This window comes from Microcaecilia unicolor, chromosome 1, assembly GCF_901765095.1.
Source record: "Microcaecilia unicolor chromosome 1, aMicUni1.1, whole genome shotgun sequence".
Classification (NCBI taxonomy): Eukaryota; Metazoa; Chordata; class Amphibia; order Gymnophiona; family Siphonopidae; genus Microcaecilia; species Microcaecilia unicolor.
The window spans coordinates 704,810,563-705,963,995 of record NC_044031.1 but is presented as its reverse complement, the minus strand read 5'-3'; the positions used below and the strand labels follow the sequence as shown (position 1 = coordinate 705,963,995).

The 1,153,433-nt window shown below is 43.6% G+C and overlaps 2 protein-coding genes across 11 annotated transcripts in view; one reads left to right on the top strand and one right to left on the bottom strand.

Annotated features, from left to right (window-relative positions):
• Positions 1-213,306, bottom strand: part of ZNF280D (zinc finger protein 280D) — a 434,133-nt gene extending 220,827 nt beyond the window's left edge. Inside the window, 13 exon segments of the mRNA XM_030189034.1 lie at positions 8,834-8,968; positions 32,355-32,501; positions 32,590-32,690; positions 49,766-49,897; positions 49,900-49,922; positions 51,136-51,362; positions 51,558-51,667; positions 77,547-77,726; positions 113,115-113,235; positions 127,720-127,859; positions 127,945-128,010; positions 154,477-154,634; positions 212,880-213,306. Coding sequence (XP_030044894.1) covers positions 8,834-8,968; positions 32,355-32,501; positions 32,590-32,690; positions 49,766-49,897; positions 49,900-49,922; positions 51,136-51,362; positions 51,558-51,667; positions 77,547-77,726; positions 113,115-113,235; positions 127,720-127,859; positions 127,945-128,010; positions 154,477-154,627 — 1,533 coding nt within the window. The 5' untranslated portion in view covers positions 154,628-154,634; positions 212,880-213,306.
• A 159,854-nt stretch (positions 213,307-373,160) lies between these two features.
• On the top strand, positions 373,161-1,135,348 carry TCF12 (transcription factor 12). 10 transcript variants are annotated; one of them, XM_030188982.1, is made up of 22 exons: positions 373,161-373,352; positions 374,473-374,566; positions 375,376-375,448; positions 482,778-482,840; positions 592,981-593,054; positions 657,047-657,152; positions 835,507-835,571; positions 931,858-931,993; positions 939,316-939,368; positions 1,009,647-1,009,752; positions 1,014,023-1,014,162; positions 1,014,486-1,014,630; positions 1,020,184-1,020,254; positions 1,034,154-1,034,232; positions 1,063,688-1,063,761; positions 1,064,666-1,064,737; positions 1,070,467-1,070,673; positions 1,104,257-1,104,371; positions 1,106,003-1,106,117; positions 1,121,975-1,122,204; positions 1,130,561-1,130,714; positions 1,133,028-1,135,348. In XM_030188982.1, exons 2-21 carry the CDS (start codon positions 374,495-374,497, stop codon positions 1,130,701-1,130,703), a joined length of 2,139 nt encoding a protein of 712 aa, XP_030044842.1. In that variant the 5' UTR covers positions 373,161-373,352; positions 374,473-374,494; the 3' UTR covers positions 1,130,704-1,130,714; positions 1,133,028-1,135,348. The 10 variants fall into 10 exon arrangements, with proteins under 10 accessions (XP_030044842.1, XP_030044834.1, XP_030044823.1 ...); XM_030188974.1 differs by having other exon boundaries at positions 1,121,972-1,122,204; XM_030188963.1 differs by having other exon boundaries at positions 1,106,003-1,106,174; positions 1,121,972-1,122,204.
• The last annotated feature ends 18,085 nt before the right edge of the window (positions 1,135,349-1,153,433 follow it).

Sequence of the window (1,153,433 nt, the reverse complement as noted above, 5' to 3'; positions counted from 1 at the left end):
TGGGTTCCTCTTTCCCATAGGCATCACATTTCACTTGCTCACATTAAGAATCATTTGCCATTTGGATGCCCAGTCACCCAGTCTTGTAAGGTCCTCTTGCAATTTTTCAAATACTCTTGTGTTTAACAACTTTAAATAACTTTGTGTCATCAGCAAATTTAATTACCACACTAGTTATTCTCATCTCCAGGTCATTTATAAATATGTTAAAAAGCAGTGGTCCGAGCACAGACCCCTAGGGAACCCCACTAACTACCCTTTCTCCATTGAGAATACAGCGAATGCTACATACCTGTAGAAGGTATTCTCCGAGGACAGCAGGCTGATTGTTCTCACTGATGGGTGACGTCCTTGGCAGCCCCTCCAATCGGAAACTTCACTAGCAAAGGCCTTTGCTAGTCCTCGCGCGCCCATGCGCATGGCGCATGCGCGGCCGTCTTCCCGCCTGAACCGGCTCGTGTTCGTCAATCCCATATGTAGCAAGACAAAGACAAGGGACGACACAACTCCAAAGGGGAGGCGGGCGGGTTTGTGAGAACAATCAGCCTGCTGTCCTCGGAGAATACCTTCTACAGGTATGTAGCATTCGCTTTCTCCGAGGACAAGCAGGCTGCTTGTTCTCACTGATGGGGTATCCCTAGCCCCCAGGCTCACTCAAAACAACAAACATGGTCAATTGGGCCTCGCAACGGCGAGGACATAACTGAGATTGACCTAACAATTTATCCAACTAACAGAGTGTAGCCTGGAACACAATAAACATGGGCCTAGGGGGGTGGAGTTGGATTCTAAACCCCGAACAGATTCTGAAGCACTGACTGCCCGAACCAACTGTCGCGTCGGGTATCCTGCTGCAGGCAGTAATGAGATGTGAATGTGTGGACAGATGACCACGTCGCAGCTTTGCAGATCTCTTCAATAGTGGCTGACTTCAAGTGGGCCACTGACACAGCCATGGCTCTGACATTGTGAGCCGTGACATGACCCTCAAGAGCCAGCCCAGCCTGGGCGTAAGTGAAGGAAATGCAATCTGCTAGCCAATTGGATATGATGCGTTTCCCCACAGCCACTCCCCTCCTGTTGGGATCAAAAGAAACAAACAATTGGGCGGACTGTCTGTTGGGCTGTGTCCGCTCCAGATAGAAGGCCAATGCTCTTTTGCAGTCCAATGTGTGCAGCTGACGTTCAGCAGGGCAGGAATGAGGACGGGGAAAGAATGTTGGGCAAGACAATTGACTGGTTCAGATGGAACTCCGACACTACCTTCGGCAAGAACTTAGGGTGAATGCGGAGGACTACTCTGTTATGATGAAATTTGGTGTAAGGGGCCTGGGCTACCAGGGCCTGAAGCTCACTGACTCTACGAGCTGAAGTAACTGCCACCAAGAAAATGACCTTCCAGGTCAAGTACTTCAGATGGCAGGAGTTCAGTGGCTCAAAAGGAGGTTTCATCAGCTGGGTGAGAATGACATTGAGATCCCATGACACTGTAGGAGGTTTGACGGGGGGCTTTGACAAAAGCAAACCTCTCATGAAGCGAACAACTAAAGGCTGTCCTGAGATCGGCTTACCTTCCACACGGTAATAGTATGCACTGATTGCACTAAGGTGAACCCTTACAGAGTTGGTCTTGAGACCAGACTCAGACAAGTGCAGAAGGTATTCAAGCAGGGTCTGTGTAGGACAAGAGCGAGGATCTAGGGCCTTGCTGTCACACCAGACGGCAAACCTCCTCCATAAAAAGAAGTAACGCCTCTTAGTGGAATCTTTCCTGGAAGCAAGCAAGATGCGGGAGACACCCTCTGACAGACCCAAAGAGGCAAAGTCTACGCTCTCAACATCCAGGCCGTGAGAGCCAGACCCCGGAGGTTGGGATGCAGAAGCGCCCCTTTGTCCTGTGTGATGAGGGTCGGAAAACACTCCAATCTCCATGGTTCTTCGGAGGACAACTCCAGAAGAAGAGGGAACCAGATCTGACACGGCCAAAACGGAGCAATCATGATCATGGTGCCTCGGCCTTGCTTGAGTTTCAACAAAGTCTTCCCCACCAGAAGTATGGGAGGATAAGCATACAGCAGACCTTCCCCCCAGTCCAGGAGGAAGGCATCCGATGCCAGTCTGCCGTGGGCCTGAAGCCTGGAACAGAACTGAGGGACTTTGTGGTTGGCTCGAGATGCAAAGAGATCTACCAAGGGGGTGCTCCACACCTGGAAGATCTGGCGCACTACTCTGGAGTTGAGCGACCACTCGTGAGGTTGCATAATCCTGCTCAACCTGTCGGCCAGACTGTTGTTTACGCCTGCCAGATATGTGGCTTGGAGCACCATGCCGTGACGGCGAGCCCACAGCCACATACTGACGGCTTCCTGACACAGGGGGCGAGATCCGGTGCCCCCCTGCTTGTTGATGTAATACATGGCAACCTGGTTGTCTGTCTGAATTTGGATAATTTGGTGGGACAGCCGATCTCTGAAAGCCTTCAGAGCGTTCCAGACCGCTCATAACTCCAGGAGATTGATCTGCAGATCGCGTTCCTGGAGGGACCAGCTTCCCTGGGTTTGAAGCCCATCGACATGAGCTCCCCACCCCAGGAGAGACGCATCCGTAGTCAGCACTTTTTGTGGCTGAGGAATTTGAAAAGGACGTCCGAGAGTCAAATTGGACCAAATCGTCCATCAATACAGGGACTTGAGAAAACTCATGGACAGGTGGATCACGTCTTCTAGATCCCCAGCAGCCTGAAACCACTAGGAAGCTAGGGTCCATTGAGCAGATCGCATGTGAAGGCGGGCCATGGGAGTCACATGAACTGTGGAGGCCATGTGGCCCAACAATCTCAACATCTGCCGAGCTGTGATCTGCTGGGACGCTCGCACCCGCGAGACAAGGGACAACAAGTTGTTGGCTCTCGTTTCTGGGAGATAGGCGTGAGCCGTCCGAGAATCCAGCAGAGCTCCTATGAATTCGAGTCTCTGTACTGGGAGAAGATGGGACTTTGGATAATTTATCACAAACCCCAGTAGCTCCAGGAGGCGAATAGTCATCTGCATGGACTGTAGAGCTCCTGCCTCAGATGTGTTCTTCACCAGCCAATCGTCGAGATAGGGGAACACGTGTACTCCCAGCCTGCGAAGCGCCGCTGCTACTACAGCCAAGCACTTCGTGAACACTCTGAGCGCAGAGGCGAGCCCAAAGGGTAGCACACAGTACTGGAAGTGATGTGTGCCCAGCTGAAATCGCAGATACTGTATGTGAGCTGGCAGTATCGGGATGTGCGTGTAGGCGTCCTTCAAGTCCAGAGAGCATAGCCAATCGTTTTCCTGAATCATGGGGAGAAGGGTGCCCAGGGAAAGCATCCTGAACTTTTCCTTGACCAGATATTTGTTCAGGGCCCTTAGGTCTAGGATGGGACACATCCCCCCTGTTTACTTTTCCACAAGGAAGTACCTGGAATAGAATCCCAGCCCTTCTTGCCCGGATGGCATGGGCTCGACCGCATTGGCGCTGAGAAGGGCGGAGAGTTCCTCTGCAAGTACCTGCTTGTGCTGGAAGCTGTAAGATTTCGCTCCCGGTGGGCAATTTGGAGGTTTGGAGGCCAAATTGAGGGTGTATCCTTGCCGGACTATTTGAAGAACCCAACGGTCGGAGGTTGTAAGAGGCCACCTTTGGTGAAAAACTTTCAACCTCCCTCCGACCGGTAGATCGCCCGGCACTGACACGTTGATGTCGGCTATGCTCTGCTGGAGCCAGTCAAAAGCTCGCCCCCCTGCTTTTGCTGGGGAGCCGTGGGGCCTTGCTGAGGCGCACGCTGCTGACGAGAGCGCGCGCGCTGGGGCTTAGCCTGGGCCGCAGGCTGTCGAGAAGGAGGATTGTACCTACGCTTACCAGAAGAGTAGGGAACAGTCTTCCTTCCCCCATAAAAACGTCTACCTGAGGAGGTAGATGCTGAAGGCTGCCGGCGGGAGAACTTGTCGAAAGCGGTATCCCGCTGGTGGAGCTGCTCTACCACCTGTTCGACTTTCTCTCCAAAAATATTGTCCGCTCGGCAAGGGGAGTCCGCAATCCGCTGCTGGATCCTATTCTCCAGGTCGGAGGCACGCAGCCATGAGAGTCTGCGCATCACCACACCTTGAGCAGCGGCCCTGGACGCAACATCAAAGTTATCATATACCCCTCTGGCCAGGAATTTTCTGCACGACTTCAGCTGCCTGACCACCTCCTGAAATGGCTTGGCTTGCTCATGAGGGAGCTTGTCCACCAAGCCCGCCAACTGCCGCACATTGTTCTGCATATGTATGCTCGTGTAGAGCTGGTAAGACTGAATTTTGGCCACGAGCATAGAAGAATGGTAGGCCTTCCTCCCAAAGGAGTCTAAGGTTCTAGAGTCTTTGCCCGGGGGCGCCGAAGCATGCTCCCTAGAACTCTTAGCCTTCTTTAGGGCCAGATCCACCACACCAGAGTCATGAGGCAACTGAGTGCGCATCAGCTCTGGATCCCCATGGATCCGGTACTGGGACTCGATCTTCTTGGGAATGTGGGGATTAGTTAGAGGCTTGGTCCAGTTCGCCAGCAATGTCTTTTTTAGAACATGATGCATGGGTACTGTGGACACTTCCTTAGGTGGAGAAGGATAGTCCAAGAGCTCAAACTTTTCAGCCCTGGGCTCATCCTCCACGACCATGGCCGTAGACATCTCCCGGACAAAGGCCACAAAGGACAGACTCTCGGGAGGAGAAAGCTGCCTCTCAGGGGAGGGAGTGGGATCAGAAGGAAGGCCATCAGACTCCTCGTCAGAGAAATATCTGATGTCCTCCTCCTCCTCCCACGAGGCCTCACCATCGGTATCAGACACAAGTTCATGAACCTGTGTCTGAAGCCGTGCCCGACTCGACTCCGTGGAAACACGGCCACGGTGGGAGCGTCGAGAGGTAGACTCCCTCGTCCGCATCGGCGAAGCTCCCTCCGCCGACGTCGTCGGGGATCCTTCCTGGGAGGCGGCAGCAGTTGATACCACAAGCGGTACCGATGTCGGAGACCTCACCCCGGGCAAGGGGCCAGCCGGCGCCTCACTCGACGGTACCGGTGGCGCAAGCACCCCCGGTACCGGAGGAGAAGGGCGCAACAGCTCTCCCAGGATCTCTGGGAGAACGGCCTGGAGACTCTCGTGCAGAGCGGCTGTGGAGAAAGACATGGAAGCCGATGCAGGCGTCGAGGTCAGAGTCTGTTCCGGGCGTGGAGGCGGTTCCGGACTGTCCAAGGTGGAGCGCATCGACACCTCCTGAACAGAAGGTGAGCGGTCCTTCCGGTGCCGATGCCTACTGGGTGCCGACTCCCTCGGCGACCCAGAGCTCTCGGTACCGACGCGGGAAGGGGACAGGTGTCGATGCTTCTTCGATTTTTTCAGACGAAGCATGTCACCGGAGCTTCCCGGTACCGACGAGGAGGACGTAGAATCCAGCCGTCTCTTCCTTGGGGCCGAGGCCGAAGAAGGTCGGTCTCGGGGGGGCTGTACCGCAGGAGCCCTCAGGGTAGGGGGAGACCCACCCGAAGGCTCACCGCCACCAGCAGGGGAATGGACAGCCCTCACCTGCACTCCAGTCGAAGCACCACCGTCCGACGACATCAGCACTAGTGGAGGTCCCGGTACCACCGATGCCGACGCAGCCTTTCGATGTCTCGGTACCGATGATGCAGATGGTCGATACCTCGATGCCGACGTCTTGATGCTGTCGACGTCGATGCAGTCGATGCCCCCGGTGCTGTTGTCGACGAAGAGCCCGAGAACAACACGTTCCACTGGGCCAATCTCGCTACCTGAGTCCTCTTCTGTAAAAGGACGCAAAGACTGCAGGCCTGCGGGCGGTACCCAGCCCCCAGACACTGAAGACACGACGCGTGCCTATCAGTGAGCGAGATTACCCGGGCGCACTGAGTGCACTTCTTGAAGCCGCTGGGAGACTTCGATGACATGGGCGGAAAAATCACGCCAGCGAAATCAAAATTCGTAATGGCGATTAAAGGCACCAAAAATAGGGAGAGAAAAAACCCATACCGAGGCCTCAAAAAAGGCCTACCCCAAAAGCGAAAGGAAACTTACTTCGGGGAAAAACAAACTGGACACACGGGAAGGGATAAGACCGAAAGGTCTCTCTTTTTTTTTTTTAACAAAATCGCAAAGACGCGCGAGGGGCAACTTTGAGGGGTGCGAAACGGCGCAAAACACAACCGTCCCGAGCGCGGACAAAAGAAGACTGACGAACACGAGCCGGTTCGGGCAGGAAGACGGCCGCGCATGTGCGGTGCACACGGGCGCGCGAGGACTAGCAAAGGCCTTTGCTAGTGAAGTTTCCGATTGGAGGGGCTGCCAAGGACGTCACCCATCAGTGAGAACAAGCAGCCTGCTTGTCCTCGGAGAATGACAACCTACTCTCCGTTTTCTATATTTTAACCAGTTTTAATTCACAATAGGACAATGTCTCCTATCCCATGACTTAATTTCCTCAGGTCTCATGAGGTACTTTGTCAAATGCCTTTTGATAATCCAGATACCCAATATTGATTGGATCACCTTTATTCGCATCTTCATTCATACATGAGATAAATTTACTTATAATGGAAGTAATGCCTGCAGATTTATCTCATGCATACTCACTGTGGATATCTTGAAAACCTGACTGGCTGGGTATGTCCCAAGGACTGGGCTGAGAATCCCTGTGTTAGGAACAAGTCATCAAAGTACCGAAAGAACAAAGAACAAACTTTTGCCCCCTCAACAAGAAAAGACCATCATTGTGAAATGTCACTAGAAATTTTACCACATGATTAAAATGCTCTGAATAAAATACACGTTTTAATTAAATCAAGAATATGCTTAACTATTTTATCTTTCAGAAGACTACTACTACTATTTAGCATTTCTATAGCGCTACACAGCGTATGCAGCGCTGCACAAACATAGAAGAAAGACAGTCCCTGCTCAAAGAGCTTACAATCTAATAGACAAAAAATAAAGCAATTAATGTGTAGAGGAAAGAGGAAAGAGGAGAGGAGGGTAGGTGGAGGTGAGTGGATACAAGTGGTTACGAGTCAATAGCAATGTTAAAGAGGTGGGCTTTCAATCTAGATTTAAAGATGGTCAAGGATGGGGCAAGACATAGGGGCTCAGGAAGTCTATTCCAGGCATAGGGTGCAGCAAGACAGAAGGAGCAAAGTCTGGAGTTGGCAGTAGCGGAGAAGGGAACAGATAAGAAGGATTTATCCAGGGAACGGAGTGCACGGGATGGGGTGTAGGGAAGGACGAGTGTGGAGAGATACTGGGGAGCAGCAGAGTGACTACGTTTATAGGTTAGTAGAAGAAGTTTGAACAGGATGCGAAAACGGATAGGGAGCCAGTGAAGCGACTTGAGGAGAGGGGTAGTATGAGTAAAGTGACCCTGGCGAAAGACGAGACGGGCAGCAGAGTTTTGAACCGATTGGAGAGGGGAGAGGGGAGAGGTGACTAAGTGGGAGGCCAGCAAGAAGCAGATTGCAGTATCCAAATGAGAGGTGACAAGGGTGTGGATGAGGGTTTTGGTAGAGTGCTCAGAAAGAAAGGGGCGGATTTTACGGATGTTGTAAAGAAAGAAATGACAGGTCTTGGCGATCTGCTGGATATGAGCAGAGAAGGAGAGAGAAGAGTCAAAGATGACCCCAAGGTTTCGAGCTGAGGAGACAGGGTGAATGAGAGAGTCATCAACAAAGTCACTGAGAAAGGATGAAAGGGACTTATCAGGGGGACGATAAATGACTGCTATTCGAAGAGGCAGAGGAGAGAAAAGGCGGATAGAGTGGACTTCAAAGGAGGAAAAACAGTGAGATTGAGGTGGAAGAAGGGGTTGAAATCTGGAGGAGGGAGAGAGTAGTAATCCAACACCACCCTCGCGGCCAGCAGGGCAAGGAGTATCTGAAAAAAGATAGCCGCCATGGCAGAGGGCTGCGACTGAAGCAGAGTCATCAGGGCAGAGCCAGGTTTCTGTTATGGCGAGCAGATGGAGGTGGCGCGAGATAAAGAGGTCATGGATATAGGGGAGTTTGTTGCAGATAGAGCGGGCATTCCAAAGGGCGCAAGAGAAGGGCAGAGAAGAGGAGGGGAGTAGAGGAATAGTGATGAGGTTAGAGAGGTCATGGTGAAATCTGTAGAGTTGGGATAATAGTTAGTGAGGAGGGCCAGGATTGGGATTCATGTCACCGGCTGAGAGTAAGAGGAGTAAAAGAGAGCGGAGGAGAGTAGGAGAGGTGTGGCCATGAAGGTGTCGAAGGTGAGAGGTATTTAGGTGGAATGGGGAAGGCAAAATGGAAGGAAGAAAGAGATGAAGATTAAAAGTTAAGAGGGAGGAAGAGGGTAGGAGATAAGGTGAGGTGATGAAGTCGATGGATGGGCAGTGAGTTCCTGTAGTGGAGAGAAGTAGGGGGTGAGGGAAAAGATTAGGAAGGGACAGGGCAAGGAAGAGAATGTGTATAGGGGCCACAGTGTGATTCAGAATTAGGTATAATTGGGTGAGGTCAGTAGTGACTGGGAGAAAATAGATGTAAAGAGAAAAATGCCCCACACGCCTAACGGTGCACAGCACCAAGAGCGGAGGCCCTGAGTGGATCGGACTGGACCTGGGAGTCACCCTGGAGAAGGCTGAAAGGATATGCAGATGAGCTGCAAGTCCTCTACAGCACCTGAAAGGCAGCCGGTGGTAGACCTGGGCACTTCTCAGCTGAGGAAGGCTTACCAGTGCCATTTTAACTATCTTGAATACAAGTTGTTTAATTTACTTCCATTTAAATCACATTTTAATTAATTTACCTTAGTTCCAGGGGGCAAGCCATCCAATTCTTTAGGTTTTCTATATGTTCGATGATGTTGAGTTTTGTGATCCATTTTTTCTTTACAGGTCAAAAATTGCAATCTGCATTTAGTGCAACGATAGATTCCTTTTTTCTATTAAAAAGAATAAGGAAACGCATTTGGTAAGCCAGCACTCTTATTGAAATGTCCTTTTCATAAGAACAGCTGCCTTTTCACTTTAAATGAAAAGGCGTGCCTAGTGAGTATTTTAAGAGATCACAGTGAGGAACATTTCCACTGAAAATATGCTGTCTTTGAAAATGGACTATTTGAGAGTTGTCAACCTGTGTAGCAAAAGTGTTCCGAAAGGGAGCATTAGGTTAGCAGAGAACACACTACATGTAGTCTGGGTTTTTCAAATACGAACATTAAGTGTAGTTTGCCTGTTTAGTAGGGAGCTGAGGGAAGGGGTTGCAAAGTAGGTAAGCCATAATGGTGGGGCAAATGCTTTTGGTTTCTTTGTGCCCCTCAAAATTGTTGAGCTACAATAGGACAATTCAAACAAATTATTTTCAAACCTTTGCATTTCTTTACCATCAATGAATTTCATCTTATAAAGTATAATTTTATAAATTTTTGCATATGTGGCAATACAAACATGTAAAAGGTAAAATTATGTATCATACCTGATAATTTTCTTTCCATTAATCATAGCTGATCAACCCATAGACTGGTGGGTGTGTCCATCTACCAGCAGGTGGAGATAGAGAGCAATCCTTTTGCCTCCCTATATGTGGTCATGTGCTGCCAGAAACTCCTCAGTATGTCGATATCAAAGCTCCATCCGCAGGACTCAGCACTTAGAGAATTACACCCACAAAGGGACACTCTGCCCAGCTCACCACCGCCGAAAGGGGGGAGGGGAATTAACCCAGCTCATCCCCACACAAGTGGGGGAGGGGAATCCGTCCAGCTCATCCCCGCGGAGCGGGGGAGGGACACCACACCCGCCGATGCAGGGGGATCTGGCTTATCCTGCAACCGCGGGAGGAGCTGACTGACCCTAACACCGCCGAAGCGGGAGGGGTACAAAGCTGCCCTACAGCCGCACGAAGCGGGAGGGAGCGCCGGCAGAATTTAGGTCTCAATCCAGCCCCGTAAAACGGAGGTGAGAGGAATGCAGCAGCTCACTGTAACACAAAATCGTCTCAACTCCTGAAGAATCCAATTGAAAAAACTTGAACACGAAGATCCTCCTGAACAGGAACTGAAGACTAAACTTGAACCTGAAATGCAACCAGAATAAAAACAGTACAGATATCTGGGAGGGGCCATGGATTGATCAGCTATGATTAATGGAAAGAAAATTATCAGGTATGATTCATAATTTTACCTTCCATATCATCATGCTGATCAATCCATAGACTGGTGGGATGTACCGAAGCAGTACTCACCCAGGGCGGGACATAGAAATCCCTGACCGCAACACTGAAACTCCAAACCGGGCCTCCGCCCGAGCTGCCACAGTCAAGCGGTAATGCCTGGAGAAGGTATGAGCCGATGCCCAAGTTGCCGCCTTGCAAATCTCTTCCAAGGAGACGGACCCGGCCTCCGCCATCGAGGCCGCCTGAGCTCTAGTGGAGTGAGCCTTCAGCCGGATAGGCGGCACCTTCCCCGCGGCCACATAAGCCGCTGCAATGGCTTCCTTGACCCATCTTGCCACTGTAGGCTTAGCAGCCTGCAGACCCTTACGAGGACCTGCAAACAGGACAAACAGATGATCCGATTTCCGGAAATCATTGGTCACTTCCAAGTATCTGATGATGACTTGTCTCACATCTAGATATTTGAGAGCAGAGTACTCCTCTGGGTAGTCCTCCCCTACGAAAGGATGGGAGACAGAGCTGCTGATTCACATGGAAGCGAGAGACAATCTTGGGCAGGAAGGAAGGCACTGTGCGAATAGACACTCCTGCCTCAGTGAACTGCAGAAAGGGCTCTCGACATGATAGCGCCTGGAGCTCGGAAACTCTTCTGGCTGAAGTGATAGCCACCAAAAAGACTACTTTCAACGTCAGGTCTTTCAGAGATGCCCTCGACAAGGGTTCAAAAGGCGGCTTCTGCAAGGCTCTTAGCACCAGATTGAGATTCCACGCAGGTACCACTGAGTGCAGAGGAGGGTGCAGGTGATTAACTCCCTTGAGAAAGCGCACCACATCTGGCTGCGAAGCCAGGGAAGCACCCTTCAGGTGGCCCCTGAAGCAAGCCAGAGCCGTTACCTGGACTTTAAGGGAACTGAGCGACAGGCCTTTCTCCAGACCTTCTTGCAGGAACACCAACACTGAAGAAATTGGAGCAGTGAAGGGAGAAAGGGAGCCTGCCTCATACCACGATGCAAAGGTACGCCAAACCCTGGCGTAAGCAGTAGAAGTAGAGCACTTCCTCGCTCTCAGCATAGTGGCGATGACCTTGTCTGAGAAGCCCTTCTTCCTCAGACGCTGCCGCTCAATAGCCAGGCCAAAAGACCAAAGGGGGAGGGATCCTCCATCACCACGGGACCCTGATGCAACAGGTCCTGCTCCGCTGGCAGCTGCAGAGGGCCGTCCACTGAGAGCCTGATCAAGTCCGCATACCAGGGACGTCTGGGCCAGTCCGGACCCACCAGGATTACCCAGCCCGGATGCTTTGCCACCCGGTCTAGCACCCTGCCCAACATGGGCCAGGGTGGGAACACATAGAGAAGCTCCTGTGTCGGCCACTGTTGGAGAAGCGCATCTACTCCCAGAGATCGAGGGTCCCGTCCTCTGCTGAAAAAGCGCGGCACTTAGCAATTGGCCGATGACGCCATCAGATCTAGGCTCGGCTGGCCCCAGCGCTTCGTGATGTCCAAGAACACCTGAGCCGATAGCTGCCACTCTCCGGGATCCAAGGTATGGCGACTGAGAAAGTCCGCCTTGACATTCATGACTCCGGCAATGTGGGCCGCCAACAGCTGTTCCAGATTCGCTTCCGCCCACTGGCATAGATTCATGGCCTCCTTGGCTAGAGGGGCGCTCTTGGTACCTCCCTGGCAATTGACATAGGCCACAGCCGTGGCATTGTCCGACAGGATCTGTACTGGCTTCAACGCCAGTACCGGGAGAAACTCCAAAAGCGCTAACCGAATGGCTCTGAGTTCCAGGAGGTTGCTAGACCACTTTGCCTCTGCAGGAGACCAGAGCCCCTGCGCTGTCCTTCCCAAGCAGTGGGCTCCCCAGCCCGTCAAAGAGGCGTCCATCGTGACGACAACCCACTCCGGGATCAAAAGAGGCATCCCTGCGGACAACTTGTCTGTCCTCAGCCACCAGCTCAGCACCTTGCGCACCGCTAGGTCCAAGGGAAGGCGCACAGCGTAATCCTCCGACACTGGAGTCCAGCGCTGCAGCAGAGAGAGTTGTAGTGGTCTCATATGAGCCCTGGCCCAGGGCACTACTTCCATCGTGGCTGTCATAGAGCCCAACAGCTGCACAAATAAATACAGCTACATGGAAAATCAGGTACAAGTACAGTACATTAGGTAGGGGAGAGAAACAGGGTAGGAAGGGGAAAAAAGGAAGTCCAGGAGCAGGCAAAGCAGAGTGACTCAACAGGACCGGCAAGGCGATCTTCAAACAGGAACTGCAGCAGTGCCCAGATGAGACGCAGAGGAAGCTGCAGCAGTAGCATGCGACCAGGAAAGAAGCAACGATCACCAGAGGCAGACGAAAGCTGGAGGCAGGCAACACCCACAGAGATAATGGCAAAGGAACCAAGATGGAGGTTCGAACAGACCTCCAGCGCAGCTCCAACCGTCGGGCCTTCCAGGACGAGGACCTCCGCCACTGCTCCACCATCAGGCCAGCAGGAGAGGAAGAGCTGGCGATGTCAGCAGGGGAGCAACTCCAGCGGGACAACCAGAAGATCGTCTAGGGCAGGACAGCAAAGGCAGCAGACTCCCCGGCGGAAAAGATGAAAACGGGGGAGAGGCAGCCACAGCAAACAAGCAGCAAACCACGGTGCCCCGGACCAAAGCAGGCATAAGCCCAGAGAGGAGCAGGCGATCGACGGCCAAACACCGACGGATTTTCCAGGGGGCCTCAAGAACCACCAAAAAGGCCACACGAGTAGAGTCAACGCAATCGGACTCACAGCCGGCCCACCGACATGCAGGAAACGAGCCAAGCCGGCCACAGCTCCCTTGCGATTTTCCGCTCCATAACCGGCGAAAAGTGGTGAAATCAGGACACCGCAGTAACAAGGGAAACCGGTGTAAACAAAACCGGACCATCATACAGCCAAACAGGAAACTGAACAGCGGTTAGCTCCGAGGTGGCATCAGGAGCTAACGGTTCGTTAACCCATTAGTCAGCCCCCATCTTAGTTAAAAAGGCAAACCCTACCGATCCAACTTAAATGCCTGATCTTTGCAACACAACAAAACTAAAGTACGTAATGAACATAACACAACTCTTCCGTTGCACGATTCCCTAATATGGCTGTTCCACATGAACTTTATCTTATCACAACATCACTTTGTATTTGTTCACACCGGAGTCTGCAAACGCCTCTCCGGTACCATGTAAGCCACACTGAGCCGACAAATAGGTGGGAAAATGTGGGATACAAATGTAACAAATAAAATAAATATGGACAAGTTTCTTACCTCACCAGGTACAGATATGTCTTCTAAAGGAGTGCGAAAGGAAAAGGCGCAGTCCCACAGAGAAGACAAGATTGTGAACACAATGGGATTTGCATCTTGTGAATTTACACAGTGCAACTAATGAAACTTACCACAGCAATGATTCAAGTGCTGGAACCCAGAAAGCGATGCAAAAGAACTTCTCCATAAGCTGGTGGGCCAACAGTTTTAGGTTCTTGTTGCGCTCATCAATCACTCAGCCGGTGACTGAAAACGGGTATAAGATGTTATTCTGGTGGTACCATACGCCAATGCGCCTTCATAGGATCTATCCAAATGTATCTAAGAGTTGCTGGCGTAATTGTGGGGGTCAGGGATCTTTTCTACACATTTGGTGGGAATGCCCCAAGGTGTGTACATTTTGGGAACAGATAGTAAATGTGGTCAATTGCCTGGGAAAAGGGGGCTACACACGTCAGATAGAATATTGCCTGCTTCATGCCCGCCCTAAAAAAACGAGGGTGCAGGAACATAAGCTTGTGGTTCAAATATTTGCTGCGGCCAAAATGCAGCTGGCGAAGGCTTGGAAATCATTGGAAACACCCCCCTTACAGAGGGTAGGCTATAAAGTAGAGTATATTTATCAAATGGCTAAACTGACTGCAATGCGGAAAGGCTTGCTAGTGATGTTTCAAAAAGTTTGGGGCCCATACGAGAAGAAACGAGAGAGAATCTGGCTTCCAGGGTGGGGAGATGGAAATGAGAGGGAGGGAGGGGGGAAGGGAAACTTGGAAAAGATGTGAAGAGGGAATATTATATTGCTTGTTTGTTATGATAAGTGACGCTTTGTTGTTGTAAGCTAGTCCTTATGTGACTGTTTGATCAGAGATGTTTCCAGTTGGATGTTAAAAAATACAAAAACTTTAATAAAATATGTTTAAAAAAAAAAAAAAGTGCTGGAACCCAGGTGGGACAAATTATTTGAGCAAATACAAACTTTTGAAACACTATTTACAGAAATGTGCTGGAATGCTGGGGAATTGGAACAGCGTATGTCTGATTTAGAGGACTCCTTGAGCACCACAGGGCTGGAGCTGGAGGCTTTAAAGGCCCAAGTGAAAGACCAAGCGCTTAAGCTCGATAACCTAGGAGGAACCCTGGTGGGGTTGGCTGAAACTCTGGTAGATAGAAAGCTTCCTCTAGTGATGGAACAGTGGCTTGCTTCTTTTCTCTCACTGAACAATGATACAGATCCTCTATGGATGGAGCATGTGCATTGCTTGGGGCACCAGTGGCCCGATCAGACCAGACATCGGGTGGTCATAGCGAAACTCAAACTATGTGCACAAGGTGGATCTTCACAGATTCTACAGGCAAAACTGAAAGTTTCAATACGAGGGCAAGGCTGTTTTACTCTTTCAAGACTATTCCCCAGCTTTCATGGAAAGAGGTTGTTTAGTCCGCTCTGTAATGGATTAAATGAGCAAAGGATTTGATTCCTTGTTCTGTATCCAGCAATTCTGAAAGTGTTTACAGATGGACAATGGAAAATATTGGAGTTGGTGCAGGAGGCTCAGGACGTTATTAACTCTCTCCCTAGGGAGGATGCAACAACTTAAGACTTAGTCTCTACCTGAGAGTACCTTCAAGATCAGTAGCTAAGAGAACCAATTTGGTTAATTCATTAAGCAGTATGAATGGCTGTATTTCGATTCAATATGGCATCCAAGCAGGATATGGACGGCGGTTGCTCGTAAAAAGCTTTCAGAAAGTTCCCTTTTCCCTCTTAATAATGCCGAAAAGGAAGGGCAAGCCGAAGGGACCACCTCTCCCGAAGCAGATCCCCTCCTTACCGGGACAACTGCCAATGTCCTCATTCTTGGTGTCGACCCCAACTTCGGGCGTATCCGTTGACGAGACTGGGAAGAGTCCCGTCCAGGAGAGCGATCTTTTGCTCAGCCCGCTGGGACCTTTGACCCCGCCGCCTCCGCAATCAGATGGCGTTGCTGTGCTGAGGCCCGAAGCAGGAAGCTCGAAGGGGTGGTGAACTCTGTCTGAAGGAGCGGCACCCGTGATACAATCAGGGCAGGCTGCGGGAGCCCAACGAACACCGGAGATAGCAACTGGGGATGCAACGGAAGACTCGACTCGAGATATAAAGTTACAAGAATCCTATCTCTGTACTATGGCGATTCAACCGTTGGTAAAGCCCCAAGGGGTGTCCTTGGAGTCTATATGGACAGCCTTAGAATCTTTGCACAAGGTTTGTAATGCCTTTATTTCCGTATCTTTAAATAATTCCTCTCAAATAAAAAATTTAAAAGAGAAGATGGAAGGTATTTCGTTGAAACAGACTAAACTTGAGACTGAAACTGCTAAGATTTTAGAACAACAAGCACAAATCTCTGGAGACAGAATGATATTACATCGAAAGATAGAAAATCTAGAAAATTCTTCAAGAAATTTAAATTTACGTGTGTTAAATTTTCCAAGAGATCAATTCATCTCTACTACTACTACTACTTAGCATTTCTATAGCGCTGCCAGGGTTACGCAGCGCTGTACAAGTTTCACAAGGGGAAGGACAGTCCCTGCTCTGGAGAGCTTACAATCTAAAAGTTACAAACTATGTAGTCAGTGTAGGTAGCTTACAATCAAAGGTTATAACTAAATAGCTTACAATCTAGGGGTTACAAACTATGTAGTCAGTGTAGGTAACATGAATGGAGAAGGTGGTTAGGCGCCAAAGGCAAGGGAGAAGAGATGGGCTTTGAGTAAGGACTTGAAGATGGGCAGGGAGGGCGCATGGCGTATGGGCTCAGGAAGTCTGTTCCAGGCATGAGGTGATGCGAGGCAGAAGGGGCGGAGTCTGGAGATAGCGGTGGTAGAGAAGGGTACAGATAGGAGTGATTTGTCCTGAGAGTGGAGGTTACGAGTGGGAACATACGGGGAGAGGAGGGCAGAGAGGTAGTGGGGGGCTGCAGATTGAGTGCACTTTAAGGTCAATAGGAGAAGCTTGAACTGTATATGGTAGCGGATTGGGAGCCAGTGAAGCGACTTGAGGAGAGGGGTGATGTGAGAGTATCGGTTCACGCGGTAGATAAGACGTGCGGCGGTATTTTGAACAGATTGAAGGGGGGATAGGTGGCTGAGCGGGAGGCCAGCGAGAAGAAGGTTGCAGTAGTCAAGGCGAGAGGTAACGAGCGAATGGACGAGGGTTCGGGTGGTCTGTTCAGAGAGGAAAGGGCGGATTTTGCTAATATTATAGAGGAAGAAGCGACAGGTCTTAGCTGTCTGCTGGATATGGGCAGAAAAGGAAAGGGAGGAGTCGAAGATGACTCCGAGATTGCAGGCAGAAGAGACAGGGAGGATGAGGGCGTTGTCCACAGAGACGGAAAGTGGGGGAAGAGGAGATGAGGGTTTGGGTGGAAAAACAAGGAGCTCAGTCTTTGCCATGTTCAGTTTCAGATGCCGGTTGGACATCCAGGCAGCGATGTCTGAGAGGCAGGCCGAAACTTTGGCCTGGGTTTCGACAGTGATGTCGGGAGTGGAGAGATAAAGCTGGGTGTCATCAGCATAGAGGTGGTACTGGAAACCATGTGATGAGATCAGCGAGCCCAGGGAAGAGGTGTAGATCGAGAAAAGAAGTGGTCCAAGGACAGATCCTTGAGGAACCCCAACAGAGAGCGGGATGGGGGTGGAAGAAGTGCCGTTAGAAAATACTCTGAAGGTGCGTTGGGAAAGGTACGATGAGAACCAGGAGAGGACGGAGCCCTGGAACCCGAATGAGGACAGTGTGTCAAGAAGTAAATTGTGATTGACGGTGTCAAAGGCGGCCGATAGGTCGAGGAGGATGAGGATGGAATAGTGACCTTTGGATTTGGCAAGGAACAGGTCGTTGCAGACTTTGGAGAGTGCTGTTTCTGTCGAGTGTAGTGGGCGAAACCCTGATTGAAGCGGATCGAGGACGGCCTGAGAGGAGAGGAAATCAAGACAGCGGCTGTGGACAGCGCGTTCAAGTATTTTGGAGAGGAAGGGTAGAAGAGAGATGGGGCGGTAGTTGGAGGGACAGGTGGGGTCATGTGAAGGTTTTTTGAGAAGTGGTGTGACTACAGCGTGCTTGAAGGTGTCAGGGACAGTAGAAGTGGAGAGAGAGAGGTTGAGGATGTGACAGATAGAGGGGATAACTGTAGGAGAGATGTTGGTAAGCAGATTGGTGGGAATCGGATCAGAGGAACAGATGGTGCACTTAGAGGAAGAAAGAAGGCGAGCAGTGTCCTCTTCGGTGATCTCAGGGAAGGAGGAGAAGGAGGCGTTAGGTTGGTTGAGGGAGTGGGTTAGGAAGTCACAGGGAGGAGAAGGCTTGGAAGTGAATTCAAGGTTTATCTTTTGCACTTTATCGTGGAAGTAATCAGCTAGTGTTTGAGGAGAGAGTGAAGGGGGGGTGGGGGCGGAGGGCACTTTAAGTAGGGAGTTGAGGGTGGCAAAGAGGCGACGAGGGTTGGAGCCAAGAGAATTGGTTAATTGAGAGTAATATTCCTGTTTGGCAAGGAATAGGGAGGACTGGAAGGAGGAAAGCATGAATTTGTAATGGGTGAAGTCTGACAGGGTGCGAGATTTCCTCCAGAGTCGTTCCGCGGAACGGGTGCAGGAGCGAAGGTAACGGATGCAAGGGGTTAACCAGGGCTGAGGATTAATGCGTTTAGTGGGGCGAGAGACAGATGGTGCTAGGGTATCTAGAGCTGTGGAGAGAATTTCATTGTAGGTAGAGACAGCCTTGTCGACGGATTCAGAAGATAAGATGGAAGGGAAGAGATTGGAGATGTGGGAGGATAGGGTGGGGGGGTCGACGGCTTGGAGATTCCTGAAGGCAGTGGTTATAGTTGGGCGAGGTTGAGGGGGGGGTGGTGAAGTGTGAGGTTGATTAGGTGATGATCTGAGATTGGAAGGACTGAGGTGCCGAAGTTGGAAAGTGAGCAGGAAGAGAAGAGAACGAGGTTGAGACAATGGCCATTACGGTGAGTAGGGGTGGTAGAGCATAGTTGGAGGTTAAAGGAGGATGTCAGAGTGAGGAATTTAGAAGCGTAGGAATTGGATGGGTTGTCAACATGAATATTAAAATCACCAAGTATGAGGGATGGAGATGAAGGATCAAGAAAGACGGAGAGCCAGGCGTCGAAGTCAGTAAGGAATGAAGAGAGGGGCTTATCAGGGGGGCAGTAGATGACTGCAACTCTGAGTGGTGTCGGGTAGAATAGCCGGATGGCATGAGTTTCGAAGGATGAGAAGCAGTGAGACTGTGGCAGGGGGAGGGGTTGGAAACTACAGGAGGGTGAGAGAAGAAACCCAACGCCTCCACCGCGTGCATCTGGGCAGGGAGTGTGGGAGAAAAGATATCCTCCATGGCATAGGGCTGCGATAGAGGCAGTGTCGCTAGGGGTTATCCAAGTTTCAGTTAAAGCGAGCAGTTGAAGGGAACGGGAGATGAATAGATCGTGGGTGAAGGGGAGTTTGTTGCATACTGAGTGGGCATTCCATAGGGCACACGAGAAGGGGAGGGAAGCGGGGGGGAGTGGGGGATAGGGATGAGATTGGAGGCATTCTGGGATCGGTGGCGGGGATATGGAGAGGAAAGGTGAGGGGGACCTGGATTGGGGTTGATGTCACCTGCGGAAAGTAGGAGGAGGAGTAAGAGAGTGCGGAGGAGGGTGGGGGAGGAGGGTCGACGAAGAAGACGAAGACGGGATGTGTTAAGTAGGAATGGGGATGGGTTAATGGTGGGGAGGAAGTGTAGAAGGTTGAGAGCTAGGAATGATGAGGGAGGCATGAGAGCTGGGGAGGTGGTGGGGGGAGGTAGGGTAGGGGAGTGATGAGTAGGACGGGAGGGGACGAGGGTGGGGAATGAGTTCCTGAGGTAGACAGTGGAGGGGGAGGGGGGAAGATGTTATGAAGGGACAGGGCGATGAAGAGAATGTGTATAGGGGCCATATATGGGGCTAAGGTGGATGCGGATAAATGTGAAGAGGCTAATGTGATGGGAGTAGAGGAGGAGGGCGGGAAGGCTAGGACTGGGGCAGTAGGCAACAGCTAGGGCATAGGGAGAGAGAGTGTCTAGAGGAATTCAGTCAGCGGTTGAGATAGAGTAGAGGAATGCAGTCAATAGTTAAAATAGGTAATCAAAATGCATCAGAAGTCGAGGTAACAGCTTGAGGTTTTAAACATTAGCATTAAAGCAGATCAATCAGTGATTAAAATGGGTAACAGTGAGATGCAGCTGAGATGCAGCTAAGCCTAAATGCTAGCAATAATGCAGATTGTCAAGCAGCAGTTAATAAAGTGAGTAGGATTTTGGTAGCGACTTGAGTCAGTGAAACAGATGACTGGGGCAGGCAGGGATAAGCTGGATCCGACAGGCAGGGACAGGCCGGAGCAGGTAGCTGGAACAGGCTGGAGTAGGTAGCAGGAACGAGCTGGAACAGGCTGGAACAAACCGGAGCAGGTAGCAGGAGTAAGCTGGAACAGCAGGGAGAGGCTGGATCAGGTGGACAGGAACAAGTTGGATCAGGCGGGCTGGTACTGCTGAAGTAGAGGACTGGAGCAATAGGGGGAAGCCGAGCAGGCGGGATGCAATAAGCTGGATCAGGCGGGCTAGAGGAAGCTGGAGTAGATGTCAGGCACAACAGGGAGGAGCTTGATCAGGCGGACTGGAGCAGGCTGGTGCAGATGGACTGGGACGAGCAGGATAAGCTGGGTCAGGCGGGCTGGAACAGGCTGGTGCAGATAGACTGGGACAAGCTGGATGAGCTGGGTCAGGTGGGCTGGAACATGCAGGAGCAGATGGCTGGAACATATAGGGAGAAGCTGGATCTGACGGACTACGGCTGGAGCAAGAGGGAGAAGCTGGATCCGACGGACTGCAGTAAGCTGGAGCAGGTAGTAGGTGGGCTGGAACAAGCTGGAGTAGATGGCTGGTAAGCAGGGAGAAGCTGGATCTGGCAGACAGCGGCTGGAACAATCAGGGAGAAGCTGGATTCGACGGACTGCGGTAAGCTAAAGCAGGTAGCTGGAACAAGCTCTCCTCTGGGGTAAGCTGGAACAGGTAGCTGGAACAGGCAGGGAGAGGCAGGAGCAGGTAGGTGGAACAAACAGGGAGAAGCTGGATCCGACGGAGTGCGGCTGGGCGAGCTGGGCGGCAGGACTGGAGTGAGCTGGAGCTGTTCAGACTGGAGCAGGTAGCTGGAGTAAGCAGGGACTGGAGCAGTTAGCTGGAACAGGCAGGGAGAGGTAGGAGCAGGTAGGTGGAACAGCAGGGAGAAGCTGGATCCGATGGACTGCGGCTGGGCGAGCTGGGCAGCAGGACTGGAATGAGCTGGAGCTGTTCAGACTGGAGCAGGTAGCTGGAGCAAGCAGGGACTGGAGCAGTTAGCTGGAACAGGCAGGGAGAGGCAGGAGCAGGTAGGTGGGAAAAGCAGGGAGAAGCTGGATCCGACGGACTGCGGCTGGGCGGCAGGGCTGGAGTGAGCTGAATCTGCTGAATCAGGTGGACTGGAACAGGACTGGAACAAGAGCTAGGCAGCAGGGTGAAACACACTGAATCACTCTGGAACAAGCTGGGTTAGGTGGGTTGGAACAGGAGGGCTGAGCAGTACACGCAGGGAAAGACTGAAAGGACGGCTGGAACAATTTATGGTAGAAAATTTAAATACTTAGCTTGCTTAGCTTGCCGTCTGGACCTGGGCGGTGGTGTGTTTAAACTTGGACGAGTGGTGATAGCCGGCGATGGAGTCTGTTGGTCAGGCGCTGCCACGCGGGGGGGTCGCGTCCACGTGGTTGGGTAGATGGGACCGGGGCGCCAAGCCGAGGCGGGCCACATGAGCCGTCGGTAGGTTCCTGGCGGGCTCTCTCCTCACTCCGCTGTGGGTGACTTGATTCCCGGGCAATTCCTGCTGGGGGGGCACGACGGCAGTGCAAGGGTTCCCGTGGTCGGCGAGGCTGAGGCCTGGGCATCCACTTGAGAGGATCCCTCTCGGGCTGTTCAGCCGGTGAGTACGCCGTCGGGCCGTGAGTTTCCGGAGTGGCGGGGAAGATTCAGTGAGCAAGGCTCACCGGGACTCATCAGGGGCTCACACTGCGACCGTGGGCGCCGGAAAACCGATCTTCCCAAGTGATATGTTTGTAAAATTTTTGAAAGAGGTATACAAGTATTCAGATCAATCCCTTCCAACCTTGCAAAGAATATACTATCTGAAAGCTATGAAAAATCACAACAGAATGTTCCAGGAAATCAAGATAAAACACCTGAAGTACTTGACTTAACAGACTTTTTGGAACAATCAAAAGAAAATATTGAGCTCAGAGCTACTTTAATTGTTTTATTTGTACTCCTACAAGATAAAGAAGCTCTGCTGAGGCAATATTTTAAAAATATTCACCCGGAATTTAAAGGCAGTAAAGTCTCAATATTCCCAGATATTTCTCGTTGGTCCCAACAGAGAAGAAAGAAATTCCTTGAGATGAAACAAGAATCTTTGGCTGTTAAGGCAAACTTTCAACTGCGTTTTCCATGCAAGTGTTTGTTGACTTTAAATGATAAAAGATACATTTTCTTTGACCCTGAACAATTACGTACTTTCCTTAATGCACAAGGTGATAGAGGTTAAGTCCATATAAAGAAAAGGTTGTATAATTAAAGGGTAACCTCCTGCTTATTTCTTCTTAAAGTCTATACTATGTTTTAGTTCTAACTTCCATTGGTTTTCAAACTATCTTGAATTCTCATATTGCTTAGTGGACTATAAAACTAATGTAATAGCGGAATAGTGTTAGTATATTTGATTATCTTTTGTAAAAACGCTGCAATATTGGTGTATCTTATCAAAGATGGTATCTTTGTATTTAATGAAAATTAATAAACAAATTTAAATATAAGCAGTATGAATGACTAGGAAATGTACTGCTTGAATGCTTCTAAGCAGCTTGTAGATCCAAGGAGAAAAAACACAAATTGAAGTGCCTGTATACAAATGCTAGAAGCCTAAAAAATATAAGATGGGAGAGTTAAGAGTACATAGCGCTAAATGATGAGGTAGATATAAATAGGCATCTCACAGACTAGGTGGAAAGAGGACAATCAATGGGACACTGTGTTAACAGGGTACAAATTGTATCGCAATGATAGAGAGGATCAAATTGGAAAGGGTGGGGGGGTTTCCACAATATGTTAAAGAGGGAATTGCATCATTATGTCAATATATATTGAAGGTGTTTTTTGATGAAGCCAAAATGGGAGAAACTCATGCATGGAAAGCATGCTTATGAAAGTTTGTGATGGCGAATCATCTTGGAATGAGCTGATAATCTTGATAAAATAAGTATTTCCCCTGAAGCAACCTACGGTGGTGAAACAGAGAACCTCTGTTGGGATTGGTGAAGTGGATTCCAAGAATACGGTTTAATGTTCCCAAGATAAGTACTTCTTATTCAATTAGAAGTTATCATATGTTTGAAACTTTCCAGAAAGCAAAGTTACTTACCTGTAGCAGGTATTCTCCGAGGACAGCAGGCTGATTGTTCTCACATGTGGCTGACATCCACGGCAGCCCCAGGCCCGGAAAATCTTCCTAGCAACAAAGCTTGCAAGAGCCTTCGAGCGCGCGGGCACGCATACAGCACATGCGCAGCCATCTTCCCGCCCGTTGCACGAGAGTTCCGCTTCAGTTAACTTATGAAGCAAAACCAAAGAAAGGAACAACTCCAAAGGGGAGGCGGGCGGGTTGGTGAGAACAATCAGCCTGCTGTCCTCAGAGAATACCTGCTACAGGTAAGTAACTTCGCTTTCTTCGAGGACAAGCAGGTGGCTTGTTCTCACATGTGGGTATCCCTAGCCCCCAGGCTCACTCAAAACAACAAACAGGATCAATTGGGCAACGGTGAGGACATAACAAAAATTGACCTATGAAGAATTATTATAGATTATATTATATTATATAATACTGGCTATAACTACATTTTATTATTCATAAAAGCTTAAACTAACAGGTCAAAAATAATTGTTTAAAAACATTTTAAAATGTACAATAAATTTCAAACATTACACTGATAATATTATAAACCTTCAAAAACATTCAAATCAGCACAGAAATGAATATATAAATTCTCAAATATAAAAAAACAAAAACTATAATAGTTTTTGTTTGTTTTTTTATATTTGAGGATTTATATATTTATTCATTTCTGTGCTGATTTGAATGTTTTTGAAGGTTTATAATATTATCAGTGTAATGTTTGAAATTTATTGTACATTTTAAAATGTTTTTAAACAATTATTTTTGACCTGTTAGTTTAAGCTTTTATGAATAATAAAATGTAGTTATAGCCAGTATTATACAATATGACCTTTTTATAAAATATATTATAAATAATTAAAATAAGCATTTTAAACATATGATATTAATATATGAAAAAAAGTTTTGTCCAAAAGTAAGGAATAATATATTGTAGAGGAATATATTCGAGTTATTCCCCAAGTTTTCCACGTCATCACTGTGGTGAGTTACCATTTTTGTTTTGATTAATTATCCATTTATTTTCAAATTACTATATAATAATATATGAGAATGTTAAAATATTAAATGCTTTAGATGTTTATATAGGCTTATGTATGAATGCTTGATGAGTCTAAATATTAATCTTTGGTTTTATTCATTATATGTTAAAAAACAAATTTAAATATATTATTTCTGTGTTTTGTATTCTATGTAGACTCCTGACGCAGGTGCTAGTCACTGAAACACGGCCCGTGTCGGGTCTTTTTGTCAAGGCTCATTCATTAAAGAACTGTGTTCCATTTTTAAAGGCTCGTGGTGCTGTTTTTTTGTTAGGACTTTAGTTTGTACTTCGTTCCCTCTCTTTTGTTATATACAGTGACATGTGTAATGCTGAGATACAGTAAAATCTAAATTAAAAAAAAAAAAATACTGTCCATTTAGCTGCCTAGTTGTCCAACCTACCAAAGCATCAACACTCTGCTTGCATTTCAGCTTTGACTGGGAGCCCATCTGGACAAGAAAATAACTTGTGTACCTGTTCACTCACCTTCAGCTCTGATTTGAAAAGGACAAATATTTAAATTTAAAATTCAAATCACTAGCTCATTTATTTTCAAGGTGGCATATGAAGGAAATACACACTTAATATATGTATTAACTAAACCTATGAAAAATGCCTAGGGTGTGGAAATACAAAATTGTTAGATAATACTAAACACTAATTTCCACCGCATGAAAATGATGTAAAACGCTAAATGTAGTACCGTTCTATGAATAATATAGGAAGGAAAAAGGCCTCATAGAGCTCCTAGATTTTAGCCATCTAGTAGAGCTTAAACGGGTCTTAATAGATCCTCTGTTCATCATTGGCCAAAAAAACCTTCCAAGCATGATACGTAGTATTCAATGTCACTCACACGTTTGCAGTTAAACTGAGCAAAAGAATGATATGTCGTATTCAATATCACTCATAAATTAGCAATTTGTACTGAACCGGTCTACATTATAATGCAAAAAATGTGGTATTGAAAAAGCACTTATCTTTCAAACCGCTGGCTACCAGCACTAGAAGTTCTTCAACTAAAGTTTGTTCCTTCTCTCCCTCGCCCCAAGGCTTGGGAAGAACTTTAGTCGAAGAACTTCCTAATGCTGGTAGTCAGCGGTTTGAAAGATAACTGCTCTTTCAATACCACATTTTTTGCATTATAATGTAGACCGGTTCAGTATAATTGCTAATTTATGAGTGACATTTAATACGACGTATCATTCTTTTGCTCAGTATAATTGCAAACGTGTGAGTGACATTGAATACTACGTAACACTCTTGGAAGGTTTTTTGGCCAATGATGAACAGAGGATCTATTAAGACCTGTTTAAGCTCTATTAGATGGCTAAAATCTAGGAGCTCTGTGAGGCCTTTTTCCTTCCTATATTATTCATAGAACGGTACTACATTTAGAGTTTTACATCATTTTCATTAGGTGGAAATTAGTGTTATTTAGTATAAATATATGTATACATATTCTTTCAAATTTCATTAGCAAAAATATATAAACGCAGCTTTGAATATCTCTACAATACAAATTCTCTATTTGTTTTCAATACTCAAGTTACCTTCTTTGGTCATCTTTATCTCATATGGATATATTTTTATTTACATATTTTCTCATGCCCTGGAAAAGTTGCAGAAGTTTATATCATAGCTATACCTTTTAAAATAGGAAAAACATATCAGTTCTAGTTACAAATTGCTACACTGCAACCTCTTGGCTTTGCTATGTGTGATACTCAGAATTTATGAAGTTGGGAACTGAGCTTTCTTTGCCCCCCCTATAACTCAAAGATAGGGCAAAAAACTTTCTATGCTCTACAGAAATTCAACTCCTTAAAAACCTAGCCAGACAACTGAACTCTCTACACTTTGATTGAAGTGCAGGTCTTGAATAGTCTGGATTATTGCAACTCACTTACCAATTGTGCCACCTGCCATTCACCCAGACCATCACCATCGATCTCCTTCATGCTAAAAGTATGTTTGAACTTTGGCTTCCTGTGGCTTACCAGATTAATTTTAAGATCCTACTCTTAGCTCACCATACCTACTACTCTCCAACGTCCCACTGTATCTAGCTTCACTTTGACACTTTACCAGCCATCCTGCTGCCTTAGATCTGCTAATGCAAATCTACTTGTGATCCTCACTTTCACCCACTTACAACTTCACCACTGGCATTACACAGCCTTCTACTGTTCTGCACCCTCTCTTTGGAACGTTTTTTTCCCTGATCTTGCTCTCTTATCTACCCGGACCTGTTTAAAGGTAAAATTATGTATAATCATACCTGATAATTTTCTTTCCATTAATCATAGCTGATCAATCCATAGACTGGTGGGTTGTGTCCATCTACCAGCAGGTGGAGATAGAGAGCAAACTTTTGCCTCCCTATATGTGGTCATGTGCTGCCGGAAACTCCTCAGTATGTCGATATCAAAGCTCCATCCGCAGGACTCAGCACTTAGAGAATTACACCCACGAAGGGACACTCTGCCCAGCTCACCACCGCCGCAACGGGGGAGGGGAATTAACCCAGCTCATCCCCACACAAGTGGGGGAGGGGAATCCGTCCAGCTCATCCCCGCGGAGCGGGGGAGGGACACCACACCCGCCGATGCGGGGGGATCTGGCTTATCCTGCAACCGCAACCGCGGGAGGAGCTGACTGACCCTAACACCGCCGAAGCGGGAGGGGTACAAAACTGCCCTACAGCCGCACGAAGCGGGAGGGAGTGCCGGCAGAATTTTAAGTCTCAATCCAGCCCCGTAAAACGGAGGGGAGAGGAATGCAGCAGCTCACTGTAACACAAACTCGTCTTAACTCTTGAAGAATCCAAGTGAAAAAAACTTGAACACGAAGTCTTTCTGAAGTAACTGAAGACTAAACTTGAACCTGAAATGCAACCAGAATAAAAACAATACAGATATCTGGGAGGGGCTATGGATTGATCAGCTATGATTAATGGAAAGAAAATTATCAGGTATGATTATACATAATTTTACCTTCCATATCATCAAGCTGATCAATCCATAGACTGGTGGGATGTACCGAAGCAGTACTCACCCAGGGCGGGACATAGAAATCCCTGACCGCAACACTGAAGCTCCAAACCGGGCCTCCGCCCGAGCAGCCACAGTCAAGCGGTAATGCTTGGAGAATGTATGGGCCGAAGCCCAAGTTGCCGCCTTGCATATCTCTTCCAAGGAGACGGAACCGGCCTCTGCCATCGAGGCCGCCTGAGCTCTTGTAGAGTGAGCCTTCAGCTGGATAGGCGGCACCTTCCCCGCGGCCACATAAGCCGCTGCAATGGCTTCCTTGACCCATCTTGCCACTGTAGGCTTAGCAGCCTGCAGACCCCTACGAGGACCTGAATACAGGACAAACAGATGATCCGATTTCCGGAAATCATTGGTCACTTCCAAGTATCTGATGATGACTCGTCTCACATCCAGATATTTAAGAGCAGAGTACTCCTCTGGGTAGTCCTCCCTACGAAAGGAAGGGAGACATAGCTGCTGATTCACATGGAAGCGAGAAACAATCTTGGGCAGGAAGGAAGGCACTGTGCGAATAGTCACTCCTGCCTCAGTGAACTGTAGAAAAGGCTCTCGACATGAGAGCGCCTGGAGCTCGGAAACTCTTCTGGCTGAAGTGATAGCCACCAAAAAGACTGCTTTCAACGTCAGGTCTTTCAGAGATGCCCTTGACAAGGGTTCAAACGGCGGCTTCTGCAATGCTCTCAGCACCAGGTTGAGATTCCACGCAGGCACCACTGAGTGCAGAGGAGGGCGCAGGTGATTAACTCCCTTGAGAAAGCGCACCACATCTGGCTGCGAAGCCAGGGAAACACCCTTCAGGCGGCCCCTGAAGCAAGCCAGAGCCGCTACCTGGACCTTAAGGGAACTGAGCGACAGGCCTTTGTCCAGACCTTCTTGCAGGAACGCCAACACTGAAGAAATTGGAGCAGTGAAAGGAGAAAGAGAGCCTGCTTCACACCACGCTGCAAGATACGCCAAACCCTGGCGTAAGCAGTAGAAGTAGAGCGTTTCCTCGCTCTCAGCATAGTGGCGATGACCTTGTCTGAGAAGCCCTTCTTCCTCAGACGCTGCCGCTCAATAGCCAGGCCGTAAGACCAAAGGGGGAGGGATCCTCCATCACCACGGGACCCTGATGTAACAGGCCCTGCTCCACTGGCAGCCGCAGAGGATCGTCAACTGAGAGCCTGATCAAGTCCGCATACCAGGGACGCCTGGGCCAATCCGGACCCACCAGGATTATCCTGCCGGGATGCTTTGCCACCCGGTCTAGTACCCTGCCCAACATGGGCCAGGGCGGGAACACATAGAGAAGCTCTTGTGTCGGCCATTGTTGGAGAAGAGCATCTACTCCCAGGGATCGAGGGTCCCGTCCTCTGCTGAAGAAGCGCGGCACTTGGCAATTGGCCGATGACGCCATCAGATCTAGGCTCGGCTGGCCCCAGCGCTTCGTGATGTCCAAGAACGCCTGAGCAGATAGCTGCCACTCTCCGGGCTCCAAGGTATGGCGACTGAGAAAGTCCGCCTTGACATTCATGACTCCGGCAATGTGGGCCGCTGACAGCTGTTCCAGGTTCGCTTCCGCCCACTGGCATAGACTCATAGCTTCCTTGGCTAGAGGGGCGCTCTTGGTACCTCCCTGGCGGTTGACATAGGCCACAGCCGTGGCATTGTCCGACAGGACCCGTACAGGCTTCAACACCAGTACCGGGATGAACTCCAAAAGCGCCAACCGAATGGCTCTGAGTTCCAGGAGGTTGATAGACCACTTTGCCTCTGCAGGAGACCAGAGCCCCTGCGCTGTCCTTCCCAAGCAGTGGGCTCCCCAGCCCGATAACGAGGTGTCCGTCGTGACGACAATCCACTCTGGGGACACCAGAGGCATTCCCGCAGACAACTTGTCTGTCTGCATCCACCAGCTCAGCGCCTTGCGCACTGCTGGATCCAAGGGAAGACGCACCGCATAATCCTCCGACATCGGAGTCCAGCGCTGCAGCAGAGAGTGTTGTAGTGGTCTCATATGAGCCCTGGCCCAGGGCACTACTTCCATCGTGGCCGTCATAGAGCCCAACAGCTGCACATAGTCCCAAGCCCGAAGAGGAGAGGCTACTAGGAACTGGTCCACCTGAGCCTGAAGCTTGACAATCCGATTGTCTGGCAGGAACACTCTGCCCACTTGGGTGTCGAATCGAACTCCCAGATACTCCAGGGACTGAGTCGGGCGCAGCTGGCTCTTCTCCCAGTTGATGATCCATCCCAGGGAGCTCAAAAGAGCAACTACCCGGTCCACAGCTCTGCCGCACTCTGCATAAGAGGGGGCTCGGATCAACCAGTCGTCCAGATAAGGATGGACTTGTACTCCTTCCTTTCGCAGGAAGGCCGCTATGACCACCATTACCTTGGAAAAGGTCCGCGGAGCAGTAGCCAACCCGAACGGGAGGGCTCTGAACTGGAAGTGTCGGCCCAGGACTGCAAAACGCAGAAAGCGTTGATGAGGAGGCCAGATGGGAATATGCAGGTACGCTTCCTTGATGTCCAAGGATGCCAGGTACTCCCCTGCCTTCACTGCCGCTATAACAGAGCGGAGAGTCTCCATGCGAAAGTGCCGCACTTTCAAGGCCCGATTGACCCCTTTGAGGTCGAGGATAGGCCGGACAGAACCTCCTTTCTTTGGTACCACAAAGTAAATGGAGTAACGCCCCTTGCCAAGCTGGCTTTCTGGCACCGGAACGACCGCACCCAGGCGGACCAGATTGTCCAAAGTCTGCTGCACTGCCACAGCTTTGACCGGAGACTTGCAGGGAGAGAGTACAAACCCGTCTCTTAAGGGTCGGCAGAACTCTAGCTTGTAGCCGTCTCTGATGACTTCCAGCACCCAAGCGTCTGAAGTTATTGTGGTCCACTCGCCCAGAAACGAGGACAGCCGTCCTCCAATCTGCACTGGGGCGTGGACCAATACCCCGTCATTGGGTACGAGACCCTGGGGGAGGACCGGAGGGAGCACCTCCGGGACGGCGGTCTCTGCGAAAGGAATGCTGCTTGGGGGAGAACTTCCTCTTAAAGGAAGAGGGGGCAGAAGCACCCGACCTGCCCGGGCGGTACCGACGGGCTTCCTGAAACCGTCCTCTGGAGGTACCGGGACGAGCACTAGCCCGAGCCCTGACCTCCGGTAACTTCTTGCCCTTAGACGTGCCGAGATCAGTCACGATTTTGTCCAGCTCGACCCCAAAGAGCAGCTTGCCTTTAAAAGGCAATCTAGCCAGGCGGGATTTTGAGGCGTGGTCAGCAGACCAATGTTTCAGCCAAAGCCACCGCCGCGCAGAGACAGTCTGAGCCATGCCTTTAGCTGAGGCTCTCAAGACATCATACAGCAAGTCTGCCAAATAGGCCAGGCCCGATTCCAGGGCTGGCCAATCATCCCTCAAGGAATGATCCGAGGGGAAAGCCCGCTGCACCATAGTCAGGCACGCCCTGGCCACATAGGAGCCGCAAACTGAGGCCTGCAAACTTAAAGCAGCCGCCTCCAATCTCCTGTCTTGGGCGTCCTTTAGGGCCGTGCCACCTTCCACCGGCAATGCCGTTTTCTTAGTCACCGCAGTGATTAAAGAATCCACGGTAGGCCACAGATAGGCCTCACGTTCACTCACAGCCAAAGGATAGAGGCGGGACATAGCCCTAGCCACTTTAAGGCTCGCTTCTGGGACATCCCATTGAGCCGAAATTAAGGTGTGCATGGCATCATGCACGTGGAAGGTTCTAGGCGGGCGCTTCGTCCCCAGCATAATGGCAGAGCCAACAGGGGCTGAGGGAGAGACGTCCTCCGGAGAGGAAATCTTCAAAGTGTCCATGGCCTGTAACAACAGGTTGGGCAAATCCTCCGGGTGAAAAAGCCGCGCTGCAGAGGGGTCATCCGCTCCATCCGAGCGGGGATCCGTCTCCTCCAAGGAATCCGCAAAGGACCGTTGGGAGACCCCAGACACGCTGCCCTCATCTACATCGGAGGAGACAAATTCCTCCAAGGCCTGGGAATCAACCCGAGGGCGTTTACCTCTGGGAACCTCAACCTCTTTACCAGAGGAGGGAGCGGGGGCAGCGTTGTGCATGAGGAAGGCCCGATGCAGCAGCAAAACAAACTCGGGGGAGAAACCCCCCAGACTGTGCACTTCCGCAGCCTGGGCAACAGCCCTAGGCGCTCTCTCAACCGGCGCTCGCAACAGCGGGGGAGAGACATGCTGCGCATCCAAAATGGCGTCCGGCGCGAAACTCCGCGAAGGAGCCGCGCGGGAAGAACGGCTCTTAACTTTAGCCGCTTCTGTGCCGTCGCCCAAATTAAGGGCGTTCATGGCATTCATGTCTCCAACCTCAAGGGCGGCCCAAGAAGAAGCCGTCCGAGCCGCGTGGCCGGCCAAGATGGCGGAGGCGAGGAGCGGGGGATGGGCGTTTATGGCGGGAAAAACCGCCACGCCGGAGGAAGGACCGGGACATGCATCGGTCGCGAAACTGTCACCCACCAAGGGCGAATCCGGCTTGAAGACCCCCGCATCCCCTCTAGAAGCGCTCGAGCGACCCGGGGAGCGACCCTTTGTGCCCTCGCCCTCCGACGCCATGTGCCACGAGGAGAAGAATCGGGGAACCCCGCCCGCTATAAAAAGGTAAAAATTACCTGCTGTCCGCTCCGAGTCGTAACGACCTGGTGTCTCAGTGAGTAGCTGCAATAGACGCTTAAATAAACGTCGAAATAAACGCCTTTAAGGCCGTTCAAATTTTTTTTTTTTTTTTTTTTAACGGAGCCAGCGGGAGGGGGGAGAAAAGGAGGGACCTGGCACCACCAGGTTTGCACTTGCTCAAAAGAGCCCTCAACCCCAGGCACTCAACAAAACCTAAAAATTAGGCTTGGAGGCCTAGCCAGAGCTGCTGCTGATGTGTGACCACCACCTGCTGAGATAGAGAACATACTGAGGAGTTTCCGGCAGCACATGACCACATATAGGGAGGCAAAAGTTTGCTCTCTATCTCCACCTGCTGGTAGATGGACACAACCCACCAGTCTATGGATTGATCAGCTTGATGATATGGAAGCTGCCCTTAAGTCCTGGCATTTTAAACAGGCTTTTCTCCTTTTCTGTCTTGATCCACCTTCTGCCTCTTCCTTAACCTACTGCCCTGCTGCTTTTATTTTCGGATCATTGAATAAAACATAATATTTAACATTTTAGTAAATGGAAACATAACCAATGCTTACCTGATGTCTCATATAATGCTGCATGTATGGTGTCCCAATTTTTATCACTTTGAGACAAAATGGACAAAGCAAGTTTTTTGTGTTTTCATGAGCTGTTCTGAAGTGGTTTTCTACATCTGAAAATGTTGAAGACCTGTAGCCACATACCTATAAACGTGAAAGTGTATTAATTTGACTTCTACTTTTGGAATTTTGCTCGAAGAAACATGAAAAGAATAAAATCACATTCAAGTACCTGGCAAACATATGGCATTTCACCTGGCTTATGATTGTCCTTCATATGCTGCAAGAGAACTTGCTCTGTTTCAAATGCTAATTCACAGATCTTACAAACAGCTAGAAGAGAAAACATAAATAAATCTCTGATTACTATTACAGGAAACAAAAGCCTTAATAACATAAATAGCAAAAAAGGTTATCACTGTGGTATAAAGAACAAAAAATGTCAACTTCTATAACAAGGGATCATGAAGAACAGAACCGAATAGTATGTATCCTACCATATTCATCTTTGTCTAAATATGTTGTACAGATTATCATGACACATTGGCATGTTATCCAGATGGATGGACTTTTTGATGAGAAACCGATTATGGCTATCACAAGAACTAAAAACATCGGGGAAATTTTATCGTGGAAGAAACTAACAGGAATAAGAGGATGGTACCCATGGCTACACATACTAGATGTGACCACTGCCAGTGGTGCAGTACAACTATAACAGGACCTGTATGGACTGACCCCTGCCTGGGTAAAAAAATTTATTCTAAGTTTGACTCAAATTGTAACATTTATGTGAGACGAAGTATGAGACCAATAAAAATTAGATTAACAGAGCATAAATCTAGGATTCTAAATAAAAAATTTGAAGCACCCTTAGTTCAACATTGGGTGAACCATCAACATTCCATATTAGATCTACGATGGCGTATTATTGATCAAATAAGAGAAGGGTGGGAGGGAGGAGATATTGAAAGTATATTAAATTGTAAAGAACAATACTGGATATTTACGTTAAATACGATTGAACCTCTTGGATTATATCGGGAAATTGAATGGCAAACTTTGATCTGATTACCACACAGTAGAAATTATGAATGTCTTTGATTATTCTGATGTCTGAAATCTTATCAGCTGTTTTGCCCGGGAGATTGGGAGTGACGCTCTACGTCACAGTTTACGTGACCGGATATATAAGCTATAGAATTATAATGTCGGTCATCTTTGAATGGGGACTGTTTGACAAATGCATGGTGAGTAAAGTCTAACTGTGTGTCTGGACATAGTGCTAGGAAAATACACTGAGAATATTCTTTTTCTATATAGGAGACTGCCTTGAAACAGCGTTTTGTAACACGAAACATGGATCTGTGTCGGTTGACATCTGGTCTCCAGTTTATGAATATAATGAACAGCTAAAACTGCCATAATTGAAAATTCGAAAGCTAAGTACTTTAGTATATGCTCTAGTATATTGAGGAAATGCTGGATGTAATAATTGAAAAAGATATAAGTTGTTTAAAACTAAAAGTGAAAAAATTGAAAAAAATATATTTAAGGATTGATGAGGATTGCGTTACGCCCCTTTTCAGATATATGCTAGGCTCATTTAGCCTTATTAGGGGAAGGTGCGCTGATCTGATAGATCCTTTTAAAAAAACACTGATTCCTGAACCCAGTGGATTGTCTATTTACAAATGTATGTTTGATGAAAAAATTGATTGAAGTAGAGCATTTATTTAGTGAACTTCTATAACATGTCAGCTGGGTTGATTTCAATATTATATACTGCATAATGAGGATAATCTTATAACAGGATGCCTAGTCTAGCAGAAAAGGTAGCACCTATTTTGGCTCTATTTTATAAAGGCATACAGGTTCTTGTGGTGATCATTTTCAAAACACTAGTACTTAAAATGAGCCCCTATGTGTCATGCCTACCTGTAAATGTCCATACGAATAAGAGTATACAAGTACATGTGTAGATTAGTGTATTTTATCAATGCATGTAATTTGTGACTCTGCATGTGCTCTGCCCACACCACACCCCCAGCATCTGAATTAAAAGTACACGTTCATGCCAAAGTACATATTTTTACACCTGACCTAATTTTATAAGTGTCATATAGGTACTAAAATGATTTTATAAAGTAACCCTTTACTTGTATTGATCATTAATATGAGTTCACTCAGTTGCCTATTCCACTCCAAGGGTCGAACAATGGAAAAGGAGAGATTCCTTGTCTTTGCAAAATGAATTTTTTCAGATATAATGGAGAGCAGTGTTATCTATTTTAAAAATTTTAACCCGTGAAATCTGCCATTCTTGGCAGGGAACAATTGTACATACACAATACATAAAAAGAATCAGATCACAAGAACATTAAAACAAAATAGAAACTATTGGACCACTGCATTCTGATACATCATCCAATAAGATATTCCAAGGTAGTAGTAGTAAAAGATCACTTCAACAGGTCACTAAAAGCTTGTTGATAAACAGAAGTATTCAAGCACTTTTTTTTTTTTTAAAGAGCTGATCATCTTTATAGTTATCTGTGCAGGAAGCCAATTACATAACCTTGGTTTAACAATATAAAACATTGATACTCTCTTTATACATATCCAAATGAAATGGTGGCATGTCTAACAAATCCTTTTGAGCAGATCTTAATGACCTCACTGGTTGATACATCCTCAAGACAGAAGCAATAACGGTTGAAACTTGACTTTTAAGGCTTTGTATAATCAAGTTCAACTGTTATTGCTTCTACCATTATAAGAAACAAAAGCAAGCAGTTGAATACCCTCTGAATGTAAGGCACAAAGGAGTCTGTAGATTATCAATACAAAACTCACTGATACATCATACTGAACAGATTTATGAATCAAGCAAGATCTTAATCTTGATTGTATATAAAATAGGCAACCAATGTGGAGAAACAAGTTGTGGAAAGACATGACTAAAGGATAATGACCCAGCCAACAACCATATGGCTGCATTCTGAACTAACTGAAAAGCCTTAGTAGTGGCAAGTGGAACTCCTAAAAGATATTAAAATTAAATTCTGCAAAACTGTCATGAAGTCATGTAAAGATATAAACAACTTTAGTCGTCTAAGCAAGCTAAGTCCTAAAAAGGCAGATTTAACAACCTCTAACCTCAACCAGGAAATTCTGGATAAAGCCCCAGTACTGCTCCTTGTGATCTTGGGCAAGTCTTTTAACCCTTCATCTCAGGTACAAACTTATGGGCCAATGCTCTGTACTCTGGTGCTAGAGAGAGAACAGCACCGGCACGAAAATAGCTTCCCAATGCTCAGTATTAACAGCATGCAAATTATTATATGTGCCCTGTGCAAGGGGGAGAACATTTTTATTTATTTTTGTTTATTTTTGTTATATTTGTACCCCGCGCTTTCCCACTCATGGCAGGCTCAATGCGGCTTACATGGGGCAATGGAGGGTTAAGTGACTTGCCCAGAGTCACAAGGAGCTGCCTATGCCTGAAGTGGGAATTGAACTCAGTTCCTCAGGACCAAAATCCACCACCCTAATCACTAGACCACTCCTCCTGACACATGCCTGACTGACGCCCAAAAACTGGCTTCCAAGCACTGCAATGTCCACCCTGTAGTGCTTGGCAAAGGTATGCAGTGTCAACCATGTCACCACCTTCCAAATATTCGCCAGAGACAGTAAGGTAGTCTTCTCCCAGGATGTCACTTTATCCCTCCTAGAATGAGCCTGCAAGCAAATAAGCTGACAACAGTCTCCTTCAGCCATCTAGCAATTGTGGGCACGTAAGCCATATTTATTTATTTATTAGGATTTATTTAGCATAAAAATATTCAAACAATACAAAGTATGGCATAGTATACTACTTACACCAACACAATACATAATAGACCATTTTATTGATAATGAAGGGTAAAGCAAGATGGAACATATAGCTAGGTAAGAGAGTAAAAGAGTTAAAAAGTAAGGTGACTAATTTAAAGAAAAGCTGCACATGAGGTCAGAGAGATGGTTAAATATTATCTCAGATAGGGTAGGAGTGGATAAACCCTGCTGCAGAATGTACAGCCAGTGTCACTCCTTGTGTGTGTAAGTGAGACTAACAAGTTAGTTACTTCTTCAATTAAAGGCCTGGTTGAAGAGCCAAGTCTGATTACCAAAGAGCACAATTTTCGAAACTCATTAATGACTTCCAGATATATAATGAGGAATCTACGCACATTGAGAAGCTTCAAGGAAGAATACTGAGCCTCTTCATCTTCTCTGCGAAATGATGGAAGCTCCACTGATTGGTTGAGATGAAATGCTACCGCTTTCAGAAGAAAGGAACTGTGCGCAGGGAGACCCCTGCCTCCGAAAAGCAAAGAAAGGGTTCCTGGCAAGAGAGAGCCTGAAGCTCTGAAACCCTACATGTCAACAACAGCCACCAAGAACATCGTCTCTAGCATAAGATCTTTCAAGAAGGCCTTCCGGAGTGGCTCAAAGGGCGGCTTCTCAAGAGCATGAAGGACTAAATTAAGGTTCCACTCTGGACACGACGTACAAATAGGAGGCCGCACGCAGCACGCTCCCCACAAGAAATCGAATATCTGGGTGAGCCGCAAGACACATCTTCCATACTTGGCCCCAGGAACAGGCCAAGGATGCAAACTGAACTTTTAGAGAACCCAATGCCAATCCTTTCTGAAGACATGCCTGGAGAAAAGCTAGGATGTGTGCAATCTGAGCAGCAAAGGGAGAAAGTCCGCACTCAGAACACCAGGCCCTGAACGTCCTCCACACCCTCGCATACGCCACGGATGTAGAGCATTTCCAAGTCTGAAGTAAGGTAGCAATGACTGAAAGCAAACCAGGTGTGGGGAAGTGAGGCAATCAAGCTCATGCTGGGAATACCCAGCACACACACACACACACAGAATAAACAAGCATGAGGAGAAAGGCTAAATTCCAACGTGAACACAAGCGCCCAAGCACAGGCTGGCTTCAGCTAAGCAAACAAAGCAATCAACACTAAAGCAATGATTGTAGGGGAAAGGCAGGCTTAAATGGATCAGGCTTCTAACACCTGCTGGCTCAGCCTCTGACAAGCCAATCAGGAGTGAGTCCCAAACATTCCCCTGCCTATCCAGCAGAATCGTAACAGAAGCAAATTCTAGGCTCTCAACATCCAAGCTGTGAGAGCCAGAGACTGGAGGTTGGGATGTAGAAACGACCGCTTGTTCTGCGTGATGAGAATCAGAAAACACTCAAATCTCCACGGTTCTTCATAGGATAATTCCAGAAGAAGAGGGAACCATATCTGCCATGGCCAGTAAAGCGCGATCAAAATCATGGTTCTGAGGTCATGCTTCAATTTCAACACATTTTTTACCACTAACAGTATCGGAGGATTCGCATACAGAAGACCTGTTCCCCAATTGAGGAGGAAGGCATCTGACAATACAGAACTGAGGAACCTTGTTGCTGATCTGAGTGGCCCAAAAGATCTACCGAGGGGGTGCCCATGCACAGAACTTGCGGGCTATGACCACCATTGAGAGACCACTCTGCAGCTTGCCCAAAAACCCTCCTAGCTGAGGTAGGTGTAGAAGGCGCCCAGCAGGAGAGAGAAGAGATTATATCTGTATGCTTCTTGATTTGGTCAGCGACCTCAACTTTCTCTCCAAAAAAGTTATCCCTAGGCAAGGAGCATCCGCTAACCGCTGCTGAACAGTATTCCAAGTCAGAAACATGAAGTCATGAGAGTGTGCGCATTGCTATACTTGGAGCAGAGATCCCGGATGCCACATCAAGTGTGTCTTAAGTGCCCCTGGCAAGAAATTGACACGCCTTCTGCTGCTTAACCAACTGGTGAAAAGGCTCCGCCTGCTCCGGAGGGAGTGCACCAGCCAAGTCTGACAGCTGTCGCACCGAGATTCACAAGTAGATGCTCATGAAGAGCTGGCAGGATTGTATAGGGGAGATGAGCACTGAAGCCTGGAACATCTTCCTCCCAAAAGAATCCAGGGTTCTAGCTTCTCTGTCTGGGGGCACCAAGGCATATTCCATAGTACTCCTGGCTCTTAAGAGCAGACTCCATCACCATGGTTCACTGTGGAGCCAATACTGGGTGTCAATCTTCTTGGGTATGACAGGGACCAACAGAAGGGACTCCCAGTTCCTGAAGAGGACTTCCTTGAGTACCTCATGCAGAGAGAAGCATCATGACCATTGGCTCATCCTCCACTTCCAAAGGAAATGGAACAGCATCAGCCATTTCCTGAACAAAAGATGGAAATGAAAGGCTCTCCAGAGGAAACCGCCTACTTTCAGGTGGAGGGGAGGGTTCAGAGGGAATTCCATAAGACTCATCTGAGAAGTATCTGGGATCCTCCTCTGAATCCCATGAGCGTTCCTCCTCAGTGTCGGACAGTATCTCCCTAAAGGTATCGCAAAGACCAAACCTGCGTCAATGCCGAGGAACCATGCCCTTGATAGCAGCGTCGAGAAGTAGGCTCCCATCTCGACAACGGCGAAGCTTCCTCTGACATCGAGGGGGTACCGGCTTGGGTGGCAGTCGACACCAGGGCCACAAGCTATGCTGGCATTTGAGGCCGCACCGCAGGCTGAGGACCAGGCAGGGCCTCAACGGGATGTCTGACAGGCGCAAGCACCCTAGACAGTGATGCACACTGCTACATGAGGCCATCCAGAAGCTCTGGAAGGAAGGCTTGGATGCGCTCATCAGGGGCTGACACCGGGAAAAGTTGGGGTGCCGGTAGAGGCCCAGGTTGCAGAACCATTGGGGTTGACGTGGGAACAGGATTTTGGCTGCTTGGAGACAGGTGTATTGGCACCTCCTATATGGAGGAAGAGTGATCCTCCTGGCGCCAACACTTCTCAGGTGACGAATCATTTGATGCCCTGGAGCTCCTGACACCATGTGTTGAGTGTGACTGATGATGATGCTTCTTGGCCTTCACCCGAAGCATGTCACCAAGGTTCCTCGGTGAGGACAAGGATGACGTCAACGTTACCTTGGGGGGGGGGGGGGGGGGGGGGGGGGGTCAGGTCCGACAATGGACGCTCCCAATACCGGTGCAATGCTTGAAGTCTATGCAGAAGTCGAAGAACCGGACTTGGTTCAAAAAATCCTCTCTTGTTGAGTGTGTTGGGAAACCTGCAGGGCTATGGTCAGGCCCAAGACACTGCAGACAGCAAGAATGGGTGTCATTCCCGAAATAGTCCGACTGCACCGGGTACAGCGCTTGAATCCACTGGGCATCTTCATGGACGTGGACGGAAAAACTTCATCGGCCAAATTAAACAACTCGATGGTGCCTGAAAAAGGCACGGAGAAAAAGAAAAGGAAAAACCCAACCAAAGTCAGGGCCTAAAAACGGCCCGATGTCGACGGTAAATAAAGAAAACTTAAACCCGGGCAAAATAAAACTAAGGAAAAATAAAGGACGAGTTTTGTAAAGCCCAAGAAAAAGAGCCACAAAAGAAGCAGAAAAAATTACCAAAAGGCACTAACAAATCTCAAAAAGACCAGGCGAGTGAGGAGAGGACAAAAAAAATGTAAGTTCTCTTCATGCAAAAAAAAAAAAAGAGAACTAAGGAGACCATGTTCGGGTGGGAAGGCACTCGTGCCTGTGCGGCTTGCGCCCCACAAAGATCTTTCTTTTTTACTACAGAAAAAGCTGGCCTGGGTGACGCAGATTGGTGTCACCCACTTGTGAGAATATAGAAGCCTGCTTGTCCTGGGAGAAATCACCTTCTCTAATAGTTTCGCTAAAAAAGGTAAAGATGACAGGTTAATAATTCCCAATCACAGTAACATCTAAAGATGGAGTGGAGGAGTGGCCTAGTGGTTAGAATGGTGGACTTTGGTCCTGGGGAACTGAGGAACTGAGTTTGATTCCTGGCCCAGGCAGCTCCTTGTGACTTTGGGCAAGTCACTTAACCCTCCATTGCCTGCCGCACTGAGCCTGCCATGAGTGGGAAAAAGTGCGGGGCACAAATTAAAAAAATAAAAAAATAAATAAATAAAAAGATGGATGTTTAATAGGTTTCACACTAGTTAGCTTCAATGCATGTGGCAAAACGTCCTGTCAATGGACTTATTATACTGACAAAAACAGTCACTATCATTCAAAGCTTTCAGAATAGAAGGATGTACTACATCCAGTTACAAAGATTTTTTGTTAACTCCTTGCAAACATCTTTCTAACAGAATCGCTAGTCATTAATCAGAAATAAGATCAAAGCTCATCACTTCGCAATGGACAACTAATTTCAGTTGGCAAGGTTCTCTTATCAAACTGCTACTGTATGCTGCCCTCCACAAGCCTGTGCTGCTTTCAGTTTCAGCTTTTTTTTCTGAGAAAGCCCTCATCAAACAGGGCTAAGAAACTCCTCCCCCTTTTCTTTTGCCATGAAAGCCCAAGGGGTGGGAAGAGGGATGTGTTACCAAAAAAATTAAAAGAAATATGACTCACCCCATTAGGCAGGGCCCCATAGGGGAGAAAAGTTTGGAAAACATTGATGATGGACATTTCAGGTTTAGTAATATGTACTAGACTTTGCTGTTATACGATTTATATTGACTGAGATGGAATTGTATACCATGTGACCTCATCAATAAAAAATTGTTGAAACATTAGGCAGGGCCCCTTGAAGACACTGCAAGCCTGACCACCCACAGCAAAAACACTTGGGTTAAGTTTCTGAGGCGCCGCACTCGAAGATCAACCAAAGGAAGGTCTGTAGACAGATTCCCTGGAGCACTGGCCAGTTTTACCTCAAGGCCACAGGCATTACCCTAGGGAGTCATGCCTATCTTCAAGTCCTGTTTCAAGAGTCCCTCTTCACAAAAGTGGTGATAGGGAAGAAGCTGGAAACTACAGGCCGGTAAGCCTTACTTCAGTTATTGGAAAATTAATGGAAGCGATGCTGAAGGAAAGAATAGTGAATTTCCTGGAAGCCAATAAGTTGCAAGATCCGCGACAACATGGTTTTACCAAAGGGAAATCGTGCCAAACGAATCTCATTGAGTTCTTTGATTGGGTGACAGGAGAACTGAATCAGGGACGAGCTATGGATGTAATCTACTTAGATTTCAGCAAAGCTTTTGACACAGTTCCCCACAGGAGGCTCTTAAATAAACTGGATGGGCTGAAGATAGGACCCGAAGTGGTGAACTGGATTAGGAACTGGTTGACGGACAGACGCCAGAGGGTGGTGGTGAATGGAATTCCCTCGGAGGAGGGAAAGGTGAATAGTGGAGTGCCTCAGGAATCAGTGCTGAGGCCGATACTGTTCAATATATTTGTGAGTGACATTGCCAAAGAGTTAGAAGGTAAAGTTTGCCTATTTGCGGATGATACTAAGATCTGTAACAGAGTGGACACCCGGGAGGGAGTGGAAAACATGAAAAAGGATCTGAGGAAGCTAGAAGAATGGTCTACGGTTTGGCAATTAAAATTCAATGCGAAGAAATGCAAAGTGATGCACTTAGGGAATAGAAATCCACGGGACACGTATGTGTTAGGCGGGGAGAGTCTGATAGGTACAGACGGAGAGAGGTATCTTGGGGTGATAGTATCTGAGGATTTGAAGGCGACGAAACAGTGTGACAAGGCGGTGGCCATAGCTAGAAGGTTGTTAGGTTGTATAGAGAGAGGTGTGACCAGCAGAAGAAAGGGGTGTTGATACCCCTGTATAAGTCGTTGGTGAGGCCCCACCTGGAGTATTGTGTTCAGTTTTGGAGGCTGTATATTGTTAAGGATGTAAAAAGAATTGAAGCGGTGCAAAGAAAAGCTACGAGAATGGTATGGGATTTGCGTTACAAGACGTATGAGGAGAGACTTTCTGAACTAAACATGTATACTCTGGAGGAAAGGAGAAGGTAAAATTATGTATCACACCTGATAATTTCTTTCCATTAATCATAGCTGATCAATCCATAGACTGGTGGTTGTGTCCATCTACCAGCAGGTGGAGATAGAGAGCAATCCTTTTGCCTCCCTATATGTGGTCATGTGCTGCCGGAAACTCCTCAGTATGTCGATATCCAAGCTCCATCCGCAGGACTCAGCACTTAGAGAATTACACCCACAAAGGGACACTCTGCCCAGCTCACCACCGCCGAAACGGGGAGGGGAATTAACCCAGCTCATCCCCACACAAGTGGGGGAGGGAATCCGTCCAGCTCATCCCCACGGAGCGGGGGAGGGACACCACACCCGCCGATGCAGGGGGATCTGGCTTATCCTGCAACCGCAAACCGCGGGAGGAGCTGACTGACCCTAACACCGCCGAAGCGGGAGGGGTACAAAGCTGCCCTACTGCCGCACGAAGCGGGAGGGAGCGCCGGCAGAATTTAAGTCTCAATCCAGCCCCGTAAAACGGAGGGGAGAGGAATGCAGCAGCTCACTGTAACACAAATTCGTCTCACTCTTGAAGAATCCATTGAAAAACTTGAACACGAAGTCCTCCTGAACAGGAAACTGAAGACTAAACTTGAACCTGAAATGCAACCAGAATATAAACAATACAGATATCTGGGAGGGGCTATGGATTGATCAGCTATGATTAATGGAAAGAAAATTATCAGGTATGATACATAATTATACCTTCCATATCATCATGCTGATCAATCCATAGACTGGTGGGATGTACCGAAGCAGTACTCACCCAGGGAGGGACATAGAAATCCCTGACCGCAACACTGAAGCTCCAAACCGGGCCTCCGCCCGAGCAGCCACAGTCAAGCGGTAATGCCTGGAGAAGGTATGGGCCGATGCCCAAGTTGCCGCCTTGCAAATCTCTTCCAAGGAGACGGACCCGGCCTCTGCCATCGAGGCCGCCTGAGCTCTAGTGGAGTGAGCCTTCAGCTGGATAGGCGGCACCTTCCCCGCGGCCACATAAGCCGCTGCAATGGCTTCCTTGACCCATCTTGCCACTGTAGGCTTAGCAGCCTGCAGACCCTTACGAGGACCTGCAAACAGGACAAACAGATGATCCGACTTCCGGAAATCATTGGTCACTTCCAAGTATCTGATGATGACTCGTCTCACATCTAGATATTTGAGAGCAGAGTATTCCTCTGGGTAGTCCTCCCTACGAAAGAAAGGGAGACAGAGCTGCTGATTCACATGGAAGCGAGAAACAATCTTGGGCAGGAAGGAAGGCACTGTGCGAATAGACAGTCCTGCCTCAGTGAACTGCAGAAAGGGCTCTCGACATGAGAGTGCCTGGAGCTCGGAAACTCTTCTGGCTGAAGTGATAGCCACCAAAAAGACTGCTTTCAACGTCAGGTCTTTCAGAGATGCCCTTGACAAGGGTTCAAAAGGCGGCTTCTGCAAGGCTCTTAGCACCAGGTTGAGATTCCACGCAGGCACCACTAAGTGCAGAGGAGGACGCAGGTGATTAACTCCCTTGAGAAAGCGCACCACATCTGGCTGCGAAGCCAGGGAAGCACCCTTCAGGCGGCCCCTGAAGCAAGCCAGAGCCGTTACCTGGACTTTAAGGGAACTGAGCGACAGGCCTTTCTCCAGACCTTCTTGCAGGAACGCCAACACTGAAGAAATTGGAGCAGTGAAGGGAGAAAGTGAGCCTGCTTCACACCACGCTGCAAAGGTACGCCAAACCCTGGCGTAAGCAGTAGAAGTAGAGCGCTTCCTCGCTCTCAGCATAGTGGCGATGACCTTGTCTGAGAAGCCCTTCTTTCTCAGACGCTGCCGCTCAATAGCCAGGCCGTAAGACCAAAGGGGGAGGGTTCCTCCATCACCACGGGACCCTGATGCAACAGGCCCTGCTCCACTGGCAGCCGCAGAGGATCGTCCACTGAGAGCCTGATCAAGTCCGCATACCAGGGACGTCTGGGCCAGTCCAGACCCACCAGGATTATCCGGCCCGGATGCTTTGCCACCCGGTCTAGCACCCTTCCCAACATGGGCCAGGGTGGGAACACATAGAGAAGCTCCTGTGTCGGCCACTGTTGGAGAAGAGCATCTACTCCCAGGGATCGAGGGTCCCGTCCTCTGCTGAAAAAACGCGGCACTTGGCCGATGACGCCATCAGATCTAGGCTCGGTTGGCCCCAGCGCTTCGTGATGTCCAAGAACGCCTGAGCAGATAGCTGCCACTCTCCGGGATCCAAGGTATGGCGACTGAGAAAGTCCGCCTTGACATTCATGACTCCGGCAATGTGGGCCGCTGACAGCTGTTCCAGGTTCGCTTCCGCCCACTGGCATAGATTAATGGCCTCCTTGGCTAGAGGGGCGCTCTTGGTACCTCCCTGGCGGTTGACATAGGCCACAGCCGTGGCATTGTCCGACAGGACCCTTACTGGCTTCAACGCCAGTACCGGGATGAACTCCAAAAGCGCCAACCGAATGGCTCTGAGTTCCAGGAGGTTGATAGACCACTTTGCCTCTGCAGGAGACCAGAGCCCCTGCGCTGTCCTTCCCAAGCAGTGGGCTCCCCAGCCCGACAAAGAGGCGTCCGTCGTGACGACAAATCCACTCCGGGGTCACCAGAGGCATTCCTGCAGACAACTTGTCTGTCTGCAGCCACCAGCTCAGCGCCTTGCGCACTGCTGGGTCCAAGGGAAGGCGCACAGCATAATCCTCCGACACCGGAGTCCAGCGCTGCAGCAGAGAGTGTTGTAGTGGTCTCATATGAGCCCTGGCCCAGGGCACTACTTCCATCGTGGCCGTCATAGAGCCCAACAGCTGCACATAGTCCCAAGCCCGAAGAGGAGAGGCTACTAGGAACTGGTCCACCTGAGCCTGAAGTTTGACAATCCGATTGTCCGGCAGGAACACTCTGCCCACTTGGGTGTCGAATCGAACTCCCAGATACTCCAGGGACTGAGTCGGGCGCAGCTGGCTCTTCTCCCAGTTGATGATCCACCCCAGGGAGCTCAAAAGAGCAATCACCCGGTCCACAGCTTTGCCGCACTCTGCATAAGAGGAGGCTCGGATCAACCAGTCGTCCAGATAAGGATGGACTTGTACTCCTTCCTTTCGCAGGAAGGCCGCGATGACCACCATTACTTTGGAGAAGGTACGCGGAGCAGTAGCCAACCCGAAAGGGAGGGCTCTGAACTGGAAGTGTTGGCCCAGGACTGCCAAACGCAGAAAGCGTTGATGAGGAGGCCAGATGGGAATATGCAGGTACGCTTCCTTGATGTCCAAGGAAGCCAAGAACTCCCCTGCCTTCACTGCCGCTATAACAGAGCGGAGAGTCTCCATGCGAAAGTGCCGCACTTTCAAGGCCCGATTGACCCTTTGAGGTCGAGGATAGGCCGGACAGAACCTCCTTTCTTTGGTACCACAAAGTAAATGGAGTAACGTCCCTTGCCAATCTGATTTTCTGGCACCGGAACGACCGCACCCAGGCGTATCAGTTGTCCAAGGTCTGCTGCACTGCCACAGCTTTGACCGGAGACTTGCAGGGAGAGAGTACAAACCCGTCTCTTAAGGGTCGGCAGAACTCTAGCTTGTAGCCGTCTCTGATGACTTCCAGAACCCAAGCGTCTGAAGTTACCCTGGTCCACTCGCCCAAAACGAGGACAGGCGTCCTCCAATCTGCACTGGGCCTTGGACCAGGGCCCCGTCATTGGGTACGAGACCCTGGGGGAGGACCGGAGGGCGCACCTCCGGACGGCGGTCTCTGCGAAAGGAATGCTGCTTGGGGGGAGAAGTTCCTTTTGAAGGAAGAGGGGGCAGAGGAGCCCGACTTGCCCGGGCGGTACCGACGGGCTTCCTGAAACCGTCCTCTGGAGTTACCAGGGCGAGCACCACTGGCCCGAGCCCTGACCTCTGGTAACCTCTTGCCCTTAGACGTGCCGAGATCGGTCACAATTTTGTCCAGCTCAACCCCAAAGAGCAGCTTGCCTTTAAAAGGCAATCTAGCCAGACGGGACTTAGAGGCGTGGTCAGCAGACCAATGCTTCAGCCAAAGCCACTGCCGGCGCAGAGACTGTCCTGAGCCATACCTTTAGCCGAGGCTCTCAAGACATCATACAGTAAGTCTGCCAAATAAGCCAGGCCCGATTCCAGGGCCGGCCAGTCAGCCCTCAAGGAAGGATCCGAGGGGGAAAGCCCGCTGCACAATCGTCAGGCACGCCCTGGCCACATAGGAGCCACAAACTGAGGCCTGCAAACTTAAAGCAGCCGCCTCGAAGGACGACCTTAAGGGCCGCCTCCATCTTCTGTCTTGGGCGTCCTTTAGGGCCATGCCACCTTCCACCGGCAAACGCCGTTTTCCTTAGTCACCGCAGTGATTAAAGAATCCACGGTAGGCCAAATAAAGGCCTCCCGTTCACTTCAGGCAGAGGATAGAGGCGGGACATAGCCCTAGCCACTTTGAGGCTCGCTTCCCGGGACATCGCATTGATCCAAAATTAAGGTGTTGCATGGCATCATGCACGTGGAAGGTTCTAGGCGGGCGCTTCGTCCCCAGCATAATGGCGGAGCCAACAGGGGCTGAGGGAGAGACGTCCTCTGGAGAGGAAATCTTCAAAATGCTCATGCCTGCACTACAGGTTGGGCAAATCCTCTGAGCGAAAGATCCGCGCTGCAGAGGGGTCATCCGCTCCATCCGAGCGGGAATGCGTCTCCTCCAAGGAATCCCCAAAGGACCGTTGGGAGAACTCAGATACGCTGCCCTCATCTACATCAGAGGAAACAGCGTCCTCTAAGGCCTGGGAATCCACCCGAGGGCGTTTACTTCCGGGGGCCTCAACCCCGTTATCGGACAAGGGAGAAGGGGCAGAGTTTTGCATAAGGAAGGCCTGATGCAGCAGCAAAATAAACTCGGGGGAGAAACACCCCAGACTGTGTATTTCAGCAGCCTGGGCCACAGCCCTAGACACACCCTCAACCGGCGCTCGCAAGAGCGGGGGGAGAAACATGCTGTGCATCCAAGATGGCGTCCGGCGCGACACTCCGCGAAGGAGCCGCGCGGGAAGAACGGCGCTTAACTTTAGCCGCTTTTCTGCCGTCGCCCAAATGAAGGGCGGCCATGGCATTAACGTCTCCCACCTCAAGGGCGGCCCAAGAAGAAGCTGTCCGAGCAGCGTGGCCGGCCAAGATGGCGGAGGCGAGCAGCGGGGGATGGGCGTTTATGGCGGGAAAAACCGCCGCACTGGAGGAAGAACCGGGACAGCTGACCGGCCTCCAAACTGACACCCACAAGGGGCGAATCAGACTTTAAAACCCCCGCATCCCCGCTAGACGCGCACAGACGCGGTCCGGGGAGCGATTCTTTTGCGCCCTCGCCCTCCGACGCCATCAGCCACGTGGAGATCATCGGGGAACCCCCTGCCCGCTACAAAAAAGGTAAAATTACCTGTTTTCCGCTCCGAGCTGTAACGACCTGGTGTCCCAGTGAGTAGCTGCAATAAACGTTTAAATAACGTCGAAATAAACGCCCTTAAGGACGTCCAAAATTGTTTTTTTTTTTTTTTAAACGGAGCCAGCGGGAGGAGGGAGAAAAGGGAGGGACCTGGCACCACCAGGTTTGCACTTGCTCAAGAAGAGCCCTCACCCCAGGCACTCAACAAAACCTAAAAATTAGGCTTGGAGGCCTAGGAAGAGCTGGCTGCTGTGTGTTGACCACCACCTGCTGAGATAGAGAACATACTGAGGATGTTTCCAGCAGCACATGACCACATATAGGGAGGCAAAAGGATTGCTCTCTATCTCCACCTGCTGGTAGATGGACACAACCCCCAGTCTATGGATTGATCAGCATGATGATATGGAAGCAGGGGTGATATGATACAGACATTCAAATATTTGAAAGGTATTAATCCGCAAACGAACCTTTTCCGGAGATGGGAAGGGGTAGAACGAGAGGACATGAATGAGATTGAAGGGGGAGCAGACTCAAGAAAAATGTTAGGAAGTATTTTTTCACGGAGAGATTAGTGGATGCTTGGAATGCTCTCCTGCGGGAGGTGGTGGAAATGAAAACGCTAACGAATTCAAACATGCGTGGGATAAGCATAAAGGAATCCTGTGCAGAAGGAATGGATCCTCAGGAGCTTAGTCAAGATCGGGAGGCGGGACTGATGGTTGGGAGGCGGGGATAGTGCTGGGCAGACTTATACGGTCTGTGCCAGAGCCGGTGGTGGGAAGCGGGACTGGTGGTTGGGAGGCAGGGCTAGTGCTGGGCAGACTTATATGGTCTGTGCCAGAGCCGGTGGTGGGAGGCAGGGATAGTGCTGAGCAGACTTATACGGTCTGTGCCAGAGCCGGTGATGGGAGGCGGGGCTGGTGGTTGGGAGGCAGGGATAGTGCTGGGCAGACTTATACGGTCTGTGCCAGAGCCGGTGGTTGGGAGGCGGGGATAGTGCTGGGCAGACTTATACGGTCTGTGCCCTGAGAACACAGGTACAAATCAAAGTACGGTATACACAAAATTAGCACATATAAGTTATCTTGTTGGGCAGACTGGATGGACCGTGCAGGTCTTTTCTGCCGTCATCTACTATGTTACTATGTAACAGTCCAACCTACACCATCTGCTGAGGGAAAATACTGCGATGTTCCGGCTGCATCATCTGATGTCACTGGAAAATTGAGATTCTCTTACTCTATCTGCTGGTAGGGTAACATAACACCCTGGTCTGGACTGATCTAGCTGGATAAGAGGTAAAAAAAAAAAAAAAAAGAATGTGTACACTTTTAAATATCACCAATTAAATGGCATCTGTTGCTTTTATATTTAAAGATATCGATTTTATGACAGGTTACAACAAAAATTGAGGAGGTAATATCGAGTCTGTGGCGGACACCAGTTTTTAACCCACTGATCACTGAGGACTGACTTCAGCCTGGATATTCAATGCTAGGCCATGTCCAGGCACTGGCACTGAATACTGGGGTTACAGTGGCTACCCAGAAGTAAACCATGTACCGGTTGATATTCAGACCAGTGTGTAATTAGCTTGGCAGATAAAGTTAGCACAGCCTTTTTGTCTTACTTAACCGTTAGCGGACTAAGTAAGTACTGGCTCTGCCCAAGCTCCACCCACAGACTGCCCTGGCACTAAACCGACAGTGCCACAGCAGTCAGAGCCAATTTTCAGCAGCACTACCCTGATTAAATGCCGCTGAATGTCAGTCATGATGTGAGCACCATTTAACTGGTCATCAACCTCTTTGAATATGGGGCCATGAGAGGCTATTAGGGCTGGGGGAAGGGAAGAGTATGAGTGAAAATAAAATAAAATGTTTTTGTTTTGTTTTTATGCAGATCAAATCACCTACACAGCAGCAAGAGATCGAGATCATACCCCAGATATCCTGGCATAGGAGTAAGGTTTATTACTTCATGGTGACCAAACCCACCCTTTGGAGACACTGCCACCAGCAAAGATACTACAAGAAAACTTACTAGTTGATTCATAAGGGGTGTGTGCACTTTCAATGTGGCACTGCAGCTGAAAAGGGGTAGGAAACTGACGATAGCAGTGCTGGCAGGTGGTGTGATTTTCCCAACTTTCACTGCTTTGCTTTTCAAGCTCCAATGATGTTTCATATGATTCATAAACCTGTAGAAGATGAAATGCAACAGGCATAAAATGTTAGAAGATATAATAGCATGCATCTCAACTGTATTTTAAAGGTACAGAAATCTAAATATCAATCAAAGTGACCTAGCTTTATAAATATGGAATTACCATAGATACCAACTAAAATACACTCTATGTATTAAAGATGTGAAACAGAACCAATATAAGTATTTCCATGTAATCCTAGGACTAAGTTTATTAAACACCTTTGCCTGTCGTCACAAAACAGAAGAAACTATATATTGAAAATGAATGTTCAACAAGGTCCATGACCTAACACTGGCCTGCTAAGTCATCACATTGATACATCCCTATTAGCCTTGTTAGAACAAAAGGATTACAATTAAATGTAATCTATTTTTAAATATTAATGTATCTAAATACAACTTCCTGAGGGAAGTTAGAGCAGTTCCAGCTTTGCCAGCAATAACCAAGTTTTAAAAGAAAACTCTAAGCGCCTTGACAACATACATTAGTTTCAGGCTGTTTAAAAGATAAATTGCTAGTATTTGCTTTTTACTTTCTAAGTATACATAATAGTGATTTTAATACCTGCATTTACAAAAACCTTTGTTTTACTTAATGGTATAAGCTACTCTGTTAGTACATTTTAACTTGCATACTGTGCCCTATGCAGGCAACGTCCATTTTTCAGTTTTATATTTTGCTTCTTCAGCTTTTCTTAAAGATTCTAAAAAAAAAAAGAACTATGACCTTTGCTGCCAGACATAAACCGTGATACAAACTGGATTACTAAAACATCTTACTAAAGCTTTTGCTACCTTTGAAAGTAAAGTTATTCAATCAACGGTTCTTAAACCGAGTAAACCACCAGCTATTATTCATTGTAGGTCCCTATTGGAAATTACACCAAAATCTACATGTAATATCAACCTGGATGGCAAACTGTAATAAAGGTTGACCACAATCACTTGCAGCAGTCTACTATAATACTTTATACAACACAGTATACCTTTTCTGTTAAGATAAGTCTTTTAATGTGTAAGATAGTATCAGTAGTCCTATAAATAACTTCACAAACATACTGTTTGTTTGTTTTTTAATTACTATGCAAATAGTTAACTAGGAGGCTCTCAATACTATTACATAAGATAAATATATACTGAAAAGAAACTTGTAAATAAAATACATTTCTTAAATCTGTAACTTCCAGAAATCAGCATTCAGATACCTCACATTATTTTTGAGAACTTTCAGACAACTGAAGCATTTGAAAGTGGTGTGTGTCTTCTGCTCCTGCTGTACCAATTGCATGTCACCCTCATGTGTTCCATAATAGAAGTCACTAACCAACATGATTAATTTTCCTCTCTCAGATTCAGTCTTTGTTGGTGTACTTAAAGTTTCTGTTTTTGAGGTTCCCATGAAGACACTATTTACCATGTCAGGGCAACAGTACTGAAAAAGAACAAGTATAAAAATAAAAGAAATTCTTGTGAATTGGAAACATTTCAAAGTAAGTTGTTTTAAGTTAAGAACCTTCTGCGCCACAAAAGTAAAGAAGTTATTTTTTAACAAATTAAAGCATGCTTTGGTTATTCAGTGATACATAATACTACTCAATAAAATAATTAAAATATAAGAATGATTCACCTTCATATGGTTTTTCAGCGGATCCATAAGATTGAAGTGAATATTACACTTTGGACAAGCTCTTGGAAAAGGTGCACCATTTTTCAGATGACTTGATGCAGAGTTTGTACCTATGCACACAAATATCAAAAAAATGCTTAGCATGCGTGTGTAGACTCGAAAGGCTAACCTTTAAAGAAAATGTGTCTTTTCATGGAAGGTAACAGACCTATCAACGGTAGATAACAGACAGTAGCAAAAAAGAGCAATTTATCTTACCTGCTGATTTTATTTCCTTTAGCCTTACCAGAACAGTTTTGACAAATGAGTTATCTTCTGCTAGCAGGTAGACAGAGAAAAGGAGAAATAAGATATTACCTGCTAATTTGCTTTCCTTTAGTCCCTCCGGACTGGTCCACAATGCAACTGATGGGTTGTGCACGTCTTCCAGCAGGTGAAGACTGAAATCTCTGACTCTAGAGAGAGCCAATAAGAGCCCTGGCTAACTGTAACTAGACTCAGTATTATCCTAACAAAGCAGAAGAAGAAGAAGAAAGAAAGCCTATTCTGTGCCATAGGGAAACTTGAGAAGTCACCCCGGACATACTAACATTAAATATATATCCCTAGCATAGTGTGCCTGACCCAACAAGATGTACTTTTTTTTTTTTTTAATAAAACAGCAAACTCGCAAAGCAGCTCCATGGAAAAAGGACGAAGTTACCACAGACGAAATGTCATCTCTTCCAGAATCTAAAGGGAGGGATCTGGGACAGTCCAGAGGGACTAATGGAAAGCAAATTAGCAGGTAAGATCTAATTTCTCCTTCCTTAGCATACCTCCGGAACGGCAAGAATGCAACTGATGAGCAGTAAAAAAAGCAGAATCTTACGGGAGGGACCCTAGCGATCCTGCCGTGAGAACGCTTGCGCCAAAAACAGTATCCTGACGACACTGAACATCCGAATGGTAATGCTTCAAAAAAGAATGCAAAGAAATCCACGTAGCCGCCTTAGATTTCCAAAGGAGGCACCAAGAAACGCTCCACCCATGATGTAGCTTGACCTCTGGTAGAATGAGCCTTCACACCTTCTGGGATAGGCCCTCTGGAAAGAAGGTAAGCGGAAGCAATCATCTCTTTGAGCCACCTTGAAATATAGGCATAGCTGCTGCTAAACCTTTGCAGAAACCTCCAAACAACAGGAATAGACAATCCATATGCCTAAAGTTCTCAGTCACCTTCACATAGTGCTTCAAAACTCGCCTGACATCCTAACACCGTAAGCGGCGTTGATCCTCGAAACCAGAGGAAGAACCTAAAACAGGCAAAACCACAGACTTTAAGACATGAAACCATGACAAAACCTTAGACAGAAAAGAAGGAACCGGACTCAAAACGGCACTCTCCTTAGAGAATTTCAAAAATGGAGATCTACAAGAACGAGCCTGTAGCTCTGACACCCTGAACTGAGGCAATGCTTATTAAAAACACTGCTTTAAGTGTAAAATCCTTCAAACAGCAAGAAGCCAAAGGCTCAAAGGGTGCCCTAGTAAGAACCGACAGAACCAAATTCAAATCCCAAACAGGAAAGATAGCCCGATAGCTACCGACAGGATAGCTGCCTCTCCCAAACCCTTTACACACTCTTCCCCTGAAGAGGTGAAGGCTGGCTAACAACCTGCAGGTTTACTAAGGCAGGGAGACAAAGGGAGGATAGGGGGGAGGGACCTGGCCTTCCAAGTGTAACATCCTCGAGGCTGAGTGAGACCCCCGCGGATCTCAGCCTCCAGACACTAAAAGACACCGGGGCACAGAAGAGCAAAGCACTAACAACTTAAAATTGAAAGAAAGTGGTACCACTTTTTTTTTTTTTTAAAGAGAAGAGAGTAAAAGAGACTGAAATGGCTCACCACCTTCCACCTGCAGGAGACTGATAATACTGAGTCTAGTTACAGTTAGCCAGGGCTCTTATTGACTCTCTCTAGAGTAAGAGATTTCAGTCTTCACCTGCTGGAAGGCCTGCACAACCTATCGGTTGCATTCTGGGCCGGTCCGGAGGGATGTTAAGGAAACTCATTTTGCTCACCTATACGCAAGACCTGTGGAGGGGCATAATCGAACGGGGCGGCCAAGTTTTCCTGAGGGCATCCTCGCAGGTCGCCCTCGTGAAGGGGTGGGGAAACCCGTATTATCGAAACAAGATGGGTGTCCATCTTTTGTTTTGATAATACGGTCGGAGACGCCCAAATCTCAACATTTAGGTCAACCTTAGAGATGCCGTCCTTAAGAGATGGTCGTCCCCGGTTTTCAGCCATAATGGAAACTGAGGACACCCATTTCAGAAACAACCAAATCCAAGCCATTTGGTCATGGGAGGAGCCAGCATTCATAGTGCACTGGTCCCCCTCACATGCCAGGACACCAACCGAGCACCCTAGGGGGCACTGCAGTGGACTTCACAAATTGTTCCCAGATGCATAGCTCCCTTACCTTTGGTGCTGAGCCCCCCAACCTCCCCCCAAACCTAGTCCCCACAACTGTACAACACTACCATAGCCCCACTTATCTACTTAACACTATCTCTCCTACTATCATTCCTGTCATCCGCCACATCCTTAATCTTTCACTCTCCACTGCAACTGTTCCTACGGCTTTCAAACATGCTTTGTCACTCCACTCCTTAAAAAACCCTCACTTGACCCTACCTGTCCCTCCAACTATCGCCCCCCCCCCATCTCCCTTCTCCCTTTCCTCTCCAAATTACTTGAACTCGTCGTTCACCGCCGTTGTCTTGACTTTCTTTCTTCTCATCCTATTCTTGACCCACTCCAATCTGGTTTCCGCCCACTTCATTCTACTGAAACTGAACTTACCAAAGTCTCTAATGACCTGCTGCTGGCTAAATCCAGTGGTCTCTACTCTATCCTTATCCTTCTTAACCTATCTACTGCTTTCGACACTGTTGACCACACCATACTCCTAGATACGCTATCCTCGATTGGATTCCAGGGTCCTGTTCTTTCCTGGTTCTCCTTCTACCTCTCACGTCACACTTTCAGTGTTCACTCTGGCGGTTCCTCTTCAACTTCCATCCCGCTTACACTTGGTGTGCCTCAGGGTTCTGTCCTTGGACCCCTCCTCTTCTCCATCTATACCTCACCTCTTCCCTTGGTACCCTGATTTCATCCCACGGCTTTCAGTACCATCTTTACGCGGATTATTCTCAGATCTACATCTCCACCCCTGAAATCTCCACCTTAATCCAGAACAAAATTTCATCCTGCTTGTCTGACATTGCTACTTGGATGTCTCTTCGCCATCTGAAGCTAAACATGACTAAAACTGAACTTCTCAATTTCCCCCTAGGCCCACCTCCCCTCTTCCCCCATTCTCTGTCTCTGTTAATGGTTCTCACATCCTCCCTGTCTCCTCGGCTCGTAATCTTGGTGTCATCTTTGATTCCTCTCTCTTCTTCTCTGCACTTATTCAACAAATCGCCAAAACCTGTCGTTTCTTTATCTACAACATTAACAAAATTCGCCCCTTCCTTTCTGAATATGCCGCCAAAACCCTTATCCACACCCTTGTCACCTCTCGCTTGGATTATTGCAATTTACTTCTTACTGGTCTTCCGCTCAGCCATCTCTTTCCTCTCCAATCTGTCCAAAATTCTGCAGCACGGCTTATTTTCTGCCAAAATCGTTATACCCACACTAGCCCACTCCTCAAGTCACTTCACTGGCTCCCTGTCCGCTTCCGTATACAGTTCAAACTTCTCTTACTTACCTTTAAATGCATCCATTCTGCAGCCCCCCACTACCTCTCCACTCTCATCTCTCCCTACATTCCTCCCCGTGATCTCCGCTCGCTGGGCAAGTCTCTAGTCATCCCCCTTCTCCTCCACTGCTAACTCCAGGCTTCGTTCCTTTTCTTGCGCGGCACCTTATGCCTGGAATAAACTTCCTGAGCCTGTACGTCTTGCTTCATTCTCTACCTATTTTCAAATCTATGCTGAAAACCCACCTTTTCACTGCTGCTTTTGGCTCCTAGCCACTACTCATTTGCCTCCCCTTGTTCTCTCTCACCCAGTACTTGCCCTTATTGTCTTGTCTGTCTGTATTACTTTAGATTGTGTCTGTATTACTTTAGATTGTAAGCTCTATTGAGCAGGGACTGTCTCTCTGTGTCAGGTGTTCAGCGCTGCGTGCGTTTGGTAGCACTATACAAATGCTAATAATAATAATAAAGGGTGAAGGGGGGCACCTGCAGCGAAGATACATACCTGTCGCAGGTATTCTCCGAGGACAGCAGGCTGATTGTTCTCACTGATGGGTGACGTCCACGTCAGCCCCAGGAACGGAAATGTTCCTAGCAACAAAAAGTTTCCTAGAGCCTTTGAGCGCGCAGGCATGTGCACCACACATGCGCGGCCATCTTCCGGCCCGTAGCACAAGAGTCCCTTCTTCAGTTAAATATAAAGCGATAACAAATAAAAAGGACAACCCCAAAAGGGGAGGCGGGTGGGTTTGTGAGAACAATCAGCCTACTGTCCTCAGAGAATACCTGCTACAGGTATGTAACTTTGCTTTCTCCGAGAACAAGCAGGCTGCTTGTTCTCACTGATGGGGTATCCCTAGCACCTAGGCTCACTCAAAACAACAAAAAAGGTCAACTGGGCCTCGCAACGGCGAGGATATAACAATGATTGACCTACGAAGCAGAACATCTAACTGAGAGTGCAGCCTGGAACAGAATAAAAATGGGCCTAGGGGGGTGGAGTTGGATCCTATACCCCGAACAGATTCTGCAGCACCGACTGCCCAAACCGACTGTCGCGTCGGCTATCCTGCTGGAGGCAGTAGTGAGATGTGAATGTGAATGTGTGGACAGATGACCACATCGCAGCCTTGCAAATCTCTTCAATAGTGGCTGACTTCAAGTGGGCCACTGACGCTGCCATGGCTCTAACACTATGAGCTGTGACATGACCCTCAAGAGTCAGCCCAGCTTGGGCATAAGTGAAGGAAATGCAATCTGCTAGCCAATTAGAAATGGTGCGTTTCCCAACAGCGACTCCCCTACTGTTGGGATCAAAAAAAACAAACATTTGGGCGGACTGTCTGAAGGGGCTTGTCCTCTCCACATAAAAGAATAATGCTCTCTTGCAGTCCAATGTATGCAACTGATGTTCAGAAGGGTGGGTATGAGGACGGGGAAAAAATGTTGGCAAGACAATTGACTGGTTCAAATAGAACTCCGATACCACCTTCGGCAGAAACTTAGGGTGAGTGCGGAGGACTACTCTGTTGTGATGGAACTTGAAATAAGGAGCATGCACTACCAGGGCTTGAAGCTCACTGACCCTACGAGCTGAAGTAACAGCCACCAAGAAAATGACCCTTCCAGGTCAAGTACTTCAGATGGCAGGAATTCAGTGGCTCAAAAGGAGGTTTCATCAGCTGGGTGAGGACAACGTTGACATCCCATGACACCGGTGGAGGTTTGATAGGACAAAAGCAAACCTCTCATGAATCGAACAACTAAAGGCTGTCCAGAGATAGGCTTACCCTCTACATGATAATGAAAAGCACTAATCGCACTAAGGTGAACTCTTACGGAGTTGGTCTTGAGACCAGACTCTGACAGGTGTAGAAGGTATTCAAGCAGGGTCTATGTAGGACAAGAGCGAGGATCTAGGGCCTTGCTGTCACACCAGATGGCAAACCTCCTCCATTTAAAAGAGTAACACCTCTTCGTGGAATCTTTTCTGGAAGTATGCAAAACTCGGGAGACACCCTCAGAGAGACCCAAGGAGGCGAAGTCTACGCTCTCAACATCCAGGCAATGAGAGCCAGAGACTGGAGGTTGGGATGCAGAAGTGCCCCCTCGTTCTGAATGATGAGGGTTGGAAAACACTGCAATCTCCACAGTTCTTCGGAGGACAACTCCAGAAGAAGAGGGAACCAAATCTGACGTGGCCAAAAAGGAGCAATCAGAATCATGGTTCCGCGGTCTTACTGTAGTTTCCGTAAAGTCTTTCCCACTAGAGGTATGGGAAGATATGCATATAGAAGGCCCCTCCCGCAATGAAGGAGAAAGGCATCTGACGCTAGTCTGTCGTGGGCCCGAAGCCTGGAACAGAACCGAGAGACCTTGTGATTGATCTGAGTGGCGAATAGATCCACCAAGGGGGTGCCCCACGCTTGGAAGATCTTGTGCACTATGAGCGAGTTGAGCAACCACTCATGAGGTTGCATGATCCTGCTCAACCTGTCGGCCAGACTGTTGTTTACGCCTGCCAGATACGTGGCCTGGAGAAATATGCCGTGACGGCGAGCCCAAAGCCACATCTGGACGGCTTCCCAACACAGGGGGCGAGATCCGGTGCCCCCCTGCTTGTTGATGTAGTACATGGTAACCTGATTGTCTGTCTGAATTTGAATAATTTGATTGGACAGCCGATCTCTGAAAGCCTGTAGAGCGTTCCAGACCACTCGCAACTCAAGGAGATTGATCTGAAGACCTGATTCCTCGAGGGACCAAGCTCCTTGAGTGTGAAGCCCATCTACATTAGCTCCCCACCCCAGAAGGGATGCATCCATTGTCAGCACTTTTTGAGGCTGAGGAATTTGAAACAGACGTCCAAGGTCAAATTGGATCGACTTGTCCACCACTGAAGGGAACTGTGAAATTCGGTGGACAGCTGGATCACATCCTCTAGATTCCCTGCAGCTTGATACCACTGGGAAGCTAGGGTCCATTGAGCAGATCTCATGTGAAGACGGGCCATGGGTGTCACATGAACTGTGGAGGCCATATGGCCCAGATGTCTCAACATCTGCCAAGCTGTGATCCGCTGAGACGCTCTGGCCATAGAAACTAGAGACAGAAGATAGGCGCGAGCCGTCTGTGAATCCAGCAGAGCTCCAATAAATTCCAGTCTTTGAACAGGAAGAAGATGGGACTTGGGGTAATTTATAACAAACCCGAGTAGCTCCAGCAATTGAATAGTCATCTGCATGAACTGTAGAGCTGCTGTCTCCGAGGTGTTATTCACCAGCCAATCGTCGAGATAAGGAAACACATGCACTCCCAGTCTACAAAGCGATGCTACAACTCCTGCCAGGCATTTGGTAAATACCCTGGGCGCAGATGCCAGACCAAAGGGCAGCACACAATACTGGAAAGTGCTGCGCTTCCAGACGGAATCGAAGATACCTCCTGTGAGCTGGAAGTATCGGGATGTGTGTATAAGCATCCTTTAAGTCCAGAGAGCATAGCCAATCATTCTCCTGAATCATGGGAAGAAGGGTGCCCAGGGAAACCATCCTCAACTCTTCTCAGACCAGGTATTTGTTCAGGGCCCTTAGGTCTAGGATGGGACGCATCCCCCCTGTTTTCTTTTGCACAAGGAACTACCTGGAATAGAATCCCAGCCCTTCTTGCCCTGGTGGAACGGGCTCGACCGCATTGGCGCTGAGAACGGCGGAGAGTTCCTCTGCAAGTATCTGCCTGTGCTGGAAGCTGAAGGACTGAGCTCCCGGTGGGCAATTTGGAGGTTTGGAGATCAAATTGAGGGAGTATCCTAACTGGACTATTTGAAGAATCCACCAATCGGAGGTTACAAGAGGCCACCTTTGGTGAAAAAATTTTAACCTCCCTCCGACTGGTAGATCCTCCGGCACGGACACTTTGATAGCTGGAACAAGTCAAAAAGCCCGTCCCTTGCTTTTGCTGGGGAGCTGCAGGGGCCTGTCTGGGCGCACGCTGTTGACGAGAACGAGCGCGCTGGGGCTGAGCCTGAGAAGGCTGTCGTGAAGGAGGATTGTACTTACGCCTATTGTAGGCATAGGGAGCATTCCTTCTTCCCCGGAAAACACGTCTACCTGATGAGGTAGAAGCTGAAGGCGCCCAGCGGGAGAGACTGTCCATAGCTGTTTCCCGCTGGTGGAGCTGTTCGACCACCTGCTCGACTTTCTCGCCAAAAATATTATCCCCCCCCCCCCCCTCCGGCAAGGGACATCCGCAATCTGCTGCTGGACTCGATTATCCAGGTCAGAGGCATGCAGCCATGACAGTCTGCGCATCATTATACCCTGAGCAGCGGCTCTGGATGCAACATCAAAAGAGTCGTAAGCACCCCTGGACAGGAATTTACGACACGCCTTCAGCTGCCTGACCACCTCCTGAAAAGACCTGGCGTGCTCCACAGGGAGGCTTGTCCACCAAGTCCGCCAGTTGCTTTACATTGTTCCGCATGTGGATGCTCGTGTAGAGCTGGTATGACTGAATCTTGGACACGAGCATAGAGGACTGATAGGCCTTTCTCCCAAACGAGTCAAGAGTTCTAGATTCCTGCCCCGGGGGCGCCGAGGAGAAATCTCTAGTACTCCTGGCCCTCTTGAGAGCGGAATCACCAACCATAGAGTCGTGAGGTAACTGCGACCTCATCAACTCAGGTTCTCCATGAATCTGATATTGGGACTCAGCTTTTTGGGGGATGGTGGGATTAGTTAGTGGTTTCTTCCAGTTCTTCAACAATGTCTTTTTAAGGACATTATGCAGAGGAACAGTGGATGATTCCGTAGGTGGCGAAGGATAGTCAAGGACCTCGAGCATCTCAGTCCTGGGCTCCTCTACATGTACCACAGGGAAGGGAAAAGCCACAGACATTTCCCAGACAAATGAAGAGAAAAAAAAGATTGTCCAGAGGAGAAAGCTTTCTTTCTGGTGAAGGAGTAGGATCAGAGGGAAGGCCACAAGACTCCTCAGAAGAGAAATATCTGGGATCTTCTCCCTCATCCCACGAGGCATCCTCCTCGGTATCGGACAAGAGTTCCTGAAATGCAGTCCAAAACCGGGCCCGTCTCGACGCCGAGGAACCATGTCCCCGATGGCGATGCCGAGAAGTTGACTCCCGTGCCGGCAGCGATGAAGCTGTCGACGGGGAGTAGACCTGGGTGGCAGCCGACACTGATGCCGCAAGCGGTACCGGCGTCGGAGACCTCACCACAGGGCCAGAGCCAGCTGCCGCTTCCATCAACTGTGCCGAAGGCGCAAGCACCCCTGGCATCGGAACAGGCTGGCGCAGCAACCCTTACAGCAAACCTGGGAGAATGGCCCGGATGCACTCGTCCAGAGTCGCTGTCGAGTAAGGCTGCGGGATCGGTGCAGGAACCGGGCCCAGACTCTGTTGAGATCGAGGAGGCGGTACCGGGCTGTCCGAAGACCGACACCTCCTGAATGGAGGGTGAGCGCTCCTCCCGGCATCGGCACTTCACGGGGGCCGAATCCTTCGACGCCCCGGAGTTCCCGGAACCGTGCTTAGGAGACCGATGACGATGCTTCTTCGCCTTCGCTCAATGCACGTCATCGATACTCCTCGGTACCGATGAGGACGTGGAATCCACACACCTCCTCGGGGTCGGGTCCGAGAGTGGTCGGTCCCGGTGGGCCTGCACAGGAGTCTTCGAGGAAGGTGGAGACCCACTCGACGGCTCACTGCTCCCAGCGTGTGGGGTGCGGACAGCCATTACCTGCGCTCCCGAAGTCGATGCCATCTTCGGTGCCAATATCGACGTCAAAGAACCGGACGAAGCTCCAAAAAGTCGGTCCCGCTGAGCTTGTCTCGACGTCTGTGTCCGCTTTTTTAAGCTAAGACACAACTTACATGCATCTGGGCGATGGTCGGGCCCAAGGCACTGAAGACACCATGCGTGCGAGTCAGTACCCGAGATCGCCCGGTTGCAGAGAGTACACTTCTTGAAGCCGCTGGGCATCCTCGATGACATGGACTGAAAAACAGCAGTGGCGAAATCAAAATTCTCGATTGTGCCAAAAAGAAAGGCACAAAAAATGAGAATCGCGTACGCGCAGCTTTGGAAGCAAAAGAAAACTTAACAGGACCTAAAACTAAAAAAAATAGTTGTTTTTTTTTTTGAGGGAAACAACTTAAATTCAAAAGAAAATGAGGGAAAAGAAGATGTAAACCAAAAAATAAGTGAAAAAATCAACGAAGGCTCTTTCAGGGGCACAGAGAGAGACAGCAAGCAGCCACTCTCTACCACGGAGAAAAAAGAACTGAAGTGGGACTCTCGCGCAACAGGCAGGAAGATGGCCGCTCCCGTGTGCTCGAAGGCTCTAGCAAACATTTTGTTGCTAGGAAGATTTCCGTTCCTGGGGCTGCCGTGGACGTCACCCGTCAGTGAGAACAAGCAGCCTGCTTGTCCTCAGAGAAATGTGGGTACAGTGGGTTTCTGGTGGGTTTTGAAGGGCTCACATTTACCACCACACGTTTAACAGGTGGACGGGATGGGCCTGGGTCCGCCTGCCTGAAGTGCACTGCACCCACTAAAACTGCTCCAGGGACCTACATACTGCTGTCAGGGAGCTGGGTATGACATTTGAGGCTGGCAAAAAATATTTAAAAAGGTTTTTATTTAGGGTAGGAGGGGGTTAGTGACCACTGGGGGAGTAAGGGGAGGTTATCCCCGATTCCCTCCGGTGGTCATCTGGTCAGTTCGGGCATCTTTTTGAGGCTTGGTCGCAAGAAAAATAGACCAAGTAAAGTCGGCCAAGTGCTCGTCAGGGACGCCCTTCTTTTTTCCATTATCGGCTGAGGACGCCAATGTTTAAGCACGCCCCAGTCCTACCTTCGCTATGCTTCCAACATGCCCCCGGGAACTTTGATCGTCCCCGTGACAAAAAGCAGTTGAGGACGCCCAAAATTGGCTTTCGATTATGCCGATTTGGGCGACCCTGGGAGAAGGACGCCCATCTCCCGATTTGTGTCGAAAGATGAGCGCCCTTCTCTTTCGAAAATAAGCCTGTTAGTCTCCCAGTTCTGTGGGCAAGATCACAAAATATGTCCCAGGGCTAGTATAAGAGTATTGGATAACCTAGGTGAATCTCCAGCCTTACTTAAGCTCCTCCCCATCAATTAATTTTCAAGTTCCTAGCCTATCAGACTCCACCTCCCCCACCCAAGATTTAGCTCATTAAGCTCTACAATCAATCATCCCACAACAACCATATAAAAACATATAATTGGATATCATACTTTAAAATATTACATTTTGTTTTATATGCAGACCCACACACATATATTAATAAGGGCTATTACCAAACAACATTTACCCAGGTAAATGGGCTATTTAAAAACTAACCCATCCCCTTCCTTCAGGTAAAATTGTGTGCTGATGGTTCCTTGAGTTTGTGTGTCTAAGATCACTTTTTCTTTAACTTGACTGCAGCAATAGAGCTCTCTTCCCCTTTACAATTATGTCTCAATTGAAAGATATTCTGGGGGTTTGGTGGGGGGGGAAGAATCTTTTGAGGGATTGCATGGGGGTATTTTTCTTATTTTGTTGATGATACCTAGTTAGCCATTTGGTGTTCTCTTGTTTCTTTAGTGTTAGGGTTCTCATCACTAACAGCTGCTTTAAACTGGAACAGTGAGAGAGGGGATAAAACTGTAAAAAGCGTGATGACTGTTTGTAAGATATTTTTCTTTTTCTTTATGTATGTTCTACGATTGGACTCTTTGTACACAGCTATTGTTGAACTTGTCATCAATAAAAATTGTTAAACATAACTTGATTGCTGCTTCTCTTTGCTGTCCTCCCCAAAGCTGCCATCTTAGATGACTGTCTAATCTTGCCTAATGGCTAGGCTGGCCCTGGTATGCCCCTTCATACAGAATTTCACATTCCTTGCATGAGGGAGACCATTTAGTGTGACACTTAGGCAACAACAGGTGAAATCAGGAGGGGAGGAGCAAACACTTTTTCACATCACTGTTATGTGGTGCATAAGATGGAGCAGACAACTGAAGAGCAAAGGCTTTATGAAAAAAATAAACTGAAAAGCGAAATGACTTCAATTCTCGACTCTCACTGTACTGTCTCTTAGGTTGTGAGGCCCTGTACACTATTGTTTGCAAGGGGCAAATCCAATACGTATGCATTTAGCTTTCAAAAAGGAGACTATGATAAAATGAGAAGGGTGGGGAAAAAAAAACAGAGAAGCAGCTACGAAGGTCAAAAAATTACATCATGGCATGGATGCTGTTCAAAATACCATCTTGGAAACCCAATCCAGACCAAATATATTCCAGTGTATTAAAAAAGGAGGAAGGAAGACCAAACGACAGCCGGCATAGTTAAAAGGTGAGGTGAAGGAAGGTAATAAGAACCTAAAAGAAAATCCTTCAACATCATGAAAGAAGGATCCAATTGAAATAATAGGAAACTGCATAAAAATGGCAAGTCCAAATGAAAAGCACTGATAAGGATGGCAAAGAAAGACTTTGAAAAGAAATTGTGTGGAGGCAAAACGCATAGTAAAACTTCTTTAGATATATAAAAGCAAGAAGTTGGCAAAAGAATCGATTGGACTGCTAGATGACCAGGAGGTAAAGGGGGCACTCAGGGAAGGCAAAGTCATAGCTGAGAGATTAAATGAATTCTTTGCTTTAGTCTTCACTGAGGAAGATATGGGAGATACCGGTGCCAGAAATAGTATTCAAAGCTGACGAATCAGAGAAATCTCTATAAACCTGGAGGATGTAGTGGCACAATTTGACAATCTGAAGAGTAGCCAATCGCCTGGAACGGATAGTATTCATCCCAGAGTACTGATAGAATTGAAAAATGAACTTGCAAAACTAATGTTGGTAATATGTAATTTATCTTTAAAATCAAGCATGGTTCTGAAAGATTAGAGGGTGGCCAATGTAACCCCGATTTTCAAAAAAGGTTCCAGAGGTGATCCAGGAAATTAAAGACTGGTGAGACTGACGTTGATGCCGAGTAAAATGGTAGCGATTATTATAAAGAACTACAGAGCATATTCAAAAGCGTGGATTAATTAGACAAAGCCAACATGGATTTAGTGAAGGAAATCTTGCCTCACCAATCTATTATATTTCTATGAAGGGGTGAACAAACATGTGGATAAAGGTGAGCAGGTCGACACCGTGTATCTGGATTTTCAAAAGGTGTTTGACAAAGTACCTCATGAAAGGCTCCAGAGGAAATTGGATAGTCATGGGATAGGAGGAATTGTTCTATTATGGATTAAAAACTGGTTAAAAGATAGAAAACCGAGAGTAGGGTTAAATAGTCAGTATTCTCAATGGAGAAGGATAGATAGTGAGGTTCCCCAGGGTTCTGTGCTGGGACCACTGCTTTTTAACATATTTATAAATGATCTAGAGATAGGAGTAACTAGTCAGGTAATTTAATTTGCTGACACAAAGTTATTCAGTTGTTCAATTGCAAAAAAGGTTTGTGAAAAATTACAAGAGGACCTTAAGAGAATGGGCATCCAACCGGCAGATGACATTTAATGTAAGCAAGTGCAAAGTGATGCATGTGGGAAAGAGGAACCTGAACTATAGCTATGTAATGCAAGGTTCCACATTAGAAGTCACTGACCAAGAAAGGGATCTAGGCATCATCGTTGATGATACTTTGAAATCCTCTGATCCACGTGTGGTGGCGGCTAAGAAAACATATAGAACGTTAGGTATTAGGAAAGGAATGGAAACAAAATGAGGACGTTAGAATGGTGGCAACCGCACCTTGAATATTGTGTACAATTCTGGTCACTGCATCTCAAAAAAAAGATAGTAAAATTAGAAACGTACACAGAAAGGCAAAGAAAATTATAAAGGGGGACAGGACTCCCTTGATGAAAAGCAAAGTTGGCTAGGGCTCTTCAGCTTGGAGAAAAGATGGCTGAGGGGAGATATGATAGAGGTCTATAAAATATGGAATGGTTTGGAACGGTAGACATGAATCATTTGTTTACTCTTTCCAAAAATACTAGAACTAGGGGAATCGCAATGAAGCTACAAAGTAGTAAATTTAAAACTGAATCATAGAAACTTTTCTTCACTTATGTGTAATTTAAACTCTGGAATTTTTTTTGCCAGAGAAGGTAGTAAAGCTAGTTAGCTTACTTGGGTTAAAAAAAGGTTTGGATAGCTTTCTAAAAGAAAAGTCCAATAAGCCATTATTAAGATGGACTTGGGGGCAAATCCGCTGCTTATTAAAAATGTATTGTACTGTATTAGGATCTTGCCAGGTACTTGTAACCTGGATCGGGCACTGTTGGAAACAGGAATGCAGGGCTTGATGGATCTTCGGTCTGTCCCAGTAACAGATCAACAGGATACCATCCAAAACCAAGGAGATGATTGGAAATGCTAATACTTTAACCTTTACTGAAATGGACTCAAGGTTAAAGTATTAACATTTGCAACTTGTCTCCTTGGTTGACGGATGCTGTTGATCTGGCTACTCTCTTGCTTCCGTATTCCTCCTCACTGTAGCGGATCCGCGTTCACCACCTTGGTGGTTGATCCTTGGCTTATAAAGTGTAGCCATGTGGATGTCACTACCTATGGTAAAAAAAAAATCTGTTGTAATTGGGTAGAAGGGCACTACTGCCAATTAAATGGGTATAGTGATGGGTCTGGGCTTTTAAGGGGATTATATTGTAGGTTCCTGGTAAGAATATCTAAGCTTAAACAGGGCCCTATTTACCAAAGCAGCAGTAAGCCAACTCAAGCTTACCGCTTGCTAAACAGGAAGTACCGCCGGGCAACCGCAGCAGCAGCAGCTCAGCGGTACATTCACACCCCCACCATGCCTGTCATATCTGGCACTACAAAAATAGGTTAGCACAGGGGCCCTTACTGCCATTTCTGACAAAAGAAAGACCTGTCCTTTTAACCCGCTGTGGGTAAGAAGGCCCACAGCCATTAAACCTTAGTTGATTAAACTACTTTAAAAGGTGGCACTCAGAAACTTAAATAAACGCTGATATATTATTTAAAAATATGTATCCTGTACTACCTAGAATATGCAAGCCTGCTTGTCCTTAAAGAAAGACCTGTCAGTCCATCCATGCCTGCCCAATAAGATAAACTCACCAACATACCGTATGAAGCATATTACATACACATACTTGATCTTGATTTGTCCAGTCCCACATTTAGGACACTTACTGTTGAAATCTGCCCGACACTGCTACTGTTGCCCAACTGTTGCCCAACTACTGAAGTTGCCATTAAAACCTCCCACTCCAGCTCATCCAGATCTGTTCATCATGATCAGGGCACAGACTGTATTAGTCTGCCCAACACTGGCTTTACTTCTCAGTTACTGGAGTTGCATCTAAAGCACTGCTAACTTTGTTTGGTTTTATTCTCTTTCTATACAGGATTCCTTTAGGTTTATCCCATGCATTTTTAAATTCCAATACAGTTTTCATCTTCACCACTTCCACAGGAGAGCATTCTAAGTTATCTACCACACTCTGTGCAAAAAATACTGCTATTCCCGCATCACCGTCACCGTCCCCCCCCTTCCAAACCTCAATTCATATACTACTACTACTATTTAGCATTTCTATAGCGCTACAAGGCATACGCAGCGCTGCACAAACATAGAAGAAAGACAGTCCCTGCTCAAAGAGCTTACAATCTGATAAAAAATAAAAAAAAAAAGTAAGCAAATCAAATCAATTAATGTGAACGGGAAGGAAGAGAGGAGGGTAGGTGGAGGCGAGTGGTTACAAGTGGTTACGAGTCAAAAGCAATGTTAAAGAGGTGGGCTTTCAGTCTAGATTTAAAGGTGGCCAAGGATGGGGCAAGATGTAGGGGCTCAGGAAGTTTATTCCAGGCGTAGGGTGCAGCGAGACAGAAGGCGCGAAGTCTGGAGTTGGCAGTAGTGGAGATGGGAACAGATAAGAAGGATTTATCCATGGAGCGGAGTGCACGGGAAGGGGTGTAGGGAAGGACGAGTGTGGAGAGATACTGGGGAGCAGCAGAGTGAGTACATTTATAGGTTAGTAGAAGAAGTCTGAACAGAATTCTACCGCCTTCTAGTCTCTGGAATCCCACTCCTGCCCGCTGCTGCTACTTCATCTTTGGCGCTCTCCACTTTTCTCTTCTGTGCTGCAGGTGGCCCCGCTATATTATAAAAATGGCTGCCGAGGCTTCCGGAAGTCTCGGCAGCCATTCTGGGAAAACACGGTGGCGCCCACAGTACAGAAGAGAAAAGTGGAGAGCGCCGGAGATGGAGTAACGGCGGTGGGCAGGAAAGAGTGGGATTCTTTCCTACTACTACTACTACTTAACATTTCTAGAGCGCTACTAGGGTTATGCAGCGCTGTACAAAATAAACAAAAAAGGACGGTCCCTGCTCAAAGGAGCTTAGAATCTAAAGAACGAAATGTCAAATTGGGGCAGTCTAGATTTCTTGGGTAGAGGTGTAGAGGTTAGGTGCCGAAGGCGACCTTGAAGAGGTGGGCTTTAAGCAGAGATTTGAAGATGGGCAGGGAAGATGCCCCCACAGAGACCACTACACCACCAGGGTGGGCGGCAAGGTAAGACTCTAGTATGCTGGAGGGGGATGGGGGCATTACTGGGGGTGGGGCAGGTTTTGGCACAGTGTTAGTCATCACAAGGACAAAATATAAGGAAACCAACAGACTGAATTAGGGGCTTAAAGCCCATTTAGTTATGTTAAAACAAATGAGAGATCTGCATGAAAGAAAACATTTTTTTAATTATTTTGACTTATGAAAATCACTTGTCCCTGAAGCAGAATAATCCATTTGTACAAAAGAGACGAGATGAAGATGTGACTCCATGTGCTCCAATGAAAGGAGTTTAACTTCCAATCTTTATAACACCAGGCTTCCCAAGGCAGATTACAACAACAGTTAAGATGAACCCATCAGTAACATAGTAACACACATAGAGGGGCATAATCGAACGCAAACGCCTATCTCCATGGGCGTTTATCTCCGACAACGGGTCCGTGAAGGGGCAGGCCGAACCGTATTTTAGAAAAAATGGACGTTTTTTTTTTTTTTTTTTTAAGCGAAAATGGAAACTAAAAATGCCCAGCTCAAAAACGTCCTAATCCGAGCCATTTGGTCGTGGGAGGGGCCACGATTCGTAGTACACTGGCCCCCCTGATATGCCAGGACACCAACTGGGCACCCTAGGTCAGTGCGGTGGACTTCAGAAAAAGCTCCCACATGCATAGCTCCCTTACCACGGGTGCTGAGCTCCCAACCCTCCTCCCCCAAAACCCACAAATGTACAACACTACCATAGCTCTTAGGGGTGAAGGGGGCACCTACATGTGGGTACAGTGGGTTTTGGCGGCCTCCCATTTACAAGCACAAGTGTTACAGGTGTGGGGGGGGATGGGCCTGGGGCCACCTGGCTGAAGTGCACTGCGGTACCCACTAAAACTGCTCCAGGGACCTGCATACACGCAGGCCTCTGGGACTTGTTGCTGCTGTATAACATTGGCACACCAGTTGACACCTGAAGACTAATCTCTCCGAAAACGTCCTTTATTGGAATAACTGCGTTTACTCACAGTTAACTGCAGATCAGAGGTTGTGCCTCACTGGCAACGAGTCTCCCTGGTACTGAGATTAGCAGTAGGTCAGAGCTGGTAGAATGCTGTACAATGCCCTCTTTCAGCCACATTTAAGGTAAGAACTAAGTTCTCTAACGTGGCTAACACAGAAAAGGGATCTAAAACTGGCTTACAAAAATGGCCACTACCGCATGGACTACAACAGGAAACACAACAGGGCACACTCTGACCCAGTAGGCAGGGGGAAAAGCACCATGGGAGAAGAGCCTACCAACTACCAACATCGTGAGACTGTAACACAAGCTAATGAAATCACGGAGCCCAATACCCTACACCCACCACAATGTAATGCTGATGTGACCCTGAATTGCACCCGAGAGCCACATATGACCCAGGGAAAGGCTGTGACAGGATCAAACACATTCTGCTGTCATGGAGGTGGGTACGGCATTTGAGGCTGGCATACAGGCTGGGAAAAAGTTTTTAAAGTGGGGGGTTTTTTTTGGTGGGAGGGGGTTAGTAACCACTGGGGGAGTCCGGGGAGGTCATCCCCGATTCCCTCCAGTGGTCATCTGGGCAGTTGGGGCACTTTTTTGGGACTTGTTCGTGAGAAAAAAGGGTCCAAAAAAAGTGACCCAAAATCGCGGTCAAAACGCCTTTTTTTTTTCCAATTATCAGCTAAAGACACCCCATCTCTCCTCAGCTGATAACCACGCCCCAGTCCCGCCTCCACCACACCTCCGACACGCCCCCATGAACTTTATTCGTTTCCGCGACGGAGTGCAGTTGGAAACGCCCAAAATCGGCTTTCGATTATACCGATTTGGGCGCCTTTGCGAGAAAAACGCCCATCTCCCGATTTGGGTCGAAATATAGGCATTTTTCTTTTTCGATTATAAGCTGGATAGTAACATAGTAGATGATGGCAGAGAAAGACCTGCACGGTCCATCCAGTCTGCCCAACAAGATAAACTCATATGTGCTACTTTATGTGTATACCTGACCTTGATTTGTATCTGTCATTTTCAGGGCAAAGACCACAGAAGTCTGCCCAGCACTAGCCCCGCCTCCCACCACCGGCTCTGCCACCCAATCTCTGCTAAGCATCTGAGGATCCCTTCCTTCCAAACAGGATTCCTTTATGTTTATCCCACACATTTTTGAATTCCGCTACCGTTTTCATCTCCACCACCTCCCGCGGGAGGGCATTCCAAGTATCTACCACTCTCTCCGTGAAAAAATACTTCCTGACATTTTTCTTGAGTCTGCCCCCCTTCACTCTCATATCATGTCCTCTCGTTCTACCGCCCTCCCATCTCCGGAAAAGGTTCGTTTGCGGATTCATACCTTTCAAATATTTGAACGTCTGTATCATATCACCCCTATTTCTCCTTTCCTCCAGGGTATACATGTTCAGGTCCGCAAGTCTCTCCTCATACGTCTTGTAACGCAAATCCCATACCATTCTCGTAGCTTTTCTTTGCACCGCTTCCATTTTTTTTACATCCTTAGCAAGGTACGGCCTCCAGAACTGAACACAATACTCCAGGTGGGGCCTCACCAATGACTTATACAGGGGCATCAACACCTCTTTTCTTCTGCTGGTCACACCTCTCTCTATACAGCCTAGCAACCTTCTGGCTACGGCCACCGCCTTGTCACACTGTTTCGTCGCCTTCAGATCCTCAGATACTATTACCCCAAGATCCCTCTCCCCGTCCGTAACTATCAGACTCTCCCCGCCTAACACATACTTCTCCCATGGATTTCTATTCCCTAAGTGCATCACTTTGCATTTCTTTGCATTGAATTTTAATTGCCAAACCTTAGACCACTCTTCTAGTTTCCGCAGATCCTTTTTCATGTTTTCCACTCCCTCCCCGGTGTACACTCTGTTACAAATCTTAGTATCGTCCGCAAAAAGGCAAACTTCTAACCCTTCGGCAATGTCATTCACAAATATATTGAACAGAATCGGTCTCAGCACCGATCCCTGAGGCACTCCACTACTCACCTTCCCCTTTTCTCCAATATCATGAATTAGGCACTTGACTCAGGACAGTCTTCTCAGGGTACCCATCTTTACAACATTGCTCATTCAACATCATGGAGTGCTCCTTCATTCCAACCCCCACTCATCAGCTTGCCAGCATGGATGTTGACACAGAATATTCTGGTATCTGCAGAGGTACAGGATATTCTGCTCACTCCACATAAACCATCTACCAGCCTTGCATACAGCTTCAAATAGAAAAACATTGGTCTCATGGTATGCAATGCAATGAATGGACCCTTTCCATTACTCTATTCCACTGCTCATTCAGTACCCCCTCTCGTTATTTAATTCAGGTCATTGCAACTTATTTTATTTAAAAATTGTATAACCTGCTCTAGCTATAATTCTAGGCAGGGAACAAACACACACAATAAAATAAAACATTAAAAACATGCTCATCTTGCTCATACAAGGAGCTTGTTTTATCAAAGAACTAATGAATGTCAGACTACCCATACGGGTAGAGTTTCGACAACCTACAAAGCATCTTTTTGAGCTCGTTAGAAATTTCTGTCTTGGAAGATTTTCTGGTGGTTTTTACTTCTACCTGGCATGCGACTGAGTTAAAAGCTCTAGTACAGAAGGTAGACAAAACAAACTGCTGATTTATATGGAAATCAGCCACTTTAGATATCTAAAGAACGTTGGATGCCTTTACAACACAAATCACTCAGTTTAAGAATATGTGTATGGCAGATAATATACTAGAGCAGGGCTACTCATATCTGGTCCTCGAGGTCCACAGGCAGGCTAGGTTTCCAGGATATCCATACTGAATATGCATGAGAGAGATCTGCACACCAAGGAGGCAGTGCATGCAAATCGCACTGCTGTTAAAAACAACTGCTGGATCACTTTTGGCCCCATGAGAAATAGCTCGGGAAGCTAACAAGGCCTCCCCGAACACAGCCCCCCTCTACCAGAGGAGAGCCTGCACAGTCACTTGGACACTGCCCCAATGCTGCTACCTGCTTCCCACAGTGGGACCTGCTTTTAACTTCGGCAGCCATTGTAAAGAAAACCAAGGAGCACGCATGCCATCCTTTAAGACTTTGCAGTTCAGCACTCTCTATCACCACCTCCTCGTAGATGGTCACAACCCACAAGTCTCTGGATCCATCTGCTGCTGACGCTAAGGAAACAGGTTTTGAAAGTCTTTTTGCAGGGTTTCGTGTTGTTTTGCAAGCATCTGGCACTATGAGAAAGCAGTTTGGCAATCAAAGCAGAAATGCTAAAAGACTAGTGGTCTCCACATCCAGTAAACTCACCACACAAACAAAACCCCTCTGATTGAAACAGTGGTTGGCAGTGGAAGGAGTGTGTGATGTTTCCGGTGTAATAATCACAATCTGAATATTTGTATGTATGACGTGTTATAGCACCACTGTAGGGGAATATGGAGTTTGTGATACAGAACTGGAGGAGCAGAGTTTATAATGAGACTGTCCAATCCTACAGAAAATCTAGACTTCATTCCCACATAATTATAATGGCAGTTTTACCTGGTAGCCCAAATGTCCTAGAGGGGAGGGTTTCTTTATACACAGGACACCCTGGTGTCATATATTGCTAATATACAAGTGTGGAGGGGGGGAGGGAATGAGGTGCAGAAGTGTTGCTTTGGCTTGCCTCCTGTTGTCACCCAAATATTTCCGTCTAGAGGCACCACTACCACTGTGGTGTAGAATGTGTAAAAGTAACTCAATTATTTTCTCTTTCAAAAAGTACAAAGACTAGGTGTCACTCAAGGAAGTTACATGATACTACTTTTAAAACAGGAAAAAAATACGTTTTCCCTCAATGAACAATTAAGCTCAAACTGATTGCCAGAGGATGTGGCAACAGACGTTAGTGTATCTGGGTTTCATAAAGGTTTGGCCAACCAAAATAGAAGAAAAGAAGAGAATATATCAATTCAAATTACCACTCTTCTCCTATGCCAGCTTATTATCAATCATATTTAATGAAGCAATACACTATGCAATAGAGTATGCCGCTATGGGAGGAAAAAGCCTCAGAGCTCCGTCTCCACTTATTAAGAGTGGTAAAAGCTGTTGGGATTTTTCAAGTCATTGGCATTAAAAAAAACCTCCTTATAAAGTATTAAAACCTCTGTGCAATGCCTGTACTCACTGATAACCCAAAAAATAAGTTTTTGTGACTTATAATAATGAAAACAACTTAGCTTTCAAAAAAATACGGTTGGGAAATTTTCACTCTGTGGATCCCCACTGACTGAGTTCTGCCAAAAGCCGTCTCAAGGTGTCAGATCATTTTCCCAGCATTCTCACACTGTTTGTGGAATTGGTGCAATAATTATTCTCATTCATTCTTGGAAGGAGAGACACAGGACCAGCCAGACTGGCTATTGCTGTGGAAAGAAGCCATAGAGCCCTAGGTCCTACTAAACCAGGCAAAACCCAGAGACATCATAGGAGAACTTCTGAGATATCCAGATAAGGAAAGAACATTAACAGCTACCTGGAAAGCAAATGATTTAGAATATGAAGGGGTGCCATTTGAAGTATTTAATGATGTGTCCACTCTAACATTACAGAAGTAACGAGAAATACAACCTGTTGCACAACAGCTGATGAAAGAAAATATCAGGTATCGATGGACATACCTGTTTGTTCAGAAGTAGAGAATGACACAGGGACAAAGTCTGACTCTATCCCCATCCAACTTCACCCTCATTCCTACCACTTCCCTGCAACAGTACAAAATCTCATTCATACAAAAAGCAAGCAATTGTCTTATCAAAAATGACAGAACTAGTACGGTGGAGTTTGAGTTTGCAGGGACAGGAAGGGGTTGGGGGTCAAAGCTTGTGAGGGCGGGCAGGAAATCCCCATGTCACTCTTTACTCTGGAGTTCACCATCACTCTAGATGGGCATATTACCCCAATCCAATGGTCAGACCATGAACTAATGGTGTTGGAGGTGGAAACTTCTGGGTAGAGGACAGAGGAGAAATGGTGGTCCGTTATCTCCTCACTATTGGAGGATGAAAACATTCATCAGGACATCAAGCAAGCAATAAATGAATATTTCATCATAAACAACAATGGGGAGATCATACAGATAATAATCTGGGAGGGTTTTAAGGCAGTAATAAAGGGGAAGTTAATACAATTGGGGGGGAGGGGGCTAGAAAGAAGAGGAAGAAACTGAGGAAGGAGACAGAAGTGAAGAACTGGGAATTACAGAGAATACCTGAAACAGAGGAGAGACCAGGACACTATAAAAAAAAATTACAAGATATAGGAATGGAATTACAGGAACTCCATGTAAGAGATTTAGCCTTCTGCATGCAGCAAATAAAACAGATGTACTATGAAAAAGGAAACAAACCTGATAAATTACTATAAGCTACAACAAAAAAGACCACTAACGATTTAGCAAGAGTGCGAACGGAGGGAGGGGAAAATAAGCCATAGACTCAAAGAATACTAGACAGGGCTTTGCAAAATTCTATCAGGAGCTATACAAAGAAGAGGAGAAGAAACAAAGGAGAAATACTTGAAGGGTGTACCAATGATTGGGCTTAACCAGGAGGAGGCTACAGCAATGGAAAGAGATAACAGTACGTAAGTACATAAGTATTGCCATACTGGGAAAGACCAAAGGTCCATCAAGCCCAGCATCCTGTTTCCAACAGTGGCCAATCCAGGTCACAAATACCTGGCAAGATCCCAAAAAAGTATAAAACATTTTATACTGTTTATCCCAGAAATAGTGGATTTTCCCCAAGTCCAATTTATTAATGGTCTATGGACTTTTCCTTTAGGAAGCCATCCAAACCTTTTTTATTTTATAATTGTTTTTATTAACATTTTCCATACAAGGCAAAAACCAAAGATAACATATCACTCTGGTCACAATCAAAGCTACACAGCATCAACATTCCCCACCCCCCCTCCCCTCACAGTATCTCAGATATACATAATCACCTCCCCGCGCTGGAAATCCCCCATTATCCGCCTGTCACACTAATAGTCCCGGCCACTCCAGGTAAGAGGTCCATGTTTTTAGGAACTTCTCCATACCTCCTCGCCTTAAAGCTGTAAGTTTATCCATTAAACAACAGTAGTCCACCTTTGCCAGCACTTGATCCACGGTAGGTACCACAGCTTGCTTCCACAATCTTGCAATTAATATCCTGGCTGCTGTAACAATATGTGATAAAAGGCAGTGGTGGGAGCCGCGGCCATCCCTCCTCGGTACATTCAGCAAGCATAAACCAGGAGTTAACATGACCGTGGCTCCCAGACCTCCCTGCAACCGCGCATGCAGGTCCTTCCAAAACTGCTGTATCACCGGGCAGTCCCACCACACATGCCAGAATGTTCCTATCGCCCCACATTTGCGCCAGCAATTCGCCTCACCAGTTTTAAAAATGTGTGACAGCCGGCTAGGAGTCATATACCACTGATACAGCATCTTATTTATACCCATTTTCCACCAGGGGGGTTGCCACTGAGAAGGACAAAGAAGGACAATAATCATTTAAATATCTTTCCCCATGTAGCTGGTTCATATGTATCTGAAAGTAAAGTCTCCCATTTATGCATACATTTATCTAGAGGTTGGGACTTATGCAGCTGGGCTCGGGAAATCCCCCCTGTCCCTTCCCCAGGTCTCATCGCCCATTCTAGCTCCGTGACAGACAGGGACAACTCCCATCTTGCTTTCCGCTGCACAAAGTCTCTAATCTGCATATAAAGAAATCTATCCCTATCTGCCAACTCAAATTCGTCCTTTAAGGTTTCAAATGAGTGGCACTTCCCATCCTCCCATATCATCCAAACCTTTTTTAAACTCCGCTAAACTAACCGCCTTTACCACATTCTCTGGCAACGAATTCCAGAGTTTAATTACACGTTGAGGGAAGAAATATTTACTCCAATTCTTTTTAAATTTACTATATTGTAGCTTCATCGCATGCCACCTAGTCCTAGTATTTTTGGAAAGCATAAACAGACGCTTCACATCTACCCATTCAACTCCACTCATTATTTTATAGACCTCTATCATATCTCCCCTCAGCTGCCTTTTCTCCAAGCTGAAGAGCCATAGCCGCTTTAGCCTTTCCTCATAGGGAAGTTGTCCCATCCCCTTTATCATTTTCGTCGCCCTTCTCTGCACCTTTTCTAATTCCACAATATCTTTTTTGAGAAGCGGCGACCAGAATTGAACACAATATTCGAGGTGCGGTCGCACCATGGAGCGATACAAAGGCATTATAACATCCTCATTTTTGTTTTCCAGTCCTTTCCTAATAATACCTAACATTCTACTTGCTTTCTTAGCAGCCGCAGCACACTGAGCAGAAGGTTTCAACATATTATCAACGACAACACCTAGATCCCTTTCTTGGTCAGTGACTCCTATGTGGAATCTTGCATGACGTAGCTATAATTCGGGTTCCTCTTTCCCACATGCATCACTTTGCATTTGCTCACATTACACGTCATCTACCATTTAGACGCCCAGTCTCCCAGTCTCTTAAGGTCCTCTTGTAATTTTTCACAATCCTCCCGCGATTTAACGACTTTGAATAACTTTGTGTCATCAGCAAATGTAATTACCTCACTAGTTACTCCCATCTCTAGGTCATTTATAAATACGTTAAAAAGCAGCAATCCCAGCACAGACCCCTGGGGAACCCCACTAACTACCCTTCTCCATTGAGAATACTGACCATTTAACCCTTCTCTCTGTTTTCTATCTTTTAACCAGTTTTTAATCCACAACAGAACACTACCTCCTATCCCATGACTCTCCAATTTCCTCTGTAGTCTTTGCAGTATATCAAGTCTCTGTAAATAAATAAGTATGAGATAAAGAAGTATGGGAACAGATCTCTGGACAGACAGCCACAACTTCTATATGCACAACAGCCATAAAGGCCCTATACAGGTGGTAACTCACCCCTATCTGTATAACAAAATTAAATCCCAGCAGCTCGGGGCAAAATTGGAGGAACTGTGGTTGAATATGATCAATGCTATACATCTGGTGGCAATGACCAATTATTAGGTACTTCTGGAACAAGGTATGTAAGTAGATTAAAGAAGCAACCTGAACAGAAATCCTGTGCACCTACAAACATTTTGTTTAATCATACCAATACCAAGGATACAGAAAAATCAAAATAAATTGGCCAAGCATCTGACAGTAGCATCAAAGTGCTATGTAGCCACAGCTTGGAAGAAAACTGAAGCACCTTTGTACATGGACTGGGTTAACAGAGAGAGAGAGCAAAAATCCACCAAAGAGTCCCACTCTAGGGATGTGAAGACTGCTGGGCAGTTAGAAGACACAATAAACACAAGGATGAAATTAGGTCCAAATGCAACCATGGAAATTGTTATGAGGGGTTTGTCTTTGACGAGGGGGGGATTTGTTTAATGATCTGTTTGATGTACTATGTCATGGAACATAAGAATTATCTGTTTATTCACTTATGTTGATTATAAAATAAAATATGGAACCCCCCCCCCCCCCCCCCAAAAAAAAAAAAAAAAAAATTCACAGCTTACCTTTAGCAGGCATGTTTTTTGATGACGTTACTGTGACTGGATTAACTGAAGGCAATGTAGCTGATGAAGTGCTTCCAGCACTAGACTCATTTGGTTTGAACTTTTTTGGTGTAATACTGTTTACCTCAGAAACAGCAGGGCGCTTATTTACAAAAGCAGTCTCATTTAGACCAATATTAGCTGAATGAAAAAAGAAAACAACGTAATCAATTTATGCAACCTTTACCAACTTTTTCTTAACGCTTACTTTCTTTGGCCCAGGTTTTTCCTGTGCCTGAGTTGCAAGGCAAGGACTGTCTTCCTCTACAAAGTATTGCAAGCTTTCATTCAATGTTACTCAGGGTCCTCCCCCTCTATTTTAACAGATCTCCTGTCTACAGCACACACTGGCCAAACACTTATTCCTTTTGGAATCTAGTTTGTGTGTGCCCCTGAATCTGGTCAATAGATGCTGCTGTTGAGCAAATGGCTGGGGCTCATTCCTGGCAGGCCTGCAACATAGAAGCCCATATGAGCATCAAACCCAAGTTTCCTGCATCACAGTACTTGGCATTACTACTGGACTGCAGCTTAATCTTATATTTTCTAACAATTAAAACAGGGAGGATGTGGAGATGGCTATGCGGTAGTAGTACATCTCAATAAACAGGAGATTCAGATTTGAGGCACTTGTCCTTCAGGCTCCGACACAATGAACAGACTGCAATTAAGATACAGAAGAAGTAGTATGGCTTATACAGTGATACAAGTGCCTACAGCTAAATGAAAAGGTACTTGAGAATTCAAGTCTTGGACATCGCTTTTTTTTCTTGCCTTTGTCTAAAATTTAGTTTCATAACTGTGACCACTAGGGAAAAATAAGAACAGATACACCCAGACACAATGTGGCTTGCCAGATACAAAGTGAGTAAGTTTCATTCCGAGAGGGAAGCAAAAGGATAAAAATGAGCTGCATTATTCTGAGCCATCATCTAGCAATTAGTCCAGTCCAATATCCAAAAAATAAAGCTCTTACTGCAACGATGAAGATGTTTGCTTTTTTTTTTTTTTGCTAAATACCATAACAAATAATAAATACCATAAATAAATAAATACCATAAATCTGCATAACAGATGGGTAAATTTTATTTCCTTGTTTCCTTGCCCCAACAACAATAAAGGAAGCAAAACTCCATTAATTTCAATGAATGAAAAAGAAACTGCAAGCTCTGGGCACTGTAATATTCTAAAAGCAAACACAGAAATTAGTAGCATTCCTTGGGCTAGATGTTCTAAGATTTTTCTATTTTTTGATCACAAGCTTAGTGCATTTAGTCCTTTGTGCATTAGCAGGGCAAATCTATAACAAGGTGCATAGTAAAGCCAATTCTATCAAGCACTGGTTCTGAATTCAGTCCTTGGGACATACCCAGCCATTTAAGTTATAACAGTTTTATTGATGACAAGCCAGTGCACATACTCCAAAATTACAGTAATAGACTATTCAATTATGAGAATACATTTGAAACAAGTAACTATATCTACCGTCATCAACCTTTTAACCATTTTTAACCCCTCCCCCTCTATATGATGTTATACTTAACATTTTATTGAAAAAAGGCAACATACATCAACCTTTGTATACATGAACCCATTATAAACACCTCAAATCAGCATAACATAGTACTCAGAACAAAGTAATAACAGGTGACACATTATCCCACATTCCCTCCCCCTTTATACCTTCGCCCCACCCCTTCAGCCCAAAGCAATCCAGTCAAACAACCTCAGTGGCTTATTCCCCTTTGAACAGTTTCATTTTCCCCCCCTACTAATCCTAACCTCTCCTACCCAGCCATTTAATTTACATGTGTAAATGCGAGCCCAGCTCATGTATATGTGCCCCTACCAGCTCTCTTCTGCAAATGCATGTTATGTACGTTAAGCGGGTATTTGTTGAAAAGCGCTTAGCTGGAATTTTGGCATTTACATGCATATGCTATTATTTAGATTTAGCTCACACCCTTTTCTGTAGTAACTCAAGCTGTATTACATTCAAGTACGCTAGGCATTTCCCTATCCCCAAAAGGTTTACAATCTAAGTTTGTACTTGGTACAATGAAGGGTTACATCACTTGCCCAAGATCACAAGGAGCAGCAGCAGGACCTGAACCGGTCTCTAAAGGTTTATGTGCATAACAGGCATATAAATGTTAGTGCCTATTTTATAGAATTGCTCCACCCAGCTATTATTAAGCCATTGTTCTGAAATTCATTAAGTAGTTCTCTAAAACATTGGAGGAAGTGTGAGACCTACATTATGCATATTCTTTGTGGATATCCTGAAACCTTGGCTGAGTAAGTTCTGAGGAGTGGGTTAAGAACTACATTCTTTGAAATAGCGTAGAACTCAAGGCCTAAATATAAAAACAGAATATGCTGGCAGAACAGGACAAAGAGAGGTTACTAACCTGTAGCAGGTATTCTCCGAGGACAGCAGGCTGATTGTTCTCACGAATGGGTGACGTCCACAGCAGCCCCCAGGATCGGAAGATCTTCCTAGCAAAAGAAGTTTGCTAGCTCTCGCGTGATCCGTGCACATCGCGAATGTGCGACCGTCTTCCCGCCCGAACGCGAGCATGCTTGTCAGTCCAGTAGAAAGCAAAAGACAAGGGAAGACACAACTCCAAAGGGGAGGAGAGCGGGTATGTGAGAACAATCAGCCTGCTGTCCTCGGAGAATACCTGCTACAGGTTAGTAACCTCGCTTTCTCCGAGGACAAGCAGGCTGCTTGTTCTCACAAATGGGGTATCCCTAGCCCCCAGGCTCACTCAAAACAACAAACATTGGTCAATTGGGCCTCGCAACGGCGAGGACATAACTGAGATTGACCTAACAGTAACAACTAACTGAGAGTGCAGCCTGGAACAGAATAAAAATGGGCCTGGAGGGTAGAGTTGGATTCTAAATCCCAAACAGATTCTGCAGCACCAACTGCCTGAACCGACTGTCGCGTCGGGTATCCTGCTGTAGGCAGTAATGAGATGTGAATGTGTGGACAGATGACCATATCGCAGCCTTGCAAATCTCTTCGATAGTGGCTGACTTCAAGTGGGCCACCGACGCTGCCATGGCTCTAACACTATGAGCCGTGACATGACCCTCAAGAGTCAGCCCAGCTTGGGCGTAAGTGAAGGAAATGCAATCTGTAGGCAATTTGAAATGGTGCGTTTCCCTCCAGCCACTCCCCTTTTGTTGGGATCAAAAGAAACAAACATTTGGGCGGACTGTCTGAAGGGGCCTGTCCGCTCCAGATAGAAGCCAATGCTCGCTTGCAGTCCAATGTGTGCAGCTGACGTTCAGCAGGGCGGGTTTGAATCCTGGGAGAGAATGTTGGCAAGACAATTGACTGGTTACGATGGAACTCCGACACCACCTACGGCAAGAACTTAGGGTGAGTGCGGAGGACTACTCTGTTATGATGAAATTTGGTATACGGAGCATGAGCTACTAAGGCCTGAAGATCACTGACTCTACGAGCTGAAGTGACTGCAACCAAGAAAATGACCTTCCAGGTCAAGTACTTCAGATGGCAAGAATTCAGTGGCTCAAAAGGAGGTTTCATCAGCTGGGTGAGAACGACATTGAGATCCCATGGCAGTGTAGGAGGCTTGATAGGGGGCTTTGACAAAAGCAAACCTCTCATGAAGCGAACAACTAAAGGCTGTCCCGAGATGGGCTTACCCTCTACACGATAATGGAAAGCACTAATCGCACTAAGGTGAACTCTTACAGAGTTGGTCTTAAGACCAGACTCGGACAAGTGCAGAAGGTATTCAAAGCAGGGTCTGTGTAGGACAAGAACGAGGATCTAGGGCCTGGCTGTCACACCAGACAGCAAACCTCTTCCATTTGAAAGCATAACACCTCTTCGTGGAATCTTTCCTGGAAGCAAGACTCGGGAGACACCCTCAGAAAGACCCAAGGAGGCGAAGTCTACGCTCTCAACATCCAGGCCATGACAGCCAGGGACCAGAGGTTGGGATGCAGAAGCGCCCCCTCGTTCTGAGTAATGAGGGTTGGAAAACACTCCAATCTCCACGGTTCTTCGGAGGACAACTCCAGAAGAAGAGGGAACCAGATCTGACGCAGCCAGAATGGAGCAATCAGAATCATGGTCCCACGATCCTGCTTGAGTTTCAGCAAAGTCTTCCCTACTAAGGGTATGGGAGGATACGCATATAGGAGGCCCTTCCCCCAATGAAGGAGAAAAGCATCCGACGCTAGCCTGCCGTGGGCCTGAAGTCTGGAATAGAACTGAGGGACATTGTGGTTGACTTGAGTGGCAAAACGATCTACCAAGGGGGTGCCCCACACTTGGAAGATCTTGCATACTACTCTTGAGTTGAGAGACCATTCGTGAGGTTGCATTATCCTGCTCAACCTGTCGGCCAGACTGTTGTTTACGCCTGCCAGATGCGTGGCTTGGAGAAACATGCCGTGCTGGCGAGCCCAAAGCCACATCCTGACGGCTTCCTGACACAGGGGGCGAGATCCGGTGCCCCCCTGCTTGTTGATGTAGTACATAGCAACCTGATTGTCTGTTTGAATAATTTGATGAGACAGCCGATCTCTGAAAGCCTTTAGCGCGTTCCAGACCGCTCGCAACTCCAGGAGGTTGATCTGAAAACCCGTTTCCTGGAGGGACCAACTCCGAGTGTGAAGCCCATTGACATGAGCTCCCCACCCCAGGAGAGACGCATCCGTAGTCAGCACTTTTTGCGGCTGAGGAATTTGAAAGTGACGTCCCAGGGTCAAATTGGAGCGAATTGTCCAACAATGCAGGGAGGTGAGAAAACTCGTGGACAGCTGGATCACGTCCTCTAGATTTCCCGCAGCTTGAAACCACTGGGAAGCTAGGGTCCATTGAGCTGATCGCATGTGAAGACGGGCCATGGGAGTCACATGAACTGTGGAGGCCATATGGCCGAGCAATCTCAACATCTGCCGAGCTGTGATCTGCTGAGACGCTCGCACTCTGGAAACAAGGGACAGAAGATTGTCTGTCCTCGCCTTGGGGAGGTAGGCATGAGCCGTCTGGGAGTCCAGCAGAGCTCCTATGAATTCTAGTCTTTGAACTGGAAGAAGGTGGGACTTGGGATAATTTATCACAAACCCTAGTAGCTCCAAGAGTTGAATAGTCACCTGCATGGACTGTAGAGCTCCTGCCTCCGAGGTGTTCTTTACCAGCCAATTGTCGAGATAAGGGAACACATGAAGCTTAGCCGAAATTGGGTGGCGGAGCCGGTGGGGGGAAGAGGGATTGGTGGTTGGGAGGCGGGGAATAGTGCTGGGCAGACTTATACGGTCTGTGCCAGAGCCGGTGGTGGGAGGCGGGGCTGGTGGTTGGGAGGAGGGGATAGTGCTGGGCAGACTTATACGGTCTGTGACCTGAAAAAGACAGGTACAAATCAAGGTAAGGTATACACGAGTTCATCTTGTTGGGCAGACTGGATGGACTGTGCAGGTCTTTTTCTGCCATCATCTACTATGTTACTATGTTACATACACTCCCAATCTGCGTAAGGTCGCCGCCACCACTGCCAGGCATTTCGTGAACACTCTGGGCGCAGAGGCAAGACCAAAGGGAAGCACACAGTACTGAAAATGCCGTGTTCCCAGACGGAATCGAAGATACTGTCTGTGAGCTGGCAGTATCGGAATGTGAGTATAGGTGTCCTTTAAGTCCAGAGAGCATTGCCAATCGTTTTTCTGAATCATGGGAAGAAGGGTTCCCAGGGAAAGCATCCTGAACTTTTCTCAGACCAGATATTTGTTCAGGGCCCTTAGGTCTAGGATGGGACGCATCCCCCGTTTTCTTTTCCACAAGGAAGTACCTGGAATAGAACCCCAGCCCTTCCTGCCCCGGTGGCACGGGCTCGACCGCACTGGCGCTGAGAAGGGCGGAGAGTTCCTCTGCAAGTACCTGCCAGGCTGGAAGCTAAAGGACTGAGCTCCAGGTGGACAATTTGGAGGTTTGGACATCAAATTGAGGGAGTATCCTAGCCGGACTATTTGGAGAACCCACTGATCGAAGGTTACAAGAGGCCACCTTTGGTGAAAAAATTTTAACCTCCCTCCGACCGGTAGATCGTCCGCACAGACACTGTTACGTCGGCTATGCTCGCCTGGAGCCAGTCAAAAGCCCGTCCCTTGCTTTTGCTGGGGAGCTGCTGGGGCCTGTTGAGGCGCACGCTGTTGACGTGAACGAACGCGCTGGGGCTTAGCCTGAGCAGGCTGGCGGGAAGGAGGATTGTACCTGCGCTTATTGTAAGCGTAGGGAGCATTCCTCCAATCCCCATAAAAACATCTACCTGAAGTGTCCCGCTGATGGACCTGTTCTACCACCTGTTCGACCTTCTTACCAAAAATGTTATCCCCCCGGCAAGGAGCGTCTGCAATCCGCTGCTGGACACGATTCTCCAGGTCAGAGGCACGCAGCCATGAAAGTCTATGCATCACTATACCTTGAGCAGCGGCCCTAGACGCAACATCAAAAGTGTCATAAGCACCCCTGGACAGGAATTTACGACACGCCTTCAGCTGCCTGACCACCTCCTGAAAAGGCTTGGCCTGCTCCGAAGGGAGCTGATCGACCAATTCCGTCAGTTGCTTCACATTATTCCGCATATGGATGCTCGTGTAGAGCTAGTAGGATTGGATCTTGGCCAAGAGCATAGAAGAATGATAGGCCTTCCTCCCAAAAGAGTCCAGAGTTCTAGACTCCTGCCCCGGGGGCGCCGAGGCGTAATCCCTAATACTCTTGGCTCTCTTGAGAGCGGAATCCACAACTCCAGAGTCATGAGGCAACTGGGTCTTCATCAACTCCGGGTCCCCTTGAATCCGGTACTGGGACTCAACTTTTTTAGGGATGGTGGGATTAGTTAATGGTTTCATCCAGTTCGCAATCAATGTCTGCTTAAAGACATTATGTAGGGGAACAGTGGATGACTCCTTAGGTGGTGACGGATAGTCCAGGACCTCGAACATCTCAGCCCTGGGCTCATCCTCAGTGACCACTGGGAAGGGAATGGCCGTAGACATTTCCTGGACAAAAGACGAGAAAGACAAACTCTCAGGGGGGGGAGAAAGCTTTCTCTCTGGGGAAGGAGTAGGATCAGAAGGAAGACCACAAGACTCCTCATCCGAGAAATATCTTGGGTCCTCCTCTGCCTCCCACGAGGCCTCTCCCATGGTATCAGACACGATCTCTCTGACCGCAGTCTGAAGCCGGGCCCGTCTCGACACCGAGGAACGATGTCAGTGTCGAGAAGTAGACTCCCGTGCCGACTGCGATGAAGCTCCCTCCACCGACGTCGAAGCCACTTGGGTGGCAGCCAACGTCGGCACCGCAAGCAACACCGACGCTGAGCCCTCACTGCAGACGAGGGGGCCAGCCGCCACATCTGTCGACGGTACCATAGGCGCAAGCACCGCCGGTACCGGAACAGATGATCGCAGCAGCCTTTCCAGGATCCCTGGAAGATGGCTTCGAGGCTCTCGTCAAGAGTGGCTGTGGAGAAAGGCTGGGGAGTCGGTACAGGAGTCGAAGCCCGAATCTGCTAAGGAGGCGGAGGCGGTACCGGGCTGTCCGGAGAAATGTGCATCGACATCTCCTGAATGGAGGGTGAGCGGTCCTCCTGGCGTCGACACTTCACGGGTGCCGAATCCTTCGGCATCCCAGAGCTCTCGGTACCGTGACGGGAGGGCGACCGATGCCGATGCTTCTTCGCCTTGGCTCGAAGCACGGTCTCGGAACCCCCCCGGTACCGACGAGGAAGACGTGGAATCCAAACGTCTCGTCGGGGTTGGGTCCGAAGAAGGTAGGTCCCGATGGGTCTGCACCGCAGGGGTCCTCGAGGCAGGTGGAGACCCACTCGATGGCCCACTGCTGCCAGTGTGAGATGGTCTCTGGACAGCCATTACCTGTGCTCCGGACATCGATGCACTCTCCGGTGCTGACATTGACACCGCCGCCGCCAATCTCGGTACCGCTGCCAACGTCGACGCCGAAGGACCAGGCGAAGCGTGGAACAGGTGCTCCCACTGAGCTAATCTTGACGCTTGTGTCCGCTTTTTAAGGCCGCGACACAAAGCACAAGCATCGGGGCAGTGACTCGCCCCAAGACACTGAATACACGAAGCGTGTGGATCAGTGACTGAGATTGCCCGGCTGCACCGAGTGCACTTCTTGAAGCAGCTGGCGATCTTCGATGGCCTCGACGGCGAAATCAAAAGACGCGATGGCACCAAAAAGAAGGGGAAAAAATAAAACCCCGTACGGGCGGCCAACAGGGCCGCACACGAAACTAAAACAAAAAAACTACCGCAAACTAAAGAGAAGAGCGGCTAAGATGAACTTTACTTTTTTTTTTTTAAACAAGAAAACAAGCAAACTCGCGAAACTAAGAAAAAAAGACATCAAAAAACTGCAAGGGCTCTCTCCTGAGGCGCAGAGCGACCGAAAAACAGCCACCCTGACCGCGGAAAAAAAAGAGACTGAGGGGCACGTTCGTGCGACGGGCGGGAAGATGGCCGCGCGTGTGCACGACGGGCGGCAAGATGGCTGCGCATGCGCACGAGGGCTCTAGCAAAGTTTGTTGCTAGGTAGAATTCTGGTCCTGGGGCTGCCGTCGGACGTCAACCCATCAGTGAGAACAAGCAGCCTGCTTGTCCTCGGAGAAGAAGATTTACCCCAAGTGGAAAAAACCAATGAATCACCAAACTTTATAGGTAGCTTTGTCTTTCGAGAGGAAGAAACATCCCACTTTCCAATATCATATTTCTCCATGAGATCCTCTGTTAATTTAAGAACTTTATCAAAGTCATTTGATGTGCTCTCCCTAAACTGAAGAAAAGTTTCTTTTAGACAACTCTATAAGATTAATGCAATCTGTAACAGACAACATGGCACTCTGTAGTCCTTTTGTGGCAAAATCACTGCTTTCAAATAATTTCCCAAATGTAACTGCCAGAAATAAGAATTTCTTTGTCTCTATCTGATGTAGAAGAGATAGGGAATCTAATTTTGTCTGTCCAGCAGCATTTGAAAATTCAGCAAGTACTTCAAGAACAACATCAAAAAGCATCAATAATTTTTTCACAGAGCCAGATTTTGAGCTCCACCTTGTGTCTGTTGATTGTTCAAGTTCAAGACATTGTCTATCAGGATGCAGTTGTTTCTGTACTTCCAAAAAATGAGCATGCCTATATGTACCTGTCATAAAACTATGCAAGGAGTTCAGAATTTCAAAAAATGTGCTAACAAAGGGACATGCTTTAGATGCTGTGCAGAGAACCAGATTGAGGTGGTGAGAATTACAGTGCACATAAACAGCCCGCCGAAACGAGACTTATAATAAAAATCCTCCATAAAAGACTCATCATCACACCTGTATTAGAATCAATCAACATTGAACTCCTAATTTGGTTACTTTAATCATACTGTTATTATTTAACGCTATACTTTATCCCACAGTTTGCATATCTGATATGTATTATTTCTTTACTTCTAATTTTCTTGATATCTTATGTACCTCAATTGAAACAATACTCTGTTCTTCTCATTCCGTTAATGACAATTATCATTGCGGTATAACGTAAGCCACATTGAGACTGCAAAGAGATGGGAAAATGTGTGATACAAATGCAGCAAAAATAAATAAATAAATAAATTCTAACAGTTCATTCTGAATATCTGGGCTCATTAGAGTTGCATTCTTTGGAAGTTTTTCATGGCGACTTTGGATACTATTGTCATATTTGCTAAGGAGTTTGAACATTTCCAAAAAGGTTCCTTTATCTAAGGCTTCTTCTGTCTCTCTGTGTCCGCGTAATGGAATTTCTTGCTTGGCACAGAATATCACAATATCAAGTACTACTTTGATGTGTTCACGATTCCTTTCAACTACAGAAAAGTTCATGGCATCTTGGTTTAGTTGATTGAAAATGTTTCCCCGACCTCCTGGTAAGTGACTGTTTGTAGTCTTCAGATTTTCCTAGTGCAAGAGAGTGTGCCTTGCTAGATTCATGTTTTGAGCAGCTCAATTATACTACCGATAGAGCGAGCAGCGCCTCCGACGTACTTTTCCTAAAACAGTCTTTTTAAAGACTTGTATATTTGCATCAGATTAATACGATATCTCTGAAGAATCAACTTTACTATTTTTCATCAATTTACAGCACAAGAGATTTGATGCAATACTTTCGGAGGATTTTCATTGTCATTGCTCTTCAGTATCCTACATAGCAGACTCCTGATGCAGGCCTGACGGCCGAAACACGACGTGTCGAGTCTTCCAACCTTTAATAAAGTCTTTTTTAAGAACATCTTCCAGTTTTTGGTTTCCTTGGTCGTACTCCCACTTTTTTATACATTTTTGTACTTTTCCGTGGGGTGCTCGAGTTTTCCACCTGTTGGTTGAGCAGCTCTGATTCATGTGCTTCCAATCTCTAAGGCCAGTTCTTGTGAAAAATTCTTCAGCCCAGGTATCAGAAAAATGTCTGCACACTTTGCACAACACTGCATCCTGGCTTGCACTGTATTTCAGACAGCGAAATTTATCGTACCAGTGAAATGAAAAACTTTGGGACTTGCCACTAATTGTAGAAACTGGGAAAGCCTGTAAATTTGGCTGTTTTGGTGGTTCATCAATGTCAGATAAATCTGAGAGTAATTCCATCAGTTGCACACCAGGTTTACAGATCTGTGAGCATAAAGTAGAACTTGTTGAGGGAACAGCATCCTCGCTATGCTCCTCTAGATGTGGTTTTTCAATTCTATCTGCATCCTTGCCGTGCTCCTCTAGACGTGGTTTTTTGAAATAGCTTAGTAATGAACTCTGTTTTGCCATGGGGGCAGACTAAGAAATACTGTCAGAAAATATATTTATCTTGGGAACACTTCCGGGAATTTTCTCTCCTGGAAGCTAAAATCATAATAACTTCAGTAAGTTTTGTGATAAGGATCTTCTGAGTTTACGTCCAACAACATAAGTAGCAGAAGCATAATAAAGTTGCCCTTTTACTAAAGCTTAGCACCCCCACAATCCTGGAACAATGTATTCAAATTGTAGTAGCACCTCAATAATAGCAACACAAAATCCCTTCATTGCCAAGTACTTTGTGATCCTGCAAAGAGGCTTCTTAGAGCCTATATTGCAAACCATAACACCAGTACCTTTAGAAAGGCAGCAGTGAATATACACAACAGCAATACGCATCCCATTGGAAAAGCCAGACAAGTCAGACTCGTAGATCCCCATACAAACCACATGCCAGCAGAAACTCCCCTGCTCGCGGTCACATGCAGACCCCAGGCCAACCCTCATCAATTACAGAATAAAGGACCAAAAATTAGAAATGTATTGATTTATTTTCTAAATTTTTATGTCACATTATCTCTGCAATTCTAAACAGATCACAATCCAACACACATTAATTTTAAAACATATTACAAAAACAAAGACCTTCCCTACCCTACCCCATCCATCCCAGCAGCCTGGCATCAGCTTTTCCCTTCAATACTCTCTATCCATCCTTGTAGCTCAGCATCAGCCATTCCCTTCTCTACCTTACCCCCCATCCATCCTCGCAGCCAAGTATCAATCCTTCCCTTCCCCACCATCCATCCCATAGCTAAACATCAGTTCTATCCTACCACCCCACTCCTCCCTGTAGCCTAGCATCAGCCCTGTCCTACTCCCTACCCACCCCCTATGGAATAAAAAATACTTTTTTTTTCACGCCCACCTCTGCACACACCGGTCTACCCAGAGAAAACCGCCGGCGCCTACACTTTTTTTTTTTAATTTTAAACTAGGCACTGCAGAGACCATCCCCACCCAAAAACCCACCAAAATGAGAGAAAGACAACTTTTTTTTTAATTAAGCTAGCTGGGCACTATTAAAATTTATTGTTGGGGAATTTCTGGGCGGGGATCAGCTCCTCATTGCCCTAGGCAGTGGAACGTCTATTCCCCATCCAGAAGCCCACCACCAGACCAGAGCCATCATTTTGATTACAAGAGTAATCAAAACGCTGGCTGGTCAGATAGAAACTATGTTCCAAGCAAACTATCCCAGAAAGACAAAGGAGTTGTTTGAAGAATTAGACAGATGGGAGGGTCTAACTATATCATGGATGGGTAGAGTCCATGCAATAAAAATGATGATACTTCCCAAACTACTATACCTGTTCTTGGCCCTTCCAATTCCAATTCCCCGCTCTTACTTTCAGCAATTAAATAGGAAACTGTTTGCATACATATGGCGGAAGAGGCCGCCCAGGGTGCACAGATCGATGATGTTCCAAATCCCGGCCATGGGAGGAATGGGAGTCCCAAATTTCTATCTATATTATCAGGCAGCACAACTGAGGATTCTAGCGGAATGTTACCCTGAAAATAATAAGAAATGGTTACACTGGGAGAGAGCTTGGCTAGGTACTCGCTATTTAGGAGCTATATTATGGGCCCCGGGGAGTGACCTTTGGGCAGATATTAGACGGGCTCCGATAGGGAAAAGTCATCTGTTGCACACCTGGTTCCACATAAGCAAACAGACATTCCCGGATAGAAAATATTTCCTACAAATGGCCATCTGTGGAGCACCGGGATTCCCATTGGGAAAATCAGAGATAGTATATCAAAGGTGAGCTAAGAAGGGACTCCATAAAATGGACCAGATTTGGGATAAGGGGGCAGTACGGGAATTTCAGGAACTGCAAGTGGAATATGGATTGGAGGAAAAGGATTTGGTGTATTATCATTGTTTGAGAAATTATGTGCGCAGACAAGCGAGGGAAGAACTTGAGTTGACTGAAACAGTGCTCGATAGAGCGATAAGGGGGGGAGGGGGCAGGAATAGTGTGACTAGGCTTTATAGGGCCCTGCTGTTGCTCTCAACTCCCCAGGAATATTATGTGAGGAGATGGGAGTTAGTGCTCCACACTAACTATTCGTCAGAGAGTTGGAGGAGTGTGTATAGATATCTCTTAAAGCCATCAATAGCACAACCCTTAATTGAAAATGGGTATAAGATACTGTACTGGTGGTATTATACACCGGACAAACTCCAGAGAATTTACATGCAAATGTCATCAGACTGCTGGAGAGGTTGTGGGGCAAGAGGGACATTTATGCATATTTGGTGGGAATGTCCAAAAGTCCAGGTGTATTGGACACGAGTGCTGGAGATGGTTCATACAATGGTTAAGGGAACATATCCTAGTCAGGCAGAATATTGTTTACTGCACCTTCGGCCCGCGAAAGTCAGGGTACATTGGCATAAACTGGCGATTCAGTGCTTTGTAGCAGCTAAAATCATGCTAGCGAAGGCATGGAAACAGGTTGAAACGCCAGGCATACAATTGGTAACACGTAAATTGGATTATATATACCAGATGTCTAAACTGACAGCAATCAGAAAAGGCCATCTTAATTTGTTCCAGAAAATATGGCTACCATACGAACAGAAGAGAGATGTGCTTTTATCACCACCATAGTGCGGGAGGGGTGGGGGTTGCTTTATATGTAACTGTTTTGATACTGTATTTGAAAGCTTATGCTTGCGAATTGGCTAGTGTTGTTTCTGTTAAAATTGAAAAAGCAATAAAAATATTTGGAAAAAAAAAAAACGCTGGCTGGTCATGGTGGTGGGCTTCTGGGTGGGGGTGGGCTCTTCACTGCAGGGCAAAAAAAAGGTATATTTTAATCATTAAATATATACATTTTTTGCCCTAGGCAGTGAAGTGCTTACCCCACCCAGAAATTCCCAAACAATAAATTTTAATAGTGCCCAGGCCCCAGCTAGCTTAATTTAAAAAAAAAATTACACGATGTTAAAAATTATGATGTTTAAAAAAAAAAAAAAAAAGATTAAAATTTTATTACCTGCAGTGCTAGGCTGGGCTCAGCAGGCTGGCAGCTGCTTGGCAGTAAAGTTGCACCACAGTTTTTGCATCTATCACACTCACTATCTCCCAGGACGGACGGAGCGAGAACGAGGCTGAGCGCGTGGCCGCGCACAGCCGCGGCATACCGCACAGGATGGACATCATGATTCTGAGTCATCAGCAGCACACAGCGGCCTCAGCGCGGAAGAGGAGATGTCATGCACGGGGTCGGGTCACCACTAGAGGTCAAGAGCTGCGACCTGCATTTCAGTGCCGTCTGCGACTGTGTGCCATGCATGCCGACCGAGTCTGCTCTGCTCAAGCCCGAAAGGTAGGTGGGCTTGATCAGCTGAGCGGGCGCTGTAGTAGTACGCTATGGCTACAAGAAGGCTGCTGCAGTGTGTGCACTTTTCAACCGCGCTTTGGTGGGCGGGCCCGAGTCGATATTGGATGGGCCTGGGCCCATCCAGGCCCACCCGTAGCTACGCCCTTGCCCTATGGCATTCTCAAATCAACGATTATATACAAAAATTATCCATTCTACATGAGTCGCAATCGGGTTTCCGCCCAGCCCACAGTATAGAAACCGTCCTACTCACTCTAATATCCAAATTCAAACAAGAAATTTCATTTGGAAACAACATCCTCCTTCTACAGTTCGATTTATCCAGTGCATTTGACATGGTAAATCATAATATTCTAACCAAACTACTGGATATACTTGGAATTGGTGGAAATATCATTAATTGAATAAAAGACTTCATCACCTCTAGATCTTACCAAGTTAAATCATCCTCAACTAGCTCATCTCCCTGGTCACCAAATTGCCGTGTACCCCAAGGATCCCCTTTATCGCTGATACTCTTCAATCTTATGATGATCCCACTTGCCAAAGCTCTATAAAACATGGTCTCAACCCTTTCATTTACGCTGATGACGTTACCATATTCATTCCCTTCAAATCTAATCTTACTGAAATCTCCGACAAAATATCCACGGGCATGAACATCTTGACCTCTTGGGCCAACGCCTTTATGATGAAATTGAACAAAGAAAAGACAATGCCTAATCCTCTCATCTCAACACTCTGCGCCCCTCCCATCTAATCTTAAAACCTCAGACATCACAATCCCCATTTCCGACAACCTGAAAATCCTTGGAGTGATACTAGACAACCACCTTTCACTCAAAAATCACGCTTTATCCACTACAAAGAAAATGTTCAATATGATGTGGATACTGAAACGCGTAAACCCTATCTCCCCCTGAAAACGTTCAGGAATTTGGTGCAATCCATGGTACTTACTCATGACGACTACTGTAATAGCATTTTCTTAGGCTGCAAGTCCCATATCCTAAAAAAACTTCAGACTGCCCAAAATACAGCAGCGAGACTCAGTTTTGGCAAATCACGTTTTGAGTGTGTAACCCCTTTTCGTGTAAAACTTCACTGGCTCCCTATCAAAGAGCGAATCAACTTCAAGGTCCACACGTTAATCCACAAGATTATCCACGGTGAATCTCCGGGCCATATGCTCAATCTGATTGACCTTACAACCAGAAACATGTCTGAATCTTCGCGAAATTACCTCAACCTGCATTACCCCAATTGCAAAGGAATCAAGTACAAAACCTATTATGGAGCCAACTTCTCCTTCCTAGGCAGCCAACTCTGGAATGCCCTCCAAAGATCTATCCGATCAATCTGTGACTACCTACCCTTCCGGAAAGCACTAAGGTAAAATTATGTATCATACCTGATAATTTTCTTTCCATTAATCATAGCTGATCAATCCATAGACTGGTGGGTTGTGTCCATCTACCAGCAGGTGGAGATAGAGAGCAAACTTTTGCCTCCCTATATGTGGTCATGTGCTGCCGGAAACTCCTCAGTATGTCGATACCAAAGCTCCATCCGCAGGACTCAGCACTTAGAGAATTACACCCACGAAGGGACACTCTGCCCAGCTCACCACCGCCGAAACAGGGGAGGGGAATTAACCCAGCTCATCCCCACACAAGTGGAGGAGGGGAATCCGTCCAGCTCATCCCCGCGGAGCGGGGGAGGGACACCACACCCGCCGATGCGGGGGGATCTGGCTTATCCTGCAACCGCAACCGCGGGAGGAGCTGACTGACCCTAACACCGCCGAAGCGGGAGGGGTACAAAGCTGCCCTACAGCCGCACGAAGCGGGAGGGAGTGCCGGCAGAATTTAAATCTCAATCCAGCCCCGTAAAACGGAGGGGAGAGGAATGCAGCAGCTCACTGTTACACAAACTCGTCTCAACTCTTGAAGAATCCAGGTGAAAGAAGAACTTGAACACGAAGTCCTCCTGAAGTAACTGAAGGCTAAACTTGAACCTAAAACTCAACCAGAATATAAACAGTACAGATATCTGGGAGGGGCTATGGATTGATCAGCTATGATTAATGGAAAGAAAATTATCAGGTATGATACATAATTTTACCTTCCATATCATCAAGCTGATCAATCCATAGACTGGTGGGATGTACCGAAGCAGTACTCACCCAGGGCGGGACATAGAAATCCCTGACCGCAACACTGAAGCTCCAAACCGGGCCTCCGCCCGAGCAGCCACAGTCAAGCAGTAATGCCTGGCAAAGGTATGGGCCTTCCCCGCGGCCACCCAAGCCGCTGCAATGGCTTCCTTGACCCATCTTGCCACTGTAGGCTTAGAAGCCTGCAGACCCTTACGAGGACCTGTAAACAGAACAAACAGAAGATCCGATTTCCGGAAATCATTGGTCACTTCCAAGCATCTGATGATGACTCGTCTCACATCCAGAAATTGAGAGCAGAGTATTCCTCTGGGTAGACCTCCCTACGAAAGGAAGGGAGACAAAGCTGCTGATTCACATGGAAGCGAAAAACAATCTTGGGCAGGAAGGAAGGCACTGTGCGAATAGACACTCCTGCCTCAGTGAACTGCAGAAAAGGCTCTCGACCTGAGAGTGCCTGGAGCTCGGAAACTCTTCTGGCTGAAGTGATAGCCACCAAAAAGACTGCTTTCAACGTCAGGTCTTTCAGAGATGCCCTCGACAAGGGTTCAAAAGGCGGCTTCTGCAATGCTCTTAGCACCAGGTTGAGATTCCACGCAGGCACCACTGAGTGCAGAGGAGGGCGCAGGAGATTAACTCCCTTGAGAAAGCGCACCACATCTGGCTGCGAAGCCAGGGAAGCACCCTTCAGGCGGCCCCTGAAGCAAGCCAGAGCCGCTACCTGGACTTTAAGGGAACTGAGCGACAGGTCTTCCTCCAGACCTTCTTGCAGGAACGCCAACACTGAAGAAATTGGAGCAGTGAAGGGAGAAAGTGAGCCTGCTTCACACCACGCTGCAAAGATACGCCAAACCCTGGCGTAAGCAGTAGAAGTAGAGCGCTTCCTCGCTCTCAGCATAGTGGCGATGACCTTGTCTGAGAAGCCCTTCTTTCTCAGACGCTGCCGCTCAATAGCCAGGCCGTAAGACCAAAGGGGGAGAGATCCTCCATCACCACGGGACCCTGATGTAACAGGCCCTGCTCCACTGGCAGCCGCAGAGGATCGCCGACTGAGAGCCTGATCAAGAACGCATACCAGGGACGTCTGGGCCAATCCGGACCCACCAGGATTACCCTGCCGGGATGCTTTGCCACCCGGTCTAGCACCCTGCCCAACATGGGCCAGGGCGGGAACACATAGAGAAGCTCTTGTGTCGGCCACCGTTGGAGAAGAGCATCTACTCCCAGGGATCGAGGGTCCCGTCCTCTGCTGAAAAAGCGCGGCACTTGGCAATTGGCCGATGACGCCATCAGATCTAGGCTCGGCTGGCCCCAGCGCTTCGTGATGCCCAAGAACGCCTGAGCAGATAGCTGCCACTCTCCGGGCTCCAAGGTATGGCGACTGAGAAAGACCGCCTTGACATTCATGACTCCGGCAATGTGGGCCGCTGACAGCTGTTCCAGGTTTGCTTCTGCCCACTGGCATAGATTCATGGCCTCCTTGGCTAGAGGGGCGCTCTTGGTACCTCCCTGGCGGTTGACATAGGCCACAGCCGTGGCATTGTCCGACAGGACCCGTACAGGCTTCAACACCAGTACCGGGATGAACTCCAACAACACCAACCGAATGGCTCTGAGTTCCAGGAGGTTGATAGACCACTTGCCTCTGCAGGAGACCAGAGCCCCTGCGCTGTCCTTCCCAAGTAGTGGGCTCCCCAGCCCATCAAATAGGCGTCTGTCGTGACGACAATCCACTCCGGGGTCACCAGAGGCATTCCTGCAGACAACTTGTCTGTCTGCGTCCACCAGCTCAGCGCCTTGCGCACTGCTGGGTCCAAGGGAAGGCGCACAGCATAATCCTCCGACATCGGAGTACAGCGCTGCAACAGAGAGTGTTGTAGTGGTCTCATATGAGCCCTGGCCCAGGGCACTACTTCCATCGTGGCCGACATAGAGCCCAACAGCTGCACGTAGTCCCAAGCCCGAATGGGAGAGGCTACTAGGAACTAGTCCACCTGAGCCTGAAACTTGACAATCCGATTGTCTGGCAGGAACACTCTGCCCACTTGGGTGTCGAATCGAACTCCCAGATACTCCAGGGACTGAGTCGGGCGCAGCTGGCTTTACTCCCAGTTGATGATCCACCCCAGGGAGCTCAAAAGAGCAATCACCCGGTTCACAGCTTTGCCGCACTCTGCATAAGAGGGGGCTCGGATCAACCAGTCGTCCAGATAAGGATGGACTTGAACCCCTTCCTTCCTCAGGAAGGCCGCGATGACCACCATTACTTTGGAGAAGGTCCGCGGAGCAGTAGCCAACCCGAACGGGAGGGCTCTGAACTGGAAGTGTCGGCCCAGTACTGCAAAACGCAGAAAGCGTTGATGAGGAGGCCAGATGGGAATATGCAAGTCCGCTTCCTTGATGTCCAAGGATGCCAGGAACTCTCCTGCCTTCACTGCCGCTATAACAGAGCGGAGGGTCTCCATGCGAAAGTGCCGAACTTTCAAGGCCCAATTGACCCCTTTGAGGTCAAGGATAGGCCGTACAGAACCTCCTTTCTTTGGAATCACAAAGAAAAAGGAGTAACATCCCTTGCCAAGCTGATTTTCTGGCACCGGAACGACCGCCCCCAGGCGGATCAGATTGTTCAAGGTCTGCTGCACTACCACAGCTTTGACCGGAGACTTGCAGGGAGAGAGTACAAACCCGTCTTTTAAGGGTCGGCAGAACTCTAGCTTGTAGCCGTCTCTGATGACTTCCAGCACCCAAGCGTCTGAAGTTATTGTGGTCCACTCGCCCATAAACGAGGACAGCCGTCCTCCAATCTGCACTGGGGCGTGGACCAAGGCCCCGTCATTGGGTATGAGACCCTGGGGGAGGACTGGAGGGAGCACCTCCGGGACGGCGGTCTCTGCGAAAGGAATGCTGTTTGGGGGAGAAGTTCCTCTTGATGGAAGAGGGGGCAGAGGAGCCCGACCTGCCCGGGCGGTACCGACAGGCTTCCTGAAACCGTCCTCTGGAGGTACCAGGGCGAGTACTAGCCCGAGCCCTGACCTCTGGTAACTTCTTGCCCTTAGACGTGCCGAGATCGGTCACGATTTTGTCCAGCTCGACCCCAAAGAGCAGCTTGCCTTTAAAAGGCAATCTAGCCAGGCGGGATTTAGAGGCGTGGTCAGCAGACCAATGTTTCAGCCAAAGCCACCGCCGCGCAGAGATTGTCTGAGCCATGCCTTTCGCTGAGGCCCTCAAGACATCATACAGCAAGTCTGCCAAATAGGCTAAGCCCGATTCCAGGGCCGGCCAATCAGCCCTCAAGGAAGATCCGAGGGGAAAGCCCGCTGCACCATAGTCAGGCACGCCCTGGCCACATAGGAGCCGCAAATTGAGGCCTGCAAACTTAAAGCAGCTGCCTCAAAGGACGACCTTAAGGCCGCCTCCAATCTTCTGTCTTGGGCGTCCTTTAGGGCCGTGCCACCTTCCACCGGCAACGCCGTTTTCTTAGTCACCGCAGTGATTAAAGAATCCACGGTAGGCCACAGATAGGCCTCACGTTCACTTTCAGTCAAAGGATAGAGGCGGGACATAGCCCTAGCCACTTTAAGGCTCGCTTCCGGGACATCCCATTGAGCCGCAATTAAGGTGTGCATGGCATCATGCACGTGGAAGGTTCTAGGCGGGCGCTTCGTCCCCAGCATAATGGCAGAGCCAACAGGGGCTGAGGGAGAGATGTCCTCCGGAGAGGAAATCTTCAAAGTGTCCATGGCCTGCACTAACAGGTTGGGCAAATCCTCTGAGCGAAAGATCCGCGCTGCAGAGGGGTCATCCGCTCCATCCGAGCGGGAATCCGTCTCCTCCAAGGAATCCCCAAAGGACCGTTGGGAGAACTCAGATACGCTGCCCTCATCTACATCAGAGGAAACAGCGTCCTCTAAGGCCTGGGAATCCACCCGAGGGCGTTTACTTCCGGGGGCCTCAACCCCGTTATCGGACAAGGGAGAAGGGGCAGAGTTTTGCATAAGGAAGGCCTGATGCAGCAGCAAAATAAACTCGGGGGAGAAACCCCCCAGACTGTGTACTTCCGCAGCCTGGGCAACAGCCCTAGACGCACCCTCAACCGGCGCTCGCAAGAGCGGGGGAGAGACATGCTGCGCATCCAAAATGGCGTCCGGCGCGACACTCCGCGAAGGACCCGCGCGGGAAGAACGGCGCTTAACTTTAGCCGCTTTTGTGCCGTCGCCCAAATTAAGGGCGTTCATGGCATTAATGTCTCCAACCTCAAGGGCGGCCCAAGAAGAAGCCGTCCGAGCCGCGTGGCCAGCCAAGATGGCAGAGGCGAGGAGCGGGGGATGGGCGTTTATGGCGGGAAAAATCGCCACGCCGGAGGAAGGACCGGGACACTCATCGGCCACGAAACTGTCACCCAACAAAGGCGAATCAGGCTTTAAGACCCCCGCATCCCCTCTAGAAGCGCCCAAGCGATCCGGGGAGCGACTCTTTACGCCCTCGCCCTCCGACGCCATATGCCACGTGGAGATAAATCGGGGAACCCCCTGCCCGCTATAAAAAGGTAAAAATTACCTGCTGTCCGCTCCGAACTGTAACGACCTGGTGTCCCAGTGAGTAGCTGCAATAAACGTTTAAATAAACGTCGAAATAAACGCCTTTAAGGACGTTCAAAATTTTTTTTTTTTTTTAACGGAGCCAGCGGGAGGGGGGAGAAAAGGAGGGACCTGGCACCACCAGGTTTGCACTTGCTCAAAAGAGCCCTCAACCCCAGGCACTCAACAAAACCTAAAAATTAGGCTTGGAGGCCTAGCCAGAGCTGCTGCTGTGTGTGACCACCACCTGCTGAGATAGAGAACATACTGAGGAGTTTCCGGCAGCACATGACCACATATAGGGAGGCAAAAGTTTGCTCTCTATCTCCACCTGCTGGTAGATGGACACAACCCACCAGTCTATGGATTGATCAGCTTGATGATATGGAAAAACCTATTTATTCAAGCAAGCCTATCCAAATGACCCAGACTAATCTTATGAACCCACCAACCTAACACATACCCATATGGCAATGACACTGACCCAGACTATATCTCCCACCTTTCTCCCCTCTCCATTGCCTATCTTTACCTACTCATCTCTTCTATTATTCTGCTATACTTAACTTTTACCCTCTCTAACAATATTCTGTATTCCTATTACTATGTAAGCCGCATTGAACCTGCTTTGAGTGGGAAAGAGCGGGATACAAATGTAATAATAATAATAATTCTCTCTTACTACTAACATCTTCACTTGAGTGGCAGCAGCTACATGGGAACTGCAAGCTACTATTTTTCACTGCCTAAGAACAGAAGACTACTACAAGAAGGACTGTTACAAAAGAGATGAAGGTGGGACCGAGGTCACATGAACTATAAGTTCAAGGTTGAAAAAATAAATGCTGAACAGTACTTCTTGAATATAATCCACAACTTCTAAACTGAAGAATGTAACAATATTTAAAACTTTATAAATCCCTAGAATATATAACAGTATATTGATTTATAAGATTTAACTTGCAAGTAAATCAAGTATTTAAATTAGGAACAAGTATAGCCCTGGCAAACCATAACAATACCTGTAGAGAGGATGTCTGATCCTTTTACTTTCTTGTTCAGAGAAAGTAGAAAAACAGCCAAGGCTCAATCCCTTTGTAAACTATATGAATGAAATGACAGAATGGTAGGCTTCTGCAGACACTGGGTATGTCCAGCAAGACATGACAAAAAAAAAAAAAAAAAGAGAAAAAGTGTGGTTGCCAGTTGATTGCTTCACGTTACCGCAACTATCTTCAGTACAGTTTTGGCCAATTTAGTTGCTCTCGTATTAAGCAAGGTTCTAATTTTACATATATCCAAAACGTCACAGCAGATGTATCACCCAGAAAAGATACATACCTGTAGCAGGTATTCTCCAAGGACAGCAGGCTGATTGTTCTCACAACTGAGTGACGTCCACGGCAGCCCCCTCAAACCGGAAGAGTTTCAGAGTAAACTCAAAAATGTCTCGCGGGAGGTCCCACGCGCGGGGCACGCCCACCGCGCATGCGCGGCCATCTTCCCGCCCGTGCGCGACCGCTCCCGCTCAGTTGAATAAAATAGCAAAGAAAGCGAACGCTACATACCTGTAGAAGGTATTCTCCGAGGACAGCAGGCTGATTGTTCTCACTGATGGGTGACGTCCACGGCAGCCCCTCCAATCGGAACTTCACTAGCAAAGGCCTTTGCTAGCTCTCACGCGCCCATGCGCACCGCGCATGCGCAGCCGTCTTCCCGCCCGAACCGGCTCGTGTTCGTCAGTCCCATATGTAGCAAGACAAAGACAAGGGAAGACACAACTCCAAAGGGGAGGCGGGCGGGTTTGTGAGAACAATCAGCCTGCTGTCCTCAGAGAATACCTTCTACAGGTATGTAGCATTCGCTTTCTCCGAGGACAAGCGGGCTGCTTGTTCTCACTGATGGGGTATCCCTAGCCCCCAGGCTCACTCAAAACAACAAACATGGTCAATTGGGTCTCGCAACGGCGAGGACATAACTGAGATTGACCTAACAACTTATCCAACTAACAGAGTGTAGCCTGGAACAGAATAAAAATTGGGCCTAGGGGGGTGGAGTTGGATTCTAAACCCCGAACAGATTCTGAAGCACTGACTGCCCGAACCGACTGTCGCGTCGGGTATCCTGCTGCAGGCAGTAATGCGATGTGAATGTGTGGACAGATGACCACGTCGCAGCTTTGCAAATCTCTTCAATAGTGGCTGACTTCAATTGGGCCACTGACGCTGCCATAGCTCTAACATTATGAGCCGTGACATGACCCTCAAGAGCCAGCCCAGCCTGGGCGTAAGTGAAGGAAATGCAATCTGCTAGCCAATTAGAAATGGTGCGTTTCCCCACAGGCACTCCCCTCCTGTTGGGATCAAAAGAAACAAACATTTGGGCGGACTGTCTGTTGGGCTGTGTCCGCTCCAGATAGAAGGCCAATGCTCTTTTGCAGTCCAATGTGTGCAGCTGACGTTCAGCAGGGCAGGAATGAGGACGGGGAAAGAATGTTGGCAAGACAATTGACTGGTTCAGATGGAACTCCGACTCTACCTTCGGCAAGAACTTAGGGTGAGTGCGGAGGACTACTCTGTTATGATGAAATTTGGTGTAAGGGGCCTGGGCTACCAGGGCTTGAAGCTCACTGACTCTACGAGCTGAAGTAACTGCCACCAAGAAAATGACCTTCCAGGTCAAGTACTTCAAATGGCAGGAGTTCAGTGGCTCAAAAGGAGGTTTCATCAGCTGGGTGAGAACGACATTGAGATCCCATGACACTGTAGGAGGTTTGACGGGGGGCTTTGACAAAAGCAAACCTCTCATGCAGCGAACAACTAAAGGCTGTCCTGAGATCGGCTTACCTTCCACACGGTAATGGTATGCACTGATTGCGCTAAGGTGAACCCTTACAGAGTTGGTCTTGAGACCAGACTCAGACAAGTGCAGAAGGTATTCAAGCAGGGTCTGTGTAGGACAGGAGCGAGGATCTAAGGCCTTGCTGTCACACCAGACGGCAAACCTCCTCCATAAAAAAAGTAACTCCTCTTAGTGGAATCTTTTCTGGAAGCAAGCAAGACACGGGAGACACCCTCCGACAGACCCAAAGAGGCAAAGTCTACGCTCTCAACATCCAGGCCGTGAGAGCCAGACACTGGAGGCTGGGATGCAGAAGCGCCCCTTCGTTCTGGGTGATGAGGGTCGGAAAACACTCCCATCTCCACGGTGTCTTCGAGGACAACTCCAGAAGGAGAGGGAACCAGATCGACGCGGCCAAAAAAGGAGCAATCATAATCTGGTGCCTCGGGCTTGCTTGAGTTTCAACAAAGTCTTTCCCCACCAGAGGGTATGGGAGGATAAGCATACAGCAGGGCCTTCCCCACAATCCATGAGGAAGGCATCCGATGCCAGTCTGGCGTGGGCCTGAAGTCTGGAACAGAACTGAGGGACCTTGTATTTGGCTCGAGATGCAAAGAGATCTACCAAGGAAGGGGGTGCCCCACACCTGGAAGATCTGGCGCACTACGCTGAGTTGAGCGACCACATCGTGAGGTTGCATAAGTCCTGCTCACCTGTCAGCCAGACTGTTGTTTACACAGCCTGCCAGATTGTGGCTTGAGCAACATGCCGTGACAGCGAGCCCACAGCCACATGCTGACGGCCCTCCTGACACAGGGGGCAGAATCCTGTGCCCCCCTTCTTGTTATGTAATACATGCAACCTGGGTGTCTGTCTGAATTTGGATAATTTGGTTGGGACAGCCGATCTCTGAAAAGCCTTCAGAGCGTTCCAGATCGCTCGTAACTCCAGGATATTGATCTGCAGATCGCGTTCCTGTAGGGACCAACTTCCCTGGGTGGTGAAGCCCATCGACATGAGCTCCCCACCCCAGGGAGAGACGCAATCCGTAGTCAGCACTTTTTGTGGCTGAGAATTTGGAAAGGGGCGTCCAAGATCAAATTGGACCAAATCATCCACCAATACAGGGATTTCAGAAAACTCATGGACAGGTGGATCACGTCTTCTAGATCCCCAGCAGCTTGAAACCCACTGGGAAGCTGAGGGTCCATTGGCATCTCGCATGTGAAGACGAGCCATGGGAGTCACATGACGTGGAGGGCCATGTGGCCCAGCAATCTCAACATCTGCCGAGCTGTGATCTGCTGAGACGCTCGTACCCGGAGACGAGGGACAACAGATTGTTGGCCCTTGTCTCCGAAGATAGGCACGAGCCGTCCGAGAATCCAGCAGAGCTCCTATGAATTCGAGTCTCTGTACTGGGAGAAGATGGGGACTTTGGATATTTATCACAAACCCCAGTAGCTCCAGAGGCGAATAGTCCATCTGCATGGCTGTAGAGCTCCTGCCATCGGATGTGTTCTTCACCAGCCAATCGTCGAGATAGGGGAACACGTGTACTCCCAGCCTGCGAAGCGCCGCTGCTACTACAGCCCAAGCACTTCGTTGACCACTCTGGGGTGCAGAGGCGAGCCCAAAGGGTAGCACACAGTACTGGAAGTGATGTGTGCCCAGCTGAAATCGCAGATACTGTATGAGCTGGCAGTATCGGGATGTGCGTGAAGGCGTACCTGCAAGTCCGAGAGCATAGCCATCGTTTTCCTGAGATCATGGGGAGAAGGGTGCCCAGGGAAGCATCCTGAACTTTTCCTTGACCAGATATTTGTTCAGGGGCCCTTAGGTCTAGGATTGGACGCAGCCCCCCGTTTTCTTTTCCACAAGGAAGTACCTGGAATAGAATCCCAGCCCTTCTTGCCCGGAGTGCACGGGCTCGACCAGCATTGCGCTGAGAAGTGCGGAGAGTTCCTCTGCAAGTATCTGCTTGTGCTGGAAGCTGTAAGATTGAGCTCCCGGTGGGCAATTTGGGGTTTGGGAGGCCAATTGAGGGTGTATCCTTGCCGGGACTATTGAAGACCCAACGGTCGGAGGGTATAAGGAGGCCACCTTGGTGGAAAAACTTTCAACCTCCCCCCGACCGGTAGATCGCCCGCCAGCAACTGACACGTTGATGTTCGGCTATGCTCTGCTGGAGCCAGTCAAAAGCTCGCCCCTCTGCTTTTGCTGGGGGAGCCGTGGGGCCTTGCTGAGGGCGCACCGCTGCTGAGCAGAGAGCGAGCGCGCTGGGGCTTAGCCTGGCCGCAGGCTGTCGAGAAGGAGGATTGTACCTACGCTTACCAGAAGAGTAGGGAACAGTCCTTCCTTCCCCCATAAAAAACGTCTACCTGAGGAGGTAGATGCTGAAGGCTGCCGGCGGAAGAACTTGTCGAAAGCGGTATCACCGCTGGTTGAGCTGCTCTACCACCTGTTTGGACTTTCCTCTCCAAAAATATTGTCCCCTTTGCAAGGGGAATCCGCAATCCGCTCTGGATCCTATTCTCCAGGTTGGAGGCACGCAGCCATGAGAGTCTGCGCATCACCACACCTTGGAGCAGCGGCCCTGGATGCAACATCAAAAGGTATCATATACCCCTCTGGCCAGGAATTTTCTGCACGCCTTCAGCTGCCTGACCACCTCCTGAAATGGCCTGGCTTGCTCAGGAGGGAGCTTGTCCACTAAGCCCGCCAACTGCCGCACATTGTTCCGCATATGGATGCTCGTATAGAGCTGGTAGGACTGAATCTTGGCCACGAGCATAGAAGAATGGTAGGCCTTCCTCCCAAAGGAGTCTAAGGTTCTAGAGTCCTTGCCCGGGGGCGCCGAAGCATGTTCCCTAGAACTCTTAGCCTTCTTTAGGGCCAGATCCACCACACCAGAGTCGTGAGGCAACTGAGTGCGCATCAGCTCTGGGTCCCCATGGATCCGATACTAGGATTCGATCTTCTTGGGAATGTGGGGATTACTGAGAGGCTTGGTCCAGTTCGCCAGCAATGTCTTTTTTAGGACATGATGCATGGGTACTGTGGACGCTTCCTTAGGTGGAGAAGGATAGTCCAACAGCTCAAACATTTCAGCCCTGGGCTCATCCTCCACAACCACCGTAGACATCTCCCGGACAAAGGCCGCGAAAGACAGACTCTCGGGAGGAGAAAGCTGCCTTTCAGGGGAGGGAGTGGGATCAGAAGGAAGGCCATCAGACTCCTCGTCAGAGAAATATCTGATGTCTTCCTCCTCCTCCCACGAGGCCTCACATCGGTATCAGACAAGTTTCCCGAACCTGTGTCGAGCCGTGCCCGACTCGAACTCCGTGGAAAACACGGCCACGGTGGGAGCATCGAGAGGTAGACTCCCTCGCCAGCACCGGCGAAGCTCCCTCCACCGACGTTGTCGGGGACGGTCTTCCTGGGAGGCGGCCGCAGCCAGTACCAGCTTGTGTCGTGAGACACTCACCCCGCGGCAAAGGGCCAGCCGACGCCTCACTCGACGGTACCGGTGGCGCAGGCACACCCGGACCGGAGGGGAAGGGCGCAACCGCTCTCCCAGGATCTCTGGTGAGAACAGCCCGGAGACTCTCGTGGCAGAGCCGGCGTGGAGGAAAGACATGGAAGCCGATGCAAGCGTCGAGGTCAGAGTCTGTTCCGGGTGTGGAGGCGGTTCCGGGCTGTCCAAGGTGGAGCACATCGACACCTCCTGAACAGAGGGTGAGCGGTCCTCCCGGTGCCGATGCCTACTGGGTGCCGACTCCCTCGGCGACCCAGAGCTCTCGGTACCGATGCGGGAAGGAGACCGGTGTCGATGCTTCTTTGATTTCTTCAAACGAAGCATGTCACCGGAGCTTCCCGGTACCGACGAGGAGGACGTAGAATCCAACCGTCTCTTCCTCGGGGCCGAGGCCGAAGAAGGTCGGTCTCGGGGGGGGGGGGGGGGGGGGCTGTACCGCAGGAGCCCTCAGGGCAGGAGGAGACCCACCCGAAGGCTCACCGCCACCAGCAGGGGAATGGACAGCCCTCACCTTCACTCCAGTCGAAGCACCACCGTCCGACGACATCAGCAACAGCGGAGGTCCCGGTACCACCGACACCGACGCAGCCTTCCGATGTCTCGGTACCGGACAATGCAGAGGGGTCGAAACCTCAATACCGAGGTCGAAGACTTCGATGCTGTCGACGTCGATGCACCTCGATGCCTCCGGTGCTGTTGTCGACGAAGAGCCCGAGAACAACACGTTCCACTGGGCCAAATCTCGCTACCTGAGTCCTCTTCGGTAAAAGCGTACAAAGACTACAGGCCTGCGTGCGGTGCCCAGCCCCCAGACACTGAAGACACGAAGCGTGCCTATCAGTGAGCGGAGATTAACCGGCGGGCGCACTGGGGTGCACTTCTTGAAGCCGCTGGGGAGACTTCGATGACATGGGCGGAAAAATCACGCCGGCGAAATCAAAATTCGCGATGGTGACAAAGGGCACCAAAAATAAGGGAGAGAGAAAAACCCCGTACCGAGGCAACAAAAAAGGCCTACCCCGAAAGCGAAAGGAAACTTACGCCGGGGAAACAAAATGGACACACGGGAAGGAACAAAGACCAAGGTCTCTCTTTTTTTTTTTTTTAAGCGAAATCGCGAAGACGCACGAGGTTCAACTTGAGGGGCACGAAACGGCGGCAAAACACGACCGTCCCGAGCGCGGACAAAAGAAGACTGACGAACACGAGCCGGTTCAGGCGGGAAGACGGCCGCGCATGCGCGGTGCGGATGGGCGCGCGAGAGCTAGCAAAGGCCTTTGCTAGTGACGTTCCGATTGGAGGGGCTGCCGTGGAGGTCACCCATCAGTGAGAACAAGCAGCCTGCTTGTCCTCGGAGAAAAGAAAATACAACTCCAAAGGAGAGGAGGGAGGGTTGGGGAGAACGGCCTGCTGTCCTCAGAGAATACCTGCTACAGGTATGTATCTTTCGCTTTCTCCGAGGACAAGCAGACTGCTTGTTCTCACGACTGGGGTAACCCTAGCTCCCAGGCTCACTCAAAAAAAGAGAGGGTCAATTGGGCCTCGCAACATTGAGGACACAACAAAGATTGACCTACGAAGAACAACTAACAGAGTGCAGCCTGAACAGAATAAAATTGGGCCTAGGGGGGTAGAGTTGGATTCTAAACCCTGAACAGATTCTGCAGCACCGACTGCCCAAACCGACTGTCGCTTCGGGTATCCTGCTGGAGGCAGTAATGAGACGTGAATGTGTGGACTGATGACCACGTCGCAGCCTTGCAAATCTCTTCAATAGTGGCTGACTTCAAGTGGGCCACTGATGCCGCCATGGCTCTAACACTATGAGCCGTGACATGACCCTCAAGAGTCAGTCCAGCCTGGGCATAAGTGAAGGAAATGCAATCTGCTAGCCAATTGGAAATGGTGCGTTTCCCGACAGCGACCCCCTTCATATTGGGGTCAAAAGAAACAAACATTTGGGTGGACTGTCTGTGGGGGCTTGTCCGCTCCAGGTAGAAGGCCAATGCTCTCTTGCAGTCCAATGTGTGCAACTGACATTCAGCAGGGTGGGTATGAGGACGGGAAAACATAGTAACATAGTAGATGACGGCAGAAAAAGACCTGCACGGTCCATCCAGTCTGCCCAACAAGATAACTCATATTTGCTGCTTTTTGTGTATACCCTACTTTGATTTGTACCTGTGCTCTTCAGGGCACAGACCGTATAAGTCTGCCCCGCACTATCCCCGCCTCCCAACCACCAGCCCCACCTCCCAACCACTGGCTCTGGCACAGGCACAGACCGTATAAGTCTGCCCAGCACTATCCTCACCTCCCCACCACCAGCCCTGCCTCCCAACCACTGGCTCTGGCACAGACCGTACAAGTCTGTCCAGCACTATCCCCGCCTCCCAACCACCAGTCCCGCTTCCCACCACCGGCTCTGGCACAGACCGTACAAGTCTGCCCAGCCCTAACCCCGCCTCCCAACCACCAGCCCCGCCTCCCGATCTCCTGAGGATCCATTCCTTCGGCACAGGATTCCTTTATGCTTATCTTGGTAAGACAATTGACTGGTTAAGATGGAACTCTGACACCACCTTCGGCAGGAACTTAGGGTGAGTGCGGAGGACTACTCTGTTATGATGAAATTTGGTATAGGGAGCATGGGCTACCAAGGCTTGAAGCCCACTGACCCTACGAGCTGAAGTAGCTGCCACCAAGAAAATGACCTTCCAGGTCAAGTACTTCAGATGGCAAGAATCCAGTGGCTCAAAAGGAGGTTTCATCAGCTGGGTGAGGACAACGTTGAGATCCCATGACACTGTAGAAGGCTTGACAGGGGGCTTTGACAAAAGCAAACCTCTCATGAAGCGAACAACTAAAGGCTGTCCAGAGATAGGATTACCCTCTACACAGAAATGGTAAGCACTAATTGCACTAAGATGGTTCCTTACTGAGTTGGTTTTGAGACCAGACTCTGACAAGTGTAGAAGGTATTCAAGCAGGGACTGTGTAGGACAAGATCAAGGATCTAGGGCCTTGCTGTCACACCAGACGGCAAACCTCCTCCACTTCAAAAAGTCTTCTTAGTGGAATCTTTCCTGGAAGCAAGCAAGACTTGGGAGACACCCTCAGAAAGACCCAAACCGGCGAAAGCTACGCCCTCAACACCATGCCGTGAGGGCCAGAGACTGGAGGTGGGGATGTAGAAGCACCCCCGTTCTGAGTGATGAGGTTGGAAAACACTCCAATCTCCATGGTTCTTCGGAAGACAACTCCAGAAGAAGAGGGAACCAGATCTGATGGGGCCAAAAGGGCACGATCAGAATCATGGTGCCGTGGTCTTGCTTAAGTTGCAGCAAAGTCTTCCCCACCAAAGGTATGTGAGGATACGCTACAGAAGGCCAGTCCTGCCAAATGCGGAGGGAAGGTGTCCAACGCTAGCCTGTTGGTGGCCTGTAGCCTGGAACAAAATTGAGGCAGCTTGTGGTTGGTCTGCGTGGCGAAAAGATCCACCGAGGGGGTTGCCCCACTCCCGGAAGATCTTGCATACACACCTCGAACTGAGCGACCACATCGTCGGGTTGCATAATTCTGCTCAACCTGTTGGCCAGACTGTTGTTTACGCCTGCCAGGTATGTAGCCTGGAGGTGCATGCCGTGCCGGCGAGCCCATTGCCACATCCCGACGGCTTCCTGACACAAGGGGCGAGATCCGGTGCCCCCCTGCTTGTTGATGTAGTACATCGCAACCTGATTGTCCGAATTTGGATAACTTGAAAGGACAGCCGATCTCTGAAAGCCTTGAGCGCGTTCCAGGACCGCTCTCCAACTCCAGGAGGTTGATCTGCAGACCTGATTCCTGGAGGGGACCACAGTCCTTGAGTGTGAAGCCCATCGACTTGGGCTCCCCACCCCAGGAGAGATGCATTCATCGTCAGCACTTTTTGCGGCGAAGGAATTTGGAATGGATGTCCTAAAGTCAGATTGGACCAAATTGTCCACCAGTGGAGTGAATTGCGGAAACTGGTGGGAAGTCGGATTGCATCCCCTAGGTTCCCCGTAGCCTGATACCACTGGGAAGCTAGGGTCCATTGAGCTGATCTCATGTGAAGATGAGCCATGGAAGTCACATGGACTGTAGATGCCATATGGCCCAGAAGTCTCAACATCTGCCGAGCTGTGATCTGCTGGGACGCTCGTACCCGGGAGGCAAGGGACAGAAGATTCTGCGCTCTGGCCTCGGGGAAGTAGGCATGAGCAGTCTGTGAATTCAGCAGAGCTCCTATGAATTCGAGTGACTGAACTGGGCGGAGGTGGGACTTTGGGTAATTTATCACAAACCCCAGTAGCTCCAAGAGTTGAATAGTCGCCTGCATGGACTGAAGAGCTCCTGCCTCCGAGGTGCTCTTCACCAACCAATCATCGAGATAAGGGAACACATGTACCCCCAGCTTGCGCAGAGACGCCGCAACCACCAACAGGCATTTTGTGAACACCCGTGGCGCAGAGGCGAGCCCAAAGGGCAGCACACAATACTGGAAATGCTGTGTTCCCAGAGTGAATCGCAGATACTGTCTGTGAGCTGTAAGTATCGGGATGTGAGTATAAGCATCCTTTAAATCCAGGAAGCATAGCCAGTCGTTTTTCTGAATCAGGGAAGAAGGGTGCCCAGGAAAAGCATCCTGAACTTTTCTCGGACCAGATATTTGTTTAGGCCCCTCAAGTCTAGGATGGGATGTATCCCCCCCCCCCCCCGTTTTCTTATGCACAAGGAAGTACCTGGAATAGAATCCCAGCTCTTCTTGCCTGGGCGGTACGGGCTTGACCTCACTGGCGCTGAGAAGGGCGGAGAGTTCCTCTGCAAGTACCTGCCTGTGGTAGGAGCTGAAAGACTGAGCTCCTTTGGTGAAAAAGTTTTACCTCCCCCCGACCGGCAGATCGCCCAGCACGGGCTCTTTTATGGTGGCTATACTCTCCCGGATCCAGTCAAAAGCCCGTCCCTTGCTTTTGCTGGGGAGCTGCAGGAGCCTGCTTGGTCACACGCTGTTGACGTGAACGATCGCGCTGGGGCTGAGCCTGGGCAGGCTGTCGGGAAGGAGGACTGTACCTACGCTTAGAGTAAGCGTAAGAAGCAGTCTTCTTTCCCCTGAAAAATCGTCTACCTGATGAGGTAGATGCTGAAGGCGCCCTGTGGGAGAGGCTGTCGAGGGCAGTTTCCTGCTGGTGAAGCTGTTCGACCAATTGCTCAACTTTCTCGCCAAAGATATTATCCCCCCGGCAAAGAACATCTGCCAGCCGCTGCTGGGTCCGATTGTCCAGGTCAGAGGCACGCAGCCATGAGAGTCTGCACATCACTATACCTTGAGCAGCGGATCTGGATGCAACATCACAAGTGTCATAAATACCCCTGGACAGGAATTTGTGACACACCTTCAGCTGCCTGGACTGCTCCGGAGGAAGCTTGTCAACCAGGTCCGCCAGTTGCCGCACATTGTTCCGCATGTGGATGCTCGTGTAGAGCTGGTAAGACTGGATCTTGGTCACGAGCATGGAGGAATGATAGGCCTTCCTTCCAAAAGAATCCAGAGTGCGAGACTCGTGCCCCGGGAGCGCCGAGGCGGTGTCCCTCGAACTCTTGGCTCTCTTGAGAGCAGAATCCACCACCACAGAATCGTGTGGCAACTGAGTCCTCATCAACTCCGGGTCACTGTGGATCCTATACTGGGACTTGGCTTTCTTGGGGATGGTGGAGTTAGATAAGGGCTTCAGCCAGTTCCGCAGCAGTGGTCCTCCTTTAGGACATTGTGCAACGGTACCGTGGAAGACTCTCTAGGTGGTGATGGATAGTCGAGGACCTCGAGCATCTCAGTCCTCGGCTCATCCACAGTAACCACAGGAAGGGAATGCTCACAGACATGTCCCTAACAAAGGAGGCAAAGGAAAGGCTTTCCAGTGGTGAAAGCTTCCTTTCCGGTGAAGGAGTGGGGTCGGGGGGAAGACCACAGGACTCCTCGGAAGAGAAATACCTATGGTCCTCCTCCTCCCCCCCCCCCACGAGGCTTGCTCCTCGGTGTCGGACATGATCTCCCTGACTTCAGTCCAAAACCGGGTCCATCTTGACTCAGAGGTGGACTCCCGCACCGGCGGGGACGAAGCTCCCTCTTTCGACATTGACGGAAAGTCCACCTGAGTGGCGGCAGACACCGATGCCGCAAGCAGTACCAGTGTCGACGACCGCATCGCAGGACCAGAGCCAGCCGGTGCTTCCATCGACAGTGCCGAGGGCGCAAGCACCCCCCGGCACCAGGAGAGGCTAGCGCAGCAGCCCTTCCAGGGTACCTGGAAGAATGGCCCAGAGGCGCTCATCAAAAGCCACTGTCGGGAACGGCTGAGGGGCCGGTGCAGGAGTCGGAGATAGAATCTGCACAGGGCGAGGAGGCGGTACCGGACTGCCCAACAACAGACGCATCGACACCTCCTCGATGGAGGGGGAGCGATCCTCCCGGCGTCAACACTTCTCAGGTGCTGAATCTCTCGACGTCCTGGAGCTCCCAGTACCGTGAGAAGGGGGTGACCGATGATGGTGCTTCTTAGCTTGTTTCTTTCGATGCACGTCATCGGCGCTCCGCGGTACCGACGAGGACGACGTAGAATCCACATGCCTCGTCGGGGTCGGGTCCAAAAAGGGTCAGTCCCGATGGGCCTGCACAGCAGGAACTGTCGAGGCAGGTGGAGGCCCACTCGACTGCTCAGCTGCTCCCGCGAGGGGTGTCATCGGGCCTGTGGTACCCTGCTCTCCTGAGGTCGTTGCCATAAATATCCGTTGCCAAGTCAGAAGCGCCAGCTGGTTGTCGATGCTGTCGAAGTCGAAGGGCTGGGGCCAAGCTCCAAAAAGACGATCCTGCTGAGCTTGTCTCGCCACCTTGTGCCCCGCTTTTTTTAAGCTAAGACACAATTTGCACGCTTTGGGGATGATGCTCAGGCCCGAGGCACTGAAGGCACCAAGCGTGGGTGTCACAAAAGCGAGATTGCCCGGCCGCCACCAACACACTTCTGCTTGAAGCTGCTGGAATCCTCGATGTTATCGACGGAAAAATCGCGGGCGCCGGGGTCAAAATCGTCGATGGTGGCAACGAAAAGGGCCATGAAAAGGAAGAACGTGGACGCTCCGCGGCAAAAACTAAAGAACTACGGGAAACAAGTTTTTTTTTTAACTTTAGAAAGGAAGGAAGAAAGCACGATGGCGCCACGAAACAAAAGAGAACGAATTCGCCAAAACGGTTTCCGAGGCTGAGAGGAAGACGCATGAAGTCTCTCTCCACCGCGGAAAACGAGAACTGAGCGGGGGAGCAGTCGCGCAAGTGCGGGAACACGGCCGCGCATGCGCGGTGGGCGTGCCCCGCGCGCGGGACCTCCACAGAACGTTTTTCAGTTTACTCTGAAACTTTTCCGGTTGGAGGGGGCTGCTGTGGACGTCACCCAGTCGTGAGAACAAGCAGCCTGCTTGTCCTCGGAGAATATAATACTTTGATCATGTCCCATTCTCATCTCTCCCTACACTCCTCCCGGAACTCCGTTCACGTGAGTAAATCTCTCTTATCTGCACCCTTCTCCACCCGCTAACTCCAGACTCCGTTCCTTTTACTTGCTGTACCATATGCCTAGAACAGACTTCCTGAGCCTGTACGTAAAGCTCCATCCCTGGCCATCTTCAAATCTAGGCTAAGAAGCCCACCTTTTGATTCTGCTTTAACTGCCTTACCCTTACCTCACTTGTTCAGTACCCTTATTTTACCATCCCCATCTTAGTAATTCCCTTATCTCTTATTTGTCCTGTTTGTCTGTTCTAATTAGATTGTAAGCTCTGTCGAACAGTGACTGTCTCTTCATGTTCAAGTGTACAGCGCTGCATACATTTAGTAGCGCTATAGAAATGATAAGTAGTAGTAGTTCTTGAAACTGAGTGACCAATCTTGGTTTGATTTCCAGGTGAGGTTGATAGCATGATAATCATGGGTAAAGTAACATAACATAATAACATAGTGGAGACAGCACACCTGAACGGTCTATCCAGTCTGCCCAACTCATCATCAATTCATGATTAAACCAACAATGAACATGGTATTTTGGCAAAGGGAAAAAAAAGTAGTAATATGAATTTATTACACACACCTGCCATGTTGAGGTGCTTGTCCTCCTTGGTATTGTGCCACACCTGTGTTTTGTCGTGTGCCAAACACCACACCTGACGACTTAGTTGGAGAAACTTGTGATGAGCTCATAATAAAACTCTAGAAAAGAGCATTTTCTGTATATTAGCTTCCTCAACATCAAACAATCATTTTGTTTGCAGCCTATTTACTTTTTGCACATATATGGATTCAAAATCCTTTCATGATCCTTTTATAGACTATCTACTTGCCGTTCCCCAATGTAAACAGATCAAACATCTTTTGCTATATTATTAGTGCTGACAGAACACACAACTGTTTCAAATGTTCAAAAGACCTTTCTGAACTTTTTTTCAGTGATAATTGTGTCCTATCTGGTGACTTGATTCTTTGATTCGTGCTAGACAGCTCCAGACTTGCAGGTTATGCTACCCTACTAGCACATGGAGGCAGAGAACCTGAACTATTTCAGATATATTACCAATACAGGAAATGGTGCAGCCAATTCTAAAGCTAACAACGAGCAGAGCCCAACCACAACTGAGGAATCCCTCTGCAAACTACAAAGAAATAGAAATGATTAGATTTCAGACCTTTAGCTGAGAAATCTTCAAAGTCAGGCTACCTCTTTTTAGTTTACAAGACCCCCGCTGTCTTCCTGGGTGGGTTCTGGACCTGTCTACCAGGACTCAAAGAAAATTATCAGGTAAGACCAAATTTCATCTTGCTAGATCAATCCAGACTGATGGGATGTACCAAAGTTTTATCCCTCAGAGGAAATATCTTTTTTTTTTTTTTTCACCAAAGGCACTATCTCCCCCTGCCCTGAATATCAATCTTGTAGTGCTTTACAAAACAAGGCAGCAATGACCATGTTGCTGCCTTCCAGATGTCTTCTGGATAAACCACTCAGTCCTTCACCCCTAAAGTCACTAGGGCCCTAGTAGAATAACCCCTCAACCCAACTGAAACCTCCAGCCAGAGTTTAAAAGCCGCTTGTGTATCCACCTTAATCCAATGCACAAAAAGAGTACTTTGGAGCCATTTCACCCTTGTGAGGCCAGTAGAACAAAACAAAGAACCTGTCAGAAGTCCAGAAGGAATTTGTCACTTTTAAGTAGTGCAGGAGCACCCTGTTAACATCCAACTTTTTATGAAGCATTTGGGGTGGAACCCAACTTCACTTTCTCCCTGAATGCCAGAAGCAAGATCACCTGAGTCACTTAAAAAGGGGGAGTGCTTATGTAAGAAGGCACGCTTTGCTCAATGGACACAATCAGGTGAAAATAGCTGTCAAGGACTGATCTTTTAGGGATGTATGCTTCATAGGCTCACAGGGCAGCCTAGTCAAGGCCTGAAGAACTAAACTGAGTTCGCCCAGAAGTACCACACCCAGCAATGGTGGACAAATTTGCTGCACTACTCAAAAACTGACATTCATCAAAAGGAGCCATTAGGAAGAACCCCTCCCCCCCATTAACCCTGCCTCTGAAGCAGCACAGCACCATGACCTAAGTTTTAAGAGAGTTGAGGACCAAACCCTAACCAAGATTCACTTGCAACAAGGCCAGATTCAAAGACAGGTCTGTGCCTTCTCCAAGTTCTCGACAACCAGCCTCCAGCCACGGAAAATTGAGGATTAACCTCGCCTTTGCCAACAGAGTGCTGTAGAACCAATATCGGCCATCCTCACAAGCTGAAGCCTGTGGACTAAACCTTGGGGCTTTGGAAGGTCAAACCTCTCCTTTTTTTAGCAGGGGGGAAAAAGCTTCTTGGATCAATTCTGGGAGTGAAACCCTAGCCAAGGCTCTACCTCAACGGCTGCAAGCCGTGGACTGCTCCCTGAGATAAGCCTAGTCAGAAGAAATCTGCTGCACCAGTCCAACCTACACCATCTGCTGGAGGCAGAAAAATACAGAAAGGTTCCAAGGCTGTACCACTCCCTGTATTGGTGATGTCGCTAAACAGATTCTCTGCCTCCATCTGCTGATAGGGTGACAATCTGTCAGTCTGGTCTGGTCTAGCAGGATGAAAAGGAAGAAACTGTTAACTACACTGGGTCCTTTGATGGAACAGGAAGGCAATACATAAACACTCAAGATTATCTGAAACTATTTTTCAAGTTTGCGCCCCCCCCCCCCCCCCCCCAAGATTAAAATACATTTGCTTTTCTATTCCAATTGTGACTTTATTTTTCCTGGGAGGCCTCGTGTCCTCTCTTCTTGGTATTTATGGGCTCCAGGTTACAAAACGTTAATGCCTGTTACTCTCATGCTCCCAAAGTATGCTTACTAATTTACAAGGGATAGCAAGAGTGGGAGCCAACAGGAGTCAGAGTACTAGGAGCCTTCACAAGCGGGACAAAATCTTTATTCACACTACAAGTGTTCCCATATATCATTGGCCCAGAGACAATTATCAAAGTGGAAATGCCATCCACCCCAATCAGGCCCAGGCTCAGTCTCAGAGCTCCTTCTTCACTGGTACATTTACAAATATTGTGGTCTTTCTTCTTGCATGGCTTACGGTAAAATTATGCCTTACCTGATAATTTTCTTTCCTTTAGTCGCAGCAGATGAATCCAGGAACCAGTGGGTTGTATTCGTCTACCAGCAGTTGGAGATAGAAAACTAAACTGAAAGGAGTCATACCAGCCCTATGCCATTTAGTATATGTCATATCACAAAGCAGTAGGCATGGGAATCTGGAACATAACTGAAAACTTCCTCACAAACAACGACCTCAACAGCACAGTCCGCACAGAAAGCACTGCAACACAATAGCAGTAACCAGAAACTACTCGTCTTGGAACGTTGAGACACATGTTCTCCTAGGTATGCACTATGTTTCTTCTGCTTTTTTTTTGTAATGTATAGGAACTCCAATCTGAAAAGAAACTACACAGCAAAGACCGGCAACATAAGCTGTGCCTGAAAGAATCTGCGGCTGAAAATCAGGGTGGTATCCTGGATTCATCTGCTGTGACTAAAGGAAAGAAAATGATCAGGTAAGGCATAATTTTACCTTCCTTAGCCCCAGCAGCAGATAAATCCAGGAACCAAAGCACTCCCTAAATAGGGTGGGAAGCCACCGCTCCCTGCAACAAAACTCTTGCCCCAAAACATGCATCCACCCAGCTACATCTACTCTGTAATGTTTGGAAAAGGTATGCAGTGATGCCCAAGCAGCTGCCCTACAAATCTCCTCCAACGACAGAACACCAGTTTCTGCCCATGAGGTAGCTTAAGCTCCAGTAGAATGGGCATGAAAGCCCCCTCCCCTCCAGCGGAGTTTGACTGGCCAGAATATAAGCCGACGCAATGGCTTCCTTAAGCCAGCGCGCAATTGTGGGTTTCAATGCCGCTTCACCCCGACGGGAACCTGCCAGAACGAAGAGATGGTCCGAGCTCCTAAAGTCATTGGACATCTGCAAGTACTGAAGAAGGACCCTCCGAACATCCAGTAATCGAAGAGATGCAAACTGCGTCGGGTAGTCTTCCTGTCGAAAAGAAGGAAGGAAGCGATCCTGATTAAGATGGAATGCTAACACAACTTTCAGTAGAAAGGATGGCACAGTCCACAAAGTTACGCTAGCTTCTGAAAATTGAAGAAAAGGGTCTGTACACGACAACACCTGAATCTGAGCTGACGCCATGGCCATCAACACACCGTTTTAAGGGTCAAGTCCTTATCTGACGCCCTGCATAAGGGTTCAAAGGGAGCCCGCATCAAAGCCTGGAGCACCAAATTCAAGTTCCAGCCCGGACACAGACGCTAACAGAGAGGTCGAAGGTGAAGAGCACCCCATAAAAATCACATTACATCTGGATGAGCAGCTAAGGAGGGTCCCGACAGACCTCCCCGGTAGCAGGCTAGCATCGCCACCTGATCTCTGATGGAATTATAAGTCAACCCCTACTGTAAAAAAAAAAACCCAACATCTTGGAAACTGAAGCCCGCAAGGGCGACCATTCCCGAAGAGCACACGTCACAAAGGTGCTCCACACCATTATTGTGGACCATTTACGAGCCTACAGTAAAGTGGCAATCACCACATCTGAATAGCCCTTCTTCTTTAATAAGCATATAAGCACTGCCACGCTGGAAAAGACCAAAGGTCCATCAAGCCCAGCACTCTGTCTCCGACAGCGGCCACCTCTCAAAGGCCAAGCTGTAAGACCAAAGTGGGAGGGTTCTTCCACTCCAACTCCAGCACTGCGTACGCTTTGTAGCGCTATAGAAAAAATGCTAAATAGTAGTAGTAGTACTATCTAGCATCCAAGATGACATTAAAATGTCCAAGGAGGATATATTGGACCGCATGGAGGTGCTGAGCACTGACCTTCGAGAGTAGGGGGGCAGAGTGGAGGACGCGGAGTTAAAGCATGATGAGCACGCTGAATCCCTGTGCTCGCATGAGGCACAAATCCAAGCGCTGGAAAAAAGAAAAATGGTGGATTGGCATATAAGCTTGATTACTTGAAAATAGGGGCAGGAGGTTTCGGGGGATTCCTGAAGGCGGGGAGACCGGAGTAAGTCCTGCAAATGATGAAAACTTTGTGTGCAGCCCTGATGGGGTCCGAGGCGGAAGCGGTGGCAATTGACCTGGATAGAGCACACAGAGCCCTTGGCCAGTGGCAGGAGACTAGGGCGCGGGGACATAATCACTCAGTTTCACAATATGAGGTCAAGGAGCAAATACTTAACTGGGCCCCAGAGGGCACAGGACCTGTAATATGGGGGAGCCAAAATAACTGTGTACCAAGACCTCTCGCAATATACCCTGCAACAGCGACGCCAAATGAAGCCGGCTTTGGACATTTTGATTAAAGAGCGTATGCCGGTTTTATGAGCTGAGGTTTAGAATATTGTGCTGTTTACAATGCTGTTGTGCAATGTTAAAGAATAACGCTAATAAAAACATTAAAAAAAAAAAAAGAGCGTATGCCGTACCAATGGGGTTTCCCGTTTTCACTGAATTATGCACTGAAGGGAACCAAGAACAGAGTTCAGTCATTGTCAGAAGCTTGGCCATCCCTGCATGCAGCAAGGTTGGTGACCTCAAGTACACCTCTGGGTGCATTGGTGCCCATCACCAAGGCGAAGCTACAAAGATGGCAGCGGGTCCCTGAAACAACTAAACGAGCAACCCGAAAAGAAAAGTTGCAGCAGAAGAGACCTGATACCATTCGGAAAGATCAGAGGGAATTATCACTTCAAGGTATTCTGCCTGTATGGATGTCCAGAGGGACAATGGACAAGACTGTGGTAAACAGTGGTTTGCTGGGAGAGAGTTACAAATGTTTTGAAATGTTTAGAATTTAATCTGTAACTTCCAGCCATATGGCTTACTAAAGTATTTGCAATCGGGTGGTAAGGGCGAATGGGGAATGTTGAACAGTATGTTGTTATGTTGTAAGCAGCAGGGTGGGGAATATAAGGGGGATGATTGGAATGTTGCTGCATGGAGTGTGGATGGGTGAGCAAACTTAATGGCAGGGGAGACACAATGCTGGTGGTAGTAGGGGGGAGTGGGTGTGGGGAGGCGGGAGGATTGTGGGTTACTTCCTCCGTTCCCATATAGGGGACTTGTGTCCTCTGGTTGGTGTTCGTGTTGGGGTGAGGGGGGATAGGGGGAGGGAGGGGTACCAGATATGGGCTGGGTGGGGGGACTTGGTTTGGAGCAATGCATGGATCGGGGGGCACATATTCATGAAGTGGGCTGGTTTTACTTGAGAACTATAGAATATCTTGTACAACTCCCCGAAATGAATGTTGACTTAAGAATTATATCTTACAATGTTAAGAGCTTGAACATGCCTCAGAACGGCAGAAGCTATTTAAAGAGTTATCGAGTTAAAGTCGCATATAGTCCTATTGCAGGAGACACACCTTCGTGGGGTGCATGAAGACTCCTCCCCACCCTAGTTATCCCAAAAGCCTTTTTGCCTCCTCTGCTGAAGGGTCCAAAAAAAACGCAGTGTGGCAGTGTTGTTTCATACGTCGGTAGCAACCCAAATAGTGAAGATCAAGCGAGATCCAGGAGGCCGTTTTTTGTTTTTGCACATTGTATTAGATCAAGTGGACCTAACTCTGGCATCAACATATGCACCAAATGACCATCAGGGGTACTTTAACACCAGGGTGAAGAATGCTCTTGCTACATTTGTTCAGGGCTCTCTGATCTTGGGGGGTGACTTCAATGCAGTCATGAATCCGGCCTTAGATCGGTCTGGAGTTATCCATCAGTTGGAAAATAAGGAATCATTAGCCTTGAGATCATTATCCTATTCCTTGGGTGCGTTGGATGTGTGGAGGTTGAGTCATGAGAGAGTGAGAGATTACACATATTATTCGCCAGTGCATGCATCTTACTCTCGTATTGACTGCGTCTTCCTTGACATTGCACTAGTGGAGAGGGGCCCGAGAGCAGGAATCGATAGCATGACAATATCAGATCATGCTCCAGTTTGGGTCACTCTGCCATCCATTCGGGCAGAGACTAAGGACAAGAACTGGACGCTCAATACGAGCGTGCTACAGGGAGGGCGAGGTTGTGGAGAGCTGTAGGAAAGTGTTGAAGGAGTATTTGGAGTTTAACCTGGAGTTGGGGCCTTCCCTTAGCATAGTGTGGGACGCCATGAAGGCAGTGTCGAGAGGCTACTTCTTGCAAATAGCTAGTAAGAGTGCGAAGACCCGTAGGGCTCAATTGGCACAATTCTTGGAAAGGATTCGTTACCTGGAGGCGCAAATTAAGGCTGGGGGTTCCCCAGCAGTCCTGGAAGAGTTGCGCGAGCAGCGATTCCAGTTGGACTCTATTTATTCGGAGCAGTTAAGTCTCTTGCAATCGAGAGCTAAGGCTAGCTCCTATGAGTTTACTAATAAGGCAGGACGCCTCCTCGCTATAAGGCTACGCAGGCAAAAGACAGACCGAGAGGTAACTCGTGTCCGAGATGGGAGGGGGGAAATGCTGCTTACATCAGAGGCTATATGCAGGCGATTTGGGGAATTCTATCAAGATCTGTACGCGCAGAAGATAAATCCCCCTACAGAATCCATTGCCGATTATTTAGCAGAGTGACCTTGCTTCTCTGACATTTCAGCAGCGGGTAACTTTGGACAAACCGGTCACCCCTTTGGAGATACAAAAGGCCATTCAACACCTGCCATCCTGTAAATCTCCGGGGTTGGATGGATTTCCCAATGAATAAGAAATTTGCCCCCGAATTAGCTCCACTCTTGGCGGACCCATTCAATCAGGTCGGGAAGGGAGAATTCTTCCCCTCCTCCATGCTGGAAGCGTGGATAGCGGTATTGCCCAAACCAGATAAAGACCATTGGGAATGTGGCTCTTATCATCCTATTTCTGTCTAAACGCTGACGTAAAAATACTAGCTAAGGTTCTGGCCAACCGTCTGGCGCCGTTACTCCCGGCACTTATTCAGCCTGACCAAGTAGGCTTTGTTCCCTATAGAAAGGCAATGGATAACACGTGGCATGTAGTTGATTTAATGTATCTAGCTAGGAGAGTTCGGAGGCCCTTGTGCCTCCTTAGTCTAGACGCTGAAAAGGCCTTCGATAGGGTTCATTGGCCATTTATGTATAAGGTGATGGAGGCCTTTGGGATAGGACCGCAGTTCCGAGGGTGGATTCAAGCTTTTTATGACTCACCAAAAGCGTGTGAGAGTAAATGGCGGCAACTCTGAAATGATTACTTTGCATAGAGGTACTCGACAGGGTTGCCCCTTGTCCCCACTATTGTTTGCTATGGTAATGGAGCCTTTTGCTTCCAGGGTGAGATCCAGCCCAGACATCTCGGGAATTACTATAGCTGGGAGAGAGCATAAGATGGCACTTTTTGCAGACGATGTGCTGCTGTTTGTCACTCGTCCTCTGGCTACCTTCCCTAGCCTCTTGCGTGTCATTGAGGAGTACTCAGTAGTGTCTGGTTTTAGAGTGAACATGTCAAAATCTGAAGCCCTGAATGTAACTCTACCTAAGGAGTTGGTGGAGTCATTAAAGTCCTCCTTCGCCTTTCGGTGGGCTAGTAAGGGAATTCACTACTTGGGCGTGAATCTGACGGCTAACTATCGGATCTTTTCACAGCGAACTATAAAGGGCTGGCTAGGGTTATCACTGCTGACTTGGATAGGTGGGGGGACTTGGAACTTTCTTGGTTTGGCAGAATAGCTACAGTAAAGATGAATGTTCTGCCGCGCCTGTTGTATTTATTTCAAGCTCTCCCGATGATGATACCCAGAAAATTCCTTGCGGCACTACAGGATCGTAACATGCGCTTCATCGGGGCGGGCAAGTGCCCACGTCTATCGCGCTCCTTTCTCTTCCAGGATAGGAGAAGGGGAGGGCTGGGGGTTTCCAACTTGAATTAGTACTATAGAGCAACCCAAGCGCGTGCAGCAATAGAAGGGTTCCAAGATTACCCTGATAGACAAGTGGGTACATTTAGAACAGTACTCCGTAGGAGCAAGACCCCTACGGGCGCATATGTGGAATCTGAGCTCGCTTAGGTCACTTGGGGAGAGACTGTGCCCCACTATTTATGTTACTCTCTCGTACTGGGATAGTCTTTTTCCAAAAAGACGATGCATGTTGTCACGTTTGTCACCCATAGCTTTTAACCCATTATTTTACCCTGGTACCGAGAGGGGTATATTCACTAGGTGGTATGGGGGAGGCTTGAGAACGTGGGGCCAACTGTTTGATGGGGACTCTTTAATGCCATATCCAGCGGTCGTGGGGAAATTCCCAATAGTGGGGACATATGAATACGCTTACCTTCAATTATCCCATTTTCTCAAGACAAACAAAGGCTGTTCGGGAGGTGGTAACCCGGGAAAGGTTATCTCTGGAGAAAATCTGTGAGGGACCAGCGACAAGTGGGTTAATATCTCGCCTTTACAGTATTATTAACATGCAAACACCGCATTATACTCTTCACAGGAGGAGTTGGCAGAGGGAAATAAGTCTGGAGCTGGCAGAGGCTGAGTGGGAGAGGATAGAGTGTGCAATGGTGAGGGTGTCTTCTCACATACCCTTCAAGGAAAACACAGTAAAGGTGCTGTTTAGATGGTACTTCATGCCTGAGCGCCTTCAGCGCATATATCCCGCGTCGTTGGGCCTGTGCTGGAGGGGTTGCGGAGTCAGAGGTACAATGGGGCACGTTTGGTGGGCATGCGTGAAAATAAGGGCCTTTTGGAAATCGATCCGCAGTAGGTTGCAGATGTGGCTGGGAAGTATGATCCCATGGAACCCTGCTTTTTTCTCTTTTCTGCAAAAGCTGCGGGCTTTTCCTCCACTCAGCAAGCCTTGATGCAGTATGCCACGTATGCAGCTAGAGTTGTAATAGCATCCTGTTGGAAGCAGCCCTTGACTCCTCCAATAGCGAGGTGGCTTCATAAGTTGAGGCATGTTTGTGAGATGGAGAGGCTACTAGCGGAGCGGCACAATCAGATGAATAGGTGGCACTTGATCTGGGAACCTTTTACCCTTCATGTATAATTCAAATGATGCTAAAGGTCAGAGCAGTGCGAGTTCTGTTACAGGTGGGGGGAGGACATAGAAAACAAAGTATGTTAAGATGGATTGGAGCTTACTGTACGGTCCACTTTGTTTTATGTTTCTTAATATCTGTATTAACTGTTAATAAAGACTTCATGCAAATAAAAAAAAACATAGAAAACAGACAGTAGGGTTAAATGGTCAGTACTCTCAATGGGGTTCCCCAGAGCTCTGTGCTGGGACCGCTGCTTTTTAACATATTTATAAATGACCTAGATATGGGAGTAACTAGTGAGGTAATTACATTTGCTGATGACACAAAGTTATTCAAAGTCGTTAAATCGCGGGAGGATTGTGAAAAATTACAAGAGGACCTTACAAGACTGGGCGTCTAAATGGCAGATGACATTTAATGTGACCAAGTGCAAAGTGATGCATGTGGGAAAGAGGAACCCGAATTATAGCTATGTCATGCAAGGTTCCACGTTTGGAGTCAAGGACCAAGAAAGGGATCTAGTTGTCGTCATTGATGATACGTTGAAACCTTCTGCTCAGTGTGCTGCTGCGGATAAAGAAAGCAATAGAATGTTAGGTATTATTAGGAAAGGAATGGAAAACAAAAATGAGGATGTTATAATGCCTTTGTATTGCTCCATGGTGCGACCGCATCTCGAATATTGTGTTCAATTCTGGTCGCTGCATCTCAAAAAAGATATAGTGGAATTAGAAAAGGTGCAGAGAAGGGCGACGAAAATGATAAAGGGGATGGGACGACTTCCCTTTGAGGAAAGGCTAAAGCGGCTAGGACTCTTCAGCTTGGAGAAAAGGCAGCTGAGGGGGAGATATGATAGAAGTCTATAAAATAATGAGTGGAGTTGAACGGGTAGATGTGAAGCGTCTGTTCACGCTTTCCAAAAATACTAGGACTAGGGGGCATGCGATGAAGCTACAATGTAGTAAATTTAAAACTAATCGGAGAAAATTGTTCTTCACTCAACGTGTAATTAAACTCTGGAATTCGTTGCCAGAGAATGTGGTAAAGACAGTTAGGTTAGCAGAGTTTAAAAAAGGTTTGGACGGCTTCCTAAAGGAAAAGTCCACAGACCGTTATTAAATGGACTTGGGGAAAATCCACTATTTCTGGGATAAGCAGTATAAAATGTTTTGTACATTTTTGGGATCTTGCCGGGTATTTGTGACCTCGATTGGCCACTGTTGGAAACAGGATGCTGAGCTCGATGAACCTTTGGTCTTTCCCAGTATGGCAATACTTATGTACTTATGTACATTCCGCTCTGTCGACTAATGTAAGCCACCGCCGTCATCTTGTCCGATAACACATGCACCACAACGTTCATCACTGCTCTCAACTCTAACCGATTGATGGACCAAGCTGCTTCATCCATCGACCAGCGCCCCTGCGCATAACGATGGAGGCAATGAGCCCCCCAGCCCCCGTAAGGCTGCCATCCGTCACCACCACTACCCACTGAGGTGATGCCAAGGGCATCTCCCGTCATAAGTGGGAAGGAAGAAGCCACCAGGCCATACTGAATCGTGCCTGAGGCAACCATGGAAGTCGTCAAGAGTAATCCTGCGAAACTGGAGACCATCGTCTCAGGAGAGCGTGTTGTAGAGGTCGCATGTGTGCCCTGGTCCATGGCACTACTTTGAGAGTGGCCACCATGACCCCAACACCTAAACATAGTCCCATATCCAAGGACTTGGCAACGGCAAGAGGCTGAGCACTTGCGCCACCAACTTGAGCATCCTGCCCTCCAGCAGGAAAAGTAGGCCCTGCACCGTATTGAACCAAACGCCTAAGTACTCTAACATCTGGGACGGGATCAGATGACTCTTGGAGAAGCTGATCACCCATCCGAAGAACTGAAGCACTTCCACCACTTCTTGAGATCCATGGCAATCAGATACTCCTGCAGTTGTACCGCCGCTATCACCGCTCTGAGAGTGTCAATGCAGAAATGCAAACCCCGAGGAATTGATTCACCTTCCTGAGGTTAAGCATGGGTCTGAAGGAGCCTCCTTTTTTCGGCGCCTTGAAAAAGATCGCATACCGACCTGTGTGCCATTCAAGCAGCGGAACTGGAACGACTGCCCCAATGGCCACCAGGTTCCGCAATGTTGCTAGAACTGCCTCCCGTTTGGCAGCCGTAGCACACCAGGACTCCAAGAAAGAATCTCCGATGGGAGATGTGAATTCTAGATTGTAATCTTCTTTGATAATATCGAGAACCCATTGATCTGAGGTGATCTCTGCCCACTCCCGGTAATAGTGAGGCAGCCCTATTTCCAACACCAAAGAGTGGGCCGGCGCCCCATCATTGTGAAGGATGACCAGCCGCTCCCTGTTCGGTCGCTGCGCTTGGTCCTCGTCTCCACACAAGGAAGCTCGCTGTTGAAACCAAGGACGCTGGAAGGATGAAGATGGCCTACCCGGTTGATAGCGTCGGGCCTCCCGAAACTGAGGTCTCGCAGATCCAGTCTTAACCGACGCCTTAGACTTGTCTTCCGGGAGCCTCAGGGATTTGGAAATCCTCCCAAATCTTTCACTATCTTCTCTAAATCTTCCCCAAACAAAAGTTTGCCTCTAAAGGGCAACTTGGTAAGATGTTGCTTAGACGCCATATCCGCGGCCCGGTAACACAACCAAAGAAATAAGGCAGACCGGACTCCATCTTAGGAACGGTCACCATCACAGATGGAGCAGTCTCCCGCTCCTGTTCCACAGCCTGCTGAAGCCAACCAAGGGAAGCCCAGGCCGCGCAAGAACTACAAATGGATGCAATGAGGGCCAAAGCAGACATCTGAAATGAGCGCTTTAACGTAGCCTCCAGATGCCGATCCTGCATATATATTAATGCAAACACCCCACTCACACACACTGGAAGGATGGTCTTCTTGGTGACCGCTGTCACCAGAGTATCTACCCGAGGCAGGGCATATCTTTCCGCCTGGCTACCCTGCACTGGGTACAAGCGAGAAATGGCTTTGGCAACCTGCAGAGGCACATCTGGATCCGTCCACTGCGCTGTGATGAACTCCTGGATGGCCTCATGCACTGGGAAGGCCCTGGCTGGTCTTCTCGTGCTAGCCATCCTCACATTTACCACCACACGCCTCAGGATCTTCTATATGTAACACATCCAAGGCAGTAGAGATGATGGAGATTAAATTCTTCCCTATGAAAACTCTGTGCTGCCGTGGATCATCCAGCTCCTCCAAAATGATCTCCCCTTCCTCCAAATCCTCTGTGCACGAGGTCCTCAACAAATCCCCCCAAACACCCGGGAAAAGAAGAGGGGAGAGACAGAGGTCCCTACAGAACCGCCATCGGAACCAGTGCCCAGGCGCCTGAACCTGTGAGCCTGATCCCGTGACACTAGTAACAAACTGTGATCCAAATCCTCCAGGGAAGACCCTAGGACCTTCACCCCCAACAGGCTGAGAAAGGGTCCGCTTCATGAGATAAGTCTGATGAAGGAGTATGAATTCTGGGGAGGAACCCTCACCTGAAGCCGCTGGGCCTGCCACCACCACTGCATCCATGCCAGCAGCTGAATCCGGCCCCCCAGTTGCACCTCCCTTCCAGCCGAATCTACAGCGATTCAGGCTAAGGAAGATGGCACGAGCTGCAGAAAGGCCGAGGTAGCTACCATGGGAAAATCCAAGATGGCACCCACATCGGCGATCCCGGCGCAGGAAACGCCACAGCAGGAGACAGAGACCCAGAATCTCCCCCTAACATCTCAGCACATTCTGCGCTACAGATTCCCGCTGCTGACCTATGCTTCCCGCAGCAGGAACATCACTTCACCATTTCTGTCGCCATTAGCGTCTGGAACACACACCGAAGGGAAATGGGAGACATAAGTCAAGTGCACTCACCGCAGTGCCGTTTAGTCACAGATCCTCCCCGCACCAAGCTCACTGACTCCCCGGCCCAGTAAATTGGCAGCAACTGCACTCCTCCAGAAGGGAACCCCCATGCTGCAAAGGCTGGCTCCACAACAGCACTGCCTGGTTGAACTGTTTTTTGTTTTTTTTTTGTGAGGAAGTTAAGCAGCAAAAAGCACTGGGAGAAAGGGATTTCTCGGGGTGAGACAGGGACCGGCCAAGCAAGTATGCCCCTAAGGCTGGTCAATTGACCACATACCCCTAGTCTCAACTGGCCAAAGGTCCACTAAACCCCTAAGGCCCTGTGAATCCGGGAACTGGTACAGATCCGTCCACCACCTGCTGGAGACAGAGATATACTAAATGGCATAGGGGCTGGCCATCTGGTATGACTCCCTTCAGTTTAGTTCTGTATCTCCACCTGCTGGTAGACTGATACAACCCACTGGTTCCTGGATTCATCTGCTGCTGGGGCTAAGAAACTTCTCATTCTGTCTATAGTACCCCATCTCTTCAGCGACAAACTTTCCCACACTCTGTCCCTCTCTTTCACCCTTTTACCTAACTCTTCACAGCAAATAAAGGCACTGCAGGTACAGGGAACTTCACCTCCTTTACAAGTTAGCCCCAACATTAAAGGATGTTGCTTCCCTTTCCTGGTTGCCTCCCTTAAGGAATATTTTGTTCTACTGTGGCCCAGTAATGAACAGAGTTTGAGACCCCTGCCTTAATTGTAAACCCTCTACAGTACAGAAATACTTTCTGTACCCGAAAGGTAATTTGTCCCAATATTCTGTTTAAAAAAAGTAAGTAATGAAATCCCAAATTCTAAACTGCAATTGCCATATAATCATCAACTGCATTACATTTTAAATTTCTTACACAATCATGGGCATTTTCTCCTTAGAGTACTAGACAAATATTTAACAGAAAACATATTACCTGATTTAACATGATTGGTTGTGCTGTTACTGTAGCTACGGGCCGGGGCACTGGCTGGGCCATTACTGGTACAGAGATATTTCTCGATACTGGCTGTGCTGTAACTGGAATTGTCACAGGTCTGCAAACTGGCTGTGATATGCCAGAATTTGTTCTCGACATTTGCTGTGTCAGTATACAAGTAGGAATCGGTCTCTGTAGTGACTGGGGAGATCCTGAAACACTGACGGGTCTGGATACAGGTTGAACTACTGAGCTAGTAGTAGGTCTGGATGCTGGCTGATATACTGGTGAAACTGCCACAGCACCTTGGTTCAAGGTGGAAGTCTTATACTGTTGACTTGTAGGCTTGAATGCTGCAACTGTGCCTGTTAAGCAAAATAATCAGACTTCAGAAAGGACGGAATGAATAATGAAAGTTATATTTCTTCAACTACAAAAATTACTGTGTACCTCTGCTGGGTGCACCATTTGGCATTCCTCTTGGTGATGAACCATGGTTGATTCTAGGTAAATTATCTGCATTAGAAAAATCATGATCACAACAATGAATACAGATGCAGTGAATATGTTGATACAAGTAAATACAATAAAAGGTTAAGCAATTTTCAGCCATGTCTGACTGCTTCATCTAGGCAGTCAATCTATTCCCCCTCCCCCCCCCCCAGGTTTTATGAAAAGTCAGTGAAAACTAGGCACTTACATTTCAGCCTGAAAAGTTTCCTACATTTAGGAGGCAAGCATGTGGCTGCTGAAATTTAAGACTCAGCCTGGCCAACAATGGTCACCTAACCCCTCCCCAAATCCCAATATTAAAAAAAAAAAAAAAAAAAACCTGTTCCCTAGTACTCTAAATTTTCCCACAACTCAACACCCTCCTCTCCCCGGCTTAATCTTTTCCACAGCCCCAGCAAAGTGATCATCCACCCCACCCCACCCCCAAAATAAAAAAATAAATAAATAATCTCATCTCACAATTTCAAAGGGTCTTCTCTTTTGTAGGTGTGTAGGGGGATGTGATCTCTCTCCAACCAGCAATACTGACAGCTGAATTACACAGCCTGTTGCTAAGAGACATTTGTCATCAGTATCGGGAAGGTGAAGTCCCCCAGCCTACAAAGGGACCACCCTCCAGAATCCTAAAGTGAGATTTTTTACCAGTGGAATATGGATCATAAAAGTATCTGGGAGGGGAGAACTGGGCTGTTCGTTACTATGGCTCAGGAAGGTGGGGGGATTTTGCACCAGTGGATAAGGGTTGAAAGTACTGCAATTCAGGAGGTAAGGAAATAAATAAAAAGGTATGTAGTGAATTTAGGGACCTAAATTTAGGTGCTCACTCAGGGGAAAATTTTTACCAGTAGATTTAGGCTCCTACTTCCCTAACTTGTGGTCATAGTTCTTTTTAACATCTACCCTACAAAGATTGCACCAAGAATTAACAATTCAAAAATACATTTTTGTTTACCAGTGAATTAATGATCAATGGTTGACTACAATTTAAAAACACTAATAGCATTTTTGGTCTACGCAGCCATTCAATTAGTACTATGTTGTGGACTAAAACTATTTGGGAGTTTTAGGTCAAACCTTGCAGTATCTAAATATCTATGTTTCATCATTTTATTGATGACAATGCAAAAGAGCTGAATCCAACAGTAATAATAATCCAGAGACAAAGTATAACAATCAACAGCGCAAACTTGGGAAAATACAGATGTTACATTTTATCATCCAGCTTTAACAATGCCTTACCCTATCCACCCCTATTGCAATAACATACTGTCCGGGGATTGTGTTCTTATATCCCCAAACAGCATACAAGTATGTACCAACCATTTATTGCTGAACAATCAAAATACAGCATCCAAATCAACAATTCAATACAATCCAACATTAATTATAGCCCCCTTACACTGGATTAAGTAAGACAGTGTCATCAATTATCATTTCCTCCCTTCTCCCCCCTCCAAAAACCCTCCCCATCCCCCCCCCATCACCATCTCCCCATCATGTGGATTAACAATTCAAAATATAACTCCTCTCTCGAGAAGGCAGAGTCAACCAAAGAGGCTCCAATCGGGCCTTAAACCTAACCCCTGGAACACTATCCATACTCTTAACCCCACATCTATCCACCCGCATCTGCTGTATCAACTGAGACCTCCATAATTGTAAAGAAGGGCCCAAAGGGGAAAGCCACGACGTCAAAATAGCATTAATTCCAAAAAATATAGCTATCTCCATGAATCCTTAAACCCCCCCCCCCCCCCCCCCCCCGGGGGAACCCCAATAAACAAATACTTATTGAATAGAAGCCGTGGATTCCAGACTATCGAACAACCCCACACTACCTCCACCCGCCCTAACATCCTTTTTCAAAAGCTACTCACGGAACCACATAACCAAAACATATGCCCCAGTGCAGCCAGGCCTCCCCCACACTTCAAACATAACCCGCTTCCCGCAATTTTTGCCCGAAAGGCCCGTCTCGGAGATAAATGTAGCCGCAGGAAAAAGTGATAGAGTTTCTCCCGCTGAAAGACTGACAATCGTAGCCAGTATAAATGCTTAATGTAGGCTTTACACAAATCCACAGTAACCTCGCACCCCAAATCATTAGACCAGCTCCGGGCCAACCCCAAATAATCCAGCTCAGCCATAGTATCCTTTAGCTGTTGGTGATGAAATTTTAGTGGCATGGACTGTTGTGAGCCAACGAATAAGCCTCTGACAAAATATCCACCACATCTTCCGTTAAGTCCGTCCAAACCAAGGAGGAGATGTAATGCTTTAATTGAAAGTACGCAAAGTACTGTCCTGCAGGGATCTTATACTGCTGTTGCAACTCCTCCAGCAGCTTAAGACGCCCTTCCTCATTGACCACCTGAGCTAAGTAGGTAATTCCCTTCGGTATCCATGAGCTAAACACACTTAACCCCCAACCTGAGGAAAAAGCAGGATTATTACAAATAGAAAGCAAAGGGGTAGTCTTAGCCGATAACTGATGCCGCCGGCACAACCACCGCCACATCGCTCTCAGAGCCTCCAACAGCAGATGACGGCTAAAAGCGCGACTGGGGCAATCGAGTCCCTGAATGGAGCAAGTGACTGAAATGTATTTCTGGGAACAGCGAAGTCTCCAAAGATGTTAACGAAAACTCTGAAGTACCTCGGAACCAGTCATTTATATGTCTCATCGAACACGCAATCGTCAAAGACCTGATACTCAACAGGCCCATCCCTCCACCGCTACGCGGTGTGGAGAGCAAGGCCAAAGGAAGCCTCGGCCGCCTACCTTGCCATAAGAAGTTCTGCGCTAGCTGGCCTAACACCTTCTCATCCTTCTTAAGCAAAAACAAAGGTAACTGCTGAAACACATAGAGCCACTTGGGCACCAGAATCATACTGAACAACGCTATCCGGCCCCATAGCGACAAAGGCAGATCTTGCCATAAAGTTAGCTTCCGTTTCATCATCTCTATTAGGGGTCTTACATTCACTGAATATAACAAAGACAGGTCTCCAGTAATATAAACCTCCAAATACATTAGAGCTGAATCCTCCCATCATAATGGAAATTGACCCCTCCAAGACCGCCGCACTTCCTCGTCAAGCGCTAATGCACAAGATTTTTGCAGATTTAAAGAAAACCCTGACAGGGTTCCAAAATGCCCCACCATATCCAGTACCTTTTGTAATGATCGTTCCGGGTCAGAGAGAAGAAGCATTCTGTCATCTGTATATGCCAAAGCCACCGTCTCCTCTCCCCCGACCGCTAGCCCTTTGATCCCTGGCGTATTATTCAACAACCTAATCAAAGGTTCCAAAGAGATATCAAAGAGGAAGGGGGATAAAGGACACCCCTGCCTAGTCCCCCGCCCCACCGCAAAGCAGTCCGATCTACCTCCATTAACCACGATCTGTGCTTCCAACCCCGAGTAAAGCGCTTCCATCGCATTTAAGAACCATTCTGGTAACCCCACCCAACCCAATACCTGGAATAGATAGCCCCAATTCACCTGATCAAAGGCTTTTGCCGCATCTAAACTCACAAGCAACGCTGGCTGCCCCTGCCCTCCATTTTGGGCCATTGAAAGGAGAATTCTCTGTACATGCTGCACCGAATATCGTTTAGGAATGAACCCCACTTGAGCAGGACTGATTAAATCCGCGATATGAGGCCGCAGCCTATTGGCCAAAATCTTTGCCAAAATTTTGATGTCTACATTAATCAAGGAAATGGGCCGATAGGACTCAGGTTCCTCTAGCGCTTTACCTGGCTTGGGCAAAAGTGACAGCAACACAGTATTCTCATATGCTGGGAACGTACCCTCTTGGATGACAGACTGATGATATTCAAATAACGCACCCCCCACCGAGGCTTGTAAGATCTTAAAAAACTCCCCTGTGTATCCATCTATCCCAGGCGCAGAATAGGCCTTCAGTCCCTTCATCACTTGTTTTAGTTCTTTAAATTGCAATGGGGACTCAAGGTCCTCAATTGCTGTTTCTGACAACCTTGGCATACCAGCCCGCCTCAACAACTCTTCCACCGATGCCCGCGATGGTTCTCCCCTACCCTTGTATAAATCACAATAATGACCTCTCAATATCTCCCTCACCAAATCTGGTCGGTTAGTTACCCTCCCTTGTCCATCCCACAACGCAGAGATAGTTCGATTCCCTCCAGAGGCCTTCATCAACCGCGCCAAAAGACCCCCCGATTGGTTCCCAAACCTATGAAAACGAAATTTTTGATATATTAGCTGGCGCTGTGTCTGCTCATTTAACAGGGAATTGACCGACACCTGCAAAGAAACATATATCTCCCTGTTCGCATGTGTTGGAGTCCTCAAAAATACTTGCTTTGCCCTCTGAAGGCTTCGCTGTAAGTTCACAATGCTCGCCGCAGTCCTCTTCCGTCGCGCTGTCACATAAATCATTTCTCCCCGTTAACACTGCCTTAGCAACACACCAAAAAAGCTGAGGAGTAGACTGATGCTGAGCATTGTGAAGTACACGTCTCCCATTTCTCCCTCAAGAACCCATGGAATTCAGAATCTTTAGCCAGGAACCCAGAAAAAGTCCAGTTCTGTGCCTGAGAAAACCCACTCGGAGCCTCCAGATGCATCCAAACAGGAGCATGATCAGACACCACCACCTCTCCCATCTGCGCCTCCGTGACCCAGGGAAAAAGTCCAGAAGACACAAACATATAGTCCAGTCTTGCCCAGGTATCATGAGCCCAAGATCTATGCGAATAGTCCCTCTCCCCCGGGTGCAAGTGCCTCCAAGCATCCACTATCCCAAGCGAGGCAGAGAAGGAACTTAACATGCCTCTGTCAGGTCCTCCCACGAGCCCACTGCTTCTACTCCTTGTGCAATCAACCCCTGGGTCCAAAAGAGTATTCATATCCCCCGTTACAATGAGGTTGGCTCCCTGATATGGCATAAGTATCTTCAACAACTCAGGAAAAAAGTTTTTCTCTTAGGGTGTGGGAGCATAAACCGTTAAAATATACACCTCCTGCCCCTATAGCCACAATTTAATTAATAAGTATCGACCCAGAGGGTCCTGCAAGAGTATTTCTGAAGTATAAACTAGTTTATTATGAAACAATATCTCCACTCCTCCCCTTCGGGCCCCTGCAGATGCTGAACAGACCTGCCCCACCCACCCTCGCTGTAGCTTACTATGTTCTAAGGCAGACAACCTAGTTTCCTGGAGACATACAATATTGGCATGTAAACACCCCAAATGTGACTATCTTTTTCCTCTTAATCGGGGATGAAATACCCCCCACATTACATTAAATTATGTTACAGCCCGCCAATTCGCTCTCCAGATTGACCACTCCAATTATACCTTATTAACTTAGCCCCGAGGACCCAGCCCAACCCCCGAAGCTTCCATAACATCACAGACTCTCCTCCCCCCACATACTCCCAAACAAACTCCACTCCCCGTACTAGTTCCACACCCCACTCAGCCAGGAGTGGCCTAGTGGTTATGGTGGTGGACTCTGGTCCTGGGGAACTGGGGAACTGAGTTTGATTCCCACTTCAGGCATGGGCAGCTCCTTGTGACTCTGGGCAAGTCACTTAACCCTCCATTGCCCCAGGTACAAATAAGTACCTGTATATGTAAGCCGCATTGAGCCTGCCATGAGTGGGAAAGCGCGGGGTACAAATGTAACAAAAAAAAAAAAAAAAACTTCTCTCAATCCCCCTTCCCACCCAACGTGCCCCACCCCTCCCTCCATCCTTCACCCTCCCAACCAGCCCCCCACCTATACCTCTTCCTTTTCCCCATCTGCCTCCTTTCCAATCTCTGCAAACATCCCACCCACCCCCCTTCCCCAACCCACACACACCCAAACAGCCTCGAGGAGCCAACCCCCATCGAGGTAAGGTCATAACATGCTGAGGCCCCCACTCTCTCCCCACCCACTCTCCCTTCAATCCATGCACCTTACACACAGTAAATGTCTTTCCCTCATATAGCAGACAATGAGCTGCCAGACTCCCAAGCTCACCCCGCCACTGCTCCATCATACCTCCTCCCAAAGAGGAATTTCAAAGTTCAAAGTCAAGTCGAGGAGACAGGCCCCTCACTCTCCAGATTGAGAAACTCCCTCGTCGCCAGCTCTGACTCAAAAGATCGCCACTTCCCATCCTGTTGCACCTTCAATACAGCTGGATACAGCAGCATAAAACGAATCTTCTTTTCTACCAGCGTAGAACAAATAGGGTGGAATCTCCTCCTTTTCTCTTGAACACACGCGGAGTAATCCTGAAAAATGCGAACCTGCGCTCCCGCATAGGTCAAGGACTCTCGTTTCAGCCAATATCCTCTCAAAATTTCTTTCTTGTGGGTATAATTATGCACTTTGATAATCACCACTCTGGGGCGTTGACTATTAGCTTGCATTTTACCAATTCTATGCGCTCTCTCAATGCACAGAGAACCTCTGCTGTCCAAGAGCGCAAATTCTTTAGTGAGCCATTGCTCCAGCACAGCGCCCAAGTTCTTATCTGGGAGCGTCTCCAGAAGCCCCACCAGCTGCAAATTGCTCCATCTCGCCCTGTTCTGAAGCTCATCAAGCTTCTCTTCCTGGGCGCTTAACTTTTTCTTTAGCTTGTTCAGCTCCGGGTCCCACCTTTGCCACGTGTCCTCTACATCTGATATTCTTTTTTCCACCTCCGCGGTTCACCCTGCGATGTCAGCCAAGAGCCCATTCAGCTTCCTGAATTGCCCCTCCAGCAAAAGAAATCTAGGTTCCAGCGCAGCTCCCATCGCCTTTGCTAGCTACGCCAGCTGCTTCTCAGAGAATACCGCCTCGCCGCGCGGGGATCCAGCCAACATCTTGGAGTCCCCGCTGGCTGGCATCGCTTTCTCCTTCTCCGTTTTCACTCCCTTTTTTGATGTTCCAGACGGCATTGGGACAAGAAATTGTTCCATGCACTTCTGTCAGCACTTTAGACAGGCAAAAGTCTCAAAGTTGAGGGTCAGACAAGCTTCGGAGGGCAGACAACCGAGCGGGGACCTCGGAGCAGAGCTAAAACACAGCTACCGCTCCCACTGCATCACATATACATAAGTACATAAGTAGTGCCATACTGGGAAAGACCAAAGGTCCATCTAGCCCAGCATCCTGTCACCGACAGTGGCCAATCCAGGTCAAGGGCACCTGGCACGCTCCCCAAACGTAAAAACATTCCAGACAAGTTATACCTAAAAATGCGGAATTTTTCCAAGTCCATTTAATAGCGGTCTATGGACTTGTCCTTTAGGAATCTATCTAACCCCTTTTTAAACTCCGTCAAGCTAACCGCCCGTACCACGTTCTCCGGCAACGAATTCCAGAGTCTAATTACACGTTGGGTGAAGAAAAATTTTCTCCGATTCGTTTTAAATTTACCACACTGTAGCTTCAACTCATGCCCTCTAGTCCTAGTATTTTTGGATAGCGTGAACAGTCGCTTCACATCCACCCGATCCATTCCACTCATTATTTTATACACTTCTATCATATCTCCCCTCAGCCGTCTCTTCTCCAAGCTGAAAAGCCCTAGCCTTCTCAGCCTCTCTTCGTAGGAAAGTCGTCCCATCCCCACTATCATTTTCGTCGCCCTTCGCTGTACCTTTTCCAATTCTACTATATCTTTTTTGAGATACGGAGACCAGTACTGAACACAATACTCAAGGTGCGGTCGCACCATGGAGCGATACAACGGCATTATAACATCTGCACACCTGGACTCCATACCCTTCCTAATAACACCCAACATTCTATTCGCTTTCCTAGCCGCAGCAGCACACTGAGCAGAAGGTTTCAGCGTATCATCGACGACGACACCCAGATCCCTTTCTTGATCCGTAACTCCTAACGCGGAACCTTGCAAGACGTAGCTATAATTCGGGTTCCTTTTACCCACATGCATCACTTTGCACTTGTCAACATTGAACTTCATCTGCCACTTGCACGCCCATTCTCCCAGTCTCGCAAGGTCCTCCTGTAATCGTTCACATTCCTCCTGCGACTTGACGACCCTGAATAATTTTGGTGTCATCGGCGAATTTAATTACCTCACTAGTTATTCCCATCTCTAGGTCATTTATAAATACATTAAAAAGCAACGGACCCAGCACAGACCCCTGCGGGACCCCACTAACTACCCTCCTCCACTGAGAATACTGGCCACGCAATCCTACTCTCTGCTTCCTATCTTTCAACCAGTTCTTAATCCATAATAATACCCTACCTCCGATTCCATGACCCTCAGAATCTAAATATTTATAGAATCTTCATTGTGAAGATACATAGTACTTACAGTATATCAAAAAATACTACTATTTATTTATTTGTTGCATTTGTACCCGACATTTTCCCACCTATTTGCAGGCTCAATGTGGCTTACATAGTACTGTCAAAGGCGTTTGCCCAGTCGGTGGATAACAAATATGAGGTAAATCAAATAATAAATGAGGGGGTTTTTTTTTCCCTGTGAGGGTTCTCTCTCTCTCTCCACCTGAAAATGCATCTGCCATGAAGGGCCCATGACTACTTTTTTGTTATAATGGTAGATTATCAGTTATAACCAATAAAAGCCCTTCCAACAATCATCTTTTACTCAATCATCACTAGGTAACATCCAATAAAATTTACTGGAGAAGCTAATAGTCTTCACTTGCCCATGCTAAGTCACCTCAACCCAGCTTCTGTCCTATACATCCTCCCACCCAACACCATCTGAGCCCCAGTACCAGCATAAACAAACCCTACATGCTTTCCTCCCTCCCTCTCCCTACTGCACTCACCACCCCCTTCACTTAGAGTGTCTTATCCTATCTTCACTATTCTTTCCATTTTTAAGTACTCACTCTCAACCTCTCATTGTGCCCTCACCACTCCTCTTACTCTCTAAACCTCCCATCCTGTCCCCTATAGTCTGACTCAAACCATGTTCAGCAGTGTCTCTCAGCCAGCCTGGCATGCAACAGCACCACACCTCATTGTCTGCTCCCCTTCCTCCCACCTGTGCAGGATGGCGGCTCCTGTCAGCTTCTCCTCCTCTATGTGGGAGCTCTAAGCACAGAAGTAAGGGAGGCCACATACTGCATTCACTGGGGGCTCCCAGCCTTGCCTCATCATGAACTAGCAAAGGAGTGCTGTAATGGGCCTGGCTGCTTTTTGTATTACCTGGTAACCACACAACTGGGCCAGGTGTATCTTGAGGGGGGGAGATGTGATGGGGGCAGAGTATGAATATATAGCCATACAAGAGATGAGTAATTCCATCCATCTCAGACAACTGTGTGTCACATGATTAACTTTTACCAGGGGCAGACTGACCACTGGAACAATAGGACAGTACCCGAGGGCCCACAGCAGTAAGGGCCCACTCCCTTAGATTCCATCTAATTTAAATCACTTTTGATAGGTAGTTAGAGAGCCATGGCCCATAGTGCCTGGGGGCCCAGATCACTGTCAGTCTGCCCCTGACTTTTACAAAGATCTTCCTTTTCTAGATATCTATTAGGCACTGCTGATTCCTTCCTCCTTTTCTTTGGGGGGGGGGGGGGAGTTTTTAAAGCTACGTTACAAATATAGCAGATACATGTATCAGATGAGCAATTTCTAGGAAACACATTTTATTTGCTACTCCTATCAACATGTTTGTTAATGTTCTGGAAGATGTAATAATCTGTAGTCTCCAGCCAAGGACTCCTAATGACTAAGCTAAATGGGGTGAGGTAAAACCCAAACAGATAAAAAGTAAAGATTATGGTATCATAGACTCCTGAGGGCAAAATCTATTGAGCTAGCTATGATAAGGAACTGCCTGGCCAATACAAACCTATAACTTCCTGTTTCTGGGACCAGTGGAGCCAGTAGCAGAATGCACAAGGCAACATTTCTGCAGCTGCCTGCCTTCTGTTATTTGTTGCTACCATCCCACCCCCTCCCCCCCCACAAGCAGACCAGGAGAAGCAGCAGCATTCCAGATCATGTGAGTGAACAAAGAAGTAGGGAAGAAAGGGAGATAACCGGGGTGGGGGGGGGGGGGGGGGGGGGGGGGAATAGAAACAAAGGGGCAATGCTGGAAGGTGACAGGGGGGAGAGAACGAGACAAAGGGGCAATGCTGGAAATTGATGGGGGGGGGGGGGTGAGACAAAGGGACAATGCTGGAAGGTGAGGGGGGGAGAGACACAAAGGGGCAATTCTGGAAATAGTAGAGGGCAAGGCAGCTGGTGCAACTATTTAGATTTTTTTAACCTCTTATTCCCAGCTGAAAGTTATGAGCGACACTGCATCCTGATGGAATTTTTTTTTGTGTACTCTTTTGCAAACCACTCAGCTACTTGTGAAATCAGGTGCCCATTCCAAAGCTGAGAAGTTTATATGGTTCAGATGGAAAATAAATTATTGTATGAGAAGAGTTTGTCATGTTTTGATTGCTAAGCCCCTTTTGTGAAATTAACTAAAGGTGTTTTGTTTCATATTCTCAGAACTATATATGTGAACATCTATGCATCTCCATTCTATTTTAATTTCAGCACTAGTATCTGAACTACTCATTCTAAACTCAAGCTTTCTGTAGATGAATTATGTTTAGAGGACTAGTATGCACGAAGTACTGACTTGTAGTTAACTGAACATAATTCACTTTCAGGCAGATTTGGCATGAAGATTTTGTTCATATTTTACATACTGAAATCAATTTATAGTTTACATGTCACTAACAGATCTAAATGCAGACTGAATCGCTTCTGAAGTTTTGGAAGAAACTTTTCACATGAATATTTAAGTCTGCATTCTACATTTCAAAACTCTAGCTAATAACAAACTCAGTCTTTACATACTAGCTGAAAAGGTCTGTCACAAATGAAGAGCTGACTCGACCTCCACATGTGCTGAGAGACCACAACTCTAACCTTCTCCTTCCATGTATCTATTCTCCAGGATCACATTCCCCAGTGCTGCTCTCACTAGCTGCACCACTGAACTAAAAAGCAACCAAGAGGAGGATCTGACAGAAGCTTGTAGAATTATGAGGGGGAAACATTTATAAGGAACAGCTGTTTAACCTGTCAAACACAAAAACAAGAGGAAACTCCATGAAACTAAATGACCAGATGACTGAGAACACATTACAGAAAGGTTTTTTTTTTTTCATGCAGTACTTAATTAAAACTTGTGCTTTCTTATCAGTTAGGAGTGGAGGAGTAGCCTAGTGGTTAGAGTACCAGTCTTGACATCAAGGAGTGCCTGATTCAAATCTCACTACTGCTCCTTCTGATCTCGGGCAAATCACTTACCCCAAATTAGATTGTGAGCCTCCAAGGACAGAGGAATAGCCAGTGTACCCGAATGTAACTAACTCTGAGCTACTACTGAAAAAAAAAACATGTGAGCAAAATCTAAATAAATAACAACTAAGTTGTGAAATCTGTTGCTGAGATGTAGTCAAGGCAACCAACATAGGATTCAAAAGAAGATTGGACAAGTTCCTGAAGGAAAAATCCATAAAAATATAATTAGCCAGGTAGACTTGGAAGAGGTATTTCTCATCCCTGGAACCTAACTACAGAAACTAGAAGTACATTTTAGGATTTAATTTGCAATCTAAGTTTGTGTCATTGATTGTATTCAATGCTTATGCTTGTTCATTTCACCATTACTTTGCTGTTATCAAGGCAAGTTTTTATCAAGCTGTACATCACCTTCAGATGATCTCGTCATAAAGGTAGTAAATAAATCCCAATAAATAATTTTTTAGGATCTGATAAGTACATGTTATCTGGAAAGGCCACTGTCAGAGATAGGATATTGGGTTCAATGGACCTCAGTCCAACACAGCATAGCTTTTATGTTACACTACATTCTTGGGTGGCAGGGTCTGGGCACCCCCCACCATCTATATCAGTTGGTTCCAGAAATTCCACATGCTTATCAGTCAGTAAAACCTTCAATATATATAACACAATGCTGATCTATTGCCAATAAGCAACTGAATGACAACTATGATAGTCAGAAGTTCACAACAAATGTGTCACAATTGGATCTTAAATTTGATCTGAGGGGGAGAAAAGGTCTCATAAAAAAGGTCTGTCAGTAAGACATGGCCTCCTGTCTCCTGCACTAATGTACCTCACATATGGAATGTACAGTACATATGCTCAGGTCTGGTCTGTCTCTAACTGGCAGACTGCACACAGCACTGTGCCCTACGTACAAGCTACATGGGTATCGCCCATGATGGCGAAATACACAAATCAGACGCAAACCAACCCTCGCCTTCTATATGTGGTAGGAATCAAATTAAGGCTTGTGGATTATAGATCAACATCTAAGAATGCAGAATTTCAAAGCGTAAATACTAGAAGGATTGTTGTAATATATTTATGATAATTACTATCAAGGATTTAGTTGCATTACAAACATTCCAAATGATTCCCGACAACTAGAGGTTAAGGAATGATCCAGGATAGCACTACCTGGAGCATTACTTTGAACGCAGATATTGTTTGTTCTTTGTTTTGGACAATTGATTTTACAGGTCTTTGAGCACGATATGTGTTCCATCTTGAGAGCATGGGACCAGCAGTACAAGATAAAGCATAAGAAAAAAAGGAAACAACTCCAAGGGGAGGTGGGAGGATATGAGAGGATATAAAGCCTGCTGTCAGAGAATAGCTGCTACAGATAAGTACCTTCGCTTTCTCCAAGGACAAACAGGCCTATAATTCTCACATGTGGGAATCCCTAGCTACCAGGCTCAACGAAAACAGCATTCCAGATCGCCCAGAGCTCCAGATGGTTAATTTGGAGATCTGTTTCCTGGGCTGACCAAGCACCTTGAGTGTGAAGCCCATCTAAGTGAGCTCCCCACCTTAGATGGGATGCATACGTTGTCAGCACATTCGTGGGTTGTGGAATTTGGAATGGGTGTCTCAGAGTCAAAATAGATCGAATCGTCCACCAGAGCAAGGACTTAACTAGCTCTGGCAGAATTCGGATGGAATCCTCTAGGTTCCCCATGGCCTGATACCACTGGGAAGCTAGGGTCTACTGGGTAGTTCTCATGTGAAGATGTGCCAGGGGCGTCACATGAACAGTAGAGGCCATGTGGCCTAAGAACCTCAACATCTGCCAGACTATGGCATGCCAAGCTGCTCGAACTTGAGTGGCAAGGTCGACAAGAGTGTCTGAACACATCACAGGGTAAAAAGTCCAAGCCGGTTGAATGTCTAGCAGGGCTCCAATGAACACCAATTGCTGCACAGGGAGCAGATGGGACTTGGTTATTTAAAACTAACCCTAGTAGCTCTACCACCCGAACAGTCCTTCTGATCACCGACCTACGACACACTCTTCAAAAGCCAGTCGTCGAGATAATAAGTACACATGTACTCCCAATCAGAACAGCAATGTTGTGACTACTGCAAGACTCTTGGTGAAAACCCTGGGCGCCAAGGCAAGGAAAAAAGGTAACACACAATACTGGAAGTGACATGTCCCCAACTGAAATCAAAGACACTTCCTGTGAGCTGGAAGTATCGGATACGAGTATAAGCATCCTTTAGGTCCAGAGAGCATAGCCAATCATTTTCCTGAAGCATGGGAAAAAGTGTGCTCAGGGAAACCATCCTGGGCTTTTCTTTGGCCAGGAATTTTTTCAGGCCCCTCAAGTCTAGGATGGAACCAATCCCTCATTTTCTTTTGCACAAGTACCTGAAATAGAATCCCTTCCCTTCTTCCACTGGTGGAACAGGTTCGGCCACATGGGCCTCAAGAAGAGCGGAGAGTCCCTTTGCAAGTAAATGCTTGTGCTGAAAGCTGAAGTGATGTGCTCTCAGTGGGCAATCTGGTGGTCTCTGAAGCCAATGCAGGGCATAACCAAGACGGACTATTTGAAGAACCCACCAGTTGGAGGTTACAAGGGGCCACCTTTCTTGGTAAAACTTCAGCCTACCCCGACCGGCAAGTCATCTGGGACAATCACTTTTACAGCAGCTATGCTCTGCAGAAGCCAGTCAAGAGCTCGCCCCCTGCTTTGACTAGGGGAGCTGCCCGAGCCTTAGGCGCACACTGTTAACGAGAACGAGCGTGCTGGGGCACAGCCTGCAGAGGATGGCGAAAAGGAGTGTACCACCTCTTCGAGTAATGAGTACTCCTCTTCAAGTTGCCAAAAAACCTCCTACAAGAGGAGACAGGTGCAGAAGGCATCCGGCAGGAGAAAAAAAATCAGTGGTTATCAGTGTGTTTCTTGACGAGGTCAGCGACCTCCTCCACCTTCTCTCCAAAAAGATTATTTCCTTGGTACGTGGCATCCACCAACCTCTGATGGACTATAGGGACTAGACACATAGCCATGAGAGTCTATGCATTGGTTTACTCTGGGCTGAGATCCTAGAGGCGACATCAAAAACATAGTAGGTGCCATTGGCCAAGAATAGAGAATGACACAGGGACGAAGACATGCAGTAACCGTGGGGATGGGGACGGGGACAAACTTTGTCCCAATGTCACTTTCTACTTTGAAGCCTGTTAATGAACTAGACTGTTATTTATGTTTGATTGATGCAGACAACAATATTTTTATTTTTTGGAAAAACAAGCAAACATGCTGGTCACAGCTAGCAAAATTTGCATGGGGGATCCTGTATATCTTGCTACCAGCACATCTTCTAAGAAGACATCTTCTATTGCAGGAGAAACTTCTATGGTGGAGCACATCTCGCACTCAAAGACCTGTTTTAAGCTTCTAACAAGTTCCGGACCAGTAAGGCGGACCCGCGTTACCCACATGTGAGAATTATAGGCCTGCTAGTCCTCAGAGAAAAGTTCTGTGGGGGTTTTTGTATAGGGTATGATACATACCTGTAGCAGTTGTTCTCCGAGGACAGCAGGCTGATTGTTCTCACGACTGGGTTGACGTCCGCGGCAGCCCCCACCAACCGGAAGAAGCTTCGCGGGACGGTCGGCACGCAGGCCATGCCCACCGCGCATGCGCGGCCGCCTTCCCGCCCGTGCGCGACCGCTCCCGCCAGTTGAATGACAAGCAATAAAATATGAAACACACAACTCCAAAGGGGAGGAGGGAGGGTAGGTGAGAACAATCAGCCTGCTGTCCTCGGAGAACAACTGCTACAGGTATGTATCATACCCTTTCTCCGAGGACAAGCAGGCTGCTTGTTCTCACGACTGGGGTATCCCTAGCTCTCAGGCTCACTCAAAACAATAACCCAGGTCAATTGAACCTCGCAACGGCGAGGGTACAACAGAAATTGACCTACGAAGAACACTAACTGAGAGTGCAGCCTGACCAGAATAAATTCAGGTCCTGGAGGGTGGAGTTGGATTTACACCCCAAACAGATTCTGCAACACCGACTGCCCGAACCGACTGTCGCGTCGGGTATCCTGCTGGAGGCAGTAATGAGATGTGAATGTGTGGACAGATGACCACGTCGCAGCCTTGCAGATCTCTTCAATAGTGGCTGACTTCAAGTGGGCCACCGACGCTGCCATGGCTCTGACACTATGAGCCGTGACATGACCCTCAAGAGTCAGCCCAGCCTGGGCGTAAGTGAAGGAAATGCAATCTGCTAGCCAATTGGAGATGGTGCGTTTCCCGACAGCGACCCCTAGCCTGTTAGGGTCGAAAGAAATAAACAATTGGGCGGACTGTCTGTTGGGCTGTGTCCGCTCCAAGTAGAAGGCCAATGCTCTCTTGCAGTCCAATGTGTGCAACTGACGTTCAGCAGGGCGGGTATGCGGCCTGGGGAAGAATGTTGGCAAGACAATTGACTGGTTAAGATGGAACTCCGACACCACCTTCGGCAGGAACTTTGGGTGAGTGCGGAGCACTACTCTGTTGTGATGAAATTTAGTATATGGAGCATGAGCTACTAGGGCTTGAAGCTCACTGACCCTACGAGCTGAAGTAACTGCCACCAAGAAAATGACCTTCCAGGTCAAGTACTTCAGATGGCAGGTATTCAGTGGCTCAAAAGGAGGTTTCATCAGCTGGGTGAGGACGACGTTGAGATCCCATGACACAGTAGGAGGCTTGATAGGGGGCTTTGACAAAAGCAAGCCTCTCATGAATCGAACGACTAAAGGCTCTCCAGAGATGGCTTTACCTTCCACACGATAATGGTAAGCACTAATCGCACTAAGGTGATTCCTTACTGAGTTGGTCTTGAGGCCAGACTCTGATAAGTGCAGAAGGTATTCAAGCAGGTTCTGTGTAGGGCAAGAACGAGGTTCTAGGGCCTTGCTCTCACACCAAACGACAAACCTCCTCCACTTGAAAAAGTAACTCTTTTTAGTGGAATCCTTCCTAGAGGCAAGCAAGACCCGGGAGACACCCTCAGACAGACCCAACGCAGCGAAGTCTACGCCCTCAACATCCAGGCCGTGAGAGCCAGGGATTGAAGGTTGGGGTGCAGCAACGCTCCGTCGTTCTGCGAAATGAGAGTCGGAAAACACTCCAATCTCCACGGTTCTTCGGAGGACAACTCCAGAAGAAGAGGGAACCAGATCTGACGGGGCCAAAAGGGCGCTATCAGAATCATGGTGCCGCGGTCTTGCTTGAGCTTCAGTAAGGTCTTCCCCACCAAAGGTATGGGAGGATAAGCATACAGGAGGCCGGTCCCCCAATGAAGGAGAAAGGCATCTGACGCTAGCCTGCCGTGTGTCTGAAGTCTGGAACAGAACAGAGGCAGCTTGTGGTTAGTCTGAGAGGCGAAAAGATCCACCGAGGGGGTGCCCCACTCTCGGAAGATCTTGCGTACCACTCTGGAATGGAGCGACCACTCGTGCGGTTGCATGACTCTGCTCAGTCTGTCGGCCAGACTGTTGTTTACGCCTGCCAGGTACGTGGCTTGGAGAAGCATGCCGAACCGACACGCCCAACGCCACATACCGACGGCTTCCTGACACAGGGGGCGAGATCCGGTGCCCCCCTGCTTGTTGACGTAATACATTGCAACCTGATTGTCTGTCCGAATTTGGATAATTTGGCAGGACAGCCGATCTCTGAAAGCCTTCAGTGCGTTCCAGATCGCTCGGAGCTCCAGGAGGTTGATCTGCAGATCCTTTTCCTGGAGGGACCACAGACCCTGGGTGTGAAGCCCATCGACATGGGCTCCCCACCCCAGGCGAGATGCATCCGTCGTCAGCACTTTCGTGGGCTGCGGAATTTGGAATGGACGTCCCAGGGTCAAATTGGTCCGTATGGTCCACCAGAGCAGTGAAGTGCGGCAACTGGTGGAGAGGCGGATGACATCCTCTAGATTCCCGGTGGCTTGGAACCACTGGGAAGCTAGGGTCCATTGAGCAGATCTCATATGAAGACGAGCCATGGGAGTCACATGAACTGTGGAGGCCATATGACCCAGAAGTCTCAACATCTGCCAAGCTGTGATCTGCTGAGACGCTCTGGTCTGCGAAGCCAGGGCCAAGAGATTGGTGGCCCTCGCTTCGGGAAGGTAGGCCTGAGCCATCTGGGAATTCAGCAGCGCTCCTATGAATTCCAGAGACTGAGTTGGCTGGAGATGGGACTTTGGGTAATTTATCACAAACCCCAGCCGCTCCAGAAGTTGAATAGTGCACTGCATGGACCGGAGGGCTCCTGCCTCCGAGGTGTTCTTGACCAGCCAATCGTCGAGATATGGGAACACGTGCACTCCCAGCTTGCGTAGGTAGGCCGCTACCACCACGAGGCACTTTGTAAACACTCGTGGGGCAGAGGCGAGCCCAAAGGGCAGCACACAATACTGAAAGTGCCATGCGCCCAGGCGGAATCTGAGATACTGTCTGTGAGCTGGCAGTATCGGGATGTGAGTGTATGCGTCCTTTAAATCCAGGGAACATAGCCAATCGTTTTTCTGAATCATTGGCAGAAGGGTGCCCAAGGAAAGCATCCTGAACTTTTCTTTGACCAGGAATTTGTTCAGGCCTCTCAGGTCTAGGATGGGACGCATCCCCCCTGTTTTCTTTCCACAAGGAAGTACCTGGAATAGAATCCCTGCCCTTCCTGCCCGGGTGGTACGGGCTCGACCGCATTGGCGCTGAGAAGGGCGGAGAGTTCCTCTGCAAGTACCTGCTTGTGATGGGAGCTGAAAGACTGAGCTCCCGGAGGACAATTTGGAGGCAGGGAGGCCAAATTCAGGGCGTATCCGTACCGCACTATTTGGAGAACCCACTGGTCGGAGGTTATGAGAGGCCACCTTTGGTGAAAGAATTTTAACCTCCCTCCGACCGGCAGGTCGTCCGGTACGGACACTTGTAGGGCGGCTATGTTCCCATGGATCCAGTCAAAAGCCCGTCCCCGGCTTTTGCTGTGGAGGCGCAGGGGGCTGCTTAGGCGCACGCTGTTGACGGGAACGAGCGCGCTGGGGCTGTCCCTGTGCCTGACGAGGCCTTCGGGCCGGCTGGTTGTACCTACGCTTCGCAAAAGAATAGGGTGCAGCCTGCCGAGCCCGGGAAAAACGCCCGCCCGAGGGGGCGGGTGCTGAAGGCGCCCGGTGGGAGAGCTTGTCGAGAGCGGTTTCCCGCTGATGCAGTTGGTCAACCATCTGCTCGACCTTCTCGCCAAAAATATTATCCCCCCGGCAAGGGACGTCAGCCAGTCTCTGCTGGGTGCGGTTGTCCAGGTCAGAGGCACGCAGCCATGAGAGCCTGCGCATCACTATACCTTGGGCCGCAGCACGAGATGCCACGTCACAGGTGTCAAAAATCCCCCTGGACAGGAACTTTCTGCACGCCTTCAGCTGCCTGACCACCTCCTGATAAGGCCTGGACTGCTCCGGCGGGAGCTTATCGACCAGGTCCGCCAGCTGTTGCACATTGGTCCGCATGTGGATGCTCATATAGAGCAGGTAAGATTGGATGCGGGTCACGAGCATGGAGGATTGGTAGGCCTTCCTCCCAAATGAGTCCAGAGTGCGAGACTCCCGCCCCGGGGGCGCCGAGGCGGTATCCCTCGAACTCCGTGCCCTCTTGAGAGCAGAATCCACGACCGCTGAGTCATGGGGCAACTGGGGCCGCATGAGCTCTGGGTCAGAGTGGATCCTGTACTGGGACTCTGCTTTCTTGGGAATGGTGGGGTTAGTTAGTGGTCGCACCCAGTTCCGAAGCAGCGTCTCCTTCAGGACATTGTGCAGCGGTACCGTGGAGGACTCTCTAGGTGGTGATGGATAGTCGAGGACCTCGAGCATCTCGGCCCTCGGCTCTTCCACAGAGACCACGGGGAAGGGAATGCTTATAGACATATCCCGCACAAAAGAGGCAAAGGAGAGACTCTCAGGAGGTGAGAGCTTCCTCTCCGGTGAAGGCGTGGGGTCCGAGGGAAGGCCCGTAGACTCCTCTGAGGAGAAATATCTAGGGTCCTCCTCTTCCCCCCACGAGTCCTCATCCTCGGTATCGGACATTAGCTCATGTAGCTGAGTCCTGTACCGGGCCCGGCTCGACGTCGAGGCACCGAGGTCTCGGTGTCGTCGAGCGGTGGACTCCCGCGCCGGCGGGGACGGAGCTCCCTCCATCGACGTCGACGGGGACTCCACCTGCGTGGCGGTCGAGACCGGCACCGCAAGCGACGGCGGTGTCGACAGCCCCGGCGCCGGGCTAGAGCTCGCCGGCGCCACAGTCATCGGCGCCGAGGGCGCAAGCACCCCCGGCGCCGGCACAGCCTGGCGCATCAGCCCTTCCAGGATCCCCGGAAGGATGGCTCTGAGGCACTCGTCCAGGCCCGCTGCCGGGAAAGGCGGTGGGGCCGGTAAGGGTGTCGGTGCCAGAAGCTGCTGGGGGCCAGGAGACGGCACCGAGGTGCCGGAACCCCGACGCGTCGGTACCTCCACCACCGACGGAGATCTCTCCTCTCTGCGATGACGCTTCGGCGTCGAGTCCTCTCCAGGGTGCACCGAGGGCTCCCGGTGACGGCGCTTCTTATCTTTTTTCCGGTGCACGTCACCGGCGCCGGAGGGCATGGAGGAGGAGGAGGTCGATCCCCCTCGGTCTCGAGGTACCGGGTCCGACAGGGTTCGGTCCCGTGGCTCACGAGCTGAGGGAGTGACCGGGGCCGACTGCCCACGCGGCCTCTCAACCCCACTCTCACCGGCGGACCGGCGGGCCGACGGGACCTGTTCTCCTGGGGTCGCTGCCATCGGTGCCGATGTCTCGGGCATCGATACCGGTACCGAAGAACCAGCCTTTGATACCGATGCCGTCGAGGTCGACGTCGAGGGGCCGGCGCAAGTTCCAAAAAGACGGTCCCGCAGAACTTGCCTCGCAACCTGAGTCCGTTTCCGGAGACCGAGACACAAAGCGCACGACTTGAGATTGTGCTCCGGCCCGAGGCACCAAGCGTGGGTGTCGGTCTGCGAGATCGGCCGGCCGCAGCGACCACACTTTTTAAATCCACTCGGGACCTTCGAGGACATCGACGGAAAAATCGCGTCGGCGAAGTCAAAGTCGGCAATGGTGGCTAAAATCACACCACGAAAAAATCACTCGACCAAGCGGCCACTAGGCCGCAACGTGGCGTCCCCGCTAGTAAGCGAGGGAAAAAGGGAACGCGTGCTCCACACGCGCGAAAAATTTCTTTTTTTTTTTTTTTAAAAACAATACAAACAAGATGAGAGGAAACCGAACGGGAATCCAAGCAACGATCCGCGTAAACGCGGTCGAAAATCCGGCGGCTGAACAGAGAGAGAGGCGATTGCACAACTCTCTCAGTCGCGGAAAAAAAGTAACTGGCGGGAGCGGTCGCGCACGGGCGGGAAGGCGGCCGCGCATGCGCGGTGGGCGTGGCCTGCGTGCCGACCGTCCCGCGAAGCTTCTTCCGGTTGGTGGGGGCTGCCGCGGACGTCAACCCAGTCGTGAGAACAAGCAGCCTGCTTGTCCTCGGAGAACCTCAGTATGCCACCCTACTGAAGAATAGGGTACATTATTTTGAGCAATAGAGTATATTACTGTACAATACTGCCCCCAAAATGAAGGAAAAAAAAAAAATTTACACACCAACAAAAAATGAAAAACCCCATAAATACAGGAGACTAAACAAAATTTGGTCTGTACACCCTAACACCAACTACACTGTCAGTGTTAATGCAAGCAATGAGAATTCTCTGTATGGCTTAAAAAATATAATAGTTTTAGAAAATGCACAAGTGCAGGAATTTAAAAAAAAACAAACAAACAAACATGTATCTACTCACCTCAGGGCAGTTGACATTTCCTGCTAGAAAAAAAACACCAAATACCCCTAGATCAAGATGGCAGCACTGGCACAATCAACAAGCAGAGCTCACACGCAGTGCCATGGAGAAATCTCAAAAGAGGGGCAGAAGAAATGGCAGATAGCCAATTTATAGCACATCAAACACTCCTACAGCCAAAATGCAACAAGAAGGGCAGCACCAGAACACTGCACCCCCCCCCCCCCCTCCCCACGCACTCCCACACCCAGAGTCAGAGGAAAGGAGCAGAAAAGTGTCTTGGAGCCTGGAAAAACAGAAGGATGGCTGAGGGGGAAGAAGAGTGAGGGATAAAGAGAGCAAGGTTTTTGCCTGAGATTTTCTTTTCTTTGGTTGGGGGGGGGGGAGTAGTTGAGAGAACTGCCCGTAATTTGCAAGGTGTCTGGGTGGGTGATGTACGTTCTCCAGGGAAGAAAGGCATTTACCATTTACTTCTATCATCCCACCCCTAGATCCAATTACTGGGGAAGGGGAATAGTACAATGGTGAATGCATTCCTGCAGTCAGTCATGAAATGCCTTTTAAACCCTGCAGTTGTATAAACACAGCTTTGATAAAAGTTAAAATTAAATCTAATGTTATACACGACAGAATGGTCCTGTTTTACAAAAATGTGTTTATGTACAGCTTAAGCTACAGACCCACAAAGTAAATCAGATCTGGTATTTCTTGCAGTCAAATTCTGCTGAATACATTACAAAAGTTGATGTTCCCTGCTTATTCGTTAGAGGCCATGATAATAGATTAGTAATCAATAAATTCTGTATTAGAACACACTACCGTGCCTTAATAGGAACTCATACATTTATAAGTTAATGTACAATGTGGTAAGGTAGTAAATTTATGGTCACAAATCATCTTAGCAGTCATTTTAATGTATTTATTTATTTGTTGTATTTGTACCCCACATTTTCCCACCTATTTGCAGGCTCAATGTGGCTTACAAAGTACTGTCAAAAGCGTTTGCCCAGTCGGTGGATAACAAATACAAAGTTGTATAGTGATTGTATGAGGTATAAGTGGAGGGTCGGAATGGATGAAGATTGCGTGATGTCCTGTTCGATCATAGTCATGCTGAGTTGGTAGGTGAAGAGGGTTACGTGGGGCCTTTTTGAAGAGGTTGGTTTTTAGTGATTTCCTGAAGTTCAAGTGGTCGTGGAGTAGTTTCAATGGAGATACCATTGTCAAAGCTTCCACTACAAACACAGTTCATAATTTATTTATTTTATTTATTTATTGCATTTGTATCCCACATTTTCCCACCTCTTTGCAGGCTCAACGTGGCTCACAATGTGTCATTATTGGTAGATAGTAGATTAGGAGATAACAGTTAGTGTTACATAAAGAATAGCATAATCGAAATGTAAACAATATAAGTAGTAAACAGTACTGATAATAGGTACGGTGGAGATGCCATAGAAATTTAAACAAGCAGATCTAAGCAAAAACATTGTTAATAGGTAGGTTGCGATGTATTACATTTATAGTTGCTGCTTTTATTGGTATGCTTTGTTGAATAGGTGGGTCTTCAGGGATTTGCGAAAGTTAGTTAGTTCATAAGTAGTTTTTAAGCTGCGTGGCAATGCGTTCCACAAATGTGTACTCAGGTAAGAGAAGTTTGACGCATGCATTAGTTTGTATTTTAGGCCTTTACAACTAGGGAAGTGAAGATTAAGGAATGTGCGGGATGACTTTTTAGCGTTCCTGGGTGACAGATCTACCAGATCTGACATGTAGGCTGGGGCATTTCCGTGGATGATTTTATGAACTAGAGAGCATACCTTGAACGTGATGCGTTCTTTAAGTGGAATCCAGTGTAATTTCTCCCTCAGGGGCTTAGCACTTTCATATTTTGTTTTTCCGTATATGAGTCTAGCTGCGGTACTCTGGGCAGTTTGCAGTCTCTAGATGATTTGCTCCTTACAGCCAGCGTAGAGTGCACTGCAGTAGTCTAAGTGACTAAGCACAAATGATTGTACCAGGTTGCGAAAGATGGTCCCTGGGAAGAAAGGTCTTATCCGTTTTAGTTTCCACATTGAATAGAACATCTTTTTAGTTGTATTTTTCACATGACTTTCAAGTGTAAGATGTAGATCGATGGTAACTCCAAGAATTTTCAGTGTGTCCGATACGGGAAGGGATAGTTTTGGTGTGTTTATGGTGGTGAATTTGCTCGTGTTATGCTGTGAGGTGAGTATAAGGCATTGCGTTTTTGCTGCGTTAAGTTTCAGCTGAAATGCATCTGCCCATGAATGCATGATATGGAAACCTTGATTGATGTCATTGGTAATTTCCGTTAAATCGTGTTTAAACAGGATGTAGATCATTACTTCATCTTTGTATATGTATGGATTGAGGTTTTGGTTGGATAATAGTTTGGCAACTACGTGGATCTCGCTGCATAAGTTTTGCATTTAACAAAAACTTTCCACTAAAAATCATCATATACAGTAAATTTCCTTAAAGAGGACAAATTCCCTATGTTTACATAAGTACATAAGTAATGCCACACTGGGAAAAGACCAAGGGTCCATCGAGCCCAGCATCCTGTCCACGACAGCGGCCAATCCAGGCCAAGGGCACCTGGCAAGCTTCCCAAACATACAAACATTCTATACATGTTATTCCCGGAATTGTAGATTTTTCCCAAGTCCATTTAGTAGCGGTTTATGGACTTGTCCTTTAGGAAACCATCTAACCCCCTTTTAAACTCTGCTAAGCTAACCGCCTTCACCACGTTCTCCGGCAACAAATTCCGGAGTTTAATTACGCGTTGGGTGAAGAAAAATTTTCTCCGTTTTAAATTTACTACACAGTAGTTTAATCGCATGCCCCCTAGTCCTAGTATTTTTGGAAAGCGTGAACAGACGCTTCACATCCACACACCCACTCCACTCATATATCATGTCTCCCCTCAGCCGTCTCTTCTCCAAGCTGAAAAGCCCTAGCCTCCTTAGTCTTTCTTCATAGGGAAATCGCCCCATCCCCGCTATCATTTTAGTTCCCCTTTGCTGCACCTTTTCCAATTCCACTATATCTTTCTTGAGATGCGGTGACCAGAATTGAACACAATACTCAAGGTGCGGTCGCACCATGGAGCGATATAACGGCATTATAACATTCTCACACCTGTTTTCCATACCTTTCCTAATAATACCCAACATTCTATTCGCTTTCCTAGCCGCAGCAGCACACTGAGCAGAAGGTTTCAGTGTATTATCGACGACGACACCCAGATCCCTTTCTTGGTCCATAACTCCTAACGTGGAACCTTGCATGACATAGCTATAATTCGGGTTCTTTTTTCCACATGCATCACCTTGCACTTGCTACTACTACTACTATTTAGCATTTCTATAGCGCTACAAGGCGTACGCAGCGCTGCACAAACATAGAAGAAAGACAGTCCCTGCTCAAAGAGCTTACAATCTAATAGACAAAAAATAAAGTAAGCAAATCAAATCAATTAATGTGTACAGGAAGGAGGAGAGGAGGGTAGGTGGAGGTGAGTGGTTACAAGGGTTACGAGTCAAAAGCAATGTTAAAGAGGTGAGCTTTCAGTCTAGATTTAAAAGTGGCCAAGGATGGGGCAAGACGTAGGGGCTCAGGAAGTTTATTCCAGGCGTAGGGTGCAGCGAGACAGAAGGCGCGAAGTCTGGAGTTGGCAGTAGTGGAGAAGGGAACAGATAAGAAGGATTTATCCATGGAGCGGAGTGCACGGGAAGGGGTGTAGGGAAGGACGAGTGTGGAGAGATACTGGGGAGCAGCAGAGTGACTACATTTATAGGTTAGTAGAAGAAGTTTGAACAGGATGCAAAAACGGATAGGGAGCCAGTGAAGCGACGAGGAGAGGGGTAGTATGAGTAAAGCGACCCTGGCGGAAGACGAGACGGGCAGCAGAGTTTTGAACCGATTGGAGAGGGGAGAGGTGACTAAGTGGGAGGCCAGCAAGAAGCAGATTGCAGTAGTCTAAACGAGAGGTAACAAGAGTGTGGATGAGGGTTTTGGTAGAGTGCTCGGAAAGAAAGGGGCGGATTTTACGGATGTCGTAAAGAAAGAAACGACAGGTCTTGGCGGTCTGCTGGATATGAGCAGAGAAGGAGAGAGAAGAGTCAAAGGTGACCCCAAGGTTTCGAGCTGAGGAGACAGGGAGAATGAGAGAACCATCAACAGAAATAGAAAACAGGGGGAGTGGGGAGGTGGGTTTGGGGGGAAAAATGAGAAGCTCGGTTTTGGTCATGTTTAGTTTCAGGTGGCGTTGAGACATCCAGACAGCAATGTCAGGACAAGCACGCTGAAACTTTGGTTTGGATGCAAGGTGAGATATCAGGGGTAGAAAGGTAGATTTGGGAGTCATCAGCATAGAGATGGTAGGAAAAGCCATGGGATGAGATTAATGAACCAAGGGAAGAAGTGTAGATAGAAAAGAGAAGGGGACCAAGAACAGAACCCTGAGGTATGCCGACAGGCAAAGGGATAGAAGTAGAAGAGGATCCACCAGAGTGAACACTAAAGGTGCAGAGGGAGAGGTAGGAAGAGAACCAGGAAAGGACAGAGCCCTGGAATCCAAGTGAGTACAGGGTATCGAGAAGTATGCTGTGATCAACAGTGTCAAAAGCAGCGGAAAGATCAAGAAAAATGAGGATGGAATATTGACCTCTGGATTTAGCCAGTAATAGGTCACTGGAGACTTTAGTAAGCGCAGTTTCGGTTGAGTGGAGAGGGCGAAAACCAGATTGTAGTGGGTGAAGAATAGCATGTGAGGAGAGAAAATCAAGGCAGCGGTGGTGAACAGCACGCTCAAGTAATTTGGAGAGAAAAGGGAGGAGGGAGATGGGTCGGTAATTAGAGGGACAAGTAGGGTCGAGTGAAGGCATCTGCCATTTAGTCGCCCAGTCTCCCAGTCTCGTAAGGTCCTTCTGTAATTTTTCAAATTATGAACCTTAACAAAAACTAATGTTGAACTACACAGCTTACTCCTGTGTGTATTTTGTGCAAAAAAAATAATAAATTCTACACAATATATGAAAATTCTGGTGTCAAATAATGCAATGTAATCAGTTTGAATATTTTTATTTTACAATGCAATAGAGAAAGTTACTACTCAAAAACTATATATACATGTCAAAGATTTTGAGCGATGCATCAGTAGTTCAGTATATGAATTTAAGATTTTCTTGAATTTAAAACAGAATAAAACATTGCCTTACTTGTAGTAGCTGACTTTGAACTTGTTATTTCTCCAACAAAGATTGGCTCATCATCATCATCATCATCATCATCTATAATTTCAACTACTTTTGATTTCCTCTGCCATGGCTCTAGTTCTTCCTCTTCACATTCCATAAAGAGTTCTGCCATTTTAATCCTAGATAAGTTTAAAAAAGAAAAATAAAAAAAAATAGAAAGACTAGTGCGTATGGAAGAATCAAATAAGGCCAAATTTAAAAACTACATAACTGCTAACCCCTTTGTGTTAAACAATAAGATATGCGTAAACAGCTGTTGCTATTTCTATTTCAGATTTAAAGCCTTTGCAAGCCACCAGATGATGTCCAAAAAGCTGTTTACAGCAATTTATAAAAAATACAGATACGATAATCTAATACATACCCATCTAAAATGTAAAAAAACAATGCAAAAAATAAAACAGTAAACATTAAAGTCCAATTCCAAGATTCCCACAAACCCAGCCATTCCAAAAACAACTAAAAACAGGCAACCCAAATTTCCATCTTCCCAAGTTGCTGAACTGAGACCACAAACTTCTTTTAAGTTCCTCCTGTCTCCCCCTCCCGCCCCCTCCCCCCCCAAAAAAAATGCTTCCCCCACCAATGCTGCTTCCTCTCCAGTAGTGTTTCACATAGCACTCAAATTTGAAATGCCATTGATAAATTTCATCATATCCATTCATTTCCGAAGCTCACTGCTCTATGGTCAACATACATAGGTTAGGCTAGTCTAGTTTGACATATTTATTTTATTTATTTATTGCATTTGTATCCCACATTTTCCCACCTCTTTGCAGGCTCAATGTGGCTTACAATACATCATGTGTAGTGGGAATATGCTAAAAAATAGACATTTAGCAGAAATAGGTAAGCAAATAGTACTATCTCTAAACACAGTTCCCCTATATCCCTGTATTTAGGGAGAGCAGATGGATATTTTGATGCAGACTTCTCCATATTTCATTTGCTAATTCCCATTTATCAATCTAAGGGGTAATTTTAACTGCATGTACAGGTAAAAAGCATGCATGCAATCTACTGGATTTTCAAAGTTAAGTGTGCCATCTATTTTGACTATTAAAATTACATCAGGAAAACTATGTGCTCATGTTTATACCTGTTCTTTGGTATCTACAAATTTTCTAGGGTCAATTATGCAGGGACTCTTGAATTTTCAAAACCATGCGTGTAATTAACAAACCCCAGTGAAAGTGAAATTATGCTTAACCTAATCATTTTCTTTCCTCAAATCCTTCCAGACAAATCCTGTCAACATGGTATATAACCTCTTCCTTCTAGCAGATTGAGGCAGATTAAAACTGTTAATCTTCCCCATTTAGGCTGGCACCAGCTGGGAAGCCAATCAGTACTGTAGTATCACAACTCCTCTGTTTACCTCACCCCACACTTTTTCTTTTGGTGGCCTTGGTGACAGTCCATTTTACCTCCATTTACCAAATATCAGCATTTTGTCCATCCCCTGGAGGTGTGTGGTTCCCTAGACTGGTCCGAGAAGACTCAAGGAAATAAAATTATCAGGTGACCCTAATTTCACCTTTTAAATCATCCTGCCAAACCAGTCCAGACAATGTGAATGTCCCAGGGTCACCCTTTAATTGGGAAGGAAAAGCTTATAATGGGGTTTCAAATTTCTGCACCAAAGCTAACCCTTCTCTCAAGCTTGAATTATCTACGCAATAATGCTTTAAGAACAAATGCAGGCTAGCCCAACTTGCTACCCTGCAGATGTTTTCCGGTGAAATGGTACTGAATTCCACCTAGGACAGGGGTGGGCAACCTGCAGCCCAACAACAAATTTTATACAGCCTGCATACAGATCTTCCCTCTCCCTTCTGGTCCTGAGGGACCAAAGAAAACTACTTGACCCAGGTCGCTCAGAACCAGAAATTAACTTCAGTGCAGAGGAAACTTGGCACTACATGCACAAGGGCCCTGCTGGTCAACATGTATGAAATGCATCAGAGGGGACGGGACCAGCAGGGATGTGGCTCCAAGGCTCCTCTATACAAAAGTTAATTGCTGGTACTGTGACCTGGATTGGACGCTGTTGGAAACAGGATGCTGCGCTCGTTGGACCTTTGGTCTTCCCAGTATGGCAATACTTATGTAATGAGCAAGCTGGCCAGGTACTTTTCTTCAGTCCCATGGAACCAGAAGGGTAAAGGGAGACCTGCTTGCACGAAGAAGGAAGATCTACTTGCAGTGAGTGAGGCATCCTAGGCCAGGGTAATGCTGGAATCAGGGAAGGAGAGGAGACAGAGAGGAACTGGGGCACATGGATCGTGAGGCACAGATGAGAGGGGAACCAGAAAACACATTTTCGGGGCGAGGAACTGGGGAACATGAACTGTGGGGCAAGAAAGAGAGGAGAACCGCTGTACATGGATTGTGGGGCAGGTCGATGAAAGGGGGAAGGAAGGAGAGTGATGCAGGAGACCACTGAGAGGGAAGGAAGGAGACAGATTCTGGAGACCATGGGATGAGGAAGGCTGATAGAGAACAAGAGAAATGAAGGAGACCATATAGAAACATGACGGCAAATAAAGGCCAAATGGCATATCGTCTGCCCATCCTCCGTAACCACTAGCTCTTCCTTTTTATGTGGGCAAAAGAATTTAATGTGGGGAGGAAATTTTATATGGGGGCAGTTTTTTTTTTTAATTTCAATATTTATTAACTTTTATGGAATAGGCAAATTCATACTTATTTCAACCCTGGTAACAAATATCCAAAGTACATTAAACCTCATGGAGATAGTCAACTATAAACATGAAGATATGTTCCCCCTCCATCTCCCCTCCCCCCCCGTTCTACCAACACTCTTGCTCCCCCTCCCCCCAACTTCCATTAACTAGAGAGTACCGAACATCCCATCTGAACACCTCTCAACTCCTTCCCCTCTTTGATCTCCACCCCCTCCCTCACCAGCTCTCAATCCTTAGGAGCCACTGGGTAAGCTGACTACTCGTTCCCAGTCAAGAAATCTTCTGTGTTCCATTTCCCTTAAAACACTAAGTCTGTGTGTCCAATCATGAATCATCAGGCCCTCTATATTCTTCACACTAAGCCACAGATTTTCCCATTTGGGACATTTCCCTCCCGGTCTCCAACCCAAGAGGCATGTCTTAGGTGTCCAATGAACCCTAATACTTTCTCCCTGTGCTTGTAATCTTGTTAAAATTTGCTTTAAAAAAAAAAATCTAAAATTTGGGGCAGTCCCACCAGATAGGTTTCAGAGAATTCCTTTCTTGGGGGGGGGGGGGGCTATTTTATGAAGAGAGGCTGAGAAGGCTAGGGCTTGGAGAAGAGACGGCTGAGGGGAGATATGATAGAAGTGTATAAAATGAGTGGAATGGATCGGGTGGATGTGAAGCGACTGTTCACGCTATCCAAAAATACTAGGACTAGAGGGCATGAGTTGAAGCTACAGTGTGGTAAATTTAAAACGAATCGGAGAAAATTTTTCTTCACCCAACGTGTAATTAGACTCTGGAATTCGTTGCCGGAGAACGTGGTACGGGCGGTTAGCTTGACGGAGTTTAAAAAGGGGTTAGATAGATTCCTAAAGGACAAGTCCATAGACCGCTATTAAATGGACTTGGAAAAATTCCGCATTTTTAGGTATAACTTGTCTGGAATGTTTTTACGTTTGGGGAGCGTGCCAGGTGCCCTTGACCTGGATTGGCCACTGTCGGTGACAGGATGCTGGGCTAGATGGACCTTTGGTCTTTCCCAGTATGGCACTACTTATGTACTTAGGGGAGGAACTTTTATGTATGTGTCCCCCTAGGGATGGTGCTGACATTCATAAAGCTCTCTATGTAAAAGGTTGCCCACCCCGGCCTAGGATGCCTGAGCTTTTGCAGATTGGGCTTTTAATTCTTGCAGCACTCTGTGGCCACCAACTATTTAGGCTGCTAAGAAAGCTAGATGAAACAAACAATCCACATCTTTGAGAAAGCCTTGCCTTTCGTTGGTCCTACCCTTTGCATGAATAGTTGGCCTTTCTTCCTGAATGGATCTGTTGCTTCCAAGTAACATTGTAGCAGTCTTTCGTCCAGTTGAAGAATGTGACTGCGGTCCACTAATTCTCCTCTTAAACGTTGGCAACACTACTGTTTGATTTTGGAACAAGTAAAGAACCAAGCAAAATGACAGTCTGGACATTTGGATATAAGCTACGGCATACAGCTCAGACACTATCCTAGCCAAGCATATAGCTATCAAAAACACCACATGTGCTAGCTATTTGAGGGCTCAAAGGGAGGAAGCTGGTGCCTTAAGTACTACATTTAAATCCCAGGGAAGAAGCATGGCAGGCTGAGATGCTTTATGCCCTTCAAAAAAACAAACTGTCTCGGTGTACTGTTTCAAATATTCTCTATATCCTCACATAGGTTATGGTCACAACTGATTTAATATACCTATTTCTGGCTTTTGGTAGTGTAAAGGATGTTAAGATAGTGACTATCCCTTCTTTATAAATCTCAATCTCAAAGACCAGGTTTTACATGCATATAGGGCCAGGTCTTGATTGCATGTAATGATCTTAAGGAGGCCAAACAGGCAGAAAAGGAGACAGCAAAAGCCAGAAAGTTGCTTGGGTGAATAGGGAGAGGAATGGTTAGCAAGAAAACAGAGGGTATAGTGCCTCTGTATAAATTTCTGGTAAGACCCCATGTAGAGTACTGTATACCTTCAAAAATATGTAACAAGATGGAGCCTGTCCAGAGAACTACTAAAATAGTCAGCTTTGTCAAAATGTAAGGGACTGACAAAGATCTCAATATGTATACTTTGAGGGAAAGGAAGGAAAGGTGATATGACAGACATTTAAATACCTCAATGGCAAAAGTGAATAGGAGGCGACTCTCTTCACTAGAAAGGAAGTTCTGAAATGAGGGAGTCTAGGATGAAGGGGAAAGACAATAGACTCAGGAGTAGTCTAAGGAAACACTTTTGCATGGAACAGCCTCCCAATGGAGGTAATGGAGACAGCCTGCATCCAGGGCCACCAAGAGACTGGGCCGGGCCCGGGGCAAGGCCGCCCCCGAGGTCGCCGCCGCTGCTACCCCCTCCAACCACCCCCCCTCCGTCCGCCACCGGGCCGGGCCCCCTGCATTGAAATCACAGCACCTCTCACCTGCGTGGTGAAAGCAATGCAGACAGATTGCCCCCCTATGGGCCTCCTTCCCTCCTTGTTACCAACCTCGCGGAAGTTACGTCAGACGAGGGCGGGACACAGGGATAGGAGACCCAAAGGGAGGCGATTCTGCTGCCTGCAGCGCTTCACACGGAGGTGAGAGGCGCTGTGATTTCAATGCAGGGGGTCCAGCCCGGTGGCAGACGGTCGACGACGGTGGGCGGGTGGGACTGCGGTGCTGGGCCCCCCCTTGGACGCCTGGGCCCGGGGAATTTTGTCCCCCCTGCCCACCCCTCTCGGCGGCTATGCCTGTATCTGAATTCAGAGGAGCAAGCACATTGGGATGTTAAGGAATAAGAAGGGATAAAAGATGGTATGGATTGGATAGGCTATATGGTCTTCATATCCTGTCATTTTCTACGTTTCTATAACACAAAATTGTTCAGTTGTTAAAATGGCTGAGGTTTGTAAAGATTCACAGAAAAATTTTATAAATAAAATTTATAACCCACTTACACCTAAGCAGTAGAGAATGACACAGGGATAAAATTTGTCCCCGTGGGTTCTGTCTCGGTCCCCGCAGGCCCTATATCCATCCCTGTCCCACCCCACAGGCTATTCTCATCTGCAGAAGCCTTGAACACTTATGATTTTATATTTAAGATTTTTAAGTATGGCATAGTATGCTACATTACAATGCCAACACAATACACCAGTGATTCCCAAACCTGATCCTGGAGGCACCCCGGTAAGTCAGGTTTTCAGGATATCTATAATGAATATTCATGAGAGAGATTTGCATACAGTGGAGGCAGTGCATGCAAATCTCTCATGACTATTCCTTTTGGATATCCCCAAAACCTGATTGGCTGGGGTGCCTCCAGGAACAAGTTTGGGAACCACTGCAATATGCAATAAAACAATTTAATAGACAGCACAGGGTGTAAGCAAAGATGGAACATATAGATAAGATAGAGTAACAGGAGTAATATATTAACAATGCCTTGCAGATGAGTTTTCAAAGCCTTTTTAAATTGCTGCAAAGTTGAACACAATTACAAATGCTCAGAAGTTTGTTCTACAATATTGGTCTCAGTACCAGAAAGCTAGATGTCAGTTTCCCCAAAATGTATGTTAACCAGTGATGGAACTGAGAGATGGGAAATGGAATGGAACTTGATATACTACTACTACTTAACATTTCTAGAGCGCTACTAGGGTTACGTAGCGCTGTACAGTTTAACAAAAGGACAGTCCCTGCTCAAAGAGCTTACAATCTTGGTTTTTGCAACTACATTCAAAGTGCTTTACATAGTATATACAGATAATTATTTGTACCTGGGGCAATGGAGGGTTAAATGATTTGCCCAGAGTCACAAGGAGCTGAAGTATAAATCGAATCCAGTTCCCCAGGATCAAAGTCCGCTCCACTAGCCACTAGGCTACTCCTCCACTCTCATATCTAAGAGATCTCACCAATCTATGGAACTTCACCGTCTGCGATAAATACAAAGTGCCACGGTGTACAGCCCTGTAGATGAGAGTCAACACTTTCTACTGTAAACATAGAAACACGACAGCAGATAAAGGCCATATGACCTATCCAGTCTTCCCATCCTCTGTAACCCCTAACTCTTCATTTTCCTAAGCGATCCTATATGCTTATCCCATGCCTTTTTAAATTCCGGAACAGTCCTCGACTCCACAACCTCCACTGGGAGGCCATTCCATGCCTCCACCACCCTTTCTGTGAAATAGTACTTCCTTAGATTACTCCTAAGCCTATTCCCTCTTAACTTCGTCATATGCCCCCTCATTCCAGAGCTCTCCTTCAGTTGAAAAAGGCCCTCTTCCTGTACATAAATGCCCTTGAGATATTTAAACGTCTCTATCATGTCTCCTCTCTCCCTCCTCTCTTCCAGCGTATACGTTGAGGTTCATAAGCCTGTCCCTATAATTTTTGCATTCAAGACCACTTACTAATTTCATAGCCGCCCTCTGGATCGACTCCATCCTGTTTATATCTTTCCATAGGTGCGGTCTCCAGAACTGCACGCAGCACTCCAAATGGGGCCTCACCAGAGACTTATACAATGGCACTATCACCTCCTTTTTTCCTGCTGGTCATGTCTCTCCTTATGCACCAAAGCATCCTTCTGGCTTTGACCATCGCTTTTTCTTCCTGTTTGGAAGCTTTAAGGTCATCAGACACTATCACCCTCAAGACCCTCTCTTCCTTCGTACACTGAAGCACTTCACCCCCTATACTGTACCGTTCCCTCGGATTCTTGTGACCCAAGTGCATGACCCTGCATTTTTTGGGATGAAACCTTAGTTGCCAAATATCGGTCCATTCCTCCAGCTTCGCTAGGTCCTTCCTCATGTTATTCACTCTCTCCAAGGTGTCTACCCTGTTGCAGAGTTTGGTATCATCCGCAAAGAGACAAACCTTACCAGACAGCAATATCGCTCACAAAGACCTTAAAAGAGCCGGCCCTAGGACCGATCCCTGCGGTACTCCACTGACAACATCCTTTTCTTCAGAGTGAATTTTAGGGTGAATTCATCCCTCCTCCCAAATACCAATGGGCCAGCCACTTGTGATTTTGTTTGTGGGAAATAAATCACCCGAGGCTATGTGCAGTTGAGAAAGCAATTCAAATCTTTTACTAGTAACTTACCAAATACAGATACAATTGGTAATTGCTTTGGGGAGAACGGTTGTTATACAAAGGTATTCGCAATCCAGATCTCCCTAGAAGTAGGAGATACAATCACTCTTATACCTTCATGGTGATGACAAATTATTCATAGGTAACACGACAATAAACACACTTATTGGATATATGATAATAAGATGGTTAGTACTCAGAAAGACTAATAATAATTTTACCTAGAAATGCTAATAATAATATTGGTTCTTCCAGGAATACAAAGTCACCTTCCTTTAGAGTTATCAGGTTCTGCAACTGCAGAACATCTGTGACCACTATGATGTTGCACTATGTTAATCTGTCTGTCCACCAACGCCCATTCTTCATTCTAGCTTGCACTTAGGTTTCTCAACTGATCATGGGGCTCGGTACTGATCTGAAGCTCAGGCCAGTATTATACAAGCTTAGGGCCCGTCAGCCTTTAGGAGGACTTGAGCCCTGAACCAAAGTAAAGACAATGGTTCATGATATACAAGAGCGAGCTCCATTACCACCACCCTTGTCTCCTTCCATTCAACCAATTTTTAACCCAATCAGCTACTCTAGGTCCCATACCAAGAGCACTCAAGGTAAAATTATGTATAATCATACCTGATAATTTTCTTTCCATTAATCATAGCTGATCAATCCATAGACTGGTGGGTTGTGTCCATCTACCAGCAGGTGGAGATAGAGAGCAATCCTTTTGCCTCCCTATATGTGGTCATGTGCTGCCGGAAACTCCTCAGTATGTCGATATCCAAGCTCCATCCGCAGGACTCAGCACTTAGAGAATTACACCCACAAAGGGACACTCTGCCCAGCTCACCACCGCCGAAACGGGGGAGGGGAATTAACCCAGCTCATCCCCACACAAGTGGGGGAGGGGAATCCGTCCAGCTCATCCCCGTGGAGCGGGGGAGGGACACCACACCCGCCGATGCGGGGGGATCTGGCTTATCCTGCAACCGCAACCGCGGGAGGAGCTGAATGACCCTAGCACCGCCGAAGCGGGAGGGGTACAAAACTGCCCTACAACCGCACGAAGCGGGAGGGAGTGCCGGCAGAATTTATGTCTCAATCCAGCCCCGTAAAACGGAGGGGAGAGGAATGCAGCAGCTCACTGTAACACAAACTCGTCTCAACTCTTGAAGAATCCAAGTGAAAAAACTTGAACCCGAAGTCTTCCTGAAGTAACTGAAGACTAAACTTGAACCTGAAATGCAACCAGAATAGAAACCATACAGATATCTGGGCGGGGCTATGGATTGATCAGCTATGATTAATGGAAAGAAAATTATCAGGTATGATTATACATAATTTTACCTTCCATATCATCAAGCTGATCAATCCATAGACTGGTGGGATGTACCGAAGCAGTACTCACCCAGGGCGGGACATAGAAATCCCTGAACTCAACACTGAAGCTCCACACCGGGCCTCCGCCCGTGCCGCCACAGTCAAGCGGTAATGCTTGGAGAATGTATGGGCCGATGCCCAAGTTGCCGCCTTGCATATCTCTTCCAAGGAGACGGACCCGGCCTCTGCCATCGAGGCCGCCTGAGCTCTAGTGGAGTGAGCCTTCAGCTGGATAGGCGGCACCTTCCCCGCGGCCACATAAGCCGCGGCAATGACTTCCTTGACCCATCTTGCCACTGGAGGCTTAGCAGCCTGCAGACCCTTACGAGGACCTGCCAACAGGACAAACAGATGATCCGATTTCCGGAAATCATTGGTCACTTCCAAGTATCTGATGATGACTCGTCTCACATCCAGATATTTAAGAGCAGAGTACTCCTCTGGGTAGTCCTCCCTACGAAAGGAAGGGAGACAGAGCTGCTGATTCACATGGAAGCGAGAAACAATCTTGGGCAGGAAGGAAGGCACTGTGCGAATAGTCACTCCTGCCTCAGTGAACTGCAGAAAAGACTCTCGACATGAGAGTGCCTGGAGCTCGGAAACTCTTCTGGCTGAAGGATAGCCACCAAAAAGACTGCTTTCAACGTCAGGTCTTTCAGAGATGCCCTCAACAAGGGTTCAAAAGGCGGCTTCTGTAATGCTCTGAGCACCAGGTTAAAATTCCACGCAGGCACCATTGAGTGCAGAGGAGGGCGCAGGTGCTTAACTCCCTTGAGAAAACGCACCACATCTGGCTACGAAGCCAGGGAAGCACCCTTCAGGCGGTCCCTGAAGCAAGCCAGGGCCGCTACCTGGACTTAAAGGGAACTGAGCGACAGGCCTTTCTCCAGACCTTCTTGCAGGAATGCCAACACTGAAGAAATTGGAGCAGTGAATGAAGAAAATGAGCCTGCTTCGCCACGCTGCAAAGGTACGCCAAACCCTGGCGTAAGCAGTAAAAGTAGAGCGCTTCCTCGCTCTCAGCATAGTGGCGATGACCTTGTCTGAGAAGTCCTTCTTCCTCAGACGCTGCCGCTCAATAGCCAGGCCGTAAGCCCAAAGGGGGAGGGATCCTCCATCACCACGGGACCCTGATGTAACAGACCCTGCTCCACTGGCAGCCCCACCAGGATTATCCAACCCGGATGCTTTGCCAATCGGTCTAGCACCCTGCCCAACATGGGCCAGGGCGGGAACACATAGAGAAGCTCTTGTGTTGGCCACTGTTAGAGGAGAGCATCGACTCCCAGAGATCGAGGGTCCCGTCCTCTGCTGAAAAAACGCGGCACTTGGCAACTGGCCGATGACGCCAATAGATCTAGGCTCGGCTGGCCCCAGCGCTTCGTGAAATCCAAGAACGCCTGAGCCGATAACTGCCACTCTCCGGGATCCAAGGTATGGCGACTGAGAAAGTCCGCCTTGACATTCATGACTCCGGCAATGTGGGCTGCTGACAGCTGCTCCAGGCTCACTACCGCCCACTGGCATAGAATCACGGCTGCCTTGGCTAGAGGGGCGCTCTTGGTACCTCCCTGGCGGTTGACATAGACCACAGCCGTGGCATTGTCCAACAGGACCCGTACTGGCTTCAACGCCAGTACCGGGATGAACTCCAAAAACGCCAACCGAATGGCTCTGAGTTCCAGGAGGTTGATAGACCACTTTGCCTCTGCAGGAGACCAGAGCCCCTGCGCTGTCCTTCCCAAGAAGAGGGCTCCCCAGCCCGACAAAGAGGCGTCCGTCGTGACGACAATCCACTCCGGGGTCACCAGAGGCATTCCTGCAGACAACTTGTCTGTCTGCGTCCACCAGCTCAGCGCCTTGCGCACTGCTGGGTCCAAGGGAAGGCGCACAGCATAATCCTCCGACATCGGAGTCCAGCGCAGCAGCAGAGATTGTCGAAGTGGTCTCATATGAGCCCTGGCCCAGGGCACTACATCCATCGTGGCCGACATAGAGCCCAACAGCTGCACATAGTCCCAAGTCCGAATAGGAGAGGCTACTAGGAACTAGTCCACCGGAGCCTGAAGCTTGACAATCCAATTGTCTGGCAGGAACACTCTGCCCACTTGGGTGTCGAATCGAACTCCCAGATGCTCCAGGGACTGAGTCGGGCGCAGCTGGCTTTTCTCCCAGTTGATGATCCACCTCAGGGAGCTCGAAAGAGCAACCACCCGGTTCACAGCTTTGCCGCACTCTGCATAAGAGGGGCTTGGATCAACCAGTCGTCCAGATAAGAATGGACTTGAACTCCTTCCTTCCACAGGAAGGCCGCGATGACCACCATTACTTTGGAGAAGGTCCGCAGAGCAGTAGCCAACCCGAACGGGAGGGCTCTGAACTGGAAGTGTCGACCAGTACTGCAAAACGCAAAAAGCGTTGATGAGGAGGCCAGATGGGAATATGCAAGTACGCGTCCTTGAAGTCCAAGGATGCCAGGAACTCTCCTGCCTTCACTGCCGCTATAACAGAGCGGAGGGTCTCCATGCGAAAGTGCCGAACTTTCAAGGCCCAATGGACCCCTTGAGGTCGAGGATAGGCCGTACAGAACCTCCTTTCTTTGGAATCACAAAGAAAAAGGAGTAACGTCCCTTGCCAGGCTGATTCTCTGGCACCGGAACGACCGCCCCCAGGCGGAACAGATTGTCCAAGGTCTGCTGCACTGCCACAGCTTTGACCGGAGACTTGCAGGGAGAGAGTACAAACCCGTCTTTTAAGGGTCGGCAGAACTCTAGCTTGTAGCCGTCTCTGATGACTTCCAGCACTCAAGCGTCTGAAGTTATTGTGGTCCACTCGCCCATAAACGAGGACAGCTGTCCTCCAATCTGCACTGAGGCGTGGATCAAGGCCCCGTCATTGGGTACGAGACCCTGGGGAGGACCGGAGGGAGCACCTCCGGGACGGCGGTCTCTGCGAAAGGAATGCTGCTTGGGGGAGAAGTTCCTCTTGAAGGAAGAGAGGGCAGAGGAGCCCGACCTGCCCGGGCGGTACCGACGGGCTTCCTGAGCCCGTCCTCTGGAGGTACCAGGGCGAGTACTAGCCCGAGCCCTGACCTCTGGTAACTTCTTGCCCTTAGACGTGCCGAGATCGGTCACGATTTTGTCCAGCTCGACCCCAAAGAGCAGCTTGCCTTTAAAAGGCAATCTAGCCAGGCGGGATTTAGAGGCATGGTCAGCAGACCAATGTTTCAGCCAAAGCCACCGCCGCGCAGAGATTGTCTGAGCCATGCCTTTAGCTGAGGCTCTCAAGACATCATACAGCAAGTCTGCCAAATAGGCTAAGCCCGATTCCAGGGCCGGCCAAACAGCCCTCAAGGAATGATCCGAGGGGGAAGCCCGCTGCACCATAGTCAGGCACGCCCTGGCCACATAGGAGCCGCAAACGGAGGCCTGCAAACTTAAAGCAGCCGCCTGAAAGGACGACCTTAAGGCCGCCTCCAATCCTCTGTCTTGGGCGTCCTTTAGGGCCGTGCCACCTTCCACTGGTAACGCCGTTTTCTTAATCACCGCAGTGATTAAAGAATCCACGGTAGGCCACAGAAAGGCCTCACGTTCACCTTCAGGCAAAGGATAGCGGCGGGACATAGCCCTAGCCACTTTAAGGCTCGCTTCCGGGACATCCCATTGAGCCGAAATTAAGGAGTGCATGGCATCATGCATGTGGAAGGTTCTAGGCGGGCGCTTCGTCCCCAGCATAATGGCAGAGCCAACAGGGGCTGAGGGAGAGACGTCCTGCGGAGAGGAAATCTTCAAAATGCCCATGGCCTGCACTAACAGGTTGGGCAAAACCTCTGAGCTAAAGAGCCGCTGCAGAGGGGTCATCCGCTCCATCCGAGTGGGGATCCGTCTCCTCCAAGGAATCCGCAAAGGACCGTTGGGAGACCTCAGACACGCTGCCCTCATCTACATCGGAGGAGACAAATTCCTCCAAGGCCTGGGAATCAACCCGAGGGCGTTTAACTCTGGGAACCTCAACCTCTTTACCAGACGAGGGAGCAGGGGCAGCGTTGTGCATGAGGAAGGCCTGATGCAGCAGCAAAACAAACACGGGGGAGAAACCCCCCAGACTGTGCACTTCCGCAGCCTGGGCAACAGCCCTAGACGCACCCTCAACCGGCGCTCGCAAGAGCGGGGGAGAGACATGCTGCGCATCCAAAATGGCGTCCGGCGCGACACTCCACGAAGGAGCCGCGCGGGAAGAACGGCGCTTAACTTTAGCCGCTTTTGTGCCGTCGCCCAAATTAAGGGCGTTCATGGCATTAATGTCTCCAACCTCAAGGGCGGCCCACGAAGAAGCCGTCCGAGCCGCGTGGCCAGCCAAGATGGCGGAGGCGAGGAGCGGGGGATGGGCGTTTATGGCGGGAAAAACCGCCACGCCGGAGGAAGGACCGGGACATTCATCGGTCACGAAACTGTCACCCAACAAGGGCGAATCAGGCTGTAAGGACCCCCGCATCCCCTCTAGAAGCGCTCAAGCGATCCGGGGAGCGACCCTTTGCGCCCTCGCCCTCCGACGCCATATGCCACGAGGAGAAGAATCGGGGAACCCCCTGCCCGCTATAAAAAGGTAAAAATTACCTGCTGTCCGCTCCGAGCTGTAACGAACTGGTGTCCCAGTGAGTAGCTGCAATGAACGTTTAAATAAACGTCGAAATAAACGCCTTTAAGGACGTTTAAAAATTTATTTTTTTTTTTTTTTTTAAACGGAGCCAGCGGGAGGGGGGAGAAAAGGAGGGACCTGGCACCACCAGGTTTGCACTTGCTCAAAAGAGCCCTCAACCCCAGGCACTCAACAAAACCTAAAAATTAGGCTTGGAGGCCTAGCCAGAGCTGCTGCTGTGTGTGACCACCACCTGCTGAGATAGAGAACATACTGAGGAGTTTCCGGCAGCACATGACCACATATAGGGAGGCAAAAGTTTGCTCTCTATCTCCACCTGCTGGTAGATGGACACAACCCACCAGTCTATGGATTGATCAGCTTGATGATATGGAAATTTATTTATCAGTCGCATGTGCAGAACCGTGTCAAAGGCTTTGCTGAAATCCAAGTATATCACATCAAGCGCCCCTCCCACGTCCAATTGTTTAGTCATCCAGTCGAAGAAGACAGTCAGATTCGTCTGACACAACCTGCCATTAGTACAGCCATGCTGCCTCGGGTCCTGCATTCCATTTCATTCAAGAAATCTCACAATCCTCCTCTTTAGAAGCGTTTCCATTAGCTTACTCACCACCGAGGTGACAGGTCTGTAATTCCCAACCTCCTCACTTCCACTCTTGTGCAAAGGAACCATATCCACCCTTCTCCAGTCCTCCGGGACCACTGTAGTTACTAAGGAAGCATTGAAGAGGTCCTTCAGGGGAGCTGACAGAACTTCTCCGAGTTCCATGAGCACCCTCGGGTGTATCCCACCTGGCCCCATCGCTCTGTCTACTTTTAGTTTGGCTAGCTCCTCACGAACAAAGTCCTCTGTAAATGGGTCTTGGTATACCATACATCTATCCCCTTTAACCTGTTTTCTGCAGCCCTGGCAGCCAATGTGAGATGAAAACTGCACATCTAAACGGCAGATGAAATTTAATGTGCGCAAGGGCAAACTGATGCATGTACAAAAAAATCTCAACTGAGTTAGAAGTCACCATCCAAGAAAAAAGATCTAGGAGTCACTGTGGATAACACAATGCAAATTTCAGCCCAGTGTGTCACAGCCCAGTGTGTCATGGCTGCTCAAAAAGAACAGAAAGTTAGGCATTATTCAGAAAAGGAAGGTGAATATCATTATGCCTCTGTATAGGTGCCTAGTGTGTCTGCACATCGAGTACTGTGTGCAGTTCTGGTAACCCTATCTCACAAATGATACAAGGCAATGAGAAAAAGGACCTGAGAAGCAAGACAAAAATGGCAAATTGGATATAACAGAATGTATGAAAATGATGAGTGGGGTGAAGAATTATAGGGAACAGCTGTCTAACCTTTCAAACACAAAAACAAGAAAACATTCAATAAAACTAATGACCAGCAGATTGAACACAATTATTTTTTCACACAGCACATAACTTGTGGAATTTGTTGCTGGATGAAATGGTCAATGTGACCAACATAGCGAGAATCAAAAGAGGACTTGCGACCCGGACTGGCCACAGCTGAAGACAGGATAATTGGGCTCAATGGACCTCGGTCTGAATCAGCATGGCATTTCTTATATTCTCCAAAAGCAACCACAAAAGTGGAGAAACTGGATCCGCTACGAGGGGAAGCACAAAAACATAGGAGTAGAGAGATCAGCAGGACACTTCCAAAGAAACCAAGGAGACGAAGAATAGGTAGTAAAAATGTCCTTTAATAGTAGAAAATAAGACTCGACACGGCACTGTGTTTTGGCGAGAAACGCCTGCCTCAGGGGTCTACAATTTAAAAAAATATGAGTCCCACATATCATCTTTTCAAAGTGCTCTGTGTATCTCTTGCAGTCTCTCTGCATTTACACACTAGTTTGTACTTGTACTAGTGTCACTCCCTGTGTACCCTTTCTTTTTTTTCTCATTTAGACCTGTTTTACTATTGTCTCCAGTTTTGCTTGTGCTTTCTACCAATGCATCCTGCTTAGCTACAATCATTAGTCTTTCTAAAGGTTTACATAAGTACATAAGTATTGTCATACTGGGACAGACCAAGGGTCCATCAAGCCCAGAACCTGTTTCTAACAGTGGCCAATCCAGGTCACAAATACCTGGCAAGATCCCCAAAAAGTACAAAACCATTTTATACTGCTTATCCCAGAAATAGTGGATTTTCCCCAAGTCCAATTTAATAATGGTTTATGGACTTTTCCTTTATGAAGCCGTACAAATCTTTTTTAAACTCTAAGCCACATTCTCTGGCAATGAATTCCAGAGTTTAATTACACACTGAGTGAAGAAAAATTGTCTCCAATTTGTTTTAAATTTACTACTTTGTAGCTTCATTGCATGCCTCCTAGTCCTAGGATTTTTGGAAAACGTAAACAAACGTCTCACATCAACCTGTTCCACTCCACTCTTTATCTTATAGACTCTATCATATCTCCCCTCAGCCGTCAATTCTCCAAGCTGAAGAGCCCTAGCTGCTTTAACCATTCCTCATAGGGAAGTCGTCCCATTTGATTTGGTTCAGCTCCACCCACTGGCATTTACCGTATACAGGTCAACATTACCTGTTCATGTATCCATAATATGATGTTATATTTAACATACTCTTGTTTATGTTTTTAGAAGGTCATATGTGGTTTTAAGATTTAAGCCTATATATACATTGTGATAAAGTCACATCCAGGATAGTTGGGTTAAGGCAGTTTTAGTCTGAAATACAAGTCCCAGAAGGCATTGCAGGCAAGGAGCCAGGGGGTGAGATGAAGAACTCGGACTGGACTCCTAGCTGCAATAGGGGAAGTCATGGCTGTAAGCTGGCAGGACAGGTAGATTGGCTGCCACTAGAGGGAAAGAGAGATAGGAACCCTGTGTGCAGGAGCTCGTCATTAGTCTAATGCTTAACTCAGCTGGTATGGGTGTGGGGGAAGCTAATGGAAGGAGAATGATTGGTTGTGAGAGCAGAAGCCAGGGATTGATTAGGCAGGTGGGAAGGAGTCCCAGGGGAAGAGAAGCAGAGAGGAGAGAAGCAGTTGTAGGCTGAAAATCCTTGGGTAAGAGAGGTCCCTAAAGTACTGAAACAGACTGAAATCCTTGGGTGTGAGGAAGTCCCAAAAGTATTTGCAGGCTGAAAATCCTTGGGTAAGGGAGGTCCCTAAAGTATTGAATTTACCAGTGAAGCTGATGCAGGGTGAAATCCCTTGGGTATGAGGAGTCCCTAAAGTATTGAACTCTCCTGAAAGTAAAGAGAGTAGAAGGTAGAAAACTGCTGCTTTGTGATTATCTGTGATGAATAAACTGAAAGAACTGCTTCTGTTTGAAATTGAACTACTGTTGTGCACTAGATAAAGAGCCCAGACTGGAGCTGACTGTGAGCCTGTATTGAATCCTAGTATGTGCTGATAGCCTACTGCTTAAAGGGGACTATTTGCCACACACTTTCAGGTGGCTTATATGTGCTTAAAATTGAGGGTGAATGCTGCTGTTGGAACTGTGTGTCAGGTCTACTAGAAACCTGCATGGAATAAGTCCTTAAGATTGAAGTTGCTGGTGGACATTTATTTCTTGACTGTACCGGAAGCCTGTGGCTGGAGGAGATTGTTCTATCCTTGGCTGCACCTAGAGGTACCTGCTTACAACATGTTTATGTTCCTTTATTCTCCATATTATGTTTTAGATGCTTTTATGTACCTAGATTTTGTGTCTTCTATATACCTTTATATGTGTTTCTAGATGGCTACATATGTTTTTACTGCTCAAATTAATATGTGCATAATTACATATCTACTCCACTCTGTTATATGCATTTTAATGGACTCACATTTGTTAAAATTGTAAACTGCTGAGGCAGGCATTTCTTGCTGAAACACGGTGCCGTGTGAAGTCCTATTTTCTACTATTAAAATGACATTTCTTATATTTTGTCCTCAAGGAACAACTCTGGGTTGTTACAAAAGAAAATGGGGCGCATCCTGCATCGGTATGACGATGAGGCATTGACAGCGCTGGCACAAGCTACGGTGTTGCTCCAGTCCATCTTGGAGACCCATGCCCTGCCTGTCGGCTGTTTGTCGACACTGGTGCCTTGCTGGGCAAGGGAGCAAGCACCCACCGATGTAGTGCTTCTTTACAGCACATCAGGGGAAAAAGTAACCAAGGACTCCAGGAGAAGGGCCGCACCTGGGGACCACTCCAGGGGCTTCGAGGATCTCTCAGAGAGATCCCTTAGCCTACCTTCAGACCCCTCCCCATAGCAGAAAGGAGGAAGTTACACCCGGAGCTCTCTTTTGTAGGTTTTAACAGAAAAAGTGAAGGCTATTCCATTTAAGCTGGAGGTTGAGGACAAGACCAGAGCCAAGATGTTGGACATCCATGATTATGATCTCCCTACTATGGAAGCTGTGACACTGCCTGTTTACAACGTCCTTACGAATGTACAGATGAAGAATTGGGAGACCTCACTCTCTATGCAGGTTGCTCATAAATAGGCGGACTCCCTCAAACTGAAGAACCAGTACATAGCTTTGGAAGTGGAAGAGGTCAAATATCCCAGAAATAGAAGGAAATGAAGCACAAAAAAAATGTCAAAACTGCTGAACCACTTAGGAAGCAAAGGGCTGTGGTAGTTGGTGTCATCATACCAGGCAATACTCTTTTCAGGGAAGTCAGGGTAAGGAAAACAGGCAGAACAGTGGCATTATGTGTCACAGATAATATTAAAGTGACAGAATTGCTGGATTTAAGGCACTATGGATTAATCTGGAAAGAGCAAACGGACAATGTATTTACATTGGTGTGATATACAGGCCTTCTTCACAGACTTAATTGAAGAAGTTCACAATACTGCAATGAAAGGAGAAATGACATTAATAGGCGACATCAACATGCCGGATGTAGCCTAAGGTGTCCCTGTTGCAAGCTCATCTAGAAGAGATTTTGGATTATCTCTGGAGAGACCTGTTCCAGCAGTTGATAATGGAACCCACATGAGATGGGACCACACAACACCAAATGAAGAAGAACCATTCCAAACAATCCAAGTGGGCTACATCAACACCAGATCCGCAGTAAACAAAACAGAAATACTAACAGACTGGATCACGGCAGAAGACCTTGACTTACTTTTCATCAATGAAACCTGGATCCACGACCAAAAGGACCCCATAATCCTAGACCTGTGCCCTCCAGGATACAAAATCACACACTGGACTAGAAAGGAAAGAGAGGTGGAGGCACAGCTGTAATCTATCGATCCCACTTTACCACCAAAACCACTGCCAAGTCCATGACACCTCAACTGGAAATTGCCTCAATCAGAATACAAAACAAACCCTACGCGATCATTTGAATTGTGTCTTGTTTTACAGACTCCAGGTAATTGGAACGAAGGCCAGACTAACTTCATTTCAAACACATGTGTAACCAACTCCAATGTACTAGTATTAGGAAACATTAACCTTCATTTAGAAGACCCAAAATCAATCAATGCACGAGAATGTAAGGAATTCCTCCACTTATGGGATCTCAAATGGCCACAAATAGAAGGAACACACGTCAAAGGGCACACACTTGATCTTATCTCACACAAACTTTCTACAGACCAGAACTTAATCATAACAGATATTAAATGGATGGAAACACCCTGGACTGGACACTACAAACTAAACATCCCTACACTGGTGGAAGAAGGGATTACACCAAATACAAGAAACACACATCCTACAGCACAAGAGGTCAAGTAGACACGAAAACATTCTGTCAACAATGAATGGTCAGCACAAACAGACTCCAAATACTACCTCGTGGAATGGGAAAAAAGATGCAAATGCATACTAGATTAAATAGCACCCTTACGAACAAAAACTTCACGAAAGCACACCTCGATACCATGTTCAACGAATAAATGAAAAGCTAAAAAACACAATCCAGGAAACTCGAACAAGCATGGAGAAAAATAAAAACGAACACACACTTAACACATGGAAACAATCACAAAGAAAATACAAATATGCAAGACAGACAGACCAAAAGATCGTACTATAAAACTAAAATAGGAACAGATTACAAAGACCCGAAGAAATTATACCAACTCATGAACAAACTCCTAGACACTAACTTGATCACTACATTGAATACAGATATCACATCCGCAGATAAACTTGCTAAGTATTTCAATGAAAAAATGTAAACCTACGCAACACACTACCTCAGGACAACACTGACATGGAAAACTTCCTTAATGAGCTGGACCCAAACACAGGAGAATACCCGGCTGACCGAACCTGGTCAAACTTCGCCTTCCTTACCGTCGATACAGTTGCCACAGGTGATCAGCAGGTTCTCCAACACTCACTGTAAACTAGATATCTGTCTCAACTATCTAATGAAATCCGCCCCAGACCGCTTCATAGCAGACCTCACATCCCACCTAAATTACATGCTTCAGCAGGGTCTCTTCCCTAAGGAAAATGGTAATATCCTACTTACACCGATACCAAAAGACACCAAGAAAAAAACAAATAAAATCACTATAATCAGTAGCATCCATCCCGTTGTCAGTCAAACTGATGGAAAGCATGGTAGCCAAACAACTTACAGATTATATAAACAAATTCTCAATACTATATGAATCTCAGTCAGGTTTTCACCCCCTCCACAGAACAGAAACAGTACTATCCACTCTCCTAGCCAAATTCAAGCAGGAATAGCAATAGGCAAAAACATCCTCCTCCAATTCGACATGTCTAGTGCTTTCGACATGGTAAACCATAATATATTAATAAGATTACTAGATAAGTTCGGGATTGGAGGAAACATACATAGCTGGATCAAGGGTTTCCTAACCACAAGAACATGTCAAGTAAAATCAAACTCAAACATATCATCACCGTGGAAAGAAGACTGCGGAGTCCCACAAGAATCACCGCTATCACCAATCCTCTTCAACCTAATGATGACCCCACTAGCCAAGTCCTTATCCAACCAAGGTCTTAACCCTTTTCATCTATGCAGACGATGTCACAATATACATTCCGAACAAATCTAAACTGACAGAAATCACCTACGAAATCAAGATCAGCTTGAACATCATGGACTCTTGAGCAAATTCATTTCAACTAAAACTCAAAGAAAAAAAAAATACAGTCTCATTCTCTCATCCTAACACAGCACAGCCCACCCCACAACTATCAACATCCCAGATTACACCTTCCTTATCTCAAGACAGCCTGAAAATCCTCGGCATTACAATGGACCGCAACTTAACACTAGAGAGCCAAGTGGACAACCACAACAAAGAAAATGTTCCACAAAAGTGGAACTCAAACACGTGAAACAATTCTTCCCGAGGGGAACATTCGCAATCTGATACAATCAATGGTACTAAGCCATGCAGACTACTGCAATGGAATTTATGCGGGATGCAAAGAACAAATCTTAAAGAAACTTCAGACCGCTCAAAACACAGCAGCTAGGCTTATCTTTGGAAAAACGCAATTTGAAAGGCGCAAAACCCCTCGCAAAAAACTACAACTGGCTCTCAATCAAAGAACGCATTGCTTTCAAAATCTGCACTCTGGTTCACAAAATTATCCACAGTGAAGCCCCTACCAACTAGAAACACATCCGAATCAACACGAACGTACCTAAATCTGCACTACCCAAGTTGCAAAGGACTCAAATACAATCAACTTATGCGTCCAGTTTTCTCTACATAAGCACACAACTGTGGAACGCATTACCAAAAGCCTTGAAAAATACAAACGACCACCTAAACTTCCAGAAAACACTAAAACCTAACCTGTTTAAAAGGCATACCCTACCGATCCAATATAAATGCCCGATCTCTGCAACACAACAAAACTAAAGTACGGTATGGGACATAACACAACTCTTCCGTTGCACGATACCCTAATGTAGCTGTGCAACAAGAACTTATCTTACCACATCACTTTGTATTTGTTTTACACCGGAGTCTGCAAACGCTTCTCTGGAACTAGGTAAGCCACATTGAGCCTACAATAGGTGGGAAAAATGTGGGCTACAAAATGTAACAATAAATAAATACTGGACCCGATGTTCACAAATGGGGAAAGTGTTTGGCGCTACAGTGGGTGATCATGTGGCAGTTAGTAATCACCAGATATGTGGATCAAAATTAAGCCGTGTTGAGTGTTTGTTCAACTGAAGGTTATTTTGAAATAAACCTAAATTACTTTGTCAAGAACGGGGAATACCTAAAGGAGCTGCTAGCTCGACGGGAACAACTTGGGGACATACAAAAGCAATGGGCAAAACTGAACGGAGCTATTTTAGGGGCAACAAACCTTTTTGTTAGGAATGTAAACAAAAGTAAGAGGAAACAAGGCTATTTGGTTCTCAAAAGTACTAGCTCAAAAATTAAAAGAGGTTAGCCTTCATAAAATTACAAGCCATCAAAGAAAGAAAACAAAACGCTGCATTACCTCGAAAAGCTAAGAGCAGCTGGTAAACTAATGTAGTTGGGCAAGCAACGATGCAAATAGAAGAAACAGCCAATAATGTAAAATCTGCAGACAAGACATTCTTTAGATACGTAAGTAATAGGAGGAAGTGCAGAAATGGCATTGTGAGGCTCAAAGGTGAGGGGGAACAATATATAGAAGCTGATAAGGATAAAGCGGAATTGCTCAATAAATATTTGTGCTTACAGATGAAGGGCTGGGATTAGGACCACAGAAGACAAATGGTAATAAGAAAGGATGTGTGGTAGACCTTGGCCAAATTTTATAAGACTGTGTTTCTGAGGAACTAGCTAAACTAAAGGTAGACAAAGCAATGGGGCCATGGGATACATTTGAAGGTAGTGAAGCAACTTACAGAAGTTCTGGCAACTCCGCTATCTGACCTTTTTAATGCTTCTCTAGTCAGGAGACTAGTCTCAGAGGACTGAAGAAGGGCAGATGTGGTCCCTCACCACAAAAGAGGAAGCATGGAGGTTTGGGAACTACAGGCCGGTTTAGTCTTACTTCAGTGGCGAGTAAATTCATGGAAATGCTTCTAAAACAGAGGATAGAGATATTCTAGGAATCAAATGGATTGAAGGGCCCGAGGCAGCATGATTTTACTAGAGGAAACTCTTACCAGACTAATCTGTTAACTTCTTTGACTGGGTGACCAAACAGTTATATTTAGGGGGCAAGCTAGAAGTGGTCTACCTAGATTTCAGTAAAACCTTTAGACACAATTCCACTTAGGCGACTGAATGCTCGGTCTACCTAGATTTCAATAAAGCCTTTTGACACGATTTCGCATAGGCATAAATAAACTGAGTGCCTTCGGTCTGGACCAAAAAAAAAATCACTAAGGTGTAGATGATCAGAAGTCCCACACTGTTCCAAACAATGCTCTAAAATTAGCACCAGAACAGCACGGGGCATTAACGCCCCTATGATCAGTACTAACAGCATGCAAATGTAGGCGCGCTATTAGCACTGATCATAGGGTTTGCCTACAGGATTGTACATGAGCATACACTCAAGGCACAATCCTCCCACAGAACTTGTTTGACAGATCCAGGTTGTCAAAACAAAATAAAATGGACCTCTCAAACAGCACAGAGGTTTGGCAGGTACAGATTTTCTCTCAGACATGTCAACCTAAGCCTGCACACCCAAACACAAGGACTGAAGGCCCCTCCACCTCCCAAACACTAAAAAGACCTGGTGGTCCAGTGGAAACGCTAGCCCTCCACAACCGCTTCGGCACCCCTCCCCCATGGCATACCTCTAAGTTGGAGAAACTAGCACTCCTTCCCTCTCCTGTGGGTGTCTCCTCAAAATGGCAGTGCCCTGCCCGGTGCATCCTGGAATGCGCTGGGCGGGACTTAACCCTTATATGGAAGCTAAGCCCCACCCAGCACATCCCAAGATGCACTGGTCAGGGCGCCACCATTTTGAGGGAGTGCTAGTTCCTCCATCCTCCAGCTTCGAGGTAGGGCACGGAAAAGGGAGGACTAGTGGTCCCACTGGACCACCAGTCTTGTTAGTGTTGGGGGTGGGCTAGCTGTTCCACTGGACCATCGTCTTTTTTGGGGGGGAGGGAGCTTAGGTCTAACAGGTCTGGGCACAGGCAAACACAGGCACTAGTCCGGCGCTACTGGCCTCTAGTGCCTGCATTTGCTTCTTTACAGAAAGGGGTGGTGGATGTATGGAACAACCTCCCAGTGAATATTGTGGAGAGAAGGACATATCTAAATTCAAGAAAGCATGGGACAGATATTGGGATCTCTTAAGGGAAGGAAGAGATAGCGAAGAATGAGCAAACTGGATAGGCCATATAGCCTTTATCTGCCGTAATTTTCTAAGTGTTTCTATGTCATAGAGTCCAGAACACTTTCAAAGAGCTTCCACATCATTCCATGGTGGTTAAATCTGTTCTCAAAGAGCCAGAAGCTCAAGAACTATTCCTCAGCTCCACCAGACAGGGATGCTCGAATTCTGGAATCTTTTGGGAAGGATGTTTTTCAATGCTCATTTCCCGCACCAAGTCTTACCAGCTATACATGAGAATTTACTTCCTCAGTATTTGTCATCTCACTATTCCAAGTTCACCATCCCATCTTCTTCATTCTGTTAAAGATCACCATTTATTCCTCCCCAGAACCAAATCCACCCAGTTAGAATCTACTAGGCGCCATACCTTTTTTTGCAGCATTGTTCTTTTGGAATTCCCTCCCTTTACATATTTAAATCAGCAATAAAAACCAGGCTTTTCATAAAAACCTACAACCCTACATAAGGCAGATGCTGCTACCTTACCACTCCCCCCTCCCCTCTTTGCTCCATACTTCTTTTCCTTTTGTACCTGTAGGCCCTACTGTTTCCCCAGAATGTGAGTCTTCAACATGAATTTTATGCTCTTCTCTATTGACATACTGTAGTTCTTTTCCTACTTTGTGTTCCCGTGCCTATGCTTAGATTCTAGAGCTTGTCCTGGAGGTGAGGCTGTACTCAGCAATCAGATCTACTGTTACGAATGTGGATCTTTCCTATCATAGAATGGCGCTCTTTTAATATTGGTGATTTTATTTTTTTAAAATGTACATTGCTTTGTTGTACTCGTTAAAAAAGGGCGATTCATGAAGTTTTAACAAACTTACTTGAACCTTAGTAGTGTACTTGAGTTTGCAGACTCTCCTACAAGAGTAGGCTACAGAACTTTGCCAGATAGCCAGTAAGCACACGTAGAACAGAAAGCACCAGGCTTCGGCCACTTTTGATACTTTTTGACACGATATTCAGAGTTTCCATTATAGGTATCAGAATGTGCAGACTCTCATGGCAGATTGTTTCACACCTTCATACAACAGTTCAAGAAAAGTTAGCAGATGTCCCCCAAAAAGGCTGTTAACTTGGAAAGAGACAAGGTGGAAAAGGTGGCAGACCTTGTAAAGAGAAGAACTGATACCATTAAGTCCCTGTCTCAGCCCACTCATTCTGTGGCCTCCATTTCTCAGGCGGAAATAAAAAAAAAAGTGATTATTACTCTCAAAGGCATAGGTTCACTCTGTCCCATCCCCCACAGCATGTGCAGCCTACACTCTCTTGTCCTCGGTAGAAGTGACCCCAAAATGCCTAGCCAAATCCCCAGTTTAAGCAGGGGTTCAGCTTTTGACTCCACAGAGGAGCATCTGCCTTTCATTTGCAGAGAGAACCACTGGGAGATACCATAAAGATATCAGAAACATGTTCAGCAAATTCTAAAGGCATATCTGTTCAACCATCTCCAGAACCCATTGGTGGGAGGTTATAAAGGGCCCACTTGTGGTAAAATTGGTGAAGATTGGAGAAGAGTAGATAGTGGGGTTCCCCAGGGGCCTGTGCTGGGACCGCTGCTTTTTAACATATTTATAAATGACCTAGAGATGGGAGTAACGAGTGAGGTAATTAAATTTGCTGATGACACAAAGCGGGAGGATTGTGAAAAATTACAAGAGGACCTTACGAGACTAGGAGGGGCATAATCAAACGGGGCCGGCCATCTCTAAGGCCGGCCCCATAAAGCGGCATACCCGACATATTATCGAAACAAGATGGCCGGCCATCTTTCATTTCGATAATATGGTCGGGGCCAGCCAAATCTCAACATTTGGGCCGGCGTTGGTTCCCGTCGATAATGGAAACTAATGGCGGCCATCTCAAACCCGGCCAAATCCAACCCATTTGGTCATGGGAGGAACCAGCATTTATAGTGCAGTGGTCCCCCTCACATGCCAGGACCTTAGAGGGCACTGCAGTGGACTTCACAAATTGCTCCCAGGTGCATAGCTCCCTTACCTTGGGTGCTGAGCCCCCCAAACCCACTACCCACAACTGTACAACACTACCATAGCCCTTATGGGTGAAGGGGGGCACCTACATGTGGGTACAGTGGGTTTTGGGTGGGTTTTGGAGGGCTCCCATTTACCACCACAAGTGTAACAGGTAGGGGGAGATGGGCCTGGGTCTGCCTGCCTGAAGTCCACTGCAGTACCCACTAAAAACTGCTCCAGGGACCTGCATAGTGCTGTGATGGAGCTGGGTATAACATTTGAGGCTGGCATAGAGGCTGGCACAAAAATATTTATATTAATTTTTTTTTGGGTGGAAGGGGGTTGGTGACCACTGAGGGAGTAAGGGGTGCTGATCCGCAATTCCCTCCAGTGGTCATCTGGTCAGTTGGGGCACTTTATTGAGGCTTGATCCTAAAAATAAATGGACCAAGTAAAGCCGGTCAAGTGCTCGTCAGAGCCGGCCTTCTTTTTTCCATTATTGGCCAAAGCCGACCATCTCTTAACCACGCCCCATCCCGCCTTTGGTACCCTGCCGATACGCTCCCTTGAACTTTGGCCGGCCCAGCGACGGAAAGCAGTTGAAGCCGGCCAAAATCAGCTTTCGATTATACCGATTTGGCCGGGTTTAGGAGATGGCCGGCCATCTCCCGATTTGTGTCGGAAGATGGCCGGCCTTCTCCTTCGAAAATAAGCAGGTGGGTGTCTTAATGGCAGATGACGTTTAATGTGAGCAAATGCAAAGTGAAGCATGTGGGAAAGAGGAACCCGAACTATAGCTACGTAATGCAAGGTTCCACATTAGGAGTCACTAACCAAGAAAGGGATCTCGGCATCATTATTGATGATATGTTGAAACCCTCTGCTCAGTGTGCTACGATGGCTAAGAAAGCAAGGACATTATAATACCTTTGTATCAGTCCATGGTGCGACCATACCTCGAATACTGTGTTCAATTCTGGTCACCGCATCTCAAAAAAAGATATAGTGCAATTAGAGAAGGGCGACGAAAATGATAAAGGGGATGGGACGACTACCCTATGAAAAAAGGCTGAAGCGGAAAGACTCTTCAGCTTGGAGAAAAGACGGCTGAGGGGAGATATGATAGAGGTCTATAAAATAATGAGTGGAGTGGAACAAGTAGATGTGAATCGTTTGTTTACTCTTTCCAAAAATACTAGGACTAGGGGGCATGCAATGAAGCTATAAAGTAGTAAATTTAATATGAAAATTTTTCGTCTCTCAACATGTAATTAAACTCTGGAATTCGTTGCCAGAGAATTATGGTAAAGGTGGTTAGCTTAGCAGGGTTTAAAAAAAAAGGTTTGGACGGCTTCCTAAAGGAAAAGTCCATAGACCATTATTAAATTGACTTGGGGAAAATCCACTGCTTATTTCTGGGATAAGAAGCATAAAATGTTTTGTACTTCTTGGGGCTCTTACCAGGTATTTGTGACCTGGATTGGCGACTGTTGAAAACAGGATGCTTGGCTTGATGGAACTTTGGTCTGTCCCAGTGTGGAAATACTTATGTACTTATGTACTGCTGGCTACCTGAACCAAGGGGTTTGCTGACCCTTGTGGGGTTTCCTCTGTCCCTGTATTGGATGTTCACAGTCTTGGATCCCTCAACTTCCATGCCCACAAAAGGACACTCAGAACATAAATACTGCCATTCTGGGACAGAGCAAAGGTCCATCAAGCACAAAATCCTGTTTCCAACAGTTGCCGCTCGTATGCTTGACTCAATCCTGCTCGTTGACAGAAAACAAATTATGAGAAAACAATGAAAAATAGGACATAAGATTAGTATGATTGAAAGCAGTGTGGAAGGTGTTATCTGGGCAAGGGTTCCCTATAAAGTGGTGGTAACTACAAAGAAAACAAATTAGATTGAGGGGAAACTCATGAGGAAACAAAAGAACGGATATATAAGATCAAAGTCTAGAAAAAAAGTAACCATTGATTCTTATCAAATAACACACACACTCCAAGTACCACGGCCCACAGTGAGCAACTCTGATCTTTGGCTGAAGACAGCAGCTGTGATGACAAGTAAAATGAAGAAAAGTTCCCAAGTAGTAGAGAATGAAAGCTTCTGGCACAGTAGCCTGCTGGTTCCAGTTGAGCTAGAAACCTAATCAATCAATCAAGCAACATGGAACAAATAGCATTTTGCTAACATATTTGTAGCATTTCATTTGCATTAGCTCATACACTACTGTTCTTAAAATCACTATCAATGCAATACACTCATTCTGCACCTGGACTAGATTCCAACACATACTGTAACTTAACTCAGATCCTTATCTCTTGCTTAATTATACGAAGAACGTGCCTTGACTTTGGTTAACCATCAAATTATTTCAACTGACACTGTACCATGCATCTTGTTCCTATCATATTGCTCTTGGTCCCTCAGCTATATGGTAAGCTGTATTGTAGAAAATCTTTAGCATTATATCTATGTTAGTTGAATGTTCCAATGTATGGTTTTTAGATGTACATCCTATATAATAAAATGTACCTCCAACGTTCTGAAGCTGGCAGCTTGGCAGTGAAGCCTGAAGCCTTAGTGTTCGTAGGCTTCGTAATAGCTCCGCCCTCCACAGGAATCGCACCAATCGCTCTCAAAGCGCCGCCCTCGGAGCCCTGTTCGTTGCCTTCGTCATCGCTCCGCCCTACACAGGAATCGCACCACTCGCTGACATAGCCACGCCCTCGGAGCCCTCCCGCCAAGACGTCGCGTATCGTATCACCACACGAACATCAATCGCTGGCGCAGAAAAAAAGACAAATGTGGCTGTCGTCATCACAGGTACGCGACGGCGAAGGGGGACGGTTTTCTGCGGGAAGGGGGGCCACAGGGTCGCGGCACCGAAGGGACAGGGGGAATCTGCAACTCCATGGGAGGGGCGTGGGCGGAGCTTCGAAACAAGCAGGAATGGTTGGAGGTGGTGTTGAAAGACGTTAAAAGAAAAAAAAAAAAAAGGAGAGCCTAAGTTGCAATGCAACACCCCTGAGCAAAACAGACAAGTTACCCAGCTCCAACACACTCACTCCCTCCAGAAAAAAAACACCTAATATGCAAAATCAGCATCTATCTCACTCACACACACACAAACACACACTCCCTCCCCTCCAGACAAAAAACATCTAATATGCAAAATCAGCATCTACCTCACTCACACACACACACACTGTGCCATGCACAGACAGCATCTCTCTCACTCACACACACACCTATGTACCTCGCTCAAAATACAACTTCTGCTACAGAGGGGAGGAAGGGGTCCTCTGACTTGAGAGGGGGGAGGGGATACAGAGACAAGAGGAGGGGGTGCTGAGACCACAGAGGGGGAGGTATCTCTGTCACACACACTCTCACAGTCAGTGTCTTTCTTCCTCTCACTCTCATACAGTCACACTATGCGGCATATTTTCAAAGCACTTAGCCTTCCAAAGTTCCATAGGTTTCTGTGGAACTTTGGAAGGCTAAGTGCTTTGAAAATATGCCTCTATGTCTCACATTCACTCTCTATGTGTCACACAGTCACTCTCACACACTCTCGGTCTCACGTCACACACACACACACTCGCACATTCACACTCTCTCTCTCTCATGCAGTCACTCTCTCACACACTCTCTGAAACATACATACTCTGAGGAAAACCTTGCTAGCGCCCGTTTCATTGGTTTCAGAAACGGGCCTTTTTTTACTAGTAAGTACATAAGTAATGCCACACTGGGAAAAGACCAAAGTTCCATCGAGCCCAGCATCCTGTCCACAACAGCGGCCAATCCAGGCCAAGGGCACCTGGCAAGCTTCCCAAACGTACAAACATTCTATACATGTTATTCCCGGAATTGTGGATTTTCCCAAGTCCATTAGTAATGGTTTATGGACTTGTCATTTAGGAAACCATCTAACCCCTTTTTAAATTCTGCTAAGCTAACCGCCTTCACCACATTCTCCTGCAACGAATTCCAGAGTTTAATTACGCATTGGGTGAAGAAAACTTTTCTCCGATTTGTTTTAAATTTACTACACTGTAGTTTAATCGCATGCCCCCTAGTCCTAGTATTTTTGGAAAGCGTGAACAGACGCTTCACATCCACCTGTTCCACTCCACTCAATATTTTATATACCTCTATCATGTCCCCCCTCAGCCGTCTCTTCTCCAAACTGAAAAGCCCTAGCCTCCTTAGTCTTTCTTCATAGGGATGTCGTCCCATCCCCGCTATCATTTTAGTTGCCCTTCACTGCACCTTTTCCAATTCTACTATATCTTTCTTGAGATGCGGCGACCAGAATTGAACACAGTACTCAAGGTGCGGTCGCACCATGGAGCGATACAACGGCATAATAACATCCTCACACCTGTTTTCCATACCTTTCCTAATAATACTCAACATTCTATTCGCTTTCCTAGCCGCAGCAGCACACTGAGCAGGTTTCAGTGTATAATCGACGACAACCAGATCCCTTTCTTGGTCCGTAACTCCTAACGTGGAACCTTGCATGACGTAACTTTAATTCGGGTTCTTTTTCCCCCACATGCATCACCTTGCACTTGCTCACATTAAACGTCATCTGCCATTTAGCCGCCCAGTCTCCCAGTCTCGTAAGGTCCTTCTGTAATTTTTCACAATCCTGTCGCGGGTTAACAACTTTGAATAACTTATCATTAGTATTATGCTAACATTGTATTATATCTGATATTTGAATTCCAGTGATGTTAAATGTGTATATTTTTGATACTGTTTCACGGTAGTTCTATTATTAGGTTTCAATTTACTGTTTTTAAGTTTACCTCATTCATAGTGTTCATTTGTGCCTGGTTATTTTACTATTATACTGTTAAAATTATAAATTATGTTACACAGTACCTACTGTACACTGCCTTTGGGTGAATCTCTTCATAAAGGCAGTTAATAAATCCCAATAAATCAATTAGTTAACTTATGTACATCAACTTTTTTCACAAAATGCTTTTAATAGTTTTCAAAAGTTTCAAAGTTTGAAGGAAAAGTTCAAACGTCTCTAATGCTACAAAATGCATGAATTTGTAGTACTTGCAAAAGGACCAATATGGCCTCAACAGCTGATGCACAAGACATCTTTTTATAGTCCTCAGGAAGGTGAAATATGTTCTTACCTGCTAATTTCCTTTACCCGAGTCCTTCTAGACCATTCCAGTTGCATGGGTTGTGCTCCAGAACCAGCAGATGGAGACAGAGAACTCTTTTAGTGACATCATTGCTAGTATAAAGATTATACTGTAGTCTTTTAACTTGTTAAACCTCACAGTAATCCCCATTCTAAAACACACAATTAGCAATAAGAAAGGATTACTACAGATTCAACACTTAACCTGGAAAAGGTCTTGAGATCTACTGAGCTAATCTTTTGCACTCCAATGGGGTCAGAACTCCACAGCATGAGGGAACCAACTTAGTCTTCTAGGGAGGGTCCTAGACTAGTCTAGCAGGACTCAAAGAAAGGAAATTATCAGATAAAGCGAATGATACATACCTGTAGCAGGTGTTCTCCAAGGACAGCAGGCTGATTGTTCTCACGACTGGGTTGATGTCCACGGCAGCCCCCACCAACCGGAACAAAAACTTCGCGGGCGGTCCCGCACGCAGGGCACACCCACCGCGCATGCACGGCCGTCTTCCCGCCCGTGCGCGACCGTTCCCGCTCAGTTGAATGACAAGCAAAGGAATGAGTAAAACACAACTCCAAAGGGGAGGAGGGAGGGTAGGTGAGAACAATCAGCCTGCTGTCCTCGGAGAACACCTGCTACAGGTATGTATCATTCGCTTTCTCCGAGGACAAGCAGGCTGCTTGTTCTCATGACTGGGGTATCCCTAGCTCTCAGGCTCACTCAAAACAAGAACCCAGGTCAATTTAACCTCGCAACTGCGAGGGCATAACAGAAATTGACCTACGAAGAACAACTAACTGAGAGTGCAGCCTGAACAGAACAAAATCGGATCCTGGAGGGTGGAGTTGGATTCAAACCCCAAACAGATTCTGCAGCACCGACTGCCCGAACCGACTGTCGCATCGGGTATCCTGCTGGAGGCAGTAATGTGATGTGAATGTGTGGACAGATGACCACGTCGCAGCCTTGCAAATCTCTTCAATAATGGCTGACTTCAAGTGGGCCACTGACGCTGCCATGGTTCTAACACTATGAGCCGTGACATGACCCTCAAGAGCCAGCCCAGCCTGGGCGTAAGTAAAGGAAATGCAATCTGCTAGCCAATTGGAAATGGTGCGTTTCCCTACAGCGACCCCTTTCCTATTGGGGTCGAAAGAAATAAACAATTGGGCGGACTGTCTGTGGGGCTGTGTCCACTCCAGATAGAAAGCCAACGCTCGCTTGCAGTCCAATGTGTGCAACTGACGTTCAGCAGGGCGGGTATGCGGTCTGGGAAAGAATGTTGGCAAGACAATTGACTGGTTAAGATGGAACTCCGACACCACCTTGGCAGAAACTTAGGGTGAGTGCGGAGTATTACTCTGTTATGATGAAATTTGGTATAAGAAGCATGAGCTACCAGGGCTTGCAGCTCACTGACTCTACGAGCTGAAGTAACTGCCACCAAGAAAATGACCTTCCAGGTCAAGTACTTCAGATGGCAGGAATTCAGTGGCTCAAAAGGAGGTTTCATCAGCTGGGTGAGGACGACGTTGAGATCCCATGACACTGCAGGAGGCTTGACAGGGGGCCCTGACAAAAGCAAGCCTCTCATGAATCGAACGACTAAAGGCTCTCCAGAGATGACTTTACCCTCTACATGATGATGGTAAGCACTAATCGCACTAAGGTGATTCCTTACTGAGTTGGTCTTGAGGCCAGACTCTAAGTACAGAAGGTATTCAAGCAGGTTCTGTGCAGGACAAGAACGAGGTTCTAGGGCCTTGCTCTCACACCAAACGACAAACCTCCTCTACTTGAAAAAGTAACTCTTTTTAGTGGAATCCTTTCTAGAGGCAAGCAAGACGCGGGAGACACCCTCAGACAAACCCAATGAAGCAAAATCTACTCCCTCAACATCCAGGCCGTAAGAGCTAGAGACTGAAGGTTGGGGTGCAGAAGCGCTCCGTCGTTCTGCGAAATGAGAGTCGGAAAACACTCCAATCTCCACGGTTCTTCGGAGGACAACTCCAGAAGTAGAGGGAACCAGATCTGACGGGGCCAAAAAGGCGCTATCAGAATCATGGTGCCGTGGTCTTGCTTGAGCTTCAGTAAGGTCTTCCCCACCCAAGGTATGGGAGGATAAGCATACAGGAGGCCGGTCCCCCAATGGAGGAGAAAAGCATCCGACGCCAGTCTGCCGTGTGCCTGTAGTCTGGAACAGAACAGAGGCAGCTTGTGGTTGGTCTGAGAGGCGAAAAGGTCCACCGAGGGAGTGCCCCACTCTCGGAAGATCTTGCGTACCACTCTGGAATGGAGCGACCACTCGTGCGGTTGCATGACTCTGCTCAGTCTGTTGGCCAGACTGTTGTTTACGCCTGCCAGGTATGTGGCTTGGAGAAGCATGCCGAACTGGCAGGCCCAACGCCACATCCCAACGGCTTCCTGACACAGGGGGCGAGATCCGGTGCCCCCCTGCTTGTTGATGTAATACATTGCAACCTGATTGTCTGTCCGAATTTGGATGATTTGGCAGGACAGCCGATCTCTGAAGGCCTTCAGTGCGTTCCAGACCGCTCGGAGCTCCAGGAGGTTGATCTGAAGATCTTGTTCCTGGAGGAACCACAGCCCCTGGGTGTGGAGCCCATCGACATGAGCTCCCCACCCCAGGCGAGATGCATCCGTCGTCAGCACCTTCGTGGGCTGCGGAATTTGGAATGGACGTCACAGAGTCAAATTGGTCCGAATGGTCCACCAGTGCAGCGAATTGCGGCAACTGAGGGACAGGCAGATGACATCTTCTAGATTCCCGGTAGCTTGACACCACTGGGAAGCTAGGGTCCATTGAGCAGGTCTCATGTGAAGGCGAGCCATGGGAGTCACATGAACCGTGGAGGCCATATGACCCAGGAGTCTCAACATCTGCCGAGCTGCGACCTGCTGAGACGCTGGTCTGGGAAGTGAGGGACAGGAGGTTGTGGGCCCTCGCTTTGGGAAGAAAGGCCTGAGCCGTCTGTGAATTCAGCAGAGCTCCTATGAATTCCAGAGATTGGGCTGGCTGAGATGGGACTTTGAGTAATTTATCACAAACCCCAGCAGCTCCAGGAGGTGAATAGTGCACTGCATGGATCGGAGAGCCCCTGCCTCCGAGGTGTTCTTGACCAGCCAATCGTCGAGATACGGGAACACGTGCACTCCCAGCTTGCGTAGATACGCCGTGACCACCACGAGGCACTTCGTGAACACCCGTGGGGCAGAGGTGAGCCCAAAGGGCAGCACACAATACTGAAAGTGCCGTGTCCCCAGACGGAATCTGAGATACTGCCTGTGAGCTGGCAGTATCGGGATGTGAGTGTAAGCGTCCTTTAAATCCAGGGAACATAGCCAATTGTCTTTCTGAATCATTGGTAGAAGGGTGCCCAAGGAAAGCATCCTGAACTTCTCTTTGACCAGGTATTTGTTCAGGCCTCTCAGGTCTAGGATGGGGCGCATCTCCCCTGTTTTCTTTCCACAAGGAAGTACCTGGAATAGAATCCCTGCCCTTCCTGCCCGGGTGGTACGGGCTCGACCGCATTGGCGCTGAGAAGAGCGGAGAGTTCCTCTGCAAGTACCTGCTTGTGATGGGAGCTGAAGGATTGGGCTCCTGGTGGGCAATTTGGTGGAGTGGAGGCCAAATTCAGGGTGTATCCGCACCGCACTATTTGGAGAACCCACTGGTCGGAGGTTATCAGAGGCCACCTTTGGTGAAAAACTTTCAACCTCCCCCCGACCGGCAGGTCGTCCAGTACGGACACTTTGATGGCCGCTATGTTCCCATGGATCCAGTCAAAAGCCCGTCCCCGGCTTTTGCTGTGGAGGCGCAGGGGGCTGCTTGGGCACATGCAGTTGACAGGAACGAGTGCGCTGGGACTGTCCCTGTGCCTGAGGAGGCCTTCGGGCCGGCTGGGTGTATCTACACTTGTTGTAGGCGTAGGGCGCAGCCTGCCTGGCCCAGGAAAAACGTCCACCTGCTGAGGTGGATGCTGAAGGCACCCGGTGGGAGAGCTTGTCGAGAGCGGTTTCCCGCTGGTGTAGTTGGTCCACCAACTACTCGACCTTCTCGCCAAAGATGTTATCCCCCCCGGCAAGGGACATCCGCCAGTCGTTGCTGGGTACGGTTATCCAGGTCAGAGGCACGCAGCCAGGAGAGTCTGCGCATCACTATACCTTGGGCCGCAGCTCGAGATGCCACATCACAGGAGTCATAGATACCCCTGGACAGGAACTTTCTGCACGCCTTCAGCTGCCTGACCACCTCCTGAAAAGGCCTGGACTGCTCCGGAGGGAGTTTGTCGACCAGGTCCACCAGTTGCTTCACATTGTTCCGCATGTGAAAGCTCGTGTAGTCACGAGCATGGAAGATTGGTAGGCCTTCCTCCCAAACGAGTCCAGAGTGCGAGACTCCCGCCCCGGGGGCGCCGAAGCGATATCCCTCGAACTCCGTGCTCTCTTGAGAGCAGAGTCCACGACCGCCGAGTCATGAGGCAATTGGGGCCGCATCAACTCTGGGTCTGAGTGGATCCTGTATTGGGACTCCGCTTTCTTGGGGATGGTGGGGTTAGATAAGGGCTTCAGCCAGTTCCGAAGCAGTGTCTCTTTGAGGACATTGTGCAATGGCACTGTGGAAGACTCTCTAGGTGGTGATGGATAGTCGAGGACCTCAAGCATCTCAGCCCTCGGCTCATCCACAGAGACCACGGGGAAGGGAATGCAAATAGACATGTCCCTGACGAAGGAGGCAAAGGAGAGGCTCTCAGGGGGAGACAGCTTCCTCTCCGGTTAAGGAGTGGGGTCGGAGGGAAGGCCCTCAGACTCCTCTGAGGAGAAATATCTGGGGTCCTCCTCCTCCCTCCACGAGGCCGCTTCCTCGGTGTCGGACATGAACTCTTGCAGCTCAGACCTGAACCGGGCCCGTCTCGACTGCGAGGAACCATGTCCCCAATGGTGGCGTCGAGCGGTGGACTCCCGCGCTGGCGGGGATGAAGCTCCCTCCATCGACGTCGACGGGGATTCCACCTGCGTGGCGGTCGACACCGGTGCCGCAAGCGGTGTCTGTGTCGGAGGCCTCGGCATCGGGCTAGAGCACACCGGTGCCGAGGGCGCAAGCACCCCCGGTGCCGGCAAAGCCTGGCGCATCAGCCCTTCCAGAATCCCTGGAAGAATGGCTCGGAGGCACTCGTCAAGGCCCGCTGTCGGGAAAGGCAGGGGGGCCGGTGTGGGTGTCGGAAGCTGCTCGGGTCCAGGAGATGGTACCGAAGCACCCATGGACTGACGCAGCGACACCTCTTCAACCGAGGGGGAACGCTCCTCTTGGCACTGCCGCTTGCTCGGCGTCGAATCATCTCTCAAGGCGCCGGAGCTGGTAGTCCCGTGCGCCGTGGGCGACCGATGACGGTGCCTTTTGGTTTTCTTTCGGTACCCGTCATCGGCGCTCGGCGGCAGAGATGAAGAGGAGGTATAACCCCCCACCCCCCCGGCCTCGAGGGATCCGGTATGACAGGGTTTGGTCCCGATGGCCTTGGGTAGAGGGAGTGGCCGGGGCCGATTGCCCACGCGGCCACTCACCCCCGCCATCGCCGGCAGGCCAACGGTACCTGTACTCCTGGGGTCGGTGCCATCGCCAGTGTCGATTTCGTCGACATCGGTACCGGTACCGAAGATCCGGCCGTCGACACCGATACCGTCGACGGGCCGGCGCAAGTTCCACAAAGACGGTCCCAAAGAACTTGCCTTGCCACCTGTGTCCGCTTTCGCAAGCCAAGACACAAGGTGCACGTCTTGGTATTATGCTCCGGCCCAAGGCACTGGAGGCACCAAGCATGGGTATTGGTTTGCGAGATCTGCCGGCCGCACCGACCACACTTCTTGAATCCGCTCGGGACCTTCGAGGACATCGACGGAAAAATCGCATCGGTGAAGTCAAAGTCGTCGATGGTGGCGGTGAAAAGCACACCCAAAAAAAGAAAACGACCACGCGGCCACAAGGCCACAACGAGGCGCCCCCGCGGCTAAAAGACGACAAGGGGACAAACTTTTTTTTTTTTTTTTAGAGAATAAAGAAAAAATACGTGAACACGTTCGTAAAAAGAAAAAAAAAACTCCGGTTTCCGGGGCTGACAGAGAGAGAGAGAGAGACGGTAACACGTCTCTCTCCAGCGCGGAATAGAAAAAAAACTGAGCGGGAACAGTCGCGCACGGGTGGGAAGCCGGCCGCGCATGCGCGGTGGGCGTGCCCTGCGTGCGGGACCGCCCCCGGTTTTGTTCTGGTTGGTGGGGGCTGACGTGGACGTCAACCCCAGTTGTGAGAACAAGCAGCCTGCTTGTCCTCGGAGAAGAAATGTTACCTTACTTACCTTAGTTCTAGACAAGGCAAGTCATGTAGGACTACCCAAATTTTCCTGACCTAGGTGAGAGGAAGACACTGCTCCCTTAAGGGCTGACCTTCCAAAAGGGTAATTTTCCCTGACCTGAACATTCAATATATAGTGCTTACACTAATGCAATAATAATCATGTCACCACCCTGCAAAGGTCCTGCAGACACACAGCCTTGGCTTCCACCCAGGATGTTGCCTGAGCTCTCATGGAATGCGCCCTCAGTACTGACAGAATTTTCTTATTCTGGAAGAGGTAAGCCAAACTAACAGCTTCTCTGATCCAGCGAGCCAGTGAAGATTGAGGCCACATCTCTCCTGTGTGGGACCAATGAACAACACAAAGAGGCAATCTGTCCCATAAAGGGTGTTTAATCATTTCTAAATAATGAATACATAACTTAAGTACATCCAAGGCATAAATTATCTTACACTCTTTAGAGTTCTTTTTTGAAAAAAGCCAGAGAGACAGTCTGATTCACATGACAAGGTAAAATCACCTTGGGCAAAAAAAGGAACTGTATGCAATGACACGGACTTTGCAGAGTAAAATATAAGGATCCCTGCACAAGAGAAATTTCAACTCTGACACTCACCTAGCTAAATGGTCAAGTTTTAAACTACAAGGGAGCCGGGTCCTCCTTGAGAACGGGCCCTTGACATAGATGTCTGGGATTCCAAAAGAACTGAAGAAGCTTCTCTGCCAGTAGTTTAACTGCATCAGCATACCAAGAACGCCTCGGCCAATCCAGAGTCACTAGGTTATCTAGGGTGGGATACCTCACAATCCTGTTTACCCCTAACCAACAACAGGCCACATTGGTAACACCTACAGGCTTGCTTTTCATTTAACATTGGACCTCAAAGGAGTGTAGCCTTGTGAGTCCTTGGGTTCTACATGGATACCTTGTTGTCCATGATTGTGGCAGTCTAGTCAAGGGAGTTCCTGGCATTCCTCGAATTGCTGGAAGCCTACCTACACTTTCAAATTTATCACACCGATCAGCCTTCTTCCAATCCACACAAGGTCAAAGTGTGTCTACCACAAAGGTTAGTGCAAACTAACCCCTGAGGACTCAGCAGGGGCTATATGGTCCAGACACTCCTCCGGTGTATTCAGGAGTTGTTGGGATTGTGGCCTGGACATCTAGCACTGAAAGCAGACACTTGTTTGAGTAGTAATTCTACTCCCCTGTCCCGTGTATCTTTCAAGGCTTCTCCGCCTTTCACCGGGGAGTGGAGGAGAGGCGATCTTTGTGACTGCTGTCACCAAGGCATCTATCCTTGGAGCCCAGAAACAATGGCTGCAGGTCATCCCAAGGAAGTGAATAGTTTTCCCATAATCTTCGTTCCCTAGGGGATTCCCATTCTGCCAAGAGCATCCTGTGGAGGGGAAAGGATCTAGAAGGCTTTCTCGGCTCTTCAAGATACCTCTTCCACTGGAGCTGAGCCCATCCATAAGTTCAGCTGACCAATGAGGGAGGACAATTTCCCCCTGAAACAGACAGATCACAGGGAATTCCTTTTGAGGGGAAGACTTCCCACTCCTCAGGACAGACATTCCACAATGAAGATACCACCTCTCCTTTTTCTTCATCCATCTCCTGGATCTCTTAGCCCCTTTGCAGCTAAGGAAGTCCACAACCCTTGAGCTAGTGACTGAAGAGTCTGCCCCTGCTCCCTCCTCCCAAGGTGCTGTGGAGATGAAATAAAAGACATGTCTTTCTATACAGCCAGCACTTTCCTCCATAAAACTTTGTCCTAACAGGGAATGGAATGCCCAACAGTCTGCAATGCATCTTCAGCCACTGAAAATCCTCAGAGTCATCATTGATCGACATCTTACACTTGAGAACCATGCAAATAACATAACCAAAAAGATGTTTCATTCAATGTGGAAACTAAAAAGAGTTAGACCATTTTTTCCAAGGATTGTCTTCCGCAATCTGGTACAATCACTGGTACTCAGTCATCTGGACTATTGTAACTCACTCTACGCTGGCTGTAAAGAGCAAATACTCAAAAAACTCCAGACAGCTCAGAATACGGCAGCCAGACTAATATTCAGCACACCAAAATACGAAAGCGCGAAACCCCTACGAGAAAAACTACACTGGCTCCCACTAAAAGAACGCATCACGTTCAAACTTTGCACTTAGTCCATAAAATAATCCATGGTAACGCCCCAGCCCACATGTCAGATCTAATCCTCCCAAGTGTAAGGGTTTGAAATACAAATCAATGCATGCATCTACCTTTTCCTATACGAGCACGCAGCTCTGGAATGCGCTCCCACGTAACTTGAAAACGGTCTATGAACTGACCAATTTTCGCAAACTATTAAAAACCTCTCTCTTCGACAAGATATATCACAAAGATCAACATGTGTAACTGTATAATCTTTTGAACTTTTAGTACTGTCTTATAATGTCTTTTGCTTTAACACCATCATGTAATTCACCACCATGTAACACAAACCCTCTGTAAACCTAATGTATATTCACTTCTATTTCCAGTACCCATGATGTATTGTAAGCCACATTGAGCCTGCAAAGAGGTGGGATGTGGGATACAAATGCAATAAATAAATAAATAAATAGATCACAATCCCTTAGGAGTACTAGTTCAGGCAGGAATGACCCAGCAGCCTGGACACAGGTCTCACCGAAATAAATCGCTCCTCCAAGGCTGCAGAGCCTGCGCTGCATCTAGGCTCCAGCCATGAACAAACTGGCTGCCCCGCTGCTCCTCTATTGCAGATGAGGCAGACCAATCCTGCTGCTGTGCTGATGTGGCAGGTGCTGCCAAGTACCACACCAAGTAATGTTCCTGTGCCGACCCACAGCCCAGGTGGAACAAATTAAAGCATTGACACCCAAATTTCAGGGGATCCTGAGCCCCTCAGAAACAGCTTTTCTATGGTCATTTATCACACCTTTAAAACCAGATTGGAGGAGGGGAAAACAAGCAGACAAGAACAGTAGCAGCAATGAAAGGTGGGGGGGGGGGGGACTTTGCTGCTTACTCTCCTTGATTTAGTTAAAGCAGGTTTTGATAAAGGTGAACAATATTTTTTGATCAGCTTAGATGTTTTGGCAGCATTTGACACTGCCAATCACACGATCATGGTTAATAGGTTGACATCAATTGCTATTTCTGGACAAGTGCTAAAATAGTTCTCATCTTTTCTGAAGGATAGGACTTTCAGTGTTGCATTTGACAAGATCAATTCAGAAGATTATGGCTGTCCAACTGGGATCCCAAAAGGTTCTGCTCTCTCTCTCTTCTTGCTCCCCTTATGTAGATTGTTACACAATTTGAGCCTAATTTTTCAAGTTTATACTGATGACATCCAATTTCTCCTGAAGACTGACAAAACTATTAATGACTCTCTAGATGCTTTACATTTTCATTTACATATCAGTAGGTGAAAGGTAGCATTTTAAAGCTCAATGTCCAAGATACAAATTTTTCTTTTAACTGACTGATGCGCCTCACTTTTTTTCTATTCATCGTTTAAATATCCCAATCATTTATAAGATGCAAAATTTGGGAGATACTTGATTCACATTTGACAATGGAATTCCAAGTTTCTAAAATAAGCTCAGTTAAAACTGGTAAGAACATTAAGAGATCTCTTGAGCTTTTCTAATTTTTTACTTGTTTAAAGCATTATTTTCCCTTACTTTGATTATTGTAATAGTCTGTTGATTTAGTTACCTAAAAACTCTCTCAGAGCATTGCAAGTGGTTCTAAATGCCACAGTTCAGGTTTTGACAGAAACTTCATGATATAGTCACATTACTCCAGTCTTGAAATCACTGCACTGGTTGTCGGTGGAGAAACTAATAAAATTTAAGATCCTTTGTTTAGTTTTTAAAGTTTTGAATAACGTGATGTCTGCCTCATCGCAGCAAACAGTAAAATTATGTCTTACCTGATAATTTTCTTTCCTTTAAGGTAGCAGATGAATCCAGGAACTAGTGGGTTAAGTCTGCCTACCAGCAGGTGGAGATAGAGATAAACAAACTAAAGGCAGTGATGCCAGACGGCCAGCTTCTTCCTCAGTTAGTATGTCATTCGTAAGCATTTGCCAAAGCCAAAAATATGAAACCAATAACAACCAGAAACCATCCTCACTATGAAAAACAGAGAACCAAATATGAACTTCAAAATAACTGCAACTTGATCCAGAAATCGGAATCCTTCCCATGTTCCCATATCTAACTGAACTCTGAAAAGAGAACCCGGAAGGAAAAAATAGCCACACCGCGCGGAAAATGAAAAAAAAACGTCGGCTGAACTAGGGAGGGATCCTGGATTCATCTGCTGCATTAAAGGAAAGAAAATTATCAGGTAAGACAATTTTACCTTCCTTGTCACTTGCAGCAGATGAAACCAGGAACTAGTGGGACGTACCAAAGCATTCCTTAAGTAGGGTGGGAAGCCGACGCTCCCCGCGCCAACACTCCTGCCCCAAAACTCGCATCCTCCCGAGCAGACACATCTAGCCTGTAATGCTTCGCAAAAGTATGACAGGACGCCCAAGTAGCCGCTCGACAAATCTCTTCTAGAGATAAGGCCAACGCCTCCGCCCAAGAAGCCACCTGTGCTCGAGTAGAGTGCGCCTTCAGGGCCACTGGAGACGCCCGCTATTGTAGTAGATATGCCGCTCCAATGGCTTCCCTAATCCAGCAAGCAATGGAAGCCTTAGAAGCCGTCGCACCTCTTTTTGATCCCGACAAGAGCACAAAGAGATGATCTGAGCGTCGAAGCTCGTTAGAGATCTGCAAGTACCGCAACAAGGCTCTCCGCACATCCAGGAAATGCAGCGAGGCAAACTCCCCCAGATAATCCTCTCTTCGAAAAGGCGGAAGATAAACCACCTGATTGACATGGAAAGCCGAAACCACTTTAGGTAGAAACAACGGCACCATCCGGATCGACAACCCTGCTTCCGAAAACTGCAAAAAAGGATATCTGGAAGACAAAGCCTGAATTTCAGAAATCCTCCTAGCCGAAGCAATAGCCACCAAAAACACTGTCTTATGTTAGATCCTTCTCAGAAACCTTATTCAACGGCTCAAACGGTGGGGCCTGGAAGGCTCGCAGTACCACATTCAAATGCCACGCCGGGCACGGCTGCCGCAGAGGAGGCCAAGGCCGAAGCGCCCCGCATAGGAAACGGACCACATCAGAGTGAGCTGCTAAAGAGGAACCATCCAGTTTGCCCCTAAAACAAGCCCTTTTTGAAGACCATCCTGAAGGAACTCCAGAATAACCGGAATGTCCGCCTGAAAAGGCGATTCAGCACGCAAAGCACACCACACCGAGAAAGCTTTCCACACTCACGCGTACGCTGCTGAAGTAGACTGCTTCCGTGCCCCCAAAAGAGTGGCAATGACTGGTCCTGAAAATCCCTTCTTCCTCAGCTGCCGCCTCTCAATAGCCAGGCTGTAAGACCAAAGCAGGAGGGATTTTCCATCTGAACTGGCCCTTGATGCAGCAGATCGGGAGTCACCGGAAGTCGCAATGGTGGCTCTGAGAGTACTCAAACAAGATCCACATACCACAGCCATCGGAGCCCGTATGGGGCCACTAGAATGACCGGTCCCGATGCCACCCTACGCGGCAAAGAACTCTCCCTATCAGAAGCCACAGAGGAAAAACATACAGTAGCTGTTGTTCCGGCCATAGCTGGAGAAGAGCGGCCAATCCTGCAGATCCTGGCTGCCGTTTGTGGCTGAAGAACTGGGGAACTTTGGCATTGCAAACCATGGCCATAAGATCCATTACTAGTCTTCCCCAACGTTGACAGATCAGCTGAAAAGCTGAGTCCGACAGCGTCCATTCCGCTGCGTCCAAAAGGGTCCGTCCGGCTGAGAAAATCTGCTTGAACATTGTCTTGACCTGCAATGTGTGCTGCCGACAGACTCTGAACATGTGCTTCTGCCCATACTAGAAGACGAGACGCTTCCACTGCCAAGGGAAGACTGCGAGTGCCCCCCTGCTGATTGATATAGGTGTTGTCCAAGAATACACGAACCACCTGCCCCTGCAGAATGTCCTGAAAACTCCGCAGCGCATTCACGACTGCTCGCAACTCCAGACGATTTATCGGCCAAGGCGCTTCGAGAGGGGTCCACGATCCCTGGGCTACTCGATGAAGACAATGGGCTCCCCAGCCCACAAGGCTGGCATCCGTCACAACTACCACCCAATTGGGAGATGCCAGAGAAACACCCTTCTGCAAATTGGCTGACTTGAGCCACCACGCGAGACTGTCCCTGGCCCGGCTCAACCAAGGAAGGCACCGTTGATAATCCAGCGACGTTGGCAACCATCTGCTCAAAAGAAAATTCTGAAGAGGCCGCATGTGAGCCCTTGCCCATGGAATGACCTCCAAGGTCGCCGTCATGGAACCGAGGAGCTGAACATAGCCCCACACTCGGGGAGTGCGACGACTCAATAAGGTCCATACCTGAGAAAGCAATTTGATCCTTTGCCCCTCGGGGAGAAACACCTTCCCCCACTTCGTATCAAACTGCACTCCAAGATATTCCAGACTGAGTAGGAACCAGTTGATTCTTGTCCAGATTGACCACCCAACCTAAGGACTGCAACACCACAATCACTTGGTCGGTGACCACTCGACTCTCCTCTGCTGTAGTCGCCCAAATCAGCCAGTCGTCGAGATATGGATGCACCCGAATCCCCTCCTTCCACATGAACGCCGCTACCACCACCATTACTTTGGAAAAAGTGCGTGGGGCAGTGGCCATCCCGAAAGGAAGGGCCCGAAACTGGAAGTGCTGACCCAGCACTGCAAATCGGGAGAAATCGCTGATGGGGCTACCAAATGAGAATGTGTAGGTACACTTCCCTCAAATCGAGAGCCGTCAAAAACTCACCTGGTTGAACAGCAGCAATAACTGCCCTCAACATCTCCATGCGGAAGTGACTAACCCGCAAAAACTGGCTTACTTTTCTGAGATCGAGAATAGGCCGAAAAGCCCCTCCTTTCTTTTGCACCACAAAGAAGATGGAGTACCGACCTGTGCGCCTTTCGAGAGGAGGATCAGGCACGATAACCCCTATCCTTAGCAGGTCTCGCAAACACTGCAGAACCGCTGTCCTCTTGGCCCGTAATAAACAGCAGGACTCCAGAAAAAAATCTGTCACGGGAGAGAAGAATTCTAACTTGTAGCCCTCTCGCACTACATCGAGGACCCACTGGTCCGAAGTAATTCTGGCCCACTCTGGATGAAAGAGAGAAAGCCGACCACTGATCTACTCTCTTCCCAAGTGGACCTGCGCCCCATCACTGGGAGGATCGAGCCGGAGCCCCCTGACGAGAGGGGGTCCAGCCGGACGCTTCTCGTTGCAAAAGGAAGAACGCTGCCCAAAACGAGAACGCTGGAAGGCTGTGTTGGAGCGCCCTGGGCGATACCATTGCGACTCCCTGAACCGTGACCTCGAAGCTCCCTGCCTGGGCGTAGACTTGGTTCTATCCTCTGGGAGACGGTGAGATTTGGAATCCCCCAAATCTTTAACAATCTTTTCTAGGTCTTCCCCAAAAAGCAATTTCCATCGGAAAGGCAATTTAATAAGCTGTTGCTTAGAGGCCATATCCACAGCCCAATGACGGAGTGTCAGGTTTTCAAGGCAAAAATTAGGTTCGTGAGCCCTTGGGCCACTGCCGTGGAGCAGCAGTGGCAGGCAAAACACCCCACACCAGAGACAAGGCAGAACTCTGACAGAAACAGCTAGACTTTACCTGCGCTTGACCGCCGTTCCCCAGGAGTTGAGTCCCTGTGTGCAGGCGGCCGGCAGGACTTACCGGACAGAGCAGGCACTGGATACCAACTAGGCTGAACAGGGACTGAGGGTCAGAGGGGAAAGGAATATACATGGGCAGCAAGGCAGGGAACTGGGCTAGGACTCAGACAGACAGACAATAATACACAAAGCAGGAAATGGACAAGCTAAAGGACAGGAACTGAAAGCTGCCACACAGCCACTAAAACAGGGTACAAATACTGACACACAAGAGACAGGACTGAAAGCTGCAGAGCAGCCACTAAGCAAGACAAACAGACAAACAGAAACTAGACAAGGAATACAGACCAGAAACAAAACTAGGGAAATAAGCAAAAACCTACGCTAAACTACACACAGACTAACTAGAATCAGACAAGGAACAATACAAGAAACCAGACTAGGTAGAAGTGCAACAAAGCATCAAAAAACCAGGGACCTTAGACGATGCAAAGGCAAACTCAGAAGGTTCCAGGTGGTAATAAACCCATCAGCATTTAAACTCAGCTGCAGGAATCATGAGGCAGCTACGGGTGAGGCTAGCTGCCAAACTTCAAACCAAGTCTGGAGGGCTGGAATATCTGGACCGGACCAGACAGAAAGTCTGGAAAGTCTATGGCAGCCACCGGTTCTGGCCACCAGAGAGCGAGAGGAACACAAACCAAGACACAGGCAGAAAGCATACTGAAGTACAGAGAGGCTTAACACACACAGGTGCAGTATAGTGGAGTAATCAGAGCCATGCTGGAAGCAGCCAGCACACAGAGACAGAGACAGAACTAACTCAGGAAGAACAGACAGAAGCCAGCTCAGAAGCTGACCGCCGGAAATAAGGTGAGTCTGAGAGGGGTCACGACCACAATCGTGACACGGAGCCACAGAAGACGTTGAGAGGAAACGGTCAGCACGGACCAAATCATACAAGGCATCTGCCAAGTACGCCAGCCCAATATCCATCAGGGGCAATTGAGGAGCGTCCGACATATCCGACTCCGAAAACGAACCCATGACAGAATGTAGCCAACTGAGACAAGCTCTAGCCGCATAAGAACTACAAACAGAAGCTTGAAGTGTCAAAGCGGCCACCTCAAAGGCACGCTTCAAAGAGGCCTCCAGCCATCTGTCTTGCATACCCTCGAGTGCCACACCACCTTCCTCTGGAAGAGTAGTCTTCTTAGTGACCGCCGTCACCAGAGCATCCACCCTAGGTAGAGCAAACTTCTCTAAATGATCCGCTGAAACCGGATACAGCCGGGCCATAGCCCTGGCCACTTTCAGCTCCCCATCCGGATCCGCCCACTGGGCCGAAATCAACTCTTCAATAGCTTCATGTACCAGAAAGGCCTTAGAAGGTCATTTGGTACTAGCCATCTTGGGGTTGAACGCCTGAGCAGCCGCAACCTCAGGGTCCTCTATATTCAGGGCTTCCAGCGCCTGACAGATAAAGGAGGACAACTCCTCCTTATGGAAAATCCTCACGGCGGAAGAGTCCTCCGGTTGGTCAGTGAGGACACCGTCCTCCACGTCCTCTACCCCCGTCTGCTCTGAGAGAACCACCATGGAGGGAGCTGCAGGCGACTGTATGCAGGACCCCTCCTCAGACCACAAAGAAAGCCTAGGCTTTTTAAGGGAGGAGAAATCCTCTGGGGAAAAACCCAAAATCTCTTGGTTACCCCCAGACCCCCTGAGAAGATCAAAGGTCGAAGCTGTCGCAGCCGCATGAGGGAGGGGCAAGGCCCTTTTCAACAAAAATGCCTGATCGAGTAGCAAAATAAACTCTGGCGAAAACCACTCCCCCGCAACGGAGCTCGCAGCCATGGCACCTGCACCACTGCCCACAGTGCCTGACGGCTCCCCCCAACTCCCCTACCAGCGGAGAAGCTTTGCGGAAAACCGCTACTGGAGCCGGCTCCGCGACCGATCACAAAATGGCAAGAGAATCGCCAGGCTCCGGGTGGGAAAGCACGCTCTCAGGGAGGGGGCCACTGCTCCGTTGAGTCCCGCAAAATCAGCGCACCCCGCGCTGCAAAGGCCCACCGCTGAATGCCGTTTCCCACATCGGGAACAGCATTTTACCGCCTCGCTGCCATCGCCCACCCCCGAACACGAACCTAGCAGGACTTACCCCGCATCGGGGAAGCGCAGGAACTGACAGCTGAGCCGAAGAAAAAAAACTCTCCGACTCCACTTCGAGGCAGGCTCAGACAAGCAGGCAACAGAAAACAGGACTCGGACAGCAGAAACACAAACCTGCTCTCCGCAAAAACACATTTCCCTGTGCATCTGTTTCTCTTTTAAACAAATTCTATGGTTCTCTTTTTTCTTTTAGTGAGGCAGAAACAAACAGGGAAGGAAAGGAACAGCAAAAGCCTGTTCAGAGGGAATTTGAGGTGCAGCAGGGACCCAGCACCTGCGTATGCTGCCAAAGGGGACCCCACCAGTCCACCACCCCCACTGGCTGAAACTGGCCACCGGCCCAGGAGCAACCTCAGAGGCCTTGGGCCCAGGAGCTGGAGAAAAAGCCGTCCACCACCTGCTGAGATAGAGACATACTAACTGAGGAAGGAGCTGGCCATCTGGCATCACTGCTTTAGTTTGTTATCTCTATCTCCACCTGCTGGTAGCGGATTTAACCCACTAGTTCCTGGATTCATCTGCTGCAAGTGACAGCAATTGAAGATTTACACCTACCAGAGCTATTACGCTCAGCCAATAAGACTTACAAGAGTTCCTGAATTATATTGTGTATGTTTTTACTGTAAATCTACACATGTTTTAGATTGTACAGTCTGAAAAGTCTCAAAAATAAGAGACAGATTTCTGTCCACTACCTACACCCTCCAAGTTTATAATTTACTATCCCTCCCATCAGATGAACCATCTGGGCAGCATACAATTTTATTTTTCAGTTTTATAGCCTGTATGTGAAATTGAAAGACTAGGCTGTGAGAGGGAAGGAGCAAACTGCATGACCAGGATTTTAAGACTGGTGTCTACAGAACGAAGACTACACTACTGAAAAGCAAGGAGTCCCGTGGGAGCACCCTGCTGACCAATAGCTCCCCCCCCCCCCCCCCCCAGGTTACCCTTAGGTCAAGACTGGGTCCAAGGCTTCCACTCTCCCTCATTCAATCAAGACAAGGTCTGCAGACTGACCCCAAGAGCACTAGCCAGGCACCAGCAACCCAGAAATGGGCCATGACCCAGTTACAGAACTACACCAATCCTTATGCCACTAGAGACAATGTTACTAAGAAAAAGTCAATGTTCTCTGCCTCATCTTCCTGGGTGAAGAACCCAAACTGCACAAGGTGGAACAAGGAAGTGATTTGATATCTTACAATTGATAATGAAAGCCTAGATAAGGGAAAGCCTAGATATGGAAAGCTAGATATTGAAATATCTTATAAAGATATTTTATTTCTGGGTAAAAAGAGGCATGCCCTTTCCTGTTGTGAGCAAAGCCATTCGATTATGATGGAAAAGGACTGTGGAGCTGAAAAATAATACCATTACGCTGGAGCAATTTTAAGCTCTACTTTCATTATAAATATCTAATATTTATCATGGTATTCCATATATATTTTGATAAACCACAACTAAACCTTTTCTGCTTCCAAAGTATTGTCCTGTATAGTTTTATTAACTTTGAGTCCATTGATAATAGCTTGGTTTAAAAACTCTTCCCTTGACGAGGGGTATGAATAAATGTCCAACTTCTTTGGTCTTTTTTTTCTTTTGTATTTTCTTGAGGCATAGAATCTCTCCTTTAATTAGTAAGCTGATAAATACCAAGCAGTTGTTTCTTTTAAGATGATGATTTCATTTTTCTCCCTTTATTTTCCTCTTTCAGGCACATTTGAAATTGTAAAAATGTATATTAAAACAAAAATAAAATGCCATTATTGTCAAGGATGCATTAGTCACATTCCTCAAGATCCTGAAGCAGGTCAGGGTAGATTAAGAATTAGAAAATTACACGGCACAGTTTTGAAATTGTGGTACATTTGCATAAATACAAATCGTCTTGCATAATAAAAATAATTTTCCAACATTGTCTGCATAATTTATTTTGTTCCTTTCAAAGTTTTATGCATGGAGGAAAGGAAGGAAGTTCTTGGATCCATGTGAAAATTTGGTGGGGTAAGGGGCTGCAGGGAAAGAGAAGAGAAAGATGTCCTATCCCTCCTCATATCCCAACAGTTCCCCCTCACTCCTACCCTTCCTCTCCCCATCGCAAGTGATGTTTTCCTTTTAGAACAGTGGAAAACTCAGTGATTCCCAAACCTATCCTAGGGAAAACCCAGCCAGTCAGGATATCCACAATGAATATTTATAAGATTGATTTGCATACACTGCCTCCTTGATATGCAAATATCTTGAAATCCTGACTGGTTGGGGTGCCCCATGACAGGTTTGGGAATCAATGGAACTGAAACGTTTTAATAAGACATTCCCCAAGTACCAATGTACACATAGGTACACCATTTTCCACATACTCTCTTTGGCTTACCCAATCACCATTCCTACTCTGGTAAAGCCAACAATATGATGTTAGCAGTCACATCTCAAGCCACTTACTTGGGGACTTGGAAAAACAGTGGTACGACATAGTTTAAAGCATCAGCAAAGCCCCAGGCAGAAAAGGAGACACATACAGCCTAAAGAAGCACCATGACATTTCCTCCCAATACTGGTCTGATGAGCACAATGAGGAGAAAATTATCTAGTAAAGGAATGCAGGGAGAAGCTGGTTACATGCATACCAGCCAACCACTAACACCACCTCCCTGACTTGACTCCACAGGGACCGGCCAACTCTATAGCAACGGACAGATTTTGCTACCTTGACTACAGTCTCACAAAACAATATATTCATCACATTTAAGTCCAGTTAAACTTCCTTTTGAATGTTATAAATTCAAAAAAGGGCAAAGTTAATTTTAAAAATCAAAATTTTTGGTGAACTAGACTAGTATGTGCAACAGAGTAAGCAAACGTATGCTGCTCAAGAATTTTCTCAAAAAAAACAGAACAGCAGTCATCATATTAGTCAATTTTAATGAGACATTAAGTGTTGTTCTGGCTGCTTATAACTTTTTGGAGGGCATGATTTGACTGAGGACAGTGGCACAGAATTATTTGCCTTTTTTTCTGACACTTTGTTGTAGCTTGTTCTTCCCCATCCCTGAAAGGGGCAGAGGGAGTCCAAGTCAGCAGCAGCAATTCGTATTTTTTGAACTAAACCTGCAAGTTGTGACAGAAAACAGCTCCGTCTGTTGGTGACTGCTGATTCAGCAGGTCTAAACCCATCTTTCAGTTTTTGCCCAGGACTTTTTCACTCCTGTTTTTAATACACAAAGAGTTAACAACACACCCAGGTGCATATGTGAGAAATACTTTAATATAAAAATTTTGCACATCTTAAAGCAGTGCTAGTAAAACATGCTTGTCAGTTTTAACTGCCAAATGAACTAACAATCATTATTACCACATTATTTTACAATTCAATTAAAATTGAGGGATAGTATTGCTAGGATCCAGAAACAGAAATAATGCCAAATAAAGATCATGTTATCATAATTAAAAAGAATGGAGCCTGTAAACATATCCATCTGATTCCTAATTATACAGCTTGGGAGCAATGATCTTGGGGTTCTCAACCCAGTTCTCAAGACACATCTAGCCAGTCAGGTCTTCAAGATATGCATTATGCATAAGATAAATTTACATACAATGGAGGTAGGGCATGCAAATTTCTCATGCATATTCATTGTGGATATCCTAAAAACCTGACTGATTAGGTATGTCCCGAGGACTGGGTTGAAAACCTCTGCCCTATACTGACAACCAGTCAACTGTAAGGAGAGAGACTTGGGTTGTCTGAAGGTGCCCTAGCATACTCACCATCAATATGCATGAGATAAATGTACATACAATAGAGGTAGGGTATTTAAGTCTCTCATACATATTCATTGTGGATATCCTGAAAACCTGACTAGGTGTATCCCAAGGACTGGGTTGATAACCCCTGCTCGATACTGACGACCAGTCAACTGTGAGAGACTTGGGTTGTCTGAAGGTGCCCTAGCCTTCCACACTCGTCTGCTGGATGGAATTATATCCAGAAGGAAATCTGCTAATTCCAGATTATAGAAACTTGTTACAAAAATCATGGGAAGGATCCTGGCATTACTGTGGAGTACACATACATGGCATGCCTAGGTGGAGGCTTCTCCACCAAACCTGTTCTTTTTTTGACTGGATGCAACCTGTCTGAGGCATGAAACCCTATTATGACAGCTCTGTGTAATTCCCTGAATGAAAATGAGTGATGCATATCTTTGACTTAGGGTGATCTTCTCAGTAATGTGAGGTGTGCCTTTCAGAGGGAGTCAATGACCCTGGAACTCAAAGGCAGAGAGGGAGGAAGGGGACAACCCTGGAACTCGGAGGGAGGGAGGGGGATAACAACCCTGGAACTCGGAGGGAGGAATGACCCTGGAACTCAGAGGGCGGGGGGACCCTGGAACAGACTCTCATGCTCACACACACACACTCTCTCTCTCTCACACACACACAGACACACTCGCACCCAGTCTCACTCTCTGTCTCACACACACACACCACTCGCACATTCACTCTCTCTCTCACACACTCTCACACACACGCTCTCAAACATACACACTCCAAGAAAAACCTTGCTAGCGCCCATTTCATTTGTGTCAGAAACGGGCCTTTTTTACTAGTTTCAGATAAAGTCCTCATCTCTATCATCTCTCATGAAAGGCTCCACGAGGTCATTATTTTTGTAAAGAAATATTTTCAGAGATTTTTTAATCTACCACCTTTCACATTTATCCTACAACCCCTTACCACAGAGTTTCATTTTAAGAAAAAGAGGGCACCTTCTGTACATTCATAGTTAGAGGTATTACAGCTCCCCATTCCACCTGTCTTACACATTTAGGGCCAGATATTCAAAACAAGAGAGGCTCCTGGCCATTTAAATCACCTGCCCAGGACTAACCAGGCCATTTTCAACAGCACATAAACTGGTAGTGCTGCTGAAAATGCCCGGTTGCACCCAAGCCAAAACTGGCTATTTTGGGGCTCTCCAGGGGTGGAGTCAGCACTTAGCCAGTTAAGTGCCAATTTTTGTTCAACACTTAACCAGCTAAGATAACTGCATAAAAATAGGACCACATAAAATGTGGTACTTTATAGCCAGTTAAGTACTGAATATTGCACTTAATTGGCTATGTTTTTTGGCAGGTCCATTTAACCAGAAATTCAATACCAGAACCCAGACAGGGTCCAGTATTAAATTTCTGAATATAATGCCGGCAGCAAGCAGCAAAACGCCACCGGCTGAATATTGTCCCTTTGATCTTTTAAGTCTGTCCTCAGGTTCTTGATGATGAAGACTAAAGACCAACTTCATCTGGTTTATATCTTTTTGAAGGTCTAGTTTCTACCAGGTGATTGTGACCTGGATTGGCTACTGGTGGAAACAGGATACTGGGCTAGATGAACCATTGGTCTGACTCAGTATGGCTATTCTTATGTTCTTAAAGGCACATAGTACTACAAATGAATGCTTCTGTATAAATTTATGGGCAAAGCCTTTCTTTTTCCCTGCTGGCCATTCCCCTCCCCCCCCCCCCCCCCCCCCCCCCGACCCAAGCTTCCTGATTTTGTCATCACCTTTTCTACCTACTTGGCCAACTTAGATCATCAGATCTAATTATTCCCACATCACACTTTTGTGCACATAATTATTTCACCCCTACCTTAGGTTTTGTAAACATAATGCATGACCTGCACTGTTTTTTTTTAGCACTGACAGGTAAGACTTTGAGGGTTCACAGTTCTCAAAGACCACCAGCAGGTCAGATTTTAAGGATATCCCTAACGAATATGCATATACTATAATATCAAAATTATATAAAAAATGCTTTATACAATCATTGTCATCCCTCCACACATTAAAAAAAAACCCACTAATCTCGTTAAGTCCACTGTGTTAGAATCTTCAAGTCCACTCATTAACCAATGGTATTCTTCAACAGCAACTGCTACTTCATACTTATACAAAACGTTCTTCTGATAGTCCAACTGTGTTCTCCAATATCAGCCTCAATGATACAGATTAACAAAATCCTTAATTCCGTCAGTAGAGATCTTCACATGAAGGTGACACCTCTCTCCACAATTTCACAGGACTCAGAAATATCACTCAGTGTCACAAGCAAGCTTAATGCTGAAGTCTTCACAGCTTCATACCAATACGATCCTTCATGCCAGTGCAGTCTCGTGAAGGATCATTTTGGTATGAAGCTGTGAAGACTTCAGCATTAAGCTTGCTTGTGACACTGAGTGATATTTCTGAGTCCTGTGAAATTGTGGAGAGAGGTGTCACCTTCATGTGAAGATCTCTACTGACGGAATTAAGGATTTGTTAATCTGTATCATTGAGGCTGATATTGGAGAACACAGTTGGACTATCAGAAAAACATTCTGTATAAGTATGAAGTAGCAGTTGCTGCCGAAGAATACCATCGGTAAATGAGTGCAGATTTGGAAGACTCTAACACAGTGGACTTACAAGCGTGGGGGGGGGGGGGCGGCTAATAGTGTGTAGATAGATGAGAATGATTATATATGAAACATTTTTTATATAATTTTATTATAGTACATTTATATGCAATAAATAGTTGAAAATTAATATTGAGGTTTGAAAATTTATAGTTACACATTGGATACTGAAGAGGCTGTAGCCTTTTTCATGCTTATGTAAATAATGAATATACATGAGAGATTTCTCATACAATGGACGTAGCAGCCTAGTACCCATCTACCTTTGGTCACCACCTTGTCACATTTTGTGTCATCTTGAGATCTTCAGACATCACCCCAAGGTCCCTTTCCTGTTCTGTTCACATTAGCCTCTCTCATTGTACTTCATACAGTTCCTTTGGATTTCTGCACCCATATTGCATCACTCTGCATTAAAGTTAAACTGACAAACTTTAGCCCATACTTCTAATTGTTATAGATCACCTCTTATGTTGTCTACTCCCTCTGGGGTGTTCACTCTGTTGCATCTGCAAAAAAGGCAAACCTTTCCTCCTACCCCTTCAGCCATATTGCTCAAAGACATTGAACAGAATCAATCCCAGCACCAATCCCTGAGGCATACCACTACTCACCTTTCTTTCTTCTGAGTGAACTCCATTTACCACCTGCTGCACCAGTCCAACCTGCACCATCTGCTAGAGGTAGAGAAATACTGAAAGGTTCTGGGCTACACCCGCCCTTATACTGGTGATTTCACTGGAAGACTTAGTTTCTCTACCACCATCTGCTGGTAGGCGGACACAACCCGTTGGTCTGGACTGGTCTAGCAGGATGAAAAGGAAGATGGTAATTAGCTATATGACAACAAGATAAGGACTAAGGCATTGGTTCCCAGCCAGTCAGATTTACAGGATATCCACAATGAATATGCATGATATAATCTGCATATAATAGAGACCAGGCTTATATAAGTCTGTCTCACACATATTCAGTGTAGATAGGTTAAAAGCCTGACTAACTGGGGGTCCATCAGCATATGTTTGGGAACCACTAGAAAACATATTAGTTTTGAATTTAAACCAAAGAACATCAAAGTGCACTTTCCCCAGAAAGAGAGAGGGGGAGGGAGGGGGAGGGAGGGGGAGGGAGCGAGAACAAACATGCAAGTAAAAGAAGAAAAAAAAAAGTAGAAGCCTGTCTGTTTAGCACAGAGATGGGGTGTGGAAGAGAACTAGTACAAGACAAAGCTAAGTAAAAGGCATAGTAGAGATAGAGAAATCAAAAGGTAATGAACAGCCAGACCATGAAGATGATAGAAGAAAAATAGCTTTTAGAACATAAGTACTGAATTAACAGAAGTGATTTTATACATGTCATAGCGATAGTTTAAAAAGAAGAGAGTGCAGACATGGAACTCTGGGTCATCCTAAAATGCTTGACAGGCAAATGATGTTAGGACATAGAACAAAAAGAAAACCAGACCCTCCCCCCTCCAAAAAAAGACAGACTGCAGATATTAATCTTTGATAGATTCCACAACATATTCAAAAGGAAACAACAAATGCTAAGAGTTTACCAGGTATTAAAGAAAAAGCAAAGCAAGGCAGGCCTTACTGTCCCTGATGACTAATAACCACTTCCACACCCCCCCCCCCACCCCCCAAAAAAAGATTATTTTGTTTCAACCCATGCTTTTTCACTGGAATCTCAAGCACATTTCAGTTACAATAACTACCTCCCTGTCCTCAGTCAGCTTACAATCTAAGTTTGTATCTCGAGTTGCCCAAGGTCACCAGGAGTCAGTGAAATTTGATTCCTAGCTTCCCCAAATAGAGCAACAGGCCAAGAACCAGCAGGCCACACCATCCTGTTTTGTTTTTTAACCAACCTCTCCATTATTTTTCCCACAACTACCCTTTGCGTCCATTGCAAGCGTGCCCAAAAATTCTCCATATCTGGTGTCTTCTACCCTCTCTGTGTAGACAACTTCATGCTCTCCAACTTTGATTCTTATGAGGCCAATACTTAGTCCAAAAACCCTGCTCAATTTTTTTTTTAATGGAGGACTTGGTGTAAATAATGCAGCATCTGGAGACAGCAAAATTAGGGTTTGGTTATCAAAAAGACCAATGAGATAAAAGGAAAAAAAAATTAACAAGAACTGGCCCGACTTTCTTCCAGCTCAATTAGAACCAACATTTACTGGAAACAGCACCATGGACTTTCTTTCATGTTTTAACTATCCAGGGTTTTCCTTCTAGACCTGCCAATGAGAGTCTCTGACCAAGAACCCCAGATCATGCCGCCCCCTTTAGTTCAATGTATGTATTGTTTAAAAGCTGCAAGTAATTATCACCATTAAGAAATGGTTGATTTAGCATCATAGCCAGCCAATAGCAGTGAAACTGAGTGAATACAGAAAATATTTAAAGACTCTGATACCATCATCACATTTTTATAAATGACAAAATTGAAACAAAAGAGTTATAAGATATATTAAAAAGTGACCTGGGTACTTTACAAACAATGGTATCTGCCTGTCGATTATTCCAACTCTGACCAACAGTATGCCAAAAAGATTGCTTTCCTAGAGCTGACTTGAAAGATGGATGAAATTTAGCGCACTAATTTTACTGTCAGCCACGAACAGTACAGTGTTCTCCCCAAGACCTTCTGAATGGGCAACACCCAGCTAACTTAAAAGAAAGTTTTATAATTCTGCACAATACTCCTCCATCAGGCTACTCCTTCATGCCACCTGGCTGGGAAAATTTCTGGGGCATACACTGTACTACCTCAAGGTAACTAGTGTGTTCTGCTATTCAAGCTGTTTTACACTTAAATTATTCAGCACACTGTAATGTTATATAGTTAACACTGTAAATGAAGGTAGGTATCAGCCCATCTAGTCCGCCCAGCTGAGTCTTCCATTTTCAGTAGTTAAGAATAAAAACTCCAATATACAATTCAATGCCATCTTGTCTTTCACCCAACTTCTCAGTACCAGCTTCATAGCCATCCCAGACATGCTCAGAAATCTCTACGCGCTGTCACTTTGACACTTCTATTGGCAGATCACTCCAAAACTTCTTATCTTCACCTTTGATTTTTACAAGGCCAGTACTTAATCCAACACCCAGGCTTACTTCACTTTTAATCATGGTCCATCCATGATTCAATCTTCACGTGAGCCCATAAGAACAAGAGTCTTGGACTTGTAATTCTGGGTCAGACCAAAAATCCACCAGCACCTTCTCTCAGACCAATCCAAGCCACTGAAAGTATCCAGCAGATCCCACAAAGTAAATCCATTCTTTACTGCTCAGCTTGCCAAAACTTAGGCTACGTAGATTAACAAAAGGAATACGGGAATCTTAATATTTTTAGAACTTTATTTAACATATGTCTCAAAAGTGTATCCATTTTTGTTCATATTATCCTTAAAAACCAGAGAAAATGTAACACTTTTTTGATAATGTTTAGAGATGCAAAAAACGCATCAACTCTTGCTACTGCCCATCATCATTTTAATACAAAGTTAAATACCATACTGCTCTCCCATTGATCTCAAAACAGTACCGAGAGCAAGATGACTCCAAGTTGATTAGAAACAACGCTATTCTTGGGGAGATCCACCAGTCTGTATCTAGAGCCGCTACAAAGAATTGAACGCGCCCGGCTGTTTATGATGCTTGCCTGGAAGTTCCTCCCGCCTTTGTTCCGGATTGTGGCATCGCGCAAATAATATTTGCTACTGCCACCTCGCCGCATACGGCAGCCAACAAAAGGCGCAGGTCGCCGAACAGTCCCAAGCAGAGGGCAATCCCACTACTACAGGTCCATCCCCTCGACCGCCCACCCCACCCCCCCTGACGGGGAGTCAGCCACGAACAGACAGAAAAGAGCAAGATGCCTTGTTGCTGCCAACTCCAATGCGGCCCTGACAGTCAAGAAGGAATTGTGGCCACGATACATCAACTTAATTACAGGAAACCGTCCGTATGACGCTTTAATAGGCTTTTCCCTACAAGCTCGCCGTCTGGCTGTTTAGGCAAATGTAACAACACACAACTATCACCAAAGATGGCGGCCGACACAGGCTCCTCGGCAAACCCCGGCTGATCTTTCCACCTTAAATTCACCACGCCTCACCAGGCAGACCAGCACCACAGCCAGCCATAATAACGCCCGAAAACCATACAAGGGGAAGGCTGAGGAAAAGGCGGCTTACCGTGAACGTTTCGCGGACTACTTAGGCGAAAACATCAGTGCAATTGCCTGCTAACATTTCCAGGCAGCGCCGGGGCTGCTAACGGGGAGTTCGTGTGAACCTGGCGTGGTGGCTGATGGGTAATTTTGGGTCAAAGAAGGCTACTGGAGAGCCAGAGGCGCACACTGCGAAAGGGAGGCGCGCGAAGCGGGCGCCACGTGGTGAGCCCGCTGATGGCGTTGTTCGAAGGCAGCTACTGCGCGCGCACAGAAAGGTGCTACCGCTCGGGATTGTGCTCTTTTCCTGCTCTTTCTCGGGCTGTCTGTGGAAGGAAAGGAAGATGTCCTTGTTTTTCACATCTGAGTAAAGGAATAAAAGTTCTGTCCGTTATAACAGGTGGTATAGGACTGGAGAAGCAGGATTAAGAGCACGAGATGTCACTTCCCGATCCGTGGGCCACGCTGAGAAGAAGAAGCAGCGCAGGTCGTTGCAGACTGGTTCTTTCCCAGGAGGCGGGGTCAGGATTATGTTGCCTGGAGAATAGAGACTCTTTCCGACCGGTGAATGGACAGGTCTGGCTGCAGCATTGCTTGGCAAACAGCACGGGACTATCCTCTAGAGGGGTTAATTAGTTAGTAAAGCTCATTGCTGAAGGGTTCCGCATGTACAAGCAAGACCAGTGTTTGCGTATTGTATTATTATTTGGGGCGAGACTGAGAAGGATAGGGGTTTTTTCTGTCTTTGTTGTTTATTTCTTTAAAAACAGCAAAAACGATTATCCTTTCAGGCTTGTCAAGTCTGGAGTGATTCTTCAAAGAACTACTATTCTAGTAATGAAAAACAAACGCAACAGCCAAAAAAAAAGTAGAAAATTTGTAACTTTTTCTACCCCCCTCCCCTCCAAAAAAAAAATGATCGACATCTGATAGAACATTTGATTTTCTTGTGATCGGTCAGTAGTTGGATTTTAATCTGCTGAATTTGTTTGGAAAATTGCTTTTTAAAAAATAGTTTCATAATTTTCTAATATAAAAAGTTGTAAATTCTCGTTTCCAATGGCAGTTCAGTGGTAGTTTTTGAGTCTAGACGATTAGGCTGCAAAGTTTTAAATATTCTGTAGTGCGATATGTTTGAATAATGCACATTAAATCACTTTATTTTCTATAGTTATATAGTCTGGTGTTTCTCTTTGTAAATCTTCTTTGGGCTTTATTGCACAAAGAAATAAAAGTGGTGGTAATTCATTGTTATCTTTTGGAAATATTTCAGTTGGAGTAAGAGGGTAATGAGGAATGGGCATATACAATGAGAAGGTGGGGGGGAATATCTTTGGAATATGGAGGAGGCTCAGAGAAGCATAGGAGCCAGCTCTGTGGGTGCGTATCACCCCCCAACATTGAACAAATTCCTTGACTGTGTCCAGGGAGAGGTAAGTTGCATTGAGTTTAGTACCCCCAATAAGTTTGAAAAGTTGTTTTTTATGCAGGGAAGGAAGATTAAGGAGAAGAAAAAAAAAGTGAGGGAGGAAAGATCATAGTTTTTCATTATGCTGTTGACTTTAGCTGGCAGCAGACCACCTCCCACTTCTTTCAAAGGCCTTGTGTGTTTGTCTCTCCTCTGCACTTCATCATCTTGGGAAGATAACAAGGACTACAAGTGGTTGTGCTCTATAGCAGTGTGGGTAGGAATAACTGGACAAACTAGTTGAGCCTGGATTTAGGCACAGTCAACATAGGCAATTGCCTAGTACACCAAATTTCGAAGGGACCAAATTCCTGGGTTTAAACAGAAGCCTGATAAGAGGGTAACTTGGGGGGGGGGGAATGTAAAATCATTGAAGAGGAAAGTTGTGTAGTTTAAAGTGTTACTTAACGTGTTCTGTCTGTTTCTTCAATAAAACATATTTAAACATAAACAAAAGCCTGATTCCATTTGCTCTAGGACTGTGATCTGTGGGGGTAACCCCCCTCCCTCCATCACCGTAGTTTAGTCCTGCGTAAGGGTGTCAACATCTTAAATCTGACCTGAGACTGGTTGGGTTGATTGGCCATTTCAGCCTTTTTCTGCTAATACAATGATTTCATCATGTCTATCAAACTCATCCTCCCTGTGTCTTCCCTTCACCAGAAATTTCCTCTCCACTCTGTCCCTTTCAGATGCCCCTCTTACCTGCCCACTGTGCTACTGGCGGTTTTATCCTATCCTAACACCAAACACCCTGTCATTCTATGAACTTCAGCTTTCCCAGAGTGTGGGGCTCATTCTTAGCCTGCTAGTGGGATATGGGAGGGAGGGGGACTTTGTGTGGTTAATAAAGGAGAATATTCTTTCTTTGGTACATGGGATCATGAGTCAAGATCCTATGTTGTTGATTTGGATACATAAAGACCTGTAGATATTTATATTGTAATCCTCAGGGTTTACAGTGGGTGGGGAGTAGGATTAAAATAAGAAACTCTATATTAGAAATATCAATGCATGCTTGTAATAAAAAGATTTTAAATAGATATTCTATTGTCTGATGCTGTTAAGAATAAGTTAGTTTAAAATTTACTGTAATAATCTAGCAAAAGAATAGTCCACAAAGATAACACTCATTTGACAACTATCTCCAGCAGAGAAGCCTCTCACCTTTAGAAAAACAGAAAAAAAAAAAATCAGTCTACAGACTCTAGGGTCACCAGCTGTAGGGTCTTTATTTGAGTCTTCCTTTTACAGTTATGGTGAGTCCATAACCACCAGCAATCAACTGTCATTTAGTCCTTTCAGTCCTGGGTAAACAGGTATCCCCTTCTCTGCTTCCCTCAAGGTCTTTTTTTCCCCTGTTCCCAGGTTTTATTAGCCCACACTGTCCACTGTTTACCTTCCTTTGCAAATCATATGCTAATGTCTCTCCAACTCCGGTGCTGGGTGTACTTATCTTGCTCCCAGCACTCAGGGAATTGTATGAATAAAATCCAGAAGGGTTAGTCCTTCCTGCCACCTTTCACTTAGCCTTCCCTGACAGGCTACAGCATCCCATTTAGGGTCCCAGTCCTTTCACCCTAACTATATGAGTGGGCCATGGGACTAACCTAAGTTTCCAAGTTTATTCATATTTGATATCCTGCCTAACATGGACCACTTATGTACTTCTCTTTTCAACTACCACTGCCCACCCAACAGAGTTACATTCACTCCCATTCCCCAGGATCTTCATTCATGCCCTTTTCCTCCCAATCCCCATTCCAGCTCTTCAGCAATAACATGAGGAGAGCAGCAAGGCCTGGTTCTATATGTGGTAGCAACCTGATGTACAAGCATAGTTCAATGTGAATAAACAGGAGATACACATCCACACTGCAGGGTGGTTGACAGCTCCTCTACCTGATGATTGCTCTTCCGAAGTGTAAAGAAGAGCCTTAAAGGCCGCTGAGCATGCGCAGAGATTCGCATGCGCAGAGATTCTGCATGTGAGGGCCCTCTGCTTCTCCTTTCTTAGTCTTTATCTACTGGCTATTTCCCTCAAAAACCCACAGAAGTCTCAGTAGGGAATGCAGGCAGATGACGAAACCTGGATCATATGCTGTGTCCTGACAGTTGACCCCCCGTCATGAAAGACTCCTGAGAAAATTAAGGAATCATGGGACAGGAGGCAATGTCCTGTGGATTAAGAATTGGTTACTGGACAAAAATCAGAGGGTAGGGTTAAATGGCCATTTTTCTCAATGGAGGAGGATGAATAGTGGAATGCTACAGGGATCTGTACTAAGACTGGTGCTATTTAACATATTTATAAATGATCTGGAAATCGGAATAATGAGTGAGGTGATAAAATTTGCAGATGACAAGAAACTATTCAAAGTTGTCAAAATGCATGGGGATTGTGGCCAGTGCAATTAGGAGAACTAGAATTAAGTGTCCTAGTGAATGAAAATTATGCTAACTAGAGCCTTTGGCAAAAATAAAAGAATCAAGTAACACTAGGGTTTTAGAGTGTAAGTTTTTAGAAGTAGAAAAGAAAGTATACCTTTTTTTGTGAAGCAGCTGCTAGCATATTATTGTGCAGCTGACTATGAGACACATAGTTTAATTAGAATGTAGTGGAGAAGGAGGAAGTGGCTAATACACAGTTAAATGTTGTTTATATGGTTTTGAAAACTGAGAATATGGGATAATGTAATGTATATACTAACTCATAGTCTGTGGCAAATAGGTTAGCCACTTGGCTACCTACTTGGTACAAAAATAATTGGAAAAAATTATCAAGGAATTGTGGGGCAGAGAATTGTGGCAAGATATTTGGAATTATGTAAAATACTAATGTTGTTGTTTTTTATGTAGATGCCCATTGCAAGGGTAATACTTTAGAATGCCTCTACAGAGTAGTGGCTGATGAATAAAGTAAAATCACACCCCTCGAGGTGGAAACTGTGGAAGAGCCAGATAATTGCTCAGGTTTGGCGAAATGGGTGCACCAAAAATGTGGACATCTGGGAGGAAAGGCCACTTACAGGTGGGCAACAGATCGTGGTATTAGTTTATGGATGTTATTAGAACTGTTATTGTTGAATGTCTGGTCTGTTAATACCAGATTAGGCGATCTGTTCCCCAGATGTCTAAGGGGCAATTATAAAGGGGAAAATTACCTGAACAAATTTGGTAGATGGATTATATAGGACCTTTACCTAATTTGCAAGGATATCAGTATGTGTGCACAGCAGTAGATATTTAATTACACATCCTTGCAGGCGAGCTGTTCAAGCCAACACTATTAAAACTTTAGAATTGATAATTGATAATGGTTCCCATTTTGAAGGCTAATTAGTATAAGAATATGCCTTAAGTCATAATATAATCTTGTCCTGATCCTCAGATCTGGGCAAGAAGAATGGACTTATGTTCCAGCAAATAAGTGTTATCTTAGAGAATAACTGATCTGTTTATATGCTTTATTCATATATTCTTGTAAGAATCAGTATAATCCTCCCTCTTATGGTCTCTTTGGGTATGGCTATTACCCCCGGTGGACATTTTATGACTCACCACCGAGAGTCAGGGCAAGCTGATTGGGAGATGGGAAAAATCATAATGAAGTCTGAAAACAAGATAATTACACATGTTCAGCTTACTAGATGTGTCCTGTGGCAACTATCAAATATGGAAAGGAGTCCTGCCACATGACCGAGTTTAATATGACTTGCACAAGTCAGAGACAGACTACAGCAATGTTGACCCAAAAATGTGGACATTGTTGACATTTATACCACCACTAATGTGTTATTAGCACATGTTTCTATTCTTCTTGTGTGAACACTACACCTATGAAGACCTGTGTAAATACTGTAGTACCCTTAATTGTAGAGTAAAATTAGCTTGGTATGATACATTGTTAGGAGCTTTTGGTACAAGTGTAGAGATAATAAATGCTATTGATGCTGAAACTTTAGCCTAAGCAAAATGTATTAGAACTGACATTAATCAGCTTATTACTTTGCAATATGATAACGTTTTTGTTATTATACACAAATAGTTGATTATACTCACATAGTTTACAAGTAGACATTAAAATAGCATATTTTACTACTTGCATGTTGTAATATTTATTTGCCCTTATACAAAGGAATAAGGCTCAAGATGACTAACTCTGAACACTTGTGGAGGTGAATTTCACTGGTGGGTTACTTCAACAACTTGATTAATAATTTCAAATATTGCCTTGTGCAATGACCTCTTTTGTTCTGGGCAAATTGTGTAGTTTAATGTAACTAAGCAGTGTGTATTATTTGTAATACTGAATTTTGGTTAGTTATTGGTGGGCAGCGTTATTAACCTTTACCCTTGGATACTTCCTACTAATTTTAGTATGTTTGTTGAAATTAGTGTTCAATATCATTCTTTTGACTGTATGGAATGGTTATGTATGGAATTGTTAAATAGAATTGAAAAGCAAAGGCCCGAATGTAATGGAAGGATTTTAGAGATTGCTTTTCAACTCTATTTAAGTGACCGGCAGTGCACTCGCTCATTAAAATTATTGTGCATTCTGTATTGTGTGAAAATGATTTGGAATGTAGAAGAAGATAAGAACCAGCTCTAATCAACTTGGTATGTGACGAGGGAGGTGGAGCATGTTTTGAGCTCAGGCTGCCCACCCGGATGGAGAAACATGTGACCACATTCCCACATTCAAGCATATTTTGTAAGGTTTGTTTACCAAAACAGAGAAATTCTCAAGCATTCTGTAATTTTCCTTAACTTTGAACATGAATTCTAAGCCTAATAAAAAGGGAACTTTTTGTCAGTGAAATTGGGAGCGCGTCTGTGAGTAACGTACATACTGCACAGAGAACCATATTTCCTGGTCAAAGAAACTCCTGGCTTTCACTGTGAACAGGGCCCCCCTCCCCCAGCTGATGATAAGAGCCTGGATGATGTAAGAACCAGTGATGTATGTATAGATATGATGTATGTATAGATATGGTGTATTGTGACAGAGTCACATCCAGGATAGTTGGGTTAAGGCAGTTTCATTCTGAAATACAAGTCCCAGTAGGCATTGCAGGCAAGGAGCCAGGGGGTGAGATGAAGAACCCGGACTGGACTCCTAGCTGCAATAGGGGAAGACATTGGTGTAAGCTGGCAGAACGTGTAGATTGGCTGCCACTAGGGGGAAAGAAAGATAGGAAACCCTGTGTGCAGGAGCTCATCATTAGTCTAATGCTTAACTCAGCTGGTATGGGTGTGGGGGAAGCTAATGGAAGAAGAATGATTGGTTGTGGTAGCAGAAGCCAGGGATTGATTAGGCAGGGGGGAATGAGTCCCAGGGAGGAGAGAAGCAGAAGGAGAGAGGAGGGTAGAGTGAAGCAGATGCAGGGTGAAATCCCTTAGGTGTGAGAAAGTCCTAAATGTATTTGCAGGCTGAAAACCCTTGGATAATAGAGGTCCCTAAAGTATTGAATCTACCAGTGAAGCCGATGTAAAGGGGAATCCCTTGGGATATGAGAAATCCCTAAAGTATGGAACCCCTCCTGAAGGTAAAGAGAGTAGAAGGTAGAAACTGCTGCTTTGTGATTTAACTGTGATGATGAACTGAATGAACTGCTTCTATTTGGAATTGAACTACTGTTTATTGTGCACTGGATAAAAAGCCCAGACTGGAGCTGACTGTGAGCCTGTATTGAATCCTGATATGTGCTGATAGCCTACTGCTTAAAGGGGACTATTTGCCATACACTTTCAGATGGCTTACATGTGCTTAAGATGGAAGGTGAATGCTGCTGTTGGAACTGTGTATCAGGTCTACTAGAAACCTGCATGGAATAAAGTCCTTAAGAGTGAAGTTGATGGAGGATATTTATTTCTTGACTGTACCAAGAGCCTGTGGCTGGAGGAGATTGTTCTATCTTTGGCTGCACTTAGAGGTACCTGGTTACAGTATGTATAGTGTATTATTGCTTCTTTTCCTGGTCTACAAACTCCTAGCATTGCTTAGATGCAGGGATCAGTGATGTAATGATTGTTTCTTTTTAACTATAGATAGATATTGTTTCTTTTCAGTTATATAGCTTAATCATTGTTTATATATCTTAATCATTGTGTATCTTAGAACCTCTAATAAAAGTCTAATTTACCTAATACAAATCCAAAAGAATCCACAGTAATTACTGAGTTGTCTATGTCAGTGAGGCAGGCTATAAAACCAAGGCAGAACAGTTATCTTTATCAATCGTTGTCAAATGAAGGGCAATTACAATCATTCCAGGATCTGCAAGCTGCTCATGCCCTACCACAATCGTATTTATTCGCATATATACAGCTACATCATTAGGTGCAGAGTTTGGGATGGGAGAATCTCAGTGAGGATGTACAGGATACATTGAATGAAGCTGTTACGCTGGGCTTACAAAACCAAGTACCGTTGAAATTTCATTATAAATTTCTGAAGGACATGACTGAGGATATCAACTGTGTTCTCTTTGCGTCCTGTTGGTCCACAGATTTGGTGGTTGAAATCCCAGCAAATCAACTTAAAGATTGTCTTCTGTCTGTCCAATCTTGGGCTCAGAATGTCCAACTATGGGAATTACAGAACAAATTTATTTTGTGTCTGTATGTAGCATCTGCTCAAGCCCATAGTGTGCCACTCTGCACAATGGATCTTTGCACCAAATGTAGAACCGCAGTGACCACACTAAGTCATATATTCTGCCATTGTCCAAAGGTCACCAGCTTCTGATCCCATGTGTTCCAGCAAATCTCCAACCAGTGGTTTCACCGACCCTGCTCTTCGAAGAATTCCAACTGGCTCTACTGAAGACTCCTGGTTTAACAAGCTTTTTAAAACGAACTGTACTTATGGGGGGAAAACGATACTTCTTTGTTGGCTGGATTGGCACTCTGGAGAACGCAGATGATTTCGTTATTGACCATGGAGAGACTTAATATCACATATATCAATTCCCCTCAAGGACTACGCTTTCAGTGGACTTGGGAATGATTTTGGACACCATTGCAGCCTATTGCATGTAGCAGAATTCTTAATCAGTGAGCCCAGGCTTCTATATTACTGTATTCTTGACTGGTTAGAGGAGGGAGGGGAAGGTAGGGAGGGCGGGGAGGATTGGGGAAGGGGTTGGAGGGATTGTTAACCACTATGTGTAGTACTTGCTGTTAATTTTGTTCTAACTTGCTGGTTTTCATTGCTACACAATAAAAATGCTTTAACCATAAAGTACCGGTACCAGCCTCTTCACTGTACTGCGGTCCGCCTTTGAGGAAACAGAAAGTTACTTCACGAGGCGGGCCGCAGTAGGGAGAAATGGCCGATGCCGGTCCTGGTGGCAGGGCTGTCTATGGGAATCACTGCCGCTGCTATCGCCACTGTCACATTTTGTAAAAATAGAAAAATAAGGTAAACGTGGGGAAGAAGGATGAGTAGGGAAAGGAGGGGAGAGTGCCACTCCATGGAGAGTGCTGCCTGAGGCCCCCACCTCAGTTGGCCTAATGGTAGGGCCACCAATGGATCTACTACTACTGTTGTTAGTTCAAGAGAGAAGTGTATTGTAATCATTCCCTCTGCGGAATGATTCATATCTGATTCTTGAATGTTCTTTTTAAACACAGTGTGGCTTTTACGTCAATGTAAATCACAAACTTTGTGATGATTATTAACTCTTGGTGGGGCAAGCAAAGGGGATAGCAAAGCTGGTATGCAGCAGTGCCAGACCTTAGAATAAAAGAGATAGCAATACAATGTAAAGCAAACAAACAATAACCGTGCGCCACAGTGAGTTAGCTACTGATTTAAGAGAGAGCTACTGATGCCACTTTTGGGTCATGTGGGTGGGTAGGATTGCCGTGTTCGTGGCCAAGAAAAGCTGGTGTGCAGCAGCACCTGATGATACTTCCAGGTCACATCATAGGGGCGGGCCAAGCAGGGGGAATAGCAAAGCTGGTATCAAGTAGATTACAGCAGGAGATGGCATGATTTTAAAAAGCTGAAACCAATTAGCTGAAACCCTTTCTCTCTGCTCCGCACAGCCATCATTCCCATTCACCCAAAACAAAGCAAGCAAACCTATGAGCTGCTCTTTACATGTTGTCATTCTTTATTGTTGGTAGCATTTTTATTTGATCTCACTTATATTTTCAAACATGCTGGCTTGTGCATCATACAGATGTACACAGAGGAAGTATTGGTTTAATTGATTAGAGTAGTAATTAGTTCTAAATTGTAAATCATTGTGTCATTCAGAGGAGCTGGTTATAAGGTTGTGTCATTCAGAGGAGCTGGTTATAAGGTTGTGCAGAGATGTTTTTTCACCTAATCAAAGACCACCAAAAAAAACATCATGTTATGAGAATCAGGTACTAAACAATAAGACTTGCTATTGTGAAGCTCCTGGCCACTGGGTGATTCTAAAATGCAGCTCTCTGCTGGCTAAAGTCTCACTTGCTAGTCTCTTTGGAGTTCCCCAAGCTATACACTGCAATCAACCAGGCAGACTGCTTAGCCAAAGTAGTTTAAAACAACTTGTAGTAAATCTCTGGTAACTCTAGCAAAACAGCACATAAATAAGCAGTTCAAAACAAAGGGGTTAACTTTATTTTTCCCTTCTCAGGGTATTGTTGAACTAAGCCCTCTTCAGCCTTCTTGGCAGTTGGCTTCAAGACAATATTTAAAGACAGATGCCCTTTCTACTTTCCACCTGGTCTCACAAGCCCTGAGCAAGGCACTAACTTGTTTTCTTCCAGTCCCTTGCAAGCACCCACCTCTATATCAGGGGCTCCTGCCTTGCTCAGGGTGACTGCTCGGGCATGCCTTCCTTCAGCTGGAAATCCTCTCCTGTCCAGTCCAGTGTGCCCCGGTCACCCCTCTGATCCACGGGCCGTGACCCCTCGCACTCTCCTGGAACTTCAACTAGGATTCTCCAGCCTTCCCATATATGCAAATGAGACCATCATCAAAATGCAAATTCAATTTATTAGACTATACTGCAATCTTGTGGAACTCACTTCTTTCCAGCCGTTAGTCATCTAGCACAAGTTCTCTCACTGAGCCCCATCTACTGTGGGTAACCTGGGTCTCAGTGTTTAACAGCCTCCACCCTGGATAGGACTTTCTTTGTTCACCACAACTTTATAGTTATATCCTCCACCCCACGGCTGTTAGTTAATTTTAAACAATCCACAAGTTCTTCAACAACATGGCTTGGCTGCCAAGTCCATCAATAATCTGGTCTGGTTAATACCTTCCTAGACTTTTAGAGTTTCTTTCTCTCTCTCTTTCATCTGCCCGGTATTATTTCTCCAGCAGGCTTTCTAGGCTCTCCTCTCATCCCATCTCCTCTCTCCTTGGTTTAGAGAGTGCTTTATATAGGGTATATGATCTCATCCAGGGTGCAGCTGACCCAGTACTATCTTCATGAAGTCAAAACATCTTTGCTCATGACTTCTTGCAGGTGCCGGTCCCCTTAATGTTTACAGAGCAGACTCCCCTTCCCCTGTCAGCTCTCAATTACCTCATTTCAGCACTTGCTACAGTGAAATGTAATTTGTGTCAGAAGTTACAGTGAAATGTAATTTGTGTCAGAAGTTATCTTTGATTTTTACAGGCCTAGTTCTTAGCCTGAGCCATTGGCCTGTATTTCACTGAGAGCAAGGGACAGCATATTTCTACACCTTTAAAAAGGTTCTCCCTGGAAGGAAGGGAGGGAGGGAGGTGAGTGACACGTGAGCAGACTCCCAGGAGATGGACCAAGGTGGGCTGAAACCCCAGGGATCTGAACCCAAACAGAAGGTCCATAAAGAATGAGCAGGAAAGACGAGAGAGAGAGAGAGAGAGAGAGGGGATCAAGTTAGGCTGGAAACCCGGGGTCCGGTCCCCGAAGGAAAAGATCCCTAAAGAACTGATAAGGTCTTAATATTATAATGACTCTGCCTGTTTTGAATACAGAGAGGATCATGGTGTGGAGGCAACACTGTATCCTTAGAGTTAGGACTTAAACTAACAGCCGTGGGAGTGGAGGACAGGACCGTAAGGTGATTGTGAGAAAAAGTCCTGTCTGAGGGAAGAAGGCTGTTAGACTGAGACCCCCCCCCCCCCCCCCATGCTCTATGAAGAGGTGCTCAATCCAACCAGTGACCAGGAGTGAGAGACCTATAAAAGAGGGGATGGAAGATTCTACATTTGTGTTTAGCCAAGGTGGTTTGTAAGGGATTTGCTTAAGGCTGAGAATGGAAAGGTGCCTAATTTGCATATGCCCTAGAAAACCTTTAAATCAGAATGTTTTCCACCTGAATAAGCCTGAAAGATGAAAGAAACACAGAGGCATTGATTACCGGAGGGAAAAAAAAGATCTTTCCCTGAGAAGCAACCAGAAAAAGGGTGTTGAGCGAAGTCACCCTAAGTTTAAAGAGGAGCCCAAACTGAGCATAGTAGCGGCAAAGCTTTAGTTGTTACTGCCAGAGAACTGGTGGTGTAAGTGGTTAGCCACAGAGGTATCATTACATAATTAATACTCCTCATAGAACTGTAAGGGCCACACATCAATGGCTGATTTCAATCAATTCTACAAGAGTTTCTAGAGACATCAGCTACTGAAATCCAGAGTCCCCAGTGAGAGAAGAGATCAAGCAGATTGGGCCTTGGCCATAAAGGGCCCATTACACTATTCATTGTATATATCCTATAAACCTGATTGGTAAGGGGATATACCAGGACCAACTTGGGAAACACTGATCTAGATCCAATTGATTTTTTTGCTACCTTCTACTAACCTATAAATGTACTCACTCTGCAGTTCCCCAGTATTTCTCCACACCTGTCCTTCCCTACACCCCTTCCCGTGCACTCCGCTCCATGGATAAATCCTTCTTATCTGTTCCCTTCTCCACTACTGCCAAGTACTCCAGACTTTGCGCCTTCTGTCTCGCTGCACCCTATGCCTGGAATAAACTTCCTGAGCCCCTACATCTTGCCCCATCCTTGGCCACCTTTAAATCTAGACTGAAAGCCCACCTCTTTAACATTGCTTTTGACTCGTAACCACTTGTAACCACTAGCCTCCACCTACCCTCCTCTCCTCCTTCCTGTACACATTAATTGATTTGATTTGCTTACTTTATTTTTTGTCTATTAGATTGTAAGCTCTTTGAGCAGGGACTGTCTTTCTTCTATGTTTGTGCAGCGCTGCGTACACCTTGTAGCGCTATAGAAATGCTAAATAGTAGTAGTAGTAGTAGTTCTTCCTTTTAAAAGGAATATACCTAAAAAAAATGTTTACTATGTGTTTTTGCCTTCAATGCATTCTTTTTTTTTCAGAGTCCCTTTTTACCTTCCTTATCAGTGCTTTGCATTTGACTTGCCATTCCTTATGCTGTTTCTTATTATTTTCAGTTGGATCCTTCTTCCATTTTCTGGAGGATTTTCTTTTAGCTCTAATAGCTTCCTTCACCTCACTTTTTAACCATGTCAGCTGTCATTTGGTCTTCCTTCCTCTTTTTTAATTTATTTCATCAAGGAATTTTACCTCCCTAGCATGCCCTTATGTTACATTTACCCAGTCAATATCGGGGTAATTGAAATCACCCATTATTATTGTGTTGCCCAGTTTGTTAGTCTCCCTAATTTCTGATAACATTTCTACATCCGTCTGTTCATCCTTGCCAGGTGGATGGTAGTACACTCTTATCACTATCCTTTCCCCCTTTACACATGGAATTTCAATCCATAGGGATTCCAAGATGTATATTGTTTTCCTGCAGAATTTTCAAACTATTTGATTCATGGCTCTCCTTAACATACAGTGCTACCCCTCCATCAATTCCATCCACACTATCACTACAATATAATTTGTACCCTGGTATGACAGTGTCCCACTGGTTATCCTCCTTCCACCAGGTCTCAGAGATGCCTATTATATCTAATTTTTCATTTAGTGCAATATATTCTCCCATCTTATTTCGTAGGCTTCTGGCATTCGCATACAGACATTTCAAACTATGTTTATTGTTCCTATTTACATCTTGCTCAGTAGCTGACAGTGTTAATTTGCAAACTACTATGGTCTCTATTGCAATCTTGCTATCAGGATACTCTATCTTCCTTGTTTTGATGATATCTTTCAAAGATACCTTGTTCTGAACCATGCGTTTTTGAATGACTATTGGTCTTCCCCCAGGTTCTAGTTTAAAAGCTGCTCGATCTCTTTTTAAATGCTGATGCCAGCAGCTTGGCCCCACCCTGTTTAAGGTGGAGGCCATCATTCTGGAATAGGCTCCCCCTTCCCCAGAATGTTGCCCAGTTCCTTACAAATCTAAAACCCTCCTCCCCGCACCATTGCCTTATCCACGCATTGCGAATTTGGAGCTCTGCTTGTCTCTTGTGCCCTGTGCATGGAACGGGGAGCACTTTGGAAAATGCTACCCTAGAGGTTATGGATTTGAGTTTTCTACCTAAGAGCCTAAATTTTGCTTCTAGAACCTCTCTCCCACATTTCCTATGTCATTGGTATCCACATGTACAAAGACAGCTGGCTTCTCCCCAGCATTAAAATCCTATCTAGGTGAAGCGTGAAGTATGCCACCTTTGCACCAGGCAGGCAAGTGACCAGGCGATCCTCACGTCCACCAGCCACTCAGATACTACTACTACTTAACATTTCTAAAGCGCTACTAGGGTTACGCAGCGCTGTACAATTTAACATGGAAGGACAGTCCCTGCTCAAGGAGCTTACAATCTAAAATCTATGTGCCAATAAGTGAACCACCAACTATAACAGCTGTCCTAATCCTTCCCTCCTGGGCAGAAGCTCCTGGAGATACATACTCAGTGCGAGAGGATATTGCATCCCCTGGTGGGCTGGTCCTGGCTACAGGATTACTTCTAGCTGCACCAGGGTGATGCTGTCCTTTTAGAAGACCTTCCTCCTCCAAGGCAGCACATTGGCTACTAGACTGGAGGTGGGACTTCTCTACGACATCTCTGTAGGCCTCCTCTATATACCTGTCTGTCTCCCTCAGCTCCTCCAATTCTGCTACTCTAGCATCAAGAGAACGGACTTGTTCTGTGAGAGCTAGGAGCTCTTTGCATTGAGCACACATATATAACCTCTCACCAATCATACACGTGACACTCAATGCAAAAGACTGGATAGCACTCCTCTCACTGCTGGACTGCTGTCTGCATCTTAGTATTATAGAGTTGATTAATTAAAACTTCTTCAGGTACTAGGGATATCAGATGAATATAAAGAGCCTTACGATTATATGGTGTAATTTGTAATTTATGTAGTGTTTGCTTGTCAGAAACAAATTAAATGTAATTAAAACTCTAATTAAAACTATCCTCTTATTGTCCTAATTAGAATAATTGACTATAAATGAGGAGTTGAGCTAGGGGTCTGCTTATTTCTGTGTGTGTTCTGTGAGTTTCCACTGATAGTGGCAAGACAGGAATTTCTGGCTGACCACAAACTGACAAGACCATTGTCATGACATCCCAACCAACTGTCTTTTTACAAACAAACTGACCAAACCCCCCAGTTGTCATGACATCCCAACTGTTTGTTACTAAGCAGAGGTATGGCAAGGACACTAAGACCGTATCACAGGTCTCCTACCGTGTTTCCCCGAAAATAAGACACTGTCTTATATTTATTTTTCCTCCCAAAAACGTGCTAGGTCTTATTTTCGGGGGGATGTCTTATTTTCTGGGAAACATCGGTCGCCCCCCCCCCCCCCCACCTGAGGTCGCCTGGCCCCCCCCCCCCTCCATCGCTCCCGAAACTAACCTGAAGCTCCTTTCACCTTCACAAGTTCGGATTCGGAGCAGCAAGCTTATGTCAGGCGAGGGCGGGACACGGAAAGAAGGAGAGGTCTGCCATGCTGCTGCTCCGAATCCGAACTTGCGAAGGTGAAAGGAGCTTCAGGTTAGTTCCGGGAGCGACGGAGGGGGGGGCCCGGCGACCTCGGGTGGGGGGGGGGGCGTGACCTCGGGTGGCTCTCGGCTGCCCTGCTTTTAAAAAAAGTTTGGTAGGTCTTACTTTTGGGGGGATGTCTTATATTTTAAATTTGCAGGAAAACCCCGGTAGGTCTTATTTTCAGGGTAGGTCCTGTTTTCGGGGAAACACGGTATGTACTTGCAGAATTGCTGATTAGGTGATATATGAGGTGGTCCTTTATGATGGGAAGGGTATATAAGTAACTGCTCATCTAAAGAGACTCTGAAATAGTCAGGATGGCAGGAGAGTTTCATGTCCTTGCCACAGTCTATTTCCAGGGGGATACTCTTCTCCCCCCCCCCCCCCCCCTTGATAGAAACAAATTCTCTATAGCAATTAATCTGTCTTTCATTAATTCATTCTTTCTTTCTCTGCCTTCTCTCTGCTTTCTCTCTGTTCTGTGATCTTTGTATGAGGAACTAACTTTTCTTCCTTCTTCATATAATTAGTCTAATTACTTATAATTACCAGAGGTACTGATGTTAGATTTTGTAAGTTTTGTTATAACTTTACAACTGATGTCTGATGCTGTGATGGTGGGTGAGTAATTAAAATGACTTTTAATTCTCTCTAATTCCTGTACATTTTTTTTCTATAATATTTGATAGAATTCATGTTTTAGCGAATAGCAAACAAAATCGCGCAGCCTGGTACAGAGTTGTGGAGGGTGGGTGGGAATGAGGACTGAACTAGGCCCTACTGTGCCTTCTAGAGTCTATCTAGTTAATGCTATGGCAGAAAATTCAAGTTTTAAAACTAAGGGGACTAACCAATAAAGTTTGCTTCTTCTTCTTCTTTTTTAATTCTATGTTTATCAATATCCTGCAATTCCTCTTTTAAACCCAAGTTACCAAGCATAGAGAAAATAATGTCACTTACCCAGAGAAATGTCCTTTTCTCTCAGAACTTCTCAGAAAGAAAGTTAAATGGGACCTTTCCTCTCTAGTCTGGATTCTAAGGAGACGGCTTCGAGCAAACCCTTTAAAGCTTTATTGGCCCAGTCCATTAGCAAATGAGATCTATATCAAATGCTGTTTTTAGCTAATTATACATTTGTTTAAATACTATTCTGCAAGGAGCGGTGATTGCATTTCCTTTTTTAAATCAACAGGAAATTGTCCCTCAAGAGAGAACATTTTATACAGAAGATTTATTAGCTATCAGGTGAATCAGTCTAAACTGATGAATACAAATTAGCTATTTGCTTGCAGTTTCTAAAAAAAATGATTAAAATTATGGGGTAGGAGCTTTACTGAAGATTTTGAACTTGTTGCACTGCCTAATGTGATACATTACCTGTCCATTTTCCCAAGTTCATAAAATGAATTCTCTCATGTCATGCTTTATTTAATCTGAAAGAATGTGGATTTCTTAACCAAGTTTTAAAATAAAACATCTGCAGAGAACATCGATTTGGACTGGTGCTGACACTATGGCCCTCATTTTACAAGCTCTATTCACATTTGATACGTGCATAAACAGGCACTTAAAACATTTATCTTACATAAACACCTAAGATGACAAAAGTGATAAAGGGGATAGAACACCTCCCTTAGAAAGGCTAAGTAGGATAGGGAACATCCACTTGAAGAAGAGACAGTTGAGTGGAACAGGAAAATAGGGATCAGTTATTTAACATTTCAAACAGTACTAGGACTTGGGGAGACTCCTTGAAGCTAATAAGTAGCGCTTAAAAATTCTACAGTGAAACAGATTGGTGAAAATATTTTCCACTCAGCACACAAACAATGGAATTGATTGCCAAAGGATGTGGTAAAAGAGGTTTAAAGGAAATGGCCCAGAGTATATGAAGAACAGGATCTCCCTCTGCATACCTCCAAGGTCACTAAAGTCCACCCAAAGAGTATCCCAATACACACCCTCTCCAACAGACATCATGCAATGTAATAACTGCCAGCGAGCCTTCTCCGGAGTAGCCCCCACACTCTAGAATGCACTGCCTGAATAGCTCCACTTAACACAAGACTATCTCTACTTCAGGAAGCAGGTGAAAGCTTGGCTCTTCAACCAGGCCTTTAATGGAAGAAGTAACTAACTTGCTAACCTCTCACACACACACCCACAAGGAGTGACGGCGGCTGAACATACTATAGCAGAACATGTTTATCCACTCCTACACTAGCTAAGATAATATTCAACCACCTTTCTTACTTCATGTGCAACTTTATTTAGATTAGTCCCCTTGTTTTCTAAGTCCAGTTACTCTATCTTGTCTATCTATATGTTTCATCTTGCTTACACCCTATGCTGTCTATTCAAATGTTTTATTGTATATTATGTTGACATTGTAAGTAGTATACTATGCCATACTTTATTTTGTTATTTTAATATTTTTACTGCTGTAATTGTCTGTTGTTTATGTTTGACTTATTCTTGCTGTTCACCGCCTTGAGTGAATTCCTTCAAAAAGGCGGTAGCTAAATCCTAATTAAAAAAAAAAAAAATCTCAGTTTTACAAAGCTAGAATATGAATATATATATCCAGGGGTGGACTGATAGTGGTCGGGGTGTCCAGACAGTGAAGGTCATTGGGGCCCCCCGGCAACTACCCGCTGCCCCTCCTACACACTACAGACCCCTGCAAGTGAGTCCTACCTTAAATGGCCCTGGTGGTCTAGTGGCTTCTTCGTGGGCAGGTAAGAATCACACTGTTCCTGCCAGCTGTCATTACTGTGTACAGGGTCGGCACCGCTGTGTTTTCAAAATGGCTGCCGAGACTTCCTGCGATAGTCTCGCAGGTCCTGGCAGTCTCGGCAGCCATTTTTAAAACACAGTGGTCCCAGGCACAGGCACAGTAGCAGTAGGATTCTTTCCTGCCCCGCAGAGGCCACTAGATCACCAGAGCTTTCAAGGTAGGACTGCCAGGGAGGGCTGTAATGTGCAGTGGCAGCGGGCAACCGGGCAGAGCCTCTGAGCACCCTAGAGCCTCTGGGGCCTTGAGCATTGCACTGTTGCCCTAATGGTCAGTCTGCCCCTGTATATATCAAACCCAAGTGCATATGGGTTTTGAAAACACAGCGGTGCCGACCCTGTACACAGTAGCGACAGCTGGCAGGAAAGAGTGTGATTCTTACCTGCCCACGAAGAAGCCACTAGAGCAAATGTCTATGAACTTTTCATTTCCTGGTCCCATCCAAAACATGCCCAGACCATGTCCCCTTGCCATATGGGCATGTTTTGGATGGGACCAGGCAGTGGTGTGCTGGTAAATTTTTAACAAACCACAAAAAATGGCGGAAGATGAACCAAAACAAACCAGAAACAAAGGGAGTAAGATCACCAGAAAAGTTTTGGGTCCCATTAAACTTTTCTGGTGATCTTACTCCCTTTGTTTCTGGTTTGTTTTGGTTCATCTTCCGCCATTTTTTGTGGTTTGTTCCGTTTTTACGGGAGATTTGGACCCCCTTTTTTTGTGTTTTGTAAATTTTTAACAACAGGCTCTCTCCCCGGTCCACCTCAGCGCCACCCCCCCCCCCCCCGTCCACCACTGCGCCCCCCCCCCATCCACCTCTGCGCCCCCCCAAAATTGCAGAGCTGGCTATAGCGGGGGAGGGGGGCAATGCATTACTCTCTCCAGGAAAAAAATTAAATGATCCCAGGTTCCAATCTAATTCATGTTTAATGTGGGATAAAATGCCATAAATAAGTAAATGAATATAAACTTTTAATGTTGAGCACCTGATTCTCAAAATGAACATATTCCAAACACTATAATGAAAATAAAATTATTTTTTTTTCTACCTTTGTTGTCTGGTGACTGTTTTTCTGATCATACTGGCCCAGTATCCGATTCTGCTGCTATCTGTCCTCTTAACTCTGTTTCCAGGGCTTCCTTTCCATTTATTTCTTTCCTCCTTTCTTCTTCATTTCTGGTCCTCAGCATCTGCCTATTTTTTTCATCCATGTGCAGTTTTTCTCCTCTCTTCCTTTTCCCTCATCTCATCTCCTTCCTCACTCTTCTCTCCCCTCCATCCATGTCCAGCATTTCTTCTCTCTCCCCTCCTCTCCCCTGCCCTGCATGCATCCATGTCCAGCAGTGACCCTCCTCTCCCCTGCCCTGCATGTACCCATACCCAGCGACCCTCCTCTGCCCTGCCCTGCATGCACCCAGATGTCTAGCAGTGACCCTTCTCTCCCCTGCATGCACCCATGTCCAGCAGTGACCCTCCTTTCCCTTGCCCTGCATGCACCCATGCCCAGCAGTGTACCCTCCTCTCCCCTGCCCTGCATGCACCCATGTCCAGCAGTGACCCTCCTCTCCCCTGCCCTGCATGCACCCATACCCAGCGACCCTCCTCTGCCCTGTCCTGCATGCACCCAGATGTCCAGCAGTGACCCTCCTTTCCCCTGCCCTGCATGCACCCATGTCCAGCAGTGTACCCTCCTCTCCCCTGCCCTGCATGCACCCATACCCAACGACCCTCCTCTGCCCTGCCCTGCATGCACCCAGATGTCCAGCAGTGACCCTACTCTCCCCTGCATGCACCCATGTCCAGCAGTGTACCCTCCTCTCCCCTGCCCTGCATGCACCCATACCCAGTGACCCCCTCCATCCACCCATGCCCAGCAGCGACTCCCTTTTCCCCCTGCCACCCCCTCCCGAGTTGTTTTGCGAATTCTTCTGCTCCCTCCCTCCCGATCCGGTCCCTCACCGCCCGCTTGTTTTTTTAATTCTTCGGGGCAGGCAGTCTTGCCTGCCCGCTTCCAGCGCTGACTGTCCTCTCTTGCCGATTCGCGCTTCAAAATGGCCGCCGAGACTTCAGCCGAAGTCTCGCGAGGCCGCCTCTGGAAGTCTCAGCGGCCATTTTTAAAGCGCAAATCGGCAAGGGAGGACAGTCAGCGCTAGAAGCGGGCAGGCAAGACTGCCTGCCCCGAAGAATTCAAAAAACAAGCGGGTGGTGAGGCAGATCCGGAGGGAGGGAGGAGGGAGGGCAAAGAGCCAGAGCTGGCTCGCTATTTTCAACAACCGGCTTGCAAGCCAGAAGAAAATTTAACAACCGGCTCTTGCGAGCCGGTGCGAGCCAGCTCCAGCACACCACTGGGACCAGGAAATGAAAAGTTCATAGACATTTGTTCCCTATTCCAGAAGGGCACTAACCCCTGGATTCTGTATAGGTTGCCCAAATTTGGGTGCAGACCCTGAACCATATTTAAACTAATTAGTCGATTAAAAGCTAACAATCAATATGCTAATGAGCACTTGGCAGTAATTAGGACATGTACAGATCTGCCCTATGCCCAATTCTATAAATTGGGCATGCCTAAATTTCATAGCACACAACTCGAAAAGCAGTGAGGCCGTGGGAGGGGCATAGGTGGGTCAGGGGACTTCCCAGAAATTAGATGCCATGTTATACCTGCATTTGCGCATCTAACTGCCATCAGTTGGGCACAAGCATTTATACCAGCTTTTCGCAGGAGTAAGTACTCATGCCCAAAGTTTGGCCTGAAATGCCTGCTAAGCTAATATTTATAAAGGTTAGATTGTGCAGAACATCCTTAACAGAAGGAGCAAAAGGGACACTCGGGGAGAACAAGGCCATAGTGGAGAAACTGAATGAATTCTTTGCTTTTGTCTTTATGGAAGATGTAAGAGATCTGCATGTACCAGAAATGGTTTTCAAAGATGATGATGTGGAGGAACTGAAAGAAATTTCAGTGAACCTGGAAGATGTACTGAGCCAAACTGACAAATTAAAGAGTAGTAAATCACCTTGACTGGATGGCATACATCCAAAGGTACTCAAAAAAACTAAAGCATGAAATTGCTGATCTGCTGTCATTAAAATTGTCCATAGTATCTGAAGATTGGAGGGTGGTCAATTTGATGCCGATTTTTAGAAAGGGGTCTAGGGGGTGATCTGGGAAATTACAGACCAGTAAGCCTGACGTCGGTCCAGAGCAAAATAGTGAAAACTATTATACAGAATAAAATTACAGAACACATAGACAAACATGGTTTAATGGGACAGAGTCAGAATGGGTTCAGCCAAGGAAACTTTTGCCTCACCAATTTGCTTCATTTCTTTGAAGGCATAAATAAACATGTGAATAAAAGGGAGCTGGTTGATGTAGTGCATCTAGATTTTCAGAAAGCTTTTGTTCCTCATGAGAGACTTCAGAGAAAATTAAAGAGTCATGGTATAAGAGGCAAGGTTCTGGTGTGGATTAGGAATTGGTTATTGGACAGAAAACAGAGGGTAGGATTAAATGGTCATGTCTCTCAATGGAGGAGGGTGAACATTGGAGTGCCACTGGGATCTGTACTGGGATCTGGTAATATTTGACATAGTTATAAATGATAAGGAAATCAGAATATCGAATGAGGTGATTAAATTTGCAGATGATACAAAACTATTCAAGGTTGTTAAAACACATGCGGGCTATGAAATATTGCAGAAAGACCTTAGGAAATTGGAAGACTGGGCATCCAAATGGCAGATGAAGTTTAATGTGGACAAATGCAAGGTGATGCACATTGGAAAGAATAATCTGAATCATAGTTACCTGATGCTAGGGTCCACCTTGGAGGTTTAGCGCTCAAGAAAAAGATCTAGGTGTCATTGTAGATACACTGTAGATTACTGTCATTGTAGATACACTGTAGATACATTGTACATACACTGAAATCTTCTGCTCAGTGTGCGGTGGCGGCCTAAAAAGCAAGCAGGATGCTAGGAATTATTAGGAAAGGGATGGTGAATAAGACCCAAAATACTATAATGCCTTTGTATCGCTCCATGGTGCGACCACACCTTGAGTATTGTGTCCAGTTCTAGTCGCCGTATCTCAAAAAAGATATAGTGGAATTAGAAAAGGTTCAAAGAATAGTGACCAAAACAATAAAGGGGATGGAACTCCTCTCGTATGAGGAAAGGCTAAAGAGGTTAGGGCTCTTCAGGTTGGAAAAAAGATGAGGAGAGATATGATTGAGGTCTACAAAATCATGAGTGATGTAGAACGAGTAGAAGTATATTGATTTTTTACTCCTTCCAAAAGTACAAAGACTAGGGGACACTCAAGGAAGTTACATGGAAATACATTTAAAACAAATAGGCAGCAATATTTTTTCACTTAATGAATAGTTAAGCTCTGGAACTCTTTGCCAGAGGAGGTAGTAACAGCGGTTAGTGTATTTGTGTTTAAAAAAGGTTTGGACAAATTCCTGGAAGAAAAGTCCATAGTCTGCTATTGAGACAGACATAGGAAGCAACTGCTTGGCCTGGGATTTGTAATATGGAATCCCGCCTTCCTCTGATGTAATTTCCTTTCCGTGAGGGCAGGACGCTGAGGAAAAAGAAGTGAGGAAGTGAACCTGCCTGCTGCTTTCACTGCTGGTTCGCTGCTGCGACTTCAGGTAAAATAAAAGATTTCAATGCAGGGTGGCACGAACGGAAAGTCGGGGAGCTGAGGGCAGGCAGGTGAGGCTGGGATTGGAACGAACTCGGGGGCAGGTGGAGGCTGGGGTGAGTCACTGGACATGGATGAGAAAGGAGGATAGGGGGCAAAGGAGAATCGCTGGACATGGATGGGAGGGGAGGGCAGGGGAGAGGAGAATCGCTGGACGTGGATGGGAGGAAAGGATAGGGGCAAAGGAGAATTGCTGGACATGGATGGGAGGGGAGGGCTGGGGAGAGAGGAGAATCGCTGGACATGGATGGGAGGGAAGGATAGGGGCAAAGGAGAATTGCTGGACATGGATGGGAGGAGAGGGCAGAGCAGGGGAGAGAGGAGAATCGCTGGACATGGATGGGAGGAAAGGAAAGGGGCAAAGGAGAATTGCTGGATATGGATGGGAGGAGAGGCCAGAGGAGAATTGCTGGACATGGATGGGAGGAGAGGGCAGGGGAGAGAGGAGAGTTGCTGGGCATGGATGAATGGAGGGGAGGGCAGGAAAAATGCTGGACATGGATGGAGGAGAGGGAAGACAGGAAGGAGATGCACATAGATGGAGGAGAAGGGAGAGAGGAGAAATTCTGGACATAGAGGGAGGGGAGGGAAGACAGGAATGAGATGCACATGGATGGAGGGGAGGGGAGAGAGTTGAAATGCTGGACATGGATGGAGAGGAGGAAAGAGAGAGGAAGTGAGATGAACATGGATGGAGGGGAGGGGAGGGGAGGGAAGGGGAGAGAGGAGAAATGCTGGACATGGATGGAGGGAAGGTGTTATGATTGGGGTCTGAACCCCTCTCAAACTTACCTCTTTCCTGGGGGTCAGCTTCTTAGCTGGTTTCTGTTTCTTTTCTCTGTCCTTTCTGAGCTGGCTCTGTCTCTCTGTGCTGGCAGCTTCCAGCAGCATGGCTCTAATTGTTTCACTATACTGCACCTGTGTGTGTGTTGCCTGAGTTGCTCTACCTCTCTTTGGGTGTACTGGCTTCAAGTGCTTCACAGTGTTGCATTGGTGTGGGTTGGGCCTCTCTGGGTCAGTGTGCTTTTGCATAGGTCTAGGGAGTGTGACATCATCAGGGAGGGCCTTGATAAGGAAGTGGTGTTGTTTCCTTCAGAGCCTTTGTAACAGTGGTGTTTGCTTTAGGTAGGGTGGTGCAGTGTGCACTTCTGACTTTGTGTCTAGTTTCCCTGCTGGCTTTTGCTAAGGGCCAGGTTAGTGTTAGTGCAGTGTGCACTTGAGACTTGTGTGTTTGACTTCCCTGTTTTTCCCTTTTGTTACGGTGTGTAGCACTGCTGTTAGTGCAGTGCTGGAGTTTGGTGCTGGGAGCTCCCTTGTGAGTAAGTGTTTAGGAAGCACCTTTTGTTGTTGGGGTATTTGGCTTTCCTGCTTGTTTCCTTGTGCTTGCCCCGCTTTTCCTCATGACCTGTGGTTAGCTGCTGTAGCTGGGTGCTTTGGAAGCACCAGGGTGAGAACCCATGCTTAGCTGCTGCAGCTTGGTGCTTAGGAAGTACCAGTGTTAGGTCTGGCATTTGTCTTCCCTTCCTTTTCCCTTGTGGTTTCCCTGCACTTCTGTTAGTGTAGGGCGTAGGGGCACCCCTGTTAGTTTCTGTTGGGAGCACTGCTGTTAGTGGAGGGCTTAGGAGCTTTTCTGTTGGTGCTGGGCTTAGGAACACTTTTGGTCACTTTAGGAGTTAGGGGCACTTCAGTTACAGCTTGTTCTAGTCCTGGTCCCTGTGTCGTCCAGTAAGTCCTGCCGGTTACTTGAACCCATGAGCTCAACTCCTGGGGGGCTTAGTAGCTAAGTGCAGGTGAAGCTGTGTGGACCAGTCCAGTGTGCTCCAGTCCAGTGTGTTCCGGTCTGGTGTGTGTTCCAGTCTGGTGCGCTCCAGTCCAGTGTGTTCCGGTCCGGTGTGTGTTCCAGTCCGGGGGATTGCAGTCCAGTGTTCCAGTCCTGTGTCCTCCAGTCCGGGGGATTCCAGTCCATGTGTTCCGGTTCGCTGGGCAGTGCCTGCAGTCCCTGCCGGTGTGCTTACTCAGTGTTGGTTGGTGGGTTTTGCCTGCTGCTGTCGCTCCTCGTCAGCAGCCCAAGGGCTCACGTTTGCTCCAGAGCCCAGCCCCGCGGGCTCTGAACCTGAGAACCTGACAGGAGGGAAGACAGAGGAGGAGATGCACATCAATTTAGGGGAGATGAGAAATTCTGGACACAGATGGAGGGGAGGGGAGAGAGTTGAAATGCTGGACATGGATGTAGGGGAGGGAAGAGGAAGTGAGATGAACATGGATGGAGGGGAGGAGAAATGCTGGGCATAGATGGAGTGGAGAGGAAAAATGCTGGGCATGGATGAGAGGGAACAGAGGGGAAGGAGATGCATATGGATGGAGGGGAGGAAAGAATAGGAAGGAGATTCATACTGACTGAGATGAGGGAAAGGGAAAAGAGGAGAAAAACTGCACATGGATGGAGAAAATAGGCAAAAACTGGATCCATTCTATATCTCCTCCAGTCAAGTCTGTGGAGGACCCAGCTTTTACCTATGGATGTAGGGCAAGAAATGAAGAAGAAAGGAGGAAAGTAAAGAAATAAATGAAAAGGAAGCCCTAGAAATGGAGTTAAGGGAACAGATAGAGAGCAGCAGAATCAGAGACTGGGACCAACATGATCAGAAAAACAAAGTCACCAGACAACAAAGGTAGAAAAATCATTTCATTTTCATTTTAGTGTTTGGAATATGGCCAATTTGAGAATTTATATCTGCTGTCTTATTTTGCACTGGGTATACTGGAGCTCTAACAGCTTACAGAAATTATTTATAATGAAAAAAAAATCACATGTTATTTTTTTCTCCTATACTGGTATAGTATTTTCAATGATGCCTGTTTATATAAGCCATGGCTGGTATAAGGAGTGTGGCTACGGTGGGCATGGCTATAATAGGGGTGGAGCCATAGGTGGTGGCCCCGCCTATAATGAGTACCGGTACCTTTTTTCCTACAAAAAAAGCACTGGTAGTAGCACATAGATACCTCCTAACTAGGGACTTTTTACAACCGACATGTGAAACCAAAGTTGGGTCCCTTGAACCAGCAGGTCAGTGAAACATAGTCCATGTCGGGACTCAGGACCATTAAAAGCTAAGTGGCATTTTATGTGTTCAAGTTTGTGTTTATGATTGCACAGTTTGGCACATATAAAACATAAAATGTGTGATGATTAGCAGCCAGTGGACTATATTAGACTAAGTTTGTCTGTGCTGGTCCTTAAGAAAATCTACGAGCACATTAAAACAAGTTCTAAAAATGTCTTTGCTAAAACTTCATCAATAATCACTATGTAATCAAAAGTGGATGTTACTATTTGCAACAGAGGGATCAGTATATAGCAACAACAAAGTAATAACCAATCAACAGCTGTTCTAGGCAGGTGTAGAGGGTGGGGACTAGGGCTTTCAGGTGATGTCAGACCCTGGCTTGTATCTGATTGGGTCCAAACCTCTGGTCCCAGCTCAGCTGTTTTGGGGACCAGAAGTTCAGACCCAATCAGCTGTAAGCCGCACCTGACATTGTTTGGAAAGCCTGTAAAGGGGGAGAAGCTGAAGGATGAAAAATACTTCTTTTTTAAACTACTTTCCAAATTTGTACTTTGTTACTAAGTACAAAAGTACAGCTTAAATGTAACTCATTACAGGTAAACATTATTGCAAAAAAATGTAACTCGTTACAAGTAAAATGTACTGCCAATTGTACTTAAGTACTGTAACAAAGTACAAGTACTTTGTTATTACCTTTTAGTGAAATTGAGCATGCTCAGTTTCACTAAAAGGAGCGTGCCAGATGTGAGGGGAAGAGAAAGCAGGGCAGGCAATGTGGCGCTGCCAGAGACTGGCACTGGAAGAAGGCTTCTGCTGGCAGGGATTGGGGACCCCTGCCAGCAAAACCAGGGGCCCAGAGGAAATTTGGGGGGCCCAGGCCCCCGTGGCCCCATGTAGCTACGTCACTGTTTAGTCAGTGGCAGTTCTGGATTCAACAGTATTGTCATTGCTTTTTACACCATCCAGTACCCTTCTTTAACCTTCCTCACCATTAGTATTTCCTTTTCTGATCCCCTTCATCTTCATTTGCCATCATTATTCTGCATAGTTTTGTGGTTCATCTCTTAATTCATTGTTGGTGTAACAGTTGTACCACTATACCTATACATGAGCCACCTCATTAGTCTTTGGCCTATCTACTAAGACCACCAGTAATGCTGTCTGGTAGCAGCAAATTGGGATGATTACATCACTGAAACTGAATCAGTCCACTGGAAGAGCAACCAAATCCACCTACTCATTTAATCAACATCTAAATGACTTTCAATATCTACCGATAAACCACATCTGAGCCGAGGGCTTAAAATGAAATCTTATACCAAGTCCCTAGAGCCGTGCTGCTCAACCCTCTCCTACAAACACACCTAACCACACTATTACCACAATGAATACACAGAAATAGGATTGGATACAATGGATTTCTACTATATGCAAATGCATCTCATGCACACTCATAGAAATGGGATAGGACTTGATATATCACCTTTTCTGTGGTTATAATCAAAGCAATTTATATATTATATAGGTACTTATTTCGTACCTGGAGCAATGGGGCTGCAGTGGGAATTGTTCCCAGTTTCCCAGGATCAAAGCCTGCTGCACTAACCACTAGGCTACTTCTCCACTCAAGCTTTTGAGACGCACTGCTGTAGAGTCATCCAGTTGTTTACCTTCTGTTCTTTTTTTAAAGCTAATATCTTTTTCATTCTGATAGTCTTAATTGGTTCTGCAAAATCATCTGACTGATGTACCCTTTCTATCATACATTTGTACCTTTTGTTGCTCTGCACTGGAATACCCCATTCCATCTCAGTTCACATAGAGTGGCAAAGCACAATATTATTATTATTTTTTTTTTTTTTTTATTGTGCTTCAGATAAAAATGCATTAGTTTATCATTTTAAATTGTACCAGAAGAAATTGAAGTTTGATTTTCAACATTATTATATGGGTCTGCTTCAGGACAGTTGTTTCTGATTTGTGTGTTACCATTTTACCTTATGTGGAATGAAAAATTGCAAATATACAGAGATTCAGATCTTGCTAGCTGCCTGAGAGAGATTTGACTTCAGTCTCAGGGAGAAGTGTGGTCCCTTGGTACAGAAAAATATGATTAAGCTGCATGTATTGTGCAGACCTGCAACTCAGAAAGCTTGGATGGATGCCTTTGATATTATTATCCACTGGAATAAAATGTAAGAAATTGTTCGTTGGGAGACAGAGAAAACAGTGTTTAAATTCTACATTATGGATATCAAAAGTGTTAGTCCACAACTGAGATAGTTTTACAGATCATTGAAATGCAATGCTTTATGTATAATTTATAAACTTCAAAGGAGATAATATGATAATTGGCAAAGAAGGCAAATCGCATTGACAATGTATGTCATTCTTATTACTGGTGTGTATTGTATAAAAAGTGCACGTCCACATATTTCAAAGTCCTTAGAATGTTTCCTTGTAGTCCAGGATTCAGCAAACTTTTAATCTGACTGCGATCGACCGGAAAATGCATTACAATGTGTGGAGGCATATTTTCAAAGCACTTAGATGTCCATAGTAATCTATGTAAGCCTTAGTGCTTTGAAAATGAGCCCAATTGTCTCCCCAAATTTGTCAGAAATGTTTTATTATTATTAATAAGTCTAAACTGGACTGATTTCACAGGGGCAGGTACCTCTCTTGCACAGTATACACTGTAGTGAAGTGATGCATCACTACTGTTTTTGCTTGGTTTGTTTTGCTTTTTGTGTACTCATTCTTAACTGGAGGTAGTAATAAGAGAGAAGACAGAGGAAGAAAAACACATCGCAAAAGTCACTACACACCACGTTAACCCCAGTGGCATAGCTACAGGTGGGCCTGGGCGGGCACAGGCCCACCCAATCTTTGCTCAGGCCCACTCAGCTGCAGCGCCACATTGCTCTCTTTCCCCCTTTCCACCGCGGCATCCCAGCATCTGCACTCCGGTCTCTGAATCCCTTCCCTTCCCGGCGTCAGTGCAGGTGTCCTCTGCACCTGCAGCAATTCATTCTTGCTGCTTGTGCTGGCTCCACAGCCTTCCATCTGCCGCATTGCACCAGACAGGAAACAGGCAATGATGTCAGCAAGGGCGGGACATGGCAGATGGAAGCCTGCGGGGCCGAAGCAAGAATGAATATCTGCAGGCACTGATGATTCCTGTATCGACATCGGGGAGGGATGGAGTTCAGAGATGGGAGCGCAGATGCTGGGACGCCACATAGGAGAGAAAGAAGATGTGGGATAGGTGAAAAAACCCCTCTTATGTTCTTAACAAATATCTCCAGGAAGATATTTGTGGTGTGTGGTTGGGGGAAGGGGGCACATGTGCGTGGAAGGGCCCATCCAATTTACCGAGTCTGGCTGCACCTCTGGTTAACCCACGCGAGATCTCAGTATGTCATAGTTCCCATGTCTGATAACTACAGCAGACGACACTGCATGAAATCACCCTAATTTATTTTGGTTAGTACCTGAATGGTGTGGGACACATAATGCATAAAGCAGGACAGAGAGGAAGAGAGTAGACATCAAAGCAGGCCAGGGCCAAGAGTGAGAGAGTACAGCTATTGTATTTTTTGGTTGCAAACTCATGATCAACCGTTTGCCGACACCTGCAGTAGTCACTGTCCAATTGATTTTGAACAGATGAGTCTGCCAAGCCAAAACTCTTGCTTCTTTGGGTTTCTACTGCAACTGGAAATCTAGACTGGCCAACTTGACATTTCGTTCTTTAGATTGTAAGCTCATTTGAGCAGGGACCGTCCTTCTTTGTTTATTTTGTACAGCGCTGCGTAACCCTAGTAGCGCTCTAGAAATGTTAAGTAGTAGTGAGGCAGCTTGAATAAAAGAAATTATATTAATTGTTAATTCTGTTTTAACTCTTCAGTTCTGTAAAGTAAAGTGAAGGAATGCCAGATGGTTTAGATTACTTAGAAAGTCTAGCTTTGGCTAAGCTAAAGGTTAGAAAGGTCAGAGAGAGAAACTTTCTTTGACCCTTTGTGAATGATGGAGGGTTAAGGCTAGTTCAAAGGTATTACCTTACCACACATATGAACAAGGCATGTTGCAGACATATTGTAGTTTTAAAAGGAATAGTTTAAAATGCTTAGAAGGAGATAGCTTAGATATAGATATAGATACCATTATAAGTATTTAGAATATGTCTTATAAGGATGCTTATTTTAGAATATGTTTTATTCTGTGTAATTAATATGTAGAATATCTTTAAATCCAGTGTTACTTTTCAAGTAAGACTGCAGTTGAAAAGGTCAGCATCTGGTTTGAATTAACTACGGTCCTAGCTAGTTCTGTGAAGGAAGCTAATAGGTGAAAGAGGTCAAGAAAAGTCTTGATTAATTATAGGTAAATGTAGGACTGGTTTTCTGAAAGTAATAACTGATATGTATGCCATTAAGTAAGATTGGCCCTTGACCCCTTAATGAATGCCAGAGTCCAGTTAGCAGTTTGAGCTATGACTGGGATTATAGCAAAATGTAAGACTGGCCCCTTCGCCCCTCAATGAACCTAAGTTAATCATAATAAAATGTAAGAGACTGGTGCCATATTGTCTAATGTGAGGGGCCCAGGTCATAGGTCAGTTTAGGACATCTCAAACCTATGTAACTGATATTTTGGAAATATATGTATAGAGATGATTGGTTCAGACAGGGTAATTAATCTATTCTTTACCATCTGGAGAGTAAGGGGGGCTAGGAGGGGGATAGAACTGTATATAAGTGGGAGCAGAAGCAGCTTACGTCAGAAGTAACAGACAGAAGAGGGAGAGACAGCAGAAGAGAAGGAGCTGAGACAGAAGCCACGAGACACAAAGAGCTGAGAAAGAGAAGAAGAGAGCTAGAGCTGATGTTCTACTTTGTTTGCTGGCAAATAAAGAAGATTTCTCCCTCATTCTGGTGTGTGCTGTTTGACTCCTGAAGTACCACAGATTCTGCTAACACTAGTGGTAATTCCTGCAACAGTAGTAGTAGTAGTAACTGGCTCTGTCCACAAGCCCTCATTCATAATGATCTCACATTCCCATTCACCCCACCATTCTATTACCTAGTCTTTGATCAGAGGTCATAGAGTGCATCTGCTTCTTGAACCAATATGCCTGGGATTCCCTCCCTAAGAGAAACTGTTAATGCTGCAGCCACAGGGATGCATGAGTAATTTATTGCTGTACTTCCTTTCTTACACTAGTTGACAGTAGATGAAGGCCTTTTTATCCATTTTGTGGTTGAAGGATAAAAGGACCCCAGGGATTCTTGACATACCAATTGGAAAAGCCTTGGATAATGGCCCTGGGACAAAGTGAGAACACCTGGTGTTTGCTTTTCACTGATGACTTGCTGTTTTGTGACATGCTGCAGGGGTGGATTTACCTTTTAAGTGCTTCTGTGCAGGGGGCAGGATGTGAGGACCCCTTTGCAAGGATGCATGAGTGGTGGAGCTGAGTGTCTTCCTGCAAATATGTGCTGCATTGACTCTTTAAAAAGGAAATCTTACTCAGTTTTAAGAAATGCTTTCCAATTATGGCAAACAAACCATTACGATAGTCTTTAGGCATGTACTCCAATTAACAGCTTTTGGTTGCAAATAGCTGCAACCTGTTGCTGTTCTCTAGGACAGTGTTTCCCAAGTCCAGTCCTGGAGTACCCCTTGCCAGTCAGGTTTTCAGGATATCCACAGTAAATATGCAGGAATTTGACTTGCATACACTGCCTCTATTATATGCATATTCATTGCAGGGGCGTAGCTACGGGTGGGCCTGGCTGGGCCCAGGCCCACCCAATTTCGGCCCAGGCCCGCCCAGCGCCAGCCCCAGCCCCAGCACCCATTGCCGGCCACTGCTGCTTTTCCTGTTGAGCAGCAGGGCCGGCGTTACAAAAAGAAGAAGCACTAACGGCGCTAAGGAAGACGAAAAATGTTAAAAAAAAAAAAAAAAGCGCGGCACCGGCAGGCACTGTCTAGGCAGCCTTGAGGCATTGGCTGCTGGCTCGCAGGCTCCTCCCGTCTCTTACGTCACTGCAGTGACGTAGGAGACGGGAGGAGCCTGCGAGCCAGCAGCCAATGCCTCAAGGCTGCCTAGACAGTGCCTGCCGGTGCCGCGCTTTTTTTTTTTTAAACATTTTTCGTCCTTAGCGCCGTTAGCGCTTCTTCTTTTTGTAGAGCCGGCCCTGCTGCTCAACAGGAAAAGCAGCAGTGACCGGCAATGGGAGCTGGGGCTGGCGCTGGCACTGGCATGCAGGGCGGGCCTCGTCGAAGAAAAGAGGGAAAACATGGAAGAATGGGGAGAAAGATGGAAAACATGGAAGGATGGGGAGAAAAGAGGGAAAACAGATGGAAGGATGGCAGAGAAAGGGAAAACAGATGGAAGGATGGCAGAGAATGAGGGAAAAATGGAAGGATGGGGAGAAAAGAGGGAAAACAGATTGAAGGATGGCAGAGAAAGAGGGAAACAGATGGAAGTTTGGGGAGAAAGAGGGAAAACATGGAAGGATGGGGAGAAAAAAGGGAAAACATGGAAGGATGGGGAGAAAAGATAGAAAACAGATGGAAGGATGGCAGAGAAAGAGGGAAAACAGATGGAAGGATGGGGAGAGAAAGAGGGAAAACGGATGGATGGGGAGAGAGACTGGATGGAAGGATGGGGAGAGAAAGGGGAGAGACTGGAAGGATGCAGAGAGAAAGGGGAGAGACTGGAAGGATGTGGAGAGAGAAGGGACACTGAACAGAAAAGGGTAGAGTGATACAGAGACACTGGTTAGAAAGAGGGAGAGAGAGACATTAGATGGAAGGATCAGGAGAGAGGGTAGATGGATGGAAGAATGGGGAGAGAAAGAGGGAAGACGCTGGATGGAAGGGTAGGGCGAAAGAGGTGACACGATGGAAGGATGCAGAAAGAAAGAGGGGAGACTACTGGAAGGATGGGGCGAGAGAGGGGAGACTGGAAGGATGGGGAGAGAAAGAAGAGAGCTGCTGGATGGAAAAGGAGAGTAGTGAAAGACTGGAGAATAAGAGGAAGGGGCATGGGGAGAACAAGGGTGAGAAAAAGATGAAAAGCCATAAGTAGATGAAGGAAATTAAAGAATGGATAGTAAGAATGAATTAAATCAGGACAGAGAGAGAGAGAGAGGCAGAAAAATATTGAAGAAAGCAAAGAAAAAGGAGAGAAAAATGAGAAATGGCCAGGAAACCGTGGCAGAAGAGTTAAGTGAAAACGAAGGAAAGCAGAATCTAGAGACTGAGAGCAACACAATGAGAAAAAGTAAATGGCCATACAACAAAGGTAAAGAAAATAAATTTATTTTTAATTTAGGATAAAGTAATATGGTACCTGTGTTAATGAAGTTTCAGAGACCAATACTTCCTTCCTTAGGTCAGGCGAGGATACCGTAACAGCATTATACTGACCTGAGGCAGGAGGTTTTGGCCTCTGAAAGCTCACTGAAAAGGGTGTTAGGCTATTAAATACATTTTCTGAAATCTGATGCACTGAAAAGCAGCACTTTACCCTGTGTGACAAATGCATCTGATTAGCGTGACTAAATTTTGCTGGGGGAGGGGGGTAGAGAGAAAATTTTGTGCCCACCCACTTTGGGTTCAGGCCCATCCAAAATTGGCAGTCTGGCTACGCCACTGATTCATTGTAGGTATCCTGAAAATGTGACTGGCAAGGGGTATTCCAGGACCAAACTTGGGAAGCACTGCTTTAAGGGAATGAGTGTGATGGAGTGTTGCCATAGACAGAGCTGCTAATTTACCTAGTTTCAAGAGGAAGATTGTAGGACATTCTTGGCTTTCAGACAACTGTATTAGGATTCATTATGGGACCTGCAGCATTGATTTCAAAGTATAAAATCAAGGACTACAACTACCATACTGTTTTGCAATGGTGTAGCCTCATTTAGGGTGGACTTGAAATTTCATCTCTGCTTATGCCAGCCACACCTTCCCCCCCCCCCCCCCCACCCCCAAATTAAAAATAGAAGTTCCTGAGCTGGTGGGGATCCATAAGCCCCACCAGCTGAAGCCCTCCTCCTGGCAGGAACTCTTGCAACCTGAGCAGCCGGTGACCATGTCCCTGAGCTCAGTTTTGCGCATGCATGAGGGGAGGAATACATTAACAGCGATAGTGATGCTGCCTGCAGGTTTGCCAGACCTCTGGCCAGGAGGAAGTTTTTGGCTCCAGGGCTTGGGACTCACCACCAGCCACACCAAGGAAGTACCAATTTTGGGTGGGCCTACCTGTGGTTACACCACTGCTGCTCTGGGATCTAAGTTCCAAAGCAGGGCTGGTCAAAAGTCTGTCTTCTAGAGATGGGTAACTTGGCATCTTATTGAGAGAAAATGGCAGTGGAAAAGAGGAAGGAGCTCTCTTTTCAGCACGACGGACCCAGACAACTTTCTATTTTCCTAGTAGAAAATATGGGCCTGCCTTTAGCCAGCACCATTAATATTACATTTAATATCATTTGCATTTATATGTCAGAATACTCCAATAAAGGACTCAGATTGGCTTACAACATCAAAATTACATAAGTACATAAGAACATAAGTATTGCCATACTGAGACAGACCGAAGATCCATCAAGCCCAGTATCCTGTTTCCAACAGTGGCCAATCCAGGTCACAAATACCTGGCAAGATCCCAAAACAGTACAATACATTTTATGCTGCTTATCCTAGAAATAAGCGGTGGAATTTCCCAAGTCCATCTTAATAATTGCTTATGGACTTTTCTTTTAGGAAATTATGCAAATACGGGGGAAATGGAACTCCTCCCGTTTAGGGGGGGGGCAGGGGACTGGGGCTCCCCGGCCTGGAGGGAAGACAGATGAGGGGAGATGGAACTGGGGCCTGCAGGGCCCTGGGTGGTATGGAGCGAGTGGAGATGAATCGATTCTTTGCTCGCTCTAGGGGACACTAAGGAAGTCACATGGAATTACTTTAAAAAAATAGGAGGAAATATTTTATCACTCAACGAAGAGCCAAGCTCCAGAACTCCTTGCCAGAGGATGTAACAACAGCAGTTACCATATCTAGGTTTAAAAAAGGTTTGGACAAGTTTCTGGAGGAAAAGTCCATAGTCTGCTATTGAGACAGACATAGGGAAGCTACTTTCACAAAATGCATCGTAGCAAATACTATTCTGCATGAGAATTTACTTTAATATTTCACCATATCAAACGTGAGAGCAGCTAAGAATAAAAAATGCCAGGGTTCAAATCCCGTTGATACTTGTAGCCGTGAGCCAATCACTTCACCCTTTTATCTCAGGTACAAACTTAGAGGTCTTTTTACGAAGCTGTGGTAAGCACTATTGTGTGCTTACTGCAGGTTAAAAGCACTACCGTGGGGTGCACTCAGGCATCCCATGGTAGTTTTGGGATTGGCGCACGTTTCCCACACGCCAAAAAATAGAATTTATATCTTAGCACTCAGAGCAGCTACATTGCCATGTGCTAACCAATTAGCACACGTCTAGCACGTGAGCCCATACCACCTAGAAAATAGGTGTCAGTAAGTGCTCACGTGCTAATGGGGAAATTAGCACGTGGCTATGGGAATAATGGAAAATGAGGCCATTTTACCACTGTGCTAAAAGTGTCCTCAAGTGCATGGGAAAGACCTGCAACTGGAGATAGCACTGGCCACTGTTTAGCACAGCTTAGTAAAAGGGCCCCAAAAGGCCCGTCTAGTCTTCCGCCAGGGTCGCTTTACTCATACTACCCCTCTCCTCAAGTCGCTTCACTGGCTCCCTATCCGTTTTCGCATCCTGTTCAAACTTCTTCTACTAACCTATAAATGTACTTACTCTGCTGCTCCCCAGTATCTCTCCACACGCATCCTTCCCTACACCCCTTCCCGTGCACTCCACTCCATGGATAAATCCTTCTTATTTTTTTGTTGTTACATTTGTACCCCGCGCTTTCCCACTCATGGCAGGCTCAATGCGGCTTACATGGGGCAATGGAGGGTTAAGTGACTTGCCCAGAGTCACAAGGAGCTGCCTGTGCCTGAAGTGGGAATTGAACTCAGTTCCTCAGGACCAAAGTCCACCACCCTAACCACTAGGCCACTCCTCCACTCTGTTCCCTTCTCCACTACTGCCAACTCCAGACTTCGCGCCTTCTGTTTCGCTGCACCCTATGCTTGGAATAAACTTCCTGAGCCCCTACGTCTTGCCCCATCCTTGGACACCTTTAAATCTAGACTGAAAGCCCACCTCTTTAACATTGCTTTTGACTCATAACCACTTATAACCACTCGCCTCCACCTACCCTCCTCTCCTCCTTCCTGTACACATTAATTGATTTGATTTGCTTACTTTATTTTTTGTCTATTAGATTGTAAGCTCTTTGAGCAGGGACTGTCTTTCTTCTATGTTTATGCAGCGCTGCGTACACCTTGTAGCGCTATAGAAATGCTAAATAGTAGTAGTAGTAGTAGTAATAAGTACCACAAAAAGATAACATGAATAGCCGTGAAAAGCAATAAAATCTTGATTAGTATTAAATAATATCAATATAACAAATTTAACTAACAAACATCAGTCAAAAATGAATTAAAACTACAATAAAACTATATTCAAACTGAGACAGACACACAAGGGACACCAAAAATAAATATTACATACCCAGATGGGTTTAATAAGCAGCTTGCACCAAATCTGATAGACCTCTAGTTATTATTTATTTTTGGTGCCCTTGTGTGTCTATCTCAGTTTTAATGTTGTTGTTTTATTATTTTGTTCTAACAATATTATTGGCCCCTGAAGCAGTCCAAGAAGGATGAAACATGGCCAAGTCGGGCAGAGTGGTTACCTTTCCAGTGCTGTTGCTAATAAAATTGTTTTTTGGATTAATGTGAACTACACCAAATGGAGGCAGTGCATGTAAATCTCTCTCATGAATGTTCATTGTGGGTATCTTGAAAACCTGACTGGCTGGGGTGCCTCTAGGACCAGGTTTGGAAATCACTGGACTTCACCTTTCTGCCATTCTGGATTTTGTAGACCAACTGCCTGGTTTTGTTTTGTTTTTTTCTGAAATCAATGTTAGTGTACATGGTCATTTTCCGACTGCAGTAGAAATGGCCTTATCACTCAGGAAAAACCTGCGTAAGGGCACACTAAGGCTAGTTATTACTGTAGCTTAGTAAAAGGACTTCTTAGTGTAGCCAGAATGCTGTTTCCTCTGAAGCCTCAGAGCTACAGTGTTCATCAGAAAACATTGTTCAGTGCTTCTGTAACTGTGATTACTTCCCTGCCTTCTGGACAAGATCGAAATGTTAGAGGATCTGCACCATGAGCTGTAGCTAGGCCACTTCACTGAGACTGACAGCCTGTAGAATATGTGTAATCCCCTATTAGCAGTGTTGCCAAATGGCAAAATGTTTTCCAGCCCAATATTATAATAAATATGAATAAGGTAAATATGAATATTAATAAGGAAAATATAAATGTCAATGAGATCAATATAAATATTATATTAAATATTCTATTATAAATTCATATTATATTATAAATAAATATGAATAAAGTAACTACAATCATAAACGGATTCCCCACATGAAGAAAAGAACTTACTGAACTCACTGCACATGGCAGACTGAAGAGGTAGAGACAGACTCTGTGTGAGACTCTGAAAGGTTTCCCGCCGCCACGCAGGCGCGCTCAGGCATTTAAAAGAAGCCTGCAGCCTGCCTCTGCGGGGCTTCTATTGGTCCACGGGAAAAAACAGCCAACCCATGGTGGCAGCAGCAAAAAGCTGCCCAATATCCTGTGACCCACAGCTTTCAAAGAAAACCATGATGGTCACATGAAACCCACCCAATTGTGCGGCTGAACCACAGAATTGGCAGCTTTGCCTATTAGGCTGGGGATTACTAGAGGAGTAAGTCCCTGTAGAGAGACACTGGGGGGAGTGACTGGGAGGTCCCCGGGTGGGAGGAAGTCCAGCCCAAGGGGCTCTCCTCCTACCACAGTCTCACTGCTTCTCATCCTTTGAAGTCCACTCCATCTGTCTATTCTACCCACTGCCACTCAGAGTTGCAGTCATTTACTGCCCCCCTGATAAGTCCCTCCCTTCCTTCCTTACCGACTTCGATGCCTGGCTCTCCGTTTTTCTTGAGCCCTCATCCCCATCCCTCATTCTTGGTGACTTCAACATACACACTGATAACCCATCCGACTCATACGCTTCTCAATTCCTCACCCTAACCTCCTCCTTCAACCTCCAACTGAGCTCCACCACCCCTACTCACAAATCTGGTCACTGTCTTGATCTCGTCCTCTCTTCTACCTGCTCACCCTCCAATTTTCGCGCATCAGCTCTTCCTCTCTCTGACCATCACCTGATCACATTCACACTTCATCACCCTCCCCCTCAGTCTCGCCCAACACTAACCACTACTTCTAGGAATCTCCAGGCTGTTGACCCCCCCCCCCCCACCTTATCCTCTAGTATCTCTGAGCTCCTCCCTTCCATCATGTTCTCCGAGTCTGTCGACAAGGCTGTCTCCACTTACAATGCCACTCTCTCCTCTGCTCTAGACACCCTTGCACCGTCCATCTCCCGTCCCACAAGGCGTACCAATCCCCAGCCCTGGCTGAACCCTTGCACCTGATACCTTCGCTCCTGCGCCCAATCGGCTGAACGCCTCTGGAGGAGATCTCGCACCCATACCGATTTCATTCACTACAAATTCATGCTATCCTCCTTCCAGTCCTCCCTATTCCTCGCCAAACAGGACTATTACACCCAATTGACTAATTCCCTCAGCTCTAACCCTCATTGTCTCTTCACCACCCTCAACTCCCTCCTCAAAGTGCCCTCCGCTCCCACCCCCCCACCCCCTCACTCTCTTCTCAATCCCTGGCTGACTACTTCCATGACAAGGTCCAGAAGATCAACCTCAAATTCACCACCAAACCTTCTCCTCCTCTTCATCCTATAACCCACTCCCTCAACCAACCAACCCAGGCCTCCTTCTCCTCTTTTCCTGATATCACCGAAGAGGAAACCGCCCATCTTCTCTCCTCCTCAAAATGCATCACCTGTTCCTCAGACCCCATCCCCACCAACTTACTTAACACCATCTCTCCTACTATCACCCTCCCCCCATCTGTCATATCCTCAACCTCTCTCTCTCCACTGCAACTGTCCCGGACACCTTCAAGCATGCTGTAGTCACACCACTCCTCAAAAAACCATCACTTGACCCTACCTGTCCCTCCAACTACCGCCCCATTTCCCTCCTACCCTTCCTCTCCAAGATACTTGAACGCGCCATTCACAGCCGTTGCCTTGATTTTCTCTCCTCTCATGCCATCCTCGATCCGCTTCAATCCGGCTTTTACCCCCTACACTCGACAGAAATGGCACTATATAAAGTCTGCAATGACCTGTTCCTCGCCAAATCCAGAGGTCACTACTCCATCCTCATCCTCCTTGACCTATCCGCTGCTTTTGACACTGTCAATCACAACTTACTTCTTGACACACTGTCTTCTTTTGGGTTCCAGGGCTCTGTCCTCTCCTGGTTCTCCTCTTATCTCTCCCATCGTACCTTCAGAGTACACTCTCATGGTTCATCCTCCACCCCTATCCCGCTCTCTGTTGGAGTTCCTCAGGGATCTGTCCATGGACCCCTTCTTTTTTCAATCTACACCTCCTCCCTGGGCTCCCTGATCTCATCTCATGGTTTCCACTATCATCTTTATGCTGACGACACCCAGCTTTATCTCTCCACATCAGACATCACTGCAGAAACCCAGGCCAAAGTATCGGCCTGCTTATCCGACATTGCTGCCTGGATGTCCAACCGCCACCTGAAACTGAACATGGCCAAGACCGAACTTATTGTCTTCCCACCCAAACCCACTTCTCCTCTCCCTCCACTCTATCTCAGTTGATAACACCCTCATCGTCCCCGTCTCATCTGCCCGCAACCTCGGTATCATCTTCGACTCCTCCCTCTCCTTCTCTGCGCATATCCAGCAGATAGCCAAGACCTGTCGCTTCTTCCTCTATAACATTAGCAAAATTCGCCCTTTCCTCTCTCAGCACACCACCCGAACTCTCATCCACTCTCTCATTACCTCTCGCCTTGACTACTGCAACCTACTCCTCACTGGCCTCCCACTTAGCCATCTATCCCCCCTTCAGTCCGTTCAGAACTCTGCTGCACGTCTTATCTTCCGCCTCGACCGATATACTCATATCACCCCTCTCCTCAAGTCACTTCACTGGCTTCCGATCAGGTACCGCATACAGTTCAAGCTTCTCCTACTAACCTACAAATGCACTCGATCTGCAGCCCCCCATTACCTCTCTACCCTCATCTCCCCTTACGTTCCTACCCGTAACCTCCGCTCTCAAGACAAATCCCTCCTTTCAGTACCCTTCTCCACCACCGCCAACTCCAGGCTCCACCCTTTCTGCCTCGCCTCACCCCATGCTTGGAACAAACTCCCTGAGCCCATACGCCAGGCCCCCTCCCTGCCCATCTTCAAATCATTGCTCAAAGCCCACCTCTTCAATGTCGTCTTCGGCACCTAACCACTACACCTCTACTCAGGAAATCTAGACTGCCCCAACTTGACATTTTGTCCTTTAGATTGTAAGCTCCTTTGAGCAGGGACCGTCCTTCTTTGTTAATTTGTACAGTGCTGCATAACCCTAGTAGCGCTCTAGAAATGTTAAGTAGTAGTAGTAGTATCTTTGGAATAAAATGCAGAAAGAAAGTGCACTGAGAGGAAGAGTAACAGGAAGAGGGGGAGTTAGCTGTTAATAAAAGAGTTAGTTGCCCTTTTAGGGGGGGCGGAGAGTTCTTGTAGTTGGTTGCTGTGTCTTTTGTTTGCTTGGGGGAGGGGGGGTGTTTGATTTTTCTGTTTGCTGCTATGGGTCTTGGGTTGCCTGCAAGCCCCTGCCAAGTCACCCAAAGAAGGAGAAGGGGAATCCCATTCAAAATAAGTGAATCCATTGGCTAAGGACAAGGAGAGTTACTGCTAAGACAGACAGTAACTGTGAAAGAGAACTCTGGGTAGGCAGTTAAGAGACCCAGCCCAGGAGTGTGGGATAGAAGCCAGGGAGTGCCCATCCTGTAGCCAGGGTGAGCTATTGTAAAGGTCGCCTTGTATGGAGGTCAGATCGGGAGGGTCTAAACCTGAAACAAAGAGAGGAGTATAACCTTTGGAACACTATCTTTTTGGGGATAGGCATGGACTGGAGCTTACAAAGTATAAATAGCCCTGTTTGAGATTGCCTTGTAAGATATACCCTAAGGGAGGAGACTATAGGAGTTCCACTGGGGGAGTAACAGAGGAAGATTTATTTAATGATTGTACTATCCAGGGGTGTAACTAGGTGGGGTCATGGGACATGGGCCCCCCACAGATTTAGCCCTGGCCCCCTCTACTTTTGACCCCCCCCAACGCCGACCCTCCCCTGCCATTTTCGACCCCCCCCCCTCCTGCTATCGCTGACCCTTCCCCACCGCCACCGCCGCCAGGTACCTTTGCTGGCAGTGGTCCCCAACCCCCACCAGCCAAAGTCTTCTTCAGCGCCGGTCTCCGGCGTGTTCACTGATCTGTTTCTGTGAGTCCTGACTCCTGACGTCCTGCATGCACATGTGCAGGACATTAGGAGTCAGGACTCACAGAAACAGATCAGTGAACATGCCGGAGACCAGCGATGAAGAAGACTTCAGCTGGCGGGAGTTGAGGACCCCCGCCAGCAAAGGTACCTGGCAACGGCGACGACAGGGGAGGACCGGCGGCGGGATAGGGGGGGTCAAAAGTGGCGTGGGAGGGTCAGCGGCAGTGGGGGGGGTCAGCAGTGGGCTAAACTGTGCTCCCCCACCTTGGGTTCTGGACCCCCCCTCCTGCTGAGGTCTGGCTACACCCCTGGTACTATCTGATGAAGAGTTAATATAGTTGGATGTTCCTGTGGCTTGAAGTTGAAGAGTAAGAGTTTTATGCTGCTGCCCGCCAAGTGATCATTTGGATTAAAAGGTGAACAGCTGTCTCCCCACAGACAGCCTACCTTAACTACCAGCTTTGTTTCTCACAGAGATTTGGACCTTAACTTTCTGGTTCCTGGGGGAGAAGAGGGTCACTAACATTTCCTTCCCCAGGTGGAGGCACTGCACGCCAAGTAAGTGAGTGAGTAAGGGTCCGACAGGATCTGCCCTTCGTGGGGGCTCCAGCCCACTCAGTTCCTGGACCCAGAAGTGCCCAGGCAAAGGGGTGTTACATGGGAAAGGGTTAATGCCCTGCCACCCTACCTCACTGGGGACACAATTATGTTATGTTAAGCAGGAGGATCAAACCTTCTGCAAAGGAACCCCTTTGTTTTCCTTTATTATACTGCTATGGGTTTGCTGCCATCCTTGCTCCCTGGGGAAAACAGCAAGCAGGAGAGAATGGCAAAATGAGAAGATTTGACTGAACACTCACAGAACAGTAAACATGGTGGAGAACAGTTTAAACTAGAAAGCACCATAAAAGTACCCATGGGCTCTGTGCTAGCCTGTTCCTCTGACTTAACTCTTACAAATCTCACTTCCTACTATACCCATCTCAGAGCCCCTGTCACCAGAGTCTCTCCAAATTACAGTCCATGGACCAGGCTCAGCCTATGGAGATTTTTTATTAACAGTCCACCATCTTTATTTTCCTCGTTCTCAGAAGGATTTTCTTTCATAGGTGGTAGCAGTGAGGAAAAAAAAAGTGTGTGTGTGTGTGTGGGGGGGGGGGGGGGTTCCCCAATCTCTGTAGCAGAAGAGGAATCACCAACTCATGCTGCTGTGAAAAGCCTGGGGGGGTGGAGCTAGGTCATGATAGCAGAACATCAAGATGATATGCAAAGAAAGGTTAAAGGGCTTGGGAGAATGAGGAGAGAATAATAAGAGGGGTTGAGAGTGGAAGACAGGAGTGCACCCCCTTCCCCCATATGTACCATGGGACAGATGCATGAGAGTTTTAGGTCAGGGTACTGGGGTAGAGGTAGATGTGAAGAAACTCTGTGTTTTAAGCCTGTAAAATGTATTGAATATTTTCCTGTCTTAAATATGTCTGAAGTGTATTTCTCCTGTTTGGCAAGCAGATGGTGCATGTTTATGCTTAAAGCTCTTACATAGTAACATAGTAACATAGTAGATGACGGCAGAAAAAGACCTGCACGGTCCATCCAGTCTGCCCAACAAGATAAACTCATATGTGCTACTTCTTGTGTATACCTTACTACTACTTAACATTTCTAAAGCGCTACTAGGGTTACGCAGTGCTGTACAATTTAACATGGAAGGACAGTCCCTTACCTTGATTTGTACCTGTCCTTTCAGGGCACAGACCGTATAAGTCTGCCCAGCACTATCCCCGCCTCCCAACCACCAGCCCCGCCTCCCACCACTGGTTTTGGCACAGACCGTATAAGTCTTCCCAGCTCTATCCCTGCCTCCCAACCACCAGTGCCGCCTCCCACCACCGGCTCTGGCACAGACCGTATAAGTCTACCCAGCACCATCCCCACCTCCCAACCACCAGTCCCACTTCCCACCACCGGCTCTGGCACAGACTGTATAAGTCTGCCCAGCACCATCCCCAACTCCCACCACCGGCTCTGGCACAGGCAGGACTGACTTCTCTTTCTTTTATTTGGCACACGGATAATAGGAAGTGCCTGTAGTGATGTAACCAATTTTTATTTGAAACTTGACTATTCTGGGCTCTGATTGGCCTGGAGTTTTGAAATTACCCATCAGATGCTGGCTGTTGCTTCAGTCTTAGCCTGGAAGAAGAAGGAGAGAGATATCTTTGCTATGGCTCTGTGATCAACTATATGTCCTGATCTTCCCAGGTATTGTATATAGATGTTCAGTTAGTTTTCTAATTGATCCATTTTTCAGGTACTTGTTACTGTTTGCTATTTTTTGTTCCACTGTTCAATATTTTTATAAGAATAAACACAATTGTTTTTTCGTTCTGCCTGTCTGGACTGATAAAGAATCCTGGTGGTTTGTGTGTTGGGTCTGTGAGTGTTTTCTGGGAACTGAGGGACCACTGGGAATGTGGCTTCCAGTAACATAGAAATCACTGGGAATAATTTGGGAGTGGGAGACTCGCCCAGAGGCGGTTGTGACCCAGTTGGTGGGAGGAGGGTGCTAGTGTAGAGAACAAGCAGCAGGTGTAGGCAGACCTGAGCTGTGCTGGGGACAGACCCTCTGAGTGGATGTGGGATAACCCCAGGCAGGTGGCTAGGCGTTTCGTCACAGTAGAATTTCCAACTTCTGAAACATTTTGGGCCTGATATTCAGCAAGTGGCCAGCATACACAAATTAAGCAGTTGTGCATAACTTTATTCATATATTTAGTGACACTATCATGACAATTCTATAAAGGGCTCTTGTAAATGGGCACACCCAAAAATGGCAGCACTCAAAGTATACCTGTATTCTATAATGCATGTGCAGGTAGAGACACACTTTACAGAACAAGTATGTACATGGGCCTAGATGTACACACCCATATGTGACAGGGTTCACATTGATCAGTGTGCATCTCTGCATATGTGCACCGACATTGCAGGCATGGGTACAATTGAAAATGGCTGTCCTTGCAGTGATCAGTGGCACAGGTCAAGAGAAGGGCCCCCATATAACTACATATCAGACTGCATGACTTTTAAAGCTTGAAGTGTAGAGTATAGGTAGATATATACAGTTCTTAAATCTGATTAACAATTGTCTACTAGCTCTTTTCCTCTGAGATTCAGATCTTAGCTGAAATCTATGTGAATGTGGATATAGGACTGGATGGGAAACTTTGGGGGTCCAATATTAAAATTTGCTATGATGGGGGGCCATAAGAGCGAAGGCCCACCATGACAAAGTTATGGTACATAGGGGGTGAGGGGAGGGAGGAACAGAGGATCTCTTGTGATGGTACAAATTCTGGGGTCCTTTTACTAAAGTGCACTAACCAATTTAGTGCACGCTAAATGCGAAGAAGCCCATTTTATTCCTATGGGTTTCTTAGCATTTAGTACTCACTAAATCAGTTAGCGCACCTTAGTAAAATTAACGCACAATAAATGTTAAGAAACCCATTTTATACCTATGGGCTTCTTAGCATTTAGCACACGCTAATTGTTAGTGCATGCTAAATCAGTTAGCACACCTTATTTTATTTATTTATTAGGATTTATTTACCGCCTTTTTGAAGGAATTCACTCAAGGCGGTGTACAGTAAGAATAGATCAAACATGAGCAGGAGACAATTAGAGCAGTAAAAATATTCGAACAACAATGAAAAGTATGGCGTGGAGGGGCATAATCGAATGGAAACGCCTATCTCCATGGGCGTTTATCTCCGAGAATGGGTCCGTGAAGGGGCGGACCGAACCGTATTTTTGAAAAAATGGACGTTTGTTTTTTTTAGCGATAATGGAAACTAAAAACGCCCAGCTCAAAAACGTCCTAATCCGAGCCATTTGGTCGTGGGAGGGGCCACGATTCGTAGTACACTTGCCCCCTGATATGCCAGGACACCAACTGGGCACCCTACATCAGAGCGGTGGACTTCAGAAAAAGCTCCCACATGCATAGCTCCCTTACCAAGGGTGCTGAGCTCCCAACCCCCCTCCCCCAAAACCCACAAATGTACAACACTACCATAGCTCTTAAGGGTGAAGGGGGCACCTACATGTGGGTACAGTGGGTTTTGGAGGCCTCCCATTTACCAACATAAGTGTTACAGGTGGGGGGGGGGGATGGGCCTGGGGCCACCTGGCTGAAGTGCACTGCAGTACCCACTAAAAGTGCTCCAGGGACCTGCATACACGCAGGCCTCTAGGACTGGTTGCTGCTATATAACCTTGGCACACCAGTTGACACCTGAAGACTAATCTCTATGAAAACATCCTTTATTGGAATAACCGCCTTTACTCACAGTTAACTGCAGATCAGAGGTTGTGCCCCACTGGCAATGAGTCTCCCTGGTACTGAGATGAGCAGTAGGTCAGAACTGGCAGAATGCTGTACAATGCCCTCATTCAGCCACATTCAAGGGAAGAACTAAGTTGTCTAATGTGGCTAACACAGGAAAGGGAACTAAAACTGGCTTACAAAAATGGCCACTACCGCATGGACTACAACAGGAAACACAACAGGGCACACTCTGACCTAGTAGGCAGGGGGAAAAGCACCATGGGAGAAGAGCCTACCAACTACCAACATTGTGAGACTGTAACACAAGCTAATGAAATCACGGAGCCCAATAACCTACACCCACCACAATGCAATGTTGATGTGACCCTGTACTGCACCCGAGAGCTACATATGACCCAGGGAAAGGCTGTGACAGGATCGAACACATTCTGCTGTCATGGAGGTGGGTATGGCATTTGAGGCTGGCGTACAGGCTGGGAAAAAAGTTTTTAAAGTGTTTTTTTTTGTGGGAGGGGGTTAGTGACCACTGGGGGAGTCCGGGGAGGTCATCCCCGATTCCTTCCAGTGGTCAACTGGGCAGTTGGGGCACTTTTTTGGGACTTGTTCGTGAAAAAAAAAGGGTAAAAAAAAAGTGACCCAAAATCACGGTAAAAACGCCTTTTTTTTTTTTTGATTATCAGCTAAAGACGCCCATCTCTCCTCGGCTGATAACCACGCCCCAGTTCCGCCTCCACCACGCCTCCGACACGCCCCCACCAACTTTATTCGTTTCTGCGATGGAGTGCAGTTGGAAACGCCCAAAATCGGCTTTCAATTACAGTGGTGGAAATAAGTATTTGATCCCTTGCTGATTTTGTAAGTTTGCCCACTGACAAAGACATGAGCAGCCCATAATTGAAGGGTAGGTTATTGGTAACAGTGAGAGATAGCACATCACAAATTAAATCCGGAAAATCACATTGTGGAAAGTATATGAATTTATTTGCATTCTGCAGAGGGAAATAAGTATTTAATCCCTCTGGCAAACAAGACCTAATACTTGGTGGCAAAACCCTTGTTGGCAAGCACAGCAGTCAGACGTCTTCTGTAGTTGATGATGAGGTTTGCACACATGTCAGGAGGAATTTTGGTCCACTCCTCTTTGCAGATCATCTCTAAATCATTAAGAGTTCTGGGCTGTCGCTTGGCAACTCGCAGCTTCAGCTCCCTCCATAAGTTTTCAATGGGATTAAGGTCTGGTGACTGGCTAGGCCACTCCATGACCCTAATGTGCTTCTTCCTGAGCCACTCCTTTGTTGCCTTGGCTGTATGTTTTGGGTCATTGTCGTGCTGGAAGACCCAGCCACGACCCATTTTTAAGGCCCTGGCGGAGGGAAGGAGGTTGTCACTCAGAATTGTACGGTACATGGCCCCATCCATTCTCCCATTGATGCGGTGAAGTAGTCCTGTGCCCTTAGCAGAGAAACACCCCCAAAACATAACATTTCCACCTCCATGCTTGACAGTGGGGACGGTGTTCTTTGGGTCATAGGCAGCATTTCTCTTCCTCCAAACACGGCGAGTTGAGTTCATGCCAAAGAGCTCAATTTTTGTCTCATCTGACCACAGCACCTTCTCCCAATCACTCTCGGCATCATCCAGGTGTTCACTGGCAAACTTCAGACGGGCCGTCACATGTGCCTTCCGGAGCAGGGGGACCTTGCGGGCACTGCAGGATTGCAATCCGTTATGTCGTAATGTGTTACCAATGGTTTTCGTGGTGACAGTGGTCCCAGCTGCCTTGAGATCATTGACAAGTTCCCCCCTTGTAGTTGTAGGCTGATTTCTAACCTTCCTCATGATCAAGGATACCCCACGAGGTGAGATTTTGCGTGGAGCCCCAGATCTTTGTCGATTGACAGTCATTTTGTACTTCTTCCATTTTCTTACTATGGTACCAACAGTTGTCTCCTTCTCGCCCAGCGTCTTACTGATGGTTTTGTAGCCCATTCCAGCCTTGTGCAGGTGTATGATCTTGTCCCTGACATCCTTAGACAGCTCCTTGCTCTTGGCCATTTTGTAGAGGTTAGAGTCTGACTGATTCACTGAGTCTGTGGACAGGTGTCTTTCATACAGGTGACCATTGCCGACAGCTGTCTGTCATGCAGGTAACGAGTTGATTTGGAGCATCTACCTGGTCTGTAGGGGCCAGATCTCTTACTGGTTGGTGGGGGATCAAATACTTATTTCCCTCTGCAGAATGCAAATAAATTCATATACTTTCCACAATGTGATTTTCCGGATTTAATTTGTGATGTGCTATCTCTCACTGTTACCAATAACCTACCCTTCAATTATGGGCTGCTCATGTCTTTGTCAGTGGGCAAACTTACAAAATCAGCAAGGGATCAAATACTTATTTCCACCACTGTTTACCGATTTGGGCACTTTTGCGAGACAAACGTCTATCTCCCGATTTAGGTCGCACTATAGGCGTTTTTCTCTTTCGAAAATAAGCTGGATAGTATACTACTTGCAATGACAACACAATCCACCTTATAATTGAAAGAGAAAAACGCCTAGATTTCGACCCAAATCGGGAGATAGACGTTTATCTCACAAAAACGAATAAATCGGTATAATGGAAAGCCGATTTTGGACGTTTTCAACTGCACTCCATCGCGGAAGCGTACAAAGTTGACGGGGGCATGTCGGAGGCGTGGCGAAGGCGGAACTGGGGCATGGTTATTGGTCGAGGAGAGATGGGCGCCTTTCGCCGATAATGGAAAAAAAGTATGCGTTTGTAGCTAGAATTTAGGGCACTTTTCCTGGACCCTGTTTTTTCACGAATAAGGCCCCCAAAAGTGCCCTAAATGACCAGATTACCACCAGAGGGAATCGGGGATGACCTCCCCTGACTCCCCCAGTGGTCAATAACCCCCTCCCACCACAAAACATGATGTTTCACAACTTTTTATTTTCACCCTCAAATGTCATACCCACCTCCCTGGCAGCAGTATGCAGGTCCCTGGAGCAGTTGTTAGGGGGTGCAGTGGACTTCAGGCAGGTGGACCCAGGCCGATCCCCCCCTACCTGTTACAATTGTGCTGCTTAATGCTTAGTCGTCCAACCCCCCCAAACCCACTGTACCCACATGTAGGTGCCCCCCTTCACCCCTTAGGGCTATAGTAATGGTGTAGACTTGTGGGCAGTGGGTTTTGAGGGGGATTTGGGGGGCTCAACACACAAGGGAAGGGTGCTATGCACCTGGGAGCTCTTTTACCTTTTTTTTTGTTTTTGTAAAAGTGCCCCCTAGGGGCCCGGTTGGTGTCCTGGCATGTGAGAGGGACCAGTGCACTACGACTCCTGGCCCCTCCCATGAACAAATGCCTTGGATTTATTCGTTTTTGAGCTGGGCGCTTTCATTTTCCATTATCACTGAAAAACAAAAACGCCCAGCTCACAAATTGTCGAATAAAACATGGACGTCTATTTTTTTCGAAAATTCGGTTCGGTCCGCCCCTTCACGGACCTGTTCTCGGAGATAAACGCCCATGGAGATAGACGTTTTCGTTCAATTATGCCCCTCAATATGTACTAGAACATTATAATTGGTAGTGAAGGGTAAGGCAAAGTTGTAACATATAGACGCGTAAGAAAGTAGGAAGAGTTAGAAAGTAAGGTGATTGATTTGAAGAAAGTTGCACGTGAGGTCAGAGAGATGGTTAAATATTATCTCAGCTAGGGTAGGAGTGGATAAACATGTCCTGCTGCAGTATGTGCAGCCCAAGTCAATCCTTGTATGTGTGAGTGAGACTAACAAGTTAGTTACTTCTTCTGTTAAAGGCTTGGTTGAAGAGCCAAGCTTTCACCTGCTTCCTGAAGTAGAGGTAGTCTTGTGTTAAGTGGAGCCTTTCAGGCAATGCATTCCAGAGTGTGGGGGCTACTCTGGAGAAGGCTCGTTTGCGGGTATCACATTGTGTGATGTCTTTTGGAGAGGGTGTAGTTAGTGAAAGTCCTCTGTTTGCTATTTGTTTGGAGTTACTGCTTTGGTGTATGTTTCTTTACTACTAAATAAAAAAGATTTGAACTAACATTTGCTGTGAGCTCAGGCATGTCCTTGCTGTATTTGAAATTGCCTCTGCACAAGCTCCTTTTTAAATAAGGATGCATTCTACTGCTGCATTTTAGCACCATGCACCCAGGGGGAGCATTGCACTCTAGCTGATTTCAAGTGAAGTGCTGTTTTAATGATTAAAGACAAGAATTATCACTTTGCTGGGATTTGTAGTGCATTTTACTTACATATGAACTCTGTAGCACACAGAGCGGATTGGTGTCTGTGATATGTTATCCAGGCCACTGAGCAGCTAATGACAGCATGGCCAGGAAGCAAGGAGTTTGAATTCTTGGAAAATGCTTGGGACTGTTTCCTTGGGAAGAGACTCATCTTTGCTTGGAAAATGGGACAAGTGTAATAGGCAGCATGGAGACTGACAAACTACTTGAAAGTATAAATGCACACATGCATGAAAGCAGCGTTGTTACAGAATACTGGATTATAGCCTAGAAAATGTACTGTGAATCAGTAGAAGGTACTTGAAAACCAAGAAAGGCTCTGCATTCATTCCAATAAAACCTAACTACCCACATTTTAAAGAAGGCATGATTGTAAATAAGTAAGTGTATAAACCCAGTGAAAAGAACAAAGAGAAAACTTAAAACAGTGCAAACTATGTGGTAAACAACAGAACAGGATGATCTGAGAAGCTTAATGACCATTAAATAATATAAGTACTGTATCTCATCTGAAAGTGTAAGGTTGTTAAGGAAATATATGGATATGGATAAATATTTTTTTTAATGGTGTAGAGGACAACTAATAATTGATCTACAGTGTAGTAAATTTAAAACAAATCGGAGAAAGGTTTTCTTCACCCAACGCATAATTAAACTCTGGAATTCGTTGCCAGAGAATGTGGTGAAGGCGGTTAGCTTAGCAGAGTTTAAAAAGGGGCTAGACGGTTTCCTAAAGGACAAGTCCATAAACCACTACTAAATGGACTTGTGAAAAATCCACAATTCCAGGAATAACATGTATAGAATGTTTGTACATTTGGGAAGCTCGCCAGGTGCCCTTGGCCTGGATTGACCACTGTCATGGATGGGATGCTGGGCTCGATGGACCTTTGGTCTTTTCCCAGTGTGGCATTACTTATGTACTTATCTTTCCCCCTTGATTATTGAGTACATCTTTCACTGCTATATTTATTTATTTATTTTGTTACACTTGTACCCTGCGCTTTCCCACTCATGGCAGGCTCAATGTGGCTTACATATACAGGTACTTATTTGTACCTGGGGCAATGGAGGGTTAAGTGACTTGCCCAGAGTCACAAGGAGCTGCCTGTGCCTGAAGTGGGAATTGAACTCAGTTCCCCAGTTCCAGAGTCCACCACCCTAACCACTAGGCCACTCCTCCACTCTTACATCCCTTTCAAGGAGATCCCCTATTCTCATTGTTTTTACCATCATATGCTGGACTGTTTTATTGCCATTATACATTGAAGTAACAGTCAATTAACAGGAGAGCAGAGGGGAAGCCCCAGGGCTATTACAGAGTTCATGCAGAACCAATAGACTATTTGACCTTTGTCATTAGCACCAGCCTGTTAGGAACCAAATCCTACAGAAAACTAGTGAAAAAGGGGATAATTTTAGAAGGCTTGTACAGTATTTGTATGTTTAAATAGCAGCTTTACACACTTAAAGCATGTGTCTTGTATTTTGCAGTGGAAATACCTCTACTGCTTAAAATCTAGATGTTAAGCATTTACACCTCCTCAAGTCCAGCATTTATGCACGTGTGTTGATATTTGCATGTGTAAGTTGGAAATTGCTGCTTACACCTGTTAAGTACCAACCAAAAGGAGAGGGAAAAAACTCTATGCGAAGAATGTCCAAAGGCAAAGTAGGGTGGTCCAAAAAAGAAAAATCTTCCAGCACGCAATATGAAGAAATACACTTCTATTGACAAAGCACCATTAATAAAAGGACCTGACACGGGTCCAAGTTTCGGCAGATCACCGCATGCTTCAGGGGTCACAAATGTTCTGAAAACAAACAAAACAAGGAGTGGAGGAGTGGCCTAGTGGTTAGGGTGGTGGTCCTGAGGAATTGAGTTCGATTCCCACTTCAGGCACAGGCAGATCCTTGTGACTCTGGGCAAGTCACTTAACCCTCCATTGCCCCAAGTACAAATAAGTACCTGTATATAATATGTAAGCCGCATTGAGCCTGCCATGAGTGGGAAAGCGCAGGGTACAAATGTAACAAAAAAAAACCCAAACAGTTCTCCACTGACATATGGCTCGGTGTCAGGTCCTTTTATTAATGGTGCATTGTCATTAAAAGTGTATTTCTTCATATTGCTGGACGTTTTTTGGACCACCCTACTTTGCCTTCACACCTGTTAAGTACCAGCACTTAAATGTTCAAAACTCGGAGTGATGCGATTTTGTAAAATGGCTATTCCCGCTGGATGTAATACAAACTACACAGGTTTTTCCCATGTCCTCATATGTATTTTACAAAAGGCTTCACATCCAGTGATCAAAGAACAAAGAACAAAGCAGGGGATCCCTCTACGTCCAGGAATCAAAGAACAAAGCAATGAGCCTTCAGTAAAATACTCTTCAAATTAGGAACATCCAGACTTGGACCTAGATAATCTATGCAAAATCGGCCTTCCCATGTCCTAAGTTAGTCCAGTAAAAAAGTTATCATGTTACAGATTTTTTTTTTTTTTGGGGGGGGGGAGTTATTTCTGTTTATTTATGAACCATCTTTATGTCTGTAGAACTTACAGAAATGTTCGGATTTTATCTCTTCCTGCCTTGCCTTTGCTTCCGGTAATAAGAAGGCATCCCTATTATATAAAAAACTTCAGAATCTATACGTGGACACTGTCGCTAGGCTGCGGCAGTCCTGGGAACAAGATTTAGATGCATCAGAATTTGACTGGTGCACCTTTTGGATTGACTCCATGCGCCCAACTAGGTCGGTGGCGATATCCCAGTCCTCATATTTTGTATTTCACCGAGCCTACTGGACCCCTGCTCGAGTAGCAAGGATTACTAAGACTACTACCTTCAAATGTTGGTCTTGTCAGGAGACGGATGGATCCTTGGCGCATATGGTTTTTTTCTGCAAAAACGTTAGAGCATACTGGGGACTTATTTGGGCGAAATTGTGTATTATTTTTCATCTGCCTGAGACTGCAGCAATCTCCTATGAGGTTGTGATACTGCATGCCTCTTCCCCTACTATTACCCTTCTTGAGTCAGATAAGAAACTGTTTAATATTCTGTTAGCTGTCGCTTTGCATTTAATTGTTACACATTGGAAAAATAATGCGCATCTGAATTATAACGAATGGTGGAGTTACGTATGTGTGATCCGAAAAAATGAAGCACTTCTTGCCCATAAGCATCACAGAGTGCAGTCTGTCTTGAAGACCTGGGCTCGCCTAGACTTATTTTGTCAGGCATCACGTAGCACTACTTGATCTTGGTCTCTAGGTATTGTCCTGGAACGTATATATATTTGCACTTGGAAGCCATGGTGTTTTTTCCCCCCATTCTTTTTGTTATGTGTTGTTTGCTTTTGTGTATACTTTTCTGTTGTATTTTGAAAACCTTTAATAAAATATGATACAAAAAAAAAAAGAAACAGGATGCAGTTCTGTCCAGTGCTCAGCCTGTGCCTCTCTGTTCCTTTGACTAACTGGTATTCTTTTATTTGTTTGGTGTTCCTTTTCAAACTGTTTTTTTTAAGAATTGTAAACTGCTTTGAGCTGCATGACAGAAAAAGCATAGTAACATAGTAACATACAGTACATAGTAACATAGTAGATGATGGCAGAAAAAGACCTGCATGGTCCATCCAGTCTGCCCAAGACAAACTCATATGTGTATACCTTACCTTGAATTTGTACCTGTCCTTTTCAGGGCACAGACCATATAAGTCTGCCCAGCAGTATTTCCCGCCTCCCAACCACCAGTCCCACCTCCCATCACCGGCTCTGGTACAGACCGTATAAGTCTGCCCTCCCCTATCCTCGCCTCCCATAGGGTCAGCCCAAGTAAGTAAAGAAAATAGGGGAGACATGCATCTATTATAAAGCAAAGACATTTGCATAAATCAGGAATCTAATTTCAGGCCAGATACTTAAGAAATCATTAGTAGAATATGAGAAGAATATGTGTCATAAATCTTGGGATTTGAAAGCTATAACATTTCCATCTGTTGGCTCAATCTCCAGACTTTACCTTCCTCTCCTCATATCTTCCCACTCCTCCTACCACTCAGCCCCTTCTCCCCTTCCCACCCCAAATATCACCACCAGGTCTCAATCATCCCCATTAGCCTTAATTTTGAACCTCACTATAATTTTAAATTTCCCCCATAACAGCTCAACTCAGCAAAATTTGTCAACAACTGCCCTCCCCCAGCTTCAATTCTCTTCATCAGCTTAAGCAGCCCTCCTCAGTCAGCTGTCCCCTTCAGTTTAGCCCGTTCAGCCTAGCCACCCTCCCAGCCTCAGTTCTCTGGTATGTGTTTGTGTTTATATGCATCTTTGTACCTTTGCAAAGGTATTTTAGAAACTGTTGCACCAGCATTTTACTGCTCAGAGGAGGGAAACTCCATTTAGCAACTCAAAGAGGACAGAAAAACACAAGGAGGTTTAACGATAGATGGCATGAGCCTATCTGGCCCATTAGCTGGGCTGAAGCCAGTGGGTGGAGCTTGCTGCCATATTGGTTAGTCCAAAACAAATAGCAAACACTATTGAAAACAATAGCAAATTTGTGAGGTTTATATTGTTTTATTAAATCTCCTAGGTTTTGCATTCTCTCTGTTAGGAGGTGATCAGGGGGGAGGGGGGTTGAGGAGTTTTTGACAAGGATTGCATTATAGGTAGAAAGAGTCACACATCAGGCAAGTTGTGTACTTAGCATATGAAATCCAAAAGGGAAAAGATTAATTTCACCATTTAAAATCTTTTCAAAGCATGCAACTGAAGTAGCTGCATATAAAAAGGGAGTTGGTTTTCTTAAGGCAGAATGAGATTAGACATGTTTAATTTGGAAGACTCAGATTATGAGTCATGTCTGTACCTGTGCAATGGGGTGTGTCTAGCTAGATCAAAGCCTAACTGGAGCAAACCTTAAAGGTAGCAGAATAAACTAAATCTTTAGCAAGTATGAGGCTGAGGAACCAAAGGGCTGATGCTCAAAGGTTTGTGGTAGAGTGAAACTGTACCGCAAACCTAGTGTAGAAAAATTGCTACAGCATGCTCAGAATAATGAGCGTGCAAATTAATGCCATGTTAAAATCACGGCAATAATTTGCTGCTCAGCGCTCTGTGCTAAGTTTCCTGTTAGTGACTGAGCAGTGATTGGCTTAGGCACTGATAGGAAAGTTGACATTAAGAAGCAAATACAAAAACAAACAAAACATGCCATGGGTCCCTCTTGACCCCCCCCCCCCCCAATGTTACAAAAAAGTCCTGGTGGTCTAGTGGATCCCCAGCCCCCTCTCAATCCTCCCCCAATGTTAAAAAAAGCCTAGTGGTCTATTCCCCCCCCCCCCCCCCCAGGCTAGGCCACACCAGGCCCAGCTCACTTGGTGGCCGCCCCAGCAAGGACAGGCCAGGCCTGGCAGGTCCAACTAACCCTCCCAGATCCCCTTACGTTGAAAGCAGAAGCGATGTCCACTCACTCCTGCTTCTTTAGGCAACCATCTTGAAAATGTGTGTTGGCGCACAGTAACGTGTACGCTAACCCCCTTTTACCACCAGTGTTAATTCTGAGCATCGGCCCCCAAGAGGGAGTGACAATATTTCCCAGAATGAGAAAATGAAAAACAAACATCCAATCACAGGTAGAGCAAGACTGAATGTGTGTGAGGTGAGGGCCGGGCAGGAGTAAGGCATTAGCAAATTAGGCATATGCCTATTGTCCAAATGTGTAGTATGGGCTCTCTCAAAGATATGTAATTCAATGATTCAAGGCATATTTTGCCCTGGTCAGTCAGCTGTTGTGAAAAGTAAATGGAAAAGTGCTAGTCATATCCTTAGGGGCCATTTTACTAAAGGGTTGCCGCATGGCAACCCGGAACTATTGCCAGCCCAACACGAGTGCCAGCTGTAGCTCCACCCCCAGCGTGTGCCATTTCCAGCACTAGGGGAAATATTTTGAAAATATTTCTGCAGGGGGTTACCCGGCAGCAATAGGGCAGTGTCATGCACTGCCCACTTACTGCCGGGTTAGTGCGGGAGCTCCTACCGCCACCTCAATGGGTGGTGATAAGTGCTCCCCTCAAAATGGCTGTGTGGCAAGTGCAAATTTATTGCACCGCCATTTCTTTTTTTGGCCTTTGTACCCGCTGCGGTAAGAGGGGCCCTGGCGCGTAACAAACATGGCCTGTACCGCTAGTGCTGGACCTCTTTTACCACAGCTTAGTAAAAGGGTCCCTTAGTGAACTTTGTTGGTTACCAGTTAGAGAACACCGATTATTTAAGCTGATAATCTTGATTTTTAAATTATCATATTATCAAACTCCATCTTACTTGAGGCTTATTCATTAGTATGAACCCTCCCATAGATCATCATCTCAGCTATTGTTAGGAACCCTAAATCTAGCTTCCTGTCCAAGATTAAAAGAGGAGCAGGGATTTTAGTATGCTAGGCCCAATTTATTGGAATAAATTACCCATTGAATTGTGGAATGAAGCAACTTTAACTTCTTTTAGGAAGGATTTTGGAAACATATCTGTTTAAAATATTTCTTTTTTTTAGTGGTCTAACTAAGAGAAGGGTTGGAGATAAAATTTTCTAGCTAGTATTTTCTTTTATTCTTTCTGTTATTGTATTTTATTAATGTTGTAAACCACTTTGAATAATTACCCCAGAAAAGTGGTATAAATCTTTATGATGATGATGAATTGGGGGAAAGAAGGGGGCCAGAGCCACTACTGCCCAGAGAGGTCCATCTGTCCTGTGCACCTCCTGTGCATTGTCAGCATGAATCAGAATGCACTTTAAAATGTTTCATGGAACAGTTTTCCTCTCTGGTTAGTTCTAGGACAAACTACTTTAGATCTAGTCTAGCCAGAGCAGAAACTACTTTAGACTTGATGCAAGGAGTAGTGATAGGGCTGCTAGGCAACAGTGAACACAATGCTAAAAGAAACTACTGCTATAAACAGTTAGGGGTCCTTTTACCAAGTGGAGGCATAAGGATGTGGTGGCGTCGGCGTGCAGGTTTGCCGCACGCTGAGGCCTCTTTTTACCGCCACCTGTAAAAGGACTTTAAAAAAAATAGAAATGGTGGTGTAGTAAGTGTAACACTTACCACACGGCTATTTCTGGGGGGAGCCCTTCACAGCACAACAACAACAAAAAAAGCTTTTTCGTGTGCTACTGGGCAAAATCCATTTGTCCTATACTAAATTCAGTGTGCGTATTCCAAATCCGAAGTCAGAATTGTTGTAACACGTCAGGAAATTTTGTTATGCATAAGTTTGCCCAAATGAATTAAGCACTTGGAAAGCATTGAATAATTTTTTACAGAATGAGTTTTACTCCAACAATTACCTGATCTACATCAAAGTTTTCGTAGTAAACAGTATATGAAAATGGAATAACAAAATTTCAAAAAAGTCTCGTATTCCAGTTTAAAAATTTTACTTCAGCAAGGCCCAGTAGTGTTAAAAGTGCTTCAGGCATCTACTTTTGCGTTTGTGACCAGTCATATTTTCCCGTTGCAAAAACCAGCAGTAGTCCCCCATCATGTTGGGATTCCAGCGGCCTTGATATCTGTTCTCCATTGTAGAAATGTGTTTATGGAATCTCTCTCCATGCTCGTCACTTACGTGTCCAAAATTGGGTGGGAAAAAGTCAAGATGGGAATGTAAGAAATGCATTTTCAATGACATTCGGCAGCCAAGTTGTTCATATGCTTTAAGCATGTTGTCTACTAGTTCAGCATAGTTTCCAGCTCATCTGTTCCCAAGGAAGTTCTACACTACTAGCACAAATGCATCCCAAGCATTAATATTATAAGTGAATAGGCTTGGCATGTATAACTTAAAATCTAGACGTGTCAGGCAAATTCGGAGTTCATATTTGGAATCGGCGGGTTCAATTTAGTATAAATCACATGTTTTTCTCTCAGAAGCAAAATCATTGTTGCGTTGTGTTATAGGAGGTGGTAAGGGCTCCCACGCTAACCCGTCAAGAAAAAAAATAAAAATAATTTTTTGGTACCAGAAATGCCACACAGTAGGAGTCAGCACTACTGCTGGGCTCCTGCAGTAGCCTGTTGGTAGGGCTGAATCGCTGTGCGCCAAGCCCGCGGTAGCGCTACTATGGCTTGATAAAAGAGCCCCTTAATATTTAAAAGACAGACTACGATAAAATTAGGAAATTAGAAAAAAAAATTAAAGGGAGCAGTTGCCAGGGTCAAATGTTTGTATGAAATATGGATATTATTTAAAAAACATTTTGAAACATATTACAATTATTCTACACATGAATGCTAACGATTAGCATGTCTTAGTAAAGGGACCCTCTTAATGAAGAAAATGTGGACAAGCACAAGCATTGGCAAGTTAGACATAAAACAGTAATAAAGCAAGCCAAGAGAGACTTGAACAGAAGTTTTCTATAGAGGCAAGAAATAATATTCAGGGCTGGCCCTACCACTAAGCAGATTTAGGCATCTGACTAGAGAGGCAGAATTTGGGAGCAGTAGCACAGCACCAGTGTGGATGGTAGGACAGCAGCAATGCCACACTTAAGCCACTGTCACTGCAGCACTGGGCCTTTCAGCACTCATGTACACTCAAGGCCTGCTGCATCTCGCTCCCACTGAAAAGAAGTTTGTGTCAGAGGGGATGGGACACAGCAAACTTTCAGCCAGCACATATGCTCAAGAGCCCTGCACCACACACACACACTGATTTTGGAGCTGCTTGCTGCAGGATGGCCTGGGCAGAGGTGGTGGCGGAGGAAGCAGATCCACCAAAGAGGGAGCAGATGCTGGACATGGTATGGAAATACAAGTCACAAGCCAGGGAATCAAAGTCTGAATAGAGATTGTAAGCTCTTTGAGCAGGGACTGTCTCTCTTTGTTAAATTGTACAGCGCTGCGTAACCCTAGTAGCGCTCTAGAAATGTTAAGTAGTAGTAGTAGTAGAAGAACAAACATGAATTAAGAAAACATGGTAAAACTTTCTACAGGAATTCAAAAAAAGCCCCATCAACCCAACCCACACTGTAAACTGAATAAAAGTCACTAACACATCGTTCATATAATGGTATTCTATTCAATGAAATCATTAAGAACCATGGGAGTTACAAAATATTGTACCATGTTTTCTCTATTCAGTTTTGTTGAGGATTTGTTCCCTTCATTTATGTCTGTGCTGCATGTATGTTTATGATGTCATTTCCTGCTACAGAGCGTTTAAAAGTCAAATGTAGGCAGTGTCTGGTTTTAATGCTGTGTAGTCTTTGTTTTTCAGTTTGTTGCAGCTATACCCGAGTGTCTGAGGCAGAAGACTTTGAAATTTGCAGCATCAGGCGTCTATGGAGGCTGCGGAGAGGAACAATTTTCAACACAAAGTGGAGTTTGCTGACTCTACATTGCTCCTAAACTGGTTTCTTTAAAAATTTACTAGGACTCAGTACATAAATGTAAACTCAAAATTTAACTGAACTCCTAAATTTAGGAGCACAGAGAGGGGAGTTGCAACAGGGGATGATTTAAGGTGGGGGAAAAGCTTAGGAGCATAGCCTGCCTGTCTGACATTGCTGCCTGGATGTCTCAGTGCCATCTGAAAGTAAACATGACCAAGACTGAGCTTCTTATCTTTCCCCCTAAACCAACCTCTCTGTCAGGATTGCTGGAGATCAAAATTATTGCTGGACATACTTATAATAATATAGTAGAGGAGTGTGGTAGCCGTGTTAGTCCACTGTTAAGGTTATCAATAGAAATCAAACAAAATAAAACATGGAAAAGAAAATAAGATGATACCTTTTTTATTGGACATAACTTAATACATTTCTTGATTAGCTTTCGAAGGTTGCCCTTCTTCGTCAGATCGGAAATAAGCAAATGTGCTAGCTGACAGTGTATATAAGTGAGAAACATTCAAGCATTGCTATGACAGTCTGACAGGGTGGGAGGATGGGGGTGGGTAGGAAGTATGCATGGGGACATCAAAGTATACCATTGGTATTCTAACAGGGTGGGTGTGGACAGGTGAGGGGAGGGTGATCAACAGAGACATACAGCTTTATGGTTTATAATGGGCTAGGAACCCCAGGTCCTTGTTAAGTCCTTTCTGTTGGGTGTTAAAATATTCAATCATTCTGACTTCAAAGGTCTTACGTTCTTGTATGGTTTTAAAGTTACCTTTGAGGATTCTCACTGTGAAGTCACTGGTGCAGTGTCCTGGTCTTGTAAAATGTTGCCCAACAGGCGTGGGAACCCTGCTGGCACCAGCATTGTTTATATGATGTCTATGTAAATTGAATCTTGTCTTAAGCATCTGGCCTGTTTCTCCAATATAGCATCCTTCATTACATTTTTTACACTGAATGATATATACCACATTGGAAGATGAGCAAGTGAAAGATCCCTTTATGTTGAATGTCTTTCCTTTGTGGATGACTTTGGGGTCCTGTGAAATATTTTGGCATAGTTTGCAACTGGATAAATTACAGGGAAGTGTGCCCTTCTGTTCCTTTTCAGTCTGTGAAGGAAGTTTACTTCTGATTAGCTTGTGTTTTAAATTGGGTGGCTGTCGGAAGGCCAGTACTGGTGGGGATGGGAATATCTCTTTCAGTAATTCATCCTCCTGGAGTATAGGTTGTAGATCTCTTATGATTTTCCTCAGTTTTTCCAGCTCTGGATTGTATGTCACTACAAGCGGGATTCTGTCTGTGGATTTTTTCTTTTTGTACTGTAGCAGATTCTCCCTGGGTGTTTTGAGGGAGGAGGCAATTTTCTTGGAGATTATTTTGGGGTTGTAGCTCTTCTGTTTGAAGGATTCAGTCAGGGTTTTAAGGTGTCTGTCTCTGTCCCCTGGGTCAGAGCAGATACGGTGGTATCTTGTGGCTTGGCTGTAAATGATGGATCTTTTTGTATGTGAAGGATGGAAGCTGGAGTTGTGGAGATAGCTACATCTGTCTGTGGGTTTCTTGTATACAGATGTTTGTATACAGCCATCACTGATTGAGACTGTGGTGTCCAAAAAATTGACTTTTTCTGGGGAGTAGTCAATTTTGAATCTGATTGTAGGATGGTATGTATTGAATGCAGAATAAAATTGTTTCAGAGTTTCTTCACCCTCCGTCCAAATCATAAAAATGTCATCGATGTACCGGTAGTATTTTAGAGGTTTGGTCTGGTGTGTATTCAGAAATGTCTCTTCCAGCTCAGCCATAAAAAGGTTGGCATATTGGGGTGCTGTCCTGGTGCCCATCGCAGTGCCCATTATTTGCAGATAGATATCATTGTTAAAGTGGAAGTAGTTGTGAGTTAAAATGAATTTGATTAATTTTGTAATAGTTTCTGGAGAGTATTGATGGTCCAGTGTGGATTTTTTTAGGAGTCTTCCACATGCAGCTATGCCATCCGCATGTGGAATGTTGCTGTATAGTGATTCTACATCCATCGTGACCAGAAGGGTGTTAGGTGGTAGTTGCTTGATATTTTTCAATTTATTCAGAAAGTCTGTGGTGTCTTGTATGAAGCTGTTAGTTTTGTGTACGAGAGGTTTCAGAATTCCCTCTATGAATCCAGATATTTCTTCCGTGAGTGTGCCAATACCTGATATGATTGGTCTGCCAGGGTTTCCCAGTTTGTGGATCTTGGGTAGCATGTAAAATGTGCCTACGGAAGGTTGATTTGGTATGAGTTTCTTCAGGTGAGGTTGCGCTTGTGTAGGAAATGTTTTGATAAGGTCTTTCAGCTGTTTTGTGTAGTCCTGTGTGGGGTCCTCAGTTAGTTTCCTGTAGTATTTATTGTCTGAGAGCTGTTTGTGGCCCTCTTCAATGTATTTTGTATGTCCATAATTACCACTGCGCCTCCTTTGTCTGCGGGTTTGATGATAATGCGTTCGTTAGTTTGTAGGGTTCTTATGGCCGCTCTTTCTGGTGGGGTAAGATTGTACAGAATTCTTTTTTGTTTGTTGGAGAGTTGTGATTTAACCCTATGTCTGAAACTTTCTATGTAGTTATCCAGTTTGTAGTTTTGTCCCTCCTGTGGGGTGAAATAAGTGTTCTTCTGTTTAAGACTGTATTTCGGATCATTTGATGTCTCTCTATTGTGGAAATGTGCTTTAAGACGCATTTTTCTGAAGAATTCTTCTAGGTCTGAATATAGCTGGATTTTATCTAGGTTATTCGATGGGCAGAATGAGAGCCCTTTGGAAAGCACAGAGATCTCATGTTGTGATAATTGATGGTTCGAGAGGTTTATTATCCCCATTTGGTTTGCATCTGTAAAGGTGTGATCAGTATTCCCTGGTTTGTTTGGGCTCTGATTTTCACATGCCTCAGATGTGTATCCAAGTGTCTCCAAAGTGTCTGGAGCTGTTGGTTCTGCAGAGCTGTAGCTATTCAAGGATAAGCAGTTTCTCTCTCTTTGATTTTGAAGAAGAGAATATAGCTTTATTTCCTTTTTGCGGATAGCAATGTATTGTTTTTCTCCCTGGATGTTATGTAGGTCCTCTTTAAGTTGGTTCACAAGGTGTGGATGTAATTCCTCCATGTTCCTCATGGTTACATCCCTTTGGGTTTGTATTATTCTTTTTTTCTTGTAGAGTTGATGTATAAGTTCATTTCTTAATTTCTGACTAGTGCGTTTGCAGAGTTTCTCTGCATAGTCAGAATTGTAAGTAGTAGCCAAAGGATTTTTGATCCTCAGTCCTTATAATAATATGGAACCAGCTTGACATACTTAGATTAATATTAGACCAGCTTCTGATAACTCTCTCCCCCTCCCTCAGGAACCACTGAGGATGACATGGACCAAATGGTGCTGAGAGGCCTAATAGCCCTTTTGTTTCTCAATTGCTCCTGATTAACATACATTTTGTCATATCTGGGAGCAGGGCTAGCTTAGAACAAAGGAGACCAGACAGAGAGGTTCCATGACTAGTAACTTCAAAAGGAGAAACTGTGAAATTGGTCACCTTTCCTGACTTGAGAGAAGCTTTCCTGACTTCACAGAAGGTACACTGGAGTTTGGCTGGGAAGGAAGATAAGTTTTTTTTATCTCTTTCTGTTCTGGAGGTATAAAGGAGAGCACATGGTGCTCAGGGCACTTCTCTCTGTCCAGGGCACTACATCTCTCTGTCTTTCTCTGGGCAGCAGAGCATAGAGCTCTGCTTGCATTTCTCTCTCTTTCTTTCCCTCTGCCCACCACCCAGTGGCGTAGCCAGACAGCCAATTTTGGGTGGGCCTGAGCCCAAAGTGGGTGGGCACAAAATTTTCTCTCTGTCTCCGCCCCCTCCTCCCCGCACTCTCCACATCTCCCCTGGCACTTCCCAATTCAAAATATACTTTAGCTCATAAAGATCCCCAAGCCCTGTCAGCTGAAAACTTCCTTCGAAGACAGCCACAAATCCCTTTTACCAAGCTTGGCAGGCAGCAATAGCAACAATGCCTTGAGTCACCGATGCTGGCACCCCATGCATGTTTAGTTATCGGTGGCTCAAGGATGTTGCCGCCATCTGCCAAGCTTAGTAGAAGGGAGTTTTAGCTGCTTTTAGAGGAGGTCCCAGCTGATGTAGGTTGGGGATCCCCACCAGCTACAGCAAGGGTCGGGACTAGTGTTAGACATGCTAGGGCCCAGACTCTCACCAAATACAGAACAAGGGATCACAAATTAGAAATAAAAATATGTAGACAAAAATTGAACTCGGAACCTCGGCATGTTACAGTGGAGAAATAAAACCATAAATATATTTCTTTTTTTTCTACTGAACACAATAAAATGATATCCGCTGTGCACATTTCTCAAGCTAACAAATTTCAGTTAATAAATTCAAAATAAAATGTCTTTCCTACCTTTGTTGTCTGGTCATTTTATTTTTCCATTATGTTGGTTCAAGTTTCTCTTTTCCACTTTCCTGTCTTTCTGTTAATTCTCCTTCAAGCAGCTGCTCTTCATTTGTCTTTTCTCCACTCTCATTCCATTCCCTCACTACACTGCCATATTGATGTTTGTTTCATTTTAGCTCTTTCCTATCTTTTTTCTTTCTTTCCTGCTCTCTGTCCACTCAAATTTCATCTTCTAATCCTTTTCCTTTTTACTTTTCAGATACCTATCTGATTTCCATCTCCTTCTTTCACCCACTAGCTCTCCTATTCCCCATCTCACTCCTCCTCCAGCCTTCCATCTTCAATCTACTCCCCGTAATCACTATCATCCTCTCTTCATTTCCTTACCACCCCTTGGCCTTCCACATGGTTCCACCATCCCAGTGTCTGCCTCCTTCCAACCCTTCTAGCCCAGCATCTGCTCCCTCTTTCTCCTCTCTCCACCCTCTATCCCCTCCTAGCGTCTTCCTGTCCTTTCTCTCTTTCCTCTTGCCCCTTCCCCCAGGGGCCAGTATTTCTCCCCCTCTTCCCTCCCACCCGCATTCCAGCATTTCTCCCTCACTGTCTTCTACCCCTGGATCCTACATGTCCCTCCTTCTTCCCCCTCCTCCGCCCTCATGTTCAACATTGTTCCCTCTTTTCCTCTTCTCTCTCACCCTTGCATCCCAAGTCTAACATCTGTTTCCCCCCTTGCAGCATCTCTTCCACCACCATGTAACATTTCTCCTTCATCCCTCTCTCCCCTGTGCAGTACCTTTTCCTCCCCTCCCTCCCAGGTCCAACATTTCTCCTTCCCTCCCCACCCTACATCCAGCAATTATCCCTCTCTCTCCCCCCATATCCCAATAATGATCCCCTTTCTTCTACTCTCCCATGCATGTCTCCCTCTCCTACACCCCCCTGCATCTCTCCCTCCCCTCCCTAACAATTTCCCTCACTCCTACACCCCCTGTGTAGCATCTTTTTTCTTTCCCTCCCCTCCACTCCCATGCCCAAGCAGCCCAACAATTTTATCTTCTCTCCAACCCCCCCCCCCCCCCTCCATGCTGGCATCATGTAAGAGAGAGAATTGCTGCACTGCTGCTGATGACCCAGAAGCCTTCCCTCTGCTGCGCGTTCCTCCCAGGAAATTACTTCATAGTTGGGGGGAAGACATGGCAGAGGGAAGGATTTCAGGTGAGACTCAGCCAGCAGCAGTGATTCTTACACGCTGCCAGCAACCCTTTCAACCGGCGCAGCAGAAGAGACGAGGCAGCTTCAGTCCCTGCATTTTTTTCTTCGATCGTCGCCGCCAGCGCTGCCATTCACACAGGCAGCTTCGCTCCCTTCTGCCGCGTCCATCCGGCCCACTCTGATGCACTTCCTGTGTACGTAGGGCCAGATGGACGCGGCAAAGGGGGGCGGAGCTGCCTGTGTGAATGGCAGCGCTGCCGGCGACGATTGAAGAAAAGAATGCAGCGCTGGCGGGGACTGGGGAGGACAACGAATTTCTGCGAGCGATGTGGGCGGGCGGGCCTGGACGGAAAGTGGGTGGGCCTGGGCCCACCCAGGCCCACCCGTGGCTACGCCCCTGCCACCACCATCTTGAGCCCCAGAGCACAGGGCTCTGGGGGCTGGCAGTTTCTCTCGCTTCCTTTCTCTCTGCACACATATATATACCTCTTGCAGCCCAACCCCAAGGCTTCTCTCTTCCTCTGAACAAACACCCTATCCTTTCTTTCTCTCCCTAAATACACACAGATACAGCCCTGTACCAGTTACCTGTACTAAGTGCTGTGAGCCTATACATATATGCAAATAAAATATACTTTATATATCCAAACCCGTGTGGATTGTGTATTCTTTGGGAACCCACTGCCTCTGTGAACTGGACCCGGGACCAACCCTAGACAACGACTGCTGACACTCTCCTCCTCCTCCATTCTCTATTTCTGTGGATAACACTCTCATCCTTCCTGTCTCATCAGCTCCTAACCTTGGGGTCATCTTCGACTCCTCCCTCTCCTTCTCTGCACATATTCAACAGACTGCTAAAACCTGTCGTTTCTTCCTCTATAATATCAGCAAAATTCGCCCTTTCCTTTCTGAGCACACTACCAGAACCCTCATCCAGGCTCTTATCACCTCTCGCTTAGACTATTGCAACTTGCTTCTCACAGGTCTCCTACTTAGCCATCTCTCTCCTCTTCAATCTGTTCAAAATTCTGCTGCATGACTAATATTCTGCCAGGGTCGTTATGCTCATATTAGCCCTCTCCTCAAGTCACTTCACTGGCTTCCTATCCGTTTCCGCATACAGTTCAAACTCCTCTTATTGACCTACAAGTGCATTCACTCTGCAGCTCCTCAGTACCTCTCCACTCTCATCTCTCCCTACATTCCTCCCCAGGAACTCCGGCCCAGATGCACAAAACTTTAACAACCCTTTAACGACCATTTTTCGAAGAAATCGCCAACCGTTTCATGTACTGAAGCCCATTTTTCGAGGACCGTAGCAGCTAACGAAAATGGAATGCAGATGAGCAATCAGTGTAGAAACCCTTTTCAAATGACATGCACTAACCTTTTCCGATTGGTTTAACAAAGGAAAACGCCGAGAAATCTAAGGGCTCTCCGGCTAAAAACTCTAATGTGGAACTAAAAAAAAACCCAATTGCAGCGAAGAAGATACGCGAGACGCGCTGTGATTGGACAAAAACACGTACCTGTATCGTAGCCTGTTTTGCTTTTAATAAAGCTTATAGAAAACGTGTCATAACCACGTTAATACAGCGCGTGCACTGCAGACATACGCAGTATACGCAGTATATTAACGTGGAGAAGTTATGGCAGCCAGAGGGAGAAAGCCAAACCTTTCAGACCTTGATGTCCTCTGGCTTGCTCAACTTTTCTCTATAAACGAGAAACGTCTTTTCCCCCGTGCAGGAAGAAGGAGGAATATCGGGAGGATGGACAAGGGCTGGGAAACGCTTCAACGCCTGTTTAATAAGCGTTCCTCGTTTCCCAGATCGGTAAGTTGGCAGTATATAGGGCTCTATGCACTGTGTCGTACCAATGGGGGGGGGGGGGCGGTGGTCATCCTATTCTTGTGCAGAGAGGTTGTCCGTTTGTGGGGGGGCCGGGGGCCACACCCTTGGGGGCAGGGCGCATCGGAGATCCGTCCCTGTTGTCTGCCCCCCCCTAGGAACACCACTCATAACATATAACCGAATTTTGCATGTGCATGTAAAAACAAAGGTGGTCCAGTTACTGACTTTGATGACAGTGCATGACAGTGCATCGCTTCTTTTTTCTTTCAGTTTTTAATGTACATCTGATTGCCCTTTTTTTTGGTTGACAGGTTGAGGAGCTTAAAAAACGTGCGCGGGCATTGCGTAAGGACCACCGGAATGGCTTCAAGAGGTGAAGACAAACCTTGACAACAGCCCAGGTATTGGTTCATTTGACATGAGTCTGCCACATGAGGTTTGATAGTGCCCTTGTGCTTTTATGTGATAGACGATGTTTGTCCGTGCAGAATTGTCATCTTCTGAGGCCGAGGAGGAGGATGATGATGAGGATGTCGTTGAAGGGTCCCTGGCTGGTGTCGCACCTCCCCGCCCTTCCGCTCCTACCCCTGGGCCCCACCTCCTGCCTTATGCCCGTTGTCGTCCCGGCCCCTCCTCAGGTCTCCAGCCCCCCCATAAGAGATCCCGCCACTCCATTGTGTTGCGCCTCCCTGCTCCGAGGTATGGCCCTTCCCACCTTTCCTCTCCTCCTCCCCATCTACATTCCAGTCCCCCTGTCACCCCACCCCAGGCGCAAAGTCCCACCAGCCCTCCTGTTTCCCCCCCTCCGCCGCATAGTCCCACCAGCCCTCACCACCCTGCCTGCCTCCCCCTGCCGCACAGTCCACACAGCCCTCCTGTTTCACATGCCACCCCCCACCAGGCACTAAGTCCCACCAGTCCTCCTAGTACCTCCTTTCACGCTCCCCATCCGACCTCCCTCCCTCTTTCCCGAAGCCATGCCGTCGCATCCACCTCCGCAGAGGAAGTCACCCCGGTCCTGGAAATGTTCCAGATGCACGTACAGGGTGAGTTACCAAAGTCTGCGGCATGACTCATGTCTAGCCTCGTTATACTAGTCTCATTTTTTTCTCATGTCTCTGCCTCCGCGTGCACCTGTAAGCGCTCTATTAAGGTAGATAATAATAATGTTGACAATTATTGCATATCACTGTGTGTTTCTGTTTTACAGCAGTTCGTGGTGATGTTTTCTGACAGTTCTTCCATTGTCTTTTCTAACAGGTGCCATAGTGGACCTCACAGGGGAGGACAACAATGATCTCCCGTCACTACCCCCCACCCCCCCACCACCCCAAACGATCAACCGCAGTGTCTCTCCCATGTCCCCTCCTCCGACCGTCTCCAGATCCACCTCTCCCATCTCTCCTGCTACAACTGTAACCCGTGGAACCTGTACCTTCCCCACTCCCACCCGCGACCGAAGCACCTCCACGACACTTCCCACTGTTGAAGACCGTGCCACATCTCCCCATATCCCGCTCGCCCTGATTAACCTTCCCCCCCACGAGCTGGAGCAGATGGCACAGACCCTGCACATGGGAGGGCAGGCATTGGAAGACCTCTCCCGGGTTGTCCTGTACCTGTCTTCCCTTGTGCAGCGTCCTTAAGGTCTGTCCTCCACGTCCTTTTCATTGTTAAAGCCCTATTGCCGCCCCCTTGTAAATAAACCCCCGTTTTTGAGTGATATTTTATATAAAACTTATATTATCTGCAACTTTGACAAACTGATGTGTTCCGTTGATGTTTTGTAAACAATTTATATTCTCTGCTGTTTTGATAAAGTTATGTGTTTTAACCTATGTCCTCTGTGTCATGCATACCATAATGATTGTGTTGGGGGTTGACAGACAGACATACGGTGAATGAAACGGCAGTGTGCTCCGCTTCCTTGATAATAATTATTTTTGAAACTTATGTGTCTCGCGCCGGCAGCAATCGCCGCGCGAATGTGCTGGGTCCATGTTGTTTCCGGTTGGCTGCGTACAAGTGTGACGTCAAAAACGTGCGCTTGAAAATAACGAAGGTGCTCGCGTTTGTGTCACACGTTGCAGTGGCAAGCAATCTGGCTTTTAGGGCGACGGCCAATGAAACTGGCAGCGTGCTGCGCTTCCTATTTTCTAAACTTATGTGTGTAGCGTCGCCAGCAAGCGCCGCGCGAATGTGCAGGGTCTGTGTTACACGCGAGACAGGGTTGCTTTGTGGCGCATATGTATGACGTACACAGTGCGTGCAGGAAACGAACGGTGGATCCTCTTTTGGGCTGTTTGTTGTACCGCTGTAATAAGGAAATGGATGGAGGTTTTTCCCTGGCACAGTTGGACTTTTGCCCTGACATGATTTATGATCACGTCACTGACAGGCAGGGACAGGATCAAAGGGGACCCGATGTTGAACAGCTTCCCCCCCTGTTCCCTCGCCGGCTGCCAAGGCCACGTGTGTTTCGAACACGGCTGGTGTTGGATCAGATATCGGACAGGAAAATCATAGATGACTACCGGCTATCAAGAACAGCCATTTATGAGCTATATCAGGAAATTAGAGAGGATATAGATCCTACCACTGCAAGATCTCACGCAGTACCTGGCATAGTCAAGCTGCTGACTGTTCCTTGCAACAAGGACATTCCAGCATGTATTAGGGGGTAACAGTGGTGTTGACCAGTCCACTGTTTCACGACATCTTACACAGGTACAACTGTTTTTTGCAATTGCCAGTCCCCCAGCCACTGCACACCACCAATGTGTTCCCTTTCCCGCCTCCTATGTAACCCTACCTCCCAAAAATGTTTTTTCCATTACTGCATTGCCAAACAAACAGCTTTGACATATATGTTTCAGGTTCTGCGTGCACTTAAAAAGTGCGTCCGTAAGCACATTGCTTTCCCAATGGGGGTAGAGGAGCATAGGAAGATCAAGACCGGATTTTTCAAGATAGCTGGTATGCCTAACGTCTTGGGAGCTATTGACTGCACACATGTTGCCTTCACCCCGCCGTCCGATCAAGAGATGCAATACCGCAACCGCAAGATGGGATACTCGTTGAATGTGCAGGCGGTCTGCGATGCGAACCTTAAGATCCTGGATGTTGTGACACGTTATCCTGGCAGCTGTCATGACTCCTACATTTTGTCTAACAGTGCGCTGGGAAGGAAGTTTGCCGAGGGGCGGATTGCCCAAGGATGGCTTCTCGGTAAGTGCCCGTTATTGATAATAGACACGTCAGCGGTTCAGGGTGGTTGCATTTTCAAGGTTGCATGGCTGTGTCTCGACTATTTGCGCTATAGCCCTGATTCTGATGAGTGCACTTTGCAAAAGTAAAGTGACCTCTTTCACCAGGACATGTTAAGGCACATCACCAAATATGCATGAAAAAAAAAATTTCACCCTGATTACAATTTATTGTTGTCTCCCTGCAGGGGATGCAGGTTATGGATCAAAAACATGGCTACTGACACCTATAACGATCCCCCGTTCTGATGCTGAGAAGCGCTACAACGAGTCACACATCTCAACAAGATGTACGATCGAGCGTACTTTTGGAGTACTGAAGAGCAGGTTTCGCTGTCTGCACATTTCCGGTGGATCCCTTCAATATTCCCCAGACAAGGTTGCTGATATAGTGCTTGTATGCTTCATAACATAGCGCTGAGGCATAACCTTGACATCGACATTGTAGTCCCTCCTGAAGTTGACATAACCCCCTTGGCCACAGGATCAGACGTAAGCAGGGGGAATGCTGTGCGCAGGCAGGTGATCAGGGAATGGTTTTCGCAACCCCGTGAGGCAGTGTAGCCACGTTACAGTTATATGCTTTAACAAACACTTTGCATATGTGCAGAGCTGTCACGCTACACCTCCAAGGTGGATAACATCCTTGTGACTCATTGAACCGGGTGGTAATCATTTCAATGTTTTAAATGTCAGTGGACAGGTCACACATGCCCTTCCCTGCACTTTTTAAAAAGTTAAAGTAATCTTCCCGCCGTGAAGGTGTAACATGTCAGCGCCGAATAAGCATAGCCCTTGCAGCCCTGTGCAAATGTTTTTAGGTTGTTATTGTTGGTTATGTCACCGATAACATGAACAGTTGCACGATAACAATAAAATCTGTTTCAATCAGTATCATGTGTCGATTCATAGAGTATCGTGTGCAATAAAATCCCATTTTCTGTCGAGGAGCAAGAAGATAGCTATTATGTCTTTCTCAGAACCTACATTAAACCCTCCATTCATGGTCTCTACTGATATGTGTTTAACAAATGTTGTAATTGCCCATTTATTCTAGGTCCACGGACTGTCAGCATGTGACCTTTTAAATTTGTACATAACCTTTTAAACATGGAGGAAAATAATACCTTCTAATGAATAAGCTTTGATTCTTTATTACAACATACGTCAAAAAAGAAAAATCGTGTCCATATGATTTTAGGTACACATACATGGCCTGAAAGCCAAGCACAGAAAAAGGTTACATAATTCAATCAACCAATTCCAACAATACCAAATAATACTTTCAAATGAATAAGCTTTGATTATTTATTACAGCATACGTTAAAATAGAAAAATCGTGTCCATAAGATGTTACGTACACATACAAGGCCTGGAAGCCAAGCACAGAAAATGCTAATTCCAACATATTACAAATGAGGTTGAACCCATGCACCGGCAAGAAGGTAGACTGTGTGTCGTCTAGATGTGTTCTTAGCGCTGGAACATAGGATGCTGCTGTTTCTCTGCATCTATGTGAAAATAAAAGTAATGTTGAGAATTCTTATTTTTGAGTGTGCTCTAATGGGGAGGTTCAGAAGGGGGATGGGAACATCAGTATCGCCCAGGAAATGCACAACAAACACAGAGTAGAACAAAGTTAAAACATGAGCAATGTATTCTTCAACATTGTTTTGGAGTACATATCTATACAACTCAAGGACAGAGCTGTGGTAGCCGTGTCATGGTATCGATAGAAATGGAACAAAATAATAGATGCCAACATGAAACTCACCATGCATAGTATGCCTGCCAAACGTGGGAGGAACAAGAGGGTCTCCTGCTGTTCTGTGGCTGCTAGGGAAATCCAAAACAAAACTTGCAATGTAAAACACAAACGTAAAAGTTACACATTATGATACCAAACCCTTCCAGTTTGGGCTGTAGAAATTGTATAACAAAGCAGTGAAACATACGTTGGCAAACATTCTATTCCAGTATATCTGTATGCCATACTTACAAATGAGAGGGTGGCTGCCACACAGGGGTGGTAAAGGGGGTTGTCCTGATGTCCCGTTGTCCTGTCCGTGGTGTACTGTTGCACAGCCTGTGTTAATAAAACAGAATTGAATAGTCAAGTAAATGTGTCCCTGCACTGAGGTATATATACTATACGGGCCGGCGAACGGCAAACACATCGTAATGCGTGACACTTACTCATGAAAGGGGTCCCTCGAGACAATGGTTTGCCCTGCGGCGGCTGCAAAAAGGAAACACAACAATACGTGGGACAGTGAATAAAAAATACAATGGCAGAAACAGAAGAAGCACCTAAAATTTGTACGTGCTCTCAAGAGGTGTACTACTGGTATGAGCGGAGTGAGTCATGTTGTACAAGGAAGGGAGCGTAGAAGTAACACTTGTTGTCCTTCGTGTAGGACATGAAGTATATGTAACATTTGTGCGCTTGCATGTGTAGGATGTGACAGGATTTCACAAGCAGCACCAATACTTACCTGAATGAGAATGGTTTATAGCCCAGGGCAGGCCCGACGTAGAGGCTGAAATGATATAAGGGAAAAAGAAGAGACATATTACATGGACACATAGTAACCGGGGTGCTGTAGAATATAGGTCACAGACAAACGTATTGTTTTTGGGGGGTGGAATACACGAGGAAAATATACCACCAGCAGCGCGGTAAATGCATGCAGAGTCATCACGCGATATGTCAAGCTCCTTCCCCCCGAGCTCCTGCTGATACTGCTGGCCAGACTCTCTCATGCACAGCTCACGGAGATGGGTGTTGTTTTGTTCCATAAGGGCGTTGTTTTGTTCCATAACGGCATACATTTTCTCCAAGAGGGCAATGGTCTTCTCTGATTGGGCGTTGGTGCTCTCCATCACCTTCTGCACCTGCGCACATATTGCGTTGGAGGAATGCTGGAGACCCTGTGCCACTTTTCCTAGCAGAGAATGTATCCCGTCCTTCCACTTGCCCTGCATCTCCCACAAACGACGACGAGCCTGCCATTCTTCCATGGGTGTTCTGTGCGGACGGCCCGTGGGCATCTGCGTAGCGGCAGATAGGGGGGTGGCATGACCATCCAGGGGGGGTGTGACATCAAGTAGGTCTAGTGTGACAGTTTCATCGTCATCCACCTCATCTCCCCCCTGTGTCGGTGTCAACAAACACCTAAAAAATAGAAAGTAGAAAAGGGAGAACTGCAACGAAGTTACACAAACGTTCTCATCTTCACACAACATACAATCAGAAGAAAGTACACACGTGATTCCTCTTCATCGTGTTGCGTGGGACATGGTGTTGCAGGCCCTGTTGAAAATGTAAAAGTTCCCGGCACCGGACGTCGTGTGGCACATGGTGTTGCTGAGGGGAGATATGATAGAGGTTTACAACCTATGGTGTAATTGGCCATGTAGGCTTCAATCGCCTTAAAAAGCCAAAAAAAGAAAAGGAAACAAGCAGCACAAAAATTGATAGGACACAACATGCAGTACGGACACAATACTTACGCGGAACCACGTCACTACTAGCCGAGGAAGGGGAAGAGGTGACCCGCCTTGTTCCTGGCTGAGCAATGCCGAAAGAACAGGAAGGGGCAGAGGGGGGTTGGCTTCTCGCACACACTGTAATACAGGGAACAAAAGAACACACACGCTCAATGGCCCTTGGTGTCTCCCACTATGGCAATAGTTATTTACCTATTTTCCTTTCCAGCACACCGGCTGGACATCACAGCACAACTCACCACTGTCTGTGTCCTCTGGCGTGGCACCTGATAATGCGGACTCCTCCAGAGGTACACCTGTAAACATAGACAGAGACGAGGTTGACCCAAACAGTCCACAACGGAAGTTGTCACACAAACACATATCCCATTGCTTGCGCAACAATATACATACTCACCTTCCAGCACACCACTGGCATCCTCCGACGTGTCGCCACCAGCAGGAAGTCCGACAACCTGCGCCTGACCAAGGGTGGACAACACAGCATCCTCCAGGGGGGTCAGCTCTACATCACATGGAGGACCACCTTGCATGTTCCCACTTCCGCTGTGCCTTAACTTTCACCATGCCCCTGAAGTCGTGCCAACGGTGCTTACATTGCTGTACACTGCGCACACGCACACCGAGAGCATTCACCTCTGCCACGATGTTACGCCATATCTTGTTCTTTTGTCCAACCGTCAGCCTGCCCTTCTTAAAAAGCCTCCCAAATTCGGCACATACACCACGAACCAACACCTCCAGCTCTTCTTCCGTAAATTTTGGAGCATGCTTCCGCTTACCATGCCCCTCACTGCCAACTGTCTCCTGTTCCTCACGCCACGAGACATTATCCTCCATTGCTTCCAGAGACATAAAATTTTGGAGAAGTTAAGAGCTTGAAATTGAACACTTATCAACCCGCCACCACCCTGCCACACTGATTGAAATGAGAACTGGAAACCAAAAAGGTGAAAACAACAAAAAGGTAGCCACACACCACATCCACACACCACACACACACCGAAAAGGATAAATCGGAGTACCTAACAGCAATAGGATGACATGAAAATCACTTCTTACCCAAATATTAACACGTGTAAGAAACAATGAAGAAGCAAGGTGGCACACAAATAACACCTAAAAAAAAAGTTTAAAACAGAAGGAGGAAAAGACGTTAAAAACTGTTAAATGGGATGAACAGCAGAATTTTTGCTAACAACATTTCACACTTACAGATTGAAAATCTCAATCTCAGGAAAAGCTGCGTGAAATCAGCTCCGCTAGTACTCGGCAGGAACCTGTGATTAAAAAAAAACAGTGCGGCGAATATGATTCTTTTACACTGTCGACGCACGCCTATGACATCACAGGCGTGCGACAGCCACGCCTACAACACACGCTTTCCGAATGGACCAGTGCGCATGCGTTCCGTACGCTGCTACGGCACATTAGCGAAACTTTCGGGAATCAGGGTTTGCAATACCGCACCAAACTTTTTGGGGCTGTGTTTTTGGAGCATGCTTCGTTATTTGAGATTCAGTAAAGGTTTTTACGTTTGCTTGATGCATCTACCCCTCCGTTCACTGGGTAAATCTCTCTTATCTGCACCCTTCTCCTCCACTGCTAACTCCAGACCCTGTTCCTTTTATCTTGCTGCGCCATATGCCTTGAATAGACTTCCTGAGCCGGTACATCAAGCTCCTTCTCTGACTGTCTTCAAATCTAAGCTAAAAGCCCACCTTTTTGATGCTGCTTTTAACTCCTAACACTTGTTCAGAACCCTTATTTTATCATCCTCACTTTAATATTCCCTTATCTCTTATTTGTCCTGTTTGTCTGTCCTAATTAGATTGTAAGCTCTGTCGAGCAGGGACTGTCTCTTCATGTTCAAGTGTACAGCGCTGCGTACATCTAGTAGCGCTATAGAAATGATAAGTAGTAGTAGTAGCAGCAGCAGTAGTAGGTTCATAAATCTAGATAAATGAATGGCAGGCTTAAATTTATATCCCTTGATATTCGCTGGCAGCAGTCAGTGTTTACTCCTCCTGAGCCAACAACCTATGAGTTCCAGTGCAGTGGGATTCTCTGCCAATGGAATTAAACCTTTCTATTGCTTTATGTCCTTTCAGAAAGGTGTCAAATGCCTGACTGTTTGTAGGGGCCTTTGACGCTTAAGCAGGGATGAGGGGAGGCATGATCTGTGAAGCTGTGTTTGTGGGGGATGGAATGCAATGAGTTGTTTTGCATGCCTTTGGATGCATTTAATATTTAGGGCCCTAGTTACTAAGGTGCGCTAGTGTTTTTAGCACGCACTAAATGCTAGAGATGCCCATAAGAATATATGGATGTCTTTAGCATTTAGCACACACTAAAAACACTAGCACAGCCTTAGCACAGCTTAGTAAACAGGGCCCTTAGACTGTAAACTGCTTTGATGTTCTTAATGAAGGGTGGTATGTAAAGAACAGCAATAAACACAAACAGGTTTCTACATGTTTTTCCTTTTGAACTTTACAGTTAAAAATTTATTTATTTTTGTTCTCTTTTAAACCATGGTCTGGCTATATTTGTGAAGGCTCTTTACCCTACACCCGCTCAAGCTATCATAGTTAGACGTTTGTATTCTAACAGGAAGTTCAGTGTAAATTACCTGCCAATTTATCATGTCCTGTCTAGGAGTGTGCAGCTCAAACATTTTTGTTTCATATCATTTCCTGTGTCATTTACAGGAAGTTTTGTTTTGTTCATTTTTTAAAAACATTTTCTATCACAGGAGCGATATTATTAATATTGCACACTCTTTCACAAAAATTGCACACTTTGGGCCCTGTTTACTAAGGCGTGCTAATGTTTTTAGCGCACGCTAAAATTTAGGATGCGCTAACGCTAGACACACCCATATATTCCTATGGGTATCTCTAGCATGAGTGCACGCTAAAGACGTTAGCATGCCTACAGCATGGCTTAGTAAACAGGGCTTGTTATATGAAGAGTGCACACTCTTTCTAAAACATTGCAAACTACTAACGACACATGAAAAAAAAATTTCATTTTTTTCCCTGTCATTTCAGGCAAAAAAAAACCCCAACAAATGACAAAAGGAATGTCATTTCTAACAAATGCACATCCCTAGCCCCTTGGTCTTGCATATCTGAGCTGCACTGTTCGAGGCATCCAGCAGGTGGCAGATCTGGAAGACATTTGCTTCTGTTGGTCACTGACTGATGCAAACAGTTCAGTTGAGTGGCACTAACAATCTGAATCAAAATGTTCACAGGAAGAAAAATAAAAACTGCAGGAGCTCAGGGGAAGGAGAGGGGAGGGCATTGGTATGAGCTCTGTGGGGGCTGTGGGGGCTTGAGCACCTCCAATATTGAGCAAATGCCTTTACTTTGCCCAAGGATAGGTAACTTATAATGTGTTTAGCACCCCCAATCATTCTGAAAAGTTGGTTCCTATGGGGGAGAGAGAGTACTTGTGGGGGGGGGGGGGGGGGGGGGAGGGGAGAAGGGAAAGGCGGAACAGAATAGAGAATGGAGTACCAGAGTAGCCTAATTGTTAGTGCAGTGTGCTGAGAACCAGGTTGATGCCTGTCACGGCTCCTTGTGACCATAATCAACAGGGCAATTCTCAAAAGCTACCGCCAGCAGTAAGGCCAGTTAGCATGGGAATAGTGAGCATTTTAGTCTGTGTAGAATGGTCATAGGGCTTTACCGCAGGAAACATGTGCGCCAGAGATGGCTGCAAATTGTATTTAAATGTACTACTACTACTACTACTTATCATTTCTATAGCGCTACAAGGCATACACAGCGCTGTACACCATACACAGAAAGACAGTCCCTGCTCAAAGAGCTTACAATCTAGATAAGACAGGTAAACAGACAGAACAATAAGGGTAAGGGAATAAAGAGGTGAGGATAAAAGGACAGGGTAGGTGAGTGGTGGTTAGGAGTCAAAAGCAGTGGTAAAGAAGTGGGCTTTAAGTTTGGACTTGAAAACGACCGAAGACGGGGCTAGACGTACAGGCTCAGGTAGTCTATTCCAGGCGGGAGGTGTAGTCAAACATATGTTAATGATGTCATTTGCTATGTCTTCCCAATGCTCGGAGAACAGTGCACAAACAAACCCTGCTCTTAACACTGGAAAAATAATGCCAGTTCAGAGCTGGCAGTAGTGGGTTTGAAGAAAGGATTAATTTTGATCTCCTGTTTAAAATCTGCAGGTTTTGATTTCTTTTGGGAGCAGAAGAAAGTTTGTGCAAGCCTGTAAATGCCGGTACTAAGAAAGAAATGTGCACGAGTCCGAGCAAGCCTGAAAGTGAAAGCACACATTAGAACCTGTTTTCTGTGCTTAAATCTAAGCCATCCAAGTAAAAAATAATAATAATAATAATAATTGAAAAGCTTATATTTAAAGGCACAGAAGAGCAGCGCCAATGTGTGCTTTATGGTCAGGTTTGCCTGGCGCATGCACACAAGAGCTGCACTCATCGCAAAACTCTTCTGCGCATGCAACAAGCACATCCTTCCACCTTGCTTTCACTTTTATAGTGCACATATAATTTGAATATCATTTCCCTTGAGCATTGGCAAGCTAGTTTTCTGCACTGTTCCGGTGGTACTGGGTGTGTGTTGTTGACTTTACGTGGGAGTTCTGAGAATTGCTAGTCACTTAACCCACAATTGCCTCAGGTACAAAAAACTTAGGAGTTCTTTTACTAAAGTATATTAAGCACTGATGCACACCTAACACAGCTTAAAATGACGCAGTATGTGCCAAATGTGCATGCACTAACCATGCACTAAATATTTGTTTTCGAGGGGTTTGTCTGAGGATGAAGATTGGGCATTCCTGTGCTAATCAGTTAGCACAACTACATTACCACGTACTAACTAGTTAGTGCAGAAATGCACCTGAGCCCTTACTGCCTACAAAATCAGTGGTCATAAGTGCACATGTGCTAATTTTCTTTATTGGCTGCACGCTAATGGCAACATTAGCATATGGCCATTAAAACAAAAAATATGGCTGCGGTAAAAATGGCCTTAGTGCATGGGGAAAACCTGCACAAGTGTGCCCACAGAAAGGCTGGTGGAAGGGCATATTTCTGCCAGCAGTGAAAAAATTGCTGACCATTACCTGCTGAATATTACCTCCTTAGAAATCAGAGGGAGAGGAAATGTTTATGGTTTATTAATTTTAATATACTTCTTTTCATGGGTGACGGCAAAATGGTGCACAATAATTAAAATAATGCAAAAAAAAGTAGGAAAGGAACTGCAGTGTCAAACAGGGAAGAGAAGGGAGTGGAGAAAGTAGAAGATAGAAAGTGAGGAAGAAGGATTTTGACACTGTTGATTGAAGCAGAGCAAACAGTAATTATGGGATAAGGTGATCACTGGAATCATGAGTCAAAGGTTGACCGCCAACATGGGCCATGTTTCACCAGTGGCTGCATTAGGGTGCGGTCCTTCAACAAATGAGAAGGCTAACATCATCTCTATATATAAAAGGCACCTCCAACGTTCGAATGAAGCCTCAAGTCGGAAACTTGAGGCGGCCGAGATATCCGGTTTGGCCATGAGTGTCTGCCCCGCCCTCGCGTCACAACGTGATGACGTCGAGGGCGGAGCAAACACACTCAACGAGTCAAGGAAGCCCATTGGTTAATCTCTGTTTCCACTCCCCAAAGCAGCTGTCATTCTTATATACTGAAAACCAAACAAAATCGCCACTGCACCCCGTCCCCCCGTCCACACTCCCCCTCACCCACCCACCCGCAGTCGCTCGCTCACCGTTCCGCCGCACCCCCCTCTCCTCTCCGACTCTGGCCATGCAGCAGGACAATTACTACACACGAGTGGAACTGACCCAATCAACTACAATGCAAGCAACGAGGCCCATTGGTTAATCTCTATTTCCACTCCCCAACACATCCGTCATTCCCATACACTCAAAACCAAGCACACCTACGAGCTGCTAATACACATTGTCGTTTTTCCCCTTCTTCCATCTGAAACACGTCTAAAGCTGTTTCTACTGGATAACTGTGCCTTTACAGGTAAAGGACAAAAAGATTTTGTTTTTGGTTTCTTACTGCACACCTTTTTCATTTATTTGAAAGCTACACATCTGTACATATCAATATCATGAAATCTAAACTACATATCACTAAAACAGTTTATCCAGCCGTTCCCTGTCAATGTGTGTCACTGAAAGAGTATGAGGGAGCTCCAGCTGCCTGTGGGTCATGACAGGACTTAGCTGCTGGATGCCAGAAGCAGTGTCTCCTTAGGTTGACAGCAAATAGCAACCCCCCCCCCACCCCACCCACCAAGCACCTCGGAGGGAGGGAGGAAGGGAGGGGACAGGACCATGGAACTGGGAGGGCGGGGGAGGGACCCTTGAACTGGTAGGGGGACCCTGGAACTGGGAGGCGCACTATGGAACTGGGAGGGAGGGAAGGAAGGTGACCCTGGAACTGGGAGGGTGGGGACCCTGAAACTCTGAGGGAGGGTGGGGGGGCCCTGAAACTGGAAGGGACCCTGGAACTCGGAGGGGGGGATGACCCTGGAACTCAGAGGGGGGGATGACCCTGGAACTGGGACGGAGGAGGGAGGGGCCCCTGGCACACACTGATTCTCACACACACACACTCTCTCTCTCACGGACACACTCACACCCAGTCTCACTCTCTCTCTGTCACACACATTCGCATATTCACTCTCTCTCACACACTCCGAGGAAAACCTTGCTAGCGCCCGTTTCATTTCTGTCAGAAACGGGCCTTTTTCACTAGTTTCACATAAAGCACAAAATCACAAATGCTGCTGCAGTTTATATCAGTTGCAGGTATGATTCATGCAACAAGGATTGAGGTGTGGAACAATAGTAGCCCAAGTCTGGAGCAATAGGGATGCATAGTAAAGGTTAGGTGGGAAAGGAGAGGAGAGAGAGAATAACTGAGGGGAGAGGAGGGGCTGAAAATAGGACCTCCATGCTGATTTTTGGCTAAAATCTGCTCCCGCCAAGAACCAATCCACTTTATGCAACAAATGTAGACTTCCAAAAGAAGCCAGAATAGTAGCTGAAACTTGGGCTTCCAAAATATAGGCCAACTGAATCCCCAAATTTCTAGAGAAATGGCTTTGAAAATTACTTTTCCTGACTCCAGATAACTAAGATTTTCCTCCCATATAGTGTTTATAGGGAAATAGTTTAGTAAATCAGAATCTATACTTGTAGTAGTTCCTCAAAGCATTTGTATGTTTATTATTGTACTTCTTTTAAAGTAGCATGGCAGCTGATTACTCCATTGACTTCATAACTTTCCTATTTTAAATAATGTTTATTTTATGTGACTATTTCATCATTTTGTGTATGTGTAGATTGATGGTTGTGTTACTTGGTGGATTGGTTGGTTGACTGGTGGTCAGATGAAATGTTTGGCAAAGATGGCAAAATGTGTAGAAAAATATGACATACCTTACCACTACATATAAAAACATATTTCAAGTTGAAATGCAAAAAACATGAAGAGCACTTTGCAGTGATTTCAGTGTATATTACTGTAGTGGTGTTCTTTCTTTTGCACTATAATTAGGAATACAACTTTGTCATAAGTTTCTCGTGACTTTAGGGCGTCCCTCACTATCCTGGGAAAAATCCAGAAATGTTGCAAAACTGCCAGAGTTAGAAGCAGTCTTGGTAACATGTGATGATAAAAAGATGTAATGCCCTTTGTAAAGCAGAAAAAGCTGGGAAGTCTTTTGCAGACAAACAGAAAAATTATACTTCTCTTTCTCTAAAAATAAACTCTGCTTGCTTACAAACAAGGGTGTCTAGCAGGTGATCCATGACCAAAGTCATGAGTGCTGCAGTTCCATTGGGGTCTTAGTGTATCTGTGAAATTCACTATTGACGATTAAAGTTTTATACAGCCAGTACTTGAAAATGCACTGAAGATATTTGCTGAAACAACCTCATTTAATGAGATTATCTTATTTAGATGTTATCATTGACTTCTAGTTATTTGGAGAGTGGAATTTAAGATGGTAATGACGAACACCACCAATCACTGCCTTAGGCATGTATGAGTTGACTATCAGGTCATAAGTTAAGATCGGTAGATAAGGACTTTCTTACCATCCTTTGACAAATGTGGCTAAGGTGGCAGAAATTTGTTCTTGGGCCTTTTCTATCAACAGCTGAGGTCATATATAAGTACATAAGTGTTGCCATACTGAGACAGAACAAAGCCCTGCATCCTGTTTCCAACAGTGGCAAATCCAGGTTATAAGTACCTGGCAAGATCCCAAAACAGTACAATACATTTTATGCTGCTTATCCTAGAAATAAGCAGTGGATTTTCCCCAAGTCCATTTTAATGATGGCTTATGGACTTTTCTTTTAGGACGTTATCCAAACCTTTTTTAAACTTCGCTATGCTAACTGCTTTAACTACATTCTCTGGCAACAAATTCCAGAGTTTTATTACACATTGAATGAAGAAATATTTTCTCCAATTTGTTTATTACTTTGTAGCTTCATCGCGTGCCTCCTAGTCCTAGTATTTTTGGAAAGAGTAAACAAGCGATTCACGTGTGGAACAACTTGCCCCAAGAACTTAAGCAGATTGATTCCTATATGCTGTTTCACAAAATCATAAACATGTATGTTTTTAGGCAAGCAACTGGCCTGGGTAGTGCAATAATATCTATTTATGCTTCTGATATAGGTAACTGCCTTTTCCTTTTCTCCCTTTACAATAGTTGTCCTATTTTGTTTAACGTAATTTTGAAGGTTTATTGTATTAGATGATGTTCTATATATTTGTATTTATTGATGTTACTTTGTAATCTGCTTAGAACTTGAAATGATAGATTGGCAGAATATGAGCTCTAATAAGTAAATAAATGATATGGAAACCCACAGCATGTCACCATATACAGTAAAACAAAAATATTTAATTTATAATTTAAATCCTGCATTTTACAAAGGATTTCAAATAAAGTGGATTAAAACAGAAATAATATTTCATTGCTAAATTATAGTAATAAAACACATACAACTTCCTAAATTATAAAACTCATACATAAAACTCATACCATTAGACCAGTACTCAAACCATCTACATCTATAACACACAGCCTACTTACAATTTATTCCACTTAAAAGCCTGTCAACAAAATGGGTAAAGCCCACAGGGAAGGATAAGGGGGGGGAGGGGTAGGGGGTTGTTGGGGGAGGGGGAGTCTTGAGGGGTATGTAGGAGTCCATAGCGGATGTTGTGACAAAAGGAAAATGTTGTGATTCTACTCAGTTATTGTTGTTAACCGCAATCTCTTGTTATTGAATAAATAAAGATGAATTTTTAAAAAAGCCTGTCAACATATATTTGACCAAACAACCATGATTTCAGTACCTTATGAATTGGCAAACACTCAGAAAGTTCATTGTATTCTGAAGTATCCCACCACAAAAAAGGTAAAAAAGAAGTTTAATAACATCCAATCTATATCAAATGAACTGCCAAATTGGCTTAAAAAAGAGCTAAAGTGGAAAAAAACAACATTGAAGGTGTCATATAGGAACCTGCTTAAATTGCCAATCTTTTCCCACATTGGCTAATCTCAGGTACGCTACATCAATAGCTCAGTAGTTTAGAACATATGAGCCATTATTTTAGGAACATACCCATGCATAAATAGCACCATTTACACATGTATATCACATATACATGTAAAGAGTGATTTCAGATGCAGATCCACAGCATGCAGAGATGCACTGGGCGGGGCTACAGACCATGTAAGGGAGCAATTCCCAAGATGCAATGGGCGGGGCGCCGCCATTTTTCTGCGGCGTCGACAGGAAGAGGAGGGAGGCAGGCAGGCTGCGTCCCTCCTCCAACAAAAGGTAGGGGGGCAGCCGGGAGGGACGGAGGGCGACCACAGACCACCAGGGATTGGCACTGCAGAACGCTGGGGGGGGAAGAGTTGGGGTCCACCGGACCTCCAGTCCCCCTTCGATGTTAGCGTTTGGCCGGAGGCGGCCACCACAATTTATGGGGGTTCGGGGAGGGGGCTGGAGACCCACCGGATCTCCAGCCCCCCGTCGATGTTAGCGTTTGGCCAGAGGCGACCACCACAATTTATGGGGGTTCGGGGAGGGGGCTGGAGACCCACCGGATCTCCAACCCTCCCTGGGCATGGAGGGGGTCGGATCGTCGGGGGACCTACAGCCCCCCCCCCCCCCCCGTCACTGGATGGGAGGGTGGGAGAGGGTTTGGCCGGCGGCGTTGGCCTCAACGTTTTCTGGGGGTTTGAGGGGGGGCTGGAGACAACTGTTTGACAGGTTTGGGCTTTTGACAGCCCAGACCTGTCAAACAAGTGCGGGGGGATTGTGCTGAGCGCATGCTCAGGCGCAATTCTCCCGCACTTCAACATGATAATCAAAGATAATAGCGCTGCTTAGATTTGCATGCATTATCTTTGATCATCGATGCAGAAAAGCCCTGCGCTGTCCCGGCGCTATTTTTAGGGCGCTGTTTGGAACAGTGCAGGGCTTTTGATCATGAGGGCCTAAGGATTGGAGTTTGTGAAAGATCCTTCCCTCCGCCCGAGGGTCTTCGGGATCTTGCCTCCACCCTGGCCACTCAGCCTCCTCCTGGCTCACTGCAGTTCACAGGGCAGGGCTCAAAGGAATCAAACTAAAAAAAAAGGTAAAAATCACCACTCCTTTTTTTTTTTATCAGGGATTCACAGTCCAATACGTCCAACATAAATCCTGCAACCCTCCAAACAGTCTGCTCCTGTTTTACTCACAGGGGCCAGGCGTAGCAGGAGAAAAAAAAAAAACAGTGCAGCTCTCTGCTGCTGCAAGAAAAAAAACAGTTGGAGCCAATTTAACAGTCCCCAAAGATAGATTCCCCTGTAGTCCAACTTCACAACCCAAAAAGAATCCCTGTATCTTGTCCACCCCCACGGGGTTTCTGCAAACAGTTCAAAATACACAGTTCTGTGAGCCTCAGCCCACAAAAAGAAAAAAAAACACTGTAGCTTACTTTCCCCTCCCCCACTCAGAAGAAGGTTTGTTTTCCCAACAGTTCAAAATCCACAGTGCTTAATGCCTTAGCACTCAGTTCAGCCACACAGTCTCTTCAAAGAACACAGCCTGAACTCCTTTGGGAAAGAGGAAAAGATCCCCCCCTTTCTGGGTCACTCTATTACTTCACTGACCCTCCTCCCGCATGACCTTTTCTCTTTCCCCCTTCCAGCCCAGCTGTTATACCAAGAGTTCACCTGGTTCTTCACTTTGTTTCCCACGGAGTGAGCCCAGGCAGAAAGGTCCATGGGTTCCTCAAGGCCTCCTTCCTTTTCCTTCTCCCCAGCTTCTTGCCAGTCCATGGGCTCATTCTCCTCCTCCCTGGGCAGCTGTTCCTGTTTTACTTGATTACCCTCCAGGTGACCCTCCCCTGCCTTGTTAGAGCTCTCCCCTCTGGCCTGCTGGGGAAGATAATCTTTGTACCAGGGTTTGCCCCGGGGTTGCTGGGAAATGTAGTCTCTGCCTCTCCTCCATTTTACAGGGGTCACTAACCTTTCTCTGCTCTCTCTTGGGGGATGATTGGTAATGTAGTCCTTCTCCCTCCACCCTTTCATAGGGGCCATTACTACTTCTCCTCTCTGTGGCTGGAATGGAGGCAAGGCTCTGTTCGACCTTCTTCTGCTCTTGAGCCTCCTCACTTCTTCCCCCTCCACTTCCATCTCATCCACCCCCAGGTCCTCTCCTTCACAAGTTACATGTGTAGCTTTGTAAAATGAGGCAGCTACATATGAAAGAGGTGCCACTTCCATGCGGAAGTAGTGAAATCGCCACTTCCATGTATAAGATCCAACACCTCCACTGGAGCTGCCAGTTTCATATTCTTCATTTTTTTGAATGTGTATATTTATAAAATGGCTGTCTCTGCTGCATGTGCTGGCAAATAGATGAGCACCCCTGCAGGTACTTTAAAAAAGGCTCTGCAACGGCACATGCAACTCCCTAAATCATAAAACTCACACATAAAACTGATACCACACACAAAGAAACAGCTCAGGGCTGTGCCAGGAAGCACAGCTAACAGAAGAGTAATATACACAGGTTCAGACAAGAACCACATACACAGAAACAGCTCAGGGATGTGCCCGGAGGAACAGCTAACAAGGAGAGCAGTTCACTCAGATTCAAATAACAACACTACAGCAAGTAAAGGATAAAAACACCTGTTGCACAGGCAACATATGAAACTTCCAAGGTCCTTTATAAAGGAGTTGGCTGATGATGTCACAGTATTTTCTTTGGCAAGGGACCTTGTGGGCTAACTAAATTCAAATAAAAAGATAAGCAAGGGAAATTCCTATCTAGCCCTCCCAATACATGACCCCTTTTCTTTTATTTAGTTATACACCCTCTACTCACACTGATGGACTGCTAAACTAAACTTCCTAAAGGCAGGCTTAGGCTGGGCAGCTCCTTCCCCAGGGCAGGCTCGCTTAGGTGTGGACACTCGAACCAGCAGGCTTCTGTGCTGGATCCTCCTGAGGCAGACACTCATGCTGGCAGACACTCTAAAAAGTTCCTTTGGAGTCTGGGCACTCAGTGAGGGGGGGGGGGGGGTCTCTCTGTCTCTCTCTTTGTGGAGCTTTTTCCCTTTCCGGATAGGCCTCTTCTTTACAGAACAGGCAGTCACACGGCCGGCTTTCTTCTCTCTGGACAGGCAAGCACACACACACGGAGGGATGCACTGGGTGGACTTCTTTGGGATTCAGGGCCCTTGCCATGCTGCTCTCTATTCAGCTCTGCACTGCTCCCAACACGTCTCAGCTCCCCAGTGTGGTCCCTCTTCCTTCTCTGCTTCTCTCTCTACCTAAAGAATGGCCTCTGTGGCTACAGCTACAGCTCCTCTTATGCCCCCGGCTCGCTTTAGACCCCCTTCTCCTCCTCCTCTGTTCCTGTCTGCTTTGGTGCCCAGACCCTTACAGGACTCACCAGTTCTCTCTCTTTATCTGGGGCTCGTCAGTAGGTCCTTCTCTTCCAGCCTGCAGCTCATTCCTGCTTGGGTTTGATCTGCTTCTCCTGCAGCTGCCTCTTTTTGCCTGAGCTTGCCCTTCTCTGCCCCTACTTGCAGCACACTCCTGCCTGGATCTGATCTTCTCTCTTCCTCAGAGCATGCCTGCAGCCTCCTCTCTTTGCCAAGGCTTGCCTTTCTCTCTCCCAGGTTGCCTCTGCCTTGCTGTTCTTTTTCTGCTGTTCCACCCCTCCTGTCCCCTAGATTGGCTTGAAATTCACGCCAATCTTTGGGTCAGGCTGCCTCCTGCCACCTCATTGGTCCAAATTTATGCCTTTTTCCAGATCCTGGCTCCTATTGGCCACCTTCCACACTGCCCCTCAGGCTTGCCTCACATGCCCCTCAGGCTCCCAGCTTTCCCTGGGGCCTCAGACAGCTAATCAGGAGCCTTGTAACAGAATTCACTGCACATCAGTGTTGCCAGGTGGGCGGTTTTACCGCCCAATTGGGCGGTTTTCCGCGACCTGCCGCGGGAAATTTTTGCCCGCGGCGGGTTGCGGTTTTTTGGGCGGCTTTTTGGGTTTCTGTGCGGTTTTTTGGGCGGCTTTTTGCCTTTTTCGGCCGCGGGGGGGGCGGGGTTAGTGACGTTTTTTGGGCGGGGTTAGTGACGTTTTGGGCGGGCCGATGACGTGGGAGGCGGGGCCGATGACGTGGGAGGCGGGGGCCGATGACGGGGAGGCGGGGCCAATGACGGGGAGGCGGGGCCGATGACGGGGAGGCGGGGCCGGTGACGACGGGGGCGGGGCCGGTGACGGCGGGGGCGGGGGTGATGACGCGGGGGTGGGGGTGTCAGGGGCGGGGTTTGTGTTTGGGCGGGTTTTGGGCTGGTTTTTGGGCTGGATTGGGCTAGAAAAAAATTTTCCACCTGGCAACCCTGCTGCACATCCCCCCACAGTTACAAACTCATAAAATTTAAACACACCTCTAGCATCTATGGGCACCTGAGTTCTTAGTTTTATAACAGTGCTGGAGCATTTTAAACACTTTAAACATTTTAACTAAAAGGTGTCAGTGCTGTTTCTGGGCTGCCCTGAGACCTCTGTACCTCCCTGTCCTCTGCAAGATGCCCCCCTCTCTGGGAAAGAGGGGGGGCAAGGTAAAGGCTTCTTTTTTCTATATTTACAATAACACAAGCTGTCCCATGTAATGGGGGCAGAACAGGCACTCAAGTTGGGAATTGTTTATAGAATAGTACTTAGTGCCAGGATCTATGCCCAAGTGAAACCTAGTGTAAATCCTTTAGCGTAAATTAGGTTTGAATCTACCTTATTCTATAATACTGCATGCAAATTCTAGGAATGCCCCTGATCTGCCCATTCCTCTCCTGTGGTCACGCCCCCTTTTGGATCCACACATAAAATTTATGTGTGAATCTTTATAGAATATTGACTACAAAGATGTGCATATAAATTCAAATTATAACTGATTGTTTGCACCCAATTATTGGCACTAATTGGCTCATTGTTCAATTAAATTGTGCATGTGCAATTTTGAGCTCCATATATAGAATTAGGGGGTAAGTGCTTAACACACTTTAGTAAAAGGGCCCCCCCCCCTGTAAAATGGTTTAGTGAACAGGTCCCTTAGATAAATTATGAAAACACACAAAACCCAAAGTAATTCACCCTTAGTACTCTGTTTCCCCTGGAGAGGCCACTATTTCCAAGAGCATAAAGGTAGCCTGGCTTTAATGGAAAACAAATGATACTAATATCCATTACAATGTGAGTCATGGGCTCACTGATGCTGCTCAGAAAAGTGTTTTGAGTTCCCTAATTTCAAAGCAGAACTAATCTTTGGGCTGTGGTCATGTGAATATTAAGGCAACAACACCATAGACTAATTGTAATAACTAAAAATATGTCCCATTGTTCAAGATTTTGCTCAGGCCCTTGTATGACCACATGAAGAATTAGCCGAAGCACCTTGACATAGCTACGACAAAACTCTGGCCACAGTCAGAGTTTGCAGCACAAGTTAAGATGCCCATTTCTTGAAAAAGCTAAGTTTTGATACTTTTTCATTTTTTTTTAGTCACCATATGATGGGTATCCAGCAAATGTCTGAATAGCAGATAGATGTAGTGATTTAATAAATAAAGGGTTTTTTTATGCCTATGATTGAAACCAATCTATAAATCTTGAGTGGCCTAGTGGTTAGGGTGGTGGACTTTGGTCTTGAGGAACTGAGTTCAATTCCCACTGCAGGCACAGGCAGCTCCTTGTGACTCTGGGCAAGTCACTTAACCCTCCATTGCCCCACGTAAGCTGGATTGAGCCTGCCATGAGTGGGAAAGTGTGGGGTACAAATGTAACAAAAATAAAATTATGTTGCTAGAAGAAAGTAATGCAGGTTGGGTTCTGAGGCTTTTTCCCCTTTATGTTAATCACATTATGATGCTATGGGTACATTGTAAATGGTAATTAATTGTCAGCATTATGAAGAGTGTTTTGGATCAGTATATAAGGTCTTTTATTTCCTCTAAGAAGTTATTTGGTATATATTAATAATAACTAAGTCACAAAAAGTGCTCTAAATGACCAGATGACCACTGGAGGAATAAAGGAATGAACCCCCCCCCCTTACTCCCTCAGTGGTCACTGACCTCCTCCCCCCCACCCCCAAAAATGTGAAAGAAACAGTACATACCAGCCTTAATGATAGCTTCAGATGTTATGGTCAGTCCTATTAGAACAGCAAGTAGGTCCCTGGAGTAGCCTAGTGGTCATTGCAGTAAAGAGAGACCCAGGCCCATATCCCACTCTAAACTGTTAACTTGTGGTGGAATGTCAGCCCTCCAAAGCTTACTAAAAACCTACTGTACCCACATATAGGTGACCACCTTCACCCATAAGATCTATTGTAGTGGTGTATAGTTGGGTACAGTAGGTTTTTGGTGCCCCACTGCTCTGCTGGGATGTCTGTATGGCCAGTCTACTAAGAATTCTGGCTTCTCCTTTTTTTTTTTTAATCCATGCAGCGACGCAGGCAGCACCTCGCGTCTGCCCTGCGTGTGCTGTGAAGAAGAAAATCACGTCGCTGGTGTCGGGCCTTCCCTCGCTGTGTCCCGCCCTCTTCTGAGGTAACTTCCTATTTCCTCGAGGGCGGGACAAAGCGAGGGAAGGCCCGACACCAGCGACACAATTTTCTTCTTCACAGCACACGCAGGGCAGACACGAGGCGCTGCCTGCGTTGCTGCATGGATTTAAAAAAAAGGCAGAGTGGTGGCAGGAGAAGAGGGGGAGGGGGACGGGACCGGCTCAGGGGGGGGAGCTCAGAGGGGAGAAGGGGATTGGGGAGGGTGGGGGAGCTCAGAGGGGTGCTCAGAAGGCAGAAGGGGATTGGGGAGGGATGGGGGAGCTCAGAGGGGTGCTCAGAGGGCAGAAGGGGATTGGGAAGGGGTGGGGAGCTCAGAGGGGTGCTCAGAGGGCAGAAGGGGATTGGGGAGGAGTGGGGGAGCTCAGAGGGGTGCTCAGAGGGCAGAAGGGGATTGGGGAGGGGTGGGGGAGCTCAGAGGGGTGCTCAGAGGGCAGAAGGGGATTGGGGAGGGTGGGGGAGCTCAGAGGGGTGCTCAGAGGGCAGAAGGGGATTGGGGAGGGTGGGGGAGCTCAGAGGGGTGCTCAGAGGGCAGAAGGGGATTGGGAAGGGGTGGGGAGCTCAGAGGGGTGCTCAGAGGGCAGAAGGGGATTGGGGAGGAGTGGGGGAGCTCAGAGGGGTGCTCAGAGGGCAGAAGGGGATTGGGGAGGGTGGGGGAGCTCAGAGGGGTGCTCAGAGGGCAGAAGGGGATTGGGGAGGGGTGGGGGAGCTCAGAGGGGTGCTCAGAGGGGATTGGGGAGGGGTGGGGGAGTGCTCAGATGGGAGAAGGGGTCTGAAGCTGGAACTGGGGTCTGACAAGGGGGCAGGAGGGAAAATGGGTCCATGCCTGGGGCAGGTGGGAGAATGGGTCTGGGGCTGAAAAGTGGGGATGCAAGGCATTTGGTAGATGAAGGGGGCTAGAACTGGGGGCTGAAAAGAGGGGGCAGAGAGAGAGGGGACAGACCCTGGATGGAAGGGGGACACGTGAGGGAGGGCAGACCCTGGATGGATGGGAGAGGGAGGGCAGACGGATTGAAGGGGCAGAGAGAAAGGGCAGATGGTGGGTGGAAGGGGGAGAGAGAAAGAGGGCAGACTGGGGCAAATGGTGGATGGAAGGGGCAGAGATAGAGGGCAGATGTGGATGGAAGGGAGAGAGACAGGGCAGATGTTGATGGAAGGGGGAGGGAGAGATGGCAGACTGGGGCAGATGGTGGATGGAAGGGGCAGAAATAGAGGGCAGATGTGGATGGAAGGGAGAGAGAGGGCAGACAGTGGATGGAAGGGGCAGAGAGAGAGGGCAGACAATGGATGGAAGGGACATTAGAGAGGGCAGACACTAGATGGCAGAGAGAGAGCGAAGACAGATGCTGGATAGAAGGAAGACAGTGAAAAGAAGATGAGGAAAGCAGAAACCAGAGACAACAAACTGTAAATAAAATATATATTTTTATTTTTTTGCTTTAGGATATAGTATTGTAGCTGTGTTAATAAATGTTTATAAATAGAACATGTAAATAAGGTAATCTTTTTATTGGACTAATTTTAATACATTTTGACTTAACTTTCAGAGAACAAAACCCCCTTCCTCAGGTCAAGATAGGATACTGTAACAGTACTATACTGTACTTATATGGTCTGTGCCCTGAAAAACACAGGTACAAATCAAGGTAAGGTATACACATATGAATTTATCTTGTTGGGCAGACTGCATGGACCATGCAGGTCTTTTTCTGCCGTCATCTACTATGTTACCATGTATTGACCTGAGGAAGGAGATTTTGGCCTCTGGAAGCTAAATGTATTAGTCCAATAAAATGGTATTATTTTATTTTCTGTATTTGTTTTATTTCTATTTGTTAATTTGTAAAGTGGTGATTGGTGTTAGTTTTTTCAAATTTACATCTGCTGTCTTTATATTTTGCACAGTACTAGGGGACATTTTCTGTTTCTGTGGTGTTGCATTGTATGCAGAATCTGGCATCGGGGTTCAGTTTAATTTTTGTCTAAATAGAAAGTTTATGATTACTTATTCTATAGTGGATTAGGGTGTATCTGTGTTTGTGAAAAAGACATGGCTTTCGGTTGGCATTGACTGTGCAGGATCCACGATCTGTACTAATCTGTCTGTTTTCGTTTTACAATATTGGTGTTCTAGTGTTCACTGTAGTGTTTAAGATGCTTTCCTTTTCCTTGTGTGACTCGTACAAATTACTGCTTATAGTATGGTAGAATTACTCTATAGGTCCTGAGTGTTTTGTATTCTCGGTATGCCTAGTACTGGATTTGGGGGGGGGGGGGGGGTGTTAAAAAATGACCGGCCCCGGGTGTCAACTACCCTAGCTACGCCACTGCTGACATGTTTTCACCATTGTTGTCTGACCATTTTAGTTTTCTAGTTGGTTGTTTCCAGATCCTGGCTTCTACCTTTTTTCTGCCTTAACTGTTTCCAGAGTTGCCTATCAATTGGCCACTTCTCTCTTCTCTTGTCTTCACTTCCTTTCCTACATCCATCTCTAATATCCATCTCTTCCTTCCAATTTTATTTCATACATTTTCTGCTTGTCTACGCACAACTCCATCATACCACCGTTCTTCAATCTTCCTCTTTTTGCTGCATCTACTTAAAGCCTTCCATCTCTTTCGCTCACCCCAGCCCTTCAATTCCCCAGACATCTCATTCCCCATTGCTCTCTCCTTCCCCAGTCTTTCAGTTACTCTCCTGTCTCTCTTCTTTTCCCTGGGTCCAGCATCTCCTCTTTCCTTCTCTCAAATCCACATCTCCCCTTCTCTCCCCCTTCCAGGCAGCAAACAGAGATGGAAGAGAGTGCGGAGTGAAGATGTTGGAGGGGACATGATGGGGTAGTGGAAGGGGGAATAGGGATACAGATGGGGAATATGCTGGATTACCTAGGGAGAGGATGCTGGAAGCAAGATACTGGATGGGGGAGAGATATATAGGTTGCAGGGGGACACCAGAAATTCTAGCACAAGCCCTGCGGAGAATACACATTTAATAATATTTTGGCCCACCCAAACACTCCCAAGATATGCTTTTTTTTTTAATCTCTGCATCCTGAGGAGTCACGTGATGCGGTGGAAGCAGTAACAGCGTTTTTGTGCTGCTCCGAGTGCCCTGCTCGCTCCCGACCTAAACCGCCACAGAAAAATGAAAAAAAAAACTGATCGGACACTGTAAAAGAACGGAGGAAGGAACAATATCTCGTTCCTATGCCGCTCGGAAGCACAAGGAAAAGCTCTAAAAGCGAAAAAGAAAAGCTGCTCGTGGCAAACAGCGATTCCAAGATGGCGACCGCATCCCCGCGAAACGAGGCTGAATTTACCGCCCGACAGCTGGCGCAATTGGTAACAGCGGTAGGAACCGCACTGGAACCCCGTTTCACCGCATTAGAGGGCCGATTGGAAAAAATAGATGGCACATTGGCGGACATAACAAGCAGAACGGCAGAGGTCGAAAAACGAGTATCGGACCTGGAAGACGCATGGCAGCAATGCGAGCCGGATATATCTAACTTAAAGCAACAGCTAACAATCCAAGCAGAGAAGTTAGATGAACTGGAGAACAGAACCAGGCGATGCAACCTCAGACTGGTGGGCCTGCCTGAAACTATACCGGACAAAAACCTGGGCACAGTGCTGGAAACATGGCTCTCTAAGGAATTTGCCATATCAGACAGCAGAGGCCATCTCTGCATTGAACGGGCCCACAGACTGGGGAGACCGGGTCAACCGGGGTCTAGACCCAGAGTGGTCATAATAAAAGTTCTCAACTATCTCCATAAAGAAGAGATTTTACAGGGGTACCGACAGAAAAGAGATACTTTAAGATACGCGGACTGCCAAATAAGAATATTCCAGGATTACTCAGCTAGTGTACAGGAGAGGAGACGAAAATTCCATCCGATTTGTTCCTCACTTATTGATAAAAATACTCGGTTTATGCTCCTGTACCCAGCGACGTTGAAAATCATGAAAGATGGAAAATGGATATCCTTCACCTCAGAACAATCAGCGACACAATTTATTAATCAGGAGCTACACGCACCTACAACACCAACGTGAACTTGCATCAAAAGAACTGTGGTGAGCAGACTCTGTACTTGATAAGACCATTTTGCCAGGTCTGATGACATTTTTTGAGAACTCAAAATTGCCAGAGGATAAAGGTAATAATGATATGTCTGGGGGGGAGTGGGGCACTCAGCATGTTGTGACTAGGCCTTGATGGGGAATGCCCTTTCAAGGCATTTCTTGGGAGAAGGGGAGGGGAAAGAATGGGTAGACCCGAGGACAAGGGGAGGGATAGGGGTGGGGGAGGGTACACAAAAGGGAGTAATTGAGAAGATAATTAGTGGGGTAAAGGGGGAGGATATTACTGGTACCTATGATTACATGAGAGGTAAATTGAATCTTGGTCTCCAACTACAGCATGTATGCTCCTGGGGAGAGGCTGGGCCCCCGGGGGTAAGCCAGGAAATATTACTGATAGTATCCCCAAGACTGGAGAGTCATTAGCCGCTCTGGAGTAAAGATCTTGTCGTGGAATGTTTCAGGCATCACATCGCCAGTGAAGAGATATAAGATCCTATCTCAGACACGGCGACACAATATAGATTTTGCATGTTTGCAAGAAACAAAATTATCAAATATTGAACATGGAAAACTTTGTCAGCAGTGGGTAGGTGAGAGCCACTTCTCCTCCTCGGGCAATAGGAAGAGTGGGGTTGTAATACTAGTACGCAAAGGGTTACCTTGCACCACCGCCCTAATATACAAAGATTCAGAGGGATGTATAGTGTTAATTCGTGTTAACTACCAAGGTCAGAGCTTTTATTTGTGCGCGATATACGCTCCAAATTCCTATAACCCAGGTTTCTTTCAGTCTTTAATAGCATTAGGGCTGCAATACACTGATGCCCCCTGGGTGTGGGCGGGAGATTTTAACCAAGTGCAAGACCCGTCCTTGGATAGATCATCGCCCGTAGCTGTTCCAGGGGTGAGCAAGGGGAGGGGGATATCTGCACTCTGTAAACATTTGCATTTAACTGACCCGTGGTGCTCTCTCCACCCTACTACAAAAGACTATACCCATCAGTCCAAGGCTCACCAATCTTGGTCTAGAATTGACTATATCCTCATATCACAATCTTGGTTCTTTAAAGTCCAGCAGGCAGCTATTGGTCCTATGAAAATTTCAGACCATAGTATGATATGGGTAGAACTTGACTTAAGGGGGGGAGGGAGAACAACTAACCATTGGAGATTCCCTGCTTATCTCTACAGAGACAAACAATTTTTAGACCACCTATTGGAAAAATGGAAACTGTATGAGGACATGAATTATTCTTCATGTGACTCATCTGTATTATTCTGGGAAGCATCCAAAGCAGTTATGAGAGGGGAAGTAATAGCGTTTCAAAGTGCTAGGAAAAAACGATTAGCGGCGGGAATTTTGCGCCTAGAAGCAGACTATAGGAAAGCAAAGAGGAAATATATAACACACCCCACTCCAGATAACAGGGATTCCATGTCAGCAACCCTGGTAGCACTCAACTCTCTTATTCATGAGCAAGCCACGAAGCAGTTAATGGCTCGACGGCTGAACTTCCAACGCTTTGGGAATAAATCAGGAAAATTACTAGCTAGAGTGGCTAAAACACAAACCTCCTAAAGATTTATCCCAGTGATAACGAATTCCAAGGGGGACAAGCTAACTAAATTACAAGACATAGTTAACACATTCCAGGAATACTTTAAGGAAACGTATAGCGCCAAAGATAGGGTTCAGGGTCCCCTGACCCGAGACTACCTAGAAGATGCAAAAATGCCCCACTTAACAGAAATAGCCCACCAAGCCCTGCTAGCCCCACTTGAAGCGCAAGAGGTTTTTAAAGTATTAAGGACCCTACAACCAGGCTCAGCCCCAGGTCTCGATGGTTTCTCTAATGAGTACTATAGGATGCTGGCCCCTCAGTTGTGTGGAGCCTTGGTAGATTACTTTGAGGCAGTAGTGACTAGGGGATCTTTTTCATCAAGGGAGAATGAGGCCTTGATAACATTAATCCCCAAGCCGGGTAAACCAAAGGATCAAGTGGAATCCTATAGACCCATTTCCCTCATCAACGTAGATGTTAAGATCTTATCCAGAGTACTAGCAAACAGACTGACGGCTCACATTCCATACCTAATAGGAGAACACCAAGTGGGATTTGTCAAAGGCCGACAGGCGGTAAGGCAGGTTCGGAAAGCACTACTCACAGTGGCTTATGGACAAGTTACGGGTGACCCCTTATTACTAGTTAGCCTAGACGCAGCTAAAGCTTTTGATACAGTTAATGGAGAATACCTGTTTCAAGTACTCAAGTATATTGGGCTGAGTGGCTGGTTTCTAAAAGCAATTCAGACACTCTATAATAACACCACTGCACAAATACTGATTAATGGTACTAGATCTTTGCCCTTCCGGGTAGAACGGGGCACAAGGCAGGGATGTCCATTATCCCCCATATTGTTCCTTCTCTACCTGGAGCCACTTCTACGAATGATCCTGCTAGACCAAGACATACGGGGAGTAACACTTCATGGGCAATTGATAAAAGTGCTAGCTTTTGCAGACGATATGTTTCTTACACTTACACAACCGAAAACCTCAGTTTCACGATTACTTGAAGTCATAGATGAATTTGGGTTCTATTCAGGCTTTCAATTAAATCTACATAAATCATTAGCCCTCCCGATTCAGGAGGAGGTGAAGGAGGGGTGGGAAGACTCATTCCCCTTTCAGTGGGCCGAAGGTAACCTTAAGTATTTGGGGGTCTTTATCCCAAAAGATTTAGCGAACTTGTATAAAGAGAACATAGGCCCATTGAAAAATAGAACAAAGGAAATATTACATGGTTGGCAGGGCCTGCCCTTATCCCTGAAAGGGAGAATCGCAATGTATAATATGTTCATCTTCCCGAGGTGGACGTACACCTTCTAGATGATCCCTGCCCTACTGGGATATAAAGAGGAGAGGTGGCTCAATAAAACCCTCACTGTATTCTTGTGGCAGGGTAAACGGGCACGCACAGGTTTGAAAAATCTTATGAGGCCCTGTTCGGGGGGGGGGGGGGGGATTAGGACTGCTCGATTTAAAACTTATAGCGATAGCATGTGGCCTGCGGCACCTATCAGATTGGTTTCGAGTAAGAGAGTTCTTCTCTTGCACAAGTGTGGAAGCCACACTGATAGCCCCAATGGACTTTGCTTATTGGCTCCATGCCCCAGCAAGGGTATTTCTACCACTGGGACAGTACGGGTACATTTTAAATCCCTTGCGTAAAGCATGGAAATGGCTGGGTAGAATGTACAAATGGAATAAAGCAGTAACTCCACTGCTTCCTATTAAAGGTAATTTAGCATTTCCAGAGGGGGGAGGATCCGCTTTGTTTAAAAAATGGGAGATTTGTGGCATTAAATATTTGTTTCAGGTGGTGTCTGAGACGGGGTATATCAAACCCTTTAGAGTCCTGTGTGAAGAATTTGGACTGGGACAGAAAGACCACTTTCAATATCTACAGCTTAAACACTATGTTAGGTCATTACCTGCAACAGACCTTACACAGCAAATATGGGACTCCATGAATGATCTACTAGCCCTAGAGGCCCAATTAAAAGTGCCACTCCGCTATTTCCATCGCCACCTTCGAGACCTGCAGGGGACTTCAGATTATACAAGTGTATCACAACAGTGGCACCAAGAACTGAGATGGAAACCCAATTCTGAGCAAATAAAACTGTGTCTGACAGGTGTACACCAGACGACAGAGAACGTGGCATGGCAGGAAATGCAATACAAATTTATTTTACGGCTCTATATTTCACTACATAGGGCTTTTAAAGCGACCATCAGAGCTACAGATGATTGCCCAAAGTGCGGACATGTGGGAGCCTCCTTGGGACATATGTTTTGGTTCTGCACAATAGTGTTTCAATTCTGGATAACGCTGGGACACCATGTGTCTCAGATGTGGAAAGTACAATGGCACCCATCACCAGGCCAACTCTTTGAGGTTTACAACATCTGAGGAAAGTCACCCGAGGGACTAAAAGCTTTTTTGAAAAGGGCGACCTTGATGGGCAAACGAACAATCACACAATTATGGTTACAACCAGAGCCACCTGGAGTCCCACAATGGAGAGGAGCTATGATGCAATGTTGCATGCTGGAAAAGAAAAGAGTGGGAGATTTGGCTTCAAAGAGGGGAGACCAATTTTGTAAAACATGGTTCCCGTTTTGGGACACCCTCACATCAGTTGGGAGAAGCAGGATTTTGAACTGTTAATAGGTCCAGTAGGGGAGGGTAGAGGGGGGGAGGATAAAGGGGGGAGTGGGAATAAAAGGGAAAATGAATATGCTCACTGTATGATATTTAACATGAAGAGTTTACTATGTATGTTTATAAGTTGACCGCTGTAATGAGGTCCCCTTTCTTCTGTGTCACCAAAAAAAAAAATTGTTATAATTGAAACATTGGGAAAGACTAGATACCATGAAGTAAGAAGATCACTATGATGATGTTAACAGGGGGGGGGGGGGGGGCAGAAAAGGGTGTTAGAAAATATTGATGATGCAGTTACAATGTATACATGCAACTGTGACCTGTTCTTATGTTTACGAAGTGTTTGAATATATGGATTATGTTCACAATGTTTATTATAATCAATAAAAAACCGTTGAAATGAAAATCTCTGCATCCTGGGCTATGCAGCAGTATATTCTAATGCTATTGACCTATGTGTGAGTAATGTAATATAAAGGGGAGTGATTTTCTTGTACACTGTCTTCACTGAGAATAGTCAATGTTGGGGCTGGTGAGATCATTACATTTATAAACTGAAGTGTTGTCTTTGCTTGCTTTCTGCCATACTGACAAGAAGGAGCGCAGGAGCCCTGAATCAGTGGGATTCTGGGTGCTGGTTTTGCCTCCTATTTTCCTGGGAAAAGTCAAAGGGTTATATGTTTTCTTAGGTTCTCAAGGCTGACATCGTTATTGTTGCAGTTGTCCGGGTCTTGCCACCTTTGAGTAAGTTGAACCAACGTTTCAGTCATCAAGCTGTGGATTTCTTCAGGGTATGCTGTGAGGTTTGCAGTTTCTCTTTATATATTGGGTTCGAAAACCTATTTGGACCTCAGGAAAGTAGGAGATTTTGGAAGGACATTGAGGTGAGATAGTTCATTGTTCATAAAATTGAATTTTGGCAGGAAAGTTCATTGGTCACAAATTTAAATTTAGTTGGGTGTGAGAGGGTATACACTGACCCTCACTCTTAAGAAGGATCCCTCAGGTAGCTTGTGCCACCTTAAGGTCGCTAGTCCTGTCCCGGGAGGATGTGAGCTAGGAGTGGTGGAGTCAAAACTAGGAAGTATAAAAGGCAGGGCCAGACTGGGGTTAAGGAGGCCCAGGGAAGGAAGAACTGAAGCCCCAGCATATGCCGCTACAACTTATGTTTAATGATCATGTCCTAGCTGAGGTAAGCCACCCTTTTTTCTGATTTGAGACTTGCATCCCTTGCTCTGAGGTCTGGCTGGAGCCAGACCTGGAACTCAGAGAAGGACAGAGAATAACTTACAGGCTGTGTTTGATGCACGGCAGCCCCACCGGTCAAAGACTGTGTTTTGGCCCTGCCAGCCAGAGGATTGCTTGAGACTGAATGTACTGAACTACAGAGGCATTTCACCTTGTGTTACTGGCCGTGTGATGTAACAGGCCTCAGGATTCAGTTAATAAATCACTTGCTTTCATTTATATACCTTTGTCTGGCTGTGTTATTTCGCAGGCCCACCCTCAACCCTCACTTGGGGTATCACATCATTTCCCACCAAAATTTAAATTTGCGACCAACAGACTTTCCTGCCTCAATTTCCCGTTGATAATTTCCCACTTTCCTAAGGAAACCACCCATCTCAAACTGCAACCAATCATGTTTGAGAACTTACTATATAAATACAAAACTGCAGACTTCATAGCATAAGTACATATAAATACATAAGTACTGCCACACTGGGACAGACCAAAGGTCAATCAAGCCCAGCATCTTGTTTCCAACAGTGGCCAATCCAGGTCACAAATACCTGTCCAGATCCTGAAAAAGTTCAGTACATTTTATGCTGCTTATCCCAGAAATAGCAGTGGATTTTCCCCAAGTCAATTTAATAATGGTCTGTGGACTTTTCCTTTAGGAAGCCGTCCAGACCTTTGCATCACAGATCTTATTTATTGGGGCTTAAGCTCCACCCATTTGTATGCTCCCCTGGCAAATATGTGCTATGTAAGGTGCATATGTACAGAACAGCACTTAAGTAGACTTTTGGCAGTCACATATGGGAGTGAGTGACATTATTGTAAACATTTACTTGTGTATGTGGTGCATAAATGGAGTGTAATTCTATAACAAAGGTACTGACTCTGAGCACGTACTTCTTACATGTCTATGTGGAGTGGAGGAGTGGCCTAGTGCTTAGGGTGGTGGACTTTGGTCCTGAGGAACTGAGTTCAATTCCTGGCACAGGCAGCTCCTTGTGACTCTGGGCAAGTCACTTAATCTTCCATTGCCCGTGGCATAGAGCCTGCCATGAGTGGGAAAGCGCGGGGTACAAATGTAACAAAAAATAAAAAAAATTGCACAATTATATAAAAGCCCCTTGTAACATATAGAATAGGCTTTACATTTGGAAAAACTTTATAACATTACCCCCTAAAGCATGCTCTGAAGTTGGGCCTTGAAACCAGTCTTCAACTGCTCCCAGGACCCACCAAAAGAAGAACAGAGAGGACTCCACCTTCATTTCTGTCCAAACAAACAAGACACTAACAGACCTGCTACATAGGGTTGGCTGAAAAGCTTCTTCAGACTTCAGTTATAGCTCATAGCCTCCCATCTATTTGCTTTCAATGAAAGAAAAGAACTAGCATGTGTCACTTTTACTTTTTTCATCATCATCAATAACATTCGCAGACTTTTGGCATGCCATTTATCTGCCTGTGCTCATGTTCATTGCATACAACGCTAGTGGTAATCAGAAAAATAAAATGATTATTTTGAAATACATTTCTGACAACATAGTCTTACAGCAGACACATTAGAATGTCATTGAGGACATGATATATCCAAGCAGCTCACTGCCATTGCTAAGCTTAGTAAATCACCCTGTTTTCTTTTCTATTTGCAGACAATGGAAACTGTTTCAAACGAGGCTGTACAAATCCGTCCCTTTCAAATCACATTCACAAACCAAATAAAGGGCAAGAAGTCATGAAAATGTGTAGCTGAAAGCTAATGTGTTCACAGCTTAACACATTCCATTACAAGTCCCACTACGTAGAAATATTCTCTGCTTTTGTGTCTATGGGAAAATCTTTCTTGAGTGAAGTGGCAAGGATGCTCAGTAAAACCATGAGCAAACAGTGCAATTCAAACTGCTGTTTAAGTTTGATGTCTTAAGGAACGCAAATCTTTCAGAGAGCAGAAACAGGGGGGAGGGTTCTTAAAATCTTCTGATTGATGGACATGGGCCTAATAGCTATATTGATCCCAGGGATAACTGGATCTTTTGTAGCTTATCATACCTGGTATTCAATCATCCAAGAATAATGGTATAGAGGACATTTTGATATCCCTCATTCAGATGTGCACATCATTATCTTTGGAATAGTTTCATGCAGGTCCATTGACATATCACAGCTTACAAAGGGGTCCTTTTACTAAGGCGTGCTAAAGGATTTAGCACACATCAACAATTAACACATGCTAGATGCCGCACGATCCATTATATACCTATGGGCTGCATTGCATGTAGTGCACACTAATTAATTAGCACATCTTAGTAAAAGGCCCCAAAGACTGTGTCAGATGAACAAAATTATCTTTGGCTCCTGTTAAGTATGTTAAAGTTTTCCAGTTACCAAGCCTGTATTGCCAAAATTAACACACAGAACTGAACAGTCTCCGTATTAACTGCTGAGGGTATGTCCAACACCTTCCCATATAGTTATCACAGGGAAAATACATTAATACACATTATCTGCTGTATTAACAATTGATGTTTGGTAACTACCTGGGCATTCTGTAAGGTGCATTGCCCTCCCATGTCCCATTCACTCCATGCCCCTTTCAGAGTGGTTAACACAAATATTACTGCCCACTAGCTGTTAAGGAACCACATTAATTGATACCATAGGCTTTCCCTGTTTGTGTGTGTGTGGCAATTCCCACATTAGTAAATAGGGTCCTTTGTGTCTTCAAGAGGTAGCAGTTCCCAGCTCCTGTCTGTGCTGTCTCCAATCCCAAAATGGCTGCTGCAACCTCCAATGGCAATCTCACAAGACTACTACTGGAAATCATAGCAGCCATTTTGACTGTGGACATAGGATGGACATGAGTGACTGGGGATTGCTCCTGCCCTGACTAGCCACTAGACCGCGAGGGTGGTAAGGTAGGCCCTGGGGGCAAGAGGTGCCTACAGGTGGGTTCAGGACTCCCGAACCCACTCTTGCCCCCCCAGGGCCTACCTTACCACCCTGGTGATCTAGTGGCTAGTCAGGGGAGGGGAGCTTCTTCTGTTTGGGTGGGGCACCACCAGAGGAGGGAGGAAGTGGGGGCTGTTTCAACTTTAGTTTTGGCCAAAACCAGAAAATCTCAAGTCTTAGTTACCCTCTAGTCTAAAGCCTTCTTTAAATGTGAGAAAAAAGGCTTTTCTAAAATCGAACTATTGACAATAGTGCACATAGACATTCCCAGAGGTGGAGTTGGCTCACACTTTTTAAAATTGTAGCTCAAAGCAAGTTACATTCAGATACAATAGGTATTTCCCTGTCTCCAAAGGGCTGACAATCTTAAGTTTGTACCTGAGGCAATGGAAGGTTAAGTGATTTGGCCAGGGTCACAACATTTGCTTTTGTTCATGTTTTGGTTGCTTATTTTATAAAATGCCAGAAAGGTATTACATAACTTCTCCAGTGCTCTTTAATTGGCTGATAAATTCAAGTGCATAAATTGCACAGTCTGGAATTTATCAGGCCTAGGCAAATTGGTCTGTTTCATGGCCACAGCAAGTAAGGAAACCTACTATAACCAGGCTTCTTCTCACACATCACTTCCCATTTCAGCTATTGCCCTTAGCAGTTTAACTAGAAATCTCTAAATCAGGCTCTTCTGGGTTACCCTGAAAACATTAGGAATACAATTTTTTTTCCATAGAAGATTTCATAAATCATGGCCTCATTTGAGTAATATACAATCCAGTTTTGCAGAGCGGCTCTTTTCCCTTTCATTGGGGATGATTTACTAAGGGATTTCCCTATAGGGGCTAACTGGGAAGAAACATTTCATAAATAAGATCTGACATCCTGGAGATTCAGAGTACATAAATAATTTGTACATGTTCATTGTGGATGTCCAGAAAACCCAGTCAGTTGGATGGGCCTTGAGGGCCAGAATAAGAACCACTAGTCTAGACTAAGATCTCGTCATTTCAATATGTGATGAAAATAAAACCACCAAGATAGCAAGATGATAGTGTTCCTTTAAATGGCATAACACATTTGAGTTCTCTTAAAAAAAAATATCCCTTGGACTGTCTGGTAATTTAAGGCATTTCCTTCTGGTTTCTTGCCATAACATTTTCCAAATAAATCATAAAAGTTTATTGAACAAAAGCTGGCATATCTCCCAATGAGCTGAAGCCAAGTTTTGAAATCAAACGTTGGTCACTTTCATAACAATGCACACAGCATGGCCAATAGGCCAGGAGGCTGAATGGGAAAAGCCTCTGTAAAATAAACTTTTACAGCTTAATTTGAAAGTATTATAGCGTGACTCCTCAACCTGTGTCCTAAAGGACTACAAACAGGATTAGTAGTCAGGGTATTCTGAATATTTTTGAGAGCTATTTTAATACATTCTGGAGGGTAGGTACTAACATGTATTAAGGGAATCATGCAGGCTATTTGCTATTTAATAAGTCTTAAGGGGGTAATTCTATAGAGGTTGCCAAAGGTTTGACGCCAAACGTTCAGGCACTAAGGGGTCCTTTTACAAAGGTGTGCTAGCGTTTTTAGCATGTGCTAAAAATAAGCACGCGCTAAATGCTAAAGATGCCCATATATTCCTATGGGTGTCTCTAGTATTTAGTGCACGCACTATAAACACTAGCGTGCCTTTGTAAAAGGACCCCTAAATGTGAATTCTATAACAGCAATTACACAGGTAGAATATGAGAGTAAGTCTGCAATTACACGTGTAACTTTACGCATGATCACTTAATGCTATCTCTATGGCAGCTGTCAATGCTGGCACCTAAATGATGTAGTTACACATAACTGATAGTATTCTACAAGGTTAGCTCATAATTGCTTGCAATACCCTTGCCCTGCCCATGTACCTCCCACATCCATGTGTGCCTTGTACTTACACACTATAGAAGTTAGCTGCTAACATTATAGAATAGTGACTAACTGTAGTTAATTTACATAACTGAAAATTACTGCCAATTAAGTCCAATGATTTTAAATTTTTATTTATTTAAAAATATTTACATTCTGCTTAGTCCACAATTCCTAACAGATTACAATGGCAACATACATAATTCAAATAATAATAAAACATATAAAATAACACAAATTCACAAATCATACAAAACAAACTCCACATCATGTCACAAAAAAAACAATTGAGAGCTAGTCCCAGCCTGTACTCAGCTCTTATGAAAATGCCTTCTGAAATAAGTAAGCTTTAAGCTGCTTCCTAAAGGAGAGATATGAGTCAACAGGCAATGAGTTCCATAAAGTAGGTCCCAATTATTGGTACTTAGCACCAATTATTTCCTAATTAAGGGTGTCATGCACATAATTGCTACTATTCATATGAGATTATAGAATGAGGGGGGTAACAATGTGCCTTAAATGAGACACCTGGAGGGTACCTGATAGGAGCCCATTCTATGAAGGAATATAGACATCTACTTTCCTTTATAGAATACTAGCTTAAGCTGGTATATACCAGTGGTGTAGCTATGTGGGGCCATGGGAGCCAGGGTCCCCCAAATTTCCTCTGGGCCCCTGGTTTTGCTGGTGGGGGTCCCCAGCACCTGCCAGGTGAAGTGTTCTCCAGCGCCGGTCTCCGGCGCCGCCGCATTGCCTGCCCTGCTCTGTCTTCCCCTCACACCCTGCACGCTCCTTTTAGTGAAACCCCCACTTTCATCTAGCCATCTTATTTCATCTTATTCCTAGGATGTCAAGATAGATGTGGATAAAGGTGAGTCAGTCGATACTGTGTATCTGGATTTTCAAAAGGCATTTGACAAAGTACCTCATGAAAGACTCCAGAGGAAATTGGAGAGTCATGGGATAGGAGGTAGTGTTCTATTGTGGATTAAAAACTGGTTAAAAGATGGAAAACAAAGAGTAGGTTTAAATGGTCAGTATTCTCAATGGAGGGTAGATAGTGGGGTTCCCCAGGGGTCTGTGCTGGGACCGCTGCTTTTTAACATATTAATAAATGATCTAGAGATGGGAGTAACTAGTGAGGTAATTAAATTTGCTGATGACACAAAGTTATTCAAAGGCTGTTAAATCGTGAAAGGATTGTGAAAAACTACAAGAGAACCTTATGAGACTGGGAGACTGGGCATCCAAATGGCAGATGACTTTTAATGTGAGCAAGTGCAAAGAGATGCTTGTGGGAATGAGGAACCCGAACTATAGCTACATGATGCAAGGTTTCACACTAGGAGTCACCGACCAGGAAAGGGATCTAGGATAAGAAAGCAAATAGAATGTTAGGTATTATTAGGAAAGGAATGGAAAACAAAAATGAGGACATTATAATGCATTTATATCGCTCCATGGTGCAACCGCATCTCGAATACTGTGTGCAATTCTGGTCACCACATTTCAAAAAAGGTATAGTGGAATTAGAAAAGGTACAGAGAAGGGTGACAAAAATGATAAAGGGCTGCGACGACTTCCCTATGAGGAAAGGCTAAAGTGGCTAGGAGCAACTTGGAGAAAAGACAGCTGAGAGGAGATATGATAGAGGTCTATAAAATAATGAGCGGTGTGGAACGGGTAGATGTGAATCTTTTGTTTACTCTTTCCAAAAATGCCGCACGTCCATTTTGGTCTGAGACCTTACCGCCAGCCATTGACTTAGCAGTAAGGTCTCTCGCATTAACCATGTGGTAATTGCCTATGTGCATCATGTCGGAGTTACCGCCCGATTTTCACCACGCGCCAGAAAATAAAATATATTTTCTGATGCGCGTAGCAGCTGACACGTAAAAAATGAAATTACCGCATGGGCCACATGGTAGCCGGGTGGTAACTCCAAATTGGCACGCATTGGGCATGCGTAGGTGTTAATCTGGTTGTGAACCCTTGTGCCCATGCCGAGGCCTAGCATAGGATCTTGGCCAAGGCCTAGGGTGGACCAAACAGGCACTACACACAACCCCAGCCACCAAGCCCCGCACACACAGCACAAACAACAAGCACCACCGGAAAATGGGAAATAGAGCATTCAGGTGGGCCTCACGGCCTATCGGGAACCCACTCATACAGGGTCCAAGCGTGCGGGCCTCATAGCCGAACAGCAACCAAGTCATACACTGGGAAGGGAGAAATAACAACGAGAGGTCCCCAAAGGGACTGGAGAACAGGCAACGCACACAGCACAAGCTACAGACACCAGGGAAAGGGCGACAGTCAGAAGCTACTATAGGAATACACAAGGCTGTGCCACACAGCGCACAAGGGTAAAGGGAATCCACACACAAGAATGCACAAGGCTGGCCCCACAACATACAAGGGTAAAGGGAAGCTGCTTATAGGAATACACAAGGCTGTGCCACACAGCACATAAGGGTAACAAACAGAGAAAGTTGTCTTAACATACACAGATCAGACAAGGAGCAATGCTCAACAAAATCAGGAGATAGACTCAGCAAACAAAGGGGAAAAACAGGCTAAAAGGAAGGCTGCTTCTGACACCAAACAGCAGGAAGCAGGGCAAACATGGCAGACAAAGGTAAGGCAACAAAGGAAAACTTAAACAAACGAACAGGAGCAAATACAAGGACAGGGAGGCTGGCGACAGAGGCAGGACTACAGAAGGCAAATACTAAATATAGCACATAAAGGGTTACACTGAGGAAAGGGAAACTAAACAAACGAACTGGAACAATACAAGGGACAAGCGTACCACAGACCAGACTACAGCAGCAAGCAGGGAACAGACACAGGTGCAGTATAGTGAGGCAATCAAGCTCATGCTGGGAATACCCAGCACACATACAAAGAATCAACAAGCTATGAGGAGAGAAAGCAAAAACTCCAATGTATACAGAAAGTGCCCTAGCACAAAAAGAGAGAGTAAGCAGGCTTCAGATGGCAGCAATCAAACGCTAAAGCAAAGGTTGTAGGGAAAGGTAAGGTTAAGTAGATCTTGGCTTCTGAAGTCTGCAGCTACAGATATCAGCTCAATCCCTGACAGGCCAATGAGAAGCAAGTTCCAGCCTGTTTAGCATAGAAACATAGAAACATGATGGCAGTTAAAGGCCAAATGACCCATCCAGTCTGCCCAACCTCTGTAACCCCCAATTCTACCTGTTCCTAAGCGATCCATTGTTATCCCATGCCTTTTTAAATTCTGGAACAGTCCTCGACTCTACCACCTCCACTGGGAGGCCATTACACGCCTCCACCACCCTTTCTGTGAAATAATACTTCCTTAGGTTACTCCTAAGCCTATTCCTTCTTAACTTTGTCATATGCCACCTCATTCCAGAGCTCTCCTTCATTTGAAAAAGGCTCTCTTCCTGTACATAAATGCCCTTGAGATATTTAAACGTTTCTATCATGTCTCCTCTCTCCCTCCTCTCTTCCAGCGTATACATGTTGAGGTTCATAAGCCTGTCCCTATAATTTTTGCATTCAAGACCGTTTACTAATTTCATAGCCGCCATCTGGACCGACTCCATCCTGTTTATATCTTTCTGTAGGTGCGGTCTCCAGAAGCGGGTTCCAGCCATTCCCCTGCCTGTTTAGCAGACTCATAACAGTAGGTGCCTTTATGGCTTAGTAAAAGGGCCCCTAAGTTTACCATTCAAAAGATTTATGGCCTGTTCACAAAGTATAAATGTGCAGCATGAATTTGTAGCTTACAGGAGTGAGGATCATAGTCTCTGAATCACTGGGTAAGATTCATTTTGCTAGTAATATCCACAATAAACTCTGTGCTGTAATTACCATAACTGCAATTAACAAACACCATAACTGACCTGGATGTCAGGAAATAATTTGATGGTGTACCACACAAAAGACTTTTACAACTTCAGAAAATATCACATGAAAGGAACTAATGGGTTACAATGTGACCTGATCACTGGAAAGAGAAAGTTCTATAAAATAGAATAGAAATAGAAATAAATCAAAACATAGAAAAGAAAATAAGATGATACCTTTTTACTGGACTAACTTAATATATTTTTTCAATTGACTTTTGAAAGTAACTTATCTTTTCCAGATCAGAAATAAGCAAATGTTGACAAATATCAGAATATATAAGTGAAACACAAAAGCATTTCAATGACAGTCTCACAGGAAGAGGGTTGGGTGGGTAAGGTGAGAAACCGGGAGAGCACAGTGGGTGGGTGAGAGACAGGGAGCGATACAAAAGCACTATAACCTCCTCATTTTTGTTTTCCATTCCTTTCCTAATAATACCTAACATTCTATTTGCTTCTTAGCTGCCACAGCACACTGAGCAGAAGGTTTCAATGTATCATCAGCGACGACACCTAGATCCCTTTCTTGGTCAGTGATTCCTAACGTGGAACCTTGCTTGGCGTAGCTATAATTCGGGTTACTCTTTTCAACATGCATCACTTTGCACTTGCTCACATTAAACGTCATCTGCCATTTAGATGCCCAGTCTCCCACTCATAAGGTCCTCTTGTAATTTTTTCACAATCCTCTTGCGATTTAACAACTTTGAATAACTTTTAGGCTTATTTTCGAAAGAGAAGGACGCCCATCTTTCGACACAAATCGCAAGATGGGCATCCTTCTCACAGGGTCGCCCAAATCGGCATAATCGAAAGCTGATTTTGGGCATCCTCAACTGCTTTCTGTCACGGGGATGACCAAAGTTCCCAGGGGCGTGTTGGAAGCATAGCGAAGGCAGGACTGGGGCGTGCTTAACACATAGGCGTCCTCGGCCAATAATGGAAAAAAGAAGGGCGTCCCTGACGAACACTTGGACGACTTTACTTTTTTTTTTTTTTTACAACCAAGCTACAAAAATGTGCTCTAAATGACCAGATGACCACCGGAGGGAATTGTGGATGACCTCCCCTTACTCCCCCAGTGGTCAACCTTCGAAAGCTAATCAAGAAATGTGTTATGTCCAATAAAAAAGGTATCATCTTATTTTCTTTTCCATGTTTTATTTTGTTTGATGTCTATCAGTACTCAGGGATGAATACCATCCGGTCCAGGAGATTTGCTACCCTTCAATTTGTCAAATTGCACCATTGCATCCTCCAGGTTTATAGAGATTTCATTCAGTTTCTCTGACTCGTCAGCTTTGAGTACCATTTCTGCCACCGGTATCTCTCCCAAGTCTTCCTCAGTGAAGACCAAAGCAAAGAATTCATTTAATTTCTCCGCTATGGCTTTGTCTTCCCTGATTGTCCCTTTTACCCCTTGGCCATCTAGCGGTCCAACCAATTCTTTTACCGGCTTCTTGATTTTAATATACCTAAAAAAATGTTTACTATGTGTTTTTGCCTCCAACGTAATCTTTTTTTTTCAAACTCTCTCTTTGCCTTCCTTATCATTCCTTGCCATTCCTTATGTTGTTTCTTATTATTTTCAGTCGGTTCCTTCTTCCATTTTCTGAAGAATTTTCTTTCAGCTGTAATAGCTTCCTTCACCTCAATTTTTAACTATGCCAGCTGTCGTTTGGTCTTCCTCCCTCCTTTTTAAATACACAGAATATATTTGGCCTGGGCTTCCAGGATGATATTTTTAAACAGCATCCATGCCTGACATAAATTTTTGACCCTCGCAGCTGCTCCTCTAAGTTTTTTTTTTCACCATTCTTCTCTTAATCTCCCACCAAAGATGTGACAGTTACTGTACATACCAGGATCTATGACATCTTCAGATATAATAGCCATTCCTATTAGAGCAGCAAGCAGGTCCCAGGAGTAGGCTAGTGGTCAGTGCAGTGGACTGTTGAGAAGGAGACCTGGGGCCATATCCCAATGTAACTGGTACACGTGGTGGAAAGTATGAGTCCTCCAATAACCACTAAATACCTGCTGTGCCTACCTATAGGTGACATCTGAAGGCTTGAGGGCTATTGTAGCAGTGCTCAGTGAGGCACAGTTGGTTTTTTCTGTTCCTGGAGTGCTCATAATACAAGGGGGTTATGGTGAAAGTTGTACTTGAGATCTTTTATATGAAGTGCACTACAGTACTTCCTAGGTTGCCTCACTGTTCTGCTGAGATGTCTTTTTGGATAGTACTAAAAATGCTGGCCCCCAGACATCCCAATTGCTAACTTTTGTGCGTTTTTCCCTAGGACAATTTTTTGTTCTAAAAACAATACCTAAAAAAAGAAGCACAGAACACAAAAACATCTAGAAAATGGCACTTTTCAAAACAAAACAAAAAATAGACATTTTTCTGGTTTGAAAATCGCTCTATTCATCACTCGATTTTTTGATATTTTTCACAAAACATCCCAAATCAGACTTAATATCATATTGAAAATACCCCTCCACATTACTAAAACTAATGATTTTACAACACATTTTTGAAAAAAAGAATTTATAATTTTTTGAAAATAATGTTAAGATTAACCACCCAAAATGTATTTACTTCCAAAAGGAAGGGCTATTTTTCACAAGATACAGCATTTCAGAACCCAAGAAGTGCCAGCAGCCAGAGCCAGCTGAGGACAGGCAGAGTGGCAGGAACAAAGGAGCAAGCTCCTACTGCTTTGTAGGGGATTGCAGCATTGGGAAGGTGGGAGAAGAGAGCTGATGCTGAGGGCAAATGAAAGAGGCTGATGCTATGGCTGGGGCTGATAGACAGGGCTGGTGCTGAAGCTGAGAGAAGAGGGCTCAGAGCTAGAATGGGGCCTGGGGATGGAAGAAGGAACAGAAGCAAACCGATGGGGGTCAGAGAAGGGATCTGATGCTGGAGTTGGGAGAAAGAGTAAGGGGCATTGGATTTGATAAACCACCTTTCTGTGGTTCAGCCAAAGTGGTTTACATTTATTACTAGTAAAAAAGGCCCGTTTCCGAAACCAATGAAACGGGCGCTAGCATGTGGCTTTTTGTGTGTGTGTGTGTATGTGTCACAGAGTTATTTTGTGTGTGTGTGTGTGTGTGTGTGTGTGTGTGAGTGTGTGAGGGTGCGGTGTGTGTGCAGGTTGTTGATGTGTGTCTTTTTTTTTTTTGTTTTGTTTTTTGCTTGGGGGTTGGGGGATGTGCTGTGCTGTCCTTGGTCGCTGTTTGCTGCTGGCTGGGTCGCGGGTAATCCTTCCAGCTGGGCCGCAGCTTGTCCTGTTCGCCCACGTCCCAGATGGTGACGGGCACGTTGTTTTCCGGCTCCTCTGACTCCATGTCAAGCGATCCCAAATATAGTCTGTGCTATAGGCCCTCTGGCACTCTTCAGTACTGGCATTAGGCATTTAAAAATCCCCCCCCCCCCCCAGTCTATTTTTGCACATACCCACAGCAGGAATATTCTTCTCTCGTTCCAGCGGTGGTTCTGTGCTCTCCGTGCTGCACAGATAATGAGCCATTCTGCTGGGGAATGCTCCTCCCTTATTGTCATGTAGTTTCCTCTGATTGGTCCGTCTTACGTTGCCTAGTGTTGCCTGGGAACAGTGTTGTGATGGTCCTTTGTGTTTCAGAATGTTGAGGGTGTTTTTTCTGATTGGTCCATCATGCGAGGGCGGGGCAGAGAGACATGGTCAGTGTTGTGGCTTCACCACCATGAATCCATGAACCCTTCAGGGAGTGACTGAGTGACTTCAGAACGTTGTCTTCAAAACGTTGAGGGTGAGTTTTATTATAGTAGATATGTGTGTGTGTGGGGGGGGGGGGGATAGGGGCTGACAGTCAGTGTTAGTTCCAATGCCTCCTGAGGGAGGCATTGGAACTAACACTGACTGATGCTGGCAGATTATGGTTGTGGCAGAAGGGGTCTGATGCTAGGGCTAGGGCTGGGTGAATAGCATAATGCTGGGGCTGGGTGCAGAAGGCTGGTAAAGGAAGAAGGGGACTAAGCTTGGAAGAGTGAAAAGAAAGAGGAGGACAGATACTGTATGGAGAAGCAAGGGCATATATAGGAAAAGGTAAAGGTGGAGAGGCAAAGGGATGGATGCTGGAGTAAGGGGGAGGAAAGGCAGGGTATATGAATCTTGGATAGGGAGTTGGGGAAGGGGAGAAGGAGATATGGCCAAAGAGATGGGAGAATGAATGCTGAGAAAAGGGAAGAAAGAGGCAAATGACTATGGAGAGGGTGAAACACAAGGGGACAGGACTTTGAACAAGATGAGACAGTGTATAAATGGGGAAGTTAAAAGAGGGAATGGGATCCTGGATAGGGGGTAAGATATAAGAAAGGGACTGGAGGTGGAGAATGGATGAGTGACAGGGAAGGAGCTGGGGTTGGTAGGATGAAGCTGGGGGGGGGGGGACCCAGGAGATGAGAGAAACAGGAGATGCTGGATGGATCAGAAGAGAGGAAAAGGAGAGATGCTAGATGTATTGGTGGAAGAAGACAGAAAGGGGAGATGCTGGACAGATGTCCCTCGATTCTATATATGGCACCCAAATTTGGGCATGTTTCCAAGATGTGCGTGCCAGTGGCGTAGCCAGAATGTAATTTTTGGGTGGGCTGGTGGGTAGGTTGGGTGGGCATGCATTTCTTCTTCCCTTCTCTACCTCCCCCCATGAACTTTAAAAGTTAAATACTATAAATTTGAACCCCTCCCCACCCCACCCCAACATCCCATCTGAGCCCCCCTGCATGACCCAGTCCCCACCTGCACGCAGGGGCGTAGCCACAGGTGGGCCTGGATGGGCCCAGGCCCAGCCAGTTTCCCTCCAGGCCCGCCCAGCCCCGGGTGTCAGCAGGTGGGGAGGGAGGTGCTCTGCTGGCGCTGCAGTCCCCACCTGCCTACCAGCTCCACGATCGACGAGCAGACGACCCTCGTCTTCCATCCGGCATCGAGTCTTAAAAATAAAAAAAAATAAAAAAGCCCGGAGAAACGCCTCGCGTCTGCTGTGCACTGCTGTAAAGCAAGCAGCAAATCGTCTCGTCGGTCCTTCCTTCACTGTGCCCGCCCTTGCGGAAATAGGAAGTTACATCAGAGGGCGGGACACAGTGAAGGAAGGACCGACGAGACGATTTGCTGCTTGCTTTACAGCAGTGCACAGCAGACGCGAGGCGTTTCTCCGGGCTTTTTTTTTTTTTTTTAAGACTCGATGCCGGATGGAAGACGAGGGTCGTCTGCTCGTCGATCGTGGAGCTGGTAGGCAGGTGGGGACTGCAGCGCCAGCAGAGCACCTCCCTCCCCACCTGCTGACACCCGGGGCTGGGTGGGCCTGGAGGGAAACTGGCTGGGCCTGGGCCCATCCAGGCCCACCCGTGGCTACGCCCCTGGTGCGTGCAACCTAATTGGCTAACAAGCTGTTAACCATCAGATGTTAATTGGCACCAATTATGATTTGTGCATGCATCTGGCTGTGCACTATTCTATCATGCTGGGTGCCTAAATTCCATAGCACACAACCCAAAGGGGGTGTGCCACAGGCAGGTCATGTGCATTCCAAAAAGTGGCGCACAGTGTCTCCACACAGTATTGTCAATGGAGAAGGGTAGTTAGTGGGGTCTGTGCTGGGATTGCTGCTTTTTAAGATATTGCTAAATGACCTACAGATGGGAGTAACTAGTGAGGTAATTAAATTTGCTGACGACACAAAGTTATTCAAAGTTGTTAAATCGCGGGAGGATTGTGAAAAATTACAAGAGGACCTTATGAGACTAGAAAACTGGGTGTCTAAATGGCAGATGACATTTGAAGTGAGCAAGTGCAAAGTGATGCATGTGGGAAAGATGAACCTGAATTATAGCTACGTCATGCAAGGTTCCAAGTTAGGAGTCACTGACCAAGAAAGGAATCTAGGTGTCGTCGTTGATGATATGTTGAAACCTTCTGCTTAGTGTGCTGCGGCAGTTAAGAAGCAAATAGAATGTTAGGTATTATTAGGAAAGGAATGGAAAACAAAAATGAGGACATTATAATGCCTTTGTATCGCTTCATGGTGTGACTACATCTCGAATATTGTGTTCAATTCTGGTCGCCGCATCTCAAAAAAGATATAGTGGAATTAGAAAAGGTGCAGAGAAGGGCAACTAAAATGATAAAGGGGATGGGACGACTTCCCTATGAGGCAAGGCTAAAGCGGCTAGGGCAGCTTGGAGAAAAGGTGGCTGAGGGGAGATATGATAGAGGTCTATTAAATAATGAGTGGAGTTGAACGGGTAGATGTGAAGCGTCTGTTTACGCTTTCCAAAAATACTAGGACTAGGGGGAATGCGATGAAGCTACAAAGTAGTAAATTTAAAATGAAGCGGAGAAAATGTTTCTTCACTCAACGTGTAATTAAACTCTGGAATTCGTTGCCAGAGAATGTGGTAAAGGCGGTTAGCTTAGCAGAGTTTTAAAAAGGTTTGGCCGGCTTCCTAAAGGAAGAGATAGAAGAAACAGATTGAAAGTAAGGAGAGGATGATCAACATGGAAGACGTTGCTGAAGGAATAAAAGGCAGAGGAAAGTAGATGTGGGTTAGGGAGGGAGTTAATATATATGGGGATAAGAAGCTGGGGAAGGAATGAGGAGAATGGGAGTAGGGCTTTACTGAGCTGGAATTGCACCTGTGTGACACACTTCTGATGTCCTCACCCCACACCATGAGCTGCAGCCAAGGCCTCAGTATAGCCCTGAATGGGTGCACTAGGGAGAGAATAAGAGTGAGGAGATAGCCACCTTGTCAACCAGTCTGGGCCATGTTTGGGCTTCGGCATTAAATTTCTGGGTTTCTTGAGCTGGCTATAGCTTAGCCAGTTAAGTGTGGGGCACCACATAAAGATAGGACTGACTTTTATGCAGTCCTATTTATGCGGTTATCTTGGCCGGTTAAGTGCTGAATATCAACACTTAACTGGCCAACTGCTGACACCACCCCTGGAACACCTTCAAAACAGACAGTTTTGTTCTAAGTTCTAACCGGTCATTTCCAGTGGCACTAACTGGTAAAGTGCCACTGAAAATGACTGGTTAGCCATGAACAAGTAATTTAACAGGCCAGGAGCTGTTTCTGGCCAGTTAAATATCTTTGAATATTGATCTATCATTTCTTATATTTACATTCCATCTAAAATGTGTCTTTAAACCTTTATTTCAATTTTTATACATAATTCTTAGATAGCACATCATTCTTAAAGAGAGCACAACATCCTAGTTAGTAATAGTTAACATATAAAAGTATGTAATACAATATTAAACAAAAATCCACATGAGCATAGAAAGGAGACTGTGCTGTGGAACCATTTGGTCTAAGGTGAATACTGCCACCTAGCCTACAGTACAGGTGATCCCTTCAGCATTTATAGATGTGAGTGTACAATAAAACAGTCTTTGAAATTGTCATTCGCAAATTTGCCTAAAGAGATTTTTAAGCAAATCTGTTTTATCTTTTTCAAGAGCAGAGAAAATTCCATATTGGTATCTCTTTCCTTTTTTGTTTTCCAAAGCATCTCCCTTTTTTCATCTGTATGACACAAAACAAAAATTAAAAGCTGGAAATACATATTTTGTAAGTTCAATCCTAGGGAAGAATAGAAAGGAAGAAATATATAAACATTATGAATTTTATTTACTCCCAGTAGACAGTGAAGAACTTGAACCGTGGAAGCTGATATTTCAGAGATACTTAAATCATGTATTTACCATGGTCTGAAGAAAGATGTTTGGAATATACAGGAAGAAGAACCACCAAAGTGATACACTAACACACAGACTTGCATGCAAAACACTGATTCACTCCAGGGCTGCTTTACCCACTTTAATTTATCCCTGAATCATTCCACTCCCATACAAGGAACAGATACACTTTGTAAGAGTTATATAAAAGCAATGCCTTACATAACTGAGGGCCCTGTTTACTGAGCAGTGCTAAGGGCGCATTAGCGTTTTTAACACATGCTAATGATTAGCACACACTAAACGCTGTCGCCCATAGGACCATATGGGTGACTCTAGCAAAATGCTAGTGTAGCTTAGTAAACAGAGCCCTGAATGTTTGCAAAGGTTACTGTCAATATTTGTTCCATGGTAGAGTTTTGCCACTGCTGATAAAGGAAATAATTTTATAATGTTTTCTGCTTTTTTAACAATTTACAACTTTAATTAAGTTTTAAACCACACATGTACACAGTGCATGTACACAGTTTAAAAGAATGGGTAGAAATGCAAAACACAGGAAACAGGTCAAACTGAAATTTCTCCAGGAAATTAATTTTAAAAAATCTAGAAGACCATGTGATGCGATGAGAGAGCAGGTCATGCATTTGTCAGCTCTCTGGGGCTCCCATACCTAACTCTTTAATTAGCAAGCAAAAACAAAAAAACGCACAAATTGCTTCATTTTGGACCAAAGAAACGGAGCTCCCTACATGGAAAAGTACTTAAATATAATTTCCGAAGAAATGTCCAACAAAACCGTGAAAAGAGAGAAAGATAAGCAGCGGGTGACCGAAAAAAAATGGATGGTGCGACATGACCGCGAAGCCATGCTTTACATTAGAGCAACTCACTCAGCTTACTTCAGCAGTGGACAGGGCGATTGATACTAAACTAGGGCTGCTCTCAAACCAGATTAACAATTTAGAAACGCTTTTAGCAGAGGCAAATCAGAGAACAACAGAACTGGAGCAGAGAGTTTCAATATTGGAAGACAGTGCCTCTCCTACAGCATAGGCTATCTCAGCTTTGAACAGCAAGTTCGCAACCAAGCAAGCAAGATAGACAATTTAGAAAACTGGTCACGCTGAAATAACGCATAATCAGATTACCAGAGACTGTGGGAGACAAACTGTTGTCCACAGTATTGGAGTGCTAGGTGAAATCTGAATTTGTACTATCAGATCATGCGGGCACGCTGTGTTTGGAACGAGTACATCGTGTGGGGCGACAACAAGAAGGCCGCTGGATCCCGCGAGCAGTAATCATAAAAATTCTCAATTATACTTACAAAATAGAAATCATGAGAGGATACCAGCAGAAAAGAGAATCCCTCATATATGAAGAGCATCCTATTAGAATCTTTCATGACTACTCGATGCTCGTGAAGGAGCAACGAAAGAAATTTACCCCAATTTGTGCACAGCTTTATGAGAAAAAGCTAAATTCATGTTGCTTTTTCCGGTGATTTTAAAAGTTCAGCATAATAGACCTTTGATTCACCAGTACTGGCATAAGACTTTATTTCCTTTTCTTTTTAATATTAATCTTGTTACAGGCAAATCAAGATACATAAGTGAGTAGTATATATAACAAATATAATCTCTTAATGAGAAATTAAGGCATTCAAATTAGCTCACTATCCAGCTTATTTTCGAAAGAGAAAGACGCCCATATTTCGACCCAAATCAGGAGATGGGCTTGACTATCCTTTTCAGATCTATGAACTCTTTTAACTGATTCGGTACAAAGAAAACATACTTAATACCCAGATATTTTATAATACATTTACATGGATATGCAAGCAAAAACGTTGCACCCAAAGACCTCGTCTCTTCTCTCATTTCAAGAAATTTCTTTCTTCTTTCTTGTGTTACTTTTGTAACATCAGGAAAAATTCATAATTTTTGACCCCCTCCTCTTCCCCCCTCACTCTCTCTCACTGTGAGCCCCCCTGTGCCTTCACCTACCCAGTCTCTTTCTCTCTCCGTGTCCTCCTGTGCCTTCACCCAGTCTCTCTCTCTCTCTCTCTCTCTCTCTCTGAGCCCCCTGAATCTTCACCCAGTCTCTCTCTCTCTCTCTCTCTCTCTCAGCCCCCTGTATCTTCAGAGAGAAACTGGGTGAAGATACAGAGGGCTGAGGTGGTTTGTGCGGGCGAACTTCTCTGCCTTGTTGCTGCACAACACGGCCACCAAGGGCACAAAGGCGTCCTGCAAAACTCCTGCAGACTGCAGGCACTGCGCCATGCCGCCGGCTCTTCTCAGACGCGCGTGTCTCACGTTTCCTTCTGGACACCCTCTAATGCTGTATTGCCGGAAGGTCAGGAGGAGGCGGTACTTAGACATCAGAGGAACCTGGGTAAAAGACAGACAGTGGGTAGGGCGCAGCACGTTTTGAGGCACAGTGGCGACCTCGGAGGGGGGGTGGAGGTGGAGGGGTGAGTGGCGGTGGTGGTGACCTCGGGGGGGGGGGGCGTGGAGGCGAGGTACGTGTATGTGACGTTGTTCCTGCCTCTAACAGCTTCAGGAGTGTTCTGTGGCATGCCACACATGGGCAGAACAGCTATGCTGTTCTGCGCATGTGCGGCAGTCGGTCACTCTTCATTTATATAGTAGGATATGTCCGTGTCAGCTAATATATGTAGGAAAGACAAAACGTTCCATCAAGACACATATCATAGAACATAGGAGCTGCAACATTGCTTCAGCACCATTGGTGGATCAGTTTGGTACCATAAATGACCTGAAGTTGTTTTGTAGTTAAATAATGTAAGTGTCTTGGAGAGGGAGATACATAGATAAACAACTACTAAGAGAAGAATAGAGAAGCATTTATCACATGAGGTCCTTATCTCCACCTGGCCTGGATTCAGAGATAGAGTTTAGACATTTTCTTTAATGGGTCTCTTTAAGGTTTTTGTTTCTTGCCTGGTGCGCATGCTTTTTAGTCTTTTTTTCTTGTTTTTATATTTTGCCTTTGTACATATCATATCATATTTTAATATCAATTTTTATTTACCCTCTGGTTATTTTTAAAGATAGATTCATTCCTTTTTATATTTTCTTATTTTTTTTATTCTAGTGTTTTATCCATCTTCTTTTTAATCTACCTCCAGGCCTATTTATACCTTTTTTGCAGATTTATAGCATAACTGGATAAGATTTTTAACCAGGTAAGGTCCTAATCGGTTTGCACACTGAACAGATAGCACTAGCCCATTTGCATATGCATTACCTGTTCATACATTATGTATTTAAATATAGCAAAACTGGAACGCCGTCCTTTTTTTACCAGCTCATGGTAATGTTTCTGTGCTCGTACTTTTAATGTACTATATAGCTTGGTAAGTTTCTTTTTTTAAGTTTATTTATATATGCTTGGGAGGTATATATGTATTAAAGTTTTTCAACCAGCTGCTTGTTTTTTTTTGTTTTTAGTTTTTACATTGATGGCTATCTTTTTATCTGATGGATTTTTTAATTCAGACAGGATACATGCTTTTCATTGGGCTTTAAGATATATATTGTTTTATTTTTTATAATTCACTTGTTTTCTTACTTCAGGAGAACTTTTTTCAAGTCCAAGTGTTCACACACCTTTTTAGCATAAGGTTTTATATGACTGGTTTTGGTATCCTAACAGAGTTTATCCTAGTCTCATAACTGGTTATCCTCCTGCATCCCAGACTATCGTTCCTTTGGCATTGTTTTGATATGCATGTTTTGTTTTTTAGTTTTTTTGTACAGTATCCCCCACATACATATGTGCTTTCTCTTTCAAACAGCTGAGAGAATAGATACTTTTGCATGTACCACTGCACCAGACTCTTTAATCTAGCAACTTTACATACAAAGGTATGCTTACCTGATATGTCTGTATATTGATTTCATATAAGTGCATTTGGTGTTCATATGTTTTCAGGTGCGCAGAATATTATGACAGAATCCATACTACTTAGTTTGCACTGACAGTATCCATACTACTTAGTTTGCACTGTTGTCTTTTGGCAGAGTGTTTCTCCTACTTTTAGCATATGTAGTCCATTGCAATTTGATTTACTCAGTCTTGTTGATTTATGCAGTCCATTTATTTAGGCTGTATATATATTTTTTTACTCATGCAGTCCACTGAGTACTTTACATTTTTTGGCCATTGTATACATAGCTGTGTGGTATTGCTGACACAGCCCATTCACTTTGACAGTGCTGTGTCGGCAATGCCGCACAACAGTCGCTAGCATGGCTTTGCAAATGGGGAGGAGGGGGTTATGTTCCTTTTTAAGTATTTATATGTTAGAGCTTTTCAAGTTCTTTTTTGTTTTCATTTATATGCAATTCTTTTATACGGTTCTATGATGTTTATATGCGTTTTTCAAATATATTTATTTTTATGTTTTTAATCAATATTTATTTACATATTTATATATTTATTTATATGATATTTATATGTACTGTTTATTGCGACCCCCGAGGCAGGTGGCTGTGTTCGCCGAAACACGGCCCACGTCCAGTTCTTATTCTGGTGTTCTTAATAAAGTACTTGGATTTTCGTAGAGGCTTTTTTTCCTGTTCACATTTGTAAATTTACACATGTACATGTTAATTGATTTCAATTAGCAAAATAATTGCTTGCTAAAAAACAATTATTGGCTCATTATTCAATTAAATTGTGCATGCAACTTGGGTGTGTGCCTGAATTTGTGTGTGCAATTTTTCGCAACCTTTTAGAATTGGGGGGTAAGAGACCAGCCCTAGCTCTGATCAAGCTAGAAGCCCAAAAGAAGCAGGAGAAAAACTGACAGCTCAAAGGTTTGTAGCTAAGACCTAATGCACAATTTTTAGAGCTCATCTAGTGTATTTCTGTTTCCAAAGGACACCTCTTCATGTCTTAAGACACAGTTGAGCTAGTTCTGCTTTATTAAATTCAGATTGCAATTTACTCAGGAAATCAGAGCACTTTTTTTTATGAATAGTACAGTACTGTCATCTGCAAAAAAAAGGAAGATTATTCCACGTACAGATGAGATGTTATTTATAAAAAGAATGAGCAGTAGAGGGCCAAGAATGGATCTCTGTGGAATCCCTATAGTTATATGCCCAGGATCTGATCTCATCTATCCTAGCTGTTCTTTGCTGGTAGGGATGTTCTAAATCAGGATACTGTGCTGTCACTGAAAACTTTGGTCCTTCATCTATCCAGTAGTATCTTATGATTTACGTCATCAACAAATGCTTTAACTTCACCTAGAGGCACAAACCCAGTTGTATCTCCTTTGCCTTTCACAATAGCAGTGTCATCTGCCAGTTTTGTTAAAATCATTTCAATGGGATGGGCTAGTGTGCTAGTTGTAATATGAATATGAGTATTCTTCATTCTTATTTCTGTATGGGAAAAATTCTTAGTTCAGGCAGAGGACGCAGTGCTGAACCTAAGGTGTAGTGCTGCTGAGTGCAATAGTTGCATACCTTGAAAAAGCCGGAATAGAAGAAACAGTGGCCATTGTCAGTAGAGTTTCATGGCAAATTCTAAAGAAATTTGAATTCCTAATATAGGAGCCCCTTTTACAAAGGCACAGCAAGTCCACCGTGGACTTGCTGCACACCAATTCAGCAGTACTGCCGGGCTACTGCAACAGCCCAGTGGTAGTGCCTGACCCCACAACATGCCATTTCCGGCACTCAAAAAATACTTTTATTTTTTAAGCACCAGGGCTTGCCCAGCGGTAATCGGGCAGCCCTGCATGCTGCCTGCTTACTGCCAGGTTAGTGCGGGAGTTCTTACCGCCTCCTAAACAGGTGGTGGTAAGGGCTGTCCTGGGAAATGGCCACATAGTAAGTGGTTCACTTGCCACATGGCTATTTCTTCTAAAAAAAAAAAAGCCTTTTACCCGCTGCAGTAAAAGGGGGCCTTGGCACCTGGCAAACCTGCACACCGATGCCACCGCAGGGGTCCTGTTACCACAGCTTTGTAAAAGGACTCCATAGGTTTTTACAAATTATTTACAAGTGTGCAATTTTGTATTGTTTAGGAAAATCCTTAGAGGCCAATTCACACTAGAGATGAGTGTTTGTGTGACAGTGAGGATTTAAACAACAATAGTTTGCAATCCACTTGTCCCAGTGCTAAATAAAATTGATTTTAAAATCAGATCTTCTCCCTCTCTCAGCATAGGAAATCTAGGACCTTCTCCCCCAACCTATAAATAAAAGCAATCTTCAATTTAAAAATAGCCCAGTATTCAAAAAGCCACTGACCAGTGCTATAAAGATAGTGCCACTGAAAATCATTATAGACCATCCTAGTGCTATCTGGTTAGTGTTGGGCAACAGTAAAGTTATTGACCGGAATGTTTACCTTCTTTGGAAGACGGACCTTGACTGACCATCCAATCTGATGGTAGCTCCTGAGTTCTGAGTATAAATCACAAAAGTTGGATCATGATGATATCTGTGTTTCCTTTCCATTCCAATTGTAGGTGAGCTGCCTGGAAGAGTAATACAGCATAAGAGCAGTGGTTCTCAAACCTGTCCTAGGGGACCACCAGCCAGTTTTCAGGATATCCCTAATGAATATGCATGAGACAAATTTGCATGCCTGTCACCTCCATTATAAGCAAATCTCTCTCATGCATATTCATTGGTGCTATCCTGAAAACCTGACTGGCTGGTGGTCCCCTAGGACTGATATGAGAACCACTGCTATAGAGGAATCAGACTGTAGAACAGTGGTTCCCAAATCTATCCTGGGGAAACCCCAGTCAGTCAGATTTTCAAGCTATCCACAATGCATATCCATGAGAGAAATTTGCATGCAGTGGAGGAAGTGCATGCAAATTCCTCTCATGAATATTCATTGAGGCTATGCTAAAAACCTGCCTGGTTGGGGTTCCCCCAGATAGGTTTGGGAACCACTGCTATAGAGGATTCAGACTGTGGAGCATGGCTCAGTCACGCATGAACCCTATGCTTCTCTTTTTCTACCTCCAAACACTTTTCATCCCCTCTTGTTCCTTCACTGCCCTATATGCCCCTCACTCGTCTCCACTTCCTCTCTTTGCCCCTCCCATCCTCTATCCACACATGTATCCCCTACAACCCCCTCTTTCTGTCTTTCCTTTCCACGGTGATCAACATTCAACCTCTTTCCCTCAAACCCTTCTCTTTCCCTTGTCCTCCACCCCATCCTTCATCCTGTCCCCCAGTGTCTAACTTCTCATGCCACCAGCAGGCTAAAAAGGTTTTTAAAAAGGCTTTCTCTAATGCCTACTCTTACCCAGGGCTGCCAACTGAGCCGGGCCTGGGGCAAGGCTGCCCCTGGGGCCCCGCCCCCGAGGTTGCAGCTCCCCCCCCATCTGCCACCAGGACGTGCCCCCTGCATTGAAGTCCAGCGCCTCTCACTTCCGTGTGAAAGCGCTGCAGGCAGCAGAGCAGCAGAATGCTTCCCTTTGGGCCTCCTTCCCTCCCTGTGTCCCGCCCTCGCGGAAGTTACATCAGACGAGCGCGGGACACAGGGAGGGAAGGAGGACCTCTCTGAGCTCCTTCAGTATCCTGGGATGTATCCCATCCGGCCCCATAGCTTTGTCCACCTTCAGATTTTCCAGCTGTTTATAAACTCTTTCTTCTGTAAACAGTGCAGTATCCACTCCATTCCCAGACGTTCCCTCGGCAGCCAACTGCAGTCCTTCTCCAGGATTTTCCTCCGTGAACAACGAAGATAAATACTTGTTTAGCACAATCGCTTTATCTTCATCACTCTCCACATAGCCATTCTCATTATCTTTCAGCTACTTGTTTGGGTTCCACGAGATTGGAGACGAGCGGATGTGGTCCCTCTTCACAAAAGTGGAGACAGGGAAGAAGTGGGAAACTTCAGACTGGTAAGTCTCACGTCGGTGGTAGGAAAAATAATGGAGTCGCTGCTGAAAGAAAGGATAGTTAACTTTCTAGAAGCCAACAGGTTACAGGACCTGAGGCAACATGGCTTTACCAAAGGAAAATCCTGCCAAACGAATCTTATTGACTTTTTTGACTGGGTGACCAAAGAACTGGATGAGGGACGTGCGCTAGATGTAATCTACTTGGACTTCAGCAAAGCCTTTGATACAGTCCCCCCACAGAAGACTTGTGAATAAGCTGAAAGGGTTGAACTTAAGACCGAAAGTGGTGAACTGGATAAGAAACTGGTTGACCGACAGGTGGCAGAGGGTGGTGGTAAATGGAATCCGCTCGGAGGAAAGGAAGGTGAGCAGTGGAGTTCCTCAGGGGTCGGTGCTGGGGCCTATTCTGTTTAATATATTTGTGGGAGATATTGCTGAAGGGTTGGAAGGAAAGGTGTGCCTTTTTTGCGGATGACATGAAAATAGCCAATAGAGTGGATACCCTGGAGGGAGTAGAAATGATGAGAAGGGATCTCCAAACGTTAGAAGAATGGTCGAGGGTCTGGTAGTTAAAATTTAATACATACATAAAAATAGAAACCTATTATATCTCTGCCTATAGTGATTAAAAACCTTATGTGATTAGTGTAAAACAATATAGCTGTATACATATATTTGAACAGTGGTGCGTGAGTGAAGCTATAGACCAGCTTGTGGACACAACACCACTTCCTGCATCATCGCAAGTCAGCCCTCCCTTCCTGCCTGAATCACGTTTAAGATCTAATTTTACTGATGGTCTAATATTTACTTTGCAAGCAAAAACATCGGCCAATAGACTAATATCAGTACTTAGCTTGGGCTGGCTGGGTGCGGCAAGAGTGGGGTGCACTGAACAACTATGCTTTGAACCCAGTTGTGTATTCTTTTTTCCTTATGCAGTGCATGCAGTGATAAAAACCAAGTGGCATTGCCACGTTTTCTTTTCCTTCTCTGTCAGAAGTGTAGAGTGATGTACTTTGGGTGTGGAAACCCGAAAGAGAGATACCAGATAGGAGGGGAGAGATTGGTAAGCTTGACTCAGGAGACAGACCTTGGGGTGTTGGTGCTGGAGGATCTGAAGGTGAAGAAACACTGCGACAAGGCGACGGCCGTGGCCAGAAGGATGCTAGGCTGCGTAGAGAGGGGCATAACCAGCAGAAGAAAGGAGGTGTTGATGCCCCTCTACAAGTCGTTGGTGAGGCCTCACTTGGATTATTGTTTTCAGTTTTGGAGGCCATATCTTGCTAAAGATGCAAAAAGACTGGAAACGGTGCAAAGAAAAGCTACAAAAATGGTATGGGATTTGCGTTGCAAACCGTATGAGGAGAGACTTGCTGACCTGAACATGTATACCTTGGAGGAAAGGAGAAACAGGGGAGATATGATACAGACGTTCAAATATTTGAAAGGTATTAATCCGCAAATGAACCTTTTCCGGAGATGGGAAGGCGGTAGAACAAGAGGACATGAATTGAGGTGGAAGGGGGGCAGACTCAGGACTAATGTCAGGAAGTATTTTTTCACGGAGTGGATGGTGGATATGTGGAATGCCCTCCCGCGAGAGGTGGTGGAGATGAAAACGGTAATGGAATTCAAACATGCGTGGGATAATCACAAAGGAATCCTGTTTAGAAGGAATGGTTCCGTGGAATCTTAGCGGAGATTGGGTGGTGACGCCGGTAAGTGGGAAACAAAACGGGAGCTGGGCAGACTTCTACAGTCTACACCCTGATCGTGACTGGATAGGGATGGGCTGGAGTGTAAATTTTAAGGGGCTTCGATGTTAGCTTTAGAACTTAGTACAAGAACAGTACTGGGCAGACTTCTACGATCTGTGCCCTGAGAAAGGCAAGGAAAGTCAAACTCGGGTATACATATAAAGTATCACGTACCATGTAAAATGAGTTTATCTTGTTGGGCAGACTGGATGGATCGTACAGGTCTTTATCTGCCGTCATTTACTATGTTACTATGTTATAATGGGCTATAAAACCCAAATTTTTGTTATATCCTGTCTGGTGGGTGTCAAAATATTTAATCATTTTGACTTCAAAGGTCTTACGTTCTTGGATTGTCTTAAAGTTTCATTTTAGTGCTCTCACTATAAAATCGGTGATACGGTGTTCTGGTTTTATAAAGTGCTGTCCCACAGAGATGACATCCTGGTTGGCACTGGCATTTTTCATATGATATCTATGTAAATTAAATCTTGTCTTTAGCATCTGGCTTGTTTCTCCAGTATAGCACCCTTCTTCACACTTTTTACATTGAATGATATATACCGCATTTGAAGATGAGCATGTGAATATGTTGAATATTTTTTCTTTGTGAATGACTGTGGGATCCTGTGAAATGTGTTGGCACAGTTTGCAGCTAGATATATTGCAAGGATGTATGCCACTCTCTTCTATTTGTGTTTCTATCTGGAGCTTGCTTTTCAATAGTTTGTGTTTTAAGTTAGGTGGTTGTCAGAAGGCCAGCACTGGTGGAGATGGGAATATCTCTTTCAGTAGTTCATCCTCCTGGAGTAGTGGCTGTGTATCTTTTATGATTCTTCTCAAATTTTCTAGCTCTGGGTTGTAGGTCACTACAGTGGCGTAGCCAGACAGCCAATTTTGGGCGGGCCTCAGAACAAAGTGGGTGGGCCAACATTTTATCACTGCCCCTCCACCAACCTAAAAACCCTAATTTAGTTTCCACCCCCCTCCCAGCACCCCACTCTAATTAAAACAAAACCCTAATTTAATTTTCACCTGGTTTCAGTTAAATCTTGGATCCCCTGGATCCCTTCAAGTAAAACAAAACCCTAACTTAATTTCCGCACCCTATCAAAGTAAATTAAGTACCTGTGCTGGCAGGGATCCCCAAGCCCTGCCAGCTGAAGACCTCCTTCCTGCTGAATAAACTTATCTCAGGTGGCTGCCGGGCAGTTATAAACTTTGTATTTTGTGCTCATTTTTCTACACAGTTACATACAATAGAGATGGTCAAATTCAGTGAGGATATCCTTTTTCCTGATGGGTTAATCTTAAAAAAAAAAACCCTGGTGAAACGCGTCTGCTCTGCTGTGAAGTAAGCAGCAAATCGCTTTGTCGCGTCAGCCCTTCAATCACTATGTCCCGCCCTCTGATGTAACTTCCTATTTCCGCGAGGGCGGGACACAGTGATTGAAGGGCCGAAGCGACGAAATGATTTGCTGTTTGCTTTACAGCAGAGCAGACGGGAGGCGTTTCACTGAGGTTTTTTTTTAAGGCTGGGTGGCAGAAGAGGGTTGTCTGCTCGACGATGGAGCTGGTAGGCAGGTGGTGAGTGCTGACACCTGGGGCGGGGCGGACGTTGGCTGGGCGGGCCTGGAGGCAAAGTGGCTGGGCCTGGGCCCGTCCAGGCCCGCCCATGGCTATGCCCCTGGGTCACTACAAGGGGGATTCTTTGTGTGGCTTTCTTTCCCTTGTACTGCAATAGGTTTTCCCTGGGTATTTTAAGGGAGGAGGCAACATTCTTGGAGATTAGTTTGAGTTTGTAGCCTTTTTGTTTGAAGGATTCAGTCAGGATTTTGAGGTGTTTCTGTCTCCTGGGTCAGAGCAGATACAGTAATATCTTGTGATTTGGCTGTGTATAATGGATTTTTTTGTATGTGAAGAGTGGAAGCTGAAGTTGTGGAGATAACTGCATCTGTCTGTAGGCATACTGGCACCTTTTTTTACCTAGGGCCAGCTCACCTGCCCGCCCTTAGCTTCCCGACAGCCCTGCTTTCTGTTCCTGCCGTCCCGCAATGCGTTTAAATCTTTTATTTTTTTTACCTGCAGTCGCAGTGCTGCCGGCAGCGTTAGTGAAAGCACCAGGCTCGCCTCCTCCAGCCTTCCCTTCATTCCCTCTCAGTGTCCCGCCTTTCTCTAACGTTGTTTTCTGTTTCTGTGAGGGCGGGACACTGAGAGGGAATGAAGAGAAGGGAAGGCTGGAGGTGAGCCTGGTCCTTTCACTAACGCCGCTGCCAGCACTGTGAATTCAGGTTAAAAAAAAAGATTTAAACGCATCATGGGGCGCAGGAACAGAAAGCAGGGCTGTCGGGGAGCTAAGGGCGGGCAGGTAGGGCTGGGGTTGGTACTGGTACTCGACGGGGGCAAGTGGAGGCTGCGGCAAGTTACTGGACATGGAGGGGAGGATGGGGCAAAGGAGAATCGCTGGATATGGAGGGGAGGGCAGAGGAGAATCGCTGGACATGGATGGGAGGGGAGGGCAGGGCAGGGGAGAGAGGAAGAATTGCTGGACATAGATGGGAGGGGAGGGCAGAGGAGAATCACTGGTCATGGAGGGCAGGGGAGAGAGGAAAATCGCTGGACATGGTTGAGAGGGGAGGAGGGAGCAAAGGAGAATTGCTGGACATAGATGGGAGGGGAAGTCAGAAGAGAATTGCTGGACATGGATGGGAAGAGAGGGCAGGGGAGAGAGCAGAGTTTCTGGACATGGAGGGAAGGGCAGGAGAAATGCTGGAAATGGATGGAGGAGAGGGAAGACAGGAAGGAGATGCACATGGATGGAGTGGAGAGGGAGAGGAGAAATGCTGGACATGGATGGAGGGAAGGGGAGAGAGAGGAAGTGAGATGAACATGGATGGAGGGGAGGAGAGAGGAGAAATGCTGGACATGGATGGAGGAGAAGAGGACAAATGCTGGACGTGGGTGGAAAGAGGAAGGAGATGCATACTGACAAGATGAGGGAAAGGGAAAAGAGGAGAAAAACTGCACATGGATGAATAAAATAGGCAAAAGCTGTATCCACTCTATACCTCCTCCTGTCAAGTCCGCGGAGGACCCAGCTTTTACCTATGGATGTAGGGCAAGAAATGAAAAAGAAAGGAGGAAAGCAAATAAATACATGGAAAGGAAGCCCTGAAAATGGAGTTAAGGGAACAGATAGAGAGCAGCAGAATCAGAGACTGGGACCGACATGATCAGAAAAACAAAGTCACCAGACAACAAAGGTAGAAAAAAATCATTTTATTTTAATTTTAGTGTTTGGAAGATGTCCAATTTGAGAATTTATATCTGCTGTCTTATTTTGCACTGGGTATATTGGAGCTGTAACAGCTTATAGAAATTATTTATAATGAAAACAAATCACATTATTGTTTTCTCCTATACTGATAAAGTATTTTCAATGATACTGCTTATATGTACTATGGCTGGTACAAGGGGTGTGGCTACTGTGGGTGTGGTTATCATAGGGGCGAAGCCACAGGTGGTGACCCCGCCCATAATGAGTACCAGTACCTTTTTTCCTACAAAAAAAAAGCACTGCACATACCAAATGAAAACTAAAAATAAATAGTACATAATAATGACACAGAAGTGTAAACTGTCTTCAGAATGTACATGGAATGCAACCACTGCCTAGTTGAACTCAAAGTGTGGCCTGTTACCTCTTTTAAGATTCCGTGCTTAGAAAATGTGGAAATTAGCACAGTTTGCAAGATTTGTTATATTTCATGCTTGTGTCTAACTCCAGCTCTGGCAGATTTACATTCCAAAAACTCACATAGTCCAATCATGACAGAAGATAAAATTACTTTTCTACCTTCCTCAACTTCCTTCATGCCACACCCTTACTTGTTCTGTCTCCCCTCCTGCCCCTTTTTACAAATGCATACCCATGCCCCTCTCTTCTAATCTTGTCCCTTCATCTCCACACCACCATCACTTTTCTCTTGCTGTACCCACTCGTCCTAAACCCGCAGTAAAAATTTTTCTTCCTTATCCAGTGCCAAGGTTACAAGTTCTGGGTTGAAGAACCTGGAGCAAGGCTGCAGCAGTGATACAGTTGGATGTCCTGATACAATTGCATGGCCAGCGGTTCAGAGGAGGCCAGGGGAAGGAGCTGCTTTCTGTCAGTGGTGGGTCAGCATGGAGCAGGGCTCCAGCAATGGCAGGTCAAGGAGCAAGGCTGCAGCCATGACAATGGTGTCCTGACCCAACTCGCACACCCCTGGGGTTCAGAGGAGGCAAGAGAAAGGTGCAACTTTCCAGTAGTGTAGGGCCAGATTTGGGAGGCAGGGATAGTGCTGGGCAGGCTTATACGGTCTGTGCCCTGAAAATGACATATACAAATCAAGTAAAGTATACACAAAAAGTAGCACATATGAGTTTATCTTGTTGGGCAGACTGGATGGACCATGCAGGTCTTTTTCTGCCGTCATCTACTATGTTACTATGAATTAGATCACTGCAGGGACACCGAAGGGGGGTGGAGGGGGCAAACTTCCCTGGGCCCGGCCTCCAAGGGGGGGCCTGGGCTCAGGCCTGGCAAGTTTCTTCCTGCCTGCTTCCGGGTCTGTCTTTTCCTGCTCCTGCGTGCTGTCTAGGACCTGGATGATCACAATAACGAGATACCATGTTAATACAATCATCCAGGTCCCAGCATACAGGAGCACTGGAGCAGGAGAGGACAGAGCAAGGTAGCAGGCAGCGCAGCAGTGACTCAGAGACAGAAAGGTGCGGGGGGGGAGGGACATGGTGGTCCAGTCCTGCCCCAGACCTGGCTGCATCTCTTGGCGGCCCTGGATCACTGCACAGAAGCTACAGAGGCATGCTGCACATTGCACCAATACAGGTCCTCTGCATGTGACCTGCGCAGCTTCTGTGCCTCCTCCAAATTGAACTGTTGCTGCAGAAGGATGCACAAAAGGGGGAGGGAGCAAGAAGGATCAGTTCTCTTTCTAGTCACTGTTCCCTTTAAGCTGAGAGGTTATCCTCTAACTGCATTGCTGCCAGTGGAGGGCGGTGCTTTAATATTGTGTTTTCAATCATCAGGGACAGACAGGTTCCCTGGAATCCTGCAGGGCTTGCCTGTCCCTTCACTATTGAAAATATGGTAGTGAAACATCCCCCCACAGGCAGGACTGTAGGTGGAGGACTCCTGCTTAGCTTAGAGGGATCAGTTTTTTTTTACCACCAAACTTCTCTTTTCTCCACTGCAGATACTTCAGATACCTTTCAAAGGTAATGAAGTAGGAATTATAGCCGGTGGTGTTCCGATTCCAGTTCCCAAATTCTTCCAAGGTGCCTTCCAAGACAAAATATGCTTCAGTTCCCATCATTACTCTGGACTGATGGCTCAGCTCAAACTCTCCCAAATCAATTTTTTCTTATGTTCCAGCTTCTACATTATCCAAATTTCAATTAGCTTCTATAGACTTCCTTCAGGGCAGTAGTCATCTGGAAACAGAGCTTGTTTTCCCTTCCTTTCCTCCTACCTCACCCAAACTAAGGCACATCACTAGTTCAATAAGTTTTTTTTTTTTTTTTAATTGAAACAGCTTCACCGTATTAGCAAAAATTTTAAGGGAGGAAACAAAAATGTTACTCCACCTACACCAGACATTCAGGACCAAAATTACTCACTTGTACCCCACAATTACGGAAATTTGGTACCCCCAGAACCAGGAAAACTCCTGCCCGACTACGCCAAAATCTGTTACCACCTCTCTCGGCTGGACTGTAGTGATGCGCTCCCAGATACCTGTTGATGTAGTCGTGGCGAATATCCAGGGAATACACACTCACAGCCGAGGGAGTAGAACAAATAAACTAACCTCTTGGTAACAGTACCCCTTGCAGGTGTCTCATGTACCCCTTGGGGTACGCCTGTCACATGTTGGGAAACACAGTTCTATAGTCATTTCAGCTTTCCTATATGTCTTTTTGTAATATGAGCTCTAAAACTGCACACAGTATTAAAGTTGAGATCAAGGTCCAGAATAACATTGGGATTGCTGCCCTTGATCAACACATCATTGCCCTTTTTTATGAATCCCTTATCACTTTTTAAGGCTGCCAGATGTTGCCTCTGTGACTTGACTAGTTCAATAACTGATGATCACAATGAACCTACAATTCTTTTACTTGTATTTTGTTTAATGCGTTTCACATTACACCGGTCTACTTCCTGATGCGGTTTACTGACATGAGTTCATTCTTATTCTAGTTATGTAGGTTTAATAAAGAGAGTATTCTTAGCAGGTAACACAATAATTTCCTTTCATAATAAGAAAAGATTAAACACTTCAGAGAGTGATTCTTTTTATATTTTATTAATCCTATTTGATTCAGAATCTGTACAATATAGACCTTGAATTAGTGGCATTATAAGATGCACACACACAACCTTTTGGATCATATTAAATTAAAACACTTTCAACAGTTAGGATAATTAAAGCTTTCAAAAAAATTTTCATTCTGCTCCATGTTCAGCTACATTCATACTTATCCATTTTCATTCATATTTAAACTGCCCATCTTGCTGCAAGATCCGTAGGAATGTTTTGCCCACAGTCCTGGCACCAAATTTCAAAGTGAAAGTATACAATAGAAGCACAAAAAGGCAAAATTCTGCAAACAACAGTCAGCATACAAATGGAGCAGACCAGCAGGTGTAGGAGTATGAAGTTTGTTAAGAACAAGCAGCCGACATGACCATGTTTTGCCTTAAAAGGTTGTGTCAGGGGTAAGTTGTGGGTAACAAGATAAGAATAGCTATACTGGGTCAGACCAATGGTCCATCTAGCCCAGTATCCTGTTTCTAACAGTAGCCAAGCCAGGTCACAAGTACCTGGCAGAAACCCAAATTGTGGCTACATTTCATGCTACCAATCCCAGGGAAGCAGTGGTTTCCCTGTGTCTGAATAGCAGACTATGGACTTTTCCTCCAGAAACTTGTCCAATCCTTTTTTTAAGCCAGATAAGCTAACCTCTGTTACTACTTCTTCCAGCAACGAGTTCCAGAGCTTAACCATTCATTGAGTGAAAAAATATTTCCTCCTATTTGTTTTAAAAGTATTTCCCATGTAACTTCCTTGAGTGTCCTAGTCTCTAATTTTGTAACGAGTAAAAAAAAAAATCGATTCACATCTACTCGTTCTATACCACTTAGGATTTTGTAGACCTCAATAATATCTCCCCTCAGCCAATTCTTTTCCAAGCTAAAGAGTCCTAACCTCTTTAGCCTTTCCTCATATGAAAGGAGTTCCATCCCCTTTATCATTCTGGTCACTCTTCTTAGAACCTTTTCTTTTTTTTTTTAATGTTTATTTATATTTATTGAACATACACAAATCGCACATAAAAAACTTATGAACAAACAGTGTCTCCATTTCACTCTTCAATATCAACATAAATTTTGTTTTGTTCCTAATATTCTATAATCCCCCCTATTCATCCCATGCCCCCTCCCCCACCCTCCCTCCCCCCCTTCCTATTAATTAACTGGCAAGGCAGGGTCCGGCTGCGCCAACCATTCAGTATATGGGTCCCATATTCGATGATATGTTACCAGGTGACCCTGTCGCATCGCCGTCAACTTAGACATCAAGCAAATATAGTCCAATTTCCTTATAATAGTCTTAAGTCCTGGTAGAGTTTGTTGTTTCCATGCCGCTGCTAGCACCAATCTGCCAGCCACCAATATCTGAGTGGCCAGTTGGTATGTATATTTTCTGGACCCCTGGGGTCGCATATGCAACAAGCAAAAGTCCATAGTCATAGGAAAGTTTGATTTCGTTATACTTGCAATCAACCTCACCACTCTTGTCCAGTACTGCTGAGCGTGAGGGCAGGCCCACCATATATGAGCCATATCTCCTATCATTTCACATTGACGCCAACAGAGAGCCGACCTCCCTTTAAACATTCTAGCTAGTCTCTGTGGTGTATAGTACCAACCATACAATATTTTATAACCATTTTCTACAAGAGCATTAGAAATTGACACCTTAAGCAACGAAACAAACACTTTTTCCCACACTGGATATTCATAAGAGGTCCCCAGTATTTTCTCCCACTTATATGTGTAATGTAGAATTGGCTGTGTTTGCAATAAGAGTGCTTTATATAGTCTGGAGATTCCCCCTCTGCCTCCTCCTCCGGCCATAGCCTTCTCTAATTGTGTTTCCTCCAGATTCAGCTCTTCCTTTGCTCTCCTCATAATGTAATCCCTTAGTTGGCTATATTGAAATGCATTAGACATTGGGATCCCGTATTCCTCTTGTATGTCTGTAAATGTTAATATTTCCCCCTCCTCCCACAGCTGCCCCAACTCCCTCAAGCCACTCCGCTCCCAGCTTCTGTATCGTGAATCCAAAGATCCCGGTATGAATCCTGGTGCATGGCGTATTGCGGTGTGCAAAAAATATGTGCGTCCTCGAAAAAATCTATTGCGTACATTACTCCAAGTCATGAGCGGCCATCTAATAATCGGTGGTATTTCTTTTTTTATTATGTCTTTGATCTCTCGGTCAGATAGCCAAGGGATAACTCGCAAGGGGTGCGAGACACACCAAGTCTGCTCCATAGCCTTCCAAGCCTTCCCATTACTCTGCATCCACTCTGCTAGTATGCGAAGGTGAGCCGCCTGGTAATAGAGCAGGAACGAGGGCACTCCCATACCCCCATGTACCCTTGGCTGATGCATCACCGACCTTCGCACCCGTGGTGGTTTTCTTTTCCAAATGAAGGAGAATACTCTACGTTGCAACCCCTTAAGAAACTTGTCAGGTATAGAAATGGGAAGCGCCATAAACAGGTATAGCATCTTCGGCAATAAGATCATTTTAATCGCATTTATCCTACCCATCCACGAAATTGTTAAGCCCTCCCATCTCTCCATTTCTAAAAATAATTCCCGTACCTTTGCAGGGAAATTGGCCGCATATAGGTCCTCAAATCTCTTTGTGATATTCACCCCTAAGTATTTAATACTTCTGGAGGCCCATTTAAAGGGAAAAGTGGCCCGTAATCGTGCCACTTGATTCATTGGTATGGAGATATTCAGCACCTCAGATTTCTCCATATTGACCTTAAATCCGGCCACCCATCCAAAGTCCCGCAGTGCCGCCCCTATAACTGGGAATGACGTACCAGGGTCTGTTAACGTAAGGAGAATATCATCCGCAAATAATAGCACCCGTGTTTCAATGGTTCCCATTCTCAACCCGTGTATGTCAGGATGTGATCTAATGTAAGCCGCCAAGGGCTCCACGACCAATGCGAATAGGAGTGGCGATAAGGCACATCCCTGTCGCGTCCCTCTCCTTAGCAAAAACGGTGTGGACTGGCTCCCATTAACCCTCACCGAGGCCATGGGCGCTCGATATAATAGATGTATCCAATGCATGAACCCTTCCGGGATACCTACCCTCTTCAGGGTTGCAAACAAGAATGGCCAATGCACCCTGTCAAACGCCTTTTCTGCATCTAGAGAAAGGATACATAATGGTTGTTGCCTTATTTGTGCATTTTGAATAAGGTGAAGCGCTCTGCGAATATTATCAAATGTTTGTCGAGCCCGCACGAACCCCGCTTGATCTTCATGAACTAATTGTGGTAGATATTGCTGGAGACGGGATGCTAGAATTGCAGTAAAGATCTTATAGTCCACCCCCAAAAGAGAGATTGGCCTATAAGAGCCGCACATCTGTGGGTCCTTGCCTGGTTTGGGGATAACTATGATATTCGCCTGATGCCAAGTCTCCGGAAGAGATCTTTGTTCCCCCAGATCATTAAACACCCTTAACAGCAGGGGAGCCACCAGGGATCCAAAAGTTTTATAGAACTTATTCGTAAATCCATCAGGTCCAGGTGCCTTACTGGGTGCTAAGTCCTTTATTGCCTGAAGGACTTCTACTAACTCAAACGGTCTAGAAAGTTTAAGTTTAGCATTCTCCGTCAGTGTGGGGAGTATATTCCTATCCAAGAAGGCCTCTATCTCCACTTCCTCTGGACTAATATCTGGAGTATAGAGTTTTTCATAAAAGCCTTTAAAGGTTTCTTGTATGGCCTGAGAATCTGTTATGTGTTCCCCCCTATCATTCCTCAACTGGGTTACATGAGCTCTTTTTGCTTGCAGTTTTAATTTATGCGCCAGTATCTTACTGGCCTTATTGCCAAATTCAAAATGAGTCTGACGCACCTTTTGCAGTTGCTCAGATAAATCTGCCAGTTGAAGCTCTCTAATCTCCTGCCTTAATTTATGCGCTTGGTCTAACAGAGTTCGCGCTGGACCTCCCTTACCCTGTCTACTGATTAATCTCTCCACCTGCGCCAATTGATTGCGCCTTGATTCTTCCACTTGGAATCTTTCCCGTCTCACATGTGCTTTCAAGGCAATAAATTGGCCTCTCATCACCGCCTTAAAGCTCTCCCAAAGCACCCCTGGAGTCACTTCCCCATTATCGTTAAATTGGATATATTCTTTGATTATTTTCTCAAGTTGGAGTACATGGGTCACCTCAGCCAGCAATGCATCATCCAAGCGCCACTGTGGGGCCTCTCTCTTTCCCTCCTGCCCTTGCAAAACGAGGGTGACTGGGCTATGATCTGACCAAGTTCGTGGCTCTATGTGTTGATCTTTAACCCTGCCCATCGCTACAGCATCTCCCAGCCAAAAATCGATACGAGAGGAGGAGTTATGCACTTGGGAAAAGCATGTGTAATCTCTTTGTGTTGGGTTGGCCTGCCTCCACAGATCATTCAACTGCCACCTAGCTATAAATGTGTGAAGTAGCTCCCGTCCCTGCTTAGCATACTGAATTGATGTAGAGGAGTTATCCAAATGAGGATTAGGAGTAACATTAAAATCTCCTCCCACTAGTATAATTCCTTCCCCCTGTGCTAATAGTATTTGATCTAGTCGGTGAAAAAAGTCCCCATGATCTGTATTGGGCGCATAGATATTAACTATGGTGTAAGTCCGTGTTCCCAGCTGAATAACTAATAAGATGTATCGACCTTCCTTGTCTCTACTGATCTTTTTAATCTGCCATGGCTGGGAGTCGTTAAGTGCTATCATAACCCCCCTACTCTTGGTGCCTGATTTGTTCGATGCAAAGAACACATGTGGATATTGGCGATGCCTACAGAGCCTCTCATGTTGTTTTTTTAAGTGAGTCTCCTGAATCAGGGCTATATCTATTTTTAAACGGATCAACTCCCGAAATAGGAGTTGTCGTTTCATTGGCACATTTAGGCCTCTGACATTCAGGATCGCTAGTGTTATATCTTGCATTTTATCACTTCCCACGGGCACCCCGAGCCAGCCCAAGTATCTTCTCCCACCTTGTCCTTTCCTTGTATCGTTCCCCTCTTCCATCTTCTCCCCCTCCTCCCTCCCTCACCCTGTCCCTCCCTCCCTGTCACCCCCCTCCCCCAATGTTCATGTAGATCCTCTCTCATATATGAAAGAGTATCTCTTAGAGGAAGTACCTCACCTCTTCACTCACCCTCTTAATGCTACTAAACAACCTAACAACTGTTCTCCCGCTATCTGTCAACAAAAACTTTTTACCAACCAGAACCAAATTACTCTTACGAGCTTTACATTCTGAATTTTCATTGGGTCAAGACCCCACACATATTAACACAGCATTTGTGCCCCCCTTACCCACAGTCATGTAAGGTGGCCAGCCGACTGCTGGCGTTGCAATCTCTTCTGTCCCTTGTCTACTCGCTGCCATTTCGAGTGGGATGCTGAGGCTCTATCACGCCTTGTTTTCCCCGGAGTTTCCGGCGGAGGCTCTTGTTGTATTTCTGGAAGAAGTATTCTAGCTTCCGCCAGGGATCTTGCTTGGTGCATGCGGCCTTCCTTGTAGAATGCTAGTGCAAAAGGATGTTTCCAGCGGTAACGAATTCCCAACTCCTGCAGCTTTTTTGTTATGGGCTTCAGCTCCGCACGTCGTTTTAAAGTGGCCAATGCCAGGTCCTGATAAATTTCCACCTGGTGTGTGTCCCATTTAACACTTTGTAGACTTCTGGCCGCCTGGAACACTTTCTCTTTTAATTTGTAATCCTGAAAGCATGCTATAATGTCTTTAGGTAGATTATTCCGGGCTGGGCCCAGCGTTCTGTGAGCGCGCTGGATCACTACTGCAGATGCTTCCACTGGGCTGCCCGTCTCTTTCAGTATAGCACACACCACCTGTTGCACTACTGCCTCACTGTCCGAATATTTCGGGGTTTCGGGCACACCCCGGAATCGCAAATTATGCCTCCGACTTCTGTTTTCTAAGTCTTCCATTTTGTCAGTCAACTGTTGCTGGTCCGTTCGGACTTCCATAAGCACACGGTCTAGCGATCCAAGTTCCTCCGCGTGCTCCTCCACCCGGGACTCCATCTCTTCCATCCGATTCCCCAGCTCTCTGATCTCACCGCGGAGGTCGGAGCCTAACGTTTCCAGCTCCGCTCGAACCGCCTTTACATCTGCTCGAATTTCTAGTAACCATTCTTTTAGCTCCCCGAGCGGGTCTGCTGCTGTTCGATCTGGGTCTTCTCCAAAGAGACAGGGGCTCTGCTGCAAATCTCCATCTAGGTGTTTGCCAGCCTGTTCGGGTTGAGTTTCCAGGCCCGCCATGTGGTTAGCCGTCTTTCCGCTTTTAAAGCCATATTGGCTAAGTTCCGGCTGCATATTTATCGTTTCCCGGAGCGCCACCGATTCCGAATGTGTCTTGGATCAAAATCGCACCGGGAGGACACGCTCCGCGGGAGAACTCACGCTATTTTTATTGCGGTGAGCTGGAGCTAACCGTTTATGCCTCCATCTTTGTCGGTGACGTCACTTCCTCCGTCCTTCTTAGAACCTTTTCTAATTCTGCTATACCTTTTTTGAGATACGGCGACCAGAACTGAATGCGATAGGCAAGGTGAGGTCGCACCATGGAGCGACACAGAGGTATTATAGTATTTTCAATCTTATTCACCATCCCTTTCCTAATAATTCCTAGCATCCTGTTCGCTTTTTTTGCCGCCGTCACGCACTTAACAGAAGATTTCAGCATATTATCCACAACTACACCTCGATCTTTTGCTTGAGTTCTGACCCCCAAGGTGGACCTTAGCACCAGGTAACTATGATTCGGATTCTTCTTTCCAATGTGCATCATTTTGCATTTATCCATATTAAATTTCATCTGCCATTTGGATGCTCAGACTTCCCCTACTAGTACTAATTTATCCACAAACAGTTGTTCCCAGAGCAGCACTTCTCCCCTACAAGCCAGAGTGTGGTAACTGTTTGTAGATAAATTAATATTACTAGGGGAAGTCTGATGTAGCTTTTTAAGGCGAAACGTGGCCACGTTGGGTGCTTGTGCTTGATAAACATCTTACTTCTGCAAATTGATGAGGCAAGACTTCCCTCTGCTGAACCCTTGCTGACTCTGTCCCATTAAACCATGTTTGTCTATGTGTTCTATAATTTTATTCTTTCCACTGTTTTGCCCTGCTTGCCCAAGATCACAAGGAGCAGCAGTGGGATTTGAATCATCCACCTCTGGATATCAACAAGGTGCTCTAATCACTAGGCCACTCCTCCACAGGCTCTAGTAAGATTGTAGATAACTTATTATTCATCCATATATTAAAATATCATAACAGTGCTTCATAGGGCATATTTCTCCCCCACTAGGGCATACAGAGCAGGTTGTATTTTGTGACCCTGGACCAGTGGCGTTCCTAGAGGGTCTGACACCTGGGGCGGATCGCCAATGCGCCCCGCCCCCGGGTGCAGTGACCCCCCCCCCCGGCGAAAGGACACCCCCCACCCCAGCAAAAGAACCCCCCGGGTGCACACCACTGGGGAGAGGGTGTTGCGCGCCGGTCAGCGTCGTTCATTTCCATGCTCCCTCTGCCCCAGAACAGGTTACTTCCTGTTCCGGGGCAGAGGGAGCATGGAAACGAACGAAACTGACCGGCGCGCGGCACCCCCCCCAGTGGCATGCACCCGGGGTGCACCGCCCCCACCGCCCCCCCTTGGTACGCCACTGCCCTGGACATTTTAACAGGGTGGATTAGGGTTTCATTGTGTAGTAAAAGTCAGATTTTTTTGGGGGGGGGGGGGTTGATAGGGTAGGGTAGAGGATTGGGGGGGTTATTTCAGTTGCTTGTCATTATTGTTCTCTATTTGTGATTTATAACAACAGCTTTAGGGAATATTGTTGCTTTGTATACTTAATAAAAAGATTCAAATATAAAATAAGTGTTCGAGGCTTGTGCAGATGAGGATAGAGCCCGTGGGGGCGGAGCAGGGAACAGATCCCACGGGGAGGGGCCACACTTTGTCCCTGTGTTCAGTGTTGCCAGGTGGGCGGTTTTACCGCCCAATTGGGCGGTTTTCCGCGACCCGCCGCAGAAAATTTTTGCCCGCGGCGGGTCGCGGTTTTTTGGGCTTCTTTTTTTTCTTTTCCGCGGTTTTTCAGGCGGGTTTTTCGGCCGCGGGGGGTGGGGTTAGTGACGTTTTGGGCGGGGGTAGTGACGTTTTGGGCGGGGTTAGTGACGTGTTGGGCGGGGCCGGTGACGGGGGAGGCGGGGCCGGTGACGGGGGAGGCGGGGCCGGTGACGGAGGAGGCGGGGTTGATGACGGCGGGGGCGGGGGTGATGACGCGGGGGTGGGGGTGTCAGGGGCGGGGTTTGGGCTGGATTTGGGCTCGTTTGGGTGGGAAAAAAAATTTCCACCTGGCAACACTGCCTGTGTTAGTCTCTACTCAGAAGTCCTAACGTTTGACTCTTCAGATATTTTTCTTAGCTCTATACATTTCTTGATTTGTATTCTTAAGCTCACACTCCTTCCTTTGGTTTAATTTTCTCTTAAAATATAAATGTAACAAAAACGGACATACTTTAAGTCGTTGGAAAACAGGACTATTTAATATTGTTGTTTGGTTACATTATTTCAGAAATTGCTAGACATGTTGTCAGTGTAGGCGGATCAAAGAATCAAAAGGAAACGAAAGGCAAACAGAACATTTCAGTAAACTTTGAATTGTTTTAAGTATAAAGTTTTAGCACAAAGTTTGAAGAAGTCAAGTTAAAGTATGAAAGTTTAATTATGCCGTACGATAGTATTTAAATGAATTATTTCTCCGCCCCCTTCTTTTCCCCTTGACACGACGCTCTTGCTTTACTACCACTTTCGTTTTATAAAGCGGAGTAACTGTTGCCATAGGTCCAAACCTTCCCCTCCCCCTTACCAGCATCTGCAGCTAGCCCGAGAAAGGCTTGCGCTGATTGGTCACTGCTGTTACATAGACCCATCAACTTAAGCCGTTGTCACTCAACCGTTCTCTCAGAACTGTACCTTGCCTGTGCCCCTCCGCCGCAGCCCGCGGAAGGAAAAATAGTCCACCCTGTATTGTTGCGGTGCCTTCAACTTAATTTCGGGCACTTACTTAGCTAGGCACGGAGAGAAAAAGGACTGTTATTCTCTCCTACCTTCCCTGTGAGCAGCATGTTAGAGTCAAAACGGAAAACTTTCAGTCAGAGGGGAAAAGTTACACATATATAACTATCGTTGATCGTCTTAGACTTCCACATGACAGGAAAATCCCCCCTGCAAAAGTAAAACTAAAAAAACGACTAGAATCGTTAATTGGAAATGTCGAGAATGGGTTTAAGGCTCAGTAGTTGCATTGCTTACCAGTTATGCATTATATACAATCAGATGGCTGAAAAACAAGCACAGAGTGCACGGTGACGGACTCAAACATTTTCAAATTGGGGGAACCGGGGAACTCCCCCCCCCCCTTCCCCATGAACGTCCTTTGGAGTTGTTGCAGAGGCCTACTGGGCAATCTGCTGTGTCTACCTTCACCCTCAGCTTCCAGTAGCTATTCCTTTGTTTAGGAAGTAATAGTAATGCTTATTGAGAGGGTGCCCTCAGTTTACAAGTTGCACGGCCTCTTTTTTTTTTCTTAATAGCTAAAGCAGAATGGGAACGTCTAACAACTCAGAACCACAAAATCGGGGTAGTTAATGGTTTATTAAATGTAATGGATCGCCTTTTCTCAGTGAGATAACAAGGTGGAATGAGAATGAACCAGAAAAGAATGTCATTATAGTATATAGAGAAAAGAGAAAGACTAGGGAGAAAATAAAGTCTAAGGTAAGAGAGTATGATTACGAATTACGGGATGTGCCCAATGACCATCAGAGTCCAGCTGAACTGGAAAAGCTTTTTCAAATAGGTGTGTCTTTAGAAATACTTTAAATTTAGAGTAAGAATGTTCAAAGGACTTGTGAAGAGAAGGAAGTTAAAAGAGTGAAGGGGCTACCAGCAGTCAAATTTATTTGTCCCGAGTACCAGGGCTAGATGAACATCTTTTTGGTGGTAGTGTGGAAGGGTAAACAAGCCAACCTCTGTCCCTGTCTCCTAAAGTTTCCCAGCTGCTAATGTTGTGTGGGTCAAAATGTTGTTTGGGCCATGGTCCCAGAGGCCCACCCAATTTTGCTGCCAATGCTGGACATCTACATACCACCGAAACTCTATGTATGATCTTCAAGACCTGTAAAGGAAATGGCCAGAGTACTTGAAGAACAAGATCACCCTTTACACACCTCCAAGGACACTAAGGTCCTCCCAAGGAGTATCCCTAATCACACCCTCTCCAAAGGACATCACACGATGTGATACCCACCAGTGAACCTTCTCTGGAGTAGCCCCCACACTCTGGAATGCACTTCCTGAAAGGCTTCGCTTAGCACAAGATTGTCTCTACCTCAGGAAGAAGGTGAAAGCTTGGTTCTTCAACCAGGCCTTTAATGGAAGAAGTAACTAACTTGATAGTCACACACACACGCAAGCAGTGACACTGGCTGCACCTAGCAGGACATGTTTATCCAGTCCTACTCTAGCTAATATTTAAGCACCTTTCTGACCTCATGTGCAACTGTCTTAGATTAATCCCCTTATTTTCTTACTTCTGTTACTCTATCTCACCTATCTCTGAGTCCCCTTAACCAAGCTGCAGTTAAAGGGGCCTTGCAGTAGCATTGGTGGGTGGATCTGCCACACACTGAGGCCCTTTTTACCACAGCAGGTAAAAGGCAAGAAAAAAAAGGAAATGGCTGTGAGGTAAATGCACACTTGCTGCGTGGCCACTTCCAGGGGGAGCCTTTACCGTCACCTATTTAGGAGGTGGTAAGGGCTCCTGCGCTAACCTGGCAGTTAAAAAAAATCCTGTTGTGATGAAAATGGCACACACTGGGGTGGCACTACTGCCGGCTCCTGCAGAAGACTGGCAGTAGTGCTGGACTGGCGTGAGACAATACCGCAGTAGCTCTACTGCATCATTGTAAAAGGGCCCCTATCTGTTTCATCTTTGCTTGTACCCTATGCTGTCTATTAAAATGTTTTATTACATATTGTTGACATTGTAATTAGTATAATATGGCATACTTTGTATTGTTATTTGAATATTTTTACTGCTGTAATTATTTGTTCCATATGTTTGACTTATTCTTGCTGTACTCCGCCTTGAGTGAATTACTTGAAAATGTGGTAAATAAATCCTAATAAATAAATAAATAGATAAACTCACAAACAGGTGGAGCTGAAATGAACTTTGGTAGATACTAAATGAAAAAAATCCATTGGCAAGTGAAGGGCATAAAACGTAGAGAAATGAAGGTGATTCAAGGAGTATTTTTATTCCCAAGGATTGTTCTCTTACGTCTCAGCTCTCATTCTTTTATAATTATCTGTAAATGTATATATTTTATGCTTCATACAGATTATTTTTCGTTTGTTTACATAAAACATGACTTCCAATTTTCTTGCATCAGTTAATGTAGCAACACCTTCACCATTGTCTGCTATGAACTTTATGTGCAGCAATAAATTTATTATTTATTTTTCAAATGTTTACACTGCTTAAAACTAAGCACTTTATAAAATACAAACAAAATGTACATTAAATACAAATTACAAATAACCCCCCCAAGAAACCACACTGTCTGCTAATAATACAACATATTGTTACAACCACTTCATTTGCCACTGTTCCAATCTAAAATTATTAATGCCTCAACAAATAAAGAGGTCTTCAAGTAACGGTTAAATCGTGAAGCTTCTGTACACAAATGTAACTGCCCCTTCAAGGAGGTCCACATGGAAATACCAGCTATACAAAAGGTCGAGAGCCTTGTATCATTGTATCTCACACCAATAGATTAATCAAGTGAAAGATGCACGGCTACCTCTGACTTCAAAGTCCTACGAGGGCGATAAATGCAAAAACAATCCTTCAAATATTGTGAAGCCAGCAAATAAATCACCTGATGAACAAAACAGAGCACTTTAAACTGTATATGAAAATAGACTGGCAACCAATGCAATTGTTTCAAAATGGGAGTAATATGAGTCACCCTAGGCACACCAGTAACCAGCCTTGCTGGTGCATTTTGTACCAACTGCAGGGCTCTAATCCTGGATTTACATAATCCAAGATACAGAGCGTGTCAGGAATCCAAGTGAGACAAAACCACACTCCATATGACACTACAAAAATCACTGAATGGTAACATGGGTTTCAACCTATATAATAAACGGAGTTGAGAAAAACAAGACTGAATAACACTCACCACTTGATGTTTCATTATCAAACACCCCCAACAATTTCACCACCCTTTGAACAGGTAAACTTACCCCATTCAACATCAAGAAAGAGGGCCAAAATTCTTCAGCAATTCTACCCAAAATCATCACCTCAAATTTTCAGTATTCAAATGTAAAACATGTTCATGCATCCAAACATTAATTTCAGTCATATATGACTGTACTTGTAAATCTAAGCAAGCTCCCCATACAGTAATAGGAAATAAAACTTGGATATCATCAGCATATACATAACTAACCCCTAACTTCTGAAAAATCATCCCTACAGAGGCCATATACACATTAAACAATAGAGCCGAACAGGCAGAACTTTGCGGCACCCCCTTCTCTAAGTTAACCTCATGGGAAACCTGTCCTCCACTCCTCACATGCAAAGAACATCCCACCAAGTAGGATGCAAACCACTTTAACACTCATTCTTTCATCCCTAACCTACTTAATTTGGATAACAACAGCTGGGCATTCACAGAATCAAAAGCCCCTGAAATATCCAAGGATATCAGACAGAAACAAACATTTGTGGAGTATCACAAGGATCAATACTGCACCTATTCTGTTCAATATCTACCTCAAGCCACAAGCTGAGCCTGATTCAGTCAATGGATACTCAGTTCTACATCTACGCGGATGATGTGCAGCTACTCATACCCATTGAACTTGACTTACCTACAGCCCTGAATAAACTGATTACCTGTCTAACATCAATTCAAGAATGGGCTAAACACAACAAACTGCCTGAACCCAAGTAAAACTGAGCTTCTCTAGGTCCCTAACACAAGTGGATACATACCTGACATCAAAATCTCTTTTCGGAAGTACGAACTCCCCCTCAGGAACCTTGGAACACAGAGTTCAACCTTACTCTGATTCCCCACATCCAAGCACCCTTCAAGAGCTGCTTCTACTATTTGCGACAGCTACGCTGCCTCTCCCCTTACATCGAGACAGTAAATCTTATCCCAGTTGTGCATTACACGATAACATCAAGACTGGATTACTGTAACAAAATCTACAACGGTCTCACTACAAAGGGCCTGCACCAGCTCCAATTGATTTCAGAATCCTGCAGCAAGATTAATAGAAGGTTGCAAGTGAAGTGACATCATACCATTTTTGCAAAATCTTCACTGGCTACCAGTATAGGGTTTAAATTTAAAACTCTGTCTGATCTTCAAGGACCTTAAAGGAAATGGCCCCAAGTACCTGAAGAATAGGATGATCCTCTACACACCTCCAAGGACACTAAGGTCCTTTCAAGGATTATCACTAACCACACCCTCTATAAAAGAGTCATGGGATAGGAGGCAAGGTTCTGGTGCGGATTAGGAATTGGTTATTGGACAGAAAACAGAGGAGAGGGTAGGGGTAAATGGTAATTTCTCTCAATAGAGGAGGGTGAACAGTGGAGTGCCGCAAGGATCTGTACTGGGATCAGTACTATTTGACATTCATAAATTATATGGAAATCGAAAAGACGAGTGAGGTGATTAAATTTGTAGATGACACAAAACTATTCAAGGTTGTTAAAACATGTGCGGACTGTGAAATATTGCAGGAAGACCTTAGGAAATTGGAAGATTGGGCATCCAAATGGCAGATGAAATGTAATATGGACAAATGTAAGGTGATGCACATTGGAAAGAGTAATCTGAATCATAGTTACCTGATGCCAGGGTCCACCTTAGGGGGGGGGGGGGGGGGTAAGAACTCAAAAAAGAGATGTGGGTGTTGTTGTAGATAATAGCTGAAATCTTCTGCTCTGTGTGCAGCTGCGGCCAAAATAGCAAACAGGATGCTAGGAATTATTAGGAAAAGGATGATGAATAAAACCGAAAATACTATAATGCCTCTGTATCGCTCCATGGTGCGTCTGCACCTTGAGTAATATGTTCAGTTCTGGTCGCCGTACCTCAAAAAAGATATAGCGGAATTAGAAAAGGTTCAAAGAAGAGTGACTAAAATAATAAAGGGGATGGAACTCCTCTCGTATGAGGAAAGGCTAAAGAGGTAATGGCTCTTCAGCTTGGAAAAGAGATGGCTGAGGGGAGATATGACTGAGGTCTACAAAATCCTGAGTGGTGTAGAACGAGTAGAAGTAAATCGATTTTTTACTCATTCCAAAACTACAAAGACTAGGAGACACTCGAGGAAGTTACATGGAAATATTTTTAAAACAAACAGGAGGAAATATTTGTTCACTCAATGTATAGTTAAGCTCTGCAACTCTTTGCCAGAGGATGTGGTAACAGCTGTTAGTATATCTGGAGTTTAAAAAGGTTTGGATAAATTCCTGGAGGAAAAGTCCATAATCTGCGCTTGGAAAACAGGATACTGGGCTAGATGGACCACTGGTCTGAAACCCCCCCCCCAGGGCATGCTTATCTACTCCTTCCACCTTTCTTTAAATTAGTCACCTTACTTTCTATCTCCTCTTTCTCTTACCTATCCGTATATTAACCATCTCTCTGACCACATGTGCAACTTTCTTTAAATGAGTCACCTTATTTTCTAATGCTGCTTACCTATCTGTATGTTCCATGTTTGCTTATATACTACACTGTCAATTAAAATGTTCTATTACGTATTGTGTTGAATATTTTTAAAGCTGTAACTATTGCTCATGTTTGATTTATTCTTACTGTACACCGCCTTGAGTGAATTCCTTAAAAAAGGTAGAAAATAAATCCTATTTAATAAATATAAAATGTATTAAACACATTAGGCGCCTCATGTAAAATGACTTTGGACAACTTTATCATAAGGCACGTTGCCTCACAAGATATTTGTAGTCCTAATTGATGCTGCTTATGACATTATGACATTCTTATCAGATCCTAGATAATTTCTCTGCTAGATAGCTAGCAATTGATTGATTAATTGGGATTTAACAACTGCCTTTATGAATAAATTCACTCAAGGCAACGTACAGTTTTTATTTTGTCTTTAAGTAGAGGAGTGTGGAAGCCGTGTTAGTCCACTCTTAAGGTTATCAATAGAAATCAAACAAAATAAAACATGGAAAAGAAAATAAGATGATACCTTTTTTATTGGACATAACTTAATACATTTCTTGATTAGCTTTCGAAGGTTGCCCTTCTTCCTCAGATCGGAAATAAGCAAATGTGCTAGCTGACAGTGTATATAAGTGAAAACATTCAAGCATTACTATGACAGTCTGACAGGGTGGGATATTTTGTCTTTATAATTGGAGAGCCCAGATTTAAGTTGATAAAGTGATTAATTTGGAAAGGCAGAAGAGTTATTAAAATGACTTAAATAAATATAGAAATCCTCTACTCTTTATACTTAGGAAACTCAAAATCCAACAAACTGAGCACAACTAATCTTGGAAAGAATGTCCTGAAGACCAATTCATGAAGTTTCAGTCTTGAAAACTGCAGATTTTCACTCATTCAATTTAAACACAAGCCTTGTAAAGCTTTCCTACAATGTTAGTACAATATCGAACTTTTCCAGTTCTCACACACACCCATCATTATGCACATTCCCAAATGTAATCTGTTGAATTCCTGCTTTAAGCATACAACCCTGTAAGGTTTCATTACCATCAACAGTCTCGTTGAACAGTTATATTAAAAATTTTATAGATGGTAAATTCCAGTGTTCTTTCCAGCTTTCATTTTCACTTGTTTATCTAAGTGATGTATCAGACACATTTGAACTAGCTCATTAATAAATGAAAGCTAGGGCTACAGCTTCCTAAGGTAAAATTATGTATAATCATACCTGATAATTTTCTTTCCATTAATCATAGCTGATCAATCCATAGACTGGTGGGTTGTGTCCATCTACCAGCAGGTGGAGATAGAGAGCAAACTTTTGCCTCCCTATATGTGGTCATGTGCTGCCGGAAACTCCTCAGTATGTCGATATCAAAGCTCCATCCGCAGGACTCAGCACTTAGAGAATTACACCCACGAAGGGACACTCTGCCCAGCTCACCACCGCCGAAACGGGGGAGGGGAATTAACCCAGCTCATCCCCACACAAGTGGGGGAGGGGAATCCGTCCAGCTCATCCCCGCGGAGCGGGGGAGGGACACCACACCCGCCGATGCGGGGGGATCTGGCTTATCCTGCAACCGCAACCGCGGGAGGAGCTGACTGACCCTAACACCGCCGAAGCGGGAGGGGTACAAAGCTGCCCTACAGCCGCACGAAGCGGGAGGGAGTGCCGGCAGAATTTAAGTCTCAATCCAGCCCCGTAAAACGGAGGGGAGAGGAATGCAGCAGCTCACTGTAACACAAACTCGTCTTAACTCTTGAAGAATCCAAGTGAAAAAAACTTGAACACGAAGTCTTTCTGAAGTAACTGAAGACTAAACTTGAACCTGAAATGCAACCAGAATAAAAACAGTACAGATATCTGGGAGGGGCTATGGATTGATCAGCTATGATTAATGGAAAGAAAATTATCAGGTATGATTATACATAATTTTACCTTCCATATCATCAAGCTGATCAATCCATAGACTGGTGGGATGTACCGAAGCAGTACTCACCCAGGGCGGGACATTGAAATCCCTGACCTCAACACTGAAGCTCCAAACCGGGCCTCCGCCCGTGCAGCCACAGTCAAACGGTAATGCTTGGAGAATGTATGAGCCGAAGCCCAAGTTGCCGCCTTGCATATCTCTTCCAAGGAGACGGATCCGGCCTCTGCCATCGAGGCCGCCTGAGCTCTCGTGGAGTGAGCCTTCAGCTGGATAGGCGGCACCTTCCCCGCGGCCACATAAGCCGCTGCAATGGCTTCCTTGACCCATCTTGCCACTGTAGGCTTAGCAGCCTGCAGACCCTTACGAGGACCTGCAAACAGGACAAACAGATGATCCGATTTCCGGAAATCATTGGTCACTTCCAAGTATCTGATGATGACTCGTCTCACATCCAGATATTTAAGAGCAGAGTACTCCTCTGGGTAGTCCTCCCTACGAAAGGAAGGGAGACAGAGCTGCTGATTCACATGGAAGCGAGAAACAATCTTGGGCAGGAAGGAAGGCACTGTGCGGATAGTCACTCCTGCCTCAGTGAACTGCAGAAAAGGCTCTCGACATGAGAGCGCCTGGAGCTCGGAAACTCTTCTGGCTGAAGTGATAGCCACCAAAAAGACTGCTTTCAACGTCAGGTCTTTCAGAGATGCCCTTGACAAGGGTTCAAAAGGCGGCTTCTGCAATGCTCTTAGTACCAGGTTGAGATTCCACGCAGGCACCACTGAGTGCAGAGGAGGGCGCAGGTGACTAACTCCCTTGAGAAAGCGCACCACATCTGGCTGCGAAGCCAGGGAAGCACCCTTCAGGCGGCCCCTGAAGCAAGCCAGAGCCGCTACCTGGACTTTAAGGGAACTGAGCGACAGGCCTTTCTCCAGACCTTCTTGCAGGAACGCCAACACTGAAGAAATTGGAGCAGTGAAGGGAGAAAGTGAGCCTGCTTCACACCACGCTGCAAAGATACGCCAAACCCTGGCGTAAGCAGTAGAAGTAGAGCGCTTCCTCGCTCTCAGCATAGTGGCGATGACCTTGTCTGAGAAGCCCTTCTTCCTCAGACGCTGCCGCTCAATAGCCAGGCCGTAAGACCAAAGGGGGAGGGATCCTCCATCACCACGGGACCCTGATGTAACAGGCCCTGCTCCACTGACAGCCGCAGAGGATCGTCGACTGAGAGCCTGATCAAGTCCGCATACCAGGGACGCCTGGGCCAATCCGGACCCACAAGGATTACCCTGCCGGGATGCTTTGCCACCCGGTCTAGCACCCTGCCCAACATAGGCCAGGGCGGGAACACATAGAGAAGCTCTTGTGTCGGCCACTGTTGGAGAAGAGCATCTACTCCCAGGGATCGAGGGTCCCGTCCTCTGCTGAAAAAGCGCGGCACTTGGCAATTGGCCGATGACGCCATCAGATCTAGGCTCGGCTGGCCCCAGCGCTTCGTGATGTCCAAGAACGCCTGAGCAGATAGCTGCCACTCTCCGGGCTCCAAGGTATGGCGACTGAGAAAGTCCGCCTTGACATTCATGACTCCGGCAATGTGGGCCGCTGAAAGCTGCTCCAGGTTCACTTCCGCCCACTGGCAAAGATTCATAGCCTCCTTGGCTAGAGGGGCGCTCTTGGTACCTCCCTGGCGGTTGACATAGGCCACAGCCGTGGCATTGTCCGACAGGACCCGTACAGGCTTCAACACCAGTACCGGGATGAACTCCAAAAGCGCCAACCGAATGGCTCTGAGTTCCAGGAGGTTGATAGACCACTTTGCCTCTGCAGGAGACCAGAGCCCCTGCGCTGTCCTTCCCAAGCAGTGGGCTCCCCAGCCCGACAACGAGGCGTCCGTCGTGACGACAATCCACTCTGGGGTCACCAGAGGCATTCCCGCAGACAACTTGTCTGTCTGCATCCACCAGCTCAGCGCCTTGCGCACTGCTGGGTCCAAGGGAAGGCGCACAGCATAATCCTCCGACATCGGAGTCCAGCGCTGCAGCAAAGAGTGTTGAAGCGGTCTCATATGAGCCCTGGCCCAGGGCACAACTTCCATCGTGGCCGTCATAGAGCCCAACAGCTGCACATAGTCCCAAGCCCGAAGGGGAGAGGCTACTAGGAACTGGTCCACCTGAGCCTGAAGTTTGACAATCCGATTGTCTGGCAGGAACACTCTGCCCACTTGGGTGTCGAATCGAACTCCCAGGTACTCCAGGGACTGAGTCGGGCGCAGCTGGCTTTTCTCCCAGTTGATGATCCATCCCAGGGAGCTCAAAAGAGCAACTACCCGGTCCACAGCTTTGCCGCACTCTGCATAAGAGGGGGCTCGGATCAACCAGTCGTCCAGATAAGGATGGACTTGTACCCCTTCCTTTCGTAGGAAGGCCGCGATGACCACCATTACTTTGGAAAAGGTCCGCGGAGCAGTAGCCAACCCGAAAGGGAGGGCTCTGAACTGGAAGTGTCGTCCCAGGACTGCAAAACGCAGAAAGCGTTGATGAGGAGGCCAGATGGGAATATGCAGGTACGCTTCCTTGATGTCCAAGGATGCCAGGAACTCTCCTGCCTTCACTGCCGCTATAACAGAGCGGAGAGTCTCCATGCGAAAGTGCCGCACTTTCAAGGCCCGATTGACCCCTTTGAGGTCGAGGATAGGCCGGACAGAACCTCCTTTCTTTGGTACCACAAAGTAAATGGAGTAACGTCCCTTGCCAAGCTGACTTTCTGGCACCGGAACGACCGCGCCCAGGCGGATCAGATTGTCCAAGGTCTGCTGCACTGCCACAGCTTTGACCGGAGACTTGCAGGGAGAGAGTACAAACCCGTCTTTTAAGGGTCGGCAGAACTCTAGTTTGTAGCCGTCTCTGATGACTTCCAGCACCCACGCGTCTGAAGTTATTGTGGTCCACTCGCCCAGAAACGAGGACAGCCGTCCTCCAATCTGCACTGGGGCGTGGACCAAGACCCCGTCATTGGGTACGAGACCCTGGGGGAGGACCGGAGGGAGCACCTCCGGGACGGCGGTCTCTGCGAAAGGAATGCTGCTTGGGGGAGAAATTCCTCTTGAAGGAAGAGGGGGCAGAGGAACCCGACTTGCCCGGGCGGTACCGACGGGCTTCCTGCAACCGTCCTCTGGAGGTACCGGGACGAGTACTAGCCCGAGCCCTGACCTCTGGTAATTTCTTGCCCTTAGACGTGCCAAGATCGGTCACGATTTTGTCCAGCTCGACCCCAAAGAGCAGCTTGCCTTTAAAAGGCAACCTAGCCAGGCGGGATTTAGAGGCGTGGTCAGCAGACCAATGTTTCAGCCAAAGCCACCGCCGCGCAGAGATTGTCTGAGCCATGCCTTTCGCTGAGGCCCTCAAGACATCATACAGCAAGTCTGCCAAATAGGCTAAGCCCGATTCCAGGGCCGGCCAATCAGCCCTCAAGGAATGATCCGAGGGGGAAGCCCGCTGCACCATAGTCAGGCACGCCCTGGCCACATAGGAGCCGCAAACTGAGGCCTGCAAACTTAAAGCAGCCGCCTCAAAGGACGACCTTAAGGCCGCCTCCAATCTTCTGTCTTGGGCGTCCTTTAGGGCCGTGCCACCTTCCACCGGCAACGCCGTTTTCTTAGTCACCGCAGTGATTAAAGAATCCACGGTAGGCCACAGATAGGCCTCACGTTCACTCACAGCCAAAGGATAGAGGCGGGACATAGCCCTAGCCACTTTAAGGCTCGCTTCTGGGACATCCCATTGAGCCGAAATTAAGGTGTGCATGGCATCATGCACGTGGAAGGTTCTAGGCGGGCGCTTCGTCCCCAGCATAATGGCAGAGCCAACAGGGGCTGAGGGAGAGACGTCCTCCGGAGAGGAAATCTTCAAAGTGTCCGTGGCCTGTAACAACAGGTTGGGCAAATCCTCTGGGCTAAAAAGCCGCACTGCAGAGGGGTCATCCGCTCCATCCGAGCGGGGATCCGTCTCCACCAAGGAATCCGCAAAGGACCGTTAGGAGACCTCAGACACGCTGCCCTCATCTACATCGGAGGAGACAAATTCCTCCAAGGCCTGGGAATCAACCCGAGGGCGTTTACCTCTGGGAACCTCAACCTCTTTACCAGACGAGGGAGCAGGGGCAGCGTTGTGCATGAGGAAGGCCTGATGCAGCAGCAAAACAAACTCGGGGGAGAAACCCCCCAGACTGTGCACTTCCGCAGTCTGGGCAATAGCCCTAGACGCACCCTCAACCGGCGCTTGCAACAGCGGGGGAGAGACATGCTGCGCATCCAAAATGGCGTCCGGCGCGAAACTCCGCGAAGGAGCCGCGCGGGAAGAACGGCTCTTAACTTTAGCCGCTTCTGTGCCGTCGCCCAAATTAAGGGCGTTCATGGCATTAATGTCTCCAACCTCAAGGGCGGCCCAAGAAGAAGCCGTCCGAGCCGCGTGGCCGGCCAAGATGGCGGAGGCGAGGAGCGGGGGATGGGCGTTTATGGCGGGAAAAACCGCCACACCGGAGGAAGGACCGGGACATTCATCGGTCACGAAACTGTCACCCAACAAGGGCGAATCAGGCTTGAAGACCCCCGCATCCCCTCTAGAAGCGCTCAAGCGACCCGGGGAGCGACCCTTTGCGCCCTCGCCCTCCGACGCCATATGCCACGAGGAGAAGAATCGGGGAACCCCCTGCCCGCTATAAAAAGGTAAAAATTACCTGCTGTCCGCTCCGAGTTGTAACGACCTGGTGTCCCAGTGAGTAGCTGCAATAGACGCTTAAATAAACGTCGAAATAAACGCCTTTAAGGACGTTCAAAATTTTTTTTTTTTTTTTAACGGAGCCAGCGGGAGGGGGGAGAAAAGGAGGGACCTGGCACCACCAGGTTTGCACTTGCTCAAAAGAGCCCTCAACCCCAGGCACTCAACAAAACCTAAAAATTAGGCTTGGAGGCCTAGCCAGAGCTGCTGCTGTGTTTGACCACCACCTGCTGAGATAGAGAACATACTGAGGAGTTTCCGGCAGCACATGACCACATATAGGGAGGCAAAAGTTTGCTCTCTATCTCCACCTGCTGGTAGATGGACACAACCCACCAGTCTATGGATTGATCAGCTTGATGATATGGAAGCTGCAGTTTAATTTTATTTTACTACTATTCCCTTGCTTCTTTGGCTTATACTGCAACATTTGTGTGGCTTTCTTTCAGTGTCAAGTTTTGCAGAAGGAACCAATTTACTAATCGTCCAATATTCAGCATGCAGTGGTCAGTGTTTTTTTTTTTTTTTTTTTTAAAGTCTGGGCTGTACCTGGTTACCAGCACCAAATATCCAGGTATAAAAAATAACCACTGGCACTTATCATTACTAGCAATATTCAATCTTTTTACTATCCCAAGTAATCAGGATGTTACCTGATTGAATAATGCCACAAACTGGGTAAGTTTAGGCTCTGCTTATGGACCACCCAGGTATTATCTGGATGGCACCAGGATAGTTAGTGGTAAATTTCAATAGCATTATCCAGATAATGCCACTCAAAACATTTGGTTGGCCTGGTGAATGGAGTTGCTCCTACCCTGATAAATGCCACTGAATATTAACCCATCAGTATTTTTCCCATAACCACAATAAGGGAGAAAACCTTCAGCACCGTGCATCTACTAAAGATGCAGCCCAATTTTACCAGCGCAGAACTGCAAGGGGAATGCAAAGAAAAATGCCTACTGTACCTCAATATACACTGCTTTGATAGCTTTTCAGCTTGTAGGTAGAATACAAGAAATCAATTTAAATAAGCAATGTTTAAAAAGATTCTCATCTAGCTGTTGAGTCTATCAGTATATGTAATACAAGTCTAGAGAATCCTTTTGCTTGGTTTGGAATATGTGAAGGGGTATTTTTCATATGATGTCTAAATCCAATTTTGAATGTTTTGCTGAAAACATCCAAAAATTATTATTATTATTAGCATTTTTATAGCGCTACCAGACGCACGCAGCGCTGAACACCTGATACAAAGAGACAGCCCCTGCTCAAAAATCAAATGGCTTCTTTTTGTTTAAAAAATGGCCATTTGCTATATGTTTTGGTGCTCGGCACGTCTTTTTGGACCATTTTTTGAAGAAAAAAAAAAAAATCCAAGGGAAAAACACACAAAATCAAGCAAATGGGATACATTGGGGTGTGGGCAGCATTCTTAGTAGATTGGCCACACAAGACATCCCAGCAGAGCAGTGTAGAACCCTAGGGGGACACTGAACTGGACTTCGCAAAAAAGGTCCCAGGTACGCATCTCACTGTTACGGAGCCCTCCAAAAACCTACTGTACTCAACTGTACACTAAAATAGCCTTTATGGCTACAGGTGTCACCTATATGTGGGTACAGTAGGTTTTTGGTGGGATTTGGATGGCTCACACTTTCCACTAGAAGTGTAACTTAGAATGGGATATGGGCTTGGGTTCCCTTCTCTACAATACACTGCATTGACCACTAGGCTACTCCAGGGACCTGCTTCCTACTCTAATGGGACTGTCTATAACATCTGAAGCTGTCATAGAGGTTGGTATGTACTTTTTCTTTCACATTTTTGGGGGTGGGAGGGGGTCAGTACCACTGGGGGCGTAAAGTGTGGGGGGGGGGATCATGCCTTAATCCCTCCTGCTCAGGGGGCCGACGCTCAAAACTAAAGCTAGTAGTAAAAAGCAGTTAGCAGCAGATGTGTACGCACTTTGATGTGAACTGAATGCTTAGAGGGCTTGAGCATGGGTATTAACATCAGTGCTAAAGATGGCCGCAAACTGTATCAAAATTTATTGAAATGGATGTAAATGAGGTTAAGTATTCCTTTGTAATGCACAGAATGATATGATGGCAAATTACAGACGGGTAAGTCTGAATTCAGTGCTGGGGAAACTATTATAAAGAATAAAATTACAAAACACACACAAATATGGTTTAATGGGACAGAGTAAGCATGAATTCAGTCAAGGGAAGTCTTGCCTTACCAATTTACTTAATTTCTTTGAAGGCGTAAACAAACATGTGGATAAAGGTGAGCCAGTCGATGTAGCATATCTGGATTTTCAGAAAGCTTTTGACAAAGTTCCTTATGAGAAACTCCTGAGAAAATTAAAATGTCATGGGATAGGAGGCAATGTGGATTAGGAGTTGATTTACTGGACAAAAAACAGAGAGTAGGGTTAAATGGCCATTTTTCTCAGTGGAGGAGGGTGAATAGTGGAGTGCCACAGGGATCTGTACTGGGACTGGTGCTAATTAACATATTTATAAATGAGCTGGAAAACTGAACGACGAATGAGGCGATTACATTTGCAGATGACAGAAAACTATTCAAAGTTGTCAAAACACATGAAGATTGAGAAAGATTGCAGGAATACCTCAGGAAACTGGAAGACTGGGCATCCAAATGGTACATGAAATTTAATGTGGACAAATGCAAAGTGATGCACATTAGGAAGAATAATCCGAATCATAGTTACGTAATGCTAGGGTCCATCTTAGGAATCAGCACTCAAGAAAAAGATCTAAGTGTCATTGTAGACAATAAGCTGAAATCTTCTGCCCAATGTGTGGCGGTGGCCAAAAAATCAAATAGGATGCTAGGAATAATTAGGAAAGGGATGCAAAATAAGACCAAGATTATTATAATGTATCTGTATTGCTCCATTCAATTCTGGTCGCCATATCTCAAAAAAGATAAAGCAGAATTAGGAAAGATTCAGAGGAGCAACCAAAATGATAAAAGGGATGGAACTCCTCCATTATGAGGAAAGGCTAAAGAGGTTAGGGCTCTTCAGCTTGGAAAAGAAACAGCTGAGGGGGGGGGGGATATGAATGAGGTCTATAAAATTCTGAGTGGTATAGAACGGGTAGAAGTGAATCAATTTTTCACTCTTTCAAAAAAGTACAAAGAGCAGGGGACACTCAATGAAATTACATGGAAATACTTTTAAAACAAATAAGAGGAATTATTTTTTTCACTCAGAGAAGTTGTACAGCCGTTAGTGTATTAGGGTTTAAAAAAAGGTTTGGACAAGTTTCTGGAGGAAAAATTCATAGTGAGATGGACATGGGAGAAGCCACTGCTTGCACCAGGATTGGTAGAATGGAATGTTGCTACTAATTGGAGGACCTTTTTACTAAAGGATTGGTGCATGGCAATGGGATTGCCACGCACCAATCCAGAACTACCGCCAGGCTACCTCGGATCATGTGGTAGTTGTCTCCCACAGAGCACGCCATATTTAGCACTTACCCGGCGGTAACTGGGCAGCACCCCATGCTGTCTGGTTACCACTGTGTTAGCATGGAAGCCTATACTGCCATCTCAATGGGTGGCGGTAAGTTCCTCCCCCCCAAATGACCGCGCAGTAAGTGGTTCACTTACCACATGGCCATTTCTCGAGAAAAAAAAGAGACAGCCTTTTACTAATTTGCGGCAAAAGGGGGCCTCAGCGCGTCAACACAGTAACGCTAGTGCAGGCCCCCTTTTACCTTAACTTAGTAAAAGCACCCTGGCCAAATTCCTGAAGGAAAAGTTAATAATCTGCTATCGAGGCAGACATGGGAAGCAACTGCATGTCCTGGGATTTGCAGTATGGAGTGTTGACGTGATTTGGGTTTCTGCCAGGTTGGCCACTACTGGAAGCAGGATACTGGGCTAGATGGACCATTTGTCTGACCCAAGATGGCTATTCTTATGGCCCCCAATGCAAAAATATTAATGTGCTGAAGTGAGAAACAAACACGTGCAAATCCAAACAAAACCAAAAGAGTAGGTATGCATCCATGCCTGTTTATGTGTGCTTAAATATGAGCCTTTCAAAAATGTAAAGTACAAACAATTCTTGAAAAGCTCATATTTATAAGTGTAGAACACTGCCAATGTGTGCTTGCACCCAGTTTTATCTGGACATGCATAGAAGAGCTCCACTTACCACAAAACCCTTGTGTTCATGTGCCAAGCACGTTCCTCCCCATGTTTTTAGTTTCATAGCACGATTTAACCACACATATGGGCCGATCAAAACCTAATACTGGCGCTAGAGGCAATTAGCACCAGCATTGTGTGCAGAATGCTCAGAAGGCACAGGAAACGTGAGCACCAAAGATTAGTGCAAATTGCATTGAAATGTAGACAAACGGATGTAAATGAGGTCATTAGCAATTCCCTCCCAATGCGCAGAGAAACAGTGCACAAAAAAAACCTCTGTCCTAACACTGGAAATCTACTGCCAGCTCCAAGGTCACATTGAGGGGTTAGAAGATTTCTCATGATTTCCCTTTTAAAATCTTCTGGGTTTAATTTTATTTTAAAGAGGAAAGAAGAATGTGCAAGCCTTTGAGCACCTGTAGTATGGAACAAATGTGTGTGACTCTGAGCAAAACTGAAAGTGGAAGCACACATCAATCCCCGTTTTCTGTGCTTAAATATAAGTTTTTCAACTGAAAAAAAAAATTTTGTTTAAAGATTATATTTAAGGAGCAGAAAAGTGTGCTGCGTGCCTGCACTTCAGGGTTTGAATGGGCATGTACACAAGTGCTTTGCTCACTGTAAAAACTACTACTACTACTACTTATCATTTCTATAGACGTACGCAGCGCTGTACACTTGAACATGAAGACAGTCCCTGCTCGACAGAGCTTACAATCTAATAAGGACAGACAAACAGGACAAACAAGAGATAAGGAAATATTAAAGTGAGGATGATAAAATAAGGGTTCTGAACAAGTGAATAAGGGTTAGGAGTTAAAAGCAGCATGCACATTCCTCCCTTTTAGATAGTGTGCATATAACTTTCATGCTGTTAACATTTATACCGCCTTTTTGAAGGAATTCACTCAAGGCGGTGTACAGTAAGAATAGATCAAGCATGAGCAATAGGCAATTACAGTAGTCAAAATATTCAAATAATACAAAGTATGGCATAGTGTACTACTTACAATGTCAACACAATATGTAATAGAACGTTTTAAATGATAGTGAAGGGTAAAGCAAAGATGGAAAATATAGATAGGTAAGAGAGTAAGAAGAGTTAAGAAGGTGACTGCTGATTTAGAGAAAGTTGCACATAAAGAGATGGTTAAATTTTATCTCATATAGCATTGCAGTTATTTTTGTGTACTACTTCCACAGTATTGTCTGGCGCTGGAGTTCTGAGGCATGGTCCAAAGTTTAAATATAGTTTTGAACATCCCTTAGCTATTCTTTTGCGTTGTTGTTGCCTTCTGCACTGTTGCGTGGCAGGCTTTAGCACCCAGCTTTGAGTATCGGCCCCCAGTTTTTGTTTTCCTTGCGCGAGGAAGGTATAGCCTTTCCTATAATGGATGGTTTGTTTACAAAACACAAGGCATGGAGTCAGGTGTAGAATATAATGAAGGATTCTAAATGACAGCATTGCCCCCATTCTATCTGCCGCGAGCGGCTTCTAGCACGCTGACTCAAGGTGGAAGCTTTCCCGGCTGGCGCGTGGCCTCCACAGTCCAGGTGCCCCGTTTGGTAGCCCGCGGCCCCAGGGCATCCCCCCCCCCTCTCTAAACGTGCCCGGCTTGCAGTAACTGGAAACTGTCACAGTCAGCCCGGCCTGTATGTCCAAACGTAATTTGAGAACCCAGCTTCTGCAATTAAAACAAAAAAGTTAGTAGGTACCATGCAGGAAGTACGGCAACCAAATGAAGGGCCTGCTGCCCGGTCTTTGGTGTCCAAGAGGCACCTTTTCACAAAACGCTAGTTAAGAGAATAAGGAAAGCCTAACAAGGAAAAGAAGCAACGCTATTTGTAATATAATTAAAGAGCGCTTCATAGCCACAATTCGAACGCAACAAAACTATTGTTAAAAAAATAAATAAAGTCTTGTCTGTTCATTCAAGCCCTCAGGAGCCTTGGCCCTGTGTCAACCATTGCTCTCTCCGTGACCAGAACTTAGCTCGGCAGCACTTGGAGAGTTTTCCGGGGAATCTTCCCTGTGTTCGGTCCTCCAACCATTGCAACGGGGATATAGCCACCCAGGCACTCTCGAATCCAACGCGATCTCTCTCTCAGCGCAGCGACTAAACTAAAAAGACAGGCTAGACTAGCTCCTGGATCGGGCCGAACCGGGGGGGGGGGGGGGGGGGGGGCTCAAGTACACGTTCTCCCCGCCAACAACTCTCTCTAGCTTCACGAAGGAGTCGCGGAAGGGTTAAAGGCAGCCGCCTACTCTCGCGCGCCCTTCCTTTAGGCGGAGGGATACGAAGCACGGCGTGAACGTGGTGCTGAGGTCTGCCAAGCAAAAATGTCTGCCTAAGGGAAACCAATAAGTTACATTCGGGAAACCAAAATCAGGGGGAAAAATACCTTACTTTTAAACCACAGGTTACTTTTTGAAGCCGAACGGCCGGAAGGAGGGGAATTTGAGCCGCTTTCCTAAAATAAACTTCCTTCTTATTGTTGGATGTTGAAACGGAGAAAAGGTAAACACGGTCTTGCAGTTGCTTGCAGAATGGGGTTCAGCCAGGGTTAAAGAAGTTGGGCTTACGGGAGTGGGCTGTTTTCTGCTCGATTTCCTCGGCCGTTGCTGGTGCTTCGTGCGTTGTGAAGCGAAAGCAGCGTGCTGATTCTTCCAAGTACGCCTGCTTTTCATGCATGTGAATGGACACACGGGGACTCTGCATGGATGAGTGTGTATTTTGCTTTCTGTGCTGGCATTTGCTGATGGATTGTGTATGGCAAGGTGTAGCACGTAAAGCTTAAAGCTTGCTAGCGCAACTACAAGCACATATCTTTGACAGCGAAGGCAGTAAAGTTGAGAAAGAAATGTCCCCGAGCGCACACAGAGCAGAGCCAGCAGCGGGGAGGCTGGCTGAGGAGACAGCACTTCTTATTTGTGGTGGAAACAGATTGCTAGTTGCAGCGCAAATTTACTCCTCGCAGCAGCTTTGGGTAGGTAGCAGGAGAAAAAAAAAAGACCCCCAAATTTTGTGCGGCTATGCAAATGATTCCTCTTTGAAATGAACAATAATGCCCCCGCAGACAGCTTTTCTGAGGCGTGTGTAGGGAGGAGAGAGAGTCGCGGCACAACTTGTCAGCCCTATTGTTGAGAAGGATGGTGAGTCACTTGCGTTTTTTTGTAGCCACTTAGGTTTTTTGTTTTTTTTTTTGCTGTTTGTTTTTGGGATGTTTTCATTCAACTTTTATCCTCTTTACTGTGACAGGAAAAAAAAATAAAATAAAAGGTGAAGGCACGGAGGTGGACGAAGATAAAGGCAACCAAAGGGTGGGTGGTTGGGGGGTATCTTTACTCAGCTTGTTCAAACACTGGCTAATGTCTGGGCTAGGAATGGCGAGAAGGTCCGAGAAACTCAAGAGCGGGCGAGTTGTCAGTTCTAGAAAAAGACAGTAGCGGAAATACAAGAACACTAGTTTCTATTAGAAAAAACCCAAAAAACCCCAAACCATGAAAAGAGTTAAATTCCTCTCGCCCTCCAAAGGAAATCAGTGCCAATTCTAATGCTCGGCTGGCGCGGTTGAAGCCGATGCGTGCTTGTTGCGGTTGCACCAATTGTGCCTTTTTTTTTTTTTGCTGTGTCCTAGGGAGAGAGCTGAGTGGCTGAAGATGAATCCCCAGCAGCGGATGGCCCAGATAGGAACGGACAAGGAGCTGAGTGACCTGCTGGACTTCAGTGCGGTACGCTATATCCTTCCAGCCTCCGGCCAGCGCTCAACCAAGCTGGACACCGGAACTTTCCTTAGAGCTTTAGACTTCCTTTAGATTTAGTGACTTAAAGATTGGGGGTGGGGGCACCATTTGGTTTTACTGGTTAAATCAAATCCTGAGTACATTGAATGATCTCATTAAATTTTAATTCATTTGGGTCACTGAATAATTTGTATTACCTTTTTGTGATAGTAATCTAAAATAAATAAAAATAATTAAAAAAAATACCTTGCAAACTTATGAGCACCCAGGGCAAGTGAAGACCTATTTAAGTTATGTAGTGATGGTGGAGGACTTGGAATGGTATTTACATCTTAGTTTTTTTCCCTTTGTATTTTTACATTTTACTTTAAAATATATTCCAAATAAAATGTATAATTTTAGACTACACTCATGTTCATATATACATATGTCAGTTTAGAAAATAGTATATTATGCACGTGGTGTGGTATGGTATTTGTGCTATCACTGTGCTGTAATTTAAAAAAAAATATTGAGCACTGATTACATTGACAGGATTTTGTTTTTTAGTTACAGAGAGATTTGCATTCTACTGGAGATGTGGTAGTATTATTAGTGAAGTTTTAGATTGTTACAGATTATTTGCTTTACAGACTCTGCATGCCTGTCCTAATGTTACTTCATTTTCTAGCAGAAAAATCCTTCAGCTAAGTCAGTCAGTTGTGGAATCAGTTTAGCAGATGGGAAGGGTGATGACTGGTGCTGAATGTCTATACCCTGAATTTAGGTACAGTTCACTATTTTTTTTTTGTTTGCAGATGTTTTCACCACCTGTTAATAGTGGGAAGACCAGACCAACTACTCTAGGAAGCAGTCAGTTCAGTGGATCAGGTAAGACACACTTGAAACATACCTATGAGAGTTGCAACTTCATACAAGTGACATTCTGGTTTTGACTTGAATGTTGGAGCTGTCTTAAGTGACTTTCACTCATTTATCTAGCGATGCATTTTGTCATTGCATGATGAAATATGATTGACTGATGCAAAGGGAAACAAATTTTGGTACATTCAGAGTTGAAATAAAATGTTTTGCCATGATAAGTAAATTCTGCAGATGGATTTTATTATGGCGTTTATGAAGATCTGACATTTTAAAATCTTTTTTTCCCCTTGCTAACAGCCAGGCATCTACCAGAGGTTATGCTGAAACTAATTGCACTGACATCTGGAAAGTGTTAATTTGCTTGTCATCATAATTAAAATTTAGTGACAGATATGCTTACAAGTATCACATATCTTAAAGTTAAGAATTTATTTTAATGGTGCCTCTGATTTTTGTATTAGAGGGATAGTGTTTTGACAAGGTAACCTTGCTATCTCTTCAGGGAATCTTAAGAATTGATAACTTTGGTAATCTTCAGTGGCTTATCTTTGAAAGTTAAGTTGATAAATGCTCTGTTTTGGTCGGTTGAAAAGTGCACTCTGAGGCTCCAGTTTGGTTCAGGAATTAAACTAACAATCGGTTTGGACTGAAATGTGATATCTTTTCGGTGCTCAAAGTTTCAAGGACCTATTTAAATGGTGTTGCAATGGTATTAATGGTACTGAGTGTGTATGGGTTCCTGTAGCTAAAGTAGAACACTTACATTTGCATGTCGAGGTTTACAAAAGTGTTAGATATTTGAATCAATTTTAAATGACATTATAATTTAAATGACTTTGAAAGGTTGAGGATAGAATATGGAAAACAATAACTGTACTTACAAACTGCAAAAGATTAAAAAAAGCATGTGTTCATAAATTAGTTCCATATGTTGCATTTTATGTGTTGTAAGGTAGCTGCTAAGAGCCAGATGCAGCACTGTATTGGTAGCCTAAGGTCCAAATAGAACCCATTGAGATGCTGAATAATTTTCCAAAGCAAGTTTATAAACCTCTCTTTGATGTGTTGGGGAAAACTGTACTTTCTTCATTCAGTAATTTTTTTTTTTTTTTTTGGTTGGGATAAGATTCAGGCATTTTGGGTCATTTAAATTCCACAATTCATGCTTCATTTTTGTTAAGGGCCTGTCTGCCAGGGGTCTTACTCAATAACATTGTTCCTGTTTTGTGTTTGTGGCAGAAATTCTCATGAGTTTTTGCCCAGAATATGGAAACAATTTCTTACTGAACAAAGCCATTGTTAAAGGTCTCTTGTGTAAGCTTCCCTGGAGCCTGTTTTGCTATGAGGAGATTATGATTTCCTGAACAGCCCTACCTCTCAGAGCTAAGACAATATTTTCTCTCTCTTTAGGGAGACTGAATGTGCACAAGTAAATTCTGTTAGATGTTTACTGGGACCTTGAATAAGGACTAATATATAATAGAGTTTCAGTAGATCGTCCCAACTTCTCAAAGCTTTCAATGAGAAGAATTTTTAAATACAACTTTAAAATGATTCTGTGTATAGTAATAAAAAAACAAAGACTTTCCTCTTAACAGATGAATGGTTATGTATTCAGTGTGATAAATCCACATTTGAATATGCAGATTTTAAAAATAAGGTGGTCTTTATAACAGTACCTGTATGTATTGTTGAAGCTCAGTGCTGTTTTGAAAGCTCTTGGATTTTAAGATTAACTTCTGCAGGTTTTGCTAAGCCAGTTAACAAATGATGATAATATAATTCACAGTTGAATTAAATTGCATGGCATATATTAATAACACTTGTAAAAATTTGTCATTAAGAACTCATAGCAATGTAAGCAACTTCTGAATGGCAAAAGGGTCTGTGTGCGATGTTGCTGTAAACTGTGCTCAGGTACGTGGGTCTCTGTCTTACAAGATTCGGTAGTATGCACAGGTATCATTTGCTGCAAATAAGAGCAGGATATCACCAGAGTCCGGGGCATATATCACCAGATTCTATTTAAAAAGTGTGAGCAAATTGACACCTCTAATTGTGTAAAAGTCGCCAAAACGTGCGTGCACAATTTAATTAAATAACAAGCTAATTAGTGCCAATTGGCTTTTTAACAAGCAGTTTTTGGCACTAATTACATTTAATTGTTTTCACGTGCAAATTTAGGGTGAGATCCATGGCAAAATTTTACACGTGATTTGAAAAAGGGGGCACAGAAATGGGAGGGGCATGGGTGGAACATGGGTGTTCTTAAAATTAACGCATATTGTTATAGAATAATGGGATAGGTGCATACATTTGCACCACGTTTCAGTTGGTGTAAATGGCCATGCTTAAAGTTAGGTGCTATTCTATGAACCGCGCCTAACTTTAAGCATAGCTTATAGAATAACACTTTTTTTGGTGCTGCTTTATTTTTTGGTGGGGCATTATATATAGAATCTAGCCCTTAGCACCCAAATTTGCACACACTGTTATAGAATAAGGTCTGTTGTAAATGCTAATGAATATAATTGGCTGTTAATTGTATTTAACCAATTGGCTATAATTTGAATTAATTGGCACCAATTTGTAGTTGCACATTCGACTGCCCTTAGTCACTATTTTATAACCCAGGTGTGTAAATTCTAGGGTGTGCATCTTCAAAGAGGGCATAGATGTGGGAGGGGCATAAGCAGAAGTATGCCCAGAATAGGTTACAGAATACCTGCATTTAATCATGTATTTGGCACATTTTGGTGCCTGATTTACACCAGCCTTTGAGCTGGCATTAGTGGGGGGTGCCTAAATGGGCATGAATAAATGCAGACTTAGTCACTATACTATAATGGGAGTCTGCGCATACTTTTTGATATAAAATAGTCGCTTAGTACACACTTTCCCACTGCCTAAGTATGAGTGCCCTTTATAGAATCTAGCCCCATGTTTGTTTGTTTTTTTTGGGGACAGCCTGAAAAAAATATGCTGTAGGCCAAATAATCCTGGTATTTGGCCACCTTCATATCTCATTAATTTTCAGAACGCACCGTTGTCAATTTTACCCTCACTTTTGCTTTGAAAACATTTCTAGCTTATTAGCTTTAAAAAAATTTTTAGAGGCCTTTTTTTATTAGAAATTCCAGTCAACATTATAACATTATAAAGAAAAGGTGATATACATCAAAACATAAGCAAAATATACACTATGTATAACAAATTGCTTCTCAAACATAAAGGCCCAAACAGAAACTTCTAATTTTTAGAGAGATATATTTAAACCCCCCACTTGGTCCTCAAATCCCCTCTCAGCTCATTGGCTTAAAAGACTTTCAAAAGTATAGAGCCCAGTCCTTCATGTGCTTGTCTATCTAGGCTACCTTACCATGGGAAACCATCTTTTTTATTCTTGCCAACCCAAGAAATTGTGGAAGGGGTGGAAAATTTGCTTGTCTGTCTGGGAGCAAACTAACTCTCCAGGAACTTAATGGAACCAAATAGAATTTGGCACGGAGAGAAAAATCATTGCGTTTGATGTGGTTTTTCCAGAGAAAGAAGTATACTGAAAAATTGCCCAAAATTCCAGCTTCTGCAGCATGGAAAGATTGATACATTGAAACATTGCACTTGGGGAATTGCTTCTTTCAAACTGCCTCTCTCCTCTCCTTTCTCCTCTATGCTGTCAGTCACAGAGACACATAAGACAGATGCACATGCATAAACACACATGCATAGGGACTATAAATAATTCCAGGAGGCACATTCTGCATGCTTTCCTCACCAGCCCTTCTCCTTTGCTACCGCACTCCTGTCTTTGCTGAGCAGGCTTGCAGTGATTTCAGATTAGAGAGTTGCACCGGGATGGAAATCTAACCTGACCCTGTGGGAATGTAGCCTGTCCCTACAGCAAGTAATCATCTTTGCCCCGGCCCACCCAGCCCAGCCTCGTTGCACTGCTTCACACACCGCCGCACACCTCTTGCACCCCCCCCCCCCACCAAGAAAGCTAGATTCTGTAAGCAATGAAAATACTGGTAAAAGTAACATAAATGCATTTTTTCTGTACTCCGCTAAATATAAAATTTAAAAAGATGTACATTTTCAAAAAAGCAAACATTCATGAGCAGTTTGTCCCCTTTTCCTTTCTCTCCCATCCATGAGCAGCATGTCCCCCTCTCCTCTATTCCCTTCTATCCCATATACTCTATTTCCCCTTTTTTCTTCTTCCCTCCATGTACGTCCCCCATAACAATCTTTTTGTCAGGGTGCTCTCCTTGAACATACCTCAGTGCACCCTGGTGGCCTAGTGGCTTCTTTGTCGTAGGAAAGATCTCCACTCTTTCTTGCCTACTGCCACTGATCTGTTCACTGCTGCCACTTCTTTAAAATGGCTGCCAAGACTTCAGGCAGTGGCATCGGAAGACTTCCGCGGAAGTCTTGGCAACCATTTTGATGAAGTGGCGGTAGCGAGTGGATCAGTGGCAGTAGGTAGGAAACAGTGGGGGATCTTTTCTGCCCTGAAGAGGCCACTAGACCACTAGGGTGCATTGAAATATGTTTGGGGAGGGTGCCCTGAAGCTCGGAGGGTGGGAAAGGAAGGCTTGCCTACACTTCCGTGGGCCCCCCACAGGACCTGGGTCCATCCGCGCAGACTTGGAAGGGATTCCTGCTAATCCCATTCCCATGCAGCTCTCTATTTCAGGCGTGTACTTAATTTTCTTCGTTGTACATTCTACTGTGAAACCTAGTTGCTTTCTTAATGGTTGCTATGTATGATGATGCCTACTGGTGAAGCATGATAATACTTGTTGGATAATGGTACATATGTGGGTGCATTGTAAAATTCATCCTTGAAACTTTGTTGATAATAACATCCAATGCCTTGATATATTATCAGTTTGTTTAGTTTTAGTGTGTGGATACTGTCGCATTCAAAGCAGCCCACCCCTCTAGGTCAGAGACACATACAGATATGCACCTGTAGAGCGGTTGGGAGGAAAAATTACCTGAGCCATGCACTGCATGCTTTACCTATTGTGCTAACAATGACAACCTAACTAATTGTCAGAAAATACAGAATACTGCACTGTAATTATTTTAATTTTATTGGCCTTGAGACGTTTCCAAGTCGAGTGTTTGTGGAGCCTTGGTCACTTTACCCATTGACAGTTGGTTTACCTTTTTGGTATTATGCAAGAATATCATTATTCGGAGTTTTTTCACATTTAAAGAAGGAAAACAAAAGAAATGAGGGTCAATTGGTATGTTTTGCTGTTCTCTTCAATGTTATCTTCCAAGCAGCAGAATTAAAAAAGCCCTGCGATCACACTTCACAATGGCTGGGGCATGTCATATTTCTGTTCAGAATTGCCTTATATTTCTTGTGAGCTTAAAACCACAGTGAAAGATGATCAGTGATAAAATTCTTCTGACTTTTATGTTCTCTTTTAACGGATTGGTTCCTTCACCAAAGTGGTGGTTCATGTTCGGCAGCTTTTAACCTGGAGTACAATAATTTAAGCGTCCTTTGTTTTTAGTGACTTAAATCTTTGGAAGCTGATCATAGTGGCTTTGTTCCTGCAATTTTTACGGATTGACCGCCTTACTCATAGGAATGTTTTTAATATACTTATAGCTTCGGCAAGTTTATTAACATATTTCTAGCTTCGGCAAGATTTTTAACATATTGGAGTGGAGGAGTGGCCTAGTGGTTAGAGTGGTGGACTTTGGTCCTGAGGAACTGAGTTCAATTCCTACTTCAGGCACAGGCAGCTCCTTATGACTCTGGGCAAGTCACTTAACCCTCCATTGCCCCATGTAAGCCGCATTGAGCCTGCCATGAGTGGGAAAACGCGGGGTACAAATGTAACAAAAAAAAAAATCCAGTTTCTTTATACTGCTGGTCTACAGTAGTTTTTCAACAAGTCAGTTGGAGTTTCTGTTGGGTTATAAGAGTTGTATATGTGGTTCTTTATGAGTCATTTACAGTAGATTTTATCCAGAGAATGGCATCATAATGAACGGGCCTTCATGTGTACATTGTACATCAAAAAAGGAATGTCAGTTTAAGAAGCTATAATATTTATAAGTACGCATTAGTATTGATGCACGGTGATATACAATCCTATTTATATTATAATATACTTTTTCCGCAGCTTTATTGGGTTTAGATTACCCATATTTAAGTCGTGTGCAGTCGATTTGTGGTACGTTTGGAGATTGGTTCACTATAAATTTGTGTCACTTTTCTGTCTGGTTTAATTGATATCATCATACATGGTTTCTTTAGGTTTCTCCTCTGTCATTTTACGTATTTGAAATTTTGGCAACAGTTTGCACAGCAGGTAACATTGTTTCCATTTACGAAAAGATTTAATACTCGCATAATATCCACTTGCACTTTATCACCTTCGCTTTAATAATTTTCTTGTTTTCCCAAATAAACAGGTAAACAACTTCAACATTATTCACCTTCCCAAATAAACGGGTACACAACTTCAAACATTATTCATTCATTTTCATCTCTTCACTTTTTATTTTAGTCATTGGCATGATTCAGAATCAGCAATATTATAGCATAAGGACGCTCCATTTGCACGTTTCACATTTTGTCATACTTTTTTTATTAGCAAACTTCAGTCACATTTTGGTATTTTTCACTGTTTACTCCTTTAATGAGCCTCTGGTATATATTAAATTTTCACTTTTGATTGTGTTTTCACTGTTTATTATTATTAAATTGTGTTTTATTTATGTGTTCAAAGTTAACTCCTTATGAAGACTGTAAAGCCAAAACACGGCCGGTGTTGAGTGAAGCTGTCTGGGGCTGCATTATTGTATATGTGTTTGATCAAGACTGGACATAACAGCTATCAATAAAATATCCTTTGTCACCACTTTGGATCATCTTGGTGATCTGTCCCTCTCACATTTTGAGGTTTTGCTTGTTCGGGTTCAGATCTATCAGCATTCATATGGTTCTGAAAATTACATTTTCCCCATGCTCACAATCCTGTTTGGCAAAGTTCTAGAACTGACAGGTATCCTTGCTAATGGAGACGCATTTTCATAAACTTTCCAAAGATTCTGATATGTTTACAGAGTGCTTCACTGTTGTACTAGAGTACCTTGAATAGAAAAATTTGAGAGAAAAGATGTTACCGTGGGTTTTTAATTTTAATATTATTTGCAGCATTGCCTTTACAGATGCACCCAAAGAATGGGACATTGCTATTAGAGTACATATTGTATCAAAATAATATGGTGGATGAATTAGTGGTGCAGTGGTGCTATATGTTTAATATTATGTAGAGTCAGACAGGATAAAAGACTTGTAGCAAAATGTAACATTAAATCCTTATAGCTAGAAATGCCATTGATAATGAGGCATGAGTATTATTTAAAAGTCACAGAAGAGAGGGTAAAACAGCATACAGACATAAACAGTAACAACAAAAGGAGCAACACACGGCCTTTGGGATGGAGATAAATGTAGTCCTTTTTATTTTGAAAGAGACCCGACATGGGCCGTGTTTCGGCTTACAAATGCCTGCCTCAGGTGTCTAGTACAAAAACATATAAAAATAGTGAACAGTAATCAATAAGAACAAACATAACATATATTTAAAAAACAATAGTAACTGTATAAAAAAAAATTATATAAATTATACACATAATAAAAGCATATAAATTGCCATTTCCACAAAATAGAACAATTTAACAGTGTTGAGCAAATAAGGACCAAACTATTTCAGATAAGTAATATAATACAAAAGGAAACAACTACCATATAAAAAAAATTAAAATTTTTTTTGTTACATTTGTACCCCACGCTTTCCCACTCATGGCAGGCTCAATGCGGCTTACATATTGTATACAGGTACTTATTTGTACCTGGGGCAATGGAGGGTTAAGTGGCTTGCCCAGAGTCACAAGAAGCTGCCTGTGCCTGAAGTGGGAATCAAACTCAGTTCCTCAGTTCCCCAGGACCAAAGTCCACCACCCTAACCACTAGGCCACTCCTCCACACAAATTATTAAAATTAATAAATAATATGACGCAACAAACACATTTTTGATGTATCAATCTTACCCAAAGGTTCTTATAAATATAATAATAAAAAGTTGGAAAGAACTAAACAGTCAGAGTATATTGCCTAGTATAAAGCTGAAAAGAGAAAAAGGGGAGGGTAAGAAAAGCTGTATCATTCATCATAAAAAATATCCAAATCACATTGCAGTACTCTATGAAATTGGAAAGACTGTAGGACAGTCCAATTTCTAGATGTTAATGAAAGGTGTATGAAAAACCATATCCAGATCGAGTAACGTCAATGTAAACCCATAAACCAATTGTTTTTAAAATATCACATGGATTCCATCGCTAAAAATTGTCATTATAAAAGAAACAATGCCTAAGAGGGACATAAAACATAAAGTCAACCACGAAGTGCCAAGGGGATTGTTCCACAATGAGTGTAACAGTAAAGTAAAAATGGGGCAGCTAATACCCCTTGCGATTCTAAAGCACCGTATTTAAAGAGCAATGAAAACTGATCCGGGACATAAAAAATATATATATCTGTGCTTTCATACAGAACAACATCGTAAAAAGACCATCATGCAAAATGTACATACACAGTGAAGTGATTGTAAGATCTAAATGTGCCAGTGGTTATTGAGAAAAGGTGCGCTGAAATGCAACATAAATTCCGTCATTTTATCTAGAATACAGATAAACCACTGCCACAAAGAGACATGAATGAATGTGCTACAAGCATCACTACTGCAGAAAGATGGAGCTACTAAAACCTCATGCAATTTTAAGAACAGGATAAAAAACAGACTTACTCAAAGCGTAGTGAGTATCCATAAAGTTGTGCAGACCGCTATTGGTAAAAAACCCGCCAATACGGAGTGCATGCGCATTAAAGGGCTTATAAAGTCTCGTTGAGCCATAAAAAAAGTGACATAGTCAAAGAGCAACGTCATGTGTTTGTAGGTCCTGGTAGTTCCATAAAAAATAATATATATCGTACCTTGTATACCCATGGCTGATTTAAAGAAAATATTGAAGACTAGTAAAAGAGGCCCGTTTCTGAGCAAATGAAACGGGTGCTAGCAAGGTTATTGTCGGCAACACCCTCCCCTAACTGGTTTGTTGTTGTGGCATTGCTCCGCCCTCAACGTCATGACGTTTGACGCGAGGGCGGGGCCCGTAGCGATTTCCCACCCCCCCCGCCTCCCTGCCTCCGTCCCTGCCAACCCCTTGGTTGTTCTGCCATAGCTCCGCCCTCGAGGGCGGGGCCCGTAGCAATTTCCCACCCCCACCCCGCCTCCCTGCCTCCGTCCCTGCCAACCCCTTCGTTGTTCTGCCATAGCTCCACCCTCGAGGGCGGGGCCCGGAGCAATTTTGGTGGCTTCACCACCACGAACCTTCGAACCTTTTTGAAGGAAGTCAGGGCTTGGCTTCACTGACGTCACTGTCTTCAGAACGTTGAGGGTGAGTTTTATATATATAGATATTGTTTCACAACAAAAATTAAAACGAATATATCCAGAAAATGTCACAGTATGTAAATGGTTATTACATCATATTCTCAATCATCAAAACATATGTGATGAACAGAATCAATCTAGGAAAGTATGTAGTGTATGTATTATATAGAAAGTCCTGTTTATAAATACATTGAACCAGATTGGGTTAACAAAATATATGCAATATGTAAATCATATTAAATGACATATATATTGATATAAAAAACTAACATTGCATCAAATTAGATCTTAAAAATATTTGACTAATATAACAAAAATCTCAAATGATGTTACATGCATAGAAAAGTCTAAAAAGCATGTTAATCTAAAATCGTACAATAAATTAATTACATAAAAACAGCAGCAAAATATGTGTCGTCGAGGGACAGAGGGGGGGGGGGGGCTGGGGGGCTGTGTCAGAAAAAACAAGCCTTCCTCAATATCAAGGATATCGTGTACAGAACTAAATCAAAAATAGCATAACATTTCCACTGATAAATAACATGTTCAAGGATGTAGTTCATCATATTTGGTGGGGGAATAATTTCAAAGTAAAAGTGATGTCTATCTCAGCATTAAGTCCAGCAGGGGAAACTGTGTTTAATTCGAAAATAAACTTTTGTTCCTGTTGTAATAAAATTCTGTCTATATTGCCTCCTCGCCATGGTGCTTTAACTAACTTAAAAGCTAAAAAATGAAGGTCAGAAAAACTATGGGAAAGGTCAATGCAATGTTGGACTAAAGGTGCTGTCACATTTTGTCTTCTGATGTTACTCCTGTGTTCAATCCTTCTTGTCTTAATTTTTCTGATGGCCTTGCCCACATATATACAAATATACAACAAAGATCAACACATGTAACTGTATAATCTTTGACTTATCCAGAAATGTTTCTTATTATCTTTTGCTTTATTACTATCATTTAACCCAGAACTCTGTTAATAATAAATGTATGTTCCCTTCTATTTCCCATATCCACGATGAATTGTAAGCCACATTGAGCCCGCAAAAAAGTTGGGATAATGTGGGATACAAATGCAATAAATAAATAAATAAATAAATAAATAAATAAATAAATAAATAAATACATATATGAGTCTACAAGGGCAGAGAATGAGATAAACAATGCCCTCTGTGATGCAGTTTGAAGAATGTCTTAATCCTTCCCTGTGTGTGGGTGGATGAACACTGAGATGGTCATGGAGGACGAACATACCGAACATGAACCACAAGGTCTATGTCCAGTGAATGAAGTTGTTGTGGGTAATGCTGCAGGGAGGGCTGAGGGAGCTATAATCTCCTTTATATTCTTATTGCGTATGTGAGCCACAGTGAGCCATTTTCCTTGAAAGCAATGATGGTCCTCCAGTATATGCCAATGTTTGTGCAGAATTCTCTTGATGTCTTTGGAGAGGTTGGAGAATCTAATGCTGCATACAATATCGGGCCTCCTTCGTTCTTCATGCTGTGCGAGTAATTTGTCCCTATCTGCAGCCATTGCTTTACTGATACCTCTGGAGATACACTCTTCTGGGTAGCCTCTGTCTCAAAATCTCGTAGCCATGGATGCTACTTGTTCAAAATTGGTATATTTACTGCACACGCTTCTCAATCACAAAAACTGAGAGAAAGGGAGATTCTCCTTGAGGTTCCTATTATGATAGCTTTGGAAATGAAGGTAGTGATTCTTATTGTTGGGTTTCCTGTATATCATGGCGTTGAAACTGTATGTATCTTTCTTGATGTCCAGAAAGGGAATTTCATATGGATCATAATGCATTGTAAATCTAAGATTTTGATCAAGACTATTTAGCCAAGTATGAAATTCTTTAAGCTTCTCAATGGTGCCCTTCCATAGCACCAGGACATCATCAATATATCTCTTCATAAGTACATAAGTATTGCCATACTGGGAAAGACCAAAGGTCCATCAAGCCCAGCATTCTGTTTCCAAAAGTGGCCAATCCAGGTCACAAATACCTGGCAAGATCCCCAAAAAGTACAAAACATTTTATAATGCTTATCCCAGACATAGTGGATTTTCCCCAAGTCCATGTAATAATGGTCTATGGACTTTTCCTTTAGGAAGCCGTCCAAACCTTTTTAAAACTCCGCTAAGCTTAACCGCCTTTACCACATTCTGTGGCAACGAATTCCAGAGTTTAATTACACGTTGAGTGAAGAAAAAGTTCTCCGATTTGTTTTAAATTTACTACATTGTAGCTTCAACGCATGCCCCCTAGTTCTAGTATTTTTGGAAAGCATAAACAAACGCTTCACATCTACCTGTTCAACTCCACTCATTATTTTTTGGACCACTATCATATCTCCCCTCAGCCGCCTTTTCTCCAAGCTGAAGAGCCCTACCCGCTTTAGCCTTTCTTCATAGGGAAGTCATCCCATCCCCTTTATCATTTTCGTTGCCCTTCTCTGCACCTTTTCTAATTCCACTATATCTTTTTGAGATGCGGCGACCAGAATTGAACACAATATTCGAGGTGCGGTCGCACCATGGAGCGATACAAAAGCATTATAACATCCTCATTTTTGTTTTCCATTCCTTTCCTAATAATACCTAACATTCTATTTGCTTTCTTAGCCGCAACAGTACACTGAGCAGAAGGTTTCAACATATCATCAATGACGACACCTAGATCTCTTTCTTGGTCCGTGACTCCTAACTTGGAACCTTGCATGATGTAGCTATAATTTGGGTTCCTCTTTCCCACATGCATCACTTTGCACTTGCTCACATTAAATGTCATCTGCCATTTAGACGCCCAGTCTCCCAGTCTCGTAAGGTCCTCTTGTAATTTTTCACAATCCTCCTGCGATTTAACAACTTTGAATAACTTTGCGTCATCAGCAAATGTAATTACCTCACTAGCTACTCCCATCTCTAGGTCATTTATAAATATGTTAAAAAGCAGCGTTCCCAGCACAGACCCCTGGGGAACCTCACTAACTACCCCTTCTCCATTGAGAATACTGACCATTTAACCCTAACTCTCTGTTTTCTATCCTTTAACCAGTTCTTAATCCACAGTAGAACACTACCTCCTATCCCATGACTCTCCAATTTCCTCTGGAGTCTTTCATGAGGTACTTTGTCAAACACCTTCTGAAAATGCAGATACACAATATCAACCGGCTCCCCTTTATCCACATGTTTTTTCACCCCTTCAAAGAAATGTAGTAGATTGGTGAGGCAAGATTTCCCTTCACTAGATCCATGTTGACTTTGTCTCATTAATCCATGCTTTTGAATATGCTCTGTAATTTTGTTCTTAATAATAGTCTCTACCATTTTTCCCAGCATCAACGTCAGACTCACCTGTCTATAATTTCTCGGATCTTCTCTGGAACCTTTTAAAAAAATCGGCGTTACATTGGCCACCCTCCAATCTTCCGGTACCACGCTCAATTTTAAGGATAAATTACATATTACTAACAATAGCTCCAATAGCTCATTTTTCAGTTCTATCAGTACTCTGAGATGAATACCATCCGGTCCAGGAGATTTGCTACTCTTCAGTTTGTTGAACTGCTCCATTACATCCTCCAGGTTTACAGAGAATTCATTAAGTTTCTCCGACTGATCAGCTTTGAATACCATTTCCGGCACCAGTATCCCACCCAAATCTTCCTCGATGAAGACCGAAGCAAAGAATTCATTTAATATATCCGCTACGGCTTTGTCTTCCCTGATCGCCCCTTTTACTCCTTGGTCATCTAGCAGTCCAACCGATTCTTTTGCCGGCTTCCTGCTTTTAATATACCTAAAAAATATTTTACTATGTGTTTTTGCCTCCAACGCAATCTTTTTTTTCGAAGTCCCTCTTAGCCTTCCTTATCAGCACTTCGCATTTGAGTTGACATTCCTTATGCTGTTTTTTTATTATTTTCAGTTGGTTCCTTCTTCCATTTTCTGAAGGATTTTCTTTTAGCTCTAATAGTTTGCTTCACCTCACTTTTTAACCACGCTGGCTGTTGTTTGGTCTTCTGTCCTCCTTTTTTTAATACGCGGAATATATTTGGCCTGGGCTTCCAGGATGGTGTTTTTGAACAGCATCCATGCCTGATATAAGTTTTTGACCCTCGCAGTCACTCCTCTAAGTTTTTTTTTCACCGTTTTTCTCATTTTATCATAGTCTCCTTTTTTTAAAGTTAAACGCTAATGTATTTGATTTCCTATGTATACTTACTTCAAAGCTAATATCAAATCCGATCATATTATGATCACTGTTATCAAGCGGCCCCAGCACCATTACTTCCCGCACCAGATCATGCGCTCCACTAAGGACTAGGTCTAAAATTTTTCCTTCTCTCATCGGCTCCTGTACCAGCTGCTCCATAAAGCTGACCTTGAGATTTCATCAAGGAATTTTACCTCCCTAGCATGCCCCAATGTTACATTTACCCAGTCAATATTGGGGTAATTGAAATCACCCATTATTATTGTGTTGTCCAGTTTGTTTGCGTCCCTAATTTCCTTTAACATTTTTGCATCCGTCTGTTCATCCTGGCCAGGCAGACAGTAGTACACTCCTATCACTATCCTTTTCCCCTTTACACATGGAATTTCAATTCACAGTGATTCCAAGAAGTGTTTTGTTTCCTGCAGAATTTTCAATCTATTTAATTCAAGGCTCTCGTTACTATACAATGCTACTCCTCCACCAATTTGATCCACCCTATCACTACGATATAATTTGTACCATGGTATGACAGTGTCTCACTGGTTATCCTCCTTCAACCAGGTCTCAGAGATGCCTATTATATCTAATTTTTCATTTAGTGCAATATATTCTAACTCTCCCATCTTATTTCTTAGGCTCCTGGCATTCGCATATAGACATTTCAAAGTATGTTTGTTGTTCCTATTTACATGATGCTCAGTATTAATTTGCAATCTTTTGTCTGATTTTTATTTAAGGACACCTGATCTTTTGCAACCTCACTATCAGGATACCCTATCTTCCCTGTTTTGGTGATATCTTTGAAAGATACCTTATCCCAAACCATGCGCTTTTGAGCGACTGTTGGCCTCCCCCCTGTTTCTAGTTTAAAAGCTGCTCTATCTCCTTTTTAAATGCCGATGCCATCAGCCTGGTCCCACCCTGATTAAGGTGGAGCCCATCGTTTCGGAATAGGCTCCCCCTTCCCCAGAATGTTGCCTAGTTCCTAACAAATCTAAAACCCTCCTCCCTGCACCATTGTCTCATCCACCCATTGAGACTCCGGAGCTCTCCATGTCTCTTGGGTCCTGCGCGTGGAATGGGTAGCATTTCAGAAAATGCTACCCTAGAGGATCTGGATTTGAGCTTTCTCCTAAGAGCCTAAATTTGGCTTCCAGAACCTCTCTCCCACATCTTCCTATGTCATTCGTACCTACATGTACCAAGACAGCCGGCTCCTCCCCAGCACTATCTAAAATCCTATCTAGGTGACGCGTGAGGTCTGCCACTTTCGCACCAGGCAGGCAAGTCATCAGGCAATCCTCACGTCCACCAGCCACCCAGCTATCTATATGCCTAATGATCGAATCACCAACTACAACAGCTGTCCTAACCTTTCCCTCCTGGGCAGCACTTGGAGACATATCCTCGGTAGGCATGTCCTGGCTACAGGAGTAACTTCCTACTTCACTAGGGTGATGCTCTCCTTGTAGGAGACCTCCCTCTTCCAAGGTAGCACAGGGTCTATCAGACTGGAGGTGGGACGTCTCTACAACATCCCTGTAGGTCTCCTCTATGTACCTCTGTCTCCCTCAGCTCCACCATGTCTGCTACTCTAGCCTCAAGAGAACGGACACGTTCTCTGAGATCTAGGAGCTCTTTGCATTGGGCACACACATATGACGTCTCACCAACTGGGAGATAATCATACATGTGACACTCAATGCAAAAGACTGGATAGCACCCCTCTCGCTGCTGGACTGCTGACTCCATCTTAGTGTTTTTGAGTTTTTCAATAATTTAAAACTTGCTACAGCAATAAGGATATTAACCTAATATAAAAGTGTTTTTTAGTTTATATAGTATGATTTATTTAGTGTTTTCTTCTTAGATGGTAATGAAATGTATTTAAAACTCTGTAGGAGCACTCCTTGCTTGTTACCCTAATTACAATAACTGACCATAAATGAAGAGTTGTCCTAGGGGTAGGAAGACTAAACTAGATCCTGCAGTGCCTGCTAGATTCTGTATGTTAATACTGTGGTACAAAGTTTTTAAAACTAAGTGGAAAAGACTATGGAGATTAGTTGATAACATTTGCTTTTTATATTTTTATTTTGCCTAACACTAACCTAAAATTCCTCCTTTAAACCCCAATCTTTAAGTTGCCAAAGCACAAAGCAAAATAGCATTCATTTACCAGAGAAATGTCCTCTTCTCTCGGAACTTCTCAGAACTCTTCCAGAAACGTAATTCTTCTTGATATGGATGTGTTTCCAGATGTTGATGCTCAAAAGAAGCCACATATAATTTGGCAATGTCGGGGGCCATACTGGCCCCCATAGCAGTCCCTTTGATTTGCCCTTTCAAGGCAGAGAAATCTTGTCAGCAGGTTTGATGGTAATCTCATAATTGCATCTAATGTTTTTGAGGGCTAAATTCTCTTCTTTAGAGTGATTAAAGAAAATTCTCTTCTTCATTTGTTCTAAAAGTGCAATGTCTCGTATGACACATTGATGAAATGTTGAAATCAAGGGGTCTGTGGGTCTGGGATGAATCCATTTTGAAGAATGCTTAACCATTGAAGGATCTCTATTGGATAAATTGTCATTAGCAAGAAAATGTGTGATTTTGAACTTCCTTTCGAATCTAAATAGATCTATCCTAGTCTGTAACGGATCAAAAGTATTATTGGGTACAAATTTGAGACCTTTTTTTAAGGACTGAGATTTCTGTATCCGACAACTCAACATTAGAAAGATTAGCTATTGGAATGTCGGTTTCCTTTATGACGGGCGGTGGTGGTGGCCTAAAGTCCAACCTCTCCCCCCTGCCATGTCCTCTCCCTCTTCCTATCCTGTGGTTTAGATGGTACCCCCTCTCTGTGTCCCTGTATGTCATTCCATACGGAGGGTGTTTTCCTTTTTCTCTCCCCTTGATTCTGGTATCCCAGATCCTGTCTAAAGAATGTAGTGGGTGTAGTTTTCTTTCCTGGTATATTTAATTTTTTTTTTTTTTGTATGGTAGTGGTTTTCTTTTGTATTATAGTACTTATTTGAAATAGTTTGGTCCTTATTTGCTCAACACTGCTATATTGTTCTGTTTTGTGGAAATGGTAATTTATATGCTTTTATTATATGTATAATTTATATAAATGTTTTTTATACAGTTATTGTTTTTTTTATATATATGTTATGTTTGTTCTTATTGATTACTGTTTACTGTTTTTATATGTTTTGTGCTAGACCCCTGAGGCAGGCGTTTGTACGCCAAAACACGGCCCATGTTGGATCTCTTTCAGAATTAAAAAGGACTACATTTATCTCCATCCTGAAGGCCCACTCTTGCTCCTATTATTTAAAAGTGGCATGAAGGAGTAGCCTAGTGGTTAGAGCACTGGGCTGATAAACTAGCCAAAGCCAGGTTCAAAACCTGCTGCTGCTCCTTGTGATCTTGGGCAAGTCACTTAACCCTCTTTCCTCTGGTACAGAATTAGATTGTAAGCTCTCTGTTGATAGGGAAGTCTACGTACCCAAATGTAACTCACCTTGAGCTACTATCGAAAAGTTGTGAGCTAACTATAAATAAATGCCATTGTGGAAGTGCAGATGAAATATATTTCAAACATTAAGAAAAGTTGAAAGAAGACAAAATGACTGCCTTGGTGATTTAATGTTGAGGTGAAAAAAAGTTAAAGCCAAAAGGACATTGTTCAAAAAGTGGAAAGTAGACTCAAATGAGGAATACAGGGATGAGCATAAGCACTGGCAAGTTAGATAAAAAAAATAAGGGAAACAAAAATGACTTTGAAAAGAAGGCTGCTGTAGAGGGAAGACCTATTATAAAGCACATTTGTGAGGAAGTCAGTTGGACCATTTAGATGGTCAAGGTGTAAAAAGATTGCTCAAGGAGGACAAGGCAATAGCAGGTAATTATTTACTCTGGTCGTTATTGAGAAGTATATTGGGGTCACCTGAAGCATTCTTTGAGATGATTCAGAGTGATTAAAGCAAATCATTGCAAATATAGAATATCTCATAGAGCAGAGTGACAAACTAGAGACTAACTGGAGACTAACAAATCACTAGGACTGGATGGTATTCACCCCAGAGTTCTGAAAGAACTTAAATATGAAATTGCTGGCCTTATACTAAAAAGACAAACACAGTACCTGAGGACTGGAGGGTGGCTAGTATAATAGCCATTTTTAAAAAGGCTCCAGAGGTGATAAAGGAACTACCATGGAACAGGGACCACCTCATGTGTATGTATATGCTACTGATATGATAAAAAGTGGTAGTAGTTTGCAGTCTGATTTCAGTGCCAGGCAAGATGGTAAAAGCTATTAAAAAAAACAAAATTACTGCTTAATGGGAATGAGTCAGCATGGTAAGTCAAGACCTGTCTTTGCTGAACCCAATTTATTATTATTATTTTTTTTTTTTTGGGGGGGGGGGGGGGGGGGTAGAGATGCAATGCGTTTGGATATTCAGAAGGCATTTGACAAAGTCCCTCAAGAGAGACTCCTTAGGAAATGAGTCATGGAATAGGAGGCAGTGGGCTATTGTGGTTTGGTAACTTGGTACAAAGCAGGAAATAGAGTAGGACTGAATGGTCAGTTTTCCAAATAGACAAGGGTTGAGTGGCATGCGCTAAGGGTCAGTACTGAAACCTTTGCTATTTAATATATTCATAAATGATATGGAAAAAGGGATTCAAAATTGCAGAGGATTGTAAGGATCTTGTAAGACCGGGAGACTGTGCATTGAAATGATAGATGAAGTTTAATGTGGATAAATGAAAAGTGATGCACATGAGGACAAATTATCTGAACTGCAGATATAAAATACTGTGTCCTGAGTTAGGAATCATCACCCAAGAAAAGATTTTGGAGTCTTCGTGGATAATACATTGAATTTTTCTGCACAATGTACCCCAGCTTCCAAAAAAGCAAATAGAATGCTAGGGATTGTTTGAAAGGGAAACAGAGAATATTGTTATGCGCCTGTAATAAGTCCTTGTGAAACTGCACCTTGAGAATTGTGTGCAGTTCTGATCGACCCATCTCAAAAAGGTTATAATGGAACCACAAAACATTCAGAGACAAGTTAACAAAAATAATAAAGAGCATGAAACCCGTCCAGGTTGAAGAAAGGTTAAACAAGTTTTCAGCTTAGAAAAGAGGAGGTTTATAAAATCCTGAGTAGGGTGGAATGATAGTAGACCATTCGTGTTTGAAAGATTAAACTAGAGGGCAGTCCATGAAACTGGAAAATAACAGATTGAAAATAAATCATAGGAAGTTTTTTCATGTAGTGTACAACTGAGTTGCAGTCTTACTGGAGGATGTGGTCAAGGTGGCGGATATAGTGGGGTTCAAAAGAAGTTTGGACAAGTTCCTGGAGGAAAAGTCCATAAAAATTATTAGCTAGGTAGACTTGGGAAAGTCATTGGTCATACTGGAAATCAGCTATAAGAAATGTTAACCACGTATTGGGATTTTCTAGGTACTTGAGACCGAGACTGGCCACTGTTGAAATAGGTTGTTGGGTTTATCTTCCTGTGTTTAGGCTGTTTATATGGACACACAGATGTCTCTATCTTTGTTTATTAATTACTAGGGTAAACTGGCACAAATAACTAGACTGAGGCTGTGGACATTCATATCAGCTTAGGAGCTGGTATAAATGTACATATGCAGATTCTGCACAACTGCAAATGATTTGTGACTGCTGATACTTCACCCAAAAAGATGCCTATATATTCATGCATACAAGTATGCACCATTTTGCTACTTTCTACTTTTACACACAGAATCCTGGAATAATTTGATAAGTTTATAAAATTATCCTGTTATTGTGTCTGTATTTATTTTTGAGTATTAGCACTTTTCTGTACCCAGTTAGTCTTGGTCAGGTCTGGAAAAGAGAATGACACAGTTACCGTTACCACAAATATACAGCAGTAAACAGCAATACTCTAAAAAAAAAAACAAAAACAAAAACCCAAGAACCACGGATGTAGATATAGTCATTTTTACATACCATGTAAAATGAGTTTATCTTGTTGGGCAGACTGGATGGACCGTTCAGGTCTTTATCTGCCATCATTTACTGTGTTACTGTGGATGTGGGAACAAAACTTTATACAGGAAAGGTAAAAAGCCTTGTTCCCACGGTAAAAATAAAATCCTCTCCTCCCCACGGGCATCACTCAAGGAGGTATTGGAGTCACTTATTTTATTTTACATTTTGTGATTAGAGTATGTTAAATTTGAAATGTACATCTTGCCAGAGCTAGTGTTAGATATGGCTGGGGCCCAGGGCAGAAATTTGGGAGGGGACCCCAAAGCCCACTACCAGGCTGCACATCCTTCACCTTTCATCAGGCTTGGGGCTCTCTAGCCAGGAGTCAAGGGCAGTTGCCCCAGTCGCACTCCCCTAACACCATCCCTGCCATGTGTCATCTTTATATTTTGCTCAGTATAGGGATAAATGCATCTCTTTCTATATCTCTGGCATTCTACTAAAGAACTGTTTGAGGCTTGTGCAGATGGGGAACAGAGCTTCCGGGGACAGGGACAAACTTTGTCCCTGTGTCATTCTCTAGTCTTGGACCGTGCACATGCTTTCCCTGTCAACTTCCTTCACCCTTCTTTTGTAGTTGTGTAGTCATTATCTCTCATTCTATAGCACTAGAGAGGTGAGACAACAGTTATAATGGTTCTTAAAGGTATTTTTATACTTGGTCTCCAAAACTCTGCTGTAAGAGAACTTTCTAGGTTTTATAACCAAATGGCAGAAGAGCGCTTGTATGTTTGTCATATTTGACCAAAATGGAGCACGTTGAATTGTTTTTTCTTTTCTGTGCGAGATACCGATAAGAGGTTGCTTGAGATTTCCAAAAATTATGTAGAAGGTAAACGTAATTCTCATCCACTTTGTACTTTCTGTCTTGAAAGGATTTGGGTGAATGTGATTTTTGAATTACTGGTTAGAAGAAGAAACGTTCCTTATAAGTAGTAAACTCAGAACTGCCTGTGTTCTTTGCTTAAAAATTTAATGAAGTTCAATTGAGGATACAGACTACTGGCTATCACTACTTATAAAATAATTATACACGTTTAATAGTTCAGTTTTATTCCCCCACTTTGATTTTGAAATGCAGTGTAAATGATGACACCTGTGATTCTACCACAAAGGGCAATACAAGCAAAGGATTAATCTGAAAACGGATTATACTTGGTATGAAGACTAAGCTTGTGTGAATTGTTTTACTGGTTAGCCATTTGGCTTCTGATATGTGATATCATCACATTGACGCAGTATGCTGCAGCTTGTGACAGGTGCAACCAAAACAGAAGCTGCTTCCTTGTAAGAAGGGTAAATGTTGTATTACACACCATACCATTATTATTCTTTCACAGTCTTAGTCCACTAATGTTTTGTTGAGGCATTTTACTATCTTTTGCTCTAGGGGTTGTTTAGTTAGAGTGGGTTGTGAAATTGCAATCCCTCCATTCCCTCATCTTTCCCTTTAGATCTTGCATGATTTATGTGCTAAAATATTTTTTCTCCATGACCTGGTGGGATTAATCGGAATAAGAATGAGAAGTGATGAACTCTGTGTTGGCCTGTTTTCAGTTTCCCTTAAAAACTGAGGGGGTGGGGAGCTACTGTAGCTGAAATGAATAACAAATGCACATTCATTTTCTGACCTGGGCTTAAAGTAAGTTCTGTTCCTCTGTTTTGTTCACTAGTTCGTATTTCTGAGATTTCCATTATTAATTTATTTAGTCCCCCCCCTTTTACAAAGCTGCGCTAACAGCTGTTGGTGCGGTAATGTCGACATTCCATTCAAAGAAATGGGCTGTGTTGGCATTACTGTGTGGCAGCCACTAGTGTGGATTTGTATAAAGGGGGGGGGATCGTTTTGATTTAGGCATTGCTTAACTTCTCTCAGAAGTTCAAGGCGAGTAAGATTTGGGTACAGTAGGTATGAAATGAGTAGTGTTCTGCTGGAAGTCTCTGGGCTCTCATTAATGGCAGGAAATGGAATAGCAGATTTCTGTGGTTTTCCATTTGTTTTTCCTTTTAATTTTTGCTCCAGTGGTATTCTGGGTTTTGCTGTGCCGTGATTAATTTTTAGAATGGAAAGCAGAAGAAAATGAGGTATTTGAATTTGTCATTTTTAAACTGTTTACTTTCAGAGATGGTACGCTTTTTTCCTCAGTAGTGTTATGAGATATCTATTAGTTAAGTGGAAAAATATTTCCTCCTATTTGTTTTCAAAGTATTTCCATGTAACATCATTGAGGGTCCCCTAGTCTTTGTACTTTTTGAAAGCGTACAAAATCGATTCACTTCTATTTGTTCTAAACCACTCAGGATTTTGTAGACTTCAATTATATCTCCCCTTAGCTGTCTCTTGTCCAAGCTTTACCCAATACCAATGCTGCAATAACTAGTGAAGGTAATGGCAGGGAGAAGAAAAACATTAGGAAAGATGCTATGGTGACTGTGTATAAAGGGTTATGGTGACAGGATCCCAGCTCTGGTAGTGCAAAGGAGTAGGAGAAAATTGCTGAGTAAAAATAAATAAATAAAAAAAATACTGTAATAATACAGTTAAGCTCTGGAACTCTTTGCCAGAGGAAATAGTAATAGCGTTTAGCATATCAGGGTTTAAAAAAGGTTTGGACAACTTCCTGGTGGAAAAGTCCATAGTCTGCTATTGAGACGGACATGAAGAAGCCATTGCTTGGCCTGGAATTGGAACGTTGCTACTATTTGGGTTTCTGCCAGGTACTTGTGACCTATTGGCCACTGTTGGAAACAGGATACTGGGTTAGGTGGACCACTGGTCTGACCCAGTATGGCTATTCTTATGTTATCAAGGCTACTTTTTGTAATGCTGCAATCATGGGTCCCGAGTCTAGCCAGTAGGTGTTGCCATGGTGCAGCGACTGGCTCCACCTTCACCATCCTTCCCCCATTCTCCTAAAGGGACTGTTACTACTGCTGCCTCCACAACACCCTCGGCCACATCTGAACTGGGGAGCAGAAGATCCTACTCGGGGACTGAACCAGGCTTGCTGTGCGCAGCATATGCCAGCTAAACTACAGGCTGGCCCATTGTAGTAATTAACAGTGATGATTTATTTTGTATTAGTAAAGGGTGATATTCCAGTGTAACAGCTCAAATAATTTAATAATTGGATACTATAACATTGCTATTCTTTCTGTTCGGGATATGTGGCTGATGAAGATTCTTTGTGAACCTGAATGTTAGCTTGCCAATGGCATATAACTGTTACACATTTTACTTGATTTATGTTGGAATCCTTGTCTTTCTGTGTGTCAATTTGGGTGGGCAGTTTCAGTTTGCTTCTGTTTTGCTATGTGCACCTAGGTGGCTTTTACAGGTGTTTTAGGTATTTTATTTTTACTTTTTCTGCTCCTTCTTTTATCTTTTGTATGATATGAAGTAGTCATTCTGTACATATTGTTGTATTTTTTTCTCATTATCAGGTGGTAGGTTTAACAGCTGTGTGGCCCCTGTCAGTGTTCATCAGTTGGTTGTAGAATTTACCCAGCATAAGGTATGGGGGGGGGGGGTGGTAATTCTAAAAATACATTTTTGCAGGTAAAATGTTTTATGTGCCGTATATGCACCTAAAATTATGTGTATATGCATAACTGTCAGACCTAAGTGGAAGCAATTCCTGGGGGGGGTGGGGGGGGGGGGGTTGAAGTTGAGGCACAGTGCGTGCTTATGCACATATATTATAAAATATGCTTGTATGAGTGCAAAATAAACCAGTACATTTGAGTGTGTTCTCTTAGACTTTCATAGTTGGTGTCGTTGCAGTTGTCAGGGTCTTGCTGTGTCTGAGTAAGTGGTAGCAACGTTTCTGCCATTGTGTTATGGCTTTCTTCAGGGTATGTCCAATGGCAGATGTAAATGTGTGCATATATATTTCATTGTGTAATTTTCAGAGAAAGTATGTGACATTACACAATTTTCAATGGATCTACATACCTGCTGAACTAGTTAAGTAGCCTCTTTATATAAAGGTTGTCGTCATTTTGCACACATAGAAGCCCTTTAAAATTTTTTTTTTATTTTTATTAAATTTTACAACTATACAAAACAAACAAAACACTTACATAAATGCATTATACCGCAACTAACACTGAGCCCTGCATACAGCCCAACACTATATAACTAAGCATTACAAGATAAATAAAAATGCAGAGTTCTAGGCGTACTATATAGAATCCAGGGGAAAGCTCTTAACTCTTAAACTAATACATACAGAACTGAAGGTAGTAGCTGAAAAGATAAGGGAAAGGAGGCTAGCCTTTGCATGTTATAAGACGACTCAGAAAGATGAAGATAGGAGAGAATATCTAAATAAGCGAAGATAATCTGGAAAAGCTATCAGGAAAGCGAAGCGGCAAATGGAGGAAATGATAGCTAATACGGTAAAATTGGGGGACAAGACCTTTTTCAAATATGTACGTGACAAGAGGAAGTTCCATAATAGCATTGTGAGGCTCAAAGCTGAGGGAGAGAAATATGTGGAAGATAAGGATAAAGCTGAACTGCTTAACAATTATTTTAGCTCTGTGTTCACGAATGAAAGTCCGGGGGTAGGGCTGCAGAAAACAAAGGCTAAAGGGGATGGATGTATGGTAGACCAAGACCCGTTTATGGAGGACTGTATTCGTGAGGAGCTTGCCAAACTAAAAGTAGACAGAGCAATGGGGCCTGATGGGATACACCCGAGGGTACTTAAGGAACTCGGAGAAGTTCTGTCGGCTGACGGATCTCTTCAATGCTTCCTTAGAAACTGGAGTGGTCCCGGTGGACTGGAAAAGGGCGGATGTGGTTCCTTGCCCAAGAGTGGAAGTAAGGAGGAGGTTGGGAATTACAGACCTGTCAGTCTGACCTCGGTGGTGAGTAAGCTAATGGACAAGCTTCTAAAGAGGAGGATTGTGACATTTCTTGAACTACATGGAATGCGGGACCCGAGGCAGCATGGCTTCATTAGAGGCAGGTCGTATCAGACAAATCTGACTGTTTTCTTCGACTGGGTGACCAAACAGTTGGATGTGGGAGGGGCGCTTGATGTGGTATACTTGGATTTCAGCAAAGCCCTTGACACGGTTCCGCACAGGCGACTGATAAATAAATTGAGTGCCCTCGGTGTAGTAATTGATTGGGTAAAAAATTGGTTGAATGGTTGGAGACAGAGGGTGGTGGTAAATGGAGCTTGCGCTGAAGAAAAGGATGTCATCAGTGGAGTACCGCAGGGATCGGTTCTAGGGCCGGCTTTTTTTAACGTCTTTGTGAGCGATATTGCGGAAGGGCTGTCTGGTAAGGTTTGTCTCTTTGCGGATGATACTAAACTCTGCAACAGGGTGGACACCCTGGAGGGTGTGAATGACACGAGGAAGGATCTAACGAAGCTAGAGGAATGGACCGATATTTGGCAACTAAGGTTTAATTCCAAAAAATGCAGGGTCATGCACTTGGGTCGCAAAAATCCGAGGGAATGGTACAGTATAGGGGGTGTAGTGCTTCAGTGCGCGAAGGAAGAGCGGGACTTGGGGGTGATTGTGTCTGATGACCTTAAAGCTTCCAAACAGGTAGAAAAAGCGACGGTCAAAGCCAGAAGGATGCTTGGGTGCATAAAGAGAGGCATGACCAGCAGGAAAAAGGAGGTATAGTGCCGTTGTATAAGTCTCTGGTGAGGCCTCATTTGGAGTACTGTGTGCAGTTCTGGAGACCGCACTTACGGAAAGATATAAACAGGATGGAGTCGGTCCAGAGGGCGGCTACGAAATTAGTAAGCGGTCTTGAATGCAAAAATTATAGGGACAGGCTTATGAACCTCAACATGTATATGCTGGAAGAGAGGAGGGAGAGAGGAGACATGATGGAAACGTTTAAATATCTCAAGGGCATTTATGTACAGGAAGAGAGCCTTTTTCAAATGAAGGAGAGCTCTGGAATGAGGGGGCATGTGCTAAGTGCCAAGTGGCTCATAGGTATAAAATAGGACGTGCAACATTTGTACGAGCTAATTCCATTAGCGCGCTAAGCTTTAGTTAAAGACCCCATTCTGTGATCACCTGTACACGTCTTATTTTGTTGCTGCTTCAGTAATTGCATTAGGTCATGGATAGTAGAGGAGTGGCGTGGGCAGAGAGTTCTCCGGTTCTGTATGTATTAGTTTAAGAGTTAAGTTTTCACCCCGGATTCTATATAGTACGCCTAGAGATCCGCGCAGAAATTCGGGTTTTATTCTATAACAATTCTATAGCAATGCGCGTAACTTAATTGTTTTAACAAGCCAATCAGCATTTTTAACAGCTCTTAACAAGCAATAATCACTAATTGGCAGTAATTAGAATTTGTGCACAACTCGCTAAGCGTATTCTGTAATGACCTGCACCTAAATTCTAATGTGTGTAGTTCAAAAGGGGTGTGACTATGGGTGGGGAATATGGCCCAGTTCGCGTAAATCTACGTGCAGGGATTTACGCCATGTTTTTGTTGGTGTAAATGGGTGCACATAGTTTTAAGCGCTGGGATATCAACTAAGCGTATTCTATATGTTGCGCCTAAATCTGGGCGCTGCTTATAGAATACGCCTAGGCAGAAATGTTTACCGCATGGATTTTTTAGGCGCCTTATATGGAATCTGGCCCTTTGTCTTCCATTGTGGTTCATGGGTTGCGTAAAGTTAAGTAGTGTTTATTTTATATTCTGGCATTTTATCTAGTGCTATTAGGGCACATTACAGCAAGTCTTATATAAGCATTAGAAATACGAGCTTACAGTTTAGGGGTGTAGTTATCAATGTGGCCTACCATTAATTTATGAAATTTTACCACAGGTCACATTTAATGCTGTAAGATCTAGTTTCTAATAACTGCAGTTTAACAGTAAGATATCATGTCTTAATGGTAGCTCAGGCTGTTGGGTATCACTGGAGATAGTGATTTGCCTGAGATCACGAGCAACAGAATTTGAGCCCTTGTTTCTTGGTTCCTAGTCAAACTCTTGTGCAATCCCTTTCTGAATATTTTTGTTTGAGTAAGCAAAAATGTTGCCTAGCAAAGGCTCCTAAACCTTTCGGATTTTTTGTAAGTTACTTAAGATGTCATGCTGAACATTGTCAGTGATTCCTCTAAGGAATTTAGGGGTCTTTTACTAAAGGTTAGCTCACGTTTTCTGCAGCAGGTCCCATTTTATTCCTATGGGCCCTGCTGCAGATAACTCGAGCTAATCTTTAGTAAAAGACTCCCTTCTTGGAGTGTATGATATAATTGCAGGTTCCTGGAGTAGTGTAGTGGTGGGTGCAGTTTACTGTAGACAGGTGGACTCAGACCCATACCTCCCTCTACCTGTTACACTTGTGGAAACTGTGAGTCCTCCAAAACTCACCAGAAACACACTGTACCCACATATAGGTGCCCCCTTCACCCATAATGGCTAGTGTAGTGTACAGTTGGGGGTGGTGGGTTTTGAGTGGTTTTGAAGGTCTCAGAAGGTGAGATATGTACCTGAGAGCATTTATATGAAGTCCACAGCAGTGCCCCCTAGGGTACCCTCTTGTTCTCCTTGGAAGTCTGGGGGACCAGTCTGCTAAGAATGCTGCCCCCCCCCCAGTGGCTTGATTTTCTACATTTTCCACTTGTGCATTTTTTTTTCTCAAAAATGGCCTTAAAAGATAAACACACAGAGCACAAATGTGGTTACATTTGATATTCGGATTTGTGACGTTTAGTTCAAAACATCCAAAGTCCAACTTAGACGTCACATCGAAAATTGCCAAACCTGCTCCTGGAGGCACCCCAGCCAGTCAGGTTTTCAGGATATCCACAATGAATATTCATGAGAGATTTGCATGCAGTGGAGGCAGTGCATGCAGATCTCTCATGAATATTCATTGTGGATATCCTGAAAACCTGACTGGCTGGGGTGCCTCTAGGAGCAGGTTTGGGAACCGCTGGCTTAGGTGTTTTGTGCTCAAGTGCCACATTAATGTGGGCACTCTGTTATAGAATTTCCCCCGATAGAGTACGTACAGTTGTTTAAACCTTTTTTGGAACGGGTGTAAATTTAGTGCATGGGGATTTGTGCAGCACCAGGGCTGGTTCTGGGTTCCTATTTTACAAAAGCATGTAGGCACCTATATTGACTTTCATAGAATAGGTGTTTTTTTTTAATAGGCATTCCTTTTATAAAATTACCACCTTTATGTGCTCTTAATGTAAATAGCCCTCCCCCCAGCTTTAAAAGAATTTGAGCCATCTATTTCATTGCAATGCTGACAAAATGCTGTGTTTCTGAAAGCACTGCAAACTATGAATCAAAGCTACCAATGGGAAAATGAATGAAATTAGTTAATGCAAAATCATGATCTTTTTTTAATGACTTAGTGATGGACCCATCATAGAGTGCAGTGTTGATGTTACCTGATTAGCACTGACTCATAAACTCTTGCTGGAACTCTCAAAAGTCGCTGTCAAGAGGATAATTCTGTGCACCTTTAAAAATAAATTCTTTTCATTTCTATTTCAAAAATCATGGTGCAGTATTACAGTGAGTCAAATTCCTGCCTGGTATGGTTGTTTGGGGAGGGATATTTTCTGTGAGGACTCTTGCTGCTGCTTTAACAATAATCTGAGGTTGTGTACTGTACCACAAGGTTCTATGCTAATTCCTATGAATCCCACATACTCGGCTTATGTTCAGATGACTTATGTAGAGACTGAACTTGTGACTAAGACCGCAGAGATTTTTTTCCTCTGGAAACAGTACCATTAAATTTAGTGGCACTCATTATGCGCGTGATATAGTCTGGGCTGAGCATTTCAGGGACTAACTAGCACAGACGGACTTTAGAACCACAAGTAGACAGGAAAAATATATAATCAAGAAAATCTCTGGTCCAGTCTGCTCAGTATTGCATACAGTTGCAAGATCTAAATAGGTTTTCCGTTTTACTTTGTAAACGAACTAAGACAAGTGTACTCAGAATAAATGGAAGTGCCTATAGCTTTTCTGTGTCTGGTCATGCATCATAAAAAAAAGGGTTTCTTGAACTGAAAACAGTATGAAAAATCTTGGGCATATCTGATCTGAAACAGGGTAGTTTCATAACAGAATGCATACAAATGTTCAAAAAGTCTCATTTTATAAAGGCAGTGATTTTAGAACTCCTATTCATGATTTGCACGTGTGAATGCTGATATTTACATGTGCATGTTGAATAAACATAGAAAACCCAATTTTAGAAAGCTGGGATATACTTGGGCAAATTGCAGCTACATGCAAATGACAAGGAGGTGGAGCCATAATATACACTTGGGTTCCTCATTTCAGAAGACGAATTCATGTTTGAGTACCAAGATCAGCATTGGGATTTACACCTGTTCCTAGGCACATCTAGGTTTTATAAAAGTGTTTGTTCTGGACAGTACTTAACAGGAGGATTGGGGAAGGTTGCCCGTTTAATCCTCCTGGGCTGCACATAGCAGGCATATAACACGTCCAATCCTGCATGTATTTTAGAAAAGGCAGGTTCTTTTCTAAAATACTGTGGTAATATGACATGTCCCGAGCAGGATGTTTCATTTCTGCTTTATACATTCTAACTAAAATTTGCCTTCATATAGATACCAGTGTACCTTTTATAAAATAGACTTCCAGAATTCATAGTACTCAAATGTTGTCATGCAAATTTACGCTTGCTCTGAAGATGGTGGAAATGTATGTCTGTGTGTGTATGTATGTAGTCTGCATGTACATGTGTGTTTTACAAAAAATACTTATATATCACAGTTCTGCCCCGGCACCATGCAAATTACACCTCCAGGGTCACTTATACACAGATTCCATAAAAGGAGCAGCTGCCTTTTACTGTGTGTATTGTATGCATGTATGCCCCTGCATTTGATTTGATATACCATTTAAGTCAGTGAATTTAAGTGGTTTAAATGATTAAAAGAATAAAAAAGAGAAACAGGACAATTCAAGAAATTTGCAGAAAAATAGGGAAGGGATGATAAAATATTACATGAAGGAGAAAACTAAGGAAGGGAGAAAACATTTGGGTAGAGAAAATAACTTTTAGTGTCAATGTGAATTGTGCAAAGTGGTTGGTAGGCATCAGCTTATTTCAGCAGAAGAATTGAGTCTTAAGATGAGATTTGAAGTTCTGATTTCAAGTAAAGGGGGGGGGGGGTTGTACCATAGAACTGGAACTGCAACACTAAAGCAAGAACGGCATATGGATTCCCAGGTGATATGAAGGAACAACTAATAGATAGTATGCATGGATCAAAGAGGTCTTAGGGGATTGTGTGGTATGAGGAGGCTGGCCAAAAATTGTGATTCTCCAAAGGATTGAATTTGGTGGCATAAGACCAGGACCTTGTAAGGCAGTGGTCTCCAGCCTTTTTCTTGTTAAGGGCTGCAAAGTGGATATGAGAAAGCTCCGGCGGCCACCAAAAGATTTTAAGTTTACACATGTAATTTTAAATGCTAATTTTGATTCTACAAGGATGTATTTATAAAAAAAAAAGAAGAAGAAAACCTCACTTCATTTTGGCTTATTAATAGTTGAGATGTGATTCCTGCGTAACACACTTAAGAGCTTTTTTGTGTCTCTTACATTCCTCAAGAATGCTGTTTGAGTATAAATATTCTTCACCTGGCTGGCTATAGTTCCTCATTTGTCACTTTCTAATTAATAAAGCGGCACTCGATCAACCAGAAGGCTCCATTTGTCTGCACGTTAACCCCCTGATTCTAAAGAGGTCACCAAAAATTGCACGCACAAATTTAGGCCTTTTCCCAATTTGCTTGCGCAGTTTAATAGAATAAGCCAATTAGTGCCAATTGACACTAATTAGATTTAATTGAGACCAACAGGTGTAAAGTGAGGTGCAGGATCCATGCTTAAAATTTATGCATGGCCCCAAAAATGGGAGGGTCATGAACATGTGGGGGTGGAATGGGGCATGTCTTCGAGTTACATGCGTAATTACATGTAACTCGAAGCTCTGTGTGTAAATTTAGGTGTTGGCATTTGCACCACGTTTTTCTTGGTGTAAATGTCTGTCTGCGCCTAAATTTACTTGTGACTTTCTGCTTAAGTGTGTATTCTATAAACTGCGCCGAACTTTAGGCACGGCTTAAAGAGATACTAATCGTTCATGTGGTTTCCTCATTAAGTCACTGCTTCCACTCAGTCTCAAAGCCCAGAAGGCAGACAAGCAACATTGTCTGTGGATAGAGCTGAAAAATCAGATTTGCTCACCTGAAGGATGTGGCACCTTTGGGAGGCGGGTAGAGAAAGGCCCTGCAAAAGTTCCTCTGGGTCGCATGTTCCTCATATTGAAGCGTATGGCATGCAGGCACATGTGACCCAGTGGAGCTTCACAGGGCCTTTTCTCTACCTGTTTCTCAACAATGTCACATGTTTCATGTGAGCAAATTCAGTTTTTCATTATCGTTTATGGCGCTGCAAGAACTGACTAGTGGAACCGCATGTTGAAGACCACTTTTGTAAGGGATTCTGTAAGAAACTGGGAGCCGCTCTTCTATTTGGAAAAGAGGGGTAGCGTGATCAAAATATTTTTGTCTGTGGAGTATATTGCTGTGTTCGGTGCTAGCTGTAATCTGTGGATTTGGGATTGATGAAGACCTAGTAAGAACGAATTGCAATAATTGAGGTTTAGAAATGACAAGAGCAGGATTAAGGTGTGAAGAGATTTCCGTTCAAGAAGGTGGTGTAAAGATCTGCCTTAGAGTGAAAAGAGCAGGAAGACACAGTGAGGGGATTATAGTAGCATAGTAACATTGTAGATGACGACAGAGAAAGACCTGTATGGTCCATTCAGTCTGCCCAACAAGATAAACTCTTGTGCTACTTTATATGTATACCTGACCTTGATTTGTATCTGCCATTTTCAGGGCACAGACTGTAGAAGTCTGTCCAGCACTAGCTTCGCCTCCCAACCACCGGTGCTTGGAAAAGGAGAGCTCCTTATTTAAGGTAACCCCTAGGATCTTGACTGTTGTTTTATGTGGAAGGGGGTCACCCTGCACTGTGAGAGCTGGCAAAATTAAAGATGGGTGGAGAGAAAAAGCTAGTAATTCAGAGTTTTAAGTTCTTTTTGCTGAAGCCAATCGGCCACTTCTTGCTTGGAGGATGCAAAGTGAAAGCTTCCGTTGTTTGGGGGGGGGGGGGGGTCGAGGGGTAGGAGTACTTGGATGTTGTCTATATAGATTAAAAAAAAAAAGTGAAACCTAGGTACTAGAATAGGAGAGTCAAAAGGGTAGAAAATATGTTAGAGTATGGGCCCTAAGGTAGAGCCTTGAGAAACCCTAAAACGGAGAGGTTGGGGGGGGGGGGGGGGGGGGAGGGGAAGAAGCGACAAGAATGGTGGAGAAAGGAGCTATTTGGATAGATAGGAACTGAGCCAAGAAAGAGGAACACCAAAGATATTAAGGTAAATCAATCTTTGTAGGAGTGTATTCTGGCTATGCCGATTGCTGCTCGTTTATAAAATTATCCTCGCAAAGCACAAGGGCAAGCCACAGTGTTTCAAATGTTGCATATTGTAAGGGCAGTAATTTGAGTGGGAACCCTATCTCACTGTTTTAAAAGGCTGAATTGTACAGTAAATGTTTCCAGGCTTCCATTATAGAGCACTGTAATCTAAAAAATCAGATGTTGTGAAGAATAGTGCTACTATTCAGAGAGCCTTAAGGAGCAGATAAACAGCCCAGGACCTCTCTTTTGGAATACTGAGTTATCTGTGAAAAACTTGTTTAGCTGATGGCAGGTTGCAGTGTGCTGTCCGTGATTTTTCTCTCTGCCTCATCTCTCTGAAACATGAGAGCCTTAGTTGTGCCTTGCCTTGGAGAGAAAACAGTCATTTGAGTTGGAGCAAAGCAGTGACAGTACGTATAATGAGTTTTCTTAGTGTAACACTAGATTCAGTTTACGTTAGAAGCCGACTTTAATTTGTTGGTGTGGAATGTTTCTGAAGATGGGACTGGTTAGACAGTTTTAGCCCTTATTAGATTTGACATCTTTTTGGTTGACATGCCAGGTTTGGATCATCTCTCAGCTGGATTACTGCAATAGTCTATAGGTGTGTTCCCGCCAAACTGACTTTCAAGCAGTTTGCAGGCTGTGCAGAATTACAGCTGTGAGAATTATTTATAAACATAAATGTCCAAATTGGACTTGGGCTTCCTCTTCCCTTTACAGGATGCTTTGGTTGCCAGTGCTAACTTGTATAAAATTGAAAATGCCTGTACTTAAGTTTCAGGCATTGAGGGGGGCATGATCCTGCCTACCCTTGAGGAAAAACTATGATGATGTGTACCTAGTTGAGCACTGCAATACTCTCGGGCATCATTGTTCTGAATTTCTATAGTTAAAGAGGCTTCTTTCATGTTCACGTTTAGTTTTCTGTGTAGTTGGCTCAATATTATGGAACAGCCTACCAGAAGTTAAAAGGACTTTGGGGTGGGAGGGGAGGGTTTTAAATTTTGGCTTTTTCCAGGTTTATTTATTTATTGGGATATATTAACTGCCTTTATGAACAAATTCATCCAAGGCTGTCTGATATACATTTTCAACAGTGAATCATGGCTTGGTAGGAGGGAAAGGAGAGTGCCTGTGGGTAGCTTTTATAGGGTGTATTTGAGGTAAAGCAGTTGGGGAACTGGAAGATGAACCTATGAAGGAGATTTTATATATGGATTTTTAAATATTTTGTTTTATGGTTTTTAATGGTGTGTATACCACTGTGGGCAGGCCTATAGTTGCTTTCTGGGAATGCATTTTATAAATGACTAGATTTTACACTTACTGTGCATTAACTGGAAAAAATTACTGCATGTAAGTGCAAGGTGGGGCATGCCTGGCACCACAGTCAGAGCTATACTGAATGGCACCATATTACATGCAATACCAGACAGCCCACACTATCTTGCATTGCAGATAACATGATATGACCCTTGCAGAAATAAATAATTAGGAAGAGAAATGTTGCGGTGGCACTTCCCCAACACACATTCCTTCCCCAGCATTCAATTCACCACCCTCCAGTTAGCAAAAGGCAATATGCCCCTCCCCAGACCAAATGGCCCTTCCATATGTGTACACCCTAACATTCCCCCCCCCACTCCCAGCCTTGCCCCTAGTCACCTCCAGGATGTACCCGGAGGTGACTGTTGAAAGTGTAGTGGGCCAGAGCAGGAGCAGTCACCCTCTGCTTCTGCCTGTCCAGTTCCAGGTATCAATATGGCTGTCTTGATCTCTAGTGGTAGTCTCATGGTACTACCATAAGGGATCTGCCTTCATATAGGGAGATTGCTTTCTTATATGGAAGGCTGACACCTTGTGGTAGTGCCTTGAGACCACTGTTAGGGGGCATGGTGGCCATATTGAGACTTGGAGCCAGACGGGCAGGAGCAAAGTGGGACTGCTCTCATCCTGGCCCACGGTACTGCTACTGATCACCTCCAGGTAAGTTCTGGGAGTGTTGCTGGGGCTTTGGATTTGGGGAGGTTCATATTGCCTTTTGCTAATTCCGGGGTCAAGTTGGGGAGATTGGATGGGGGATGCCATCAGAGGGGTTGAAGGATTTAAGGGGGGGGGACTGGGGGAGTTGGAGATTTGGATCAGGGGAGTGTTGTGGAGAGGAATTGGATGGTGTGTGTTTGGGGTGGGGGTGTCTGGAGTCCTTGCTGAAAAGGCCATGGCTGTGTTACCAAAGTGTCAGTAGCGCAGCTGCACTTGCTGCCTTTTCTTAAAGTAGCGGTAAGTACAGCTACGCTATCTGCAGTCATGACAGCCAGCACATTATACTGCACCACCTGCTAGCTGTCACCGCCTTTGCTCTGCCCCATCATGCTCATTCTGCACGTTAAGCATCTAGATTTGTAACAGAGTGGACACCCAGGAGGGAGTGGAAAACATGAAAAAGGATCTGCGGAAGCTAGAAGAATGGTCTAAGGTTTGGCAATTAAAATTCAATGCAAAGAAATGCAAAGTGATGCACTTGGGGAGTAAAAATCCACGGGAGACGTATGTGTTAGGCGGTGAGAGTCGATATGTACGGATGGGGAGAAGGATCTTGGGGTGATAGTATCTGAGCACCTGAAGGCAACGAAACAGTGTGACAAGGTGGTGGCCGTAGCTAGAAGGTTGGTAGGCTGTATAGAGAGAGGTGTGACCAGCAGAAGAAAAGAGGTTTTAATGCCCCTGTATAAGTCATTGGTGAGGCCCCACCTAGAGTATTGTGTTCAGTTTTGGAGGCCGTATCTTGCTAAGGATGTAAAAAGAATTGAAGCGGTGCAAAGAAAGGCTACGCGAATGGTATGGGATTTGCATTACAAGACGTATGAGGAGAGACTTGCTGACCTGAACATGTATACCCTGGAGGAAAGGAGAAACAGGGTGATATGATACAGACGTTCAAATATTTGAAAGGTATTAATCCGCAAACGAACATTTTCCGCAGATGGGAAGGCGGTAGAACTAGAGGACATGAAATGAGATTGAAGGGGAGCAGACTCAAGAAAAATGTCAGGAAGTATTTTTTCACGGAGAGAGTGGTGGATACTTGGAATGCCCTCCCGCGGGAGGTGGTGGAGATGAAAACGGTAACGGAATTCAAAAATGCGTGGGATAAACATAAAGGAATCCTGTTCAGAAGGAATGGATCCTCAGAAGCTTAGTCGAGATTGGGTGGCAGAGCCAGTGGTGGGGAGGCAGGGCTAGTATTGGGCAGACTTTTACGGTCTGTGCCGTGAAACTTGCAGATACAAATCAAGGTCAGGTATACACAAAAAGTAGCACATATGAGTTTTATATTGTTGGGCAGACTGGATGGACCGTGCAGGTCTTTCTCTGCCATCATTTACTATGTTACTATGTAGTGTGGGATTTTTGCCATACTGGCTTTTTTTTTTAAATGTGGGTTAGATCTTAGTGTGGGTCTGTGCTGACATCTAATGTGTGGTAAAACTTGTACTAGCTGTTTAATATAGCTTTGCAAAAAGGCACCTTAATGAGCCAAGCATGAAATCAGCTGATTATTGTTCAAAATGAATAAGACAAAGTTAACAGCACCTTGAGGTGTTGCTGCGTTCCCTTGAAGACAATCGATCTGCTGATACGTGAGCCACTTTTCCCAGGGATGCTGTCCAAAGATGCCCACTAAGTGTTTAAAAAAAAAAAGCTCTCTACTCCCAGGTCCCTTAAAAACAAATGTGCCTCAACTCCAGTCAGCATCTTACTTTATTTATTTTATTCAACAAATTAGGTATACTGCTATGGCCTTAAAAGGGCAAAAAGCAGTTTACAAAATATAAAATCTACATAAGACAGTGAGTGGTTTGCAAAATACGTACAATAAAAAGATAAGTATCCCCAACCTTGATTCTATAATACCTTAAAAAAGAAAAATAAATTACTGACACTTGTTCTCATATTCATGACCCACTGTAGAGAAGTAGTCTAATGTGTAGACGATCGTGGAAGCTAGGGTTCAAATCCTGCTCCTTGTGACCTTGAGCAAGTCACTTAACCCTCCATGTTTTCAGGTACAAACTCAGATTGTAAATCCTTCAAGGACAGGGAAACAAACACTCTGTGTAAAATATAATTCACCTTGAGCGTTTGAAAAGGCGCGAGCTAAAATCCCCATCCTCACCCTTTCCAAACTCTTTAAAAGAATAATGTTGCTGCACCTAAGCTGCCTCCACTTTGCCAGCACACCAGTTCTCCCCGAGGATCTAAGGGGGCAGGAGTGATCCCCAGTTGCTTCTATCCAGGAGCTTCCTTTTCCAAAATGGTTCTACCTGACCCCATCATGATAGTCTTGCAGTAGAGTCAGACTACTAAATAAGGAAACATTTCTTTATTTGGTAGTAGGATAGTGAATTTGTAGTACATTTTTATATAGTACAGTAACACAAGGTATAATTTAACATCATGTTAGGATGATGTTTGTGCAGCGCTGCGTACGCCTTGTAGCGCTATAGAAATGCTAAATAGTAGTAGTAGAAATAGGGTTCTTTCTCTTGAGCAAGAAAGAGTCCACCATAAAATAAATAAATATTAATAAATGAAATATGAAATGAAAATGAAATGGCATGTCCATGGTCAGTGAGATTTGAACCCTGGGTGTTTTCGTCCTCAGCCTGCTGCTCTAACAACTGGGTATCCTCCTGCTTGGCACGGTCATTGCATTATTCTGCATATACTACTACTACTTATCATTTCTAAAGCGCTACTAGACGTACGCAGCGCTGTACACTTGAACATGAAGAGACAGTCCCTGTTCGACAGAGCTATGTGAAAAAGGCATGTTTTGGACTGTCTGGTTGCGTTAGAATTGTAAGCATGTTATGAGATCTGATTCCAGGATGCCCATGACATCTGAAATTTTGCTGCTAGTTTTATATGATTCCTTAAAATATATGGTAACAGATGGGGGATTTTCCTGAAAACAGTTTCCATTGCTGAGCCCAAACTGGGTACAAGTTCTAAAAATTGATACATGGGGATCGTTGTTTCACCTAGTTCTTTTTTTCTCTTTCAGAAACCAACATTGTTTTGGCTCTTTTTTGCATAATCTTGTTTTTTTTGTTTTTGTTTTTCTTTAATTGTGGGAGTAGTGAACATAGTGTGAGTGAACAGTTTGCAGAAATAAATGGCCTTTGCAGTAAGCAGTTGCATACAGCTCATGTTGTTCCTTCTCAGTGCAGCATTCTATGATTTCCTAATGGTTTTAGGGGATAGGTTTGTTGTGTAATTTCTAGGATGAGATAATTAGTAATTTACATGAATGAATGCTTTTGTATTCCCCCCCTCCACCCAATCTGTACGATAAAGCTGCATTTGTAAACACAACAGACAGAAACATAAAGGACTTTTTGGAGAAGATGTTAACTGAATACCAAGAAAGATCAGAAAAAAAGACTTTTGTTTGCTAACTGTTACAACGTATCACTGTTTTTCACTGGTTGTATTTTATTCTTATAACCCTTTGCAGTCTCCTTCTACTAACATGGAAACTGGAATTCTCCAAAATCTGGTTAAAATCAGCAAGAATTTAATTTTCTTTCACTGTGGCAAAAAAGCTTTCATTGTGAAGCATTTCTGATGTTGCTAGTTGGATTATTTGAGAATATGATTAGGAAAAATTATATATATTTTTTAAATACAGGGGTCCTTTTATTAAGGTGTGTTAGGCCTAACACAATATTTTTATTTTTCTAGCGCAGGAAGTGTGCTCATGGGCGGAGAGTAGGCATGCCTGTGTTAATCGGGTAGTACAAGCACATTACCATGCGCTACCCAATAAGCATGGAAGCCCTTATGGCCTTCTAAATAGGTGGAGGTGATGGCCATGTGCTAATGGGGAATTAACTGTGGCTACTACAAAAAAATATTGAAAGGCAACCATTTTACTTCCACTCTAAAAAGTGGCCGCAGTGCACAGAAAACCCACATGCATGACAACAGTGCCAGCCAGTTTTTAGTGTGACTTGGTAAAAGGATCCTGCAATGCATCAGGATGAAAAGAAGCCATTAAAACAATCTTAATATAGGGCTTTATTGTATAATTCCTTTCTGTAATTCTGTATTTAGAATTAAGATATTCAGAAAGTAAGGTTCTTAGATTTTTATTTCCCTCCTCCCTCCTGAATTGCACCTAAAAATGGTTTCAGTAAAATAAAAATAAACTTCTATTTGTCAAAGCTTGACCCAGTGGTGCTTGTGTTTGACCAGTTGAGTCTAGTAGTAAATATGGAAAAATGTAATATTTTTTTATACTTCAGCATTCCTCCATGTGAACCTGATATCCATATTTAAAATTGCATTTCAACATAGGTGAAAAGTGACTGTGTTGAAGTGTGCATTAGTGGATGCAAACACCATTTGAAAGAAAACTTTGATAATTTTGTGGCTTAGTTTCTTTGCTCTGTGTGATTTCTGATCCTGCTGGCTTCTGGGAGAATGTTTCATGGAGCATCTTGATAGGTTCCAACTTGTCTTGAAGAGCAATTAGGAGGTAACATAGCAGTTACTGGCAGATATGAATAGGGTGGATAAAATCTGTTTGGTTTTTTTTAAAATCAAATACATCAGATTTTTTAATTAAAATTAAAAAAAAAAAAATTAAAATTAGATTTTTGTTTTTGTAAGAACAAACCAAAACATAAAAAATTCCCTAGCTCAGATATCATGAATAGTAGTCTTGGCTTTTGATTGTGGTTGCAGGATATGGTAATGGCAGTTAGCGTATCTGGTTTTAAAAAAGATATGGACAAGTTCCTGGAGGAAAAGTCCATAGTCTGTTATTGAGATGGGCATGGGGGAAGCTACTGCTTGCCCTGGAATTGGTATTGTGGAATGTTGCTACTATTCGGGTTTCTGCCAGATACTTGTGACCTGGTTTGGCCACTGTTGGAAGCAGGATACTGGGCTAGATGGACCATTGGTCTGACCCAGTATGGCTATTTTTATGTTCTTATGTACATATTTGTTAAAACAGCAGTATATGGAGAGGAATGATAGCAGACCTGAGCGGTTTCTGTGGGTGGTGTACATATGTGGATATACCCTCATTCCCTTAGGTCTCCTGAAGTACAAAGACAAGGAAGGTCGATTTAAATAGAGGATTTAAAGGGATGGGGCAGAGAGGGAGGGTATAGAACTGGGCAAACAGGGAAATAAGGAATATAAATGCTAGGGACTGATGAGAGGAATAGAAAAAGACAGAAAAATCGATCATCACAACATAGTCTTGCAGTCTTAAGAAACAAGTTTCTATTCCTGCATGGAACTCTCCATTGATTTTTGAGATCCACTAAGGAAATTGGGCAAACCTATCATAATAGCAGGTCATAAAAGAGATTCCATTTGGGAATATTTTAATGATGCAGTTTCTGTACCTATGGATAAGACAGGCATGCAAAAAGTGTGACAAAAAATTCAGTGCGTGGCTGTCTGAATTGTCATGAGTATCTTGTGTCTGAACATGTAGGATCTTTAAGCTAGTAAATATGCTTCTTAAGAGCTGTCTGTCGTCTCTGGCTATCTCTTTTGGATGGGCTCCTGAAGTTACTATTTGAATTCTCATGTTTGAACAAAAATATAATTGTGGGAGTAGATATTCAGCTGCCAACAGTGTTATTCCTGGATATTCAATGCTGGGCCATATCTGGGCACCGACATTGAATATCCGGGTTTTTGTGGCCGGCTATCTCTTAAGAAGTTAAATGCAATATGCAGCATTTAACCGCCTAAGGGGCTTATTTTTGAAAAAAGAAAAACATTCAAAAAGTGTCATAAAGCACCATTTGGATGGATTTCTTCTCAAAGCATCCAAACCAATATTTTCAAAGCAGTTCGTCTCCAATGTGCCCAGATCACAAGGGGGAGTGTTGGGGGTGTTGTGGAGGTGGGATTAGTGTGGCTTAGGCCATGCCTAACACTTGGGCATTCTACAGCCATAATGGAACAAAACAAAAACGTCCAGGGTGAAAATCTAAATGGTTTGGTCTAGACCTGCTTTCAGAACAAATAAGACACAAAAAGGTTCCCTAAATGACCAGTTGACCACTGGAGGGAATTGGGGATGATCCCCCCCCCCCACAATACTCCCCCAACTGACCCTCTCCAACCCTACAAAAATGTGAAAAAGAATGTTACCAGCTTCTATGACAGCCTCAGATGTTATAGCTAGGTGTATTAGAGTAACATGCAGGTCCCTGGGGTAGTGTAGTGGTCAGTGCAGGCCCCCATCTCCCTCTGCCTGTCATAGTTGTGGTGGAAACTGACCCCTCCCCCCCAAACTCACCAAAACCTTACTGTACCCACATATAGGTGCCTCCTTCACCCATAAGGGCTATTGTAGTGGTGTACAGTTGGTGATAGTGGGTTTTGGAGGGAACGGCAGACAAGATAAGGGAGTAACAGTGAGATGTGAACCTGGGAGCAGTTATATAAAGTTCACAGAAGTGCCCCCTATGGTGCCTCATTGCTTTCCTGGGATGTCTGGGGGACCAGTCTACTAAAAATGCTGGCCCCTCCTACGTACCAATGGCTTGATTCTGTACGTTATGCATTTGTTCATTTTTTTTATCAAATGGGCAAAAAAAAAAAAAAGTACAAAGCACAAAACCTTGTTCGAAATGGTATTTAAAAAAAAAAAAAGATAAGCCCATTTTCAAAAAAAGAAAATGTTTATTTACTATTCGGATTTGGGACGTTTAGCGCAAAACGTCCAAAGTCCGACTTAGATATATCAAATATTCTCCTCCACATGACATGACAAAAAGGTAGGACTGACTTTGTGGTTCAGTTTGGCCACTTAACTTAGGGGTTAAGTTCTGAATATCGGCACTTAACCACATAAGTGCTGACTGTGCTCACAGTCACTTTGAATGGGCTGTGTCAGTATTACCGCAGAGGCAGCCGCTAGCGTGGCTTTGTAAAGGGGTGTGGGGGGGTGTAAATCTGTCCTGGATATAGCTCACTTGGCCCACCCAGTCATCCTGCTTGCTTCTATTTTTAATGCATCGACACAGACTCTGATTCCAGTGTCTCCCTGTCTTACTCTTAGCTCAGCACTCTGTCTTGCACATGCTTAACTTCCAACACAGTTTTGGCTATTGTCACCTCTGCTGGTAGGTTATTCCAGGCCTCCATCACCCCCCTTGGGGGGAGGGGGGAGTATTTCCTGACATATCCAGCTTCATATCCAGGTCTGCTGAACCTGGAGCTTCATTCTCAACGGAAATTCTGTGGCTACGTATCTTATTAAAGTCTGCTAGATATTTGAATGTTTCTATCATATCTTACATTTCTAAGAAAGTGGATCAAGGCATGTGCTACAGTGGGAATTCCAAAGAGAATATGTAAAAATTGTACATAATCTCTTTGTTTTCTTGTGCTGCATAGTACTCTGTAGCAGCACTGATCACTGTCAGCTGTGCAATTCAGCATATTAATTTTTCAGTAAGCTTTTATTATTACTACTCCTGTAGGGTGTTCCTGTGTTCCTTGTTAGGGAGCTCATGATATGTGAAATAACCTATAGAGACAAAAAGAAATTTGTTACCTTGGGGCAATCTTAAAAAGTTGGCAGATAGGTGCAAAGTCTGCGTATATTTTTCTCCATTTGTTTTTGCTCCAGTTCTCAAAGGGAAAATACCTGAGCACAGTTCCATTGAAAATTGCCTAGAGGTAAAGTACCTGCAGAGAGAAGAATCTACGTTTTTCTTGGGGGAAAAAACAAAGCATATAATCTTGAAAATGCAGACGTATGCTGCTTGTTGCCTTCCACAACCTACCCCTTCCCCTGAGTTCACCTGCTTTTTGCACCATTAAAAAAAAAAAATCTATATAGATGCCCACAGGAACTTACTGTGTTGTACAGGGGGGCAGTTTTCTATACCCATTTACAATGGTATAGAGGGTGTCTGAAAATTGTCCTCCTAATATGGGTATAATCCCTATAAAATCTTATTGATTGCAAATGAAAGAAAATGTAGAGGTTCCTAAGAGGTAAATACTGCTGCAAAAGGGTTTTTTTTTTTTTTGCAGTTCTCAAAAGCCCGCATTGCTGTGGAGTCTTTGTAAGCACCTTTTTAATTTGCAGTCTTTTATACTTTGCAGATACTTATTCCCCAAGATAAATTTCTTTGAGTACTTTTTGCATTGAAATTTGTAATTTCAGTCTTTGTGCATTACTTGTGGAGAGTAGCCTAATGGTTACCTCAGTGGGCTTTGATCCTGGTGGCCTGGGTTCGATTCCCACTGCATCTCCTTGTGACTTTAGGCAAGTCGGTTAATCCTCCATTGCCGCAGGCATAGGAGCCAACTTTTCAAAATGATTGGGGGTGCTGAAAATTTTGTTTTTACAGGGGGTGCGTTTCCCCTCCCCCCCCCCCGGTACCTTAAAATCCTGTCTGCTGCAGTCTTCACCTGGGCTTTGGCAGCGCCACTCATAGGCTGCCTGCAACCTGCACCAGGACTCCAAACATTAGTCAAAAATGTATTAAAATTAGTCCAATAAAGATATTACCTTATTTCCATTTTCTGTATTTATTAACACAGCTACCACACTACTTTTATCCTAAACTAAAAATAAAATTCATTTTTCCTACCTTTGTTGTCTGGCCGTTTACTGTTTCTAATTGTGTTGGTCCCAGTCTCTTCTTTCTTCTTTCCTCGATCTTAACTCTCCCCCCTTTCCATCTAGCGTCTACCCCCTCTCTCGCCCCTTTCCATCCAGTGTCTGCCCCTTCTCTTCCCCCTTTCCATCCGGTATCTGTTTTCTCCATCTGTGTATAGTTTTTCTCCTCTTTTCACTTTCCCTCATCTCCGTCAGTATGCATCTCTTTCCTCTTTCTTCCCTATCCTCCATCCATATGCATCTCCTTCCTCTCTCTCTTCCCTCTCCACTCATGGGCGTAGACTGGGGGGGGCGAGGGGGGCAATGCCCCCCTAAACGACGATGACGTGACGACTGGCGCCAGTAGTAAAAAAACCAAAAAAACAAGCAGGCATGCTCGTCTCTCCATCCGCTTCGCTTCCCTGCCCTCTCTGTCTGCGTCCCGCCTGAAAGGAAATGACATCAGAAGAAGGCGGGACGCAGACAGAGAGGGCAGGGAAGCGAAGCGGACGGAGACAAGCGCGTGTCTGTCTACTCTACCCCCTCTCTTCCTCCCTTCCTCCGGCGCAGGCAGCACTCTTCTTTAGCTTTTCTGTGTTCCTGGCAGCGGTAGCGACGTATACGCTGCCTTCGGCTCTGCCCCGAAGCCTTCTCTTCAAGTTCCTGTTCCCGTATAGGTGGGAACAGGAACTTGAAGAGAAGGCTTCCGGGGCAGACCGAAGGCAGCGTGTATACGTCGCTACCGCTGCCAGGAGCACAGAAAGGTTGAAGAAGACTGCTGCCTGCGCCGGAGGGAGGGAGGAAGAGAGGGGGTAAACGGAGTCACGATCCTGGACCTCGCGGGGGGGGGGGGCAGCAGAGGGAGGATGGATGGGACTGGGAGGGGTGGGGAGCAGAGGGAAGGAGCAAGAGATGGATGGGACTGGGAGAGGAGGTGAGCAGAGGGAAGGAGCAGGAGATGGATGGGACTGGGAGGGGTGGGGAGCAGAGGGAAGGAGCAAGAGATGGATGGGTCTGGGAGGGGTAGGGAGCAGAGGGAAGGAGCAAGAGATGGATGGGTCTGGGAGGGGTAGGGAGCAGAGGGAAGGAGCAAGAGATGGATGGGACTGGGAGAGGAGGTGAGCAGAGGGAAGGAGCAAGAGATGGATGGGACTGGGAGGGGTGGGGAGCAGAGGGAAGGAGCAAGAGATGGATGGGACTGGGAGAGGAGGTGAGCAGAGGGAAGGAGCAGGAGATGGATATGACTGGGAGGGTGGGGAGCAGATGGAAGCCTACTGGAAAGAAGACACTGCATAAAACAGAAGACACTGGGACCAAAGCGAATAGAAAAACTAAATGATCAGACAACAAAGGTAGAAAAAAGTATTTTATTCAGAATTTATTAATTGAAATTTGTCAGCTTTTTGAAATGTGCGTCTGTGATATTTTGCATGTAAATTTCAATTTTTCCTGTATTGCTGCATGCTGAGTCTGACTTCTTGAAAGAAGGAAGGAAGGGAGAAAGAGCTGGCTTGATATCTCATACATATTCATTATGGTTATTCCCCAAAAAAGCCAGCTCTTTTTGCCTTCCTTCCTCCATATTAGCATATCATTTGCATATATACATATATGTAAATGAATATGCTAATATGCTCCCCCCATCCTTTGCCCCCCCAAAATGAAACAGTCAAACTACGCCTATGCCTCTCCTCCATCCATGTCCAGCATTTTTCCTCTATCCCTCCATCTATGTCCAGCATTTCTCCTCTCTCTCTCTGCCCCTCCTTCCATGTCCATCTCGCTTCCTCTATCTTGCCTCCCCTCCATCCATGTCCAGAATTTCTCCTCCCTCCCCTCCATGTGCATCTATTTCCTCTGTCTTTCCTCCACTCCATGTCAAGCATTTCTCCTCTCCCCCTCCCTTCCATCCATGTGCATCTCCTTCCTCTGTCTTCCCTTCCCTCCATCCATGTTCAGAATTTCTCCCCTCCATCCATGTGCATCTCCTTCCTGTCTTTCCTCTCCTCCATCCATGTCCAGCATTTCTCCTGCCCTCCCCTCCATCCATGTCCAGCAACTCTCCTCTCTCCACAGCCCTCCCCTCCATCCACCCATGTCCAGCAACTCTCCTCTCTCTCCCCTGCACTCTCCTCCATCCATATCCAGCAGTTCTCCTCTTTCCCCTTCCCTTCCCTCCATGTCCAGCGATTCTCCTCTGCCATCCCCTCCCAGTGACTTGCCCCACCACCTGGCACCTGTCCCCCCTTTTCAGCTCCCCCCCGAGTTCCAGCTCCAACCCCAGCCTCCTACTTCTTCCACAACAGCCCTCCTCGCCTTCCTGCCGCCAAGCGTTTAAAACTCATTTTACCTCAGGTCGTGGCAGCAGTGAAAGGAGCAGGCTTGGGCTCGCCTTCCCTTCTCTCTCAGTGTCCCGCCCTCGCGGAAACAGGAAATGAGGGCGGGAGTGGGACATATCGCTGAGAGATAAGGGAATGCTGATGGCAAGCCTGCTCCTTTCACTGCTGTGACCTGAGGTGAAATGAGTTTTAAATGCTGGGTGGCAGGAGGCAAAGAGGGCAGTTATGGGAGAAGAGGGCGGGCAGGTCAGGCTGGGATTGGAACCAGAACTTTCGACGGCTCATTCTGGTTGGGTGACGGCAGGTCACAAAATATTGGGGGTGCTTGAGCACCCATGGAGTCGGCGCCTATGGCCCCAGGTACAAAACCTTAGATGGTGAGCACTGTAAGTACCTGCATATAATGTGTACAGCACTGCGTACATCTAGTACTGCTATAGAAATGATTAGTAATAGTAGCAGTAGTAGGAGTAGTAGTATTTCTCCATCCCCTGATGTAAACATACCTTTAGGCATGCTTCTCGTACTTAACCAGGCAATAAAGTTCCTACTCTCTGCTTGTCTGACCCACCACAGTAGGATTACAGTTTATGGGCTTTAATGTGCCATCTAGCTGACTAGAGTTCTTGACTGGTCTGTCTCTGTATAGTACAGACATCATCCTCTTGTCGTTAATCTGTTAGGAGGATACTTCACCATGGCCTTGTAGCTAGTAACTTTCTTAGTCGATGTACAACCCTGTTGAATAACTCCACCAACAGGTAGTAAAGCTACACCTCAGTTTGTCTGACATTCCCTAGTATAGACCTCTTTTCCAGGTATTCTAATTAATCTACTAGGTGGGGTTTTTTTTTTAATCTAATCTAATCGGGACCTTTCACAACCCATACGCATAGCTCCTGCCCAAGTGAATTCAAGGTGTATTTCCAACAGGCAGTAAAGTTCCTTCTCAGCTAGTCTGACTTTCATTAGTACAGGCTACATACAGCCCAGGGCTTTCACATGACATCTTATGTTCCTTAATTACTTATTTAAATCTATGTCGGCATTTTTTCCATCATGCTCCCTGCTTCAGAGTTTTGGTATTTATGATAAGTAAACCCAATTGCATCCCTCTCCTTCTGTCCATCCTCTTGTTTCACCGTGAGACTTATTCAAATTAATTATTTAATGGAAGAAAAGACCTCAAAAGTTCTCGCTCAGCAGCAGACCAAAATTTCTTAGACTCCAGTATTATAATTCAAAAACCTCCATATTTTTTATTTATTTTAGTGACTTTTTAATACGTTTGATAAATCTATGCGCCTTTTCAGAAATGATTACAACACTTAAGGCACACCTACCTTAATGTTCCAGAAATTATTTTATTATTAACAGCACTTAGCTTCACTTGTTATCCAAAAGTGATCTAAAAGTTCAAGACACTTAGCTTGACCAATGATAATACTGGAGTCTAAGAAGTGCCGGCACTTAGAAATTTTGGTCTGCTGCCGAGCAAGGACTTTTGAGGTCTTTTCCTCCATTAAATAATTAATTTGATTAAGTCTCATGGTGAAAAAAAAATTTGTAAGAATAATAGTTTCAGCTTATCATTCAGTTGTTCACAAGAAAGTTCGCTGAACATTTTGTCCAGTTTGTTCTGCATCCTCTTGTTTCTCCAGTCATACTTTTATTTATGTAAAATCTTTTTATTGGAAAAGAAATAGACAATAACAAACAGTACAACCAAACCATGATTAAGTGATGTAAAGTAGCTAAATAATTATAATTAAAATCCTAAACAAACCCCCCACCCAACCTTATCCCCACTCCCCAAGGCATAATAGAGCCAGACCAGCCAAGCAAAACAAGCATAAATGTTGAAGGACAAGAAGATAAACAAAAACCACAGAGCTCATCCCAACACAAACATTCCACCCCTCTTCCTCATTCCCTCAGAATCTAAAAACGATAATAAACTAAGTGGAAACGAGATGAGCATGGCCTTAGTTCTTATAGCCCTTCTCCAAACCTTAGGCTCATCTGGACGTACCAGAGAATCCTTCCCTAACCACCTTCCCCCTCCAATACAGTATTCTGAACTGACATTCCCACAAGTGAGCTGCAATTCTCAATTGTAGGATGTGGGTAGCCAACTTAACAATATCTAGAGAGACAGGTGATCTATGCAGGTCAGCTGCCCAGTTAGCCTGCAGATGTAACACAGGTTTCAGAGGTGAGATCTGTAAGAGGTTTATGAAGTGTAGAGACGGACAGGCGATTCCTATCTTCCAAATGGAAAAGAAAACGTAACTTCTCAATATGACCAGCAGCCAAAGCTGTGCCATCCAAAGACATAATGTAGTTGTGTAGTTGATGGTAAGCAAAAGCATTAGCCATACAGACTAAAGTGTCTCCCTCTAATGCCTGTAGTGGTAACAAGGCTCCATCAGGGAGTAATACATGTTCGAGGCGTAAGATACCTAAATCTTCCCTAAAGTTTCTAAAGGTTGCATTTCCGACCTCAAGAAAAAACTCGGCATTTCCTTGAATAGGCAAGAAAGCTGAGATCTGAGAAGAAATGCCCCAGTAAGTAGTAGGGGTCCGCCATAAGTCTCGCAAGGGGGTCAACGAAACACTGCCTCACGCGTTCACAGGAAGCACTTTACCTGGTGTTTGCAAGAGACAACTAAACCTCCAAGGAGGAAATAATTCTGTCTCTATCTGAATCTGGATATAATCCTCCCTACTCAAAATCCAAATCCCTAGATGCCGAGCCAGATGGGGCAAGATTATTATTTGTAAAGACCAGGTAGCTTCAAACCTCCAGCATGCCAATTACCCAGTACTACCCCAAATAAAATAAAATGGGATAAGTGGTGATGTAAAATGCGGAGATCCTTCTTCAGCAATTTGAGAAGAAGCATCTGAAAAGCATGGAGCCATTTAGGGAATGCCATGATCTTAAAAGGATGTATTCTGCCGTGTATCCGCAAAGGCAATTTGTGCCAGCCCACCAGGGTTGCTACTGTTGAGTCCAACAAGTGAGAAATATTAAGTTGGTATAATTCAGAAGGTTTCATAGACAAGTGGAATCCCAAATATCTGAAGGAATGCGTAGCCCAAAGTAAAGGGAATGAACCCTTCTACTCCCGTCGCACCTGGTTCAAGGAGGTGAACACCAAGGATTTTTGTAAATTTAGGCAAAAAAACCCCAGAAAAATCTTCATACTCTTGAAAGACTGTCATCAAAGTCTCCGACGACTTCTGTGAATTAGTCAGATGGACTAATAAGTCACCTGCAAAGGCATAAATTTTAATGGCAGTAGTTCAAAAGGGCACCCTCGCAATTTCTGGGTTGGCCAAATTATATCCCATATCAAAGGATCATGTACCAAAAGAAAAGCAGAGGCGATAAAGGGCATCCCTGGCACGTACCCCGTAGGACTGGGAACGGCCGTGAAAAAATCCCATTAACCCACATAACAGTGCTATGGTTGGAATATGGAACTCGTACTACATTCAAAAAGCCCCCATGATCCCATACACCTGCAGAACCTGGAAAAGAAAGCTCCATTAAACATGGTCAAAAGCCTTCTCGGTGTCGAAACTAACTAAAAGGGAGGGCAGTTGATGTTTATGAACTGCTTCTAATGAGGCCAGGATAAGCTGAAGATTTTTAGTGGCCATCCTCCCTCTAACAAACCTCACCTGGGAACACCCCATAATGTTGGGAAGAATCTTAGCCAAGCAGTTTGCCAAAATCTTGGCTTCAAAATTGAGTAAGGAGACCGGTCTATATGAGCGGACAGAGCAAGGGACCTTATCGGGCTTCAAAAGAACTATCACTTGAGCCATTCTCAGAGACGCTGGGAGAATTTTGTGCAGAACCATATGTGAGAACAGATTCAGCAGTGCAGGTGTAATGTGTTCATGCAGAATCTTATAAAAGTCAGCCGTTAGGTCATCCGGTCCAGGCGTCTTGTGAAGCACACTGTCCTAGAGTGCCAAAGCCAATTTGCCATCAGTAAAGGGAGCATTTAACATCGCTACCTGGGAAGATGAACATTGTTGAGATACAATAAGTCATTTAAAGTGTCTGCCTCTGGAGAGGCATACATCTGTTCATAAAAACTCTGGAAGATACCGTTAATTTCCAAGTCAGAGGAAGTTTTCAATCCCCCACCAGCATTTAGTTGTAAGACCCTCGAGGAACCCTACCGCATCTTAACTAAATGAGGAGACAATTTACCGACAACCATGGAAATAAGAGTTGATATTTGTAGTATATTAGGGTTTTAACAGCTCTTTGATGTACTAAAGTATTAAGAGCCACTTGTGAGTTTAGGAGAGCGTTCTAACAGTAGCAGACTTCATATTGCCAAATGCAGTCCTGTCCATGATAACCTGTCTCTCCAGACGCAAAATTTCCTTGTCTCTCATTTTCCTCCTATGGGCCATATAAACTATAATCTCTCCCTTAATCACAGCCACAGCTGAGTCCCAGAAGAGGAGGGATTGTGCCACATGGGCGGCATTGTGCAGTGCATTCTTTCCCCCATTTGTTCACTAAAAAAGATTGAAACAAGGAGTCCCAGTTAAGTTCTATGGGGAACAGCCAGTGAAACTCCCCGCTGGTCAAAGGAGCAAGCTCCAGGGATACCCAAATTAACGTGTGGTCAGAGACTGCATAAGGGCCATTCTCCGATGCAATCAGATGTTTAAAAAAAAAATTGGGAAACCAGGATGTAGTCCATTCTGGACTGGGTGGAATGAGCTCAAGAAAAATGATTATAGTCTTATTAGCCCCATATGGAATAAGTGCCAAGAATCAACTAATTCCTTGGCCTCTGCAGAAGATGAATCCAGGAACTGGTGGGATGTGTACATCTACCAGCAGGTAGAGAAAGAGCTATCGAACTGAAAGCAGTGATCCCAGACCGCCAGCTTCTCCTTCATTCAGTATATTTCTATCTTTAGCAGGTGGTAAACGGCTGTTCAGAAGCTCCTGGATTCTTCTGTTGGGGCTACTCCTGGGTCTTGTGGGCTAGTTGAGTGTGGGAGTGTCTTTCTGATGGTGCTGACTTTGGAGGCATACTCAGTCTTCTGGGTCCCTGCTTCACCCTGTGCTCTTGCCTCCCGATCTTCTAGAGCTCTTGCCGTCCTCCCCTTTAAAATTAGCAGTAGCCTTCCTCACCATTAAAAAAAAATCTCTTTAGCCTTTACGCAGCACTTTAAAAAAAACAAACCCCCAAAACAAAACAAGATCACTATCACTAAGGGTACGGCGAGGAGAGATTGCTGGCAGGACCGGGCGGTACAAGGATTCCCTTTGCCTTTAGTGCTGTGCTTTTCAGTCTGTGTGCCAGTTGGGCAGCAGGCTTCTTCGGCTGAGAGATCTTGCTGCTGTTTAGGAAGCACCGACTGTTCGATTGAGTCCTCCCTTTTCTTCCTTGGGTGCGTGGGTACCATGCACTGGCTATGGTGGCGGAGGCAGTTACAAGATGTTCCCAGACACTCCGCGGAAGGAATCTGTGTTGCTGTGTGTTCGGAAGCTTTGATGGGACGCGGAGATGCACTCCTTTCCAAACAGCCTGTTTCCCACGCTGACGCGGTAGAAATGCATTCCATTTTGCAGGTGCCGGCTGATGCAGTCTCCCCTTTTCAGCTGGTGTTGGTTCCTGAGGTTTCTCGCCCTACAGCATTTTTGAGTGTCTTGTTGGGGGGGGGGGGGGCTGTTCTTCCATTGGGGGCTCCTTCTCAATTTGTTTTTGAGGCTGATGGCCCATCAACCTTTTGGATCTGTGGATGGTGGTGAATGCTCTGAGGGCTTTTCAGCATTTCTTGCTGGGCAAGGCGGTTTGTGTTCTCTCGGACAACACGATCGCGGTGGCTTACATCAGTTGGCAGTGCGGCACCCAGAGTTGCGGTTTGGCAGCTGAGGCTTGTCGACACATGGAGTGTATCGAGGGCACATCATCGGACTGTCTGCGGCTCATATCGCAGGTCAGCAAATGTGCGGGTAGATTTTCTCAGTCGGCATTCCTGGACCCGGTGGAATGGGAGCTGTCTGTTGGGGTGTTTCGTCTGATCTGTCAGAAATGGGGGACACCAGAGGTGGATCTGATGGCGTCCTACCTAAACATCAAGGCACCCACCTTCTTCAGTCGATGGTGGAAGTTTGGGTTCGCAGGCCTGGATGCCCTGCATCAGCCCTGGCTGGAGACAGTTCTGATTTATGTTTTTCCCTCCTTAACCCCTCATTGGCCAGGTGTTTTACAGAATTGAGCATCACAGGGGTCGAGTCGTGCTGGTTGCCCCGGACTGGCTGAGGCATCCTTGGTATGCAGATCGTGAGCGTCTGCTCATGGAGCAGCCGCTTTGTCTTCCGATCTGCCCCAGTCTCTTGCATCAGGGTCTCATTCTGATGGAGGATCCCTCCCGCTTTGGTCTTACGGCCTGGTCTGGCTCTTGAGAGGTCACGTTTGAGGAAAAAGGATTATTCTAATGTGGTGATAGCTACCTTACTACGAGCACATAGGCATTCCAGGTTGGCAGCATATGCTTGAGTGTGGCGAACCTTTGAGAGGTGGTGTGCATCGCACACTTGGGTGCCACTGCAGGCGTCGATTCCTCAGCTGTTGGCCTTTTTGCAGGACGGCCTTCAAAAGAATTTAGAATTATAATTCCTGCAAGTTCAGGTCATGGCTTTGGCTTCTTTCCAGGGGCAGGGGTTTCTCTGTCTTCACATCCAGATGTTGTGCTGTTTTAGAGAGGATTTCTACATCTTCGTCCTCTGCTTCACCGGGTTTGCCCGCCCTGGATCCTCAATTTGGTTCTCAGACCTTTGCAGAAGGCTCTTTTTGAGCCGTTGTTCAGGGCTTCCGAAAAGAATCTTATCCTCAGATTGTCTTTTTTTTCTTTTTGCTGGCTATTTTGTTGATGTGTAGGATTTTGGAGTTTCAGGCCCTCTTGTGCCATGATCTTTTCCTTCAGTTTTCGGAGACTGGGGTCATCTTGCATACAGTTCCTTCATTTTTGCCCAAGGTGTTTTCAGTTTTTCACCTCAATCAGACTCTTTCTTCCTTTTGGGAGGAAGACTATCCCTCAGATTTTGTGGTTCTCTGGCTCCTAGATGTTCGAAGGGTTCTTCTCCGTTATTTTTATTTTTTGTTACATTTATACCCCGCGCTTTCTCGCTCATGGCAGGCTCAATGCGGCTTACATGGGGCAATGGAGGGTTAAGTGAGTTGCCCAGAGTCACAAGGAGCTGCCTGTGCCTGAAGTGGGAATCGAACTCAGTTCCTCAGTTCCCCAGGACCAAAGTCCACCACCCTAACCACTAGGCCACTCCTCCACTCCACTCCATATCTATTGAGTTCTGTCGTTCAGACCATCTTTTTGTATTTCTGACCAGTCCCTGGTGGTGAGATGCAGCATCTAAGGCAATGATCTCTAGGTGGATTAGGGGGGGGGGATTGCTTCTATATATATGTTGGGCAGTCGCGTTCCACCGGAGGTGTTTAGGGTTCATTCCACGAGGCTGCAAATGGCTTTGTGGGTGGAGATGGGGATACTATCCCTTGATGAAAACTGTTGGGTGGCTATGTGGGCATCTTTGCACACTTTTTTGAAGCATTATAGATTGGATGTGGCTGCTTGGTTGGGATGCTTCTTTTGGAGTGGTGGTGCTGTCTTGGGGAGTGGCGGCGTCCCACCCTCTTTAGGGATTGCTTGGGCATATCCCACCAGTTCTTAAATTCATCTGCTGCAGAGGCTAAGAAAGGAAAAATTGTGCCTTAGCTGCTGATAATTTTCTTTCCTTTAGTTACAGCAGATGAATCCAGGATCCCTATCGTTGTTTGCTGCGTGGTTTTTCTGTGTGATTTCTCCTTGTCAAAAAAAAAAGAATCAATTGCATCTAGAACATGTAGACAACATATTTCATCAGATTTATGTTGGATTTGTTTGTGAGGAAGGCTTCTGAGATTTGTTCCTTTCAGCTTTGTGAGGAGACATATACTGAATGAAGGAGGAGCTGGCTGTCTGATATCACTGCCTTCAGTTTGTTATCTCTATCTCCACCTGCTGGTAGATGGACACAACCTACCAGATCTTGGATTCATCTGCTGCGACTATAAGAAAGAAAGAAAGTTATCAGCAGGTAAGACATAATTTTTCTGTCTGTAATATTGCAGAGCAGGAGTAGCCCCTTGGAAAGACATATCTGCTGGTCCCCTTTTGGATAGGCATGATCCAAAGCAGGGGATAAGCAGTGTAAAATGTTTTGTACTTTTTTGGGATCTTGCCAGGTATTTGTGACCTGGATTGGCCACTGTTGGAAACAGGATGCTGGGCTTGATGGACCTTTGGTCTGTCTCAGTATGGCAATACTTATGTACTTATGTACCAAGTTAAAATCCCCCCCCCCCCCCCCCAAGAATAATGTGCTTCATGGACATGAGGTAGAGGTAAGAGAACATTGATCAAACTAGCAAAAAAGGCTCTATCTATGTGTTAGGGGTGTAAACATTACATAAAACCAGAGGATGTTTTTTAATAGTGACCAGCCAAAACAAAACAACTCTATAGGTCCTGCAGAACAGAATGAATGTGGACATCCAAGGATTTCCTGAACAATATTAATACCGCAGCCTTCCTAAGAGAAGCAGGGGATTCCACTATGGATCCTACCCACCACCATTGAAATTTAAGGTGTTCCTCAGAGGAAAGATGGGTCTTCTGAAGTAGTGCTATGTCAATTTTGTGACATTGAAGAAATTGCAAAATGTTTTGCCTTTTATGGTGGATACAACCCCCTCCCCAACACACACATTCCTTGAGGAGAGTTTAAGAGGGCTCATCTATCCCATTGCCCTATGCCAAAAGGAAAAAGAAGGATCAAACTAACCACCAAAAATAGGGTGGCGGTCCCAGCCCACGACCATCCCACCTCCTGACAAAATTGGGAAAAGGACACCCACCACAAGAGAACTCATGCATAAACAAAAACAAAGAGAGAGGGAGAAAAGAAAAAAGCCTGCCATATCTCCCACTCAAAGGAGCCCCCCACTAAGAATCCTACCTCTGCTGACCTAATACCAATTCTCCCTCCCCCCAGTCCCCAACCATCCCTCCCACCCAAAGCAGCCCGCACCAAGAACCCTACCCCTGCTGACCTAACACCAGTTTCCCCTCTCCCCCGCCCTTACCCCTTCCAGTCCCCAGCCGATACATCCTGTACGTCAGGCTTTTGTTTAATACCACAGCAGCTTCCCAGATTGGTTCCAAGTGCTCATCTGTGTAGTGAACACTGGCTATTTCTTAACTACATTTTCCTGCCATTGCAGGAGCTTCTCAAACTACATCTCCCAGCACTACCATGACCTCACTTCCTTTCATAACTCTGATATGCCTTCTGGAGCTCCCTCTGGTGGTGGTGGACTACTATATAGCCTATGACAAACTGCCCAGTGTGTAACAAATGAAGCACTGTGATAGTGGTGTGTGCTAAACTGCAGTAGAAAAAATGCCCTGGATGTCAACATGGAAGAAAGGGCACCAGTGATGATAAAAGGTTAACGCTGAAGGTCTCCAGTTTCATTCTCAGGTCAGGACATGTACTCCCCAGGTCATCTGGGTCTAGGGATGCTGTGAAGACAACCTTCACAGTTCCCTGAGGGAAGTGAGAAGATGTGGTTATTGCATGGGGGGGGGGGGGGAATATGTAAATTGTTGGAGTCATGGCCAGTGGTGTAAGGCTTTGAAGGGAGCCACAGCTTAAGGTGCTTACTGCAGTGAAACTGATCAGCTTGGGGGATAGGGAGATGTGGAATATAAACTAAAGAAAATAATCCCAGGGTAGTATAAATGAAGGCTTATGACTCCACTTCCTAACCTCATTTTGACTGATCTGGGGAGAAAAATAACAGAAGGGAGCTAAAAGCAAAAGAAAAGAAAAACGTTAACATTAAGATGCTTTGAATTGGGATCATCCAAATTAATATTGAAAAATGTTGTCACCCGTGAAGCTTCCCTTTTGTAAAAGATCAAAAGAATTAATGTTCCAAATACATAGTTTGACCAGTAATTCACACAACTGTAAAAATATGTAAGCTGTGGATGGAAGATCCTAAACTAGTAGATGCTGAGCCACTGTGGAGCTAATTCCATAAGTGGGCATCCTGAGTCTGCATGCTGGATGCTTATTCTATAACAGAGTCTATGTCCCTGGATTCTGCTACATATACTAGTGTAACCTAGTATCTACATGCCTAACATCTAGGCACCCACAACTCTAGGTGCGAGTGCCAAAATGTGGAAGGGGACGGTATGTAACTTCAAGAATTTGTAAGTTAACTGCAGAAGTGGGAGCTCTGCCTAAGTCCCAACCATGCTCCTCCCTTATGTACACTCCCATTGCAAATATGTGGTATATAATATTGTCACGTTTTCAGTACAGCACTTAGGTACCTTGCTAGCACTTATGTATGTTTATGTGTACAGATATATGTGTTCAACACATACATAAATGTGGGTGCCTGGGATATAGAATTGCCCTTTATAAGGACACAAACCAATGAAGGATAAATAAAATATATCTCCAGCTTAGTTATTTGTAGACCAACATATACTAAAGAATAGTAATGGACCTGCTAAATAGAACTTAGGGACCCTTTTACTAAGCGGCAGCAATCCGGAACTACCACCGGCCCAACGCAGGCGCGGGCGGTAGTTCCACCACAAGTGCGCGGGTGTTACCCCTAGTGCAGGGCCCTTTTTACTGCAGCTTAGTAAAAGAGCCAGAAGAGAAGCCATATGTTGCTTCTGTACAACAGTCTACAAATGACACGCATTGCAGTTGGTGGTACTCTAGCTTAAGGCCCTTCATGAGTTCATTTCATGGGCTAAAAATGTTCTTAGCCTTCAGTTTACTCTGTATAGTTCATTTTGCTTCTAAAATGTATACTGAAACCTCAGTGATTGTGGTGGAAGATTGGACACATTTGCTTTAAAAAAAAAAAAGGAAAGTATTTTCCAAATAGAACTGTACAAGGATAAATGAAACTTTTTTGGCATCCATAAATTCTAAATTAATGGACAGGGCCGCCGAGAGGGGGGGGGGGGGGCAGGGGGGGGACAAAATTCCCAGGGCTCGGGCCGCCAAGGAGGGCCCAGTGCCGCAGTCCCCTCCACCCGCCCCCCTCATCTGACGTAACTTGCGTGAGGGCGGGACACAGGGAGGGAAGGCCCGAAGGGAGGTGATCTGCAGACTGCCGCTGCTGCGCTTTTTTCACACAGAGTGAGGTCGAGGTGAGGCGCTATGATTTGAATTCAGGGGGGCCTGGCCCAGTGGTGGACGGAGGGGGGCGAGTGGAGGGGGGATGGCGACAACGACGACCCTGGGGGGGGGGCGGGCAGGGGGGGGCCTCGGGCCTGGTCCAGTCTCTCGGTGGCCCTGTTAATGGAAATACAGTTTGATCTGTAACAGAATCATATCATAATACTGGAAGAAACTTTAAGGTCTGGTAGTTTACCTCTGCTTCCAGGTAGGATCCACTTATTTCCTGATCGTTCCAGGCAAATGTTTTGTGTAATGATGGCATTCAGTTGCTTGGTGGTTCTCACTGCTCTTGAGCTTAATGCCTGATATACATCTCCCCATTACAATTCAAGCTCATTACTTTCTGTATTTTTCCCTCTTGGGAGTGGGAAAGAAAATAAAGATAAAGGGTCATGGATCGGATATACCGCCTTACCTGGTACAACCAAGGCAGTTTACATTTATTACATGCTGGTACTTTCTCTTTCTTTAGTGGGCTCACAATCTGTGGATATTTTTTTTGCTATTTTTGGACCTGAGGCAGTGGAGGGTTAGGTGACTTGCCCAGGGTCACAAGGAGCTGCAGTGGGAATTGAGCAGTTTCTGTTCTCATCCCACTGCACTAACCATTAGGCTACTTCTCCACCCCTGATCCTCTTTTCATATTTTCTAATCTTTTATCCTCCACCCCCCTTTTTGTGTCTGAAGACTGTTGTCTAGACATCAGTCTTTTTTTTTTAACCCCCCCCCCTTCCAAAGTTGAATAATTCTCCTTCAGCCTGCCCTCATTGATCATTTTATCAAGGCCTCTAATCATTTTTTTCCTGCTCTCCTCTGGACTTTATTCATTCCCCACCCCCCCAACCCCCCTCTGTACTTGGACAGGGCTGCATGGCTGACAGTAATCCCATAAGTATTGTTAAGTTGATTCCTGCAGAATTTTAAATACTCTTGTAATCTTGTTTGGTCCTAAATGGATAAGAGGAGTTTTTTAAGTTTGTGTATTCCTTCCTCTACATTTTTATTTAGATTGAGTGCAATGTGAGAGGACAGTCTCAGCAAAAGGAGTTTCACAAGTCATCACAAAGTAGCATTCTAATGATCAGCATGAGTCTAAGATAAATAGAATGCATCCCATTAGATTCCTAGCAATCCATTTGGTTGAAACACAGAGCTTGAGTTGCCTGGTCTTACTGTCCTAACCTTTCTGAATGATAGTGTTGCTGCTTGTTGAAAAAATATTGTAGGGGGATGGGGAATTGTTTTAAGTCCAATTCTAGCTTTTAAGCCATAATCCCCTTTGAATACAGCAGCTAATGCATAATGTAGGTTGCAGGACCTTGGCTTCTTTTCAGGCTTTTATCTCCTGCAGACAGGCATTAAGTGCCACAAAATCAGGCTTTTAAAATTATTTAATCAATCTCCCTAATTTTAAGGGTTGTCCTTGGATGAGTACTGCATATTGTGTTCTTGGTTTTGAGTATTAGTAACTGGTACTGACTCGGCATGCTGCTGTAACACTAGTACTTATAACTGGATGTTCTACATTTTGTATTGTTTCAGATAACTTTGCCATAGATCCCCGGCCATCCTGATTGATCACTTTAAAATGGAAATGCATGCTTTCTTCTCGTTACCTAATTTGTGTATACTTAAACCAACTTGAGAGTGAGTGTAAAGTACCGTGTAAATCGCAGCTTCACCCCATGCACTGACCAGACTCCGCACCAGTACTTGTCTACATGAATGTGCATCTGCGGAACAAGCAGTCTTGCGTCATTCATTCTTTCATGCGTTTGGGTAATTTATGAGAGGCATGATAGGTGTCTGTTATTGGTATATGCTGTGGAAAATGACTTTATAAAATTACCCCTGTGTGTCAGTACTCATGCAGGACTGGAATACATATCTTATGCTTTATTGCAGTAAATTGCAATAAGCTAATTAGTAAACACATGCATAAACAGAGCTCTCCTTTTTCAGCCCAGCAGCACGTTTGATTCTCAATACAATATCTCCTTAACTGTATTTTTGTTGTGTGTACATCTGTCTTGAATAAATTCAAGTTCCCAGGAGTAGGGATTGTCCATTATGGGTTAATTCTAAAACAACCTTTCTTTGTGTAAAATGATGTTTTATATGCAGAAATAGCAGGTGAAAGTAGTGTATTCATGCTGTATATATTAAATATCCAACCTGTGCAGAGACATCTCTAGGATTGGGGAGGAGCTTGTATTTGTGCACCTACTTTATAGAATATATATCTTCATATGAAAAATGAATTGGTTAATTTGTGCATACCAAAGAGCAGGTTTATTATTGTGTGAGGGTGTACTGTCCCTTTGAAAACTGGTATAACTCATGGCACATACCTGTTACACAACTTAGCTGGTAAAGTAGCCTAATGGTAGTGCAGTGGCATGAGAACCAGGGGAACTGAATTTGATTCCCACTGCAGCCCCTTGTTACTCTGAGCAAGTCGCTTACCCCAATACTGTCCCAGGTACAAAATAATTACCAGTATATAATATATAAACTGCTTTTGATTGTAACCATAGAAAGGCAGTATATAAATCCCATCCCCTTTCCCTTTATCTGGTTTGCAGTATTTACAGGTGGTTCTATTAAGATTAACATTCGTAACGCTGTTAATGCATGTTATTTGCCACAGAGTCCATTTTTGCACTGGGCCTTGCGGCAAATAGCCAAATGAACAGCTTTAGCACCTTGCAGATGCAAGTAATGACCCCTCTTAGTGTAGAAAACTTGATGGTAGTTTGATCTGTGCATCTTCCTTGGAGGTTGACATGCAGAAGTTTGAGACTGGCTCTGCTTGAGACTTTTGATACTGCTACAGAATAATTAACTTGAGCAGCAGTTCAACTGCTAATATATTTTGTGCTTGCAACATTTTTCTTCTGGTGGCTATACAGGAGATACTGGATTATACAGGCTGTTTTTACATAGTATTAACTAAAACTTTTGTTAGGTCCCTATGATTTTGGAACTGTTCTGCAGTCCTTAGTTCTGATTACATTAGATTATATTTCAATAATTTTTATTAGTGACAACATCAGCTTACAACATCCATAACTTAGAACATCTGAATAACGCAAAATCTGCATCCAAAACAACAAGTCACACTTTTTTCTTTATACTTCCCTCCAAGGAACCTTACCTTCCCTCCCACTCTTGCTGCATGTTCTCCAAGCCTCTACATTAAATGTCATCCTATACCCCAACCTCAAAACCCAAACCTAATACACCCCCACCCCCACCCCCTTCCCTCCCTATTAGACCTAGGAGTAATAACAGTCTCTACCATGTTCATAAGTTCAGTATTTGGCCTCTTGCTGCAGAGTGAGGGACTCCCAAAATGGGGACCATCTGTTCTAAAATTGCTGTATTCCCATCTGTGGAAGTTTGTGGACTGTTTATCCGTTCCATGCATAGGAGAGACACCATCTGGATGCGCCATTTCTGGATTGATGGTGACTGCTTCGTAAGCCATTTGAGAAGAATAGTTTTTTTGCCATTACAACTGCTCTCTGCACAAATTCCTTGTATCCCTTTGGGATCGGCGAGCCCAGTCTGGTTTGCCAAATAGCAATAGTGGGTCATAACACCAGCTTGTTGACCATGTTTAGAAACCTGCTGGAGAAGATTTTTCCAAAATGAGACCACATTCGGGCAGGACCAAAACATACGGGCTAAGTTGCACCTTCCTTTTTACACTTCATGCATGCTCCATCTGGGGACAATCCCATGTGAAATGTTTGCATTGCGGGTACATGTACTCTTAAGGCAAACGGTATCGCAATTCTCACTGATCAGCCAACTTTGGAGGATTTGTATAATGATAAAACATGTTCCTTAAATACCACCGCTGACACTGCTGAAGCCAGGTCTTGACTCCATTTGGATGCATACCCTGCAAGTCTAACTCCGTCATTGTGTCACAAATATGATGATGGTGGTATGTCATTGGCATTCTTTGTTGCGCTCTCAGTGAGATGGCCGAAGCCAAGTCCTCTCTCACATCGTCCGTTAGATCTTCCCATGGTAACTCAATATATCGTGTCTCAATTGACAGTAGTAAAAATAGACTGTTGACAATACTGTGTATTGCTCCCGTAAATCCTGAAAGGACTAATTCGCCCCTCTTTGTTAAAGCGTGGCCTGTAAGTATTCCAACCCATGTCTCCTTTCCATCTACCGAACACGTTATAGAGTGACCTGGGCTCAAACTTTGGATTGTCACATATCGTCAAATATGGTGTGACTTTGGGTGGAAAAACAGTGAGCCTTACATATCCATCTCCACACCGCTGTAGCTGTTCCCGCCCATAGCTTTGCGACCAAGACTATGTGCTGTTCAAGGCAAAGGGGGCCCACACTGTCCGACAATGCAATTCTATTTTCATCCATCGCTCCAACAACTTAGGTAAAGAGTGATCTGGGACTGACTCCGGAATTCCAATAAGTCTGAGGTTAGATCTCTCTATTTTCTAAATCATCCAGTTGTTGTGCTTGTACTTTTAAGGCCTTCTGCAGCTCTTGTATTTTTGTCTGGGTACTGGACTCCGCTCCTCCATCACTGCAATCCGCCCCTCCACTCTCCCATCCGGCGAGTCGAGTCCTCTAACAAATATCCATGCTGGTGAGGTGCTCGGAAATATGAGAGAATCGCGGAGCCATCCCCGTCTTCACTGCTTCTGTAAGCTGTAATAATGCGGCATTGTGAAGAGCGACGGGGCCGATACTGCTGGGCTTAGCGCCATCTTGGAATCTACGGCTCTGCGTTGCTTCTCCGTCTCTTTCTTAGCCATTCTCCCTGGTATCACCTTTCTCCTCTTGTATATAGAGGTCCATACACCTCACTTAAATTTTGTTTGATAATCAATCCGTTCTTTTGCGTTCTGAGGTATCACTGGCTGGATGGGGGAAGGGTCGTGGAGTAACCAGAGAAAACACCTCTCTCAATCCATCACGTGATCTCCACATTAGATTGCTATACTTCGATTTATATTGGGTTGCCAGATTGTTTACAAAGTGTGCTCTGAGACTTTTAACAAACACCAGCATACTTTCTTTTATTTGAGGGGATTAGGTTCCTTGCCAAGTGTTTGGTGAATTCTTTTTTTAAAGCACTTGTGTTGATTTTTTTTTACATATTTACAGATATATGTTCACTATTTAAAAGAATATTTACAGCCTTTAAATTCTGTTAGGAGTCATGGGCCACCATTTTATTAGTTGTCCCTGTGGTGATGAAACAGGCATCATTTGCCTTCCTCAAGAGATTGGTGGTAGTTTGTTGCTGGACTGAGATTATGGAATTTATCACCTCCCATGTTCAAGTGGAGTTGGACTAATTGACTTTTTATAAAAAGATGAAGACTTTTTTTGCACTAGCTGTCTGATTTGGAATTTTGGAATTTGGATTTAGCTCATGCCTTTTTCCATAGTGGCTTAGGATGAGTTACTTTCAGGTACAGTAGGTATTCACTGGAGGGTTTACAATCTAAGGAATCATTATTCAAGCATCAGTTTGCATTGTGATAAGTATATGACTGCTTTTTTCTACTCTTCCCCCCAGTATCTAGGGGTTTTATATATTGGTGTTCTACTCAGAAATTTTTGCTAGCTTGGTGGCATGAAGGAGTAGTTGGGTAAGGGTGGGGTAGTTCTGTGCAGTATTGTAACATTTTCTGTTATTTTGTAAATGCAATCCCTGGGTAGTCAGTAAATCAGTCAGATGACACGCCCATTCAGAAGGTTTTGGGGAGTGGAAGAGTGGCCTAGTGGTTAGGGTGGTGGACTTTGGTCCTGGGGAACTGAGGAACTTAGTTTGATTCCCACTTCAGGCACAGGCAGCTCCTTGTGACTCTGGGCAAGTCACTTAACCCTCCATTGCCCCAGGTACAAATAAGTACCTGTATACAATATGTAAGCCGCATTGAGCCTGCCATGAGTGGGAAAGCGCGGGGTACAAATGTAACAAAAAACAAAACAAAGCACTGTAAGTATAGTGCTATAGTATAAACTGGGGGTGGGTGGGAAGGCTAAAAATGCTATAGATTATACTGTAGGTATGGATATTTGGCCTCTATGCATATAGATCAGTGGTTCTCATCCTAGTCCTTGGGACACACCCAGGCAGTCAGGTTTTCAGGATAACCATAATGAATATGCATAAGTTAGATTTGCATATAATGGAGGTGGTAGATGTAGATTTATCTCATGCTTATTCCGTTTTGGACATCTTGAATGCCTGACTGGTTGGGTTCCAAGGACTGGGTTGAGAACCTCTAGTATAGACGATACGTTTGACTAGACTGGGTAAATTGGACTGGAGGAGTGGCCTAGTGGTTGGAGTCTTCAGGGACTTGAAATTGCGAGACTTCCCCAACTTCCTGCACGGTACGACTCAAGTATCTGCAAAGCCCACCGTGCAGGGGAAGACAAAGACTTGAGGCAGCAAGGAAGGAGAAAAACCCACAGCTCAGCTGTACAGGTAACGCGGAAGGGGTAGGATGCTGAGCAGAGCCGAGCTCTGCAGCAGTCATGCTGAGCATTACTTGGGTGACATAGAGCTAGCAAATAGTGCCAATTTCTCGATAGCGGTCGGCGGTTATAAGGTGGGACAGGCTTTTTGCTGTCCTGTAATTGTCTGCATAGCTTTCAAATGGTGCATGAATATCACCAACTAATTCTGTTTTTGCTGAGAATGAACCAGTCTCCATCCTCTCACTGTTTGCATGGTGCATGCATGCCTGTTTTACCCATAGATACCAGAACTTCATATAGAATTCCCAAATGGGATCTTTTATGACCTGCTCCCATAGCATGCTTGCCTTCTAGAATTGTATCAGTAGATTGAAAATCAATAGCAAGTACATTCAGGATCAGAAACTTCTCAGGTTGCAGAAATATATTTTGCTGCTTATTTTTTATTCCTTCTCCTCATTGCATTTCACGTCAGTTTCAGTATTACATGTTGTAAAGGCATATGACACTTTTGAGAGTTTGTTACATTTGTTGGAATTATACTTTATGGGCCAAAATGTACGCCTTTTTAATCACCCTATAAATTGCGCGATTAAAAGGTTTAATCACACAATCACAATTAAAAATTTGTAATCATTGCCAACATCCTAATTTAAACATTTTGACAATCCTCCCAGCTCTGCTCCTGGGAATGCCTTTATGCAGTGTGGGAAAACTCTCATCATGAGTGTTAACAACCCCTCCCCCCCATGTACATTATACATGATGCAAAAAAAAAGCACATACACAGTTGATCACACTCACACTCCTTATCCCTACCATCTTTCACACACCTACCTAGGACTCCATTTTCACACCCTTCAATCCTCCACCCCCCTTCCCTTCTATTTCCTCTTTATTATACCCTGAGCCCAGGTTCTTTACAACCTACCTAGCCCATTCCCTCTTTTGTCTTCCTATCATCCCCTACTAAACTAATGCCCTCCTGGCATAGATCTGAGCTGGCAGAATAGAGGAGAGCAGTGGCAACGTTTCCAGTCACATCCTCTTTCTCTGCTGTTTGGGACCTGAGTACTGTTTTCAGCCACATGGTTAACCTCTGAGGAGGATATGGCAGGATGCTGCATGAGGTGGTGCAGGGGTAATGTTGTGAGTAAGCAGAGATTTACTTACTGTGCATTAGTCATCCTGGACCCACATAGCCCTCAGCCCCCATTCCTGTGGCAGTTGTGGGCTGGCCAGCTCTGTGATGAGGGATGATTTGTGACCCACAGAATCACAGAGACCAGGGGGCTCAGAGTAGGAGTTTCTGAAGCATGCAGCTAATATTTAATATTTCTGCGACAATTTATATGCAGAAATGCACAGAGCTAAGTTGAAATGCTGCTTATAAAGCAACTTTAGCTTTATATTATCGTTGTCCTCAGCTGCTCCTCATTTTCAGTTTGCAATTGTTGTGTTTCTTCTGCTGGCACTTCATGACGCCTGATTACTGTGCAGAAGGTGTCATTGCCACTTCATAACAAGCCAACCGGGACTTCTTACTTTCTCTGTGGCCATTTTATTTTCTAAGTGACTGAAAGGTTTAGATTTGGACGTAGCTAGCATCTGCTAACACAAGACCTGGGATCTCACCCAACCACTAAAACCTGTCTTGTAGTTCACATTGCAGTTGACTGCCATTTTCAGCCTCTGTTTCTATAAAACAGTCTGTGATACTAAATACTGTTTGTAGCCTGGGTATTTTCTGGAAGACAGGTTTTATTGGATCCCAGTTGGAAGTTTTTCTTAGCTTCTCTCTTATTCCCTTAAGAGGATAATTCTGAAAAGGATAATGAGCCCTAAGCATGAATTATCCCTGGATTCTATAAATGGCGACAAAACATAGGCATGCAAATCAGCGCACAGTCGATTTGCACGCACAACTTAATTGCTTAACAAGCCAAACAGTGCCAATAATGGTTGCTAACAACCAGTTATTGGCATTAATTGGTCTTAATTAGGATTTACACGCAGATGGTAATCTATAACTATCTGCGCATAAATCTTAATGCATGTACATTTGGGGGGGGGGGGGCATGGTTAGGGGGTGTTTTGGGAATTTTCCAGAATTTTAACGTGCGTAAATATAGAATTCAGCCAAACTGTGCCTAATTTAGGTGCTGGCATTAACACCAGCTTTTAGGAGGTGTAATTGTCGGTGCCTAAAGTTAAGCACGGGTTATATCCTAAGCACTAGTTGATAAGTGTGCGTACCTTTTATAAAATAGTGCTCAGCGAGTAAAACATTTGGCGCCAATGTTTAGGCGCCACTTTTAGAATTACCCAATGTGCATAATGCCATGTATAGAGTGCTAGTGTAAGTTGGTATTTACGTGTCAATGTTTACGTATGTCTGCTTATGCCATGTCAATGGCCGGTGTAAATGATTGCAACTAATTTTGCAGTTGTGCAGTAACTAATAGTGTTCTGTAATGTCTGGGTAATACCCTGCCGTGCCCAGATGCTCACCCTCTTTGCAGTTATGTGCTATAGCTTTTGTGTGCTAAGACCCCGATACTTGGTAGCAAATGCAGGCGCTAGAGGCCCTTAATGCTGGACTAGCACCCACATTTGCTGCCACCAAATGCTCAGAGCCGACGAGCGCATCAAACAACAAGCTTGCCGGTTCTGGGTGCAATGAGCATGCAAATGATTGCAAAAGAGGGCTTTCCACATTCCTCCCCAGTGCTCAGTGGGAACGCGCCAAGCAAGGGCGCTCCTCCCGCGGCAAACCCTATGCCATCTTGGAGCTGACGTTAGGGTTGTGCTGAGCAGGAGAGGAATACGGAGCCCTGGCCTGTTAAATCTAAGCCATGGTGGATCAGGTGGCCTCCCGGACCCACCCGAAGGACTTAAGCCCTGGTGATCCATTGGGACCCCATACCCTTACCCCCCAAAGACAAACCATGGTGGTCCTAGTGGGACCCCCCCCACCTTCCAAGGACTAAAATCGTGGTGGTCCAGTGGGAACCCCTAGCTGGGACCCCCCTCTCCAGTGTCCTGCCTCAAAGGAGGAGGGAAGGAGTCTTTCTTCCTCCTCCTGCTGGGTAGTTCTCAAAATGGCAGCACCCTGTGCATCCTGGGATGCATTAGGCGGGGTCTAACTACTATATAAGGGGAAATTAGTGTCAATTAGCACCAATTAAAATCCGAATACAGTGATTAATTGGTTAGTGCCAGTTGCTGTCTAATTTACCTATCAACTATACACACATAACTGGTACTATTCTATAACGTGCCTGCCCCAATTTTGCACGCACGTCTGAAAATGCGCACACTAGAATTGGGGCGGGGGTTAAGTTTTTTTCCCCCTTTTCCTTTTTTCACCCAGTTACCTTCTTCTCTTTCCTGTCCCTCAAATCTCTTCTGTGCTACTGGACCCTACAGTCAGTTCTCCTATTTTTCCTTTAGCTTTGTTAGAGCCATTCCTCTATTTAACTTCTCTTGATCCAGCAAGGATATTGTGCCAGGTGGAGTTCAGCCTGAAGTTTTTTCCCTCCATGTCCAAGGTTTCTGTCCTTAAAACACCTCTCTTGGCTCAGTGTGCTGGCACTGAGAAAGTGGGTTTAGTATTTTTGATATCTCAATGTGGATGACTATTGGGTAGCTTGATAGGTTGCTGATGTTTGCACATCTGCAGAGGTAAATGGTAACTCTCAGCAATCACAAAAACTGTGGTGGAGTCAGAAGAGAGGACTTCCGTTCCCTCTTTCTTCCTTCCTTATCTGCTGTATCTGAGTGAATGTCAGCAGAACTGCTCGACCAGTGGATCTGATCTGTTTATCACTTTGCTGTTTCATAGTGAGTTATAAGTGTGTGCATACTTGGTTAGTAGTGTTATTCTACTATAGGGCTTGGCTCCCTTGGCTGGTACTGTTTATGCAGTTGAGCCAGGTTTGACTAGCCTAATGATTAGTGGCTTGGGAACCCGGGGAACTGGGTTCAATTCCCACTGCAGCTACTTGTGACTCTGGGCAAGTCACTTAATTCTCCATTGCCCCAGGTACAAAATAAATACCTGTATATATTATGTAAACCACTGTGATTGTAACCACAGAAAAGCAGTATATCAAATCCTATTACATTTCCCTTTCACTAGAAGGCACTGACTAGGAAAATCATTCAGGGGTGTGGACCTCCACAGTTTGACTTTGAACTGCATTTTATGTATATATGAGTTTTTACAAAATAAAGTCTTGGATACTTCTACATGTAACTGGTTCATCTGGTATATAAGGAGACCCTGTGATGTACAGCTGCAGGTAAAGGAGGGCAGACATGTTCGAAGTACCATGAGAAACTGGTTTTATTCTGCTATGCAGAGCCAGGAGTTTCTTGTGGAAGGCAAGTTACCCATTTCAGTGGAGCTTTTTGTCACTTTTTCTAAATGTTACTGCCCTTGGGCATTGTCTGAGGTAGAATGAAGCAAATATTTGACCCAATTACTGTGCTTTGGAAACACAGATGGTGCCATATCCGTTTGCACCAGCTGATATTTGAGGCTGTGGAGGTTCTCCACACTTTACATATGGTCTGTTTTCTAGCCTAAAGGATAGACTTTGATGGCACAAGTTGAATATTTCTGAGATGTCAAAGATCTTGCTTAGAAATATAAGAAATGTTTAACATTCACCTTATATATATAGCCCCTTATATGACATAAATTGAACTGTTGGTGTACACATTACAGTGTTAGAAAAACTGGGTTTTTAAAACCCCTGTTAGTATTTTCCTGAATGCAGTCAAGTATGGCTGATTTCTAAACATTCTTATGTTCTGCTGACCTTTCATAAGAGATCTACAGGCATTCAGAAAATGCGGAACGCTGTGAATGGTATAGCAAAGAGAGGGAACAAAATACAAGTAAAAGTCCAAACAAAGAAAACAGCACCAAGGGCCTTAAAATACAAAGCAATAAACGGTGAGAAAAAACATTAATGCCTGCCGCACTGGGAAGTATTTCTACAAACATGACATTTATTTCTATAAGGAATATGTATTGTAGACACACTTGACAACTATCAGCTGTTCTGAGTTACTCTACAAAATTTTTTTCCCGGTCATCATCATGGTAAGCCTCTTTTAAGTTTCTTTTATGTTTACAATACACTGTTCACACTAATTATCTACACATAAGTACATAAGTACATAAGTAGTGCCATACTGGGAAAGACCAAAGGTCCATCTAGCCCAGCATCCTGTCACCGACAGTGGCCAATCCAGGTCAGGGCACCTGGCACGCTCCCCAAACGTAAAAACATTCCAGACAAGTTATACCTAAAAATGCGGAATTTTTCCAAGTCCATTTAATAGCGGTCTATGGACTTGTCCCTTTAGGAATCTATCTAACCCCTTTTTAAACTCCGTCAAGCTAACCGCCCGTACCACGTTCTCCGGCAATGAATTCCAGAGTCTAATTACACGTTGGGTGAAGAAAAATTTTCTCCGATTCGTTTTAAATTTACCACACTGTAGCTTCAACTCATGCCCTCTAGTCCTAGGCAAGTCATTAAGTACATTTAGGGGGTCTTTTACAAAGACACGATCTGTGTTTCACATTTTAAGGCATCCTATTTTTCATGAACCAATATATTTTCTGTTTGATAATGGTTTGAAAATACTATTATATGAAATGTTTGCCACATTTTACACCTTATCTGGACAATGTTAGGATTTTGTGAATGCCTCCTTGAAAATATGCTTCTTTTATGTAACTCTTACATTTTATTATGTAGTTTTTTTGAGTACTTTTCCTAAATACTCACTCCTTGCAGTATTTTCTATATACCATTATTTTTTATGTACCATTATGTAGATTTTTTTAAATTGATATTATCTTTATATATCATTATGTGGTTTTTTACATACCATTATGTAGATTTCTTGAATTGATATTAACTGTTTTGATGAGTGCATCTTTACATGATCATCATTATTTATTACGGGTTCCTATTTGAATACAATTTATATTTAGTTTTTTTAATATAATTTTTATTCAAGTTCAACTGTAGTATATATTTTATTGTATTATGTGTGTTTTTTCTCACCGTTTTATTGCTTTGTATTTTATGTTGACCCCTGACACAGGTGCGGAGCATCGAAACATGGTCCGTGTCGGGTCTTATTCCAATGACTGTTGTACCAAAAGTTTATAATTAAAACTGTGTCCCTTTTTTTAAGGCCCTTGGTGCTGTTTTATTTGTTTGGAACGCTGTGAATGCCATGGTCCCTGATTTTTATATTCATTAGATCTTTAACTTTACAAAGGGTCATAGAATGTAATACTTTGGAACTGAACTAAGTAGAATAGCAAAATTCATGAAACACCAATCAAATTGTTTAGATGAATTGTCATGTTGCTATATTGTTTAATGGGATTTGATATACTGCCTTTGTGGGGTTACAATCAAAGCGGTTCACATATTATACACAGATACTTATTATCTGGGGCAGTGGAAAGTTAAGTGGACCTCGGTGCTAGCATTTTTAGCTCACATTAAAAATCCGCGTGCACTAAATGCTGAGATGTCTGTAGGAATATAATGGACATCTTGGCATTTAGTGCATGCTGATTTTTAGCACGGCTTTGTAAAAGACCCCCTAAATGTACTTAATGACTTGCCCAAAGTTGCAAGGAGCTGCAGTGGGAATTGAACCCAGTTATTAGGCTACTGCACTAACCATTAGGCTACTCCTCCACTCCGCTCTACAGAACTATTATTATTGTTATTTGTTACATTTGTATCCCACATTTTCCCACCTTTTCCAGGCTCAATGTGGCTTACATATAACTGTTAACAGTGTTAGCTGATTACGGTTTGAACAAATACATAGCATGAATGAATACAAACTGATATTGTGGTATAATGAGGTATATGTATGGTAGGAAACAGTTGGGGGGAACTTAGAGAGGGAAAGGGGGAAGAAGAGTCAGGTAATGTCCGTTGCAGTCTTTGGTTATGTTGTGTCACAAGTGACTGGTATTTTTATGTTGGGTCAGTGGGGTATGCTCTTCTGAACAGGTCTGTCTTTAGTGCTTTCCGAAAATTTAGGTGGTCGAGCGTAGTTTTTACTGTTTTTGGCAATGCGTTCCATAGTTGTGCGCTTAGGTAGGAAAAGCTGGTTGCATAGGTGGATTTGTATGAGTCCTTTGCTGCTTGGGTAGTGGAGGTTTAGATATGATTGTGCAGATTTTGTGGAGTTTCTGGTTGGCAGGTCGTGAGGTCTGGATTGCATCCTGGTGCCCTCGCCGTAAATAATTTTGTGAACAGTCGTGCAGATTTTGAAAGTGATGTGTTCTTTGATTGGTAGCCAGTGCAGTTTTTCTCTGAGTGGTTTGGCACTGTCAAAACGTGTTTTTTTCCAAATATAAGCCTGGCTGCTGTATTTTGGGCGGTCTGAAGTTTCTTATGATTTGATCCTTACATCCTGCATAGATTCCATTACAGTAATCTGTGTGGCTTAATACCATGGCTGTACCAGGTTACGAAATATTTCCCTCAGGAAGAATGGTTTTACGCGTTTGAGTTTCCACATTGAGAAAAACATTTTCTTTATGGTGGATTTCGCTTGGGTCTGTAGATGATAGATTACGGTCGATTTGTTACTCCGAGAATTTTCAGGGAGGGAATATCCTGGGGTGTTAATGTTTGTGGGCTTGTATGTATTGTATTGGTATGAGATGATGAGACAGTGTGTTTTTTTCTGTATTGAGTTTTAGTTGGAATGCATTTGCCCATGAGTTCATGATGTTTAAGCTTAGTTTGATTTTGTTGGTGATTTCTGCCAGATCATGTTTGTATAGGATGTATAATGTAACGTCATCAGCGTAGATAAATGGGTTGAGGCCTTGGGTGGATAGGGTCTTGGCTAGTGGGGTCATCATGAGGTTGAAGAGGATCGGTGATCCTTGCGGTACTCCGCAGCCTGGTTTCCATGCTGATGATATGTTTGTTTTTGATTTCACTTGATATGTTCTTGTGGTTAGAAAGCCCTTAATCCAATTCAGAGTGCCACCACTGATTCCAAGTATTCTAGGATTCTTATGGTTAACCATGTCGAATGCACTTGACATGTCAAATTGGAGGAGGAGAATGCTCTTGCCTATTGCTATTTCCTGCTTGAATTTGGTTAGGAGAGTGAGTAGTACTGGTGCTGTGTAGGGGTTGAAATCCTGATTGTGACTCATGTAGTATAGTGAATTTGTTTATGTAGTCATTGAGTTGTTTGGTCACCAGTCCTTTCATGAGTTTGACTACTAATGGGATAGAAGCTACTGGGCGGTAGTTGGTATTATCATTTGTTTTGTTTTTTTTCTTAGTGTCTTTTGGTATTGAGGAGAGCAGGATGTTGCCTTTTTCTTGAGGGTATATACCCTGTTGTAGCATGAAGATTATTATGTAGTGTTGGGGGGCAGATCATATTAGGTAGCTGGGGCAATTGTCCAGTTGACAGTGGCTGTTTGAGTATTGTTTAATCGCCTGGGTAACTGTGTCGGCAGTGAGTAGAGCAAAATTGGACCATATTCGGTCAGCAGGGTATTTACCACGGGTTGGGTCTAGACCATTAATGAAGTTTTCTATGTCCATGTTGATGTGAGGTAGGGTTTTGTGTAGGTTTATGATTTTTTCATTGAAATATTTAGCAAGGCTGTCTGCGGATGGGATGCCAGTATTGGTTGTGGTAACCGATGTTGTGTCTAGTAGTTTGTTCACGAGATGGTATAGTTTCTTCATGTTTTGTAGTCCGGCCCAATTTTAGTTTTGTAGTACGACCTTTTGGTCTGTTTTATTGCATATTTGTATTTCCTTTGTAGTTGTTTTCCATGCGTTGAGTGTTTGTTCGTCTTTTATTTTTTTTCCATGCGCGTTCCAGTTTCCTAGTTTGTGTATTTAGTTTTTTCAGTTCTTCATTGAACCACGGTATCGAGTTGTGTCTACGAGAAGTTCTTATTTGTAAGGGTGCTATTTCGTCTAGTATGTGTCTGCATCTTTTGTCCCATTCTGAGAGGTATATATGGATTCCGTTTGTGCTGACCAATCGTTGTTGTATATTTGTTGCCAGAATATATCTGGGTCTATTTGTCCTCTCGTGGTATAAGTTATGTGTTCTCGTGTGTGGGGAGAAACCCCTTTTTTGCCATTTTAGGGCTAGGTTTAGTTTGTAATGGTCAGTCCATTGGTGTTTCTGTCCAACTAGTTTGTGTTATGGTTAGATTCTGGTTAGTGGACAATTTGTATGAGATGAGGTCGAGTGTGTGACCCTTTACATGGGTTGTTTGCATGTTTGGGCCATGTAAGGTCGCATAGATGAAGGAAGTCCTTGCAATCTCGTGCGTTGGTAGAGTTTGGGTCTTCAAGGTGAAGGTTAATGTCTCCTAATACTAGTGTATTGGAGTTGGATACACATGTATTTGAAACAAAGTCCATGAAGGTCCGCCTGGCTTTTGTTCCAGTTACATGGTGGTCTGTAGAATAGGACGCAATTTAGGTGGTCGAGTAGGGTTTATGGTGGGTTCTGATTGAGGCTATTTCAAGTTGGGTTGTTTTAGATTCTGCAGTGGTTTCAATTGTGAGGTGAGATCGGTATATGAGTGCTATACCTCCTCCTCTTTTTTCTTTTTTGGTCCAGTGGGTGATTTTGTATCCTGGAGGACATAGGTTTAAGATGATAGGTCCTTCTGGTCGTGGATCCAGGTTTCAGTGATGAAGAGTAGGTCAAGTTTCTCTGACATGATCCAGTCTGTTGTTATCGTTGTTTTGTTTACTATGGATCTGGCGTTGACTTAGCCTATTTGAATTTTTTGGTATGGGTCATCTACGTTCGGTGTTATGTGTACTTTTGTTAGTTGTCGTTTCTTGATTTGTGTGGGTTTTTTATGATCTTTCTTATTATTTTGTTGAGGTTGTAGGCTTTTTGGTTCTTTTCCTTTGCTTAGGTTTATGTCAGTTTGGTGTGATGTGGTGTGTTTGGTCGGTATTCGGTTATTGATTAGTCTGGGTATATTATAGATTTCTGCGATAGGGGTGGTCATTGTTAGGTGGATCATGGATAAGGAGTTGATTGTAAGGAGCAGTATGGGTGGTGTTAATTATGGTATCATTTCAGTAGTATTAGAAGAAGATTGTTGCTGTATTCAGCATGGGGGTTATTCTCTTGGACCCTCGTATTTACGTAGCAGTCTTGTCCTCCTTAAGAGTTGCGAAGTCTCCATCTTGCCTTAAAGGTTTTAAAGGAGGAATTTCCATGTAGAAATTGAGGAAGAGTGTTGCAGATATGTGGAGAGAGAGAAAGAAAGAAAAATGTGCTGCATTGTGTAGATTCGAGATGAGCAAATTTAGGGCTGGGAAGAACCAACCGTTGATTGTTTTAAGGACTGCAGTGTCCTAAAAGGTCTGGAGTACCAATTTGGTATGCCTTGAATGTAATGAACACTACTTTATATAATATTCTCTTCTTCACGGGGAGCCAATGATATTTTTTTTAATAAAGGGGAAATGTGATCTGATCATTGAGCCCATCATAATAACCTTATGGCAGTGTTCTGAGGAGTTTGTAATCTCCACAGTATGGAATGTGGTAAATCTGCACAAATAATGTTACAATAATCCAGTCGGGAAGTAAAAGAAAGTGAGAATTGGTGCATAGAATTTTGTGGTGTCAGACAAATGACGGATTGTCCTCAGTTGATGGAACACCAGAAAGCTAGTCTTAGTTAAGTGCAACACATTATCTTAGACCAATACTGAATTATTTTGAAAACCTCTGGTGGGTTCAGCAGGTATCTCCAGTAAATAATTTTTTCCTCACATCACTGGCTGTGTATCTGTAGTTTACGGTTATCATATGTCAGGGGTACTCAAAGGAGTCCACAGGCTGTCACTTCCATTATATGGAAATATCTCTTATGCATATTGATATCCTGAAAAAAAGACGACTGGCCCGTGGACCCCTTTGAGTACCCCTGTCATATGTTGTTTGTGGATCTAGTATGTGATACAAGGTATGCCCTTAAGCCTGTCTTCTATAGCCCTAAGCTTGCTCAATTTGCTCGTGCGGTGGGGCTGGCATCAGGTTCTTCAATAATAATGTTAATGCACATATATATTAAAAATAAATATGGGACCTCATTTACTAAGCAGTCTCTCATGTTCACAAAATATGATAATCCTTTAGCAAATAGTTCCCTCAATCTCTTAATCCTGGAGTACTAAAGGAACACAAATCTGAATTTGCAGATATGCTATTGATAATCTGCATTTGTACCCTTTTTAATACTTGGCATTAGATTTGCCATATTGTTGAACAAGGGGACAGAGCAGGGTATCAGTACACAGGGTCATTCAAACCTGTCTCTGTTAGAGAATTGCCAGTATAAAACCTCTATTTAAAAAAAATTTCAAGGGTAATCCAGGTAATTTCAGACCAGTCAGCTTGATGGTTCTGCTGATAAAATGGTGGAGGCCATTGTTAAGAAAAAAAATTACAGCAAACATGGCATATTCCATTACCATGCAACCCAAAATCCTTCTGTAACACCAAATGTCTACTCTCTTCTCATTTCCACTATCCTAGATGTATTGTAAGCCACTTTGAGCCTGCAAAGAGGTGAGAAAATGTGGGATACAAATGCAGTAAATAAATAAATATCAAGGAAGAGCTTGCGTGGATTTTGCAAAGAGATATATAAAATAATGAGTGGAGTGGAACAGGTGGATGTGAAGCGTCTGTTTACGCTTTCCAAAAATACTAGGACTAGGGGGCAGGCGATGAAACTGCAGCGTAGTAAATTTAAAACAAATCGGAGAAACTTTTTCTTCACCCAACGCATAATTAAACTCTGGAATTCGTTGCCGGAGAATGTGGTGAAGGCGGTTAGCTTGACATAGTTTAAAAAGGGGGTTGGACGGTTTCCTAAAGGACAAGTCCATAACCACTACTAAATGGACTTGGGAAAAATCCACAATTCCAGGAATAACATGTATAGATTGTTTGTACATTTGGGAAGCTTGCCAGGTGCCCTTGGCCTGGATTGGCCGCTGTCGTGGACTTGGTCTTTTCCCAGTGTGGCATTACTTATGTACTTATGTACCTTGCTAATCTATTTGAAGTTGTGGATGTTTCTGAAGGACTGGTCTCTTAACAGCCATGTTGGTGTAGGGATCCACCATATCTGATGACTAGAAATTAGCCCAAAAGCCATAGTTTTCACATTATGAAGCTCAACATTAGAACCAGTCATTTTGTAGAATGTAGGCAAAATCTTAAACATGAGGACTCAAAAGAAAATTTATCTTGACATTCTTTTGTCAATTAATTCTCATATTGACTATCTTAACTTAAACTTTAGTAAAATTGAGATACCTAGCACAAACTAATGCTCAGAAGCTGAAAGTGCTAGCACAGATTTTAGTCATTGCACCACCTCATTTACATACTATGTTCCAAGAGAACATAAGTGTTGCCGTACTGGGACAGAGCGAAGGTCCATCAAGCCCAGTATCCTGTTTCCATAGGATATTGAGGGTAATAAGTTGTGTGCCAATTTTGGAGCCACATTACTGCATTCAGAATGCTAGTTTTCTAATGAGAACTTGATGTCAAGGTGCCATTATAGTGGTTTGCGCTGGTATTCTCATGGTACATCAGTAATTGTAATGCACCATCAGTTATGCCTGCCATAGATGTGATGTAACGGGTACATTAGTGTGGCAAGGGCATGTGTAACTTAAAGAATGATGTCAGTTGGCAACCCTGTACATGCTCTACACCCATTGGCATGCCCCTTAACATTCACCAAACTTGTTATGTGCACCTTTATAGAATGGTAACTTTAGGTGCTAGTTTATAGAATTCTCTCCATACTGGGTAAATAAGTATGAACAAGACATATGAAAGCTTTCTGCAACAGCCCTTCTCCCCATAAAAAAAAAAAAAACATCAGGGCTTAGCAAACAGAGCATGAAAAGCCACTGGGATGGAAGGTCTTCATATACTATGAAACACATTTTGATATCTGTGACATCTCTTACTACTTCATAAAATAAAGGCTGTCCTGATTTAGGTACACATCACTTGCACTGGGTTCATGCCTAACAGCTGACAGACATCATCAACACAGGACAGGAAGGGTAGATCTGTGGGATACTGTGGGGAGAAATGGAACTCCAAAGGATTGCAGATGTGCAACTCTTGACCTGCAGGACATTGTGCAGTATATCCTTTAGCAGGGGAGAGGCATGCTCCACCTTCATAGATGGCACTTTGGCAGAACCTTATATGCTTCATCTTCACATCTGTTGTTGCACAAACTGAGAAAGGGAAATGTGACAGGAAGACTGCTTACTTTTTCTCTTGTGTACAGATGCACAGTGTATCATTTGACTTGTGGTCAAACATGGTATTCAAAAAGCACTGTGCACATCTGGAAAGAGAACTGAGTGTGGTCACCCACTCTTAATGCCACTTTTGTAAAGGTTGCAGTTCATATTCAGAAAAGAGCATGTGATATTTTTTTCATCTCTGCCAAGGGATTACTAACAGAAGTAGTCTCTCTAAATGGCTCAGAATTACTGCCTGAGAGATACCCTGAACACAATAAAATGGTGATCTTCACACTTTTTCTAGTGGGGGCCATGATGGCAAAACCCTTCAGTGTGAGAGAACCAAGACTATTGCTAGAAAAAGCAGACAGTACATTGAGGAGTGTGGTGGGAAAAGGAGTCCTTCTCCTCAATGACACAGTCATCTTGAGGGGTTGCCCCACTTGAAGTGGTCAGCTTGGCTGCTCATAAGAACTTAAGAATTAGCCTACTGGGTCACAACAGTGGTCCATTTAGTCTAGAATTCTTTTCCCCAACAGGGGCCAGTCCAGGTCACAGTATGTGGCAGAAACTCAAATAGTAGCAACATTCTACCAATCCCAGGCAAGCAGTGGTTTCCCCATGCTTATCTTGATAGCATACTATGGACCTTTCCTCCAGGAACTTGTCCAAACCTCTTTTAAACCCAGATACACTAACCACTGTTACCACGTCCTCTGGCTACGAGATCCAGGGCTTAACTATTGGTTGATTGAAAAAATATTTCCTCCTATTTGTTTTAAAAGTATTTCCATGTAACTTTGAGTGTTCTCTAGTCTTTGTACTTTTTGAAAGCGTAAAAAATCGATTCATTTTACCTGTACTACACCACTCAGGATTTTGTACACCTCAATCATATCTCTCTTCAACTGTCTCTTTGGATGGGAGTGGGGAAAAGACAGGGGCCCTCTTAGGACAATGAGGACTGCCACTGGCCCTGGGCTTTGCAGTGAAGACCACTACCATAAAAAAAAAAACAACCTTCACATGTTCATGCTTTTTGCCTAACTGAGAGCTGATGTGGATGCAGTAACTACTGCTACACTGGCTAGAGTATTCCCTTTGCGCAACACTTTATCCTAGACCAGTACTGAATTCTTTTGAAAACCTCTGGTAGGTTCAGCAGGTATCTCCAGTAAATATATATATATATTTCTCACATCACAGACTGTGTATCTGTAGTTTAAGTATCATACTTTATGGGTACTCAAACATGTCCTAGGTGTCCACAGGCCAGTTGGTTTTACAGGATATCCCTAATGAATATATGTATAATGGCGGTGACAGGCATGCAAATCTCTTTCTTGAATGTTCATTAGGGATATCTGTGGACTGCATTGAGTACCTCTGTCATATGTTGTTTGTGGGTTTACTGTGTGATACAAGAGTGAGAATGACCAGTGCTAGTTTATTTGCAGTGCAGCTTGCCGTGATGATGGGTTGATGCTGAATGTTTTCTCTTTTCTAAGATGGGGTCAAAGCTTGAGGGGATGGAGTTTGTGTTTGCTGGGTTGAGGTGAGGATTAGACAGACCTTGTCTCTGTGCCATTCTCATCTGCACAGAGCAGAAAACCACCACCAAAGTGGAGGAATTGAGAAACCAGTACTGAAGCCTTGAAAGGGATGAAAGGAGAGAGGTAGGGTTGTAGATGAACCTTCCAAACACACATAGGAGTTCGTCAAGAATATTATTGTAAATTACCACTGAGACTCGACATGGAGCCATATTTCGGCATTACCACCAATAAGACCAAGCTCTCTTTTCTTAAAAGATCAATAAAAGTAAAATAACTCAAATAAAACCTGAATGGATCGCCTTGATGTTTGGCTTCTTGATTGCTGTATGGAAACTTGTGTTGATTCCCTCCCCCCCCCCCCCCCCCCCCCCCGCCTGTGCTAACCTTCTTACTCTCTTTTCGATCCATTTTATAGTTCTCCACTTTTTTCCCTTTTGTATTCATCTGTCCATCGTTTCTGTTTTTTCTTTATTGCGTGTCTTTTCCTTTCTTCCCCCTTTAGGCTGTAAGCCACCTAGACACAATGTAGATTGGCAGGATAGGAAATAACATAGTAAACTTGAAACTCAAGATTGTTTGTTTGTTAAGTTTTTGGTTCATTTAGACTTTATCTTATTTATTTATTTGTTATATTTGTAACCCACATTTTCCCACCTATTTGTAGGCTCAGTGTGACTTACATAGTACCAGAGAGGCGTATGCAGACTCCGGTAAAGTTCATGTGGCATAGCCACATTAGGGAAATGTACAACGGAAGAGTTGAGTTTTGTCCATTACGTACTTTAGGTTTGTTGTGTTGTAGGGATCAGGCATTTAAGTTGGATCGGTGGGGTATGCCTTTTAAAAAAGGTTAGGTTTTAGTGATTTCCGGAAGTTTAGTTGGTTGTATGTCGTTTTCAAGGCTTTTTGTAATTGTGTGCTTATGTAGGAAAAGCTGGATGCATTTTTGGTAATTGTGTGCCTATGTAGGAAAAGCTGGATGCTTAAGTCGATTTGTATTTAAGACCTTTACAGCTTTGGGTAATGCAGATTTAGATGTAATCGTGTTGATTCTGATGTGTTTCTAGTTGGTAGGTTGATCAAGTCTGTCATGTATCCCGGGGCTTCACCGTAGATAATTTTGTGGACCAGGGTGCAGATTTTGAAGGCAATGCGTTTTGATTGGGAGCCAGTGCAGTTTTTCGCGGAGGGGTTTTGCGCTTTTAAGTCACGTTTTTTCCAAATATAAACCTAGCTGCCGTGTTTTGAGCGGTCTGGAGTTTCTTTAAGGTTTGTTCTTTGCATCCTGCATAAATTCCATTGCAGTAGTCTACGTGGCTTAGCACCATTGATTGTATCAAGTTGTGAAATGTTTCCCTTGGGAAGAATTGTTTCAAGCGTTTGAGTTTCCACATTGAGTGGAACATTTTCTTTGTTATGGATGCCACTTGGCTCTCTAGTGTTAGGTTGCAGTCTATTGTAACGCCGAGGATTTTCAGGCTGTCTGATATAGAAAGGTGTAATCTGGGTGTTGATACTTGTGGGGTTGTCGGCGCTGTGTTGGGATGAGAGGATGAGGCAATGAGTTTTGTTTCTTTATTAAGTTTTAGTTGAAATGAATTTGCCCATGAGTCCATGATGTTCAGGCTGAGCTTTGATTTCGTTGCTGATTTCTGTCAGTTTGGCGTGTAAGGAATGTATATATGGAAGGGTTAAGGCCTTGGTTGGATAAGGTCTTGGCTAGTGGGTCATCATTAGGTTGAAGAGTATCGGTGATAGTGGTGTTACTTGTGGTACTCCACAGTCTGCTTTCCATGGTGGTGATATGTTTGAGTTTGATTTTACTTGGTATGTTCTTGTGGTTAGGAAGCCCTTGATCCAGCTAAGTATGTTTCCACCAATCCCGAATTTATCTAGTAATCTCATTAATATATTATGGTTGACCATGTCGAATGCACTGGACATATCGAATTGGAGGAGAAGGATGTTTTTGCCTGTTGCTGTTTCTTGTTTGAATTTTACTCTTCTTGATCTTTTTAAGAAAAGATTGGTCTCATTAGATACCTCAGCAGACTCCTGAACTAGGCAGCAATGCTGAAACATGATTCTGTGTCGAGTCTCAGTGGTAATTTTACAATAAACATTCCTAGCGAACTTTAGCAAACTTTCTGTGTGTGAATTTGGAAGGTTCATCTACAACCCTGCCTCCCTCCTTTCATTTTTTACTGCACACTAAAGACTGAGAAAAATGAATGTAACAGAATGAAAGTTGATAAAAGATTCATGTTTGTAAATCATACTAAGTGTGAGACAAGCACTGTGCCAAAATACCAGTGTTGAGTTGACATTAAGAAGTTGTGCTGAAAAACCTCAGTCAGTAGGTATAATTAAAAAGTCTTAAAGGTAAACCTCCACAAACACTCCCAACAAGGCTTAATCACTCTGCAAAAATTTTGAATACTAGTATGTAAACTTCTCTTTGCTTAAAAAAAAAAAAAAAAGGAGAGCTTTAAAATAATTCACAGCTAAGAGTGGCAACAACCACAGCACACAATTGGTGCAAAATATGGCCAGCTTTATGCACAATCCACTACCCGTACTCCTTACTTCTTTTAAATACTTTATTATGAATAACAATTTTTTTTTTTTAATTATCTTTATTGACATTAATACAATACATGCATTCAGTGTGCCTGACATTTTACTCTCCTCTGTTACATCGAGAGTTTATTTACAAGGTGTTCTTTCAGTAGAGCACTGTTGCACTAGTACCGCACGATTGCATCAACATTTTCCCTTTTTTTTTTTTCCCCCCCCTATTATTATTGATAATACCTTTCTATTGCTCCTTATGAAGCTATTCACTCAGAAAGAAAAAGGATTCATACCGTTCACAAACAGACAACTTATACCCGTCCCTTGCTTGTCCCCTTCCCCCCTTCCCCCTCGTGGTACCTGTAGATAAGACAAGTGTTTGAAAGAGCCTTATTTCCTTGCAAGTTCCTCAAGCCGTTGCCACAACTTTGCATACTGTATGCCCTCCACATTTGCAGAATTCCTATACAATGAATTCTCATAACGTGCTATCTCTTGTACTTTTACCAACCAGCATGTATACGAGGCCGGGACCTCACTTGTCCAAACCCGCAGAATGGTCTTCTTGACCGCCAGTACTGCCATGTACAAGAATCTCCTCTGCGGTCGAGACAATCCTTGTGCAATTAAATCTGATTGGTCCCCCAGCATCAGTGCTTGATATGACCATTCCACCTTTAACTGTAATGCCTTATTGAGCAATGCAAACACTTCATTCCATATTGTCAGTTTAGGGCACTCTAAGAACGTGTGTAGGAAAGTGCCTGTTCCTGACTTACACTTAATACAACTGTCTGAGACCCACATGTTCATTTTTTTCCCCTTTTCGCCAGTTATATATGCCCTGTGTAGCAATTTAAATTGGGTTTCTTGCCAGTCTGCCGATTTTACCATTTCAAATAGTGTCACATACATCATGTTAAACTGTGGCTGTGTGTAATCTGTTCCTAATTCCTCATTCCATCGGGTGACGGTCCCCACCGCTCCACCCTCTGGAGTGACCATTTTCACCAACTTATACCAATTGGATAGCCGGTTGCCCGCTGCTGGCATCCGCAGCAACATCTCATCCTGACTACCATACGTCCAAGACTCCCCATACTTCGCTTTCATCTGTGACCAATAGTGCCTTGCTTGCATGTATTGTATCATATGAGTATTGGGTATCTGCCATGTGTCTTTCACCTGTGAAAATGTCATAAAATTATCCCCCCCTGTAGGGACCAGATCTCCTAAAGTTACACACCCTTTCTTTGCCCATGTCTTGAAGTGTGAGGGTCCCACCCCCGCAGGGAAATCTACCATCCCTACCAGTCTCAGGAATGATGACGCATGCGGACTCCGTGCCTGTCTGCTCCTCCACCACTTCCAAGCATTTCTCAATGGATGAAGGAAGCTGTACTGCCTGTTTAACTTTGTACCCAACCCCGGAGGTGTATGTATTAGGTTTATAAACGTATACGGAGAGCACCATCCCTCCCACCAATGGGTTGGTGTAAATTTCGACTGCCCTATTATGCCTTCATAAATTAGTCTCATTAGTGCAGCCACATTATATAGTCGGAGATCTGGCAACTTAATGCCGCCCTTCTCCCTATTAAGTGTTAGCGTTTGATATGCTACTCGGGATCCCTTTTGCCTCCATATAAACGATCTAATTATAGACCGGAATATTCTTTCATCCTGCCGTTTTATCCAAATTGGCATGGCCTGCAACGGGTAAAGGAGCTTTGGCAGTAATACCATCTTAACCATTGCCACCCTCCCAAAGAGTGACAGCGGTAAGTCTTTCCACCTAAGACATGATTGTCTTATTTTGTCTATGTGGTCTAAAATATTTTTTTTATACATCACAACTGGATTTGTGCTCAGGTGTATGCCTAGATATCGCATTGACTGTTGCACTGGTGGTATAGGCATTTTCTCAAACCTTGAATTGTCCTTGGTACCTGCTAGTGGAAGTAGTTCCGATTTGTCACAGTTGACTCGTAAACCAGAGATTCCCCCAAACTCCCTCACCAACTCTAGTGCCTTCTCCAGGTGGGTAAAGGCATCCGCCAAATAAAGTAGTATATCATCCGCAAATAAGTTAATGCGAATCTCTTGCCCCCCCACCTGGAGGCCCTTTAGCTGTTCACTCTGTCGTATTTTAATGGCTAGTGGTTCAATTGCTAGGAGGAACAAGAGTGGGGACAACGGGCAACCCTGTCTCGTTCCCCTTTGCAGGTCAAAACTTTCTGTCAATGTATTATTAACCAGCAGTTTAGCCTTTGGCTTAGTGTAGAGAACCCTGACCCAATCATGAAATCTTCCTTGTATGCCGTACTTTTCCATCACCCAAAACAAGTACTCCCAGGAAATACTGTCGAAAGCTTTTTCCATGTCTAATCCTGCGATAGCCTCCTTCCCCCCTTTCCCTCTATAAATGTGTATGGCCGCCAGAGCTCTGGTTAGATTCATCGAGGCGTACCTCCCTGAGACAAAGCCCGCCTGGTCTTCATGTATTACTTGGGGTAGATATGTGTTCATTCTTCTGGCTAGGATGGCCGCTAGGATTTTAGCATCTTGGTTCAGTAGCGAGATTGGCCTGTATGATCCCACCTGCCCTGGGTCTTTCCCTGGTTTTGGTAACAGTATAATGTGTGCCATATTAGAGTGTTCTCCAACCCCCTCCCGTGTGGATCTATTGTACATATCGGCTAGTGGGCTAGCTATATCATCTGACAATAATTTAAAAAATTCCGGTCCATATCCATCTGGTCCCGGTGCCTTGGTGAGCTTTAATGCCTTGATGCCCATTCTAACTTCCTGTAACGTTATGGGTGTGCTCAGCCCCTGGATTTGGTCTATGGTGAATTTTGGTATAGACAAGTCCTTAAAAAAGGCATCTCTCTGTGTATAATCCATCTCCCTCTCCTCATACAGTGATTGGTAATATTTAACAAATTGTTGTTGTATTTGGGCCTCCTGCCTGTAACTTCGACCAGAGCTGTCTTTAATTGATGTAATCACCTGTCTTTTTTTATAAGGTCTGACCAGGTTAGCCATAAGCCTTCCAGCTTTATTCCCCCACTTGAACAATTTAAATCTTTGGAAGTATATGTCCCGTTCAGCCCTGGAGTTGAGCAATTGATCAATTGTCTACGTAACTCCATCATGCGTGTTTTGGCCTCTTTATCTAAGCTTCCTACATGTTGTTGTCTCACCCTCTGGTACTCCAGGGATAGTTGCAACAGTTCAGCTTCCGTTCTTTTCTTCTTGCTAGCTGTATATGCCAGAATGTAGCCCCTTAACACTACTTTGGCTGCTTCCCAGTAAATTATTGGGTTCACTTCCGGTGTCTTGTTATACCTCTGGTAATCTGCCCATTTCTCTCTTAAAAAGGATCTAAAATCACTATCATAATACAACGAAGGGGAGAACCTCCACACCTTCTCTGTTGTACTCGCTGTATATGCTATAGTTAGAGTTATGGCCGAGTGATCAGACAGGGTGTTGTCCACTATATGCGCCGCTTTTACTGCCGTGACCAAGGACTGCGAGGTAAGGAAGTAATCTATCCTAGAGTACATGTTGTGAGGGTTAGAAAAAAAAGTGTAATCTGTATCGTGTGGGTGTAATAGTCTCCAAATATCCACTGTCCCCAGCTGATTTAGCAAAAAGTTAATTCCTTTGCCCTCCATCCCTTTGCTTCTCTTTTTGCCTGGTTTACAGTCAATAGTTGGGTCTGCATATGTATTTAAGTCTCCTCCCAAAACCAATTGGTATTCAGGGTATGTGCCCATATTTGCCACTATATCGGAGAAAAATTTGTGGTTATAAACATTAGGCCCATAGATATTACAGAGACCTATCTTTCTGCCCCACAATTCTCCCAGCACTATAACGAATCTTCCTTCCTTATCATTTAACGTTTTATGAATGTTTAAGGGAAGTTTTTTATGTATGAGTATGGCTACCCCTCTTTTCCTGCTATTAAATGATGAGTAAACCACTTCTCCCACCCATCCTTTCTTCAGTTTCGCATGTTCAATATTGGATAGGTGTCTCTCCTGCAAATAGGCGATATCCGCCCCCTCTTTACTCAACCACGCCAGTATTTTTGTTCTCTTGACCGGGGAATGTATCCCATCCACATTAAGAGATATAATCTTTAAGTTAACCATTATTGTATTTGTCCATCAATACTAAGCATAGATTCCTCTCTATCGACCAGCATGCCTCCCAGCCAAGCCTGCCAGTTTCGGCTTCTTCCTGTGCAATTGCCCTTTGTGTGGAACTTTGTTGTCCTGCTTCATACATGCCCTTTCCTCCTTGTTCACCTCCACAGGTACTCCCCCTATCTCTTTCCCCCCCTCCCCCTCTCATGTATATAGCCTTCCCCCCACCCGTCCATTCCCGTCTTACCCTCTTGTCCCTCCCTCCCCCCACTTCCCCAGAACCCCATCCCAAATTAACTATCCAACACATCCACCTTCTCCTTCCCTTAACCATACAACAAGATAACAGAGCTTAACTCCCCACATCCTCCCTGCCCCCTTTTCCCCCTTCCTCTTAAATTAAGAAACTGTAACATATTAAACATTCCAGTCCCATTAAACATACAGGCTAGGAAAACATCTGGTGTTTCAGTAGACCCCTGAGTCTTGGCTTCTTCCGCTGCTTTTCCTCGCTCTCCTGCGCATCCTCTCCCCCATCGCATTGCTTCCATTCGACATTCCTGTGCTCTCTGGGACTCGGTTTGTTGTTGGAACTTTGGTATCCTTGTACTCGCAAACTGCATCTGTGTTTATAATCCTCCGAGCCCTGTGGTTACTGCAGTCTTTTAGGGCTCTCCCTCGGATCTTCCTTGTTGATATTATCCATGAAAGCCCTGGCCTCCGCTACTTCCGAAAACAGCAGTGATTTTCCTCCATGCCACACTTTCAATTTGGCCGGGTACAGTAGCGAAAATCTGAGTCCTTTTCTATGCAATAAAGTGCAGGTAGGGGCCATGGCGCACCTTAATTGCGCCACCGCGGCCGAGTAGTCATTGAAAAGCAGTAATTTATGACCCTCATATTCTATGGGCTCTTTCCTGGATCGGCTGGATTTGAGTAACAGCTCTTTTTCTTTCCAGTTTAAGTAGTGCGCTATAGCCGTGCGGGGCTTGCTATCCCCCTCTCTTCGTGTTCCGATGCGGTGCGCGCGGTCACACTGCCATGTGCTTGCATCTCCCTCCAGGCCCAGCTGTGATGGTAACCATGAGTCAAAAAATTTATAAAGTTCTTTGTCCTGCACGGTCTCTGGTAAACCTATAACCCGCAGATTGTTTCGCCGGTTTCGGTTTTCCTGCTCCTCTACTCTCTCCTTTAAGGCTGCTGCTTCTTTTTGGAGCTCAGAGATTTGTGCCGCCATGCCATGCGTTGATTCTTCCTGCGCTAGCACCCTTTGCTCTACTTCTTCGATTCTGCGCATCTGCGAATCGAATTTTTCATTTATTTCTTCTACCGCTGATTGGATTTTGTTCAGTCTATCTTCCAGTGCTGCGGTTACCGTCATTGATATCTCTCGTGCCCATTCTCCCGCTATCTTTTCATTTGGATTCGGGGATTCTGGGGCCGGCGCCATCTTACTTGCCTTCATCACTGGAGCGTTTTTGTTCTTCAAGCTTCCCTGATTCCTTGTGGGCATACCTTCTGCCCTCGGGCTCCGATTTTAGTTTCGCTGATTCCTCACAGCTCACCAGCCCTGCTATAGACTGTAAGTTGTTCCGGGGAATCCTTCAATTTGTTAATTTAGCTGACTTTTGCAGGTAGTCTGAGGAGCTCTCTGCTCTCGCTGCCGATCAGGAAGCAGGCATCACGTGACCCCATGAATAACAATTTTAACAATGAATATACTTTCATATCACTATACAGACACCCGAACTCACTCATACCAGCCTTTCACTGGGTCATTCAACCCAGTCTCTCTACATTTAAAGTACATCATATACAGCTACATGCCGAATCACCGCTGTGAATCCAGGAGTGCATACACCCTGAACCAATGTTCATTCTGTTGCGTCTTTGTATCTTTCACATATACCACAGTCCCATGTAGACAGTTTTTCTCTCTCTTCCAACCGGGCTGAATCTTATGTTAGGGATTCTTTGCATTTTATACAACTTTTGGAAAACATTAATATACATGATAATCGGGAAGGTGAACTGCATATGATTGCATTAGATGTGGTGGCTTTATACACGAACTTCCCACAGGACTAATCAAAGTCCACTGCACTAACCACTAGGCTACCCCACTCCTTCATAATGTACACTGGTTACCTATAAAGAGCAGAATTTCTTTCAAGCTATGTGGTCCAACAAATTTTATTTGATATGTCATCGTCCTATATGAATGAACTCATTGATTTAATTTGTCGCAATGCTTCTGTGTCATCCACAGAATATCTCATTTTACATTTCCCCAGTTGCAGAACTGTATCTTACAAAACAATCCACAATGCTGACTTTTCTTATCAATGCACCAAAATCTGGACTTCTCTTCCTAAACAAATAGTGATTATGGGTTATTTCGTAATTTATTGAAAACTTACTTTTTTAGCTCAGTCTTCAACAATGTTAGAACTCATTGCTGAATATTTAGTTCCTTATATTTCACTTCTTCCAGATGCCCCACTGAATTTGCCCCATCACTTCCTATATATTATTTTTATGATGTGTTTTTTAAAATGTAACTCTAATGTATTTCTTTTCTTTTATGTTTATAATGCAAGCCACATTGAACCTGTGTTTCACTTGGGCTAATGTGGGATGGAAATGCCATAAATAAATAAATAGTGTACGATCTTTAAGAAAACTGCACAGTGTGGGATGAATTCTATATATGGCGCCGAAAAAAGCTCCATTCTATAAACCGTGCTTAAAAGTTAGGCGCTGTGTATAGAATAGCGCTTACACCCAGGACTTGTGCTTAACGTTAGACGACCATTTGCACTAACCGAAACGTGGTACAAATGTACATACCTAAATTGGCCATGTATCCTCTTATTCTATAACAATGTGCATAAATGGTAAGACGTCCCCCTCCTTTTTATTTTACTTGTGCAAAATTTAGGTGTGTATGTTCCAATTGAATTAATTAGTGCCAATAACTGCTTGTTAAAAAGCTAATTATCGGTACTAAGCTTGTTATTCAATTAAATTGAATCACAAATTGGGAGCATGCACAGTTTTGGGCGACTTTTATGGAATTAGGGGGTATGTGCCAATACCCTAGATTCTGTATATGGCGCCCAAATTTGGGTTCACTGTTGAGATGTGCACGCAAATTGGTTAAAAAGCTCTTAAGGAACGAACAAAGGAGAAACTCCAAACCTCAGAAATGTTGTGTGTACAGCCAACAGTCAGGAGTGAGAAAGAAAAAAAGAGGAAACCAAAGCTCATCCAATGAATCAGGTCTTTATTGCCTCAAAAGAGATGTAAGCCAAATGTCGAAAGGCTCGACATGGCTGTGTTGATGTGTCTTTGTGAGGAGCCTTATCTTATTGACCACATAAACAAAAGTATAAAATGTGAACTGGTACAAATATAGTACACATTAGGGTAAGATTCATCCTAAGCTAAAAGCCCACCTTTTTGATGCTGCTTTTAACTCCTAACCCTTATTCACTTGTTCAGAACCCTTATTTTATCATCCTCACTTTAATATTCCCTTATCTCTTGTTTGTCTGTCCTAATTAGATTGTAAGCTCTGTCGAGCAGGGACTGTCTCTTCATGTTGACGTGTACAGCACTGCGTACGTCTAGTAGCGCTTTAGAAATGATAAGTAGTAGTAGTAGTTTATAGAATTGTGCTTAGTGGCCATTTTTTTGGCCCCCGTTCTTGAGCACAATTTATAGAAGTCCCCCTTTTCCATAATGTGCACTATTTCATGACATTTGTTTTGAAGTGGGGAAAAAAATGTTCTGGTTGCCCATACCTAATAAATAGTGGCACAACATGTAGAAAGCTCTCTGTACATATAGATGGCTGGAACATGCTGATTTCAAAGGATTAGTTTTGGGCACAACAAAGGAAGGCTGCAAATTTTATATGTATATTTCCCATTTTACAATGGGAGTATAGCTATGTTTTCATGTAATTTCTTGTCAGCTTTTTGCAGTAGCTCTGAGACATGATTAGATTTTATAAAGGTGATTATTTTCTCATTTAAAGCCCTGGCTGAAATAAGGGAATAATTTTCTTTAGACCCCCCCCCCCCTATGTTTTTGTCTCTAAAGTTATAAACAAACAAATCTTAACTAGTAAAAAAAATTAAAAAAAGGTTTGCGGCATTATTACGTATATACAGATTTATGAGAGTGGGCCACTACACATGTGAGTAGTAGTGTATATATGTGGAAGCTGCTGAGTAATGCTGCTTTGATGCATACTTTTGCAAAATTGTTAATGCTGCCCTCCCTGCCTGCAAATCCATGTGTTGGCTGGCATCATTATACATATTTTACAAAAGGCTCCATGTTTAGCAAAGCCATACGTAAAATATCAGAGAAATGTGATGATCCGTCACTATTTAAAACGGAGCTTCACTGTGCTTATTTTATAACTCAAGAGTCCGGCCTTCTGTGTATCAGTTAGGATATAATTTACTAAGGATTTTGTTTCAATCATCAAAAACTGGGACAATCACTTAAGCAAGTGCAGTCTTTACTATTTCAGTAGGTCTCCCCAATTCAAGACATGAAGTATAACTTAAGAGTTTAGATGCTGGTGTTAAACCCTTTGATAGAAGTGCGATTGAGGCGGTAGTGATGCATGCGCTTAATTTACCTGTGCTTGCATATGCTGTGCAACTGGCCTGTTCCTTCATTTTGGCTTTTCTCTTTTTTGATTGCCATTATTCTTTTTAGGTAGAGCTGCTTATTTTTAGATAACCTGAGCTGTCATCAAATACTGCTTGATATCTACTATGGCTGTAAGTGAAATCTGGTATATTTGCGTGACATGGTATGCCTTGCGCTGCAAGGAAGAATCAGTCAGTGTGGGCATCTTTCATTTTGTGCCATGGCTTGACTGCGGCTTGGTTACTGAGGAGCATGCTGTTCCCATAGCAATGGGAGGTACTTTGAAGGCAGAATTCTTGGCAGGGCTTGTTGCACCTTTTAAAGTGCTTGGTGCATTGATGTGAAAGTATACTGTCAGATAAGCATTTTACTGGAGCTCTGTAGGAAGGGGAAATGATTGTAATAATTATATTTCATATGATAGCTTAATCCTGCAGAGGTAAAAATGTTGTGCTTTTACATTCCGTTTCATCACATTTTGGTTGTTAGCACAAGCACACTCTTGTATTCTGTTGATTACTGGAAACACCAAACATGAAGATGATGTAATGGAAGTATTTAAGCAGATGGATTTTTTTTAAAAATATTGCTGTCTTTGCTTTGAGAAAACTATAATAACGTTATATGTTGATTTGCGTAAATTGGAGTCTTATCTTACTTTTAGAAAACAGCTTCAGGCTTTTTTATTTCGAGGCATTTGGGTAAGCCAGTTTGACATCTGTGATGTTTGTATTAAGAGGTATGAAAAACTGAGCTTTCATGTGTTATTGTCTTACATAAATGTTTTTATTGTTAGTATCAGATATTTTGATTATATATGTGATATTATAATCTGCTGGTAACTGTGGACTATGCATGTTTTAAATAAATAAATAAATGTTGTAAGTCCCCCAGCTCAAAATCTTAGAACAGTGATATTTCTGCGATTCAAATATATTATATCACTGTAGTCTTGCCATATGTTTATGGTGTGGTTTGTGCTGCATATATACCTTTTAAGAGTTGCGTAATTTTACAAAGTGTATTCGGGCCCAGCTCTGGTGCAGGTGGTGCTCTGAATGAGAATGTTGATGATGGTGCTTCTCCCGCCCCCCCCCCCCTTCCCCTGGAGGTAAGGGGTCTTCTTGCAACCTTGTTCATCACTTTCTTTGTGTGTAAAGGCAATAGTGGTGGCCTGGAAAGGTTGGGAGCAGCAGTGGCAAAGCTGGAGAGGTTGTGAGAGATTTTAAGTTGAGCACTTAACTGATGCTGATCAGAAGCAGGAAATTGCTTTGGGCAGAGAAAATTTCTTCCAGTTTGCATGTACGCGCTGACTCTTATTCTTTGCCTTCCTTGGTGCTAGACTCAGCTTGGGGCTGCCAGCAATACCCCTTGCCACATAGGCATCAGAACGGGGGGGAAGCCACGGGAGCAATGGCACCCCCCAAAATTTTCTTTCCCAGCTGGTCAGAACGCAATAGGAATTGACGTATAACTTCCTGTACCGCCTTCCATTCCCTAAGTTTTGACAGTCAGTGCCTCATGGCTAGCCTCGTGCCTTTGACTGCTGGCTGCTCCTCCGGCTGCCTTCTCTGCTCTCAGGGTCTCCGCCGCTGCCATTACCGCCATAAAGTACCAGGTCTGTACCTACTGCTGCTGCCCACCCCTGCCATTACCACACCAGTACTACTTTCGCCCCCACCATTACCATGGCACTACCGCCGCCAACACTATTACCCGCTTGGGTGACGGCTGCTGCTGCAGTGTCGCCGCCACCGTTGCCTCTTCTGTTGAGGTTAGTACCATTGGGATCAAGGAGGTTTTTAATAAAGAGGAGTGGAAGTGAGCCTATCTTGTACACTGTATGCAAGGAAGTCAGTTGGGTTAATCTCTGTTTCCACTTCCCTGTACAGCTGTCATACAGTACACTCAAAACAAAGCACCTATGAGCTGCTGAATCCATGTTGTTGTTCTTTATTATTGGTCCATCTGTAACAAGTCTAAAGCTATTTAAGTTGGAAAGGCAGTGCTTTAAAAGGTGGAGGAGAAAAAGTTTTTTTTTTTTTTTTTAAACTTATTCAGCTTTCTAATTTATTTCAAGGCTTTCCACATGTAGATATAAATATCATGTAATACCAATTGAATATCAATAAAACAGCTTAAAAAATTATTATAACTGGTAGAAACAGCAATTATAAACTCTGTATTTTCTACATTAAAATCTAAATTCATAAATAAATACACTGTTTACAATACAGATGGCCAAATTTCATTGAGGATATCCTGTTTACTGATGGGTTATCTTAACTGTTGTTATAGTCTGCCTTGGGAAGCCTGGTGTTATAAAGATGGAATATATTGAAATTAAATGGAAGTAAAATTAAACTCTGCTTTCATTGGGGCACATGGAATCACATCTTCTGTTTTGTAGAAGTTTACCTTTTAGATACACAAATGGATTATTCTGTGTTGAACATGTTTCATGGATAAGTGGTTTTATAAGTCATGTAGATCTCTTTTGTTTTAAACATAACTAAATGAGCTATAAGTTATAAGCCATTAATGCAGTCCATTGGTTTTCTTATATTTTGTTCTTGTGATGATTTATACTGTTCCAAAACTGAAAACTCTTATCTCTCTTATCTGGTCAATAATAAAAGGGGCTCATTGTGAACACTATCCAACCTAAAAGGTTGTTTTGTGACTGGACATGAGGAATTGTGATATTGAATAAATAAGTGTATGTTTGTGTCCTTAGGAGAGAGTAATCCAGCTAAGTGGATGAACACTAACTCCCACGTAAAAATAACAGCACAGAAAGAGAGTGGGAAATGGACCAATGACTCCAGGAGAACGGGAGATAAGATTTCAAAGAACCACTTTATTCAATGACTCGACACAGAAGGTCGAATGGTCTATAGAGAAAAAAACTTGAAGTATATCGAGATGCCGCGCCAACAAGATATTATAAAGGTCTTTTTCAAGACCATTCGACTTCGTTTTTTTCTCTATAGACCATTCGACCTCAAGTTTTTTATTTGGGAATAAAAGGATCACCAAGACTTCTGAGGCAGGCCTTTTGGCCGAAACACAGTTTTCTGTGTCGAGTCATTGAATAAAGTGGTTCTTTGAAATCTTATCTCCCATTCTCCTGGAGTTATTGGTCCATTTCCCACTCTCTTTCTGTGCTGTTTGTGTCCTTAGTCATGCTTCCAAAGTTTATATGATGCTTTCAAGAAAGCCAAACTTATTAGTGAAACATAACCACAGAGGCATGGTATGGTCACATTTTCAATATGGTAATTCTAGAGCCCAGCTAAGGAACAGGTTATTTTGAGTTAGTCTTCACTGGCCAAACTTGTTTTCCTTGTGCCATCACCATCCAGCTGGATAGGCAGTGTCTTAAAAGGTGGAAGATAAAAGCGTTTTTTTTTTTTTTTTACATTTATATCACACATTATCCCAAGCAAAGTTGGGTTCAATATGGCTTGCATTTGAAAATACAGTGAGACATAATAATATAATTCAGTTATATCATGATGGATATGTCTGAAACATTTAACAAAGTTGAGATTAGCATATATACCCAACTGGTCATTTGTTTGTCTTTTAATGATGCCACATGTTCAGAAATCATAGCCATAAGTATAGGCAGTTATTCAAAGATTATCACATGCACACACCAGAACAGGCATCCATCACATTGCAAAAGTAAACAACAACTTCTACAGAGTACATCCAAAATTTAATTTTTATTTTCTTATTTCCACCTTCCAAAATTCCAGACAGCAAATGTACAGATCAGGAAGACCCAAAGCACTCCAAAACAAGTAAAGTCAGAAACAACACAGTTTATGCCACCCTTTGGGTTTAAAAAGCAAAACCATGTGCATGTAAGGTCTGGATTAACAAATTAAAGTAATGTTTAAAGCATATGCCCATAATATGTAAAACGTGTTAGCAGTAATGAAACAGTGATGGAATATTCACATAGTAGGCAGCCTGAGCCAACAGATTTATTTTCCACTGAACATATTACATTTAGTATTATGGGGTGGGGTCTAGGGCGGAGCTGGATGGGGTCTAGGGCGGAGCTAGGGGTGGGGTCTGGGGGGCGGAACTTGGGCACCCTCAAACAAAAAGGCGTTCCAGTGCCCCTGCCTTGCCACATAGCACCCAGGTCAACTGCTCTGCTTGCCTTATTCCAAATCCATCCCCATGAGTGTGCTGACTTTGACTAGGACCGGTTTTTGTGCTGGGAAATTCCACATTCCCAAAAATGGAACAATGGAATAGGGAGATCTATGGCTTTGCCCAGCAAAATTAATCCAATGGGGTTCTGAACTACGGGTAGCACTGACTTCTTTCTACGGCCAGTTGCTGCAGCAGCACAGTGGTTTCTGTAGTTCTTGGAGTCCATTTCCCAGTCTTGGCCAGCATTATTACAGTGCTGCCTGGATTTCTAAGACCTAAATATGTTCAGCAGACTCCAATTCTACACCTCTCTCTCAACTTTACTGTGTATGTTGTTGATCAGAGTCTGACTGGTGGAAGCAACTATTAGTATTTATAATAGATGGTAAAATAGCTGATTTTTGTGTGATGAAAGAAAGTAACAAAATCAAAGCAGCCTTGCTGATTTGGTTTTCTCTTTTCTTTAAGAGGAAAATTTTACTAGGGGAAATGACCGTGTGCTAAAAGATGTCAATTTAATGGCAACTTTTGTACCTTTTCAAAATGTGATGAATTTTAAAGTGCTGGCCTCTATCTAGATAGCTGCACTGAATATCCAGCTTATATTTAAATGCTGACGCAGTGTTTAAATATTGGCCCAATAGAGTGTAACAGCAGATGATGAGTGCAGGACCCATCTAGCTTGCTCAAACTAATTTTATACCACATTCATATCTTATGCTGTGAATGCAGGTTCAGTGTATCTTAGTGGGGAAATTAGTAATACTATTGGATTGTTGGTTCAATCACAAATTGATAATGAATATGACTGTTGAGCAGTACACATCTGCCATTTACTAAGTTACTATGAGGCGTATTTTCAAAGCACTTAAACTTACAAAGTTACATAGAGGCGTATTTTCAAAGCATTTAGACTTGCAAAGTTTTATAAGGCCCCTTTTACCTGTGCTGGTGGTGGCCGAGGTCCCCTTTTATCGCAGCGGGTAAAAGGGAAGTCTCTCTTTCCTGCAGGAAATGGCCGTTCGGCAAGTAAAGCACTTGCCGCATGGCCATTTGTTTGGGGGGGGGGAGCTTTTACCGCCACTATCCCGGTGGTAACTAGTGCACTGCCTGATTACCACCAGTACACTATATTTTTGTAGCGCCAAATATGATGGTGCGCACTAGGTGTGGGAAGTACCGCTGGGCTGCTGTGGTAGCCTGGCGGTACTGCCTGTTCAGCGAGCGGTAAGCCTGCGTTGGGCTTGTCCCCGTTTAGTAAAAGAGGCCCATGGTAACCTGTGGAACTTTGTAAGTCTAAGTGCCCCTATGTTACTTGCTGTAGACCCCTTTCCCCCAAATATTTTCTGATGTTTCTCCTAAACCCCCACCCTCTTGGAGCATTTTTTAAAGGTTATTTTTGAATGCTTGCTTGCCATTTACACATGTAAATTCTTTGCACAGTAAAATTGTGATTTTTTTTTTTTAAAGAAAGCTGCTATTTACATTTAGATCAGCAACATGCACAGTGTGGAAGAGGGTATGTTGTGGGTGGCCAGAAAAGAATTTCCTGTTATTTATGATTTTATAATGGCAGTGCCTGCATACTTCAAAAAATCTAAATGTTGGCAGTTATGCCTTCTCTGAGGTAGACATGTCACTGACAGTGCGTTTGGCGATGGGATTTGCACCACTGATTGAGGGGGCAACTATGTTTACCTGTCTGGTGTTAAGAACCACCTTAAAATTTCATAAGCCAATTGATTCCTCAGCCAGCTCTTCCTAGATGTTCAGTTTTACAGAATCTGCTACTTACATATGTTTGTGCAACATTTACACATCCAAAACCTGAGTAATAGTGCTCTTTTTTACATGTGTTTCGGAGATGGTTGTTAAATTGATGCTTCCACTGTGTATGCTGCCAAATATGTGTCTCCCACAACCTTATAGGTATTTTACAGAAGGCTCTGCATTCAGCAAGCTTTATTTTATAAAATACCTTGCCAGTAGTAAACATCCTGACGCGGACTTACTTTTTCTTCCTAGATGCCCTATGTAAAGTTGGTCTTTCTACACTGTGATCGCTTGAAATATTTCATTGTCCCCATCATGTGGGTTGCCTCCCTCCTCTTCTAGTCTGTCATATCTAGGTCTTCAAATCATCTCATAGTTTTTCCTGCAGACCCTGCACCATTTTAGTAGCTTTTTTTTGTTGTCTACCTTTTTGACCTAGTGTGGCCTCCAGAATAGGATCTAGTATGCCATAAATCTCACCAAAGATCTGTACAGAGTCATCTTCACCCTCTCTCTCTTTACTGGTCATAGCTTTTCCCGTGAATCGTAGCATGCCTCTGCTACGTTTCACTGTACTGTCACAATATTTTGCTACATTTCTGTGTTCTCCTGATTGGTGGATAACATTTTACCTCCCTCCACAATACCTAGGGCTCTGTTTACTAAGGTACACTAGCGTTTTTAGCGTGCGCTTATAGTGCGGCTTAGTAAACAGGGCTCCTATTGTTTCATTATTAATTTTTTAAAAAATTTTTGCACCCCAAGTGCAAGATAGTGTATTTTATTTCTCTAAATTACCCCTCTTTATAAACTAGTCAGTATAGCAGCAGTCCTCAGCAGGAAGCCACACATATATATCTTTTATAACGTATATATTTTTACTCTTATAAAAAAAGGGTGGTTGTGTTTAGACTGGGAATAAAACTACCTTCATATCATTGAATTTTAAGAAATACTGCATACTTTACCTAAGCTTAAGCCATCTGCAAGTACAGAGCACACAGGAACTTTTGTACCCCACACTGATTGAAATGCATTTTCAAAGAGAAGTGCCCCAAAACTAGCTACAAATTACAGGGGTCCAAAAGCACCTTTCTACCTTGCCATTAGATGGCATAGTGAAAATTGCTTCTAAATTATTTTTGATCTCAAACCTCTGTAAGCTGGTTTTCTCAGGTGATGGAACTTTTGTTTATTTTTGTTTTCTAACCAGGTCATTCTTATAAGTGGAGAACTTGTCTTGCATCCGGCTTTGCATTGTGGCTGCAGGGGAGAACTTGGATTGAAAGATAGAGATCAACTATGTGCACACAAAAAATGCATCCTAACCTGCAGCTTGTTTTCTCAATCACGGACAGGTCCTCTAACTCTAAAGCATCTCCCTATGGATGTGGAATGGGAGAAAAGCTTTAGACTCCTGACAGTACAGCTGCAATTTACGACTTGAGTTCTACGAAAGAAAAACTGGCATTTGTTTGTGTTCAGTATGATGTGATCAGACTGCGCTGACACGATTCTCCAGCTTTCTTTTTGCCATTCATTTTCACTGACGGTTGATTTTCATTTTGAGAGCTTTTTAATTTCTCACGTCACTGGGTTTTACTTTGCCATAGTCTTGCTTTGCAGCACCCGGGGCCAATATTACTAAGGCTTTTTTTTTCTACTCTGTGCCTACCGGAATAAAACAAAACAAAAACAAAGCTTAGTGCCCCTTTTATTTATCTGTACCAGTCACTTGTCAAATGATATATGGTTGTACTAAAATTCATATAAGATGACACTGAAGGACATAAATGTATGTGTACCTGAGAAGAGAAACAGTAACAAAAAGGAAAAACCAGAGACGGCAAAATAACAAATATCTAAGCAAGAAAGGAAGGAAGGTATAAAGCCTCAAAGAGCTCCAAACTCCAAAAGTTTATAGAGTTAAATGTGATCCTAAACGGATCAACTCTTCATCATCGACTACAAAAAAAACCCTTCCAAGCAACTAGAACGTTAGATATTATTAGGAAATGAATGGAAAGAAAAAATGAGGACTCTACAATGCCTTTGTAATGCTCCATGATGCGACTGCACCTCAAATATTGTGTGCAGTTTTGGTCACTGTATCTCAAAAAAGATATGGTGGAAGTAGAAAAGGTACAGAGAAAGGCGATGAAAATTGATAAAGGGGATAGGACGACTTCCTTATGAGGAAAGGCTAAAGTGGCTATGGCTCTTCAGCTTGGAGAAGAGACAGCTATGGGGAGATATGATAGAGTTCTATAAAATAATGAATGGAATGAAACGGGTAGATGTGAATCGATTGTTTACTCTTTTCAAAATTACTAGGACTAGGGGGCACGCAATGAAACTACAAAGTAGTAAATTTAAAACGAATCGGAGAAAATATTTCTTCACTCAACGTTTAATTAAACTCTGGAATTCATTGCCAGAGAATGTAGTAAAAGCATTTGGCATAGCAGGGTTTTAAAAAGGTTTGGATAGCTTCCTAAAAGAAAAGTCCATAGACCATTATTAAAATGCACTTGGGGAAAATCCACTGCTTATTTCTAGGATAAGCAGCATAAAATGTATTGTACTGTTTTGGGATCTTGCCAGGTGACCTGGATTGGCCATTGTTGGAAACAGGATGCTTGGCTTGATGGACCTTAGGTCTGTCCCAGTATGGCAATACTTATGTACTTATGAAATTAACCTAGGTCCCTCTGCATGACGATACATACAGTAACACTAATGTTGGTCAACAGGCTTGCCCATTATCCTTTCTTTTGCTCAATCTCTTTAAATGCTGTTTTCACCAGTCGTTTAAGCAAAAAAAAAAAAAAAAACCAGCACAAAGGGCCTTTAAAAACCCAAGGGACACACGGTGCTTATGTTGAAATCTTTAATCAAATTTGATTGAAGGAAGACCCGACACGGGCCGTGTTTCGGTGCCACCGCACCTGCGTCAGGGGTCACACGAATGATGATGAGGCTTATGCAAACAAATTCAGTGCCTCTGTTAGATTTGCAAAGTTGTCTCTGAATTATATTCCTCCTTATGTAATACAATATTGAATACACACTCACTTCAAAAGTGAACTACAATATTGTGAGCGTGTATTCAATATTGTATTACATAAGGAGGAATATAATTCAGAGATAACTTTGCAAATCAACAGACGCACTGAATTTGTTTGCATAAGCCTCATCATCATTCGTGTGACCCCTGACGCAGGTGTGGTGGCACCAAAACACGGCCCGTGTCGGGTCTTCCTTCAATCAAATTTGGATTTTTAAAGGTTTCAACATAAGCACCGTGCCCCTTGTGTTTTTAAAGGCCCTTTGTGTTGTTTTTTTTTTTTTGCTTGGACTTTGTTTTGTGCTTTGTTACACTTCACGAGTCGTTTAGTCACATCAGTACCCTAACTTCACTTAACTATATTTTTTATTAGTTGCCAGCTTTCTCACAGCTAACATTCAAGGTTACTTGACACTGTCTACAACTTAGGAAGAGGGAGGACTTATGTATTTTAAGAGTGAACCCTTTTGCACTTTCCAGCTTATTAACCCCTTTTGTAGGTAAAGGATGGCAGAAAACATCCCGGCAGATTATATATCACATCCTCACATTATTTATATCAGTAGTACATACTAGTGTGAGATGTGAAGAGGCATTTTATTTTCCTGGTGAATGACAAAATATCCTCAATATTTTCTCATTATTTCTGAAATGTACTTAAGTAAAAATAATTATGATCTTATAGTTTCTTTGCATTTAATTTTAATCGGTGTCGCAGGGAAGGAACTCTGTATAGTTGAGGAACAGCCAGTACATTTTTTCTAGAAAAAGAAATGCCAGTATTCAGATTCAGGGCTGCCTGGGGGAGGGGGAGGAGAAGAAAGGGGCATGAATCAGGGTGATAGCCCAGGGCTCTGGCTCTGATTTTAGACCCACCATTTGGAACCAGCAACTGAGCCTATGAAAAAGAAGCTTTGTAAATAGTACACTGCTACCCAAAGCCCCAAATCTCCTCCTAGAAAAACAAAATGAATTGGACTGCTATGGATCCCTACACAAAAGCTCCATGCCAGCAGAATACCTTTCTTCAGTTCCCCAAGCAGAACATAGACATACTGTCATTAAACATAGAATAACTGACCATAAATTAAAAATGTGCAGGCAAAAGCTGAACTGAAAAACCCATGAAGCCTGACTCTTAGTGCACTGCAGCACCGGAGAAGGAGAAACAGAAATAATGTTTCCTCATGTACTGAGTAAACTACAAAGATACAGTGTTGTGTAAATGTCTTCATTCTATGTACATTTGTCTCCTTCTGTGATCTGAAAGAGTTTTTAATTGACATTATACTGTATACTTTCAGATTTACAGAAATATTCAAAAAGTAGATTAAGAAAGCAAAACGTTTTGGTTGCATAAGTCTTCATGCCACTTAATTTAGTACACAATAGAAGCTTCTTTTTCAGCAATAACAGCCAGAAATCGTTTAGGGTAAATGTCTACCAATTTCACATAACAAGAATGGGCAAAAACTGCACCTTCTTAGTAGACTAACACATACTCTAAAAGGATGGCTGGACTGCAGTTCTGGGCTTTGACTGGGCCATTCGAAGACTTTGGTTTTCTTCTTGCTGAGCCACTCCATTGATGCTTTTTTACTTTAGGATAGTTATCCTCCTGAGAGGTGAATCTTCTCCCTAGTCTCTGGTCTGTAGCAGACTAGAAAAGGTTTCCCACTAGTATCAGTTTCTACTTTGCACTATCCAATAATATGCTTTACTGTAAGGATAGTGTTAGCCACTCAAGTTGCTTAGCATTGAGATTAAAAAAAAAATCAATTTCTGCCACATGCATGCAGTATCCCCTCAATAGTTCTTTACAGATGCTATGCGGCACATCATATGGCTTTTCTTCAGCAGTGGCTTCCTTCTGGCCTCCTTTTCATACAGTCCAAAATTAAGGGCGTCAACAGTCAAGAATAGAAGCAGTATCCAACATAGGAGTATAGGCTGAAGAATGAAGGGAGTTGGGTAACAAATGCAATCCACAGCAATATGGTAACAGTCACTTTGACGCACAGCCCAATGCAGCCATGCTACAGCTGATGCCTGCATCAGGGATGTATCTTGGTGTCTAAAATACAAATGAAAACATAAATATCTTATCACAACGAAGCAGGTACACAATGTATATTGTGCTTCCGCTTACATATTTCATCTTACCTTATCTTTGGCTTTTGTAGCTTTGCTTTATCCCCATATAGGTCCAGAGTGGGATAACAATAATTAAGAGGCTGATTAATAAACCCAAATTGGGATTATACCCTAAAACTCCCCCCCACAAAAGCACTCCAGCATTTATTATAAAAGTTAATTACAGAATGAGTATGTCTTTAATTGTTTATAAAAGTTAATGTAAGAAGATCTTAAATGAATTACCTGTGGTAAAGAAGTCCCAAGTCTGTACTAACTGAAATAGAATTTTCGTGAAATCATTTAACTTTTAAAGCTTTAACTGTAGGAAAGCATAACAGATAATGATTTACACTATGATGGGAATGTCCTAATCTTAATTATAAAAACAGAAGACAAGCTCTGAGGAATATCCTTCTAGGTTTCATAAATCAAACAACACATCTTCAACAAAATACAAGCTTCCACCTGCAGCCAATGAAGTTGTACCAATAGTTTTTTTCTTTCTAAATATAAATTTTATGGCTGTATTTTATATTAATTGAATTATTTTTCTTAGTTTAAGTGAAATACCTGCATAAAGAGAGTTACAGTAGTCCAGTTATGAAAAAATAGCAACTACACTACCACTGCAAAATGAACGTCAGAATAATATGATCGAACTGACCAAAATTATTTGTTTAAAGAACGTTTTTTTGATTAAATTGTTGATTTGAGGTTTCATACTCAAAGAGGAATCTAGTAGTGCTCCCAACACTTTTGAGATCCTTTTCACAGTTAGAGGAGCCCCATCACTAGATGGAATTCAATTTGGAATTGTATCAACATTGGACTGAAGCAAAGAATTTTTGTTTTATCACTGTTAAGATTTAAAAAAATGAGAAAAAGGCCAGTCTCTAAGCTTTCCAGTTTCGAGAAGATTGGAACTAACAGAAAAATATAATCTGTGTATTAATATAAGGGTGCGTACCCCTTTCCTTGAACTTGAGGAACCCAATGAACTCAGATATTTATTTTAAACAAGATTGGAGAAATTGGGGACCACCACAAGGTAGGCACCAAATAAAAAATTATTCTCTATACTTCAAGAACGTTGTTGTAATGTCAACGAGGGTGTGCCCGGAGCCTGGATAAAATGGAGCTACACAGCAGGTTAAGGTGAACAGAAATATTTATTAAATGTGCCAGGTAGGGTTTCCTGTTCATTTCACAGGTAGGGGAGAAAGTAAACACAAAACTAGTTCTTGTACGTAAGAATGTTCTCTCATGGCCTGCTCCTTCAGGGCCTTGGCATGCTTTACTGGCTCTCAGCAAGACAGTACTGTTAGTGGGACTGTGGCCTGATTCTGCAGAGATGTTGTTTTGGTCTCTGCTCAGTAACATTTGCCGACTGCCCTCAAGTACACAGTTCTGCAAGGTCCCAAATCAAACTTGGCCTACCTGACTGTAGCTGTTGCAGTTCATACATACACGGTGAAGGCATGTGCAGTCAGGTAATACTGCTTCCTTCTGGGCCTGACTAATCTATCTGTGCTCTGGTTTTTATACTTCTGGACTGCACACTTCTAGCTCCTTCCCTCTTGTGTCACTTCCTCATGAGTGGGACTGTGAGTAAGGCGGCTCTGACACTATGAGAGAGTGTCCTTAAGGGAAAGTGGCAGCATCCCATAGACTCCCTCACAAATATAACATCTATTTTATAAGAAAGAACTGAACCAGGGTAAAACAGAATTGCAAATTCTAATTCTGATAATTTAGATAACAAAATATGATCTACAGTATCAAAGGCTGCCGAAATTCTAAATACCCTTTTTACTTCAGAAGTTAAGATAATCAAAAGGATCTCTGAGCTGTAGAAATCACCTAAATCCAAATTGGGAGACGTGAAGAACATAGGAATAGCCATACTGGTTCAGACCAATGGTCCATCTAGCCCACTCTCCTGTTTCCTACAGTGGCCAAGCATATCAAATCTCCTCCCCACTTCCATCCAACCTCTACCCCCTCTCTCTTCTCCTCACCTCCATCCAGCCTCTGCCCCCCTCTCTCTCCTCCTCACCTCTATCCAGCCTCTGCCCCCCTCTCTCTTCTTTTCACCTCCATCTAGCCTCTGCCCCTCTCTCTCCTCCTCACCTCCATCTAGCCTCTGCCCCCCTCTCTCCTCCTCACTTCCATCCAGCCTCTGCCCCCCTCTCTCTCCTCACCTCCATCCAGCCTCTGCCCCCCTCTCTCTCCTCCTCACCTCCATCCAGCCTCTGCCCCCCTCTCTCTCCTCCTCACCTCCATCCAGCCTCTGCCCCCTCTCTCTCCTCCTCACCTCCATCTAGCCTCTGCCCCCTCTCTCTCCTCCTTACCTCCATCTAGCCTCTGCCCCCCTCTCTCTCCTCACCGCCATCCAGCCTCTGCCCCCCTCTCTGTCCTCCTCACCTCCATCCAGCCTCTGCCCCCTCTCTCTCCTCCTCACCTCCATCCAGCCTCTGCCCCCTCTCTCTCCTCACCTCCATCCAGCCTCTGCCCCCCTCTCTCTCCTCCTCACCTCCATCCAGCCTCTGCCCCTCTCTCTCTCCTCCTCACCTCCATCCAGCCTCTGCCCCCCCTCTCTCTCCTCCCCACTTCCATCCAACATCTGCCCCTCTCTCCCCTCCCCACTTCGATTCAGCATCTGTCACTCTCTCCCCTCCCTACAGAACTTAGTACAAGAACAGTGCTGGGCAGACTTATACAGTTTGCGCCCTGAGAATGGCAAGGACAAATCAAACTCGGGTATACATATAAAGTATCACATACCATGTAAATGAGTTTATCTTGTTGGGCAGACTGGATGGACCGTACAGGCCTTTATCTGCCGTCATTTACTATGTTACTTCCATTCAGAGTCTGCCCTTATCTCCATTCCTCACTTTCATTCAGCGTTTGCCCCCTGACATCCCCACTGCTGCTGCTTCCCCAAACCACCAGCAGCGGCAAAACACAATACAGCCACCACGATGAGGGTGTTCATTTTCAAAGCACATAGACTTACAAAGTTACTTAGTACCCTATGGAATTTTGTAAGTCTAAGTGCTTTGAAAGTGAACATGCAAACTTTTCGAAATAATCAGCTAGTTAGAGACCAACCAAATGTTCTGTCAATTTAGAAAGAAAAGGTATATTGGTAACTGAATTAAAACTAGCAGCTTTTGTTAAAGTCAAAGTTTTTGCTTTATTGCTGTCAGCACAATATCACCCATAGGAAAAGAAAAACATCTAAGAATTGCTATCAAATTTATAAACCTAACCAGCCAATTATTTATTTCCTGAAGGTGCGAGAAAACATGTGGATAAAGGTGAGCCGGTTGATGTAGTGTATCTAGATTTTCATAAAGCTTTTGATAATGTTCCTCATGAGAGACTCCTGAGAAAAATAGAGTCATGGGATAGGAGGCAAGGTTCTGGTGTGGATTAGGAATTGGTTATTGGACAGAAAACAGAGGGTAGGGTTAAATGGTCATTTCTCTCAATGGAGGAGAGTGAACAGTGGAGTGTCGCAGGGATCTGTACTGGGACTGGTACTATTTAATAAATTTATAAATGATATGGAAATTGGAATGACGAGTGAGGTGATCAAATTTGCAGATGATACAAAACTATGCAAGGAAGACCTAAGGAAATTGGAAGACTGGGCATTCAAATGGCAGATGAAATTTAATGTAGACAAATGGAAGGTGATACACATTGGAAAGAATAATCTGAATCACTGTTATCTAATGGTAGGTTCAACCTTGGGGGTCAGTGCTCAAAAAGATCTGGGTGTCATTGTAGATAATACGCTGAAATCTTCTGCTCAGTGTTTTTGACGGTGGCCAAAAAAGCAAACAGGATGCTAGGAATTGTTAGGAAAGGGATGGTGAATAAGACCAAAAATACTATAATGCCTTTGTATCGCTCCATGGTGCGTCCGCACCTTGAGTATTGCGTTCAGTTCTGGTCACCGTGTCTCAAAAATGATATAGTGGAATTAGAAAAGGTTCAAAGAAGAGCGACTAAAATGATAAAGGGGATGGAACTCCTCTTGTATGAAGAAAAGCTAAAGAGGTTAGGGCTCTTCAGCTTGGAAAAGAGATGGCTAAGGGGAGATATGATTGAGGTCTACAAAATCCTGAGTTGTGTAGAACTAGTAGAAGTAAAGTGATTTTTTACTTGTTCCAAAAGTACAAAGACTAGAGTACACTCAAGGAAGTTACATGGAAATATTTTTTCAATCAACGAATAGATAAGCTCTGGAACTCTTTGCCGGAGGAGGTAGTAACAGTGGTTAGCATATCTGGGTTTAAAAAGGTTTGGACAAATTCCTGGAGGAAAAGTCCATAGTCTGCTATTGAGACAGACATGGGAAGCAACTGCTTGCCCTGGGATTTGTAGTATGGAGTGTTGCCATGATTTGGATTTCTGCCAGGTACTTGTGACCTGGCTTGGCCACTGTTTGGAATACAGGATACTGGGCTAGATGGACGATTGGTCTGACCCAGTATGGCTACTCTTATGTTCTTATGTACAGCACTTCCAGACTGTGTACATGGCTGGCGATTGGAGTTCGGATGAGGCAGCCACGATTGATGACTATTTGATTCGTTCCCAAATACCCACTCTGAATCCTGAAGCAGTAGAAGCCTTGAATCGTCCTTTGAGAGCCAAAGATGTGCAGGGCGCTCTTCGTATTCTTCTGCTTTTCTCGGCTCCGGGGTCAGTTGGCTTTACCAGTAAATTTTGCAAATTGCTTCAGGCTCCTTTTATTGGCCCCATGCTTTACTATTATGATACGGTGATTGCTCAGCAGTCTTTTCCTCTGCCCTCATTACATTATTACTAAACCGGGTCAACTTACAATCTTACCAGAGGCGTATTGCCCAATCTTGTTAATTAACATGGATATTAAAATCTTATGGCGCATAATGGCAGATTGGCTGTGGTTTTGCAGGTATTGATTTTGCTGGATAAGTTGGGTTTGTTTGTGGTCGCCAGTTGGTTGTCAGCGTCCAGAAGCTCCTACTGGTGATGTTTATGTTTATTGTGTTTATTAAGAACTTGATAAACTGTCGTAATTCCAAAAGATGGGTTGCACAGTTGACATATAGGGGTTCCACTCTTGGTGACTAGTTTGGTGCGGCATACGCCTTTGATCAGTACATGAGTCCTTTTTGTTTCGTACTTTACAGTATGTGGGGATCCAAGAGTGGTTGTACCAGGCGGTGTCTACTCTCTGTTCAGTCCTCCAGGCATCTCTCTTGGTTAGTTGTGTGTCTGCCTGTCCTGTTTTGGTGGAACAGAGCACATGCCAGGGCTGTCCCCACTTCTTTTTTTGCTTTTCTTAGAACCTTTGTTATGTGTGCTCTGTACTGCGGTGGATGTGCAGGGTGTTGAGTTACGGGATCAGTCAAGGTCTTGGCATATGCTGATGATCTGTTATTGACCTTGACAGACCCCCAGTGTTCCTTGCCTGCAATGCTTCATCATATTGAACAATATGGGGTGCTGGCAGGTTTTCAGCTTAATAATTACAAATGTCAGGCACTCCCTCTGACCACTGACATTTGCTCTGGCTGGCAAGGGGATTTTCCCCTCAGCTGGGTAGACGGCCATCTTAAATATTTGGGGGTAATTAACCCTTCTGAGCTGTCTCACCTATATGCAAGAAACATTTCACCTTTTGCAATTCTATCATGCCTACCCCCTCACCTTTTGGGGAGAGTTCATTTGTTTAACATGATTTTGTTACCTCGTTGACTCTGTGCTTTTCAGAGGCTGCCGCTCTATCTCAAGGTTAGGGATGAGCGTTTGTTGTATAGAGCTCTACAAGGATTTCTTTGGCAGGGTCGGTGCACCAGACTTCCTGTTTCAATTACTCAGAAGCCTCAGGCACATGGGGGAGGGGGGATAGATTTTTAAATGTACTTATTTATCTGTGGCATGCACTATGCGATTAATGACTGGTTTTGGGGTATTAATATTTTTTCGGCTACATCCCTTGAAACAGACTTTTTGGGCTGTGAGCATTTCAGCTGGCTGCTGCATACTGTGCCCCAATGTTCTTCCCAGTTCATAGTAGGCAACCCTCTTCTCTACTCCCCAGATGGCTTGGTGCTGGCTCTTCAAACGCCATTATTTCTCAGTGATGCGACTCTGTACTTTATTTTTTTTTTTCATAATCCAGACTTTTCTCCAGGATCTGATTCTCCAGTTTTCTTCCGTTAGTGCTCAATTGGATGTCTCTATTTATACCAGTTCTTAACTGATGATGGCAAATTGCACCCCTTTGTGTTAGCTCCAGCAGGTTTACTCTCTCCTGCCCATGGACCATTTTGCATACCTTCAGCTTTGCAACTATGCTCGAGGTCTTGGCTGGGAGAAATTGAGTGAAGTTGTTAAGATCTGGACTGTGCCCATGTTGTGGCCTTGTGGACTTGCCGACTTGCCAACCATGTTAACAGCGGAGCAGATACAAGCTGCTCTGCTTTGTGCAGTGGTTCATTGTTACTGTTCCTCTTTGGGAACTCCAGTATAAATTTGTGCTGTGACTATATATTTCATCTTTTTGGGCATTCTGGGCTTTGCTTTGTCCTTCAGGGGCCTGTCCTAAATGCCACACCTCTGCTGCTATCCTCATCTATATGTTTTGGGACTGTCGTGTTATTCAACAGTTTTGGTTGCAGATGACTCAACATGTTATGTCTTATTGGATACGTACCCTACCTTTGACCCCACTTTTTTTTTTTTTTTTTTACTTCTTTAGCTGCCCTGATACCACCTGGACTGCAAGATTTCTTGCGTAGAATGATGCTCATGGGGAAAAAAGGTAATTTTGTTGTGTTTTCTGGATGCTGCTTCGCCTACTTTGTCCCTTTCGTGGACACAGATGATTACTGGCAATGGAACGGTAGACTGTGCAAGACTTCTCGTCTGCCAAGGGGTTAAAATTTCAGTGTACTTGGGAACAATTTGGGGCCACGTTCAGCCAGCTGCTCACAACTGCATTCTAAATCAATAAGCTTACACAATCATCACTCTATTTGGTGTCTCTTGTTCTGCAGAGTGGGGAGGGTGGGTGGTAGAGTGGGGTGGGATGTTTGTTTTATTGCTTTGGTTGCTTACCTTGCTGTTTGTACAGCTTGTTTGATATTTTATATTAATAAAAATGATTTAAACATAACATGCATACCCTTTATGAGATTAATTAGTTATCTGCATGGGCACATATTTAGGTAGCGAACCATATGTATATGTTTGTCCATATTTATTTGATTATTTTAGGTTTTTAGTATGGTTTTGATGGTGCAGTATGGTAATATTTTAATGAGATATTTATGTATTTGTATTTTAGACATCAGTATATGCCCCCTGATGCAGGCATAAGCTGAAACTTGGCCATGTCGGGCTGTCTCAATAAATTGAGTGCTACCATACTGCTGTGGATTGTATGTTATCCAACTCCATTGTTCAAAAATAAGAAAGGCCAAGTGTTACTTCCCTTCTTTTTTTGTATGTGTCTTTTTGTAAGACGATATGCCAAATAAAAAGGGAATTTAATTTATTGAAGCATTTCCTTAAAAATAAATTCCCTTTTTATTTAGTGCATGATATTACTACCCCTCCTTTTTTTTATTTTTTTGTTACCTTCCGATATAGTGCATGTTATCTTGATTGTTGAGCAGTCAGCATTTTCCTTAGTTTCAACCAGAGACTTCTGTAGTTCATTTAAAGTAATCATAGGCATCACAGTGACTGTCCTCAGTAGGTTCCTTACGTCATGCTATCTGACTTTTGGAGAAATGGCCTGATCAAAGTGATGTCTAATTGAGAGCAAACTATCTCCACCTTAATGTTTTGAAATATTTTATAGCCTTTCCCCGATCTGAATCTTTTGGATGCCACAGTTCTTTTGGCAGCACCCAAACCTGGCAGTAGAGGTAGTGTCTTGGAGAGGGGATCGAGAGAGAGAGATTACTTCAGGCAGTTTCAGTTGGCTGTTCTAGGAGGGAACTACTGAATTTGGCAACAGACCTGGAAGTGCCAGGGTGCCAAAGAGGGAAGCAGTTCGACTACTTAAATGGTCTGACTGGAATAGTTTTTATTGGACTAGCTAGAACAGGCAGCAGTGAGAGAGTGCTGGGCCTTGTAGAAAGAAAGCAGCACTGGTGGTGATTCCATCTTAAACAATAATATTTAACCATCTCTCTGACCTCACGTGCAACTTTCTTCAAATCAATCACCTTATTTTCTAATTCTTCCTACTTTCTTACTCATCTATATGTTACAACTTTGCTTTACCCTTCACTACCAATTATAATGTTTGTAGTACATATTGTGTTGTCATTGCAAGTAGCATACCATGCCATACTTTGTATTGTTCTAATATTTTTACTGCTCTAATTGCCTATTGCTCATGTTTGATCTATTCTTACTGTACACCACCTTGAGTGAATTCCTTCTAAAAGGCGGTAAATAAATCCTAATAATAAAATAAATAATAAACCCGTGGCAGAAGTGCTAGTGTTAAAAATCAATGCACACTACTAGAATTAAAAAAAAAAAGAAACAGGCCTGGTCTCATCCCCTACATGCTAAAAAAAGGAGAGTATATGTTGTGGTAAATATGAAATGTTCCTTTCAACTTTACTGTGTGTTTATCTTTCAAACCACAACATGCAACTTGACTGCCAAGTAATTTAAAATGAAGCCTATTTCTCTCTCAGTCCTTTTCATGGCTGTTCTTCTGCTTTGCCCCAGTAGACTATGGAAATCTTTATGGCATGTATCTTATGGATAGGACTGTTGTGTGGTGCAGGAAAACTGACTTACAACCCAGAGCACCAGGCCTGGAAGGTGCTGCGACCTGTCTGGTTCACATGTAGGTGTTTGAACCATATGCGAAATAGCAAGTCTCTGAGATGAATGAATGAATAAATAAAGAAATAAATTGTGGCCACAACAGAGGTGCCTTAGTAGGATGAGCAGCTGGTCATAAGGCAGAGAAGTTCTGAGGAGAGCAAGAATAGGGATTCCCGGAACCATCACCAGCAAGGTGCTGCATGAGTGCCCATGAACGGGTCAGAGAAACCCTCCAGCTGGCCACAACAATGGAGGGAGACTTCTATCACCCCACCCAGGGCAGTTTTAAATTGGCTTAGGTCTTATGGAAAGGGCTAGTGAAAAGCTCCATGGCATAAATTATTGCTGAAGCTTCTCTTGAGATATTTTTGGACTTTTGGGTCATTTAAAATGTAACTGTGCCTTTATTACTCTGTCTCTTGAACACTGTTAGTTTGCTGAAGTGTGACTGTGAAGCCACAAGGTGTGATTTGGTCTGGGAGAGGATGTGTTTCTCTGGGAGCCACCAGGGATCATTTTGTAGCAGGGGCACAGTTTCTATCCCCTTGGGGCTGACTAAATTGCCTCTCATCTTCTGTTCTCCAAGGATACATACAGTTAGGAGTTTGTGTTGATCAAGTATTTTCAGATTTGCTCTGTCTAAATCTTTATTTAAAAATTTCTCATATTTCGCCTATCAACAAATCTAGGCAGCTTACAATAATACATACATAATAAATTCTGACAAGGTACAAAAACAACACGATTAAAAGCATTGAACTTAAAAATTAATCATATACTTTAAGAATGCAGTATTCTGAAAACGCACCTTGAGAACCAGAGCTGAGCAGGCTGTTTCCCCAAGGAAAACATTTTGTACCTCAAACTACTAAATGCAGCATAGGAGGAAATCTACTTTGAAAATTCATGCTTGTTATAAAATTAAATTATCTCTCTGGTATTGTGAACACTGCCAGTTTTGTAGATGTTAGTTTCTAAACCAAAAGTGCTCATATAAAGGTATGCAGTAGACTGAAATCAGGAACTAGAAGACCCCAACTTCTTTTTCTATTTGCTTTAATGCAGCCTGCTGTTATGAAGCATTTTATGATGTATAAATGGAAGGCAGCTTTGTCTGTAGCTCTCCTTTAGTTAATGGATTAAATTAGCTTTGACAGCTGGATATGTGGACCAGTGTCTTGCCCGTGGCCATGATCTAATAACTATGGATATGGTAACCAGTCGTCTAAAAACATTCAGTAATGAAATACTTTTTGACAAAACATACTCTGACTTAAACAGGAAATAAGGCGGTGATAATGTGACTAAATTTGAAACTGTGCCCTGAATTGTGAATATTTAGTAAGTGCCTTTGGGATACAGAGAGAATGAGTATGTGCTTTGGGAGATGGCAGAGCTAATTGTGGTATGAAAGAGGACATAATTTTCCTACAGATATACAAAAGAGATGACTTATTAAATTTTATATGTTGATTTAACCTGAAGGTATTCAGATGTTAGATGTTGGAATATTTTGTTTTCCTGCAAATGCTTTTTAATGTTGTCTTGAGGCACCATAGAGGCATATTTTCAAAGCTCTTGGCCTTCCAAAGTTCCATAGAAACCTATGGAACTTTGGAAGGCTAAGTGCTTTGAAAATATGCAAAACCAATGGCAGATTTCTGTTTTGTACAGTGGGGGAAAAGTTCTGTTTCAAATTGGGCCTGGACCATACAGGGCAGACTAATGGGAAAGCACTGGTGACAGTTAGGGTAAGACCTCTAGTTTAGAAGCCCCAGGTACAGGTTACCTTCCTTCCTTACCCTCCTACCCCCCAATCTGTTGATCAGCTCTTAGCTTGGAAGGATATATTTGTAGGTATGTTCCTAGAAATTCAGATCATGACTTTTCTTCCTTTCTTTCACTTGTAAATATTGGTTTTGTTATTTTTACATTTTAAACTAGTTAATAGATACATAATTTAAGTGCCCCCCCCCCCCCCCACTGCATCTGGTGAATACGTCAAAATATATCCTAAAAAATTCACATAATTATTTCAGCCTTTCTGTACTTCTGTCCCATTAGGAATGTACAGAGGGCAAAATCTTTAGGCTCATTTTTGATTTGTTTAGTCTTTTTCTTGATTTTCAGATGCTCTAATCAGTTTGTATCACACATTATTTTTAATGAAAAATTTTAAACATGTTACTTTGTAGCTTTCTGTACCTTAAATTCTTCATGCATTATCGGGCCAATTTGATGTCACACTGAAATAACATCGGGCCAATATTCACTTGCTGCGGTTTGTGTTTTACTTGCTGGCCACAGCAATAAAAAAAAAAAAATCTAGATATTCTCTGGTTGATATTCAAAATGATTTTATTGGCCAGAAACAACGTGTGTGTTTGGGTCTATCTGCTAATTTTCAGTGGCACTTAACTGATTATCACTCCTGAAAACTAGTAGTTAGCACCTTAGGGGCCCTTTTACAAAGGCGTGCTGAAAAATGGCCTGCAGTAGTGTAGATGCGTGTTTTGGGGTGTGCGCAGAATAATTTTTCAGCACACCTGTAAAAAATGCATTTTTAAAATTTTTGCTGAAAACGGACATGCGTCAAAATGAAAATTGCCGTGCATCCACTTTGGGTCTGAGACCTTACCGCCAACCATTGACCTAGCGGTAAGGTCTTACAAGGTAACTGGACGGTAATGGTGTATGCTTGTAAAATGCCGATTGCAGCCCAATTACCGCCCGTGCGCAAGAAAATAAAAATATTTTCCGGTGTGTGTAGCAGACGTATGTCAAAAATCAAATTACCACAAGGGCCACGCGGTAGCTGGGTGTTAACTCAAAATTGATGCATGTTGGGCATGCGTAGGCACCTACATGGCTTAGTAAAAGGGCCCCTAAGTGAAAACCAGCTATTTGGGGGGACATTCCGGGGCCAGCAGTTGGCCGGTTAAGTGCCAATATTTAGCACTTAAACGGCTAGGGTAACCGCATAAATGTGCTTATTTTATGAGATATAACCGCTTAAGTTATGAATGTCGACTTAACTCGCTATGCCTTAGTGGGCTCGGCATAAACTGGATATTCGATGCCGAAGCCTGGACGTAGCCAGGTATTGAATATCTGGGAATTATGCCAGTGACGGTCAGCAGAACACTTACCGCCATTGACTGAGTATTGATCCCTCAGTGCTGGTTTTCCAGATTGTAATAGGTGCTGACTATCTGGATAGAGCAGGGAGTGACAGTGCTATTCAGACAGCAGCAATATTCAAACCTCTCTCTGGATAGCTGAAAATTGCTGTCCTGACTTTTTATATGGGCAGTTATCCTGTTAGCAATGATAGTCAGATCGTTAACTAAATAACTACTTGCTCCACTCATGCTTCATCCATACACTACTTTCGTGACCATCGTGTCAAGGTGGTCAATAATGATTTTCAATAGTAGTATCCAGGTAGTGCCACTGAAAATCACTGTATAGATTTAGTCAGCAACACTTACTTAGATAGCAGGTGCTCTGTTTGGATAAGTGTCGCTGACTTTTTAAAGGCATGCTACCAAACTGAATATGTAGTAACAAATGTTCATCCCTATTTCCCATAATCACTGATTCATTAGACATAGTAGACAGCTGGATTGCTGGTGGATGTGAGGTTTTCTTACTTGACAGGTGTGAAGTAGCAGTCCTCACACTTCACCTAGATATGATTTTAGACGATGCTGGGGAGGAGGTGGCTGTCATGGTACATGGGAGTACCGGTGACATAGGAAGGTGAAGGATGGAGGTTCTGAAAACCAAATCTAGGATTTTAAGTTGAAATTTTAAATCCAGAACCTCCAGCAGAGCATTCTCAAAAATACTCCTGGTTCCATCTCTCAATGTGAGGATGAGATGATGGCAACGTTTTAGGGAAGGGAAGCCTTTTCTGACTGGATGGGCTCCATCTTAACTATGGTGGAACCAGGCTACTTGTTAGAGGGTGCTTGATATACCACCTAAATACATGGTGTGCCACTAGGAGGTTTACAACCAAGTACAATATATAAAGCTTGAAAAGAAATACAGTAATTAAAAGGACATGAAAGGAACCTAAATGAAAGACAGAAGAAAGAGAATGGGGAACAGTAGAGGGAACTAAAGAGGTTTGAGCTGGCTACCCAAGGAGGAATATTGGATCATCCAAAGAATAGTTGAAATGACCAGGTTTTGAGATGGGTTTTGAATTTCTTAACCGATAGTTTAGTATGGATGCAATTTGGGAAGGAATTCCATAATTGAGGACCAAGGTAGCTAAAAACTGTGATACAGGTGGTATGAAACCAGATTTGAGATGCTGGTGGAAAGGTCAGAAGGGAAGCCTAAGACAGAGGGAACAATTTGGAGTGTAGGGAGTGGTAAGAAAAGAGTGAATCTGGTGCTGATGGAAAGCAGCTCAGTAAGATTTTGTACTTGAGCCTGTAAAGAGTGATAACCAGTGTGAAGAAAGCACAGGTGTGGTCAAACTGAGAGTTCTGAAGAAGCTTCAGAGCTTTAGATTGTATTAGTTGAATTTTCTTAATAGATTTTTGCGGAAGACCAGTATAAGGAGTGTTAGAATAATTAATTTCAGTAATGACTAGTGCTAGTAGTAGTAGGATACAAATAGAGTTGGGAGTAAGTAAAGGCTTGACAGCATGCATGCAGTGCATAGCAACAAAGGATGAACATATAGTGGCCTCTTTTACCAAACCGCACTAGCGATTCCTGGTGTGGCAATGCCGACAAAGACCATCTTTGAATGGGCTTTGTTGGCACTGCTGCACGGGAATCGCTAGTGCGGTTTGGTAAGAGGTGCTAAGAGTGCTAATTTGAGATGCAAAGGTAGGTGAGAATTGAACTGAATACCCAGTAAACGAATTGTGTCATGGTAAAGAATCAAGATGTTGTCAAGAAGCAATGATAAAGGGCAAAGTGCGCCAGGGTGTGTAAAGTGGATGGCCATGCATTTTGGGGAGAGAGAGCAGCTTATAAAATAGATCATGTAGGAATACATGATTTGGAGTTACATATCTTAGAATTTATTTATTTGGATTTTGCTCACACCTTTTTCAGTAGTAGCTCAAGGTGAGTTACATTCAGGTGCACTGGGTTGCATTCATGCACTTGTAACATGCCAATGCTTTTTAATGATTTTAGTAGTCTTAAAAGACAGCCCAGGATGACAAGTTACACAGGTGATAACACCCACACAGAAGACCTGATTAATCGATCCATATTGACCAAACAAATAAGATACTGCATTTCCTTAATTCTAAGATGCACCCTCTTTTTGCAAAAGTGAAAAGTGTGGTAAATGTGTAAATACTGTAAACAAATATATGCAAAAGGAAAAGCACAAATACATTGATTTTCAATTACTGATATGAGAAACATGTCCATTTTTGACACGGTAACATGAACATTACAGTACTATGGTGAATAAACTTAACTACTATACCATATACTGGCAACATTTTTGAAAAACAAAATTACCGGTATATGGTAAATATATGCAGAATGAAAAGAACAAACACATGTACAGTATTTTCAATTACCACTATGATAAACACATCCTTTTTTGACATTTATGGTAACATGAACAGTACTATGATAAGTAAACTTATCAGTTAACTATGGACCCATATAACTTTTGAAAAACAAAATTACCAGTATATGGTAAATAAACATACGCAGAAGGAAAAGCACAAACCTTTGAAAAACAAAATTACGGTACCAGTATTCAGTTATGGTTTCATACAGTGGGGGAAATAAGTATTTGATCCCTTGCTGATTTTGTAAGTTTGCCCACTGACAAAGACATGAGCAGCCCATAATTGAAGGGTAGGTTATTGGTAACAGTGAGAGATAGCACATCACAAATTAAATCCGGAAAATCACATTGTGGAAAGTATATGAATTTATTTGCATTCTGCAGAGGGAAATAAGTATTTGATCCCCCACCAACCAGTAAGAGATCTGGCCCCTACAGACCAGGTAGATGCTCCAAATCAACTCGTTACCTGCATGACAGACAGCTGTCGGCAATGGTCACCTGTATGAAAGACACCTGTCCACAGACTCAGTGAATCAGTCAGACTCTAACCTCTACAAAATGGCCAAGAGCAAGGAGCTGTCTAAGGATGTCAGGGACAAGATCATACACCTGCACAAGGCTGGAATGGGCTACAAAACCATCAGTAAGACGCTGGGCGAGAAGGAGACAACTGTTGGTGCCATAGTAAGAAAATGGAAGAAGTACAAAATGACTGTCAATCGACAAAGATCTGGGGCTCCATGCAAAATCTCACCTCGTGGGGTATCCTTGATCATGAGGAAGGTTAGAAATCAGCCTACAACTACAAGGGGGGAACTTGTCAATGATCTCAAGGCAGCTGGGACCACTGTCACCACGAAAACCATTGGTAACACATTACGACATAACGGATTGCAATCCTGCAGTGCCCGCAAGGTCCCCCTGCTTCGGAAGGCACATGTGACGGCCCGTCTGAAGTTTGCCAGTGAACACCTGGATGATGCCGAGAGTGATTGGGAGAAGGTGCTGTGGTCAGATGAGACAAAAATTGAGCTCTTTGGCATGAACTCAACTCGCCGTGTTTGGAGGAAGAGAAATGCTGCCTATGACCCAAAGAACACCGTCCCCACTGTCAAGCATGGAGGTGGAAATGTTATGTTTTGGGGGTGTTTCTCTGCTAAGGGCACAGGACTACTTCACCGCATCAATGGGAGAATGGATGGGGCCATGTACCGTACAATTCTGAGTGACAACCTCCTTCCCTCCGCCAGGGCCTTAAAAATGGGTCGTGGCTGGGTCTTCCAGCACGACAATGACCCAAAACATACAGCCAAGGCAACAAAGGAGTGGCTCAGGAAGAAGCACATTAGGGTCATGGAGTGGCCTAGCCAGTCACCAGACCTTAATCCCATTGAAAACTTATGGAGGGAGCTGAAGCTGCGAGTTGCCAAGCGACAGCCCAGAACTCTTAATGATTTAGAGATGATCTGCAAAGAGGAGTGGACCAAAATTCCTCCTGACATGTGTGCAAACCTCATCATCAACTACAGAAGACGTCTGACCGCTGTGCTTGCCAACAAGGGTTTTGCCACCAAGTATTAGGTCTTGTTTGCCAGAGGGATTAAATACTTATTTCCCTCTGCAGAATGCAAATAAATTCATATACTTTCCACAATGTGATTTTCTGGATTTAATTTGTGATGTGCTATCTCTCACTGTTACCAATAACCTACCCTTCAATTATGGGCTGCTCATGTCTTTGTCAGTGGGCAAACTTACAAAATCAGCAAGGGATCAAATACTTATTTCCCCCACTGTATATGGTACTGTATATCTTTCTAATCACTATCATTAGTACCAGCCACTTCTTCACAAGTTGAGTCATTGCTGTCAGAGCTTGATGACTCATCACATTTAGAATCACAGTCACTGATGGTGTCTTCCCATGTCAGAGATCATTTTCGGTACCATCAAGTGCGTTTGTTATTCGACACTTCATAAATGAGAGCTGCGCTATATTTTCTGGACTTTTTTTCATGCAGCTGACGCCCGCCCACTCTGTGACTTTTGAAGAAGGTGCTCTCTTGATGTTCCCGGAAGACGTTGGAGGAAGGTTGCCAGAAAATAACCAGGTCTCATGTTTTTCTCTCTTAAAAATCTTTAAATGGGTTATTCACTGAAACATCAAGTGGCTGAGCTGGCTTGTCATACCACTTGGAATAACTACCAAATCACAATTGTTTTGTTTCAGGCTGTTCTTTGTTCTTTCAGACAGGTGTCCTCTGAATGCATCAACAATAAGCATGTTATTTGGTTTCTGAAGAGCCCCTGGCCACTTACTCAAGATAACATTCACCCAATCTTCCATCATTTTGGCCATCGTCCAAGCATTTTTTTGTGCATTTATAAATACATCTGTCGGGAAAGTTTCATGTTTTTGAATGGTTTTCTTGTTAAGAATCAAATAAGGAGGATGCTTTCGGCCATCAGCAGTTATACATAAGGTAACAGTGATGTGCTGCTTTTTTTTAACCTGTAGTTTTTATTTTGACTTTTTTTAGAACCTCTTGGATTAACATTATAATTATTCAGCATATTGAATAATGTAACTGAAAACTTGTTAGCCTTTCTTTTGAAATCTGCAGGAAGTTTTTTTGGCAGATTAACGTTCGTTGCCTTAATGCAAATCCTTCCCTACGTACCAACCTCTTGAAGGTTTAAATCGATCACACCAATCTCTTGAAGTTTTAAAATTGTTTATTCCAAGTGGATTTGTAGCTTCTATTGCCTTAATATGAATCATTTGGTGTGTGACTGGTAGACCTTTGGATCGTGCATCAGTTACAAATTCTAAAACTACTTTATCAATTTTGGGATGTGTCCTTTTTTTTGGACTTGTAAGGCACTTTCCTGTAGCTTTACATTCAAACATAAAATTTTGATGTTTTCGTCATCGGCAAATATTTGCTTCACTAATATTGCATTTTTTCTCGGCAACCCTATTACTATTCTGTTCAGAATATAAAACTACCTTTCTTTTTATTGGTGCAGCCATGACCAGACACCCAGATTATCGGCTGTGGAGGGCCTTGCGGTCCCACAGCATTCTCTGTTCCCATTACTCTGGGATCACTTTGGGCTATTGGGAGAGGGGCCCTAAGGCATGAGTTCGCGCTGAAGATGCGGCTTTGTAGCTGCAAGGGGAGAGCTTCACTAGGATGTGGCTTCCACGTCTGGACCAGGGGGAGTATTTCTAAGGGCTCTCCATCCTCGGCTGACACTTCCGCAATGACTTGCCCTCAACCTTGTTCCTGAAGCCTTGTTCCTGGTTCCTGCAGCCTTGGTCCAGCGTTCCTGGTCCCTGTAGTTCAATCCCAGCGCTCCAGTCTGCAGCTCTACTCTAGTCCACAGTTCTTCTCCAGAGATCCAGGTTTCCTGCCACCTGGATTGTGACTGCCTTTTCAGATTTCTTCAAGGGTTAGAGCTCTGTGGCCCAAGGGCTCACTTCTTGGTCAACCACTCATGTCATTGGGAGTGACAGTAACAGCGTCATAGTGCACTCTTCTTACAGACATTTTAAGAGTCTTTGTGGGTTTTAGCAAATGTTCGCAGTTCAAAGCTCAAAGTACAGCATTACCATATGAAGTAGAGCAAGACTGCTTTTATATCTGTTACTACCGGTATTCTTAAAATGTTCTGCAACATGTATACTTCACAGCTTGTTTGATCACTGGTGATGTTTACTAGCAGTCACTGGTACTCCAGGAAAACACAATCCCTGTAGGCAGGGACATAGCCAGGATTCACCTTTAGGGGGACCAGGGGTGAGCAGTGCTTTTTCTCTATATTCCCCCCTCACCCTGTTAATACTGGTAATTTTACTGTTGCTGGAGAGAATGTCCCGGGGTGTGTGGTTTTCTAGTGGTTGAGTCCCGGTGCTTCCTCAGTGAGGAGGTCAGTGGCCTCTTTCTCAGCAGCCCATGCCTATACTCCTCGCACATGCTCAGTTCATGGTACCAGTTGGGGGTGAACAGGTCACCAGCGCCCCCAGTGGGCAATGTGAGAGAATGAGGAATTAGGCTGTGAGAGTCCAAATTTTGGATCTTGATTTTAAGACGCCATTGAATGTGAGCCGCACCTACATTCCATGGACATTAAAACTGGCAAAAAAGTGTGTCTTAGAATATAAGAAATACGGTATATACACTACATGGTTTATACACTTCCATATATGACTTTTCCAAATTGATGCACAGTACATTTTGTAAATGTCCCGCAACAGCAAGGAGCAGTCTTGCTTACCACACAGTTTAAGAACGGCATAACCCACCTGACCAAAGAACCACTTTGTTGGTGGGTAGCAAGCTATTTGATGTTTTTATTGTCTTGCACAGATAGGAGCTTCCTGGCCAGTAAAGAGCCAGACTGGAGGAAAAGTGACTTGCTACATGACAGCTTGAGTTCTTTACATGCATGCATTTGTGTGAGCTTTTCTCTGCATTGCATGAACAGCCGTATCATAGGACACTCTAGTGTACTGTATTGTATCTGAACAGCTGTAAAAGCAGTTGGACAGCTGTAGCACAGAGGGGCCTCTATTTCACATTTTGAAGGCTCTTCACTCACTATTGTAAATCTATCTTTCAGGTCTACTCCAGTGCTGTTTACCTAGTTGCTTTTCCTTGTTGCCACCTGCATGGTCATTTATTATTTCTCAAGCTGTAGAATGCATTTCTGTTGGCTGTGTTCTAGGATCATCTTTCTGTTACACCGATGTGCTATTTATTGTTTTTATTGTACTTAATAATAATAATGACATAATGTGCACAGTATTTATGGCCAAGTACCCTTGCTTTTATGAACTTTTCCTTCCCTGAGATAACTTTGCTTCTGGGCTTTGCACGTATTATCGATATGGTGTTTTCTAATAGCAAAACAATGTTTATTGGCTCCTACATCTGATCCTTTGGAGCCCTCTGATTTAGGGCTATGGAGTCCCAGGCATTTTCACTTCTAGTTCTAATAGTGATATTGTCTCATATGGACTAACATAGTAACGTGGAGGGGCATAATCGAATGTCGCCGGCCAAATAGATCGCCGGCGATCTATGTTGGCGGCGGCGCTACAGCTGGCCGGAACCGTATTATCGAAAAAGATGGCCGGCCATCTTTTTTTTTCAATAATATGGTTTAGCCCGGCCAAATGCCGTGGAGTTCGCCGGGTTTGAGATGGCCGGGTTTGTTTTTCAGCGATAATGGAAAGTTATGTCGGCCATCTCAAACCCCGGCCAAATTCAAGGCATTTGGCCATGGGAGGAGCCAGCATTTTTAGTGCACTGGCCCCCCTGACATGCCAGGACACCAACCAGCCACCCTAGGGGTCACTGCGGTGGACTTCAGAAAAGCTCCCACGTGCATAGCTCCCTTACTTTGGGAGCTGAGCCCCCCAAACCCACTACCCACAAATGTACTGCACCCACTAAAATTGTTCCAGGGACCTGCATACAGCCTCTAGGACTTATTGTTGCTGTATAACTTTGGCACACCAGTTCACACCTGAAGACTAATCTCTCTGAAAAAGTCCTTTCTTGAAATAAGCACGTTTACTCACAGTTAACTGCAGATCAGAGGTTGTGCCCCACTGGCAAAGAGTCCCCTGGTACTAAGATTAGCAGTAGGTCAGAGCTGGCACAATGGTGTACAATGTCCTCTTTCAGCACCATTCAAGGTAAGAACTACGTTCTCAAACGTGGGTAACACAGGAAAGGGAACTAAAACTGGCTTACAAAAATGGCCACTACCGCATGGACTACAACATGCTTTTGACACTGTCGATCACAGCATACTTCTCGATACCCTGTCCTCACTTGGATTCCAGGACTCTCTCCTTTCCTGGTTCTCTTCCTACCTCTCCCTCCGCACCTTTAGTGTTCACTCTGGTGGATCCTCTTCTACCTCTATCCCTCTGCCTGTCGGCGTACCTCAGGGTTCTGTTCTTGGTCCCCTCCTCTTTTCTATCTACACTTCTTCCCTTGGTTCATTAATCTCATCCCATGGCTTTTCCTACCATCTCTATGCTGATGACTCCCAAATCTACCTTTCTACCCCTGATATCTCACCTTGCATCCAAACCAAAGTTTCAGCGTGCTTGTCTGACATTGCTGCCTGGATGTCTCAACGCCACCTGAAATTAAATATGACCAAAACCGAGCTTCTCATTTTCCCCCCCAAACCCACCTCCCCGCTCCCCCCGTTTTCTATTTCTGTTGATGGCTCTCTCATTCTCCCTGTCTCCTCAGCTCGAAACCTTGGGGTCATCTTTGACTCTTCTCTCTCCTTCTCTGCTCATATCCAGCAGACCGCCAAGACCTGTCGTTTCTTTCTTTACAACATCCGTAAAATCCGCCCCTTTCTTTCCGAGCACTCTACCAAAACCCTCATCCACACCCTTGTCACCTCTCGTTTAGACTACTGCAATCTGCTTCTTGCTGGCCTCCCACTTAGTCACCTCTCCCCTCTCCAGTCGGTTCAAAACTCTGCTGCCCGTCTCGTCTTCCGCCAGGGTCGCTTTACTCATACTACCCCTCTCCTCAAGACCCTTCACTGGCTCCCTATCCGTTTTCGCATCCTGTTCAAACTTCTTCTACTAACCTATAAATGTATTCACTCTGCTGCTCCCCAGTATCTCTCCACACTCGTCCTTCCCTACACCCCTTCCCGTGCACTCCGCTCCATGGATAAATCCTTCTTATCTGTTCCCTTCTCCACTACTGCCAACTCCAGACTTCGCGCCTTCTGTCTCGCTGCACCCTACGCCTGGAATAAACTTCCTGAGCCCCTACGTCTTGCCCCATCCTTGGCCACCTTTAAATCTAGACTGAAAGCCCACCTCTTTAACATTGCTTTTGACTCGTAACCACTCGCCTCCACCTACCCTCCTCTCTTCCTTCCCGGTCACATTAATTGATTTGATTTGCTTACTTTATTTATTTTTTGTCTATTAGATTGTAAGCTCTTTGAGCAGGGACTGTCTTTCTTCTATGTTTGTGCAGCGCTGCGTATGCCTTGTAGCGCTATAGAAATGCTAAATAGTAGTAGTAGTAGGAAACAAAACAGGGCACACTCTGACCCAGTTAGCAGGGGGGAAAAGCACCATGGGAGTAGAGCCCAGTACCCTACACCCACCACAATGCATTGCTAATGTGACTCTGCAGGGCACCTAACAGAAAGGGTGTCACACTCATCCGAGAGCCACATCACAACCAGGAAAAGGCTGTCGGAGGATACAACACATTCTGCTGTCATGGAGGTGGGTATGGCATTTGAGGCTGGCATACAGGCTGGCAAAAAAGGTTTTTAGTTTTATTTTTTTAGTTTGGAAGGGGATTGGTCACCACTGGGGGAGTATGGGGAGGTCATCCCCCATTCCCTCCAGTGGTCATCTGGTCAGTTGGGGCACCTTTTTGAGGCTTGGTCGTGAAAATAAAAGGACCAAGTAAAGCCGGCGAAATACTGCTTAACGCCGCTTTTTTTTTTCCATTATCAGCATAAGCCGGCCATCTGGTAGCCATACCCATATCCCGCCTTCACTAATCTACTGACACGCCCCCTTGAACTTTTGCCGGCGAAGCGACGGGAAAGCGGCGATGCTGTCAAAAATGCCGCTTTCGATTATACCGATTTCGCCGCTTTTAAGAAATCGCCGGCCATCTCCCGATTTGTGTCGGAAGATGGCCGGCGATCACTTTTGATTATAAGCTGGATAGTAACATAGTAGATGACGGCAGAAAAAGACCCGCACGGTCCATCCAGTCTGCCCAACAAGATAAACTCATGTGTATACCTTACCTTGATTTGTACCTGTCTTTTTCAGGGCACAGACCGTATAAGTCTGGCCAGCACTATTCCCCGCCTCCCAACCACCAGTCCCGCCTCCCACCACCGGATCTGGCACAGACCGTATAAGTCTGGCCACCACTATCTTCGCCTCCCCACCACCAACCCCTTTTCTCCCCACCGGCTCCACCACCCAATTTCGGCTATTGTAATGTTTCTGTTTAGGGCTAAATTGGGCTGAGTTTTTAGTAAGTTTACTAGTGTTTCTGAATTTATGACAAAGTTACACTGGCTTCCAATGGCTGAATGTTTATTGTTCAAGGCATTTTGTTCCAGATTATTTATGGCTTTACTTCTCATCTATTAATATGTTTTCTAAAGCACTGTTTGGACACTGTTCACGACTACGGGATCAACTCCTCCTCCTTTAGGAAAATGCACGTTTTGAGGATAATTAATACCATTTTTTCTGTTACCATTTTTACTGAATGGTATTCTCTTCTGTTAGTTATTCAGATGGAACAGAACTATTTGAAATTTTGCAAAATCCTGAAAACATACCTTTTTGTTAGGATCTAGTCATTTTATTAACAGAATTACTTGTCACGATGTGTTAGATTGTTACTAGTATATTTGCATACTTTGATGACTTTTTCTTCCTTTATTTTACACCGTAATTAACCCTAGTTGTAGGAAAACGGCTGTTAAGAAGTATTATAAAAAAGTAAAAGAAAGAAAGAAGCATTTTTGGGTGGAGCCAGTTGGTAAAAATGTTACTCCAGCTTCAAAATAAAAACTTACAACATTATAATATATGGTAAGTTTATCATTTCATACTTAAATACTCATACTCATACTATCCCTCTCCTCAGGTCGCTTCACTGGCTCCCTATCCGTTTTCGCATCCTGTTCAAACTTCTTCTACTGACCTATAAATGTACTCACTCTGCTGCTCCCCATTATCTCTCCACACTCGTCCTTCCCTACATCCCTTCCCATGCACTCCTCCGTTCCATGGATAAATCCTTCTTATCTGTTCCCTTCTCCACTACTGCCAACTCCAGACTTCGTGCCTTCTGTCTTGCTGCACCCTACGCCTGGAATAGACTTCCTGAGCCCCTACGTCTTGCCCCATCCTTGACCATCTTTAAATCTAGATTGAAAGCCCACCTTTTTAACATTGCTTTTGACTTGTAACCACTTGTAACCACTCGCCTCCACCTACCCTCCTCTCCTCTTTCCTCTACACAATTGATTTGCTTGCTTTATTTTTTGTCTATTAGATTGTAAGCTCTTTGAGCAGGGACTGTCTTTCTTCTATGTTTGTGCAGCGCTGCGTATGCTTTGTAGCTCTATAAAAATGCTTAGTAGTAGTAAATGTATTTTTGTCCTGGGTCTAAAATACTTGTAAATATAAGTTATATTTTCCAGTACTTTAGAGCCAGAAAAAAAATTAAAGCCTAATATCAGTAGGAGTCGGAGTTGGACAATTGAAAAATAGAGGAATCTGAGTCTAAGGTTTGGTGTACCAACTCCAGAGCCATGCCTCTGATAGTCCTAATAATCAGGATTCCATGCTGGACGCATAGAGATTTGCATTCATTTGGCCTAAGAAGGACTGGTCTGTTGATTATACCTCGGTTTCTCTGAGAGCATGGGCATGTTTGCAGCCCTTAAGGATTTGGGGAACCACTGACCTGTATTTTTGGTGGTGTGGAAAGCTTTCACTTTTTAGTCTTGATGCTGAAGTAAGAAATAAAAATGGTATACTGTACTTTTGCTTATGTTTAACAGTTCTTCCTTGGCTTTATTGCTATTTTTTATTTTTGTTACATTTGTACCCCACGCTTTCCCACTCATGGCAGGCTCAATGCGGCTTACATGGGGCAATGGAGGGTTAAGTGACTTGCCCAGAGTCACAAGGAGCTGCCTGTGCCTGAAGTGGGAATTGAACTCACTTCCTCAGGACCAAAGTCCACCACCCTAACCACTAGGCCACTCCTCCACTCCTAATTTTAACTTTCGTATCTGGACTTTTCTATCTGGCCTGCTTTTGGGTTGTTGCATTTACTCTCCAGATTTGCCCTTATATAGGAGGCGGACTCAGTGGTAATAATGTGAGACTATCACTGGGGGGGGGGGGGGGGGGGGGGGGGGTCAGTGCTGCCATTTTGAACCTGGAGCTGATGGGGCAGGAATAAAGAGGGACTTCTTCTACTCCATCCCACTAGATCACTAGGTATCATCTCTGGGTAAGTCCCAGGGAGTGGAAGGGGGTCTGGAGGTAGAGGGGAGAGATAGGGAGGTTGGACCCTGCTTAATGGTGGGAGTGACTTAGTAGGACGAACGTTATTAAAAAGAACTTTAAAACAATAATGCTTTCTTGGATACTGATTACATATTGAAACAAGAGAGACACTGAACGGTTTTAGACATTCTAGCTTCCAACAGAGCCACTAATGCAGCAGATGACAAAGGGGGTAACAGGAAAGAGTTTACCTGCAAAAAGCTGCAAGGTAAAACCCAGTGAGAGAGAAACGGTGAACTAAACACAGACAGGCAGACCATCTTTAATGGTAGACGACATATTTTATTTTCTGCTGATTGCTTTGGATACCTTCTACCAGATTTTTCAATTTCAGTGCAAACAGATTTGGCCTGTTCTAGACAAAAGCACTAGCTTCAACTGGAAGTGACTATAGCTCACTGCAGAGTGAGCCTATGGAGTAAAATGTTGCAAATGTACTGTCTGCTCAGGTAAATAGTATGACTATGCTTTTTACTACATAGACTTTTCTGATTTTGCAAAGTGAAAATGACCATATAACTTAACGCTCCTGACAGTCCTCAGGAAATTAAAAAGCTACGGGACAGGAGGCAACGTCTTGTGTTTTGGTAGCTGATTAAAAAGTCAAGAAACGAAGTACGACTAAATGATCAGTTTTCCATCTGGGAAAACATCAGCAGTAAAGTATCCCAAGGGTCTGTTTTGGAATTTGTGCTGTTTAATATATTAATAAATGATCTGGAAAAGGGATTATTCAAAAAATTTGAAATAGCAGAGTTGTGAGGAATTGCAGAAGGAGCTTGTAAGGCTATAAAACTGCACATCTAAATGGTTGATGACTGTTAATGTGGTTAAGTGATACATAGGAACCATAGGTGCACAATTGTGGGTTCCATATTAGGAGTCACCAGCCAAGAAAATGATCTTGGAGTCATTGCAGGTAATAAAGCTGAGAATTTCAGCCCAATGTACTGTCCTTACCAAAAGGCAAATAGAAAGTTAGGGATTATTCAGAAACGAATAGAGAACAAAGCCAAATATCATTGTCTCTATCAGTCTGCTGTGCAACCGCAGCTTCAGAATTGTGTACAGTTCTGGTTGCCCTAGCTCGAATCAGTTATATTGGTACTAGAAATGGTTTAGAGAAAGGCAATGAAAATGATGAAGGGAGTGAAACTTCTCCCTTACCAAGGAAAGCTAAACAAGTTATGGCTTTTCATTTTCAATTTCAAAGAGATGATTGGGAGGGGATATTATAAAAGTTAATGAGATCATGAGTGGGGTGGAGCAGTTTAATATTAATTGGTTGCTAAAACAAGAGAATACGCCATGAAACTAACAGTCAGCAGATTGAGAACAAATTATGGAAAGCATTTTTTTTTATCATGCAGTTCCCAGTTAAGCTGTGGAATCTGTTGCTGGAGGATGTGGTCAAGGTGACTAACATAGTGAGGTTCAAAACAGGCTTGGACAACTCTATAAAAATATAGTAGCCATGTAGAGACTTACCTGGAAATATGCTATAAGAAATAGAACAACTTAAAAGCACTTGAAATAAGCAAATACATGGAGGTTTTTTTTTAAAGGAAATTTAAAACCTAGATTTGGCAATAAAAGCTTAGGAGAGAAGAGAGATTGTGTTAAGTCACTGAATTTCCCAGAAAAGCAATATTCACTTACCCACAGAGTCTTCGTCTGCTCACAGTATTCCCTCGGGGTGCGAGATAATCATACATGTGGCACTTGGTACAAGACTGGATAGCCCCCCTACTGCTGTTAGTTATTAAAAATGGGTAAGGATGTAGGGATACTTAATCTGCTGTTAAGTCCTTTAAGGACTGAATTCTGTATATCTGACTTCTGTAAATCAGTGCTGATTAAAAAAAAAAAAGTATCACTAAATGCTATTCTATAAATGGCACTCAAGAGTTGGGTGCAGTTTATAGAATAGCATTTGGCATTGGGATCTGCACCCAATTTTGGGCACGAGGATTTACACCAAGTAAAACCTAGTGATCTCTCTTATTCAGTAAAACTGTGCTCAAATTCCAGGAATGGCCCTTGCCCCGTTTTATGTACTAATTGGCTCATTTATCAATTAAATTGTGCACACTAATTGGGTCCGCGCCCATATTCGGGCACACAATTTTGAGCACCATATATAGAATTACGGTGTTCATATGCCTTTTTTTATTAGTTTACTTGACCTGTAAAAAACTTTCCTTCTTACTATAAATCAGAACATTGTATGGGTGGAGAGTAGTGTCAAGGTATAGTACTACAGAGTATACTGCTTTATAGTAACAGCTCCCTTGAACTTTCTCAAAAGTTTTTGTAAAAGCTTCCTTCAAGCAGTATTTTTCCATTGATAAGCGAGATTGAGTCAGTCACACAAGTGCTTGTCATTGGGACGAAACAACTTTCTACCCCAAACGCCATCCCTCTATATTCAACACAATTAGTTTTACCTTAATGAACTATAAAAAGGAGTCCTACCCAAAATTACTGTGTGTTTTTTTTGGCTGAAAAAAGCCATAAAAAATTGCATCTTTGTTTATATTTGAGCCTTGCCTCCCTACCTTGTAGTGTCCAGCATCCCTTCCCTTCCTTCAGTCCCTCCTCTCTCATCATCCCTCTTTTTTTCCTATTCTTTTTATCTCTCTCCTCCATCTTCCTTTCTTCTCTATGCCCTCCCTTCTCTGACAAGATAAGATGGCGCCGTGAACGGTCTCAGTGTCGGGAGCTCTGAACAACCCTCCTGAACTGCCCTTCTTCTCACCCGGAATCGCCTGATTCGCCCCACCTGAGGTCGCGAACCGGACTGCCCGCGAACCGAACTACCTCCTCTTGACGGTCCCAACCCACGATCGACTTTACTAGCTGATACCAGCTGATACCAGAGTTCCACGTGGAGACCCTTCCCCGCCGCCCTGCTGCCCTTCTGTTCGCGAAATGACCTGCCTGCTCCCTTAGAGTACTACCGAACGAGGTGGATTATCGCGAAACGAACCGCTTCCAATGAGGATTACCGAACGAGGTGATTATCGAGCAAACAATCGACGTTCGTGTTCTGCTAACGAGAACCGGAGATCTACGCCGAGACCCGCCGCCCCGCCGCCCATCCGAGATCGCACACCCTGTGCTGGGCTCACCGCTCGCCAGGAGGTGGAATATCTCCTCTATCGGGCTTTTACTCCACGAGATTGACGACCGACATCCACTCACCACTCACGGGAGGTGGAATACCTCCTCCGAAAGAAGCGGTGATCGAGACGCCATTGAAACAGTAAGCCACGTGGAGGCCTGCCTGTTGCCCGTTGCCCCATCTGTGTCCTGTGTCCTGAGAGGTGGAACACCTCCTCTAAAAGGAGCAGACTGATCGCACCGTTGCCTGCGTGGAGTCTCCCCTTCCGCGAACTGGTCCACTCACAGTCAAGGAGGTGAACTATCTCCTCTTTATCGGAGGGAACACTGACTGAAACGTGCCTAGCACCACGGAATCTCCACCGACGAATGCCCTGCAACCCGAAACTGCCTGGTATTAATTCTTGCTGTTACCAGTCTCCCCTGCAACGCTTGATCTCACTCTACCCGCAACGTTTTGATCTCACTCTACCTGCTTATATTACTGCCTCCTTCCACCAAGGCTTTACCCTTTACTGCTGCGCTGTAGCACTCTGGAACTTACATTAGACTGTTTGATCTCCTTTAATTTTATATGTTTCATTGACTGTAGTCGCTACCTAAAATCCTACTGTTCTGTATCATGTTGAAATTCTACTACCTAATTGCTATTTAAACTCTGCAATATTGTAGACTCTGAGGCTTAAACTGCACCTCACTGCAAATCCTCATCTTATTTGCATTATTAATTGCCGCTTTACAATCTGCAATATTGCCAGCATTTAGGCTTAGCTGCATCTCACTATAATTTACTCCAATTGTTGATTGAACTGCATTTAGCATTTAGGCTTACCTGCATCTCACTGTAATCTAATTTATTATTGATTGCACTGCTTTAATGCTACTGTTTAAATCCTCAAGTTATTACCTCAAGTTGTATATATAGGACTGCTGTCCCAGTCCTAGCTTTCCTGCCTTCCTCCTCTACTCCTATCACCTCAGCCACTTCACATCTATCCACATCCACCTTAGCCCTATATATGGCCCCTATACACATTCTCTTCATTGCCCTGTCCCTTCCTAACATCTTCCCCCCTCCCCTTCCACTGTCTACCTCAGGAACTCATTGCCCACCCTGGTCCCCTCCCGTCCTGCTCACTACTCCCCCACCCTACCTCCCCCCACCCCCACGACCTCCCCAGCTCTCCTGCCCCCCTCATCATTCCTAGCTCTCAACCTTCTACACTTCCTCCCCACCATTAACCCATCCCCATTCCTCCTTAACACATCCCGTCTTCATCATCTTCGTCGACCCTCCTCCCCCACCCTCCTCCGCACTCTCTTACTCCTTCTCCTACTTTCCGCAAGTGACATCAATCCCAATCCAGGTCCCCCCCACCTCTCCTCTCCATATCCACGTAACCGATCCCAGAATGCCTCCAATCTCATCTCTATTCCTCTTCTCTCCCCCGCTTCCCTCCCCTTCTCGTGTGACCTATGGAATGCCCACTCAGTATGCAACAAACTCTCCTTCACCCACGATTTATTCATCTCCCGTTCCCTTCAACTGCTCGCTTTAACTGAAACTTGGATAACCCCTAACGACACTGCCTCAATCGCAGCCCTATGCCATGGAGGTTATCTCTTCTCCCACACTCCCCGCCCAGATGCATGCGGTTGAGGCGTTGGGTTTCTTCTCTCACCCTCCTGTAGTTTCCAACCCCTCCCCCTGCCACAGTCTCACTGCTTCTCATCCTTCGAAACTCATGCCATCCGGCTATTCTACCCGACACCACTCAGAGTTGCAGTCATCTACCGCCCCCCTGATAAGTCCCTCTCTTCATTCCTTACTGACTTCGACGCTTGGCTCACTGTCTTTCTTGATCCCTCATCTCCATCCCTCATTCTTGGTGACTTTAATATTCATGTTGATAACCCATCCAACTCCTACGCTTCTAAATTCCTCACTCTGACATCCTCCTTCAACCTCCGACTATGCTCTACCACCCCTACTCACCGTAATGGCCATTGTCTCGACCTCATTCTCTTCTCTTCCTGCTCTCCTTCCAACTTCTGCACCTCTGTCCTTCCAATCTCAGATCATCACCTAATCACCCTCACACTTCATCACCCTCCCCCTCAACCTCGCCCAACTATAACCACTGCCTTCAGGAATCTCCAAGCCATCGACCCCCCCTACCCTATCCTCTCACATCTCCAATCTCTTCCCTTCCATCTCGTCTTCTGAATCCGTCAACACGGCTGTCTCTACCTACAACGAAATTCTCTCCACTGCTCTGGATACCCTAGCACCATCTGTCTCTCGCCCCACGAAGTGCATTAATCCTCAGCCCTGGTTAACCCCATGCATCCGTTACCTCCGCTCCTGCACCCGATCTGCTGAACAACTCTGGAGGAAATCTCGCACCCTGTCGGACTTCACCCATTACAAATTCATGCTATCCTCCTTCCAGTCCTCCCTGTTCCTTGCCAAACAGGAATATTACTCTCAATTAACCAATTCTCTTGGCTCCAACCCTCGTCGCCTCTTCGCCACCCTCAACTCCCTACTTGAAGTGCCCTCCGCTCCCACCCCCCCCCCACTCTCTCCTCAAACACTAGCTGACTACTTCCACGATAAAGTGCAGAAGATAAACCTTGAATTCACTTCCAAGCCTTCTCCTCCCTGTGACTTCTTAACCCACTCCCTCAACCAACCTAACCTGGCCTCCTTCTCCTCCTTCCCTGAGATCACCGAAGAGGAAACTGCTCGCCTTCTTTCTTCCTCTAAGTGCACCACCTGTTCCTCTGATCCAATTCCTACCAATCTGCTTACCAACATCTCTCCTACAGTTAACCCCTCAATCTGTCACATCCTCAACCTCTCTCTCTCCACTGCTACTGTCCCTGACACCTTCAAGCATGCTGTAGTCACACCACTTCTCAATAAACCATCACTTGACCCCACCTGTCCCTCCAACTACCGCCCCATCTCTCTTCTACCCTTCCTATCCAAATTACTTGAATGCGCTGTCCACAGCCGCTGCCTTGACTTCCTCTCCTCTCAGGCCGTCCTCGATCCGCTTCAATCCGGCTTTCGCCCACTACACTCGACAGAAACAGCACTCTCTAAAGTCTGCAATGACCTGTTCCTTGCCAAATCCAAAGGTCATTATTCCATCCTCATCCTCCTCGACCTATCTGCCGCCTTTGACACCGTCAATCATGATTTACTTCTTGACACACTTTCCTCATTCGGGTTCCAGGGCTCCGTCCTCTCCTGGTTCTCTTCGTATCTTTCCCTACGCACCTTCAGAGTATGTTCTAATAGCTCTTCTTCCACCCCTATCCCGCTCTCTGTTGGGGTTCCTCAAGGATCTGTCCTTGGACCGCTTCTTTTCTTGATCTACACCTCTTCCCTGGGCTCGCTGATCTCATCACATGGTTTCCAGTACCATCTCTATGCTGATGACACCCAGCTTTATCTCTCCACTCCCGACATCACAGTTGAAACCCAGGCTAAAGTTTTGGCCTGCCTTACAGACATCGCTGCCTGGATGTCCAACCGGCATCTGAAACTGAACATGGCTAAGACTGAGCTCCTTGTCTTTCCACCCAAACCCTCTTCTCCTCTTCCCCCACTTTCCGTCTCTGTTGACAACGTCCTCATCCTCCCCGTCTCCTCAGCCCGCAATCTCGGAGTCATCTTCGACTCCTCCCTCACCTTCTCTGCCCATATCCAGCAGACAGCTAAGACCTGTTGCTTCTTCCTCTATAATATCAGCAAAATTCGCCCTTTCCTCGCTGAACAGACCATCCGAACCCTCGTCCACTCGCTCGTTACCTCTCATCTTGACTATTGCAACCTTCTTCTCGCTGGCCTCCCGCTTAGCCATCTATCCCCCCTTCAATCTGTCCAAAATTCCGCCGCACGTCTTATCTACCGCGTGAACCGATACTCTCACATCACCCCTCTCCTCAAGTCGCTTCACTGGCTCCCAATCCGCTACCGTATACAGTTCAAGCTTCTCCTATTGACCTTCAAGTGCACTCAATCTGCAACCCCCCATTACCTCTCTTCTCTCCTCTCCCCGTATGTTCCCACCCGTAACCTCCGCTCTCAGGACAAATCACTCCTATCTGCACCCTTCACCACCACCGCCAACTCCAGACTCCGCCCCTTCTGCCTCGCATCACCTTATGCCTGGAACAGACTTCCCGAGACCATACACCATGCGCCCTCCCTGCCCATTTTCAAGTCCTTACTCAAAGCCCATCTCTTCTCCCTTGCTTTTGGCGCCTAACCACCTTCCCCATTCATGTTCCCTACACTGACTACATAGTTTGTAAACCTTTAGATTGTAAGCTCTTTTGAGCAGGGATTGTCCTTCCCCATGTTAAACTTGTACAGCGCTGTGTAACCCTGGCAGCGCTATAGAAATGCTAAGTAGTAGTAGTAGTCTCACCCCACCCCTCTCTCTCCTTCTCCATTTCAGCACTCTCCTCTTCCGTATCTCCCTATTTTCCATCATTCTCCCTATCTCTTTCATTTTCATCTCTGTCCATCCATCTTTATTATTGCTGTCCTCTCCAGTTTCTCCCTTTCTTTCCCATCTCCCATTTTTTTCATCTCCCTCCTTCATTCTTGAAGACATGTCCATGCCACAGTGCCCCACCAAACATCTTAGTAAGAAACCCAGGAGGCTAAGGCAAAGGAGGAACTGGAGAAGATCGCTCATGCTGTGTCTGCACCAGTCTTCACAGAAGTGCAGACCATGGGGAGTCAAAATGATCACACTGCCTCCTCCTATCACCAGTGTGTTTAATCTTTTAAAACTTTCACACTCCGATAGAAGGGGGAGGAGGAGGCCATGGACAAGCTGTAGTATGCATGCTTTATGTCCCTGTGCTTTCTAGTGCTGTGAAGTCCAGTGAGTTGGCAGCAGGCGTGATTTACTTTGGTTCCTCTGTACATAAGGCATCTCCCAGCCACACCCCCCTTTGGTGCTCTACCAGGAAAGCTCTGGCCCTCTTGGTGGCCCAATCTATCCCTGTCAATTTCCCAGCAAAATGGTTCTCAAATCTTTTTTTTCACCCACAGTTCTTCTTGTGAGCATTTCTCCTCATGAGTATCTGACACCTTGCAGCACCATGCAGCTGTCAGGCCCCGATGCTCAGAAGCAAATGTGGGCGTTAGAGACCCTTAGCGTCAGACTGGCTGAGCTGGTGTTAGGTAACCCGGCCGGCAAGCAATGAAGCAGCCCAGCAAGCCAGTCCAGGCCAAGGAGAATAATCAGATTGCCTGATAAAAGTGTCTATGTATTTGACATGTATAAAAAGAAACCCAACCATAAAAGCAGCAATAAAAATAACATTTAAAAATATGTTTCCCCCTCTGTGTGTGGAAGGCAGAGCCCATGGTAGGGATATCAATCATGGCAAGTGCTCTGACTGTTCCGAATCTTTCTGCCATGGCCAGAGAAGAAAACAAATACCTTTCCTGATGCTGTCCACCTTTCTTCCTCCTCTTTACCTCCTCCTCTCTAGCACATTCGACTCTTCAGTGCATTCGCCACGCACCATCCACTCGATTTACTTCCTCATGCTTGAAGCTCATAGCCAAAAGCTTTGAACATGAGGAAGTAATTCTTCAGCGCTGTTTTATTTATTTATTTATTTATTTATTATTTATTTATTTGTATCCCACATTATCCCACCTCTTTGCAGGCTCAATGTATTTTCTGTTGCTGTTTTGTAGAATGCCAGCGTTTTTGGACATCAGTGAGTTTGAACCGTGCAGAGCCTCTCTTTTCACATTCATTTTGCAAGACTCACCTCAAGACTAGTTGCAAGTGGGTAGAGCAGGGTGGGAGGGGATTGGCTGGCTGTAGGGTTAAGCTTTGGGAGTGGGGGGAGGGTGGTTAGGAGAAAATGAGGTAGAAGGGCCGCAGCAGCATTTGCTACTGTTGATTTAGGCAGTTCTTTAAATTGTGCTGGACTATTGTAAACTTCTGGGGGGGGGGGGGGGAGAAGGATTCTGCACAGTTACACAGTGTACCCTCAGGAATAACATACATTATTCAACTTTGACACATTGTACATTTTTTTTAATCAACGTAATATTGTACATATATTTATCAGAGAAAAAACTTGCTGTTATGAATTCACCTAAGGGAAGAAGGGGGTTTCACGTCTATCTGGAATTGTTACTTGCAAACTAACTCCCATAAAGCAAGAAGTGCAGTATTGAACAGGTTTCAGAGTGTTTCCTAAGTTGGTGCTGTTAGGGTTTGTTTTGGGGTTCTCTGCTTGGGTACGGGAGGGTGGATTGGGAATATTGGACGTTATCTTTTCAAAGATGGCCTGAGGTCATTAGAGTCCAGATGCTGGGTCATCTCAGTGTATGTTTACAATATGGGTTAAAGTAGGGTTGGGGGAGGGGGTTTGATCTTGCATAGAACCGTTAAAGTTGAAAGGAAGCTAGGGTAGTGAGGGGGAAGGGTGCAGGAGTCTCCTCACAAAATAAAAATGGGATTTATGTGTTATCCAGCTTTTTGCTGTATGATGTTTTTGCTTATTATTATGTTATGCTTGATTGCTGTCATGTAATCGCTTGATGTTTTTGTCTAGAGTTGTTGTTTAGTTCTTAGATGTTGGATTTGTTTGATCCTGAATAAAAAATCATTAAACCTTAACAGAGAAAAAACTCATATTAGCAGTCCCACACTGTGCATATAGCACCATTTTAGACATGCTTGCATTTAGAAGATTATAAACCCTACTGCTAGATTTCTATTTCTGGTCTCTGCCATAACAAATGCGAGGGGTTTAAGCTGAGCTGCTTTTTTGACTTAAAAGATTTTTACGCAGTCAGCAATTTACAACAGGATATACTGTAATACCAAAATGGAAACCACTTAATCAACACTTCACCCCTGGAAACAGCAGATCATATGTAGCAGGCAGGCTGCTGTGGTACAAGTGCCTAGAGCTAAAACTTCCATAAAGAACAAGTAGAACACAGAAGAATGTTATTTTTCAAACATAACATAACTTTTTTTTTTCCGTGACAGTCTTATTTAAACTGGTCAGTGTAGAAAAACATAATTAGGAAATAGGTTGCCTGAAGAGAAATGTACTATATCAGTATACAATATTGAAAATGCAAGGGAAATATATTCTGCATCTCAAAAAAAACAAACAAATCTTGTGGTTAAAAATGTAATTACCCCTAAGGCCTAATTTTAAAAACAATGCTGTTTCTGCTTGCACAGATTAAGTGTATGAAATCGAATGTACCAGATTCAGATCTTATGCTTAGGAGCTACCTCTAACGGAGGAGGGATTTACATGCCAGAAAAACTGTATAGGTCACTCAGATTAGCAAGGTCAGCCTTTTCTGGCATATAAATTCCCCTGTATTCTGGGGACCTATGCTGCAGTCCGCGCTCTGCATTTGGCCTGAATGACTCCCAAAGTTCATTTTTGGCAGTGTCCTATTAATAAGCTGCAGCAGAGCATATGCAAAGAAAAGGGCTTACCCGTTATCCATAGATATGTCTTTAACCCCCACCCCCCCCCCCAAAAAAAAAAAAACAGACATTTTTTTTAATCTGTTGTGTGGCCCAGAAGAGGGAGAGTATTTTTGTGATGCATTGCTTTTATTAATGGCTCTTGAATCTGACATCTTCCAGTTAAAACATAAAGCAGCTTTCTTCCTACAGGGCCTCCGGACAGCATTTTTTAAAAAAAAAAGTAATGACCGTGCATCAATTGGTGGGCCCTTTGATACAGGAAAAACTAAATATTATTTAGATAGGGAGGCAAACATAGGAGAATGTTAATAGTCAGGCAACTATACCTCCTTTTCCTTCATTGGTATAGAATTTATAGATTGGTTGTGACAGCATTTGTTATGTGAGCTGCTGTTTGCAAAAGTGGTCTAAGCTATAAAAACTAAAATCTGAGTCTGTGTATTAAATGCAGTCATGGCTACTTATCATTATTTTTTCTCCGTCAGCTACTTGATTGTATTGCGATCACTAACATAGCAACAGCAATTGGTTAGCAGCTAGTGAATATCAATTATGTAGGCCAGACAGTAGTGGTAAATAGAACTCATTCTGTGGAAAAGGATATTACCAGTGGTTTGGCTCTTGAGACAGTACTTTTTAACATTTTTGTAAGCGATATTGCTGAAGGGCTGACTGGTAAGGTTTGCAACTTTGCGGATGATACCAAAATTTGCAGTAGGGTGGAAACCCCTGATGCTGTGGATAACATGAAGAAGGACTTAACAAAGCTAGATGAATGGTTTAGAATTTGACAGCTTAGATTTAATTCTAAAAAAATGCAGGGTCATGCATTTGGGCTGCAAAAACCCAAGGGAATGATACAGTTTAGGGGGGGGGGGTGAAGAACTTTTATGCACAAAAGAGGAGCGGGATTTGGGTGTGATCGATATGATGATCTTAAGATGGTCAATCAGGTAGAAAAGGCGATGGCGAAAGCTACAAGGATGCTTGGGTGCAAAGGGACAGGAATGGCTGGGTAGGAAAAAGGAGGTGATGATGCCACTGTATAAGACTCTGGTGAGACCTCATTTAGAATATTGTGTACAATTCTGGAGACCATCCTGTTTGTATCTTTTTGAAGGTGTGGAGTTTGTCCAGAGGGCGGCTACTAAAATGGTCAATGGTCTTCATTGTAAAGCGTATGGGGACAGACTTAAAGACTTACAGTATTCAAATCATGCACGCATGGGCAGATGCATTTCAGCTGAAACTTAATGCAGAAAAAACCCAATGCCTAATACTCACCTCTCAGCATAACACGTCCAAATTCACCACCATTAACACACCAAATCTGGCCCTTCCAATTTCGGACACCCTAAAAATTCTTGGAGTTACCATCGACCGACATCTAACACTTGAAAACCACGCGAAAAACATAACCAAGAAGATATTCAACTCAATGTGGAAATTAAAAAGAGTAAGACCATTCTTCCCAAGGACCGTCTTCCGTAACCTGGTACAATCAATGCTCAGTCATCTAGACTACTGCAATGCAATGTACACTGGCTGTAAAGAGCAAATAATCAAGAAACTTCAAACAGCCCAGAACACTGCAGCCAGACTCATATTCGGCAAAAGAAAATATGAAAGTGCTAAACCCCTGCGAGAAAACCTACACTGGCTCCCACTCAGAGAATGCATCACGTTCAAAATATGCTCCTTAGTCCACAAAATCATTCACGGAGAAGCCCCAGCCTACATGTCAGACCTGATAGACCTACCACCCAGGAATGCTAAAAGATCATCCCGCACATTCCTTAATCTTCACTTCCCTAACTATAAAGGTTTGAAATACAAACTAATGCATGCGTCTAACTTTTCATACTTGAGTACACAGCTATGGAACGCACTACCGCACAACCTAAAAACGAACTACAAACTTACCAACTTCCGTAAACTACTGAAGACCTATCTCTTTAACAAGGCTTATCAAAAAGATCAACAAACGTAAATACACATAACTCCTCCACATACATTCAGAATTGTCTTGTAATATCTGCTTGTTACATAACTATCATGTTTTATCACTATAATGCTACCAAGATCCTTCTGTAACACTAAATGACTATTTTCTAATCTATTCCACTATTCATGATATATTGTAAGCCACATTGAGCCTGCAAAGAGGTGGGAAAATGTGGGATACAAATGCAATAAATAAATAAATAAAGCTCAACATGTATACTTTGGAAGAAAGGTGGGAGAGGAGAGATATAAGGAGGTGAGTCTTTCAATAGAAAGGATGCTCTAGAACGAGGAGGCATAGGATGAAGGTGAAAGGGGATAAAGAAACACCACTACCAGTACTGCGTTCTGCCATTTGGCCTCATGTTGCCTCCCAGGGTATTCACCAAGTGTATAGCAGTAGTGTGCAGACTGGGAGTATATGTTTTTCCCTGTCTGGATGATTTATCTGGTCAAGAGCACATCACAGGAGGGGGGGAGGATGTCAGAGTGAATGCACCTAATTATTCGGGTGTTGGAGCTACTAGGCTTTGTCATAGACTACCTCAAGTCTCATCTTCTCACGGTCAAGTGATTGGAGAACATAGGAGCCCTGATCGATACATTGCAAGCTCGGTCTTTTCTTCCACAAGCAAGAGTAGAGACCTTATCAACACTCACCTTGCAAATCTGAATCAGATTGATAGGCCACTTGGCCTTAACAATACATGTCATTCCCATGGCATGGCTCCATTTGAGAACATCCCATGGACCCTAACTTTTCAGTGGTCTCAGGCGGCTAGGAATCTAGTGAATGTAATCCAGATTCCAACAGAGTTGACTCATGCTCTTCTCTGCTGGACAATTCGATATGTGACTGCCATTCTAAATTCCACCTCCTCAGAAGGTGCTAATAGTGGATGCATTCAACCTTGGATGGGGAGCTCATGTAGATATCCATAGCAACCTCCTCGAGCTGAGGGCCATTTAAAATCCTCTAATGGCTTTCAGACATTGGCTATAGAACCAAATTATTCTCATGCAGATGGACAACTAGGTTCTATGTGAACAAGAAGGGGGATGGGATCCAACCCCTTGTGTTAGGAAGCAGTGAGGATGTGACAGTGGACTGTTCTTTATGGAATGGTCCTCGGAGCCACATACCTAACAGGAGAGGACAGTGGCCTGGCAGATAGACTGAGCAGCTTTTTACAACCACACGAGTGGTTTCTCAACATGGGCATAGCCTGCAAAATCTTCAGAGAGTTGGGCACTCATCTCAACAACAAAGTCCTCCAGTTCTATTTGAGGCTTAGGTCACACAGCAAGCTAGCATCAGATGCCTTTCTCCTAAATTGGGAGAAGGGACTACTGTATGTCCATCTTACAGTACCTCTCATAGAGAACACTTTGTTGAAATTCAAGCAAGATCAGGGAGCTTTGATCCTATTTGCACCATACTGGCCGAGGCAGATCTGGTTTCCCCTTCTTGTGGAGCTGTCCTCTGAAGATCTGTGGTGATCAGAATATTTTCTGACTCTCATCATGCAGAATGAGGGATGTCTTCCAATCCCAGGCCTTCATGGCTTGGGTGTTGAGAGCATAGAATTGGGTGTTTGTGTTCACGTTGGAGTTTAGCCTTTCTCCTCAGTGCTTCTTTATTCTGTATGTGTGTGTGTGCTGGGTATTCCCAGCATGAGCTTGATTGCCTCACTTCCCTATACCTGGTCTGCTTTCTGCTGCTGTAACGTTGTGCTGCCTGTGGTGAGCTTGTGCCTTGTATTGTTCCAGTTTGTTTCTCTCTCTCTCTTCCCTTTGTTGTGCTGAGCTTCTGCTCTGCTCCCTGTGGTTCTGCCTCCCCCTGTCCTTTAATTTTGCTCCTGTTTGTTGCTTTAGTTCTCTTTGCTGTATCTGTTTCTGGTGAGCAGTGCTCCTTTTTTGGTCTGTGTGTGTCAAGGCAGCTTCCTCTGTTTGCTTACTCTTCCCTTTACCTTGTGTGCAGTGTGGCACTGCCCTGTATATTCCTATAGCTGTTCCCTTTTCTCTTGTGTGTTGTGGGGCCAGCTTTGTGTATTCTTATAGGTAGTTTCCTTTACCTTTGTGTGCTATATGGTACAGCCTAGTGTGTTCCTTTTAGGGCTTTCTGTATTTTTGTATGCTGTAAGGTGCAGCCTAGTTCCCTTGAGTGCTGTGGGGCACAGCCTAGTGTATTCCTATGAGTGGTTTCCCATTTTCCTTGAGTGCCTAGTAGCACACCTTAGAGTATTCCTTTGAGTGGCTTCCCCTTTTCCCTGAGTGCTGAATGGTTCAGACTAGAGTGTATTCCTATAGTTGGTTCCCTTTTTCCCTTGAGTGCTGTCTGGTACAACCTAGAGTGTTCCCTTCTGGGACTTCCTGTATTCTTGATCGCCCTGTGGCACAGCTTTGTGTATACCTTTAGAGGCTTCTGTCTCTCACCCTTTCCCTTGTGTCTCTACCTTGCACTGTGTGCGCTGCTTGTGCTTCAGTCCCTTGAGGGACCCTTCGTTCTTCTTTCTCCCTTCTCAGAGTGTGACTGGGTTCCCGGTAGGCTGTGAGGCCCGCTTGCTTGGACTTTGTGTGAGTGGGTTCCAGATCGGCCGTGAGGCCTGCCTGAATGCTCTGTCGCACACTTACTGGTGGTGCCTGTTGACTGTTGTGGGTGTGCGGGGCTTGGTGGCTGGGGTGGTGCTTAGGGCCTGTTCGCTTTACCCTAGGCCTTGGCCAAAATCCTATACTAGGCCTCTGCCTGGGCTCAAGGGTTCACGTCCAGAATAACAGAATCTTTAGATTTGCCGGATGGAATCTCCTGCAGCTTGCTGACTTCCAGGAAAGACTCCACTAAGAGGTGCTACTTATTTAAGTGGAGGAGGTTTGCTTACTAGTGTGAGGGCAAGGCTTTAGATCCCTTTACTTATTCTACACAAAAACTGCTTGAATACCTCCTGCACCTTTCTGATTCTGGTTTGAAACCAACTCTGTAAGGGTTCGTCTAAGTGCAGTTAGTGCTTATCACCACGTAGGAAGTAAGCCCATCTCTGCACAGCCTGTTTGCTTCATGCAAGGTTTATTATTAACAAAGATCCCTGTGAAACCTCCAACTATGTCTTCCGATCTCAATGTTGTCCTCACCCAACTGATGAAAGTTCCTTTTGAGCTGTGCGAGGGAGTGAATGATATAGCGTCAGATGTCCCTATGAACACTCCCTCACTGAGCTTGCAGTTTAGCCACCTTAGGGCAGATGGACAGGGCTCAGGAAGGAGGTGGTTAAATTCCCTGAGGTAGAACAGTTCAGGGATGCCCCAAGTGCAGAGATCTGAAGGAAGGCTCCAAGTGAAGGAATTGTCCCTAAAGTGTTGCCTGGGCTTCAGTATTTATGGGGGAGTCCCAGTGAAGCAAGGAGTGGCCCTAACTCAGAGGTTTCCTTGAGAAGGAACAAAGGCTGCAAATGTAAGAGTACCTTTATTTACTATGAAGACCCAGGTCCTCAGTGTCCTAGTTGGAGCCAGGCCTGGTCTTATGTTTGACTGACTGGGATTCTACTGAAGAAGATAGAACTGCTAAGAGAGAAGCAAGTGAATGTTATTGGGGTTGCTGACCAGGGTTGGAAAGGAGAAAAATCTTCTCTGCTTGTTGGCAGCTCATATTGCTGCATCCTGTGAAGGTGGACTTTCTCAGCAGACACTCCCTGGTACCGGAAGAATGGGAACTATCCAGCCAGGTTTTTCAGCTGATAGTGGACCGATGGGGTTCTCCACTTCTGGACTTGATGGAAATGAAAAGGAATGCCAAAGTGCCCAAGTTCTTCAACCGTTGGAAAGAACCAGACTCAGTGAGGATAAATGCCCTGCTGCAGCCATGGCCAGAGACACATTTAATGTATGTCTTCCTTCCTTCCTTCCTTGGCTCACGGTAGTCTGTATGTTGAAAACGATTGCACTGTACTGGGGTCAAATAATTCTTGTAGCTCTGGAGTGGTTGTGGAGACCATGGTACGCAGATCTGATTTGACTGCTGGACCGGGGTTTATTCATCTACCCCAGGTACGCGGACTACTGAAGCAAGGTCCAGTGCTCATGGAGGATCTGTGCTCCTTTGGACTTATGGCTTGGCCGTTGAAAGGGCTTGGTTGAGACAAAAAGTTATTCTGATTCGGCCATTGCTACCTTGCATTAGGCTCAGAAATGGTCTACATCCATGGCGTATGTGAGAGTGTGGAGGACATTCGAGGGCTGATGCTCTCAGTGTGGATTTTTATCTTTTCTTTACTTGTATCACACACATTCTAGCGTTTGTCCAGGCAGACCTTCAGGAAGGATTGGCATTGTTTTTTCTAATAGTTCAGGTTACGGCTTTGACCAACTACAGAAGATGTCTCTTGTGGCTCACCCAAATATCGTTTGACTCTTGTGGAGAACTGGCTGCCGTGTTCAGAAACAGTGTTCAGAGTAGGTCTTGAAGTCTGTAGTTCTGAAGCGGATTCGTCATTGGGCACACCCTTCATCCATCTATGAAAGAGGAACCCGAATTATAGCTAAGTAATACAAGGTTCCACATTAGGAGTTAGGAATCCGAATTATAGCTACATAATGCAAGGTTCCAGATTAGGAGTTGCCAACCAGGAAAGGGATCTAGGCATCATTGTTGATGATATGTTGAAACCCTCTGCTCTGTGTGCGGCGGCGGCGGCTAAGAAAGCAAATAGAATGTTAGGTATTATTAGAAAAGGAATGGAAAACAAAAATGAAGACGTTATAATGTCTTTGTAGCTCTCCATGGTACGACTGTACCTCGAATATTGAGTTCAAGAAATATATAGTGGAACAAGCAAAAAAGCCTGTTTTGGAACAAATGAAATGGGCCCTAGGAAGGCTGTCGTCTAAGCATTTTCTTGTCTCTCTCCCCTCCCCTTCATGTTCAGCGATTCTCCCATCCCATCTCTGCCCTCCCATCCCATCTCATCCATGTCCAGCAGTCCTGCCCTCCACTCCATACCTGAGGCTCAGCTCGCGTCGCCTCTAGCCTTCCTTTGCCTTCCCTCTCAGTGTCCCACCCTCCTATGATGTCATTTCGTGTTTCCGCGAGGGCGGGACACAGAGGGAAGGGAATGCTGGAGGCAAGCTGTCGTAAGCTCATTAGCATACGGTTACGAACCCAGCGAGCCAGGCATCCAGGGACGCAGATTGACCAATTATTATATAGAGAGATTAGAAAAGAGAAGGGCGACGAAAATTATAAAGAGGATGGGATGGCTTCCCTATGAAAAAGGCTAAAGCGACTAGGGCTGTTCAGCTTGGAGAAGAGATGGCTGAGGGGAGATGTGATAGAGGTCTATAAAATAATGAGTGAAATGGAACGGGTAGACATGAATCGCTTGTTTACTCTTTCCAAAAATATTAGGACTAGGGGGCACGCAATGAAGCTACAAAGTAGTAAATTTAAGACGAATCAGAGAAAGCATTTCTTCACTCAACGTGTAATTAAACTCTGGAATTCATTGCCAGAGAATGTAGTAAAAGCAGTTAGTTTAAAAAAAGGTTTGGATTAGCCACTGTTGGAAACAGGATGCTCGACTTAATGGACCTTCGGTCTGTCCCAGTATGGCAATACTTATGCTCTTATGCCTTGCAGTTTATTTAAATGGTATTGCTAGTCCAGTGGCTTAATGCAGCACTGTGCACCACTGTGTGGAGAGCTCTGGTCTGTTTGACAATCTGGGAATATTGCAGAGCAATGATCAGTTAACTGAAGGGTGAGTGAAGAGAAAGATCTTGTCAGTGACAGCTATTGGCTGGACTGTTGGGCCTTGGTTGCAAGTTTCTGAAGGAACACTGCTGTGCACCTCTTAGTGAAGGACTTTCACTGCAAAATCTGAGATATGTGAATTGGAAGTGTGATATGAAATTAGGGGAAAAAATCTTGGTTGCAGATGAAGGCTTATGCTCCATAACTCAACAGATGAGCAAGAAGAAACTGATAGGCCAAAACAACAACAACATCTCAAACAAACAAAAATGGGATTTGCGTAAGTGTGCTGCTGCATGATATCAGCAGTTTAAGCTAGTTTTCAGTTGATCCCTGGAGTGCGTTTTAGAATACTAGAAATTAATTGTATGTACAATGCGTTTTAATTAGATTAATGAACTGTAAATTACTTAAAAGGTTATCTTGAGTGTAAAATATATTTATTTGTAAGCAGAATGCTTTTCTGCCATTTCACCTATAGTTGAATAGATTTTCTACTGATACATAGATCACAACCCTTAGCAACTTGAAAAAGAGACAGCTGAGGGGAAATATGATTGAGGTCTACAAAATCCTGAGTGGTATGGAATGAGTAGAAGTGAATTTATTTATTTATAACTCTTTCAAAAACTACAAAGACTAGGGGACACTCAATGAAGTTACATGGAAATACTTTTAAAACAAATAGGAGGAAATATTTTTTCATTCAAAGAATAGTTAAGCTCTGGAACTCTTTACTGGAAGATGTAGTAACAGCAGTTAGCATATCTTGGTTTTAAAAAGGTTTTGACAAGTTCCTGGAGGAAAAGTCTATAGTCTACTATTGAGACGTACATAAGGAAGCAACTGCTTGCCCTGGGATTGGTAGCATGGATTGTTGCTACAATTGGGTTTCTGCCAGGTACTTGTGACCTTGATTGGCCACTGTTGGAAGCAGGATACTGGGCTAGATGGACAGTTGGTCTGACCAGTATGGCTGTTATGTTCTTTCCAGTAGTAGGTTAAGGATAGGTTCTGCAATTCTCTGGCAAAGTTTCCAAAACTTTGCAGCACAGTTGGAGGAAGTTGATTGATTTTACATATTAAAGCATATCAATTTATTTTGCATAATAGTTTTCCAGCCTTGCTTTGAATCTGTATAATTTATGCTTTACAGAGTGTTATAGGTTGGAGGATCTTAAGTAGCAATGTAGGAGAGGAGAGAAAGAGGAGGGGTCAGAGATGGAGAAGAGAAAGAGAAGATAAAATTGGGGATGGGGAATGGGGTAGAAGAGACAGGCCTGGGATTTTGGGAGGTGAATTTGGAGCTGTTCCCTTCCCAGCTGTCTTCTCCCATTCGCATCACTTTCTCTCTGGGGCCGATGCAGAAAGCTTACAGACGGTAGCGTGCAGTTATCATGATGTCTGCATACAATTTTCTGCGTGCACAGTGCAAAATGTGTTTTGCACAGAAGTTAACCCTACCCAAAACCTTGTTTTAGACACTAGTGCACTGCATATTAAAATCAATGTTTGCTAATACAAACATAATGCCCAATTTTTGTTCGCTGATGCAGTAAGAAAATTTATATGCAAATTAGCTCCAATCAGAACTTGTGTGCTAATCAGAGCACACCAGATGGCCAGCAAGTGCGTGCGCATGTCTGAGCGAAAAAAAAAAAAAAATCAACACACAGCTGCACATGTGCTGGAGTGTTATTTTGCACATTAATATCAGAATCAAAAATTTGTATGCATAATGCTTTTGCGATGCTGATATTTATGTACAGAATAACATTCTAGCACATGCGCAGATAATGCTTTTTTGGGGGGCTCAGACCTATATGCCTTTTTTTTAACCCATGCTCAAGTTTCAGATACTGTTACGCTCATAGTAAAAAGAAGAAACAGGCTTTAAATCTCACAGATGCTACTGTAAAAGAACAACCTAGCCCTTTTACATTTCCTGAGACCTGATGTTCAGCTGCTGTTGTGCTTAACCTTAAGTCTTCTGTGCACTTCTCTGCATCAGGGTGGAATAGTTAATAGCCTCATTAGCATTGATTTTAATATGCTGTGTGCTGATGTCAAGAAGGGCTAACTTCCATGCAAAAACTTTCCATCATACGCCTAGAAAATTGTACGCAGTGTGCTAACCACATGCCACTGTCTGCACTAGCTTTCTGCATCAGCCACTTGGACTTCCTTTCTCCCCCTTGCCAATCTCCTACTTCTCATCTTCTCCCCTTATCACCTTTAACCTTTTTTTTTCTTTCCAGCCCCCCCACCCCCACGGGCTCTCTCTTCCCCTACCCCAAATGCAGAGATGGGGTTGTTATTTTTAAGTACTTAAGTAAAAACTAAAGGTACTGGCTTCAGAAGTAGAAAGTCTTATCCAACTGGTTCAAGTTGCTTCCTCCCCCATCCTGATCCACGATTTTCCTTCTGTTTCACCTTTCCCCCATGTCAGCTATCCCACTCTGCCACCCCAAACAAGCATATCGCCTTTCTTCTCTCCTCCCCCGACCTCTACTTTCCTCCCCTGGCTGGCTGGCCCCATCCAGCTTCACACTTCTCGGCCTTACTCAGTTGCTGTCAGCACTAGCCCTCAGCCCACTCTCACATCACCCGCTGCTGCTAACTTGAACATAGTATAGGAGATAGAAGCCACGGGGCCTTCCATCTTGTGTATTCGATTTAAAGGCTCTTTCGGTCCTGCTCCCACCCCGTCTCTGAAGTCACTTCCTATTTTGCAGACGGGAGCAGAACCAGGAGAACCTTTAGTCGCATACATCCCAGTTAGCAGTAGTGGCAGCGGGTGATGTGAGAGTGGGGCTGTTGGGGCACTTCCCACACATGTGCTTTGTGGTGGGTGGCCTGCAGCCAAGATTACAACTGCTGCTGTGGCTTTGGGCTGACTTAGGTCAGAGTACATATTCCGGAACTGGGGTGGCAAGATACTTTTTTGGGATTGCACTTCACTCTTTGGCAACGCCTGTGTCTTCACCGGAGACCAGGTCCACCTGCAACTTTTGTCCCCCCACATTTACCAATGTTAATGCTGTTACAACCACAAGAACATCACCTGCTGCCTTGAGCCCTTTTCTTCCAGGCTCTCTCCTCACTGTGTAGGCGTAGAGCACAAAAAAAGTCTTCGGCGACGTTTGCAAGTGAGAGCTCCGCCCGTTTCTGTTGAGGACTAAGGTTTCCAAGTGATGTCGGACGCTAGCTTGCATCTGATTGGGCCTGAATTTCCAGTCTCAGCTCAGCTGTTTTTTTGACTGGAAGTTCTTGCCCAATCAGATGCAAGCCGTGTCTCACCTCGCTTGGAAACCCTGTACAGGGGGAGAAGCAGAGGTATTAGAAATACTTGAAAAATAAAAAACTTTCTAAATTTGTACTTTGTTACTAAACTGCTTTCCAGATTTGTACTTGGTTACTAAGTACAAAAGTATAGGTTGTAACAAGTTACAAGTAAAAAGGATGGCCAAAAAATGTAGCTTATTACAAGTAAAAGTACTGACAATAGTACTTAAGTACTGTAACAGTGTAATTGTACTTTGTTACTACCCGTCTCTGCCCAAATGCCACTGTGCACCCAATAAATTTTTCTCAACTCTGCATTCCTTGTTTATTTTACAAACACCCTGAATCCTTAGCACCAATTTGGTATGTTAATTATCCTTCCCCCTTCCCATTCTGCATGAGCTGGAGTAAGAATGAGGTAAGCAGCAATTTGGTGAGCTACAGTACATCCTCTTACTACTGGGCATGATTTTGCAGAGCACTGGTCAGGCCTTTGGTGGCAGGGTAAAAAGCAGCATCAGTTATACAGGGAGAGCAGGAGATGCACTGAGAGGAGGGAGTTTCAGAAGCAGTACTGACTAGCCTGAAACCTCTACATAGTCAGTTCCATAGCAGGGCAGGGTTTTGCTGTCCTTTCCATAGCCATGGATTTCTGGATACCCTGACATACATGTATCATTGTGATCAGTGTTTTGTTTTGTTTTGTTTTTTAGTGTCCTTGACTTGACCAGTGTGGTGGGAAGCAATTGTCAAGATTTGCTTAATAATAATAGAAGAATTGTGGTATGCATTCCCTAATGCATTGTAATTAGGGCTCCAGTTCTTAGGTGTGTATGAACTGTAAATTTAGGCTTTTTCTTTCTGGTTAATTAGGGTTCTTTGAGGGCACCAAAAAAAATTATTTATTAGTATTTTCAAGCCACAGGTACTATTCTGTATGCCTTTTCTGGTGGAATCAAATATGTACTAGTGCTGTTAATTGTCGTTAATATTTGCAATTAATATGCAACCTTAATGGTGATGCAATAGAAGCAATCATAGGAGTGCATCCACCCCTAACACTCTCTTTAGGCTTCCCTAAGTCTAAAAATAGACTAGGCATAGGGCAGGCAGGCGCAATCCCCAGTTGCACCTTTCATGTTGGCTTCATGTTAAAAATGGCAGCTGTGATCTCAAAGAGTAGTTTCATGGTACTATTACTAGAACCCCAATGAGACTGTCACTACACATCATGACTGCCATTTTGAACCTGGAGTCGGCATAGGCAGGAGAGATGGGGATTGCTCCTGCTTGTTCTATCTTAGACAATCAAGGGATCCTTAAGATAGACCGAGGGGGGGGCATGGGGGGAGAGGTCTTCAGGAGGTGGGTGAATGCTGTTATAGAGGTGGATGTTTGGGAGGGGTGTTCAAGGGGGAGGGGTGGGCTCTTCAGGAGAGGGAAATACTTGGGTAGGCATAAGGTGGGGGAGGATGCTATAAATGGGGTTTTCAGGAGGGGGGGGTCTTTGAGAGGGGGATACTCTGGGTAAGCTTCAGAAGGGATGGATGCCCTGGGGGAGTGGGCTTTGGGAAAGTGTTCAGCAAAACAATTCCCCCCCCCTGATATTTAGCTAATTACCAGGTTATCTAACTGGGTACGGCTGAATATACTACTGCTTATCATTTCTATAGCGCTACTAGACGTACGCAGCGCTGTACACTTGAACATGAAGAGACAGTCCCTGCTCGACAGAGCTTACAATCTAATTAGGACAGACAAATGGGACAAACAAGAGACAAGGGAATATTAAAGTGAGAATGATAAAATAAGGGTTCTGAACAAGTGAATAAGGGTTAGGAGTTAAAGGCAGCATCAAAAAGGTGGGCTTTTAGCTTAGATTTGAAGATGGCCAGAGATGGAGCTTGACATACCGGCTCAGGAATTCTATTCCAGGCATATGGTGCAGCAAGATAAAAGGAACGGAGTTAGCAGTGGAGGAGAAGGGTGCAGATAAGAGAGATTTACCCAGTGAATGGAGTTCCCGGGAGGAATGTAGGGAGAGATGAGTGGAGAGGTACTGAGGAGCTGCAGAGTGAATGCATTTATAGTTCAATAAGAGGAGTTTGAACTGTATGCGGAAACGGATAGGAAGCCAGTGAAGTGACTTGAGGAGAAGGCTAATATGAGCATAACAACACTGGCTGAGTATTAGTTGTGCAGCAGAATTTTGAACAGATTGAAGAGAAGAGAGATGGCTAAGTGGGAGACCTGTGAGAAGCAAGTTGCAATAGTCTAAACGAGAGGTGATGAGAGTGTGGATGAGAGTTCTGGTAGTGTGCTCAGAAAGGAAAGGGCAAATTTTGGTGATATTATGGAGGAAGAAACGACAGGTTTTAGCAGTCTGCTGAATATGTGCAGAGAAGGAGAGGGAGGTGTCGAAGATGACTCCAAGGTTATGAGCTGATGAGACAGGAAGGATGAGAGTGTTATCCACAGAAATAGAGAATGGGGGAGGAGGAGAGGTTGGTTTAGGTGGAAAGATAAGAAGCTCAGTCGTGGTCATATTTAGTTTCAGATGGCGCTGAGACATCCAGGCAGCAATATCAGACAGGCAGGTTAGGCTGATACTTTGGCCTGGATTCCTGCTGAGATATCTGGTGTGGAGAAGTAGATCTGGGAGTCATCAGCGTAAAGATGATATTGAAAACCATAGGATGAGATCAGAGTACCAAGATAAGAAGTATAGATGGAGAAAAGAAGAGGTCCCAGGACAGATCCCTGAGGTACACGAACTGACAGTGGGATAGAAGTAGAGGAGGATCCATTAGAGTATACACTAAAGGTAAGCTGGGAGAGATAAGAAGAAAACCAGGAAAGAGCAGAGCCCTGAAATCCAAGTGAGGACAGTGTATCAAGGAGTAAGCTGTGATCAACAGTGTCAAAAGCAGCAGATAGATTGAGAAGGAGCAAGAGAGTACGGAGAAGAGTAGGAGAGGTATGACGACAGCAATGAAGTTTGATGTACTCAGATAGAAAGGAGATGGATGAATGGAAGAAAGGAAGGAAGGAAATGTTGAAGGTTGAGAGCTGAGAAAAAGGAAGAGGAAAAAAGAGATGGTGAGATGATGAATATAGAGGGTGGGCAATGTGTTCCTGCAGTATACAGTGGTTTCAGATGGAGAAACAAATTAGGAAGGGACAGTGCCAAGAAGAAAAAGTGTACTGGAGCCATAAGTAACTGGGAGAAAAATAGATGTAAAGAGAAAAATGCCCCGGCGCGTGACACCTAGAGCAGAGGCCCTGAGTGGATTGGAGTGGACCTGGGAGTCATCCCTGAGAAGACTGTAAAGGATATGCAGATGAGCTGCAAGTCCTCCACAGCACCAGAAAGGCAGCCGGTGGTAGAGCTGGGCACCTCTGAGCCAAGGAAAGGCTTACCGGGGTTAGGCCAAAGCCAGCATTCCTACCCCTGAGGGTCACCTGAATATTGCACTAACCAGTTAAGTGCTCGGATAGTACTGCAGTGGTCACAGAGGGATATTCATGGGCACAATCAGGGCAGTGATTAAAAATGTGATTAACTGCAATCAAAACTTTTAATCAGTCGATTAATTGTGATTAAAATTTTTGATTGAACAACAGCTATAATATATACTATACATTTGTATCTAGGAATCGTCAACATAGAAGAGGCACAAAAAACTAAGTAAAGGATGGAAGACAATTTGGGAAAGAGTTAAGGTACTAGGGGAAGTGGTTTTTAAAAAAAAATTATTTTGATGTTTATCCAATAAACACCTGTTCTAATTCTGCATTGGAAGTGATTTATCAGTTTATAAGTTAAAAGGTAAAATCAGATGCTGTCATTGTAATCATTTACTGTTCTAGAAGATGTTTGATACTGTTCTTGCATGTTTTTATTTGTATAAGTTAAGGTGTGCAGTATAGTTGTCCAGTTTGTTTCAAATATTGACAGACATCAATAGATCTGCCCGTGATGGAATGTAATTATTGGCAAGTTCTACAGATTGGCAGACAGATATCTTGCTAGATATACTATTCTAAATATATATACAAAGTAGCAAGTGTAACTAATATAGGCTTTTTTTTATTTTATTTATTTATTCCATTTATTCAATTTTATACAAGATACACTCTTGATTGGAAAAGTGTCAAGTAAAGTCTCACAAAACAAGAAATTAACATTTCCAAGTAAATGACACTCAAGTCCATAATTACAGATCCAAGATTTAGAAAATCTGGGGACATCTCATAGAAAATATAGCAAAACAGGAATAAGACAAACTCTACTAAGCTGAGTAATTATTACATTAACGCTTCTCCGTTCTCATCGAGGCTATAAGCGCTGACACATGTGCTGGCTCTGTAAATACATATTTCTTCTCCGCAAGTCTTATTATGCACTTGCAGGGTATCTCAAAAAGAAGGTATCCCCCCAATTGCAGAACTTCAGGCTTGTGAAGTAAGAATTGTTTCCTCCGTCTTCTTTTCTCCTTAGAGACGTCAGGAAATGATAATATCTTAAAGCCCAAAAAGGGTTTATCTTTATTCTGGAAAAACAGACGGAAGATCCAATTTTTATCAGGTAATAGTGCAACAGTCGCAACCAAGGTTGCGGCTGTTGCTAATTCTGTGTCAGAAGTTTCCAACAAAAGAGAAACATCTAGTGGAGATTCAGGTAATTGATTCAATTCTTTTCCTGAGATATAATATGCCTGAGTAAAAGGTGGTAAATTCTTTTCTGGTATATTCAAAAGTTCACGCATATAGCGTTTTAACATATCAAGAGGAGCAACAGTCTTTATTCTACTAATATAGGTTATTAAGGAGTAAAAGACCTCAGGTGTTTGGCTCTTTCTTGTGAACTATTTTTCACAGAACTGCCGTTGGAATTTTTTCACCGGTCTTAAAAACCTCCAACTATTGATAAAGTATCTCAGGAGAAATTTTTCTTCTATATTCTATATTAGCATTTGCTTTTCAAATGTAGCTTTTGACTGAAAGGACATCACATAATATGTGGGAAAAAGTATACAAGCACTTACCTTGATTTAAAGAATTCTCTCAGTGGTTATCCCAACTGAGCATCTCCGTTTCATAAACAGCTTCTTCGGGAGACAACCGGCTATTTATTTTTTTTTCAGTGCCTGTTCTCCGTGTGGTTCTGATAGTGTGTGCTTTCCTTTCATACTTAAGGAGTTCTTTTCTGTATTTTATTGATTTGTATTGTTCATTACTTGAAATAAATTTGCTTTTATAGAATATTAGCAAAGCATCCAGTTTTTTGGTGCCTAACTTTACCCCCATGTGCATTTTAGCTCACATCTAGAGTGACCCGTTTACACCAGTTATAGGGTTGGTGTAAGTGCTTTGTGCCTTAATGTAAGCACATTTTCAGTCACTTGCACTAGTATTCCCATAAAGAAAGGTAGGTCCCTACTTTTCTTTGTAAAAAGCTCTTAAATAGTTGCCATAACTGTTTAGAATTTATGCTCATGGTGGCCAAAAGTACATAGATAGTGGATTTGTTTTCACTGGCTGCCGATGAATGTATATCTGTGTTTGAAAATTGACCCCATTGTGGGTACATTTGTATGATCACTGTCACTTTGTTGTGTGCTCTGTGAATTACTGGAGACCTTTCGTTTATAGTGATATTTATTTTTTGATATTTATTAATCATCTCTTTGAAGAGATTCACCTAATACTGCAGAAGTGCTCTGTAAAAATCAAAAATCAAAGTGAATGTAAACTTTGCTTCGTTTCACTGAGAACTTAGTTTTAAAGCTGGTTTATTTTATGGTAGTAATTTGCCTTCTGTTTTAACATCTAAACTTCTGTGCTCAAGGCCAGTGTATCAGGCACTTCTTTCACTTAAAATGTGCTGTTCAGCCCAACTGCCATATCTTCATTTATCTGTAATGATCTGCATGTCTGCTGAAAGGGAATATATTTGCAAGGGAGCAGGGTGGGAAATAAGGTTTCATGCTGTTTCCGGAATATCCCTACTTGTACAAACCATTCTTTTTTGATAATTTGCAAAGACTTAATCATAGCCAGTGGTGATTTTGTGTTAAGACTTGCTGCAGACATGGCCATTTGTGTTTTAAGGAAAAACGCTTGGTATAGGACATCCGTTTCAGAGAGAGATGAGTGTTAGTGTTGACTTATACATGTTCTTCGAGCGACCTACCACCAGTCAGTATTTAAAGAGAAACACCGCACTTATATGGGTGATTTTTGTGCTGAATTCTAGGCTGCATTTACTAAGGTGAATTGCATATAATCCTGGCAGTACTGTCCATGATGAAGAATGGGTGCTAATTAGTTTCTAATATGGGCAGAATTGCTGTTATTAGCTGTGCTCCACATGTTTGCTGTTTCCCTCTGGCATTCTTCAGAGAGTAGCAGATGGGTGATCTAAGGGCAGAGGTAGTGTGTGCCAGGATAGGCTGCAAATATATTCCCGCCACCTCCAACCCCTAGGGAAGCGGTTGGAGAATACTGTGCCTCCCCCTTCCTCCCAACTCTCAGTAACTTTACAGAGGGGTAAATATTCAAATTAGGACTTTAGGATATTTGTAACTTTTCTGTATTTTATTGGCATTGTTCTCAGTTGCTACACATCTGTATTTTCATTTTCCTAAGCGGAGGCAAGGCTGTGAAATGAATTTTTTTTCCCTAACCAGGTTTAATTGTTGTTCAGGAAAAATCAAAATGATTGGGTTGGCCTGGTGCCTCAGTGCACTGCCATACTGCCATGCTGTGCAATCTGATTTGATTCTTGGGCTGGCTGTGACTGGAGGTGGCTGCAGTTTCAGCTTTTACAGTTGGCCAGATGAAGTGCCCATCACTCCAGGGTTTCTGAAGAGCCTTAGTGCACGGACTTAATGGACAGCTGTCCCTGCAGTGATTGAACAAAAGCAAGTCAGAAGAGGACATTTAGGTGGTTGTGAATAATGGCTAATGTCACCAGACCCCAGCCCTGGTTCTGACTGAACTAGACGTAGAAAAGAAGGAGGCCGTGAGAATTGGGCTCCCTAGGTGAACCTTTAGTCTTATGGCCTCCCTCCCCCTCAATTAATTTTCAGGTCCCTAGCCTGTTGGCTCCCCCTCCAAGATTTTGATAATTAAACTCTGTAATCGTGATCACTCTATGACAGATAATTGGACATCATTCCCTGGATTCTGAACAGTGTGACTGGAGTTGCACACGCAAATTAGCTTGTATTCTGAGTAGTTCGTGCAACTTAAATATCTTAAGTCGGTCAGCGCTGATAATTGCCATTTCACAGGCACTTATTGACCCTAATTGGCATTAATTAGAATTTACACACAGAACTTGCTAAGCGTATTCTGTAAAGTTCTGCATGTAAATTCGAAGATGCAGATCTGGAAAGGGGGCATGACCATGGGTGGTTCATGGGCAGTTCTAAAATCTACGCACACTGGTATATTATACACCCACTCCACGCATAACTTAGTTGCCAGCATTTACACCAAATTTTACTTGGTGTAAATACCTGCAACTTAGTTTAGTCATGTGGATGGGCGCTAGGCATATCCTGTAAACTGCGCCTAAGTTTAGGCATAGTTTATAGAATAAGTTGGTTATATATTTTTTGGTGCTGATTTTTACGGTGCCATGTAGAGAATTTGCTCCCATGCTTTAATCTTCATGTTACAGGTAAAAGTAGTTGCTTGTTGTTTGATTTTGTGTGGCTATCAGAACTTAGTTTTACTTTGACTGCGACTACTTTATGCTGGCCCCTAAGAGCCAATGGCTTAAGCAGCCAATGGCTTAAGCAATCACCTAGTTTTGCATAATGGTTGGGGCAGCCCTGAGGAGGAAGCCACAGGGGCAAATAAATTTGAAAAGGTTACCTAAAATGCCATAGTAATTCTAAAGAACAAAGGAAGGAGATTCCCAATAAAGACAAAAATACTTAGTCTGTGAACTTGAGGGTATAAAATGGTGAATGGTCGTTAAAGCAGTGAAATAAAGTTGAATTTCATAGGTTCAACCCCTGTTCTTTTATGGCCTTAGTGTGATGTCAGAAGCTGAATATCTCTTTGTGGCTCTCTGAGCATTTTCAAATGTGGGCTGCTGATGGTTCTTTTGAGTTTGAGTTGCGGTCAGGATTATTTCTTTGGTTTGACTGCAGCTGGTTTTTGCTGGTACCCCCCCCCCCCCCCCACCAAAACAACCACTGCTCTAGGTAAGTACATAGTGTTGCTTAATGGTTGAGCCAACTCTGCCCTTGGTTGAGGGCTCCTTGGAAGGAGCCCTGGTACATGGCCCAAGAGTCAGGACTGCCACTGGGTAGGTTTTGAATGCAGGCTCATGATATCAGATCCTGGAAGTATAAAAGAGGAAGAGGAAATTACAGAGTATGCAGGTACAAACACACACACACACACACACACGTACGTATGTACACATTAAATTTAAGGCAGCAATTCTGCAAAGGCAGCTGGAAAGTGTGGCAGGTACCATATTCTGTGTTTTCTTATATAAATTAATGGGTTGATCCCCCCCTCACACTCACCCAGTGGTGAGGTAATCTTATAAATCTCTTTCTATATATGAAACTTGTTTTACATTCACAAACAGGTTTTAAAACATTTTTGCATAAATGGTTAATATTCAGACTAATTTTTGGCAAGTCAAGATTCCACAGCGCAACACCTCTTCAAGAGAAGCTTCACTGGCTCCCCATCAGAGAGAGAATTTTTTTTTGTTATATTTGTACCCCGCGCTTTCCCACTCATGGCAGGCTCAATGCGGCTTACATGGGGCAATGGAGGGTTAAGTGACTTGCCCAGAATCACAAGGAGCTGCCTGTGCCTGAAGTGGGAATTGAACTCAGTTCCTCAGGACCAAAGTCCACCACCCTAACCACTAGGCCACTCCTCCACTCTAATTAACTTTAAAGTCCACACAATGATTTACAAGATATTACTTGGAGAAGCCCCCACCTACAGGAATCACCTTATCGACCTCCCAACCAGGAACAGTTTGAGGTCTTCCCATACTTACCTTAATCTGCACCTCCCCAACTACAAAGGTATTAAGTACAAATCCTTCTACGCATCCAATTTTTCCTTTTTAGGCAGCCAGTTTTGGAATGCTCTAGCAAGACCTATCCGTACCATTAACGGCCTTTTGCCCTTCAGAAAAGCACTGAAGACCCATCTCTTCAAAATAGCCTATCCTAACGATTCAACCTAACCAAAGCTTGCCCACATGATTGTTATTGACAATTGTTATACATTGACCATGTTTCCCGTTATCCTTTTTGCTACCACATATCCATTCCTCTCCATCTTCCTACGCCTACCTCCCAACGCTCATTTCCTTCTGCACCCAATCCCTCCTATGCTCAATTTACTTATCCGTTAACTCCATTAATTTTGCGTTTACTACAAACTGTATATTCTTCTTACGACTTTGTAATTCTTTATATTGTTACTATGTAAGCCGCATTGAGCCTGCCATATGTGGGAACGCGCGGGGTGCAAATGTAATAAATATAGAGCAAGATAGTGACTAATTTTATACGATCGTCATGTTGACATTCCCAGGCGTATAGTTTGGGAAGATTTGGGGTGGAGTGAGGGGTTATTGTGCAAGCCTGTTTTATAAAGGCACATCAGCAGGTTTTTGGGCTTTTTGAATAGGTGTTGTGTTATAAAATTAGCCCCCAAATGCATATGTGATACTTTCCCAGTTCTATTTTGTATTTCCCCATTGAGTCTTCTTAGGCATCCTGTTCAAAGTGTCTGGAGTTGGAACAACTTGGTGCCACTCCTGAGCTAGGGGTATACAAGCCAAAAATGTTTAATTTGTTTAGTTTCCCATGTTTATGGAATTTCTTATTTCATTTAGGGTTTTTTTTTGTTTCAGGTGCAATGTCGGCCAATATAAGTTGCCTATTACTCAGTAATGTGCCATATTGCATGTTGATGTCACAGGTTAAACAATGAAATTTTGGATGTTCATTTGTCATTTGGGCTTAGAAATGACTTGAAACCACATGGGAAATGTTTCTTCAAATGAACTCACATCTGTATCCCAAGCAATCTAACTAGCCCTCATCACAGCAGAGGCTTGGAATGTGCATGTAAAAAAATGTTTTACTTCATTTTTTTGTTTTTAATTGTTTACTTTGTACTTGATATACCGCCTTTCAGGATAAAATCAAAGTGGTTTACAATCTCGATATAAATAGTTTATAAAGGAAGAAAAGAACTATATTGTAATGATAGGACAGAAGAGGAAAGAAAATAAAAGAAAAAAGTAAGGGAAAAGAAAAAAAACATTTTCAGGTCTTTTTTGGACTTCTTTCTTGATTTTTCAGACATTTGTTTGTTTGTTTTTCCAAACATTTTCAGTAGTAAATATTTTTAATACAAATTAGAAGACTTTAACTTTAACCATGCATTGTTTGGATTTTGCTTGCAATAATTTTTATGTGAGAGCTGTTTTTTTTAATTGTAGTAAATCAACAGGTAACACCCAATATTCTCCACTTAACAAGTATCAAAGTCAAATACAGCAACACAGAATCACAAATTGCACAACAAAATGCGTGATAAAGAGGAGGTCTCAACACAAATTGCACTAATTTTTTACGGCATGCAATGAACCAAATGCACGTCGTTATCAAATGTCCATCCCTAGCAGCAGCCATCCTATCACTCTTAACCATATTTCTGAGTCTGAACATATAACTTTCTGGGGAACCTGAAACCTGCTGTTACAGATTGGAGAAGATAACCAGTTGGTTTCTGTCCTGCACTGCAGCACAGCCACAGGCTGGGTTAGTAGATTCCTGTTTTGTGGGTGCAGAAGGTGCTTCAGCACTTCCAATATCGAGCAGACCCTTTCATTGCATCCAGAAACGGGTATTTTCTATTGACACCCTCAATTATTTTGAAAAGTTAGCTCCTGCAGCAGGTCTTGCACATTTTTCTGTATGATATTTTTTGTTTGCACTTTCATTAATTATTAAATATATAGAGTTAGTACTGCAAAAGATATGTAGCAGTGAGACAAGTTCTTTTTCTGCATGTGGCTTTTTTCATATTCAGCATATGATGCATAGTCCCTATGCACATTTGTAACAGCAGTTCATGCTTTTCAAATTGCTTTTCTGTAGATTGTGTCTATTTAATAATTGTTCATTTATTCATTCATTTGAGTATTTATGTACCACTTAGAACTAAACGGTTTACAGCTTCACTATACAGGTATTAGGTCTGTCCCTCTTGGGCTCACAGTCTAGGTAGTACATTGTACTACTGTTGTACCTGGGGCAACGAAGGGTTAAGTGACTTGCCTAGGTTCACACATGGATCTGCAGAGGGAATTGAACCTGGTTCCCCAGGATCTCAACCCACTGCCCACCACCAGGCAGCAGTGAGAATCAAACCCAGTTCCCCAGTCTGCAACCCACTACACTAACCATTAGGCCACTTATTGATTTTGCAGTTTTCAGTGTACATTATCTTCAAATGTAGACTAATACAGTTAAATCGCAAAAATAAAAAATTTTAGTGACTTTCAGAAGAGAATACTGATGATGAAGCTGCTTTTGTGTTTAAATTTTTCCATTCTTGCAGTAATTTTTGGAGAAAGGAATAGGCATGATTAAACAAAGTAAGCAATGGGGTTTAATAACTTAGCATATGGATTTCTTTGGAATAAGTGTAAGAATGAAGTGTGATAATTGCAGACAGTAAAAATGCTTGAGTTGATGCTGAGTTAAACCTTTTAACTGATATCACATTAGCGACCTCTGTTTACAGATTGTCCAGTGAGCATTTTAACTGTTAACATTTGTCTAGGTCTTTAGAAAATAACTTGGAATGCTTTTTTTTTCTGTGTGTGTTATCTCAGCAAACATGCAGTTTAAATCTTTACTGTTATTGTGCATTTATCTTTGCTAAACATACCTAATTCATCTAACTTGGCCTAGTTAGAAGAATTAGAAAGGCACTTAGCAAAGATAGGTACTTAGCAAAGGAAAGTAAAGATTTGAAAATGTGAGACTCTCATGCTGATTTGGGTGACAAGTAAATTAAATGAACCGTGTGGGACACAGTTGCAGTATTGATTGTGTGGTCTGAGATAACAGAAATCTGGCAGTTTTATCTTAGACTGCTGTAGTAGCATGGAGGAAAATCCAGCCAAAAATATGTCTCAGTAGCTTATTTGTAAGCTCCATCCTGCTAACTTTGAACTGGACTGTAAATCATTCTAATAACAGCAGCTACAATTCTTCCAACAGTTCTTAAAATCTATGATCTATATTTCTAATAAATTAATTTTGCACCATCTTTGCTAGGTGATTTGACACCATACAGTTATTTGAGTATTTAACATGTGCTTTTTGTAAATGTGATGCATTCATTTCAAGTCTGAGGTCACAGTGGTTGAAACTTGCTCTTGCGTTAGTGCATTTTACCTAATTACAACATAGGTATTTCTAAACTTGATATGGGATGTCTCTCCAGGACCAGTATGGTTGCTAGAAATTTGCAGTTCAGCATGTTCTAGTAAAAGAACTGAAGCAGCAAACTGAAGCTATTATCGCATAATATTAAAGAGATACTGGTGCAGAATTAAATGTGATTGGGTCACACTCTGATTAACGGATATCTTTCAGAGATGCCTGGATAATTGTAGGGTCTTCTGATTACAGGATTTTTTGATCCAATGTGGATTAATTCAGATAACGCAGTATCCTTTCCTAGTTGTTTTGGGTTAAACACATAATTAAACTGGAAGGGATAGCAGTTATCTTGTGAAATTATCCATGTTATCTACATTTGATGTGCATTTAATCTCCAGGCAATATACTAACAAAGGTAATGGAGAAAAAAAAATACTGGATGATGATACTACTTTAATCGCTTTTGATCTGGGGAACATCATACCTGGAGCATGGCTGAAGCATCAGGTAATACACTATCTAGGAGTTCTCCTTGGCTTGGCTTGGCCAGGGCTGGTTATGCTGCAGAACAGACAACATCAGTCTTGGGGTGGAAGAGGACTTGAGGCCTTCTGTAGTGTGACACTTAGTCAATAAATCCATATAGTTTGCACACTTAAGTTTGCGGGTGTCTCCACGCAGTAGATTCAAACTAACAAATGGAACCTCAAATCCCCAGATAGGGAGAATCTATTGTGTGGTGACACCCGCAGACTAAGTGTGCAAACCTTTTGGATTTATTGAATTATTTCAGTTTGCATTTCCCTGTTTTTTGATTGAGTGACACTTAGAGGCTCATTTTCAAAGCACTTAGCCTCCCAAAGTTCCATAGAAACCTATGGAACTTAGCCTCCCAAAGTGCTTTGAAAATATGCCTCTTAGTCAGCCATTTAGAGGCTCATGTGTGTCAGGTACAAAAAGAAAATAACTGTAGTGAAAGGGGAACATTTGTTGCTGGAATGCAAAAGAGTATATCCATCACAAAAATGCATACATTGCCCTCCAGCTAAGTACAAAGCCTCAGGACCAAAGTTCAACTTCCATATAACCAGAGTGTGCTAATAACCAATGTGACCCTTTGTGAACTGTGTCTCAGCTACCATGTGTTAGTACTTACACAGCCAGTGCAGCACCATTTATTAATAGGACAGTAGACAATTTTGTAAAATCATCAATTAGACTAACCACACATAAACGTACTTGAGCCAGTGTAGCACTATTTATCAAACATATAAACGGCAAGTGACCGACTCACCTGCAAATGCGCAGTAGAGACTTCCCTCTCTGTCCCGCCCTCGCGTCAAGACCTGATGACGTGAGAGGGTGGAACAGAGAGGGAAACGGAGTCGGAGTCACTGTCGGACACTGCCGCCTGGAAACGAACATTGCGCGCACCAACCTCCACCCTCCCCCACCATCCCTGCCGCCGCTCCCGCCCTCCTCCGTATCGGGCCCCCTGCACTGACCTGACAGCGCCTCTCACCTCCGTGTGAAAGCGCTGCAGGCAGGCAGATCTGCTACTGCCTGCAGCGCTTTCACACGGAGGTGAGAGGCGCTGTCAGGTCAGTGCAGGGGGCCCGGCACGGAGGGGGGAGGGAGTGGAGGCGAGGAGGGTAGCTGGAAATCTCGCCCGTTTTAACAGGCTTAATGGCTAGTTAATTAATAAGACAGTAGTGGCAGCAGCACACCAATAAAAGAACACCAGGTGGGCTTGGCAGTTGAATGACCTGACTGTGCACATAAACGGAGTGCCAGTTAAGTGCGTGCATGTAAACTGGACCAGTCAAATGCATGCTTAGAAGCAGAGCATGTGCCTACAGATGGAATGCTTTAACTAAAGTGATTGTTCATTTAAAAACATTGGTGAAAAAATGGAACCAGCACTTTGTAGTGTAGATAAGCAGAGTAAGCATTTATCTGATGTGCACATAAGTGGAGTGGCCTGTATTCTAAAAACAATTCAAATTTTTTATTCATTAGTTTTTAATTTTATGATAAAATATTATCTATATACTGTATATATTATATGTGCTCATATTAGTTGAGGGACTGCCACAGTCTTGCAGATGAGTGGCAGTAGTGGTCAACTTATTATAATCACATCACTTAGAAAAATTCTTAACACGTAATCAAAACAAAAAAAAAATATGCACTTATCTGAAAAGCTGCTTCAATGGCCTTCAATTTTCACGCCAAAGGGTCCCAACATGATCCATGTTTTGCTTGCCGCTTCTTCAGGGAACCTTTTAAAGCACCATTTTCACAAAAAAGTTGTATCACAGCCTCTCCAACATTTCTTTGAACACAACAACAAAAAAAATATGCTTTTATTTCTTCAAATAACATTTTAATATCTGAAATCCATCATTTCAAAATATCAAAAGATAAATTGGCATATACGGATGGAATACCTTGATCCGCCACATAACCAAGTAACTACCCTTAGTTTGTGTTCAAAGTGGGCATGGATCTGGGAGGGGCATGTCAGGCAGTTACACATGTCTGCAGTTAGGTGTCAACATTATGCCAGCCATTAAGCTAGCGTAAATGCTCGCATCTAATGTAAGATGTGTAAATGCAATCTTCTGCTAGCATTCTATAACGGCAGTTGCACACACAACTGCCATTGAAGAATTTGCACCTAGCATTCATCATCCTGACACTTTAGGTGACCTTCCTTTTGAGAATTACCTTTAGCCCCAGGATTCTATATATTGCGCTGAGATTTCCACACAGAAATCAAAGCATATTCCGTCAGTGGCATACCGAGGGAGGGTGGGGTGTGCCCCGGGTGCACGCTGTTGGTGGGGTGCAGAAAGCAGCTGTGCGGCTGTCATCTCCGCTGGTTCCCTGCTTCCTCTGCCCCGGAACAGGTTACTTCCTGTTCCGGGGCAGAGGGAGCAGGGAACCGGCGGAGACGACAGCCGCGCGGCTGCTCCCAGCAGGTAAGAATGCACCCGGGGGGTTGTCGTGCTGCACCTGGGGGGGGGGGGGGGAAGGACGCCGCTGCACCCTGTGGGGGGGGGGGGGGGAGTGCACAGTAGCGATCCGCCCCGGGTGGCAGCCAACCAAGGATCACCACTGTACTCGGTAACAATGTGCATAAGCTAATTGGTTAACAAGTTAATCAGCGTTGATAATTGGATATTAACTACCAATAATCAGCACTATTTGACATTAATAAGAATTTACATGTAGAAGTATCAAAGCGTATTTTGTAACGTGTGTAAATTCTGTTGCGTAGTTGAAAAGTGGGCGTGGCCATGGTATGGAATTGGCGGGTCATGGGCATTTCTAAAATCTATGAGTGTTATAGAATACATCCGGTCTGCCCATAATTTAGGTGTCGGGATTTACATCCAGTTTTACCCGGCGTAACTTCCCACCACTAAATTGAATTGTGCAGAACAGCGCTTGGTGTATTCTATATACCGTGCAGAAATTTAGGCTTGTTCTTTAAAGTATGCCTTAATTAAGATGTATTGATACTCTACGTGTTGCCTGTTAATTCCCCACGCTCCGGGGCTCATACTATGTCTAGGAAGGAGAAAGGAAATGATCAGCATGCTTGAACCACTGCAGGTATTTCTTGTTGCTGTGAGGTGCTGAGAAGAGAAGCCAGATGCTTATCGGGACTTGTCCTGAGCAGCAGGCAGTGGTGACACTTTTTTTTTGGCACATCTGATCGTGTCTGAAGGCACACCAGTGTGCCAAGGAAACATGACTCTAGTGGCAGAGATCATGGTAATGAAGCAATGGGATAATATGCACGGACTGGCAGTTAAAACCCTAAACAGGAGTGGTGTGGTTTCATTGGGATAATCAGCATAGCATGGTGGAGACAGTCATAAAAAATAGCAGCACATCAACATCAGACATTTAAAACAGTAGGATGATCTGCATAGAGAGATTATGTATACAACCTAGAATTCAGTTAGCGTGGCAAGGCACCTTACAGGGGAGTGGAGGAGTGGCCTAGTGGTTAGAGCACCAGTCTTGCAATCCAGAGGTGACTGGTTCAAATTCCACTGCTGCTCTTTGTGATCTTGGGCAAGTCACTTAACCCTCCATTGCCTCAGGTACAAACTTAGATTGTGAGCTGTCCTGGGACAGAGAAATATCCAGAGTACCTGAATGTAACTCACCTTGAGCTACTACTGAAAAAGGTGTGAGCAAAATCTAAATAAATAAATAAACAGCCTCACTTATCTTGTTTGGCTGTGGGTATTAATACAGAATTTGAGAATAGGATATAGAAGGGGGTTTTTGGTTTATAATAATCGAGATTGAAGACGGCAATGGAGTGGAGGTGGTGGAGACCACCACCACAATTCAGTTTTGGGCATGATCGGAAAAGGGCCACCATCTGATAAAAGGTATGAGGGAGAAAGGAGTTGGTGTTCGGTTGTGTATGTGAATTTGTGCCTATATTGATTCTAAGTGGATGATTCTCAGCTGTGCAGACTGGGTGAACCTTTTTGGTCTGTAGGAGCTACAAGTCCTTATCTGCCATATTTTCTGTGTTACTGTGATAAGATTTTCTTGATCTTGATTTTTTTTTTGAGTCATGACATATCTCTTATTTAATTTTACTAAGCATTGGCTGTTTGGGAAAAAACTAAGGGGTCCTTTTACTAAGCCACGTATGCGTCTATGTGCGCCAAACGCGTGACAAAATGGAGTTACCGCCCCACAACTGCGTGGCTCTTGCGGTAATTTCATTTTTGGCGTGCATCCGATACAAGCGTTTGAAAAAATATTTTTAATTTTTGGGCACACATAACGGGCATGTGCCGTGGCATTTGGTGCACATAGGTCATTACCGCCTGGTTACCACGTGAGTCTTTACCGCTAGGTCAATGGCTGGCGGTAAGGTCTCAGACCCAAAATGGACGTGCGGCAATTTTCATTTTGACGCATGCCCATTTTTGGCAGGTGCGCTAAAAATGGATTGTTGGGCATCTAAAACCTACGCCTACACTACCACAAGCCATTTTTCAGTGCGCCTTTGAAAAGGACCCCTAAATATTTTCGGCTGTTTAACCTGCAGAGACCAAAACAAATGTGGGTTGAATCTAGCCCACAGCCACAGTCCCTTCAATGCTGGCTTAATTCCACGTAGGACTTCGTTAAAAATGGAGTCTTAAAACGTTTTTAAAGGTTGTGTGATGTGCTGTCTGTTGTGGCACTTACCGCTCTTTTAAAGATGCTATCTGTGCTTCGCTTGGCTTGGAGTCATAGTTCTACTAGCGTGTTGGGCTTGACTGTGCAGCTTGATGGCCTGACAAAGCTTTGTCATCACTGCAGGTGTACTGAGAGTTTCACAGACGTTAACATGACAGCCACATTACTTCATCAACTTTTATCAAAGATTTATTTATTCCTCGATTTGCACGCTGTCAAGATACACATGCTAAAAGCTGGGATTTTGAATAGATCTTTTATAACTGAAGGTTCATGTTAAACCACAAATATTTCATAAAATGTTGATCTTATTTGAACTATGTGACAGTGCTGTTTGGCCCATTTCATTCCCTTTCGAACTGAAAGTCTGCTAGTACAGAGCTTTTTTTTTCTGGCAAAGGGAAAACCTTGGCCCTTAATAAACCACTTTTATTGCTAATTGAATTTGACAGTGTGGCATACTTAATTTTAAAAATATGGTAAGGTCTCACCTTTTGTGCATTTGATATAACTGTACAATGTTTGCTCTGTTGTGTGTAATGGCTTTACATAAGGCGAATATTTGTTCTATGTCTTTTTTTAATCACTTAACCTTGCACCATGTCAGACATAATTACAAGTAATGTAAACCATTGCTGTAGTATACAGAAATTTTGAAATTAAGATGCTTCATGCATTGTTGTGTGTCTATCATAGCCTTCATAAATGAAATAATTTGTTGATTCAGAGTTGGAAAAATGTACTGACTCCGATTCCAGCTTCAAAATAAAATAAACTTTAATATATGGTACTTACCTGCATATCTTTAGATCAAGGACAAAGTACTGGTAAATATAAGTTATATTTACCTGTTCTTTAGATCCAGAACAAAAAATTTAAAGCCTAATATCAGTCAGGGTTGAAGGTTTGGTGTACTGAATCCACAGCTCTGGAAGCACAGAGCCCAGAAACAATATGTACGGGCCCTCCAGTGGCTGGGAGCGCTTTGGCATTTTGTCAATTGTATCCCAGTGATGGGTTAAACAGCAAGAGTGGTTAGGATGACTGACCCTGGATTACCTAGAACAGAGGTGGACAACCACAGTCCTCGAAGGCCACAACCCAGTTGGACTTTCAAGATTTTCCCAATGAATATGCATGAGATTGAGTTGCATGTACTACTTCCATTATGCATATTCATTGTGGAAACCTTGAAAACCCTATTGGGTTGTGGCTCTTGAAGACTGTGGTTGCTTGACCTACAAGATGGTTACACTGATATCAAACCTGGATCCAGATGCACCTCTAGTCAGTTTTTGCATCATGAGCACATGGTGTGCTTGGATGTGAGAGTGTCTAGCTGGAAACTACGTTTTATAAAAGAATTATATCTATTTAAATGCCTGCGTGACCAAACTGGGAAGAAATTGGACTTCGTTTATTCTACTTGAGCAAGCCATTGTCCAAACTTATGTCCAAACAATCTTTTAACTAATAACCATGGAGCAAGATATCTCATTTTGTGAAATAAAAGTGCTTAGGTTTGATGCGTGTTGTAGCTTGTTTTTTTTGTTTTTTTTTAGCTTTCAAATCTTTATTGCAAATATATGGCAAAGAAATACTGAAACATCTGTGTATAGCCAGTAATTAACAGCTGAACAGACATCCCCAAATTCCCACACTCTCCCTCCCCCTTAGTGTGCCATGGGGGTCTCCTCCCAAGGTTCTTTGTGATGCTCCTGACAGTCGTAGCTTAGTAGTTGATGTAGATATCATTTCAGGGTTTCAGCTACAGTAGAAAAACTTGAAAACTAAACGCACACGAGGTGCCCCACTGACCCCACAGTAGTAACAGATACAGGCACAAGGACTGTTTTAATATTGCTGTTACTTGGAGCCAGTTCATAATATCCTTTTCTTGTTCCTCAGTTGACCCAGGGTCTGCAGTGTCAACGTCAAAGTTTTGTTATTCAGACAGTTTTCTATTTTTCATAATGGATACAAAGGAATTTTTGCTGCAGTTTTGTGGCAGTTTTATAGCTCTATTTTTTTCCCGGTTGTTTGCCTGGTTGCAGAAAATTTTTTGCTTTGAAACTTTGTATCTCTGTTCATGCTTCTTATCTGACCTGTCATTTGCAACACTGGGGACATTTAAATTATGTGGTGGTTAGATTTTATTTTCATCTTTTGAGTTTGGAATGCCTTAAAAAAGGCCAACATTAATCATAAGCCATATCAGAAACTGCAATGATTTCCAAGAATAGACATCAGGGGGGAAAAGTCATATATATCATGAACAGGACAGCAATTTTGGAAAGAGACATTATTTTTCATGAATAATAATGGGCAAGTATAAGTTCTATGTATTGAAACCTCTTTTAAAAATAAAACTACATGGTATCAGTGTAATACAGCTTTGCAGCGTTGATCATGAAGATTGTGTCTGAAGTTGATAAGAACATTCTCTCTTTTCATACAGGTTTTCTGTGTGCGTATGAGAAGTCTTTTCAACTCCCATAGTTGTTCTGTGTGCATAGCTTGTGATATGCAGTGTAATCGTATACCTATACATTTGTAATTTTCATGGTGGTAGTAAGTCATTCGTAAACATGCTTGTGTCTTTTTAAAACTATTTCCCCCCTTTAATGTTTTATTGATTTGAAGCGTTTGATCTTTTAATCCATCTTATCTGTAAATATCCTTAAATAGTAAAACAAGTGCACAGTCTTTACTTTATTACGTTGGTAATAAAGCTACTGGTTTTTTGTTGTTGTTTTTTTATTAAAGTGTGTGCTAAATTGTTTTAGTGCATGCTTAATGCATATGTAGTGGCTTGGGCATGTAAAGATTCTAAAATTTCACTGGTGTATACACTGAGAAAACACGGTTCTCATCCTGTGCCATGAACAGAAATCTGACCATGCCACTCCTGTATTCCTTCAACATCATTAATTTCCAGTACAATTCAGGATTCACTTTAAAATTCTAGCTTTGACCCATTAGGTTTTTCATGTGGGTCCTCGGCCTTTTGTTTTGCACACCCCTGCCCATTCTTTCCATTCATTACAACAATGGTTCTCAACCTAGCAAGTCAGATTTTCAGGATATCCACAAGGAATATGCATGATATAAGGTTTGTATACAGAAGAGGCATTGCATGCAAATCATCTGTTGCATATTCCTTCTGGATATCCTGAAACCGCAAATGGCTGGTTGTGTCCTGAAGACTGGGTTGAGATCTACTGCGCTACATGACCACCAACTAACCATGACACAAGCAATGAGGCATTTAACTTTTTCACTGCCCTGCCTTTATGTAATGTGCTTCCCTTCGTTTTGAGAGCTGAACTATCCTGCCAAGAATTTAAGGCTGGCCTCAAAAATTCTCCCTTGCCTTCTCCAGAGGGTTGGTTCAGCCAGGCAGGGATGTGAAGATCCTGTCTTGCCTGCACATCTTCTTGGTCCTTTTTGACATCCTGGTTGCTTCTTTACTGCTTATTATTTATTTTGGTAGTGTTCTTTCTTTCTCACTGATTAGATTATAAAAACCACCTTGCTAAGTAGTTAGCAAACAGAAATTAATAAACAATACTGACATATACATGCACAAAGTTACTCCCGCCTTGGGGGCGGGGGAGGACACAGTGTGCCTAGACAGCCTCAATGCCTTGTTATCCTTTGTGTATATAGACCTTTTAATGCTGAATTGGGCTGAAAGGTCACTTCACAATACGGGAAATGAAGAAAGTTGAAAACAGTACACTTGTAGAGCCCATATAAAGCAGCTTGATATAACACAGGATCTCATATAGCACTGTCAAAGATGGGATCACCCTTCTTTTTTTTTTTTGGTTATTATGTATTATACTGCAGACTTCATATAATGCTGGTTCAGTTATGATTTAATCAAATATCTTGGACCTCAGTGTTGGCGTGTTATTGGGTCTACAGTGTACATTTAAAGTTGTTTTCTGTTTTACCATCACTTTCATTGTTTTTTTAATCTGACATTTTGATTCTGACCTGATGGCCTACTGTTGTTCTATTATAAGAAACCCATCTTGGAGCCTCCAACCTGTCTGCTGCTCTTTGTGCCTACAGATTTCTGGGGTCAGCGTTGCCAGCTCCTCTGGAGGGAGGGAGGGAGGCAGTCCCAACTGCTGCTCAGCCACGATACTTTCCTAGTAGGCATAAAGTAACTCTGGGTTTGGGAGGAAATAACAGGTTGTGCCCCTCTGTTCTTTGGCTAGAGGAATTCTGCTGTGATAACAGGGCTAGAGGGGAATGCAAGCACAGTTAAAATGAGGAAAAAAAATCCAGGCAGCTGTAAATGGGCCTTACTGGAGTTAGATTGCTATCAGAAACAGAAGGAATGTGACAATATGTGAAGCCCTGAATTAAGTGAATCAAAAGAAGTGAAGTTCTACAGTGGTTTTCCATGGGACCTAGTAAGAGGTTCTGATGCATTTGAGCCTGTAAAATGTGTAGAACACAAGGACTGAATCTTGTGCAGTTTGCTAGACCCAAATTCTTCTCCATGCAAATCATCTTTTTTTTTTTTTTTTTTTTGAACAAGAGCTCCAAGATGTAAATTCGTACCCAAATAAATTGAGTCATTAGTGTGCCAGTTGTAAGTTACACCCTCTATGAGCAGCTTGAAAGCAGCTGATAGTATTAAAACTAAAGGGTGAAAAGTGGTGCATGCCACTAATATTACTACTACTAATAATCATTTCTATAGCACTACTAGACATACACAGCGCTGTACACATTATATACAGGTACTTTCTCTTTTCCTAGAGGGCTCACAATCTAAGTTTTCTACCTGGGGCTATGGAGGGTTGACATGTGATTGACTGAACTTAGTATGAACTGGGAAAATAATGATGCTGATACTGAAAAGAGAGATTATCCTTGCTGGCAGAAAAAATGTTGTATTTGTCACCGCAGAAAAGATTGCTGGCTGTGGACAGGTTTTCCTTAACATGAAATCTAGCCTTTAAGCTGGAGAGCAAGATGGTGTTAGCCCACATCTCACTCAGCAGATACTATACAGTCCATTAGAGTCCTCCAGTTGTTTCTTAATGAATGATTCTGGAAACTAGTTTCAGACTGGTACAGCGCTGCACCTTAAAATGTCTTCAGTCATCATGACATACATTTAATTTTAATTTAGTATTGAATTCTTCAGGGAGAAAGTAAAACATGAAAGAGCAACCTGGGTTCTCTTTACCTGCTGCGTTTTTGCAAATTTTCAAAATGAGATTATGTGTACTTTTCAGTTTGAAAATTGCACAAGGAAAGAGGTTTGCACCTTCCTGTTTTCTGACCAAAGCAGTACATGGTTTTGAAAATCCAAAACTGTGCATATGGTGTAATTTCCTTAATTGGAAATGCCTGTGCCACAGTGCACTGTAGCACAGCATGAATATTTTTACCCACGCTCAGGGCAAACAGTTTACAAATAGCTAATTTCTATGGGCTAAACCAGGGGTTCCCAAACTTTTTCAATTCACGGCACCCCCAGGTCACGTGGGTCTCCAGGTCACATGGGTCTCCACGGCATCCCTCCAGGTCACATGGATCTCCACACACCCCCAGCCACATGGGTCTCCACACCCCCCCCTGCAGTCCCCTCCTCTCACACCAGAACACCTCTGCCTCCCTGCAGCCCCCTCCTCTCGCATCAGCACACCTCTGCCTCAATGCAGACCCCTCCACTCACACCAGCACACCTCTGCCTTCCCTAAATTCAGCATTGCTCGCTACCTTCCTTCCTGCAGGTCCAGGATCGCTGCTGCTTCCTTCTTCTTCCCCTGCTGCTGCAGTGCTTGCAGCTTACTTTTTCGGGCTGTCTGCGATTCACACAGGCACTCCGGGGCCTTCCCAGTCTGCCACGCCCGACCCTTTCTGATGCAACTTTCTGTTGCGAAGGCTGGACACGGCAGAGGGAAGTCCCCGCAGTGCCTGTGTGAATCATGGACGGCCTGAAAATGTAAGCTGCAAGCAGTGCAGCAGGAGAAGAAGCAGGGAGCGGCAGATGCTGGACCTGCAGGAGGTGAAAGTAGGGAGCAATATGACACGGCACCCCTGAGAGTTGCTGCAGCGCACAGTTTGGTAATCGCTGGCTAAACAGCATTTTATAGAAATAGCTCTGAAAATTCCCCTCCCATTCTACTTCTAAATTAAAATCAAAATAAATAATTTAAATTTAATAAAAATACTACAACCTTAAAAACTAAATAATTTATATAACTCCCAACACAAAAATGTAACCAAAAATATATTTAAAATGTGGCATGTCAATGATATTTCTCCAATATAAAATATTTTCAAATATTGTATTCCAATGTTATAAACACTTTAACAAATCCCAAAATTCACAATGACTCGCTTGTTCACCGAAAGTACCTTCCTATTTGGGTTTTTGCCTACTTTAAGACATCATTGTTTCAACTTTTGTTTGTAATAAGTTGTTACTGGTAATGCATTTTTATGATTTTATTTTATAAAGTATTTTTGTTACAATTGTATTTTTAATTATTATTGTACATTGCTTTGACACTGAGGTAATAGTATATAAAATTAAAGAAATCAAATAAATAATAAAGGAGAAAAAGTTGAGCTCAAAATATCAGGGCTCGATACATTATTCATACTTTAATATCAAATTCAGAGCCCAATAATATCATCCTAGCTCAATAAAAAACTCTTTGAATCAATATATAAAGTCCCAATGCAAAAAAGTATATACATAACTACCTAGTTGAATATCTGAAAATTTCTGATTTTAAAGTGTAAAAAATCTGTTTCCTCCTTCCTTCAACTTGGCTGCTGGTTTCACCTATAGAACTGAGGCTTCATCAGGAACCAATTCACTACCATTATGGCTTCTATACTTCATCAGAAAGAACGATTTTTATTTTTGTCGTGACAAATATCAATTATGATGAATGCATACATCATCTGTTTAGAACTTTTTAATACCACTACTTGTAGAGAAAAAAGTTCAAACATTGCTTTTGGGAGAAGGATACAACTGAGTTCATTTAGAATATATCTGATGATGTCATGTCTGCTCACATGAGTAACAGCAGGAGTGTAACAATTTTTCAGGTCTGATCATCAGTGGAGGCTTACATTTCCCACTCTTTCCTGCAGTGCACTGTCGTATATAAACAAGGAATGAGGGAGCTGCTCTATAATTTACCTAGATGAAGAATAGAAACCATGCCAAAAGAAATATTTGTTCTGAGTGGGAGCTCTGCTAATGTGAGTTTAATTTTTGACCTGGAGGATGTAACCATTTGGTAGAAAGATTACCTCCTCTTACCTTTCTAATGCCTAGGTGGCATATATATTGGAAAGTACACAGTTCAATTTCTGATACTCAAAAAGTATTTTCATGGAATAAAAAAATACACCTTAACCTTGATATCAGTATTATATCCCACTTTTAGAAATCTATAGAATTTCAAAACAAACAATTGTAAAAATAAATAAATATTCTGCTTTTGATTTCTAAATAAGGACCAACAGCTCTTCCATATATGAGTATAGGGGTCTTTTCCATTACCTGTCAAGCTTTGTGTGTTGGAGATGCTAACGGTTTCTAGATTGTAGCAAAATGACACAAACATCTGTTACACTTAGGCAAAAACTCCAAGTTTAATAGCAGAATATATTTTAAGTATTGACTGTAAAAGTCTGCTGGACAGAAAAGTTCAACTATTGGTAAATTTATAATTTGAATGTGCTACAATTGCAACATAGAGATAATTTTTAAAGGCATTTTCCTGGGGTTTACAAACAGAAATAGTCTTTTATAAAGTTGACTTTACTATATGTAATTAAGGGGGTCTTTTATTAAGGCGCGCTCACTTTTTTGTTGTGCTCTAAAATTGTAGGCGCTCTAAACGTTAGAGACACCAGTGCATTCCCATAGGGCATCTTTAACGTTTAGCGCACCCACAATTTTAGCGCACGCTAAAAATGTGAGCGCTCGTTAGTAAAATACGCCCTAACTTAGGTCCATACACCCTGTATACACAAGTTTATATGACCTGGGTGGCGGTGATCCTGGGACAGTACTGGGGTTCGGTTAGCATTAATGCGCATATGTTATAATATATGCACATAAAGGGCCCTGTTTACATAGTAACATAGTAGATGACGGTAGAAAAAGACTACTACTACTATTTAACATTTCTAAAGCGCTACCAGGGTTACGCAGCGCTGTACAATCTAATAAAGAAGGACAGTCTCTGCTCAAAGGAGCTTACAGTCTAAAGGACAAAAAAGTGCAGTCAATCAAATTGGGGGCAGTCTAGGTTTCCTGGATAGAGATACAATGGTTAGGTGCTGAAAGCGACATTGAAGAGGTGGGCTTTGAGCAAGGGTTTGAAGATGGGCAGGGAGGGGGCTTGGCGTATGGGCTCAGGGAGTTTATTCCAAGCATAGGGTGAGGCGAGGCAGAAAGGGCGGAGCCTGGAGTTGGCAGTGGTGGAGAAGGGTACTGAGAGGAGGGATTTGTCCTGTGAGTGGAGGTTACGGGTAGGAGCGTAAGGGGAGATGAGGGTAGAGTCCAGTCTGTCCAACAAGATAAACTCATATGTGCTACTTTTTGTGTATACCTTTCCTTGATTTGTATCTGCCATTTTCAGGGCACAGACCGTAGAAGTCTTGCCCAGCACTTGCCCTGCCTCCCAACCACCGGCTCTGCCACCCAATCTCCGCTAAGCTTCCGAGGATCCATTCCTTTTGAACAGGATTCCTTTATGTTTATCCCACGCATGTTTGCAAAGGCATATGCTAAAAATTAGCACACGCTAACTGTGTAGATGCCCATAATATTCTAGGGTGTCTACACAGTTAGCACATGCTAAAACACTAGCGCGCCTTTGTAAACAGGACCCAAAATAAGCTGGGAAGTTCTGAATAGTGGTTATAAATGCCTGTGGGCATTTTCTGTTCAGTAGCTTTTAAAGGGAAGATATGTGCATACGTTCCATTAAAGCACTGGTGTAAATCAGGGGTTCTCAGCCCAGTCCTCGGTGCACTCCTACCCAGTCAGGTGTTCAGGATACCCTTAATGAATATGCATGAGAGAGATTTCCAAGTGTACTACCTCTATTGTACGTAAATCTCTCATATGTATATTCAGTAAAGATATCCTGAAAACCTGACTGGCTAGATGTGTCCCGAGGACTGGATTGAGAACCCCTGGTGTAAACTGTCAATAAACCCCCCACCCACCACCACCAAAAAAAACCCCAAACAAACCTGCTTTACAAGTTAGGCGACATGATAACATTACCATTACAGTTGTACACATATGTATTTTTATTGTTACAGATTTTGTAATTGCAGCTGTTTTTACATATTCTTTAGGTGCACTAGAGTTTATTTACGAACTTGCCTCTAACTCCTGCCATTTTTCCCTTATAAAGAAGCTGACAGAGCACAAACTTATAGGATCCAATTGAGTTAATTTTTCCTAATTTATGCTATGTCAAGCATTCAAGAGGAAGTACTTTTTCTTTAATGACTTTTCTGGTTGCACTGTTTGTTTATACCTGCAAATTTAATCACCTCACTTGTCGTTCCGATTCATAGATCATTTATAAATATGCTAAATAGCACCGGTGTCAGTACAGATCCCTGCGGAATGCCACTATTCACCTTCCTCCATTGAGAAAAATGGTCATTTAACCCCACCCTGTGTTTTCTGTCTAATAACCAATTCCTAATCCATAGAAGGACATTGTCTTCTATCCTGTGACTCTTTCATTTTCTCAGGAGTCTCTCATGATAAACTTTGTCAAATGCTTTCTGAAAATCTAGATACACTACATCAACCGGCTCACCTTTATCCACATGGTTATTCACGCCTTCAAAGAAATGAAGAGGAGTCTGATCTGACGAAGAAGGGCAACCTTCGAAAGCTAATCAAGAAATGTATTAAGTTATGTCCAATAAAAAAGGTATCATCTTATTTTCTTTTCCATGTTTTATTTTGTTTGATTTCTAAAGAAATGAAGCAAATTGGTGAGGCAATACTTCTCTTGGCTGAACCCAAGCTGACTCTGCCCCATTAAACCATGTTTGTGTATGTGTTCCATAATTTTATTCTTTATAATAGTTTCCACTGTTTTGCCTGGCACTTAAATCAGTCTGTAATTTCCTCGATCACCCCAGAACCCTTTTTAAAAATCGGCATTACATTGGCCACTCTCCAATCTTCAGGTACTATAGATGATTTTAACAACAGGTTACAGATCACTAAGTGGGGTGTATATCCATCCGGTCCGGGTGATTTATCACTCTTTTACTAGTCAATTCAGCTCGGTATATCTTCCAGGCTGACTGCGTGTTCTAGTTAGTGTGTACTGACTAGTTAACATGGACTTAATGCCTCCTAAATAGATATTATTGTTTTGCAAGTGGAAAAAGTAGCGCAGGACCTGCAAAGAACAAATAGAAGAAATCCTTAATATACTGCCACAGTAAATCTGGACTTAGCTTGTGGGAAAGTCCCGTGTTAGCATGTGTCAAGTGCAGATTTTGGTGTGGCTTAGTATATGGGTTCCTTAATTGTGGTCACGAGTCTCCAAGTTCTTAAAATCTGAAGTGCTTTTACTTTGCATGTTTTGGTGTAACAATAGACAAGTAAAATATCAGGGCATATTGAATTCAGAGAAACTTGCTTGTGATTACTACTACTACTACTATTTAGCATTTCTATAGCGCTACAAGGCATACGCAGCGCTGCACAAACATAGAAGAAAGACAGTCCCTGCTCAAAGAGCTTACAATCTAATAGACAAAAAATAAATAAAGTAAGCAAATCAAATCAATTAATGTGAACGGGAAGGAAGAGAGGAGGGTAGGTGGAGGCGAGTGGTTACAAGTGGTTACGAGTCAAAAGCAATGTTAAAGAGGTGGGCTTTCAGTCTAGATTTAAAGGTGGCCAAGGATGGGGCAAGACGTAGGGGCTCAGGAAGTTTATTCCAGGCGTAGGGTGCAGCGAGACAGAAGGCGCGAAGTCTGGAGTTGGCAGTAGTGGAGAAGGGAACAGATAAGAAGGATTTATCCATGGAGCGGAGTGCACGGGAAGGGGTGTAGGGAAGGACGAGTGTGGAGAGATACTGGGGAGCAGCAGAGTGAGTACATTTATAGGTTAGTAGAAGAAGTTTGAACAGGATGCGAAAACAGATAGGGAGCCAGTGAAGGGTCTTGAGGAGAGGGGTAGTATGAGTAAAGCGACCCTGGCGGAAGATGAGACGGGCAGCAGAGTTTTGAACCGACTGGAGAGAGGAGAGGTGACTAAGTGGGAGGCCAGCAAGAAGCAGATTGCAGTAGTCTAGACGAGAGGTGACAAGGGTGTGGATGAGGGTTTTGGTAGAGTGCTCGGAAAGAAAGGGGCGGATTTTACGGATGTTGTAAAGAAAGAAACGACAGGTCTAGGCGATATGAGCAGAGAAGGAGAGAGAAGAGTCAAAGATGACCCCAAGGTTTCGAGCTGAGGAGACAGGGAGAATGAGAGAGCCATCAACAGAAATAGAAAACGGGGGGAGCGGGGAGGTGGGTTTGGGGGGGAAAATGAGAAGCTCGGTTTTGGTCATATTTAATTTCAGGTGGCGTTGAGACATCCAGGCAGCAATGTCAGACAAGCACGCTGAAACTTTGGTTTGGATTTAAGGTGAGATATCAGGGGTAGAAAGGTAGATTTGGGAATCATCAGCATAGAGATGGTAGGAAAAGCCATGGGATGAGATTAATGAACCAAGGGAAGAAGTGTAGATAGAAAAGAGGAGGGGACCAAGAACAGAACCCTGAGGTACGCCGACAGGCAGAGGGATAGAAGTAGAAGAGGATCCACCAGAGTGAACATATAGTGGTATTGGTTTTTTATTTTATTTGAAGATGCTTGTCATCCTGTATGCTGGTTACTTTCCTGTCGAATATTGTAATTCCTTTCTGGTAACTTTGATTTTATTGTACACCGCCTAGATCTGCCAGTTAGGCTTGGCAATATAACAAATTTCAATAAACTATCACATAAGAACATAAGTGTTGCCATACTAGGAGAGACTGAAGGTTCATCAAGCCCAGTATCCTGTTTCCAACAGTGGTCAATCCAGGTCACAAGTACCTAGCAAGATCCACACATACCTAACAAGATCCCAGAAAAATAAAACATTTTATACTGCTTATCCTAGAAATAAGCAGTGTATTTTCCCAAGTCCATCTGAATAATGGCATATGAACTTTTCTTTTAGGAAATTATCCAAACCTTTTTTAAACCCTTCTAAGCTACTGTTTTTACCGGAGTTTAATTACACGTTGAGTGAAGAAATATTTTCTCTGGTTTGCTTTAAATTTTCTGTTGCTTAGCTTCGTTGTGTGCCCCCTAGTCTTAGCATTTTTTGAAAGAGTACACAAGCGATTCACCTCTACTCATTCCATTCCACTGAGTATTTTATAGACCTAGCCACTTTAGCCTTGCCTCATAGGGAAGTTGTCCCATCCCCTTTATCATTTTTGTTGCACTTCTGTGTACCTTTTCTAATTCTGCTTTGTCTTTTTTGAAAGTGATAAAGGTACATGTACCTTTTCAGCGTATTCTCTATAACCTTCAGGTTAATGGAGTTATTCCTTTATTCAGGTTTTCTCGTTGTGTGCTACATGAAAGAGTTTGCAGTTCCTATGGTTAAGGCTAGGGGTTGCATAGAAATGCTGTTTGCTGTCATTCAAGAAAAAGAAAATGTGTGTGACTGATTGCTGAATGACATTGCAACTCAAGTCTTTTCTTTTTAATGTATCTTTCCATTGCTGAACACAGTACAGAACTGTTTATTCACTTAAGGCTGTAAGATGGTTAAGGTGGGCAGTTCTCATTTGAGGTCATAGTATTATAGGTGATGCATCTTATCATCATTCCTGTTGTTGGTTTAAACAGGAGCTTATTGGCCTTACTCTGCCCCAGGATACTGGTCAGGGCTGTTTTTGAAGGCACAATAAGCTCATATCTAGGAGTTCAGATGGTTAAATGTGTTGAGGCAAGCTTAGTTAGTTAAAAAGTAAGAGACAAAGAATAACGTTAAATGGAAATGCATTGTAAGTTTCGGAGACCCTGTGTAGTGACATCACATTGACAGCATCGTCCAGCACTGTTCTCTTCCTTTCCCCTCCTGCCTCTGTTGTTGGGGGAGGGTATGATTCTGCAGCTAGGACTGTATGATATGGGCATAAGTTGCACCTTTTTATTTTTTAAGTCAAACTTACATGCTTGTTTGCCTTTGTGTAACAGCCACACCCCCTCCTAGGGAATTACCTGCAGATAGATACAGTTATGGAGGCTCATGCAGGTGTACTGGTCATTTTTACAAGCATCTGCACATATTCTGTAACATACATGCAAAAGTTGTAACTTCGCCCCAACTCCATTCCCCTACTAACACCTTTGCTGATTCCAGGTAAATGTATGCCCAGGAGGTTTTTAGTGTCTACTTTTACGCAAGTACAGCCCAGGTAGTTTTACACAGGCTTATTTCTTTGTATTAAACACTGTTGCTGAAAAAATGACTTCTAAAATTACCTTGGAAACCAGACAGTGCAGTTTTAAGCTGATTTGAGTTGCTTGCGTTCTTCTAATTGAGCTAGTAGGAGATCCTCTTGCTCAGGTGCCTGACTCCTCACTGCTTTCTCCTGTTTCTTGTTGATAAAAGATCTCACTCAATAGCATCAGGGGCGTAGCCAGACAGCAAATTTTGGGTGGGCCTAGGCAAGAAGTGGGTGGGCACCAAGTGTTCTCCACCCCATCCAAAAAAATGCTTCTCTCCACCATGGCAGTCTGCAGCAGGCAGGCGCTGAAAACTGAGAATGTGCAGGTGTCGGTATCGTGGGAGTAGCATTTTCATTACTATCAGGGGGAAGTCTTCAGCTAGCAGAAATTGGGATCCCCACCAGCTACTACTAAATGTGTATTACTGTTGGGTGGGCCTGAGCCCCATGTGGGTGGGCCCTGGCCCACCCCAGCCCACCTGTGGCTACGCCACTGAATAGCATGCTTTACCATTTTGTGTCCATCTCTTTGTCCCCGGATAAAACTATTAAGTGCTATTATTTTTTGTTCATAAAGATGTACTTGAATTATAGGAGTGTTGAATAGACAAGCAACTAAGGGGTACTTTTATTAAGCTGTGTTAGGCGCTAAAGCACACCCAACACAGATTAAAATGGCATACCATGGGATGTGGTCAGGCATCCTGTGGTAAATGCCAAATCTGTGCATGTTAACCATACGCTAAAAAAATATTTTTATTTATTTTGGAGGGGGCTTGTCTGGGGGGGGGGGGGGGGGGGTGGAGAGTGGGCGTTCCTGTGCTATCCAGCTAGTGCACACTTATTTATTTTTGTTACATTTGTACCCTGCACTTTCCCACTCATGGCAGGCTCAATGCAGCTTACATATTGTATACAGGTACTTATTTGTACCTGGGGCAATGGAGGGTTAAGTGACTTGCCCACAGTCACAAGGAGCTGCCTGTGCCTGAAGTGGGAATCAAACTCAGTTCCTCAGGACCAAAGTCCACCACCCTAACCACTAGGCCACTCCTCCACTGTTGAGTGCATGGATACTGTGTAAGCCCTTATCGCCTACAAAATGGGTGGTGGTTTGTACGCACGCAGTACATTTTTTAATGGCCTTAGTGCAAGGTCCTTAATACAAGAGATACAAAAAGGCCATTTTTATGGCTGCGGTAAAAATGGCCTTAGCGTGTGTGGAAAAACCTGTGTAAGGACATGCTGAGGCCACTTTTTACTGCAGCTTAAGAAAAGTGCCCAAAAATCAGCAATAAAATAAGTGAAATTTGCTACTAGAGTTCAAGCCATGCTGACACCACCTTTACCCCTGGGGGAATTCTATACTACTGTGCAACGCAGAATTTGTGCAGAATCCCCACCTCCACAGACTATGCAAAATTCTGACTTTCCTGCACAGAATTCTGTGCAGTCTGCTTTTTTGCCCTACAGTATGGCACTGATAGTTTTCTTGCTGCCTCAACAAGAGGAGGAGCAGCCCAGCTGCATGCCGGGTTGCATCCTGCTCCTCTGCCACCTTGGTCAGTTCAAACTCCTCTTATTGACCTATAAGTGCATTCACTCTGCAGCTCCTCAGTACCTCTCCACTCTCATCTCTCCCTACATTCCTGGGTAAATCTCTCTTATCTGCACCCTTCTCCTCCACTGCTAACTCCAGACTCCGTTCCTTTTATCCTGCTGCACCATATGCCTGGAATAGACTTCCTGCGCCGGTACATCAAGCTCCATCTCTGGCCGTCTTCAAATCTAAGCTAAAAGCCCACCTTTTTGATGCTGCTTTTAACTCCTAACCCTTATTCACTTTGTTCAGAACCCTTATTTTATCATCCTCACTTTAATATTCCTTTATCTCTTGTTTGTTCTGTCTGTCTGTCCTAATTAGATTGTAAGCTCTGTCGAGCAGGGACTGTCTCTTCATGTTGTTCAAGTGTACAGCGCTGCGTACGTCTAGTAGCGCTTTAGAAATGATAAGTAGTAGTAGTAGTTGGTCCCTGGTGGTTCCTGCCGCACAGCTGTACAGAGGCCTGCATGGCTTAAGGGAACAGTCTGGCTTGGAACCTCAGAGGAACAGGAAGCAGCCTGATGTGCTGCTTGGCAGCTCCTTCTGTGCCGTGCTGAAGCCGGTGAAAATGCAGGGAGAGAGAGCAAGGGTCCTGGAGCATGGTGGGGAGGGGGTGGCTGGTTTAAAAAAAAAAGGTGGATGAGGAATGTGAGAGGTTGGCTGTAGAAAAGGTGGCTGGTGTGTGTGTATGGGGGGGGGGGGGGGGGGGGGGAGGCTGGAAAAGATGGATGGAGTGAGTGAGGCGCCTGAAGCATGGGAAGGGAGTGCTGTGAAAAAAGGTGGATGAGACATTTGGGGGGGTGTCTGGAAAAAAGGTGACTATTGTGTGTTTGCACAGGGAAGGGGCTTCAATAAATATGGATGAAGTTAGGGGGGCTGGAAAAGATGGATATGGTATATGTGTGTGTGTCATGGGACTGGGGTGGAGGTCTGTAGGAAGGTGGTTGGGGGGGGGCGGTATTTCATGCCTAGGGGGAATTCCCTATAATGGGGAATTTCTGCACAGGAAAACTGCAAATACAGTGTGCAGAATTTTTTTTTATTTTTTTTTGCAGAATTCACCCTGGAATACATCTTTCATGCTAGTAAGTTATCTATCTTCCATTTTGTATCATTGGTCATTTGTGGTGGCCACACTTTTGCAGTTTGATATTGAAAACTATGGAAAAAACTTGAATAGGATTAGAGCAATTACAGATCACTAGCAGTTTTTCAAAATGAGATTGGATTCCTTTGGGTCTTTCTAGGGCTGCATTACCTTTTGCTCCCCTTGTTACATGTAATATCTGTAAATGTACACATATCTTTCAACCAAGCAATAAAATTGTAGTGTGTGTTAATATCAGACAGCTGTTTTCTCCTCCAGTTTCTCTATGTGTTGTAGAAGGCTGGAACTAAACCATCATTGCTCTGTAGTTCTGGGCGCTGTTAGATGTCTCAAATGCAAATCTGATGGGGATTCATATAACATGTGTCAACTAAGCTGTTGCATTAAGAGATTCTGTAATTGGAGACAATTATGCCTAAAATGTTTTTGAAACAAAAGCAGGGAAAGGTCTTTATTTTGTTATTTGTTTACATTTGATGATATGCCCCTACAGAATCAGCTTGGGGCAAGTTACAACCAAAAAGTGAAAAAAAAATGTTTATATATACAATTGGCTTAAAATGACACATACTACATTTGAAATTAGAAAACAAAATATTGTACTAAGCTACAATATGGTGACCAGGGCCACAGAATTTACTTCTGTGTCTGGCGGCAAAGTGCATTCATGTACTATAGGAGTACCACTAGCCCTTGTAGCTGCATATTTGTTAAATTTAAAACATTTTAAATCTGCTTATCAGATCAAAAGCTCATTCTCAGCTGAGTACAATAAATATCAAAAGTGAAAAATAAAAGCAAAGCAAAATACAATATTTGAAACAAATAAGACAAACAAATCATTGATTAAAACAAAAATCCAAATTAACAGACATAACTACTAAGCATGACCGTTCATCCAAAAGCTCTGATAAACTGAACTGGTTTTAGTGCTTTTATTAATTGACTATAATCATCCAGTACATGAATCAAAACAAGTGGATGATTTAACATTGGGCCCGTTACAGACAAAGCAGAGGCATTTGTAGCTATCAGTCTGGCCTCTTTCAATGATAGGACCACAAATAATGCCTTTTTAGCTGAACATAGAGCAAGGGCTATATGGCAACAATAACTTTTTCAGGTATGCTGGTCCTTCAAGTTCAATTGATTCTAAGACTAAAAAAAAAAAATTCTGAATGATACACTGGATTGGAATCTTCAAGGAACAGATTTAAGATTGTCTTGCACACTTGGCTCCTCTCCATGTCTTTTCCTTAAATAGGTTTGTTGGTTCAGGTGAGTTGCTCCATCTCTGTTTCCTTCCTTTTTCTCCTGCTCCATCACCTGTTCTATTTGTGGATTGTTTAAATTGGTGAATGCAATGGGTTCCACTCACAGCCTCCCTTCTAAGGTTCTTGTGTGTTATTTGTCTTTTGTCCTCTATTTCTTGACTTACAGCACACTTTCTCTGGATTGTAGACTGCCATAAAGGCTTTCATGAATGCACCATATCAAATTATTGGAACAAATTAAATATGTGGAATAATATGATCCCTTAAATGTGCCCATGTAAAGTAGTTGGGCAGCAGCGTTCTATATTTGTCGAAACATTTTTAAAAGGCACTGCAGGGAGTCCTGAAAACAAATCATTACAATAGTCAATGCCATTTAAAATGAGTGCCTGAAGAACCTGATGAAATTGAGATGCTTAAGATGCTATTTGTAGCCTAGCAAAGAAGCAGTAGAGAGCATGCTTAGCATGATTTTTAAATGGTAGATTTTTGGCATGCATAAATAAGGGCACTTTTTCAGTAAGAATGTGCCCTGTAAGAAGGTCAGAATGATCTGCTGTCTGACCCATCCAAAGAATTTCAGTTTTACATATATTCAGCATCAGCTTATTCTCTTACAATTACATATTGATGCAATGGAAGACTTCATAAATCGAAGCCGCATAGGTTGGGAAATGTCTTGTATAAGGAACAAAGATGCGGAGTCCACTCTGAGCTCCAGTTCCGGCCAAGATGCTGAGTCCACTCTGAGTTCCAATTCTGGCCAAGATGCTGAGTCCGGACTGAGTTCCAGTTCCGGCCAAGATGCTGAGTCTGGATCGAGTTGCAGTTCGGGCCAAGATGCTGAGTCTGGATCGAGTTCCAGTTCTGGCCCAGATGCGGAGTCCAAGCCGAGTTCCATTCCAGCCAAAAGTCTGTGTCCACACCGAGTCCCAGTTCCAGCTTAGATGCTGAGCCCATGCCAAGGTCCAGTTCCAGCCGAGATGCTGAGCCTATGCCGAGTTTCAGTTCTAGCCCAGATGCTGAGTCTACTCCAAGTTCCCGTTTCAGCCAAGATGCTGAACCAAGTTCTAGTTCCAGCCAAAATGTTGAACCCATTCTGAGTTCCAGCTCCAGCCAAGAGGCGAGGTTCAGGCCTGATGCCAGTCCGAGGTCCAGCCCTGATGCCAGTCTGAGGTCCAGTCTTGACGCCAGTCCGGGTTCCAGTCTTGACTCCTGTTCAAGCTCCAGCCCAGCTACCCCTGGTCATGTGTTGAAGCTCCGCCGTAGGTTTCACCATTGTTATCCATGGAGACCTGAATTCCCCGTGGAAGTCAGGGGGGCCTTGAGTGGGAGGTACATTTTCTTGTCCGTGCTCACCTCACCCCCTGGTGGCCAGAACCGGTGGCTGCTATGAACTGTCATACGTTCCAGACTTCAGCCTAGTCCAGTCCGGATCTTCTGGGCTGCCAGACTTGCTTCTCTTGTTTGTGCCTGAACAGCACCCTACTACTACTACTACTATTTAGCATTTCTATAGTGCTACAAGGCATACGCAGCGCTGCACAAGCTGCCTTGTGATTCCTGCAGCTGAATTTCAGCAGCTGAGGGGCTTTATTAATCACCTGGAAACTTCTGTGTTTGCCTTTGCATCGTCTAAGGTCCCTGGTTTGTTGGTGCTTTGTTGCACTTCTGCCTAGTCTGGTTTCTTGTATAGTTCCTTGTCTGATTCTAGTTAGTCTGTGTGTAGTTTAGCTTAGGTTTGTTGCTTATTTCTTAGTCTTGTTTCTGGTTTGTATTCTTGGTCTAGTTTCTGTTTGTCTGTGTCTCTTGCTTAGTTGCTGCTCGCCAGTTTTCAGTCCTGTCTCTTGTCTGTCAGTATTTGTACCCTGTTTCAGTGGCTGCTTGGCAGCTTTCAGTTCCTGTCCTTTAGCTTGTTCTTTTCCCTGCCTTGTGTAGTATGGTCTGTCTATGAGTTCTAGCTCAGTTCCTGCCTTGCTGCCCATGTATATTCCTTTCCCCTCTGACCCTCAGTCCCTGTTCAGCCTAGTTGGTATCCAGTTCCTGCCCTGTCCGGTAAGTTCTGCCGGCCGCCTGCACCCAGGGGCTCAACTCCTGAGGAACGGCGGACAAGTGCAGGTGAAGTCTAGCTGTTCCTGTCAGAGTTCTGCCTTGTCTCTGGTGTGGGGTGGTTTTGCCTGCCACTGCTGCTCCACGGCAGTGGCCCAAGGGCTCACAAACCTAGTTTCTGCCTTGAAAACCTGACAATAGCCATACTGGGTCAGACCAGTGGTTCATCTAGCCCAGTATTTTGTTTCCAACAGTGGCCAAGCTAAGTCAGCTTCCTCATGTCTGACTCAATAGCAGACTGTGGACTTTTCCTCCAGGAACTTGTCCAAACCTTTTTAAAACCCAGATGCACTAACTGCTGTTACTGTATCCTCGAGCAGAGTTCCAGAGCTTAACTATTTGTTGAGTGAAAAAAAAATCCTCCTATTTGTTTTAAGTGTTTCCATGTAACTTCCTTGAGTGTCACTTAGTCTTTTCTACTTTTGGAATGAGTAAAAAATCAATTCACTCCTATGCGTTCTACACTACTCAGAATTTTGTAGACCTCAATCATATCTCCCCTTTCCGTCTCTTTTCCAAGCTGAAGAGCCCTAACCTCTTTAGCCTTTCCTCATATGATAGGAGTTCCATCCCCTTTATTGCTTTGGTCACTTTTCTTTGAAGCTTTTCTAATTCTCTATATCTTTTTTTGAGATACAGCGACCAGAACTATTTACCATCCCTTTCCTAATAATTCCTAGCATCCTATTTGCTTTTTTGACCACTGCCACACATAGTAGAAGATTTCAGTGTATTAGCTACAACAATACCTAGATCTTTTTCTTAGCTGCTGACCCCCAGGTGGACCCTAGCATCAGGTAACTATGATTCAGATTGTTCTTTCTGATGTGCAGCACTTTGCATTTGTCCACAGTAATTTTCATTGGTCATTTGGATGCCCATTCTTCCAGTTTCCTAAGGTCCTGTGAGGTTTCACAATCTGCATGTGTTTTAACAATGTTGAATGGTTTTGTGTCATCTGCAAATTTAATTACCTTGCTCGTTCCGATTTCCATATCATTTATAAATATGTTAAATAGCACCAGTCCCAATATTGATCCCTTCGGCAATCCACTATTCACCCTCCTCCACTGAGAGAAAAGACCATTAAACTCTACTCTCTGTGTCATAGATAATACGCTGAAATCTTTTGCCCAGTGTGCAGCGGTGGCCAAGAAAACAAACAGGATGTTAGGAATTATTAGAAAAGGGAAGATATATAAGACTGAGATTATTATAATGCCTCTGTATCGCTCTATGGTGCGACCTCACCTAGAGAATTATGTTCAGTTCTGGTCGCTGTATTTAAAAATATATAGCGGAGTTAGAAAAGGCTCAAAGAAGAGTGACCAAAATGATAAAGGGAATGTAACTCCTCTCATATGGGGAAAGGCTAAAGAGGATAGGGCTCTTCATATGGAAAAGAAATGGCTCAGGGGAGATATGATTGATGTCTACAAAATACTAAGTGGTGTAGAATGAATAGAAGTGAATCAATGTTTTACTCTTTCTAAAAAGTACAAAGACTAGGGGACGCTCGGTGAAGTTGCATGGAAATACTTTTAAAAGAAATAGGAGGCAATATTTTTTCACTCAATGACTAGTTAAGCTCTGTAATTAACTTTTTGCCAGAAGATGTAGTAACAGCAGTTAGCATATTTGGGTTAAAAACTTTTTTTGGACAAATTCCTGGAGGAAAAGTCCATAGTCTGCTATTGTGACACATATGGGGAAGCCACTGCCTGGGATTGGTAGCTCTTTGGGTTTCTGCCAGGTACTTGTGACCTAGATTGGCCACTGTTGAAAACAGGATACTGGACTAGATGGACCATTAGTCTGATCCAGTATGGCTATTCTTCTTAAATATTCCTGCACACCTGAAAATTTATGAACCATTGCTGTAGCGCAGGAGTTCTCAACCAAGTCCTCAGGACACACCAAGCCAGTTTGGTTTTCATGATATCCACAATGAATATGCATGAATTAAAATTGCATGCCCTGCTTCCATTGAATGCACATCTCTCTCTTGTATTTTCATTGTCCTGAAAAACCTGAGGACTGGGTTGAGAACCCCTGCTGTACCGTGTAGGCCTTAGTTTAACTGCATTAAGCTTATCATTCAGATTTTGCACTGAGATGCTGGCCCTTTTCTGGACTGCCAACCTGGGGGGGGGGGGGGGGGGTTGGGGTCGATATTCAGCTGGTGGTGCTCAGCATTTTGCTGACCTCTGCTGCTGATATGAGTAGAAATTCAGTGCTGGTCCATGTCCGGACTCTGGCATTGAATTTCCGATTTCCAGAGCTGTCTAAACTATAATTGATTAAGTACGATATTCAGCACTTAACTATTTTATTTATTTATTTGTTGCATTTGTATCCCACATTTTCCCACCTATTTGCGGGCTCAGTGTGGCTTACAATACATTGTAAATGATGGAAATACAATTTGTTGCAGTACGATTATGGGTTACATTATGAGGAGTTATGGGAAGACAAAGTCAAATATCATATGGGGAATAGAACAATGGAATGTAACAATAGGGAGTTGATAAGACGATAAAACAATAACAAGAGAACATTAGGGTATAACAATTTTATCTGTGGGTGGAGTTTTAAGTGTGGTGAAAATACGGGGGGAAGAGAACTCAGAAGAAAGTGTATTGATGCGTTTCTATTGGTGTGTATGGACTTCATGTGTTTTGATCCTTGCCGTAGATTTTCTCAAAGAGATGAGTCTTCAATAGTTTGTGGAAGTCGGTTAGTTCGTAGATCGTTTTCAGGTTGCGTGGAAGTGTATTCCAGAATTGCGTGCTCATATAAGAGAAGGTTGATGCGTGCAGTACTTTGTATTTTATGCCTTTGCATTTAGGAAAGTGAAGATTGAGGAAAGTTCGGGATGATCTTTTAGCGTTTCTGGGTGGTAGGTCTATTAAATCAGACATGTATGCAGGGGCTTCACCGTGAATGATTTTGTGGACTAAGGTGCATACTTTAAAAGTGATGCGTTCCTTGAGTGGGAGCCAGTGTAGTTTCTCACGTAAGGGTTTTGCACTTTCGTATTTTGGTTTTCCGAAGATGAGTCTGGCTGCTTTGTTCTGGGCTGTTTGAAGTTTCTTCAGTATTTGTTCTTTGCAGCCTGCCTATAGTGAGTTGCAGTAGTCCAAGTGGCTGAGGCCGAGTATGGCAAACTGTGGTGACCTTGCCAGTTATGTACTAAATATTGACACAACTGGGCAAGTGCCTACTTCACCCCCAGTACCCCCTCCCTCCAAAATAGCCAGCTTAGCTTTAGGCACTAACTGGTTGTTTTCAGTGGCTCTGAACAAGCGATTTAACTATCCAAAAGCTGTTTTTGACCAGTTAAATCGCTTTGAATATCGACCCCTCTGTTTATATGCTAGGGATAGAATACCCTAAATGAGATCTCAACAATGATATATACAGTGGTGCTATTGCAAGGTTCCGCGTTAGGAGTTACGGATCAAGAAAGGGATCTGGGTGTCGTCGTCGATGATACGCTGAAACCTTCTGCTCAGTGTGCTGCTGCGGCTAGGAAAGCGAATAGAATGTTGGGTGTTATTAGGAAGGGTATGGAGTCCAGGTGTGCGGATGTTATAATGCCGTTGTATCGCTCCATGGTGCGACCGCACCTGGAGTATTGTGTTCAGTACTGGTCTCCGTATCTCAAAAAAGATATAGTAGAATTGGAAAAGGTACAGCGAAGGGCGACGAAAATGATAGTGGGGATGGGACGACTTTCCTATGAAGAGAGGCTGAGAAGGCTAGGGCTTTTCAGCTTGGAGAAGAGACGGCTGAGGGGAGATATGATAGAAGTGTATAAAATAATGAGTGGAATGGATCGGGTGGATGTGAAGCGACTGTTCACGCTATCCAAAAATACTAGGACTAGAGGGCATGAGTTGAAGCTACAGTGTGGTAAATTTAAAACGAATCGGAGAAAATTTTTCTTCACCCAACGTGTAATTAGACTCTGGAATTCGTTGCCGGAGAACGTGGTACGGGCGGTTAGCTTGACGGAGTTTAAAAAGGGGTTAGATAGATTCCTAAAGGACAAGTCCATAGACCGCTATTAAATGGACTTGGAAAAATTCCGCATTTTTAGGTATAACTTGTCTGGAATGTTTTTACGTTTGGGGAGCGTGCCAGGTGCCCTTGACCTGGATTGGCCACTGTCGGTGACAGGATGCTGGGCTAGATGGACCTTTGGTCTTTCCCAGTATGGCACTACTTATGTACTTATATCGCATCCTTTTATTCTACTCATATTTCTACTTATGTACTGTAGTATTCCTGGGTCTCTGATCACTTCTCTTTTGCACTATTTTTGTTACCTTTGAGAAGATGAGATATGATAACATAGTAACATAGTAGAACCTGAGATCTCTCCTGCTTGAGGCACAGCAGTACCTTAACTCTCATTGTGCATGGCTCTTTGACTTTTGCATCCCCTGCCAAGCACTTGATTATAACTCAGTTTTATTTCATTCTACTTGTAATGTCCATCCTGTTGTAGCTATGATACACAAATAGAAAACCCTTTTCTACTAACCTGTCTGGAATATTTATGCAAATATTGAACAGACCTTTTCCCAGAGGAACCCTGCTGATAATTTCTGTTGGCTCAGAGTGAACTCTGTGCACTACTATCCTCGGTTGCCTATCACGCAACTGGTTTCTAACCCAGTCAATGACCTTGGGACCCACCCCAGGGCTGCTCAGTTTTATGGGCCTCTTCCCTGGGGCAGTGTCAAAACTCCACTGAAACTTAAGTATCCTACGAGAATTTTCAAATACCCATTTTGAACAAACCTGTTATTTTGAATCAAGGCTGGATAGCTTATGCAAATTTTACAATGCATATGTAATGGTGAACTAAGGGAAAGAAAAGAACAAAAGTTAAACAAAGATCTAGGGCACTTGCCAAACTTAATACAACAATGGAACAAAGAGGAGAACAGAATGCACAGTGTAAAGCCAACAAAATCTAAATGTAAATTCACTGTTTGACAGGCAGTACATGTAAATGAGCTTGTTTTGGCAACAGATTTAGTTAAAAATACAAGGGCCTCACTTCTTTCACAAAGTAGCCATAATTGAGATTTTTTTTTTTTTTAAAGGGAAATAGTTGTGGTTGGTATACTGGGAATGCGGATATTTTGACAAGAACAATCTTGGCATTGTAGTATTTCCATAGTTCTAAGGATGCTTTACATTTCTTTGGCTTTTAAAATTTGTTTTTATGTCTTTGTTTTTTATTTTTCCTTATGTTTAAAGGACATTTGAGGTTCCTTTTTAATCCTGCTGGGTTGTTCCCTCATATTTGCATTGTTGGAGATGCACTGTCAATTTCAGGCATTGTCCTTTGCGCTAGTCATAGCCTTTAGCACCTTCACCAATGTGATGATTATCATTGTGGCCTTCCTCCAAAAACAAGGGTGTTTGGTGCACTCTTGTCTAGAAGTCTGGCTAATAAGGGCATAGAGAGAACAAGAGGGTTGGTAGGCTACAGCTAGAGCAATACAGACGCTGGAGTCCCTAGAATGTGTTGTTATCACAGTAAAAACAAAACCCAAGTAATAGCATCTCAAATTTGGTGTACCTGAGGGTGCTATTGGTTGGGAACAGAGTACAGAAACTGCAAGGTCAGGTCAGACATTATATTGGATTTGTGAATGCTGCAGATCTAGAAGTACCTACAGCTACTGGATTGTGTGGCAGTATTACAAGGCTGATCTCCATGGACAAGGGCACATATATGATCACTCCGAAGCGTGTTGTTCACAGGGTGGCTGTCAGAATACCCCAAGATATAAGGTTGTTCCTCTACAGAAAGGCAAGGATTTGCTTGTTGTGGTGAACTAGCAAGAAGAGTCTCAAAGGCAGACAGCTGCAGATGAGACCCTTAATGAATGGGATTCACATTGTCAAGAGCAAGTTAAGGGTTGGTTGCCCCTGGAGGAGCAAAGATTTGCTAATTGTGCAACATTTTCTATCTTTTCTGAAGGGGAAAATGGTTTGAATATTCTTGGACAGTGCCACGGTAATGGTCTATGTCAATAAGCAAGGGGGGAGGGGGATACCAGGCAGCCCAGGAGATGGGATGGAACAAACGTGTACAGCTTGTCAATAGCATACATAGACAATGCGAAAGTAGACTACTTAGGCAGATATATATTCTGAGCCCAAGAGAACAGAAGAGTCAGAGACTTTAGAGTTGTATATTCTTTGTGCAGGCATGGGGGTGGAGGTGGAAATCCCACAATGCAGTCTTATGGCCACGAAACTGTTGGAGAGAGGCAAGAACCAAGAGGATGGATACATTGCCTACACAGTAGCTGCTGTGTTGCCTTCTTGTTTCTGATAAACAGACCGATTACACAACGCCGAGTGAATTCCTTCAAAAAGGCGGTAAATAAATCCTAATAAATAAAGATAGGCAGTTGTACATGATGATCCTGGTGGTTCTATATTGGCCCAGATATCCCTAGCACATGGACCTATTAGGCTGAAGAAAAGGGTTAAACATAATATGGATCAGAGCAGGATTAAGGCCAACTGATGCCATAAGCACAGGCCAATGATGGTGCCCCTCGGCCCTTCCATTGCTTAACTGAGAAGACATTAAGACTTGACTTAAGTGCTCAGAAATATCATTATTGTATGAAACAAAACTTCATATTTTTATAATGATTAGAAAATCACTGAAATTCATGTTGGATAATGGGTGTGGCAGACGGCAGTGAAAGAGAAGGGCACGATAGCTAGTGGAAAAAAACTCTGTGGTGCCCCCTCCTCGGTGCCCTAATCTCATGCTTATTTTGCTTAATCCAGGACTGATACGGATGAATGGACAAACAGACTCTCCACAACAGGTGTTACTGCCTGTCATGAAATGTGCTTAAAAAGACTGAGGACTTTCATTGCAGCATCTGTCTTTTAAAGGTTATAAGCATGTATTTGTACTTCTCAGAACTCAGCCGATGATCAGTTTTTATGTAATTTCTGTCCGCTGTAGAATGACAGATCAGGGCTCTGAGCATATGTCTGCTTATGAGGTTTGTGTGGAACCAGCATGATTTCTCTAGGCTTTTGCTGTCTTGTCTCCTTTATCATCTGTATTTTGCCTAATGCCATGTGACACTCTTGTCAGATGAGAGACTTCTTTAAAACAGATGATATGAATAATATACAATTCTACAGTTTCTGAAATTATGTGAGAGAGGTTGTTAAATTATAAAACCATCTTTTAAATCATATCCTTAATTGTGGAAGGGACTATTTGTATTTCAAAGTTTGCCTCAGTCTTTAGGGAAATATGTGAGGGGGACATTCGACTTTGACTAACCAGAATTTTGAATCTACAGTGCCTCCTGTATGATTAATTTAGTTAGATGTGCTGCTCTCTTGTCTATGTGTGTTTTTAGTTCACCTAAAGGAAATAATTCATTAATAAATTGGATTCATTTGCAATAAATTGAACAGCCTGTAGATCCATTTATTTCTGCTTAGAATATAATGGTTAACAGTAAACCTTGACTTCACATGGAAAGAAGGTAGGTGTTTTCAGTCAGGGCCATAGTGTTTTAATATCATCCAGACTACATTGAAGCACAGTTTTCTATACAGATAGAGAGTGAGAGATATACTGTACAAATTATATACAGAGGAGAAGTAGCCTAATGGTTAGTGCAGCGGGCTTTGATCCTTTCAAGTCCCACTGCAGCTCCTTGTGACCTTGGGCAAGTCACTTAACCCTCCATTGCCCCAGGTACAAAAACTTAGATTGTGAGCCCTGTAGGGACAGAAAAAAGTAACTGCATATATTGTGTACAGTGCTGTGTACATCTAGTAGCACTTTAGAAAAGATTAGTGGTAGTAGTTAATTTATGTTTGCTGGAACTTGTACAGTACCACTTGAATGACAATGGTGGAGGGCTTCGGTGGTGGATATGTTTGTATTTTGGACACTTATGCTAGTGTTAGATTTACAGAACTACATTTTTTTAACTTAACATTTGTATTTTAGCAGATAAAGTTTAATGTGAGGAAGTGCAAAATGATGCATTTGGTGTACACAGAGCCAAAAGAGTTATGTACAATGGTGTGAAGAGGCTGATGTGCATGGGTCAGAAGAAATATCATGGAATGATAGTGTCTGACAATCTCAAGGTAGTCAAATGGTGTGATAAATCAGTGACCAAAGCCACAGGGATACTGCATTGTATAGAGAGAGTAATAACCAGCAGAAAGGAAGTAATAATGCCCCTGTGCAGGTCATTTATGAGGCTTCATTTGGGAGTTTTCAGTTTTGGAGGCCATTTCTCAGTAAAGCTATAAAGAGGCTGGAGGTGGTCTGAAAAATAATGAGAGATCTACACTGAAAGAAATATGAGGTGAGACTTCAGGACCTAAATATGTACACTCTAGTACAGTGGTTCCCAAACCTGGTCCTGGAGGCTTCCCAGCCTGTCAAGGTTTCAGGATATCCACAGTGAATATTCATGAAAGAGATTTGCATTCACCGCCTCCACTGCATGCAGATCTTTTTCATGAGTATTCATTGTGGATATCCTAAAAACCTGACTGACTGGGGTGCCTCCAGGACCAGGTTTGGGAACCACTGCTGTAGAAAAAAGGAGGCTATAGAGATGTTTAAGTACATGAAAGTATCCATACACAAGAAGCAGAACTTGTCCAAAGGAAAGGACCGTGTAGAAATAGGACACATGATATGAAGGTAGATTCAGGAACAATATCAACAGAGGTTTTGTTCTTGAAAAGAGAGGTGGATGCATGGACAAAAACAGTGATGGAATTCAAAAAGGCTTAGGATAAACACAAAGGTTTCCTTACATAAGTACATAAGTATTGCCATACTGGGACAGACCAAAGGTCCATCAAGCCCAGCATCCTGTTTCCAATGACAAGAAGATGAAAGGCAAGCACTGGGTTTTTCAACCTTAGTACAGCAGTGAAATAAGCTTTTTGTATTTCAAAGAAGATATAGGGAGGATGATAACTTGCACATAGCAGCAATTACATCCCTAACACATTTATTGAGCAGACTGTGGGGCCCTTTTACTACGTGGCGGTGAGCACTAATGTGCTTATTGCACACTAAAAGGCATTATCGTGGGGCATGCTCAGGTGTCCCATGATAGTTCTGGGATTGGCGTTCCATTCCATTCCATCATGGCTTCCCAAATCTGTGCTGCTGAACCTATATCCAGTCAGGTTTTTAGGATATCCCTAGTGAATATTCATGAGAAAAATTATAGGCATTAGAGATCCAGTATATTCCAGTATATTCAAATTTCTCATGAATATCTATTGGAATATTACTGGAGTTAACGGGGTAGCTTTAGGAATTTGTGTCAGATCAAATATTGAAATATTCTGTTATATATGAGATATAATAGGTAAGCTGGCCAGGTACTTGGATATCTTTTTTATTTAAAGGCTCAAAGTATTGGAATTTTATAACAGAAGTGTTATGTAAATAATTCTACTGACCTATCTACCTAATTTCTTACACAGTAATATGTTAAATTAGACCATACCTCTTACTCTGTTTATGATTATACCTTTTGCAACATAGTGTAAGCCACATTGAGCCTGCAAATAGGTGGGAAAATGTGGGGTACAAATGCAGCAAATAAATAAATAAAGCATATAACATGCTGAAAACCATCATATCTTCGTTGTTCATCATTGGTTTGGAATTTTAAAATTAATGAAGGTGCTGTCATGACACTTTATTCATGTATTGTCAGGTTGCCAAAGTAATAACATTTTCTTTTCTGACTTAAGGTTTGGTAATGCAATATTTGAAATGAGCGGATCTGAATTTTATTAACAATGTGTGCAATTCCTGATCCACTTGGATAATAGTTTGGGATCATTTTCTGGAATACAACCACCAAAGTGGCAGAATTACTATTGACAGTGAAAATTATCCTCTGCATGGACCCAGGGCAATTTTTTCTTCTTTCCCTTTTCTATTTTTTTTTTCAGGGCCCCCCTGGAAAGAGATTTATAGATCTGTAGGACCTTATTACATTCCATTATAACAAATCTTGGACCACAGTAATGGTTAATAATTAGAACAGTTGCAAAGGGTGAAAAGCAGATTCTTTCTGTAACTCTCATGTCAGCCTATACTTGCAATATGAACTGAAGTAGCATCATCCCAGCACCATTTGAATTTACAACTCATTCTTAAGTTCATTACAATATCTAGCAGCAATGAGTAGTAATTTTGCTCTGAATAAAAGTTTAATCATTTTGACCAACTTAATGTTGTAAAGAATTTAAGTCATCATTGAAATTACCCCAGAGAAGTTCATACAATTGTTGAGCATAATTGGCAGTATTTAAAGTCTAAAAATATAGTATCAAGGTCTTTTAATTTTTAAAAAAATGTACTATTAGTATATTTTTAGAATTTTGTTTGGAGCAGCTTAATGCAGGATTCTGTACAGTTCTGATGAAGGGAGCATAGTACTCAAAGCCAGTTAAGATATTGCCTACTTGTTATGGTTCTGTATATCCTAAGTAGAATAACCAGCAAGCATACTATTTTGTTCCTGAATTGTGTTTCAGGTCATTGAAATGTGCAACCAGTGTGCTTCACAATCTTAAAAGAAAATAAAGCAATTAATTTATTATTGGATACACAAACTAAGGTGTATTTATGATTTTTTAGGAGTTCTTTCATATAACAAGGAATGGGATTCTCCATGTTTCAGGCAGCAGAATTCAGTGTTTAAACAGATGCTGACTGTTGATCCAAAGGTAGTGAAAGTTATCAAATGGAAATCAGTGAAGGACACGGGTAGAGACTGCAGTGAAATGTATGAAGATTCAGGGCTACTAAAGTCTGTGTCTTAGGCAGAGATGCAGTAGTCTAAACATATATAATCTTACAATCTCAAGCAAGTTCCATTTAAGCATACACATCAATGTTAAAACAGACTAAAAACAAAGACAAAAATTCAAGAGCCTCTACAAGTTACTTCTGCTGGTATTCTGCGTGACTGTGGAGTGCCGAATTTGCGCAGAATGTGCACTCTGAGACTGGCTGGCCTCCCCGCCCCTGAGCCTCGGTGAGCCCTCCCCAGCCTGTGACACGGGCTGGCTGATCTCCCGCTGCACTCCCGAGCGTACCTGAGTACACCCTGGTGGTCTAGTGGCTTCTTCAGGGGCAGAAAAGAGCCCTACTTTTCTGCTCATTGTCACCGCTCTCTGGATCGTGCTGCTGCTTTTTCAAAATGGCCACCAGGCGGTAATCTCGTGAAACTGCCGCAGCAAGTTTCGGTGGCCATTTGGAGAAAGTGGCGGCACTGGCCCAGAGCAGAGGTAGTGGGCATGAAAGAGTGGAGTTCTTTTTTGCCCCAAAGAGGTATTCCCATGCAGCTCCTCATGCAGCTCACAGGTGAGTGCAGGGGCAGGCTGAAAAAAAATTATTGATGGCATATGGGTGCAGGCAAGGAGGGAGCTGTAAAAACAAAAAAATGTGAATGCTATATGTATGTATGTGGGTGGGTGGAGGAGGGAGGAGGCTTAAACAAATGTGGATGTTGGGGGGGGAGGGAGGGGGCATTTATTTTTGCTACCTTGGGGCATTTATTTTGGATGGAAGAGTGGATGCATGTTTAGAATTGATTAATTTCTGACAGTTGTATCTTTCCTGCCTGCGGTACACTGTTTTGTATGGTGTAATTCAAAAAAAGATACTTAAAAAAACAAAAACATTATATTTACCAATTCTTCAGATACAGGGAAAAAAAATTTAAAGTCTAATATCAGTTCTCTTTTTCCAGGGTCATTAACTAATAGGAATTAACCAACCTGATGTGACGCACTCTGATGGGTTGATGGCCAGTATTTAAGACCATCGCCTACATAGTAGGAGTCAGTCGGGTTTGGACAGTAGAAAAATAAAGGAGTCGGAGTCTAAGGTTTGGGGTAACCACTCAGCCCTGATAGGAACACATTTATATATCCCCAAGTATGATCTACTAACAGGTTTGCATGCTTGAGCTGAACTTCATTACACTTTGAAAATTAATGAGGTGTAGCAAGTGGAAGAGGAAAAGGAAGATAGAGCATTATCAATCAAAATTTCAGGTAAATAGTGGAATTATAAATTTACATTGTCAAGGATAGGACATTATTTTTGTTACATTTTTACCCCGCGCTTTCCCACTCATGGCAGGCTCAATGCGGCTTACATGGGGCAATGGAGGGTTAAGTGACTTGTCCAGAGTCACAAGGAGCTGCTTGTGCCTGAAGTGGGAATCAAACTTAGTTCCCCAGGACCAAAGTTCACCACCCTAACCACTAGGCCACTCCTCCACTATAGAATTAAATGTGAGAAGTTACTACTACTACAAATCATTTCTATAGCGCTGCCAGTCATACGCAGCGCTTCACAATAGGAGGCTCAGGGCTGGCCACTCTTGGATGAAATTCTCTAATATACACAAGGAGGGCATAGGCCTCATGACAGGAAATTAACAGAATTGTTTGTGCGATTGCTGCAAGTTAAAATTAGTAATTGCTCATGCAATGGTTTTAAATAGCATATTATGCTAGATAATCCACCACCAAACACAATGTTTTCTTTGTTATATACCGGAACCATTTTGGTATTGACGTATGATACTAATGGACCTTATTGAAATCCATTTAACTCAGCTTTTCTGTCTAGACAATAGTGCATAGAATGTCTTGGCCTTCCTGTGTTCCTTTTCCTTCCTTTACAGAAACCCCCAAGTCATTTGAACTCAGACCATCTTGGGAGGGAAATTCGCTTTCCACTGATCTTATGTGGGTGCCCTTCTGACCTCTTAATGCCTGAATATGAAAATAATACCTAATTTTATGCAGCATTGTACAGCAGGGATAAGTATAGAGGTACATCATGTTCCTACCCCAGAGAACTTACACTCTTAAGCCAGCATTTTTGAACCAGTGTGCCATGCACATAGGTGTGCTGCAGCTGGTCTGCAGATGTGCCATGGGAGCAGAGGGTCATTTATTAGTAGGACCAGCTTAATTTGTGCCAGAGTGGAGTGTACGTTTTAAAAAGTTTTCTTGGCTCTAGCAGTCGGTGTCAGCAAGCAGCAATTCATACAACCTGCTTGTCCGAACCTCAGAGCCTTTCCTCTGATGTAACTTCCTGCTTCCACATAGGTGGGAAGCAGGAAGTTACATCAGAGGGAAGGCTCTGGGGTTGGCAAGAGCAGGTTGTATGAATCCATTGCTCACTGCTGCTGACCACTAGAGACAAGAAAACTTTTATTTATTTCTGAGATGGTAGTTATGAATGATTTGTGTCTCTTGCTATGAATGTGAAGTGTTTTTGTCTTATCCTATATTTTAATAGAGTTCTTTTATGTTGCTTGTTTTTAATATTGTAAACTGATCTGACTTGCTATGCAAATAGTTCGGTATAGAAAAAACAATAAGAGAAACAAGAGAAAATGCCTGGTCGCTGGTTAGAGAGGGAACAGGAGGGAGAAATGCTGGACTATTTGTCAGGGTGGGAGGAGAAGAGAAGGTAAATTCTGCTCTATTTTTTTTTTTGGGGGGGGGGGGGGGAGAAGGTAAAGTGCTTGACTAAGTGTGTGTGTGGGGGGGGGGGGTAGAAGGTGAAATGCTGGACCATTTATGGGGGTGTTTCTTGACAATTATAGTTCCATGTAAGTGTTCAGTGAGGTGAAAAAGGTTGAAAATTTCTGCTCTAAGTAGCAGAGGCTTAGTTAGGTGGGGCGCCAGGGGAGCAACTGCTCCCTCAAACAGATTTCTGATGGCGCCGGTGCCTTTTTTTCAGGTGGTCTGTCGCACCTACACAGTGCACACTCGTGCCTCTTGGCCTCCCCCCCCCCTCCCGCATCACAGCCTGGCTAATCTTCTGCTAAGTGCTTTGTCGAAGGAGTGTTAGTGGCTGACGTTAATATTTGAATCCTGGTTTCACTAGTTCTTTGCTCATTGTTCTAACCATTAGGCCACTTCTTCTCTAGGGGAAATTAGGTTTGTATATTATGGTACATGGCCACAACTGATTGTGTGATCTTTTGTGCAGCACTCAGAGGAATGAGTGAAAGGTGCTGCATAAGGCACTCTAGGAGATTTGTTTATTCCTTAAACAGCAGTTTTAGGCCTGGAAATGCTTCACTCAGCCAACAGTTCAAGGCTGTCTACCAGTTTTTTTTATTTTTATTTATAACAGTAGGTTTAATATTCCTGCTTTGTCAATGGTCATAATGTGATCCTGTGTCCAATGGGGTCTGGTGGCAAGGCAGGAACCCTCATATCGGGTAGAGTTCCAGTGTCAGCAGAAAAGCCAAGATGTGACACTTCTCATAAGTACATAAGTAATGCCACACTGGGAAAAGACAAAGGGTCCATCGAGCCCAGCATCCTGTCCCCGACAGTGGCCAATCCAGGCCAAGGGCACCTGGCAAGCTTCCCAAACGTACAAACATTCTATACATGTTATTCCTGGAATTGTGGATTTTTCCCAAGTCCAGTTAGTAGTGGTTTATGGACTTGTCCTTTAGGAAACCGTCTAACCCCTGTATAATTATGGTACAGCCAGAGACCCCCCCCCCCCCCCACTGGAATGGTGGTGGGCCCAGTCATAGAGCTCAGGCCATTACAGACCTTGGCTGAGTCAGAAATCTGATGGCTGACATAACTGGGAGCTTCCTGGAAAAGTATGGCCTAGTTTGTAGCCCAGATTGAGGCCTAAAAGTTAAGTCAATAGATATGGAAACAAAATGGAGGATTTCAACACAAAATGGAAGCCCGTATCAATGCAAAGTGGAATTTTCTCTAATGTAAGTTAGAAAAACAAGTTGAGAAATAAGTGAGTCATAGCAGGTGCAAAGAAAATAGGGAACTAGCTGTTCCAGAGAGGAGGGAGACTTCCTGTGAGCAGGATTGTGGTCAGCTGGTGTGAGAAAGGAAAGGCGTAGCAAGATAGAAGCTACTCATTAGCATGAGCCAATCAGTGACAACCATGACATTAGCATAGATCCAATCAGGTATATCTACTGTCATATTACCCATATCCTGAGGGCACCTATAAAAATCCGGGTATTTCCTGGTTTGAGTTAGAGAGAATAGGGTTGCCACTCTCTCTCCAAGGGAAACCAATGTGTCCAGCAGAATTGACAAATTACCTAATTGCTTTCCCTTGTAAAACCTCTAATTGGTAAAATAAATTATAAAAGATTAGCAAATAATTGACACCTGTTTGCAGCTTATCATATTCCTATAATTAATTGATTGTACAATGCCTGTTGTCCATCACTGATTTGACTTATACCTTAGCAAATAAACTCCTCATTCCAAATGATGATTTGTGGGCTTCACTTAATGATGAAAGGCTGTAAGTATAAATGCTTTTGCTACATCAGGCTATCATTCGCTGCATTGTATAACCTGTAGCCTAAATCCAGTTTGTCATAAGGCTGGTATCCTTTCCTTAGACCTAACGTCTCCCTTACAGGCAATAACTCCTTGATTACCCCGGTACTAGTGTTATTTAGAGATGGAGTCAGATTAAGGTCACTCTAGCCTTCTTGGGGGGGGCTCGGGACCCCCCAATTCTCAACACCCCTTTTTAAACTCTGCCAAGCTAACCACCTTCACCACATTCTCCGGCAACGAATTCCAGAGTTTAATTATGCGTTGTGTGAAGAAATATTTTCTCCTTTTTGTTTTAAATGTACTACACTGTCATTTCATCGCATGCCCCCTAGTCCTAGTATTTTTGGAAAATGTGAACAGACGCTTCACATCGTCACATAGCTCAGGCCTTATGTGATCTGAGTGGAAAAACTGGTTTTGGTTTTATGAAAAGTCGAAACAAAGTCAAGGCAGGTATGGTATGGTGTGAGCAAAATCTAAAATAAATAAATGGTATAGCTTGGAATATTTGATCTTTTGGGTCTTTTTAAAATTCTTATTGAGAGTATATGTGGATAAAAGTATTCATACAGTGTCATTTTGTACAGTTTTACTCATGATGAGCAGAAGTATTGGGGCAGTGTTTGGATTTCAGTGCATTATGTGAGGAGGAGGAGGCAAGTGATGAGAAAGCATTTATCCCTGGGAACAGGAGGAAAGGTAGAAACTACCAGTCCCAGCGGCCCTTTGGGGAAAGACACACTAAAAGCCGGGACTACGATTCCCAGCAGCCACTGCAGAAGCTCTATCATAGAGTCCAGGACTCACATACCCAACAGCCCCTGGAGGAGGTTAAGGAGAAGTTCATGGAGGGTAGTTTGAAATACCTGGCCCGGAAGTTTGGGGAATGGGAGGACAGTGGGAGTAACTCTAATCAGGAGGATGAAGTACAGGTGGGTAAAGAATGGGGTGAGGAGCCCATGGAATGGAAAGGGGCAGAGGAACAGGAGGAGGAGGAAGGAGGAGAAAGAGGTGGTGAGCCCATGGATACCGCGGGGCTGGATAAAGCCAAGGGAAAGGAACTGGGCCAGCAAGTAATAATGTGGTGTGAGGGCTGGGCTCGCAGGGGGAGGAGGTAGTTGCTCCCAAGAAGGCGGTGAGGGATGGAGAGTTAGGGCTGGCTACCACAGGGTTGAAATGGGCGGTTGTCAGGAGCTATGGCTGACAGGTAAAGGGGAGGGGACCCTTCTACTTCCCCTGGCTCGTGGAGAAGAGCTGGAAGAGAGAATTAAGGTGGTGGAGGCCATGTTTTGAACTGCAATGTTTGAACTACAGTGATTTGGACTACAAGGGTTTTTGAACTGCAATATTTGAACTACAATATTTTGAACTGCAATGTTTGAACTACACTGCTTTGAATGGCAATGATGTGTATTGCACTATTTGAGCAGGAGGTTTGATTCCCTAAATTTCATTTGAACTATTTTTGGGCACTGGTGAAATGGCAGTGCTTTTGAACTGCTGTCCTGTGGGAGAAAGGAGGGGGGGGGGGGGGGGGTTGAGCTGTGGGTTTGTTTTTTTTCCTTTTTTTCTGGGCTCATTGTTTGGGGAGCTAAGAAGTGAGAACTGTTGCTGTTATTAACTGCTTTGTTCTGGCAACCTTCCAAAATGGGAGGGGATCTTCATGAAAGTAAAAAAAACCTTGCACAGAGGATTACCATATGTCTGTTTTCTTTTTCTTCTGTACGTGTGGATTACAATGAGGGGCAGGGCCTAGGAGCCCAGAGGCAGTGTTGCCAGGTGGGCGGTTTTACCGCCCAATTGGGCGGGTTTTCGCCAGCGGCAGCGGGAAAATTTCGCCGGCTGCGGGATGCGTTATTTTTGGGCGGTTTTCCCGTTGCCGCTGTGCGAGTTCGGTGGTTTTTTCCGGGGCTTCTATTGGTCCAATTCGGTCCAATAGAAGCTTTTCCGGGGCTTCTATTGGTCCAATAGAAGCTTTTTCGGGGCTTCTATTGGTCCAAATTAGACCAATAGAAGCCTTTCAGGGGCGGGGCTGACATCAGGGATGACGTAGGGGGCAGGGTTAGTGACGTGGGAGGCGAGGTTAGTGGCGTGGGAGGCGGGGTTAGTGACAGGGTGCGGGGTTAGTGACAGGGTGCGGGGTTAGTGACGCGGGGGTGGGGTTCGGTGGCGCGGAAGACGGGGATTGGCTACGGGCGGTTTTTGGGCGGGTTTACGGCTGTTTCGGGCTGGGAAAATTTTTCCCAGCTGGCAACCCTGCCCAGAGGTCCTTTTCTCACTCCAGGGGGAGGAGGTCAAATGGGGTATATGTTCCCGAAGAGGGGGCTGGTGGCCTTACTGGAAGCGGGCTGAAATTCTGGACCAATGCTTACGGGTCATAAGGGACCAGAGGCCAGGGAAGCCTCTAACAATACTTGGATTTTTGTGCATACTTGGACTTTTAGAAGTATTCACATTTTCTCAAAACTTTTGTTTGTTTTTAAATGTGTGCATGTATTTTGGTGGGGCAGTTTTCAACAGGTGTAATTGCAATGCTGAAGGTAAGCAATCTATGGTAACATGAGCAAGGGCGGGCCTGGGCCTTTAATAAATACAGCTACACAGAGGATGTGAAAGAAAAATCATTTATTTTCATGCAGAGGAATAGCTGATCTATTCCCTTCACAGATCAGGAGAAAATAAACACATAAAGTCACTCCTTACATTCATAAGTTCTCTCTCATGCCCTTCTACTGTAGGCCCACAGCATGCACTTGTCTTCCCCTCCAAAAGACAGCCCAATCACCTTTTCTCTGTCCTGGAGTCCCCGTTCAAGTCCTGACTTCCAGTACTCAGTACAGTTGGGCCTGGCATGTTTCTGAGTTCCAAAGTCAGAATATCAACAAGGTTTCAAGATAAACTTGGTCTACCTCAAATAAGCTTCTACTTCTGGCAATTACAGGGTGACAAGTGTCAGCAAAAAAGCCAAGATGTGACTGTCGTCCTCATGGTGCTGCTCCTCTTCTCCAGGCTCCCCTCAGGTACTGCAACCAACAAGAATACCCTAGGAGGATTCTTTCACTGGGGACTCCTCTTCTCTATACTGACTCGGGGCATTTCACTCCAGCCTGGTCTGAGCCCCACCCCCTGACCAGCCTCTGCCATGGCATGACAACGCCACCAGGGCCGTGCCAACACGGTATGCGAGGTAAGCATGGCAGGGGGGCGCCCTCTGGGGGCGCCGCCGCACCATGCTCACCTCGCTCGCCCTACCGCTCCCATTGTTCAACTACTGCCTGCCCTCTTCTCCCCCCCAACATCCATTTTCTTTTTTTTCTTTTTAAATTTACCTCAGTGGCGGTCCAGCAGCGCAGCGTCAGTGAAGGAGGCGGCACTCCCGACGTCTCTAGCCTTCCCTTCGCTGTGTTCCGCCTTCTTCTGACGTCAAGGAAATGACATCAGAAGAAGGCGGAACACAGCGAAGGGAAGGCTAGAGACGTCGGGAGGCGAGCGCCGCCTCCTTCACTGACGCTGCGCTGCTGGACTGCCACGGAGGTAAATTTAAAAAGAAAAAACAAGAAAAGGGATGTTGGTGGGAGAGAAGAGGGCGGGCAGTAGTTGAACAATGGGAGCGGGAGGGCAGGGGAGAGAGGAGCATGGATGCGAGGTGGGGGGTCATGGAAGGGAGAGAGGGGAATTGCTGGATAGGGATGAATGGAGGGCACAGAGGAGCATGGATGGGAGGGCAGGGCTCAGGGAGAGAGGGGAATTGCTGGAAAGGGATGAATGGAGGGGGCAGGGGACAGAGGAGCATGGATGGGCATGGATTGGGAGGGCAGGGCTCAGGGAGAGAGGGGAATTGCTGGATAGGGATGAATGGAGGGGACAGATTGGCATGGATGGATATGGATTGCAGGGCAGGGCTCAGGGAGAGAGGGGAATTGCTGGATAGGGATGAATGGAGGGGGCAGGTGACAGAGGAGCATGGATGGGCATAGATTGGGAGGGCAGGGCTCAGGGAGAGAGGGGAATTGCTGGATAGGGATGAATGGAGGGGGCAGGGGACAGAGGAGCATGGATGGGCATGGATTGGGAGGGCAGGGCTCAGGGAGAGAGGGGAATTGCTGGATAGGGATGAATGGAGGGGGCAGGGGACAGATGGGCATGGATGAATATGGATTGCAGGGCAGGGCTCAGGGAGAGAGGGGAATTGCTGGATAGGGATGAATGGAGGGGACAGAGGAGCATGGATGGGCATGGATGGGAGGGCAGGGCTCAGGGAGAGAGGAGAAATTGCTGGACATAGAGGGGAGGAAAGAGAGATGAAGGAGATGAAATGAGGGAAAAGGAAGAGAGGAGAAAAACTGCACATGGATGAAGAAAATAGGCAGAAGCTGAGGACCAGAAATGAAGAAGAAAGGAGGAAAGGAAAGAAATAAATGGAAAGGAAGCCCTGGAAACGGAGTTAAGAGGACAGATAGCAGCAGAATCAGATACTGGGCCAGCATGATCAGAAAAAGAAAGTCACCAGACAACAAAGGTAGAAAAAAATCATTTTATTTTCATTTTAGTGTTTAGAATATGTCCACTTTGAGAATTTACATCTGCTATCTTATTTTGCAATGTATAGCAGTTTGTTTCTAAGAATATTGCTGACAATTCCTGTCAGTGTGGCAAGTGGTGAGCAATCATTTTCACGGGGGGGGGGGGCCCCTGCCGCTAACGCCGCCGCCAATGCCGCCGCCAACTGATAGTCTGCAGGGGGGGCACCAACTGATAGTCTGCAGTGGGGCACCAGAGACCCTAGGCACGGCCCTGAACGCAACCTTCTGTAAGGCAGCTTAACTGTACCATCAGTGAGCGAGTGCTCTTAGCGCTACCTGTCGCTACGGCACTCACTCCTTCACACGTCCTTTGCCAAAATTATTCTCATAACTTGAAAGTATCTCTCTTTTATACGTGTCATTCTGACAAAATGCTGATTTCAGTGTGACAGTGATGATCTCTTGGCACTGTACAGATTTACTGATTTATCAAAGCATGAGTTTTTTTGAGGACACATGCTTCTGCTGAAGTGGATTCTTGTTCTCAAAGGTCATACTTCGATAAATCTGCCTTGTGTATAAGGTGTTACCAGCCTCTTTGCCATTTTTGCTGCCATAGACTAACATGACCACCCCCTGGCTACCTGTAAGTAAGGAACATATGGCAAAAAACATCTGAAATGAAATTGTTCTAGGGAAACAAACTTATAGAAATTCATAGATTACAGAAATACTGTGTTGAAACACCTTTGCTTATACCCTACACTGTCAATTAAAATATTCTATTACACTTATTGTGTGAAATTAAGTATTAAACTATGCCATACTTTGAGTTGTTATTTGAATATTTTTACTGCTGTAATTGTCAATTCCTCATGTTTGATTTATTCTTACTGTACACCGCCTTGAGTAAATTCCTTCAAAAGGGCGGTAAATAAATCCTAATAAATTAATTAATCAATCAATCTGAGAGTTGGCAGCCCCCAGCATACATGCGATTTGCTGTTGGTATGTTTCATCAGCACTACAAATCTCTGTGGGCCAGCTCTGCCAATCTCATGTTTTCAAGATTAGAGAGGTTTTGAAAATGCCTGTGGTGGCAGTTTTCATCAATAATGTGTTGGGAACCTGGGTGAGTGAGTGGAAACAGGGCTTTGGAGGGTTTCTCATTGCAGTCTCTCCTCGTGTATTTGAAGTTGGAAGTCTTGGTGGGTTAGAGGGGACCAGAGCAGATAGGATCCTAGTTGATTCCCTCCACCCCCCCAAAGGCTGGAGGTAGGACAATTAAGGGGGAGGAGACCAAAGCATGAAAGATTTTGACAGTGGGCGAGTGGACCTCCATCCCTGAAGGTAATATTTTTGCCCCTTCTCTGCTTCCATAGCACAATGACATGTCTAAAATCCATATTCTGTTTTTGTCACTTGGCTATTAAAGATTGCCCACCTATGTGGTACTTTCCTCCAGGATAGACAGCAATCGTGCACATGAACCTTTCTAAGTATAATTTCTCGTATGTGTGACGTACCTTTACAAAGTGCAGTGATAGATTTATGTGAAGGGTATCTCAAATGTAAATATAATCAATAGCATCTTGTTTTCCAGTGTATCTTTACAATTGCTTTCACTCGGATCTTATCCAAAAGGAATATTGTTACTCTACAAACAAAATCAAATAAAGAAGCTGTATAAAATAGAAACTCGTACCTTGTGTACCTACCATAACAATTTAAATTAGATTTCTCTGCCCAAATCATCTATTTGATCAACATACAGCAGATGGTAGATACATACTCTATATTATTTTTCTGTCATTTGCAGGGTTGTTGAGGTTTATTTCTTTCGAAATAAGTTTTAAATATAGTTTTTAGTCTTTTACTGTCGGAGCTAAAATTTTAATTTCAAATAGCCCTGAAATCTAGTATCTTATTTTTTATCAGTTGAATGTACTTGGACTTTCTGATCATTGGGAATGTACTTCATAAAGTAAGATGGACCCATTTATCTTTTAAGATGTTTGTCCTTGCATTTAGAGAGAGAGAGAGAGAGAGAGAGAGAGAGAGATGAGAACTTAAAACATTTAATAGCTTTTTATTTTTAGCCACTTCAGAAAACTGTTGCAATGTTATGGAAATGTAAAAATTGAGAGTAATTTTTGTTTGCTCTGAGTACTTGGGGATTTTGTGTTTGTGATATTACATTTAGCAGTTTATAGCACACCTTTAAATTGTGTTCAGAACATCTTTTGCTGGTCTTGGAAATGAAAAAAATATATCACTGCACTTCCAGAGAGTAAAATATTTTCAGTTGCGAAAGAAATAACTTCTGGAGTTAGTGTGCATTAATACACTAGACTTCTTTTAGGAAGACAAAATTTTCATAGGTAATTATTTTTGTTAAAAAAAGACTTTGGGACTTTAAAGAATATTCTTATGAGAAAATTGTTCATTATGAATGGTATCCTGTATATTTGTTGACAAAACAGGATGAATTGGAGTAGTTCTCTCAGAGTTTAGAAACAACTAGAAAATGTTTCTGAACATGTGTGCCTTCTTACATACCATGCCCCCTGTGAAGGCACTTGAGTTATATATTGTGCTTTGCCAAATGGACATGTTTCAATAGCTCTCTCATCCCTGCATATTAATAGTTAATTTTTTTCTTTCTTCTTTCACCATTGCCTTTGTTTTTCCTTCAGAAAAAAAGCCCCTTCTTTCTTTTTCTTTTTCCAATTCAAAGGCATGTTGGAAAGAAATGATAAGGAGTCAATGCTGTGTGCTGCCTTCAGAGAATCTTTTCATAAAAGCGGTTAATAAAGCCAATTAAATAAATGTCTGTGCAGACCTAACAAAATGGAGACAAAATTGGCATGGGGTAAAATCTGTGGAAAAATACATAATGCTTGAAAATGGGCAAGGTCAGACCAGGGGTCCCAGGAAAACAAAGCTCCTCCTTCCTCCCCCCTCACCAAAAAAAAAAAGGCCCAGTGCATTTCAGTTGGAGAGCAAGTTTCAGCAGCTGCAACATAGGGAGTAATTATTTCTTTAAAATTGCCCCTTCTACCCTTCTTCTCTCCTGGCCAGATGCACACAGAGCCAACACAGATGCATAACCCCATACACAAACATGCACACACTGACACAGCCTTTTCTACAGACTGAACTGAAACAAATCTTGGTGATCCTGGAAGAAAGATGTAAGAAGCCAGATCAACAAGCTAAAAAGCAATAAGTCATGTGGACCAGATTGTACACACCCCAGAATGCTGAAAGAACTAAAAATGGAAGTGCAGATCTACTATTAGTAGTCTTTAATCTGTCACTAAAATCATACATGGTACCTGAAGATTGGAAAGTGGTCAGGGTAACACCAATTTTTCAAAAAAGGCTCAAGGGTGATCTAGGATACTACAGACTGCTGATTCTGATGACCCATTATAAAGAACAAAATGACAAACATGATTTTTTGGGACACAGACGGTGTGAATTGGTCCAAAGGGAATCTTGCTTGACCAATCTGCTGCATTTTTGAAGATGTAGATAAAGGGGAGCCAGTTGGATGCAGGGTATCTAGATTTTCAGAAAAAACATTTGACAAAATCCCTCATGATTTCTGAGGAAATTCAAAAAGCTATGGGATAGAAAGTAGTATTCTGTTATGGATTGGGAACTGGTTAAAATATAGAAAGCAGAGAGTAGGGTTAAATGGCTAATTCTCTCGGTGGAAGAAGTGACTAGTGGAGAGCCACAGGATTCTGTACTGGGACTAGTGTTTTTCAACCTATTTGTAAAATGATCTGGAAATGGGGCTGACAAGTGAAGTGATCAAATTTTCAGATGACACAAAATTACTCAGTCATTGTGTGTGGATGGTGAGAAATTGCAGGAGCACCTTCTAAGACAGGAAGACTGGGTATCCAAATGGTAGATTAAATTTAATGCAGACAAATACAAAGTGATTCACATTGGGAAGAATAACCCAAATTATAGCTGCATGATTCTAGGCTCTATGTTAGGAGTCACTACCCAGGAAAAAGATCTAGGTATCATTGTAGACCATACATTGAAATCTTCTGCCCAGTGTGTGGCAGCAGCCAAAAAAAAGTAAACAGAATGTTAGGAATTACCAGGAGAGGTATAGAAATTAAAGCAAATAATATAATGCCTCTGTATTGTTCCATAGTGCGACTGCACCTTGAATATTGCTGCATTTAAAAAAAAAAAAATACAGTGTAATTAGAAAAAGGAGGGAGTGTGTTGACCGGATTGATCAAGAGGATAGAATGATTTTCATATCAGGAAGGGCTGTTCAGCTTGGACAAGAGACAGTTAAGAAGGAGATATGATAGGTAGCATTTCTGAGTTTAAAAAACGTTTGGCCAGATTCATGGAGGATAAGTCCATAAACTATTATTAAAGTAGACTGGGGAAAGCCACTGCTTATCCTTGGAGGTAGGTAGCATGGAATCTTGGTGCCTTTTGGGATTCTAACCAGTGTGATAATGTGAGTGGGCGTAGGGTGAGGAGCCTTCCGCAACACAACCAGACTACAGTTTAAAAGTGAACAAAATCTTTGTGTGGTTTAAAAGTTAAATAATACAAAAACCTGTTCCTCTCACAGGCTGTTAGTTCAGGAGTACAAATAAAGTAACTTGCAGTTCAATGGCAAATGGCAAACAAAACAGAGGATCTTTTTATACATTATAGCTACCTTTCTGGTCTTTCAAATGTACTTTGGATGTCTGCTTCTTCTGCTGTTGGCCTGCCTGTCTTTTCCTCAGCTCTGGGCTTTTATTTCCCCTGACTAAACTATGCTTTCCTGCCTGAGCTTCCCAGACCTAGGCCTCTGAATGTGATCCGTGAGGGACTGTGCTTAAGAGGGACCAGTATCTTCCTATATACATAGGGTTACCATATGTCCAGATTTACCCGGACATGTCCTCTTTTTGAGGACATGTCCGGACAACCGGGCAGGTTTTGCCAATCTGCCCGTTTGTCCGGATTTCTGGACAAACGGGCACATTGCTAGCCTCCCCTCCCCTTACTTACTACTGCCCTGGTGGTCTAGTGACCTCTTCCGCCTTCGGGGCAGGAAAGAGCCCCCTCGAGTTGAAGTGACCCACGAGACGTCAACTCTCGGCGGCCATTTTGAATCGGCACCGAAATCAGCAACAGGAAGGATGCATGCAGGGCAGCGCTCTGGGCAGGAAAGAGGGGGCTCTTTCCTGCCCCAAAGAGGTCACTAGACCACCAGGGCAGTAGTTAGGTAAGGGGAGGGGGTGATGGGGTATGTGACAGGGGGAAGGGGAAAATGTGACAGGGGGCGGAGCGAGGGTGTGAAAGGGGGTGGGGTGTGAAAGGGGCGGGGTGTGTGGTGGGGCGGCGCATGTGACCTCATTTTGGGGGGACAAAATATGATAACCCTATATATACACCATCACAGCCAGGTATTTGTGACCTGGTTTGACCACTGGTGGATGTAGGATACTGGGCTAGATGGACCTTTGGTCTGACCCAGCATGGCAATTTTTATGTCTTTATATTGTATATTATATATAAAATACAGTTTATCTCCCACTACAACCAATTCTTAGACCTGCCTAAAAACATTCTAAAAGTTACCATAGAAGTATCTATTTCACAGCCTTTGCATAATTCTATATCATGCCCCTCCTACTGTAGTTTATAATATTCTAGTGCTTCCAGCAACCATCAAATTAGAGAAGCCTACTCTGACAGGCTCATCCTCCAAGAAATAACCAGGTCTTTACTCTTCACCCTTTATAAATACTCTAGCAGACTATTTCATAAAATACGGGCTGCAACAAAAAATACTGTTTTCCTAACTTAGTAACATAGTAGATGACGGCAGATAAAGACCTGCATGGTCCATCCAGTCTGCCCATGACAAACTCATATGTGTATACCTTACCTTGAATTTGTACCTGTCCTTTTCAGGGCACAGACCATATAAGTCTGCCCAGCAGTATTTTCCGCCTCCCAACCACCAGTCCCGCCTCCCATCACCGGCTCTGGTACAGACCGTATAAGTCTGCCCTCCCCTATCCTCGCCTCCCAACCACCACCCCCTCTTCCCCCCAACTGCTCCGCCACCCAATTTCAGCTAAGCTTCTGAGGATCCATTCCTTCTGCACAGGATTCCTCTATGCATATCCCACGCATGTTTGAACTCCGTTACCGTTTTCATCTCCACCACCTCCTTGCAACCATGTCTGAGTTAGTATTACTAACAATTCCTTCTGAAAGGAAAACAATACTTGAGTTGGGGCATAACTTCTGCAGATAATTTGAGCCTAATTGAAATTTTATAGGTTAGCATCAAAAGCTAAAATTTGATTTAGGCCTCTGAAAGAAGCTAGTGCATGGATTTAAGTCATGGGACCATAAAAAGCCATATCTTGAACAGTATGTAATCGCTGTGTTTGCTTCCTTGAAAAACCTGAATCAATTACATTACAGTAGTTTAATCTTTAGATCAGTAATGAATGAGTCAGAGGAACAAGATCCTGTTCAGGGTATGGGTACTTGGGTGGGTGGGGGGCAGTAAGGCCTTAACAGAGCTTCTTATAGTCTTGTGTGGAGTGCCGTGGGTGAATATATATTATTTATTCTTTCAACAAGTAGAGAGTCTAGGGAGACACAAAATGAAATTGAAACAAATAGGAGAAAATATTTTTTACTCGGTGCATAATTAAGCTCTGGAATTTGTTGCTGGAGGATTTTGTCAAGGCAGTTAGCATAGCTGCATTTATAAAATGTTTGGACAGATTCCTGTAGGAAAAATCCATAGGTTGTTATTAAAGACTTTGAAAAATCCACTGTTCATCCCTGAATGTGTACGACACGGAATCTTACTACTCTCTGGAATCCTGCCAGATGCTTTTGACTTGGATTGGCCACTCTTGGAAAAAGATACTGGACTTGATGAACCCTTGATTTGACCCAGTATGGGAATGCTTATGTACTTATCTGATGTACTCTGCTGTCTAGTGAGAACTGTTATATGTTAGCAGCTTTGCTTTCTTTGTGCATTCAGCGGTTTCCTCACACCTAATTAATTTGAGCTATCTTTGCTATTTCTAACATTGATGTTTAACAAGGAGCCAAAACATTTTTTTTCTTTTGAGATGCAGTTTAGAGTGCTGCTGTGTAGGGATGTTGCTACCAAATGAATTTAGTTTAAAATGTTAATAAAGCTTTTGTGCATTTAAATCGTAGCCTTTAACAGTTTTCTTTTCTTTATTCTTGTAATGGATGAATGTTTTGTTTCTGAACCTTCTCGATCAGTTTTAATTACATAGGAATGAAATGCAGCACATGATGCCCCTCCTCCCATTTCAGCTCTTAATACATTGTTTTCTGGATCTGACTGAAGCTAAATTTAATAATACTTTATTTTGAGATGGCTATCTTGTGTGTAAAGTTGTTCCCAGATTCTATCTGGGTTGTTGAGACAGGGAGACGACAACGTGCCTTTTCATCACTGTGGCCATTGTTGGTAGAAAAGCTAACTGTGCCAGAAGATTGCTATTGCTTTTTTCAGTGCCAGCCACGACTACTTGCTCAACTCCAGGATTAATTACAATAAAACTTTTATAATTTGTCATCCATTTGTAATAATTTTTTCATGCTGTCTTTCAGATAATACAGTATAGATGTTACTCTAATTGTTGTATTCACTGTTGAAAAATGGTTGTTACAAATAGCACACATGCAGTTTTATTCTTGGAAAATTTTGTCCATTTTTATTCTTCAGTTTGACTAAATGGTTATTCTGTCCGAACAATCTTGATTCTTAAGTAAAACCTCGTGGATGTTTGTCAGAAGTGCAGTAAATAGCACTCGTTATTGTCAACAAGGAAAAAGGGGGTTATTTAGCCAAAGTCATGGGTGGGCTCTATGTATCATGCTGTGGGAAGTATACCCACATATTTAATGTTGGATTATTTGAGCAGCAAGTATAATACATTTCTTCCAATACTATTGTGTTACCTACTATTACTTATCATTTCTATAGTGCTACAAGGCATACGTAGCGCTGTACAGCATACATAAAAAGACAGTCCCTGCTCAAAGAGCTCACAATCTAAGTAGGACAGACAAACAGACAGAACAACTAAGAGGTAAGGGAATTAAAGAGGGGATAAAAGGGGTACAGGGCAAGTGAGTAGTGGTTAGGAGTTAAAAGCAGTGTTAAAGAGGTGGGCTTTTAGCCTGGATTTGAAAACAGCCAAGGACAGAGCTAGACGTACAAGGTTGGAAAGTCTATTCCAGATAAAAGGAACGGAGTCTGGAATTAGCAGTAGAGGAGAAGGGGATAGACAACAGAGATTTTATCCACAGAACGGAGTACCCGAGGGGGGGCGTAGGGAGAGACAAGAGTGGAGAGGTACTTGGGAGCAGTAGAGTGAATACATTTTATAGGTCAGTAAGAGCAGGTTGAATTGAATGCGGAAACGGATGGGGAGCCAGTGAAGTGACGATGAGAGGGCTAATGTGAGCATAGCGACTCTGGCGGAAAATGAGTCCAGCGGCAGAGTTGCCTGGACTTCCCCATAAATCCCCATTATGTGATCTTGAGCAAGCCACTGAAACCCCCAGTGAATTTGCAAGCATTTTGAGAATGGGTGGTGACATGACAAAGGCACAGGGTAAGTGGGGCAGCTGCCAGGGGTGCAGACGTTCTTTAAAATGCATGATGCTGCTGTGATCTTAGATTTCCTGATTACTGACTGTGGCCACCACTGAGCCTAAGAGTGTCCTTCAAAAGTTTCTTCTGCTTCAAGGCAGTAAGATGAAGGGAAGCAGTAGAAACAGTATGAAGGGAGGGGAATGTGGATTGGTTACAGGCAAGCAGAGCAGCGGGCACAGCTAAATCTAGTTATACCACTGGTCAGGGACATTATAACTGTCAGTTTGTATAGTACTGTGTTCAATTGCATTAAGTGAATAATAAACATTGTTACTTTATCTTTGTAGAGGAGGGAGATTGGAGTCTGAAAGTTCTCTCTCAGTTGAAACCAATGCTGGGATCTGGCATCATAAGCCTTCATTTGCAACCAGATGGGGATTTATTCCCCCTGTTTTGCACTTCTCAGCCACAGGGGCCAGCTCGGTGGGTGCTTGAGCAGTCTTTACTTTGTGCAAGGAGGGGTAATTTGAGATGGATTTAGTAACCCTAATCATTCTGAAAAGTTGGTTCCTGTGCTCCCAGCTCATTTAGCCCAGCTGTCATAGCAGCAATCCTTGACCAGAACCCTGTAGTCATGGGCTATAAATCAGGCCCCTAGGTGTCACTGTTGCATATTGACTGTATATTCTGTGTCTACAGCACTCCTAAAATAATAATAGTGTGTTACTTGTACAATGTACAGTAGGAGGGTAAATTTATAAGCGACTATCTAGGTGGAAGTCAAAGTAGGCGCCTGCTTTAGGGCTGTTTTGAAAAGGTAGAATAGATGTCTTTGTCTTTATAAAATATCTTTGCAAAATCTGCAACAGTCATAGATGAATACAACTGTGTACATTTATAGCTGCTCAATAAGAGGTGTAAAAAAATATATATATATAACATATATTTTCTAAACTATGCATGTACTTTGTACCTCTGCCTAAGCTCCACTGAAACTGAAGATATTCTATGCATGTATATATTTACAGAAACTGCTTAGGCAGAATTTTTGTATTTACAAGTGTATGTGCACACATGTGTATATGTCATTTTAACAATTTGTATTTTGCAGGTAATTGTTAGAAACAAAGGATATGATATCAAAATAAAAAAACATGCCATTATACAATTTAACAATTTTTTTTGTATATTTTTTATTGAGTACCACAACAGTCATACATAAAGTAACATAACACTTTTATATCTTTTGAAACCCTATATCCCGTGGTCCTCAAAATAGCAAATATAAATGCCAGTTGGACCCTAGAAATCCCAAAACTTCCTCCATCCCACCCCGCCCGTCTACCTGAACTCACCCCTCCTTCCCCTACCCCACCATTCACCTGTCAGGACCTATTTCAAGAGGCCAGGGGCTGTCATCCATTCAAAATTCTGCTACGGGGAAAGTAGTTTATTTATTTATTACATGTGTACCCCGCTCTTTCCCACATACAGCAGGTCCAGTGCGGGTTACATAGTAAAAGAAAGCATCTTACATGGTAAAGAATACAGTAAAAACAAGGAAATGTAGGAACAGTATTATAAATTGTGATGATCATAACTACTTACATTATGATAGGCATTACAAAGGACATGTGAAAAGAACGTAATGAACTAGAATAGGGAAGGTAGACAAGGATATGATAGGTGAAAGGGAAGGAGAATGGGAGGGAAATGGTAAAGGATGGAGGGAAGAAGATGAGGGATTGAGTATAACATTGGGGTCAGAGTAAGCGTCGACGTCTTAGCAGGAGTATCATAGGTGATCTGGTGGAATTAAGCTGGTCCATTAGGGTAAACTTGCTTGAAAAAATGGGACTTTAACATTTTCCTGAAAGGTAAATAGTTATTAATAGCTCGGATGGGTCTTGGGAGGACATTCCAAAGTTGACTACCCAGAAAGGAGAAACTGGATGCATAGTATGTTTTGTACTTGACACCTTTGCAGTTTGGGAGGTGTAGATTGAGGTATGTTCGCGATGACATTGTTCTATTTCTAATTGGGAGGTCAATCAGCTTGTTCATATAACTGGGGGATTCTCCTGATATGATCTTATGGATCATTGTATGGACCTTGAAGTATATTCTCTCTTTGATGGGGAGCCAGTGAAGCCTTTCTCGAAGGGGTGAGGTGCTTTCAAATCTTGACTTTCCAAATATAAGTCTGGCTGCCATGTTCTGGGCAGTCTGGAGCTTTTCAGGACTTGGGATTTACATCCAAGGAAAACACTGTTGCAATAATCAACCTGAGTGATGACTGTGGATTGAACCAGGTTCCGGAAAGTGTTCAATGGAAGATAGGATTTAATTCGCTTCAGGATCCACATCATATTAATCATTTTCTTTGTGATCTGCCTGAATCTGCTAACTAAAATAACTGATTTGGGAATGCTGGAGAAGGAGTTTACCTATTGTGGGACATGTGAATACTCTGGGCTATTGAGCTGTACTCTTGAGGTCTGATTAGAATGGGAACGAAGAGGAATAACAAGATTACACCTAAGTTGCCGCTGGTGTCAGGCTTGATGTCTCAGCATCTTCAGTGTGGCCCGGGTGTTGGAGGTATTTGGTTTGTCAGGGGAGGCTGAAAAACTGAGGAGATTGTGTTAAGCTGCCGCCCCCACAATGTTGTGATAATCGGCTATCTCAGTCCTTGTCCAGGCGTGGATGGATGACATGGCCTGTTTCTTCAGGGCTGTTTATGACGGAGCTTCCCATACTATTTGCCTTCTGGAAGGGAGAGTTTGTTACTTCATCCTGAGAGCTTGCCTCTGGTGATGGCCTCTTCTCTTAGTGGAAGTGTTGGACAGGTATTACTGGGCCCTTTGTAGCGCTGGGAAGAATAGGTCCAACCTATTAAAGCAAGTGGGATACTAGAGGAGCAGAGTGAGGTAACTTGTACTCCTATTCCTGCTGCTGTGCCATTTTTGTCTCCATCACCAATTCCTGCTGCTGGTGCTATTTTTTGCCATGTTGGGTTCTAAGACCCTGATGCTCAAAAATAAATGAGGGCGCTAAAGTCCATTAGCGCCGTACTAGCGCCAAATATTCAGAGGCCTGCAGTGTGGGAACTAATGAGCGTTCAGGTGAACAACGCAAGTAGCATGCTCCTTTTCGGTAGAGCATATGCCGTGAGCCCTCCTGGTGCCTCATCCATCTGAACCTCGGCTGCCACAGCGACAACTTGTCACCTTCCCCTCTCTCCTGCTCCCTCCTGCTGTTCCTCTTTCCCTATTACGCCTCTAATTACTGTATTTTGTAATATTGTTATTTAATAGTCTATTGTACGCCACATTGAGCCTGTCCATGGGTGGGAATAATGTGGGATATAAATGCCATAAATAAATAAATAAATGAATAAATGTAGTTAAGCTTGTGTTAATGAGGTCATTTACAAAATTGGTCATCGGTCTCGGTCATAAAACATATAGGGACAGGCTCATGTATACGCTGGAAGAGAGGCGGGAGAGAGGGGATATGATAGAGATGTTTAAATACCTCACTGGTGTTGTTCACCTGCAAGCTCGTTAGTCGCATGTCTCAATTTCCATACATTTTTAAAATTACTTTTTCCTCTTTAAAAGAATGGAGTTTGATCTAATAGAATTCATTAAAACCTCATTTTTTTTTGTTTCTAACGAGTTTAGTCATGTTTTTCTAGAGGCAGCCACATATTTTACAAAATGCTCTCCTGAACCTTTTGTAAAATAACTGTCTGAATGCTCTCCAGAGCTTTTTGTAAAATATCTATAAACCTGGATATGCCGGCATGTTAGAGTGAGTGGGAACTTTGATTTTGATAAATCTACATGTGCTGAAAGAATGGCATGTCCGGGAGCTTAAAACATGTATGTGCTGATTTTGCAACATACACATGTACTTGATGGTGTTTACAGAAATATGTGGTGGATTTTAAAAACCTGCATGTATAAAAAGAACAAATTAAGGAGAGGAGTGAAAAAACTCTTTTTCTCAGTTTTTGAGGTGTTGGTAGACACCATTTAAATTTGTGCTACTGAATCACTAGTGGAAACCCCGAGTCCAGGTAGCCAGCACTTACTTGTATGTGCCTCAAAACATAACTTCTTAAGATATACATATGTTTCCATGGGAAGTATGTGACTACATTTTGGCACACCCAAACCACACCTACTTGAAATCTCTGCATTCTCACTATCTAGACGTGGAAATAGTGGCATGAATATTCAATTTACTTGTGCAAATGCCACTATTTCCACGTGTAGGCGTTTCTAAAATGATCTCCTATAGGTATGTATTGGGTCCTTTCTACTTAGCTAGACCTATGATGATTTCTACTTGTAACTAGAAACATATGTTTGTTGAGGAGGGTAGGTTTGGGGATGGAGACCTGTCTTTTCCAGCTGATTATAGTTGATGAGTTGACCACAGCAGAGTTTTAAGTTGATTAATTAATTCTCTTTCTAAATTCCTTTCCTATAATGAGATTAATTGGGTATTGGCACATTCCAAACTTTGCTGTAATAATTCATTCATAAATCTGAACTGTTTTAGAAAACACATCACACTGTATGTCATGATAATTATTTCAGCAGTATTTCAGGTACCTTATTAGCCTCTGTTGTGCACCTTTAGAGAAAAATATGGATTGACATCTGCAATTGCACCACTGGGATACAAGCTAAAATCCAATCACTTAAGGGTGTACAGCTTTAAAATAAATTTACAAGATGGCAGACTGTCTCTATTGATATATTTATGTATTATTAAAACTTGATGGATTTTTTTCATTGTTAGGTATGGATGAACGACCAGGTGCTACCTCTTGGGGAACAAGTGGTGAACTGAGTCCCTCATATGAAACATCAAGGGTAAGTTTGGTGAACAATTGGGAATAGGAGTCATTTGAAAATTGGAGACAAACTCAAGAAAAATTTTTTAATTAATTGAGAACAAACCTCCTAAAGCTACACTAATATGTTGGCTGAAGCACTGTGCTCTAGAAATGTATCAAATGAGGCTTGCGGAAATTCTGTTTCACAATATGCACTAAACTGGTTGCAAGTAGGACTTTCTTATTGGACCATCTCAAACTATTTCAGAGAGGACTTTTATCCTCAATTTCTTTGTTGTTCTTAAAGTACGGTATGCAGATTAAAATTACCGTAAGGATTAGAGACTTAAGTATATGTATTGTTAAATAACGTCTGGTTTTTAAAAGAGAAAGAATGTAATCAGATGTATTATTTCTAACTAATATTGGACAATAAGTATGTTTTCAATAAAAAGATTTGACTATACACCGTATTGGCCTTGAAGAAGCCAACCAGATGATCAATGTGGAATAATGAATTAGACGAGTAATATCTGGGGATAATCAGGTTAATACCATTTTTTTTCTGTTTATTGTTTAATTGATCTTATCTTGCTTCACTCTCCCTATTTAGTGGTCTAAGGAAGAGAATAGAATTACCTGACTGAAATAATCCCTATATATTACTTTCTCTGTATTTCCGGCAAGTTGTTTTATCGCTTGTAAAAATTTAAATGGTTATAAATAAAAAAAATTAAAAAAAATTACCTTAAGGATGCAAAGATAGTTTCATGATCAGATTTAAATAAGTAAGCTTTTTTTTTTTATTTTTTTTAACTATTACCAAACCCGTCTCACCTTTTCTTTGTAAATAGGTTTTTTTAAATACCACACAGGCAATATTATAAATCTGCTTTCTGCTAAAATGACTTTTTTTTATTCCAGGTCATGTGCAATGACACCCTAATATTAGAGGACCCCAAAGTTAAACTTTATATTGAAGTTCGCATGTTTCTACAACTTTATGACTCAACATAGCCAGCTTCAATTCTAAATTAGACATTTTGGTTAGCAAATATGAAATTGATTGTGGGAATCACAAAGGTTTTTCCAGTTGAGGGTGGTCTGACATTTAAAGATGAATTACAGCAATTCGGTTGTTTATGAGGTGGATCCAGGACTGAAAATCTAAGAATGGTTGAGCTTGAAATGGAATATTGAATCAGTTTGCTTCAGAAAGATATACCTAACTTCAGCAGTTACACTAAGTGGAAGGAGGGGAAAGGGAATGGCACTTATATACTGTCTTTCTGTGGGTTTTCCAACTACATTCAAAGCGGTTTACATATTATATACAGGTACTTATTTGTACCTGGGACAATGGAGGGTTAAGTGACTTGCCCAGAGTCACAAGGAGCTGCAGTGTGAATTGAACCCAGTTCTCCAGGATCAGAGTCCGCTGCACTAACCACTAGGCTACTCCTCCACTCCTTATAGTGCTGGTCTTCTCTTGTTTGTTGTTAGTCCATGAAAATTTTATATAGTATTGAGCCTGGATTTATTGAGTCACCCTGGCTGCAGCCCATAGGCCAAATGTGGCCCACCATTTAATTTTTTGCAGCTCGCAAGAACATGGGAAGTATACTCAGAAAATGTCATTAACTAGTGTTTTGGCGATTTTTAAATACTTTATTTTGGAACTATTTTTAGAATAGCCACTCTAGCAGTTTGTTCTCATCATTTTTAGTTACATTTTTATTTATTTATTTATCACAGGTCTATGGAGCTTGGTACATTTCCAGTTCTGGCATTATGTAATGTTGCAGCCCACTAGGGATAGTACTGACATACTTGAAGTCTTGTTTGTATAAAGATTGCCCAACTCTGGTTTAGTAGGACAGATTTTAAGTTGAATAAATGTTTTTGGTTTAAAAATGATACAGTGGCTTCTTTATAATCTGCATGCACTAAATATTAAATATATTATTAGCTTGTCTTTATGTTGTGTGCTACAGGTGTTTATCAGTGTTACCTGTGTATCCTTTAAACGCAGACCAGCTTATAATCGAAAGACAATAACGCCTATATTGCGACCTAAATCGGGAGATAGGCGTTTATCTCCCAAAAACGTATAACGCGGTATAATTGAAAGCCGAACTTGGACGTTTTCAACTGCACTCCATCGCGGAAGCGTACAAAGTTGACGGGGGCGTGTCGGAGGCATGGTGAAGGCGGGACTGGGGCGTGGTTATCACTCGAACAGAGATGGGCGCCTTTCGCCGATAATTGAAAAAAAGTATGCGTTTGTAGCTAGAATTTAGGGCACTTTTCCTGGACCCTGTTTTTTCACGAATAAGACCCCAAAAAGTGCCCTAAATGACCAGATTACCACCGGAGGGAATCAGGGATGACCTCCCCTGACTCTCCCAGTGGTCACTAACCCCCTCCCACCACAAAAAATGATGTTTCACAACTTTTTATTTTCACCCTCAAATGTCATACCCACCTCCCTGGCAACAGTATGCAGGTCCCTGGAGCAGTTGTTAGGGAGTGCAGTGGACTTCAGGCAGGTGGACCCTGGCCCATCCCCCCCTACCTGTTACAATTGTGCTGCTTAATGCTTAGTCGTCCAACCCCCCCAAACCCACTGTACCCACATGTAGGTGCCCCCCTTCACCCCTTAGGGCTATAGTAATGGTGTAGACTTGTGGGCAGTGGGTTTTGAGGGGGATTTGGGGGGCTCAACACACAAAGGAAGGGTGCTATGCACCTGGGAGCTCTTTTACCTTTTTTTTGTTTTTGTAAAAGTGCCCCCTAGGGTGCCCGGTTGGTGTCCTGGCATGTGAGGGGGACCAGTGCACTACGAATCCTGGCCCCTCCCACGAACAAATGCCTTGGATTTATTCGTTTTTGAGCTGGGCGCTTTCATTTTCCATTATCACTGAAAAACAAAAACGCCCAGCTCACAAATTGTCGAATTAAACATGGACGTCTATTTTTTTCGAAAATACGGTTCGGTCCGCCCCTTCACGGACCCGTTCTCGGAGATAAATGCCCATGGAGATAGATGTTTTCGTTCAATTATGCCCCTCAGAGTTTACCAGAGCAATCAGTTAGATGCTTTTAGCTCAAAGCAACCCTTCAGGATGGAATACCTAAAAAGTCGGAGGAAATGGACAGGGACTTAATTGAAGACATCCGCAAGATAGCTAGGAAAGGGGAAGTACTACTGATAGGTGACTTCAATATGCTGGATGTTGATTGGGGTGTCCCGGCTGCGGGGTCGTCTAGAAGCAAAGAGATCTTAGAGTCCCTACAGGAAGACTTGTTCCAGCAGTGGGTAATGGAACCGACGCGGGATGGAGCTGTTCTGGACCTGGTGCTTAGACTGGAGAGTACGTTTCTGACGTCAAGGTGGCAGACCATTTGGCAGCTAGTGATCATTGTATGGTATGGTTCAATATTAAAACAGAAGAGAGGGCTCATTCGAGATTGAAGGTACTGGATTTCAAAGGAACTAACTTTGCCGAGATGGGGAAATTTCTCTTGGAACAGCGGGATGGAAACAGCTGAAGGATGTAGAACAGCAATGGACAAGACTGAAAGTAGCTACAGTGGTGGAAATAAGTATTTGATCCCTTGCTGATTTTGTAAGTTTGCCCACTGACAAAGACATGAGCAGCCCATAATTGAAGGGTAGGTTATTGGTAACAGTGAGAGATAGCACATCACAAATTAAATCCGGAAAATCACATTGTGGAAAGTATATGAATTTATTTGCATTCTGCAGAGGGAAATAAGTATTTGATCCCCCACCAACCAGTAAGAGATCTGGCCCCTACAGACCAGGTAGATGCTCCAAATCAACTCGTTACCTGCATGACAGACAGCTGTTGGCAATGGTCACCTGTATGAAAGACACCTGTCCACAGACTCAGTGAATCAGTCAGACTCTAACCTCTACAAAATGGCCAAGAGCAAGGAGCTGTCTAAGGATGTCAGGGACAAGATCATACACCTGCACAAGGCTGGAATGGGCTATAAAACCATCAGTAAGACGCTGGGCGAGAAGGAGACAACTGTTGGTTCCATAGTAAGAAAATGGAAGAAGTACAAAATGACTGTCAATCGACAAAGATCTGGGGCTCCACGCAAAATCTCACCTCGTGGGGTATCCTTGATCATGAGGAAGGTTAGAAATCAGCCTACAACTACAAGGGGGGAACTTGTCAATGATCTCAAGGCAGCTGGGACCACTGTCACCACGAAAACCATTGGTAACACATTACGACATAACGGATTGCAATCCTGCAGTGCCCGCAAGGTCCCCCTGCTCCGGAAGGCACATGTGACGGCCCGTCTGAAGTTTGCCAGTGAACACCTGGATGATGCCGAGAGTGATTGGGAGAAGGTGCTGTGGTCAGATGAGACAAAAATTGAGCTCTTTGGCATGAACTCAACTCGCCGTGTTTGGAGGAAGAGAAATGCTGCCTATGACCCAAAGAACACCGTCCCCACTGTCAAGCATGGAGGTGGAAATGTTATGTTTTGGGGGTGTTTCTCTGCTAAGGGCACAGGACTACTTCACCGCATCAATGGGAGAATGGATGGGGCCATGTACCGTACAATTCTGAGTGACAACCTCCTTCCCTCCGCCAGGGCCTTAAAAATGGGGCGTGGCTGGGTCTTCCAGCACGACAATGACCCAAAACATACAGCCAAGGCAACAAAGGAGTGGCTCAGGAAGAAGCACATTAGGGTCATGGAGTGGCCTAGCCAGTCACCAGACCTTAATCCCATTGAAAACTTATGGAGGGAGCTGAAGCTGCGAGTTGCCAAGCGACAGCCCAGAACTCTTAATGATTTAGAGATGATCTGCAAAGAGGAGTGGACCAAAATTCCTCCTGACATGTGTGCAAACCTCATCATCAACTACAGAAGACGTCTGACCGCTGTGCTTGCCAACAAGGGTTTTGCCACCAAGTATTAGGTCTTGTTTGCCAGAGGGAATAAATACTTATTTCCCTCTGCAGAATGCAAATAAATTCATATACTTTCCACAATGTGATTTTCCGGATTTAATTTGTGATGTGCTATCTCTCACTGTTACCAATAACCTACCCTTCAATTATGGGCTGCTCATGTCTTTGTCAGTGGGCAAACTTACAAAATCAGCAAGGGATCAAATACTTATTTCCACCACTGTATATTAAAGGCAACTAACCTTTATGTTAGAAAATTACATAAAAGTAAGAGGAAAAGAAAGCCTCTCTGGTACTCGAATGTAGTAGCTGAAAAGATAAGGGTAAGGAGGCTAGCCTTTGCACGTTATAAGATGACTCAGAAAGATGAAGACAAGAGAGAATACCTAAATAAGTGAAGAGAAGCTAGAAAAGGGAAAGTGCGGGGTACAAATGTAATAAATAATAAAGCGAAGCGGCAAATGGAGGAAAAGATAGCTAATTACGGTAAAATTGGGGGATAAGACCTTTTTTAGATATGTAAGTGACAAGAGGAAGTGCCATAATAGCATTGTGAGGCTCAAAGTTGAGGGAGAGAAATATGTGGAAGATGATAAGGATAAAGCTGAGCTGCTTAACAATTATTTTAGCTCTGTGTTCACGAATGAACGACCGTGGGTAGGGCTGCAGAAAACAAAGGGTAAAGGGGATTGGTGTATGGTAGACCAAGATCTGTTTACGGAGGACTGTGTTCAGCTTGCCAAGCTAAAAGTAGACAGAGCGATGGGGCCTGATGGTATACACCCGAGGCTGCTTAAGGAACTCGGAGAAATTCTGTCGGCTCCGCTGACGGACCTCTTCGATGCTTCCTTAGAAACTGGAGTGGTCCCGTTGGACTGTAGAAGACGGATGTGGTTTCTTTGCACAAGAGTGGAAGTAAGGAGGAGTTTGGGAATTACAGATCTGTCAGTCTGACCTAGGTGGTGAGTAAGCTAATGGAAACGCTTCTAAAGAGGAGGATTGTGAGATTTCTTTAACTAAATGGAATGCGGGACCCGAGGCAGTATGGCTTCACTAGTGGCAGGTCGTGTGAGACAAATCTGACTGTCTTCTTCGACTGGGTGACCAAACAGTTGGATGTGGGAGGGGCGCTTGATGTGGTATACTTGGATTTCAGCAAAGCCTTTGACACGTTTCCGCACAGGCGACTGATAAATAAATTGAGTGCCCTCGGTATGGGACCTAGAGTAACTGATTGGGTAAAAAATTGGTTGAATGGTAGGTGACAGTGGGTAGTGGTAAATTGAGCTTGCTCTGAAGAAAAAGATGTCGTCAGTGGAGTACCGCAGGGATCGATCCTAGGGCTGGCTTTTTTTAACGTCTTTGTGAGTGATATTGCGGAAGGGCTGTCTGGTAAGGTTTGTCTCTTTGCAGATGATACTAAACTCTGCAACAGGGTGGACACCCTGGAGGGTGTGAATGATATGAGGAAGGACCTAGCAAAGCTGGAGGAATGGACCGATATTTGGCAACTAAGGTTTAATCCCAAAAAATGCAGGGTCATGCACTTGGGTTGCAAAAATCCGAGGGAACAGTATAGGGGGTGAAGTTCTTCAGTGTACGAAGGAAGAACGGGACTTGGGGGTGATTGTGTCTGATGACCTTAAAGCTTTTAAACAGGTAGAAAAAGTGATGGTCAAAGCCAGAAGGATGCTTGGGTGCATAAAGAGAGGCATGACCAGCAGGAAAAAGGAGGTGATAGTGCAGTTGTATAAGTCTCTAGTGAGGCCCCATTTGGAGTACTGCGTGCAGTTCTGGAGACTGCACCTACGGAAAGATATAAACAGGATGGAGTCGATCCAGAGGGTGGATACAAAATTAGTAAGCGGTCTTGAATGCAAAAATTATAGGGACAGGCTTATTTTTTTTAAATTATTTTTATTAAAGTCAATACAAGTCAACACAGTACCTATCCTCTTATTGTACATTGTTCCTCAACATGTATACGCTGCAAGAGAGGAGGGAGAGACGAGACATGATAGAAATGTTTAAATATCTCAAGGGCATTTATCTACAGGAAGAGAGCCTTTTTCAAATGAAGGAGAGCTCTGGAATGAGGGGGCATATTGCAAAGTTAAGAAGGAATAGGCTTAGGAGTAACCTAAGGAAGTACTGTTTCACAGAAAGGGTGATGGAGATGTGGAATGGCCTCCCAGTGGAGGTGGTGGAGTCTAGGACTGTTCCAGAATTTAAAAAGGCATGGGATAAGTATGTGGGATCACTTAGGAACAGGTAGAAGTAGGGGTTACAGAGGATGGGCAGACTGGATGGGTCATATGGGTCATATGGCCTTTATCTGCCGTCATGTTTCTATGTTTCTATGTTATGTTCACGGTTTCTACAAGAGTGTGGTTATCAATAGAAATCAAACAAAATAAAACATGGAAAAGAAAATAAGATGATACCTTTTTTATTGGACATAACTTAATACATTTCTTGATTAGCTTTCGAAGGTTGCCCTTCTTCGTCAGATCGGAAATAAGCAAATGTGCTAGCTGACAGTGTATATAAGTGAAAACATTCAAGCATTACTATGGGGTGGGGTGATCAACAGAGACATACAGCTTTATGGTTTATTATGGGCTAGGAAGCTGTATGTCTCTGTTGATCACCCCACCCCACCCCTCACCTATCCACACCCATCCTGTTAGAATATCAATGATATGCTTTGATGTCCCCATGCATACCTCCTACCCATCCCCATCCTCCCACCCTGTCAGACTGTCATAGTAATGCTTGAATGTTTTATTTTGTTTGATTTCTATTGATAACCTTAAGAGTGGACTAACACGGCTACCACACTCCTCTACAAGAGTGTGGAAAAGCACTGAATAACTTTGGACTCTTTCTTTGCATTATATTGGGAGATTTGTTTGCTTTTTGAGCATTTGTGGTGGTCTCCCATTCTCCTGTCTTTTGTTGGTAAAATGTAATGACAGATTGATTATAGATAACATCTAGGGACATGGAGGCATATTTTCAAAGCAGTTAGACTTACAAAGTTACATAACCTATAGAAGTTTGTAAATCTAAGTGCTTTGAAAATGAGCCCCGTAGTAAGTTTGTCTTTACATATTGTGATGTGAAAGAGTCAAACAAGTAATTGACTTTATCTGACCCAATAATTTTCATATTTGTCCGTATGACTTCCGTGAAATTCTCTAGACTCCCCAGGAACCATTCACTTTGTCACTAGAAGATGATATGTCCTTTACTTCATCACACTTGTGACACAGATTTGTGCTATAAACTCTATAAAGACTTGTACACTATTACACTTTGGGGATTGTAAAACAAAATTATATTGAAAAATCTCATACTTTTAGAACATAGTAATAGGTAATCCCTTCCTTGTACTCTACCACTCATCTAAAATCAGCCACAAAGACTTTGTAAAGATAATTGCTTCCACTGTTCTATTCCCTAAACACATTGCTGGAAACCCAGACAGGCAACATTGAGTTAAGCTCACTGTATCCCCTTCTAATACCCATGCATAGAATATTGAATCCACTATTCATAATAATATCATCGATTAGTAGCCCCTTATTAGTTAAATGAGCTTTCAACAAGCAAACCAGTACTATAGAAGCATCTCCTCATTCATATTCAGTAATTCTATAGTGCATTAATAGGATGTTCTGCAAGCTCACAGTCTTAGGTTTCTTCTTCTTCTTCCTACAATACTTAGTAAAACCCCCTTTTATGATGTACAAAACCATCAAAAGGCTACTTAAAACATATCTGCTATCAACAAACCATAGATTATTGCAGAAAAATGGCACATTTCAAGGGGGGTGGGATTTGGGATTTGATATACTGCTTTTCTGTGGTTGCAATCAAAGCAGTTTGCATTATATATGCTGGTACTTATTTTGTACCTAGAGCAATGGAGCTGCAGTGGGAATCAAACCTGGCTCTCAGGCTGCTGCACTAACCACTAGGCCAGTGGTTCCCAAACCTGGTTCTAGAGGCACCGCAGCCAGTCAGGTTTTCAGGATATCCACATTGACTATTCATGAGAAAGATTTGCATGCAGTGGAGGCAGTGCATGCAGATCTCTCTCATGAATATTCATTGTGGGTATCCTGGAAACCTGACTGGCTGGGGTGCCTCCAGGACCAGGTTCGGGAACCAGTGCGCTAGGCTACTCCACTCAGAAGGCCTTATCGATGTAGAATGTGAAGCCAGCATAGCATAAGCAACAAGAAACACGGATGCATAATCTTAATAAAAGAATTGAACAGCTGGACTGGCATGGTACCTTTCTGGTTTTCCACTCCCTGGTTCAGCTAGAGAGGCTGCACTGCGGTCATTGTTCACAGCCCCCAGTTATTGAATCCTAGTCATTGCTGAGAGGGACACACAGTGGCCATATTTTGGATGCTCATGCATTCAGGGCTCCTAAGGGAGTGATCTGCATGGTTACTGGCTAAGAACATGCATGCAGTGTTTGGGCTAGGTAAATTTAGGAAGGAGGTAACCTGAGTATCTTCAAAATAAGTGTATTTTCTTCCCTGTTAGAAGAGCAGGATATGGGAATAAGCTCATTAGATTGAAGAAACAGTTTGATAGTTTGGGCAGGCTGATTAGTAGTTTTTTTTAAAAATTGCAGATTGTTCAAAGAACACACTTCTGTCCCTAGCCCTAGAAGATATGTAGATTAAAGCAAAATATTGCAGAAGATCTCAGAAAAATGCACTGTGTTGATTCATCTCCTCCTATTCCAGTTTGCCAGCTGGGATTAGTGAATTACTGTAGCACATAAAGGGCAATTCTGTAACCACGCGCTCACATTTATGCACCCCTTGCACATGTAAACGTACAATATACCAGTACTTTTGCAGGTGAGTGTAGAGAATACTGTAAACTAGGTGCACCTTTGCTGCATTTAGCCTGCAGTTTGGCCTGGTCTACTGTATAGCTGGTGTAACTGCAAGTGCCTGCATTTTTGGTGTGCCAATGTTGGGTTATGCTAGTATACTATATTGGAATGCTGTTAGCGCTCACCATGTGATACTGGAACACTTAAAAGGAGGTGCTACTTATAGAATTGTCCCCTTACTAACACACAGACCATAGAAACAGACTTGTTAGGTTCTTACATAACAGATGCCACGGGAGGAGGAAAGGTAACACTTTGGTCTCAGCCCCCTTTCTAAAATGAGTCATCTCCCTTGCTGTGGCTGGTAGAGATCCTCAAGCCCCATCAGCTGAAGACCTCCGGTCTGGAGGCCAGAACTTTCCAAGCACTGCTGCTGGCAGCAGTGCCCCTGAGCTGCTGCCACTGCTGTTCCACCACAGTCAGCCCCCCCCCCCCCATTTGCAAATCGAGCATAAAGGGAAAGGGGATGGGGCTTAATATATTGCTTCTCTGTGGTTGTATATTATATACAGGTACTTATTTTGTACCTGGGGCAATGAAGGGTTAATTAAGGGACTTGTCCAAAGTCACAAGGATCTGTAGTAGGAGTTGAAGCCAAAAGTTCCCCAAGTTTTTGGGCCACTTCACTAACCATTATGCTGAAAGAGGGGGTGCCTGGGCCCCTCCACTTTCGGCTCAGCCCCACCTCCAAAATTAGCCCCTTGCTGTGGCTAGCAGAGATCCTCAAGCCCCACCAATTGAAGACCTCTGGTCTGGTGGCCAGAACTTTCCAAGCTCTGCAGCCAGCGGCAGTGTCCCTGAACTGCTGCTGCTACTGTGCCACCACAGCCGCCCCCTACCCCCGTACAAACAAAGCATGTGGGAGTGGTGGCAGCAGCTCAGGTTTTCTCTCTCCCCCTCCCCCTCCCAGGTTCTCTCTCTCTCTCCCTCCCATTACTTTCCTCCCCCTCCACTCAGGTTCTTTCTCCCTCCTCCATCCCTCCACCCAGGTTCTCTCTCCCCGCCTCTCTCTCCTCCTCTCCCAGTGTTCTCTCTCTCTCACTCCCCCTCCCTCCAGGTTCTCTGTCTCTCTCTCTTCCCCCTCCACCCAGGTTCTCTCCCTCCCCCAGGTTCTCTCTCTCTCTCTCCTCTTCTTTCCTTCCCCAAGGTTCTTTCACCCCCTTCCCCATGTTCTCTCTCCCCCCTTCCCCATGTTCTCTCCCCCCCTTCCCCATGTTCTCTCTCCCCCAAGTTCTCCCTCCCCCTCGCTCCCTCAGTCACACTGCAGTTCTACTTTTTATCCAGTTTGGAAAAGAAGAGATTGCTTTCTAATTAATTGAAGTCCTTTTACTCTTTAATTTATATATTGTAAGCTAATGTTTTAATTCTATCTGCAAGTGTGTGTCCTAGATATTTGATGCTATTATTATGACAGACGCACAATTTCTTTTGTGCTGTGCTTTTGTCATATTGGTATTTTTATTATGTGATTTGTTTTTGGTAGTTTTCTTATTCGGTTTTGGAAGCTTAGTAACCCAATGTTCTTGTTATAAATAATTAATACAGTTTGTAGTAATGGCTACCCCACTCCTGCAGGTGGTTATAAAGTGGGAAAAAAATAAATGTGGTCTGAGACTATATTTCAGTAAGGTTTTTCACCCCCATCCCCGTATTTGAAACTGGAACCTACAAGCATTTAGTGGCATGGATAGACAGGTGGATAAACTGATACAGAAGATGAAGGTAATTAAACTCTGGAATTCGTTGCCAGAGAATGTGGTAAAGATGGTTAGCTTAGCGGGGTTTAAAAAAAGGTCTGGATGGCTTCCTAAAGGAAAATTCCATAGACCATTGTTAAATTGACTTGGGGAACATCCACTGCTTATTTCTGGGATACTAAAATATACTGGTAGGAGAAGATCAATCAGAGTATTCGCAATCAGCAACCAGGTGGAGTCTCATCTCTTTTGCACGAATATTCACATCACTCCCTTGGTGACTCTTTTACCGTGCATAGGTTTTAATCATCGACTTAAACCACCTCCACCCTGATATTGTGAAATCTTAAACTTAACGTACCCACAATTACAAACTTATGTGAATATATATCAAATGTATCAAATATACTAAAGACACTTAGCTTCTGGAGCGATTAAAACTCCCTAATTCAGACTCAGTGTGTAGAGGCCCCGACAGTGCCTGTTTCGCTGTGCTTCTTCTGGGGGAACCCACACAATATTAGCCTGGTAAAATAAATCATAAAATATATACAGTGTCAATCTCATGTTGCCATTGCAAATCCTATACAAATAACTATTGTGGACTTACTGAATCGTGTCTTGACACAGTCCTTAAGTTGTTCACACAAAATGGCGCCTCTGCTCTCTTTCAAATCTGTTTGTTACCGGAAATTGTTATACTCTGTTTCCGTAAGGAAACATGAAGTGTTCACATAAAGCTACCCCATTGCAGCATAGTGTTGAGACCTTCGGGTTCCACCGTATTTAACCGATGTATCCAAAAGGTCTCGCGCTGCAACAATTTCCTGTTAAAATCTCCCCCTCTAATAGCTGGGTCCACACATTCAATCACTTTACATTTGAGATCTTCAAAACTGTGACTCTTGGCCACACAATGTTGGACTAAAGGAGCGCCAAAGGTCTCAACACTATGCTGCAATGGGGTAGCTTTATGTGAACACTTCATGTTTCCTTACGGAAACAGAGTATAACAATTTCCGGTAACAAACAGATTTGAAAGAGAGCAGAGGCGCCATTTTGTGTGAACAACTTAAGGACTGTGTCAAGACACGATTCAGTAAGTCCACAATAGTTATTTGTATAGGATTTGCAATGGCAACATGAGATTGACACTGTATATATTTTATGATTTATTTTACCAGGCTAATATTGTGTGGGTTCCCCCAGAAGAAGCACAGCGAAACAGGCACTGTCGGGGCCTCTACACACTGAGTCTGAATTATGGAGTTTTAATCGCTCCAGAAGCTAAGTGTCTTTAGTATATTTGATACATTTGATATATATTCACATAAGTTTGTAATTGTGGGTACGTTAAGTTTAAGATTTCACAATATCAGGGTGGAGGTGGTTTAAGTCGATGATTAAAACCTATGCACGGTAAAAGAGTCACCAAGGGAGTGATGTGAATATTCGTGCAAAAGAGATGAGACTCCACCTGGTTGCTGATTGCGAATACTCTGATTGATCTTCTCCTACCAGTATATTTTAGTAGCCTAACTTCATTAGGAGTTATCTAAGCCATTTAGGTTTTTTTATTTCTGAGATAAACAGCATAAAATGTATTGAGCTTTTTTGGGATTTTGCCAGGTATTTGTGACCTGGATTTGCCACTGTTGGAAACAGGATGCTGTGCTTCATGGACCTTTGGTCTGTCCCAGTGTGGCAATACTTAAAGTATCTCCAAGAAATGACATTGTCCTAATCTCCCCTCCCACACTAGCACCACATGTACCCTGGTCACATGAAGAAATATCATAAGGCAAAAATGTAAAGGCTTAAAACTGTAAACCTCCTGTAGACCAGTATTTTCTAGTTATATTTTCTTTTCACTTTTATTTGTAGTATAACATTTTTATTGATAATAAAAATTGCTGCAATACAAACACAAGTAACTTATATAAACAAACTCAGCATTACCAAAGATAACTGCATAAATGTAACTTAGCAGCATAAACATCAGTCAGTAACAAAAGAAAAATGCTATTAACCCTGTTTATCCCCCCATCCCCTCCACCATTAGAGGGCATGTGGAACTATAAAAATGGATCCCACTAAATGGAATCATAGAAACGGAACCCAAAGTGTGTGTGGGAGAGGGGGCTGGTGAACTTTCTTTTCGTTTTAATTCATTACTTCAGTCAGAAATCCTTTAGTAACAGGATGTCTTTTACTGCCTCTGAGTAACTGTGGAACCACTGGTTCATATTTTGAGATTTTAGTGTGTAGTTGTAAGTCCTCTTCATCTTATTTGTTTCTGTCTCTTTATGGTGTGCTCAGTTAAATAATTTACTGATTAATTCCTATTCCATTGAACATTTCCATTGCATATATGACCTTTAAGATCGTAAAATGGTTACATGAAGTACTCATTTAAGTTGATGATTGTGTTTGCTTTCAAAGCTGTAGATATGTAGATAATTTGGTTATTTTATGTGTACAGTGAGCCCCTATTAAAGTTCCCTTTGAGTTTAAAATGCATTCTGTTCGTGTTTGACATTTATAAGTAAAGGTCAATGAGCAGGCCATTGGGAATGGGAAAGGTTGGTGGATTCTTGGAATGCTCTTCTGGAGGAGGTGATGGAGACAAAAATGGTAATGGAATTTAAAAAGCACAGAACAAACTTGGAATAGACACAGAAGATTTCAAGAGGCAAGGTGAAGGAAGTGAAGCACTGGTATAATCTGCGTAAAGCGGCAGTTACAGCCCAGTTACAGCCCAAACCAACAAAATAACATGGAGGGGGGGGGGGCGGGGCGGAATTGTCAACGATAGCAATTAGTTTCTTATATAGGACCATCTTTGGAAAATGGTGACTAACGTAGCTGGTCCAAAAAGTTGAGAATGGATGATTTTTTTCATGTCATAAGTCCATAAGCAGTCTTAAAAAGTTACTTGGTGGAACTTATGTAAGTTTTTAAAATTTTCATGTAAAAGGATGGGGGTTTGGACTGTTGTATTACAAATTGTTTGCTCAAACAGTAAGGGCTCTTAACCAGAGGTTACAAAGGTGACACCCTCTGGAACACAGTATGTTAGCCTTGAATCTGGCCAGTAGATGTTGCCGTTGAACAATGCTATGACTTCCCCAACCCCCATCCAGGGGCTATGAATGCAGTATGCTCAGCTGACCTAGGAACTACAGTCAAGACCCTGGAATCCAACCCAAGCCTTCCACACAGCAGCATCTATCGAGTGGGCCAGCCCTTATATTGCGCTGCTTAGATTTTACAAGCACAGTACACTACAATTGCTTGACCTCGAATCAGTTAAAAATTTAAGGCCATTTCCCCTTATTCCAAGCTTATATTTTCAGGTGCCTAGTGATCGTGTGATCAGTCCAGATGTGCTGTTTGCCTGTGCGACCTTCTGTTGGCTCAAAATCCATTGGATTTGGGAAGCACGGGTACTATGCCATCGATCCATGAGACTCCCTGCTATTTCTAGTGCATGTTTTTTATGTGTACCTCAAGGGATACCTGACTTCTTCATATATAAAATGCATACGTGCTAGTAGGTATTCATGCATGTATATATGTGTGTGTATTTATATATATAAATTTCCCAGTTCAGTTGTGTTGCAATTGAAGCATTTTGACTTAAATTGTCCCCACTCCTTCCTCCACAGGATCCATATCAATTGGAAATTTGAAACCGTAAATATGCAAAACTTCTATAGTGTCCCTCTAGACCGGCCCAGAAAGTGACTGATGGGTTGCACACACCTTCCAGCAGGTGGAGACTGAGAATTCTGACTCTCATGAGTGCCAATAAGAACCCTGACTAGCCAGAGAAAAATTCAGTATTATCAGTCTCCAGCAGGTGGAAGCTGGTGGGCCCTTTAGTCTATTCCCTTTTTTTCTTGCTGCTCTTTGGCTTTCTTCTTAAAAAAAAAAAAGTGTTTAGTCTTTGCATTTTCTCTTTTCTAATGTGCACCGGTGTTCCTGTTAGCAGTGAGAGACTGAGGCCCGCAGGGTTACACCCGGGTCCCTACCCCCCAAGCTCCCACAGTATTATTCTTAGTGCAGACCCTAGTTAGTTTTAGCCATAAAATACTGCACTAACCTCGACACCTTCATGGGAAGGGAGTTCAGGGGTCTTGGGAGAGACAGAGATGTGGGTACTTCCTTTCAATCCCTTGCGCATTCCTTCCCAATGAAGGTCTCCGGGCCCATCCTCTAATTCCTATGGGAGCTCGCTTAGCTCTGTTTTATTGGAGGTGGGTTCAGATTACCTCAGATCAGTGGGTTCTCAAGGTTATTCGCAACAGGTACACCTTAGAGTTTGTGTGGCAGCTGCCAGATACTTTCTTGAAGTCTCCCTATCGTTCTCGTGTCAAGGTGGGAATGGTCAGAAATACCCTAGAGCAGTGATGGTGAACCTTTCAGAGACCGAGTGCCCAAACAGCGACCCAAAATCTAATTATTTATCGCAAAGTGCCAACAGGGCAATTTAACCTGAATAACAGGTGCTGGTACTCATTATGGGCGGGGTCACCACATATGACTCCACCCCTATGATTGCCACACCCCTTACACCAGCCATGGCGCATATAAACAGACATCATTGAAAATATTATACTAGTATAGGAGAAAAAAATAACATGATTTTTTTTCATTATAAATCATTTCTGTAAGCTGTTACAGCTCCAGTATACCCAGTGCAAAATAAGACAGCAGATGTAAATTCTCACATTGGACATATTCCAAACACTAAAATGAAAATAAAATGATTTTTTTCTACCTTTGTTGTCTGGTGATTTTTCTATCCATATTGGTCCTAGTCTCTGATTCTGCTGCTGTTTATCTATTCTCTTAACTCCATTTCCAGGGCTTCCTTTCCATTTATTTCTTTACTTTCCTCCTTTCTTCTTCATTTCTTGCCCTCCATCCATGTCCAGCAACCCTCCTCTCCCCTCCAGCCACCCATGTCCAGCCGCCCTCCCCTCCAGCCGCCCTCCTCTCCCCCTGCCCTCCCCTCCAGCCACCCATGTCCAGCCGCCCTCCTAGCACCAGGCAGGCATCCCTCCCACCAAGCACCAGGCCTCCCTCCCTCCCACCCAGCACCCAGCATCAGGCCTCCCACCCAGCATCAAGCACCAGGCCTCCCTCCCTCCCTCGCACTCAGCATCAGGCCTCCCTCCCACCCAGCATCAGGCCTCCCTCCCTCCCTCCCTCCCACCCACCCAGCACCAGGCCTTACTCCCACCCAGCATCATGCCTCCTTCCCACCAAGCTGCCCTCCCTCCCTCCCTCCGAGCACCAGGGTCCCCCCTCCTCCGAAATTTAAAAGGCATACCTGGTCGGGGTTAAGGCGGCGTCGGCAGTGGCAGTGAAAAGTGTGTTGTTTGCTCGGCACGCCTTTGGCCTTCCCTTCTGTCTCTCAAGCTCTGGTCCCGCCCTCATTTCCTGTTTCTGCAAGGGCGGGACCAGAGCTTGAGAGACAGAAGGGAAGGCCAAATGCATGCCGAGCAAACAACACACTTTTCGCTCCCGCTGTCGACGCCGCCTTAACCCCGACCATGTATGCCTTTTAAATTTCAAAGGAGGGGGGCCCTGGTGCTTGGAGGGAGGGAGGGCGAGCGGGCGGCCTGGTGCTCGGTGGGAGGGCAGGCGGATGGACCAGCGACGGCGCGCGTGCCAACAGAGAGGGCTCTGCATGCCCTCTCTGGCACGCGTGCCATAGGTTCGCCATCACTGCCCTAGAGAGACTTCTCGAATTACAGGCAGTCTGTCTGTTTGCACCCTCAGAGATCAGAACAGGTTGCTATTCCATTTACTTTGTAATCCTGAAGAAAGAAGTGTCCTTCCGACTGAATTTTGATCTCAAAGTGGTCAACCAGAAGCTCAGGGTCGCCAGTTTTCATTTGGAAACTCTTCGCTTGGTCATAGTGTCGTTCAGTCAGGAGAGTTTTTAATGGCTCTAGACTTAACAGAGGCCTATCTTCACATCGCGATTCGGCTGTTCCACTAGCGGTTTCTTCGCTTTGCAGTTTTGGGGCAAGCATTATCAGTTTTGTGTTCTGCCTTTCGGCCTCACTATGGCTCCCTTATACCTTCACGAAGGTCATGGTGGTGGTGGCAGCGGCTCTCAGAAAAGAGGGCATTCTAGTTCATCCTTATCTAGATGATTGGTTGATCAGAGCAAAGTCATATCAGGAGAGTGTGCAGGCCAGTTTCTGGGTGGTAAACCCTCTCAAGAGTCACTTTGTGAACTATCTCGGAGTTTCAATCGATAGTCTGCAAGGGCGAGTGTTTGTTTCTTCCACAGAACAGAATTGTCAAACTTCAGGATCAGATTCATACTCTCCTGTGCAAACCGGTGCCATGTGCGAGAGATTATCTTCAGGTCCTAGGATCCATGGCAGCAAAGATAGAGGTAGTTCCTTGAGCAAGAGCACACATGAGTCCTTTACAGAAATCCCTCTTGTCCCGTTGGTGTCTGCAGACGGATTCTCTGAATGTCAGACTGCTGCGCAGAACTCTGGAGTGGGGGAGGCTTTGGACAGAAAATCTGACCAAGGGAGTTCCTTTGGATCCGCCTTAGTAGATAATAGTTAATTTTAGGGAAGGTGACCAGAGTTGTCCTGCTAAATTCTGTGCTCCCAAGAATGCCTCTGAATCTGGCCTTTTAGAAGCATCTAAATTTTGTCATGTCATTAAGTTGGCTGGCCAAAATTTAACCTGTTGGTGAGGAACAGGGAAATTTTAAAATTAAAGATTTGTCTTGGGAACTCCCAAAGATACCTGGGAGAGTTGTCTGAGCGTGAACCCTAGACTTTTCAACCTCAGTTGAGATTGGTGGAGACCTGCTTGAGAACATTTTCTTGCTGTGTTTCCATATTAGAGAAATTATTAGTGGGAATTTTATGGAAAGAAGACAGTTATGAATTCTTTAAAATAGCAACTAAGGGATTTCTTTGTGCACCTGCTTTTAATTGATAACATTAGTTTGGTGTTGTTGGGAGCTGTTGGCTTTTATCGTTACGATGGGTGAAAACATGGGATGAGATGATCCAGAGTAGTTTCTCATTGGTCCTAAATTTTTCCTTTTTTCTTTAATCTTAAAATATATCATTAACAACTACTACTCATTGCTTAAATATCATTTAAATATTTTCAAATTCAACAAAACATTGTCTTGAAATAGTGAAAAAAAACGTATTTCAGTTATGGGATCCGCAACCAATGTGGGCCATGTTTTGCCAAGGGCTGCCTCAGGGTTTGCCCCCTGCTACATAAATATGTCAAATGCATTTCAGTGAGCATTCTCCCTTAAGAATTAATATTCTTAATCATACGATTGCGCCACTACCTTTCTGTCAGTTGCACTCATTTCTTAGCTTGATTGCTCCAAGCAAAAAAACAGTACAAAGGGCCTTAAAAAAGAGAGCCACAGTTCTTTAATTGTAAACTTTTATTAAACAGGTTTAGAAGAGGACCCAACATGGGCCGTGTTTCGGCGCAACGCGCCTGCGTCAGGGGTCTGCATAAAATACAGACACGTAATACATTAAAATGTGCATCACAATAGAAGAATAATAGATATATAAAACGATATAAGATATATTCAAATAGGAACCCATGACAAATATATAATAAAATAAAAATTGCACTCATCCAAACATCCGTATATGTCTGCCCAGCGGGGCTAGTGCTGGGCAGACATATACGGTCTGTGCCGGGGCTGGTGGTTGGGAGGCGGGACTAGTGCTGGGCAGACTTATACGGTCTGTGCCAGGGCTGGTGGTTGGGCGGCGGGGATAGTGCTGGGCAGACTTATACGGTCTGTGCCAGAGCTGGTGGTTGGGAGGCGGGGATAGGGCTGGCCAGACTTATACGGTCTGTGCACTGAAGAGGACAGTACAAATAAAAAAGTAGCACATATGAATTTATCTTCTTGGGCAGACTGGATGGACCGTGCAGGTCTTTTTCTGCCGTCATCTACTATGTTACTATGTTACTATGTAATAAGTGTACATTCAGGTTAGTAGTATATAAAGAAAGGGGAGAAATATATATAAAACATATATATAAAAACCTATATATAAGAAATTGCTGCCAGAGATGGATATTTTGGAAAAATACGTGACATGTAAAATACATATGCTAGAGTTATATAAAAAGCATATTTAAAAAGTTGCATACACAAGAGCCTAACATGGTCCAGTCAAGGTGTGAGATAATATTTCCACAAACTCACTGAATAGAAAGCATATTGGTCAACAAAATAAGATGCCTTTAATTATGAACCATTGATCGTGTAAGTGCAGACAATTAATGTAAACAGTGTGTTATAATCAAACTTAAAAACTTACCACTATGATAATGAGGAGGGTTTTGTAGATTAACTCAGCATAGATAATACTTGTAAACAGGGATATAGCTACGTGGGGGCATGGGCCCCCACAGATTAGGCCCTGGCCCCCTCTACATTTGATCCCCCCCCCAGCTGCCGACCCCCCGCCTGCCCCGCCGCCGCATCAGGTACCTTGTTTGCTGGCGGGAGTCCCCAACCCCCGCCAGCCGAAGAGTCTTCTTCAGTGCCGGTCGACTCCGGCGCCTTTGTTGTGTGATAGTCTGTTTCTGATGCCTTACATCCTGCACGGGGCTACATACAGGACATGCACAGTGCAGGATGTCAGGAGTTCGAAACAGATCATCACACAGCGAAGGCGCCAGAGTCGACCAGCGCTGAAGAAGACTCTTCGGCTGGTGGGGGTTGGGGAACCCTGCCAGCAAACAAGGTACCTGGCGGCGGTGGCGACGGGGGACGGTTTTTGCGGCGACGGCAGAGGGGTCATCAGCGGGGGGGAGGCGGCTAAACAGTGCCCCCCACCTCGGGCTCTGGCCCTCCCTCCTGCTGAGGTCTGGCTACGCCCCTGCTTGTAACAAATGTCTACAACATATATTCCTTATAGAAATAGTTATTATGTTAGTGGAGATCCAATGCAGTGTTAAAACGTCTCCGAAGGCAGCAAAACGTTGATAAACTAAATGGCACAGCTATTGTCATTGATAGCAAGTGTGTATAGCGTCTAGCCGTGATGTCTACATCTTACAGGAGTAATATCAAGTTCGTAAAAAGGTATAGCCGCGATGTGTTCATCTTGCTCATAAGATCTAAAACAGTGCAACTGAAACTACTAGTAACAATATCATATGGGGAGCAACATAGACTGTATAGAAACAGTGCACATGGATAATTTAAACCGGATGTGGTTGTCTAAGCGAAATGTAGAGGATAATCATGATGTAAGGCACATAGCTATTAAAAACGGTTAGAATAATAAATAGCAATGGTAAAACGAAACAGCCTTTAGCCCTGAAATCACCGAAGATGAAACTATATTCCTTCTCTCCTCCTCAAAACTAACCACCTGCTCCTCTGACCCTATTCCCACTCATCTACTCAATACTATCTCACCCACTGTCATCCCTTTCATCTGTCATATCCTCAATCTTTCACTTTCCACTGTTGCTGTTCCCGATGCCTTCAAACATTCCATAGTAACACTACTCTTAAAGAAACCCTCATTGGACCGTACCTGTCCCTCCAACTATCGCCCCATCTCCCTCCTCCCTTTCCTATCCAAGATGCGTGAACTTGCTGTTCACCATCGTTGCCTCGACTTCCTATCATCTAAAGCAATTCTTGATCAACTTCAATCTGGCTTTCGCCCCCGTCATTCAACCGAAAAGGCGCTTACTAAAGTCTCCAATGACCTGCTCCAGGCCAGATCCAAAGGGCTTTATTCTGTCCTCATCCTTCTTGATCTATCTGCTGCTTTTGAAACAAGTCGATCACAGGTTACTCCTCGATACGCTATCCTTGCTTGGTTTTCAAGGCTCTGTTCTTTCTTGGTTTTCTTCTTATCTGTCCAAACGTACTTTTAGCTTATACTCTGGTGGATCCTCCTCCTCTTCTATCCCACTGTCAGTTGGTGTACCTCAGGGATCTGTTCTGGGACCTCTACTCTTCTCCATCTATACTTCTTCGCTTGGTACTCTGATCTCATCCCATGGTTTTCAGTATCATCTTTACGCCGACGACTCCCAGATCTACCTCTCTACACCAGAAATCTCAGCAGGCATCCAGGCCAAAGTTTCAGCATGGCCGTCTGACATTGCTGCCTGGATGTTTCACCGCTATCTGAAGCTAAACACGACCAAGACTGAGCTTCTTATCTTTCCACCTAAACCAACCTCTCCTCTCCCCCTTTCTCTATTTCTGTGGATAATACGCTCATCCTTCCCGTCTCTTCAGCACGTAACCTTGGGGTCATCTTTGACTCCTCCCTCTCCTTCACTTCACATATTCAACAGACTGCTAAAACCTGTCGTTTCTTCCTCTATAACATCACCAAAATTCGCCCTTTCCTCTCTGAGTATGCAACCTGAACCCTCATCCACACTCTTATCACCTCCCGCTTAGACTACTGCAACTTGCTTCTCACAGGTCTCCCACTGAGCCATCTCTCTCCTCTTCAATCTGTTCAAAATTCTGCTGCACGACTAATATTCCGCCAGTGTCGTTATACTCATATTAGCCCTCTCCTCAAGTCACTTCATTGGCTCCCTATCCGTTTCCGCATTCAGTTCAAACTCATCTTACTGACTTACAAATACATTCACTCTGCAGCTCCTCAGTACCTCTCCACTCTCATCTCTCCCTACACTTCTCCCTGGGAACTTCGCTCACTGGGCAAATCTCTCTTATCTGCACCCTTCTCCTTCACCGCTAACTCCAGACTCTGTTCCTTCTATCTTGCTGCACCGTATGCCTGGAATAAACTTCCTGAGCCGGTACGCCAAGCCTCATCTCTGGCCATCTTCAAATCTAAGCTAAAAAACCCACCTCTTCGATGCTGCTTTTAACTCCTAAACCTAACCCTTCAACTGTCCCGTATCCCTGATATGTCCTATCTGTTCTAACCCTTATCCCTTACTTGTCCTGTCTGTCATAATTAGATTGTAAGCTCTATCGAGCAGGGACTGTCTCTCCATGTTCAAGTGTGAGGCGCTGTGTACGTCCGGTAGTTCTATAGAAATGATAAGTAGTAGTAGTAGTACTAGTAGTAAAACCATATACAGGGAGCAAAAAACCCCTAATAGCCGACTATGTAAGGGCAGTCCAGGGGGGGAAGCTCAAAACAGACGTGTTTATCTAAGTAAATGATAAATGATATTCATAATGCATAATGCATTTCTGAGAAGCCGGTAACTGTTAAAAATCGTCTCTTTGTTGAGAACAGCCTAGAAGCCTAGAGATGATTTTATAATGTCTTCTAAAGACTGTTTTATAAAAGTTACAATTAAAGAACTGTGTCCCTCTTTTTAAGGCCCTTTGTGTTGTTTTTTTGCTTGGATTTTTGTTTGTACTTTGTTCCCTCTCTTTGTGATACTTTAGCTTGATTGCTCAACATGACTGTTGCATTTAAAACTGCATCTATATAAACCACATGGTCAGAGAAATTCAGCCAATTCAATAATAGAATTATATCAAGAAACACCAGTCAATCTCCAAATTGAGCTCCACCAGTACTATTGTATTTAGAGTAAAAATCCATCTCCGCTCCCTATAGTTTAAAAGCTGCTCAGGATCACTTCCCACCCCAATTTTATCTATAAGCGTATATCTGTAAAGACTTTTTTCTCCATCCATTGTTTCAACCAAGGGAGCCGTTTTAACTTTCCTCAGTATTCTGGATTTATGTTCTCCCAGTCTCACTTTTATAGGTATTGATGTCCTGCCTATAAATATAGAAGGTCACAGAAACACTGAACTACATAAATCCCATTTAATGTGTAATAATAAGTATCGGATCTTTTTGTTAATATCCATCCAGTAAGAACATAAGAACATAAGTGTTGCCCTACTGGGACAGACCGAATGGGCCATTAAGTCCAGTATCCTGTTTCTGACAGTGGCCAAACCTGGTCACAAGTACCTGGCAAGATCCCAGAACAGTAAAACAGATTTTATGCTGCTGCTTATAGGAATAAGCAGTGGATTTTCCCAAGTCCATCATAATAATGGCTTATGGACTTTTCTTTTAGGACATTACCCAAATTATCTTTTTTAAACCCTGCTAAGCTGACTGCTTTTGCTACATTACAAATTCCAGAGTTCAGTTACTTGTTGAATGAAGAAATAGTTTCTCTGATTTGTTTTAAATTTACTACTTAGTAGCTTCATTGCATGCCCCCCCCCCAGTCCTAGTATTATTGGAAAGAGTAAACAAGCGATTCACATCTACACTCTGCTCAGTATTTTATAAACTTCTATTGTATCTCCCCTCAACCATCTTTTCTGCAAGCTCAAGAGCCCTAACCACTGTAGCCTTTCCTCATAGAGAAGTCATTTCATCCCTTTTATTGTTTTTGTCGCCCTTTTCTTTACCTTTTTTTTTAATCAGCGCATTGCATTCCTATTATTTTCAGTCTGATCCTCCTGTTTTCTGAAGGCTTTTCATTTAGCTCTAATAGCTTCCTTTACCTCACTTTTTAACCATGCCGGTTTTAGGGAAACACCATTGTGTTCCCTCTATAGTGCTCTCACACCATTGACAATTGCCACATTTAACATGACCAGTCATGGAATATGAGCCTTGGGGGTAATGGATTTGTTTATGTCAAAGTTTCTCCAGTTTTGTGGCCCCTACAATAGGCTGTTATTGGTCATTCTAGAAAACATTCATGTACCGACAGAGCATCCCAATATTTGAAGATAAAGTGACACAATTCCTGAAGTGGAAACCATGAATGGTAATGCCAACACTAATTTGTCCTCTTGTAATTTTGTGTTGTATTGAAGCAAATCTAGTTGAGTAAATGTAGCTCTCAAGTAAGCGTTCTTTATTACCAAATTAGGGTAACTCCTCTCAAAAAGCCACTGGAACAGTGAATGAGCCTATTGACTAATGGGTAAACTTGATCTCAACCAGTATGGATGACAACTCTGAAAGTTTAATAATATATTTCTAGCTGTTTCTTCCGATATAAGGTAATTTGGATGGTAGAGCCAGTGCGCGGTATAGACTGACATCCAAAAAGTACAGCTGTTCCTTACTGATCATTGTAATTGCAGGATAGGATTTAGCAAATTCAGCCAACTCAAACCAGATGCAGTTGGTCTTCACTACTTTCTCAAATAAAGAATGTCGTCTAAAAATCTCCGTATTCATAATGGTTTTAGACCAATGGAAAGTATATAAGTGACTCTCTTCAAATGCTGCCACATACAAAGTAGCTACTGAAGGAGCCAATGACACTCCTATAGCTGCTCCCTGTATTTATTTTTAATGACCAAGGAGGCTAATTCCATCAAATATGTAGGAATTCTCTGAGGCAAGTCCCGATTGTTCAACATCCTTTATAACCTCCAAAGCATCATCCTGAGGTATTTGAGTATACAAAGAAAGTACATAGAACAATACAAACGTGGTGTCAACTGTCAATTGAATGTTTTGAATTTCTCTCTGTCACATCTGTGGCCGTGACCACCCTCAGCCTTACCTTCTTTCTGGGGGTCATCAGCTCTGCTGGCTTCTGTCTGTGTTTGTGTTAGTCTTGTCTCTGCCCTGGTGTGCTGGCTGCTTCCAGCATGAACCTGATTGCTTCACTAGACCTCACCTGTGTGGGCTATGCCTCTCTAGGGAGCCAGCATCTAAGATGGCTGCCACCGGCTCTTTGCCAGCTTCTAAGATGGCTCCTGCTTGTCTTTCCTGTGGGCACTTCCTATGTGTGTCAAGCCTCTCTTTGGGGTCAGTGTACTTCCTGCTTCTGTCCTACTGCTGGTGACTCATCAGTGAGAGCCTTCATAAGAAAGTGCTGTGCTTGCAGTCTGGGCCTTTTGCATAAGTGTTATGCTCTTAGGCCAGGTCAGGTTAGTAAGTGTCTGCTGCACTACTGCTTAGCCTCTCTCTGGGTTCCAGCCCAGTTTCTTTCTGTGTCTCTGTTGTCCTTCTGTGGGGGGTCTTCCCTGCCACTGTCTGTCTGTGGACTGCGGGTCCTTCCTGGCTTACCCTGTGTTTGGGGTGAAGCCTCTGTTCCTGGCTTACCCTGTGTTTGGGGTGAAGCTTCTGCTCCAGGCTTACCCTGGGTTGGGGTGAAGCCTTTGTCCGGGTTTGTTCTCTGTCTGTATGCGAAGCCTCAGCTTTTGTGGGTTCCCCAGTCAGTGTGTGGAACGGCTGTGGCTTCAGACCCTTGGCCTGTTTTTCCTGGTTACTCTGTTTGCTGTGCTGCCTGCCCAGACCCTTGGCCTGTTATTCCTGGTTTGCTCTCTTTACCCTGAACCCTGCCTTGCCTAGCCTGTGTGCCAACCCTGCTTGTATATCCTGAGGGTATATCCTGAATCCTGTATCTGTCTGGCTAGTGTGTTTTCCTGGGTGATTATTCCTGTATCCTGTCTCCACCTAGCTAGAGGGTTTACCCTGTGGGTATTCCCGGATCCCCGTTCTGCCTAGTGTGTATGCTGCCCTAGTCCTTGCTCCTGCTAGGCTTCTGTACGCCTTGTGTTCCTTGGTCTGTCTTCTGGGTCTTGCTAGTGGCTGTGCAGCAGCACACTGTCTGTGTTTAGTTCCTAGTCTGGTGTCCCTCGTGTATCCCAGACCCAGGGTGGGTCCTCTGGATCTTCAGTTCCTGCCTTATCCTGCAAGTCCTGCCGGCCACCTGCACTTCGGAGCTCAACTCCGGAGGAACGGTGGCTAGGTGCAGGTGAAGCTGTTCCTGTCTCATCTGTTCTAGTTGCCTGCCTTGTACTACTCCAGTCCAGAGTTCCAGTACTACTCTTCTGTGTTTCCAGACCAGAGGTGGTCTTGCCTGCCACTGCCGCTCCTCGGCAGTGGCCCAAGGGCTCACAAACTCCAGTCCTGCCTCGAGGACCTGACAGAATGCCTAGGCCCTCGAGAACGCAACACTCTCACAAATGGGTGGTTGTAAAAATGAAAGCACTTGTCTCACACATAGTTTTAAAATATAATCAATAAATGTACTTAATAGTTCTTGACCCTGAATGTTACATCAACAGAATGGGTCAACCTGGAGGATTATTAGTGCTTTTGTAAATTTTGGCAAGAAAGTGAATTCTTGTAGTACTCGGATGGGATTTGCACAGAAAAATACCATTTCTTTGGTTGTCAAAATGTTTTTTAAAAATGTTGGTTGGTGGGGTCAGCCTCCAAATGGTGATAAACCTGTTGATTGGCTAGTTGTTTTTCTGTCTCTGTTATATATGATTCCATTGATTGAACCATCATGGCTCCTCTTTGCTATCAAAATCATCAACTGATTAATCTCTCACAATTGATTGATCTCTCACACTTCCTCCAATACTGTTAAGTAACTTTGAGGCATATTATAACATCCATCCTTAGGGTAAAAAGAAAGTTCTAACTGGACCAAATCTCTAAATATTAATTTCTGAAAATTTTGAATAGCTGGGTCCTTGTGGTGTCCATGATAACCTAGATCGCATAATCAAACTCGCTGGTTGAACACAAGAGTGTAGTGGAGGAGTGGTCTAGTGGTTAGAGCACCGGTCTTGACATCCAGAGGTGGCTGGTTCAAATCCAACTGCTGCTCCTTGTGATCTTAGGAAAATCATTTAACCCTCCATTGCCTCAGTTACAAACTTAGGAGGTCTTTTACTAAGGCGCGCTCATGTTTTTAGCGCATTCTAAACATTAGAGACACCCAAAGGAATGCATTGGGTGCTTAAAAACGTGAGTGTATGAATGTATTTTATAAAATACATGGGCACACACATAGGATTAGATGCTTTTTTAGGAGCACTTTCTGTGCAGTTAGGGCTGGGTCTGGGTGCTAATTTATAGAAATTAATCACCCAAAGGTTCTTTCATGGAGACAGTACTCTTTGAAAAATCAAATGACGTATCTATTCAACATTCATAAATCAATTTAATTAATCTTTAATCAATTTTTGTATTTTTTTTATTATGATCAAATTTAAAGTAATTTTAATAGTTCTATAAGCTAACATTTTAAGGGAGGAAAAAGCCTAAGAATGATTCCCTTTTAGTAATAAGGACAACCACTTCACCAAATTCAAAACAGTATCTCAATAAACTAGTAACACTCTGAAGCCAGTAAACTTCATCTGTTAACACCATTCAAATCGAGAATATATTGGGTTAAAGCAAGACTTTTGGGCACCACCATTTGGGTGCAAGGGACTAGGCACCACCCTTTTGCAAAGCTGATGTAAGCACTGAGGGCCCTGTTTACAAAGACATGCTAGCATTTTCAGCATGTGCTAACTGTGTAGATAACAATAATATTCCTATGGGCGTCTATATGGCTAGCACGTGCTAAAAACGCTAGTGTGCCTTTGTAAACAGGGCCCCTAGTTAGTACCTGAGGCAGCAGAGGTTGAGTAGTTTCCCCAAGGTCATAAGGAGCTGCAGTGTTTAGATTCTGTGATTTCTATGAGATCAGAGGCCTAGATAGAAGTAAAGCTTGTTTGTTAGTCAAATACAACGTTTTGACGCCTTGTGAAGTACTCACAAAGCAAGTGGAGAAACTATATTGATGTATGTTTAAAATACTTGTTAATTTCTGTTCCCTGAAAATGTTGCATGTTCAGGGCCAATTTGTTAGCTTTCAGAATAAGGTGAGCATGATTCATTACTTGATTTCAGTACTGTGATCCAAAACAAGTAAAGTACTTGGTTAGGCACGGTGTTTGTTCTGTTTGACAGAAATTTTGGAAAAATTAATGATGCTCTATTGAAGTTGTCTTATGTAAATAGGGAAGCATTACAAACAAATGTCAGCAGCATTTTTCTTAACCAGCCCCTATAAAATATCAGTAGCAGTGCACTTTTATGTTTGCACTGCACGGAATATATTGCACCTCTCTGTATGGTATTGAGGTTTCATCTGGGGTAGAAATTAGTTATAACACACAAGGTTGAAACTGCTGGGATGTAGTGAAACATGAAAGCAAAGAGTTCATTAAACGTAAAGTGATAAAAATGAAGATTATAAAACTTTTTGTTTCTAAATATAATGAAATTGGATAAAATGTGTCTAGGTACCATAATCCACCGCTTGCACATGAACAAAATTTCTCTTCGAAGCTAGCAAGTATGATCATGCTATATTAATAATTTCCCTCTATTGTTTCCTAATAATTTTATCGTATATGTTACAACATACTGCTGGTACGTAAAGCCCACTTCTCAGGTTACCCTCTTTACTTAAACACTTTGTTGATTGCTCATTGTTCCAACAACTTGCTTTGCTCACAGTACCATCATCAACTGGTATTCCCCTCTTCTTTGCTTATATAGCGTGAATGTACTTGGCATTCTGCTTTTTCCTTCCTCGCTCCACTTTTTTGGAATGCTCGGCCCTCTGCCCTAAGATGTGAGGCTTTTCAGTCCCATTCTAAGTCAAACCTTAAAATGTATCTTTTTCTGTGGGCCCTCCTGAGGGGTGATTCTCAGCCATCTGATCCCTGTACCTTCTGGGATTGCTACTTTGTCGCTTTTATAGAAACATGATGGCAGTTAAAGGCCTTATGGCCTATTAAGGCTGCCCATCCATACTATGTACTATCTCTTCCTCTCCCTAAGAGATCCCATGTGCTTGCCTCATGTGTTCTTGAATTCACATACAGTCTTCTGGGAGGCTGTTTCACACATATACCACCCTTTCCATAATAAAGTATTTTCTTACATTACTCCTGATTCTAAAATCTTCTAACTTCATACTGTGCCCTCTTGTTTCAGAGTTTTCTTTCAGTGAAAGAGATTCGCCTCCTGTGCATTTTTGTCTATATTGCATACCCTCTCTCCCGCTTTTCTTCCAGAGTATACATATTGAGATCTATAGCGCTTGGCTTTAATTTGTAAATGTTTTCATGGATCTTTTGCCCCTAAGGCAGTAAATCAAGTGAATCCATAAAGTAATTAAACTTAAACTGGTACTGGATGCTTAAGCCACCTATTCCTCAGTGTAGCTTCCTTGCTGTAAGGTTCGCAGTGGTAGCTGACATAAACAGAGCTGGATGTGATTGGTTAGGCCCTTCTAGAGCCTATTATGATTGGTTGCTTTTTTTGACTGGCTGTTAGGTTTTGCTATTAAATGACACTCAAACCTTTCTCTTCCTAGAGCTCATGTCAGTGCCTTCACGGGACTAACAGGTATCCTTAGCAAACAATTGAGCAGTATATCAAACATAAATTTTAAAAAAAACCCTCTTTTCTTTTCTTACTTGCTCTGGTTGATGTAATCGTATGTGTAAAAATATATAATTTAATGTGAGAGCCCAGACCCTGTGCATCTCAAACAAACTGAGAATCTTTCCCCCCCCCCCCCCCCTCTCAGGAGGAAGCAGTGTCTTCAGCCAGTCCATAAAGCCTATTGGAGAACATCTTGGATCTGTACCTGCCCACAAAAAAAACGGGGAATTGCAAGCTGCAGCATGCATGTTATAGTGTAACCCCTGTAAAACATTGAAGACTGGCTACAAAGGCTAAACTACCAAGAAAATAAAGGTGGAAAAAAATTTAGTTTTGATTCGATTATGCCAGTTTTTTTTAATATAAGGAGATGAGGACTGTATCTGAATTCATCAAAACATGAGGCAGGCATATGAGATCTGTTATGGGGAGGAAGAGATAGAGGATGATATGAATGGGCAGACTAGATGGGCCATATGGTCTATATCTGCTGTCATTTTCTATGTTTCTATCTGAATAAATGCCAGCGATGCCGTACTAGGGTTGCCAACTAGATCCAGATTTGCCCAACAGAGTTGATCCAGCCGTGGCCTTACCCCATTGCAAACAGGGTCTTGTGGTTCTGATTTGCCTATTGGGTTCCCTAAGAAAAGCCAGGCTACAAATCCCTGCATGCATTGGGGTAAGCCCAGGACTGGATCAAGCCTGCTGGGTGAATCAGGAGCTAGATATATTCATTGGCACTGTCCAGGTAGTACAGCTGAATATCCTAAGAGACTGACTCTGCACTATCTAGACAGTGTTATGGAAGTCTGAGGGCAAGAGCCATAAGATGCCCAGGTAATGGTGAAATTCAGTCCTGTCTTTTTAGCAGGTTAGCTATCCAGATAGTAGACCGAAGGGCTGATGCTCAGAACCTAACACTGGCGTTGTGAAGAAACAGTGTGTTTTAAGCCTGTAAAATGGATTGGATATTTTCCTGTCTTAAATATGTTTGAAGTGTATTTCTCTTGTTTGGCCAGCAGATGGTGCATGCTTATGCTTACAGCTGTTACATATGACTAACTTCTCTTTCTTTTAGTTGGCGCACAAATAATAGGAAGTACCTGTAGTGATGTAACCAGTTTTTATTTGAAACTTGACTGGTCTGGGCTCTGATTGGCCTGGAGTTTTGAAATTACCCAGCAGATGCTGGCTGTTGCTTTAGTTTCAGCCTAGGAGAAGGAGAGAGAGAGAGAGAGGTCTCTTTTGCTGAAGCTCTGTGAGCAGATATATGCCCTGATTCCCCCCCCTCCCCCCCACAGTACTTTCTAGGAAGCATGCAAGTATTTAATTAGTGTTATGATTGATCCTTATTTTAGTTACCTGTTATTGTTTGCCAGTTGCACTATTTTGTTCCACTGTTCAATATTTTTTTAAGAGAATAAACATAATTGTTTGCCCTGTTTGTCTGGACTGATAAAGAATCCTGGTGGTTTGTGTGTTGGGTCTGTGAGTGCTTTCTGGTAGCTGTGGAACCACTGGGAGTCTGACTCCAGTAACTTAGAAATCACTGGGGATAATTGGAGAGTGGGAGACTCGCCCAGAGGCAGTTGTGACCCAGTGGGTGGGAGGAGGGTGCTAGTGTAGAGCTCAAGCGGCAGGTGCAGGTGGACCTGAGCTTTGCTGGGGGTAGACCCGCTAAGTGGCTGTGGGGTAACCCCAGGCGGGTAGCTAGGCATTTCGTGACAGGCGTTAAAGCCAATTAGCGCTGGACTAGTCCGGCCATGGTGCCGGCAAGCTTCTTCTTGCTGCCTGCTTCTGGGTCTGTCCTCCCCTGCTCCTTCGTACCACCCATGGACAGGAGTAGGAGAGGACAGACCGTAGGAGCAGGCATGCGGGAAGTGGCTTGCTGACACCGCCCCCCCCCCCCCCCAGAGACAAACATAGAAGGGTTAAGGGGGAGACTGGAGCGGTGGTGCAAGTGAGGGGGACAGCGTGAATGGGGGGAGCAGCTTGCGGTGATCCGGTTCTGCCCTGGGCCTGGCTATATCTCTCGGCGGCCCTGAGTGTTAGCGTTAATCTGTGCAGAATGCTCAGAGGGTTTTAGTGCAGGAAACAACTTGTGTGCTAAAGATGGCTGGGAATTGTGTTTAAATGTAGTCAAATGGATGTTAATGAGGTAATTTGCTATGCCCTCCCAATGCTCACAGAACAGTGCACAAACAAACCCTGCTCTTACTGCTGGAAGCCTACTACCACCTGAGAGCTGGTGTTGGGAGGTTTGAAGAGAGGATTTCTTATGATTTTCTGTTTAAAATCTGACAGATGTGATTGTTTTGGAAGCTAAAGGAAGCCTATGCAAGCCTCTAAGCACTGTTACTGAGAAAGTAATGTGTATGAGTCTGAACAAACCCGAAAGTGAAAGCACACAGTTGCACCTGTTTTCTGTACTTAAATATAAGCCTTTCAAGTGAAAAAAAAACTTTTTGAAAAGCTTATATTTAAAGGCACAGAAGAACATTGCCAATGTGTGGTTCGCTTCAGGGTTTGCCTGGGCATGCACTTATTGCAAAACTCTTGTGTGCATGCACCAGGCACGTTTCTCCCCCTTACTTTCCATCTCACAGCATGCATATAATTTGAATGCCATGAGCTTTGAGCATTGGAGGTCTGTTTTTCTGCTCTGTTCCTATGGTATGGGGTGAACACTGTTCATTTTAGTTCTAGAGGATTGAGCATTGGAGCCTCAGTCTCTCCACTAAGCAGATAGCTGCACTTACCACTGTACCTGGCCAGATGCTGACTGGTATCCAGAGATCGGTTCTGAATATCTAAGTAGAAAAAGGCCATGGTGGCCAGTGTTTCAATCAGATTTCTAATTTGTGGTCATTTATTCTGTATTGGGTGAGGCTTTATCCATGTTTGCATATGTGACCAGGGTGAAGTATTTTCTTGAGGATGTACTTTCTGTGTAGGGATTTATAGTGGTCTGGCTTAATCTCTTTTTCTAATAAGAGGTGTGTTCTGGGAACTGGTGCCATATTTGCAATGCTGCCTTTCCATAGGTTCTGTGGACAGTTGCATGGGTCCCTGGGTAGTCACACCACCCTTCAGGATGGGCTAGCATGTGAGTACTGGCACAATTTGTTTTTACAAAAACAAAGCAGTTCACACACATATATGTACATGTGTGGGCTGATAACTAAAAGGACTTATGCAGCCTATAGTGAATACGAACCACATATGTTTGTTTTTAACCCCCCCCCCCCCACACACACACACACAGATCCCTGGATTGTATATATGGCACTGTGCCAAGAAGCATGCGCAGCTTAACCCATTGGTGCCCGATGTTCCCATAATACAATCCCATATGGAAACGTTGGGCACTAATGGGTTGACTAGCGAGCTGTTAACTATCAATAATTGGATGCTAACAACCAATTATTGATATTAATTGGCACCAGTTAGGATTTGCGCATGCATCTGGCTGCATGCTTGAATCCCACAGAGCATAACCTAAAAGAGGGCATGGTCGTGGGAGGGGCATGGGCAGCTCATGGAGTAGCCTAGTGGTTAGTGCAGTGGACTTTGATCCTGGGGAAATGAGTTCAATTCCCACTGCAGCTCCTTGTGATTCTGGGCAAGTCACTTAACCCTCCAAAATAAGTACCTGAATATATGTAAACCACTTTGAATGTAGTTGCAAAAACCTCAGAAAGGCAGTATATCAAGTCCCATTTTTCCGTTCCCTTAAAAAAGCCACACGCTGTGTTGTACAATAATGGGTTCTCCACGCCCAACTTAGGCGCCAGGATTGACACCAGGTTTCAGCAGGCGCAACTGCTGGTGCTAAGCACTTTTTTTTATAAAGGGTGTGCGCCCTTCATAGAAGAGCGCTTAGTGCCAAACTTTTCCAGCACCAGTTTTTGAGCACCATTTATAGACCCCCCTCCCCTAAGTGGCTAATATTTGCCAATATAAGTCGCTGTATAGCCAAAGAGTTTTGATAAGTTTTTGGTGTCACCTCCTCTTCAAATTAAACATGGATAACAGTGATGTTCAGCCGTTATCCATGTAAAGAATAAAACAGATTTCAACTTGTCAAAGTTGATATCAGTATGAAGTTTTATATCTGTATATTACATTGCAGCACATATACAGATTCTGCCGCAGAAAGTGTGTACAACTTTATATGGATACCTTATCTATACAAAATTATATGAATGGTGTCATGCTGAATATATGCCTCATAGGATAAATATAATGTAGACAGAGCACTCTTTGTGCAAGAAAGTGCTGACAGGTCTCCAAACTGCTTCTTACTAATGAAGCTGATAGTGCAAATATTACAAGTTTAAAATAAGAAACAGCTTATGCTTGAACACCTTTAAAACACAGATTGCTAACTATATCTCGGCACCTAAGAGGTAGGGAGTGGATGAACTCTGAAAGGACAGTGTAGATGAGGGATGCTCAGTTGGTAATTATCATTGACGTATTTCATGTAAGCTCTGGAGGAGGTGGTATTAAGACACCAAGGTGGGAAGTTATCAGTATGGGCTACTTTTAAGTCGGGTTATTTTAGCACAGTGTCTCATTGCATAAAATAGCCCTACTTGTGATAAAATAACTCAACTTAATAGTAGCTCACGTTGATAACTTCCCCTTAAATACCCTCTGTGCTCTCTGCTTTTAATTGAAACACTGCTTCTTTATTAGCTGGTTAGACTTGGGGTTCCCACCAGCAATGCTGTTAAGGTCAACCACCAGTGTATGTGGTATCTAGTCCTGCCCCATAGCTCTCCTAGCTTGGCTCAGTGGTCGAATGCACTCTAAAGTACTGATTTTTACGCTATCTACAATGAATATGCATGAGAGAGATTTGCATAATTGAAAGATAAATAAGGAAATATAGAATATTCAGACAGAGTTATTTAAGACTTTTTTTTAAAGGATTTTGTTTTATTATTTTAAACTGTGACTTGGGGGGTGGGGAATTCATCATGTGGCATTAGGGCCTTAATGTGCATTATTTAACCCTTAACGTGATCTAAAAGGCATAACACAGCTTGACTTTAAATACCATTATGATATTTAAGTCGCTGTGGTTTAGTAAGTAATGAGATGCAAAATATACAAATGCATGGTTTGTATCTCATTACTATGCAAATACCCTAATGCAACTTGTGGTGATTTTCTGCAAGTCACGTTAGTCCCGTAAATTATGGTAAAATAACCCCGGCTTGTGGCTGGAGTAATTTTCCCACCTGTGAGTACTGGGCTGCATGGAGAGGGTCCCCTCAGTCCTGCCTGCAGCCCCCCACATGTCCCCAGCCCCTCCCCCAGGGACTATTATTATTAGCATTTGTATAGCGCTACCAGATGCACACAGCGCTGAACACCTGCTACAAAGAGACAGTCCCTGCTCAGACAAGACAGTGAAACGGCATTGGTGGTTTCAGGGCTGGTCCATAAGGTCTGAGAGTCTTTGGGAAGGAGTGAGGCCTAGTTGCTCCTGCCCAGTCTGGCTCCTTCCTGCAAATGGCGCCCCTAGCGGTAGCTGCCTCGTTTACAAGTAGGAACAACTGGGCCTTGTTCATGCTCGAAGACCCTTGGATCTCCGGATCACCTCCGGACAACCAATGCTGTTTTACAGGTGGCCAGTTGGGGGGGGGGGGTGCAGGCAATATTGGGGGAAACCCTCTCTGTGCGGCCCGGAAGCATTGAGCCACAGGAATAATTCTGCTTTTGGGGTGGCTCACAAGCAGCGTTATTCTTGTAAGGCGGGATTCAGCAATCTGCTGAACCCGTAGGGAATCAAGGTACAGTAAAGGGCGATCTTTTATCTCACCTTGATGAATTCACCCCCTTTGTTTCCATGCTGATGGTAAATTTGGGATTTGGCTTTTAGTTCTGTTTTATTTTTTTCTCTATTTTTGTGCATTTTGCTTTTAAAAACAAATTCTGTGTATTTCTACATATATTTTCTACTTAAATAATTTCACTAAAATCATGTGGGGTTTTTTGGGTGGCTATTTTGCACAAGAACCAGTGTTCATGTTGCTTGGGACAAACTAAATTGTTTTATTATTTGTTTTCCCAAATTTTACATTATTTTTTCTGTTTTTAATAAGATGGAATTCTGATGTCTATTTGTATAAAAATGGGGAATGGGAGCCTCTGATAAAGAACTGAAAAGAGAGTGTTGGAAGTGGCGCATTGAGCCCTGTAGCAGTGTGGGAAACTATTATTGTAGGCACTTTGGAATATGCTGGTCAGCTGTAGTACTACAAGTTACATCCTTCAACCCATATCATTGCAGACCAGCCTGGCGCTAACTGGTGGTCTGTAATGATATGGGTTGAAGGATGTAACTTACAGTACTGGGCTGGTATAGAGGTGGAGCTCCATGGTGTGACCTCAACTTGAGTATTACATTCATTTTGGTCATTGTATCTTAAAAATATATAGTGGAATTTAAAAGATTCAAAGAAGTGACCAAAATGATAAAGGGGATGGAACTCCCCCCATATAAGGAAAGGCTAAAGAGGTTAGGGCTTTTCAGCCTGGAAAAGAGATGGCCAAGGAAGGGGATAAGATTGAGATCTATAAAATCCTGAATGGTGTAGAATGGGTAAAAGTGAATCTATTTTTCACTCTTTCAAAAAGTACAAAGACTGGGGATACTCAATGAAATTACATGGACATACTTTTAAAACAAATAGGAGGCAATATTGTTTCCTCAACCAATAGGAAAGCTCTGGAACTTGCTGCCGGATGATGATGTAACAGCGGTTAGCGTATCTGGGTTAAAAAAAAAGGTTTGGACAAGTTCCTGGAGGAAAAGTCCACAGTCTGTTATTGAGATAGACACGAGGAAGCCACTGTTTGCCCTGGGATTGGTAGCATGAAATGTTGCTTGGGGTTCTGGAATCTTGTTATTGTTTCAGATTCTGGAATGTTGCTTCTAATTTGGGTTTCTGCCGGGTTATTGTAACCCGGATTGGCCGCTGTTGAAAGCAGGATACTAGGCTAGATGGATCATTGGTTTATCCCAGTATAGCTATTATGTTCTTATGTTGAGCAACAAAGGCAGAGCCGGAAGTTGTTTAGTTAGCGAAGCTATTCAGTCCACTAATCAGATAACTTACGTGGATAAAGTTAGGTCGGGGAAAAATAAGCAGTCCTGACTTTATCAGGTTAGCTATTCAAATAGTGGGCTCAGTGTCTGGATAGTGGTGCTGATGTCCACTCTATCTGGATATTCAATGCTTGCCACTACCTGGATATTGGCATTAAATATGTTGATTTCTTGGCCACTACAGATGGCATTTATGCTCAGGTCAGGTTTTTTTGGGGGGGGGGTTTTAGCGATAGTTTGATCAAATGGCAAAAGATTTGGAGACATTTCGTGGAAACGTTTAAATAATGCTGTCATGGAAGGCATTGAATGTGTTCTTTGAATTATGTATAGAGGGGACTTCTTTTGTGTAATTTGAGCAGATTTCTTAAATGGGGGGGGGGGATTGTTGGGCTGGAGGGTTAGATTTGTGGGAGAAGTTTATAAAAATAAAAAATAAAAAAGTGAAAATAAATGCAAGCCATTGTACAGTTTTTCGCTAATGAGAGTTGCTATTTTAATAATGATTGTTTTGTAGTACTTGTTGGGGGGGGGGGGGGCCTAGTCAATTATGCAGTTGTTTTGCCAGTTTCCTTAAACCTTGCTGCATGTACCTTTGGGGACATTTTCTGTACTTTGTTATATGTATTATTGTATTTTACAATAAAAGACTTCTGAAAATGGAACCCTCCACCCCCAAAACCCTGGCAATGCCTGAAGAATATCACTCCGAAAGTTATTTGAATATTATTAAAATTGTTTCAATTTTAAGTGAACAAATAATAAGAAATTGCAAATGACCTATCTGTTTTGCAAATGACCTATCTGTTAAAAAAAAGCTAACACATTTTCTGTGACATTTTTAACTGCTATATTGAAAATTTAAGAATTAAAATTTGAGAGTGGCTCAAAAAATACTCTACTTTTTTTTAATGATGTTTAATTTCATTAACCGTGTGTTTCTGAGCAAGCTCAGTAGTAGTTTCATAAAAGGGAATATTGAAAGGAATTTACATAAGTAAAACTGCATCTTACCAGCAGATGTGGCTTCTCTGAGTACTGCCTACCACCGGTGCAAGGAAAATTCTGTGTTGCTAAACAATGCACATAGTTTTATACATACAGTTCAGAGATGTACCTGATAGTGTCTGTGCCCTCTAAGCTGAGTCCTCCACTTACAGTCCTGCCAGTGGGGGGGTGCTGTTCCACTATCACATTTTCAGTGGTGAGGGACAGGCAAATTCTGCAGGACTCCAGGTAACCTGCCTGTCTCTTGCCATTGAAAAACAAAATATTGAAGCACCACCCTCCATTGGCAGCAATGCAGTTGGAGGTCTTCTGCGTATCTTAGAGGGAACAGTGTTGAGGGTGGGGATAGGTTGGAAGATGAAATAACAGGGTAGTTTTGGATTTTCAAACAAGTGCCTGGTTATGGCCAGTTAAACTACTTGTGGAGCTTGCACTTATGTGATCTGTCTGATTATTGTCCTCATAAGCACTTTTCACTAAACTACAATAGCTGTTCATGTTGTAGTTAACACATACTAAAAATTAACCCCACACTGTAGCAGTAAATGCACAGTAATTTCTTCATTAACAGCCAACACGGAATGGTAACAGTTAACATGCAGTAATTTCAATATTAACATCTAACATGGAATGATATAGAGAATGGGTGGAGAATGTACCTTTAGTTAATGTGAAAGTCGTTACAGAGCATTAACTGTTAATGTGGCGGTGAATGACACTTCAGCAGATGTAGATAAATACATTTTGTTTTCTACAAAGAACTTTTCTGTTCATTAACTGTATGTCAGATTGCTGTAAATGCCCTCAATAGTTACAAGAGAGGTTTTTGCAGCACAAAATTTAGGTCCCTTAATGTTTTTGAAAATATCTTTAAAATCAGTGGCGCTCATAATTCTTGCTGCCGTTTCTGAAAGATGAGTTGTTTCAACTTCAACACTGTGATGTACTGGCAATAATGGCATTAATTATTTTCCTTCTTTGTTTGCTATCCTGTGTGACCTTTTTTCTTACTCCACCTGGCTCTTATTAGGGAGTTATCACTGCACAGGCTGCAAGGTTTTAAACTTCTTGCCCACATTTTCTAATACCTATCCACTCTCCTTTGTGAGTGGGAACTGTATATAGTTGATGATTTGAATAGCAACAACCATCCTTGATCTAAACAGGTATGCTGGGTGTGAAATGGTGATTTAGAGAAACTTGCGCTGCTCTCTCAGGTATCGGAGCTACTTCTAGTGATGCTAATTAACAAACTGCTAGGTGTCGCTGTAAGAGCTATAGCTGATTTCCCACAAAGATCAACAGACCCCACATAAACGGTGGTAGATGCCTGGAATGGCCGCCTGGTGGAGATGGTGGAGGCAAAATGATTTTAAAAGACATATGATAAACGGAGGGAGATCCCTAAATGAAAAGAGGATGGAAACCAGGTATAAAGATTTTCTGTTCGATGCAGGAGTCAAATTAATTTTTCTTTTTTGGGGGGTGGGGTGGTAGGGGGGGGCTGTGCATGAAGTGGCACTTAAAGCTCGAACTACTACTATTCTGGGCAGATTGGAGGTTTCATGTTTCTTTATGTGCCATCATTTGTTATGTTATAGTAACAAGTATATGTATAAAACTTGTGAACTTGAAAAATATAATATTTGAGTGCCTTATTTTAACTAATGGCAAGGACGAGTAATCTAGTGTTTATAGCAGTAGGCTCAGAACCAGGGAAGCCAGGGTTCAAATCCCACTAATGCTCTTTGTGATCTTGGGCAAGTCACTTAACTCTCTGTTGCCTCAGGTATAAATGTAGCTTATAAACCATCTAAGAGCTGGAAAATATCTATTGTACCTGAATGAACTTGCTTTGAGCTACTACTGAAAGGCATGAGCTAAACATGCTTTGTGGAATGCAACTGGAGATCAGATTTATGAAGGACCTGAAGTTTCATAAGATATGCAAAGCATTGGGTTGTTTTTTTTTTTTGTTTGCTTTTTGTTCAATATATGGGGAATTGGACTGAATTGTATTTAGTGTTGGTTTTGGAATGTCTATAATTGTATTTTTACATTGTCAATGTACTGTATTTTGCCCATTGACATACTACTTTTCATAATGAAACAGAGTGGTTTGCAGTATTTCTGAGCTGGCCAACTGGAACATTGGGGTGGAAAATCACACAGAGACAACAAATATGTTTCAACCATGGGGATAACAGGATGGCATGTGAAAAGATGAAGTACAGAAACCAGGAGGAATATTAAACATTCAGCCAGCTCTGCAGTCTCAGTCGTCCTACTCGTCTGTCTGCAAAAGTGATGGAGAAGGGCCAGGTTTTTTTTTCTGTACTAAGTAGAGCGATGGGTACATTACAATCTGATTCTCACCAAAGTGGCAACAATCCAGAGATCTGGACGATCTTCATGAGTGAGATTGACAATAAGGAATGATCCAAGATATTTTGGATTACCAGTAGAAAAAAGCAGTATATAAGCAACAGGTTTTTTGAATTTGATCCTCATAGTGATAGGTGGCCAGTTCTGTTTGTTTAATAGAAGTGACATGGATTGATCTCTTCACAGCATATAAGAGTTTAACTGTTGTGTTGCCTATAAGCTTTGTGGCTGGTAGGCCTGCAAGAGGAGCATTACGGTAATCCAGATGGCTAGTAACCCGTTCATGAATGAGTGTTTATAGTACTTTATGCTCGGGATAAGATCTTAAAGAATGAATTTTCCTCAGTGCAAAGAGGATTTTCTAATTATATTGGTAATCAATAGAAATAAAATAGAGAAAAGAAAATAAGATGATACCTTTTTTATTGGACTAACTTAATACATTTTTTGATTAGCTTTCGAAGGTCCCTTCTTCATTCAGATCTACCTTTGAAAGCTAATCAAAAAATGTAATAAGTTAGTCCAATAAAAAAGGTATCATCTTATTTTCTTTCCTGTGTTTTATTTTATTTTATTTCTATTGATTACCTTGAAAAGTGGACTAACACGGCTACCACATCTCCCTAATTATATTGGAAAGATGTGCCCCAAAGATTGATTGGTTCTGCAGAATAACTCCAAGTTCAGTTATGCCATTCTTGATTGGAAGAGTAGTGCCTAATATGGAGGGGAGTTGGGGGGAAGCTGTGTGATAGCTAGCTTTGAAAAACCAAATGGCCTCAGACTTAGTTGGATTTAATTTCAATTTATGTGACCTGAGCCACAGTCATTGAAATTTGAACATGATCTAAGGATTCCACTAATTGAATGTCATCACCATATATATACTCCAAACTCAAAATCCTGAATAAGAATGACCAGTGCATCCATAATGACATTAGAGGAGCAGATCCAAAGAGGCTTTCAATACACTTAACACAGAAGATTCACTGGGTAAAATATGAAAGAAACATTTAAATGCCTCTCCTAAAATACTAATACCCTTGACTTTTGATAAAAGGGACTCCTAAGGCAACAAGAGATGTCTATGCTGAGATCTGCCCTGGACCCTGACTGCTTTGGATGTAGTTAGCGTTCTCTAGAAAGTTTATAATCTGGTCTTACACTACTGTCTTTGGAGTTCATGTACGTGCCCTTCTATATTTACATATCAGCCATTTTTCTATAGGAAATGGGCTGTGGTTTTATTTTGGTGAATAACTCCTAACATGTTGCTGAGGCTTCTGACGTGCGGTTGGCATGAACTCTAAATGCTGAGCCCTTTCCGGAGGTTCTGAGGACTCTTTGCTCCATGCGTTTGGCTCCTTGTTCACTATTCTGGGGAGAGTCAAGTGCTAATTTATTAAAATATCGGTTATCTTCTCCTGCTGCTGCTTAATTTCTCTGTGGCTCTGGGTCCGTACTTTTCCCGCTACCCTGTTACACAAGAAGTGCCAAATGGCTTGGGTGTGTTCTTTTACATAAGAGCTTCCTGTTGCAGTTCTCTGGTGGGTCCTGGTCAGAGCGACATTGTAGGACTGTTTCATCAGCACGCTGTGGTCGAGTAGTCTGTCTTCTTTGCCCCTTGGTAAAACATGCTTATTTCCTTTGTCAGGAAGTTTCTGCTGTTTTTCGCCAGATTTGGTGAGCAACCATTCTTCTTGGCTATGCCATTCTTGCAGTGTGCCTGCTGTTCTATTTTAGTAGGCGCGGGCTTGCGTTTTGGGTTCCCACAATTCTTGCAAGGACTTATTGGGGGTGTGATCTGAGCAAATTTTGGGGGTTGTTTCTCTGTCTCCATCCGCTGGTAGACAGACGTAACCCATTGGTCTGGACTGATCTGGTTGGACTAAAGTAAAGAAAATTATCAGGTAAGACATAATTTTTCCATAGGAGTGTTCAGGGGCAGAGTTTGGGCGGAGTACGGGCAGTCACAATTTATGTGTCTCATTTATGAAATACATGAAGACATGTACATCTGTTCACAAGCAGGCATAAACGTTTGGCTCACTGTAGCTGCAATTTCTGCTGCTTTGCCACCAGTGTTTTACAAAGATGCTTAGGTTCATGTGCTCTTTGTAAAATGGGCTGGAAATAGGCACTTGCTCGCACTTCACACATATGTGACTTATAATAAAATTACCCAGTATATTCACAAATTATAAACAGGTAAATGTGAAAGGGAAATACATGTAACTCAAAGTAAATAAATTGATAAATTCCCTGAACTTGAATGGTCTCTTTGATTTTACATTTTACAGTTATTTTGTCTTGTTAAATTGATAGAAATTAATTGAAATGGAGCACATCAGATAGATGATTCAAGACAAATGTACGGAAACTGAGTGGCACTCTCATAAGGAATGGAATGCACCTAAAAACATTAAACAGATGCCTACTGAATTGTAAGAGACACTGTAGCTTTCATAACAGTTGTGCCCTGTATCATTGTATGGTGGCTTTCCCTGCCTTTCTCTTCATGCCATACATAGAGAAAGGTACTCCTAGATTTTGTGGGACTCTGCAGGTCAGGGTCCTTCTGAAGTACTTTCAATGAACCATGCAATGAACTGGGGACTTGCAAATAAAGCTGGGGAAAAAAAAGGTCAGATTCCTCATTTTATGCAACCCACTCTACCTTTTTGTACCTGAGACAAGAGAACCCTAAAAACAGTTCAAGAGAGAGAAAATGGGGTGCATTTTATGATTAAGGTTGCCTCAAGACAGTTAACAGTGCTATCGTATATACAAAGTTAGGGCATATCTCATTTTGTGGATGAATCTAAACATTAAACGGTGCATTTTTCAAGTATCTGAAACTTTAACGAATGACAAATACACCCAGCATTTTATGTTAAAGCAGATTGTGGTTCTTTGCTTGGCAAGTTGCATGTATTTTTATTTCATTTCGAGACCAGGCTGAATCAGATGTGTTGACCTTGGCTAGGAGCCACTAGAATTTCTGGGCAGCTGCTGCTATAAACTGCGTATCTGTCAAACGAGCTATGGCCATGGTTACCGGAGGACACCCTTGTGGTCATAACCAAGTTGTAAATGTCACCGAGATTCTTTTTGAATGTCTATCACACATACATCACTGATTTCAGAAGAAGATAGAATGAACCAAAGATTCATTTGGGACCTGGGAGTCCCCGAAGATTATTTTTAAAACAGAGTGGCAGAAGGAGTTGTGACATGCATCCAATAAGCAGTTCTAGTGATCTGACAGTTATTTAGCTCTTGGTTACTAGCCCTATGGTAGAACTGACAAGCACGCCTGTGAAGATAGTGAGGCCTGTTTCAGCCCCATTAATGTCGTCTTGAATGTTAGCCTGCAGTCTGGAAAATGATAAATGTTTAGTGATTGATGATTTTATAGACCCAGGGGATTCTGGGTGGTTTCTGGTTGCTGTGAGCCTGAGCAATTTCTCCCCTTAGGCTGGCTTCTGCTTGAAGATTTTGTCATCTGTAGTATGAAGAAAATGGGACATATTGGTAATGGAACACTTAAAGGAAAACACTATTAAATATATTACACAAAATCTTTATAGACATAAATATAGTTTTGTAGGTAAGCCTGAGTAAAATGTTTTAGGTTTGGTATACAGAGCTCTTAATGTTTGGTGCAGCCTGACACTACATTCTCTACTCTGTATTAATTTAATGTTTTATAAAAGGGATATGAGTTTTGCAAAAAGAAACCATGCAAACACCATCATGGAACAATGGTAATAACTTTTTGTTCTCTTTGAGGCTTTATTACACACTCTCTTCCTAGGCCTCTGACCTAGCTGTTCGATAAGACAGTATTTCCTGTTTACATAATACACAGTTTTAGAGCACATTAAGCCAGTTGCACTAATATTAGACAGTGGGCAAATGTATATTTCTCCTTAGATTCTTGTTGACAGTGCAGACATTAAGAACTTTTCTGTCACATTGCTTGCTGCTTGCTGCAAACATCTGATTCCTCAGTTACAGTGTTACTGCCTCTCCTCCTCCTACCCCCCCCCCCCCCCCCTTCCTGGCAGCTGAGACCCAGAGATACTATTTCTTGGCAAATATAATTGACACCAGCAGTTTAAAAAAAAAGTTATGTCTTAAAACTTTATTTTTTATTTATTCTTGAATGCTGCTCATCTTGAGAAACAAAGAAACAGTGCAACAGCATTTCCTGTTGAGTGTGGTTGCTTCTGGATTCATGCATGTGAAACCACTGCATGGCAATCTTGAAGGCTTTGAGTCCTGGAGGGGCATTTTCGATATGACGTCTAAGTCTGAATTTGGACATTTTACACAAAACGTCCAAATCCAGAACAGGAAAGAAGGTCATTTTCGAAAAAGAAAAACGTCTTTTTTTTTTTTTTCCCGAAAATACTATGGACGTTTTGTATTTTGGACGTTTTGTGATGCTGGATGTTGTATATTTTTGGTCCATTTTCAAACAAAAAACGTCCAAATGCAAAACGTCCAAAATAGAAGAGGAGGGGGTTAATGGTTATTGCAGCAGGCTTTGATCCTGGCAACATGGGTTTAATTCCCATTGCAGCTCCTTGTGAGTTTGGGCAAGTCAAATGCACAAGGGGCGTTTTTGGGTATGATGTCTAAGTCTGAATTTGGACGTTTTTTGGAAAAACGTTTTGTGATTTGGTTTTATTTTTTGGACCATTTTCAAACAAAAAACATCCAAATGCAAAACGTACAAAATACACAAGAAAATCCACATTAGAGTGAAACCATTCACATGTGCTAAGTGTGGTAAAAGCTTTGGTTGTAATGTAAATCTCAGAGTGCATCAGAAAGTCCACACGGGAGAGAAACCATTTACATGTATAGAGTCTGGTAAAAGCTTTGGTCAGAAGGTAAACCTCAGAATGCACCAGAGAATACACACAGGAGTGAAACCATTTACATGCTCTAAGGAGGTAAAAGCTTCAGTTGCATTGGGACAGGTAATTAGGGAATGTACACTCTTGCTATGAAGTATGGAAAAATAGCACTCTGGACGGACGTTGGACGGACTTTAGAGAAAAAACGTCTAAAAAAGAGGTTTCAAAAATACTGATTTTGACGTTTTTGTGAGAAAAACATCCAAATGCAGACTTATGTCACTTTTTGGACGTTTTTCTTTTTTGAAAATGAGCCTGCTAGTCAGTTAAGAAAAGGTATCCCACATGTGGGGGCTCCTGTTGGTGCAGTTTTATCAGTCAGATCGCATTGATTTGAGACTAGTTTTTAAAAGCATTAAGTAGTTTTCTAGATCCCTTTTTTTATGATGATCTTTCAAGAATGTTGTGAACTTGGGGTAAATATGCACAAAAAGAGATCGACTCGTTCATGTGTTCTAGATGGGCGCTCTCTCATAAGGAAAATTTCTGTGATGCTCAGTTATGAGATTGTAGATTTACTCTAAGGAGCCTCTGGAGAACATAAGGGACTTGGGGCAGCAAGGTGTTGTCTGTACTAGTGGTTTTCAAACATGTCTTGGAGGACAACCAGCCTGTCTGGTTTTCAGGATAATCTATATTGAATGTGCATGAGAGAGTCTGAATGCACTACCTCCAATATGCATGATGGCTGAAAACCTGACTATTTGGGGTTCTTCCAGGATAAGTTTGGGAACCATCTTCAAACCATCTTCAAACTTATTAAGAAAGGTTTGGGTTATTTAGTTAAGAAGGAAGCTGTACCCATAGCTGAGCAGGCTACCAAAACCCCTTACCTTTACCAAAGTATACATCAGAATTCTTTATTTTGATGCCATTTCTTCAAAAAACTACAAAACAATATATAATAAAACATAATTCAATACAAATGTGAGGAACCTCAAACCTTATCTACTCCCTTATTCATCTCTGCCCCACCAACCCCAACCTAACCGCCATCCTTACCAGCCATAATATTCCATAGATTGTTTGAAATATCCAAGCCTTATAGTGTTTATGAAAATGTAGAATATTAGTGATATCCCTTAACGTGTTAGGAAGTTTATTCCACAAAACGTGGCCAATACAAGAGAAGACACGCTTCCACATTTCACTCAATATCTCACCCTTAGGCTTTTACAATAAGCTGTTTTGAGATGATCGTAAAGCCCTAATTGATCTATACTGCCTGATACAAGCAACTAGTGACTTTGGAGCTAATCCTTATAAACTCTTAAAGACTACATTTTAAATCTTAAAATCAATCCTTTTTTCTGTAGCAGTGAGTGAATTTCCCTTAAAAAAAAAAAAAAAAGGACCAATATGTTCATTTAATTCTGTACATGTAGTTGCTCTTCTGGCAGTATTCAGAATTAACAGCAATTTCTGTAGTTAATATTTAAGTAATCCAGGAAAAACTCTGAGGCAAATTAAAAAAAAAAAAAAAGATGAAATAGTTTCAGAAAGTGCTCTCCACTTCCAACTTGTACATCTTTCACTCTTTTTAGACTGGTAGATGTAACAGTCCTTACTCTGTAATAATGTGCCTTTAGTCTCCTTTAAGTTAGTCGGTAGCCTTTCTCCTCTGTTAGTCTTTTAAAAGGTATACTTTAGCTTTTAGGAACTAGTTAAGTCCTGTTCTTTACTCCTCTTCCTCTCTCTTGGTGAGAAAACAGATCTCCTGTGCTCCAGTCACAGTTCTATCCATTCTCAGCCCTTTATGATACTGCTCCCCAGTGCTTTTGTTTCAGGTAGAAAAGGCAGATTGATCAGCTTCCGGATAGGTTTCTACTTAGAAATATAGAAAAATGAAGGCAGATAAAGACCGTATACTATGTACTCTCCCTTAGAGATCCTGTGTACTTGTCCCAAGCCTTCTTGAATTCAGTTTTCATCTCCATCACCTCCACTGGAAGCTTATTCCACGAATTCACCACCCCTTTCCTTGAAGTATTTATTCAGGTTATTCCTGAGTCTGTCTCCTTTCACCTTCTTCTCTATTCCCTCTCATTCCAGAGCTTCCTTACAATTGAAAGAGACTCACCTCCAGAGCATTTATGCCACGGAAGTACTTAAATATCTTTATCATATCTCCCCAGAGTATACATATTGAGATCTTTAAGTCTGTCCCCATACGTTTTATGATGACCACTTACCATTTTAGTAGTTTAATGAAATTTGATATACCGTCATTCCAAACACATCAGAGCAGTGAACAGTTACAAAAATTTAAGGAAATGAGAAAAGAACTACAAAATTATAAAAGCAAGAGGGAAAGAGAAAGAGAGATTAAAATTGGAGGATGAGATTCCAATGTCAAGTTCCTCCCGTGCTAGTGAAGGGAAAGGCCACCTTAAATAAATGGGTTTTTAGTAAAGCTTTAAAATTACTTTTTGGACCGACTCCATCCTGTTAACATCTTTTTGAAAGTATGATTTCCAGAATTGTACACAGTATTCTAAATGAGCTCCCACCAGAGTGGTATACAGAGTCATTGTCACCTCCTTATTCCTGCTGGCCATTCCTCTCCCCTATACATGCAAGCATCCTTTTGCTACCTGTTTGGCCACCTCAAGATAATCGCATACAATCACACTCAAGCCCCGCTTCTCTTCACCTTCTATCCCACTATCCCCTCAGGTTTTTGCAGCCAAATGCATGACTCTGCATTTTTTAGCATTAAATCTAAGCTGCTAAATTCTTGACCATTCTTCAAGTTTCTCTAGGTCTTTCCTCCTGTTATCCACAACATCAGGTGTGTCTACCTTATTGCAGATTTTAGTATTACCTGCAAAGAGGCAAACCTTACCCGGTAGCTGTTCAGCCATATTGCTTACAAAAATGTTAAAAAGAACAGGCTGACGAACTGAACCATGAGGCTCACCCCTGGTAACATCCCTTTCCTCAGATTAAACTCTATTTGTCACTACTCCATGTTGCTTTTCATTTAACCAGTTTCTAATCCAGTCGGTCACTTTAGGGCCCATAGCTAGGGCACCTAGTTTATTTAATAGTCATCTATGCGGAACCATATCAATGGCTTTGCTAAAATCTAAGAGGAGCATTTTCAATATGACGTCTAAGTCGGACTTTGGACATTTTGTGCTAAATGCCCAAAATCCAAATAGAAAACATGACCATTTTCGAAACCGCTAAATGTCTTTTTTTTTAATACCGTTTATGACAAGGTTTTGTGCTCTCTGCATTTATCTTTTCAGTCTATTAAAAAAAGAATTATGTACTGTATCAAGACATTGGGATGTAGGAAGGACCAGCATTTTTAGCAGACTGGTTCCTCAGACATCCCAGGAGAGCAGTGAGGCACCCGATGGGACACTGCAGTGGACTTCAGATAAATGCTCCCAGGTACACATCTCACTGTTGCTCCCTTATCTTGTCTGCTGAGCCCTCCAAAACTCGCCCAAAACCCACTACTCCCAACTGTACACCACTACAATAGCCCATATGGGTGACGGGGCACCTGTATTTGGGTACAGTAGGTTTCTGGTGAGTTTTGGAGGGCTCAGTTTCTGCCACAAGTGTAACAGATAGGGGAGGTATGGGCCTGGGTCCACCTGTCTTCACAACACCATTCCAGGGACTTGCATGCTGCTCCAGTGGACCTGGCTATAAAATCTGAAGCTGTAATTTTTGGGGGGTAGGAGAAGGTCAGTGACCACTGGGGGAGTAAGAGGGGGTCATTACTGATTCTGAAAACAGGTCTAGACCAAAATGTTGATGTTTTTGTCCTAGACTTTTTTGTTTTGTTCCATTATGGCTGTAAAACATCCAAGGATTAGGCACGCCCTAAGCTCGCCCTAAATCTGCCTTGGAAATGTCCCTGACATTCTCCCTTGTGATTTGGATGCACTGCAGATGAAATGTATAGATAAACGTCTGCAAAACAGGTTTCGAAAATACCAATTTGGACATTTTGAGAAGAGATCCTTTCAAATGGTGCTTTATGACACTTTTTGGACGTTATTCTGTTTTGAAAATGAGCTGCTAAATATACCACATCAAGGTTTTAGCAGTTACCAACTGCACTGCTCCCAGCTTTCAAATCCTTTCCCTGAAAGGACTCTCTTTTGTCTGCAGCTTCACTCAGTCTTTCCTCTCAGAGGATCAGGATCAGATTTAGGTTTCCAGCCAATGACATATCCTTATTCTTTTTGGGACTCTGGACCTCAGAAGACAGTGGTGTATCAGACTTGCAACACCTGATTAGTTATCTCTTTTTGAGAACAGGCTGCACCAGGGGACTGCTGTAGACCAGACTGGCATCTCCTTTACTTTTACCATGCTCCCTTGACCCCTAGAAGAGGGTGCCAAGGCTCAAATGGGTATCAGAGTGGATCCAACTGCCATTCCTTAGCGTCCCTCCGGACCGGCCTAGGGTTGGACTGAGAAACTTCTGACTCTAGAGAGCCAATAAGAGCCCTGGCCATGTGACCCTAGCCTCAGTATTTTCTCAGTCTCCAGCAGGCAGTAGAAGGTGAGCCCATTAGTCTCTCTGTTTCTCTTTCTCTACTTAAAAAATGACCTTTCTGTGCCTGGGGAATCCAGTATAGCGGCAGGGCCGGTCCAACCCGGTAAGCAGGGTAAGCACTGCAGGGGGACGCCTGCCTTCAAGGGCTCCGCTTTGTAAGCAGGCAAGCTCTGCTGAGGCTTTTGTTTTTCAGTATCTAATCTCTGCAGCTCATCTCAGTCTGGCTCCAAAGCGTCCCGTCCCCTCCCCCCTCCCAAGCAGAGAAATATCCGCCTTGTGTTTGTCAGAGGATGTCACTGCTCCAACTGAATCTGGCTCCAAGATAACTTGTGGGAGCTCAGCTAACCTCTGCCCCCTGCCCCCCCCCCCCCCTCAGTGACAAGCGGCTTCAGGGCAAGAAGGAAAGCCTGAGAAGGCTCCAGCACAGGCACTCACTATGCCTGGCTGAGCTCAGGAGCTAAGCAGCAGCATAGTATTCTCTGCAACCACCCCTTCAACACATTGGGATTGAGAGTGAAACCAGGAGCTGGAATCCAGCCCAGAGAGGGCTCAGAGACAGCACAGCAGAGCCTGGACCCTTGTTTTGTCAGAGACTGCTGTTTAGTGCTGCACCTGACCCACCCTTTTCCACCCCCCCCCCCCCAACACAGCAACTCACAGGACAGGAGGGCTAGATGCCTGCTTTCAATCCCTAACCATCACCAATCTCCTATCTCTCATTCCCACTTCAGTAACCCTGTTAGTCTGTCCAACTCAGATTGTAGAATATGTTAGTTTATGCTGATTAAGTCTGCCCTAGCTAGATCCTAAGCTGTGCTGGATGGGAAGGCTATTGTGCTGCATGCAGAGTCTAACTTCTTAGGATTTCAGGATAATTTTTGAAGAATTTGAAGAGGGGCTATCTCTGTTCTACATGTGTGACTGCAAGGCCAAGTGTCTGAATAGGGATCTGTTTGTTAGATTCTGAAATTTTGATAACACATTGTTTTTCAGAGTTGGCAAGACTGTCTGTTCTCCTAATTCCTGGTCTGTGTGCTAAATTATTTTTCTTCTATTATGGTGTAATATTTTCAATGATGCCATGGCTGGTAAAAGGGGTGTGTCTACTGTGGTGGCGGAGCCATAGTGATCCCGCCCCTGGATGGATAGGGGCACCGACTAATAGACTGCAGGAGGGCGCTAGAAACCCTAGGGCCGGCCCAGTATAGAGGCTAGGAACAGAGCAATTTTTTCCTCTCCAGCCTCTGGGGTGCTAAACTCAGGGGTCCTACGTCTTTCCCCCACTTCCTCCCCATGTCCCTTTGGTGCAGGGAAGGGCTGACCGTTTCGGAAGAAAGGTGTTTAGCCTTTGGGAGAGACAGCCACTTTCACTTTCACTTTTGATTGGGAAAAAAAAAGCACAATTCGTTACCTTTCCTCTCCCCCAGGCACAAACGAGCAAACAGCTCTGTCATGCTGCATTGATTTGTGAGCCTGCTTCAGTTCCTCTCGTCTCTTGGCTCCTCTTTTGAAAAAAAAAACAAACCTGTGGCACGAATGAGCAAGTAGCTCTGCCGTGATTGCTGGTTTCTTTTCAGCTGTCTCTCTTCCTTGCGTTCAGCGTTGGCTGCATTTGTTAAAAAAAAGCTTCACTGGGGCGTGGAGCAAACGACGCTATGGCAGAGAAGTTAAAGTGTTGTGCTGTGTGCCAGCGCAGGGGAGTTGGTTCGCTTGAGGTGTGTAAATTTTCACCACGATTGCTGTACCAGAGCTGGGTAGCAGGGGCGTAGCCAGACACCCAACTTTGAGTGGGCCTGGATCCAAGATGGGTGGGCAGAAGAACCCCTCCCTTTCCCACAGGTGATTTGGTCTTTCCTTGTCTCATCTGCATGCCATCTGCTATTTACAAGGTATGCAGGAGGGAGAGTTGTTGGGAGTTTTCAGCTGTTGGTGCTGCTACTGGGCGGGCCTGAGCCCAAAGTGGGCGGGCCTGGGCCCACCCAGGCCCACCCTTGGCTACGCCACTGCTGGGTAGACTTCTACGGTATATGCCCTGATCGTGACTAAATAGATAGGGATGGGCTGGGGTGTAAATTTTAAGGGGCTTCGAACATAGCTTCAGAACTTAGTACAAGAACAGTGCTGGGCATACTTTTATGGTCTGTGCCCTGAGAATGGCAAGGACAAATCAAACTCTGGTATACATATAAAGTATCACATACCATGTAAATGAATTTATCTTGTTGGGCAGACTGGATGGACCGTACAGGTCTTTATCTGCCGTCATTTACTATGTTACTATGATAAAAATTGGTCAGAGCAATTAAATACAAAAAAAAGTTTTAAAAAACCCCCTCATCGTTAGTCTTATACACAACAGTCCTGTCAGCAAGATGCGCTGCCATTTTAATGATAAGATATCATCATGATATAGGCTCTTCAAAACAGAGGGCTCTGAGTGGGAATATGTAAATTAGGATAATGATATAAGAAGAATATTATAAACGTGCAGATGAGATGTCCAGGGGAACTTGCAAATTTATTCCTGGGAACTAAAGAGGAAAGAGTTAACATAGTAAATGTCGACAGATAAAAACCTACATGGTCCATCCAGTCCGCTGAACAAGGTGTTTAGAGTTGTATCTGGCACTCTGCGCAAGTTCCACTTCTTCATGATTAAACATTGGCATCATAAACAGGGCAGTTGGCAACTTGCCACCTTGGCAGCTTCATATGGGCAATTATGCCATGCAATCTTGGGACATACCATTGCTTTTAACCCTAAGAATATCCATATCAATTTTATGATTCTGCTCCTCCACCCACAGAGAGACATAGCACCTGCAATCATAGCATATGCACTTATCATAGTTCAGTCTCTCCTTGCCAACTTTGGGGACACAAGACTGTAGAAGACTGCCTGGAACGAGTTCTCCCAACTACTGGCCGTATTGACAAAGTGTATTTGATGCATGAATATTTTAGTTGTCAACACGGGCTACCATTAAGATGGGTTATTTTACCTCAGGGATTGTCAGTGGGCCAGGTTTTCAGAATATCCGTAATTAACATACGTGAGAGAGATTTTCTTACAGTAGAGGTATTAGAAATGCAAATCTCACTTATCTGTATTCATTAGAGATGTCCTAAAATCTTGACCGGTTGGTAGCCTCAAGGACTGGGAGTGAAGAACAAGTATCTAACACTAACTTTGATCCATATTATATCTTATGGTATAAAAAAGGGAAAGAAATGCAGATTTGGCCTCTAAGTTTGAGCACAAATTTGGAAAATCTTAGATTCTTATCACAAAGCCAAATAGCCAAAGTAAAAATAAGAAGACATCAGATGTATAATGGAGTAATCTTAAATCATAAAAATAAATGTTGAAAAATGAAAATAAGAAAAGAGACAGGAAATAAAAGAAAATAAGTTCAAAGTAAAACAGACATATTTTACTAAGCTGTGGTAAGCAGCAATATGTTCTTACTGCAGCTAAAAACGGCTTACCTCTGGGTGCACTTGGGTGTCCCGTGGTAATTTTAGGATAGACACGTGCTACTCATGTGCTAAAATTTTTTTTTATTTTTAGCGAGGGGGGCGGGTCTGGGGGGTGGAGAGTGGGCATGCTCTGCACTAATTGGTTAGCACAGCTACATTACTGCACTCCAACTGATTAGCGCAGGGTTAGTGCATGAGCCCTTCTCGCCTACAAAATAGGTGGCGGTACGGACTCACACTGTAATTAATACAGTTAATACAAAATTATAAAAATTAATACAGAAAATATAAAAATCATCCATTATTCCCCATGGGAAAAATGGCCTTAGTGTGTGGGAATGACCCACGTAAGAATGTGCTAAAGGCACTTTTTACCACAGTTTGGTAAAAGGGGCCCCTAAGTGTGAGGGGGTCACAGCATAACTTGTGACCTACATACGTATTGTATGGCTTTAATAATCTTATATATGTCTGGAAGTAAAAACAATCATAAGGGGGGAGGAGAACAGAAATAAACTAAAAAATGAACAGAAGAAAAAAAAATAAAACTTAAAAATCAGGAAGTCTGGAACCTGTGAGAATTTGCTTAATGGCAGTCACTTCAACCATAAGGCTACTCCTCCACTCCTGCTGCTGAATATCTGCTCAGACTGCTTCAGCACTGAGTTAGTGCTGGAGGCAGTCTGGGGACAGAATCTGGGTGGAGCCGGGAGTTGCCTGATCAGCTGTGATTTGCAGTCTGCAAACCAGTACCTACCTGGATAAAGCTAGACTGGCCTAAATTTATCTGAGTAGTTATCTGTGTGTGGCTTTGAATATCACTTCTACCTGGATAAGTGCTGGTGGCCATCCAATCCCTGAAAAGTCAGCACTGGCATCTGGGGACAGCTCAGCACTGATTATTTGAATTTTAAAAAATGCTGACCGCTGTGGTCTGAATATTGCCTGGTTAGTGAATTAGTCCTGAAATGGGGAAAACAAAACCCCTTTAGTACATCTGACCCTAAATTTGCATTTTTAGTTAATCAGACCGAGAATATGTTGTATTTCTGCCAGCTGGTAACGTGAAACACTTATACATTGTCCTGAATGTAATGCTTTAAAAAACAAAAATCGCCACTGCTACTGTTGCAGTCTCTGGACTACCCTTGCTCAATAAAATGACATAAGAATATATTCTCAGTCATTTTAATTTCCTCTGAAAAATAACAAAAAACAAAATAAGATTTTGCCCCGCACGCTCGAGGGCTGTAGCGGACTTTTGTTGCTGGGGGGGGGGAGATTTCCGTTCCTCGGGCCGCCGTGGACGCCGACCCAGTTGTGAGAACTATCAGCCTGCTGTCCTCGGAGAATACCTGCTACAGGTATGTATCTTCATTTTACAGTCAGTGCTTCTTTTTGTGGGATGTTTGTGTCTAATGAATCTGTCTAGTGTGACTAAAAGGAGATCTGACAAGCTACCATTGAAATTGTTCAAATATTCCCTTATCTCTTGTTTGTCCTGTTTGTCTGTCCTAATTAGATTGTAAGTTCTGTCGAGCAGGGACTGTCTCTTCATGTTCAAGTGTACAGCGCTGCGTACGTTTAATAGCGCTTTAGAAATGATAAGTAGTAGTAGTAGTAGTTGCACCTGTCTCTAAATCAGTGTCTGAATGTTTTCTTTCATAAAATTTTGACTTCATGAAAAACTTACATTTTGTGCAAACCCCCTCCACCCCCCCAAAAAAAATGATTATATGAATCACAATTTATAATCCTGGACTAGAACAATCTTAGATTGTGAGCCCATTAGAGACAAAAAATAGTATATGTAAACCTCTTTGACTATATCTGCAGAAAGGTGGTATATCAAGTGTGACATAAACATAAGGAACCACATCTAAGTAAGACACACAGGGAGACCTGTGAAAGAGTGTATGTTCCCTGCCAGGTAACTCAGGCGACAGCAGGAAACCTAAAACGCAGAATCAAACAAACCACCAGAAGAGCAGAGCAAGAGGATTGTTGAATCATGGAACCCCATTCTGATGATGCATTCCCCTGTTTCCTCTGGGGAACAGAGTGGCAGTACTCCAGAGCAGTGTGCCTGCTGAAATCAGGGGTTAATGGCAGAGAACAATGTAGGGTTGTCATCGTCCGTCCCCCCCCCCCCCCCGGTCCCCCGCGCGCGTGCACACACACACTGTTTCCACCTGATCTGTTGCTACTAGGCTAAAAAACCAGAGCTGTTTCTGTTGCCTGAGGCGACAGAGCTGTTTTTTCTTTTTACGTAGAAGTTGTTTTGATCTTGGAGGAATAAAGTGATCTTTGCATCTGAAACTGTACAAAGACTAGGGGACACTTAATGAAATTACGTGGAAATACTTTTAAAACGAATAGGAGAAAATATTTTTTTCACTCAACAAATAGTTGAGCTCAGGAACTCATTGCCAGAGGATGTGGTAACAGCTGTAATGATGGGCAAAATAAAAAAAGGTGGGAATACAAGCCAGGCTATCCAAAGATTGGAACCAAACTGTAGTTAAAATAATCAGTGTTTAACAGTTTTCAAACAAATGATAGTAAAACAATCACACATTAAAAGTGACTCGACACTTACGCATAATTTATTTACTGTTTTTGCGTTTATAGACTCCTGATGTAGGCCTATCCGGCCGAAACACAACGTTGTGTTGAGTCACTTTTAATGTGTGATTGTTTTACTATCATTTGTTTGAAAACTATTAAACACTGATTATTTTAACTACAGTTTGGTTCCAATCTTTGGATAGCCTGGCTTGTATTCCCATCTTTTTTTATTTTTCACTTTATGCCTCGTGGGATCTATTGAGTTCTTCACTTCTGTGGATTCTCTCTGTAATGATGGGCTACATCTTTTTGTGATAGGAAAAAGGAGGACAAACTCATACAGTATGTTTCTAGATCATACAGTATGTTTCTAGACATTTAAACTAGAGTGTGGGGGTGACAAAAGGAAACAAGGGAATTCAGAAAGTCACCTCCATAGAAAACATGATGGCAGAGGGAAAGGTCATGCAAATATAGAAAACCATCCAAACTCACTGAGCATATGGTAAGCAATGAGCACAAATGCTTATAGTCTATGTAAAAAGATTCAAGATTTGCAAGCCCTAATGTTTGAGGAAAACTTGGATATTGTTGCTTTTACAGAGACATGGTTCAATGATTTCCATGAATGGGATGCAACCATATTGTGCTATAATTTTTTTAGGAATGATAGGGAGGACTGAAGAGGTGGAGGAGAGGTGCTGTAAGTGAAAAATAACATCAGAGCTGCTGAAATGCAGGGAACCTGGGGAAAGGAACAAGCTATATGGATCGTCCTGGAAAGAGATGAGATCTGTATCCACACAGATGTTATCTACAGACCTCCAGCACAAATGGAGAAGCTGGACAAGAATTTGATAGAAGATATTGGTTTGAAAGGGGAGGCGCTATTGTTGACAGATTTCAACTTGCCTGATGTGAATTGGAATGTTCAGTTGGCAGAATCGAAAGAAGTAGAGAGATGTGAATGCCTGTCAAAGTGCCTTGCTCAGAAAAATGGTGACAGAATTCATGAGGGAAGGCTCAATGCTGGATCTAGTGCTCATAAATGGAGGAAATGTTTCTAATGTCCGTGTGGTTGCCCACCTAGGTAATAGTGATCATCACACGATATGGATTGGCATATGAGCAAAAGCAGAGTACAGACACACAAAACTCAAAGTACTGGATTTCAGACATATTGATTTTGGTAAAATGGAGGAATGCCTGAAGGAAGAGCTGATGGCATGGGTAAGCATAGGTAAAGTGGAAGCGCAGGGTCCAAGCTACAAGCTGCTATAAATATGGCAACTGATCTTTACACAAGGAAAGTAAATAAAAACAAGAGAAACAGCCTATATGGTTCTCCAAACAAGTAAGAGGCTTTGTTCAAGAAATACAGAAGAATGCAACAAGAGGATCACAGAAAAGATTACCAGATTAAACTCAAAGAGGGAAATATGGCTAGTGAAAGTGCAGTTGGAATAAAAAAATGGCTAAATATGTAAAGAGAGATGACAAGACCTTTTTCAGATATATTGGGGAAAGGATAAAAGATAAAAATTGGAATTGTAAGACAGAAGGTTGCTGAGAATAGCCATGTGGAGATGCTGTTCATGTTTTCAGGATATCCACAATGAATATCCATGAGAGAGGTTTACATGCAGTGGAGACGGTGCATGCAAGTCTCTCTCTTGAATATTCATTATGGATGTCCTGAAAACCTGACTGGTTGGGGTGCCTCAAGAACCAGGTTTGGTAATGTAACCACCATCCTAAGGCAAACCATCTGGAATCTTAGGGCTAAACAAATACTTCTCTTCTGTGTTCACGGAAGAAAATCTTGGAGAAGGACCATGGTTGGCTGCCGAGGGAATATTTGTGAATGGAGTGGATATTGCGCAATTCATGGAAGAAAGCATTTAGAAACGGCTTGAGAATCTGAAAGTGGACAAAGCTATGGGGCAGGATGGGATACATCCCAAGATACTGAGGGAGCTCAGAGAAGTCCTGATGGGACCTCTTAAGGATTTATTTAATAGATCTTTAGAGACGGGAGAAGATCCATGGGATTGTAGATGAGCTGATGTGGTCCCTCATCGCAAAAGCGGAGACAGGTAAGAAGGGGGAAACTACAGGCCGGTAAGCCTCATATCGGTGGTAGGAAAAATAATGGAGTCACTGCTGAAGGAAAGGATAGTTAACTTTCTAGAAGCCAGCAGGTTGCAGGATCCGAGGCAGCATGGTTTTACCAAATGAAAATCCTGCCAAACAAATCTGGTTGACTTATTTGACTGGGTGACCAAAGAACAAAGTGCCGCACGAAAGACTCCTGAAGAAATTGCAGAGTCATGGAATCGGAGGTAGGGTATTATTATGGATTAAGAACTGGTTGAAAGATAGGAAGCAGAGAGTAGGATTGCGTGGCCAGTATTCTCAGTGGAGGAGGGTAGTTAGTGGGGTCCCGCAGGGGTCTGTGCTTGGGTCCGTTGCTTTTTAATGTATTTATAAATGACCTAGAGATGGGAATAACTAGTGAGGTAATTAAATTCGCCGATGACACAAAATTATTCAGGGTCGTCAAGTCGCAGGAGGAATGTGAACGATTACAGGAGGACCTTGCGAGACTGGGAGAATGGGCGTGCAAGTGGCAGATGAAGTTCAATGTTGACAAGTGCAAAGTGATGCATGTGGGTAAGAGGAACCCGAATTATAGCTACGTCTTGCAAGGTTCCACGTTAGGAGTTACGGATCAAGAAAGGGATCTGGGTGTCGTCGTCGATGATACGCTGAAACCTTCTGCTCAGTGTGCTGCTGCGGCTAGGAAAGCGAATAGAATGTTGGGTGTTATTAGGAAGGGTATGGAGTCCAGGTGTGCGGATGTTATAATGCCGTTGTATCGCTCCATGGTGTGACCGCACCTGGAGTATTGTGTTCAGTACTGGTCTCCGTATCTCAAAAAAGATATAGTAGAATTGGAAAAGGTACAGCGAAGGGCGACGAAAATGATAGTGGGGATGGGACGACTTTCCTACGAAGAGAGGCTGAGAAGGCTAGGGCTTTTCAGCTTGGAGAAGAGACGGCTGAGGGGAGATATGATAGAAGTGTATAAAATAATGAGTGGAATGGATCGGGTGGATGTGAAGCGACTGTTCACGCTATCCAAAAATACTAGGACTAGAGGGCATGAGTTGAAGCTACAGTGTGGTAAATTTAAAACGAATCGGAGAAAATTTTTCTTCACCCAACGTGTAATTAGACTCTGGAATTTGTTGCCGGAGAACGTGGTACGGGCGGTTAGCTTGACGGAGTTTAAAAAGGGGTTAGATAGATTCCTAAAGGACAAGTCCATAGACCGCTATTAAATGGACTTGGAAAAATTCCGCATTTTTAGGTATAACTTGTCTGGAATGTTTTTACGTTTGGGGAGCGTGCCAGGTGCCCTTGACCTGGATTGGCCACTGTCGGTGACAGGATGCTGGGCTAGATGGACCTTTGGTCTTTCCCAGTATGGCACTACTTATGTACTTATGTACTTATGTCATGTGCTAGGTGTAACATTTAGCAAAGCCTTTGATACGGTCCCTCACAGAAGACTCATGAATAAGCTGAGAGGGCTGAATTTAGGCACCCAAAGTGGTGAACTGGATAGGAAATTTGTTGACCCACAGGCAACAGAGGGTGATGGTAAATGGAATCCACTTGGAAGTTATGCCTCTATTGGGCTTGACCTACATCAGTCCGACTAAGCTAAGTTTCATTCATTTTATAAGAAAAAAAAGAAAAAAAAGAAACAATTTTGTATTTGGTATTTTGAGTAGAAGAAGAAGAGATACCTGAAGAGTTTTTTATATTATAAATATTTTAAAAATTCTACCTTTTGGACCAATGAAGAATGGAGGCATAATCTCATTTAGGCCATTATTGTAAGCCGTTCAGATGTTTGTGCTTCTGTTCTGATGGCCCTTTTATAATTAGATTCAGAGTTACCTATTTTCTATTATAAAAATCACTTCTGGCACATCTCTTACACATTCATCCAATGTCTTATTTTAAAAACAGCTCTTTCCGCCAGGTTTTTCACGTGGTTGGTCTTTTAAAAAAATTACATCCAAAGGTTACCTTAAGCCACATGCTCTAGCTTTGCCCTAACATAGCTGCTTTTTTGGCAGCAAATCAGTAATCACATATCTACAATGTGGTTTATAAGGTGTTGCTCATCACCAGGCCTGCTGTTTGATAGGTCTGTCTGACTGACTGCAGAGGCTCCCTCTCGCTTACAGTGGAGGCCTCTCGTGATTGCATTCATATATAAGGAAAGACTGACCATTGATGATCTACAGTCGGTTAAAGGGAGACTCTTCCAGTAGATTTGGGAACTTCTATGGAACTCAATGCAACACGTAGCCTATAATAGAATTTTAAACTCCTAGGTTATGTGCATTGTTTTGGCTTTTATAATTAGATTCAGAGTTATCTTTTTTCTGTTCTGGTATTGTAGAGGTAATCTGATATTGGGCCTGTAGCTTTGTAGTGAACTCCCTTTAGGGGTGTGAGGGGTTAGTCTGGTCTCCTTGGGAATGGCCCTGTTTGTTTTTTCTCCATGGTCCTTAGGCTCACTTTCATACTGGTTCTGAGAGGTTTATTGATGGTGGGGAGGGGGGAGGGAACGTTTTAATAGGAAAATTCTTTGATGACAGGCCCTTGATTATATATTTGTATACTTTGCTCTGTCCAGTTCCTATACGTTTTACTGTTTATGGAGTATTTTTACTTTCTGGTTGGACCTGTTTTTCCTGTATTGTCATCAATAAAATATGTTAACCATTAAAAAATGGCTGGGGGAGGGGAGAGGGAAATTATAGGAGGTTATCTAGGAGGTCATAAGAAACAGGACCTCCTGATGGTGGATAGGCATATTTCCTATTTTTCACTGGGGGAGGGGGGGGGTGGAGAAATAATTTGAACAATTGTTTACATCTGATTCTGTTGACTGTTTTTGCCTATTTTTATTAACATCGAACTTCCGTAAAGCTCTGAAGACGTATCTCTTTAACAAGGCCTACAAAGAGAACCCTTAGCTTAACTTCACTACTCCACCAAATTACCTAGCTCTGAATATCATCTTTCTATAACTATCTGCTTAGATCTCTCTTCCTATCTATAATCTTTTTGCATTACCAATTGTATTTGACATCCTACTACTACTTAACATTTCTAAAGCGCTACTAGGGTTACGCAGTGCTGTACAATTCAACATGGAAGGACAGTCCCTGCTCAAAGAGCTTACAATCTAAAGGACACGTGAACAGTCAGTCTGATAGGGGTAGTCAAATTGGGGCAGTCTGGATTTCATGAAAGAGTTAGGTGCCGAACGCAGCATCCTGGAATGGTGACGCCATAACAGGTCCTGTAAGCCACATTGAGCCTGCAAATAGGTGGGATAATGTGGGATACAAATGCAATAAATAAATAAATAAATAAATATTTTAGTCTTTTTGACCACATTGTATATTTTACAAGCAGTGCTTTTTATGTATACTTTTAATGTTTAACTGGGCTTTCCCAGCAGCACAGTTTAGAGTTTACATGGATGGAGTGTCATTTTAGAAAGGACATTCAAATAGTTTGGCTAGTATTTTAGTATTTCTGGCTGAAACATAAGAGATTGTCATCCCAAGAGGGGAGGTCTCCGGACGAAGCTACGGTGAAACGGGTCCCCATAGGGACCTCTACCCGGGAACTGCAGCATTTACAGAGCGCAGATATAAACAGAGCAGCCGACAATCACTTTGAGCCAAGTTAAAAAGCTAAGTAATACGCTTATAACTTAACCATATGTCACCGTTTTCATTTGTTGAATGATAAAGTTATTGTTAAATTTTCATTGTTCAGTTTCGTTCAACAATGGTGAAAGGAGGTTTTTAGACTAATGATGACTTTTTGACCAACTACACATAGAGGAAATAATTGGTTCCAAGTTTGTGAGTTAAGGTCTAAATGAGGTCTTTTCCTCCTATTTTGCCATTTTTTGGACACACATAAGTGAGAGAGTATTGTAATATAAGACCATATGATAACTATAGAAGTTCTGTACTGCACAGACATATGGTATAGAGATCCATAATAATAGTTGGTTGTATTTGGCTTTCAGAAGGGACATCAAGCATTGGTGAATTGTAAGGTGATCTCCCCCAATCCCTGTAGTGGAGCACTGTTCAATAGCAGCACTGTTCTGAAATTTAGATGTCCTAGGTAGCAGGTGTCCATCTGAACATCGATCTGTTAGGACACGGATATTCGTTCCCCTTCTAAAATGGGGAATAGACATTAATTTTTTAGGGCTGCCCTTGTCCTGCCTAAAACATGTTCAAACCATGTCCCCTTGCCATTTGTACATTCTTCAGTTTTAGACATATGTATCCCGGCTTTGTAAAATCAGAACTTATAATTTTATGCAAGGTAAGTATTTAAGTGACAATTTATGTACTACTTCTAAAATAAAGAATCAATCAAAAAACATGCCACGATATATAAGCACCTAACTTGTGCAAAATCCTGGCAGAAACATATGCATATGTTTACTCCACACACATTTTGTGTTTTATTAGTGTAGTACGTCACTTTATATGTGTTGGTGATAGTGCTTTGAGATGATATATTTAATTATTTATTGGATTCCTTAAGTATTTGAGGTTCTAATAGTGTTTTCAGTTTGATTTTATTGTAGTTATTTATGTTTTTATGATTATAGTTTTACTGTTCTCATATAGTGATTTTATTTTTTTGACAGTAATGTCTAGCTGCTGAAGTAGTCCCTGCTGGGTGAAACATGGCTGTTATGGGCATATTTTTAAAAACTTTGTTTAGCAGTAAAATCTTCTCAGTTCTTACCACCGTGTCTACTCCAGTGCCTTCATTCCTTTTGGAAATTGTGGACCATTTGCCAGTCAGCTTTCTGAGACCTATATTTACTCCTAGTACATAAAAGTGTAAGCAATAATTTTAGAAGGGAAAGTGTATGTGTGTTTCATTTTCAGAAATTGCCACTGTTTACACACAAATCAATTTTATCCACCTAAACATAGTCTCTTAACTAGAGCAGCTTCTATTTTGTATATGGGGAGAGCTTATTTCTCTACTGAGAAAACTGAAAAGCAGTAATGTGGCATTTTACGTATACCTGTATGAAACGTTACAGAGTGCCTCTGGTGTGGCATTAGGGAGATGAATTTTTTTTAGAATTTCATTTTGTAAGGTAGCATCCCACAAGACAACATTGCTGATCTGAAAGGACAATTTTCTTAGCTAGTAGTTCTTAGTACATAAGTATTGCCACACTGGGACAGACCAAAGGTCCATCAAGCCCAGCATCCTGTTTCCAACAGTGGCCAATCCAGGTCACAAATACCTGGCAAGATCCCCAAAAAGTACAAAACATTCTATACTGCTTATCCCAGAAATAAGCAGTGGATTTTCCCCCGTCATTTTAATAATGGTCTATGGACTTTTCCTTTAGGAAGTCATCCAGACCCTTTTTAAACCCCGCTAAACTAACCACCTTTGTTATTAGTAAGAGGAGGAGGGCAGGAAGTGTTGTGATACAATTTCCCATTTAAAGCTGCTGGTCACCATTATATTTTCCTAGGCAGTAATGCCCATGGGTCAGAATTAATGGAACAGAAACTAGCAATGAGGAAAATTTCCATTGTGCCCAGTGTTTCATGGCATCTAATCGTTTTCTGATGTTTTAACATTGTTGTCCTTCAATGCACACATACTTAATTCATTTTCTCCCAGTACTACTTGGATCTGCAATACAAAATCTTTCTGGATAGGAACTAAAACCTCAACACGTATTTGTGACTTTGGCTTTATTTGATTTACGAGTGAGTAAATTTAATAATCTCTCTGCAGAAATAGTTGAGAACATGTTCCTGCTGCACTGTTTCAGTTTAAGAAACCTTGATCTCTGTTCAGAACAGTGCTGAAGTTGTTATTTTCTTTAGACACACAGTAAAATAAGATTATATATATGTGTAGCGTGTGGTTTCTGCAAATTCTTTAGAGCGTCAGTCCTAACTTTATGGCGACAATGACCAATTACAAGTCTATATTAATTAGTAGAGTCTCATTACACTAAATTAGCAAGAGTGCCAAATAATCTTCCTAACACTGTGCTCTTCTTTTTTCCCTCTAGGGTTTTTCAGACAGCCCTCATTACGGTGATCATTTGAGTGATAGTCGATTAGGACCTCATGAAGGTGGATTGTCCCCAACACCTTTCATAAATTCAGAACTGATGGGTAAGTAAAGAATTCTTTGCAGATAATCTTTCAAAGCCTCTTTGATCAGAGACATTTTTCATCCTTTTGATTAGGCCTGACCCAGAAATGCAGGTTGTATTTATTTATTCTGGCTTTTCTAAAAATGTTTGTATTGAATTTTAAATCAAAACAGCATGTTTGCTTGCATGGTTAAAATGAGGCAGGCCAACATAAATACCACAAATAGCACAGTCCCTAGGTTAGACTTACAAAAGGTGCTGTCCCGCTTTAGCATGTGCTGTTATTTACTGTGGTTCCCATTTAGTGTTAACCTGTTTATTAGTAATACTTGTTAATTCTGTAGTGCACTTTAGGAAATCAGGTCCTAATGGGCAGATGATCAAAAGCCCTGCGCTGTTCCAAACAGTGCTCTAAAAATAGTGCTGGAACAGCATGGGGCTTTGCTGCCCCTGTGATCAGAGATAATAGCATGCAAATTTAAGCACGCTATTATCTCTGACCATAGGGTAAGAGTGTGGGAATATTCCTCCCGCACTTGTTTGACAGGTTTGGGCTGTAGCTCTGTGAGACTCCCAGACCCCTCTGCAGTGCAAGGCCCTGGTGACCTAGTGCCCCCAACACACGCACCACAAACCAGCGACATGAGGGCTGGAGGTCCAGTGGACCTCCAGTCCCTCCGCCCCCTCCCCCCCGACACAAGTTCCCCAAACCTCCCCTCTCACCCCAAAATAAAAGCCCTGATGGCCCAGTTGGCTGCAAACACAAGCTTACAACCTTGTGGTCTAGCGGTCCTCTTCCCCACCCCTACCTGTACCTGAAGTGATGGAAGAGGGAGTAGTACACACCCTCTTTCAGTGCCACCTTGAAAATGGTGGTGCCCAGCCTTGCCCAGTGCATGCTGGGATGCGCTGGGTGGAGCTTCACCATCATACAAGGGAAAACTCTCTTATGTGGTGGTGAAGCCCTGCCCAACGCATGCCAGGATGCACTGGGCAGGGCTGGGTGCCGCCATTTTCAAGGCGACGCTGGAAGAGGAGGGAGTTTACTACTCTCTCCTCCGTCACTTCAGGTACATGGGGGCGGGGAAGGGGGGGCCACTAGACCACCAGGTTGGGGGGGGGCTTGTGTTTGTGGGCCACCGGGGCTTTTATTTTGAGGTGCAAGGGGGGCTGGAGATCCACCGGATATCTAGTGCCCCCCTTAAACTTGTGTTGGGGGGACTGGAGGTCTGCCGGACCTCCAGCCCCCATGTCACTGGCTTGAGGTGGGAGTTGGTGTTCCTGTGGGGAGGAGGGTTTCTATTAGGGGGAATGGTGGGGCCTGCTAGCATGCAAATGCTTGCTGGATAGGGCTCACCATTCCTCCCTTATGGTCTGCAAGCCCTAGTGCTAGTTCCGAGCTGGTATAGGGTTTGCTTCTGACAGCGTTCCTATGTTTGACATGCTGCCTGCTGATTATTGGGGAGGAATAATCAAATACCTGTTTAGCATGCATTTGCATGCTACTTGCGCTCAGAGCTTGAGAGAGTGTTGTTTCAAGTGCTCAGGGGCTCTGATTATGGGGCAGTATCAAACGTGGGCACTAGTATGGTGCTAATAGCCTCTAGCGCCTGGGTTTGCTTCTGATCATCTGCCCATAAGAGCGTTAAGTACATTTTTAGGTGACCTTGTTCCATACTGGTCTATTCCAAATGTTTAGCTCCTGTGCCTTAAAGTGACTTTGCTGTTCTTTAACTTGAGAAAATTTTAATATTAGAGATGGGTATTTATGCTGGCTTTTTAGTTGCAACTTGCTCTGTTCCTAGAAAGAAAAATTATATCAGAAACACGTTTTCAAGCTTTGTTCTGTTGCATCTCACTCTAAAGCAGAGCCCATTGGAAAAGTGCCACCTACTAGAGTGAGACCAGCAGCATTTTGCCTTTCATATCCCTTGAGGGTGATACCATTTCCTCCTCAACACTGGTCTTGTTACTGGTCTCCTGGGGAAAAGAAGTCTTTTCTCTGGAGGATAATGCATTTTTTTTGGGCTTGTTCACCTGTGTCCCTGTGTTTTTTTTTTTATTAATGCTGGAGAAAACAGTTAATGGGCCCACCAGGGATGTTGTTTCAGCTACATGCCTTTATAGCAAGCCTTACAGTATGTCTGGTTCTTTTTCCAAGGGGCCAGACATGAGTCAACGTATGGCTTTAGAGCCTGCCTTGCTTGTGTAACTCATTTGAGCCTTCAGGTATTTCAGACACAGTGAGAGGTTCCTTTCTTTCGCTATCCTTCCATAGAAATCAAACAAAATAAAACATGGAAAAGAAAATAAGATGATACCTTTTTTATTGGACATAACTTAATACATTTCTTGATTAGTTTTCGAAGGTTGCCCTTCCTCAGATCGGAAATAAGCAAATGTGCTAGCTGACAGTGTATATAAGTGAAAACATTCAAGCATTACTATGACAGTCTGACAGGGTGGGAGGATGGGGGTGGGTAGGAGGTATGCATGGGGACATCAAAGCATATCATTGATATTCTAACAGGATGGGTGTGGATAGGTGAGGGGAGGGTGATCAACAGAGACATACATACAGAGACATACACCTTCCAGGAAGCTGAGGAGGAAATTAAAACTTTTTGTATAGCCTATTCTATCTTCCACAGGCACTCCCCCCATATTCTATAACTTAGGGGCCCTATTAAAGGGTTGGCGCGCATTAACATGTTTGCTGCATGCCAATCCGGAGCTACCGCCAGGCTGCAGCTGGAGCCTGGTGGTAGTTCCCACTTCCAGCACGCGCCATTTCTGGCACTACAGTAATTTTTTAGATTTTTGTAGCACCGGAATTTAACCAGCAGTAATCGGGCAGCACTGTGCACTGCCCGGTTAGTGTGGGAGCCCTTACCGCCATCTCAGTGGGTGGCGGCGGTAAGTGCTGCCTGCCAAAATGGCTGTGCGGTACGTGGTTCTCTTACTGCATGGCCATTTCTTTTCCCCAAAAATGGCCAGTCTTTTACCTGCTAGGGTAAAAGAGGGCCTCAGCGCGCATCAGAAACACACACTGACGCTTCCACAAACCCCCTTTTACTGCAGCTTAATAAAAGAACCCCTTAGGGGAGTCACGTGATGGGCTGAGGGAAGAGGTCGCATTCCTTTTCACTCTCGGGTCCTCCCTCCCTCGAACCCTCCACAAACTGGATTGACTTGCTGATAAACAAAGGAAAGTAATCGGAATCAAACTTAAGACACATGGACTCTTATATCATCCGCGAAACTAGAGCGATGACGGGGAAAACAGCAAAAAAAGAGCCAGAGAAGCAGCGAGGGGTCGGCGAAAGCAAGATGGCGCCGAGCCCAGCGTCAGACTCGGCGCCAAGGTTCCACCAGGCCCAACTCGAGCAGCTCACAGAAGCGGTAAAGTCCGCTTTGGAACCGCAACTAACCCAGATTGCTGAAAGGCTAACAAGCGTAGAAACGAAGCTTGGTGAAACAACAAAAAGAACGGGCGAACTTGAAGCACGTGTATCGGAAGCAGAGGACGCCGCAGTTAGCGCTGTGGCGTCGTTGCAAGAGATACAAAAAGAATTGAAAGCGCAGGCAATGAAAATGGATGATCTTGAAAATAGATCTCGAAGATCCAACTTGAGACTTATAGGTGTCCCGGAGTCGATACCGGATCGGTCACTGGCGGAACAATTAGAACGCTGGTTAAAATCAGAATTTGCCCTTTCTGACAGTATGGGACCACTCTGCCTCGAAAGAGCTCACAGGTTGGGGAAAAGACTTAATAATGGAACTCGACCAAGAGCAGTGATTGTTAAAGTACATAATTTTGTACATAAAGAAGAAATTTTAAGGGGAGCACGATTAAAATGGGATTCCTTAAACTTTGATGGAGTTAGTATTAAAGTGTTCCAAGACTATTCACAGGCGTTACAGGAACGCAGGAAAGCTTTTACCCCGATTTGCAGACAACTTGCAGAGAGGAACCAACGATTTTTGCTACTATACCCAGCACAATTAAAAATCAACATGGATGGCACTTGGAGATCCTTTGGCTCTCCAAAAGAAGCTCAAGAGGCACTTCAATGTCAGGATCATAAAAACTCTGAACAGGAGGGAAGCAACAGTTGAAGAGCACAACTTAATTCAATGAGAGCTAGAAACTCAGTAATCTGAAGTCAAGTCTCAGTTGGATGTTAGAAAGTTGGCTGAATAGCCTAATGTTGAATAGTAAGTACAATATGTAGTGATCTACAGCGCTGTGTTTTTTCCTGCAGAGAGAGATGAACCAGTTTGAACAGTGAGATACTATCTATGGCAAGTGTGGAGGGGGGAGGGAGGAGACCCTACCATCGTTGACTCAGCACACCTGATCTAAGATAAGAGAGGGGAGTGCAAGGTTGGAGTCAAGGGGGATAGGGGAGGAGGGGGGGGGGGGGGGGGGGGGAGGGGGGGGCGGGAGAGAGGGGGGGATGGGTGGGAAAGTTAAATGTAGGACTTTCTGGGACACATATAGAGATCATCGCGCTGTTGGACACATAGAAAGGGGAAGGGCAACAGAACAGGTCACTGGAGTCATGTGGACAGATAGGAAGGAACACGGGTGGAGCTGGGCCCCGGGGTTCCTCACAAACAAAAAATTTCATCGCTACTCGACAACCGGACATAGTAATGACTAAGCACAATTTAGTTCGGTTCCTTACTTGGAATGTGGGAGGTATTTCATCCCCAATCAAAAGAACAAAAATTCTAGCAGCCCTTAAAAAACATAGAGCGGATGTAGCCTGCTTGCAGGAAACCCGCCTCAATACAGAGGAACATCAGAAACTGAAGCGGGCGTGGGTAGGAGAAGTACATGCGATTCCAGCTGAGGGGAGGAGTAAAGGAATAGCTATTCTGATCCGCAAGGGATTAGTGGCCAAATCGGAAGTTATAGAAAGAGACACTCAGGGGAGATATCTGCTGATTCACCTATGGATTCAACATCGCGAATATACGCTGGTAGCACTGTATGGGCCAAATCTATTTGACAAATCATTCTATGAGCGGGTGGCCCAAAGATGTCTCATCCGCAAAACTATCCCCCTAATTATAATGGGAGACTTTAATCTCGTAGCAGATCCAACATTAGATTGTTCAACACCTAGACGGGCCAGCAGGGGAGGAATGAGATCGAGAGCCCTTCCACAATTCATGCAATCACTAAATTTGGTAGATGCGTGGCGGACTCTACATCCAGACTCACGAGACTATACTCATTTATCACGGGCACATGGCAGCTGGTCAAGGATAGATTACATACTTGTAGATCAAAACATGTTTCATATGGTAGCAGACGCAGTAATAGGGCCAGAAGAGGTCTCAGATCACGCGATGACATGGATTGACTTGACAGATCCAGGGTCATCTGGAGCCGGGGCGGGGTGGCGCTTCCCAACATACTTAGCCGCAGATACTGAATTCAAACGATACATACAAGATAGCTGGGAGGAATATGAAAAATTTAATGCAGTCCACAAAAGCCAGCCATCCTTGTTTTGGCAAGCAGCTAAAGCAGTATTAAGAGGGGCAATTATAGCCTTCACAGCAAAAAGAGAAAGGCGAATCACTAGAGCAATCACCAACCTAGAAAAAAGACTCCAAAAAGCAAAGCGCAGGTACATTAATAATCCCAACACACATTTCAAAGAACAAATGCAGTCAGCAAGAATAGCGTTAGATTCCCTCCTACAAGATCGAGCCTCTAGGGCATTAATACGTAGGAAATATCGGTTACAACGTTTTGGGAACAAATCGGGAGGCATGTTAGCACGTGTAATAAAAACTTGGGGAGGAAGCAGAGTAATAGTGGCGGTCAAGGATAAGGAGGGCCATATTCAAAACCAAAGAGACAAGGTAGCGAAGGTGTTTCGAGATTTCTATCAAGACTTATACTCTACGCCCATGCCCCACTCTACAGACTCTATTAATCAGTATCTAGAGCAGGCAGGGCTAAACAAACTTGGTGAGATGGAGTTAGAGGAACTCAATTCACCAATAACAGGGAAGGAGCTACAAGACATAATTAAAACGATGCCTAAACACTCGGCTCCGGGGCCAGATGGGTTCTCTAGTGCATTCTACCAAATGTTAACCCAGCAGATAATAAGACCTCTGCTCTCATATTACGAAGAGGTGGTGGATCTGGGAGAATTCCCACTCTATGCTAATGAAGCGTTAATCACATTACTTTTAAAGCCAGGAAGGAAAGAAACGCAGGCAGACTCCTACAGGCCCATATCACTAATCAATGTGGATACAAAAATCATGGCCAAGCTTCTAGCAAACAGAATTCAGAGAGTGTTGCCGACATTAATAGATCCAGAGCAAGTGGGTTTTGTACGAAATAGACATGCCGCAGTAAATGTGAGGCGTCTACTTATGGCAATGGGACAATGTAGTTGTACAGAAACAAAGGCGGTCTTGGTGAGTCTGGATGCCGAGAAGGCGTTCGACAGAGTGGAATGGGAGTACATGTTTGCAGTGCTACAACACATAGGTGTCAAGGGATGGGCATATCAGGCGATTCAATCGTTATACTCGGGTCCCACAGCCGCAGTACTGATTAATGGCTCAAGAACAGCACAATTTTCTATAGCAAGGGGCACGAGGCAGGGCTGTCCATTATCTCCGGCCCTCTTCCTCCTCTCGATAGAACCACTGCTGAGGAGCCTGAAACTAGAAAGGGAGATAGCTGGGGTAGAGGTAGGGGGAGAGACAGTGAAAGCATTAGCGTTTGCAGACGACTTATTGATAATGACCTCTAAACCAACAACGTCACTGAGTGTGCTGATAAACAGGGTCTCCCAATTTGGTAAACTCTCAGGCTTTAAAGTCAATTTAGAGAAATCTAGTGTTATGCACATCCAGTCCAGCCCCGATGACATGAAGAGATTTAAATTCCCATTACGTAGAGCGGCAGGCGCCATCAAATATCTGGGGGTACAGATCCCGAGCGACTTATCCCAACTCTATAATCTGAACATTCAAAAACTGCTGACTGAAACAGCAACAAGGCTGGGTCATTGGCAGGGGCTACCTCTCTCTCTCTCGGGACGCATAGCGTTGTATAACATGATGATAGTGCCACGCTGGCTGTATATCTTTCAAGTTTTGCCATTATACCTTTCTAGTAAAGATGAAAAGCAGTTGAATGTAATGCTAAAGAAATTCCTCTGGCAGGGGAGAAGACCGCGACTGCCTCAGTCAGTGATGGAGATACCAAAAGAATATGGGGGAATGGGAGTGCTGAGCATGCGGCATATGACGGTGGCCTGTGCAATGAGACACATCAATGACTGGTTCCGTAACACATCAGATTTTTCAGCGACTCAAATGGAGAAAAACTTATTAAAACCCTTCCACTTCAGTAGTGCCCTTCATGGTTTGGGTAAGAGAACATTCCCAGTTTTGGCGGCCACTAACATTTTACAGACTGCGCAAAAAACCTGGAAGTGGATTTGCAGAATGCATCAATTCTCTTATAAAACTACTCCATACTTGACATTGAAGGGGAATCCAGACTTCCCTCCCGGAGATTTATACACGATGTTTCAACGATGGGAAGACCAAGGAATAATCTACCTTCAACAAATACTAACAGAGGAAGGGAAACTAAAATCATCTACAGATCTTCAAAGGTCAAAGCTGATAACTCCGAAAGACTATTTCCACTATTGGCAGCTACAGCATTATGTGTCTAGCCTGGAATGGGAAGACCTAACAGAAGATGTCCAAGTGGAAGTGGCGGAGGCATTCTCATTCAACTCTCAACAGAAAGTGCCTTTGAAATACCATCACAGACACATCAAAGATCATAAGCTGGAATTGGACTATGATAAATATGCTGGGGGATGGGAGAGTGACTTGAATATCACAGTAACGTCTGACATGTTCAAAAGACATGTCCTGACAATCCAACGATCCTCCTTATTATCAGCACATTGGGAGATGCAGTATCGATTTGCCCTCAGACTACACATTCCCCCACGGCGAGCGTTTCACATGGGAGCCTCCCCAGACGGAGAATGCCCCAAGTGTGGGAAGGAGGGAGCGACTTTGGGGCATATGTTCTGGCTCTGTGTACAGGTGGAGGAATTTTGGAAGATCATTCTGAGACAAGTCTCTAAATTGTGGGCTATAGATTGGCGATATTCCCCGTTGCTGCTATTTGGTAATCCTGAGGTGAATGCCCCGGTCCCAGGAGGCTGCATTGCATTCATAAACCGGGCCATAGTCATAGCGAAGGCAACAATTCTTGTAGATTGGCTTTCCCCAGATGGTCCCTCAGCACAGGTGTGGAGAATGAAAATGGTGGCATTAATGCGTTTGGAAAGACAGATGTGTCAAGGCAGGCCAGAATCAGACTTGCAGCAATTCCTAAAGAAATGGAACCCATTTATACAGACATTACCACATGCTTCAAAGAGTTACCTGTTGAACTTTTAGTGACAACAGCTTGTATTCAGACTGTCAGAAAGTATCCTAGATTTTGAAGGGAAGGGAGGGCAGGGAGGGAGGGTTTGATAACTGGGAAAGGTAGGAGAAAGGGGTTAATTGCGGATCAAAGAGTTACACTATGATTCATTGTGGAATGTGAAGCGAAACTTGACAACTCCATGATATAAGATTGTTTATTATTATACGCTCTGAAATAGTATGTGTGGTCTCTGTCAATATCAACTGCAATGGTTAAATATAAACAGATTTAAGGCAGAGGGATAAGAAACGGGGTTGGGGTGTCTGGGGATAAAAAGAAATTTCATTGACTGTGAAATACTGACTGATGTTCTTGTATAAGATTTGTGTACAAGTTGATGTTTCCTGTTCATATGTATTGACCTTTCAGTCAATAAAAAGATTTAAATATAAAAGAACCCCTTAGTGCCTAAATTTAAACACCATTTGTGTTCTTAAATTTATAGAATATTAGCACTTGTGCGTATAAACACTAGGTGAGCACTCGGCACTACTGTGAAAATGGCACATGTAACTCTCACTTAGCACCCAAGTACAAGGAGGTCATTCAAAGGAGAGGAGCTTGGTCCAGGCATGGGCAAGATCAACAATTACAGAAGTAACTTAGAGAATACTGTAAGTTATGCAGTAAAGTGCCAAATCTAGGCATGTGAATTTGCATCTGCTGTTGACATGCCAAAGTAGGTGTGCCTAAATGTTCCTCAGAAGCTTAGCGGAGATTGAGTGGCAGAGCCAGTGGTGGGAGGCGGGGCTAGTGGTTGGGAGGCGGGCCAGTGCTGGGCAGACTTCTACGGTCTGTGCCCTGAAAATGGCAGATACAAATCAAGGTTGGGTATACACATAAGGTAGCACATATGAGTTTATCTTGTTGGGCAGACTGGATGGACTGTGCAGGTCTTTCTCTGCCTTCATCTACTATTTATTCTATAACATATTCATGGCACCCAGATGCCCAGTTATAGAATTGCCCCCTTTGCGACTCTGCTCTTCTCTCTAAACAAAGGACCACTAAAGTAAGTCCTATCTGGTTCAGTGTTGTGTCAGATGAAGCAGTACAGTGTTATTTTCCTGATAATAGCTGTTAGTCTTAAAGTAGACTGGAGAAACTTGCCTGATGTCATGATCATGGTATAAAGTTGTTGAGTGGCATAGGATTGACTTTTGCAAGTCAGTTGGTCTGATACCGGGAATAAATGGCATCAGCTTGGACGCAAAGAGTAAAAGAACCTGAAGTTGTTCCGAATGCTGCTGGTTTCACCCCAGTGGATGGTGCCAGATAGTCTGTTCAGAGACTGACAGAAAGGAGTTATCACAGAAGTAACCACGACTGATTTCTGAGAATAGCAGAGACCATCATTTAATATTTTGTGGCACAACTCAGTCAAAGAATTTCCCCAGTTTGGGAGCACAAATTAACAAGACCCGTGAGACTGATATGAAAGGCCTAGGGTGCCTAACTTGAAGATCTGGGAACACAACTCTTTTTCATAGTAAACTTTTCCTGAGTTTCTAAATTTGAATGCCTAAAATATAGACAGGGCAGAGTGAGAGGAATGAAGTTAGGCACTTTCCTCTGAGTGTTATCAGTGCTGAATTTGAAAGCCTAAAGTAAGGTTCTTAACTTATAGTTAGTATTGCTAACATGCACAACTGCATTGATGTGTGCTAATGCCATTAATGAGTTATTTCACTGCAGTTCTCATTTTATGCAGTGGGACCTGGTTACTAATAATGTGTTAGTATGGTAGTAGCTCTTGTTTTTAAGAGCTCAATTTAGGTGCAGGGTTTTTTTTTTTTTGGCAGTTTGCCTCTGTGTTTTGCTTAAGAAGGAAATTTATTCATTTATAAACGTTACATGTTTCTAGTTTGAAATGACTTTCAAGCCTTAGCAAAGCCACAAAATAAAATGGCTTCAGAAACCGGACCAAAGTGTGGTGGTCTTCCTGCACCTTTGCTGCAAGATTTGTTAATCTACAGATCATTGCCTTATTGTCTTGCTTTGCAGTATATTTTTCTGGATGAGTAACCACAGTGAGGCTTAACCCTTTGCAGTGCCAGTAAGACTTCCAGGACCTATCTTTTAATAACCTGTGTGTAATCATGCAATATAATGGACTTCTTATGGAAACCTTTTTCTGAAATGATTGCCCCCACTAAAGCTTTTTAAGAAATTCGGTAAAAAGAATTGCAACTTTTTAGATTGAGAAGAAGATGGATTTGCAGTCACTTGGATTGTTTAAGATGGGAGGTGGGGGGACAGTCTCAATCCTTGAGGGCTGCAACCCAGTTGGGTTTTCAGGATTTTTCCAATGAATATCCATAGTTTATAGTTCAATAGTTCTTACTATACCACTCTAAGGGTCCTGTTTACTAAACTGTGTTAGAGGTGCGTTAGTGTTTTAGCACGTGCTAACCGTGTAGATGCCCATAATATTCCTGTGGGCGTCTACACGGTTAGCACATGCTAATTTTTAGCATGTTCTAAAAACGCTAGTACACCTTAGGAAACAGGGCCCTAACTAACTATGCAGGGCAGGACAGTGTATATACTTCAAAAATTTCAAGAAAAAAGAAAGGAGCTCAATTTTTGATAGGAAAGTAGGTTCAGTCACACTAAGAGGTATAGAGGGGAGGACAGGTGGAGAAAGGGAACTGGGGGAGGGGAAATAAAAACTTCATATAGTAGGAAGGGGAACAAAAGGAAAGAGGAGTGGCTGGTGAACTCTGGTCTGGTACTCAGAAAGCCTGTGTAAAAAGCCAGGTCTTAAGTTCACATTTAAAGTTTGGAAAGGAGAGATTGTTCCAGACATAAGGTGAAAGAATACGCAATACCTAGTTGATTCTAAATATGCAGATTTGGGACTTGGAAGGATTAGGCTATGATCATTAACAGAGTGGAGAACTCTTGCTGGAGAATAAGGAATTGTGATACAGGAAGGGTAGTCAGATAAACCTACTTGGAAAGCCTTGAATGTCAATGTTGCAACTTTGCATGCCCTGCCTCCATTAGTTTCGTATTTGAAGTGTGACAAAAAAAAAATCAGTTTAATAAGAACATGTGCATTAATTTATCTGTACACAGTAGTGCCTCAACAAGTGTTACATGAATCTGTTTTTTTTTTTTTTTAAAGCAACAAACAGAGATAAAGCAATATGTGTTTAGTTCAGTTATTACCTTGCATTTGTTGGTTGATTTTTATTTCCTTCAAAATCTTTCAAAACAGATTTTGGATTTTCTCTTCATATTCTAATTTTTTACATTGATTTTCTCTTTGCTAAGGCTTGTTTATTAATCATCGTTTATTTATTAGACACTTATCCAACTAGAGAGCTCAAAGTGAGTTACGAGCAAGTTTGGGTCTGTGACTGAATAAATACATTTCCTAAATGTAATAAGGGACAGAGATGCAGAAAATAAATACATGATAAAAGGAAAACAATCACAGTGAGGTAGGAAATTAATGTAGATAAATACATTGCAGGAAAATCAGTTTAGGAAATAGAGGAGTGTGTGCAAATACATCAGGAAGAAGGAAGAGGGTGATAACTGTGGGTAGAGCATGCTAATATTGGGCATTCTTAGGGAGGTTTTAGCTTAGTGTCTGAACAGTTTTCTTTAACTATGATTTATGAATCATGCTCATGATTAAGTAGCACCTGTTAAAGCTGTGGGCCCTAAGCAGCTTTGAAAAGCCATGATGGTGGTAGTTTCCCAAAAACCCAGAGAGATCTTATTTGGCAGAGCGTTCGATAAGGTTGAGCAGACCCTGAGCATGGGCTCTTTCTTGAGCTTGTTCAGTTGAGATCCTTAGAGTTTGGCACGATTAGATAGGCTTGTGACAGTGACATGGGAGGTGAGAAAGTGTATAGGGTGAGGTGGCTCATGAGTTAGAGTGGTGAGCAGCCTTTGGGGCCAACGTAGAAAGCTACCATGGGCTTCAATTCGCCCCTAATGAGCAGTTTACCTGCTCGTTAAAGGTCACTGTATGTTGAAAGGGTTTCTGCACTCCAGTGTTAGACATCAGTGCATAGTTTATTAAAATGCATGGTAAAGAGCTGATCTGCTATCTCGCTTCATACAGGGCCTGTGTGTTGATGTCTACCATGGGAGCTGAAGGCCAGAGCCTACTGCCAGGTCTGAGGCTGGCATAGAGCCCCCGCAGTAGGCATCGGCCCCATCTTCTTCCCTTCTGCTCCACTCCTTATATGGCAGACTGGCTCTGCCTAGTGTATCCCAGGATGCACCACAAAGGGCAGGGCCACCATTTTGGAGATGGTGGCCTGGAGGAAGGAGCGAAAGGGCATCACTCTTGTCTCCTTCAAGGTACTTGGGTCTGGGGGGCTTGGTCATGGGGTGGGGTGGGTGCCACTATTTTTTTTTAAATTCTGGTTGGGTGGGGGTAGTGAGTGAGGGATGCCACTAGATACTAGGGAGTTAGTTTTAAATAGGGAAGTTGGGGTCGATCAGTCTGGTTGGGGGTGGGATGGAGGGAGGCTGGCTGGCTGGTGGGTGAAGCTGATCCCAGTCCCATCCGGGGGGGAGGGCCACTAGACACAATAATTTAATACTGGAGAGGCAGCCAGGTCAGTCAGACCATTTGCACCTTTTTTTAAATTTTTTAAAATTTTTTATCCTTTCTGTTGGTGCCTCAGCCAATGAGCTACAGATTACTTCCATGATTTTAATGCAGCAGTAATTTGTATACTTATTGATTACTGCATCACGCATTAATTTTTTTCTGGGAACTCAGTGTGCAGTCAGTGGCTCTAATGCACTGGTTTCTGCATTGGCCCCTTTGTGAGCTTTATAGACCAGGATTTCTTTTACGCTTTTTTTTTTCTTTGTGCTCTTTGAACAGCAGTTTTTGTGTGTGTGTGTGTGTGTGTGTGTGTGTGTTTGTGGGAAGAAGGTTTTCCCTTTGTCTGGCCTTTGTCTTAACCTTAGGTCTTTGTTCATATGCGTCTTCCATGGGAAGAAGGTTGAGATAATTTCAGCTGGGGTATCCTGTATCCTAAACTTAAACTCACTCTAATTGCTCCAAATCAACAGGATATAGATGAGACAATGAACTGCTATATTATCATTTAATAATATATAGCCTCATACGTCCAGGGTACCTTTATGTAAATTAGGACACCACTGACTGACATTCATCATCGGCTACCACCAACTACCTTACACTGCAGAGAAAAACTCTCCTATTTACATCTAATCATGAGAGAAAAATCTGCAGTGCTTAGGCATATGGGAAAATCAATTTAATAAACCACCAGTTCAAATGCTCATCAAATCTTAAATATGACCCAAAAAAACTATATAAAGGGTCTAAAAAAGAAGAAAAAATGTAATCAATAATGAAATATACAAAATTGAAATCTACAAAGGGCAGCAACTATGCACTGGACTATATTTACTGAAGTACGCTACCTTGTCAGCATGCGTCAGTGCGGTTAATGTGTATTAATAAGTCCCATTGCATGAAATGAACCCTCTGGTAAATCGCACGTTAATGCATATTAGAATCAGGGGCGTATCTGGACTCCGGCGGTAGGGGGGGCCAGAGCCAGAGGGAGGGGGCACATTTTAGCGCCCCCCCCCCCCGCCGCCCCCCCCCCGCCGCCGAGCCCCCACCGCCACCAATGACTTAGTCTCTCCACCCCCCTCCCGCCGCCAACCCTCCCCCGCTGCCGTTCTTACTTTTGCTGGCGGGGGACCCCAACCCCCGCCAGCCGAGGTCTGCTTCCACCTGCCGCTGCCTTCAAACCTTCTTCTTCAGCCGGCGGGGGACCCCAAACCCCCGCCAGCCGCCCCGCGCTGTTTAAAATTCATCTTCGGCCTCCGTGGCCGTGCTGCTGGGATAGGCGGCGCTGTTGAAATCCACTTCGGAGTCTGACGTCGCAGCACGTACAACGTACAACGACGTCAGACTCCGAAGTGGATTTCAACAGCGCCGCCTATCCCAGCAGCACGGCCACGGAGGCCGAAGATGAATTTTAAACAGCGCGGGGCGGCTGGCGGGGGTTTGGGGTCCCCCGCCGGCTGAAGAAGAAGTTTTGAAGGCAGCGGCAGGTGGAAGCAGACCTCGGCTGGCGGGGGTTGGGGTCCCCCGCCAGCAAAAGTAAGAACGGGCACGGGGGAGGGTTGATGGCGGTAGGGGGGGCCAGGGCAAAATCTGCGGGGGCCCAGGCCCCTGAGGCCCCACGCAGATACGCCCCTGATTAGAATGCACTAACACAGTAGTGCACTTCAGTGAATCTAACCCATTCTTTTGTGATTTGCAAATATTAAACATTTTCTGATCACAGTTGCTGTAAAATATTTAGGTGCCTGTTTATTAAACTGTGCTAAGTTTTTGCAGTTATTACAGAACTCGGGTTTGGTATAGTATAGGGGATAAAGTACTTCTGTGCACAATAGAACAGGACTTTGGGGGGGGGGGGGGGAGTTGATAATCTTAAGGTGGCCAAACAGAAAAGGAGACTGCAAAAGCCAGAAGGATGTTTGGGTGCATAGGGGGAAGAACAGCCAACAGGAAATAGGAAATGATAGTGCCATGCCTTGGATGGCAACCAGCTCCGCATTAACTATAAGGCAGTGCCCCTGTTCATTTCCGCTGTTCTCTATCCAGTTACATGTTAGCTGCTAAGACATTGCATTAACAGCTAACACAGCTTAGCAAAAAGACCCCTTAATGTTACACAACTTAGGGATATCCATAAAACAAATAAAAGAAGTCAAATAAAGTACTATAACAATTTTTTAAACCCATTGTGCAAAAATCAATCTGTAATAGTGAGGGCAGCTTTCAAAGCTATTAATGAAATTGTTATTGGAGAGGCTGGTTGGTTTACACATGCAAGGGGGATTAGGAACTGGATGCCTGCATATTTGCTGGGTAAGGAGCAGACTAATTGATTGCTGGAAGAATGATAGTGTTACCTGTGAGACCATCTTCTGTGGGCTACCACAAGGTTTCAGTGTGTCTCTAGTGCATATTTTTTCCTCTGGTGAGTGAGCTTATTCACTGCTTTGCCTTTGAATATTGCTACCATGATAACACTGAGGTGGTAGTTCCCCTTAAGAATGAGTGCCAGGCAATAATGATAACACTGAATAGCTGTTTACAGTTTTGGACTGATTTGCTGCTAATAATGTGCTTCTGAATGGAACAAAGGCCAAAGTTATCAGAATTGGTAGTGCAAACCCTCTTCTTGATTGCCCTTGCCTAGAATTAATGGAGTGGGTACTTGGTGGATCTGGTGAAGGATTTGGGGATGATTTTAGAAATTAAGTTCAACGCTAGCTTCAGAACTTTTAGTACAAGAACAGTGCTGGGCAGACTTCTACGATCTGTGCCCTGAGATTGGCAAGGACAAATCAAACTTGGGTATACATATAAAGTATCACATACCATGTAAAATGAATTTATCTTGTTGGGCAGGCTGGATGGACCATTCAGGTCTTTATCTGCTGTCGTTTACTATGTTCTGGACAACTGCAGTTGATCAAGCATTTGAGGCTACTAATAGATAAATTAGCATTTAAGAGAGTAGTATACTCCTTAGCAATTGTACATTTGGGTTATTGTAATGTGTTGCAGGTTGACTTCCCAGCTAGGGCAAAAAGAAAATGTTGTTTCAAAAGTAGTCATGGGTATTTCATAAGAACATGAGAATAAACATACTGGGTCAGACTAATGGTCCAACAGTGGCCAATCCAGGTCACAAATACCTGGCAAAAACCCAGTTAGTAATAACATTCCATGCTACCAATACCAGGGCAAGCAGTGGCTTCCCCCAAGTCCATCTCAATAACAGACTATAGACTTTTCCTCCAGGAACTTGTCCAAACCTTTTTTTAAACCCAGGTATGCTAACTGCTGTTACCACATCCAACAGCAGCGAGTTCCAGAGCTTAACAATTCTTTGAGTGAAAAAATATTTCCTCCTGTTTGTTTTAAATGTATTTCCATGTGATTGCATTGAGTGTCCCCTGGTCCTTTTACTTTTTGAAAGAGTGAAAAATTGATTCACTTCTACCCATTCTATACCACTCAGGATTTTATAGACCTCAACCATATCCCTCCTTCAACCATCTCTAGTCCAAGCTGAAGAGCCTTAACCACTTTAGCTTTTCCTCATATAGGAGAAGTTCCATCTCCTTTTATCATTTTGGTTGATCTTTGAACCTTTTCTAATTCTGCTGTATCTTTTTTTTGAGATATGGCAACGAGGATTGAATGCAATACTCAAGGTGAGGTCGCACCATGGAGCAATATAGAGGCATTATAATATTCTTGTTCTTATTTTGCATTCATTTCTTAATAATTTCTAGCATCCTGTTTGCTTTCTTTGGCTGCTACTGCACACTGGTTACAACAATGATAAATCCATTGTTGTAACAATTGCCCTGGCTCCTTTTTGGGGTGATAAGCCAAATTTTAACTATGAACTTGGTTTTTAAGTCTTTCAGATGATGTTACTGAAGACATGTGACAAAAATACTGGAGTGGTATGTGCCAGAGAGGAATTTGAGATCAAATAAAGGAATTCTGCATGTTGTATCCTCATGTTGTGGGCTCTTTCGTACATGGTCCCTTCAATTTGAAATCATATGCCCTTGGAGATCTAATAGGAATTGAATTACATGGCTTTTAGAAGGAAGGTAAATACTTGGTTATTTCCTCAGGATTAAGGGTTAGTGACTGGATTTGTTATTAGAATGATAAGTGAATGAGGTTGCTCCAGAGGGTTCTGGAGTGATCTTGTTTTGGGGTTGATTGTTTTTGTAGTTCTATGTTTTTATTACTGGTATTTTTTATTTTGAAAATGTGTTCTTGCCATGCGCAGTTCTGGATAGACTGTCCAGTTTAGTAGTATAAAGCAAAGTTTAATAATAAATACATAACAATTTATTTATTTTTATTTATTTCAGCATTTGCACCCCATATTTTCCAGTCAGGTTGGTGGTTCAATGTGGGTTACAGTTTGTACAGTTAGGCTAATTTCTGTTAGGAGTTAAAACATGTCATTGATACAATTTCTGTTTGTGTTTTAGTTTTATGGTATGTTTTAATGTTGATTGGTTAGTTTTGTGCAGAACATTTTCAGTAAGAGTTAGCACGCGTCATTGATACAATTTCTGTTAGTGATCTAGTTTCATGGTGTGTTTTAATGTTGGGTGGTTCGTTTGTGCAGAATCTTCGAAGAAGGATTGTCTGAAGCGATGGGCTTTCAGGTGATTTCGGAAAGGTAGGTAGTCGGTCGTGCATTTGAAGACTTTCAGTATTGTGTTCCAGATTTTGGGACAAATATATGTGATGTTGGTCGAGTATGAGGATTTGTATTTTAGGTCTTGGCATTTGGAAAAATATAGGGTGAGGGTAGGACCTTGCACCTTCTATTGTGTTGTGTATAGATAGTTCTGTTAGGTTTATCATGTATTCAGGGGCAGGGCCAAAGATTATACTGTGTGCCAGGGAGCAAATCTTGAAGGATATACATGCTTTGGGTAGCCAGTGAAGTTTGAGGAGTAGTGGTTTTGTGCTCTCAAATCGATTTATATCAAATATTAGTCTAGCAGCTGTATTTTGTGCTGTTTGCAGTTTCTTTAGTAGTTGTTCCCTGCATCCAGCATAGATTCAATTGCACTAGTCTGCATGGATGAGGACCATTCATTGGTCTAGTGTATGGAATATGTCTCTCGGGAAGTAGTTTTTTATTTGTTTCAATATATTTATAGGATAGATTCTGTTTGGCGAAGGATAGATTGCGGTCAATGAAAATTCCTAGAACTTTTAAATTATCAGATATTGGGAAGGGTGCGCCCATGACGTTGATATTTGGCAAGCATTCGGTATTGTGTGGTGTTTTTTTCTTTGTTCAGTTTGAGCTCGAATGCTGATGAATAATATGAATTACAGTTACCTGATGCTAGGGTCCACCTTGGGGGTCAGCGTTCAAGAAAAATATCTGGGTGTTGTAGATAATATGCTGAAATAATCTGCTCGGTGTGTGGTGCTGGCCAAAAAAGCAAACAGGATGTTAGGAATTATTAGGAAAGGGATGATGAATAAGACCGAAAATACAATAATGCCTTTGTATCGCTACATGGTGCATCCGCACCTTGAGTATTGTGTTCAGTTCTGGTCGCCGTATCTCAAAAAAGATATAGCAGAATTAGAAAAGGTTCAAAGAGTGACTAAAATAATAAAGGAGATGGAACTCCTCTCGTATGAGGAAAGGCTAAAGAGGTTAAGGCTCTTCAGCTTGGAAAAGAGATGGATGAGGGGAGATATGATTGAGGCCTACAAAATCCTGAGTGGTGTAGAACGAGTAGAAGTAAATCGATTTTTTACTCATTCCAAAAGTACAAAGGCTAGGGGACACTTGAGGAAGTTACATGGAAATATTTTTAAAACAAATAGGAGGAAATATTTTTTTCACTCAATGAATTTAAGCTCTGGAATTCTTTGCCAGAGGATGTGGTAACAGCAGTTAGCATATCTGGGTTTAAAAAAGGTTTGGACAAATTCCTGGAGGAAAAGTCCATAGTCTGCTATTGAGACAGATGGGGAAGCAACTGCTTGCCCTGGGATTTTGTAGTATGGAGTGTTGCCACGATTTGGGTTTCTGCCAGGTACTTGTGACCTACTGTTTGGAAAACAGGATACTGGGCTAGATGGACCATTGGTCTGACCCAGTATGGCTATTCTTATGTTCTTATGTTAAAGGAATTAAAATAAATTGTTGTGAATCTGGAAAACATGCTAGAATAAGCTGACTAAACGGTAGCAAATCATTATGACTTGATAGTATTTATCTCAGAGTTGTGAATTAACTTGTATATAAAATTGTAGACTGCTATTGGTGGTCTGTAACCTATTATTAACATGTACCACAGGTACAATAGGTATTTCCCCATTGTTGGAGGGTTTATAGCCTAAGAGCCAGTCAGTTTGTATAATGTATTTGGCTTTACAGAAGATATTTGATAAAAGTCCCTTGTATGAGAGACTTCATAAAATTAAAAAGGTATGGGATAGGAGGCATTATGCTACTGTGGACTGGTATCTGATTAAAAGATAGGAAACAAAGGGTAGGACTAAATGGTTAGTTTTCCCAATGAAAATAGGCAAATAGTGGAGTGCCTTGGGTGCCAGTATTTAACTTATTCATTAGTGATCTAGAAAAGGAAGCAAAAGTGATGTTTGCAGGTGAGAGAAGAATATTCCAAGTAGTTAACCCACAAAGAAGACTTTGAGGAACTGCAGAAGGAGGTTGCCAAACTGGTGATCTGGGCATCTAAATGTCAAATGAAGTTTAATGTGAACAAATGCAAGTGGTGCTTATAGAGAAGATTACATAGGTGGCGATTCCTAATATGGAACCTAGCATTAGATATCTATAGTTAGGATTATTAGATATATAATGATAGGCACTACCCATGTAAAGAATCTTGCATATCATGGATCATAGGTTAAAAGCTTCAGCTCATTGTGCAGTGGCATTAGATCTATGGTACGATTGTGCTTTGATGACAGTGTGTAGTTCTTATCCCCTTATCTCAAAAATATACAAAACTAGAAAATACTTAGAGAACACCCCAAAATTGATGAATTGCTGGAACAACCACCATTATATAAAAAAAACTGAACAGGTTCAATTTCAGCTTGGGCAAGATGGCGGAGAACAGACATGATAGTGGCATATGAAATCGTGAGCTGGGTGGAACAGGGAAATAGAGGATGGATATTTATTCTTTATACTGTTAGGACTAGAGCATGGCTTCTCAACCCTCTCCTGGAGGGACACCTAGCCAGTTGGATTTTCAAGTTTGCCACAACGAATATGCATGAAATAAATTTGAATGCATAGAATCTCCACTATATGCAAATCTATCATGCATGTTGATTGTGGTAATCCTGAAAATCTGGCTAGATGTGTCTCCAGGAGAAGGTTGACAAGCACTGGCCTAGAGTATTGTCCATGAGACTGACCAGTGGCATATTTAAAATATTTTATCTCCCAGTGCACAAATAATCTGTGGAACTTATTGATAAGAAGATATAGTCAAGTCATATAGCAAAACAGGGTTTAAAAGGGGTTTGGACAGATTCCTGAAGGAAAAAGTCCATAAACAATTATTTAACCAAGTATGTTGGCAAAACGCATGGCTGGCTCTACCAGTGGATTTTTCACATATTGCCCTGCTTTTTGGCTCCTGTTTTCAGCCTCCCTCCCCCACTGGTTTATGCAAATGAAGCCTTACAATTAGTCTCTGCAGATTGCTCCACATCCCTCTGTATAACCTACACAGCATCCCTGAGAGAAGCCACCATTTTTCCCCTGGCGTGAGCAACAGATGTATTCTTTGGCATTTGCAGGATATTTCATAAGGACCCAGACTGCTCACTGTTCAAGAAATGATGCTGGGCTTAATGGATCATTGGTTTGAACCAACATGTCACATCTTAACCTTTTTAGGAATAAGGGATGTATTACTAACTGGTAGCAGATTTAGAGCAAGTTTGAGAAAGTAGTTCTATCTTGGTTTGACCAAGTTTCTGATATTAGCCAGATGGACATGAGTTTCTCCACCTTTTTACTTGTTGGATTCTTGGAGTAGAGGAGTAGCCTAATGGTTAGTGCAGTAGTCTGAGAACCAGGGAAACTTTGTTTGATTCGCACTGTAGCTTCTTTTGACTCTGGGCAAATCACTTAACCAGTGGTGTGCTGGTAAATTTTTAACAACAGGCTCTCTCCCTGGTCCAACTCAGCGCCCCCCCCCCCCCCCGTCCACCACTGTGCCCCCACGTCCACCTCTGCGCCCCCCCCCCAAAAAAAATTGCAGAGCTGGCTATAGCCGGGGAAGGGGGGGGGGGGGGTAATGCATTACTCTCTCCAGGAAAAAATATTAAATGATCCCAGGTTCCAATCTAATTCATGTTTAATGTGGGATAAAATGCCATAAATAGGTAAATAAATATAAACTTTTAATGTTGAGCACCTGAGTCTCAAAGTGAACATATTCCAAACACTATAATGAAAATAAAATGATTTTTTTTCTACCTTTGTTGTCTGGTGACTGTTTTTCTGATCATGCTGGCCCAGTATCCGATTCTGCTGCTATCTGTCCTCTTAACTCCGTTTCCAGGGCTTCCTTTCCATTTATTTCTTTCCTCCTTTCTTCTTCATTTCTGGTCCTCAGCTTCTGCCTATTTTTCTTCATCCATGTGCAGTTTTTTCCTCCTCTCTTCCTTTTCCCTCATCTCATCTCCTTCCTCACTCTTCTCTCCCCTCCATCCATGTCCAGCATTTCTTCTCTCTCCCCTCCTCTCCCCTGCCCTGCATGCACCCAGATGTCTAGCAGTGACCCTTCTCTCCCCTGCATGCACCCATGTCCAGCAGTGACCCTCCTTTCCCCTGCCCTGCATGCACCCATGTCCAGTGACCCTCCTCTGCCCTGCATGCACCCAGATGTCCAGCAGTGACCCTCCTCTCCCATGCATGCGCCCATGTCCAGCAGTGACCCTCCTTTCCCCTGCCCTGCATGCACCCAGATGTCCAGCAGTGACCCTCCTCTCCCATGCATGCACCCATGTCCAGCAGTGACCCTCCTTTCCCCTGCCCTGCATGCACCCATGTCCAGCAGTGTATTCTCCTCTCCCCTGCCCTGCATGCACCCATGTCCAGCAGTGACCCTCCTCTCCCCTGCCCTGCATGCACCCATACCCAGCGACATTCCTCTGCCCTGCCCTGCATGCACCCAGATGTCCAGCAGTGACCCTCCTTTCCCCTGCATGCACCCATGTCCAGCAGTGACCCTCCTCTCCTCTGCCCTGTATGCACCCATACCCAGCGACCCTCCTCTGCCCTGCCCTGCATGCACCCACATGTCCAGCAGTGACCCTCCTTTCCCCTGCACTGCATCCACCCATGTCCAGCAGTGTACCCTCCTCTCCCCTGCATTCACCCATACCCAGCGACCCCCTCCATCCACCCATGCCCAGCAGCGACTCCCTTTTCCCCCCTGCCACCCCCTCCTGAGTTGTTTCGTGAATTCTTCTCCTCCCTCCCGATCCGGTCCCTCACCGCCCGCTTGTTTTTTGAATTCTTCGGGGCAGGCAATCTTGCCTGCCCGCTTCCAGCGCCGACTGTCCTCCCTTGCCGATTCGCGCTTCAAAATGGCCGCTGAGACTTCAGCCAAAGTCTCGAGAGGCCGCCTCTGGAAGTCTCGGCGGCCATTTTTAAAGTGCAAATCGGCAAGGGAGGACAGTCAGCGCTGGAAGTGGGCAGGCAAGACTGCCTGCCCCGAAGAATTCAAAAAACAAGCGGGCGGTGAGGCGGATCCGGAGGGAGGGAGGAGGGAGGGAGGAGAGCCAGAGCCGGCTCGCTATTTTCAACAACCGGCTCGCAAGCCGGAAGAAAATTTAACAACCAGCTCTTGCGAGCTGGTGCGAGCCGGCTCCAGCACACCACTGCACTTAACCCTCCATTGCCCCAGATACAAAATAAGTATTTGTATATAATATATAAAATGCTTTGAGTTTACCACAGAAAGGTGGTATTGCAAACCAGTTCCTTTCCCTTACTTCCAAGTGACCCAGCTCGGCCATGGGATGTTAGGCTTAATTGAGTATTAGTCTGATTCAGCATGCCCTACTTTATAGAAATACTATCTTCCACTTGTTTTCATCTGTGCTTTAACCATTTCAGTACTTTTATATAAATTGTTTTCCATTTGCCATCAGCTATCCCTGATTTTTATTGTAGCTTACCACCTTAAATTCTGGTAGAATTTATTAAATTGGAAGAGTATTACAGTGAGTGGTATGACCATATAACTTCACAGTCTATCAAGATAACTAAAAAGCTTGTTTTCGGATGTGTACATCTTTCAAATTACAGAGTAGGCAGACAGTAATTGCTAATTCAAATGATGTGAGCTAACCAAGCAGTGACTGAAGCACAACAGGGTATGCAGAGGAACAAAGTAAAGTTATGTTGAATGTTTTCTTTATTACAGATATATTATATTTGGCCTAGATGAAGACCTTCAATTTAAGTTTACAGAGTTCTGTTGAAGAAAATGTCAGTAGATCTAATGGCTACCGCTGTAGGCTGTGTCATAAATTAGTGGACTGAAATAGAGCATCGAAAGAGTTAATGCCAGTAGAGTAGCACACTATATTTCATCATTGCTGTCAAGGCTTGAAAGTGCCATTAAGAAAGAAAGAAAGAATTGTATGTCAAGGGGATGTTGTCATTTTGTATATTATGCTCAGCCATAAGCATATTTGCCTGAAGAGATACTGGATTATGAAGTGTGACTGTTGTTCGTGATGACGCTCTTAAACACTTTAATGATCTTTTATATTGCAAAAGAGAGAAATTTCTCTAACAAGGGTTGATAATGATTCAATAATGAACAATTTGCTTCAGAAAGATGCATTTCCATATTCATTTAGATATTTTTGAAGTGTTTTGCGCAGGAAGCACAGCTATTATGTAGGATCTGTTAGTATTTCCAACTAATGAATTCTAGAATTATCCTGTTGATTTGTCAGTGTATAGATGGAGCTCTTGTCACAGTTCAGATAAAAACAGGGCATCCTTTTTGGCATCTGGGTAGCAATTAGCATCAAACAGATTATTGTGTGGACAGCCTGGTATACATTGGTTTTCTCGTATCTCTTTTTCTAGCTTGTCAATTACAGTGCTCTAAAGCATAGCCAGTATTCACATGCAACTTCAGTTCCTTTCTCAGCTGTCTTGTGAGCTGCTTCTTCTATCAGCTTAGCCACTGCCAAATTGTGTTAACTGAGTATAACAGTCTGGAAATCTACAATGTGAAAAAATAATTAACTATATACCAATTGAAAATGCAATGAGATGCTCTGATTTAGTCTTAGCATTGAAGGCTAGTGGAAATTTCCACAGGATAAGAGTGGTAAACTGAAACTCGGTTTTTCATGTGTCTGATTCTATAAAAAAAAAAAAAGAGTTTGAAACTACAAATCCCTTTTTATTTTAACCATTATTTCTTTCTGGCATCAGATTGATGTTGCTTCTTCCTAATTGAAACAAGATGCTGATCTATCGCCAATAAGCAATTGCTTAAAATTTATGATAGAAGTTCACATCCATGTGTCACAATGCAATCTTAAATTTGATCTGAGGGGGAGAAAACAAGTCTCATATAATCACCCGGGCTTCCATGCAATTTTATACACCCAATATTAGAGTATTGCCCAATGGTGTCCTCGTGTAATCATTGACTGAATCCCCCTCCTACCAAATTCAATCTTTGATTTTTTTCTTAATTTATTTTTTCTTGATTTTTTTTGTTAGTTTTTTTTTCTTATCCCAAATAAGTGCTTAATGTGCTCACTGCAGTATTTCCCAAAAACTCTCTTCTATGTAGTATGTCTCAAGGTGGCAGTTATGGTAAATAATGGAGCACCAAAAACTAGTCAGACTTATCTGAAATATCCAAGTCTGTATCAGCCAATGGGACCCCAAGAGGCACTTGTTTTGCGGTATGCTTTATCAAGGGATCACGGCTGGTCCTGTCTTTTACACTGGTGCTGTCTTGGTACAGTTCACCACAACATGCGTGCCACCTTCCTAATTGAAACACTTGAGTCCTATCATTTCCTGCTGATTCCTGACTGTATCTCTTGAGCGGTGGTCGTCCAGTGGGGTGGTGGTGGTGGTAGCTAAGTAAGAGTGACTTTTCTTATTTTTGATGGCGGTCTTGCTCCCTAAATGGAAAAGTGTTGACAACTCAAACTGCAATTGTATGTTGTAGATGGTGGTAGCAACCTATATGTGCAATTAAGCTAAAGCACTGCCTTCAAAGTTGTGTGTACCACCTTAATATGCAAATGTGCTAATCTAGATAGCCATTTTTTTGTTTTCAAACAATATTGCTGATGACCTGCATGGTTTCACCTCAGTGTTAGCCAGTGAAAAATGTTTTTATTTACCAATGTTTTTGTATGTCAGTTGAATATTTTACAGGTCAAGTGAAAGAAGAGGTGCAATTCTGAATTAAAATGCTGCTACAATAGAACTATTGCTGACTGAGACATATTTATAGACCCCCTTCCTTAGGCAAATACAACCCAAAACAGTTTACAATAAAATATATCAGTAAAAGTACACTCTAATAAAAAATACATCAATAAAACATGAATATATCAATTAAAATACAATAATATGTATTGGGAAATTTTTACAAACTATGCAGCTTGTAGCCCTATGAGCATATTGTACTTATAGGCTTGCAAGCACATTTTCAAAGGAAAATCCTAAAGATGTGGTCCACAGGGGTACAGCAGATCTAATGTATTTGGATTCATCTGTAAAATGGACTCTTTATAATATATTAAGTTTCTTATGTCTCTATCTCTATATATAGATAGAAACAAATGAACATGATGGCAAACAATGACCAGTTTGACCCATCCAGCCTTCTTACTTATTTCTGTCAACATTTCAAGATGTATCCTAGTTGCCAGACTCAAAATCTCTCCCTCTTTCCTTACCCAGGACAGTATTTTCCATCTTCCTCATTTGCATGATCTCATCTTAAGCATACAAGATCCACTACTGCCCCTTTTGAGAGAAGAGCAATTATCTTATTGGAAACAGAGTAGTACATGCCTTATACTGAAAAAGCAGGATTTGGATCCTGGGGCGATTGGGCATTATCATCTAGTGTGAAGTCTACTTCTCATAGCAAAATTGGTGGAAAGGTTTGTGAGGATTCAGTTGCAAGATGGGCAGACTGGATAGGTCATAGGGGGGTGAATTCTATATATGTCACCGAAAAAAGCACTATTCTGTAAGACGTGCTTAAAGTTAGGCATGGTTTATAGAATCGCGCTTACGCCTGGGAATAGCACCTAACTTTAGTCATGGCTGTTTGTACCAACTGAAACATGATACAAATGTACGCACCTAAATTAAACATGTTTTTTCCTTATTCTATAACAATATGTGCAAATGCTAGAAATGCCCCCCACTCTGCCCATTTCCGCACCCCCTTTTTTTTTTACTTGCACATAAACTTTAGATGTGTAAATTCCAATTAAATCTAATTATTGCCAATAATTGCTTGTTAAAAAGCCAATTATTGTTGCTATTTAGCTCGTTCAATTAAATTGTGTCCACAATTTTTGGTGACTTTTACAGAATTAGGGGAATGGTGTTTATCTGCCTTCATTTTTCTTTGTTTCTCTGTTTTTAGGTCAGTATATAGGGTTTTAGATATGAGTCAAAATAGCTTCCTTCTAGGACATTGTCTAGAGACATTATTAGTAATAGTGGTTGATGTGGTGCTCCTAGTAATAGAGACTAAGGGGGAGCCTGAGTATTTTTTTTTTCAGTTTCAGATTTATCACTTTCAATGATTTAGTTGATTACAATATTTTTACTGCTGAAGCTAATTGAACGTTGGATTTACGAGAGTATATGACTGGTTTCAGTCGTTTTTTTTTTTTGTTAGGATTGGATTGTTTAGTTTGTATACATGTAAAGTATGGATTCCCATAGAGTTTTGGCCTTGCTGTTTGCTTTCTAATATATGTTATTTTTTGCCTCTTTGTCCTACTGAAGAGGAAAGGGATCACATTTAGGATTATGGTGAGGGCATTATGATTCATTTTCCAATCTCTGGGTTGGACTCATCTCCCAGATGGTGTTCAGGAATTGAATGAATAGTAAATTATGTGTGATTTAGAATAAAACTGAAGCTATGGTTATAACTAGGAACCTGGGATGGTTATGTAAGAGGAAACTCCTTTAGATATTGTAGGATCTAGGTTTGGGCACAAGTTAAATATCTGGGAATAAATACAGAGTCAAATTTTTGTTTTCATCCCCAGATAAAAGACCTGTTGAAAAGTGTTTTGTTTTTTCCAGTTACATCTGCTTAAGAAGTTGAAGTACAGAATGTTTTAGATGTTAGTAAGTTTCATTTGATACTGTTAAGTGATGTTTACCAGCTTTAGTTTATTATATAGGTTTTCCCCGTACAATATTAAGGGGCCCTTTACCAAACTGCGGGAAAAAGGGCCCTGCGCTGGCAGCAGGTAAAATCCCCTCAGCACATATGGCCATGTGGTATGAGAACTCTTACTGCAAGGTCATGCAATGGGGAGCCCTTACTGCCACCCATTGAGGTGGCGATAAGGGCTCCCATGCTAACCCTGCAGTAACTGGGCAGCGCGCGGTGATGCCCGATTACCGCCCGGTTACTGCTATGCAAGCTGTTTCTGGGGGTTTTCTTCCCCCCCCCCCAGAAATGGTGCACGCTTGGAGCAGGACCACTGCCGGCGGCTGCATTGGGCCGGCAGTAGTCCCAAAAGAGTGAGTGATAAGCCCACATTGGGTTTACCGACACTTTGTAAAAGGGCCCCTTAATTTGCTATAGTGGACTAAAAATATGGTGGCTAGCCTGACTAACTGGAGTACATATTAGGGAACACATTACCCCCCTCTTTAAGAGATTTGCAGACTTGTTTAGTAGAGAAGAGATTTCGTAAAGAAGTACAAAGCATTAGACTTTGATGCCATGGCATCATGTCTCCAGTCACAATTTATGATCATAGAATTTGAATTGGTTGGTAGGTCCCTCCTTGAATACCGCTCATTTGGTGATAACTCATATTTTCTCAGCTACAAGGCCTTTGGCCTGGAATCAATTGTCATTAGACATGCAGAAGAAATTAAATCTCTTTTAGGAAACTTTGTAAACATTCTTAAAGTATTTGAGGGTGATGTAGGTCTGGTGGGAGGGTCTTTTGTCATTAAGGAGACTTTGATTGGTCCTTGGGGGCCACAACTTAATTGGGTTTTCAAGATTTCCCAATGAATATGCATGAAATTGATTTACATGAACTGCTTCCATTTTATGCAAATAGATGTCTTGCATATTTGTTGTGGAAATCATAAAAACCAACTGAATCGTGGCCCTCGAGGACCGTGGTTGTCCATCCCTGGAGTAGGTGGATGCAGCTTTGGTGGGCTCTAATGTCATTAGTACATTAGGTTATAATAAGGATTAAACATTATGATGATGATAATTATAATACTTAGTTTGCACCCATTATCTCTCCTTTTGTCTAACAGCAAAGCTTTGCAATGATCATTCTTTTTATACATGATGGGAACCTGTGAGCGCTAAAGTTTTGTAATCTAATTCATTAACAGTGCTAGTGTCTGAACATCCAGCCCCCTAGGTCCCATGCCAGAGAGATCTAGATACACAAGCAACTGGGTTTGTGGTAGGCCTTCTAGTTACTACTGTGCTTGTGGCCTGCCACTACTAAATAGAGCCAACAGCTAGTTAATTTTTTTCTTTCATCGCAGCTCACAAAACAGAACCAGCTGCATGGCTGCCTGTGTTTCCACTAGAACATCTGACATTTCTTAGTACCCACTTTGCCATTCATTCTGGAAACTACAAAATTCATTTTTGAATTGTTTGACTTCAACACATTAAAGACTTAGACACATGGGACTAGATTCTATATATCACATCTAAAAATTTGGTGCCGAAATTAAATTTGCCTAAGCGCATTCTATAAAGTACGCTTTAATTTAGATGTACTTTATAGAATAAGCCTAAATTTCCGCTCGGTTTATAGAATCCTTCGAGCACTGGTCTGCGTGACTAAATTTAGTTGCGGGCAGTTATGCCAAGTAAAACCTGGTGTAAATGTAGACGCTTAAATTTAGGCACAGATGTATGGCTTACTACCAACTGGCCCATTATATAAATGCCCTACCAAAGGAAAGTCTTTCATTGGATTTTGGGAGAAAGATCAGAGATTTCTTAAGGGGGATGCGGTGGAACAAGTATCAGTGTCCTGGTTTTGTAAAGAATTAGAGAAACGCCAACCAACTAGGAATGTGCAAGAGGTAGCAATGAGGTGGAGTCAGGAAACGCAAAGACAGATCCCTGAGCATATCTTACTGACATCGTTGGTGGGAGTGACACGAGTTGTATATAGTGCAGAACTTCAGGAATGCCAGTTTAGAGTGGTGCACAGAGCCTATTTCACTCAAGTAAGGGCATATCGTGCGGGAATGGTGGGGTCAGACAATTGTCAAAAATGCAAACAAGAGAGAGCCACATTTCTGCACTGCGTATGGCAGTGTAGACATATTAGAATGTTTTGGTCGGCACTTTCCTGTTTCTTTTAAAAAGTGCTGGTATATCAAGTAAACCGTACATTTGAAAGGATGCTGTATAGTGCTATCAGTCAGTGGAGAGTTGATATGCAAGACGAAAGATTGTTTTTAAGCAAATCATGTATAGTGGGGAAGAAGTGCATTCTTAACCACAGGGTATCGGACAAATCTCCCTCCTATTGGTATTGGAGGAACAAAATTCATCAACTTATGTTATGGGAGTCACGAGGGGCACGGCACTCACCTAAACAGCAACAGAAATTCCTAGCGGTATGGGGAACCTATCAAAACCAAGTATCCCCAAGAGCATGTAGTGAAGTATTAAATGATCTTCCGTGGGGACAGGATAACAACAACTAGAAGGAATATGCAGACAGGGAAAGGGTCTGAAAGGGTAGGGGTGGACACATAATAAGGGAAGGTGGGAGGGATAGGGATAGTAAGGGACGGAGTCTGTTGCCTTGCCGTCAGTTGCCTTGGGGGGGGGGGGGGTCATAAGAAACCAGACTACCTGGGGAATCGATGGAAAAGTATTGCTAATTGCACAATGTAACGGGCAGGAATACCCCACGGGGGGAGGGATGGGGGCGGAAGTGGGTGGAATAAGGACTATCTTGTTTGATGTGGCATGTTCTGATGCACAGTATATTGTTTTGCGTTGATGGGTTATGGTTAACATGCTGGAATATTAATAAAAATTGTTGAAGGGGAAGGTGGGATAATAAAGTGGGAAGGAGTAAAAGTTGGGAAGGGGTTCCCACATGTTATGTTTCACTTTTGCGACGTATTGTCTCGTTGTTGTATTTGGAGTCCTCCCTGATAAAACAATGTTGTATAATGGAGGGTTTGGAAGGGGGGAGGCAGGAATAATGGAAAATATGATGACAAATCTCACCGTATTGACTATGTATATAGGCTTTGGTGACTTTGACACTTTGTACATCTGGATTTGCAGTTGCATATGTTGCTATGAAGTCATCAATAAAAAATGTTGGAGGATAAAAACTAGGCACAGACCGGATATATGCTATTTAACAACTGCGTAGATTTAGAAACACCCATGACTCGCTCATTCCATGGCCATGCCCCCTTTTCAACTATGTGACTTAGAATTTATGTGCAACACGTTATAGAATATGCTTAGACAGTTCTGCACTTAAATTCAAATTAATGCCAATTAGTGTCAATAAATTGCTTGTTAAGTTGCAATTATCAGTGCTGATTGGCTTGTTAACCAATTAGGTTATGTGCATTGTTATGGAATATGCTTCGATTTCCACTCAGAAATCTTGGCACAGTGTATAGAATCTGGGGATGTTGCTTAGCTGTGTTTTTTCGTTCTGATTTTTGCCACTGAAGGTTTTCTTTTCTATCTCATGTCCTCTTAAAGTCTGTTCTTTTTTTTTTTTTTTTTTTAAATTTTATTTATAACCATTTAAATTTTTACAAGCGATAAAACAACTTGCCAGAAATACAGAGAAAGTAATATATAGGAATTATTTCAGTCAGGCAATTCTATTCTCTTCCTTAGACCACTAAATAGGGAGAGTGAAACAAGACAAGGAGATCAATTAAACAGTAAACAGAAAACACGTGGTATTAACCTGATTATCCCCAGATATTACTAGTCTAATTCATTATTCCACATTGATCATCTGGTTGGCTTCTTCAAGGCCAATACGGTGTATAGTCAAATCATTTCATTGAAAACATACTTATTGTCCAATATTAGTTAGAAATAATAGATCTGATTACATTCTTTCTCTTTTAAAAAGCAGAAGTTATTTAACAATACATATACTTAAGTCTCTAATTCAGATCCCACTTATTAAAGTAATCCTAGTTTTCACAGGCTTCACTCCTTTTAAAGTAATAATTGAGGAAATATTTCTGAGGAAAACTTTAGGAGTCATACCCGGAACTCTGGGAAAAACAATAATCTCGATATTAATCATCTATAATAATGTTCATTTTATTATTCAAAGTTTGTGGTCTATTATCATTTTCAAGATCATAACCACTGATTGCTCATGTAGAATCGTTTGTTATATCAATTTTTCACTCTCAAAGGGTTCAGTTAAATTGTCCACGTAACTGCCTAATAAAATTATATCTAAAACAAAATTATTTACTGCCACCGTTAGGTCCCGAAGCACCTTCCAGATGGTATTCAATGAGGCATATTTTCAAAGCACTTTGGGAGGCTAAGTTCCATAGGTTTCTATGGAACTTTGGGAGGCTAAGTGCTTTGAAAATAAGCCTCAATGTAACCTTCATGGGAGCCAAAAACTCCAAGTTGATTTCTCTTAGGTGTTTAGGAGTGGTTCCGCTGATTCGGGTTCTGCTGTAAACGTCCTCCGTTTCAGCATATGCCTCTAACTCACTCCTCCACTCCTTTGGACATGGTGGTTGAATAATTCGGGAGCAATGGAGTTGTTTTTTCCAGGTCCAAGAGCGTCGACGCTCCTTCGCCAGTGCTAATCAAAGGACTCGCCAACCCTTTCATCTGTGGGCAGTTCGTCGTGCAGCGGTTCTGCACTTGCTGCTCAGGGGACAAAATGCTGGTCATTGGTTGTCCCCTTCCTCTCAGTTAAGGTAACTGCAATTGCAGAGAGGAAATTTACGTAAAGAAGACGAAACTTCAGAGGGCAGCTGGGACGTTCGGCATACGAACTTCAGGTTGCCATCTTACCACTCTCCCAGTTTGGGACACTCTTTGTCTGGTTTCTCCTCAGAGGCCTGTCTGATATGGGTAACCCTTCAGCATAGCCCTCTGAGTCATTGAAACACAGAAGCCCCTCCACCACTACAAGGTGGTGTCCCTTCGGAGGGGAAGTCTGTTCTTTTTTAGCCTCCATAAGCCGCACTTGGAAAACATTCCAAGCATCCACAACCCTTTCTCTGAAAAAAGTTTCCTGAGAATTTTGTATCATGACATCTCATTCTAAACTTCCCTTTCCTTTGAAAGAGACTTACCCTCCTGTGCTTCATTAATATCTTTCTGGTGGGCCAGCCCAGTGACTCAGTAGTAGTGCTGCGCACTGCTTATGAAGAGCAAACATTTGATTTTTTAGTTCTGTTTCTTTGGCTGGCTAAGAATGCTGCAGAGGCAGGAGTCACAACCCTTGCGGAAAGGGAGTCCAATCATCGCACAACAGCAACACTTAGTGACCTTAATTGCAAGGTTTCAGAAGGGGTCCTAATTCATGACCTCTAGCCGTGGGCTTATTGCTATGATAACTAGACTAAAGGGTGGTTGTGAATGAAGGTTCCTGGTACCAGACTCCCAACAAAAGGTTCTGACCGAGCTGGACAAAGAAGGAGAAAGGGAGAACTACAGAACCCAAATAACAAAGCAAAAATCAACAGATAATTCAGCATTTGGGTAACTTTAAAGAAAACACAGAGAGAATGCTTTTAGATGCTGTGCTGAAATGGTAAAACCACTCAGGAACACTGAAATGGGTAGTGACATAGTATCTCAGTAGAAATGGTACCTAAAAATCAATTGGCCCAGGGAGGAGCAAGATGATGCCCGATTTACACCCACAGGATGAACATCTAGCCATTTGGTGCCATAGTATTTATTTTTTCTTGTTGGTGTTAGAATTTTCCCTTTTAGAATGGATAAAGGATGGAAAGAGTTGAATTCTAAGCTTCTTACCTTCAGATATTGGTGTGAGCCTTAAAAGATGCATGTTCAAGTCACATTGGGTGAGGAATGTTTTGTTACGGTTGTTGGAGAGCTGCTAGAAATGGGAATAGTTGAGGCCTCTCCTGAATTCAGAAAGCTCAGTGAGCCTAAGAATGCAAATGTCATCACTCCCAGATGAGGGACTTTATAACCAGTGCTACCTGTGCACTGCAGCATTATCATAGGTGAATCCCAATTGGTTGCAGGGGAGATGTTATGAACCTCTTTGCCAGCTGTGCAAATGAAAGCAATTATGACAAGGTTAGATGGGGCTCTGGTGCTCTAAACCCTTACAATATATATAGTGTTCTGTTTTGGCACACCTGTGGGTAATTCTGTTGATGATTGCTGCTGAACCCTGTCTTTTGGTGATATCATGAGTGATGACCCCCCTTACAATCTATATTCAGCAGTTAAGTTCTTTTACCAAAAATAACAACAAAGTTTTATAATCGAGACCACAATGTTAAATGGTCCATGGTGGGAAGAGGCCTCTAATCTACATGTGATTACCAACAGTGCTATCCTGCATGGTACAAGCTTTTCCCTCTTTAAATATATGCTTCCTCTCACTCTTTCTCATCCAGAAACTAGGCATCAGATCTCCCTCTAGAATTTTATATCATGGACTCTTCGTCTGGCACCCAGTGTCATCTATAATAAGAGTGAGTCCCTCTCCACCCCAGGGGCTGTGAATACTGCCTCCACCAAATCCCTGGCCAAACCAGGATGTGGAATACCCTGTCCGAGAATTGAACCAGAGACCTTCCATTTGGACACGCACACCATGTGCAGCTGAGCCAACAGACCAGGCCCTGAATATGTTTCAAAAGAGCATTTTTAACTGCTTTTTGAGATTAGCTTTTGATATCTATTTTTTTCCTTAGCACTCGGACTGTGTGAACTGTTGTCGATGCATCCCTCATCACGAGAAATGGTGAGTGGGAAGAAAAGCAGGGTGAAGCCAGATATCTGAGAATGCCAGAAGGTGCAATCAGCATTGCTGCCATTTAGCTCGAGATGCCATTTTCTATGTCTATTAATTAAATGAGTAATTATTAAATTCCTTGGATTTACTCAGCCACGTAGCTGACTTTATGCACTTGAGGCAGCCTTCGTGGGAAGCAGTGTGTGTTTAGTTTAAACCTTCACCTTAGATAGCTTGTGCTCTTCCGACCCACACAAGGTTTCAAAATCTGTAAAGTCTGTTCTTGGTCCATTTCGTTGGCGTAATCTGACATCTAAACATTTCATCTTTTCCGTAGCTGACTGCCATGACAACTATTTTGAAGGGATTGGGGCTGCCAAATATTGTGTGGACAATATGGAAGATTGTGAAATGTTATAAATGTTCATGTTTTCTGCTTCACTCAAGTGCTGGTGTGGAAATGCTATTTTGCTGTTTTTGGTCTATCCTTCTCTTCCCTTTTAAACTTGCCTTAATCAAGTTCATGCCCCATGTTCATTGCGTCAAAAGTAACAGGCAAAGTTGGTGCTGGCAGAAGCAGTTTTCCCAGAGAGATGCCACTGGCCCAGAAATAACATGATAGCAGCAAGAATAATAGTATTAGTTTGTAAAGGCAGCATGCTGACGTGTCAGGCTGCTGGTGTTAGCACATAAAGATTGTTGCTGAAGCCATCAAATTTAGGGCTCTGTGCAGCTTACTTAAATATTTTCCTTTTAAGAATATGAAACACATTTTATTTAACCTGGCAGTTTCTTCCTGTGTTGCTATGCTTTCAGCAGAGTCAGAACCAGGGCTGGGATTTGACCCCATGAACTTTCATTCACAGCTACTGGATATTTCCCCCCCTGCTTTATCATCCCCTTGCCCCTCCCTCCACCAGACTCCTAAAGGCAGATGTACTATACTAAAATATGCATATTTTTACTCATGGGGTCTGTGCGTGTAAAAATGTACAATGGTGGCAATTCTAAAGGGGCACCTAGATATAGGTGTTCTGATGAAGCTTGGGGAATGCCTACTCTATATCAGCATCTGGGCATGTCGTCATGCCCATGTATGCCAGGTCGATAGGTGTGAGTGGGCATTCCTAAGTGCTCCAAGCAACAACACGCAACTGACGGTGCTCAGTGTTGGTCCTCGTCAGGTTTTCAAGATTTTCCCAGTGAATATGCATTGGATCTATTTGCATGCATTGCCTTCATTGTACGTCAATAGAACCCATGCATATTCATTGTTGAAATCCTGAAAATCTGAGTGGGTTGTGGGCCTTGAGGACCGGCATCGAGCACTCCTGCAGTACTCTGTAAGCTGAATGCATATGTGGGAGACACACCCATGTCCGACCCATCTCTGCTCACGTGTACGGCTCCTTGCATTGGGTACTTACGCATATAAGTGCCAGTTAACCTTGAATTTAAATGCCAGCTCACGGTTATAGCATTGCCCTTATTACGGCTCAAAGGCGTAAATCTATTAGAATTTCAGGTTTTTTGATATGTTCTTATGCACCTAGGAGCCATTGGCAATTTTAAGCACCCAATTTGGACAGCTATCCTAGTAAATATTCACATTTAGTCCCCCATATGTTATTAATTATGAGTTGCTGCAATATAGAAGCGTATGAAGTAGCTTTTGAAAACTGATATGCAAAAGTCTTTTGAACATTGGTTTTCCCATAAGAAGATTACTCCATCATAGAGGTATACGGTTTCTACTGGACTTAACAGCATATGAATCCCAGTAGAAACTCATTCATGGAAAATAACTACTTGTATGTGAAATTTAGCGCACTTAGGGGGGGCCCTGTTACTAAGATGAGTGAACAGATTTAGCACGCATGTACTAATGATTAATGCACACTAATGCCACATAGCCCATTGTATATGCTATGGGTTTCTTAGCATTTAATGCACACTAATTTGTTAGCACATGCTAAATCTGTTAGTGCACCTTGGTAAAAGGATCCCTTTGGCTTTTATTTTAGAGCACAGGTTTGATATCATCCGCTAGCTGTCAGGACTGATTCACTGAGATGTCAATAAAGTGCAGCCATGCCACCAGCTTTCCAGTAGCATAAAACGGCCCCATCTCAGAGTACCACCAGCACTCCCCAACCGGTCACAGGTACTGAAAACGCTACCCCCAGCTCCTGATCACATGGTTACTGACACTTCCCAGCCTCCGATCTCCTCTTCTGCCACCTCCCCAATTATAGGTTTATGACACCTCTCCCTTTTTTTTAGGCCATGCACAGATTCCCTCACAAGCTGTTCTTTAGTTGTGCAAGATGTAAGCCAACCTGTCCCTCCCCCACCCTCCAGCTACCCTGGGATTTACCTTCACGTCCTCAGTTGTGGCACAGTGGTCTAGGGCAGAGGCAGTCCATCCCATGTGGCTCTGGTTATCAAAATGGCAGCACTGACCTTACCATTGACGACCCCTGAATGGTTCTGGGGGTTGAGGGAGGGGAGGGTAGGATTGGGTAATGTAGGAGGGGCTTCTGTGGCTAAGGGATGAGCTTGATGGGAGTTTCCGGAACCTGTGATTAGGGGCTAGGGGAGTATGGAGAAGTGATAATTGGGGGCAGGGGGGATGTGGAGAACTTCTGATCAAGGGCTGGAAGGAGTTGAGAAATGGTAATTGGGGGTGTGCAGTGTTTGACACAGCAACTTCTTCTGTGGTTTAAAAAAAATATATAATTTTATTTTGCAAAAATACAAGTTAGCAACTTTGAAAAGAAAGATAACAAAGAAAAGCTTCAACAATGTTTTTTTACATAGTTCACCAATTCCTCCTTTTCTCTTGTATATCCTTCATTCTTCTCTTAGTCTTCCCCCCCCCCCCCCCCCCCCCCCCCCCACACACAGACCAAAAAGGTGATTTGCAGACCCAGTGGTGTTCCTTACACCGTTTTCTGTTTCAGTCCAGAGCACATAACAGCAAGGGTTCACAATCAGTGTGCCTCACATCTCAACAATTAACAGTTTAAAGTCCAGCTGCATGGCCAACTACACTGATTCCCGCATCTTCCAATATTTAAGCCACTGCTGCCATTGGATCGATCCTGCTCGATAATGTTTATGGCTTCTGTGGTTTAAAATTGCCACATAGACATGGCATTGTCAAAGAAAGCACGTCTATGTGGCGGAATTATATATATTATTGCTATCTGCTTTTGCTAAATGGCTGTTCCTGCTTGGTGCCCCCTACAGGGGTGTCCATGCAAGCATGTAGTTTAGAAAGGGATCTACTGTATATCCAAGGTTTGTTCTAATAGAGCTGAGATATTTTCCAAATCCACATTTGTTTGTATTGGACCCTGAATCCAGCCGCTATGTGTCATTCTTAGCTAATGACCATTAATTCCTTCAGCCAGGTGGCTTTGAATCTACCTCTTTAGCCTCAGCTAAAGTTGCCAACTGATTCAGAAGCTCTGGACAGTCTAAGAACATATGATTTACCATAATGGGTCAAACCTGAGCCATTACGTCTAGCTCCATCCCTGGCTGCCTTCAAATCCAGGCTAAAGGCCTACCTGTTTGATGCTGCTTTTGACTCCTGATTTGTCACTTTTATCTTATCCTTGTGTCCTTCTGTCTGTCCTTCCCTTCTCCTTATTGATCCTGTCTGTTTGTCCTGATTTAGATTGTAAGCTCTTTTGAGAAGGGACTGTCTTTCTTCATGTTCAATTGTAAAGTGCTGCGTACAACTGGTAGCGCTATAGAAGTGATTTATAGTAGTTATAGTAAACCAAAGATCATCTGTTTCTAACAGTGGCCATTCCAGGTCACAATTTCTAGGTGTTTTTTTTTCACTATCTGCATGGACTTGTCTTTCTTTTCTTATGGAAACTGAAATTACAAGTCCTTGCAGGCAGTGGGATAAATTCAGGACTGTATCAGGTTATCCGGAAAATCTGAACCCATCCCTCAGCCTGGGGAATAGAAGGCTTGATATGGGACCTGAAGCTAGGACTTCTGCATGGTAGTGGACAGCTGTTAACTGCCAGGCCGGCCCATGAAATATATTTGATTAATATTGATATTAAGAATAATCAGTATTTTTGACATTTAAATTATTGAGGGGATTTTGCTTTGTTCTGTTTTGAATTTAAATATATTTTCTGGTTAAAAGGCTTAGATATGTGAGAATGATGAGACCTAAATATTGACAGGATTAATCATTCGTAGTTGAGAGATGGTTTGAAATTACAAGTTGGCTTTGTCATAATTCTGTCACAGTTATGTCACCCTTGTGGCACCGATGGTATTAGATGCCCTTTATACTATTATTTCTCTTCTCTTGCCAGAAGTCCATCCACTTCTGAGACCTGTTATGCACAGCCCACAGTTCTTGGTTTAAGTGCTTGGTGAACATTGTGAGCAGCTACACTTGCCTCAGCCTCCCCCTTACAGCTTTGCTGTTTTGATACCGTTCTCAGTTTAACTGGCAGAAGCATGAATGTAACCAGTAAATCTTTAATTTGCACCGTCAACTTTAATGTTTAAAAAGGACGTTTAAGGAGAGCATTGCAATGCCTTTGGTCTTCGGTTAACTTATTTTTACCCACAAGAAAAGGACAGTTGTATAAACTAGGCACCTAGGTTTATGTGCCCCTAGCTCATGTAGATGTATAGAATACTAGCACTTTTATTTATAGCACTTGATATACTGCAGTTGATCCCTGAGGTGGCAATTCAGTTTATAATTTCTATTACAGCTACTTTGCACTGTCCCTAAAGGGCTCACAATCTAAGTTCTACATTGTACATGGGGCAATGGAGGACTAAGTGATTTGCCCAGGGTCACACGGAGCTGCAGAGGGAATTGAACTTGGTTCTCCAGGATCTCAACCCACTGCTGACTGTCAGGCAGCAGCAGTTCCCCCAGGTCTGCAACCTATTACACTAACCATTAGGCCACTCCTCCACTCCACTTATGCACCTGATGGTTACAGTTATGCATGTAAAGCTCCAGCTGGTTGCTAACTGGTATTCCAGAACTTTAGGATGCTTTTTACTTAGCATGTAAATGCAAGGGGATGTTCACAGGGGGGAGGCGCATGGGTGGACATATCCAACAATTACATGTATAATTTAGACCAGTGTTTCCCAAGTCAGTCCTAGAATACCCCCTTGCCAGCCAGGTTTTCAGGCAGAGGAGTGTCTAGGAGTGCTGCACTGGGCTCCACCATTCCACTTTTGGAGTTTTAATACTGCATTGTACTATCACAGGTCCCCTAGCCAGAATACCCAGCTACTGGTCTGGTCTTTTGTGTTGTGCCCCTTTCACTGATGCTGGTCATCCTGAAATTCTCCACTGTGCTGCACTGTGAACCTGTCCCAACAGCATTTCATCACTAGGGGGCAGCTGCATTCTGCAGAAATCTGCCTCATCTCTAGAAGCATCACAGGAGCACAATGGCTTAACATAGCCTGGGAAAGGGGAGACTAATCAAATCATGGTAGAATCAGAAGCATTATAAATACTCCTGAACTACATCTATTTAGTGAAGAAGTGGCCTAGTGGTTAGAGCACCAGTCTTGACATCCAGCGGTGGGTGGTTCAAATCCCACTGCTGCTTCTTGTGATCTTGGGCAAGTCACTTAACCCTCCATTGCTTCAAGTACAAACTAGTGGGCAGATGATCAACCTATGATCAGAGATAATTGCTTGCAAATTTAAGCACACAGTTCTCTCTGATCATGGGGTAGAAGTGCGGAGGATTGTGCCTGAGCCCAGACATGTCAAACACAGGGGTTGGAGGTCTATGGGACCACCAGACCCCAACTACCCCTGCCCCGAGCCAGGCAAAACCTTATATGGTGTGAAGCCCCTCTCAGCGTATCCCAGGATACACTGGGCAGGGCTGGGTGCTATCATTTTGCAGGTGGCGCCAATGGAAGAGGAGGGAGGCTCACCGGATCTCCAGCCCCCCCTGAACCTGTGTCGGGGGGGACCAGAGATCCGCCGGACCTCCAGCCCTCTGTCGCTGGGGGGGGGGGGGGGGGAGGATCGTCGGTCAGGTCGAGTTTTCTGTGGGAGGCTGCTGCATTGAGTGGGAAATGGGGGCCTACTAGCTTGCAAGTGCATATTGGACAGGGCTCACTATTCCTCCCAAATTGTCTGTGAACCCTAACGCCAGCTGTGAGCTGGCGTAGGGTTTGCCGTGGCCTGTGAGCCAATCTTTGGCACGCTGATCGTTGGGGATGAATAGGTTTAGCATGCACTTGCATGCTACTTGCGCTAAGAGCCCTGTTTTGCATGCTAGTTGTGTTCAGAGCCCGCGAGCGCATTGTTTCACTGCTCGGGGGCTCTGATCATGGGGCAGTAGCAAACGCAGGCGCTAATATGGCGTTAACAGCCTCTAGCACCTACATTTACTTCTGATCATTGGCCTGTTAGATTGTGAGCCCTCCAGGGGCAGGGAAATACCCAGTACCTGAATGTAACTCACCTTGAGCTACTTACTGGAAAGGTGTGAGCAAACTCCAAATAAATAAATTAATAAAATAATCTAAATTTAAATCTGTCAGTGGAATGCTACTAATCTGACCAGCTTCCATTTTGTAGTTCTCTCCACATTTATTTACATGTTGTGGAAAACACTTGGATTCTGGTTAAAAAGTCAACTTCATCTTACTTTCTACAAGACTTTATTTAGATTAGCTTGTTTAAAACTTATAATCATCTGTAGAAAAATCTTCCTTTAGTAGTATATTTTTCATATGCTTTGCTTCACAGTTTTGTTTGCAGTGATAATATAGAATTATTTGTTTTAGGTGAAATATTTTGTTTTTCTTAATCAGCTGTTTTCATAAAACAGCATTAAAAACAGTCAATACATGCTGCATCCATTTAGAAATGAAAGGCAAGACACAAAATCTTACAGGGATATATCCATCAAGCATTATGGAGTAATGTCCTACTGAGTCTTTTCTAAAGTTTTCAAAGATTTTAAGACCTTGAGAATCATCAGTTTAAAGCAGGGGTTCTTAACTCAGACCTCATGAAACACTAACTAGTTGGGTTTTCAAGATACCAATAATAAATATACATGAGATAGATTTGCATAGAATGGAGATACTGCATGCAGATTTAACGCATGCATATTCATTATGGATATCCTGAAAACCTGACAGGCTAGATGTGTGTCCTGAGGACTGGGTTGAGAACCCCTGGTTTAAAGGGATCAGATGCACCGGGCCTGGTAATCTTACCTATAATTAAGTCGGCTTCAAGCATAATCTAGTTTTGTTTTCTTTCTATTCCATGCATTTCTTTATTTTACCATTGTTCTAGTAATGTGCTTCATCTGTAGTTCCTGGTAAGATGCAGACTTTCTAAAACCTAAAGGAAAAGTTGCACATTGCATGTTAATGTATCGTACAAAATGTTTTGTAAGTTCAAATGGAATTTGAAATAAAAACCTATACCTAGAAAGAAATTTTTATTTCAAGACCAAATGTGCTGTAGCTGGAGGTTTTATTTTGGTTAAAGTTTACCTGTAAACATATAGTTAAATTAAAAAATGTGAAATATGATCCTTCCCAATTAACTAGGTTTTTATCAGATAGATTTCTTGTAACGTCTTCTGGTTATGATATATGTTGAGACTGAGTTTTGCAGCTCCTCCTGTTTCTAGTCTTGTTTTCCTATGATGGATGGGTGGTTTCCCTTGTATTGTGGACGGAATCCTCTTGTATAGTGGCCTGATATGTGGTCTTCATATTGATACAATGCTTAATGTGTATGTATACAAAGTTGATTTTGCTTGTACTGCTGTGATACCTATGTGTTAATGACATTTCTATATAACCAATATTTTGGTTCGTAAGTTACGAAAATTGAATAGAGATTGAATTAAAATCAAACTCCTGGATTTGAACAGTGCAGGATTAGAGTGTATTGCAACATTGTTCTGGTGTCACTGGATAACTGGAAGACTTCAATTTACTGCATGGCTGGGAGGGTTTGAAAACTGATGTGTGCTGTTTGTATCCATTGATACTGCTGTAGTGTGCTTCTAAGGTATTGTATTAAATGAATTCTGCTCACACCAAAGGATTGCTCTCATCTGTTTTTCATTTTCCTTTTGTGAAAGATAATAGGTTTCCAGGAAATTAAATTAAGCAGCCATTTAGTGACAGGCTAAGTGCATAGCATTTTTACCCTTGGGTTTCTGAACACAAGAGTATGCATTCAGCTGTTTTTTTAACCTGTGCCTTTGTTTACAACAAAATCTATGTGTGTGCTTATATGTGTGTAATCTATCTATCTATCTACACACACACATGTGCTGCACACACACACACATGTGTGTGTATCTACTATAGCAGTTAAACTTTTGGCTTTAAATTAAAAATGTATTAAAAAAAGAGACCCTTGTAATCTTTGGTACTCTCATCCATAGCAGGTGTCCATCTGTAATGGTTTTTTTTCTCCCCTGGAGAAATGTATTTCCAGTTAACAGCTGTGGCAGAGGAAATAGTGATTGTCCTCAGGTGGTGATCAGGTGTGAAATCTGTTAGGTACTGGTCACAGGTGTCTGCCACGCCGTTCCCACGCGCTGGCTCTCTCTCTCTCTCTCTCTGGTTTAGCTGCTCAGAAGAGCCTTTGTAGTTGGACAAGCACGCTGCCCTCTTCAGTGAGAGGGGCACTGTTGTATTTATTCAGGTGAAACAATATAGGAGGCAAGAGCAGGTGCAGAATGGTTTGTAATCTATGGAATGTACAAGTATGCTGAAAGAAAATCTAGGTTTGCATTACTTGGTGTTATATAAAGTATTTACCTCTGTGCAGTTACAAGTGCAGATATGTTAGTCATGGTGCTGCTCGTGCAAAATGTTTTCATAAAATATATGGATCTGTATAAAATGCATATAAATACTTGAAAGAAAACCTCTTTAAGGAGGACACTTATGAATAATCCTTGTTATTGTAGTGCCTTCTGTTTACTTCCCTGATCTGAATACTCTGCCCCTTTACCCTGGAATGCCTTGTTTTAATCCAGTTTAAAGCAGATGTACCACGGAAGCCTATATATGCTTTTAGGTGCTGTGAGGGGCCAGTTTTTTCAACCAAGGGAATTCACCTTGACAAAATACTTATTTAACCAGAAAACAATCCTGTGAAAATTGCCCTACATAAGTAAACATTACCTCTTCAGTTCTGAGGCATTATATGACCGTCTGATCTATTTGTTCTAAGTACAAGCCCATGAATGCAATTGCTTTAAAAGAAATTTGGGTTCAGCGTTCCACTGTAGTAATTGACTACATTAGGAAAATAAAGAGGCAGAATGTGCCATGGTACATGCACACCTGAAAGAATTGGGCTGAAAGTTCTGCCCTTCCTGTTTCCCCTGTTAGATTGTGTCTGTACGATAGATTTTATCTATGAAGAGGCTTCTTGGGGCATGGACGGCTGAAAGGGCCATATTGCTGTCCAAGGGTCTTTGCTAACTGTGTACATTTGAAACTGTTTTGTGGAGTGACCCAGCTGTATGAGATCAGCTGCAGGAAGAGGTAAGACTTTAATTTCAGGCTGTCCGGTGGCGCCAGGCAGCTTTCTAGGGAGCTGGAGGAGGGGATGAATTTTGATGCTGATGGTGCAACTGTCCCAGGAGATAGTTGCTTGGAGACCTACATAATAATTATAATGATCATTCTTACAAATAAGAGAATACCAAAATCACATGGGTGGTTACAAGATAATTTTGTAATTTCACTAATGTGCCTTGCTCTTGTTTTTTTCTCAACACTATGCCTGTCAGGACATGGTGGGTTTCATTTTCTTTCTTCATGTTTGCATTTGTTTACACAGTGCACTTTTCTAAATATTTTTCATTACTTGCATGATTATAAGCATAGTCTAAAATTCATATAAGCCAGATGGGGGGTAGCTTCAGTCCTGGAGAATCGCACATGGTTCTGGTTTTCAGGGTAACCAAGCTATTCAAATTAACCTGTTTCTTAAAGCAACTTAATACAATTGAATCTTATGAATATTCAATGTGATTATCCTCAAAACTAGACCTGTTTGTCGAATCCCTCAAGGATCGGAGTTCTAGACCTTGAAATATTCTAATAACTGAGTGAAGTGTTTTACTGTGTAGTGGGGCTAGTTATTTTTCCCTTTAAAGATAATTGGTGTAATGTAGAGATTCCCAAAATTTTTACTATGGCAGTACCCCTAAAATACGTTTTCATTCACTGAGGAACCCTCAATTAATATAAACATATATATGTTCATACAAACAGATTCTGCAGTCTAATTTCCTGAGGAATCACTGAAGAGAGTTTGAGGAATTCTAGAGTTCCATGGAACCCAGTTTTGGACTCACTGTAGTAATGAAATAAAACAGTATTCTGTTCATTTTGGCAAAAGTGTCTAATTTTTATGTTCCTTGATTCAGTTTCTGCATTTTCATTTATTTGTGGTTTATTTTCTGCAGCCCTGTGTTAATAGATCATTATTCATTTGGTCAGGAATGAAATCGCTTTTTCTGTGGTTTACAATAATAACTTTTAAGAGCAATCTAAAATGTAGCTTTATTTTACCTCACTCTTGTTCCAAAGGAAATGACTGTAGGCTTCTAAATGCAGTTGTTTCCTGTCTGGATATTATCATCATAATAAATCCAAAGCTTACCCTAAGTACACTGTCTGATTGTATGTGAAGAAAACAAAATTCTGAGAATGTGCAGTACTGTCCTTTAAGAGTGAAATTGATCTGATTAGCTCAGTGCATTAATTAAAATGTCATATGACCTTTTTGATACCGTAGTGCTATTAAATCGTGAAGGAGCAAGTCCACAGGGAGGGAAGCGGGAGGGCTGCCTTTTCAGCTCAGTGTTTGTTTCGATATCTAAGCCGTGAAAGATGATAATTTGTGGGGGTTGGGAGGCACTTCTGCAGCCTGTGCTACAGATTTTCCACAGCTGCTGAATGAAGGAGGGGTGGGAGGGGGGTTGCTCAGGCTGGGAAGCTTACAGTGATGTTACAATCCTGTTGCTACCAGCAACATCCCTGAGCCTCTTTCTGCCTTCATCAACAGATCCATAGAATAAAAAGGAGAGGATGGATTTAGAAAGAAGTTAAGCAATAGGAAGGTTTCTCTAATGGGTTCCTAATTTATTCAAATTTTCATTCAAATCTGTGCAATATTATTTTTGCTAAGCAAATTTCAGAAAGGGGACGGATTTGAATTTATACCTAAAAATAACAACTTGATTTCCTTTTGACCATGCCCTTTTAAAAACATGTTATTTCTTTGACACTGTAACGTAAGCTATACTTCATTACTCTTTGACATCCCAACATCTTTCTGGTATTTATTAGTCCATCAGATGCTTTCTGCTGGAGAGGTAACTGTGTTTGGCGCAGGCCCAACTTCCGCTCAGCCACTGCAAGTTTTGCAGGCAGCTTGACCTAATGTTTATACAAACAATTACAGTTCTAAGTGGAAAGATTTTATTTTTCAAGTTTTACGTAGGAGAGGGATTACAAATGACATTTTATGTTGTTCCTTTCATAGATTATCTTCAGTTCTTCATGTCTGGATTTATTTTTGAACACAGCAAAAAAAGGTGCAGTGGGCCCAAGAATTCTTGTGAAGGGACAAATTTGATTGAAATTTATTCCTTCACAGGAATTCTTGGGGACTGTTGTGCTTTTATTTTTTGCCATGCTTTGGACACTGCACTTTAGATTCCCTTTCTTCTGTTTCTGTGGGGGTGGGGGGGGGGGGGGGGGGGGGGGGGGGGGGGGGGGGGGGGGGGGTTTACCTGAACAGCATGCATTATGATTTTGTAGATAAACAGAAGATGGATATGGTCCCCATGATGATGAAATGTGGATAAAAAGCAATGAAATACAACAGATGATGGAGAGGCTATATCACATCATTCAGTCTTTAAACATGTAGTCTATGGGGACAAAAGTCTGTGATACTAAATGAAGTCAATCCATGGCACAGAAGACTCGACACAGCCATGTTTTGGCACTAGGCCTTGCGTCGGGAGGTCAGCAGTATACAAGGAAAGCATCCAACAGGCAAGAAACAAGCATCAATTTAAATGTGTATATGTAAAAGCATAATAATAAATTCATATTAAGGAAAGCATAATAACATATACATATGTCACATGTGATATAACTTAACGTTAAAACATACCAAAAAACAATAACATTTCAAAAATCATGACATAGATGTATAGACAGATATATCTATCTATGTATAGCTACATATAAAATAAAAAACATAAAAACTATATACAAGTATTGGGTGTTAGCCCATATATAAATCAAACCCAATAAGAACTGAAGTACACATTTAAAGCATAGATCCAAATAATAATGAGAACCTACCCAAAACACAGATGTAATTCTGATGAACGGAAAAAGCCTTGTTGGATGGGCTTGAAAAAAATCCTCAAGATAATAACTAAGGGGGTCTTTTACTAAACGGCAGTAAGTCCAACATGGGCTTACCACTCGCTAAATCGAAAGTATCACTGGGCCACTGCAGCAGCCCGGTAGTTCCCAGCCCCAACGCGTGCCGTTTCTGGCACTTCAAAAATATTTTATTTTGTAGCACCGGTGGTAATCGAGCAGTGCCGCATGCTGCCTGGTTACCGCCGGGTTAGCGCGGGAGCCCTTACCGCCACCTCAGTGGTGGTGGTAAGTTCTTCTCCCCCCTGAAATGGCCACACAGCAAGTCTTTTACCGGCTGCAGTGAAAAAAAAAAGGGCCTCAGCGCACATCAAAAACATGCCACAGCTTAGTAAAAGGACCTCTAAAAAAACACAAAACAATAACGTACATAAAAATTCAAATTGCAGTGCTTAGGGAGAGGAAGGGGGAGACCAAAAAAGAGTAATAACTCTGATAAGCAGAAATAGTCTTATTGTATGGGCTTAAAATAAGAATGTACATGAATGCTCAAAATGCAATGCTTAAAACCCCAAAGATATAAAAACAAAATATATCTGAGAGAACATTTCTGAAAAATGTCTAAACAATGATATGTCCACAAACCCTCTAAACAGCTAGAGATTAAAACTGGCCAAAAAAACTTGATAATAGCAGAAAAATGTGAGCACAGTCTTACAAAGCTACTGCCAAGATTAAAAATGTGTAAAAAATGTATATGTATATATTCATTTGGGGTGGATGAGCCTTAGAGGTATCAAAAAGAATACAGGATTCCATTAAAAAAAATACTTTGCCTGAAGCTGTGAAGAGTAAAAAAAAAAAAAAAAAAAAGTAATATTATTTATATGTATATAAAGCATTGTCATGGAGATATAACAAAAAATATTGGGCCCCTTACAAAGACAAAAAACAACTCATTAAAATGAACAAATCATAGGTTTAATAGCAAAACAGTTAAAAAAAAAAAAGGGGGGGGGGGTAGATTAAGCCACATTGAGCCTGCAAAGAGGTGGGAAAATGTGGGATACAAATGCAATAAATAAATAAAAATAAAATACATCATGTAGTAACACTGTCTATCTGAAAAAATTGTGGTGCCAAACCTATTTTCCACCCGTTGTCTAAAAAGAAAAACATTTTTTTTGTGGAAATTATACAAATCAGGCCTATCCAAAGGCGGATCAGCAAACTGTGTTGGTTTTTATCATTATCTGAATAAAATATCTATAATTTCTTAGGCAAAGCTTTTACCTGGATGTCCTCAGATTTTTTTTCTGTAAGATGATGTCATCACATTGGGTGAGGGAGAAAGGGGTATTAGTCCATATACATACAAGTACATAAGTATTGCCATACCGGGAAAGACCAAAGGTCCATCAAGCCCAGCATCCTGTTTCCAATAGTGGCCAATCCAGGTCACAAATACCTGGCAAGATCCCAAAAAAGTACAAAACATTCTATACTGCTTATCCCAGAAATAGTGGATTTTCCCGAAGTCCATTTAATAATGGTCTATGGACTTTTTCTTTAGAAAGCCATCTAACCCTTTTTTAAATTCCGCTAAGCTAACCGCCTTTACCACATTCTCTGGCAACGAATTCCAGAGTTTAATTACATGTTGAGTGAAGAAGTATTTTCTCTGATTTGTTTTAAATTTACTACATTGTAGCTTCATTGCATGCCCCCTAGTCCTAGTATTTTTGGAAAGCGTAAACAGACGCTTCACATCTACCCGTTCCACTCCACTCATTGTTTTATAGACCTCTATCATATCTACCCTCAGCCGCCTTTTCTCCAAGCTAAAGAGCCCTATGGGGGGAAGTCCTAAGCTGGGTGTTATATGGCCTTTTTGCTGGTATTAAGAGAGAAAACATAAACTTCAGGGGTTTATTGTTCAGTGTTCATACAATTTATTGGTGCTCTACTTTTCCTCCTAGAAAGGTAAGAGACAGAGGATGCTCTGAGAAACTGCATAAAATTCTTTGCCCCACCCTAGCCAGCACACTTGGGTCACATGAGGGTCAGCCAGCAGTCTTAACTGGCTGTATGACTGGCAAGAGCCACTGCATGAGCAGCAACTACCTTATCTCTTTTCCTCATGCATGAACACACTGCCTGCACAGTACTCAACCCTTGTTGGTCAAGTTGGACCAGATACACAAATACAAATCTCCTGGTCACAGCACACAATCTTTTGACCTAAACCACAGGGCTGCCCTGCTAACTTTAGATTCTCCTTTGTTTCTTCTAACGACTCAGTACCAAAGCCAAGAACCCAGCACATTCTATTTTGGCAGACTTAAAATGGTTCCTTTCTCCCAAGATCTGTTCTGTTATGCTTTATCCCTCAGTCTTTGTTTCAGTCTGCTGGGGTGCCCATGCTGTAGGCCAGATGCCTTGCAGTGCAATAAAGATAAGAAGTAGTAGTAGTATTTAGCAGGTGCAATTTTTTGGAGTATCTTTGCCTATACAGGATCAATTAGTGAGTTTAGGGGTAGTGTTAGACTCACATTTGACTATGCAAGCACAATTGTCCAGGGTGATGCAGTCTTCATTTTATTAGCTTTGTGTTTTGAGTAAATTGAAAACTCTGCTTTGCTTAGTTGATTTTCAGATTATAATATAGAGTTTGATGGTGTTAAAGTTGGATTATTGCAACACATTGTATGTTGATCTGTTACAGGTTCACTGTAGGGCCTTGCAAGAGTGCAGCAGCAAGGCTGGTTGTGGGGATAGGTCATTTTGATTCCTGTGTTGAAATCATTGCATTGGCTTCCTGTATATTATAGAATTTGTTTCAGATTGTTGGTTTTTAAAGCTCTGATTGGCTTGGCACCATTATACATGACATAAGCTCATGAAATTTATCGTCCGTCTTGAGTTTTAAGATTATTTTCCTTGCCCTATTTGTGTGGAATTCATTATCAGTTACAGAAGATGTTGCCTTTTATTGTAGGTCGTCTTCTGTGGAATAAGCTGGCAGAGAAATTGCTTATGATGACACATTTGCCTATATTGAAGAAGCAGTTGAAAACTTATTGTCTTTACAGGCATTTCCATCTTGAAATATGTTGTGAGATTTTCACATTGTACAGTATTGAGCAGATTGTATTATTTGTGTTATTTCAATTATTTGTGTTTTATTGGAACCTAGTTAATATAGGTGGACTGGAAATATGCAAAAATAAATAAGGTTTGTCTGACAGAGGGAGCTGTATTATAGTTTGAAAGGGGTTACAGGGGTGAAGTCCCAAGCCTGATATCTGGCTGCCATTGCTGAGCCAGAATGGGTGTGGGTCTCCCTCCCCACATACTCTGTATGTCTTTCCTCTCATCTCTCACTATCTTGTCCACTTTACCTCTTCCTGGCAGGAAAAGAATATTGATTTTACCTGTATCTGCCACTTTCTCAGCTGCTTTCAGTCTGAAGTCTGAATGTATGGGGCAAAGGAGAAGGCAGACACGGGTAAGACACACAGTTTCCCTGCCAGGAAGGGAAGAATGGAGGAGAGAGGATCATATCCTCTGTGAGGGTGGGAAAAGCATCAAAGCATGGGGCCAGGGAAGGTTGCCCTATTCTACACTCTTAGAGATTGTTCTGCTGTCCACAGCCAATTTTAACTGATGGGAGTGTTGGAGGACTGCAAGTCCAAAATAGCAGGCATTGGCTAGATGTGTTTTTCTGGGCTTTTTTCCCCAGGAAAAATAATGTCTGGGAGAAGGAAGGAACACTTAAACACGACCAATAAACCCGAGCGAACAACATACACAACGAGAGGAAAAATAGACTCCACAACATTCTGGGAACAGATCTACCAGTACGAATGGACAACAAACGCTGACACCATCCAATTCCTCCAAGAATGGGATGAGCTATGTACAACAACATTAGACAAAATCGCCCCAACCCAAACCAGAACATCACACAGGAAAAAAGCAAACCCATGGTTCACCGAAGAGCTGAAAAAAACTTAAAACACAAGTCAGGAAACTAGAACGAGCTTGGAACAAAAAGAAAGACGAACAAACACTAAACGACTGGAAACTACTTCGGAGAAAATACAAATACACCATAAAACAGACAAAAGACACACTACAAAACAATAATAGGACCAAATTACAAAGACACACATAAACTCTTCAGCCTTGTGAACAAACTGCTAGATACCACACCAGTTACAAATAACGGTAAAAATATACCAGACGTCGACAGCCTTGCGAAGTACTTCAAGGAGAAAATCATACTATTACGACACAAAATACCCGCCAGTCCCATAGAATACGCCACTCTTCTAGACTGTCTGGACCCAGAAGAAGGAGCACACCCAGCAGACAGAACCTGGACCGAGTTCGAACCACTACCAGAAGACCTCATCTCTAAAACTCTCAAACAATATGCCAAATCCAACTGCAAACTAGACGCATGCCCAAACAGCCTCATGAAATCAGCCCCTCAACAATTCACAATTGACCTAACGAATCATGTAAATTACATGCTACAAAATGGACTCTTCCCAAAAGAAAAAGGAAAAATCTTACTCACCCCAATTCCAAAAGATAAAAAGAAAAACTTGAACGAAATTACCAACTACAGACCAGTAGCATCCATACCACTAATAACCAAGTTAACCGAAGGGATGGTAACCAAACAACTCACAAACTATCTAAACAAACACTCAATACTGCATGATGCCCAATCCGGATTCCGGTCGAACCATAGCACAGAAACAGTACTAGTCACCCTTATGACCAAATTTAAGCAAATAATAGCAACCGGGAACAATATACTCCTTCTACAATTTGACATGTCAAGCGCCTTTGACATGGTCGACCACGAAATCCTACTACACATACTTGAATACTTCGGCATTGGAGGAAATGTCCTAAGCTGGTTCAAGGGGTTCCTAACCCTGCGCTCGTATCAAGTCACATCACACTCAACCACGTCCAAGGCATGGATACCGGAATGTGGAGTTCCACAAGGATCACCCCTCTCACCAACTATTTTCAACCTAATGATGATCCCCCTAGCAAAACTCCTATCAAACCATAACCTCAATCCACATATATACGCTGATGATGTAACAATATATATCCCCTTCAAACATGACATCAAAGAAATCTCCAACGAAATCAATCAAAGCCTACACATCATGAACACATGGGCAGACACATTCCGTCTGAAATTAAATGCAGAAAAAACTCAATGCCTGGTACTCACCTCCCAATACAACACCAACGAATTCAACGCGATAAACACACCAAACCTAAACCTTCCAATCTCAGAAACGCTAAAAATCCTTGGAGTCACTATCGACCGCCACATAACACTTGAAACCCACGCAAACAACACAACTAAGAAGATGTTCTACTGCATGTGGAAACTGAAAAGGATAAGACCACTCTTCCCAAGATTCGTCTTTCGTAACCTAGTGCAATCCCTCGTCCTCAGCCATCTGGATTACTGCAACTCATTATACGCAGGCTGCAAAGAGCAAACACTGAGGAAACTTCAAACAGCCCAGAACACAGCAGCCAGACTCATCTTCGGAAACCAAAATATGAAAGGGCAACACCACTACGAGAGAAACTACACTGGCTTCCACTGAAGGAACGCATCACCTTTAAGGTATGCACACTAGTCCACAAGATCATTTACGGCGAAGCCCCAGCCTACATGTCCGAGTTGATTGACCTACCACCCAGAAATGCTAGGAGATCTTCCCGAACATACCTCAACCTCCATTTCCCTACTTTCAAGGGCGTGAAATACAAGACGCTACACGCGTCAACCTTTTCTCACACGAGCACGCAGCTTTGGAACTCACTGCCATGCAACTTAAGAGCGATCCACGAACAAGCATCCTTCCGCAGATTACTGAAGACCCATTTGTTTGAGACAATCTACGGAAAAGACCAAAACACATAGAGTCTACACTCACTTGCATCAATGCATCACACATCCACTCATGATCTCTCATCCCCCCCAATTCCACATTACTCATACATATACTTACAGGAATAGGTAAACCATGTGCCTATATGTCTTAACACTGCCCTTAAGCTTCCTATTGTCTCCTCCCAAAGTCTCCCTGTTGATGTCCAATTGTGATATTCCTAATGATAATTCGATTATCTCGCATAACTTGTACAATGTAACCCATAACCAATTTGTAACAACTGTATTCTCTTTATTCATATCTTATTGTAAGCCACACTGAGCCCGCAAAGAGGTGGGAAAATGTGGGATACAAATGCAAACAATAAATAAATAAATAAAAACATATACCCTGTATGAGTTCATTCTGTGCCAGCTGCAGGGATGAGTGACGACCAACATTTGATTATAATTCCTTGTAGTTCCATCATAGAAAACAAATCAGAGAGCAAAAAGGGGATTAGGGTCCATCCCTGCCCGGATTGTGGGTAACAAATGTATTCCACTAGTGCCAAGTAAGCATGCCTTGTGAGCAAAGGGCCAGGTTTAGAGAGTAAAGACCACTGGATATCAGAGAATAAGAAGAACAGACAGAAATAGATGAGATCTTAGACCTATATGTTTTGAACTGGTTAAGTTAGCATTTCAGGACAAGAAAGCATGAAAGTCCTTCCTCTGTAGAGATTTTGCAGCTTTTTACTACATTCAAAGAGGGAGCTCCAGTATCCTTGGGGTACTATCCTCTGACCCCAAAAAAATGAGGAGGAAGAGGGCAGAAGGCCTCTGTTAGTCACAGGCTTAGACTAATAACAAGTGAATGAGATTGATCCTAATGTTAAGAAGAAGGAGCCTGAGGAAGACAGGACAGCAGATCTCTGGTGAGACCTTCCTCATTTGAGATGTCTGGAGACCACACCTTCAAAAAAGATGTAAACAAGATGTAGTCAGGCCAGAGGGTGTTATAAATGCACAAGAAGCAAGTCTCTTTCAATTGAAAGGAAGCTCTGGGATGAGGAGGTATTGGATGAAGGTAAAAGGGAATAGACTTAGGAGTAATATAAGGAAATACATTTTTTGAAAAGCATGGTGGGTGTGTGGAACGGCCTCTCTGTGGAGATGGTGGAGACAAAGACTTTATCTGAATTCAGGAAAGCATGGGACGAGCAGAGAGGATCTCTAAAGGAGAGGAAGGGATAGTAAATTAGTAGATGCTATGGATGGGCAGATTGCATAGACCATATAGTCTTTATATGCCATCATTTTTCTATGTTTTTGTATAGCTGACATGAACTCACTCAGGCCACAAAGAAGTCCTTCCAGGGTCATTTTCCAAATTTGTTGGGTTACTGTAGTAAGGGTTTGATGCTGAGGTAGATAATGCTGTATCAGGGATATAAAGTCATGCTAGCATTCCCAAAAAATGAACTTGGGGAAAATCCACTATTTCTGGGATAAGCAGTATAAAATGTTTTGTACTTTTTTGGGATCTTGCCAGGTATTTGTGACCTGGATTGGCCACTGTTGGAAACAGGATGCTGGACTCGATGGACCTTTGGTCTTTCCCAGTATGGCAATACTTATGTACTTAAACTACAGGCCGGTAAGCCTCACTTCAGCTATTGGTAAAGTAATGGAAGCGATGCTGAAGGAAAGGATAGTGAATTTCCTGGAAGCAAATAAGTTGCAAGATCCGAGACAACATGGTTTCACCAAAGGGAAATCGTGCTAAACGAATCTCATTGAATTCTTTGACTGGGTGACGGGAGAATTAAATCAAGGGCGTGCTATGGACGTAATCTATTTAGATTTCAGCAAAGCTTTCGACACGGTTCCCCACAGGAGGCTCTTGAATAAACTAGATGGGCTGAAGATAGGACCCGAAGTGGTGAACTGGATTAGGAACTGGTTGACGGGCAGACGCCAGAGGGTGGTGGTGAATGGAGTTTGCTCGGAGGAGGGAAAGGTGAGTAGTGGAGTGCCTCAGGGATCGGTGCTGGGGCCGATTCTGTTCAATATATTTGTGAGTGACATTGCCGAAGGGTTACGAGGTAAAGTTTGCCTTTTTGCGGATGACACCAAGATTTGCAACAGAGTGGACACCCCGGAGGGAGTGGAAAACATGAAAAAAGATCTGAAGAAGCTAGAAGAATGGTCTAACGTTTTGCAATTAAAAATCAATGCGAAAAAATGCAAAGTGATGCACTTAGGGAGTAGAAATCCAAGGGAGACGTATGTGTTAGGTGGGGAGAGTCTAATTGGCACGGACGGGGAGAGGGATCTTGGGGTGATAGTATCCGAGGACCTGAAGGCGACGAAACAGTGTGACAAGGCGGTGGCCGTAGCTAGAAGATTGCTAGGCTGTATAGGGAGAGGTGTGACCAGCAGAAGAAGGGAGGTTTTAATGCCCCTGTATAAGACGTTGGTGAGGCCCCACCTGGAGTACTGTGTTCAGTTTTGGAGGCCGTACCTTGCGAAGGATGTCAAAAAAATGGAAGCGGTGCAAAGAAAAGCTACGAGGATGGTATGGGATTTGCGTTCCAAAACGTATGAAGAGAGACTTGCTGACCTGAACATGTATACCCTGGAGGAAAGGAGGAACAGGGGTGATATGATACAGACGTTCAAATATTTGAAAGGTATTAATCCGCAAACGAATCTTTTCCGGAGATGGGAAGGCGGTAGAACGAGAGGACATGAAATGAGATTGAAGGGGGGCAGACTCAGAAAAGATGTCAGGAAGTATTTTTTCACGGAGAGGGTGGTGGATGCTTGGAATGCCCTCCCGCGGGAGGTGGTGGCGATGAAAACAGTAACGGAATTCAAACATGCATGGGATGTGCATAAAGGAATCCTGTGCAGAAGGAATGGATCCTCAGAAGCTTAGCTACAATTGGGTGGCAGAGCAGGTGGGGGGAAGAGGGGTTGGTGGTTGGGAGGCGAGGATAGGGGAGGGCAGGCTTTTATACGGTCTGTGCCAGAGCCGGTGATGGAAGGCGGGACAGGTGGTTGGGAGGCAGGAAAAACTGCTGGGCAGACTTATATGGTCTGTGCCCTGAGAAAGACAGGTACAAATCAAGGTAAGGTATACACATGAGTTTATCTTGGGCAGACTGGATGGACCGTGCAGGTCTTTTTCTGCCGTCATCTACTATGTTACTATGTAAAAGAGCAACATCCTTGAAGGATGATGTAGCTGGATGCTTTTGAATAGAGCTCTAAAAAAGAATTTGAGTGTAATGGGTACAACAGTGCTCCCAATGGGTAAGTGAAGAAAATAATGCTTTTTATCAGGAGGAGTGTTCAACTGTGCAAACTAGCACTTTTAGTCCAATAAATTAATACAGAATAAGACTTTTTAAACATAAAAGTCCAAACCCCTAGTGTCTGTTTTGTATTGCTTACTGATGGATTCACTCACAAGTAATTAAGCAGTTCTTTAGTGCTGAAACAGTTCAGAGTTTATCCGTACTCAGAGTAGGCCAGGTTCCTTGACTTTTAACGGGATATCCTCACTTCACCTATAAATTATTATTATGTCCTTATGGACATTGGAATAGTCTCATAATTTAGAAGATTATTTACTTTGCCTTTTCTAGTAGAGAGTTGTTATTATTTGGCAGACTTAGAGGGACATAATTGAACGAAAACGCCTATCTCCATGGGCGTTTATCTCCAAGAATGGGTCCGTGAAGGGGCGGACCGAACCGTATTTTGGGAAAAAATAGACGCCCATGTTTTATTCAACAATGTGTGAGCTGGGCGTTTTTGTTTTTCAGCGATAACGGAAAATGAAAGCGCCCAGCTCAAAAACGAATAAATCCAAGGCATTTGTTCGTGGGAGGGGCCAGGATTCGTAGTGCACTGGTCCCCCTCACATGCCAGGACACCAACCGGGCACCCTAGGGGGCACTTTTACAAAAACAAAAAAAAAGGTAAAAGAGCTCCCAGGTGCATAGCACCCTTCCCTTGTGTGTTGAGCCCCCCAAATCCCCCTCAAAACCCACTGCCCACAAGTCTACACCATTACTATAGCCCTAAGGGGTGAAGGGGGGCACCTACATGTGGGTACAGTGGGTTTGGGGGGGTTGGACGACTAATAAGCATTAAGCAGCACAATTGTAACAGGTAGGGGGGATGGGCCTGGGTCCACCTGCCTGAAGTCCACTGCACCCCCTAACAACTCCTCCAGTGACCTGCATACTGCTGTCAGGGAGCTGGGTATGACATTTGAGGGTGAAAATAAAAAGTTGAGAAACTTCATTTTTTGTGGTGGGAGGGGGTTAGTGACCACTGGGGGAGTCAGGGGAGGTCATCCCCGATTCCCTCCAGTGGTCATCTGGTCATTTAGGGCACTTTTTGGGGCCTTATTCGTGAAAAAACAGGGTCCAGGAAAAGTGTCCTAAATTCTAGCTAAAAACGCATACTTTTTTCCCATTATCGGTGAAATGCGCCCATCTCTGTTCGGCAGATAACCACGCCCCAGTTCCGCCTTCGCCACACCTCTGACACGCCCCCATCAACTTTGTCCGCATCCGCAACGGATTGCAGTTGAAAACATCCAAAAATCGGCTTTCGATTATACCGCTTTATTCGGTTTTGTTAGATAAACGTCCATCTTCCGATTTAGGTCGGAACTTGGGCGTTTTTCTCATTCGATTATAAGCAGGATAGTAGGCATGTCAGCCACCTGGTGGAAGGAGGTCAGCCAGTAGGACACTGTGATACCTGGGTACAAATTATATCAAAATTACAAGGTTCATCAAGCTAGTGGAAGGCTGGTGATATTTAAAGACAATATGTCAAGCAGGAAATAACAATGTGGAATCTTTATGAATAGAAATTTCATATGAGATGGGGAGGAGCATACTGGTAGGTAGTACTGCCATCTACCTAGACAGGAAAAAAAGACTGAGAAATGCTGGTGGAAATTAAGAAGGCTAATAAAGACCGCATTGAGCCTGCCATGAGTGGGAAAGCGCGGGGTACAAATGTAACAAAAAAAAAAAAAGACAGCAATGATGGGAGATTTCAGTTTCCCCAACATGTATTGGGTACATTTTTCATCAGGACACGCTAAGAAGGTAAAGTTTCTAGATGTCATAAATAACTACTTTAATGGAGCATTTGGTCCAGGAACTGACTAGAGGGAAAACTACTTTAGATCTAGTACATGTTGGTACAAATGACCTAGGGTTAGTGGGACCACTAGGCAATAGCGATCACAGTGTGATCAAATTTGTCATTACCGGAAGGAAGGCATTAAAAACAGCTATTGCTGTAGCATTTAATTTTAAAAAGGGTACTATGATAAAATGAGGAAAGTGGAGGTAAAATAAAAGGAACAGTTGTCAGGGTTGAAAGTTAAGTTGATGTATGGCAATTTTTTTTAAAGACCATTTTGGATGCCCAGATAAAGAAAATTACACTAATAAAAAAAGATCAAAAGGAGACAAAATCTTTTATTTTTTGAGGATTTAGTTCACGTCTCTTTCAGTTGTAGCTGAGCACAAGTTACATTTAGGGAGAGTAGGTATTTCCTTTCCTTGGAGACGTGCAGGAGCATAATCGAACGGGGACGACCATCTCTAAGGACGCCCATCTCTGAGGACGTCCCCGCGAATGGGCGGGGCATCCCGTATTATCAAAACAAGATGGATGTCCATCGTTAGTTTCGATAATACGGTCGGGGAGGCCCAAATCTCAACATTTAGGTCGACCTTAGAGATGGGCAACCTCGTTTTTCACCGATAATGTTATCAATAGAAATCAAACAAAATAAAACATGGAAAAGAAAATAAGATGATACCTTTTTTATTGGACATAACTTAATACATTTCTTGATTAGCTTTCGAAGGTTGCCCTTTGTCAGATTGGAAATAAGCAAATGTGGTAGCTGATAGTATATATAAGTGAAACATCCAAACATTTCATTGACAGTCTAGCAGGGTGGGGGTGGATAGGAGGTATGCATGGGGACATCAAAGCATTTCATTGATAGTCTAACAGGATGGGTGTGGGTAGGTGAGAGGAGGGTGATAAACAGAGAAATAAAACTTTATAATGGGCACTGCAGTGGACTTCACAAATTGCTCCCAGGTGCATAGCTCCCTTTCCTTGTGTGCTGAGCACCCCAAAACCCACTCCCCACAACTGTTTGATTTCTATTGATAACCTTTAAGAGTGGACTAACACGGCTACCACACCTCTCTACTCACCGATAATGGAAACTGAGGAGGCCCATCTCAAAAACATTTGGTCTTGGGAGGAGCCAGCATTTGAGGTGCACTGGTCCCCCTGACATGCCAGGACATCAATTGGGTACCCTAGGGGGCACTGCAGTGGACTTCACAAATTGCTCCCAGGTGCATAGCTCTCTTACCTTGTGTGCTGAGCACCCCAAAACCCACTCCCCACAACTGTGCACCACTACCATAGCCCTTATGGATGGATGGGGCACCTACATGTGGGTACAGTGGGTTTCGTAGGGCTCACATTTACTACCACAAGTGTTAACAGGTGGGGGGGGGGGGGGGTGGACCTGGGTCTGCCTGCCTGAAGTGCACTGCACCACAAACTGCTCCAGGGACCTGCATACTGCTGTGATGGAGCTGGGTATGACATTTGAGACTGGCATAGAGGCTGGAAAAAATGTTTTTTAATTGTTGTTTTTTTTGGGTCGGAGGGGGTTGGTGACCACTGGGGGGAGTAAGGGGAGGTCAGCCCTGATTCCCTCCGGTGGTCATCTGGTCAGTTCGGGCACCTTTTCGAGGCTTGGCCGTGAAAAAAAAGGGTCCAAATAAAGTCGGCCAAATGCTCGTCAGGGATGCCCTTCTTTTTTCCATTATCGGCCGAGGACGCCCATTCCTTAACCACGCCCCCGTCCTGCCTTTGCTACGCTGCCGAAATGCCCCCGTGAACTTTGGTCGTCCCCGCGACGGAAAGCAGTTGAGGACGCCCAAAATCGGCTTTCGATTATGCTGATTTGGGCGACCCTGAGATAAGGATGCCCATCTCCCGATTTGTGTCGAAAGATGGGCGCCCTTCTTTTTTGATTATGCTCCTGTTAGTAAACAGGGCCTACGTTTCTACCCTGAGGCAGTGGAAGGTTAAGTGAGAAAAGCTTGAATCTTCATGTTGTTGAATGTGAGATTGAGTAGATGGGTTTCTACTGTATTAGGAATTTTAGTTCAAGGAATTTGGTCTGAAGAAGAGAGGTAAGAACATACATATTTCAGTTAATTTAGTAATAGTAGTCTATTTTAATAAAAAACAGAGGAAAGCTTTTAGTCCTGCCTTAAAATTCTGTGGGGAATGCTCCAACTGAAGACTTAAGGAGTTAGCAAAAGCTCTGTTGTAGGTGACAAAGAATCTTCACAGTTTATTAGCTATTCATGTAGCAAGAAAGATGGATTCTGAATAGACATTGCCCACAGCAGAGTGAGAACTAGACCATGAGGTTTTCCTGTCCATATACAGAGGTAGAATATTCTATTTCTAGAGTTCATCATCTTGCTTTGACAACAAAGTTCCTCGGTTTTAGAGATCCGTGGGTAAAGACTACAGATGCACTGTTCAGACGTAGTGCATATCACAGTTGTACATGTCACATTTTGTTTCTGTGGTGTGATATTGAGGAAGACGGTAGAAGGGATAAAAAAAAACGACTAAAAGTGATTGTGGTAAAATGGCCATGATTTCTGGAACTCTTTGGGATGTTAGTGGTGGAGCTTTTTAAACTGTCTTTCAAGAAGGATATAATAAGGCTAGATCTGATCCGTCATCCATACCTTGAATTATTTGACAACTTGGAAGCTGTGGTTTTCCCTTTAGATGAAGTGCTATTCACACCATATGGTAGAAGGGTTACTAAACTAAAGAGAGGTTTCCACAGAGAAAGATTGTTGTATCATTTGGAGAAAGATTGCTTTCTGGTGTCAGAGGAAATTTTAGTTACTGAAACTGCTTGAAATCTGTTTTAGAATTCTTTTCAGTGATGTAGACAAAAGCCTGAATGTAGGTAATTTCCTTTTATTTATTTATTTTTTGACATTCAGATCAGTTTTGCTGGTAGCAGTCTATTCTATGAGAAGCATCTATGAGCTACAGGCCTTTCGAATCTGCTTTACTTCCAGCTTCTACTTTATGGATGACGGATCAGATCTAGCCTTATTATATCCTTCTTGAAAGACAGTTTAAAAAGCTCCACCACTAACATCCCAAAGAGTTCCAGAAATCATGGCCATTTTACCACAATCACTTTTAGTCGGTTGACTGGGTGACCGGAGAATTGAATCAGGGACGTGCTATAGAAGTAATCTACTTAGATTTCAGCAAAGCTTTTGACACGGTTCCCCACAGGAGGCTCTTAAATAAATTGGACAGGCTGAAGATAGGGCCAGATGTGGTGAACTGGATTAAGACCTGGTTGACGGATAGATGCCAGAGGGTGGTGGTAAATGGAATACGATCGGATGAGGGAAAGGTGAGAAGTGGAGTGCCTCAGGGATCAGTCCTGGGGCTGATTCTGTTCAGTATATTTGTGAGTGACATTGCCGAAGGGTTAGAAGGTAAAGTTTGCCTTTTTGCGGATGATACTAAGATTTGTAACAGAGTGGACACCCAGGAGGGAGTGGAAAACATGAAAAAGGATCTGCGGAAGCTAGAAGAATGGTCTAAGGTTTGGCAATTAAAATTCAATGCAAAGAAATGCAAAGTGATGCACTTAGAGAGTAGAAATCCACGGAAGACGTATGTGTTAGGCGGTGAGAGTCTGATATGTATGGAAGGGGAGAGGGATCTTAGGGTGATAGTATCTGAGGATCTGAAGGCGACAAAACAGTGTGACAAGGCGGTGGCCGTAGCTAGAAGGTTGCTAGGCTGTATAGAGAAAGGTGTGACCATCAGAAGAAAGGAGGAGTTGATGCCCCTGTATATGTCGTTGGTGAGGCCCCACCTGGAGTATTATGTTCAGTTTTGGAGGCCATATCTTGCAAATGATGTAAAAATAATTGAAGTGGTGCTAAGAAAAGCTACGAGGATGGTATGGGATTTGCATTACAAGTTGTATGGGGAGAGACTTGCTGGCCTGAACATGTATACCCTGGAGGAAAGGAGAAACGGGGTGATATAATACAGACTTTCAAATATTTGAAAGGTATTAATCCACAAACAAACCTTTTCCGAAGATGGGAAGACGGTAGAACTAGAGGACATGAAATGAGATTGAAGGGGGGCAGACTCAAGAAAAATGTCAGGAAGTATTTTTTCACGGAGAGAGTGGTGGATACTTGGAATGCCCTCCCGCGGGAGGTGGTGGAGATGAAAACGGTAACGGAATTCAAAAATGCGTGGGATAAACATAAAGGAATCCTGTTCAGAAAGAATGGTTCCTCAGAAGCTTAGCGGAGATTGGGTGGCAGAGCCGGTGGTGGGAGGCGGGGCTAGTGCTGGGCAGACTTCTATGGTCTGTGCCCTGAAGATGGCAGATACAAATCAAAGTCAGGTACACACATAAAGTAGCACATATGAGTTTATCTTGTTGGGCAGACTGGATGGACCGTACAGGTCTTTCTTTGTCGTCATCTACTATGTTACTAGGTATGTTACTATGTAATTCCTAAGGTAAACTCAGTGCATCTTGTGAATCAGGAGATAGTCACATATTGTATGCCTTAAGCTCATTCATGGATGTTAAGAGGTGTTTACATTTTTACTTGAAAATAAGAGCAGTTCTTTGCTGGGACAATCAAAGAAGGCCAAGCTGACTTCCAAACTGTCCCCTGGCAGAGAAATTAGAAAAAGCTTTTTACCACCTTTGCTTGGATAAAAAAGAAAAATGCACCATCCTTGCTAGTGAGGAAGGAGGGGATGTTTGGGCCAAAAGTTTACAAGAAGTCACTCAGGAAGAGTTTGCAAGGCGCTCATGTGGAAGCTGGCAGATGACATTTAATGCAATCAAGTGCAAAGTGATGCATGTGGGAAAGAGGAACCAAGACTATAGTTACATGATGCAGGGTTCCACATTAGGAATCGCCGCCCAGGATAAGGATATAGATGTCATCGTTGATGGCAAATTGAAACCCTCTGCTCAGTGTGCAGCTAAGAAAGCAAATAGAATGTTAGGAATTATTAGGAAAGGAAAGGAAAACAAAAATAAGAATGTTATAATGCCTTTGTATGGTGCAACCAACCTTGAATACTATGTGCAATTCTGGTCACCGCATCTCAGCAAAGATCTAGCGGAATTAGAAAAGGTACAGAGAAGGGCAACAAAAATGATAAAGGAGTTGGGATAACTTCCCTATAAGGAAAGGCTAAAGCGGCTAGGGCTCTTCAGCTTGGAGAACAGATGTTTGAAGGAGATATGGTAGAGGACTATAAAATACTGAGTGGAATGGAACAGGTAGAGGTGAATCATTTGTTTATTCTTTCCAAAAATACTAGGATCAGGGGGTTGCAATGAAGATACTAAGTAGTAAATTTAAAACAAACCGGAGAAAATATTTTTTCACTCAAAGTGTAACTAAACTCTGGAATTCCTTGGTATGTAATGTGGTATAAGCAGTTAGCTTAGCAGGGTTTTAAAAAGGCTTTAATACTTTCCTAAAAGTCAGTAAGCCATTATTAAGATGGACTTGGTAAAATCCACTGCTTATTTATAGAATAAGCAGCATAAAATGTATTACTGTTTTGGGATCTTGCTAGGTTCTTGTGACCTGGTTTGGCCACTGTTGCAAACAGGATACTGCACTTGATGGACCTTCACTCTGTCCTGGTATGGCCACACTTTTGGTCTTGATGTATACATTTACTAAACTTTTTATGATATGTAGCTGGGCACTTGCAGATGCAGAATTCAGAAAGGCTAAAGCGGCTAGGGCTCTTCAGCTTGGAAAGAAGGCGGCTGAGGGGAGATATGATAGAGGTTTCTAAAATAATGAGTGGAGTTGAACTGGTAGATGTGAAGCATCTGTTTACACTTTCCAAAAATACTAGGACTAGGGGGCATGCGATGAAGCTGCAATGTAGTAAATTTAAAATGAATTATCTGGTACCATGCTTGCTTTTAAAGATAAATTACATATTACTAACAATAGTTCTGCAAGTTCATCTTTCACTTCAGGAGATTTGCTGCTGTTCAATTTGTCAAATTGCTCCATTACATTCTCCAGGTTTATAGAGATTTTATTCAGTTTCTCTGATTCGTCAGCTTTGAATACCATTTCTGCCATCAGTATCTCTCCCAAATCTTCCTTGGTGAAGACCGATGCAAAGAATTAATTTAATCTCTCCGCTATGGCAATTTAATAATGACAGATAGGCGTCTATGCATCTTCTGTAAAATAACATCACAAAAGCTGCAACAGTCACAACTGAAGTGTGACTGTATATATTTACACCCGCTTGGGAGCTAGTGTAAATGTACATGACTGATGTATATGTACAGGTGAGTATTTTATTATCCATGCCTGTGTTTCGCCCAAACTCTGAACACCCATCCTCTTGGGTTGCGTGATAGAAAACACCTTTTCCATTTGGGATAATTTAATGAGGCCACCTACACATATGCAACAGGTTTTATGTGCAAAAAGCTTTTACAAAATTTAACTCCTTTGTTGTCTTTCAACAGAAGATGACACACAAAGACTTGACATGTAAAAAAGTCAGTCCAGCAGCATTTATGTTGAGTTTGAAGAAGATCCTGCCTTGGTACTAAAGTTTCAGCTCTGTATTCTGCATCATCCTTTGCTCTGGGAATTTAAACAGTTACATGATGAGAATGCTGAAATACCCCAGAATACTGAAACGTGTTTTTAAAATAGTCAGGACCTCAACCAAGAATCCACTGCATCTTTTTTTTGCTTTTGATGTAATATTTATTTGTTTCAAGATGTAAAAAAAAAAAAAAGGCGGGTGGAAGCTTTAGAGCCAGACAAGATGCACTTTAAACACATCCCTATTTTTATTTTGGTAATGCTTTACCTCAAATTTCATACAGATGTAGTAAGCCCTTTCTTTAAGAAGCTTAAGGGATTGAGGGGATCCTTTTACCAAGCTCCAGTAAAACGTACCCTGTCTTAATGGTGGGGGCTGTTTTTGCCATGCTCTGTGGCCCTTTTTACCGCAGTGGGTAAAAAAGGCTGAAAATAGCCATGGCCATGCAGTAAGATTGCTCTTACTGCATGACCGTGTTGAGGGAAGCACTTGCCACCACCGATTGAGGTAGCAGTAAGGGCACCCACGTTAACCCTGTGGTAACTGGGTAGCACACGATGCTGCCTGATTACCACCGGATTTGCGCCATGCTAAAAATTCCGGGCAGATTTTCCCTAGTGTGGGAAATGGCACGCGCTTGGGTTGGAACTACCGCTGATGGTAACTCCAGATTACCGCGCGATAAGCCCGTATTGGGCGTCCGCCACTTTGTAAAAAGGGTCCCGGAGTTTATAAAATGATTCCTGTGTAGAATGTCAAAGACAGTACCTGTCATGTGTATTTTATAAAAGGAGCATAAACACTTGTGTGCTCTCTTATGAAATGGGCACCCAGAACCAGCCCCAGTACTGTGCAAATGCTCTTGCACAAATTTTATACCTGCTTCAAAGCAGGTGTAGATTTTGTGCATGTTCTCTATAAGGGTACCCATGCAAACATTGGAAGTCTGTCCCTGGGGATGATTGCATTTGGCACACAGTCATCTTGGCACATGTATCTCTGTGCATATTTGGCTGTGCAGTCTTATAGGAGCCCCATGTGGATATCTGAGGCATCGGGAAATAGTGGCTTGCCCAAGATTGTGAGCAGTGTTAGTGGGAGAAGTAAAATTTGAACCCCGATTTTATGGATCATCTCCTTTGTCATATCCCTGAAAAGCTTAAGCTTCAAACAGAAGATAGTGTCAAATTTCAGAGCAGAATTTTGCAGAAATATATTTGGGTACTTTTAACCTGTAGGCTTTGTATCAATTTTCAAAGGAAAAAACACATGCTTAAATTCCCTTTGAATGTTGTCTAGTGGGAATAAATATCCAGAACGATTTTACCTACTTTTCTACAGATATTGTTTTTCCCTGAAGAACAATGCATATAATTTTGAAAATGCCAAACTATGCATGTTGTTGTCTGTCAGATCTAATATTTCCAAATCTGTTTACTGTTCCGATGATTAGAAGTACACATATTGCTGAATTTTATGCATGTTTTAAACTGGGGAAAGGGCTTAAGGCATCATGTTAACATAGATAAATGGCTTTTGAAATGTGCCTTCCCCATGAATTTTTAAAACTGGTTCTGAAAAGTTGAAAAAAAGAGTTTTTAAAAATATGTAAACATTTTAAGTCTCTCACATTTAGAGACTACAGTTTGAATTGTAAGACGATTCTTATTACGTTTTGTGAGGGTTATGGAACTATGCTTAAGACTTGAAAATGCATTAAATCAGTTTTCTACGTAACTGGATTATCTCTTGTATATAATGTGTGAATTGGATTGTTTTAATTTGGCATTAACAGGATACAGAATTGCTGCAGGCTAATAGGTAAAGAACATGAAACTGGTATTTACAGCTGACTGAGCAACTTACTTGTATTGAAAGATTTGTAGAGCAGTTGATTTTTAGTGGGTGCCTAACTTGAAAAGTACATGGAACACAAATCCAGTCAACTTTTCAGGCACAAAGTACCCATGTACATTGCTTGTTATGCAGTGAAAGTATGTGCATACACCTGCACAGTGTCAACCAGTAGCATGAAGTATACACATTAGTGGTTTGTGTATCACTTGTGTACATTTTGAAAATTATGTGCTGCTTTTCTGAGCAGCCACACATATGCCTGTACTCTACAGTGGCTAAAGATCTTTACGTAGGCAGATTAAATCTTTTTCAGCATATCAGGCATCTAAGTCTTTAAAAATGTACCTCTGTTGCTACAGTGGAGCCTGGTTTGTGCTTCTTAGATCTGATTGGGGGAGGGGGAGCCAGAATGTTACTATGCCTTGTTTTGGTTTTTGACCATATTCGATGTGTTGAATACTTTTCATTTCATTTTCATTTATTTCACATATGTTACTACCAAATAGCACTTAGTGGCTTACAAAGCATGTGTACATACACAGTACAAATAAATGCATCTTCTAACCAATAAAAATCCAGTAAAAACCCATGAGCTCTACCCACCTCCTCATCTTTCTTTACCATATGTCTGAAAAAAAAGATACACTTTGACATGTTTTTATGAAATGTTCTGTTATCTGACATCAGTTTCATTTGTTTGGGGGGGGGGGGGGGGGGGGAAGGGTAACGTTCCATAAAAATGACATTACCATAGTAAAAGCTGAATTACAAGTTGCCTGTAAACCTACATGTCCTGATAGGATTCCCAGTTTCTTATCCCGAGCCAACTGGAGAGTCCAGGCCAGGGAATAACTTATTTTAAAAAATCTGGGCTCCGTTTATGCAGCTTAGTAATTTTAGCACGTACTAAACGCTAAAGACACCCATATATTCCTATGGGTGTCGCTAGCGTGCCTTAGTAAACAGGGCCCTTAGTATCCAGTATTATATAAAATTCTAAATGGTTAACAACTTACAGAATTAAAAATTATTCACAGCAATAAAATATATCTCCATTAGGGCCTTAAAACTGGAGACAATGTTTTTAAACAGGCACCTAATCTGCACTGGTAGCCAGTACAGAGACTGACGCACTGATGTAACATACTGCCTTAACTTAAAAATCTCCCAGTATTCTTGCTGCATTATTTTGAGCTATTTGAGCCTCCGTAACTCTTGCTGTGGCAGTCCCAGCTAAATAATATTACAGTAGTGCAGGCTTGACAGAATCAAAGCTTGAACCACTGTATGTAAATTCTTCAGTGATAAATAGGAGTGTAAATGGTGAATCATGTGTAACATACCAAAGCAAGTTCACTGCAGCCTTTCAGATATATTTCAAGACTCTTGATTACATGACTAGAAGGAATTTGCTTACACCCTGAACTAATTTAAAATGACAGATGCAGATCCTGCTTGCCCTATTCAGTTTCAGCCTGTTTAACCTTAACCATGCTTCAATCTCTACAAGATCCTTCACTAAACCCAGTTTCTCCCTGCCATCACCGGCATCAGTACTTAAAAATGGTTAACATAATGCCACTTTTCCACCTCTCTGATTCTCTTATATAATAGAGCAGCATAAATATTAAACAAGGAGATAACATGGATCCTTTAGTACCCCTTGGCTCGTCCTGTGAATTTCAAAGGGAACAGCCTTATGCATGATTGATTATTCCATAAAATATTTTTATACAGACTATAGATGTATAGAAAGTACAGATGACTTTGTTTCTTATTTAGTTTGGTACACAAAATAATCACTAACTGCATTATTCTACTCTCTGTTGCTGAAAGTTGCTTGTGAAATACATATGGAAGTATTTGCTAACATTTGCCGTAGATTTCCTGCTGCTGAGAATGGAGCTATAGCTTTGGAAACAAATACAGGTTAGAAAGGATAAGCGCAGGGCCAACTCAACCGTTAGGTAATACTAGCTAGTTGCTCAGGGCTGCAGCTTCTGAGGGGTGGCAAAAAGCATTAGTAATTGGAGCAAAACAGCGGGTCCTGGAGTAGAGGAGTAGCCTAATGGTTAGAGCAGCATGCTGAGAACCAGGTGAGTATGGTCCAAATTCCACTGCAGCGCCTTGTGATCTTGGGTAAGTCACTTAACACTCCATTGCCTCAGGTACAAACTCAGATTGTAAGCCCTCTGGGGACATAAAACTACTTATTATACTTGAATGTACACCACTTTGATAGCTTTAGATAGTGATAAGGGTTTCTGTGCTAACCCAGTGGTAACTGGGCAACGCACAGCGATGCCCAAGTACCGTCATGTTACTGCCACAAAACCCATTTCCAGGGGTTTTCTTTTTCCCCTGGAAATGGTGCACACTCAGGGTGGGCCTAATGCCAGCAGCCGCGAATGTGTTGGGTGCCTATTACCACTGAAGTATTTTTTTCCCCTCCGTGTTTAATATTTGAGTGTTTGGTAAAAATCACTATTTGGACTTACTTCTTGTGTATTGTTATTGTTCTGCGATTGCAGTAAGTCCTGTACCTATCACACTCGTGATTTTGTATACTTCTTTATATTTCCTCCCAGCCATCTTTTTGTGAAGCTGATAAGCCCTAACCTATTTGGCTTTTCTTCATAGGCAGATCATTTCATCATTTTGGGTTCTTTTCCCTATATCTTCCCTTTGTATCTTTTCTGAAATGGGAGATCAGAACTGCATACAGATGCGTTATAGTATTTCGTGATTTTTGCTCCATTCCTTCTTTAACAGTTGTGAACTTTGCTCTTTTGAGTGCTGCTTCACATTGAGCTAAAGATTTCAACGTATTGTCTTCAGTGGCTCCGGGATCCCTTTTCCTGGGTGGTCTCTTTAAATATGGAACTTTGAATCGTGTACCTGTAATTGAGGTTATTTTTTCCCCATGTGCATCACTTTGTGCTTGTCCACATTACATTTATTTTTGCGTTTTCAAAAACTGCAATAACATCAGAGGAGTACCCAATGCAGTCTACAAGGTAAAGTTCACAAATCATTTCCCTGAGCAAAAATAGTTCCTATAACAGGATCCCCCCTTCCCTGCAGGACACCCACTCCCCTCCTCATATCAAGGTACCAATCAAAAATAGGAAATATGAGTTCTGCAGTTCAACTTAAAAATAAATAAACAAGTAGTAGTAAGACATAAAAGGGCTGCTTTTACTAAGCTGTTGTAAAACAGGTCCTGTGCTAGCAGCTGTGCAAATTTTTGCCGTGCCCAGTGTCTCCTTTTACCATAGTGGGTAAAAAGGTGGAAAAAAGAAATGGCCGTGTTTGTAAGTTCGGACCTGCCGTATGGCTATTTGGGGGGGGGGGGGGAGCTTTTACCACCACCTACTGAGGTGGTGGTAAGGGCTCCTGTGCTAACCCGGCAGTAGCCGGGCAGCTTGTGGCAGTGCCCGATTACCACCAAGTAACCCCTGTGCTAGAAAATCAGACCTGATTTTCTGTAGCACCGGAAATGGTGCACGCTGAGGTGCGGTCCTACTGCTAGCACCTGCGTTGGGCCAGTGATAGTTCCAGGTTGCAGCACAACACAACTCTTCCGTTCTCCGATTCTCTAATGTGGCTGTGCCACATGAACTTGATCTTACCACAACATCAACCTGTAGTTGTTCACACCGGAGCCTGCAAAGGCCTCTCCGGTACTATGTAAGCCACATTGAGCCTACAAATAGGTGGGAAAATGTGGGATACAAATGTAATAAATAAATAAAGCCCGTTGCTGTGTGGCAACCCTTTAGTAAAAGGGCCTTAAAGAGGACTAAAGAAGGCAGTTTTTAAAACTCTATAAAATAGACATGCCATGTCACGAAAAGGATGCATTTTCATGAGTTCGCTCTCTCTCTCTCATCTTGCTCCTTGTACCAGTTCACAAATGCAGTCCAGAGTTTTTCCATTTTTCAAGTGACCATTCTTCATGGCCATTAGTCTGCTGAGAAAGTACTCTCTTGCCAGAAACTTCGATATAGTGCAATCTGATTTGGAAGCACTGGACTTTTTCATTTTCGAGCTATCTCCATCCACATTAAATTTCATCTGCTATTTGAAAGCCTTATTCTCTAGTTCTTGCCAGGGCATCCCGCAACTCCTTTGCAATCTGCTTGTGATTTACTAACAACTTTAAATTTGCAGATGACACAATTATTCAGTCACCTCACTTGTCACTCTCTTTTCCAGATCATTTATAAATATGCTAAAAAGCTTTGGTTCCAGTACATATCCCTGGGGTGCTTCACTATTTACCTTTCATTTTAATGTGGCTCATCCTGCTGTAAATTCTCAGCTGTATATTGAAGATGATAGCAGATCCAAAGCTGTATTGTTAATTCATCACCTGATCTGGAGTAATTCCAGGGGAAAAGCCTGCCATGTTGAACTCTGGAACAAAAAATTGAGGGTGGAATTCATAAGAGTTATGATGCTTTGTCAACCTTCCCTTGTGTAGTGGACCTCTCAGATCAGTGGGGTTGAGGGATAAATCAGAGGCTAGTGAAAAAAAACCAATTTAAGCAAGTCTGTGGCCAAAACACCTTGTATCTCCCCCCCCCCAACCTTCTGTCTTAATGCACACAGACTATTAAAGAGTTCCCTAACGGCAGGCTTAAAATGTCAATAGATAGTAGTAAGCAGGCATAGTAAAAGTAAAGGTAAAAATGTGGCTGGAAGACAGCAATGAAATCACTGTTTATTGGGATATTGAAAAATGTACAAATACATATAAAAGAATGGATAGGAATACCATGAGATAGAGTCCATAAGAACAAAGTAAAATAGTTGCAAAAGATGTCAGAAATTTTCTGTGGATTTATAACTCTTGGTCTCCTCTGAGTAGTAGTACTTGGTTTCAAACTCATATATCTTTCATACCTTTTGCAGACTGAATAGTTGGGGGGGGGGGGGGGGGATACCCTTATTCCTCTATATGGTGCCTTTGTTTTCCTTTAGGTTGGTAGGTAGCCTCTCTTTCTTCTTTATCAGTCCTTCATAGCTGTCCTTTAACTTTTGGGTTAAGCTCTGTTCTTTACTCCTTTCACTTTTTTTGGGTGTGAGTAAACAGACCTCCTGAGCTCAACTCACACTTCTACCCACTCAATCTCTTGTGGGTCTGTGTTCCACAGAGCTCTTTTTTTCTCTCAGAAGAGGCAAGTTGATCAACACCCAAGAGTCGGGCCTTACTTCCTGTCTCTTTAAGGCAGTGTTTTCAGCCCAGCCCTTGGGGCATACCCAGCCGGTTCTTAGAACTTCCATAAGAAATATGCATGAGATAGATTTGCATGCACTGCCTTTTTTATGCATATCTATCTCATTCATATTCATTGTTGATATCCTGAAAACCTGATTGGCTAGATGTTCCCCAAGGACTGGATTGAGAACCACTTTTTTAAGGTATTGGCACTCACCAGCTTCATTGCTCCCAGATTTCAAATCATTTCCACTTGGCAGTACTCCTTTGAGGATTAGAATCAGGTCTCCCCAAACGTCTATTCTTTCTCTTATGGCACTCTATGCCTCAGGAAACGTGACTGAACTGGAAACCACTGATTAGTTTTTAGTCTTTTTGGGAACAGGTTTCTCTTATTTCAGTATGCACCAGGAGACAGCTGTGGAGCAGACTGACAAACCCTGTACTTTCCTCCTCCTTTAGCCCCTTGTGTGGGCTGCCCAGAGTGGGTTAACTCCCCCTCATGTAGTAATAAGATAGTAACATAGTAGATGACGGCAGAAAAAGACCTGCACGGTCCAACCAGTCTGCCCAACAAGATAAACTCATATGTGCTACTTTTTGTGTATACCTGACCTTGATTTGTACCTGTCCTTTTCAGGGCACAGACTGTATAAGTCTGCCCAGCACTATCCCCGCCTCCCAACCAGCCCTGCCTCCCACCACCGGTTCTGGCGCAGACCGTATAAGTCTGCCCAGCACTATCCCCGCCTCCCAACCACCAGTCCTGCCTCCCACCACCGGCTCTGGCACAGACCGTATAAGTCTGCTCAGCACCATCCCCGCCTCCCACCACTGGCTTTGCCACCCAATCTCGGCTAAGCTCCTTAGGATCCATTCCTTCTGAAAAGGATTCCTTTATGTTTATCCCACGCATGTTTGAATTCCATTACCGTTTTCATTTCCACCACCTCCCGCGGGAGGGCATTCCAAGCATCCACTACTCTCTCCTGACATTTTTCTTGAGTCTGCCTCCCTTCAATCTCATTTCATGTCATCTCGTTCTAGACCTCTCCGTGAAAGGAAGAACAAGGCTGTTCCCTGAATGCAGTTTTATATTTCCTTCCAAAAGCTGACACTTATTTTATTGGGCTCCTGTCCTTGAATATCATCGCTGTGAGGGGCCATGAGAAGACCTGAGACCCAGCAGTAACTCTAACTTGAAATATCACATTCTGCACAACTTGAAAAGAGCTGTAATCAGATAAAGTAGTAAACTGTAATCCATTGCCTATTGAGGTTCTGTCATATTTGAAGCATAAGATGATCATAGACCACCCTTTACTCAGATTTGATTGACACCTTTCTGGAGCAGGGGCCCAGAAATGTTCTTCCTGCAGCCACATAGGAAAGCACATTTTAGTAGCCTGCTGCTCTTGGTTGGTGAAAAATAGCTTGGATCTCCGTTTTTTTTTTTTTTTTGGCTTGGTATCTGTGCACTAAATGCTTCATATTTTTCTTTGCATAGTTTGAGGATGTCATCTTATGATTTTTATCACTGGATTATGATATGTAGTAGAAAATTTCAGTTCCATGGTATTTTCAGAGGGTAGAACATCTAATATTGATGTCATTTATTAGTATGCAATCATATATCCATTTGCATGATATTTTCTTATGGCATTTTTCCATCAGTGAACACGGTTTCTCAAAGTCTTATGTACTGATTCGAAAAGCTTGGCAGATTAAAAATGCAGTCACAACCATAATTTTTTCCCCATTTTTAATAGTAGGTGTCTGTTAAATGCTTGTTCTTAATTATCATAGGATGCCAAATTATGCTGCTGTTTTTGAATGGTTTCAGTTTTAATGCAGTATGCAACACAATCTCTATCTGCTTCTACTTCTGCATAGTACAGCAGCTAAGTGTGGGGGGGGGGGGGGGGGGGGGGGAGGCCATGCATAGAGTGACTCCCATGTGAGTGGAGGAGTAGCCTAATGGTTAGTGCAGTGGCCTGAGAACCTAGGAAACTGGGTTTGATTCCCACTGCAGCAACTTGTAACTCTGGGCAAGTCACATAACTTTCAATTGTCCCAGGTACAAAATAAGTACCTGTATATAATATGTAAACTGCTTTAATTGTAACCACAGGAAGGCAGTATATCAAATCCCATCCCCTTTCCATTTCTTGGCAGAACTACACTGGTTAACAGTGTTGTAGTATAGGCCAAATGTACCTTCCCGTAAGAGAAATTTTCTGGGTCCCTGCTCCAAAAAGGTGCCAATCAGATCTTGTTAGGAGGATGTCTGTCCTGAGACATGGCCCAATAGGAGTTGATTTTTAGCTTTTGGAGGGAAATATAAAACTTAAGGTTCAAGGGAAGAGCTAGGTCTTTCTTCTCCCAGAGGATATCCAAGTGGGGAATCCCACCCTGGGGTGCACCAGAGCCTGAACTCCCTGCTCTGGGATACAAGGGAGAACGGAGGAGAAACACAGGAGCCGCCAGCCTGATCTCAGCTGTCCCCTGATGCATACACGAGGAGAACTGTTTCCAGACAGACTGCACTGAGCAGGAGCTGCTGGCATGATTCACTGCTGACCTCTGAGGCACCTGGGTGCCCAAAGGAAGTGTGGTCTGGTCAGTGCAAGACTGAATCCCTAACCTCTGTCAAAAAAGTGAGGCTGCTGACAGTAGCCTGTCACAATTGGAGGAAAGGGGACATGCTGGCTTGAGACAGTGTGCTATTACACTTTCTGCTAAGTATTGGGAGATAATACAGCCACCCAAGGGCTCATGCTTAACTTGGCCACTACAGAGGAAACCACAGCACTCGGAGACCTAAGGCTATGGAGGAGAACTAGAGGGAACATATACATAGAGAGCACGAAAATACTGTTTGCCATCCATAAGGAGAGAAAGAGAAGACATTGGGCTAAGCCTTTGCCTCCAGATTCTTAACACATCTGAGAGAAGGAGACAAGAACTACAGAATAGCAAGAATGAGAAAAAGGAACTATTTTAAGGAGTAAGGAGCTGTCCCCCCCCCCCCCCCCAACTGTACAGTATGAGAAAGCATATGGATGATGTTGGCGTTGGAAGTGAACGAAACTGTATCTAAGAGATGAAGAACTGTTTCTTTGATAACATTATTTGACTCTTTTTTTTTTGTTTGTTTTTGTTTTGTTTTGCTATCATGTGACCTTGTTTTTAGGAACAATTTGTCTCATTGTTTTCATCAATCTTCAGTTTATATATATATATATATATATATATATATATATATATATATATATATATATATATATATATATTTCACCCGTTTTCTCTACTGTACCAAATAATTATTGATATCCACCTAAAATATTAAGCTCACTGGAAAGGAACCTTTTACAATCTGTGTTGCATGAGACAAAGTTGAGAGAATGGAAGTGTAAAAGTTAGCCATAGACATCTGCCTCTGAGGCAGCCTCAACCCCATTACATGAGGAGACCACTACACCAAGTGAACTGGCAGGTTCAGTTCAAACTTTTGAGTTTTGTCTATAGAGCATTGCATGCAAAGGGGCCTGCATACTTGGTGGAGCTTTGTTGCTATTGTCAACCTGGGTGTGCATTAAAAAGTTTCCCAACAAACCCTTCTTGTAGGGCCTTTGTGCCCTCACATTTGGTTTGAATGTACCAGGCAGATAGATACATTGCAGGTTTGTGACCCCTGGACTGTAAAATGCAATGCCTTTGAAGATTCAGCTGGAGTCAAAATTTTTCTCTTCCTGAAGCTGTCTCAGCATCATCTTTTCAGTCTTTGAGGATGTTCTGCCCTGTCAGTTTTTGTCATCTTGCCTACTGTTAATTTTACTAGCCAGGAGTTTATTCCTTTTTTTTTTTCTTAAGGATAATATGGTTCTGAAAATGTTGCTTAATTTTTGTCAGACGTTTAAAATGAATTTCCTGCATAATAGAGCAAGAGCTCAAACAAAAAATGCTTTTCTGTGTTGTGGGATTTTGGAGGATTTATTTGAACAAGGCTGTCCTCAATGTAAATTACAGTTTAAATGAATAGAAGAGGCCAAAGGGGGAAAGAGAGAAATGGTTCAAAGATAAGTCAGGTAAAAGGGGGTTCCTGCCTCTTGTGTTGTCCAGTGCATTTTTTTTTATTGCGTCCAGCAAGCTCAAAGGATTAAGAGAGGCCATTATCACAGCTCAAGGCTTTCTGGACTCTGGCTATGATTATTTCTCAGGGCCCAAGGACAGTGTGTTCATGTGTGTTTTTGCAAGGCCGCAGCTTAGAGATCACTTCTTTCTTTCCATCAGCACTTGCAGTGAGATCAGTGAATGTACAATGAAAATGTTTAATTTACCGTATATACTCAAATGTAAAACGAGATTTTTGGGCCCAAAAAGTCCCAGAAATGGGGATCTTGGTTTATGTTGAAGTCCCCACCCCACCCGATAATCAGCACTTCTGTCCCCTCCCTTCCCTGAGGTGCCCTGCCGTGGCGAGCTCTTCGCCCAGTCCCTTCTCAACTGGAAATGCTCAGCCCTCCTTTTAATTAGAACACCCCCTCCCCTGGCCTAACTTACAGCCCTGGTGGTCCATTGGCCAGCTGGGACAGGAGTGGTCCTCCTATGCTCCTGCCCATGCAGTCTCCGTAGTTAAAACAACTGCTGCGAGTTCTGCAGCAATCTCATGAGACTGCCGCTGAAACTCGTGGCAGCCATTTTAACTACGGAGACTTCATGGGCAGGAGCGTAGGAGGATTACTCCTGCCTCAGCTTACCACTGTACCACCTGGGCTGTAAGGTAGGTCTGGGAGGAGTGGTGTTCTCATTACAAGGAGAGATTGAGCATTTCCATTTGGGGTGGGGGGCTAGGGGCAGAGCTGGCAGCCTCAGGAAACCACGACAGGAATGCCGGATGTCACAAGGGAGGAAGATTGGAAGGGAAGGAAGGAGAGAGGGAATTACCAGTACTTGAATATAAAACTATCGGGGGGGGGGGGGGGGGGGGATGTTATCTCAGTTTGTATGTGGATGGGTTTATATTTGAGTATATATGGTAATTTGACATCCTACTAGTGAGACTGTATGTATTGCTAGACCTTTTACTTACTTATGGTGAGAATTAGTGGTGTAGCTAGCGTATTTGACACCCAGAGCAGATCATTTTATTTTACATCATTCTCTTCTGTATCACCAACAAAAAGTTTTATTTGAAGAGTAGTATTTTATCGCTAACATTATTTAGAATTGCCTGGGCATGGCGATAAAAATCAGACCAATTTTCAGTTGGTTTTATTACTGTGTTTAAATTCTCTACAGACAATGTACCCCCATATTTGCCTGCACCCAGGGCGGACTGCTCCCATCACCCTGCCCTTGGTAGACCACTGGTTGAGAATATGTCCATCATCTCATAGCAAAGATTCTGACTGCCCTTCAGTGTTTTCAGTAACTTGGAAGTAGGAGGGAGTGGAATAAATGGTGCATAGTTTTATAGCTGAAACATTGTCATTAAAAGAAAAGAAAAAAATCCATCATGTTAAGTAAAACCAGTCATGACTCTTACACTTAATAATTTAGAATATTTTATATCCCTGCATGTTTTGCTGTAATGAATCCAGTTGTAAAGTCGAAATAAAATTCAGATGGGTTGCTGCTGTTAACAGCTGATAATTTCAAGCATTCAGCTAAGTTCTGGCAAACCACAAATAATGTAATGAATATTATAGCCTGATATAGAATACATGTGCACATACATATGATTAACTGAGCTGGTGAAGACAAATAAGCTTTTAAAAAGTGCATTAAATGCTAGATAGCAAACCACATGTGAAGTTTGAAATATTAGTTTTATTTTTTTTAACAGTTTAAATGACATTTTGCTTTGGAATCAGATGACATCTTTTTATATCTAGATCGTTTACCTGGTTAGGAAGTCATATGGGACAATATGACCCAGTCCTTGATTTTAATTTTCCTTCTTGAACCATACTAGGATTTCCCCCTGGTTTTGTGAATGATTTTCTGTTTAACTCTCATGCCTACCTTGGAGCTAGTAGCCAGTTGTTTGAAAAATTTCTCAGAACTTTAGTCATGTACATATATCACTGAATCTTTTCGATGCTGTATAGATTCTTATACTTTCGTTTTAAAATCAGCATTTAGTTGCTATTTAATTCTCCTTGCATTTTAAAAGATCCCTGTGGTTTTTCAGTGTGGAAAATTTGTACATCTCACTAAGGTCCTGATGCTCAGAAGCAAATGTGGGTGCTAGGAGCCACTAGTGCTGGACTGGTGCTCGCATTCGCTCCTGTGGAATGCTCAGAGCTGGGAAGCACGTGAAACAACGAGCTCGCTGGCTCTGAACGCAAATAGCATGCAGGTGCATTCTGAACAGCTCATTCCATATTCCTCCCCAGTGCTCAGCGGGCAGTATGCCAAACAAGGGGAGACTTCTGTCACAGCCCTGGTGGTCCAGTGTACCCCAGACCTCCCCCCCCCAAACACATAAGGGCCTGGAGGTCCAGTGGACCCCCAGCTCCCCAGACATAACCCCCTCCTCCTCCAAAATTAAATACAACCCTGGTGTTGCAGTGGAACTCTTTCCCAGGACCCTGACCTCTCCACCCCTACCACCACACGCTAGCCCTGATGGTCCAGAGGTGCCCCCTAACCTCCTTCTACCTTCTAGAAGGAGGAGGAACTAGCACTCCCTCCCTCCTCCTGTGTGCGCTTCTTCAAAATATCAACACCTTGTCCAGTGCATAAGCTCCATCCAGTGCATCATAGGCTAGCTTTGGTGAGGATGGGGAGAGAGGTCAGATTGGAGTCCTCCTGCTGGACCACCCGGGTTGTACTTAATTTCGGAGGTGGGTTATGTCTTTTGGGGCTGGGGGCCACCGGACCTCCAGGCTCTTGCATGTTTGGAGGGGGGGGGTCTAGGGTCCACTGAACTGGAGGAGAAAAAGCTGGAGAAAAGCACAGACCTGTCAAACCTTTTCTGCGGGAGGATTGTGCCTGGGCTTTTGAGTGCATGCCCAGGCACATCCTCCCACAGAAGTCCCTAATGATCAATGCGCCTAAATTTCCATGTTGTTAGCATTGATCATTAGGGAGTTCTTTCCCCCCACTGTTCAGGCGGTGTTGTTCGAAACAGCATGGGGAACTGACCATGGGGGCATAAGAATCAGAGTGCTCAGAAGATAACTTGGAAAGAAGCATCTTAATGCAATCAGTGGACATCAGAAAAGCAAAAACACAGAAGAAACCCAGGGTCGCCGAGAGACTGAGCTGGGCCCGGGGCAGGGCCACTGCTGCCCTCCCCAGGATCGCTGCCGCCCACCCGAACTGCAAGTACCTTGGCTGGCGGGGATCCTGAGGCCCCACCAGCAGAAATCTTCCTACAAGCAGCGCTGTTCTTTCCTCTGCTGGCTGCCACATTGCCTGCCCCTGCGGCTGCTTTTCTCTCAGGTCCCGTATGCTCGATTTCAAAACTGAGCATGCGCGCCTGAGGGCCCAGTATCTGCTTGGCAGGCAGTGCAAGGGGGGTCTGGCGCCGGAGTTTTCTTTCTTCTGGTCTCCTGTCAGGACGCGATTGCCCCCCACCTCTCGGTGGCCCTGATGAAACCACTTTTTTTTATATTAGGGCAATTCACTTATTTTGTGCATAATTATACACTAGTACAAGGCTAGGGAGATGCAGTCTAGTGGGAAGAGTGTCGAATTCCGAGACATAACATCTGTAGTGCAAATTTGAATTTTCTTTTCAGCTGTTTCCGTGTGACTTTTACTGTGTCTTCTTTGCCTCACTTTCCCAAATGTAAGCAGATAATAGTAGCAGTGATGTTTGTCTTCATTCTTCTTTCCTTTGGGAATTCTTATATAGTCTAGGATCCATACATGTACTGTCAGGTTGTCTACCGGATGCACTTATATTTCCAAACTACTGTATTATAAAGCAAATTAACACAGTTCTTTTGAGGTATTTGGCCCCTATACATTGTTTAGTAATTTTGCAAAATAGCAGCTATTGGTGGCATTTGGGTTTGCTTTATACCTTTCGAGTCTCTCAGGTTTATTTTAGCTTTTCACTCAGTACGTACTCTTTTGCTATTTTTAGACACAAAAGCTTTTGCTCTTGGGTCTCTTGATTATGTTTATGTGAAATTCTTGATATACTGCCTTTTTCTGGTACAACCAAAGCGGTTTACATATTCCATGTATTTAAGTTGTGGATTAGTTCATCTGTATTCATACTGGGGGAGCTGTTAGAGGGCTTTTATTTTTGTTCTTTTTTTTTAAACTATAGAGTTGAAAAAGAATCTAAAAATAATTTTAATAAGATAGACCTAAAATACAATACAGTCTCGATTATCCGACGTAAACGGGACCGGCCCGTTGTTGAATAAATGAAAAGTCAGATAATATGGAAAGCACTTCATTAAACCCCTCAAACAATGAATAAACAAAAGCATAGAGTTCTTGAGTTTCAAAAATAAATGCGACAGCAGCAATTAGGGAGGGGGGGAGAGGGTCTGTCAAATATGTCAGATGGTCGGATTAGCGAAGGTCGGATGATCGAGACTATACTTTATGTTATTTTCAGACTAACGGTGCTTCCTCTGGTTATGTGTTTAAATTCTGTGTTCAGTTCATTTATTTTCTTTTACTGGCCTCTCTTACATTCTGCTTCTTAGATATTGCACCAAAATTTTATTGCTGTACTTAGGGGGTCTTTTTACTAACAGCTCATGTTATCTGCCCCAGGGCCCATTTTATTCCTTTGAGCCCTGCTGCGCATATTCTAATTGTTAGTAAAATATACCCCCCCCAGTACTCTTACTGTCCTCACATTTCTCTCCATTTTTCCTGCTCTGGGACGCTTTTTAATCATAAAACAGGGAGACTCTGTAGAGGTCAGGTAGAGGGCACAGAGCTAGATGTCATGTGGCATCAAAGTCTTTGGTGTAGTGTACAGCTCAGTGATAAAGCCAGTCCAAGTTCAGATCCAGGTGTCCCTATTTAAATTCTCTGTTCACTCAGAAGAGACATGGGATATAACTTTCGTTAGATGTATAGTGAAAGGAGGAAGGCTTAAAGGAAAGGATGGATGTAGTGAGAGGATCAGAAGACAACAGATGTCTTAAAGACTTTTGCTCACTGTTCAAACAAGAGAGGAAAGAATGATGGCTCGAAGACAAAAAAGCTTGGGCATAATGGACTGTGGAGTGAAACCATTGCCATTTACTGAGGAGTATTCAAGGCACTGGTACAATCTAAATTTAACAAGGTGTTAGCCAAATTCAAATAAATAAGGTGATCATGATAGGACTTTTATATGGTCTTCATGTGTATTACGTTTTGTCATTTTTCTGTTTTAGTAGTTTTGCTTTGCTATTTTCTTTTTGTAATATAAATTTAAAAATTTCAGTTAAAAAAAAATAAAGGTAATAAAACCTGATGAGATGTATTATAGAATGCTAAAAGGACTACTGTCTGTGCTCTTCACAGCTGTTTAACTTTGCGCTTGAAATGGTAGAAATTAAAGGAGACTAGAGAAGAACAGATAAAGTGTGACTTTACAAGGATGAGAATAAAGAGGAGCCAAAAACCACAGTCCTGTTAGTTTAATATCTGCAGTGGACAAGCTAATAGAAGCGCTGCTAAAAAAATAAACTAATGAAGTGCCTTGAAGATCAGAGATGATGTGGTTTCATAAAACATAGGTTTTGCCAAACTTACATTTTTTTTTTAAGTGACCACAGTGGTTCATCAAGGAGGTGTGGAAGATGAGGCCCATTGGGAGTTAGAAATGGGTGAAAAATTGGCTGAGCAACAGGACCCAGAGAGTGGTAGTCAGTGGAGCCCACTGTAGTGAAGGGAATGTGACCAGCATGTATTGTGTGTAGAGCCCGACCGAACCCCAATCTGCAGCTGAAATTGCTCAGTTTCAGCTGAAACCGAAACCATAAATGAAACTCCCCTCCCACACACCCAACCAAAGAGGTCCCCCCCTCCCCCATGATCACTTCCTCCTCCATCCCACCTGTAGGTCCTCCACAGGCCTACCTAAGGAAGGCCTGTTGGTCTAGTGGCATCTTTGGTGACAGGAACGAACTGCACTCGTTCCTGCCTCGTGTCGCTCTCCATTGCAGTGGCTGCTGAGACTTCCCAGAGCAGCCTCGGCATGTTGGTGTGTGTGCATTAAACAGAAAAAGACTATTGCATTGCCCTCTTTGTCTATCATATTTGATGGGCCCTTTCAGCTAATACTTCATAAAAACAAACCATCAACAGGCATACAATAATGTTTCAAAAGTTTTGTTATTATCCAAGTTATGACTGTGTTTTAGTGTGTGGGTTTATTAATCTTTGCCCAAAAATGCTTACCTCTGAATTGTGAGGTGCCGAGAGGAAAGGCTGAAAGGCAAGAAAGCCGCAACGGAAAGACAGCAGCTTCCATCCCTTATATAACTAACTAGTTCAGACATGGGTCGTTGCACATGAAAGAAAGCTGCCGCCTTCAGTTCTCCACATGCAGTAACCTATGCCCTGCTTTGTGTATTCATGTCATCCTTAAAAATGACATATGAGAAAGAGAGAAGGAGGCATCTTGATAACCGTGATCACAATCAAAAGTAGGGTGGAGGCGCAGGTAGAGTCGCTGGTGTCTGGAAAATGAAGAGGGAGCTACATGAGTGTAACTAAGGAAATGGAAAGCAGAAGTTATAAACAGAGGTAGAGACCACTGACAGAAACACAGAAGATGTTGGCAGATAATAATCATTTCCAACATTCTCATTTTTGTCTGTTTGTTGTTACAGGTTTTAATTTGGGGTCTTCTCCCTCCTGGGCAAGCTTTAATTCTGCTACTGTTTTGGCTCCAATGACCTCTGCTGCTAGTCTCTTCCAGATGTTCACTATCATCTATCAATTAAAAAAAAAAAAGAAAATCATTTTCTCACTTGTCTCTTATCCTTTTCTCTCTTTCATGTACTGACCAGCCATAGACTTATACCACCCCTCTTCTGGAGAGCACATCTTTGTTTATCTCAGCATATGTATAGTGCAGCCACACACCATTAAGTTCAAGTTCAATTTTATTTGATGCATTGCCTATAAATGAGGATCTAAGTGGCTTACAAAATTATGAAATAATGAGGGAAGGAGACAGAGGCAAAATAATGCCTAGGGCATGTGTAAAATTAACATCATAATATACAGGGCATAGATAATAGACATGAAACAAATGGCAGAATGAAAAAAAAAAAAGGATACAAATGTACAAGAGGGACACCAGGAAAGGATGATTACAGAGGGGGGCAGTGGAATCCAAACCCTAGTATAGGCCCACTAAACCGAGAGGAAAGGCTAAAGAGAGATGGTATGTTTTGAGTGAAGACTAATGTATAGGGGAAGTCTGTTCCGAATAGTTGGAGTTGAAACACTGAAGCTGGAGTACCGGGTACTGTCCAAGCAGACCTGGTGGAAATTGAGAATAACAGCAGACATTGTTGAGAAGAGTGAAACATTCATTACAGAGAACCGAGAATAAGAGGATTAACAAGGAATAAGGGAGTAAGAACAGCTTCCACCTCGTCAATATCATTTTGTATATGTAGTTTCCTGAACGGCGTACAGTACTATGAGGCCCTTTTACAAAGGCGTGCTGAAAAATGGCTTGTGGTAGTGTAGACGTGTGTCTTGGGTGTGCGCAGAATCATTTTTCAGCGCACTTGTAAAAAGTGCTTTTTAAAAATTTTTGCAGAAAATGGACGTGCGGCAAAATTAAAATTGCTGCGCTTCCATTTTGGGTCTGAGACCTTACTGCCAGCCATTGACCTAGTGGTAAGGTCTTACGTGGTAATGGGGACGGTAATGGTCTAATGCGTGTAAAATGACGATTACCTCCGCATGCTAGAAAATAAAAATATTTTCCAGCGCGCCTAGCAGAAATGCGTCAAAAATGAAATTACTGCAAGGGCCAAGTGGTAGCCGGGCGGTAACTCAAAATTGACGCATATTGTTTGCACGTAGGCACCTACACAGCTTAGTAAAAGGGCTCCTAAATGTGGAGAGGGTGAGTCATACCAGAGACCTATAGCAATGTAAAATTACTGTCCTCTTTCTACTACTAGCAAATACCTCTCTTTGGTGCCCTTTTATTAAGTGATGGTAAGCCCACCTTGGGTTTATCATGCACCAAACAGGAACTACTACCAGGCTACTGCAGGAGCCTGGCAGTAGTTCCCACCCACAGTGCGCGCTATTTCTGGCACTACAAAAATATTTTCTATTTTTGTAGCACCAGTGTTTACCCGGCGGTAATCGGGCAGTCCCGCGCGCTGCCCAGTTACTGCTGGGTTAGTGCAGGAGCCTTTACCACCAACTCAATGGGTGGCGGTAAGTGCTGCCCCTGAAATGGCCAGTTGGTAAATGGTTCACTTACCGCATGGCCATTTCTGTTAAAAAAAAAAAGACAGCCTTTTACACACTGCAGTAAAAGGGGGCCTCAGCATGCATCAAAAACACATACTGATGCTAGCGCAGGCTCCCTTTTACCACAGCTTAGGGAATTGGGACTTGACAATACCTCCTCTCTGTGTTTATTTGCAAGTACATTCAAAGCGGTTTACATATTATATATAGGCACTTATTTTCTACCTGTGGCAATGGAGGGTTAAGTGACTTACCCAGAGTCAGAAGGAGTTGCAGTGGTAATCAAACCCAGTTCCCCAGGACTAGGGTTATCATATGTCCGGATTTACCCGGACATGTCCTCTTTTTGAGGACATGTCCGGGCGTCCGGATGGGTTTTGCCAGTCCGCCCATTTGTCTGGATTTCTGGACAAACGGGCGGGCGGGTGGCGGGCCTATCCTAGCCTCCCCTTCCCTTACTTACTATCTACTGCCCTGGTGGTCTAGTGACCTCTTCGGGGCAGGAAAGAGCCCCCATCCTGCCCTGCCCTGCATCCTGTTGCTGTGACGGTCTCGGGATTCAAAATGGCCGCCGAGAGTTGAAGCGGCCTCGCGAGACTTCAACTCTCAGCGGCCATTTTGAATCCCGAGACCGTCACAGCAACAGGATGCAGGGCAAGGACAGAGCTCCGGGCAGGAAAGAGGGGGCTCTTTCCTGCCCTGAAGAGGTCACTAGACCACCAGGGCAGTAGATAGTAAGTAAGGGGAGGGGAGGGAAGGTGACGGGAGGGGGCAGGGGAGGGGAATATGTGACAGGGGGTGGGGCGAGGATGCGAAAGGGGCAGGGTGTGGGCGGGGCAGGGGCGGGACATGTGTCCTCTTTTTGAGAGGACAAAATATGGTAACCCTACCCAGGACTGAAGTCCGCTACACTAGCCACTAGGCTACTCCTCCACCTCTTTATGTATCCAAGTATACTTTTAGTTTACATAGACTATCTCGAGATCATACATGCTCCCTTCCACACCTGATTGGTCTGTCACCCACATTCAACCTCACTCCCTCTCTATCACACAGTCTCTCTCTCTAACTCAGTAAAAGAGGTGCTCTTCCTTTAATATGCCCTAGTTTGTTTCATCACTGTTACATTGGTTTTGTACTCAATTGTTATTCTGTATAAGCTTTGTTTATCTTATTTTGCTTGAGTGCATGTTACAGTGCTCTGTAAAGGTATACTGTACTTTTATTTATTTATTTTGCAATATTGCACACTGTCAGATGTAATGCATGCTAAGGGCAAGTAGTACACATATATACCATACAGTGCTAATACAATTTAGTGTGTGTTGTTTGGGCTCTTGTCTGATACTGTGGAAAACACAAAAGTCAGTCAAGTCTTCAAGCCTTAATTTCTCTGTCAGTATCCATTTATTTTATTTTGGCTGCAGAATCATGAGGTCAGCCAAAGGACACCAGATCTATCAACAGCTGCTCCCCAAATTCCCAGGAAATGGGTGATTTTCAGTGTGACTGACAGTGACAAACATACAAATGCTAGCTAGTGGGCTTTTTTGGGGGCTGGGGAGGGTGTATCCTGAAACAAACACTGCCTACTTTGCCATCCAAAAGAATCTAAAATCCTTGTAAAACATTAGTTTAGAGTGGAGGAGTAGCTTAGTGGCTAGAGCAGCAGGCTGACAACAAGGGAAGCCTGGTTCAAATCCAGCTATTGCTTTTTTTGTGATCTTGGGCAAGTTACTTAATCCTCTATTGCCTCAGGTACAAACTTGGATTGTAAACTCTCTGGGGACAGGAAAATAACTACTGTACCTGAATGTAACTCACCTCCAGCTACTACTGAGAAAGGTGTGAGCTAAATCCAAATAAATAATAAATTAGAGGTGCTTAGTTACCATGTACATTTGTCACGCCAAACTCGGATAAACATTCATAATTCAGCATTTTAAAACCTAGTTGACTTAGACCAGACATTCCTCAACCTGTCCTGGGGGGCCCTCCCAGCCAGTTGGGATTTCTAGATAATTCACAATGAATGTGCAAGAGAGTGCATGCAAACCTAACAGTCTGAGGGTCCCTAAGTCCAGGTTTGGGAACCACTGGCTTAGCATTATTCTGTAAAGTGACACATTTTATAGTACTATAGCTGGGTAAATACACATATTTCAGGCACAGCCAGTTAACCATATATAGAAATGGTGTAAATGTTCTTGCCTAGATTGCTACCCCCCCCCCCCCCCCCCCCACTTGTACAACATCTCTTGTACATGCGCCTTTATTGCACGTGTTCAGATTATATTTATTTATTGCATTTGTATCCCACATTTTCCCACCGTATGGCAGGTTCAATGTGGCTTATATATTACTAAAAAACGCGGTTACAAAATTTATATTTGTAGAAGTCTAGTACATAATACAGAAGTACATTAAACGTTTAGGTTGATATGCGATGGCAACTTGGCTTCCGATGACACCGAGTTTGTACGTGGTACAGTGTGATAGTTCTTGATGCCTAGTAAGTGCTTTTTGTCAACTTTTGTAAGAGAAACCAGGAGGCAGATCAGCCAAAAATCCTGGTTGTGCAGATGCTTCTTTGGTGACTTTTGTAAGACAATTCTGGAGGCAGATTTGCTTATACACGCACTGATAGTACACGGTTCCAAGGTCTTTGCCTCCCGTCTACCACGTACTATCGATACTCTACTGTAAATTGTAGTATTCTGTAATTTATAGCCAGGATATTGGCATTTACATGCACATTTATGCTGGCATTCCGGTCATTTACATGTATTTTTGGCACCTAAATGTGGCCATCTCTGGGGAAAAGGTGACTAAAGTCTCCAGAAACAAAAAATGAAGTTTTAATGAATACAGTTAGAGAAAACAATTTGTAGAACAGACCAAACCCCATCCTTTTATGTGAAAAAATAACACAGAAGTTCAAACATAACCTTTTGGGGTGCTTATGAACCCATGAATCAAAAATTCGGTCATTCTCAACATTTTGGATCCATTACTTTAGTCATCTCTTCCCAGAGACGGTTACAAATGTTGCGGTCTACTTATAGAATTACCCCCGGCTGAGTTGATACGTTTTTGCTTGAGTGCATAGTGATAAAATATAATGCTATGTCTCTATCAAAGGAGGAAGCTGTACAATAGGTTGTTTTATGGCTGAGAATTTCAGCCTTGTTGATTTTTAAGGTCCAAGCATGTTAGGTTTATTCCTTTGTAGTGAAGTCTCCAAGCACATCACTAACCCAAAAGAGTCCAAGGTGTACTGGGGTGCTAATTGCAACTTCTTAGGTCTTGATCAGCACCGGTCTTTTGATAGCAGGAAATTTAATTCTGGTTGGCATTTTCAAAATGAGCTTCACACAAACAGGTTGTACTTCACTATAAATGAGCTTTAACAAAAGGATATGTGTAAATGCACAAGCGTAGATGAAGATGTTGAAATCCAAAATAAAACACTGAGAAGAAAGATCATAAGTACATAAGTATTGCCATGCTGGGACAAACCAAAGGTCCATCAAGCCCAGCATCCTGTTGGCCAATCCAGGTCACAAATACCTGGCAAGATCCTGAAAAAGTTCAATACATTTTATGCTGCTTATCCCAGAAATAAGCAGTGGATTTTCCCCAAGTCAATTTAATAATGGTCTATGGGCTTTTCCTTTAGGAAGCTGTCCAAACCTTTTTTAAAACTCGCTAAGCTAACCACCTTTACCACATTCTCTGGCAACTTATTCCAAAGTTTAATTACACGTTGAGTGAAGAAACATTTTCTCCGATTCGTATTAAATTTACTACTTTGTAGCTTCATCACATGCAACAGAGTGTGCTGCAGAGTACTGAAACCAGTACTGAAAAGTGCTTAAACTATATAGAATAATTTGCAAACCATCAGATAAATTATAGTCCCTGCAGTTTCACACAGTTTTGGAATTGTAGATTGAACCCAGAATACCTTGGACCATTTGGACGTAAATAAAGGAAAGTAATATTTATTCATAAACTAATCTGTAAGAATGAATGTTTCCTTGGAATGCTTAACAGATCTGTCCAGGACTTGTGGGTTATGCCTATCTGCCAGTAGGTGGAGGTAGAGGAGACAGAGCTGAGCTGTGCTCTAATGGCCAACTGCCCGTGAATCAGCTCAGTATTCTTCTGTCTCCAGCAGGTGGGAGATATGTTTCTCACAGCTCCTGGATTGAGTGTTGGATGCCAGCTCCTGGTCCAGTTTCCCTGATTCCAGTTGAGCTGGGGGTACTTGCTGGGTTCTTGCTGGAAGTATAGGGACTACCTGGTGAAAGCAGGTTCCTTCCCATCCCCCCCTCTCCAGCTCTGCTCCTTTGAGCAATGTTGGTTGTGTGCCTCTACAGAGAAGCGCGGTGCAGCACACATCTGAGCTTCTTAAGCCTTGGTAAGTGCTCTTCTTTTCTTTCTATCTGGGCTACTTCTGACTCCCTCATGGCTGCTCTGGCTGAGGCAGTGCAGAGCTTGGAAGTCGGCAGCCGATGAATGCTCTTCTTGCTCTCTCTCCCCTGGGCATTGGCTTCTCTCAGCAGCGGAAATTGCTGATTCCTTAGCACTAGAATTGATCCATGCTTCCACAGTAGCAGGGGACTCTGATGCCAGATGTTGGCCTGCCTTGGCTTTCCCTGTGACGTGTGCAGGAGCGGCTACCATGTTGAAGCTGTGTTCGCCGGAAGCAGGCTCTTTTTCTGGTTGGCCAGTTTTACCTGAGACATGTGTTTCTGGGCAGCTTGCAGCCTATGTGGGGCCAGGACTGTCGTTTGAATATTCTTCAGGCTCTGTTGATCCTTTGCAAGAGGAGGTACCGTTTTCCCCAGAATTTGTGGTGTTCTTGCATAGGGCCTTTTTACTGAAATGTTCTCAGCCTTCCTAGAGGCTTGTGTATGAGAATTTTCCACTTCCTTAGTTGGATTCTTCCCTGTCTCTTAACAAGCAAAAGCTTCAGCATTCAGTAGACTGGGAAGCATGATCTGTGGTCTTGGAGGCCCCTTCACAGTGATCCCCCCCCCCTTCTCTCTTCACAGATTCTTCTGCTCCAGGGGAGGCTTTGAACTAGAGACCTGCACGGGAACGGGGTTCGCGGGAATCCTGCGGAACCCACAGGATTCCAGCGGGGATGGAAGCAGTTCTGCGGGGATCCCGTGGGGACGGAAGTAGTTCCTGCGGGGTTCCCACGGGGATGGAAGCAGTTCCTGTGGGGTTCCTTTGGGTTAGGGTTAAATGGTCTTTTCTCTCAATGGAGGAGGGTGAATAGTGGAGTACTGCAGGGATCAGTACTGGGACCGGTGTTATTTAATATATTTATAAATGATATGGAAATTGGAGTGATGAGTGAGGTGATGAAATTTGCAGATGACACAGAACTATTCATGGTTGATAAAACACATGCGGACTGTGAAAAATTGCATGAAGACCTTAGGAAATTGAAAGACTGGGCATCCAAATAGCAGATGAAATGTAATGTGGACAACTACAAAATGATGCACGTTGGAAAGAATAATCTGAATCGTAGATACCTGATGCTAGGGACCACATTGGGGATCAGCACCCAAGAAAAAGACCTATGTGTCGTAGATAATACGCTGAAATGTTCTGCTCAGTGTGCAGCGGCGGCCAAAAAATCAAACAGGATGCTAGGAATTATTAGAAAAGGGATGGTGAATAAGACCAAAAATACTATAATGTGTCTGTATCGCTTCATGGTGCAACCTCAACTTGAATATTTCATTCAGTTCTGGTCGCAGTATCTCAAAAAAGATATAGCAAAATTATAAAATGTTCAAAGAAGAGCGACCAAATTGATAAAGGGGATGGAACTCCTCCCATATGAGGAATGGCTAAAGAGGTTAGGATTCTTCAGCTTGGAAAAGAGACGGCTGAGGGGGGATATAATTCAGGTCTATAAAATTCTGAGTGGAGTAGAACAGGTAGAAAGAAGTGAATCGATTTTTTTCACTCTTTCAAAAAGTACAAAGACCAGGGGGATACTCAATGAAATTACATGGAAATACATTTGAAACAAATAGGGGACATTTTTTTTCACTAAAAAAATAGTTAAGCTCTGGAACACATTGCCTGAGGATGAGGGAACAGAGGTTAGTGTATCTGGGTTTAAAAAAGGTTTGGACAAGTTCCTGGAGGAAAAGTCCATAGTCTATTATTGAGATGGACATGGGGGAAGCAACTGCTTGCCCTGGGATTGGTAGCATGGAAAGTTGCTGCTACATGGGTTTCTGCCACTTACTTGTGACCTGAATTGGCCACTGTCGGAAGCAGGATACTGGGCTAGATGTAAAATTGGTCTGACCCAATATGTCTATTCTTATTTTCTTATGTTCTTATTTCCTGTGTATTTATTGTGGATATCCTGAGGCTGGGTATGCCCTAAGGACTGTGTGAAGTACCCCTGCTGTAGTTTAGTCAGCAGATCCAGATTGTCAAAAGATGCTAAAATATGAAAGTAAACAGCCACAATTGGCTCCATCATCTTGTTTAGCCAAGTGTTCTAAGGAATAAAATGAGTGAGAACCTGCCAGCACATATTTGGCAAATTTTGTTGTTTCTTTTTCTGTGAGAGACAAAGCTCTTTAAAGGGTTGGGTCAGGAAACCAGGAAGAACAAATGGCATGAGATAAGATATAATAAGGAATAGAAAGTTGTTTTAGAAGCCACATGTAATGTCAAACTTGACACAGGAATCAGTAAAGAGAGGTGGACCAAAGCCAAAATATGAAAGATCTATGAATGCAGTACAGATAGTAGAATATACACCACATGGTTTACTGCAGCATGGGAAAAAATGGAAAACAGATGTGCAGATTTTGTAGCACAGAATTAGAGACAGTTTCCCATCTTATGAATGGATGTAACACGCCAGAGATGCACAATAAGGTAACATAACTTATCCAGTAGAAACCATATAAACACAGGCACACTGCCAGAAATACACTGCCCTAACTTTAGCTGCCAGACCAACTGGGCACCAGTCTGAATACTGGCCGGTGCCTGGTTAACTTTTGAGTAGCAACATCATGTTTCTGGTGCCCCTTCTATTCCACTCCCAATGACAGAAAGGCCTCAACCGCCCCCTTCCCTGGACCTACTTTGTATTTCCATGGTGGGAGGAGGTTCCTGTGGGCAGGAACAATGCCTGCTTGCTCTGCCTGATGCGGCTCTGGTCACAAAATGGCTGCCATAACCTCAGCGGCAGCCAAGGAGGTTTAATTAGATAGGAGATGGCATGAGCCTGTCTGGCCTATTATGGACTAGATTGTATATATCGTGCCTAAAAAAAACTGGTTCCGAAACAAAATATGCCTAGGCAAATTCTATAAAGTGTGCTTAAATTTAGGCATACCTTATAGAATACGCTGAGTGTCTATTCACTGACTAAATTTAGTCATGGGCACTAATGCCAAGTAAAACTTGGTGTAAATGTTGAAGCCTAAATTAGGTGTGAATCGAGTGTATTCTATAGCAACGCAATTAGATTTTAGAAACGCCCATGACCCGCCTATGAGCGTGCCCCCTTTTTAACTATGCGACTTAAAATTTACACACATCGCGTTATGGAATACTGTGACAGTTCTGTGCATAATTGCTAATTTATGCCAATTAATTGCAGTAATTGCTTGTGGCAGTTATTAGTGCTGATTGGCTTGTTAACTAAGTTGTGTGCACAAATCCAGAATACAACCGGATTTGCAAGTGCAATTTAAGTTGCACTATATAGAATCTAGGAATATGTGAGCTGAAGCTTGCTGCCATATTTAATGACCCAAAACATTCACAGATACTAGTGAAAAACAATAGCAAACTTGTGAGGTTTATATTGTTTTATTAAACCTCCTTGGTTCTGCATTCGTTCTATTAGATGGGGAGGTTGATGGAGTTTTCCTGGGGTTTGTTTTGTGTACCTAATATGGTGGCTGCTTGAGGAAACATGCTTCAACTTTTTGATGTCATGCTGTCTCCTATGTTACTGGAGCCATGATGGGCAGGAACAAGTAGTCATTGCTCCTGCCTGTTTAAAAAAATACTGACCACTGCATGCTAAATATTGACCAGAATGTACCTTACATTGGCCAATCCTGTGGAGGGTAATTTTCGAAAGCATTTCTGAACATAAAGCATTGCTGTACTCTCAAATAGGTGTTTATATAAAATGGTACGCCCCCCCCCCCCCCCATATGTGCATACAGTGTGTACATGTATAAGTTTACTCAAAACAGAGGCACTTCTAGGATTGGGATTGTGTAAGGGGTTAACGTTTACACACAGACCTAGAAAAATACACACAAATGCATGTAAATTAACCTTGCTGCTTTGTGTGTGATTTAAAAACAGATATAAATGGCAGTGTATTAATGTCCTTGGGTAATATTTAAAGCAAAAGTATGCACATAATTTTGTTTTACAGATTAGACAGTACCAGCACAGGGAAAAGTATGAATACAGTGTTTACATTTGCGCTGACTTATAAAATGAGTTCTTGTGTCATAATGCCTCATAAATGCCTGATCTCTGCAACACAACAAAACTAAAGGACATAATGGACATAACACAACTCTTCCGTTGTACAGTTCCCTAGTGTGGCTGTGCCACATGAATTTTATCTTACCACAACATCACTTTGTATTTGTTTACACCGGAGTCTGTAACGCCTCTCCGCTACCATGTAAGTCACATTGAGCCTACAAATAGGTGGGAAAATGTGAGATATAAATGTAACAAATAAATAAATAAAATTACCCCAAAATATAAACATACATGTCTTTCGAGCTATGGAATGATTTTTTTTATAGCTTTTTCTTAACCAAATAGGCAATTTTGTGGTACTTCTCATGATTTTCAATCATCCACTTCAAGAATAAAATTGAGTATAGTAAATGCATTTTATAGCTTTGTCTTGAACTGTCAGCTAGTAATTGTTGGTTGCCTGGGATCTGTCCTGCAATTTTGGAGGAGAACCAAATAGCCATATTTTAATTGTGCAGTGACCAAGTTGACTTTTACTTCTGTTCTCATCTCTACTGTTTTACAGCATTAACTTTTGAAAACATATGTAGCGTTTGCTAGGCAGAAGCGTTAAAAATGTAACAGCCCCCCTGCTGCCTGCTATAGTTGTATCAAATCAAGCAGCAGAATTGGAATGTGTAATCAGGCAAATGGTGGTTTTGGTGGGAGGGACAGAATCTAAGAAATGTTACAGAAGTGTGCCTCTTTTGTCAACAAGCCATGTCCCTTTTCAATTTGACTTTCCCAACAGCTAAGATTTAAAAACAATGAGAGACCTATTTTTGTTAAGCTGCTGCTGGTGTCGGTTTGTCTGCCCTGCATTGTTTGTATGTGTGTGGTGAAACAGTGTACAACTAAAGTTGAGGAGTGTGGTAGCCGTGTTAGTCCACTCTTAAGGTTATCAATAGAAATCAAACAAAATAAAACATGGAAAAGAAAATAAGATGATACCTTTTTTATTGGACATAACTTAATACATTTCTTGATTAGCTTTCGAAGGTTGCCCTTCTTCGTCAGATCGGAAATAAGCAAATGTGCTAGCTGACAGTGTATATAAGTGAAAACATTCAAGCATTACTATGACAGTCTGACAGGGTGGGAGGATGGGGGTGGGTAGGAGGTATGCATGGGGACATCAAAGCATATCATTGATATTCTAACAGGATGGGTGTGGATAGGTGAGGGGTGGGGTGATCAACCGAGACATACAGCTTTATGGTTTATAATGGGCTAGGAACCCCAGATTCTTGTTAAGTCCTTTCTGTTGGGTGTTAAAATATTCAGTCATTCTGACTTCAAAGGTCTTACGTTCTTGTATGGTTTTAAAGTTACCTTTCAGGATTCTCACTGTGAAGTCACTGGTACAGTGTCCTGGTCCTGTAAAATGTTGACCAACAGGTGTGGGAACCCTACTGGCACCAGCATTGTTCATGTGATGTCTATGTAAATTGAATCTTGTCTTAAGCATCTGGCCTGTTTCTCCAATATAGCATCCTTCGTTACATTTTTTACACTGAATGATATATACCACATTGGAAGATGAGCAAGTGAAAGATCCCTTTATGTTGAATATCTTTCCTTTGTGGATGACTTTGGGGTCCTGTGAAATATTTAGGCATAGTTTGCAACTGGATAAATTACAGGGAAGTGTGCCCTTCTGTTCCTTTTCAGTCTGTGATGGAAGTTTACTTCTGATTAGCTTCACAGTGAATCCTGAAAGGTAACTTTAAAACCATACAAGAACGTAAGACCTTTGAAGTCAGAATGATTGAATATTTTAACACCCAACAGAAAGGACTTAACAAGGATCTGGGGTTCCTAGCCCATTATAAACCATAAAGCTGTATGTCTGGGTTGATCACCCCACCCCTCACCTATCCACACTCATCCTGTTAGAATATCAATGATATGCTTTGATGTCCCCATGCATACCTCCTACCCACCCCCATCCTCCCACCCTGTCAGACTGTCATAGTAATGCTTGAATGTTTTCACTTATATACACTGTCAGCTAGCACATTTGCTTATTTCCGATTTGACGAAGAAGGGCAAACTTCGAAAGCTAATCAAGAAATGTATTAAGTTATGTCCAATAAAAAAAGGTATCATCTTATTTTCTTTTCCATGTTTTATTTTGTTTGATTTCTATTGACAACTAAAGTTGGAAACAAATGTATTAACTGAACAGTGGAAGGATCATGGGATTCATTGTGTTTATACCCACAGCGATAGTTTGTGTCTGTCTTCATAAGTAGCTGTGACAGAACACACGAATACTGTTTCAAGAAAGTAGAATGTATGCAAGTAAGATCAGTACGTTCACCTTGTTAAGGCTGGCTGTGGTGCAAGTCGGATGGAGTTGATCCAGAGGGTGGCTACTAAAATTGTCAATTGTCTTCATTATGAAGCATGTAGGGACAAAATTGAAGATCTAAATATGTATACCTGAGAGGAAATACAGGAAAGGAGAGATATTTAAATGCCTCCAAGGTATGAATGCACTTTAGGCAGGCCTCTCTCAATGGAAAGGAAGTTCTAGAATGAGGGTCATAGAATGAGGATGAAAAGGGGCAGGAGTAACCTAAGGAAATATGTGATGTCTCTGGGAAAACATGACTTTAAGTCCAGAGAAGGATACATATTTCTTTACAGAAAGGGTGGTAATTGTATGGAAAAGCCTTCCAGTGGAGGCAAGACTAGTATCTGAATTCAAGAAGGCATGACATGCGCACAGAACATCTGCAAAGGGGAGGAAGGAGTTGTAGAACTGAGCAGGCAGTATGGAAAGTCAGATTGACTAGGCTCCTGTACTCATGGTCTAAGTTTTATTTGACTTGGTCAAACAGCAGTGGCACTCAGCTTTTGTTACTCTGAGCTACAGTAGGAGTGATCCAAATCATGACAGGTCACTGCAAATTATTTTCTGATTGAAGTGAATGTTGAACTCATCCCCTCTGCCCCTCCCTAATATTTAAACTCTGTAGTCATTGTTGACTTCAAACGCTGACCATGGTGTTAAATCTATACCTAGATACTCTCTATGGGCTGATGGATACTGGCGCTGGATATATGGGAATAAACCTGCTGCTGGAAGTTATCTGGGTACTGCTGTTTTGCTATTGCCCAGATACTTATCCAGGTACCAGCTCTGAATGCAGCATTATCCAGATAATGCTGCTGAAAATCACTGGCCCTGATGAGTGTTAATTATCCAAGTTGCAGCACCTGCTACTTGAATAACTAGCTTTGAGTATTGAGCTATTACTTTTTAATATCAGGTTAAGTTTAAATAATTGCCACCTGTTGAACATTCAGTGGGGATGATTTACTCCCCACACAATTTGGCCTCATCCTCCTCTTCCTCCCCATTTCAAATCTAGCATTCTTATCCTTGCCGTCAGGTCCAACAAACATATTTTTTCATCCTCTTTTCCCAGACATGCAACCTGACCTGAGCAATCTGAGCCATCTCCCAGGTGTGATCTGTGCAGGGTTCCTCTTTTTCCCCTTCCTCCTAGTCAAGCTCCAGTATCTTCTTTGGACTTTGCATTTTTCCAACCTGTGTGCTGATACACACTTCACAAAGTACATGTGTTTCACTGCAAATCTGAAATGCCATGTTGATGATCATACGCTTAACTTTTCTGGCTCCTGGCATCACAAATGGGCCATGATAGCCTGGATACTGCAATCACAATGTATCATTAAAACTGAACCCCACCATTATAAGGCAGTCTAAAAGCTGCTTGGTTCAGAAATGGCCATACTTCTTGGGCGATGGTCAAACTGTGGAGCTATGCTTCACTGTACATCACGAGTTTTATAGCTAGTTAAAGAAACATGCTCTGGGTTTGCTCTGGTTCACTTTGGGGTGAGAATGCTTGTAATGAATGGCAGCCCTTCTGCTCTACATTCTGTGTAAACTACCTAAAGAATTAGAAGATGTGTTTATATTGTAAGGAGTGTAATGTGATGGTAATGAAGCCACATGAATATCCTGGAAGGTTACCATGCTGAGTTGCATCTTCTACTACCTTGGGGGTACAGCCAAATGACAGCATGTGCTTTGTGGTCTAATTTTTAAAGTTTGTTCCTACATAAATATGTGGGGAGGGAATGGGATAGAATTTTGAATTTAGCTTATGCCATATTCAGTTGTAGTTCAAGGTGGGCTATGCTGAGGCACAGTAGGTAGGTATTTTCCTTTCTCCAAAGGGCTTAAAATTTAAATTTGTAGCTGAGGCTGTGGAGGGTCAAGCAGTGGCGTTCCTAGCCTGGCTGACACCCAAGGCGGATCGCCGATGCACCCCCCCCCCCGGCAAAACTACACCCCCCCCTGGGTGCAGCGCGACCCCGGGTGCATTTTTACCTGCTGGGGGGGGGGGCCGCGCGCCTGTTAGCTCCGAGTCCGCTCGTTCCCTCCCTGCTGCTTCCTCTTCCCCGGAACAGGAAGTAACCTGTTCCGCACAGAGGGAATAGCAGGGAGGGAACGAGTGGACTCGGAGCTAACAAGCGCGTGGCACCCCCCCCCCCCCAGCGGCGTGCACCCGGGGCGGACCGCTCCCACCGCCCCCTCCCTTGGTACGCCACTGGGGTCAAGTGACTTGCCCAAGGTCACAAGGAGACCCAGTAAGGCTATCTGTTCTAACCATTAGTATATTTTTCCTTGCCTCATCTTACATGCAAAATGTCTTAAAAATTGTAATATATGGGACCTACTTGCAGGCTTTGAAAGTCATTGTTTTATAATATGTATTATTATTCATTGATGTAAGTCCCTGGAAAGTGATGTTTATGTACTAACTGACCACTGCAGCACAGCTTAAAGAGTGTAAGCATTTCTTTATTAAATTGCAGTTGTGTGGGTAATTTAGCAATATATTTCATTCTTAATAACAACATGCTGCTTTGAAAATGAGTAAATCCATATCTATTAGTACAGCATAACGAAATTTGCAAGCTTAGGTGTGGTGAGCTTGCTAATAAAAGTCATAGGAATATTGGGTGAAATGTATAAATTGTGAGAAAACATTGTTAGGGGACCTTAAGGGAAAGAATTAAGTTACGCTTGGCTGGCTTTGAGGAAAATCTTACAAAAGTGATAAACTGTAACTGTAGGAGTGAATTTTAGAAGTCTTAGGGACCATTTACACATAAATATTGTAAACCGCTGAGAGCTGCCAGTTAGTCATGGCAGTGTAGCAAGGTTTAATTAACCATAACCATAAAAGGTAGATTTTGTGTGTCAATTGGCATATATCACTAAAGAGGTGCATTTTCAAAGCACTTAGACTTAGAAAGTTACGTGGAGGGGCATAATCGAATGGGGCGCCCAAGTTTTCCTGAGGGCGTCCTCGCAGGACGTTTCGTGAAGGAGTGGGGAAACCCGCATTATCAAAACAAGATGGGTGTCCATCTTTCGTTTTGATAATATGGTTGGGGACACCCAAATCTCAACATTTAGGTCAACCTTAGAGATGGTCGTCCCTGGTTTTCGGCGATAATGGAAACCAAGGACGCCCATCTAAAAAACGACCAAATCCAAGGCATTTGGTCATGGGAGGAGCCAGCATTCATAGTGCACTGGTCCCCCTGACATGCCAGGACACCAACCGGGCACCCTAGGGGGCACTGCAGTGGACTAACTGATGCACTAACTGAACGGAAAAAGCCCTTCCCTTACCGATCCCTTAGCGATTCGGAAAGAAATGGGCACACACGATTTCCTTCTTAAGGAGGGGAAGCCAGTGCAGAGCAGCCAAGCATTATGCGTGGCTGCTCTGCGCATGCCAAAGACTGCTTCATACATGCAGACAAGCTGCGTGTATAATAGCTGTCTACAACCTTAAATAAATTGCCATCTACAACCTTAGAAAAATACAAGTCCAGGTGAAAATGTCCAAATACTCGTCAGGAACGTCTGTTTTTTTTGTTTTTTTAGAGTATGGGTGAAGGATGTCCTTCACTATGCCTCCGTCCCTGCAACAGCAGTTGAGGACGTCCCTCGCTATGCCTCCGTCCCTGTGATGGCAGTTGAGGACGTCATTTGCTATGCTTCCGTCCCTGTGATTGCAGTTGAGGACGTCCAAAATGTGGATATTTCTGTGAGAAGGATGTCCATGCTTGCTATGCCTCTGACACCCCCTTTATTTATTTTGATTTTGGATCACAAGTAGCAGCAGTGGGATTTGAACCGGCCACCTCTGGAATGCAAGACCAGTGCTCTAACCACTAGGCCACTCTTCCACTCCACTCCCTTGAAATTTGGCCATCCCTGTGGGGGGACAGTTCAGGACGTCCAAAATGTTTGAAAGAAAGATGTCCACGCCTTCGCTGACACACACATACCTCCCCTCCCAGGGACCTGCATACTGCTGCGATGGACCTGAATATGACATTTTAGGCTGGCAAAAAAAGTTTTTAAAGTTGTTTTTTTTCAGGGTGGGAGGGGGTTAGTGACCACTGGGGGAGTCAAGGGAGGTCATCCCCGATTCCCTTCGGTGGTCATCTGGTCAGTTCGCACACCTTTTTGAGGCTTGGTCATAAGAAAAACTGGGCCAAGTAAAGTTGCCCAAGTGCTCATCAGGGACGCCCTTCTTTTTTTCATTATCACTCGAGGACGCCCATCTGTTAGGCATGCCCCAGTCCCGCCTTCGCTAGGCCTCCGATACACTCCCGGGAACTTTGGTTGTCCCCGCAACAGGAAGCAGTTGGGGACCCAAAATCGGCTTTCGATTATGCCAATTTGGGCGACTCTGAGAGAAGGACGCCCATCTCCCGATTTGTGTCGAGAGATGGTCACCCTTCTCTTGCGAAAATAAGCCTGATTGTAACCTGTGGAACTTTGTAAGCTTAAGTGCTTTGAAAATGAGCCTCATAGTGATTTTAGAAATGGCAGTACTTATTGGTATAGATGACATTACACAGAGATCTTCAGGAATCATGGTCTGAGCTGTCTTTCAAAATACGCTATGAACAATGTTCCCAGGATACATTCTGAGATTATAGGGGGAGGCTCTGCTTTGCATTCTGATGGCTCTAGAAGTTTGACTACAATAGATTATGGACAGAGGGGTAGATTAAGTAAATTACACCCAAAGTTAGATGCTGGGATGATGCACACCAAGTGTAAATTCTATAAAAGCAGTTCCATGTGGAACTGTCTTAATAGAATACTAGCTTAAGTCACTTTCATGTTTAATTTTAGACACGATTATTTATGCCTGCCAAAGGCTGATGTAAATGGTCCCACCTAACTACTGTCAGGTGCAGAAATGGAAGTATTCTGTAACTCCGTGCTTAAATCCTGGGAATACTTGTGCCCTACCCATACTCCTCCCTTAGCCATTCCCCCTTTGAAGTTGCACATGAGAGAATTTAGGCACTCAGGGGCCCTTTTGCTAAGGCGCGTAGGCACCTAAGTGCGTCCAACATGCCAAATTGGAACTACCGCCTGGCTACCGCATGCCCTGGGTGGTAATTCCATTTTTGAGGCGCGCCCAAAACATACAGTACAAAGTATTTTCTATTTTCTACCACATGGTGCTTACCTGGTGGTAATCGGAAGTTTATGCATTCTGGCCGCTTAAAGCCCAGTTAGCGCATGAGACCTTACTGCTTAATCAGTGGGTGGCGGTAAGGTCTCAGGCTGAAAATGGACGTGCGCTGGTTTTAATTTTGCCACACGTCCATTTTTGGCCTAAAAAAAGTGCCTTTTTTCCAGTTGCGCTGAAAAATTGACCAGCGTGCATCCAAAACATGCGCCTACACCAGTGCAGGCCACTTTTCGGCGTGCCTTAGTAAAAGGGCCCCTCAGTTTACAGGAATAGAGGCGTCAATCAGTTACATGCACAACTGCTAATTGGTGTCAATTAGTTCATTAACACCAACTTTTGGTACTTATGACCAGTTAAGTGCCAATTAGCTAATTATGTTATGTGTGTTAATGACCGTATTCTATAACTACGCGTCCTTGTATAGAATTTGGGGGTGAATATGTTTGACTGCTCCTCTATAGTGGAAGACAAGATAGTGTGCACTTACATATGAGCTATGTGTAGGCATTCCTGGTGCACGGTTGGGGCAGAGTGGGTGCATATACTTTATATGAAATATATGAAAAGCATGCATAGAATATCACCCCCCCCCCCCCCCCCTCCACTTTGGAGCAAGTGTTTAAATTTGAGCGTGATAATGTATGTTCCGTTGGGGCAATATCTGGTTGCCTAAGTTATAGAGGCACAGAAGTGTGTATCGTGCCCCTTTAAAATAGATGCCTTTTGGGAATTTTGACATAGATGTGCTGTTATAAAATTACCCGGTAGTGTAAAATGACATCTCAACCAGCACAAACAAATGAAGTTATAATGCTGTAGAAGTTGCAGAAACCTAATGTTCTGGTGGTACATTAAATGTATCTGTCTTGCCAGTTCACACAAAGGTACAGACAAGCATGGAGTTTAGTAGTGTTTCATGCATGGTGACAGGTTGTTGTTTTTTTTTTTCAGTAGATGCCGAAAAATTAAGTGCTCCTGGTTATGTTTTTCATTCTCTCGTCTTTTATCTCCTTTAAATTCCTATTGTTTGGCAGTCATTTTGTGTAAAGCACAGGCGGGGTGCACAGTGTTTGATGTGGCACAGTGAATAATACTGTCATTGATCTTAGCCAGAATGGAATATCCTTTGTGAGAGAGAGAGAGAGAGAAGGAAGTTTTTAGCCTGTAGGTTGTTTTAGTCCTGCACGCTATGCTTAGACTGCAGCACAAAAGTCAGTTGCTCCACCATAAACAGCACTCTATTAATATGCACAACATGGCCATTTTCAGGAGAAGGTTATTAGAATGCTAGTTTGTATCCTCCAGTGAATGAAATGATGTGTGATTATGAAGTCATCAGGCATGGACCAGTAAGACTCGAGAGAGCTTCCCCCCTCCAAGGTCCTTAGGGTGCCATTGATTGGTGACCATGTGTTTGTGCCCAATAGACTGTGAAATGGTGTGTTGCTACACGGCTGTGTTGCACCTGCGCCCCACCGAGGTGATTGATTGGTTTGGTCATGTGGAATGTTCCCATCTGGTCTGCAGTAATGTGCTTTTTTTTTTTTTTTTTCATCTGCGGAATAGCAAGTGCTAGCTAGATCGTTACAGTAGGCAGTTGCAGAGGCTGTGCAAGTCATTAGCTCTGAAACAAAGTCTGACTTGAATAAAAAATTTGCAAAGAAATTAATTTTCTTATAAGAATATATGTGTCTTTTACTTTATATGTACTGACTCAGGAAGCAGTTCTTCAATAGTGGCTTTAATCATCCTGGAGGCAATGTTGTTCTCCCTATTTGAGAAGATTTTTGTGAGGGGAGGGTAAATTTTATGTTGGCAATGAACTCTAGTCCCATGATATATCTGTATGATTATGATTGAAATGTCAGAATGATAATGTATTTTTAAGCTGTCATTTAACCTTGCAGAAGTAACAGTTTATTGAAAACTACTGATATTACAATTTAAATGCTAAAAAAAAATATTTATTATCACTCAAAAAAAAATACACTGGTTACATTGGGCGGTCTTGTTTGCTATTTCTTAATCTCAGTCCTTTTTCATAATTGATCTATTCATTCCACCTAATGACTAATTACATATCGGAGCACATCAGCAGCCGCATTCATCATCGTAGAATGTAATAATCAATGACATTTCAACAAAGGAAAAAATAAATATGCAAATAAGGACTCATTAACATTTGCATGAGCTGTTTGAATAATCACGTTGCTGACAAGGCTGTAATTAACAGAAATTGATGCTGAGTTCAGTATTTGATAGTGTGTTTTCTCAGCATTTTATTGTTGTCACTGCAGGGGCTGAAATGAAGTTCTGCTCTACTTGTGTCTTGACTCGGGCTTGATGTGATAGGCTGTGCCAGGTACCAGAAGCTTCTGGGAGTTCTTAATTCTTCTGTGACCTGCAGTGAACACAGATAAAAATGTTTTATGTAAATTTTTTTTTTTTTTTTTAAATCAAACCATTGTTAGTTCTTCTTGGTTTCAGGAACTGTAGGAAGAAGAAATAAAATAAAAAAAAAAAAAAAACCAAAACAAACATGAGAGTTAGAAACCTCTATTGTTTTGCTTGAAATGCTCTACTCAGATCAGGTGCTTTGTCACTTCAGGATTTTGGTTTGAATGTAGAATGGAATATTCCATGTTGGAGTGTATTTATATTTAGGCCAGTTGTTCAGTATAAGGGGCATAGGCCATATAAGAGGCTTGGGGGGAGGCTAAGCTTCCCCAGCCCAACCATAACCTTCCCCGCCTGCCTCCTCCTCGAATTTGGCCCCGGGGCAGCCAGGAACAAAATTACATCTTCCGCCGATGCTCACCCCCTGCTGAGCATGCACACTTCTTTTCTTACTAGCTGTCTGCTCGCTATCTCCCTAAGGCAGCTCCTTCCCCAGCGGTTCCAGCTCTGTCGGAAAATCTCCCTGTGACATACTTCCTGCACCGTCTGTTCCGGCGGCAGAGCCTGGGGCTGTGACTGTGAGCCTGAGTGTTGCAGCACGTGGCTCTTTTTAGTCACCGACTGAGCCAGGGAGGAAAGTAGCGGATCAAGCAAGCAGATATGTGTTGTTGGGGGGGGGGGGGGGGGGGAGCAAGAGGAGTATTTGGGACTCATTGCTTTGCTTTGCTGAACAAGAGAGGGTGGTTGTAAACGAGAGTCCTAGGAGGAGATTTAGCAGTGCATTAGCGTATGGTACTGCCTGGTCACCTGGTTATGAAAATATATAGATGTTTCTTTTAGCAATTCTTAAGACTTTTTTCTGAAATAGGAAATGAACAGAACTTGGAAAGTGACTGGTGAGGGAGGAAAGACAGAGGGGTGATGATGATGCAGTGGATGATGAAGGGAGGAGAGATAGATGGGGTGACATGTTGGATAGTGGTGGGGGGCAAGACATTGGGGCAGTGTTGGATTGGGGCAGAGAGAGAGAGTTTTATGTCAAAATAAAAATAAATATTTTGTTTCATACAGATCTCTATTGTTTAAACATAACTAAATGGGGGCTATAAGCCCCTAATGCAGTCCATTGGTTTTCTTATATTTTTTGTTCTTGTGATGACTTATACTGTGCCAAAATTGAAAACTCTTATCTCTATCTGGTCGTTAATAAAAGGAGCTCATTGTGAACACTACCACCCTTAAAGGTTTTTGTTGTGGCTGTACATGAGGAATTGTGATATTATGATCCTCGGAGTTAGTGCTGTTATGGTACAGTAAGGTTCTGAGTGTGTTTTTGCACAAGTTTGTGCATAGTGTTCGCAGTTGAGGGATTTTTTGTCGGCCTTACTGAGGTGACATCAACACTTTAATTTAATTTTAGTTTGTTTGTCATAACATCAGACATGGTTTTAGAAGATTTTGGAGGATCCGATGTTGAATTGTTCCATAGATGTGTATGTGGTTTAGTGTTGGTAAGTGCTTGAAATGGATGGAAGTAGCAGTGTTTAATAATTGAGTCCACCACCCTAACCACTAGGCAGAGGAGTGGCCTAGTGGTTAGGGTGGTGGACTTTGGTCCTGGGGAACTGAGGAACGGAATTCGATTCCCACCAGGCACAGGCAGCTCCTTGTGACTCTGGGCAAGTCACTTAACCCTCCATTGCCCCATGTAAGCCGCATTGAACCTGCCATGAGTGGGAAAGCGCGGGGTACAAATGTAACAAAAATTAAAAAAAATAATAATATTTTTGAATAGTATATATTGGTTAATATATGCTTTAAGCAATCACTTTATTCTTTGACATGATACATACATCTAAATTTAATAAAAGGTATTAATTGTGACTATTTTACTTTTACTTTTTTTTTTCTGTGTGTTGTCAGACAATTATGAATGTAAGCCCCACCCCAGGCACCACCCCTAACCCCACCCCCTTTAGCCTCCCCAAATAGTTGGGCCACCGACCGCCTATGGTCAGGGGGTTGAGCTAATTGTAATTGAAGATCACTTGCTTAGGAAAACATCATGTAGTTATAAAATGTATGGCATCTCCCTCTTTTATTACAGCTGTTCCACGTTCTTCCTCCTGCTTCCTATATAGCTTCCTTGGATTTCTTTTCTTTTGTTGTGGATATTAACTGGAATGCATACAACACAATAAAACTGTTTATGTCAGTTTCTTTGGATGATTGCAAATGCTGATTGTAACAAGTTTAAGGAGTTTCCTTCATTGAATGTGCACCCGTGCCATATGGCTCAACATGGAACATTAACTTGACAGGGATAATGGATTATGGTATATGGAGATGATTTTGCCTGCAGCCTCACTATAACTCATTCTGGTTGGGGATTATTGTTTCATAGTATAGGATGCAGCAAATATCCAGATGGATTTACATTACATAAAACAGTTACATTCCTTTTTATTTCCCCCTTTGTAAAAGAATAAGAGGCAGTAAGGATTTTTTTTTTTTAAAGAAGTATTGCTGATGTAGGAGGGACATATCATTTAAAAATGAAATAAAATGTTTCTGTGAGACTGTGGAAGAGAATTATTACTGTACATGCAAACAGTTACCAAAAGTTAAATTATGCCTAAGCTTTCATTGTTCATTATTTGTTAGAAATGTTAGGAGTGTTTTTAAAGTCAGAAGACATCTTTGTTTTTACTCTGTTTTGTATGGGCTGCAGCCTTTGCAAAGACATATGTGGGGTGGGAGCTTTTCATAAAGGGAATAAAGGTCGGTTTTTCCTTTAAGTGAAATGCCGTGCTCTTGACTGCATGAACCAGGTCTCTTCTGCAAGTGGTTCTCAGTAGTGCTGCTTAAGTAATTTCCTGGGTTATAATTACATTTATTTAGTTTTCATAGTGAAAATTTTTTTTCCTCTTTAAATGCTGCTTGCACAATTTAAAGTGGAACATGCAGTACCAGTATCCTTCTGGCTGTCTGTTTGGTAGCCTGGTTTAGTATTTAACTGGAGATGAAAAACAAAAGCAATTTTGATATGGGAATCATTTTAATTCAGGACACCCATGGTATGCATACATGTCATTAGTTGTTTTAAAAATTGGCTTTGGTTGTCAATCAGTTTTGACTTAAAGCTAATCATATCTAGAATCTCCTACCTTGGCTGCAGGTAGTGTTAGAAATGGATTAACTCTTCTAATTGCTGATCATTTTGGAGATTTCAAAGCAGCTGTAGCAGTAGGATTCTTCAGAAGATCCACTTGCCTTTTTCTCAACTGTCTTTTTAGTCCCTAGCCGTCTTTTTTTTCTGGTCCATTTTTATATCTATTCACATCTCTGTTAAATGATTTGTGTACATCTTTTATTACGGCCTTTGCTTCCATTGTTAAGAATCTGTTTCCCTGAGTTCATTCTTCAGCCCTTCGTAGTATATTTACACTTAACATGTGACAGTGCCTGTGTGGAATTGTAGTAAGGGTCGGCCCCCCAATTTACTCAGATGAATGATGATGATGGAAGTGCCTGAGTAGGAAAAGCTTTTGGAAGGTATCAAACGCAATTACATCTACTAACACAAAATCAAAATCTGAACGGAGGCCGATCCGTTCACTTGGCACAATGGTGCAGGACCCAGGCCCAAGTCTCCTGTCTGTTCAGATTAGTTGGTTTGGCAAATAGTGATGTTGTGTCTGTGGCTGGGAAGGGGAGGGAGGGGAGGAGTGCAGCTTGTTCAGCAATGGCATTCTGGGATTTAGTCTTCGAACAGTTGTCTTCTTCAGCACCTGGCTAGCAAGGGAACCTGTTTTTGTCCCTGATGCTCATTTTCTGAGATTAGTAGAAAATATAAAAGATGAAAAAAGGGTAGTACTGGATGAATCTACATAATTATTTCCTGTTTTGAATTGCCAACTTTTCTATAGTACTGCTGCTTTAAAATGCTCTGCAGTTTCTGCCCAGCCTGTTAGTGCTGTAGCAGAGTGTGAATTGTTAGCATTGCTGTAGTTTGTGTAGTTTGTGATATGTTACAAGCTAATTGCTTTCACTGGCTAATGCTGCTAACATGGGAAGATGAACCTGCAATTTCTGCTTTTTGTTCCTTGACCCAGGTTAATTCTTTTTTTCCTCTTATAATGTATTTTAAATAGGATAGCATAAATTTGAAATTGCACATGGTAGATAGTTTCTAATATGTTAAGTTAGTGCTTTAAAATGTGTATGAAACATTTTGTTCTTAGCTTCTGAAAATATAATTAGTATTTGTGTCCTAACAGCACAGCTTCAGTCACAGATTCCAGTCTCCGGACAGATACTTAAATATCTAAAGCTTTTAAACATTTTCTTCCCTTTAACCCCTCGCGAGCAGCATCTTTTTCGATTATTGGTCCACAAATTTGGAGTGCTCTACAAGGTTATTTAAGATTATGTAACAGTTTGAAACAGTTTGCTAAAGGTTTAAAAACCTTTCTCTTTGGTCAGGCATGAGATTGATACCTTTGGGATTGACTTGGCAGGATCAGTGTCTTTTGTTTATGATTTATGATTGTGTACGTTTATTTTTGTACTTCACCTAGTTGTAGGCAGATTAGAAAATTTTAAATAAATTAATTTTAAATAAATTAAAATAAAGTATAGTTTTGCTACTCCTTTCCTACATGGTTTGTGTGGATCATTGCACCTTTGCCACTTCCCTGAGACATACCTTTAGGGTCATTCATCAAGCCACTGGGGTTTTCATGCTAACAGCAGCTGTTTCCCTCCATCTTTAAGTGCTTTGGAATCACCAATTAATGTAGTCCATGATGCGCACATATGGAGGATATCAACTCAAAATCCATTCAGTGGGTCATATAACTGAGACTAATAGAAGATTTTAGGTGATGTGATCACATCACACCATTTTTGCAAAACCTTCACTGGCTACAAGTGCAATTCAGGGCTAAATTTTAAACTCTGTCTGATCTTCAGGACCCTTAAAAGAAATTGCCCAGAATACTTATAGAACTCACCTCTAAGGTCACAAAAGTCCTCCCAAGGAGTATCCCTAACCACACCCTCTCCAAAGGACATCACACGATGTAATACTCACCAGCGAGCCTTCTCCGGAGTAGCACCTACACTCTAGAATGTACTCTCTGAAAGGTTTTGCTTACACAACACTATCTATACTTCAGGAAGCAGGTGAAAGCTTGACTGTTCACCCAGGCCCATAATGGAAGAAGTAACACTAGACACACTCACTTACTTTCACTCTCTCACTTACACACACATACCCCCTGTAGCAAGAAATGTTTATCCACTCCTAGCTAAGATAATATTCAAGCACCCTTCTGACCTCATGTACAACTTTCTTTAAATTAGTCCCCTTATTTTCTGACTCCTGTTACTCTGTCTTATCTTTCTATATATTCCATCTTTGCTTACACACTATGCGGTCTATTAAAATGTTTTATTGTGTTAACATTGTAAATAGTATACTATCAAAAATACAGAAATCTGCTCAAGAGCAATTTACCAAGAAACTAATCACCCTATTTGCTCTAAATATTCGATATTAGCCCTACACCTCCAAGGATAGTATTTCACTATTTAAATTATAATAATTTTAAACAATTGAAGCCTCATAAGCCCAGGGTACCACATGACCCTCCAATTTCCTCTGTAGCCTTTCATGCGGCGTTTGACAAGGTACCTCATAAAAGGCTACAGAGGAAATTGGAGGGTCATGGGATAGGTGGAAATGTCCTATTGTGGATTAAAAACTGATTGAAGGATAGGAAACAGAGAGTGGGGTTAAATGGGCAGTATTCACAATGGAGAAGGGTAGTTAGTGGGGTTCCTCAGGGGTCTGTGCTAGGAACGCTGCTTTTTAATATATTTATAAATGATTTAGAGATGGGAGTAACTAGCGAGGTAATTAAATTTGCTGATGACACAAAGTTATTCAAAGTCGTTAACTCCCGACAGGACTGTGAAAAATTACAAGAGGACCTTACGAGACTGGGAGACTGGGCGGTTAAATGGCAGATGACGTTTAATGTGAGCAAGTGCAAGGTGATGCATGTGGGAAAAAAGAACCCGAATTATAGCTACGTCATGCAAGGTTCCACGTTAGGAGTTACGGACCAAGAAAGGGATCTGGGTGTCGTCGTCGATAACACACTGAAACCTTCTGCTCAGTGTGCTGCTGTGGCTCGGAAAGCGAATAGAATGTTGGGTATTATTAGGAAAGGTATGGAAAACAGGTGTGAGGATGTTATAATGCCGTTGTATCGCTCCATGGTGCGACCGCACCTTGAGTATTGTGTTCAATTCTGGTCGCCGCATCTCAAGAAAGATATAGTGTAATTGGAAAAGGTGCAGCGAAGGGCGACTAAAATGATAGCGTGGATGGGACGACTTCCCTATGAAGAAAGACTAAGGAGGCTAGGGCTATTCAGCTTGGAGAAGAGATGGCTGAGGGGAGACATGATAGAGGTATATAAAATAATGAGTGGAGTGGAACAGGTGGATGTGAAGCATCTGTTCACGCTTTCCAAAAATATTAGGACTAGGGAGCATGCGATTAAACTACAGTGTAGTAAATTTAAAACAAATCGTAGAAAACTTTTCTTCACCCAACATGTAATTAAACTCTGGAATTCATTGCCGGAAAATGTGGTGAAGGCGGTTAGCTTAGCAGAGTTTAAAAAGGGGTTGGACGGTTTCCTAAAGGACAAGTCCATAAACCGCTACTAAACGGACTTGGAAAAATCCAAAATCCCAGGAATAACATGTATAGAATGTTTGTACGTTTGGGAAGCTTGGATTGGCCGCTGTCGTGGACAAGATGCTGGGCTCGATGGACCCTTGGTCTTTTCCCAGTATGGCATTACTTATGTACTTAACCCCTTAATAGGCTCTCATCATTGGCTCCAGCCAAAACCTCTGCAGAGCCAAACAACTCCAAAAGGAGAAGAAAGCTCTGCAGCAAAAAAATGGAGGAAGCTACTTATTAATACTAAATCCCAGAGGCATAAAGTCAACATCAATAACACTCAAACATTCAAAAATTGGAAGAAGTAATCCAAAAGTAAAGCATGTGCACAGGAAAAACAAATCAGGGTACTTAACTTCTCCATCCGGGTGGTAATTTCTTCTATCCCACATCCAGGGAGGGCACCCCTTAATTCTGCTCAAACCACTTGTTTAATTTGCTTTTTCACTTCTTGACAAAGGAATCCTTATGTTTCGCTACTTCATCATGAGAAAATAGAGATAAACAATGTCTTTCTCTTCCAAAGCACAGGATTCTTGGCTTCAAAAATGGCTACTCTCCTTTGTCCTTCAATTACCTAAACTACTCAGGTGCCCTCCTCTTCCCTTCTCCATTGCCTTCAGTAATTCCAAGCCTGCAACTTGAATAAAGAGAATTATCTGAATTTGTAACCATGAGAGCTACACTGTGGCCTGTCATCCGCTCTTAACTCTCCTTTCACAGCTGTACGACTGGCTATGGAAGAATGGCGGTTTGAAAGAGGAACCCAAGGAGTACTTAAAGTCAGTTACTCTCCTCTGTCATACAAATACCTGTCCTGCTCAGCTCTGTACTTTTAACCATAATTCAAACAACATACAAAGGAAATTGACAATTCTATAACATGAAAGTTACACTGTGGCCTCTCGCACGTTCTAAACTCTCCCTTACTGCTGCACGACTGATTATGGAAGAATGGCAGCTTGAAAGAGGAACCATACCTAATAACAGTGAGTCATAGCATCATTTTAGAATCTGCCACAATGGCACATCCACACCTCCCCACCTTATTAGCTCCTGAGACACCATGACCTCTCCTCACCATCGGTGGCTTCTACCCTCAGGGAGCACTCTGTTCTGAAATCTTCAACAGCGCACATTTGGGACTGATAAAGAGCACAAAACCCGACTGACTTAAATTAGCTCCAAAAGCTATCACCATGAAGTGGCTCGCATGGATTTGCTTAGCCTTTTTGAGCACATCAGGTGGCAACCTACCAGATAACTTAGTGCCTAATCCTATCCCTATAATCTGTCTCAAAAACCTTGTACTAAGGAACACCCTAACTGTAATGTCAGATGCCTGCTAGACAATGCCAATATATAGCATCAGAACACAATTATGGTTTCAGACCAGAACCAAATGGCTAATATTCGACGGCCTAAAACAACTTGTTACCTTTTGAAATTACCCAAACTAGTCTCCCCTTTGGAACGCAAGTCTCAACTCACTCCTCTCCCTGCCATTTTTATCAATGCCAGGCCTATGGGGAACAAGGCTCTCTTACTCGGGGATCTGGGCTTTCTGTTTATCTCAGAAACATGGCTCACAGAAGCTGATAGTCTGATATTGCCTCACATCTATCCACACAGTTATGGTATTCTTCACTTTCCAAGACAGTAAAAAAGGCGGTGGACTTGCTCTTATATTTAAGAGCTTTTTCCAAGTGTCTTTAGTTATTTCTGGGGTTTTCCCTGAGCTGGAATATATGCTGTGTAAATTCTGCAATGATTCAGAAGAGCCAAATCAAATTGCCGTACTCCTCATTTGCCGTACTCCGGGAGCTTGGTCCGAGGCAGAACCTCAACTTGTAGAGATTACTTCCTCTGCCATGTCAGTTTTCTAGGATTATTTTCCTGGGAGACTTAAACCTACACTTGGAAAATGAGGCAGACACCAATGTCCACAACTTCAAATCATTCCTGAAGGACTAACTACATTCTCTGAAGGTGCAACTCATGAAAAAGGTCATATGTTAATACTTCATGACTTCCTATCCTAATAGTTTGATGAGTTCATTCAAATGGAAGCCAGTGCCATGGTCTGACCACTCCCCATTGGATTCACTATTGATATCTCTATGTGAAGCTTAACTAGGCACATGTCCTCCATACTTACCTCCACCAGATGTAAAATCAACAAAGTCACTTTCTGGTTTGAGCTAACAGATTCCCTCACTACCTCATGTCTTACACATGGTTTGATCAAATCCCGCTGGGATACCAAGGTGAAAGCCATACTAGACAAAACTGTTCCATTTACCATTAAAAAGGTCAAGATGTCCAGAAATTCACCATGGTTTACTGAGGAACTATCCATCCTAAAAGGAGAATGTGAACACCTTGAAAAGCAATGGAGAAAGAACACAGATACTACTGATAAATCCAAATGGAAATCAGCCTTCCGACGCTACAAAAAGAAGGTAGCTGATTCAAAACGTCAGTACTATAGCAGCCTAATAGGTCAAGATGATCTTGACAAAAAAACCTTTTCTCCTTAGTTAAAAAAAACTAGCTTCCACTGATGAACATTCACAGAAAACATGTCCCACTACCCAAGACCTAACTGATCATCTTGCCAGTAAGATCCTCCAAATTAGGTCTGAACAGTGCATCTTTTCTAGCAAAAAAGGTGCCGGTACTCAAATGCTAGGCCACCCTTCATGGATGGGGTGATCACTAATGGATCCACCCCACAATAGCCAGGCCCCCTGCAACCAGTCACAGAACCTATGACAAGGCAGAATTGCTGTGTAGAGCCTGAGCTCTTTCATTAAAACTTGGGGTCCTTGGGTCAATTTTAGCAGACAATGGAAAAAGTGCCGGTACTCAGTACCCCCAAGTACCCCCACAAAAAAAGCCCTGGGTCTGAACTATCTAAAGCTACTCCTACAGAGGAAAATAGTCGAACCTGTAGTTCAGCCTCAATAACCAGAGATCCTACAATCCAAGGACTCAAAATTGACCAAAACTGAGAATCCATGTTTTCTGTGAATCCTTTCAACCACTAACAGTGGAGGATGTAAGATCAATGCTGTTGAAATGCTCCTGAGCCAACTTCTCCCTGGATCAGTGCCCAAAATACCTACTCAAATTCATCCCTATAGAAGCAGTAAACTGTTTACTCGATCTCAATGAGCTGTTAAAAACTGGCTCTCTTCCTCCTGATATGGGCAAAATTGTTCTCACTCCGCTGTTGAAGGGATCTAGGCTAGATGTAACTTTGCCTGCAAACTACTGTCTAGTGGCAAGCATACCTGTTTTTACTGAAGTATTTGAAATCTACATCAGTAAACAACTCTCTTTATATCTGGAAAAAATTTCTATATTACACTGGTCACAATTTGGCTTCAGATCGTCATATAGTATGAAACATTGTTACTAGTTCTAACTACATATGTCAAGCAACACCTATGCAAAGGCGACCAAGTAATTCTTCAATTCGATATATCGGTGGCATTCGATGCGGTTGACGACACATTGCTACTCGAACACCTGGACCAGATAGGGATAATGGTGATAAAATGGTTCAGTGAATTCCTTTTAAATCAAAGCTATTCTGTCAAGCAAAACAACCAACTTTCCAACTACTGGTCTCCTAATTGTGGGGTCCTGCAGGGATCTCCCCTCTCACCTGTCCTGTTCAATCTCTTTATGTCATCCCTTGCCTCTATACACCTGGGTCTTAATGAACTACTATTATCCTATGCAGATGACATCCTGCTTCTCTTACCAGTGACAGAATCAAACAAAGATATAACTCAGTCTGTTGCGAACGGCATGACTGCTGTTAGCACCTGGGCTCTGATCAGTAAACTGAAATTGTGCAAAAAACCAAGGTCCTGTGGTTCCAAAATCAGAGAATTGAGGTCCCATCATCTATATCTTTGTCCAGTGATCAAAGCTTTACAATCGAGTCTGAAACCACAGTACTAGGAGTCCTGCTTGATTCTTAACTCACCTTCTCTTCCCATATTAACCAGCTATTGAAGAAAACACTATTCAAAATGAGACAGCTACGTTTGGTCCAGTCTAACAGACTGAAAGAAAAAACTGATGCTAGCATCACCATTTCAAAAGACAATTCGAAATCAGAAGATTGTCAACTCTCTATTCCTTGTACTTGGAGTTAAAATATGGAACTCTCTACCTATTGCCATCAGAACAGAAAACAGTACCTTGGCTTCAGGAAGAGTCTAAAAAACTTTCTCCTTCCAAAGACTGCTTCATAACAATCCATGACTTCTACCTTCTAGTATCATCTATTATCCTTTTCTTTAATGTTTTTGGTCTTATGCATTACACCAATGGTCTCTAATTGTTCTCATACCTCACACTAACATTATCGGCTTTTGTCTTACCTAGAATGTAAACCGCACTGAACCCTGGAAAGGGGATATTAGCGGTGTACAAGAATTGATTTGATTTGAATATTTTTACTGCTGTAATTGTCTATTACTTAAGTTTGACTTATTTTTTGCTGTATACCACCTTGAGTGAATACCTTCAGAAGGTGGTAAATAAATCCAAGTGAATAAAAATATAACTACCTTGGCTGCGTACATAGCAAGGTTCTTTTTCCTACAGATGTTAATTCTAAAAAGTTGTTATACAAATGTTTCTAGAAATAACATATTTAGTATCTCTCCTTTGATTAAACTCTCCCAGAGTTTAATATACGAATCAAACTGTACTTTATGTATATTTTAGAGAATTTAGTAGCCTTGCAGTTTGTAATTTAATAGAATAGGGCATATAGCTAGTATGTAAACTTAATTTAGAATAGCTCTTTTATTCACTGTGAGCTAGTTGATTATTTAACCAAAGTGCCCATGGCAGCTTCCGCTTAAAGTTAAGATTGCTGAGAATGGAACTACCTCTATTAGAAAATGAAATTTAAGGGAAAGTAATCATGTTAGGTCTGGGATGTGAAAGGGAGCAGAGAGATGGCAGCAAAGGGATTAAACTACCATATCAGCAGCAAGATTATATAAGGCGCATCTAATGCCTGCCAGGTCTTGCCGTCAGTTCGCTGACAGGTTCTCTTCTCTAATGAACCATACAGAGGTCATAGGTTCTGTGTAGTAATATTCACTGTCCTTTTTACTGAACTTACATGCAGGGAATATTTTAAGAGCTAGCTGGCCTTCGTTCTTCCTACGTACGGAAATGTCTTCCAAATTACACTTACTGAATTTTGGTTAAATCAAATCTAGTGGTTGTCATTGAATAAAGTTTTGAGAAATGTGCTTTGCTTAGAAAGGCTGACCATACCTTTCCACTGTATCCTCTGGGTGATAAATGTTCATGGTTTTGTGCTACTGGCAGTAGCAAAAGGGGCAGGATTTTTAAGTGAATGTGTGACAGCTGTAAAGAGGTTATGAGCCAACAAGATTTGCTGCATATATTTGTGGGTTTATGTCTTTGTAAATTGTTTTATCTTGGACACAGAATGGTAGGTGGGCAAATGACAATTGTGCAAAAACTGAATACTTGGCAACTGACTTCCAGTGGCAAATAGAAGCTGAGAGGCTGGCTATAATTTGGAGGTTTATGTAGTGGTGATAAAAATAAAATAGTATAAGAATAGGCCATTGAGGGTTCCACATCTGTTCCAGTTGTAATGGGGGAAAAGAAGGCAGGTTCAGATAGGTTCCAGGTCAGTATTAAAGGGTGTGTTTAGGGCAGGGAGGGTACTAATGCACTTAAATTGCATTTTTAAATTGATGCACATTATTTTCCTATGGAAAAAGCAGGTGCAAATAAATGTCTGTGGGTACTTTTCAGCTGCAGCAAGTTTGAAAGTACACATTTGCTTTCACTTTGAAAGCTGGTAGAAATACAGAGTAAAATGTATTGGTCTTTGGCGCAGTTGATTAGTTCAGAAATTCTCACATTGTGCAGTTGTTTTCCCTATAAAGCAGATATTAACAAAAAAGAAATTCATTAGAAAATAGAAACAATTGTGTGAAGAGAGAGACTACCGTGCAAGGGATACTTAACATGTATTGAGGAGCATTTTTGATAAAACATCCAAGTCTGATTTTGGATGTTTTGCTTGAAATGCACAAAAATTGAGTGGTGAACATAGCCATTTTGGAACCTGATTCAAAATTGCCTTTTCCTAGATGTTTTGTGCTTATTGCATTTTTCTTTTGGGATCATTTTGGAAAATAAAAATGTGCAAGAGAAAAACACTAAAAAAAAACAGCCATTGGGATTTCTGGGGGGCATCATTCTTAGTAGATTGACCACACAGACATCCCAGTTGAGTGGTGGGGTAGCCTAGGGTGCACTGCAATGGATGTCACATTAAAAGGTCCGGGGTACACATCTCACCATAACTGCTTTATATTGTATGATGAGCCTTCCAGGAGCAGAAAAACTACCCAGTATACCTCACTGTACACCACTACAATAGCTCTCAAGCTTGCAGGTGCCACCTATATGTAGGTACAGTAAGTGTCATATTTTGGAGGGCTCACATGTTCCACTACAAGCATACCAGTTAGAGTGAGATATGGGCCCAGGGTCCCCTTCTGTGCAGTGCATTTCACTGACAATTAGGATATTTTTGGGATCTGCTTACTGCTCTAATAAGAATGGCTGTCATGTATGAAACTATCATAGAGCCTGGTGTGTAGTGTAACTCTCACATCTTAGGGAGTGGGAGGGGTTAGTGACAACTAGAGGAGCAAGGGGGGGGGGGGATTATGCCTTAATCCCTCTAGTTGTCATTTGGTCACTTTGGGTACCTTTTGGTCACTTAAGCGTGATTGAAACAGGTATAAAAAAAAGTCTTAATTTTGGCCCTAGACGTTTTCATTTTATTCCAAGATTGCAGAAAAATGTATATCTTTTGGGGCAGCTCATGTACAGCCTAAAACATGCCTCCATCACACCATCTTGAAATTTGTACAAACTGTGTAGCAAAACATCTAAAATCAGGGTGTGGAAAATCGCAACTTTGGACGTTGAGAAAAAGGTCCTATCACCTTATGACGTTTTTTGGATGTGTTTTTTGTTATTTTTAATGAGCCCTATTATTTATAATTTTTATTTGGTATGCAGTAAACATAATACATCTAAAGGTATGTATTTATAGCAGCTGTTGTAGACAGTGTTTGTGATTCATATCTGTATATCAGTAGGTCAATTTTAGAAGGTAACTGAAACTGTTTTTGGTTTTGGCCAAAACCAAATCTGCAACTGAAATTCACCCTTCATTCAAAATTCAGCACTATGCCCTCCTTCCTCAGGCCTTCCTTCTAGTCACTGGTGGTCTAGTGGCATAGTCAGGGCAGGAGTGATCTCCGGTTGCTCCAGCTCATGTGGAGGTTAGCCTAGGATGCCAAATGCCCTTAGGCCAGTCATGCTGTTCCTGTAGTTTTGCTTATTATGGTAATTGTTGTGTATGTTTTTTGTTTTGTTTTTGGGTTTTTTCGTGGAAAAGTGGAATAAATAATGTAGGTAATACTCGGCCCATGGTGGTCAGCATTTGTTTTTAAATGCTCACAACTGTGGGCACAATAAGCCTCAGATATTCAGTGCTGGGCACTGAATATCTGGACCTGATTTAAGTGGGGCAGGCTGCCAGAGCTTATGCGGTCACTGCCGTATGGAGCCCTTGAGCTGAGCTTTTCTCGGCAGCCATTTTCTTAAGGCAGACACAAGGGGTAGGAGCAAGTGTACTTCACTCTTGCCCCTATCATAAGAACATAAGAGTAGCCATACTGGGTCAGACCAATGGTCCATCTAGCCCAGTATCCTGTTTTCCAAACAGTGGCCAAGCCAGGTCACAAGTACCTGGCAGAAACCCAAATTGTGGCAACATTCCATACTACAAAACCCAGGGCAAGCAGTTGCTTCCCATGTCTGTCTCAATAGCAGACTATGGACTTTTCCTCCAGGAGTTTGTCCAAAGCTTTTTTTAAACCCAGATACGCTAACCACTGTTACCATGCAGTGGCGTTCCTAGGGGGAGCGGACACCCGGGGCGGCGCCCCGCCCCCCGGGTGCAGCGCCCCCCCCCCCCGATGCAGCGCGGACTCCCCCCCCCCCCGGCGAAAGAGCCCCCCCCCCGGGTGCATGCCGCAGGGGGGGGTGCCGCAGCGTGCGCCTGCTGCGAGTTTACTAACTTTGCTCGTTTGCTGCAGCTCCCTCTGCCCCGGAACAGGAAGTAACCTGTTCCGGGGCAGAGGGAGCTGCAGCGAACGAGAGAAGTTAGCAAACTCTCGCAGCAGGCGTGCGCCACGGCACCCCCCAGCGGCGTGCATCCGGGGCGGACCGCCCCCACCGCCCCCCCCCCTTTTGGTACGCCACTGTTACCATGTCCTCTGGCAAAGAGTTCCTGAGCTTAACTATTTGTTGAGTGAAAAAATATTTCCTCCTATTTGTTTTAAAAGTATTTCCATGTAACTTCCCTTAGTGTTCCCTAGTCTTTGTACTTTTGGAACGAGTAAAAAATTGAGTTACTTCTACTCATTCTACACCACTCAGGATTTTGTAGACCTCAATTATATCTCCCCTCATCTGTCTCTTTTCCAAACTGAAGAGGCCTAACCTTTTTAGCCTTTCCTTATACGAGAGGAATTCCATCCCCTTTGTCATTTTGGTCACTCTTCTTTGAACCTTTACTAATTCCGCTGTATCTTTTTTGAGATATGGTGATCAGAACTAAACACAATAGTCAAGGTGCAATCGCACCATGGAGCAGTACAAAGGCATTATAGTATTTTCAGTCTTATTCACCATCCCTTTCCTAATAATCCTAGCATCCTGTTTGCTTTCTTGGCCATAGCCGCACACTGAGCAGAAGCTTTGCGCGTATTATCTGCAACAACACCTAGATCTTTTTCTTGAGCGCTGACCCCCAAGGTAGACCCTAGCATCAGGTAACTATGATTGGGATTATTCTTTCCAATGTGCATCACCTTGCATTTGTCCACAATAAATTTCATCTGCCATTTGGATGCCCAGTCTTCAATTTCCTATGGTCTTCTTGCAATATTTCACAGTCCGCACATGTTTTAACAACCTTGAATAGTTTTGTATCATCTGCATATTTAATCACTCATTGTTCTGATTTCCATATTATTTTTAAATATGTTAAATAGCATCGGTCCCAGTACAGATCACTGTTCACTCTCCTCCATTGAGAGAAATGACAATTTAACCCTACTCTCTGTTTTCTGTCCAATAACCCCAATTCCTAATTCATACCAGAACCTTGTCTCCTATCCCATGACTAATTTTCTCAGGAGTATCTCATGAGGAGCTTTATCAAAAGCTTTCTGAAAATCTAGATGCACTACATCAACAGGATCACCTTTATCCACCTGTTTATTCATGCCTTCAAAGAAATGAATGAAATTGGTGAGGCAAGACTTCCCTCGGCTGAACCCATTCTGACTCTGTCCCTTTAAACCATGTTTGTCTACGTGTTCTGTAATTTATTCTTTATAATAGTTTCCACTATTTTCCCCAGCACCGATGTCTGGCTTACCGGTCTTTAATTTCCAGGATCACCCCTAGAACCCTTTTTAAAAATCAGCGTCATATTGGCCACCCTCCATTCTTCTGTTTTAACAACGGGATGATTTTAACGACAGGTTACATATCACTAACAGCAGATCAGCAATTTCATGCTTGAGTTCTTTGAATACCCTTGGATGTATGCCATCCAGTCCAGGTGATTTACTACTCTTTAATTTGTCAGTTTGTCTCAGTACATCTTCCACGTTCACCGAGATTTCTTTCAGTTCCTCCACATCATCACCCTTGAAAACCATTTCCAGTACAGGCAGATCTCTTATATCTTCTTCCGTAAAGACAGAAGCAAAGAATTCATTCAGTTTCTCCGCTATGACCTTATCCTCCCTGAGTGCCCCTTTTGCTCCTTCATGATCTAATGGTCCCACAGACTCCCTCATAGGCTTTCTGCTTCTGATGTTCTTGAAATAGTTGTTACTGTGAGTTTTTGCCTCTGCAGCAAGTTTCTCTTCGTATTCTCTTTTAGCGGCCTTTATTAAGGGGGAAATGGGACTTGATATACCGCCTTTCTGAGGTTTTTGCAACTACATTCAAAGCGGTTTACGTATATTCAGGTACTTATTTTGTACCAGGGGCAATGGAGGGTTAAGTGACTTGCCCAGAGTCATAAGGAGCTGCAGTGGGAATCGAACTTAGTTCCCCAGGATCAAAGTCCACTGCACTAACCACTAGGCTACTCCTCCACTCCACTATTAATGCCTTGCATCTGGCTTGCTGGTGCTTATGTTGCTTCTTATTTTCGTCATTTGGATCCTTTTTCCATTCTTTGAAGGACAGTCTTTTGGCTATAATAGCTTCTTTTACTTCACCTTTTAACCATTCTGGCTGTTGTTTTCTCTTCTTTCCACTTTTACAAATACGTGGAATGCATGTGAACTGTGCTTCCAAGATGGTATTTTTAAATAACGTCCATGCCTGATTTAGTGTCCTAACCTTAGCAACCAATCCTTTTAGTTTCTGTTTAAGCATTTTCCTCATTTTATTATATTTGCCCTTTCAAAAATTAAATGTAGCTACAGTTGATTTGCTTAGTGGGTTCATCCCGGATAGTAGCTCAAACTAAAATACTAACATAGCAGATGACAGCAGATAAAGACTTGTACAGTCCATCCAGTCTGCCCAACAAGATAATCTCAATGTATGAGCTACTTTATATGTATACCTGACCTTGATTTGTCCTTTCCATTTTCAGGGCACAGACCGTAGAAGTCTGCCCAGCACTAGCTTTGCTTCCCAATTACCGGTTTTGTCATCCAGTCTGTCCTAAGCTTCTGTGGATCCATTCCTTCTGAATAGGATTCCTTTGTGTTTATCCCATGTATTTTTGAATTCCATTACCATTTAATCTCCACCATACCAAATATCCATACCAAATATCCACCACCCTCTCTGTGAAAAAATACTTCCTGACATTTTTCTTGAGTATGCCCCCCTTCAATCTCAATTCATGTTGTCTAGTTCTACCGCCTTCCTGTCTCCAGAAAAGGTTTGTTTGCGGATTAATACCTTTCAAATATTTGAATGTCTGCATCATATCACCCCTGTTTCTCCTTTTCTCCAGGGTATACATATTCAAGTCAGTAATTCTCTCCTCGTACGTCTTGTAACGCAAATCTCATACCATTTTTGTAGCTTTTTCTTTACACCACTTCAAGTCTTTTTACATCCGTAGCAAGATACGGCCTCCAAAACTGAACACAGTACTCCAAGTGGGGCCTCAATAACAACTTGTACAGGGGCATCAACACCTCCTTTCTTCTGCTGGTTACACCTCTCTCTATACAGCCTAGCATCCTTCTGGCTATGGCCACCACCTTGTCACACTGTCACCTTCAGATCCTCAGATACCATCACCCCAAGACCTCTCTCCCTGCCTGTGCATATCAGACTCTCACTGCCTAGCACATACGTCTCCTGTGGATTTCTACTCCCTGTGCATCACTTTGCACTTCTTTGCATTGAATTTTCATTGCCAAACATTAGACCATTCTAGCTTCTGCAGATCCTTTTTCACGTTTTCCACTCCCTCTGGGTTGTCTACTCTGTTACAGATCTTGGTATCATCCACAGAAAGGCAAACTTTACCTTCTAACCCCCTGTTTCCCAGTGACCCAACACCGCCACCTCTCACACTATGCCCTGCATGTCACCAAGCACCAGTTCCAAAATTGCTCCCCCTCTCATCGGTTCCTGGACCAGTTGCTCCAAAAAGCAGTCCTTTATTATATCTAGAAATTTTATCTCCCTGGCACTCCCTGATGTAACGCTTGTCCAGTCAATATCAGGGTAATTGAAATCACCCATTATTTTAGCATTGCCCAATTTGCCAGTTTTCCTAATCTCTGGACCACCAAGGAGCTAAGGTAGGCCCAGGGGTCCTACCCAGATGAATTGGGGTTGGGGCATTATGAAGGGGGGAAGGGAGTTCTGAATTGCATAGGCTGGGCGAAAGGGAAGGAGGGGGGGGCTCCCAGGGCTCCATATATCTTTTAAGTGGGTCCCAACTGAAAATGCCGGGCCCCACATTGAGCTGTCCTAATTTTGGCTGCTTAGCTATGCGGGTTCCGGCACTGAATATTGCCAGCATCCACATAAACTATTGGGTCCTCCCCAATGCTGCCTCCTGGACAGCTCCTGACCGGGCCACATTTTTTTGGGCTGGTCAGAGGCAGCTGAGTGCTACTGAATATTGGTAGTTGGGCAGCCCCAATCGATTTTAAATGGACAGGAGCTTCTCCTGCCTGCTTAAATCACTTTGAATATTAGCCAGTCTATTCCTGGAATTGCTTTTGAATTAAAAAAAAGAAGAGGTGGCTGTTGTCTACATGTAAGTTTTAGAGCATTGAATGGCAGATGTTGACAGAGCTCTAGGGTAAGGAAGTGATAACTCTTGCCAGCCATGATAGATCCATAAGTTTGGATCAGCAGGTAAACAGGAACTTTTAAGAGAAGATGCTGAGCTTTCTCTTGTACGGAACTTTAAACCCTTTTAGTAAAACTTGTGAACATCACCTTTATTTGCTCTTTTTGTTGTTATAGCCTGTGGCATGATACTCTGTAATGCACTGGCAGCTCAGAATGAACTAGGCTTATTAGAGTCCCTCAGATAAAATACTCTGTAACCAGAGTGACAAAAAGATTTGAACTAAATATATTTTTGTCAGATCAGAGGTGATTTAATGGATTTACTAACTGTATCCATGAACTTAGCAGTCTCTATTAGACAGTTGTTTAGGGCAGGGCCAGACCAAGGGTATCTGATGTCCTAGATGCTGTGTGTGCCTCCCTTCCTTCTTTTCATTACCACCAGTAAGGGTCATCTCGCATTTCAAGACCTTTCTCCCCACCATGGTGTCCAGCATCTCTCTCTTTCCCCACTTCCACCCCTTGGTCTCCAGCATCTCTCTCTCCCACCCTACCTACTCCTGCCCCCTCGATCTTCGTCTTCAGCATCTGTCTTCTTCTCTCCTCCCCCCATCCCATGGTATCCAGCATCTTTCATTTACCTCCCAACTCCCTCCTCGGTCTCCAGCGTTTCTTTCAACTCTTTCTTTCCTCCCACTCATCTCTCCCCCTCCCCCCACCTCATGAGATGTTCAGGTCTTTTTTTTTTTTTAACCTTGAATTTTTATTGAAAATTTTTTTCAGAAGCAGAAATACAACCTTAGTCAACACAATAACCCTGCAATTACTTTTGAAGCACACAACCGTTACATGCAGCAATCCAGAACAGGATGTCCCTAACCTCCTCCTCACCACCACCACCACCAAATCCCTCTCCCACTTCCCCTCACATTCAATTCTGTTTCAAGATAAGATCCAGGTGTACCCATTCTTTAGCTGCAGGATCAAAGCAGCCCAAACGATGGTTCGTTACTTTCTCAAGTTCCCCCATCCACTGTAATTTCAGGATCCAACTGTTTAAAGAGGGACCCAGTCTCTTCTTCCAATGTGTAGCGATCACCATCTTAGCTGCAGCGAAGCAGAGGCATTTAAGTCTGCATTGCCACTTCAAACCCCTACGATTACCCAATCCTAGCAAACACCAGTTAGGGTCACAAGGACACGTAGATCCTAAGGTTGCAGACAAGCACTGAATAACCTCGTGCCAGAATTCCTGCAAAATGTCACACGTCCACCAGATATGGAATAAGGTGCCCAAAGCTGCACCATACCTCCAGCATAGATCAGTAGATTCATGAAACAAAGCTTTAATCCTGTCAGGAGTATAGTACCATCTACTTAATACTTTAAATATTTATTTTTTGTCTATTAGATTGTAAGCTCTTTGAGCAGGGACTGTCTTTCTTCTATGTTTGTGCAGCGCTGCGTATGCCTTGTTGCGCTATAGAAATGCTAAATAGTAGTAGTAGTAATCAGTACACATATAGATGCTTTTTTTCACCGCCAAACACACCGCCTTCCATTCATTCACACTTAGTTCACACCCCAAATCCCCCTCCCAAGCCCTCATATACAGGAACTTAACAAAAGTGTTTCCTCTAAGAAAGCAATAAAGAAGCGTTATAGTCCCCTGTAACTTTCCCAAGGAACCCCACAAGCTCTCTGTTCAGTATCCTCTGGATCCTCATGTAACCACTCCTGAGAGGATATGTAATGCTTAATCTCATGGGCGTAGACTGGGGGGGGCATTGCTCCCCCAAATGACGACGACGAACCGCAGCGGCGAACTGGCGGGCGGGGCGCCACTCCAGTAGTAAAAGCAGCAAGCACTAAGCAGGTCCGACGACAAGCCCAGCATTCCCCTCCCCCCTTCAGCCTGCAGCCCGCCTGCATGGGGGTTCTATTGGTCCAGTTTGCTGCCAATTTGTAATTTGCTGGCAATTTGGACCAATAGAAGCCCCGCGGAGGCGAACTGCAGGCTTCTCTTAAATGCCTGCAGCAGCCGCACCCCGCCCCTGCCAGAGACTGGGAGAGAGAAGACGTTAGACGACGTGAGTGACGTCGACAAGCAGCCTGCCTGAGCGACCTGATCTTGTGCAGCTTCCGGGAGAGCGGGTTCCCGGAGGCGCCACTACTGCCAACATTGCCCTCACTGCTTGCACTGGTAGAGGCCCCTGGTAGGAGCAAAGGACCCTCAGCCACCAGCAAACTCTCAGACATAGCACGAAGTCCCCTGCGTTCTCTAGAAAGTTGCACTGCAGTTCACCTGGCCACGTGTCACCACCGGAATACAAACAAGGCAGGCAGAAATGTCGTGGGGTGTTCGGCTGTTGTGCAGGAAGGAGGCTGAGCCTGGATAGAATGGAGTCAGTCGGTGTGAGCAAATCCCAAGAGTCACTGCTGTGGATGTGGATTAGCTGGTAGGAGGGAAGAAGGGAGACTGGACTTGGGGAAAGAGGGAGAGACACTGGACCGTGAATGGATGGTAGGAGGAAGGGAAGAGAAAAGAGAGTGTCAGGGAGACAGAGAAGCGAGATTCTGGTCATTGAGAGAGCATAGAGACAGGGACACAAAGGGACAATGCTGGACAGAGAGGGGATAAGGACACACAGGGACAATGCTGGAAGGGAAAAAGGGATATTGGAAGATGCTGGACATAGGGTGAGTAAGAAGACAGGGGAGAAGCTGGAAATGGGAAAAGAAGTGAAGAAAATAGGAAGGAAGAGAAAAAAATAGGAGATGGACTGGAGATCTTGTAAAGAAAGTTAAGGAAGCAGAAACAGGATGGGCAGGGGAGAGAGGAGTGTTGCTGGACAACAGGGATTGATGGCGGGGACAAGGGAGAGAGGAAATTTGCTGGAGATGGATGGAGGAGAAGGCAGGGGAGAATGGAGAGTTGCTGGACATGGATGGATGGATGGAGAGGAGGGCAGGGGAGAGAATAGAAATCGCTGGACATGGAGCGGAGGGCAGGGGAAGGAGGAGAATTGCTGGATATGTTTGGATGGAGGAGAGGGCAGGGGAGAATGAAGAGTTGCTGGACGGATGGATGGAGGGAGGGAGGGAGGGGATAGAAGTCAGGAAGGAGATGCACATGGATGGAGGGGAGGGAAGAGAGAAGCAATGCTGGACATGGATGGAGTGGAGGGCAGGGAAGAGAGGAGAAATGTTGGATAAGAATGGAGGGAAGGAAAGACAAAGGAAGGAGATGCACATGGATGGAGGGGAAGGGAGAGAGGAGAAATGCTGGACATGGATGGAGGGGAGGGAAGACAGAGGAAGTAGATGCACATGGATGGAGGGGAGTGAGGAGAAATGCTGGATATGGATGGAGGGAAAAGTGCTGAGTTTAAGGGCTGGTTTGGAACACGTTGAGGGCAGATACTGAAACTCGATAAAGGATAGGGACAGGGCTATAGATAGTAGACAGGATGCATAAGGACACAGGAGGATGGTGGACATGGTGAGAGAAAAAATATCAAATGGAAAGAAGACACTGCATAAAACAGAAGATACTGGGACCAAAGCGAATAGAAAAAACTAAATGATCAGACAACAAAGGTAGAAAAAAGTATTTTATTCAGAATTTATTAATTGGAATATGTCAGCTTTTGGGTGTAGAGCCTAAATCATGACACACTACCGCTTGAAGGATCTACATATAGAGCTTATGCATTTCTAAGGTCAACACTGGCATGGTATGGGAAAAGGGGGTGGGGAAATACTACTGAAGAGGAAGAGGGAGTGCTGGGTAAGGAGGAAAGAAGGAAGGAAGGGAGAAAGAGCTGGCTTGATATCTCATACATATTCATTATGGTTATTCCCCAAAAAAGCCAGCTCTTTTTCCCTTCCTTCCTTCCTCCATATTAGCATATTCATTTGAATATATATGCAAATGAATATGCTAATATGCTCCGCCCCATCCTTTGCCCCCCCAAATGAAACAGTCAAACTACGCCCATGCTTAATCTGGAAGTAAGGAAACAGATCAGAAGAAGTCAGCCCATACATTTCCTGCAGCTCTGGAAAAGAGCATATTTCTAAAAAATCCCTAAACTGCACAAGGCATCGGCATGCCCAATCCGAAAAAGTCGAATGCCTCCTCCCCACCAAAACCCCGGGTCCTAAACAACGTATGCAAATGAAGAGGGACCACGCGAGCCCCGCATCCTCTTTTTCAAAAAACCCCAGAGCGATAACAAATGAGATATAAACGGATTTGAGGTCAGCCGCCCATAGGCCCAACTGGGAAGAGAGGCCCACAGCACAGCTTCTAGGGAATAATCTTTCACAAAATGTTGTTCCAAAACAGTGATAGGAGACTTCGCTCCATCACTGCAGTGATAAACAAGCTTTAACTGCGCCACCCAGTAATACCATAATAAGGTGGGCATACCTCTCCCACCATACTCTGTAGAGCCCCACATTACTTTTTTAGCCAGCCTCAATTGGCGACCTCCCCAAACAAAGCCATAAATTTCAGACTGATGCTTCAGAAGCTCTGATTTCGGCACCAAAAGGGGTAAGGATTGAAACAGGAACAATAAGCGAGGTAATAAATTCATTTTTACTGCCGAAATTCTGCCCCACCATGACAGCCATCCCTCCTTCCAGCCCGCCAGTTCCCTGCGTAACTGCCACATCAAAGGGGTGTAGTTCAAAGCATATAATTTAGATAAATCTTTAGGAATCTGGATGCCCAAGTACCTGAAGCTTACCCCGGCCCTGCGAAAAGCAGAAGAATCCACAACCTCTCCTTCTCCACCTCCATTATAGTAATCCCTAAAAAGTCTGATATATCATAGTTAACCTTAAAACCCAATAACTGCCCAAACCTATTAAGCTCCCGAATTGTAATGGGCAGGGTCAACACAGGTGAATGCACAAAAAAAACAAAACATCATCTGCAAACAGAGCAATTTTATGCTCCCTTTCCCCTATCCGAATCCCCTTTATATCTGACAGAAGCCTAACCCTACAAGCAAAAGGTTCTATCGATAATGCAAATAACATTGGCGAAAGTGGGCAGCCCTGCCTAGTCCCCCTCTGAATAGAAAATAAGGAGGAATAACTCCCATTTACCTTAATTCGGGCTACTGGTGCTGCATAAAGACACTGCAACCAATCAATAAACTTAGGTCCAAAACCCATATTGTGCAGGACTTCCCACAGATAGGACTATTCCACCCTATCAAACGCCTTCTCAACGTCCGTTGTTAACAAAACAAAAGGGTCCTCTTGAGTTTGCACCCCCCCCCCCCCCCCATATAACGTTCAAAGTTCTCCGAGTGTCAGGGCACAAAACCAGATTGGCCGTAATGAACCAACTGTGGGAGCATCCTCCCCAACCGATTAGACTTAAGCTTTGCCAGGATCTTCACATCAACATTAAGCAAGGATATCGGCTTATATGAACCGCACACTGTGGGGTCTTTCCCAGGTTTCAAAATCACCAAGATCCACGCCTCCTGCATATTCAACGGGAGAGGGTCCCATAGAAAGCAAGCATTGCCAACCCTTCTCAGGAGAGGAACCAATTCAGTAGCAAAGATCTTATAGAATTTTGCTGTATACCCATCCATCCCCGGGGCTTTACCCCCCTTAAGCTCTTTTATCACCCTTAAAATCTCATCCATTCAGAAGGGCCCCTGCAGCCAATCCCTATCCACCACACTTAACTTTTGCAAACCAACTCCTGCTAGAAAGTCTGAGATCTCCGAGAGTGGGGAATGTCTTTTCCCTTGGAGTATAACTTAGTATAAAACTGAACAAACCTCTTCCGGATTTTCCCATCCCAAAAATACAGAATATCCCTGGGACCCTCAATCTTAGTAATTGTCTGCAGTACCCTGCGCTTCCTAAGATGCCGGGCCAGCATTCTACCTGCCTTATTACTGAATTCATAAAACTTCTGCTGGAGAAGGCATCTATGAAATTCCATCTGTTCCACTTGGAACCTCTGAAGTTCCTGCCTGCATTTTATCAACTTGTTAAATACTGTTTGGTCACCCCCAGAAATTCAGGTCTTACCTCTCTTCCTCCACGGCAGCAGCACAGCAGTCAGTATGTTTAAGTCCTGCCGGCTTCTGCCCTCTCCAAACTTCCTATTTCATAGGGAGCAGAAGCTGGCAGACCTTGCTGCCCCCTAAATTACAACCTTAAGCAGTCACCTACTCCATCTAATGGATGGACCAGCACTAGTTAAGGGGAATGGGTGTACACATCACCAGCTTGTAGTTACATCATACATCATGTGCTGTGATTTGGGTTCTAGTTATGCCATCATCTATATGCTTGCTAATAGAGCAAACCAGCTTCAGTCAACTTCATTGTTTAGACCGTCAAAGACCTTCATATAGAGAGTAAACCCAGTCTGTTGATAGACTTGTGCACTCATTAATCTTTTCAGGCATATAAATCTTGAATCTGCAGGTGTTTGACCCAGTTCTGAGGATGTGGAAGATCTGTATGTATCAAAGTCAATACAGAAATGTATATATCTGAAGAAATAAGTCGTGTTCACACCATATTGTCAGTGTAATGAAGGTTTGACCTGATGTATACATTCTCTTTACTTCCTGTCATTTTGATAACAATTTACAAAATAAAATAAGACCCCACTCCATAGTAATAGTGGCTTCTCAAACTAAAGCAGATTTAATTTGGGTACTTCAGGTAAGCATTCTCTAACAGTCTAATCTCTCTTTTGCTAAGGCAGTATCTTCTTTTTTTTTTAAAGTTGTAGCTCTGTATCCAAATCTCTGTGTGTTGAATCTGAAAACCTGACTCATAAGATGTATGCTTTTAAAGAATGAAATTTTTCTTCTAAAGATGTGTCTGCTGCTCTCTACAGGAAAACAATTTATTTCATGTCTTATTACAGAATATGGATTTTTATTTTCTCACGGGTGTTCCAATTCTTAATTAATACCACATCATCTTCTATGCCTCATATCTTTGGTTCTCTTTGAGCAGATTTAGATAAGGGTTTATGCTCAAGTACTTCACACATCTACTCAGCAGCTATTAGTACGTTGACAGGTGAGATTAATGGAAGGCTCAGTAGGATCCTAGCCATTAATTTTTAAGTTCTTGAAGATTGCCCCAGAATCAGAACAATATATGTAGTACCCTATTCCTAATTGGAGCCTAAATTTAACACTTAATAGCTTCTAACTCACTGTTTATACTTTTGGTACCTGTTCTTTATACTTTCTAACACTTAGAAGTGTTTCTGTTAGTTATTACGCTTGATTGCAAGGTGGGAGAACTGACAGCTTTAGTTTCATGTAACATCTCTTTTCTTCTTTTTTTAAAATAAAATAGTGTTCTATATGTTACTCTCTTTTTTTCATTAAAAGTTTATCATCTTTTTGTTATAACCTTTATTAGGAGGCAGCATAATACAGGTGAATGAAACTTCATCTCTTCGGTCTTTAAGAAACTCAGTTTCTCATTGTGCTTGAAGAATCTAAATCAGAATGAAATAAAGCATCTTATGTTGACTTGACAAAATGGCAAAACCTTGTATTAAAGAATACTATTCAGTCAAGAAGGTTTAATGCATTGTTCAAACACCTTCAGAGACAGATTGTATGCAAACAAATAAACACCGCCTCTAAAACAGTAAGTTTGAAGAGGATGGGAGCCAGCAGGGCTTGAACATGTGCAGATACTTAAGGCCCAGAGCTGGATATGATGCATCTTCTGCCAACTGCTGCATTGCTGCACTAGAGGAAGGGAAGGCAAGACCTGAATACCTCTCAGCGTGGGAGGGGAAGATGTAGGGTGGGAAGGAAGGATCGAGGGAGATGCTGGAGACCAGGGGGGAGGGGGTTGGAATAGAAAGATGCTGGAAACCACAGGGTGGGGGGTGGGAGGGAGAGAAAGATACTGAAGACCACAGAAGAGGGGGGGGGGGTGGAAGAGAGAGATACTGGAGACCAAAAATGGGGGAGAAGGCCTTGAGCTGTGAGCCATCCTGTGGTGGTGATGGTCGTGGTGGTAGGGAGCATAGCTGAAGTTTGGCTACAGCATCAGATACCTTTGGGCTGGTGCTGGGTTGAGTACAGTGGGAGGAAATGGGTGACTAGAAAGTGAGTGAAAGATGGGTGAAATAAGAGGCTCCGGAAGAAATGAGAAACATAAATGGGCATGGAAGCACTAGGGGAGGTACAGATAGGAAATGGAAAGCTGGTATGTAGTTGAAAAGAAGAAGACTTGAGGACTGGAGGAAGGGAGAAGGAGGAATAAAATTTGGCTGTAGGTAGATAAGGCAGATAAAAGAAATGGAGAAAAACAATGAATCAGAAGGATTAATGTCAGGGAGAGATAAAGGGAAGCAATAAGAGAGGAAGAGTGAAGAAACAGAAAATGTAGATGAGACCCTGGAAAAGGACTTTTATAGTAACAAAGTAACATAGTAAATGTCAGCAGATAAAGATCTTAGCGAGATACAGCTCCAAAATTTAACACAATACTCCAAATGAGGCCTCACCAACGACTTTTACAAAGGTGTTAGTACCTCCTTTCTTTTACTGGATATGCCTCTCTACAAAGCTTTGCATCCTTCTGGCTATAGCCACCACCTTCTCGTATTGTTTTGCTGCCTTAAGATCCTTCGACACTGTCACCCCAATGTTCCTCTCCCAGTCTGTTTTTAGCAGCCTCTCACCCCCCCCCCCCCCCAGCAGATATGACTCTTTTGGATTTCTACTCCCCATGTGCATCACTCTACACTTCTTTGCATTAAATTTTAATTTCCAAACATAGACCATTCTTCTAATCTTTTTAGATCACTTCTCATGTTGTTCACTCATTCCATGGTGTCTACTCTGTTACAAATCTTAAAGTCATTTGGAAAAAGGCAAGCTTTCCTTTCTAACTCATTGTGAGTGACATTTCTGAATATGATGAATAAAATTGGCCCCATTACCGATCCTTGAGCCACTCGCCTACTCACCTTTCTTGCCTCCAAGTGAATTCCATTCATTACACCCTCTGACATCTGTCAGTCAACCAGTTTCCCTAATCCAGGACACCACCTTGGGTCCTATCTTTAGCTTGTTCGATTTGTTCACAAGCCTCCTATGAGGAACCATGTCCAAATTGATCACATCTAGCACGTGGCCTCGATCCAGTTCTCTGGTCACCCAGTCAAAGAAATTAATTAGATTTGTTTGACCCAGTTTTCCTTTGGTAAAACCATGTTGCCTTAGACCTTGTAAGCCATTGGATTCTAGGAATAGTACTATCCTTTCCTTCAGCAGTGCCTCCATAATTTTTCCTACCACCGAAGTGAGGCTTACCAGCCTGTGCATAAGAAAATAAGAATAGACATACTGGGTCAGACCAGTGGTCCATCTAGCCCAGTATCCTGTTTCCAACAGTGGCCAGTCCAGGTCACATATACCTGGCAGAAACCCAAATAGTAGCAGCATTTCATTCTATCAATCCCAGGGCAAGCAGAGAAGAAGTAGTTTTCCACTTCTTCTCTGTCACCAGTTTTATGGAGAGGGACCACATTTGCCCTTCTCTAATCCCATGGAACCTCCCCTGTGTCCAAGGATCTATTATAGAGATCCTTAAGAGGGCCTACTAGAACCTCTGTGAGCTCTTTTAGTATACTTGGATGTATCTCATCCGGCCCCATGGCTTTGTATTTTTTCAGTTTTTCCAGTTCTTCATAAACACTTTCTTCCATGAATGGCGTGAGATCTACCGTACTCCCGTGTATGTCTTTGTCAGCCAACAGAGGTCCTTCTCCAAGATTTTCTTCCATGAACACAGAAGTATTTGTTTAGTATGTCTGCCTTTTCCTCATCACTCTCCACATATTGGTTCTCAGCAGCTTTCAGTCTCGCAATTCCATTTCTAGCCTTCCTCCTTTCCCCAGTATACCTTTAAAAAAAAAAAAAGCCTTATCATCTCTCTTTGTTTCTAACCATTTTTTCTTTTGCCAGCTGTATTTCTTCACTTCTTTGAGTTTTATATAGTATTCTTATCTATATTCTTTCAGCATTCTTCTGTGCTTTATAAATGCCACCTGTTTTGCCTTTAGACTGTTGTTTGATGAACCATATAGGCTTCCTTTTCCTCTTGCTTTTATTTACTTTCCTTACATAAAGATCTGTTGCCATTTTTATTACTCCTTTCAGCTTTTGGACCACTGACTTTCCACTTCACTTATATCCTCCCATCCTGCTAGCTTTTTCCTCGGTTGCTCCCTCCTTTTATTAAAGTCAACATGTTTGAAACCCAGGACTTTAAGTTTTGTGTGTGTCTACACTCCCCTTTAGCTCCTATATCGAACCATTTGATGTAATGATCACTACTGCTAGGGAGGGTACCCATCTGGACATTAGGGCACATTTTCTCCATATGTGAGCACGAGATCTAGTATCTCCTCTTCTCTGGTGGGTTGTGTCACCATTTGCCTGAGGAGATTACTTTGAAAGGCATCCACTATCACCCTACTTCTTTCCAATTCTGCAGATGGAACATTCCATTCTTCATCCCACAAGTTGAAATCTCCCAGCAACAGTACTTCACCATTCATTCCCAGCCTTTGGAAATCTATAACTAGGTATTTGTCCAGATTTTGTTTGTGTTGGAGGTCTGTAGTCGACACCAGTGTGAATAGAGGTTCCATCTTCTCCCTCCGAGATGATCCATATCGCTTCCTCTTTTCCCCAGTTGCCCTGAATTTCAACTGCTTTTATGCTACTGCTCACGGAGTCTGGTTTCTTAGGTTTTTTCCATTTCGTTTTTTCTCTGCATGTTTGTTTCTAATTTAGTCACTTATTATTTACTAGATGATTATCTGTCTTTTCCCTGTGGAGCAAAGTGAGCAATTCTGAGGTTCCCTGAAGGAATCTGTAACAATCTGGTTTGTTTTCTTTTTCCAGCTGGAAATGTTTGGTTTCCTAGAGTATTTCCAGTGCTGCATTTTTGTAGGTAGGGTTGGTGCAGTTTGAGTTGTTAATTGATGCTATGGTATGGTAAGCTTCTGAGAGCCCATTCACATGGTGTGAAGCCACAATTTTTCTAGAACATCAAGGTAAGAATTGGAATGTCTAGGTCAGAACACTCAGTTCCCTCATCCTTATATGAAAGACTCTGCTGAATGCAGAGCTTTTGGTAAAATAGGCATATGAACACTGTTGTATACATGTGTATTTGGTGGTACATACTATGGGACCAGCAATTTCAAGAACTTACATATGCAGGAAGAGAGTAGCATCATTTTAAAGGCTAAAAATGTACTGGGGTGATAAGCACATTCAACTCCTAGCTGAAACAAGCACTTTGCTGATCTTTATGCATGCCTTACAAGAAGTGCAGAATCCACTGGAGAAATGTTTGGAATTATACATGTATTTCCATTGTAAAATTGGAAATAATGTGGTGGTAAGCCCGTGGGCCCAAGGCTTATAGCCCTCTGTCCTCCATTTAGAATGGAGCTTTAAGAGGGAATATGGGCTCAGTAGGTAAGAAGGAAAACATGGGCTGGAATCCCAGGAATGGAGGGAATTTTAGTGTTTCTTAGCAACAGGGAAAACACCTCAATAAGAGAATGTTCCACTTACTCCCAAACATTCTAGCTGCCATTTAAAGGTGGGAGGTGCCCACAGAGTTGGGGTTGGAGAACTCCCACATCTAGGAAACCAAGCTCAGAGAGAGAGAAGGGAGCTCCCTCTCAGAGAGAGAGAGAGAGAGAGAGGACCCCAGAAGCGAGTTATCTAGCCCGGGGCAGGAAGGACCCCAAAGTAGATGCTTAACAAGGAAGCAGTGGATGCAAAAGTCTTGCAAGAGGGTAAGTGGGTTATGTAGCCTGGGGTGAGTAGTACCCCGAAATAGACACTTAGCCAAGAAGCGGTGGAACCGGATAGTGTATGCTCCAGGAGGGAAGGGCAGCCTGAGACCAGAGGTGGGCAAGGAATAGTCCTGGAACTGAAGAGGAAACTTGGCAAAGAAGAGAAGTTTTGTTTGAGCCTTTAGAGGCTTCTGTTGGCTAAGGACTGTGTTTTATGAATAAAGAAGCCTGGGAGAGGGCTAGTGTGTAAGGACTCAGCAAGGGAGGAGGTTGCCCCAGCCTTTACGGCTGAGAAGTAAAAAAAACAAAAAACCAGGGCTGTGTGTTGAGGGGTTTATGCTGGGAACTGTTTAACTGTGAAGAAGCCTGAAGGGCATCAACTTGCCATGGAGAACTGTAAATAATTTGAAAAAAAGTGGAAAAGAGACTAATGGGGTGCAGGAGTGGGAGTGCTGGCTCCAAAACCCCGGTGAAGATAAGTCTGTGGGGCCTAGGGCTGGCCTAAAGGAGAGGAGTCCCAGAAGAGAGACTGTATGGATAGACTTGCACCAACTTTGATATGTGTCTTGCAGGATTAATTGGGCAGTAGAAGCCAAGACTGAGTTTAAGGTTTGAAGCCCTAATAAAAACCTGGTGACTAATAATGAGGAGTGGCTCTTGAGACTTGTGTTTTTTGGAAGGAAGAACAGTTGTAGCCAGAAAGAAAATGTTGAGAGGCAGCTAATCGGTGTTGGAAGCCTCCTGCCACGACAATACTTATATAATTTTTTGATTATTTCAAAACAAGACCCCTTTAAATTTGTGTGTTCTAGGTCATATCCACATGTAAATAACAGTATGTGTATGCAATCAAAATATGTATTTCTGCCATTTTGTGTGTGGCTATAGTGTACAAGGCTTCTAAAATGACCTCTTTTTGCTCGTTCATGTAAGGGATGTTCTGTAAGTGGGTACCTCTATTCTGATGCTGCATGGTAAGAGCCTATTCTGTAACAGAATATGAGCATCTGGGTTCTGTTATAGAATATTAGCATAACCACATATCAATGGGCCTAACATTTAGGCATCCACAATTACAGCAACCATAGACTAAGTACTATAGCAGTGGTTCCCAAACCTGGTCTTGGAGGAACCCAGGTTTTCAGTATATCCACAATGAATATTCATGGAGATAGATTTGCATGCAGCGGAGTCCACAGCCCCCTCCCACACACTACAGTCCCCCAAAGCCTCAGTGGGCCCTTCCTGGTCTTACCTTGAAAGGCCCTGGTGGTCTAGTGGCTTCTTTGGGGGCAGGAAAGAACCCCACTTTTTACTTCTCACTACTGTGTTTTCAAAATGGGTGCCGAAACTTCTCGTGGTAGTCTCGCTGGTCTCAACAGTCTTGGCAGCCATTTTTGAAACACAGTGTCAGCGGGCAGGAAAGAGTGGGGTTCTTTCCTTCTCCTGAAGAAGCCACTAGAGTACCAGGGCCTTTCAAGGTAGGATCGAGAAGGGCCCACTGAGTCCTGGGGGACTTTAGTGTACTGGAGGGGGACAGCAGCAGTGGCAAGGGGGGAGAGAGAACCTCTGAGCCCCCTAGAGCCTCGATTGCCACAATAGCCAGTCCGCCCCTGCTGTTACCGATGTGAAAACAGAATTTTGTTGTATCTTGTGTTGCAAACTGAAATTTCCTACTTCTGTCCTGCACTCCTTGGAGGAAATTGGCAAGGTCTTAGGTATTGTTTTACTGTTTATCTATCATCACAAACTTGCGCACCACTGAACACCGGTGCATGTGCTCAAACTAGATAATTACTGCTTTTGAAACTCAGTCTGTGTTTTATATACATCTTCTAAAATTGTAAAGGTTCTAGTTTTATTGTGATTTTCATAGTAATACATCATAAATTGTTGTTAAGTAATGCCAACAGGTAGTGCTGAGAAGGTGTTTCTGACAAGCGTTTTGAGAGAAACGATAGAGTCAGGGGAGAGTTTTAAATACTTGTGAAGAATATTATATTGGTAAAATTATAGAACTACTTTGAAAATCTTACTTCGTGTTGCCTTGCCTGGTAGGGGAGGGCCGAGGTACATTGTGAACCCTTGTGAGCTGCAGCTGCATTTACCATCAAACACTTAAGTTGGTGCTGATGAATGTTTTGTTTTTAGTGTCATGGAAACTGTGAGCCAAAGAATGGATATTCTATTCATCTGGGAAAATAGCAGCTCCCTGCATAAAACATCAGTCACATTCAAAGCAGTTCTTAAAATAGGTACTGGGAACACAAAACAGAATCCCAAAATGCGAGGAGGAATAAAGTGTTGCAGTTTGAACCATTTTAAACCCATTTGCCAAAATCACTTTGTTTCTTGTTTTATACATAGGTAAGTATGCTTTACAAATGCGAAGAAAACAGAAAGATTGTAATGTATAGGTGCAGGGCTGAGGTCATAGACGGTCGGTAGCCCAACTGTTTGGGGAGGCTAAAGGGGGCAGAGCTTACCTCCATACGCTCCGTGGCAGCGACGTCAATGAAGAAAAAGACTACAGGCTCGCCGCCAGCTTCTCCCTTCTCTCTGCACACAGTGTCCCGTGATGCATTTCCTGTTTCCGCGAGAGCAGAGAGAAGGGAGAAGCTGGCTGCGAGCCTGTAGTCTTTTTCTTCATTGACGTCGCTGCCACGGAAATAAAAGATGAAAATACTCGGGGCGGGAGGGTGGGCTGCACCACAAGCGGAAGTCGACGATTGGGCTGGGGAGGCTTAGCCTCCCCAAGCCTCTTATACGGGGCGCCTATGGCTGAGGTCCTTTGAGCTAGTCCAACATCAGAATCCCAGTCACTCAATAAAAAATTATATTGCAAAAAAAAAATAATAATAATCCCAGTCACTTAAGCAAACCTTGAGTGACTGGGATTTCAAACTTGTATTAATTTAAGACTGAAAAATTCTGAGAACTGGCCTAACTCCTGGAGGCACTTAAGCCTATCCTTGTCAAATGAATTCCTTCCAGCCCCAGAATAAGTTCTAATTTGTGACATTATAGGAAGTTGTGTCTGGGTTCACTCTTTTGGTTCAATAAAAAGAACTGTTCATCCAATATATTGTTCTCAGACACTATTGCCAAACTGTAACTGGGCCAGAGAAATCAATGTTTCTCAGTAGCCAGCTGGCTCTGCATTTTGAGGACAGGCAGATGCCATGACGGTTTGAACCTGTTGCATCCATGGTCCTGTAGTTCTGATTATGTCAATAAAAGTATTGTGCAGGTAGAGCTGCCTTTATTAGCGTAATCAGAACTACAAATCCATGCGTTCAGTAGGATAAAACCAGAGCTGTGTTTGCCTGTCTACAGTTAATATAACTAGCCAGTCACCTTATTTAGAAAATAAGTTATGCTTGCAGTGGAATTCCAACGCACTTTTAAAAGACTGCCTTCTTCCATGAATTCAGCATCTTTGCAGATATAATTGGGGCAGGTGGTAGCTCATTGTGCATGAGCACCCCCTAATGCTATTGGGGAAAAAGCATGAAGAACAATCTCTTGAAAGCAATCTTGCTTTTATATGTCACAGCTATGAAATGTTTAATGAAGAAGTCAGTGTTAAGGGCAAGGGAAGGGTGATGGCTGAACTACATTGATTATAAGCAGGAGGGACTTGGCAGACTGGGATGGGCCTCATTTGTTGACATTTACTATGTTGTTATGTTACTTTATTCTAAAGCAACCTTATTATGGTCAGTTTGTAAAACAGGACATATATTATAAAAGCAATTCAGGCACCTATGTGCCTTTATAAAATATTACCCAGAGCAAGCTCCAGTAGTGTGCACAAATTTTATCTTGTATAAAGGAGGTATAAATTTGCATATGTACTTTGGCCTGGATTCAGTAAATGGCACTCAAAATTTGGCACCAAAAAATCAGTACTACTATTTAGCATTTCTATAGCGCTACAAGGCGTACGCAGCGCTGCACAAACATAGAAGAAAGACAGTCCCTGCTCAAAGAGCTTACAATCTAACAGACAAAAAATAAAGTAAGCAAATCAAATCAATTAATGTGTACAGGAAGGAGGAGAGGAAGGTAGGTGGAGGCGAGTGGTTACAAGTGGTTACGAGTCAAAAGCAATGTTAAAGAGGTGGGCTTTCAGTCTAGATTTAAAGGTGGCCAAGGATGGGGCAAGACGTAGGGGCGCAGGAAGTTTATTCCAGGTGTAGAGTGCAGCGAGACAGAAGGCGCGAAATCTGGAGTTGGCAGTAGTGGAGAAGGGAACAGATAAGAAGGATTTATCCATGGAGCGGAGTGCACGGGAAGGGGTGTAGGGAAGGACGAGTGTGGAGAGTTACTGGGGAGCAGCAGAGTGAGTACATTTATAGGTTAGTAGAAGAAGTTTGAACAGGATGCGAAAACGGATAGGGAGCCAGTGAAGCGACTTGAGGAGGGGGTAGTATGCGTAAAGCGACCCTGGCGAAAGACAAGACGGGCAGCAGAGTTTTGAACCGATTGGAGAGGGGAGAGGTGACTAAGTGGGAGGCCAGCAAGAAGCAGATTGCAGTAGTCTAAACGAGAGGTGACAAGGGTGTGGATGAGGGTTTTGGTAGAGTGCTCGGAAAGAAAGGGGCGGATTTTACGAATGTTGTAAAGAAAGAAACGACAGGTCTTGGCGATCTGCTGGATATGAGCAGAGAAGGAGAGAGAAGAGTCAAAGATGACCCCAAGGTTTCGAGCTGAGGAGACAGGGAGAATGAGAGAGCCATCAACAGAAATAGAAAACGGGGGGAGCGGGGAGGTGGGTTTGGGATGAAAAATGAGAAGCTCGGTTTTGGCCATGTTTAATTTCAGGTGGCGTTGAGACATTCAGACAGCAATGTCAGACAAGCACGCTGAAACTTTGGTTTGGATGCAAGCTGAGATATCAGGGGTAGAAAGGTAGATTTGGGAGTCATCAGCATAGAGATGGTAGGAAAAGTCATGGGATGAGATTAATGAACCAAGGGAAGAAGTGTAGATAGAAAAGAGGAGGGGAGGCTGAGGCATCCCACAATAAGTTACAAATGTGCACATGAAAACCATATGCTAAAAACCTTTTAACATTTTTTCTGGGGGGGGGGGTATGTCTTGGGGTGGAGAGGTGGCATTTCTGTGCTAACCAGCGCATCTGTATTGCTGCACGCTAACTGATTAGCATAGGATTAGTGCATGAGCCCTTATCCACAAAATCAGTGGCACTAAGGGCTCTTGCGCTAATTTTTGGTAATAGCTGCGTGCTAATGGCAACATTAGTGCATAAACTATACTGTAAATCAGGGACCAGTTTCCAATAAGGAAAATCCAATACATATAAGCACTTGGAAACTCAAAATAAAGTAAGCTACTGCTACTACTACTACTACTACTATTTAGCATTTCTATAGCGCTACAAGGCATACGCAGCGCTGCACAAACATAGTGCACTAGTGTGTCAGGAGGAAAAACCTCAAGAAGCTCCTTTTCCGCTAATAAAAACGGGTAAAGGGCTAGGGCTTCTTCATAGTAACATACATAGTAGATGACGGCAGAAAAAGACCTGCACGGTCCATCCAGTCTGCCCAACAAGATGAACTCATGTGTATACCTTACCTTGATTTGTACCTGTCTTTTTCAGGGCACAGACTGTATAAGTCTGCCCAGCACTATCCCCTCCTCCCAACCACCAGCCCCGCCTCCCACCACCGGCTCTGGCACAGACCGTATAAGTCTGCCCAGCACTATTCCCCGCCTCCCAGCCACCGGATCCTGCACAGACTGTATACAGTGGGGGAAATAAGTATTTGATCCCTTGCTGATTTTGTAAGTTTGCCCACTGACAAAGACATGAGCAGCCCATAATTGAAGGGTAGGTTATTGGTAACAGTGAGAGATAGCACATCACAAATTAAATCCGGAAAATCACATTGTGGAAAGTATATGAATTTATTTGCATTCTGCAGAGGGAAATAAGTATTTAATCCCTCTGGCAAACAAGACCTAATACTTGGTGGCAAAACCCTTGTTGGCAAGCACAGCGGTCAGACGTCTTCTGTAGTTGATGATGAGGTTTGCACACATGTCAGGAGGAATTTTGGTCCACTCCTCTTTGCAGATCATCTCTAAATCATTAAGAGTTCTGGGCTGTCGCTTGGCAACTCGCAGCTTCAGCTCCCTCCATAAGTTTTCAATGGGATTAAGGTCTGGTGACTGGCTAGGCCACTCCATGACCCTAATGTGCTTCTTCTTGAGCCACTCCTTTGTTGCCTTGGCTGTATGTTTTGGGTCATTGTCGTGCTGGAAGACCCAGCCACGACCCATTTTTAAGGCCCTGGCGGAGGGAAGGAGGTTGTCACTCAGAATTGTACGGTACATGGCCCCATCCATTCTCCCATTGATGCGGTGAAGTAGTCCTGTGCCCTTAGCAGAGAAACACCCCCAAAACATAACATTTCCACCTCCATGCTTGACAGTGGGGACGGTGTTCTTTGGGTCATAGGCAGCATTTCTCTTCCTCCAAACACGGCGAGTTGAGTTCATGCCAAAGAGCTCAATTTTTGTCTCATCTGACCACAGCACCTTCTCCCAATCACTCTCGGCATCATCCAGGTGTTCACTGGCAAACTTCAGACGGGCCGTCACATGTGCCTTCCGGAGCAGGGGGACCTTGCGGGCACTGCAGGATTGCAATCCGTTATGTCGTAATGTGTTACCAATGGTTTTCGTGGTGACAGTGGTCCCAGCTGCCTTGAGATCATTGACAAGTTCCCCCCTTGTAGTTGTAGGCTGATTTCTAACCTTCCTCATGATCAAGGATACCCCACGAGGTGAGATTTTGCGTGGAGCCCCAGATCTTTGTCGATTGACAGTCATTTTGTACTTCTTCCATTTTCTTACTATGGCACCAACAGTTGTCTCCTTCTCGCCCAGCGTCTTACTGATGGTTTTGTAGCCCATTCCAGCCTTGTGCAGGTGTATGATCTTGTCCCTGACATCCTTAGACAGCTCCTTGCTCTTGGCCATTTTGTAGAGGTTAGAGTCTGACTGATTCACTGAGTCTGTGGACAGGTGTCTTTCATACAGGTGACCATTGCCGACAGCTGTCTGTCATGCAGGTAACGAGTTGATTTGGAGCATCTACCTGGTCTGTAGGGGCCAGATCTCTTACTGGTTGGTGGGGGATCAAATACTTATTTCCCTCTGCAGAATGCAAATAAATTCATATACTTTCCACAATGTGATTTTCCGGATTTAATTTGTGATGTGCTATCTCTCACTGTTACCAATAACCTACCCTTCAATTATGGGCTGCTCATGTCTTTGTCAGTGGGCAAACTTACAAAATCAGCAAGGGATCAAATACTTATTTCCTCCACTGTAAGTCTGCCCACCACTATCTTCGCCTCCCAACCACCAAACCCTGTTCCCCCCACCGGCTTCGCCATCCAATTTCGGCTAAGCTTCTGAGGATCATCATCGGAAAAAACCTCCTGGAACTCTCAGCTTCAAAACATGGGTCCGTTGGCATTCTGAACGGAGTAATATTAGACCGAAGGTTCTGAAGCAGCAGTGGCGAAACGGAGGCCAACGTTGACCACGGTCCTAATTGCGGAGGAGCCCTTGAGAAGAATTGTTGTAGAGAAGCTAAGTACCTTCTCGTTATTTAGCATCTTCTTTATCTTTCCAAAACATCTAAGTTTTTGATTGAGTTGTGAGTTTATACACATATTTTTAGATGTTTTGAAGGTGAGAGTCCCAGGAGGTTTTTTCCGATGATGAAGAAGCCCTAGTCCTTTACCTGTTTTTACTAGCGGAAAAGGAGCTTCTTGAGGTTTTTCCTCCTGACACACTAGTGCAGTAGCTTACTTTATTTTGAGTTTCCAGACATTAGTGCATAGCCATTAATTTGGAATATGGAAAATTGGCCGTGTTTTGGTTGTGGTAAAAATGGCCTTAGCATGTGGAAAAGACCCATGTATGGGAGTGCTAAGGCCACTTTCTACCGCAGCCTGGTAAAAGGACTCCTTAACTCCCCATTGCCCTAGGGACTAAAACTTAGATTGTGAGTGCACTGGGGAGAGAATGGGAATGGGATTTGATATACCGCAATTCTGTGGTTACAATCAAAGCAGGTTACATACTATATATAGGTACTTATTTTGTACCTGGGGCAATGGAGAGTTAAGTGACTTGCCCAGAGTCACAAGGAGCTGTAGTGGGAATCAAACCCAGTTCCCTAAGATCAAAGTCCACTGCACTAACTACTAGTACATAAGTATTGCCATACTGGGAAAGACCAAAGGTCCATCAAACCCAGCATCCTGTTTCCAACAGTGGCCAATCCAGGTCACAAATACCTAGCAAGATCCCCAAAAAGTACAAAACATTTTATACTGCTTCTCTCAGAAATAGTGGATTTTCCCCAAGTCCATTTAATAGTGGTCTATGGACTTGGAAGCCATCCAAACCTTTTTTAAACTCCGCTAAGTTAACCACCTTTACTACATTCTCTGGCAACGAATTCCAGAGTTTAATTACACGTTGAGTGAAGAAAAATTTTCTCTGATTCGTTTTAAATGTACTACATTGTAGCTTCATCGCATGCCCCCTAGTCCTAGTATTTTTGAAAAGCGTAAACAGACGCTTCACATCTACCTGTCTAACTCCACTCATTATTTTATAGACCTTTATCATATCTCATCTCCGCTGCCTTTTCTCCAAGCTGAAGAGCCCTAACTGCTTTAGCCTTTCCTCATAGGGAAGTCGTCCCATCCCCTTTATCATTTTCGTCACCCATCACTGCACCTTTTCTAATTCTACTATATCTTTTTTGAGATACGGCGAGCAGAATTGAATACAGTATTAGAGGTACAGTCGCACCATGGAGCGATACAATGGCATTATAACATCCTCATTTTTGTTTTCCATTCCTTTCCTAATAATACCTAACATTCTATTTGCTTTTTTAGCCACAGCAGCACACTGAGTAGAAGGTTTCAACGTATCATCAATGACGACGCCTAGATCCCTTTCTTGGTCTGTGACTCCTCTAACGTGGAACCTTGCATGACGTAGCTATATTTCGGGTTCCTCTTTCCCACATGCATCACTTTGCACTTGCTCACATTAAACATCATCTGCCATTTAGACGCCCAGTCTCCCAATCTCGTAAGGTCCTCTTGTAATTTTTCACAATCCTCCCGCGATTTAACAACTTTAAATAACTTTGTGTCATCAGCAAATTTAATTACCTCACTAGTTACTCCCATCTCTAGGTCATTTATAAATATGTTAAAAAGCAGCGATCCTAGCACAGAGCCCTGGGGAACCCCACTAACTACCCTTCTCCATTGAGAATACTGACCATTTAACCCTACTCTCTGTTTTCTATCTTTTAACCAGTTTTTAATCCACAGTAGAACACTACCTAAGATACACAATATCAACCGGCTCACCTTTATCCACCACATGTTTGTTCACCCCTTCAAAGAAATGTAGTAGATTGGTGAGGCAAGATTTCCCTTCACTAAATCCACCTTGACTTTGTCTCATTAATCCATGCTTTTGAATATGCTCTTTAATTTTGTCCTTTATAATAGTCTCTACCATTTTGCCCGGCACCGACATCAGACTCACCTGTCTATAATTTCCCGGATCTCCTCTGGAACCTTTTTAAAAAATTGGCCTTACGATGAGAGTCACGTGATGGGCTGAGGGAAGAGGTCGCAGCCTTTTTCACTCTCGGGCTCTCCCTCCCTCAAACCCTCCATAGACTGGATTGACTCGCTAAGAAACAAGGGAACGTTAATAGGAAAAGATTTAAGACACATGGACTCTTACATTATCCGCGAAACCAGAGCGATGACCGGGAAAACAGCGAAAAAAGAACCCGAGAAGCAGCGAGGGTCCGGCAAAAACAAGATGGCGCCGAGCCCAGCAGCAGATTCAGTGCCGCGATTCCACCATGCACAGCTCGAACAACTCACAGAAGCGGTAAAGACCGCTCTAGAGCCGCAGCTGAAGCAAATCGCCGAACGGCTAGCAAGTGTGGAGACACAGCTCGGTGAAACAATAAAAAGAACGGGCGAGCTCGAAGCACGTGTGTCGGAGACAGAGGACACCGCAGTAGTTGCGGCGGCGTCAATACAAGAGATGCAAAAAGAATTGAAATCACACGCAGCGAAGCTGGATGATCTCGAGAATAGGTCTCGAAGATCCAACTTGAGACTTATCGGTGTACCGGAGTCGATACCAGATCGCTCCCTGACGGAACAATTAGAGCGTTGGCTAAAATCAGAATTTGCCCTTTCTGACAGCATGGGACCGCTCTGCCTGGAAAGGGCGCACAGATTGGGGAAAAGACTTAACAACGGAACCCGTCCAAGAGCCGTGATTGTCAAGGTACATAACTTTGTGCACAAAGAAGAGATTCTACGGGGAGCGCGTCTAAAATGGGACTCCTTAAATTTGGATGGAGTTAGCATTAAAGTGTTCCAGGACTATTCCCAAGCACTACAGGAACGCAGGAAAGCTTTTACTCCAATCTGCAGACAACTTACAGAGAGAAATCAGCGGTTTTTGCTACTATACCCCGCGCAACTAAAAATCAACATGGACGGCACTTGGAGAACTTTTAATTCTCCAGCAGAAGCTCAAGAAGTGCTTCAAAGTCAGGATTACAAAAGCTCAGAGCAGGGGTGAAGTGGCAATTTGAAGAACATAACATAACACTTCAAGAGCTGGAGTGCCCGATTTGCTAGAGTTGAGTCCCAGTTGGACGGCAGAACGTTGGTTGAATAACTAAATGTTGAATTGTAAGTGATGCATGAAACAATGCACAGTGCTATACTTTTCCCTACAGAGAGAGATGGCCATGTTTGAATTACAGTTTGCTGTGTTTGACAGAGTGTGGGGGGGGGATGGGGGAGGGAGGAGGCCCTACCATTGTTGACTCTGCACACCCGATCTAAGATAAGAGAGGGGAGTGCAAGGTTGGAGATAAGTGAGAGAGGGGGGAAAGGGGGGGAGGGGGGTTGGAGGGGGGGGGGGGTGGGAGGGATGGGGTAGAGAGAGGGAGAGCAGAGAGCAAAGATTTCTGGGACATACTTAGAGAGCAACATAACGTTGGACACAAAGAGGGGGGAAGGTCAATAGAACATGACGCAGGAGCTAATTGGTTAGATAGGAAGGGACACGGGTGGAGCTGGGCCCCGGAGTTCCGCACATCTAGGAAATTCCACCGCTACATGACAACTGGACACAGTAATGACTAAGAATAACTCGGTCCGGTTCCTCACATGGAACGTGGGGGGCATTTCATCCCCAATTAAAAGAACAAAAATTTTAGCAGCCCTTAAAAAACACAGAGCGGATGTGGCCTGCTTGCAGGAAACCCGCCTCACCACAGAAGAGCACCAGAAATTGAAGCGGGCATGGGTAGGAGAAGTTCACTCGGCCCCAGCTGAGGGAAGAAGTAAAGGGGTGGCCATTTTGATTCGTAAGGGACTAGTAGCCAAATCAGAAGTCATAGAGAGAGATCCTCAAGGGAGATTCCTGATGGTCCATTTGTGGATTCAACACCAAGAATATATGATAGTAGCATTGTATGGGCCGAACTTATTTGATAAATCATTTTATGAACAGGTGGCCCAACGCTGTCTCTCCCGTAGAGCTATCCCTCTAATAATAATGGGAGATTTCAATCTTGTAGCAGACCCAACATTAGATTGCTCAGCACCCAGACGGGCTAACAGGGGAGGAATAAGATCGAGAGCGCTACCACAGTTCATGCAATCACTAAATTTGGTGGACGCGTGGCGGACCCTGCACCCAGACTCACGAGACTACACCCACTTGTCACGGGCGCATGGCAGCTGGTCAAGGATAGATTATATCCTTGTAGACCAGAGCATGTTTCACATGGTAGTAGACGCAGTGATAGGACCAGAAGAGGTTTCCAACCACGCGATGACATGGATAGACTTGATGGACCCAGAAACATCTAGAGGCGGGGCGGGTTGGCGTTTCCCAGCGTATTTGGCCGCAGACAAGGAATTCACACGATATATACAAGAAAGTTGGGAGGAATATGAAAAGTTTAATGCAGCCCACAAAAATCAGCCATCCCTGTTTTGGCAAGCAGCTAAAGCAGTACTAAGAGGGGCAATTATAGCTTTCACAGCTAAAAGGGAGCGGCGAATCACTGGGGCAATTACCAACCTAGAAAAAAGATTCCAAAAAGCAAAACGAAGGTACATTAGCAACCCTAATTCATACTTTAAAGAACAAATGCAGTCAGCACGAATAGCATTGAACACTCTTCTACATGACCGAACCTCAAGGGCACTAGTACGTAGGAAATATCGGTTACAACGCTTTGGGAACAGGGCGGGAGGCATGTTGGCACGCATAATTAAAACCTGGGGAGGAAACAGAGCAATCGTAGCAGTTAAAGACAAGGAGGGCCATATCCAAAACCAACAAGACAAGGTAGCGAAGGTATTCCAAGACTTTTACCAAGATCTATATTCGGCGCCATTACCTCACTTCACAAGCTCCATTGATCAGTATTTAGAACATGCAGGTCTGGCCAAGTTAGGCGAGACAGAGCTAGGCGAACTTAATACACCAATAATCGGGAAGGAACTACAAGACATAATTAAGGCTCTCCCCACCCACTCAGCCCCGGGGCCCGACGGGTTTTCCAGTGAATTTTACCAAATGCTAAGTCAGTCAATAATAAGACCGTTGCTCTCATACTATGAGGAGGTGGTAGAACTTGGAGAATTTCCAATTTATGCTAATGAAGCGTTAATTACGTTACTTTTGAAACCAGGAAGAAAGGACACACAGGCAGACTCTTATAGGCCCATACTGTATCATTAATCAATGTAGACACAAAAATAATGGCCAAACTTCTAGCTAATAGAATACAGAGAGTGATACCGATATTAATAGAACCAGAACAAGTGGGCTTCGTACGAAACAGACACGCTGCAGTAAATGTGAGGCGTCTACTTTTGGCAATGGGACAATGTAGTTGTGCGGAAACAGAAGCAATTTTGGTGAGCCTGGACGCCGAGAAGGCGTTCGATAGAGTGGGATGGGAGTACATGTTCGCAGTGTTACAACATATGGGTGTTAAGGGATGGGCATACCAGGCGATCCAATCTCTATACTCAAACCCCACAGCTGCAGTGTTAATTAATGGCTCAAGAACAACTCAATTCCCCATAGCGAGGGGTACGAGGCAGGGCTGTCCTCTGTCCCCGGCCCTGTTTCTTATTTCGATAGAGCCACTGTTGAAGAGTCTAAAAAGAGAAAGGGAGATAGCTGGAGTAGAGGTGGGGGGAGAGACGGTGAAAGCTTTAGCGTTTGCAGACGACCTACTGATAATGACCACTAGACCGGCAACATCGCTCCGGGTACTGATAGACAGGGTCTCCCATTTTGGCAAGATCTCGGGATTTAAAGTCAACTTAGAGAAATCTAGTGTCATGCATATTCAATCCAGCCCCGATGACGTGGAAAGGTTTAAATTCCCATTACGCAGAGCAGTAGGAGCCATCAAATACCTGGGGGTGCAGATCCCGAGCGACTTGTCCCAGCTCTATAGCTTGAACATCCAAAAACTGATGTCTGAAACGGCAACCAGGCTGGGCCACTGGCAGGGACTACCTCTCTCTCTCATGGGGCGTATAGCGCTTTACAATATGATGATAGTTCCACGCTGGTTGTATGTATTCCAGGTTTTGCCATTGTATCTCTCTAGTAAAGATGAAAAACAGCTGAAGGCAATGTTAAGGAAATACTTATGGCGGGGGAAAAGGCCACGACTACCATTGGAAGTGATGGAGATACCAAAGGAATATGGGGGAATGGGGCTGCTGAGTATGCGGCACATGACGGTAGCGTGTGCAATGAGACATATTAATGACTGGTTCCACGGCACTACAGATTTCTCAGCAACTCAAATAGAGAAAAGCTTACTAAAACCCCTTCATTTCAGCAGTGCCCTGCATGGCTTGGATAGGAGAACTTCCTCAGTTCTGAAGTCCACCAACATTTTACAAACTGCGCAAAAAACCTGGAAATGGATTTGCAGAATGCATCATTTCTCCTATAAAACTACTCCATTCCTGCCACTGAGGGGAAACCCGGACTTCCCTCCTGGAGATTTATACGCTGTGTTCAAGCGCTGGGAAGGACAAGGAATAATTTACCTTCAACAAATACTTACAGAGGAAGGGAGACTAAAATCATTCGCAGATCTTCAAAGGTTAAAACTGTTAACTCCGAGAGACTATTTTCACTACTGGCAGCTGCAACACTATCCAGCTTATAATCGAACGAGAATAACGCCCAAGTTCCGACCTAAATCGGGAGATGGGCGTTCTTCTCACAAAAACAAATAAAGCGGTATAATCGAAAGCCGAACTTTGGACGCTTTCAACTGCACTCCGTCGCGGATGCGGACAAAGTTGACGGGGGCGTATCGAAGGCGTGTCGAAGGCGGAACTGGGGCGTGGTTATCGGGCGAACAGAGATGGGCGCCCTTCGCCGATAATGGAACAGTTTTGAGGTAGAATTTAGGACACTTTTCCTGGACCCTGTTTTTTGACGAATAAGGCCCCCAAAAGTGCCCTAAATGACCAGATGACCCCCAGAGGGAGTCGGGGATGACCTCCCCTGACTCCCCCAGTGGTCACTAACCCCCTCCCACCACAACAAATGATGTTTCACAACTTTTTACTTTCACCCTCAAATGTCATACCCTCCTCCCAAGCAGCAGTATGCAGGTCCCTGGAGCAGTTGTTAGGGGGTGCAGTGGACGTCAGGCAGGTGGACCCAGGCCCATCCCCCCTACCTGTTACAATTGTGCTGCTTAATGCTACTAGTCGTCCAACCCCCCCAAACCCACTGTACCCACATGTAGGTGCCCCCCTTCACCTCTTAGGGCTATAGTAATGATGTAGACTTGTGGGCAGTGGGTTTTGAGGGGGATTTGGGGGGCTCAACACCCAAGGGAAGGGTGCTATGCACCTGGGAGCTCTTTTACCTTTTATTTGGTTTTTGTAAAAGTGCCCCCTAGGGTGCCCGGTTGGTGTCCTGGCATGTGAGGGGGACCAGTGCACTATGAATCCTGGCCCCTCCCATGAACAAATGCCTTGGATTTATTCGTTTTTGAGCTGGGCGATTTCATATTCCATTATCGCTGAAAAGCAAAAACGCCCAGCTCACACCTTGACGAATAAAACATGGGCGTCTTTTTCTTTTAAAAAATACGATCCGCCCCGCCCCTTCACGGACCCGTTCTCGGAGATAAACGCCCATGGAGATAGGCGTTTCCGTTCGATTATGCCCCTCTAAGTGTCTAGCCTGGAATGGGAGGACCTAACAGAAGATGTTCAGGTGGAAGTGGCGGAGGCGTTTTCACTCAACGCCCAACAGAAGGTACCTTTGAAGTACCATCACAGACATATTAAAGATCATAAATTGGAGCTGGATTATGCAAAATATGCTGGGGAATGGGAGAAAGACTTGAATGCAGCAGTAACGACTGACGTGTTCAAAAGGCACGTCCTGATCATCTATCGAACGTCTCTGCTGTCAGCGCATTGGGAGATGCAATATCGTTTTGCCCTCAGATTGCATGTTCCCCCACGGCGAGCGTTTCATATGGGAGCTTCCCCAGATGGAGCATGCCCCAAATGTGGGAGGGAGGGAGCGACTTTGGGACATATGTTCTGGCGATGTGCACAGGTGGAGGAATTCTGGAAGAGCATTTTGGAACAGGTCTCTAAACTGTGGGCCATAGATTGGCGTTATTCTCCATTGCTGTTATTTGGTGAACCTGAACTGAGACCCCCGGTCCCAGGGGGATGCATTGCCTTTATAAAACGAACTACAATCATAGCAAAGGCAACTATTCTTATAGATTGGCTTTCTCCTGATGGCCCTTCAGTGCAGAAGTGGAGAATGCAAATGGTGGCTTTGATGCGCTTGGAAAGACAGATGTGTCAGGGCAAGTCTGAACTGGTCTTTCAGCAATTTTTAAAGAAATGGAATCCATTTATACAGACATTACCCCATGCTTCTAGGAGTCATCTGTTGAACTTCTAATGCAAGTAACTTTCAGGCCGACTGTCTGAGTGTGTCCTAGAACTTGAAGGAAAGGGGAGGGTAGGGAGGGATGGGTGGGTAATTAGGGCGAGTAGGGGAAATTGGTTAGTCAGGGGTTAAAAGGTTATAAAATGGTCCTAAGTGGAATGTATAATGAAAATATGTAAACCCAGTGGTATATGACTGTTTATCATTGTACGTTCTGAAAGAACATATGCTGTTTCTGTTAATGTCATTAAAAAAAAAAAAAAAAAAATTGGCCTTACATTGACCACCCTCCAATCTTCCGGTACCACGCTCGATTTTAAGGATAAATTTTCATCGCCCTTCTCTGCACCTTTTCTAATTCCACTATATCTTTTTTGAGATATGGCAACCAGAATTGAACACAAGGATAAATTACATATTACTAACAATAGCTCCGCAAGCTCATTTTTCAGTTCTATCAGTATACTGGGATGAATACCATCCGGTCCAGGAGATTTGCTGCTCTTCAGTTTGTAGAACTGCCCCCTTACATCCTCCAGGTTTACAGAGAATTCATTAAGTTCCTCCGACTCATCAGCTTTGAATACCGTTTCTGGCACTGGTATCCCACCCAAATCTTCCTTGCAAAGAATTCATTTAATCTCTCTGCTACGGCTTCGTCTTCCCTGATCGCTCCTTTTACTCTTCGGTCATTTAGCGGTCCAACCAATTCTTTTGCCGGCTTCCTGCTTTTAATATACCTAAAAAAAATTTTACTATGTATTTTTGCCTCCAACACAATCTTTTTTTCAAAGTCCCTCTTAGCCTTCCTTATCAATGCTTTGCATTTGACTTGACATTCCTTATGCTGTGTCTTATTATTTTCAGTCGGTTCCTTCCATTTTCTGAAGGATTTTCTTTTAGCTCTAATAGCTTCCTTCACCCTACTTTTTAACCATGCCGGCTGTCATTTGGTCTTCTGTCCTCCTTTTTTAATACGCGGAATATATTTGGCCTGGGCTTCCAGGCCACACAGAAAAAGTACCTGCATGTAATAAATGTAAACCACTTTGCTGGTATCACAGAGAGGCAGTATATCAAATCTATGACCCTTTATCTCCACTATACAGCACTGTATATATTCAGTACTGTGATGAAAATAAGGGTTATTAAAAATATGACCTTTTGGTTGCCTGCCAGTAGCTGTGAAGAATAAGTCTGGGAGCATTAGCAATCGAGCATAAGTTCAAGGCACAATTCCGCGGCAATATCCAAGAAAGCTGGAGTGGGGGAGGTCATTTCTGAATAGTAGCCAAATAGTTCTGGCCAAGCAAAACTGAAGTCACTGTAAGGCATTGGGGTGACAGCTAGAAGTTGAGAAATGACAGAAACCAGAGACACGAGGCTAATGGTTCAGTGCTGCCTTCTGCCTTATGGGAGATATGGATATGATTCCATGCCTCCGTGCCCTGTTTCTGTTCCTCAGATTAACCAGGTCTTGGCAACATTTATAGTCCATAAAGGGAAGATTGCCCATCCACCATGCAAAGGGGCCCTTTGTACAAAGTGGCAGTAAACCAACGCGGGCTTAGCACATGCTAATCTGCAGCTACTGCTGGACCAATGTGGGTGCTGGCAGTAGTTCTTTCCCCAGTGCATGCAATTTCCCATGCACATTTTAGCATGGTGCTAACCTGGTGCATGCTACCCGGTTACCATTGAGTTAACGCAGGAGCCCTTACTGCCACCTCAGTGGATGGTATATGCTTCCCTTCGCATAGCCAAGTGGTAAGAGCAATCTTACCACATGGCCATGGCAATTTTCAGACTCCTTAACGAATGGCTTGGCTATTTTCAGACTTTTTTTACTTGCTGCAGTAAAAAGGGGGGAAAGGGGATTTATATACCACTTTTCTGTGGGTTTTCCAACTGCATTCAAAGCGGTTTACATATTATATACAGGTACTTATTTGTACCTGGGACAATGGAGGGTTAAGTGACTTGCCCAGAGTCACAAGGAGCTGCAGTGGGAATCGAACCCAGTTCCCCAGGATCAGAGTCCGCTGCACTAACCACTAGGCTACTCCTCCACTCCAAAAAGGGCTGCAGCGAGTAGCAAAAACAGCCTCCGCTGCTACCTCAGAGCCCTTTTTAATGTAGCTTGGTAAAAGGACCCCTTAGAAACCTGCTGCCTCAGCTCTGACTGGATGCATAGTAAATTCAGGAAGGAGCAAGAGTCTATGCTTCTTGATCAAAGACTATTTCTTTGTTGACTGGATTGGGTAGGAAAAGATCTATAACAAAGCAAAAGATTTACAAGTGAACCCTGATCTTCTCCAGTTTTGACTGACCTGAAAAATAAAGCAGGTGGAGCAACTGGAAAATAAATCCTACCAGATCAGAAATTAAAAGGGAAATAAGATTAGTAACCAGGAGGCCACAACAGGAGTGAATCTGAGACAGTTTCGTGAAGAAGTAATGGAAATATCCAGCAGCAGCAGATAATTGGTTAACTCAGTAAGGAAGCCTATGTAGAAAGCTGTCTGTCTGCTTTTTCAGGATTGGCTGTGTGCTTGATATATTGTGGCATCTAGATTACATATGTTTACTGGATAAAATTACATAAGCACTCTGTTACTGAACAGAATACATAGTATACAACATTTAGGATGTGGTTTTTTTTTCTATATTCGACAGTAGGACAGAGAAGGTCCAAGACGGGTCCTCAATTTGAGCCCTTGTGATGCACAACCCAGCCTGGTTTTCAGGATTTCAGCAATGAATCTTATACATATTCATTGTGGACCTTGAGGACTGGATTTGAGGTCCCCTGATCTAGGAGGTCATTTTGCACATGGAAATAGCAGTGTTTATACATGTAGAGTGCATGCATGTTTAAATGGTTATTTCAGAAATCCAGTAGGGGGCATGCATTCAGTGAACTGTACATGTGCAGGGCAATGCTTTAACTTGGCACCTACAATTATGTACCACTTACATGCACCAGAGTTGCCAAAACTGGCAGTTACAGAATAGCGCCTAGTGCACTTATGCATGCAAGGTCACGTTTAAATGCTATAGTGTGTAACTGCAAAGAGGGTATATATGTGGATGCAGCTTGGGTGGACTATGGGTGTGTCTCCAATTTATGTGCATAACTTGTAGATTACTATAAGTTATGTGCTTTGCATGGAATACTTCGGCACCCCCATTTTCACTTTCCAGTAACCTGACATATAGGGTTGTGCCTAAATTTGGGCATACCAGTTCGGGTTTTTGCTAGTATTCTGTAATGGCATCTTGGTGAACAGATGTTGTTACAGAATTGGTGCATTTCCCCCCATAGTTCTCACATTGGCTTTTGCAGCTGCTCTGAAATACGTGTATGTACCAGCTACTTGAACATTTGGACCTGGGCCTCCACCAGTGATTCAGGTAGTAATTATGCTAACCCATGTAGCATCTTAACACCACCTCAGGGAACCAATATGGCGTATCAAGAGGACATTTGGTGAGGAGCTCTTGGTTAGCCTAGCATGTTCTGAGACTGAGATGGGAGAAAGGAAAGCCAAACTGTGTGTCTACCCCTCGGAACCTAGTGGGCCCCCCCAGAATAATCCAGTCTACCCAGGACTTTACCTTGCGTTGACCATAGTTACTTGAGCTGACAGGATCAGCTGACCCTAGGAATGTCACAAGGTGTGGCTTGAAAGGGGGTGTCTTTGAGCATTGTAGGTCTTGCTGGGCCGCCGCAACCCAGAAGTGATCTTGCGAGAGGATCAGTAGAATGCTTACTGCCGAAGAGTGGATTAGGTGTGTTGGTCACAAAGGGGACCCTGTTAACGATATCTCGATTTGGAGAAGGAAGTTCAGGAGTATAGGGCGACATTACAAGTTCCTCTCTAGGACCCATAAATTCAGTCGTTCTCCGTGATTGTTGGGCATTTGCCCAAGAAACCAACAATAGTTATTTGATTCATTATGGGAAGCTCTCAAGGTACTGGACAATTCCATGCATGTTTCAGTGACAGGATATACTCAAATATAAACCCATCTGAATATAAATTGAGGGTTTATATTCAAGTATTCCTCTCCTTCCTTCCCTCCCTCCCTCTCTCCCTCCCCCGTGATGTCCCTCCTCCTCTTCCACTGCCCCCCCAAACCAGAAGAGCTCCTGCTCCGACTTCCTCCCCCCCAACAGATGACCCCCCCCCCCCCACCAGGCCTACTTTACAACCTTGGTGGTCCAGTAGCAAGCTGAGGCAGGTGCGATCCTCATATGCTTCTGCTCATGCATTCTCTGTAGTGAAAATGGCTGCTGTGAGTTCCAGCAGCAGTTTCACAAGATTGCTACTGGAGGTTGCAGCAGCCATTTTGTGATTGGAGCTGGCATGGACTGCCTTTGTTGGCTCTATACCCAAAATGGCTGCTGCTAGACTGCCGCTGGAACTCAAAACAGCCATTTTTGCTATGGAGACTGCTTGGACGGAAGTGTATGGGAATTGCTCTTGTTCCAACTTGCCACTGGACCACCAGGGCTGTACGGTTGGCCTGGGGGTCCCTACAGGTGTGTTTGGGAGGGGATTGCTTGATCTAATTAGAATGAAGGGGAGGTAGGATTGAGGAAGTGGGAGTTTCCAGTTATGCGGTGTTGGCGGATGCAACAGAAGGACACCTTAAGGGAAGGAAGGCAACGGGAGGAATGCTGGATGCTATGAGGGAGGGAGGGTAGGCCTGAATATAAACAAACTTCTAGTCCTTCGTGGGATCTTAATTTGGTTTTAACTCTTGCAGCTTCCATCTGAATCCTTGGCATCTGCTTCCCTACAATTTCTTTCATGGAAGACATTTTTTCTAGTGTCCTTCACTTCTGCTCAAAGAATTAGTGAACTTCAGGCCTTAGTCTACTATGCTCTTTATCTTTGCTTCTTCCCTTCAAAGGCTGTTCTCCGTACCCAACCCAAATTTCTCCCTAAAGTAGTGACTGCATTTCATCTTAATAACGGCATTGTGCTTCCAATATTTTCCCCAAAGCCTCGCTAAACCAGCAGAAGAGCAGCTACATACATTAGATTGCAAAAGAGCATTACTTTTTTATCTGGACAGAACAAACTCTTTCCTGTCAATCTCATTCTCTTGGTTTATCTGCATCCAAAACAACCTTTCCTCATGGGTAGCTGACTACATTACCTTTTGTTACAAGCAAGTCCATCTTGACCCTGCAAGTCGTCTTGGCTCTGTACATGCTGTTTCTACTTCCATTGTACACTTTCATGGTGTACCTTTGCTGGATATTTGCATAGCTGCAACATGGTTCACACTTCACACTTTCACTCAGCATTATTGCATTGACCCTGCTGCAAGGAATGATGCAAATTTTGGACAATCCATTCTTCAGTCCTTATACCACCCTTTCTGACTTTTTTCCAGGTTGCCCCTACTCTGTTTATACTAGTGCAACCCTCAGCTTGGGAGTCACCAAATGCGTCTGCATTATCCTGAGTCACAGAGAAAGCATAATTGTTCACCTGAAGCAGGTGTTCTTCATGGAACTCAGGATAATACAGACACATTCTCTGCCCTCTGACTGCTCCATCAAGTTTCATCACAGACAGTTTGAAGACCGTCCAACCTCTCCATCACAAGGATCCAGTTTTACCTTGGTAGCTATTTACTGAACTGACAGGCTGCTGATGTCAGCAAGGCAGGAAGGCACCCAATTGACCTGAATTCTTATACTATCAAGCTGGAAGAGTACATCCAAACAAGCAGCTTGCGGAGACTGCAACAACCATGTGTGTCTGCATTATCCTGAGTACCATGGAGAACACCAGCTATGGGTGAGCAACTATACTTATTTTTTTTTTTTTAACTTTTTTATTTATAATATTCAAACATTTTACATTCAAAGAATATACTTTAGAATGATAATAACAATGCTGCAGTATTGAAAGGAAAATAAAAACAAACAAAAAGGAATCTATCATTTAACTTAGTCCACAAAAGATTAGGCCAAGATACAAGAAAATAAATCGAAAAGAAAAATTCCCATTTATACAAGATTAATTACAGGCAGAGAAAGATGACAAGCAGGCTCAGCCAACTAATAGTGTTACTCTAACACGATCATTCAAGGAAGCATCTCTTTCACCTTCTTTCACAGAAGTAAATTCAAGCAGCTTCTTAGGATAAAAAAAAACCATATAATTAGTAGCATTTTTGAGATGCCAAACAACTACAAGGAAATTTTAATACAAAAGAGCCACCCAGAGAAAGCTGTAAGTCGTAAGGCCAGGAACTCCCTTCTCCTTTTCTGTGTATTATCCCTTGCAAAATCAGAAAAATTTTGAACTTTTGAGCCCAAAAAGCTACATTTATATGACGAAAGTACAATCAAAAAATACTATTTCTGTCTGGTTCCAGGGCTAAAGTTACCAACAGCGTAGTGCATTCAGTAATAACGTCTAAAGAACTTTCTAAAAAGTCAGAGAGGTTCAAATCAGGTTGAGGTGTCTCAGTGGAGTTTCTCGAAATTCCCAATAGATATTGGGCTCTAACTATAGGCATGCAGCCTTCAGCTGAAAGTCCCAAAATCTCTCAAAAATATTTCTTCATCATGTCTAATGCTGGAATCAAAGGTGATTTAGGGAAATTTAGGAATATCATGTCGCTCCTTCTACCATAGTTATCCAGGTATTCTAGCTTATGAGCCAGACTTTCCCGTTCTCCCACAGTCATTATTATAAAGTTCTGAAACTTGTTAGCTGCTTCTTCCAAAGCACCAGCCTTAGTAAACTGTTAACCTAAATCCTTAAACAAAGTTCTACAGTCCTCTTTCAATAGTGAAAGTCCACCCCAAGAAGAATTAGAAAAGGATTGAGGGGAAGAATTCAAACCTTGAATTGCATCCCAGAGAGACTCCATCATCACAACAGCTGATTTTCTCAAATCTCTGAAAACACTGGATGCAGCTCCCTCACTAGGAGACAACTCCACTCCACTTCATCTGCCTGAAGATGTTCTTAACAAGCGGGGAAGAAACGACAACAGGTGCTCCTCTCACCATAGAAAAGAGTGACACAACTTTGGGCATTCCACACTCTGGCGTGCCTGCCGCCATCACACTGCTTCTGGGTCGCCAAGGAGCTGTAGAGAGAGGAGGGCTCAATGAAACGCCCTCCAAGTTATGGTTTGACACTCTTCCCCTGGACCCGATTGAAGTGGCTGCTCAATCTTTCAGTGGTAGAATCCCAAATCTTTTGAGGGCCGCCTTTCTCAGGGAAAGGCTGCTTCCAAGGTTCGTCCTGATCTTCACCTTCTGTCATAGGATAAACACTTCAAGAAGCAAGTCACACCACAAAGAAACTCAGAGCTCAAGTATATACATCTCCCTTGGCACCATCTTGGCCCAACGTTTTAATTTTTTTTCACATAAAAGGATGGAGTTTGGAATGTTTATTGCAAATTGTTCTAACAGAATTCATTAAAATCACAGTTTTTGTTTCAGGATACTTTAGTCACCTTTTCCTGGAGATGGTCACATTTGGGGTTAACACTAGCCTTGGAGGATATGCTGAATGTTTAAAGGTGACTTGTGATTTGTCGTCTTACAGGTTTAAGTGGCACAGATGTTTTCGCCGTTATTCTGTTTTGGTAGTCCATGTGATGTTCCTGCTGACTTTCCTGTGCTTGTGTGTAGTCTGTGACAATTGAATCTCACCCAGAATTCTTTGTATTAGTGTGCTGTACTGTAGAATGATTATAGTTTTATTTTCAAGAGGTTTATCTGCTACTCTACCATTTTGTTTCTTGCCTAATTACTGGTTTGACAGATTTAGTAGTAAATTTGTGGCCTTTAGTTTTTGAAAGCTTAATTTGTTTTAATCTGTTCAGTAGAGAATATGTGACATGAGTTCCCAACCGGTGGATATTCAATGCTATTTAACCGGCCAGGAACAGCTCCTGGCCGGTTAAGTAGCATTTATTTATTTATTTGTGACATTATTATGGATTAAGAACTGGTTGAAAGATAGGAAGCAGAGAGTAGGATTGCGTGGCCAGTATTCTCAGTGGAGGAGGGTAGTTAGTGGGGTCCCGCAGGGGTCTGTGCTGGGTCCGTTGCTTTTTAATGTATTTATAAATGACCTAGAGATGGGAATAACTAGTGAGGTAATTAAATTCGCCGATGACACAAAATTATTCAGGGTCGTCAAGCCGCAGGAGGAATGTGAACGATTACAGGAGGACCTTGCGAGACTGGGAGAATGGGCGTGCAAGTGGCAGATGAAGTTCAATGTTGACAAGTGCAAAGTGATGCATGTGGGTAAGAGGAACCCGAATTATAGCTACGTCTTGCAAGGTTCCGCGTTAGGAGTTACGGATCAAGAAAGGGATCTGGGTGTCGTCGTCGATGATACGCTGAAACCTTCTGCTCAGTGTGCTGCTGCGGCTAGGAAAGCGAATAGAATGTTGGGTGTTATTAGGAAGGGTATGGAGTCCAGGTGTGCGGATGTTATAATGCCGTTGTATCGCTCCATGGTGCGACCGCACCTGGAGTATTGTGTTCAGTACTGGTCTCCGTATCTCAAAAAAGATATAGTAGAATTGGAAAAGGTACAGCGAAGGGCGACGAAAATGATAGTGGGGATGGGACGACTTTCCTATGAAGAGAGGCTGAGAAGGCTAGGGCTTTTCAGCCTGGAGAAGAGACGGCTGAGGGGAGATATGATAGAAGTGTATAAAATAATGAGTGGAATGGATCGGGTGGATGTGAAGCGACTGTTCACGCTATCCAAAAATACTAGGACTAGAGGGCATGAGTTGAAGCTACAGTGTGGTAAATTTAAAACGAATCGGAGAAAATTTTTCTTCACCCAACGTGTAATTAGACTCTGGAATTCGTTGCCGGAGAACGTGGTACGGGCGGTTAGCTTGACGGAGTTTAAAAAGGGGTTAGATAGATTCCTAAAGGACAAGTCCATAGACCGCTATTAAATGGACTTGGAAAAATTCCGCATTTTTAGGTATAACTTGTCTGGAATGTTTTTACGTTTGGGGAGCGTGCCAGGTGCCCTTGACCTGGATTGGCCACTGTCGGTGACAGGATGCTGGGCTAGATGGACCTTTGGTCTTTCCCAGTATGGCACTACTTATGTACTTATTTATATCCCACATTATCACAAACAAGTTTGAGTTCAGTGTGGTTTACAATAAACAGTATAGGATACATAACAAAAGAATAATGCATAAGAAAGTAATTTATTGTAAGAATCCAATTTTACAATACAGTATCATAAATGTAGTGGGATAACTATGGATGTTTAACGTTTAGAAAATCTATTATGAATGAGAAATTGTACATGAAGCAAAGAGAGGGTTAATGGTAAATAGAGTAATAACCAATTCAGGTAATGATTAGTTGTTTAAGATATTGTTGTTCTTTCTGAGGGTTTGTTTGAATAGGAACAATTTGAGGATTTTGCGGAATCTAGTATTTTCCAGTATATTTCTTATTTTGGGTGGGAAGGGGTTCCACCATTTAGTTCCAAGGTATGTGAAGTCTTCAGAGTGGACAGTTTTGTAGATCTTTTTTTTTTTTGCAGTCTTGAGAGGTGTAGCCAGCTATCCGATAATATTCAGTGGGAGATAGCTGGTTATCTCTACAAAATATTTGTGGTTAGCGCATAGATACATTGTAAGCCACATTGAGCCTGCAAATAGGTGGGAAAATGTGGGATACAAATGCAATAAATAAATAAATAAATAAATAAATAGTGGCTAACTGGCTATATAGCAAATATTCAAGCGCTGCCTGGCTAAGTTTAGCAGCCAAATCAGACCACCTAAATAGGAGTCCTATCTTTGGCCGCTATAAATTTATCGGCCAGCGCTGAATATTCCTTTAGCTGATTAAGTTTGAGCTGCCCAACCCCCCCCCTCCCCCCAGATATTCAGTGCTGTTCACTGGAAATGGCCCAGCATTGAATATCTGGGGTCAGTGCTGTTTGCAGCACTTATACAGGCTGCCTCCTGCGGTCTGAATATCGGGCCCAAAGTATCCATGACTTTCCAGAAAATCATAATTTATAGGAAACTTTGCTCCATGAGTGTGCTTCCTTTCTAGCAGAGAGACAGTAAATAGGAAAGAATGGAAAGTGTTGGTTAAAAGCACCTTTTATCAAATTTTCATTAAAATCTTCCCAAAGTCCATTTGGAAGGTAATTTTATAATGAAATGCCAGTTTTTAAAAGACAAGTAGGCTCCTACTTATCTTTGTAAAATACTAATGTAAATGGCAGAAATCAAGCCTAAATTACAGATGCAACATATAGGCCTGTCCTATAGCAGATCTAAATGCATGCAGTTGCTACTTCTACAATGCAGGTAGATTAATTTATATTATACTCTATGCGTGTATTTGAGAACTCTGGCCTCTCTCTGCCCACAATCTGCCTCTATATACTCCTTCCAGTAAAGTATGCAACATCTTGTCATCGCATAGACATTTGTGCCATTCGGAATTTTATAAAAAGCCATTTATGTATGCCACCTATGCACGAAAATGACTTTATGAAATTACTCCCTGTATATGGTGAATTGAGAGAACTCAAATCCAAATAAATCAAAGCTATTCTTTTCAGATTTTACACAGCATTAGACAAGTGGACAGCAGGAGCCAGATAAGTGTACAGGAATGCAAATCATATTCTGTGCTATGGCTCTCGGGGAACGTAGAAAATCAGTAGAAAGAACAGCAATAAAACATGGATGCATCATGGATAAACTCTTCAAAAGATATATTCCTCCAGCAGAATATATTATAAAATTAAATGTTATGGTAGGGAAAGTAGAAGAAGTCCAAAGGTGCACATTCATTCCAAAATATGAACTACGAGAAAATAGAAAAATGTTAACCATAACCACAGTGTATACCCTTTACACAGCAGGCACGCTCCAGCTGAATGCTGCAAGAGGGTACTTGAAGAGTGCGGAATGAGAATATCGCATGGTAGAGCACAGGTGCAACACAGCATTCTGAGCTCTCACCATAGCAAATGGACAACTGTGTTTATGTAGTACCCTGTGGTGACTGTGATACATATATATCGGGAGGTGAAAGAGGAACTACACAGAAGAATGAAACAGTATGACAGAAGTCTTGAGGAGGTGCAAACTCACAATTAGCTAAAGTATGCTTTCTCAACAGGCTACAGAATCAACAAAGAAATTGCCAAAGAGAAAACAGACAGTTTGAAAGTCAAAACAACTCTACATGCACAATACTTTACCTCAATAAATTGCCTGCTATATACTGTGCCCCCCCCCCCTCTTTAGACACTTGTGTTGGGTACCACTGTATGGAGATTGAGAATGGTTGTCAGTGACCCATGAGACAGGGGAGCACAGAGAGGAGAAAAGCTGCATTTGTTTTCTTTCCACCAAACTTAACCATGCAGTGGTTAAGTGTTAAATATCAGAAGCTTCAAGCAGCCTACCAGATCTGAAGAAGTGGAAAACACGGTTGGCTAAAATAATGAGGGTACAGCAACATCTAGTCAAAACTTATTCTTACTGGTGGGCCCAACACCCTTGTATATTACTTAAAATGTAGGAGTGTATCCTGTGATTGACAACTAAGAGAATGTATGTGCTAGAGAAGATTCAAGATAAGGAGGTAAAAACAGCCAATACTTTTAAATGTAGTGCACGTGTTAGGACCCATTGCAAAATCAAAATAGTTTTCCTGATATATTTTGGGCCCAGTATACAAAGAGAGTTGTGTTTGTTGACATGGTAGATGCATGACTTGCTTTTCTTGGTATTTTCAGCCACTATACAGATAAAATTGGGCTGTTTGCAAAGTGGTAACATTCACTGTTTAGTTGATTTCTGTATGATATTTACTAAATTAATTATAAAAAAAGATTTAAACTAAGTTTTGCATTTACATTTAGGCCTAAATTCAGTCTCAGGTGTGCTCACGTTTTATACATACAGTATATTTTAGCTGTGCTACTTGAATGTGTAATGACACAGAATTTACATATTTAGTTACGCATTAGTGCCAGTGCTTAACTTTAAATGGTAGGTGTCCCAGCTGAACATTGGGGCTTTTGTAAATATATTTTGATGACTGTAGACTTTAATTATGATCTTCTTGGCCTCTGCTCTTGTCTGTCTGTATGTATCTGATTTCTTCTCTTGTTTCATAAATCAGTTGGAATGTTTTGGCACGGTCAGTGTGGTATATCATAAAATTGTTGTTTGCATATGTAGTTGAGTGTTGGCAAATGGCTGCAGAAACAACCTTTACAATGGCTAATGATATCATAAAACAGCTGTCCAGCTTGCAAACTGTAACAAGTGATGAGCCCAATTCACATTTGAACCCCTAAGAGAGACTCACAATAAGGAAAAGCCAAACTAATCAATCTGATTGCTTGATTAGGTCTTTCTTGCCTTGTTACTTGCATTTTGTAGGATATATATTGGCATTTATGTCTGGGTCAGCCCCAAGTATGTGTGTTAAATATTTCTGTGTGCTTTATTTGTGAGGTAGTCATTGTAAAAGACTGTAAAGTATGTTTCTTATTCTTTGTCTCTTCTCTGCTTTTCATTGAAGAATGAGAATGTAGCAGTGAAATGTATATGCAGCTTTTTGATTCATGGGAACGGACTACCTATACTTCATCACTGACTTCAGAGATTGGTTAGTTGCTAATTGAAACTGTAAATGGAAGCAAAAACAGCTGTTCGGTGACATTTCCATGGCCAGAAATTCTTGCTGCATGTTCACAATAAAAAGACAAAATGAGAGAAAACCTTCAGTACACAAGCCCCAAAGTATATACCACTAGTCAGATGTTAAATATGCCAAGGGAAGAATTGAACCCAGCTGAAAGGGAAATAACATTTCTGCTGTGATGGACTGCTTCTTTAGCAATTTTGTTTTGAAGAGAGTCTGCATGTAGGGGAAACATAGTGATCTTTCATTCCTAAGAGCCCTCCTGTGAAGGTCTTTCCCGGGCATTAAGGCCAATTTTACCTCAGCAGTAAAAATGCCTTTTTTGTATTTCTTTGCATTAATAGCCATGCACATAGGCGCCAGGTATAAGAGGCTTGGGGAGGCTAAGCCTCCCCAGCCACCCGCAGCAGTCTCAATCTCCGACGCGACGCCGGCCCGACACACCGTCTTTCTTGATCTGTTCACCGTCCGTCCGTCTTCTCTGCAGTGCTCTGAGCGCTGCCGGCCGGCTCACCATCAGCGGAGTGCCATGCCCAGTTCTGGTGCGCCGCGTCCCTCCTCCTCCTCTTCTTCTTGCGTTGACGCGGGCCAGGGATTGTGGGGACAGTCAGAGCTCGCACAGGGAAGGGGCGAGATGGATCGGCGGAGCGGGTGAGATATTCATGATGTGCAGGCTCTCAGCCAGTCAGCCTTCCCTACCCGAGAGCGATGCAACTTCCTGTTCCGCACGGGAGGGGCCGTCAAAGTAGGGAAGGCTCAACGCTCAAGGCTGGTTACAATGGTTGTCTGAGGTGTTCCCACTTCCTTCCCTGACCCAGACCATAATAATTCAAGAAGAGGAAATTGTGGCACGCAGCGCACATTGGATTTCAGGAGAGGTAGGTGCTGACTCTGAAGGTTTAAGTCAAAATAAAAAAAATAATATTTTGTTTCATGCAGATCTCTTTTTGTTTAAACATAACTGGGCTAGAAGCCCCTAATGCTTTGGGTTCCTATATTTTGTTTGTGATGACTTATACTGTGCCAAAATTGAAATTTGAAAACTGTTTTCTCTATCTGGTCATTAATAAAAGGAGCTCATTGTGAATTTCCACCCTAAAAGGATGTTTTGTGGCTGTATATGACATGAGAATTGTGATGGTATATGGTGTATTAGGGTCTGCCCAGTGTAATATTTATGGTACAGTAAGGTTGTGAGTGTGTTTTTGCACAAAGTTGAGCGATTGTGGTTAGTATATGCTTTGAGCAACCACTTTATCCTTTGACATATGATACATATCTAATATTTAAATTTAATAAAAGGTATTAATTGTGACTTTTATTTTTATTTTTTTTCTTCGTGTTATCAGACAATTATGGATTTAAGCTCCACCCCTGGCTCCACCCCTAACCCCACCCCTTTAGCCTCCCCAAACAGTTGGGCCACCGACTGCCTATGGCCATGCACGAATATTGCAGTTATTAGCATGCAACCATTTAAAAAATTGCTGCAGAAGCACTTACTACCTTATAATGTGTAGGTGTTAAGGGCTCCTGCGTTATCAGTGTGCTAACTAGTTAGCATGCGGTAATGTTGATGCGCTAACTGGTTAGTATAAGAATGCCCACTCTCTGCCCCTGACACGTCTCCTCAAAATTTTTTTTTGTTTTTGCGTGTGGTTAGTGTGTGCACTTTCCAAAACTACTGCTTGAAGCTGTATTCCAGTTTTTGTGCATTAGAAGTGCCCCTTAGCATTCAAGGGCTATGAACAGGTCTGGATTTCAGGACTTCTGAAACGAGTAATTATGAGAGAGAGAAAGAGTTGCATACCTATTGAGTTACTGTAGGAAACTGTTCAGTTTGTTTTTAATAGGGGACACAAGAATTTTCTCACTAAATTTTAAGGGATGCAAATGATGCAGCCTCTTTATGCCTATCCCTAAGAAAATTTCTAAAATAAAAAAATGGCCGCTAATCACAACTTAGTACATTGGCCTCTTTCAACACAGGTAAAATGTTCTGATGGAAAAAAAATTCCAAAGGAATTATTCAGAATGTCTTTATACTGATGCAAAGCATTCTCCTTTTTTCATTTTAAATATTCCATTTTTTTGTTGGTTTAATCATTAACTTAACAGCTGGAGTTACTAATGTGTGCTAATCTGTTACTGCATACTACCACTGTTCACATATTATTAGTAACTAGGTCCCTTTGCATAAAATGAGACCTGCAGTCAAATGGCCTACATTAATGGTAGTAGCATATGTTCTGGCTGTAATTGTTTTGAGTAAGCGCGCATTGATTGAAATAGTGTGGCAACTGGCAGTAGGATGGCAGTCTTGAGTAAGAAACAAAATCCTCTAAGTATATTGGAGTTGTCATCTGCATAACAAGCACCTGCAAACATTTTATTTTGCTGTTTGAAAGCTCTGGAAGGCTGAGAGGGAACCAGGCAATATGCATAAAAGGAGGGGAGGAATATGTTTTAAATGATTAAATTTAAGCTTTTAAAACTAGGACTTTGTTATAGTTATCTTAAGGGATTCTCCTCCCCCCCCCTTTTTTTTTATCAAGGGTCTTTCTGAGGTTCCATCTTTTGTTAGAGAGAGAAAGATTATTAATTTTGAACAATAATAGACAAGATTCCACAGAAAAGCCCTAAGAAATGCAGGCAGTATGCTTAATGTGGTAGTGTAGTTTCTCAGTTTTTCTGATATTCTTTTCATTCACATATTTACATGAGCCATAGAATTTATGCAGCCTAAGGAAGTTGAAGAACAAAATCTATATGTTGGTAGATTTATCTGTAAGCAACTTATGGTAGTTTCTGCAATTCATTTTTACTTTTGTAACTGATTTGGATCCTTAAAACCAGTAAATTCTTCCCCTTGAATAGTTTCATTCATTTTTTAATCTACCCTCCTAATTTTATTAATTTCATATATGTTTGAACTATACTTTTTTTTTGTAATTTACTACTGTTTTGAAACAAGCTGACTCAGTCTCAAAATGGTTGCCATGACCTCCATCAGCAATCCCACAAGGTTGCCACTGGAAATCGTGGCAGCCATTTTGTTATGGAGACTGTTTGGCAGGAGTGTGTGAGAATCGTTTCAGCCCCAGCTTACCACTAAACCACTAGGGCTATACAGTAGGCCTAGGGGAAAGGGGGTCAATAGGTGGGTCAGGGAAGGGGGCTTCATTTGCACAGCGGGAGGGGTTCGAGAAGAGAGGGATGGGTGGTAGAAATGGGAGCTCTTTCATTATGGGGGAGGGGAGGGCCGTGGCAACTGGACGGAGGACACCATGGGGGGAGGAAGGGAGCAGGAGGTATGCAGAGCACCACATGGGTAGGAGGAAGGAGAGGAAAACTTGAATATAAACACACTGTATATTTAAATTAACCTTTTTCTCCCCCTTTTTAGAGGAAAAACATTGGTTTATAATCGGATAGGTTTATATTCGAGAACATTTAAAAGGTGTGCTGCACTAACATTTTGCAAGGAGGACTCATTTACTCATAAGCTTGCATTTAGAACATATAGACGATCATTTTCAAAGCACATAGGCTTGCATAGTTACATAGTAACCTGTGTAACTTTGTACGTCTGTAAGCTTTGAAAATGAGCCTCATAATCAACTATTGTAATACGTTTAGACCTAGGTAGTTCTTATCTGACTTATTTATATTTTACAGGATTCCAAAATTTCCGGGAAATATCACTCATTGAAGCTTATGGAATAGGCTAAAAATCTTGATTAGATTTTCTTTTTCTTAATCCATATGTAAAGGATTTAAAAATAAAACCAATTTATTCAGGTCTGATTTGTGCTAGTATCAAGGGTGGGACACTGGTGGTGTGCCAGCAAGGCTCCAAGGGATATTGATCAGAAAGCTGCTTGCACATTCTGATGCCTGTCACGGGAAGAGTGTGTGGCGTTAAGACAGAGGATATGATAAGAGAAAGGCAGAGTTAGAACAGTGACAACAGCTAGGGACCTGCTAATCACTGACCTCTGTAGGGATCCTCTGGTTTATCACTAATCTTGCTTGCACTTGGCATTTTAGGATGCTGCTGCCTCATCTTTCACAGCTGAGTGAGCAATTTGGCATGGAATGAGCAGGAGCAGTGTTGAACAAACCCAGCAGCTGCGCTTGCTGGCATTGAATGTTTAAAGATTTTCAGTGTGGCCAGCAGCCTGCTTGGCACAAGTGTTAGCCAGTAACACGTAAACAATTTGTTGTTTGTTTATTTATTTGAAATTATTTTATACTGCCTACAAGTTTCTACAGAGGCAATCAAAGTGGTGTACAAAACATAAACACAAACTACATCAAACATCCCTCCACCCATAGGCTTCCAATACCCATAGAACAGCAGCTCATCTCTCTTCCACACACTAGTCATCCCCTACTTACAGGACAACCATGTTTTCAAACTTTTGCAAAACTATCTATAATGTCTCCTTACACAGAATATTCCACATCTCTGGGACCACTACTAAAAAAAAAGCCCTGGAATGCCACCTAACCTAGTAGTTCCCAAACCTGGTCCTGGAGGCACCCCAGCTAGTCATGTTTTCAGGGTACCCACAATGAATATTCATGAGATAGATTTGTATGCAGTGGAGGCAGTATATGCAAATCTCTCTCATGAATATTCATTGTGGGTATCCTGAAAACCTGACTGGCTGGGGTGCCTCCAGGACCAAGTTTGGGAATCACTGACCTAACCAAATTGCACTTGCATCAATATAGGCACCTTATCTATACTTGCTTCAGTGCCCCTGTTTCATACTAGTTCTGGTTCTCTCGCTGTCCAAATGTTTGCACATATACTTTCCCTGCAAATACCATATAGGACATGTTAGGACATTCTCTGAGGTGTGTAGAAAATTGTGTAACATCTACATAAGTACATAAGTAATGCCATACTGGGAAAAGACCAAGGGTCCATCGAGCCCAGCATCTTGTCCACGACAGCGGCCAATCCAGGCCAAGGGCACCTGGCAAGCTTCCCAAACGTACAAACATTCTATACATGTTATTCCTGGGATTTTGGATTTTTCCAAGTCCGTTTAGTAGCGGTTTATGGACTTGTCCTTTAGGAAACCGTCCAACCCCTTTTTAAACTCTGCTAAGCTAACCACCTTCACCACATTTTCCGGCAATGAATTCCAGAGTTTAATTACACGTTGGGTGAAGAAACATTTTCTCCGATTTGTTTTAAATTTACTACACTGTAGTTTCATCGCATGCCCCCTAGTCCTACTATTTTTGGAAAGCGTGAACAGACGCTTCACATCCACCTGTTCCACTCCACTCATTATTTTATATACCTCTATCATGTCTCCCCTCAGCCGTCTCTTCTCCAAGCTGAATAGCCCTAGCCTCCTTAGTCTTTCTTCATAGGGAAGTCGTCCCATCCCCGCTATCATTTTAGTCGCCCTTCGCTGCACCTTTTCCAATTGTACTATATCTTTCTTGAGATGCGGCGACCAGAATTGAACACAATACTCAAGGTGCGGTCGCACCATGGAGCGATACAACGGCATTATAACATCCTCACACCTGTTTTCCATACCTTTCCTAATAATACCCAACATTCTATTCGCTTTCCTAGCCGCAGCAGCACACTGAGCAGAAGGTTTCAGTGTGTTATCGACGACGACACCCAGATCCCTTTCTTGAAGTTTAATGATATAGATATATCACTGTGGACATTGTAAACCCACAGTAGATACAGTATAATAAAGACGTTCACCACAGTTTATAACGATAGGCATGCTTTTTGTGAGGCATATTCATGGTAAGAAGCTCTTCATAAGCCAGTATATGCAGTGACATACTGCAGAAAACAAAGATGCTTCTCAGTTTTTACATCAGGAGAGACAGTTGAAGGTAGTTTCCGTATTTATTTATTCATATGTATATATCCCATTTGATCTCACCATTCTCGATGGGTAACAATTTAAAACATACATGCATCCTTTATACTAGTCTGTCCTGGAGTACCCACTTGCCGTTAGGTTTTCAGGATATCCACAATGAATATGCATTGAATTGATTTGCATACACTGCCTCAATTATATTCAAAGCTTTTTCGTTCATATTCATCACTCTAGGACTGACTTGGGAAACACTGCTTTATACAACTTAACATACATCAAGAATTCCTTCCTCAGAAAAGGGGGGGCTGCCCATGCTGCTTGACTTTGACTGTAGTGAATAAGAGGTCAACTTATGTTTTGGAAACAGCATCTAGAGCTTCTGCTGTAGATGTTAATGATGATAGACTATCATGGCTGTGGACCTCAAACCTCAGGTCAGACGTGCAGGATATGATTGCCAATGTGTGCTGCAGAGGTGGGGTGGGGGATTTATTTGAAAAATGGTACAGTGGTCTTTTATTTTGTCCATCACTTCCTTGACTTTATCTACAGACACTGTGCAACCACTTCTGACTTACCCTACATATCATTTAGGACATATTTGATTGGGGCACCAAAAACACCCTTATCTCCTCTAAAAAGGTACTATTCACCCCTTCAACCTTAACAATGTGAAGGTCCTTACTGTTCTCTGAGACAGCAGAGGACCTCCCTGCAACTGTCTTCTCCCCATACAGAACCTGGTATGGGATTTTGACAGAATCCAGGAAGACACAGCCTGTATCACAGCATCAGTTTCAGTAAACTTTTCTGCGTGGGTAAGGTTAAGGTTTTATGTAAACTGTTGCCCCAGTTGAATGTCAGACAGGTTTTCAGTCTAACAGAAAGTGGATATAAACTTAATCTATTGGAAATCCTACCATATTGTTCATTACAGCCAGACTGAAACTTGGCTTTTGTGTTTTAGCCAAAATTCACTGTGCAGTTAAAACTGAAACTAACCTAGCCCAGACCCCAAACAGTGCTCATTCCCTCCTCCTGTGATCAGATAGAGCCTCCCCTGCCTTGCAACCAGAGTCCCCTTCCAGACCTCTCTGGGCCTACCATAATACCTGGTGGTCTAGTGGCCTAACCGGGATAGGAGTGATCCACAGGTCCAATTTTGACAGGCATGTCAGGGCTCATAGTGATGCAAAGTCTGCCTGAGATTTGCAATCTATTTCTATCCCCTATAGGGGGATGCATACTGATAAACAGTGATTTTTTTTTGTACTGTCAAAGAACCCTTACGAGGCCTTTTACAAAGGCACATAAGGGCCTAGGCAAGTCCAGCGTGTGCCAAATCAGCATTACCGCCCGGCTACCATGTGCCCGGGTTGTAATTCTGAATTTGGCTCACGCTGAAAACACGCAGTAGAAAATATTTTCTATTTTCTACTGCGTGGCGCTTACCCGATGGTAAATGGCAGTGGATGCGTGCTGCATGCCTACCACGGGTAGCGCATGAGACCTTACTGCTAAGTCAATGGGTGGCAGTAAGGTCTCAGGCCAAAAATGGACATGCGCTGGTTTTTATTTTGACGCACGTCTATTTTCCAGCCCCTTAAAAAAAAGCCCTTTATCCAGGATGCAGCAAAAACTGGCCTGGCGCACACCTAAAAGATGCGCTTGCACTGCTGCAGGCCACTTTTTGCCACAGCGTAGTAAAAGGGCCCCTTAGCTAGAAAATAAACAGCTAAGTTTCCAATTTATTAACTCTTCAGAACAGAAGTCCTAAACATAACCCAGACAGTAATAATTTTAAAATTCCTGATGTGAACCTACCCTGTCTTCCATCTACAGCATGGATTACAAAATGAGGCAAAAGGTATAAATAGTATAGCTAAGGACAACATCAATATAAATGAAACCAACATATAATAAAACGAAAAAGACAGAAGAGTTGTATTTTATTACAAAGTAAAGAAAAACACAGTAAGGCTGAAAACTAAGGGGCCCTTCTACTAAGTAGCGGCAAGCCCACACGCCATTCCGGAAATACCGCAGGAGCCCAGTGGTAGTTCCCACCCCTAGCGCACGCCACCGGCGGTAATCGGGCAGCACCAGGTTAGCGCGGGAGCCTTACTGCCTCTCTGGTGACGATGAGCCCCCCCCCCCGAAATGGCTGCATAGTAACTTTACAAGAGGAAAAGGGGATGCGATGGGCTGTTCACAGCCATTTCTTTTCTTCAAAAAAAAAAATACAGCCTTTTCCCTGCCATAATAAAAAGGGGTCTCAATGCATGTCGAAACCACGTGCTGATGCTAGCGCAGGGCCCCTTTTACCGCAGCTTAGTAAAAGGGCCCCTAAGAGACCATGAACGCCCAGTAATTACCCTCTCCACAAGAGATTGATATTGTGGAGTGGAGAAGTAGCCTAATGCAGTGGTTCCTAAACCTGGTGCTGAAGGCACCCCAGCCAGTTAGGTTTTCAGGATATCCACAATGAATATTCATGAGACAGATTTGCATGCACTACCTCCACTGCATACAGATCTGTCTCATGAATATTCATTGTGGATATCCTGAAAACCTGACTGGCTGGGGTGCCTTCAGGACCAGGTTTGGGAACCACTGCATTAGGCTACTTCTCCACTCCACAATATCAATCTCTTGTGGAGAGGGTAATTACTGGGCATTCATGGTCTCTTAGGGGCCCTTTTACTAAGCTGCGGTAAAAGGGGGCTTGCGCTAGCATCAAATCTATCTCATGAATATTCATTTTGGCTATCCTGAAAACCTGACTAGCTGGAGTGCCTCCAGGACCAGATTTGGGAACCACTGGCCTAATGGTTAGTACAGTGGCCTGAGAGCCAGGAGAACTGGGTTTAATTCCCACTGCAACTCCTTGTGACTCTGAGCAAGCCACTCAAGCCTACATTGCCCCAGGTACTTGTATATAATATGTAAAACTGCTTTGAATGTAACCACAGGTTTTATATCACATCACATCCCATCCCATCCCTTTCCCCTTTCCTCTTGTAAAGCTAAAAAGATGTTTTGGTTTCAAGTAGGGTTACCATATATCCAGTTTTATCCAGACATGTCCTCTTTTTGAGGACACTGGAGAACGTCCAGACAGGTGTTTCCAGCTTGTCCGTTTGTCCAGGTCTGCGGACAAACGGGCTGACTGGAATCGGACATCCCACAGTGTCCTCAGAAAAGAAAACAAGCAAGTCTCCCACTTGCTATCGGCGCTGCTTCAAAATGGCTGCCAAGACTTCAAGTGGCGGCCTCACAAGACTTCCAGAAGTCTTGCATGGTCACCGCTTGAAGAGGCGGCAGCCATTTTGAAGCGGCAGTGGCGGCATCGCTGGGCAGGAAAGAGTGGGCTTCTTTCATGCCTCAAAGAGGCCACTAGACCACCAGGGCATGATAAGGTAAGGCAGGGGTAGGGAGGGGATGTGCAATGTGGGTAGAGGGTAGCGGGGTAAGGGAGCTGTAAAATAAGGTGGGTGGAAGGAGGCTGGAAAAAGATTTGGAGGGAGGGAAATATATAGAAGGGGATGGCTTTCTTTTGGGGGACAAAACTACCAAGGGTGGGAGTGAGGCAGTTGCCGCACTCTCACCCTTGATGATATTGCCTGACTCTTTTGTGAGACTTGCGAGGACCCCCCCCCCCTTTGTGTTGTTTGCTTGGATCGTTTCTTTTGGGGGGGGGTCAAGTCAAGGTGACCATGTGGCGTGGGGGTGGGGAGAGAGCGTGACAAAATGTGTGGTGGGTTGGGGAGGGGGAATGGTTATTGGTGGCCTCTTTTTTTCTTTTTTTGTCAGGGCAAATATGGTAACCCTAGCTTCAGGGATTTTATGGTTGTTTCCACTTTTTTTTTTTTTTTTAAAAGAAGCAAATGTCATGAAAATTCCATCAAATACTGAGGGGGAATTAACAATCAGACTCTTAGCATGTGCCATTAGTGCATGAGCATGGTAACATACTGTGGAACATGACAACACGCTAATTCACACACTAAAAGGATCTTTTACAAAGGCGTGCTAGTGTTTTAGTGCATGCTAAAATTTCACATGCGCTAAACTTTAAGATGCCCATTAGAATATAATGGGTCGTCTTAGCGTTTAGCACATGCTAATTTTTAGCATGCGCTAAAAACGCTAGCGTGCCTTTGTAAAGGAGGCCCCAACTGCATAGTGTTGCTGTGGGATGGGGGAATGGGCACAGGCTTCACATTACAGGTAGAGCAGTACACTTAACCCACAGTAAAGAACTTTTCGGTGTGGTACATACTGTGGACATCCAACAATTGGCATACAGCCTTTGCACTTACCATGTGTTAATTTACCAAAGTGTGGTAAACATGCCTTTAAATTAACATTCTATAAATATTAAGTAGAAATGTTAAATGCAAAATAACAAATGAATGAGAACACTGTTGTAAACATAGGATATGCAATTTAAACTTCACAGCAGGTGTAATATTTAAGTAAGGAATCCTCTCACTGTCTGACATGAAACAGAGAAATTTCTGAATAGATATTTAAGGGTTGTCACTAGAAAGTTAAGACAGTAGTTTTCACACACAGTTGTATTATAAAGGAGCTTGCGAAACAAAGAAAGTAGGTTTTAAATATTTCTGGTGAAGCAATTTGCCTGTAACTGCCATCAAACACAAAGCAAACAAAATACCTAGTATGCAAAATTATTTGAAGTAGCATGAATCATGCTGCTCACATTAACCAGAATCAGCATTTTCACTCCTGAAAATGAGAATCACACACCAAATGATAAACAACTTTGCTAAAGTATGCAGTATTCCAGGCAGGCTTTAGAACGAACATTCGTGCAAAAGTAAATTGCAGGGTTGGAAAAATGATTAAAGAGAGATGATTTATGTAAGAAAGGACTATTTGAGACAACAGTCAAAACACGTAAACTGAAATGAGCACATTTTATGCATGGATGCAGGGGTGTAGGTGACAGGAAAAAAAAAACCCAGTTACATAAGGGACATTTTTCAGAAGTGCTTTTTTTAAAGCAGATAAATGGGTGTTTACCCACAGAGATATGCATTCCAGAATTTTACCCTCTAACACACAGGCTGTGGGAAAGTACGTGCATTGTCCACAGCATGCATACTTTTACACAGGAGGAAAAATGGTAAGCTCAGGGCTGTCTCCACAAAGTATGCACAGGGAATAAAAGTGTACTTCCACTGCAGGTGCAGACTCCACGCCAGGAAGTATTCAAACTCTTTGCGTAGCTATACATTCATGTTCCCACTGGAAAATAAATGTTCAAAGAAAAATCAACTCTAAGGACTGTGGATGCAAAGTACTTATGGGACTGCAAGCACTATCAGATCAACAGTATAGTGCACGAGGTCATTTTAACTAGCTGAGACCCAATGACATTCACCAGAGGAGCCCATTCACATGCCTTGCCCCTCCTATGTCACCTCTCTTGAGCCTCACCTCAGCAACTCTGTTTTGAACATTTGGACCTCAGCTCCATCTACCATCTATGCCCCCAGCCTCTGCTGCAACACAAACATGAGTCCTGCACACTCTGTCCACATTAATCACCCTCTGTCTCTTTCAATCCCACCTGACCCCCACCACTCGCTCTCTCTCATACCCACTTCTCTTTCAATCCCACCTGACCCCCACCACTTGTTCTCTCTCATACCCACTTCTCTAACTCCACCACTCACTCTTTCTTTCTCAATCCCCCCTTACCCACTAAGCAGCTTGCATCCTTTTTCCCAGGCTTTGATCACCTCACATTTATTTGTCCTCCCAGGTTCCAACAGCCAAACCCCGCCCCCAAACCAAACCAATCACCTTCCTTCTTGCCAGTTATGGGAGGGCTTCGGAGGAATACTGCCACATGGCTCTGCAAACACCACCTGCTGTACCGGAGGTCTCCCCCACCCCCATGAAGTTGTTTCACCTGTTTTGTGAGTTTTCATCTTGAAAGTAAGGATAAAAACCATCTTCAGAGGTGTAACAGGCCTTAAGAAAACTACCTGCCTATATGAGGCATGCACATAAATCCACTGTACATCCTAGGGATGGGCTTTCAAAATGCACATGTATTTTTGAATTATCAAAAAGTATGTATGTAATTGGGGGGGGGGAGGTAAACTACCACCACAGATTAGTGCAGTTTTCAGAGTGATATTACCTGCAGACTTTTCTACCAATCTGGGCAGTTAAATTTATCTGTAAAAAGAACCATATTAAGAGTGTTTAAAAATAGAGGGAAAAGATGGGGATGACAAGTGGCCAGACAGATTTAGATGAGAGAATGCACACACACATTAGGAGTGTGTGCTAATTTGTAGCAGTTACGTATCACCTCACCCATTGTGTTTCAACATGTTTGTGACAGCAATTGTGTACAAAAAGATACTGGGCCCGATATTTAGCCAGCAGCGTTTTACCCGGAAATTCAGTGCTGGGCCACGTTTGGGCTCTGACATTGAATTTCTGGGTATACAGAGCTGGCGAAAACATAGCCAGTTAAGTGCGATATTCAGCACTTAACCGGATATAAACAAATGCATAAAGATAGGACTGCATTTTATACGGTCCTATTTATGCGGTTATCTTAGCTGGTTCAGTGCTGAAAATCATTACTTGACTGGCTAAGTATTGACTCCGCACCCAGAATGCCCCAAAATAGCCTGTTTTGACTTGAGCTCTAACTGGGGCATTTTCATTGACACCATTAAGTTAATGGCTGCTAAAAACACCCAGTTAGCCCTGGACAGGTGATTTAATTGGCCAGCAGCCTCTCCTGGCCATTTAAATCATTTTAAATATCAGGTCCACTGTAACTGAGATTACAAAACCATACTGGAGAGGAAAAAATCAGAGAAACTGCAAGGGAAAATTAAAATGAGGAATGAAGATACAGATGGGTGCAATGAGACAGGGCATAGCATAAGAATAATTAGAAAATATAAAGAAATGCTGTTGTCTAATAATGATAATTTTATAAGACTAACAAAAGGTTTGAGAACTTATGGACTACCAAGGTGGTAATAAATGACAAAAGGAAAGCAAGTCTATAAGGGCCAGAAGTAGAAAAATGAAAGCAATGTTGCTTACCTATAACAGTTATTTTCTGAGGATAGTAGAATATTAGTCCTCACAGATGGGAATTCCTAGCTAAAGGCTGCTTTTTCACAAAAAAAAGGGAAAAATACAACCCTAACAATGCAAACAGTCAAAATGGTGTTTTTTTTGTTGTTGTTGGTAACATACCATTTTTGCATTTTATTACTTAAAAAAAAAAAAGAAAATGCAACCTGAAAATAATTTTAAAATTTGACTGATAAACAATGGAATAAACTCATGTTGTTGCTGAGTATCTTTCTGGTGAAAATGAATATGTATGTTTTTTTAGGGGTCCTCAGCACAGAAAAGGCCCCAAAACTGCATGGAGAATACAAAACAAGATAGTGGAGGGGTGGCAAATGTTTTTTTTTTTTTTGCATTGGGGTATTTTAACACCTTAGTTAAAACCTAAAATTAGAAGCCCTAATTATATTGCATTGATTTTTAGTATTATTTATTTATTTAACTGCCTTTATGAAGAGATTCATCAAAGTGGGTGTACAGTAGGTATAGTTTAACATCAAACTTACAATTTTGTTAGCATAACAATAGTAAAATGAGCAAGTGAAGACATAGAATGAAAGAGGAAAAACTGAGTCCTAATAATAAGACTACCATGAAACAGGATCAAAAATATACACATTTAACAGCACTGAAATTCAAATAACAGAGATATAATACGATATAAGCATAAAAGTGATGAAATATCCAATAAGCACATAATTAGAACATTCAAATAGCATTGCTATGGTACTAATGCTCTTTTACAATACAGTTTACCATATAGCTGAAGGGCCAAGTGCAGATATATAGATGGGGACAAGATGAGTGGTACAGAGTCAGTTGGGATAAATAAATGGATGGCTAAACTAAAGGCAAGTTTTTTTGTACAGTTAATCAAGTTATTGTTTGAATATTTTTACTTCTGTAATTGTGTATTGCCTATGTTTGACTTATTCTTGTTGTACACCACCTTCAGCGAATTCCTTCATAAAGGTGGTAAATAAATCCTAATAAAGGGAAAGGGAAATGGGACTTGATGTACTGCCTTTCTGAGGATTTTGCAACTACATTCAAAGCGGTTTACATATATTCAGGTACTTATTTTGTACCAGGGGCAATGGAGGGTTAAGTGACTTGCCCAGAGTCACAAGGAGCTGCAGTGGGAATCGAACTCAATTCTCCAGGATCAAAGTCCACTGCACTAACCACCAGTGACGATCCTAGGTCAGCTGCCACCCATGGCGGATCGCCGATGCGCACCCTCCCTCCCCCCCTGGGTGCAGCACGACACCCCCCCCGGGTGTATTCTTAGCTGTTGGGAGCAGCCGCACAGCTCTCGGCTCCGCTGGCTCCCTGCTCCCTCTGCCCCGGAACAGGAAGTAACCTGTTCCGGGGCAGAGGGAGCAGGGAATCAGCGGAGCCGACAGGTGCACGGCTGCTCTCTGCACCCCTCCAGCAGCGTGCACCCAGGGCGGATCGCCCCCACCGCTCCGCCCTTGGTACGCCGCTGCTAACCACTAGGCTACTCCTCCACTCTAATAAATTCTAATAAATTTATTTCTAATAAATAAGATATAAGGAGCTAGTCTAAGTTACAGTGTGTGTGGCAAGTTAGTCCAGGTGTAGAATGGGTGTATAGTGAGGCACCCAGTGTATTAAAGGCTTGGGAGAAGAGCTAGGCTTTTACCTGCTTTCTGAAGTAGAGGTAATCTCTAGTTATATGCAGCCCCTCTGGTAGTAAATTCCAGAGCATAGGAACTACTCCTGTTTAAAATTGTTTTCAATAAAGCTGTGGCCTAGTATCCCACAATTTTCACCTTTAACCTCTGTGTCATGCTGTATCATGTATGTGGAATTTTGCCATGTTCATCTATCATTGCCTGGTCCCGAAGGAGTTTGTGTCCTGCCTTCCCATGTAAGTAACTGGGAGGCAATCAAGCTGGGGGGGGGAGGGGTGAAGAGATTGGAAGTTAAATCATTCCAATATCCTGATATCTTTCAAGAGACCCCTTAACTTGGGGGACAGCAGCAACTGCAAGATTTTTATTTAATGCCCATTGTAAAGGGGTCTGCTTCCTCCGCTCTGGGTTGGGGCCGGCAGCCCTGTTAGGCTCACAGGTTTCTAACAAAGAACCAGACTGCCATACGGACTTAGGCCCACAGTGCTTTATTTTCAATTCAGTTCCACTCTCAAAATTGAAATGCAGTTCACAAACAGGGTTCAAGCCGGGTTCAAAACTCCAGCCAACATTCAGTTCCTTAACAGTTCAGGCCCACTTCCTTTGCACTACCTCCCCTCTCCCTCAGAAGGGCTCAATCAAATTTCAGCCTGCTGTTCTATACGTCCCAATAATTCAACCCTTTCACCAACAGTCTCTTCAGAGGAAACCACTACTTAATGCCCCTGTCCTCTTCACAGCACCCAGGAGGACCCTGTACCAAACAGGGCTGGCAGCTTTCCTCCTGCCTCACAGCACCACACCCCTGTGGCCTCTCACACTGGCTTCATGTGCTGGACAGGGCTACATCTACATCTACATTCTCCCACTCCATGGCAGCTTACTCTTCCCCCCAGGGAAGCTCCAGTGGCAGGCCCTTTCCGTCCTCCACCTACTCCATGGCAGCTTCTCTGTCCATCAGTTTCCTCTCCTTCCTTCTCTCCCCTCTCACAGCTGGAGGGAATTATATACCGGCGATGCAGCTAAGGGACTGAGTTCCACCTCCCCTTCTCCCTCTAGTGGGGAAGGAAGTAACTGGCTCCCCTAGCACTGAGCCACTGCTCCCCCTGCTGGGGTTGGAAATCCATTCCACCCTTTTGGGGCTACCTTCCTCTCTCCTGCTTGCAAGGGCTTCTGGGTACCATAGTTTGGGGGATTAGCTGCTTCTCTGTGGGGCCCCGAGTGCTAGCTTTGTCACACCATGAGAAATAACTTCTCAGAATTTTGTTCAGCTATGTATAGTTATTCATCAAGTAATACATGTTTTAATTAATGTCTTTCATTCTGTTTGTAGGAAAAAATTCAGAAAGAGGTCCATTTCCACTGTATGCCAGAGACCCAACAGCATCAGGTTGTCAAGTAAGTAATGGTAGTTGTAACAATGTGATTTCATGGTCTGTATGGAAATGCTATTTTATTTGATGCAAAGAGTACTCCGGTTGGCCGTGTTGAAGCACTCGTGTGTGAAGTAAAATTAACTTTTACTAGCTTTCATAGGGTCTGGATATTGGACATATCTTGACAAGCTGTACTTCCGAAGTACTAAAATTAAGTGCATAAAGATTCTGTTCTGATAAAGACCACCATATAAATTCATAACCATCATTATTATCATTTGGAAGATACAAACTTCTGTTCATTTTCTAATAGTTTTCCTCTACATTAATGGCGACACATGTGCATAGTGCTCTTTCCTTCATTTCTCTCAGGCAGCCCATATTAGGAGCCCATATTGCTGCCCCAGTGTTCAGTAGGGCTCTTATTTTCTCCTGTTAAACTAGGTTCTGCCAATTTAGAGAGCAGTTTCTTTTTGTGGCATATGCAGTCTCACAAACAGAAGGATTACGTGAGGTAGGAACACAGATTAAGGGTAAGAGTTTTCTGTAAATAAACATGTGTTTGCACTGAGAGAAAGAATTCAGCATTAAAGCCAAGTAGATTGATCAAAGAATGCTTATGTATTAGCAGTTGAAGAGCCATAAGCATCCAATTAAATCTAATGCCTGGATGTCATATATAGCTTTAATTAGTCTACTTTCAGTTAGTATATTTACATTTTATGCCACATACTGTAATTGCTACTGTCTTTACTCAGAATTTATATAATGATTGCATATAAATTTTGCGGGGTGAATGGTTTATATACTTTGAAACACAATTTCAGAGCTATTGTGGTAATCAGCACAATTTCAAATATTTGTGTCATAAACTCAATTTTGGCACATTTTTGATTTGTAGTATTTTAAAACCACGCAAGCTAATGCTTTCAGAATGTTAAAGCATAAGCAGATTGTTAAAGTACAAGTACTGGGGGAGGGGGGTAATTTTATAAAAGATTTTATGCATGTGAATGGCCTCTTATAAAATTACCCCACAGTAACCCCTGGATTCTATATATGGCATCCAAATTTGGACATGGATCTGAGATCTGCACACAAGCTAAGCCGTTAATAATCAATTATTATTAATTGGCACTAGTTTGGATTTAAGTGTGGATCTACCTATATGCTATTCTATTTCATGCCCAAAGTGTTTTGTGTGCAACCCAAAAGGGGGCATGGCCACAGGATGGGCATGAGCTGGTTGGGGCATTCCAAAAATTTAGGCACAATGTTATGGAATACTGGGGTTACACACACCTTGCATGACAAGGTTTACTCCAGGTTTCAGCAGGCTTAAGTGCTCACACCCAAAGTTGGGCATGGGAATTCGCAGTAAGCACTATTCTGTAAAGGATGCTTAGCTCAGAGTTCCCTTTGTAGAACAGCACTTGGCGTGGATTTTTCCCGGCACCTACTTTTGAGTACCATTTACTGATTCTGGCCTTAAATATCTGTAAAAGTTAGTATGATGAGAAGGCACATACTTTTGCATATCTCACATGTGGGCATTTTGTGGGCGGGGCACAGGCAGTCACAAAGTACACATATATGGGTACTATTCCAAAACAGATAGAAACATACACTAAGGAGATTGTATTCATAATCCCAGCTGTTGCTTTCAGGGATCCAAGATTGCTGTTCCAGGCTAGTATGCAATGATGTAATTGCATCCATTGAAAACATTGTGAGAACGGTAACTAGTATTTAGTCCATAGCGCAGAAAAATTTGACCAGTTGGAGTCCAAGGGAGTCAAGAAGAATGCAGCTGAGGAGAGCAAACCACATCTAACTCTCCCAAATCTATGAAAGTCGACTGCAGTACAAGATTATCTTTTCGTCTCTTTGGTAATCGTGTTCTCAATAAGTAATGAAGACAGGGGATATCAATTTCCTCAACACACAGCAAAGAAGGCTTCTCCTGTAGTGTTGTGGATCACATCCATAGAGCACCCTGTCTCAAAATAAATGCTATATGATAGTGGAGGAAATGGGGATAGTTAACACCACCCTTGTCTTTTGTTTTATATAAGGATCACATTGCAATTCTGGGTTTCTTGCCTTGCTATATGAATGTCAAGCTGTTTTTCTACATCCTTATAAAATCCAGATGAAAAGAAAATGGGTATCATACCTATACTGTACATAACAATTGGCAATATTGCCATTTTAACAGTATCAACCTGGTCTCACCAGCTAAGGCTTAAGGGAAACTATTGGGAGCATAATGCTTTAACTTTTCCACAACTGGGCCTTGTTACACTCAGTTGTTGACCTAAGCTCCGAAAAAAGTAAGTTCCCAAGATATTTTAGCCCCAGAACTTACCGTTGGAACGGGCATTCATTGAACATTTCACTAGTGCAGTGAACATTGAGCGGCATCAATTCAGTTAATTTTGTATCCCCAAAAACGTGTCAGAAATGTCAATAAGTTGTAATAAAGTAGGCAACATTAGATCTGGAGAGGAAACGTACAAAAGAATATCAGCATAAGCTGAGAGCTTGCATTCCACTCCACTATAAGAGATGTCGGCAATCGTTCTGGATTTCTGAATGGCACTTAATAAGGGTTCAAATGCCGTTAAATAGCAAGGGTGACAAATGGCACCCTTGCCTAGTACCCCTCTGCAAATTAAAGGAGTTAGACACCTTATTATTGATATATAGCTAAGCACCACTGGATTGGAATAAAGCACATGAGCCATATTAAGTAAAACCTCCCCAACAAGAGCCATTCTATGTAATCAAAGGTCTTCTTGGCATCCAGTGAGACCAAGAAGGTCAGATGGTCCATGCCTCTTGTCACATGCCTCAGCTTAAAACACAGCCTAGTGTTTTTGGAAGAGTATCTCTGATGCATAAACCCAGTTTGATGTTGGTGAATAAGGGTGGCCATAGGATTCATGAGACAATTGGCTACTATCTGTGCATAAATTTTTGCATCCAGATTAATTAATTAAACAGGTCTGTAGTTTGATAACTCTAAAGGGTCCCTACCCGGTTTGGGGAGTACAGCAGTAACTGCTTCAGTAAGAGAGGCAGCCATAGAATCAGTTTGAAGAAAATTATTATAGCGTTTTTAATAAATATGGGGTCAAGTCCTCCTGAAAGGCCAAAAAGAATTAGACAGTGAAGCCATCTGGGGCATTTTATTTGTCTTAAAAGAGCTCATGGCTGCTTGCATATCATTCACACCAATAGGGGTCTCTAGCTGCTGTTTCAGTTTCTCAGAAAGTTTTGGTCCTTGAATCTCGTCTAAAAAGGAAGAGTAGCAAATCTCCTGGACCGGATGGTATTCATCCTAGAGTACTGATAGAACTGAAAAATGAGCTTGTGGAGTTACTGTTAGTGATATGCAATTTGAATCTATTTTCTTTACTATTCTACTTTTGAATATTATACCAAACTTTAATTTACTGTTTGTACTGTTTAATATGCCATTAATACTGTATTCCTGATTTAGCTTATGTAAGCCACATTGAACCTGCATCCAGTGGGAAAATGTGGGATATAAATGCTTTTAAATAAATAAATAATATAAATAAATCCTTAAAATCGAACCTGGTACCAGAAGATTGGAGGGTGGCCAATGTAACGCCGATTTTTAAAAAAGGTTCCAGGGGAGATCCGGGAGATTATAGACCGGTGAGTCTGACGTCGGTGCCAGGGAAAATGGTACAGAGCACATCCAAGGACATGGATTACTGAAACCAAGTCAGCACGGCTTTAGTGTGGGCAAATACACGAACAGTGGATCCAAAAAAATCCTCTCACAATTGGTGTTTCCTAAACAAGGTCTTTATTCAAATCAATAAAAACAACCCGACACGATTCGTTTTTCGGCCGTAAGGCCTGCGTCAGGGGTCTGTAAGTAAAAATAAACATAAGAATTCACAACATAAATATATCTGATGAATACATATAAAATATATTGTTTGTGTAATATAAAAAGTATTATATGAACAAAACATAAAATTAAAGGAACATACCTATTGATTTTTGATACTAAGACACTGGTAAAACAGATGACTCACAATTGACTGTGAGTCATCTCTTTTAACCATGTCTTTGTTATAGATATCTCTGTTGATATACAATTGACTGTGTTTAGGAGTGGAGGAGTGGCCTAGTGGTTAGAGTGGTGGACTTTGGTCCTGGGTTACTGGGTTCAATTCCCACTGCAGGCACAGGCAGCTCCTTGTGACTCTGGGCAAGTCACTTAACCCTCCATTGCCCCAGCTACAAATAAGTACCTAAACCACATTGAGCCTGCCATGAGTGGGAAAGTGCGGGGTAAAAATAAAATAAATAAACGCCAATTGTGAGAGGACTTTTTTGGATCCACTGTTCGTGTATTTGGCTTTCGTTTCTCCTGTGGAGAGTTCACCTTCTGCAGGTGTTGGCTTTAGTGTGGGCAAATCTTGTCTGACCAATTTACTGCAATTCTTTGAAGGAGTAAACAAACATGGACAAAGGGGAGCCGGTTAATATTGTGTATCTGGATTTTCAAAAGGCATTTGACAAGGTACCTCATGAAAGGCTACAGAGGAAATTGGAGGGTCATGGGATAGGAGGAAATGTCCTATTGTGGATTAAAAACTGGTTGAAGGATAGGAAACAGAGAGTGGGGTAAAAAGGGCCGTATTCACAATGGAGAAGGGTAGTTAGTGGGGTTCCTCAGTAGTCGGTTCTAGGACCGCTGCTTTTTAATATATTTATAAACTATTTAGAGATGGGAGTAAACTAGCAAGGTAATTAAATTTGCTGATGACACAAAGTTATTCAAAGTCACTAACTCGCAAGAGGATTGTGAAAAATTACAAAAGGACCTTACGAGACTGGGAGACTGGGCGGCTAAATGGCAGATGACATTTAATGTGAACAAGTGCAAGGTGATGCATGTGGGAAAGAGGACCCCGAATTGTAGCTACGTCATGCAAGGTTCCACGTTAGAGGAGTCACAGACCAAGAAAGGGATCTAGGTGTCGTCATTGATGATACGTTGATACCTTCTACTCAGTGTGCTGCTGCGGCTAGGAAAGCGAATAGAATGTTGGGTATTATTAGGAAAGGTATGGAGAACAGATGTAAGGATGTTATAATGCCGTTGTATCGCTCCATGGTGTGACCGCACCTTGAGTATTGTGTTCAATTCTGGTCGCCGCATCTCAAGAAAGATATAGTAGAATTGAAAAAGGTGCAGCGAAGGGCGACAAAAATGATAGCGGGGATGGGACGACTTCCCTATGAAGAAAGACTAAGGAGGCTAGGGCTTTTCAGCTTGGAGAAGAGACGGCTGAGGGGAGACATGATAGAGGTATATAAAATAATGAGTGGAGTGGAACAGATGGATGTGAAGCGTCTGTTCATGCTTTCCAAAAATACTAGGACTAGGGGGCATGCGGTGAAACTACAGTGTAGTAAATTTAAAACAAATAGGAGAAAATGTTTCTTCACCCAAAGCGTAATTAAACTCTGGAATTTGATGCCGGAGAACATAGTGAAGGTGGTTAGCTTGGCAGAGTTTAAAAAGTTGGACGGTTTCCTAAAGGAGAAGTCCATAGACCGCTACTAAATGGACTTGGGAAAAATCCACAATTTCGGGAATAACATGTATAAAATGTTTGTACGTTTGGGTAGCTTGCCAGGTGCCCTTGACCTGGATTGGCCGCTGTTGGGGACAGGATGCTGGGCTCGATGGACCTTTGGTCTTTTCCCAGTATGGCATTACTTATGTACTTAATTTTGGAGGCAGAGGAATTACATTCCGGCTGATATAATTTGTTATGATAATGAAAGAATCGTGACACTGTTTGGTCAGGTTGAGTAGGCAGGTGACCATCTTGGTCCTTAGTAGAAGGAATAAAATTTACTACTACTACTAATCATTTCTGTAGCCCTACTAGATGTCCGCAGCACTGTACACATTATATGCAGGTACTTTCTCTGTCCCTAGAGGGCTGAAAAACTTTTTGTACCTGGGGCAATGGAGGGTTAAGTGACTTGCCCAAAGTCACAAGGAGCTGCAGTGGGAATTGAACCCAGGTTGCTAGGCTCAAAGCCCGCTGCACTAACCATTAGGCTACTCCTCCACTCCTTCCCCCTTGAGATAAGAGACGAGAAGCTTGCCAGCTCTATTTCCAGCCAGATATCACATGGAGCCCTGAATATACAGTGGGGGAAATAAGTATTTGATCCCTTGCTGATTTTGTAAGTTTGCCCACTGACAAAGACATGAGCAGCCCATAATTGAAGGGTAGGTTATTGGTAACAGTGAGAGATAGCACATCACAAATTAAATCCGGAAAATCACATTGTGGAAAGTATATGAATTTATTTGCATTCTGCAGAGGGAAATAAGTATTTGATCCCCCACCAACCAGTAAGAGATCTGGCCCCTACAGACCAGGTAGATGCTCCAAATCAACTCGTTACCTGCATGACAGACAGCTGTCGGCAATGGTCACCTGTATGAAAGACACCTGTCCACAGACTCAGTGAATCAGTCAGACTCTAACCTCTACAAAATGGCCAAGAGCAAGGAGCTGTCTAAGGATGTCAGGGACAAGATCATACACCTGCACAAGGCTGGAATGGGCTACAAAACCATCAGTAAGACGCTGGGCGAGAAGGAGACAACTGTTGGTGCCATAGTAAGAAAATGGAAGAAGTACAAAATGACTGTCAATCGACAAAGATCTGAGGCTCCACGCAAAATCTCACCTCGTGGGGTATCCTTGATCATGAGGAAGGTTAGAAATCAGCCTACAACTACAAGGGGGGAACTTGTCAATGATCTCAAGGCAGCTGGGACCACTGTCACCACGAAAACCATTGGTAACACATTACGACATAACGGATTGCAATCCTGCAGTGCCCGCAAGGTCCCCCTGCTCCGCAAGGCACATGTGACGGCCCGTCTGAAGTTTGCCAGTGAACACCTGGATGATGCCGAGAGTGATTGGGAGAAGGTGCTGTGGTCAGATGAGACAAAAATTGAGCTCTTTGGCATGAACTCAACTCGCCGTGTTTGGAGGAAGAGAAATGCTGCCTATGACCCAAAGAACACCGTCCCCACTGTCAAGCATGGAGGTGGAAATGTTATGTTTTGGGGGTGTTTCTCTGCTAAGGGCACAGGACTACTTCACCGCATCAATGGGAGAATGGATGGGGCCATGTATCGTACAATTCTGAGTGACAACCTCCTTCCCTCCGCCAGGGCCTTAAAAATGGGTCGTGGCTGGGTCTTCCAGCACGACAATGACCCAAAACATACAGCCAAGGCAACAAAGGAGTGGCTCAGGAAGAAGCACATTAGGGTCATGGAGTGGCCTAGCCAGTCACCAGACCTTAATCCCATTGAAAACTTATGGAGGGAGCTGAAGCTGCGAGTTGCCAAGCGACAGCCCAGAACTCTTAATGATTTAGAGATGATCTGCAAAGAGGAGTGGACCAAAATTCCTCCTGACATGTGTGCAAACCTCATCATCAACTACAGAAGACGTCTGACCGCTGTGCTTGCCAACAAGGGTTTTGCCACCAAGTATTAGGTCTTGTTTGCCAGAGGGATTAAATACTTATTTCCCTCTGCAGAATGCAAATAAATTCATATACTTTCCACAATGTGATTTTCCGGATTTAATTTGTGATGTGCTATCTCTCACTGTTACCAATAACCTACCCTTCAATTATGGGCTGCTCATGTCTTTGTCAGTGGGTAAACTTACAAAATCAGCAAGGGATCAAATACTTATTTCCCCCACTGTATATGTTCCTCTGGCTCTGTCACTGAGGATATGATTATATTCTGAGTGCTTCTTCAAGGCTAGTATAAGATTATATTATCCCATTTGTGCTTCAGTGTAGCTTCCAGAGTAGCCATATCATTCTCTAAAGTAACTAAATGCAGCTGTCTGGAGGCATTGAGTTGGGCAGTATATCCAATAATGACACCCCTAATAGTGGCCTTGAATGCATCTCATATTGTCTCTCCTAGCAGCATCATTAAAATGAAAATATTTGTCTGTAGCTTGTCATATAATTGGAAGAAAAGCAGGATCCTTTAGCAGGGCATTATCAAAATGCCACAGGAGTGATGACTGATCCGGTAGCAACCCTTATAGAGAAACAGAAATGCCTGCATGATCCGATATAACTATAGGATCAATGATAGTAGAGACAACATTCGGAGCAAAAGATTGGGACAGTAAAGCATAATCCATATGAGGACTGATGAACTTGTGACATAAAAGTGTAATCTTGTCCTTCAGGATATAGCATTCTGCAAGGATCATTCAGTCCCAGGGAATCCTTAAATAGGAGATCATCTCTTACTTGAAATCTAGATGATGATCTGAGTTGAGTGTATAAAAGAGGTAGATCCTCTATTACCATTATCTTCATAGGATCTTGATTCACTACCAATTTGGGTAGATCCTGAAAAAACTGACTAGCCATACCAGTAGGCGCATAAATATTACAGAGACGTTTTTTAGCAGCTCAGCCAGAGGCTTGAGGTAGATATTAAATAAAATGGGAGACAGTATGGATCCCTGTGGCACCTACAGTCCAGTGCCCAAGATAATGAAGTGCTGTTGCTGAACAGAACTGATTGTTGTCTATCAGACAGATTGGATTTGAACCAAGTAAATACTGTGCCACTGATACCTATTTCTGCCAGTCTTGTAAGCATATTATTATGATCCACGGTGTTGAAGGCTGCTGAGAAATCGAGCAACACTAGTATCAAGGCAAATCCCCTGTCAGGTTTCTGTGCACATCATCGAGGAGGGACACAAGAACTGTCTCTGTTCGTACCCAGGTCTGAAGCCAGATTGACATGGGTCTAGCCAGTTACTTGCAATTAGCTAGTTGTTGAGTTAACTGCAGATTGTCCTTTCTTAAGTTTTGCTAGGAAAGGAATGTTAGAGACTGGTCAGTAGTTTTCAAGCTTGTCCTGGTCCATTGAGCTCTTTTTCACTAGGGGGCGCATCACAGCTCTTTTTAGTGTTGTTGGCAGCTGCCCTTCCATAAGAGAGAAGTTGTGCATAGTGGAGAAGAGGGAGTGCTCTCTTCATTAGCTGGTAGGAGCTTTGATGGGACTGTCTGTAGGTCCTGATGGAGACCTTTAATTTTGTTGGCAAAGTAAATTGCAAAATCATTGCTAGTTAGTTGTACCTGGGAAGGCTGGTTCTGTTTTGGGGTTTGCAGTAGGCTATTTACCATTTTAAATAGCTGCTTGGTTGAATTTGCAGCTTGCTGTGTGTTGAGAAAAATATTGGTTTTTTTGGCTGTTGTTACGGCCTGGTGGTTTGTCATGTGTTTCTTACAGTTGAACCTGTCTTCATCTAGATGAGATTTTCTCCATTTTCTTTCAGGTTGAAATCCTTGACGCTTAAGGACCCATAGTTCTTTGAGAACCACGGGATACTTTTGTTTGTGGAGCAAAGGACCTTCTTTAGAGGGTCCATTTTTTTCTAATGCCATTGCTAAGCATGTATGACAGATATCAATGTGTTCTGACACGGTCATCAACTTTTCATCCACATTGGTGTAGAGCAGGGCCTGTAGGAAGTTTTCAGCGGTCAGATTTCTCATGTCTCTGATTTCCTTCCAAACTTTGATTGGGCCATCTGTTTTATATAGTCCTTATTAGAAAATTTGATTAAGAAATGATCAGTTTATGATAGGGGTGTTATCTCTGTTTCACCAGCCTTGTGTTCCAAGATGTTGACCCGTTTGCAGAACACTAAGTCTAGCATGTGACCCTTTTCATGAGTTGGAGATTTGATCACCTGAAAGAATCCTAGAGCTGCCATCGTATTAAGGGAGACAGCAGTAGTGGTGTCTGGTGTTTCAATATCTAGCTTATTTTCGAACGAGAAGGCCGGCCATCTTCCAACACAAATCGGGAGATGGCCGGCCATCTCCTGAATCTGGCGAAATCGGTATAATCAAAAGCCGATTTTCACCGGCTTTAACTGCTTTCCGTCGCAGGGCTGGCCAAAGTTCAAGGGGGCGTTTTGGCAGGTGTGAAAGGCGGGATGGGGGCGTGGTTACAAGATGGCTGGCTTCGGCCGATAATGGAAAAAAGAAGGCCGGCTCTGAGGAGCATTTCGCCAGCTTCACTTGGTCCATTTATTTTTAGGACCAAGTCTCAAAAAAGTGCCCCAACTAAGCAGATGACCACCGGAGGGAATCGGGGATGACCTCCCCTTACTCCTCCAGTGGTCACCAACCCCCTCCCACCCCCAAAAATTTAAAATTCATTTTTTTGCCAGCCTCTATGCCAGCCTGAAATGTCATACCCAGCTCCATGACAGCAGTCTGCAGGTCCCTGGAGCAGTTTTTAGTGGGTGCAGTGCACTTCAGGCAGGTGGACCCAGGTCCATCCCCCCCTACCTGTTACATTTGTGGTGGTAAGTGTTGAGCCCTCCAAAACCCACCACAAACCCACTGTACCCACATCCAGGTGCCCCCTTCACCCCTAAGGGCTATGGTAGTGGTGTACAGTTGTGGGGAGTGGGTTTTGGGGGGCTCAGCATCCAAGGTAAGGGAGGTATGCACCTGGGAGCAATATTTGAAGTCCACTGCAGTGCCCCCTAGGGTGCCCGGTTGGTGTCCTGGCATGTCAGGGGGACCATTGCACTACAAATGCTGGCCCCTCCCATGACCAAATGCCTTGAATTTGGCCGGGTTTGAGATGGCCGGCCTCGGTTTCCATTATCGGCAAAAACTGATGCCGGCCATCTCTGACATTTGGCCGGCCCGAACCGTATTATCAAAACGAAAGATGGCCGGCCATCTTTTTCGATAATACGGTTCGGGACCGCTGTTTGCGGCGCCGGCCATATAGATGGCGGCCCATATAGATGGCCGGCGTTGTTCGATTATGCCCCTCCATGTTGGTTAAAGTCTCCCATGATCAGTAACTTAGGGTAGCTCAGGGTTACCTCAGTCACCAGATTCATCAGTTCTTGCACAGATGATGTGGTGTTGCAAGGTGCTCTGTAGACCATGAGCAGCCACATTGCTTCCTTATTTCCCAGCTGGATTACCAGGCATTCTGACTCAGGTGGGGGATGGAGACTCTAAGCAGTTTGATTGTCTCTCAGATCAGGACTGCAACCCCTCCACCCCGCTTTTTGTCACTGGGAGCCTTCATGGTGGGGAGGGTTTAGTTGGGTGGGGGATGGATTGGGAACAGATATAAATGCTGTTGTCTACATTTTATTAGATTAACATTGATTGCGCTTATAAGATGGGAAATCCACCATAATATGTTAGTCATGCCTAAACCATACTTGCTCCTCACTCCTACTATGGTGTGCATCATCACATTTTAAAATTTTCTTTTTTTTCATTTGCACTCCCACAGATATGAATGCACGAAGTTCCTAGCAATGTTAATATAAAAAAAAATGAATTTGAACTATTTAGCTATAGGAATCAAATGATCCAGGAGTTATTTGCCTGTCTTAACTAAAACAGTGAAAAGAGAGTTGCTAACTAGCAAACGTTTTTTTGCAGGTTTAGTATATCAGCACTCTTAATATAGATTTCTTATATCTCTGTGGAGGATCTTATTATTCCTCATATTCTGTTTTTAGTTCATTTTTCCATTACTGTTTTAAGTTATGGTGTTATTTTAGAAGCATCCCAACATAAGAATAGCAGCTTTTACCCAAATAAATTGGCATATATATATGAAAATGCCAATTGCTCTCTTTCACGTGGTGGCCTGCAGCATCAGATTAAAGAGCCACTGTGCCTATATCAGAGGTCTTCCCCAGGACACTCCCTTTCACATGTCCTGTGTGAAGGGCTTTCTCTCCCAGGCAGGTCTCAAATCCCTGGTGGGCAGATGGCTGTGGTATCCTCAACCTCTTCCCCAGCCCTGGTACAAAACTCAGTCATGGAAACATAGTAACATAACATAGTAGATGACGGCAGAAAAAGACCTGCATGGTCCATCCAATCTGCCCAACAAGATAAACTCATATGTGCCACTTTTTGTGTATACCTTACCTTGATTTGTACCTGTCTTTTTCAGGGCACAGACCGTATAAGTCTGCCCAGCACTATCCCCGCCCCCCAACCACCAGCCCCGCCTCCCACCACCGGCTCTGGCACAGACCGTATATGTCTGCCCAGCACTATCCCCGCCTCCCACTACCGGCTCTGCCACCCAATCTCGGCTAAGCTCCTGAGGATCATATTAAAATATGAATAATCTATCAAGCCCTGATATTTTGAGCTTAACTTTTTCTCCTTTATTTTTGATTTGATTTCTTTAATTTTATATACTATTACCTCAGTGACAAAGCAATGTACAATAATAATTAAAAATACAATTGTAACAAAAATACTTTATAACATAAAATCGTAAAAATGCATTACCAGTCACAGCTTATTATAAACAAAAGTTGAAACAATGATGTCTTAAAGTAGGCAAAAACCCAAATAGGAAGGTACTTTTGGTGAACAAGCGAGTACATCCTGGCTCATCGGCTGCATCTGCCAACCCCTAGTGCAGAGGTTCCCAAACCTGGTTCTGGAGGCCCCCCATCCAGTCAGGTTTTCAAGATACCCACAATGAATATTCATGAGATAATTTTGCATGCAGTGTAGTCAGTTCATGCAAATCTCTCTCATGAATATTCATTATGGGTATCCTGAAAACCTGAGTGGCTGGGGGCCTCGAGGACTAGGTTTTGGAAGGACTTCTGTTTAGCAAAAATTACTTATTTATTAGGATTTATTTTACCACCTTTTTGAAAGAGTTCACTCAAGGCGATGTACAGTAAGGATAATTCAAACATAAGTAATAGACAATTACAGCAGTAAAATATTCAAATAATACAAAGTATAACATATTATACTACTTACAATGTCAACACAATACGTAATAGAACATTTTAATTGACAGTGTAGGGTATAAGCAAAGATGGAACATATAGATAGGTTAGAGAGTTAGAGGAGTTAGAAAATAAGGTGACTAATTTAAAGAAAGTTGCACATGAGGCCAGAGAGATGATTAAGTATTATCTCAGCTAGGGTAGGAGTGGATAAACATATCCTGCTGCAGTATGTGCAGCCTGTGTCACTCCTTGTGTGTGTGTGAGACTAAGAAGTTAGTTACTTCTTCCAAAATGATAGCACTGGGGCAGGAGCAAGTAGGGATCAGGAATCCACCTATCAAACATATAAACGGCGAGTGACCGTACTCACTCGCAAATGCGCAGTAGAGACTTCCCTCTCTGCCCCGCCCCGCGTCAATACGTGATGACGGGGGCGGGACAGAGAGGGAAGTCTCTACTGGCATGCTGCAGACGTCGGAACTGCTCCCCCTCCCCTGGAGTCGCCACTGCCCCTCCATCTGGCCCGAGCACTGTGAACTTACATCACCACGCAGCAGCAGGCACATCAGCAAAGCTGCCGTCGGGCTTCCTTCTCTGCCTTTGTCCCGCCCTCGCCGACGTTACGTCACACGAGGGCGGGACACAGGCAGAGAAGGAAGCCTGCCCTGACGGCAGCTTTGCTGTGTGCTGAATGATGTAAGTTTACAGTGCTGCTCGGGCCGGGTGGAGGGGCGGCGGCGGTGACTCCGGGGGAGGCGGGGCGGGGCAGCGCCGACCTCGAGGGGGGGGGGCTCGGAACCCCCCTCATTCCAAAAGTAGCCCATTTTCACGGGCTCAACGGCTAGTTTATATTAAAACATTTTATACCACATATACTCGTCTAATGAGTCTAAACGGTGTACAGTCTATAAAAGTAATATAAAGAAAGGAATGCCAGTAAATTATAACAGGAAAGATATCCACTCAAACAAGAACAAGCACACAAGTGAACAGGCATAGATAGTAGCCGGCCTAGTTGCTCATATTGTCCCAGTGTCAGGCTCCAAAAGCAAGATTTAAAAAAATGGGGTTTTAGTAACATTTTTAAATGTGGGAAAATAATGTTGGTATTGAATATTGGGGGGGGGGGGGGGGGGGGGACATCTGCCATTAGTTTGATATTTGCACATACAAATGTTTACCATTGCCAGGCATTTTAAAATACTAACTTCTAAATTTATTCTGCAAGGCTTATTTCGGAGCCTCTTTAATGGAACAGTATAAGAGAGCAAGGAAAATGTTATGAATAATTGCACTGTGACTTTACCTTCCTAACATACCTGTATGTAGGGAGGACTGTTTCTCCTCAAATTTCACTTCAGTCTGAATGTTCTACTATAGAAAGGCCAGTTTGTCTCTGAACTGTTGAGCAGCCAGTAAAATATATAGAAGGTCGTAACGGTGCGTACTAGTGCCAGGGCTTAATTTGTAAACAAAATATAAATGTAAGTGTGCATCTGGGGAGGGAGGGAGTGTGTGTGTGTTGGGGGGGGGGGGGGGGGTAACAGACCAGAGCAGGAGCAACAGGAGAAAAGGGGTTGGATTAGGGAGCAGAATGACTGTTCTCTACTCTGGTCCAGGTTTACTCTTCCCTCTTCCTTTCAGGCAGTCTGGAAGGGAGGGGCTGGAGCAAAAGACCTCTGCTGCTTGGGAGTCTGGAAAGAAGTGGTAGAACTGCATTTTAGGGTGTTCCCCCAGAAATTAAGCCCTGACTAGTACCACTTTATGCAGTGGACTCTGTAACAAATAATGTGCTTTGTTAGTAAATGATTTTCTATAATCTTGCTGAGTTGAAGAAAAGTTAAAAAGTCATATAATATATATAAAAGGATTTTTAGTTGAAACTATCGGATGTGAAGAGTCCCGAGGATTTGGCCATTGGACATAGGACTGAAAGTGCTAGAGCTCAGTCAAGTTCCGTGGAGAGTTTACTGCCCTGCAGATGGACAGCCTTTGGTTGATAAAGTACTGATTAAATGCTGCGGATAAAATAAGGGCTGTTATATTGCTACACCTTTCCCATGGATGAGCTGACTGGCTAAACGTCTCCTAGCTTTGTTCCTTTGGCCTTAGTGACTCTTCTATATATACTTCTATGGGTAATGAATATATGGATGATGGATGAATATATTTTATGGTTTTTAAGAAATTCTGATGTGTATTTATAGAAATAGAAGCTGAACTAGTATTATGTTTATATTGTTTATTAATAAAGATGATATGTTGATTATATAAAATATTTATATTTTCCTGATTTTTTACTATTTAAATTTTTTGGTGAAATTTTTGTTTAGAGATTCCTATTTATTGGGTTTATTGTTTGAGATATGACTTGCATATTAGACACCCTTATTGTGTCTGCTGCTCCCATTCTGTCTGAGTGGTTCAGGTAACATTGAGAACTGAAGTAGTACTGTCTCCAGGGTATTGCGTCCTCAGTACTGCTGGTTGGTGCTCTTCTTGTGCAAACAGCTATATTGTTCCCTCTGGACCTCAGTGCATTCACCTCTTTGATGTACCTAGCCTCTATTGAATGTAGATCTCCCATGGCACACTCTTAATCTAAGTTACCCTTATGATTTAATCTGACTAGCTGCATTCACTTTGGTCTTGTCGTGCAAACCATCGGTACCATGAAATTAGGTTTTTCCTGGTCATCATCAGCAGACGAATTCAAAGACTTGTGTGTTATGACCATCTAACAGCAGGTGGAGATGGAGAGTACCAAACTGAACTCAGCCATATAGGACGGTATACTCCTTGGTCAGTCATTATTCTCTGTCTCCTACAGGCGGTGGGTGGTCTCTCACAAGCTCCTGGTTTCTCCTGCTTCTGTGGCTCCTATTTCGGAATCCCTGGTTCAGTTGGGGTTGGGGGTATCTAGGCTGGTAGAGGTGCCTGATCGGGGTACACCTGATGATGCCAGGCTTTTCCCCTTCCTCTCCCTCTCTTTTGCTACTTCCTTCCTCCTGCTTCTCACAGAACTTAATAAAAAAAAAATAATGTTAGAAGAGAACAGATTTCAGTTTATGTAGCATTCTGTAGGAGAGGGGGTGTTTCCGCACTCCTGCGGCTGTCTGGATTCAGCCACCTGATATGAGTCAGAAGGCCTGTGGGTATCAGTAAGGCCGGCAAAATTGTGAGTGTGAACTTTCATTATTGGGTTTGTACTGTTCAGGTTAGTGCACCTGCAGTGGTACACTTATTTCTTTTTGAGCAGCCTCTGTGGGGGATTGCCTGTGTTTTCAGGACAGTACCATTGGGCCAGCATGGGAGCAATTTTGGCACACCTTTTTACAGTGCCTCTCTTCAGTCAGTGGCAGCCACTTTGGTCACAGGTTGCAATAATGGTTTGCTTTTTCTCCTTTTTTGTCTTTGCAATTTTCGGGCCATTGTGATGCGAATGGCACAGGTCCCTTTGATTAGTGGACGTTTTTTGTTTGCCTTGAATATTTGTGTCTCAGCTCCTTCTTGCATAGCAAATTCCTGCACAGAAGAAGCCTGGACCTTGCTGCTCCCAGTCCACTCTTGGCTGCTCTTGAAGCCTTCTCTTTGGTGGCCTTCTCCTGGATACTCCTTCTGACTATGTTTTCAGTCTGCAGCTCACTTCTCTTTCTGAGGCCTTGGCTATGCTGGCGTGGGCTGTCCTCCTTTCCTGGGGGGAGTGTATTTCCTTCTCTCCTCAAGCTAAGTGGGCAAGTCTCCTCATGGTTGCCTGGCCTGCTCTTTCCCAGCTGCATAGGCAGCCTTTGGCTTGTGCCCATGCTTGCAGGGGCATTTGATGCCCTCTGCTCGTTTACTTCAGGTACTGGATTCTGGGTTCCTTGTTTTGGTAGCTGCGGCTCTATGCCACTTGGACTGTTTTTCTCCTTTCTGAGGCATGGCTTTCTCTTCTCTGATATGGGGGCAGCTGGCAGCCCGTGTCCACAAGAGCACCTAGTGGTGCTACCTTTGGGGCACATCAGTCATCCCGGCCTGGCATTCCTAAGGTGGCGATCCTATGCAGTGTCAGAAGCCTTAGACACCCAGTTGTCTGACCTGTTTTTTTGGTCCCTTACGGCATTGTCAGTGTTCAGCTCTTGACTGCATTCATGGACTTGGTCTTCAGCATGGCAGCATTTCCACCTAATAGCTCTCTGCACCTTTAGACCCCTTAGGGTCACTCCAGCATGGATGATTGCCCTTAAGATTATTTAGCGCCTGCACTATTGGCCTTCAGGCTGCTGTAGCCTTGCAGCTTGGAGTAGGTGACAGGTGGGATGCCCCCTGAGCAGCCTTCTGTTTTTTGCTGATGATAATCAGAAGACAGTTTGTGGCGCCTTCACTAACCTCTTCATTGCTGCTGTTCTGGAACCCTCCTCTTGGGAGCTACACATGCTGCCTGGCTTCACTGCATACTGCCAGGTTCTGGCTATCTCTAGTGCCCTGTCTCTGCTGGGCAAGCAACATGTGTATTTTTGCTTCTACAGGCACTCCTTCACTGTTAGCCGCTCCAGCTGTGTCAGCCTCTGTTTGTTCCTGTAACCGTTGTCGACCTTTGCCTCACAGTGACAGCTTCATCTCAGGGCATGGCTGTGGCTGCTTGGCTAGCTTGTGGCTCTGTGGTATTGGCAGAAATCGGCTCTTTCATGGTTGTTGAGCTTCTTCTGTTGGTACATGTTTGTTTATTTATTATTAGATATACTGCCTTTACATTAAATAGGTCAAAACGGTTTACAAAAACAATTTTTGAAAAAATGTCTAAAAAGGAAGCAAAAAGGGAATTCCAGACATGAATAGGATAGAAAGCAAACATACAAGAGCGCAGTCATCCAGTTGTGCATTAGCAGGGCGGTCCAGGATCAAGTGAACTCAAGGTCACCGCACAGTCCATCAATCATCTATAGTTACGTTAAAAGCCAGATTGAAAAAAATGACTGTTCAAGCAGGATTTGAATCTGGGAAGGGAGAGTTCCGATCTAAGAGAGGGAGAAGGTCATGTGGAGCTTGACTCCATCACTGTTGGTACAGCACGGTTTCCCCCATCCACATGTTGCGCTGCTCAGTATTTGGCTGTGGATCCCAGTTCAGACTACACCCTGTGGCCACATCACCATATCTAGCGTGGTCCACTCATGCTTTGCTGGTCCCAGTCTCAGTTCAGTTCCATCTTGGGATGCCGTTCCCAGTTTCCTCTCTGTAGATTGGAACAGCTCTGTATCTGAATGGGGAACAAACCCCTCCTTTTTTTCTGTGTTGGACGCAGCCCTAGTCCTGGCTCTGAACAGGACCATCTGTACCTGGTGGCCATGGCTTCTTTGTAGGGCACAGTTCCATTTCTGATGAATGAGCACAACTCCATTGCTGCCCGTTGAGTGCTGCTCCATCTTAGTGTTGAGCCTTCTATGCCTGGTGAGCATCGCTTCATCTGTGGCTGTTGAGCGTCGATCCATCACTACATGTAGAGAGCATCTCCATCTCTATGATTGTAGAGCACAGCGCCATCTCTGAATATAGCATGCAGCTCCATCTCTGAACATGGCGTGCAGCTCCATCTGGGATAATCAGCAAGGCTCCATCTTTGAATATGGATCATAGCACAGAGTGCAGAGCATGGTGTCATCTTTGCTTTTTCTGTATTGCTCCAGTACGGTTAGCTCTGTCAATGGGACACTGCTGCCTCCTGGGCTTTGGGGCACGGCTCCTTCTCTGCAAGTATGCCAAACTCCACCTCTGAGCGCGAGGTGAGGTTTCATTGCAGGAAGTGGATTGCCTTCTTCCTCTGGATATGCCTCACAGCTTCATCCTTGAAGTTGTCTAAAGCTCTGTTTCTGGATGTGTAGTTCAGTTCTATCTCTGACTGTGGAGCACTGCTACTTGTTTGGCTCTAGGGTGCAGCTCTGGATCTGGGCACAGCTGCATCTCTGGATGAGGACCATTGTGCCATTCATGGAGGTGGATGTGCATCTGTCTCTTAACATGCACAACAGTTTGACGCTGCTCCATATCTAACTCTCGTACTGGTCTTGTCTTTGACATTTGTGACATTCCCACTTTGTTGGGGAATCTGTTCTAGGTGGGGACACACCTCTGCTGTTCTGTAGTGAACAGCTCAGCCCTTTCTGTGTGGAATGTTGCTAGCTAAAGTCGTATTTCAGCTCATCCTATGTCTATAGAGTTCTGCTTGGCTAAGCCCTGGGTTGCAGTCTCACCCTATCTTGGGCTTCAGCCCTATTATATGACAGGATACTCCCCATCTTATGTTGGAGTTCTCCTGTGTGCCTTCATGCTCAAACTGGCTCCCATCTCTGCATGGTCAGTGTGACTCCAGCTTGACATTTTTTGCTTGCTTCCATCGCTAATTTGAAATCCTGACCATGTTCTGTGCAGATCCCTTATTCATGTCTCAGAGTAAAGGGTGACTCTCAGTATAGTCCTGCCATTGTTGCCTATGGTGGTGTCAACATTTCCGTTTCCATTAATCAGCCGTTGTTTCCTCCATTCTTCAGAAAGAAAATCATCCTAGTAGTTTGGATCTGCTGCTTTATATTGCGGTTACTGTGGACCTTTTTGATATCTTCAGGCCACCAGTGGATGTCTGAATGTGGTCTCCCTGTTTCTTGTGGGCCCTGGTCGGGTTAATGCAACCTTGTATGCAGCCATAGCTCACTGGAATCTGGTGCCTGTTGTTTGAGTGTATGTCCTCCAGGCACATCTCTTCTTCATTCTTTTCTTTGAAGGTCCCCTACATGGTCCTTGTGACCCACATTTTCCAGACCTTGTCTGGTTGATGGTTTCGGCTAGGTCTAAGGCATCAGTTCTTTCCATGGCTGTGTCTGCTTTGCTACAACCCATAAGTCTCAGGATTTGTTTGCTGCTGATGACAAGGAAGGAAAAATTATGTCTTACCTGATAATTTTCTTTCCTTTAGCCACAGCAGACAAATCCAGAGTACCACCCTTGCACGAAGTTGACCCTATCAGTTCAGTCTGTTTCTCTGCTTAGGTTTCCTGCTATGGTTGCCTTTACATAGTTCTGCTAGTTGACAGGTTTATGCTTCATTTCTGTGAAGCGGGAGAAGTGTTTGCCTTATTATTCCTTCTTCTTTGTTATGAGAAATACTGACTGTCCAAGGGGATATGGGTTACATGAGACAGTGACTAATAGTGTAACTAAGGTAAAATACATGAAGTAATGGATTGTGATGTGACTGGGAAGGTAAACAAGATAGCAGATTGGTGGCAATTCGACATTTCAACAGTATAACAAATTAGTCGCAACTCAACAAAGTTAACCATTGGTGGCAACACAGAATGCTTCAAAATGAAGAACTATTTAAATATCTCTCGGTGTATATTTATAATCAGTTCAGTAGTGGCATTTTGCGAAGTGGCATTATGTGAATAGTAGCCCTTCATTTGATGGGCTAGCCGTTGTCTGTATAGAACTTATTAAAAAAGGTTGAGGGTATTGTAGATTGTTTGTAATTTTTCTTATGGTTAATGGTATTGAGTTCCACATTTTTTATGCCAGGTGGGGAAACCTGAGGTATGGATGGACTTGAGTCTTAGTCCCTTGCAGTTAGGTAAGTGTAGAAGTAGATAGTTTCTAGCACTTGACTGGGCATTTTGATGAGGTAGTGTCAGGAGTGGGGTGAGATAGGCAGGGGCCATGCGTTAAGAATTTGATAAACAGTTAATATGTTGAATTGAATTCTCGTTCTCACTGGAATCCAGTCTAGTGTTTGTGGTAGGGGAGTTGCTCTGTGATATTGTGAAGCCTTGAAAATCAGAGATATTCTACACTATTTGCAGTTTCTTTAAGCTGGATTCTTTACAACCAGCATAAATACTGTTGCTGTAGTCAGTTTGAGATAGTGTCAGGGATTGAACCAGAAGCCGAAATGATGTGATAGAGAAATAGGACCTTATTCTTCTTAGTTTCCAGAGTGTGTGAAATGTCTTTTTGATTACTGCTGATATTTGTGGTTGGAGTGTCATGTGTTGGTCTATTATTATTCTGAGAATCTTTAGTCTCTTTTCCAACTGGTACTTATGATTATTTAGTACAAGGTCATTTTGGATATTAGGGCTAGTAGGATTAGATATTATCAAGAATTTGGTCTTGTCTTTGTTCAGTTTAAGTCTGAATGTGGATGCCCACGTTTCCATGATACCGAGTCCATTTGCCTCTGGTTTCCTTCCTAATGGTGCCATTAGAATGTTGAATAAGATGGGTGATAATGGTGAGCCTTGTGGGACTCTGCAATTAGGGGAGCATGAGGAGAAGATTGTGGGCATTTTAACTCTGTAGGATCTTTTGGTGAGGAAGACACAAAACCAGCAGAGTATTGGTCCTCCTATGCTTATTATGCCTAATAGGTATATCAGAATGTCATGGTCCATCACGTTGAACGCGCTGTACATGTCGAACTGTAGAATTCTGTAGGATCCTCTGGATTTGTGTGCTGTGACTAAAGGAAAGAAAATTATCAGGTAAGACATAACTTTTCCATTTATTAATTTATTTGGATTTGGCTCATGCCTCTTTCAGTTGTAGCTCAGGGCAAGTTAAATTAAGCTACAGTAGGAAGAAGCAGACCTGCAGAGTATGCTTCCCCAATGTAAACTTGAAGGACCAGAGAGATAAATGTGAGGTAAGAAAGCTTTATTTTGTAACTGTCTGCACACTGAACTTTTCTGTGGTCTAGTATGAACCAGACCCTATTTTTGTATGATTTCTATTGTACTCCCTTCTGCTTATGTGCAATACTGAGAGCTAACAGCCTGTAAGAGGAGCAAGTTTTTCTGGCTGTATTTGTGAAGGTTCGGCTCATGCTTACTCACTTTACCACAGATATTATTATTTGTAACACTTATACCCCACGCTTTCCCAATTATAACTCACCTACGTCTTGCCCCATCCTTGGCCACCTTTAAATCTAGACTGAAAGTCCACCTCTTTAACATTGCTTTTGACTCGTAACCATTGGTAACCACTCGCCTCCACCTACCGTCCTCTCCTCCTTCCTGTACACATTAATTGATTTGATTTGCTTTATTTTTTGTCTATTAGATTGTAAGCTCTTTGAGCAGGGACTGTCTTTCTTCTATGTTTGTGCAGCGCTGCGTACACCTTGTAGCGCTATAGAAATGCTAAATAGTAGTAGTAGTACTAGTACCTTGAGCTAGTAAAATAGGTATGAGCTAAATCTAAATAAAAACATAAGTAATTTGAGTGTTAAGAAGTTCAATCTGAGTCAGACCATCAGCCAACTGATACAGATCTTGTTTCTAAGTAGAATATCTCCTCCTCATAATGCAGAGGTAGAGTCTCAGTTCTGGTGTGTGGCCAGATAGCCTTTAATTTGACAGATACCCCTTCCTGGTACCTAGCAATCACTTTTAAAGCAGAAGACCCAATCCCATTCCTTATGGGTATGGTTATTAGCCATGGCATTGGGCTCATTCACTTTGATACCTCCGTTTGTCTTGTGCTGAAACTTTAGCCTGTTGGCCAGAGCAGTCCCAAACAGTCCCTTGTAGAAGTTGATCATTGAATCCCCTGAGTAAGCCATCTTAGGTGCCAGTGCTACAGCCTTTATAGGCTGGACAGCTGTTTATCAGAAGGTTTAAATAGAAGGTGGCGTGGAGACATAGTAAAGTGTGTGTGTGTGTGTGTGTGTGTGTCTAAAGGGGAAGAGGGACCTGAATGCATGTTTTGCCTTTCAAGGCTACAGTTATTCATGCTTTCTACCTTCCTACATTATTGACCTTTTTTTTAAAATTTAATAAGAATTCTATTTCTTGTGTATCTGCTGCTGCTGTTTTTTCTCCCCATTGTTTCCTGTGGAGCAACCGCTTCAGAGCATAATTGTATGATACTGAACAGTGAATGAGGTATAGCTAAGCATTTTTTACTTTTTAGCTATATATTGTGATTACATCATGCCTTTGAGCACGCTTTTTGTTTTTTCTCCACCCAATTCCAGATGCTGATATCTGCAGAGTGATTTTTCATGTCCAAAAAGGAATAATGAGCCATTTGTATATTGTAATGCTGCCAATAATGTAGCACGTGCTGGAGAGTGAAGGCAGCTATAAAAGTGATTTATTTGGGAAAAGAGCAATACATGGGGAAGCCATTGTTTAACTCAGGTTCAGATTACATTTTTGGCATGGTAGATTCCTCCTGCTCCTTTGGGTTCTGTCTCAGTCAGAATTGGCATCTGTCGTGTTATGGCACAATGAGCCTTCATTTGTAAACTATTTTTTATATCTTCTTACCAACTCAGCTCACAGTAATGTTTCTTGACCAAGGACCACAAAGTGCTGCTCCCTGTGGAACGTAGCACACATAAAGTAGATCCTATGTCTGTCCTCTAGGTGTCACCACTGAAGTGTGCCTGAATCTTATCCTTGGGCCCTCTACTCCAACATGGAAATTGATCACAGGTCTCCTGGGTGGCAGTGTGAATCACTGAGCCACAGAATTTGGTTGAATAATTTTAAATGCTAGCGGTAGTGAGTTCGGTTTTGATGAAAAGTTTTCTTAAGTACTGCGCAAGCATCGTTGACAATTAGGACAGAGTAGCCATCTCATGGTAAGATCAACACCATTATTACTACTAGTTGGTATAAATCAACACTTCAGCACCTTTTCCCTTAATGTATGTTAGTCATTGTGCTTAGCTGACACACTCAGAATATCTGTCAGCAGCCCATTGAGTCAAGCCAAGGTCAAGTGGAAGAACTTCAGGCTGAGTATAGGCCCTTTAGAATAGACTTACTTCTTGAAGATTCTAACTTTGACAGTGTGTCTTCTAAATGACAAGAAATCGTCAAGACAAACTGGGGGGGGGGGGGGGGGGGGGAAAAACAAACTCTGGTATGAACCATAATATGAGTAGTTTATCTTAAAGATGTATCAACATGGCTAGATCAGATGCCATATTTAAACTCAATAGACTCTGTTCAGCAAAATTCACTATATATAACCCCATATAAAGCTGAAGAAAACAATTAAATAACGTATCTCTGTATATAATTATTTTATTTATTTATTTATTTAACACATTTATACCCCACATTTTCCCACTAGTTGCAGGAAATATAGGAAATACACTGAAAAATAATTTTGAATTTACCATTCTAAATACCAGCACCTAAACGTGCTCAGATAAGACATTAGATATTTCCTTGCTACTTTGTCTCTTTCAGTGTTGTTGCTTAAATTACAACACTTAGCTTAAAACTCATGTTCCCAACGGGGCTTTCCCTTTCACTCTTCTGATGAGCTTCCTACGGAGGAACACCATCTTAGAAGAGCAGCAGAAAATTATTCTTATCACTTAGTCCCCTATTTTCAGTGTGGGAAGAAATATAAAAAGAAACAATAAAAACCAAAAAAGTATATTTATTTAAAGATTTGAATAAATTATAATGACTTTGGGAGAAATACAGGAGTTTTTTGACCGATGATATGACCACAGTCCTAAATGAGCAGGCATTAAGCTTGTAAACTTGCCCCCTAGCGAGGAAATTTGAGGTCTTTTCCTCCGTCCTAGTAATAGGTCATTTTGTGACTAATTATATGCAGAGATATGTTGTTTAATTGGTTTCTTCAGCTTTATATGGAGTTGTAGATCAGATGTCAACCAGATTTGAATCCTCATTCATCCCCTGTAGAAGTGCATCACTAAAATAAAGCACAATACAACCACAAAGAAGAAAACTGCCTGCTGAATAGGCTTAGTGGGATGTTGGAGAGTGACCAGGACTCAGTGTTGCCAGATGTACTTTAATTATAATAGTTGTACAGTAATTTTACTTTTTGTACAGCGTGTGATGAATAATGACAACGTTGAGTAAAATATGTGATTTTTTTTTGTTCTGTAAATCACCATGCTTATGTTTAATAAACAATAGTAATAATCTCCATCTTCACGGTTTAATAGTGTTAATGGAAACCCTGAGGTCGGAGGCATGGAGATGGACAGAGGGCCCACCCTGCCTACCTGTGACCAAGTCTTAGTGGTCTCTGTGGATGAGGACAACGATACTGAGTTTAGTCAGCTGAACTGTCTGTAGAGCACTAAAACAAAATCAGTGTTAAGTTGAAGGTGTACAGAACTCTGAGGAAGAAGTCCTGACTAACCCCCTCCATAGTCTACCCCTCTTCCACTGCAGCAGCTGCATCTATAGTTTCCTCCTCACTTCCCAAAGCTAGCGCTTTCAATTATACTTGTTCTGATACTGTACAGGACTTTCTACTACAAGCCTGTACTGATATGCACTGCCAGGTTGTGCCCTCTGCCTGACAAGAAATGCAGTTACCCCCATGATATAGGTATATAGATAAGTACATAAGTATTGCCATACTGGGACAGAGCGAAGGTCCATCAAGCCCAGTATCCTGCTTCCAACAGTGGCCAATCCAGGTCACAAATACCTAGCAAGATCCCAAAAAAGTACAATACATTTTATGCTGTTTTATCCTAGAAATAAGCAGTGGATTTTCCCCAAGTCCATTTTAATAATGGCCTATGGACTTTTCCTTTATGAAGCCATTCAAACCTTTTTAAAACTCCGCTAAGCTAACTGCTTTTACTACATTCTCTGGCAACGAATTCCAGTGTTCAGTGAAGGAAAATTTTCTCCAATTCGTTTTAAATTTACTACTTTGTAGCTTCATCGCGTGCCCCCTAGTCCTAGTACTTTTGGAAAGCATAAACAATCGATTCACGCCTACCCATTCCACTCCACTCATTGTCTTGTTTAGACATGAGGCCATAAATGTATCTCTCCCACATTCCAGGTTAGTTGCACAGGCAGCATTTAAACAGAGGTTGAATCTTACAAGTAATATGCTTTCGAAACTGTACATGGCAGTTGTTAAAATTTCTGTTTTCCTGCCTGAAGGAATGTGTGCACAGGGAAGTTAAAAGCAAATGCAACTGCCACTCATGGCTAAATTAAACATTTTTGTGTATAGAAGAATAAATAATATTTAAGTTTGCACAACAGACTGACTTGCCCTTCTTTTTCATCTAAAGTAGAAACACTTTAGATAAACACAGTGCAATTTGACTTGAGAATTGAGAACATTCTGTATTAGGCCATGGTCTGATTTTTATTTTTCTCTGAATCTTATGAGGCTACTGGTTACCAATTGGTTGTTTTTGGAGTGGTAATCATAATAATTAGAAAAGAGTGAGGACAGAGAGAGAGAGAGAGAGAGACTTACCTAAAACTGTGTGTGTACTTGTGTGTGTGTGGGGGGGGGGAGGGGGGGGGTCCACTGGTGGTGATAATGTTTTTAAGGTGTTCTCCTTCTAATTACAGTAATTTGATTTTGCCAGAGGTGGGATCCATCATTACTTTGCCTGTTTTTGCTCAAGTTGATATAGGGAAAGAAGTTCAAGGTTTTCAGGTGAACAGTCCTGTGTTGTAACAGTTCTCCGTTTCATTACTTTGCCAGCCCCATGGATGGCAGCCAAGGTTTCCATTTACTTCCTCTTGAAAGTGTTTAAGAAACCCTTTAGTAAAATACAAGATATTTGAAAATTGGGGACAATATTATTTTGACTTAAAGAAAGAAATTAGAATACTTTCAAATCTGAAAATTTTGTGTTTGGGGCTTTTTGTGGTGGGGGAGTTACTTGTAAGGAAAAAATTGATAAATTATTGGCCACTGGGTATTTAGAATGTTGAAAACCTACTGTAGTTTTCTTAAAGAAGACTGGCAGTTATGAACTGGGCAAGTATATCATCAATATTCTCCTTTAACAATAAAAATGTCACTCAAAGCATCAGGCAAAAGTAGACTTTTGTTTTATGGCCATACAATTTCTGTTTGTTTCTTTGGGTTTGAGCTCATTGCATTGTGGGCTGTGCATCACAAGTCTTGGTTCCCAGCTACTTGGAGGAGGGGTTTTCCTATTTTTGTTTCATCCTCCTAATTGAGACTAGTGATCGCAATGAGATTCCTTGGTGGGGGAGAGGGGGACAATCCATGGCTCCTTCTAGAACTTGACTAACATAGACTTTGTGTTGACTACTAGTTGCCACTGTGGAATGCCTGGGCTACCTTTTCCTCCAGCAACTATGAATATTGTCTCCACAGCATCCCCAGTCCTTACTGACCTAAAAAGCAGAGGTCTAATAAAATCTAGGTCCTCTGCATGGCAGTATGCAGCTCTTTCCAAGTCACCCACCAGGTTGAGTTTTAAGCATGAAATTAAGAAATGAACTACAGCATAGTGTGAAGCCACTTTACCTATTCTGCTTTCTGTGGCTTATTTTAAGATAATCAACTATTATTGTGTGTGATCTGAAAAACTTGGGAAGTGTGGAGAGAGCAGTGAATGCAGAGATGGAAGGTGAAGCCTTCAGGGTTGGCGCTTTTGCCCACAAGGTTCAAACATGCTGATTCAACACGTTTGCCTGTGGAACTCAAAACATTTTTGTGCTGTGCCATTTTCTGTGTCATTTCCAGCAGTAGTTTTTCTTTCATTTGGGTGTTTTTGGCATCTAGGGCTCGATTCTGTATACGACGTCCAAATATAGGTGCGTTGGAATAACGCACCTAGTGGTATTCTATAAACCACATCTACAGTAAGATGCAGTTTATAGAATAGTGCATAGGCCAGAGGAACCTTGTGTAAATGCCTGCGCCTAAATGTATGCACGTTCCCCCAAATTCTGTAACAATGTGTGTAAATGTGGTTGACACCCTCAACATGCCCACACTCCTCCCTTGGGCATGACCCCTCTTCAGCTAGACGCATTGGAATTTACATCTGCTTCTTTTTTAGAATACATCTAAAAAGAAGCACATGTAAATTCCAATTATGGCCGCATGCACAATTTAATGTGCGCCACTCGCCACGCCTTATATAGAATCTGGGGTCACTGTATAATTTCATGTTTTTGAAAATGATGTACAATGACATGGGGATGTTGTTGACATTTCCTGTGTCGTTTCGAATAAACGCACATCCCTACCTGTACTATGCTCCCAGTATATGCTTGTATATTTGTCTAAGGTATGAGAAAAGATGCTGCACTATGGTGGTATTGCCCTTCATTGTATGTAATTATGTTTTCTTTTTAATATCATCAGTTATAATTACATGACTAAATTTAGTAGATTCAGTATGTCATGAATGAAAATGATATATACCCCTTGCATTAATCAACATGCATAGATTAGAACACTTTGTAGGATAACAGAAAATGATTTCATTCTTAGGATGTTGACATATATAAGATTGCACCTGAGCATACAAACCTTTAAGTAGGGCTTTTATTTTGTGTCGGTGTTGAGCGACTTTTTCTTTTCACTATCAAAAGGTTTAGGGTGATATTTCAAGTCATAGCAGTCGGCTTGTTTTTTTAAATACCAGCTGCTGCAGCTAAAGAAACAAAATTCCTGATATTCAGCATCAGTTTCTGGATCGTGGCTGGTTCTGAATATCTGATTAGGGTATTCAGTGCTGGTGATATCCACAGAGAGTCGTAATATACAACCTGCTGTCCATATAGCTAACGGATAACGTTAAGACTAGTGGTATAGCTAGAAGGTAGTCTCTGGGGGAGCCCATGGGTGGGCACGTGTATTTCCTCTCTGCCCCCTCCCCCAACCAAATGTTTAAAAAAAAAAAAAGTAATACCTTGGCTGGTGGGGACTGAGCCAAAAGTGGACAGTGTCAGGCCCATCCATAGCTAAGTGTCTGGGACAGCCTTTTTTGCATTCCTAACTACATCCGGATAGTTATCTGGTTAGTGAACTGATATCACAGCTAACTGGATAACTCCGGGGGCTTCTCTCATTCCACCCTTGCCCATGGACAATCTGTGTAGTGCTGCCGAAAGTTGGACCTTGTGTTTGCCTCTCCAAAGTCAGTCACACTGAATATTATTTAGTGTGTTACGTCACATTACAAATAATCTTGTATTCCACAAACCCCGTATTAAGTTCTGTGCAGATTGCATTTAAAGAAGCAAGTCAGTCACTGGGAATTTACTACTACTACTACTTATCATTTCTATAGTGCTACTAGACTTACGCAGCGCTGTACACTTGAACATGAAGAGACAGTCCCTGCCCTACAGAGCTTACAATCTAATTAATATAAACCAATAGAGCCAACAATATACAAGTTAATCAAAAAAACATTACATAGTCAAATATTTTCTAAACAAGTAGGCTTTCACATACCTTAATGCTATGTATACTTTAAAGATAAAGTTAACCACTTTCCTTTTGAATGTTTTTGGCTCTCTTCCTATTCCTGTGTTGCAAACTGGCTTCTTGATTTTTTGATACGCTGCTCTTCCAAACGAGGGAGTGTGATCTTTAGGGCTGATGCAGCAAAACTGTGCAGATGATGGCACGGTGTTAGCATGATATCTGTGCACAATTTTGTTGGTGCGCAGTGCAGGAAAGGGTTTTGCACAGAAAACCCTGCACAAACCTGTGTGTTAAACAGCAGTGCACAGCACATTAAAATCAGTGGTAATGAGGCTATTGGCTGTTCTGTCCTGATGCAGAGTAGTGTGAGGAAGACTTGCACAGTGCAGGAGCTTTAACTTCAGAGTAGGCTTAGAAAGGTTACCTCATTCTTCTGCAGTAGAATTTGTGAGGATTTAATGCCTGCTGTTCTTTTTCCTGCAAGCATATGGGACTTGCCAGTTTTTTTCGTGGCCTCCTTGAAGAGAATGGATGAAAAAAAAAAAAAGAACAGGGGAGGTGATGCTTCTGTGCTAAGGACAGCTGTAGCTGCGCACAGGTCTGAGCAGAAAGAAACTAGTACCACCACATATATTCACATGTGCTGGAATGCTATTCTGTGCGTAACATTTTTGTGATGCTGATAATTCATGCATAGAAAAGCATTCCACAACCTGCACAGATGTGTGCCAATATGTTTTTTTGCTCAGATGTGTGCACAGCACTAGCTGTCTGTAGGTCAGAACCCTTGTGCAAATGCATCCAGTGTACTCTTTAGAACACAAGTTTTTCAGGGGTCCTATATGCATATAATTTACATACCACAGATAATCAATACAAACAGCCCAACATCTTATAATTTAATCAAGTTCTTTATTATCTTCTATTTTTTGAAAAAGTATTTTAAAAAATGTTCATTTATAAGTTCAACTTTGCATAAATTCAACTCCAAAGTTCACAATATAAGTTCCACTTGACTCAATTGGATTTGTAGATTTTTAAGTTTATAAATATACAACTTAACTCATCTGCATTCAGAGTCATAAATAAAGGACCGCTGGCCAACATGCAGCATGTTACATTATTGCTGCGTCAGGGTCCGGTCCGTGCAGTGAACGCCACTATCCAAAAACTGTTTCAGTTTGCATGCTGCATCAGTGAACAAAAATTATGCCTAAAGCTTGCGTTATAAAACATTGGCACATGGCTCTAATGCAAACTTTCTGTGTCTGCCCTTTTGATAGAGTCTAGTAGTAGTCTAAGAACCACTAGAGAAGTGAGTTTAGCTTCCAAGGGCATGTTCTATGCGTACTTAAGGACAGCAGGCTGAAGAATACTAGCTTTATGGAAGAAGTAAAATATTTGCTAGAATGTATTATAAGTGGTAGATTATAATTTTAATCAAATTTTTTAAAAAACCTTAATACAGAAAGTATGAATTTGTGGTCAGCTATGGTATAGTTCATAAAGCATCAGTTTTGTGTGTGATCATTCGAAAAGGCCTCACACTATGATGCATTAATTAAATTTTACTCAAAAGAAGGTGTCATCATACAATAAACTCCAGCCGATATTCAGCCAGCAGAAGTCGGCGTTTTTATGTCCGCTTCCAGCTATATTCCTGGATATTCAATGCCTGGCCATGTCCGGGCACTGGCGTTGAATATCCGGTTGGCCACTAAAACTTATGCTAATTGCAATATTCAGCTCTTAACCGAGTAAGATGAAATGCATAAGATAGGACTGCTTTTTCTGCGGCCCAATTTATGCAGTTAAGGGCTGAGGATCAGCACTTACCCACATAAGTGCCAACTCCGCCCCTGGAGTGCCCTCAAGTTAGCCAGTTTCGGCTCAGGTACCAACTACAAATATTCAGTGTCACTAATCGGTTAAGTCCACACAAAATATTGTCATGCATAAATTTAAACAATTATATATTATAATTTAACAGACCAGAGGTGCCCTTCCTCTGGGGGTGGGGGGGGGGGGACCCCTATTATGGAAAGTAGCTGACACACCTTATTTCGTCATCAGTCCAACTTCTTTCTTAATTTTTGCAATTTGTTGATTCATGTAAATTTTATAACTTTATCATATCTCCATTATAATATGTAGAAGAAGTAACTTAATATATTTAAATACTCAAAAAAAAATCAAATTCCTCATCTTGAATGTCAGTGTAGTGGGGGGTAAGTGCTGGCACGTGTTTCACCTTTGCTGTTTCAAGGCTTCCCCCTTCTTTTGTACTGCGGCACATATGCATCCTGCTTATCAGCTGTCAAAACACATGTCGCACTTACCCCCCCCCCCCCCCCGCTACAGTGATATTCAAGAAAAGTAATTTGAATTTTTTGAGTTTTATAAATATATTAAGTTATTTCTTGTAACTCGATTCTACATATTATGATGGAGATATGATAAAGTTATAAAATTTATATGAATCAACAAATTGCAAAAATTAAGAAAGAAATCGGACTGATGAGGAAATAAGGTGTTTCACCTACTTTCACAGTAGGGGTTCCCCCCCCCCCCCCCCATTGGAAGGGCACCTCCGATGGCCCGTTAAATTATATGCAGTGACAGTATTTTGTATGGATTATATCAATAACTGCATAATCTAAGATTTGATAGTGGTGAGGCCTTGTGAGTAACTAACTGGTTAAGTGCCACTGATTATTCACAATTAGCTCAGGACAAGCAATATAAACACCCAGGAGCTTCTCCTGGCCATTTAAATTGCTTTGAATATCTGCTGGACTGAGTTCTAACTTATCGATGACAAGTATTCTATGTAATATAAAATACCTATTTCATAAGCCTTCATGTTAGGATCAATAAAAGAAAAAAAATCAGTACCAAAATGATTTGTCAATGTTTCCAGCACTGTTACCATACCACTTTCTCCTCTAATGGCTCATCAATTATGCTGTTGCCATGAAGCTAATGCGAGGTGACTCGTTTAGCAACATATTATTACATCATCTAAATATGATGTAAGGCACATCAGGCATTATTAAATTAGCCTGAGTTTTGCAGTGTGTCAGGAGTATTATACGCACATTAACAACATAGCTAGTATTCCCCTTGGGACTCAGTTACAAGAAAATACATTTAAGGTAGATTTGCTGGTAGCAATTTTTCTTTTCTCAAGTTCTTTACATACATATTTACAGTATCCCAATCTGATTCACAGAGTAGTATTTGGTTTAGTAAGTAAATAAATAAAAGGAATTATATGTGCAAAGACAATTTTTTTTTATATCTTTCACTGGGTCTACTTGCATGAATGTTGTTTGAATCCATCTTTAGACTGTTTATAAATATTTCTTGTCCTACTATCAAAGAACATAAGAATAGCCACACTGGGCCAGACCAATGGTCCATCTAGCCCAGTAATCTGCTTCCAGCAGTGGCCAGTCCAGGTCACAAATACCTGGCATTGCATGCTACCAAGCCCAGGGCAAGCAGTGGCTTCCCCCACGTCTATCTCAATAGCAGATTATGGACTTTTCCTCCAGAAACTTGTCCAAACCTTATTCCAGCAGCGAGTTCCAGTGCTTAGCTATTCTTTGTATGAAAAAATATTTTCTCCTGTTTGTTTTAAAAGTATTTTCATGTAATTTCATTGAGTGTCCTTAGTTTTTATACTTTTTGAAAGAGTGAAAAATCAATTAATTTTTACCCGTTCTACACTACTCAGGATTTTATAGACCTCAATCATATCTCCCCTCAGCTGTCTCTTCTCCAAGCTAAAGAGTCCTAATCTCTTTAGTCTTTATCATTTTGATCGCTCTTCTTTGAACCTTTTCTAATTCCACTATATCTTTTTTGAGATATGGTGACCAGAATTGAATGCAGTACTCAAGGTGAGTGAGGTCTCACCATGGAGCAATACAGAGGCATTGTAATATTCTTGGTCTTATTTTGCATTCCTTTCTTAATAATTCCTGTTGTCTTAAGGTACCTAAGTGTCATTTACAGCCCTCTAAATGTTATTTTCTTCTGTATCCATCATTGACATTGGTTAAATTGATGATAACGAGAAAGCAAACATTCTGTTATGTTGGACCTTCTATTTGGAACTCTCTGCCAAAAGAGATCACTGCTATCTGCAGTTATAGAAGTTTCCATGAGACTGTAAAGACTTAGCTTTTCATGGACACCTTTGGCAATGTGTGACTATTTTGCCTCCATAAATGTGTTGATTGTCAGTGGTATTTTTTTATACTGTATATCATGTCAAGTTGTATTTTTATTCTTATTGTGAATTGTTTTACCTTTTTATTGTAAACCACTTTAATACTCTGTGTGCTAAGCGGTATAAAACTGCACTGGCTTCCAATCAAAAAACACATTACCTTCAAAATCTGCACTCTGGTCCACAAAATTATCTACGGCCAAGTCCCAGGATACATGACAGACCTCATAGACCTACCACTCAGAAGCATAACCAGATCATCTCGAACGTACCAAAACCCTCACTACCCAAACTGCAAAGGACTTAAATACAAAGCAACCTATGCATCCAGCTTCTCCTATATAAGCACACAACTATGGAATGCATTGCCAAAAGCCGTGAAAACAACCTACGACCACCTAAACTTCAGGAAAGCACTAAAAACCAACCTGTTCAAAAAGGCATACCCCACCGACCCAACATAAGCACTTGCACTCCTCAACATAGCAAAACCAAAGCTAGTAATGGACACTATATATCCTTTCCTCTCCTCTATCCCCATTGTACCAGAAACACATGTACCTTTATTCGACCACAATATCATCATGTATTTGTTTCACTACCAGCATTGGCAAATGCCTTTACGGTACTATGTAAGCCACATTGAGCCTGCAAAAAGGTGGGAAAATGTGGGATACAAATGTAACAAATAAATAAAAATATCAAGTAAATGAATCAAATCAAATCTATTTCGCTTATTTGTTCCAACCTGAATTAATATTTGCCCAGTAGAGTCTAGGTATCAGCTTCCTCAAACAGCCAGCCCACCAAAATATAGAACTGTTTACTAACCAAGTCCTGTAGCGCCCCCCCCCCCCCAATCTCTCTGGTTTACAGGGTAACCACAGAGAATATGTATGAGATTGATTTGCATACTTGGGGTCTCCACTATATGCAAATATCTTATGCTTATTTATTAAATATCAATCTAGTGACTACTCCTTTGCAGTTTTCATTCACTTTATTATTAACCACATCAAAAGTATTATAAAAATCTAATGCTTTTAATTCTTTATGCTTTTCTTGCACAATCACTCTATTACTCTATTCAAACACAATCACTCTATTACTTCATTCTCTCTTCTAATTCAAATGTTCCTTGTTTACATTAGATCCTAAGTGATCGCATAATACATAAAATTCAATTATCCTATATGTGTTTAGGATATAAATACAACGTATCTCATTTGTACCCTTCCTCTCAATCTCACTTTACTGTATTAGAAGTCCTCCCTTCCTCAGTAATAGTTCATTCAAAAGAGTCCTATTGCCTCTGATGCAGAATAGTTATTCCAAACTGGTAACTTTCTGGTCAGATTTCCCAAAGTGTTTGTTGAATACAGTTCTTCCGTCCTAGTATCACGCTTTTCCCTCGGTGTCTCAATGAAGTATTTTCATGTCATCATCATCCTAATCACCAACATCACTTCCATTGGTAAGTATAGATGAACAGCACCTTACAATGTCAATGTTTGACAATAAAGTGAATGAAAACTGCAAAGGAAGTAGCCACTAGATTGATATTTAATTTATATATTGTGACTAAAGTGAAATAGGGGGTGCTCACATAGTGGGAGTAGTATATATGCTTATTTATTACAGATGCCCTAAAAAACCAAGTAGTGTCCCTCAGGACAGGGTGGGAACCACTGTGACTGAGTAGAGGTAAAGGGGAGAAAGGAATGGAAAATTCTACAGGAGAATTAATTAGTTCTGAATTCTTGCTCCTTGCTTTCAGCTTTTTCACATGTACAACAGCCTCATTAGCTCTGCCATTGAGGTATCCATTTTCCATTCTAATAGACTTCATTCTTTTGACTGTATATTGTAAAGTAACACTTGTATTAATAGATATGAAAAGAATTATTGAAGTGAATCTTTCCACAGTGTAGTGTAACACAGATGGTATTGCACCACTTAGTTTACTAGGAATGCCAGGAATAATAGTATTGTTTAAACCTGCTGCAGCAGCAACATCCATTGAAAGATATGAATTTTTTTGTGAAGTTTGTGGCAGCTAGGTCTTATGAAACTGTATCTCGAACCCAAGAACATAAGAATACCTATGAACTTGAAAGCGAAAGTATTGTGGTCAGTGTTAACATTATAAGCAGAAGCTCTGCATGTGAAGAGTACCAAACATGGTAGGCATTCTGATCTGACATGACTTGTCTTTCAAACATTTACTACATGTTAGTTAGCGTAGTTCAGGGGTTCACAAATTAACCTGCCAAACTCCAGCAATACAAGCATACATAACATGGAACAAAATCTCAACATCAAGGAAGGGAAAAGCTTCAGTCTGTTTGAAGAAGTTTTTTGAAGCTAAATGTTGGTTTTTGAAAAATTTATTATATTCTGTTTTTTGCACTTTTTCACTTAATATTTAGAATTTATTCATATTTGAATCCTGTATTTGGAAGGTTTATTGAGCCTGTGATGTGAGTGTACCTCACGTCATTGTTTAATAAACATTGGTAGGGGGTCTGAGGTGTTGTCTTTCCTTGATGAAAAATGTTTTCAGATTTTATTATGTGCTATGTGTTCTTGTATTACTGGAGTTTGGCAAGTTATTTTGTGTTTAGTACTCCAGTTCTCCCGTTTTGTGGCTAGTAGATTGAGAGTTAAGAAAATTTGGCCCTCTAGGGCTTCAATTTAGTCAAGTTTTCAGGATTTCTATAATAAATATTCATGAGATCTACCTTATGCATATTCATTGTAAAGATCTTTAAAATCTGACTTGGCTGTGGCCCTTGAGGACTATGTTTGAAACCCCTGAAGTAGATTATCTTGTACTAAACAACTAAGGGATGAATTTCAGAGTGGACCTCATTCCCACCTTAGCAAGCCAAAATTTTCCAGATAGACTTTATTGCAAACACTGATTGTCCACATCAGTTGGCTAAGTTCCACTGATCTAATATTCCTTCTAAGCTATGCAAGATTCTTCCAACCTCATTTCTGCCAGTGAGGAGGAGCGGGGTGATTCTTCAATATTATTTTTTTTTTCCAATCACTAGGGACAGGCAAGTCCTCTGGAGTCCTGCTGTTAAAAATGTGATGTTGAAACAGTACTGCCACTGGCAGGAATGCAAGTGGAGGACTCTCGCACAGCTTAGAGGGAACAGTGGTCAGATCCTGAAAATTCTTGGCCAAACTTAGCTGCTCATTCTCTGTACATTCTCAAATTGACAATTGTAGCTGCCTAAATTCTGAGGTTAAGTGGCTGAACCTTCTGAAATTTTGCTCTTTGGTAAGTCAACTGACTGTGCCCATGGTTTCTGCTTCAGTGTCGTCCATTTTCTTTTAGAATTTGATTATAGTTTGTTACTGTGATTGAGATTATTGCATCATCCCCATCACTGATGAGATTAACTCATAGACACAGACAATAATAATACATATTTCAGGAAGTTGATTTAGCATTTATGAAATGCTCATAAGATTTCTACAGTGGGACTGAGATATCAGTTTTCACTGTCTAATACATATTTTACAACTCAAAGGCAGTAGAGTATAGCAAAATAGAAAGCCACCATTTTAGTTGGCTAATACTGAAGTAAAATATGTTCCCATGTGAATGGCACGAGAGTCTATCAGTAGACAGTGTTAGAAATGCATTAGCTGGTTATAATCCAGCATGGGCCTCTTAAACCACCATGAAGTCTATGCTACCCTTGATATAACTGAGATAAACATGTAATTTTTTTCAGATGGATGGGGGGAGGGGGAATGGCAGGTAAGGAAGACGTTTAGTTATTTTTCTCCTAAGATAATGATGGACACTGAGATCCTCAAGTAGTATAAAACAGGTTCAGTTCTTAGAATATACAACTGAACATTGTTTTATCTTATCACAGCATTCATCAGTGTTCGTACCTGCACTTCTCACGCTGCCCTTTTTGCTTTTCGTCAGACCTTAGAGGTCCATTATGTATCCTCTTTTTTTTCTTATCTACCTTACTTATCTTGGTCTTCTGATCTCTTCGTTCAACCAGTCTTTTCATTGCTTTGCCAATGACACAGATTTTATTTTCTCGTCTTCCCCATTCTCTGCTGTCTCTTCCTCTTTCTTCTCTTGTTTTATTTTGCCATTGTAACCTTGTTAAATTCCAGGCAGTTTGTACTTAAGTCTCCCAAAACAGAACTTTGAAACTTTCCATCCAACCTTACTGATGCTAACTACTCTTCTCCCCACATTGGCTTCAGTAACTTGGGAATGATCCCTTCCTAATTTCTGTTCCTCTGCTATAACGTCAGTGGTCCCTCTTGATTTGTTTTGATCTGTTATGTATTAGTTGCTGAACGTGTCTACTAAATGGTCATCCTTTAACAGAATAGGTTAGAGACAGTGGTTCCAAAAACTGGTCCTGGAGGCACCCCAGCCAGTCAGATTTGCATGCAGTGGAAACAGTGCATGCAAATCTCTCTCATGAATATTCATTGTGTATACCCTGAAAACCTGACTGGTTGGGGTGATTGATTCCAGGACTAGGTTTTGGAACCAATGGGTTAGGGGACAGGCTTGGAGCTAACTGGGTACCAGTCTGAATAGGAGTGGAGGAGTGGCAAGTGGTTAGGGTGGTGGACTTTGGTCCTGGGAAACTGAGGAACTGAGTTCGATTCCCGGCCCAGGCAGCTCCTTGTGACTTTGGGCAAGTCACTTAACCCTCCATTGCCTGCTGCATTGAGCCTGCCATGAGTGGGAAAAAGTGCGGGGTACAAATTAAAAAATATATATATATCAGCCAGTGCCTGGTTCACGTCTTGGTCAATGGACATCAGTGGCGTACCAAGAGCGGGGTGGTGGGGGCGGTCCGCCCCAGGTGCACGCTGCTGGAAAGGGTGCAGAGAGCAGCCGTGTGTCTGTCGGCTCTGCTGGTTCCCTGCTCCTTCTGCCCCGGAAGAGGTTACTTCCTGTTCTGGGGCAGAGGGAGCCAGCGGAGCCGACAGCTGCGCGGGTGCTCCCAACACCCTTTCCAGCAGCGTGTGTTGATGCCAGGTATGCTGATGGGCTGGGGGGGGGGTGTTGATGCTGCAGGGGGGGTGTCTTGCTGCACCCAGGGGGGGGGGGGTGCGCAGCGGTGATCCGCTCTGGGTTGCAGCTGACCTAGGAACGCCACTGACGGACATCTCCGGATATTTGTTGCCGGGAACCATGCATGCCCTGCCATTGAATATCTGGGGTTAATTTAGCCCATGGCAGGAAGCTGCTCGCCGCTATTTTTATGTTACCTTTTCCAAAAAGTATCATTTCTTATGCTTCTCTATCTTCTTTGATGTCAGTTTGTTACCAATGCATAAGGACTCGATATAAATTTTAAATAATTATAAAGATCTCTCATGAATGTGCAATGTGGCCTTTCTGAAAGATAGATCTGTTTGATTTTAAGGATCAGCATTAGCAATTCATTTCCACTGGACATATAAAGCCAAAAAATGTAGGGGCTGTGCACTAGGGGTTAGGTTAGTGTGCATGCTAAGGGGCTGATGCAGAAAGCTATCGTGGGCTACAGCACATCTTTAACATGCAGTGCACATACTCGTTAATGCACTGAGGTTTACTCTCTCAATAGACATCAGCGCATAGCATATTAAAATGCATGCTAAAGATCCTGTCAGCTACCCTACAGCATGCAGGCTGTGTGCCGATGTCTACCATGGAGGCTCAATGCCAGAAACCTACCACCAGATCTGAGGCTGGCATAGAGCCCCCATGAACAGCATTATCCCCATCTCTCCCCGCTCTGTTCCATCAAAATGTAAAATAAATATATGTCCAGTGCCCCCCTCGAGACCCCAGACCTGAAAGGCAGGTAGAGTAGTATATATGGTTATATGGCAGACTGGCCCTGCCCTGTTGCATAGTGCCACCATTGCAGACTGGCCCTACCCTGTTGCGTAGTGCCACCATTTTTCAAGATTGTGACCCTGGAGGCAGGAGTGAGTGGACATGGCTCCTGCCTCTTATGGTCAAGTATGGTGGGTGGGCTCAGGCAGTTCTGGGAATGGATTGGGGGTGGGAGGGTACCATTAGACATCAGGGATTTAATTTTTATAATCAGGGAAAAGGGGGGAGAGAGGGCTACTAGACTACTGGGGACTTTTTTGAAAGAGAAGGAGGGATGGAAGGAAGTCCACCACTGAGGCAAATGCTTTTTAAATATCAGGGAAACGGGTATGTGAGGGGAGTGAGTGAGTGATACAGTGACAGGTGGCCCTGAGAACACTTCCTTACTGATAGGCCACTGGTCAGCAGCAAACTCAAGCACTAGAGGCTTTTAGCACCATACTAGCGCCTGCGTTTGCTACCGCCCCATGATCAGAGCTCCCAAGTGCGTGAAACAACGCACTGGTGGGTTCTGAACACAGCTAGCATGCAAATACATGCAAAACATGGCTCTTAGTGCAAGTAGCACGCAGATGCATGCTAAATGTATTTCTCCCCATTGATAAACGAGCAGCGCGCCAAACATTGGTGCAATGTCTGGGGTAAGGGCTTGCAGACCATTGTGGAGGAATGGTGAGCCCTGTCCAGCATGCATTTGCATGCTAGTGGGCCCCCTATTCCCCCAATACAGCCCCCTCTGCAGGAGCAGGAACCATGACACCCCCTATTCTGAGCCAGCGACATGGGGGCTGGAGGTCCGGCAGACCTCCAATCCCCCTGACCCCCCCCCCCCGACACAAGTTCAGGGGGGCTGGAGATCTCCAGCCCCCCAAGCATCCCCCAAAGAAAAGCCCTGGTGGCCCAGTGGGCCGTAAATCAAGCCCCCCCCCCAACCTCGTGGTCTAGTGACCTTCTCCCCTGCCCCCCCCCACCTTTGTTGGAGGAGGGATGTAGACTTCCTCTTCTTCCAGCAGTGCTGCCTCGAAAATGGCAGCACCCTGCCAGTGCATCCTGGGATACGCTGGGTGGGGCTTTACACCATATGCCCCGCCCAGCGCATCCCAGGATGCACTGGGCAGGGCGTCACTGCTAAAGAGGATGGGGGTGGGGAAGAGTGCCTCTAGACCACCAGGTTGGAGGGGTTTGATTTGTGGCCCACTGGGCCACCAGGGGTTTTCTTGGGGGGATGCTGGAGACCAACCTGCTCTCCAGTCCCCTCTGAATGTGTCGGGAGGGGGTCTGGGGAACTGGAGGTCTGCCAGACCTCCAGCCCCAATGTTGGTGGCTTGGGGTGGGGGCACTAGGTTACCAGGGCCACGCTGTTTGGGGTCTGGTGGTCCCACGGACCTCCAGCCCCTGTGTTTGACAGGTCTGGGCTTTTGACAGCCCAGACCTGTCAAACAAGTGTGGGAGGACAGTCCTTCCGCACTTCTACCCCATGATCAGAGTGAATTGCGTGCTTAAATTTGCATGCAATTATCTCTGATCATAGGTCCGGTAAAGCCCCGCACTGTTCCAGCGCTATTTTTAGAGCGCTGTTTGGAACAGTGCGGGGCTTTCGATCATCTGGGTTTGAGGCTGCAGTTTTAGCCACCTTATGGCAGGTGGCACTAACCTGCCATGACAGCCCTGGAGGTGGTTAAATGCCCTGGAGTTGAATAGTTCAGAGTGACCTTGAAGCAAGAGGTCTCCAAGAGCGAGACCCGAGGGTGGAGGTGTCTTGGAGGAAGACCACGAGTGAAGGAATTCTTTCCAGGAGGTAGCTGGGCTATGTTACCTGGGTGAGACTCAGGGAAACAAAGTGGCCCTCAAGTTTATATCTCCATAGTCTAAGTGAGAAAGACTTTCAAGGTAGGAAGTTTCTGCACTTGGAAGACATGTTATGTGTCTAGGCTGAAGGCAAGCCTGTGTTGAGCTGTGGTTGTTTTGGAGCAGTAACATTGTAGTTGGGGCATGACCAGAAGCCAGCCCTAGTGAGACTGCTTCCTTAGGATTCTGCAGGAACACTAATAGCATTGCACTGAGCTGTGATGTAACAAGCTTTTTGTATAGTAGAATACAGTAATAAAGAATTCTTCTGTTTACTCTTACCCCTTGTCTGCCTTTGTGAGCACTCCCTGCTTGCCAGTCAGCCACATTATCACAGGGAACCTCTAGACTGCAGGGGTGGAGTGTTTGTTTGTTTTTTTAATATCACGGGGAAGAGGAGTCAGGTTGAGCAGGAGAGGAGAGAGATTGGGGCCAATAATTGCTGGCAATTTTTTTTTAAATGCCAATCACCACTCAGATAATGACAGGAAGGGTGACATTTCACAATGAGCTGTAGTTTACTGATACGATTTTAACACTGCCATTTCTTCCAAACTGAACAGATTGATTGGCTGGCAACTAATCTGATGAAACTTAACCCATCTAAATCTGAAGCTGTAATTATTTTTCCACCCTTCTCTAATTTTCCCATTCGGACTCCACTTTCTCCTAATATTAATGGGATAATTATCCCTTTTAAGGATTCTGTAAAAATTCTTGATTTTACTATAGATAATGCTTTCACTCATTGTAAATAAAGTTTCTTTATTTTACTGCAGATCTGCTCTCCGCACAGTACTGGATCTCCCCTTAGGATCTTTGTCTTAGCTTTTGTAGTCACTAAATTGGATTAATGTAATTCATTGTACTCTGGCCTTCTACTTAAACAGGTTAGGAAACTTCAACTCATACAGAACACAGCAATTAAATTACTATTTGGAAAAAAAAACATGATCATGTTACCCTATTATTTCTGTCTGAACATTGGTTGCTAATTATTTATTGTATTTCTTTTAAATATTTTACTATTGTTTATCAAGTTTTTCAATCAAGCAAGTCTTCCATCAGTTCTTTCTAACTTTCTTATTCCATATAATCCATTGAGATGCTGTCATTCATCCCATCAGTACATAAGAACATAAATATTGCCACACTGGGACAGACCAAAGGTCCATCAAGCCCAACATCCTGTTTCCAACAGTGGCCAATCCAGGTCACAAACACCTGGCAAGATCCCAAAAAAGCTCAATACATTTTATGCTGCTTATCCCAGAAATAAGCAGTGGATTTTCCCCAAGTCCTTTTTAATAATGGCCTATGGACTTTTCCTTTAGGAAGCCATCGAAACCTTTTTTTAAACCCCGCTAAGGTAACCACCTTTACCACATTCTCTGGCAACGAATTCCAGAGTTTAATTACATGTTGAGTAAAGAAAGATTTTCTCCGATTCGTTTTAAATTTACTACTTTGTAGCTTCATCACATGCCCCCTAGTCCTAGTATTTTTGGAAAGCGTAAACAGACGCTTCATGTCTACCCATTCAACTCCACTCATTATTTTATAGACCTCTATCATATCTCCCCTCAGCTGTCTTTTCTCCAAGCTGAAGAGCTCTAGCCACTTTAGCCTTTCCTCATAGGGAAGTTGTCCCATCCCCTTTATCATTTTTGTCGCCCTTCTCTGCACCTTTTCTAATTCCACTCTATCTTTTTTGAGATGCAGCAACCAGAATTGAACACAATATTCGAGGTGTGGTCGCACCATGGAGCGATACAAAGGCATTATAACATCCTCATTTTTGATTTCCATTCTTTTCCTAATAATACCTAGCATTCTATTTGCTTTCTTAGCCATAGCAGCACACTGAGCAGAAGGTTTCAACATATCATCAACAACGACACCTAGATCCCTTTCTTGGTCTGTGACTCCTAACGTGGAACCTTGCATGACGTAGCTATAATTCGGGTTCTTTTTTCCCACATGCATCACTTTGCACTTGCTCACATTAAACATCATCTGCCATTTAGAAACCCAGTCTCATAAGGTCCTCTTGTAATTTTTCACAATCCTCCTAATTTTTCACAATCCTCCCGTGATTTAACTACTTTGAATAACTTTTGTGTCATCAGCAAATATAATTACCTCACTAGTTACTCCCTTCTCTAGATCATTTATAAATATGTTAAAAAGCAGCGGTCCCAGCACAGAGCCCTGGGGAACCCCACTAACTACCCTTCTCCATTGAGAATACTGACCCTTTAACCCTACTCTCTGTTTTCTATCATTTAACCAGTTTTTAATCCACAATAGAACACTACCTCCTATCCCATGACTCTCCAATTTCCTCTGGAGTCTTTCATGAGGTACTTTGTCAAATGCCTTCTGAAAATCCAGATACGCAATATCAACCGGCTCACCTTTATCCACATGTTTGTTCACCCCTTCAAAGAAATGTAGTAGATTGGTAAGGCAAGATTTCCCTTCACTAAATCCACGTTGGCTTTGTCTCATTAATCCATGCTTTTGAATATGCTCTGTAATTTTGTTCTTTATAATAGTGTCTACCATTTTGCCCGGCACCGATGTCAGCCCCAGCAGTCTATAATTTCCCAGATCTCCTCTGGAACCGTTTTTAAAAATCAGCATTACATTGGCCACCCTCCAATCTTCCAGTACCATGCTTGATTTTAAGGATAAATTACATATTACTAACAATAGCTCTGCAAGTTCATTTTTCAGTTCTATCAGTACTCTGAGATGAATACCATGCGGTCCAGGAGATGTGCTACTCTTCAGTTTGTAGAAATGCCCCATTACATCCTCCAGGTGTTTACCATGTGCAGATATCCTGAAGAGTCAGGACTAGCAGATTTATCAGAGCACTGCACTAGACTAGGTGGAACAACACCAACATAGTATATAATGTTCATGTTCATTTTATTTCATATACAGCATAAGTCAGTGAATCTAAGTGGTTTGCATAATTAAAAGAATAAAACGGGGAAAGGGATCTCTCTCTCTCTCTCTCTCTCTAGCTATAATCTGAAATTCAATTTCAATGAGTTCCTTTTCCAGGAATTTTGTCAAAAGAGTGGAGGAGTGGCCTAGTGGTTAGGGTGGTGGACTTTGGTCCTGAGGAACTGAGTTCGATTCCCACTTCAGGCACAGGCAGCTCCTTGTGGATCTGGGCAAGTCACTTAACCCTCCATTGCCCCATGTAAGCCGCATTGAGCCTGCCATGAGTGGGAAAGCGCAGGGTACAAATGTAACAAAAAAAAAAGAGAGGCATTTTTCATTTGTCACATCAATATCTACTTTGTAGCTTATCAGTTCATAGAAATTTCTCTTCTGACCTGGATATAATCACCTCTGAATGCTTTGGTGCTATCCAGGGTGCTTCTGTGTAAAAGTTGATACTGGATAGAGGATGTAGAACTTAAACATTTGAATATAAGACAAGGCTTTTTTTTCTATTTCCATATATAATATATAAAGTTTTGGAAACTAGGACAGTTGTTTTAGGACCAATGTTTGAATAGTCGGGTTAAAACCTACAACTAGTCAGCAAAGGGGTTCTTTCCTCTCTCTTATGATTTTAGGGCAGTCTGGGGTCAGAGCTAGAAGTCATTTGGGTACTGCCAATTTACTACCATCTGGGCTTCAGTCTATTGCAGCTGTCATCTTTTCCTTTATAGATCTCATTTACCTACCTGCTCCTTCTCTTCTAGGCCCCAGTCTGTCTGCCACTGCAGTCCCTGCCACATTCTCCTTCCTGTTCCTTCCCAATGTACTATGATCTGTTGCTACCACTTATTTTCTCCACTTTGGTTCTTATCCACTGATAGAGCCACTTCCAACCTCCTCTTTCACCTCAATTTTGCAAAGCCAACCAATAATTTAGCATTATAGGGGCAATTTTCATTAGCCCAGGTTGTAAACCAAGTAGACCAAGCTAGTATGTTCTATCAGTTCTCAAAATATTTCCAGCCCACACTGTTTCCTTTGAAAATGAGCAGGTGCAAAGTGAATACATTAACCCCCGGATTCTGTATAGTGCCTAGAGATCTGCGCCGAAATCCAGATGGATTCTATAACAACGTGCGCAACTTAATTGGCTTAACAAGCAATAATGAGCAGTAATTGACAAGTAGAATTTATGCGCACAACTCGTTAAGCGTATTCTGTAATGCACTACGCCTAATTTCTGGCACGTGCAGACTAAGGGGCATGGTGATGGGTGTGGAAATGGGAGTTTTGTGGGCATTCTGAAATTTAAGTATGTAGTTATAGAATATGGCCCTCTGTGCCTAAATCTGCGCGCTGGGATTTACACCTTGTTTTCATTGGTGCATAGCTTTAGGCGCTGGGATATCAACTAAATTTATTCAATATACCGCGCCTAAATCTAGGCGCTACTTAAATATGATTAAGGCAAAAATGTTTTCCACGCGGATTTTTTAGACGTCATGTATGGCATTCCCCTCCCTCCAAGGGGTAATTCTATAAAGAGCTACTTGTGTAAATGTCAGTATTCTAGTCATTTACACATATATGTGAACAGCTGCATGTAAATAATCAGTTTTTGGTTTAGTGCTGTTCTGTATTTGATGACACAAATTGTGCAAGTGGATGTTCAGAATGGGCAGAGCTTGGGCAGGGCTCACATTTCCATGTGGAGATTGTAAAATCTACACATGTTCTTTAACAATTTAGGCAACAGTATTTACATCAACTCAGCAGCTGATATGTATTTGACCTGTTACACTAATGTTCTATAAAGACAAGTAGCCTATACATTCTTGCACCTAAAAATAGGCCGCCTTTTAAAGAATTGTTTATAAAGCCTTTTTTTTCTGCCTATAAAGCACGTGTTGCTGACTTTTAGTATGCCTGGGAGAATTCTGTACAACTGTGCAACGTTGAATTTGCATAGAATTCCCACCTGCACAGAGTTCTGCACTTCCCATGTAGATTTCTGCACAAACAGCTGCATTGGCTCAGAGATGCAGTGCAGCCTCCCTCCCCACAGCAATCAAGAGGAGGAGGTATACAGCTGTACATTGGGCAGTTCCTCCTTCATTGCCATCTTGGTCCTGACTTTTTTTTTTTTAACCATGCAGTTGTCTGGAGGCCCATGCAGTTCAACGGATTACAGCTAGGCCCAGGACAGCAACAGGAGGACATGCCCTGATGCTTATCCATTCACTTCTTCCTTTTCAGTGTCATAGGAGGGGAGGGGAAGGGCTTGATAAAGGTGGATGGGGCTTCTGTGCTATGGGAGGGGGTGGTCTGGAGAAAGATGGATGGGGTGTGTTCCCTGGGGATTGGGGAAGAAACCTTGGACAAACAAAACTGGGGTCTTGCTGGGAGTTGGGGAGAAAAAAATGGGGGGGGGGGGATGGAACTAAATGCTGATGGATTAGGAGGGAAAGGGAAGGGAAATTGGACTTGATATACCACTTTTCTGAGGGTTTTTTTTTTTTGCAACTACATTCAAAGCGGTTTACATATATTCAGGTACTTATTTTGTACCAGGGGCAATGGAGGGTTAAGTGACTTGCCCAGAGTTACAAGGAGCTGCAGTGGGAATTGAACTCAGTTCCCCAGGATCAAAGTCCACTGCACTAACCACTAGACTACTCCTTCCATCCAGGAGAGAGAGCTGCTTGAGGGTAGAGAAGAGGTGAACAGAGAGGAGGGGGAGAAAATGGAACATATTCACCCAGGAGAAAGGCAGAGAAAGCAGTGGGTTGAACTTGTCAGAGGAGGGGAAGAGATACAAGTTAAGAGAGCTGGAGGAGGTGAAATCTGAAGAAGTATCAGCTGTGATTGGGGTAGAGAGGATTTCCTGCTTGGGGGAGGAGTCAGACCCTATAATGAGGGAGTTCTGCACAAGAAAAATTTTTTTAATGGTGTGCCGGAACTGCGGAATTCTCAAATATTGTTCACAGAATTTTCAGGTTATTTTATGCAGAATTCCCTCAGGAGAATGTAAGTCATGCTGAAAATCACGTCCTTGTAACTTTTGGGGAAAATCTGTGAATGTATCTTAGTTAAAGATTTTACTCTTTTATGCATTTTCTACTACTACTACTTAACATTTCTAGAGCGCTACTAGGGTTACGCAGCGCTGTACAAAATAAACAAAGAAGGACGGTCCCTGCTCAAAGGAGCTTACAATCTAAAGAACGAAATGTCAAGTTGGGGCAGTCTAGCTTTCCTGGGTAGAGGTGTAGAGGTTAGTTGCCGAATGCAACATTGAAGAGGTGGGCTTTAAGCAGAGATTTGAAGATGGGCAGGGAGGGGGCCTGGCATATGGGCTCGGGGAGTTTGTTCCACGCATGGGGTGAAGCGAGGCAGAAAGGGCGGAGCCTGGAGTTGGCGGTGGTGGAGAAGGGTACTGAAAGGAGGGATTTGTCTTGAGTGCGGAGGTTGTGGGTAGGAACATAAGGGGAGATGAGGGTTGAGAGGTAAGGAGGGGCTGCAGATCGAGTACATTTGTAGGTTAGTAGCTGAAGCTTGAATTGAATGCGTACCTGATCGGGAGCCAATGAAGTGACTTGAGGAGAGGGGTGATATGAGTGTATCGGTTCAGGCGGAAGATAAGACGTGCAGCAGAGTTCTGAACGGACTGAAGGGGGGATAGGTGGCTAAGTGGGAGACCAGTGAGGAGTAGGTTGCAGTAGTCAAGGCGAGAGGTAACGAGAGAGTGGATGAGAGTACGGGTGGTGTGCTCAGAGAGGAAAGGGCGGATTTTGCTAATGTTATAGAGGAAGAAACGACTGGTCTTGGCTATCTGCTGGATATGCGCAGAGAAGGAGAGGGAGGAGTCGAAGATGACACCGAGGTTGCGGGCAGATGAGACGGGATCGATGAGTGTGTTATCAACCGAAATAGAGAGTGGAGGTAGAGGAGAAGTGGGTTTGGGTGGGAAGACAAGAAGACAACGGACTCATCTTGTTAGCACTGAAAACCTGACTGGCTGGGTGTCCTGAGGGCTGGGTTGAAAACACCCTGATCATTCAAGATCTTACACTTAGTTGGCAAGTTTGTGTGGAAGTGATGAGTTCCAGTCAGGATCTTATTTTTATGAGCTGCATAAGATATGAACTAATCATAATTGTAAGTCAAGTTGTACTTTAGAATAATGTAAACATTTAAATCTATATTTTCTCTGAGTACTTGAACAGGATCTCCATCTACATACCTCCAAGGTCACTGAGGTCCTCCCAAGGAGTATCCCTAACCACACGCTCTCCAAAGGACAACACACGATGTGATACTCTCATGCGAGCATTCTTCGCAGTAGCCCCCAAACTTTGAAATGCACTCCCTTCAGCTGCACGCACTTATAGCAGGGCATGTTTATCCACTACTACTCTAGCTAAGGGCTTCTTTTACAAAGCTGTGTTAGCGATTCTTGTGCGGCAAATGAGAGGAAGCTCATAGGAATTTAATGGGCTTCCTCTCATTTGCTGCACAGGAATCGCTAGTGCGGCTTTGTAAAAGAAGCCCTAAGATAATATTCGGGCAACTTTCTTTAAAGTAGTACCTTATTTTCTTACTCTTTTTACTCTCTTATCTATCCATATGTTCCATCTTTGCTTACAGCCTATGCTGTCTGTTAAAATGTCTTATTGCGTATCGTGCTGACATTGTGATGTAGCATAATGTACCATATACTTTGTATTGTTTGAATATTTTGAATGCTGTAATTGTCTATTGCTTATGTTTGACTTATTCTTGCTGTACACTGCCTTGAGTGAATTCCTTCAAAAAGGCGGTAAATAAATCCTAATAAATAAATGCATATATAAATAAATAACATAGTTTACCCAAAAGGCCCAACCGTTGGTACGAAAGATTCATACGCACTAAAGCACATGGCAGAAACCTCCTTGTTTGCTTGTCATTTTAAACAGGCCATTTCAACTACAGTACAATTACTTTGTAGTTTGTGCTTGATCCTGTTAAATAAGAGAGAGAGAAGATATTCTACAGTAGAGAATTAAAAAGTGTACACATGTTGAGATTCCTCTGGTAAGTTTTTAATGTTGGAAATATATCTGAACGCTGCCAGAAAAAAAAAATTTCTGAATACAGTTCAACATGTTTTCTTAACTGTTGTAATCATTTGAAGAAAAGAAGCAAACAGGGAAGGGAACAATAAAGATAATTTAGTTTAAAAAAGGAGAGCAAATACTTTCAGCTGCTCTTTTCCATAGAGTTGTAAAATTTTATTTTAACTACACATATGCATTACTTAAACCCTCCCCCCCTCCCCCCAAAATAAGAGTGAAGAGCATTGAAACTGGCTTTTTCTAAAGATGAAAATGTGACACCGCTATATGTGGGGAGAAGAGGGAGGGAGGATGGTGAGGCAGAGTTGGGGAAGCTGTGATCAAAGCATTTAGTAACGAATTTCCAAAATTTAGTATACTGTGCAAAAAAAGCTCACACATTCTGAGGAATGACAATGAGCAGAGAAGCTGTTGCCCTCGCACCCTGCTAGAGAATGCTAGCATCGGCAGTGTTGGGCTAGAGAAGAGCCATACAAGCATTTTCTGCCTTGCTACTTACTGCAGCAGTGCAGAGTGGGGAGCTGTCAGGCTTTCTTGATAGCCTCATTGATTAAGCGTTTCAAGAAAATTGAACCAAGACCAGGCAGAAGAATATTCTGTCATAGTTGGCAATATTCTTCTAAAGAAGTCTATTTGTCAAAGATAATATGGAATCAAACAGCTTTTTAAGGTTATCTTTCCTTCTTCTTCCCTCCTCTCCTCTCTCTCCCCCCCCCCCCCCCCCCCCCCGCCCACTGGGAATAGAGCAAAATATAATTATGCTCCAATTTTACATATTCGGCAAGCAGTTAACATGGTGCCAAGAAGCTTTAGTTTAAAAAAAAAAGGATGAATATGTTAAGATCGTGCTGTTTGTTAGTGTTAATTAAGGAGGATAGAAAAACTAAGAGTCTTATTTTGCATCTGTTTATTGTGTGAGCAGTTTAGTACTTTAGGTAGCTGTCTTTTACCACAACGAGCTGTATTAGACAGATTATACTGTCAAGATGCAATTGTCATTATTGTCTCAAATCTGTATGACAGTAATTACAATTTGATGAGACTGCACTAATGAAAAGATGTATGCACATGCACACATAACTGCCAAAATTCCACTGAAACACTATGCTACAGATAGGTGCATATCTTACGAAGAGTGCATTTGCAAGGGGGATGTACACACAGACAGAGCTGGGGTGGGACTCATAGGTGCATTATTTATAGAATATTATAAGTTACACAGGTATCTGCAGCATTTAGGCAGTAATTCTTACACCAGCTCTGAGGCTGGTATAAGTGCTACGCCTGCCGGAATTGTGCACCAAAACAATAAAAATTCTGCGCAAAAAATTTCTAAATTCCAAGCACAAAGTTTGCAAATTCTGCAAAATTTTACGCACAAAATTTGCAAAGTCTGCAAGTTTTGTCATAATTTGTTTTGCAGTCCCCTCCCTTCCACTACCACCCCCCTTTTTTTGTAGCCCCCTCTCTTTGCGGCCCCTCCCTCCCACAGCATCCCCCTTTTTTGCAGCCCAACAAACCCCACTCTTTCCTGCCCCGCTGCCACCACTTTATTGCTGATGCAGTGCTTTTTCAAAATGGCCACTGAGACTTCAAGCAGTAGTCTCACAAGACTGCTTGAATTTTTGAAAAAGCATGGCCCTAGCAAGAGAGTGGCTGCAGAGGGGCAGGAAAGAATGGAGTTCTTTCCTCCCCCGAAGAGGCCACTAGACAACCAGGGCATGCTCAGGTAGGCTGGGGGGAGTGTCGGGCGAGCGAGCAGGGAGGTCAGCTGAGTGGGTGGGGGTCAGCTGGGTAGGCGGAGAGTCAGATGAGCGAGTTGGGGGGTCAGCTGAGCAGGTGGAGAGTGGAGTGAGCAGGCGGGAAGGGGGTCCTATAACACGGTCCTGAAGATTCTGAGCAGAAATGTTGAATTCTGCACAAATTCTGTGCTCCGCAATCGTGCAGAATTCTGGCAGGAGTAAAGTGCTGGCACCTACCTTTTAAGCACATATGTAAGCGGTGATACTAGTATTCTGTAAAGGACATAGGCTCCTACATTCCTTTTTAACACTGCTCTGAAGTGTATTGAAATACACTGGTGTGTCAGATAGCTAGCTCACGTGTTTTCCTTAACAGTCATGTCTGTTGTGGCAGGTTGGGTAAGAGTAGAGAACCAGGAAGGCAGGGGGAAGCTCCATAACCAGACCTACTTCTGTCACCAGCCTCAACTGCAGATGTTGGAGGCCTCTGGCCTACCCACCTTTTCCACCCTAGCAGTATTACTCTTGCTTCATTGTTAGCACCATGAAATGAACTATAGCAGTGGTTCCCAAACCTGGTTCTGGAGGCACCCCAGCCAATCAGGTTTTCAGGATATCCACAATGAATATTCATGAGAGAAATTCGCATGCAGTGGATATCCTGAAAACCTGATTGGCTGGGGTGCCTCCAGGACCAGGTTTGGGAACAACTGAAATATAGGACTTTTATTCTTTGTTCCTCTATGAATACTAGTGTTCGGTGTGTCACTTATGTGTACATGTCATGTGTGTCACCAGCAGAAGAAAGGTTGAAGACCACTGCTTTATGGAATAGACTCCTATCGGGTGCCCATTTCTAGAATTGCACTTATAGGGAGGCAGTTCTGTAAAGGTCACCCAGGGCACTGAGCACAAATCCTGTAACAGCTTCTGGGTAACCAGATTCTTTCATAGAATTGAGCATAAGTTGGCCTTATGGTAAGGCCTTATACCATGTAGCATGCAGATATGAATATCAGTATGTAAATGTTGCACTTTAGCAGGTAAGATAAGTTATACACCCAAATGTAGGACCCGCCCATGCTTTGCCCACATGTATACCTTCCTTGCAGTTGTGTACTGTGCAGCTTGCACACTAATCTTGTAGAATACTGCTTAGCTCCCAACCGGCACTTACGTGCATAAATTACATTCACGCGCATAAGTGCTAATATTCTACAATCTTAGTGTGCAAATGGTGCTTACATTTAGGCGCTAAGAGGATGATACTAGGGGGTAGTGCTTACTTGTGTGCTGTACACTTTTAGGTATTCCTGGGGGCAGGATTGGTACTTTTATAAAATATATGCATATGTGCTTCTGTGCATATGGGGCTAGATTCTATATATGGCACCTGAAAAATCCACGCGGAATAAATTTCTGCCTAAGCGCATTCTCTAAGTGGCGCCTAGATTTAGGCGTGGTATATAGAATACACTTAGTTGGTATCCCAGCACCTAGAGCTATGCGCATCCATTTACTCCAAGGGAAACATGGCGTAGATTTAGGCACAGAGGGGCATATTCTATAACAGTGCATGTAAATATTGGAATGCCCACGAAATGCCCATTTTCCCCGCCTATAACCACACCCATTTTTGGCTCCGCACATTAGAATTTTAGGGGCTCTGTGTTAAATTGAATATGCTTAGTGAGTTATGCTCGTGAATTCTAATTATTGCCAATTAGTGCTCATTATTGCTTGTTAAGCCAATTAAGTTATGCATGTTGTTATAGAATACACGTGGATCTTGGTGCAGAGCGCTAGGTGTGATACATAGAATCCGGGGGTTGGAGTCTTCCAGAAGTTTAATAAAGCAGTGAAAGCATGGTTATTCCAATTCTCCTTTGGCAACACCCTTTCCTCAGATAGGCATATTTCTTCTGGTGTTCAGGCAGCATCTTTATAACACATACCATCCCCTGGTTTTCTCTGTTTCCCTTGCAATCAGGCTCTCTCCTTATACTGCTCCTTCAGACTTTCCTCCTTTCTTATTCCTTTCTAATTGCTTTTCTCTTTCTTATTTTATTAAACCTATTGAGGCAGTTATCAAGTTAAGCTAAATAAAATTTCTAGTGGCTCATTCATGCATGAAATTACTCCCGTCTTGGAGCAAGAGTAACTTTGTTCCGGAGCTTTTGGGTAGGATGTTTTAGGCACAACATATCTGCTTTCTTTGCCTTGATACCCTGATACAAAATTACCATCCCCATGTTTTGGGCATACGTTTTTATTAGTGGTCAGTGCTTTCTTACTGAAGAGCCCTTTTACTAACAGTGGTAGGGCCAACACGTGGGTAGCGCGTGTCAAATTGGCACTACCGCAGGGGTAGCCGCACGCCCTGCGGTAGTTTAGAAATCGGCGCACGCTGTTTTCCTCAGTAGAAAATGATTTTCTATTTTCCCAGCGGTAATTGGCAACACGGCCACATTGGTATGTGCTGCCTGATTACCATACAAGTAGCATGTGATCCCTTACCGCTAGGTCAATGGGTGGCAATAAGGGCTCAGGTAGTAAATAGCCGTATGCTACTTTTAATTTTAGCGCATGGCCATTTACTGCCCCCATTTAAAAAAAATAGCCCCTTTTTCCAGCCGTGGTAAAAAAAAAATGGCCCGACACTTTCCAATTTTACACATCCACGCTACCATAGGCCACTTTTTTACTGCTGCTTACTAAAAGGACTCCTGAATGAGGAAAAGTAGATTTTAATCTTGCTCACATCCATGCTTTTTTACTCTTTTTTTTCTTTTTTTTTTTCCTGTGCTTTTTCAATTTGTGAACATATGGTCAGCTAACTTCTCACTGTACAGGTTAGCACAAAGCATGTAATGAAACCCTGTCTGAGACAAAACGCCAGAGAGAATCATAATTAACGTCTTATTTTCTGCCAGTTGCTATTGATTACTCATTCAAGATCCCTTTGTTCTGAAAATGGTAACCACTGTATTTCACATCCCTATCTAATGAGATTCTCAGGATTGAATTCTTTAAACAGTGCTGATAATTGCTCATGTATCCCTAGAATTTCAATTTAAAAATGAATTTGCATTATAATGCCTTGGTTTCCCAAATTTCACTGTTTTCCAAATGCAATGTTTTTGTTGCTGGTTCTTTTCAGTTATTTTGTTGAAAATTAATAGGAGACTAATAAATATTTAATTAAAAGTTAAAACTTTTTTTTTGAGGGGGGGGGGGGGGCTGTTTCCAAAAGGATTTTGGCCATGGGCACAGAGTGGAAGAAACTCTTGAAATTAGAGCCCTTCATATCCCAGATGTTTATGTGGACTTATTTATAACAAATGTCCTGTGACTACAGATGAGAGGTTTCCTCACAGCCACATGACCGCAGTGCTTTCTTTAGCAAAACTTTAATGTAATTGAGTCCAATGTGAACATATTTGCATCACAAACAGATGTTTAATTCAGTTGTAGGCAGGGCATTACTCTTTCTCATACACAAAAAAAAATGTTACCTTTTTTTCCTTCTTTTAATGTGAGATCAAAGGAGTTTATTTGATTTAAACATATAAAATTCAGATTCTAAATTAGCTTTCCAGAGCACTTCCAACATCAAACCAAGTTAAAAGAAAAACAGCGGAAGTGGGTGGCTAGGAAATGTTTAAGATGCAGTCTTTCAAGACTAAGAGCTCTTCTCCGGGCAATGTTTTGTTAACCTTATAGTACAAAAGTATCACCTCTACAGTAGTACTTTGTTGATTTTCTTTTAACTTATTGAATCTTTGGTAAGCTAATACGTCAAAGCCAAGTGGGAGTTGTTTTAAAAATAAGCATAACAGGTTGGCACAGGTCTCAGGCCGAAAATGGCTATCCGCTGGTTTCAATTTTAGCGCATATCCATTTTCTGTGGCTTAGTAAACGGACCCCACGGTTTCCTTTCAGGGCTGTCTCTGTACATCCGTTGATGGGGAAAACCATGTAGTGTTGTGTTCTACTTCTTTTGTTCCTCTGAGTCTTTCCTGACCCCTCCCCCATAAACTAGAAGAGAGACTAAACTATCTGGAATACCAGTTCCCCTTTTGGGCAAAAATCAGGGGGCAGGATGTCAGCCATAGGCCTTTCAAGATTTCTACCAGTGCTGCCTTTGTGGCCTTTTGATAAGACCCATATGGTTGTAAGTTGGGGGCGGGGGCAAGAAAATTCTTTCCTTGTTAGCTGCTGGTAAGCTTGGTGGTGCTGCCAGTAGATTCTGAGAGTGACCACCTTGCTGGTAAAGTATGTTGCAAAATCATTGCTGGTCGGTTCTGGCTGAGGTGGTGGCTGGTTCGTTTGGATAGCTTCTGGTTTGACTTTGCAGCCAGTTCAGTACATTAAAAGAGTTATTGTTTTGACTACTGTTGAGGCTTAGCAGTACACTGCCATGTGTTTTCTTACTTTTGAGCCTATCCTCATCTAGTTAACAGAAAAAAAGTTGATATAACATGTTAACAGCACAACTTACAATGTAGGATGCAGTTAGCTACAACTCTTGAGGTGGTGTTAATGGTTCTGTGTTATCTCCCTTGTACTAAAGTGCAGTATCTCCTTTTATTGATAGAGCTGTTTTCTGCTCTATATCTTTCCTTGTCCTCCCTGCCTCACTTTGTTTTCCTGATAATTTTACATGTCCCCTCATCTTCTGTTTTGGTTTTTATTTTTTTGACTGCTAGTCTTTCTGTCTCTACAGTTGCTGGTATATCCTTAGAGAGCTATTTGTGTGTCTATTTCATGTTCCCCTTGCTAACTTGCCTTATACAGAGATTTCTTACTCTCTGTCTGTGTTCTTTTATTGCTGCCCATACTTCTTCTGCAGCCGTCAGATCCTAGATTCCTGCTGGGGCTTTCTCAACACTATTCTTTAAGTCAACCCTACTGGACTCCAGGATTGCAGTTTGATGTCTTATGAATTAAAATGTTCATCATCTGGAGGTCCAGTTTGTAAACCAGTTTTAGAAACTTAAATACTATACAATATTTCAGATGAACTCACACAATTTCCAGTTAGGTTTGTGTTTTAAGAATGGAAGGAGGAAATGGGCGGCTCGAGGGATGGGTCCAGGACTGTCCCGATAAAGCGTGAGCTGCGGAGTGTTTTTTTCACTGTTCATGCATATTTTCTGGTAAGGGGTTTGCACTTGCAAACTCTTCTATATGTACTTCCAGTTCCTGCCATGCACATTTTCAAAGTGAAACCCTGAAAATGTCCTCATAAAACAACTGAAGCAAATCTTTTTTTTTAACTAGTACACACAACAGATAGTTTGGAAAATCCCGCTATATGAATTGCCTCATGTGCATTTATAGGCGATATCAGTGGTTCCCAAACCTGGTCCTGGAGGCACCCCAACCAGTCGGGTTTTCTGGATATCCACAATGAATATTCATGAGGGGGATTTGCATGCAGTGAAGGCAGTGCATGCAAATTTCTCTCATGAATATTCATTGTGGGTATTCTGAAAACCTGAGTAGCTGGGGTGCCTCCAGGACCAGGTTTGGGAACCACTGGGCTAAGTATTAGGGACAGATTTAGGTTTTTGGCAAAAAAAAAAAAAAATGGAAGTAGCTTGTAAGTTGGTTTCTTGATATTGTGAATCTTTTAATTTCCGGTGACTTTCCAGCAGACAAAAAATTGTGCGTAGCAAACTGAAATTTTGCTTTCCCAGATTTTTAGCACCCCCCCCCCCCCCCCCAAAACAAATTACATTAAAACTTTGGGCAAAATTTGCACCATTTCAAAACTGTAGAAGCAAAAACTGACTTGCAAGGTTTCTGTACCCAATTTGTAACTGAAATTTTAAACCTGGTCACCACTTTTGTATACCTCACAAAAGAGGATGTTTCATAAAAATTAATATTTATGTGCAAGGAAACTGATCCAGGTCTATTAACCAGTGTTTCGGATGACTAACCCATCATTGATGAGGATTTTGCAACTGAATACATTTAAATAGATAAAATTGTAGCTGACCATAGGTTTAAACATTCTTCATCTTTTTCTCATAGACAGAATGGTAGAAGCATCTTGCAGTAATTTGCCTTCAGCGTATACTAATTACAGACTTTTTTGTTATTTTTTCAGGAGGGAGCATGTCATGGGCTTGGAATGGTTGTGGAAGATTTATCCACGAGTGTGTTCGAATTAGCATGTGCTAACAGAATAACACAGACTTTAATGTGGGAGCACTTAGTGCTCCCATGTTAATATTTTTGCAGGTCTCATGCGCTAATGAAAAAATTAGTGTGTGACCTACAAAAAGAAAGAAACCTTATTTTTGGGGCCACATTAGAAATGGGCTTAGCGCATGGGAAAGTCCCACTTTATATGCTAGGTCCATGTCCTAACACTTTATAGTAACAGGGCCCCTTTGTAAATAGGCTCTTAAAGAGCCTAGGGGCCCTTTAACCAAAGGGCGTTAAGCCTTTAACATGGAGTTAATGCTCGGAAACAGGCTATGAAGTGACTGTGTTAAGGAACTTTCTGGTAGTTTGCCTGTTTCTGCACATTAAACCATGCACTACAGAAATTTTAAATCCATTATGTAGTTTCCCACTATTCCAGAACCTGTGGGATAGTTGTGTCCATCAACCAGCAGGTAGAGGTAGAGAAATGAAAACTGAGCTGAGAGATATCTTGCTTAGCATCCAGTCCAGCTCCTCAATATTTTCTTTCTCCAGCAGGTGGATGAACACACTTTTCAGCCTCTCGTAGTGATTTGCTCTTGGTCCAGTTAGTCACCAGGAACCCAGTTGAGCTTTGCGGGTGGCTTGACTATCACGAATGGAGCACAGCCACAATTTTACAACCTCAGAGCCCGACTGAGCATTCATCTGCATTGGGATCTTTGTTTTCTACAGAGTTTATATTGCTGTTACATCTGGCCAGTTTACTGAAACAGGGACTGTCAGAGCTGCTGCAAGGTGCTTCAGTTTCTCACCCCACTATCCCTCTGGCTCCTAAGAGATCTCATTTAGCCTCATCTCCCCACTCCTGGAGGTCTGTCTCTGTTTCTCTCTCCTTATTTGGTGTGGCCTCGATCTGTTCAGAGGAGCCATCATTGAAGGAACTGTTAGAGGAAGGAGAGCTCCCTCCTGAGTAGGGGGATGACCCAAAGGTACTGATGTTATTTGGTAAAGGGGAGCTCAGTGCTCTTATTTCTAAGGCATTGTTGGTGCTTTCCATTGAGGAGCCTTCTGCTTTGGTATCAGGAGTTCTTCGTCAATCGTGAGTGGACTTAGAGGTCTTTCTAAGGTTTTCCTGATGTATTCAGACATTCAAGACCTGATTACACCAGAATGGGTCTCGCCGGACATGGGGCTGAGAGTGGGAAGAGCCATGGTTTGCCTCTACCCATTGTTTACAGAGGAGAAAGAGAAATTGCAGCTTCCCAAGGTGGACTCCCTTGTTACAGCAATGACTAAGAAGACCACCTTACTGGTGGAAGGGGGCATTGCTCTAAATCACCATACAGGATAGGAAACTAGAAGGCTTGCTGAAACAATCCTTTGAAGTGGCCTCTTTGGGCCTTCAAGTGATAATGTGCAGCTCATTTATGGCTAGAGCATACCTGAAGTGACATCAGCATTCTGCAATTCAAGATGGGTACCATAACAGCCAGCTGGAAGCAGGGTTGGCCTAATTGGTGAGTGCTGTTTCTGACATGTTATGGTTACAGCCTACAGTATGTCTTTGGCTGTCACTGCACGTCAGCAGCTCTGATTACAGCATTAGGCAGTTGATGCAGCATCAAAGGTCACGTCTGGTTAAACTGCCCTTTCGGGGCAAGTGGCTATTTGGATAAGATCTCAGTAACTTGGTGAAAGAACTGGGGGAAACTAAGCCACAGTGGTTGCCAGAGGGTAAGCCAAAATCCTCTGGTTGTCCGTTTTCAGGGGGCTCTCGATCTTGATTTTGAGATAGCAGATGTTACCAGCTTGGTCGTCAGCTGGGAAGACGTCTTCAGGAGGTGTGGGCCAAAATCATGTCAGACCAGTGAGTTTTAGATATTCTTACAAAAGATTACATGGAAGCATTAGCCAGCTAGTGCATTATACTTAACGTGTGCTAACTAGCTAAAACGCTGTTTTAATGCAGGAACACTTAGAGGGGCAAAATCGAACGGGGTGCCCAAGTTTTGCTGAGGGCATCCTCGCAGGACATTACCCACGAAGTGGAGAGGAAACCCCTTATTATCGAAACAAGATGGGCGTCCATCTTTCATTTCAATAATATGGTCGGGGACGCCCAAATCTCAACATTTAGGTCGACCTTAGAGATGGTCATCCCCGGTTTTCGGCGATAATGGAAACCGAGGATGCCCATCTCAGAAACGACTAAATCCAAGCCATTTGGTCGTGGGAGGAGACAGCATTCGTAGTGCACTGGTCTCCCTCACATGCGAGGACACCAACCAGGCACCCTAGGGGGCAATGCAGTGGACTTCAGAAATCGTTCCCAGGTGCATAGCTCCCTTACCTTGTGTGCTGGGCCCCCCAAAACCCACTCCCCACAACTGTACAACACTACCATAGCCCTAAGGGGTGAAGGGGGCACCTACATATGGGTACAGTGGGTTTGTGGTGGGTTTTGAAGGGCTCACATTTACCACCACAAGTGTAACAGGTAGGGGGGGATGGACCTGGGTCTGCCTGTCTGAAGTGCAGTGCAGTACCCACTAAAACTGCTCCATGGACCTGCATACTGCTGTCATGGAGCTGGGTATGACATTTGAGGGAAAGCATGTGCTTAATACCAGCTCCTACCTGTGCTTGTCATGGATAAAAGTGTGCATTTTTGAGGGTAAGAATTAGGGTAAGGTTGGGATTTAATGTGTGAACTTTTAAATGTCCCAAAGTCAATTTTTGCACATAGCATCAGTGGGTTTAGAATTAAATGAAAGTATATAAATACTTTTTCTTTAAAAATTAACATATCTTATACACATATTGGCCATACAAGTCAGGTGGCTTGTAACAAAATTAACCTCTAGGCTTCTTGTTGTCTTCATGAGCTAGTGTCTCTGAAGATCTCAGACAGATGGTCCAGGGTGAGCCAAGTAGTGATAAATACAAAACTTCCTTGCAGCTTATTTGTTTCCTCTTGGGTATTTATATATTCTTTTCTGCTTCAGATACCCCCAGGACAGGATAAATCCTAATCAATAGTGTTTCTCAATTGGCTCAAACAGGTAGAAAAATCAATATAATGGGCTAATGACATTGATTTTTGTTTTGTCTCGGCAGCAATAGAAAAAAATATATATAACATTTCCTTTGCCATAACTTTCTCAAGTTGGTAACAAATTGTCAGTATAAAGTGGTCTTGGAAGATCCCCGTAACAAAGATTTAAACATATTAACATATATGTCTCAGGAATGGTTAAAGCTTGCTTTGTTTTCTACAAAATCACTAGAATTACATTTGTGTTGGAAATTTGTATTATTATTATTATCAATGATAATATTAAGGTCTGCAATATTTCCACAATAATCAGAAATTCCATTTTTATTTTATGACCTGTGTTATCTGTGCTTATTTTCAATTTTCTTTCTCCATTCATTGCTGAATTTAATAAAGAGCTAACATTTGAACAGGTCCAGAAGTCCTTACTCTAAAAATTTATAACATTGGATTTTAATAGTTGTGCACTCATTTCAAACATTAAATTAGAAGGATTTGATTGTGCGCTGCAGTGAAAGGCTCTTACTGTACAATTGTTCAAATACCTAGTCTTTCCATTCATTCCTCTCATTGGCTTACTGGAATCAACTGGCCAGGTAAATAATTGGCAGACTTCTTCAGCCATTATATAAGAAAAAATTATTTCATCTTATTGTGCTCTGTCCAACCCTGCTTTTTTGAGAGCTTTAAATTGCTTTTTCCTTCCAGAAGGTACTAGGAAAGCGGGCATAGCACAGCACGTACACGTAAGATAAGCCAAAGAGAACCCTATAATAATTTAGTTTGTTTTAATCCTAGAGACAGGCATAGGAGTCAGTTATTTAGCTACAGCAGAATATATAAAGTTTTGTACATAGTCCTTCAAAAGATTTTAAAGACACTATGGGCAGTAAGTTTACTTGCGTGGATGATGTTTCATAATAGGCAAGATTTCGTATCTTTTGATGTATTTTTTGGTGCATCTTTACACATTTTTTGAGAAACATACTTAATTCAAATTTTTGTATGTTCATTCACTCTGTTCCTTTTTTGTAGCTGGAAAAAGGTTTTTTGAATCAGTAGTTTTTCTCCATGTTTTGGGATTTTTTTTGTGCAGATTCTTTTTTCCTCTTCTATATTGCTTTATTGACCAATGATAATATCTTACTCCCACGTAAGGTAGTGGTGTGTTTCGATACCTTGGGTATTTGTCCCTGTCGGGAGATTTGAGGTCTTATTTATGTCTGAGTTATGTGTTGTGATTTTTTCTTTTATGTGTTATGTGTTGTGTATTTTGTTATCTTCCAGGAGAAGGATGTATTTTTCTGGATTTGGTGGTTATAAATTTTTGTGAAATAAATAACATTAACAGCAAATTTTAAAGCACATAACTACATTAAAACATACATCATTTAAAATAAAAACAACAATAAAAAAACTTTGCTGAATTTAATTTACTTGTTACACCTTAGAGCTTATTTAACCCGTATCACAGGTCATCTGCCGTCATCAAAAGTCTTTAAAAATAGATGTATTTTTCTTTTGCAAATTGAAAACATCCACCTCCATTCTGACTTTTTAAAATTTATGTAAATAATGGAACCAATAAGGAGACACTTCTCATAATAAGAAAAAAGGAACATAGACGTGAACGTCTCTGGACATTAGTTGGCTTTATTAGAGTAACGCAGACTATTCATCATAGAATATGATGGCATATAAAGACTACTCATTTACTCTCCTCTCTCCCATCCATGATTCAGTCTGAAATCTAGAGCAGTGTTCTGTGCGTTGCAAACCGTATGAGGAGAGACTTGCCAACCTGAACATGTATACCTTGGAGGAAAGGAGAAACAGGGATGACATGATACAGACGTTCAGATATTTGAAAGGTATTAATCTGCAAACGAACCTTTTTCGGAGATGGGAAGATGGTAGAACTAGAGGACATGAATTGAGGTTGGAGGGGGGCAGACTTAGGAGTAATGTCAGGAAGTATTTTGTCATCCACTCCGCAGCTCCTCAGTACCTTTCCGCTCTCATCTCTCCCTACACTCCTCTCCGTGAACTCCGTTCGCTGGGTAAATGTCTCCTGTCGTCCCCCTTCTCCCCCACTGCTAACTCCCTGCTCCGTTCCTTCTATCTCACTACTCCCTATGCCTGGAATAGACTCCCTGAGCCAGTACGTCAGGCTCAGTCTCTGGCTGTCTTCAAGTCTAGGCTTAAAGCCCACCTCTTTGCTACTGCTTTCGACTCCTAACTATGACTCTCTTACTCAACACCCTCACTTATCACCCCTACCACTGCAATTTCCCCAACCCTAGCTGTCTGTTCATCTGTCCAATTTAGATTGTAAGCTCTGTTGAGCAGGGACTGTCTTTTTCATGTTAATTTGTACAGCGCTGCATAAGTCTAGTAGCGCTATAGAAATGTTTAATAGTAGTAGTAGATACGTGGAATGCCCTTCCGCGGGAGGTGGTGGAGATGAAAATGGTAATAGAATTCAAACGTGCGTGGGATAAAAGAAATCCTGTTTAGGAGGAATGGATCTACGGAATCTTAGCGGAGATTGTGTGGGGACGCCGGTAATTGGAGAGTAAAACCAAAACTGGGTGGACTTCTGTGGTCTGCGCCCTGATCGTGGCTGAATAGATATGGATGGGCTGGAGTGTAAATTTTACGGGGCTTTGACGATAGCTTCAGAACTTTTAGTACAATAACAGTGCAGGGTGAACTTTTACGGTCTGTGTCCTGAGAAAGGCAGTGACAAATCAAATTCTGGTATACATTTAAAGTAGCACATACCATGTAAAATGAGTTTATCTTGTTGGGCAGACTGGATGGGCCGTTCAGGTCTTTATCTGCCGTCATTTACTGTTATTTGTTTAAAGTATTTTCTATTTGAACAGATGAAAGTTCTACAAAACTTTTCAAACTATTTCTCTTTTGGGTTTACTAAATTTTTATATAGTTTGAGGTCCCTTCAAGCAGCACTGGAAGGTTCATCAACTGATTATCAAAAAAAGTTCTCCATCGTTTTCACATCAAAAGTTGGCAGAGTGCTGCTTATCTCTCTATAATAAAAGGCACCTCCAACGTTGGATTGAAGCCTCAAGCTGGAACTTGAGGCGCCCAAGATATCCGGTTTGGCCATCAGTAGTAGTAGTAGTGTCTGCCCCGCCCTCGCGTCTGACGTCGAGGGCGGAGCAAAGACACTCAACGAAGCAAGGAAGCCCTCCCCAAAGCTCCTGTCATTTCCACACGTTCAAAACAGCACCAAACGCCGACCGAGCCAGGGGGAGGAGGAGGGCGGCCACACGGCGAGCGAGCAACTCCGGCGACTGTCCAACAGCTCAGATCGGCGGTCGGGGTCCACTACTGGCGAGTCGGAGGAGGGCAGACGGAAAGAGCAGCGGCTCCGATTCTACCGCGCCCCTCATCCCCATTCACTCAAAACAAACCAAGTCTACAATTCCAGCCCACCCGTCATCCCCGTTCACTCAAAACAAACCAAGTCTACAATTCCAGCCCACCCGTCATCCCCGTTCACTCAAAACAAACCACGTCTATGGTAAGCAAAGAAGCCCATTGGTTACTCTCTCATTCCACTCCCCTACCCAGCCGTCATTCGTATATACTCAAAAAACAATGAAACCTAGGAGCTGCTGCTGTTTCTCATTGTCCTTTGCCCAGCTGTTTCTGCTGCATACACAGTGCGTTAAAACGTGCACGACACAAGGAAGGGGGACACACACAGACCCTGCAACTGGGAGGGAGGGGGAAGGGAGAGTACACCCTGCAACTGGGAAAAAGGGGAGGACCCTGCAACTGGGAAAAAGGGAGAGGGTGGGGGACCCTGCAAATGGGAAAAAAGGAGGAGGGGGGATGGGGGGACCCTGCAACTTGGAAGACGGAACCAAGGAAGGGAGGCAGGGAAGGCCCAGGGGGGGGGGAGGACACACACACACACCTTCAAATGGCACACAGACCGGGGGGTGGGCCCACGACCCTGGAACTGGGAAAGAGGGGGGACCCTGGCACATACTCTCATTCTCACGCGCACACTCGCATATTCACTCTCTCTCACACACACTCTCTCCAACATACACACTCCGAGGAAAACCTGGCTAGCGCCCATTTCCTTTAAAACTGAAACGGGCCTTTTTTACTAGTAAACTCTTAAACCTCCCGACACGGTTGTGTTTTGAATGTTGGCTCTGCATCAGGCTTGCAACATGCCACACAAAAATTACTAAATATCCTGATCCTGTCTAATTACTGAGCTTAGCTGCATATGTCTCCAAATTAATTGATGATTAAGACCCTTGAAGCATTGTGATTTGGACCTTACCACAGGATGCCTGAGCCATTTTAAACTGCTATTACCTTGCCCCTAAATTTGACAAACCTGCCTGAGCATGTTCTGACTGTCCTTTTTTAGGTCCAGTTAAATTGGTGGATATGTTGTGTGGACAGATTTAATCTTTGGGGGGTGGTATTTAACCAGTTAGGTTTATGTAATTAAAAGCCTATTTTAACTCAGAAATCTTTTGAATCTGGATTCCATGGTACTATTCGCGTTTAGTCTTGCATAAACCAGCATGTAAACGTGTATCTTGCATAAACATTTATATCCCAGCTTTATAAAATTGGAATTTACATATCTAAAACTGAAGAATGTGCAAGTGGCAAGAGGGTGTGATCTGGGCATGTTTTGGGTGGGACTAGGGCAGCCTAAAAAAATTGAATGCTTCCTTCCCCATTTCAGAAGGAGAATGAATATCTATGTCCTAACAGATTGACATGTGGATTTACACCTGTAAACGTCTAGGTTTAAAGAAAAGTGCACCTATTGAGCACCACTCTACTAAGGGATCACACCTTTAATTTCCCATGGCTTGATGTTTCCCCCTCCCCACCCCCCCCCCCGAAAGCCAAACTATCAAGAGATACCTGGCTCTGTAACAGTGTCAGGAAAAAATAGACATCTGTTTCTAAAATGGCTATGATAAATCTTTATGTTCAGCCACATAAACATTTATGTGCCAATTTTGTCCTGTTGATATTTTAGGTATTTTTATTTTTGTTACATTTGTACCCTGCACTTTCTCACTCATGGCAGGCTCAATGTGGCTTACATGAGGCAATGGAGGATGAAGTGACTTGTCCAGAGTCACAAGCAGCTGCCTGTGCCTGAAGTGGGAATTGAACTCATTTCCTCAGTTCCCCAAGACCAAAGTCCACCACCCTAACCACTAGGCCACTCCTCAACTAAATTTTCTAAGATGAATGTTGTTGCCACATGTAACCAGTGCATAAAGATCCATTAATCTATGTATTTTAGAACAGGCTGTATACATCAGCAGATCCTGTTATAAAATACCAGCAGAACATATATTACCAACTATGGAACTCATTGCCTGTACAATGGCAGCTCACTTTTTCTTCTTTGACATTGTAAAATGTAAGATTTTCTTCATATTCTGAGGTTTTCCACATTTCAATAGCTCTTTTCTTCTATAGTTCAGCCATTGCAATGATGGTCTTTATGACCAGGTACTACAGACAGGGAGTTGTAGGGTCACAGTGCACGACTGACGGAAGTGACAAGGCGCCGTACCGCCTTGCTCTTCATCCACCCCTGGGCACTCTTGGCTCCCAGATATTGTGGGAGCCACAGTGGAGTCTGGTGATGACAACGGGAGCGGGAGGTAGCGATTAAAAGGCATCCACTTCGTGGCACAGCCCCCCCCCCCCCGTCATGAAAGCGGCCCAATAAAGCTGCTGCCTAATCTTTTACCACTAATAAAACTGTGTGGCTGGTCAGTCTTCTTTTGGTGGAGCTATCAGGTGAGATAGGCAGGAGTCAGCAAATAGGGCAAGGGGAAGGTCACGGCTGCCCATGTTATTCAGTTACCCTTGGTACCTGATACACACAAAAACACTAAGTCTGGCCAGTTGGTGATACTGATGTGTGATATCTGGAATTCTTGTCTGAGTGCTATGATTGCTGCTGCTGCTGCCTCTAAAATGTTGCTATTCCCTGTCAGACAGAGTATCAGGGAGTAGGATTGAGAATTGAAACTCTCTCTCTCTCCTGCATGCCAATATGCAGTGCTAACTGGGCTATTGGGCTGGCACAGATAGTACATTAAGGAGGTCATTTTTGAAGCTTTGCATGTCATTATAGATGACATATATGTGTATATGCTGATTTTACAGTGTCGTAATTTGTACATGTAAATGTCATGGGATGCACAGATTCAAAGTGGTGTTTTCTGAGCAAGGTTTGGGTGGTGCAAAACATATATATGTGCAATCCCAGTTTTGCCCAGGAATACATGTATATTTGGAGAAAATGTCCCCACTAGCTTTTCTGCTTCCTCTGCAGCATGGATGTCTCAGGTAGTGCTCATTTCATGTAGGGCTGTTTTATTTATATGTAGGGCTGTTACATAGGTGTTTCCTGACATAATTACAACAGGCATTACAGAATGTACAAATAAGGTTAAAATGCAAACGTTCTTGTTGTAGGAGTGAGAGAGAAATGAAATTAGAGGGGCCTTCAGTGTGACAGTAAAACGTCTTGAAAACAGAAAACACCTGTATGCCAGATGGTCTGGGATTACAGTTTCTAAGGGAATCCCTGTTCATAGCTCAAGTGGTCAGACATAATAATTTTTCTGTTATTTATTTAAAATCTTTATATTCTACCATTCCTTTAGTTCTAAGCGGAACACAATAAAACATAATAAATAGTACTTGTAACAATACCCCATTACAAAACAGTGGGATACCATAACAGACAAAAGTGTGGGCAGTATTCACAATGGAGAAGGGTAGTTAGTGGTGTTCCTCAGGAGTCTGTGCTAGGACCGCTGCTTTTTAATATATTTATAAATGATTTAGAGATGGGAGTAACTAGCGAGGTAATTAAATTTGCTGATGACACAAAGTTATTCAAAGTCGTTAACTCGCAACAGGATTGTGAAAAATTACAGAAGGACCTTACAAGACTGGGAGACTGGGCGGCTAAATGGCAGATGACGTTTAATGTGAGCAAGTGCAAGGTGATGCATGTGGGGAAAAAGAGCCGAATTATAGCTACGTCATGCAAGGTTCCACATTAGGAGTTACGGACCAAAAAAGGGATCTGGGTGTCGTCGTCGATAATACACTGAAATGTCTGCTCAGTGTGCTGCTGCGGCTAGGAAAGCAAATAGAATATTGGGTATTATTAGGAAAGGTATGGAAAACAGGTGTGAGGATGTCGTAATGCCATTACATTGCTCCATGGTGCGACCGCACCTTGAGTACTGTGTTCAATTCTGGTCGCCGCATCTCAAGAAAGATATAGCAGAATTGGAAAAAGTGCAGCGAAGGGCGACGAAAATGATAGCGGGGATGGGATGACTTCCCTATGAAGAAAGACTAAGGAGGCTAGGGCTTTTCAGCTTGGAGAAAAGACGACTGAGGGGAGACATGATAGAGGTATATAAAATAATGAGTGGAGTGGAACAGGTGGATGTGAAGTGTCTGTTCACGCTTTCCAAAAATACTAGGGGGCATGCGATGAAACTACAGTGTAGTAAATTTAAAACAAATCACCCAACGCATAATTAAACTCTGGAATTCGTTGCCAGAGAACGTGGTGAAGGCGGTTAGCTTGACAGTGTTTAAAAAGGGGTTAGAAGGTTTCCTAAAGGACAAGTCCATAAACCACTACTAAATGGACTTGGGAAAAATCCACAATTCCAGGAATAACATGTATAGAATGTTTGTACATTTGGGAAGCTCGCCAGGTGCCCTTGGCCTGGATTGGCCACTGTTGTGGACAGGATGCTGGGCTCGATAGACCCTTGGTCTTTTCCCAGTGTGGCATTACTTATGTACTTCTGAGAATTAGAACAACTAATAAACAATCAAAAGGAAAACCCAAGAACCTATTAAAAATAAATACCTAAAGCAAGAATTGACTTCTGAATGTTATTGTAGAGGTACATTTGTTTTATGCTAGTTGAGAGTATAAAATCTCTTCAGGATCATGGTTTGGTAATCTACTAGAAATGTGACACTTGGGAACAAGTTTTGTGACTTATGCCTGAGGAAGAGCTTAAGTAGCCTCCTTCTCCTCTTTTCCTGATATCACTGAGGAGGAAACCGCCCACCTTCTTTCCTCCTCGAAATGCACTACCTGTTCCTCTGATCCCATCCCCACTAACTTACTAAACACCATCTCTCCTACTGTCACCCCCCCCCCCCCATCTGTCATATCCTCAACCTCTCTCTCTCCACTGCAACTGTCCCTGACTCCTTCAAGCATGCTGTAGTCACACCACTCCTCAAAAGAACATCACTAGACCCTACCTGCCCTTCCAACTACCGCCCCATCTCCCTCCTACCCTTCCTCTCCAAGATACTTGAACGCGCCGTTCACAGCCACTGCCTTAATTTTCTCTCCTCTCATGCCATCCTCGATCCACTTCAATCCGGTTTTCGCCCTCTACACTCGACATAAATGGCGCTCACTAAAGTCTGTAATAACCTGTTCCTTGCCAAATCCAAAGGTCACTACTCCATCCTCATCCTCCTCGACCTATCCGCCGCTTTTGACATTGTCAATCATAATTTACTTCTTGCTACACTATCCTCATTTGGGTTCCAGGGCTCTGTCCTCTCCTGGTTCTCCTCTTATCTCTCCCACCATAGTATAGAATGTTTGTACATTCAGAGTACATTCTCATGGATCTTCCTCCACCCCCATCCCGCTCTCTGTTGGAGTTCCTCAGGGATCTGTCTTTGGACCCCTTCTTTTTTCAATCCACACCTCTTCCCTGGGCTCGCTGATCTCATCTCATGGTTTCCAATATCATCTTTATGCTGACAACACCTAGCTTTATCTCTCCACACCAGACATCACTGCGGAAACCCAGGCCAAAGTATCGGCCTGCTTATCCGACATTGCTACCTGGATGTCCAACCGCCACCTGAAACTGAACATGGCCAAGACCAAGCTCATTGTCTTTCCACCCAAACCCACCTCCTCTCCCTCCACTCTCTAGTTCAGTCGATAACACCCTCATCCTCCCCGTCTCATCTGCCCGCAAACTCGGAGTCATCTTCGACTCCTCCCTCTCCTTCTCTGCCCATATCCAGCAGACAGCCAAGACCTGTCGCTTCTTTCTCTATAACATCAGCAAAATTCGCCCTTTCCTCTCTGAGCACACCACCCAAACTCTCATCCACTCTCTCATTACCTCTCGCCTTGACTACTGCAACCTACTCCTCACTGGCCTCCCACTTAACCATCTATCCCCCCTTCAATCCGTTCAGAACTCTGCTGCGCATCTTATCTTCCGCCTAGATCGATATGCTCATATCAACCCTCTCCTCAAGTCACTTCACTGGCTTCCGATCAGGTATCACATACAGTTCAAGCTTCTCCTACTAACCTACAAATGCACTCAATCTGCAGCCCCTCACTACCTCTCTACCCTCATCTCCCCTTACGCTCCTACCCGTAACCTCCAATCACAGGACAAATCCCTCCTCTCAGTACCCTTCTCCACCACCGCCAACTCCAGACTCCGCCCTTTCTGCCTCGCCTGAGCCCATACGCCAAGCCCCCTCCCTACCCATCTTCAAATCCTTGCTCAAAGCCCACCTCTTCAATGTCGCTTTCGGCACCTAACCATTGTAACTCTATCCAGGAAATCTAGACTGCCTCAATCTTGATTGACTGCACTTTTTGTCCTTTAGATTGTAAGCTCCTTTGAGCAGGGACTGTCCTTCTTTGTTAATTGTACAGTGCTGCGCAACCCTGGTAGCGCTTTAGAAATGTTAAATAGTAGTAGTAGCTTGAGCACACAGGAAGTGATGGCAGCAAAAGAGCCTCTATAGTTCCTAGGTTTCTTGATGGCAGGAATGGAGAAGGGGGGTCATACACTAGATCACATATCAACGTGTTGTAATATATTTTTCTGAAAAAGTGGAATCTATCAGCACTGGACAGAGCACAGGACATACAGTCATCTCATTCACTTATTTATTATGTTTGATATACCGTCTCTCTGAAACATATCAAACGAAACAGCAATGTTTCGTTTGATAGTTTAAAAAAAGACCTAGCTTATTAAAATAGAATAAAAATTTTTTTCTTATTCAATAAGAATGTAAAAATCTGTCTTTATAAGAAGTTGTTCAAATTAGTTCTTGAATAAGATTCTCTGTTTTTTGCTTCCCAAGACACTGTCTTGTGTTTTTTTTCTTAATTATTGTAAACTGCTAACAACCCGAAGGTATCAACAGTATAGAAGTATGTTGTAATGTAATGTAAAAAGTTCCAAGAGGCATAGGGGTTAATATGAGATTTATTCTATTAGTTCAGTAGCATAAAAAAACAAAGGTAAAATGTATGTCTTGAAAGTCTTTCTTACATTTTTGAATGTTAGATTGAGGATGAAGAAGGGCTGGGAGAGAGTTCCACAGAGCGGAGCCAAATTAAAATAATGCAGATGTGTTGAATCCAACCTTACTCTAGATAAAGGCGAAATAACCAATCCAGAGGGAGTGGAAAGCATGAAAAAAGATCTGCGGAAGCTAAGAATGGTCTAACGTTTGGCAATTAAAATTCAATGCGAAGAAATGCAAAGTGATGCACTTAGGGAATAGAAATCCACAGGAGACGTATGTGTTAGGCGGTGAGAGTCTGATAAGTACGGACGGGGAGAGGGATCTTGGGGTGATAGTATCTGAGGACCTGAAGGTGACGAAACAGTGTGACAAGGCGGTGGCCATAGCTAGAAGATTGATAGGCTGTATAGAGAGAGGTGTGACCAGCAGAAGAAGAGGTTTTAATACCCCTGTATAAGACGTTGGTGAGGCCCCACCTGGAGTATTGTGTTCAGTTTTGGAGGCCGTATCTGGTGAAGGATGTTAAAAAAATGGAAGCGGTGCAAAGAAAAGCTACGAGAATGGTATGGGATTTGTGTTACAAGACGTATGAGGAGAGACTTGTTGACCTGAACATGTATACCCTGGAGGAAAGGAGAAACAGGGGTGATATGATACAGACGTTCAAATATTTGAAAGGTATGAATCCGCAAACGAACCTTTTCCGGATATGGGAAGGCGGTAGAACGAGAGGACATGAAATGAGTTTGAAGGGGGGCAGACTCAAGAAAAATGTCAGGAAGTATTTTTTCACGGAGAGAGAGTGGTGGATGCTTGGAATACCCTCCCGCGGGAGGTGGTGGAGAGGAAAATGGTAACGGAATTCAAAAATGCGTGGGATAAACATAAAGGAATCCTGCTCAGAAGAAAGGGATCCCCAGAAGCTTAGCCGGTGGTGGGAGGCAGGGCTGGTGGTTGGGAGGTGGGGATAGTGCTGGGCAGACTTATACGGTCTGTGCCATTGCCGGTGGTGGGAGGCGGGGCTGGTGGTTGGGAGGCGGGGATAATGCTGGGCAGACTTATACGGTCTGTGCCCTGAAAAAGACAGGTACAAATCAAGATAAGGTATACACAAAAAATGGCACATGTGAGTTTATCTTGTTGGGCAGACTGGGTGGACCATGCAGGTCTTTTTCTGCCGTCATCTACTATGTTACTATGTTCTGAGAGGCAATATGGAATAAGTAAGTTTGCCGTGTATTGGGGTTATCCTGAATAAAAGACTTTATGGGTTCTTTATTATCTTGTACGGAAGGTAAGATAATGAACATCAAAAGGAAAAAGTTGTTCTAAAAAAATATGCATGTCGGTCTCTACAGTTGAAATCTTTGTCAGGCAGAGAGCTATGGTTCTGTAGGTTAGAAAGTTGAGCCCCTGGGGGGAAAAAAAGTTGTTTATGAATTTTCTAGAAATGACAGCGAAATTGAATGCCTTAGTAGCATTTCAGTAAAGGGTTGTGTACAAATAAATTCGTATAAAGCTGGACAAGTGTAGTTGTGTTTGAAAACTACTGATTCCATCATCTGTTGTCCAGTGGAAGCTTGAATTTAATTCTGAGGAGACTAAAGAAGCCATGCTTTACAGTTCTGGTATTCTTATCTTTATATTTTCAATATTTATATATTTTTTTCCTGTTGACAATTTGCTTGACAAGGACATTAAATGAATTGCAAGCTTTATCTTAAAACTTTCATGGATAATGTAGTTTTAAGAACAGTTCAAAATTTGGTGCCTAAAGTGAACTTGCATTGACTCAGCAAAGTGTGGTTCCTGCATTGTAATAGAGCCTGAATCTAAAATGAAGAATGTCTGCATTCTTTGAGGGCTAATAGGTAGTTAAAATCTACTCTTAAAATCAAAGCAAGGAGAAACAAAAGCCTCATGGGTGAATACAGCAATAAAAAAGAGTGAGGTACAACAAAAAAAGAAGAGTCCAAGATGTAAAAGTCACATCAGTTTGTTAATAATCATACTATAATAACACAGGACTCGACACAGCTATGTTTGGGCACAAAAGCCTGCATTAGGAGTCCATCACAGCTATGGATGTTATCAGTCTGATATATACAGTGCAATCTGCTTAAGTGCAAGGGTCTGGGATCTAAGAAATACATGCAGTTAACTGGAGCGTGCACTTAACTGTTGTGACCCAAAGAAGCTTGACATCTGATAAACATATGTACAGTACTGTTTATTATACGTACAGTATACAGTCTCCGTTAACTGACGTTAGGCTTACTTGAAGTAATCAGTGATAGTCCTCTTTACACTATTGGGTCTGTGAGTTCCATAGACTACGTCTGCCAGACAGTAAAAACTGTCATAGCACTGACATCCAGTGGCATCCAGATAGGGTCCGCACGGTATTGAGACTCTCCAGCGCTCTTGCAAAAGTGACAGGAGGTTGTTGAATTTCGTCAGCATGTGCCTCGCTGCTCATTTCATCATCTGTTTCATCATCAGCCATTGCCTGCATGTAGGCACATATCTGGACATCAGTGCTGTCGTCAGCTGTTTGCAGATCGTAATCAACAGCTACGTAGTGATGAAACTCCTCTTCAGTAACACCAGCTGGGATGTCAATAGCCCGTTCATATGATGCGTTTGCAACAGCTGCATCTGTTTCGTCCCTCTCCACATCCCTAACAAAGCTTGCCCGCTTGTAGCAGTTCATAATGGTTGCCTGTGTAACATGATTCCAGGCTTTTTTCTGCATATGTAGGGAATCCAACAGTGATAGATTATGAGCCAATTCAACAGCACGTTTATCCTTGCCAATCTGGTCATCCATAATGCTCATCAGACGATGTAGCACAAGAGCCCGATAATGTTTTTTGAAATTGGCTATTATGCCCTGATCCTTAGGTTGGATCAGAGAGGTAGTGTTTGGTGGCAGGAAGACCACCTTGATGTTAGACAGCCTGACATCATCACTGTGTGCAGTACAATTATCACAAAGCAACAAAATCTGACGCTTTTGTGCCCGCATTCTAGTGTCTAACTTCTTTAGCCTCTGCTTCCAAATTTCCCCAGTCATCCATGAATTTGCGTCAGCCGCGTATGACACAGGAAGTCGCTTAACATTCTTGAAGCAACGAGGCTGTTTGCTCTGTCCAATGACAAGTGGTTCCAACTTCTCACTCCCATCCATATTGCGGCAAAGGAGGATCTTCAGTCGGTCCTTCAACGTTTTACTTCCTGTAGTTTCGTCTTGTTTGAATGCAAGTGCTCCATCAGGAATCGCTCGCCAGTAGAGACCGTTTTCGTCAGCATTGAAAATGTCACGAGGTGCAAACTCGTTCAAGATGGTAGGAAGAACTGAAACAACCCAATTTTCAGCACCAAAGTTGTCAGCGTCCTGTTTTTCACCATGCTGTTTCTTGAATTTTATGTTGTTCCTCTCCATCCATCTTTCCAACCATCCAACAGTGGCTTTGAATTTAGTTAGTCCATGACTTTCAGCTAGCTGATTAGCTTTCTCCATAATCAGTGGACCACTGACAGGAAACTGTCTGCTCCTGACTTGAGAAAACCACCGAAGAAGAGCATCTTCTACCTCCTCAGCTTTTCCCGCCGTTTTCGTTTCCGGTATGGATTTGTATTGTTTTGCCAGTCTTCCAGAAGCTGATCTTTCTGCTTCAAGATATGTGAAATTTGGCTGGGATTGACACCATATTCTTTAGCAATAGATGCTTGACTTTGTTTTCTAATTTTTTAAGAACTTCTATTCGTTCAGCCAGTGTTAAAGTCTTACAGTTGCGCAACGACGACTCCAGTGTACACTGTAACAACATTCTTTCGCTTATTCTGCCTGTGGCAGTTAACCGATGATATTTCAAATTTATCGCACCTTTGTCACGTGCCAATCGACTTCCATATTCCGTGCGTGAGGTTATGCGGAGTCTTTCCTGCAGAGGAGCAGTCTTAAACCATGCATATAAGTGAATCTTGCACTTATCAGTGGTGCGCTAAACCGAAGTTTGTCCCTATAGAAATTGATGGCGCCAAAAACAGGACCGAAGTATGGCATGCAGTTAAACAGAGCATGCGCTTATCCGACGTGCACTGTATATAGATATATGAACCCCCTCCACCACCACCAAAGGAGAAGTTTAATGAGAAATTAGAGAGAGAAGAGACCTTTGGTCACAGTGAATTTCAAAAGCAGATTTTCTCTGTCTGTTGCGTTGAAAAAATAAGAGAGGTTTCAACTCATTTTGCCTGAACAGCAGCATTGTAGTAGTATCAGTTTTATAAAATGTTACATGGCTGAGCTAAACAGAGAAGGGGGTTGGTCAGCATCTTATGGTAATAATTCACTGAAGGAAAGACAGGCAGGCTGATGAAGCCACATTTATACACTTTGGGGAATATTATCCACTAAAGGGGATAAAAGAAGAATGGAATTGCTAATATAAGCACACGGAGGAAGGATAGCTGAAGCTTCAGGGGTCAGAGAATTTACTCACCATAATAAAAGAGGAACATACTGACAGTGACCTTGCTAGGAGAACTATATTTTGGGTCTTCAGGCTTTTGTTACTCAGGGATTCTCTGTTTGGCCTGTTGGCTGAGCCAGGCAGTTGTCCTCTATTGGGGAAACTCTGGGACTGTGGTTCACAGGAGTGTTAAAAGCTGGTATCCTAGACCATAGCAGGGAAAAGTACCCTATGGGCTGCTTCTGAAGACCAGTGGAGAAGAGGTTGCCCTCCATGGGAGTGTCCTAGGACTGTTGGTTGTAGAGCTCTGTTAAGAACTGGTATTTTGGGCCACAGCAGGACCCCTAAAGGCACCTCAAAAAGATGGGAAAATAGGCAACCCTTGGGAGGCATTCAGGGTAATCGGTCCTTGGAAGCAGTTCAGAGTGAGACGGAAGGATCCATTCAGACCCCAGGTCTAGCAGCAGAGGAGGCCCTTGGGAGTGGGCTCAGAGTATATCAGCCCATGGAAGCCAATTCAGGGCAAGACCTTTGGAGTCATGAGGGGGTGCTCGAGGTCCAGTGGTGGAAAGCTTTCGGGGTGCAGTTGGCACTGGAACCGGGAGCAGAACAGCAGCTCATAGGGTACGGAGTTTATCTCAAAACAACGCTTTAATTGCTGCTAAATCTTTCAATTCTTTTGTATATCTGTATAGTAAAATCTGTACGTAGTTTAGTAAAACAGTTCAACTTTTGGTTGACAGCCTTGTTCACAGAAGTAATTTTTGGGTTTCCTTGGGGGGGGGGGGGGGTGGAGAAGAGGATAAACCCACTCGCTAATGCTTTTCTTTCCCAGGTGGAGGCACCAGGCGCCAAACTCTCAAGGGTTATATATACTGTATAAAAATCAGGAATAGAGATTAAGTGTTTCTTCAAGCACAAGAGGAGTATCTGTGTGCCAATGTGAAGTTGATAATGTTTCTCACACATCATAAACAGAATGAGTCAAACTGTGTCGAGTCCCGTTTTATGACAGATTATTAAATTGTTGTGACTTTTACATCTTAGACTCTCCTTTTTTTGTTGGACCTCACTCTTTTTTTTTTATTGTAAAATTTACTCTTAACAGTGGTTCACTGGCTTGGGCACACAGACAAGGCAGGAAGCCTTTTGACTTATCATTTCTAGATGTGTGTAAGTTTTTTTTAACCATGCAAAAAAAAAAAACATTTGTTGGGGGGGGGAGGGGAGCTACCAGCCTCTCATCTTCATCTCTAAGGTTTCTCAAAACACTTTATATGACAGTTGTGGTGACTTGATAGACTGGGAGAAGGATACTCTGTACTGAGATATGTAAAGCTGTCACATGGCAATCAGCATATTTATTATTCGTTAAGTATTGCTGTTGGTGGATGTAAAGATTGATAAATGAGATCTGAAAGCTGTGATAGCTGACCTGAGTTAGTAATTGCTATGATAAATCCCTTCTTGGCACTTACTGGTGGTGATGTAACAGAATTTTTTTAGATCTGTTTTATTCACTTTTTAAAAAAAACATCTTCAACCAGTCTGAAACAGTCCATCACAGAAGATAAAGCTTGAGAATGTATGGTGTTGGCATTTACACATAAGGTGGTTTTAATGATCGACTTCTAACGTGCCATAGGTATTTTTATTTTCACTTCTCTCATTTCACAGTATTGCTATGAAAATGCTTGAACTGGGGGAAGGGTGGGGGATGGAAAAGTACAGCAGAATGGATCCTGGGAAAAAAGAGGCATGATGAAAGGTTCCCCCCCCCAAAAAAAAAAACCTAATGTTGGAATGTTATCAGTAAATGGTTCTCTGCCATACATGATGCAGACTGATTTGAAGATGAAGGAAAAGGGAATTAAGAGAACATAGTAACATAGTAAATGACGGCAGAAAAAGACCTGCATGGTCCATCCAGTCTGCCCAACAAGATAAACTCATATGTGCTACTTTTTGTGTATACCCTACTTTGATTTGTACCTGTCCACTTCAGGGCACAGACCGTATAAGTCTGCCCAGCACTATCCCCGCCTTCCAACCACCAGCCCCGCCTCCCACCACCGGCTCTGGCACAGACCGTATAAGTCTGCCCAGCACTATCCCTGCCTCCCGCTACCAGCTCTGCCACCCAATCTCGGCTAAGCTCCTTAGGATCCATTCCTTCTGAACAGGATTGAATGGATCCTTCTGTCTGTTGATGTCAAGCAATATCCCAAGATGCACTTTTGTTAGTGATGCAGAGGACTACTCTGCCGTCTGAGAGCTGCAATGCTGACCCTATTTTAACCCCTGTTTTTGTAACACACTGTATGTTCCTTAATATGTTGTCAGAGGCTCCCTGCCAACAAGGCTGATACTTCTTCCACATAGGAGAGAGACTGAGTAGTAACAAGTTTCTCAGATGACGACATAATGACTTTTGGTCCAGACAAATGTGCTAAGGCAGCCTTTCTGAAAGAAAACCAAGTAAAACTGAAAATATCTTTCAGATTGAAGACTGTAAGATATAAGTATCTAAAGTACAGGAAAGTTTAACAATCCAGCACAAAAATGAGAGAAAAAATTCACAAAAAAATGTTAACAGGAGACTGAAACCTATATTGAAAAGTTTTTTTTAACATTACGAAATAAAATACAAGCCTTTTAGTCAGCTTGCAATTCTTGTACTTTCATACAGCTTTGGGATACTAGACTGTCCCCATTGAGATCTTGAAAAAACAGATATACGACATTCTCATGACATAATCTATTGGAATCGGTGTATGCTGAGCCACAGTATTCCAAGAGCAGAAAGAGAAATGAGCCTTACAGAATTATATTGTAGAGCTATTATCTGAGGCCTCCAGGCATACTTAACAACATCAACAGACCCATAGGCATCAAAATTGGATGAACATTAGGGCCACAGCGTGACCATCTTTCTGCCCCATGCAGATTCAACAACTAAGAAGTTTGGGAGACGGTTGGAATTTGTTTTTTTCTTTACCCACACCAACCAAAAAGGTGTTCTACTGTCCCTGAAATCCAAATATGCAGAACGTGTTGAAGTACAAAAATAAACTTCCAGAATTTGTCTTGGGCAAGCATTCTGATGTACAGAAGGAATAAGTGTTAATCCATCAGCACAGGCAGGAAAGAAAGCAACAGAATTTGCAAAACAAGATTAAAAAAAAAAAAAGCTCTTTAAAGAATGAGATCAGAAAACAATTAACACAAGTGGCAAATGCACAAATATAACAAGGAAATATGAAGTATTATTTCAAAAAACATAAATTGATCAAGACCCAGTATGGGAATTGTTAAAGAGATGCAAACTTAAACTTAAAGATGAGACATTGATAGTTGCAACACAGGGCAGAGGACTACAAATAAGATGGTTCATAGCATGTATAAATGGTAAAATGAACAAATGCAGCTTCCATAAAGCAAAACTAGAAAGTTATAGCATGGCTCATCTATAAACACTGTAACATTGCTGTACTAGAAAAACATTTGGATCATGACTGAGAAAATTGTGGTAAATTGAGAGGTTCTGATCACTCAGGACATCGAATTCAAACTGATGGAAAGCTTGATGCAAGAAAACCATAGTGGCAAAAGACAAAAACAAAAGAATGGCATTTGTAATTGAAAATTCAGTAACAATTCTGTACAGTGCATGGAGAAACCATAGCCAAATTTCCCATTATTTGGAGTGCCACTGTCTTGATTAAAAAGAATTTCCAAGCGAACATTGATGTTGCCTGTGTATATCACATCCTATAAACTCCAGAAATGCAAGTACTAAGGCGCACACTAGCAGTAGTCGTGAGAGATTGAGATCATGTGCAAAATACATTTCGTAGGAGTGAGGTTCATTATTGCCTTGGTATGTGCAAATCTAATCCATTTGGAGGCACTTCCCCAAGAGAGAGTTGTAAAGACAGGGATGGTTTTATGGATCACTCACAGAACAAGACAGAACAATTTCAACAGGGAAAATTTCTTCACAACAACAAAAACTATCCTTGGGATTAGTGTCTACCTGCTTCTTCTATTTTGTCTTTTACTTCATGTATTTCTCTCATAGCTGTTGCAGAAATCCATCACCAGTTCACACATAAATCTAGCAGCAGCTTACACAGGCTCACTCTGATGTCAGATTACATTAAGCCAATTATGCTGTAGTATTCATTTTAACTCATTAATAACTGTATTGACTGGTCACATTAACAGTTGACAACAGCTACAGCTCCTCTGCCATCAATCTATTCTTGTTACCGCTTTTTGTTCAGCCTTCCCAATCTCCGTCTGCCATTACAGCTACTCATCCATTCCTCCTTTATTTTCTGTCACAACTTTTTATGTTTTTCAGAAGTTCACTGGCTACTGTTCAGTGTCTAGGGGAAACCATTTAGTAAACAGAGCCCTCGCTCCAGGGGCGTAGCTATGGGTGGGCCTGGGTGGGCCCAGGCCCACCCAATTTCAGCTCTGGCCCACCCACCCACTCTTCCTCAAGGCCCGCGCCAGCCCCAGCTCCCATTGCCGGCCACTGCTGCTTTTCCTGATGAGCAGCAGGGGCCGGCGCTACAAAAAGAAGCGCTCAGCTGACTGAGCTGAGCGCCAACGCTAACGCGACGAGAAAAAATGTTTAAAAAAAAACGCGGCACCGCAGGCAGCCTCGAAGCATTGGCTGCTGGCTCTGCAGGCTCCTCCCGTCTCTTACGTCACTGCCCCTGCTTCGCTCCAGGGGCAGTGACATAAGAGACGGAAGGAGCCTGCAGAGCCAGCAGCCAATGCTTCGAGGCTGCCTGCGGTGCTGCGTTTTTTTAAAAACATTTTTTCTCGTCGCGTTGGCTCTCAGCTCAGTCAGCTGAGCACTTCTTCTTTTTGTAGCGCCAGCCCTGCTGCTCATCAGGAAAAGCAGCAGTGGCTGGCAATGGAAGCTGGGGCTGGTGGGCCTGAATCGGGAGAGGGAAAACGGATGGCAGGATGGGGAGAAAGAGGGAAAATGGAAGGATGGGGAGAGAAGAGGGAAAACAGATGGGAGGATGGCAGAGAAAGAGGGAAAACGGAAGGATGGGGAGAGAAAGAGGGAAAACAGATGGGAGGATGGCAGAGAAAGAGGGAAAACGGAAGGATGGGGAGAGAACGAGGGAAAACAGATGGAAGGATGGCAGAGAAAGATGGAAGGATGGGGAGAGAAAGAGGGAAAACGTAAGGATAGGGAGAGAAAGAGGGAAAACAGAGGGAAGGATGGCAGAGAAAGAGGGAAAACAGATGGAAGGATGGGGAGAGAAAGAGGGAAAACAGATGGAAGGATGGCAGAGAAAGAGGGAAAACAGATGGATGGGGAGAGAGACACTGGATGGAAGGATGGGGAGAGAAAGAGGGAGATGGATGAAAGGATGCAGAGAAAAAGGGGCGAGACTGGAAGGATGTGGAGAGAGAAGGGACACTGAACAGAAAAGGGTAGAGAGATAGACACTGGTTAGAAGGAGGGAGAGAGACATTAGATGGAAGGATCAGGAGAGAGGGTAGAAGGATGGGGAGAGAAAGAGGGAAGATGCTGGATGGAAGGGTAGGGAGAAAGAGGTGACACGATGGAAGGATGCAGAAAGAAAGAGGGGAGACTATTGGAAGGATGGGAAGATAGAGGGGAGACACTGGAAGGATGGGGAGAGAAAGAGGAGAGCTGCTGCATGGAAAGGGGGAGTAGTGAAAGATTGGAGAATAAGAGGAAGGGGCATGGGGAGAACAAGGGTGAGAAAAAGATGAAAAGCCATAAGTAGATGAAGGAAATTAAAGAATGGATAGTAAGAATGAATTAAATCTGGACACAGAGAGAGGCAGAAAAATATTGAAGAAAGCAAAGAAAAAGGAGAGAAAAATGACAAATGGCCAGGAAACCCTGGCAGAAGAGTTAAGCGAAAACGAAGGAAAGCAGAATCTAGAGACTGGGAGCAACACAATGAGAAAAAGTAAATGGCCATACAACAAAGGTAAAGAAAATAATTTTATTTTTAATTTAGGGTAAAGTAATATGATGTTAATAAAGTTTCAGAGACCAATACTTCCTTCCTTAGGTCAGGAGAGGATACCGTAACAGCATTATACTGACCTGAGGCAGGAGGTTTTGGCCTCTGAAAGCTCACTGAAAAGGATTAGGCTATTAAATAAATTGTCTGAAATCTGATGCACTGAAAAGCAGCACTTTACCCTGTGTGACAAATGCATCTGAGTGTGACTAAATTTTGCTGGGGGGGGGGGGGGGGGTAGAGAGAAAATTTTGTGCCCACCCACTTTGGGTTCAGGCCCACCCAAAATTCTCGCTCTGCTGCTTATTTGCCTGTTCCCCACTTTGTCTGGCTGCTGTCACTCTTTGGGTTCTCCTTTCTCATCACCTTATATTTCAGCTGTAAGGGCTATGGTATTATCCAACCTTCAGCTGCTTCTGTGCACATTCCAGGCATTTACAAATGTTACTGCTCCATAAAGTAGATACAACACTCACAGCTTTCCTTGTGTAACATTCCTATTTGAAGACCATTCCATATGTCCAAAGGGTGAGCTTAAAAAAAAACAGTTTATATCTCCTTAGTCCTCTGCTTCACTCTGTAACATGCACTTTTGGGGTGGATTCATCAATAGGAGAAAGGATTCTTCCTTCAAGACAGAAGGTGTTTTACCCAGACTTGCCAATAAAACACAGTCCTTTCTGGAATGCTCCAACTAATTTTTACTCCAAACATATGCAAAATGGTCATTTCCGCCTCCACACTTGGATCTTTATTTATTTATTTATTTTTTGCATTTGTACCCCACATTATCCCACCTTTTTGCAGGCTCACAAGCTTATACAGCAAATTTCCACATTGTACCTATCTCCATATGGTTGGCTCTGGATGATAACCTCTACCTCTCTGTCGGACTTTTGCTTGTATATCAAGCCATAATCTTCACTACAGGCTTGCTCTTCTTCCATACACCAGAAGAGAGTGCAAAATTTGTTTCCAGACAAGGACACAAATCAAAGAAGATTCTTCATTAACACAGAAACAGAGAAAATGGCAGCAGAAAATGACCATACAGCTTATCCTATCCATTCACACCAACTGTTCAGCCCTACAGTCCCTATTTTCCCTCAGAGATCTTCAGTGCTTGTCCCTTGTTTTCTTGTATTTTAGACACTTTGCTTGTTTCCACCACCGCCACTAGAAAATTGTTCCACAGATCCATTATCCTTTCTGTAAAGAAATGTTTCCTTAAGTTACTCTTGAGTCTACCCCCTTTCATCTTCATCCTTTGGCCCTTCATTCCAGAACTTCCTTTTCAGTTGAAAGAGGTCCTTCTCCTTTGGTTTTATATCTTGTAAGTACTTAACTGTCTCTATCATGTCCCCTCATCCTGTTTTTCTTCCAGAGTACATATTTAGATTTTTAAGTCTTTTCCCTTATGGTTTATGACAAGGACTATTGACCATTTCACTAGCCACCATCAGCACCTGCTCCATGTAGTTTATTTCTTTTTGAAGGTGTGATCTTCAGAATTGCACACAGTAATCCAAATGAGGCCTCATTAGAGACTTATAGGCACTATCATCTCCTTTTTCATGCAGGCTATTGCTCTCCCTGTGTATACGAGCATCCTTTTGGCTTTTGCCATCACCTTATCTACCTGTTTGGCCATCTTAAGATCATTGGATATGTTCAACTCCAGATCCTGCTCTTCTTTCATGCTCAGAACTTCACATCTATATTGTACTGTTCCATTTGCTTTTTGCAACCCAAGTGCATAGCCTTGCATTCTGTAGCATTAAGTCTTATCTTCCAAAGTCTATAGTATTCCTCAAGCTTTGCTAGATCCTCCTCATGTTATCCACACCTTCCCGGGTGTCTGTCCTGTTGCACTTTTGGTACCAGCAACAAAGAGGGAAACCTTTCCTGATCGTTTTTGTAAACCGTATTACAAAAAGACTTTGAAAAGAACTGGACCAAGGACTGATCCCTGTGGTAGTCCACTGGAACACCCCTTTCCTCACAGTGAATGCCACCTCAACCAGTTTCTAAGCCAGTCAGCCACTTTATGATCTATAACAAGGATGATCATTATATTTATAAGTTGGTTATACAGAACTGTCAAAAGCCATGTTGACATCTGATGGTCTCCCCAAGTCACCTTTCTGGTCACTTTGTCAGAGAAGTTGATCAGGTTCATCTGACAATGCAATATGAGACATTAAGGTCTGAGAGAAGAGATTTCAAGTTTCAAAACTGAAGAACACAGCATGCACAAAACATCTAACTACTACAATAAACCAACTGACAACTGTGGAGGCAAACAAAGTAAAAACTTTTGCAGGTACATTATAAACAGGAAGCCTGTAAGGATCGTTAGATCAGTGAAAGGGAAACTCAGGGAGGACAAGGCCATAGTGAAGAGATTAAACAAATTCTTTGCTTCCATCTTTAGTGAGAGTGCAAGGGATCTCTCTGTGCCAGAAATGGTATGTAAGAGTGACAATACGGAGAAAATGAAACGAATATCGGTGAACCTGGAAGATGTAATAAGCCAAATCGACAAGTTAAAGAGCAGTAAATCACCTTAACCAGATGATATACATCCAAGAGTACTGATCTACTATACTTGAAGATTAGGAGGTGGCCAATGTAATGCCAATTTTCTAAAAGGGTTCCGGGGGTGGTCTGGGAAATTATACACTGGTAAGCCTGACCTCAGTGCCAGGTAAAATGATTGAAACTATTATAAAACATTGACAGGGTTGAGTGGGACTGGGTTTGTTTGTTTATTTATTTGTTTGTTTGTTTCAAATAATGAGGTGGTTTTGTTTTAGGGCTTCCCTTGTGCAGATGATCAAAATCTTGTACTTTGCCCCGGTTGCCTGTCTCTCTGTCAGTGACTTTCTCTGTGAAGGTTTACCTTGACTCGGGATATTTCAGGGCTGTCCCTTTTCTCCTTCACCGTTAAACTTAGCCCTGGAACCCTTGGTCATTGCTTTAAGGGCAGAACCAGGAATTCAGTGAGTCCCTGTTGGCCCTTGTGAGTACAGAGTTATGGCATATGTCAATGATCTTCTGCTTTATAGTTCTTAGTTTTTGAATCTCTCATGCTGCCTTTAATTTGAGCTAAGGCATTTGCTAGCTGCAAACTTGGGATGTCTCGGAGATCCTCACCTGGATTGGTTTTGAACATCAAGCAGCCAGGAAGTTTGCCATTAGAATTACTTGCAGGCATGATGTTAGCCAAGCCTCTGCAATTGTATCCAATTATTCAAACCTATCAGAAGGTGCGGGGTTTGGAATGGAAAATTGGAAACCTTTTGGAACCAATCTAGACTTATTCCCTTTTGCCATAATATTAAATTCCTAATTTAAGGGAAATGTTTGAATTGGGTAATGTAGCAAAAGCAAAGGTATTTGGACCTTAGATCATCTTTTAAAGGGTAAAATTCTAATCTCCTTTACAGAGCTGCAGTTAAAATATAAGATACCTTTTAGTTGATACTTTCAATGGCGGCAGCTAATGTATTCAGAGCGCCAAGATACTTCTTCAGGACTTGGATGATGAACCAAATATATTTGTGTGTAAGAAGCTGCTTTTATCATATGGGTTCACTTCAGCTCTTTAAGCAACTCCAGTTTAGTGGCATCAGGGTTGCCTTTATCAATGGGCAAAGAGGATAGCTGTCCCAGGCCCTGCATAAAGGGGGCCCAGCCACGCCATTGCCCTGAGTCTGGTATCTCTCTCTCTCTTCTCTGCACTGCATCCCTCCCCCCCCATAAGTCCCGCCATCTCCCTACTGCCTGTTCTACCCTGTCCTCATAGTCCTCTGTACTTCACCAGCAGCGGTGATTAAGACAGGCAGAATTCTGCTGGTGTCAGGGCCTCTCCTCTGGCACATCCTGCCTACCAGTGGCGTAGCCAGAAGTCAATTTTTGGGTGGGCCAACAGGTTGGATGGGTGGGCACTAGACAGTGGTGTGCTGGTAAATGTTTAACAACAGGCTCTCTCCCCGGTCCACCTCTGCACCCCCCCATCCATCTGTGCACCTCCCCTCAAAATTGCAGAGCTGGCTATAGCCGGGGAGAGAGCCTGGGGGGGGGGGGGGGGGCAATGCATTACTGTCTCCAGGAAAAAAAAATTAAATGATCCCAGGTTCCAATTTAATTCATGTTTAATGTGGGATAAAATGCCATAAATAAGTAAATAAATATATAAGTACATAAGTAATGCCATACTGGGAAAAGACCAAGGGTCCATCGAGCCCAGCATCCTGTCCACGACAGCGGCCAATCCAGGCCAAGGGCACCTGGCAAGCTTCCCAAACGTACAAACATTCTATACATGTTATTCCTGGAATTTTGGATTTTTCCAAGTCCGTTTAGTAGCGGTTTATGGACTTGTCCTTTAGGAAACCATCCAGCCCCTTTTTAAACTCTGCTAAGCTAACTGCCTTCACCACTTTCTCCGGCAACGAATTCCAGAGTTTAATTACACGTTGGGTGAAGAAAAGTTTTCTCCGATTTGTTTTAAATTTACTACACTGTAGTTTCATCGCATGCCCCTAGTCCTAGTATTTTTGGAAAGCGTGAACAGAAGCTTCACATCCACATGTTCCACTCCACTCATTATTTTATATACCTCTATCATGTCTCCCCTCAGCCGTCTCTTCTCCAAGCTGTATAGCCCTAGCCTCCTTAGTCTTTCTTCATAGGGAAGTCGTCCCATCCCCGCTATCATTTTAGTTGCCCTTCGCTGCACCTTTTCCAATTCTACTATATCTTTCTTGAGATGCGGCGACCAGAATTGAACACAATACTCAAGGTGCGGTCGCACCATGGAGCGATACAACGGCATTATAACATCCTCACACCTGTTTTCCATACCTTTCCTAATAATACCCAGCATTCTATTCGCTTTCTTAGCCGCAGCAGCACACTGAGCAGAAGGTTTCAGTGTGTTATCGACGACGACACCCAGATCCCTTTCTTGATCCGTAACTCCTAACGTGGAACCTTGCATGACGTAGCTATAATTCGGGTTCTTTTTTCCCACATGCATCACCTTGCACTTGCTCACATTAAACATCATCTGCCATTTAGCCGCCCAGTCTCCCAGTCTCGTAAGGTCCTCTTGTAATTTTTCACAATCCTGTCGTGATTTAACGACTTTGAATAACTTTGTGTCATCAGCAAATTTAATTACCTCACTAGTTACTCCCATCTCTAAATCATTTATAAATATATTAAAAAGCAGCGGTCCTAGCACGGACCCCTGAGGAACCCCACTAACTACCCTTCTCCATTGTGAATACTGCCCATTTAACCCCACTCTCTGTTTCCTATCCTTCAACCAGTTTTTAATCCACAATAGGACATTTCCTCCTATCCCATGACCCTCCAATTTCCTCTGTAGCCTTTCATGAGGTACCTTGTCAAACGCCTTTTGAAAATCCAGATACACAATATCAACCGACTCCCCTTTGTCCACATGTTTGTTCACTCCTTCAAAGAATTGAAGTAAATTGGTCAGACAAGATTTCCCCACACAAAAGCCATGCTGACTTGGTCTCAGTAATCCATGTCCTCGGATGTGCTCTGTAATTTTGTTTTTAATAATAGCCTCTACCATTTTCCCAGGCACTGACGTCAGACTCACCGGTCTATAATTTCCCGGATCTCCCCTGGAGCCTTTTTTAAAAATGGGCGTTACATTGGCCACCCTCCAATCTTCCGGTACCACGCTCGATTTTAAGGATAAGTTGCATATCACTAGCAGTAGCTCCACAAGCTCGTTTTTCAGTTCTATCAGTACTCTAGGATGAATACCATCCGGTCCAGGAGATTTGCTACTCTTCAGTTTGCCGAACTGCCCCATTACGTCCTCCAGGTTTACCGTGAAGTCAGTAAGTTTCTCCGACTCGTCCTCTTGAAATAGCATTTCCGACACCGGTATCCCACCCAAATCTTCCTCGGTGAAGACTGAAGCAAAGAATTCATTCAGTCTCTCCGCTATGTCTTTGTCTTCCTTGATCGCCCCTTTTACCCCTCGGTCATCCAGCGGCCCAACCGATTCTTTTGCCGGCTTCCTGCTTTTAATATACCAAAAAAATTTTTTACTATGTTTTTTTGCCTCTAATGCTATCTTTTTTTCATACTCCCTCTTGGCCTTCTTAATCTGCGCCTTGCATTTGCTTTGACACTCCTTATGCTGTTTCTTGTTATTTTCAGACGGTTCCTTTTTCCATTTTCTGAAGGCGTTTCTTTTAGCCCTAATAGCTTCCTTCACCTCACTTTTCAACCAGGCCGGGTGTCTTTTGGACTTCCGTCTTTCTTTTCTAATTTGCGGAATATGTATGGCCTGGGCCTCCAGGATGGTATTTTTGAACAGCGTCCACGCCTGTTGTACAGTTTTTACTCTCTCAGTTGCCCCCCTAAGTTTTTTTTTTACCGTTCTTCTCATTTTATCATAGTCTCCTTTTTTAAACTTTTAATGTTGAGCACCTGATTCTCAAAGTGGACATATTCCAAACACTATAATGAAAATAAAATGATTTTTTTCTACCTTTGTTGTCTGGTGACTGTTTTTCTGATCATGCTGGCCCAGTATCCGATTCTGCTGCTATCTGTCCTCTTAACTCCATTTCCAGGGCTTCCTTTCCATTTATTTCTTTACTTTCCTCCTTTCTTCTTCATTTCATGCTCTATATCCATAAGTAAAAGCTGGGTCCTCTGCAGACTTGACTGTCTAGTGGATCCAGCTTCTGCCTATTTTCTTCATCCATGTGCATTTTTTCTCCTCTCTTCCTTTTCCCTCATCTCATCTCCTTCCTCATTCTTCCATCCCCTCCATCCATATCCAGCATTTCTTCTCTCTCCCTTCCCTCTCGTCCATCCATGTCCAGCAACCCTCCTCTCCCCTTCCCTCCATCCAGCAACCCTCCTCTCCCCTTCTTCCACCATGTCTAGCAACCCTCCTCTCCCCTTCCCTCCATCCAGCAACCCTCCTCTCCCCTTCTTCCACCATGTCCAGCAACCCTCCTCTCCCTTTCCCTTCATCCAGCAACCCTCCTCTCCCCTGCCCTCTCCTCTCCCCTTCTTCCACCATGTGCAGCAACCCTCCTCTCCCCTTCCCTCCATCCAGCAACCCTCCTCTCCCCTGCCCTCTCCTCTCCCTTGCTTCCACCATGTCCAGCAACCCTCCTCTCCCCTTCCCTTCATCCAGCAACCCTCCTCTCCCCTGCCCTTTCCTCTCCCCTTCTTCCACCATGTCCAGCAACCCTCCTCTCCCCTTCCCTCCATCCAGCAACCCTCCTCGCCCCTTCTTCCACCATGTGCAGCAACCCTCCTCTCCCCTTCCCTCCATCCAGCAACCCTCCTCTCCCCTTCTTCCACCATGTGCAGCAACCCTCCTCTCCTCTCCCATCTGCCCTGTTTCCTTCCTGCCCCCCCCCCCGTACCTTTAAATATTATAGTTTTGCTGGAGTCGCGGGCAGCCGGCATTGAAGACATCGGCAGGCTTACGCCGGTTCCAGCAGCCTTCCCTTCCCTCGTTGCAAGTCGGATGATGGCTCCGCCCTCGTAGAAACAGGAAATACGTCAGAAGAGGGGGGCGGGGCAGTGGCGGGCTAGGGAGGCAGATGCGGGATCGGAGCTCAGCCTGCTCCCTCCGCTCCGCTGCCTCCACTGCTGGGTGGGCCTGAACCAAAACTGGGTGGGCCTGGGCCCACCCAGGCCCACCCGTGGCTACGCCCCTGCTGCCTACACCTAAAACAGGAAGTTGCATCAGAAGAGGTGGGAGCAGGGTAGGACTCACATGAGGAGAGGAGAAGGCTGCCCATCTTTAGAGAAGAACTGAGGATGAGGGAGGGCAGGCAGAAGGGAGAGATGTGGGTAGGTGGGGAAAGAGAGACACTGGATTGGAGGAGGGGGAGAGATGTTAGACTGCAGGGGCCCACCCAGTTTTGGTTTAGGCCCACCCAGCTGGTGTTCATTATGGTATCAATTCGCTTAGGGCTTCTGGTAGGCCGTGTTTGATGGGGGTGTGTGGTAGATCTTTGTTCTTTAGGTTGGAATCTTGTGTGTATTATGTGTTTACGTCTTGGTTTTGGGATGGAATCTTATGTTCTGGTCTTGTGTGTTTTATGTAATTTTTGTCTTGGCTTTGGGCTGTTGAAATCAGTAGTGGCTCTGGGTCCTTTGTGATGTTGGTAGAGAGGAGAGGTGGATTTATTGATTAAATATAGGTGGTTTATTCATGGTTAGTTGTTCAGATGTGTTGCCCGTAGTTCTGAGCGTTGTGTTAGAGGTTGGAGGTGGGAATCTGAGAGGAGACGTCCCAGATATCCTTAATTCTCTGAGCAACTTAGTCCAGAAGTTTAGATCACGTAGGTTCGGTGGACTGCGGTGTAGCCCTGGTCGCATGGATTTTATAGCCCTAGGAGCTGTATGAGTAATTGGATTGGGATCAGAGGGGAGGCAGTCGGCTTAAATTCTCCCATTGTCCTGGTCGGGTCTCTCGGAGACAGTCGCCGGGTCATTTTCAATGGGCAGTTCGTGCAGCTCTTGCTGCCTCGGTCGTTTGCCTCAGCAGCCCACCACAATACCCTGCAATATAACAAAGCCAAAGCTCGTTCTGGACATAACTCTTCCTCCTCACGATTCCCCAATGTGTCTGTCACACATGAACTTTACTCTTCTACAACATCACTCTGTATTTGTTATACCAGAATTGGCGATCGCCTTTACGGTACTATGTAAGCCACATTGAGCCTGCAAATAGGTGGGAAAATCTGGGATACAAATGCAATAAATGAATAAACCTGAAGTTTGGCACGTAACTGCGGACAGTATTCCGTAATGGGAATTGTGAATCAGTGCTTGACTGTAGGAGGCCTTTTCAGAATTGCCCCCTTTATGCTTTTGAAAATCAGCATAGACTATGAGCACTAAAAGCCCTTCCAAATTTTATAGCTGTGAAGGCCATTTGAAATTGCTCATAGTAGATAATGATGACGGAAGATGAAGACCTGTACGACCTGTAGTCTGCCTAACAAGATAAAGATAAGTATAAGGCAGTGGTTCCCAAACCTGGTCCTGGAGGCACCCCAAGTGTCAGGTTTTCAGGATATCCACAATGAATATTCATGAGAGAGATTTGCATGCACTGCCTTCACTGCATGCAAATCTTTAAACCTGACTGGCTGGGGTGTCTCCAGGACCAGGTTTGGGAACCACTGGTATAAGGTATTATGTGCTCCTTTCATGTTGCATTCTGCTACAGATAAGGAAGGTTGTTGATCAGAGTAAGAGCAGTGTAGCTGATTAGACATTAATTTTATTAGATCGGTGTTTCCCAATTTGGTCCTGGAGTACCCCCTTGCTAGTCAGGTTTTCAGGATATACACAATGAATATGCATGAGATTGATTGTATACCCTGCCTCCATTGTATGCAAATCTCTTCCATGCATATTCATTGTGGATATCCTGAAAACCTGACTGGCAAGAGAGACTGACTTGGGAAACACTGACTTAGATAGCTAGAACAGTGTAGCAGGAGTCAACTGGGACAGACTGTGACAGCATGTATTAGGTTATATGTTAAATCCATGACAAGCATAGTTCTCTGATTGGTACTACTCCTCTTCTGTACAGGATAGCTACTTATTCCACTGCCTGTAGCTTCCTCTAAGGTGTGCTGACAGACTGAAAACCATAGCTTTGAGGCCTGGGGCTCCTAACAAGGAAACAAACTTGAGAAATTAATCCTTGATACTTTGGCAGCTTCTGTGCTGTTAATCATGATGACTTTCAACTGAATTTTGTGTGTGTAACAGCTGCTGTAAGCTGTTGGAATATCAAACAAGTGAACAATATCTCATTAAAGAAAGGCATCAAGACAACATAAAAAATCTTACTCAGACGTTATCAAAATAAAACCCTACAATTATCAAATGCTCCAGAGAATATTCTTTATATTTAATTTACTATATATGAGAAATGTCAAGTATCTTGCATATATGGTTTCAAGAATATAGCAGGAAAGAATAGACTTTAATAGTGATACCATAGCTATGCTTTTATTTTAAGCAAATTCATCAGTGGTATAATTATGTTCCTCGGATATGTTCCTTATTTCCTTGGGCTTATAAGATAAGAGACTGTTCTATGAGGGCTGTTACATAGCATCTGGGCGCTAGGAGGCTGGATGTTCAGGCAACAGCCTGACTAATTTTGGTAACATTTTTACATAGTAACATAGTAAGTGACGGCAGATCAAAGACCTGGACGGGCCATCCAGTCTGCCCAACAGTCTCATTCCTTCTCAGTTCTAGATTGAATCAAAAATGAATGTTGTATTATATACTTGACCATGGTCTTTCTTTGTTGTTTCAGGGACGTAGACTGTAGAAGTCTGCCCGGCTCTATCTTTATATTCCAACTACAGGAGTTGCCGTCAAAGCCTATTTGAATCCATCTTGTCATTTGCGGGACACAGACTGTAAAAGTCTGCCCAGCACTGTCCTCATGTTCCAAATTACTGGAGTTTCGGTCAAAGCTCTCTAGAGCCCATCCTAAGCCGGAGACCGTACAAGCCAGCCCGCAGCCCGGCACCTTGGTTGATATAGCCAGAGTTGCCATCTAAGCACCACTTGACATTCAAACACATATGCCAACCTTTAAGCTTGGTTCTTTATACCATTTATTTTCTAATTAGAGATCCCCTGTGTTCATCCCACACTACCTTGAATTCTTCCACAGTTCTCATCTCTACCACATCCCTCGGGAGGGCATTTCAGGCATCAACCACCCTCTCTGTGAAAAAGAATTTTCTGACATTACTCCTAAGTCTACCACCCTGCAATCTCAAATCATGTCCTCTAGTTACACCATTTTCCCTTCTCTGGAAAATGTTTGTTTCTATATTAATACCTTTCAAGAATTTAAACTTCTGTATCGTATCTCCTCTGTCCCTCCTCTCCTCTAGGGTATACATATTCAGATCTTCCAGTCTCTTCTCATATGTCTGTTGACGCAATCCCCATATCATTGTTGTCACCTTCCTCTGTACCACTTCAAGTCTTCTTACATCTTTACCAAGATATGGCCTCCAAAAATGAACACAATACTCCAGGTGGGCCCTCACCAACGACCGTACAGGGCATCAACACCTCCCTTCTTCTGCTGGTTACACTTCTCTCTATACAGCCTAGCATCATTCTGGCTACAGCCACCGCCTTTTCACACTGATTTGTCACCTTCAGATCCTCAGATACTATCACCCCAAGGTCCCTCTCTCTGTCAGTGCAGATCAGCCTCTCACCACCTAACACATTCGTTTCCCTTGGATTTGTACTCCCTAAGTGCATCACTCTGCACTTTGCATTGAATTTTAATTGCCAAATATTAGACCATTCTTCTAGCTTTTGCAGATCCTTTTTCATGTTTTCCACTCCCTCCGGGGTGTCCACTCTGTTGCAAATCTTGGTATCATCTGCAAGAGACAAACCTTGCCTTTTAACCCTTTGGTTAAATATAGTGAACAGAGTCCTCCCCAGCACCATGTCTCTATGATAGCAACAATGTCTAAGTCTGCCTCTAACATCAGGGCTTGCAGATCATGAACTTTGTTGCTTAGACTTAGAGCATTTGTGGTCATCGCTTTCCAGCTACATTTCAGTGGCAGTCTCATCTTCTGTTTAGTTTTTTGTTTGGTCTCACTTCCTGCTGTTTTGGTAGGAAGTGATTTGCTAAGATTGTCATTGTTTTCATTGCTTTCTACTGTCACATTTTGTCTTTAGCTGGGGGTGACCCAGTGGCGTAGCCAGACTGCCAATTTTGGATGGGCCTGAACCCAAAGTGGGTGGGCACAAAATTTTCTCTCTACCCCCCCTCCCCCAGCAAAATTTAGTCATGCTAATCAGATGCATTTGTCACACAGGGTAAAGTGCTGCTTTTCGGTGCATCAGATTTCAGAAAATTTATTTAATAGCCTAACACCCTTTTCAATGAGCTTTCAGAGGCCAAAACCTCCTGCCTCAGGTCAGTATAATGCTGTTACGGTATCCTCGCCTGACCTAAGGAAGGAAGTATTGGTCTCTGAAACTTCATTAACACAGGTACCATATTACTTTATCCTAAATTAAAAATAAAATTATTTTCTTTACCTTTGTTGTATGGCCATTTACTTTTTCTCATTGTGTCGCTCCCAGTCTCTTAGATTCTGCTTTCCTTCGTTTTCGCTTAACTCTTCTGCCACGGTTTCCTGGCCATTTCTCATTTTTCTCTCCTTTTTCTTTGCTTTCTTCAATATTTTTCTGCCTCTCTCTCTCTGTCCTGATTTAATTCATTCTTACTATCCATTCTTTAATTTCCTTCATCTACTTATGGCTTTTCATCTTTTTCTCACCCTTGTTCTCCCCATGCCCCTTCCTCTTATTCTCCAGTCTTTCACTACTCTCCTTTTCCATCCAGCAGCTCTCTTCTTTCTCTCCCCATCCTTCCAGTCTCCTCTCTCTCTCCCCATCCTTCCAGTAGTCTCCCCTCTTTCTTTCTGCATCCTTCCGTCCAGTGTCACCTCTTTCTCCCTACCCTTCCATCCAGCGTCTTCCCTCTTTCTCTCCCCATCCTTCCATCCATCTATCCTCACTCCTGATCCTTCCATCTAATGTCTCTCTCCCTCTTTCTAAGCAGTGTCTCTGTATCACTCTACCCTTTTCTGTTCAGTGGCCCTTCTCTCTCCACATCCGTCCAGTCTTTCACCTTTCTCTGCATCCTTCCAGTCTCTCCCCTTTCTCTCCCCATCCTTCCATCCAGAGTCTCTCTCCCCATCCATCCGTTTTCCCTCTTTCTCTCCCCATCCTTCCATCTGCTTTCTATCTTTTCTCCCCATCCTTCCATGTTTTCCCTCATTCTCTGCCATCCTTCCGTTTTCCCTCTTTTCTCCCCATCCTTCCATGTTTTCCCTCTTTCTCCCGATCCTTCCATGTTTTCCCTCATTCTCTGCCATCCTTCCATCTGTTTTCCCTCTTTTCTCCCCATCCTTCCATGTTTTCCCTCTTTCTCCCCATCCTTCCATCTGTTTTCCCTCTTTTTCTCCCCATCCTTCCATGTTTTCCCTCTTTTCTTCGACGAGGCCCGCCCTGCATGCCAGCGCCAGCCCCCATTGCCGGCCACTGCTGCTTTTCCTGTTGAGCAGCAGGGCCGGCGCTACAAAAAGAAGAAGCGCTATCGGCGCTAAGGACGAGAAATGTTTAAAAAAAAAAAAAAAAAGCGCGGCACCGACAGGCACTGTCTCAGCAGCCTTGAGGCATTGGCTGCTGAGGCATTGGCTGCTGGCTCGCAGGCTCCTCCCGCAGACGGGAGGAGCCTGCGAGCCAGCAGCCAATGCTTCAGCAGCCAATGCCTCAAGGCTGCCGAGACAGTGCCTGCCGGACGGTGCCGCGTTTTTTTTTTTTTAAACATTTCTCGTCTTACGGTCCTTAGCGCCGTTAGCGCTTTTTCTTTTTGTAGCGCCGGCCCTGCTGCTCAACAGGAAAAGCAGCAGTGGCCGGCAATGGGTGCTGGCGCTGGGCGGGCCTGGGCTGAAATTGGGTGGGCCTGGGCCCACCCAGGCCCACCCGTAGCTACGCCCCTGGGGTGACCACTGGAAGTAACTTGCGTCCATATGCAGTACAAAGCTTGGTGGTAAGACATGGAAGGACTGGGTGTTAGATTAAGTTTCTGTGACTGACAGCTGGCATACATATTTGCAGCAACATCACTCCACTTGACGGCATGCTTGAACCTTCCCTTTGCCATGCTGCTGGCAACCTGGTCTGCATATTCCTAGCTGAAGGGACCCTACCACAGTGTTCATTAAACTGTGATACTCATTAACAGAAAATGACAGCAGGTAAACACCATAGGGCCTGTCCAGTTAAAAAATTCTCTGTCTTATCTCCTGTCATAAGTACATAAGTACATAAGTAGTGCCATACTGGGAAAGACCAAAGGTCCATCTAGCCCAGCATCCTGTCACCGACAGTGGCCAATCCAGGTCAAGGGCACCTGGCACGCTCCCCAAACGTAAAAACATTCCAGACAAGTTATACCTAAAAATGAGGAATTTTTCCAGTCCATTTAATAGCGGTCTATGGACTTGTCCTTTAGGAATCTATCTAACCCCTTTTTAAACTCCGTCAAGCTAACCGCCCGTACCACGTTCTCCGGCAATGAATTCCAGAGTCTAATTACACGTTGGGTGAAGAAAAATTTTCTCCGATTCGTTTTAAATTTACCACACTGTAGCTTCAACTCATGCCCTCTAGTCCTAGTATTTTTGGATAGCGTGAACAGTCGCTTCACATCCACCCGATCCATTCCACTCATTATTTTATACACTTCTATCATATCTCCCCTCAGCCGTCTCTTCTCCAAGCTGAAAAGCCCTAGCCTTCTCAGCCTCTCTTCATAGGAAAGTCGTCCCATCCCCACTATCATTTTCGTCGCCCTTCGCTGTACCTTTTCCAATTCTACTATATCTTTTTTGAGATACGGAGACCAGTACTGAACACAATACTCCAGGTGCGGTCGCACCATGGAGCGATACAACGGCATTATAACATCCGTACACCTGGACTCCATACCCTTCTTAATAACACCCAACATTCTATTCGCTTTCCTAGCCGCAGCAGCACACTGAGCAGAAGGTTTCAGCGTATCATCGACGACGACACCCAGATCCCTTTCTTGATCCGTAACTCCTAACGCGGAACCTTGCAAGACGTAGCTATAATTCGGGTTCCTCTTACCCAAAGTATACATATTGAGATCTTTTTAAGTCTGCCCACATAAATTTTATGACGAAGACCACTGACCATTTTAGTAGCTGCCCTCAAGACCAACTCTATCCCATTTATACCTTTTTGAAGTTGAATAACAAGGTAGCTTTTCTTTAAACCATATGTTAGACCCTGTTTACTGAACAGCATTAGAACATTCTATCTGTTTGGTGTATGTCTTTCTGAGTGTAATTTCTCCCATGATGAATCCTGTTTATAGAAAGTTAAGAAGATATCAAAATGGAACATTATAAATCCTATGCACAGTTGAGTGTAACTTTACAAAATGTGGATTTTGGATGCCTGAAATTTGTTTAGTAATGCATTTTTATGGACACTGAACACAAACTCTTACAAGCTTTTGTCCATCACTCACCTCAATTTGCAACTCATTGCTGTTAATTAAGTAATATTTTATTTTTGTCATGGCAATATTTGTACGTATAAGAATTATAGATCACTTTGTCTTGTACAGCCCAGTATTCTTCGACCGGACATAGGACTTGGAAGCCCAGGGCAGTTACCATCCTCAGGAAAGACTGGAACACCATACTATGCATTGACAACCACGAGTTCACGTAGAAGACCACTACATGATGCTCCAGCCCTTGGTTCGTATTATATACTATATATGCAATAATACTTATGTGCCTAAACAAAGAGTTTCCAAAAGGGACCGAAGTAAGAAGCAAATATTGCTTTTATTTGTTGAGGAGCTGGAATACAGTCCTGATTAGAAATTTAAGTGATTTATGTTCTGCATTATGATTTTTTTTTAATATCCCCATTCGCCCCCCCCCCCCCCCAACCACCCCAATATTTATCAACAATCCACCCCAGACACATTTCCAAGCAACTCTGCCTTTTTGTCCTTGAGGGCTGGGGTCCTTTGAGATCATTCCCCCTTGTCTCCTTCCAAAGGGTGCCATAGCTGCAGCAGCCATCTTCTCTCCCTCCCCGGATTTCATTGTATCAAACTCGTGGCCTGCTTGAGTCCAGGCAATTCTCTCAGACATTAGACTTAATCACAGTTCCATTACTTCCAAAGGATCAGTCCAGACAAATGGGTTATGACCAACTGCCAGCAGGTGGAGATAGAGAACTCTAATGAGTTGTGCCTTATAAGCTCCTGCGCTTAGCAATCAAGGCAGTATTCTCTATCTCCAGCAGGTGGGATAGCAGCTCTTGTGTGCTGTGGTGACTTTGGAGTGGTGGCCTGTCCTGCTTACAGGTTCAGTTAAGTTTGGGGTTGAGAATATCCTGTGCCTCAGGTGTAAACCTAGTGGTCTAGGTCCCCCTCCTTGCTCCCCTATCACCACTTTCTACCTCTTTATCTCAGTCTTCCCTTCTCTTATTCTCCTGCCTCTGACTAAAAAAAAAAAAAAACAGCCACTGCAGAGTGCTTGTGCTGTGGGAAGATTGTGGGGCTTCAGTGGCTTGGAGGGTCATAAGACTGTTTTATTATTCTCTGTCTGAGCCTATTAAGTTTTGTGCACACTGCGGCCAGCGGCGTATCAAGGGCGGGGCGGTGGGGCAGTCCGCCCCGGGTGCATGCCGCTGGAGGGGTGCAGCTGTGTGCCTGTCGTCTCCGCTGGTTCCCTGCTCCCTCTGCCCCGAACAGGTTACTTCCTGTTCTAGGGAGCCAGCGGAGCCGAGAACCGCGCGGCTGCTCCCAGCAGCTAAGTATGCACCCGGGGGGGGGGGGGGGGGGGCGCATCGGCGATCCGCCCCAGGTGGCAGCTGAACTACAATCGTCACTGCTCTCGGCTACCAGTTTCTGCACGCTTTGCTTTACTTCTGTGGACATGCCGCTTTTGCCTACTTTGGCCGTCAGTACTCTGTCTCCGGGAGTTCAAACTGGCCCTGCTCCATTGGTGGTTTTGGCGGGCTCAGCCCCAACAGCTCCTGCGGTTCGCGAGGCTTCGGCATGCCAATTTTGTCAGCGGGTTTCTCGCCCGCTACCGTGTTCCGGGATGTTGGTTTTGGGGGGGGGGGTAGAAGTCTCTACCCTTCCGTTTTCACTTGAATTTGTTCTTTTATTACATCAGACCTTTTTATTAAAGTCAGCTCAAGCTGCCTCTCCTTCTTCCCCTCATGTTGCTTTTAAGGACCAGCTTCCTAAGAAACTAAAACTTTCCGTTTCACAGGATTTGGAGAATGTTCCTCCTTGAGACTCAGAGGAGGTTTTAACTGTGTGTTCTGACTGTCCTAGTTCTTCTGATGGCCCTGACTTGAGCATTTCAGAGGCAGATGGGGGTGATGATCCTACTGTAGCTAGGTTGTGTTTGAGAGTGGAGTTGCCTCTGTTGATCTCAGAATCTATGGAGCTTTAAACATTTTTCCCCCTGCTTCTTGGAACTCTGGTCCTGCTCCATCTGCTGTGTCAGGTACTAAGACACCTCCTATATCTTTCCGTATTCATGAGGCTATGCAGGAGCTTATTGCAGCTCAGTGGGAGACCCCTGATTCTAATCTCTGGGTGGCTCATGCTATGTCTAAATTATATCCCCTTCTGCCATCTGATTTAGAGCAGTTTGCTCTGCGTAAGGTGAATGCCCTTATTACGGCAGTTACTAAAAGTACCACTATCCCTGTTGAAGGCGGCACTGCATTAAATCATATGCATGACCGTAAGCTTGAGGCTTCCTTGAAGCTTGCTTTTCAACTAGCTGCATTAAATTCTCAGGCAGCAATTTCTTCTTCTTCTTTTGTAGCCAGGGCTTCTTTATCATGGATTTAACAATTATCCACGTTGGACTCTCCTCCAGACTTTCTCCCTACCCTTGAAGCAGGGTTGTCTTATTTGTCAGACGCGCTGTATGATATTATCCGAGCATCAGCTAAGGGTATGGCCTTGGCCATTTCAGCACGACGCTGGCTGTGGTTAAGGCATTGGGCTGCTGTTGTGACATCCAAATCTCATCTGGTGAAGTTGCGCTTTCAGGGGAAACTACTCTTTGGTGAAGATTTGGAGAAGATTATTAAAGACTTGGCAGATTCCAAGGTCCATTGGCTACCTGAGGACAATCCTAAGCCTCCTTTCTGGGCAGCTAAGTCTCATTTTTGAGATGTGTGGAGGTATAGACCAGGGAAGGCTAGTGCTTCCACTCAAAATCCTTGCTTTCCTCAGACTCAGTCTTCCTTTTCGAGGAGTCAAGAAGCCCTTTTCCACTTTCTCAAGAACCTCTCCCTCTTCACAGCCCTCGCAATGACTGAGTTGAGGTTCACTCCTTGTACGTAGACATAGGTGGTCATCTTTCCCATTTTCTAAGGGAGTGGATCACCAATACTGCAGACCAACGAGTCCTCTATTTCATTCTCTGTGGTTACAAGCTAGAATTTTAAAGCCACTCACAGATCTTTTCATGCTGTCCCTTTGCGGCAGCTCTGCAAAGAGTCAGTCAGTGCTAACTTCCCTTAGCCTCTTTAAGGTGACTGGGGGGTCATTCAGCCCATTCCTCTGGCAGAGAGAGGCACGGTCGATATTTCACCTATTTTGTCGTCCCAAAGAAAGAAGACTCTTTTCGCCAGTTCTGAATCTCAGAGGGGTGAACAAGTCTCTGAGTGCTGCAGTTCTGCATGGAGACTTTTCCTTCTGTCATAGCCTCAGTCCAGCCAGGCGAGTTTCTCACCTTATTGGACCTCAAGGAGGCTTATTTTCATATCCCAATTTGGCTTCTCACAGGAAATTTCTCCGGTTTGCAATCCTGGGAGATCATTTTCAATTCAAGGCCATGCCTTTTGGTCTTGCCATTGCACCTCTCACATTTTCAAAAGTTATGATGGTGGTGGGAGCCTTTCTTCACCGGCAAGGGATCCAAGTACACCCTTACCTGGACGATTGGCTAATTCGGGCGTCTTTGCAGTACACACACAGTCCTGTCTCTTCTTTCTGCACTGGGTAGAGTGGTGAATTACAGCAAGAGTCATCTCACTCCCACCCAGAACCTGGAGTTTCTGGGAGTGTGCTTCAATACCAAGGCGGGGAAGGTTTTCCTGCCTCAGCATCGTCAGCTCAAGCTCAGACTTCTTTCTCTTCCCTGCCCACAGGCGTGTGATTATGCTCACGTTCTCAGTTCTATGGCAGCATTTTTGGATGTTCTGATGATTTCAGCATCTTGCATAGCAATTTCACTTAACTCGCAAGCGGATTTCCCCAGCAGAGTGTCTCTGGACCCGGGGGAATGGCAACTGTCAAGGACTGCATTAAGCCTCATTTCCACACAGTGGGGCCTTCTCGTTCTGGACCTCATGGCATCCAGACTCAATGTGCAAGTACACAGATTCTACAGCTGCTTAAGGGAGAAATACTTCCAGGAATGGATACACTGGTACAGCCTTGGCCATCGGACAGTCTTCTTTACGTGTTTCCACGTTGCCTCTCATGGGAAAGATGTTCCTCAGGATTGCACGTCATCCCGGGAAGGTCATTCTTGTAGCTCCAGATTGGCCCAGGTGTCCTTGGTATGCAGACCTCATTCATCTTCAAATCGTTCTTCAGTTGACTGTTCTTCCACAAATGGGCATATTGCACCAAGGTCCAGTACTTATGGAGGATCCCTCCCGCTTTGGTCTTTTGGCCTGGCTCTTGAGAGGGAGCGATTGAGGATCAAGGTTTACATGGATGATGTTATTACTATCTTGCTGCAAGCCCGAAAGCGGTCCACTTCCTATGCTAGAGTGTAGATTATTTTTGAGAGCTGGTCTCCATTTTGTGTTTCCTTATCTCAAATTGTATCTTTTCTTCAGGAGGGATTCAAAAAAGGCTTGGCTCTCAATTCAGTCAAGGTTCGGGTGGCAGTGTTGGTGTGTCATTGTGGCAAGATACAGAATGCCTCATTGACTGCTCACCCTGATATAGTGCGATTCCTCAAGGGAGTCACTCATCTGCGTCCCCCTCTCCACAATATTTGTCCTCAGTGGAATCTTCAAGTGGTTTTTAAAGTTCTTCAGTTGGCCCCCTTTGAGCCCCTTTGTTCAGCAACTATCAAAGATCTTACTTTAAAGGTAGTATTTCTAGTTGCCATTTTCATTGGCATGGAGAGTTTCAGAGCTCCCTCTTGCAGGGATCCCTTTCTTCACTTTTCTGACTTGGGAGTTTCCATACGGTTCCATCTTTTTTTTTTTTTTTTTAAGATTGTTTCTACTTTTCATGTCAGACTGTTTCTTCCTTCTTTCTGCAGAATATGCGCCCCTGCGACTGTTGAATGTGAAGCACATCTTTATGCGTTATCTTACCTCCACCAATGATTTCAAGCGGTTTGGTCATTTTTTTTGTCCTCTTTGTGGGACTCTGGAAGGGTTTGCCGGCCTCTAAAGCGACAGTGGCTCGATGCTTAAAGAGGCTATTTCTTCAGCTTACATTCTGAGGGGTACATCTCCTCCCATTCACAAGGCTCATTCTGCCAGGTCTTTGGCGACTTCTTTGGCAGAGTCTAGGGCAATTTCATTGGCAGAGGCCTGCAGTCAGCAAAGTGGTTGTCTTCTCAGTCCTTTGTTAAGCATTACTTTGGATGTGTTTGCTCGAGCAGATGCTTCCTTGGGGACCACGGTTCTTGCTTCAGGGATATCACAGTCCTTCCCCTCTTAAGGATTGCTTTTGTACATCCCATTTGTCTGGACTGATCCTTGGGTTATAGTGGAAGGAAAAATTAATTACCTAATAATTTTCTTTCCTTTATTCCCAAAGGATCAGTCCAGAGCTCGTCCTTCTATGATGGTTTTGGGTTTTCCGGGTTTTTCAGGTATTTGTATTGTTTTGGTTCCATTATTTCTAAGGCATAAGCTTTGCCCTTTATTTCATAGTTCTTTTTTTATGTAGAGGCTATACTTTTTTCTCTGGAAATCACTCTCGCTGCTTTGTTATTGAATACTGCGCAGGAGCGTATGAGGCACAACTCATTAGAGTTCTCTATTTCCACCTGCTGGGGGATGGTTACAACCCATTGTCTGGACTGATCCTTTGGGACTAAAGGAAAGAAAATTATCAGGTAATTAATTTTTTCCATTTCTGATACTGTTTCATATTAGTCTTGTTACTAGGTTTCAGTTTGCTATTTCTAAGTTTACCTCATTTTTGTATTTGTTTATATTTGATCATTTACTATTGTTATGCTGTTAACAAAATTGTAAGTTTTATGTTAAACTGTACCTGCTGTACATCACCTTGGGTGCACCTCTTCATAGTGGTGGTTCATACATCCCTACAAATGGGGTGCCTAGTGCCTACCCTTGTTATCCATTAGTCCCTCAAAAATACATTTCTGGCTGCTTCACTGACCTGCAACACTAGAATGGGCTCCGATGCTCAAAACAGAACAACGCCCTAATGGCTCAATGGTAATGAGATGCGAATACAGGCGCACTCATAGCATTGAGCATTGGGAGTTCAGCGGGAGGATTGTTCTTGGCACATGTGCAGAAGAGTTCCATGGTAAGCTCAGGTCCTGTGCACATGTGTCTAGTAAAACCTGAACGTGAGAACCACATTTATTTATTTATTTGGATTTTGCTCACACCTTTTTCAGTAGTAGCTCAAGGTGAGTTACATTCAGATACAATGGATATTTCTCTGTCCCAGGAGGGCTCACAATCTAATTTTGTACCTGAGGCAATGGAGGGTTAAGTGACCTGCCCAAGATCACAAGGAGCAGCAGTAGGATTTGAACCAGCCATCTCTGGATGTCAAGACTGGTGCTCTAACCAATAGGCTACTCCTCCACTCCACATTGACGTCTGTTTTGTTTTTTTATCCAACCTAAATATAAGCGTTTTTAATTTTTTTGAGCTTGGATGCTTATATTTAGACACAGGAAACACGCCAATATGTGTTTTCACTTTGGGCATTTTTAATTTTCCTTCACATACACCTTTAAATTTAGATGCAGGAAACAGACACCAACGTGTGCTTTCGCTTGGGTCTGCTGTTTCTTATGACCAATGCTTAAGGGCTTTCAGGGGGTTTCTTCTGCTTCCAAAAGCAATCAAAACAGCAGATTTTGCAATAAGAATCATGAGAAATCCTTCTTCCAACACCCTAATGCCTGCCCTGACCTGGTGTTAAATTTTGCAGTAGTAAGGCAGTTTTGTTTCGGGCGCTCTTTTATGAGCATTGGGGATAAATACAATAGTATTCTACTTGCGTTATTCATCTGTGCTCTCATTTGTTCCCATGCTCTAGGCCTATGAAAATTCTGCGCAGGTAAATGCGGGCGCTAGTATGGCATTAATGGCCTCTAGCGCCCATGTTTACTTTTGACCATGGAGTGAAAGTTAGCTAAAGGCCTTCCTTTCCTTTGCTGCTTGTTCTGTGCCTGAAAAGCTGTGCATCAGGCCCAGTCTCTGGATGCTGCCTGATAATGGTACTAATCCTGAGGGTGATTGCTTTCTCAGAAGGAGAATCCTCTGAGATCAAAGGCAGTGTGATCAAGGCACTGCCTTAGGGGAAGGTCGCCCTTGGTAACCTTTGCCTCTTCTGCTGCTCTGTGCTTATTATAAGCTAGTGTTGGCACAATGATCTATTACCTCAACCATTTTTAACAGAGATTTATTATGACTTAAAATAATTGTTGATTCTCTGCTTGAGATCTGGTTTCCTTCCCCTGCAGGTCTGTGAGTGTCTCTGGTCTTCCCCAAATTCATCCTGAAAAAAAATGAGGGAGAGTCCTTTACTATTCCTCACCTGGAAATCACAGTTAGGCCCTTATTTTCTAAAGCTTTTTTTCTCCCCTTTCTGTGCCTATGGGAGAAGAAAGCTTAGTATATCAAGTACTTAGTGTGATCCGTTGTCATCTAATGAAAAATTGCAGCTTTCACCTTTCCAATACTTTCCATAAAAAAGGTAAATAAAATACCCTGAATAACACATGCACAGCTACCTTGAAGAGCTGATTATTTGCACCTTTAAACTTGGCTTTTTTTTTTTATCCTTCAGATCCTATTCAGACAAAAAAAGTAAGGAAGGTGCCCCCTGGTTTGCCTTCTTCGGTGAGTACTGTATTGTCTTGTGTTATAACATGTGGTTAACAAACAGTTGTTTATAATTAATTGTTTAAGAATGATTTTTGCCTAATGACCAGAAGATGCTGAGCTGGATAATGGGAGTGGTTTAGCTGGATCCAAGTTGCTCATTTGATGTGTAATTTTTAGATTTCACAGCACTGATCTGTAACTCGCTCATATGCTCTTACCCCCTTGTCTCTGTCATTTGAATTTCCCTCTTGGGAAGAGAGCTTGGCCAGGATCTGTCAAAGCAGATCTCCTGTATAGGTCTTTTGATGTTTAATTAGTCATTATGTTGCTGAACAGGAGGACAGACAGAGATTAATAGCTGAGAAACTTAGAAATTTACATTTGTAATAATCCCAATGGAGCTGAAGACATTAAGATTCGGAGGACATGTACAGCTCAGCTTGCCTCAGTAGGACTGAGGTTATTAATATGCATAAATCACCAAGTCAGATGTTCATTGTGAAGCCCTGGTGGATTTTAAAGCCTTCATTAAGCTTTTCCTAACTTCAGTCTAGCATCAGGAAGGCTTTCAAGCAACTAGTTTGTTGATCCCTCTTTGCTGGAAAATTTATCCTTTGAGAATAAAGGGCTTTGATGAAAAAGGTTGGAAAGGTTTTGTTGGGGGTGTAGGGGGGATCACTAATGGCTGTGATAATCTAATGCTGTAAGGGGTATTCTGTGTATTAAATATGCTTTATTCTTTAAAGGAAGAAAATTGTTTATAAATGAATCGCGTTTGAAAATCCATGTGAAGTAAAAAAAAAAAAATCCCCAGTGCCATGAAGAAGGATTTTTTGGTTGTTTTTTTTTCCTGCACTGCTCAGAACAAACAAGAGGGGAGGTGGGGAGAGAGCTCTGCTGCCTTGCGGGGCACGTCTCTTTGTTGTGTAAATGCATGTAGGGCTTTTATTTGGCAGTACTTAACACATGGGCGCAGGTGCACATGGATGAGTCATAACTCAAAGCTGTGTGGACTGAATGGAACATCCTGCACAGGCAACAATACTGCAGAAAGAGCAAAATGGGTCTGCCCTTTTTATGTTGTATTAAGTCTGCTGTGTAGATGGTATCTTGGAGCAGTTGCATCTTCCCCTCCTGTAGGATACACAAAACCTGAGTTCTGAAATCCTATTTTAGCCATACTTCCAGACGGAACTGAGAATGTTTGTATAGCTTGGGACAGCTGTGCTCTGAACCTGCAGCCTACCTGGAAACCAGAATTGCAGCTGCAGGCACTCTTGAAAGCTTTTCCATACATAAGCACTTGGGCCGCACTAGAGCCTGAATAGCTGCTTGACAAACAAAATGAACAAAATACCTAAAATACCTCAAATAGTCTTCATGAGGCCAGGACTATGCTCTTAAGAAAACTCCAGCTGATGCAAAATACAGTAGTTCGATTGATTTTCCAGTCAAGCAATATGATAGCGTTTCTGGCCATCTTCGCAGGCTTTATGGCTTGCCTTAAAATCTTGAATTATTTTCAAAATTGCATGTACTGTTTTTCATATATTACATACAAATTTACCGGATCTCTTAATCCAACTTTTGTCTCATTCATTTTTTTCTTAATCTTGGATATTTAATACATTTTTACTAAGGTATCCTATTGTTAAAGGCTAATGATATCAATGTCAATTATTGATAAAGTTATTTCCGTGCTATCTCTACATGGAATGATTTACCACAATGTATCAGAACTGAATCTAATTACAGTACAGTCTCGATTAAACGAGCTAAATGGGACCAAGCCATTGTTGGATAACTGAAAAGTCTAATATGGAAAACAATGGTAACCCCTTAAAAAATGCACAGAAAACATACTTTATGTATACAGAACAGGCATAAGGCATTTGTATTTAAAATACAGTACTGTTTATTAACACTAACCAGCAGCATGTGAAGCCGGGAAACAGGAAGACACCCTGCGCACTTCTTAATGGCAGCACACGTCACCGGGGGGGGGGGGGGCGGGGTCCTGTAACATATGCCAGATGGTCAGATTATCGAAGGTCGGATCATCGAGACTGTACTGTATCTTCATCTTTAAAGGAAACTGAAAACTTTTTTATTTGATAAAGCCTAAGAGTTTTAGTTTGTTAATTTGAAGCAATTTTATTAATTTTTGTTCTTTAATGAATGTATTGTGATTGATGTAATTAACCAAGTGCTGCTCTTATGTTGTAAGCCACCTAGAACCACCAGTTGGAATTTGTGAGATGAACAAGTTCCACATATGTGTGTATATGTATATATTTATATAGAAAGAGAGCTGTAGATAGATTTATAGATAGATGTATGTGTATATGTATATATTTTTGCCCCATTGGCTAAAATTAGCTTGCCAATTTACATTTGAACACTTTTGTGTTGTGCAGGGTTGTTTTTTTACAGTCTATCGGATGATTACAGCTGGATTTGCAAAATTTATATTACCGATGAGACGGAAGGGCTAAAACATGTAACTGTGCAGTTTTCATATAATTTATTACTACATTACTGGCTGAGTAATAAAAGTTAAATTACACATTAATATTTAGGGGATTGCACAGGTAAAAAGAAAATCACATTAGAAGGTGAAATACATACTCGTTTTTCTTGAGGGCTATTAATTTGGAGTTGCAGTGTATGTGTTTTTAATGTTCCTCCTTGCTTTTCTTGATGATTGAAGGAGTAGGGTGGGGGTGGGGGGGGGGGGTCAAGAAAGCAAAATATATCAAGTACTGCAGATTGAGCTGTAGTAGGGATAGAAGGCTGTTGGTCAGATTCACCACTGATTCATGTGGTTCAGAAATTATAAATATATACAGTTTGAATATTGAATGTTTATGAGGGAGGCCATGAAATGTGTCTAACATTGTAGTCAGTGTTTTCTTTAGAAGAAATATGTAAAGAAAAAGCATTTTTCAGTAAAGAAGTTTTTAAGTGCCGTAGAAGAGAGGGGAAAGTGACATAGGACCCCAGTTGTGCTTGATGCTTTCTGATGTGTGGTTTCTCTTTTTTGGCTAATGTGATTGTTTCTTTCTGGAGCTTCTGTCTCCACAACTGCCTTCACCCTCTACATGCATCAGATCCTGTAGCTCATGCACAATAAATTGCATTAGAGAGAAGAGAAGTAGGCATGAAGATATTTATATTTTTATTGCATTTGTATCCCACATTTTCTCACCTATTTGCAGGCTCAATGTGGCTTACAGAGACCTGTTAATGGCAATGCCAGACCAGGTTACATCATACAATTGGTGTTACAAAGAAGTTAAAGAAGACAAGAGGGTTTGTTCAAGCAATTGTAGAAGGATACATCCTGAATAAAGTAGGATAGGTATTGTGTTATAGTTAGTTAAGGGTTCTCTTGGTAGACTTTGTTAAAGAGGTAAGTTTTCAAGGCTTTGCGGAAGTTGGTTAATTTGTTGATCTTTCTCAGGTGGGTTGGAAGTGAGTTCCATAGCTGCGTACTCATATAAGTAAAGCTGGTTGCGTGTGTTAGTTTGTATTTTAGTCCTTTACAGCTGGGGAAGTGTAAGTTAAGAAAGGTGCGGGAAGATTTCTTAGCATTTCTGGGTGGTAGGTCGACGAGGTCTAGCATGTAGGTCGGGGCATCTCCGTAAATGATTTTATGAACAATCGTGCAAATCTTGAATGTGGTACGTTCTTTAAGTGGGAGCCAATGTAATTTCTTTCTTAGGGGTTTTGCACTTTCATATTTTGTTTTCACAAATATGAGTCTGGCTACGGTATTTTGGGCTGTTTGAAGTTTTTTGATGGTCTGTTCTTTACAACCGGCGTAAAGTGCATTGCAGTAGTCCAGGTGACTTAGTACCGTTGACTGTACCAGGTTCAGAAAAATGGCCCTTGGGAAGAAAGGTTTTACTCTTTTGAGTTTCCACATGGAAGAGTACATTTTCTTAGGTTTTTTTTTTTTGTTACATTTGTACCCCGCGCTTTCCCACTCATGTCAGGCTCAATGCGGCTTACATGGGGCAATGGAGGGTTAAGTGACTTGCCCAGAGTCACAAGGAGCTGCCTGTGCCTGAAGTGGGAATCAAACTCAGTTCCTCAGGACCAAAGTCCACCACCTTAACCACTAGGCCACTCCTCCACGTGATTATCAAGTGATTATCAAGTGTGAGGTTTCGATCAATGGTGACTTCCAGGATTTTCAAGTAGTTTGAAATGGGAAGGGAGATGTTTGGGGTGGTTATGGTGGTGAATTTATTTGTATTGTGTTGTGAGGTTTTTATGAGACATTGTGTTCCCAGTTAATAAAGGGGCATTCCCAGGTGTCTGTTTAGTAACTTGGTGATTATACAAGTAGCATAGCTTAAATCATGTTTAGTTTTTCGTTGTAGTTTAAAGAAACTTCTTCAACAAGAATATTTCTCTATCAGAGACCAGAGAAAACTGCTTAGAAAATTTTCTGGGTCCTTGGTGACCAAAGCTCATGTGTGTGCCAGAATCTTTTTTTTTTTTTTTTTTTAAATCACCAGTCTTAGCAGGACCACTGATCAACAGCTGTGTAAATAGGCACACCCCCAAACATCAAATGATTATATAGATAGCTAATAAGGATGAAACAGTAAGACATATAGTTCCTCAGACAACTAGTGTCCCTCTATGCCACACTTGCCCTTGGTCTGAGCTATGGAGTCTTGTGAGGCTCCTTAATGTTTTTCAGGGTTTGAAATTTCAGGATACATTAATTTGCATGCAGTGATAGATGTGCCCTCCTGTAGGGGCAAATACTATGTACACATTAGGAGCTTTAGTTTATGTGCTATAAATTGTTGAACAGGTCACTTGGATTAGTTCAGTCAGGCTTTTTTCCCTCCAGAATAGATAAGTACATAAGTATTGCCATACTGGGAAAGACCAAAGGTCCATCATGCCCAGCATCCTGTTTCCAACAGTGGCCAATCCAGGTCACAAATACCTGGCAAGATCCCAAAAATACAAAACATTCTATACTGCTAATCCCAGAAGTAGTGGATTCTCCCCAAGTCCATTTAATAATGGTCTGTGGATTAGAGTTTTAGAAAGTGGGTGAAGAAAGTTGCCCAGTCATCTCCTTCCTTTTGTGTATACATGAATTCTGGGTTACTGGCACTTTTGCAGATAGGTTAGTCTAATCATCCACTACCCTCTCAATACACAAGTATTTCCTCTGAACCTCCGTCCTTCCAAATTCATATCATAACCCGTGATAAATGCTACTTTTTGTGCCTTATTTTTGTGCCTTATTGAAACCCTCCTAGACACCTGAATGTAGCTATAGTCTTTACCACTGTTCCTTTCTTTTGAGCTCTTCAGCTTCTTTGCATAGAATTTGTGTTGCAGGCTTTGCACTGCTCTAATTCACTTCTGTTTTCTCAATGCCATTATACTTAGAACCAGACTCCAAGTACTACTACTACTATTTCCAAAGCGCTACTAGGGTTATGCAGCGCTGTACAGTTTAACAGAGAAGGACAGTCCCTGCTCAAGGAGCTTACAATCTAAAGAACAAGTGTACAGTCAGTCAAATAGGGCAGTCTAGATTTCCTGTCTAGAGACATAAGGGTTAGGTGCCAAAGGCAACATTGAAGAGGTGGGCTTTGAGCAAAGACAGAAGCGTAGCGAGGGCAGCTGACACCCGGGGCGGTTCGCCGCTGCGCCCCCCCCCCCGGGTGCAGCACGGCGCCCCCCGGAGCGCGCAACCCCCCCCCCCGGAGCGCAGTCTTACCAAGGGGGGTGGGCGGGAGGACCGCTCCGCCCCGAGTGCAGTCGCTGGGAGCTGCATCGGCTCCGTTGGTTCCCCTGTTCTCTCTGCCCCAGAACAGGAAGTAACCTGTTCCGGGGCAGAGAGAGCAGTGAACAAGCGGCGTGCACCCGGGGCAGACCGCCCCACCGCCCCCCCTTCCTACGCCACTGAGCAAAGATTTGAAGATGGGCAGGGAGGGGGCTTGGCGAATGGGCTCAGGAAGTCAAATATTTTATTGTATGTAGTTTATAACACACATTTTATCGTATGTAGTGTGTAATGGGTAGAAAACCCTGCATCAATCAGTTGTAATATGAAAAACGTAAGACTGGTCTTCACGAATGATACCCAGCTATTAAATAATCAGTTTATTTGGCTTGTAAGGAGCTCATGTTATTTTTCTACTGATTATACCACTGATATAGTAAACATTTGTTAACTTTTTTTAAAAGGGGAGCAATAAATAACTGTTCATAAAAAGTTTGATCACTGCAGAAATGCAGATCTGCATAAATGTGTTTTTCTAGTTACAAACTGAATATATACTTGGGTAGATTTAAATTTATTTGTTTTAAAGAAATAGATAAAATGAACACATTACACAACCAGTTTACAGAAGTTCATATCTCATTGCCATAACTGCTATTATATATCGCAGAATGTGACACACCTCCTGAGAAACTAGTTTTAATATCATTAATTATGGCATCATTTTGCTATGGCAACCAACAGAGCTTTTTTTAAATATATTTTTCACATTTAAAGACTTTTATTTTTTATGTGGTTTTTTTTTTTTGCTAGATGGCAGTGATTAGGTGCTAGTGTTATTACCAGAGGAGAAAGCATGAGAGTACAAATTGCATAAAGCTGTGAGCAATGCACCCTGCTACTAGAGAGAGCTGCTTGTAACTTATTTGGTCCAGATAATCTACAGAATGCATGGTATCTGTCCCCACTTTTTGTTGGCCAGTGACCTAGAAGATTCAGAATAGATTTCTAGTCTAGGAGTTGGCAAGTCCCACTGTGTAATTGCCAAAGTTAACCAAGCCAATTGCAAATTAATTCAGTGTTTATTCAAGTACTGTAAGATCCGTGCTAGGCAAAGTTATGTGCATACTTGTGGGATAGAGTTGCCAACTGGATCCAGATTCACCTGACATGTTTGATCCAGTGCCGGATTTACCCCATTGTATTCTGGGATTATAACTCTGATTTCCCAATTACATTCCCTAAGAAAATCAAGACAAGTCCCTGTATGCAATGGGTTAAAGCCAAGACTAGATCAAGCCTGAAGAATGAATCCGGATCCAGTTGGCAACCCTATTATGAAGATGATATCATGAAAACCTAACCAGTTAAGGCAGCAGTTTCCAATCCAGTCCTCGGGGCATACCTAGTCCCATCAGATTTTTAGGATATCCACAATGAACATTTATGAGTTTGATTTGCATGCAATTGAGGCAGTACATGCAAATCTTATCTCATGCATATTCATTGTGGATATTCTGAAAATCCGATGGGATTAGGCCTGCCCCGAGGACTAGGTTGGAAATGGCTGAGTTAAGGGACCACTGATTATGTTTTTCCTGTCTTTATTGTTTATTTGGATTTAGCTCATGCCTTTTCAGCCTTGGACCCTTTTATCAAAGTAAATGTAAAACTGTACTAAGAATATGTCATCTGATCACTTTTTCATGTCTTTTTTTAATTTATTAATATTAATAAATCTCTACAAAGAAAGAAAGGTAACAACAATGCCAATCAAGATAATAATCGCATAAAGAAAAACAATTATAAGCATTCAGGCCACATAACTTGGGAAGAAAATGGAATAAAACAAAAAGAAAAAAAAAAGAAAGAAAAGCAATGAGGCCAGTGCCTCACACCAAGATGCCAGACGTTTTTACAGTTCATTTAATATACAAGTCAATCACAATTCCAGTCGTGCTCTACCAAACTCCTTCTTTGAATTAGCTACTGTACATTTGATTACAAGTACATGCCTGGTTGTGTGTGCGCTTTAATGTGCACAGTCTTAGATTGTGAGCCCTCCTGGGACACAGAAATATTCAGAGTACCTGAATGTAACTCACCTTGAGCTACTACTGAAAAAGGTGTGAGAAAAATCTAAATAAATAAATAGTAATTTTATAAGAGGCCTTTTATACTGGCATATACCTTAAAAAATCCTTTCTAAAATTCCTTTCTTATTCCTGATTTAAAAAAACAAACAAAAAAGTATCAGGATGCAGTACAGATAGCAATAAGGCAGGGCATGGTAGATTTTATCTGGTTTTTCAGTTTTAAATTAATCCAATAACAAGGTATCCCTATAGATTTTTCGTTTGTTTGCACAGGAATAAAACGCCAATAAGCACTCAGTAGACTAATTCAGCAACTCTACTGCTTTATCTTATTTTTCTAAAGGTCTGTGAGGTAATCTGATAGCAGAGATTTACCTGTACTTTATTTAAATCGTTTTCTTACTCTGCTCCCCTGATACTGATTTATTGAATAGGGTGAAACTCTTTGAACAAACAGGATATAATTGTATAGTTTCTTTGCTTGCAGTATCTTGAGTGTAGAGCCATCTGCAGGTAAATTTTGAAAATTGCATCTGAGCAGCATTTGAGTTACAGTATTTTGCATTACTGTGACATAGATATGAAGTAACTGATTGTGCTGCAGGCGTCTCGTCCGCAGGAGAAGACGCATGCAACTCTAAGAGAATCTGGATAGCAAAAGCTTCATTTCTTACATGTAATCGCTTTCTCAAGTGATGAGTGGATGTTTGTTTTACTGTATTTCATCATATTGTTGCTGGCTGGTAATTTACTTTCTACACACCAATATATGCTGATTCTCCGAGACATTTAAAAGATTGACTTCAGAGGATGAGACTTTGTGCTGCTGTGTTGCAATCTTTCCTTCTACAAAATATTCTTTTATGAGGATAATTTTGTAACAGGCCCTCTAGTTTGTGCAGGACGTATGTGCATAAGTTGCAGCAGTTTTCAAAGGGAAAATAGATGCACACATTTATACCTGCTGTTTAGTACACACAAAGGGCGCCAAGATGCAGTATGCTAAGCCCAGACTCTCTTATAAAGAGGACGTGTAAATTGTCATATGTGCCAACATTTAGGTGCCCACATACACCATGTCATTAGTAGGTGTAAATGCAGTAGCTTAGCATGTAACTTCCAGTCTTCTGTAAGTTATATGTATAAATGTAGGACCTGCCCAAGCCCCCCCCCCCCTTTCAAGTATACATCCCTTTGTATTTACACACTAAGGGCCAGATTCTGTAAATGGCGTCTAAAATCTAGATGCATCTGAAAAAAGGTGTGTACCGCTGTTCTATATAATGCACCTAAAGTTAGGTGCGCTGTATAGAATAGCACCTAGGGCTGCAGAACGTGCCTTTACACCACTGATAACCTGGTGTAAATACCCGCACCTAAATGTAGGCGCATTCCCCCGAATTCTATAACCACACACGTAAATTCAAGTAGCTCCCTCGACATGCCCACACTCCTCTCATGGCCGCGTCCCCTTTTCATTTACCCGTGCTAGAATATGCCTAAAAAGAGGCGCACGTAAATTCCAATTATTGCCAATTAGTGATGATAATTGGTTGTTATTGGCCAATTATCACTGATTGGCTTGTTGCTCAATTAAGTAGTACATGCCCAATTTAATGCATGCTACTCACCGTACCTTATATAGAATCTGGAGGTAATCCGAGTTGTGCACATAGATGTTACAGAATACCGCTGAGTGCTCAGCTAACACTTATGTATGTAACTATAGCAGTCACACACGTAAGTGCTACAGGACAGTTAGTCTGACCTCTATGGTATGTAGATCAATTGAAATGCTTGTAAAACAGAGAAGAAAGAGGTTTCTGGAATCCAATGGATTGCAGGATGTAAGGCAGCATGGTTTTACTAGAGGCAGATCTTGTCAGACAAATCTAATTAATTTGACTGAGTGGATTGAGGGAGAGCACTAGTTGTGATGTATTTAAATTTTAGCAAAGCCTTTGACATGGTTCCACATAGACAACTTATAAATAAACTGAGTGCCCTCATTATGGGCCCTAAAGTGACTTACTGGGTTAGGAACTGCTTGAGTTAAAGGTAACAGTGGTTTCGTGGTAAATGGAGCTCATTCTGAAGAATGTGGTAGGCTGCCAAGTTCGATTCTAGGACCAGATCTTTTTAACATTTTTGTAAGACATATTGCCAAAGGGCTGTCTGGTAAGGTTTGCCTCTTACCAAAATATGCAATAGAGTAGACACCCCTGATGGTAGGTATAACATGAGGCGGGACCCTACAAAGTTCGAAGAATGTTCCAGAATTTGGCAACTAAGATTTAATACTAAAAAAATGCAGGGTCATGCATTTGGGCTACAAAAACCTGAGAGTGCAGTACAGTATAAGAGGTGGAGTACTTCTGTGCTCTAAAGAGGAGTGAACTCGGGGGAGCAATAATCTTAAGGTGACCGAACAGGTAGAGAACACGATAGCATAAGGAAGGATTCTTGGGTGGATAGATAGAGGATTAGCAATCAGGAAAAAGAAGTGATAATGCCTCTATATAAGCCTCATTTAGAGTACTATGTACAATTCTGAAGACCGCACCTTCAAAAAAATAAACAGGATGGAGTCGGTCCAGAGATTGGCTGCTAAAATGGTCAATGATCTTGATCATAAAGCATATGCAAGAAATGCAAAGTGATGCACTTAGGGAATAGAAATCCACGGGAGACGTATGTGTTAGGTGGCAAGAGTCTGATAGGTACGGACGGGGAGAGGGATCTTGGGGTGATAGTATCTGAGGATTTGAAGGCGACGAAACAGTGTGACAAGGCGGTGGCTGTAGCTAGAAGGTTGTTGGGCTGTATAGAGAGAGGTGTGACCAGCAGAAGAAAGGGAGTGTTGATGCCCCTGTATAAGTCGTTGGTGAGGCCCCACCTGGAGTATTGTGTTCAGTTTTGGAGGCCGTATCTTGCTAAGGATGTAAAAAGAATTGAAGCGGTGCAAAGAAAAGCTACGAGAATGATATGGGATTTGCGTTACAAGACGTATGAGGAGAGACTTGCTGACAAGAACATGTATACCCTGGAGGAAAGGAGAAACAGGGGTGATATGATACAGACGTTCAAATATTTGAAAGGTATTAATCCGCAAATGAACCTTTTCTGGAGATATGAAGGCGGTAGAATGAGAGGACATGAAATGAGATTGAAGGGGGGCAGACTCAAGAAAAATGTCAGGAAGTATATTTTCACGGAGAGAGTGGTGGATACTTGGAATGCCCTCCCGCGGGAGGTGGTGGAGAGGAAAACGGTAACGGAATTCAAACTTGCGTGGGATAAACACAAAGGAATCCTGTTCAGAAGGAATGGATCCTCAGGAGCTTAGCAGAGATTGGATGGCAGAGCCGGTAGTGGGAGGCGGGGCTAGTGGTTAGGAGGCGGGGATAGTGCTGGGCAGACTTATACGGTCTGTGCCCTGAAAAAGACAGGTACAAATCAAGGTAAGGTATACACAAAAAGTGGCACATACGAGTTTATCTTCTTGGGCAGACTGGATGGACCGTGCAGGTCTTTTTCTGCTGTCATCTACTATGTTACTATGTTATATGGGGACAGACTTAAAGATCTCAATATGTATTCTTTGGAAGAAAGATGGGAGATATGATAAAGATGTTTAAATACCTACATTGCATAAGTGCACAGGAGGTGAGTCTCTTTTTCAATTGAAAGGAAGGTCTGGAATGAGAGCACATAGGATGAAGCTGAAAGGAGATAGAAGTAACTAAGGAAATGCTTCTTCACAGAAGGGGTGGTGAATGCATGGAATGGCCTAGTAGAAGTGATGGAGATGATGTATCTGAATTCAAGAAAGCTTGGGCAAGTACATCTGATCGTTAAGGGAGAGAAAGAAATAGATGGTATGGATGGGCAGACTGGATAAGCCGTATGGTGTTTATCCACCATCATTTTTCTCTGTTTCTGTTCTGTATTTTACACATGCAGTTAGTGCCTAACGTTAGATGACCTGTTATAGAATGAGGGAGAAAATTAATGTGCCTGACTATTCCAGACTTTACCCCAGCTCTGCCCCTAGGAATGCCTCTGCTTGTCAGAGGTAAAATTATGCACAAAATAATGGACTAGATTCTATATATAGCACCAAAAAATCATCACCGAAAAAGCGTTATTCTGTAAGCCATGCCTAAAGTTAGGCGTAGTTTGTAGAATAGTGCTTAAGTCTGTCCCCATATGCTTTATGATCAAGATCATTAACCATTTTAGCAGCCAGTCTCTGGACCGACTCCATCCTGTTTATTTTTTTGAAGGTGCGGTCTTCAGAATGTACACAGTACTCTAAATGAGGCTTATATAGAGGCATTATCACTTCGTTTTCTTAATGGCTATTCCTCTGTCTATCCACACAAGAAAGGAATGGAACCACAGTATCTTAGCAGAGATTGGGTGGCAACACCGGTAATTGGGAAGCAAAACCAGTACTGGGCAGACTTCTACGGTCTGCGCCCTGATCGTGACTGAATAGATATGGATGGACTGGAGTGTATATTTTAAGGGGCTTCGACGTTAACTTCAGAAATTTTAGTACAAGAACAGTGCTGGACAGACTTCTACTGTCTGTGCCCTGAAAATGGCAAGGACAAATCAAACATGGGTGTACATATAAAGTATCACATACCATGTATAATGAGTTTATCTTGTTGGGCAGGCTGGATGGACATGTGTAGATTTTAGGCACGGATCCCGCGCCTAAATTTATGCATGCAAAGTTCAATTAAATTTAATTAGTGCCAATACTTGCTTTTTAAAAAGCCAATATTGGCACTAATTAGCTTGTTATTAAATTGAGCATACAAATTGGGTGTGCACCCAAATTTGCGCGCACAAGTTTTGGTAATTTTTACAGAATTAGGGGGATTATGCACATACTTTCACCCACAGATGCTCTGAGCACTTCTATAACAAGCCATCTCCACACATAAACTTCTTCTTTGTGCATATAAATAGGATTTTAAATTATCCCAGTATGAAGATCATAAGAACATAAGCATTGCCATACTGGTACAGACTGAAGGTCCATCAAGCCCAGCATCCTGTTTCCAACAGTATCCAATCCAGGTTACAATTAGCTGGCAAGATCCCAAAACAGTACAGTACATTTTGTGCTGCTTATCCTAGAAATAAGCAGTGGATTTTCCGAAGTCCATCTTAATAATGGCTTATGAACTTTTCTTTTAGGAAGTTATCCAAACCTTTTTTAAACCCCGCTAAGCTAACTGCTTTTACCATATTCTCTGGCAATGAATTCCAGAGTTTAATTACATGTTGAGTAAAGAAAAATTTTCTCCAATTTGTTTTACATTTACTATTTTGTTGCTTCATTTTGTGCCCCCTAGTCCTAAAATTTGTGGAAAGAGTAAACAAGCGATTCACATCTACCCGTTCCACTCCACTCAATATTTTATATACCTCTCCATCATATCTTCCCTCAGCAGTCTGTTCTCCAAGCTGAAGAGTCCTAGCCATTTTAGCCTTTAGTTATTTTGTGTAGTAGCTAATATTGTCTCTGAATATATTTTTATTTTTACCTGTGGATTCTCAACTTGACCCTAGGGTGGATTTCCCCTACAGGCAGAGTACCCAACTGCCTAGGGCAGCTGCCCCATCAATGTAAGCCTGCCCTGTTAGTGGAAGTGCTAATTCTGTGCAGCCCATCGTTGTTGTAGGCTGTCCAGCTAATGCGACATTGAGGGGGACCTCTTTGGTCTGGCTACAACTTGCAGTTTTGAAGGGGGCGCTTCCATTTGGCTGCAGGAGAGCAGCCAGTTGTCCCAATGTCTAGGAGTGACCAGGGGGTTAACCCCATCACTTTCTCTTCTATAGTCACACTAATGCTACAGGACCTCAGTTCCATTTCTTTTGTCAGAGTCCTTTCCACTCTGACCTCTACAGGAAAAATATTTCAGCTAAACAGATAAAATATTTTGTTTATGATTTTCTAGCTTGAAGGCTGCTGTTTTATGGGTGTCTGTCCCTGTGTTAAACTTTCAGCCGCTGCTGGGTGGAGACTATTCTGTTGCTCAACTATTTGTGTTTTTAAATTAAATGCAAATCTTTCTTTACTACTTTAAATATAGAACTCAATACCTAAGAGTAGCAGCAAATAAAACTTTGTAAATTGGAAAAAAAATATTTTATTTGTTTGTTTTTACATCTCTGAGAAACTTGCCCTTCTGAGGTTTTACTTTTTAAACAACATTTTTATTTCGCTTTTTTCAAACATGCCCCTCAAGCAAATTTCCTCCCCCCTCCTCCTCCCAATAATAAAGTTCCTGGAACAGGATTCCAAGCTTAGGATGATTCATTCAGGCGCTGATAGCAGCAGACAGTAGGGTTGGCTTTGTCTAGCGACAGCAGTGCCTCAATGACTCATCCTGTGTTCTAATGTGTTTATAGTCCCCAGTAAGTGAATGTGGAAGGGGAGAAAAAAAGGGAAAATAAAATTTTGATTTTCAGTGAGTCAGTGCAGCAGATATGGCCTGCAAGTTGCAAAAAAACAAAACAAAACAAAAGCCTCATGTACACAACATGAAAGAGAGAATTTTTTTTACAAAAGTGACATCTCTAGAGACTCACTTTAAATTTAGATTTAGACCTGCACAATAATTGATATAGTGGTTACTACTTCCATCTGCTGTCATATAGGCATGATGAAAGACAGCCAGTAAGCAGCTTTCCTGGTCCTAAACAAGTGCAAAGACACACGAATAGTGGTTGAGGATGGTGTACTCAGGAGGGAGTTCCACACTATTGCACATTGCAGAATTCTGTTGTTGCCATATAGAATTTTGCACAGGGACCAGGAGGCAGTGGCAACTCCATATTGCTGTCTCCGTCCATCCCCTTTCACCCTCCCAGCTTGCAGGCATGCATCCTCCCTCTCCCACTCCCCCTCCAACTCCATTCTTCTATCACCCCACACCTCACAGCACTCCTGACCTGCAGTCATCCCTAGACCAGCGCAGATCACTACCAGTAGAGTACTACTACTACTACTACTACTACTTAACATTTCTAAAGCGCTACTAGGGTTACGCAGCGCTGTACAATTTAACATAAAGGACAGTCCCTGCTCAAAGAGCTTACAATCAAAAGGACAAGTGAACAGTCAGTCCGATAGGGACAGTCAAATTGGGGCAGTCTGGATTTCCTGAAAGGTGAGAGGAGCATTGAAGAGGTGGGCTTTAAACAAAGACTTGAAGATGGGCAGGGAGGGGGCTTGGCGTAAGGGCTCAGGAAGGTGGTTCCAGGCATAGGGTGAGGCGAGGCAGAATGAGCGGAGCCTGGAGTTGGCGGTGGTGGAGAAGGGTACTGAGAGGAGGGATTTGTCCTGTGAACGGAGGTTTCGGGCGGGAACATAAGGGGAGATGAGGGTAGAGAGGTAGTGAGGGGCAGCAGACTGAGTACATTTGTAATTAAGAAGGAGAAGCTTGAACTGAATGCGGTATCTGATTGGAAGCCAGTGAAGTGACCTGAGGAGAGGGGTGATATGAGTATATCGGTTCTGGCGGAATATAAGACGTGCAGCAGAGTTCTGAACAGATTGAAGGGGGGATAGATGGCTAAGTGGGAGGCCGGTGAGGAGTAGGTTGCAGTAGAGAAGGAGGAAGAGCGAGGCTGTGCATCAGGCCATGTCCTCCTCTGCTCCTGTAGTGCTGAACACAAACTTTGAACTGCAGGGCTTTTCAGTGTCCCATAAAGTTCAAAGTTTGCATTCAGTGCCAGAGTGGTAGAGGAGGATGCAGCCCATTCTCAGCCATCCTCCTCTTCTGCTGCTGCTGATCAGTGCTGGGCTGGCCCAAAGGTAACCAATGCCCTAGGTGACCTTCAACTGTGTGCCTTGCCTCCCCATCCCAGGGAAGCTCAAAGCCTTAGTCCACAGTAATCCAGCATTTTCTCTCCCTAACCCCCAAGTGGCCAGCATCTCCCCTTCCCTAGCCCCACCTCACCCGTGCCCCGTACTTTTCTCTGTCTAGCTGGGCCTAGGCTGTTGCCACTGGCTCCACTGCTGTCCCTCTTTTTGGGTCAGAAGGACAAACCAATTTAGCAGCTGCACAAGGTCTTTAACCACAAGCGCTGTCATGTACCAATCCCCACCCAATGCAAACCTTTCAGGTGGATGGATTGCAGCGACACTCAAGCACAGGCTTGTGTTAAGGACCCCAGGCCAGTGCTAAACCACTTGTCCCTTTGACTTGGGAAGTGAGAGGGCAGTGACAGTAGCAGAAGGGGAAATGGAAAAAGAGAGAGGTGAAATGTTGCACTCCTTCCACGCCACCACCCTCTAAATGCTGCTGCCCTAGGAGGATGCCTAGTCTACCTGGTCTACTAGTAATAATGGCGCTGTTCCACTGTATTTCGGTAACACTACCTCACACACTTATCAGTTGAACATAAAGAGTCATGCAGTTACTAAAATGTATATTTTAAAGTAGGGAAGTCTCATAAGTCGCTAGGGTTGCCATTACTGTGATACCCTTATTTTGCGACAGTTGTAATCATCGACATACCCTACCATCCTCCTTAATTAACTTTTATTAGTATTTTTACTTTTTATCTTAGTTTTAACTTTTTTATAAAAGGATTACCCTTAGTATAGTTGTACTAATACTGCATACTCAAGGGAGCTTGGCAGGACCAGCTCTGGGGGAAGGGGCTTGCAGAGGAAGGGGAGATATTTGGGTGTCTGTGTTCCAGGTAGAGAGACAGGAGCTGCAGGAAGGGAGAGTTTTTGGGAGATGTGCTGGTGGGGAGCAAGAAGGGAGAGTTTTGGATGTCTGTGTGCTGGGTGGGGGCAGAGGGGCTGCAGGAAGGGAAGAGCTGGTGTCAGTGGTGGCCCTGGGGCATGTGGGGTTTGTAGAGCAAGCTTAAGAAATAAAGGCGAGGTTATGTACAGAGACTTAGTGTGGGGCTTCGTTTCTTACCCGGATAAGTACTGGTGAGAGGTTTATTCAGCAGCACTATGGGCTGGCCATGGGCAGAACTTGGGTGGAGCGGGAGGTTGTCTAGTTAGTCGCAATATTTAGTGCTGTGTATGACACTCAATAAAATTGCAGTATCAAATGGTGTTGAATGTCAGTAAATCTATACTATGATGAATACCAATCACCAATTAATTATTCATGCTCCATAGCCATGAAATTCTAATCTGTTGTTTAATCTATTTTTAAAGAAAAAGTTTTTAAGGAAAAAAGGAGACCTCAGAGATCCTTAGGAAAAACCCTGGGACACAACTAACTAGTGTGCAATTTCTTTCATTGGTGTCCAAAAAAACTCCGTTTTTTAAACATGTGCAATATCTAAATGTGCATCAACTTAATAATTTAATCTTGTTTCAAAACATTAATCTAATGATGAAAAAAGCGCCTGAAAACCGCGCAGTGAAACAGCACTTAGCTTTTGTTCAACAAGGCCGCCATTTCACCCATTACGGCTTCATCAGAAACTTGTGCTGTGATTACTGAATCTTCTTCAAATCACCAATTTTCTGTAAAAAAAAAAAATAATAATAATTAATTACCTTGAGAAACATCTCCTCGGTTCACATACTTCAAGCTACGAAATTCTCCATTCAAAGATGCCCGCTGATTTCTTCCTGTTTAAATACCCTGTGACATCATTTTCTCTTTTGAAAAAACAATAGGTATGGATGTTGGACATTCAAACAAACTTTAACAAACACATGCCAATCTATTGTGTTATTTAAACCCATTGGTTCAAGGTTTTTCATCTGAAAAATCCATTTGCTTCACACCTTTGTAACTTCAATTTGTGATCGCCTCCCTATTTCGTGGCCAATATTTTGTCCAAATAACAACATCTTAACTCTTCAATTCACGGTTCTGCTGAATGCAGTGTTCTACTAGTAACATAGTAGATGACGGCAGAAAAAGACCTGCACGGTCCATCCAGTCTGCCCAACAAGATAACTCATATGTGCTACTTTTTGTGTATACCCTACTTTGATTTGTACCTGTCCTCTTCAGGGCACAGACTGTATAAGTCTGCCCAGCACTATCCCCGCCTTCCACCACCGGCTCTGGCACAGACCGTATAAGTCTGGCCAGCACTAACCCCGCCTCCCAACCACCAGTCCCGTCCGGTTCTTTTCTGTTCTGCCTTCTGATATTAGACCTGTGCTCCATCATTCATACTTTAAAGATCTTGTTGTCATGCCAACGTATAGTTTGCATGGACACCCGATCACATACAGTATAATTTGTTAAACTATTTGTAAATTGTTTCAAAAAATATTGTTTACTATTGATAATGTCCTTTAAAACTTTTGTCTGTAAAGTAATTTTGCAAATTTGGCACGTGCCACATCTATAGTGACTTTTATTTCTCTTCTCATTGTTCACCGGTGCTCTTGATATATCTGCCGGGCTTAGTTTTTCTTTTAAATTATTGCCCCTGGCAAATGCTGTCCATAAATTTTTATTCTGAAACATCGGATGTGTTTGCATGATTTCCTATCTATTGCATATGATGCCAGCTACATGTGGGCTCGCCACAGTGTAGGGAAGAGCTGGTGTCAGGGGTGGCCCTGGGGCATGTGGGGTTATGTACAGAGACTCAGTGTGGGGCTTCGTTTCTTACCCAGATAAGTACTGGTGAGAGGTTTATTCAGCAGCACTATGGGCTGGCCATGGGCGGAACTTGGGTGGAGCTGGAGGTTATCCGATTAGTGACAATATTTAGTGCCACTACTGGATAACTGTCCGGATAGACTATCTGAACAGCTTTTCTGCTGTCTTATCTGGATAGCGGCTGAATTTCGTGGTTACTCGGTTAATGCTGCCATGCCAGCTGACCACCTTTATCCTTTCCTGATATGAGTCATTCCATTCACTTAATCTTTTGGTGGCCTTTCTCCGTAGTGTTTTTAATTCTGCTATATATATTTTTTTGAGATGTGGCAACCAGAATTACACATAATTTTCAAAGTGCACTTGCACCATGGAGTGATACAGAGGCATTATGATATTCTTTGTTTTATTCTCTCTTTGTTTCCTAATAATTCCTAGCATTATGTTTGCTTTGTTGGCATCGCCACACACTGAGCAGAAAGTTCAGTGTATTGTCCACTTTGAGACCTAAATCTTTTCCTGAGCAGTGACTCCTAATGTGGAACCTAGCATCATATAACTATAATTTGGGATATTCATCCCTATGGCATCACTTTGCACCTGTTGCATTAAATTTCATCTTCCATCCGGATGCCCAGTCTTCCAGTCTGTCAATGTGGTCTTCAAATTTCTTACAATCTGCATGTGATTTAACAACTTTGAATAATTTTGTGTCATTTGCAAACTTGATGATTTCACTCACCATTCCCATTTCCAGATTGCTTATAGAGAGATGTTATAAAGCACCAGTCCCAGTACAAATACCTGTGATACTCCACTATTCACCTTTTCTCTACTGAAAAAATTGGCCATTTAACCGTACTGTCTGTTTTCTCTGTTCTAACCAGTTTCTAATCCACAACAGGGCATGGCCGCCTATTCAATGGCTTTCTAATTTCCTTCACATTCTGTCATGGGAGTCTGTCTGTAGCTTCTTGAAAAGCCAGGTGCATTATCCCCCTAATTCTGTATAAATGGCATGCACATTTACACATGCAATTGAATGCGTAGTTATAGAATAGTACCACTCATGTGTTAACTTAATTGGTGCTTAAGTGGCAATAGCTATCAATAATTGGCCTTAACTAGTACTAATTGCCATTAATTTGCAGTTACAAACATGAGTTATGACCCAATTCTATAAAGGTTGCATGTAAATTGTCTAACATGTAACTGCAGCGGGGGCATTCACAGGAGGGGGGAGCATGGGCATTCAACTATTCTAGGGACCCTTTTACAAAGATGTGGGAGGGCTAACGCATGGGTAGCGCATGCCCAGTCGTCACTACCACCGTGGTAGCGCATAGACCCAGTGGTGATTCCGATTTTGGCATGTGCCGAATCCCACAGTAGAAAATACTTTTCTGTTTTCTACCGCAGGGGTGTTCCCAGCGGTAATGTTGATGCATGCTGCATGGTTACCACGTGGGAGGCACATGAACCCTTACGTCTAGATCAGTGGGAGGCAGTTAGAGCTCAGTCCATAAATAGACACGTTCTAGTTTTAATATTAGCGCAGGCCTTTTTCCCAGCCACAGTAAAAAATGGCCTAGCGCGTGCCTAAAAGACGCACTCACACTACCGTAGGCCACTTTTTACTGTAGCTTTATAAAAGGACCCCTTAGTGTTCACTTTTATAGAGCACTATAAGTTGTGGGCACAAGGTACCATATTTAGGTTGCACATTTATACAGCCATAGACATGGTGTAACTGGTCTGTATGTTTCTGCAAATTCACCATTATAGAATACTAGCTTAGTGCTCAGGTTTTTGGCATCTAACTTTTAGTGACCTGTATAGAATTGCCCCCTTTATCAACTGGCTCAACTTTGTGTAATGTTGATTCACACTTTCAAAAAAAAAAGTAACATATTGGTGAGGAAAGACTTCCCTTGTCAGATCCATGTTGATTCTGTCCCTTTAAATCATGAATATATGTGTGTTCATTAATTTTTTTTTTAATAGTTTCTAACATTTTTCCTGGCACAAATGTCAAGCTCACCAGTCTGTAGTTTTCTGGATTACTGCTGGAGCCCATTTATAAAATTGATGTTATGTTGGCCACCATTCAGTCTTAAGGTACTGTAGATGATGATAATGATAGGTTATGTCTTCTAGGCTCACCAAGGTTTTTTTTTTTTGTTACATTTGTACCCCGCACTTTCCCACTCATGGCAGGCTCAATGCGGCTTACATGGGGCAATGGAGGGTTAAATGACTTGCCCAGAGTCACAAGGAGCTGCCTGTGCCGGGAATCGAACTCAGTTCCTCAGTTCCCCATTTGTTTGAGATCCCCTGAATCATCACCTTTAAATACCATTTCATGTTAAAGAAACAATATAACATGATGCAAAAAAAAATATATAGCTTCAAGAGCCAGTCCATGTGAGGGTCTAGAGCCAAAGTCACCAGTAGAGTAAAAGTTTCCAAATATATTGGCAAATCTAAACTGTTTTCTGATATTGGAGAAAGCATTTTTCTTCCTTTAGTGTGTCTTTCCTTTTAAACGGAGGCATATAACACCCTAGAAATTGATAGCATAAACCGAGGAGGATTGAAATAGTTGTGCTATGCTTCTGTCCCACCTTTTGTCTCCTTGGTTTGTGTCCTGACTTGTGATCCCTTTCTGTTTGGTATGTCTGGAATATTCTGCTCTGGAAAGGCAAAAGGAAGCAAGTGCCTATTTTTTGACTGAAGCACTTACTTCCTTTTGCCACTGCAGGGCAGTATTTATTGTGAGTGTAAAACCACACTAGTGCACTGGTGATAGTCACCAGTGGTCTCTAATTGTTCAGATGCCTAACACTAACGTTATCGGCGTCTGTCTCACCTAGAATGTAAACCGCACTGAACCCTGGAAAAGGGGATATTAGCGGTATACAGGAATTGATTTGATTTAAATAGAAATAAATAAATAAAACCAAACTCTACAAGGTAACATTTCTCAGAAGCTGAAATCCTTCAGATTTGTGGAAAATTAGACACACATTAATGGTGTCTTACAAGATTTTCTAGATTCTCAATTTTAGCAGATATATTATCATGAACAATAGACCTTTGACCTTCAGCCTTGCTCGAGAGAGCTTAGCTTTACATGCCTGTTCCTCCAAGTTACCCAGATGACTTTTACAAGTCCCCAGTTCCAATTCCATGTTGACATTTTTATCAGAAAGAGAAGAAAGCTAGTACAGTGCTCCACCTATTCTATGTTTTGTGTCTGGCATCACCTTCCATGTTTTGGGGGGCGAGTGAAAGACTGACAGCAACCACACTGCAGCCCCCAGCAGCCTATTCCTGGTACCAGGTGGTAGACTGACCATGAATAAATCTATCGACCCAGCAACATAAGCAGAGTGAGGAACAGTAGGAATAGTCCTGGGTCTGCCCTTCTGTTTACAGGCCATCAAACATCAGGAAAAGACAAACTACACAGGAGCTTCATGGTGTGTATATTTAGGAAAAGGCAAGAATGGACTCATCAGAGACCTGGGTTTTTTAACACAATGATGCCAATAGAATATAGTGGTGGAGATGAAAACGGTAATGGAATTCAAACATGCGTGGGATAAACACAAAGGAATCCTGTTTAGAAGGAATGGTTCCATGGAATCTTAGCGGAGATTGGGTGGTGACACCTAGGGTTACCATATTGCTCCAGACAAAGGAGGACATATTGAGCCAGTCTGGGTTTTACTTCCATTGCTTTCAATGGAAGCAAAACCCGGACTGGATCAATGTGTCCTCCTTTTTCTGGAGCCATATGGTAACCCTAGCGACGCCGGTAATTAGGAAACAAAACGGGAGCTGGGCAGACTTCTACGGTCTATGCCCTGATCGTGACTGAATAGATAGGGATGGGCTGGAGTGTAAATTTTAAGAGGCTTCGATATTAGCGTCAGAACTTAGTACAAGAACAGTACTTGGCAGACTTCTACGGTCTGTGCCCTGAGAAAGGCAAGGACAAATCAAACTTGGGGTATACATATAAAGTAACACATACCATGTAAAATGAGTTTATCTTGTTGGGCAGACTGAATGGACCATACAGTCATTTACTATGTTAGATCCATAATTTTTTTTTTAACCTCATCTCACTTTTTGATCATTCTAACGTATCAATCTATCATTGCAATATATTTTATGTTTAGCCTCTGTTTTCTGTCAATGTCTTCTCTTGCTCATTCTCTTCTGACTTGAGGAAGGGAGTGTCAGCTCTTGAGAGCTAGTCAAAAAATGCAGTAAGTTAATCCATTATAAAGGTATCACCTTATTTTGGGGTGTTTCTGTTTGTTCATCTTTATTTCTGTGCATTCAATTTGACTAACATGGCAGCTACCCTACTTCATTCAAATACTGTGTTAACCTCGTAGTTCACCTTAAAACACCTGTAGAGAGCACAAAACCTTTTCTAATAAGAAGCTGAAACTTGAGAGATATTATCCAAGAAAAATTATAAGCTGTGCGTGTTGCAAGCCAGTTGTTTAACGTTTGCATTTAAAAAAGTTGACAAAGTTGAAATGTAACAGAACAATATATATGCATACTAAAATAAAATAACTTTATACCCTCAAGAGCTATTAAAATAAGCTTACTCTGCAAAGTATGGGAGTTTCTAAATGCAAAACATTTGACTGCCCACTGACCCCCCCCCCACCCCCACCCCACCTTGTTACCATCAAGAAGCTGCTGATGAAGTTTTGGGCTGTACAGTGGCACCATCAGGGTGATGCAACAAGCGGTCTTAACCATTTAAATCGAGCGTTGAATTAGAGAGCATACAAATTTCTTTTCTCCTTTAGATGGGTAGTGTACACTCCTGTGATGATATAAGTTCCTGCAGCCTTTCAGCCTAACTAGTATTTTGAGTAGACTTATGGGCTCATTTTCAAAAGAGAAGGACGTCCATCTTTAGACATAAATCGGAAGATGGACGTCCTCCCAGGAACGTCCAAATCGGTATAATCAAAACCCGATTTTGGACGTCTCCAACTGCAGTCCGTCGCAAGGACGGCCAAAGTTCAAAGGGGCATGTCGGAAGCATAGTGAAGGCGGGACTTGGGCATGCCTAACACTTGGATGTCCTTGACCCATAATCGAAAAAAACAAGGAGGTCCCTAATCAACACTTGAACGTTTTTACCTGGACATGTTTTTATTACGACTAAGGCACAAAAAGGTGCCCGAAATGACCAGTTGACCACCAGAGGGAATCAGGGATGACCTCCCATTACTCCCCCAGTGGTCACTAGCCTCCTCCCACCCTCAAAAAACATCTTTAAAATATGTCGTGCCAGCCTCTATGACAGCCTCAAATGTCATACTCAGATCCATGACAGCGCATGCAGATCCCTGGAGCAGTTTTAGTGGGTGCAGTCCACTTCAGACAGGCGGACCCAGCCCCATCCCCTTATGTTTGTGGAGGAAACAGCGAGCCCTCCAAAACCCACCAGAAACCCACTGTACCCACATCTAGGTGCCCCCCTTCACCCGTAAGGGCTATGGTAGTGGTGTACAGTTGGGGGTAGTGGGGTTTTTTTTTGGGGGGGGGTGTTGAGGGGTTCAGCACACAAGGTAAGGGTCCTAAGTACCTTAGAGTATTTTATGAATTCCAATGCAGTGCCTTCTAGGGTGCCCGGTTGGTGTCCCGGCATGTCAGGGGGACCAGTGCACTACAAATACTGGCTGCTTCCACGACCAAATGGCTTGCATGTCTAGGGACTGCCAAATTTAAGGCTTTGGACATTTCTGACAGTATTTTCGAAACGAAAGATGGACGTCCATCTTGTCTCGAAAATATGGGTTTCCCTGCCCCTGGATTTTGCTGTTTTGCAAGGACGTCCCTTTCGAAAATGCCCCTCTTAGTGACCTTCCTTCACTTCAAAGGGTAAATAAATAGGCAATCATGATATAGTAGGGCTATAGCTTTTCTCCCTCTGGTGGATAGAAAGTTTATTTAGATGGATGACTAGAAAATCAGTTTGTGTTCAGAACTAAGTCAAGTGTACCTTTCCTAGTGAATATTTTTTAGACCTATATTTCCCTTGACATGTTGAAAAAGAAAAGGCCTATTTTTAACAGGAAAGCAGTGTAGCTATTTTTGATCCTCGTAAAGTGTTCTAAACCACATATAGCAACACGTAGGTTTTTACTAAAAACAGGCTGTGCCTTGCAATGTGTTGTCTTCAGGTATAAGAGTCTTAGGTTCTCTTTTATCAAACTGGGCTAGTGATCCCCCTGGTTTGTCATGCGGGAACCACTAGTGTGGTTTGATTAGAGACCCTTAGGGTCCTGTTTACTAAGCCGCGCTGTGGGTGCGCAAACTTTTTAATGTGCACTAACACTTGAGACACCCATAGGAATATAATGGGTGTCTCTATCGTTAGCGCGCCTACAGCGCAACTTAGTAAACAAGGCACTGTGTTTTTCAAAAGAAATTATAGCTTTAGTGGGATTGAGAATTATTTAATTTGTTAATTATAGGAGAGATGAAAATTATCAGCAATACTTCGTTTTCTTTTGGAATTCGCTAGAGATTAGTAAGGCAATAGAAAATTAAATTTCTGTAGCAATGAGCTAGAAGGATAATTAACATTTAGCAATAAAAAAAAATCCTACTGTCACACTTGTGATTACAATTGACACAATTTCCATTTTATTGTCCAGTAGCAATTTTAATTGTTCTGTTGTTGGGTCAGTGCTCCTTATTGAGTCTGAGCTTGTAATTTATTTTTATTTACTTAAGAAACACGCCATTTAAAAGTGCTAACACACAATGTAGGGGTTGTGAGTAGAAACAGTTCAGACCACAAAGTGCACCTCAGTTCAGTGCCCCTCTGCTGAAGTATTTCTGTCTGAAATCAAATCTAATGAATTGGCCCTGTCTCCAGCTGACTTGTTTTATCAGACTGAGTCAGAGGTTTAACCCCTGAGGTATCATCATGGGACCAAAAAAAGTGCCTAGAGTATCACCAGTCCATATATGACCTATTGTTTTTCTTGTAAAACAATTCTCTAATTAAAATAAGCATTTTTTTTTAGCTGTTGCAAAGGTAAAAATGTATATTTTTTTCTCAAAATCTGTGGTGAGGAATTATTCTTCCTCTGAGATCTTAAGAATAAATGCAAAGGGCTTACTTTTTTGAGTAGCTGTGTTGTATGCATTTGTTTATCAATGACTGTTTGGCACTTTATTAACACCTGGATCAATTCACAGAATGTAGTGTTGCTTTTTCATCTCTTGAGTCATAAAGATATGTCTATGCAGTAATAATTTCAGCTGCTTTATGGTATCTTATAATAATTATAAAATGAGGCCAATATTTGATGGTTTTAGGTTCCTAACTTTGGGCCCCTTTTACAAAGGGCACGCTAAAAATAAGTGTGCACTAAATGCTAGAGATGCCCATATATTGCTAGTGTTTAGGCATACGCTAACTTAAAAACGCTAGTGCGCCTTTGTAAAAGAACCCCTTTGAAAGTTAGGCTCCAAAATTGACCTCTTTGAAAATTTACTAGTGCTGAGTGCACACATTTATATTTCTAGTTTTACTAGGATCTTAAATTTGTGAGCATAAAAAGTGGGTGGCAATGGGACGGACAGGTCTTTATCTGCCATCATCTACTATGTTACAATTAAATTTATATTCTGCAAAAACCTACTCAGTTCCGTATGGATTACAGTAACAAAAACCTGAACTTTACATCTGGGAATTACAATCTAAAAATACCATATGCATTTTGATAAAATTAACCCACATATTTTTTTAAATAGAAAATTTCAAGCTGCTTACAAAATATTAAACAACATTTCAAAGATCAAACTGCTGGAGGGAGAGAATTCCAAACTAAAGCTGCTTGAAATGTTAATGAAGAGGATAAACATCTAAAAGCTTTAACCAGCTTCACTGATGGAAAACTTAGTATCAACTGTTTCGGTAACAGTTGCTTATTTAGAAGTGGAAAAAGACCTACCAAATATATTGGGCATTTCTATAAAGAGTCTTAAAAATCAAAGTACATTACGGTATTTAAACTGGGTTCTTGCTGCCACATTTGGCCAGTGAAGCTTATAAAAATAAGGAGTAATCAGATCATCTTTTTGTAGAGAGTATGGGGCCGATATTCAGATCGTGGGAGGGAGCCCGGCTAGCAGGTAGCCTGAATTTTCAGTGCCAGGTTGTTTCTGGTGATCAGCATTGAATATATGGTTTATTTTTTAACCGGTTTAAAGTTAACGGGCTAAGGTGATATTCAAAGTTAACCAGTTAACTTTATATTGGCTAAAGATTTACCAGTTATTTAAGTGGCCCAATGTGGCCACTTACAATAGCTGGATATGGATTGAATTTTGGGGGATAGCCAGTTATCTCCTAGGCGCTAACCGTTGAATATCACTGGATATACATTCCGCCCCGGGAACTCCGTTCACTGGGTAAATCTCTCTTATCTACACCCTTCTCCTCCACTGCTAACTCCAGACTCTGTTCCTTTTATCTTGCTGCACCATATGCCTGGAATAGACTTCCTGAGCCGGTACGTCAAGCTCCATCTCTGGCCATCTTCAAATCTAAGCTTTTTGATGCTGCTTTTAACTCCTAACCCTTATTCACTTTTTTCAGAACCCTTATTTTAGCATCTTCACTTTAATATTCCCTTATCTCTTGTTTGTTCTGTCTGTCTGTCCTAATTAGATTGTAAGCTCTGTCAAGCAGGGACTGTCTCTTCATGTTCAAGTGTACAGCGCTTCATACGTCTAGTAGCGCTTTAGAAATGATAAGTAGTAGTAGTAAGTGCCAGTATTCTAAATGTTTACACCCATAACAGGTGTGCAAGGTATTAGGTGAGTTCCCACCTGGACAGTTCCCACCCACCAATTCCCCCTGAGACGATTCCCACCTAGGATAATTTCCCTCCCCCCCTCCTCCCCGGAACAATTCTCACCTAAGGGGGCAATTGCCACCAAGGACTCCCCCCCTCCCCTAGTCATTTCCCACCCTCCCTTGGTTTTTTTTTTTGTTTTTACTGACCATAGCTTCTTTCTTGTATCGGGTCTCATAAGTCATGGTGGTTTGTTTGTTTTTTTGTTTTGTTTTTTTGTAACGGCACCTGGAATATACTACTACTAATCATTTCTATAGCGCTACAAGGAAACATGACGGCAGATAAAGGCCATATGATCCATCCAGTCTGCCCATCCTGTGTAACCTCTAACTCTTCCTTTTCCTAAGCGATTCCATATGCTTATTCCATGCCTTTTTAAATTCTGGAACAGTCCTCAACTCCACAACCTCCATTCCATGCCTCCAGCACCCTTTCTGTGAAATAGTACTTCCAAGGAGGTTAGAGCAGTATATAGATGTACACAGAGGACACACAATAACGGAATAACTTTTCATAGGTAGAGTAGTAATTTGTTATAAATCATAATCAGTGTGTCATTTTGTGGGGCTGAATTAGGTTGAAACCTATTGTGGGGGGGGGGCATTACCCCTCCACACATGAACTGCAGTTTGTATTTATTTATGTATTGACTTATTTATGACATTTAGATCCAGGATTAAACATGAATTAGGTTGAAACCTAGTTTGGAGAGTGTGGGGGGCATAGGTAGAGTAGTAATTTGTTATACATCGTAATCAGTGTGTCATTTTGAGGGACTGCATTAGGTTCAAACCTAGTCTGGGAGTATTTAGGGGGCATTGCCCCTTCACATGAACTGTAGTTTGTATTTATTTATTTATTTATTTACTTATTTATGACATTTAGATCCCAGATTTAAAATGAATTAGGTTGAAATCTAGTTTGGGGGGGTGAGGCATCCCCCCCCCCCCCCCCCACACACACACAAACATGAACTGCATGTCAGGAAGAGGAAAAGGATGTGTAAAAGATAATGTTTTGGAGGGGGGGTGAGTGGGTACTGGCCCCCCAAATGATCTGGAAAAGAAAAGGGAGGGAGATTACTTGCCTTGTGTGTTTTGTATGTTTTGGGTTATGGGTGGGAATTGGTTCAGTGGGATTTGTCCAGGTGGGAACTGACCTAGAACCATGTGCAAATGTTAATGCCTTCTTTTACAGAATTACCTCAAAAGTGCTTTGGACTGATGAAATGGAAATTGAACAGATTTAGCTGTAACCACACAAGATATGTTTGGAAAAAAGAGTGAAGCGTTTGGGGGAGGGGTAAAACACTGCTATCTATTAAGCATGAATATGGATTTGTTATGTTGTGTGGTAGCCAGTCACACAAGAAGTATTATGTTGGTGAAAGGAAGAAGGATATAAATAAATATTAACATATCCAAGAAGCTGTCTTACAGTCAGTGGAGAAACTGAAGCTGAAAAGAGATTGGATACTCAAGCAAAACCATGATCTCAAATATGCCCCCAAATCAACCATCAGGTGCTTACAGGAAAGAAAAATGAAAGTTTTGGAATGGCCTTCACAGTCCCAGACTTCAATATCATTGAAAATCTTTAGAGAACTCTTCAACATGCCATGCATGCAGAGATCCCTAAGAATATTTCTGAGCTGGAAGAGTTCAGTATGAAAGAGTAGAAAAAGAATATTAAAAGCAAGAGTAGAAAGATTCCGGGGGAAGTTATCAAGCTGCATTAGGTCTCTCAGTCACATTATTTCTCCCTTAACGTCTATTAAACAGCACTAACGTGACTTAAATTATTGTAACACAGCAATATAGCTAAGGCATCGTGGGCTACATAGTAATGAGATGCAATTGTTAAGCAACTCATTACTATGTAAATTTTATAACATGTCTTGCAGTAAAGACTACAGGTCATGTTGTAGTTAGAATAATAACCCCAACAAAAATCTGGGGTTATTTTACCATCCTGTAAACATTGGGCTGGCAACCCTTACAAATACAAGGTTTGCCTTATACAGAAACATGACCCCTAATGGTAGTACTATGAGACTACCGCTAAGGGTCACCAGTGCCATTTTGAAACCCGATGCCAACGAGTGAGGATCACTCCTGCCTAGACCCTCACTAGATCCCCAGGGATAATTTGATATATGCCTGGAGAGGGCCATTGGGGGGGGGGCTACTGCTGGGGGGGTTAGATCCAGGTAGAGAGTTGCATTCACTTAGGGATGCATCCAGCTGGGGACTGGCTTTAGATTTGGGGGCACATGGGGGGGACTGGCCGCATGAGGAGCTTTGGAGGTTGGGGAGGTGTTTGGGAGCCAATATTGCTAAAAGTTGCCAACCCTTTTAAGATTCAGCCCAGGAGCATCGGGCTGACTGCTTTGCAGCCCAATGCTGTTGGGCTGCTGGAACATTACTTGTGAGGTAGCTTGCAAACAGCATTGTTCATTTATCATGAGAGTCAGCAACCTGCAGTACTAAGGTTGATGACTACCAGGATGAATCAAGGTGCAGTAAAAGTATGCCCTTTACTGAACCTCGATAACTTCCCCTATTAGGTGACTACAGAAAACAATGAGAAGTTGTTGTTTCTTCAAAAAGAGGAGATTCAAAATATTGACTGAAGTGTGTCCAAATTTTTGCCCCTGTCATATTCTTGCCTTGAATCTGTTAAAAAAACAAACAAACAAAAAAGCATATAAATAAATAGCAATTATGTATTAAACTTTGCAGAAGGCTGTCAGGGTCAACATTACTACTACCACTACTACTACTTAACATTTCTAGAGCGCTACTAGGGTTACGCAGCGCTGTACAAAATAAACCAAGAAGGACAGTCCCTGCTCAAAGGAGCTTACAATCTAAAGAACGAAATGTCAAGTTGGGGCAGTCTAGCTTTGCTGGGTTGAGGTGTAGAGGGTAGTGGCATTATCCCTTTAAGTAGTGCTGCTGTGCTTGTATAAGTGTAAACTGTGACTGCACTAGCACTATCCATTTAATTTAGGTCTGCCATTCATTTACAGCTGAATATCATGGTTAAATGGATAGTTTCTGCCACCGCCTATTCTCCTCCCCCCCCCCCCCCCCCACCAACCCAGCCCAATGATATACAGATAATTCTTAAAATACACAGGTGAGTTATATCTAGCACCCATTGATGAATGCATATTGTTGTTTTTGTAAGAAACTTATTTGTTTTAAAAATTTGTGTGTTGATATTTTTGGGTTGTATGTATTTTATTGTATATCCTAGAAATGGCTAGCTGCTTTGTTATGATCCACTTGGCACTACTTGTAGTATTCAGCGAAATATTATAATAAATATTATGTTGTACTGCTTTGAATATCAGGCCCATCGTGTTTAAGTTTGCACCATGTAGAAGCTGTGTCAGCTTCTGTTTGCTTAGGGGTTCATTGAAACGTATTCTGTGATTAGGGATGCCTCAACTATTGCAACAACTCTATATGCACCCTAGATCAATGGTTCTTATCCAGTTAGGTTTTCAGGTTGATGCATGAGATAAATTTGCGTGCACTTCCTCTGTTGTGTGCTGATTTGGGGTCCAAGATATTTGACTTTTCTTATAAGTGAACAGCAAAAGAAGAGAAGGAATCCACACTACAAAATAGCGAACCAACCAAATAAAGCACCAAGGGTCTCCAAGAACAGGTGAACAACAAACTTTACTAAGGGACACGACATGGGCCATATTTTGGCAGATTGCCTTCGTCAGGGGTTGTCCTTAAACAATCCTTTTTTAATAAAAGAGGATAAAATGCTGTGATTTACAACAATAAAATTATAGTCCTATTGCGAATGTGTTTTGTTATACGTGAATGAACGAATTGAGTCTACAGTGTAATATGTAATAGCAGAAAACACTGAGAGTATTCTAATGTGTATTCCAGAGGATGCACAGCTCCAGAGCAGCCATAAATTAACGAGCAACTGCAAAGGCTGCCTGCCTGTGCTTTCTACTTTCCGGCGCCTTACCCTCCCCCCCCCCCCCCAATCTTTTTTTTTTTTTTTTAAATTTCCCTGGTGGTCCAGTGGACCCCAACACCTCCCCCCCCATAAATTTTTTTTAAATTTCCCTGGTGGTCCAGTAAACCCGGACCCCTTCCCCCCGTGCGTTTACACCCCCCTCCCAACCCCACCCATACCCCTTCCTGCACCTTTACAAGGTAGAAGCAGGAGAGCAGGAGCAACAGCTTCTCCTTCCTGCCTCAGGCCTGCCCAGAACAAAATGGTGGCGCCCTGCCCAGTGCATCCCAGAATTCACTGGGCAGGGCTTTGGCACCACCATTTTGTTCCAGGTGGGCCCAAGGAAGGAGGGAGGAGCTGTTGCTCCTGCCCCTCCTGCCTCCACCTTGTAAAGGTACAGGGAGGGGTACAGGTGGGACCAGGAGGGGAAGTGTGCACACGCAGATGGAAGGGGTCCTGTTCACTGGACCACCAGGGAATTTTTTTTTAAAGATTCAGGGGAAGGGGGTCAGGGTACACTGGACCACCGGGAAGATTTTTTTTTTATTTGGGGGGGGGGGGTCCATCAGAGCTGTCAAATGCATTTGACAGCTCGGACTCACAAACAGTGAGCAGTGCATAAAGGGGGATCCGTGCAGCTCATTTGCATGCGATCCCCTTTGTGAATTGCTCACTGTGAGTCGCTAAATTTTACCAAGGCAGCCATATTATACAGCTGCCTTTGTGCATCGGGCCCTCAGTCTGGTGTTCCGGCTGCCTCTCTGAGCATTTCAAGCCTCATTCTGGTGCTCCAACTGTGTTTCTCAGTACATTCCAAGCCTCATTCTGGTGCTCCAGTTGCCTCTTTCAGTGCATTCCAATCTTAATTCTGGAGGCACCATAGATTTTGATTACACACCCACGGGAATCTTACGGCAACTTCTTCCATCCCCATGGGAATCCTGTGAAACTTTTTCCATACCCGCGGGAAATCCCGCAATCCCCATTCCCATGCAGCCCTTTATTCAAATGGTGGAAAATAAAAGAAAATGTGTTTTAAAAAATAAGCAGTGATCTGGTGAGGTCTTGTAATAATCCAAGGCTTGTACCAAAGCTGAGAGGAGGAAGGATAAGAAGTCATCTAAAGAATTACTTTTTTCTTTTTCTTTTTTTTTTTGTCATTTAAGGGCAGTCCAATTGAATAGTCTACTGCTGTAGGAAGTGATAAAACTTGCATACATCAGCATTTGAGTTAGTAGTCATTTCCCAGCTCTCAAAACACTTATCTCATTCTGTTGACATTTATCATATTTCTGTGGTATAATTGTTTTACAATTCTGTTAAATGTTTATATTTCTGATACTGTTTCATGTTAGACCTATTAACTAGATTCAATTTGCCATCTACAAGTTTATCTCCTTAATTGTGTTTATGCTTATATTGGGTCATTTTACTATTGTTAAAAGAAATCGTAAATTTTATGACAAGCTGTACCTTGTGTACTTGGCCTTGCTGAATTTCTTCATAAAGGAAGTTACAAAAGCCCAATAAATAATTAAAACATGTTTATCAACTCTACTTTATGCAGTTTCCTGACTCTGGCTCCAGGATAGGCTGGCAGCATTTTATTTTATTTTTGTTACATTTGTACCCCGCGCTTTCCCACTCATGGCAGGCTCAATGCGGCTTACATATTATATACAGGTACTTATTTGTTCCTGGGGCAATGGAGGGTTAAGTGACTTGCCCAGAGTCACAAGGAGCTGCCTGTGCCTGCAGTGGGAATCGAACCCAGTTCCCCAGGACCAAAGTCCACCACCTTAACCACTAAGCCACTCACCTGTGGTCCATCCTTTTCAGTCTCTACTTTGCTTTTCTAGTTGGACTTCTGATCTGGCATTTGTCTAAGAACCTGTGTTGTTACATATTTGTTCCCAGACAACAGATTTCAAATAGAAGACGTAAAACTACAAATACTACTGTGTGCAGTGATAAATCGGGCCCATTCAGAGGTCCCCAACTGGGTCATAAGAGCATAAGCGTTGCGATACTGGGACAGACCAAAGATCCATCAAGCCCAGTGTCCTTCTTCCAACAGTAGCCAATCTAGGTCACAAGTACCTGGCAAAATCCCAGAAGAGTAAAATAGGTTTTATGTTGCTTATCCTAGAAATAAGCAGCTCTGAATTTTGTCATTCTCTTGTACTCTCTTATTCTTACCCCTGCTATTTTCCTATTACTAATACTTACTATGTAATGTGTACAGACAGACATAAGGAAACAGTCCCTGCTTTGTAGAGTTTACAGTCTAGTTACAGCTCACAGGTTAGACACACAAGAGAAATTCTGTTTATGTTAAAATAAAAATGGTTAAAATCAACAAGGCCCTGATCAGGGATAACCAGGGATTTAGCTGTAAAAGCAGCTTCAAAATTGGTGTCATTAAGTGGGGAATTAAGAAAAGTGGTGTGATATATTAGCTTTGGAAACTTGTTTCAAGAATTTCATGGTGCAAAAAACAGAAGAAACCAGTCTTCGCAAGAAAACCAACAGAAAACAAAACAGCGAAGATTACTAACAGAAACAAAAACAAAAAATGAAAATCAAAAATATGTAGAAAAACATCAAAATCTAAAAATAATCATAAAATATGTATTTGAAAATATAAGTACATAAAAAAGACGACACTCTGGTTGTAAAAATCAAAAAATATATACTTTATTAGCCATAAAATGGTAGGGAGAAAAGGACTCGACATAGCTGTGTTTCGGCCGTTCAGGCCTGCGTCAGGAGTCTTTTCACCATATGCTGGTTACTAATTCTATCCAAATATCAGAGGAATATGAATATCTTTTTGCTAGTATTATAGCACTGAATTATACTCAGAACAATGTCAAATGGAAAAGCTCAAGGCAGTGTTTCATATCTCTTTATTGATATTGTAGCGCTAAATCATACTTGAAACAATGTCGAGCGGAAAAGCTCAGAGCAGCGTCTCATGTCTATGAAATCTAGACAAGATAGCACCAATCAAAACCAAATCCAGACCTAATCTGAGGTTATCTCCCTGATCCAAAACTAATGATAATTGGATAAATTGGAAACAGCTCCTAAGAGAATACAAACATAGATTTCCAAAGCTAAAATTACTTATTACTCTAAATTCATAGGTGAAACAACAATTAGCCCTACAAAACTATATAATTAATTCATTGCTGAGTACTCAACAGGTAACCTCCATAAATGAATCTGTCCCTCCAGTGGACCAATTGGCCTATTACTTTCAACAGAAAATAACTAAAATAAAACAAGAATTGAAATCCTTTCCATCTCATTAGAGCAATTCCTTAATTTACAAAATTAATCGCCCTTTTTCTCATCTATGAATAGAATTTGGTCAACATTTCAACTTATCACATCGGACCAAGTCAATCATTTCCTTCGCAAATATACCAAATCACAATGCTTTCTTGACTCCTGTCCTAATTATCTCTTGAAACCAGCCCCTAAGGTTTTAATTGATCACCTACATTCAAGTCTAATTTTAATGCTATCTCAGGGTATATTCCCTACTTGCAATGGTAGCATAATCTTCTCCGATCCTGAAAAATAGTCAAATTAGTATTGTTTCCAACTACAGATCAGTGGTCTCAATACCTCTAGTAGTCAAAGTTTTGGAGGGGCTAATCACTCATCAGTTAATGGAATATCTTCTGCATCATTCAGTTCTACATAAATATCAATCGGGGTTCAGGCCCTCATATAGTACTGAAACCGTTCTTACTACATTAGTAGCCAATCGTAGACAAGAATTAAGTTTAGGCAACAATGTTTTGATTCTCCAATTTGATATGTCTAGTGCATTTGATACAGTAGATCAATACATCCTTTTAAACATACTTGAATATTATGGAATCTGTGGAACTGTCTTGAAATGGTTCTCTGGTTTTTTAAAATCCTAGTCTTACCAAGTTAATCAGTTAGGTACTGTCTCGTCGTCATGGGTTTCTTGTAGTGGAGTGCCACAGGGTTCTCCTCTATCACCTATTTTGTTTAACATTATGATGATCCCTTTATGCCATTTGCTAGAATCAAACAGGTTTTCAGCATTCATATATGCTAATGATGTTACAATTTATATCCCAATCATCAAAGAATTACATAATATTGCAAAACAAAATCAAAATAGATATCAACTTAATGGAATCCTGGACTCTCAATTTTAAATTGAAACAATACTGATAAAATGAAATTTATGACAACTAGCCCGCATCACCCAATAACCATCTCAAATATTAAGATTGATATTGTTACTTTTTCTTTGGATTCAACAATGAAAATCTTGGGGATCTTAATTAATCAGTTTCTTTCTTTTGATTGCCAAATTTCCAAAGTAGTCTCGAATGTCTTTAATTCATTGTGGATACTTAAAATATTAAAACCATTCTTTTCAAGATCAGTCTTTCGCACTTTAGTTCGGTTGTTAGTCTTAACTAAATTTGACTATTGCAATTCAATTTGTGCAGGTATTAAGCGGAGTCCTAAGAAATCTACAAACTGAACAAAACACGGCTGCACCATGTTACATTAAAGCATCTCCTCTTCTACATTGGTTACCTATCAATGAAAGAATTTCATTTAAGCTCTGTGTTTATCAGATTCTTTATGGTATCTTACCTTTTATGATAGATCTCATTATTATCACAAAATGCCACCTCATCATCTAGAGAATATCTCATATTACTGCAATGCACTTTATGCTGGCTGTAAAGAGCAATTCATTAAAGAAGCTTCAAACAGCCCAAAACACTGCAGCCAGACTCATATTTGGAAAAAGAAAATGCGAAAGTGCCAAACCCCTAAGAGAAAAGCTACACTGGCTTCCAATTAAAGAACATTTTACGTTCAAGGTCTGCACTCTGGTTCATAAAATCATTCACGGAGATGCCCCGGCCTACATGTCAGACCTTATTGACTTGCCACCCAGGAATGCTAAAAGATCAGCGCGCACATTCCTGAATCTTCACTTCCCCAGCTGTAAAGGACTAAAATATAGATTTACACATGCATCCAGCTTTTCCTACATGAGCATGAAGCTGTGGAATGCATTGCCACTTAACCTGAAAACAATTTACAACCTAATCAACTTTCGTAAATCACTGAAGACTTATCTCTTCAACAAAGTTTACCACAATGATCTATAATAGGAACTATAACGCACCACCACTTACCTGATATTCTGAATGTTGTCTCTCTATACCTAATTGCTTAATTCTATTATGTCATCCATGTTCTTTATGTAATACCAATTGTATCTTTTACTCTGGAATGGCAAATGCCATGACGGAACATTGTAAGCCACATTGAGCCTGCAAACAGGTGGGAAAATGTGGGATACAAATGCAATAAATAAATATTACACTACCCGTTATAAAAACTTAAACCTACAAAACTATCCATAATGCTAATTTTTCTTACCAAAGTGCAAAACTCTGGAACTCATTACCCAAGTATATCAGACACTCAGTCGATTATGTCATTTAGAAGATTACTTAAAGCCCACTTCTTTAGATCTGTGTTTAGCTAACATGAAAAGAAAATTTTAATAGTTGTATTCTTAATATTAATTGTTTTGTAATGCTTCTTAATTAGTTATGTAAGCTGCATTGAACTCGAGCTTTCTTGGGAAAACGTGGGGTAGGAATGTCATAATAAATAAAAATAAAGTATTCAGCGGGGCAGTTAGCATTAGTTACTTTCACGCGCTCATTGTTGGCATACAAGTCTCACCTTTATTGTGTTATATGTATTATGCTTCTCCTTCTACATGCTTTGGGCAAAAGCTAATAGTGAGTGAAAGTGTGCTTTACAGCTTATTAAATAGGCTGCTGTATTGTGTACCAGTATTTTCATTTAGCATCCCCCAGCACACAACTTGTTTTAAAGAGTTTCGACCACAATGTTATGGGTGGAACAATTAAGACAAATGTCTCTGTGTCAGTTTCACTTTTGCTATATATGAAACCTGTAATATTTTAGGGTATTCTAAGAGTCATGTGAAGGTGATGTTACTGTAATAACATTAATATAGGACAAACTTTGGCCCTGTTTTACTCTGATATTCTGTATGCATCCATTTCCCAGTGCCACAGACTCAATATGAGAAGGGACTTGTACATGGGAAATAGGAGTATGAGAGGCTCGTGCTTTAAGAGGGAGGGAACAGGAGTGGCTTACGCATGCGGAATAGAATCTGGATTCTGTGGGGTGAAGAGAGTGAGGTTGGAAGCAAAAAAAGATTGTGCGGGGAAAGAAAGAAGAGTTCACAAAGGAAGTAAAAGAGGGGATTGTGAAAATGAAATCAGCCAGGATTGGGGGAATAAAGAGGGCATGGCAGAGAACTTATGAGAAATTTGGTGTGATGCGCCATTAAGGATCCAGTTCTCCCTCACAGGCAGATGATCAAAAGCAAAGGCAGGCGCTACAGGCTGTTAGCGCCATACTAGCGCTGGCATTTGCTACCGCCCCATGATCAGAGCCCTCGAGTGCTGAAACAATGCGCTCGAGGGCTCTTTGCACAAGTAGCATGCAAACAGGGCTTAGCGCATTCATCGCCAATGATCAGCGGTCAGCATGCCAAAATTTGGGTCGCTGGCCGCGGCAAACCCTAACGCCAGCTCCGAGCTGGCGTTAGGGTTTGCAGATCATTGGGGAGGAATGGTGAGCCCTGTCCAGCATGCAGTTGCATGCTGGCAGGCCCCCGTTCCCCCCCCCCCCAAAGCAAACCTGCCAACAGGGGGCTGGAGGTCCGGCGGACCTCCGGTCCCCCCCCCCCACGACCCCCCTCCCAGGTTCATGGAGGACTGGAGATCCGGTGGGTCTCCAGCCCCCCCAAACCCCCAGAAAATGGTCCCTGGTGGTCCAGTGGCTGCCATCCAAACCCCCTCCCTCCCAGTGAGCGACAGGGGGGCTGGAGGCCCGGGGGATCTCTGGTCCCCCCGACGATCCCATCCCCCCAGGTTCAGGACCTCCAGCCCCCACAATGATCCCATCCCCCCAGGTTCAGGGAGGGTTGGAGATCCGGTGGGTCTCCAGCCCCCCCCCCAAACCCCCAGAAAATGGTCCCTGGTGGTCCAGTGGCCGCCGGCCAAACCCCCTCACACATAAACCCACAAATTAACACAAGTACGATTGATTCGAGTATGTTAAATATTCTAATGCTTACACAATAAAGTTACTAAAATGAATATATGACCTGAAAAAAACCTTAAAATTGGGAAAAATTCAGAAAAATCCAAAAAAACCAAAGGGTCCAACAGATTTAGCACGTGCTCTCCACTCTCATCTCTCCCTACATTCCTCCCCGGGAACTCCGTTCACTGGGTAAATCTCTCTTATCTGCACCCTTCTCTTCCACTTGCTAACTCCAGACTCCATTCCTTTTATCTTGCTGCACCTTATGCCTGGAATAGACGTCCTGAGCCGGTACGTCAAGCTCCATCTCTGGCCATCTTCAAATCTAAGCTAAAAGCCCACCTTTTTGATGCTGCTTTTAACTCCTAACTCTTGTTCACTTGTTAAGAAACCCTTATTTTATCATCCTCACTTTAATATTCCCTTATCTCTTGTTTGTCCTGTTTGTCTGTCCTAATTAGATTGTAAGCTCTGTCGAGCAGGGACTGTCTCTTCATGTTCAAGTGTACAGCGCTGCGTACGTCTAGTAGCGCTATAGAAATGATAAGTAGTAGTAGTGCATGCTAAATGATAAGATGCCCATAGGAATATAATGGGCATCTTATCATTTAACCCACGCTAATTGTTAGTGTGCCTTAGTAAAAGGACCCCAAAGTTTTGGGGGATTTTTGGCTATGCATATCCCTAGTCAGATGCTCTACTATTGCTTGGGATGTTAAGTGCTGGCAACCATGAACCTTATGATTTGCGTTTCTGTATATCTGTTGAAATTCAAAGCTGAAAGAAAAGGAGATGAAGCCACATGATGAGTGAATAACAAATGTTTTCTACAAAGAACTACAGAAAAAAATGAGAGGGAAGATGAGGAGGGGAGAAGCAGACTGCTTTGAGAGAAAACTCTGCATGTGACCTGATTCTCCATTAATGTTTTGTTGCCCTTCTGCCCTCTCTGTTTAGACTGGTTAGGTTCCTCCCACTGTATCATCCTCACAGTGGGTCAGCACAGATGAGAATCCAGCCTTTTGCAAACTAGACTTTTCATCTTACCAGACTGAGAGCTGGATATTGATTGGGGAGTGGTGAAAGGACATTGCAGATTTAATTCAGTCTATAGAATAGTGAAATTTTAACAGGAATAGGAGGACATTTTACTATCAAGTGTTTTTTTTTTTTAAATAAAATCATTAAAATGCAATTACTACTGGCCCACTGGCTCAGGTGGCCAGTAATGTGCCTGCCCTACAGAAGCGCCCTAGATCAATCCCCAAAGAGGGTCTTTTACTCCCCAGGTCAGTTGGTGCTAGGGATGTTGCTGTTCGCACCCCCCGCCAGGGTTGGAAGGCAGGGAGCTGTGGTCATTGCTTAAGGGTGACACCTAGTGGTAGGATTCAGGGTATTTGATTGCAGAGTTCCAAGAGGAGCCCTGCTTCTCTAGCCAGGACCTTCACTGCGTTGACCAGCTTATGTTGAAGGATGGGGAGAATCTGAAATGGGAGAATGTCTGTGGGTATTTGCATATCCAAGCCCAGGAACAAACAGCTGGGTCAAAAACAATGTTCAATTAGGGGGGAGCTTAAAAAAAGGACTGATAGACCGTCCTCCTGTTCATGAGCTGGGTGATTTCTAAATTAAAGCAGCGGTAAGAGCTGTTGTCTTCGTAGTGGCAAAATGTGAGTTTGCTGGAAGTAAGGGGTAGAGCTGCCTTTTTAAGAGAAGCCTAAAGAAAAACAACATCAAAGGACAGAGATCGAAGGGCAGGCAGCAGACCCTGCCAGTTGTGTATGACAGTTTAACTCTGCGCGTCTACGTTTTATATATACCAGTTGTGTGAGCTTGTTTGACATTATATCAGTTTTGTTTTGTCCGTTTAGTAAATTGTTGCTTTGTTTTTCGATAACTGGGACATAATATTACTTTTTGGTTGAGGAAGCGATTATGTGATGAAGGCTTAAAGTGTCTGGGATTTTGTTGGAGGATGCAGGGTCCCTGTCCCCGACTGCTCTGTACTGCGCTGGTCAAAGTTTAGGCAGCACCAGATGGTAATGTCGCTAGAGAAGTAATTCCGCCTCCACAAATATTGTAATTTAATTAGAACAAAAAAAAGAGGATTAAATAGCTCAGGATTTGCCTTCGCAGTTTCCTATTTAGGATGGACAAAGCTGGTGATTACTTTGTGCGGTGGTTGCACAGATGAACACACACTTTTTAATATATATTTTTTAAATATGTTTTGTTTATATGCTTCGCGGAGACTTAACTTGTTGGCATTCCCACTGCAAAAGCAGGGTGTGTGGAGTACAGAAAGACCTTGCCCTACATCTCCCCCAGCCTCTTGTGCATGATGGTTCAGCCCTACTTTGCATAAGTTTCTTTTGAGTAGATGCATGTGTGCACACACTGTACTGGAGGAATTAGTCTCTCATCGACTGGATGTATGTCTTAGAAGGAAGCAGTGTACTTTAACTGGGCACAGCCACGTTTTTGAGAAATCAACATGTATTGTGCATACCCTGTGCCTGGGATGGGCAGCAATTCCTTGATGTACTACTACAATGGGAAAACGGTAAGAAAGCTTTTCTTTGTTTGGTAGTTTTGCTGGCTGAAAAACTGAAGACAGTGTGGAAAAATATCACTCTGCTAACTTTGGTTTTTGATGCGCTGCTTTCAGCTCAACTTTCAGGATCCCACCTGAACTATGTAGGGAATTTGTGCATATTTATGACAGATTTGTGTGTTTAAAAAAAAAAAAAAAAGAGGTATTTGAAAGACTGTTTTTCTTTAGGTTTTTACATAACCCTGAGGAAGCTTGGAGTAGTTTATTCTGTGGGTTGCATAGCAGTTTCTGGTTCTTTAACAAATAAAAACAAAACTGCATATTTTTGTAATACATTTAAATTAGTTTTGTGGAAAATTAGAAAATAGCTTTTAAGTGTAGTTTTTTTTTTCCAATGCATGCTCTGTACTGCCAGGGAAAAATAGGATGAAAGTCATCTCCTGGTTCTTTATAAAAATAACAAGCATGAATTTCTGGGAACGATTAGGGAAGCAGTCAACTAGTAAGATTCGTGTTTCCTGTTTGGAGTTTGAGGTTCAGGGACCCACTCCTCTATTATTGCATCTGCTTCCAATCAAGGCCATTTTTTTGACCCTATAGGAAAGTTGGTCTCATTTCCGCATCAGCTTCAGCATTTAAAGCATACATTTTCAGGTCAGCTTTTTTGCTGTGTATCTTACTGATAAATATGATGTTTTTTAACTAGGATCTGGCCAAAGGTTTAAATTATTTTCTGTGTTTTAAATAAACTGTAGCCATCCTTTTAAACTTTCCAATTTGAACTTGACAGCTTACGGGCACCATGTAAAGAACTGCATACAAACACCAAAAGTCTGAATAATTTGTCATTGTGCAGATAAATGGTTTTCTGAAACTAGACTACTTTCCAAATAAGTGTATATAGAAAGCAGCACATGCAATTAGTGCAGCTACTAAAGTGCTTATTACACCGCCGTGAATCAAAAATATACTTAGGTTACCTTTTTTTATTTTTGGATGTCATTGCTTTGCATCCTTGTAAAAATGGTTGTGCAGCAGACAGTGCTACAGAGACTCTTCCTAATTATTTTTAGGTTTTTTTTTTCTGTGTAGGAGTTGCAAAACCCAAAACAGCAAAAGACTTGTCACTGTGTACATTCACTTCACATTTCTAAAGATTTTTTTTTAATCTTTCTACACAAGGTAGGAAAGCTGCTTAACCAGCTGGGATTTGATTTGTTTTATTTGCTAGTCTTCCCATAACAAGGATTTTTAAATTGCTGAATGCTAGGGTGGAGGGAACTGAAATGTACAAGGAGGCTAGGCTGTCTTCCCCAAGAGCTCTCTTCCAGGCCTACAAGCTTTGTGTGTTTGATGTTTTATGAACTTGTTTTTAACTAATGCGTAAGTAATCTGACTTTAAAACTTGGCCAAAACAAAGGAGTATGAAGTCTGAGAGGATACAGGGGAAGTGAGGCAATTAGTTGTTTTCTGTTTCATCTCCTTTGATAAAAAAAATACCGTCCCCTTCAGATGTGAAATGTCTTTTTTTTTCCTACTACTTTCATGTCTGCTTCTAAGTTACAGCACGGTTTGTTTGAAGTTTTACTCAATGCTATATATTACACGTAAGTAAAATTAACTGTACAATACCCCCTCAGAGCAGACAGAATATGACTCAGGTGGAGATTTTTTTATTTTATTTTTTTTCTTATACACAAATCGTCCTATTACAATATTTCTCTTTGTTCTGTAGCAGGGAAAAGCTTTGATCTCATTAAGTGTTTCCAGGCTTAGGGTGAAGTTGGTACTGTGGAGAGAGAGAGAGAGAGAGATGGTCTGAAAATTGATGTCATGTGCCTGCTAGAGGTCAGAGGTGACCTTTATCAGCCTGTAGAGTTAGTAAACAGATGATATGCAACAGGAAAGAGTGTGATGATCTGTCTATGCTGGATGGCTTACCTGTATTCAGGACTGCTTGCTTCATTTTTTTAAAAATATATCTATTGATAACTCTGTAAAAGACAATAGAAAACATATCTGAATGTATACATTCAAGTTTATTATTTTCAACTGAGAAGGCTTTCATGTTAGTTTTCTTTTTTTTTTTGTCTAGTAAGTCTGAACATCTGAATTTGGTCCAAAAAGTGGCATCTTAAGGATTATAAAAATGCTAAACAGAATTTAAATTATTTTTCACATTTTTATTTCAAGGGAAGGATTTGAAATCTTGTTTTGATGCTAAAGATTGCTTTTCTAGTGAAAAACTTTGCAAAAGAAGTATGTCTGAGGGAGAGGAAGGGTTTATAGAGCTCAGTAATTTGCTGTAACTGGACGGACTAGATAGGTCGGGTGACCTTTATCTGCCGTCAGTTTTGTGTTTCTGTGTTCTGTCTTATAGTCACATTTTTTGTGGGGACCATTCTTCACAGCACTGTATTGGATGCAGTGAGAAATCCTGAGCTCAACCATATAAGCCTAAATCTTCAATTAAGGGGCTAATCCATTTACCTTTGAAGCAAAGAGAACAAATCAGTTCACATGTTCCTTAAACAATATGACTTGCAGATAAGCTTGTTTGTGGCACTTATCAGCAGAAAGAGTGAACATTTAACGATGGAATACTTCCTCCTCCTACAACTGTATGTGATTCCCCTCTTCACCTGTTGCTATAGAAAGCCTTGTCATGGTTTCCATGACCCAAAACCTAAATAGCTTCTATAAGAGGAATATTAGATTAATCAAAACAAGCTAACTCCTCAAAGTATTGAAAACTGAGATGCAAAGTGGTTACCTGTTGTAACTGCTGAAAGTACATTTGCTGTAACAGGACTGTAGATTTCCACCCCTTGGGCATAAAGCTTTATGTTTGAGGTGAAGTGGATGTTCATAGTAAAGCGTGCTCCGACAAGCCAGTCTTCAGTACCTCTTCTAAACTATTGGCAGACTGAGATGAAAGTACTTTAGCCATTTATACAATCAAATCTGCATGTTGCTGGATAAAGGTTTAAATGTGGAGTATTTTGCTTAGCTTTAAACGTTAAATGAGTTCAGTGGGTGCAGAAATTTTATGTAAAACAAGTCTCGAGAAGGGGTTTTTCCAGTATGTTTGTTTTAAGTGAAATAATGAATGAGCAGGAAATAGTTAACGTGCTAAAGTCAGTGTTGTTCCATCTGCTGTTATATTTTCAAGTAGATTACTAGAATTCAGTAATGTGATGAGTTATTCTTCAGAAAGTTTGCCGAGTGCTGGTCTACTCTGTTTAGAGCTATACTTTGTACTAAACTTCGGTCAGTTTGTTTTCTTGCTTTAGAAGGCAGTCTGAGTGCATGAATGAATTGCTTCCCCTGTCCTTGGGCCAAAAAATTCCAGTTGTTTTGCAGAGGGAGTGCTTTAGGTCTCTGTGGGCAGAGTTGACATTTCATTGAGTACAATTCACATTGTCCAGAGATTGTTACATTTTGAGTTTGCTGAAGGTCAAGATAATACTTCACATCTAAAATAATAGAATTTGGCTCCCACTAGTGTCTGAGGTTTATGTGTAATGTTTTAAAATAAATGCCCCCCAATAATAGTTTACAGAAGTCTTTCTACCACATATGGGATCCTACTGCATTTCTGTACATAAAGAGTAACTATGGCCACCATGAGCTATGTTGGACCACAAAATTATCAAAGCGCTTATTTTTTTTAGGCCTCCCAGTTTTCATACTATTGCTTGGCCAGTGTAAATTGCCTCTGATCCCTTTTCTCACCCATTAGTGGGTGTAACTGAGGAGAGGCTTGTCAGCAGATAGAGAAAAGATAATTTCTGGAAGAATACAAAATATATTTCCCAGCCATGCAAAATGCATTTCTTTTTTTATTATTTGGGATAGTTCTTTTTGGAATTTTCTGCTATCTGATACTGGGCCAATATACATGCATCAGCCACTTTAAAAGCTATATAGATAATCTTGGACTGTTTCAATTACTAAATGGTCCAAGACTATCCATATAAGAAAATGGTGGCTTGAGGGCAGGCAAAAAATTATCCACTTTCCATTTAAGTTGGGTGTTTAGCTTAGACCTAAAGTAAAATGCAAGCATGATAACTGCACGATGAGCCAGATTCTGTATAAGGTGCCTAAAAAATCAGCGCATCTTCTATAAGCAGTGCCTAGATTTACGCCTAAAACTAAGTTCCTCCATGTACACCAATGAAAACGTGGTGCAAATCCCTGCACAGAGATTTACATGCACTGGTCCATATTCTATAACTACATGCGTAAATTTTGGAATGCCCACAAAAAGCTCATTTCCCTACCCATAGCCATGCCCCTTTTGAACTGCATTCATTAGAATTTAGGTGCAGTTCATTACAGAATATGCTTAGCAATTGTGCACGTAAATTTTAATTATTACCAATTAGTGCTCATTATTGCTTGTTAAGTGCTGTTATCAATGCTAATTAGTTAAGCCAATTAAGTAACATGCGCTGTTATAGAATATGCCTGGATTTCAGCACAGATCTCTAGGTGCACTATATAGAATTCAGGGGTATTTGTAAATTCACCACTGCTGCCTGTATGGCTAATGGTGCTAAATGTATAGATTAAGTGTTTCAGTTTTTAATTTACTGCCTTTACAAACTTAAGATCAAAGCGGTTAACAAAATCAATAAAATAGAAAAGCAAAGACAAAAAGAATGCCAATAAAAATACTTAAACACCTGACATGGGTCTTCTACTAAGGCATGCTAGCATTTTTAGCGTGCGCTAATATTTAGGGTGCGCTAAACGTTAGCAACGTCCATATATTTCTATGGACGTCGCTAAAGTTTAGCGCGTACTAAAAACGCTATCACACCTTAGTAATAGAGGCCTTTAATGTAGTTGTGTTGGCTGAAAAATGACCCTTGTGTTTTTAGTATGACTTCTGTTTGTGGTATTTAAAAGGGCACTGGGCACTGAAGTGTCCTTTTCAATAAAATGTAACTGTCTGCAACTTTGAGTTCTGCCCAGTAGTATTGGTACCATAAGGAATTACTCACTGTTCTAAGAAAGCTGGCACATGGCAGTTTTAATGGCCCTGCTGATAGGACAGTGCCAGAGGGAAAAAGAAATGGGGGAGGGGGCAGGAAACTAGGCCAGTGATGCTATGATTGACAGGTGCCTAAGCTCTGTGGGACTGCTTAGCTGCTGTGTGCCACCCTTTCCAATACAGCAGTTCACGGTTTCTTTTATTAATGTTATTGGGCAGCACACAGCTGCGCAATAATAACTACAAACAAAGCCTCCTGACTGCTAATATTTTTGAAAATGAGGCAGCACAAATGGAAACTTATTATAGAAACCACATGGTGTCTCACTGACATGATATTAACACTGTTCCCTGTGTTTTTTTTTTTTTTTTTACTATTACCACCGGGGTGTTTACACTCAAATATTTTATTATGACTTCGGATGTTATTAAAGTGCATTAAAGACAATGCAAGAGTTGATTAATGTTTTCACATTGGAAGTTTTACAAATTTCTTTCTGTAATCTCTGGAATTTAAGCTTTATTGCACTGGGCAACCTGTGAGCATAAAGACAAGAGCAGTTTGTTTATATATTTATATTCCACCTTTCACAAAACAGAGCACATAAAAACATTCACAATAAAATTTATCAGCTTAACCAATAATGTTCAATTAAATAATGATCAATAAAAACGCACAGCCTCCGGATAATTGAGATTAGGATTTGAGTGGGAGGGCAGGGAGGGGTTGAGGAAGAGGTATGGGGGGAGGGGAATTGATGTTTAGACGGCAAGAGGGATTGGGATGGAAGGGGAGGGGGGAACATGGGGAGAAAAATAAAAGTTTTGAGGTTATAATGTTGCCCTATCTGTTGAATATGGGCTTGCATTTGTGGATGTTATGAGACATGTTGATTTCCATACAATTAGTTCATTATTAGTGTTAAAGCTACTTGAGATCACAGGGAGAATGGCAGCTACATGTGTATTAGCATGGATTGCTTGATATTATACTGTGTATGTGTTTTATGGATTAATAAAAAAGATTTAAACATAAAAACACACAGCCTAAAAAAAAACAAAGTGCAGTATCCAATTTTGGCATTCTAATCAGAAAAAAAACAATCTCATCTGCTGTATTATACCACCTCCTAACTTTTTGTAAACAAACCTGCTTTCAGTTGTTTTCTGAAAATAGTTGTATTTATAAGTTAAATCTGTCCTCTGCAGTATGCTGTCCCCACCAGCCTGGGGAAGATGAAAGGTATCATTTTTGAAATTAGGGTCATCCAGAAAGTCTGAAGGGACTATAACTTTGTTCCCCTTCTTGTCTCTTCTCTCAAAGTTCTGCCGACAACAGTGGACTGACCTTAGAGAGCTGGCCCAGTTCAGCTCCAGTAAGTTGAGCTGCCAACCTATTGAACTGTGGTCCCCTGCTAGGAGAGTGTGTTGTCTACAGCATGCCATATTGATGTTTTGAAAGTAAAGGTTATGTCCATTTGTGTGGATACACGCAAGCAACCGGAGGAAGGGATCAGGTGTTAAAACTGGTTAAATCTTTATTTCTGAAAGATGCAAGCAGGCAGAGTGGTGCACTCATTTGTTCAGAATATTTGATTTTGTAAATATGAATTGTGTTTGTAGATTATCTTTTAATGTATATGATAGTAAGTAAAATGATTAATATTAAAGAAACATTTAAATATACATGGTCTGTCAACCAAGATTTAAGATAAGACATTTAAAACAAATCCGTGAAAATATTTCAACCTTTTCTCTTTTTTACATTGTTTTCCTGTATGGCATAAAACTAAAAATTATATTTTCCTTACAAAATTCCATAAATTTTATTTTGTTTCTGAAGTATGTCTCTGCTGGGACAAAAGTTCTCCTCTCAGCAGAAACAGCCTTTGCTATGAGCAGGCAATAAATCATAAAATCCTATAACTTCCTCAAATCATTCATCAGCACATACTCACAGCACCCAGCTTGTGCTGATGGAATTTACATTGGCAAGTTAATAGAATTACACAAAAAGAAATATTCCGACTGCCTACAGATGTGTATTATCTGATGCCACGTTGTCAAAAAAAAAAAAAGAAAAGAAAAATAGTACAAAACAAACATTTACAAAATAGTGATTGTTAGAGTTTTCTCTCTTATACATGAACCTACACGAACCTATCAGTGTATCAAAATATAAATTACAGATGCGAGATAAACTATAGATTTGCATCTCAGGGCTTTTTAGAATTCTATTTGAAAGTCTTGCAGCATTTTACTGACATTAGTCTCTGTCAGTTCCTTGTCCTGGAATGCTTCCTTATCTCTGCAGCAAGGTGTACATGTAGGGCACCCTGCTTTGAAGATTTGGTTCATGCCTGTTGCCCGAATCTTGAGAAAACCAGTTATCTGCCTCATTTCCTAATATGTGTTAACAGAAACTAATGTACCTTATATAATGCAAAAGCTATTATTCTCATTGGGGTCTATTACCTAACTTTGGGGCTCATTTACTAAAGCTGAGCATGCATTAACTGAATTAGCACATGCTAAATGCTGTGCATCCTATTTTATACCTATTGGTCATGTGATACATAGCACACGATAATGTACATTAACATGCACTAGGCTTTATTAAAAGAGCTCCTCAGTACTTAATTCAGGTTATTACGTGTTCATTGATTAACACACGTTAGTAAATGAAGCCCTGTGATTCTTATTTCAAAGTGTTCTTACAGATAATGGGTTTTAGAAGGGGTTTAAATTTTCTTTTTAAAATCATGTGTTTTTCAGAACATCAAATGAATGTATCAAGGTACAGGTAGCTTTGAAAAGTTATCTGAAGCTTAATGCTGCTCATGTTTCATGGATCTTTATTTTTGGCTAGGTTTGGGAGAAGGCAGCACCATTTTTATCTTTCATTTAAACTTGTACGATTGAGATAGCCCAAGAGCGTAAAGTCTTTGATTTATGCTGGTAACCCAGAATGAGACTATTATATCTCTTTATTGTTCTGTTGTAAACTGGGACTTAGTATCTACAGCAGAGTTGCCACCATGGCTGTGGAGTCTGTACACCAAACCAGGGGCTTAGCCAGACCTCATGGTGGGAGGGGTGCACATTTTGGTCTACTGCCCCCCACCCCCACCGCCTTGCCGCTCCCGCAATGGGTAACTGCAAACTTTAGCAAATACCTTGGCTGGCGGGGGACCCCAAACCCCGCTAGCTGAAGCCTTCTCCAGTGCCGGTCTCCAGCGCCGCAGCGTTGCCTGCCCTGCTTTCTCTTTCCATCACGTCCTGCATGCTCCTTTTAGTGAAAGACTGCTTCACTAAAAGGAGCGTGCAGGAAGAGAGGGCAGGGCAGGCAACTCGGCGCTGGACAAGGCTTGAGCTGGTGGGGGTGGGGACCCCCGCCAACAAAACCAGGGGCCTGGAGGAAATTGGGGGGGGCCCAGGCCCCCGTGGCCCCACGTAGCTACACCACTGCACAAAACCTTTGACTCAGACTCCTCTATTTTTCTATTGTGCAACTCAACTCTTACTGATATTAAGCTTTACATTTTTTGATCAAGATTTAAAATATAGGTATATTTATCAGTACTTCAGATCCAGTATAAATGTGTGTATATGTGTATGTGTGCATATATATATTTTTATATAATGATAAATTTACCATATATATGACCATCTCTAGGAAACGGTGACTAAGGTAGCAGATCCAAAATGTTAAGAATATCTGATTTTTTTTTTCATGTCATGGGTCCATAAGCAATCTGAAAAAGTTGTGTGTCTGAACTTCTCTCCTCTGTTTTATTTTTCTGCATAAAAGGATGGATGTACTGTTGTATTACAAATTGTTTGCTCTAACAGAATTCATTAAAACCTCATTTTTTTGTTTCTGTTGACTTTAGTCACCTTTTCCCAGGGATGTTCGCATATTATAATGCAAGTTTTTATTTTGAAGCTGGAGTCAGACTCAGTACAATGTTTTACTGACTCTGACTCCACTCAAAATTGCTTCCAACTCCACAACCCTGGTTGCCACCCAGGGAATTTGCAATAGGTTTGATTCTAGTTTATAGAAAGGCTTGGTTGGCTGAAGCACAGGGGGAGAAAGGAATACAGGAAAATCCCTTTCAAGTAGTAACACTGCTAAGCTGTAACAACAATAAATTTTGGATGCCCTAGGTAGCTAAGAGATGGTTGAGAAAGTACAATCATTCTGATTGGTTCAATAAATTTGAAAAATGGGCTATGAACATTTTTTTTGGGGGGAGGGAGATTCTGAAACTTGTTGCCTCTGTTTGAATGCCCGTATGCAGGACGGGAAGCACATCGCCACTAAAATGATTTTTTGTAGTAAAAATATGATAGGTTTACCCCTTTATTAATGAACCTACATTGGTTGCTTACCTGTTAATGTGAGAATTATTTATAAGGTTTCTTGTCTTGTATTTAAATCATTGCATGGTTTGGCATCTATATATTTGTATGAGTTGCTTTTTCATTCCTTTTCTCAACTAACATTTACATTTAAGAAGAATAATCTTCTTTATCCTCTGGTACAGCACTTAGGGGCACACCAGTTAGAGGTACACTTCGGTACAACACTAAGCGGCAGTAAGCCCAATGTGGGCTTACCGCTTGGCAATCCAGAACTACCGCCAGCCCAATGTGGGCGCCGGTGGTAGTTCCACCCCCAGCATGCAGAGTTTCTGGCACTAGCAGAAATATTTGAAAAATTTCCACAGGGGGTTACCACCAGGTTAACATGGGAGCCCTTTCCGCCACCTCAATGGGTGGCGGTAAGTGCTCCCCCCCCCCCCACCCCCTGCATGGTCACATGGTAAGTTCAGTTTTATTGCATTGAAATGTCTTTTTTCAACCATTTTACTCACTGTGGTAAAAAGGGCCTCAGCGCTTGCAAAAACGGCCCACACCACTAGAGCAGGGCCCTTTTTACCTCTGCGTAGTAAAATGGCCCCTTGTTATCTAAAAGGAATTATGATAGATCTTATTCTTACTTAGCTGCTTTTTACTGGAATTCTTTGCCGCAGGATTTAAGAATTGAGAAATCCTATATTTTATTTCATAAAAATCTTAAAACATTTTTGTTTAATGAACATTTAATTGTCCTGTCTGTTTATTATATATATATATATATATATATATATGTTAATTACTCTCTTAAATTAGTTATTTTATTAAATGATGGCTTAAATAACTATTGTAATTCATGTAATTGGTCTACGTTTGTATTCTGATATTTGCTGTATTAATTTTATTTCTGTACACCGCTGTGAACCTGCAAGGGATTTGGCAGTTAACAAATGCCAGATTAAATTAGATTAGATTAAATGGGCATGCCTAAGTGCAGCATTTAACCCGTGTAATTTACAGTATTCTGTAAGTTGTGTGCACAAGTGTCCTGCCCATCCACCTCCCACATGTGTGCCTTTCTTGTCGTGCACTAATTCATTTATGCCCTATTTAATAGAATACTGATGTGTACGGTATATGCATGTATGTACTAGTATTCTATAACATACTGTACACCCCCAAGTGGCCCCTAACTTTAGAGAGAGAGAGTCTGAACAGAGCTGTAATTAAGTAGTTGCTTGACTACTAAAATAAAGCCCCTAGTGGTCAGTTGCCTGGTGTTCCTCAGTAATTGCCACATTGAGCCTGCAAATAGGTGGGAAAATGTGGGATACAAATGTAATAAATAAATAATTCAGCAGATACTGAACCCTTGGTTGGTTTTCTGGTTAACTGGCAGCATGTTCCTGAAGTCTAGCTGATTTTTCATTGTAGCTCTTTTTATAGCTGAAACTGATTCAGATCAGAAAATTGTTTGTATTTCACATCCCCTTTTTTTTTAGTCTATATTCAAAATCAGTGTTTGCTCAGAGTAGGAGAAAGCACTTAGCCTTCCAAAGTTCCATAGGTTTCTATGGAACTTTGGAAGGCTAAGTGCGTTGAGAATATGCCTCATTGCTGCTTAAGCTATACGTTCCTTTTTGTATAATCTTTGGGACCTTCCTTTTCTTTGTCAACTGATTTTTCACCCATAAATTCATCTTGGTTTTTTTTTTCACTGCATGTAGCTTTTTGCACCTCCAGCTCCCATGGCTCAGGTGACAACACAACCCGCAAACATCTGGGTTCTTGGCTGCCAGTAGAGTCACCCCCATGATTCCACATCACTCTCTTTGCACTCAGTACAACAGCAGGAACCTGGCACAAGAGTTTCAACTGCCCTTATCTAAGCCCCCTCTGACCTTTACGCCTCACTCCTTCACATTAGCAGGAGCTAAACAGGAATGATACTGCTGCTTATATACTTACCTTTTAATTCTAGAAAGTTGTGCGTGCAAATTTGCATGCACAAATTATAGAATAAGGCCAATTTAATGAATTGATAATTGGTGATAATAAGCAATAATAGGTATCAGTTACGCTGTTATAAGCATAATTGCTCATAGTAATTATTCCAGTGGTTCCTGAGGCATCCCAGCCAGTTGGGTTTTCAGGATATCCACATTGAATATTCATGAGAAATATTTGCATGCACTACCTCCATAGCAGTAGCTGTACTACCTTTAAAAAGTAGTGCACAAACACTTATAATACTATACATAAAACAGAGTGGGAGGAAATCAGTCATATAAGTATCTATAAAAATAAATCCCACCTCGAACATTCTGAAGCTCACTGCAAGGCAGTGAAGCACTGAACTCCTATGGTCTTCAACTCCTGTAGTCTTCTTAGGCTAGGCTATCAGGAGCACTCACCCTAACTCATAGACCCGCCCTCAGCCATGCCCCAAGCCACGTCCCATCTGGACATAAAACGCTACCTCAATGTTCTGAAGACAACCTGCTGAAGTTATCCCTAAACAGTTTGTTAGTTCATGGTGGTGAAGCCTTCCAAATCACCGTCTCTATGCCCCACCTTCACGTCATGACGTCGAGGGCGGAACACAGAAAGTGAAGGGACTGCAACCCCCTCCAACAAACAACGAACCAGGCAGGGGGAGTACTCCTCCCCCTGACTAGGAATCGCTACACACCCTCCATTGCCCCAGGTAAAAATAAGTACCAGCCTGCCATGAGTGGGACACCGCGGGGTACAAGTGTAACAAAAATAAAAAAAACCTTCCATAATGAAGGGCAGGGGGGGGGGGGGTGCCTGCGAGAGACCTCTAACTGTCCCCCCTTCACCTGAACAACCCCAGTGCGACGCAAAATCAGGAAGCCCTGCCCCCTACCCCCTTCCCTCCTCACCGCATCACCCGACCCCTCCCCCCCACTGCATCACCAAGCCCCTCCCCCCCAATTGACTGCCTCACCACCCGCAACCGCTAATAGAAACTCTGTCTTGCCGCTGCTGCTTCTCCTATTCAGCAGCAGCAGCCAGTACATAAAGACAACAACAACAAAAAAATCTCCTACAACGCACCTCCGTAGAGAACCATCTCAGATTGGCAGACGTCTCTGCAGCCGCTCCTCCTCTTCTACCCTCAACGTCACTGCCCCTGCAGGGAGACCCCGGAGGAACGCACAGACGTCAGAGGGGAGAGGAGGAGCGCCTGCAGAGACGTCTGCCAATCTGAGACGGTTCTCTACGGAGGTGCGTTTTGCGACAGTTTTTTTTTCTTCTCTTTATCTACCGGCTCCTGCTGCTCAAAAGGAGAAGCAGCAGGGGCCGGCCACCGTTAGGATTCGCGGTTGCGGGTGGCGAGGGGGTCCATGAAGGCGCGGGGGGAGGGGCATGGTGATGCGCCGGGGTAGGGCGGTCGGGTGATGGGCAAAGGGGGGGGGGGGAAACCTTGCTAGCACCCGTTTCATTTGTAACAGAAACGGGCCTTTTTTTACTAGTAGGTTAATAAACCTCTCATAGTGCACAGCTGTCCCAAGTCCAAACCTTCTCAAATATATTTTTCAATCATTTGTCAGTACTATCAAAACATCCTGCCTATCAAAACATCATTTATTTCAGCACTCTGAATCTAATTTATAATTTCAAAAAATCCTCACAGCAATAATGAACAAAAAAGTGGTTACTTAACTCAATTTAGAAGCATGCAGCACTGACTTCATTTCATTTGTACGCTGGTTTTAAAGGTATTACAGCTACCGTTGTACCCTTGAGTATTCTATAATGGCAGTTGCACGCACAACTGCTGTTATAGAATTTGCGCTTAGTGTAGATCATTACAGTGCCTAAATTTTGTCAGCCTTGACACCTCGTCAGCCAGCTGTGGAACCCCACTGCATCCTCTCACGCCACCAAGACTGGGGCACCTCTCCTACTGAAGAGTTAAAAAGAAAAAAAAAACATTGTCTTTGGCTGTGCAGGCCCTTAGAAGAGAAGATAGACGCTGCCTTTAGTTGCCGACTTAGAATAGTATAAAAAAGATACTTGGTATGAGTGAGGATATAACTGCCCTAGATTGTGGAGGGGAATATAAATGACTGAAGGTGTTCAGGGGGGATTGAGAGAGAGTGCAATTCTGGTCACCGCATCTGAAGATATAGTTCCAGTGCTTTTTTTGTGCCGGTACGCAACGGTACGGCGTACCGGCACCTTTTTTTTTTTTGCTCCCCCCGCCCCGTGAGTCCATGTCCCGCACGCAGTGCCAGCCCCCATTTCCGGCCGCTGCTGCTTCTCCTGTTGAGCAGCAGCGGCCGCTACACAAAGAAAAAGATTTTTAAAAAACTTCAAACCTGGCTGAAACGCGGCACTCCGGCACTGTAGACAGCCATTAGGCATTGGCTGTTGCCCCGCAGCCGCTCCTCCTCTTGCCTCTACGTCACTGCGCTCCTCCGGGGTCTTCCTCCAGGGGCAGTGACGTAGAGGCAAGAGGAGGAGCGGCTGCAGGGCAACAGTCAATGCCTAATAGCTGTCTACAGTGCCGGGGTGCCGCGTTCAGCCAGGTTTCAATTTTTTTTTTAAATCTTGTTTTTCTTTGTGTAGCGGCCGCTGCTGCTCAACAGGAGAAGCAGCAGCGGCCAGAAATAGGGGCTGGTGCCGCGTGCATCGCGACTTCGCGCCTTCGCGGGAAACTTGGCAGGGAGAGGGAAACCAACAGAGGGAATGATTGGGGAGAGAGAAAGAGGGAAAACAACAGAGGAAAGGATTGGGGAGAGAGAGAAAGAGGGAAAACAACAGAGGGAAGGATTGGGGGAGAGAGAGAAAGAGGGAAAACAACAGAGGGAAGGATTGGGGAGAGAGAGAGAGAGGGAAAACAACAAAGGAAAGGATTGGGGAGAGAGAGGGAAAACAACAGAGGGAAGGATTGGGGAGAGAGAAAGCGGGAAAACAACAGAGGGAAGGATTGGGGAGAGAGAGAAAGAGGGAAAACAACAGAGGAAAGGATTGGGGAGAGAGAAAGAGGGAAAACAACAGAGGGAAGGATTGGGGAGAGAGAGAAAGAGGGAAAACAACAGAGGAAAGGATTGGGGAGAGAGAAAGAGGGAAAACAACAGAGGGACGGATTGGGGAGAGAGAGAAAGAGGGAAAACAACAGAGGGAAGGATTGGGGAGAGAGAGAGAGAGAGAGAGGGAAAACAACAAAGGAAAGGATTGGGGAGAGAGAGGGAAAACAACAGAGGGAAGGATTGGGGGAGAGAGAGAAAGAGGGAAAACAACAGAGGGAAGGATTGGGGAGCGAGAGGAAAAACAACAGAGGGAAGGATTGGGGAGAGAGAGGGGAAAACAGATGGAAGGATGGGGAGAGAGGGGAAAACAGATGGAAGGATGGGGAGAGAGAGGGGAAAAACAGATGGAAGGATTGGGGAGCGAGTGGAAAAACAGATGGAAGGATGGGGAGAGAGAGAGAAAGAGGGAAAACAACAGGGAAGGATTGGGGAGAGAGAGAAAGAGGGAAAACAACAGAGGGAAGGATTGGGGAGAGAGAGAGGGGAAACAGATGGAAGGATTGGGGAGAGGGGAAAAACAGATGGAAGGATGGGGAGAGAGAGGGAAAAACACAGATGGAAGGATTGGGGAGAGGGAAAAACAGATGGAAGGATGGGGAAAGAGAGAGGGAAAACAGATGGAAGGATGGGGAGAGAGAGGGGGAAAAACAGATGGAAGGATGGGGAGAGAGAGGGAAAAACAGATGGAAGGATGGGGAGAGAGAGAGGGAAAACGGAAGGATAAGGAGAGAAAGAGGGAAGACGCTGGATGGAAGAATGCAGAAAGAAATAGGGGAGACACTGGAAGGATGGGGAGAGAAAGCAGAGCTGCTGGATGGAAAAGGGGAATAGAGAAAGACTGGAGAATAAGAGGAAGGGGCATGGGGAGAACAAGGGTGAGGAAAAGATGAAAAGCCACAGGTAGATGAAGGAAATTAAAGAATGGATAGTAAGAATGAATTAAATCTGGACAGAGAGAGAGCCTGAAAAATATTGAAGAAAGCAAAGAAAAAGGAGACAAAAATGACAAATGGCACAGAAGAGTTAAGCGAAAATAAAGGAAAGGAGAATCACAGACTGGGACCAATATGGAAAGAAAAACAGTCACCAGACAACAAAGGTAGAAAAAAATCATTTTATTTTCATTTTAATGTTTGTAATATGTCCAATTTGAGAATTTACATTGGCTGTCTTATTTTGCACTGGGTATACTGGAGCTGTAAGAGCTTACAGAGATTATTTATAATGAAAAAAATCACGTTATTTTTTTCTCCTATAGTACTGTAATATTTTCAATGATGTCTGTTTATCTGCGCCATGGCTGGTATAGGGGGTGTGGTTAATGTGGGTGTGGCTATCATAGGGGTGGAGCCATATGTGGTGACCCCGCCCATAATGAGTACCGGCACCTTTTTTTCTACAAAAAAAGCACTGTATAGTTCAATTAGAAAATGTACAGAGAAGGGCAACCAGAATGATTAAGGGGATGAAACAACTTCCCTGTGAGGGAAGGGTAAGGAGGCTAGGGCTCTTCAGCTTAGAGAAGAGACTGCTGATGGGAGACGTGATAGAGATTTATAAAATCATGAGTGGAGTGAAATGAATAGATTCAGCAGACTTTGATCCTGGGGAACTGGGTTTGATTCCCACTGCTGCTCCTTTTGACTCTGGGCAAATCACTTAACCCTCCATTGCCCCAGGTACAAATTAGTACCTGTATATACTATGTAAACCGCTTTGAATGTACCGTATTTTTCGGACTATAAGATGCACTTTTTTCCCCCAAATTTGGGAGGAAAATGGGGGGTGCGTCTTATAGTCCGAAGGTAGCGTGGTCCGATTTCGGGATCGCCCTCCCCTACTCACATCACGCGATGTTCCCTGGTGGTCTAGTGACGTCGGGGCAGGAAAGAGCCCCCTCTTTCCTGCCCAGCGCGCTGCTCTCCGTCCTCCTGTATGCTCCCTGACGGTCTCGGCGAGATTCAAAATGGCCGCTGAGAATTGAAGTCTCGGTGGCCATTTTGAATCTCGCCGAGACCGTCAGGCAGCATACAGGAGGACGGAGAGCAGCGCGCTGGGCAGGAAAGAGGGGGCTCTTTCCTGCCCCGACATCACTAGACCACCAGAGAACATCACGTGACGTGAGTAGGGGAGGGCGATCCCGAACTCGGACAAGACGCACCGGAGCACCTAGGTTTTAGAGGAGGGAAAAAGGAAAAAAAATTTTTTCCTATTTCCCTCCTCTAAAACCTAGGTGCGTCTTATGGTCCGGTGCGTCTTATAGTCCGAAAAATACGGTAGTTGCAAAAACAACAGAAAGGCGGTATATCAAGTCCCATTCCCTTGTTTACTCTTTCCAAAAGTGCAAAGTCTAGGGGGCATGCATTGAAATTAATAAGTAGCACATTTAAAACTAATCAGTGAAAATATTTTTTCACCCAATGTATAGATAACCTCTGGAATTCATTGCCACAGACTGTGGTAAATTGCCATTAGCATAGTAGAATTTAAAAAAGGTTTGGACACGTTCCTGAAAGGAAAGTGCATAAACCATTATTAAGATGGACTGCTTACTCTTTTGGGATCTGCCAGGTACTTGTGATGTGACTTGAACTGGCCCAGTACAGCAATGTTTATGTACTTATCACTGTTAGAGATGGGAGTGAAAAGTGACTTTAGGGGACAGAGAGATTGCTGCTAAGAGTATTTAGAGAGTGACACGTGGGAAATTGAGGAGCTCTTTTACTAAGCCACGTAAGTGCCTACGTTCGCCAATTCCGAATTACAACCTGGCTACCGTGTGGCACTTGCAGTAATTTCATTTTTGGCAACGCACACCGAAAAATATTTTTTATTTTCTGGTGCGCGTCAAGTGGCATTTGACATTCATAGGTCATTACTACCCAGTTACTGTGTGAGACATTACCTCTAGATCAATGGCTGGCAGTAAGGTCTCAGACCCAAAATGGACATGTGGCAATTTTCATTTTGAATTTTTTACAGGTGTGCTAAAAAATAATTCTGCATGCGCCCAAAACATGCGTCTGCACTACTGCAGGCCATTTTCCACCGCACCTTAGTAAAAGGACCCCTTAGAGAGCGAGTGAGTGACTGCTGAGAATGAAAGGAATAAAAGAGACTGTTGGAAATAGAGAATGGAGAGAGGAGGGATGTGTACATGGGATGAGAGTGGGATTGAGAACAGAGAAAAGCAGTGGGGGCTCTGGATGGTGCGGAGAGCAAAAATAAAATGAGGGTGCACAGAAGAGGGAATGTGAATGAGCATGGTTAGGCCATTTAAAAGACCTACCTTTTCTCTGCAAATGTTAATTATGTGATTTTGGTATACTGTATACCAAAGTAAACAGTTGAGACAAGGGAAAATGTTATCATCTGGCTAGCTACACTAAATTCTGATATTTACCTGGAAAATGGTGAGTCACTTATTCCACTGATATTTCTCCTGGATTTGTTTTTCTCACAATAAATACTGATAAATTCCTGGGAAAAATATGCTACCATAAAATCTCTAAGCTAAGGTTCCTGTACAATCTGTATAATTTCTTTTAAATGTAACTTGTATTTCATTAGTCACAGAAGTGACAGATATTCACTCAAGTATGTCAACATTTAAGAGTCTTCTAATATTATCAAATATTTAGCTACTCCAAATTATTACCACTGCTAATCAAAACCTAATCTCAGGAACTATTTTTAAAAATGTTTGTAGTAACATGAAATAAAACTGAAGATGAAGTCATAGGCCGGAAAAAAAAAAAAACCCTTGTCATGCATCTGCAGGTGATCAGATGACATAAGAGGTCTGGTTTTAATTTGTGGGCAGTCCTGATTGTAACTTAAAGAGACTTGCTCTTTTTATGGAACTGGCCAACTATTTCCCGACATCTGGAGTTAATAAAGCCTTTGAGACCACATCACTTGTGTTTTGCCGCAAGAAATCTTTGATCCTAAAATTCTAGGCTGGCACAAATGCAACTTAATAACATTGCAGCTATGTTTCTGCACATGATGGTTATAAGATTCAAAAACAAAAACAAAACAAGCAAAATCTGGTTTCAGATGCAAGTGCCCATGCAATGGTTTTGTATAGTTTCTTGACATCCATTAATTATAGGATGTAGAAATGTAAAACAGTGTAAATCTTCATCTTGCATGGTGATAGCTAGATGACTGTCTCAATTAAATGCAGCTGCAATGTTATATGTCCAAAATGAGGGGAAATTGAATTGAGATATTTTCAGTTTTTATTTAGGTGTAATACAGTTGGGGGTAATTTTGAAAGATCCACTGCCTCAAAATGATCATTTAAGTACATGTAGTGCAGTCTGATATACAGCAGGGAAAAGGCCTCAAAGAGCTTACAGATATTAAATCTGTCTGTTAAAGCTAAATCGGATCACAAGATCCCGCCTTCATCATTGGCCAAAAACCCTATGATGTACTAGGGTTTTTGGCCAATGATGAAGGCAGGATCTTGTGATCCGATTTAGCTTTAACAGACAGATTTAATATCTGTAAGCTCTTTGAGGCCTTTTCCCTGCTGTATATCAGACTGCACTACATGTACTTAGATGATCATTTTGAGGCAGTGGATTTTTTGTAAAAGTTTAGTAGCAATTCTAGCCTATCTGCACCTGAGGAATATTAGTTTTAGGTAATTTTGAAAGCCCTTTCCACTAATAAAGCAGTGGTTTTCCATGGAAATAGCTTGTTATAAAATTGCTTGGATTTTAAGAGGGTAGTTTTGTAAGGGACATGAGCATGTTGACAAATGTTTTAGAATTGAGGTAGGTTCTTTTAAAATTGCTTGTGGTTATACACATACAAAAAGTAGATACACAAAAACATAAGGCCTACTTTTATGTGACATACTTGGGGGTTCATTTTCAAAGCACTTAGAATTATAAAGTTCTATAGGTTACTACAGGGCTCATTTTCAAAAGAGAAAAAGGTCCAAAAAGTGGCATACATCTTCATTTGGACATTTTTCTCACAAAACATCCAAATTGGTATTTTCAAAACCAATTTTTAGATGTTTTTCTGTGACATCCTTCAGAAGTGCATTTAAATCACAAGGAAGCATGTCAGGGGCGTCTTAAAGGGTGGTATCTGGGCATTCCTAACACTTGGACATTTTTCAGTTATAATGGAACAAAAAAACGTCCAGAACTAAAACTAAGATGTTTTGAGCTAGACCTATTTTTATAATGAATAAGGCACAAAAATGATCAGATGATTACTGGAGGGAATCAGGGATGACCTCCCCTTACTCCCCCAGTGGTCACTGAACTCCTCCCACCCCCCAAAAAATGTGATTTAAAACATTACTTACCAGCCTCTGGGCCAGCCTCAGATGTAATACTCAGGTCCATTAGAGCAGATGCAGGTCCCTAGAGTAGTCTAGTGGTAGATGCAGTGCACTACAGACAGGTGGACCCAGGCCTGTACCTCCCCCTACCTGTTACATTTGTGGTGGAAACTGTGAACCTTCCAAAATTCATGAGAGTCCTACTGTACCCACATTTAGGTGCCCCCTTCACCCATAAGCGCTATAGTAGTGGTGTACAGTTGAGGGTAGTGGGTTTTTTTTTGGGGGGGGGCTCAGCAGACAAGATAAGGGAGCAATGGTGATATGTGTACCTGGGAGCATTTATTCGAAGTCCACAGCAGTGCTCTTTGGGTGCCCCATTGCTTTCGTGGGATGTCTGTTTGGCCAGTCTGCTAAGAATGCTGGCTCCTCTTATATCCCATTGGCTTGATTTTGTGTGTTTTTCACTTGGATATTTTTGTTGGGGTTTTTTTTTTTCCCCAAAATGGACCAAACAGATAAACGCACAGAGAACAAAAACATCTAGCAAATAGCCATTTTCGGGAGGGGGGGGAGACATTTTTCTGTTTTTAGCAGAATGTCCAAAGTTGGACTTAGAGGTGATATCGAAAATGCCCCTCTACTACTACTACTACTTATCCTTTATATAGTGCTACAAGGCATACACAGCGCTGTACACCATACACAAAGACAATCCCTGCTCAAAGAGTTTACAATCTAAATAAGACAGTACACAGACAGAACAATTAAGGGTAAGGGAATAGAGAGGTGAGGATAAAGGACAGGGCAAGTAAGTTAGGAGTCAAAAACAGTGGTAAAGAAGTGGGTTTTGAGTTTTGATTTGAAAACGGCCAAAAACGGGGCCAGATGCACAGGCTCGGGAAGACCATTCCAGGTGTGAGGTGCAGCGAGACAAAAGGAACGGAGTCTTGAATTAGCAGTAGAGGAGAAAGGGACAGATAAGAGAGATTTATCTACAGAACGGAGTACTCGAGTGGAGAGGTACTGGGGAGCGACAGAGTGAATGCACTTATAGGTCAATAGGAGAAGTTTGAACTGAATACGGAAACGGATAGGGAGCCAGTGAAGTGACTTAAGGAGAGGGCTAATGTGGTCATAGCGAGTTTGGCGGAAAATGAGTCGCGCAGCAGAGTTTGGATTGATTGAAGAGGAGAGAAATGGCTAAGAGGGAGGCCGGTGAGAAGTAGGTTACAATAATCAAGACGAGTATAACTTTATACCCTCCATATAACTTTGTAAGTCTAAGTGCTTTGAAACTACGTCTCATGGTGTTCCCAGGGGCAGATGATAGGCAAAGTGGTACTTAATATGCATGCATTATAAAATTCATGCATATGTGCCTGTCCTTTCTATAACACAATTATATCTGCCTCAGAGAAGGTGGAAATGTATTTACCTGTCTTTCTTGAGGTTGTTTTATTACGGAACAAAGGCACATACGTTGCCTTTGCAATATAAACCAGGTGCCCCCGTTGACTCAAATCAACTAACTAAGAGTATATATTTGTAGACGATATGCTACATGTGGAAAATGCTTTATAATGTTGTTTACACTCAGAAAAGTTCTATTATAAAAATCACATGGCTGAATACACATGTATGAGTATGTGTGCCCAGATGGCTTATAAGTGTTTGCAGAGCTGGGGTGAAGTTGCAGTATAAGTATGTATTATATAAAATTTGTGAGTGTGCACACACCTTTACAGGATTTGTGAACTATTGAGAGTCATTGTAGGAACATGTTTTATAAAGTCATATAGACACCTATGTCACCTTTAGAAAACAATCAATCAAAAATAGGTCAGTGGTATTGAGTGGTCCACCATACTATCTTAAATCAAATAGTTCAAGTTGTGGGATTATAAAATATACATAATTTGGAACTATAAAGTTGCTTGTGATGATGGAGCCTTTCTCACACATAGAGGGGCATAATCGAAAGGGGCGCCCAAGTTTTCCTGAGGACATCCTCGCAGGACGTCCTGCAAAGGGGTGGGGAAACCCGTATTATCGAAACAAGATGGGAGTCCATCTTTCGTTTCGATAATATGGTCGGGGACGCCCAAATCTTGACATTTAGGTCGTCCCTAGAGATGGTTGTCCTTAGACTTGGTCGTTTCTGATATTCGGCGATAATGGAAACTAAGGACGCCTATCTCAGAAACAACCAAATGCAAGCCCTTTGGTCGTGGGAGGATCCAGTGTTCGTAGTGCACTGGTCCCCCTGACATGCCAGGACACCAACCGGACATCCTAGGGGGGCACTGTAGTGGACTTCAGAAAAAGCTCCCAGGTACATAGCTCCTTTACCTTGGGTGCTGAGCCCCCCAAAACCCACTCCCCACAACTGTACACCACTACCATAGCCCTTATGGGTGAAGGGGGGCACCTAGATGTGGGTACAGTGGATTTTGGGTGGGTTTTGAAGGGCTCACATTTACCACCACAAGTGTAACAGATAGGGGGGTATGGGCCTGGGTCCGCCTGCCTGAAATGCACTGCACCCACTAAAACTGCTCCAGGGACATGCATACTGCTGTGATGTACCTGAGTATGACATTTGAGGCTGGCAAAAAATATTTAAGAAAAATTTTTTTTGAGGGTGGGAGGCGGTTAGTGAGCAATGGGGGAGTAAGGGGAGGTCATCCCCGATTCCCTCCAGTGGTCATATGGTCAGTTCGGGCACCTTTTTGTGGCTTGGTCGTAAGAAAAAAAAGACCAGGTAAAGTTGTCCAAGTGTTCGTCAGGGACGCCCTTATTTTTTTCCTTTATGGGTCGAGGACGCCCATGTGTTAGGCACACCCAAGTCCCGCCTTCGCTACGCCTCCGACACACCCCTGGGAACTTTGGTCATCCCCGCAACAGAAAGCAGTTGAGGACGCCCAAAACCGGCTTTCCATTATACCGATTTGGGCGACCCTGTGAGAAGGACGCCCAACTTCCGATTTGTGTCAAAAGATGGGCGTCCTTCTCTTTTGAAAATAAGCATGATAGTCTATAGCTTGTTTTATTATGGTCCTCTAATATACACATACCGCTTTACTAAATGTTTTGAGTTTGATGCTGCAATTACACTAATGTTTTGAGCCTTTAGAAAACAGGTGTAATATAGACACCTTGTTTGCCCTGTTAGGAAATTACCTCCATAATGCCATTTTGCACATTTCTTTTATGCATGGGAAGCAAAGGTTCTTCCAGGGGGCGGATGTTGAACTTATGTACAGGCTTTTGGATTTTCAAAATTTGTTTGTAACTTTGTGAGCATTTGCATGGTAACTGTGCCTATTTTCTGTGGGATAATTTTCAAAGGAAGGATATGCTTGCCCTTTCCCTTGAAAAGTGGTGTGAAGTTAGGCGAGCTGTTAAAAAAAAAAAATAACGCTACTGAGTGGAATGTAGAGAATAATTTTATGTTTTTGTTCTCAGATGTTTGCATCCATTAGTGCATGTCCAGGCCATTCTTGGTTATGTATTGTAATGTGTTTTTTTTATGCTTATGAAGATTGGTTAACCATTAGTTATGGCATATGATGATTTACTGATTTCATGTTGGTAAAAGCACAAGTAGTTGATTCAGGTTTACTGTCAAGTTTTTTTATATTCATTCAAGTATTTATATATCGCTTAGACCTAAGCAGTTTACAGTTCATTTTACAGGTACAGGGTCTGTCTCTAGTGGGCTCAAAATCTAAGTAGTACATTGTACTACTGTTGTACTCGGGACATTAGAGGGTTAAGTGCCTTGCCCAGGGTCACACAGAGCTGCAGAGGGAATTGAACCTGATTCCCCAGGATCTCAACCCACTGCTGAACATTAGGCAGCAGCGGGAATTGAATCCAGTTCCCCAAGTTCACATCCCACTACACTAACCATTAGGCCACTCCATGTTGAATGTGTGAATGATTAGAGTGATTAAATGCACTCACAGAACATAAATTTAGGCTGATGCCACACCTCTCTTTTCGCCAGTCTATTTGTGCAGACACATTTCATTTATTTCCTTCTTTGATCCACCCTTTTCCAGCCACAGATGGCATGCCTAGGCAAGACTCACTAGATGCAAGGCCTGGAAGGAGGTCTCCTTCAAAGCAATTCCTCAGCATTGCTTTTTCTGGCCATTATGGGCTGTCATAGCCATGATGGCCCACCTTCCTGCCCTGCCTCCCTGGCATCAAGCACATCTGTGTGGCTCATCTGGCCCAAGTCAAACACTGACAGATATCCAAGTCAAACTCAAGTCTACTGCATTGCAGCCAACAGCTCTGTGGCATGAGTCAAAGAACTGCCAGCTTCGGTAACCTCTCTTCAGAGGGACTGTGCTGACTGTTTGTGATCATTATCTTTATTTTGCTTCCTTATATGTTTTCAGAATGTTGAGAATATTGGTCACTTTCCCATTCAAAATATTTTGTACTGTGATTTTCTGAAATAAGGGTTTGCCAAGGGGAACTGAAGTTCCCTTAATAAAACTTTAAAAAATGTAGTCAGATAAAGACCATATAACCTCTCCAGTCTGCCCATCCATGCCATCTACTCTCCCTGTCACTCCCTTAGAGATCATATGTGCTTGACCCAAGCTCTCTTGAATTCAGATACTGTTTTCATCTCCACCACTTCCACCGTGAGGCCATTCCACTAATTCACCATCCTTTCCATGAAGAAGTATTTCCTCGGGTTATTTCTAAGTCCCTTCACCTTCATCCTATGCCCCTTTGTTTCAGAGCTTCCTTTAAATTAAACTTGCCTCCTTTGCACCTATGCCACATAGGTATTTAAATGTCTCTATCATATCTTTCCTCTCCTGCTTTTCTTCCAAAGTATACATACTGAGATTTTTAAGCGTGTCCTCATATGCGTTATGAGGAAGACCACTGACCATTTTAGTAGCTCTCCATCCTGTTTATATCTTTTTGAAGGTGTGGTCTTCTAAATGAAGTCTTACCAGAGTCTTATACAGGAGCATCATCACCTCCTTTTCCTACTGGCAATTCCTCTCCCTTTGCACCCAAGCATTCTTCTAGCTTTCGTCATCACTGTTTCTACCTGTTTGGCCACCGTAAGATCATTACATATGATCACACCCAAATCCCGCTCTTCTTTCATGCACAAAAGTTCTTCACTCCCTAAACTGTACCGTTCCCTCGGTTTTTGTAGCCCAAATGCATGACCCTTAAGCATTAAATTTTAGCTGCCAAATTCCAGACCATTCCACTTTCAAGGGTGTCTGCCCTATTGCAGATCTTGGTATCATCTGCAAAAAGGCAAACCTTACCAGACTGCTGTTTTGCAATATCCCTTACAAAATTGTTAAAAAGAACCAGCCCAAGAATCAGCCCCTGCGGCACATCACTGGTAACACCCTTTTCCTCAAAATGAGCTCCATTTATCACTACCCTCTTTCACTTTCCAGTCAGTCACTTTAGGGCCCATACTGAATGCACTCAATTTATTTATTAGTCATCTATGCAGGACCATGTCAAAGGCCTTCTAAAATCTAAATACACCACATCTAGCACTCTCCCTCGATTCAACTCTCTGGTCACCCAGTCAAAGAAATTAATCAGACTTGTCTTACAAGACCAGGCTCTAGTGAAGCCATGTTGCTGAGGGTCCTCTAATCCAGGATCACTCCCGAATCTAGAGAAGCATTGAAAAGGTCAGTCCGCAGAACCGCTTGAACTTCCCTAAGTTCCTTCAGTACCTTTGGATGCATACCATCCAGCCCCATCACTTTGTCCACCTTTAGTTTAGCCAACTCCTCATGACCACAGTCCTCTGAATATCATTCAAGGACTACCACCCCTCCAGCTGTGAACACAGAACAGAAATATTTGTTATTCAATTCCACCTTGTCTTTTCAGCTTCTACATATTCTTCCCCTTCACTTTTGAGTCTCGTAATACCATTTTTGCACTTCCTTCTATCACTAACATATCTAAATCAAGATTAGTTCTTTTTTATTATTATAATTTTTTTTGTAAGCTGCATGAAACTCGAAAGGTTGTTTGAAGTTTAAGATCACTCAGCAGGATCTGGCCTTTAGATTAGTCCCTTTTTTTTTTTAATCTGTCTTTTGGTAGTCCTACAATGCAGTAGGTTTCTGAATAGACTGTGCACTCCATTCATAATTTAAAAAGAGATTTCCACACATATTTCTCAAAAAGGCCATGGTTGATGTTTCTAAATATTGCAACAATTTGAGCAGGTTGGTTTTAAAATTCCAAACTTGGGTCTGAAGCGCTGCTCATGAGTTTTGATTTTGCCTGGTCACTGTTGACTCTCAATATGATTGGCCTTCACATGCCACTGGAAAGAAGATAAAGGGGTGATTTTATAAAGCTTTTTTTCCACACAGTGGCGTACCTAGGGTAGTTGACACCCAGGGCTGGTCATTTTTACCCCCCCCCCCCCTTCCAAAATCTAGTACTAGGCATACCATAAATACAAAACATCAGGACCTATAGAGCAGTTCTACCATACCATAAGCAGTAATTTGTACGAGTCACAAAAGGAAAAGGAAAGCATCTTAAACACTACAGTGAGCACTAGAACATCAATTCACCTACTGTAAAATGAAACCAGACAGAATAGTACAGATCTTCGATCCTGCATAGTCAATGCCAACTGAAAGCCATGTCTTTTTCACAAACACAGATACACCCTAATCCACTATAGAATAGGTAATAATAAACTTTCTATTTAGACAAAAACTAAACTGAAACCCCCAAGATGCCAGACTCTGCATACAGTGCAATACCACAGAAACAGAAAATGTCCCCTAGTGCTGTGCAAAATATAAAGACAGCAGATGTAAATTTGAAAAAACTAACAAATACCAATCACCACTTTACAAATTAACAAATAGAAATAAAACAAATAAAATAATACCATTTTATTGGACTAATACATTTAGCTTTCAGAGACCAAAACCTCCTTCCTCAGGTCAATACAGTATAGTGCTGTTACAGTATCCTATCCTGACCTGAGGAAGGGGGTTTTGTTGTCCGAAAGTTAGTCAAAATGTATTAAAATTAGTCCAATAAAAGATTACCTTATTTACATGTTATTTTTTTTTTATAAACATTTATTAACACATCTACAATACTACTTTATCCTAATGCAAAAAAATAAAAATATATATTTTATTTACAGTTTGTTGTCTCTGGTTTCTGCTTTCCTCGTCTTCTTTTCACTGTCTTCCCTCCATCCAGAATCTGTCTTCGCTCTCTCTCCATCCAATGTCTGCCCTGTCTCCCTGCCCCTTCCATCCACTGTCTGCCCTCTCTGCTGTCCCCTCCATCCAATGTCTGCCCTCTCTCTCTCCCCCTTCCATCCAAATCTGCCTGCCCTCTCTCTCCCTTCCATCCACTGTCTGCCCTTTCTATCCCTTCCATCCACTGACTGCCCTTTCTGCCTCTTCAATCCATCATTTGCCCTCCCTCTCCAATGTATCCAGGGTCTGCCCTCCCTCTCGCTCCCCCATCCTGGGTCTGCCCTCCCTCTCGCTCCCCCTTCCATCCAGGATCTGTCCCCTCTCTCTCTGCCCCCAGTTTCAGCCCCATTATCCCACCTGCCCCTAGTTCCAGCCCCAGCCCATATCTCCCACCTGCCCCCCTTTTCAGCCCCCAGTTTGAGCCCTAATATCCCACCAGTCCCCAGTTTGAGCCCCACTATCCCACCAGTCCCCAGTTTCAGCCCCAGCCCTTTTCTCCCACCTGTCCCTATCTTCAGTCCCCAGCCACTTCTCCATGTCCCCTTTTCAGCCCCCAGTCCCCAGTTTCAACTCCAGCCCTTTTCGCCCACCAGTCCTGAACTTCAGCCCCCAGCCACTTCTCCCTGTCCCCTTTTCAGTCCTCAGTTTCAACCCCAGCCCTTTTCGCCCACCAGTTCCGAGCTTCACCCCAGCCACTTCTCCTTGTCCCCTTTTCAGCCCCCAGTCCCCACAGTTTCATCCCCTGCCCCTTTTCAGCCCCCAGTTCCAGTACTAGCCCCCTTATGCCACATACCCTCCTTTTCAGCCCCCAGTTCCATTCCCCTTCATCCATATGCCTTGCATTAGGGCCCCCCTTTTCAGCCCCAGACCCATTCTCCCACCTGCCCCAGACATGGCCCCATTCTCCCTCCTGCCCCCTTCTCAGATCCCAGTTCCAGCTCCAGGCCCCTTCTCCCATCTGAGCCCCCCCTCCCAGACCCAGTCCCCACCTGCCTACCAGCTCCGTCAACAGACGACCCTTTTCTCCTGCCACCCGGCACCCAGCATTTAAAAAAATGCGTGAAACGCCTCGCGTCTGCTCTGCATGTAAAAGAAGCAAATCGCCTCGTCACGTCGGCCCTTCCTTCACTGTGTCCCACCCTCGCGGAAATAGGAAGTTACATCAGAGGGCGGGACACAGTGAGGGAAGGGCCAACGCAACGAGGTGATTTGCTTCTTTTACATGTAGAGCAGATGTGAGGCGCTTCACAGATTTTTTTTTTTTTAAAGGCTGGGTGCCGGCCGGGTGCCAGAAGAGGGTTGTCTGTCGACGGAGCTGGTAGGCAGGTGGGGACTATGGCGCCAGCGGAGCAGCCTCTCACCTGTTGACATCTGGGGTGGACCGCCCCCACTTCCCCGCCCTTGGTACACCACTGTTTCCACATATAAAGTTTATTTTACACATGGGAAATGGCTTTTATAAATCTGCATGCAGAGCTACACATGTGAAAAGTAGGCACAACTCCTTTTATGCAACCTGTGCATAGGCATTCCTGGGGACATAATTTGGGTGGAGCCGAGGTCGATCGGCAGTGGACATCCATATTGTATAAAGTACACATGTATGCACACACCTACAGTTTCTTTGGAGCAAGTATAAGTTTATGCAAGAGACTTTGGGGTGTAGTATCAGCATGAGCTACTGTTAAGGTATGTTATTTTACCACTAACTCAATCTGTTTTAGCACAGGTCCCATTTTATGCAGCAAGACCTAGTTACTAATTCCTAGGGTTAACAGTAAAGTAGCATCTAAACAGTAGCCCACTTTGATAACTTGCTTCCTTTGTGCGCTACTAGATTTCACTTTGCAAGCCTAGTTTATAAAGGCATATAGGCACTTATCTTGCCTACCTAATTCTAGACAACGTTTCTGGCCATTTCATACAAACACACCCTGTTATAAAATTACACCCATAGTGTGTGGTTGGTGTGCTGGTACCTTCTGTATCTGAATGTAACTTGCTTGAACTAAGGTGTAAGCTAAATCCCTTTCCCTTCATCACCTCCAGAACACACTTTATTGTTCTCAGTAATTCAGGGGTGTTAAGCTTGTTTTCTGTTCTATTGTGTACAGGGCTGTTCTGTAGGCCATATGTTACATTGTCATTAAACTCCATTTATTACTCATCACTATTTTAGGTATATGCACCTTCTCCAAATTCCGATGATTTCAACAGGGAATCTCCAAGCTACCCATCACCTAAACCACCAAGCAGTATGTTTGCTAGCACTTTCTTTATGCAAGGTAGGTGGACATGATAAATACAGCATTCATCTTTGTACAACCGCCTTTTCTACTAGCTGGTCAGATAGATTAGGGGGGGGTGAGGGGATAGGGGGTTACGTTGCCATGATGGAGTTAATGCATGGTTTGATTTACATGTCCATTTTATGAACTGCTAGCTTCAATTAAAGGGTATCATCCAAGGCTACTAAAATAAGTCAGTGGTCTTCATCATAAAGCATATGGGGACAGACTTAAAGATCGCAATATGTATACTTTGGAAGAAATGTGGGAGAGGGAAGATATGATAGAGACATTTAAATACCTATGTGGCATAAATGCACAGGAGGCGAGTCTCTTTCAAATGGGGGGCTTAGGGTGAAGGTGAAAGGGGTTAGACTCAGAAGTGACCTGAGGAAATACTTTTTCACTGAAAGGGTGGTAAATTCATGGAACGGTCTCCCGGTGGACGTGGTGGAGATGAAAACAGTATCTGAATTCAAGAGAGCTTGGAAGAAGTACGTAGGATCTCTAAGGGAGTGAAAGGGAGAGTAGATGACATGGTTGGGCAAACTGGGTAGGCCATATCTTTATCCGTCTACATTTTGCTATGTTTCTATGAAGCAGATTTCCTTGTCTTTTCATATATAGGGGCTTAAAGATTATACAGTAATTAAGACAAATTCAATAAGTTTCTGTCTACAGAACTGAACAAAAGAGTTGATTTGCATCCCTAGTTAAAACAGCAGCATTAGCTATAGCCAAATTGCTAGGGTCCTTGGTTCTGTTACTCCCTCTTTGGGTCTTTTTTTTCTGTTATCTTTCTCATGATTTTAGATTTTTTTATTTTTGTTACATTTGTACCCCGCGCTTTCCCACTCATGGCAGGCTCAGTGCAGCTTACATATTATATACAGGTACTTATTTGTACCTGGGGCAATGGAGGGTTAAGTGACTTGCCCAGAGTCACAAGAAGCTGCCTGTGCCTGAAGTGGGAATTGAACTCAGTTCCTCAGTTCCCCAGGACCAGAGTCCAACACCCTAACCACTAGGCCACTCCTCCACTTTTATTTTCATGCTTTATGAAATCTGTTTCATAAAGCATGAAAATAAAATATGTGTATGCAGTGGGGAGCTAGATAGAAAGAATTTTAAAAGCTTAGATCCCTTAAATATTCTAAGGAATTTGATTATAAATCAAAACAAAAGTTAGAGATCTTAATGATTTTTAACAACCAATTAACAAACAAAAAATTGATACCTTTGAAAATACTTTTGCTAGTGCCTCTGTTTTAAGATGTATGTTATTTTTAACTACCAAATAATATGAGCATGCCTCAGATTGCCACTATAAAACAAAGGGAGCCTTATTTAGCCATGGTAGGCACTAGTGCATGACTACCGCACACCAAAAAGCACTGCTGTGGGACCCACTGAGGCATCCCTTTGTAGTGTGCCAATCAGCACGCAGGAGGCGTGTCTGTGGGCGGAGAGTAGGTGTGCCCTGTGCTAATCGGGTAGCATGGGTACATTGCCACATGCTGCCCGATTAACGCTGGAGTATCATGGGAGCCCTTCCAGCTTATAATCGAACGAGAATAACGCCCAAGTTCCGACCTAAATCGGGAGATGGGCGTTCTTCTCACAAAAACAAATAAAGCGGTATAATCGAAAGCCGAACTTTGGACGCTTTCAACTGCACTCCGTCGCGGATGCGGACAAAGTGGACGGGGGCGTATCGAAGGCGTGTCGAAGGCGGAACTGGGGCGTGGTTATCGGGCGAACAGAGATGGGCGCCCTTCGCCGATACTGGAACAGTTTTGAGCTAGAATTTAGGACACTTTTCCTGGACCCTGTTTTTTGACGAATAAGGCCCCCAAAAGTGCCCTAAATGACCAGATGACCCCCAGAGGGAGTCGGGGATGACCTCCCCTGACTCCCCCAGTGGTCACTAACCCCCTCCCACCACAACAAATGATGTTTCACAACTTTTTACTTTCACCCTCAAATGTCATACCCTCCTCCCAAGCAGCAGTATGCAGGTCCCTGGAGCAGTTGTTAGGGGGTGCAGTGGACGTCAGGCAGGTGGACCCAGGCCCATCCCCCCCCCTACCTGTTACAATTGTGCTGCTTAGTGCTACTAGTCGTCCAACCCCCCCAAACCCACTGTACCCACATGTAGGTGTCCCCCTTCACCCCTTAGGGCTATAGTAATGGTGTAGACTTGTGGGCAGTGGGTTTTGAGGGGGATTTGGGGGGCTCAACACCCAAGGGAAGGGTGCTATGCACCTGGGAGCTCTTTTACCTTTTATTTGGTTTTTGTAAAAGTGCCCCCTAGGGTGCCCGGTTGGTGTCCTGGCATGTGAGGGGGACCAGTGCACTATGAATCCTGGCCCCTCCCACGAACAAATGCCTTGGATTTATTCGTTTTTGAGCTGGGCGATTTCATATTCCATTATCGCTGAAAAGCAAAAACGCCCAGCTCACACCTTGACGAATAAAACATGGGCGTCTTTTTCTTTTAAAAAATACGATCCGCCCCGCCCCTTCACGGACCCGTTCTCGGAGATAAACGCCCATGGAGATAGGCGTTTCTGTTCCATTATGCCCCTCCTTATCACCTAGTAAATAGGTGGCAATAGGGGCATCCGCGGTAATGGCCATGCGATAATTGTGGAAATTAGCACGTGGCCATTACAGGAAAATATACAAATGTAGGCATTTTACTGCCACACTGAAAGTGGCCGCAGCATGCAGGAAACCCATGCACTACAAAAGCACTGAGCGTAGCTTAGTAAAAGGGTCTCAAGGTTTGGAAGAAACTTAGAAAATAACAGGAAATTTTATTTTCTTGAATTTTTTTGTATTTATTTTTAGAGGTTGTACAGAATGGAAAATATATGATATGTGCTGATTGATAACTTTTGGTTGGGAAATCTGTGCTACATCTGTTAACAAACTGTAAAACTGCTCATAGAGCAGTGTGACTGGTTACCTAGTAAACCCACTACCATGCCTGGGAATATACAAAGCAGTGTGACAGGAAGTCTCAGTATATTTAATGTGTGTTACAATACAAGCTGTACTTCTTGAGTGATAAAACAGTGACTGCTCATACTTGTGCAGTTTGAGACCGGGCAGCGTTTCAGATTATATACATTTCCCATTATGAATGGGCACTTTCTTTTTGCTGTATATTTATAGTGCATATTCCTTTGCCCAATTTCAACTTATTTTTGGTTATACTTTTGATTTTAACCATCCCATTCTATACAAATCAGACCATGTTAAATCTCTTTATAATTAGCAGACAAACTTGGTGTTTTCTCAGCTGTGGGTGTATTGTGTTTCAGCTGCAAAGCCTTGGTTTCTTTAAATATAGCCACAGTGGGCAGTAGAGGAAATTATGAAATGTTGCAAAATGGTGCTGGTGTAAAAAGTGAGCTAGATTGTTTGAAATTGTATGCTCTTTTAGAAGAAAAAAGAAAAGGGAGACATATGATGCAGCCATTTCAAAATCTCCTAAGCTTCTGGAAAGTATTGGAATAAAGCATTTTCCATAGAATACACCATCTTGAGCATTTTAATCAGGGGGAAATTCAAAAGCAATATAGCAAAGTACTTTTTCACTGAGATGTTTGTGGACACCTGGACCAGACTTTCAGCAGAGGTCATTGGAGTTGAAATAGTGGAAGAATCCAAGAATGCTTGGGGCAAATGCAGAAGGATCTTAGTGGTGGAAAAGAGAGGAAGGAAGAAGTCCAAAAAATCAAGACCTGTGAGGTCACAGGCAGACAGAAGTGGGCAGAGTGAGTGGACCATGTGGTAATTTTCCAGTTAAATCTTAAGTTGTTAGCTCTGCTCCTCGGCAGAAGGAGTACGGACTAATTTCTTGCATGAAAGAGACACCCCACCAGACAGGACTTAACAAAGATCTGGGTTTTCTAGCCCATTATAAACCATAAAATTCTACTGCTTTGTCACCCTCTTTTCACCATGCTTTTCTCCCTGTCCCTCGCCAACCCAGCTCTCCGTGTCTTTCACCTAACCCACCCCACCCTCCCCTCATCCTGTGAGACTGTTACTGGAATGCTTTTATGTTTCATTTATATATACTGTTATTTATCAACATTTGTTTATTTCTGATCTGTTGAAGAAGGGTTACCTTTGAAAGCTAATAAAAAAAATGTATTAAGTTCAATAAAAAAGGTATCATCTTATTTTATTTTCTATGTTTTATTTTATTTTATTTCTATTGATTGCATGAAAGAGAAAACATTTTTCATTATAGATGGGACTCACAACTCTTCGGACCTTTGGAATTCATCCAATGGGATGAGCCAACCTGGCTATGGTGGACTCTTGGGCAGCTCCTCTTCTCACATATCGCAATCTAGCAGTTATGGCAGTCTGCACACACATGACCGCTTGGTAAGATCTGACAACTGAAAATATTTATTTAGCTGGTGTCTGTTTTGTTGCTGTCTTCTCTCAAGTGCGACTTCCCCCTGTTTTACCCTGTAATGTCTCTCCCAGAATTTGAATAGATCACCATGAGATATTCTTTTGCACGGTAAGCTAAATATTTGAGTGATTGAGATTTTAACAACTGTGTGCTTAGTGGTTTACTAGCTGCATTATTTCTCAGCACTATCCTCATGTATTTATCATTTTTATTGTTGTTACTGGAGGCTTTGATATCCATTTGTAGAAAATGCAGCCTCTCTTTTGCATCTTCTCTGTTTGTGTTTCAGAATTACCCACCGCATTCAGTCTCCCCAACAGATATGAATGCCAGTCTTCCTCCAATGTCCAGCTTCCATCGCGGCACTACCAGTAGTTCGCCTTACGTAGCTGCATCACACACGCCTCCCATCAATGGCTCAGACAGTCTCCTGGGTAAGTGTGTTTCTTTATTTTTTAAAGTGTGCAATTTCATTTTCATACAGAAAGTAGTCACTCCCTGGTGAAGTAGCAAATCAAGAAAAGAACACCAACATAACTTGAAAGAAAATCTGAACATCAAGAAATGAACATCCAAGCCCACAAAATAAAGGGAGAGAAGCCAAAAATAAAACACTAATGAAAGACAACAACAAAAACAATAACATTAGGAGCATTATGTACCAGCATCCTAAATTCAACAACCATACATCACTCCCCTCATTGACGAGTATGGAAGAACTCATACCAGGGATGGAAGATTACCCTGCAAGAAAAATGTTGACTGTTCTGGATCAGTAAAGGCATAAACATTCCCCCTTGTATTTAAGAATGCACTGAAAAGGAAATTTTAGAGAAAAAAAATTCTTGTATCCAAGGCAATTGTATGTGGGTCTAATAAAATATTTTTTTTTCATGAAGATTGAGTTGCAGAAAGACAAATCATTGAATACAAGCACTTCACCACCATGAAATAGAAACTGACTTTCTGTGGAATATATTTTTAGGGTCAAATCATGTTCTGATTCCAGGATGAACAAAGTAACCAGAATCACACCATTAGCTCCACTAGATGTCAAACTCAGGCTGTCTGGCAAACTTATTGCATCCATACTGCTCTCCATAGGAGCAAACTGGCAGACCAAACCCTGGTGCATCATATACACTGTGGAACACTGTGATGGCTTCAGGCTTGATCTTAAATCCTTCTAAACTATGCTTTTTCAGCCTGTTCTTTGGCATTCTCAGAAAACAGACATGCCCCGCTGGCAAGGCCAGGTCCTGAATGTAGTGTCACTCCATAGTAAGGATGTGTATCATGGCTGCCTGCCATGACTGAACAGATGAAGTGTCCTCTGAGAGCCGGGCTGCTAGAAGCACCTTTCAGCACTATCAGAGCAGCCCAGCTAATACAGTGGTGGAAATAAGTATTTGATCCCTTGCTGATTTTGTAAGTTTGCCCACTGACAAAGACATGAGCAGCCCATAATTGAAGGGTAGGTTATTGGTAACAGTGAGAGATAGCACATCACAAATTAAATCCGGAAAATCACATTGTGGAAAGTATATGAATTTATTTGCATTCTGCAGAGGGAAATAAGTATTTAATCCCTCTGGCAAACAAGACCTAATACTTGGTGGCAAAACCCTTGTTGGCAAGCACAGCGGTCAGACGTCTTCTGTAGTTGATGATGAGGTTTGCACACATGTCAGGAGGAATTTTGGTCCACTCCTCTTTGCAGATCATCTCTAAATCATTAAGAGTTCTGGGCTGTCGCTTGGCAACTCGCAGCTTCAGCTCCCTCCATAAGTTTTCAATGGGATTAAGGTCTGGTGACTGGCTAGGCCACTCCATGACCCTAATGTGCTTCTTCCTGAGCCACTCCTTTGTTGCCTTGGCTGTATGTTTTGGGTCATTGTCGTGCTGGAAGACCCAGCCACGACCCATTTTTAAGGCCCTGGCGGAGGGAAGGAGGTTGTCACTCAGAATTGTACGGTACATGGCCCCATCCATTCTCCCATTGATGCGGTGAAGTAGTCCTGTGCCCTTAGCAGAGAAACACCCCCAAAACGTAACATTTCCACCTCCATGCTTGACAGTGGGGACGGTGTTCTTTGGGTCATAGGCAGCATTTCTCTTCCTCCAAACACGGCGAGTTGAGTTCATGCCAAAGAGCTCAATTTTTGTCTCATCTGACCACAGCACCTTCTCCCAATCACTCTCGGCATCATCCAGGTGTTCACTGGCAAACTTCAGACGGGCCGTCACATGTGCCTTCCGGAGCAGGGGGACCTTGCGGGCACTGCAGGATTGCAATCCGTTATGTCGTAATGTGTTACCAATGGTTTTCGTGGTGACAGTGGTCCCAGCTGCCTTGAGATCATTGACAAGTTCCCCCCTTGTAGTTGTAGGTTGATTTCTAACCTTCCTCATGATCAAGGATACCCCACGAGGTGAGATTTTGCGTGGAGCCCCAGATCTTTGTCGATTGACAGTCATTTTGTACTTCTTCCATTTTCTTACTATGGCACCAACAGTTGTCTCCTTCTCGCCCAGCGTCTTACTGATGGTTTTGTAGCCCATTCCAGCCTTGTGCAGGTGTATGATCTTGTCCCTGACATCCTTAGACAGCTCCTTGCTCTTGGCCATTTTGTAGAGGTTAGAGTCTGACTGATTCACTGAGTCTGTGGACAGGTGTCTTTCATACAGGTGACCATTGCCGACAGCTGTCTGTCATGCAGGTAACGAGTTGATTTGGAGCATCTACCTGGTCTGTAGGGGCCAGATCTCTTACTGGTTGGTGGGGATCAAATACTTATTTCCCTCTGCAGAATGCAAATAAATTCATATACTTTCCACAATGTGATTTTCCGGATTTAATTTGTGATGTGCTATCTCTCACTGTTACCAATAACCTACCCTTCAATTATGGGCTGCTCATGTCTTTGTCAGTGGGCAAACTTACAAAATCAGCAAGGGATCAAATACTTATTTCCACCACTGTAAATCTTGCTGCCCCCCCCCCCCCCCCCTGCCGATGGGGGGGGGAGGGGCACAGACAGAGCAATGCTGAGAATAAGGTTAGGATAGGCTGGCATGGATAAACTCCAGATTCTGGAGGCAAAGGTCAATATTTGCCTTCAGAGAGATTGGGTCTGAGGACATGGCCACAAGATATGGCCCAAGGATTCATTCAGTTGTTTACACTTAAGGCAGGCGGAGGAGGAGCAGATCTTCATAATAAAGGCACGGTGAGGAGAGTAATGTAGTCGTAAATTAATTTTGTATTATAGTTCCCAATATGGCACATGATCTGTAAGACTCCAGATGTGGATATGTCCAGATAATGCGCTACCCTCCGGCAGCTGGAAGTCTATATCCGCCACTCAGGCATGTTGCAAATGAGCCAAGTGCGGTGATGCCACAGTATCTTTGAGGTTGCAATAATGAAAAGTTAAAAGCACCTTACATTGGAACTCCAAGGTCAGTGCTGTGACTAGGGTCTCGTAGACCTCTCCCAGGCAATGTAGTGCTGAAGTTGCAGGTAGGAAAAGACCGCCTGGTACAGCAGGTAGAATTCAATTGCCAGGGAGTCAAAGGTCTTAAGCGTGCCATCCTTCAGCACTTGATGCAAAAATCGAATGTCCTTGGAGTCCCAGATTGCATTTTCAATTTCTAAAGTCCTCAATGTATTTAGTAACATTTTTGTGTCGTTTTTGTAATTGTAGGGTTCATTAGATTCAATAATGCACAGCCTTGTTCACTTATTTATAGGAAATGACAAATTTTCAGACAACTTGCAGGTAAAAAAATTCCACTTATGCTGACCTCTGAAAAGATAGAGCCATAGCCTAATGGTTAGAGCAGTTGCCTATGAATGCTGACCTCTGAACATGCAGAACTCCAACAACTGGGATCCCTTAGGAAAAGGAAGAGTTAGGGTTTACAGTGGATAGGCAGACTGGATGGGCCCTTTGACCTTTATCTGCCATCATGTTTCTGTGTTTCTATCTAAATAAGTCATTATGATAAAACATACAGTATCTATTAAGTTATGTACTGTATGTTTTTCCATCTATAAGATGAATTTTACTGAGCATTGGAAGGGCAGCACTTCCAACTTTCTTATGTGCAGCACTTTCAACTTGTCTACATTAAACTCCAAGGGCAGATGGAGTTTAATGTAGACAAGTTGAAAGTGCTGCACATAAGAAAGAAAGTTCATTAGGATTTATTCCCCAGGAAAATAACATTAGAGTGACTGTGAGCAATACATTAAGTCGTCGGCTTAGAGTGCTGTATCAGTCAACAAATCAAATAAATGTCAGGAGGTATTCTGAAAGGAATGAAAAACAAAACTGAATTTCATAGTGCCTTTGTATCGATAGATGGTGTGAACACATCCTGTGTGCAGTTCTGGTTGCTTCATCTGCAAACATATATAGCATAACTAAAAACGGTACAGAGAAGGGCAACAGGGAATGAAAAATCTCTTAAGAAGAGCTACAGAGGCCCTAAGGCTCTTCAGCTTCGAGGAGAGACACCTGAGAGAGATATGATGATAGTGTGGAATGGTTATTTCAGGTACTACAAGGTCTAAGGGTTGCTCCAAAAAATGAACTGGTAGCAAATTAAAAACAAACAAGTATTTTTTCAAACTGTGAAATTATTTCCCAGAGAATGTGATCCAGTCTGCTATTTAAAGCTGTGGTCCAAAAGGTTTCTGGAGATCAGATCCAAGAACAATTCAATCAAATAGGCTTCCGTATCTCCACCTCTTACCTCTGGATCAGTAGGGTATAGATCTCCTAGCAGCAGTGTCTCCAAATGGGTTCGATCACCGTATATGGAACTTTTGGGTACCTGGAAAAAGAATTGCCGCTGTTGGAGACATGTTGCTGGGCTGGGTGGATCTTTGGTCAGACTCAGCCTAGTATTTTCTTTCCAACATGTATATAGTAGTTTACATGTCAGAATGTAATAATTTGCTTTGTCTTAAGAAACCAAGAATGTGTGTTTAAAATTTAATTTTTAAATAAGTATATCAGTGCATTTATGTATAGAGCGAGCCTTTTATGAAATGCCTCTTGGTCTGGGTTTGTATTGTTGGATTCAGTTACTTTATTTGAATGCTGTATTTGACTTAGATTGGAAATAAAACAAATTTAAACATAAAATACCTCATGATGTGCAGATAAACTTTACCACGCTTTAGTATACAGGCCTTTAAGTTTTGTATTTACTGTGTGGGTGCATTAACTGCAAAAATGAACACATGGTGCCTTCAGTAACTAAAGGGGGGGGGGGGGTGGCCAGCATCTGCCCATGCGGTTACTGTACAAGAACATACTTTTTTACCATATGGTAAGTGCATAGTTGGTAACACAGATGTATCCAGATGTTTTCTTATTGGCAATATACTAAGAGTGGCCTCAAAGAATTGCCCTCCCCCCTTACAATCTCCACAGCACTTACCAGGAAGTCTCCTTGATGGATACTGGGGGGGGGGGGATGGGTCCCCAGATGCTCGTGGCCCTTTGATGCCTCTGAGCTCTTGCAGTGCTATTACTAAGGGTCAGGCTGCCAAATAGGGACCATGCATTCTAATTGATGCAGTAATTGCTTACACTTCAGTAAACAGGCCTTTTAATAGGCCTAAAGCATATATACATGCAAGTTTACCTAGACGGAATGGAAGTTTTCCCAGGGAGTGGCGTTGGGGAGGGGTTAGTGTTTATGCACAGACTTTAGAAAATATGCATGGATGCATCTAAACTAATTCAGCAGATTTTGAGTGTAAATGTCAGCACAGTTCTCTGGGGTAATTTTCAAAAGTGGAAGTACTTGTATACTTTCTTTTTGAGAATTTGATGGTACCCACACATGGGAAAAGTGTGCTCTGTTTACACATGTGCTCAGCTATAAAATTACCCTTTAATTTAACATTTTAGGATAATGAAACTCCTTGTGCTATAACATTGCATTAAGTATTGTATTACTTTTGTAAGGTACGGGAAGCAGAGGGAACACTGCTGGGAGCTCACAAACTGGTGATGCACTCGGTAAAGCTTTGGCATCTGTGAGTATTTCATTCTTATATTGTACAAAAATGTAGATGTAGTTTAAAGCTAACCAAGTTTCCATTCTTACTGATAGAAGTATGGAGGGTCTCTCATTATCAGAGCCTTCTCTAATTTCTCTGACATTTTGAAGTAATATGATTTGTACAGCTATAAGACTTGTAAGAAACTTGCCTTACAGCTGTACTGTAGGTGAAGCCACAAGCTTAACTACACGTTTTGTTTTTCATTGTGGGGAAGTTGTTTTTAATCTTGTTTTAGTTGGGGGGGGGGACTACAATGAGCATAGGTTGTTAAAAGTTCTATATAAATGGTAAAGACTTGCATAGTGAGAATTTGGAAGTATGTTATGAATGTTCACTGGCTTTAAAAGAAAAAAATCTAGTCCAAGTGAATAAGAAAAAGTCAAGTTATATTATTAGTCACACTTTTAAATTTCTGCCTGGCAAGTTTTTGTTTAAAATATTACAAAATATGAATTAAACTTCTTTGCAAGGACTGTATGTGTTTGCATGGGCTTGCGTTAATCATTGTAGCTAATATACTGTCTGCATAATTGAATGTACTGTGTTTGTATATAAAATTATAAATTCTAACAGTAAATGAATGATAATATTTATGAATAGTGAAATTGCTTATCTATCCAGCATTCCCATTTTCCAGAATTTGTAGAAAGCTACAAGTGAATGTTCAATTTTTATGATAGTAATTTAACTGTGAAAATGTGATGATTCTTGGATAACAGATTACACTTAGAATCATTTGGTAGGCCATTCACTAAGATTTCCAGCTCAGTGGGTGCTGTATACAGAGGATGTGCAGGCTTTTTTCAAATTATCACCCACCGAGGTTAATCCTCATTCAGGAGACAAAGGACTTCCTCTTTCCAGCTGTGTGCCAGCATCTTGTTATTTATGTTTTGTCCCAATGCTTATTTCCTTGGATCTTAGATGAGTTGTGTCCCCCAGCTAAGCTCCTGACTCAAAGGGGACCCACTCAAATTTCAAATGGACGCTGAGCATATTTAGGGTTTTCATGGAAGTCTACGCTAAGGGCCCGATGCACAAAACTTACCGGGCCAGCACTGTGCGTTTTTGACCAGCTCCAGCTGGTTTAGTGACCACGGTATTCAGCAGACTACGCACAAAGGGGTTCTGCAGGCTGTTTTCCATCCACGATGGCAGCCAACAGGAATTGCATGCAAATGAACTGATTATTATTTAAATCTGCATTCTATAGGATAGGTACATAAATACATAAGTAATGCTACACTGGGAAAAGGCCAAGGGTCCATCGAGCCCAGCATCCTGTCCACGACAGCGGCCAATCCAGGCCAAGAGCACCTGGCAAGCTTCCCAAACGTACCAACATTCTATACATGTTATTCCTGGAATTGTGGATTTTTCCCAAGTCCGTTTAGTAGTGGTTTATGGACTTGTCCTTTAGGAAACTGTCTAACCCCTCCAATTCACCACGTTCTCCAGCAACGAATTCCAGAGTTTAATTATGCGTTGGGTGAAGAAAAAATTTTCTCCAATTTGATTTAAATTTACTACACTGTAGTTTCATCACATGCCCCCTAGTCCTAGTATTTTTGGAAAGCGTGAACAGACACTTCACATCCACCTGTTCCACTCCACTCATTATTTTATATACCTCTATCATGTTTCCCCTCAGCCATCTCTTCTCCAAGCTGAAAAGCCCTAGCCTCCTTAGTCTTTCTTCACAGGGAAGTCGTCTCATCCCTCTATCATTTTAGTTGCCCTTCACTGCATCTTGTCCAATTCTACTATATCTTTCTTGAGATGCGGCGACCAGAATTGAACACAATACTCAAGGTGCGGTCGCACCATGAAGCGATACAACGGCATTATAACATCCTCAAACCTGTTTTCCATACCTTTCCTAATAATACCGAACATTCTATTCACTTTCCTAGCCGCAGCAGCACACTGAGCAGAAGGTTTCAGTGTATTATCGACGACGACACCCAGATCCCTTTCTTGGTCCGTAACTCCTAACGTGGAACCTTGCATGACATAGCTATAATTCGGGTTCTTATTTCCCACATGCACATGCTAATATTAAACGTAGTCTGCCATTTAGCCGCCCAGTCTCGTAAGGTCCTTCTGTAATTTTTCACAATCCTGTCGCGAGTTAACGACTTTGAATAACTTTGTGTCATCAGCAAGTTTAATTACCTCGCTACTTGCTCCCATCTCTAAATCATTTATAAATATATTAAAAAGCAGCAGTCCTAGCACAGACGCCTGAGGAACCCCACTAACTACCCTTCTCCATTGTGAATACTGCCCATTTAACCCCACTCTCTGTTTCCTATCCTTCAGCCAGTTTTTAATCCACAGTAGGACATTTCCTCCTATCCCATGACCCTCCAATTTCCTCTGCAGCCTTTCATGAGGTACCTTGTCAAACGCCTTTTGAAAATCCAGATACATGATATCAATCGGCTCCCCTTTGTCCACATGTTTGTTTACTCCTTCAAAGAATTGAAGTAAATTGTTCAGGCAAGATTTCCCCACACAAAAGCCGTGCTGACTGGGTCTCAGTAATCCATGTCCTTGGATGTGCTCTGTAATTTTCCCCGGCACCGATGTCAGACTCACCGGTCTATAATTTCCCGGATCTCCCCTGGAACCTTTTTAAAAAATCGGCGTTACATTGGCCACCCTCCAATCTTCCGGTACCACGCTCAATTTTAAGGATAAATTGCATATCACTAACAGTAGCTCCAGAAGCTCATTTTTTAGTTCTATCAGTACTCTAGGATGGATACCATCCGGTCCAGGAGATTTGCTACTCTTCAGTTTGCTGAACTGCCCCATTACGTCCTCCAGGTTTACCGTGAAGTCAGTAAGTTTCTCCGACTCGTCCGCTTGAAATACCATTTCCGACACCGGTATCCCACCCAAATCTTCCTCGGTGAAGACCGAAGCAAAGAATTCATTCAATCTCTTCGCTACATCTTTATCTTCCTTGATCACCCCTTTTACCCCTCGGTCATCCAGTGGCCCAACTGATTCTTTTGCCGGCTTCCTGCTTTTACTATACCGAAAAAAATTTTTGCTATGTTTTTTTGCCTCTAATGCTATCTTTTTTTCGTAATCCCTCTTGGCCTTCTTTATCAGCACAGCAGTTAACGAGGGATACACAAAATGCAGCCCCTACCTTTTACCATGGAATTTTTATGGGAGGTCAGGAGCTGTCATAGCTTGAAGGTGGCTTCTCAGTGGGGCAGCCTGCAGTAGTATTGCATGTGAAGAGAGGACAGAAGAATGCAACCCAGGAGAGTTCCATGTTCCAGACACATGTGCAGCACCTCGTACACTTTTATAAACAATAATACACATGCATTAAATGCTTTCACTGGAAATTGAAATCCAAAGTACACAAAAGAATCCAGATGTGATTATCTTTCTCCTGGGGAAGCAGAACAGGCAGGTCAGGAAGGCTGTAGCTGCCATGAACTTTGCTCCTGAAGCTCACCTCCAAGCCGGGAATCCTTTTTGTCTTCTGCCGTCCATTGGCTCGCTGCTCAACATCTCCCCACAGCAGATTAAAAAAAAAACTACACTGGGCTTTTATACACAGCTTGTATGTAAGCTGTGTTTAGCACACGCTGTTCTGAGCTTGCGCAGAGCAGCTAGGCTTAGTGATTAGCTGTTCTGCGCATGCACAGCTTAGCAACTGGTTGAGCTGCTCGCTGTTTTTGCATGTGATTTTTTTTGTTTTGTGCATCGGCCCCTAAGTGATGAAGTTTTCCTGATGCACTGTGCTTGTAGTCCAGTTGTAAGCAGTCTATCAACCAGCAGGCTGGACGTGGGCCTGGCATGGAATGCCAAAAAGAATTCTTTATAAAATGTTTTAAAAAATATAATCATGTTAAAATAGAAACAATAGGTCTCTGTGACCTCAAGCCAGGTCTTGCATTTGAGGAAAATATAAAAGTTTGTTAGTTATGCTGCTCATTCACCTAGCCTTCATTGTGTCTGTGAAAGGAAATACAATTTTGGGGTCCAAATTATTGCCTCCATGGTTGCTTAGAGATAGGTTGTTGATCCTACTGAATCGGGTGGGATATTCTTCTCTCCACCTATGCAGCTTTCCCTGAGGAACCAGGCGGAAATGATTCCACAGCTTGACCAAATTATATGCTGAATGGCTTTGCATGCTGTGGAAGCCAGATCCGTGATCTTGCATGCTCCGGATGGCTGCAAATCCTTTCTGCCAAATAGATCCCCAAGGTATTTTCCTCTATTGTGACTAGCTAAGTAAACTAGGTGGTTGTTTAGAAAGATTTCAAAAAGCTGTGAGTTGAAGCCAAGACAGAAATGTTTAATCTCTCTGGTGGGTGGGCTTTGGTTGTCATGGTGACTTTATTCTGTCATCCTATGTTGTTGCTTGGCAGGAGCAGCTAGGTCATTCCATAAATCATTTCTGTCATAGCCAATGGTGATGCATTCCATCTGCTCTCAGTACATGCCACAGTCTGTACTCTTCAAATCCCTTGCTTCAATCCATCTGCTCATTCTCTCACCCACACCTTTTTCTTGCAGTTGTGCGTGTTTGTTTGTTTTTTAAATAATTGTTTTATGAGTAGAGTACAAGAATGAAGCGTAGGGTTAATTGAGACAATGCAGCTTTAGTAAAAACGGAAAAACTACATCAGAGATTTTTATTTTATCATAACTCACATCCGATTTGAAGTTTTTTTGAGATGTGATGTTTGCCAAAGGAGTATTAAAACTCATGAATCAGCCTTTCAGCCTAACCTTATATCAACTTAAGACATTAATCAGGTATCTTTAATTACAAAATGGTCAGTTGATATCATGTTATAATGTCCTTTCATGTGTGAAACATCAGAAGATGAAACATTTGTTCTTCAATTTAAGTATTAAAGAGCATGAAGAATACTGTGTGATTAAACATGTAAGGCCAGATAATACATTTGCAAAGGTTCCTTTCTTTTAGTTTTAAGCCTGGATAATTGTGGTCTTAATCTCAGAGTAGGCAAGAAAGAGAATTGTGCATGAAAGTAATTACACAGAGTTTCAAAAGCTCTGTGGATTAGGCATTAGTTTGGATAATGAACTGCTGAAGATAGAAAGAAAAGGAAACCGGGGTATTCATGCCATTTCTAATGTGTTTCCCTGAATGTTTGCCAAACAATATCCCTTTAAGATTATGCCGTGGAGGTTTATATGGAGGAAGAAACATCTGGTTTACTTCAGCACCTAATACCAAACCAAAACACTCGGTATTTCATTTAGAGGGGATCAAACAAGAGCCCTATTTGAATTTGTTGGTTATAGCTAACTTCTCTATGATAACCTGTGTTGGTGGCTGCTACGTCAGAAATAGTGCAAATGTCTTTGGGTGATCCGGATGGCTAAATAGCCAATGGTCCTGCTAACAAAAAAAAAAAGAAATGCAGGGAAGTTGACTTCAAGAAGCAAATCATGAATTGAGTTTCTTTGTTGCTTTGAGACTCAATAACATTAGCATAACAAAGCTTAACTGAAATGTACACTGCAGTGTTTAAAAAAGTGGGCTAACAGCTCCAAGGTTTGACTCTGTGGACTTTCCATTGTCCAGCTTTTGTCTTGGCCCCTTTTCATTAGACCTCGGCATATTGGTACCCTGCTGACTGGAATGGACCATGACTGATAGGAGGAGGAGTCTCATTTGTTGCAGCAAAATGAGCCGTGACACTGTTTTCAGCCCAGCAGAAGGTATCGGGGTTATTCATCACTGGCCATTTAGCAGTGCAGCAGGGCATGGGCTGCATGAAGAATGAGTTTTCACTTCACATGGATACCATGACTTTGAAATTACAATTTTTGTTCCTTTTCAGAGGTCTGCTTGTGTATATTTTTATTCACCACCAGTACACATTTCAACAAAATGTAAGAGATGCCGGCCAAAAAAAAAACGTTGTGACAGTTTTCTCTAATTTTGAAAAGCTGTGTTCCGAATATATTTCTGCTTTGGTTTTGGTTTCTCAGACTTTGAATTCTCATCAGTACAAACAAGTAGCATAATCAAGATTTCAGCTGCTGATTAAGAATACACAGTGTCGTAGTTTAATCCCTCAACCTGTGGAAAAATACATCTGTGTTCTCACTAAAAAGTGGATTATTTTTTGGGTAACCCCAAAAAGATTGCCGTTTTATTAAATCCAAGAAAATTGATCTTGATATCATCTTCATCTTAAAAATGTACTATAGTCCCTTATTTGCAGAAGTAGGTTCAGGTCTGTTAAATGGATTTGTTTGATCATATTCGTGTCTAGTTCTTCTGTTGTGTAAAGTAAATGCCACGTCAACTGGCATTTCTGTGCTTTCAACTGTGACTATCATGACATAGGGGAAAAAAGCAGTCATGACATAGGCAAAAAAGGCAGTTCTGTAACTGTGTGCCTACAGTAATGCACCAAAAAGTGCCACTTAAGAATGCAATTGTCCTAAGCACTGAGCTATAAGGGCAAGCATAAGTGGCATAGGGCACAATTGCAAGGGGGCATACATATGGGCAGGATGTGGACGTGTCTCCCACTTACACGCACAACTTATAGAAATGGGTTACATGCACTGTTTGCAGCACTTAAGTGCACCAATTTACGCCTGCCGTAGATCTGGTGTAAGTGGGCATGCCTCCATTTAGGTGAGCTGATGTGGGTTACACCAGTATTCTATAACAGAATCTGGGCACCCAGACGCCATTAACATAGTAACATAGTAGATGACGGCAGAAAAAGACCTGCACAGTCCATCCAGTCTGCCCAACATGATAACTCATATGTGCTACTTTTTGTGTATACCTTACCTTGATTTGTATCTGTCATTTTCAGGGCACAGACCATATAAGTCTGCCCAGCACTATCCCCGCCTCCCAACCACCAGCTCTGGCACATACCGTATAAGTCTGCCCAGCACTATCCCCGCCTCCCAACCACCAGCCCCACCTCCCACCACCGAAGAATGGGTGCTGTTTGCACTGCATTTATTTATTTTATTTATTGCATTTGTATCTCACATTTTCCCACCTCTTTGCAGGCTCAATGTTGCTTGTACAATACATCATGGATACTGGAAATAAGAAGAGAATATACATTTGGTGTTACAGAAGGATTTTGGGTTGCATGGTAATGGAATACATGATAGTGGTATAGCAGAAGACATTATAAGACATTTCTGGATATATGTGGAGAATTTTACATGTGTTGATCTTTGTGGTATATCTTGTCAAAGAGATGGGTCTTCAGTAGTTTGCGGAAGTTGGTCAGTTCATAGATCGCTTTTAGGTTGCGTGGCAACTGGGTGCTTACCTCTAATCACCCCTTTATGGAATTGACTTCTTAATATTAATTATGTTGGCCTGTTGTTTGGAATTCTGTTGTTGAGGTGTTTAAGTAATGGTGTCTGTTGTGCTTTACAAGAATTAAAAAAAATAATAGCAATAAAATTCAGGACTTGCTAAGCTACAGCAATAGATACGATATGAATTCTGAGTGAGCCACCCCTTAGTGGCGGCAGCTGACCTCCTAGAAAATGAGGCTTAGAGGATCTCGTTTACTAAATGGCTTCTACCATGTTTAGAATAATTTTTTAAAGTGTTTTCCAAGCCTAAAGCAAGTTTTGGACAGTGACTCATAAAACTGGACAGGGGAATTCTCATGTTAAAAGTGGGCACAAAGAAAGAGTATTACCTACTTTTACAGAATGGGGGCAGTTCTATAACTCTATTTAGGCAGCTCAAGGTGGTGCAGTAGGAGTCTATTCTATAACACAATCAAGGCGTGTAGGTTCTATTATAGAATACAATCGTAACCCGATATTGCTGCTCCTGATGTTTAGGAGCCTGCACTAATGCCGGCTATATTGAACTGGTGTAAGTGCAAGCCTCTAAACGCAGCAGGGATGCATGTAACATACAGTAGAGGCCAATCGAATTGCAGTTTCAGATTCAACATGAAAACTGGACTAAAATCCAGGTTCGGGTATCAGCAGAAAATTCTGGCCCATTTCCAGCTGAAACCAATACTCTTCCTCCCCCCTTCAAAATTGACAAGTCTCCCCAACAACGTGGGCCCCTGTCCATCAGTGGGCTCTCCCCAGACTTACCTTAACAAGACGTGGCCTCTTCAGGGGCAGGAAAGAACCATACTTCTTCCTGCCTGGTGCCACTGCTGCTTTAAAATGGCTGCTGAGACTGCTACAGGAGATCCGGGCAGCCATTTTGAGATTGGCAGCAGCATAAGCAAAAGCGGTTGGAGATTGGAACCAACATAAGCAAGAGCAATCTCAATATGGCTGCCGGGACTTTCTGTGCGAATGTCTTTCTTGTTTAAAATAGTGTTCCTTTCTTAATGATTTTGTTTTTGTAAACCACCTAGACATGTACCCTAGATTGCGCAGCATAGAAAATTTTTAAATAAACTATAAATGGGAACCCCACCTATATCCCGCCCATGTTCTGTCACTTAATCCCCCCTTGCAGATATGTTCTGTGTAAGTTGTGCAGTATTTGTAGAACAGTTCTTGGGTGGAATGTTGACATTTACATGTACATGTCCCATTATTCGATACTTTTTCACACATTTTGCAAGCATAAATGTGAATGCCTGGTTTACACAATTGTCCTTAATTAGTGTGTAGGTATTTCCAGGGCTTAGTTTAGATGGAGTTGTGGGATACACATAGTACATACAGACATTTACATCTCCTTCAGAGCAGGTATAAATTTGTACTGGAGCATTTCACTGCTATTTGGACTGGTTCTAAGAGCATGTTTTAAAAAGGCTCATAGATGCCTATGTTGCTTTTTTAAAATAAGCACCTTCTTGAACTGTTATAAAATTACACCCCAAATTGACTAAAATGTGTTGTATTGAGAGGTGCTGTTGCTGGGGGTGAAAAGTGTGCAGTCGGTAGTATGTTTACATTTTTGTACATACTTTTATATGAAAAAACTGTTCATGCTAAAGCAGAGGGGAGTGACAGAAGGTACTTTGGGGGTGGAGGGTAATTCTTTAAGGAGCTTCCTAGTTTTAAGTGGCAGGAGGACACATAAATGGTGGTATTCTAGTCATTTACATGCATCAGTGGCCTTTGACAGAATACTGACTAGCAGAAAAGGACACACTATTATTTGATTGCATGCACTTTGCGGGTGCATTTTGGACAGAACACACAGGTATAGACATACAGAATTCTATCGCCTATGCTTACACAGTACGCCAGCTGTAGATTGGTGTGATTGTGCCTTAATGTATGCACATTTTTGGCCATTCATACTAGTATCCTCTCACCTACATATGCCCACTGTTAGTCTACCCATCACTCTGCTTTTTTTTTTTCCTACTGCCCTTTCTCTCCTATCTACGGACTGAGTTATTATTTCCCTGGTTTAAATTACTACTCAAAGCACATTTTTTTGAATTGGCTTTTAACATTCGGTTAGACGCTTCTGCATCAGGTTCCAATGGGTCTGCATCTCCCCAGCAATCGGTTGTGAGCATGTGATTCTTGAAAGTTTTATCTTGTATGATTGCTGTATGTATTCTACTGTCCTTTTTATTTTGGCGTTCTTTTCCAATGAGCTGTTTTTAGATTGTAAACTGCTGAGACCTGGTCTAGAATTGGCGGGTAATCATGGTTTTAATGTAGATAAGTGTTTTGTACAGTACACATGTACTTCATGACTGCCCATGCTACACGCCTGCGTGCATGTTTTGTAAAAGTTCCCCACTGCCTTAACCCCATTCATACTTATCTTTGTGCAATTTTATAAACACCCTTTCCTGAATGTAAAACAGGTTTATCTATGGAAAAATCTTCATAAATGTCCCCATAGAGTACATATATACATTTACACCCGGAGCACGTGCAAATGTGGAGGAGTAGCCTAATGGTTAGTGTTGTGGTTCCCAAACATTTTCAGTTTGTGGCACCCTCCCAACCTCCGCCCCCCAGCCACAAAGGTCTCCATCTTTTTATCTGCACAAATATATTAGTGCTAGGGTGTCCCTATAACCAGCCCCTCCACATAACACACTGATTACAAGTTATAACAAATTACTATTCTACTTATGAAAAGTCATTCCATTATTATACTTCCTCTTTGTACGTATGCTGCACAAACCAACATGTTTAAAACTATAAGTGAGATTAAATTTTAAAAATGCTACGATCAAAAAAGAATGACAACCTGGATGCAGCAGCTCATAGGTTTGTACATCTCTTTGCTGTCTTCCCTCCATCCATGTCCAGCATTTCTGCCCTCTCCTCCATCCATCCATGTCCATCAGCTCTCCTCTCTACCCTGCCCTCCATCCATCCTCCAGCAGCTCTCCTCTCTCCTACCCTACCCCTCCATCCATCCATGTCCAGCAGCAGCTCTCCTCTCTTCCATCCATCCATATCTAGCAATTCTCCCCTGTGACAGCGGTAAGCATGCTTGTGGCGCACCCCTGCCATGCTTACCGGTTTGCATCGGCCCCGACTTGCCACGGCACCCCCAGAGAGATCACTACGGCACACAGTTTGTGAAACTCTGAGTTAGTGCAATGAGCCGAGAACCCAGGGAACTAGGTTCAGTTCCCAATTCAATTCCTTGTGTCCCTGGGTGAGTCGCTTAACCCTACATTTCCCTAGGAACAAAAACTTAACATTGTGAGCCCACTAGAGACGGAGAAAGTAACGGCACATATTAAACTGTAAAATCTTTACCATCTAATAGAGAGTTTTGAGAGCCTCTTTATTGAAGAGAAGTATGTTTACACTAGGAAAAAATGCCCGTTTCTGAGTGCAATGAAACGGGCGCTAGCAAGGGGCCCCCTCCCTCCGTCCCTCGGACCTACTTGCGTTACTTGTTCGGGGTTCGCGTTCGCCTTGCGTTTCGGCCCTCGAGTGTTATAGCTCCGCCCTCGACGTCATGACGTTTTGACGCGAGGGCGGTGCAGACACTCCAGGGCACATCGGATATCTCGGGCGTCTCAACTTCCGTGGAGGCTTCAGAACGTTGGGGTTGCCTTTTATATATAGAGAGATTGTTGTAAAATCAGAAATAATACACATATTTTTCCTTTTCACTCATAAGATGCCCACATCATGCACCCATGGGAAATTTGCATGCTGCAGTATCTGCACAAGTAAATAGCTGCTTTCTAGAATGGTACTGTAGAACCGCACAAGCCTTTTAAAATGGCCTCTTAATTGTGAGTAATGACCATTTAGAAATGGTTGTTGAAGGTTGTGCTAATAAACTATAAGTAGAGCTTCTATTATTTGGAGTTTGTAAATTGTAAATTGTTTATTTTCCAGGTAATTAGATGATCTTTGAGGGTACAAAAGTGAGTGTGTGTTAGTGTTTTCACACCACAGGTACTTTTGCTGGGTACTTTTCCTGGTGAAATCAGATATGTATGTTTGTGTCTCTTAGAGGCAGATGCAGCAACCAAACGTAAAAAAATCTAAATCGTTAAAGTCCCTAACGATTTTAAAATAACGAAAAATGCACCAAAAAAAAAAGTCACACATGCTGAGATCGGTATTGAAACGTACAATGTATCAAAGAATCACAATACACATCGTTAATCGGCCCCCAAATCATGCGCAGAGTAGCCAAGCGTTATGTTAGCTGCTCTGCGCATGCCACAAACAGTCAAAACACAGTCAAATCACAAGCACATGGCTCCCAAATCAAAATAAAAATAAAAAAAGGATCGGGAGGGGGCAAGGGCGCTCATCAGGAGCGTCCTGTACGGACGGCCTTGCCCCCCCCCCCCCCCCGCTGCTCCCCACTTTCCGCCGCTCCCCCCACCCCGAAAAAGCAAAATTCAAGCAGCCCCTGCCCCCCTCCCTTCCTCACTACTCTCACCTCAGCTCCGCCTCACGACATCCTCCGTCCTGTGCCCCGCCCCCTTTTGGGGTCGTCGCCGCCATTCCCCTCCTCCATCGGGCCCCCCTCCCTCTTACCGGGCCCGTGCAGCGCCTCTCTCCTCTGTCCGAAGGCGCTGCACGGGCAAGAAGAAAGCCTGATGCCTGCCTTTGCCCAGCTTCGATGGCACGTCTTTCTCCTGCTGGGCCCGCCCCTTTCTGACGTCGGTAACCTACGTAGGTTACTGACGTCAGACAGGGGCGGGCGCAGCAGGAGAAAGACGCGCCATCGCGAAGGCAGGCATCAGCTGATTCAGCTTTCTTCTTGCCCGTGCATCGCCTTCGGACAGAGGAGAGAGGCGCTGCACGGGCCCGGTAAGAGGAAGGGGGGCCCGATGGAGGAGGGGAATGGCGGCGACGACCCCAAAAGGGGGCGGGGCACGGACGGAGGATGTCGGGAGGCGGAGCTGAGGTGAGAGAGTAGTGAGGAAGGGAGGGGGGCAGGGGCTTCTAGAAGTTTGCTTTTTCGGGGTGGGGGGAGCGGCGGAAAGTGGGGAGCAGCGGGGGGGGGGCAAGGCCGTCCGTACAGGACGCTCCTGATGAGCGCCCTTGCCCCCTCCCGATCCTTTTTTATTTTTATTTTTTTATGTGTTTTCTGAGGTCCTTTGGACCAATCACAGCGCTTTTAGCTCTGCTAATGCGCTGGGATTGGCTCAAAGTTTGTTTATTTTTTCACTTAACACTTTTTCCTGGCACAGAGCTGTCCTAACGAGAGGTCCAGACCTCTCGTTAGTTTTCCTGCCTTTTTCCTGCGTAAAAGCAATCGGAAAAGGTTAGTGCATGTCGTTTCAATGGGGTTTTCACACTAATTGCTCATCTCCATTCCATTTTCGTTAGCTGCTACTGTCGTCGGAAAATAGGCTTAAGTGCATGGAAAGGATAGGAAATTCTTCCCTGAGGGCTCATTTAACGATGAAAAACGTTTAGTGCATCTACCTCTTAGTTGCTATCAGTGCAGAAACGGCAGAAAAACTGAGTGGAGAATACAAGGCAGGCCAGGAAGAGGGGTGAGAGGACTAGAGGAAGTGGGGTTTTCTAGTGCTAATGCAATAAACACCTAATTCATTTTGCTTTGGGGTTGTTTATTGGTGTTTATCAGCTACAGCCTAAAAATCAGAAGCCCTAACTGTAAGTGAGAAAAGGAGCAATGCCAGAATCTTGGCCAGGTCATTAAAAGGGAAACATGCCAGTATTTGCTTTAATTTGCAGACTGCTTTCTGTGGATAGAAGCGGAAGGATAGATGACTTTTTCATTTTATTAGGTGACTTCATCACCAAGATTTCATATCATTTCTCGGTATTCTCTCTGCCCAGGAAGTTGTTCCTGGAAGGCTCAATAAATGACCTGCTACATTTCAGTATACCAGAGCTCCTTGTTGCAAATGGAATATGAAAGATTTTAATTGGGTCTCGTTACTAAGCACTTTATTCTTTTATGCGGGTGTTGTTTTATTTGGAATTGTGGAGGAGGGGTTGTTATGGCACAGAATGGCAAAATTAATTTTGATGCCTTGTACTTCATAAGGGACAGTTTTGAAAGGATTTTATTTAGTTCGTTACTTATTGGGATTTATTAACCGCCTTTATGAAGAGATTCACCCAAGGCGGCGTACAGCAGTGTTTTTGCATTCTCTGGGCTGAAAATGGCTCTCCTTTAGCAGAAAGGTGCAGGATTATGGTAGGAAGGGAACACATGCAGGAGAAGTTTCCCCACTGAAAATCAGCTTGAAGGCCAAAGTGGGGGTTTGCTTCGCTTTCAGTGAGCTTGGTGTATATTCTCTTCTCACATACAGTTTGTCAGTAGCGTCTCTCTGAATGATGTGAGCATGTTATTCAACTACATCAGCAACAGCGGAAAGATCTGCATTTATGCAGAGAGCTTTTCTCATAAGCTTAGTGCAGTTTTATTATTTTTTATTATTATTTTTTTTTCAGATTTATTCTCCTGACCACACCAGCAGTAGCTTTCCATCAAACCCATCAACACCAGTTGGATCACCATCGCCTCTCACAGGTAAATCCCATTTTATCTTTCAGCTTGCTTATCTAATGTTCTGTTTCTGTTCATCTTTTAGTAAAAATTCCAATGTCATAAATATTAAGGAAAAATGATGAAGAATTGAATAGTATTACAAAAACATGAAAGTGCCCATTTACTAAAATGTCTTAGATATTTAAAGTGGCTTTTAATGCGTTTTAATAGCGCATCATCCTGTTAATATAGGGGGCGTTTTTACTAAGTCGCGGAAGCATTTTTAGCTCGTGGTAAACCCATAGGAATGTAATGGTTGTCTCAGCGTTTACCGTCGGCTGATTTCTACTGCGAGCTAAAAACACCACTGCAGCTTACTAAAAGACCCCCATAGTGTGTTCAGTGCTGACATGTGTTAACTGCTGTGTAAAAAAACAAGAAGGCAAGTGTGCCTATGTGACACTTGTTCTGTAAAGAAAAGCAGGCGCCTACTTTCCTTAGTAGAATAGTAATGTAGCAGATTGGATATGTGGCTATAATATAGGCATAAGTACTTACATCAGTGAGAGAGCTGGTGTAAGTGTTTGAACCTAATGCAAAAAAGAAAATGAACATAACTTGTAGTATTCTATAAGTTATTTGCATAAGTTCCAACTATGTGTACACCCATCTGGATAAAGTCCTCAGTTAAAACATGCATTAGTTATAAATTGGTTAGATTATTGTAATTATTTGTAGGTTTACCTCAATATTCTCTCAGGTACCTACAGCTACATAAGTACATAAGTACATAAGTAGTGCCATACTGGGAAAGACCAAAGGTCCATCTAGCCCAGCATCCTGTCACCGACAGTGGCCAATCCAGGTCAAGGGCACCTGGCACGCTCCCCAAACGTAAAAACATTCCAGACAAGTTATACCTAAAAATGAGGAATTTTTCCAGTCCATTTAATAGCGGTCTATGGACTTGTCCTTTAGGAATCTATCTAACCCCTTTTTAAACTCCGTCAAGCTAACCGCCCGTACCACGTTCTCCGGCAATGAATTCCAGAGTCTAATTACACGTTGGGTGAAGAAAAATTTTCTCCGATTCGTTTTAAATTTACCACACTGTAGCTTCAACTCATGCCCTCTAGTCCTAGTATTTTTGGATAGCGTGAACAGTCGCTTCACATCCACCCGATCCATTCCACTCATTATTTTATACACTTCTATCATATCTCCCCTCAGCCGTCTCTTCTCCAAGCTGAAAAGCCCTAGCCTTCTCAGCCTCTCTTCATAGGAAAGTCGTCCCATCCCCACTATCATTTTCGTCGCCCTTCGCTGTACCTTTTCCAATTCTACTATATCTTTTTTGAGATACGGAGACCAGTACTGAACACAATACTCCAGGTGCGGTCGCACCATGGAGCGATACAACGGCATTATAACATCCGCACACCTGGACTCCATACCCTTCCTAATAACACCCAACATTCTATTCGCTTTCCTAGCCGCAGCAGCACACTGAGCAGAAGGTTTCAGCGTATCATCCTTCAGAACATTGCATTAAAATTATTATATAGAGCTAGTCGTTATGATCACATAGCACCGTTATTAATTGAGCACCGCTGGCTTCTTATATCTAGTAGGATGCAGTTTAAGATTCTTTTGGCATATAAAATCATTTTATATTGGATGCCCTGCATATTTATTTAATTATCTCATACCTTATCAACCATTAAAGAACACTGTGTTTCGCAAGTACCAATCTTCTTCTTATTCCTTAACCTAGGAAATTGGTACTTGATTCCTCTCATTCTTCAGCCTTTGGTTGTTTGGCTCCATCTCTTTGGAACCACCTTCCAGTTTTTATCAGATCAGATCCATTGTATTTTAGATTTAAGCCAGCATTAAAGACAAACAGTTGTTTAAAAAGACTTTCTCTACCTAATTATTTTAGTTATATTCCCTCCTGTGTTCTCTTTAGTGTAATTTTGTCACAGTGCTTTGGTTATGCCTGTTGTACAATGCTTCTCCCTTTCCTTATGTGTCTGCAAAAAAATTTCTAACAGTGTGTTAATTTTATTCTGTTTTGATGTGACAATCTGTTTTATTATAAGGCTTATTGTAAGCCACATCAAATACTTAGGTGATTTTGCAGATACCAAATTGTACAAATAAATAAATGTGCATTTACAAAATAGCACTTAGCCAGAATTTTAACATTTATGTGCATATGTGCACATATGTGCCATTATTCAATCATTTACACTTGTAATGGGCATAGAAATGTTAGCACTCATTTTATAGAATTACCCCTTAAATGTGGGAATTCCTGTTAGGGGCAGAAAAATGGACTGGAATAAGACTCTATGGTCAGCAAGGGGTCATTATTAAGTGTTAAATGCTAAAGCAGCAAATAATGTTAATATTTATGTTTGTTATTTAAATTTGATATACCACAATTAACTGTCCAGCAGAGCAATGCAGTTAACCAATAATTAGAAAGACATTTTCAAAAAAACATATCATTCAGGGAGAGAGGGCATAAAAGGTAATAGAACAAAAATATATATGCTTTTCTAGAGATGACAGGCACGTAGAAGACCTAGAATAAATTGCCCAAATTTTTTCTTAAAGTAGAAGGGTTTTCAAGAGAGTTTTAAATAGTGAACCACAATAGCAGTTGTGCTGTTAACCTATAACCATCGCCCCATGTTGGTTGCATGGATGCCTTCCCAAAGTGCTGAAATAGCCCCCAGTAGTTATTGCGGAGGTTTAGCAGCTACTGTGGGTTAACTCCTGTAGTTACATAAGTGTTGCCATACTGAGACAGACCAAAGGTCCATCACAAAACAGTATAATACATTTTATGATGCTTATCCTAAAAATAAGCAGTTAATTTTCCCCAAGTCCATTTTAATAATGGCTTATGGTCTTTTCTTTTAGCAAGCTATCAAACCTTTTTTAAACCCCACTAAAGTAACTGTTTTTACTAAATTCTCTGGCACCGAATTCCAGAGTTTAATTACATGTTGAGTGAAGAAATATTTTCTCCAATTCCTTTTAATCTTACTACTCAGTAGCTTCTGTGTGTGCCCCCTAGTCCTAGTATTTTTGGAAAGAGTAAACAAACGATTTACATGTTCCACTCCAGCAGTATTTTATAAACCTCTAACATATTTTCCCCTCAGCCATCTCTTCTCAATGCTGAAGAGCCCTAGCTGCTTTAGCCTTTCCTCATAGGAAAGTTGTCACATCCCCTTTATCATTTTCGTCGCCCTTTTCTAATTCCACTATATCGTTTTTGAGATGCGGTGATCAGAATTGAACACAATATTCAATGTGTGGTCACACCATGGAGTGATACAAAGGCATTATAACATCCTCATTTTTATTTTCCATTTTTTTCCTAATAATACCTAATATTCTATTTGATTTCTTTGCTGCCACAGCACACGGAGCAGAGGTTTTGAAAGTATCATTAACGATGACTCTTAGATCCTTTTCCTGGTCGGTGACTCCTAACGTGGAATCTTGCATCACGTAACTATAGTTCAGGTTCCTCTTTCCCACATGCATCACTTTGCACTTGCTCACATTAAACATCTGCCATTTGGATGCCCAGTCTTGTAAGGTTGTCTTGCAATTTTTCACAATCCTCTTTCGATTTAACAACTTTGAATAACTTTGTGTCGTCAGCAAATTTAATTATTTCACTAGTTATTCCCATATCCAGATCATTTATAAATAGGTTAAAAAGCAGCATTCCCAACACAGACCCCTGGGGAACCCCACTATCTACCCTTCTCCATTGAGAATACTGACCATTTAACCCTACTCTCTGTTTTCTATCCTTTAACCAGTTTTTCCTTGTCATCAAGCAGATGAATCCATTACGAATGGGTTGTGTCCACCTACCAGCAGGGGGAGATAGAGAATACTGAGAGGCAGATGGAGCTAGCTGGCCAAGAGGCACTATGGTTTTTCAGTGCTCTCTATCTCCCCCTACTGGTAGGTGGACACTTTGCTTCAGGAAGGATTCATTTGTAATTTTTCTAGGAATCTATATATTCCAAATTATGACTTGTCAAGGACAAGACTAGATAAGTTTCTTATATGATGGAATAGAAAAAGGTGTTGGGTGTTAATCACTAACACATTAATTCAAGTTCTCTTCTGTGTGGCTAAAAGCATGCACGTGTGTGGCCTATCTGAATATTGTCCGTAAAATGCTGGAATTTGGTGGTGGGTATATCAGGGCTACTTTTTCATTGTAGCAGAGCCTTTACAGTCTCTTAGTTCTGTAGTATAGCAGTTGTGAAAGAGTTCCTTGCAAGTTGTTTTATGGCAAGTATGCTAAAAGCCTCGATTAATCTAAATATAGGTTTGGCAACAAGTTATCAGCCTTCATAAGTTTTAAAATGTGTGAGGTATTCAATCTGAAATCTTCTCGCTTGGATGCAACAGGCTATTCACTCCATACTTCTCACATACTTCAGATTTTGCACACAGTATTAATTTCAAAGGATTCTTTGTTTCAAAATAAATGTTCACTAATGCAGTCTTTTCCGTCACCTGCAAGTATGAGTGTTGGAGCGTTGTGGATCGGGGAAGATGTCTTTCAGCGTAGGGATGATGAACTGTGGGCAGCTGCTTGAAGCTATTAGTGGGTAACTGCAGCTTTCTGAGACACTCTGGCTTCAGCTGCCTAGTAAAAGTTGAACAGCTGTTCTCTGCCCGTAGACAGGACTGTGAAAGGCCCATTGACTTAAATCTGTTGTTTAACAGGGATCTGGAATTACACTTTGGCTGATGTCATTTCAGTGCTGTTCCGCTCTGTAGTGGAGCATTGCTGAATTAGCAGCAGCAGTTTTTACATCGGGTTGTTTTTTTTTTTTTTTTAATGTTGCCCATTTTAGCATTTTCTCTCATGTCCATAGTGATTTATGTTGTCTCTTGTTTAGTGTTCATCAATCAAAGCTTTTATGAATACAGCACAAAGAAAGTTATAGTTTCCTTATATAATTTTCATAATGCCACTAATGGTGGCTTGTGGCTAGCATGCTTTTTCCAGCATACCATGAACAAGTATTAATCCAATTTATGTACTCCCTTTTCAATTGTAGCAGTGGACTGTTTTTAGGGGGTGAGACTAACAAGAGGACTGTGCTTGTTTGGAAAAAGCACACTATGGTTTGCATGTTATATATGATAAAAGAATGGCAAGGGTCAATGTGGAAGAAACACAGTCTACCTTAACAGCTGCTACAAATATATTTGCTGTATCAACTGAAAATATCTTTATGCTGAAAGATTGGATTGAGTGTTGTAGTGAAACAATTAATGTTTCCCTCCCCCCACCCCCACCCCTTTAATCCTCCCCCTCATACCTAAAAGAAAAATGTCTTGTTCATCATTGTTCTGCTGAGGTAGCTAATCTGAGAGAATTTAGGTTTCTGCAGGTGCATTTTGTTTTCCAGCCATGTGCATTCGGAGCTGTTCTTTAACTAGAGTACTCTGCCTCACTGATTTACAGTGTACACTGGAGAAGGTGTCTGATGATGCATGCATTTGGATGAAAGCAAGGAGATGTTGCACGCACGGCCTTTTTAAAAAGGCACGGGTCTTTTGGGAAAACAGTGAAAGTATACAAACCAAATTGGGGGGGGGGGGGGGGTAAAGCAGCCACTGTCGGGCTTATTTTCGAAAAAGATGGGCGTCCTTCTCCCAGGGTCGCCCAAATCGGCATAATCGAAAGCCGATTTTAGGCGTCCTCAACTGCTTTTCGTTGCGGGGACGACCAAAGTTCACGGGGGCATGTCGGAAGCATAGCGAAGGCGGGACTGGGGCGTGCTTAACACATGGGCGTCCTTGGCCGATAATGGAAAAAAGAAGGGCGTCCTTGACGAACACTTGGCTGACTTGGTCCTTTTTTTTTTTTTACGACCAAGCCACAAAAATGTGCCCTAAATGACCAGATGACCCCCAGAGGGAATCGGGGATGACCTCCCCTTACTCCCCCAGTGGTCACTAACCCCCCTCCCACGCTAAAAAAATTTTTTTTTAAATATTTTTTCCAGCCTCAGATATCATACCCAGCTCCATGACAGCAGTATGCAGGTCCCTGGAGCAGTTTTAGTGGGTACTGCAGTGTACTTCAGGCAGGCGGACTCGGGCCCATCCCCCCCCCCCCCCCCACCTGTTGTGGTGGTAAATATGAGCCCTCCAAAACCCACCACAAACCCGCTGTACCCACATTTGGTGCCCCCCTTCATCCCTAAAAGCTGTGGTAGTGGTGAACAGTTGTGGGGAGTGGGTTTGGGGGGCTCAGCACACAAAGTAAGGGAGCTATGCACCTGGGAGCTTTTTCTGAAGTACACTGCAGTGCCCCCTAGGGTGCCCGGTTGGTGTCCTGGCATGTGAGGGGGACCAGTGCACTACGAATGCTGGCTCCTCCCACAACCAAATGCCTTGGATTTGGTTGTTTCTGAGAATGGCGTCCTCGGTTTCCATTATCGCCGAAAATTGGGGAAGACCATCTCTAAGGTTGACCTAAATGTTGAGATTTGGGTGTCTCCGACCGTATTATCGAAACGAAAGATGGACGCCTATCTTGTTTCGATAATACGGGTTTCCCCACCCCTTAGCGGGGACGTCCTGCAAGGACGTCCTCAGGAAAACTTGGGCGCCCCTTTGATTATGCCCCTCCACATCACCTTTGCTCTGAAACTGTTCACGCGGTGTCTGGTTTCTCATTTGGTCCGCTACCGACACCTTGCCCATGATTGCATTTCCGATCCAAAATGCTTTTAAAGAAATTATCTGTAAATTATCATATCAACTACAAATTATTGTTTACAAAAGTCTACATCATTGTGTGTGAGAGAGAGATGTATCACTAAGATATAGATATAACACATTCGAAGGCTCAGAAGAGAGTCAAACCTTTAAAGAAAGGATCTGTGGGTTCGTAAAACGAATGCAAAACTTCTGAGCTTTCGAGTGTTATATCTATATATTAGTGATACATCTCTTTCTCTCTGTAGATGTCTATAGCTATTTATCTATCTATGTATATACAGGATGAGGCAAAAAAAAAAAAAAAAGTAACTCCTTAAAAGTTTTTTTGCTGTTTTCTCAGCAACTGCTTTGAATTTCAGCATGATTTTGTAGCTTTAGTTGTTGTCTAAATTTATGTGCTGAGTGGAAAGAGATTATCTTTAAACGCGGCATAGTTACGGACTTCTTAGCGTGACCACCCAGCAATTTTCACACCTTCAAAAATATTTGCACTGTAAAACTACCATTATTTGGACTGTTAATGATGTCACAATGATGTAGACTTTTGTAAACAATAATTTGTACTTGATAATATGATAATTTACAGATAATTTCTTTAAAAGCATTTTGGATCGGAACTGCAATCATGTATAAAGGTGTCGGTAGCGGACAAAATGTGAAACCAGACACTGCGTGAACAGTTTCAGAGCAAAGACAATATAGTGGCTGCATATCATTTCAAGAAATGGAAGCTTAGTCCTGTGAAGAAAATTTGTCTGCATGACTGCAAAATTCTGACACATTGTTAATTGTGTTATTTTACTGTGTTTTACCTTGAACATTTTTAACGTGCAAAAATCGCTATGTAGTAACGCTAAAATGGCAGTGGCATAAACATAGCTTATGATAGTAATATTTTAAGTATGATGACTGAGTATGTAAAATTTCTCACTGAAATTAAAAGCAGTTGCTGAGAAAACTGCAAAAAACTGTAGGGGGTTACACACACACACACACCATATAAAAGCATCTGTCTAGCACAGATACCATACTGACACCTTGAAGGATTTTGAAATATCAGGAGATTTCATCCTCCAGCCCCTTTTCCTTTGCTTTCACGTGTGCAAGGAGCCCTCTCTGTCTAAGATCATTTGTGAACCATTACAAGCATTGTTCTTTCACATCTCTTGTAAAATAACAACATAGGTTGTTCCTGGGTTTACAGTGTTTGCTACTCTGACCACCGTCCTCCTTCACACTATTGTGACAGTCTTCCTTGTGGTGGTCTCTGTCTGCCAGGTCTTGCTACTGGTGTTCTTTCCTGTTTACTAACAGAACAGAGGTCAAGCAGGCTGAAAGGATGTACCCTTCTTATGGTTGGTGAGAGCAGTAACAGGTGTACTGAAGACCAGGTAGAGCAAAAGAAGGTGCAATTTGAAAAAAAAAAAAGTAGAAAACGTGCAAAAGGATACTTGTAAAGTCAAAAGCAAAAGGCCCTATTTAGTTTTTCCTCAGTCCTTAAAGTATTTTTGCAGTGATTAGTCATACTGAAAAAGGTGTGAGCAAAATCTAAAAAAGAATAAATTAGAATAAAGAGGTTCTTGCTCTGCAGTTCCATATCATCATCATCACAACTATCTTATTACATGCTTTTCCAATAGAGAATTCAAAGCGAGTTACAGCAAGTTAGCATTTACTTATAATACGGTATTAGATACATTTGTAGTTAATATAACAGGGTAGTAGCAAAATAAAGCACAGTGTAAAGGTTAAAAGTGGTATAAGCATAACAGATGGCAGTGGTGTAGGAAGGGGGGGCAGTGGGGCGGTCCGCCCCGGGTGCACGCCGCTGGGGGGCTGTCAGCTCCGCTGGTTCCCTGCTCTCTCTGCCCCGGAACAGGTTACTTCCTGTTCCGGGGCAGAGACAGCAGGGAACCAGCGGAGCCGACGCAGCTCCCAGCGACGTGCACTCGGGGCGGAGCGGCCCTCCAACCCGTCCCCTTTCCTATGTCATTGGTAAGAATGCGCTCCGGGGGGGGGGTGCGCGCGCCGAGGGGGGGTGCGCCGTGCTGCACCTGGGGGGGGTGCGCAGCGGTGACCCGCCCTGTGTGTCAGCCGCCCTCGCTATGGCACTGATAGATGGAGAGCCATCATGGGGAAGCTTGGGATGTGCTATTTAGAACAAAACTGAAGCAGTTGATTGGGTGTCCTAGGGAATTTAGAACAGACAGGAGTAGTTCTGATTGGTAGAATTTAAAACACATGGAAATCCATTGTCTGCCTTATCAAAGCAGTCATTATGGTGGTAATTTGATAAAGTACAAGGTATATTTTAGGTGATAGATCAAAAGGTGGTGTAGGTTTTTTGTTTGAAGGTGCAAAGCAGTTTTTAGATTGAAGGATGTTCACAGGTCAAACATTTTCAGTTTGTTTTTGGTTTATTTCACATACTTGTTTTACTAAAATTTTAACATGCATGAAAACTTTTTAGTGCACATTAATTTGTAGAATTGTACGCATTAAATCTAGCATGTACTAAATTTTTAAGCAGCACTTCTCTCTCTCTATATATATATCTATATAGATATATATATATCTATATCTATATATCTATATATCTATATATCTATATATATATATATATATATATATATATATAGTGCAGTCCGCTTAAGTGCAAGGGTCTGGGACCAAAGAAATACATGCAGTTAACTGGAGTGTGCACTTAACCATTGTGACCCAAAAAGGAAGCTTGACATCTGATAAACATATGTACAGTACTATTTATTATAAGTACAGTATACAGTCTCCGTTAAGTGACATTAGGCTTACTTGAAGTAATCAGTGATAGTCCTCTGTACACTCTTGTGTCTGTGAGTTCCATAGACTACGTCTGCCAGACGGTAAAAACTGTCATAGCACTGACATCCAGTGGCCTCCAGATAGGCCCGCACGGTGTTGAGACTCTCCAGCGCTCTTCCAAAAGTGACAGGAGGTTGTTGAATTTCATCAGCATGTGCCTCGCTGCTCATTTCATCATCTGTTTCATCATCACCCGTTGTCTGCGTGTAGGTGCATATCTCGACATCAGTGCTCTCATCAGCTGTTTGTAGATCGTAATCAACAGGTACGTAGTGATGAAACTCCTCTTCAGTAACACCGGCTGGGATGTCAATAGCCTGTTCATCTGACGCGTTTGCAACAGCTGCATCTGTTTCGTCCCTCTCCACATCCAAACTTGCCCGCTTGTAGTAGTTCAGAATGGTTGCCTTTGTAACATGATTCCAGGCTTCTTTCTGCATATGTAGGGAATCCAACAGTGATAGATTACGAGCCAGTTCAGCAGCACGTTTATCCTTGGCAGTCTGGTCATCCATAACGCACATCAGACGACGTAGCACAAGAGCCTGATAATGTTTGAAATTGGCTATTATGCCCTGATCCATAGGTTGGATCAGAGCGATAGTGTTTGGTGGCAGGAAGACCACCTTGATGTTAGCCTGACATCATCACTGTGTGCAGCACAATTATCACAAAGCAACAAAATCTGACACTTTTGTGCCCACATTCTAGTGTCTAACTTCTTTAGCCACTGCTTCCAAATTTCCCCAGTCATCCATGAATTTGCGTTAGCCTCGTATGACACAGGAAGTCGCTTAACATTCTTGAAGCAACGGGGCTGTTTGCTCTTTCCAATGACGAGTGGTTCCAACTTCTCACTCCCATCCATATTGCAGCAAAGGAGGATCGTCAGTCGGTCCTTCAACGTTTTACTTCCTGTAGTTTCGGCTTGTTTGAATGCAAGTGTTCCATCAGGAATCGCTCGCAAGTAGAGTCCGTTTTCATCAGCATTGAAAATGTCATGAGGTGCAGACTCATTCAAGATGGTAGGAAGAACTGAAACAACCCAATTTTCAGCACCAAAGTCATCAGCGTCTTGTTTTTCACCATGCTGTTTCTTGAATTTTATGTTGTTCCTCTCCTTCCATCTTTCCTACCATCCAACAGTGGCTTTGAATTCAGTTAGTCCAAGACTTTCAGCTAGCTGATTAGCTTTCTCCATAAGCAGTGGACCACTGACAGGAAACTGTCTGCTCCTGACTTCAGAAAACCACCGAAGAAGAGCTTACTCTACCTCCTCAGCTTTTCCCGCCCGTTTTCGTTTCTGGTGTGGATTTGTATTGTTTTGCCAGTCTTCCAGAAACTGGTCTTTCTGCTTCAAGATATGTGAAATTTGACTGGGATTGACACCATATTCTTTAGCAATAGATGCTTGACTTTGTTTGTTTTCTAATTTTTTAAGAACTTCTATTCGTTCAGCCAGTGTTAAAGTCTTACAGTTGCGCAAAGACGATGATGACTCCAGTGTACACTGTAACAACATTCTTTCGCTTATTCTGCCTGTGGCAGTTAACCAACGAGATTTCAAATTTACCGCCCCTTTGTCACGCGCCAATCGGCTTCCATATTCCATGCGCACGCTTATGCGGAGTCTTTCCTGCAGAGGAGCGGTCTGAAACCATGCATATAAGCGAATCTTGCACTTAACATTTTTGTGGAGTTAAAGTAGTGTTTTGCAGTACGGAGAGGACATCAATAGTTCGGATATTCATAGAGTTTTTGAAGAGATAGATTTGAAGTGGAAAAGGTAGTGGTAGCTTTTGTGTTCAGTTGTAGAGTTTTGGTGATATTTATTCATATAGTTTTTGAAGAGGCAGATTTGAAAGGAAAGTGATGATATCTTTGTGAATAGCTGTAGAATTTTTTGAAGAAGTAGGTTTTCATTTCTTTATGGAGTGGAGGAGTAGCCTAGTGGTTAGTGCAGCAGACTCTGATTTTGGGGAATTGGGTTTGATTCCCACTGCAGCTCCTTGTGACTATGGGCAAGTCATTTAACCCTCCATTGTCCCAGGTACAAATAAGTACCTGTATATAATATGTAAACCGCTTTGAATGTAGTTGGAAAAACCACAGAAAGACGGTATATAAGTCCCATTCCCTTTCCCCTTCCCCTTTTCTGAATTGGAGGAGATTCGTGATGCTTCTTATGGTTTTTGGTATCAAGTTTCACCATTTGGAACCCAGGTAGCTAAATCCTGCTTTGTAATAGTTTTGTAGATAGTGTTTCTGCAGTTGGGTAGATGTAGGAGTAGGTAGTTTCTGTTTTCTAGGCTGGCATTTCTTGAGGATAGTTCAATCATGTTGCGCATAAATTCAGGTGCCTTTTGAAGATTAGGGTGCTCGCTTTGAAAAATATTCTTGCCTTGACCGGTAGCCAATGTAGTGTTTCAAGCAGTGAGGTTGCTCTTTCATATTTTAATTTCTTGAAAATCAGCTTTGCTGCCGTGTTTTGGACTGTTTGCTGCGATTTTAGTGTGTTTTCCTTGCACCCTACATATGCTGCATTGCAGTAGTCTAGTTGTGATAGTATAGTTGATTGGACCAGTATCCGGAAAGATTGTCTAGGAAAATAGTCTCTTATTCTTCTCATTTTCCATAGTGTTCTGAAGCATTATGATGTTACTACTGATATTTGATTGTCCAGTGTTAGATGTTTGTCGAGAATGATTTCTAGTATTTTAAGTTGTGTTTCGATGTGGTATGTTTGTTGGTTGATTGTGAATTTTTGGTAGGATGTGGTGTTGTGTAGGCTGGATAGTACTAGGAGTTTGGTTTTGTCTCTGTTCAGTTTGAGTTTGAAAGTTGTTGCCCATTCTTCCATGAGGTCCAGTCCGTTTTTTATTTTGTCCTGTAGATTTGTGATATTGTTTTGGAAAGGTATGAAGATGGTGACATCGTCTGCTGATATAAATGGGTTGAAACCCATTAATGCCAGTTTTTTTTCCGAGTGGCACGATCATTAAATCAAACAGTATTAGTGATATTGGTGATCCCTGTGGTACCCCGCACTCAGGAATCTATGAGGTTGATGTTTGGTTGAATATCTTTACAATGAACCATGTTGCCACTGCACTGCTGATTCCTATGTTGTCTAGTAAGTATCATTAGTGTGGTGTGGTCTACTAGGTCGAACGCACTTGTCGAATTGTAGTAGTAATAATTTTGTCCTTGGCATATTGTGCCTCTGAATTTTATTATCAGGGTGGTTATGACTGTTTCAGTGCTGTGTTGTGGTCTGAAACCTGATTGGGATTTTTGAAGAATTGAGAATTTTGTCAAGTACTATTAGTTGCTGTGTTACTAGACCTTCCGTTATTTTGGTCAATAGTGGTATTGAGGCTGCTGGTCTGTAATTTGTGATATCGCTGATCTTGCTGGTAGTGTTTTTGGGGATAGGTGTAACTACTATCAGGCTTATTTTCAAAAGAGAAAGACGCCCATATTTCGACCCAAATCGGGAGATGGGCATCCGTTTCCCGTGGGAGCCCAAATTGGTATAATCGAAACCCGATTTTTGGCGTCCTCACCTGCAGTCTGTCATGGAGATGAACAAAGATCACGGAGGCGTGGTGAAGGCGGGACTGGGGTGTGGTTATTGGCCGAGGAGAGATGGGCGTCTTTAGCTGATAAAACAAGAAGGGCGTTTTTGACGAGAATTTGGCCGCTTTATTTGGACCCTTTTTTTTCAGGTCCAAGTCCCAAAGAAGTGCCCCAACTGACCAGATGACCACCGGAGGGAATCGGGGATGACCTCCCCTGATACCCCCAGGGGTCACTAACCCCCTCCCACCAAAAAACACCCACTTTACATACTTTTTTCCTAGCCTGTATGCCAGCCTCAAATGCCGTACCCACCTCCATGACAGCAGAATGTGTTCTATCCTCTGACAGCCTTTCCCTGGTTCTGATGTGGGTCTCGGGTGAGTGTGACACCTTTTCTGTTAAGGGCACTGCAGAGTCACATCAGCAATGCATTGTGGTGGGTGTAGGGTATTGGGCTCCGTGATTCCACTAGCTTGTGTTAAATGCTCACGATGTTGGTAGTTGGTAGGCTGTACTCCCATGGTGCTTTTCCCTCTGCTTACTGGGTCAGAGTGTGCCCTGTTTTGTTTCCGATAGTCCATGAGGTAGTGGCCATTTGTGTAAGACACTTTTAGATCCCTTTCATGTGTTAGCCACGTTACAGCTGAAAGAGGGCATTGTACACCATTCTGCCAGCTCGGACCTACTGCTCATCTCAGTACCAGCGAGACTCGTTGCCAGTGGGGCACAACCTCTGATCTGCAGTTAACTGTGAGTAAACGTGCTTATCCAAATAAAGGACATTTTCAGCGAGATTAGTCTTCAGGTGTGAACTTCTGTGCCAAGGTTATACACCAGCAACAAGTCCTGTCCCTGGAGCACCTTTAGTGGGTACTGCAGTGCACTTCAGGCAGGCCGACCCAGGCCCATACCCCCCACCCCCACCCGTAACACTTGTGGTGGTAAATGGGAGGCCTCTAAAACCCACTGTACCCACATGTAGTTGCCCCCTTCACCCCTAAGAGCTATGGTAGTGTTGTATATTTGTCCCTCCCACGACCAAATGGCTTGGATTGGGACATTTCTGAGCTGGGCGTTTTAGTTTCCATTATCACTAAAAAAAACAAAAACGCCCATCTCAGAAGGGACCAAATCCATGGCATTTTGTCCGTCCAAACCGTATTTTCGAAACGAAAGATGGACGCCCATATTTTTCGATAATACGGTCTGTCCCGCCTCTTCACATACCCGTTTTCGGACATAGACGCCCATGGAGATGGGCATTCGCGTTCAATTATGCCCCTCCACATTGCCTTTGTCTGTTAGAAATTGACCTCTTTCAAATATGTATGTGATGTTTTTAGTGAGGTACTCGATGAACCAGTCTGGTGAGTTTTTCATCATGTAGTTGGCGCATTTGTCAAGTAAGCAGTATGCATAAGTACATAAGTATTGTCATACTGGGACACACTGAAGGCCCATTAAACCCAGTATCCTGCTTCCAAAAGTGCCCAAACCAGGTTACAAGTGCCTGGCAAGATCCCAAAACAGTTCAATGCATTTTATGCTGCATATTCTAGAAATAAGCAGTAGATTTTCCCCAAGTCCATTTTAATAATTGTCTATGGACTTTTCCTTTAGGAAGCCATCCAGATCTTTTTTAAACTTCGCTAAGCTAACTGCTTTTACCACATTCTCTGGCAATGAATTCCAGAGTTTAATAACATGTTGAGTGAAGAAATATTTTGTCCAATTCGTTTTAAATGTATTACTTTGTAGCTTCATTGCGTGCCCCCTAGTCCTAGTATTTTTGGAAAGAATAAACAAGCAATTCACGTCTACCCGTTCCACTCCACTCATTATTTTACAGATGTTTATTCGACCTTTCCTTTCTGAGCACACTAATAGAACCCTTATCCACACTCTTATCACCTCTCGCTTAGACTATTGCAACTTGCTTCTCACAGGTCTCCCACTTAGCCATCTCTCTCCTCTTCAATCAGTTCAAAATTCTGCCGCATGACTTATATTTCACCAGTGTCGCTATTCTTATATTAGCCTTCTCCTCAAGTCAGTTCGCTGGCTCCCTATCCGTTTCCGCATACAGTTCAAACTCCTCTTATTGACTTATAAGTGCATTCACTCTGCAGCTCCTCAGTACCCCTCCACTCTCATCTCTCCCTACATTCCTCCCTGGGAACTCTGTTCACTGGGTAAATCTCTCTTATCTGCACCCTTCTCCTCCACCACCAACTCCAGACTCCGTTCCTTTTATCTTGCTGCACCATATGCCTGGAATAAACTTCCTGAGCCGGTCTGTCAAGCTTCATCTCTGGCTGTCTTCAAGTCTAAGCTAAAAGCCCACCTTTTTGATGCTGCTTTTAACTCCTAACCCTTACTCACTTGTTCAGTACCCTTATTTTATCATACCCACCTCAGTACTTCCCTTATCTCTTATTTGTCCTGTTTGTCTGTCCTAATTAGATTGTAAGCTCTTTCGAGCAAGGACTGTCTCTTCATGTTCGTGTACAGTGCTGCGTACATCTAGTAGCGCTATAGAAATGATAAGTAGGAGGAGTGGAGTGGCCTAGTGGTTAGGATGGTGGACTTTGGTCCTGAGGAACTGAGTTTGATTCCCACTTCAGGCACAGGCAGCTCCTTGTGACTCTGGGCAAGTCACTTAACCCTCCATATCTCCCCTCAGCCGTCTTTTCTCCAAGTTGAAGATCCCTAGCCACTTAGTCTTTCCTCATAGGGAAGTTGTCCCATCCCCTTTATCATTTTTGTTTCCCTTCTCTGTACCTTTTCTATATCTTTTTTGAGATGCGGTGACTAGAATTGAACACAATATTCGAGATGCGGTCACACTATGAAGCGATACAAAGTCATTATAACAGCCTCATTTATGTTTTCCATTCCTTTATAATACCTAACATTCTATTTGCTTTCTTAGCTGCTGCTGCACACTCATCAGAACATTTCAACGTATCATCAACAATGACGCCGAGATCCCTTTCTTGGTTGGTGACTCCTAAGGTGGAATCTTGCATTACATAGCTATAGTTTGGGTTCCTCTTTCCCACATGCATCACTTTGCACTTGCTCACATTAAACGTCATCTTGTGTTTATTTTGTTTTTGAAGTATTGTGCATGCTCGTGTGTAGTTGGTGGTGTTTCAGTTGTCGCCAATGTGTTCTGGGTTTTCAGTAGTTCAAATATTTTGTTTGTGTCTGTTTTGTTTTTGGCCCGTGCTCTTTCTAGTTTCTACAGAGTTTCTTCATGTGTAGTAGTTTGTCATTAAATCAGGGATGTGGTTGTTTTGTGATTTTTGTTTTGAGTGGTGCTATTTTGTTTAGTGTGTTTTCACTTGTTTCGTCCCAATTTCTCATGAAATGTTTATCCTCAGGTGGTATGTCATTGAGTTCATTTATTGTTGTTGTCCAGAATGTGTGGTTATCTACTTTTCCTGTGGTTGTGAATGTATGGTGGGTTCTTGGTTCTCTTTTCTTGCCATTTTCTTTCCATTGTAGTGTGAAAGTGAGCTTGCTGTGGTCTGACCATAGTACTACATGTGCCCTGATAAATGCATATCACTGCTATTTTTCATCTAAATAAGATTCAACAAGTTTGGGGCTGTGAGGTGGTCATAGGATATAGCAATAGAACTCTGGGCCTAGCCAAAGGTTCTCTCTGGCATACACTACCCAGCAGCATGTGCAAATAACTCCCTAATACTTTAATATTTTTGGTATGGGAGTCAGAGCACCAAGGTGAATGTAATACTGTAGTGCTGGTCCAGGCTGGCAGTTTAACAGAGGAGGTTTGAGTGAATCGAAACTCCTCTTGGAGGCAGTGACCCGCCCATGTGACTTCCAGGTCAGATCTGTTCAGAGTATGGTTAAAATCACTTAATTGCCACACTGTTACTTCAGAAAGGAAATGGCCTTTGAAGATTAACAGTTCTGTCCTCTTCCGGTTGTAGACATTCATCATTGCAGGAGGAGACTGCTCAGGCTGCATAAACGATTTTCACTCTGCAGTATTTGGCAGTTTAAATTGTGATTGTGATTAGTACAGTATGCTGAGGCAGTGTGCCGAAAAAAGTAATGAACTAGAAACATATATCCCTGCAAAGGTCTTCCGCAGGTCAGGGATTCCCATGAATTTTATTGTTGTGTCGCTGTCTCTCATCCTTATACACCTATTTTTGGACCTCTTGTAGTTAATGTGGGGGAAAAAAACCACCAGATATTAAGTACAAGTATCCAGATACCGCATGGATTGAATTATCTGGGAAGAAGTGCTGACCGGGAGGTACTTTCAGGTTAGCAGCAATATTCAGACTACTAAACTGGCTAAAGTTAGGACAGCCTTTTTGTTGTCCTAATGTTTTATCTGGTTAGCTAACTTGTTAACGATCTGAATATCACTGCTAACTGGATATCATCTGGCAGTGGCATAACCAGGAATTTTTACAGGGAGAGTGTTTCCTGTGCTGCTCCTCCCCCTCCACCTAGTAACTTAAAATAATCTCTACTACAATCTTCACCCAGGCAGTGACATCAGGCATAAGAACTCATAAGCTGCCTGCGGCCTGCACCGGGACGTCCTCTCTGAATTGTCCCACCCTTCGCAAACAGGAAGTTGCATCAGAAGAGGAGGGATGGTTCAGAGAGGATGTCCCAGTGTAGGCCACAGGCAGCCTGTGAGTGCTGCTGCCCAGGTGAAGACTGCAGCAGAGATTATTTTTAAGTATGGGCAGGGAGGGGGGGGGCGAGTCTTACAAGGGGGTGTGTATGCAACACACGCACCTTGTATAAATATGCCACTGACCTCTGCCTCCACTCAGAGGATGGAGCCACTGCTTGCCCTTGGATTGGTAGCATGGACTGTTCCTACTAATTGGGTGTCTGCCAGGTACTTGTGACCTGGATTGACCACTGTTGGAAACAGAATACTGGGCTAGATGAACCATTGGTCTGACCCGTTATGGCTGTTCTTGTGCGCTTAAGCTCTGCCATGGTCCTGCCCAGAGATAGTGCCAGTGTGGTGAGAGGTAATATTCAGCAGCACTAGCCGGATAAGTGCCTTTGAATATCAGCCAGTGTATTTACAGCTGTGTGTCCTCCATTTTTATATGTGGACACAGGTCTGCTGCAGTCACCTTCATTTCAGTATCCAACAGAGGGGCACTTATTCAATACTAAAATCCCATGTCACAAAAAAAAGTTTTTGCATTAAAGATGTGCCAACAATTTTAAAAGAATCTTTTTAAGTGTGAATTTTGTTCTGCCAAAATGAAAGGGCTGCTGGTTATGACTTAGTTATTAATTTGGTTGGCATTTTACTCTTTCTTTTTGAGGTTTTGCTATGGTAAGAGAACACAGTATCCATAAAGACCTGATATAACCTAACTCTGAGAACTTTGTGTCACTCTTAAAAGGCAGAGGAGGTGGAGGCCATGGCATCCCATCCCTGATAAAGGCTGATATGAAACGTAAAACTGAAGATGAAAGTTGTTCTTTGCTGCACACAGTTTCCAAAAATCTTTTAGCATATGTACAGTAAAATTTGGTCCTTGGAACAACCACAAGATAATCACACAGACTTCATATTTTCAGTAATCACTGTCTGTGCTGATAAGAGAGATGATGTGTTGAGCCATTTACATCACTGTTTAGATTCCTTTTACTTAACTGGTTTTTAATACATTTTCCATAATTTTGATGTGCAAAAACCCATAGTTAGGTGATGTTTGATGTGAAGAATTGAACATCTTGAGGTTATTGCCATACTTAGAAGATTGCTGAATATAATATCATTCGTCATTTCAAGGAGAGTTGTTTCGGTACTATGACCCTCTGAAAAAAAAAAAAGGATTGCCTTGGATGAAAAGTATTGTTAGAGGGCCAGAAATCATTCGGTTGTTGAAAAAGTACCTTATCTGCCAACTTTATGAAAAACTGGAGGTTAGTGATCAGGCGAAAAATAAAGCAGGGTCTAAACTGGAATGCTTGAGACGAGGACAAATAATAGCATGCTTCCACTGCTGTAGGTTGATGCCTTCAGTGGGGCTGGTGTTAAAATCTAAAATAATTGGGGAGAGTGGAGTACAACAATCCTTGATGAGCCATGGAGGAGCCACCACCAAGAGGACAGTCCGAAAGCCTAGCAGAGGCAATTAACTTACAGAAGCTGATATTGGATAGAGAGGAGAAATTAGAAAAGGTGCTACAATGTACATAGCCCGAGAAAGATAGTTGTTGCTGACTTTTGGGAAGATTTGATTTCTGCTGGATTTGTGCTAGTAGTTTGTAAAGACATATAAGCACCTGTGTGGCTGTATAAAAGAGGCTGTAAGCAGGTGATTTTTGCCCTTCATGCATGGGCTTAAAATGGATGTACCATTATAGAATTACCCTCTACTTGTAGGTGTTACTGAGGCATAGTTGTAATGTACCCATGTGTTTTATAAAAGATACAAATATGTATGAAGAGTACATGCACACATTTATGCCTGCTGTACAGTAGATGTAAATTTTTCTTATTTATTTGGATCTTTCTATACTGCACAAATCTGACTAGCAGGGCTAGTGGTTTACAAACTAAAAATAGCACATAGAAAAGGAATTCCATATTATCAATAGAAAATGCATACATCCAAGACCATCCAAACACAAAATATTTAAAAAATACAAATAGAGGTGTTGAAGGAAAGATGAGGCACACCCAGGATCCAGAGGACTAAGTAGGATAGGCCTGTGGAATTGTTAGGGTAGGCTATTCCAAAGGGAGGGAGCAGTAAAGAAAAATACAAAATGAAGCGTAGACTCGTTTCTGGCATATTTGGGACCAAGAAGTACCAGTCAGGGATCATATATAGATCTCAACAAGCGGATCGACGTATACGGAATGGTAAGAGAATATAAAGCCTTAAAGGTGAGAAGTAAGAGTTTAAACCTAACATGGAATTCAGTCGAGAGCCAGTGGTATTGTTTGAGGAGTGGGGTAACATGGGCAAAAGCCTAGTACATGACACAGTAAATGAATGGCTTCTGTAGGGTCTGAAGTCTTTTCAGAGAGGCTTTTGTTACCCCAGGATAGATAATATTACAATAGTCGATCCGGGACATGAGAAGGGAAGGAAGAAGAGAGTGAAATGAATCATGGTTAAAAATGTAAAAACCAGATTTGCAGACAGAAGCTATCTGTGGTTTAAAGGAGAGTCCAGAATGACTCCCAGATGCCGAAAAGAATTGACTTGGGGATATTGTAGTGCCATGAATAGAAAAGATCAAAGATGGGTCAAGGGAAATAGCCAGTGAACCAACAAGCAGCGTGTATTGGCATTTCTGCTCTATTGGAGTTAGATCTGGGTGCCTAGTTTGGCACATAGGTGTAGAGGAGTAGCTTAATGGTTAGCACAGTGGGCTGAGAACAAGGGGGAAACAAGTTCAATTCCCACTGCATCTCCTTGTAACCCTGGGCAGGTTACTTAACCCTCCATTACCCCAGGTTTACAAAATGATTGTGAGCCCACCAGGTACAAAAGAGAAAATACCTACAGTACATGTATGTAATATGTAAAATTGCTTAGGTACCACAGAAAGGTTTGTATATCAAGAATCTAATAAAATAAACTTACAATAGATTTCTTTTTCTACTTAATAGATGTCCAGTTATAAATTTCAGGCACCATACATCTGCCCCATCCCCTTGGCTTGAACCCCATTCTCAAGCTTGATCTTTTCTTCTCCACCACCCCTTAGAGTCAAACCCCCTAGCTCGTCATTTCTTCCTCCCCTGGCTCAACCATCAAACTATCTCCGTATATTTATACATCTAAATCATGTATAAACTCCCTCTTCCAGTCCTCCCCCCTTTCGATCTCCCTTTTTCTCTGTCTCCCATCCCCTGAACTGGCCCCTTTAGCAAAGTTTTTTTCTCTCTTTCTCTTTGTCATTTCCCACGTTTTTTTCCCTTCCTCCCCAGACTTGTCCCCGTCCTCGGTTCTTATTCCCCTTCTCCCCCCCTCCCATCCCCTCCCCAGTTCATAGTCTGCCTCTCTTAGGCTCTATTGGATCCAGTCCCCCTCTCCCACCCCCACTCTTTACTCTTTTTGGGCCCATGCAGGCATTTGCTAGTGCTGCAGCTTCTTGTCTTCCCATTCATCTAGCCCAAACTTGTGCCAAGTCAAACTCTACAAACTCCTCTCTTCCAGCCTGTATAGGCTGTTGCTGCTGCCTTCTGATCTCCATTCAAAGTTTTGTGTGGCAGTGAAACTTCTGAGCTGTAAAATGAGTTCTACACAAATTCTGTGTTATGTACATAAGTATTGCAATACTGTGACAGACCGAAGGTCCATCAAGCCCAGCATCCTGTTCCAAAGTGGCCAATCCAGGTCACAAGTACCTGGCAAGATCCCAAAAAAGGCAATACATTTTATGCTTCTTATCCTAGAAATAAGCAGTGGATTTTCCCCATGTCCATTTTAATAATTGTCTATGGACTTTTCCTTTAGGAAGCCATCCAAACCCCTTTTAAACGTGCTAAGCTAACTGCTTTTGCTACATTATCTGGCAACAAATTCCAGAGTTTAATTACACGTTGAGTGAAGAAACATTTCCTCTGATTCGTTTTAAGTGTACTACTTTGTAGCTTCATTGCGTGCCCTCTAGTCCTAGTATTTTTGGAAAGCGTAAACAAGCGATTCACATCTACCCGTTCCACTCCACTCATTATTTTATAGACCTCTATCATAGCTCCCCTCAGCCGTATTTTCTCCAAGCTGAAGAGCCCTAGCCGCTTTAGTCTTTCCTCATAGTGAAGTCGTCCCATCCCCTTTTTCATCGCCCTTCTCTATACCTTTTCTAATTCCACTATATCTTTTTTAAGATGCAGTGACCAGAACTGAACACAATATTTGAAGTGCAGTTGCACAATGGAGCAATACAAAGGCATTATAACATCCTCATTTTTGTTTTCCATTCCTTTCGTAATAATACCTAACATTCTATTTTCTTTCTTAGCCGCCACCGCATACTGAGCAGAGGGTTTCAACGTATCATCAACGATGACCCCTAGATCCCTTTCCTGATCGGTGACTCCTAATGTGGAACCTTGCATTATGTAGCTATAATTTGGGTTCCTCTTTCTCTACATGCATCACTTTGCACTTGCTCACATTAAACGTCACCTGCCTTTTAGATGCACAGTCTCCTAGTCTCGTAAGGTCCTCTTGTAATTTTTCACAATCCTCTTACAATTTAACAACTTTGAATAACTTTTTGTCATCAGCAAATTTAATTATCTCACTAGTTACTCCCATCTCTAGATCATTTATAAATATATTAAAAAGCAACAGTCCTGGTACAGACCCCTGGAGAACCCCGCTATCTACCCTTCTCCATTGAGAATACTGACTATTTAACCCTACTCTCTGTTTTCTATCTTTTAACCAGTTTTTAATCCACAATAGGACACTACCTCCTATCCCATGACTCTCCAATTTCCCGTGGAGTCTTTCATGAGGTACTTTGTCAAACACCTTTTGAAAATCCAGATACTGAATATTAACCGGCATACCTTTATCCTCATGTTTGTTCACCCCTTCAAAGAAATGTAATAGATTGGTGAGGTAAGATTTCCCTTCACTAAATCCATGTTGACTTTTTCTCTTTAATCCATGCTTTTGAATATGCTCTATAATTTTGTTCTTTATAATAGTCTCTACCATTTTGCCTGGCACCAACGGCAGGCTCACCAGTCTATAATTTCCCAGATTTCCTCTGAAACCTTTTTTAAAAATCGGCGTTACATTGGCCACCCTCCATTCTTCCAGTACCGTGCTTGATTTTGAAGATAAATTACATATTACTAATAGTTCCGCAGGTTCATTTTTCAATTCTATCAGAACTCAGGGATGAATACCATTCGGTCCAGGAGATTTGCTACTCATCAATTTGTCAAATTGCCTCATTACATCCTCCAGGTTCATAGAGATTTCATTCAGTTTCTCTGACTCGTCAGCTTTGAATACCATTTCTGGCACTGGTATCTCTCCCAAACCTTCCTTGATGGAGACTGAAACAAAGAATTAATTTAATCTCTCTACTATGGCTTTGTTTTCCCTGATTGCCACTTTTACCCCTCGGTCATCTAGCAGTCCAACCAATTCTTTTGCTGGATTTTTGCTTTTAATATAACTAAAAAAAAATGTTATGTGTGTTTGCCTCCAACGCAATCTTTTTTTTCAAAGTCAATCTTTGCCTTCTTTATCAGCGATTTGCATTTGACTTGACGTTTCTTATTCTGTTTCTTATTATTTTCATTCTGTTCCTTCTTCCATTTTCTGAAGGATTTTCTTTTAGTTCTAGTAGCTTCCTTCACCTCACTTTTTAACCATGCCGGCTGTTGTGTGGTCTTCCTTCCTCCTTTTTTAGTACATGGAATATATTTGGCGTGGGCTTCCAGGATGATTCAAGGCCATCCTTAACATGCAATGCTACCCCTCCACCAATTCAATCCACCCTGTCAGTACAATATGATTTGTACCCTGGTGTGACAGTGTCTCACTGGTTATCTTCCTTCCACCAGGTCTCAGAGATGCCTATTGTATCTAATTTTTCATTTAATTCGGTATATTCTAACTCTCCCACCTTATTTCTTAGGCTTCTGTTCGCATATAGACATACAAGTCTGTGCTGTAAGAGAGTGCATCACAAAATTGATGTTGCAGAGTTGACACAATTCTGTGCCATAGGGGAATGCTATACAAATTCCGTGGTTGGATTGGATTGGATTTATTAATTTGATACACCACTCAATAGTAGCGTGTCTGAGCGGTTTCAACAAAATTATATACACACATCATACGTCATACAATATATTAATCAAAAACTGCATCATTAAACATTTTTAGAATTATCTAAAATATTGCTGAAATAATAAGGTCTTTAAGGCTTAAAACCACAGTATGAAGAACAGTCAGAAAACGTCAACCATGAATTCCATAATGATTGTCCACTGTAAGAAAATGCTCACTTCGATGTGAAATCAATCTGACAAGGTCCAAACCAGACAGTTTTGAAAGTCCTTTCTGAGAAGAACGCAGTTCATGTGAAAGGGCATACCTACATTTTTAGACAAGTATTCAGGACTCCTTAAATTCAAAGCTTTAAAACAAGACACATCATCTTGAATTCCATCCATTTCTCGACAGGTAGCCAGTGCAACTCATACAATATCGGTGTAGTATGATCTGATTTTTTGGCGACAGTTACCAATCTTGTAGCAGTATTTTGTACTCACAGTAAATATTAGCTTTACTGGAGCCAGATAGTAGAAAATTACAGTAGTCTAGTGTACGTATAATAAATACATGAACTAGTTTGATCAACTTTTCTTTGCTAAGAATCGATTTCAGTTGCCTTATCGTACGTAAATAGTAGAAACATGATTGCAAAGTTGCACACAGTTCTGTGTCATAGGGGAGTGCTTCACAAATTCGATATTGCACAGTTGTGTAGAATTCCCCCAGCGTGAAAACCTGAGCAGCTGATTTCCCGTAGATTGTTCCTATGGTGGCATCTATCTATTGCAGCTATTTGGGTCAAGTATGTTTAGCAGTTAGTTTTTCAGAACTTCCATGGAAGGCCTCCCTTTTAACTACTTTAGTTATAGAGGATAGAGTAAGAGAGTGGTTATGCTGTTCCTGCATAAAGAGGTAATTTCAGTCTATATCCATAATTCTGAAGATAGGATGTGTGTGAACACTTTAGTGATGTGCTGAAAAGGTTTCATGGGTCAGTTGTGAATATTTATTTATTTATTTATTTGTTGCATTTGTATCCCACATTTTCCCACCCATTTGCAGGCTCAATGTGACTTACAATGTTCCGTCATGGTATTCAAAAATACAGAAGAAACCTGTCCTCGCAAAAAGCAATGGCAGTCAAAAACAGCGAAGATGACACAAAAAAAAGGGGGGGGGGAAAAAAAATTGTGTATATATATAATGATCAAAAACAGACAACAACAAAAAATATTTTTAAATATGAAAATAAAAAATAAAAAAGGAGACGACACAAGAAAAAATGAAAAAATATGGTAGATTTATTGGGGTGATATGACTCAAATCACCCCAATAAATCTACCATATTTTTTCATTTTTTCTTGTGTCGTCTCCTTTTTTATTTTTTATTTTCATATTTAAAAATATTTTTTAATTTTTTGTTGTTGTCTGTTTTTGATCATTATATATATACACAATTTTTTTTCCCCCCCTTTTTTTTGTGTCATCTTCGCTGTTTTTGACTGCCGTCATGGTATTCGCCATTTCAGTGTAAAAGTTACAATTGGTATAACATAAAGAACATGGATGACAAAATAGTATTAAGCAGTCAGTTATAAAAAGAAAACATTCAGAATATCAAATACGTGGTGATGCATGATAGTTCTTATTATGGATCATTGTGGTATGCCTTGTTGAAGAGATAAGTCTTCAGAGATTTACGAAAGTTGATTAGGTTGTAAATATATTATGCTGAGTAGTCTGATAGCAACCTTTAACTAATTATTCCTATTAAAATCCTTGAAAACCTTATGGACTGCATTACCATTAATTTGGCCCAAGGAAAATGTATTGATGAATCCTTTTCTGTTAGAAAGGGGTTACTCGAACCATTTTTTGGATCTGTATAGTTATGCTGCAAGGAACTTGTGTTTCAGAGAGGAATGTTTCATGTCATACTGAGCTAAGTTAATTGTAAAGTTCCTACTTTTCTCTGCCTAGACCTCAAGAAACAGGTTTATGAGACATTCCCATAATGAACAGTGGTGTTAGTTTGTTTCTTGATTTATTATTATAATTGCTTTGTTACCTTTTGTAAGATTAAGCATAAAGCATCTTATGGACACAGGTATTCATATGCCTGCATTTATCCTTGGGAAGATGTATTGTATTGTTAGTTTTAGAAAGGTACACTTCTGCTTGAGTTTAAAATATTCTCCCTCAGTGCTATAATTTGTAGCTAATTAAGTATTTTTACATTTTATCTAGTTATTAGAAGTATTCTGTTTGGATACATAAGACTTTTTTTTTAATGAACAGATTAACTGTGTGGCAAATGTGAATATAATTACTGTTTTTCCACACAGCTGTACTGAACTGTTTGTTGAGCTAAAATGGAATATGTGTAGTAATTTAACTTAATTTGTACATCAGAGATAGCAGATGGATCCAATTCTCATAACTGCTAATAACTTCATAAATGCAGCAAGCAGAATCAGCACAGAGAGGTTTAATAAGGAAACAAGCAGGCTCCTTTTCTAACATTGGAGCCCTTTAACAAAGCTGTGAGAGGCCTAACACGTGGACAGCACGCACCATATCAGCACTACCGCTGGGGCAGTAATTCCGAGTTTGGCATGTGCAGAATCCCACAATATAAAATATTTTTTCTATTTTCTACCACAAGGAGTGTTCCTGGTGGTAATCGGCAGTGCGGCCATGTTGGGGTGCGCTGAATGGTTACCGCACGGGTGGCGTATGAGACCTTACCGCTAGTCAGTGGCTGGTGTAAGGGCTCTGGCCACAAATAGGCGCACGCTAGTTTTAATTTGTGCGCACGCCCATTAAAAAATGGCCTTTTTCCAGCTCCTGTAAAAAGTGGCCTAGCGTTCACACAAAAAATGTGCCCACACTACCGCAGGCCACTTTTTACTGCGGCTTTGTAGAAGGACCCTACTGTGTGTATTTAGTAGCAAATTTACAGTAGAAGGGGCACGCAGCAAACAAGTGTTGCACTTTTACAATGTGAACATTAAAATAAAACCTTTTAGACAAACACATGAGGAAAACTGTGAAAGCATTTGCCAAGCCCCATAATGATTCACAAAACATTATTTTCAACCTCGAGTCACGCTGTGAGAGAAACTCGTATTGAAGCAATGTTTACAGGAAAACAACAAACGCTAGTTTGCTTCTACCTACCAGCCTTGTTTTCATGAAAGCCAAGGTCCATCAAAGTGCTCATACTCTGGTTTTTCACCTTACCTACGTTATATTTAGCTAAATATCACAAAGAGGTTGTTTTTTTTTCTTTCTTTCCTTCCTTTCTTTGTTAATGTTAAAGCAGCAAACCTGTAGGAAAACATATAATTATATCTTGATTAATGATTTCCTTAAATTACCAAGTTCCTCCTCATACCTGCTTTCATCTTTCCAGGATGATCACTGGCAGTCTGTGCAACTCTCTCCTTTACCTCCAGTGAGCCCCATAATATACAGTTATCCCTTCTGTGATTGGTACATAACATAGAGCAGGGGTTCTCAACCCAATCCTCAGGACACCTAGTCAGTCAGGTTTCAGGATATCCACAATGAATATGCATGAGACAGATTTGTATTGAATGGAAGTAATACATCCAGATTTATCTCATACTTATTCATTGTGGGTATCCACCGCTAACTCCAGACTCCGTTCCTTTTATCTTGCTGCACCATATGCCTGGAATAGACTTCCTGAGCCGGTGCGTCAAGCTCCATCTCTGGCTGTCTTTAAATCTAAGCTAAAAGCCCACCTTTTTGATGCTGCTTTTAACTCCTAACCCTTATCCACTTGTTCAGTACCCTTATTTTATCATCCTCACCTTAATATTCCCTTATCTCTTATTTGTCCTGTTTGTCTGTCCTAATTAGATTGTAAGCTCTGTAGAGCAGGGACTGTCTCTTCATGTTCAAGTGTACAGCGCTGTGTACATCTAGTAGCACTATAGAAATGATTAGTAGTAGTAGTTGACTGGCTGGATGGATGTGTTTCGAGGACTGGGCTGAGAACCACATAGAAGCAGAGGAATCAGAAGGGTACAACAAATCTTGGCATTCTCTTATGCTGATTGGCACATTTTCTACCTTAGAAATAAGTGTGTAACTTATTTGAAAATGTTTAGCAGAGAAATGTCCCAGGTAACAGTCACTGTATGATAAGTAGGTCTTATTTAAATATGAAAGATAATGCAGGACAGTAGATACCAAGGTCTTTTGAGCAATAGCATAGTTTCAATATAAGACCATGGAAACCATAGGAAGAGAATGTTGGGCTGTTCTAGTGAACCAATGGCAATACTATGCAGTTCCTGGCTCAGGTCTCCATGTTGGTTAGGGGGTGCTAGAAAGACATCATTCAATCACAGTTCTGGCAACACCTAGTGGCCGAATTTAGAATTTCAGTATTCTGGAAGGAGTCTTTTTACATGGCCACCTGCTGAGGTGGGCTAAAGTAGATAGAGTTTATAAAATAAGGGGAAAATTCCAGGGTAGTTGCAAATGAAGGTGGATGGTGGATGGTGCCAGTCCCCACCCCTAACTCTAGTTGAGCTAGAAGCCCAAAGGAATAGGGGAAAACTGATGCCCATCCCTCTCTATCCCCATCCATAAGAAGGGCAATATTATTGCATTTTGGTAAGCTATCACTTTTGTTGTGTTTAGTATGAGAAGGTGATTAGCCATTTGGCACTTCATTGTTAGTCTACTTTTCATTCTACATAGATATTACTTAAGGTTATAAATCAGCATGGGAAATGGGAGATCCAAGTTAAGAAGTTCACATTTCCCTGGTATTTTACAAAAGGCTTTGCTGAATCCTAAGCCTTTTGCAGAATACATAAATGAAAACCAATAAATCTGTGTGTACTTGCCAGGACAGCAAGTGGGAGTACCAATTTTAGAAACCTACACATACAGAAAAAAAGCATCACCGCTCAGCTTCTTCAAACATACAGAGACCCTGCAACATCTATATTATTAAAGTGTGTTTACCTGTTATTTTATTTTACAAAACTCTTTGTACAAGAGGAGCCACTTAAGGAGTGGAGTCAAATAACTCTTCAGTGAATACTTGAGGTGATTGTAGGCACCACAGACGTTTGCACAGTTACCCCTGAATCACTGATAGAGAGACCCCAGGTCCAGATGAGCAGATAGCCAGTACTTGTGTGACCCTTTTGAAATAGGTGCAAATGCCAGCATGGATATATTTTAAAATATACATTATTCCCAGGAGCAGCATGTACCATTTTGTTTCTGCCTAAGCCAAACCTTTAGTCCACCCCCTTGAAATATCTGTGTCCTCGGGCATCTACACATGTACATAACTGCTTTCCAAAAATTGCATTAGCACATATATGCCTGCCAGTCTACACTTGTAAATCCCTCTATTTACACACGTGGATGCTTTCTAAAATGACCTCAGTTATGAATCTAAATCATGTCTTTGTTTATCAGTGCCCATCTTAATCTTTTGACAGGTGCCAACCAGTGGTCAAGACCAGGAGGACAACCCCCCTCATCTCCAACCTATGAAAACTCACTCCATTCTCTGGTGAGAAGGTTTTTGTTTTTTTAAACAGTATTTTTATTTTGCTAGCAATGTGAAGTAACTCATTTGTGTACAAATCCTGCATATTGTTAGGAAATACAATAAGAAGGCATTACAAATGAATTATTTGGTGACAAATGCTATGGTTTGATTGTACAACATAGAACACACAGGGCGTGTCTTTCACCATCTGTCCTTGGGTATCGGTCTTCTGTTTCCAGAGACAGCTGGTGTTGAAATACTGCTATGAAATTCTGGTATCCTTCCATAAATCCATGGCTAATTCTTATCTCCCCTGCACTTTCCTTGAGAGCAGGAGGAGTGACGTAACTCCTTTCATAATCTTTGATAGATTTTCTACAGTTCAAATTAAGTAGTAAAAGGAAATTGTATGTGAGCCTTTATAAAGTATTTAAAACTTAGGAATTCGGGGAAGTTGTTGGCAGTGGATTTTATGGATAAATACAGTTGAGAAACTTCATTCTTGGAGAAGGTAAAGAGCTACAAGGAAGAGTAATAGGAATTTCTTTTCCAGTTACCAACGTTTTTGGGGGGTTTTGTTTTTTTATTTTTGTTTTTTTAAGAAAAAGGAATTGCTCAGAAAAATGTTTAATATCTGTTAATGTTTCAAAAAATACAGTTTTATCCATGTGACCAGGAAAAAATTTATTTTTTTAAAATGCTTTTCTTCACATAATGTGCTATTAAATATAAGAAATGCTTGAATTCTTATAATGCTAGCATTGTGTAGTTCTAGTGTTCAGCACTTAACCTTTTCATATATTAATCAACCTCTGTTGCATTAACTCAACTAACATTTTTAAGCTGATAGCAGCCGTTTCCTCTTCTCTTTTATGGATTAATCTTAACCTATGCTTTGCTTCCTGTTCTGTCTTGACTTTGCCAGAAAAATCGAGTTGAGCAGCAACTTCACGAGCATTTGCAAGATGCGATGTCCTTCTTAAAGGATGTCTGTGAGGTAGTATTTTCTTTAGCTGGTGCCTTCTTTGTATATATCCGTTAACTCCACTTTAAAAATCTTTCATTATAGTCTGGTAGTGTAGTGTTTGATCTAAATCCTTAACCTCTGTCATTTTGCCTTTTGATGGATCTCGGAATAGAGCTTTCTAGTTTGAAGCACACTGTTGACTTGACAGTACATGACAATATGATTTCTACATTGGAAACACTGGTAATCCCTAGTCACAGAAAATGAAAATTTGCCACAAACAGGAGGCCATCAATTTAGTGCAGGAGTTTAGACTCCCCACTGGAAAATAAGGTCACAATTTTCTACACTCTTTTCCCATAGAAAGAAAATGGGAAGAACGCATTAAACAATTACACCCCAAGAGGATAATTTTATAAAGAAGGTGCAAAGATTTAAATGCGTGTAAATGATCAAAATATTGTCATATACACATGTATGGGTGCACATGCCAATATTTTAGCTACATACTATTCTATAAAACGGCACCAAAATGTGGTGATGCGTAGTTTGAGAGAGGGCCACAAAGTAACACCATTAAACTATGCTTGTTTATTTATTTGTTGCATTTGTATCCCACATTTTCCCACCTCTTTGCAGGCTCAATGTGGCTTACAATACATCATGAATAGTGGAAATAAGATACAGGCACAGTCATTTACACCAGCTCTTTGAATGGTGTAATTGATCCCGCCTTAATTCTGGATGCATTTGGCATGTTCCGCTGGTATTCCATAAAGGAAAGTGCACACGTCATTTTCTTTATAGAATAGCAACATAGGCATGTTATAGATGCCCCTTTATACAATTGTAAACATTTAAGCACTGAATATGCACCTAAGTGATTAAAATAATGGCATATACATCTTACGTAGCATGTATTTGACAGATAGGGTACACATAGGAGGAGTCTGGGCAGAGCATGGACGGGACCAACACTTATACTCATAACTTATAGAATACCATAAAATAAGCGCATGCTCGGGCATTTAGGCACAAGTGTTTACACTGGTTATATTGTTGGCATAAGTGCTTACATCTAAATTATAAGTGCATATTTCACCCGTTAGGCTAGTATCCTATGAAGAAAAGTAAGCGTCTACTTTCCTTTATAGAATAGATGCCACATACAGTGGCATATCTAGCTTGTTCGCCACCCGGAGTGTGTCACCGCTGTGCCCCCCTCCCCGACGTGTCCAACATATATCGGTCACTGCTGCGCGCCCCCCTGATGTGTCACCCCCCTGGCATGCCACTCCCCTCCTCCCCGAAGCGCATCACACCCTCACCTTTCTTCCTAGCAAGAGGGTGCACGGAGCAGGTGCGCTGCTGTCGGCTCTGCCGGTCCCTTACCCCCTCCTGCGTTACTTCCTGTTCTGGGGTAGGGGACCGGCAGAGCCAACAGGCGCATACCTGCTCCTCGCACTCCCGTGCTGCCTGCTCCCAGGGCAGACCGCCCTTAGTATGCTTCTGGCCACATAGGTGCCTTCTAGATACACTGTTAAAGAATTACCCTGTAAGGTGGAAGCTCTATAAGTGGGCCCCTCCATCTGGATGAGAACATATTCTATAGTGGCATCTATTATAGAATACTAGTATAACGGGGTATTGGCACAACTTGTATTTAGGCACGTGCAGTTAACCATCCATATATTTCAAGGACGTGATTAACTTCTAGTATTCTGTAAGTTATGCTTGTAACTGGGAGCCCTGCCCATGCTCCGCCCATGTGCATGCCCCCCCTTGCAGTTGCATGCAATAAGATATGCCCTTATTGAATAGCACTTAGGGCTCTTGTGTGCATAAGTGCTACTGTTGCTGTATTTACATGCACAAAGGGACACACCTAATTACAGAATTGCCCTTAAAATGTGGTCAGCATTGAATTGCAACCAAAGAAATGGCCTTTGATTTCCCTTCATCTCCTCCTCTTAAGATTATGCCTGACTAGCTACGAATTTTGGTTTTTTCAAATAGTTCAGGTGTCTCTCAAACCACATGATCTTAGGGTGCAGGAGCCCAACACCCACTGTCACTTTCTTGGCTGTGTTAATTCAGTGCTTACATATTTGTATCATGTATAGGAGAAAGTGGTCCCAGAATTTGTTCATCCATACTGCTTTGAAGGGTTATCATCCCACTTCAACAAATAAAAATCATTTCCAGGAGCTGAAAATACTACTGCTGTACATGTTTTTTTTTAAATTTGTTTGTTTACTTAACTGTATATCACATAATATCATGGCTGTCACATTAACCTACGTCATACACTAACCACAGTGCACCTAACAAATCAGTCAAGATTTGTTACTCTTAATAAAATGAAGAGAAAAGAAATCAGTCATTTGACCAGATACATCACCCATCATTTATTCAGAGAATTTCTAAACCACCTCTCAGAACTGTGCGGAAGGGGTGTTCAATAGGGGTATGCATGGCCAAAATTAGATTAGTCTTTGTTTCAAACAAGGGTTTTGCAATTTTCAAGGTTTTTTTTTCTTCACATTATCCCCCAGATTCTATATATGGTGCCCAAAATTGGGTGCCGATCCAAGATGTGTGCCCAACTAAATTGGCTAACGAGCCAATTAGTGCCAGAAATTGGATGCTGATTGGCACCAATTTGAATTTGTGTTCACATTGTGCTATGGGCTGTCTCATAGGGTGCAGCCCAAAAGGGGACATGGTCATGGGAGTGTCAGGTGCACTCCTAAAATCTGTGCGCAGTGTTATAGAATCTGGGTATGTACACCCAAATTAGGTGCTGAGATTTATACCTGGTTTCAGCAGGTATAAGTCCTGGTGCCAAAATCAGCACTTAGTGCTATTCTGTAGTGGATGCTCATGTTTGAGTGCCCATTATAGAATAGCATTCAGTGCCGTTTACTGAATCTAACTCTATATGCATGCAGGAACTTTTTTGAATGCATAAATTGATTGTATGCATGTTAATGCATAGATAGGTGCACAAGTGGTTTGCATGCACTTTAAATGTTTATATACTGACATGCATATAACAAAAGAGAGGGAACGAAGTACAAACTAAAGTCCAAACAAAAAAAAACAGCACCACGGGCCTTTAAAAATGGAACACAGTTCTTTAATGAATGAGCCTTGACAAAAAGACCCGACACGGGCCGTGTTTCGGTGACTAGCACCTGCGTCAGGGGTCACAGTGATGACGTGGAAAACTTGGGGAATAACTCGAATATATTCCTCTACAATATATTATTCCTTACCCCACGTCTCATATAGTAAAAGCTACAAAGCACCAAGGCCCTTTGTAGCTTTTACTATATGAGACGTGGGGTAAGGAATAATATATTGTAGAGGAATATATTCGAGTTATTCCCCAAGTTTTCCACGTCATCACTGTGACCCCTGACGCAGGTGCTAGTCACCGAAACACGGCCCGTGTCGGGTCTTTTTGTCAAGGCTCATTCATTAAAGAACTGTGTTCCATTTTTAAAGGCCCATGGTGCTGTTTTTTTTGTTTGGTATATACTGACATGCACCGAATGCATGCTTACAAATGCAATGCGTAAAGCACATAATAATCGCGCCCAAATGAAACATTGTCAAGCTGAACCTGCTGCTTACCACCTTGTGTGAATCTCTTCATAAAGGCAGCTAATAAATCCCAATAAATCTAAAATTCAGTGATAAAACTGTAGGTGGTGCAGTCTTTATTTATGCCCATTCAAATGAACTAGCATGGCAAACACCCACATTCATCCAATGTGAAACCACTTTATGAATCCCTGTCACTACATACAGTGATGTTAGAATTAGAACAAAATTCAAAATATAACTCCACTAATTCCAGTGTGTTCAATTCCATTGTTTTCACCGTACCAATTAAATATCACGTTCTCAGTGGAAAAGGAGGAAAAAAGCCTCAGAAGTAGACTGGTGCTGTGTTATGTTCCACATCTCAATCTTTTCAATCACTGGCTTTAAAAAAAAAAAAAAAAGCCCTCCAGAGACTTTAATTCAAACTTCTGCACTTTTTAACTTTTACATTTTCTATAAAATGTCACTTAACTTCTATGTGGTAGAAAAAATGGCTCCTCGACGCTGGCCACCGTTTCATGGTGCCAAATCCCGCTGCTTCAGAGGGTACTGACCTTCACATATACTAAAAAACAGAAGAAAAGCATAAATCAATATTTAACATTATATTCATACTTTTTTTTTGTTACATTTGTACCCTGTGCTTTCCCACTCATGGCAGGCTCAATGCGGCTTACATGGGGCAATGGAGGGTTAGGTGACTTGCCCAGAGTCACAAGGAGCTGCCTGTGCCTGAAGTGGGAATTGAACTCAGTTCCTCAGGACCAAAGTCCACCACCCTAATCACTAGGCCACTCCTCCACTCTTTAACAACGCACTCACTTTCTCAAGGTTCAATGTCGACTTCCACACTGATTCAAATATGGCAGCTTGGCATTCAAAGGGCAGTATATATACCACATTGTTACCAATCAAAATATGTTATAGTTGTTACTTCATTCGCTGATAGCAATGGCAATCATTTTAAATTGTGTAACCATAGGTGGAATTTACTTCCTGTCCTTGCCTCTAGTTAAACTAGCAAACAGTTTTTAATGCATAAAAAATAAATAAATTATTTGATAAAACTGGAATTAGTGGAGTTATATTTTTGTGAATGACCTCGCTCCTCTGATAACGATATTGGTGATATTAGAGTGCACATATTCATACCCTTATTCAACACTGAACTCCAGCAATAGTGACTAAATTCTGTTGAATGACTGACTGTTTTTCTTCATTTAATATAGAGACTTTCTTTTTCTGTAAAGTACTATCATCTTCCTTTCATCTACCCAGTCTTTCAGTCTGGATGCCCTAGTAAAGGCGTGTGTTTTCAATATACACCTTTTCACAAGTGCCTTTGGAATGTCTTTTCATTTTTTTTCTGTACTTTTCTCCTATGTGTTTCATTATGTGAATCTAGCCACAATGCCTTAGAGAATGGCAAAGTGCCAACATATATAACTTATCACAGAGCACCAGAGTTGATTAATCCATTTGCATGCCCAGATCACATGGTCAAAGTTCCCCACAGAGGTTCCACATCTTTCACATAAATTGGTTGATGCTTTCCCCATCTTCTGTAGCCTCTCAGGGGTGTCCTAGAGATGCTGTAGAAAATTATAATGTATCATCTTGTGCCTAATGTTTGTAAATATTCTTATTAATTGCTAACAATTCTCTGTGAAACTATTGCTTTACTAATAACTTGATAATCCATGACTTAAACCTTTGTGGTTGCTAAAGAACATTAACCTCTTAAATAACTCAATTTTGTGACGCATGTGTTTGCAATACATTCTAAACCCCATATAGTGCAGCTCACTGGATAGTTTATAATGTGGTCAAGGATTGGACTCCCGTTGTTGTTGTTGTTACATATTACACTGTCGATTCATTATAAAGTGAATTCACTTATAACGTGATTAAATATCTTAGAGCCCACATCTGCATTATTTGGGGTCTACAGTGTATTTATTTCTGAGACCTCTGATCTTTTGTTCTCTGTTTGAGTCCTGATAGCTGATTTTAAGTCATTTCAGTACTGCACTTCTTTTGACATGTTTTCGTAAGTCCCAAAGCAACAAAATACTACTGTATAATAAATATAACACTAAAAAAATGCATCCTAAAAATCTGACTGTAGTGTTTCCTTTCCATAACAGCAGACTCGAATGGAGGATCGTTTGGACAGATTGGATGATGCGATCCATGTACTACGAAACCATGCTGTGGGGCCATCAACGAGTATGTCTGGTACCCACACAGACCTACATAGTTTACTGGGGCCATCGCATAACGGGCCAATTGCAAGCATAACATCAAATTATGGATCATCCAGCCTCGTCACAACTGGACGTTCAACTTCAATGGTAGACGCATCTAAAATTTTAAGAAAACTGCTTTGAGGGTCCTGGTTGTTTGTGAATATCAGTTAACCTTTTGTTATAGTGTCTAACATTTAATCCTATTTACAGTCAGTAAATGCAAGATCTGTGTACATTTCAAAGGTTACACAGATGTACTTCTCTCTCTGAGAGGATAGTTAAGAACTCTGGTATTCAGGTAACAAGTGCAGCCAGCAATGCGCTTCCAAAGACCCAAGTGTTCAACCAGCATTTATTATGGCAAACTCTTTGTATCTTGGTCTCTGCTTTGCTATTTTCTTTGCATTAATACTGTCAAGATATGGCAGTCAGCTGCACCTGCTGCTGATTTCCACTTCTTAGAGGTACAATTTGGTATTAGAGGGAAAAATTAACAAAAAAAAAAGGTAAAGAATATGCCCTTGTTGTTGGCCTGTGAAATCCTATTGTGACCATAGGCAGTGAGCTGAGATTTTCTGCACAGTTCAACTTAGCTTACACATGCATTTTTTCCGGATGTGTAATAATTGGCAGAACATTTTTTTTCTCCTGGAAATAGAGTATGGAGAGACTGAATGGGAAAAGCAATTGAGAGGGACTGAATTTCAAACATTCTGGTCTGGAAAAGACGTTTGTTTCAGTTTGGAGCTAAGCTTCAAGAGCAGATACTGGCAGAAAGTTGCTGCAGTGCAGGACCCTCAATACGTGTCGGCCCAGGGTTAGTTTTTCTTCTCAAATGAAAAAAAAGGGTTTGAGTGCAGCTGTCATTAAAATAACAGTGGAAAGGAAACAATTTCTAGATTAATCCCCAAGCAGAGCACAATAATTCAATCCATGTTTTCAAAAACATGGGAACTATTCTCAAAAAAGAGGGATTAAAATGTAAAACTGTTCTTTAAAGTATGGGATGTAGAAATAGCATTAGGGCTGCAATATACTGATGCCCCCTGGGTGTGGGCGGGAGATTTCAATCAGGTACAAGACCCGTCCCTGGATAGATCATCACCTGTGGCGGTACCAGGAATAAGTAAGGGGAAGGGGATCCCAGCACTTTGCCAACACTTGCACTTAATTGACCCGTGGCGCTCCCTACACCCGACAACAAAGGACTATACCCATCAGTCAAAAGCCCACCAATCCTGGTCTAGAATCGATTACATACTTATATCACAATCTTGGTTTTTCAAAGTTCAACAAGCAGTCATTGGCCCTATGGAAATCTCAGACCATAGTATGATATGGGTGGAACTCGATATAAGAGAGGGAGGGAGAACAGCCAACCATTGGAGATTCCCTGCTTACCTCTACAGGGACAAACACTTCCTAGACCACTTAATGGGAAAATGGAAATTGTACGAGGACATGAATTATCCCACATGTGACTCGCCCATATTATTCTGGGAAGCATCCAAAGCGGTCATGAGAGGGGAAGTAATAGCGTTCCAGAGCGCTAGGAAAAAACGATTAGCAGCGGGCATTTTGCGTCTAGAAATCGAATACAAGAAAGCAAAGAGGAAACACATAGCACAACCCTCCCCCGATAATAGGGACTCCATGTCAGCGGCTCTGGTGGCACTCAATTCACTCATCCACGAGCAAGCCTCGAAGCAATTAATGGCTCGACGGCTGAACTTCCAACGCTTTGGGAATAAATCGGGTAAGCTACTAGCAAGAATAGCAAAAACGCAAACCTCCCAACGATTCATTTCAGTGATTACGAACTCCAAGGGGGATAAGCTAACTAAATTACCAGACATAGTTAATACATTCCAGGAATATTTTAAAGAAACGTATAGTGCCAAAGATAGGGTTAGGGGTCCTATGACCCGAGACTACCTAGAAGATGCAAAAATGCCCCAACTCACAGAAATGGCTCGCCAAGCACTGCTAACCCCTCTTGCAACACAAGAGGTTCTCAACGTATTGAAAACCCTGAACCCGGGCTCAGCACCTGGCCTCGATGGCTTCTCTAATGAATACTATGATGCTAGGCCCCCAGGTGTGTGGTGCCTTGGTAGATTACTTTGAGGCAGTGGTGGCTAGAGGATTCTTCTCACCAAGGGAGAATGAAGCCTTAATAACATTAATCCCCAAACCGGGTAAACCAAAAGATTTGGTAGAGTCCTATAGACCCATCTCCCTCATCAATGTAGATGTTAAGATCCTATCCAGAGTGCTAACAAATAGACTGACAGCTCATATCCCAAACTTAATAGGAGAACACCAAGTGGGATTTGTCAAGGGCCGGCAAGCGGTAAGACAAGTTCGGAAAGCACTCCTTACAGTGGCTTATGGGCAAATTACGGGTGACCCCTTATTGCTGGTTAGTCTTGACGCGGCTAAAGCTTTTGACAAAGTTAATGGAGAATACCTGTTCCAAGTGCTCGAGTACATTGGTCTGAATGGTTGGTTTCTGCAAGCAATCCAGACACTTTATAATAACACCACAGCACAAATATTGATTAACGGCACTAGATCTATGCCCTTTCGAGTAGAACGGGGCACAAGGCAGGGGTGTCCCTTGTCGCCCATCCTATTCCTCCTCTACCTAGAACCACTTCTACGTACGATTCTGCTAGACCACGACATACGAGGAGTAACACTTCATGGACAACAAATAAAAGTGCTAGCTTTTGCAGACGACATGTTCCTTACACTCACACAGCCGAGGCCCTCAGCCTTACGGTTGCTCGAAGTCATAGAAGAATTTGGGTTCTACTCAGGATTACAATTAAACCTCCACAAATCAATAGCTCTCCCGATCCAGGAGGAGGTGAGGGAGGGGTGGAGTGGCTCATTCCCTTTTCAGTGGGCTGAGGACAACATCAAGTACTTGGGAGTTTTCATCCCAAAAAACTTAGCGAACTTGTATAAAGAGAACATAGGCCCACTGAAGGTTAGAACTAAGGAAACACTACATGGTTGGCAGGGTTTACCCATATCTTTGAAAGGGAGAATCGCAATGTATAATATGTTCATCTTCCCGAGGTGGACGTACATCTTCCAGATGATTCCAGCCACATTGGGATATAAAGAGGAGGTCTGGCTCAATACAACCCTCACTGCATTCTTATGGCAAGGTAAACGGGCACGCACAGGACTGAGAAATCTTATGAAACCCTGCTCGGGAGGGGGACTGGGACTACTTGATCTAAAACTCATAGCGACAGCATGTGGCCTGAGACATTTATCAGACTGGTTTAGAGGAAAAGAGTTTTTTTCTTGCACAAAGATAGAAACCACATTGATGGCACCGATGGACTTTGCTTACTGGCTTCATGCTTCAGCAAAAGAACTCCCACCATTGGGTCAGTATGGGTACATTATAAATCCTTTGCGTAAAACATGGAAATGGCTGGGTAAGAGGTACAAATGGAACAAAGCAGTAACTTCACTGCTCCCAATTAAAGGTAATTTAGCATTCCCAGAGGGGGGAGGCTCTGCCTTGTTCAAAAAATGGGAGAATTGTGGCATTAAGTACTTGTTTCAAGTGGTGTCGGAAGACGGGAATATTAAACCCTTCAGAACCCTGTGTGAAGAATTTGGTCTGGGACAGAAAGACCACTTCCAGTACTTACAACTTCAACACTATGTTAGGTCTCTGCCCGCAACAGACCTTACACAGCAAAAATGGGACTCTATGAATGATCTTCTCGGCCTAGATGCCCAACTAAAAATACCCCTCCGTTACTTCCATCGCCACCTGCGAGATTCGCAGGGGACGTCAGATTATACAAACATCTCACAACAGTGGCATCAAGAACTGAGATGGAAACCCAACTCTGAGCAAATAAAACTGTGTCTGACAGGTGTATACCAGATGACAGAGAATGTGGCATGGCAGGAGATGCAATACAAATTTATTTTACGGCTTTATATTTCACCACACAGAGCCTTTAAAGCGACCATCAGACCTACAGATGACTGCCCAAAGTGTGGACAGGTGGGAGCCTCCTTGGGGCACATGTTTTGGTTCTGTTCAATGGTGTTCCAATTCTGGAAAACGCTGGGACAACATGTATCTCAGATGTGGAAAGTACAATGGCAACCATCACCAGGCCAACTCTTTGAAGTTTACAACATCCGAGGAAAATCACCTGAGGGGCTAAAAGCTTTTCTGAAAAGGGCGACCTTGATGGGCAAGCGGACAATTACACAATTATGGTTACAACCAGAGGCCCCTGGAGTTCAGCAATGGAGAGGAGCCATGATGCAATGTTGCATGCTGGAAAAGAAAAGAGTGGGAGACTTGGCTTCTACAAGGGGAGACCAATTTTGTAAAATATGGTCCCCGTTTTGGGACACCCTCACCCCAGTTGGGAGAAGCAGGATTCTAAACTGTTAATAGGTCCAGTAAGTGGAGGTGGAGGGAGGGGAAATAGGGGGGGGGGGGGGGGGGGGGGAGTGAATATATGGGGAATGTATACGCTCACTGTTGCATATTAAATATAAAAGTTCACTAAGTATAGCTATAAGTTCGACCACTGTTAGGCGATCTCTTTTCTTTTGTGTCAATTGTTGGACTAGGAAAGAAGGACTAGACACTATACAACAAGTTAAAGTTTAATGTGAGGATACTAATGGGAGGGGAGGGGAGAAAAGGGTGGGAGAAAACATTGATGATGCTGTTATACAGTGTATATACAACGATGACCTGTTTATATGTGTACAAAATGCTTGAACATGTTTGCAATGTCAATTCTCATCAATAAAAACTGTTTATACAGAAAGTATGGGATGTAGTATTACAGAGAGAGAGAGAACAGCAGAGACCTTTCTGCTGACTGAAAAATGCAGAAGTATTTTAATATAGGTCATTCTTTGGGTAGGGGTGTTTGCATGTTTACCTGGAGTGATTTTATGAAAGCACAAAGCAGAGCCTGTTATAAATTAATCTCACTTAGACCTACTACTTCTAATCATTTCTATAGCACTACTAGACATATGTAGCGCTGTACATATTATATGCAGGTACTTTCTCTGTCCTTAGAGGGTTCACAATCTACGTTTTTGAACCTGGGGCAGTGGAGAGTTAACTGACTTGCCCAAGGTCACAAGGAGCTGCATTGGGAATCAAACTCATGCTGCCAGGAGCAAAGCCCGCTGTACTAACCATTAGGCCACCCCTCCACTCCTATCCAAAGTGAATGTAACTGCCAGTCTCACCTCTGGTAACACCTCCACCTATGTGACATCTAATAGGAATGATGTTTCTGTGAACCCACTTTTTACAAGCATACCCCTAGATACTTTTAAAAGAGCCTGCACATTCAAATCACCTATAGAATTACCCTCCGTGGGGTAATTTTATACCTGTTTTATCAATAGAAATCAAACAAAATAAAACATGGAAAAGAAAATAAGATGATACCTTTTTTATTGGACATAACTTAATACATTTCTTGATTAGCTTTCGAAGGTTGCCCTTCGTCAGATCGGAAATAAGCAAATGTGCTAGCTGACAGTGTATATAAGTGAAAACATTCAAGCATTACTATGACAGTCTGACAGGATGGGCTACCACACTCCTATACCTGTTTTATAAAAGCCATGTAGGTACTAGTGTGCCTTTTATTAAAGAGGCTCTTGGAACCATCCCCAATAGTGCACGAATGCTCTCACGGCTGCTCAAGGCAGGGGTAAATGTATGCATGTGTGTTAGATAAGTACCTGCTTATTTTAATACAAATGTACTCTGCCACAACTGTACTCCCAGGAACACCTTTACACAGATCACATTCAAACAGTGTGCATAGTTTTAATATGTTTAAACCAGTGCTGTTGATTTAATTGCCAGTAATGATCAAGACTAATATATACACCCTAATCAAGATTAAAATTAAGAACATGTCTAATGCTAACCACTGCAGCCTGAATTGACCATCCACCCCCTCCAGAAGAACCCACCCAAGATGAAAATCCTCCCCCTGAAGAAGACACTGCTCCCCAAAAGTATCCACTCACCTTTCCAAAGACCCCACCATCACCCCATTAACTCCCTGGGCCTACTTTAAGGATGTCCTGGTATTCTAGGGTAGGGCAGGCAGGAGCAATCCCCAGTTGCTTGTGCCCATGCCTATTCCATGTTCAGAATGACGGATGTGCTTTTCAGCAGTATTCTCACAGTGCTACCCTAGGGCCCTGACCCCTAGTGGTAGTACTGCAAGACTACCAGTACAAGTCACAGCCACTATTTTGACTACATGGGACTACTTGGAGTTGGGGGGGTGGTCTTTGAGAGAGGGGTGGATGCCCTAGGGTGGGTATTTTGGATGAGGGTTTCTGCTAGGTGGGGGCTGTTTTGGAGAGTGAATGCTTTTGGGCAGGTTCAGGACAGTGAATAAAAATGTATTTAACTGAATCAAAATTTTTAATCAGCAGTTAATTGGAATTAAATTTTTCGATTGAACAGCAGCTATAGTGTAAACTGTAGACTCTCACACAGTTTTATAATAGCCATTTTTCATAAGCTTTACACAAGAAAAAGGTTTATAAAATTCCACCCAAAAAGGTACCTATTTTTTAAAGGCAACATAGATGCCTTTATTGCAGTCGCCCAGAACCAACACTAGTTGCTTGCTGAAACTAAACCCTATCCTCCCCACAGGAATGCTGTTGTGTTTTCTGCAGACTGTGTTAGAAGTAGGCACACGTTTTCTGTACAAATGAATGTTGCAGCACAATTTTATAAAAGGTATTACTTGCCAAAAAAGATTTATAAGATCACACCCCATATATATAGATAACATTATTTTAACCTTTGGTCATATGCCGTAAAACATTGTCTGACATAACTGATCTCCAAATGAGTGATCAAAATTAAATTTTACACCTGTGAAAGAAATAATTAGGTCTCTTCAACCACTGTATGGATGCATTTTGTAAAACTGAATTGCCACCAGATTTGACAGTTCATACACGAAACCTCCTTTCCTGTTCAGCCCAGAACCTAAGCAGTAAATATGAAAGAAGGCTAGTCTCCTGTGTGTGCTACTCTGCAGACTGGAGCCCATCACATGTTTTTTTTGTGGGTTCTGATTGTCAGCAGCACCCGCTGTGATGCTGATCAGACAGCGGGCTTTGTGAAAAAGGAGAGACCCAACAATTTGTCACCATGTATAAATGCCAGATCATTTTTTATTTTTTTTTCATCGTTTGTGAAATAAAAGTGTTCAAGAATAGGCAAATATTATGCTAAACTTGTGAGAATAAAACAGAGGCGCAAACCTTTCAGTAGTTTTTAATGCCAGGTCCTCTTAATTTTTTTTTATTTATTTTTTGGATGAAATACTGCAAATGCAGCTTGACACTTTTATCGGGTGCTTATGCCAGCTGTACCAAAGACAGTGCCATTTGAAAACTAGGTAGCACAAGATGGTACTTGAATGATAAAGTGATTTGCTGTATTTATTTTGGTGTAGGATTAGGAGGATATTCATAAAGATAAAAAGGAAAATTCTGTTTTATTTATTTGGATTTTGTTCACACCTTTTTCAGTAATAGCTCAAGGTGAGTTACATTCAGGTACACTGGATATTTCTCTGTCCCAGGAGGGCTCAGTATCTAAGTTTGTACCTGAGGCAATGGAGGGTTAAGTGACTTGCCCAAGATCACAAGGAACAGCAGTGGGATTTGAACCTCTGGATTTCAAGACCAGTGCTCTAACCACTAGGCCACTCCTCCACTCTGGTATGTTTTGGTATATTTTATTTTCTAAGGCATGATAGGTACCTTTGCATTGCTCCATGGTGCGACCTCACCTCGAATATTGTGTTCAATTCTGGCCGCTGCATCTCAAAAAAGATATAGTGGAATTAGAAAAGGTGCAGAGAAGGGTGATGAAAATGATAAAGGAGATGGGACGACTTCCCTATGAAGAAAGGCTAAAGCAGCTAGGGCTCTTTAGCTTGGAGAAAAGACGGCTGAGGGGAGATATAATAGAGGTCTATAAAAAATTGAGTGGAACGGGTAGATGTGAAGCGTCTGTTTACTCTTTCCAAAAATACTAGGACTAGGGGGCATGCGATGAAGCTACAATGTAGTAAATTTAAAACGAATTGGAGAAAAACTTTCTTCACTCAACGTGTAATTAAACTCTGGAATTCCTTGCCAGAGAATGTGGTAAAGGCGGTTAGCTTAACAGGGTTTTAAAAAGGTTTGGACGGCTTCCTAAAGGAAAAGTCCATAGACCATTATTAAAATGGACTTGGGGAAACTCCACTGCTTATATCTGGGATAAGCAGCATAAAATGTTTTGTACTTTTTGGGATCTTGCCAGGTATTTGTGACCTGGATTGGCCACTGTTGGAAACAGGATGCTGGGCTTGATGGACGTTTGGTCTGTCCCAGTATGGTAATACGTATGTACTTATGTACCTGTTGTGGAGTGTCAGTCCGTCTATTCTTTGTGTCTGTCTTTCTGTACGCAAGTTTGTGCATGAGCAAACATATTTGTAGGGACTCGGAGAAAAGTCAGATCAGTGAGCAGCAAGCAGAGAGGTGGCAGGGAAGCTAGGCCTCACTACAAAAGATAAGCAGGGGTAGTGGCAGAGGATACAGTAGCCAGGAGATTAGATGATGTACCTGAACATGTGCAGGAGCCAATGGCAGGGAGGCTGGACTCAGCCACCAGAATATGTGCAGGAGGCAGCCACCAGGAGCAGGTGATAGCATGTTTGGGAGTGAGGAGGGAGAAGAAAGGAGAAAAGGAATATACTTCAGCAGATTCCCCCCTTCCCCCAAAGCAGTTATCACCAAACATATCCATACATCCCTCCAAACACACACACTCACACCCTCATTTAAACACATGCACCCTCACCATAGACACAAACATACACACTGTACACAGAGCATTACTGACACTGCCCACCCTGCCTTATCTAGACTTACTCAGGGGCCCTTTTACTTAGGCGCTTACGTGTGCCCAACGCATGCCAATTTGGAGTTACTGCCCAGCTACTGCATGGCCCTTGCAGTAATTTCATTTTTGACGTGTGTTCGAAAAATAATGTTTATTTTCTGATGCACATCAAGTGGCATTCTACGCATGTAGGTCATTACCGCCCGGTTAACGTGTGAGACCTTACCGCTAAGTCAATGGCTGGTGGTAAGGTCTCAGACCCAAAATGGACGCACGCAAATGTTTATTTTGCTACACGTCCATTTTCGGCAAAAATTTTAAAAAGATATTTTTTACAGGCGCACTGAAAAATGAATCTGCATGCCCAAAACCTACACCTACACTACCGCAGGCCATTTTTCACTGCACCTTAGTAAAAGGACCCCTCAGTTCACAATGACTTAAAAAGAAAATCAGTTTTAATATGAAAAGTTTTCTTCAGTGAAAAAAGTCAAAATAATTGAGATTTTTAGATTCTCAGATTTTTAGCTTGTCAACTAATGGGGGGTTTTTTGTTTTTTTTGTTTTTTTTCAAAATGTTTTCAGGCTACAGAACTGTTTGCATTGAAACTTTGCAGTAAATTAAATTTGTTCCTGTGTATTTTCTTTTGTATAGAGGTTAAAATATATACATTTCTTTTGAGAAGATAACCTTGGTGGGCAAGTAAAAGGGAATGAATCATATTGACCCTTTTTTTTATATAGTTATTGTAAACAGGCATGCTCTTAGCCTAACATTTGTTTAATTTTTCAACCAGCTTTTAAAAGTCCAGTAGAACCTGTTTCCTGTTCTCTTCCTCTCAAACAACACTTCTCAGATCAGCCTGTTTTGTAAAATAACATAGGGAACTTTATCAGGACTTTGTAGGAAAACAAATCTTTAAGCTTTCTTCTTTTAAAGATAGTTTCAGTCATAAAGTCTTCAAAAAAATATTTAGAAGAAGGCATTGAATATATTTTGAGAGAAGATACAGATAGTTCTTTAAAACGCGGCTCTCCCAGTGCTTGTCCGATTCATAGCTCTTTGTTCTGCTGTCAGCCTTTCTTTATGCTCAAAACCATCTATCTTTTTGTCTGTGTATATGTTTACTCTATACCTGTTCAGAAATGTCTGTATAGATATATTTTATATCTTTTTTTTTTAACTGTAAGGGTGTAATTTCATAACTACCTTTGTCTGATTTTCTGTGAATGTGCACGCACAGTTTCACTTTAAAAATTATTCCATGAGAAGTTCCTGCACACACTTAGGGGGCTCGTTTACTGAGCCACGTAGGTGCCTACGTGCACCCGAGTGTCAATTCGGAGTTACCGCATGGCCCGTGCGGTAATTTCATTTTTTATGCGCATCTGCTACGCGCGCTAGAAAATATATTTTATTTTCTGGTGTGTGGTAAAAATCGGGCGGGTTACTCCGACTTGACGTGCGTAGGCGAGAGACCTTACCGCTAAGTCAGTGGCTGACGGTAAGGTCTCAGACCCAAAATGAAGGCGTGCCAATTTTTATTTTGCCGCATGTCCATTTTCGGCAAAAAGGCCTTTTTTACAGGTGTGCTGAAAAATGGATCTGCATACATCCATAACACGAGCCTACACTACCGCAGCCCATTTTTCAGCGTACCTTAGTAAAAGGACCCCTTAGCCTGCTAATTTGTACAGATGCTTTTTACAAGTTAAAATATCTGCATGCATTTGAAAATGCCCAGCCTCCCATATATGCATGTAGTTACAAATCTGGTCACCATCAATACCTCACTGTACAGCAGGTAAAGGTGTATGTGAAATGTCATGATGCATGTACTTTCACCTTCAATGGAAGTTATTCTATAAAGCATTTTCACTTATGAACATGTTTTGCCTGTAGAAATTTATAACATTCTACAGGTGTATATGCATGGTCCAAGAAAGGCAACCGGTCTGTAAGAGCCAACTTGAAGATAAGATATCAGACCAGCTAGGAAGTCAGTCATATATTTGTTAGAGCTACAACAGCACAAAAGAAGTTATTCAAGTCTGCAGCAATCACAAATGCAGAATATCACAGCAGACTAGGAGTCCAGAAAATTGTCCCAATATTCTTTATTTAAAAAAGTCCCGACGTGGCCACATTTAACTAATACGGCTGCATCAGGGGTATTACAAAAACACTCACCAGGGACTGAGAGAAAGTTACTCTCAATAAGTAGTAAAGTATCCAAGACAGTCTCAGACAGGTCACTGTGACTAAATGTTTGTCGTAAAAGCATATGCTGGGGCTTCAGCTGTCCCTATCTGAGGCTGTCTTGGATATTTTACTACTTACTGGGAGTAACTTTCTCTCAGTCCCTGGTGAGTGTTTTTGTAATACCCCTGATGCAGCCGTATTAGTGAAATGTGGCCACGTCGGGACTTTTTTAATAAAGAACTAGTAAAAAAGGCCCGTTTCTGACACAAATGAAACGGGCGCTAGCAAGGTTTTCCTCGGAGTGTGTATGTTTGGGAGAGGTATGTGAGAGTGACTGTGTGAGAGACAGAGTGAAAGTGTGAGTGTGTGTGTGTGTGAGAGAGAGTGAGTCTGGGTGTGAGTGTGTTTGTGAGAGTGTGTGAGAATGAGAGTGTGTGCAAGTGTGTATGTGAGACACAGTGTGAGAGAGTGTGTGTGTGTGTGCAAGAGAGAGAGTGTGTGTGAGACACAGATTCTCTGTGAGAGTGAGTGTATGAGACTAAGCGAGTGTGTGAGTGACTGTGTGGCACATAGAGAGTGAATGTGATACATTGTGAGACATTGTGTGTGAGAGTGAGAGTCAGAAAGACATTGTATATGAGAGAGAGAGTGTGAGCCTTGCCCTCCCAATCCATGCCCATCTGTCCCCTGCCCCCTCCATTCATCCTTTTCCAGCAGTTCCCCTCTCTCCCTGAGCCCTGCCCTCCCAATCCATGCCCATTCATGCTCCTCTGTCACCTGCCCCCTCCATTCATCCCTATCCAGCAATTCCCCTCTCTCTCTGAGCCCTGCCCTGCAATCCATATCCATCCATGCCCATCTGTCCCCTCCATTCATCCGTATCCAGCAATTCCCCTCTCTCCCTGAGCCCTGCCCTCCCAATCCATGCCCATCCATGCTCCTGTCACCTGCCCCCTCCATTCATCCCTATCCAGCAATTCCCCTCTCTCCCTGAGGCCTGTCCTGCAATCCATATCCATCCATGCCCATCTGTCCCCTCCATTCATCCCTATCCAGCAATTCCTCTCTCTCCCTGAGCCCCGCCCTCCCAATCCATGCCCATCCATGCTCCTCTGTTCCCTGCCCCCTCCATTCATCCTTTTCCAGCAATTCCCCTCTCTCCCTTCCATGATCCCCCCTCGCATCCATGCTCTTCTGTCTCCCATGTCCCAGCCTGTCCCGACCTCTTCTTCCCCCCCCCCCCTTCGCATCCTTGCTGTCGTTTCTCCTCTGCCCTCCCGCTCCCATTGTTCAACTGCCCACCCTCTTCTCTCCCCCAACATTCTTTTTTTTTTTTTTTTAAATTTACCTCCGTGGCAGCGGTTCCGGCAGCGCAGCGTTAGGGAAGGAGGCGGCGCTCCCGACGTCTAGCCTTCCCTTCGCTGTGTTCCGCCTTCTTCTGACGTCATCCTTGACGTTAGAAGAAGGCGGAACACAGCGAAGGGAAGGCTAGAGATGTCGGGAGCGCCGCCTCCTTCCCTGACGCTGCGCTTTGTTTGTTTTTTTTTTCCGCCCTCGACGTCATGACGTTTGACGCGAGGGCGGGGCAGAGACGGCTGGCAGCCTGGCTGGCTTCACACCACGAATCCACGAACCCTTCAAGTAATGTTTGAGTGACTTCAGAACGTTGTCTTCAGAACGTTCACGGTGCATTTTATTATATTAGATATTGGGACTATTTTAATAAAGTATCTTCTGGACTCCTGGTCTGCTTTGGTGTTCTGCATTTGTTAAAGCTACTAGAACACTTGAACTAATTAGAAACCAGTGTCTGACACAGCCATAGTTCACCCAACATATGTGTTACATCAGGGGCAATAAAACTGTGTAAATAAATAATTATTGTATAAATAGACAACAAATAAATTAATAACATGCATACGAGTTACTTAAATACTAGGGCTGCACATTAATTGCAGCTAACGCTGTGATTCACGCACTATTTATTAGTCACAATTCAAAAAATTATTTACGACTAATCAACCATACCCTACACTTCTCTTCCTAGCATATGTCTGTCCACAAACCTTGCCTGTCTGTCCATCATCGTTGGATACTCCTTCCAGCCGGTGCAGGCCTCCTCCTTCCCTCTGTTGCAGCCTGCCTCCTTTAACAGAACTTCCCGTTTCTGCTGGGAGGACTGCATCAGAGGGAAGGAAGCTTGCACCAGCTAGAAGGAGCATCTTGAACACTAAAGGACAGACGGGCAGGTTTCGGAGTGCATCAGGGGAGGCAGGGGTTTTAAAATAGAGAGATACATAGTAACATAGTAGGTGATGGCAGAAAAAGACCTGTACGGTCCATCCAGTCTGCCCAACAAGATAAATTCATATGCACTACTTTATATGTATACCTGACCTTGATTTGTATCTACCATTTTCAGGGCACAGACCATAGAAGTCTGCCCAGTACTAGCCCTGCCTCCCAACCACCGGCGCTGCCACCAAATCTCCGCTAAGCTTCTGAGGATCCATTCCTTCTGAACAGGATTCCTTTATGTTTATCCCACGCATTTTTGAATTCCGTTACTATTTTCTCTCCACCACCTCCCACGGGAAGGCATTCCAAGCATCCACCACTCCGTGAAAAAATACTTCCTGACATTTTTCCAGAGTCTGCCCCCCTTCAACCTCATTTCATGTCCTCTAGTTCTACCGCCTTCCAGTATCCGGAACAGGTTCGTGTGCAGATTAATACCTTTCAAATATTTGAATGTCTGTATCATATCACCCCTGATTCTCCTTTCCTCCAGGGTGTACATGTTCAGGTCAGCAAGTCTCTCCTCATACGTTTTGTAACGCAAATCCTATACCATTTTTGTAGCTTTTCTTTGCACCGCTTCAATTTTTTTTACATCCTTAGCAAGATATGGGCTCCAAAACTGAACACAATACTCCAGGTGGGGCCTCACCAATGACCTGTACAGGGGCATCAACACCTCCTTTCTTCTGCTGGTCACACCTCTCTCTATACAGCCTAGCAACCTTCTGGCTACGGCCAATGCCTTGTCACACTGTTTTGTCACTTTCAGATCCTCAGATACTATCAACCCAAGATCCCTCTCCCCGTCTGTACATATCAGACTCTCCCCGCCTAACACATACGTCTCTCATGGATTTCTACTCCCTAAGTGCATCACTTTGCATTTCTTTGCATTGAATTTTAATTGCCAAACATTAGACCATTCTTCTAGCTTCTGCAGATCTTTTTTCATGTTTTCCACTCCCTCTAGGGTGTCCACTCTGTTACAAATCTTGGTGTCATCCGCAAAAAGGCAAACTTGACCTTCTAACCCTTCGAAAATGTCACTCACAAATATATTGAACAGAATCGGCCTCAGCACCGATCCCTGAGGCACTCCACTACTCACCTTTCCCTCATCCAAGTGAATTCCATTTACCACCACCCTCTGGCCAGGGCCGGTCTTAGGCCGAGGCGACCGAGGCGGCCGCATAGGGCCCCGCGCTTAAGGGGGCCCCGCGCGGCACGCCTCAGTCAGCCTCTTCCCAGGGCACCGACGTACGATAATTTTTCTTTTAAATTTACCCTCCGTCACCGGAATCCAGCACAGCAGCGATCGTCAGTGAAAACGCTCCTCCCCTCCCAAGTCCCCCCGACGTCTGTAGCAGAACAGAAGCTCTTCCTGATTCGTTCATTCTCATTGGCCCGCCCGAGGGCGGGACAATGAGAATGAACGAATCAGGAAGAGCTTCTGTTCTGCTACAGACGTCGGGGGAACTCGGGAGGGGAGGAGCGTTTTCACTGACGCTGCTCCAGCGGCGATGGAGGGTAAATTTAAAAGAAAACTTAACCTTCCTTGGTTGGGGGGGAGAAGAGGATGGCAGGAGAGGGCAGGGGGAATAGGAGGGTCGCTGGACATGGTGGAAGGGGAGGGGGGGTTTCTGGACAGGATGGCAGGGGCAGGCAGGGAGGACAGGAGGGTTTCTGGACATAGGTGGATGGCAGGGGAGGGCAGAGGGGACAGGAGGGTCGCTGGACATGGGTGGATGGCAGGGGAGGGGGGTTTCTGGACATAGGTGGATGGCAGGGAGGACAGGAGGGTCGCTGGACATGGGTGGATGGCAGGGGAGGGGGGTTTCTGGACATAGGTGGATGGCAGGGGAGGGCAAAGGGGACGGGGGGGGGTTCTGCACATAGGTGGATGGCAGGGGGGCAGGGGGGACAGGAGGGTCGCTGGACATGGTGGCAGGGGAGGGGGGTTTCTGGACAGGATGGCAGTGAGGACAGGAGGGTTTCTGGACATAGGTGGATGGCAGGTGAGGGCAAAGGGGATGGGGGGTTCTGCACATAGGTGGATGGCAGGGGGGACAGGAGGGTCGCTGGACATGGTGGCAGGGGAGGGGGGTTTCTGGACAGGATGGCAGTGAGGACAGGAGGGTTTCTGGACATAGGTGGATGGCAGGTGAGGGCAAAGGGGATGGGGGGGTTCTGCACATAGGTGGATGGCAGGGGGGACAGGAGGGTCGCTGGACATGGGTGGATGGCAGGGGAGGGGGGTTTCTGCACATAGGTGGATGGCAGGGGAGGGCAGGGAGGACAGGAGGGTCGCTGGACATGGGTGGATGGCAGGGGAGGGGGGTTTCTGCACATAGGTGGATGGCAGGGGAGGGCAGGGAGGACAGGAGGGTCACTGGACATGGGTGGATGGCATGGGAGGGGGGGTTCTGGACATAGGTGGATGGCAGGGGAGGGCAAAGGGGATGGGGGGTGTCTGCACATAGGTGGATGGCAGGGGGGACAGGAGGGTCGCTGGACATGGGTGGATGGCAGGGGAGGGGGGTTTCTGCACATAGGTGGATATCCGGCAGGGGAGGGCAGGGAGGACAGGAGGGTCGCTGGACATGGGTGGATGGCAGGGGAGGGCAGAGGGGACGGGGGGGGGGGTTGCTGGACATAGATGGATGGCAGGGGGACAGGAGGATCGCTGGACATGGGTGGATGGAGGAGAGAGAAGAAATGCTGGACATGGATGGAGGCAAGGGAAGAGTGAGGAAGGAGATGAGGTGAGGGAAAAGGAAGAGAGGAGAAAAAGTGCACATGGATATAGAAAATAGGCAGAAGCTTGGATCCACTGGACAGTCAAGTCTGCGGTGGACCCAGCTTTTACTTACGGATGTAGGGCAAGAAATGAAGAAGAAAGGCGGAAAGTAAAGAAATAAATGGAAAGGAAGCCCTGGAAACGGAGTTAAGAGGACAGATAGCAGCACAATCAGATACTGAGCCAGCATGATCAGAAAAACAAAGTCACCAGACAACAAAGGTAGAAAAAGCTATTTTATTCAGGATTTATTAATTGGAATATGTCAGTTTTTGGAAATGTGCATCTGTGATATTTTTCATGTAAGTTTCAATTTTTGTAGTATTGCTGCATGCTGATTCTGACTTCTTGAGGTTACTTTCCAGTTCAGTATTTTGCCTTCATGTGTTTTTCAGATGTGATCAAGGAAGGTGCAGTATTCTGCTAGCGTATAGTTTGCAGCCATTTTTGTTTTTTTGTTTTTTTTTCACTAGGTTGTGCACTGGTGTTTTAGAGCCCGGTGTAATTAAAGTTGGCTTTCCATGCCACGCATAAGGTTGTAGCTCGTCTTGTCCTTGGAATTAGTGCTGTTTATGGTTTCATGATAGCATTTTGCTTATTATTTCAATCAGTTTTTTTGTACAAGTTTAGCGTCATTTGTCTTTATTTGAAATTTCATAATTAAAAAAATTTTCTAAAAATGGAATAATCTTATCAATGGGCTGGGGCGGGGCTAGGGTGGGCGGGGCTAGGATGGGGCCCCACCAAATTGGTCTGCATAGGGCCCCGCACTTGCTAAGACCGGCCCTGCCTCTGGCATCTGTCCGTCAACCAGTTCCTAATCCAGTTCACCACGTCGGGTCCTACCTTCAGCCTCTCAAGTTTATTCAGGAGCCTCCTGTGGGGAACTGTGTCAAAAGCTTTGCTGAAATCTAAGTAGATTACATCTATAGCACATTCCTGATTCAGTTCTCCGGTCACCCAGTCAAAGAATTTAATGAGATTCGTTTGGCACGATTTACCTTTGACAAAACCATGTTGTCTCGGATCTTGCAACTTATTGGCTTCCAGGAAATTCACTATTCTTTCCTTCAGCATCGCTTCCATTACTTTTCCAATAACCGAAGTGAGGCTTACTGGCCTGTAGTTTCCAGCTTCTTCCCTATCACCACTTTTGTGAAGAGGGACCACATCCGCCGTTCTCCAATCCCTCGGAACCTCTCCCGTATCCAAGGATTTATTAAACAAATCTTTAAGAGGACCCGCCAGAACCTCTCTGAGCTCCCTCAATATCCTGGGGTGGATCCCGACCGGTCCCATGGCTTTGTCCACCTTTAGATTTTCAAGTTGTTCATACACACTCGCTTCTGTGAATGGTGCTATATCCGCTCCATTCTCATATGTACTTTTGCCAATCAATCGTGGTCCTTTTCCAGAATTTTCTTCAGTGAAAACAGAACAAAAGTATTTGTTTAGCAAATTTGCTTTTCCTTCATCATTATCCACATAGCGGTTCGCAGCATCTTTCAGTCTCACAATTCCCTTTTTAGTCTTCCTCCTTTCACTAATATACCTGAAGAAATTTTTGTCTAATCACTTGTATTTTGGAGATGTACATTATCAATTAGGAAAAAGACATTAAAAAAGGTGACAATTATTCATATCTGTTATTTCCTTTCTTTGAATCTTGCTATACCAGCGGGTTGTATCCTTTCCTGTCAGAGACAGAGCTACAGATACTTGACTTGGGCCCATGGAAGGTGGGTGGGGGAAGAAGAGATGTGCAGGGTAAGAAGCAAAAATGATGCACCCGTTTGGGAGGGAGGGGCACAGGAGGGAGGGATGAGAGAAGGATTCTTGCTGGTGCTCCACTGAAAAGGGTGGAGCTTAGTCTGCCCTAAAAGCAGAAAGGCTGATGCCAGCATCCTCTGCCAGGTTGGCTGAGTGGTTCTAAAATGCTGCCTGCCCTATGTGTGCAGCATTCACCAGCAGGGGTCCAAGCATCATTTTGCAACCACACTTGGGCTGCCCAGATCACCTCCATGGCCAGATGAATGCGGACTGTGGGAAGTAGGAGTGAGAGGAAGGAACTGAAGGAGTGGACGGGGTGAGGAAATGAGCAGGGGATACCTGGCATTGCTTGCTGTACCCCAGGGAGGTAGTGGGCAGGATGAAGAAGAGATGCTGGGATTATGGAGAAACAGGAACATGGAAAAATAATGGACCTGCGGGGGAGGGGGGCACACGATAGGAGGGAGTGAAGAAAGAGGGTCACTTTGGGGAGGGGCAACAGGAGAGCAGGAGGAGTGGATATGAGAGGGAGAGATGGTGGCCCCTGGGAGTGGGGACTGGGGGACAAGAGAAAAGATGAGAAATGCTGGTTCCCAGCGGTGGTAGTGGGGGGGACAGGAGAGAAGAGTGAGAGATGGAGATATACTGGACCCTGAGGTGGGGACAGGTGATGTGAGGGAAGGGATGAATGAGAGGAGAAGCTGGACATGGGGAGGGATATGGACACAGAAGGCTTGTGTTAGGATTGGGGCGGGAGGAGAGGGATATGACGAAAGAAGGGAGATGATGAAAAGGGCATGAATAAGGACACACAAGAGAGATGCTCAACATAGCAGGAGGATAGCGGAAGGGAAACGGGGGAGATACGGACAGGGTTGAAAGGGATGCTGATGGAAGATGAACGATGGACATGGAGGAAGAAGAAATGCCCTGGAAAGAGTGTTAAGAGAAGACAGAAGAAACCAGAAACCAAACAACCAAGGTAGAAAAGTAATGTTATTTGCTATTTATTGATTAGAATATGTCAGTTTATGGAATGCACATATGCTAGAACTGGTTTAAGACATTTCTGAGGCCCACGAGAGAAACTTCACTCGTTGGCCTTAAATCTCCAACATGTTGGACTATGTATCACTGCTTGCTTCTGATATCCGTCTAATAGTGCAACCCTATTAAATATATGAATAAACCTAGGTATATATGCATGTTATTAACGTATTAGTTTAAGTGTTGTAGTAGTTTTAATAAAGATATGATTGACTGCTGATGTGGTCTGCTACCTTATCTTCACAATGGATGTACATGTACAAGAGCATGCAGTCTGTGCACAGGCATTCTGAAAGGCTGAGTTATGATAAATGTGTGCACTTCGTACAATAGGCATGTAGATATGTAGTGGGTAATTTTATGAAGGTTTTCTACATGTAAAGCAGGTTTTTCATGCTTTTATACTGCGTGCAGCCATATGTGCACAGAAAGAGTGCACTTAGGCAATCTGCATATAGGTGTTCTGGTGACGTACTTCAGGTGGGGGTGGAATTCAAATATAGGCCTGTATATTATAAATTAGGTGGATACTCATGCATGTTTTTGCCTTTTTTAAAGCATGTGTAAATTTGTCCATGGGTATTTGCATGCTACCGGGGCTGGTTCTGGCTTACAAAGACACCACCTGTAACGGTGGTTCTCCGTGGACAGTAGATCATCTAGCCACACAGACCCACCCTCCCTTCCAGAGTTGCCGTCAGCTTTTTCATTAACTAAGGTGGGATGATTGAGCATTCAATATATATAGTGGCTATTAGTGGCGGGAAGACAAGGACCTGCGCAGAGAGCTGCATTTGAGATTTCTGTGCTTTGAGAAGGACCGGGTCGGTGATGTCACTGGGGCGAAACCTGTTTTAAGTGGTGAATTCTGGAGGATAGCGAAGCTTTCACTCTGAGAACATCAAAAGTGAAAGCAGAGTTCTGAAGTCTTCCTCTGCAAGTATAACGCAGCATATTTGCACTTTGGAGAGTTTAGCTTGCTTCGATAGTATTTTGAAGAGAATTTTATTAACAATTTTTATAAAACAGGTGTCTCAGAGCAGAAATAAATTTCTGCAAAATTATTAGGGCCCTGTTTACTAATCAGCGTTATAGGCGCATTAAAGTTTTTAACGCATGTTAAAACCATGTACGCGCATTAAGCATGTACGTGCCTACAATATCCCTATAGGCACCTACATGGTTTGCGCGTGCTAATTGTAGGCGCACTAAAAACACTAACGCACCTTAGTGCGCTCTTAGGAATGAATGTTGGATCCTATTTTATAAACACACATAGATGCCTTTGTTGCTGCATAAAATTGACCCTTTTTGGTAATTTTTATAAATGTCTATTATGAAATTTGACGAACAAAAATGGATTTGAAAATTACCTCCCCCCTCATAAACTGTGCATCTCTTATGGCTGCAGATCTTTTTTTTTCTTGTTTGTTTAGGGGTTTTTTTTCTTTTATTTAAGAAAGTCTTTCCCTCTCACCAAGTCTTAACTGTGATCATATTTATTACTTTGATTCCGGCATGTGGAAATAAGCTTATCAAGGTATCAATAAAATGTGCGTAAAGTTCTCTTGGCAATTGCACACTGTCATGCCAAAGACACAGACCTGTTGTTAGTCAGCCTGGACGCCGAGAAGGCGTTCGACAGAGTGCGGTGGGAATATTTGTTTCAAGTACTATCATACGTGGGAGTAGGAGGCTGGTTTTTAGAAGCAATTAAAGTACTGTATAGAGAACCTGTAGCCAGACTCCTAATTAATGAAACAAGGTCCCCTCCACTGCGGATCAGAGCGGGTACCAGACAAGGATGTCCCCTCTCTCCTTTATTATTTTTATTATATGTAGAGCCATTGCTGCGTACTTTGGAGAGAGATCCGGATATATGTGGGGTGTCTCTCCCGGGGCAACGGGTAAAGGTCCTATCTTTTGCGGATGATATCCTACTAACCTTGACTCATCCCCAGCGGTCTCTTCCCAGGGTCCTGGCCGCCATCGATGAGTTTGGGTTATACTCAGGTCTTAATTTGAATCTACAGAAATCCATAGCACTCCCATCCAAAGCAGAGATTCAATTGAATTGGGAGGGCCCTTTTCCCTTACAGTGGGCCCAGGAAGAGGTAACTTACTTGGGGGTGAGGATTCCTGTGGATTTGCACTCATTATACTCACGAAATATGGTACACCTGAAGGGGCGGGTGGCCCGGGCCCTACAAAGCTGGCAAGACCTTCCAATTTCATTGATGGGTAGAGTAGCACTCTATAACATGGTCCTATTCCCGGTTTGGATATATGCTTTTCAAACCCTGCCTATGTTTCTGACCGCTGGGGATGAAAAATGGTTGAAGGCAAAGTTAAACCTATTTTTGTGGCAGGGGAAACGGGCGCGCATGACCATAAGCAGAGCCATCCTCCCAAGAGTTAAGGGGGGATTGGGATTGTTGGATCTTCGCTTGTTCTCCGTGGCAAGTAGCATGCGCCACATTTCGGACTGGTTTAGATCCACTGGTCACTTCTCCCTCGTGGCGGCGGAGACTAGTTGGTTGGGTTCCCTAAATTTTTCCAATTGGCTACATCAGGGTAAGAGTCCATCCTTGAGTTTGGGAATGGCGGGCCCTGTACTTTGTCCGTTACGCCAGGCTTGGAAATGGCTATGTAAGTTTTTTGGCCTTAACAAGTTGACCTCCCCTTTGTTATCATTACGGGGTAACCCGGAGTTCCCAGCGGGAGACACCTCTAGAACATTCCGTGAATGGGAGGCCAAGGGAATTTCCTTTCTGTATCAGGTGGTAACAGATAAGGGTGAGATTAAAATGCTTCCTGAAATCAATAGAGAGTTTAATTTACACAGGAAAGATACATTTGCATTTCTACAACTCCAACACTATGTGCACTCTTTGCCCCAGAAAGACTTATCCATGGAAGTATATGAATGTTTTAACTCAATGTTTGGACTTGATGCACGACTAAGGATCCCCTTGAAGTACTTTCATGCACACTTGAGAGACCATCTGCACTCCTCGGACTTTGACCGGGTGGCACAGCAGTGGTCATTGGAATTGTCTACACAAATAACCCCGGAGGCCATTAAGTCTATCTTGGCTGGAACCTATAAATTGACTGAAAATGTAAGCTGGTGGGAAATCCAGTACAAGTTTATTTTTCGTTTACACATCTCACCCAGGAGAGCATACCGGGCCACTTTGTGTGAATCGGATTGCTGTCGCAAGTGTGGGAAAGGAAATGCCCATCTGAGCCACATGTTCTGGTCCTGCCCTGTTATTCAACAATTCTGGATAGCCTTGGCGTCACACATTTCGTCTATGTGGCAGGTGAGATGGCGACATACTCCCACTCAGCTATTTGGAGACTATTCTATACAAGGACAACCTAAGCCAGGCTTACGTACCTTTTTACATAGATCTTTACTGATGGGGAAAAAAGCAATCTTGCAGCATTGGATGACATCGGATTCCCCCACTTTAGCCCAATGGCGTTCATTCATGATCTACATGTGCTCACTCGAACGCAGTGGGATTGCAGACTTGGCAGGGACTAAGGGAGACCTTTTTGGTACAGCCTGGGCACCTTTTTGGGACACATTGACTCCAGTAGCCCGCAGTAGAATCTTAAATTCCTGAAGATGGGGAGGGGGGAGGGTGGAGTGGAAATGGGAGGGGGAGGGGGAGGGAGGGGAGAAATGTTGAAAACCCGGTACTTGTATAAGAAAGGACGGGACAGTTTTGTACTTGTAACTTTTCTGTTTCCATGATTTGTGTCCTGTTATTGAACTTTATGTTAATAAACAAGAGTTATAAATCAAGGTATCAATAAAAAATAATAAAGTACCTTACCTATTCAGCATGCAGAACTGCTAGCATGGGCAGGCCGGATGAGACTAATCATCGCTCATATGAATAAAGATTTTAAAAAATGAGACGGGTGACATCAACTAGACCTAAACCTGAGCCCTTACAAATATAACTCCCTGCCCCAGTTGTATTCTCTTCCATTTTATCCCCCTCATCCCAATATGCTTGTGGGTCCTAGACCACACCCCACAGCCACATCCCAGCAGAAGTAGCCTTCAGCATCCCAGGTTTCAAGTGCTTTACCTAAAATCCTTTCTCCATCTGGTATCAGACTTCCCAGCTGTGAGTTCTTATTATTAATTTGGATTTAGCTCATACCTTTTTCAGTTGTAGTTTCAAGATGTTTCGTTCAGGTGTAATAGGTATTTCCATGTTCCCCATAGGGCTTACATTGTAAGTCTGTACCTGAGCAATTACCAATGATCACAAGGAGCAGAAGTGGGATTCAAACCAGGCTTCTCTGGTTGTCAGCCCACTGTTCTAACCACTAGATCACCCCACCTCTCCAATGCTAAGGTACTCGTCCTGCTCACAGAGCCAGTCCTGGCTCTTCTATACCGCCATTTTCTTCAGTATTTGCTCCCTGCTTCAGCTTCCATAACAAAAGGGCTGTGGCTGTGATAATATCTAGCATGCATATGTCAATGTGACACCAAAGGCCTGAGAGGTAAGAAAAGAGTGGTGGAGGATGCAGGGAGAGGTGAGCCACCCTATCCCATGCACCCACATGGCCCTGCTGTACAATCAGAAGTGAGCAAAGGTCTGTGAGATTAAGTTATGCACAAACCCAGTGGGAAGCTTCTTTCCTACTTAGTTATAGAACAACATCCTAGGCCAGCCTCCCACATGCATGTCAGGGAAGCACTTGGGGGAGGGTCGGGACAGCTCGAAGAGAAAGGAAGCCAAGCCCCTGTCTCGCTGACCCAATCCCCTGTCTCGCTGGGCCATTGTCTCACTCACCACCCAGCCACAGAACGGGAAAGCCCAGCCTGGCCCATAAGTGCATCTGACATACTTTACCCTTGGCTCAGCTGGGTATTATTTGATAAATACTTATGTGGAACTTGTGTTCAAGCAAAAGCCATAACTCTAACACCCTGCATGAAACAACTAATTGGACTCTGAAAAGTTCTACATTTCTGTTTGTCAGATTGAATGAAAACCAGGGGCAGACTGACCATTAGAATAGGGCAGTGCCCTAAGGGTCCAAAGCAGTAGGTGGCCCACTCTCCCCTAGCTTCCATCTAATTTAATCACTTTTGATAGGTGGTTAGGGACCCATGGCCCTTATTGCCCACGGGCCCTAATGAAAACATTTGCGTTGATTTGGGCTGTAGGCCTATAAGAATACAGGCACTTAAGAAACCAAAGCAGTTGTCATTTCTTGCAGTCAGGACTTTTGTTTGGAAGCAAGGTTTTGTAGTGACTGAAGTTTTAGCATAAGTAGCAAGTTGCCTTCTCTTTACCTAAATAGAAGCCTGTCAGCTGTATGCTAATGAACAGAACAATTGTACACCATCCTAGACACCCAAATCAGGGCAGCCACTGTGACGGAGAGCTGTTTGTACACCTGTTTGTATGGACAGTCCTATTCAAAAGTGTTATAAAGATAAGAGTGAAAAATGGGATGGAGGAGGGGGCTTGAGATGAGCCTGGGTTAGAAAAGGATAACATTGACTGTGAAAGTTGAATTCTTCAGGGAGAATACAAAAGGCTTTTGTGAGAGGGGGGTGGGGTTACAGGGAAGAAAGGGATGTCATAGTGAGGAGGCGAGAGTTCAATGGGTGGTTAAATTCTGTTGAAAAATTTGAGATTGCCCGATTCAGTCAGAAGTTTTAAGTTTATTGAATGTCTGTGTGCTGAACATGGCTTGACTGATGGTTGTAACTGTTGTACTCCTTGAGGAAGAAATCAGAAACTTTTCTAGGAGGCAAACATCGTTGAACAAACTAATGCTTAGGGAGAATGACTGCCATCAGTAGGGTCTGTATCTTTTTTTCACTTATATGAAGTCTTTATTGAACAATTGCTGTCCAAAATACATAACATCAATGCACTGATACATGTTTAGCCAGGCAACAAGAAATATAGCAAAATGTCATCTATATTATTTATAAAATTTATCGAAAGGATCAAAACACATGAAGTCCACACACACTGTTAGCAATGCATCAATACATTCTCTTCTGTACTTTTATCCCCCGCAATTTTTAACACGTTCAAACCTAATTTACAGGTAAAAAACAGAAAATATTATACCCGAATGATCTCTCGCTACTGCTTTGCTGCCCAATCAGTATCCGGTGTTCTTCTATTGTTTTGTTGTTCTTTGCCATTGTTTTATTCTCCTTAACGATACCTGGACTTTGTTTTAACTTAACACCTCATAATGTAACCATAATTATGTTGTAACAGATTGTACTTCCATCACTACAATGTATTGTAAGCCACACTGAGCCCGCAAATAGGTGGGAAAATGTGGGATACAAATTCAATAAAATAAAAATATATTATATCTACCATTGGTAATCCTCAATTGACTTCAACAATTTTAAGTTGTTTTTTTTTCTACAAAACCCAACAATACCCGTTCCCCCCCTAACCTTACCCTCCCTCGCCACTTTATAGGGTGATGGTTTATACACATTCATTTGTACATTTGCTCAAACACAATTCTAATTTGTGGGTACATCATTAAGGAAGAGTTTCCAGGTCAACTGCCATTTACTCGTTTGGTGTTTTCGCTCTGCTACCAGCCTCTCCATTTCACACACATATTTCAGTTTGTTATACCACTTCAATATGGATGGGACCCCCCTTGTTTCCAGTGTGAGGCTATTGTTACCCTTGCGACCCCTGCCGCGTACCTCACCAACGCTTGCTGATGTGGCATAAGGCTGCTATTTTAACAGAAAAAAGAAAAATCTCTGGAGCCCAGGTAATTGAGCAGCCCACCCAGCTCTGCAGCCTGCTGTGAACGGCTTTCCAGAAGGCTTTTACTTTAATACAGCTCCACCACACATGCCCCATGGTTCCCCTTTGACCACACCTTCTCCAACACAACCCCGTCAGTGCTGGGAATATACGCTGGAGGTGATCCGGGGTAAGGTACCACCGATACAGTACCTTCACCGCATTTTCCTTGAGTGGCACATGGATTGACACCTGCGCCACCGCACGTTCAATTCTCTCCCACCGGGTCTCCCCCAGGGTCACCCCAAGCTCCATCTCCCAAGTCTTCCTATGTTTACTGTAACTTGAGACCCTCTTGCAGGTACAACCATAAAGGCTCCCAATCAGTCCTCAGGACATGTGAATTTTTTCACAAATTTCTTCCAAGGGCATTTTGTAGTAGGGCCTGTATCTTAAGGAATCTTTCAAATTGGGAAAACTCCTTTAATACATCAGGCCCATAGGGGTGTTAATGTTACTGGGCATCTGGTAAGAGCCTATTCTTTAGAAGAACATAGGTGCCGAGTTTCTTATATAAAAATTAGCGTAACAGTGAAAATATATGACTATAAGTTAGGTGTGAACACTTAGGCCAACCTTATAACTGGTAAGCCTGTGCATTTAAAAGTACGTAACTTATTTTCTTCTATAAGTTATCAACATGTGAATCCCACTCATACTCTAGCCAGACTCCACCTATGTGTATTCCTACATGTAAAATAGGCACTACATAAGATATGTGTGTATTTTCAGAATAGCGCTTAACTGGTTTTTGGCAGTTAAGAGCGAATGTACCATTATTCTAATGAAATAATGTGCGTAATCAGCGCATACTTTATAGCAGTGGGTTTCAACCCAGTCCTCAGGGACCACCTGGCCAGTTGGGTTTTCAAGATAGGCATGAGGTATATTAGCATGCACTTCCTCTATTGCATGCAAATATCTCTCATGCATATTTATTGTGGGTATCCTGAAAGCCAAACTGGCCAGGTGGTCCCAGATGACTGCATTGAAAACCACTGCTTTATAGAATTGCCCTGATAGTGGGGATACTTTTATAGCAGGCAACTTACGTGAGAAAGCCAAGTAGGCACCTGTTTCCAGCCAGTTTTATAAAGATAAGTGAAGGAGTATTTTCAGTATGACATCAATAGAAATAAAATAAAACATGGAAAAGAAAATAAGATGATATCATCTTATTTTCTTTTCCATGTTTTATTTTGTTTTATTTCTTTTGATTACCTTTAAAAGTGGACTAACACGGCTACCACACCTCTCTACTCAGTATGACATCCAAATCCAATTTTGGACGTTTTGCAAAAACAAATTAGGTCCAAAATAGACACCTTCCTCCTCACTTAACCTAGGCTCACTATTATAAAAGGAACTTTCAACCTAGAGCAGGGGTTCTCAACCCATTCCTTGGGACACATTTATCCGGTCAGGATTTCAGGACAACCATAATGAATTTTCATGAGATAGATTTACATACATTAGAAGTAATGCAGGCATATTTATATGTGGATATCTTGAAAACCATCAAAACACAGAGCAGACTAGCAGGTGTAGAAGTAGACAGTTTATTAAAACACATACCCAATGTCACCAAATTTCGCCCAAAAGGCTGTGTCAGGGGTAAAGCTGTAGTCCAGACATATAAATTAATTAAAAACGTACAAAAAAAATCATATAAAAAATAATTCCAATAAAACATACAAATGAAATGAAACATTAAATACATTTTATGACTACACTGTTATATTGTTTGTAACATAAAAAACACAACCACAATTGTGTAGCATGCAAAAGACCAAGTCACATTAATAGGTGTACAGTTTTTAAAAATGGCCGAATAGCAGGCAGCTCTGAAACGAGCTCCGAAAATCCCGAGCAGCCTTGGTCATCCATAAGCCACAAACGGGTGCCCCAGCCGAGGTTAATTGGTGACAGGCGCCTAGCTGTGGAAAATCAGACGGTGCACCAGCAGGAGCCCAGACTGGATGGGTGGCGTCCAGCAGACAACCACCTCGCTAAACCGGAACAGGTGAGAGAGTGGCAGCCAGCGCACGTGGCCTCCAGAGGAAGGAGAACGGAATCAGATGAGATCACTGCTGCCCTGGACTCCCCACCAGATCTGCCACATCTCCCAACACAACTGCCCTCACCAGGCAAGCGAGCCACCTCCAGCTGAGCCAGGAAGGCTCAGGGCTTCCGGCACATGCAGCCACCGAGAGAAGGTGAGCCAGGCAGGGAGAAGCGATTGTAGCTCTGTCTCCGGATCCTCCACCCGGGCTGCCATCCCAACATCCACCTGTCCAGCTAGCAGCGGCAGAGGACCAAGATCCCATGAGGCCAGCCACTGGATGGGAGCCAGTGATTTGCGAGGTGCCAGACAAGCACCACAGCCAGACCTGAGGTGTAAGGCCTGAAATCCCAAACAGCCAGCTGCTGGGATGGCCCGGCGCCAGGCGAAACAACACAGCTGGCCCCGAGATCCCAACACAGCCAGCTGCTTGAGTGGAGCCAGCAATTGGATGGTGCCAAGGTAACAGAATGGCCCAACGCTAAGCAAGCTGGAAGAGGGAGCCAACCCCCAGGATGCAGCCAGCACCGAGAACCGGGCGAGGCGCAGGGCCTGCACTTCAGCTGCAGGATCCAAATCCACCTGCACTTTAGCTGGAGGGTCCAAATCCACCTGCACTGTGGCTTGAGGGACCAAACCCACAGGAAGCGGCCCTGTGGCAGAAGGATCCAGGAGAAGAAATGCAAAAGGTCCACAGGATCCAAATCGGATGACTGAATGAGTGGAGCGGTGCTGGTAATGGAGCAGAAGACACGGCAAGACCAGTGGAATTGTGGCAGCGTGAGATAGGGAAGAGAACTGCACATACCCAGACTCAATCTGCAGCGGAACAAGATTCCCACACAGGGCCCCAATAGGACTCCATGTCTAAATGCCCAAAAGAAAAAATATATAAGAAGGACCACAATATCCACAATGACTGTTCATGAGAGAGATTTGCATGCACTCCCTCAATTGCATGCAAATATAACTCATGAATATTCATTTTGGATATTCTAAAAACCCAGTGGGACTAGGTGTGCCCCGGGGACTGGGTTGGTAATGGCTGGCCTAAACACTCAGTAGGAGAACAATTAGAGGGCACCTAAATAGGATCCACACCAGGACGTCTGACTGATAGCTCTACGCGCCTTAGACTCATCTCAAAATGGCAAACCTAAGAACATGGGCTTCCTACTACATGATAATAATATGGATAACTGGGATACTAGCGACATCGCCCTATGAATGGAACAAAATCCCCATAATTCTGGTCGCCGCACCTCAAAAGAGACATTGTTGCCCTTCTCTGCACCTTTTCCAATTCCACTAAGATAATACAGGGGATGGGACGACTTCCCTATCAGGATAGGCTGAAGAGGCTAGGGCTCTTCAGCTTGGAGAAAAGGCGGCTGAGGGGAGATATGATAGAGGTCTATAAGATAATGAATGGAATGGAACGGGTCGATGTGGAGCGTCTGTTTACACTTTCCAAAAATACTAGGACAAGAGGGCATGCAATGAATCGGAGGAAATGTTTCTTCACTCAACTCGTAGTTAAACCTGTGTTCGCTGCCGGAAAAGGTGGTTAAGGCGGTTAACTTAGCGGACTTCAAAAAAGGGTTGGATGACTTCCTGGAGGAAAAAGCCGTAGAATGTTATTGAATGGATGAGGGAATAATACAGTATTTCTAGGATGGGTGGTTAATGTCTCCACCTCTCCAATGTGGATTTATTTTATGTAATACAATGAACCTTAAATCATCAAATTTGTGTTGCTTAGCTTGCATGTGCTCCACAAGTGGTTTCACAGGTACATTTCTTTTTATCGCACTTCAGTTCAATAATGCATTTATTTAAAGCTCTCAGTCTTACCAATGTATAACAGTTTACAAGGGCAAATGACTGCATATATAAGTCATTCGGTCTTACAATTGGAATAATGTCTTAATTTGTACTTATCAGAAACTGGATGTACAAAAACTTTGGCTTTTAAATTAACAAACAGAACAATTATGACACGGAAAATGCCCCCAAATGGTGTCTATTTTTCAGAGGTACCAGAAGCACTGATGGTACAAGAATATCTTCTAGATTTCTATGTCTTGAAAGCTACCAATATATCTTTATCAGCAAAGCGCGGAATGTACTGAACAATGGGCCGGTATTTTCTGAGTATGCATATGATGGTGTGGGATAGGTGGTCATAAAATAAGGTACAGACTACTTTATCCTGAGGGGGGTTTTTTTTTGGTCAAACAGTCAAAAGGGAACCCCTTTCTTGTTGTCCTGCTCTAATGAGACCTTCCTTGATGTTTGGCTGGGTAGCCTCTGTCATAAAATCTAGCATTCAATACTCCAGCCTGATATTTTGTATCTTGGCACTCAGAGCATATTCTTTTAATTTTCAGAAACTAACTATAGGGTAAATTATGCTTAAGCGCCAAATTATGACAGCTCTTGTAGTGCAGTATCTTGTTTACGTCTGTAGGTTTACAATAAAAGGTAGTCTTAAATGTAGGAGTGGAGTGGGTGAGTGGCCTAGTGGCTAGAGCAACAGTCTTGACATCCAGAGGTGGCCGGTTCAAGCCCCCCTGCTGCTTCTTGTGATCTTGGGCAAGTCACTTAACCCTCCATTGCCTCAGGTACCAAATTAGATTGTGAGTCCTCCAGGGACAGGGAAATACCCAGTGTACCTGAATATAAATCACTTTGAGCTCCTACTGAAAAAGGTGTGAGCAAAATTCAAATAAATAAATACCCTTCTCATATTTGATCTTAATATCTACAAAGGAAACCTCATCCTTACTACAGTTTAATTGAAACTTCAAATTGAGATCCCTGGTATTTATCCATGTATCAAAATATGCCACAAGGATAGGTGTGTCCCAAGGATTAGGTTGAGAACCTATGACCTAGAGGGTCATTTTTTTTTTTAATATCAGGCCTCCTAGGTAGAGAGGTCAAGTAAGCGTCTGTTTTTGGATATTTTATAAAAACAAAGAGGCATTTGTGAGGCAAATTTTAGATAGTATGTGGAGAGGGGGAAATTCATACATCAAGGTTGATAAATGGAGAATTCCCATAGTATTTTCAAGAGGCCAAACGTAGACCCTCTTGCAAAATAGGTACATAACTGCATGTGTAATTTCTGTCCATGTGGAGTGGGAGCAGCAGTTATGAAAAGCTGCACATGAGGAAAAACACCATGCAGACATCCCCCATGTGTGTGGGAGCAAGTAGCAGAATTTGAGTTCCCCCTCCTCCAATCCCCATCCCTGGCTTTACTGGATCCTCTGGTATCCAGATAGAGCAGGAGCAATGCCCACTTGCTTCTGCATATACAGCTGTGGTTGCAAATATGGCCACATTGACCCTTAAAGGTAATTTTACAGTATTTCCACTAGGAGTTAGCCTGCCAAATAAGGGGCCCCAGTAAGACTGGGAATGAGGATTGGGGGTTGGAGGATGAGGAGGCAAGGGGACAGGAGGAGGTTCATTGCTGCAAGGGGAGTCTCATGGGGGGATCAGATGCTTTGAGTTTAGGGGAGATCTGATGGGGAGTCAGGGAGGGGGTTGGATATGTTCTGTGGTCATTAAATGGATCATAGTTGGAGGAGGGGGCCTAAACTTTCCCTTAACAGCTGTTCCTTTCTGCAGGCACTTAAGCATGCTTCATTGCAGCTATACATGCTGACCTCTACCTCATTGGGAATTGAGTTTGATATTGTAGGCAGGTCCTACCCACTCCCTCTGCCTGCCCTCTCTGTATCTCCAGGAAATCCTACATGCAATAAGCATCTTCAAGTTTACGTAGCCCTTTTTACAAGTGTAGGCCAATCTATATCAGTAAATGTTGCCATTTACCCATGGGAATGCTTCTAAAATAACCTCTCATACGTCTCTATAAAATACCAGCACAAGTCTTGCAGAAATGAAACCACACACATTTATACCTTCTCAGGATTAAATGTAAATTTATATTTATTTATTTATTTATTTAACACATTTATACCCCACATTTTCCCACTAGTTGCAGGCTCAATGTGGCTTACACAATAACAAGGGTATGCTACAATATCAATAAGCAATGTCATAGTAAACAATGGCGTAGTAAAAATTGTGATCGTAAACGTATCATCTAAAACAAGATAATAAAATATAAAAGAAAATTATTAAGGTCCATATATTTGCTGTAACAGATATTAAGTAAACTAAGTAACGTCGGGAAGGTAGGCCTTCTTGAACAGGGTGGTCTTCAGTAATATATGTGAAGTAATACATGCACACACATTTTATAAACACACAAATCAATTTGTATGCACTCCACCCAAACTCTGCCTCTAAAAGTACACACTTTCTTCTCATCACAGATACTTATATGCCTGGGGGAGGGCAGTATTTTTATGCGTGTATAAATCCTTTTTCAAATTTCCCCTTAAAACAGTGTTCATTAAAATGTGCAAGAATATGAGTGTGGTTATTGTGTTAAATGTGAAGTTGACATGTTAATGTGACTCTACTGTCTGCTGATGCCTTAGAATAGCCGAGGTGTGTTGACACTATGTAAAAAGTACAGTGTAATAGACCAAAGCCAGAATTACTTTTTGCCTTTGTATATTGTCTTCCTCTTTTCAAATTCACTGTGTTACATGGCCAAAGGGTGACAAACTGCTATTTATTTTAATTCACCATATTGTAACTGACTAATAGGAATCCATTTAAAGAAGATTTGTTCTGCTTTGCTTCTTGTTTGAGGCAGAAGTGCTATCTTCACAGTGTATTATCTAATGCTTGTGCTAAGATCCCTGACTGTGGGCTTGTAAAATAAAATTGAATGCAAGTTGATTTTAGTAATATAGATTTATTTTGTTTATTTAGATGTAGCGCAGGCCTTTTCAGTAGTAGCTTGCGTTCTGATTTTTTTACCTGAGTCATTGGAGGGTTAATGCCCCAAATCACCAGGGCAACAGCAGGATTTGAACTGGACTTCTTTGGTTGTCTGCTCTAACCACTAGGTTACTGCTCCAGCTGACCGTGAACCATGTGCAGCTAGCAATAGTGTTAAGGTCAATAGACAGCACTTACTTCATAGCACTGTAAGTGAGTGCATTGAGAGCACTGGTCCCATGGTCTAGAGCAAGAGTTCTCAACCCAGTCCTTGAGACATACCCAGCCAGTCAGGTTTTCAGGGTCTCCACAATGAATATGCATGTGAGAAATTTGCATGCATTACCCCCGCCTCCCATTGTATGCAAATCTCTCAAGCATATTCATTGTGTGTATCCTGAAAACTGGACTAGCTAGGTGCATAGGAGCCAACTTTTCAAAATTATTGGGGGTGCTAAGCCCAATGGAAATAACCCCTCCCTGGACACATACAAGGATTTTTCTCAATATTGGGGGTGCTCAAGCACCCACAGAGTCGGCTCCAATGGCTAGGTGTGTCCGGAGGACTGGGCTTAGGAACACCTGATCTAGAGGTCATGTGGAAATTAATTTGTCATGCTGCAATTCTATAGCTCTTTTTAACGTGGCATTTTAAGAGTGATCGTTTTAGGTAAATAAGTAAACCTTTAAAAAATCCCCTCAGACATATCTGTGTAATACTTGGTATATTTAAAATTTGTAAGCTTCATCAATCTTGCAACAGCCTATACCTACTGGTAAATTATTTAGTTGTAGGAAGGCTATGGTGTATTAAAAATGCATTTTTATTTTCATTTAGGTTGGTAATCATCGAGAAGAATCTTCAAGTGTCAACAGTAACCACTCAGTCCTCTCCAGCGCGGTATCTGCAGCAGGCACAGAACTCAACCATAAAACGCAAGACAACTACAGAGGTAACCAGCTGCATCATTCAGTATTTATGAAAGATTGAGCTTTTGAATGAGAATATTAAAGATGACAAAAGGGGGCATCGTGTCTGTCATGAGCTTTGGTAAAATGGCAGTACACATTGATCCCATCACTTTCCGTGCATTATCCACGGTAAAACGTTAAAGGGTCCTTTTACTAAGCTGTGGCAAAAAGTGGCCTGTGGTAGTGTGGACGTGTGTTTTTGACGCGCGCTGGGCCAGTTTTTACCACGTCTGAGAAAAAGGGCTTTTTTTTTCAATGGGCCAGGAAAAGGGCCTGCAGTAGAATTGAAACCAGCGTGTGCCTATTTACAGCCTGAGCCCTTAATGCCACCCATTGATCTAGCAGTAAGGCTCACACACTACATGCGTGGTGACCAGTCGGCACTTGCCAACCGCTGATTAATGCCGGAAACACCATGCGCGGTAGGAAATTAAAAAATCATTTGTCCCAGCAGTATGGGCACGCATCAAATCTGAAATTACCGCCATGGGGTGCACTAGCCTGGTAGTAGTCTCATTTTGGCGAGCACTGCACACACGTGGAACCTACCACATCTTTGTAAAAGGGCCCCTGAATTTATTTAGGGTTAGTCCTAGACGGGGGCATAGCCAGACACCCAAATTTGGGTGGGCCTGGGCCCAAGATGGGTGGGCAGAAGTCTGCCTTGTCTCACAAGTGATTTGGTCGCTCCCTCTCTTGCCTGCATCCATATGGTCTCTCAGACATCCGCCCTTCCCTGAATACCATTTAAATAGCAGATTTTCACAAACAGCGAGCAGCAACTAATACACACTGCTCATGCTGGCCCCACAGCCTTTCCTCTGATGCAACTTCCTGTTTCCGCATAGGCGGGAATACATCAGAGGGAAGGCTGCGGGGCCGGTGCGAACAGTATGTATCAGTCGCTGCTTTCCTGCAGGTGAAGATCTGCTATTTAAAAGGTATGCAGGAGGGACAGTTGGGAGTTTTTGGCTGGTGGGGCTTGGGAATCCCTGCCAGCCACATTATAGATGTGCTGCTACTGCGTGGGCCTGAACCCAAAGTGGATGGGCCTGGGCCCACCCGAGCCCACCCTTGGCTACGCCACTGGCCCTAGATGAACAATCTGAGAAGTCTGTGGCTTGCTGAATTTTTGAAAGTTATGGAGAAGGAACAGGGTGAATTTGAGCAGCAACTAATCCACTGGCAAACAGAGATCTGTGAAGTAATGGTGATATAATGCTTTCTAAATATTGGTAAAGCTATTTATCCTTTTTCATGATTAAATCATTTACCTGCCTCTGGATAATGTGATCTGCATTTTTATCGTTTTGCTTTGCTTTGTTTTATTCACTTGAATAAATGGCACTTGAATTGGGATAAAATAAAATAAGGAACAACCCGATGAATGAGGTGCTGTACCACAAAAAAACCACAGCGATTTATCTGTGAGTTATTACAGTGGGAATATCTGAGGGTGCTCCTTAATATGTAGATAAAAATAAGGTTAAAAAATATTCACTAATGAGATCATTTGGTGGCAAAAACTATCCTGGTTTGTAAAAGAGACAGTTTATATTTATTGGCCAGAGATTAACGGATACTTATTTGGATTCTGTTGTTTTATTCAAAGCATTGTCGGGTGGTTTGCCGAGCCAGCCTGGAGTGTCCAGTCCAGAACAAATCAAACTAGAGCGGAAAGAGAAGGATGAAAACGCACATGACCCTGCTTTATCCGACGATATGAGGTCAGATGATGAATCGTCCCAAAAGGACTTAAAAATTACATCTAGAGGAAGAACATGGTAATTGCTTCTAAGAAAAGTATTACTGTGTGTGACTGCTATGTTTTATTAGCAGCCATTATTTTTTTTTTGTTAGAGTGGTTCAACATAACTGAAGAGATTTTATCTGTGTTAATCTGAGTTTGATATAGGGAGCTGGAAAGAGAAAATGCAATTAGAAATCATAATTGCAGAATCATTGATCAGTCTTGTGAAGGGTAATTTTATAACAGGTCGCTCAGGCAGAAGCAGCACAGACCTGCATATGTTGCGCCTGTTCTATGAAGGCATTGTATTCAGCTGTATGCTTTTAAATAAAATTACCTCAGGGAAAGCAAGTGCACATATTTATAATTTTTCTTCACCCAACGTATAATTAAACTCTGGAATTCGTTGCCGGAGAAAGTGGTGAAGGCGGTTAGCTTAGCAGAGTTTAAAAAGGGGTTGGACGGTTTCCTAAAGGACAAGTCCATAAACCGCTACTAAATGGACTTGGGAAAAATCCACAATTCCAGGAATAACATGTATAGAATGTTTGTAGGTTTGGGAAGCTTGCCAGGTGCCCTTGGCCTGGATTGGCCGCTGTCGTGGACAGGATGCTGGGCTCGATGGACCCTTGGTCTTTTCCCAGTATGGCATTACTTATGTACTAACTACTCCAAAGCAGTGCTGGTAACAACATGGTCATATGCCTGTATTTGATGCTCCTGTTACCCGAGCAATATTGTGCATAAGTGCCAATCCCACGCACACAGGTGCTGTGTCCTGTGTGCCTTCTTTTAACATTTGTGTACCCCAGGCAATTTTATAAGATCCTAACAAGTGGTTTTTTGGGTGACAAGATGGCGCCGTGAGAGGACGCACGTCTGGGAGCTCCTGATTTTCTTAGCGGACATACCTGGGACGCAGCACTCTTCCCCGTTGATATTATGGGGAAGAGGAAGGGCAAGACTGGGGCTTCAGCCTCCTCCGACCCCGCGAAACCGGCTACCCAACAAAAGACGCTGGAACAATTCGGAGTCCAGGCGTTGAAGCTACAGACGCCAACGCTGACGGGACCCGATGTTGGTCAGACGGACCGAAGCATTGAGGCGGCTTCGCTAAGCCCGCCTCAGATTACAGCTCCTCCTCGACCCGGAAGCAGCTTAGTGCCGGCAGGGAAGCAGTTCAATGCCCCTTCCGAAGTGGTGAGATCTCGAGCTGCAGAAGGGGGCCCTGCCGCTACCTCAACCCCAGAACGGAACACTGCTGGTAGTATAAGGGCTGAAAGCCTGATATCTCCCCTGACTCTGGAGGCTGCTCCTGAGAGAAGTCGAGTGGAAATAAGACCAGCTGTTATAACGATGGAGACACTGTGGGACGCTATCCAGGGAATTAATACCACCCTAACCCAGGTAACAAGCTCCATTAAAACAGAATATCTAGATTTAAAGCAAGAACAAAGTGTCCTATCCGGGAGATTACAAGAAAATGAGAGAAAAATTGAGACACTAGGAGAAGAGACACAAAAACTGCAGAACTTAACAGGAGTAATGGTTAAAGAAAGGGAAATTCTAGCTAGGAAGCTAGAATTTCTTGATAACCGAGGAAGGAGAAACAATTTAAGATTTCTAAATTTCCCAAAGTCTCCACTGATTCCAGCAATAGACATGTTAAAAAATTACTTCGGTGAAATTCTGGGAGTTCCGGTAGAGGGTTTTCCACCAATTACCAGAGCTCAATATATTTCAGGAATCAGAACTCCCTCCCAAGGCTCTCAACCTGGACTTAACCTTACAGAATTTCTGGAAAGTTCTCTAGAGGTGATAACTCACCGTACCACTCTCCTTGTGACCTTTGCACTGGAGCCGGATAGGAATAACATTTTTCGTTTATATTTTAAACATATGAAAGCATTATTCCTGGGGGCCAAGATACAAGTTTTTCCTGATCTGAATAAAGAAACGCAGAAAAGAAGGCGAGAGTTTCTGGCGTTAAAGCCACGAATACTCGCATTAGGTGGATCTTTTGTACTGAAATATTTATGTAGATGTTTTGTTTCTTTAAATGATGTTAACTATGTGTTTCTTGACCATGAGAAATTGCAGGCATGGGTGGTTGCCAAAGAGGAAAGTGGTGGTATTGGATCTACCTGAATCATCACACAGTTTGATATGCTAGTAATATCAGCTAGTTGGTTTATGTGTCTTTTCCTCTCAATTAACTATTAAGAAAATAATTCCTTAGCTTAATTCCTAGTATCTTGTCTGACTTATTGTGGTCAAAGTAAGAAGAACTATTACCTTATTGTGTTAGAGTTTTGGAGATATCCTGTAATATCATTTTCTAACATTCTTTGTATGTATATACATGGTTTGTATTATTTGAAAATTATAAATAAAAAAAAAAAAAAGATCCTAACAAGTAAAATGCTGATCTCTTGGTGCGACTGGTGGGTCACTTGCCTACTGCACCCATGATCTGAGTTCAAATCCTGCACTGGAATTTCTGTCAAATAGCCAGCCATCCAGTTTCAGTCGGTAAATGAGTACCCGGGGATAAAATGACTGGGGAAGACAATGGCTAACCATGCAGCTCAGTTGTCCGCCAAGAAACTGTGCCACGAGTAGTGGCCACCAGAAGTCATTTGCAACTTGGTACTTGCATACAGGGGACTATGTTTCTTTACGTGCTCAAGTCCTTTATAAAATTATCCCCTTAAAAGGGAGGCAGTGGTCAGAATTGTAGGCGAGGGAGAATGACAGGCCTGCCAAAGTCATCCAAAGTTTACTTTTAACGACCTAGCTCCTTTGGTAACCTTATGGAGGAAAAGGGGATCTACCTTTGAGGTCCTTCAACACTGTTTTGTCAGCAGAGATGGCACATAAAACATGCAACTTAGAGTCTTCCCTGAAGGTTTGGAATAAAACTAAACTTAGGCTTCCTATGTGTTTAGTGTGCCGATGTTATTCTCACCTAGGATGCTACGGCTGTGATGCATTCTGCTACAGAAAAATTATATGCATGTGTAAATTGGGCTTTTTTAAACTTTTTGTTTGCAAGTTAAGGGCCTTATGTACTAACATGTGTTTAATGCACATTAATGCAATACAATGCATGCTATTGAATGCAAGCCCCATTATTGTCAGTGGGGCCAAATAGGTACATAACTCATATTATCGTGTATTAATGTGCATCGATGCTTGCTAGTATATTAGTATGCTTTAGAAAATGAGGCCATGTAGGTTTTTCTCTATACAAACATGTATGTATAGCTAATTTAGAGTGGACTTGTGTGGCTGTTCTGTTGCATATTCAGAAACTAAATCAAAGATTCACATATAAAATTCAATGAAGAGCAAAAAATAAAACTAAATAAAACAAGCTCCTCATAAACATATAATTCAAAAAGTTTTTACATAATCTACAGTATATATTTAAAAGAGCACTCATAAATATTGAAAAGAGTAGGGCTTTCAAATTTGATAGATCACCTCAATGAATTCATTCAAACTGATGCCTCAGTCGTACATTCATCATTGATCCTGTGAGTCCAATATATTTCATAGAACCATGTGTAAAATAATAATCATCACTTATCTGCTGTTCTGGGCTGCATCTTTTTCCCAAGACTCCACATCTGTCTTCTGATCAGTGTCCAAATCATAGTACCTTGTGACATGAATTAATGTTTTAAGCATAAGGTCTATATCAAGAAAAGAAATATATCTGTTTACTTCTTCAGGAGCAACAGGAGAAGAAAGGCTGGATCAGGGCCAGTTTTAGACAAGGTGGGGCCCAGGGCAGAAATGAAGGAGGGGGGTCCCTGATCCTCCCTCCCCACCTGCATTGCTACGCAGTCCGGGCATCTCTTCCCCTTCTTCCCACCATCTCCCTCCGTTTCCCTCACTTTGTGGCCTTCTCAGAGGGGCCCCGGCACAGCAGCTATTCTCACAAGCTACCACCGGCTGCCCCGAAGCTTTCCCTCTCTGCCTCAATCCACCCAGGCAGAAACCGGAAATTGCGTCATAGGGGGGGTGGATCGCGGCAGAGAGGGAAACCTTCGAGGCAGCCACAGGCAGCTTGTGAGAACGGATGCCCATGCCAGGGCCCCTCTGAGAAGGGAAATACATTTTTAAAGAAGATTGGGAGGGAGGAGGAGACGGACTGTGGTTGGAGAAGGGGAAGATATGCCTGGACTGGGGGGACCCTGGAGGTGTGGGGCCCAGGACAGCTGCCCTGTTTGCCCCCCCCCCCCCCCCCCCCAATGCCAGGCCTGGGCTGGAATAGAGAACAAAGTGACTATTCTCTGCTCCCTCCAGGCTCAGCTTCTTCCCTGCAAACTTCCTGGAAGGGAGGATCTGTAACAAACACTCCTGCTGCTCTAGAGTCTAAGAAGCAGTCAGAACCGCATTCTTGGCCTTTACCCCAGAAATTTAGCCCTGGTGGTGGCAATGTTTTAGGGGGTTTTGGAGGGGAGAGGGAGGCTTCAACAGCTTTCTGGTCATTTGAGCTTCTAACTGCATCGAAACCAGGCCTGAAATTGGCACCATGACATGACCCTTCATTTGCAACTACTAAAGGGATTTTTTTTCTCTTATTTCATATCCCCTCCCAAGTTAGCTCAGTCACTGCAAAGATAATCTTCAGATAGAGATCATGCACCAGGGCTCCTTCTGCAGGACTATCCTAAACCAGAAACATTCCCATCCTACCCCACCCACTTCGTTGTGGCCAAATAGGGGAGGCAATGGACAGGGCACTATTTTGGTGCCCTGCCTTCCTTATACTCTATGCAGCCACATTAACTGCACATATCTCACTATGGCTCTGTCTTTCTGTTTTGCTGCAATTACACATTCTAAATATGGGCCACTAAGAGCCACCATTAGATGATGACTTCCTTTCCTATGTAGGGGCCATGAGCATTAACACTTCAGCATCCCCAGCACCAACCAGCTCAGGAAACAGAAGGCCTGACCTGGAAATTAAACTTAACACCTCCCCCCTCCCCACATGAGTATGCAACACTCTCACTGGACCACTGGGCTGGCCCTGGTCCAAGCAGTGTTTTAAAAGTCATAAAGGTGACACAGCCTAGTGGCTCAGCTAGATGATGCTATGCAGAAGGTCTGTGTTTTGATCCCTGCACCAGGTTCTTTCACTCCTTGATTTGGCTGGGGTTGAGGTTGCTGCAGAGGGGCTTAGAGTGATACCTGGTGGCTAGGTTCAGGGCCCACAATTGCAGGGTTACAGAAGGAGCTCTGGTGTATAGCTCCCCCAGCCTAGGTTCGTCATTGCAATGACTAGACTATGCATGCTATAGGAGATATAAATGAGGGGAACATCCCAGGATAGCTGTAATTGCAAATTGGTGGCATCAGATCCCAGACATAGTAAAGACTGAGTTGAAAGTATAAAGAAGTAGCTGAAATTTGCTGGGTCAAAAATATCGTAGAACTGGGAAGTCATGGAATACTTAATGTACTTTCTAACTTGTGTTAACTCTCCATACTCTGAAGTGATTAGGTAAGATGGATAGGATTGTCCTGACCATAATGCCAGGGAACATAGTAAATGATGGCAGATAAAGACCTGAAAGGTCCAGCCAGTCTGCCCAACACTCACACTCATGAGTGGAGTAGAGGAGTAGCCTAGTGGTTAGTGCAGCAGACCTTGATCCTGGGGAACTGGGTTCAAGTCCCATTGCAGCTCCTTGTGACTCTGGGCAAGTCACTTAACCCCCCCCCCCCCCCCCCCATTGCCCCAAGTACAAATAAGTACCTGTATATACTATGTGTTGTGCTTTGAATGTAGTTGCAATAAGCACAGAAAGGAGGTATATCAAGTCCCATTCCCATGAATTCCTGATTAAACCAACAATGCATGTGATATAAAACACTTGATCAACAGATTCTCATATGGGTTTCTAAATTTCCAGCGAGCTGCCCTACTTTTAGTGAGGTGAGCCTTAGCAAGGAATTTCTGCCTCCCATCAGGCTATTAGAAGGATTCCTGTGCCTATTAACACTATGCTAATCAAGGTTCATACTCGATAATTGGTCGAATATCAATGAATATATTTATAACAACAACCGTTGAAAATGCCAAAAAACTCTTTAATCTTTATTCAGAAAAATCTTAACTCATAGTCATTAACATTTCCTACTTACACCCATACTCTATCATTCTCTCTCATCCACACTTAACATTTACACACCATTTACTACAACCATTTACATCATGTTTCACTGAACTCAGCGTCTTCAGGGGTCTTGTTCTAAACAAAAATGACAATGAATTATACCATACAAACTACCCACAACATTCATTCAAATTATTTGAAAAACTAATCCAAATCTACCTTACCGGCTCCTGAAGGTGGGTGGATGCTCAACTCCAGCGATGCCTAAGTGAAACCGTCACTAGGACGCTCACTCATGCGCATAGCTAGCTATGGGATCCCAGGGGTTTAAATACTCCAGTGATGTGCAGGTGAAAAACGGCCAAAAGGACGTTCACTCATGCGTATAACTGGCTTCTGGAACTTAAATACTCATTTACATATTCAGCCACTCGATTTCTCTATTTAGACCATCAGGGGCCACCGTATTAAGAGATATGCAGGTCAATATTCCGAATTTCATATCTGAGTAACAGCGCCTGCTACCAGATAAGTGCTGCTGACTGGATTATTCAGAGGCACTATCCAGACAGTGCCTCAGAATTTGACTAATTGTGCACTTCCTAAATTATTCAAAAATGTTTATTTTTGTTTTATAGAAAATTTTTATTTTATAGAAAACTGTGTGCTCAGAGGCATCATATACCAATTTCATAGACTATGAGATCTCTTATAGCCCACAGCTATTCTAGATCTGCGGTACTTGCACACATAATAATCATTTCCATATCATCATGCTGATCAATCCATAGACTGGTGGGTTGTGTCCATCTACCAGCAGGTGGAGATAGAGAGCAATCCTTTTGCCTCCCTATATGTGGTCATGTGCTGCCGGAAACTCCTCAGTATGTTCTCTATCTCAGCAGGTGGTGGTCACACACAGCAGCAGCTCTGGCTAGGTCTCCAAGCCTAATTTTTAGGTTTTGTTGAGTACCTGGGGTTGAGGGCTCTTCTTGAGCAAGTGCAAACCTGGTGGTGCCAGGTCCCTCCTTTTCTCCCCCCTCCCACTGGCTCCGTTAAAAAAAAAAAATTTTGGACGTCTTTAAGGGCATTTATTTCAACGTTTATTTCAACGTTTATTGCAGCTGCTCACTAGGACACCAGTTCGTTACAGCTCGGAGCGAGAAGCAGGTAATTTTACCTTTTTATAGCGGGCAGGGGGTTCCCCATTCGGTCTTCACGTGGCTTATGGCATCGGAGGGCGAGGGCGCGAGGATTCGCTCCCCGGACCGCGTGGGTGGGGATGCGGGGATTTCAAAACCTGAATCGCCTTTGTTAAGCATCAGTTTGGAGGCCGGTCAGTGTCCCGGTTCTTCCTCCGGTGCGGCGGTTTTTCCCGCCATAAGCGCCCATCCCCCGCTGCTCGCCCACTCCATGTTGGCCGGCCACTCTGCTCGGACGGCTTCTTCTTGGGCCGCCCTCGAGCTGGGAGACGTTAATACTATGGTTGCCCTTGATTCGGGCGACGGTAAGAAAGCGGCCAAAGTTAAGCGCCGTTCTTCCCGCGCGGCTCCTCGGAGTTTTGCGCCGGACGCCATTTTGGATGCGCAGCACGTTTCTCCCCCGCTCTTGCGAGCGCCGGTTGAGGGTGCGGCTAGGGCAAGCTGCAGAAGTGCACTGTTTGGGGGGGGGGGGTTCTCCCCTGAGTTCATTTTGCTACTGCATCAGGCTTTTCTTATGCAAACCGCTGCCCCTGCCCCCCTGTCTGATAAAGGGGTTGAAGCCTCCGGAAGCAAACGCCCTCGGGTGGATTTCCAGGCCCTAGAGGACTCTGTCTCCTCTGATGTAGATGAGGGCAGCGTATCTGAGTTCTCCCAACGGTCCTTTGGGGATTCCTTGGAGGAGACGGATTCCCGCTCGGATGGAGCGGATGACCCCTCTGCAGCGCGGATATTTCGCTCAGAGGATTTGCCCAACCTGTTAGTGCAGGCCATGAGCATTTTAAAGATTTCCTCTCCGGAGGACGTCTCTCCCTCAGCCTCTGTTGGCTCCGCCATTATGCTGGGGATGAAGCACCCGCCTAGAACCTTCCACGTGCATGAGGCCATGCGCACCTTGATTTCGGCTCAATGGGATGTCCCAGAAGCGAGCCTTAAAGTGGCTAGGGCTATGTCCCGCCTCTATCCTCTGCCTGAAGGTGAACGGGAGGCCTTTCTTTGGCCTACCGTGGATTCTTTAATCACTGCGGTGACTAAGAAAACGGCGTTGCCGGTGGAAGGTGGCACGGCCCTAAAGGACGCCCAAGACAGAAGATTGGAGGCGGCCTTAAGGTCGTCCTTCGAGGTGGCTGCTTTAAGTTTGCAGGCCTCAGTTTGCGACTCCTATGTGGCCAGGGCGTGCCTGACGATTGTGCAGCGGGCTTCCCCCTCAGATCCTTCCTTGAGGGCTGATTGGCCGGCCCTGGAATCGGGCTTGGCTTATTTGGCAGACTTGCTGTATGATGTCTTGAGAGCCTCAGCTAAAGGTGTGGCTCAGACAGTCTCTGCGCGGCGGTGGCTTTGGCTGAAACATTGGTCTGCAGACCACGCCTCTAAGTCTCGCCTGGCTAAGTTGCCTTTTAAAGGCAAGCTGCTTTTTTGGGTCGAGCTGGACAAAATTGTGACCGATCTCGGCACGTCTAAGGGCAAGAGGTTACCAGAGGTCAGGGCTCGGGCCAGTGCTCGCCCTGGTAACTCCAAAGGACGGTTTCAGGAAGCCCGTCGGTATCGCCCAGGCAAGTCGGGCTCCTCTGCCCCCTCTTCCTTCAAGAGGAACTTCTCCCCCAAGCAGCATTCCTTTCACAGAGACCGCCGTCCCGGAGGTGCTTCCTCCGGTCTTCCCCCAGGGTCTCGTACCCAATGACGGGGCCCTGGTCCATGGCCCAGTGCAGATTGGAGGACGCCTGTCCTCGTTTCTGGGCGAGTGGACCAGGGTAACTTCAGACGCTTGGGTGCTGGAAGTCATCAGAGATGGCTACAAGCTAGAGTTCTGCCGACCCTTAAGAGACGGGTTTGTACACTCTCCCTGCAAGTCTCCGGTCAAAGCTGTGGCAGTGCAGCAGACTTTGGACAATCTGATCCGCCTGGGTGCAGTCGTTCCGGTGCCAGAAGATCAGCTTGGCAAGGGACGTTACTCTATTTACTTTGTGGTACCAAAGAAAGGAGGTTCTGTACGGCCTATCCTCGACCTCAAAGGGGTCAATCGGGCCTTGAAAGTTCGGCACTTCCGAATGGAGACTCTCCGCTCTGTTATAGCGGCAGTGAAGGCAGGGGAGTTCCTGGCATCCTTGGACATCAAGGAAGCTTACCTGCATATTCCCATCTGGCCTCCTCATCGACGCTTTCTGCGTTTTGCAGTCCTGGGCCGACACTTCCAGTTCAGAGCCCTCCCGTTCGGGTTGGCTACTGCTCCGCGGACCTTCTCCAAAGTAATGGTGGTCATCGCGGCCTTCCTACGAAAGGAAGGAGTACAAGTCCATCCTTATCTGGACGACTGGTTGATCCGAGCCCCCTCTCATGCAGAGTGCGGCAGAGCTGTAGACCGGGTGATTGCTCTTCTGAGCTCCCTGGGGTGGATCATCAACTGGGAGAAAAGCCAGCTGCGCCCGACTCAGTCCCTGGAATATCTGGGAGTTCGTTTCGACACCCAAGTGGGCAGAGTGTTCCTGCCGGACAATCGAATTGTCAAGCTTCAGGCTCAGGTGGACCAGTTCCTAGTAGCCTCTCCTCTTCGGGCTTGGGACTATGTGCAGCTGTTGGGCTCTATGACTGCCACGATGGAAGTAGTGCCCTGGGCCAGGGCTCATATGAGACCACTACAACTCTCTCTGCTGCAGCGCTGGACTCCAGTGACGGAGGATTACGCTGTGCGCCTTCCCTTGGACCTAGCGGTGCGCAAGGCGCTGAGCTGGTGGCTGAGGACAGACAAGTTGTCCGCAGGGATGCCTCTTTTGACCCCGGAGTGGGTTGTCGTCACGACGGACGCCTCTTTGACGGGCTAGGGAGCCCATTGCTTGGGAAGGACAGCACAGGGGCTCTGGTCTCCTGCAGAGGCAAAGTGGTCTAGCAACCTCCTGGAACTCAGAGCCATTCGGTTGGCGCTTTTGGAGTTTCTCCCAGTACTGGCGTTGAAGCCAGTACGGGTCCTGTTGGACAATGCCTCGGCTGTGGCCTATGTCAATCGCCAGGGAGGTACCAAGAGCACCCCTCTAGCCAAGGAGGCCATGAATCTATGCCAGTGGGCGGAAGCGAACCTGGAACAGCTGTCGGCGGCCCACATTGCTGAAGTCATGAATGTCAAGGCGGACTTTCTCAGTCACCATACCTTGGATTCCGGAGAGTGGCAGCTATCGGCTCAGGCGTTCTTGGACATCACGAAGCGCTGGGGCCAGCCGAGCCTAGACCTGATGGTGTCATCGGCCAATTGCAAAGTGCCGCGCTTTTTCAGCAGAGGACGGGACCCTCGATCTCTGGGAGTAGATGCTCTTCTCCAACAGTGGCCGACACAGGAGCTTCTCTATGTGTTCCCGCCCTGGCCCATGATGGGCAGGGTACTAGACCGGGTGGCAAAGCATCCGGGCCGGGTAATCCTGGTGGGTCCGGACTGGCCCAGACGTCCCTGGTATGTGGACTTGATCAGGCTCTCAGTGGACGGACCTCTGCGACTGCCAGCGGAGCAGGGCCTGTTGCATCAGGGTCCCGTGGTGATGGAGGATCCCTCCCCCTTTGGTCTTACGGCCTGGCTATTGAGCGGCAGCGTCTGAGGAAGAAAGGCTTCTCAGACAAGATCATCGCCACTATGCTGAGAGCGAGGAAGCGCTCTACTTCTACTGCTTACGCCAGGGTTTGGCGTACCTTTGCATCGTGGTGTGAGGCAGGCTCCCTTTCTCCCTTCACTGCTCCAATTTCTTCAGTGTTGGCGTTCCTGCAAGAAGGTCTGGAGAAAGGCCTGTCGCTCAGTTCCCTTAAAGTCCAGGTAGTGGCTCTGGCTTGCTTCAGGGGCCGCCTGAAGGGTGCTTCCCTGGCTTCGCAGCCAGATGTGGTGCGCTTTCTCAAGGGAGTTAATCACCTGCGCCCTCCTCTGCACTCAGTGGTACCTGCGTGGAATCTCAGTCTAATGCTAAGAGCCTTGCAGAAGCCGCCTTTTGAACCCTTGTCGAGGGCATCTCTGAAAGACCTGACGTTGAAAGCAGTCTTTTTGGTGGCTATCACTTCAGCCAGAAGAGTTTCCGAGCTCCAGGCGCTATCATGTCGAGAGCCCTTTCTACAGTTCACTGAGGCAGGAGTGTCTGTTCGCACAGTGCCTTCCTTCCTGCCCAAGATTGTTTCTCGCTTCCACGTGAATCAGCAGCTCTGTCTCCCATCCTTTCGTAGGGAGGACTACCCAGAGGAGTACTCTGCTCTCAAATATCTAGATGTGAGACGAGTCATCATCAGATACTTGGAAGTGACCAATGATTTCCGGAAGTCGGATCATCTGTTTGTCCTGTTTGCAGGTCCTCGTAAGGGTCTGCAGGCTGCTAAGCCTACAGTGGCAAGATGGGTCAAGGAAGCCATTGCAGCGGCTTATGTGGCCGCGGGGAAGGTGCCGCCTATCCGGCTGAAGGCTCACTCCACTAGAGCTCAGGCGGCCTCGATGGCGGAGGCCGGGTCCGTCTCCTTGGAAGAGATTTGCAAGGTGGCAACTTGGGCATCGGCTCATACCTTCTCCAGGCATTACCGCTTGACTGTGGCTGCTCGGGCAGAGGCCCGGTTTGGAGCTTCTTTGTTGCGGTCAGGGATTTCTATGTCCCGCCCTGGGTGAGTACTGCTTTGGTACATCCCACCAGTCTATGAATTGATCAGCATGATGATATGGAAGGTAAAATTATGTATCATACCTGATAATTTTCTTTCCATTAATCATAGCTGATCAATCCATAGCCCCTCCCAGATATCTGTACTGTTTATATTCTGGTTGCATTTCAGGTTCAAGTTTAGTCTTCAGTTCCTGTTCAGGAGGACTTCGTGTTCAAGTTTTTTCAATTGGATTCTTCAGGAGTTGAAACGATTTTGTGTTACAATGAGCTGCTGCATTCCTCTCCCCTCCGTTTTACGGGGCTGGATTGAGACCTAAATTCTGCCGGCGCTCCCTCCCGCTTCGTGCGGCTGTAGGGCAGCTTTGTACCCCTCCCGCTTCGACGGTGTTAGGGTCAGTCAGCTCCTCCCGCGGTTGCGTTTGCAGGATAAGCCAGATCTCCCCGCAGCGGCGGGGTGGTGTCCCTCCCCCGCTCCGCGGGGATGAGCTGGACGGATTCCCCTCCCCCACTTGTGTGGGGATGAGCTGGGTTAATTCCCCTCCCCCGTTTCTGCGGTGGTGAGCTGGGCAGAGTGTCCCTTTGTGGGTATAATTCTCTAAGTGCTGAGTCCTGCGGATGGAGCTTTGATATCGACATACTGAGGAGTTTCCGGCAGCACATGACCACATATAGGGAGGCAAAAGGATTGCTCTCTATCTCCACCTGCTGGTAGATGGACACAACCCACCAGTCTATGGATTGATCAGCTATGATTAATGGAAAGAAAATTATCAGGTATGATACATAATTTTACCTTGCCTCTGATGACAAATATTCAATTTTATTTTTGATTCTTAACAACCGTTTATTCCACTTTAAAAGTAAAAATTAAAATCGGTGACCCCAGTACTTAACTGACACAAAGGCGCTGGAGGTGATTTAAACTCCTGACGCCCACTCTCAAACCATCATGGTGTTTTGGTTCCAAAGAACCTGCTTCTGGGGTAGTTGCAAACAAGGTTGCCGGATGATACAACAAGCCGCATTACCTTCCAAGAGACACTATAGACGCAATGTAGATCATGCCAGGGCAGAGCGCAGATGGTCCTGGAACTTGCCCAGATTTTTTTTTTTTTTTGTTACATTCAGTCTGCTATCCAGATAACTTAGGATAGCTTTCTATCTGTCATAAGTTATCTGGATAGCAGACTATATGCCACTAACATGATAAGTTCAGGTGCTCACTGCCTTATCCCGGATAATGGTGCCGAAATATCAGGATTTGTTTTGACTGCCACAGTCAGCGTTTTAAAAAACCACTGACCTCAGTGGCTGAATATTGGCCTGATGAGTGATAAGCTGTGATCTCTATTAAGATTATGTTTAGCATTCTCTGATGCGATACCATCTGCCCTGGATGATGAGAATGTTGTTATTGTAATGTAATCAACTAAACGGAACACTGAGTAAGCAGTGGGGTCATAGATTTTTAAAGGCAATTTTCAAAGCTGATGAACTTGCTAACTAGAAAGGTACAGCAAGCATTTTGTTAAATCACACTGTTGAGTTCCTAGGTGCAACAGCGCATTCTTCAGTGTCTTAATGAGGACAACCATTTCAAAATGGCTTTATTACACCTTGAAAATCAGAGGTGAGCTAACTACAGTCTGCAGACCACATCCATTGTGCTGAAAGGTTTGATCCTATCCACAGTTGATTCAGCCTGCAGCCACAGCCTGGAAGTGATGACTATGGACAGGAAATGACAGGTGCGGACTGATCATTTGGGCAACCGGGCAGTGCTAGAGGTTCCAGAGGCTGTAGGGGGCCCATAGGCTCTGCCCAGTTGGCCGCCATCACAGCACATTGCAGCCCTCCCCGGATCTACCTTGAAGAGCCTGATGGTCTGGTGGCCTCTGTGGGGCAGGAAAGAATCCCACTCGCTGCTGCCCACTGCTGCTACTGTGCATGGTGCCATCGGCGCCACTGTTTTAAAAATGGTTGCCAAGACCCGCAAGACTACTGCGGTAAGTCTCGGCAGCCATTTTGAAAAACAGTGGCACCGCTGCCACTGCTAGACACAGTAGTAATAACGGACAGGAAAGAGTGGGGTTCTTTCCTGCCCCCAAAGAAGCCACTAGACCACCAGACCCTTCAAAGTAGGACCGGGGATGGTGGTGGTGCAGGAGGGGGGCAGCGGTATAGCGTTGGGGTGGCAGGTGACTAAATGGGCCTCAATTTACTGCTCGAGGGCCCCGATCACAGTCCTCCCCTGGGAAATGATATTACCATTGCATGTCTTTGACCTCCATTTCTCAGGCTCTAATTCCAGGAGAGATCCTCCTCCACAGATCACCTGCTTGGCCCCTCCCCCTATTGCAGCCTAAAAGGGTGCCCACTCCTGGCCCAAACGTTGATTCAGTGATGCCCATATAAAGAATTTCTGTCTTTTACCAGGAAATTCAGCATAATAAGAGAAGACATCATTTTTCTGTGAGATTAAACTAAGAACACATTGTTATTCTTCTATGATGCAGTTGAAAGTTACTAATTTTGCTCACAGAAACAGATTAAAGTACATTAATCTTTTGTGGGAACAGAAATACCCATTATAAAGGCGAAAGCAAAGGGGCTTTTACCATAACATTTACTATAAAGTTTAGCTGCGTAAAAAATATCAGGGTCGATATTCAAAGCGTTTTAGCCATTTAAATTGCTTATCCAGGCCTAGCCAGGCATATTTAGCAGCACTTAACCAGATAGTAACACTGAAAATTCCCAGTTAGGGCTAGATTCTATATATGGCACCAAAAAAAATCAGCACCGAAAAAAGCGCTATTCTATAAGCTGCAGTTAGACGTGGTTTATAGAATAGTGCCTACGTCCAGGAATCACGCCTAACTTTAGGTATGGCCATTTGCACCAACTGAAACGTAGTGCAAATGTACATGCCTACCCCATTATTCTATAACAGCGCGTGTTAATTTTAGGAATGCCCCGTTCCACACATGACCCTCCCATTTCCACACCCCCCTTTTCAGATCAGGCGTAAAATTTAGGCACAGATCCTGTTCCTAAATTTACGCACGTAAAGTTCAATTAAATTTAATTAGAGCCAATAATTGCTTGTTAAGCCAATTATTGGCACTAATTAGATTATTTAATTAAATTGGTCTTGCAAATTGGATATGTGCCCAAATTTGTGTGAGCAATTTTTGGCAACTTTTACAGAATATGGGGGGTTACGGCCTAAGCTGAAACTGGCTATTTTGTGAGCTTTCTGGGGGCAGAGTTGGCATTTAGCCAGTTAAGAGCAGATGAATATCGTACTTAACCGGCTAGGATTTATCTGGCAAAATATGCCCAAATATTAAATGCTGGTGCTCAGACATGGCCCAGTATTGACTATCTGCTGCTAGCTGAATATTAGGCCGATCATCTCTTACAGTGGATAGCTGAATATTTTGAAAAATAATACTGAGCAGACTGGATTTAGGCATAGGCAGCACAAATATGTACCTACGGCACCAAATTCTAAAACTAAGGCTCTCTATTTCCCACATCTTTGGAGGATCTCTTCCCTGCCAGTCCTCTACCTCTGAGTGCCATAATCTTAAATCTGGTCCTGGTGCAGAAGCCACTCACCTAAATATTTAGTACTGGAGGAGGTTTGAACAGGAAGCACTTGTGAGTCTGTTTTGTCAGGGTTCAGCTGCTATCCTTTCTTGCTTTATCTGCAGTCTTTCAATAAAGTGATTTTTATTAAGATGGATTTTTTGATCATTATTTGTTGATATGTGATTGAGTGGTGAAGCCCTTTGCCTCTTACCTTCTTTCTGAGTTTAACAGTATAGATATGACCCTGTCCAGGCACTGACATTGTTTTATTCAATTTACCAGTAGCACTAATGAAGATGAAGATCTGAATCCAGAACAGAAATTGGAAAGGGAAAAGGAAAGGAGAATGGCCAACAATGCCAGAGAGCGTCTACGTGTTCGAGATATTAATGAAGCATTTAAGGAACTGGGCCGCATGTGTCAGCTTCATCTGAAGAGTGAAAAGCCACAGACAAAGCTGCTTATTCTTCACCAGGCTGTAGCAGTCATTTTAAATCTAGAACAACAAGTTAGAGGTTAGTAGTTTGCCTTTGGTCTGTCATTACTTGGTAATACCATGGGCATCTCTCACTTTAAACATTAGGAGATTGCAGATGAGAAAAGGAAGCTGCATAAAATGTACACACTAGCGCGATGGGTAATGGTTCTGCTCCTGAGGAAGCGTTATGTGAAACCAGGGGCACAGCCAGACCTCGACGGGGTGGAGGGGGCACTGTTTAGCCACCGACCCCCCCCCCCCCACTTTGGACCCCGCTGCCACCGCCCGCCCCCTGCCCCGCTGCCGCATCAGGTACCTTGTTTGCTGGCGGGGGTCCCCAATCCCTGCCAGCCGAAAAGTCTTCTTCAGCGCCGGTTGACTCCGGCGCCTTCGTGGTGTGATCATCTGTTTCTGACGCCTTACGTCCTGCACCGTGCATGTAGCCCCATGCAGGATGTAAAGCGTCAGAAACAGATGTTCACACCACAAAGGCGCCGGAGTCAACTGGTGCTGACGAAGACTCTTCGGCTGGCAGGGATTGGGGACCCCCGCCAGCAAACAATGCAGGGCCGTGCCTAGGGTCTCCGGCGCCCCCCTGCAGTTGGCCCCCCCGCCCCCCCCCCCCGAAAGCGATCGCTACACTACCCACCCTCTTCTCCCCAGATCCTTTTCCTTTTTTTTTTTTTGTTTAAATATATCTCTGTCCGGCGGCAGCATAGCGTTAGTGAGAAGGAGGCGGCGCTCCCCCGCCCCGACGTGTCAGTCTTCCCTGCGCTCAGTGTCCCGCCTTCTTCTGATGTCATTTCTGATGTCAGAAGAAGGCGGAACTGAGCGAAGGGAAGACTGACACGTCGGGGCGGGGGAGCGCCGCCTCCTCACTAACGCCGCCGGACAGCGGTAAATTTAAACAAAAAAAAAAAAAGGAAAAGGATCTGGGGAGAAGAGGGCGAGGTAAGCATGGTGCGGCGGGGCGCCCCCCAGAGGATGGCGCCCTCCTGCCATGCTTACCTCGCTTACCGTGTTGGCACAGCCCTGAAACAAGGTACCTGATGTGGCAGGCGGGCGGCGGTGGTGGGGGGTCAAATGTAGAGTGGGCCAGAGCGTAATCTGTGGGGGCTAATGCCCCCGTGGCCCTACGTAGCTACGCCCCTGTGTGAAACAGAGGCACTCTGTTGAGCAAACCCGTGAAAACTAGTGTCCCAGCTACTTCATATTTTTCAGTCGGAAAAGTTTGATGCATTGTGGAATTATGAAGATATGTTCATATTGATATAACAAATTTAATATGAACATTTTTTTTTTAATTTTCAAAAATAATGCAATTATAAAGAAGCGATTGGGGAGGTTTTTTGATACCGATGAAGCTCACTTAGCAGAAAGTTTGTCTTTAATTGGAGACAGTAGGCTGAGCCTCTGAAGTCTTTTTCTTCCCCCTTTTCAACAGAGGACTTAGCTTTTCAGTGTAACTTGCATGTTAGTGTTTGAGGTGTTTCTATTAGCAAGTTTATTGTCTTCATGCATAGTTAATCATAGATTGAAAAGAGAGGCCATCATAGACTTCAAGGTTTATTCCAGGCAGTCCAAATGAATCTTTTATGGTAAGTTAACTTGAGTTTTTCTAAGTATTGCGAGTACTCTCTGTTCAGAGTGCATAAACTTTACAGTCACTGTAGGGACAATTCTATAACATAGGTTGCTAACGTTTACATAGTGATTGCATATATATATGCTTAAATAGTGGCACTTGACATTCAGATGTGGCTGATTCAAATCCCACTACTGCTCCTTGTGATCTTGGGCAAGTCACTTAACCCTCTGTTGTCTCAGATACCAACTTAGATTGTGAGCCCTCCAGGAATAGGAAAATACCCAGTGTACTTGAATGTAACTCACCTTGAGCTACTACTGAAAAGGTGTGAGCAAAATCCAAATAAATTAAAAAATGTATGTGCATATGTGCACACATTACATGTCATGCCTTATAGCCCACTAATACCTCAAACATTCAAAGTGGGTAAGAAATCAAAGACTGGAGTAAATCCAGGAAAATAACAATTAAATGATATTGAATTAAAAAGAAATTTTTAAAAAATCCTAATCTCTTAGCATTTACCTAAAACATATTTTTCAAATAAAAAAGTTTTCAAAATCTTCCTAAGAGAGAAACTACATTGGCTTCCACTCAAGGAACGAATTGAGTTCAAAATCTGCACAACCGTGCACAAAATCATTCACGCAGATGCCCCACTTTATATGCTAAACCTAGTGGACCTACCGCCCAGAAATGCCAAAAGATCGGCCCGCAAATTCCTAAATCTGAATTTCCCCAGCTGCAAAGGAGTGAAATACAAACAGGCTTATGCTACGACCTTCGCATACAAAAGCACACAGTTTTGGAATGCGCTACCCAAAACCCTGAAAACAATGAACAATCTAACCAGCTTCCGCAAAGCTCTGAAAACACACCTCTTTAAAAAAGCTTACAAAAGTCACCCTCAATGATACAAATCATCCCCCAATCCACCTAAACACACCTAAAACACTTCTCACACAACCTACCCAACATCCACCCATCTAAATCCTCTTGTACCTCAGCTTATGATCAACTGTATTTAAATCATGTCTTGACTCTATCATAACCTTACTCTGTAAGCCACATTGAGCCTGCAAAAAGGTGGGATAATGTGGGGTACAAATGCAATAAATAAAATAAATAATAAGACAATTTATTTGGGAACAAATAGAAAGAAGTAACAAGTTCCAAAGAGACATTGGTGCCCTGTTATTAAGTTATCCCCACATATCAGAAGGATTAAAATGTGCACTGTGTGAAATATATGATTTCTGACATCATAACAGATACACAACAATTGGTGCAAGGTAATTGGTGACGCTCATGCTAAGATGGCTGCCCCCAGGGGAGCAGCATTAGAAAATTTAAAATGATGACTCTGTAATCTTGTTAAACAATTCAGGAGACTAGTGCTGTTTTCCCGCAAATTGAGAAATACTTAGAAAAGTACAGGAAACAAAGGCTCAGAGTGAAAAATAAACATGCCAGAAAAAGACCCTGAGCATTGTTCTTGGTATAGATAAAATGGATAAAATCAATGCAATGCACAATTTATTAAAAAAAGAAATAATGGGCCAGCATTGCACATTGCCTTGCACAGACTTTGGATTCAATTTCTAGACAGGAATTTGCTCCCTATATTGATTGGATCTGGGGAGACAGTGGAATTGGCATTTTCCATTGTAAACTGTTAGCTGTTTTATATTATTTATTTTATTTTGATCACACCTTTTCAGTAGTAGCTCAAGGTACATTGTACCTGAGGCAATGGAGGGTTAAGTGACTTGTCCAAGATCACTCTTTGCTCCTCTTAGGTGTTATATCAAGTAAAGGTGAAATGTGAATGTAACATTGCACTAAACAAACAAAAGGATAATTAGTAAACATAAAAATTGCTTTAAGAACTGACGTGGTTCTGGAAATGAGTAATGAGATTAATGTGAAGAATGAACAAACACTTCTCATTTAAATAAAAAGGGAACACATAACTGAGTGCAAATAGTGATTTTTCTGGAAGCAGAGATCAGTAATGAGTAAATGATTATGAATATGTGGAACCCCATTTTAAGGAAAAATAAAGAAATCAGAATCAAGATGTCCAGGTAGTGACATGTGCAATTCCAGTAATATTTTACAAAAGGATCTGATGACATAGTACATGCAGGAATGCACATATATGTACAGGCTAACATGTGATGGGAGCAGCCATTTTGCAATTGTCAACATCTAAAGCATCAACAAAGGCAACCTACACAATAAGTGTTGGCAATACATGTGTTTCAGAACTTAGACATGTATTCACTAATGCATAAATACGTACGTGTGGAAACCTACATATCTAAATGCTTCCAAATATGTACAGATCCTGCCATCATTTGGCACAATTAATTTGAGGAGGGGGGAGGGTAAAAAAAACATAGGGAATTAAGGGGGCAACTTCCCCTAATCCCTTTTGTAGAGATCTTCCCAAAATTTGTAGTTTTACAAAACCTAAACAAACCTGGGAGCAGCTGTAAATCCTAGTGTGGATTATGGTGATAATAGACATGCATTCCCCTTCTGAAACGGAGGATACACATGTATTTTTGGTCCCACCCTAGTCCAGCTCAAACCATGCCATCTTGCCACATGTACATATTGTAGATTACATATAAATCCCGGTTTTCTAAACTTTGGTTTCTAACATTTATTCGATACACAAGTTTCAGATTTATTTGGCGTACCGCCTAATTAGTGCACTAAGTGGTTTACGTGTGTAAATGCTAGTATTTACACCAGGGGCGTATCTGCGTGGGGCCTCAGGGGCCTGGGCCCCCGCAGATTTCGCCCTGGACCCCCCTACCGCTGCCAACCCTCCCCCTCCGTTGCTCGCTTACCTTCGCTGGCGGGGGACCCCAACCCCCGCCAGCCGAGGTCCGCGTCCTCCTGCCGCTGCCGGCTGCCTTTGGTGCTTTCATTTGTCCATTGAAGCTGGCGCCGATGAAAGTTTCTTTTGAGTCTGACGTCGCTGCACGTTGTACGTGCAGGACGTCAGACTCAGAAACATTTTCTGAGTCTGACGTCCTGCACGTACAACGTGCAGCGACGTCAGAGTCAAAAGAAACTTTAGTTGGCGCCAGCTTCAATGGACAAATGAAAGCACCAAAGGCAGCCGGCAGCGGCAGCGGCAGGAGGACGCGGACCTCGGCTGGCGGGGGTTTGGGGTCCCCCGCCAGCGAAGGTAAGCGAGCAACGGAGGGGGAGGGTTGGCAATGGTAGCGGCTGGGGGGAGGGGGATCGGCAATGGCGGCGGCGGCGGCGGCGGGGGGGGGGGGCTATAATGTGCCCCCTCACTCTGGCCCTGGCCCCCCCTACCGCCGCAGTTCAGATACGCCCCTGATTTACACATGTAAATCACCAATAGGGCTTCTAAAATAAGGGCCAAGATGTGCTATGTAGAGTCAGATTAAAGTTCCATCAGTTCCAGCATCCTTTCTCTAACAGTAGCAAATCCAGGTCACTAGGAAATACCCAGATAATCCTAAAGAGTAGATTCATGCCTTGCAGCTCACTTCCAGAGATGAGCAGTAGCTTTCACAAATCTACCTAACTTATTGACTTTTCCTCTAGGAACTAGTCCAAGCCACTTTTGAATTAAACATTGTTAGATGCCAATCCAAATCCTCTGGCACCAAATTCCATAGTTTGAATGTAAGAATTCCGGAATATCAAATTTCTAATTTTGGAACATTGGTCCTATACCTTGGTATTTTTATCTCTGTCCCTTCATCCTTGAGTCAAATCTCAGACAGAAAGCATAGCTAGGTTTCCCCTGATATTTGGTACATTTCCTGACCACTTTGAATTATTTCTACTGAGAAATGTTTTCTGCATTTTGTGTGTTAATGTTTATCAGCTAATTACTTTTTTGCTTTTATTCACAGATCTATTATACAAATAGTAAAATGTCTGTTTTAACTACATTGAATTGTTCTTTGTTTTCTGTTGACTCCATTTTGCTAATTGCTTGTGAACTATTACATGCCTCATCTTTATTACACCGTAGTGATTTCTGTTCATTATAATAAATTTATAAGTCACCTAATGTTATAAAAGCTCAATGAATTCATTTAGTTTGTGCCTTATCTATTTCAAGAGCAATGCTCGCAATCCTTTATTTCTGCAATAATTTAAATGTATTCCACAGTACTTTCTTTTAATATTTAAACTCCAATATTTCTAGATAGTAGTGCTCAAACTCTTTTACATAATGTAGGCGACATGATGACACACGTTTATAAATCAGAAGGCTATGTACAATGCAGGAACCTTTTTCCTTAGTGGAGTTGCCTTGGCAGAGATCAAACAAGCATTTTTAATATTTCTGTCTATAATGTTTTGTTTGATGTTTGAAGTGTTTGGAGTTGAGCAGGGCATTAAGGCAACTACTTCTTTCAAGTAAGGCATAGTTAATGCTGTGGATAAGTTTGTCTTGCTTCGGGCTGTTTCTTTGTTATATATTCTGCACAGATATATCGCCAGTATGTTGCCACTTACCTTCTCAGGGTAGATGATGTCAACATTCCTTTCAGCTACTCATTCTGTTCAATGATTGTGCATGACAAAGTATTCTGTATTCCTTTTTCAATCGGTATTATCATTTTCATGATGTTAGTGCCTTCTCTCTTTGCTAGAATGTCATATGTGTAATTTTAGCTGTAATAATTGTGCACATTCATTGTGACCATGTACTGCAGGCAGTTGTCAAACTGTTCAGTATGCCATGTTATTGCACTAATGCATTTCCCAAAAAAAGGACTAACCTTGTATACTGTCCTTTATTTTCTCCTCTCAAACTCTGTTGTCACCTCATCACCATCCAGCTGCCCTGTGATTTCCCCCTTTCTTCCTCTCCCTGCATTTTCTCCTGTGCAGTTCCCAGCCCTTTATCCTTCCCTTGCCCCTCCCTCTTTCAGCAACAGCACGGTATCCTGGGGACAGTAGAGCACTCCACTGTCTGTTCCCATATGTGTTTTCTCTTCCTCTTTCTGCAGCATGATCTTACATTCTAAATAGAAAGTGTGTGTCATGGCCACAGGAGAAGAGAGACAATCAGAGACAGAGGGGCTCATTTTCAAAAGAGACAAACGTTGGTGGCAAAAGCAGCATTTGGACGTTTTTCTCACAAAAACATCCAAATCAGTATTTTCGAAACCTTTTTTTCAGATATTTTTCTATGCTGTTCTTCTGCAATGCATGCAAATCTCAAGGGGCGTGTTAAGGGCGGGATGTGGGTGTTTCTAAGACTTGGACATTTTTCAGCCATAATGGAACAAAACAAAACCGTCCAGTACTAAAACTAGATGTTTTGAGCTAGACCTGTTTTTATAACGTATAAGCACAAAAAGGTGCCCTATGTGACCAGATAACCACTGGAGGGAATCAGGGGTGACCCACCAATAACCCCCCAGTGGTCACTGATCCCCCCCACCCCCTAAAAAATGTGAATAAAAAATGACTTACCAGTCTCTATGGCAGCCTCAGATGTTAAAGTCAGGTCTATTAGTGCAGCATGCAGGTCCCTGGAGTAGTGTAGTGGTCGGTGCAGTGCACTATGGAGTGGGGGGCTCAGGTCTGTATCTCCCTCTAACTGTCACACTTGTGATTTAAACTGTGATCCCTCCCAAAGTCACCAAAACCCTACTTGTACCCACATATAGGTGCCCCCTTCACCTATAAGGGCTATTGTAGTGGTATACAATGGGGGGTAGTGGGTTTTGGAGGGCTCAAGGGACAAGGGAGCAAAGGTGAGATGTGTACCTGGCAGCATATTTATAAAGAGCACAGAAGTGCCCTCTGGGGTGCCCCATTGCTCTCCTGGAATGTCTGGGGGACAGTCTACTAAAAGTGCTGGCTCCTCCTACATCCCAATCACATGAATCTCTATGTTTTTGCACTTACGCTGGGTTTGTTTTTTCAAAATTGGACCAAAAAACAAAACATCCAAAGCACAAAACCTTATTTGAAACCGTATTTAAAAAAAAAAATTAGACATTTTTCTTTTTCGAAAATGACCTTCTTTCCTATTCAGAGTTTGGACATTTTATGTAAAACATCCAAAGTTGGACTTAGACGTCATATCGAAAATGCCCCTCAGAGTGCAGCATTTTTAGTGTGGGTGCATATGGCCCATATTTCAGTTTTCTTAGTAATGTCATTTCAGCGTTCTTGCTCCCCACAAGACACACTTTCACTTCTCCTGTGCTACTGCAGAAATGAGTAATAGGACAGATAGCAAGCATTCTCTTGGAAGAAGCAGGAGACTGTTGGAAGAGTATACCAACCCTCAGGATGCAGGAAGGGGGGGAGTTTCATGGGCCTAAAGACAGGTTTGTTCATACATTTGTAGTGTTCCTTGCCCAGAAGGTTTATAATTCAAAAGCTTACTCAAGTTATGTGAAAAGTGGTAGGCAAGGGGACTGAACCAGACTTTCAAGGTTTGCAGCTTTATGCTTTATCTTTTTGGACAGCTGAGGTCAATAGAGTTCAGATGAGTGGAGGAGTTGCCTAGTGGTTGGAGCTCTTGACAGCTAGAGGTGCCTGGTGCAAATACCTCTGTTGTTCCTTGTGATCTTGTGCAAGTCATATAACCTACCATTGCCTGAGGTACAAAATTAGATTGTGAGCCCTGTGGGGACAGGAAAATACCCTGTCCCCACAGGGCTCACTACTGAAAAGGTATAAATAAAAAAAATAATTATCTAACTTGGTTAGGCTGTTTTTGGTTCCTGTAATTTTATTTATCCCTACAGATGATATTCTTTTTCTGTGTTAATTGTAGAGAGGAACCTGAACCCCAAAGCAGCCTGCCTTAAGAGAAGGGAAGAAGAAAAAGTTTCTGCCGTATCGGCAGAGCCACCTCCAACACACCCAGGAGCACACCCTGGACTTAACGAATCTACCAACCCTATGGGTCATATGTGAACACCAGCCACGTAGGTTTCTTTTTGTTGTATTTCTGGTTGGGAAAGATAGGAACATACAAATTTCACTGCTCAGACAATTTTTCATCTACCAGTGGGAGTGGGCCTCTTCAAAACCACTCATTTTTTAATATTTTTCATAACCAGTTAGTTAAATAGTTTGGGGGTTTTTTACATTCAAATTTCATAGCATTTCCAAATAGTAACAAACACTTATTGGCAATCCCTGGCCATGTATTCTTCATGACAATATGGCACATGATTTTTGTACCAAACAGTTTGAGTTAATACACAATGCTGTATAAGTATATGGTACAGTACCATAAAGTGCCTTGTAACCATCTTATCAAAAATGCGTTAATGAGGAAATTTATATGTTCCCAGGAAAATTCATTGTTTATAGAACTTAAAGCACTGCTGTGGACTTTGGCTAGCAATGTCTTCTGTTTATCATGCTATACCAATCTAGACCAATGGGTTACATCACCCTACCAGCAGATGGAGGCAGAGATTCTGAGCTGTTCTTTATCTGCAGCAGTATAAGGAGTGGTGCTGCCTGGAACTTGCCAGTATTTCTCTGCCTCTAGCAGGTGGTACAGCAGAATTGTTTTTAGGGGTGCAGCCTGTGGCCCTGTAGTTGAGTCCTTGGCTAGTTGAGGCTCTCAGGGATTTCTCTGATTGAAAAGAAGGGACCCTTCTTGGCCCCAAGACCTGGCCTGTTGGCCTCAGCTTGGCTGGCAGTAGTCTCTTGGTACTACTACTAGTGGTGGTGATTCCATTTTTGGCAGTATCCCCACATCCTCCCCTCTCCCTTGCCTCTGTGATGAAACTGAGCAGCAATAAAGAAAAAAAAAAGAAGATGAAAACAATAGAAATCAGAGGTGGCAGGACCATGGAATCTCCATTGGTATTGTGGGGGGGAGGGGGGTTGAGTATTTCAGCTCAGGACGTGCTAGATTTGGAGAATGGCATGCCTGACTGACATCATTACCCCAAGGATTGTGGAAGCCAGTATATCAACAGCACAGCCAGCTCCTTATGCCTTGATTGCAATGGAGAGACACTTGACTTAGGGGATAACAGATGAAGGGTTCCTGACTCCTGCTTGGCAGCAGGAGCTAGTTAGGGGACACATGCATATGATAACTGTAGCCACTGAAAGTCTGCCAGCAGGAACAGTGGCCATATTGGATCAGGTCTGTCTCATTCCTGCGGCCATATTGGATCAGGTCTGTCTCATTCCTGTGTGGCAGAAACAGGAGTCTAAACATGTGGCAGGTCAGAGGAGGTCTCCAGCCCATCCCTTCAGTAAGAGAACCCCACGGAGACCAAGCTGGAGGATTGCCCTGCAAATTTGGAGGCCTAGTTTATGCAGGTTTTAACGTTGCCTTATTCGGGACTGCAGGTTCTACCCCAAGGAGGGGCAGGTTTGAGACCTGCTTGGGGGCCCTCTGTATCTGCCCACTTTTTAGGCTCCTAAATTTAAGAGCTCATATCAAGTTAATTTTCTAAGAGGGCTGACTTTGATACTTTAAAAATTTTGTACCTACATCCTTTGAAAATTGATCCAATTTTATCAGTATGTGGTATACGCAGATTACATAATAGTTGGTCATAAGTTATTAACATGGACTACCATTAAGACATGTTACTTTACTGTTAGCCTCAGTAATTAGTAATTAGGTCTCATTGCATAAAAAATGGGACTTGTGATAAAATGGCATGAGTTAGTGGTAAAATAGCACGTCTTAACAGTAGCCTGTGTTCATAACTACACTCCTAAGATACATATCTTGCCATCACTTGAGTCCCTGATGTTACACCTGTGTAAAGGAGACATCTTCCCACATTTGTTATCAGGATAAATCTTTAGACACAGGGAAGTCATTACACGTTCTAGATCTACAAAAAGACAAAGAGAAGCAAATATTTATAACTCAGCATTGTGCACCCAACACTATGAAACACTACGTTGGCTAAATCTACTTTTCGTAGATTCTTTTTTTTTTTTAATTGTTGTGCATGAGAAAAAAACATTTATTCTTTTTGTGCTAAATCCATGCTGTAAAATAATGCATTGATATGATGTCAAAATGACAGCTATAGATCCTGTCTTTGAATTCATTGGCACCCTGCATTCTGTCACCTAGGTTCTTGCATTGTTACCTATGTATTTACCTGTTTATAATGTGTGATTGTTCTCCGCCTTGAACTTGATTGCTAAGCAATTTATAAATGCCAAAATTAAATTTAAACACGACATGTGCTTGCTGAAAGTTTTTTTTTTTAACCTAATGTTGTCTTCCCTCTCAATCTTCATTCTAGAATTCCAGAGCTATCAATAGGATATAGAAGGTAACCTTTCTTCACAAGGACATAGACAACTAACATTTATGAAGACACAAATCTGACAGGATAAAACACTTGAAGCAAGAAACCCAAATGCAATCTTACGATCAAAGTAACTGGTCAAATATCTGCACCGGAAATGAAAAGCTGAAAATCTTCACCTAGAATTTCAGCCCATGGAATACTCTGAACATATCATTCTGTTGCAAGCCGTGCTTCGCTTCTGCACAATCAAACTCTCGTGCTGTCTCCACACATTGTGGAAGTTGCCTTGTGCCTAAACTGAATTGACAAATGCATTGTATCTACAAATTTTATTTATTGTTATGGAACTGTTATAAGTGTCTACATATAAAGGGAAAATGTTATTGTTTTGAAAACCGATAACATTTCAACTGATGCCAGCATTTGTTAGAGCTTCATGTGCAGAGAACAAAAGCCGTGGCAACCTTTGACCCTTAGCATTCCCAGCATACCTATTAGTGTCTTAAAGAAAGGGAAGGAAAAGTCTTTGGCTGCCTTTTTCGTTCCTTTTGCCATATAAATAGTGTTTTCCATGCAATAGGAAATATTCCTTGGAATAGTTCTTTTTTTTTTTTAATGTTATTTTTGGTCTCTGGTAATCTGAACAGTTGTGGTCATAGTTACCTTCCATGGCAGCGCTCCAAGCTTGAAGCCATTAGCACTTGTAGAAGAGATTACAGTCTGGAGCAGTACTATGATCGTAGCATTTCTTAGATTTAAAGAAGATGTATTTCCCCTGCCCCCCACCTCATTTTCCTGAATTAAACATTGTTTTATTTGTAACTATAAACAAAACATGTTTAGGCTTCTAGGCTTCATAGTAAAGCTTTGTAATGTGTAAATTGGGGAATCTACTTTGTTAGATTTGCTTTTTTTTCCAGGCAGTACATACTACATATAGTACATGTAAAGTGTTAGCTGTAAGTAAGCACAAAATACGTTACAATTCAAAGGAGGTTTCAGGCTGAAATTGTGGTGAGATTCACCTTGGCAGGTAGTGTGAAGATGAACAAACTGCAGCTGTAGGCAGATCACATGATGGAATATAAGCGCATGGCCACTAGTCCTTCCTTGCTGAATGCTTCAATTTTCCTGTCATCTTTATGGCCTTGTCTTGCAGAAGGGGTTCAGTATGTGACATTAATCCATTACAAATAAGCTGCCCACTCCCAAGAAGAGGAGCCTTATTTCGGCTTTACCACTGAATGCAAAGATCCACCAGAAAAGTGCTGATAAATATCCTTCTATCCCTGATCTCTTGAAACTTCCGTGAACACTGTCTTCCACTACAATGAACTTAAGAGAAAAACTGTTCACTGGTGTTGTCTTAGCTAGTGTTCGAACATTGCCCATGTCATCGGTGGCAGATCAGCTCATAACAGAATGAATGAACCAATTCATAGTCTAACCACCTGAGTTACTGTCATTTTAAAGAGTAAAAAAAAAATTAAAAAAACAAAATCAACCATTCTCAAAACAGGCTTACGGAAAACTAGATAATTTGTATGGTTCCTAACATTTCAGTTACTTGTGAACTTAGTGGGCTTTCTTCTGTTATAATTTGCAATTACTGTCAAATAACACCTGACTATATTTGTGGCCTCAGTCTTCATTTCAGTGTTTTATCAGCTTTAAACAAAAATGGTTGCTTATGACGTGTGAAAGTGATCACATCCCACTGCCTGGCTTTTTTTTTCCATCTAAGCCTGTTTCTAAGCTTGTTGTCTTTATGGCTATATTAGACTTTGCAGTATGCCCAGAAGCTTTCCTTCATAAAAATAGAAAGAAAAAAACATTTGGCTTATTTTTCACTGTAGCTAGTCTTTTATACAATAATCTTGTAAGAAAATTTCTTGAATTCTAAATATTACTCTTTCTAGATTTTTGAAATCAAAAAAAAAGTTTTCAGTAAAAAGTTTCTTACTTTATTTTACTATATTAGGTAGTAAAAATGTAGGGTTATTTACCATAACCTGTTCATTAATATCAGAAATTTACAATAGCATTTTAAGAACATAGTAGGGTTATAGCATACCGTGTAGTACCTATGGAGTATTGTAAGAGCTAATTGTCCGAGATGAATTGCTTCTCATCTTGTTCTCCAGTTTCCATTGTTGGTTTATTGCAGATTTGTACCCTGTGTCAAATTTCAAGGTATTGTTGATAAACCTTTTCAACCAGCAGCAAGAAGTTCAAAATTTTTTCTGTCTATGTAACAGAAAACACAATATGTATATAACATTTATGTAGCAATAAATGTGCCATTTTTTTAACATGGTTACTTGATGTTTTTATTCTCTCCTTTAATCACATAAAAAAACATGAGAAAGGAGTAGAACTGTGTTGTGGTAACAGTATAAATCAGAGCTCATTTCCTTTAGAAATGTGAATCGGGCAACTTACATTTCCTGGGCCTTTTTCACTTTTCCTCACCCTGAAATATAAAGGAGTGGAAAATGGTGTAAACAGTTGAAACTGTGGACCCAAGGCCCACAGTTGACAAGATCAGATTTTGGTTTTACATTCACACTGTTAATTTATGTTAAAGTGGGTAGTCCCACAAATTTGGGTTTAATTCCTCATGTAGTCTGCTCTGGAATTTCAATTTCAAATTTGAAACATTTACAAACACTTCAGAATGCAGCGCATAGAAAATATTACTATTATTTGTTACATTTGTATCCCACATTTTCCCACCTTTGCAGGCTCAATGTGGCTTACATATAACCGTTAGCGGTGTTAGCCAATTACGGTTTGAACAAATACATAGTATGAATATGACCATATCACCCCTTTTTTCCCCCTAAAATATCATTGGTTACCAGTACTTTATAGAATCAAATTTAAGTTGCTAATCTTGACACATAAGGCATAAGTTATTTATTTTCATTAACCAATTCATACACCACTACTGGGGCTTTGAGATTGTTACAAGATCAGTGATGCCATCTTTAAAAAAAAAATGTCAGGTGGGAATCGACACAATCTAAAGCATTCTTTTATTTGGCACAATTTTTATGGAACCATCTTCCAAATTATCTTCATGTAGAAGAGAATTTTAAAAAGTTTAAATGCTTGTTGAAGACTTTCTTTTTTAAGGAAGACTTTCATACTGTATTAGATGGTGATGATATCATAGACTACCTTTTCTGCAGAATACAATTTCTGAATAAGCTTGATTCAAATGACTCTTGTAAGATTGTTTTTAGGTCTTGCTATCAAAACAATGACGTTCCTGTTATTATATTTTAATTTAGTTTGTATTATGTATGCCTTGTTTTTATATTTGTACATCACTTTGATCTGTGTAAGTTAAGTGGTATGTGGTAATTTGATTGAGGTGTGGCTTGGATCGGGCACAAACTCAGTCATACACACTAGGCTGCAAGCAAAAAGGAAAAGACTTTATTGTTTGACTGAACATGTGCTCCCTGTTACTTCACAAGCTTATGTCCAGCACAAGTACAGTCCTTTTATTTCTCTCTGGTTCTTCACATATCACTGTCAGTACTCTCTCTTTAGGGCTGGCTCTCAGCCTAACCCTATGCAGAGTCTATTAACACCTTCCTGGGTTCCCTCCAGGCATACATCAAAAGCAAGTACTTTCTGCATGCAATTCAAGGTTATCTCCTACCTTGATAGCCTTCACACACCCACTCTGAAGAGTTAAGCTTGAGCCACACTACTTCCCTGATGCTGTCCTCAGGGTACTGTAGCTTAGCTTAGAATACATAGTAACATAGTAAATAATGGTGGATAAAGACCTGTATGGTCCATCCAGTCTACCCAACCAGATAAAGATAAATGGAGTCATCTTCCCTCAGGACCTCTCTCCTGAAAGCCTCTTGCTTCCTGACCTGTCTGAACTGTTCTGGCTCAAGGAATTTAACCACTTCCTTGCCTGAAACCCACCCCTCTGACTCGGCCTCTGACATAACAGGTTTAGCGCCACCTGCCCTAAGGTGGTTAAACTGCAACCTCAATGAGGGAGTGTTCCTAGGGACATCCATTATGTTATGTTATGTTATGAAGGACTTATCTCTCGCCAACTCTCTAATATAAGATTCAAGGTGAGTTACATTCAATTAAAAAAAAACTGACAACAAATATCAGAAATTACAAAATTTTAAGGAAGTATAATAAAAAGCAAATATTACAAACCTCCAGGCCTAACAAACAAATATGTTAAAAGGCTTTACGAAATAGAAGATAACTCCCCAATGAGCATAATTTAAAAGGAAGATTAGCAAACAGCTTCGACAAAAAAATTATTGAGAAAAAACAGCTTTAAACCACACATTTTTTGTTGAAGTAAAAGCTAACAGTAATGACATCTTCTAGAGACTGCCCTAAATTTTAACACAGTCACCAAATGAGATCGACCTTCTTGGCAAGCACCCTCCAAAAACTTAAACTCTAAACAAAGTGCCTTAAAAAAGGCCCGAGTCCTTGCAAGCAACCAATGCAATGTTTCCAGCAAAGGACCCAACCAGGTTTTCGGAAAGATAAGCCTAGCGGCTGAATTCTGAATCATTCTAGACAGACCCAAATATGAGTTTCAATGATCTAAAACTGATAAAATAATTAGTGTACAATATACACCTGCCGCTATAACATTCACTCCCTCTCGTGGTATACTAAATTTTAATAAACATAAACATCTTTCCAAAGCCAAGCTCAAGGAGAGGCTCCTGCCTGGCTAAATCACAGTGAGGGTTCAGGAGGGGATATTCAGCAGCACTTAGGGGCCCTTTTACTAATCAGTGGTAAAAAGGGCCCTGCACTAATGGTGAGGACCAGTTTTACCATGTGCTGAGGCCCTTTTTACCGCAGCATGTAAAAAGGCCGAAAAAAGACATGGCCATGCTCTTATCGCGTGGCCATGTGGGGGGGGGGGGGGGGGGAGCACTTGCCACCCATTGAAGAGGAGGTAAGGGCTCCCATGCTTAACCCAGCGGTAACCAGGTAGTATGTGGTGCTGCCAGATTACCACTGGGTAACCCCCTATGGAAATAATTTTTGAATATTTCCACTAGCACCAGAAATAGCGCATGCTGGTAATGGAACTACCGCCCATACCCATGTTGGGCCTACGATAGCTCCAGATTGACATGTGGTAAGCACGTGGTGGGCTTACCACTGCTTAGTAAAAGGGTCACTTAACCAGGCTGTGCCACTGAATATCCCCTCTGCCCATCACAGCACTATCTGGGCAGAGTCTGAACAGCTCTGGAAGTTACAAGCACTCACAATATTCATTGCCAACTAACCACTTAAATAACAGTCCTAACTTTGCCCAATTAACTATGCAGGTATGGCACTGAATATTGGCCATACCCACATAAATTCTGGGTATCACCACTGACCCAGATATTCTATTCTGGTACCCTGATACAGCTCAGCATTGAATATTTGGGTGTAAATTAGCAGTGATTCTCTCCAAAATACTTGAATGCGCCGTTCACAGCCGTTGCATTGATTTTCTCGCCTCTCATACCATCCTCGATCCGCTTCAATCTGGCTTTCGCCCACTTCACTCGACAGAAACGGCATTATCCAAAGTCTGTAATGACCTGTTCCTCGCCAAATCCAAAGGTCATTACTCCATCCTCATTCTCCTCGACCTATCCGCCGCTTTTGACACTGTCAATCACAACTTACTTCTGGACACACTGACCTCTTTTGGGTTCCAGGGCTCTGTCCTCTCCTGGTTCTCCTCTTATCTCTCCCATCGTACCTTCAGAGTACACTCTCATGGTTCTTCTTCCACCCTTATCCCGCTCTCTGTTGGAGTCTCTCAGGGTTCTGTCCTTGGACCTCTTCTTTTCTCTATCTACACCTCCTCCCTGGGCTCCCTGATCTCATCTCATGGCTTCCAGTATCATCTTTATGCTGACGACACCCAGCTTTATCTCTCCACTCCTGACATCACTGCGGAAACCCAGGCCAAAGTATCGGCCTGCTTATCCGACATTGCTGCCTGGATGTCCAACCGCCACCTGAAACTGAACATGGCCAAGACCGAACTTCTTGTCTTCCCACCCAAACCCACTTCTCCTCTACCTCCACTCTCTATTTCGGTTGATAACACCCTCATTGTCCCCGTCTCATCTGCCCACAACCTCAGTGTCATCTTCGACTCCTCCCTCTCCTCTGCGCACATCCAGCAGATAGCCAAGACCTGTCGCTTCTTCCTCTATAACATTAGCAAAATCCACCCTTTCCTCGCTGAGCACACCACCCGAACTCTCATCCACTCCCTCGTTACCTCTCGCCTTGACTACTGCAACCTACTCCTCACTGGTCTCCCACTTAGCCACCTATCCCCCCTTCAATCTGTTCAGAACTCTGCTGCACGTCTTATCTTTTGCCTGAACCAATACACTCATACCACCCCTCTCCTCAAGTCACTTCATTGGCTTCCGATCAGGTACCGCATTCAATTCAAGCTTCTGCTACTAACCTACAAATGTACTCGATCTGCAGCCCCTCCTTACCTCTCAACCCTCATCTCCCCTTACGTTCCTACCCGTAACCTCTGCTCTCAAGACAAATCCCTCCTTTCAGTACCCTTCTCCACCACCGCCAACTCCAGACTCCGCCCTTTTTGCCTCGCCTCACCCCACGTGTGGAACAAACTCCCCGAGCCCATACGCCAGGCCCCCCCCCCTGCCCATCTTCAAATCTCTGCTTAAAGCCCACCTCTTCAATGTCGCCTTCGGCACCTAACCTCTTCACTTCTGCCCACAAAATCCAGACTGCCCAACTTGACATTTCGTTCTTGTAAGCTCCTTTGAGCAGGAACTGTCCTTCTTTGTTTATTTTGTACAGCGCTGCATAACCCTAGTAGCACTCTAGAAATGTTAAGTAGTAGTAGTAGTAGTTTGGAAAAAAAAAAAACACCACTGCCAGCTCAATATTGACCTGAAAGAGTTTATCATGTAACTCCACACAAAAGCTGAGCTCACTCCACTTGTCATGAGGAGAACAGCTGTCCCTAAAAAAAGCTTTACTTTTCCAGTTGCAATACATAAACCTAAGTTAATAGAAGTAAACATTTCTAAACAGTCATGGAAATGTCATTGATCATGGAGATCTGCTTTTATCATCATTTGTATTTGAAAATTTCTTTATTGAAAATAAAGACAAACATCTGTGCTGTTTTGATGGAACATCATAGTTAGATCATAGCTTCTTAAATCTTTAAACAAAAGAAGCTTATTAACTTATTGTTAAACCCTACAACTCCATAACCATCCTCCTCACCATTCCACTGTATGATTATACCATCCCCTCACCCCCCCCCCTCCTTACAAATTTAGCAGCCCTTTTACTAAGCTGCACTAAGAAATGGGCTTAGTGCATCCTTATGCAGGTCTTTCCTGTGTGCTAAGCCCATTTCTAATATGGCCATAAAATCAGCCTCTTTCTTTCTTTCTTTCTTTCTTTCTTTCTTTCTTTCTTTCTTTCTTTCTTTCTTTCTTTCTTTCTTTCTTTCTTTCTTTCTTTCTTTCCCTGTGCACTAATGTTACCATTAGCATGTGGTCATTAGAAAAAAATTAATGCAGGAGCACTTACCACCTCAGGTAACGAATGATGTCAGTGCACTAGCTGAATAGTGCTTCCATGCCCATTCTCCATCTCTGACATGCCCCCAAAAACATTTTTAAAAATAACCATGCATGCAGATGACAAAACTAATACGGATCGCTTTAGCATGGCCCATGTTAGGCCATTTTTCCTGTGTTAGGCGCCCAGTAAAAGGGCACCTTAAAATCCACATTATCATAGTGGATTCAAAAAGGGTTCCCACACTTACACAATTCCCTCTCCCCCAATTTGTACACTGACATTTGAGACTAGATTCTATATATGGTGCCTGCAAAATCACCCAAAAAGCTTCTGCCGAGGCGTATTCTATAAACACCTAGACTTAGGTACAATTTATAGAATACACCTAGCAGGTTTACAGAATACGCCTTGCGGTCATGCCTGCACCTAAGTCTAGGCACATCCATTTACACCAAGTAAAACTTGGTATAAATACTGGTGCCTAAGTTAGGTGGGGATCAGGTATATTCTATAACCCTGTGCATAAATTTTCAGAATGCCCACGACCCACCTATTCCATGCCCATGGCCACATCCCCTTTTTGGCAACATGCATTAGAATTTACAGAATGCATTTCACAAAATACACTTAGCAAGTTGTGTGCATAGTTTTCTAATTAATATCAATTAGTGTCAATTGTTTGAGGCAACTAGCACTGATTGGTTTGTTAAGTAATTAAATTGCATGCACAAATCCAGAATATGACTAGATTTATGTGTACAATTTCGGTTGCACTATATAGAATCTGAGAGTTAACCTATATAATAAAACTCACCCTCAACGTTCTGAGGACACTGACGTCACTGTCAGGTCCTCCGGGCACTTCCTTCCGGTTCGAAGCCTTTCTTGGTGGTGAAGCCACCGAAAACACTGTGTTGGGGCCCCGCCCTCGCGTCAAACGTGATGACATCGAGGGCGGAGCAATGGCATCAGTGGCTTCACAACCAACGACGCAGCAGATTGAAGGTGGCGTGCCGAGGTCCGCAACAATGGCGGCCAGTGCCATCAGAACGCTGAAAGGAGTGAGTAGGGGGGGAGGTTCGGAAGGAAACCGTGCTAGCGCCCGTTTCATTAACGCAAGAAACGGGCATGTTTTACTAGTTCCTCCATAAGACAACTTTACCATAATTTTTATTTTTTAACTTTATTTTTATTTGCTTTCATCAGGCACAGGGGGAAAAGATGAAAGAGACAAATGAGAGCAAAATTCACTGCCTAGACCAGAAGAAACATTTTAGGATAAAAAAAATCATATTCTTCAAGTATCTCCAAGACATCTCATGAGTTCCTGCAGGTTCTGCCTCTAAAGCAGTGAGAGAAACTGCTAAGAAACCAAATTGAGTGATTTTCCAAACCTAATAAAGACAAACCAACTTGTTTCTCCATCTATACTTCTTATCTTGGTACTCTGATCTCATCCCATGATCTTCAGTATCACCTTTATTCTGATTACTCCCAGATCTACCTCTCCACACAAGAAATTTCAGCAGGAATCCAGGCCAAAGTATCAGCCTGCCTGTCTGACATTGCTGCCTAGATGTCTCACCGCCATCTAAAATTAACCATGACCAAAACTGAGCTGCTTATCTTTCCTCCTAAACCCACCTCTCCTCTTCCCTGTCTTCCTTGAACAGATTGAAGGGGAGAGAGGTGGCTTAGTGGGAAACCTGTGAGAAGCAAGTTGCAATAGTCTAAGCGAGAAGTGATAAGAGTGTAGATAAGGGCTTTAGTAGTGTGCTCAGAACGGAAGGGACAAATTTTGGTGATAGAAAGAAACAGCAGGTTTAAGCAGGATATGAGCAGAGAGAGAGAGAGAGAGAGGAGTCAAAGATGACCCAAGGTTACAAGCTTTCTGAGCACACTACCAAAGCCCTTATCCACACTCTTCTCACTTCTCACTTAGACTATTGCACCTTGCTTCTCACAGGCCTCCCACTAAGTCATCTCTCTCCCCTTCAATCTGTTCACAATTCTGCTGCACAACTTATATTCATAATAACCCTCTCCTCAAGTCACTAAATTGGCTCCCTATCCTTTTCCACATACAGTTCAAACTCCTCTTATTGACTTACAAGTGCATTCATTCTGCAGTTCCTCAGTACTTCTCCACTCTTATCTCTTCCTACACTCCTTCCTGGGAACACCATTCCTTGGGTAAATCTCTCTTATCTGTACCCTTCTCCTCCACTGCTAATTACAGACTCCGTTCCTTTAATCTTGCTGTACCATACGCCTGGAATAGACTTCCTGAAGCTCCATTTCTGGCCGTGTCTTCAAATCTAGGCTAAAAGCCCACCTTTTTGAGCCTGCTTTTAACTCCTAACCCCTATTCACTTGATCAGTACCCATGTCTGTTTTATCATTCCTGCCTTAAGTATTTCCTTTACCCCTTATTTGTCCTGTTTGTCTGTCCTGATTAGATTGTAAGCTCTGTCGAGCAGGGACTGTCTCTTCATGTTCAAATGTACAGTGCTGCGTAGGTCTGGTAGTAGTAGTAGTTTTCACTCTTAACCTATAGTAAAAGAATGAATTTCAAAAGCTTTAGGTGCCATTCACATGTATAAAAATAGACTGGCATGTGTGAATCAGCATATTAGAAAAGGTGCTATTTATACATATAGGTGGTCTTTTACTAAGTGGCAGACTGTAGCACACCAGCGGCAGTTCCTACCCCCAGTGTGTGCCATTTCCAGTGCTACAAAATATTTTTGTAGCGTCAGTGTTTACCTGGTAGTAATCAGGCCAGTGCCACGTGCTGCCCGGTTACTGCCGGGTTAGTGCGGGAGCACTTACCGCCACCTCAATGGGTAGCGGTAAATGCTAGCCCCAAAATGGCCACGCAGCAAGTGCTTCAGTTGCCTCATGGCCATTTCTTTTTTTAAAAACTCAGCCTTTTACCTGCTGTGCTAAAAGGGGGCCTCAGCACGCGCCAAAAACATGCAGTGACGACAGCGCAGGCCCCCTTTTGCCCCACAGCTTAGTAAACGGACCCTGTAAATGGCACACAGGAATTTATAGGAGCATGTTCTGGGTGCTCTCTTGCTTTATACAAATATTGCTGTATATTACAGTGGTTTTATTTAATGCAGTACTTTTACCCATCAGTGTTTACAGCTGCTTTAAAAACCATTTGGTTAATTATGCTTTAATGGACATTGAGGGATTTTGTTCACAGTATTATGGGGTCCTTTTACTAAGCTGCAGGAAAAAGGGCCCTGCGGTAGCAGCAAGGACTGTTTTTCCTGCGTTCCAAGGCCCAAAAATGGCCATGTGGCAAGGTAAGCCTTACCAAATGGCCATGCAGTGGGAAACACTTACTGCCACCCATTGAGGTGACTGTAAGGGCTCCCGTGGTAACCCAGCGGTAACTGGGCAGCGTGAGGTGATGCCCGATTACCGCCGGGTTAGCGCCACACCACAGAAAAAGAATTTACGAAGCTCTGGAAATAGCGAGCACTCCAACCAAAACTACCGCTGGAAGCTGCGTTGGGCCGTTAGTAGTTCCATGTTAGTGAGTGATAAGCTTGCATTGGGCTTACTGCCTCTTGTAAAAGACCTCCTATATGTTTTACAGATTGGGCAATTTGAGACTGTGTTTTTGAATATACATCACTTATAGTTAAGCTCCAATGAACAATAAGTTTAAAAGTAAAAATCAAAATTGAAAAATTAGGAGGAGTTTGATGATGTGCATTGTTTAAACAGATGAACTATGTTTGTTAATTGATTAGGGTGATAAGAATGTTGCCCTTTATGAAGTTCACTTGATTAGCTCCTCTTTTTTATAAATGCAAAGGCGTGCTAGCATTTGTAGCGCGTGCTAAATGCTAGAGAAGCCCATATATTCCTATGAGTGTCTGTAGCATTTAGCAAATGCTAATCGTTAGTGCACACTAAAAACACTACTGCGCCTTTGTAAAAGGACCCCTTAGTTTTTATGTTGTTTTGTCTGGTGCTGCTATAGTGGTATTGGATATATTTAAGACCAAGGATTTATATTTGATTGGCGTGTTCTATAAAATAAGACCATCCAAAAACAAAAGGAGAAGGTCTAAGCCTCATGAATGTGCAACAGCAAACCAAAGGAAGTAAGGCAACAAAAGAATGAGGATTCCAAGGGTGTGATATCAAACCTTTAATCTTGTCAGGCAATTGGAATTACTGACAGGACTAAAGGTTTTTTTACACCACACCCTTGGAATCCTTGTTCCTTTGTTGCCTTACTTCTTTGGCTTTCTGTAAAATAAGCACACAGAACCAGCCCCAGTAGCACACAAAACTCATGCACAAATTGAGACCTGGTCTGAAGCTGCATCACAACTTCACTCTAGCTGTACTAATCTCAACCCCCTCATCCACACTTCCCTCATCCCCACCTCCTCACTCTCTCAAACACACACACACCTCATCCCCACTTCTCATACTCCCACCAATATCTCATCTCCAATTTTCTCTCTCTCACATCCACACCTTATTTCCACCCTTCTCTCATATACAGCCCTCATCCCCCTAATGCAGCCCTCATCTCCACCCCTATCTCACTCCCACACCTTATTTTCCCCCTTCTCATATACAGCCCTCATCTCTATCCTTCTCTCTCCCACACCCACACTTTATTTCCACCCTTCTCTCATATACAGCCCTAATCCTCCCAACGCAGCCCTCATCTCCACCCAGGGCCGGTCTTAGCAAGTGCGGGGCCCTATGCAGACCAATTTGGTGGGGCCCCATCCTAGCCCCGCCCCACCATAGCCCCGACCCCACCCTAGCTCAGCCCCCTACCCTAGCTCCACCCCATTGATAAGATTATTCCATTTTTAGAACTTTTTTATTTATGAAATTTCAAATAAAGACAAATGAAGCTAAACTTGTACAAAAAAAACTGATTGAAATAATAAGCACAATGCTATCATGAAACCTCCCCTCCCCAGAAATTATTCAGTTCAAGTCCACTACAATTAGTAGTTCCAATTCTCATAACAAAGGAGAATAAAGGAAAAATATTAAGAAAAGATTCAGTACTTTCAAATTCCCCTATTACTCTGTAACCCATAGATGCAATAAAATAAAAATGAAATGAAAAGATATATAATAAAATAAAGTGATGTGTGAAATATAATGTACAATATAAAAATAGACCACCAAGGTATTAAAATTGTTTTAAAATATATACCACAGCTCTCTGACTCAAGAAGACTCCGACTCTGTCTGTCATCCATAATTGTCTGACAACACACAGAAAAAAAATAAGTAAAAATAAAATAGTCACAATTAATACCTTATACACCAACATACCAGCCATACTGAAAATGCAAACCATCAACAATATGAAGCTAGCAAAGGATCATAATATCACAATTCTCATGTAGAGCCACAAAACACCCTTTTAGAGGTAGTGTGTCATGATTTAGGCTCTACACCCTTTCTGATGTTTGGTGCCACCTTAGTAAGGCCAACACACAATCTCTCCACTGCAAAACACTATACACAAACTTGTGCAAAAACACACTCATAACCTTAACAAACCATAAACAGCACTAATTCCAAGGACAGGACAAGCTACAACCTTATGCGTGGCGTGGAAAGGCAACTGTAATTACACCGGGCTCTAAAACACCAGTGCACAACCTAGTGAAAAAAACAAAAAGGGCTGCAAACTATACGCTAGCAGAATACTGCACCTTCCTTGATCACACCTGAAAAACACATGAAGGCAAAATACTGAACTGGAAAGTTACCTCAAGAAGTCAGACTCAGCATGCAGCAATACTACAAAAATTGAAACTTACATGAAAAATATCACAGATGCACATTTCCAAAAACTGACATATTCCAATTAATAAATCCTGAATAAAATAGTTTTTTCTACCTTTGTTGTCTGGTGACTTTGCTTTTCTGATCATGCTGGCTCAGTATCTGATTGTGCTGCTATCTGTCCTCTTAACTCCGTTTCCAGGGCTTCCTTTCCATTTATTTCTTTACTTTCCGCCTTTCTTCTTCATGTCTTGCCCTACATCCGTAAGTAAAAGCTGGGTCCTCCGCAGACTTGACTGTCCAGTGGATCCAGCTTCTGCCTATTTTCTATATCCATGTGCACTTTTTCTCCTCTCTTCCTTTTCCCTCACCTCATCTCCTTCCTCACTCTTCCCTCGCCTCCATCCATGTCCAGCATTTCTTCTCTCTCCTCCATCCACCCATGTCCAGCGACCCTCCTGTCCCCCCTGCCATCCACCTATGTCCAGAAACCCCCTCCCCTCCATCCACCCATGTCCAGTGACCCTCCTGTCCTCCCTGCCCTCCCTTGCCATCCACCTATGTCCAGAAACTCCCCTCCCATCCATCCACCCATGTCCAGCGACCCTCCTGTCCTCCCTGCCCTCCCCTGCCATCCACCTATGTCCAGAAACCCCCTTCCCCTCCATCCACCTATGTCCAGCGACCCTTCTGTGCCCCCTGCCCTCCCCTGCCATCCACCTATGTCCAGAAAACCCCTCCTCTGCCATCCACCCATGTCCAGTGACCCTCCTGTGCCCCCTGCCCTCCCCTGCCATCCACCTATGTCCAGAAACCCCCTCCCCTGCCATCCACCCATGTCCAGCGACCCTCCTGTGCCCCCTGCCCTCCCCTGCCAACTGCCATCCACCTATGTCCAGTAACCCCCCATCCCCCCTGCCCTCCACCCATGTCCAGTGACGTGACTCTCCTCATTCCCCTGCTCCCCCTCCCTCCAGCCACCTGAGCCCCCCTCCCGTCTGAGCCCCCCCCCTCCCCGACCCGCCAAACGACCCTCTTCTGCCACCCAACCCGCCGACACCTCACCTGGCCCAGCATTTTAAAAAAATCTACAAGCGGTGCCTCGCGTCTGAGTAAAAGAAGAAAAATCGCTTCGTCCATTGGCCGGCCTTCCCTCATGTCCCGCCCTTGCGTCTGCATCAGGGATCAATAAATACACCAAGTAATGAATGCAGTTTGTATCCAGCATATTCTGTTTGGTGCTACGTGATCAGTGAGTTGACAACACATATACAAGTAGGACTCTTCGTTTTGCATTCATTACTTGGTGTATTTATTGACCCCTGATGCAGACGCTTTTTAGCGTCGAAACACGGCCTGTGTCGGGTTGTTATCTCTGATATAATAAAGACTGTTGGACTCACGTCTCCAGTGGTGAATCGTCTATTAGTCTCTACTTTTGTCTTCTGTGATTCGTCATTGTAGAGAACTTTTCCTGTTCTATATTTTGTTCTTTGAGTGGGAGCCAGTGTAGCTTCTCTCGTAGGGGTTTTGCACTTTCATATTTTGGTTTTCCAAATATGAGTCTGGCTGCTGTATTCTGGGCTGTTTGTAGTTTTTTGAGTATTTGCTCTTTGCAACCACATCAAAACATCAAAACCCCAGATACCACCACAGCTGCCTTTCTGGACACAATGTCAGCACTAGGATTTACACAGGTGATCAATTCTCCAACCCACGAAAACAGTCACATACTAGACCTGGTATTCTACAAAGGGGTTGACATTCTGGAATTGTGGGTTAACAGTATTGAAATAACACCCCTATCATGTTCAGACCATTTTCTAATTAAATTTTCCCTAATCCGCAAACAAACCTTTTCCGGAGATGGGAAGGCGGTAGAACAAGAGGGCATGAAATGAGATTGAAGGGGGGCAGATTCAAGAAGAATGTCAGGAAGTATTTTTTCACGGAGAGGGTGGTGGATGCTTGGAATGCCCTCCCGCGGGAGGTGGTGCAGATGAAAACGGTAACGGAATTCAAACATGCGTGGGATAAACATAAAGGAATCCTGTGCAGAAGAAAGGGATCCTCAGGAGCTTAGCCTAGAATGGGTGGCAGAGCTGGTGGTTGGGAGGCGGGGCTAGTGCTGGGCAGACTTATACGTTCTGTGCCGGGGCTGGTGGTTGGATGGCGGGGATAGTGCTGGGCAGACTTATACGGTCTGTGCTAGGGCTGGTGGTTGGGAGGCGGGACTAGTGCTGGGCAGACTTATACGTTCTGTGCCGGGGCTGGTGGTTGGATGGCGGGGATAGTGCTGGGCAGACTTATACGGTCTGTGCCAGAGCCGGTGGTGGGAGGCAGGGATAGTGCTGGGCAGACTTATACGGTCTGTGCCAGAGCTGGTGGTGGGAGGCGGGACTGGTAGTTGGGAGGCAGGGATAGTGCTGGGCAGACTTATAGGGTCTGTGCACTGAAGAGGAGAGTACAAATAAAAAAGTAGCACATATGAATTTATCTTCTTGGGCAGACTGGATGGACCATGCAGGTCTTTTTCTGCCGTCATCTACTATGTTTACTAAGTGACTACCTGAAACAAATGGCACCTCCCAGAGTTTGGAAGGAGATCAGAGACAAAAAAAAAGAAGCTGACTGTTGAGAATTTCCTAGAGGCCTTGGACTATACACATGTGGATGAAAAGACAACTACAGTGTCAGAACAGGTTGACGTTTGGAATACACACTTAGCCAAGACCTTAGAGAAAATGGCACCACTAAAAACAGTCTTATGCCCCACTCACAAATGCTCACCTTGGTTTTCTCCAGAACTTAGGATCCTTAAACACAAAGGACGGAAACTGGAAAGGAGATGGTGTAAATCCCGCCTGGATGAAGACAAGCTAAACTGTAAGAAGCACACAACAAAGTGCCGCCAAGCCTTAACAGCAACCAAAAAACAATATTTCTCTCAATGCAATGCACAGGCTGCCAATTCAACCAAGCAGTTGTTTAGTATAGTAAACAGCCTACTGCAACCCCCACAACAGAACCAACCTGCCCAGTCTAAACTGAACTGCAATGATTTTGCTGCATACTTTGCCAACAAAATTAAACATCTCCGCCAGGATTTACAGGCAATCCCACCCAGTCTCCAATCAGTTAACCAGGAGTACACAAACTCGCCCCCTCTTGAAAGAAACAGATAGGACACTTTTAGCCCAATGACAGAGGAGAGCCTTCACAAAATCCTAAGAGACCTTCGACCAACTACCTGCTCCCTCAACCCTTGCCCATTAAAGATAGTGCAGCAGACAAGTATGGGCTTCATAGAAGGTGCCACAAAAATTGTGAATGCCTCTCTTTCTAATGGGCAACTACCAACAGCATTTAAAAGGGCAGTGGTTCACTCTTTGCTAAAGAAAAACAACCTTGACCAGGACAAACTTGAAAGTTACTGGCCAGTATCCAACATCCCATTTCTAGGGAAACTGATAGAACAAACAGTCTGTTCTCAGCTTAATGACTGGCTAGAAGAGAGAAACTGGCTAGATCCATGTCAATCTGGATTCAGACCCAGTTATGGAACAGAAACGGTCCTCGTATCCCTTCTAGATGATCTTCACAGAAACCGAGACAGGGGATTCGCTTTGGTGTTAGTACTGCTAGATTTCTCAGCAGCTTTTGACACTCTTCTTTTGATACTGTGGATCATGATATCATGCTAACATGACTGACAGAAATGGGTATCAGTGGAACAGTACTTTCCTGGTTTAGATCCTATCTATCAGACAGGCAACAATCCATAATATTTGGCAGCAACTCATCGCCACCATGGGTACTGACCTGTGGGATACCACAAGGATCGATACTGTCACCTATTCTGTTCAATATGTACCTCAAGCCACTAGCTGAACTGATTCGGTCAATGGACACTCAGTTCAACATCTACACGGATAATGTGCAGCTACTCATTCCCACTGAACCTGACTTAACTACAGTCTTTAATAAACTGATTACCTGTCTAACTTCAATTCAAGAATGGGCTAAACACAACAAATTTTGCCCGAACCCAAGAAAAAAATTAGCTTCTCTGGGTCCCTAATACAACTGGATACATACCTGACATCAAAATCTCTTTTGGGACAAATCACAAGTCAGGAACCTTGGAATACAATTAGATTCAACACTTACTCTGATTCCCCAAATCCAAGCAACCTTCAAAAGTTTCTTCTACTATTTGCGATAGCTACACTGCCTCTCTCCTTACATTGAGAAGGTAAATCTTATCCCAGTTGTGCATGCCATGATAACATCAAGACTGGATTACTGCAATCCACTATACAACGGTCTGACTACAAAGGGCCTGCACCAGCTTCAACTGATCCAGAATGCTGCAGCAAGATTAATAGAAGGTTGCAAGCAATGTGACCACATCACACCATTTTTACAAGAACTTCATTGGCTACCAGTACAATACAGGGCTAAATTTAAAGCTCTGTGTTTGATCGTCAAGGCTCTTAAAGGAAATGGCCCTGAGTACTTGAAGAACAGGATGACCCTCTACACACCACCAAGGACACTAAGGTCCTCTCAAGGATATCATTAACTATGCCCTCTGCAAAAGACATTACATGATGTGATACCCATAAGCGAGCCTTCTCCAGAGTAGCCCCCACACTGTGGAATGTGCTGCCTGAAAGGCTCCGCTTAACACAAGACTATCTCTACTTGAGCAAGCAGGGGAAAGCTTGGCTGTTCAACCAGGCCTTTAATGGAAGAAGTAACTAACTTGTTAGTCTCACACACATATGAGTGACACGGGTGCATATACTGCAGCAGGACATGTTTATCCACTCCTACCCTAGCTGACATAATATTTAACCACCTCTCTGACCTCATGTGCATCTTTCTTTAAATTAGCTACCTTATTTTCTTACTCCTCTTACTCTCTTACTTATCTATATGTTCCTTCTTTGCTTATTCCCTTTACTGTCAATTAAAATGTTCTATTACTTATTGTGTTGACATTGTAAGTAGTATGCTATACCATACTTTGTATTGTTATTTGAATATTTGTTACTGCTGTAATTGCCTATTGCACATGTTTGATTTATTCTTACTGTACACTGCCTTGAGTGAATTCCTTCAAAAAGGCAGTAAATAAAGCCAAATAAATAAATACAGCCCTCATTCCCCCCTCCAACACAGCCCTCATCTCCACCCTTCTCACACCCACACTTTATTTCCACCCTTCTCTCCACCCTCCCGCCCTGTGTCTCTCACACACCCACACCCACTCCTCATCCACAAAGGGGAAAATGCCATTGTGTCATGCTATGTGTGTCCCTTTGAACTTGTTGACATTGATAAATTCACACACATTTTATAAAATAAATAAATAAAAGCACATGTGGCTGAGATCAGTGCATAGCGCAGCCCATTGCTCAAGCATTAGGTTTGCTTACTTTTGAAGAGAGCCCTCATATTTGGAGGAAGTCTTGTTTTTATAGGAAACTGCTTCAACCCATGAGCTCCAACTGTTTCTGTACATCTGTACACAGCTGATCACTCAAGACTGGTACTGTGGGTCCCTACAGACCTTCAGTTTCTGGCAGCTTGCGGTATATAATGAAGATCTCTCTCTCTCCTGTCAGGAAAGCCTTTATGACAAATTACCTGCTCAGTTGTGCACCCAGCTTCAAAAATACAAACAGTTCTTTCTTTGTACATGTAAAAAAAAGCACTGATATAAAGTCCAATAAAATTGGTGTTTCCTGCAGGGTTTCTTCATACTTTTACTGCAGGTTTTGAAAGCTTTCTATATTGGTATGAAAACCTGGAAAGTTCATGTTCCATTCCTAATGCTAAGCCAAATCTAGGCTTCCCAGTGAACTTTCTCCTGTTCAGTATATTCATAATTGAGCTGTGCCATGTATAATCCTCCAGTATCATTACCACCACCATGCTGCCCCACACGGCTCTACTTTGGCTCCCTATTCGCTTTTCATCCACTCTATGCCAGCTCTCCCCTGTATTACTCATTGGGGCTGCTGCTGTTTGTACCTCTCTCCTTCACTGCTTTCTCCAGATTCTGTGCTTTCAGCCTGGCTGCACACCCCTTAATTCCATAAATAGGCCACAAAGGAAAAGTTTGAAATAGGTGTGGGAGAGAGTGGGATTCAAAGAAGTGTAAGGGAAAGCACATAAGCACCACCATACTGGGAAAAGACCAAGGTCCATCAAGCCCAGCATCCTGTCTCTGACAGGGGCCAATCCAGGCTTCAAGAACCTGGCAACCCCCCCCCCCCCCCCCCAAAAAAAAAAAAAAAATTAATAATGTTCAATGGACCTTTCCTTCAGGAATCTGTCCAAACCCCCCTTAAACTCTGTAAGGCCAGCCGCTGCCACTATATTCTCTGGCAATGAGTTCCAGAGTCCAACTACACGCCTTACTGTAGTAACAATCAAAGCAGTTTATATATTATATACAGTATTTTTTTTTGTACCTGGGGCAATGGAGAGTTAAGTGACTTGCTCAGAGTCGCAAGGTATTGCAGTGGGAATCAAATCCAATTCCCCTGGTTCTTAGGCCACTGCACTAACCATTAGGCTACTCCTCCCCTCATAAATGGAGGGAAGAAAGCCTGAAGAAAGCCACAGCGTGATGGCCGAAACAGTGCCAATAAGATGTGGCAAGACCCAGACTCTATTAGATTGTAAGCTCTTTGAGCAGGGACTGTCTTTCTTCTATGTTTGTGCAGCGCTGCTTACGCCTTGTAGCGCTATAGAAATGCTAAATAGTAGTAGTAGTAGTAGTAGGGAAGGGTCAGCATTGAAAAGAAGGGGAGGAGAGTGAAAGGGGAATGGGGATGAAGAAGAGGCCAGGGTGCAAGCAGAGGGGCAGATGAGAGGGAGGTGATGGACTTCTTCACCCCCTCCTCTCAGATTCACATAACTTTATTGGCAAGACAATTTTATATGTGTTATCAAAGTAATGCATTTACAATCAGGTTT

Bases quoted from the DNA above. Each gene is read 5' to 3' on its own strand.
- TCF12 (XM_030188963.1), top strand. From the start codon at position 374,495: ATGAATCCCCAGCAGCGGATGGCCCAGATAGGAACGGACAAGGAGCTG. The intron at 1,014,631-1,020,183 runs GTAAGTGTGTTT...TACTTTTGTAAG, and splicing joins TGGCTCAGACAGTCTCCTGG to GTACGGGAAGCAGAGGGAAC. The intron at 1,034,233-1,063,687 runs GTAAATCCCATT...ATCTTTTGACAG, and splicing joins ATCACCATCGCCTCTCACAG to GTGCCAACCAGTGGTCAAGA.